Below are 1,153,433 nucleotides of genomic sequence, written 5' to 3'. Positions count from 1 at the left end.
ACATTTTCTAGTTTATTCCTTAAGATACACCAAGGGTTCATTTCTTATTCTCATCCACAGCTCGACAGAGCCACTCTCCAATAACAAAATCATTTTCTTTTTTTTGTTTCCCTCTTAGGTTTTCTTTCGTATTCTCCATTATTCATACTCTTTTTCCAAAATCACACATTTGTGAAGATCAGATTTTGTCTGCTTTTTCACTGAGGATATGACTTACAATAATGTCACATTACTCTCGACATCTCCAGCTACATGCCATCATTTACAGGTCCCTATTCCCCCTTGGAAACTCCTACTCCTTCTTCAAAAGAGTTTTGCACCTTTACGTTCTCCTCCTAACTTTCAAACTGGACAACTAGTGGGATTTACTAAAACAGTGGGATTTTTATGCTGTGTGAAGTGAATTATGTATTTGAAAAAACGTAACAGTCTGGGAGAAACACGACAGAATATACTGGTCATCCAGCATCTATGGAAAGAGAAGCAGCCAACATGAGCAGCGCAGTTAGCGTAGAGGTTAACACAATGCCGTCACACAGCCAGCAACCCGGGTTCGAAGCCTCCATAGTCCATAAAGAATTTGTTCATTCTCCCTATGACTTCATGGGTTTCTTCCAGGAGCTCTGGTTTCCTCCATCCTTCCAAAGGAAACATAAAGGTGTCTGTAGGTTAATTAGTGTGTTTGGGCAGTGTGGTCATGTGGGGTGAAAGAACCAATTACTGTGTTGTATTTCCAATTTTACAAACATTTTAAGCATTAAAAAATTGTTTAATGTCTGTGTTGCTTTCCAGTGAGCTCAAAAAGAGAGGTTCAAATTTTTAGTCTGAGAGAAGGTGAAGGAGGGATATGTAGAACCAAAGTAGTGACTGTGAAATAGCTTAATTAATTACAGTAGGTGCTCGCATATAAAGCTTATTGGCCTATGGGGTTGTTGATGAGCACGTGGTGGGAACATTCTGGCATGCTGGACTTATCAGACTGGGAGATTGAAGGTAAGAAGGGGAGTGGAGAGGTTGGTGTCACTGAAACCACCTCACGTCATGTTGAGTTTGCTGTAGGTATATGAGGGCAAACTTCCTTAATGGGCTCACCACCTGGACTCATTACCCAAGCTGTCCACTAACCCTCTCCCCCACCATCACCTATTGGAACACCTCTACACTCTAAGAGGCTGCTTCTTAAAACTCATCAGTCAATAATTCATTATATTTGTAATGATCGGGACAGTGGAAGAATATGCATCTTGTTTTTCTTTTCAAACAGCAACCTCCAAACTCTTCAAAATCTTTTAAGGCAGTCTTTCTCATGCAAAATTTTGACCAAGATATTGTTCTGTGCATAACAGTGCATGAAAATAATGATCCTTTGCCTGAGGCTCACATAGATCCACCTCCGGGCCAGTGCTCCTGTCAAGACAAAGGAGAGAAGCAAACGAAGAGCACCTTCAGAGACAGCGACCGTCCATAAACCCCACCACCTCCTCCGATGTCGCCGCCTGCTGCTTCCCGCAGCCATGCAACCTCCTGTCCATTTCAATAGTGAACCCAAGCTCCAGGCGTCGCCCTCCTCAGCTCCTGATTGGGAAACTGCAAGTGCCCATGAACCCTCTTGGTCCACTGCTGTGGTCCGCTCCTCAGCGGGTTCCTCTCCCAGACTGTAAGGTTTGCAGAAAACAATGATTCCCATTCATAGACCCTTTGTTCCATCGTTCAAGTCCAATTCTGTTGATACTTGTACCAAGGTACAGTGAAAATGTTCAGCCAATCAACCCATGCATAATACAACAGTTAAATACACAGTGCAGACTTTAGAGTTACAGATCAGTTGCAGAAGCAATATTATTTTTATTTTGATAGAAATTGCAGCTATCCAATCGTTAGAGACAAATTACAAGCACTTCAGTGCCTGAGCAAGAGGAAATAGGACATAAAGTTACATCAGAGTCATCTTGTCACATCAACCTTAGGATTGATAGAATATAGCTTTCTGCAAAGCTAAAAAACTGACAGAGATAAACGTAATGGGTGTGCATACTTAAGATCGCCAGTTATAGAGGGGTGCAAATAGGAATTCTCAGAGAAAATGGTTCCACAATCTTAGTTTAGCATGCTCTCCAAACATGGCAAAAATGCATCACTCTCTGGTATTGTTTTAGATTTAAACTTTCACAGAGAATGTAATAAGAGCGAGGTAACACTAGTAACTGTTAGAATGATCAAACTGGGTTTCTAGCTCTCCAAAAAAACAGACACATCAACTTCATGAGCAACACACAAGTGTGCCACAGAAACACTCAAAAGACTGTACAACAGGCTTCATTCCAGTAAAAGTTGGAACACCAGTTCATGCTTCGGTGGCTCCCGTGTGACTGGCTCAAGAGGGGCCGACTCAGGTCTATATTGGGGTCGGCTGATTGACAGCTGGCCAGGTGGAGTCAGCCCCTTCGGTGGTCTTCCTGTAGGTACAGAGATCGGCCCCTGCAGTAGGCTGGTGGTTGTATCACCGCACTATCGTATGTGACAAAGGTCTCAAACACATAAATTTTAAAATGCTTAAAAAAAATTACATTTTTATTTGAAACATGGTGGAAGCTATTTCCAGACATTCAAACTCATGCCACCCAATTGACGTACAAACCTTGTACATTTTTGAAGGGTGGGAGGAAACTGGGGTATTCAGAGGAAACCCACGTGGGTCATGGGGGAATTTACAAACTCTCTACCATCACTACTGGATTTGAACCTGGGCTGCTGGAGCAGTAAACAGCATCATGCAAACCGCATCGCTAACCGTACCACTCATGGATGCTGCTTGACCAGCTGACCAGCACATTTGTCCAGTGCACTCGACTAGAGCACCTTCAGACTTTCTTGTTTTACTCGAATTAAGCTCATTCCTGACAGCTTTCTGTCATTCTGGGAACCACTCAGTGGTTGATGTGAGAATGCTGCGCAAACCCTCCCTCTGTGCAATCAGATGGTCACTGGTAAAAGCAGCTCCAGCAGCTGTTACTGTTAATGTGACTTTACAACCCTTTATGACAGACAATGACCTCTCCCACGCAAAGGACCTTCTGTGCCTTTGCAACTTCTAGTGCTCTTTCTAGATGCTGTCAACATGAAAGAGAACTGATTCATCAGCTGAGGGGCTCAACAGTGATTAAAGGGGAGAGACTTCCATGTCTGTATTTAAACCAATACCATGGGACTTGGTTTGCCTGCTGTAAGGTGTGATCCTGTGACTATGATGGCCACACATCCATTGGACATTTCTCCAAATTTAGCCACCAGTTCTCAGATATTTGTGAAGTTAGCTAAACTGCATTTTAATTCAGCATCTCAGTCCATACCAGAGTGTCAATCGATTTTCAATCTGAATACAGCAACCATTGAACCATCAAGTCCCTGACTTGGCATTTAATAGTTAATTGCATTGATAAGGCAGGTGTCATACAAGAGAATATTAATGAAGATGTTGCCAAGATATGGAATTGTTGACCAAGTTGGGGCTTTATTCCTTGGAGCTCAGGAATATGAGCACTGATCTCATGGAGGTGTAAAAAAGTCACGAGAGGAATAGATTAGGTGAACGCAGAGAGTCTTTTGTTCAGAGTGGGGGAAATCGGTAACCAAAGGACATTAAAGGTGCTATGTGAATCAAAGTCTATTTTCCTCTGTCATTTCTGTCTTTGGGTCCATTGAGGAAGTTATCTATGGACAATACCACACACTGGAATCTTTGTGTAAGGAAGGTGCCCTTCATTTGCCTTTCAGATCTTTTCCCTCTCCCCTAAAATCAGTGCCCTCTCATTTTAGATTCCCTTATCCTGGAAAAAGACTAAGAGAATTTACCTTATCTATGTCACTTCATGATTTACAAGCCCTGCAAAGCCCCCTTCGCTTCAGGGTGAAAAGTCCCAGCCTATCCAAGATCTCCTTATAATTCAAGCCCACCAATCCTGGCAACATTTTTATGATTCTTTCCTGCACTTTTTCCAGCTGAAGGATGATTTTCCCGTAGCTTGGTGATCAGAACTGCACACAATACTCCAATTGCCGTCTCACCAATTTCTTGTTCAGTATTTTACCTCATCTTAAACAGCACAAACATCCTTCTATTCCCATTTTTAGAAATCAAGTTCTCATCCCATTGTAGTGATACTTAGCTTCATTTTCTCAGGATTAATTGTTATATGTCAGGAATATTAGTAATTTTTAAAAAAGCACAAAACTACTGGAGGAATGCAACAGGTCTCATGGTGTCCATAGGAGGTAAAGATAGATGACTGACATTTCGAGCCTGAGCCCTTCTTCAAGGTGGGCAGGTGGTTGAATTTAAAAAATCTGGGGAGGAGGGAAGAAAGGGCAAGGAGAGGAGTACAGACAAAAGTCCTCCATAATTGGACAGGAGAGAGAAGGTAAGAATTGATCGGGGGAATGGGTGGCTCTGGGAATGCAGAGCTGGACAATAGGAGACAGAGGGAAAGGGAAAAAGAGAGAGGGGGAGAGCTAGACAACAGGAGAAATAGGGATAGGGAAGGGGAAGGACAGGGAGTTGGAGGTGGCTAATGGAAATCAGAGAAGTCGATGTTAATCTTCAGATGGAACACAGGGTGTCGTTTCTCCAATTTGCGGGTGTTCGCAGTCTGGCAGTGCATGAGTCCATTTCGGCATGGGAATGGGGGAAGGAATTGAAATCAGGAATATTTGTCCTGTGATATGACCAAAGCTCTTTAATTCCACACTTGGAAACATTTAACATTTAAGAACTTACCTTTGAGCTGCAGCTGGTCAAATGGTTGTGATGTTTTTGTAATAAATGGTAATTCTTCTGACAATGTAAACTTATGTGCCTCCCACCTAACAGTTTCATGCTCTGTATTGATTTAACTGGCTGCTGACTGTTGGACAATGGTATGAAGGAGAGAGTTTAACTGATTGGTCCTTCAGGGTTACGTTTCCCAAACTGGGTTACGCAGAGTGCAGGGAAACGAGATGGAGTAATAACAATCTGTATGGGTGAAGCCAGTGACTGTGAGCCAGAGTCGGTGCCGTGCTGTTGCTGGGGTGATGTGCGCTGTGGTTTCTGGGAGCTGACAGTGGCAGCATGAGGATTTGCAGCGTGTGTTAGAAGGCGACTCCAAAATACCGGTGTCCAGCCTGTAAGCTGCGGTAAGTGAACGATGGGCGGGTTGTGCGTCTGGCAGTATCTGACGTGCTGGTGGTAGTCCAGGTCCGTAGTGGGAACGAGGGGCACTGGGGGTAGCCTGGGCTGCGGCGGGGAACAAGAGGCGCTGGGGGTAGCCAGGCCTCTGGCAGGGGAGCAAGGGATGCTGGGGTTAGCCCGGGCCTCTGGTGGGGCAAGGTCAAGGAGTTCCGTGATTTCCAAGCACTCACCAAAAGGGATCCGTGAGTTAAAAAGTCTGGGAAGCCCTAGCATAGCGGTTACAATGCCAGAGGCCCAGGTTTGAATCCAGCACAGATTGTAAGGAGTTTGTGTGTGTTATCCCAGTGTATGCTGCATTTCCTCCAGGTGCTTCGGTTTCCTTCCACCCTTCAAAAATGTACAGTAGTTGTAGGTCATTTGGGAGCACAAGCTTGTGGCCAGAAGGGTCAGTTACCTTGATGTATGTCTAAATTAATCAATGAGGTGGTTGTGGTTAGCTACTCCTTTTGATATCTTCTTCATTGATAATGTAAAACTGAACAAAAACATGGAGACCATGCAGCCCTTCAGAATTAACTTTGAATTCATACATTTCGGATAACCAGCCTTATCAGTTTATATTAAAACTAAGCATTTCTAGATCATTGACTGAAACGTCTCTTTTTTTTGCTCTCGATGTCTACACACCTGCATTTCAGGTTTTATTTCATAATCCAAATGTTTGCATAAATTTGCTTATCATTCTCATGATTCCAGGTTTGCTTTTTTAAATTATTTCTCTCTTTCTCTGCTTTTATCTCTCACTTTCTGTTTTCCAGGTTTGCTTTTTTTTAAATTATTTCTCTCTTTCTCTGCTTTTATCTCTCACTTTCTGTTTTCCAGGTTTGCTTTTTTTTAAAAATTATTTCTCTCTTTCTCTGCTTTTAATCTCTCACTTTCTGTTTTCCAGGTTTGCTTTTTTTTTAATTATTTCTCTCTTTCTCTGCTTTTATCTCTCACTTTCTGTTTTCCAGGTTTGCTTTTTTAAAAAAAAATTATTTCTCTCTCTGCTTTTATCTCTCACTTTCTGTTTATCTCTTGTTTGCAGATGATACATTTCATCACTCTCTCCCAGCAGGCAACACCATGCTGTATCATTGGTCTCTCCATGTTCACAGTAAAACAGACATCGCCTTGTTCACTCAACCTTCTCTGAATCATTAGACACATCTGATTTCCAGCTTAGCTCAATTTTGATGAAGGATCATTAGCCCACAATGTTGTGTCAATCTCTATAAACTTACTCAAAAAATTAAACCTTCCCTACCTCATATCCCTCCACTTTTCTTACGTCCATGTGCCTGTCTAAGAGTCTTTTAAATATCCCTATTGTGCCACCCTCCACCACTATCCCTGGCAACCCATGCAAGGCACCCACTAATCTCTGTGTAGGGAAATTTACTCCTGCACTCATCTTGCTTAGATGTTCTCTGATGCTGAAGCAAGACACAAGCCCCTTCCCCCCATTCAGATGCTACTTGACTTGCTGAGTGTTGCCAGCATTTTTCATTTTCATTTGCAACCTCTGAAATTGTTTGTGATTAATTTCATCAACTAAAGCTGCAGCTTTCCAAAGCTCACATGTACTGAACAGACCTGTTATTCGGTAGTCACCTTTCCTTCACTGGTCATCTGTGTTCACAAAGAGATCAACTCTCCTTGCATTATTGCAGAGGTGTATTGTTTCAGGATCATCGCTTCAGATTTTTAAATCTCTTCACATCTTGTAACTATTCCACTTCCTGCCTATCCAAATCATACAGGCAAATTAAGTCAAAATGCAGAAATGCTGGAAGAACTCAGCAGGTCTTTCAAGATCCAAGGAGGTAAAGAAATGTAACTATCGTTTCAAGCCTAAGCCTTGCTGTTCCCCCCTCATTTCCTCTAGTTCTGTCCCTCTGTCTCCTTTCCTCCAGCTTTTGCAAACCACCCCTTCTGCCGATTAATTCTCACCTTTCCACTCCTGTCCTATCCCTGTCTAATTATCACTTTTTTTCCACTGGTCTGTCTTTCCCCACCCCCATTCATTCCTTCTCCCCAGCCTTTTATTTCAGGCACCTGCCTGCTTTTCATGCACACCTTGAAGAAAGTATTGGGCCCAAAACCTTGGTTATATACCTTTATCTACTGTGGGTGCCAGGGGACTTGTTGAACTCCTCCAGCATTTCTGTGCTTTAACTCTTTCTTTGGCTTGGCTTCGCGGACGAAGATTTATGGAGGGGGTAAAAGTCCACGTCAGCTGCAGGCTCGTTTGTGGCTGACAAGTCCAATGCGGGACAGGCAGACACGGTTGCAGCGGCTGCAGGGGAAAATTGGTTGGTTGGGGTTGGGTGTTGGGTTTTTCCTCCTTTGCCTTTTGTCAGTGAGGTGGGCTCTGCGGTCTTCTTCAAAGGAGGTTGCTGCCCGCCAAACTGTGAGGCGCCAAGATGCACGGTTTGAGGCGATATCAGCCCACAGGCGGTGGTCAATGTGGCAGGCACCAAGAGATTTCTTTAGGCAGTCCTTGTACCTTTTCTTTGGTGCACCTCTGTCACGGTGGCCAGTGGAGAGCTCGCCATATAACACGATCTTGGGAAGGCGATGGTCCTCCATTCTGGAGACGTGACCCATCCAGCGCAGCTGGATCTTCAGCAGCGTGGACTCGATGCTGTCGACCTCTGCCATCTCAAGTACTTCGACGTTAGGGATGAAAGCGCTCCAATGGATGTTGAGGATGGAGCGGAGACAACGCTGGTGGAAGCGTTCTAGGAGCCGTAGGTGGTGCCGGTAGAGGACCCATGATTCGGAGCCGAACAGGAGTGTGGGTATGACAACGGCTCTGTATACGCTTATCTTTGTGAGGTTTTTCAGTTGGTTGTTTTTCCAGACTCTTTTGTGTAGTCTTCCAAAGGCGCTATTTGCCTTGGCGAGTCTGTTGTCTATCTCATTGTCGATCCTTGCATCTGATGAAATGGTGCAGCCGAGATAGATAAACTGGTTGACCGTTTTGAGTTTTGCAGGCGCCTCAGATTGAAGAGACTGCCATCCGTGCGGTACCGGATGTAAACAGCGTCTTCATTGTTGGGGTCTTTCATGGCTTGGTTCAGCATCATGCTGAAGAAGATTGAAAAGAGGGTTGGTATAATCACAGCATCTGCAGACTTTTATTTTTCAGGCCAATAAAGTCTTTCCTTTGCATTTCCATCTTTATTGGAACCCATCTCATAGTGTAATATGACCAACAGACTTCAATTAAAATAATCTATGGATGATAATAGAAGAAACCTGTGACTTTCAATGGCTTGTTCATTGGTTATTATTTGGAGTACTGTCACGTTTGACTTGTTAAAAGGAGAAGGACATTTGTACTGTTACACCTGCTTTATACTGGCTATATATACTGGCTGATATCGCCTCCAACTGTGCATCTTGACGCCTTACAGTTCAGCGGGCAGCAACCTCCTTTGAAGAAGACTGCAGAGCCCACCTCTCTGACAAAAGACAAAGGAGGAAAAACCCAACACCCAACTCCAACCCACCAATTTTCCCTTGCAACTGCTGCAACCATGCCTGCCTGTCCCGCATCGGACTTGTCAGTCACCAACGAGCCTGCAGCAGACGTGGACTTACCCCTCCATAAATCTTCGTCCGCGAAGCCAAGCCAAAGAAGAAGAAAAATAAAGAAGATACTGGCTATGACAATATCTGAAGTAATAGTACTCTGTCAAACATTCTTTCTCTCCACGTTGGAATGTGGTGATTGCATTATTGAACAAGATGCTTGGTCTATTGATCCGGATGTTCGTTTAAATCACATCATGGCACTTCCTTAATTTAAATTCCAGCAATCGAATTAAGTCTGGAAGACGCAACTCGCATCAGCAAGAGTGGCTGCAAAACTACATTGGCATATCTCCAAACGCAAGTGAGCAGTTGGTCTTGGCATAATGAATCTGGCATTAAAATGTGCGTCACATTGATCTGCTGAGACTCCCTAGTGTTGCTCATAGGGTGCCAAGGCCAAGTAGAATCCTCAAATGAAACAGAGTTGGAATCTGAAAAATAAATGGAGGAGGGAGCAGAAACACAGTGGGACAGATTAAAATTAAACTCTTCCATGATAGCCATAGAGCTTTGGAATTTTTTGCCACAGATTTTGAACGCAATACAAAAAAAAAGTTTTGTTTGCAGATTTACCCTTCACTAATTTCCCAATGATTAATTGGGGAATTAATGGATACAAGATTTATATGCGGCTCCTCAACATCAATCAAATTTAGTAACAGGATTGAACTTACAAATTATCTGCTGAGCTTTGCTGTAACCACTTTAATAAGACGTCTTCTCATGATGTTGTGGATGAAGTTTTGTCTGACAATTCTAGGCTGCTCTCATTTGTCACCCAGTGTTTTGAGATTATGCACCAATGTTCCTTGCACTTTAACAATCCAGCTTATCATTCATTGTTAATGCCAGACTCAACAAGGAGCAAAGCAAACAAAATTGAATGTTATTCAAATTGAAATCCCAATTGTTTTTTGTGATAATCGGAGCACATTCAGAGGCAAAAAAACTATGTATCCATCTCTGTCTGAAACAAGACTTTGATAAATGAATCCTTTTCATTTCTCTAATATATTCTATAGAAATAAAACTTGAAAGTCACAATAAAATTGACTTTCCCGGGAAATAATGAAGGGAGTAGGCCTTTTGGAAGTGCATACTTTCAGATGACAAGTAAACCAAATGCTGTCCTGCTTTTCATGCAGCCTTTCACTACCTTTGGATGCTGCATGGCCTGCTGAGTTTCTCCAGAACTTTGTGTGGTGCTGCCCCACATCTTGGTTCCAAGCCACTATTTGGCAGGGATACTGCCCAATGGTCATTCAACAAGACTTAGAGTGAAATTAATCAGTGAGGCCTTGTTAGAACATAAACATAGGCCCTCCAGGCCAACCTTTCCAAGGAATGAAACTAGTCCCTTTCAGCCCAAATCCGTCTAAACATTTCCTATTGACATACCACTTTAAGCAACAAACTCAATCAGATTCATATTTAAGAACTCTTACTTTGTACATTATTTATTATTGAATATTTATTTTCTATATTGCACAGTCAGTTTGTTTTCTACTCCTTTGTTAACATCTCTCTTTTGTTTATGCATCTTTTAAGTACATTTTTTTGGCACTACTAATTAGTAGCGGCACACAGGAAAAAAGAATCTCTGGGTTGTACGTGATATCATGTACATACTCGGACAATAAATCTGAACTTTGATCTTTGGATAGTTAATTTTTTAAACAAAACTCACAGGGAATGTTTTTCTAAACATAAACTTATATCATAGGTGAAGGATTCACTCTCTTTTGCCTGTTAAATGTTAAATTTTGATCAGTTTTATTCACTATTTACCACAATTACATTAATTAATTACAAAAGCAGAAAACCTTCAATCTAATTCCTGTCTTTTAATAATTAATATATGTGTTTCACTTTAATGACATCACAAATCCAAAATGTGACATGGAAATAAAACCTGGACGGACAGATTGTGTCCGGAAGAAGCTCCCCACTTTCTAAGCGAGTGATAACGTGGCAAATATTGGGTACAAACATTGCAAGGCAGCAATAAGCCACTTCAAAGATGTGTTCAGAAAGTTTGAAAATCTTATGAAAGTCTGTGATGAGAATGTAGAAAGGAGGATGGTCTTGGACTGTAGACCAGAGTGAAACACAGAAGTCTGTAGACATTGTGATTGTAGTAAAAATACACAGCTGGTCTTGCAGTGTCCATAGGAGGTAAAGATACATTACCAATATTTCGTACCTGAGCCCTTCAAGGTATAACCAAAGAGTAAGCAGGCATCTGAATTAAGACTGAGAGAGAAAGGGAGAAAAATGAGAGGAGGAAGAGTCCAGACCAACAAACAAAAAGTGTTAATTGGATATGACAAGATTTGATTTTGGCTCTGTGAAAGAAGACAGAGGGAAAAGGTCACTTTGCAGATGGTCTCAGTCTGGCAGTGTATGAGACCATGGGCAGTCATGCCAGCAAAGGAATGGGACGGAGAATTGAAATGGATGGCCACTGGAAGAACCACACTATTGTGGCGTACAGAGCTGAGATGCACAACAAAGTGATCTCCCAGTCTGTGCCCAGTCTCTCTGATGCAGAGGAGACACAAAGGAAGCACTGGATGCAGTAGATGACCCATGTAGATTCACAAGTGAAGTATTGCTTCACTCGGAAGAACTGTAGATCCTCCACTGAACATCCAGATTAACTGCAGGTTGTGTTTAAACCTGTGAGGTGATGCATTTGGAAGGCTCCAGCGAACATATTCATAATGAAAGAAAAGTTCAAAGGAACTATGGAAGAACAAAGGGAGCTTAGAGTACACACAACGATCCCTGAAGCTGACAGCAGCTAGGGAGGATAGTGAAGGGATACAGAATGCCTGCCTTCATTTGCTATTGCATGGGGGTGGGGGGGGGGGGGGAGTTTAGTACATCTCATATCAGAATCAGAATTTATTGTCATGAAATTTATTGTTTTGTGACAGTGAAACATGCTGGAGAAACATAACCTCTCTCGCAATGTTTGATGAAGAAAAGGACAAAGTAGAGCAGTGTCTGTTGTTCATTGTTAATTCAGGAATCTGATGCCAGAGGGGAAGCAGCTGTCCTTGTGGCACTGAGAGCTCATCTTCAGGCTCCTGTACCTTTTTTTCCAATGGTAGCAGAGTGAAGAGGGCATGGCCTGGGTGGTGGGGGTCCTTGAGGACACCATCTCTTGTAGATTCCTTGATGGAGTGAAGACTGGTTCCTGTGATGTCTCAGGCCAAGTTAACAACCATGTGAAGTTTTTTTTCTTGTCCTGGAATTGGCTCCTCCATACCAGACAGTGATGCCACCATCTCTTCAAACTCCTCATAAAGTATAGCTGCTGGTTATATTAGTTAGTCCAGATGTCTGCATTTCTGGTCAGCATGCTTCAAAAAGATTTGACCACACTGGAGAGGGTGCAGAGGAGATTCACCAGGATGTTGCCTTGGATGGAGTTAAGAAAAGAGATTGGATAGGCTGGGATTGTTTTCCTTGGGTCAAAGGAGGCTGAAGAAGGACCTGATAGAGGTGAGAAAATTTACAAGAAACCTAGACATCTTCTCATGCCCAAGTTCAGAGAGCATAGGCCTACAATGAGGAGTAAGATGTTGGAAAGAATCAGCAGGTAGTGAGAACGCTGAACAACCAAAGGAACTGCTCACCATTCGATACTTTCATATTTCTGAAGCAATGTTTATCTAAATATATGAAAACATGCAGACACACCACCAGACATAAGACACATATAGACAAACAATACATATGCAAGACATGTCTTATGTCTGGTGATGTGTCTGCATGTTTTGCACTGAGGACCAGAGAATGCTGCTTTGTCAGGTTATACTTGTGCAATCTGATGGCAATAAACTTGACTTGATCTATTAGTATGGATAAGTACTTGTTGTCAATGAATCACACATTTTATACTCCTGTGGGCAGATCTTGTTTTGACTGACAAGTGACCTTTGACTCATTACCTCCAACCCGTGAGCTGACCTTCCCTCTTACACCCTCCTCTCCCAGTTCTTTCATACCCAGCAAAGGACTTTCATTAGCTATCAAGAGCTTCATGGTTGCCCCAAAATCATGAAAGATGGTACAGAATGATCATAACTACCTCTTGTCCCAGTATTTCTTTCCATAGTTCAAAGCTTAAATATGGACAATGAACAAACATAACACACCCAAATTTGCTTTCCCAGGAGTGATTGGTTTAGTGGTATTAAATATTCTGTTGTTCAGAGACAGAGAAGCATGTTTATTCGATCTCCAAGTGATATTCCATTACCAAAGACGTCAGCTTCATCTAATCTGCAGTAAAAATGCTATGGCAGCAAACACCTACTGTAAATGTTATGCTTGCATATCATTCACTTGGGATAAGATATTGGTGACATCTTCCTTTACCTGTTTGTGCTATACATGACAGCAGTTTCAGTTCAGATTGCAACAGTACCAGAACAAACACAGTTACTCCTCAATCTAGTGCTTAAAAATTCCTTACATTTCACTCATTACACCAAAGTAAATTAAAATTTTGATCCGACTAGGTTCCACTAACCATGTCATTTTCTCCTGGAGCAACCCAGTAGGTCGAGCAGTGTCAGTGCGAGAGAAAGAACGATCGACGTTTCAGGCCAGATCAAAATGCCGACCATTCTTCTTCTCCCACTGATGCTGCTCAACCTACTGAGTTCCTTCAACAGATTGTTTTCTGTTCTCTTGAACAGTGGTGTCCCTCTGTTTGTTTAGCACAAGACGCAGAAGACGTAGTGGCGGTTTGTCCTTTTCACCACGAGAGCATCTGAAATGTGGAATGCACTCCAGATGGGGTGGTGGAGGCAGCAATCTCACGATATTTAGGGTGGTATGATTAACGTAACAGATAGCACAACGTTATTACAGGACCAGTGGACCACATTTGAATTTGGTGCATTCTCCTCGTCTCTGCATGGGTTTTCTCAGGGTGCTCTGGCTTCATCCCAGCCCTCAAAAACATATGAGGGTGGTAGGTTAACTGGGAAGCACGGGCTGGTCGACTAGAAGGGTCTGTTATGCTGTAGGCCTAATTTTTTTTTTTAAGTAAAAAATTGAGCACTTGATATCATGACAAATATTTATACATATTTATTTTACATTATGTTTTTATGTAATTATTATGTGCTGTGTATTGTGTGTGTATGTGTGTAAACATGGTTCAGAAAAAGCCTGTTCTCTGTTTCGTCTGCAGTCAGAAGATAACAACAATAAACCTAGCTTGAATTTGAAACAATGCGGAATAGAAGAAAAAGTCCACGTGCTGGAGGACAAGGTTCGTGCCTCGATCTGTGCCGTAGTGCTAGCAATCTCCATGAGACTGTTGGGATCCTCAACTAAAAATGCCAAGTTTTGAGCTATCGATTACAGATAACTTCCTCAATGGGGCAAAGGTAGGAAGGACAGAGGAGAAGAGATGACATATTTATATCCCCCACCATGATTTAAAAGGGTGATGGGGGCTTCTAGAGGTTTATCAAATTATGAGTGGCATGGATAGGGTAAACAGTTACAATTTTTTTTAATCCAAGCATAGGGGAAATCTAAAAGTAGATGCCAAAAAATTTAAATGTGACAGGGGAAAGATTTAAAGGTGCACCTACTTCACACAGAGGATGGGAGGTATGTTGAACAAAGGGATAGAAGTGGGGACAATTGCCACATTTAAAAAGACGTTTGAGAGGAATTTTGATGGAAGCATAAATAGGCAGAGAATGAAAGGATGCAAATTATGTGCAGGCAGATTAATTTGGTAATGTAGGGGGCATGGGTATTGTGGGCCAAATGACCTGCTCCTGAGCTCCTCTGTCTGTGCTCTATGTTCTAAGAGAACAACCATGGAAAGAAAGAGAGAAGAAAAGAGCAGAAGGGGAAAGGCAGAAAGAAGGAGACCAAAGAGATGAATAGGAAAAGCTCTTGCACACCTCAAAATACATGACGTTACAACCAAAAAAGTAACTACTCACAATGTGGTATTTTGGTGATGCCTGCATCAAGGCTGGTAAACAAGACTGGTGAAAAATATTTCAGACATCAAAACATACCCAACTGTGAAAAATAACCACTCTGTAAAGGAAGCATAAGTTGTGAATTGTAACAATTTCAATGACAAAGGTTGAGGTAATATTTATGAAGATTCAAATATTATCCTCCAAACTTTCTCATTTATTACAACATTTATGTTCATGATAAGTAAGTTTAGATTGATAAACAACCTTTTATCTGCTGCGTGTCAGGTTTGGAAATCATGCTTTTAGAGTTTTGATGAATGCCCTTCAAGTTACTGACACTTAAATCTGATAAGAAGATTTATAAGATAATGCCTGCAGTGAAATTTTCATTCATGAATAACAACAGTTTGAGACAAATAGGTCAATGCTCACTGAGGAGGTTGCAGATGTCCTCTCTCACACACATCAAAAAGCCCAGAGAGGTCAATCCAATGTAGAACACCAAGAATGCAGACGCTGGTTTCCTGAGCAGACAAAGAATTGCTGGAGAAATTTAAGAGGTCAGACAGCACCCCCTTTCCCATTTGCTGTTTTGCCATCCCTTCCTTATCCACCTATTATCTTCTGCCTGTGGGCCTGTGCTCCTCCATCTGTCTTTCCCCTCCTCCCACCATTTCATTCAACCTCCTGCCTACATTTTGCTCATACCTTGAGCCTGAAATATTGGTTCTGTATCGCTATCTTTCCTTGATGAAGTAGGCTGTTTGACCTGCTGAATTTCTCCAGCTTTGTGCTTTTACTTCAATCACAGCATCTGCAGACTTCTGTGCTTTACTCCATGAGTGGAAATGGCCGGTCAATATTTCGACTTTGAACTTGATAGAGAATTCAGACCTCAAATATTGATTGGCCATTTCGATGCTGCCTGATCTGCTGAGTTCCTCCAGGGATTTTTTTTGTTTATTCAATCCAATGTACTTCTGCTGGCTTTTCAAAGATCAACCCAAAAAAGCAACTACAGTGGTATACATCTGCAGGACATTGGGTATAAAAGTTACAAGGCCATGTCACATTTGGAGTATAGTGTGCAATTCTGTTTGCCCCATTACTGGAAGGATGTGGAAGGAAAAGGCACAGAAGAGATTTACCAAGATGTTGTCTGGATTAGAGACAACGAGTTATGCGGAGAGATGGGACAAAATGGGTTGCTTTCTCTGGAGCGTCAGAGGCAGAAGGGAGACCTGATGTAGATTAATAAAACCATGAGAGGCATTGATTGGATTGACAGTCAGAACCTTTCCCCAGCGAAATAGTGTCACACGGGATAGGTCATGTGTTTACGTTGTGGGGGAGGAAACTTAAGGGAGATGTGTGGGGCAAAGTTTTTTAAGAGTGTGGTAAGTGCCTGGAATAGTGGTGGAAGCAGATGCAATAGGAGCATTTACGAGGACTTTCGATAGGCATTTGAATATGAAAGAGATGGAGTGATTTCTAAAAGGTGCAAGCAGCATATTTTTAATTTGATTTGGTCAGAATGTTCAACACAGACACAGGGGCGGAAAGACCTATTCCTGTATTGTACTGTCCTTTGTTCTACATGTTCTATTAAATTACCCCAGTACATAAAGAGATAATAAATATAAAGGATAAATAGATAAATATTCACTGTTACAGTTAGTGCAAATAAATATTATTTGTGTCGATATATTTTTATTGTGATTCATCTTGAACTTAACCCCTCTCTCTTTCTTGAAACGATTTCTCACTCGCTGGAACAATGGAGTGCCAAAGAGGTTATTGTTGCAGACGCCGAGCAGCTCCTGCAATTGTAAAAGAGTTTCTCTCGAAATCTGTGAGAACTGCTCAGAGCAATGGGCTGGTAGAGTTTGAAGATGAATGTGTAAATTTGTAAGAGGTACCTGATTAATAGTGCAACCATACCTGATCAATAGTGCAACCATACCTGATCAAAGGTTAAACTATCTGATCAATAGTGCAACCATATCTGATCAATAGTTAAACCATACCTGATCAATAGTGCAACCATACCTGATCAATAGTGCAACCATACCTGATCAATAGTGCAACCATACCTGATCAATAGTGCAACCATACCTGATCAATAGTGCAACCATACCTGATCAATAGTGCAACCATACCTGATCAATAGTGCAACCATACCTGATCAATAGTGCAACCATACCTGATCAATAGTGCAACCATACCTGATCAATAGTGCAACCATACCTGATCAATAGTGCAACCATACCTGATCAATAGTGCAACCATACCTGATCAATAGTGCAACCATATCTGATCCATAGTTAAACCATATCTGATCAAAAGTGCAACCATATCTGATCAAAAGTGCAACCATATCTGATCCATAGTTAAACCATACCTGATCAAAAGTGCAACCATATCTGATCCATAGTTAAACCATACCTGATCCATAGTGCAACCATACCTGATCCATAGTGCAACCATACCTGATCCATAGTGCAACCATATCTGATCCATAGTGCAACCATATCTGATCAATAGTTAAACCATATCTGATCAATAGTGCAACCATATCTGATCCATAGTTAAATCATACCTGATCCATAGTGCAACCATACCTGATCCATAGTGCAACCATACCTGATCCATAGTGCAACCATACCTGATCCATAGTGCAACATATCTGATCCATAGTGCAACCATATCTGATCCATAGTGCAACCATATCTGATCCATAGTGCAACCATATCTGATCCATAGTGCAACCATACCTAATCCATAGTGCAACCATACCTGATCCATAGTGCAACCATACCTGATCCATAGTGCAACCATATCTGATCCATAGTGCAACCATATCTGATCCATAGTGCAACCATATCTGATCCATAGTTAAACCATACCTGATCAATAGTGCAACCATACCTGATCAATAGTTAAACCATATCTGATCAATAGTGCAACCATACCTGATCAATAGTTAAACCATATCTGATCAATAGTGCAACCATATCTGATCAATAGTTAAACCATATCTGATCAATAGTGCAACCATATCTGATCAATAGTTCAACCATATCTGATCAATAGTTAAACCATATCTGATCAATAGTTAAACCATATCTGATCAATAGTTAAACCATATCTGATCAATAGTTAAACCATATCTGATCAATAGTTAAACCATATCTGATCAATAGTTAAACCATATCTGATCAATAGTGCAACCATATCTGATCAATAGTGCAACCATATCTGATCAATAGTTAAAACATATCTGATCAATAGTTAAACCATTTCTGATCAATAGTGCAACGATATCTGATCAATATTGCAACCATATCTGCAGAAGAACCTTCCTTTTTAGATTGTATTTATGAGATATACTCCAATGAACAATTACTGTGAATCAGAATTGACAAATAATCATCGTACTTTGCCCAGAATCATGGGATTAGATAAAGCACCTCAGTCCTATTAATGCACACAGGAATGTTGGTTTGAATCATATCACTGACTTGTAATTTAAAAAATATATATTTCATGTTGAACAAATTTACTTCCATTTTTAGAGCAATCATTCTAAAACAGATTAATTTTAAAATGCAATCAATCCAAATGTCTAGCTATGAGATAACAAGGCTTTACATTAAAAAAAATCTCAACACTGGGACCTATGCTGTGAAAGTAATCCATCAAAAACACTGTGCTGGGTTTCTGCAGCGACAAGCTTTGAGATCACTTAATGCACTTTTATCTTTCTCTTTTCCTCTAAACCGTGGAGAGATTTTCATTTGTAGTGTTTGCCTGAAAATTACTTGTATGTCTGCAGCACGAAACACTCTGTTGTTACAACACTGAGTTGCTTCCGAAGGCAATCAAATGCATTTTAGTGACACAGTGTAGAACAGCCATTTCTCAACCTTTCTTTTCCCCGACTATACCCCTCTTAGGACTCTGCTCAAAATTTATGGGCCCCCTTTCCTGTGAAGCAGTCAAGTTTTGATTTCTTCGGTACTGCTCTCCTACTGACAACATTAAAATATTTATGTTATGTGTAGCTTTTACTTATATGTGCTAAAACCCCAACTGGGGTGGGGGGGGGGGGGAAGGGGTGGTATCTTAGGGCCTTCTTAAGAATGGCTGGTGTAGAATAAACACTGTTTAGCAGAGTGTGTCAGATTGGACCAAATACTGCTTAAATGGGTGTGCCAACAACACAAATGGGTAATGCAAATATAGCGTGCATTTCCTTGCATTGGTGAGCATTTTATGGCTCCTTATCGAAGGAAGGATGTGTTGGCATTAAGAAGTATCCTGACAAGGTACAGAAGAATGATCCCTGGAATGAAAGGGTTATCCTAGGAGGTGTTACGAGCCCAGAGGACCCCAAAACCCAGCAGCAATAGATATTCACCAAGACAAACGGTTACTTAAACAAAAGTTGCTTTTAATTATCTTTAAACATGAAAACAGAATCACACTTTAACATACTATTGACTTAACTAATTTAATTTAACGCCCTTCTAATTCTAAGCACACGTGTATGCAATGTGTGTGTGTGTGTAAGTTCAGAAAAGTTCTTTAATTCACAGCCCAGTCTCACTTCTCATTCCTCCATGTTCGCTGGTTGCAGGCAATTCTTATACTGTGCACAGAATTGAACATTTATAAAGTTCACCAGGCTTTGGTTCTTGAAAAGTTTAAATGGTTACCGCTCAGTAAGGTTCTTGATGGTTTTCAGAGAGAGATTCATTGTACGCTGGGCACCCACAACTGATTCCTTTTTTTATCAGCCACTTCAGTGTCTTTCTGAAGAAACTTGCCCTATCAGGGTTTTCTAGATGATAACCTCTTTGTTTCAGGTCACTACAGAGTTCCTTCTTGTTTCTCTTATTTCAAGTGAAACATTAGACAGCCAGTCCTTTCCTCTTGCAAGGGTCTTGACAGGCTGAACTAAGCACTCACAACCTGTCTTCCAAATGGGGTTTTCCACAAGTTTGCCAGCTTGCCCTGTTCCAGTCCCAGCTGCTGCTGCTGACTGTCACACTGTAGAATTGATATGTGTGTGCGTGTGCATGTATGTGTCTCAAAGAGAAAGCCTGTTTGACTCTCTCAGCTTGGAAAACCACATGATCTTCCTAGACCAGCAAGTTTCACTCCAGACAGTATGCGGCTCCAACAAGTTCTTTCATCTGTTGCCTTTTTGTATACAACAATCCATTAGTGATATCTCTTGGGCTCTCTCCAAAGCTTTTGCCAAGGCTCTGGGGCTGACATGTCTAGCATGAGCAGAGCTCCAGTATTTTAAATATGATCTGTTTTAAAGTATTTGTATGTAACCTACACTAAAAACTCCTGCCCCAATTTATCTCCCAAAAACATATCATTATTCTGTCACAGAAGCAGAACACAAAAATCTGCAGACACCATGGTTGAAGTAAAAACACAAAGCTGGAGAAACTCAGCTGGCCAAGCAGTGTCCTTTACTGACATTTGGGATTTGAGCCCTTCATCTAGATATGGAAAAATGTCACAGACATCCGAACCAAAGAGTAATTGCCAAGGTAGCAGGTGTTTGGCAGAGGGTGGGAATCAGAATATGAGTGTGGAGATTAGCATCATGCTTTTGTCCTTCTATGCTATGTGCTCTGACTTGGTGCGAAAACATAAAGGTAGCCAGTTATAGGGCTTGAAATAATGTTATTTCAATGCTAGAAGTATTAGGAATAAAAGGGATGGACTTAGAGCATGGATCAGTATGTGGAACATGTGGTGGTACACCACCGGCCTACTGCAGGGGACAACCTCTGTATCTGCAGGAGTGTAAGAGGACAGGACAAGAGGGCTGTCAATCAGTCGGCCTGAATGGATCAAGCCCCACCCGGTCGGATGTCAATCACCCTCTGGGATAGAAGCCTGCGCCGGCCTTCCAAGACCTCTCTCAGAGTTGCTGCAGCCACAGCCAGCCTGGCTCTGTGAAAGTCTTTGTGGATTAAATTTTGGTGCACTGTTACCCTGTTGTACAGTCTTTATCTTTGTGTGTGTCTGATTCTGGCTAACAGCGCACCACAGAACAACCATGCTGTGGCCGTCACCAAGACTTGACTGGAGGAAGGGAAAAATTGACTGATGCGGGTACCAGGGTTTAGATATTTTAAAAAGAATGGGATGAGAGGTAGAAAAGGTGGGGAGTAGCACTACTGGTCAGGGATAGTATCATTGTTAGGGAAAAGGAAGACGCTGCATAAGGAGGCAAAGATATATAAACAATGTTTCTGATCTGGGGCCTTCGTCATGGCCAAAAAGCAGCCACTGAATTGGTGTGGGTGGAAGACAGAAACAGGAAGGGAGCTATCACTAGGCCCTTTTAAAGTGCAGCACCTGGGTAGCCCTCCTGGGATCCAGGTGTGATTACTGGGGCAAAGGAGCTGGAAGCACCTCTTAAACTGCAAGGGAATTGACCGATTAAATAGCCAATCCAGCAATTTAAGGGGATCCCTCCCTCGCAGTGACGCATTAAGTGATGTGCCATGCACTGATGGGATCTATTGACGTCTCCCCCACTCCCCGACCAGCTGTCAGTTGCCACCCCCATCAGTCGCCTCCCTGTTAGTCACCACCCACCGTTAGATACTACCTACATTCAATCACCACCCCGCCAGTCAGTCACCCGTCATTTGCCATTCCCACCGTCAATCACATTCCCCCCCCCCCCCCGTAACATCCCACTGCCGCGAATGTTGAGCCATCACTGAAAACCAGAGTGGCGTTCGCAGCAGTGGAGTTCGCAGCCCTCCACTCTTCCACACCAGTGGGAGTGACCCCTCTTCCCACAGTCTGATTAGACGCTGTTCCCGCAGGCCAAATTTCGGAGTTTATGGGACCTCCCCTATGCTGACACATCTGGCTCTATGCCCTGGATTTCTCAACAGCTCAGATTTGACACTTGGTCCTCCAACCACTTTCCCTTGTCTCTTTCTTCAGTCTTGTTGGGAGAATCTGTCAAACAAGGTTAAACATTTATCATCAAATCCTTTCTTTGATACTATCATCAGATAGAGGCTTACAGGCCTCTGGCAAAGTTAATTTCCACTTCCTGCACTTTTACACTATCTGAAATCATATCAAACAAATTATTTTGATTTAGGGAAAGAAATGTGTGTAGGTCATCATTCTCCCATCCCTCTCTCAGCATGAAACGATCAGCTACATGATTCAAAGTTTAAGAATTTAAGAGGGCTGTCGTTTCCCAATCCCTCTGCCTCATTTTTTCAGCTCCTGTCCCTTTCTCTCTCTTTCTCTCATCATTGCTCTGTGTCCTTTCTTCCAGCTCTACAATCACAGAGCTATCCCTTTCCTGATCAATTTGCAGATTTTCTCTCTTGTCCTCCTATCCGTGTCCACCTTTGGCCTCTGCTCTTCCCCCTGTCTCATCTTCCCTCTAACCCACTGCATTTTTTATTCAGGTGTCTGGCTGCTTTTTGGTCATGACGAAGGCCCCAGATCAGAAACATTGTTTATATATCTTTGCCTCCTTATGGATGTCGCAGGACAGCTAAGTTTCTCCAGCACTTTTGTGTATTTACTAAATTGACTTCAAGTTCAAGATATTATCATCTGACTGTACTATACAACCTGACAAAATGGTGTTTCTCTGACTACGGTACACAAACTCATTCACACGCAACATGCAGCACACAATAATCACAGTTATACTTGAAGGTATAATGTTAAAAAAATCTAGAAAAATATTAGGAATAATTACTCAGTCACAGGATATCATTTATACATTTCACAGTTTGTGGGAAGAAGCTATTTTCTAGCCTGGCCATCCTGATTTTGAGGGTCCTGTACCCTGGATTTATTAACACCTCCCTTTCACTTCTAACTATTTTGCCTTGTCTGTCTGTTGGGTTTTGCTGTGGTAACCTGCCAAAGTTGAATGCTTACAGTTGGATCCCTCTCTCGGATGTCAGGAAGGCAGCCTTCTGGATTCTGGGAAATTGCATTCCCACTTCCTATAAATGCTGAAATTTCCCCTCAAAGGATCAGAAGGCCCTGCAATATTGCATCCTCATCCTCGAGTCAGTGAGAGTGTTCAGTCTTGGCCAGTCCCAGGAGAACACTTGCCCAGCTACTCCAATGGCAGTTTTGCATGGTGTTGGAGTTCAGTTGCTTTGTATGGGATTGGACATGTGTGGAGCAAGACAAACAAGTCCAGAATGGTGGCAAGCACGTTTCACTCTGTGGGCAGTCTATTTTCAATCAAGGTCTGTCAGTAAGCAGTGCCACACAATTGAACATTTAAACACACATAGGGTATCTAATCCCTCAAGAAGCCAGAAGTTGTCAATGCTATCGATTGAGAATCAGTGATCAGAAAACAGTAAGAAATAGAATTAATGAGATCAGATCAGGTATTATTTATTGTCATATAATAAAATAGAAATATCATATTACACAAAATTGCCTTTAGTCTTCTGCCATAATGCAGATAAACATTCACCATTAGCATTGTCCAGTGCCTCTTACAGTCAGACAAACAGAAGCAAAAGAGAGACCCCCAGAGTTACGGATTGTCCCGTAGAGTGTGCAGCCGCACAGGACTCCAGTTCAGTTCAAACCTTCAGCAACTCAAGCCCAGATCCAAACCTCCAATATGATCAGGAAGCCTTCAGCACCCAAAGCCCTTTGGGAGCCCTTCTTACCTTCATCATCCTCTCGAATCCTGGTTCCAATACCTCGTTCTCATGAGCCAGTCTCCAGCAGCCCACAGCCTGGAGTGAGTTCTTTGACCTCATGACACCAGGAACCCGTCGCCAGGTGAGGAACACACATTCACCAACAGCACACCACCCGTATGTGTCCTTTAAATCAAGTGACGTCAATATTTTGGTTACACTGATTTTACTTAACACTCAGAGATTTGGAAAATGAAACAAAACATCATGACAAGTAACAAAATCACATTCTGAAAATCAGTTCAAGTTTATTTACCTTGCAATTGTGTCAGTACAATCCAATGTAACAGCATTCTCTGGTCCATGGTGAGAACAGTGCAAACACACATATAGACATAACACACATAGAGACAAACGATAAGTATTCATAGATACACAGAACCTATTTTCATGTCTTATGCATATATATTAAAAATAAATACTATTAATAATTAGTGGAGCAGTTTAGCAGTCATTCATCTTCATGGGAAGAAGTGTTCCTTATCCTGGTGGTTCTGTTTCTCATTCCCAACAGGAGTAGCTGGAAGATGCTGCATGTAAGGTGATCAGGGTCCTCAATGATTTTGTGAGCTCTCTGAGCAACAATCCTGGGAAATCACATCGATGCTGTATTACACAGTTTGTGTGCACTTCCTTCTTGTTTACATTTCCTTTCTTGAGTACAGTTTTTCTTTTGCACTACTGATGAATAGAAATTCTGCCTGGCCCAGAGGGAAAAGAATTTCAGGGTTGGGTGGTATGTGATGTCATGTATGTGCTCTGACTATAAAGCTGAACAGTGACTTTGAACTTTGAGGGAGAACTCAGTGATCCTCTCTGCCACTTTTATAGTCCGGTAGAAGTTCTAAATTCATCCTTAGTTTCAAATCAGAATTGGCTCCCATCTGTCCCTATATTTATTCCACTATTTTTATTCTACTGCACATGTACACACTTGATTCCAGGGTGCTGGTGTCCAAATATACTTTGAACATTGCAAGTGTCAGCAATTTTTTTCACTTCCTTTGGCACCTCGCTCTATAATCCCCACCACACTCTGGGAGGAGAAGATGCCCCTTAGTTCCTTTTTAAATTTTTACCCTCCCATTTTTAATTAATGCCCTCTAATTTTAACTAACCTTCTCTGGGAGAAAAAAGCTAATGAATTCAGAAAACCTATTTCTGGGGGATATAATTAAATAACTCTCATTTGGTCGAAACCTTAGTCACAAGTTGCGGGAGGGGGTGGTGGGAAAGATTGCACAGTAATCAAAGCATTTAGCATGACTACTTCATTGCCAGTGACCCAGGTTTGAAACCCGCACTGCCTGTAAGGAGTTTGCATGTTCTCCCCAGCTTCGCCTCACATTCCAAAGATGTACAAGGTTAGTAAGTTAATTGGTCATATGGGTGTGTTTTGGTGGTGAGGACTTATGGACCGGGAGGTCCTGTTTCTCAAAATCAAATTTGGAAACAGGCATTGACCTTCTACTGGAAAAGGTATCTTACACTGGGCGGCTAACGAGATGTGAAATCTTATTATGTCAACTGTGGCTTAATAGTAACTTCAAGGACAAGAAGGGTAAAGTTTCATGTCCCAGTCCAGATACCTGAGTAGCAGCTGCAAGTAGGTAAATTTTAATTTTTATATTTAGACCAACAGCACAGTAACAGGCCCTTTCAACCCTGCCTGCCCAATTACACCCAAATGACCAACCACTCTGTACAGTCTTGAAGGGTGGGAGGAATTCCTTCTATTGTCTAACTGACAAGATTCAGTAAGAGCAGAATGTGAAATAATGGATTAAAAATTCAGTTTTTTTTTCCAGGCCAGACCACACAACTATATTAAATATAGTGTGTGTGTTTTCAGTTATTGTTGGGGGGCCCCTTTATGTGAGGCCCTAGTTTAGCTGTACAATGGTAAATCCAGCAGTGGAAAAACTGTGGTGCCCCCTTCCCTTACTGCCCTAAGCATGTGCTTATTTTGCTAAATGGTTAATCCAGGCCTGGGAGAACATACAAACTCCTTACAGAGACTGCGGGATTTGAACCTGGGTTGCCCGTGCTGTCACAGTGTGCACTAACCACTACGCTAACCACACCACCCACTATTTGCAAGTCACGGGAAAACCTAAGGCACCTTCTCATAAAAGGGCAAAGGATTATCACAGAATTCTGCATCAGTTTAAGCTAAGGGAAGGAAAGTTTAGGGGGAGATATCAGAGGTAAATGTTCTACGCAGAGACTGGTGGAATGCATTGTTGGGGGTGGTGGGACTTTTAAAACACTCTTAGATAGGCACATGGATGTGAGAAAAAATAAATAGTAATGGGTGTGGGGGAGAGAAGGGTTTGATTGATGAGGAGTAGGCTTATATAGTTTGTCAGCACATTGTGGGCTTAAGGGCCTCTTGTGTGCTGTCATTTCTATGTTCCATGTTCTGGCTAACTTTCTGCATATCCTTCAATTTAAATTCGAATTGTTCATTGTCACTTGTTCTGGGTTGCTGTAAAAAATCATTGTTGTGCACTCCATTCATTCTTGGCGTGTGAACAAAATAGCCAAAATTAGTTTTCCTTTCTTTTCTCTGTAAAGAGAGACAAAGCAGTGCTACCAGTCCAAAGTTCCCACCAAGAACCAAAAGGGAAGCAAGAGAGACATCCTCCATAGACATCTAGTGTCCGTACATTCCTCTATCTCCTCCAAGGTCCATAACTCTGTAGCCACATGGTTTCCTGTCTGGTCCAGCAGTGAACCCAAGCTCCAGGCATTCAAATCTCTCATCTCAGTCCCTGGTCCCCAACCCCTGATATGATAAGGGAGCTGTCACCATGAGGCCCGATGGAAACCTTCACAGATACCTAGTTCCCACAAGCTGGTCTCCAGCAGCCTGTGGCCTGGTGTGAGTCCTTCAGCTACCGAGCCCCTCTCTGGTCCACTGCCTGTAGGCTTCTTCTCACCATATATTCTGTCTTGGAGTTCCAACCAGGTGACATTAACCTCCAATTTCCAGTAACCCCTTCTCCCTTTCTTGTTTTCTTCCCTTTTTCCCTTCCCCTTGTTTTCTCTCATTCCTATGACTCTTTTCCCCTCCTTCTCCTCCCCTGCTAGTCACCCAGCCCCTTCCCTCCCTTCCGCCCATCAGAGAAGAGTGATTTCAGGCCTCCACCCACCTCTCATCACCTTTTTCCTCTTATCAACTGTATGCCTGTGATTCTCCCCTTTCCTTTCCCTCCCACTTTCTTATTCAAGCACTTGAGCTATTTTTAGCATGCCTGAAGAAGTGCTCAAGCCCAAAACATTGATTATCTTCTACTTTCTATGGATGTTGTGTAACCTACTGAGTTCCTCCAGCACCTTTACAGATAGTTCCTCAAGAACCTGCTGCTTATCTGCTATCGCCGCCACAAGCCATGAGCTTTTTGTTTAAGCCATCCTTCAGGAAAGACGTGGGATTTCATGCATCAAACACTACTGCAGCATTGTGCTACAGGTGGTTGTGGAGGCAAAGTGATTGGGTGAACTTAAGGCAGAGATTGATGAGCCAGGTCTTGAAAGGTTATAGGGAGAAGGCCAGGCATTAGGGCTAAGTAGGAAAAGGATCAGCTTCAGATTGAATGGCGGGACAGACTCAATGGGCTGAATGGCCTATTTCTGTTCCTGAAGTCTTATGGTCTATTCAACTCCCCTGTTTAGGCCTCAAGAGAATAGCTGAGCCACTATTCCTTCAGTGAAGAATGGATTTTCATAATATGAATCAATTTTGGAGCTAAAAATAGGAATCACTTTTAGTACATTAAAAAATTCAGGTATCCTAATTTGTCAAATTATTTGCATCAGCAGTGCATAACCAGAATGAGTTTAATCAGAGAGCATTCATAGAAATTATGACATTGTCTTAAAGACAGATGATACAGTTCCCAGGGTCGAGATTTCATATATTTATTCATCTTGCCTTTGGCATGCAAATATTTTTCTTATTTCAGTACTTTCTGCTCTTTGAGGGAGCAAGATGTCCAAGGAGCTAGCCATGGTCCTGACTTAGTAGCTGCTTCAACCAAAAGGATCCGAGAACACTGGTGCAATTTATAAAAGGAACATTGAAGTTTGCAATTTTCGGTGCCTCCCACTGCTCCGTGTTGTACTGCAGGCATTGTTGCAGTGTGGGAATTCATTGTGTGTAGCAATCAGCCACAAACAGCAATCATAGGACCATAGATCATTTACAACACTGAAAGGGGAGTCATTGTGTCCATGCCCGTTGAAAAGAACGAACCTGCCCAACTCCGCCCTCTAGCTCCAGCTCCATTTCCCTGCAGTCCTTTTCAAGGGCACATTGACAAGTGTGATGAAGGCTTCCTTCTCTAACACTTATTCATGCAATGAGCCCCAGATTTCTCACCACCCTCAGCACAAATATTCTTCATCTTCCCTCCAATCCAATACACAAAGGATTTTGAACTTTCTGCTTAAGAGGAAAGATCCTTCCTATTTTCTCTATGTAGGTCATTCTTAATAATAGAACCTTGATATGTACTTTTGATTTACATGGAGCCACATGCTGGCCTGTTAGTTTTCAACCCAATGATGTGAAGCTCTCACCCCTGTTGCTCCCCTTCTAATCCATCTCCAATATTTGTGACCTTTCAAATACATCTCCTCCGGCCTCCATCATCTGTTTTCATCCTTAACCTTTCCTATTTCCATCCATCTGCTGCTGCGCACATATTTCATCCACTGGACCTTGCCCCATCATGGTTCCCACTGCCCTTCACCTCCTCATCATGGTTCCCACTGCCCTTCACCTCCTCATCATGGTTCCCACTGCCCTTCACCTCCTCATCATGGTTCCCACTGCCCTTCACCTCCTCATCATGGTTCCCACTGCCCTTCACCTCCTCATCATGGTTCCCACTGCCCTTCACCTCCTCATCATGGTTCCCACTGCCCTTCACCTCCTCATCATGGTTCCCACTGCCCTTCACCTCCTCATCATGGTTCCCACTGCCCTTCACCTCCTCATCATGGTTCCCACTGCCCTTCACCTCCTCATCATGGTTCCCACTGCCCTTCACCTCCTCATCATGGTTCCCACTGCCCTTCACCTCCTCATCATGGTTCCCACTGCCCTTCACCTCCTTATCATGGTTCCCACTGCCCTTCACCTCTCCCCCTCTAGTTCCACCTACCGTCCTTATCAGATTCTTTTTGCTGTGTGAATTGTACATGGAGTCCTAGATTTACTGATTCTCAGAACTCTGCAATCTCTCACCATTTAAATAATATGGCTCCTTTTATTTCCCCAGAAAAATAGACAACTTCACATCTTCCCACATCACACTCTGTTTGCCATATCATTGCCTAATCATTGTAACTGGTGTACCCCTACATCTTCACAATTTACTGTCCCATTTATCTTTGCAATATCAGCAAATTTACCAGCCTGAACTTTAGTTCCTTCATCCATTTATATAAATTGTGAGAAGTACAATTCCTTATGGCACACCAGTCATAACCTTTCCATCACAAACTGATCTATTTGTGCCCATTGTCTGCTTTCTGTTTTCCAGCAACCTTCCAGTGTTGGTGTTATCACGGTCTCCTGCATAATGAACTTTTATTTCTTTCATCTCTTGAAGTACAGTACCTTATTAATGCAATATATTCTTATGAATTTAGAGTGTCCTGCCTGGCTGCGTTATTGTGTGGTAAGATAGCTGCAAAGCATCCGACCAGAAGTCTAATTTCTGTCGATTGACAACATTTACTGGGAGTGTTGCTTAAATGGGGCTCAAAGATTTATACAGGACTCTTTCCATCCAGCATACAGTATCTTTGACCCACTACCATGAAGAAAGAGATAGATAGGTGGACCAAATACAGGAAAGAAAAATACATCATTTTATATATAAATGGAATACATTGCTTTTACAGCAGTATAAACTGCCAGTATTGAAACATTTGATGGGGTATGGTATAAATGGCATCATCAAAAGGTAAAATCTCAGTTAAGACACCGCTATATCAGAATCAGACAACTTCATTTTCTATGAATGATCCTTATTTGAAAGATTGGGCATCAAAAGGGGTGATACTAGTGGAGGATTGTTTTGAAGTAGGTTTATTTCTTTCGTTCAATAGACTTAGAGATAAGTTTAGTATATCACAGAATACTTCATTTGCTTACTATCAAGTACGAGATTTATTATTAGAATGCTTTGGTAGAGAGTTAATACTACCTCGTCAAATGAAATTTGAGAGATTGATTGTTGACAAGGGAAGAAAGGGTCTGGTTTCAGAAATGTACCTGTTATTACAGGAAAAGATGAAGAAGGTAGACATATTTAAAATAAAAGATAAATGGGAGAAGGACCCATCTATCGCTATATCCGTGGAGAAGTGGTCAGATATGAGCCTGGATAGCATTATGAAATTAATTAATGTATGATATAGTTTAGTTAATTATAACTTTTTGCATCAGTTATATTTAACCCAAAAATATAAAAAAATATGGATTTAGAGAGTCAGATTTGTGTTTTTGGTGTGGTGATCAGACAGGTACTTTTTTTTACATTCAGTATGGGACTATACAAAGGCTAAGCCCTTTTGGGAGAAAGCAATTAAATTTTTGCGAGATTTATTCAAAATAGATTTATATGTTGGTCCATGGGTATGCCTCTTGGGATATATGAACACAATCTCAGCAAATTTACGTTTGGAGAAACCTCAAATTGCATTTATATGTCTAGAACTGGCGATGGCTAGAAAATGTGTAGCTGTAATTTGGAAAAATTATGTTAAACTGAGTATACAAAGATGGCATAACAAAATTCAATCATATTTATTTGGAGAAGATAATGTATATTTTGCAAAAAAAATATTCTTTCTTTATTAAAATGTGGGGTTTGTATTTGGAATGTATGGGCTTTGATGTTAAGTAAAAGTTTTATATGCAGATGAAAGATATAAATGTTGTACGGATGGCACACCGTACCACAGCCTGTTATAACTTGATATTACTGTGTTTTTTCTAAAAATAAGCTCTGACAGGGAGAGTTGTAGAGAGTGGGATGGGTGGGAGGGGGAGTAGGGGGTAGTTTTTGACTACTTTGGTTTTGTAAAATCCTTAAATAAATTTTTCAAAACAAAAAGACTGTGGGAACTGTTTCAGCTTTTAGCATCATTGTTCTGGGCACAAAATAATGAGCCCAAAATCTTGAAGTAAAATTTTAATGTATGCATTAAAATAGCACAATCAACAGCTCAGTATTATAAAGTCAATTATAATACATCTATAAGTATTTTTAAATAAAATTATGAATATCAAATAAAAAGAAAGAGGTAGTGGAGCATCAAAATGAGAAATGCCAGGCTGGGAAATAGCTTTTTCCCCTGCAGGCTGTGAGACTGATGAAAAGTATTGTGTAAACAAATAAATCACCCCAATATTTAAGTGTATTTATTATAAATTATATCTTTATGTATGTATGTATCAGAATCAGAATTTATTGTTGTGAAAATGTCACCAAATTTGTGGTTTTTCATTGGGTGCTCATCTTCAGGCTCCTTCACCTCCTTCCTGATGGTAGTGGTGTGAAGGGGGCATGGCCTGGGTGCTAAGGGTCCTTGAATATAGAGGCTGCTTTCATAAGCCAGCATCTCTTGTAGGTGTCTTTGACTGAGTGGAGAATGACGCCCCAGAGGTCACTGGCTGAATTCACAACTCTCGGTAGTCTTTTCCTGTCCTGTGCATTGCTGCCTCCATACCACAATACACCTGTACTGTGTGTATATGTGTGTGCACCGTGATCTGAAGAAATGTTGTTTTGTCAGTACCATCAGATGTTAGTAAACTTGAACTTGATATGCCTTGTGCTGTCAGGTTAGGAGTAAGGAATGTATCACACATAATCACCATGTACTCTAATGTCCTTGGTTATTCCAGTTATTGTTTATCACTGTATTGGGAAGGGTTGTGGCTGTTATTTGACAGCACTGCCCCCTACCTTGGGCCATTGGCTGTTATAATTATATTAACCCTCCTGCCACTGAGCTATTGGCCCTTAGTAAATGATGTGGGCTTGTCCCTCCTGCACTAGAAAGGTGCCATGTGCACTTTGTTCTCTCTCTTTGCCAGCTTGGGATCCCCTGCTTCACTCCAGGCCTAGAAATGTGGAAGGGCGCTGGAGAAACTGTGGGTAACATGTGCACTGTTAAAAGGGTTGACAGCATTTAATTAGAGTCCCTTGTAGCCTACACTGAGTTGAGGGGTGGTGGAGCAGCTTAGTGATTTTTTTTCCCTGATCATTGTGTGTGTGTGTGTACGTGTGTGTGTACGTGTGTGTGTACGTGTGTGTGTACGTGTGTGTGTACGTGTGTGTGTACGTGTGTGTGTACGTGTGTGTGTGTGTGTACGTGTGTGTGTGTGTACGTACGTGTGTGTGTACGTACGTGTGTGTGTACGTACGTGTGTGTGTACGTACGTGTGTGTGTACGTACGTGTGTGTGTACGTGTGTGTGTACGTGTGTGTGTACGTGTGTGTGTGTGTGTGTGTGTGTGTGTACGAGCGCGCTCTGCATCAGTTGCCATTCTCTCACACTTGCCTTCTGTAAATAAATCCTTCCCTACATCAAAACTGTGTTCAGAGTCCTTGCCTTTGAGACCTACCTAACCAGTTTCCTCACTCACAACAATCACTACCTTTCAAATCTTTCCACTCTCATCTTAAATCCATGCCCTCTGGTTTTAGACTCTGCTGCCCTTGGAAAATGACTGGGACCATGGATTTTATCTCTATTCCTCATGATTTTATAGACATCTGTACTGTTACACTTGGCTACCGTTGCTCCAGAGAAAACTCTTCCAGTCATTGACAAGAGCCTTCCCATCATGAAAGCACCTGCCAATCATGTTTCAAAGGAGCCTGTTTTGGAATCAATTTGCTGTTCTCCTTAGGATCTCACAAACTTGCCTTGTTGGACCTTGTAAAATGACAATGGATCACCAACCACAAGAGCCTTGCTGTTATCTCTTCAATAGCTTCAATCAAGTTGGTCAGACAGGACCTTCTTTTAAGAAATGCACACTGACTCTCCTTGATTGATTGCTCTGGGCTATTCAGAATTGACTTCATTAATTTTACTATTATCAAAAGCAAACAAACTGGCCTTAATGCAAAAGAACAAGTGATGCAGAAAATTGTACTCAGAAACAAATTGTTGGATTTCCACACAAGTCAGGCAGTGTCTGTGGAGAGAGGATTTTTCAGGTTCCTGACCCTTTGTTAGAACTGGAAAAATGATAAAAACAAGTGTACTTTCATTGGAAATGCTCAGAGCTAGAATGAAGTGACTGCAGGCATCAGTGATGAGACAAGGAGGCGATGTCGATCTTCTGGATTATTACCAGAGCAATGCACCTATCATATTCCAGACTTAGCCTTTGGAGATGGTGCAAGGGCTTTCAAGGGTCACTCTGATCTGCTCATGGCCACCTGCAGTCTCTGCAGACAGGTGAGCTCTTTACCATCCTATCTGACCCATTAGAGACTGCCTTATCACCTTTATCATTGGGCCTCACCCTAGAGTACCTGATTCAGTAAAGCATTTAACTCAGTGAATGATGCAGAGTACATCAAATTTGTCCTCAGGATGAACCATTTTGGGCTTGCTTTTTGCAGCCTCTCATGTGTGCTCCATCCAGTTAATATTTGAATCTCGTCAGACCCGATCTTGATGGAAAATAAAACACCTGTATAATCAGCAAAAAAGGGATAGGCACAAGTCATTCCCCACTCAGTGGCTGAGTGCTGCACATATGCTTTTGTTGACTTGTGGCCAGGATGCTAGAGTCAGGCTCATGAGAACCAGCTATCGGAGCTGGGATTCGAGAGGGTGCTGATGGCAAGGATTCCCAAAGGGCCTCGAGCGCTGTTGACATCCTGATAATATAGGAGGTTTGGATCTGGAGCTCTGTTTGCCAATGGTTTGAACAGGAGTCTATATGGAAATCCACTAGCACTCAGTGATTATGAAGGGACTCTCTTGCTTCTCTTTCTGTTAGTGGTGTCTGGTGACACTGAAGGCGATTCTTTGCCTTATAGGAAGGCAGAAGGTAATTTTGTGCAATATTACATGTTCTGTACTCTTCATAACAATAAAGGAATTTTGATCTTGAAAAGATGTCTACAGTTTATAATTTGGTCTGTTGCTGATGTTTGAATGATTGCCTCCGATCACAATGTATGATTTCATTGTGAAAGGCCTCATAAACATTGCCCTCTCAACTTTATTACTGAAGGGGACTAAATGTTTAACAGCTTGCTGCCTTGCCTTTATCCTACTCTGCCATTGTTCATTGGCAAAGCCTTCTTTAGCAATTATGAATTTTTACCTTGTTTAATTGTCAACTCTTGTCTTCTATCATCTATCTGCTCTGTGTCCTTGTGAGCTCTTAGATTTGTCCAAGGACAGACCGAAGGACATACATTGGCGACAATCTTGTGCCAAATTGATGGACTGTCAGCCAAGTAAAAGCCTTAATCAATTCTACTCTCTGCAGGGACAACTCGCAAGAAACTGCCACAGCAGGTATAAAACTACAATCTAGCCTGGAGAACAATGGCAGTCATATTCAGTGAAGAACTTCACGGTTCAAAAGCTCTGAAGATGACTAATGTAAGTTAGTATCGCTGCTATCCATCTTTAGGTGCAGGATGTTCATTGAAGTGCAGGAATACGAATCGTGTTCCACTCCCCCAGGTTTGAGAATGTCTTATGTCCGAAGTAAATGTAAGTGTATGACATCTGTTTTCATGACATATGTGTAACTGCACAATGTCATTACAGGGGTGATCAAACCAATTGTTGGTGTCCAGACAACTCTCAGCACTTCCTCATATTTTTTTATATACATTGCTTTGGCAGGTTAGGATGAAATTAGTGACGAGGGTAGAAGATTAATAAAATAAAAGGTGACAGGCGACCAAATGGGGAACAAAATACAACGTCTTCGAATCTTCCAACAGGCTGACTGGTCAGTTTGTGGTGTCAGCCTGGAAGAACCACAACCATGTATTACACCTTTGACTTCAAGCAAGGATTGATTAAAAAAGCACAAGAGAAATGGTGTTTAATGGCATTCAAGCTGAAAGTATGCCAGGGCAAGGGTAGAAACTAGATCACAGGAGATAATTCCACAGGATGATGACCACGGCAGCAGACCTGCGAGGCACCCAGCAGCTGAAGGACCCATACAGGACACAAGTGGTCTGTGACTTGAGATCAAAGGACCCACACTGGCTGTGGACAGCTGGCGATTTGTGGTCAGGGGACCCATGGGAACCAGGTATCAGAACTGGGATTCGAGTGGGTGCTGAGGGAAAGAAAGGCATCCAAAGAGCCTCAGGTGCTGAAGGTTTTCTGATTGTCCCCGGAGCTTGAGTTGCCAGTGGTTTGAACTGGAGTCTGTACAGCTGCAGAGGTAGCGGAAGTCGTGGAGGTCAATCCAGAGAACTCCCAGTGAGTTTGAAGAGACTATCTTTTGCCTCTCCTAAAGTTATGGTGACACTTTGGTTGTCTTATGGCAGACAAAAGTTGAAGTGTATCATGTTTATTACATTTTTTAATGTTTTATTAACTGGCAATAGTAACCTTTGGACAAGATAGATGCTGTGACTCAAGTTTATGACATGGTAAGCTTTGGCTTGCATGATTGCATGGGAATTCTTGGAAACCTTTTTACAAGTGGTAAGAATTGCCAGCATAAAATGACGTCAAACAGGAACATAAATACACAATCCTAGTTCAGACTAATGTACAATCGAGATGCAGTGACCAAGTTTGTTTTGAGAGGAGTCCATATTGTACATAGCACAGCAAGTGAGTTGTGGCATCGATGTGCAGAGTTAAAGAGAGAGATTAATGATACAGGGCAAAGAGAGGATGCGGAGTCCCTCCAACACTATGTATGTTGCTCCTGTTTTTCCAACACATGCAGGCTTCTTCCTTTCCCCAGTTTTGCTGCTCCGCTATGAATTCTCTTCATGGGATGCCAGCCCTGCACAAGTTTTCCTCCTCTCTCATTGTGTTCTGTGGGAGCTTCTCCATGCTCCCCTTTCCTGATGAAGCCTCGACTGTTGATTGTTTCCACAGATGCTGCCTGAGTTCCTCCAGCATTTTGTGCATTACTCCTGCATCATTTTATTAGTGGGAAGTTCATTCACATGTCCATCAGACATGGGAGCAGATAAGACCATTCCGCCCATTAGGTCTGCCCTGTTATTCTATCATGGCTGATTTACTATCCTTTTCAACCTCATTCTCCTGCCTTCTCCCCGCAACCCTTTATTCCCTCCCTAGTCAAGAGCCTACATGTCTTAATATACTCCTAATGACTCGACCTCCACAACAAATTCCTGTGCAATCCAGAAGGCAAAGCGGGGGTCGGCACAGAATATACACAGATATCTGTGCGATACCGGCGACACAAGGCACATGTGGCAAAGGATCAAGTCTATAACAGATCACAATTCAACCTTTTGAGTTAAGGAGAATGACATCTTACTGCTCGACTGACTAAATATCTTTGATGCATGGTTTGATGAAGAGAACAGGATGACACCAAAGAAAGTTCTGTGTCCCCCCCGATGAACGGGCCTCTGCATGGCTGAGGCGAGTAGAACGCTATCCAAGGTGAACCCCAACAAGGTGGTGGGATCAGACAACATACCTGGTTGAGTACTGAAGGACTGCACAGACCAATTGTCGGAGGTCTTCACAGACATCTTGAACACCACACTTCAGCAGTCCATCATCCAGTATCCAAGAGAGTGACAATAACAGGCCTCAATGGCTAACACCCTGTGGCACTGACCTCTACCATTATGAAATGCTTCGAGCATCTGGTGATGGAATGCATCAAAGCACAGGTCTCAGAGAAGCTTGATCCATTTCAATTCCCCTATAGAAGAAACCATTCCACAGACTAAGCAACAGACTCTCCCTCACTCCCTCCTGGCCCACCTGGAGAATGATGCCTCATTGTTCATTGACTTCAGCTTGGCATTTAATATGATCATTCCCCAGAGGCTGGTGGAGAAGCTGTTCTCACTGGGACAACACTCCCTCTCTGTCCCAGTCGGTAGCAGAATATGGAGCACCATCATGCTGAGGACTGGCACACCTCAGGGCTGTGTACTCAGCCCGCTCCTATTCATGCTACTGATCTATGACTGCATTGCAAGATCCAGCTCCAATAGTGCCGTCAGGTTTACAGATGTTGGCCTCATCAGCAACAACAATGGAAAATCTCATGAAATGGTGTGAGAGCAACAACCTGAGTCTCAACATGGACAAGACAAAGGAGATGATCATGGACTTCAGAGGTTGAGGAATGACCACCCTCCACTACACATCAACAACTCTGCAGTAGAGAGTGGATAGCACCAAGTTCTTTGGAGTTCACTTAATCAGTGACCTATCGTGGACACGCAATATCTCTTCACTTTTCAGGAAGGTGCCACAGTGACTGAACTTCCTGGGAAGACTGAAGTAGGTAAGGCTACTTGCCACTATAATGTCAACCTTCTACCAGAACTCTGTTGAGTGCATCCTGGCCAGCTGTATCACAATGTGGTACATTTGCCACGGAGAAATGGATCAGAAGTCAACCACAGGACTGTAAGAGTGGCAGAGAGGTTCACTGTAGTCTCCCCCCCCACCCCCCACCCCCCCCCCACCCCCCCCCCCACCTCACAACGATGTGATCTACCAGGATCGTTGTCTGAAGAGGGCAAGCATAATCATTGAGGATCCCTTCCACCCTGATCACCATGTCAGGAGAGATACAGGAGTATCAGAGACAGGACCACCAGGCTGAGGAACAACTTCTTCCCACAGCAGCGAAAGTGCTGAACAACCAAAGGAACCACTCACATTAACCATCCAAGACTCTCATATTTACAAAACACTATTTATTTATTTGTATAGATAAAATACTTGTTGGTATGTGCGTTATATAAGGTTGTGTGTCTGAATGTTTTGCACTGAGATCACACAGAGTTTTTAGTCTAGCACTTTTATGTATTGCTCTCTATGTCAGGAATGTTCACCATGTCAGCAAATCATGGAACATCACAGAAAAGGTAGAACAGATGTTTTAATTAACCAAAGTAATGCAGGAATGATAGTATTGTTCCAATTTTGAACCAACTGAAAGACGCTACAAGTCTGGAACTAAGAACCCACAATTTGATGAGGGATTCAACGGGAACACTGTCTGAGGACCTATCTTGGCCATCCAACTTTGACATTTTCTTTAACCAAGCTCTAGGTTTTCTTTTGGTTTAATCCCAGAGCAAATTCAATCAATGTTATTGAACCTCACGTTTGATGTGGTTTTCAAAATGGCAGCCTCTGCGGAGACAGCACTCGGGGACTTCTTCCCAAGCAAGTACAGTACAGTTTTAGTGGACAGCCCTCGAGTGAAAGAAGTGAAAATTCTAATGGAGCAGATGATTCTGGAGGGAATTGCTGTTCCCGTAGAGAAGAAGCCATCAACCACATGTATATCAATTTAACAAGCCAACAGGGTTTAAATTCCAGAAGGGTGTACATAGCCTTAGCAACAAAGTACAAATTCAAAAGAGCGAGTCAGTGATTTGAGTTGCGTGATTTCTTCATGGAGTGAAAGTTCGTTCAACAAGCGGCATGCCCTGTATCCTTTTAAAGAAGGCCTTCTTTGCAGTATACCTCTTCTCTGCCCTAAATTTAAACCATTTATCTTGCATACCTTCCTATTTACAGGGATATCAATTTCCTTACTGATATAGATTGAAAGATTTGTTGGTCTCTCTAAAATTGCAATTGGCACCTCTAACCAAAGGAATATTCATGCTCAAAAAACCTGATAAAGGTTCTCCACCGACTAAAATCAATTTCAAAAGCATTACTATCCAAATGAAATAAAATGATTATCCAGCCTTGAAGTCAGCATGAACAAGAGAGAACTGGGTTCATGAAGCGCTCATCACTCAAGTGTGAATGGCGGAAAGCAGAGCCAGTCTGGCCAAGTGGTGATTGCTCAGTCATGGGCAATGAGGTGTGACAAACTGGTTCATCCAAGCACTGCTGACGTAGAGCCAAGTGCATTCTCAAACATGTTCAGGCAAATCATAATCATGGAGGGGTTTGAGCCAGATGAAATGTTAGTCAGCTACAATAGTGAACAAATTGAGGCGATAATAGCAGATTATTATATTAATCCATTAATATCAATGATTGACTGGAAAATGGAAGCGAGGTGGAAAGAAGTGTTCAGTGCAAATGCCACAACATTATGCTCAGTTACACTATTGCAGACATGTATAATGAACTAGATTACAATGAAGTCGAGTCAAGCCAGAGTATCAGGTGATCACCAACGTCATGGCAATGGCTGGGTGATATTGAACCAGGTAACTGAAGATGGACAATGTCCCATTTCACAAGACTTGCATGCAGAGTTATCAGGGACTAAGCTTTTCAGAAACTACACCAGTTAAACCATAGGCTCAGCTAAAGGGGATGGGGGGGGGGAGGGGGATAGGAGCATAGGCTAGTGGGTAATAGATGGATACAGGTGGGAAGATGGAGAGGAAGAAACCGAGAAGTTACAGGAGTAAGAAGCAGAGATCTGAGAAAGTTGTCCTCTGATTGGAGAAGGAATTGGAGCTGGACAAAGCTGGAGGAAAAGACCCCAGCAATTCTTGACTTGTTTACCAAGAATGTAATTGCCTTTATCCATAAATAATGCAACGGTTTCATAACAAAAGGCAGAAAGCAAGATCTTCGCGATCTTTTTCAGTTACAACAATGAAGTCGCAAAAATAGTTAAAAATGAGAATGTAAGCATATTTTAAAGGGGTGATTGAATTCAGATAATTGTGTCTTGAGATGGCACTGTTGTTTGAATTCCTTCAATAGCAATGCACGATTTACAATGAAACAAAATTAACTAACACTTCACCGAAACCAAGGTGAATCGATTGCCAGTTGTAAATTTTCCAGACTGTTAGCTGAAGAAAAAATTTGAAGTATTTGTTCATACAAATCAGAATCAGAATTTATTGCCATGAACGTGTCACAAGATTTGCTGTTTTGCAGCATCATTACAGATGCAAAAATTGCTATAAATTACTTTAAAAAATAAATTGGTACAAAAGAAGAGAAAGTGGCTCATTGTCCATTCAAAAATCTGATGGTGGAGAGGAAGAAGCTGTTTTTGTACCATTGGGTTTTCACCTTCAGGCTCCTGTACCTCCTTCCTGATGGAGGAGAAGAGGGTATGGCCTGGGTGGTGAGGGTCCTTGATGATAGAGACTGCTTTCTTGAGGCACCTCCTCTTATGGATGCCCTTAATGGAACAAAAAATGATTCCCATGTTGATGCTGGCCGAGTTTACAAACTTCTTTGCCTCTTCCTATCCTGTGTGTTGGCACCTCCATACCAGACAGTGATGCAACCAGACAGATTGCTCTCCACAGTACACCTGTAGAAATTTACAAGAGTCTTTGGTGACATACCAAATCTCCTCAAACTCCTAATGAAGTATAACCGCTGGTGAGCCTTCTTCATGATTGCATCAACATGAAGGCTTTCATGATTTCATCCAACATTTTTGTTAATTTAAATTTTAATTTTAAAAAAATTTAGAGGTTCAGCTCATTAATAGGCTTTTCAGCCCACGAGTACATGCCATCCAATTACACCCAATTAATCTGCACTCCTCATGTTTCCAAGAGTGGGAGGAAACCGGAGCCCCCAGGGAAAACCCATGCCGACATGAGGAGAGCGTACAAACTCCTTACAGACAGCACAGAGTTTGAACCCCAGTCCGAATTGCTGGCACTTTAACAGCATTGCACTAACTGTTACACTAACTGTGTTGCCCCTTACCATTTTATTACTTACCATGCCGCAATATCAACGATAGTCATTGCATAGATAAAAGATGATTTTGATATGGTTGGAGAAGCAAGAGGCTGCAGATGCTGGAATGTGGAGCAAAGAACAAACTGCCACAGGAACTCTGAGTCAGGCAACATCCATTGGAAGTAAAAAGTAACAGCAGGATTTCTGACGAAGGGCTAAGGCCCAAAACTTTGGTTACCTTTTACTGCCGATGGATGCTGTGTGACTTTTGTGCATTGAAGAGATGGTAAACAGTTTGCCATGATTCCAGAACATAGCCAGAGAAGACAATTGTTCACAATTAGAAACTGTCAGCAAGATTCTTCCAGAGAGCGCACATTGATTACTACAAGATGGGATTAATAATTCTATTTGTGATAATCGCTTAAATTGTATCAAGTTGAAACATGCCAGAACTTGTACATCGACAGATTCATTTTCTCACGACTTGACTTATGGGAAGAGAAATTCAGGTAATGGCCCTTTGGACACAATTTGATGCAAATGTTGTTAAATATACCCATTTATCTCATGTCAAATGGTGGAGCTGAGAATTCAGCAAGATCGTCAGAAGCAGAGAATTACACAAAGGAGCTCAAGTTTAACTGAAGATAAATCAATCAGCGAACTTCTTACAAAATAGATAATTTTTGTAACTGATTACAACTCTGAAGAATTATGGTTGAGATGCAGAACATGATTAGGCTTAATTCAGCCTAAACTTACAAGGAGACTGGAAGCGATTGAGCTGAGACAAGCAATTCAAGTCAAGAGGAGGAATAGCAATCGAATTTGTGTGGATTTATCACTGTGAAATGAGAGTGATCATTGTGGAATGCTGCCCAAAAAAAAAAGATTTTCGAAGTCCACACGTAACCAGTTAGTCCAGCGGGCATTCCAGGAGTTGACCAAGCGCAAAATAGATAACAATGCAAGATCTTCCCTCATTTAGAGGAGAAATTACTTATTCCTGGTTAAGAAACAGATCCAACACAAAAGACATCGATTCCTTTGACGAGATTGACAGGATTCTTGAAACCCACAAAAAGGGATAAATGTGTAAATCTTGTAGAAATATTCATCTCTCTCTATTCAAATAGAGGGAAGTAAGATATTACATAGGAATGCATGCCATGTTGCTATGCTGTGCTCTAGTTGTAAAATACAGCGGCATATGTTCTGACAAGTTGTCACATCTGTGTTTAAGTCGACTATGTGGTTCAGCATGAGCAGGACGCACAGATGCCCACAGAGACACTTGCACACGCGCGCTTCAAGAATTGTGAACCATACTGGTTGATTATAAATAAAACTTGAGGGAATCTTCAGTTTTTCTTCCCAAACTACTCCTGTATCCTCATCACTATCCATTTTAAATTAGACGATCTGTGACCTAATGGGGTCACCACTTATCTGCTCACATGTGAAGACTAGACTACCAGGTAGGAGGAGGCCATTCCCATCATTGATTCCCATCTCTGTGGAGATAGTTGCTAGGGCTTTCATGGATCACTGGATGCCATCATTTAGTGTTCCAGTCACTATTACAATGGATCAAGGGTCTCTGCAGGCCAGTGGCCTCATTGAGTGTTTCCATCAGTGATTGAAGACAGTGGGTGGTGATGCATCTATGTGGAGCGAATGTTTGCCTACGGTTCCCCTTGGCATGGGTACTGCTGTTAAGGCAGATCTTGGATGTTCAGCGGCGGAGCTAGTATATGGCACTACGTTCACCTTGCCAGGCAAATTTGTGAATCTGAGTCCAAGCACGACACTCTATTGATGTTGTATTGATTGTCCTTGGGAAAACATGAGATTATTCCAACCTACTCCAACACGGCAGGCGTCACCTGCAGTTTATGTGCTGAATAATTTACAACATGACACTCATCTGTTCCTTTAGCTTAATGCTGTTCACAAACTGCTTCAGCCTGCTTACGATGGTCTTTTTCAGGTCTTAATAATGCTACCCAAAGATTTTTGTAATTGACAGGAATAGAAAAGCTGACATGGTTTCCATCGACAAGTTAAAGCCAGCGTATATTGATCATCCATGTTCTGCATCAGAGCTATTGTCAGAGGACCAGTCGCATTTGGACTGTGCTTTGCCCGTCTTGTATTATTGTACAAGGTCGAGCCAAACAGTCAGCCCCCTGGACCATTACGCAGCAGGACTGTTCCAATCAGTTGGCTCCTTGCATGGGTCGGAGGCAGGGTGGGGGGGGGGTGGGGGTGGTGATCTTGCAGGAATAGGAGAGTGATTATGTTAGGATCACTTATGTGAAAGTGATACAATGAGAAGGTCAGATGGGGTAAGGCTATGGTTCCCCTTGGCATGGGTACTGCTGTTAAGGCAGATCTTGGATGTTCAGCGGCGGAGCTAGTATATGGCACTACGTTCACCTTGCCAGGCAAATTTGTGAATCTGAGTCCAAGCATGACACTCTATTGATGTTATATTGATTGTTCTTGGGTGTTTGGTTAAGTGAAGAGTTTGTTATTTTGTCTAGTGGAATAAAAGGAAGTCAATTTCATTGTGTGCTAAAAAAAGGTGTGTATTCTTTATTGGTTTGTAAACTGTTATAAGGCAGTGCCAGCTACAAGTTCACCATTACTATTCATGCATGGGTATAGCTGGTGGCCACCTGCAGAAAATGATACAAAATGATCAGGGCTTCAAACCCAATAGAAAGCTCAAGGTCCATTGAATCCAGCCATTGATCTACTACTATACTTTACAGACATGAACCTCACACACTGCTGCTATCTCCTCCAAATCCGCTGGCAGGGAAAGCAACCAACCTCAATGCCGACCCTTCAGCCAAATTCATCAGCATTGAGCCCAAAACTGTAGAGCCATCTCTAATAGGCAGTTATGCCATTTATCAACTTGACACCAAGCTCCAGAAACCAACAGGTTAGGCAGACCTGCAGGTAATCAGGTGAACAGAGGAATCAATTTAAGGATGTTTAACATAACATAACATAATATAACAATTACAGCACGGAAACAGGCCATTAGGCCCTTCTAGTCCGCACCGAACTAAACACCCCTTTCTAGTCCCACCTCCCTGCACAATGCCCATAACCCTCCATCTTCTTCTTATCCATATACCTGTCCAACCTTTTCTTAAATAATACAATTGACTCCGCCGCCACTATTTCTCCCGGAAGATCATTCCACACAGCTACCACTCTCTGAGTAAAGAAGTTCCCCCTCATGTTACCTCTAAACCTCTGCCCCTTAATTCTTAACTCATGTCCTCTTGTTTTAAACTTTCCTCCTCTTAACGGAAATAGTCTATCCACATCCATTCTGTCTATCCCTTTCATAATCTTAAATACTTCTATCAAATCCCCTCTCAACCTTCTACGCTCCAAAGAATAAAGACCCAATCTGTCCAATCTCTCCCCATACTCCAGATGCTTAAACCCAGGCAACATTCTGGTAAACCTTCTCTGCACTCTCTCCACTCTGTTTATATCCTTCCTATAATTAGGCGACCAGAACTGCACACAGAACTCCAAATTAGGCCGCACCAACGTCTTATACAATCTCAACATCACCTCCCAACTCCTATATTCCATGCAATGATTGATAAAGGCCAGCATACTAAAAGCCTTCTTCACCACCCTATTCACGTGAGTTTCTACCTTCAGGGAACGATGTACCGTTACTCCTAAATCTTTCTGCTCTTCTGTATTCATCAATGCTCTCCCATTTACCACGTATGTCCTATTCTGATTCTTCTTACCAAAATGAAGCACCTCACACTTATCAGCATTAAATTCCATCTGCCATTTTTCAGCCCACTTTTCTAAGCAGCCCAAATCCCTCTGCAATCCTTGAAAACCTTCTTCATTATCCACTATTCCACCTATCTTAGTATCGTCTGCATATTTACTAATCCAATTCACCACCCCATCATCTAGATCATTAATGTATATAACGAACAACAATGGGCCCAATACAGATCCTTGAGGCACACCACTGGTCACCGGCCTCCAACCTGACAGACAATTATCCACTACCACTCTCTGGCCTCTCCCTTTCAGCCAATGTTCAATCCATTTGACTATCTTAAAATTTATACCTAAAGACTGCACCTTCCTAACTAACCTTCCATGTGGTACCTTATCGAAGGCCTTACTGAAGTCCATATAGACAACATCCACTGCGCTACCCTCATCCACATTCCTAGTCACCTCTTCAAAAAATTCAATCAGATTGGTCAAACATGACCTTCCTCCCACAAATCCATGTTGAGTGCTCCTGATCAGACCCTGTCTATCCAGATGTTTATAAGTACTATCTCTAAGAATTTTCTCCATTAATTTACCTACCACAGACGTCAAACTTACAGGCCGATAGTTGCCAGGCTTCCTCCTTGAACCCTTTTTAAATAACGGAACCACATGCGCAATGCGCCAATCCTTCGGCACTATCCCCATATCTAATGACATTTGAAAAATTACCGCCAGAGCCTCTGCTATTTCCTCCTTCACTTCTCTCAATGTCCTGGGGAAGATCCCGTCTGGTCCCGGAGACTTATCCACCTTTATATTCTTCAAAAGCCTTAAAACTACATCTTTTGTAATCTCTATATTCCCCATATTTACCCAATTTGCTTTTTTTTAATCCCACATCTCCCAATATCCTTCTCCTTAGTGAATACCGAAGAAAAGAAACTGTTCAATATCTTCCCCATTTCTCTAGGTTCCACACACAGTTTTCCACTCTGATTTTCTAAGGGACCAATTTTGTCTCTAGCTTTCCTCTTACCATTAACATATTTGTAGAACTCTTTTGGATTAGTTTTCACCCTGCTTGCCATAGTTTTCTCGTACCTTCTTTTAGCTTTCCTAATTCCTCTCTTAAGATTCCTCTTACATTCAATGTATCTTTCAAACATCTCCTTAACTCCATGCTTCTTATATCTAATGTACGCCTCCCTTTTTCTTCGAACCAAGTTTCCAATATTCCTTGAAAACCACAGCTCTCTCAAACCTTTTGCCCCTCCTTTTAACCTAACAGGTTCTTTGAAACAAATTCAGATTCTGGGAAATTCCCAGTTAGTGATCACTCAAAATGGATAAGCAGCATTCAAAATAGCAATTAGTTAATCGACTAGGAGCATCTGGAAACCCAGCATCAAATATCACTTCCAACATACCCACCTACTAACCACATTAATCATCTTCTACCCCAACTATGACATAGTTTGCTGGTCTGACATTAACTTTGCCAAATACCTCAGATCCCAACTGAATTGGGAAGAGGTCATCCTTGATCTGAGGGAACACGCAGAATATGGAGCAGTATAGCACAGCATGGAATAGCATAGAACAGGCCCTTTGGCCCACATATCTGTGCTGAACATAATGCCCAATTTATACTAAAGCTTTGCTGTTTTGGGGTTGAGATCCTGCATCAGGATGGTAGAGTCCTGAGGCATGCTCTTGACACAAAACATCCCTTTACCTCCAGGGATCATTCTGGTGAACCTTTGCTGCACTCCTCAATCACAAAAATGTCCTTGATCAATCCTCTGAACTCTGGCAACAATTTATTTTTTTAATTCCAGAATATGTCATGTTTAGTTTCTCCTCTTCAGTTCCTCCTCTCTAAGATACCTGCTGTCCCCCAGAAGTTGAGTGACTTACAAAGGGAGGGAAGTGTTTGATTGCACAGAAGGGCAGAAACTCCAACTGTCACCTTCTGCTGCAGAAGGCTAATCTCGTTTCATGCAAGACATATCAAAAGGTAAATTTCAGCTGCATAAAACAGTATTTAAGTTGCTAGATGTTATAATTGGAAATCCAACAAAATAACTCTCCGTGCTTTCCCACCCAACACAGATGGATTGGCAGTTCTTTTGCATTCTTTCAACCTGCTGTTGAGACAGTTTCAAGAAACTATCAGCTTTTACAGAGTTCAAGAAGATTATGGCACAATATTATTGGCATAATCTTGCTAATGGAACTCAGCTGCTCAGGAAAATGTCAGAGAGAACCATTTCACCCACTGAGTAGAGACAATCTTCCAAACTGCAGTTACAGCACCAAATAAAAAGTTATTCTGCCCAACTATGCCATGTTAGCGATCAGAAAGGAAAACCTGCAGGTGGCCAGCAGCTAGGCAGCACCTGTGGAGAGAGAGAGAGAGATTGAAGGTTGGAATGCAGAAGCAGGAGGTGGCGAAGAAAGTCAGTGGCATGTTGGCCTTTAGAGCAAAAGGTTATAAATACTGAAGCAATGAGGTCTTATTGCAGTTGGATATATAATTTTTTAAAAAATGCTGGAGAAACTCAGCAGGTCACACAACATACTTTGTTTTTTTTTTCTTTCTTTGGCTTGGCTTCGCGGACGAAGATTTATGGAGGGGGTAAAAAGTCCACGTCAGCTGCAGGCTCGTTTGTGGCTGACAAGTCCGGCGCGGGACAGGCAGACACGATTGCAGCGGTTGCAAGGGAAAATTGGTTGGTTGGGGTTGGGTGTTGGGTTTTTCCTCCTTTGCCTTTTGTCAGTGAGGTGGGCTCTGCGGTCTTCTTCAAAGGAGGTTGCTGCCCGCCAAACTGTGAGGCGCCAAGATGCACGGTTTGAGGCGATATCAGCCCACTGGCGGTGGTCAATGTGGCAGGCACCAAGAGATTTCTTTAGGCAGTCCTTGTACCTTTTCTTTGGTGCACCTCTGTCACGGTGGCCAGTGGAGAGCTCGCCATATAACACGATCTTGGGAAGGCGATGGTCCTCCATTCTGGAGATGTGACCCATCCAGCGCAGCTGGATCTTCAGCAGCGTGGACTCGATGCTGTCGACCTCTGCCATCTCGAGTACTTCGACGTTAGGGGTGTAAGCGCTCCAATGGATGTTGAGGATGGAGCGGAGACAACGCTGGTGTCTGTAAAAGCTATACATACTTTGTATAGCAAAGATAAAGATACATAGCCAATGTTTCAGACTTGAGTCGATCATCTAGGTCTGAGCAAAATGGTGTTCAGCTGTGTAGGTCGCAGTTGTATATATACTTGGTGAGGCCACACCTCAAGAATTTTGTGCATTTTTGGTCTCCTAATCTGAGGAAGGACATTCTTGTGATCGAGGGGGTAGAGTGAAGGTTCACCAGACTGATCCCTGGGATGGCAGGACTGCAGGTAGAAAGGGTTATACCAAGTGGAGTTTAGAAGAATCAGAATTTATTGCAATGAACATGCCACAAAATTTGTTGCTCTGTGGCAGCATCACAGTCCAAGCATTTATATACACCACCTTACAAAATAAATAAAAATAGTGCAAGAAAAAGACACAGTGAGGTAGTCTCTATGGTTCATTGTTCATTCAGGATCTGATGGCTGAGAGGAAAAAGTTGTCCTTGAGCCACTATATATTGTTGGGAGCACATATAGAAGATTGCAGGCAATAAAAAAAGCAGTGAGGTGTACAAGATGTTATTAAGCCAGCCATGTGCATCGAATCACTGATACATGAGCTAACCAATAAGTGTTTACGCTGTCCTTTGCATTTCACCTCTTCAACATAGCATTCACTCTCGTCCATGTTCACTTTTCCCTTAAAGTCCTCTACGCTGTTCCTTCTTCTGACAGCAAGTTCTGCACACTTACAATTTTCTTCTACATTCCTTGTTCCATTTATTCATTCTTCAGGATTTGGATCATGAGGAATGTCAACCTTTCATTCATTCCCATGGAGAAGGTGATAATGTGCCACCTTCTTGGTGGTGTTCACTTTGTGCCTAGTCCTTCCTGATGCTGAAAACCCCAAATTTGGCAGATGCTGCCAGATGGGTCTTTTAATATGTTCAGTGCACAGTGGTTTTCAAACTGCCCCCCCAACTCACATTCCACCTTAAACAATTCCTGTGCCATTAGTGCTCTGTGAATGGTAAGGGATGGCTTAACATGGTGAGTGAGTGGGGAAAAAGTTGAGATCCTCTGCTCTAGACCCAATCATTACTGAAATATTTTGCTTGAGAAAAATTGTCAGTGGCCCATTTCCTTTGGAGTTAAGACAAGTCGATTAGTTACAATTACAATTAGTTACAATTAAAACAGTGGTTTTCAAACTTTTTCATTCCACTCACATACGACCCTAAGCAATTCCTTACTAATCATAAAGCACCTATAGCATAGAGATTACTTAAGGTGATATGTAAGTGGAAAGAAAAAGTTTGAAATCCACTGACGTAAAACATTACAGCTTAACATGTTCAGGTACTTCACCCCACGATATTGCGCCAAATTAAATAAATCTACTCCACCACAATCTCCCTCACACCCATGACCCTTAATTTTTCTTTCATCTATTTGCCTATCTAAAAGTCTTTTTAAATGTCCTTTTTGTTCAAGCCTCCACCGCCAAACCCCATAATGCATTCCAGGCACCCACCACTTTGTGAAAAAATCTTACCACTGACGTCTCCCCTAAATTTTCCTCCTCTCACCTTGTGTTTTTTGATTCTAAGTTAATTTTGTGCCTGGTTTAAGAAAACTATTGTTTGTAGAGACTATGATGTAATATGTCGTAATATCTACCCAGACTAACGACTTGCTCATCATTCAACCAGATATGAAGGAAGTGTGAGCATGAGAATTTTTTCTTTGAATTTTTTGCCTCTTTAAATACCTTTTTATTTATCTCTTTAAAGTTTGTGTATTTCTTTAAGCTAGTATCTCTACATATCTTTTGTATCATTATACAGTAAATGCTTTGTTATTCATCATTATGAAAGTCTAAATGCAAAGCTGAGCAAAATACTTGCTTTTTATCAATGAATTAAACTACATAAGGCAGCAGCCACAGAGTTTGATTTATTGGATTAAAGAGATTGAAATTTGGAATATCGTAGCTCACACCTGGGAAGATGATACTTTGAAATTAGGATATATTAGAATAAGGAAAGTGTCGTCTATACCTTAAAAAAATGTTCTATGGTTCTTGCTAGTGTTGCCCAGGATGTAAATAGTAACCTTGACCCTTCTGCATGCTTCTGATGGAGAGCATGAATGCATGGGGTGATTCATGGCTTCCAGTCTAGTTGCTTTTTCTTGTGTGGTGTCAAGCTTGTTGAGCGATGTTGGCACTCTTTGTCCAAGTGGGGAGTTTTCCATATTGCATCTGATCTGTGCCTTGTGGGTGTTGGAGAGGCTTCAGGGTGACAGGAGATGAGCTGCTCTGGAATTTGCAATGTATACATTACAGGTCCAGCTGAGTTTTGGGATATTGGTGAATCCCAGAACATTAAGGTTGAGGGAGTCATGAAAGTCAATACTATTGAATGGTTTAAAAACTGTCAATCAACATGGGAAACATTTGGGACTTTTGTTGTTTGCCCCTTCTCTGGCTGAACACACTCTTGCTTTTGCACCAAGCAGGCACAGACTTACCATTTGCTGCAGAGTTACAGAAGGAAGGTAAGTCACCAACAATAACAGCAGAAGATGGCTCGGCAATACAGTAGCTAGTTTCCCCAGCAACTCCAAGGGATGGAAGCATGATCTCCAACATCCCTGCCAGTATCCTCACCATGAGATTTTACACCAACTGCTGAAGTATTTTCCCTCATCCACTGGCTTCCTTTTTGCTAGAATTCCATGATGCCACCCTCAGTCAAGTTCCACATCAATGCCAAGTTCAGTTACACTCTCTCTTCACTTCTGCAATTTTACTCTGATCTGCATTTTGAACAAGACCTTTACATTTTCAAAATTTATTTTTCAAAATATTAGCAATATAGCACATTGAAAGGCCTTTCTGACCTTTGAAACCAGTGCAACTCAATTACACCCAAATAACCTAAAACCCCACAAGGTTTGAAGGATAGAAGGCAACAAGAACACCTGGGGAAAAACCACGCAGACACAGGGAGGACATGCAGATTCCTTACAGACCCAGGTCATTGGGACTATGATAATGATACACCAACTGCCACGCTAACTTTTCTATGGTCTCATCTTGAGGAGATCCAAAGTAGGAATCAGGAGGCAGGATTCATAAGTGTCAATGACACTTTCATCAATTTACCGATGATTGCAGGGAGATTATTTGGACAGTGATTGACCACATAGCACTTATCCAGTGTTTTGCATACAGGACATGGTTGGACAACTTTCTACATTGTTTGGTAGAAACCAATAATTTGAATACACCAGAGAAAAGGGCACATCACACCAATGCCAACTCCTGTTTATATTATTCCAATTTAGCTGCAGTTGGTCAAAAAAAATCATCCTTTGGTGATTTAAGCACACACCCAGGTGTTTTAAATGTTGTGGCAGTGCCTGCTTCTGCAGTTAACCAACATGGAGAACCCCTCCCCTACTCTCTCCTACCCTACCCGGTCTCATTTTCTCCAGCTCCCACACCCTTCCCTTCCTAATCCTGTCAGAGAGCAACCCTTCTTCGTTCTCTGCCCTCCCCATCATTTCTGTCCCTTCTACTCTCCCTCCTGTATCCACGTGTTGCCCCTTACCTGCCAGCTTGTGTTCCTCTTTCCCCTTCATCTCCTCCTCCTCTTTTCCTGATTCCTGATGAAGGGCTCTGGCCTGAAACATCTACTTCCTTTAGATGATGCGTGGCTGGCAGAGTTTTTCCATCCCATCAGTGCATTGCACAAGAGAAGCAAATTCCTTGAGATTCCGAGTTGACAGTACAAGACCACTTGGTCGTCGAGCATTCAGTCTCCACTCAACCTTCTTTACCACAATGAATCATTCCCAACTTCTCCTGTCTTTTCCATTGTCTCTTCACCCCATGATTTTCTCACATACACACAAAAGTGCTGGAGAAATCCGGCTAGTAATGCAGCATCCAGAGGAAGTAAATGGCAGCTGATGTTTTGGGCTTGAGCCCTTCTTCTCCAGTTCACTTCGATTTTCTCATTCATTTCCTCTCCATGGCCTCCACATCCTATCCTTGCACAGCACATGATATCTGCTCTGTTCATTGAGCACAACATACATTGGAATATTGCGTGGGTTTGAAGGATGCAACGTCATAAGTTTAACTCTTCCTTTCATTTTTCACTGGAGTTAACAGCACCAAGTTAGGCTGATGACTGATAGATGTTGGAACTTGGAATCAGGAAAAGATCCACCAACTTGCCTCTGATGTGAGAGAAATGTTCACATCAGCTGCAAATCAACAAACTGAAGTCAGAAGGTCACATCCTTGGAGGATGAACAAATTTGGTTAATGAAAGAGAAGGAAATCACCAGAATGTTCCAGAGCTTGCCTCACTGGATCTGAAACCATACATAAAGCAACAAGTTTTGGACATTATCCCATGCCACTTTCCAGGAACAAGACAAGATAAAGTATGGCCCCGACCATAAAAGGATACAAGGGCGTCTTGGCAAAGGGCTCAGGCCCAGAGCCTTGGTGAAACATCTTTGCCTCCTATGGACTCTGAGACCTGCTGAGTTCTTCCAGCATTACTACAATGACAGCATCTGCAGACTTTTGTGCTTCACCAGAAGGGCAGCTCGCTAAAGATTTGGTCTGACAGCTAGGCTTCAAAATGTGTGCCTTAAATGAGGAAATATGCAGACTTGTTCATAGAGTCTTACTGCATGGAAACCAACCCTTTGGCCTTACTTATTCATGTGGGTCACATTGTCTTCCTGAACTTGTCTCATTTGCCTATGCGAGCTCATAACCTTCTCATCTTTTCCTATCCAAATGCACTTTAAATGCTGTAATTGTACCCTCCTTTACCACTTCCTCTGGACCTCCTTCCATATCCTTCCACCCATCTTAAAAAGTTGTCACTCAGTTACCCTTTTTATCTATCCCTGCTCACCTTCATCATATGCCTTTAAGTTTTAGGCTCCCCTGCCCAGGGATAAAGACTGTGACTATTCACCTTATCTAATATACCTAATTTTTTCATCCCTCTACAAGTGCACTCCTCAGTTTCTGACAATTCCTTGATTAAAAAAAGCCCCATCTTATCCAACCCCCTTATCACCAGCCCTGACAATACTCTTCTGACTCCTGTCCAACTTAATGGCATGCTTCGTGAGAAGAACTGCACGTGGAGCATCTTCACAAAAGTCTTGTACAGTTGTAATAGGACATCCCAGTTCCTGTACTCAATGCCCTGCCCAATGAAGACAAGCATACCAAATGTCTTAAAATGAAAAACACAATGCTCAAACAGCGTAGTTCATAATAGTAAAGATAAATAACCAACATTTCGGGCTTGAGCCCTTCATCAAGGTAAAGCTAAATGTCTTCTTCAATACACTGTCCAATGCTTTTGGGGAACTTGTAACCCTTGATCTCTCTGTTCAACAACACTCCCTGGATTCTGTCATTTACTCTGTAATTCCTCCCCGATTTAAACTTAAATTTTTAAATTTAGGTGTGGAGTGTGGAAACAGGCCCTACCGGCCTATGAGTTGTGCCGCCCAAATTTCAGCCCAAATTAACCCACAATCCCATACGTTTGGAGGGTGGGAGGAAACCGGAGCCCCCGGGGAAAAAAGCCCATGCAAACATAGGGAGAACATACAAACTCCATACTGACAACACTGGATTCGAACCTCAGTGGCTGGCACTGTAATAGCATCACACTAACCCCTATACTAACCGTGCTGCCCTTTAACTTAACAAAATGCATCAGCCACACTTGTCTGAGTTAAATTCCATAAATACAGGTTAGAGTGAGTGAGTCTGGGGAGGTCATTCCAAAGTGAGAGAGTTGGGGAGCTGAACTAGTGCTCGCAATGGGAACAAAAGATGCTAAATTGAAGGAATGCAGTTTTCAAAGGGTACAAAGTTCAGTTATCGTCAGAGAACATACACAACATCACATACAACCATGAGATTCTTTTTCATGTGGATCAGGCAGAATTTCTACTTATTGGTAGTGCAAAAACTGTACTCAAGAAAATATATGGATATAAAAGACAGAAATTAAAATAAGAAGCAAGTGCAAAAGAAACTGTGCTGCTGCTCTCTGACAGCAGCATTTCACGCAGATTTTCTTGATGGTAGGGAGTGATGTACAGTGCTCCATTTATAACCTTTCGCAGGGTTTTCCACTCAGGGGTATTGGTGCCCCCATATCAAGCCGTGATGCAGCCAGTCAGTACACCTTCCAGTACATCTAAAGACGTTTGCCAAGATTTTCAATGTCACACTGATCTTCTGCAAACTCCTGAGAAATTAAAGGATGTAGACCTCAAAAAGGCTACAGAAGTAGGGAAGAGAAGCTGGTTTGTCAGCAGTGAATCAATAATTTCATGATAAGCCACTTAAAATGTTCATAAGATTGTATCAGTAGCCAGGGGCCTTGAAAATCCCACAAGCATATTTGGCAGTAACATCACAGACGATCAGCTTGAGGAACTTTCTGATGATGAAGCATCTCAGTACATTATTGCAGTTAAGTCAGTGAGAAGGTGAAAACCCATTGAGATGAACATCAAACTGTGGCATTTGCACAGGCAAAAAGAGAAGCCATCAATCTATTGTGAAGTGTTCATTACGTATACGAACTGGAAAGCCTGTGCAATAAAATTAAATTGGCTGGTGTACATTTAAGAGAATTGGTTACCAGTAAGATGAATGAGGAATGTCATCACAGTCATGCACTTTAAATGTTGTAGATTTGCATATTATTTGAACAGAACAAGGAATGTTTCAGTTAATCTGTCCAGCTACTGAATTTTTGAACCAAATATGCAGTTTACTGGTCAATATAAATCAATCGATTTTCTCACCAAACACCAATCTGTTGAACAGCTGAAATTCTGGATGTTATCAGCTACGATATTCTCCAAAGATGTCTCTTCCAATTATTGATCACTCCTTGTTTCAACTAAATCAGATTAGTCCACCACCTTCCCTCAGAAAGAAGGGTTTTGACTCAAACTTCCACTATTGCCTTTCACGGAGGCTGTCTGATCTACCGAGTTCCTGTGTTTCTCCATGTTTCAGCATCTGAAATCTCCTTAGTTTGTCTGCATCCTACTTGTCTTGGGTGTACAAATACTGACCTTCAAGAATATGTCCCAATGAGACCAGCAGTGGTGGGATGTCCTATCATCCAAAGTGGCCTGACACGTGGATTTATCTCAAACAATCGCAGGATCATGGATAAACAAAATCACAGGACACCATGTGGTTCATTCTGCAATAGGAATGCTGATGGTACCTTTCCCCACTTTTCTAAATGTATTTTTTCCACTGTTTTCTTGTGTCAATATAATTCCCTTTGGCTGCATTGACAGAATTTGCCAATACAATGGATCCCAAGCACATATAGTTGAGTGAATAGCTTTTTCTTGGCTTAACATGGCTTGAGTCACCTTAAATCTGTAATGAAATCAGAAATCACTGAAGATAGCCACTGATCAGAGAGTATTTCCTGAAAGTGGAGTTAGTGTTTCAGACCTGAAAGATTTTCAACTTGAAATGTTGCCTCCTTTCTCTCTGAACAGGTGTTGCCAGACCTGCTGAGCCTCTCTATCACTTTCTTTCAGACATCCAGTATCTGCAGGACATTTTCTTTGATTTCATCACTTGAAGAAAGGTGGCAACAGTGGCTGTGTTCCATTGACCCAGTTTCGATCCTGACCTTGGGTGCCAAGTGCCTGGAGTTTGCATGTTCATTCTGTGACATTGCCCCAAGCTCTCCTCTTCCCTTCTGCAACCCAAAACTATGTGGATTGGTCAGTTGATTGCCCATTTGAATTGCCCATGTTGACTGAATGTTAGAATCTGAGGGGAGCTGAGGAGATAAATAAAATGGGATTTAAACGAATCCCTTCAGAGACAGTGTTTGGGGATTCACTTCCAGCACTCCCACAGTCTCTGCAGCCACACAGATGCCCTTTGCAACCTCTTGAACCCTGGCTCCAATTTCTGGTTCCCATGAGCCAGTCTCCATCAGCCCACAACCTGTGCAGATCCCCAAGCTCAGAGCCTATGTGATCCTTCAGCCGCAGGACCTCTTGCTGAACCACTCCCATGGTCACCGTCCTGTAGGGTTTGTTACCTACGCTTTCCATTCTCAACAATTTCTGGTGACCTGCGCCAGTTCTCTGCCCCTGCAACCACTCCTGGTCACTGCCAAGACAGACGCCATCATCTTGGGCAAAGACCCCACAGTTGCACAAACTTAGTTTAAAAACACTGTTGTTCCTCTGTATGGAGCCACTGGTATTAGGACTAGGTGGATGAACTCTCCAGAGCACTGTTGTGTCTCTGCTCTCTGTGGTCCACAGCAGCAGCAGTGCTGCCATGTCAGCAGTTTGAGCTGATGGAAAGGATAGGGATAAACACAAGTGTGACTGGGGTGGAGTGAGTCTTTTAGGATGTTGTCAGCTTCACAGAGGAAGTGGGAAGTGTAGACAGAGTTGTTGAAGATGAGGTTCATGTGTGCAATGCCCTGAGCTGTGGCTACAACACTGCAATTTCTTGCTGTCTTGAGCAGAGCAGTTCCTATCCTACAAGTAATGCATCTGGAGCACTTGTAAAAATTGTTTTAAAAAAGACATTGGGACTTGTGGCCTTTCCAACAATAGAAACACTTTCTTTCTCTCTTCTCTGCTTGAGCTCCTCATTATATCGTACATCTGTTAGCCTTCCCTGCTTTGTGAGAAAAACCCAGCTCCTGCTTTTGAACAGATGCCCTCCCATTACAGGCTTAGCTCTCCATTAATTCCTACTTTTAGAGTACATCTGCATGTTTAAATGCTGTGGCAGTGCCAACACCATTACACATTGGTGATGCTAGTGTTGTGCACCCAGCCCCTGCCGTGAAGGAGCATCATCACCTATTTTGCCACAAAATAGCAATAGTTAATCACCTGTCAAGCACTATTTGTAAACATTTGATCATGAATGAAGTTCAAGCTTAGAATGCAGAATCAAGTCTCCATACAGAAAGTGTAACCTTCAGACCTTCCTTCCCTCAAGAGACCTCTTTGCACCTCGCACATTGGCACCTCCAAGATCATTGAAATTTCAACAAATTCAGCCTGATGACATGGTTGGCTCAGAGGCACAGTCTTCAGCAAGGTCACAGGATATTTCTGACTGCACTTTCTGCAGGATTTATTTGTACTAATGGCTGATATACATCACTGGAGGGACTGGATTTAGGAAATTGCTTTCACCACTTAGGTCTCCATGTGTAAAGAAACAACGTATGCATGACAATAGCTCTCTGTGTAAGAGGCGCTGCTGGGGCCCAGATATCAGTGGTTGGCAGGAGGTGGATTTAGAGACAGGGGTAGAGCGGGACAAGGCACTGGAGATGGAACATGCACCTGGCCTCGTATTTAACCCAGGAAGCTTGAGGTCACGGAGATTCCTTCTCAAACTACCATCCTTAGAAAGTGGTCACTTTACTCTAATGTGTGCTGTGATGTTATGCAAGCTGTTACTCTTCCCTATGGATCCTTCCAGACCAATATGGGGTGAAGTGATGGAGAGCTGTCCCATTGCACAAACCACCTCCTCTGCCTTCCTGGCTAGAACATTGCAGCTCACCCTCCACAACAGTCAGGCTGGAGTGGAGTCTTTGCTCTGGACCTGCAAGTATGGTCCATCTACAATGCATCAAACCCATGTTAAAAGGCCAGACTCTTTTAAGGTGTCCAATACCTTTTGAAGCCGTGCTTGTGCTGGCTTAGATACCAGTTGGCACAACAAAATAGAAAAGAGAGAGGGAAAATAAAGTCTCTTTGGAGACAGTGATTGGTCGAAGAGTTCACCATTTCCCCTGACATAGCCCATAGCACCATCCCTGGAATCAGTAGGCCTTTTTCTCCATTGCCTGAGCAAGCATTGAAGTTGGCATTCAGTCAGTTTTTCTTTCTCTCCCCAGCAGGGTAAAGAGTGTCACACACCAGAGGCCATGCATTTAAGGTGAAGGGGAAGGCATTTAAAGGAGATGTGAGGGGAAAGAGCAGGAATGGAAGTAGATACAATAATAGGATTTAAGAGGCTTCGAGATCAGTGGTTCTCAACCTTTTTCTTTCCATTGACATCCTACTTTAATTAATCCTTATGCCATCAGTGCTCTGTGATTAGTAAAGGATGGCTTAAGATGATATGTGTGTGTGGAAAGAAACAGTGAAAACCACTGCTTTAATCATACCTAATTGACTCGTTATGTGCACAGTTTCATAACTCCAAAGGAAATGAGGCAATGACAATTTTTCTCAAGCAAAATACTTCAGTAACAATTGGGTCTAGAGCAGTGATTCCCAAACTTCCCTTCCCACTCACATGCCACCTACTAATCAGAGAGCATAGATGGCATAGCGATTATTTTAAGTGGTATGTGAGTGGAAAGAAAAAGGTTGAGAGCCATTGTTCTAGTTGGGCACATAAATATAAAGGCAAAGGAGGGAGATGCATCAAGTTTAACTTGGGCATCAGGATTGTGGGTGGAAGCTTTTGCTCCTATGTCTATGAGTAATCCCAGTCTCTGTTCCACAATCTTCAAACCAGAACTAGCTTGTTAAAAAGTACTCTGGGTTGTGTAATACTTCAAAAAACTCTATAATCAAATCTTCCAGTTTATTGTCATATGCTAAGATGACAACAGGTTATGGACAGGATGCAGTGTTTGGAGGACAGGTGGCAGATGGAGTTCATTCAGATAAGTGTGAAGTAAACGCATTTTAGAAGGTTGAACATGAAAGTTACAAGGTTAATGGCAGGATTCTTAACAGGATAGAAGAAGAGGGACCTTGGGGTCCGAATCCATAGATCTCTCAAGGTTGCTTCACAGATCATAGGGTAGGTAAGAAGGCACATTGTAGGCTGGCCTTAATTGGTCAGGGGATTGAGTTCAACAGCCATTGGATACGGCTGCAGCTCTATAAAACTCTGGTTGGACCACACTTGTGTTAATTTCTGGTTGCCTCATTACTAGAAGGATGTGAAAGCTTTGAAGGGGTGCAAAGGAGATTTACCCAGATGTTACCAAGATTGGAGAATGCGTCTTATGAGGCAAGATGCAGCAAAGGATGAGAGATGACAGTAGAGGTCTACAAGTTTATGGGAGGCATGGATAGGGTGGACAGCTTGCACCTTTTTCCCCCAGGGCAACAGTAGTAAATACAAGAGGACATATGCTAAAGTGATGGGAGGAAAATTTAGGGGCAATGTCAAGGGTAAGTTTTTGTTTTGCAACATAGAGAGTAATGCATTGCCAGGGTGGTGGTGGAGGGTGATACAATTGGGACATTTAAAGACTCTACGACAGGCACATAGATGCAAGAAAAATAGTGAGGTTGGAAAAGTTTAGATTGTTGAGTAGATTTATATTGGACGACAAAACATTGTGGGCTGAAGGATCTGAACTGTAATGTTCCATAATCTCTGCAGACAGAAAAGTTCATTTGCGAGCAGACCAGTAGACATTTCATACATAGTACAATAAGCAAGGCAATACAGAAGTGTAGAGTTACAGAGAGATCAGTTGGGATTGAGCAAAGAGCACAATTTTACTATTTTAATGTACATTTATGATTCTGATAAGATGGGAAATAAATTGTCATTGCATCTGGTGGGATGTGATCTCATATTTATCAATCTTCTTCCTTACAGGAGAGTGCATGGCCAGGGTGGGATGAGTCTTTTAAAATGTTAGCTGTATTTTTCCAAACACAGCAGGAGTTATATGGAGTTGATGGAGAGGAAGAGGATCTGTGATGGTCTGTGTTGTGTTCATAACCCTCTGCGTTTTCTTGTGGTCTTGGGCAGATCAGTCCCATGCAGTGATGCCCCTTGACAGGGTGCTTTCAATAGTGCATCGGTAGAAGTTGTTAAGGAATGCAAGTGACGTGCTGAATATCTTCAGGTTTCTGAGGAAATAAAGGTACCCAGTGAACTTTCTTGGCCATTGCATCAATGAGGGTGGACGAGGACAGGTCACTGGAGATGTTTACACCTGGGAACAGTTGTGCTGTATGATCCTCTTTGTTAATTTCTGCAGATAACAAATTGTCCAAGCTGAAATAAAAGCATTGATGACGGGGCCAAAGGTGAGTGTTTTCATGGACGGTGGACATATATTAGAGCTAGGTCATGCTTAAATATCACTGCAACTGACAGATAACTAAACACCATTCACATCGATTCATTTGATATTCCAAAAGCTTTTGAAAGGATTTGAAAATGGAAATTAATGGCTTCAATGAGAAATATTGAACTCAGCAACCATGAGTAACACTAAAAAGATTAAAAAAAAACAAGCTGAGTTAAAAGAAAAACCTCAGCAACAAAATATTTGAAGCGTCAAAACACTGCCAGCTGGTTGTATTTTGAAGACAGCTGGAGTGGAATAGTGGAGATGAAGTTCAGAGGGAGGGCATCAACCTGTGGCTATTTATATTCTGTTCCAACTCTTGCTTCCTCACTTACACAGTTACCACAATCCTTAATCTCTCACCATCATCCTTTTCCAATTTTAGATCATTGTCAATAGCAGAAAATGGATGGGGTCTGAAATGCATAGTTCTCAGTGGTTTTTGTCCTGGAGAAAGACATGGGACTAATGAATTCAAGGAAGAGAGGAGTGATGGCTCGGTGAAACACAAAAGTCTCCAGATGCTGTGATTGTAGTAAAAATAGAGGAATGTTGGAGGAACTCAGCATGTCTCGCAGCAGCCATAGGAGGTAAAGAGAGAAAAAAAGTGTTTCAAGCCTGAGCTCGACTTCAAAGTATGAGTAAAAATCACGCAGAGGAGCTGGTGGTCTTGCAGTTTATTCAGGTGAATCACTACCCAGCGGCTAACTCAGATGCAGTGGGGAAATGAGGGAAGAAATTATGGGCAAAGGAAGAGAATTTGTGTATCCTCTTTAGCCTCAGGCAAGGTACAGGAAGACTAAGGGGAAGGCTAATACCTTGCTTTTACTTGCAAAGGTTTGCAAGAGTTGTACTGGTTGGAGAGTCCAACATCAGTGATTGAAAAAATACTGGATTGGATTCTGAGGGACATGACTGATTAGAAACAGTCAGCATGACTTGATGCATAGGAAATTATGTTTCTCTCTCCTATATCAAGAACAGTTTCTTTCCAATGGCTTGAACGTCCCCTCGCTAACTAATCATGGACTGCTCCAACACCCCAAGAATTGTCTTCATTATCGTAAGGCCACTTTTTTTTCTTGCACAATGGTAAATGTGAATATGTATTATCCGTTTCTTTTGTATACATGATCTAATTTTTATTTAATTTGTGCTCATGGTTTATTTTTCTCTTTATCAAGTACCTGTTCGACTGCAGAAGGTAAGAACTTTAGTGCTCAAGGACAATGTTCAAAATTGAGATTTATTGTCAGAGTACCTACTTGTCAGAGATTCTTTTTCCTGATGATAGTGCAAAGAAAAATGTACTCCAGGGAAGAGTAACTGAAGGTTATACACAGAAATATAAACAACATGTAAACAAACTGACAGAAAAAAAATCAGTAATAAAAAATGTGTAAAGCCCTTAAATTAGTCTTTGATTGAATTGGTTTGGGAGTCTGATGGTGGAGGCGATTGCTCCTGTACCTGGTGGTACAAGTCTGGTAGCAGCAGTGAGAACAGTGGTGTGGATCATTGATCACTGCAATGTATGTGACAATTAAGTCATTATCATCGATTTGATTGTGTATTTTGAAGAGGTAACCAAGAGGATTGATAAGGGGAGATGGGTGTTGTTGATGTTGTCTACACCAGATTCAGGGTGAGCTTACCAATTGGTTTGGTGCTAGGAGATAGAGGACAACAGTGGAAGGTTGCTATTCAGAATGGAGGACGGTGCTCGGAGTTATGCCACAGGAATGTAGGTGCAGGAAGTTTGTCAAGTTTTAAGGTTCCTTTATCTATTTGTCCCACTGTACGGAAAAGGCAGCCAACATACTAAAAGACGCATCAAATCTCAGACTTTCTTTTATCCCCACTCCCATAAAGCATGAGTGTGAAAGCATGCACCAACAGGTTTAAAGACACTTTCTTCCCTGCAGCCATCAAACTCCTGAATGAGCACCACAGCAGGGCTTTCTCAGGCTAATTGATCTTCCTTTTCATTGAAATCATACACAGCTTTTTACACGGTTATACAAGAGCTAGAGTTTTGTGTGCCCGATGGAGATATGGGGGGGCTGGTAGTCATGGTGGAGAGCTGGCTGATGGAGGACCTCGGTATTCTTCAGGCTGACTTCCAGGCCAAACATTTTGGCAGTTTCCGCAAAACAGGTCGTCAAGCGCTGAAGAGCTGGCTCTGAATGGGCAACTAAAGCGGCATCGTCTGCAAAGAGTAGTTCATGGACAAGTTGCTCTTGTGTCTTGGTGTGAGCTTGCAGGTGCCTCAGATTGAAGAGACTGCCATCCGTATGGTACCGGATGTAAACAGCGTCTTCATTGTTGAGGTCTTTCATGGCTTGTTTCAGCATCATGCTGAAGAAGATTGAAAAGAGGGTTGGTGCCTATCTCGGCTGCACCATTTCATCGGATGCAAGGATCGACAACGAGATAGACAACAGACTCGCCAAGGCAAATAGCGCCTTTGGAAGACTACACAAAAGAATCTGGAAAAACAACCAACTGAAAAACCTCACAAAGATTAGCGTATACAGAGCCGTTGTCATACCCACACTCCTGTTCGGCTCCGAATCATGGGTCCTTTACCGGCATCACCTACGGCTCCTAGAACGCTTCCACCAGTGTTGTCTCCGCTCCATCCTCAACATTCATTGGAGCGACTTCATCTCCAACATTGAAGTACTCGAGATGGCAGAGGCCGACAGCATCGAATCCACGCTGCTGAAAATCCAACTGCTCTGGGTAGGTCACGTCTCCAGAATGGTGGACCATCGCCTTCCAAAGATCGTGTTATATGGCGAGCTCTCCACGGGCCACCGAGACAGAAGTGCACCAAAGAAGAGGTACAAGGACTGCCTAAAGAAAGCTCTTGGTGTCTACCACATTGACCATCGCCAGTGGGCTGATATCGCCTCAAACTGTGCATCTTGGCGGCTCACTGTTTGGCGGGAGCAACCTCCTTTGAAAAAGACCGCTGAGCCCACCTCACTGTCAAAAGACAAAGGAAGAAAAACCCAACACCCAACCCCAACCAACCAATTTTCCCTTGCAACCGCTGCAACCGTGTCTGCCTGTCCCTCATCGGACTTGTCAGCCACAAACGAGCCTGCAGTTGACGTGGACATTACCCCTCCATAAATCTTCGTCCGCGAAACCAAGCCAAAGAAAACAAGTGCTAGAGGTAACATGTGAGAAGAACCCTTGTCACTGTATTTGGTGAAAAAGATATCTAAACTTAAACATGATCATCAAGAATGTTACTTTGTGGTTCAGCTCTCATGCACCCACTAGCTCATACATTCCACCCCCACTCCCCACCCCCCCAGCCCCTGCTCCAAAAGTTTTGCTTCCTGAAATAAAATTGGGGATTATGAAAGACAACTTCAAGTTGAACACAAAGATTTTCTATATAACATAGATAGTTGGAGAAACATCAAATTAACTTTTCTTAAATTTAGCATGTTTAATTAAATAATGACGCTGACACATTGAATTAGTTCAACTGACCAAAAAATGCTTTGCCGCTGATTTTCATTTATACTCAGTATTTGATGCCTCTTGTGTCAGTGTTCAACAATTGTTGGCTAGCAATTGATGGATTTCAGTTGCCCTGATACATCTTTTCTACGATCACGAAACCTTTCACCGTGTTTGCCACTGACTGCACCAAGATCAGAAGGGAAGGAGACCAAGTGCATATGCAGAAAATGAATTTTCAATGGCCTGTTGCACTTGAAGCATACTTAAAATATGACAGGAAATCACAAAAATAGGGTACATCTAAAAAATTGTACATAATAGGAAAATGTAAAGGCAATTTCATGATCAACAGCCCAAAATTAATTAAATACACCCAAAAGTGTTCAGGAAGCAAAACTTTCATGGTCCAGTGTAATGGATAGGGCAGTGTAATGGGTGGTCATGTTTCTGGACTAAATGTCAGAGATCTGGGCTATTCATTGATACCAGCTGGGAAGGAAAATGGCCCATTCCTATTTACAGTATTTACATTTAGAAACCCATTTCCCAGAAGCATGTATTGAATAACAAAAAAGTGGCTACGCTGGCTGAACTGCCATAACGGCACCCAGGCAAGCAGAGTGGAGACGCAGAGCTGCTTTGAAAGGTTCAATTGTCCATCCCAAGGCCACCAGCTCCATACAGGCGTAAAATGGCCTGTTAGAGGAGCCAATGGTGTTTTTAATCTAAAATCCTGCCACCTCAGGGCCTGTGCCCAAGACAGTAGCTCATGTGCTGGAAACATCCAGGGAGCAGTGGACTGAAGCAGGGCACCAGAAACAGATGAGGTTCTCAAGATCAGAATTTATTGTCATGAACAAGTCATGAAATTCAGTGGCAGCAAACATTCATATTATAACCATCTTATAACATTACTATAAATAAAAAACAAAAATAATAGTGCACAAAAAGTGAGGCAATGTCTTTAGTTCAATGATTATTCATGAATCTGATGGCAACAGGGAAGAAGCTGTCCTTGTGCCATTGAGTGCTCGTCGTTAGGCTCCTGTACCTTTTTCCCCAAAATGGTATTAGAATGAAGAGAGAATGGCCAGGGTGGAGGGGATATTTGAGGAAAGAGGCTGCTTTTTTAAGACACTGCCTCATATTGATGTACTCAATGGAGTGAAGTCTGCTGCCTGTGATGTCCAGAGCGAGTTAACAACCATTTGAAGTTTATTCTTGTCCTGAGAATTGGCACCTCCATACCAGCCAGCGATGCAACCAGCCAAAATGCTCTCCACAGTACACCTGTAGATGTTTTTTTTTGAGAGTTTTGATGACCTACCTCACAAAATATAGCCGCTAGCAAACCTTCATGATTGCGTCAACATGGAGTCTCCAGGACAGATCCTCTGAGATGTTGACACCCAGGAATCTGAAGTTGGATGAAGACTGGGTCGTGTTCTCCTGACTTCCTCATGAAGCCCATAATCATCTCCTTGGTTTTGATAAAGTTGAGCACAAGGCTATTGCCATGACACCATTCAACAAGCTGATCTATATCCCTGATCTATATCCCTGTGGAAGGGAATCACAAATTTTATGTTGCCTCCTTGGTGCTCAGGTCCGAGATATCTCAGATCAAGTTCACAGCATTCCCAGGAGGGAGGGTGAGCAGCCAGATGTTGTGGTCCATATAGGATCTACATAGAGAGTTCAGGGAGTTAGGCACAATGTTGAAAGACAAGGCCTCCAGGGTTGTGATCTTAGGATTGCAACCCATGTCACATGCCAGTCAGGTATAGGAATAGGATAATGGAGTTGAAAACACATGGCTTAAGATATGGTGTAGGAGAGATGACTTCAGGTTGCTGGATCATTGGGCTCTCTTTCAGGGATGGTGGGACCTTTTCCAATGGGATGGTTGGCAGGGGGAATAATATCCTAGCAGATGGAATTTATTGCAGACAAGTGTGAAGTGTGGCATTTTGGAAGGACAAACCAAGAAAGGACATGCACTGTAAATGGTAGGGCACTGAGGAGTGTGGTATTATAGAGGGATCTGGGAATAAAGATGCAAAATTTTCCGAAAGTGGCATCACAGGTAGACAGGGTTGTAAAGTGAGCTTTTGGTATATTGACCTTCATAAATCAAAGTATTGAGTATAGGAGTTGGGATGTTATGGTAAAGTTGTATAAGACATTGGTGATGCCAGATTTGGAGTATTGTCTGCAGTTAGTCAATATCAATAAGAGAGAAAGAGTGCCGAGAAGATTTACTAGGATGTTGCCCAGATTTCAAGCATCGAGTTACAGGGAAAGGTTAAGACTTTAATCCCTGGAGCATAAAAGAATGAGGGAAGATTTGATAGAGGTATTTAAAATTTTGAGGGGGGATAGATAGAGTAAATATAGGCTTTTTTCACTCAGAGTAGGTGAGGTACAAACCAGAGGACATGGGTTAAGGGTGAAAAAGAAAAATTTCAGGGGGAATATGAGAGGGAACTTCGTCACAGAGAGAGTAGTATGTGGAAATGAGCTGCCTACTGAGTTGATAAATGCACACTCAATTTTAACATTCAAGAAGAATTTGGACAGGTACATGGATGGGAAAGCTATTGAGGGCTATGAACTAGGTGCAGGTCAGTGGGACTAGGCAGAAAAATGCTTCAGCATGCAATAGAAAGGCCAAAGGGACCTGTTTCTTTGCTGTAATGTTCTAAGTTTCCATATCTAATTTTGCTCTAATTTTAGGCAATGCTCACTCTCTCTGGTTCTACTGTTTCTTTGGTTTTTACTTTTCACATCTTCCTCCCAATCCTGGTGATGTCTCCCTCTCATCATCTCTCCACCCCTCCCATCTACGCCACAGTTAGTGCAACACTATCAAAGCGCCAGCGACCTGGGTTCAAATCTTCCATACAGAGGTTTAAAGTCACTGGCCCCTCATCTTGTAACTATGTCCTTTGGTTGGCAACTCTCTCCCCTGTGAAATCTATTTTTTTTGGCAATTTCTTCTCCTTTGGCTGTCCAAATGCTCATCTTAATTTATTGAACCAGTTCAACTACTTCACCAGCACCTCTAGAGGTTCAGGATGACAATGAAAACTTTGGTAAACTTCTACATTTGTGTGGTGGAAAGTGTACTGACCAGCTGCATCATTGCCTGGTCGGCCGTCACCAATACCTCCAAGCAGAAAGTCCTGCAAAAGGTAGTGGACACAACACAGTACAGCACAGGCAAAATTCTGGACACCATCAAAAAGATCTACACGGAATGCTGCCGTCGAAGAGCAGCAGCAATTATGAAGGATTCACACCAACCAGGACACACTCTGTTCTCACTGCTGCCATCACTAAATTGGTACAAGTGCCTCAAGACGTACCACCAGGTTCCGGAACAGTTGCTACCCCTCCACCATTAGACTTCAAAACAACAAACTCAATTAGAGATTCATTTAAGGATTCTTACTTTACACACTATTTACTAGTGAATATTTATTTTCTGCATTGCAGTCTGGTTTTTACATTTTTCTTTTTTAAAAATGTTTCTCTTTTGTCAGGTATCTTTTTGCACTGCCAATAAGTAGCTATATCCTGCCTTGGGGTTGCAATTCATGTCATGTATGTCATCTGATAATAAATCTAAACATCAAACACCAATTACAATATTATACATTAAATTATTTCAGACAGAAAAAGATAATACAAATGAAAGGATCGATGATAAATATTTAGTTGCAGTTCATGCAAGAAAAAATAACATTTCAGTAATATAGACTGATCTTTTGGTGAAACCAGAGAAGATTATGTTTAAGTTTAAGATAATATGGGGAGATTCAAGAACCTGATAGGCTGCTGGACATTCATGACCTGCTAATGAAGGTGGGACAAGCTCAGCGGAAGATTCCAGAGCACCTGTTGCTCTGCTCGCTCACCATGTTCCACGTCCTTTGGAATGGGGGTAAGAATGAAAATAGGAAGCTCACATTTCATCTTATTTAATTTTTATTTGTTTTGTTTTGTTTTCAGGGGTTTTAATGTGTCTAAATAAAAATTTTTTTTTTTTCAAATCTGCTTTCATTTGAATGTTCTGACAAAACCTCACAGACATTGAGGGGAGATGAGGTTGCCCTGCCAGCCGTGGCTCCTGCAGGGTGAGGGCTGGATGTCAGCAGTAGGGCAACACTAGTAGTAAGCAGTAAGCCAAGTCACTAGTTGAGACCTTGATACACTTACATCAGAATGGGGAGGCCCAGGCTAAATGAAGCCATGAATCTGTACCAGATTACAACAAGCTTGGGATGTGTGTACAGACAAGTATGGGCAATGAGCAGTATCCAGTCTAATTTCTCAGCTGAAGGGAGAATCAGTTACCCAGAACCCACAGCACAGAAACATGACATTCACAGTGCACTGAGTCTCCTGCCAGTCTAATTACTTCCTCCCGCTAGGATACTTATCCCTTTATTCCCTTGTCTCTGTTACGCATCACATTCTCCTTAAATACATCAATGTCATTTGCTCCAGTGGATGCCAGCAGGAATTCTGCAGCTCCATAGTTCCTTCTCCTTCAAAGAAAGGAAACCCATTCATCATTTCTTCAAAACATCCTGATGCACTTTTCAACCATTCCAATATTTTTGAAATGTAACACAGCCTCCTACTACAGTCTGCAACACACAACAAAGTCCAGCAGTAAAGCCATAAACAGTTAGCCAGGAAGGGAACAAGGTTGCCCAATGGTGAAGCAGGCAAAGCCACTACCTCACAGCTCCAGAGTCCTGGGTTCGATCCTGATTTTGGGTACAGTATGGCATTTGCTTTTCTCATTGTGAATACCCACACTTACTCCAAAGACTCCCAATTCCTTCCACATTGGAAATTCAGACATGTTGATGGGATATTGGCAAATGTAAATTGCTTCAAGTCTCGAGATATATGGTAGAATCTATGGGGAGGAGATGGAAATGTAGTGGGAGGAGTGCGGGGCTAAAATGATAATGGGCTCACTATAGAGCTATTTCACAAGCAACAGGACAACATTGGTGAGTTAGAAGTTTCAGATTGATTGATTCTTGAACCTTGAATCTTGAATCAATTGATTAATTGAACCTTGTTCAATCTGAGTCGCCTGCAAGCTCACACCAAGACACAAGAGCAACTTATCCGTGAACTATTCTTTGCAGACAATGCCGCTTTAGTTGCCCATTCAGTGCCAGCTCTCCAGCGCTTGACGTCCTGTTTTGAGGAAACTGCCAAAATGTTTGGCTTGGAAGTCAGCCTGAAGAAAACTGAGGTCCTCCATCAGCCAGCTCCCCACCATGACTACCAGCCCCCGCCCCCCCCCCCCCCCACATCTCAATCGGGCACACAGAACTCAAAACGGTCAACAAGTTTACCTACCTCAGCTGCACCATTTCATCTGATGCAAGGATCGACAACGCGATAGACAACAGACTCGCCAAGGCAAATAGCGCCTTTGGAAGACTACACAAAAGAGTCTGGAAAAACAATTACCTGAAGAAACACACAAAGATCAGCGTGTACAGAGCCGTTGTCATACCCATGCTCCTGTTCGGCTCCGAATCATGGGTCCTCTACCGGCATCACCTACGGCTCATAGAACGCTTCCATCAGCGCTGTGTCCGCTCCATCCTCAACATTCATTAGAGTGACTTCATCTCCAACATCAAAGTACTCGAGCTGGCAGAGACCGCAAGCATCGAATCCACGCTGCTGAAGACCCAACTGCGCTGGGTGGGTCACGTCTCCAGAATGGAGGACCATCGCCTTCCCAAGATCATGTTATATGGCGAGCTCTCCACTGGCCACCGAGACAGAGGTGCACCAAAGAAGAGGTACAAGGACTGCTTAAAGAAATTTATTGGTGCCTGCCACATTGACCACTGCCAGTGGGCTGATATCGCCTCCAACCGTGCATCTTGGCGCCTCATAGTTCAGCGGGCAGTAACCTCCTTTGAAGAAGACCACAGAGCCCACCTCACTGACAAAAGACAAAAGAGAAAAAACCCAACACCCAACCCCAACCAACCAATTTTCCCTTGCAACCGCTGCAACCGTGCCTGCCTGTCCCGCATCGGACTTGTCAGTCACCAACGAGCCTGCAGCAGACGTGGACACACCCCTCCATAAATCTTTGTCCGTGAAGCCCAGCCAAAGAAACAATAAGTCTCAAAGGGACAGATTTCCTTGCCTGATATGCCCTGGTGAATAATTTTCTGGTTTCATGTAATTATTTGTGTTCAAGTATTCCCCCTGTCATGAAGGGATTTGAACACATCTCCAGATCATCAGATCAATTGTATAACAATTACGAGACCACAGCATCGTCTCACAGCACTACGTGTGTCACGTTTAGAATTGAACTTTGAAGATCTCTACAGTGCAGACCTTCCTCTAAGGCATCGAGTCTTCAGCAGGAATCCCATTTTCAAAGTTTACAACATCTCATATCATCTAAGGATCATAAACATTGTCATTCTTCCTCCTTGGAAAATTTTGGCCTTTTTAAACAACGCCCACAGGTCAGATGTGGACTTACTCCATCACCCAATGACAGTGCTTCCCAATTTACTCTGCCCAGCCCCTGCCTAATAATATTGTAATTTGTATTCCCTCAACCCAACACTTTCCCCAAGGCTCTATCTTACCTACAACGATCTTAAGGACGGTGAGCACAGCGGCAGAGCAGCAAAGTGCTCTGCAGCTGAAGGACACATACAGGCATTGGGCTGTTGGTGACCTGCCAACAATGACCCCACACAGGCTGCGGACAACCTTAGGTCAAAGGATTCACACCAGGCTGCTGGAGTCTGATTCATGAGAACTAGGATTCGGAAACAGGACTCAAAAGGGTGCTGAGGGCAAAAATGGCTCCTGAAGAGCCCTGGGTGCTTAAGGCTTTCTCAATATGTGGGACATTTGGATCTGGACTCGGGTTGCCGATGGTTTGAACAGAACAGGAGTCAGTTGCAAAAGATCTTCGAGCTTTCCATCTCTGCTCTCAAGGATTGAGTACTACTTCAGGGGGAAAAAAACTCATGTCAATTGAGATAGTATTTTTTTTCATCATGTCAAGTTACACACATTCCTGTCACTGGACATCAGTATTATAAAATGCTTCCAACCAATTCTGGGGGCTTAGAAAAAATATTGTACAGCTTAGGTTTGGTACTGAACCCATTGATTTTCTCTGCATGTTAACTCAGTGGCATCACTAGGATCGGTGTCACCCAGTGCAGTAACTCGGGGTGTCACCCTCCCTCCTTCTTTTCCTTTAATTACTACTTCATTCTCAAAAAGGTTATTGATACAGGTTCGCAAACACTAATTACTACAATATTGTAGCTAAAATAGCATAAAATTTGACAAAAGCAGCAACGATAAAAACACCAGCAGCAACAAAAACAACAGCGCATGCTTGTAGCGCTTGCAGATGAAACCATGTGATTTGAAGCATCATTGTGATTGGGTAATAATGACAGCTCTGACTGGAGCGTTTAAGAAGGTTCAAAAAGTAAATTACCATTGAGTTTTAGCCTTGTAGGTATATTGAGACCTGCAAGCTAAGCTTACGAAAAATATTTTTGTTGTATCTAACTAAAAGGATACTTTTACAAAAACAAAAATCTGCTGAAACTCTGCACAAAAGTTTTATAGACAGTCATTTTGGTGTCATCCACTCTGATAGTGTCACGGTCTTCAACCCCCTAGTAACGTCAGTGCATTGACTCCAATTTTTTCTACTTTAGAATATTACCACACAGTACAGGTCCTTTGGCTCACAATGTCAGAGTAAATCTACTCCATAACAATCTAACCCACTGTAACTCACACCATGAGCCACCTATTTTTCTTATATCCCTGTACCTATCTTAGAATCTTCTGAATCTCCCAGTCATACCAGCCTCCATCACCATCTCCAGCAATGCATTCCAGCCACATGCCATTCTTTCAAAACATAAATTTCCTCTTTTTCATTTCTAATGATCTCTGGTTTGTCACCTGTAATATTCTCTCTCAGAAAGACTGTCCCACTCAGGTAGCCCAGGTGTCATTTCTCTTCTCGTTTAATGATTGAACCATTGTGTTATAATTTAAAGCATTTCTGTCAATAAAGCACAGCTTGTGTAGGCAGGGAAGCAAATTCAGTTTCATATGTCATTTATGGATCAATTTACTGGCAGATCAAACTCATCTTCTTCTGTATCAGGTTCTAATGAAAAGCCAAATGTCAGAGGAAGCAAAGCCAGATTCACTTTCCGAGGCTGTACATTAATTGTGAGTTATTGACTGGACACGTTCTGGGGCAGTTAAGGTGAATATTTCATAACTTGGGCCAGTACACAAGTTATTCAGTTATATTTATCACCAGCGTTTAAAAAAAAAAAAATAGAGACAGCTGATTTCTGATACTTGAGAGATGTGGGTCAATGTCAGTATTTCACCGGCACTCGTTGGCTTCCCTTCAAGTCACACATTCTGACATCGTCCATTAACTTTCCTGCCCTCAGCTTAAATATTTGCTATTGCCACTCCAGGAAAAAAAGTGCGGGCCCTATCTATGGCCCTTAATTTTATAAACCTCCATTATATCACCTCTCATCCTTCACTACTCCAAAGAGAAATGACCAAGCTCTGTTAACCTTGCTTCATATGATGTGTTCTCCAAACCTGGAAACATCCTTGTAAATCTCAAGCTCTAAAATTTCCACATCCTTCCTCTAATAAGGTGACCAGAACTGATCACAGTATTCAAAGTGTGGATAACCAGAGTGTTATGGAGCTGCAACATTACTTTGACTTGAACTCAAATCCCCGTGAATGAATACCAGCTGCTGTACATCTTCTAAACCACCCTTTCAACTTGCACAGCATCCTTAAGAGATCCATAGACCTCAAGAGCTCTTTGTTGCCATTAACCATGTACTCCACCTTCAAGACAGACCTTCCAAAGTGCATCACTTCACACTAATCCAGATTGAACGCGATCTCCCACTTTCCTGCCCATCCCTTTCATCCTTTCTTTTTTAAAATATCTTTATTGAGTTTAATAAATAAACTCCATGCATATTAATCCAATACTTGAGTGAAATAAAAGAAAAGACAGACAATTTATACTTCTCAAATAATACCTTAAACATACATAGTATAAATTTTGTGTACCCTTCTCAATCAAAACCATTTTCAAAATATTTCAAAAGAAAAATCTTTTAAAAAAACCCCTAACAATTAGATCACTCGCTCCAACAAGGTTAACTTGCATGTCTAATACAATAGGAAACAAAAGGTGACATTTGGAAACCAGACAGTGCTGCTCAGGAGCATCCAAACACCCAAATTGTTTAAATTATGTCATACTCCACAAATAGGCCCAACGTCTTGTAAAAATTCACCTTTACATCTTTAACACTATATCTGATTTTTTTTTTTCTAAACTTAGGAAGGACATGACCGCCTGTAACCATTGAGTATGAGTAGGTGGAGCACCGTCTTTCCATTTCATCAAAATTGTCCGTTAAGCTATCAATGAGGTAAAATCTAAAAATCGCTTCTAAGATGAAGTCAACAATATTTCCTCTTCATGAGAGAAACCAAATAGAGCGATTAAGGGACAAGGTTTTAATTTGACCTTAAAAATTATTGATAAAGTTTGAAAGTAATTTTTCCAAAGAATTTCAAAACTAGAGCAAGTCCAAAACAATCCTTTCTGTAGGCCATTGTAACTTAAAACAAGCTTCTGCACTATCCATACCTCAACTTGTAAATGTACAGACCCACCCCTGCACGTCTTAATCCAAGTTAGTTATAGCAATCACAAAGAATGGTACAGGTAGAACGTACAAACTCCTTATAGATAGCATAGAATTTTAACCCCGGTCCCGGTCATTGGTGCTGTAAAGGCATTGCGCTACGCCAACATTGGAAAGAAAACTGAGCAGCAAGTGGGCAGAAGCTGAAAGACTGGTCACAGAAGCTGCACCCAACCCTAGGGTAAAACCAGCAGGAATGTTTTAAGGAAACAAAATCTTGATATCTCTCCTGAGAAGCAAATAATGGAAATCCGCTTAGGACTTGCCATCACCAGAAATTCTTCTTGTTCTAGAGATGCTAGTTGTGGTACTGAGGTAACAGAATCAAAGGATTCAAGGAGATATAATGCTGGACACATTGGTATCAAATCACACAATTTTTTTTACAAGCAGGAGTAAACATGAAACTAGAGACAGAACAAAAAAAAATCTCACTAGCATGCAAGTTCGCTAAACCACACATAGCTAGAGGACGGATTTAGAATACTGGAGGCTAGAACAAACAGTATCTGCCACCCCTCAATGTACAAACATAGCACATGGATTAAATAATTTAATAATTTAGGCATATAAAAATGTACAGGCTCTTCTGGCCCATGAGACCGTGCCACCCAATATCCCAATTTACCTTCACCCCCTGAACATCTTACAGGGTGGGAGGAAATCAGTGTTCACAGAGAAAACCCATGTAAGCACGGGGAGAGTGTACAAATGCCTTCCAGATAGCACTGGATTCAAATTAAGGTCACTGGAACTGTAATAATGTTTGTTAACCTCTACATGTATTGTGCCACCCCAAAGTAGTGACATATCTCCACATTAGAATGCTCAACATAAACCAGGTGAACAGTAATGATCCTCCAGGTACGCACACAGACCGAACCCCAACCCCTTATGGTACGCACCTCACAAATGGTCATCCAGTACTGATCCACAGATCACAACCAGGAGCAGACTCACGGTAACAAAAAATAAGGGTCACACATGAGCTGCTTTTTATTCTCCTGGGGTTGGAATCTAGCCTCTGTATCAAGTCATGTGAATTCAGGTGAGGTGTAAAAGCAATCATAAGATGGGATATTGAGTCACATGAGTTTAGGTTGGAAGATGACCAATCAGAAAGTGGTTCTGTTCATGGGCAGGTCTGACTTTTATTGACAAGGGGAATGACCTATAACATATTACCTTCAATCAGAGAGGTGTTTCATGTTTAAGCAGTAAGGTAACTCGGCATGTTACTGGCTGATAGATTCATAATATGATTTTTGATTCTATGGTAGTGCCGATGCATGAGCTACATTCCATGTTTGTTCACTCTGTATTGTCACCATCCACTGGGTGAATAAGCTTCTCAAGGATGCCTCATTCACTAGGTTGGTAAGCACCACCTCATCTCAGTATCCAGATGCCATCACCCTAAGCAATCCTTTCACCAAGTACCAGCTTTCCATAGCTCCAATATGCATTCACTGCTTGACACACTGCAGGTACTCGCCTAGGCCTCTCTGATGGCAACCTTGCTTGAAAAGGGAGTTCTTCTTCATGTCATGTTGACTTGGATATAATGAGAGTAAAATACTGTCGAGAGTGGAAACCTGAATCCAAAACAGAGAAAACATTCAGATTCTATCTGTGGCCGCTGATGTTTACTGAATTTGATACAGAAAGGTATCGTGGTCATCAAATCTCAATTCTGGGGCAGCCTATCTAACAGCACTGTGGAATCTCTTAGAAGATTAAAGAAGTTTGGCATGCCCCCTTGACCCCTTTTGGAGGCACTGTTGAAAGAATATTTGCTTCAAGCATTGCATTGTTGTATGGAAGCTGCTCTGCCCAAGATGGGAAAACCCTACAGAAGGAAGTGAATGCAAATCAGTACATCACACAAACTTCTCTCCCCTCCATCAACCCCATCTGCATCTCCTGCTGCCACAGCAGCCAATGCACTAGAGGACCCATCACATCCTGGATACACTCTCTTCTCCCTCCTCCCATGGAGGAGAAGGCTCAAAAGAGTAAAACCATGCACCAAAAGGCTTAAAGACGGTTTCTTCTCCATAGCCATCAGGGTCCAGATTGAAGCTTTCTTACTGCCCTTCCCACCCATGTACTGGTCCAAATTTTTCTTAAATGCTAAGTCGAGCCCCCATTCACAACTTTAGCTGTCAGCTGGTTCAATACTCCCACCATTCTCGGTGTGAAGAAATTCACCCTAATGTTTCCTCTAAACTTTTCCCCTTTGTGCTGTTTCTTTTATTGTAACAAAGAGACTTAATTAGCTAAAATGCACTCAAGACTGTATGCAAGCATCCATCTTGAATCCAACCAAAGCAGCAAACAAACTAATCTCCGACTCCCTCTAGTGGTCAGGAGGATCACTAGCACTCTATTATTATACCTTTCACCCTTAATCCATGACCTCTGGATTGTGTTTCACCTACTCTCAGTGGAAAATGCCTACTTGCATTAATGTTATCTATACCCATCATAATGTCATATCTCCCCTTACTGTACTAGGTATAATATGACCAAAAAACTATAAAACTTAAACACGGTATTTATCCACCCAGATATGTTTAAAGTGGACACATTTTCATCACATTGATTTAATTAAAATCTTTCAGAATTTTTAACCATAACCCTACTCTTCCTGAAAGAAAATTGCCCCAGCCTCTTGGATCTTTGCCCAAGGATATAACATCACAATTGTGCTACCTATCAAGCAAATATTTTGATATTGCTTGGAGCAGCTCTTGATCCTTTTTTATCTTGTGGTGTGGAAGCCAAAATATGTTTCAGTATCTTAAATATTTTTTTTTAGCAGAACTTGCAAGTCAGTACAACATATCAACAATTAACATTAATATACCACAGCAATTCTTCAAAATTGTCACATGGATGCTTATGACATGATATTCAATAATATTTGAAAAGAGAACTTCACTTTACATTAGATTGGATTAACTCGTTCAAAAAAGTTCAAAGTTCAGATTATTGTAGAGTACATACATGACATCACGTACAATCCTGAGATTCTTTTCTTTTCAGGCCAGACAGAATTTCTACTTATCAGTAATGCAAAATGCTACTCAAGATATGAATATAAAAGAGAGAAATGTAAACAAAGAAAGAAATTGAAACAAATTTTGCAATACAGAAAATAAATATTCAGTAATAAATAATGTGCAAAGTAAGACCCTTTAAATGAGTCTCTCGCCCCTTTTCCACTGCCACCTTGTGCCAGGAATTAACAGGGAATTAACCGGTTAAATTAACCACTGGAAAAGGAAAACAATCAGCATGCTGGGATCAAATCACACTGTGCATTGACGGCCTCTACACCTACTCATGTTCTCGGAATCAGCTGATGCCCATGTGCTGATTAAACCAGTGACAAAACGACAACTTCCATCCATTCCATTCCATTTAACGATAGACTCTCTGATCCCCGGGGATGAGTTGTGTTCAGTGGAAAAGCAGTCAATGTCCCGATTAAAGGTGGCCTAATGAAAACAGCACAAATGTCTTTCTATCCTGGGACACTGCGCAGCCAATTAACTGGGTTACCAGTAGAAAAAGAGCTTGTGTTTAAATTTGTTGTTGAGGAGTCTGATGGTGGAGGGATAGCAACTGTTCCTGAGCCTGGTGGTATGAGTCTTATAGGACCCATACCTCGTTCCTGATGGCAAAAGCGAGAACTGAGCATATTCTGGGTTGTGTGGATTCTCGATGATTGCTGCTGCTCTCTGACAGCAATGTTCCATGTGTGTCATTTCTGTTATTGTAATAAAGAAACTTGGGTTGTTTTAAAACAACTATACTTTATTATCTATAGAGCTCATTCACAACCCTAGAGGCATCCATCTTGGATCCAACTGATCTGCCACAAACTGGTCTCTGATTCCTTCTAGTGATCAGGAGGATCACTAGCATTTTATCACTACACATTGTAGATGTTCTTGATAGTGAGAAGAGTCTTACAGGTGATGGAGTGGGTTGTGCAGGCCATGATACATCTGGTCAGCACACTTTTCGCTACACATCTGTTGGAGTTTGCCAAGATTTCCGATGTCACTGGTTTGTTTTCTTCACAATTATATTCATGTGTTGGCCCAGGAAAGATCCTTTTAGATGGTGACTTTCAAGAATTTAAATTTGCTCATCCTCTCCACCGCTGATCCCCAACGATCACTGGAATGTACACCTCTGGTTTTCCCTCCTAAAGTCCAAAATCAGCTCCTTGGTCTTAATGACATTCAGCCAAGTTTCCTGCTATTATCAAGTTATCGAATAGGCCTCTCCTCATCTCGAGCTCAGGCTTGGCTTTCGATGATGGCCATCGCTGCACAGCAGGCAGGAACGATGGGAACAAGTAGTGGCAGCAATGATGGTAGTTATGGCTGCAGTGCCTATGGTGGGAGGTGGGATGGGGGTGTGGGGGAGAGGTGGGAGGGGGTGTTGGGTGGTGTAGTGAATATACACTAGAAAAGGTAACAAGTCCCACAACCTCTCCCTAGGAAATTTATCTTTCTTTTTATTTTCTTTTGTTTATAAAATTATTAGAGGCGTGGTTCAGGTGGACAGTCAGAATATTTTCTCCAGGGTAAAAGTGCCACAGATGAGAGGACATACATTTAAGGTGCATGAGAAGAAGAGAAATGAGTGAGTCGTTTACACAGTGAAATGGGCTCCTGGAATGGGCTGTCAGAGGTAGTGATGTAAGCAGACACAATTGCAGCATTGAAATGACTTCTGGATACACACATGACCATGTAGGGGATGGATAGATATCTATCAATTGCAACCAGTGGAGTTTTAGTTTGACTTTGACATCATGTTCAGCATAGACACGTTGGGCGATGAGCCTGTGCTGCTCTATATTCCACATTCTATGGGTATAGTGACTTTGCCTTTGAATGGCACACAGATTAAAGTTTTCCACTATATCTTGGTACACATGCCAGTAAACACTTCTATATAATTCGGAAGTTTCAAAGTGAGAAGAAGGAGGTTTAAAGGTGATCTGAGGGGTTAAAGTTTTACACAAAGAGAGATTGGCATCTGGAACACATGACACATTAGCAGAGGAGATAGTGAATTCAGTTGTATTTACTATGGTTAAGAGGCACTTAGATGGTGAGGCACTTAGAAAGCAAGGCACAGGTGGATACAGACCTAATACAGTGCCAGCAATTTGGACTGGGGTTCGAATCCCATGCTGTCTCCAAGGAGTTTATACATTCACCCTGCGTTTGGTGTGGGTTTTCCCCTGGGGCTCCAGTTTCCTCCCACCATTCAAAATGTACTGGCAGACTTAGGGTAATTGGGCTCGTGGGGCCAAAATAGCCCGTTACTATGCTGAATGTCTGATTTTTTTTTAATTAAAAAGATGAGATGAGATGAGATTGGTGTGCAGTAGCTGGAAGGAAAGATAAGACAAATTTGGATTATTTTCTCTGGAACTTTGAAGGCTGAGGGGAGACCTGTTTGAAACAAACAAACAAAGTTATGTGGGAGAAATATGGTAAATAGTCTCTTTTTTTTCCCCACCAGGAAATAAATGTCAGATGGGAAGGGTTTAAGGTGAGAGGGAAAAAGTTAAAGGAGATGTGTGAGGCAAGACTTTTATTCAGAGAGTGGTTGATGCCTGGAACAGGCTGTCATGGAAGATGTGACAGCAATGCTTAAAAGGTATTTAAAAAGGCACATGAACAGATAGAGGGATACAGATCATGTATGGACAGATGAGCTCAATTTAGATTGGCATCGTGGTCAGCACAGATATTGTGGGCTGAAAGTTCTGCCCCAGTGCTGTCTTGTTCTAGGTTTCAACATTTCAACCATTGCATCCGACTGTGCATCACCCTCTCAATAGATGTACTAATAATATCAGCCACTGCACACTCAGACCTCTGGAGTGAGCTTAAATTCACAGCCTGAACGAGAGACATGGGCTCTACCTCATGAACAACCACTGACTTCGCAGATGCTGCACCAACTGTATTTAAGCAAGGCCTCACTGCCACACTTTGTGCTGAGCTATCAGTCCTCAGCAGAAGCCACATACCCTCTTTCCCCTGAGATTCCCCCACTTCCCTGAGCCCCTTCCTCCCTCACCATCCTCCTCCTCCTCCTCCTCCATGCTGGGCTTCACCATCCCTCCTGAGCACATCCCCCACTCAACCTGAGTTTGAACAATCTCTCCTCATGAGATTTCACCTTTGTACCCTGCCCACAGTCCACTACCCCCACACACCTATTAATCCACTACCAACCTCTTTTTCGTCAGATGGTAGTCTATGATTTCTGGGTATCAATGTTTGTTATTTAATTTAATCGAGCCAAAACTGATACATAAATGATGGTGACGAGGCTTTAGAGGAGGTTCACAAGGATGATTCCAGGAATGAAACAGTTATATAAAGAGCATTTGATAGCATTTGGCCTGTGCTCATTGGAATTTGGGAAAATGTGGGATCTCATTGAAACATTTTGAATGTTCAAGGCATGGACAGAGCAGATGCAGAAAGATTATTCCCGGTGGTGGGAGAGTCTATGACAAGAGGGCACAACTTGAGGATTGAAGGTCATCTGATTAGAACAGAGATGCAGAGAAATTTCTTCAGCTAGGTAGTGGTAAATCTGATGAATTTGTTGTCAGAGGGGGTTGTGGAGGCTGGGTCATTGGGTGTATTTAAGGCAGAGATTGACAAGTTCTTGATGAGCCAGGGCATCAAAGGTCATGGGAAGAAGGCCGGGCAGTGGGGCTGTGGGAAAATGGATCAGATCATGATTGAATGGAGGAGCAGGCTCGGTGGAGGGGGTTAGTGTAGGGGGAGTGGGGTGCTGAATAGCCTATTTCTCCTCCTATGTCTTATGGTCTAACATCCTGGGGTTTAAGTCACTGCAGATACAGTTTTAATATAAATATTTTTAAAAATGGTTTTGGATATGTAAGTATGTTTCATAGGAAGTAACAGCACTGCTATTTGGCCTTGAAACAATGTAGGAACACTGAACTTGTTTTATGTACATTTAATGTGAGAGGTTATTACATTAAATAAGCTTTATTTGTGTAAAGCGTTACAAGGGAAAGTTGCCAGTTTTGCACGTCTGAAGAGGCAAATTTTTTTTTCATTCAACAATATTGTTAGATGACATAAGATAGCATTGAGGGTTCTGCACCAAAGTGCATCAAGAGATGAGGCATCTCTTGAGGCTTTTAAAATGATTTTTTTTTTTAAAAGTATCTCCTTTCTTCTTTGGCTTGGCTTCGCGGACGAAGATTTATGGAGGGGGTAAAAAAGTCCACGTCAGCTGCAGGCTCGTTTGTGGCTGACCAGTCCGATGCGGGACAGGCAGACACGATTGCAGCGGTTGCAAGGGAAAATTGGTTGGTTGGGGTTGGGTGTTGGGTTTTTCCTCCTTTGCCTTTTACTGCAGCTGAAATCACAAGTAATCTCTGATGAAAGGCCAATAACTTGAGGAAAGAGGATAAAGATAATGGGCACAGAATGAGCCTTGTGATATTAGGGTTATAGAGTCATATAAAACAATAACAGTCCTTCAACTAACATAGTCCATACCAGCCAAGTTGCCCACCTGCTCTAATCCTATTTGCCTGCTTTGACATATACTCCACCAATCCACCAATCCATTCCTATCCTTGCATCGAATGAAAGCACCATATTGCTGGAGGAACTCAGCAGCTCTCACAATATAGGAGATAAAGATATTTAACCAATGTTTTGAGCCTGATCCCTTTTTAACTTCCGGTCACCTCTTTTGCATAATCTCCAACCTCATTGTTTCCCAACCCTGCACGGCCTGGTTCTATCTCCTAACCAAGATTCACAAAACCAATTGCCCCAGCAGATCCAATGTTTCTGTGTGCTCTTGCCCAGCCCTCCCCCCTCCAAAATAAAGACTTTGAAGATGGGCTCAGGCCCAAAACATCAGTTATGTATCTTTATCTCCTATGGATACTGTGAGACCTACTGAGTTCCTCTGTGTTTTAACTGCAATCACAGCATCTGCAGACCTCTGTGTTTCACTCTATCCATGCACCTGTCTGTGAGAAACAGAAGTACCTTCACAGAAATTGCTCGAGACAAAAATTGAGAACAAAGAACATTTATTATACAACAATACAAAATTGGGTGCTTCCCCTTACCCTGGGAATACACACATACACTGGGGCTCACCCAACTTTTATACAGTTTATTTCAGTATAGAAGTACCCTCCCCCTCCTGGATGAGTTTAGCATTAGGTCTGCCTACCTGCTGTTTCTGTGCACCTTCCCGACCCTCAGGGCTTACTAACTTCTTATATGCAGAACTTGCTAATTCTGTCTAACTAGAAGACCCTTATCTTATTCAGACTAACTTTACTTCCTACATTCTATTATCTACCCTTATCCTATTCATACTGGCTTTATTCATTACACATATATCCATACTAGCTTTCTTCATCTTTCATATTTTTATATTAGTTTTACTCATCTCTCACAATCCTCACTTTTCTTTTATCTACGCTTCGTGAATTCTCAACTGTAATGTATTACTTGTAAACTTGGTCTTTTTCCCAGCGGGTCAGTAAACGAACTGTAGTCTCAGCATCATCAGACAGAATTTGGGAAACACATCCTTTGGGTTATAGTGATCTGACGAGGGTTCCGTTGAATTAAACACTGCACACAAGTCTTTAGGCAGGGGAGCACCATAATGGCCAGAATAGCGAGTCCAGCTGCTGTAAGGGCTGTGGGTATCAGACTCCAGTTACCAATAAAAAATCTAGTCCATCCCACACCGGACCAAGGTTGCCAAGTCTGAACTTGGGCATGAGAAGATTTTTGAACTCCTGAAGAAGTGTCTTTAACCGCCTGACCGTTGGGAGCATTGTCATTAACCAGTCTTTCACAAACGCTGCCTTCAGCAGCCAACGAGTAATCGAGAGCCAGGCGGTTTTGTTGAACTGTGGCTCGTATCTGTCGTCTTTCTTCAGCCCATAAATTCAGGGCCATCGCTGTCTGTTCATTGATGATCTCCAAGGTTGTCTGGAGTCTGTTTAAATGATTTAAATGCCAAGCAGCTGTTGTGTTCTGGAGCAGCTTACTTCGTTTACAACTGGAACTCCCCTTACAGTGGTGGTTCTTAACATTCCGCATGTCTGTGTGACCCAAAGGATGATTTACAGGAGACCAAGTTGGGGAGGGGTGTTTCTTGTCACTTAACCTGTAGTTGCAGCTTGTCTGTGAATATTAGCATATGTATTCATTCTATCTCTGCTACATGTACAATCCTGACTAACATTCTGTCTGTCATTATCCCATCATCTTCTTTGTGCTATCTCTTTAAAACTCCTCTTTTTAATACCTGTAGAGGCTGAAATACAAATCAAATCTACTCCTCTAGAGCCGTTCTGTTCCCCTGGTCCATGTTGAGATCCTATATTAACCCATACCCCACTATGACTATACTCTATACCTGTGCCCTGTCTACATTCTAAAGGTAAATAATTGTCACCTCTGCTGCCCCTGTTCCAGGAGGACTTAATACATCATGAGCAATTTGGTGATTTCCCAAAAATTGGGAACCAACAAGTAAACATTACAACAAATCGTAAAAAAATAGCATTACAGCACTTTTTCCCCGTGTAGTGTAACTTTTAGATCAGAAGGATGAGGGACTGCACGCCAGGTGGAGGGTAGATTATCAATGTCGTTAGTCCTTGGATCAGCAGCTCGTTTAATTCGTTGTATGTGGCTCCATCCCTTTTCTTTCATTCGCGCGGCAGTATCTGTAATCAAAAGTACACAATAGAGGCCATCCCAGACAGGTTTTAGTTGGTGATCTTGCCATGTTTTTACATATACCCAATCACCAGGTTTAATAGAATGAATAGGATACTCCAGGGGTGGGTTTTGAGCTAATAAACCCTTCCGTTTTAATTCATATAGAGAGGCAAAAAGTCCCTTTAAATATTTGGATATGTACTGGTCGTTAGCCTCAGGGGTAGGGGTATTAATGTGGAATCCCATGTAAGGAAGACCAAACATCATCTCATATGCTGAGACAGCAAGATCCTTATGAGGGGCTGTGCGAGTCCTGATTAAAGCTAAGGGTAAGCATTTAATCCAGGAGAGACCAGTTTCCTCATGAAGTCAAGTGAGCTGATTTTTCAAGGTCTGATTCATTCGTTCAACACAGCCTGAGCTCTGGGGGTGCCATGGGGTATGTAGCTGCCAATCTATTTCCAGTATTTTAAACACACCCTGGAGTACCTGAGAGGTAAAATGTGTTCCTCGATCTGAGTCAATGGTTTGAATCATACCATATTGTGGAATCACAGACTCCAGTAGTATCATGATAACGGTGCTGGCACGATCATTAGGGGTCGGGAAAGCCTCAACCCATCGTGTGAAATGATCTACCATCACCAGGAGGTATTTGTAAACCCCTATCTTAGGTAATTCCGTAGAGTCAATTTGTATCCGTTGAAACGGGCGTACAACTATATCGCGACTGCCAGGCATTACCTAGCGCATAACTTTCTTATTTACTCTCTGACAGATTGGACAACCCCGAGTACTTTGCTTGGCTATAGTGTATATTCCCGAGCAATGAAAATACCGTACAAAAGTATCCACAAGTGCCTGTGTTCCCCAGTGTGTCTGCCGGTGGAGCTGATCAATAATTTGCCGAGCCAAGGCTTTGTTCAGCACTTGGTGTCCTTCTGCCGTCCACCACAACCCATCAGCAGTTTGACGCATTCCCTGGTCCTTCATGTAAACCTCCTCTTCCCGTGAAAAGGTGGGAGTCTTTTGAACCTTATATGGGGTGGGCAGTAACAGCTGTATGTCTATTTTCTCCATGAGTGCAGCCTGTTTGGCAGCTGCATCTGCCTGTCTGTTCCCCTGTTCTTCAGGACTGTCACCACTTTGATGGCCCCATACATGAAATACAGCTATCTCCTCAGGTAATGTAAGAGCATCTAGAGATTGGACAATTAAGTTTTCATGGATCAACTTTTGTCCTTTCCCAGTTATCATTCCCCACTCTTTCCAGATCTTCCCAAAGGTGTGCACTACACCAAAAGCGTACTTTGAGTCTGTGTAGATCGTGCCCACCTTGTTCTCTAGACCCTGGAGAGCTCTACAGAGGACATACAATTCACAAGATTGTGCTGACCAATGACCGGGAAGGCCACCGGCTTCAATCACTACTCCTTCCTTCCCATCCACTACACTATACCTGCTACAACGAGTGCCATCAATGCAACGGGAAGATCCATCAATAAACCACCTTTCACCCTCCTGTAAAGGCTCATCGCTTAAATCCTCTCTAATTTTGGTCTGTAAATCAATTACCTCTAAACATACATGCTCTAAATCATTTATGGTATTGTCAGAATTTGGAGAAACCAAGAAAGCTGCTGGATTGTGTTCTTTATTCGTAATCAGGGTCAAATCATCCCTATCCATTAGGATCGCTTCATATTTTAAAATTCTAGAGTCTGTAAGCTACCTTCCAGCACGTTGTAAGAGAATATTGTGGACTGTGTGAGGGGTGTGAACTATCATCGGGGTACCAAACGTAATCTTTCATCCTTCCTCAACTAAAAAAGCAGTGGCTGTGATGGCTTGCACACATTCTGGCCAACCACGACAAACAGGGTCTAAAACTTTTGACAGAAAAGCAACTGGCTGTCTACATCTCTTGTGTTAGTACTCCGGTGGCCACACTGTCTGGTTTCTGGACAGGAAAAATTGGGGTATTAAAAGGTGACATACAAGGTTCGAGTATACCATCTTTCACCAACTGGTCAATTACTGGCTGCAGCCCCATTCGGCTAGCCATCGGAATTGGATACTGCTTTCGTCTAATTACTTGCTCAGGATCTTTTAAAGTAACTTGCAAGGGAGGAATATCTAACACTCCTCTATTGCCTCCTTTTGCCCATACTCCAGGATTTATTAGTTCCTGATCCTCCTCGGTTAATACAATTGAACCCCGATACCCGATTCCTGTGGTCTGGTGCCGATAGCCAATTGGTCCTATAAATCTCGTCCTAACAAACAAACTCCAGCTTGGGGAACTAGTAGAATGTCCTCTGTTACTATCTTCTCTCCCATTTGTATTCTTACATCCCTTAATACAGGGACCGTAAAATCTCTTCCTCCTACTCCCGAAATCATCACTGTCCCCTCTATCTTAACACCCTCGGGTGGTTGTAAAATACTAGACCGGGCTGCCCCAGAATCTACTAAAAAGGTCATCTTGTCACTGTGCTTAAATTTACCAATGGTTCTCCGTGCAGCCCCATGGTGTGTATTGACTGAGAACTGTGACCCCCTATTCATAATCTGCTTCCATCAGTGTGTAAGATCGCGTCTCCCTGGCTCGCATTGGGCATTCTCTCTTAAAATGTCCCTCCTTTTTACAATGGTAGCAAACTAATGCTCCTGTTTCCCAATTCCTACCAGGATTACCACGAGGTCCCGGGAACGGTTGTTGTCCCCGGAATTCCCCTCCACTCTTGCCCCTGCTCTGGTCTCTACTCTCCCACTCCCGCCACCTCTCCCAATGTCTAGGAGCTGGCACACAGCCCCTACCCTTTCCTTGCTGTCCCTCCACGACTTCCTTGACTGCCTGCATCAAAATCTTAGCCTTTCCTTTCTGTTTATCCTCAGACCTCTGGACTTATGCCCTTTGTACGATCTGTAAAAGCTGTGTTATTCCCTGTTCATGCCAATTCTCAGTCTTCTGCAATTTCCTTCTAATGTCTGGGGCTGAATTTGTAACGAAGCCCATTAATACTAATTGTTCACCCACTGGGGATTCTATATCCAGACCCCCATATTGCTGTATGGCCGTACGCAATCTATTCAGAAATGCAGAGGGGGGTCTCCTCAGGACCTCGGGGAACCTCAAATGCTTTCTTAAAATTCTGTCCCTTTGGAACAGATTCCTTGATTCCTTTTATCAGATTAACCCTATATTCCTCCATTAATGTGCGACCATCATTAGTATTCTTATCCCAATTTGGTTTTTCCAGGGGGAATTTAAGTTCCCCAGGTATTGCCTCTGGTCCCCCTTGGTGTTCCCAATCCCAGACTCTAATCCCTGCCTGGCGAATCATTCCACGTTCATCCAAAGTGAACAGAGCCCTAAAGATCGATGTTAACTCATCCCATGTATATATATTTGGTCCCAAAAATTGATCTAATTGTTCGGCACATCCCTGAGGATCCTTTATCAGGGAAGTCATTTCTCTCTTAAAGTTACGCACCGTACTAGTCAGGGACACATTTATGAAACCGAGACCCCCTTCCACGGGAACTTCCCATAAAGGTCTCATCCAGTTAATTTCTGGCTTAACCTCTCCTTTATAATGTCTAGGTTCATGCTCTCCGGGAAATGAATCAAAGGGTTCTGCCCTTCCCTCCCGGAGTGTCTCACACTGTTCTGAATCAAAGTCTCCTCCCTCTCTTGTCAATTGAGGTGGTAATCTAGTACTTTGTGAATGGGACATCATTCCACCCCTACTTTCTTCTCCTTTCTTTAGCTATGGGGGAAGAGGGGAAGGTGAAGAAGGGTAGAGCATAGGAGAGAGGGGAAAGATAGGAGCCGGCATAGGAGGAGCATAAGTTGGAGGAAGGGAATGTAACATATCCCATCCTTGTGTTTCAGGGACAAAAGGTTCCTCATCCTTCTTGTCCTTACATTCCTTTTCATTCAAAACCAGTTGATCAACTGATCCACTGAGCCAGCATGCTGTATATTCTCTGCTCTCAATATTATCTCTTTGATTTTGATAGAGCCAGATGTTCAATGCCTGACACATCCAGTCCTCATCGGATCCGAACTTTGGCCAATATACCGAATTCCCTTTTATCGGGTTTTTAACCCATTCCAGACAGCAATACCTGACCATGGTCTGTTTGTCTTTCCCGTGGGTTCTCCCCGCACCCCAATCAGATAACATTAATCCTAACGGACTTTGCTTAGTTATCTGATCGTCCCGTCCTTCCTTAGGACTATTTCCCTTGCTACTCACACCTCCCATACTAACAGGTAAGTAAAATTCCTCTTACCGGGATCCAGTAGCTATTCCTAGCACGCTTCCTTAACATCCTCCCGTCATTTGTTCTCAGTGCCTCTTCTCGGATATCACTCACTTCATCCACTGACCAGTCACCTGTCGTCTGTGAGTCCAGCTGAATCAGCCGGGGTGCACCTACCCTCGTCGTCGGGCACTCGGTCAGTGGAGGGAGTGGGATCCCGGACGATCCCCCATTTGTGAGAAAAAGAAGTACCTTCACAGAAATTGCTTGAGACAAAAATTGAGAACAAAGAACATTTATTATACAACAATACAATGTTGGGTTCTTCCCCTTACCTTGGGAATACACACATACACTGGGGCTCACCCAACTTTTATACAGTTTATTTCAGTATAGAAGTACCCTCCCCCTTACATTCTTCTGCCTCCTGGATGAGTATGGCATTAGGCAATCCTGTCTGCCTACGTGCTGTTTCTGTGAACTTGGAGGACCAGGGGGTATCCTGTCGGTGTCCCATCATGTCATTGTCCTTATTGTCCTTATTCACACCTTCCCGACCCTCAGGACTAACTCTTATATGCAGAACTTGCTAATTCTGTCTAAGGCTAGAAGACCCTTATCTTATTCAGACTAACTTTACTTCCTACATTCTATTATCTACCCTTATCCTATTCATACTGGTTTTATTCATTACACATATATCCATACTAGCTTTCTTCATCTCTCATATTACTTTTACTCATCTCTCACACTGTCCAAATGTCTTCTAAATCTTAGAATTATACTGATAATCATAAATATGTTATATCATAAAGGATCCCCACCAGAATGTCTTGCCATTGCTACCTTCAGTCAGAATGTACCTAAGCCTGAAGACTATCAGCTCAAGGTTCAAGAACAGTTTCTTTCTAAGGTATCGGATTCTTGAAACTCCCTTTGTTACACTAATCATGGACTGATCAACACCACTAAATGACTGTTTGCACTATTGCAGAAACACTTTTTTTGCATTGTGCTAACTGTGAATATTCATTATCAGTTCCTCAACATGATTATCCAACTGCACGAAAACCAACAAGGTCGGGTCAGATACAGCAATGAGCTCTCTGAACCCTTCTCCATTAACAATGGCGTGAAGCAAGGCTGTGTTCTGGCACCAACCCTCTTTTCAATCTTCTTCAGCATGATGCTGAACCAAGCCATGAAAGACCCCAACAATGAAGACGCTGTTTACATCCGGTACCGCACGGATGGCAGTCTCTTCAATCTGAGGCGCCTGCAAGCTCACACCAAGACACAAGAGAAACTTGTCCGTGAACTACTCTTTGCAGACGATGCCGCTTTAGTTGCCCATTCAGAGCCAGCTCTTCAGCGCTTGACGTCCTGCTTTGCGGAAACTGCCAAAATGTTTGGCCTGGAAGTCAGCCTGAAGAAAACTGAGGTCCTCCATCAGCCAGCTCCCCACCATGACTACCAGCCCCCACACATCTCCATCGGGCACACAAAACTCAAAACGGTCAACCAGTTTACCTATCTCGGCTGCACCATTTCATCAGATGCAAGGATCGACAATGAGATAGACAACAGACTCGCCAAGGCAAATAGCGCCTTTGGAAGACTACACAAAAGAGTCTGGAAAAACAACCAACTGAAAAACCTCACAAAGATAAGTGTATACAGAGCCGTTGTCATACCCACACTCCTGTTCGGCTCCGAATCATGGGTCCTCTACCGGCACCACCTACGGCTCCTAGAACGCTTCCACCAGCGTTGTCTCCACTCCATCCTCAACATCCATTGGAGCGCTTACATCCCTAACGTCGAAGTACTCGAGATGGCAGAGGTCGACAGCATCGAGTCCACGCTGCTGAAGATCCAGCTGCGCTGGATGGGTCACGTCTCCAGAATGGAGGACCATCGCCTTCCCAAGATCGTGTTATATGGCGAGCTCTCCACTGGCCACCGTGACAGAGGTGCACCAAAGAAAAGGTACAAGGACTGCCTAAAGAAATCTCTTGGTGCCTGCCACATTGACCACCGCCAGTGGGCTGATAACGCCTCAAACCGTGCATCTTGGCGCCTCACAGTTTGGCGGGCAGCAAACTCCTTTGAAGAAGACCTCAGAGCCCACCTCACTGACAAAAGGCAAAGGAGGAAAAACCCAACACCCAACCCCAACCAACCAATTTTCCCCTGCAACCGCTGCAATCGTGTCTGCCTGTCCCACATCGGACTTGTCAGCCACAAACGAGCCTGCAGCTGACGTGGACTTTTTACCCCCTCCATAAATCTTCGTCCGCGAAGCCAAGCCAAAGAAATTATTATGGTTGATTTTTTTATATAACAAAGACCTGTTCAGCTGCAGTGGGTAAGAATTTTGCCACATAGGTACATTCTGCAATGTGTATGACAACAAACCCATTATTATTATCATTACCTCCAGCTCCAGCCCGCTTCATACACCCACCACCCTCTGAGTGAAATAAGTCAAGCACGCCGATAGAACTGCTGCAAAAAACTAACAATAAATCATTGGTTTTTTTTTCAATGCAGCAAATTGCTATGATGCCCAATACCTGGATTCAAAATTAAGTTTTGAACATAACTGTAGAAATAACTGAAAAGGAAAGCTTCTAGGTGTGGAATAAACGTAAGAATTTGGAGAGCTCTTTCCAAGACCCAGAGCTGGCACAATAAGCCATTTGGATTTGTTGGGTAATTTGGCCTGGATGTTCTGTGCACCGATGGATAACATTTTCATTTACAATTACTTAATATGAGTAGAGATTGATGACGCACGGAAACAATGAGGAGGGGCTAGGTCAGATCATAATGAAGAAATATAATCTTTATTACTGGCAGCAAGTGAATCATGCACACAGAGTGAAGATAGACTCTGCAGTGCAGTTTTGAATGAGACTGCCAAAATATTTAGGTTCTCTTGTTCAAAGCACGGAGCACGGTGTACCATGAAGAGCATTCTGACTGGATTTTTCTTCTTCTGGCTATCCACCCCCACCCCATAGAATGATGATGGTTCCTTCCAGTCAGTTTATGGGGTTTAATATGTGCAACCTGGATTGACAGGTCCTGGTTGCCACACCCTTGACAGGTGAGGCCTGGAGGGGCAGCAGGGGCAGAAGCTCTGTGGTGATGCTTCCTGTGTCTCTGTTGCCTCTTTGATCTTGTTCTCAGCAATGTCCACACCTTTTCTATGGCATCTCTCCACTGTGAGTGATCTTCAGCCAGATCCTCCCATGTTGGTGGGGCAATGACAGCTTTCTTGAGGTTCCTGTCCAGAACATCCTAGTACCGTAGTTGATGGCCTCCTCATTTCATGAACCACCGTACAAGATGTTCTTGGACGGCCTTCCAACAGGGATTCTGACAAAAATGTCCTGCCCAGCGCAATTGGGCTGACATCACCAAGGTTGAAATTGCTGGTATTTCGGCTTGAGAAAGGACCTCAGTAATGTAGACCTTGTCTCGCAAGGTGATCTTCATCAGAGAATGTAGGTGACGCTGCTGCAGTTGGTCAAGGTGAAGTAAATGACCCTGTTATGGGCACCACGTCTCACATACATATGGCAAGGCTGATATAACAACGGCCCTGGGCACCTTGCATTTCATGGCCAACCAGATGTTCTGTGACCAACCCAGTCTTTCGGTTGACCAAAGGCAAAGTAGGCCTTTCTGATTCTTGACTCAATCTCTACATCTAGAGAAGCTGAGGACATTATTGTGCTGTCCACGTAGCAAAACTTGTTGACAACATTGAGACAAGTGTCATCTATGAGGATAGTTGGTTCTTTGTAGCTTGAGCCAAGGGCCGGTGGGTACAAAACTATGATCTTTTTCAGGCTGACTGCCAATCTGAAGCTCTTGGAAGCATTGGCAAAGCGACTGGTGATCTCCTGTAAGTCTTTGAGAGAGAGGGCACAGTCATTGGCAAACTCTAGCTCATGCCCCACAATGTTCCTGATCTCAGTTTTGCGAGGTTGCCCTCGTTTGTAGGAAGATCCCTAACTTCAGGTCTGATGTGGCATCCTGAAGAACAGCAGTGAAGAATAGTCCAAACAGAGTAGGAGCCAAAACACAACCCAGTTTTACGCTGTTGCTGATGGGGAATGGGTCTGACAACCCACCACACATATTGATGCAGCCTTCTATACCTTCGTGGAACTGACGGATGATGTTGGTTAGGCATGGGGGGGGCAACCACCACTATTAACTCGGCCCTCACCCGCATCCCCTCCATTCCCAGCTCATCTGCCCTAGAAACAATAAACACAGAATCACCATCATCCTCACCAGCCTCCATATCTAACACATTATCCACTGGAATTTCCGGCACTTACTGTTTTTCCTTCTTCTCCCCTCTCAGCCTTCCATAGGGACCGTTCCCTCCGTGACTCCGTTCTGCACTCTTCCCTCCCTACCCATCGCCCCACCCTCCCACCAATGACACCTTCCACTGCAGTCGTAATACCTGCATCCACATCTCCTCTCTCACCACAATCCGAGGTCCCAAACAGACCTTTCAGGTGAAGCAACACTTCACCTATACCTCCAAAGAACTCATTTACTGCATCCAGTGCACCCTCTGTGGCCTTCTCTACATCAGAGAAACCTGTCACAGATTAGGAGATCACTTCGCCCAGCACCTCCTCTCCATCTTCAACAAAAGCGACCTCCCTGTAGCCAACCATTTCAATTCTGAGTCACTCTCTCAAGCTCACATGTCTGTCCATGGTCTTTCACACATCCCCACCCTGACCACCCACAGATTGGAGGAACAATACCTTATTTTCATTCTGGGTACTCTCCAACCCCAGGGCATGGATATTGAATTCATTTCATTCCACTATCAGCTTGCCTTACCCCCCCCCCCCAACCCCCCCCCCCCCACCATTTAACTAGTTATTCCAGTTCCTACTTCCTTTCTCGCTCCACCTAGCCTAGACTCCCCCCCACCCCCTGCGTGGCCCCCCCTCCACCTATCATCTCCCACCTCCTCCCCCCTTTTCCCTTTTGTTCGGACCACTCATGTTCCCCCATACCTTGATGAAGGGCTCCAGCCTAAAACATTGGTGATGTATTTTCACCTTTGCTACATGAAGGCACTGTTCAACTCCTGAGTTTCTTCAGCATTTGTGTTTATTTTAACTTCTATCTTATCTATGCTTTTCATAATTTTATCCATTTGATTTATATCGGAAAGAACGTGCTTCAATTACCGTTAATGGTAATGTTTTACACTGGATATATTGACGATTTGGAAATCGTCGAAATAAAACTAATGCCCTTGCTTCGAACCTCAGGAGTATTTTAACTTAAACCTGAGTACAATTAGCCAATGCCATTAAATAGCACAAATTGAACAATATGTGATAGCAAAAACCAAATAATTCACTCCAGCTTGAAAGACATCATTGCTTAAAGTAAGAGGCTACCGATATAAAACAGAAATAGAATCTGTTTGTTTTAACTCAGGGTTGTGAGCTTTGGAGTTCTCTTCCTCAAAGACTGGGTAGGAGCAGAGACTCTGAATATTTATGAGGCAAGTATTGATAAGCAAGGAGATGAAAGGTTTATGAAGATGGATGGGAAAGTGGAGTTGACTTTGCAACTAGATCAGCCAGGAACTTGCTAAGCAGCAGAGAAAATATTCAAGGCCAACTCCAGCCTCAATTCCAAGGTTAACATTTGAAAGCTCCCTCATTTTATGAATTAATTGATGTAGCAATCCACCCAACATCAAAACATGCTGAAGAATTGGATAGCAGCAAGAACTAATTGGATTTTAAAAAGTACATTGAAGTAACTGAAGATCAGCTATTAAGTTACCATGCTCATGATTTCCTAACTATAGGCTCCTCATTGGTTGTTCTTTGATGTCTAATATTGCCACAAAAAAAAAGATTGATTCTATTTTTCACTTAGGAAATTAAAAAACATAATAAAACTTGATTGAAGGTTCCAGTTACAATGTGTTTGCATTGTGACTTGGAAATGAATTAATCTAAGAAGAAAACCTGTGAGACTCCATATGGTCTGTCAGTTAATTTGTTCTTTACAAACCCCCACATTTTCAGGGCAGGTGACCATGTTGACATGAAATTCAGTTCCTATCTGTTCCCATGGTTCAATTCTCCAAGTGCTCAGGTGCATTTTGAAATTCTGTACTTTAACTGCACATTATTACAAAGCACTTATTTTTAATTGCCTAGCAACCATTAATAAAATCAAGTTAAAAAACAACCTCATTGGCTTGACGTAAATGAACCAGGTGACTGACTTGACTCCGAAGTACAAAGGGGAAAAATGGTTAATCTTCAATATTCATTCTGCCTTGATTATCGAAAGTGTACATCGTCACCATAAGCAGTTGTGTAAATGTGGCAAAACATTGTATTTACACAACTCTGATAAAATTAAATGTTTCAAAGCACAATTGAAGAAAAAATAGAGTGTTAAGTTAATTTAGACAAATAGCATGGTAACAAGCCCTTTCGATCCACGAGCCCATTGGGCCCAATTAAGCCAAATTGACCTGCAACCCTGGTACATTTTTGAGTACTGGGAGGAAGCTGGGTCACACACAGAGGAACCCCAAACAGACACAGGGAGAGCATACAAACTACTTACTGGCAGTAACAGATTCAAATCCCGGTTACATTGGCGCTGTAACAATATTGCTCTAAATGCCACATTAACTGTGCCACCCATGGTTAAGTTCCATAAAGGAGAAATTGTGGCAGAAGATAGGTTTTGAGAAGCATCTTTAAGGATATCAGAGATAGAGTGACTTTTGAGGCTTAATTTTTTTTTAGGAAAGGAACAAAATAGAAAGCTTGAAGGAGAGTCTTTCATGGGACAGACAGGTGGATCGCAGATCAGTCAAGACAAGTCAAGTTTATTGGCATCTGATTGTACAAGTGCATCCTGACGAAATAGGTTCTCTGGTCCACAATGCAAAACATGAAGACACGAACACAGACATAACACACAAACAGACAAAAAATGCATATGCAGGACAAGTATTTCATCTAGGGTGGCACGGTTAGTGTAGCAGTTAGTACAACGCTGTTACAGCACCAACTATCGAGAATGGGGCTTGAATCCCACGCTGTCTGTAAGGAGTTGTTACATTCTCTCCGCATCTGCATGGATTTTCCCCAGGGCCTCGCAATCCTTCCACCATTCGAAATGTATCAGAGGTTGTAGGTTTATTGTGTGTAATTGGATACCACAGGCTTGTGGGCCGAAAATGCCTGTTACCATGGTTTATGTGTATGTATACATATAAATAAATATTGTTTCATGAATGGTTAGTGGTGAGAGTGTAGAGCAAGCTGCCAGTCGAGGTGGTGGATGTAGGTTCAATTTTGTTATTTAAGAGAAGATTGGATAGGTAGATGATGTGAGGAATATGCAGGCCAAAAGGACTGGGCAGAATAAATAATGTGGCACAGACTAAGTGTGCCAAAGGGTCTGTTTCTTTGTTCTATGCTTCTCGGCTGTTAAGTAGCTGGATGCTACACTCTGCCTCTAATTCCATTGATACATGGAGGTAAACAAAAAACCTGAAGATGCTGGGCCATAGTGCAGAACACAAAAGCGCTGCGAAACACACCAATTCATGCAGCAACCATTCAGACTTGAATTGTTGACTGCCCATTGCTATCATGGACGCTGGATGACCCACTGAATTTCCCAGCACTTTCGTGTACACCACTCTGCTCCTTGTGAAACAAAATGGTTCGTTTATTGTCACACCGATTGAGGAACTGTGACAAAGTTCTTTTTTTTTCCGAGCAGTTCATTTAGTCCTATAAAAACTCCAGCTAATAGAGTTCGATTACATGATCCGTTCCAAATTACTTGACATCAGGTTTTTTTTTCCTGTGGCCACTTGAACAGAAAATTGAGAAACCTTTTGGAGTTGTAAGGTCAGTTTTTATTCTTCTGACAGCATGAAGAAGGCTGATTTTCTAGCAAAATGCCTCTCATTTTTGGATCACCTTGCTCGTTACTTATCAATTTGTGTAAAGCAATCTTACCATTTTTGTGTTGCAGAAAATTGCAATTTAATTGGCTACAATCAATTTTGGCTTCCCTCTAAGCTTTTATCATTTAGTCTTCTATCAGTGAGTCACCATCTCAGGCAAAATTCTGATATTGATTGTCGGGATTTTGCTGTTCATGTAGCCCTGACTGATAATTATACCATTTGATGTGGATGCGCTAAGGATGTATTTCAACTCAATCCTTCACCTTTGCTCAAGTACAATGAGATTCGTGACCTCACTCATCAAACTTTGTCCTGAAAATCAAATGCTTCACGAAGCTGAGGATTAGATGTGTCTGCAGAGCAATGTGGAGCTCGGGCTGTTGAAAGTCGACAAACCCAATCCAATTTTCAGATGAGTTGAACGATCAATGTTCATGGTAAGAAAATGACCCAGAGTCACTAACCTTCCAGCGAAGCAGTGGCAGCACAATTTGGTACGAAAGGTTCATAAAATGGTGTGAGTAATTTAATAAAAGTACAATGCTGGAAAAACTCAGCAGGTCAAACAGTGTCCTTTATATAGCAAAGATAAAAATACAGAACCGACATGTCGGGCTTGAGCACTTCATCAAGGATTTTACTTCTATACTGTATGACCTGCTGAGTTTCTCCAGCATTGTGTTTTTACTTCTTCATGGTGTCTATAGACGTTCATGTTTTACTTCTGGGTGATTTAGTTATTGAGACTCACAGCACTCTAACAGCCCCTTCTGGCCATGAGCCTGTGCTTCCCAATCGCATCCATGTAACCAATGTACCTCCTAATGCCATATGTCTTTGAAACATGGGAGGATACCAGAGCACCTAGAAAAAATGTACAGGGCACCGGGAAAATGAACGCAGTCAGAGGCAGATTCGAACTCAGGTCGCTGGTGTTGCAATAGGGTCACGCTAACTGTTACACTAACGATGACATATTGTGGCCAGTAGTTATAATGTTTATTGGGATGAACCTTTTTCACTGCTGGTGTGCTAGCAAGATGGTGACAATAAAATCTATAGCCAATAAGAGCTTCAAACAAGACAGTTTATTTTATTTGAAGAATAAATAATTTCCTATATGTCACAATGGTCTCATCCATTGCTAGCTGTACTAATGAATGTGGGCTCAATTTTAACATTTAAGAAAAACTTGGACAGGTACATTGATGGGAGTGATATGGAATGGGTGCAGGTCAGTGGGAAGAGGCGGAGTAATAGTTTGGCACAGACTAGAAGGGCTGAAGGGCCTGTTTTCTGTGCTGTAGTGTTCTATGGTTCTATGATTCCATCCTTACATTAGTTCTCTAATTTACAAATGCTTGATTAAAGAATTTTAGGTGTAATGACATTGACTCTTTTGGGGACATGTTTTCAGTTTACTAAGTTTTTATTTTACAGGATTGAACAGTGAATAATATTCTGAGATTAGTACATCATACTGAAATATTAAAAATACATTTCAATCAAGCGTTTTGATTTACAAAGTTCCACCTGACACAGGCACACAGCAACACTTTTACAAATCAAAGCTTGTGTGGTAATTTCTATCATCAATATTATTAGGGCGTAGTTGTACCTCCCACGCGGTAACATGATAGGGTTGGCTACCAGAATCAATATTATTATGGTGTAGTTGACACTTACCATTTATCTGACTTATATTTCATCTGCCATTTGTCCATCCATATGGCAGCCTGATAGGAATGGCTACCAGAATCAATATTTTATTAGGGCATAGTTGTAACATGATAGGGTTGGCTATCAGAATCAATATTATTAGGGTGTAGTTGTACCTCCCACACTGTAACGTGATAGGGCTGGTTATCAGAATCAATATTATTAGGGCGTAGTTGTACCTTCCACACGGTAACATGATAGGGCTGGCTACCAGAATCAATATTATTAGGGCGTAGTGGTACCTCCTACACGGAAACATGATAGGGCTGGCTACCAGAATCAATATTATTAAGGTGTAGTTGTACCTCCCACGCGGTAACATGATAGGGCTGGCTACCAGAATCAATATTATTAGGGTGTACTGGTACCTCCTACGCGGTAACATGATAGGGCTGGCTACCAGCATCAATATTATTAGGGTGTAGTTGTACCTCCCACACTGTAACATGATAGGGCTGGCTACCAGCATCAATATTATTAGGGTGTAGTTGTACCTCCCACGCTGTTACAAGGTAGGGCTGGCTATCAGAATCAATATTATTAGGGCGTAGTTGTAATTCCCATGCTGTAACATGATAGGATTGGCTATCAGAATCAGTATTATTAGGGTGTAGTTGTACCTCCCACGCTGTAACATGGTAGGGTTGGCTACCAGAATCAATATTATTATGGTGTAGTTGTACCTCCCACGCTGTAGCATGATAGGGCTGGCTATCAGAATCAATATTATTAGGGCGTAGTTGTACCTCCCACGTAGTAACATGATAGGGCTGGCTACCAGAATCAATATTATTAGCGTGTATTTGCATCTCCCACGCTGTAACATGATAGGGTTGGCTACCAGAATCAATATTATTATGGTGTAGTTGTACCTCCCACACTGTAACATGATAGGGCTGGCTACAAGCATCAATATTATTACGTTGTAGTTTTACCTCCCACGCTGCAACAAGATAGGGCTGGCTATCAGAATCAATATTATTAGGGCGTAGTTGTAATTCCCATGCTGTAACATGATAGGGCTGGCTATCAGAATCAGTATTATTAGGGTGTAGTTGTACCTCCCACGCTGTAACAGGATAGGACTTGCTACCAAAATCAATATTATTAGGGTGTAGTTGTACCTCCCACGCTGTAACATGATGGGGCTGGCTACCAGAATCAATATTATTAGGGTGTAGTTGTTCCTCCCACGCTGTAACAAGATAGGGCTGGCTATCAGAATCATGGTGAATAAATAGAAAATGTACTGGAAGGCATTTTCACAAAAACAGAAAATAGTCATTGAAAATGGAAAAGTAAGGCAGCAATGGAAATGTTTGCCTGCACAAGAAATAGAATCAGAATATATTGTCATGAAAACATGCTACATTTTTTCCTGTTTTCTGGCAAACTGCAGGTGCCAAGTTACTGTAAATTATTTTTTGAAATAAATAAATCAGTGCCAAATATGAGGAAAGTGAGGTAGTATCTGTGGGTCATTGTCCATTTAGAAATCTGATGGTAGAGGGGAAGCAACTATTTTTTTCAAATTTTATTTAAATTTTCAAATTACAAAAAAATTACTGTAACCCCCTCCCCCCTCCTATAACATAAAAAACCCACTAAAAATCCTACAAAAAACTTCCCCAATCCCCCCTCCCCCAAAAAACTTACAACAAAAATCGATATACCCTGATTGGTGTGCCAAACTTATCACAATTAGTTAATTTCTATAGCCATACATTTCAAATATAATCCCCACATATCAATAAAGAATAATTATTTTTCACATTGGAGTATGTTAATTTTTCTAAATACAAACAAAATTGTAATTCATTATGCCATCTTCACAAATTTAATTGTACATCATTCTTCCATGTAACCACTATACATTTTCTTGCTACTGCTAAAGCTAACTTTGAGAAAGCTAAATATGGTTTAGGCATTCTTAAATTGACAAATGGGGCCTTATCATATCCCAATAAACATAACCTTGAATCCAACCGAATATCCATTTTAAACAAATCTCTCAAAAATTTTATAATTTCCTCCCAAAAATATTTAATTTTCTTACACAACCAAACTGAATGTACAAAAGTACCAATCTGTTCTCCGCATCTAAAACATAAATCTGTTGTACTAAATCCAATATCTTTTCAATTTCTCAGGAGTTAAATATAATTGATGCAAAAAATTATAATTAACATTATTATATCTCACATTAATTAATTTTGTAACTGTGTCAACACACATTTGTGACCATTCTTCCTCTGCCAATACAATATTTAAATCTTTCTCCCATTTCTCTAATTTTATGCATATTTACTTTTCCAATTTTTTCCTGTAACAATTTATACATATCAGAAATAAAACCTTTTTCACTTTTATCTTCAATCAATAATTCAAATTTTGTTTGACTTGGCAAAATTAATTCCTTACCCTATCACTTCTTTAAAAATTCTCGAAATTGATAGTAAGCAAACAAAGAATTTGACACTATACCACATTTCTCCTGTAATCTATTAAATGAAGAAAACCTCCCTACTTCAAAACAATCTGTAACTTTTACTATTCCTTTATTTTTCAAATCCTTTAAATAAGGACTATTTATTGAAAAAGGAATGAATTTATTCTGATATATTTGTGATCTTATCGAAATCATCCCTTTACGCCCTATAATTAAAATATGATTATACCAAATATTCATTATATGTCATAAAACTGGCAAATCAAATTCTTATAACAATAAAGGATTCCATTTATAAATAAAATGTTTAATATTATCTTCCAAGATCTGATCCATCTCTATCTTCGCCCACCTAGAAGGTTGTTCAGTATCAAATAGTCTATTAATAAATTTCAACTGAGCCGCTTTGTAATAATTATAAAAACAGGGTAATTGCAAGCCACCTAATTCGTAACTCCAAGTCAATTTTTGTAAAGAAACTCTTGATAATTTACTCTTCCATAGAAATAACCTAATTACCTTATTTATTTCCTTAAAAAAACTTTTTTGGTACCAAACATGGAATAGATTGAAAAAATTATTGTACTCAAGGATAAATATTCATCTTTATACAATTCACTCTTCCAATTAACGTCAATGGTAAATCTTTCCATTTGTCTAAATCAATTTTAATCTTGTTTAATAAGGGAAGCAACTGTTAGTGTACTGTTGGGTGTTCATCTTCAGTCTCCTATATCTCCTTCCTGATTGTATCAGTGTGAAGGAAGCATTAGCTTGGGTGGTGAGGGTCCTTAAGGATAAAGGCTGCTTTGTTAAGACACTACCTCTTGTAGATGTCCTCGATGGAGTGAAGATTGATGCCTGTGATGGTGCTGGCCAAGTTTAAATCTCTCTGTCATCTTGTCTTGTTAATTGGCACCTCCATACCAGACAGTGATGCGACCATTTAGAATGCTCACCACGGTACACCTGTAGAAATGTGCTGGAATCTTTGGGAACATATCAAATCTTCTCAAATTCCTAATGAAATATAGCCCCTGGTGAATTTTGTCCAAGATTGCTTCAACACAGAGGCCCCAGGATAGATATTCAAAGATGTTGTCACGAATGAATTAGAGATATGAGAAGGCTATTCAGTTCCTTTGGACCTTCTGTGGCATCTAATCAGATTGTTTTCCTCACTCTACTCCCCGTCCTTGGTCCTCCATTTATATGTTGTGTGTCAGATTTATATCTTCAAACAAAACTTGCAAAGTGGTTTATTGTCAGATGTATTGAGGTACAATGAGCAGTCCAGCAAGTCAGCCCAGGCATAGAATGGTACTCCTCTGAGATTCTCCATTACTGTTTTGACATTGCCATTGATCACATAATAATAATGACAAAAGAAAAATTAACTCTCAAATTCAATTGCATTTCAGGATGCATATTCAAAGATCTGTAAAAAATATTATGTTTAATTTAAGCATTTTAAAAATAATTTTAGAATGTTAGAAGGCCCTTCTAGCCATTGAAACCTGTGATGCCCAATTACACCCTATCAGCCTCCCAACCTGTTCGTTTAGAAGGGTGGGAGGAAATGGAGCACCCAGAGGAAACTCACGCAGACATGGGGAGAACATACAGTCAGCGGATTTGAACTGGCACGGCAACAGCGTTGGGTTAACCATTGTGCTAACTGTGTCACCCATTGGACTGAAGTAGTTTGTCTCGCTTCTAAATAAAGAATGTGTAGGAAAGCTGCAATTTGGGTTACCTCTGTTAGACCATTAGTCGGACTTCTGCCTCACAATGCCAGAGTGCCAGGTTCAATCCTGATTTCCGGATCTATGTGGAGTTTGCATGCTCTATCTATGACTGCATGGGTTTCTTCAAGATCCCTTACTTCCCCCCTCATCCAAAAACATCCAGATTAGTTGGCCATTCTAAATTGTCCTCGGTGTGATGGTGAGGGGTAGAATCTGGTAGAGTTGATGGAAATGAGGGGAGAATAAAACGGGATACACATTAAAGTTCAAGTTCAAACTTATTTATCATCCAATTGTACAAGTATAACCCAACAAAGTGTTATCCGGTCCTCCATGCAACACACTGCAAACACACACATAGTCAAATGATACATAAGCACAGTAATTACAGGTGTATAGAAATTTTTTTAATAAATAAATATTATTGTTAAATAAATATTTGAGTCATGGAGGATTTGTATGGCCAGTTCATCATTCATTTAACAGTCACTACTTGTGGCAAGAAACTGTTTCTCAACCTGGTGTTACTGGCTCTAATACTCCTTTATCTTTTTCATGGCAGAAGTAGCTGGAAGATGCTGTGTGTAGGGTGGTAAGGGTCCTCATTGATTTTGTGACCCTTCAAATAATGATCCCAGTTGATGGAGGTGGAGGGAGACCCCAGTGAACCTCTCTGCTGCTTTTATTGTTCTGTGGATTGATTTCCAATCTCATCTGAGTGCGTGGGGGTGCTTAAATGTTGTCACCAATTCAATGGACAAAAGCGCCTGTTGCCATGTCAGGTGTCTCTACAAAAAGGAGACTAGAGGTTCAAATTGAACGTCCTAGAATATTCAGTCTGCACACTGTAAACGAGCATTTATTAACAGAGTAGGAATACCTGGAATCTTGTCAGTGTCAGGCAGCAGAAATCAATATGACTTTTAAAATATTCTCGAGATAAAATTGAACTGGTACTCAGTAACTCCATCGGGAAAGGGACACAGAAGTATTTGAGCCAGAACCACAAGGCTGAGGAACAGTTTCCCACAGGTAATAAGACTGATGAATGAATGGTGAACTGCCAAAACAACTCTTCATGACTCTACTATTTATTAACCATATTTATGTTTCATATATGTATATAAGACATGCCTATATGTTCTGCATATCTGTGTATATGTTTAGTTTATCTGTATGTGTGTTATGTCTATAAATCTGTGTTTGTGCTGTTTTTCACCATGCACAGGAGAACGATGTTTCATCGGGTTGTACGAATACAATCTGATGCTAAATAAACTGGAACTTGAACTTAACCCAGATAGGGAACTGTGTGAACATCAGCAGTTAAATGAAAGCCTGCCTGTCTGCTCAGAGCCATAACTTCTCCTGTTGTATAATATGGCAATATTTTTGCAGTGTCAGTTATGGTCAATTGGTTCAGAAGTTTACCCATCCAAGAAAACAATGGTCGGATCTCACCATCTAATGGCAATGGTTGCCGAGCAGGACCTGCCAGTACTGTGGCTACCCCTCCTGCCAGTATTGAGCCAGCTGACTGGCCACATATTCAAGAAGTGTCATCCATTGAAGGAGCAGGCTGCTGGAACAGAAGATGAGGACAAGAGGAATCCTGTTGCACTCCAGGTGGATAGAGGCTGAAAGGTAGTTGACAATCTTACCAAGTGTGGTAGAATGGAAGAAAAAGGAAAGTAAGTACAACATACTTTCCTTTCCAGGGACCCAAATACTCTTTGCTGCAGACTGGGAGATCACTTCACTGAGCACTTTCGCTCTGACTATATCAGTGACAGAAATCTCCCAATGGCCAACCATTTCAATTCTGTGCCCCACTCCCATGCTCACATCTGCCCTTAGCTTCATGTGCTATCCCACCAAGACAACCCGTAAATTGGAGGAACACTTCATTTTCCGTCTGGGCCCTCGCCAACCAGATGTCATTAACATTGAATTCTCTGGTTTCTACTCACCTATTCTCCGTTCTCCCTCCCTTCCCTTTCCCTTTCTTTCCTCCAGATCTCCATCCCCTTCCCTCTCCATTCACAAAGCCATCCCTCCTCCCCCTGCTTGCTGGTGTGCTCTCCCTCCCTCATCCACCTATTACCTCCTGCCTTTGAACTGTGCTCCTCCCCTCCCCCTCCCTCCCCACCACAATTTTATTTGGGCTCCTGGTGACATTTCTCCATCCCTTAATGAGGAGCTCATGCCCAAAACTTTTGGTGTATACCTTTATCTTCGCGATATAAAGTACACTGTTGACCTGCTGAGTTTCTCCAGCATTGTCTTTTTACTTCAGCCACAGTGTCTGGTGACTTCTGTGTTTTACTACAGTAAGGGTAGGGAAAACAACACTTGGATAACTAAAGAAATAAAGGAAGGCATCAGACTAAAAGCTCGTGCATACAAAGTCACCAAGAGAGTGGTAAACTAGAATACTGGGAAAGCTTTAAAAAGCAACAAAGAACCATAAAGCAAATAAAACAAGGGAGAGTAGTTCATGAAAGATAGATCAGCCCAAAATATTAAAATGGACAGTAGAAGTTGCTATAATTATACAAAACGGAAAAGGGTGGCTGAAATGAATGTAGGTCCCTTGTAGGATGATAAGGGGGAATTGGTTTTAGGGATTGAGGAAATGGCAGAAGATTTAAATTACTATTTTGTGTCAGTCTTCATGGTGGAGGACATGTCGACTATACCAAATACTGAGGAAGTGAGGTCCTGGATTCAATAAATAATGAGCGCTGAGCAAACTTGTGGGCCTTCATCCCCTGGTCCTGACAGAATGCATCCCAGGGTACTAAAAGAAATGACAAAAATTATAGTTGAAGCTTTGATGATCATTTATGGACTCGTGTCATGCCACCATTCAAAAAGGGATGTAGGAAAAAAGCAGGGAACTATAGGCCAGTTAGTTTAACATCTTTAGTTCAGAAATTGCTTGAAGCCATCATTAAAGAAGAAATAGGGAGGCATTGGGACTGAATTGGAACCATCAGAAAGATACAGCATGGATTCAGCAGAACCTTTTTTGAAAAACTGAGGATATATCAAGTGCAGTAGGCAGAGGGGAACAGGTGGATGTTATTTACTTGGATTTCCAGAAGGCGCTTGATGAGGTGAGACGTAAATGGCTGATGCACAAGATAAGGATGCAAAGAGTTGGGGTGATGTATTGGATAGAGGATTGGTTAACCAAAATAAAGCAGAAAGTTGGGTGTTTTTCTGGCGTTAATGATCTGGAAGAGGGGATTGTTTGTAGTATACCTAAGTTTGCTGATGGCCCTAAAGCAAATTTTGCAAAAAGTACAGAGAGTCTGCAGAGAGGTAATGATAGGTTACATGAATGGGCAGAGAGCACAATGTTGGTAAGTGTAAGATTATTCACTTTGGAAGGGAAAATGGAAGATCAGATTATTACTTCAACAGCTAGCAAATGCAGTATGCTACTGTGTAGAAGGACTTGGGAGTACATGAATTGCAAAAGGTTAGTTTGCAGGTGCAACAGTAATGAGGAAAGCAAATGGAATGTTGGTCTTCATTGCTCGGGGAGTGAGTTTAGGAAGAGGGAGATTATGCTGCAGTACAGGGTTCTGCTGAGGCTGCATTTGGAATATTGCATGCAGTTCTGGCCTCCTTCTTTTAGGAATGATACACTTGGAGGAAGTTCACTAAATTGATTCCAGAAATGAGGAGGTCAGCCTATGAGGAGAGATTAAATCGTCTGGGACTGTACTCACAGGAATTCAGAAGAATGAGAGGGGATCTTATAAAAACGTATAAAATTATGAAAGGAATAGATAAGATAGAAGTAGGTAAGATTTTTTTTCCACTGGTAGGTGAGACAAGAACCACAAGATTCAGAGTCGTAAATTTTAGATGGAGCTGAGGAGGAATTGCTTTTCCCAAAGAGCAGTGAAATCGGTGGAGGCTACCTCTGTAAACATATTTAAGATGAGATTGGATTGATTTTTGAATAGCATAGGAATTAAGGGATATGGGGAAAAGGCAGGTGCCCATGATCTTATATGTACTTAAGGGATCATGGCCCGAAAAATCAGTTATATATTTTTACTTCCTTTCGATGCTGAATTCCTGTAGATGTGTTTTTACATCTACCTGTCCAAATATCTTTTCAGCATTCGACTTGTCTCAACCTCTATCACTTCCTTTGGTAGGTCGTTCCATACACCCACCACCCTCTGTGAGAAAAAAAAAAGTTGCCTCTCAGTTCCCATTTTAACCTTTCCCCTGTCAACCTGAACCTATCCCTTCCCTCAAGTCTAGTCTCCCTGAACCCAAGAAAATAAACTGTGACCATTCACCAGATCTTTGGTCCTCATGATTACATACCCCTCCACCACATCACACCTTAGCCTCCTGCACTCTTGGTGATGGTCTTGAGTTGATTCCCTCTAATTTACTCTTATTGACAAGTTGACTTTCTCTCTCAACATTTTAAAAGCTTCACCTTTGCTTAATTTCACACTATCCCCAGAAATCATTTCTGTACCATCTACAGAACTGTAGATCATCATCTAATTGCAGTACCAACAAGGTGTGAGACAGTATGGGGATATCTTATCTATTTTTATGACCCATTAACCACGAACAACAAAACCCTGGAGGATAATTTGGTGTTGAGCTATGGCCCAATTAAACTGAATTTTAACATTTAATGAATATATTTGGGGGTTGGTGGGGGGCTACGGAGCTCTTTCCTCTGTCATATTTGAAATTGATTTTCTGAAGAATATCTATTCTCCTTAAATGTGCTATACAAAAGTATGCTTGCATTATTTGCCCGAATAATTGCTAAATGCATACTGTGCTCATGCTGTCTTCCCTGTGATTCATTTAAAAGGTACAATTGCAACTCATTCAGATCAGCTGCTTTATCTGCTTTGAGTTTCAATAATTACTAAGAACATAGAACATGACAGGACAGTACAGTACAGGTTCTTTAGCCCACAATCTTGTGCCAACTGAAAGCAACCTACTCAACAAACTAAACCTTCCCTACCTCACACCCATAACCCTCTATTTGGTTTTGCATCCATGTACCTAAGAGATTTTTAAAAGTCCCAATTGTACCAGCCTCCACCACCACCCCTGGTAACGCATTCAAGACACCCACCACTCTGTGTGAAAAAAGCATGCCCCTGATGTTTCTCTTAAAATTTACTCCACTCACCTCATAAGATGTCCTCTGGTGTTTGCTAATCTTGCCCAAGAGAAAGGTGCCTGCTCTATCCATGTCAAATCCTTGTACTATTTTGCCATTTATTAAGAAAAATTATGCTAAATGTTCAAAATTCACCTCTACCTGATAAATCTCTTCTTTAAGACTGAAGCAAAATAATTAACTCTGCAATTTCACTATCGCTGTCAAAATATGATCTTAACAGTCCTCTGTGGTACAATTTATTATGCGTTGAATATAATGCCTACATTTTGCTCATACCTTAATGAAGGGCTCAAGCCCAAAATGTTGCTAAAGGATCCGATTTCACATTTAGATTTATTGTCAGAGTACATATATTATACTTCATACAAGCCTGAGATTCTTTTTCCTGTGGGCGTGGCAAAATTACCACTATTGGTGGTGAAAAATAAAACCGTACACAATGTACACATGCAAAAAATAAATAACTGTAAATGGCTGACTGTTCAATACAGGGAGGAAAGTAAACAATAAAGTGAAAAATTAAGAGTCCTTAATGTGTCTCTGATTGAGTTTATTGTTGTGAAGTCTGATGGTAGAGGGGTAGCAACTGGTCCTGAACCTGGTGGTGCAAGTCTTCTGGCACCTACACCTCTTTCCTGGTGGTAGCAGTGAAAATAAGGCATCTGCTGGGTGGTGTGGATCTTTAATGATTGCTGCTGCTCTCCAGTTTTTATGACTCATTAACCATGAAGAACAAACCCCTGGAGGATAGTTTGGTATTGAGCTTAGGCCCAATTAAACTGAATTTTAACATTTAATGAATATATTGGGGTGGGGGGGGGGGGTGGAGTGGGAGGCGGGTGATAGAGAGCTCTTTCTTCTGTCATATTTGAAATTGATTTTCTGAGGAATATCTATTCTCCTTAAATGTCCCCTGTAGATGTTTTTGATGGTGGGGAGGGTTTTGCCTGTGATGTCCTGGGCTGTGTCCACTACCTATTGCAGAGCTTTAAGTTTGGGGCTATTGGCGTCCCCATAGCAGACCGTGATGCAGCCAGTCAGCACACCTTCTTCCACATATCTGTAGAAATTTTCCAGGGTTTCCAAAGTCATCTCAAATCTCCCCCAACTCCTGAAGAAGTAGAGATGTTGAAATGCTTTCTTTACTATGTCATTAGTGTGTTGTATTCAGGAAAGATCCTCCAAGATAGTGACTTCTAAGAACTTAAATTTTCTCACCTCTTCAACTTCTGGATGCCTAATGATCACTGCATCATACACTTCAGGTTTCCCTTTCCTAAAATCAACAACCAGCTTCTTGGTTTTGGTAACATTGAGTATGAGGTTGTTAGTGCACCGTTCAGCCAAATTTTCAATCTCCCTCCTGTATGCTGACCCATAGCTGCTTTTTATACAACTCATTCCCATGATTTTGTCAGTAAATTTATAGATGGTGTTGTTGCCGGCGTGCAAAGTGAATAGAGCAAGGGGCTAAGAATGCAGCCCTCATTGTGGTCTGTAGGTAAGGAAATCCATTATCCAATTACAAGCAGTGCCCAGGTTACAAACGAATTCCATTACCTGGGTCTGTCCATAAGCCAAATTTGTATGTCAGGCAGAGCAGGTACTTACAGTTCTTATTTAACATTCATGAGGTCAAATTATGTACATGAGCAAACTGAGTAACAGTCCATTCGTAAGTACGAGTTGTTCATAACCCAGATGTTCATATCCCAGGGACTGTGAGTACATAATGAGGTGCAGAGTCCCAGGTCTTTGAGTTTACTGATGAGTTTTGAGGGGAAGATGTTGTTAAATGCCGAACTGTAGTCGATAAAGAGCATCCTGATATATGCATCTTTGCTGTTCAGGTGTCTAGGGTTTTATCTTTGCTATATAAAGTATGGTTGACCTGCTGAGTTTCTCCAGCATTGTGTTCCATGATCATTTAATTTCATGGATGTTTTCACATCTTAATCTTGTTTGTAGAATGTCTCTCCTAATTTTATTGTACTTTTCCTTGTCCATAAGATCACAAGATTGTAAGACATAGGAGCAGAAATAGGCTATTCAGTCCATCGAGTCTGTCCACCATTCTGATCCATTTTCCCACTCAGCCTTACTAATCTTTCCTTCTCCCCATAACCTTTGGTGTCGAGTCATTAATTCCTCTTTTCCATAATCTCTCAACTCTTTCCCTTCTCTCCATCTTACATAATGGTGCATTTCTTTATCCATACCATTTTTTGTGAGTATCTCAATGAGATAAATCCAAGATATAAGATTTATCCTTTTCAAGAAATGTAATTTCAAAATGTTTGGCCTGGAAGTCAGCCTGAAGAAAACTGAGGTCCTCCATCAGCCAGCTCCCCACCATGACTACCAACCCCACCACATCTCCATCGGCCACACAGAACTCAAAATGGTCAACCAGTTTACCTACCTCGGCTGCACCATTTCATCAGATGCAAGGATCAACAAAGAGATAGACAACAGACTCGCCAAGGCAAATAGCGCCTTTGGGACTCTACACAAAAGAGTCTGGAAAAACAACCAATTGAAAAACCTCACAAAGATTAGCATTTACAGAGCCGTTGTCATACCCACGCTCCTGTTCGGCTCCGAATCATGGGTCCTCTACTGGCATCACCTACGGCTCCTAGAATGCTTCCATCAGCGCTGTCTCCGCTCCATCCTCAACATTCATCTCCAACATCAAAGTACTCGAGCTGGCAGAGTCCGCAAGAATCGAATCCATGCTGCTAAAGACCCAACTGCGCTGGGTGGGTCACGTCTCCAGAATGGAGGACCATCGCCTTCCCAAGATCGTGTTATATGGTGAGCTCCCCACTGGCCACCGAGACAGAGGTGCACCAAAGAAGAGGCACAAGGACTGCTTAAAGATATTTCTTGGTGCCTGCCACACTGACCACCACTAGTGGGCTGATATCGCCTCCAACCGTGCATCTTGGCGCCTCATGACAAAGACAAAAGAGAAAAAACCCAACACCCAACCCCAACCAACCAATTTTCCCTTGCAACCGCTGCAACCGTGTCTGCCTGTCCCGCATCGGACTTGTCAGTCACCAACGAGCCTGCAACAGGCGTGGACATACCCCTCCATAAATTTTTGTCCGCAAAGCCAAGCCAAAGAAAAGAAAGAAAGAAAAAATTAATATAGAACCTAAATCCATTTAAATTATTTTAATGCTTTACCCTCTTTGGTTTGCAAAGACCTCATTGGAAGTGGTACTATATTTTCACTCATACAGCACTCACACAAAATTAATGCACACACACATATTACATGGAAAATCTGAAATAATATAGAAAAGCTATTGTATAGTGTGCATATGCATACACTGTGCATGTGTAGTATTATGCAGTCCTGTCCAGTACCTTCATATGTCCTTTAAAAGTCACAAAAAACAAATCAGATTAAAGAAGACAGTGAAAAAGAATCCAAATTTGAAGGATTTGAAGGGTTTATGGATAATAATGAAGGAGACGAATAAACCAGGTCCTTATTTCACTTGTTCATTCAGATGTTATATAGTTTTTGACGTCCGCATTTTTTTTATAATTCCAAAGAAGCAATTAAAATAAATTTTAATGTAAAACCAGTTGATGCTCAAATAACTTCAATTTTATATTCAACGTGTAAAAATGTTCTGGTATAGTGTGCTTACAGCAATAGCGTGGGATGCGTAAAAATACTGTATTCTTCTCTCTATGAGCCTTTCTTTTTAATTTCCTTATTTTCAGAAACCAGTATTGCTTTATTTTCATTGTTGCAGTTGACTAAAATTCATTTAATATTCAATACGTCGATCTCAGCATTCTTCAATGTAGACAATGACAAATTCTATCTTTCAATAAACTCCCGGCATATAGAAAAAGTAGTAAACAATATGCAGTTGAGTTTCATTTGTACAGGTTGGCAGCAAAACCTTTATTTCCATCACAACATTCTACAGGAGCAGAATAGAGAGTGTCCGGGCTGGCTGCATGATGCTGTGGTATGGTAACTGCAAAGTATCAGTACAGAGGGCGATTAAAACTGCTGAAAAGGTCACTGGGGTCTCATTTCTCTCTATCCACAATATCTACAGGGAGCAATGCTTAAAGAGGGCTCAGAGAATCATTGAATACCCTTACCATCCAGCCTTCAGTAGCTTCAATGAAGAAGTACAAGGCCATAAAAACCAGGGCTGTCAGGCTGGGAAACAGCTTCTTCCAGCAGGCCATGATATTATTGAACAATTCTATATATATATAAAAATTTATCTATCAATTTACATATTTATTTTGGATTGCTCTGTACACATGTCATTTGTGTGTAAGGTGTAATCTGTGTCTGTGTGCCTGCACTATGGTCCAGAGATACACTTTTTCGTCAGGTTGCATAACAATAAACTTCAACTTGAATAATTACAATAAAGGAAACAATAAATTTGAACATGGCACGATCCCACAAACAACAAAAGGAGCCAGATTTATAAAATCATGAGGGGGCAAAGATTAAGTAGTCATACAGGTACATGGTTTAAAAAAAACCCTATACAGGGAATATGGGACAAACACAAGCAAATTGGTGAGAAAGTACGCTTGGATTATTAAGTGCAGATTTGGTCATCCAGTATTAGGAAATAAGTGATTAATTTGGAAAGTGTGCAGACCAGATTTGTAAGAATGTTACAAGGGCTGGTCAAGGGAGAGATTGGGACTTTTCTCCCTGGTGCATTGGAGGCTAAGGGAGGACTTTACAGAGGATTGTAAACTTATGAAGGTGCAGATTTAAGGTGAGAAGGAAAAAGATTTAAAAGGGACTTGAGGGGAAGTGGGTGTGTGAGCTAACAGAGGAAATTGTGGCAGTGGGAAAAATTTAGGAAAGATTAAGACAGATATGGGCTGAATACATGCAAACGGGCCTAGCTTTGTCATCATGTAGGACTCATAGGAGTTGATGAAATGATGTAAAATGCATAATTAGAGCTAATCACTGTACTCCTAACCATCAAATCACAGGATTGTTGCAAAAATCTACCTGAGGGACTAATGTAGTTCAAAAAGGAAATCTGCCTTTCTGTTTGGTCTAAACTGAATTGAATTGTTCATTGTCACAAGCATCGAAATACAGTAAAAAAAAAGCTTTGTTTTGTGTGCTGTCCAGGCAAATCAAACTATATACACTTTGTTCTTGCTCTGCCATCAGTAAAGAAGTGTAGGTGCCCCAAGACTCATAGCTGACAGGTTCAGGAACAGTTGGTACCTCTCCACTATTAGATTCCTGAACAACAAACTTAATCAGAGACTCACTTAAGGACTCATAATTTATTATTGCATATTTATTTTCTTTATTGCATAGTCAGTTTGTTTGCACTTTTATCTTTGTTTACATTTCTTTCTTTTATCTTTGTCAGCTTTTTGCACTCCTGATAAGTAGAAATTCTGCCTGGTCCACAGGAAAAGAATCTCACGGTTGTATGTGGTGTCATGAATGTACTCTGACAATAAATCTGAACTTTGAACTTTTGAACAATACATAAGACAACAGTTACTACATGGATAAAATCAAAAGTGTGGGAGATAATGTTACAAAAAAACAAGAGTTTAGAGTATAGGTTTAGAGGAAAAGTACAGCCATACAGTGCAAGGCATTATCTTTTACAAATGTGAGATTCATTCAAGAGTCTGATAATGTCAGGAGAGAAACTGTCTTTAAATCTGGAGGTGCGTGTTTTCAAGCTCGTGTATCTCCACACTGACAGGGTGGGGTGGGGGGGAGGCGCGAGACAAAGAAAATATGATAAATTTGGGATGAGATGCTTAAATAAGTTGTCTGGTTTCCTGAGGCAGCAGTAATAGTTTTCTTAACTAACTCAGAAGATAGAGTGGATAGAGGGGTAGTTGGTTTGTGAAATGGCCTGAGCTGCATTCACAGCTCTTGGCAATGTCTTGCGTGGAGCAGGTCCCTTCCCAATCTGTGGTGCATCTGGACAGGATAATTCCTATATGTGGCTGCAGATTATCAATGTGATTCCGTTTTTTCTCCCATCACATTAGGGACAATTAGGATTGGACAATGAAAGCTAATGTTATTAGCAATCAATATACAAATAAATATCGAAGCATAGATACAATAACATTAAAAAAAAACATTTGTATATATAATGTTGATGTGATAAGTTCAAAATGGATGAAAGGGGTGAAAAAATATGTTACATGATCTAAAAACAGTTTACAACTAGCCAGGCAATATTTCACAGATGATATGATGATTTTGATTTGTTCAAAACCATTTCTTCTTTTCCTAACTAACTCGGAAAGAAAGACACGAGCTGGAGAAACTCAGCAGATCAAGCAACATCAGTTGACATTTCAGGCCAGGACCCTGCCCCAAGACAATGAGGACAGAGTTTTAAGGATTGGACAGGGTATGAACAGTTGAACAGGGGTCAGTGGGAGACTGGTGAACTCAGAAAGGGTGAAGGATGACAGAAAGAGACAGTTGATCGACAGGCGTCAGACCAAGGGAAGGACAGAGGGAGGCAAGAAAAACAAAGGAGCAGGGTATGCAATCTTGCAAAGAAATTTGGAATCAACCATGGTAAACCTGTTTGTTGTCACACACAGACCGATCTAACGAATGGATTTACCCCCCCCCCACCCCCAACAAGGACCACCCAATACAGCAAACAGACAATTTAATCATTATTATTATTGATAGGAGCCCTTCATTCAAAATGAATCGAATTAATTGAAATTAGCTTCCTTGGTTGCTGTAATTGGATTTGAATTCTTGTCTCCACCTCCTGAAAATGCAATAATTTAACCAACCAAGCTTCTAAATATCTATCTGACTCAGCACAGAGTTTCCCCTCCACTAGTGCTAGGGAATTACTGCGTTTCTGCGTGAATATTGGACCGTGATGAAAAGGGACGTCTTGCTAGACCTCATTCTATTCCATGTCATCAGCACATCGATGTTTTTATGAAAATAATAGAAATGCTCAGCAGGTCAGACAGCATATATGCAGAGTGAGTTAATGTTTCCGATCAGTGACTAACATTTTCTGTTTATTTTGCAAAGTTTCGCAGATAGTTTCCTGCACAAGTCCCGCAAAGCTGTGATGGAAATTAGTAAACATCAGGAGAAGCTTTGCAGCCTCTCTTATGTTCCAAATGATATGTTCCTTGACAGAAATTATACTCCAAAATATCGCTGCTAATTGCATGCTGCAATGTGATTAATGTCCCTTAATTACCTTTCACGTTGAATTTTTTGACAGCACTTTTATTGGAGATTTCCCTCAGCTTTAATTAATGGCAAGAGATTCCCAGGTTAAATTTCTCACTCCCCTCCTTCATCCATCAGTTCAGCTAGTTCAGCCTAATGACTGTCTTTTAAAAATTCTAAATATTAACATTGATTTCAGTTTTAACTTAAAAATGTATTTAAATATTTAAATAGATATTTAATGAAGTTTATAGTCTATATATATATATAATATACAAATGATTTATTGCAGTCACACAGGTACATAAAACTAAAAAAACTTAAGTGCAATTAACACAGAAGAAGAGAAAAAAAACAATTTTTTGCACAGATTTTTTTTAACCAATTGTTAAGGAATGGCAAAATGTGCAAAGCAGTTTTTTTCTGAAGATAAGAACCATGTCGTCTTCTACATCAGATGTTCTCAATGGGAGGGCAACAGCACATTTATATTAAAGATTTTTATTTTTTTAACTTCCTGTAACATAATTATTTATGGTCTTTTTGTGTAGTTGGTGGGAGAGAAGTATAGAAGAAACCAAAACTTGTCTGCTTCACAGGGAAGGGAGCCCATAAACTTTGAGCCATCCTATAATGGCCATAGCCAAAATATAGTTGAGAATGGATGTTCTTAATCACATAAACATGGAATGGCGAATTAACACAATATGGAGTATATGATCTCGATCGTGTGTTTTCAGAATAAATTGGATGGGAGAGGCCTGGAGGGTTATGGAATCGGAGCAGGTCAGTAGGACTAGAGAGATGATGACCGGCACAGACTAGCGGGGCATAATGGCCTGTTTTCTGTGCTATAGCATTCTATGGTTCTAAGTACTTTCTATTAGTAACCCTTGACCCTTCAGAGTCAAGGGTTAATAATAGAAGATGGAATACAGAACATTACAGCATAGTACACGTTCTTCAGCCCAAGATGTTGTGCCGACCTAAATAAACCCAACAATCTAAGCCTTCCCTGCCTCACAGCCATAACCCTCTATTTTTAATACCTATGTAGTTCATTTTAAAACACTGCTTTTCAAATATTTAAGCAAGAAATTCATTGACAAGACCAATTGTTACAGGAAAACAAAATGTTAGAGATTTTTAACATTCCATTTTATAATCAAACAAAGTGGAGATTTCCCATCTGTGATATGGTTTACAAAGCTCTCATTTTATTCAACAATTGAAAAGCTAGTGCATCCATGTGTATGAGTCTGAGTTCTAGCATTATGAAATACTATTATTGTTTCAGGCATCAAAAAGTGTATGACTCTGTCCTAGCATCAGTGACAATGGCTTAAAATCTGCAGGGTTTTGCAGGCAGGTTTGAATGGAGATGCAGCATTTCCAAGTATAAATGTCAACAAGTTTTGTGAATGCCAAAAGCAATGTTCATGCTGAACTTTACTGCAGGATTCTCCTTCAAGACATACTAAATGGAGGTTGCCCATCACCTCTGTTCAAAATTCACACTTTAAGTTCAAAGTTCAGATTATTGTCAGGTACATGCATGACATCCCATAGAGCTCTGAGATTTTTTTTCCCTGCGGGCAAGGTAGAATTTCTACTCCGCTGCAAATGGTCCTCATTGATCCTGTACTAGGTTAGATGACCTTTGAGTATCAGGGGGAAAAGATGTGGAGAAGGCGAGTTAAAAGTACTTTTAAATTATTTGGCTGGGGTTCAATGATTTTAATTATTCTAAAGTAATTTAAAATGCTTCTGACCATTTACTGTTCAAAAAACATATTTTAATAAATTTCCATTCATTTTATTTTAATAGCTTGCAAATGCTCTGACCTCTCATGTTATATTCAGAAATATTGGGATGCTTTGGACACCTTGACAATCAGCAAAGCTTGTCTTTTTCAAAAGGTTGGCCTTTGGGACAACTATCCCACCGAGAGGGTAGTTTGTTTCTGGAACAAGTGACTGAGGAAACTACAGAAGCAGGTACCATTTTGAGTTCAAACGACATTTGGGTCGATGGATGGAAATGAATGGATGAGAAGTATATAGATCAAATGCAAGCAAATGGGACTAGACTTGATCAGTGTGCACAAGATGGGCTGAAGGGCTTGTTCTGTGCAATGGCTCTACTCTTTCAAACTCAAGAGAGAAGCAGTTCTGCCTGTTTAATGACAACAAGAGATGGATTACCTGCCATAAAATGCATAAACCTGTACTTACTGGAAGTCTAAAACTCAAAGCAAGTGAACAGTAGAACGGGACAAGGCGACATCTGCAGAAAGTCATTTTACGCCTAATACCTTTGTTCGGAACTCAGTTCTGAGAAGGCATACAGACCAAATATGTACTTTTTTTCTCTCTTCAGATGCTGCCTGACTGGCTGAACACTTCCAGCATTTTCTTTTGTTATTATGAGTATCAAAGCCAGGCTGAGGAATTTTTTTTTTTCCCCTCAGGCAGTGAGGATGTTGAACGACCAAAGGAATTGCTCACACTAACCATCCATGACTCCCATTTGTACAAAATAATATTCATGTATTTATTCTTATAGTTAAAAAAATTTGTCCTGAATATGTATTATTTGTCTGAATGTGTGTTATGTCTGGTTGTGTTTTGCACAGAGGACCGGAGAATGCTGTTTCGTCGCATTGTACTTGTACAATCAGATGAAAATAAACTTGACTTGATGAACTGTTTAGCAATTATTCAGAACATACATTACAGCACAATACAGGCCCTTCAGCCCATGATGTTGTACCTTCTGATGTAAACCTACTCCACAACGATCTAATTTTTCTCTCCTTCACACCCTTAACCCTCTATTTTTATGATATCTGTGTGCCTGTCTAAGAGGCTGTTATACCAGCCTCCACCACTATCCCAGCAATACATTCTAGGCACCCACTATTCTCTGTATAAAAAACACTTACTCCTGACATCTCCACTAAACTTTACTCCATTCCTCCATCTATTTGCTCCTATCACCTCGAGAAAATGGTGCTGCTGGTTCATAATTTTATTAATGGAGGCTTGCTGTGTGAACATTGGGAGCTATACTTCCTACATTTCAACAATGATGACATTTGGAAACGCACTTCATTATTGAGGTGAAAGTGACGTGAACAGGATGTATTCACAAAGGTTGCCATATTGCCCCATTTTATTGGTTACAACTGTCATTTCCTTACAGCCTTACACAAAAATGCTGGAGAAACTCAGCCAGTCATGCAGAGTTCTTTATGTAGCAAAGATAAAGATAGATAACTGACGTTTTCAGGGCTGAGCCCTTTGTCAAGGTAGGAGCAAAAGGCAGCCAGGCACCTGAATAAAATGGTGGGGCGGGTGGGGCAGAGGGAGGAGCAGGAGGTAAAGGGTGGGAGGGCAGAAGAGAAAAGAGCTGAGAAGTGAGGGAGGGAAGGGGGTGGAGAGCAGGAAGAAAGGAAACAGAGGGATGGGGAAGAGAGAGGGAGAGAGGGGAGTTGTCTAATGGAAACCAGAGTAGGCAATGTTATTGCCATCTAGTTGGAGTGTGCTCTGATGGAATATTAGGTGTCATTCTTCTAATTTTTCTTTAAATTTCAAAATTAATCACTTCAGCTGGCAGCTTGTTCCACATTCCCACCACTCCCTGTGTGAAGAAGTTCCCCTGAATGTTCCCCTAAACATTTTAACCTTTCACCGTTAACCCATATGCTCTAATTTTGTTTCACCTAATCTCAGTGGAAAGACTTACTCGTATTTACTCCATCAATACCCTCATAAGTTTGTATCCTTCTATCAAATCTCCCCTCATTCTTCTGCATAAAGTCCTAACCTGTTTAACTTTTCCCTGTAACTCAGTTCCTCAAATCCCAGCAACATCTTTGTAAATTTCTGCCCCCTTTCAATCTTCCCTCTGATTAGGTGACCAAAACTGCACGCAATACTCCAGATTTGGCCGCATCAGTGTCCTATTCAACTTCACCAGAACATCCCACCCCTTTCCTTCTTTGTTCCTGGTTTGTTTTTTTTAAATTGTAATCAAGTCAAATCAAGTTTATTATCATCTGATTGGACAAGTACAATCTGACAAAAGTGTTCTCCAGTCCTCAGTGCAAATAACGCAGACACAAAACCAGACAAAGCACACATATGGCTAAACAATATATATGCAGGACAAGTATTCATACATACAAATAAATTAATAAATATTGTTCATTGAATATGAGAGTCTTGGATGGTCAGTGGGAGCAATTTCTTTGCTCATTGAGCATTCTCACTGCCCATGGGAAGAAGCTGTTCCTCAACCTGGTAGTACTGGCTCTGATACTCCTGTATCTTTTTCCCAACAGGAGCAGATGAAAGTTGCTGTGTGTGGGGTTGAAGGGATCCTTAATGATTTTGCACCCCTTGTCACACAATGATGCTGGTAGATCACATCAATTGGAGGGGGGGTGGTAGGGGAGGGAGATCATGATCCTTCACATAATTATTTTCATGTGCTGACCAGCTGCATCATGGTCTGGTACGAGGGCCCAATACCCCTGAGTGGAAAGCCCTGCAAAATGTAGGGCTTTCCACAGGAAATGTAGGACATCACAGGCAAAACTCTCCCCATCATTGAGAACAGCTACAGGGAATGCTGTCTTCAGAGAGCAGCAGCAATCATCAAGGATCCACGCAACCCAGCACATGCTCTGTTCTTGCTGCTGCCACAAGACTCACACCACCAGGTTCAGGAACAGCTGCTAACCCTCCACCATCAGACTCCACAACATCAAACTCAATCAGGGACTTATTTAAGGACTCTTACTTTGGCACTTTATTGTATTTTTCTCTCTTTATTGCAGTCAATTTGTTTACATTTCTTTATTTGTTTATGTTGTGTACTGTCAGAAAATAACACTTCTGCCTAGCTGACAGGAAAAAGAATCTGAGGGTTGAATGTGATGACATGTATGTACTCTGACAATAAATCTGAATCTGAAATCATGCCTTGATCCTTGTCAGTCCTGTCCAAGAAGGTGATTCAAAGTTTGCTGGCAATTGGACAAATGCATGCCTTTGGCAAAATCTGTCATTATACTGACAGATGCCGAAGACTTTGGCACTTACCTTGAGATAAATAATAAAGGAACTATTTCTTTGCAATTCAATGTCACATCTGCATAATTGCCAACACTTAAGCATGAACTTGTGACATGACAAAGTTATTTCAATCTGTTTGACGCACAGAAAAGTTAATGGATATTTATTGTAAATCTCCAGGATATTTTTTATTGGAAATATAATAAAAGTTAAACTACTTAAATATAATTACTTAAAAGCAATTTCTGAAATTGCATATGGAAGTAGTCACCATTTGACTTCTGAATGTCCCAGGGTGTTTAAGATAAGCTTATTATTTTGGATGTTGTGCACATATTATCAATGAAGGATCCTCGGTGACATAGCTTCCTTGACAGCTCATAAATTGAAACGGCAGGCAGAATTTGGAAGGATGCAATGGCGCAATCCGCAGCACCATAAATGCGGCAGAGAGGATCATTGGGGTCTTGCTCCTCCCCCTCCCCCGAGGTGATTTATCATGATATCGTTGTTTAAAGAGGACTCGCAAAATTCCTTTTCCAGATATTCCTGTTGGGGAAAAGATGCAGGGTTATCAGAGTCAGGCTGAGGAAGAGCTTCTTCCCACGGGCAGTGAGACTGCAGAATGACAGCTAAAATAACTCTCTGTGACTCTCCTATTTATTAAGAATATTTATTTTAATAAATCATCATATGTACGTGTATATGTATTATTTGTGGGTATGTGTGTTTTGTTGGTACGTATTGTTTGCACTGTTCTGCATCGTGACCTGGAGAACGCTGTTTTGTCTGGTTGTACAAAGCCAAGCCAAAGAAAAAAAAAGAACTGGTACAATCAGATGACAAGTAAACAAAATTCAATTTGATCTTGAATGGTGAGTTAGCCACAAATTCAAGTGAAACACAGAAGTATGCAACCTTCATACTTTGAAGGTCTCAGGCCCGAAACATCATCTATATATCTTTGCTTCCTATCGAGTTCCTCCAGCATTTCTGTGTTTTTAAATGGCTACAGGTATAATCCTATACTTTCTCAGGGATAATAAATCATTGGATATAAAAGCAGACCCTGCCTGGATATTTGAATTAATAAAAGCATGAAATGCTATGTTCATCCTTCAAGGGCAGCACGATTAACATAGAGGGTGGTATGGTTTGCCTAGAAGGGTGGCACAGTTAATGTAGAGGGTGGCACAGTTAGAGAAGAGAGTGGTGTTACGCTGTTACAAAGCTAGAGCCCTGGCTTGAAATTCATTGCTGTCTGTAAGGAGTTTATACGTTCTCCCTGTTTCTGTGTGGCTTTCATCCAGGTACACTGGATTCCTCTCAACTTTCAAAAACGTACAAGTGTTGTCGGTTAATTGGGTATTTGGGCAGCATGGACTCGTGGGCTGGAAGGGCCTGTCACCATGCTATATGGCTAAATTAAACATTTTAATTAATGTACCTGAAACTCCAGATTCAATTTCGTTTCTGCTGTCATCAGACTCTTAAATGAATCTCACTCTCTGGCACTGACAAAAGATGAAGCCACAGCCATGTTTTGAATGGTGCTTTCTTTAGGCACCTCACCCTGTAAAACGAAACCCTGCATATTTGACTTACTTCTGCTCTGTGGCTTATTTGCTATTATTGAGTGACCTGCTGCATGGGTTAACCTGGCTGGACAGCATGCAAAACAAAGCTTTTTACTTTATCTCAGTACACGTGGCAATAAACAACTCAATTATTAGTGGTGTAGTGATGGAAGCAGATATAATAGTAGTGTTTAACAGGCTTCTGAATTTTACACATGAATATGGACAGGATGGAGGGATATCCATCAAGGGCAAGCATTAGAATTTTAGTTTAAGTTGGTCATCATGTTTGGCAGAGACTTGTGGGCTGAAGGGCCTGTTTCTGAGTATTATTCTCTGTGTTCAGTAGTCCAGATGCCAATCACAAACATCAATCAATATTTAATATTCTAACTTTCTGGCCCCTAAACAATTATTCCAGTAAAGTTTTACAAGAGGAAAATTTTATAATTCCATTCTTTTGTTGACAGGATCATAACTCATTTGGTTTGGTGCTGATAATCCCCCCCGGAATGTACAACTGGAATTATTTTCAATTACATCTGCGTTTCCAATAAAATCATTTTAATTGGCTCTCTTCATTTCTCGTTGATGGCGAATGCATTGAGTGGTGATCAAATTCAGCGGTGGTTCCACTCTAAACTGCTTACATTTTCAGATTTATTTACGGCACAGGAGAAGCTGATTCCAGCCATTTAAACCCATGCTGCCCAATTTCACCCAAATTCACTTACAATCCCGTATGTTTGGAGGAGGGGAGAAAACCAGGGTACTCGAGGAAAGCCCACACAGAAATGGGGAGAAGGTACAAATTCCTTACAGACAGCGGTGGATTTGAATTTGGGTTGCTGCCATTGTATTAGCGTCGTGCTAACTGCTACGCTAAATCCAACTGATCCTTCACTGAAGAACAAATGAGACATCAGACAAAGGTGGACCTCCTCTCAGTTTCCTGAACTGTTCCCAGTCCATTTATACACCTGATCTTATACAAAATTAGAAGAGTGCAGCACAGGAATGGGCCATTCAGCCCACATGTCTGTGCTGTACACAAAACACAAGCAAACTAAAATGCTGCTGAATGCACCTATTAGATATTCCTCCATCCCCTCATGTTTTTGAATCTATTCAGAAGCTTTGTCATTGTAACCAGCAACTAGAAGCACTGCCATTGTATCTGCTTCCCCCACTATTCTTGGCAGCCTGTTCCACCCTCTGTGTTAAAAATATTCAATTTAATTTTTCAAATTTAGACATACAGCACTCTAGCAGGTTAATTCGGCCCTTCGAATCCTTGCCACCCAATTTACACCCCAAAACCCTCGGATAAACCTACACAGATACGGGGAGAACATACAAACTCCTTACAGACAGCGCCAGATTTGAACCCTGGTCCAGTGCTGGTCGCTGGTACTGTAAAGGTATTGTGCTAACCGCTATGCCAACCGTACCGCTCTCATTGCATGTGTTCTGCAAACTTCCTCCCCCTCACCTTAAACTTTAAATAAATCATTTCATTTTGTAACAGATAAAGATGTAATGTTTTATTTCATGGATAGAGAGAATTATTTTGGCATAGGATGTGGTCCAATCTAAGATAATTGTGCCATCCCTGTTTAAGAGTTCTCCATACAATATCATGTTTCCTTCCTCTATCTCAGGGACATGGAGGACAAAAATATTTCAGTTCTTCAGTCTTGATGAAAGGGTCTGATCCAAAATGCTTTGAATTCTTTTTCTCCCACTGATGCTGTTTGACCCACTGAGTTCCTCCAGAAGATTGTGAACAGTTTCAGAATTCAGCATCTAGAGTCTGCTGCATAGCTCCATGGACTGTTAATAGTACTCTGCATGATCACCCGCCAAAAGTAAACTGCCTGAGCCATTTGCACTCTGGCCTGCACTATCCAGAGCTGACCTCCGATGCTGTCTGTGTGGAATTTTCTGGGTCTCCCCATGACCCACCAAGTTGGCTCTTGAATGTTCTCTGTAAATTTCCTTCATTTGTGGGTGATTGTCAGAATATGGGACAGCAGGTGGGAATTTGGGAGGATAAAATATAATATTGATGTTAGATTAATTTGACTGGAGGTTTGATGGTCAGCATGGACTCGATGGGCTAAAGGGCCTGTTTCTATGCTGTATGTCTCAGTGGATCTGTATACACTCGTGTTTCTTTTCTTTGTTTGGCCTTAGATCAACGTGATGACTTAATAGCTTCTGTTAATCGTTAAGAATTCTATTAATCATTTCTTTCCTCATTTCTTAACACACATTTAATCCTTCTTGTTCTGGTCACCATTCCCTTCCTCTAATCAACAAACTGGCCTCATAGCAACCGTTACTCCCAAACAGTTCAGTTCATTGCAAAGTCTCCCGTAGTTGGCGAGCTCTCACTAGCCCATTAAAGCCATCTGTGGATTTTAAATGTGGAAATAATTAGAAGCAAACTCAGTTTTCCTCTCATCTCACCTTGGTTCCTCTGATGCAGGGCCCACTCTGTGAATCTGCATGGGTCGGCTGTACTGACAATAACCTCAGCAGCAGTGTGAGTATAAGGCAGCTTTAATAAACTAATATGTACACTAAAAGGTCTTGTCTCTGCAATGGAAGGCTAGACTCTGGACTGCTTTATATACAAGGTCACCGGGATGACCCCTGGTGACCTTGTGGTGTAATTACATATCACCACATCGGCTTACCTTGTTTGGGTAGTGACAGCATTTTGGAATGTTATCAAGTGGCTTTGGATCAATTCTTTGGTTTCTATCATTACATTTAATTGCCTGTAAACAGTCTATAGTCAGTCAGAATACCAATCAGTACAACAATTCTCATATAATTAACGTGCAATTTCTGACTGGTAACTGAATAACTGGAGATGTTGGCTAGCATTTTCTAACTTTACTGCTGTGCTAATTGCACGGAACTTGGTGATTTTCTGACACAATTTTAGATTTCTTTCATTTAAATATTTTTATTGAGTTTAACATCTAAACTTGCACACAAAATTTAAAGGAAAACACCTAACAAGTCATCTCATATACATACAAGTACAGATAAAAGGATGGAACTACATTAGACAGTTCCTTAATTCACATGAGAAAAAAAATTATTGAATTAATCTATGATAACCACATTGAAACCCATATTTGACAAATTAATTGATTAAAATTTTTTTAAAAACCTAAAAGCTAAATCTAATCTACCCCCTCCCTCTAATCAAGATAATCTTTGTAGAGAAAAGGAAGATGATGGATCGGATAGCAACCTGCAGACATCGGACAGAGAATCTCCGGAACATTCAAAATTCTTGATTCTTCCAATCCTGATAGAATCTTTAAAGTTGTATCTCCAAGCTTAAATAGGGCGTTACATCGTGTAACCACAGTATATGAGTAGGTGAAGAGTCATCTTTCCATTTCAATAAAATTGCTCATCAGCATGGTAAAGCCTAAACCTTTCTCCTGAGTTGCAAACAGAGGTATATCTGGCTCATGTGAAAAATCAAAAAAAGTAATCAATGAACATGGTGCTTTAAAATTCTAACATCTGGAAGATTTTGCTTTTCAACGCAGCACAGATGGAAATGAAGAGCTTTCTGTCCCTTCACAGATGCTGACTAACCTGTTGGGTTTTCCTGACATGCCCAGTTCTTTGATTCACATTTCTAATGCTGTTTGTTTTTTTTATCTCTCTTCTGTCTTTTCTGTGCATTCCTTCCCCAGGTAATAAATGGAAATTCAAGTCAATTTATCGCGGATGATGGAAAATACACCACAATCACTCAAAAAAACCATAAGAATATAAGAAATAAAAGCAGGAGTATGCTATGTAGCCTGTTGAACCTGCTCCACCAACAAGGGCTGTGGACTTAACTCCATTACCTTCCTTTTCCCCATAACCCTTAATTCCCTAAATATGAAAACAAATCTATGTATGTCTTAAATGTATTTAATGAGGCAGTAGCTACTTCTTCCTTGAGCTGAGAATTCTACAGATTCACTCTTTGGCTTGGCTTCGCGGACGAAGATTTATGGAGGGGGTAAAAGTCCACGTCAGCTGCAGGCTCGTTTGTGGCTGACAAGTCCGATGCGGGACAGGCAGACATGGTTGCAGCGGCTGCAGGGGAAAATTGGTTGGTTGGGGTTGGGTGTTGGGTTTTTCCTCCTTTGCCTTTTGTCAGGAGATTCACTAATCTCTGGGAAAAGCAGGTCCTCCTCATCTCCATTTTAATCAACCAAAACTTTTCATTAATTTAATTTAGAGATATAGCGTGGTAAAAAGGCCCTTCCGACCCACAAGCCCCCACCACTCAAACACAAATAAACCTACAAATCCCATATTTCATTGGAACATGGGAGAAAACCAAATCACCCATGGTCGCAATACAAACTCCTCGCAGACAGCATCAGATTCAAACCTGAGTCATCGATGCTTTAACAGTGTTGCACTATCTGTGTCACTAACCATGAATTTTGAGGTACCAGTTGAAAATCATTTTTCTGCATTTGGACTAGGACTTCTTCCCTGCTGATCTTAGTGCAGTCAGTGACAAACATGGTGGAAAGTTTCGCCAGGACATTGCAACCTTGGAAAAGTGGTATCAGGGCAACTGGAATCCGTCAAGGTTGGCTGACTATTGATGGTCACTGACGCGAAAAGCATCAGATGCTGAGTACAAATGAAAACCAGTGGCAAAACATTTTTAGTTCACTTGAACTAACGCAATCTGTCAACATCATTATGTGATAAAGTCTGCTAAATTCAATAAAAGTTCATTTCATTTTCTCCAACTTCCTGCGTGATGCAGCAAATCTGAAATTATTTTGCATTCAGCTTGAAGTAGTCTATCATAATCCCCTTTTTTTTCAGGAAGCAAACCTTTTGAAAAAAATTTGTCCAATGAAATTGATAAGGAGTGGAAGGATATAGTTCGAATATGAGCAAACAGGTCTATTGTCGATGGGAAAGGGGTCAACATAGATATAATGGGCAGAATGGCTGTGCTGTTCAACTCTCTGATCCTATACACAGTTCTTTGAAACTTAGAATGTGCTTAAAATATTCCCAAATCTGATGAAAAGTCATTGACCTGAATTTCCCCAGGCATTGCCTGACCTGTGCCACATTCTGTAATTATTCTGGTTTACATCTTCTGCATGTTATTTTACTTTGAGAAGAATGGATGGTTTTGTGCTGGAGAAATAGATAAAGCTTGTGAGCATAACATCTATAGCAGCAAAGACTGTGGAACTTGTTGGAGAATAATATTTACATAGCTTGGTCAGATTGAATGACTTCTGGGCTTGATGGAACAGTGGTGTCAGAAACAAAAGCACACGTTAGCTGGTATTGCTCAGCAGGCCAGGAAACAGCCGTAGGAAGACAAACAGAAGTAACGTTTTGAGTTAATGGGCCGACATCAGAACTGGGAATGGTTATAGATGAAACAAAGACAAAGACAGGAAGTGGAAGCAGAAGGGAAGTAATGGGAAAGTCTCAACAAATAAATGGAATGGATGGGTTATTATTGAGAAAAGGTTGGTCAGTCAAGGCTTCTATCTGCTGTTGTGCAGGGGACTTGTTTGAAATATACAGTATCAAATCATGGTTTTGATAGGATGGAAAAGCAGAGGTTGTTTCTTTTGGGAAAATAATCTAAAACTAGGGGGTCTATTTTAGGAAATGGTCAGCTATTTAAAACAGAGAGAAAATGTAATTCGCAGAATTACAAAGAACATTGGAAGCAATCGTGCCAACAGCTTCCTCCGGCAGCTCATTCCATGATCACATCTCTCTCTCTGAAAAGGCTGTTTCTCTGGTCCCTTTTAACTTGTCCCATTCTGAACTTAAAACAATACCTCCAAGCCTTGGCCTCATCTGGCTTGAGAAAAAAGATGGATCTATTACCTTTTTGTGACCCTCAGGACTTTATAAACTTCCATAAGGTTTCCCACTCGACTACCATTAAATCCCTCCTAAAGCCTCCGTCACAACAGGGAAAAATAGTTCCAGCTTGTCCAGCCTTTTCTTGAGACCTCACTTGGAGTATTGTGAGCAGTTTGGGCTCGTTTAAGAAATGAAGCGCTGACATTGGAGAGGGTTCAGAGGGAGTTCACAGGAATGATACTGGGACTGAAAAGGTTATTATACAGGTGCATTTGACAGCACTTAGCATGTACTGGTTGGAATTTAGGGGAATGAGGGGGGAAATCTCATTGAAACACTTTGAGAGTTGAGAGGTATGGACAGTGTAGATGTAGGAAGGTTATTTCCCATGGTGAAGGAGTCTAGCACAAGAAGGCACAACTTTAGGATTGGAGGCCACCCACTTAGAAATCCTGCGACTGCAAGGTCTATGCCCAAGATGGCAGCTCCTATGATCAGCAGCAATTTTGAAGGGTTTCAGACTCCGGGGAAGCAGAGGACCAGAGCACAGAAAACAGAGAGACCACCCCCGCCATCAGAGAAAGAGAAGCAACGGAGACGACCCATGGTACAGTGACCACAGCAGTGGACCAGTGAGGGGCTTTGTGGCTAGAAGACTGCTGGTGACTAAAGGCAAGCAACCCATGAAGGCTGTGAGCTGCTGGAGCCTGTGGTCAAGGGACTCACACCAGGCTGCACACTACTGGAGACTGGCTCAAAACTGACTGAAGGAGTACTAGGTATTGGAACTGGGATGCAAGAGAATGCTGAGGGTGCTGAAGGGTTCCTAATCCTATCCAAGATTCAGATTTGGAGCTCAGGTTGCCGATGGTTTGAATAGTTTGAATGGTTGGGCTTTGGTAGCACTGGAGGTGAATTCACGGAAACTCGGCGACAAACTCTGTTTTGCTTCTCTTTCTCTGACTGTAAGAGGCGCCTCAGGATATTTCTGCCGATGCGGAATCTGTCTGCCTTACACCAGATAAAAGCAGTTTCATGTACAGGGAGTCCCTGGGTTACGAATGTCTGACTTACGGACAACTTGTACTTTTGAACAAATTGTGTCCCCAATTTACGCATGCACCTTACATCACAAAATCCCCTTCCTGTATGCAAAACATCGATGGAATGGGAGTGTTAACTTTTAATCATGATCTTTTTTTCTTTTTTTCTATCTAAACCGTTTTAAGAAATGTTCCTTTAATTTTTTTTACACAGTACTGAGACAAACATTTGACTAACTGATGCTTAATATGGATTGATTGTACCTGTTCCAACTTATCTACAATTTGACTTAAAGAAAGACATAGGAATGGATCTTGCATCTTGACCCTTCAGATGCAGAGGAATTTCTTCAGCTAGAGGGTGGTAAATCTGGGGAATTTGTTGCTGCATGGTTTAAGGCAGAGATTGATAGATTCTTGATTAGCCAGGGCATTGAAGGTTATAGAGAGGAGACCAGCCAGAGGGAAAATGAATCAGCTTACGATTGAATGGCAGGGCAAACCCAATAGCCTATTTCTGCTCCTGTCATTGCATATCTCTCTCTCAGGCGACCCCTGAACCTCCTGCACTCCAGGCAAAACAAGCCATCCTATCCTCTGAACTAATCCATTCCAGTCTCTCCTCTAAAGGCTGAGGGACCTCCTGTTTTAATATTCCCTGAAGTTAGCAAATTGTAGCCAAAGCAATATTTCTAAAGGTGTAATAAGATGAGTGAGTCCATCTTACTTGAAACATGAAAGACTGAGATTGGATCAGGAATGACAGTCAGCCTTCATGGTTCTCATGATAAATGGCAAGATCCAGTCTGCTCAAAAGCTGCCTTGTTCTTGGGTAAATTTATTGAAATTTAGAATAGTGATTAACAGCTACTAGGCAGTGCATGACTGATACTCTGAGAACTCAAGGTGAAAATATTAGTGACCAGATTCTTGCTTCTTTTTACACTAGTAACATCAGAAGAATTGACATAAAGTGGTAAACAAGACAATCTGCTGATGCTCAGGTCTAGTGCAATACTCTAAAGTCCTGGAGAATCTCCTTAGGTCACATGGTAGTAAACGCAGCTCAGGACACAACAGAAACTTCTATCCCCTCTATGAACTCCAACCATTCGGAGGAAAGAACCCATCATGCCCAGAACACACTCTCTCATTCCTTCTCCCATTGGGGAGACAACTTAGGAGTGTGTAAGTGCACACCAACAGGTTTAAAAGCAGTTTCTTCAGCTCAATCATCAGGATCCTAAATGGACCCTACAGCAGTGCTTTGGCATGTAGCATTATCACTGTACTAGATACTTTATGACAAACAAACTTAAAGTTGAACGTAAAACTTTAACATAAGTGCGTGCCTTCAACAAGTGGGAATGATAATTTCTATAAGTAATCTGAAGCCACTTGAACACTGCGAAACCAAAAAATGGGAGATGATTATAGCTCATCAGGGGGTTACACTTAACATAACATAGAGAAGCTTTTATAATTCTCTATATTAATAGAGGTATTAAATATGACATTTAAACAAACAGAAATAAATTGGTTTTACAGCTGTGTTCAAGAAGCAGAAAGTAAAATATCAAAATCTGTCAACTTAATTTTCTGGCTCAGCTAAAAGTACTGTCAAATTACAAAATATGTGACAAATTAGTTGACGAATTCAGGGAAATCAGACATTTCTAGAAATGTAAAGCTTACTTTCATTCTACCCTTACTCAATGAAACTTATTTCAGCTCTAAAGTGGACACTTTACATCTGGCGAGACCCAACACTGGAGCAAAGAGGAAACTGCTGAAGGAGCTCAATGGGTGAGGCAGCATCCATGAGGGGAGAAGTTGACATTTCAGTTAAAGGCCCTGCACCAGGATTGAGAGTGGAGAGAGGGATAAGACAGGAGGCAGTATGTGGATTGAGGAGGGGTGAAGGGATATCAGAAAGGTACAGGTGGAGGAGATGGAAGGGTGGGGCTGGCCAACAGAGGGACGTGAGTGATAGATGAAGGCAGGTAAAGGAGAAGAGAGAGGCAGATAGAGACCGGTGGGGGCAGGAGAAGGTGGAGACATCTGCTGCAGAGTGATAATCAATTATCAGATAGGTGGTGGACCTGATAAATAAGGAAGATAATGGGAATGAATTGGAGGGAAGGGATGGGCAGATGGAACTAGGTCAGATAGAGGGTTCAGTGGGTGCAATATGTGGGGAGCAGATGGAAAGAAATAAACAAGAATTTTGCAGATGCTGGTGTCCAGTGCAGTACATAACAGGGCTGGAGAAAGTCAGGTCATATAGCATCCATGGAACCCAAGAGGTAGTTGATGTTTCAGGTCTGAGCCTTTCTTCAGGAGTGCCAAACATCAGACAGGCAGCTGAATAAGGAGGGGGCTGAAGGAAAGTGGGAGGAGCACAAGCATGTGATAGGTTGATAGGGGTTGAAAGGTGGTGGCAGAGGGATGAAAAAAGTGCTGTCTGATAGGAGAATAGCAGGGAAAGGGGTGGAAAGCTGGAGGAAGGGAGTCAGAGAGTCGAGGAAAAGTGAGACAATGGGGGAAGGGTGTTCAATGGTCATTGGAGAGGGCAATATTGATGCCATCAGGGTGGAGGCTGCAAAGAAATAAAATCAGGTGTTATTCCTCCAATTTACCTGTGGCTTCAACCTGGTGAAGCCAGGTGGAGGAGGGGGATGAACATGGGCGAAGGCTCTGACTGTGGAAAAGGAGAAAACAAATTAGAGGACTTGCAGTAGATCAGAGTGGGGGTGGGGGGAGAGATGAAAACACAGGAGGTAAGGTTACCTGAAATTGAAAAAATAATAATGCAAATGCCATTGGGTGATGGCTGTGAAGGTGGACTATGGGAGTTGTTCCTTTGGCTAAAATCGGGCCTCCTTCAGCAATGGAAAATGCCAAGGAAAGACAGGTCAGGAAGAGATTAAATAACATACAACTGTGGCCTTAGCCTTAGGATGTGTTTTGTCTCACCATTGTGGCATAGAAGAGGATTCTTGAATGCAGTACAGGTACACGATCCTTTATCCAGAACCCTTGGAGGACATTGTGTTCCGAATTTCGGATTTTTATGGATTTCGGAAAGCAAGATTTAAGCCCACCCGAATTGTGCTGCTGTATCCAGCCCCACCCCCTTTCAGTCACCTTGCTGTCTTGCCCCACCCCCCTTCGCCCCCCCCCCCCGACTCGCGCTGCCGGTCCCTCACCCACCCAACTCACGGTGCCGGTTTCTCAGCCGCCTGACTCGCGTTGCTGGTCTCCCCCACTCACCCACCCGACTTGTGCTGCTGGTCTCCTGGCTGCCCGACTTGCGCTGCTGCCTCTCTCCCCACTTGCCGGATTTTGGAGCTTTCTGGATTTTAGATGTCCGGATAAAGGATCGTGTACCTGTACTCCTTAAATCCAGAATGCTACAAATTCGCCTACGACACCACCAGTTGAATAACTGGAAATGGTGAGTCCAAATATAAGATAGGAATGATTGAGTGGGTGCCAGAACAACAAGCTTGCTCTCAATATTATGGTTATGGTTGCTTTAGGAACGAGAGATTGATGGACCACATACTTGTCTGTGTTGATGGGACAGAGATGAAGAGGATGCTGGGAGTCCATATTTCAGAAGACACTCCCATGTAGCCAGCACATCAAGGCAACTGTGAGGACGACACACCAACGCCTCTTCTTTCTAAGATGGAGGAGATTGGCATTTGTGGAATATTCTATCAAACTTCGACAGCTGCACTGTGAAAAATATGCCGATTGGTTGCATCACAGCATGGTTTGAGAATTCAAATGCCCCGGAACCCAGATGGCTACAGATGGTAGCAAGCATAACCAGGTCGATCAGTTTCTGACTTCCCATCCATTGCAGATATCTGTGAGGCGGCGCTGCCAATAAATAAACTTGAACCTGAGGTCTTCATTTGACTCATTATCACACTCCGTTGTCCCTTACAATCATTTTTTTATTTTAGATCTGGTCTTTTGTGTACTTCCACTCTCCCAGATTTTCATGGCTCTCTATCTGTTTAAAATTAGGTCCTGCTCTAATGACTTGCAGTTCTGTTGAAAGCTCATTGGCCTAAACTTGCCTACTTTACATTATTGTGCACTCAATTTATCTTCATAAGACAAGATGAGAGTTTATTGTTATATATAGGAAATGGCCCTTCAGCACAAGTATCTGAACATAATGTCTAGTTCAAACTAAAACGCTATTGCTTCCTTATGATAGATATCCCTCTATCCCGTTCACATGCATGCATCTATCGAAATTTCAGATTTCAGAGTACATACTTGACATCACATACAACTCTGAGATTTTATTTTCCCTGTGGGCGAGGCACCTATTGGCAGTGCAAAAAAGGACTGTATACATGTAAACAAATAAAGAGCAGTAAATTTGTAAACAAGTTTTTCAATACAGAGAAAATGAAAAAAAAAACAATAAAGTGCACCAGTAAGAATCCTTGAGTTTGTTGTTGAGGGGTCTGATGGTGGAGGGGTAGCAGCTGTTCCTGAACCTGGTGGCGCGAGTCTTCTGGCACCCACACCTCTTTCCTGATGGCAGCAGTGAGAACAGAGCGTGTGCTGGGTGTTGCGGATCCTTGATAGGTACTGCTGCTCTTTGATGGCAGGAGAGATTCTCTGAGACAGTGACTCCCAAGAACTTAAATTTGCTCATCCTTTCCACCCCTGATCATCGACCAATGATCATTGGATCATACACCTCTGGTTTTCACTTCCTGAAGTCAATAATCAGCGCCTTGGTTTTGGTGACATTGAGTGCGAGGTTGTGCACCTTTCAGCCAAGTTTTCAATCTCCCTCCTGTATTCTGACTCATTGCCTTTCCTTTACAACCCACTACTGTGGTATCATCGGCAAATTTGTAGATGGTGTTATTGTTGTACTGAGGTACACAGTCGTAGGTGAAAAGTGAAGAGAGCAGGGGGCTAGGAACACAGCCCTGGGGTGCTCAGGTCCTGATGGAGATTGTGGAGGAGATGTTCCTACCAATTGTGGTACTGATTATGGTCTGGAGGTGAGGAAATCCATGATCCAGTTCCACACTAATGTGTTGAGTCCCTGGTCTTGGAATTTGCTGAACAGTTTTGAGGGGATGATGGTGTAAAATGTCAAACTTTAATCGATAAAAAGTATCCTCATTAAATGCACCATTGCTGTCCAGTGTTCCAGGGCTTTGTGTAGAGCCAGTTACTAGGTTAGGTGAATGGAGCATATCCATTTTGCCACGCAGACAGGAGCTGATATGCTTCAACACCAACCTGTGGCGGATTAACTACCACACGGGCCCTAGGCTGATCTTTAGTAAGCCCTCCCCCCATCCTTGACCTCCCTGCTCCAGGGCCACCACCCTTTGTTGAATAGAATAAAGTATGGAGGAGGAGGAGGTGAATTATGAGGGTCTCGACCCGAAACATCACCCGACCCTTTGCCGCCATGCCGGCTTTGTTCCCTGCTTTGGAAGTAGTTGATCACCAAGTTCTGATGCAATCAACACAGTGGCAGGGTAGGCCGGCTTCCCATACTCTCTCTCCCATTGTTACACACCAGGCGTGCACCTCAATCCGCAGCCTCTGGGCACAAGCAATGGCAGGTAGTACAGAGAGATCATGGCTGCAAGTCAGGCCTCCAACCAGGCCAATGAGCCCCAGCCAGAATCACCTGCCATTTTACAATGGACGCAGTAAACACAGAGTGGGTTGGCACATGGCTTCCAAGAGACTGCAGAGACCACCAGGATCCCCGCTCACAGCAGAGGCATCCACTCTGGGATGCCGCTGCAGGCCGAATCTGATGGTGTGGCGGTACTCACCTTGCTCTGAGCCTGAGCTGTTGATAGGTAGCAGTCTCCATGGCTACCGTAACTATGGCATTTATTCTCAAGGCAACGGTTACTACCAATCTCTATTCGCGTCATCAGCTGCACAATGTTACTGCTCCCGCACCTCCCAACGTCTACTTCCATTGCCAGTACGTCATGCCATGTGCGCAGATGCCAGCACTTCATTGGTCTGTTAGGCGATCAATCAAATCATGAACAGGCCCCCTTACCTTCCAGGCCCCTAAACTTTAACCTACTCAGCCTAATGGTTAAACTGCCACTGACACCAGCATTTCAATTATTAGTCATATAGTCGTAGTCATTAAGGCAAGTTACAACACTCTTCTTGGGTACGGGTTGAACTGACGTCTGTTTGAAACAGGTGGTTACTAAACCCTGCAGGAGTGAGAGCTGTGAATACATTGTTAAGATGGTCAGCACAGATTTTTTTTATACTTAGCCAGGTACTCCATCTGGACAAGATATTTTCCTCAAATTCACTCTCCTGAAGGCAGCCACACATCATGTTCAGACAGGGACAGGATGGGATCATCAGGGCATGTGGGGTGCGGACGAGCATTACTATGGATAAATAGGGCATAGAAAGCACTGAGTGCCTCTTGGAGTGAAACTTTGCCATCTTAGAGCCTTCTTAATTGTAATTATTCTATCTGCTTCCACCACTATCCCTGGCAGCCTATTTCAGCCACCCACCACTGTCTGTGTAAAATATTTGACCTGCACATCTCCCTTAAACTGCCTTCCCCTCACCTTAAACACATGTGTGATGAATTGTCCTGGGAACAAAGATTGTGGCTGACCACCTTTCCAACGCTTCTCATAATTTTATAAACCTCTGTTCGATCTCACCTCAACCTCTGACACCCAAGTTTGTCCAATCTCTTCCTATTGCTCCTACTCTCTGGACCAGGCAACATCCTCGGAAACCTCTTCTGTTCCCTTTCCATACAATGTGCAATGCAATGAAAAACTTGCTTGCAGGGCATGTAAAACTGCAGCAAAAGTTTCTTTGCATCTCTACACTGCGCTTCTGCACATGATAAAAAAAATTCTCAGCACAGCGTGATAATCAAGCAGATGCTTCGCAACCTGGAGGAGGCATGGTGCAGCTGTGTAGGCCCAACAAGAATCTGTAAGGTTTAACAATAAGAATGAGGCACTCAAAACAGAAATCTATCAGGGATCTAGATTGTGGGAGTCCACATAATAAATTGCCACCTCACAGATTACTTTCAGCCATCCAATAGAATGCTGTTGGGCATGCTTTCCATTCCCACTCTGGATCCTCGATGTTCCTGATGCACTGAAAAGTTTATTTCATGCAATCTGTAAATTACTATTGTGCATTCTATTATCCATCCAATTGTTAGCAGTTGGGTATCTTTCAGATGCATCCTGCAGTTGGTGTTGCGCACTACAGAAATCTACACTGTGCATCCAAAGTCAAAGTTCAAAGTTCAGACTTATTGCTAGAGTACAAAGATGACATCACATACAACCCTGAGATTATTCTTCCTGTGGGCCAGGCAAAATTTCCACTTATTGATAACTAAACTGTACTCAAGAAGAAAAATATGTATAGAAAAGAAAGAAATGTAAACAACCTGTGCAATGCAGAAAAAAAATCAGTAATACTTAGTGTGAAAAGTAAGTCCTTAATTGAGTCTCTGATTGAATTTGTTGCTTAGGAGTCTTACGGTGGAGGGGTAGCAACTGTTGTTGAACCTGGTGGGTACAAGTCTTATGGCACCTCTAACCCTTTCTTAATGGCAGCAGTGAGAAAATAGCATGTCCTGGGTGGTGTGGATCCTTGATGATTTACGGCAGTGTTCCATATAGATTTTCCTCAATGGTGAGAAGAGTTTTGCCTGTTATGCATCCACTAGTTTTTGCAAGGCTTTCCACTCTGAGGTATTTGAACACATATACCAGGCTATGAAGCAGCTGGTTAACACACGTAACTCAATTGGTTGTTACGCACCCATTGGAATTGGTCCTAATAGTGATATTCCATATAAATTATTGTTACTTTATGGATTTCCTTAGTGAGCCCTGTAGATTTCTTGGACCATTCTCTGGACTCCTTAGATGTATCCTACAGTTCTCATGTAGCTTTGGTGAGAAAGCATAGGCTTCATTGTAAATCACAATCTCAACAAATCCAACTCTGTGGTAACTTGCCAAGTTCAGAAACTTGTTACTTGGAAGACACTTGGGAACATCTTATTCTCTCGATAAAAAAAGCGTCAACACAATATATGATCACTGAGAACCGAGAACATTTTTGTTTATTTTCTGAAATGAAAGGACATAAACTAAATCGTAGTAATAAAAATATATACTGTATGAGTCACAAAATTGGAAGTGGCACATTATAATTAAAATCATCTGTCAGACAGAACAAAACATATGCTGTTGGTTTTGTTAATTTCAGAATTTAATTTGCAGCTTACTACAACATGTTTTGATGTCTGTTATTGTTCTCCACAAGCAAATTTATGTTCTGATCTCAACTTCCGTGACGTCAGGTGGGAATTGAACATTAAATTACATAGACATGTATAAACTTCATAAGAAAGTAAAGTGTCACTGCTTTACAAGTCTTTTTAATTCCACTGTTTAAATTGGGCTTTGTTAATCAAATTTCATCTATGATTATGTTGCATTAGAATTTCCCGACAATTAGTTCAAGTTTATCATCATCTAACTGTACATATACAACTAGCTGAAATAGCAATTCTCAAACTGCTATGCACACACAAACACACAATGTCTCTCTTCTCTCTTTGGCTTGGCTTCGCGAACGAAGATTTATGGAGGGGGTAAAGGTCCACGTCAGCTGCAGGCTCGATTGTGGCTGACAAGTCCAATGCGGGACAGGCAGACACGGTTGCAGCGATTGCAGGGGAAAATTGGTTGGTTGGGGTTGGGTGTTGGGTTTTTCCTCCTTTGTCTTTTGTCAGTGAGGTGGGCTCTGCGGTCTTCTTCAAAGGAGGTTGCTGCCCGCCGAACTGTGAGGCACCAAGATGCATGGTTTGAGGCGATATCAGCCCACTGGCGGTGGTCAATGTGGCAGGCACCAAGAGATTTCTTTAGGCAGTCCTTGTACCTCTTCTTTGGTGCACCTCTGTCACGGTGGCCAGTGGAGAGCTCGCCATATAACACGATCTTGGGGAGGCGATGGTCCTCCATTCTGGAGACGTGACCCACCCAGCGCAGCTGGATCTTCAGCAGCGTGGACTCGATGCTGTCGGCCTCTGCCATCTCGAGTACTTTGATGTTAGGGATGAAGTCGCTCCAATGAACGTTGAGGATGGAGCGGAGACAACGCTGGTGGAAGCGTTCTAGGAGCCGTAGGTGATGCCGGTAGAGGACCCATGATTCGGAGCCAAACAGGAGTGTGGGTATGACAATGGCTCTATATACGCTTATCTTTGTGAGGTTTTTCAGTTGGTTGTTTTTCCAGACTCTTTAGTGTAGTCTTCCAAAGGCGCTATTTGCCTTGGCGAGTCTGTTGTCTATCTTGTTGTCGATCCTTGCATCTGATGAAATGGTGCAGCCAAGATAGGTAAACTGGTTGACCGTTTTGAGTTTTGTGTGCCCGATGGAGATGTGGGGGGGCTGGTAGTCATGGTGGGGAGCTGGCTGATGGAGGACCTCCGTTTTCTTCAGGCTGACTTCCAGGCCAAACATTTTGGCAGTTTCCGCAAAACAGGACGTCAAGCGCTGAAGAGCTGGCTCTGAATGGGCAGCTAAAGCAGCATCGTCTGCAAAGAGTAGTTCACGGACAAGTTTCTCTTGTGTCTTGGTGTGAGCTTGCAGGCGCCTCAGATTGAAGAGACTGCCATCCGTGCGGTACCGGATGTAAACAGCGTCTTCATTGTTGAGGTCTTTCATGGCTTGGTTCAGCATCATGCTGAAGAAGATTGAAAAGAGGGTTGGTGCGAGAACACAGCCTTGCTTCATGCCATTGTTAATGGAGAAGGGTTCAGAGAGCTCATTGCTGTATCTGACCCGACCTTGTTGGTTTTCGTGCAGTTGGATAACCATGTTGAGGAACTTTGGGGGGCATCCGATGCGCTCTAGTATTTGCCAAAGCCCTTTCCTGCTCACGGTGTCGAAGGCTTTGGTGAGGTCAACAAAGGTGATGTCGAGTCCTTTGTTTTGTTCTCTGCACTTTTCTTGGAGCTGTCTGAGAAATGCATAATCACAGAAATGCATAGGAATATCAGATAAATATACGTAAATATTTTGGGATGATTTACTCGGTTACAGGACACCATTTATGAATCTCAGAACCTACGGGAAGAAACATTTTTCACAGCCTGACAGTCCTGAATTTCAGGCTCCTCCACTTCCTTCTTAATATACCATTTATCAATCTCAGAACCTGTGGGAAGAAACGTTTTTCCCAGCCTGACAGTCCTGATTTTCAGGCTCCTGCACCTCCTTTTTAATATGCTTCTTTCCGTTATTGAAAAGTGTCCTCAATGAGGAGTAGATTCAGGAAAGAGATGAGGAGGAACTGCTTTTCCCAGAGAGTATCCCAATGTGATCAGACTCCTGAACAAGAAACTCAATCAGAGACATTTTTAAGGACTCTTGAGTTGCACATTATTTGTTATTGAGTATTTATTTTCTGTGTTGCATAGTCCATAAAACCATAGACCCATTACTGCCTAGTTCCACTAACCTGTATCCGGTCTATAGCCTTCTATATCCCTCTCATCCATGTACCTGTCCAAATGTTTCTTAAATGTTAAAATTAAGCCCACATTCATCATTTCAGCTGGCAGCAGGTCCAGATTTCTCTGCAAGCTTTGAAAGCCTTCCTCCCTGTTCCCAACACTTCCGATATTTGTGCTATCTGCAAACTTGTTGATCCAATTTATCACATTATCATCCAGATCATTGATATAGATTTCAAGCATCAATAGTTCCAGCACTGATCCATGGGGCACACTATTAGTCACAGGCCTCCAGTCCGAGAAGCAATCATCCACCACCACTCTCTGACTTCTCCCGTATAGCCAATGTCGAATCCATTTTACTACTTTACCTGACAAAGTATAGCTCCTGAAAGGCCTTCTTCAACATGGAGGCTCCAGGACAGATCCTCAGAGATGATGACATGCAGGAATTTAAAGTTCTAACCCTCTTCACTACTGAGCCCTGAATGAGGATTGGGTCGTGTTCCTCTGACTTCCTCCTGAAGTCCACAATCATCTCTTTGGTTTTGCTGATGTGGAGTGCAAGGTTGTTGTTGTGACACCACTCAAAGAACTGATCTATCTCCCTCCTGTACGCTTCCTCATTGCCATTTGTGATTCTGCCGACAACTGTGGTGTTGTCGGAAAACGTGGATAGCATTGGAATTGTGCCTGGCCACACAGTCGTGTGTGTATAATGAGTAGAGCAGTGGGCTAAGCGCGCATCCTTGGGGTGCATCTGTGTTGATAATCAGTGAGGAGGAGACGTTGTTTCCAATTCATACTGACTGTGGTCTTCCAATAAGAAAGTCAAGGATCCAGTTGCAGATGCAGGTATAGAGGCCCAGAGTTTGTAGTTTCTTGACCAGAGGGAATAATGGTATTGAAGGCTGAGCTGTGGTTAGCTCAGCTGTTTATATGAGTTGCTGTTTTTGAGGTATTCCAGAGCTGAGTGGAGAGCCAGCGATATTGCATCTGCTATGGAGAGATTGTGACCTACCACACACAAAACTATCCAATCTCTTAGATGACCTTCGAATAATTTATGTACTTCTGAGATCAGTCTCACCACCTATCATATACTGGGTTACTTTTGGAGCTTTCTTTAAACAACAGAACAACATAAGCTACCCTCCAATCCTCCAGCATCTCATCCTCAGTCAGTTTGTTTGCTTTTCTTTGTTTCTTTACATTTCTTTCTTTTATACAAATATCCTTTCTTAAGTAGAGCTGTTTGCACTACAGCTCAGTGGAAAATTTGCCTGGCCCACAAGAAAAAGAATCTCAGGGTTGTATGTTACATTTTGTGTATACTCTGCCAATAAATTTGAATGTTGAACTTTAAGAAGTGAATCTGTGGAATTCTCTGTTCAAGGAAGCAGTAAGGACTGCCTCATTAAATACTGTATGTTCATGACATGGTTAGATAGATTTATTTTTACAGTAGCACATTTAAGGGTGATGGGGAAAAGGCAAGTCGGCGATCTGAGTTCACAGCTCAGACAGCCATGATCTTACTGAATGGCAGAGAAGGCTCGATGAGTCAGATGGCTGACTTTTACACTGAATTCTTATGTTACTCCAACAGATGCATCACCAGTGGGTTTAAGGGGCCATATTTGTAGCTCTGAGTTAGTTTTGTGAGGATTACCTCCCATTCAATGGACTCAAATATAAAATGCATGATCCAGCAAACACTGAGTGTGCACTATACTGTTCTTTACCCTGCCTAATAATTATACCTCAGTTAATTACACTCAACTGGTTATTATCATATTGTTGTTTATAAGACTTTTCAACCAGTAAATTACAGTTGGGTTGACAACAGTGTAATAGCCACTACATTTCAAGAGCAATTCATTGATTGCAGATTGGATTCAGTGTTCCTGAGGTCATGAAGGGTGATATGTACAGACTAACAGACAGTACACAGGCACAGCATACCAAACTACAGGATCTGACTCAGGATTCAGGTTGTGCCCATTGCATTTGGCCCTGTGGAGCTGCCCGTGGCCTGCAGTTCAGTGATGGTCTCCATGCAGAGTGGGGGGGGGGGGGGGGGGGGAGAGAGAGAGAGAGAGAGAGAGAGAGAGAGAGAGAGAGAGAGAGAGAGAGAGCATCACCTGTGGGCAGAACTAACCATTGACCACCTGGAGAACCAATCACATATCAGCTGCCAGGACCAATCATGCAACTGCCTCATAGTTTAGCAGATCTAAACCTTGATTGGTAGATGAGGTGTCTTCTGACTAGGCTCCAGCCAGCCAGGCCACGTGATCCTCCAAAATCCACACTCTCACCAGATTCCAGGTAGAGAGGTCACATGAACCTCTACATCCTAAAATGGTAGGGGGGGGGGTGCATGGAAAGAGGCAGGAGGAATTAGGTGGATGAGGGAGGGGACAACAAATAAAAGAGGGAGAGGGAATGGCTCTTTGAATGGAGTCGGGAGGGGTGAAGAGTTGTAGAAAAGGAGACAGAGATGGGGAAGAGAGGGAGAATGGGAAGTGGTCCAGCAGAAACCAGAGAAGTCATCTGTTTGGAGAGTGCTCAGATGGAATAGTAGGAGTTGCTCCACTAAACACAATGCTTGAGAAACTCAGCAGGTCACATATAAACACAATGTTGGAGAAATATTTTACCCTTTCAGAGACATCATGTGTCTGTGGATCCCACCACCTCCTCCATAGCTGCATGGCCTTCTGTCTGATCCAGCAGTAAACCCGAGCTCTGAGCTCCCTCCTCTTCCCTGGTTCCCAACCCCCGATATGGTCAGGAAACTGTCAGTGCCCAGGAATCTCCGGGAGCCCTGTTTCGCCATTGGCACCCTCACAGCTTCTAGTCCTGGTACATGGTTCCCTGAAACCTGCAGCCCACAACATGGTTTGAGTCCTTTGGCCGCTGAGCCCCTCGTTGGTCCGCCTCTATGGTGTCCCATACTGAGAATCATCTCCCAGTCGTTTTGGAAGGAGTGGGGTACTCACCTGCTTTGCTCCCTGCACTGGCCCACTGCTCCACCTGATCACGCACCTCTCGTTGTTTGTTTGAAATGTAGGTGCCACCATCATTGGGTGCTGAATTACCGTGGATCGCGACCTAAAAACTGCTGGTCCCATCCTACACATGGGCCATACTTGCACGGGATTATCCGGTGGGATGATCAGGCAGTTGGACCATGCAAAAGAGCATGGAGGAAAATAATCCCACTCCTCCTGGGTCCACACCAGTTCAGCTATCATTGGATGCAGCAGTGATAGTCAACTAAAGATAAGAACCAAAGATGCCTAAAAAAAGTTTAACTGCAAGATTACATAATTGTTTAACATCCAATGACATAATAATAAAAGCTAATGCTTTATCTGGAATAAACTGATCATCAAGTGATGCCTAGGTCTGCACTCAGACATCATACACAACTGTACAAGATGCTTGTAATATTACACTTGTAATATTGCACCCATTTCTGGTCACTCAGCTCTAAGAAGAATGATACTGAGCTGGAGATGTTGCAGAAAAGGTATATAAGAATATTCCAGGACTGGAGGGCTTGAGTAAAAAGGAGGAGCTGACAAGTCTACGTGATGTTTGGCATTGATATGTTGGGTTGTTTTTTTTTCTCTGCAGTCTGATTGTATGGCTCTATAACTCTCTGACGTTATCATTGAATTGCTCTCAATGTTGTAGAATTATGTTATTATTATTATTTTTATGTTATAGAATGTACATTATTTTTAGTAAAGATTTTGTGGGTTTGAAAATAGGGGAAAGACACACACAACATTATTTTGAAGAGATTCCTTGCTTCCTATATCCACCTGTAAACAGGGTCATAAAGCTAGAGTTGGTTGTTCCATTGAAATTCTAAAGACAATGAATGTTTACTCAGAAATACATCTGGTCAAACAGAAAGCCATTTGCTTCATGAAGTGGTTCTGGAGAAATAAAACCTCAAACAGAGCCAGTAATTATGTCAGATCATGTGATTATGACACTTCAAGAAAGCATCTTTAATATAATTAATCAGTTTCATCTAAAGTCAGAAATGCAGTAACATTCTTTGAGAAAGGACTGCTACTGTGTTCTCCTTATCAATGGAGGGACACAGTAAGTGATTTCAAAGGAAATGGTTACTCAACTACTTCTCTGTCAAGAGAGAGAGAGGTGCTGCTGTGGCCATTGTGATGGTCATTTTCGACTAACCCATATCTGGGTAAAAGAAAGCAAGATCCTTCTTGCAGCTGGATCATAACTATTCTAATGGTTACTTCATCTAAAAACCCTTGCCTGGGTTTGTGAAATCATTGTGGAAATCATTTCCACGCAAGAGAAGGGATTTGTAAATAAAATTCATCTGTTTGAAGAAGCACTTCTCTGAAAGCAACTCTATAAGAATTTGTGAGTTTTGAGAAGCCTGATGACTTGGTGCCTCACCTTCTCCATAAATACTTTTGAACAACAGTTTAAATAATCTGAGTTTCAACATTCAGATTTGTAAAACTGAACTTTGAAATTGACTTTTCAGAATAATGGCTGAACTGTAATAGTTTGGGGATTTCCCCCCCCCCCCCGCCCCATACACACACACACACATTTACGCATAGTGGGGTTAAGTTTAGAGTTAAGTAAGAAATGTTATATTATTAATAGAAATTGTAGTTTTGAAGACAACATTGTCTTGGTGTATTTCTATTGCTGTTGGTCTATGATGTAACACTCATAAATGAACATTCCTAGGTGAATCAGTTCTACATTCAATGAGTTGCAGATTTTTTATCGATGTCCCAAGTTTGGGTCCAAAACTACTTGGATGTATCATATTGTGAGGGTTATCCAACGGTGCTTTGTGGTTTGAGAAGTGATGATGAGAGGCGGAGTTGTTCAGAGATTGACCTCTGCCTGAAGATGATGTGCCTGGGTGTGGATTCGGGCAATCTTGGTTGACGCAGTTTGAACTGAGATAAAGCAGGAATTCCGAGAGATCAAAGGAGAATCTTAGGCTGGTGTGCAAAAATCACCGCTATCAAGAAGAAAACAGGCCAGTAGAATGGCAATAGTGGAAGGATGGAACACGACAGAAAATTAATTCAATTCCATTGATAATGCAGCATATATTTCTAGAACTGGGCATCTGGAAGCAATTTCCAGATCACCCACTGTCAACCTTTTTTGGTTATGACCCCCACCCCCCACCCCCCCCTCCAGCACGCTGTTCAAAGTTTATTGGCCGACTTCACTGTGGAGCACTCAAGATTTTTTTTTCTGTACTTCTCTCCTACTGACTACATTTTTAAAAAAAATACAAAAATTATGGTATGAGAGGTGAAAAGAAAACCAAGCTTTTATTTAAATGTGCTCTGGTCCCCTGGTGGGGGGGTTTTGGTGCTGTAGAGTTAGATTTTCATTTTATTTTCAGAACAAGTATTCATGGCATAACATATGATGATTTTAAAATATGAAATCTTTTAACAAGTTAACCCTTTATCTAAATCAACTTATAATGGTGTTTTATTGGGTAATGTCTCGTAACTTCATGCATCTAAAACAATGCAATGGAAATTATATTTTGATCTGTTGAATTGCTGTTCACGTCATCAGCCTAGGTGCTCCCTTTAATGGAATGATTCTGACAAACTGTTCCTCAAAACATTACTTCTTTCCTTGTTGGTAATTGAGAAAATGAAGCTCTAGTGACAAACATTTGAATCTGACCTCTGGAGCTATCATTATTTTTCAGTGATCGCATGGCATTCCCGAAGACCTCAAGCCATGGGAGCAGAACTAGGCCATTCAACCCAACGAGTGTATTTTTCATCTCAGCCCCCATTCTCCTACCTTCTCCTCATAATCTTTAACACCCTGAGTAATCACAAACCTATTTACCTTTGCTTTAAGTATACCCAATGACTTAGACTCCACAGATGTCCGTGGCAATGAATCCCACAGAGACATCACCCTCAGTTGTAAATTGCCCCTTGTGCAGGTATGTAAAATGAGAATCATTAGTAGAAGGAAGGGGGAATGTTGAAGGGCATGTGAGGGAGAACATATAAACAGAGAAGTACCTAGGCGAACAAGATTGAAGGGATTATTCTGAGGGCCAGAATAGACTCAATGAGCTGAATGGCTCTCTGTTCGCAAGAAACATATTAAATATGGAAAACATTGGTCAGAGTGGATCTAGCTATGGTTCCAAGCTGTCTGGTTTTGTACAGACCCAGTTAAAATTGGCAAAACTGGTAACTCCAATGGAGGGTCACCCATCCTGATGATGACTGTGTGTTCAATAGGAACGAGAGATGAGCACAAGAGGAAGTGCCATTTACACAAGCAAAGTGTGGCTGAGTTTTGGAGCTCCTGAAGAAGGGCTCAGGCCTACATCGTCAATCACGTTCCAAGGATCACTCTGTGACTCTATTGGATTTGTACATTCTATAAAAGTCATAACATCTAATAAAGTTTATATCATTCCTTGTTATCGACACATTAAAGCATCAGCCAATGAGTCATGTCCTCTTGCTCAGGGTAAGGGTTTTCTCACATTTTGTCTGGTACTACTTTTTTCTACATGATATAAATTCTTCCAAAGAAAGTGCTTTCCCAATCCATCCATTAAATCTTCACCTCCATATGAAATCCAATGGAGATGCTTGTAACCATAAATAACTCCAGCTACACGACTCTTCCTGCTCTTTTCATGGTCAGATGTTTGATACTTGTACTTCCCCACTCCTGATAAATCTGCTTTTAACGCTTCAAGGAAAAATTTCCAATGAGGTTCATTCACAGGGGGAATTGCAATCTTCATCATGAGGTTGGGAGGGTGCCAAGTTTGAAAGGGAACTGTCATTTTGCAGGAGTACCTACAGTGAATATGTGCTAAGAGACACTCAGAGATGGCTGCAAGGGAAGGCCGGAAGTGCTAGTGACCCTCAAGCCTCTACTGCAATTTGGTGAGATCATAACTGAAATAATTTTCACTCCATCCACCTCACTTGTCTCCCTATTATTTGCCAAGAAACACCACTGATTTCAGATGACTTCAAGGTTCAAGATTCCTTTATTGTCATGTAATAAAACAGGTGTAATATTGCATTGAATCTGGTTTAGTCTGTCATAAGGCAGAGAGATTTGCCATCAGCAGAAATTGCCGAGTGCCTCTAAATGTCACTAAATGTCTATGGATTCACCTCCAATACTCCTGCAGTCTCCGCAGCCACACAGACTCCAGTCCAAACCATCGGCAACCCACGATCCAGATCTGAATCTCCAACATGATCAGGAAGCCTTCAGACCCCTCGGCACTCTCTCGCAACCCGGTTCCCATATCTAGTATCCCTTCCTCTAGTCTTTGGGCTTTGGGAGTGAGTGAAATTAGCACCCTCTGGGCTCTGTCTGACACCAGGTGGCATGGTGAGGGCAGAGGAAGCATTTGCTGTCACGTCTCAGTCACAGTGGAGAGCTGGTCAGTTTTACAGAACTTGGTTATTATTAAGACCACTTCCAACTGGACCTGAAATTGTGAAGAGAACTTGTGCCACTAGAGGTGGAAGATTTCAGAGATGGGTTATTTATTGAAGGAACTTCCCCTTATTCATATTTGAATTGCTCCTTTATGTCAGTTATTGAAGAGATTGCCAATGGGATCCAGGTTCCTTCAAACAGGCAGTAATTATGTGGCCAACGTAATCTCTGAAAAGGTATCACATTCTGGCTGATTAATGCTACAATTCTCATGTTGAATTTAACCTAAGATGTCCTAATTTCCTCACTGAGTTACACAGAAATGAGCTGATGTTCCCACTGAGAAAATGAAGAAAATACTGTGCTATTTGCAGCAGTTTAGTGATCTTTCTTTCTCACATTTCTTGAACATAAACATCGCGATTACCTCAGAGCTTTTTGCCTTCAAATTGCTAGCATTTACTTCTGTTGATTGGGCAAGGAAATCTTCCTACATATCACTGGAAGTGAATTCAAGGAACAGTAAGTTATTCAGCTCAATCAAAGGCAAACAAAGACCTGAGCTCTGTCTTTGGGTCTCAGCTTGAACTCCCAGTAGCCAAGCATTTCAATTCCTGTGTCTCCCACACAGACATGTCTGTCCTCAACCTCATCCATTGTCAAGGTGAAATGTAAACTTGAGAAACAACACATCAGCCTTAAACCTAATGGCATGAACATCAATGATCCAATTTTATGTTACCCCACTGAATATTTATTAAAAATGTAATGATACAACATTGTAGAAGGTCATGAAACCCATGCAGCCTAATTACACCCAATTAACCTATTACCCCCCCCCCCAAATGTTTTGGGGGATGAGAGGAAACCAAAGCACCTGGAGGAAACCCACGCACATCGCGGAACGAAGGTACAAACTCTGTACAGACGGCGGCGGATTCCAACCTAGTTTGCTGGTGCTGCCGGGATCCTCCATTTCCATCACCTAATCCCATTCTTCCTTTACTCTCTAATCTGTCCTCTCCTTGCCACTTCACCTTGCTCATCTGCCCAATATCCTAGCCCCTCCTCAGCTTTCTTCCTCACCCCCTTTTCCCTCCTCTCCTTCATATCACCCTTTCTTACTTTAATCTCAACAAAGGGTCCTGATCCAAAAAAGTTGACTGTTTCTACCCACAGATGTTGCCTGGCCTGCTGACTTCCTCCACCCTCTCATTGTTTGTTCAACAGCAATCGTTGCTGTTCTGTGGCCACCACTGGGTTGCTTATTCTCTCAAAGAGCAGGCAAGATGACAAAGAAGTAACCAAGTTTCCTTTCTTCACCATTACAGCACAGCAGCAGGCTAGTTGGCCCAGCTGGTTTATGCTCCACAGAATCTCCAGACATTGTTACATTGACTTTAACAAAGAAAATAGTCAAAAAATTAACACCAAAAAAAAAATTAATAGTTATTATGAGCTACCAGGATGACTCAGGTAAAGAAACTGGAAGAAGGGTTTTGCTTTTATAGAGTACTGTTTATGGCCCAAATTTTTTTACCCAAAGCACTTTTTGAAGAGAGGTTTATTGATTTGAAACCTTAACTGCGTCCATTACCTCATGGATACTGCCTGACATGCTGAGTATTTCCTGCATTTCCAGTTTTTAATTCTGATTTGCAGCATTTGCCAACCTAGGCGCTGTTACGATGAGGGAGTCACAGCTGGTAAATCATGCATAGTAAGCTTCCAAAATCAGAATCTGGGGATGGTCTGCTTTGTTAAGGCATGGATTGAAAAGCTAATTTCAGGCAGGATCCTGGGAACGATTACACTGGGAAACTTTATGACACTTCAACTTCATGCCTCATTGAAACAATGGCACGCCTAACAGATCAGTTCTTCTCACAGTTACACTGAAAGCAACAGCTTGATTTTTGTGCTTAGATTTCCAGTGGGAGAGTTGATCTCACAAACCCACAACTCAAAATCAAAAGCAAGCCAAAGGCAACTTTTAGTGATTGGTGAATCTCAAGGAATTCATAAAGAAGGCACAAGGGCAGGAACCTGTTGTCCAGGGACATGACTGCCAAAGGTCCAGCCCTGACTGACCTTCTGGGTGTTTCCAGCATTTGCTGTTGCTATTTCAAATTTACAACAGTCTTTCTTTTTTTGCTTTGAAATAAAATCAGGAATGCCAGAATTGGAGAGCATGGAGATGGCAGAGGCAGAGAATCGGATATAAAGGAGCAAAGACATGTGGGGTTTGGATTGCAAGGATGAGTATTTATAGACAAGGTATTTTCTATTGAAAGGTGCTGGGTGAAGACATCTTGGCATGAGGTAAGGACCGATCAGCAGAGATTTGGAAGCGATATGTGAATCAATGTTCCCTCCTCACTTTTGGCATCTTGAAATCAGGTTCTCATCTGTTCCAAATGCCAATGCAAACAGGGCTCTTTCTTTCAGACAGCAATTGGAGAAATAGCACAGCTCTAAGAACATGGCACTGAGGTGGAAAAGGGAAATAGCGTCAATTTAGGAATAAATATTTCCAGTGACCTGACCAAAGACAAGTACCTTGACACAACGGCCAAGAAAGCACCAATTCTTCCACTTTCTCAGAAGTCTAAGGAAATTCGGCATGTTCCCCTTGTCCCTCAATAGCCTCTAAAGGTACAAAAGCAAAAGCAGACTTGCTGGAATCATCGGAGCATGGTACAGGAGCTGCTCTGCTCAAAATGATAAGAGTCCCTCCATGGACTCCATCTACATCCGCCTCAGCATAAGAAAGGCAGCCAACATACAGAAGAACATATACCCTGGCACGCTCTCTTCTCCCTCCTCCCATTAAGGAGAAAGCTCAAGAGTGTGAAAACACGCACCAACTGGCTGAAAGACGGTTCCTTCCCTGCAGCCATCGGGCTCTTGAATGAACCCAAAACAGAGCCATCATGCTGCTCTTGTCCAATTGATCTTTTGCTTCATGCTAACTGTAAATTGTTATCTTTCTCTAGTTAGATGAATGCTAGAGATAACCAGTTAGACTGCTTGCAGAAGAATCCTTCTCACTGTACGTGGTAGTACATGACAAATAAACTTTATGAAAGTCAGCAGTTCCTGGGTGAATGGCCACCCCACCCCTTTGAAAGCTGTGACAACCTCTCAGTGTCCTTTTACAACCAAGTGATTGCCTACACATTCTGTCTAAGGAGGGTGGACTTCAGTTGAGATGTGCATTCTTTCTCACTTTTGACATATCCAACTAAAGACCATAATGCAGGTGAGTCTCTTTCTTTAGAACAGAACACTGAGTACTACAGCACAGTACAGGCCTTCACTGTTATGCAGACTATATTCCTACTAAAAATACTGAACACTTCCTCCCTCATAACCCTCTATTTTATTTTCATCCATGTGAGTCTCTTCAATGCCGCTAATAATGTTTCAGCCTCCACCAGCATCCCAGTAAGACATTCAGGTACCCATAACTCACTGTGTAAAAAAAAATTCTCCTGATGTCTTCCCTAAACTTTCCTCCCTTCTTCTTGTACAGATGTCCTCTGGAGTTTACTATTTCTGCCCTGGGTAAAAAAAAGGTGCTATCTACATTATCTAAGCCTCTCAGAATCTTGTAGACCTCTATTGAGTCACCTCTCACCCTTCTTCACTCCAAAAAGTCCTAACTCTGCTAACCTTGCCTCATACAATTTATTTTCTTTCTTTGGCTTGGCTTCGCGGACGAAGATTTATGGAGGGGGTAAAAGTCCACGTCAGCTGCAGGCTCGTCTGTGGCTGACAAGTCCGATGCGGGACAGGCAGACACGGTTGCAGCGGCTGCAGGGGAAAATTGGTTGGTTGGGGTTGGGTGTTGGGTTTTTCCTCCTTTGCCTTTTGTCAGTGAGGTGGGCTCTGCGGTCTTCTTCAAAGGAGGTTGCTGCCCGCCAAACTGTGAGGCGCCAAGATGCACGGTTTGAGGCGATATCAGCCCACTGGCGGTGGTCAATGTGGCAGGCACCAAGCCTGCCACAATTTATTTTACAATCCTGGTAAATCTCATTTGCACCTTCTCCATAGCTTCCATATCCTTCCTCTAATGAGGTGACCAGAACCGAACACAATATTCCAAGTGTGGTCTCAACAGAGATTTGTAGTATTGCAACATGAACTCTCGACTCATGAACTCAATCCTCTGACTTATGAAGTCCAGCATCCCTTTGGCACTTCTTTCTGTGAACGAGTTTCATGATGAAATCCCATCCTGTGTGCCCTGCAGGGCTATGAATAACAATCTCCTAGGACCTCATTGTACATCACAGTTCAATGATTTGAAATAAAACAGCAAGTGTCTCATTCTTCATTTAAAAGACAACTTGTGCAAACAAAGCAATTCATCTTTTTGCAAAGGCAGCACGTACTCCTGAGGGGTTAGATGGAAACTGTGAATCGTGACTGCTCCAAACCATTAAAAAGATTGAAAAATATAGTTATGTAAGAAGCCTAATTGTTTAATTGGCCATCTTAGGTTTCAGCTCATTGTACTCTCATTGTTTCGAGACAGTATACTTTGCTTTACATTCAGCACGTGGGTGTTGAAGACAAGTTTATTGTCATACACTTTGTACAATGTACATATGCATTGAAATTCTTACCTGCTGCAGCTGATTTTGTAAAACACAACTACGAAGTATTCATAATTGAATTAAAAAGCAATAATGAGTACAAATGATAAATAGACTGATAATAAATGGTCACAGTTGACACTAGTACGAAAAAGTGTCAGCAATAATGTACATTAGCCATTCTCAACCTTTTTTAAGCTATGGCCCCAGTGAGAATTCAGCTCAACCCTCACTGTGAAACTGTCCCGTTTAGTTGTTTTATTTCCATACTTCTCTCCTACTGACTACATTAAACACGTAAAAATATTTTATGATTTCAGTCCATGGTCCCCCCTTAAATGTGCCGTGGACCATGGGCGGGGGGATGGGGCAGGGGTCACTCATATGCCCCAGTCGAGAATGGCTGGGCAATCTTTTTGTGGTGTCAGAGCAATCCCTGATTAGTACACCAATGGGAGGTTCAAGAGCCTGATAGGTGTTGGAAATAAACTGTTTCTGAACCGAGAGGTGCTGGTCTTCAGACTTCTGTATCTACTGCCTGAATGTAGAAGTGAGAAGAGCTAAATGGAGTAAATTCTGGGGAGAAGGATCAAAAGTGTGAAGGTGCCCACCAACAACAGGCTGAAACAGTTTCTTCCCCGCAGCCATCAGGCTCCTGAATGAACTGCATGACACTGCTCTCATGTTGCCATTGCTAAGTACTAATTGATCTTTTCCTCTGTAACACTATACTCTGCAAATCTGGACTTTAAAAAAAATGTTTTAAATTAAGACATACAGTATGGTAACAGGCCCTTCTGGCCCAGGAGCCCACACTGCCCAAATAATCTACCAGGCCTGTAGATTTTTCTTTGAAGGGTGGGAGGAAACCAGAGCACCCAAAGAAAACCCACACAGGCAAAGGGAAAATGTATTCCTTACAGACAGCACCAGGTTCTTTAGTATTCCTTTCCTTTGAACACAAATACATAAGTGGATACCATTTGGCAGTGTGAAGATGTCTCTCTTTGATGAGTAGAAAACTCAAAATACATAACAGAGTGGAACAACATTCAGATTTTGTATGCTGGTAATTGGTTGACCAAATTCAAAACCTCAGGCTTCATTGCATCATTAACAAAGGGGAAATATAATTCATATTTCAAATCCACAAAAAAAAGAGATGCAGATGAGAAATCCTGTTAGCACTGGCAGTCTTCAACACACTGAGATTCAGAAATAAAACACTGCAATTTTAATTAATTTCCCAGTAAAAACCATGTTTTAATGTTTGGATAATAAACAGATTACAAGATCTATTCACCCACCCTTTGGACATATATATACATACAGACATGGTAATAGGCCCTTCAGGCCCACGAGCCCTTGCCCCCCAATTACACCTAATTAATCTACAACCCTTGGTACGTTTTGAAGGGGGGAAGGAATCCGGAGCCCCGGGGAAAACCCATGCAGACTCCTTAGACAGCGTGGAATTCTAACCCAGATCACGATTCCTGGTGGTGTAACAGTGTTACGCTAACTGATACACTAACCATGCCACCTGCATTTATGTGAATAAAAGCTGCAGAAATATATAAGAAAGTCTGTTAAGTAAAAGGTCGATTCACCCCAAATTAAATGTACAGAAACATACAGAGAACCTGTAATATCTGGGGATAACTCTCAAAAGAGAGAATTTTTTTTCCTTCACTTACAGAAAGAGGCAATTGCTGGCAAAGCATTTACTACTGTTCCAAATTGTTGTTTATGCCTCTTGAACCCCTGCAGATATTCTGATGAAGGTTCTCATGGCATTTCAACCCAGCAGCGATGAAGGAATGGTGAAATGCTTTCAAATTGGGGTGCTTTGTAATTTGGAAAGGAATCACGGGCCTGCTGCTGTTGTCCGGAGTGAGAGAGACTGTGGGGTTGCAAAGCAGTGGAGTTCATTTTGCAGCGACAGTGTTCCAGTGATGGAGAGAGCAAATGTTTAGAATGGTCAATGCAATGCCAATTAAAAAGGCTCTGTTGTCAGAATATTGCAATCAGTGTTCTAACATGACAATTTATCAAGGATAGCAAGCAAATCCATCAGCACTTAATGTCCAGCCACCACCTGAGACCACGAGTCAAGCACAATTTAAATGTGGCTCACTTAATTGCTTGATAGTCAAATTTTGTTACAATTTATATTATTCAGCTCCCTTGAGGATTAGCACAATTTCCGGAGAAAATCAATTTCGCCCTTTCATCACAAACAGTACATGTTGAACTAGAAGTTCATCATTAACCTCAAAATAAGAGTTAGCTGCATAGCATCAAGCACTCAGATTGGTTATTAAATTGGATTAATTGACAAAAGATTCAAAGACGGTCACAAAGAGAATTTATTTAGGTCACTGTAATTCAAGATGAAATGGTTTGTGGAGTAATGATTCAGATCACAGATTGATATAAACTGTGAAATTTATTTAGGATTAAATCTCATCAATTTTACTTCAGTCATTCTGTGGGAGTCCGATTTAATGCTTGTCACTGGTTATTGCAATTGAATGAATTGTCAGACCACCTCTGAAGACAATTAAAAATCATTGCAATGACGGAAAGAACCGCCTGTTAGCTGTATTTGTTATGTGATGTGGGTTTGGCTGCAAAGGCTGGCACACGTTGTCCATCTTAAATTTTCTTGAGAAGGATCTACTGAGTCATTTCCCTGGACTGCATTGGGCTATTTGTTCTAAATGTTTCTACAGTGTCGTTAGGGATGGTTGCCCAGTGGTCATTACCGAACTAATATACTTTTATACTCGAGACAATGCCTCAAATCCCACCAGAACAGCCAGAGATTTATTCAAACAATTAACTAAATTTGCAATAAAATGTCGGTTTTGGTTACTGGAATCATAGAATGACCCTTCCATTAAAAAAAAAATGATACCTTTTAAGGAAGGCAACTTGACAGTGTAAAATACTGCAGATGCTGGAATCTGGAGCAACAAACCATCTGCTTATTGGGTCAGGCAGGATTTGCGAAAGCACAGAGGATGGTTCATATTTCAGGTCCAGACCGAAAGTGTAGAGAGGAGGTTGTCTGAATAAAGTGAGAGGGAGGGGTGAGACAGGAGCTGGCAGGTAACAGGTGGACTAGGTGAGGAGGGAAATGATGGGCAGATGGAACCAGATGAGGCAGTGGGATGGGTAGCATTGAGGAATGGCAGTTGATGGATCATAGGCGGACATAGACAGAGAAAAAAGATGGAGAGGAAGAGGATGGAAGTAGATCATTGGAAGGTGATCTGGAATTTCAAGAGACTGCAAATGCAATGGTAGGAGTGTGGTATGAGCTGCCAGCAGTGGTGAATGTGGGCTCAATTTTAACATTTAAGAAGGATTTGGATCGGTTTATGGATGGTAGAGGTATGGACAGCATGGACTGGGTGCAGGTCAGTGGGACAAGGCAGAAAAATAGATTGGCACAGACCAGAATGACATGTTTCTGTGGTGTAATATTCTATGCTGGAATTAGATGTGAGAAAGGAACCACATTATATTTTTTGGGGGGTGGAGGGGCTGAAGGGCAATGGAATTAGATGTGGGGGGGGGTTGCAAAGGGAGGTTAGAATCAGATATGGGATGGATGAAGAGTCAATGGAACCATCTGGGGAAGGGGACAGGAGAACTACAAAATGTGGTGTGAGAATGATAGGCAAAGTGAATCAGGTGAGGCAGGGGAATTAAACTGGTCATGGGAGGTGAAGAGAGCTAGGATGTGGTAATAGGAACCAGAAGGAGTGAAGAAGAACCACAGGGAGTGTTGAAAGGGGAGAATTCAATGTTCATGGCACTGGGTTGTAGCATACCTGGATGGAATATGAGGTGCTCTTCCTTTAGGAAGAACATGTGGCCACTGTAACAAGCCTCAAGAAGAAACTGGTTTAGGAAGCAGAGTGTAGTAGAGACCAAGTTGTAGACACATGATCTGTCAATCTTCCAGATCTACCCATGTTTGAGGCAGAACTGCCCCTTGAAATAGCAATGGAAATTCCCCCATTCAAGAGCAATTGGATTTGGGCAATGTACTGGCGTTTCAAACAATACCACTTCCCAGGGGGAAACACTAAAGTGGAGGTGAAGCTCAGCAAGTCCCACATCATCCATAGGATGCAAAGGACTGAGCCCTTTATCAGGGCCTGAAACATTAGTTATATACCTTTGCTTCCTATGGACATTCCGGGATCTGCTGTGTTACTCAATCACTTTGGTATATTTACAACAATCACAGCATCTGCAGAGCTTCTTGTTTCACTCAGAGGAGACAGCTCTATTGTGTCCACAGGGGTTAAGGGCACAGAGTTTGAGAGAAAAAATAGTGGACATTTCGAGCCAAAACTTCACCCATTCTTTTCCTCCCACTGCTTCTGCTCAACCTGCCAAGTTCCTCCTGCAGAATGTGTTTGGCTTCAGATTCCAACAACTGCTGTCTCCTGGGTGTCGAAGATTTGGAACATTTCCTTCTTTAAAGGGCAATAGTGAACCAGCTGGCAATTTCCTGGTCAAACATATTATCCTATAATTTCAAGATTTAAATTCCTCATTAACCTGTTGGGATTTAATTTAATTTAATTTTCATCCTCAAGTTCCGTCAACAATTGAATATGAACTACATTGGCAACACCACCTCAGTGATCCCTTATACATTTCTATGGAGACGACAGATGCTGGAATCTGGAGAAACAAACCATCTGCTGGAGGAGCTCAGCAGATCAGGCAACATTAGTGGGAGAAAAATAATGGACAATGCTTTGGCCAGAACGCTTCATGGAATTTGAATGAAACTCATTCAGTGTGTTTGACTCACTCAGTGTGTAGTTTCTGATTCATTTATTAAAATTAGAAGTTGTTCAACCAGGCAATGGTAATGGACTTTTATGCGTGTGCTCACGAACACACACACACACACACACACACACACACACACACACACACACACACACACACACACACACACACACACACACACACACACACACACACACACACACACACACACCTCTAAAGCGTATATATGTCAATTCTCTTCAATCTAGTGAGAATCTGGATTTGAAGGCCCAACAGATATTTTGGAAAGTCCTCGTGAAGTTTTCCCACCAAAATCCACAGAAGATTATTCGTTGCTATGTATTTATATCAGGCACATGAGGTTTTCATCGAAAGGTTATCAATCAAAATTTGGCAGCGGTTAAATGAGGGAAGATGGCCGACGAAAGTATATGAAGGGGCAGAAGGTTCCAGGAAAGAATTACATTTCTCAGAACTGAAGGAAATCTGAGGTGATGAAGGAGGCCAAATGGTAGGAATGCTTTTGGACCTGGTTGGTCCACTAACATGCACAACCCTTCACCTTTGTCAAAATGTCTCATTGGCACAGTCTAAGCACCACAGGAACCTAAGAGGGGAAAAAAAATCCAAAAACCAGTCACAATGACTTTTCCAAACAAGTTCAGGAAGGAAAACCCATGAATGACGGAAGGTGCTGGATTCCAATCCGGGCAGTCAGAGGAATGTCCAAAATTAAATGCCAGTAAAATAACCTCCTGGCAAGAACCAACCATTGTCACTCAGTCAGCAGAGACAATGTTAAATTTGTTAATCTGGACAACTAAATAAACCATCAAGAAATTAAAGCTGATTGAGAAATCATGTGTAAAATAGATTAATCTTTACATTTGCAATCCAGCCCCAGTTTTCATATTGGAACCGAGATTTGAGAGGGTGCTGAGAGCAAGAAGGTCTTCCGAGGGACCTCAGGTGCTGAAGGCATTCGGATTGTTTGGATCTGGCGCTCAGGTAGCCAATGGATCAGACAGGAGTCTGTGCAGCTGCAGAGGCTGCGGGAGAGCTGGAGGCGAATCCACGGACATTCAGTAAGTCTGAGAGGATTTTCTTTTGTTTCTTTTTCTCTCATATTCTAAGTCTCTGTCTGCCTTGTCATGTATTTTACATTTTTAATGTATTATTACATAACAATAAAAGGAGCCTTGAATGTTGAAGGAAGCTTTCTTTTTAAAATTTTTTTACTGAGTTTAACAAAAACCCTTTACACAAGGTATATTAATGATAACAGAAATCAAATCATATCATATATACATCACATATCTATTGAAAATTAGAAGCAGAACCAGAATTATTACATTAACAATTCAGGACATCAAATTCTATAATTATAATAATTAAACGATTAAATCATAACTTGTACTCTGCCCAAAATCTATATTAAATACAAAAATTAGACAAATAATACACATAAAATTCCCCTCCATAAGATATTTTATGATTCTCTGAGGTGATCATGTTGTTTAGTTAAATCCCCCTTTACTTGTTTGTCTTAATAATGAAAAGGAAAAAGCAACTTAAGGCTGATTAAACCTCTAAACAAGGTTATCTGCATATATTATAAATATGAATCGAATAACAGCCCCCAGACACCAGGAAGGGAATCCCCGGAGCATCCATATCACTTGCTTCCTCAGATTATGATAATAATCCATGAATGGGCCCCACATCTTATCAAATTCGGACTTTGCATCTTTAATGTTATATCTAACCTTGTAACACAGCTCCTCTGGTGGCTTGAAAAGTACATGAAATTGTGAGTCTATGCCAAAATCCACAACAATTTCCGTTTATGCAAAGGTGTTAGACAATTAAAAGGCCAAGGCATGCTTCAAGAATAAATTAACATTGAGAAATCTCAGAAGATTGATTTTTTTTATCTCTGCATTTTGCCAGGTGTCTAAGCTAATGGGAAGATGGAGGAGAGGTTGATTCGCTCTCCTGTGCATCCAATGAAAACCAGATCCCAATATGGTTATAGAACAATGCCATCTCCTTAACCTGTGAAAGCTTTAGGTTATGCCTCATGCAGGGGGGAGTTTTTCACGCAGAGAGTGGTGGGTGGATGAAATGTGCTGCCAACGATGATGGAGGCAGGTAAAATAGGATCACGCAGAGACTATTAGGTAGTTACATGGAACTGAGAAAAGTGCAGTATGAACATTCCAGGCAGTTGTTACTGTAGGTTATTAGGTCAGGACAACGCTCTAGGCTGAAGGGTCTTTATTGTGTAGTATATTCCTATGTTTGATGTTCAATCTGTTCTTTGGCCTCACAGTCAAGAAAAGGACATGAGATATACTAGATGGATTAAACCTAAATTAAAACTAAATATGCACCAAGTAAAATTTGCTTAAATTGCCTTGGCAATAGCTAGAAAATGTATTGCTATAACTTGTAAGTTGGATATTGATATGAGCTACCCTTCATTGTCCTCTCCCCCCAATCAGTTTACAGCTTTTTTTTCATCCACGCTCCCTCCTCTAGCCACCTCATCAATTAGCCTGCACACATCACTTCCCCTTCCGGACCCCTTTTATTCAGATATCTGCCTGTTTTTTTTTCTGGGGTCCTGAAGAAAGGTTCAGGCCTGAAACAGCGACTGTCTTTACTTCCTGTGGATGCTGCTAAGTTTCTTTAGCTTGTTGGTTCATTTTTTTCCCCCCCAAGTTTTTTTAAAATTTAGACACACAGCACATTAACAGGCTCTTCTAGCCTCCCTCCCTTTCCACCTATCACCTCCTGCCTTGTGACCACCCCTTCCCCCCCACACATTCTTTTGTTCAGACACCTACCAACATGTTCCCTGTAGCGCGCGTCAAAAGAACCAAAGACTTTTTGATCCAAACCAAGGCTTTTATTAACTAAAAGACTGGAGCACATCACAAGTAGGTCGACCATTCCAGAATGACCTGGTCTGGCTAGGAGCAATCCTTTAAGACCTGCCAGTGGCTGTGGCTATGTTCTCAGCCAATCATAGTCATCCTACACTCTTCTTTGGCTTGGCTTCGCAGACAAAGATTTATGGAGGAGTAATGTCCACGTCAGCTGCAGGCTCATTTGTGGCTGACAAGTCCGATGTGGGACAGGCAGACACGGTTGCAGGGGTTGCAAGGGAAAATTGGTTGGTTGGGGTTGGGTGTTGGGTTTTTCCTCCTTTGTCTTTTGTCAGTGAGGTGGGCTCTGCGGTCTTCTTCAAAGAAGGTTGCTGCCCGCCGAACTGTGAGGCGTCAAAATGCACGGCTTGAGGCGATATCAGCCCACTGGCGGTGGTCAATGTGGCAGGCACCAAGAGATTTCTTTAGGCAGTCCTTGTACCTCTTCTTTGGTGCACCTCTGTCTCAGTGGCCAGTGGAGAGCTCGCCATATAACACGATCTTGGGAAGGCGATGGTCCTCCATTCTGGACACATGACCTGCCCAGCGCAGTTTGATCTTCAGCAGTGTGGATTCAATGCTGTCGGCCTCTGCCATCTTGAGTACTTCGATGTTAGAGATAAGGTCGCTCCAATACACATTGGTGATAGAATCTGTACTATCACATTCCCATACCTTGATGAAGGGTTCAACCCTAAATCGTTGGTTCTGTATTTTTACCTGCTTTCTCCCCTAACTCTTGATATCCTATTCAGATACATATCAATCTCTGCCTTAAATATACCCAACAACATGCCCTCCACAGAATTCCTGAAATTCACCATTCGCTGGACACTGTTTGACCTGCTGAGTTTCTCCAGCTCTGTGTGTTTTTACTTCAACATGGTGTCTGCAGATGTTTGTGCTTTACTTCTTCGAACTTACAAGCCCATGCTGACTAAATTCCCCAGTTAACCTATGTTTTGAAGGGTGGGAAGAAATCAGAGTACTCGGAGGAAAGCCCCACAGGGCATGGGGACTATGAACAAATTCCTTATAGATAGCGGCGGTTTTGAACCCGCGTTGCTTACGCTGTAACACTGTAGTGATAACAATTGTGTCCTGCAATTGAGTAACAGAATAGGTTTGAGGTGCAGAGGGTTCCTATATTGTCAATTCCAGCAGCAAGAATAGCACTCACTGAGATCAAGAGTTCCAACCTAAAACGCTGAACATTCTTTTTCTCCCACAGATGTTGCTTGACCCACTGAGTTCCTACAGCAGATTGTTTATTGCTTCTGGAAGGATAAATCAGGAGAACACAACCAGTCCTTATTGGGAGGTCAGCAGCGGGAAAGGTTAAGAACTTCAAATTCCTGGGGGTCAACATCTCAGAAGAGCTATCCTTAGGCCTCCATGTTGATGCAATCACGAAGAAGGCTTGCCAGTAGCTATACTTGGTGAGGAGTTTGAGGGGATTCTTGCAAATTTCTACAGGTGTACTGACTGTGGAAAGCATTTTGACTGATTGCATCACTCTGACAATGCACAAAAGAAAAGAGTACAGAATGGTGAATTTGGCCAGTGCCATCACGGGCAGTGGTCTCCACTCTGAGGACATCTGCAAGAGGCGGTGTCTTAAGAAAGCAGCCTCTATCCTCAAGGACCCTCACCACCCAGACCATGCCCTCTTCCCACTGCTACCATAAGGAATGACGTACAGGAGCCTGAAGATGAGCACCCAGCAACAAACACAAAAACAGCTTCTTCCTCTCCACCATCAGATTTCTGAATGGACAATGAACCACAGACTCTACCTCACTTTATCTTCCTTTCCACTAATTTATTTTTGATGCCATTTGTAGCAATATTTGCACTGGAATGCTGCCACAAAACAACAAACTCCGTGACATGCTCGTGACAAAAAAAATTCTGATTCCGATTCCCCAGCTCTCATAGGTTAAAAACCTATCTTGGTAAAACACTCGCTTTTTCATGTTCATGGTTTTAAGGGGATGCATCATTACAAATGAATTTGGAGAGTGTAAACAATGTATTCTAATTTCCAAATGCACTTTTTGAAAAGCATTAGACACGTAATTAAGTGAATATTATTAACCTGTAAAGAAATCCTATGCTTCAAGATTATTCAGGATTTCTATGCGTTGCTCAGGGAAATAAAAACTAATTTGAAATGTGCTACTTCCAACTCAGTCAATTTAATCACACAAATGGTGGAGCTGATTCTAAATTAAAATATTTTATCAGGCAAAATAGAGACTCCAGTAAGTAGCTGTTGGCACACTAGAGTGCTTGACACTGTGAACCAACCGTTACGCTGACATTGTAAACACGTGTAATTGGAAAACATTTTCTGCTGGTATCATGTCTTCTACAGATGGTTTACAAGGAGGAAACAAATTGCTGATTTTTAATATTTCCATGTCATCCCATTTAGACTCTTATGTTGCAATTGAATGTAAATTAAAACACTTTATCAAACAGGCCCTCATCTGTGGAATGTGGTTCTGGTATGCAAGAGATGACTTATTTTCTGCACCAATAAATATTCACTGCATTGAACATGGAAATAAAAATAATGAAACATCAGCTTTGTACTGGATGATAACACATTATTTTGTCTACTTTTCTAGATGAGGCAATGATTTACCTCGGGAGTGAATTGGATTCTGGAATGAAAGGATTAGCGGACCCGTGTGGACCCGCAGTGAGCAAGGGTGACCCGTGGGGTCCAGCCACCCAGTCGATTGGTGTCGGCTTCACACGGACTTTGCACCCAAGCAGTGGCCATGAGGGCTGCAGACTCTAGGGAAGTGGAGGACTGGAGCAGGGCACCAGAAGATGGGAAGATCACCTGCGTGTGAGGAGGAAGAGAAGTGGAGGAGACAACCCGCAGGGACGGTGACCACGGCAGCGGACCAGTGGGGGAGCTCTGTGGCTGAGAGACCAGTGCATGTGGCAGGCTGCTGGCGACTCGATGCGAGGAACCCATGGAAGCTGTGGGGTGCTGGAGACTGCTGTCGGGAGACTCATGCTGAGCTGCAGACTGATGGAGACTGGCTCGAACCGGCTGAAGAGGCAATAGGTTTCAGAACTGGGATGCATGGAGGTGCCGAGTGCTCTGAAGGGTTTCTCATCGTGTCGGAGGATTGGATCTGGACTTTGGATTGCTAATTATATGGACTGACTCTGTGTGGCTGTGAGGCTGGGGGTGAATCTACAGACACTTGGTGGCTCTGGGGAGCTCTCTTTTGCTTCTCTCACACTGATTGTAAGGCTGACTGTAATTCTGACTGTAAGTCTAACCTTAAGACTGTAAGAGGCACAGACAATTCTACTGGTGGCGAATCTTGTCTGCCTTGCAGTAGGGAAAAATAAATTTCATGTAATACTGTGATAATAAAAATGGAATCTTGAATCTTGACCATGTGAGGAACCTTTGATGGCTCTTGGACTGTACTCCTTGGAGTTCAGAAGCATGAAGGGGGGGGGGGGTGCGGGACACCTCATTTTGAATGTTGAGTGGCCTTGACAGAGTAGAAGTGGCAAAGTTGTTTCCCATGGTAAGGCAGTCGAGGACAAGAGGGCACAACTTCAGGATTGAAGGGGGCGCCCATTTAAAACAGATATGCAGAGGAATTTATTTAGACAGGGAGTGGTGAACATCTGGAATTTGCTACTATGGGTGGCTGTGGAAGCCAGGTTATTGAGTGTATTTAATGATATTTAATGATTGATATTTATCTGAATAGTCAGGGTATCAAAGGACTATGGGGAGAAGGCCATGGAGTGGAGCTGAGTGGGAGAATGGATCAGCTCATGATGGAATGATGGAGTGAAGTCAGTGGGCCGAATGGTCGATTTATGTTCCCCTAGTTTATCATCTGATGGCCTTACAATTTAATGCAAAGAATATGGTTTCTCTAGGGAGATCAAATGCAGAATGGATGATCACTTCATACCCCCTCCTATCTCTTTAGTCCAGACCTTGAGTACCAGACAACTCTCATTTTAATTCATTTTAGTTTTCAAAGCCACAATTGTCCCCAGCATCACTGCCATCTTTCCAGACTTGTTTCACATTTCCATCACCTTTCTGACTTCACAAGAGAATGTATGTGTTGTTAAAGGTTCATATTCAGGTACAGCCAATAATTGACAAAGCTTCTTGAATGCTATTGTTCATTGGGAAGTGAATTCAAAACAAAGGCAGGGCACTTATGCTTCAATTACAGAGGGCATTGGTGAAATTACATCTGCAGTGCTGTAAATAATTTGGATTTATTTTATTTAAGAAAGTGTGGTATTATGTTGGAAACAATTCTAAGAAGGTTGAGTAAACTACTGAATGCATCCAGTATTTCCTGCTTTTATTTAGCTAAAATAATATTTTTATTCACAAGAACTCTGTGGGAAATATTAGGAAGAGAAGAAAATAGGTGGCATGGTTACCGCGTCGTTTTTATGGCACCAGCAACCTGGGTTCGATCCGACGCTGTCTGTTAGGAGTTTGTACATTCTTCCCATATCTGCATGGGTCTTCCCTGGGTGCTCTGGTTTCCTCCCACCCTCGAAAAATGTGCTGGGTTGCTGTTTAATTTGGGTGAATTGGGCAGCATGGGGTTAAAAGTGGCTTCTACCGTGTTGTAATTTTTTTTAATTTTTAAAAATTTCCTTCTCTGATGGCCTAATTCCAGATCAGGTGTTAAGGATTAAACACAAGACCAGAAGATCAGAAAAAGGAAGAGCAGGAGTCGGCCATCCAGCCCGTCGAATTTGCTCTGCCATTCAATAAGATCATGGCTGATCTGGCCATTGTCTCAGCTCCACTTAGTTTCCTTTTGTTTATCGCCCTTAAATCCCCTACTATGCAAAAATACATCCACCATATCTGACAGCAAATAAGACCCACTTCTGTTCCCAAAAGAATGGCTCAAAGATATACTCTGGTCTTGTATGCAAAGTTGAACTGAGGGTGATAACGTGAGTAACACCAACTGTAATCATCGTCATTGCATGGCTCGCGAGCATCACTGCTATCTATCGTTGGGGGTGGGTGGCAGGCTGACAGGACAGAGACTCTCCCGGCGGCCCGCTGTCGGTCCCTGCACTGGTCCTACCACCCCGAATACCCTCACCTCCCCTGAAGAGAGCGGGGCATTAGGACCAGTGCAAGGACCAACAGTGGGGCTGTCGGGAGAGAGCGGACAGCGGGAACACTGATGGGACTGACAGCAGGCCACCAGGAGAGAACAGGCAGTGTGACCAATGTGGGGACTGACAATGGCAGTTTTTAAAATAAAATATTTTCTGCTTTTGTTTTCTCTTGTAAATTATAGCAGTATTATTATTAAAAAGATTTTCCTGTTGTCCTCGTTGCATGTTTTGTCCAAGATTTTTTTCTGTTATACTGCAGTTATATAGTTCAATAACATTAAATACTTACCCGTAACTACATTTTTAAAATGTTTTTGATTTTCCCTGCTGAAATTGGAAAGATGGGGGGGAGGGGGCAATCTTTGTCTTGAATGAAGCAGCCTCTACTGCTTCTTTGGGCAGATAAGATGGGGGGGAGGGGGCAATCTTTGTCTTGAATGAAGCACCCTCTACTGCTTCTTTGGGCAGATAATTCCACAGATTTACCACTCTCCATGAGAAACAGTCCCTCCTCATCTCCATCCTAAATCTACTCCCTGAACCTTAAGGCTTTGTCCCCTAATTCTAGACTCACTTCCCAGTGAAAACAACATTCCAGCCCCTACCCCATTTATATATATTTTAAATTGAGACATATAACACGGTAACAAGCTGTGGTGCGCTGTCATACAGAAAAGCAGACACAACACTAAAAGACTGATCAACAGGGTTCATTCCACTTAAAGTCCCTGCTGCATTTAGCTATAGCTCCGAGTGACTGACCTCGAGGGGCCGGATGTGGCTTATATCTCGGCGGATGATTGACAGCCGGCCAGGTGTTGTCTTGTCCTCCATGCTCTTCCTGCAGGAACACAGGTCACCCCCTGCAGTAGGCTAGTGGTGTATCACCACACAGGCCCTATTGGCCCACCCAATTACACCCAATTGACCTATCAGCATAGAATGTTTTCTTTTTAACAGTGGGCGGAAATCAGAGGAAACCTATGCAGACACGACGAGAACGTGCAAACACTTTGCAGTCAGTGCCAGATTCAAGCCTGGGTCGTTCGAGCTGTAACATCGTTGCACTAACCACTATCCAAGCTGCCCTGAAGTCACTTTCACAATTTTATGTTTCTGTCAGTCCCCCCGTCATCCAGCAAGTACAGTCCAAGGCACCTCAATGCCATCTCACAGGCTAAATCCCTCAACTCTGGAGTCAGCCTGGTATCTGAACATTGCATTTCCTGTTTTAGCTCTATGTCAGTGGTTTTCAAACTTTTACTTTCCACTCACATGCCAAAGGTGGTCTGTGATTAGTAAAGGATTATTTAAAGTGGTATGTAAGTGGAAAGAAAAATTTGAAAACCACAGTTTTAATCGTACCTAATTGACTCGTCATGTGCAGATTTTCATAACTCCAAAGGAAATGGACAACGACAATATTTCTCAAGCAAAATATTTATGTGTAACAATTGGGTCTAGAGCAGAGGTTCTGAACCTTTTTTTCCCCAAATCACATACCACCTTAAGCAATCCCTCACTAATCACAGAGCAGCTATGGCATGAAGTGGCGTGTGAATGGAAAGAAAAGGTTCGAAAGCTACTGCTCTAAATGGATGGATTTTCTCATGAGGAAAGTTTGCAAAGGTTAGGCTACATTCAATGAACGTCAGCAAAATGAGAAGGGACGAGATTGAAACATATAAGATCCTAAGGGGACTTGACAATTGGATGTGGAGAAGATGGAAGCAGGATTGCAGTGATCAGCAATTACATTATTAAATGGAGATGGTTTGAAGGGCATGGTGGTCTCCCCTTCTCTAATATGCATGTATAAGGTGAAGAAGAACTGTGCTAAGTTACCATGTCTAGTCCCAACTATCTTGAGTTCAGCCTCTTCCTCTCTGCCATCAGATTTCTGAATGGACAATGAACCACAGACACTATCTCACTTTCTCTTCTTTGCATTAATTTATTCATTTTAAAAAATATATAATTTATAGCAATATTTGCTCTGTGATGCTCCCACAAGACAATGAATTTTGTGACATGTTCATGACAATAAATTCTGATTCTAATTCTCATTCCCATTCTGATTCTAAGGCTTTACCAACAGCTAATCAGGAACATTGAGAAAGTTAGTAGTTGCACCGATGGGTGAAGCGTGTGGCATGGACTCTGCCTCAGAGATTGGATCCATCTCAGAACAAGCCACAACAAAACTCATTACATTCCTGGGTCCTGATTACCCAGAGCCCCTGCAGGCTTCCTGCTAATTAGTTAGAGCAGTTTTTCTGATGAGGAAAACAAGTATTAACATTTTATTCCCCAAAATTATCCAAATCAAATGCTTTACCGAGCTAATCATGAAGCAATTTATTTTTAACTTCAAAGTAAAGGAGCCTTTTAAACCTTCAGATAGTTTGACTCAAAACTTTGAAAAGTTCCTTGCATATGGAAATTAAAGTGAATACTGGTTATTCTGAATTAACATCGATTTACCACTTCCGCTGTGATTGGATAAACCCAGGAATCTTTGCATATCGGTTTGATGGACTTTGAGGACCATCCAGTAATTCTCATTGAAGCTCATTAATATTCAGTATATGCGTGAGTGAAATGAATGGTGCTGTTGTGTGAAGAGCTGTGTCATTATCTACAGATGCACAAAGGTCCCCGAAGCAGGCTGGCAGGATTTACTTTCTTGCAGATTGGATCTTGGCATTTGCAGAAGCAATTTTTTTTTCTTTGTAATGTGCCAATGTTCCATTGAATTTGGGCATTCAATCTCCAGAGACTGCTTGCCATGATTAGTCAGGTAAAGTAATCCAGTCTGGGTTTGCATTCACAAGCCAGTAACCATTCTGCAAAGTATTCAGTACAAAATCTTGTTCCATGTAAATTGAGACAAAAAATAGAGAGATCATGCACAAACCTGCTGGCCTTTTAAAACTATTAAAATCTCAAGTGATTTCTAATTGCTTTGACTAAATTAATATTTTGAGTTAGATTCTTTTTCCACACATGACTGACTTACAATAAATTGGCTTTCAAAAATTGCCCCAGCGGTTCCACACCACCAGCTTGGCACAATTATGATCAATGGCTTGAGCGTAAATAGGCTTCTTGCATATTTAATCATCGGAACCAAAGGTTCTTTGTCCTTTAGAAATAACAAAAGAAATCCTGCCAGCAGTAAGGTTGACCGCAAGAAGTGATCCTCTATTTAAAATTGCATCTAATATTCTGTTCAGCTACAAATTTCTTCCGAACAGCATATCAAGGGTATGTAAAGGTAAGATAAATACAGTTGTTAATTTTTTGAAATTGAGAGGATGTTGATGTTTCATGGATGAAATGAAAGCCAGAATAAACTGTCAGACAAAAATAACTGAGTCATAGGCCTTTTCACCCTACTTCTCCAGAGTATCTAGTATTGAATTAGTAAAACAGTTGCAACTCCAAAATCTTTTCACTCTATCTCAGAGAGAAAAAAAAGGATTCATCCAGCCTTGAAACAGGTCCCTCAGTCCACGAGATCCACACAGCCATCGAGGGCAAGAAAGGCTCCTGAAGACTACCTGATCATTTTGGAGCTTCATCAACCTATGGAGTAGGAGCAGGACTAGGTGATTCAAGCCCCCAATTCTGATTCACCGTTCATTGACAGCAGGAGCAATGAACCATAGGACATTACAGTACAGAAAAGAAGCCCTCCAACCCTTCTTGTCTGTGCTGAACTATTATTCTGCCCAATCCAACTGACCTGCACCCACTCCATATCTCTCCGTACCGCTCCCAAGCATGTACCTGGCTAAATTGTTCTTAAATGTTAAAATTAAGCAGGCCTTCACCACTTCAGCTGGCAGTTAATTCCCACCACTCTCTGGGTGAAGAAATTCCCCCTAATGCTCCCCTAAACTTCTTTCCTTTCACCCTTAACCTATATCGTCTAATTTGTATCTCACCTAACATCAGTGGAAAAAAGCCTACTTCCATTTACTCTTTCTATACCCCTCATAATTTTCTACACCTCTATCATTTGTCCCCTCATTTTTCTACTCTCCAGGAAATAAAGTTCTAACTTGCTAAACCTTTTGCTGTCATTCAGTTCCTGAAGTGGCAGAAATATCCTGGTAAATCTCTGCCCTCTTCCAATTTTATTGCTCTCTATCCTTAATTTAGATGACCAAACTGCAAACTTGCCCTCACGAATGTCTTATACAACTTTACCATAATATCCAAACTCCTATGGTCAATACTTTAATTGATGGAAATCTCTTTATGACCCTATCTCATGGTTTGATTGTAATTCCAGTCCCTCTTCTGTATCATCCCAGCCATTCTCATATTGCTGCTTCAGAAATATATGATCTGCCATATTGTTACATTACAACATTGTCTGTCTATAAATAAAGGTACCTTTTACATGGTTGGTAAAACATCGTGGGATAGCCTGATGCTACAGAAGTGTAAGTCTTTTTTTTACAAAGCTTTGACTTTATGAAGTGTTTGGAGCCAGAATTATTATTTATTGCTGCTTCCAGAGCCAGGAAGCATTGCGTTGTGTGTATTTCCCCCCAGAGCATTTGGTACTACAGTTAAAATGGTCCATTTCCTCAAATCAGGATCTTTTAAATTATTATCTGAAATAGAGTGCACTGCAACACTCTAAGCCATACCCGGTGATCTCTGCCAGTAAATAAATAGCTTTTGCTGATTTTGTTGGAGCAGAATATTTTTGTGGAAAATATATGGTCCCATCCTTCTTGTACAATAATTCTTGAGCAATTTTTTCCTTTGCAAGTGTTTCTGTACTAGTTAGCTGACAAAAAGCAGGCATTTAGCCATCTCGTCCAGCTGGACTTTATAAGCTACACTAGCCATTCTCAACGGGGGCCACGCACATTTGGGGGGTGGGCATGGATTAAAATCATTTTTTAAATTTATTTTTATGTAGACTGTAGGAGAGGAGTACAAGAAAAAAACAACGAAACTTGACTGCTTCATAGGGAAGGGGCGCCATTATGTGGCAATTAATCAGAACTGGATCTTACTGTTATGGACACAGGTTCAAGCACGGTATTCAAATGGAAATCTTTGCAGGTGTACTGGGAATGTTCCTTGCTCGTGACATATCCTTTCTGGGGTCTTGCGATTTTTGACCAAAGTACTGGTATTACTTTTGATCAATAATGATCATCTCCACTTGGTTCTTGTCCATGAATTAAACTTAACCCCCATTTTTACCTGAATGTTTGGTAAACCCTGAGATGTGCATCCTTCCATTTTAATATAATCATTCATGCAATGTATTTGTAGAGTTGTTTGCTTGGAGAATATCTAGATAAATCCACTCCATAATGCTTAATTTAATTTGTGTTAATCATGTTCTACCTCATCAGTCAAATTTTATAGCAGCACATTCCCCATAATATTTTCTCCTTCAAAGTAGCAGGAAGGTAAACAAGAGTGCCTGCTGGGGTCAAATTCCACACAAAGGGGCTGGAAAAACCCAGCAGGTCACGTGACATCCATGAGAAGTAAAAGGCGGTTAATATTTCATTCATACGCACTTCATCGGGAATGTGGAAAACAGATGGACAAATGGGGGAGGAGGGAGGAAGGGGAAGGAGGAGGAGCACAGGCTGACAGGTAGGAGGTGATAGGTGGTGCAGGTGGGAGGTTAGAGGCTGAGAAGTGATGAGGAAGAAGGCTAAGAAGGTAGCTCTCTGATAGGAGGAGGAAGGAAGAACGAGGAGTAGGGAGTAAGACCAAGGAGGTTAATGGAAAACGGAGGTCGATATTGATGCCATCTGGTTGGAGACCGCTGAGATCGAATAATAAGGTGCTGTCTCAATGTTGTTACATGATGCAAGTAGAGGGATGAAAGGGACACTTTAATTTGGATGTACTTGGTTTAATACCAAACTTGCAATGATAACCTGGAGGAGCTCAGGATAAAGAAAACAATATTATCATGGAGCCTTGTGGCTCCACCTTCAGGCAAGGTGGGTTGATACTGTCTTCACTTCCTTGGTTGGAATAGTCTGGCTCTTCTCTAATGACCACCTAGGGGGTGTGAATATCACTCCCTCTGCCCTCACTGACCACCTGGGTGAGGTTATCATTCCATCTGTCTTCATTGACCAACAGGGTGGGATAATGACTCCCTGAGTTTTCACTGACCACCATGGCAGTATTACTGCCTCTGTCTTTACCGACAATCAGGGTAGTTATGACTTCCTCCGTCCTCAATGACTACTGGGACAGTCCCTTTCTTTCCCTATTTCTGTCTCCTTTCCTCTACCACAACACCTCCTTCCCTTTTCTCAGTCCTCCGCCTGCTCCCTATCACTTCTCAGCTTTTCTTCTACCTTTGTGTCTGTATCTGCCTATTATCTCTTACTTGTTACTCTGTATTCCTCTTTCTTCCCCTTCCTTCCTACCTCCTCTACTCTCCTCCTACCCCAAACACTTCCCCCCATCTCCACAACATTTTACTTGGGAGTCTACCATTCCTTCCTTATTCCTGACGAAAGGCCCAGGCATGAAACTTTGTTTATCTTTTACCTGCTGAGTTTCTCCAGCACGTTTCTTTATTGGGCCCTACCATCATTCCAGATGCCCCTTCATATTCAACACTAGAGCTATTAAATGATTTGAGAAGGATATTCAGTCAGTGATATTTGGACCAAAGAAGGATGAAAGGTGACTTAATGGAGGTCTATAAGATTATGAGAAGAATCAATAGGGTGGTCAGCCAGCACCTTTATACTGGGGAGGACATCTGTACAAGTTGAGGTGAGGAAAGTTGAGGGGAGGCATCAGCGGTACGTTTTTATTACACAGAGAAGAGTGGGTGCCTGGAATGCATGACCAGGTGTAGTAGTGGCAAGAAAAAAAAGAGGGCTAGAATGTTCTCTGCTCTTTGTTTTAAAGAAAGAATCCTGAAATGTTATGCAGTGTGGGGTCTGTAAGTGCAGAGCAGGAGACACAGATGGGAGAAATCATACGATATTCATGCTTCTGGGAATTTAAGCAAGTGTCAGTTATTTGATTCATCTACAAGGCAGCTCATTGAGAAAGCCCTCTAGTGATGTAAGAGTTACACGGAAGTCCAGGGAAATCTAAGTAAATACGTTGCATGGCATTCGAGAGATATTGAGGCCTTTGTTAAGAAGAAAGAGGTGCGTAGCAGGTACACAGCAAGGAGTATAAGAAAGGCAAGAAAACGCCTTGGTCATCTAACTTCCAAGAAGATTGAAAAAGTGCAGAGATTTACAAGGATGTTGCCAGGACCAGAAGAAATGAGTTACAGGGAAAGGTTTGGACTTTATTCCCTGGGGCATAGGAGAATGAAAGAGGATTTCAGAGAGGTTTTCAAAATTACGAAGGGTATAGACAGAGTAAATACAAGCAGGCTTTTTCCACTGACGTTGACTGAGACAAGAGCTGGAGATCATGGGTTAAAAGGGAAAGGAAAAATGTTTAAAGGAAATATAAGGGGGAACTTATTTACAAAGAGAATGGTGGGAGTATGAAATGTGGGCTCATTTTTGATATTTTAGAAGAATTTAGACAGATACATAGATGGGAGGGGTATGGAGGGATATGGACTGGGTGCAGGTCATTGCAACCAGGCAAAATAATAGTTTGGCACAGACTAGATGAAATGAAGGGCCTGTTTCTGTGCTGTAGTGTACTCTGATTCTATGGTTAAGAAAGAAATCAGGAGGGTTAAAAGAAGGAATGAGGTAGCTCTGGCAGACAAGGTGAGGAAGGATTCCAAGGGCTTCTAAAGAAATGTTCCAAAGAAAAGGATAACAAGGGATAAAATTGGCCCCGTTGCAGACCAGAGTGGTCATTTGTGCATGAAGCAAAATGAGATAGAGAAGATCTTAATAGATTTTTTGCATCTGCATTTGCCTGCGAGACAGACAGAGAATCTATCGGAGTGAGGCTAAACAGCAGTGAGGTAATGGACCCGACGGGACTCGACAGGTTCCATTGCTTCTTCCCCACAGGAATGGACTGAATAATCAAACGTTCTATCAGCAGCAGGCAAGTAGAGGCAGCCCAGTGGGACAGTCAATAGAGTCACTGCCTCACAATACCAGAGACACGGTTTCAAACCTGACCTCCGGCTCTGTGTGGTCTTTGCAAGCTCTCCTTGTGACAGGGCGGGTTTTCCTTGGATGCTCCTGTTGCCTCCCAAATCCCAAAGGCATGTAAGGTCACTAAAGCCAAATCCCTCATGTGCACCTGTAAGCGATAGAATCTTGGACAAAACTAATGGTTATGAATAAAACATAAATAGGTGCTTGATCACAGGCAGGGAGCAAGTGGCTGTGTACAAAAACAGTTTCTTTAAAAAGCACTGAACGAGTTAATGAAAAGCCTCCCTGAGCTCCAGGGTGAGCAGGCTTTGAACCATTGTAGCAGCGACAGAGAAGCCACTCTGTGAATGAAGCTGAAAAGCAATAATCAGAATTGCACAGTTCAGGTGGCACTGCTCACCTAGACTATAATCTGCAATAAATTAGATTCATAAATGAAGCCTGCAAAGCTGAGGTATGCCCCTGTGTTCAAATGTGAGCCGATGCCCACAGCACTGAAATAGCTCCAGGTCACTAGAGGCTCTCAAAGCAATCATGAAGAACCACCATTTACAGCTCCCACTGTGGAAACCGCTTTGTGTTTGTAAGCAAGGGGCCACATAATTTAGGGGAAGAGAGAGAGAGAGAGAGAGAGAGAGAGAGAGAGGCAGAGAGGGAGAGGTAGAGACAGAGACAGAAAGATTGAAAGAGAGAGGTGGTAGGGGAGAGAAAGAAATAAAAATTGTCAGGGAAAGTGAGAAAGAAAGAAAGTGAGAGAGTAAAGGAAAGAGAAGCACTGAACAATGAGTTAATGAAAAGCCTCCCTGAGCTCCAGGGTGAGCAGGCTTTGAACCATTGTAGCAGCGACAGAGAAGCCACTCTGTGAATGAAGCTGAAAAGCAATAATCAGAATTGCGCAGTTCAGGTGGCACTGCTCACCTAGACTATAATCTGCAATAAATTAGATTCATAAATGAAGCCTGCAAAGCTGAGGTATGCCCCTGTGTTCAAATGTGAGCAGATGCCCACAGCACTGAAATAGCTCCAGGTCACCAGAGACTCTCAAAGCAATCATGAAGAACCACCATTTACAGCTCCCACTGTGGAAACCGCTTTGTGTTTGTAAGCAAGGGGCCACATAATTTAGGGGAAGAGAGAGAGAGAGAGAGAGAGAGAGAGAGAGAGAGAGAGAGGCAGAGAGGGAGAGGTAGAGACAGAGACAGAAAGATTGAAAGAGAGAGGTGGTAGGGGAGAGAAAGAAATAAAAATTGTCAGAGAAAGTGAGAAAGAAAGAAAGTGAGAGAGAAAAGGAAAGAGACAGCAAAGATGTGAATGAGAGTGAAATATGGATAAAAGCAGAGAGAAATCGGAGAGAAGGGTTGGAGAATGAAAGCAAGTACAAAAAGTGATTATATAAGAAAAACAAAAGAAAGGAAGCGAGGTAAAAAAGGAAAACATCAACCAAACCTTGTCCGTCTTTGTCCTCCTATGTCTCACTCATGAAATCCTGCTTCCAATTTTGAAACTGTTTCTCCCCTTGTCAGAGAAAATAGTTTGGAGGCACAGCGGAGATGGCAGATGCTGGAGTCTGAAGCTGCAGGAACTCAGCAGCATCAGTGGGAGAAAAAAAAAGGTAAACGTTTGGAGTTAAAAGCTTGTATTGAGACAGAAGCCAGTATAAAGAGGACAAGATAGGAAGGGTGGGAGCAGAACCCCGCGTGGGATTGGTGGACCCATTAGAGGTAAAGTGTGATGGTCAGAGATAGTAGATTTGCAGATGCCAGACAAAGGGAGAGGGAGATTAAGAAAAACACAAGGGTCAGATGGAGTGTTTGAATCTGCCACTAACTGTAAATGGTGTATGTTCTGCCTGTCACTCCATGGGTTTCCTCCGTATGCTTCGGTTTCTTCTCATATTCCAAAGAAGTAGAGGTTTAGTGGGTTAATTGATCACATGGGTCAATTTGGGCAGCGCCCACTTATGGGCCAGAATAGCCTGTTACGTTGCTGTGTAGAACCATAGAACACTACAGCACAGAAACAGGCCCTTTGGCCCTTCTTTTCTGTGCAGAACTATCTATTCCGCCTGATCCCATCGACCTGCTCCTGGATCATACCCCTCAAAACCCCTCCCGCCCATGTACCTCTCATGTTTTCTCTTAAATGTCAAAATCAAACGATCATCAACGACCTCCACTGGCAGCTGCCTCCACCCTCTCACCAACTTCTAAAGCAGCCATTTTCAACAAGGGGCATACTTGGGGGCCACCGCACATTTAAGGGGGTCCATGTCTGAAATCATAAAGTATTTTTTATGTTATTTTGTAGTTGGTAGGAGAGAACTACTGAAGTAACCTAATGAACTTGACTGCTTCATAGGGAAGGGGGTCCTTAAATTTTGAGCAGATTCCTAAGGGGGCCAAAGCCAAAAGAAAAAGGGTTTCAATGACTGCTCTATAGTATCTCAGAATTACATTTTTTAAAGTTTAAAAACATTTTAATTTTTTTTTCGATATTCGGCACAGTAACAGGCCATTTCAGCCCACGAGTCTGTGCCACACAATTTACACCCCATTAACCTGCACCTCCAGTACGTTTTTTTTTAACAGTAGGATCCCCCAGAGAAACCCCACGCAGAGAACGTTCAACCTCCTTACAGGCAGCACAGGACTCAAACCCCGATCCAGTCCCCATCGCTGGGACTGTAAAGGCATTGTGCTAACCATTACACGAACCACGCCGCCCACATGGGACTGACAATTATTCATTTGAATCTGTTCAATGAGCCTGATGAAATTTTAACTCGAGTTGTCCCTCCCCAGGTGCTGGTGACCTGCTGAATATTTTGAGTTTTGGACAAATGCAGCATGAAAACAGGCCCTTTAGCCCACTAAGCAATGCTGGGCATTCACTACCCATTTACACTCACCTTAACTCATCTCATTTTATTCTCCCCACTTTCCCGACAGCCCTGCTAGATTCAACCACAGATCTGCATGCTCAGGATTATTTACAGCAGCCAAGTTACCTGGAGCAAGACAACATGTGCTGGAGAACTCAATACGAGTTTGAGAAAGAATGCGCTGATGTTGGGGAGGGTTCAGAGAAGGCTCACATAGATTATTCCAGGAATGAAAGGGTTATCATATGAAGAATATCTGATGGCTTTGTGGAATTTAGGAGAATGAGGGTGGGATCTCATTGAAATATTTCGAATGTTGAAAGGCATGGACAGAGTAGATATAGAAAGGCTGTTTTCCATGGTGGGAGAGTCCAGGACAGGAGGTCACAACTTCAAAATTGAAGAGCGGCACACTTAGAAAAGAGACACAAAAATAATTTCTTTGGCCAGAGGGTCATGAATATGTGGAAATTGTGGAGGTCAGGGCATTGAATGTATTTAAGGGAGAGATTGAAAAGGTTTGTGATTATCAGGGAATCAAAGGTTATGGGGAGAAGGTCGGGCAGTGGGGCTGAGTGGGAAAATTGATCAGCTCATGATTAAATGGTGGGACAGACTCAATGGGCTGAATGGGCTATTTCTGTTGCACTGTCTTATGACCAGCTGCATTCATAGAAGGCAGTCAATGTTTCAGACCAAAACCTTACATCAGGATTTTGGGTTGTAATATTGCCGATCTATTGCCATCCTCAAATGCTGCCTAATTTGCTGAGTTCCTCCAGCATTCTGTGAGCTGATCCAGTTTTGCAGCATCCGACGTCTCTCTTGTTTACCAACTAACAACCCGCTCATCTTTGGCACGTCGGAGGAAACCAGACCACCCAGGCAGGGAACCACAGGCCGAGCTTGGAAACCACACACAGCCAGCACCAGAGATCGAGATCAAACCCGTGTCACTAGAGCTGTGAGACGATGGCTCATCATGGTGCCTTAACTACACCAACTTCATTTACTTTCTGGTTCAGACGAGCTCCATTGACCAAAATCTGCCTGTGCTTTGCAGTTAAATTCTGCATGGGCTGTCATTTCTGGAATGTGTTCATTCATTGAGCTCTGTGTCGGTGCTTGATTCCATTTGTGAATCTGTGATTAAATAGTCTGTGGTACAGTGATTTGCAAATTGCTCAATTCCATCTGTGCTTTATACAAACCTTATTTTGAACTTTGCTGGCAAATTAGTTCTATGGGTGTCATGGCTGAACTGTACTTAATTCAGGTTGAACCAGTTTGTGGTAAATGTATATTAAGAGTGCAAGAAACAATTGAATCACATGTTGAAACCTACTCATTAAAAACAGGTCATTTTCCACCTGATACAATAATAGCATATCTCTGTCATGTGCTCCTTCATGCAGGATTTAGTTGCTGTCGAACAAAAGGAACAAGATTATTAAAGTGAGTGGAGGATGTGGTGTGTAATTGCTCTGTTGCTCATCTTGTTGACAAAGTGCATATCTATACTCTTTGCTCTGTACCCAGCACAAGTCCCACACAAATCATTTGAGCACAACAGTTTTGGTTTACTCTCCGTGAATTATTGAATTTTGGAGGTGTCATTTCTCTGTTTAGCCTTTAATGAGGTTCAATATGTGGCTTTTAGTATGAGAGAGAGACGGGATGGGACGGAGAGAGAGTGGTGGGGAGTGGGAGAGTGATGGGGAAGTGAGTGATGGAGGAGAGTGACGGGGGGAGATTGACAGGGAGAGAGTGATGGGGAAAAGAGACAGGGAGAGAAAAGGAGAAGAGCCAGAAAAGAGACGGGAAAGAAACGGGGGGAAGAGATGGGGGAGAGACGGGGGGGGGGTGATGGGGATGAGATATGGGGGAGAGACGGAGAGAGGCGGGGAGAAACAGGGGAGTGACGGGGTAGAGACAGGGGGAAGAGATGGGGAGAGACAAGGGGAGAGATGGGGGGAGAGACAGGGGAAGAGAAGCAGGGGAGAGACAAGATGAGACAGGGGAGATGGGGGGGAGACAAGGGGGAGATGGATGAGTTGGGGAGAGATGGGGGAGAGACAGGAGAGAAGCAGGGGGAGAGATGGAGGAGAAATGGGAGGAGAGGAGATGGGAGGAGAGACAGGTGGAGAGGCAAGAGGAGAGAGGGGGAGTGATGGGAGGGAGAGATACAGGGGAGGCAAAGGGAGAGAGAGAGAGAGTCAAGTAATCAATGATACAGATAATGAATAGATTGAAACCAGCAAAAAAAATTGAAACCCTCCACAAATATTAATAAATATCCATATTTTATGTCCATATTCCCATATGACAGGCCATTCAGTCCAAGCTGGTTCACAGAGCATTCCCATTTCCTACAATTAACTAATTTTCTGCATAACCAATTCTCCATAAATCTAGTTTTCCCCCCACAACCACCCCCTCAACTCCCAGATTAATCACACAACTATACAGTGGAATAATTTACATAAGGCAATTAATCTATAAGATAGAGATTATTGTCAGATACACAAGTACAATATACTGACCCACTGAAATTCTTATTGCCAAACAGTGCAGGATACACCAAGTATAATAGTATAAATTAAAGAAGCATAATTTCTCAAGACTGAGAAAGAGACAGCAAATATAAAAAGGAGCAATAAATAAATAAATGCAAAATAAATATAAAAAATATATTTTTTTAAATGTCCTTTTGAATGGAGCAGAAATGTTATTCCAAATTTAAAAACTAAAATCACCTTTGTAGGTGGAGCCGAGAGTGGGGGGGAGGGGGTGTTAGACCACACAGAGAGAAGTCCCAGGAGGTTGAACAAGGAGTCTGCAAATGCTGGGGAACTGAAGAAGCACACAAAAGGACTCAGCAGTTCAGACAGTGTCCATGGAAAGCAGTCAGCAGTCGACATTTTGGTCCTGGGCTCTCCTTTAGGAATGCCAAATATTGAGTAAATACCTGACTGAGAAGGTACTCTTGATTCTCTACCTACTAGTAGCTGTGCCAATCAATGAAGGGAGCATGAACAACCTAATTCAGTTGAATAACAATGGAGGAGAGAAAGAGGGGGGGGGGCCAGTGTGAGGAGCCACATCAGAAGCTTTACTTCCTCAAGAGTTTGCAGAGGTTCGATATGACATTGAAAATCTTGGCAAACCTCCACAGATGTGCAGTGGAAAGCGTGCTGACTGTCTGCATCATGGTCTGATATTGGGGGCACTATGTCTCTGAGTGGAAAGCCCTGCAAAAGGTAGTAGACATAGCCGAGTAACTGTCCCCACCGTGGAGAAAATCAACAAGGAACTTTGCCGTCGGAGAGCAGTAGTGATCGTTCAGGATCCACACCACCCAGGACATGCTCTGTTCTTGCTGCTGCCTTTAGGATAAAGGTATGGGTGCCGCACCACCAGCTGCTACCCCTCCACTCTCAGACACCTCAACGACAAACTCAATCAGGGGATCATTTAAGGACTCTTACTTTGCATGTTATTTATTATTAAATATTTATATTCTGCATTGCACAGTTTGTTTAATTTTCTTTCTTTGCTTTCTCTCTTTTGTATAAGGATCTTTTCTTGAGTATAATTCACATTACAAATAAGTAGAAATTCTGTCTGGCCTGCAGGAAAAAGAATGTGATGTCATGTATGTAGTCGGACAATAAATCTGAATTTTGAAAAGCTGCAGTTAGGGCAAGAACAATGAGAGATAATTCACACTTTCCACAAGGATGTCATTCACCCATCACTGCCCACAAGTAAGGCAATATTTCGACATTTAACATTCTTTACATTGTCAAATCCCTCCACAGCTTTGCTCCAATCCATTGCTCGACTTTCTTCCCATACCAGCAATCTTTTTTGTGGCAAAACTCAAATAACTGCAGAGTATGACATCAAATTATGTCCCTGATGTCAGACTAAAAACTGAAAATGCTGGAAGCACTCAGCTTTTCAAGCAGCATCTATGGAGAGGTAAACGATGGGTCCTCTGCAAGGTCATCAGCCTGAAATATTACCATCAGCTGATATGCACTTCAAGTAATTCTAAAAGGGAAGTTAAAGAAACACAAGTCAATTCCTTCTATTTGTGATTTTTAAAAAAAGAGCCTCAGCATGATGTCAAAACCGATTCATAGTGATTTTGGAAGGGAAGGGGTGGCCCTGTGAAGGAGACAGTCTTGCTCCATTTCATTTCAGATTTGCAAATATCCAGTACAAGACTTATTTAGCAGGTTCAATTGAGGAAAGTTATCTCCACTAGTTCAAGAACCATGTTCGAGTTTGTTTGCCATTTGATATACAAGTACAACCTGTCAAAAAAGTGAATCCAGTCCTCGGTGCAAAAACATGCAAGACACAACCAGACATAACATGCATACAGACAGAGCGTGCTGTTTTAATTTTTTTCTGCCAAAGATACAAAGATTATGCGGGGGGAATCTTTTTCTTACACAGTACGAAGTGAAGATAACATAGTCCATTTCATCCAATCTCCCCCATCTTCACCTGATCATGCACATTCCCAGTCTTCCCCTCTACCTCTTACCCCTTTCTCTGTACCTCCGAGTTGTATTATATTTGCAATTTTTCCCACGTCTGGTGAAAAATCATCAATTTTGCCTCTCACGGCTCAGGTGCCTTCTTCTCTGATGAGTTTCTCCAGCAGTTTGTTTTTATTTCAAATATTCAGCATGTACAGTGGTTTACTTTTGGATCCGCATGAATCCAAGTTCAAGTTTATTGTTAAATGTACAAGATCCAGTGATGGAGGTTGTTTTGTGAGCAGACCAGTTAGACATCTCACACATAGTACAAGGTGGACGCAGCACAGAAGTGCAGAGTTGCAGAGAGGGATCAGTTGGTGCAGAGCAAAGGCAACATAGTTCTACTACTGTGGGGTTCATTCAGGAGTCTAATAACAGCAAGAAAGAAACTATCCTTGAATCCGATGGTTCATGATCTCACACTCGAGAATCATCCTCCTGACGGAAGTGGAGGGGGGTGGGGGTTGTGAGTGATCGGATGGGATAAGTCTTTTAATATGTTGGCTGCTTTTCCAACATAAAGATGGACTTGATGGATGGGTGAAATGGTGATGATCTGAGTCACAATCCTCTGCAGTTTCTTGCAGCCTTGAACAGAACAGTTCCACTCCCTTCTCAGTGACGCACCATGACAGAATGGTGCATCTGCATGAGAGAGATTGATTGAACCGAACCAACATTCCACAGTGGTCATTTCACATTGACATACGTACAGCACGGTAACAGGACCTTTCAGCTCCCAAACCTGTATGGGCCAATTACACCTAATTGACCTATAACTCCTGGTACATTTTTGAAGGGTAGGAGGAAAATAGACCACCCAGAGGAAACCCATGTAGACATGGGAAGAATGTACAAACTCCTTACAGACAGCATGGGATTCGAACGCCATCCCGATCGCTGGCGCTGTAACAGTGTGGCACGAACTGCAACACTAACTGTATCTTTACTTATTGTACCCAGGAAATCATTTCAAACATTTTTCAACAGTTATTTCCACAACAAGGAACAATACCAATACTCATTTTACATGATTATACATTAAATTTTACCCCATTAACTCTCATATTAAGTTGTAAATCGCATAATGTAAGAGCACCTTAAATTGAGAAAAACAAAGTAATTGTATCCTGAGCTTCCTGCATAGAATTTAATCTAGAGTGAACTCAACTAAAGATAGAAATAAGCTTCACCACAGGATGAAATCTCCAGTTAATTCAAACACCTTGGCAATGAAGCTACACTGCAGGGCACTCACAAGCAAATGCTTCACCCACTCGTCTGAATGTTTCATTTTAACGAAGATGTTAATCCGTTTAATATAATGCCTTAATGCCTTTCACACATCAAAAGGCAAGTTGTAAGTTTAAAGCAAAGATACCACAGCATTAAAAATCAACAGTGTGGTCTGGAGCTCAGCTTCAGAATTCAGAAATCAGAATTAGAATCAGGTTTATGTGTGTCACAAAACTTAAGGTTTTGCGGCAGCAGTTTTGTTCAGAACAAGGTGCAAAATGATCATAAATCACAATTCCCTAAATACAAGACTTAAAAAATAAATAACGAGTGCAAAAATACAAAAAAGTGAGAAAATATCTGTGGTTCATGTCCATTCCGAAATCTAATGCGGAGGGGAAGAGCTGTATCTGCACTGTTGGATGTTCGTCTTCAGACTCCTGTACCTACTTCCTCGTGGTAGTGGTGAGAAGAGGGTGTGGCCTGAAAAGTGAGGGTCCTTGAGGAGAGTGGTTGCTTTCCTGGAGACACCACCTCCTGAAGATGTCGCTATTGCACTCCAGGGCTTTGGGCTCAGCCCGTATCTGTTCATGCTACTGACCTGTGACTGTATCGCCAGATCCAACTCCAACAAGATGGAGTTGCCCTAATCAGGAACAACGATGAGTTGCTTTACAGAGAAGAGGTGGAAAATCTTAAGACATGGTTTGAGAGTAACAATCTGAGTTTCAATGTGGACAAGATGAATGAGATAACCGTGGACTTGACGAGGATGAGGAAATACCACCCTCCATTACACATCAACATCTCAGTAGTTGGGAGAGTAGAGAACACCAAGTTCCTTGGTGCTCATTTAACTAGTGACTTATCGTAGATACTCATAGAACCAGAGAATATTATAGCACAGAAATCGACCCCTTTAGAATGATTTTTCTACCTAGTCGCACTTGATCTCCCATCCATGTACCTGCCCAAATTTTTCTTAAAATGTTAAAATTGAGCCCACATTCACAACTTAAACTAGCAGCTCATTCCACACTCCCACCACTCTCAATGTGAAGAAATTCCCTCTCATGTTCCCCCTAAATTTTTCCCCCTTTCACCCTCAACTCACCTTCTCTCAGTGGAAAAACACCTACCTACATTTACTCTGTCTATCCCCTTCATCATTTTAAATACCTCAATCAGATCTCCTTTCATTCTTCTACGCTCCAGAGAATAAAGCCCTAACCTTTCCCTTTAACAGTTCCTGAAGTCAACATCCTGGCAAATCTCCTCTGCACTCTTTCTATCTTATTGATATCTTTCCTGTAGTTAGGTGGCCACAGTACTCCAAATTTGGCCACATGAATGTCATTTTTTTTAGACATACAGCACGGTAACAGAACATTTTGGCAACCATTTTGGATCTCCTGAAGCTTTTCATTCCAGTGGATGGGAGTGCTTCAAGATTACACTGGGGGAAAAAAAAACAAGAAATAGAGGACACTGACGATCTACATTTATGAGTCCAAATGTGCAGCCAACCATTAGACCAGACCAGAATTAGGTCAGCCAGGCGTCGACTCTGCTCCACCATTCAAACCATGGTTGTTGCATTTTTAAAATTTATTTATGTCCATTCCCCTGCCTTCTCCCTGTGACCTTTGACTAATCAAGAAACTATCAAGCTCTGCTTTAAATCTATCCCTGATTTGGCCTCTACTGCAAAAGACTCCACAGATTCACCACCCAAACTATTTTAACTCCTACAACCACAGGGACATTTCTATCCTCAGCCTCATCTATTGAAAGAATTATGCCAAATCTAAACCTAAGGAACAACATATCACGTTCCACTTGGACAGCCTTAAACCTAATGTCATGATCATTGATGTTTCCAGTCTACATAACCCCCATGCCCATCTGGTTGTACGCATTCCACCTCTTCTTTACCTCCTCCTGTGCTGATTCTTTCTCTCCTTTATATTTCTTACCCCCCCCCCACCTATTGACTGTTCCTCTACCTCTTACATCTTCTTTCCTACACCCTATCACCCCATACCTTTCCTCGGCTTCTTTCTCTCTTGATGCTCTGACGGTATCAGAGACAGGGATCTCCTAGTGGCCAACCATTTCAATTTGCACACCACTCCCAAGCTGACATGTCTCTCCATGTCCTCATGGACTGTCCAACCAAGACCATCCCGAAATTGGAGGAGCAACACCCAATTTTCTGTGTGAGCACTCTCCAACTAAGTAGCATTGACATCGACTACTCCCCATTCTCCTTCTCTTACCCATCCCTCTCTTCTTTCATCAAGCTCTCCAGCCCCTTCCCTTTTCATTCACAGAGTCATCCCACTCTTCTGTTTGATGGTGTGCCCTACTGTCCTTTAACCACCTATTACCTCCTGCCTGTGGGACCGTGCTCCTCCCCCTGCCCATCCCCACCACCCACCATTTTGTCCAGGTGCCTGCATACATTTTCACTTGGACAGCCTTAAACCAAAATGGTGATGAGAGCAAAAGGATAAGGACTCAGGCCTGAACTGTTGGTTATGTATCTTTATCTTTCCAGTAAAAAGTACCCTGCTTTACCTGCTGAGTTTCTCCCGCATTTTCTTTTTACTTCTTTTCCCCTTTATATATTGATTTTACCTTTTCTTCTTTACCATCATCCATCATAAAGGGTCCCTGCTGAAAACATTCACTGACCATTTCTCCCCATGAATGCTGTCTTACCTGTTGAGTTCCTCCAATTCATTGCTGCAGGAATCAACACCAGAGTTTTAGCTTGTTGATCTGAAGATGATTGACTAATTCACCTGCCAATCATCTTTAAGACAATAAGATTGCGTCCATGCAACTATCCATCAGCTAGAGTAATTGTCTGGAGACATTTCCCTGCTGTTACTGAGAGAGCATGTTTAGTTTGTCTTTTCTGTTCTTTAAATAATCTGCATATTGAACAAATTGACCCTGAGATATGCTGTTTACTTTGAAGCAAATGAGGTTGATGAACTCTCATTGGAAAAATTATTGATCCAATGTATTAACTCTGCTTTTGTCCGACAGATACTGCCAAACCTGCTGAGTAGTTCCAGTATTGATTTTTTTAGTTTTAATTTAGCGAGACAGCACAGTAAAAGATCCTTCCAGCCCACGCCGCCTAAATGCACTCACATGACCAATTAACCTACTCGTCCCATCCATGGGACGAAACCTGGAGCACCCAAAGGAAACGCACATGGACATGAGGAGAACCTGCAAACTCCATACAGACAGCACTGGATTCAAACCCAGGTCATTGGCACAGTAATGGCTTTGTGCTAACCATGCCTATTATTTATTTTAACTTTGGATTTCCAGTATTTTCATTTCTGGGATGAGGGGCTGTCCTTTGAGGAGAGATCAGGCAGCATCTGTGAAGGCAGTCGATGCTTCTGCTTGGGATGCTGCTTCAGAACTCCACCTTCACAAATGCTGCCTGACCTTATTCAGCCCATCAAGTCTGCTCCATCATTTGACTCATGGCTGATGAGTTCAGCTATCAGTTGAGAAGAGATTTCTTCACTCAGAAAGTGATGAAGTTTTGGAATTGTCCTTCCATTGAAGACAAAAATTAAATCCTACTTGTTCAATGAGGGGATCAAGGTACAAGTTAGTGTGATAAAATGGTCCTGAGATGATTTGATCAGATAATGGGATGGGACACATTTTTGAGACTAAAATGGGGAGACAGAAAACATTAAAAAAAAGGATTGGACCTGGGGAGGAGATATCAGGTGCTAGTATACTAAAAGTGGAGAAGGTGTAGCGATAGGTCAGGGAGTTGACCAGTGGGGAGAAGGTGGGGGTGATGAGAGCAAAAGGAGAACAGGAGCAGATAAAGGAGAGATGGAATCAGTGGAAATGGATGGTCTGGGAATTACCTAAAACTAGAAAACCCAATTTTCCTGCTGTACAGTTCCAGGCTACAGAGGAGGAATATGCTACGTTATTCCTCAATTTTACTTTTAACCTCACCCCAACAGTGGATAAGGCTAAGGACTGCAGATCAGTGTGAGAATGAGGAAGGGGATTAAAATGATTGGTAACCAGGAGTTTCAGCTTCCAGCGAAGGAGTGAATGCAAGTGCTTGGTGAAGCGGGTTGCCTGTAGTAGAGAGGGTGGAGAGCACCAAATGCCTTAGAGTTCTCTTAACTGGTGACCTATCATAGCCATGCAGCATCTCCTCACTTGTCAGGAAGACACAACAGTGATTGTACTTCCTGAGAAGAGAGAAGCGGGCAAGGCTACCGGCCTCCATTATGTCAACCTTCTACAGGAGATCTTCTGGAGAGAAATGGATTGGAGGTCAATCCACAGGACCATAAGAATGGCAGAGAGAATCACTGGTGTCTCCCTTCTGCCCATCGACATGATCTTCCAGGATCATTGTCTGAAGATGGCGTGCAAAATCATCAAGGACCCCTTCCACCTCACACACAGCATCTTTCAGCTGCTCTCATTGGGGGAAGAGAAACAGGAGTATCAGAGCCAGCAACACTAGGCTGAGGAACAGCTTCTTCCCACAGGCAGTGAGAATGCTGAATGACTAAAGGAACCACTCACACTAACCCTCCAAGACTCTCGTATTCATAAACCAATATTAGGGATTAAATACTTGTTTTGCATATGTATTGTTTGTCTTTATGTGTGTTATGTCTGGCTGTGTGTCTACATGTTTTGTACCAAAGACCTGAGAATGCTGTTCTTTCGGGTTGCACTTGAATAATCAGATGATAATAAACTTGATTTGATTAATTTGATCTCACTGATGGAAGGAAGGCCTTGTCAAATCTACCTCTACAGAAGAGTAGTGTGCAGGCCCCAAAGACCAAATTGAGGCCATTTGCAAATCGAAGGATCCTTATATTCCATCTCTGTACTCTTCAACCAGGCGGTATTAACATTGACCTCCAATTTCTGTGAACATCCTATGTCCAGCCTTGCTCTTCTCCTCACCCCTCTAGCTCCATTCTGCCTGTTCCCTACACTTTCCCATTTCTTCTCCAATCAGAGAATTACCCTTCATACGTCCTCTGTTCCCTCCAATATCACTTCTCAGCTTCTTTCTTTTCTACCCTCCTATCTCTTAGCCTGTGTTCCTCCACCTTCCACCCAATTATATTTTATTCGGAGGGGTCTGCCTGATTTTTGGAACTCCTGAGGAAGGGTTCTGGCCTGAAATATCGACTGTAATTTATTTCCTATGGATGTTGCCTGACCTGCTGAATTTCTCCAGCACTTTTGTGCATTAGACCCCAAAATCTGCAGATTTTTTTTGTGTTCCTCGTTGCTTGCTCTCTCCCATAATCTTGAGAAAGGGACCTGACCCAAAACATTTACTGACCATTTCTCTGCATGGATGTTGTTTGCCCAAGATTCCAGTGTCTGTAATTCTTTTGCTGCTCTACGTTATTATATTATCAAGGTTTTTTGATTATCAAGGTTTTGCCTTAAATAAACTCAACATAATTATGGCAAAGATTGAGTACAAATTTTATTCTTCAACAATCTACTGATTTGTGATTCAGGTTTATCTCACATTTCTGTATTGAGTACTTTATAAACAATTGTAGCAGCTGTAAGGTTCATTTATTACAGCGTAGAAAATATATTGCTTTGAACTTGACTTCTCTTTTTATGATGGTAATCCCATTGGACAGATTTTTGTGTAGATTTCAAAGTATCATTCTGTTTCGCTGAACCTCAAGAGAACTTCAGATGAAACAGAGCACTGACGGACAGTGTTAATGTTGGCATTAATCATTTTGATGTCCATCTGGAATTTGGTATTGGCACTGAGACACAACGGTTTTCAAGAAATCTTTCACTCTATTTATAAACATCCAACCTCCAGCTTTGTGTGGAACTGGACATGAAGTATAAACCATGAACATAATGCACATAAGGAAACAAAGTGGGAATGTCTTATGCTCTCAGCTTAGAGTTATTCATCTTGTGCTGTCCAACAGTTTGTCTCAAAGTGTACATTCATCACAGGATGAAGTAAGTGGCCAGCAAACTGAAGCATTAGGTTCACGCAGGATCATTTGGTGGCCATTACTTCACAGCAAGGCCTTTTAGCAGAAACTTACAAAGGAGGGTGTGAAGATCTGAATTAACATCATCAGCTTTAGTGTGAATTGATGCAGGAGTGTGTGATATATTTCAATAACACCGTCACCAAAAGGTTGGAGATTGGAGGGGCCTGGCTTTTCTTTAATTATTTATTAAATGTGTTAGATTTTCCAGACTTGCTGTGACTTTTACAAATATTGACAAAACCTAGTATTTATATTGGATCTTTAATATTATTATGATCTGGACCAGCAGCAATAAAAATTCAGTGAAACAATACTTTTTATTAATAGCTATTAATAAGATAACATTTCTTACTTAACTCTAAACAACCCCACTATGCACAAGTGTGTGTGTGTGTGTGTGTGTGTGTTGGTGTTGGGGGGGGTGGGGTTGGGGGAAGATCCCCAATCATTACACTGTTCAGGCACAATTCTGAAGAGTCAATTTCAAAGTTCAGTCTTATAAATATTTTGTGTTGAAACTCAGAATCTTTAAACTGTTGTTCAAAAGTGATTACGGAGAAGGTGAGGCACCAAGTTATTAGACTTCTCAAAATTCTTGTTGAGTTGTTTTCCTCCTCTTGTGTGGAGGTTTTGGAACATGTGATTTCCACGATGATTTCACAAACCCAGACAAGAATTTTAGATGAGCATTACAGTGACCACAATAGTATTGCTTTCTCTTAACAAAGAAAGACAGTCAAAGTGACCATCTTTTCTGAAGCCACTTTGATCCTGTGTTCCTCCCTTGACAAGGAGATCACAACAGCAGTCCGTTCTCACAGAATGTTATTGCGTTTCTGACTTCAGATGAAACTGGTTCATCATATTAAAGATGCTTTATTGAAGTGCCATAATCACATGACCTGACATCACTATCTCTTTGAAGATTAATTTCTCCAGAAACTGCTTCATGAAGCAAATTGTTTTTTGTTTGACTAGATGTCCTTCTGAGAAACCATTCATTGGCTTCACTATTTCTATGGAACAATCAACTCTAGTTTTATTGCTCTGTTTACAGCTGAACATAGCAGACTCAGCGTCTCTTCAAAATAGTGTTCTCTGAGTGTAAGTGTCTTTGTGTGTTTCTCCCTGTTTCCAACCCACAAGGTATCTCTCTAAACTATAATATATTATAGCCTAGAGATTAATAATAGCATAATTCTGTAATAAATATAGAGATCCCAACTACCTTCAAGGGCTTCAAGCAAGCATCAATAATTCAATCTGTTGTATATTTTCTACAGTTTAAAGGTTGAGAAATACTGTACCCATGGATTGGTTTCCAACATTATGGAAATAGATTCCAGCATTTCCCAGTTGAAAGAATTCAATGAGCTAGCTCATATTGAGATGTTGCAAAATAGAAGGTAATGCATGTTTTCAACATTGAGGGTGATGAATAAATAGCTTCTTCTCCTTTTCTGTGTCTATATCAGTGGTCATATTGCAGGTGGATGTAAGTCCACACTGATGAGAAGGGTTAATAATATCGACATTGTTTTGGATGGACATTGCACCTGATTAAGCAATACCTCAAATTTAAAATGTTTCAAATCCTTCCCTATCTCTATCACCTCCTGCCTCTCTCTGTTCCTCCATGAAGCATTCACTTCTGAGATTGAGATGCTTTGTTTATCTCCAGTTTGAAGCTCTCTCCTATGCACCCAAGGCCTTGCTGTGAATCAGCTGCACAAGGTGTTACTGAGACCTTACTGAGAGAACTGTGTGCAATTCTGGTTGCCCAATTATAGGAAGGACAATAATAAATCGGAAAGGATGTAGAGGAGATTCACCAGGATGTTGCTGGGACCAGAGGGATTGTCTGATCGGGAGAGGTTGGATAGGATCTTTATTTCCTGGAGAATAGAAGGCTCAGGAATAACTTTGTAGATGTTTATAAAATTATGAGGGGTTTGGATAAAGTGAAAGTTCATTCTTTCTCCCAGGGTAGATGATTCGTGAATGAGTGTTCTTAGGTTTAAGGTGGAGGAGGGACCTGGGGGGCTATGTTTTATTCAGTGGTTGGTTCATATATGGAAGGAGCTGTCAGAGGGAACCATAGAATTATGACATTCAGAAAATATGTGGAAATGCAAGAATAAAGCTTTTTATTATTGAAACGAAGGGGATAAAATGTTGTGGCATGTTGCTAATATTAAAGCCATCTGCATCTATATACTCAATTAGCAACCTTCCAAAACCAAGCCCTTGCTTCTTTGAGTTATCTACAATATACTCCTTTCTTTCTTTTCCTGCATCTTCATACCCTGATAACTTGTTCTCTTCCTTGTTGCAATCACCTTGATGCTGGCCAACCCTGTTGATTTTAATTCTCTCAACACCTTAAGTATGTCATAGGATCATTTATCGTAGAACAGGTCATTCCGCTGAACTAGTCCATGGTGACCAAATTGGCATTCAAGGCTAATCTCATTTTCCTGCATTTGGTCCATATCCTTCTAATCCCTTTCTTTCCATAAATAGGTCCCAATGTCTTACGAATGTTGTTATCATGCTCACTTCTGCAGTTTCCTCAGACACCTCAATCCAGATAAAGAAATAAGCCAAGAAGTGATGGTGGGAGAGGGCAGTGTGTAACTCCTCCATGAAAAGAGAAGGAAGGTAAGGGGTTGGGGAGCTGGGGAAAAAGAAAGACCCAGTGTAGAGGCTTCATGCAAATTGGAAAAGTCGCTAATGATGCCATCTGGTTGGCGCCTGACAAGATAGAATGTAAGGTGTTGTTCCTCCACTTTGCTTATGGTCTTGATTTGGCAGAACTTTTGTGCTCTACCTGCTTTTTGCTTTTTGCATGTCAGCTTACAGTCTCCAGTGACCCAGGATTGCCAGTTACAATCCTGCTTACTTGTGAGAGTAATCAATGAGTCTAAATCAGCCATTCTCAATGGGGTCCGTACACACCCCGCTTTCCCCATCCCACCCAGAGGCCACAGCACATTTAAGGGGTGCCACGGACTGAAATCATAAAATACTTTTTCACTTTTTTTATGTAGTCAATAGGAGAGAATATGCATAAACTTGACTCCTTCACATTAGAGGGGCCCATAACATTTGAGCAGAATCCAGAAGAGGCCATAGCAATAAAAAAAGGTTGAGAATGGCTGGTCAGCATCATCAGGCCTTAATTGAAGGCCAACGCTTTTCAAGAGCAAGTCAAAAAGGAGGGAAAAAATTACTGGGACCTTGGGATGCTCGAGGGACAACATCACAAAGTTACTGATGAACTGGTGAGAGAATGGACTCACTTTGCACAGTTCTTGCAGACAAGGTCAAAAGAATTCAATTCACTCCCTCCAATCAAATAAAATGTAATAAGTACATGCAGCTAAAAGCAAGATGCTTTTGAAACTAATTTAGAAAAGTGACAGGAGACGTTTTTATTATTTGTTCAAGTGAAAATCTTCTATAAATCCAAACAGTGACTTACAAGTCAAGGCCCACGAGGTTTAAACCTTCCTTCCAATGCAATTGAATTTTTTTTTACACTGTAATTTACTGTGATTGGTATGTGCTGTCTGACAGGCCAGTGAAAGTAGATACAATTGCTGTCATAAGGGAAGTGGATTTTCTTTATTCATTTGGCTGAGTCTGGCAAAACCAACAATTATAAGCATTCTCCATTTGCCCTCAGAATGTGGCGGTGAACAGTCCCCTCCAACCACTAAGGTTTCAGCTTATTTTCACATAGTAAGTACTGAGCACAGTACTGAGAAGGGTACATTTGTGAGTCGTGTAACAGGTTATTTCTTGCATTCATTCAGCCATGAAATGAGCACAATTTACAGAGTGAAGGAAAAAGTCTGCAGACACAGTGATTGCAGCAAATTGCAAAATCTTTTTGTGGGATACTTACACTGAAGAATTTCTCCTACTCTCAGGTCCAAATAATTGGCTTATATATCTTTGCCTCCTGTGGATGCTGAGTTTCTCCAGCACTTCTGTGTATTTACTAGTGCAGAATTTCAAAGAAAAGAAACCAGTTGAGGGCAGCATGCTAGCTTAGTTCATTATCTCTGTGTTTCTTACATTGATGTGCCTATCTAAGCATCTTTTAAACATCCCTATGGCACCAACCTCCACCACTACTTCCAGCATGCATTCCAGGCACCCACCACTCTCTATCTCTAGCATCTCCTCTAATCTATCCTCGACTCACTTTAAACAGATGTCCTCTGGTATTGGCCATTGCCGCTATGGGAAAAAGGACTGCCCTGTCTATGGCCTCATAATCTTATAGACCTCTATTACGTTGTCACTTTGCCCTCTCAGATGTTCAGCCTTCCCACCATAAAACTGGGCAAGAGATTTCCTCGTGTGATTCCCTTGGGTGAAGTTGGAGTTCCATGCATGACATCTTTGTGTGACTTACACTGACAGAAATCCAAGCAACGATGTCCAACATGTGACCATTGTTTAAAATTCCCAGTGGAAGAAAGAGCAAATGCCCCAGCAAGTCAGCAAGAAAACATAAATGAAAGGGTTCCTACGGGTCCATTAATATTCATCTGTTGATGTGTTCACATATTCATGTCATTCTAAGTTTCTGAATGATTGTTGAAGCTGTACATGGCAAGGAAGCATTGTCCCTGAGTAGATGGATTACTGTTCCCAAAGCTCCAGTGACAAGCCTCAGTTCTGATAGCCATGTAGAGTTTGTAAATGACTCGTGGGATTCTTCCAGGTGCTCAATGATCTCCCAAAGATCCGTGAGATTGTAGATTACTAAACTATTGTAAATTATCCATTGTGAAAAATGGTGTGTTTAATCTTGGGGGTGGGGGTAGGCTGGAGTTATGGAGAATAGGTAACAGAGAAAATCATTGGATAGTGGGGAATGGGAATACTTTGTGGACCAACATAGACTCGATGGACTAAATGGCCTCCTACATCTTGAGGGAATATGGAAATAAATATGGATACCAGTAGTGACTTGTGGAGGGGTTCTAGATTTTTAGTTGTTTGAATCCACTTATGACTTGGGATGTCACTTGTATCATTGATCACTAGGTTTAAATGTTGCCATACACAAGGACAATATGGATCCCCCCACCCCTCACATACACCTAAACACACACCCTCTCTCATATGTACACACACACACACACACACATACACACACACACACACACACACACACAGCGTCTCTCTGAAACTCATACACACAATGCAAACATACATACACACACACGTACTCTTACACACTCACATGTATAATATACACAAACATGCACACACAGACATATATATACACACAGACCTACACATCCCAACCTCCACACCCCTTCTCTAAAACATGTACTCCCTTACACATGCACAAAAGCTCACATACACAAACACACAGATGTGAGGCCATACATATGTACTTCACACACATGCACACATCTCCACTCTTTGCTCTCCCCGTTTCACCCTGCTGTGCAGCTGCTCCATCCTGAAGGCGGAGAGAGGTCCAAGAGGCACTGACCTGTTCTTCTTGTTTTTATTTGTCACCACAGATGCAGCAGCTGCTATTAGCAACACCACATGTCACATGTGAAATACCAGGTGAAATACAAGGTTAAATCTACTCTGACTGTTGACCGAAGATGAATTTTCTCAGTTTTGTCACTCTTTATTACAGCCACCGGACTGGTTATTTGGATTAAATATGGGTCGCTGAGGAAGAAAACCATAACTCCATTTATAAGGCAGATTAAGAACATGAGGAAGTAGAAAGAAGGGGAGAAGAAAGAGGAGGATCACGGTGAACAAAAACCCATTACTACCTTGTAAACATGACACCATGTTTGGGAGTTCTGCAAACATCAGAGCAAGTTAGATGCACCGTAGGAACAAAATCATGCCAAATTCAGAATCAGAATCAGGTTTATTGTCATAAACCTGTCACAAATTTTATTGTTTTGCATTGCAGGGGGATTACAGGGGCAAATATTGCCAGAAATTATATATCTCCATAAATTCACAATTTGAAATAAATAATTAGTGCAAAAGAAGAGAAAAAACCCTTCATGGCCAATCAATAATCTTCAAAACAGTGTGAGAACTATGATCTAATATTTCCTCTCAGACATAATGAGATTCAGCCACTCTGAGGAAGACATTAGAACAAGTGGTCTCTTATTTCACTGTGCTGATCTTTATTCAAATAAAAACCTCCAAGCCTCTCTCTCTCTCAGACAGTGAAATTAAATGAATGTGTAATTTGAATCAGCTGTTTATTCACTCCAACCACTTTTGGTTTCACTGAGATGAGCAAATGAAGTAAAAATTGTTCTACAGGGTTCTGCTGGGGGAGCTTTTAGGATAACCCAACCATACTTATTTAATGAATCATGTTGAATTTTTAAATTTGAGATCTTGACATTATTCTGTGAGCAAAATGTTAATGAGAGAACCCCAGCCATGTGTTGTGTTCAAGAATAGGTTTGATCGGTTCAAAGAGAATCAAGGCAGGACACGTGTTATCAACAAACAGTGGTCTTCCAAACAGGGGGGGGTTCATAAGTTCAGACAGAGATGGGAATCAGACTTAAATGTAAGAATCGATGAGCAAACTTGGTCTGAACAATGATTAACATGATAAATGTAAGATATCGATTAGTGCAATATAATTTTTTGAATTATTTATATCTCACACCACAGAAATTAAACAAATTAAAATCAGACCTATCAGACCGATGTTTTGGGTGTGGTGAGGAGGTAGGAACCTTTCTACATTCAACTTGGACATGTTCTAAAGTAAGGCCTCTTTGGGTTGATCTAGGAAATATCCTGATTACAGGATTCAAATTTCCACAAAACCCAGAATTATTTTTACTGGGGAATATTACAGGGATAAGGCCTAAACTGAAACTATCCAAACATTAAACAGAATTTGTTAAAATTGCATTGGCAGTGGCCAGAAAATGTATAGTATTTGCATGGAAGTCTGATTCACATCTAGGTATGGCACGTTGGAATGCAGAGATACATAGCTGTATTCCCCTTGAGAAAATAAGTACAGCCTATTTTTACAAGTTTGGCACTCATATTTACAAATCTCTGGGGTGTAAATCATATAACGATATAACCATATAACCATTTACGGAGCGGAAACAGGCCATATTGGTCTTTCGAGTCTGCACCGATTCACTGATTTTGTGCGCCCTCTTCAGGCATTGGTCCCGGTAGATCTTCATTCAATAACAATGGATGAATTCAATGCAGGTGGAATCAGTCGTTCTCTTGCCCATTTGGATCTTGTATTTCTGCGCACTGTTGTTGTTTCTGATGAGATTCTGAGTGATGGTCAAACCAAGAACGTATCACTTTATTTAATTCTCTTTAAAATTTCCCTGGTACCGGACTCGGAATTGATTGAAACAAATACTAAGGATATATATTCATTTTAATACAATTTTCTTGACCAATTAAAAGCGCCATAGTTTTGATCCCACCTCCAATTATTCTGCTACTCATCTCCAGTCATGACAATTTTTCAGTAGCCAATCAATCTTTAATTATGTTCACCCTAATCCTCAAAATTTGCATTGGTCTTCTCCAAAGAAAATTAATTGAATATGAATTTATGATCCGTGGAGTGTGTGTCTCTTTTCAGCAGTCCATCTTGCATTTCTTTTTCCTTCTTATCTTTTTCTTTATCGTTTTCTTACTTTTCTTTCAAAAATCTATCTTTCCTTTGGGGTCTTTCTTGGTTGGATGGGGGTTGGGGAGTTGGGATATAAACCATTAGGGAGCAAATACTTTTGTACTTGTATTGTTAATTTTTTAAATTGACTCCATGGTCAAAATATTTAAATGAATTAACATAAAAAAACAAACAGTGGTCTTCGTTTACACACAGGGGAATTCACAAAAGGGCACCCACCCACAAAGACTAATGTACACAGCACACAGGCACAGTATATTGAGAAATGAAGGTTTAACATCTTTAGCACCCATCACCTCTAGGCACAGAATACCCAGAAACAAGGGTTTAACTTCTTCAGAACCCACGACCCACAGGCGCAGTGTACCACGTAACTAACGTACATACATATAAACCTGATCTCCAGTTTTGCTGCTGCTCGGGATCTGGGATGGGCCTATTGAGTCGACCCTCTGTTGTTGCCCATGGCTCGCAGCCTGGAGTTCAGTAATGGTCCAAACTAATAAACTCATACACTGCAATAATATACAAATATCTACACATCAGGTGTGAATAAATCACAGCTAAACATTCTCAATTCCCGATTGAGACACACAGTATCATCAACTCTCTCTATCTCTAGCAGGCACACCACACTAACAAACAGTAAATTAATTACAACTAACAAGAATATCAAATGAACTTGATCTCCAGCATTACCCATAGCTTGGGGTCCGGGATAGGCCTATTGTATTGAGCCTTTTGGTGCTGCCCGTGGCTTGCAGCCTGGAGTTCAGTCCATGCAGGAGCAGTAAACAAAGAGAGAGAACAGGGACTGCATATGCTCGGCTTTTTCAATGAAAGACCTGTCCACGTGATCTTCAAGGTCAGCATCATCTGTGTGCAGATCTAACCCATGAATGGCAGATAAAGTGACCTATGACTTGGCTCCAACCAGAGAGGTCATGAGACTTTCTGTAATCCATATTCCCACCAGATTCCAGACAAAGAGGCCACATTATCCTCACAATCTCTCTCCCACCAGTTTTGATGGAGAGGCCACATCACCCTCCACCCTCTGAAGTCACCACACCATGCCAATCCATTTACAGGCTAATACCCTGTGGATGTATCTTCATTGCACACAGCCCATACCCATTGATGGCCTGCCAACCTCTCCCCAAGCCCTACAGGACCACCAACTTCCCTGTGAGGAGTTGTGTCCAATAGACCCTGGCTCATTTAATTTGCTTACTGACTCTCATGTGTGGCGAGTGAGTGGCATTCCCTAACTGGCCCAGAATGCACGTGTCCAGCTCTTACCGACAACATCTTCACTACTACCTCCATCGGTGAGCAGGTAGTCCAAGACCTCCAGACTCCTCCTTATGTTGACATGCTACACCCACATCATTGGCTAGTGTCTCCACCATGCTGACCATTCATCCGGGTGCAGATTTAAGAGGCACATGTGTAACTAGGGGTCATCCGACTGCCGTGCATTCAGGATGTACCCTAGGGAGCACCCACCTTGGCTGGGCTGTGAGCTACAGACCCTCATGCTTAGATACTCTTCCTGCTTGCATTCTCACTGATTGATGAGAGCAGTGCTGGCTGTACCGTCTGCACAAACGTTCCCAAGACTGTTCACAGATCAGGGTCTCACTGTGAGAGTTGAGACCTTTTATCGGCCAGATTGTGCACAGAGAAATATCTGCCCACTAGGTTCCAGATGGAGAAGTCACATGACTCTCCACAATCCACACTACACCATGGCTGTAAGAAAACATTTTACATGAATTTACTATACATTAGATTTAGGGAGAAGGAAACAGGAAGGACTCATACGGCAACTGGGAAGGAACAAGAAAGGACTTAGGAGAGCTCAAAGGGGACATGAGAAGGCCTAAGCAAGTAGGATTGAGGACAAGCCCAAGACGAGCTATGTGTATGTGAAGAACAGAAGGATGACAATAATGAAGGTGGGTCGAAGAGGTCCTAAATAAATATGGCTTTAGCACTCACAAGAAAAAAGAACCTTGATCAGAGTAAGGTCAGAGAAGAAAAGGTTTATGCGGTGGACGATGTTGAGATTAAGGATGAGGAAGTGTTGGATTTTTCTTAAAAACATTAAGATTGATAAGTCTCCGGGGCTGGATGCGATATCCCAGGTTGCTGTGGGAAGGGAGCAAAGAATTAGCTGGGCCAGTAGCTATGATCTTTGAGTCGTCCTTCACCACAGGTGTTGGAGGATAGTAGAATGGCAAATGTGTCCCCCTTGTTTAAAAAAGATCATAGGGATGATCCTGGGAATTATAGACCAGTGAGTCTTACGTCAGTGATGTGCAAACTCAGGTTCCTATTAAATCTCTTCCCTCCCCCCCCCCCCTCCAAACCCCCTCACATTGAACCTATGTCTTCTGTTTACTGATTTCTTTACCTTGGAAAAAGACTCTATGCATTCACCCGATCTATTCCTCTCATGAATTTGTACACCTCCATGAGTTCATACCTCATTCTCCTGCACTTCAAGGTATAAAGGCCTAGCCTACTCAACCTCTTCCAAAACCTCATCCTCAAGTCCTGGCAACATCCTTGTAAATCTTCTCTGCACCCTCTCTAATTTTACAACATATTTTCTGCAGATCGTTGACAAAAAACTGAACATAATACTCCTTTTTTATACTTCAATATTCTCAATGATGAAGGCCAATTTGCTGAAAAGCCTTTTTGACCAACTATCTACCTGTGAACACTTATTTGCCCCTTTTGTAGCAGACAAGGCTTTAAGAGCTCAACAACTCAATCCCCCAGTCTGCGTCCAGTCTCCCCAATGCAGAGGAGGCCTTATCAGGAGCACCGGATGCAGTGAATGACCCCTGTTTTGCCAGGAAAGACTGTTTGGGGCCCTGAATGTGTTGAGGGAGGGCATGTAAATGCAAGTGTAGAATTCAGAGCGGTCACGGGGATAAATGGCATGGGCGCGATTAGTGGGAAGGGTCGAGTAGACAAAGGAGTTGTAGAGAGAGCAGACCCTGTGGAAAGCAGAGAGGGGAGGGTCAGATATGCCAGATGGTGAGATCCTATTGGTGGTGATGGAAATTGTGGTGAATAATATGTTGGATGTGGAGGCCAGTGTGGTGATAGGTGAGGATGAGGGGAGTGCTATCTATATTACATCAGGAGATGTGGCCAGGACAGGTGGGCAAGAAATGAAGGAGATGCAGGTGGATGAGAGCTGAATTAATGGCAGTTGAGCAGAAACCAGTTTAACTGAAGAAAGAAGGCGTCTTTGCTGTACTGCAATGGAAAGCCTCGACATATGAACAGATATAACGGAGACAGACAAACTGAGAGAAGCCATCCTGACAAGAGATTGGGTGGGAAGAGTAGTAGTCCAGGTAAATGAGGGAGTTAGTAGGTTTGCAAAAGATGTTGGTAGATAGTCTGCCTGCCGTAAGATCAGAAGATATAGTAACAGAAGGAGGCCATTTGGCCTTTCGAGTCCACACCACCATTTCATCATGATCTGATGCATTCTCCCACTCAGCCCCACTCCCCTGCCTTCTCCCCATAACATTTAATTCCCTGGCTTTTCAGATATCACACCCATTGACCTGGCTGCTACAGCTGCCCATAACAGCAAATTCCCAAGATGGAGATGAAGAGATCGAAAAAGGGGAGAGAGGAACCAGGGACTATTTATTACCTTCCATGGATGCTGCCTGACCCAATGAATTGCTTCAGGATTTTGTGCAATGCTCCATTTGGTTCACTAATTACCTTCGATAAAAAAATTCTGCTGCTACTATTTCATCTTGTAAATTTTCCTGGACATTCCTACGAGCTGCTTCATTCTGAGGAAAGCATCTTCCTGCTACTTTTGGAAGGGCATATGCAGATGGGAGCATAAATGTTTTCCTCTGATCACTCTCACCAAAGGAGAGAGAACAAACATTAGCAGCACAACGTTATTACAGTGACAGTGACCTGGGTTTGAATCCAGCGCTGTCTGTATGTTCTCCCCGTGTTTACATGGGTTTTCCCTGGGTGCTTTGGTTTCCTCCCACCTTTCAAAACGTGCAGGGGTGGTAAGCTAATTGGGATACTTGGGCAGCATGGGATTGTGGGCGGATGGCCTATTCCCATACTGTGTATCTAATTTGAAAATTAAATTAGAAGATTATGTAATAGTCTGAATTTAAAAAAAAATAACTTACTATCATCTCTCGATTTTGTTGTTCCTTGAAATGTAAATCGATTTGTGCAATTACAATATTTCATGACACCTGCTTTGATATCAAGCAGCTGAATTAATTCCCCTGAGCATTTTATTTGTGCATGTGTTCAATTTAATTAAGCTGCTTAATATTTCGGTGAGAATTGGGTCACCTCAGTGTCAAGTCACAGAGACTCACTGAGCTTAACATTATTTCTAACTATATTTTACAATTATATTTGGAATCATTAACCAGAAATACAAAATAAATCATTTGAACAGTATATCTCACAGCTAATGAGTTACTTTTAAAATCTAGTCACAGTTTCACCGAGAAGGGCACACCAACAATGAAGGTGAAAGGATGAACGCCGGCAGAAATGTTGGTGTGAACTTCCCTGTTTTGCTTTGTGGTCTTTTAGAGTTACAGCATTGTGCCATAAAGACACAGGCCTTTTGGCCCATCACATCCCTGCTGTTCATTGTACTACTCCCATTTACCCATGTGGCGAGGCACCATTCAAATGCCATCAACACATTTGTCAATGGCGGGATGGTTGTTAGTGGAATCACAGATGGCAATGAGGAAACGTACAGGAAGGAGACAGATCAGCCATTGTCACAACATCAACCCAGTTCTTAACTTGAGCAAAACTAAGGATCTGATAGTGGTCTTTAGGAAGAGGAAGCCAGGAAAACACAAACCAGTCCTCATCAAGGGGTCATCAGCGGAGAGGGTAAAGAAATTCAAATTCTTGGGTGACAGCATCTCTGAAGATCTATCCTGGGATTATCATGTTGATCCAATCATGCAGGAGGTTCACCAGTGGCTATATTTCACTTGAAGTGATTTGGTATGGCACCAAAGACCCTTGCAAATTTCTGCAGGAGAACCATGGAGAGCATGCGACTGGTTGCATCACTGTCTGGTATGGAGGTACTAATATAAATACAGGTAAAGGCTACAGTGTGTTGTGAACTTGGACAGCAACATCAGGGGCATTAGTCTTCACTCCATTGAAGACATCTACAAGTGGTAGTGTCACAAGAAAGCAGCCTCCATTAACAAGGACCTTCACAACCCAGGCCATGCTCTCTTCTCACTGTTACTATCAGGAAGTAGTTACAGGAGCCTGAAGGCGAACACCCAACAGTACAATAACAGCTTCTTCCCCGTCAGTTTTCTGAATGGACAATGAACCCCAGACACTAACTCACATTTTCTCTTCCTTTTGTACTCATTTATATATCTTCAAATAGTGTATTTACAGAAATGTAATTTAGAACAATTTTTTGTACAATACTGATGCTACAAAACAACAAATTCCATGGCACATGTTCGTGACAATAAATCTGATTCTGATTTGGTCTGCAGACTTCTCTGCCATGGCGATTGAGGTGCTCTTTCAGATGGCCCGGCAATGTTGCAGAAGTATCTATCTCCCATGATATCTGGCAGCATGTTAAAATCTTTTTGCAAAAAAATATCCCACTCAGATCCCTTCTAAACCTTCCATCTCTCATCTTTTAGCTATACCCCCCTTGTTTTAAATGCTCCATCATGGGAAATAAAATCACTCTTTCTACCTCATCTACCCCTCTCATAATTTTGCATACCTCTCTCAAGTCACTTGTCAGCCTCCTCTGCTTCAGGGAGAAAAATCAGCCTTTCCGGCTTCCCCTTATAACTTGAGCCCTCCATTCTTTGTTATGCTCTTGTGAATTTTTTTCCCCATTTCTGGTTTAATTACATCCTTCCAATAGCAAAGCAACCAGAACTGCATGCAGTTTTCCTCTTGTTGCCTTATAAATATCTTCTACAGCTGTCACATGATATTATAACTGTTCTATTCAATGCAGACAGATGCGCAAATATGTAACTGTGCAAAATGCCTTCTTCACCATCATGTCCACTTGCGTGTCGCTAGTTTCAGGGAACTATGTGCCTGTACCTTTTGGACCCTCTGTTCTACAACACTCCCCACGGCTTGATCGTTTACTGTGCAAGTCCTACCCTGGTGTGACTCACCAAAGTACAACACCTCACGCTTATCCAGGATAAACCCCATCTGCCATTCCTTGGCCCAGTGTCTCTGTTGACCAAGGTTTCATTGTAATCAGATATCATTGGAATTTAGGAGAATGAGGGGAATCTCGCTGAAACATTTTGAATGCTGAAAGGCATGCAAAAAGTATAAGTAGAAAGGTGGTTTCCTATGATGGGAGAATCTAGGTCAAGATGCCCAGGATTGAAGGCCATCCTCTTAGAACAGAGATGGGTAGGAATTTCTTCAGCCAGAGGATGGTAAATCTGTGGAATTTGTTGCCATAGATGGTTGTTGACGCCTTCATTGGGTGTATTTGATAGGTTCTTGATTAGCTAGGGCATCAAAGGTTGTGGAGAGAAGAGCAGGCAATGGGGCTGAGCGGGAAAATGGATCAGCTCATGTTTGAATGGAGAGGCAGACTCAATGGGCTGAATAGCCTTTTTCTGCTACTATGTCTTTTGGTGTTATGGGCTATATCATCGTTTTTAGTGTCCTCTGCAAACAAAACAACCTCTTTGAAACCCATATACTCCTCAAAATGTGCATCAGACACAAAAGAAACTGAATTAACTCAGCAACCCACACCTGACTAATGGAGCATGGAAGGCAGTCACAGAAATGGCGTAGAGACCACTTTAGGTAAGTTTGGACAATTCTTGAAGGAATAGAGGATGTGCAAGGGAATATAATTCTTGTCATTTTGTGAGTGGGGTCTCACTAATCTGTGATCTTATTGCCCGTACTCTCCAGTGCCCATATCCCCAGCAAAGTTAATCAACTAATGAAATCAATTTCAAGTGATCTGGCAGCCACTATTGAGTTTGAAATGTTACCACCTTCTGCTCTCACACCCCAGAGTCCAAGTTCCAATTTTTATTCTAAACCCTTGTTTGTAACTCCCCAGCAAAGGAAATATGTTCACTCAGTTATTATAGTTCTGCAATGAACTTGTCACATTAAGAGCTGGAATTCACAGGATGGAATGAATGGCCTTCTTCCATGCTATCAGCCATTCAACTGCTTCCTCGATTCTGGCGGACCTTTCTGTGTAGAACTATTTTTTCATTTTTACTCTCTGTGTGAACGGTTGAACATGTTCTTGTCTCAGAGAGGTGGATGCATCAATCCAGTGTGATACCCAAGGTTCAAATATTCCTTTTATGGTCGTGTAATAATACATGAAAAATGTAGTATATGTGATGTACTTTTGTCTGGTATAGGGAAACAAAGAGTTGCCATGAGCATTCTCCAGTGCCCACTCACTCTGGAGCAAGATCTTGGAGGTCGGTGACTAGTGGAGTGCTGCAGGAATCTGTTCTGGGAACCCTGCTCTTTGTTATTTTTATAAATGATCTGGATGAAGAGGCTCCGCACAAGTTGATAGTATAGTTAAGAAAGGCTATGGGTTGCTGGGATTCATTAATAGGGGGATTGAATTCAGTAGAGAAGTCATTTTATAAATCTTTGATAAAACCGCACTTAGAATATTGTGTTCAGTTCTGGTCACCCCATTATCGGAAGGATGTGGAAGTTGTAGAGAGGATGCAGAGGATGTTGCCTGGATTGAGAAAGTAGTCTTATGAGGCAAGGATGAAGCAAGACTTTTCACTTTGGAGCATAGAAGGATGAGAGGAGACTCGATAGAGGTCTACAAGATTATGAGAGGCATAGATAGGGTGGAGTGCAAGTGCCTGTTTCCTAGGGTAGGTTCAGCAAGCACCAGAGAACATATCTACAAAGTTAAGGAAGGGAGGTTGAGGGGGGACATCAGGGATGGTTTGTTTTTTTTACACAGAGAGTTGTGGGTGCCTGGAATACCATGACATGGATGGTGGTGGAATCTGAATCATTAGGGACATTTAAGACTCCAAAACAGACACATGGATGAAAAGAAAATAGAAGGTTATGGGGTAGGGAGGGTTTAGAACATTTTTTGGGAAGGTATTTATGGGTTGGCACAACATCGAGGGCTGAAGGGCACCGAGGACTGGAGAATACTGTCTCATCAGTTTGTATTTGTACAATCAGATGATAATAAACTTGAAATGGAAAACTCAAATGGTATGAAAAATATCAGGGTCAGATATCAAGTGCAAGTCAGAAAAGTGCTGAGAGAAACTCAGCAGGTCATGCAGCATCCATAGAAAGCAAATCGTGCATAGCAGCTCCATTAATTAGACAGTGGTCAGGAGCTGAGAGGATTACCTTTAATCTTGTTTCTTTGTGCCATCTGTTCCTGTAATTCATCCAAGACGCTCTCATTGATACTAACAGCTGAAATAAAAGTAATCAAATTTATCTCTACCAGCATCAATTTCGACCCTCTGGAACATTAAATTAATATATACGATCTTACAGAGTCAATTTCTTTTTTAAAGGGTACACCAATAATTAAGGGTTTTAAGTTGCATGTCAAAAGGTTTGCACAAAGATAGAAAATGTTGGAAATACCCCAGAAACTCAGGAAGTATATTTGAGAGATTGCTTCCTCTGGCAGGTTAAACTAGACCCAGGGGACATGGCCTCAAGATTCTGGGGGTAGATTTAAGACAGTGATAAGGTGGAAGTGCTTCTCTCAGAAGGTACTAAATCTGCTCAAGGATGCAGAGAAGCTGCCTCATTGAATATACTTCAGGCACAGATGGTTAGAAAATTAGGGAATTTAAGGGTTATCGGGAACAGGTGGATAGGTGGAGCTGAAACCATGCCAGATCAGCTACTGAATGGTGCAGCAGGCTCAATGGGCCAGATGGCCAGTGCATGCTACTATTTATGTTCTTATATGGAGATTGAAGCAGTTCTGGGTATTGAAGTCTTGTCAGAAGCAATGGATAACCCACAAAGAGAACAAAGCTTACATTTAGGAAGTGTTTTGATAACACAGAACAGAGGACGCAGATTTTAGACCTGGCCACATCATTCTCAATATTACATTACGTTACACAAGCAAAAGTGGAACCGTGTGATCTAACCTGATTTTCTACAAGATAATTAAGTGTACCTTAAAAACTGAGTGCTTCACCTGGTATATCTTTGGTAATTTGTGCTACAAACAGCAGTTGAGAGTTACTGCCTTCAATCTGGGGTGTTTTCTAAGTCATTCTACCTCTGATACCTGCTTTTGGAAAGAGCAAAGACTGCAAAAGTGACATCGAAAGGCAAGAGAGTACAGCAAGCTGTTAAGATTGAGAATGTACAATTGGGAAGGATTATAATGTAGACTTGGAACAACTTCCAAATGAAACTGGATGTTTACTTGGATAACCAACATTTGCAGTTAAATGGGATATTTGACCTATCTGCTGATTTGGAGTGTGTGTGTGTGTGTCTTTCTCTCTGAAGTTGCACATGTAACTGGAAGGGGAAGAATGGGTTATGTGGTGCATTCACTCAATAGGGATGGGAATGGAAATATCTGGTATCAAATATCTGTGATACACAGATGCAAATGTATGTTTGTGTTTAACATATGATCATCTGCATGCATGCACACAGACAATTGAACATAATACATGCATAATTTGGACATCTGTGGTGGAATGGATTGTGTGCATACATCCGTAATGTGAGCATGTTGGCTCTCACTGGCAAGGCCTGCATGAATTGCTCCTCTTCAGTTTTCACTACTGATGAAGACTAGAACCAGGAATTAAACCTTAAAATGTGCCACTTTGACTCAATTTTTTCACTTAGACTCCAAGCTCTGATTATTTTTGAGGGAAACATGAAAATCTGCAGATGCTAGGATTGTAGTTAAAAACATAAAAATGTTGAAGGAACCCAGGGAGTGTCACAGAGTCCATAGGAAGTAAAGAAATATAACTGACATTTTGGGCATGAACACTGTATCAAGGCATGAGCAAAATCGCTGGGTTTCCTTTTTGGCTGCGGTCTCCAGGGAGGAAAATTTTGGGTCCTTACCTCCTCTGGACATGGTGAGACCCCCTGAATTCCTTCAGAATTTCTGTGTTTTGACTACAATCACAGCGTCTTTTATGTTTTATTTCAAACAGAGCAGTCAAGGGGTTGATCAGAACTGTCAGAATGAATGGGAGATACATCATGTAAACTCAATCTTTGGTCCACGCCACCACCAACCACCCATTTAGATGAAACTAACATAAGTTCCAATTTATATTCTTGCCACGTTCATAGCAGCTACCCCAGATTCTACCACTCTCCTACACAGTACCTTCTCCCTGAAGGGATCAATGATAAGAGGTGGTGATGGGGGGCCCTTTATGGTGCTGTCTGCCTTCTTTACTCAGCACCACCTCCCTTAAGGTGTCTTCCAAGGGCTTGGCCAAGTCTGCTACCTTCTGCATTCCTGGACACTCTAGTTTCCTGTCAGCATTCTTTCCACAGCTCACCTGCAGAAATTTGAAGAGAACTCAATGACAGACCAAATATTCTCAAACTTCTTAATGTGGTGTTCCTACTTCATGGATGTCTCAATTTACTGACTCAAGGAGAGGTCCTCAACATGTGGACTCCCAGGAATTTGAAGGTACTGACCCTCTCTTCCACTATCCTGTCAATGAGGATAGTGCATGCTCCCTCATCCTCCCCTTTGTTTTTGCCTCCAATGCATATTTAAAGTCCCAGCACAAGTAATTAAACCTGGTCATTCATTTCATAAGGACTATTTTATTCTACAACCTCAGTGGGTTAAACATGGAATCATTGAAACACTGAAGATTCACTGCCATGGGAAGCAAAGTATATTGATGCAGTTCTCCAGCATCTGCAGAATTCATTTCATCATGACAGGAATTAAATTGTTCCACAACGTTTCACACTTTCACATCCTTTTTCAAGATTCCTTTATTGTCATGTAATAATACAGAAATGTAATATTATTGAAATTTCATGCTACTTGCCGTAAGGCAAAGAGTTGCCAATAGCGATGCCCGACACCCCTTACTGTAACTGAGAAAGAGAAGCAAAAGGGAGTCCCTTCAGAGTCACTGAGTGTCCATGGATTCACTTCTAGTGCTCCCACAGCCACTGTAGCCGGACAGACTCCTGTTCGATTCACCGGCAACCCAAGTTCCAGATCCAAACCTCCAATATGATCAGGAAATCTTCGGTATCCGAGGCCCTACAGGTGCCCTTCTTACCCTCAGAACCCTCACAAATCCTGGTTCTGTGAGTCTTTCAACTTTAAGTCGCTGACAGCATGCAGCCTGTGTGGGAGTCATCAGCCTTCTGCCATGGTCCTGTAGAAGTTTCTCCTATGTTTGTCCTTCTCAACGAGAGGTATTCTCTCCATTTCTGTGCCCACTACTCCTCCAGAGTCTGCAACCCCTTGTGGCTCCTGCCAGCACAGGTGCTGCCACCTTAGACATAGGGCCCACAATTTCCTGATTTTCATTAAAAACACTATTGGCTCCTTTAACAGGCTGCTTAAACCCTGTGCAGAGCTGCTGGCATATGGACTGGATGGTTAGACCCTCCACCTCTGGAAGTGTTGCCATTTTGTGTTTTTTACTGGCTGTGAATTTCTGGCTTAGATCAGCAATGAATATTTCAGGGAAAAAAATACACACACAAGAGGTTATGTTCATGATTCAGTGAATCAAATTCTCAGAAATGCAGTTTCATTCAGCTATCTACAATTCGATTGAAGAATGGGGCAAGTTTGAAAGACTGACTATTGCTCCCTTAACCCCTATGCTCTATCAGTTCACTGATCTGAAAGGTGCTGTAATTGATGGCACTCACTGTGATGCGCCGGTCCACTGTTTTCTTCCCTATTGCCAGTTTGTAGGGTGCAATGTTTTGATTACAGCTGATGTTATTCAAATAGCATCTGATAATGTCTGCTCTCAGACCTATGTCTGTCTTCTCAATCTATCCCTTCTCAAGAAGGGATTTTCTACCTATGGTGATAGCTTCTAATGTGACAAATGGGTTGAAATTGTTGACTGTCCTGAGTCGAGAACTTTTGACCATCTGGTTTTACTTATGGAACCATTAATGCAACCCTGAATACTTGCAAATAGAGCAGGAGACAACAGCTTCTTGTCAACTCTCTGGAATTAGAAATATCTGGCTTATTCAAAATTTAATATTCAAGATTCCTTTATTGCCATGTATTAAAGCAGATGTAATATTACATAAAATTGCATTTAGTCTTGGGGGTATTGATGTCCTATACCTGACCCAGTTGCAGCCAGTCAGCATACACTCCACCACACATCTGTAGACATTTGCCAGGGTTTCTGATATCATACCAAACCTCCGCTAACGCCTGAGTAAGTACAGGCAATGATGTGCTTTCTTCATTATGCCATTGGTGTGTTGGCTCTAGGAAAGGTCATCTGAGATAGTGACTCCTAAGAACTTAAATTTACATAATCATCACATCATTTTATACCACCCACGACTGTGGTATCATCAGTGAATTTGTCAATCGTATTGTCATTGTGCTATGCACTACTTGTTGATATTAGAAGGCAAAGCTTTTAAAAAGCAAAATTTAAAACAAAAACAACTTGGTTAAAGGCAGTGATCAAAGTTGTCCTCAAACTGAACACATGAATTCTTGCAATTTGAGGATTAAAAAAAAAAGTAATAAAGGGGTTTGATGAGGGTTTATGTGGAAAGTGTGTTTGATGTACTCCACATGGATTTCTGCAAGGCTTTTGACTAGACACTCCTCTGCAGACTGGTCAAGGTGGTGAATAGTCAATGGGATCTGAGATAGAGAATAACAAATTGGATTCAAAATTGGCTCTGGAAAAGAAATGGAGGGTTGTGATTGAAGATTTTGTGTCAAGAAGGGTGTTATCATTGGGATTCCACAAGACTCTGGACACAGACCTCTATTTTGTTAGAAGTGTTAATGATTCATATTGAAATGTGGGGTCATACATTAAGTAAGTTTGTAGATGATACAAACTTTGGGCTGGGAAGGGAAAATATCAGACTACAGTTCGGCAAGAATAATTAGGAAATGAAAAATGCAAAGCAGAGCCAAATTTCGGAAGTGAACTTTAATTTGTGCTCATTAGTACATCATGAAATTAACAAGGCAACAGGGGAAACATTTCAATTGGAAAGGTTTTTTTTTTCAGTTTGATTTTTGGAAATACAGAGAGAAAGGTACCAGTAATAAAATGGTTTAATTTACTCGTGCATTAAAATTAGCTCATGAGCTAATAGTGTTGCAATAATTCAGCATTATTTCTGACAATGAATGACAGAACATCCAGCGGTTAAGTTATACCCATACACTTGAAAATCAACCCAGTAAAAGTAAAGTAACACATTTACTCATAATCTAGATGAGTTATAAAAAAAACAAAATGGCTCTCTTGAATTGACATAAGATTCAGCTCATCATTCCACAAAGGGTCTGCCCAGCATATATTCCTTACTTTGGTACTTGTCACTGTGGCCCTCAGACTATGGCCCTCAGTTATAGGTAGTCCGCAGAGATGCTGGAAAAACTCACAATAGTTATACAATAAACAGGTAATCAAGACAAGCAAGGTTGTAAATGCAATAATTTAAAAAAAGTTTCAAGAAATGTTCTCACCAGAACAAAATCTTCTGGCTATCCTTTCAGTCATTTTGTGGGGTTTGATATGAGGATACCCCACTCCTCAGAAAGGAACAGCATGTGTGTGAATGGATTTAGGTGAGTAGGGGTTGCAAAGGTCCAGACCCACCCGCTCGACACCCCCTCCTGGATGCAGTGGCATGGTGAGGTCCAAGATGGCTGAGGAAAGTTCTGTTGCAGTGAATGGCCAGACCAAGCTTCGATGCAAGGGATACCCTTTCCGTGTTTCATGGCATGTGTTTGCTAGATGGCCATTGACCTTACGAGAGGGTTCATCCACCCTTTGACAGATCTTGTTTTTCATCCTGCAGAGTGAATAGCTACCCTCCACACCAGGCAAATGTGGCGAGGGAGCCAGTTTAGTTGCCGACCACATGACCATGTGACAGATAGTACTGGGTTACATAGTACCAGTTGCACCCAGATGAGTGACCTGACACTCAGAACAAAATAAAACCTTAGTCATTGTTTAGGGAAGAGACTTGAAGTTTCCATTGGTGGATGCCTTGGTTTGTAAGATGTGGTAGTTAAAAGGAACAGCTGAATTAGTCTATGAATGAAGGAAGGTTGAGAACCATTGCCTTACACCACGTCATTTTGGTCCATATACCCATAATAAAATTGATTTTAGAGTGTCATACTTGCTGATACGTGGTGGATCCCATAGGAAGTCACCCAACCTCTTAGCGACGGCCTGGTCCAGGGTAATAACGAGTGGTGTCCAACTCAATTTTGCAAAGGTGTAATTGTGCTTCAGCCTGTTGGAACCATAGTTCAGGCTCAGCTGTACAGAAAGGTGGCAGCTTCACAGCAATGGCTGCAGAGTCCATGTTTGTCCAAAAATATGCTTTTGGACACATCGGGGTCACCAATCATGATCACTGGAATCACAGTGGACATGGTGAAATAACCACGCAAGGTGTTTTTTTGAGTGAATCAAATGGATTTATTTTTCAGAACCTGCGTGGCCTTTCAAAAGCCCGAATCACGTGCCAGACACGCGCTGACGTCACATAGCCGGATCAATGCTTTCTGGGAGTTGTAGTGCCGCTATAGCACTGCCTCACAGTCATAGGTTTTTAAATTATTATATCTACTCTATAAATAAATTGCTTCAATTATACCTTCACTTGCAAACTTAACACTTAGCACATCATTATGTGGGGAATTCACATCTATTCCACTGTGGATTATTTTCTATTTTCTTTTTGAAGTAAAACATTTCCACTCCTTTCTCTCCCTTATTTGAACAGTTTAGAGCACTCAGATAAATTGTAGTCAGATATTTAGAAATTGAACATTGGAGTTAAAACAAAACAGTTTAAAAAAAATCCTTATAGATTATTAATGTGAAAAATATTTTGTCATAATTGACTGCGACATTAAGCTAAATTTGAGGATCTCTCCTGCAGTCCAGCCATTCTCAACCTATTTTTCGCTATGCCTCCACCCAAGGAGTCTGCTCAAAGTTGATGCGCCCACTTGCATTTGAAGAAGTCAAGTTGTGGTTACTTCCATATTTCTCTCCTACTGACAACACATAAAAAAATTACAAAATATTCATCTTACATGAGGCAAAAGAAAACAAGGCTTTTACTTAAATGTGCTTTGTCCCCCAGTTGGGCCTCAGGGCCCCCATTAAGAATGGGTGCTGTTGTCTATGGGAATCCATATAAATGGATGATATGACCAAATTTCTGCAGTTGCATGAGACTCAATGCCAGAAATCAATTGCACCAAATGAAATGTCTGCAGAAATATTATTAGAACATTTAATCCAGAACAATGACAAGAAGATTCATTCTAAATTATTGATTATGTTGTGAAAAATGATATTATTGATTAGATGATTGTGTGCTGTCAGAGTGCATTGGGAATGCAGATAAATATTTCACCTTAAACGTGATTTGAATTAAGAATGGTCAAGCATTGGAGTCACAGAGCCATCATAGGATAGCAGGAGAGAGCAGGCCCTTCAACCCAACTCATACATGCTGACCAAATGGCATCCTGTGCTAGACCTATTTCCCTAAATTTGGTCCATATCCTTCTAAGCCTTTCCTATCCATATATCTGCACAAGGTCATCTGGAGCAAAGTTAATGGTCAGAGTGAAGACCATAAGACATAGAAGCAGAAACAGGCCATTCACCCCATCAAGTCTGTCCTGCCAATTAATCATGATCTGATTCATTTGCCCCCAGCATCTCTGCTCAACCCTCTCCCTTACCTTTTGATGCCCAGGCTAATCAAGAACGTATCAATCTCTGCCTTAAATACACCCAATGACTAGTCCTCATGTGGCAACAAATTTCACAGATTTACCACCCTCTGGCTGAAGAGAGTTCTACACGTTTCTGTTCTAAGTGGATGTCCTTCAATCCTGAAGATGGCCTAGACTCTCCCACCATGGGAAACAACCTTTCTACATCTACTCGGTCCATGCATTTCAACATACAATGAGATCCCCAATCTTTCTGGTAAATTCCAATGAGTAGAGGCCAAGAGCTGTTAAACGCTCCTCATTCCTGGAATCATCCTTGTGAACTTCCTCTGAAACCTGTATCAGCACATCCTTTTCGTAGATGAGGAGCCCAAAACCATTGAAAAGCTGCTAAAATACACTCGTGTGACCAACTAACCTACCGACCCCTATGTCTTTGGAATGTGGGAGGAAACTGGAGCCCTTGAAGCAAACCTGTAAGAATGTACAAACCCTCTTCAATGCTGGATTCGAACCTAGGTCGCTGGTGGTGTAATAATGGGGCGTTAACTGCTGCACTAACCTTTGCTTCTGAGAAAATACTCAGGGTATATTTTCCTTTGTTAATGTATGAAAATTGGAATAAAGCATTTCTATGACAACCAGATTCAAATTAACTTTAGAACATTTTTGAATTTATTTCATTTCTGACATTTTGACTTGAACAGGAGAATTCAGCAATATTACCCCTTGATAGAATCATGATTTTTATAATTCCTTTTTTCAAAAGGAACTAATGAAAAATTAATCTTTCAAGTGTCAACTTCTGCTTGTTACCACAATTAGTGTTCATCAGATTCAGGCTCCAGTGAGTGAACAGTTCTTCAACTACCCTGCAATTTAAAAAAATTTAATAGGCTCTTCTTAATTGGAGTTGTTGTGGGGTCAGGCATAAAAATCATGGTCAACTGCCAACTACAATTATCAAGAGGCTGATTGAAAGTGGTATCAAGTCACAGTCATACATGGAATCAGTCTATTTTGGGTTCAAAGGCATTTTAGAAAACATAGGATTCCTTATTCCCATTTCAATATTTACCTTATTCCTATATTAATAAAATGCTTCAACAATGGGGTTTCCCTGTCTCCAGATATTAATCTTGATTCCCATTTATATGTAAAATCATCTGGTCTTCTACCATTTACAATGAATAATCAATTTTTGAATATTGGGTTTTCTAAGGGAATTAGAAACATAGAAAAATTGTTATGAAGGAGGAAATTTTATGTTATTTGATCAATTAAAAATAAATATGGAATACAAAATAATACACTATTTAGTTATTATCAAATAAAAGCATATTTATAAGATAAATTGGGCCCAACAATGTTAATACCTAAAAGGAGTGAAATAGAAACTTTGATTTGTAATAGATCTATTAAGAACATTATTTCACCCATGTATACATTATTACAAAAGGGAACTCAAAAGCAGGGAATTCATAGATCTAGACAGAGAAGGAAAATAGATCTAAATATTAGTATTGGAGAGAAGAATTGGTTGGAATTACATGACAGTATAACAAATACCATAAATGTTAGAAATGGATTGGTTCAATATAATTTTTTTACATCAATTATATCTCACCCCACAAAAGTTAAATAAATTGAAGTCAGATTTATCAGATAAATGTTTGGGTGTAATCAAGAGATTGGGAGGTTTTTTTTTGCGATCTACGAGGTTATGTCTAAAATTGAGACCATTTTGGATAAAGTTAGGAACTTTTTTGGAACAAGTCATGGAAGTTAAATTTCCACAGGATCCAATGTTCTTTTCACTGGGTAATATTTCAGCAATAAAACCAAAATTGAAATTGAATTTTTAACAAAAGGAATTTATGAAAATTGCATTAGCAGTTGCAAGAAAATGTATAGCAGTGACATGGAAATTCTCATTTAGGTTTGGAAAGATGGCATGTGGAAATACAAAGTTGTATACCTCTTGAGGAGATTATATATAAATTAAGAAATAGATATGAAACTTTTTGGAAAATTTGGTGCCGTTATTTACATATTGTGGGTATAAATTTATGAAGTCTTTTCCCTAAACCTTGCAAAACCTCGTCAACTCCTTGAGATAATTAAATAATACTTAAAAGGCTAAAATTGACTGAATGGTGTTGATAACCAGGTACGATTCCTTCTCTCTCTCTTTTTTCTTTCTTTTCTGTTTTTTATTTGGTTGTTTGGAGGAGACAGGGTTGGTGGGGTTTTTGGGGGTTATAAAACATTATATATAATGGATTTTATATGGTTATATGACTATTAATATCTGTATCTTGATATTAATACGTAAGGAAACAAATAAAATATTCCAAAGAATTGACAGTCGTACAGCATGGAAACAAGCCCTTCAGCCCAACTTGGTCATGCCAACCAAAAAGCTCTATCCACACTCATCCCAACTGTCTATGTTGGGCCCCTTGTCTCTCGAAACCCACCCTAAAGTAGCTCCTTTTCCACTGGCACCCTGCTCCAGGAATTAACTTGGAATTTACTGGGACAGGGTCCAATGAAAAAGGAACACTGTCTGAATACTGGCTTCAAATGACCTTATTCATATCCTCGGCATCAGGTGACGCCGGAGTGCTGATAAAACCAGGGAATAAGGAACAGCAGAAAGTCACCCATTTCCATTTGAAGGCAGAACACTCTGATCCCCAGGGATGAGTTGTGTTCAGAGGAAAAGCAATTAGTGTCCCGATTAAGGGTGACCCAGTGGAAACGGCACAAAGGGCTTCCCATCCCGGAACACTGCACGGCCTATTAACTGGGATGCCAATGGAAAAGGGGCTTATATGTATCTTAATTGATGAGTCCATTAAGATACACATAAGCCCCTTTTCCACTGGTATCCCAGTTAATAGGCCTTGCAGTGTCCCTGATTAGGAAGCCGTTTGTGCTGATTGCACTGGGCCACCTTTAACCACGACACTGACTGCTTTCCCATTGAACACAGCTCATCCCCAGGAACTGGAGTGTTCTACCTTCAACTGGAAACTGGCGACTTTCTGCTGTCCTTTGCCCACTGGAATAATCTGCATGTCGGCATCAGCTGGTGCTGGGAATATGAGTAGTTGTATGTGAAATGACGGCATGCCGACAGTTTTTTTTCTCAACTGGATCCTGTCCCAGTTAATTTCCCGTTAATTTCTGGGACGATGTGCCAATGCAAAAGGGCCTTTACTCTGATTGGGACTGAGGAGCAGGGAAATTCTTTGCTGAGAATTCTGGAATGACAGTCAGGAGCCCATTTAATCTCAGTTTAGAGCCACAGTGATTCATAGCACAGGCCATTGGCACAAATTGTCTCCGCTAAACACATTTGCCTGTGTTTGTCCCCTATGTACAATAAGCTGCAGGAGGTTGCTAGAAATGGGCACAATTATTATGGTTAAAACACAAATGAATAGATATGTGGATAGGAAAGGTTTAGATGGGGCCAAATGCAGCATTTAGGACTAGCCCATAATGCTGAGGAGCCTGTTCTGTGCTGTCTGACTCTACGACTGTATGACAGATCTTCCTCTATGCCAGGGGTGGCCAAACTTGCTTACCATAAGAGCGGCATACCATAAACTTCAGATGCCTGAGAGTCATAGCAATCACACGATCGCAAGCCACACCCACTAACACTATTGTTAGCCCCTTTCAGGAGGCCATAATACCCAAATGTAAAGCCGCCTAAAGTACCTGAATGTGGCTGTCGGGAGGAAAACCCATCCTGGAATTGTACTTACTCAACGCACCTCGAGGAGGTATATTCTCAGCTTCCAAGCTCTTCTCCTAGGCACCTGAAAGCAGCAGCCTGAAAGCGGCTAGCAGCATTCAGGGGCCTAGCAGTGGGCGGGCTAATGACAATCAGCCGGCGACCCAACTCCCCATTGCCTGACAGCCCCTCTGGCATGGGACATCAGGGTTGGGGCAGCCGGCGTGGGACTACGGGGCTGGGGCGGCAGGCGCAGGATTACAGGGCTGGGGCAGCCAGCACGGCACTACAGGGCTGAGGTGGCTGGCGTGGGAGGTTGTCCACCTCTGGTACAGTTTTGTTTGGGAAAGTATTTTCCAATCCTTGTCTTGCAAATCATCCATTTGCAAAATGCTGACATACTGCAGATAGTGAAGCATTGTTTCAAAGGGAGCAATTTTGCAAAAGATTTTTTTCTAATCAAGTCTACACACCAAACATTCCCCCTAGGCAGCTGAAAACAGCAAGGCAAAGTGGCTAGCAGCTTTCAGGTGCCTAGTAGCGGGCATGCTGTTGACAGTCAGCTGGCAACCCACTGACAGCCACCCTCCCCGCTGGTGACAGCTACCCTCCCACTGCGGACACCTACCCTCCCCGCTGGCAACACCTGCACTCCCTGCTGGCGACACCTGCCCTCCCCGCTGGCGACACCTGCCCTCCCCGCTGGTAACAGCTACCCTTCCTGAGAGCTGCACATTACATGTCAAAGAGTTGCATGTGCCTCGCGAGCAGCGGTTTGGCCACCCCTGCTTTATGCCATAAAGAAAATTTGGAAATCTCTCCATAAATGTACAGACATTTCCCTTTGTTTATTAATTTTTTAAAAACTGCTTGAAGAGGTTTAGCGACTGAGCCAGCTAAGAGTGTGGCACAGTTACCGTAGTGTTTAACGCAACTGTTAGAGCGCCAGCAACCCAGGTTAAAATCCTTCAGTGTCTGTAAAGAGTTTGTATGATCTCACCATGTCTGTGTGGGTTTCCTCTGGGTGTTCCAGTTGGGGAGTACAGGTTCATGAGTTGAAAGAGCCTGTACTGTGCTATATGTCTAAATTTAAATCTAAATTTCAAATAGCTGAGCTTTAACCTCCTGCCCCACTGTGCACATGTGAGTTTAAACCATGGAAAATGAAGGAGACTGGACTGGGGCCATACTCAGGATGGAGGTGAAGGTAGCAATGGGAAGATACTTTGGAATGGCATTTCCTTCAGCCCCTGCTCTCTTCAGGGCACATATGAATTCAGAGCAAAGGTAGGCTGCCTGGCATCACCACTCAATAAGATCATTGCCTGTGCTATTGCAATCTGAATGCCACACTCCCATTTACCAGAGCAGTCAAGAATATATTTCCTTCACCCTTAAAAATGTTCAAAGAAGTTTCAAAGCTTCACAGGTCTCTGAGAAAAAAATAAAATGCACTTCAATGGGTAGATGACCATGCTTTTCAAACAGTCATCATTTTACTTTTTTTTTGGAACCTTTCCTTTTTAAGACGGTCCAGGGAAGATTCACAAAAATGAAGGGATTAGCATATGAGAAACATTCGATAGCTCTTCAACCATACTCCATGAAATTCAGAAGAATGGAGGGAAGACCTCAAAGACGCATTTCAAATGTTGAAAGGCTGGACAGAGTTTGTGACAAAGTGGTTTTCCATGGTAGGGGAGTCAAGAACAAGAGGGCACAAGTTTAGGATTGAAGGGCATTTATTTAAGACAGAGAGAATGAATCTCTGGAATTTGTGACCACAGGTGGCTGTGGAACCCAAGTCATTAGCCCCTTTCACACTGCCGATTCCATGTGGGTTAACTAGATAATTTAGTGGGTCCATTCCCGGTAATCGTGTGGTGTGAAATGTCCCAACCTGGCAGGGTGAGTTGAATTCCTGTTAAATTCAGCTGGGATCTGACACTTGGTGGGGGAAAGAGTCAGAGCTCAGTCGAGTTAACTCACTAATCACCTTCTGGGGGTGTGAAAGCACAACCCACTCTTGCATTGTCACCGCTGGAGGTGGGATCCCCTTAAAATGCTGGGTTGCCAATTAACTCGATAAATCATGGTGCAGTAGGAAAGGCTTCCGAGTGTAGCAGGCCCGCTAATTTTCCCTGGGAGTGTTGGCAATATGAAAGGGGCTATTGGATGTATTTAAGGCAGAGATTGACAGGTACCTGAATAGTCAGACTATCAAGGGCTATGGGGAAAAGGCAGTGCTGAGTGGGAGAATGGATCAATTCATGATGGAATGGCAGAGAGGACTCAAAAGGCCGAATGGCCCCTTTCTGCTCCTATATCTTATGGTCTTAATTTCAGCCAACAAATAGATTCCTGGGATCTGATTTTTTTCTGAGGGAACACAACTGCCACTGATATAGGACCAGCTAGACTTACTGTGTCACCCCAAGAGGCTTGAACTTGGTCCTCCATGCTTTGATTTATTGTAGGGGTTGGCAAAGTGATCTATATTGACCCCCTGGGGGTTGATGGGACTGACTATCCAAGAGGTCAATGAATGTCTAGGTTGTAGAGAAATTTATTATTGATAATATTTATTTTTCAAGCGTGGGTGTTGATGAGAGATCAAGGATTCCATGAAGTCGAAGGTTTAAAAAGTTTGTTGACCCCTGATTTAGAGGGAGCCAATTGCCTACTTCAAACACGCTGAGGACAAGTGTGCAGTGTGGCACTTTAGGAGGCCAAATGTAAGGCAGAGGCTCTTAAAACCATTTGTGCAGAGGGATCTGAGGGTCCATGTCCATTGATCCTTGAAAGTGATCTTGCAAGCAAAGACTTGCCTGACTTAATTGATTGAGACATTGAGTACAGGCATAAAGAAGGTGGGTTGCAACTGTTTCTCTCTCCACATCTCCTGATTGACCTGCGGAGTGTTTCTAGTTTAGGCAGCTTATCTGTATAATTTAATAATTTTAACTCCAAGGATAGAGAGTCCCATGACTTCCTTTGGAACATTTCAGCAGGCCAATTTTTTTTCTCTGGTGCTGTCTGTGCAGAGTTTCCATGTTCTTTGTGGGTTTTTTCCAATAGCTCAGTTTCCCTCCCATATCCTTAAGATATGTGGGATTTTAGGTTAATTTGACACTATACATTTTCCCTAATGTGCATTTGAGAAATAGAATCCGGGAGTATATGGGAATACAGGTAAATATAAACATGGGATTGGTGTATGATTAGTGCAATTGGATGCTTGGTAGTCAGTATAGGTTCAATGGGCTGAAGGGTCTTCATTCCATTTGTATTTCTCCATAAATCTGTGTGAGGGTCGGTAGGTTATTTGGCCGCTGTATATTACCAACATGGTTCGGTAAATGGGGAATTGATGGGTATTTGCAAGGCAATAAGTTATCAAGTAGAAGATCTGTGACTGGGACAAGATGATAGAACAGTACAGAGGAGGAACAGGCCATTCAACCCACAATGACGGCACCAAACATGATGTTAGATTCAACAAAATCTCTACTGTTTGCGTATGTTTCATATCCCTCAATCCCCTCCATATTTATGCTTCAATCTACAAGCCTCTTATTGTATCTGTTTCCACCACTTCTCCTGATTCCAGATACCCACCTCTCTCTGTGTTGAAAACCTGCCCTGCACATCTCCCTTAAATATTCCCTCTCTAACCTTAGACGCACGTCTTTTAGTACTTGAATTGTCTGTGTCTGGATAGAGTATTTTGAATAATAGAATTGCTTGAAGAGCTAACATGGACTCAATGAGCTGAATGGCTCTGCAGTATCATGAGGAAAGAGGATATGAACATAATCGTAACAAGATAATGTTAGTGTAACTGAACTATAGATGTCCCAAGGTCAAGGCACCATTAGTGTAGTGCTTATTTCAGCGCTATTACAGCGCCGGGGTCCGGGGGATCAACCCAGCACTGCTTGAAAGGAGTTTGTACATTCCTCCTGTGTCTGCGGGCACTCCAGTTTCCTCCGACCCTTCAAAACCTGTAGGATTAGTCAGTTAATTGGGTGTAATTGAGCTGCATAGGTTTCATGGGCCAGCTGATACCTCTACTGTGCTATATCTTTGAAATTTTTTTAGATAAAGATTAGATCCAGATTCTCTTTTTAATCTGCTGATTTATTTCAAAGGATTTACTTTCCTGTAGCAAATATTCAGAGGCTAGTAAGTAGAGTTAAACATACATTGAATGCTCCAAAATTAAGAGCAGTTCTAGCCTCTGACACTACCCTGTATATATTTTGAATGACTTCTTTTACATTTGATATTGAAGGCCATTGGAAATCTGCAGCTGAGATTGCTAATCAAAACCAATTTATATCCTAAATTATAATGCCTCAGATGTAACCAAATAGCAATTACACACCAAAAAATTGGTAAAGAAACGTTCCAGAATATTCAATCTTGTTTTATTTTTCTGTGAAGCTGAACAATTTGTTCAATGCATGCTTGATATGACATGAGGTGAATTGAGGGTTAATTGAACAGCAAAGCTGATTAAACAGCTTGCAATTAAATGGAGTGCACTGCAGTTTAACCTTTATGGTTTGTCTTTTCTCTTCTGGAAAACATAGAAATTAAATTCAGAGAGAGGGCACAATTCCATTTCACATGCAGAACTATTTCACAGGTCATTTGATTAAAGTGTCCAAAAGGACCGTCAAAAATAACCCAGAGAATGCCAAATTTTTAACTTGCACAATTCTGAGAAAGTTAGACATTGAAAATCCATGTGCAAATATTGGGAATCCAATCATTATATGATCAGCATACCTGATATACTATTTGGTATCTTTCCAAAAGGGTTGTAGTAGGACCAGAGTTGAGGGCTTCTTGAACAGATTTTTTGAGGACAGAAGGGCAAGTCAATAAGAATTGCACTGAAGACAGGCTTTCTTAAAGAGGAATAAACTAAAGAGCTTGGAAATTATTTGATGTTTTTCCACATCACATCCCAAATGATGTATTGTGTCCAATGTGAGCAGAGCTCATTGGCGAACATGTCAAAACTTTCAGAGGGAATTCGTGAGAATGGTCTGAGAAATGGACGAATAGGCATTAAAACTCAGCAGGTTCAGGAAGCATCTTTGGAAGTAATAATGTTTCAGGTTAAAGATCCTTTATTAGAAATGAGAAAGAAAGGGCATATGTTACTTTTAACTTTATGAGAAAATTGGGGAGAGTTGACAAAACTCAGTTCAGGCGAGGACAATTTTGCTGTTAAGATAAGCTGTTAATCAACTGGTTAACTTCATCAACACCTGAACCAGTACACATCCAGGTATATAGAGTATTCCATCGCATATCCTACTCCTGGTATGTGTTTTGTGGATGATGTAAAGAATTGGGTTCTATGGAATTGTGTCACTTGCTGTAGGGGACCTTGTGCAGCCCTGCAGCCACAGTATTTATGTAGCTCATCCACTGTGACCTTCCAAGATGTTGATGATGGGGTCCTGAGAAATGGTAAAACCATTGAACATTAAGGGTAGTTTACACAAAAGTACTGGAGAAACTCAGCAACATTCTTTATGTAGCAAAGATAAGGATACATAAGCAATATTTTGGGCTTGAGCCCTTCATCAAAATATTGTATAAGCAAAATACAGGCATGTTGGCGTGTGAGTGGGACATGGAATTGAAAAGGTTGCCATTGTTGGGGACAGAGTGAAGGTGCTCAGCAAAATGATCTCCCAGACTGCATCCAGTCTATCTGATGTAGAGAAGACCAGAACGGAGGTGCATGGCAACATGTCCGTCCATGGCCTCATGCTCTACAAAACCAAGGCACCCGCAAATTGGAGGAACAACACCTATATTTCCTCTGGGCTTTCTCAAACCAGAAATCATTTTAACATGGACTTCTCTTGTTCCTGTTAGGTCATTTCTCTGCCTCCCTCTATTCCTCAGTCCTCTGCCTCCTTTCTTCCAGCTCTCCACCCCTAACTTCTCCATTCAGAAAGCTATCCCCACCCTCTATCACTTCTCAGCCTTTTTCTCTGTGCCCTCTCACCCATATCCACCTATGACCCAATGCCTGTGACCCAGTTCTTTTCCCCCTACCCTTCCCCCTACCATTTTAATTCAGGTGCCTGTCTGATTTTTGCTCATAACCTGGTGAAGAACTCAGGCCCAAAATGCTATATAAAGTTCACTGCATGCTGGTGAGTTTTTCCTTCATTTTTTGCGTAAACTACAATCACAGCATCTGTCGACTTTCTTATTTTAGAAAGTTAAGGGTAGGCATTTAGCCGACTCCTTGATGGAGAATGTCATTGCTTGCCATACTTGAACCATGAATATTGCATGCAACTATCAGCCAACAGCTGAATGTTATTTAGTTCTTGCTGCTAGAATGCAGCCTGCTTCATTTTCTGAGGAATTGAACATTCTGTCATCACCAGTGAGCTTCTCCACTTTTAACCTTGCAAAGTCATCGATGACACAGCTGAAAATAACACTGGAATTTTGCTTCCTCTACGCTTTTGGGTGTATTTCATGTGGACTGTGGAGGGTCATGTGACCTCTCCGGCAAGCCTGAGTTTGGAAGTGACCACATTTACCAATCAATGATTAGATCTGCCCACAGGTAAGGCTGATGGGCTATTGGTCCTCGCAGGTCATGTGAATGGGAGCTGTATTGAAAAGCAGCAAGTCGAGATTTTTTTTGTCTCTCTCCGTTCTTGCTGCTGCATGGAGACCATCACTGAATTCCAGGCTGCAGACCACTGGCAGCTCGAGAGAGCTGGATTTCGTGGCCTGGGCAATTCTGGAGACCAGGTTAATTTGGAATATTTGTTAGTTGTAATTTAGTTAATGTTTATTAGTGTGCTGTGATTGCTAGAGATAGAGAGGGTGGTGGGTATTGTGTTTAAACCTTGCATTCCCAATCAAGAGTTGAGAATACTTAGCAGCAATTTATTTGCATCCAATGTACAGTTATTTGTGCATTATTCCAGGTTAGTTTGTGTGGCTGTGTGCCCTTTTGTAAATTCTCCTGTGTATAAATAAAGATGACTGTTTGTTAATAACACATGTCCAGCCTTGATTCTCTTTGAACCTGTCCATCCTATTCTGAATACAACAGTATATTTTATGGATTTTGGGCTGCTGGTCACAAAAATCACCTTAACATTTTCCTATTACATATTTAGATATAACCTATTTTTCTGATTTCCTGTCATATTTTAAGTCTACTTCAAACATTTAAACCATAAAGTTCAACATACCAGTAAAAAATCACTTTCTGCATTTGCACTTGGTCTTCTTCCCTGCTGATCTTGGTGATGTCAGTGATGAACAGTTTCATCAGAACATTGTGACCATGGAAAATCTGAATCAGGGAAACAGGAATCCATCAATGTTGGCTGACTATTGTTGGACACTGATGCGAGAGGCAATGAGATGCAGAGTACAAATGAAAATCAGCGGCAAAACATTTTTAGGTTAGTTGAGCTAATGCAAAGTGTCAGCATCATTATGCAATTAAACATGCTAAATTCAATAAAAGTTAATTTAATGTTTCTCCAACTTCCTACATGATACAGAAAATCTTAAAGTATCTTTGTGTTCATCTTGAGGTTGTCTATTATAATCCCCAATTTCTTTTCAGGAAGCAAACCTTGTAAAATATTTGTTGTTTAGTGTAATTTGCATAAGGCTCAGCCTTGAAAAACTTGCTATAGCACCTTGCACCTTGGATGTTTGACCTTTGACCACCACCTTCATCTTCCATTGTGCAAAGTATCTCCAGCCATTGGAGACTTTTCCCTGATACCCATTGGCCAGTTTTACTAAGACTCCTTGATGCCACACGTTGCCTTGATGTCAATCTCAACTCACCTTGGAAATTGAGCCCTTTGATACATAGTGGGTCCAAGGCTGTGATGAGATCTAGACCAGATGAAAGGTCATTGCTGCCTGACATCACCTCTGATGTTTCCTTCCATCACTGCTGGTGATTTAAAAAGATTGATGAGGTGATCATTAAGTGCGCTATATTTGTGACTGGACATATCTAGGCTGTTTTTTTCTATATTTTTGGGTAGAGAGCAAAAATACTAAAATATCTGGAATGTCATCGGCTTTTCGGGAATGTTTGAGGGAGTATGAAACTATTTCTCAGAGGGTTTTGCTCTCATCAATCCCCCCACAAACCTTTCACCCCAGGCAGCCTCTGGATTTAGCATATCATCCTTTGTCATTTCAACCAGATTCCACCACATGCCACATGTACCCATCCCCACCTCTTTCCTCCTTCAGCAAGGATTGCTTCCTCTGTGGCCTCCTTGTCCCTCCTTATCCATGTCTAGCTGATTCCTGGCATTCCCTTTGCAAAATGCAGGAAATGAAACACATACTCTTCTCCTTGCTTCTTCACCACAATCAGGCAAAGATTCATGTCCACCTCATCCAAATCCATCTACTGGATTTGGTGCTTATGATGTGGCCTCCATAGGTGAGACCAAAAGAAGACCGGGGGACTGCTCTTACAGAGCATCTGTGCTTTGACCATAAGCCATCCCAACCTCCTGATTGCATTTCAATGACTCTTCCCACTCACGCACTGCTCTACCCATCCTTGGCTTTCCTCTCAGGCAGAGTGAAGCCCAATCCAACCCTGAAGAACAAAAACCTCATATTCCACCTTGTCTACTTGTCACCTTGGATCTGATAGCTCAGTGGATAGTGCACTAGTCTTGTAAACCAGGGGTCGTGAGTTTGATCCTTGCTGAGGCCTCATTTCTGTGCAGTTCACTGGACAAAGTGGAAAGAATTTCATGTATGTTACATTTTAAATGGAGTATTATTTGACAATAATTTGCAATTTGAGGTGACGAGCCTCATCTCTTCTTCTGAGCCACTCTGTACTTATCACTTCCCCCTTTAATTTTGTCCCTTTCCAACCCACCCTCACTCATTCTCATCTCCCTCCCTGATCCACCTCTCCCTCGCCCACCCATCTCCCCTCCCCCCCATCCATTTCCATCCTCTTGCACAAACATTTTTAACATTTTTTAAAATTAAAATTTAGACATACAGCACAGTAGTTGGACTTTCTGGTGGTGGTGAAATATATCAATTCACCTACAAGCACTGAAGGGTGGGAGGAAACTGGAGCATACGGAGGAAACCAATGCAGACACAGGGAAAACATGCAAACTCTTTACTGACGGCGATGGATTCGAACCATTGTAATAGCTTTGTGCTAACTGCTACCCTAACTGTGCTGCCCCCAAGATTGTACCACACCCCCCACCTTGGTTCCATCTGATGCCATCTATCCTTTACCTCATCCCTAAATAGCATCCATTTTTATCAGTATTTTCACCTTTTCTATTTTCCAGATTCCAACATTGGTAGATTTTGTCTCCATTTCTTACTCTCCTCAAGACATCTTCAACTCCACCAGGCACGACCCCTTCACACATACCCCTTTTATTCTTGCCTATCCCTTCCCTGACAATCAACTGCAACCCCCCAGCTGTCCGTAATCTTTATTCCCCCCCCCCACCGATTTACCGACCCCCTACCAGCTCCTGTCCAATCCCTACCACCCTGTCCTCATTACACTGACTCTCATCCCTCTGCACTCTCAGTTTTGATAAAGGGATCCAGCCCAAACCATTGATTTTTTTTTCTCCCACTGATGCTGCTTGACCTATTGAGTTCCCCTAGCAGATTGTTTCTGGATCTGCTCTCTCTCAAATGAACTAAAATGTTATTGCCAAAATAAATGAGCAAAATCACTCCTTGTTCACAAGTTATGAACTTTCATGGAGAGAAAATATTCAAGAGTTTGCACAAAATATAAAATGCAGGGACCATTGCAAAATTCAACACCTACAACATGAGTAGAACTTAATTTTGGAAACTGAACACTCAACAGTATCACTGTCAGACTGTAGGTTTATCACAAGTGACAAAAATGAGTTCTTCCCTAGATCTCTACCCAGACCTAAAATTTAACAACCAGAGACGTGAACGATGACTGGGGTCATGTTCTATTTCCTGGAAGATTTTAACATGGACATCGCCGTGTTACAGATTGCACAAGCCAAGTCGTTTTATAAACCTAACTTCCTTTCATCTGTTTGAAAGAGACACAAAATAAGAATGAACTTTTACCATTTGTCACTCTGATACTTAAGGAGTGTAAATAATAAAAATACATGGGATGAAGTACAGCATTTTAACAGCCTTCTTAAAAGAAATTCCTTGATTATAAATTGTCTGATAATTCAATGCTGAAGGCCACAGAATTTAATCAGTATTATATCAAAATCACTTCATTAAAATGCATTCAGACTGGGATTTCATTTGCTTTGAAAGTATTTATTGTTCAGACTGCTCTTCATGGTTGACTGAATCCAAGTTCTCATCACCTCTTGGCAGTTAAAAACAGACTGCAAATGGAAAATGGTTTTATCCAAAAATCTTTCAAGATTTTAACGCAGTGCAACATTAAGTAGAAATATTGGATTTTCTTCTCTGGCGAATGGTTTTCTTGTTCTGGTGAATGGTTTTCTGGAAAAGCATTTCCAATTTAAAGCATGTACCAGATAATAGATAACCATCCTTTTACAACTGAAATATAGATCTCTGTGTTGCATAACTTGGTAGCCTGAGTTGAGCTTCCAATAACATTAAGTTCAAGTTTATTGTCACATGTGTCACAATAGCTTGTTTTGTAAACAGTCCAGCTTGACATTTCAAACATGTTTCTGATACAGTATTGAAGTGTAGAAAGAGAACAGTTAGTACGGAGCAAAGGCAACATAAATTTTACAGCTGTGAATTATTTAGGAGTCTAATGGCAAGAAAGAAACTGTCCTTGGATTTTCTAGTGCGTGGTCACATACTTGTGAATCTTCTACCCAATGGGATGGAAGTGAAAAATTAAGGTTCTTACTGCATGTAGTTCTGGTGAACCTGTACTTTGAATTGTATGTGGCTCTTGTCTCCAGAATTAAGGAAGGGTTTGCTTGCAAATGAGGGAATGCCAGGAAACTTTCACCAGATGGATTCTAGAGATGGAAGGTTTGTCTTGTGAGGAGGGATGATGTGGAATGGACCTTCCAGAGGAGTTTAGAAAACTGAAGGATGATCTCATTGAGTCATAAAAAATTCTTCTGGAACTTGTTGGATAGATGCAGGGATTATGCTTTTCTTGGCCAACATGTCTATTTAATTTTTTTTAAATTTAGAGATCAGCACAGTAATAGCCAACACTGCCCAAATACACCCATGGTACCAATTGACCCTGTATGTGTTTGGAACATGGGAGGAAACTGGAGCAAATCCAGGAGTCCACAGCAAGAACGTACAAATCCTTACAGAGAGCACCAGATTCCAACTCGGGTCACTAGCGCTGTAATATCCTCACACTAATCCGTACTCTAATTATGAGAAAAATCACAGGGGTAGACCATTCAGCATGAAGACTACCAGAGGGTGGTGAATCTTTGGAATACTCTCCCTGAAAGGTCTGTGGAGGCTCAATTCCTGACCTCATTCACGATGGCAATTGACAAATATTTAGCTATTGAGGGATTCAAGATATTATCTCAGGGAGAGTGCCAATCATTTGTAGTTACATTTTAAGGCAACAGAAATCTTAAAGTCAAAGCATGTAATTGCTCAAGGATAGCTGGCAGCTCAGAAGATTGGACAGAATATATTTAAAAAGTAGAAAATTAATAAGGAAGTAATTAATAGAGATACAGTTGGCCAGAAATATTTAAAAACATTATACTTTTTCTATAAGTATTTTTCAAAAAAGCAAAGATTTATCGAAGTGAGCATTGGTCCAATGGAAGGTGATGTGAGGTATTAATAATTGAAAACAAGGAAATGGAAGACAAATAATATAGCTACTTTCCATGAGGGGGATACAAGTCACATCCCAAAAGAAAGTTTAAACCAGGAATTGAAAGGCCCCATAAGATGTCGGAGTACAATTAGATCATTCGGCCCATTGAGTCTGCTCTGCCATTCCCATCGTAGCAGATTTATTTTTCCTTTCGATTTTTTTTATCCTGCCTGCTCCCAGTAATCTCTGCCACACTTACTAATCAAGAATCTGTCAAGCTCTACTTTAAATATTCTCAATGACTTGGTCTCCATAGCCGTTACAGGAAACAAATTTCACAGATTCCCCACCCTCTGGCAAAAGAAATTCGTCTGCATTCCTGCTCTTCAATCTTAAAGTTATGGCCTCTTGTCCTAGTCTCTCACACCGTGGGAAACAATTTTTTTACATTTATTCTGTCCATACCCTTCAACATTCAAAATGTTTCAATGAGATCCCCTCATTTATCTAAATTCCTCCTGTTCCAAAGGGATGTCCTTTTATCCTAAGACTGTGCCTTCTGATCCTGGACTCTCCCACGACTGAAAAACATCTTGTCCACGTCCACTCTATTCAGCCCTTTTGAAAGAAAGGGAGGAACTCAAGAAAATTACAATCATCCGGGAAGTTATGCTCAGCTAATTGTTGTAGCTAATTGTTGTCTTAGGCCTTGATTGACTTTATCCTAGATACTAGGACAAATTGGAGTCTATCCTCGGATAATAGATGCACTATTCTAATTTTCCGAAATTGCTGATATTTATTGATTGTATTCGACTGGAAAATAACAAACACAGCTCCCTTATTCAAAAACTGATGGAGGTAGAAAGGAAAATAGAAAACTACATCCATTTTGCTTAACAATGATCTGAGGGAAGATGTTTGAAGCTATTTCTTTGAATATTTTATTTATTTTGAAGCTAATAAAGAGATTTTGGTATGGAACCTATAAATTTAAATTTTAAAGTTAGATATACAGCATGGTAACAGGCCATTTTGGCCCATGAGTCAGTGCCGCCCAATTAATCGACTACCCCAGTATGTTTCAAATGATGGGAGTAAATCGGAGCCCCCGAGTAAAACCCATGAAGATATGGGGAGAACGTACCAACTCCTAACATACAGCATGGGATTTAAATCCTGGTCCTGATTGCTGTAACACCGTTGCACTAACAGCTACTCCAAATGTACTGCCTGATTCAAGATAATCAATTTTTAAGATAATCAGGCAGAGCCAACATGTTTCTATGAAAGGGATAACATTTGACCTATTTATTGAAGTTCTTTGAATTGACATAAATGTGTGTTTTTTTTTGGATGATAAGATGTAACGAGTGGTGTGGTTTGGGGGATTTAACGCTGGTCCTTAACTTACAATTTATAGAAATGGCTTGATCTAGGGGAACATAGAATATTTCTCACAGTGCAGATCCTTTGACTCACTCACAATGTTGTGCTGACCTATGTAAACCTACTCCATGTTGATCTCGCTCTTCCCTCCCTCACACCTATAAAATTCCATTTTCTTACATTCATAGGCCATCTTTTAAATGTCCCTATTGTACCAGCCTCTACCACCACCTCCAGCAACATGTTCTAGGCACCCACCATTCCGAATCTTAACAAAAAAAACCTTTCCCTCCCCCACCCCCCCACCCCCCGAGCTTTCCTTTACTCACCTTAAATATATGCCCTTTGGTATTAGCCATCCTCACTGTGGGAAAAAAAGATGCCAGCTGTTCACCCTATCAATGCCCCTCAATATCTTAGACACTTATTAGGTTGCCTCTCATTCACCATTGCTCTAAATAGATAAGTGCTTTCTCACTGAATCTTTCAAATGGAATGGTTCCTAAATTTGCTGGTGACAAAAAGATAATGAGTTTATTGTTATACACATTGTACAACATACATGTGCACTGAAATTCCTATTTGCTGCAGCTGAACAGAAAAGTAAAGGAAAATAGAAAACGGGAAGCATTACCATTACAGTGTTACCATTACCATTACACTATTACCATTACAATGCCAGTGAATCAGGTTTGAATCCCACATTTTTTTTGTAAGGAGTTTGTACGTTCTCCCCGTGTCTGCGTGGGTTTCCACCAGGTGCTCTGGCTTCCTTACACCCTTCAAAAAAAAAACCAGACCGGGGTTGTAGGTCAGTTGGATGCAATTGGGCGGCACGGGCTCATAGGCCAAAATTACATGTCTATGTCTAAAAAAATCATCTATAATAGAAAACTGTTTGAATTAAATTAAAAGAGACAATAAATAGTCACCATAATCCTCATGCAAAAAAAAAACGTGATACGAGATGAGATCGGGATTGGTGTGCTGCGCACGAGCTGTGGTGGTGAAATCGATGCCAGTAGTCGTGGGTATCAAAGGCATCAATTCCGTGGCTAGATAGGATGTTGGCCATAGCATTCATTTTCGCTCAGATGTGCCATATGCCTGATAAAAATTGTAACATGAAGTCCAAGTGCCAAATCTCTCTGCTTGAGCAGAGATGTGTGCTTCTACTCGCAGTATGTGTAACGGGCTGGTGATCTGTATAAATGGTGAAAGGACCACCTTCCAATAAGAAGTGGAAATGTTTCACAGTGAGATAGATGCCCAAGAGTTCTCGACAAAACGTACTATGCTTTACCTGAGCTGCTGACAGCTTGGCTGAAACACCAGAGGTTCTATTTGCCCATGGACTTGCTGTTCTAACAATGCTCCCATAAGACTGACAGACACATCTGTGGTCAGACCCAGTACCATGAGGCTAAGGAATAGCTTCTTCCAGCCGGACATGACACTGCTGAATGATGAAAGGAACTGTTCACACTAACCATCGAGACCCTCAGATTGACTAAATAATATTTATTAATTTATTTTTATATATGTAGATTGGTCCTGCATATGTATTGTTTGTCAGTATGTGTATTAAGTCTGCTTGGGTGTCTGCATGTTTTGGTCACTGTTTCATCAGTTGTACTTGTGCAATTGGATGACAATAAACTTGAACTGTCACTAGTGCTCACGATTATTAATAATAAAAAGACAAATAGCACAGTAACAGGCCATGAGTCCATGCTGCCCAATTACACCCACAGTATGTTTCGAATGGTGGGGGGAAACTAAAGCCTCTGGGGAAAACCCACACAGACACAGGGGAACGTACAAACTCCTTATGACAGCGTGGGATTCAAACCCCAGTCCTGATGGCTTGCGCTGTAACGGCATGGCACTAACTGCTACACCATGGCCAGTGTGATGAGAAGCCGTGTATCCAATAGCAGAGAGAGGTGCTGAGACCAAGTTCATTCAAAATTAAAATGACCAATCCTGTCTGCCCGAATCAGGCAGAAGATTTATGGAAGTCTCAGAGCCAGAGGATCATATCCAGTCTATTGCAATAGTGCAGGCTCTTAAAGGACAATGCAATTATTGCAACACCCTCTCCCCAACTGCTTCTCTGTTGACCTGCATATGTTTCAAATACTGAACCAACTGTGCTTGTCATTCACTTTGAAACTACTTCTATAGCCCTTCCAGGCAGCCTATTTCTGACCACCACTCACGATATAAAAAAAAATAATGGAATTGAACTTATACAAGTGTGAGATGTTTCACTTTGGTAGGTTAAACTAGGGCACAACTTCCGCAGTGAATGGCAGGCCCCTGGAGTATACTAAAAACTCACTGAAGTGCTGGAGGAACTTAGCCATTCTTTCAGCATCCACAGGAGACAAAGATCTATTATCGCCGTTTCACAAAGAATAATGAGAAAAACCAAAATAAAACAGGAAATCTCAGAATAGAGACAGTGCTGGCTAGGGGAAGACTCCAGACCAACAAAAGGTGTTAAATGGATATGATAAAAGGAGAGGTGAAAATTGATTATGTCTGTGTGAAACGAGATAGGGAAAAGAGAGAGTGACAGAACCAGTATATTGTAGAAGAAAAAGAATCCAGAGTGCCAGTGATAGCTCCCTGAAAGTGGTGACATATATAGACATGATGAAAAAAAAATTTTTTTTGGATCACTTGCCATGATCTATTCCGATTTTATTTCTCAATTTTCCGAATTAAGATTCTTCATCTTTCTGCCTTTGCAGCTTCCCTTCCTCCTGTTCCATTTTACCTCTCTCTTTCATAAGTTGTTTCCTGATAAAGGGTCTTAAACTACCGTGAGTGGCATGGTTAATGTACAATGGGGTGGCATGGTTAGTGAGGTGGTTAGCGCAATGCTTTTACAGTGTTAGCAATCGGGATCAGTGCTCGAATCCCACGTTGTCTGTAAGGAGCTTGCATATTCTCCCCATTTTACCCAGAGGCTCCAGTTTTCTCCCACCATTCAAAACATACTGGGGGTTGTAGGTCAATTGGGTGTAAATTGGGTGGCACGGGGTCATGGACCATAATGGCCTGTTGTAAAACAAAATTAAAAACAAAAGTGTAAACTGCATTTCTCTTTCCAAAGATGATGCCTGAGTGCTTTTCTTGCTCATATGTTTAATGCTGTCACTGCCTGACAACCTCTGCTCATCAGTACCCTTGACCTTGCCTTTACTTTTCTTAAACTTATCCTCAGTATCTCCAGGGTGCAAGTCAGGGCCGATTTGATATGGAGATCCGAATGTTGCCCATGCAGTGAGACCCCACCCCCGATGCTAATGACAGGTTGAAAGGAACGACGAAAGTTGATACAATTTAGCGTCAGCAGCATCGCAGGAGCTGCTTTCGGGACACTGACTCCGGAATTTTCCTTGGGGTTTACTCTCAAAGCCTTTCCTGTGAGTGGGTACAGCCAAAGGCAGCAGAGGTTTGAAATCAGAGTTTTCCCTCTCCTGGATGAGCAACCATCCATAGTTAATGAGCTCCATCTGGTTGGAGCATCTGCGCCAGTGGCCCGCCTTTGCCCCTTCTCCTGTCAGTGAGAACAACTCTGCCGGCCTTAAGAACCATGCCACATACGAAGGCCAGGAGCTGGACTTGGTTGTCAGAGACTGTTTATTGAGATGCACGTCACGAAGAGCATTTGTGTAGCAGTGGGAGCTCGTCTCCACTACCACCCTTCGGCTATGACAATGGACCCATGTGACCAATTAACCTACTGTAACGTGGAGAACAAGTTCTGAAGATCAAGAAGTGACAAGTCTGGACGCCTGCTGGAGAGGCCATTATTTATGCACAGGGAATTCACAAAAGGGCACAAACTCACACAGAAATAATACACAAATAACTATACATTGGGTGCGAATAAATCACTGCTAAACAATCTCAACTCCCGATGGAAACCGTGAGGGTTAAACGCATAGTACCTGCCACCCCTCTTTCTCTAGCAGTCACAACACCCTAATAAATAGCAACTTAATTACAACTCTTTGGCTTGGCTTCGCGGACGAAGATTTATGGAGGGGGTAAAAAGTCCACGTCAGCTGCAGGCTCGTTGGTGGCTGACAAGTCCGATGCGGGACAGGCAGACACGGTTGCAGCGGTTGCAGGGGAAAATTGGTTGGTTGGGGTTGGGTGTTGGGTTTTTCCTCCTTTGCCTTTTATAAATGGTCTCCAGTGCTAGGATCTGGGACGGGCTCATCGCAGTCAGCTTCTGGTGCTGCTTGCGGTCTGCAGCCTGGAGTACATCAATGATCTCGAGGAATCAGCAAAGATAGAGAGCTGCCCTACATGGTGGACTCTTTAATACAAGGGCCATCCGCGTGACCTGTGAGGACGAATCACACACCAGCTTCACAGTTGGGCAGATCTAACCCTTGATTGGCAGGTGAGGTAACATCCAATCTCTTGCCTGCTGGAGAGATCATACAGCTCTCCACGTAACACCTACTACCTCCGTACATCTCTGGAATGTGTGAGGAAACAGGAGCACCTGGAGAAAACTCGTGTGGACTCAGGCAGAATATACAAACTCTTTACAGATGGCGGTGAATTCTAACCCAGGTCACTGGCACTGGTAGAGTCCTTTCCTCACAGTGCCAGAGACCTGGTTCAATCCTCACCTCCAGTGTTGTCTGTGTGGAGTTTGCACAGTCACGTTTCCTCCTGGTGATCACTGTGCTACCAGATGGAAGGACGATGAAAATGCAGGAGAATAAAAAAAGATGAATGGATGATTAGCATGAATAGATGTTCAATGGCCTACAAGGGCTTTGTGCACCAAGGGGCTTGTTTCTCTATTGTATTTCCACATATTCTATGTTCAGTGAAGCCTGCCTCAAGGAAACAGTGCACCTTTCACCAATACTAGTGCCAGTGCCCCATGAATGGAAGCCATGCCATACCAATCCTTGAGCAATGCATTCAACTCTCTGATCTCATGGATCCTTTGCCAATTTGGTTCAGATAGAATGAATGGAGGAGCAGCTTCGAGGGATCACGTCACCCACTGCTGCTGTGTGCCTTCCTCTGGCTAAACATTGAGGAAGCAAGTTATGTACTCCTGAGAATGCTGTATAAATTGGAGTGGGACAGAGAGGTGATGATGCTCTCAAGACAATAGGACAGCATTATGTTTTTCTTTAGGGGCAAGTTCAGTGATCAGTGTTAGGAGAAAAAGAAGCCAAGAATAGGTGGATAATAAGGGTGATAACAATGGAATCAATGGATGTCATTGCCTTGATTTTGGTTCTCTGAGATAAACACACAAGCTTTGCAAAGTACATAATAGATCATCCAAACACAAGAGGTGCAAACATGGGTTTCAAAAACATGTCTGTACACTACACGCCTTTCTGGAACTACCCCAGCTGAGAGCAAGGCAATTTGTAGAACTCAACTGTCATTTCTGGATGTAAGGGGATAATTTCACATTATTAGTGCAACTCTGATTGAATGCCTTTTTCTCTTTCCTCCTTGCCTGCTTTCCTTTCCTCCTTTGTCACTTTGCTTCGAATAACCCAGCGCACAATTGAAGTAGGTTCATTGTTTTTCCAGAAAACAGTTTGCTCTTCACCCCAATTTATATGCAAATCAGTTGCTCTTGACTTTCATTTGAACTTTAGATAAATCAGTCTCTTTCTTAGTAAATCCTTTTAATAAGTAGCACTCCAGTTTTAAGGGCTCTGTGTTGACTGAGATCAATGTTAGAAACACACTCTCCCAGAGACAAGGCAGTTGGTGTTGGAATGATGGCAGGTAGGTAATTGGTGCACTATTTCCACCATCAACTCTGGCTCCTTTGTGTCCCTGATGCCTGGACTCAAGGCTTTCGCTATTATACCCAATACTTATCTTCACTCTGAGTCGTGAAAAACTGGAAATCCCCAGAGGTTGGCAAGCATGTTAGACTTCTTCAATGAAGCTCATCCTTCAATTTTTTTCTTGCATCCATTTCGTAACCTCCTCCCTTGATTCAGATTTCCAATTTATTGTCAGAGTACATACATGAGATCACATAAGAACCTGAGATTCCTTTGTCTTACAGGCATGGTGAATTTTAATTGCTATTGCAGAAAAATAAACTGTGCACACCGTAAACAAGTAAAAGAAATGTAAACAGATAATGAATGTAAACAAACTGAGTATGCAATACTGTGAGAACAAAAGAAAAAAATCAATAAAGTGCACTAGTAAGAGTCCTTAAATGAGTCTCTGATTGAGTTTGTCATTGAGGAGTCTGATGGTGGAGGGAAGGCAGCTGTTCCTGAACCTGGTGGTGCAAGTCTTGTGTCTCCCATACCTCTTTCTTAATGGCAGCAGTGAGAACAGAGCGTGTGCTGGGTGGTTTGGGACTTTGATGATTGCTGCTGCCCTCCGATGGCAGTCTTCACCGTAGATGTACTCAATAGTAAGCTTAGACCAGTATTAAAAAACAATGCTGGAGAAAGTCAGATCAAATCAAATAGTTACTTTATATAGCAAAGATAAAGATATATATCCAGCATTTTGGGCTTGAGCCCTTCACCCTGCCTACAATTTGTTCATACCTTGATGAAGGGCTCAAGCCTGAAACATTGGTTATACAGTATAATTCCAATTATCTGAAAAACCAGGGCTATTTCGGATAAACTTTTTTTCAGATAACTGGTCATTTAAAAAAAACCAGCCCACAGTAGCAACAGGAAGTCACTTGTATCAATGTTTAAACAACCATAAACAACAAAGTAAGGCTTTTGAAGCATTAAAATAATGTTTAATCCTTACCAAAAAAATGCTGGCCACTGCCGATCACCAACACCTCCCACTGAGGCCCCGCTCAATGCCAGGACCATGAGGTATTGTTGTTGCTAATGAGTACAATAGAGAATTTATCAAGACCCTCTTTAAGGTGACACCAATCTCTTGGTGGTGTAGTGGACAATGAGGAAGGATATCAGCGATCAGGTGGGAATATAAGAGCATTACAGCACAGGATCTTATTCCCATAATGGGGTGCTGACCTACTTTATATACGTACACCCCTCCAAATAAAAGGTGGGCCAAGGAGAGGCAATCTGAATTTAACTCAGATATATATGAGGTACTGCACTTTATTCGGTAGGTCAAACCAGGGCAGGGTTCGCACAGCAAATGGTAGAACTCTGGTAGAACAGAGAAACGTCGAAATACTGATGCGTGAAGTGGCAATTCAAGTAGACGGGGTGGTGAAAAAGATGTTTGGCATGCTTTCCCTCTTTGGGCAGGGTACTATCAAAAGTTTGGGGAACCTCATGATGCAGCTATGCAAACACTAGTGACCATACTTGGAGTACTGTACCCAGAGAATAGAAAGAACATGGAACTCACATTGACAGCAAGAGTCAACATGAGGGGCATTTGGATCAGCATGTATGGATAAGAAGTAGGATATTCTGGTGAGGTGAGATGAAAAGAAGGCTCATGTGGAGGCATCAAATGGCCTGTTTCCCTGTATTCACTGAGTTACACAATTTAGGACAAGAATAAACTCCAGAGGGTTGTTAACTCAGCCTGCGACATCACAGGCACCAGACTTCACTCCATCAAGGACATCTACATGAGGTGGTGTACTAATAAAGCAGTCTCTATCTTCAAAGACCCCCCTCCCCCCACCACCCAGGCCACATCCTTTTCACTCTGATACCATCGAGAAAAAAGGTACAGGAGCCTAAAGATGGGCACTCAATGGCACAAGGACAGCTTCTTCCCTGCTGCCATGAGAGTCCTGAATAATCAATGAACCAAGAACACTGCCTTACTTTCATGCACTCCTATTTTTATTTATTTATTGTAATGTTGTAAGATGGTTCATATTATGAATGTTCGCCCGAAGATGTTGCTACAAAACACCGAATTACATGACTTGTTCATGACAATAAATCCTGATTCTGAAGTTCTGAGTTTGAGAACCATCCATAACTGAATTTTCCATGTTGGAAATTTTCAATTTGCCCAAAACAATAATTTGAAGTCTTTGGCCTTGACAGCCCCAGAGGGAAGGTCAGTGTGGATGATTAGAGTTTTTACCAGCAGGTGAACTGGAACAAATGTCTGAATGCAGCCCTGGAGGAGCGATGGGGAGAGCTGGTCACTTAATGTTTTAAATGGGGAGAAAAACTGAAAATACCCCAGATGCAAAGGGATCTGGGAGTCATTGTGAAAGATAGCCTGAAGGTAAACTTGCAGGTTGAAACAGTGGTGAAGAAGGCAAGTGAAATGCTGATATTCTATTTCTCTTGAAATTAATGCAAGAGCAGGGATGTGATTTTGAGGTAAGACAGTGATGAGTTCTCATGGAGTATTGCGAGCAGTTTTGGGCTCCTCATTTTAAAAAAGGATGTGCTGACATTGTAGAGGGATGAAAGCAGATTGACTAGGATGATTCCAGGAATGAAAGGGTTATCATATAAGGAGTGCTTGAGAGGTCTTGGCCTGTATTCGTTGGATTTTGGAGGATGAGCGGGATCACAAGGAAACATTTCAAATGTTGAAAGGCATAGACGAAGTAGATGTAGAAAGTTTGTTTCCCATGGTGGAAGAGTCTAGGACAAGGGAGCACAATTTCAGGATTAAAGGGTGTCTACTTAGAACAGAGATGCGTAGGAATTTCTTTAGCCAGAGGGTGGTCAATCAGTGGAATTTATCGCAACAGGCGGTGGTGGTCATTGGGTGTATATTTTTTTTATTTTTCACACTATGAACCATATTAACCAAAATACACACAAACATTTCCCTCTTGAATATACACAGTGTAATTTTCTCCCCTTTTTCCTCCCTCCCTTCCCTCCCTCCTTCCCACCCCCCTCCCTACCCACTAAACGTTCAACATATACAATAAACACATTAAACTATGTCATCACACAATGAAAATAAACAAGAAGATTATGTCATCTACTTTTACACAGTGGGTCAGTTGATTTCGTCTTCTCATTCTATCATTTTAGGGGGTGGAGGTCCGCGGTAGGCCCTCTCTGTTGTGTTCCATGTACGGTTCCCAAATTTGTTCAAATTGTGTGACTTTATTTTTTAAATTATATGTTATTTTTCCAATGCAATACATTTATTCATTTCCATGTACCATTGCTGTATTCTCAGGCTCTCTTCTGATTTCCAGGTTGACATTATATATTTTTTTGCTACAGGCAAGGCTATCATAATAAATCTTTTTTGTGCTTCATCCAATTTGAGGCCTAATTCTTTACTTCTTATTTGTTGCTTTTTGTGATTTTATTTAATACCTGATTTAGATATTCCCAAAACTTTTCCACTTTCTCACATGCCCAAATTGCATGTACTGTTGTTCCCATTTCCTTCTTACAGTGAAAACATCTATCTGATACTTTTGGGTCCATTTATTTAACTTTTGATATACGAGCATGTGTAACCAATTATATTGTATCATGCGTAACCTCGTGTTTATTGTATTTCTCATAGTTTCAGAGCATAGCTTTTCCCATTTTTTATCTTTATGTTTAGATCTTATTCCCACTTTTGTTTGGGTTTACAGCTTATTTCATCGTTCTCTTTCTCTTGCAGCTTAATGTACATGTTTGTTATAAATCTTTTAATTATCATTGTGTCTGTAATCACATATTCAAAGCTGCTTCCCAATTTGTCCTTGAAGTAGGTTTTCACTTGGTGGTATGCAAACATTGTACCACGAGTTATACCATATTTGTACTTCATTTGTTCAAAAGATAATAAATTATTTCCCAAAAATCAATTTTCTATTATTTTGATCCTTTTTTTTCTCCCATTAATTAAAGGAAAGGCTATCTATTGTGAAAGGTATTAGTTAATTTTGCATCAATAATAATTTTGTTAGTTTGTAATTTGTTTTTTTTTCCTTTCTACGTGAATCTTCTTCCAAATGTTGAGCAGATGGTACAGTACTGGTGAACTTCTATGTTGCACCAGTTTTTCATCCCACTAATAAAGAATATGTTCTGGTACCTTCTCCCCTATTTTATCTAGCTCTAACCTGGTCCAATCTGGTTTTTTCCTTGTTTGATAAAAATCTGATAGATATCTTAATTGTGCTGCTCTATAATAATTCTTAAAAGTTTGGTAGCTGTAAGCCTCCTTGTTTGTGCCACTCTGTTAATTTATCTGGCACTATCCTCAGTTCCCCTCCTTTCCATAAGAATTTCCTTATTATTTTCTTTAGCTCATTGAAGAATTTCTTTGTTAAGGGAATTGGTAATGATTGAAATAGGTATTTTATCCTTGGGAAGATATTCATTTTAATGCAATTTAGTAGTAAATCTTTCCAATGTTCTAAGTCATCTTGTAATTTCTTCATTAATGGCTGATAATTTAATTTGTATAGATTGCCTAGATTATTATCTAGTCTAATACCTAGGTATCGGATTGCTTGTGTTTGCCATTTAAATGGTGATCTTTTCTAAACTTTGTGAAATCCGCATTATTCATTGTCATCGCTTCACTTTTATTTGTGTTGATCTTGTACCCCAATATTTCTCCATATTCCTTTAATTTCTTATGTAATTCTTTTATTGATAATTCTGGTTCTGTTAAGTATGCTATGGCTTCTTTCCCTTCATTCTCAGTTCGGTATAATTGCTCGTAGAATTCCTTGAAGTTTTCATTGATCTCTGTTGGGTAAATAGACTGATTTTATATTCCTTCACTTTTATTTTTATCCCTTTTATTTTATTTTCTGTTCTTATCAGTTCTGCCAAGGGTTCTATTGCTAAAGCAAACAGTGAGGGAGATAGTGGACATAGTTGACCTGCTTAATTTAAATTGGTTCAATATATATCCATTTACTGTCGCCTTCGCCAATGGTCCCTTATATAATGCTTTAATCCAATTAATATATTTCTCTGGTAGGTTGAACCTCTGTAGTACTTTGAATAAATAATTCCATTCTACCCTGTCAAAGGCTTTCTCTGCATCTTAAGCAACCACCACTGTTGGTGTCTTATTTCCTTGTACTGCATGGATTAAGTTAATGAACTTACAGACATTGTCCGTTGTTCGTCTTTTCTTAATAAATCCTGTTTGATCTTGTTTTACTAATTTTGGTACACAGTCAGCCAATCTGTTTGCTAATAGTTTTGCTATTTTCTTATAATCGGAGTTAACTACAGATATTAGTCTATATGATGCTGGTGTTAGTGGATCTTTCCCCATCTTAGGTATTACTGCAATTATTGCTGTTTTATATGAATCTGGCATGTTTTGAGTTTCTTCAGTCTGGTTCATTAATTCAGGAGAGGAGGAATTAATAAGTCTTTAAATGTTTTATAGAATTCTATTGGGAGTCCGTCCTCTCCAGGCATTTTATTGTTTGGTAGCTTTTTTAATATATCCAGTATTTCCTCTATTTCAAATGGTTTTATCAATTGGTTTTGCTCCTCTTTTTGCAATTTCGGTAGTTCAATTTTAGCTAGAAATTCATCTATTTTGGCTTCTTTCCTTTCATTCTCAGTTCGGTATAATTGCTCGTAGAATTCTTTGAAGTTTTCATTGATCTCTGTTGGGTTATATGTAATTTGTTTGTCCTTTTTCCTTGATGCCAATACCATTCTTTTAGCTTGTTCTGTTTTAAGCTGCCAAGCTAGTATTTTGTGCATTTTTTCTCGTAGCTCATAATACTTCTGCTTTATCTTCATTATGTTCTTCTCCACCTTGTCCGTTTGCAGTGTTTCGTATTTTATTTTTCTGTCCGCCAATTCTCTTCTTTTTGTTGTATCTTCGCTTGTTGCTAGTTATTTTTCTGTACTTACTATTTCCCTTTCCAGCTGTTCTATTTCCCAATTGTAGTCCTTCTTCATCTTAGTTACATAACTTATTATCTGCCCTCTGATGAAGGCTTTCATTGCATCCCATAATATAAATTTATCTTTCACTGATTCCGTATTTATTTCAAAGTAATTTGGCGCTCAATAAATTCTCTAAATTCCTGTCTTTTAAGTAGCATGGAGTTTAATCTCCATCTATATGTTCTTGGTGGGATGTCCTCCAGCTCTATTGCTAATAACAGGGGTGAATGATCCGATAACAATCACCCAGTTTTATCCATCTTTGAATCCAAATTAAGGTTAAAGTCCCCTCCTATCAATATATTCCCCTGCGTATCTACAATCTTCAAAAAAATATTTTGCATAAACTTTTGATCCTCTTCATTAGGTGCATATATATTGACCAAATTCCAGAGTTCTGAATATATCTGACATTTTAACATTACGTATCTCCCTGCTGGATCTATTATTTCCTCCTCTATTTTGAGTGGTACATTTTTATTGACTAATATAACTACACCTCTGGCTTTTGAGTTGTATGATGCTGCCGTTACGTGCCCTACCCAGTCACTCCTTAATTTATTATGTTCCACTTCAGTTAGATGCGTTTCCTGCACGAATGCTATATCTATTTTTTTCTTTTTTCAGTAAATTTAATAGCCTCTTCCTTTTGATTTGGTTATGTATTCCATTAATATTTATAGTCATATAGTTCAACATGGCCATCTCATACTCTGTTTACACCTCATTTCCGCTTCCTCACCACCACCTTTCCCCTTTTCCATTTCTTAGTTTTCTTTTTTTGAACGCACTGTATGACAACACATCTAAAACATAAAATATTTCAACCATTCCCACGTCTAAAATTCCCTTAACCCCAAGTGTCCCCACCCCTCTCTGAGTTGCCCCTTGTCCCTTGCCGGGCAACCACAATTCCCCTCTCCATTCGGAATGCGAACCCGTTCGCGTCAACTGATTTCACAGTGACTGCTATTCTCTCCCATCCAACCCCCTTCTTTATATGTAGTTTGTCATTGTTCTTTGTTCTTGTTACTTCTCTTCATCTCTCTTTCTGTCTTGCAGGCATTCTGCAAATTCTCGTGCTTTCTCCGGATCTGAGAACATTCTGTTTTGCTTCCCTGGGATAACTATTTTAAGCACCGCTGGATATCCTAACATAAATTTATAGCCTTTCTTCCATCGGATCGATTTTGTTGCGTTAAACTCCTTCCTCTTCTTCAGGAGGTCAAAACATGTCTGGGTAGAAAAAAAAACGTTGACCTTAGTATTCCAGTGGTTTTTTGTCTTCTCTCATTTTTTTCATTGCCTTCTCCAATATATTTTCTCTTGTCGTGTATCTCAGGAATTTTACTAAAATGGATCTTGGTTTATGTTGTGATTGTGGTTTTGGGCTAATGTTCTGTGTGCCCTTTCTATTTCCTTTCATTCCTGCATTTCTGGCATTCCCAAGTCCTTTGGGATCCATTCTTTTATAAATTCTTTCATATCTTTGCCTTCTTCATCTTCCTTAAGTCCCACTGTTTCGCCTACCATAGTTTTCCATTATATCCATCTTCCGAGCTAACAACTCCTGTGTTTCTTTAACTTTTTTGTCACTTTCTTCCAATTTTCTTTTTAAGTCGTTCACTTCCATTTCTACCACCATTATACGTTCTTCCACATTTTCTAATCTTTTCCCTACATAGGTTATGACCAGCTCTATTCTACTCACTTTTTCTTCTGTACTTTTCATTTTTCTTTTCATTTCACTAAATTCTAGTGTCAGCCATTCTTTTAATGCTTTCATTTGTTCTTGAATTTTTAAAAAATTATATTACTGTCCATTCATTTTACCTCCTATTCCTCTGTGCAGAGCTTGGTGTTTTTCTTCTTCTGTGTCTGCTCTTGGGTTTGTGTCTTCTATTTCTCTTCCTTGTATCTGTGTCTCTTCTGATTTTCTTGTTGAGCTGCTTGTCTCAGTTTGTTGGGTATATTTTTTTCCATGGTGTCTTGATGATGGTCCTCTTCTTCTGGGTTGGTTATCTGTTGTGTCTCTAGTTTCCTTTTTTCATTCTCACCCTTCCCGTTCCCATTGCTTTCTTTATCTTCTAATGGTCGGGCCTCTCTCAGCTGTTCGTGCTGTGGAGTTTCACTCCACACCTGGTTCTCCCTTCCGTCGGTGTTGTCCTTGTTGTGCGCATCGCGCATGAGCAGTTGCGCACCCCTGTTTGGCTACTTGAGCCATTTTTGCAGTCCTGTGGTTAGTGGGTCGTGACCCTGTGGGGTCTCCACTAACCTCGGGGAGTGGGCTCCTCCGTCCACGGCAGGTACCAGCTTTTTCGTGCAGGTAAGGCCTTCACCTTTCTCTTCCGGTGTCTTTCTTTCTTCTTTTCTTCCAGTTGTTTTTGGCTTTTCTTTCTTAGGTGCCATTTTCTCCACACCTTTATTTTTTATTTGTTGTGATTTGTGTGTCTGGGGCTTTGCTTTTTCTTCATTTTTTTCCTTCTTTTCTGGAGAGGGCCGGTATTCTCCTACCGGCCACTACTCCATCGCGTGACTCCCTCCGTCATTGGGTGTATTTAAGGCAGAGATTGATAGGTTCTTGTTTAGAGAGGGTATCAAAGGTTCTGTTGCTGAGTGGGAAAATGGATCAGTTCTTGAGTGAATGGTTGGGCAGATTCAATGGACTGAATGGCCTACTTCTATTCCTGCATCTAATGGTCTTATGGTCTTAATGAAGGAAGCTGCACCAATGAGGGTGGCTTTGGGCTTGATATTATCTGAAGGAAAGTTTAGAGAGGGGAAATGACTTTTTTTTAAATGTAGAAGAGTTGAATACTGTATCTGAGAGCAAAGTTTGGTTAGAAGTCTAAGTTTTATCCAAAATGATTCACCAACATTATGCAAAAAGCTCACCAAAATGCAGAGCATAGACATTTCCCTAGCTGTATGGAAAGCAGAAACAGGATCTCAACTGGAATCAGGTCAAAAACCTTATCATATGTCAAGGATTTACTTGGTTTGTTAACTGGCTAAGCACAAAGATTAGACATCACTCAACTATATCAATAAAAACATATTTTGTGAGTATTTCCTTTTTAATTAGTTTTGAAAAGGTGGCCTTGCCCACAAGGTCAGCCATACATTCATTACAGCTAAATGTATTATAAGCTGAACATGAGTCATCCAGCTGTCAAGCTGAGCTCATATCTGGATCAATATTCCTGACAATACACAAAACTGCTGGAGAAACTTAGCAGGTCACACAGCATCTACAGAAAGCAAAATTATAAAACCAATGTTTCAGGCCTGAGCCCTTCATCAAGGTATAGCACCTGGAAACCGATAGGCTCTATCAATATCCACAAAGTCGAGAGCAGGGGAATGATAGGCTTTAATAAACACAAGGCTTTTGCTGGCCAAGATCCAGGTACAGGAATGCCAGAAGGGGGGAGGGAGGTCGACCTTTATGGCCAGGTCATAAGGGGAGGAGACATAGGAGACGAGGCACTAGTGGACGGGCCAGCCTTATACATACAACAGCACACAGGTAGGAAATAATGTACAAGGAGAAAACATATCACTACACAAACTTTCCTATGTAATTCAATATTCCTAATTTTTTCCATTTATTTATTCCTTTATGGGGCCTCTCTGGAAATGGCCAACACCTATTGTCCAACTCCAATTCCCCAAGCCCATTATTCAGTCAATAGACAATGAGGGGCTCAGCAGCTGAAGGTCCCACACAGGCAGAGGGCAACTTATGGTCGGGGAACCTGCACAGGCTGTGGGCTGCTGGAGACACTGGCGCAAGGTAACTAGGTATCAGAGCTTGGATTTGAGAGGGTGCTGAGGGAAAGAAGGGCTCCCGAATGGTCTCGGGTGCTGAAGGCTTCCTGATCATGTTGGAGGTTTGGATCTGGAGCTCGGGCTGCCAATAGATTGAACAGTGAGAGTCCGTGCAGCTACAGAGGCTGTGGGAACATTGGAGGTGAATCCACAGACACTCTGAAGGGACTCTCTTTTGCTTCTCTTTCTATCATACTGTAAGGAACACTGGGAAATACTAATGGTGACACTGTATCTGCCTTACAGCAGGTAGAAGTTAAAGTATACATTTTTAATATATTATTACATGACCTTAAAAGGAGCCTTGAACATTGCATCCCTTTATATGTGGCATCTTCTATAAACTAGTTTTATGGTACTCCAGTAGATTCATGTATGAGATCATGAACCTCCTATTTCAGAATTTATTAAATTAACTGAATTTAATTTAAGTGATGAGATTTGAACTTACATCCCCAATCATTTGTCCTGTTTGTATGGTAACCACACTACATAAAGAAGTATTGAGGATTAATTCAATTCACTACAATTGGCAAAAAAAGTGATAAAACCTTCACATACTCTCAATCTGTCTCATGCCATCTCTTTCACTAGGATGGTTGGGACACTGGGTGATATTTTAAAAGAAAGGAGTATCTATGATGCTTGAAGGACAAATTCTTGGAAGGATATTAACTCAACATTTCATCTTGACAGTCTATACAGCGAGTATCCATCTTACGTGGTACAAAATTACCTACTGGGCAGAACTTTTAGGAGTACTGCTCTCCAATGAGCTTTTAAGCTAATAATGAATGCTAAAAGACACCGTAAGGATTTCATTGAGAGCTTATTTCACAGGTCATCCAGAATTATTCCAATACTAGAATGGAAGATACATTAGCAGTTTACTAGAATGTCACCCGGACACCACCGGGCTTTAGACATAATAGCTGAAATAAATATAACCTTGAAGGAGATGGTTTTCAAAAGAAAATGTTTTGGGATGCATTGGTTATTAAATTCCACTAGCAATGAGGTATTACAAGACTGTAGCTTTGAGTAATCTAATCCTCACAAGAGCATAACAAACAAGAGCAGGAGTCGGCCATCTGACTCATCGAGACTGCTCCACCATTCAACAAGATCGTAACTGATCTGGTCGTAGACTTAGCTCCACCTACCTGCCTTTTCCCCCACAGTCTTTAATTCCCTTTCTATGCAAGAATCTATTTCTGTGTCTTAAATACATTTAACGAGACTGCCACTGTTTCAGTGGCAGTATTGCACTAAATGGTTGTCTTCTCCTTCCCAGACAAACGTGCTGAGGTGTATGATTTTTCACCAAAATCAAGAGGTCTTGAAAAGTCTTAATATTTTGTGGTCACAGGAAGGCCATGACTTAAACCTGAAATATGAACTCTGCTTCTTGAGTGCTCCACCATTTTGTGGTTTCATTTCAAATTGGCAGCAGCTGAGGTTTATTTATTTGTATATTTAAATTAAATTTAAACATATACCACAGTAACAGGCCCTTCTGGCCCATGAGGCCGTACTGCCCAAATACACTGATTAAATACAACCCCATACATTTCGAAGAGTGGGAGGAAACCGGAGCACCTGGAAGAAACCCACTCAGGTCACCGAGAGAACATACAAACTCATTACAGACAGCTCCATATTCCAACCCGGGCTGCTGGCAAGGTAATAATGTTGCAATAACTGGGCCACCCAACATTATATATTCTATACTGTTATTTCTTTAACCGATCACGATATTTTCCAACTTTTCTGAATTTCCTCATCACATAGAATGAAGTCATTTCAGATTTTGTCACATCTTTTCCAGGTAACAGTGTGATCCAATTTTCCAATAACTTTTCATGCCATATTTCCCACATTCAACTCTCCTCAGAATCTGCTCACCTCCACAATGGGAGTAATTTACAGCCGCTGGAAGAAACCCATGCAATCACAAGCGGATCCTGCAAACTTCACACAGACAGCACTACAGGTCACAATTGAACCCTGGTCACTGGAAATGTGAGGCAGCTGGTCTGTTAACTGAAATAAGAACTCAACAGGTCAGGCGGCATCTGTGGGGTGAGAAGCAGTGATGTTTCAGGTCAAAGATCCTCAGCAAAACTGGGAAGGAGACAAAAGGAGCTCATAAAGCCAAAGGGAGGGTGGCAGGGGAGTAAAATTAGGGTGGAAATGAGGATAATAAGTTGCAAACAAGGTTATTTATCCATTGAGGGAATAGAAGCCATTAAAGAGTGAGCTAAGGAATAGAGGAGCTGCAAAACGCAGAGCAGGAAGACATATCCAGCAGGTTAGACTGGGCTGGTCCTCCAATACCAGAGGGGGAAAAAAAGCAGAGATTCGCGAGAGACCAAAGATTCTGGAATCAGGAGAAAAAATTTAATCTGCTGGAGGAACCCAGCAGGTCAAGTAGCATCAGTGGGGATAAAGGAATGGTTAACATTTTGGGTCGAACTCTTGATAACAATTGAGAGTGTGAGGTTAGATAGCCATTATAATGTGGACAAAGTGGGAAGGGTGGAAAAGGGGCCAGTAGAAGATTGGTGAACCAGGGAGTGGTAAAGGCAGACATACAGCGAGGGAGGCAGACACAAATGAACGGCAGGTGCTTGACAACAAGAGAGAGAGGCATGATAAAACAGAGGTTAGGTGAAATTGAGTCATGCAGGGCGAGATTGGAAACAGTAGGTGAATGGATATAAAAGCAACTGGTGCTGGAATCTGTCATGGAGAAGTTTAAATTAGAACCTGTTAAGTGAGAGGCAAAAGTCAAATTGGACCAGAGATCCCAGGAGGAAAGCTGTGGGTGGAGGAGGAGGGAACCAGAAAGAGAGACGTGGGATTGGGTGGGGGTGTGTGGACAAGGGGACAAAGAGAGAAGCGGAAGGGGGAAGAACAGAAGAAGAAAGTGGGATGTTACCTGAAATTGGAAAATTGGGGGAAGAAAACAAGCTGAGCCTATACCAAGGATGGACACATGATACTGGTGGAAATCAAGTGACCTGAAGTTGTAGAATTCAATGCTGAACCCACAAGGTTGCCACATACCCCAGCAGAAGATGAGGTGCTGTTCCTCAAGCTTGAGTTGGGCGGACATTCTATCGATTTTTCTTCCCACAGGGGAAACCTGACCTATTGACTCTTTGCAGTATTTTCTGTGTTTATTTTTGTTTTCCAGCATCTGGAGATGTCTTGCTTTTTAAGATTCATTAGCCATGTCACCACACTGTCCCATCTGTGCTGATCTTCCCTTCTTGTGATCTCTTGACCCCTCCCTCTGTCACCTTCTTAAGACACTTGTATCTCTAACATTTTGCAAACAAAAAACAATAAATTCTGGAAATCAGAATTAGAATTTATTGTTATGAACTTGTCATGAAATTAATTGTTTTGCCGCAGCATCACAGGTGAAAATAAGTTACATTTTAAAAATAAATAAGTGCAAAAGTAGAGAAAATTAGGTAGTGTCTATGGTTCATTGTTCATTCAGAAACCTGATGACAGGTTGTGGGGGGGGGGGGGGGGTTGAGAAGCTGGTTTTGTGCTATTGGGTGCTCACCTTCAGGCTCCTGTACCTCCTTTCTGGTGGTAGCAGTATGAAGAGGGCCTAGCCTGGGTGGTGGGGGTCCTTGAGGATAGAGGGTGCTTTCTTAAGATACCACCTCTATAGATGTCCTCAATGGAGTGAAGGCTGATGCCCATGATGTCAATGGCCAAGTTAACAATTGACTGGAGTCTTTCCTATCCTTGTATTGGCACCTCTATACCAGAGAGTGATACAACTAATCAGAATGCTCTCCACGGTACACTTGTAGAAATTTGCAAGATTCCTTTGTGATGTAGCAATCATTTCTGATGAAGGGCTTGGGCCCGAAACATCGACTCTCTGTTGCTTCCACGGATGCAGCCTAACCCATTGAGTTCATCCAATACTGTGTTTATCTTACACGTTTTCCAATTCTAGTTCTAGGTCAATGTCTTGAAATATTCATGAGCATTTTCTTTTTTAAAATGCAGGCAGTGCTTTTCTCTACATGGGCACCGCGCCCAAGATGGTAGTGGCCAAACTTGGTAACCCTGACTATGAGGATTGTGGACTCCAAGGGAGCAGCAGACAGACGCATGGCCCCAGAGTGGGAGAAGACGCCTCCCCACCTCTACCCCTGCTGAGGAGGAAAAGCCTGGGAGAGGATCTGACAGGAGACCACAGCAGGGAGACCAGAAGGGTTTGGTGGCCAAAGGACTGACACCAGGCTGTAGGCTGCTGGAGACCAGCTCATGTGAACTGGGGATCAGGACTAGGATCCGTGATGGCAAGCAGGGCTCTCGAAGGGCCTCGGGTGCTGACAGCTTTCTGATCGAATCATGGGTTTGGAATCACGGGCCGAGGAGGGAGACTCGGACGCCTGGAACTTGGGTTCACTGCTGGAATAGACAGGAGGTGGCAGAGAATATGACTAAATGCACGAACACTCAGTGTCTCTGAAGGAACTCTCTTTTGGTTCTCTTTCTTATCTCAGTGGGCATGCTGAACTAGTGGCACCTCTGTGTAGAGTGCAACACGAAAGTCTGTTGACGCTGCAATTATAGTGAAAGCACAGAATAGCTGGAGGAACTCAGCCGGTCTGGCAGTGTCCATAGGAGGTAAAGATATATTACTACTATCTCAGGCCTGAGGCCATCTTCAAGGTATGAGCAAAATGCAGGCCTGAAATAAAAGGCTGTGTATGTCTTGTGTTCATGACAGTAAAAAAATCTTATTAGTGTAGTGAGGGAATTTGGGAAGTAAATTTTAAAATAATTTCAAACTAAAGTAATTTTTTCTCTCAAATGTTCCTTCTTTTGTTCTGAGCTTTCACATATGTATTGGTTTTTCAGTTGTAAATTCAATACCTGAGCTCAAGCAAAAACTATGAGAAGGTCAACACATCATACTGTGTTTAAAATGACAGCCATCAGATTGATGCTGAGATGATTGTGAAGATCAGTTCCACATGAAGCAGCAGTGGGAAGCAGGTTACAACTGAGAATGAAAAGAACAGTTTAGAGGCACTTTGTAGAAAAGCAACAAAGTTGTATTGAACCAACATAAAATTCTTCCAGAGATGAGGGACTTCAGATCTGAGGTTGGACCAGAAAAACTGGAGAAGTGCATGGAGTAAAGAAGAATGAGAGAAGATAGGACAATATCATGCAGGTTAAAATACAAGATACGAGTTTGTTGTCACACAGTACAGATGCACCAAAATATTTTAAATTAAAATTAAATTTATATTTTGATATACAGCACATAACAGGCCGTTCTGGCCCACAAGCCCACACCTCCCAATTAAACTACAAATACCGTACATTTTTGAAGGGTGGGAGAAATCCAGAGCACCCAGAGGAAATCTACACAGACACAGGAAGAACGTACAAACTCCTTAAAGCCAGCGGCAGATTCAAACCCGGGTCGCTGGCACTGTAACAGTGTTGCATTAACCACAACACTATCTGTGACACCCTTACTTGATGCAGCCACACACATACAAAAGATACATCAACTACATTGAATCGCCATAATATGCCAAGGTGGAGAAAGAGACAATAAATAGAAAAAGATCTTCTTCTTTGGCTTGGCTTCGCGGACGAAGATTTATGGAGGGGGTAAAAAGAAAAAGATAGATCAATAAATATTCACAGTTACGGCTGGAGCGAGACCTTCCAGTCGTGCAGGCAGATCTTTTGGTGGCCCCGGAGTAGTTTATGGTTAGGTTTAGAGTAGTGCAGGGAGGCTCAAGAGGTGCTGAACATCAAGTTTCTGCACTTTCTGTCTGAAGGAAGCAGTGAGGAGGTTGTGGGCTGGCTGACAGGGGTCCTTTATGATGTTGGCTACCTTCTTGAGGCAGCATCTCACATAGATAATAGATAGGATATATAAACATTGAAGGATATAGAGAGGGGAGGTTACTTCCATTATCAGATCACTGAAGGACCACGGGAAATGGATTTAAATGTATATTAAGGATCTTCACACTGACCACCGGCTGGTTCGCTGCAAGCTCAACCTTCACTTCAAGCCAAAGCCCAGGAACAATAAAGCCCCCAGAAAGAGGTTCAATGTTGGAAACCTGCAGTCAGACGAAGCGAGAGGAAACTTCCAGGCAAACCTCAAAGCAAAGCTCGACGATGCAACCCGCCTCATGGACCCGTCCCCTGAAACCCTCTGGGATCAGTTGAAGACTACCATACTGCAATCCACTGAAGAGGTACTGGGCTTCTCCTCCAGGAAAAACAAGGACTGGTTTGACGAAAACAGCTAGGAAATCCAGGAGCTGCTGGCAAAGAAGCGAGCTGCCCACCAGGCTCACCTTACAAAGCCGTCCTGTCCAGAGAAGAAACAAGCCTTCCGTCGCGCATGCAGCCATCTTCAGCGCAAACTCCGGGAGATCCAAAATGAGTGGTGGACTAGCCTCGCCAAACGAACCCAGCTCAGCGCGGACATTGGCGACTTCAGGGGTTTCTACGAGGCTCTAAAGGCTGTGTACGGCCCCTCACCCCAAGTCCAAAGCCCGCTGCGCAGCTCAGACGGCAAAGTCCTCCTCAGCGACAAGATCTCCATCCTCAACCGATGGTCAGAACACTTCCAATCTCTTTTCAGTGCCAACCGCTCAGTCCAAGATTCCGCCCTGCTCCAGCTCCCTCAACAGCCCCTAAGGCTAGAGCTGGATGAGGTTCCCACCCTGGATGAGACATATAAGGCAATCGAACAACTGAAAAGTGGCAAAGCAGCAGGTATGGATGGAATCCCCCCAGAAGTCTGGAAGGCTGGCGGCAAAACTCTGCATGCCAAACTGCATGAGTTTTTCAAGCTTTGTTGGGACCAAGGTAAACTGCCTCAGGATCTTCGTGATGCCACCATCATCACCCTGTACAAAAACAAAGGCGAGAAATCAGACTGCTCAAACTACAGGGGAATCACGTTGCTCTCCATTGCAGGCAAAATCTTCGCTAGGATTCTACTAAATAGAATAATACCTAGTGTCGCCGAGAATATTCTCCCAGAATCACAGTGCGGCTTTCGCGCAAACAGAGGAACCACTGACATGGTCTTTGCCCTCAGACAGCTCCAAGAAAAGTGCAGAGAACAAAACAAAGGACTCTACATCACCTTTGTTGACCTCACCAAAGCCTTCGACACCGTGAGCAGGAAAGGGCTTTGGCAAATACTAGAGCGCATCGGATGTCCCCCAAAGTTCCTCAACATGATTATCCAACTGCACGAAAACCAACAAGGTCGGGTCAGATACAGCAATGAGCTCTCTGAACCCTTCTCCATTAACAATGGCGTGAAGCAAGGCTGTGTTCTCGCACCAACCCTCTTTTCAATTTTCTTCAGCATGATGCTGAACCAAGCCATGAAAGACCCCAACAATGAAGACGCTGTTTACATCCGGTACCGCACGGATGGCAGTCTCTTCAATTTGAGGCGCCTGCAAGCTCACACCAAGACACAAGAGAAACTTGTCCGTGAACTACTCTTTGCAGACGATGCCGCTTTAGTTGCCCATTCAGAGCCAGCTCTTCAGCGCTTGACGTCCTGCTTTGCGGAAACTGCCAAAATGTTTGGCCTGGAAGTCAGCCTGAAGAAAACTGAGGTCCTCCATCAGCCAGCTCCCCACCATGACTACCAGCCCCCCCACATCTCCATCGGGCACACAAAACTCAAAACGGTCAACCAGTTTACCTATCTCGGCTGCACCATTTCATCAGATGCAAGGATCGACAATGAGATAGACAACAGACTCGCCAAGGCAAATAGCGCCTTTGGAAGACTACACAAAAGAGTCTGGAAAAACAACCAACTGAAAAACCTCACAAAGATAAGCGTATACAGAGCCGTTGTCATACCCACACTCCTGTTCGGCTCCGAATCATGGGTCCTCTACCGGCACCACCTACGGCTCCTAGAACGCTTCCACCAGCGTTGTCTCCGCTCCATCCTCAACATCCATTGGAGCGCTTACATTCCTAACGTCGAAGTACTCGAGATGGCAGAGGTCGACAGCATCGAGTCCACGCTGCTGAAGATCCAGCTGCGCTGGATGGGTCACGTCTCCAGAATGGAGGACCATCGCCTTCCCAAGATCGTGTTATATGGCGAGCTCTCCACTGGCCACCGTGACAAAGGTGCACCAAAGAAAAGGTACAAGGACTGCCTAAAGAAATCTCTTGGTGCCTGCCACATTGACCACCGCCAGTGGGCTGATAACGCTTCAAACCGTGCATCTTGGCGCCTCACAGTTTGGCGGGCAGCAACCTCCTTTGAAGAAGACCGCAGAGCCCACCTCACTGACAAAAGGCAAAGGAGGAAAAACCCAACACCCAACCCCAACCAACCAATTTTCCCCTGCAACCGCTGCAATCGTGTCTGCCTGTCCCGCATCGGACTTGTCAGCCACAAACGAGCCTGCAGCTGACGTGGACTTTTTACCCCCTCCATAAATCTTCGTCCGCGAAGCCAAGCCAAAGAAAAGGATCTGAGAATAAAAATACACAGATAACATTTAGGATTTAGAACTCAATTCTCTGCAAAGGTGATGGAAATAAAACCAATCAGAGCCTTCAGAAACTGAAAAACATTTGCAGGAGTAGGGTGAAAGTGAGACTGATGGTGAAGCTCTGTGAGGTGTCAACAAAGATTTGATGGGCTAAATGGCCCCCTCCTGTCTAAAAACAATTCTAATTCTGTATGACAGAGAGACAACTGTACCCAAATGAGTTCAGTGCTCCCAACGAACATCCAACTGGTAATAATTCAGGAAGGCAATCACACCCTGGCTGATACTGAACCCAAACATTACTTATCATCGGTGAGCGTTTGTCAGTCTCTATAATTGCATGTCTACAAGGCTGAGTTGTTAATTGGTGTGATTTACACAGCACACTGTTTATCAAGAGTCCCAAAGGATTGTGTAGCATTTAGAGTCTTGTGTTCATTACGCAAGGAGATTTTGCCTGTGCAAACTGATGTAATAACAGTAAGCTGGTAAATGTATAGTATTTGTAATATCACCTCGTGGTAGATTCAAAGAAAGTAGAGCTTGTGATCCAAGGCACCTTTCCCAATATTTTCTTCAGCCAATTTGACATTTTTTTAAAATGTAAACATTGTTGCAGGAAACACTGGCTGAAATATGCACCGTCACTCCCAAAGACAGAATTATAACTCATAAGTTGTGCTTCATTTAATGAAGTCATAGAGTCAGCATGGAAACTGGACTTTCAGCCCATAATGACTGTGCTAGCCATCTCTTAATCACAGGACCTATAATTCTGTTCATGGCTTTCTAAGCCACATCACTTCAAATCCTCGTTGAAATATTTCTTACACATTGTGAGAGTATCCACCTCCATCAATACTTCAGATAAGTAGGTTATCTCTGGGTGAAAATTCTTTCTCAAATCTCCTCTAAATATTCCACTGGGTTTGGTCTTCTACTTGTAATCATGGAGTAGGTTTATTGAGGCCGGCACAACACCATGGGTCAAAGGTCTTGACTGTACAGTCCGGCTACAAAGAGGAAAGGTTTGGTATGTCACCAACGACTCTCAAAAGATGTACTGTGGAGAGCTGGTTGCATCACTGTCTGATATAGTGGTGCCAATGCTTACGACAAGAAAAAACTCCAGAGGGTTGTTAATTCAGCCCGCGACATCACAGGCACGGTCTTTACTCCATCGAAGACATCTACAAAAAGTGGTATCTTAAGAAAGCAGTATCTATCCTCAAGGACCCCCACCATTCAGGCCATGTCCTCTACACTCTGCTACCATCAAAAAAAAAGATACAGGAGCTTGAAGACGAGCACTCAGCAGCACAAGGATAGCTTCTTTCCCTCTGCCATCAGATTCCTGAATGGACAATTAACTACAGTCACTGCCTTTACATTGACTTTTTCTTGCACTATTTTCATTAATTTTGTAACATGGTGTATATAAATGTTTGCATTGTGATGCTGCCACAAAACCACAAATTTTGTGACATGTTCGTGAAAACAAATTTTGATTCTGAAAGGTTTCCTACAATCCACCTATGTTTGCTAAGGGATTAAAAACTTACCTGAATGATATCACCAGCTTTTCTCAAAAATGTGCTCAGGGGTCTTGAGAGAGAAAACAGGCCCTTGTCATCTGACAAACAGGGCTTCAGAAAATCAAGTCTATGAGATGAGCCTATGGTGCTACACCACCGGCCTACTGCAGGGGGCAACCTCTGTATCTGCAGGAGTGTAAGGGGACAGGACAACACCTGGCCGGCTATCAATCAGTTGGCCTGAATGGATCAAGCCCCACCCGGTCGGGTGTCAATCACCCTCTGGGATATAAGCCTGTGCCGGCCTCCCTAGGCCTCACTCAGAGTTGCTGTAGCTCCAGCCAGCCTGGCTCTGTGGAAGTCATTGTGGATTAAAGCCTGTTGTACAGTCTTTACCTTTGTGTGTGTCTGATTCATGCTAACAGAGCACACAATTTGATCCACAAAATTTTCGCACGGCTGCCATGGAAAAACTCCTGCGCGCAGGGAGCCTCGAAGTCGACCCACGCCACCAGGAAGCCCAGACACGCTTCGAGATCTGGCAGCACGCGGTCGAGGAAATCATCGAGGCACACGAGGGCGGCATCCTGGACTCAGATCGGAAGAAGTTGGTCCTACTCTGGTCTAAGCTGGGTCCCCATGCCTTCCAGGCAACCAAAGGCTGCTCCACTTACAAGAACACAATGGACACTCTTGAGAACTTGTACAAGCCCCCCATGAATGTGGTCTGTGCAAGGTACCTTCTCAGCACCTGAGCCCAGCAACCCAGGGAGGCGGCTGAGTCTTACCTGGGAAACTTGCAAGATTTGGCCTGACCGTGACTGGCCGAACCCAGGGCAGGTGCAGAGTAGGTTGAGAGGCTGATCTGGGATGCCTTCATCCGAGGGCTACACTCGAGACCCATCCGGCAGAAGCTGCTGGAAGACAACATCTACGCCCTAAGCAAGACTATGGTAATGGTCCAAACCCTTGAAGCAGCAGCCCTGCACATCAAAGCCTTCGATTCCAGGTTCCCCCAGGCTCCCTCATGGCCCTCTCACACTGCAGCTGTAACCCCAGATCGAACTGGGGAGGAGAACGTTGCTGCGGCAGGCGCCCAGCGCCCCTGGAAGTACTGTGGGTCAGATCAACGATCGCACCAAAACTGCCCAGCTAGGAACCAGTATTGTTGCTGAAAGGCCACTATGTAAAAGTGTGCCTCTCAAAACCTGCCGGCAGCTCAGCGACCCTCTATGACCTCCCCACCTCCCCCGCAGACCCTACCACGTGTGTGTGCCGGGCGGCACCATTGTCCCCATGATGACTTCCACCTTCCCCGACTTCGACCGTGCAACATCCGGCCCCGCCAGCGACTGTCGCAGCGTGTGCCCCAAGCTCCTGCACCAGCCCACGCCCTCGCCAGCGCCGCTCGCCAAAAACTACAGCGACATCACTTCCAGCTCACGGTGTGACATCACTTCCCCCGGCGCAGCGGACACAGCTGGGGAAGGAGGCCAGCCACACAGCAGGCCCCCACGTGCCGCCATCATCTTGGGCCAGGCAGCGGCCGACACGGAGGGCCCCTGACGATGTTGAGAACGACATGGTAAACACGGGCGATGACCATGCCGCCCTACCGACGCTCCCCATGTCTCCGGAAGCCATAAATCTCTGTGCACAGCTGGAGAGCGACGACTCCAGCTCAGAGACAGTTATGGCCACCACCACACCGACCAGGGACATCCCCCATGACTTCGAGCACTCGACAATGGACATGCAAGTCAATGGGCAGGTAATGAAGTGCCTGTTCAATAGTGGCAGCACAGAGAGCTTCAATCATCCGAGCATGGCCCACTCCCTGAGATTAACAGTCCACCCCACCACCTGCTCGATCGCCCTCACCATCAAGGATAAGAATGTTGGTACCCTCGGGCGCTGCTCGGCTGATATAACTGTGGAAGGGGAGACTTACACAGGGTTCATGCCCAAACTCTGTGCCCTATTCCTCCTGGGCCTAGATTTCCAGTGCCACTTGCAGAGTGTCATCCTTACCTTCGGGGGGCCCCAACCTCCAATTACATTACACAGCATGCCAACCTATCAGCCTTAGCCAACCTGTGGCCTCTCCACATTGCGCATCATCCCACTGGTGCTCTTCCCACATCTTGCGCTAGGCTGCAAGCCGATCACCACCAGAAGTAGGCGCTATTGCACCGCAGACAAAGTCTTCATCATGACTTCATCATGGCGGAAGGCGTCATAGAGCCCAGTGGTCAAAGAGGGAAGTAAGCAGAGGATGATTGTGGATTACAGCCAGACCATTAACCGGTACACCCAGCTAGATGCCTACCCCCTGCCGAGGGTCACCGACATGGTCAACGAGATAGCCCGGTACCGGGTTTTCTCCACGATTGACCTGAAGTCAGCATATCACCAAATCCCCATCCACCTGAAGGACCGGCCCTACACCGCCTTTGAGGCGGACCAGTTCTGCCGAGTTCCCTTTGGGGTCACGAACAGGGTTTCCGTTTTCCAGCAGGACATGGATCGCATGGTAGACTGGCACAAGCTAAAGGCGACGTTCCTGTATCTGGATAACATCACTATCTGCAGCCGTGACCAACAGAACCACGATGCTAACCTGGAAAAATTTCTCCAGACGGCCGGGGAGCTGAACCTCATTTACAACAAGGAGAAGTGTATATTTAGCACCATCCTCCTCACCATCCTGGGGTACATAGTGGCCCATGGAGTCATCGGCCCAGATCCAGAAAGGATGGGCCCATTAATGGAGTTGCCCCTCCCACCCCACGCTAAAGGCCCTCCGCAGATGTTCGAGCCTGTTCTCTTATTACTCGCAGTGGTTCCCCATTTCTCGGACAAGGTCCTCTCACTGGCCCAAGCCACAACTTTTCCCCTTCCACCCGAGGCACAGGGATCCTTCATCCACATCAGGCAAGACATCGCGGATGCCACGATGCAGGCTGAGGATGAGGACTCCCACTTCCAGGTGGAGAGCTGTGCCTCCGAGGTGGCCCTCGCTGCTACCCTCAACCAAGGGGGGGGGCCCGTCGCCTTCTTCTCCAGGACCCTCCACGGCTCCGAGCTAGGGAACTCCGCCATTGAAAAGGAGGCCCAGACGGTTGTGGAAGCGGTCCACCACTGGCACCACTACCTGGTCAGAAGGAGATTCACCCTCCTCATGGACCAGCGGGCCATGGCGTTCATGTTTAACACTACCAACAAGAGCAAGATCAAGAACGACAAGATCTTGCGCTGGAGAGTCAAACTGGCCACCTACAACTATGACATCCAGTATCGCCCAGGGAAGTTTAACGACTCCCCCGATGCCCTCTCTCGCACCTGCACGTCTATGCACGATGACAGGCTGCAGGCATTGCATGAGTCCCTCTGCCATCCGGGTGTCACCAGGTTGTACCATTTAATTAAGTCCCAAAACCTGTCGAACACCATCAGGGACGTCAGGTCTATCAGGTCTGCGCGGAGTGTAAACCCCGCTTCTTCCACCTGCCCCAGGCCCACGTTGTAAAGGCTACTCAGCCTTTCAAGCATCTCCCACGAATCGAAACGTCTACTTCCTCACGGTAGTGGATGTGAACTCACACTTCCCTTTCACTCTCCCTTGCCCGGACACCTCCACGGCCACCGTCATCAGGGCCCTGGGGCAGATTTTCACCATGTTTGGTTACCCCACCTTCATCCACAGCGACCGGGGGTCTAGTTTCATGAGTAACGAGCTGCGCCAGTACCTGACATTGAGGGTCATCGCGACCAGTCGCACGTTGAGCTATGAACCCAAGAGGCAATGGGCTAGTGGAATGCGAGAACAGGGTGGTCTGGAAGGCAGTCCTCCTGGTTCTCAGGTCGAAGGGGTGGGCTGCTGAGTACTGGCAGGACGCCCTGCCAGAGGTTCTCCATGGCATTAGGTCACTACTGTGCATGGATACCAACAAGACCCCTCACAAATATCTGTTCTCATTCCCCAGGAGGTCGGTGACTGGAATGTCCTTCCCAGTGTGGCTCATGTCCCCGGGACCGGTGCTCCTGCGTAAGCACGTATGGACACACAAGGCCGAAGCCCTGGTCGAGCAGGTCTTGCTCCTACATGCAAGCCACAACTACACCTACATTAGGTTCGGGAGTGGAAGGGAGGACTCCGTTTCAACCAGGGACCTGGCACCAGCAGGTACACCCACCACACCACGCCACCCTCCAAACCAGGACGACGCTGACCGGGCATACATCCCCATCCCCAGGCAGCTATGGGCCACGCAGAGCCTCCTTGACCACCAGGGGCCCACTTCAGTCTTAGGAGATGAAGCCGCCTCCCCCAACCCATCCAATACGACCTGCATACATCGACCCCAGCCCCCCCAGCCACCCTGCCACCACCCCCCCCACTTCCCCTCCGACCAGTGCCCAGGAGCCAGTCCTACGACGGTCACAGAGAGCCCGGCGACCACCAGATCATCTCAACCTGTAAATATTGTATGTATATAGTGGGTGCAATTCCTTGTTACTGCCCCACCCCAGGACAATTTTAAAGAAGGGGTGAATGTGGTGGCACACCACCGGCCTACTGCAGGGGGCAACCTCTGTACCTGCAGGAGTGTAAGGGGACAGGAAAACACCTGGCCGGCTGCCAATCAGCCAGCCTGAACGGATCAAGCCCCACCTGGTCAAGGGTCAATCACCCTCCGGGACACAAGCCTGAGCCGGCCTCCCGAGCCCTCACTTAGAGTTGCTGCAGCCTGGCTCTGTGGAAGTCATTGTGGATTAAAGCCTGTTGTACGGTCTTTACCTTTGTGTGTGTCTGATTCTGGCTAACAGCACACCACAGAGCCTTGATGCATCTCAGTCAGAAGCAAGGACATCATGAGTAATGTAAAATTTCAATTCGCCCTGCACCCCCCCCCCCCCACACCCCCGTTTTTAAATATCTTTTTTGTAGTCTGCTTATCCACTCAGCCTGGATGTGAATGGAGAACTTGAGCTCTACAAAGTTCACCGTACAGTTATTTAGTAAGTGGAGAAGTGACCTACATTATAAGTTCTTTCAGAAAGAATAACAGGCGTTTATAGAAGACAAATCTTTACATTTCTGTATTGTCTTTTATATTTCCAAGACATCCCTATAAATTTTGAAGCATAATTACATTGACAATGAGCGAAACACTCAGTTTGTCTATACCAAGCCCACCACAAGCTGCAATTTGTCAAGAGTTGCTTCACACTGACATGAAAACACCCTGGGCTGGCTGAGAAGGAACTTTGTTTGCAAGGTTCACAGAAAGGCCGAGCTGGATTTCCCTGTGTAACACCTCACCGACATTGGGAGCCTCATCCTGGAGTTCTCCGTTGAGGTCCTGCTAGTTCTCACTGTTGACAGAATGCAATAAAGCAGCTGTGATGTGTGCAGTATTTTTTTTAAGGGAAGATGCTACTATTCTCTCAAAAAATAACACCTGTGAGAACAAGAATTCTACAAACATATAAGGAGAAGAATATTCAATTTTTGTTATCTAAGTTACCCAAATTTCAACTGCACTGTATATTTTACATTTTATTGAAAGAACGGGAGAAGCTAATTCCAACCATTTAAACCTGTGCTGCCCAATCACTCCCAAATAAGCCTACAACCCCATATGCTTTTGAAAGTTGGGGGGAGGGAAACCAACACAGGCACAGGGAGAACGTACACACTCCTAACCGACCGCACCAAATTTGAACCCGGGTCGCTGGCACTGTAGTAGTGCTGTGCTAATCTTTATGCTAACCAGGCCATTTTGAAGAGTCAAAACAAATTTCTACCTTTTCAGTTTTAGTGATTTTCAGTAAAAGATTTTTTAAAAAAGGGCCATCATCAGGTTGTCGAGATATGAGATGAACAACTGGCTTAGCATGGATGATTTGAACCAAGGGGTTTGTTTCTGCAGTGTGTAACTCATTAATTCTGTTACTCCCCTGCTCTTTTCCAAACATCACCTACGAGTTCTTTCACCTTCATCTGTGAAATGAAACCGCAAGGCTAGCGTTAGGGCAGTGTGGTGAATGTAGTGGCAAGCACACATGGTTACATTGCCAGTGACCTGGGTTCAAATCCGGCGCTGTCTGTAAGGATTTATGTTCTCCCCGTGTCTTGAGCAAGTTTCCTCCAGGTGCTCTGCTTTCCTCCCACAGTTCAAAATGCATGGGGATTTTAGGTCAATTGTGTAATTGAGCGGCACGGGCTCGTGGGCTGGAAGGACCGCGCTGTTCAGTGGTCCTCCTTTGTCTGCAGTTTTGCTTTCCACAATGTCAGTTACCCGCAGTCGACCGAGGTCCGAAAATATTGAATGGACATTTCCAGAAATAAACATTATGATTAGCTTGATGAAATCTCGCACTATCCCACCCAGGACATGAATTATCCCCTTGTCCAGTGTATCCATGGTGTATACGCTACCCGCCCATTAGTCTCTTAGTAGCCATCTTGGTTATCAGATCGACTGTTACAGTATCGCAGTACTTGTGTTCAAGTAACTTTTTTAAAATATTGTTCAATTTTCCTGATAACAAATCTGTCCTTTGACTTGAAAACAATGATGAGTTTATCTAGGGAAGTTTTGAAGCCGCTGTGAAGTTATCCCCACAAAAACCTGTGCAACCCAAGCTTACATTCTGTAAAGAGACAAGAGTTTGACTCTGAAGAAATGTGAAGCAAACAATGAGGGAAGAATTATGATAGTATTGTCCTCCAGTGACAAGATAATGTACCTCTATCTGATTGTAATATAAACCATCGTATTGGTGAATAAATGTAAGATTGAGCTCATGAGTCCCACGCGATTATAGTCCCTTTTTACGTACAAGTAAACAATGCAAAAATATTAGACACACATCTGGTAACGCATTGCAAAAAAATAAGATTGTATTCATGGGACGTTTATCAGCTATGAAAATAAACTGCTTCAAAGATACCATGATTTATGATCAATTGCTGCAGGAAGGAGTTGGGGAGATAGCACACAGAGTTTACAAATCTAGGCATTATTCTTAAAATAAACAGATGATAGGAGTGGAGAGCTGTCAAGAACCTTGGCATTCTCTCCAGTTTGTATCAAAATAATTTAAAATGAGCATTTTTGATAAGTCCACAATGCTATACTCCAAGCATGAATCATTGATATGAAGGAAATGTGGATTGGGGATGGTGTTATAACATCGTCACTTGCCACTTAATGTGGTGTGGGATTAAGGAATGCCCCTCCTTCATTGTATCTCGTAACCCACGAGCCACTCACTCCCTGCCTTCCACCCTACCTCGATGCTACCTCAGCCACAGTGTCAAGGTTTAGACATCACAAAGATGGAGGTTTGTGATTGATGAATGGATTAGTGATGGAGGAGAGCCCAAAGTTAGAAAATTAAAAGAAGAGCTAATGATTTGAAAATAGATATTCATAATTAGGATGAAGAATGGAAAGTTAATCAAGGAAAACAAATCTTTCTGAAAGAAAGTGCTACAAAAAACAATCTGGAAATCTCTATTATTATCAGAGCTTTGAGGGGGTGATATATGCCTGCTCCCCAAATCCCAGAGGACTCTTGATCCATGAAGCTTATTCTGCTTCAGAATCTAGACAAGGGTTGGGAGGAGATAATTGCCTGAAGCCGATCAGGAAAACATTATAAACGAGTTTCCTGTTTCAGGTCACCATGGATCATTTCTACTGAAATTGAAAGCATCATTACTTTGCACTTGTGACTGGGTAACTTTCTAAATGCTGGGCAATCTCAATTCTGAGTGATAAATGATATTTTCTTCTTGTTTTACACCTTTCCCTATTCCTCTTTCCAATGACTTCAATTGTCATAGGCAACTAGATGAATATCACTCATGTAACACTCATTTTTAACTGATCTGTACTGCACTTTGGTCAATGCGAGTTGTTTTAAATGTGCTATATAAATAAATTAAACTAATCTAAATGTAGATAGAGATTACTCAATTAGCTTGGGTAACAGAGACCCATCACCCCAATGGAAATTTACCTGAGCATAACTCAAGAGTGTGTGATCTCATGCAACAATTCAACAGACTCAAGAGATAATATGATTGATTTATATTCATATTGCTTTAAAATAAAATGTTCTTATAACTATGTAGAGTTTTTAACTGGTCAAAAGAGCCACACATTGTTTTTATCCAGCACTTTTAAGGAATCAAAATAGGACAGAAGAGTGATGAAATAAAAATGACACTTGGGCAAATAAGGTGATAGGAGGACAGATGGCCTAAAGCTTAGTCAAATGTTTAAGGTACATCTTAAATGAAGAAAGAGAGATGAGAGGAGAGGTGCTTCTAAGGAAATAATTCTGGAGCTTAGGGTCTTGGTAGCTGATGGATCAGCCAATACACGGAACAACAACACCATCTGTAAATTTGCTGACAATACCATGGTAGTGGGTTGTATAAAAAGGGGTGATGATCAGCACAGAAGGGAGACAGCAAACATGGATGAATGGTACACCAACAACAACCTCACACTCAATGTCACCAAAACCAAGGAGTTGATTATTGTCTTCAGGAAGGGAAATCCAGAGATGTATGATCCAGTGATCATTGGGGGATCAGACGTGGAGAGAGTGAACAAATTTAAGTTCATGGGAGTCACTATCTCAGAGGATCTTGCCTGGACCTACATATTAATGGCATCATGAAGAAAGCACCTCAGCACCTCTACCTCCTCAGGAGTTTGTGGAGGTTTGGTATGACATAGGATACCTTGGCAAATGTCTTCAGAGGTGTGGTGGAAAAGGTGCTGACCAGCTACATCATGGTCTGGTATGGGGATACTAATACCCCTGAGCAGAATGCCCTGCAAAAGGTAGTGGACAGAGCCCACGACATCACAGGAAAAACCTTCCCCACCATCGAGAACATCTACAGGGACCACTGCCATCAGAGAACAGCAGCAACCATCAAGAATCCACACCACCCAGAATATGCTCTGTTCTCACTGTTACCATCAGGAAATAGGTGTAGGTGCTACAAGATTCGCACCACCAGGTTCAGGAATAGCTGCTACCCCTCCACCATCAGACTCAACAACAAACTCAGATTCATTTAAGGACTCATGCACTTTAGTGATTTTTTCCCTCTGTATTACACAATACATTTGTCTACATTTCTTTATTTGTTTACATGTGTACGTTGAGTACAGTTTTTTTTTGCACTAGTAATTCTGCCTGGCCCACAGGAAAAAGAATTTCAGGATTGTATGTGAGATATTTGAACTTAGTTTTAAAGTGGATTTCATTTGTTAAATACATGTATTATGTTTGATTTAAATATATGTTTAAGGGTATTATTTTAGTATTGATATTTTTTTTTGTTGTTAGTAATTTTTTTTGTTGTTAAGTTTTATCCTTTTTGTTTGTAAGTGGGGTTTTTTCAATTTTATTTACAACATTGTTAATTAATTCTTCACTCTTTATTTTAGGGGAGGGTTGGACTAATTTTAAATTAGACGATTAATGTTGTGTTATAATTATTGGGGGGGTTAATTTGTGTAGTTTAATGATGTAGTATTCTAATTTTTATTACCTTATTTTTTATTATTTCTTTAAATGTAAGTTTTATTTTATTCATGTCATAAAATTTTAAATAAAGTTTAAAAAAAAGGATTGTATGTGAGATGATGTCATGTATGTACTCTGACTACAAATTGGAAATTTGAATCTAATTGGAGAGATGTTAAAATCAGAAACCCAGAACTGGACCTTGGTCATTGGGAAGGGATAAACAAGTTAGTGAGGAGTTATCAAGATTCACTTTAGAGAAACAGTGATGGTTATTCCCTATTTAATGAATCTGCATCTTTTTCCACGCTTCAGGGTCTCTAACAATTTTAACATCAAAACAAGGCAGTTTCTTTGATAAGCACAGAGTTTACACTGATTCCCAATTAATCAGAGGATTTAAGAAGACACACAAACTCAAACCATGAATCTATTTCTGCATGTCAGACTGAATGCATTTGGGAACAATCCCAATTCAAAGCACATTTGCTTTCAATCACAGTCTTGTGACAATTTAAAATTGTGGTGGACTTTGTTGATTACACAAAACAGACAGGAAGTTCAAATTAACTCCGAGGAGTTCTTGGAAATAATATCTCAAGATGCATAGTACACCAAGAGGAATTAGTTTTCAGTTAGTTGTGGCAGGTGTAAATGTGTTTCTTGAAGGAAACCTTTAATTGTCAATGAGTATTTTGTGCTAACTTGTCTTATTATCAATGTTAACAAAAGTCTACTCAAGTGGAGATGCATTTCTGATGTGTCCTACACAAAGTGAGTGGCCACATTTAGATTCTGGACTGAGATTCACATCTGGGTTGAGATAAAAAATTAAAGCTTTACAGTTTGGTTTTGCAAGAAAGTTACATAGACAAGGTTTTTTTTTTAAATTTCTTTGTGTTTAAAAGTTGAAGGGTGACCTTTTAGAGAATTTCACAGGAAGAATGGAGAAGAACATTACCTTCTGGTGCAGGTGTCTGGAATACAGGCATTTATTTAAACAGACGCAGGCTGGCAAAAAGGTACTCAAAAATCAATAAATGCAGATACTGGAAATCAAATTGGAAATACTCAACAGGTCAGGCCATCTGTGGAGAGAGAAACAGAATGAATGTTTCAACATCAACCCTGCTTTTCTCTCTCCCACATTATCTGTGTTTATTATTTATGGAAGTTGAGGTGGGAATCTTGTTCAGTAAACTATTGGAAATTTCATGCTGGGACTATGTAACGTGAATAAAAGCTCTCACAACTGGAGGGAGAACAAACAATTTTATTAGCTTATAACTATGGGTAGGGTTTCACAGTAGTCTTCGGAAGGGTTCTGAGTTTAGGTGGGAAACCAGAGTTTTATGTGAGCAGATTGGGGCGGAGCCAACCATCAACACAACACACTACCAGTGAATCTCAGTTCACTGCAAACTGATCGATCTCTCTTTAATACCATACATATCCATGTACTGTTAAATCCCATATAATAGTTCACCACCTTTTTGGCCCTAAAATCATGCATTTTCATATGACTAGTGTAAAAGTCAATCTCTTTATTTTTAGCTCCAACTGCCTGTTCACCCGAGCTCCCTACACCCCAACCACCTGCCCACCAGAGTTATTGAAGCCCCAACTACAGATTCTCACTCCCGGCTGCCCACCCATCTGAACTCCTGTCACCCCGACCACCTGCCCACCGGAGCTCCTGACGCCCCGACCGCAGATGGTCACCTCAGCCTCCCACCCATTAGAGCTCCTGATGCCCCAAACTTACCATTTGATCCCAGCCATCCAAGATCCCGACCCATTGAACGATGCAGGTTCTTGCTGTGGCCAAAAGTATGACTCATGTAAAAGTTGACCCCCCCCCACCCCCCCATTAGACACAAATAACTGGTCCAAAACAACTTAACTATCACACAAGTATATATGGTAATAGGATCAAGGGATTTATCATTGGACACTAGAGTGCATTCAAAGAAATGTTTGTCTATTGTATGCCTACAGGATAAGCACCCAGATAAATGGCGTCTCTGAAATACCCAACCCTAAATTCTAAACATTGAACCAACCCAGTATTACATATAACATAACATAACAATTACAGCACGGAAACAGGCCATTAGGCCCTTCTAGTCCGCACCGAACCAAACACCCCTTTCTAGTCCCACCTCCCTGCACAATGCCCATAACCCTCCATCTTCTTCTCATCCATATACCTGTCCAACCTTTTCTTAAATAATACAATTGACTCCGCCGCCACTATTTCTCCCGGAAGCTCATTCCACACGGCTACCACTCTCTGAGTCAAGAAGTTCCCCCTCATGTTACCTCTAAACCTCTGCCCCTTAATTCTTAACTCATGTCCTCTTGTTTTAATCTTTCCTCCTCTTAACGGAAATAGTCTATCCACATCCACTCTGTCTATCCCTTTCATAATCTTAAATACCTCTATCAAATCGCATGTCACATATACCCCTCCTTTAATATGAAGAACAAAAACAAAAATAAATGAACATTTCAATCTCTGTTTGCTTTACTTTGGGACTGACACAGATCAACAAGTATTCTTCTGGGAAGTCAGTGGATCAAGCAGCATCAGTGGGAGAAAAAGTATTGTCTATGCTTTGGGTCGGAATTCTTCCCAAATGGTTTCTATCATCTAGAAACAGAGATCAAAGCCTAAGGATTCAGAATAGGTCATTTAGGACAGAGATGAGGAGAAGTGTCTTCACTAATTCTCTAAAGAAGGTGGTTGAATATTCTATTCGAGTAAACTTCAGATATTTAGATAACGCAGTTGGTATAGTGGTTAGCACAACCCTATTACAACACCAATGACCTGGGTTTGAATCTAGCACTGTCTGTAAGGAGTTTGTACATTCTCCTCATATCTGTGTGGGTTTCCTCCCACCCTTCAAAATGTAAGGGAATGGAGGTTAATTGGGGTATTTGAGCAGCATGGGCTTGTGAGCCAGAAAGGCCTGCTACTGCGCTGTATGTCCAAATTAAAATAAAAATAGTAAAACTGGCTAAAGAAATCAAGTGATAAGGAATGAAAGTTGCCTTATCCATGGCTTTCCAAATTTGCTTAAATCCAATCCCAGAGCACTTTTTCCCCAATATTTTCCATGCCACTGACATGAGGTTTAAGAGCCTTTACTACTCAGGATTATCCTTTTCTTTCCCTTATTGAACTAAGGTACAGGGATTAGCTGCTCTTCAATCCATTGAATTCGACAACACAGCTCACTTACTTTCTCTTTATCAATACCAGTAATTTTTGACATTGGCTCAGATTTTCAACCTCCTTAGCATACTGATAACTGGGGCACGTCTCACAGCCAGGTTTTACACAATATTTTTTACATGTCATTATTTGCATTATCAATGTCTATATGTCATAAGAAATAGGAGCAGAAGGAAGCCATCTGGCCCATTGAGCCTGCTCCACCATTTTTAGAAGATTATGGCTGATCTGAATAAGTTATTTATGTGGCACCTTATTGAATGCCCCCTGGACATTCAAGTACTCACCATTCCAACTGCTTCCCTCTATCAATTTTGCTAGTTATATTCTCAAAGAATTCCAGTAAATTTCTCAAACAGGACCTGCCCTTCATGTATACATGCTGTATCTGCCTGATGGAACAATCTCTATCCAGATGTCTTGTTGTTCTCATAATGAACTTATTAACTAGAAAATTAAACAGAGGACCTCTACAATAGATCCCCACAGCAATCCTGGCCTCACCCTATCAGATACATTTCCTTTGTTCTATTCCTTCTCCCACCACATAACATTAGCTTCTCTGCATCCTTCACCATATTCACAATTTTTAATAAGATTAAACTTAGCTCCAGCAGCAAATAGAGGGATCTTGGACATCTATTGACTTTTTTAATGTCTCATCAGAAAATAAAAGCCAAACAAAATTTTCATTGGCTTGTTAAACCTCTTTTCTAATCCTTCATGTCATTGTGGTGTCAAGTTCATTTTTCTTCTCCCATGTACTTGAATGGGAAATAAACACCAGCACACAACAGTAGGCTAAATGACCCTATTGTTTGCTGCAAGTTTGGTATTATTCATTTGTACCTTTAATTCTTCTTTTTTTTTCTTTGGCTTGGCTTCGCGGACGAAGATTTATGGAGGGGGTAAAAAGTCCACGTCAGCTGCAGGCTCGTTTGTGGCTGACAAGTCCGATGCGGGACAGGCAGACACGATTGCAGCGGTTGCAGGGGAAAATTGGTTGGTTGGGGTTGGGTGTTGGGTTTTTCCTCCTTTGCCTTTTGTCAGTGAGGTGGGCTCTGCGGTCTTCTTCAAAGGAGGTTGCTGCCCGCCAAACTGTGAGGCGCCAAGATGCACGGTTTGAGGCGTTATCAGCCCACTGGCGGTGGTCAATGTGGCAGGCACCAAGAGATTTCTTTAGGCAGTCCTTGTACCTTTTCTTTGGTGCACCTCTGTCACGGTGGCCAGTGGAGAGCTCGCCATATAACACGATCTTGGGAAGGCGATGGTCCTCCATACTGGAGACGTGACCCATCCAGCGCAGCTGGATCTTCAGCAGCGTGGACTCGATGCTGTCGACCTCTGCCATCTCGAGTACTTCGACGTTAGGGATGTAAGCGCTCCAATGGATGTTGAGGATGGAGCGGAGACAACGCTGGTGGAAGCGTTCTAGGAGCCTTTAATTAACATGATGTTAATCCCATCTGCATTCAATTCCCCTTTTATTGATCTTCAGTGATAAGAGTACTGTGATGTTCCAGTGCTTGGATGCATTCAAGACAGGATTGATGTTATTTATGGGCTTTAAATGTAACAATAGTTAAACCCAGTAGAACAGGAACAATGGTTAAAGCAGTTCAGCCATAAATTTATTGAAAAGTAAAGTATGGTTTGGCCAACCCATGCCTCCATTCCTTATGTTAGAAAGCAGACATGCCACTGTAATTGGAGACCACAAGTTCCTCTCTCTCCATCAAGTACATCCATATGTGCTTTACATTCCTCAGATAGATTTTATTCATTCAGCATGTTCTCAGGCATCTGTTTCTGCAATTCCTTCGAGTGACTTCTAGAATTTAGAGCAATTCTCCATATGGTTAGCTCCTTGCCCAGAATATTAAATCTGTATTACCTGGTCTTCAAACCATTTAATAATGGGAACAGCTTCCATCATTCTCAAACCAGTCAGACTTGTCAAATTACATCTCAATCTCTGTGTGTTTGAGAGTAAAACCCAGATTAAAGCTGCTGCTGAACTCATTCAACTTTTGAATCACGTTGATTAATTTTTCTTGGACCACTTCACATTCCTCTGAAGGCAAGGTGAGGAGAACAGACAGGTGATGTAGGCTACTGGGCATGAGTTTGGGGAAATGGAGGAAAGAGGAGAAAGCAAGTTGTTGACTTGCAGCATTGGGATCGACACAAGTCAGAATGGATGGAGTTACAGGCGAAATTGACGGATAGGATGCTAGATAACATGGCACAATCCAAATAAGTCAGGCAAGAGAGATTCAAGAATAAATAACAAAATTGGGGTAAAAGGAGGACACAGCTCCCTCAATGCTGCCCACCATTCCCCATGACCACAGCTGACTGCCCCATGCCTCATCTCTGCATCTGTGCCAGTTCTACATATCCCAGCATTCCTCTCTAAGCATCTCCATTCCAGTAGGAGATCTCAGAGATTCTACCCTCTGTGACAAGAAATTCCAAAGCGCTCCAATTTTAAATGACCACCTCCTTTTATTAAACTAGCATACCTTTGAGTTTAGAAAAAAATAGGGGTGAACTTATTCATACATACAAGATCCTAAGGACATTTGACCAGGTAGATGTCGAGAAGTTTTCATGACTGGGAGAATCTCGAACAAGGGGGCATAATAACAAGGGCCCAAATTATGGGATCAAAACTGTTCAGTTTTTCAGGTGTGGCTCCACTCACAACTTATTCAAGTATGATAATCTTTCTCTATTTTTAATCTCCAAGTAATAAATCCCAATAACTCATTTACCTTCATAATTACCAACTGCACTTGCTTGCTAATTTTTAGTTTCAAGCACTTAAAATATCCTGATTTCTCCATGTTCCACTCATTTGCACACTGTCTGTGTTTAGATAAGAATCTGCCTTCTTTTTTCTCCCTAATGCAGTGCATGGCCTTAACTTTCCTCCATTAAACTGTATTTGACAGGATGCTGCCAACTCAGTCAACCTTCCAACATCCCACACGCTGTCTCAGAATGCAAATAGACTTTGCTACCTTCACTTATCCGAGCAAACTGAGCAAAGAATGAAATTGAATGGAAAACAGAAAATAACATATTCACAGCTTGATTAATCTACCAAACATCAACAGAACAAATTGAACATTTTCTACTAAGAAATCTTTCTTCGCTCATTTCGCAGTCCCAAGGCAAGCCATTCTTACTGATGCCAATGTAAAGAACCTCAGGACATGTGATTTAAAAAAACCTTGATAATATGTTCGTGGAAAATCATTATGGTTTGTTCTTTGACACTTTTATCAATGGTAAAATATTGATTAACATGTAAAATGTTGTCTCAGAACAGATAATTGAAAAAAACACATAAGGAGATCAATGTAATATAAAGTATCACCATTTTTCTCAAATAAGGAACAGATTTTTTTCTGTATTTGTTGCAGAAGACTAGAGCTAGGCTTATAAATACCAGAGATATATCCAGGAAATGGCAGCAAGTCTTGTGTAATTTCAGGTCTCATCAGACTTATAGGCTCAGAAAAGCCATAAGAAAGAAAAGTCATTTAGTGCATGTCTTCTTCCGTTGGTGATGAAAGGTGATGGAAATTTCAGAGCAGTAATGAGAAACTTTTTCTGGTGAGGAAGTGTTTGATCATGTTGCATATGTCAAAATATTTGACACATTGAAGCTTGATTATATGCAGTCACAGTTCTTCAATAAGAAATAAAACAGGGTGAACTACTCGTAAGAAAATTAATTCTTGCTGATGTATGAAAATATGAACGAACAGAAACTCCACATTAATACTTTAATTTGCACCATTTTGCTTAACTCAAAATATGTTGAATTTCCAACTGATCAAACTCCACTTCAAAGTGAAACTTTAACATTACTCAGGCTGTTGAACTCAAGAGATTAAGAATCTTGGATTCGTTAGAGCAGCCATTTTCAACCATGGCCCCCTTAGGATTCTGCTCCACCCCCCACCCCACAACTCATCTTGCAGCTGACTGGTTTGAGGTTCAGAGGTGATACAAGTGCTTTGTAATTGGATGAGGGTTTCCTGCGAGACCTCCAGTGAGAACATAGGACGGTACAGCACAGAAACAGATCCTTCAGATTGTGTGTCTGCACCGAACATGGTGCTCAAGTTAAGCTAAATCTCGGCTCTTCAAAGGAAAAAGAGTTTTCCTCAATTTGTATGTGGATGGGAAAAATTGAGGGATGCAGGCCAAATGCAGGCAAATGGGGGAGACCTTAGGCGAGCAACTGAGCAGGGATTGATGACTTTGGCTGAATGACCTGTCTCCATGCTGTGTAACACTGAATCCCCACCTGTCCTTCAACCTCGACCATCAATCTGTCTCAGCTATTCATTTTTCACTGTGGGAGTATGTTCTTCTGGTCCATCTTAATTTTGACCATCTCAATGAACTTCACCCTAGTCTCCTTTTACAAAATAAACAGCCATATTTTAACAACAAGCTTTTATTAAATACTACTACATTCCTTGTATAAAGTAGCTGCCCTTATCAAAGTTTGACGCTTCTCAGTAATCCAACCCTTATTTCAGCAAAAGTTAAAATGTATCATTTTAGCTATAGTCTAGCTATAAAAGGATACCACAGGTCACTCATGCACAAGCACATTCAACTTGATTCCAGTTGAATTACAATCTGCAGTTGCAAGTTGCTGCATTCCCCAGGGTTCTTCTTCAAATGAAGTTCGAGTGCTCTGTATGATACAACATCCATTTCCACATATTCCTGCATTGCACCTGCTGTTTATAAATACCTAACAGCCCACTGCAAAAGCTATCAGGATACCAAAGTGTTTTTACTGTGTTTCTAAAGCCTTTATTGATATTTACAGCACATATCATATCCAAGCTATACAAGACTTTTCCCAGTGATCCTTGAGTTTTACAACATGGAAACAGGCTCCGTGACCCAGCTTGTCTGTCCCGAACAATGTGCCCTCCTGCTTTAATTCCATTTGCCTGCATTAGGCCCAGACCCCTCCAGTCCCCCCTCCCATTCTATCAAGTGTGTGAGGCACTATTTCCCATGCATAAATTCATGCTGGCTCTTCCTGGCCATCCAAATGTTGATCTATCTCCCAGAAACTTCTCTAGCAGTTTCCCCAGCACTGACAAACTAACAGGCATGCAGTTGCCTAGATTATCCTTCCAGCCCTTTTTAAATAACAGCACTTCATTTGCCATCCTCCAAAACCTCACCTGTCCTGAGTGATCAGTGAAAAAAATGTCTGACCAGATCCCAACAATTTCCTTCCAGCTTTCCCACAATTCTTTGGGATGAACCTGGGTTGGACCTGGAGATTCATCCACCTTGACATTGACATGATAAATGTTCAACTCAATGATAAGGATTCATCAAATCCTGATGCTGAAGGTTCAAGGTTCCTTTTATTGTCATGTAATAATACTTTAAAAATGATACATTTTAACTTTTGCCTGTTGCAAGACACAAAATGAGTACATATTAGTATTGCCCAATGGCTCTGATAGGACAAGAGAAAGAGAAACCAAAGAGTCCCTTCAGAGACACAGTGTCCGTGGAGTCACCTCCAGTGCTCCTGCAGCCTCCTGTGGTATTCTTTGGCAATTGAAGCTCCAGATCCAAACCTCCAATACAATAAAGAAGCCTTCAGCATTCAAGGCCCTTTGAGAGCCCTTCTTGTCCTCAGTACCTTCTTGAATCCCGGCTCCAATACCTGGTTCCCATGAGCTACTCTCCAGCAGCCCATGCGGGTCCCCCGACCACAAGTCACCCAGAGCCTGTGTGGATCCCTCAATCACTGAGCCCCTTGCTAGTCCAGTGCTGTGGTGACAGTCCTGTAGGTTTGTCTCCTCTGCTTATCCTCAATGTGAGGGCGTACTCCCCATTTCTGGTGCCCAGAGCTGATCTGCGGCTCCCCTGGAATCTGCAAGCCCCTCGTACTCATTTTGTGTCTTGCAACAGGCCATCATCTTGGGCATAGACCCCAAAATTGCAGGACTTACAAACAACATTGCCTCCTTTAAGAGGCTACTTAACGCCAGTACGCAGCCACTGGCATTAAGACTGGGTTGAACCCTTCAGAGCAGCTGCGTGTCTCCCCACTCTCCCAGGTCTTCCCCAGCGGCACCCTGCCATCTTTTAAAATTAAATTAAATTGCTGAATTTAAAAAAGAGCAGTGGGTAGCGCACGACTCCTTTCTGTGCTGTACGAGCTTATTAAAAGAAAGAATACAGCTCTACCATTGGGAATTCTTTGTGTTGTCATTTGAAATCTCCATCCCAGCCCCACTCTAACCTCTGTCACAATTCCCTGACAGTCCCAAAAGATAATCCTGATGTTCCTCATTCAAACAAAGTAAATTACAGACTTTCAGAATGAACAATGTTCAGTAATTTCAGGTGCCCACTGTCTCCCCCACTTATCAATCATATTTTGATTTCATTCTTATCCCACCATTCTTATCTCACTTGCTTTGTAGCACTACCACTTTTGACCTTTCAACTCTCCTTTACACCCTTTCAGTTTGGTTGGCATGGACAAGTGGAGCTGAAGGGCCTGTTCTGTGCTGTGTGATTCGACGATTCTATGACTCGATTAAATGGCAAAATGGACGATGAAGCAAAGTTCAAATTGAGCAAGGTGAAATGACAATGATTTCAAGGTTAAAAAATGTCAAATTCGGGTCGAAATGGCAACAGCAAGATAGTGGAGAAAAGGATACAGGTAGGAGTAAAGAAGGAAGATCTCCCTTCTGGTTCTAGATCATAGAAAATAGGAATGGGAGTAGGTCATTAAAGCCTTCAAGTCTGGTTCCCCATTCAGAGCGATCATGTGACTTCAGTACCCTAGCCCTGTTTTCTCTCCATACTCCTGATCCCTTTAGCCATATGGATCTCATCTAAACCCACCCACCCAGTTGAATATATCGAATGAACTGGCCTCATCAACTTTCTATGGTAGGGTGTGTGGTAATACGACCATCAGCCTACTGCAGTGGGCAATCTCTGTACCTGCAGAAAAACCACCCAAGGGGCTGACTCCACCTGGCCAGCTGTCAATCAGCCGACATGAATATAAACCTGAGCTGGCCCCTCCTGAACCAGTCACACAGGGAGCCACCAAGGCTTGAACTGGTGTTCAGTCTTTTACTGGAATAAAGCCTGTTGTACAGACTTTTGAGTTTGTGCTTGCTTGCTGCTACCTCAGTGCACCACAGGGTATTCCACAAATTCATGGGTAAAGAAATTTCTTCTCTTCTCAATCCTGGATGTCTTCCTCCTTCTCTTTCATCTGTGACTCATTTGCTCTGGATTTCCCCAACATTGGGAACATTTTTTTTCTTGCATCTAATCTATTCAGTCTTGACAGAAGTTTGTCTCAATGAGACCCCCTCTCATTCTTCTAAATTCCAGTGAGTATAACTCCAGTCAATCTTCATCCGTCAGACCTGCCGTCCCAGAGATCAGTCCGGTGAACCTCACTGCACCCCCTCAACAGCAAGAATGTCCTTCCTCAGATTAGAAGACTAAATCTGTGCACAATCCTCCAGGTTTGACCTCACCAAGATACGATACAACTGCAGTAAGAATTCCATTTCTATATTCAAAAGATCTGGCTATAAAGACCAACATCCCATTTGCTTTCAATCCCCACATTCCAAATTTCAGTGTTGTGCCATGAGAATGCACAGCAAGAGGATCATCACCATGTTCACCCAATTGATGCTAGATTTCTAGTTTTGCAGCAGAATGTTTTATTTCCAAAATAAATATGATCATCAGCAGGTTTTCTCCATTATTAGCGAGTCATGAAGTGTTATGCTGCGCAAAGGCATGTTCCAAAAACCCCACCACTTCAGTCATCCTGCTAGTGGATCAATGATAGCAATAAAACCAGGCATTGCTGTTGAAAAGAATTATTTGAGGCTAAGAAGTGACAGCTCTTGTCAGGAGTGATGTCAGTGACAACTGTACGGACACAAGGGAACCAGGTCACTTTCAGAACACGCAGCAAATAACTATATTGGGACTAACCTGAATTAGAAAGAGACACAATTGTTAAACCATCCTTTGTCGATCAAGATCTCCACCACCAAAGTACATCGTCAGAAATTATTTAAAATTTAAATACAACTGTTTGAAGGGTTCTTAGGAATTTTAATAATGAACGTAACATCTGAAACCAGCAATCATTTCTCAGTAATATTTTTAAAAATCAGACATCAGGTCAGTAATCTTTTAAACCGATTAGATGCTGTGTGCATTGATAACTTTTTTTTCCCTTTTTGGTGTTCAACAAATTACTGGCCAAAATAAACTGAGATGGAACGGGTGTAAACTTAATGCAGGAACCCCAGAGAAATAAATCTTGATTCATAATGTGATTTCCAGCCGTGCCTGCATGTCCATGTTTTTTTTTGGAGACATGGAGTGAGTGATTTCCCAGGAAATTGTTGTGAAACAAAAATATTATTAGAATGTGGCAAATCTCAATCTGCTGGCAGAGTAGAGATTTCTCTTCCTGCATTGGGGTAGGGGCCAATAAGTGAGGGTGTTCAATGTGAGATGCATCCACATTAGTGGGGACACAGATTCAAACTCCAGATGTGGATATCAGAAATTAAAAGATATTTAAGTCCACTCATAATGTCCCATCATATTTAACATTCAAGGGGGGTACTTTTTAAAAGAAGAATTTGCAATGTACTCACCAAATAGCATGCAACAGCATGCCCCAAACAGTAAATCAACATTGGGGGCAATTTAATTGCTCTCCAAATCAGTGCCCTGACATTCAATTAAATGGGCAGCCAAGATTTTGTTCTGAAGTCATTCAAAAGCTACCTCCAGCAGTGAAGCACTCCAACAGCAGCATGACAGAGTGTCAGCTTGCATGTTACACTTGGCAATAGGATTTAAACTCACTGCCTTCTCGGAGGCAAAGATGTGTCCCACTGAGCTAGCATGACACAAACTCCAAGGATTTGGCAAGATTCAAGGCTTAGGGATTCATATTGCAAGTGGTTATTTAAAGTCCTACTATAGCTTTACATATATTATCCATGCTAAATGGCTCGCTGTTATTCTCTTAATCCAATGTCTATTGTCATATTTTCATTTTGCTTCTGTTTATCCTTTTATTGCATTTACATTGGCAAATGGTCATAGAAAGGTCTGGTTCTGTTGCATATCAATAAAGCTAACTTGGAATTGTATAGCAAAGATTATGAGAGGAATAGATTGGGCAGACAGCTAGCCCCTTTTTCTAGGGCGGCAGTGACCAGGAGATGCCCGTTTTAAGGTAGGTGGAGGAAAATTCAGGGGAGATGTCAGAAGTAAGATTTTTTTCCCCCCACTCACAGAAATGGGTGGATGCTAAGAATGCATTGCCATGGGTGGTGGAGGAGTTTGGTACAATAGAGACATTTAAAAGGCTTCTAGATGGGCATAAGGATGTAAGAAAAATGGAGGATTATGGGAGTGAGCAAGGGAAGGATTATATAGTTGTGAAGTTGGCATAACATTATGGGCTGAAGGGCCCATACTGTGCTGGATTGTTCTATGTTCTACCGCTAAGGAAACGAGGTATTTCAAACATAAAACAAAACTTGACCCTGAATCACATAAGGGGAAGTCAGAACAAATGAAGCAAACTTTAGTCAAATAAACAAAGCTGGGCCCCATGAGAGAAGAGGTGAGGAGGTTTAAGATGAGAATATAAGCTGCATAATAGAAGATCGAGTTGAGCCGCTGCCTCACAGCTCCATCAAACATTAACCACCTGTGTTCCAGTGGGCAGCCTGCACATTCTCCCTTTGACCATATGGATTTATCTCAGGGGGTTGCCATTTCCTCATGCATTCTGAAGATGTGCAGACCGGCAGGATAATTGGCCACTATAATTGCCCCTAGTATGTTGATGAGTGGTTGGGAATGGGGAGCATAAAATGGGTGAGAGTAGTGATGGGTGCTGGAGGTTGGCATAGGGTAAAGGCCTGTTTCTATGCTGTATTTCTCTATCACTAACAGTGATGGTGAAACTGAAGAACTTCAGATGTGGCAATCTTGAGCAAACAACAAGTTGAAGGGAGTGGGTGGGCAAACTCAGGTACCATTTCTCTCTAAGATGCTGTTTAACCCACTGTGCTTCCTATCCCAACCCTCCGCTTCCCATTGTTCATTAACAATGGTGAGCAAAGGTAGTGTGAATCTGCAAAGTGTGGGGAAGGATTCAGTTAAGAGGTTCAAGAAATGAAGGGGGTGCTCACTTGCAATACATGAACTTTGAGGGGAAAAAATTAAAATTAAGATCTTGATAGAAGTCATGAGGGTCAATGAGCACCTTCCAAGTTTACCCTTATTCACTACATTTTGAAGTTCAAGCTTTATTGTCAAATGTACCAAGATGCAGTGATAGAATTTATTTGGCAAGCAGACCACTATACATCTAATATATAGTATCCTTGATATCCTTCAAGGCCTTGATGTCCTTCAAATTCTTTGCGTTGCTGAAGTTCTGCAGGCCTAGCTCTAATCTAACCATGGTCCTCTGCATCCATTTCAAGACCTTTATATCCTTTTGTATGGGCAAAACCCTTCATCAGGAATAGGGCAGAAGGCCAAATGAAAGGGTGAAGGGGGAGGGGAGGAATACATGTTGACAGGTGATGAGTGTATACAGGTGGGAGGGGGAAGAAATGGGAAGTAGTAAGAAGCTGGGAGTCAAATGAAGGAAGATTGATGGATGATTGGATGCTTCCAAACCCAACAGTGTTTATGCTATCTGGATATGAAGGCATAAAGTTCAATGGATTCAGAAGTTTGGACGACGGATGACGAGGCAGGCGCTTGAATTTCAACACAGCGCAAATTTAAATTCAATGACTTTAGTAAAAGAACATGGAATGGAAGGCTAATTTCAGTAGTAATTTACTAATGTTCTTTGGATAAGGAATTGTGCTGACCTCACCGAGTCTCACCTTTCCAAAATAAGTTCACACCAATTGTCAGCCTCAGGGGCAATTAGAAATGAACGTTGATATTATTGGGAACTGCTACTTACCGTGAAAAAACTTCAAAAATACATTATAATGAGAAAATTAATGGATTTATTCCAACATTCAGGAAGCAAGTTACAATGGATAGCACCTAATAGAAGCTTCTTTCAAAGCTCTATAGTTTCAGGAAACAAATTCCAGTTAATACTTGCAGAAAATGGCTGAGATTCAACATTCGACAATCCTGTTCTAATCAGCTATGGTTTATTTTTGGAATGTTCCCTGTAAATGTGGATTTTAGAAACAGCATCTTTCTCAGCATATTATAGACTTGCCAAGAAGAAAAATTGATTATTCTACCTTGGGGAACCGAAGTGCATCTCAAAGTCACAGCACATGTATATATAAAAGCTTCCAATTTTGTCAATGCATTTTAACCTGTCACATACAGATTCATTGCAGACATTTCCCAGGAGAGCAAATATATCTAATGTAAAAGCTGGACAAGATTGAAGACATCTTGTTAAAGTCGCTTAGCAGAGTTATATCATTTAATCAAGTTCCAAAACTAGAATTTTCCCAAACCTTGAATATCAAGTTGGGCTAATAGAACCATTCAGAATAAATTAGAGTGGGTTATTGTGACACCAGTCAGTCATCGTTCTGAGGTATATGGATGGAGCATTGTACCTAGGTTTGGTTTCGTACAAAGCTTTAGAAAAGCTCCACAGAGAAACCATATCAATAATGGGTAAATTGAACAACATCAAATTATGTCAAAGATTTATGTCTATTTGGAGCTGTGTAACTAAGAGATAGCCTAATAGAGGTTGAGGTATTATTTAAAACATCCTAAATTATAGGTCATTCCTATTTAACCAATGTGGGTAGAACAAGGGATTTGGTTTTCAACCATACAATGATAGACTAGGTACTGGTGGTTCTTTTCCAGAGATCAAAGGGTGATGGAGTGGGTGCTATTCTTCCTCAAAGGGAAGGCCTCAACCAGTTGGATTTGGGAGGAGATCACATCAAGTTCAGCATTTTGCAGATCTTCTAAACTTTGTTCCATTTGCCTGAGCAGAAAGGAGAATTTTCCAGATTTTCCCTTCTATTTCAGCCTTCAGATTCCTTTATCATGTAATAGTAGATATATTACATGAAATTGCCTTCTGCCTGCCATAAGGCAGACAAAGGGTTGGCATTAGTGTTGCACGGTACCCCTTACAGTGAGAGAGAAGCAAAAGAGAGTCCTTTAAAAGTCGATGAAAATTTAAGGATTCACCTCAAGCACTCCTGCAGCCATACAGACACGTGTTCAATCAACTGACAAACCTAAGCTCCAGATCCACACCACCAACACAACTAGGAAGCCTTCAGAGCCCAAGGCTGTACAGAAGCCCTCCTTGCCCTCTGAACCCTCTCAAATCCCAGCTCGGTACCTGGTTCCCATGAGCCTGTTTCCAGCTGCCTGCAGCCCATGCGTGTCCCCCAACCACAAATCACCCACAGCCTGTGTGGGTCCCTCAACTGCTGAGCCCCTCGCTGGTCCACTGCTGTGGTCACCATCTTATCTTTTCCTGTCCATGCTTTTGCCTCTTTGGAGAAATTATTTTGTTGCATGTGTCAGGAATGCCTTTTCTCCATTCCACATCATTGTGCAGCTAGCTCACTGTGAGATGGTGTTGCAAGGTGCCAAGAATGTGTCTGTATGGTAAGAAGCAGTTTCGTGAAAGGGCCTCGACCCGAAACATTGACTGACCTTATCTCTCCCTGAACGCTACTTGACCTACTCACTGAGAGGTCTTTGTGCACACATGATTCAAGCTACTGCAGCATCTCTCTGTATATCATATTGCCTTTAACTGCCTTGCAGAGGTATTTCATCCATATTTCCCATCTCCCAATAATGCTGTGCACACAGCCAACATTCCAACTGAGGATAGAAAATACTGGAAAAACTTAACTGGTTTTCTTCCCATCCCTCTTGCTTGATTTAGTTTTTTTTTCAGTTTTTGGTTTTGTTTCAGAATTCTAATATTGCAGTTCTTTTAAAATTTCATTCCTATTGATAAACCACAAGTTAATCTTCAACAATCTCCGGAACACTATTTTGCCATCACGTTTTCAATTTTAATGCATGCACATCAGTGCGTCGCAATGAATGCAAGCATATCTTTCAGGAACAGTTACAGAAAGCATCTCAGTAAAATTATATATTTTTTTCTGTCTGGCAACACAGCAAGTCACTAAAATAATAATTGGTTCTTCTGTTCACTGTAAATGAATAATTTCAAAGCTGCAGGGTTATGGATGCACATTACTTAATTGATAGTGAAATATTAAGTAATATAACAAAAATCTAAAAACTTTGAATGGGTGGAGGGTCTTCAGCACCTCAAGCTTATTTGATATTAAGGATGACCCTGACTCTCTTCCACTTCCTCAAATAATTCCCCCAACAAGCCACTTTATCATCTTCCAAAATTTCAACATTCAGCTTTGCATTCAGTATATTTACAATGATAAAATTATGTTGCCTTTGCTCTGTGCATTCAGATTTTTCTCTCTGTAACTCTGCACTTCAATTCTTCGTTTGACGTACTATGTATGAAAAGTCCAGCTGGACTGCTCGCAAAATAAACATTATCATTGCCTTTTGATACATGTGACAATAAACAAACAGCTCTAAAGGGATAGAGAATTCTAAAGATTCATAGCCTGCTGCCAAATTGATCACTTTCTCTTGGCATCTTCTGCCCTTGATCCCGAAAGCTCAAGGGGACTGACCAAAAGTTACTGTGGTATTTATCTCAAAGATAGGTCTTAATAATGGAAAACAAAGTCAAATAATCTGCTTGAAAATACTGGGTAATCACTGAATATCAGCACTCATCACATGCAGCAATGTTTCTCCTGATGTGAAAAAGGCCAACTCCCTATCCTGTTATTACCTCAGTGCTCCATTCTCTATCCACATGAAATACCATCTCAGCATCAGTACCGTCAAGCCATCAATGAAATCATCCCTCAATACTACAAACTCCAGTCAGCATGGGACATGCTCTATTAATTTCTAAAATAAGAGTATCTCTTGTTCATTTTACATATTATTGCAATGAAGTCCCAAAATTCACATACAGTGCAATAATTCATCATCTGTTGTTGAACAGTTAAAATCTCATAACGACTGTTTGGAAGTTGTTGATCACAATTCAAAACCTTAGTCACATGGAATGGAAATGCAAGTATTTTAGTACACAGATCTTTAAATTTTTTTCTCGTGTGAAAGCACCTCCTGAAGATGTGTGGTGTGAAGTGTGGGAAGAGGGTGGCTCAGTGCAAAAACTCCAGGTTCCTTTCTTCCACACTCAAGACTTAGGCAGAGAATGTCTTCCACATGCAAGCATCTTTTCTCGATGATAGGTCATTGCACTTTGCGATGGTGGGAGTGTATTGATAATGGTACAGAGGGAAAATGGAAGGAACTGGTCAGATGGGAGAATATTTCATTTATATATACATATTTTATATTATATACATGTATATTATGTGCTGTCCACATTGATCAAGAAGAAATGTTGTTTCATCTTGTTATACATGTACAGTCAGGTGATAATAAACTTGAACATTATCTATATTTTGAATTATTTAATTTAATGAAAACTGCTGTGAGGAGGGTGGGGAACAGGTGGGAGGAGAGGAGCCTGTATTCAGGTGAGGTTGGGTGTCTAAGGTCATTGGGGTTAAGGAGACAGAGGAGATAACAGCAGATGAAATTGGAAATGATTGGGTGTTGGGGATGGGATATGATGACATCTACAATAAGATGGCACACAGCTTGAGGTGATCATGGGGAGCCAGAGGAGATGGGACCAAGGAGAGTTATAGGAGCAGTAGACCACATGGAGAAACAAAAAAAAAACTGTTAAACAGAAATACATAAAAAGTGCTGGAGAACCTCATCACTGTCTTTATAGAAAGCAAAGGTATATAACAAACATTTTAGCCCCGAATCCTTCATCAAAGTATGACCAGAAAGCAGGTAGGCATCTGAATAAAATGGTGGGAGGAGAAGGGAAGGGGCAGGGGCACAGGACAACAGGCAAGAGGTCAAAGGTGGGTAAAGGGTGGGAGGGCAGAAGAGAAAAAAAAGATGAGAAGTGACCAGGAGAGGATGTAGTGTTCTGAATGGAGAGGATTAGGGGCTGAAGTGAAAGAGAGAGAGAGAGACAAACACAAACTTATACCATAAATGTCAACACCATCTGTTTGGAAAGCACCCAGACTTTATATTAGGCATGTTTACTCCAATTTGTGGATGGCCTCAGTTTGGCAGTACATGAAGCCATGGACACACATGTCTGGATGGGAATGGTGTGTAGAATTGAAATAACAGGCCCCTGATATTTCAGTGTTAGTTCACAGAAAGTCTGTAGATGCTGGGATTGTAGAAGAAAGCACAGAAAATGGTGGAGAAACTCAGCAGGTCATGCAGCATCCATAGGAAGTGAAAGGGCAACCAATGTTTCAAGCCTGAGCCCTTCATCAAGATACGAGCAAAAAGCAGGCAGGGACCTGACTAAAAATGTGAGGAGAGGGCCAAAGGAGAAGAGAGGGAGGGAGGGAGGAAGGGAGCACAGGTTAGATGTCATTTGTGGATCTAGATGGGAGGATAGGAAAGAAAAAAAAGTTGAGGTAATTGGGAAAGGGGATAGCTCTCTGAATGGAGAAAGGAGGGGAAGGAAGCTGAAGGAAAGAAGACAGAGTGATAGAGAAAGAGAGATTTTTTTTTAAAATCAGAAGCTGGAGAAGTTGATGTCATCTGGTTAGAGTGCCAAGACAGAATACAAGGGGTTCTTCCAATTTGCAGGTGGCTCCTTATGGCAATGCATAAATCCATGGATGGTTATGTTGATGTAGGAATGGTGTGTGGAATTACAATGGTTATCCAATGGGAGGTCATTATTGCAGTGGACAGAGCGAAGGTACCCATTGAAACGATCTCCCAGTCATCATCCAGTCTTTCTGATGTAGAGGGGGTCACAAGAGGAGCACTGGTGCAGGAATCTTAAGCAAACATTGAGAAGCTGCATGAAGACTTGAGCAGAAATGGTCAGTCAACATTTCAGGTTGGGTCCCATGTGAGCACTTCTAACTAGATCACTGTGTATCAAAGGGTGTTTGACCTGAAATGCTATCAAACTTTCAGCATGGGTACCATATATTCTAATGTGAAGTCAACCTCATGTATAAGTAAACCTTCCTTTTTGGCCAAAGTGTCTGGAATTGTCCATACATCTCATGTCAAGGTTGACCCTTGCCTCTCACTTCAATCTCAGCCACATGCAGGCCTGAGCTCCAGATGCCTGGAATGTGGACTCTCACTTCAGCTCTTGGATGCCTACAGGCCAGAGTTCCTGATGCCTCGAATCTGGAGTCTCACCTCGGCCCCGGTCACCCACCAGTCGGAACTCGTGACACTGACGATGCAGATATTTCCCACGGTCCTGACCTCCACCTTGGTAGATGCACAGACTCTGCATTATTACTTTAATTCATTGTGTTTTTGTTCTTTATTCATTTAGAGATTTCGACTTCTACAAATGATTATAGTATTTTGGATTCTAGTGTTCATTTCAGTCCCTCAAAAGTAGTATCCATGTCACATTTGACCCCACAAATTTAACATTAAAAAATGGTCTATGAAATTTCACTTTTACACAAGCATATACAGTACTTGCTCGGATTTTCATTTACTGTCACAAACTGTCCGTGAATAGAAGTGCCAGATCAAATGCTGGCAAGTGCAGTTTATTTTGCATAATAATTATTTTTGCCTTATGCACACAACATTGTATTGCTGATTGTAATGCATGCAACAATGTCCACAGTGCCGGGGTTATATATTTTTTGAATTATAGTCACACTGCAGAGAGGAAAGGCCATTTGGCCCATCATGCCTGTACTAGCTCTTTGAAAGGACTATTCTGTTAAAGAGATTCTAACACTCCCCTTAACACTCAACATTCTAACACTCAACGCAACTATTCAAATATACCTCTAATTCCCTCGAAAGTTAGATCTTAACCCGTCTCCATTGCTGCATCAAGCACTTTCTCCCAGCTTGTGAAGAAGCACTGAGCAGGAACCAACTGCTTCTGTCCAAAATTCCTGAGGGTTGTCTCCACACACACTCAGTGTGCAAAATGAATTTCTGCATGCTTGACCTGTGAAAGTTTCACTTCACTCAAACGAGAAGCATGGGCTCAAAAATTATACATTTCTAGTCTGAAACTTTTGATTCTGCCTTGTGACAACAATGAGTTTATTGTTATATACATTGTACATATGCACCAAAATTCTCACTTGCTGCATCTGAACAAGAATTTAGTTTAAAAAAACTAAAAAAAACATCCTAAAATCATAACGAAAGACTATAAATAAACAATAAATAAATAATGACATATTTTGCCAATTCTGCAATAAAATTTTGCTATGGGCCTTGGGCTCCATGTACCACCAGTTTAATGGGCCTTGGGCTCCATGCACCACCAGTTTAATGGGCCTTGGGCTCCATGCACCACCAGTTTAATGGGCCTTGGGCTCCATGTACCACCAGTTTAATGGGCCTTGGGCTCCATGTACCACCAGTTTAATGGGCCTTGGGCTCCATGTACCACCAGTTTAATGGCCCTTGAGCTCCATGTACCACCAGTTTAATGGCCCTTGGGCTCCATGCACCACCAATTTAATGGCCCTTGGGCTCCATGCACCACCAATTTAATGGGCCTTGGGCTCCATGCACTACCAGTTTAATGGGCCAGTTGAAGCACTGAAAAATTCCTCCATCATGGAGTCATACAGGAGACTGCAGATGCTGGATTAACCAAGAGCTGGCATCAGGCTTGATGTAGAGGTCGCTCCGTCATCCTAGTACTTCATCATCCTCGTCTTCCCTTTTGATAACAAGGTTAGAGTGATAATGAAGAATTGCAGCCTGAAACGTTGACCATTCTTTTGCTCCTACAGATTTTGCTAGACCTGCTGAGTTTCTTCAGCAGATCGTTTGTTCCTCAGTTAAAGAGATTAAGCTAAACATTCATAAAGGGATTGGTTTGCTCTCACAGGAGAAATAGGTAAGGTTCTGAGGATCTTTAATAATGGTGTCACTGACTGAGGAAATTATTTGGAATATTACCAGGGATGCAGTGTTCCATTTACACAGGCAGGGAATGGGTGGTTCTTCACAGAGCAATGTGATCAAGGACAATTACTGAGCATAAAAGACAGGTTCCACAGGCAGGTAGGCATAACCAGAGAGCACAAAATATGATGATTTGCAAAAGAGACAACGAAAAGAAAATAATTATTCAATGAGTCATGATTTGGAACTTGCTTTCTGAAAGGCAAGGGAAAGCAAATTCAGTAAGATTTTTCAAAAGAGTGAATGAAGTAAAAAGCTGTCAAGACCCCAGAGGAATTTCTGACTCTTTCAAAGACTGAACACAAAAAGAATGGGGAAAATGACCTCCCTCTGTGCTGCACCGTTCTACAATTCTTTGATTGTTTCTTCAAGGAGTTATTTTACTGACTGTGCATTCCCACTCATCATTGTTTCAGTAACAAAAAGACAGATCAACACTTGCATCTTGGGCTGTTACAAGATGTATATTAAAACGAGGGAGTTATTTTTAAATAACCCACAAAGATAGTGGAGGCACGCAACTGAATTGAGGTTGACTGGCAGATGAAGTAAGCGCGCAACTATATTGTTAGATTTTTATTGAAATGTAATGATTTGAAACGAAGCCTATATTGAATATAATCTTGGGAATAAAACAATTATAATATATTAGCATCCCAAAGTAATCAAGGCTGGATTAAGCTATTTGATTATATATGACCAAAGGAATATTTTCAGTATCATCTTGAAACCAAGTTTAAGACAATGTATAAATGATGAAGATTGATTTGCCCAAGAATATGTTTCATCAGGGATTAGATGCTGTAAGGCAGTTCTATGCTTCAGTGATTCCAGTGGGGAACTTCAGCAGCTGGTTTACTAATCCTTCAGAAATCACAAAGCTGGTTTAACATCACCATGTCCAAAGAGCTGGTGATGAACTTTATGAACGAGAAGCAGAGGGATCACACACCCATTTTTATTCATGGGGGAGTGGTGGAGTTTCATATTCCAGGGCATCCATATATCAGGAAACCTTTCTTTGTGCCAGCACATCAAGGTAAATATGAAGAAGACACACTACTTTCTAAGAAGTTTGACAAGATCCAGCGTATATTCATATACTCTGTAAAACTTCTACAGAAGTACTATGGAAAGAATGCTGCTTGGTACCTTCATGGCTTCCCTTAGAAACCTGAATGCCTGGGAAGGCAGAAGGCTGTGGAAAGTATCATAAACAGCAAAGTCCATCAGGGGTAGCGACATCCAGTCACTGAAAACATCTCAGTGACTGTTTCCCCAAGCATCTGGCGACATTATAAAACCCACCAAGTGGCCCGGCCATGCTATCCTCTCACTGCTGCCTTTGGGCAGAAGCCTGATGTTTGGCCCCTCTAGGCTCAAGAGCAGTTTCTTTCCAACAGCCATCAGGTTCCTGCACTTTCCCACACTGCCCTCAACCATAACATGACCTCAAGACCAGCCCATATTCTTCACTACAATCAGCTATGAATAGTTTTTTTAAATTTTCTTCTTGTGCTTGGTGTTTATATACCTGGTAAGCTGCTGCAAGTAAGAATTTTAGAGCAACTGTGTGTTGACCTTGAGTAAATGACAATAAACTTCATTCATTCATTATCCTTGACCTCAGACTCCAATTCTTTGACTCCAAACCCAGGGTACAAATATAATACAAAACAATTTGCTGGAGGAACTCTGGGTCAAGCAGTATCAGTGGGAGAAAAATAATGGTTGACCTTTCAAGCTAAAATCTTTTATCAAGACGAAGGAACTGTGGGACAGAAGCCAGCAAGACTAGATGAAACATAGGAATAGAATACTTTTCTAAACATCTTTCCTATTTGAGGTATTAGAATGTGGAACTTATTTAGCACAAGGAGCAATTGAGGTGAATAGAGACACAGCTAAATGGAGAGTTGTTAGGTATGTGAGGGAGAAAGAGTCTAAGGGTTACGGACAGGGTGACTAGAGAAAAGATGGAGGAGGTTTAGATTAGAATTTAAAAACATTGACTGTTCCTTTTGCTACAGATCTGCTGCTTTTTCCAGCATTTTTATTTTTTCCCCCCAAATAGTACAAGCATCTGCATTTTTTAAAAAAATCATGAATTTCTGGAGCTAAATGATCCATTTCTATTCTGTAAAAATTTGAGTAGGAAATATTAAAACAATTCAACCTAGCAATACCATGCACAAGGAGTTCAGTACCATATTTATGACTGTAACAAATATGTGCTGTTGACAAAAAATAAACACAGGACAAATCCAATCCCTCTCATTACTGCAAATCAGCCTACTCTTAGTCATTTGTAAAGTGACAGAAGCTGTCGATGAATGTGCTATCAAACAGCACCAATTTTTCCATCATCTACTCATCATTCCACAGACTGGGCTTTGCCAAAACCATTTGCATCATGCTTGACCATCTGCATAAATACTCTGAGAACATAGAGAGCTTGGCTTGTCACCTTGTAATGAAAACCACATCTTATTGTCGGAGTACATGCATCACATACAACCCTGAGATTACTTTTCCTGTGGGTGAGTCAGAATTACTACTAATTGGTAGTACAAAAGAACTGTACACTGCTTACACATGTGAACAAGAAATGCAAACAAACTGACTGTACAATACAGAGATAAGAACAAAATCAATAAAGTGCATAAGTAAGAGTCCTTAAAGAAGTCCCTGAACACCCAGTAGCACGAACCTCCACTGTGATGAAACACTAAGAGGTTGGTCATGGCCAGAATTAACACATACCTAAGCAAAGGTCTGGACCCACTACAATTCGCCTATCACTCCACAGCAGATGCAATATCGCTTACTCTCTACTCAGCTCTGGATCACCATGAAAACAGCAACTCATACATATGGCTGCTCTTCGTCGACTACAGCTCAGCCATCAACATGATTATTCCCTCACTGCTGGTCAAGAAGCTACAAACTCTGGGCCTCTGCATCCCTCTCTGCAACTGGATCCTTTACTTCCTCATCAGAAGGCTGCAGTCAGTTTGAATTGTAAACATCTCCTCCTCACTGATTGTCAACACAAGTGCTCTTCAAGGATGTGTGCTCTACTTTTTGTACATCAATGCCTGTGTGGCAGGCAAAATTCAAATCCTATCTACAAATTTGCTCATCACAGTGGTCAGCACCTGGCAGAATTACAAACATCAATGAGGAAGCATTCAGGAGGGAGATAGATCAGCTCATGCCATCTTGCACGCAACATTGCTTATGAAATCCTGAACTGTATCAACTACTTATTGCAGAGCTTTCCACTCAGAGGTATTGGAGATTCCATAGCAGCAGATTCCACTACCGTAAGCACACTTTCCAGAAATTTTCCAGGGTTTCCGATGACATTCAAAACCTCCGTAAACTCTTGAGGAAATAACGAGGTACCGACGTGCTTTTTTCATGACACCATGAATGTGTTGGGTCTAGGAAAGATCATCCAAGATAGAAACTCCCAAGAACTTGCATTTGCTCACCATCTCCACCTCTGATCCCCCAATGATCTACAAAGAATAGGTCAGAGTGTGATCAAATACACGAGTTAATTTCCAACCACTCAAGAAGCTTGACACCATCTAGAACAGTAATTTTCAAATTTATTCTTTCCACTCACATAACATTAAGCAACTCCTATACCATAAGTGCTCTGTGATTAGTAAGGGAGTGCATGAGGTGGTATTTGAGTGAAAAGGAAAAGTTTCAAAGCCATTGATCTAGAACAAGGCAGCCCACTTTATTTTCAGCCTATCAACCAATTTCAACTTTAATTTCCTCTTCTATCAATGCACATTTGCTGCACTGAAATTATTTGCTTGGGCTAATCCAACAGAATTTTCCAAATCCATGACCTCTATCAAAAAGTGAGACAAAGACAGCTGGCCCATTGGAAAGCCAGCCATCCTGAATTGGTCCTTCATTATCATTGGGTCCAGATCCTGGAACTCTTTGCCAACAGCTCTGTGGGTTCAGCTTTACCAGAATAGTTACAAAGGTGGCTCACTCCCCAGCTTCTCAAGAGAAGTTGTGGATGGACAGTTTTTGCCTGATGCCCCCTCCAAAAAAAAATCATGAAAATTAGGTTGAAAGAGGTAGAGCAGAATTAGGCCTTTTGGCCCATTAAGTCTGCTCCACCACTCAAATTGTGGTGATGTATTTTTCCAATTGTTAATGCTATGGGAGATTCCTGTGTGCAAATTGACTGCAGCTCCATCAGAATTACCATAGAGACCACATTCCAAAAGTTCTCCCATGACTATTAAGTGCACTGATAATGCAATGGGTCAGGAGAAGTACGTTTCTCAAGAGTCAAAGTGGTCCAACAGAGGCATCTACTGGTTGCTTCAGAGATTGTTCTCTGACTTTAAGAAGCACAGATCACAAAGATTATCTTAAACACATGCATTTTTCAAGCTGCTTTCACCAATATATTTACCAAGTAGGTGATGGGACTTTTTGAATCCTGCATTGTGCTCAGATCACAGCACAAAGAGTGCATGGTGGTGTCATCTCAGGGCACGACAAGCTGAAAATCTGCGATAGAAACTTCTAAACTGAAATGAAGACAATCTGCAGATGCTGAGGTCGTGTGCAATACACAAAAGTGCTGGAGAAACTCCGGTCATGTCGGAAGTAAAAGGGAATTAACGCTCAGGGCTGAGCCCTTTGTCAAGATTCTGGAGTAACAGGTAGATGCCCAAACAGTCAACAGATAAAATCTTTCTACTCACAATCAAGAATAATTTGAAGCATGTGATGTAGTAAAACTTTTTTTTCTATTTCATAAAGGTCAGAATTAATACGGCCAATGGCGTGAGATAAACAGTTGAAAGGAATTAGGGTTAAGGGTTAACTGATACAGAAGAGAAATTGAAGTTGGCATAAATCAGCCATGATCTTATGCAGGCTTGAGGGGCTTGGTAGTCTAGTTCTCTTACTTTCATGTGTTATTTATGTTTTTTTATATATAAATTACATTAGACCATCTGTATTCTAGTCACAAGGTGTGTTGTCCCATAGTACAAACTAAATAAATGTTTCCACTTACTGTGCTTTAAAAAATATCAAAAAGGTGCTGGGGTATTAGACAAACATTTTTTTGTATTTCATAGATGGATTGGCAACTTCATTGGCAATGACAGCATTAATTGTCTTTCCTCAGTTGCCTTCCAGAGAGGAGTAGTGAGCAGTCCATCATGAAGGCCCTTCCATAGTGCTGATACATGGGGAATTCCAGGATTCCAGGATCAGCATGGACTTGATAAAAAGTTATGTTTCTGTCTATCAGAGAGAATAAATTGTTCTGATAAACTGCATGTAGAAATTGTTATTTATGATAAACTAACAAACTGCTCAGTATTTCTCAACACAAGCTAACCCACGACTCTGAAGAGCTCAAAATACTAAAATGACAATAAAGTCAATGTGCAAATCAGAAGGGAAACTGCATGTGTTTTTTTAAAATTTAGATATAACATGGTAGCAGACCCTTCTGCTATGAATATGTGCTGCTCAAATACACCAATTAACTTAACAACCCTGTACGCTTTTTGGGGAGTCGATGAACAGGTTACATAAGGAGTCATCAAGGTTTTTTTAGTCACACGTAATACATAAAAATTTAATAGACATGATATACTTTTGTCTACCATAAGGCAAACAAAGTGTCCCCATGATCATTGTCCAGTGCTCCTATCAAAAAGAGAGAACCAAAGGAAAGTCCCTTGAGTCACGAAGCCCTTTCATAAAGCAAACAAAATCCTCATGTAAAGGCAGAGATTCTCCGCCACTTGTCAGAAAACTTACCTTCAAGAATGTTCCCCAACCAGCTCCAAGCCACCAACTCCAATCCCTCTCCGAGGTAGTGTCAGCTGGCTAAGGGCAGGCTGATGACATTGTGGCAGTACTGTCAGCCTGTAATTCATCTCACTTTTCTCTCCAACTCATTTACTCCTCTCCCTCCATGTCCCCTCAGAGCAGCGGTGGCCTGTGGGGGCCATCAGGGGAGCAGGGGCCAAGCAGTCATGGGGCAGACTAACAGCCCTGCAGGCCACTCTGGCCTTTAGGGCCACTCATCCATGCCAGCAGCTCAATATGTGGCAGAGCAATGGCTGTATCCTACCCATAATCCCCACGCAGCAGGAACAGTTCTGGGAAACACAGCAGTTCCCACTACATGGAGGGGATTATGGGTAACAAAGTCAGCCATAACTCAGCGCGCATGTATGGAGTCATGGCACCAGTAGCCACACCTCCTGAATGCTGCATCAATGCTCCAGCCACTTCCAGGCTGAAAAGGGACATTGGAGCAGGCTTTTCTGGGCCTCCGTGAAAAGGTATGAAATACTTTTTCATTCTGCTTTTAGCCAGCTATAAAAAGGCCTACTGAGTGTCCGTGGATTCACCTCCAGTACTCCTGCATCCTCTGCAGCTGCACAGATTCCTATTAAAACATTGGCAATCCAAGCTCTAGATCCATCTCTCCAATATGATCAGAAAGCCTTCAAGGCCCTTCAGGAGGCCTTTTTGACCTCAGCACCTTCTTGAATCCCAGTTCTGGTAAATGGTTCCCCTGAGCCAGTCTCCAGCAGCCCACAGCCTGTGTGGGTCCTTCAGCTGCTGAGCCCCTCACTAATTCAGTGCCAGGTCACCATCCTGTACGGTTGTGCCCTATGCTTCTCCTCCTCAATGGGGAGTGTTCTCCCAGTTTCTCCAGCCCTGTGTCGATTCACTATACCCCAGTCTGTACCCCTCGTGGTATGCCGTCCAGCACAGGTGCTGATATTGTGAGCACACAACTGTCATTGCAGCATTTTAAAATAAAACACCATTGGCCCCTTTATGAGACATTTAAGGACCACAAGAAGCTGCCAGCGTGAGAACCTCACAGTAAGGCTCTGTGGACAGCTCGATGTCTCACTCAGCTCCCCACTAGGTCTGTGGCAACTTAGGACCATCAAGTGGTACTTAGTCCTTTACTCACTGATGACCACACCTCTGCCCCCTGCAGAGTCTCGGGCAGCATATACACCCATAGACTTCCTCCAAATTATACCTTTCTGGTTTCATCATCAATGGACGTAAATGCTGGTTCTCCATACTCATTAGCATTATGGGAGCACCTTCATCAACAGGACAACAGTAAGATGTCAAGGGTCTCCATAGAAAATTAACATGGAAATATGAACTGGAGGTTAACAACTCCCTAATTAAAAAATATACAATTGAGTGACTCAGATGAGATTTCTTACTTAAGGAGATAAACCTGAATGGGTGAAAATAGAATAGGATAAAATAGGAGAGAGAATGGCAGAATATTTCAGATATATATATATATATATATATAAATAAATGGGAATGTGAAATTAGTAACTGATGAGAAAGAAACCCATTTGCTCAAGCATTTAATCAATACTTGGTATAAAATAGTGATATTGGAACAAGAGGTTGCTGGGCTCATCTCCCAAACCCCTTTGACTCAACAGACTTAGACCTCGTACAATGGGGAATCAAATTTTTGAAATTTGGTCTCATAAAGGGATCAGTTACATCGAAGATTGTTATGAGTGGGGGCAATTGATGTCATTTGAACAATTAAAAAGCATTGAATTCTTAATAATAATATTTTTCTATTTTGAAAAATAGGGACAAATTGGGCCCAACAATGTTTTCACCAAACTGTAGTGATGTGGAGACTGATTCGATAGGGAGATACAAAGAAATTTACATCAGCAATGTATCTCTTACTTCAAATGGGAACCCCCCAAACAGGGATTCACAAGTCCAGACAGAGACAGGAATCAGATTAAAAGAAATTGTGAGCAAAACTGGTCTGAAATGGGTCGAGATAGCATGACGAACACGATAAATGCAAGATGTAGATTAGTACAATATAATTTTATGCATCAACTATATCTCATGCCACAGAAACTAAATAAATAAATTAAAATCAGACCTATGTTTTAGATGTGGTGAGGAAGTAGGGACCTTTCTACATTCAACTTAGTCGTGTTCTAAAGTAAGACCTTTTTGGGTAGATTTAGGAAGTTTCTTGGAGCTGATTACAGGAATTCCATTTCCACAAAACCCAGAATTATTTTTACTGGGGAATATTACAGGGGTAAGACCTAAACTGAAACTATTTGTACATCAAACAAAATTTGTTAAAATTGCATTGGCAGTGGCTGGAAAATGTATAGCAGTTACTTGGAAATCTGATTCACATCTAGGTATAGTATGTAGGAATGCAAAGATATATAGCTGAATTCCCCTTGCTAAGATTACCTGAAACTTAAGAAATAAGTACAACATATTTTTCCAAGTCTGGCGTCCACATTTACAAATCTCAGGTGTAAATCTTTAGTTGCATTCTTCTCAGCCTGCAAGACTTGCATTAATCCTTTCTTTTCTATTTCTTTAACTTTTTGTTGCTTTTTTCTATATCTAAATCTTTACCTCTGGGGTCTTTCTTGGGTGAGTGGGGTTTGGGGGATTCAGATATAACCATCATGGAGTAAATGCTGGATTTACCTTTGTACTTATACTTTAAAACTTTGTCCTTGACTGCATGTATCGACAAAAAACTTTAAATTATAGTGGTGCAGCATCTGAGCAGCACGCTGACGCTTGGATAGTCCGAGGGAACCGATGAGCACTCGCTTGATGGTCCCGTATTTGTCTTTGGCGGGCGGGTGCTGCACCCTTGGTGGTGGCCTGGTCCAGGGCGGTGATCGGATGGTAGAATTTGGTTGTGTCGGAGGTGAAACTGGCCCTTCGCGTGGCCAAACCAGGTCTCCGGCTCCTGAACCCAGAAGTCAGGCAGCTTTGACGGCTATGGCACTGATCCCAGGTTCGCTCATGTTGGGTTCAAAGACGTTTGAACCAGTCGGGGTCACCAATTGTAGCGGCAGCTACACTGCGACTGAAAGAACACACAACCAGACCAGGTTGAGCTCAGTGAGCAGAAAACTGGTTTATTGCTGGCTGCCGGGCTGGATTTATACTCCCAACACTGACCTGGCTGAGAACTGCGCTGGGGGGCACTAACGTCATTCAGGTGTCACGCGGTACCCCAACGCGGACTTCTGAGCCTAGAGCTGAGAAGGGGAAACCCCCGACGGCACCATTTTGGCCAGCTGCCCCGCCACATGGATTACAAGCGGGACCGGTTCGCCTACCTAGTGGCATGCCGCCACAAATAATATTTTAAAAATATAATAGGACTGCAATGCTTCAAGGAGACCAGCTGGCACCTCCTCATATTTATCCCAAGACCAGTATTCCACAAGCCATGAGAATATTATTTCCCAAACCATTCCATTTTGAACTGAACTCATCACTATGATCCGAAGGGCAGTGAAGGGATAGTCCTGCCTGGAAAATAGTGAGAGTTATATCCTGGTATTCAACAATACATTGCATTTTCCTTTATTTCCACTTGAGGATGAGAGATTATTCTACTAAGAACCAACAATGATCAAATTAGTCCAACGATTGTTCATCATTGGGATATCAAATGAAAATTAACATTTAATTTTACCATGTATTAATAAAGAAATCACATAGGAGGTAGCAGAGAAGAAGGTGCATGGGAAATATGTTTACAGCTTCAAACTTTCGTTCTGGATCTCTGGTATTTACAGCTTATGTAGGTGTTGCATCTTTTAATATTTGATGATAATAATTGTCAGTCACTTATATTACAATTAAACCTGGATGCTTTCAGGACTGTCAGTCAGATTCTGATGATGATGCAGAATTTCCTCCAAACCCCTGGATCAACTGCTGCCCTCCACATCTTTGCAGGTCACATCTATTCATCACTCACAGTTCTTATAGTTTGATTCTGACCTCTTATTTGCACTGTCGCTGCAGGAGATCTGCCTTGAGGTGAGGACTTGTGCATCTATCATTATGTTACGACCTTGGAATATTACGATTGCATTCGGGTCAATGTGGTGTAGTCCCTGTTGTAGTAGAAACCAATTAGTCCACACCAGCTTCCTGCAAATTGCTCCAAAGTCAAATTTTGATTTTAATGATATAAGTTGAGGAACAAGTATCAGCATGCCTCCCGAACTTTTAAAGAACAACATCAAGGGCCCATTTTTCTCCATCTGGGAAAGCAGCTGAAGTCTCAATTGGACATCTCCTGAAAGAAGTCCCTCTTCCAATGATTCCAGAGCATCCAGATGCTACCTCAACTGCATAGAATTTCCAGCATTTGTTGTTTTATCTCAGATTTCCAGTTCTTCAAAGGAGTTATGGGGATAAGGCTGGAAAGGGGTACTGATGGTAGTGATCAGCCATGATCTGTAAAATGGCGGTGCTGGCTCGACAGGCCGAAGGGCCTACTCCAGCTCCTATTGTCTATTGTAATGCAAGTTTGTGATGCTGCCAATCTTAGTTATATCTATATAACAATTACAGCACAGAAACAGGCCATCTCGGCCCCTCTAGTCCACACCAAACCAAATACTCTCCTCTTGTCCCATCTACCTGCACCTTGCCCATAATCCTCCGATCCATATAACTATCCAGTTTTTCCTTAAATGACAAAATATGACCATATGTTGAACATATTTCTGTGATCAAAAGAAACATCACACATTGGCATCGAGTCCAACAACAAGGAAGGCTTGAAACCAGAGCTGGCTAAAGTGAACTTGCAAATTAGGCTGAAGTCTCAATCAACATGAAATGGATAATCTTCAATGGGATATTTGAAAATACATGACACAAATACATTCAAAGGAAAAATACGTATCTTTAGGGGAGGATCCACCCATCACATTTAACTAAAGAACAGGATATCAAGCTTTAACAAAAAAAAGTTGTTCAAAGATGGGTGAAATGTCAGTAGGCTGAACTATATTTTATATAATAATGGATTTGTGTTAATCTTTAATGTTAAACTATATTGCTCATATATAAAAAATGTCTTAGTTACCAAATTAAAATATTGTATCTGTATTCTTCATAAGTTAGTTGAGGGGTGGTACAGGGTCACAGCACATTTACACAGAACCATTGTATTCAGAGAAGAGAGTTCATTCTCGGAGTTGCAGAATCTTGCGAAACCAAGCTAATGAATCTGAAATGGTTCTTAATTATTCAAGAACAATTGAGTGTTTTTTAAACTGAAGTTTCTAAGTACTCAATCAGAACGGCTGAGAAAGCCATCTGTTTTTAAACAAAGCCATTTAAGCCTCTTGAACAGAGATGAGGTCAATACTTGTTATGGATATGGACTGGTTTTGAAAAAGGAACATAATTTTGGTAGAAATAAAACTGATAGTCATGTGGTTTCCAAGAAATGGAAATGACCTCATTGATGATGCAACTGTCACATGATTTGGAGTAATAGATTGGAGAATTCAGCCATTTTTGGGGAGTTCAGTTGGGGTTGACAGAAGTCAAAACCTTGCGATGCACAGGGGTTGAAACCTTGTGAAAGACAGTGTTGAGTTACAGTTTCCAGAATAGCTGCTGTTGTGTGTGTTACTCCTGGGAAAAGGGGAACACAGAATCCATGGCTTTTGAATTAATGAAGACCACTTTGCTGTCTCTTTGGAAAAGAGGACAGCATTCTACTGGGTCTATTTTTGTATAGTCGCTTAGTTTAACCCTTGAATACGTTTGTGAATTCATCATGGAAGAAAATAGCCACGTCTTTTTGAAGAGGGCCGAACTGAGAGTAAAGAGACCTGAAGATTATGGTGTTTAAAAGCACTTTGTAATTATTTCTCAACTGAGAATTTAATACCTTTAAGCAAGACTGAAATGATGCTGAAGTTTTAAAATTGACTTTTTAGAGCGGGACTTTACGACACACACACTTTACATTTGCGCAATTCAGAGTCAAGTTTAGAGACAATTCTCTGGTGAATTTTCCATTGGTATTGCTGTGTTAGTGCTAACAAAAAGTCCCTTTAATCCGAGACAGTGAACACGTTTACACGCACAAATTTATACACAAAAAAACTGGTCATAAACTTTAAACAAAAATATGTGCTGATTCTTTAAACATTTTTAAGGCAGAGGTAAACAGGCTATTGATAAGCAAATCAGTCAGTTATTGCAGGTAGTCAGGAATATGGAGTTGAGGTTGCAATCAGAACAGCCACAATCTGAGTGAATGAAGGATTTACCTCAAAGGGATGATTGGCCTATTCTTCCCATTTGTACATTTATATTTCCCTTGTAAAAATGTTTTGCTCTTGAGCCCTTAAAAATGTGGGGGAACGCGAGAGATACCTGAACAAAAGGGTGAAGGGGGAAATGTCAAGGTTCGGTGGAGAGAGAAAAGAAGTAGAAACTGGAATAACTAGTTAAGGGGGAGGGGAAAAAAAGCAAGCTTATTGGTGGAATGCAGTGAACTCAATGTTCAAGCTTGCTTTTTTCCCCCTACCCCTTAACATGTTATTCCAGTTCCTACTTCCTTTCTCTCTCCACCTAGCATAGACTCCTCCCCCCCTCCTCCTGTGGTGCCCCCCTCAACCTATTATCTCCCACCCTCCCCTCTTTTCTTTGGACATCTCTCATGTTCCCCCAGTCCTTCATAGGAACATAGGAAGTAGGAACAGGAGTAGGCCAAAAATGGCCCATCGAGCCCTCTCCGCTATTCAATACGATCATGGCTGATCTAATTTATGACCTAACTCCACCTACCTGCCTTCTCCCCATATCCCCTAATTCCTCTATCATGTAAAAATTTATCTAACCGAATTTTAAATATGTTTAATGAGGCAGCCTCAACCACTTCCCTGGTTAGAGAATTCCAAACATTCACTACTCTCTGGGAAAAACTATTTTTCCTCATCTCTGTCCTAAATCTACTCCCCCGAATCTTGAGACTGTGTCCTCGCATTTTAGTTTCCCCGGCCAGCTCAAAAAACCTTCCTACATCTATCCTATCCATACCCTTCATAATCCTAAATGTTTGTATAAGATCTCCTTTCATTCTTCTGAACTCGAGTGAATACAATCCTAGACGATTTAATCTTTCATTATAAGTCAACCCCTTCATCCCAGGGATGAACCTAGTAAACCTCCTCTGGACTGTCTCCAAAGCCAGTATATCCTTTCTCAAATATGGAGACCAGAACTGGAACTGGACTGGTGCAGTCTCACCAGTACCTTATACAGTTGCAACATTACCTCCCTACTCCTGAATTCACTTCCTCTAGCGATGAAGGCCAACATTCCATTTGCCTTCTTAATAACCTGCTGCACCTGCAACTTTACTTTTTGCGATTCATGCACAAGCACTCCCAAGTCCCTCTGCACAACAGCATGCTGTAGTTTTTCACCCTTTAAATAATATTCAGCTCTTTTATTTTTCTTGCCAAAGTGGATAACCTCACACTTACTAACATTGTACTCCATCTGCCAGACCTTTGCCCGCTCATCCAGCTTAACTAAATCCCTCTGCAGACTCTCCACATCCTCATTACAATTTGCTCTTCCACTCTTGAAGGGCTCAAGCCCGAAACACAGATGATGTATCTTCACGTTTGCTAAAGGCACTGTTTGACCTGCTGAGTTTCCCCAGCATTTGTGTGTTTTTTCATTTAACCACGGTGTCAACAGAATCCTCTTTTACCCCTTCATATTGCCCTTACTCAATTCATCAGGCAAATTAGGCTGACCAGAATAATTTAAAAATTCAAATACAGTATTAACACAAGCACATGCATAATTGTCTTGAGTGGGTTTGTTCCTATGCTTTATATTCCCTGGAATTTAATTGTCTTCAGCAATCATTGACTTTATTGGGAGTTCAATAAAGAGAAAAACAGGTTACCACAGAACCAGGTTTTCCAATGAGCCTCCAATCATCAACCAAATTATTACTTGTGATAGAAACCTGATAACTGGTTTGTAACTATTATGGTCTGTCACTCAAGAAGAGCAATGGTTATTTGATTTTAAGCAATAGCCAAAGAATGGCAGGAAAACTAACTCCTCTAAACATATTCCCAGGACTTTTTAAAAAATATAATCTCAACTTCAACCTGCAGTCTTTTCATGGGTAATTCATCATGTTTATCAATAGCCAATTAGAAAAGAAAGTATAGTCCTCACAATTTGAATAGATGATTCTCATCATTCAAGCAACCTTTTCTTCTTCATTTAACCTTTAAACAAAAGTTCACAAAGAATGATAAAAATGGGATGAAACACAGTCTCCAGATTAAAAAAAAAGTGTTCTTTTTCCATGCTCTTGTGATTCATCATCAGTATTTGGCTGACAGCACAATCCTGGAGACTGATATTCAGATCCTGAAGACTCCACACCAAACCCATTGAATCATACCTCCAGCCAAATAGTGAGTTATATAATGAGAAGATCAGAGAAAATAGTTGTTAAGATGAGTTTATAGTCATACTGTGAGAGATGAGTAAAACTAATATGAAAATATGAAAGATGAAGAAAACTAGTATGGATATATGTGTAATGAGTAAAGCCAGTATGAATAGGATAAGGGTAGATAATAGAATGTAGGAAGTAAAGTTAGTCTGAATAAGATAAGGGTCTTCTAGCCTTTTAGACAGAATTAGCAAGTTCTGCATGTAAGAAGTTAGTAAGCCTTGAGAGTCGGGAAGGTGTGAATCAGGACAATGACATGATGGGACACCGACAGGATACCCCCTGGTCCTCCAAGTTCACAGAAACAGCATGTAGGCAGACAGGATTGCCTAATGCTAAACTCATCCAGGAGGCAGAAGAATGCAAGGGGGAGGGTACTTCTATACTGAAATAAACTGTATAAAAGTTGGGTGAGCCCCAGTGTATGTGTGTATTCCCAGGTAAGGGGAAGCACCCAACTTTGCATTGTTGTATAATAAATGTTCTTTGTTCTCAATTTTTGTCTCGAGCAAATTCTGTGAAGGTTCTTCTGTTTCTCACAAATGGGGACTCGTCTGGGATCCCACTCCCTCCACTGACAGAGTGCCCGACGACGAGGGTAGGTGCACCCTGGCTGATTCAGCTGGACGCACAGACGGCGGGTGACTGGTCAGTGGATGAAGTGAGTGATATCCGAGAAGAGGCACTGAGAACAAATGACGGGAGGATGTTAAGGAAGCGCGCTAGGAATAGCTACTGGATCCCGGTAAGAGGAATTTTACTTACCTGTTAGTATGGGAGGTGTGAGTAGCAAGGGAAATAGTCCTAAGGAAGGACGGGACAATCAGATAACTAAGCAAAGTCTGTTAGGATTAATGCTATCTGATTGGGGTGCGGGGAGAACCTGTGGGAAAGACAAACAGACCATGGTCAGGTATTGCTGTCTGGAATGGGTTAAAAAACCCGATAAAAGGGTATTCGGTATATTGGCCAAAGTTCAGATCCGATGAGGACTGGATGTGTCAGGCATTGAACATCTGGCTCTATCAAAATCAAAGAGATAATATTGAGAGCAGAGAATATGCAGCCTAGCCTGCTGGCTCAGTGGATTGGTTGATCAACTGGTTTTGAATGAAAAGGAATGTAAGGACAAGAAGGATGAGGAACCTTTTGTCCCAGAAACACAAGGATGGGATGTGTTACATTCTCTTCCTCCACCTTATGCTCCTCCTATGCCGGCTCCTATCTTTCCCCTCTCCCCTCTGCTCTACCCTTCTTCACCTTCCCCTCTTCCCCCACAGCTAAAGAAAGGAGAAGAAAGTAGGGGTGGTATGATGACCTATTCACAAAGTACTAGATTACCACCTCAATTGACAAGAGAGGGAGGAGACTTTGATTCAAAACAGTGTGAGACCTTCCTGGAGGGAAGGGCAGAACCCTTTGATTCATTTCCCGGAGAGCAGGAATCTAGACATTATAAAGGAGAGGATAAGCCAGAAATTAACTGGATGAGACCTTTACGGGAAGCTCCCATGGGAGGGGGTCTCGGTTTTGTAAATGTGCCCCTGACTAGTACGGAGGTGTGTAATTTTAAGAGAGAATGCCCAATAAACAGAAAGGAAAGGCTAAGATTTTGATGCAGGCAGTCAAGGAAGTCGTGGAGGGACAGCAAGGAAAGGGTAGGGGCTGTGTGCCAGCTCCTGGACATTGGGAGGAGCTCCGGGAGTGGGAGAGTAGAGACCAGAGCAGGGGCAAGGGTAGAGGAAAATTCCAGGGACGACAATTGTTCCCGGGACCTCGTGGTAATCCCGGTAGGAATTGGGAAACAGGAGCATTAATTTGCTACCATTGTAAAAGGAGGGACATTTTAAGAGAGAATGCCAAATGCGAGCCAGGGAGACACGATCTTACGCATTGATCTGTTGGAATATAGGGGTTAATTAATCATAGAAAATATGTAGAATATATGCTTATGTACTATTCAGTTTGTATACATGAATCCAGTACTATGTAACAATTAAATATTTACCTCATGGTGAAGGGCAAGAGTAATGTAAGTAAGGGGCAGCCACAGTATGTAGCAAAGTTGGCTGATTACAGTAGGTTTAGAATTGCCTGCTCCCAAAATACAAAAGAGAGGATATGTATGAAACAATTTAGTAGGAAGGTTAAGGCAAAAGGAGGTGTTGATTAGAATAAACAAAAAGAATCTGACAGAGACTGTCAGAAACAAAGAGAATGGAGTAAGAAGCTAAGACAGAAGGAGATGTTGAGTAGAACAGAAGAATATGGCCAGATAAGAACAAAGAAATAATTAGAAATATCTGGGGTATGAATTGATTTCTGATCAAAACAACAGGATATTCTGATCTTGAGGATTAAGATGGGAGCTCTACACCCCAGATAACTGCAGAGCAGGAAATTACTTGCGATAAATCTTATGCAAGAAATCTAGCAAAGAAAGCCAACTTTTGTTCTGTATGATAATGAAATCTAGCAAAGGAAGCTAACTTTTGTTCTGTATGATAAGGTTGAGCTATATAAACTGTAGAGACTGGACAGTAGAGGTCAGTCTTGGGGAATAGCTCACTGTGCAGGTGACCTATGAACCAGAGCTCTGTTAAACTCTGTTAAGCTTTATTCTTATACTGTGTAATAAACTGATTCTCCTATCACTTCATTTAATGAACAAGCTGGACTCAGATGACACATAGACTAAATTAAGGGTAGGGTAAAGCCGGAGTCCGACAGACGGAAGCAGATTATGAATGGGGGGGGGGGGGGGTCACGGTTCTCAATCAATACACACCGTGGGGCTGCACGGAGAACCATTGGTAAATTTAAGCATAGGACCCCACAGTGACAAGATGGCCTTTTTAGTAGATTCTGGGGCAGCCCGGTCTAGTATTTTACAACCACCCGAGGGTGTTAAGATAGAGGGGACAGTGATGATTTCGGGAGTAGGAGGAAGAGATTTTACGGTCCCTGTATTAAGGGATGTAAGAATACAAATGGGAGAAAAGATAATAACAGAGGATATTTTACTAGTTCCCCAAGCTGGAGTTTGTTTGTTAGGACGAGATTTATAGGACCAATTGGCTATCGGCACCAGACCACAGGAATCGGGTATCGGGGTTCAATTGTATGTATTAAGCGAGGAAGATTGGGAACTAATAAATCCTGGAGTATGGGCAGAAAGAGGCAATAGAGGAGTGTTAGATATTCCTCCCCTGCAAGTTACTTTAAAAGATCCTGAGCAAGTAATTAGACGAAAACAGTACCCATTTCCTATGGCTGGCCGAAAGGGGCTGCAGCCAGTAATTGACCAGTTGGTGAAAGATGGTATACTCGAACCTTGTATGTCACTTTTTAATACCCCAATTTTACCTGTCCAAAAACCAGACGGTACCTATCGATTAGTGCAGGACTTGAGGGAGCTGAACAAAATTATTCTCACCCGTCACCCGGTAGTACCTAATCCATATACAATAATGGGTAAAATCGATCCACATAGTAAATGGTTTAGTGTGATTGACCTCAAAGATGCTTTTTGGACCTGTCCGTTAGCAACAGAGAGCAGAGACATGTTTGCCTTTGAATGGGAAAATTCTTTTACTGGACGCAAGAATCAATACCGGTGGACAGTCCTTCCCCAGGGCTTTACAGGATCACCAAATTTATTCGGCCAGGTCTTAGAACAAATACTAGATGAGGCTCCTCGGAGAGAGAATTGCCAGTTGATAGAATATGTTGATGATTTGTTAATTACGGAAAAAAACATACGAATTAGTTAAACAGTATACTGTTGCAAACTTTTGAATTTTCTGGAGAATAAGGGTCTCAGGTTGAGCGAATCCAAATTACAATTTGTTCAATCAGAAGTTAAATACTTAGGTCATCTGGTAAGTCAGGGAACTAGGAAAATAAGTCCAGAGAGGATTCGTGGTATTCTACAGATCCCACCTCCCAAGAATGCCCAAGAACTTAGGAAATTCCTTGGTTTAGTGGGATACTGTAGAATCTGGATTGAAAATTATTCTAGCCTGGTCAGATAAACTCAAGATTCTAGGGGGCGAAGCTGTTGTCTGGACAGAGGAAGAGATTAAAGATTTTAACTTGGTGAAACAGCATCTTATTAGTGCTCCAGTGTTGGCTTTACCCGACCTAAATAAGCCATTTAACCTATATACCAATGCAAAAGGAGATGTAGTCACCGAAGTACTAACACAAGAGAGGGCAGGCTGTAGACAGCCAGTTGCTTTTCTATCAAAAGTTTTAGACCCTGTTTGTCGTGGTTGGCCAGAATGTGTGCAAGCCATCACAGCCACTGCTATTTTAGTTGAGGAAGGACGAAAGATTACGTTTGGTGCCCCAATGATAGTTCACACCCCTCACACAGTCCGCAATATTCTCTTACAACGTGCTGGAAGGTGGCTTACAGATTCTAGAATTTTAAAATATTAAGCGATCCTAATGGATAGAGATGATTTGACCCTGATTACGAATAAAGAACACAATCCAGCAGCTTTCTTGGTTTCTCCAAATTCTGACAATACCATAAATGATTTAGAGCATGTATGTTTAGAGGTAATTGATTTACAGACCAAAATTAGAGAGGATTTAAGCGATGAGCCTTTACAGGAGGGTGAAAGGTGGTTTATTGATGGATCTTCCCATTGCATTGATGGCACTCGCTATAGCGGGTATAGTGTAGTGGATGGGAGGGAAGGAGTAGTGATTAGAGCCGGTCACCTTCCGGGTCAGTGGTCAGCACAATCTTGTGAATTGTATGCCCTCTGTAGAGCTCTCCAGGGTCTAGAGAACAAGGTGGGCACGATCTACAAAGACTCAAAGTACGCTTTTGGTGTAGTGCACACCTTTGGGAAAATCTGGAAAGAGTGGGGAATGATAACTGGAAAAGGACAAAAGTTGATCCATGAAAACTTAATTGTCCAATCTCTAGATGCTCTTACATTACCTGAGGAAATAGCTGTAGTTCATGTACGAAGCCATCAAAGTGGTGACAGTACTGAAGCACAGGGGAACAGACAGGCAGATGCAGCTGCCAAACAGGCTGCGCTCACGGAGAAAATAGTAATGCAGCTGTTACTGCCCACCCCTGGAGTATCCTATTCATTCTATTAAACCTGGTGATTGGGTATATGTTAAAGCATGGCAAGATCACCAACTAAAACCTGTCTGGGATAGCCCCTATTGTGTACTTTTGATTACAGACACTGCCGTGCGAACGAAAGGGATGGAGCCAGATCCAACAAATTAAACGAGCTGCTGAACCACAGACTAATGACATTGATAATCTACCCTCCACCTGGCGTGCAGTCCTTCATCCTTCTGATCTGAAAATTACACTACACCGGGAAAAAGTGCTGTAATGTTGTTTTTACCATTTGCTGTTTTGTTTACTTGTTGATTCCCAATTTTTGGGAAATCAACAAATTGCTCACGATGTATTAAGTGCTCCTGGAATAGGGGCAGCAGAGGTGACAATTATTTACCTTTAGAATATAGACAGGGCACAGGTATAGAGTATAGTCATAGTGGGGTATGGGTTAATATAGGATCCCAACATGGACCAGGGGAACAGAACGGCTCTAGAGGAGTCGATTTGATTTGTATTTTGGCCTCTACAGGTATTAAAAAGCGTTTTAAAGAGATAGCACAAAGAAGATGGTGGGATAATGACAGACAGAATGTTAGTCAGGATTGTACATGTAGCAGAGATAGAGTGAATACATACGCTAATGTTCGCAGACAAACTGCAACTCACAGGTTAAGTGACAAGAAACACCCCTCCCCAACTTGGTCTCCTGTAAATCATCCTTTGGGTCACACAGACATGCGGAATGTTAAGAACCACCACTGTAAGGGGAGTTCCAGTTGTAAACGACGTAAGCTGCTCCAGAACACCACAGCTGCTTGGCATTTAAATCGTTTAATCAGACTCCAGCCTTGGAGATCATCACCGAACAGACAGTGATGGCCCTGAATTTATGGGCTGAAGAAAGACGACAGATACGAGCCACAGTTCAACAAAACCGCCTGGCTCTCGATTACTCGTTGGCTGCTGAAGGCAGCGTTTGTGAAAGGCTGCTTAATGACAATGCTCACAATGGTCAGGTGGTTAAAGACACTTCTTCAGGAGTTTGAAAATCTTCCCAAGCCCAGGTTCAGACTTGGCAACCTTGGTCCGGTGTGGGATGGACTCGACTTTTTATTGGTAACTGGAGTCTGATACCCACAGCCCTTATAGCAGCTGGACTCGCTATTCTGGCCATTATGGTGCTCCCCTGCCTAAAGACTTGTGTGCAGTATTTAATTCAACGGACCCCTCGTCAGAACACTATAACCCAAAAGATGTATGTTTCCCAAATTCTGTCTGATGATGCTGAGACTACAGTTCATTTACTGACTCGCTGGGAAAAAGACCAAGTTTACAAGTAATACATTACAGTTGAGAATTCACAAAGCGTAGCTAAAAGAAAAGTGAGGATTGTGAGAGATGAATAAAACTAATATGAAAATATGAAAGATGAAGACAACTAGTATGGATATATGTGTAATGAATAAAGCCAGTAAGAATAGGATATGGATAGATAATAGAATGTAGGAAGTAAAGTTAGTCTGAATAAGATAAGGGTCCTCCTTTTAGACAGAATTAGCAAGTTCTGCATATAAGAAGTTAGTAAGCCCTGAGGGTCGGGAAGGTGTGAATAAGGACAATGACATGATGGGACACCAACAGGATACCCCCTGGTCCTCCAAATTCACAGAAACAGTGCATAGGCAGACAGGATTGCCTAATGCTAAACTTATCCAGGAGGCAGAAGAATGTAAGGGGGAGGGTACTTCTATACTGAAATAAACTGTATAAAAGTTGGGTGAGCCCCAGTGTATGTGTATATTCCCAGGTAAGGGGAAGCACCCAACTTTGTTATCAATTGATGCCAATAGCTAAAACCATCTCAAAGACAAGTATCTTTGGCTTTTAATTCGAAGCAAGATTGCTGGGTGGCACAGTAGTGCAGCTTTCCAAAGAGCTACTGCTTAACAGCTCCAATAACAGGCTTGAATCCTCTAGCACTCTTCACATAGGGTTTGTACATTCTCCTGCAATGGCATGGGTTTCCCTCAGGTGCTGTGGTTTCCTCCCACATCACAAAAACATACAGGTTAGTAAGATTCTGCTGGTGTGCAGGTGAGTTGTGGGGAACAGAAATGGGATTATTGCAAAATTAGTACAAACCCTTGATGGTCAGTGTGGTGTCCTTCAGCAGAAGGGCCAATTTTCCAGCAGTATAACATTTTATATTATTCCTTACAACATCTGGTATGAATATCTGTCCAGTCCCAATCCCAGAGTTTCCTAAAACCACAATAATTGTGAACTTGAAAGGAAAATGTACAGTCTTAAAGCTGTTTTAACCCCTAGATTCCAACAACGCCCAAAGATGAAGATTTAGGCACAATCAGTAATGAACTAAACGAGAGACAGGATGAAGGAGCTGTATTCATCTGTTCTTTTTCTGTGTTGATACTGGTGGAAAATTTGACTTTCTTTTTCCTCGATTTTAATAATTCCAGAAAAAAGGGATTTAGTTTGAGGATATTATTTCTGGTATAAAGAATTAAATTATTTGAATTATTTGAGTTGCAAAGACTATGCAGTTCTGAGCCAGACCTTTCTGCTGATTTATTTATCCCAGTCAACACACACAAGAAAGATTTTAGACCTCTTGACAAGGCAAAGCTTCAGCCATCATTGCAAAAAATATTTAATATACAGTTTTTGTGTGTTGGATTATATATTCTTTCAAATCCTTGCTGGTACAATTCTTACCTGCAGTTTGGGAAGAGAGGTCATTAATCCCAAAAGAATGAGCTGAGAATAGAATCTGTATTCTCTGCAACTACAAGTCTGCTTCAATAAAGATCACTCAAGTTTTGGCTCCAGCTTCAATCCCAGCCTCCAAATCTAATTGCCAAAAAATATTCTACAGTCCTAATCAGAATTAACACCATGCGTCAAAGGAATCAGGCTAATGTGTGCACAGATATACAATTACAAACCTCCCACATTGGCCCACGTCAACTAACTGGCTCACCACCAATTTAGTTTCTGAAACAGATGTCGGGTTAACTCAAGTTAAAATAATTTAAGTTATTGAAGAAGAAATTTTCCCACCCCAGAATTTATTTGGAGAGTTAAGCCTTTTTCCCCCTATTTACATACTGAAGCAATCTGTTCCTCACAGAGAAAAAAAAAATCCCTCATTTTATTGGTTGAGATTAACAAACAAGGCAAAAATCCCTTCGAGAGCCGAGACAGGAAAGTACCAGCTAATTGTAACAGCATTACATCGTATTACCTGTCCTATTTTCTCTTTCATTGGCAACTGTATTTTTAGCTGCCAAGGCCTTACAATCTGGAATTTCCTTGACATAACTACCTCACTTCCTCTTTAAGACTGTCCTTACTTACAAACTGCTTTTGAGATTTTCCTTAAACTTGTCTGCAAGTGATAATTCAAGCTCAAAGTTATTTTCACATGTGACAAAGTTCATTTTGTGAATAGACCAGAGAGTTAATGAATACATATTACAGCAGTTAAAACCACAGTGGAGTGCGCAGTTACAGCGAGAGATCAATTAGAAGTGAGCAAACCAACGTTATATCCCTTGTGTGGACTTCGTTCAGAATTCTGATAACATTGGAAAAAAAGCTGTCCTGTATGTCTAAATTTAAATTTTTTTAAAATGACTTGCAAAAAAAGAACATTATGATAGGGTGCAGGTGTTTAGTAAGGCAGTAATCTCTGAACGTAGTCTCACCAATGTAGAGGCGGCCACATCAAGAGCGCAGAATCCAATTACAAGGTTGGAGGAGGTGCATAAGAGTCTCTTTCTCTCAAAGGGCTATTTACTTACTTGGTTGTCTGGTTTTGTTTTTAATTGAGTATGTCCTTGATATTCCTCAACAGTTCAGGGTTCCTTGAACTAGCTGTCACATCTGCCACCCTTATGAAAATGCCATGTTCCTGAACTTTCATTGCTTCACTCTCAAATGCCACCAACTTGTCCGACATACACATGCATGCAAGTTGCTGTTATTAAACTAATTTTACTTAAGTCCTATTTTTCAATACTGAAAAATGTCTTTCACGCATATTAGGACCTTAGCTTCTGAACCATTCTTAGCCCCTTCCATACAACATGGTGGTCATCTCCAAATTGCTCTCCCACAGACACTTCGACCACTTGCCCAACTAAGATTGGGTCTAGTATTTCAGATACAAAATTTATCCACTAGCACCTCCATACATTCAAATGAAAAGGAATGGCTGTCAAACTTGAGCATATTTAGGATGGCATGATTGGCGTAGCAGTTAGCGCAATGCCTTTACAGTGCCAGCAATCGAGGGTTCAAATCACATGCTTTCTGTAAGGAGTTTGTACATTCTCCCCATGTCTGCATGGGTTTTCCCTGGGGGCTCTGGTTTGCTCAAAACATACCAGGGGTGTAGGGTAATTGGGTTTAAATTGGGCCTGTTATTGTACTGTATGTCTAAATTTAAAAAATAAAATCTAAATTTAACGTTAAGGAACAACACATTCTTTACCAGAATTGAGTCTTTTTGTCCAAAACACAGGGTAGTGTAGATATGAAGAGATGGAAAAAAATACAAAATATATTCAAAGATAAGAAAAAGGATTCAGAGGGAAAATGTGATCAAGAGTGACAAACAAATGTGAATATAGCAGCCCTTGGCTGTATTCGGTTCCTCTCATGTAGTTACACTGCAGTCTGTGGTTCGGATTCTGCAGGTGGTTGTTAGAAGCGGCAATCAATATTCTGATGCATGGAGAAACACATGAACTGCAACATGAAGAAGCTGGAGGGTGTCAGAGGCAGAGTCCATGGAGAGTCAATGTTTCAGGTGTATTTCTCTGTGGCTGCTCCCTGACCTGTTGAGTCCCTCCAGCTTCTCACAATATTCTCGTGAACCTCTATTTTTGTTGATTTGCTTGTATCTGTTTAGTGAGAACAAATTTTCAGCTTGCATGAAAGGAGAGAGACAAAACTCAATGGGAATCAAGAGTTCCTTAAAGGCTAAATTCAATCCATTAAAGGGTTGTCATCTCTTTCAGAGCAGGCAGGCTTTTCCAAGAATTGGCCTCAGTCTAAGAAAGCTTGGAGAATAATTGCAGGGCATAGAACGCATCATTTTTTAAAGTTTAATTTTTTTACACTTGCAAGTTATAAAATATTTTAGATTAAGGAAAGACTTTTACTGACAACCAGGATTTAACTAATTGTTTTTCTTGTATTTATTTGACTATGTGGAAAATGGTCTACGGTAGTTTTCAATCTTTTTTTTTCCACTCAAATACCACTAAGTATTCCCAATGCCATAGGTGCTCTGTGATTAGTAAGGGATTGCTTAAGGTGGAAAGAAAAAGTTAGAAACCACTTTTATTCATACCTAATTGACTCGTTATGTTCATGGTTTCATAACTCCAAAGGAAATTGGCCAACGACAATTTTTCTCAAGCAAAATATTTCAGTAACAAATGGGTCTTGAGCAGTGATTCTCAACCTTCCCTTCCCACTCACAAACCACCTTAAGCAACCCCTTACTAATCCCAGAGCACCGATGGCATCAGGATTACTTAAAATGATATGTTAGTGGAAGGTTGAGAACCATTGGTCCACATCCTATCAATGAAAAAAGTAGAAAATTGGAATCTGGCTAAATGCCATTTCATCTACCCTCTGTCATTATTGGTGGCCATGGAGGTGTTGTCCACAGTGCCATCAAGTTGCCATCAACCTGTTCCCCAAAGTTTAATTTGACCTTAAGCTAGACCATTAGCTGCTGTTCTCATTGCAGGCTTAGAACAAACAAGAGTCAAAGCACTGAGGTCTAAAGATGAAGCAAGAATGACTGCCCTTTATATCAAGAATATATATTTGACAAGGTACCCAAGAATAGGACCAGGAGTAAGCCTCATGTCCCAGTAGCCTGCTCCACCATTCAATGACATCATGACTTATCTGGCTGTGGTGTCAGCTCCAACTACCTGCCTTTTAACACTGTTACAATACCAAAAAGAAATCAAAATGTGTCTTAAAACATATTTAATGAGGCTGCTTATACCATTTCCTTGAGCAGAGAATTCTGCAGATTGTGAGATGTGGCATGAAGGAGGCCTAGTGAAATTGAAGACGTTGGGAATGAAGGAAAGAACACACCACTGGATATGCTAATGGTCATTGGAGATCAATCAACTAAACTCTGGCATTTACCAAGAAAGCTTTCTCGACCCAATCATCATTAGCTATTTCATCATTTTCATTCCTGCCATAGTAAGGTTATGGAAATATTTGAGATGAGTATGTGACAGGCCCTGTGTCGGAGCAGAGCTCTGAAGTTTTGGTCTGAGAGGCTTTGGCGAGCTGAGGAAAAGCTTACTCCCACTGAGGCAAGGCTGGCAAGTTTAATTAATTTAGGAGTGGGTAATGGAGGCAGTTGTTAGGGCAGTCCAGTACTGGTTGTAGGGTGTGGGAAGTCAAGGACAGCACATTTGTTCCCGATGACTACACCTGCAAAAGGTGCTTCCAGCTGCAGCTGGAATAGAATTTGGATGAACTGTGGATTTTAAAGGAGGCAGAGGTAGACAGGAGTTTCAGGGAGGCAGTCACGATTAAAGATCAGGAGATAGTTAACTGGGTGACTGTCAGGAGAGGGAAGGAGAAGAGGCAGAAATAGCAGAGCTCCCCATGACCGTCCCCTCAACAAGTAAACTGTTTGAAATATCTTCCAGGACGTCAAGGTAGTCATGTCTCCGGCAGTGATTGGCCCCCTGACTCAGAACAGAAGTGGGGAGGAGGGTGATGGTGATTAGGGACTCATTGGTTAGACAAGTGGATAGGAGGTTCAGTAAACAAGGTCAAAGCTCTCAGGAGGTATGTTGCCTCCCAGGAATCAGGGATGTCTCTGATAGAGTTTGTCACATTCTGAAGGGGGAGGTGAGCAGCTGGATGTCTGGTCCACATGGGGACCAATGATATAGATAGAATTAGGGATGAGGTGCTGAAAAAGGAATATAGGGAGTTAGGAAGGAAGTTAAAAGCAGGACCTCAGGGGAGGTAATCTCAGGATTGCTGCCTGTGCCATGTGCCAGAGAGGGTAGGAACAGGAAGCTGTGGCAGATGAATGTGTGGCTGAAGAAGACAGGGCAGGGGTTCAGATTTGTGGTTCCTTGGGATGTCTTCTGGAGAAGGTCTGACGTGCACGAAGAGGACAGACTGCACCTGAACTAGAAGGGGACCAATATCCTGGTGGCCTGGTTTGGTAGAGGTGTTGGGAAGAGTTTAAACTAGTTTGGCAGGGGGATGGGGATCAGAATGTGAGGACAGAGATTAGGGTAAAAGGACAAAAGCATGATGCTATGTGCTTTAAGTTAGTAAGGAAGGACTGACAGGAAAATATGGGTAGTCAGTTAGAGGGTTTGACCTGTGTTTCTTTTAAGGTTGAGATTATGAGGAATAAAGGGGATGAATTTAGAGCCTGAATCATTATGTGGAACTACAATGTTGTGGCCATTACTGAAACATGGCTGGAAGAATGACAAGATTGGCTGATGCTGGTACCTGGGTTTAGATATTTTAAAAATAGGATGGGAGGTATAAAAGTGGTGGTGGTGCTGGGGGGGGGGGGGTGGTGGAAATTAGCATTACTGGTCAGGGATAGTATCATGGCTATAGAAAGGGAGGACAGTACAGAGGGAGTGTCCACTGAGTTAGTGTGGGTGAAATTCATTAATAGGAAAGGAGCTATCATTGTGCTAGGAGTAGTCTATTGGCTCCCAAATAGTACACAGGACACAGAGGAGCATATAAGCAGGCAGATTTTGGAATGGTGCAGGAAATACAGGGTTGTAGTTATGGATGATTTCTACTTCCCGAATATTGACTGGGACCTACTGACTGCAAGAGGGAGAGATGGGCCTGAACTTGTCAGGTGTGTATGGAAAGGATTCCTGACATAGTATGTGGACCGGCCAACTAGAGGAGAGGCCAGACTGGATCTGGTTCTGGGGAATGAACCTGGTCAGGTGGCGGACCTCTGTGCAGGAGTATTTCAGTGAGAGTGACCACAATTCCTTTAGTTTCAACATAGCTTTGGAAAGGGATATAAACATTCAAACTGGGAAAGTGCTTAACTGGGGAAGGGATGAGGCACAAACTAACGAGAATAAAATAGAAATAAATGTTTAAGGGTGAAAGCACAGAAGTAATGTGGAGGAAGTTTCAGAACCACTTGAGCAAGGTAGGTTTGTCCTACTGGGACAAGGAAAAGATGGTAGAAAAAGGGAACCATTGCTCATGAAACAGGTCAGGCAACAAGTCAAAAGGAAGAAGGAGCCAAGCAGGAAACAGGAAGGGCTCATGAGAAATATATGGTAGTCAGGGAAGAGCTTAAGAAAGGACTTGGGAGAGCTCGAAGTGGGGAGAAAAGGACTTGGCATATAGAATTAAGGAGAACCCCAAGGCATTCAATGCACATGTGAAGAATGAAGGATGATGAGAACGAAGTTGGGGCCTTTTAAGAATAAGGGAGGCAACATGTGCCTGAAGTTGGGGAGGTCTTACATGAATACTTTGCGTCAGTATTCACAAAAGGACCTTGATCATGGTGAGGTCAAAATTGAACACACCTGTGTGCTGGACAATGTGGAGATTAAAGAAACAGAAGTTTTGGATAGTCTCAAAAACATCAAGATTGAAAAGTCCCCAGTGCCAGACGTGATATCCCCAGATGTGATATTCTCACTGCTGTGGGAAGTGAGAGACAGCTAGCTGAAGCAGTAGCTATGATCTTTGAATCTTCTTTGGCTGCAGGGGAGGTGTTAGAGGATTGAAAAAATGGCAAATGTAGTCCCTCTTATTTAAAAAAGCAATAAGGAGAATACTGGGAATTATAGACTGGTGAGTCTTATGTCAGTGGTGTGTAAACTAACGGAGAAGATTCTTAAGGACAGGATCTATGAGCATAGAAGGACAGTCTACTCAAGGAGAGTCAGCATGGCTTTGTGAAGGGAAGGTCATACCTCACGGTAACAAGAGAAATTGATGAGGGTAGGGCTGTAGATGTGGTCTACATGGATTGTAGCAAGGCATTTGACAAGGAATCCACAAGAGTCATCTAGAAAATTATAAGTCATGGGATCAGTCGAAAATTGGCTGGACGAATAAGAAATTGGCTTATAGGAAGAAAGCAGAGAGTACTAGTGCAAGGAAAGTATTCTGCCAGGAGGTCAGTGACCTGTGGAGTGCCATAGAGACCCCTGCTCTTTGTGATTTTTATAAATGACCTGGATGAAGAGGTGGATGGATGGATCAGTAAGTTCGTAGATGACAGAGGTTGGAGGAGTTGGGGATGGAGCTGAAGGTTCTCAAAGGTTACAAGATGATACAGACAGGATGCAGAGTTGGGCAGAAAAGTGACAGATGGATTTCGATCCGAAGAAGTGCGAGATGATGCATTTTCAAATAAATAACCAGAAATCTGAGTACAGGGTTAATGGTCAGTTACTTAAGACTGTGGGTGAACAGAGGGACCTTGTGGTGCAAATCCATGCATTCCTCAAGGTCACCGCACAGGTAGATAGGATAGTTAAGGCGGCTGATGGGATGCTGGGATTCATTAAAAGGATTGAATTCAGGAATATAGAGGTCATATTACAATTCTACAAATATTTGGGGAGACCACACTTAAAATACTGTGTTCGGTTCTGGTCATCTGATTATAGGAAGGATATGGAAGCTATGGAGAGGGTGCAGAAGAGATTTACCAGGATGTTGCCTGGATTGGGAAACAAGTCTCATGAGGCAAGGTTAGCAGAGCTGAGACTTTTCACTTTGGAGCATAGAAGGATGAGAGGAGACTTGATAGAGGTCTACAAGATATTGAGAAACAAAGATAGAGTGGACAGCAAACACCTGTTTCCTTGGGCAGGATCAGCAAACACCAGAGGACGTGTAGAAAATTAAGGGAGTGAAGTTTAGGGGAGACATCAGAGTTGAGATTTTTTTTTTTAAATATATAAAGTTGTGGGTGCCTGGAATGCCTTTCCAGGGATGGTGATGGAACCAAACAAAAATAGAGGGTTAGAGGTTAGGAAGGGTTCAGTACGTTTTTTTAAAAAAAGGATATATAGATCAGCAAAACATTGAGGGCCAGAGGGCCTGTACTGTGCTGTATGCTCTATGACTGCACAGGTTTCAATTCCATGTGCATCACTTTAGCAGATGGATGTCACAAGATTAGGAGAACATTTAGCAATGGGCTAATAAGTGGCATGTATCATTGAACATTTTCAAGTGCCACACAGTCAGTCTTTTTATATCAGATTGTAAAATGAAGATTCCCCAGAAATTTTCCTGGGAACCCTCCCTTGAACCTGCGGGGTGTAGGTTGATCCAGGAATTTTAAACAGGTCCTTGGCCCTACCTCGTAGGTAGGGTTGCGGCCCCAGGAAATTTTTCTGGTCCACCCTCTCCCTGCAGTGTGAAGAGCCAAATGGTCAAGCAGCGAAGCCTCGTGACATCAGCGCTTGCATGCTGTGTAACGTAGGCAATTAAAAGTAAAATTAGAAGATACTTACTGCCAAAGAACAGCAGGCCACTTCAGCATGTCACAATTGTAGAACAATGCGGGATGAATGGCTGTCCAAATTAACCATAATCTCCCAAGCAGCTGTATTTCCCAGAATGGTTCCAGGTGCGTACAGGATTTGAAAAACTGAGTCAGCCATTCGTCCCGTATTGTGCCACCGTTGTGACGGGCCAAAGCGGCCCTGAAGCGTGGGGTGTGGGGTGGATGGGCAACTGACCAAAGGACGGCAGGGGAGCTGGCAGACAAGTGACCTACCAACCGACATACAGGAGGGAGGGAACAGGTGGGCAGGCAATCAATAGACTCCTCCTAAATTGCCGGAGGGAGTAAATTTTCAGGCATTTGGACCATGGTGTGAAAGGCCCAGGAGGTCCTAAATTCCTGGAAATTTCTCCGGGTCAAAGTAGGGTCACCACTCGCCTGCGGTGTGAAAATGCCTACTGACCATCAACAACAAAAGAGCCCAACTCTCTTCTAGTTTTGAATTCAACAACATTACCTCAACCAAATCCTTTATGATCTACCTCCTGGGAAATCTCCAATGATTAGAGTTTGAACATGGCCTGTCAAAATCCATGGATACAAAAGGTCAGAGGACCAGCAACAAAGCTCACCTCTAGTCATCCCATTACTAGTTCTTCTTTTATAGAAGAGTGTGAGCAGGGGTTGGGGTGGGGGGGGGGGGGGATTAGGGTTGAGGTTTTGGGGTAGTGAAATACTTGGTATTTTCATCAAGAGTGATTCCTGCTAAGTATCCATGAAAACTTTGGAATAGTCAGGCAGAGATCTCTTTGGATTGGGTAGGAAGACTAAAGAGTCAGAAATAGGATGGGTCTGTGGGGTTTGAAGAAAGGGTGGATGATAAGACAAACAATAAATGGAAAAGGGTCTCATAGTCAGGGCTGCATCATGGGATTGGCCAGTCCTCAGATCCAGATTGGGGTGGGTTAGAGATCAGGATGCTTGAGCAGGATTATTTTAGTGTGGTATTGAGGGCAAGGATGAAGCCAAGAATTTACCATGCAAGTCTCTCAGGTCAGCAATGCAGCACCAAGACAGCATTGTCCTTGACCCAATATCAGCCATCCCCAAGACAGTGTAGCCCAACATCCTGCACTGGAGTGTGATGTATAGATTAAGCTCACTTTATGTACATCAAGGAAATGCTGTCAGTCTGGCAAAGATGACGAGAAATGCCAAATAGAATTTTCTGAGTTTTGTGAAAGGACCCAAAAATTGTCATTATGCTTCAAAGAAAAAAAATTCCATGACTGTAAAAAGCATGTTGTAATTGAATCTCTTGCTGAATTAGTATCTGCTGTTTAATGATATATTTGCTCGTTAAGTACATTAAAAACTCCAAAGGGTTGTTAACTCAGCCTGCCATATCACAGGCACCAGCCTCCATCGAGGACATCTATAAGAGGTGGCGTCTTACTGAAGCCTCAAAGACCCTCACCACCCTCTTCACTCTGCTATCATCAGGAAAAATGTACAGGAATCCAAAGACGAGCACTGAATAGCACAAGGACAGCTTCTTCCCCATTGTTACCAGATTCCTGCCTTACTTTTTGTGTACTCTTTTGGATTTTTTTCAAATTATTGTTGCAAAAATTATTTATATGATTGTTTGCACTAATGATGCTGCCAGAAAACATTGAATTTTGTGGTTTCTTCAAGACAATTCTGATTCCGAGTAAATCATTAATCCTGTTTAATATTATGTACCAAATGTCATCCAAAACAAATTTTGCATTGTTGACATGCTGTTATTAACATCAGGAATGCTTTAGTCATGAAAATTTTCCATTCACAGGAAAGTCTGCACATTAAGAAACTGACCAACTCTACATAAAGCAGCAGGTGTTGGGACATATACCCTGCAAAATTATACTAGATAGCAATACTAAAAAGAGATTCCTTCACCACAGTTTATCAGCTTCACATGAATATCTACAGAGCACAGAAATTGTATTGGTTTTACATCTGTAAACCTCTAAGTGATCTGTGATCTGTAAGTGATTCCTTCAAACCCCAGTGTGACTGCTGTTCCATGCAAATACAAGGTTAATTGCATCAAGATATCCTTCTTGCTTTCTCAACCCAACTCCTTAATGCCCAATTTGCTTCCTGACTTCCATGCAAATGGACTTTGCAGGCAGTTTCAATTAATCAGACATTGTCCTTTATATCCAGTACAAGAACACCTGCATACAAACTGCAGCATCACCCATGAAAGTCACTGAACTGTCATTCCATTGTATAAAACTTCTTTCTACAGTAGTAGAATTTAAAAAAATTCTGGAGCAATTTATAACAGTGACCATTGTAATGTCGCAGACCAGTGGCAATAGAAATTTTAAAAAAAACAATATATTCAATAACAACTAATAATATGACCACTGTATGTGTGTGGAATACCCAAACCATTGCAGCTCAAGCATAATTTTAGAAAGTCATTCCAAAGTTAAGTTTTGAAATCCTGTGTTGAAATTCAGACTTTTAAACTGATGGATGGAATTAATCATGAAGGAGACTGCTGAAAACTCTCAAATCCTTGTCGAGTTGCTTCCAGAAAGTTTCCTTCCATACAAATGGTTGTGTAATGGATTTATGCTAATCTTTAATGTTAAACTATATTTTATAAAAATGTCTTATTAAAATAAATTATAGAGCTAAAATATTGCATCCCTATTCTTAGTAAGTTAACTGTGGGTCAGTACAGGGTCACACACAAGTCACAACACATTTATAAAGAATTATTGTTTCCAGTAGTGTTCATTCTCAGAGTCAACATGTCTGGGATAGACAGAGCGAATAGATTTTAAGTGGGTTTTAATTATTCAACTGAGGAAGCCATCTGTTTTTTTTAAAATTAAAGTCACTTAATCCTCTTGAATAGATATGAGATCAGAGGTTATTATGGAATAATTTTGAAAAAGGAACAGAATTTTGGTCGAAATAAAATTGATAGTCATGTGGTTTCCAAGAAATGGGACAGACCTCATTGATGATGCAACTGTCACATAATTTGGAGAATATATCATCAAATTCAGACATTTTTTGGGGGGCTTCTTTTGAGGTTGACAGAAGGGGTTCAACTCTATTCTGAAAGAGTAAGGTTACAGTGACTAGAATTGGTCCTGTTTTTTATGTGCTATTCCTTGTAGAAGAACATCATAGAATCAAAGGCTTTTGAAATTAATGAAGACCACTTTTCTGTCTCTTTGGAAAAGGGGATAGAATTCTACTGGGTCTATATTTGTGCTTGGCCACTTCATTTAACCCTTGTCTGGTTTGTGACTTCATCGTGGAAGAAGATAACCACATTTGTTTAACCTTTGTCTGGGTTTGTGGAAGAAAATAGCCATATTCACCATCTTTAACAGGCAGATTATTTGTGTGGAAATCAATTGTGAGTAAAAGAGGCCTGAAGATATAATGTTTAAAAGTGCTTTAAAATTATTTCTGAGAATTTAAGACCTTCATACAAGACTAAAATGATGCACGCTAGATTAGATGCTATTAGGTCAATCTTTACTCACCCAAGCCTATTGAACTGATCCAGCATGATTCTTCACTTTTTAATCAGAGGCTTTGGCCTGAGCACAACCACCTGATCGCACACGAGGCCCCTCCTAATCTAGCAAAATCCCATTGTTCCCAATGGAAATCCCAATGGAAACCCCAGTCCTGATCCATCACATCCCAAAACATTGCACCCCACTGACTTCTTCAATATCATGTTTAACCAGAGGTTCCAATAGTCCTTTCTGGCACATCAACCAACATCAATTCTCCTGATAGCTCTCTCCATCCTTTCCTAAGGAAGCAGCAGATAAGTGTTGGGCACTAGAGAGGGTGAATACTCTGAGAACCAGTGGATAGACTCTCAGAGTAGGAAACCTTAGCAGTAGAACAGTGGTCTCTCATTATTTTTAATTATTATTCTTAATGTCAAATGTATCCAAACACCAGTTTAGTGTCAGGATTGGCAATTTAATTGATTGCCAAGATTGTTCTGGTATGGTATTGGCTGATACATGTGTTTCCCTCAATTGTCAGCATTGTTTCAGAAAAGGCTGTGTACCTTCTTAAACTAAGATGTTCCACAAATTAATCCATGTGACTCTCTCCAGAAGAAATTTCACAAGGGATTAAAAACCTGCAGAGGTTTGAATTCCACAAGCCAGCAGATGGAGCACTTCATGTTGATAGAAAGTATACCCTTAGATGCTGAGCTCTCTCAGCAATCTTCATTAAACAACTGTAGTGCCTGAAATTTTATCACTAGATGATATGACACAGTAATAAAACTTGACTTAGAAATCCCTGTCATTCTCCCAGACTTGTGCATTGCATTTTCACTGGCATTCAGGTTAATAGTCTACATTTTACAAAGGGATGTCAAAGTGGCAGCAATGGACCAAATTGATTCTCGGTTAAGCCAAATTATCCGATTAGAAACTTGCTTGTGAATCAGGGTTCACCACAAATTAGTGCACCAACTCTCCTTGATGTGAAACAGAAAAGTCTGTAGGTACTGTGATTGTCACGCAATACACAAAAGTGCTGGAGAAATTTGGTAACTCTAGCAGCATCAAAAGGAAGTAAAGGGCAATAAAGATTCAGGACTGAGCCCTTCATCGAGGAATTAGCAAAATGCAGGTAGAAAGAGGCCTAAATATAAAGGATAGGAGGGCGGGGGGTGGGGTGGAAGAGGGAAAGTGTGGTAAACCACTGTATTTATATATTTATCTGGTTGAGCATACCCATTGTCTGACTGTACCTGTGGTCCCTCCCACAGGCTCCTGAATAAAGGTGACTGTTCCACACCCCCCCCCCCTTCCCAGTGCAGGAGATTAGAGCAGCATTGTCGTGCATTTGTTCTATAGCAAATAAAAGCCCATCAGTTTACTCAACTTAAGTTATTTGATGTCATTGATGGTGCATCAATTTTATCTGCTCTAGTTTTTTTTTAATATAATGGAGTAGATCCTGAAGCCAGAGATGGCAAGGCAGGTTGTGAGAAAAATAAACTTGGCCTTATTGTACATGAGATTGAGGAGCTTGACGGTTGGGAGGAATTTTTGAAGGTTGCTGTCATAATCCTGCAGGTCATGGCCGCAGATGGTGACAAGGAGACCTTTTGGTATGCTGGCCATACCATGACAAAACAGTGTTGCATCATGTCAGGATGAATGAAGCTCTCCATGTTCCCACTACCAAAGAGGCATTTATTTGAATGCCCATCATTGACCTGGCAAGCTGATGTCCTGGTCCAGTGTGATAGAGGCCAGTGTTGGAACATTGTTTTTCTCCTCAGTAGAGAGGTCGCATCCTGATTTGGAAGATGACAGTGTCCAAGCTGGCAGCCCACAAGTGGCACTGCTGAATCCTGAAGATGGCGCCCAAGATGGCAGTCCCCACGAAATGCACGTGGCATTAGTTCCTGGTGATGGCAGCCTCCACAATCCATACACAGTGCTACTGGGAAGAGGTTTAGATCTACACACCAAAGTATAGTGGTCCTTCCTCCCACAACTGGAGCAGACTGTCTTTTGCTGGGCAGAGTTTGCTCAGGTGCTTGCCCAGTTCACAGAAGTTGCACTTCAGGAGCTCCTGGAGTACAGCAGCCAGTTGGGTCACTGACTGCTGTACTTCAGGAGCTCCTGGAGTACAGCAGCCAGTTGGGTCACTGACTGCACCTGGAGGTGGTGATTGAAGGGGTTCGCGAGGAACTGCTGCTGTTGTTGGATCATTAGTGGGGCAAGGTAGCGGCGCATCCCAAGATGGCAGTGCGTGGGCCAACCATGAGGTGGCTGCATTGTCAGTTGAGTACACCTTGATACTCTGGAAGGCCATTTCCAGCATGCCTGCCAGCTCAACTGCTCTCCGTAGACTGAACTCCTCTTGTTCAACTAATCTTTGACAGATGTAGTTCGGTCTGATTTCTGCAACATAGGCATCCCTGATTAGGTCCTCCATGTATTCTGCAGCCATCATGGCCTTACAGCCTTACATTCACAAGCCCTTCTGAGGGTTTGCAGGCCTGAAGGAACTCAGCATTTGACTCCCTGAGTGGCTGCTTTTGGGTCACCAGGAGGTGACTGGTTTAGACTCTGTTAATCTTTTGTAGGTACTTGCCCTTTAGAATGTCCATGGCCTCCTGATATGACATGGTGTCCCTGATCATAGAGTACACCAGGGTGCCAACTCAGGAGTGCAGTATCTGTAATTTATCAGTCTGACTGCACGATGGCCGAAGATGCTTGCAAGAAGTGTAGCCGAAGTTTGAAGTTGGTAGATACCTCAGGTGATTGTGGGTCGATTTCAAGCATCTCTGGCTTCAGGATCTGCTCCATTATAAAACTAAAGCTAATAAAATTGATGCACTATCAATAATTCCAAGACTGAAGTTGAATGAATTGAAAGGCTTTTATTAGCTTTAGAACAAAAGCACAACCATGCTGCTCAACTATTCTGTACTGGGCAGGGGCTGTGGAAAATTCTGGACCCTATGGAAGGAGCCACAGGCATAGTCAACAATGGGTGTGCCCAAATAGACAAGCATACATAATGGTTTACCACAAACAGGCTGTCAGATAAGAGGTCAGGTGGATACAGGATAGAAGAGATGAAAGTTGAAAGTGATAAGTTCTCTGAATGGTGAGGTAAAGGGGTGGGGAGCTAGAGGAAAGGAGACAAAGGATAGGGAACAACATTCTTAAAATGGCAAGCATTTCTCAAAAACAAAAATTTTTGGTTGGCTGTGTTTCTGTACCCAAAAGGTAGGTCAAAGATCATTAGAAATTGGAATAATGGATAAAGTTTGTTGCAGCCTCTGCAGGGCTGCACATCTTCAACTGGTGTTGAATAAAAAGTTTAAAAACAAAATTTTCAGTATTAGCTGCCAATTTATCAGTGCAGAATGAAGGCCTTACTCTCCTCCCTGCAATCTCTACTGCCACCACCCCCAAGTCTTTCACTAAATCTTAATACTTCATCTTGAACTTTTCCCATTTCTGACGAGAGGTCCACAACAGGAAACAATGTTTGTTTTTTCATCCAATGACCTGCTCAGCATTTCCAGCATTCTTTATTTTAGATAAATAAAATAACGCGAATGAGGGTTGCGTACTGTTGTGTTTATTGTTTGGTAACAGAAGAGTCCTCTCCTGCTCCAATGAAACACCACCATCCTGTGGCAGAAGAAAGAAGCGCATATACTCCATTATACTTTTGCACTGTTAAACATCAACTTTTTTTGGTAACATCTGAAATTTCCTGAAACAAAGAATTCATCTTTCAGAACAAATACATGAACACTTTTTGCTAATAGTGACTTTGAATACAGTTTTAAATGCTTCTGTTTGGCCCTTTTCATGGCACCAAATTTTGAAGATGCTACGTTTCACCAACAAGGGATCATATTTGAGGGTAAATAAATATGTAACGAGCTTAAGTTTCACCAAGCATTTATTTTTAACAGTGATCGAATCATTTACAGAAATTACCTGCTTCGTACACAAGTTATACTGTTATTTACAGTGTAAATTCAACTTGCTTCTTTGTAACTTGGAATGATCATTGTATTGTCATTATACTATTCATTCTCAGTGACAACCAAATCAATTCATGTTTTTAAATACAGGTACACAATCCTTTATCCAGAACCCTTTGGGGACAGTGTTCCGAATTTTTCCGGATTTCGGAAAGCCCGCCCGACTCGCGCTGCCATCTCCCCCCGTCGCCCGCCCGACTCGCGCTGCCATCTCCCCCCCGTCGCCCGCCCGACTCGCGCTGCCATCTCCCCCCGTCGCCCGCCCGACTCGCGCTGCCATCTCCCCCGTCGCCCGCCCGACTCGCGCTGCCATCTCCCCCGTCGCCCGCCCGACTCGCGCTGCCATCTCCCCGTCGCCCGCCCGACTCGCGCTGCCATCTCCCCGTCGCCCGCCCGACTCGCGCTGCCATCTCCCCGTCGCCCGCCCGACTCGCGCTGCCATCTCCCAGTCGCCCGCTCGACTCGCGCTGCCATCTCTCCCCGTCGCCTGCCCGACTCGCGCTGCCATCTCTCCCCGTCGCCTGCCCGACTCGCGCTGCCATCTCACCCCGTCGCCCGCCCGACTCACGCTGCCATCTCCACCATCGCCCGCCCGACTTGCGCTGCCATCTCCCCACTTTCCAGATTTTAGATGTCCAAATAAAGGATTGTGTACCTGTATTATAAAAAATGTTTTAGTTGCATATGGAGTGCAGAATTGGAATAATTAACTATTACTAGAAAGGAACTTACAATGCTGAACATAAACTGGGCTCCAAGATGGCTTAACTGAATCACAGTTAAACTGGGACTAAAAGAAGTGGTGAACTAAACACACATAGTACAACTCCGATTATCTGAAATCCTCAGTTATCAAAAAATTTAAGCTGAAATGACAACATTTCACCTCTGAAAAATTTTACATAAATGAGGATATCTGGGGACGTGGCGTGATTGTGTGAGCTAAGGATGTGGGAATATGCCTCTCCTGGGAGAACTAATTAATAATTGACTTTAAAAGGTATTTTTTTATATTTTAGATAATTAATACAGTTTTTGGAACCGCCTGCAGAGATTTCAGCATGGCTTCAAGGAAAGGGGAGTCACAGACAACGAGAAAAATAGTTATGAAAGAAGTAAAAAAAAATTGGAGTATGTTAGGCCTATCTTTAAGTTAGAGCCTCAGGCTGAAGTTCCTCTTCCTCCTCGAGCAACTAGAGCAGTAGCAGCATAAGTTCAGATGACACCAGTGCCACTTCTCTGGGGAGCCAAAGAAGATGGCGCTGGAGTCCAGATGATCATTGAACGACAAAGACTGCAAGAACAAGAACAAAATTCACACATGCACAGAACGGATGAAACTCCAATATTATGGGAGACTGGTAAAACCACCACTGTCAGCATCTGCCTCCTTTAGAATCGGAGGCAGAATCAGAAGCTCTTTTTTCAATGTTAAGTGATACAGAAAGTCAAGAAGAAGACCAGGACAAAGAGGAGGAGGAAGATGGAGATGAAGAGGCTCTACTTGTACAATAAATGAAAACTATGCGGGTAAAGGCATCTGAAGCGAGGGAACAGGGTATGGGCAGCCAATTTCAGGAAATGAGGGAGAAGATGGATATGCAGTTGGAGTCTGTAATGCATGATGTTAATATTCAATTTGAATATGTTAAAAGAGAGAAAAACATCAAGGAAGAAATGAAAAGATATATTAAAATGATTGATAAAGAAAAAACAAGTTCAGAAAGTTGAAAATTTCAAAGAAACAATGTCAGGATGTGGCTAATAAATTGGAAGATTCAGTTACAGCATGGAGTATAGAGAAGAATTTTTACAAAAAAATGCTATTAGAAAATCAGTCAAAGAAATAATGTGAAGACTGTTGGGCTTGTGGCGAACTGGCCCCGCTTGTCACACACGCAGCGAGGCAACCGGCCAAAATGGCACCGTCGGGGATTTCCTCCCAACCTCGGCACCAGGCTCAGAAGCCCGTGCATGGGGACCCACATGATGCCCTGGTGACATCAGGGCCCCTCCCAAACGCAGTTCTCAGCCAGGTCCAGGCTGGGAGTATAAATCAGTTTTTGCTCACTGAACTCAACCCGTCTGGTTGTGTGATCCTTCAGTTAGCAGTGTAGCTGCCACTACAATTAGTGACCCCAACAGGTTCAAACATCTTTGAACCCAACATGAACGACCCTTCGATCAATGCTATGGCCATCAAGCTTCCTGACTTCTGGGTTTAGGAGCCGGAGACCTGGTTCAGCGACACAGAGGCTGTTTCACCTCTGCCAGATTTCATCGGATTCAACCAAGTTTTACCATGTGGTCGCTGCCCTGGACCAGGCCACTGCCAAATGAGTACTGCATCTCGTTCAGCACCCACTCGCGGAAGACAAGTACGGGACCATCACTGGCTCCCTCGGCCTCTCCAGGCACCAGTGTGCCACTCGGATGCTGCGCCTCGACGTCTTGGGGACAGAACTCGAATAGAGTTGATGGACAAGATGTTCACGCTCATGGGTGATCACACCAACTGCCCACTCTTCAAGCGCATCTTCCTCAACCATCTGCATGAAGACATCCAGCCGTTACTCTCCTAGGAGAGCTTTGACAACCCGAGGAAGGTCGCTCAAAAGGCTCAGGAGCTATGGCTCGAACGATTCCCAGAGGGCTCAGCAGTCCAGCAGGTTACGAGTCACGGGCATGACCACGCCAAGCCTTCCTCTAGCGCTGTGGTGTAACATCCGACCCCTGCAGGTGCCTCAAAAAGCATAGCCAGAAGCAAGTCATCCACTTCAGGCCTCTGCTTCTTCCACCAGCGCTGGGGAGCCAAGGCTTGGAAGTGTCATCATCCCTGCTCTTTCCAGGGAAATTAGCAGGCCAGCCGCTGTTGATGGCTGTGGCGGCTGGCCAAGAACACAGTCTTCTCTACCTGCGGGATTTAGTCAGCTGCCGACACTTCCTCGTCAACACCGGGGCCCAGATCAGCGTCATCCCGACCACAGCCATCGAGTCCCAGAACTGGCCTAGAGGATCTCCCCTCCATGCAGCCAATTTGACGGAGATGCCAACGTCTGGAGACAAGACTGTCCAATTCCAGATTGGCCAGCGGAAGTTCTCGTGGAGGTTCACAATTTCATCCCTTCCAACTGCCATCCTGGGTGTCGACTTCCTCCTCGCCCACAGACTCCTGGTCGACATTCAAGGTGGGCGACTGGTAAATGCCTGAACCTTCCAATCCATTCACCTCAACGTCTACCGCACAGAGCAGCTGCAGATGGCCATGGTCAGCCCACCCAAGGATGAGTTTCAGCATATCCTGGACGATTTCCTGTCCCTCCTCAAACCACAGTTCTCCACCGCCTCACCATGCCACAGGGTGTTTCATTATATCCCCACGCCAAGGCACACCAGCTCCTGCCTGATAAGCTCCAAATAGCAAAGGAAGAGTTCTCACATCTGCAGGAGCTGGAGATCATGTGACACTCCGATAGTCCTTGGGCTTTACCACTCCACCTGGTCCTGAAAGCCTCAGGCGGCTGGCACTCCTGTGGAGATTATCGATAGCTTAACAACACAACAGTACCTGACCATTACCCGATCCCTCACATCCAGGACTTTACGGCAAACCTGCATGGCACGAGGGTATTCTCCAAGGTCGACCTAGTGTGCAAGTATCACCAAATTCTGATGCACCCCGAGGACATACACAAAACAGCCGTCATCACCCTCTTCAGCTTGTTCGAATTCCTACGCATGCCGTTCAGACTCAAGAATGCTGCCCAGACCTTCCTGCGCCTTTTGGACACAGTGGGCAGGGATTTGGAGGGGAGGACTTTTACCATCTTCACCAACCACAAACCCCTCACCTAGGCGCTCGCGATGGCAAAGGATCCCCGGTTGGCCCGCCAGCAGCATCACCTTTCCTTCGTGTCAGAGTTTACCACCGACATTCGGCACAAGGCGGGGAAGGACAATGTAGTTGCCAATGCACTCATGCAACCAGCCATCTGCGCTCTGACACCCAGCCTCGACCAGCTCCCCCAGGACCAGGAAGCTGATAAGGTGACTAGGGCCTTCAAGACCGCTGTCACCAGCCTGCGGTTCAGAGACCTCCTGACTCAGAGCAGCGAAGGCACCATCCTGTGCGATATCTCCATGGGCACCCCGCGGCCAGTGGTTCCACAGCAGTGGCGTAGGCAGGTCTTCCGCTACATCCACGACCTTTCACATCTGTCCATTAGGTCTATGGTCGGGATGGTGGCAGAACGGTTCATATAGCATGGGCTGCAGAAACAGATCACAGGCTGGGCCAGAACATGCACCCATTGCCAGACGTCCAAGGTACACAGGCACACCAGGGCGCCTGTACAGGAGTTCGAGCACGTCCGGGAATGGTTCAGCCACATTCACATGGATATGTCGGGCTCTTACCCATTTCCAGGGGCAACCGTTACCTGTTTACGGTGGTGGACCGCACCATTCGCTGGCCCGAGGCGATTCCGATGCCAGACGCCTCCACCGACTCCATGCCCTGTTATGTGGTTGGGTCGCCCGGTTCTGCGTCCCAGCTCACCTCACCAGCGATCAGGGTGCCCAGTTCAGATCTGCGCACTGGACACAGCTCACCAACAGGTTGGGGGATACAGCTACACTGCACCACAGCCTACCACCCACAGGCCAATGGACTGGTCAAACGTTTGCCCCACCACCTTAGGTCAGCACTCATGCCCCGCTTCACCAGTCCTGACTGGACGGACAAACTGCCTTGGGTGCTCCTGGGCATCTGCTCCCCTCCGAAGGAAGATCTGCAGGCGTCATCAGCTGAATTGGTCTATGGTGCGCTACTGGCACTACCTGGTGAGTTCGTCAATGCACCTCACAATCCCCAGTGGTCGCCGCACGAACCACTTCCTCACCTCAGGGCACACTTGGACTCCTTTGAACCCCCACCGCAGCCCAGGCATGGCACCTGCCCGACTCACATTCCTGGCGAGCTGCTTTCCATGGAGTTAGTTTTTGTTCGGCGGGGCCCGACTGTGTCACCTCTGCAGTGACTGTACAAGGGGCCGTACAGGGTTATACAGCGTCCCAGCTCGATGTTCACGCTGGACTTGGGCGGCAGGCAGGAGCTGTTTACCAATGAGAGGCTGAAGCCAGCGCACCTTGATCCCACCGAGCCAGTGGCCGTTGCCAGGCCCAAGAAGCGAGGCCGCCTGCCAAAGAAAGGACATTGGTGCCAGTGTCTAATCCAATACTCAAACATATATTGTGAATTTGTTCCAATTTATGATTTTTAAATTTGAAAACTTGGTTTTATCTCATGCTATCTCTCAATTTTTTTTTCAACATCAATAATTGATCAATCCTTCTCAATATGGTAAATCAAAGGTATTATTTCATTTGCAAATTTATTTAAGGAAGGTTGTTTAATATTTTTTGAACAGCTGGCAAGTAAATATGACTTACCAGTATTCATTTAAAAAAAAATGTTTACAATTAGATATTTCTTAAATACTGTGTTACTGGACTTTCCATTTTGTATATCCACCAGATATAGTTGATAACATTTTTCAACTGGAACCTTCTCAAAAAGGATTAATTGGTATTATTTATGATAGATTATTGAAACTGCAACCAGGACTTCATGTTAAGATTAAAGAGACTGGGATTTGAAATTTGCAAATCTCAGATGATCTTAAATTGGTGAATATATCTTCAATATATGCCTGGCATTTATTAATCAAATTCAAAGTGGTGCATTGTGTTCACTTTTCCAGAGATAAGGTGACTTATATTATTTTCTAATATTAACTCTACTTGTGACAAATGCAAATCTGATATTGCTACATTGACACACATTTTGGTCTTGTCCATCCTTGGAAATCCATTGTAAAAATTAACATCTTTTCAATTGTATTTCAAGTTGAGTTATGACCTAATCCAATAACTACTCTTGTTGGGGTTATTGAACCAGATATAGGAAGATTGGGAAAAAAAATCCGCATTCTGTCCATTGCCTCTATTGCAGCTAGATGTGTGGTATTATTAAGATGAAGGGATGCTGCCCTGCCCACATAAGCTCAGTTGCTGACAGACATTATGTCCTGTTTATATCTTGAAAAGATGTCACAGTTTGTAACTCAAAAAAGTTCCAAAAGGTGTGGAGACCTTTCCTGAATTATTTTCAAAACCTCTAGTTAAACTAAAGACTCATTCTATTTATTTAACTTGCTTTTCGTCTTTTGTTTCTTTGTGGATTTCCATCACTAATATAATCTGTACAAGTTTATCAGTTGCTGAACCCTTTTATATATTTACTTATTTGTTTATTTTATTTTTTTTCTTTATTAAATATAAAATCCAACTTCCAGCACTTTATTGTATTACTCCACGAACAAAGTACACTATTAAATATACAACTCCAGCTTGGAAATGGGTATAATGTGGTGATGGGTTATTGGGAGAAGATTGTTCGATGAGCTTTTATCATGTATGTGCTCTATAATTTTTGTTGAACTCTTTAAATTTGACATCTATGTTGGGCACATTACAAATTTTCTGTTTTCTATTGTTTATGTAAAATTTAATAAAAATATTCTTGAGAAAACGTGAACTTTTCTTAGGTACTATGTAAATTAATTTAGAGAACAAAAATAATATCTGATAGATGTGTAGATTCAACGAATCCATTGCGTTTATGAGAACCAAATCTATCTAAACAAATTTTTTGATTTGTAATCATTCTGCATTATTCCAAATATTATTTTTATTCCCATATAGTTGCACACATTTTCAAGAAATATATATTATTATTTTTCATCCTAAGTATGTAATGAAGTTGTACTTTCACCTATAATCAAATCTTGGTAATCTGAAAGAATTTATTGGCAAACATGAGATTGAACGCCTGCACTAGGTCTGAAGAAATAACTGAAAAAAAAGCTAAATATTGAATTTTCCACCATTTCATGTATACCACTTAAGGTCAAACCACAGGACTACAATAATGGCAGAGGATCACTGGAGTCTCTATTTCCGCCCCCTCCCCCCCATCAACATGATCTACTGGGATCATTGTCTGAAGAGGGTATGCAAAATCATTGAGGACCCTTCCCACTCCATACACAGCATCTTTCAGCTACTCCCACTGGGAGTTGAGAAATAGATGCAGGAGCGTCACGAGGCACTTTCAGGTGGCCAATTGTCCCACTTGCCAAAATATGCGGCTGTAGGGAGGCCATGCGAATGCGCAGGAGGCACCTGAGAGGTGAACTTTGTAACCCTTCTCCGAGAGGGATAATCGCTGCAGCACAGTGGCCTCCCCAGCCATCTGAATGCAGCTGCCAAAAAGCGGCTGCATTCGGGATGACAGTCAGCTGGTATGACAGCTCCTCTACCAGCACGGGTTGTCAGCGCGGGGACATCCCGCTCACAGCCCGAAATCAGTTGCCCAGGACATCCCCGCGCTGACAGCCGCGCCATCTGCCCCACAGTGTGGGGACTGATATCGGGCTGTGGGCAGGACGTCCCCACACTGGCAGTCCCAGCTGACAGCCAGCCATCCCAAATCAGACAGCCCAAGGGACAGGAGCCAGTGTGCGCTCAGATGCACATCCCAGTTCAGCTGTCCCTTCAGGTGGGCAGCGCTGTGCTTTTAGTGCTGCCACCTGAATGACAATTCAAAGGGCCGTCTCCTCTTCTTCAGGCACATTCTTAGCAGAGAATCCACCTGAAGAAGCCTACAGACAATACCACCAGGCTGAGAAGCAACTTCCCACAGTTTGTGAGACTGCTGAACAATTAAATGAACTGTACACACCAACCTTACGAGACTACTATTTATTAAAAAAATAGGCATTTTTATTTATTTATATTTGATCTGCAAGTGCATTGCTTGTGTGTTTTGTCTGGTTACAGGGGAATCACGCTGCTCTCCATTGCAGGCAAAATCTTCGCTAGGATTCTCCTAAATAGAATAATACCTAGTGTCGCGGAGAATATTCTCCCAGAATCAGTGCGGCTTTCGCGCAAACAGAGGAACTACTGACATGGTCTTTGCCCTCAGACAGCTCCAAGAAAAGTGCAGAGAACAAAACAAAGGACTCTACATCACCTTTGTTGACCTCACCAAAGCCTTCGACACCATGAGCAGGAAAGGGCTTTGGCAAATACTAGAGCACATCGGATGCCCCCCAAAGTTCCTCAACATGGTTATCCAACTGCACGAAAACCAACAAGGTCGGGTCAGATACAGCAATGAGCTCTCTGAACCCTTCTCCATTAACAATGGCGTGAAGCAAGGCTGTGTTCTCGCACCAACCCTCTTTTCAATCTTCTTCAGCATGATGCTGAACCAAGCCATGAAAGACCTCAACAATGAAGACGCTGTTTACATCCAGTACCACACGGATGGCAGTCTCTTCAATCTGAGGCGCCTGCAAGCTCACACCAAGACACAAAAGAAACTTGTCCGTGAACTACTCTTTGCAGACGATGCCGCTTTAGTTGCCCATTCAGAGCCAGCTCTTCAGCGCTTGACGTCCTGTTTTGCGGAAACTGCCAAAATGTTTGGCCTGGAAGTCAGCCTGAAGAAAACGGAGGTCCTCCATCAGCCAGCTCCCCACCTTGACTACCAGCCCCCCCACATCTCCATCGGGTACACAAAACTCAAAACGGTCAACCAATTTACCTATCTCGGCTGCACCATTTCATCAGATGCAAGGATCGACAACGAGATAGACATCAGACTCGCCAAGGCAAATAGCGCCTTTGGAAGACTACAAAAAAGTCTGGAAAAACAACCAACTGAAAAACCTCACAAAGATAAGCGTATACAGAGCCGTTGTCATACCCACACTCCTGTTCGGCTCCGAATCATGGGTCCTCTACCGGCATCACCTACGGCTCCTAGAATGCTTCCACCAGTGTTGTCTCCGCTCCATCCTCAACATTCATTGGAGCGCCTTCATCCCTAACATCGAAGTACTCGAGATGGCAGAGGCCGACAGCATCGAATCCACGCTGCTGAAGATCCAGCAGCGCTGGTTGGGTCACGTCTCCAGAATGGAGGGCCATCGCCTTCCCAAGATTGTGTTATATGGCGAGCTCTCCACTGGCCATCGAGACAGAGGTGCACCAAAGAGGTACAAGGACTGCTTAAAGAAATCTCTTGGTGCCTGCCACATTGACCACCGCCAGTGGGCTGATATCACCTCAAACCGTACATCTTGGCACCTCACAGTTCGGCGGGCAGCAACCTCCTTTGAAGAAGATCGCAGAGCCCACCTCACTGACAAAAGACAAAGGAGGAAAAACCCAACACCCAACCCACCAATTTTCCCCTGCAACCGTGTCTGCCTGTCCCCCATCGGACTTGTCAGCCATAAACGAGCCTGCAGCTGACGTGGACATTTACCCCCTCCATAAATCTTCGTCCGCGAAGCCAAGCCAAAGAAAGATGTTTGCAGGTTTTTCTATCGGATTGTTTCATCAGTTTTTCATCAGTTGTTTCATCGGATTATACTTGTGCAATCAGATGATAAATAAACCTGAGCATGAATTTGGATGGCTGGGCAAGATGAGAAACATTTCTTCAGGAAGAACATTATTTGTGATTGGTAAGAAAATAGCCGTGCCCTCGGCATAAATAGTTATGAAGATACCCGATAGATTCATAAAATCATGAGGCACTGAGAGGGTGGACAGATAGAATTTTTACCCTGGAGGTAAAAATGTCACACACTAGATGACATGTGCTTCATGTGAGAGTGTCAGGAGGGAGGGGGGTGGTTTAGGGTAAATATGCAGGAAAAGTACTTTGCAGAGCGATAGGTGCCTGGAATGAGCCTCCAGGATCAACTTATACAAGTTAATAGACTGAAGATGCAACTTGAACAAGCCAATAACCCGAACAAGTTAACATGGCAACTTAAAACTTTCGCGCCCCAATTAAATGCTGTCGGAGACAATTCAGTGGGTGGGGGGAAATTTCAATGAGAGTCAAGCAGAAATGCAACCTCCAGCTGTTTAAGTGGCAAGTTTTAATACTCTCACTAACCCAAACCCAATCTAACAGAAATATGAACAATTTCATTCCCTAACATTTACTAACATTTGCTGAAACTACCTCATGCAAGCAACAATCCTCACCATCAAATCCAATATAGGGCAAATCCCTGTTCAGAATTAACTCAAACACAACTGTATAATCACACCTATCTGTATTTAAGTCATCCTAAAAGCAATATCCTACATCACCAAGCTACTCACTAGACTGGGTTGATGTACAGTGAACAGAAAAATTCAATATCCCCACATCAGAACCAAGATAGTTCCAACTTGAGGTATTGATCCAATGTCTACAGAGATGCTTTTGCATGCGACATTTCAGAAGCCAAGTTCTTGTTGATTTCCTCTTAAAAGTGTATGACAGTTTGGGTACTGCACTGAATAGCCAGAAGGTAAAAACTCCAAAAAAGGAGTACACCACTCTACACCATCCATCACCACTCAATATGATCATCAATGCCAACCTCAACTCCTCTCCTGTGCCAGAGACCCGAATTTCTCAAACTTTCAAGTATTTATCTCTAGCTTAAGTATTTGTAGCGATCTAGTCCTAACACTGAGGCACAGAATCCCAGAAAGCCACTGTCGTTTGAAATTTCTACATGACTCAGTTTTAAGTGACCACCCCCTTGTTTTCTCACTATGTCATCCACAAAACATCTTCCTGTCACACAATAGTGTATAATACTCAAGGTCCTAATAATCCCTGGAAATGTGGATCATTCTGCATGTCTCCATAACTACTTCTTAGCAACCACAGACATTAAAGAAGAAATTTACCAGTGTCCACAGAGCCAGCACAACCTCACTTAGCTGGGAGGGTAAGAGGGTTCAATGCTCAAGACCTCAAATCAGCACCAAGTTCATCATTTATTGTGCAGTAATTCTCCTCAACCTTCAGAGACATGAACAATCTTCAGCCTGTGTTTCAAAAATAATCACACACGTTACTTGCTACTCCAGAACGAGCATGTCAAATATCCCTCTGCTTTATGGGTCTAACATGAAGTTAGCTAGATTGCCAAAATAGACTTATACTTGGTGCCCAGTGAACATTATTTCAATTTGAAGATACCATTAATAAAATAATCACCTGAAGCAATAAGCAGTGTTTGCCTGAGAAACAAGACTTTGCAAAATGGATGTATACATTAGATTTGCTGGTTACATACGAGAGAGGATGAGAATACATCAGACAGAAGAACAGCTTCCTTCTAGTAGAGCAGGGGTGTCAAACTCAAATTCACAGAGGGTCAAAATTAAAAAGTCGTGGGCCAAACTAAATATTTATTGAAAATTTTCAACAACATCTGCATGTTTTCTCTTCTTTCAACATATGTAATGTTAAACTTTTTCTTATTAAAATAAATGTTTAATAATAGTTTTGGTTAAACTCTTTCCAGAAGAAGCATTAACAAATGAGAAATAAAATATTCAATAAATAATATTTCTCTATAGCCTTTAAGCTCCTTTTAAATGTACTTTTTTTCACAAGCCAACAAGTCAAAAAAATAACAACTTGCTTCAATGACAAACAGGTTTGTCTTTTAAAACATATAGTCTGCCTCCCACCTGTCTTGAAAGGTCCTGTTTTCTGTCTTTCGTTTGGCCATTTTTCGTAAGGGGTTTATTACATGTGAGTTAGGCGACAGGTCGCAGATGCTAAAGAAAGTAAAGAGAGGAGGTGTGGGCGATTAGCAGGCTGACGGGCCGGCGCTAATGCATTTGCAAAGCATTCTGGGATTTGTAGTATTAGCTGTGCATGCGCTATACTGGCGCGGCAGCCAGCGGGCCAGCTCTAATACATATTTGATATGATCTTGCAGGCCAAATATAATTATATCACGGGCCAAATTTGGCCCGCGGGCCTGAGTTTGACATGTGTGTAGTGGAGGGTTGTAAACATATCTTGGAGCTGCTTTTCCCTTTTAATGACTGATATCGTTCTGCTTAACAATTGTGTATCTGTCCTCAAGGACATAAAGGTTTTGTTTGTATTACTTTTCTCAATTACTCCAACAGATGGAACATAAGTCTACTGATTCTGTGGAATCTTTCTAGTTTGCAGAACTCCGTTAACCTCAGAAGTAAACAAGTCTGGAGATGCAGTTAACTTTAATGTTCCATTTACATGTCAATTTATGCATTGCAAAAAGTGATATTACTTAGAACAGCATTAATAGGAATATACTCAAATATATATTATGAATCTGGTTCCAATTTAGGAAATTTTTTAATTAAAAAAACTCTTATCTAGTGCTATCTCTCATTACTTTTTTTCAACCATCAGTTCTTTCTAAGAAGGATTCAATTAAAAAATAGTCAACTAGATCTGAAATCGAGAAATTTCTAATCTGTAAATATAAAAAAAAATTGAGTATTTGGTTAAGTCATATTTACTTGCAAGCTGTTCAAAAGACATTAAATAACCTTCTGGTTGATCAAACCATTCCGGGTTCAAATCCCACGTTGTCTGTCAGGAGTTTGTACATTCTCCCCATGTCTGTGTGGGTTTCCCTTGAGGGATCCAGTTTTCTCCTACTTTTTGAAACATACTGGGAGTGCAGGTTAATTGTGTATAAATTGGGCAGCACAGACTCATGGGTCAAAATGGCCTGTTACCATGCTGTATGTCAAAATTTAAATTTGATTTAAAGACACTTAGGAATGGAACTCATTCGTAACCTGCAGACTACCTGTACTTAACCTATCTATAGTACAATAATCTATTATCTGACTATGGAAAATCCAAATCTTATTCACCTGGTCGTGAATCCTATTATTCTCCTTCATAGATTGGGACTCCCTTTCAATCACCGAGGTCCTTGTTCCCACATGCCCTTTCACACACAAGCAGTCCATGCTTTATTTCAATATTGTGTGGTCTAGTTCCTGTGTTTCTTTGGAAATCATTGGATTGTTTCCCATATTCCTTTGAAATTGACCCAGATCATGTTTCCCATGGTCCCTTTCAACTTAGCAGGTAAAAATGCAGATGAAAGCAAATGAATTTTGTGGTATTAACAGAAATACCACCAAATAATCCAGAAAATCTTCTGATCCAGCACCATGAAAGAGTATTGAATTGAAGTGTTGATTTGTCAAAGTTCAAATTTATTGCCAGATGACAAACACGATTTCTTGCTCCTCCGGGCCAGGCAGAGTTTCTATTTATTGTTAACTGTAAACCAGTGATTTTCAAACTTACCCCCTAAACTCACATTCCTGTGCCAATAAGGGCTCTGTGATTAGTAAGGGATTGCTTAAGGTTGTATGTGAGTGAAAAGAAAAAGTTTTAAAACCATTGTTTTAATAGTACATAATTGACTTATGTGCAGTTTCATCGCTCCAAAGGAAATGGGCCAAAGTCAATTTTTCTCAAGCAAAATATTTCTATAACAATTGGGTCTGGAGCAGAGTTTCTCAACCTTCTATCTCACTCACACATCACCTTAAGCAATCCCTTACCAATCAGAGCCCTTATGGCATAGGGATTGCTTAAGGTGGAATGAAAGTTTAGGGGAGCAATTTGAAAATCACTGCTGTAAACAGGAAAAAGATATGAATACAAAAGAGAAAAGTGTAAATTGACTGTGCAATGCAGAAAAAAATATTCAGCAATGATTTAAGAGTGTAAATTAAGAGTCCTTTAAATGAGTATCAATTAAGTCTGTTGTTTAAAAGTCCAATGGTGGAGGGATAGCAACTGTTACTGACCCTGGTGGCACACGTCTTGTGGCATCTATACCTCTTTCTTGATGGCAGCAGTGAGAACAGAGCATGTCCTGGGTGGACAAGGTGGATCCTTGGTGATTGCCACTGTTCTCTGGCAACAGCATTCCATGTACATTTTCTTGATAGTGGGAGTGTTTTGCCTATGATGTACTAAACTATGTCCACTACCTTTTGCAGGCTTTCTGCTCAGGGATCTTGGTGCTTCACATCAGGCCATGATGCTGCCAGTCAGCACACTTTCCACTGCACATCTGTAGAAATTTGCCAAGGTAAATTCCACACTGGAGGAAGTTACAGAGATAGGAACTGGGATGGCTAAAGAGAAATCCAAACACAAGATCTGAGAATCTTTTTAACACGGGTACAAGAAAAAAAAAATTATGCATCAAAAACTTCAGGTGTTGGAAACAAAAAGTTTGATGAAAGATCGAGACTTGAAACAATAGTTCTGTTGCAACAGAGAAATGCTAAAAATGAAAAAAAAATGCTGGAACACAGCATATTTCAGGAAGTATTTGTGGAAGGAAGATTAAAAATAATATTACAGTCTTAAGAACATTAAAAAAATAGCAGAAGGCCATGAAGCCTGCTCTGCCATTCAATGAGATCATGGCTGATCTGATGATGGGTTCATCGCCTCTACCTGCCTTTTCTGCATATTCCTCAATTCTCTTATAATGTAAAAAAAAAACTATACAACCTTGTCTTAAATATATTTACTGATTATAGCCTCCGCTGCTTCAATGGGCTGCAGATTACAAAGATTCATCCCCCTCTAGGAAAAGCAATTCCTCCTCACCTGTCCTAAATCTACTACCCTGAATCTTGAGGATATGTCCCATAGTTCTTGTCTCCCCCACCAATGGAAGCAACTTAACTACCTCCATCTTATCTATGCCTTGCAAAATTGTATACATTCCTATTAGATCTCCTCTCATTCTTCTAAATTATAGAAAGTACAATCCCAGATAACTCAAATGCTAAACTCCCTAATCTCTGGAATCAGCCTGGTGTACCTCTTCTGCACAACCTCCAAACCCAGTAGATCCTTCCTCAAGTGAGTCTTAACCTCAGTATTCCAGTTGTGGTCTCACTGGTACCTTGTACAGTTGCAGCATAACATCCCTACTCCTATGCAATCCCTCTAGCAATGAAAGCCCACATTCCAATTGCCTACTTCATAGCCTGCTATATCTGCAAATCAACCTTTTGCAATTCACGTACACACACTCCTGAATCCTTCTCCACTGCCATTTAAATATGATCTTCCATTTTTCCTTTGAAAGTTGATATCACATTTACCAACATTGTACTCCATCTGGCAGACCCTTGCCCACTCACTCAATCCACCTATATCTCTCTGCACATTCTCCATATCCTCTTCACAAATTACTTTTCCCCTCAATTTTGTGTCATTTGTCCACTTAGACTCACCACACTCTATCCCCTCTTCCAGATCCTTAATGCAAGTGACCTTAAAAGGTGTTAAAAGGGAAGTCAAAAATGGGTTTAGTGGGTGCAGAGAGCATTTCAAGCCTGGAAATAATCTCATTTCCTCTTCGCCCCCCCCCCCCCGTACACCAGTCTGCCTTGTCTAGTAATCAAAGATTAGCAGTAACAAAAAGTCATGGACGAGGGCCTCAATCGTACTAAAAACAAAGGTAAAGCCAGAGTAGGGGAAATAACAGGGCCCAGGATGAAATACGAGTGGAACTCTGACCCAAGGTCAGAAGATGAAAACAATGGACGGTCCAGGTCACGACTTAACACAAACTCCATGCAAAAAAAAAAAAAATCCCCGCCCAGGGGTGAAGGAACTCACGTCCCAATAGACCAGTCCATCCTTCGCTGCAGACCACATGGGACTGGCACCGGGAGCACGGCCTCAAGTACCAAGCGACGCGTGCTGGCCCCACCCGGAACCATGGCAACCGAGCCGGCCCACCCACCCGCAGCGGCGCATCAAGGGTCCAAAGGCGTGATTGGTCCGATGGGATGACAGGCAGCCGACTCCCTTTGGCCGGTTGGCCTGGCCCGCGCTCAATCTTCTCTTCCCGCCCACCCCCCCCCCTCCGTCCGCGAAAGCAAGCGCGCGTCCGCGTGCGCGAGCATGGAGGGGTTGGGGATGGATTACGGCTTCTTCCCTTTGACGCGGCGCTCGCCGTCACTCCGTGGAGTCGTCTCAACCGCCGCCATCACGCAGATCAAGAAGGGCTGAAGTTTGAGAAGGAAAACGATTCACAAAGAGCCGGACAACAGACGAACGATCGCCGGGCGCGCGCGGGGCCCGGCGCGGGAACACGCGCGGGCCCAGAGTGCACCTGGCGCGGCCAAGATGGAGGATTTAATGGTGGAGGTGCGCGGCTCGAATGGAGCGTTTTACAAGGTAGCCGCGGCGGCCGCTGCTGCTTCCCGTGACCCTTCTTCATTTCTGCCGCAGCCGTCGACCCATTCCTCCCTGCTCCGCTCCCTCGCCGGTGGGTGGGTCGCCGGCCGCAATTGTTTTCATCTCGGTGTGTGGAAGTGGTCAGGCCCTGATCCGGGGCCTCGGCACCTTCTGCCGCTCCTTGCTCACAAGTGACCGGCCCTGGATGCTGGAAACACCACGTTCCCCTCACCTCTCGCTGACAACGCCTGGCCCACCCCCGGCGTGTGGCTGCTCTTGGCATCATCGCGCCTTGGCCGTTGACCAAACCCAGTCCTCTTTGTGTTTACATTCTGTTCCCAGGCTCCACTTCATTGTTTGAGTGTATTGGGCAGATGTTCACCTGGAGAGAGAGAGAGAGAGGAGGAGGGGGGGGAATAAAGCTTGTTAGGATTGTTTAGAATAGAGATTAAGTTCAAACACAGTGATCCAGTGATTTTTTTTGTATTAAAGGGAGTGAAATTTACTCCGGCTGTGACTGGCCTATTCGAACCATAGATTGTTGCCAGGCCCGCAGAGTTCCTTCCAGCTTCGCATTGTTTGCTCATGTTGACCCATGCCTTGCCTTTTCTCCCGGCTGCGAATTGCTGGTTGCGTTACACTGTACATCATTCATTGGCTAAATTTTAAGGTGGTGTAATTTTGAATCGGGTGTTGTGATATGCGGACCGAGCAATGGCATTAAACGCCCCCCCCCCCCCTCTATTAGTTGATGTTTCGAAGTTCACTGATGTGGAAATGTTTGGCGAGACAGACTTGAGGTGTTTGTTCACTATTATATTGAAGGATTAAATATTGTGAATGTTCTCCCCCATATCAAAGAAAGCAATATCTCGGGAACACACCATTTGAAAGGATGGCGCTGCAAATGCTGGAAAGCTGAAATAAAACCGCTTACTTTGCAAGTGAGGTAGTATTTCTGGAGTTGAAGATGATGTTTCAGGTTGATTGTGGGAAGAGAGGATTGCTTTGCAACCTTCTCTCAGTTATCAATTTTGATGGCATTTCGTTTAATTTTTTTGTTTGGAAATAGATATAGGGTGGGACATGTTTGCTGCTTGTGCAATTTTTAGAGACCAGTGTGGCTATGGTGCTTGGATTTATCTGATAAATAGGATAATTATTGGATTATTAATCTATGCAGAGTTTGTTGAAATTGAAGTGCAATTCCTAATTTAATCAATTTGTTTTAATATCCAGTTAATGGGACAAAATTTTGTCAATAGAATTGACTTTAGCTTTAATTGGCTATCGTACCCCAGACAGCAATGTCAAACGTCTTTTTCCTGTAAATGCTTCTTTGTTTTGGTTTCATTTGACTGTTCTGATTCAAATAACCATGTTACTTTTCTCTAATTTAACAAAAATACTGGTTTGTAGAGTAGTCATTGTCATGCATTATAGAAACAAACCCTTGGCCACCTTGCCTTTGTTGCCCAGGGAGCACCCATTCAAATAAATCCCTTTCACCAACATATGGTCAAGAACCTTACTTCCCTTGGCAAATTAAGTGTTCATCTTAATACTTAACAGTGGTTGTAACTTATTGAAAATAAAGCTTTTTCGTTCTTTTACATTGTGGTGGTTGAAAACAGCTTTTGATTTCAAATAATGATTTGTGACTCCTCATTCTTGTGCAGATTTAAAATAGAACGTATGGAGATGTGCTGTATTTTAGATTGTATTCTTTGTGTTTCTGAATTTGAATATATGTTTTACCTTGTCATATTTCCTGGTGAGTTACATAAAATTGCAGAAAATGATGGATGGTGTTCTAAAATATAACCCTTAACATTTCTTGGGTCTCCAAATTATTGTGAATCCACACTTAAGTTTTATGAATTCATAATTTCTTCCCTGAACTTGCTCATGCCTACCCTAATGTCCAGCTCTATGTCCTCTTGGAATTTCTGCACTCTAATCCTGGTCATATTTATTCATTCCATCTTTGTCTGCTGTGCTTTAAACTGACAAGTTCTGGAACTAACCTTGTAAAATGTGGTTTTTTTTTTCTGGATGTTCCTTAACCTGTTGGTGATCAAACTGAGGTTAACTATTTTTGTTAACTCACTTCAAGCACCTTTGGTAATTTTTGCCTATGTTAAAAACAAAAATTATTCTTTGTAGATGAACTTTCAATGTTACATTTGCATTGTGTTGGGGGATGCTTTTCTTTTTGGATGCATTGCTAAATCAAAGCTTGTCTATTTATTCAGATTGCTGTAAATGTTTCCATTGCATTGTTTGAAGAACAGGGAGTTTTTCTCGTACCTTGAACAATATTTGGTTCTCATCCAACATCCAGGTTAATGTTTTTATCTCCCTTTTGTTTGTGGGACCTTGCTGTGATCGAATTGCTAGCCATGCTAGGTTGCAAAACAGTAGAGGCTAATGGTTGAAAGTAATTAATTGGCTGTTGAGTATTGTGAGATGTCCTACAACTTTGAAAGGAATCATGGTAATGCAAATTCCTTTTAGCTTCAAAAAAATATTGCATGTGTTAACGCTTGTATTTTCTACAAAATTGGAATGAGCATTAAGCTACTAATGACAAAAATGAAATGCATTTTAAAATTTCAGAAAGTACAGCATGCTAATAGCAGTGGACATTTAAAGTTGTCAGATCAATGTTTGATCAGTTCAGTACTGAATGAAAGCAATGTTCAAAAATTTCATGGAGAAGCAGCTATGAGTTAACATAAAAACAATGATAAATTGAACTGAATACTTGGTTGGAATGTGAGAGAAAAATAATGAAAAAACTAAAGTGTCTTGATATTGTATGAAAATGTGTTTCTTCTATTTAGTATTCTTTCTGATAATTTCCCCATCTATTTCAAATAATCTTGCAACACAGGAGAGCTGTCATTGAAAGTATCTGTCATTTCCATGCCACCCCTCCAGTAGAGCTATCCATCTAGTCCCATCATTCTTGTATTTTACTCTTTACTGCCCAGCAATGTTTTACTCCATCACTATTCCCTTTGGGAAATTGTTGCAGAATTTGTTTCCACTATCCTTTGGAGCATTGCATTTCCAACGTTACTTTCTATTGTGTAGAAAGTAACAATTCCTGATATCACTTCAGGTTTCTAGTGTGGACACAGTCTATTTGCAGCTTCATTTGTGGTCTTGAGTTGAATATATGAGAAACTTCATGGTGGGAAATTGTAAGGATGACGTAGTGGTGGGCCAAATTTAGCAACATTTCAAACTTTATCATGTCTTTTCAAAATGGTGACACAAAACACTTTAAGTATATCAAGTTAATTTTAGTATTGATTTAACAAAAAAAAACTAAAGACATAAAGATTTCAACAAACTTGACAGAAATCACCATAAGATCAATATATTGGAATGACAGAGCCGAGCCAAAATGAGTGCAAGTTAAAAGAAACGTTTATTAGTTTCCTATTGTAGTAAAACGTGAGCAAGAAATTCTACACAAGGCCAGTCTTGAATGATGGAGATCTGAGTTGTGAGAAAGGTGGAGGTACTTGGATCTGCCAAGAAAATACCCAAGTGTTTTACTGATTGTAGCAAAATAGGAGGTTGTGCAAATTTAAATCTGGAATGAATAAATACTGAAACCATATGACAAGATGACCCTGGATCAGATTAGTAAAAAGAAAAAAAATAGGGAATTTAATAGAGGTGAAAATGCTGAATGGTGGGAATGTGTCTAAAATGTAGAAATGCACTGTTGAGAAGGTGGTGGACTCAGATACTGTCACATTTAAAAAGTATCTGACTGAGCATTTGAATTGCCAATGAAGAACTGATAAATTTGTGAAGAAAGAGATTTGAAGTTTGGAATTTGACACTGAAAATATACCTGGAAGTTTTTTTTAAAAAGTAAAACAATTTGTTCTTGGGTGAATTGCTTGATTTACTAGTTGAATGACTGAATAACATAGTAATATTATCTAGAGCCTAATCTATAAATTGATTACATTCTTCACTGCCTATTTTAGTATGAACATTGTTGGATTTCAACTGGAGAAAAAAAAAAGCATAGATGTAGAAAATGTATGTACCAATGACAAACATTTTCTTATGGTAGACAGAGATCCAAATCTGATGGTTGCATGCTATTATAATTTTCTGCATCCAATGCAGGGTTTATTGGATAATTTATTTCTATCAAACACCTGCTAGATATAGAGTATATTGACAACAATATTTATTATGATTAATATCTGACAATTAATATTTCTAATGTTGGAATGCTCTAATCACCTGCTGAGGCATTATAACTTTCAATATCTTCACCTGACACAATCTCAACTGTGATTCCAATGCAAGTAAGACTAATGTGAAAATACAGAAATACAGACACATTACTGATGCATGGAAGTGTAAAAGCAAAATCCATTTTGTCCTATAATATGGATGATGGTCCTTTCTCATTCTGATTTTTTTTTGTCTGATTGCCAGTTGGTAGCTGGATGTTTAAATACAGGCAGCCCCCTGTGTTACAGCTGTGTGGATAATGGAAATTCACTCTGACTAAATTCACAAGTTACTACCCAGATATTTGACACTGGGTATAAAATACAGGTATACTCTTGAAATTTGTGTGAAAATGTTAAATAAACTCAATTATAACTTGTTTCTTGATGCATGTACAGATGACACAAAATTGTGATATAGATTATTTTACAGGAACTCCAACCTCCATAAGGCAGGGGTTGACCTGCACTGTTTGTAAAAATACAATTTTTTTTTTGTTTGTTCATAGGATGTGTATATTGCTTGAAGTGCCAGCATTTATTGCTTCCCTCAGCTTGTACCTATCCTGATTTGTCCGTGGGCTAGGTCATATTAAAAAGTTGATCACTTTGGTTCTTGATAACATTGGCCAGATTGTAAAGTTGCCAAATCTTCTTTCAAGTATATAAAATATTTTTAGTGTACATTTCAGTCACTTCACTCTTTCCATCATTTTATTTTCTATTTCTGGATTTTTTTTTTATAAGGTTTGAATTTACCTTCCCACCACCACCACCACCTACCTCCCCCTGCCACCCCCAACAAATTGTCATGTTAAAATTTTAGCTCTATTATGGGACTTTAGTTTGTGGTCCAATGACTTCTATGCTATTTTACCTTGATAGCAAGTAGTGATTATTTAGTTGAGTCAACAAGGAAGGACATCAATAAATTGCAAATAATGTGGTGGAAATTCACCAAAATGTTGCAGGAAGAAAAGGGCATGAATTATAGTGAGAGGTATTGGTTTTCTAGAGCAAGGAGGCTGAGGGATGACCTTGTAGAGGTATACAAAATGATGAGGGGCATGGATAAAGTGAATGCTCTGTCTTTTTACTGTTGCTTGCAACTTCACTTTTTGTTCAAGCAGATACTTCAAGATTTCCAATGCAATTATTTTACAAATTAAATTCAAGAAATCATCCCTTTAGGGTTTGGAAGTACAGTATAGTTTTTTATTACTGGGTAAATTGCCACATTTTCTGAAACTCTTTTGAACATGTTATCTTGCTTGTATTTACATAGAATCATAGTGGTAGGCTCCACAGAGACATGCCCTCTCTGCCCACCTTGCCTGTGATGCCGATTCAGTTGCCCATTTTGGGCCTGAATCCATCAACACATTCCATTTAAACTTTATAATTGTATCTGCATTCACCTTGTTCCCTGGCAGCTTGTTCCAGATGTTCACCATTATTTGTGTGAAAACCTGCTATTCAGATCATATTTAAGTTTATCCCATCTCACGTTGAACCTGTTAATTGTTGATCTGGGCTCCCTTGCCCTTTTGGTGGGGGGGGGGGGGGGGGGAGGAATCCAACTATCAATGCCTGTCTTAATTTTATCCTCTATAAGATCACCCTTCAGCTTCCAACATTCCTGTGAGAGTAAACATAATTTATTCAACCTTTTGTGGCATCTACAGCCCTCCATCACAGACAGCACCCTGATGAATCTACTCTCTCTGCTACAACATTCTTCCTGCAGTGTGAGGACAACAAAAGTACGCAATGGTCGACATGCAATCCAACCATTTTTTTTACAACTGCAACTTGACATCTAAATTCTTGTACTCAATGTCTTCAACCCATGAAAGCAAATGTATCAAATCCCATGAAAGCAGATGTATCAAATTCCTTTCTCACTTTTCAAACTGCCATGTAAAATGAGGTTAACTGGAAAATTTGCATGGTTAGTGACCCAGGTAAATGGCGAGTTGAAGGGGTCCAACTGAGTCAACCCATTTGGAGCTCAACCGGAGCCCCTAACCTATCTCAGGTGGTCAGGTAACCCATTAAAAGTTAACCCAGGCATCCTCCTCCAGCAATTTTTGAAAGGGGAAATGACGGACATGGATACTCTGAAGTCAGCGCTTGTGTGCATTGCAAAGATTCCCCTGGCTGGAGAGAAGGAGCTGCGATTTGGGGGGGGGGGGAGGAGAAGTGGCCACAATTAGGGGGGGGAGAGAAGAGAGGGGGTGACTGCGATTTGGGGGGAGAGAAGAGAGGGGGGACTGCGATTTGGGGGGGAGAGAAGAGAGGGGGGACTGCGATGGGGGGGAGAGAAGAGAGGGGGGACTGCGATGGGGGAGAGAAGAGAGGGGGGACTGCGATGGGGGGGAGAGAAGAGAGGGGGGACTGCGATGCGGGGGAGAGAAGAGAGGGGGGACTGCGATGGGGGGGGGAGAGAAGAGAGGGGGGACTGCGATGGGGGGGAGAGAAGAGAGGGGGGACTGCGATGGGGGAGAGAAGAGAGGGGGGACTGCGATTTGGGGGGGAGAGAAGAGAGGGGGGACTGCGATGGGGGGGAGAGAAGAGAGGGGGGACTGCGATGGGGGAGAGAAGAGAGGGGGGACTGCGATGGGGGGGAGAGAAGAGAGGGGGGACTGCGATGCGGGGGAGAGAAGAGAGGGGGGACTGCGATGGGGGGGAGAGAAGAGAGGGGGGACTGCGATGGGGGGGAGAGAAGAGAGGGGGGACTGCGATGGGGGGGGAGAGAAGAGAGGGGGGACTGCGATGGGGGGAGAGAAGAGAGGGGGGACTGCGATGGGGGGAGAGAAGAGAGGGGGGACTGCGATGGGGGGAGAGAAGAGAGGGGGACTGCGATGGGGGGAGAGAAGAGAGGGGGGACTGCGATGGGGGGGAGAGAAGAGAGGGGGACTGCGATGGGGGAGAGAAGAGAGGGGGGCTGCGATGGGGAGAGAAGAGAGGGGGGCTGCGATGGGGGAGAGAAGAGAGGGGGGCTGCGATGGGGGAGAGAAGAGAGGGGGGGCTGCGATGGGGGAGTGAAGAGAGGGGGGCTGCGATGGGGGAGTGAAGAGAGGGGGGCTGCGATGGGGGAGAGAAGAGAGGGGGGCTGCGATGGGGGAGAGAAGAGAGGGGGGCTGCGATGGGGGAGAGAAGAGAGGGGGGCTGCGATGGGGGAGAGAAGAGAGGGGGGCTGCGATGGGGGAGAGAAGAGAGGGGGGCTGCGATGGGGGAGAGAAGAGAGGGGGGCTGCGATGGGGGAGAGAAGAGAGGGGGGCTGCGATGGGGGAGAGAAGAGAGGGGGCTGCGATGGGGGAGAGAAGAGAGGGGGGCTGCGATGGGGGAGAGAAGAGAGGGGGGCTGCGATGGGGGAGAGAAGAGAGGGGGCTGCGATGGGGGAGAGAAGAGAGGGGGCTGCGATGGGGGAGAGAAGAGAGGGGGCTGCGATGGGGGAGAGAAGAGAGGGGGGCTGCGATGGGGGAGAGAAGAGAGGGGGGCTGCGATGGGGGAGAGAAGAGAGGGGGGCTGCGATGGGGGAGAGAAGAGAGGGGGGCTGCGATGGGGGAGAGAAGAGAGGGGGGCTGCGATGGGGAGAGAAGAGAGGGGGGCTGCGATGGGGGAGAGAAGAGAGGGGGGCTGCGATGGGGGAGAGAAGAGAGGGGGGCTGCGATGGGGGAGAGAAGAGAGGGGGGCTGCGATGGGGGAGAGAAGAGAGGGGGGCTGCGATGGGGGAGTGAAGAGAGGGGGGCTGCGATGGGGGAGAGAAGAGAGGGGGGGCTGCGATGGGGAGAGAGGAGAGGGGGGCTGCGATGGGGGAGAGAGGAGAGGGGGGCTGCGATGGGGGAGAGAGGAGAGGGGGGCTGCGATGGGGGAGAGAGGAGAGGGGGGCTGCGATGGGATGGGGGAGAGAGGAGAGGGGGGCTGCGATGGGGGAGAGAGGAGAGGGGGGCTGCGATGGGGGAGAGAGGAGAGGGGGGCTGCGATGGGGGAGAGAAGAGAGGGGGGGCTGCGATGGGGGAGAGAAGAGAGGGGGGGCTGCGATGGGGGAGAGAAGAGAGGGGGGGGCTGCGATGGGGGAGAGAAGAGAGGGGGGGCTGCGATGGGGGAGAGAAGAGAGGGGGGGGCTGCGATGGGGGAGAGAAGAGAGGGGGGGCTGCGATGGGGGAGAGAAGAGAGGGGGGGGCTGCGATGGGGGAGAGAAGAGAGGGGTGGCTGCGATGGGGGAGAGAAGAGAGGGGGGGGCTGCGATGGGGGAGAGAAGAGAGGGGGGGGCTGCGATGGGGGAGAGAAGAGAGGGGGGGGCTGCGATGGGGGAGAGAAGAGAGGGGGGGCTGCGATGGGGGAGAGAAGAGAGGGGGGGCTGCGATGGGGGAGAGAAGAGAGGGGGGGCTGCGATGGGGAGAGAAGAGAGGGTGGGCTGCGATGGGGGAGAGAAGAGAGGGGGGGCTGCGATGGGGGAGAGAAGAGAGGGGGGGCTGCGATGGGGGAGAGAAGAGAGGGGGGGCTGCGATGGGGGAGAGAAGAGAGGGGGGGGCTGCGATGGGGGAGAGAAGAGAGGGGGGGGCTGCGATGGGGGAGAGAAGAGAGGGGGGGCTGCGATGGGGGAGAGAAGAGAGGGGGGGCTGCGATGGGGGAGAGAAGAGAGGGGGGGCTGCGATGGGGGAGAGAAGAGAGGGGGGGCTGCGATGGGGGAGAGAAGAGAGGGGGGCTGCGATGGGGGAGAGAAGAGAGGGGGGGCTGCGATGGGGGAGAGAAGAGAGGGGGGGCTGCGATGGGGGAGAGAAGAGAGGGGGGGCTGCGATGGGGGAGAGAAGAGAGGGGGGGCTGCGATGGGGGAGAGAAGAGAGGGGGGGCTGCGATGGGGGAGAGAAGAGAGGGGGGGGCTGCGATGGGGGAGAGAAGAGAGGGGGGGGCTGCGATGGGGGAGAGAAGAGAGGGGGGGGCTGCGATGGGGGAGAGAAGAGAGGGGGGGCTGCGATGGGGGAGAGAAGAGAGGGGGGGGCTGCGATGGGGGAGAGAAGAGAGGGGGGGGCTGCGATGGGGGAGAGAAGAGAGGGGGGGCTGCGATGGGGGAGAGAAGAGAGGGGGGGGCTGCGATGGGGGAGAGAAGAGAGGGGGGGCTGCGATGGGGGAGAGAAGAGAGGGGGGGCTGCGATGGGGGAGAGAAGAGAGGGGGGGCTGCGATGGGGGAGAGAAGAGAGGGGGGGCTGCGATGGGGGAGAGAAGAGAGGGGGGGCTGCGATGGGGGAGAGAAGAGAGGGGGGGCTGCGATGGGGGAGAGAAGAGAGGGGGGGCTGCGATGGGGGAGAGAAGAGAGGGGGGGCTGCGATGGGGGAGAGAAGAGAGGGGGGGCTGCGATGGGGGAGAGAAGAGAGGGGGGGCTGCGATGGGGGAGAGAAGAGAGGGGGGGCTGCGATGGGGGAGAGAAGAGAGGGGGGCCTGCGATGGGGGAGAGAAGAGAGGGGTGGGCTACGATGTGCTACTGCTGTGAATGCATCTCCAGTTCACGGCAACTGCTCAGTGTAGGAGCAGTGGTTGTCTTCCTTACCCATAATCTACCATGCCCCGGAACCACTCTGGCGCTGGCAGAGAGGTTTTAGCGGCATGGGAGATTATGGGTTAGGAAGACGCCCAACCCTCCTGCATTGAGCTGTCGCTGCGAACCGGAGTGTCATGTCGTGGCAGCAACCACTTGCCCCTCCCCCCAATATTCGTGGCAGCAACCACTTGCCCCTCCCCCAATATTCGTGGCAGCAACCACTTGCTCCTCCCCCCAATATTCGTGGCAGCAACCACTTGCCCCTCCCCCAATATTCGTGGCAGTGGCACATTGCTGGGGGGTGTGGGCAACTGATGGGCATGGGGGTGGTGCTACTGATGGCCAGTGGCGGGAAGGTGACTAACGGCTGATACTTCCGGTGAATGTATGACATCACTTACTGCGTCATCACGGGATCAGAATCCCCCTAAAATTGCTGGGTTGGCGTTTTATCAGATAGTCTGGCTGCGATTTGGAAGGTGTATCCCGCATCCTGGAGGGCTACCTGGGTGCTGCAATTTGAACGCACTTAGTGGCACCAATTTCAGGGAACTACAGATACAGAATCTTTTATCCAAAATCTTTGGGACAAGACATTTTCAGAATTCGGAATTTTTCGGATAATAATAATAACGGTGGTACATTAAGTAATTGTGCTGATTTCAGATTGGTGCAAAACAAAGACACACTCCAACTCAAAGGGTCTCTGGACAGGGAGGGGGTGTGGGGGTTACAATGGCCATCTGCGGTCTCAACATCCTGACAGTGGACCCTCACCCCAGCAGTCTGCCAACCATAGCTTCTGCCAACCATAGCTTCTGCCAACCATAGCTTCTGCCAACCATAGCTTCTGCCAACCATAGCTTCTGCCAACCATAGCTTCTGCCAACCACAGCTTCTGCCAACCACAGCTTCTGCCAACCACAGCTTCTGCCAACCACAGCTTCTGCCAACCATAGCTTCTGCCAACCATAGCTTCTGCCAACCATAGCTTCTGCCGCCCCCTTCAGAGGATCCTTTCCTGAACTGCCATCATTGGAGCTCCTGGCTGCCAATCCTCACCCTGGACAGTTGCCCATCTGAACTCCTAATGTCCTGGCTGCCCACCTATCGAAACCCTGACACCCCAGCTGCCTGCCCATCTGAACTCCTGATTAGGACACTGGACAGGGGTGGCATCCGGCCATCCAGATGTCCATATATGGTTAATCGGAGGCTCTGTTTTTCTGCTGGCATCTCTTAAAGTAAGGATTCCATAGAGTTTCATTAATTACCAGGATATTCAAGCGTGATTTGAGCAAGGGGTCAGATTTGGAGCCAAATATGAACTTTGCTATGCAGACGACATCCGTGGAAAAAATGTTTGATTTTCAGAATTTCGGAAAAAAGATTATGTATCTGTATTAACTTTCTTTCCAAGTTATCTGTCTTTTACTTTATACATTTTACTTCTCCTAAAGTGCATTACCACACTTGTCTGGAGTAATTTCTGCCGAACATTCTACCTGATCTTTGTCTCACTGATTCATCAGACAACAGTTGCTGTGCACGATTCCATCAGTTTCTGTTGCCGGAAAACTTGTAAATCATACACCCTTCTTTCCAATGTTCTCATCCAAATAATTTGTATATATTGCAAACAACAAAGGTTCTTGCATCTATCCCTGTGGTACACCACTTCTTAAGGATTTCCAGTCAGCAAAACACCCATCCACCACTACCTTCTGCCTCCTGTCATCCTGCCAATTTTGGATTTGTTTTGCTGACATGTTAGATCACTTGTGCCTCACATCACTGTAGCCCATATCTCAAATGTATGCACTGTAGCTTGGTAGACCATCAGATTGGTCCATATTTGAGATCTATCTTTGAACACAGTCTTAATTGGACAAAACCCATGTAAGTACACTGATTACAGCTTTTAATTTTGTCATTCCGGTGGAGTGAAGATGTGGCCACCATGGAAAATGATGTTTTCTTAGGTCTTGTCGTGGGTCTCGGCTATAGTTTCCAAACTTGCAGATTGGTAGAGAACCTTTATTTTCTGGACATTTCTTGCAAGCAGTCACCAGTGACTTCAACTCAGCATCTGGAGGGTCCACATCCACAAACATCAACTGCAAGGTGTAACAATATTTTGGGTATGTCTGATCTCAGTTCTGATTTGGGTTGCTTTCCTGGTTCATTCTGCAGCTTAGTCCCATTTCAGCAGAAAATTTATTGGAATGTACAATATTGCAGTAGGGAATATCATGAAGGCTGCCTTGGCCCTACTTTACTCAAAGTTGGGTATGTGGTAGACCAATTAGTTAGAATTCCGACTTTCAAGTCATAATGTAGTCGATCATAGAGAAGCAACAGTTAGATGTGAGGATTCTCCTTTGTCAATTCTCATAGCTTCATACTTTCATATGCGGCTCGGTTGGCATAGCGGTTAGTGCAATGCCTTTACAGCACCAGCAAAAAAAACCTGCATTCAAATCCTGCGCTATTTGTAAGGAGTTTGTACGTTCTTCCTGTGTCTGGGTTTTCTCCAGGTGCTCTGGTTTCCTCCCACCCTTCAAAAACCTACTGAGGTGTAGGTTAATGGGGTGCAAATTAGGTGGCACAGACTTGTAGGGGCAAATTGGCTTGTTACACTGCTGTATGTCTAAATTTAAAAAAAAATGCAGCATAGAAGGAGGCAATTGACATTTGATGCAAGTTTACTGTCATGTACACCAAAATCCTTTCTTGCTCCAGCCACACAGGTTCATAAAATACTCCAGCAATACTAGAAATTAAATTGCCATCAAGTGTCATGAAACACAAAAAAAATCATGAATATGAAAGGATTGATAAATCACAGTTGCTGTTAGCACAAAAGTGATGGTTCAATAGTGTGAACAGATCTTTTGATGGTCCTTCAACAGTTTACGATAAGGTTGTTTGGGGAGATTCAAGAGCCTGATAACTGTTGGAGAAGAAAATCTGTTCTTTCACCTGGAAGTGCTGGACCTCTGCCTGAAGGTACCAATGAGAAGAAATTGTGATTAGGTTCTACTAGTTATCAGAGCAATTCATCAGTCTCATTCTCCCTTTCATTTTATGGAAATTTTTATCCTTCAGATTCATCAACTCTAGCCTGATTGTCCTTTCATTTGTGGCCATATGCAATAGTTCATCAGTTGCCTTTTGAAATATAGAAAGGGGTAGAAGAGGAAACAGGAGCACTCCAGGGAAATGCACACAATCATCAGGGCAATGTGCAAACTCTACACAGACAGTATGGTGAATTGATTCTGTTAATGATAGCTTAAAAGTTGCAATCGCCTTCATTGGTGCTTGATTACTAACAATATTTACTAATCAGAGCAATCCTGGTCAAAATATGCTCTAACATCATTGATTTCATGAACTTTCTGTGGTCAATGTTCTCTTTTTTTGTATTTCTTGCAGGCATTTGTGAAAGATGTGCATGAAGAAGCTTTGACTGTGGCTTTTGAGAACAAGTAAGTCCTTTTATTGGAAAATGTTTAAAGCAGATCAGGTCTGCTTCTTGGAATAGATGTGACATTTTGATTAGTCATTGAAATTAAAAAATTTTTTTTGATTTCAAGTAAAGATAATTTTAAGGACAAAGATTATTTTCTTTTTCCTTGACTTTTTTTTCTGAAGCATTGTAAAGTTTAACTATACTATCCAACTATCAACCTGCACATAACCATGACGCTTAACCACAATACTGAATTTACTACTGATTCCATTACTTGACAGGTGTTCACTTCCTAATAGCAGGAACTTTACTTTTCTCTTCATGGATGAGAGGGGTTGATTGGGAAGGGATGTTCTGCGACCTGTTGTAACCCTAATAGAACTTGAAATTGAAACAGAAAATGAGTCAGCAAGTTCTAATGAACTTTGGAGAAACAATGAATGTTTCAGGTTGGTGACCTTCGTCAGAATTAAAAATAGTCCTATATTCTAATGAAAGGTCAGCAACTTGAAATGTTAATTATTTTTCTCCACTGATATGTCCAGAATATTTCTAACATTTTCTATTTCTAATTTAGATTTCCAACATTTGTTATTGTTTTCAGATTGCTGGTATACTTCGATCTGGTTCAGGGACACGTGATGGGATTTTTCAGTGTTTCAGCTAGATTACTTATGGGGCCTTGTGGAAAGCCTCAAATCTGAACTCTAAACTTGAAGCCTTCTATTTATCTAAATGTTCTTTGATGGGGAGGAGCAGAGTTAACAGTCAAAGCCTTTGGTGCTGCTTGTAATCTTGTTAATGTATTTCTATCTCTGGAAAATCTCAATAAAAGTAAAACCTCTGATGTAAATCATTTTATATTGTCTAGATATTATTAAATGTAGTTTCTCTTGAAATCTTTTCTAATTAGGTATTGATTTAAAATAAATCTTCCTTTCAAGAAAAAAAAAGATACCATTGAAAATGTTTATTAATCCTCTAATCAGATTTTAAGGCAGAGTGATTACCTGATTGCTCATCTCCAGTTCAAAGTCAACTGACCAATGTGGGATTGTAGTCATTATATTTGGAAATGGAGAACTTTCCCCATACGGGCCTGTCCATGACTCCTGACCCATACTATCAAGGGTTTTCTCTATGGCCCACTAAAATTGCCTAACAAGATGCTCAGATACACCAAGTAACTGTGAATGGTCCAAATCGGGGGCACATACATAAAAATATGTATAAGAAATCATGGGCCAAACAATTCTAAGCCTGGTAGTGGATTTTCCACAGGATCTGGAATTTTACCTTCTGGGAAACATTATGAACGTGGGTTTTAAACTGGCCAAGCACCAAATTCAGTTTGTGAAGGTTGCCTTGGCGGTTGCCAGGAAATGTATAGCGGTCACGTGGAAGTCTGACTTCCAACTAAATATTACATGATGGAATATGGAAATGTAGAGTTGCATTCTCCTGGAGAAAATCACATACAATTTAAGGAAATATGACATATTTGTTAGAGTGTGGCAACCTTATCTGAAACACAAAGGTACACAGATATAATTTCACCCCTTCAGAATAAAGGAAATGAAACAATCCATCCCACCAAGGAGACAATTGGGATCAAAAAAGTGGGATGTGGGATAGGCAATGTACTCTTTTTTGTTCCTTGCCCCATTTTATTTAAGCACTTGGGGTTTCAGTTTTTTGCAATGGTCGTTGACCTCAACGGTATTTGTTTTTTTTTGTATTTGTATCATTCCTGTAACTTGATTCTTGGTCGTATTGGGATATGAGGGGAGTGGCTCCGATTGTTTTGCATAAGTTTTGAAAGAAAGTTTATTGTCTGAATCTAAGTCTTTGAAAATCAAAATTAAAATATAAAGAAAGTAACATTTCAAGAAAAAACATTTTTGGACCAGAAAACACATGTGCCATCAAAAATTAATTTTCCATCAAAATAATTATACAACACTACTGAACAGTTTAACTGTTAACATTACAGTAGTCTAGCTAATTCAGTCACCCTACCTATTTGTGCGTCTTTGTAATTATGTATTTGCTTCCCCACCTTATCTGTTAGCTCCTTATGTCCTGCTACTTTATGCTTTCCTCTTGCATTTTACCTCTAAATATTTGCACAGTTTGGAACTTGATCTGCCATTTTTCCACTGATAATGTCCTGCTACTTTATGCTTTCCTCTTGCATTTTACCTCTAAATATTTACACAGTTTGGAACTTAATCTGCCATTTTTCCACTGAAATTTCCAACTGGTTTATATTCTATTGTAGAATTTGACATCCGCCCTCACTATACATAACTCTTCCAAATTTTCTGTCATCTATAAACTTGCTGACCAGACCAACATTTCTGTGAAGAATCTTGTTAAATAAGGCTATGGAGACTAAATCCATTGCCCTGCTCTTTCTGATCAGATTTGGCACTTCTACAAAAACAGTGAGATTTGTATGAGGGGGCTTCCTCCCACACGGTCATATTGGCAATTTCAAATAAGTTGATACATCTCCAAATGCGAGTAAATCTTGTCCCAAAGAGTCTTCAATAATTTCTCTACCACTAATTTGAAGCTTACTGGCCTCTCATTTCCTGGTTTGCTCCTGTTGCCCTTAAACAAAGCAAAATCATTATTTTTTGGTTTCCCCCCCCACCTCCATGTTTAATTTTCTGAATCAGCTCTTGCAATTTCTGGTTTCAGCTGGCAACCTGAAAGACAGATTCCTTTCCATGATGTACGATTTCCACCACCTGCAGACTATCACAAAGATATTAATGAAGGTGACGATGTTGAGGTATGTAATTACCAATAAAGATTTGTGGTGTGGTTATTACAAGTTATTTAAGCTGCGGTCTTGAGGTTTACTTCATTCTAATGAAACGTGATTGACCTGACAAGTTTTGTTTATCTTTCCACAGATGCTAACTGACCTTCTGTGAATTTCTGGCATTTTCTGTATTTATTTCAGATTTCCAACGTGTGCACATTTTAATGAAATTTACTGAATGGGTATGAATGCTGATGAAGCATTTGTTTTACCCCACGCTATTGTAGCCATAAATCATCCATTTAAAAACTTCATTTAAAAAAAAAAATACTTTCAGGGTGTCCTTTATTAGTTTTTCAGATATGTTCCCTTAGAATCAAAACCCTATAATTAATAAGAGTAGGGAAGTTCTGTTGCAACTGTCCAGGAGACTGGTGAGGCTGTCCCTGCAGCAGTGTCTAATTCCATAATTAAAGGATATTCTGCCTTTGAAAGCAGTGCAGAGAAGTTAACCAGGTTCTTTGCAGAAAAAAAGGGAGTGGGGGGGAAAGGGGGTTTGCTTATGAGAAGAGATTGATTAGCATGGGACAAGACTTTTTGATGTTTAGAAGGATAGGGTGGTGGGGGAGATGTTTTGTGGCACGGTTAGCAATGCTGTTAGGGCGACTTTATTACAGCATTACAGCACCAGTGACCCAAGTTCGAATCTGGCGTTATCTGTTAGGAGTTTATACATTCTTCTGTGTACATGTGGATTTCCTCCAGGTGCTCAGGTGTCCTCCCATGTTCCAAAGAGGTACGGGGCTGATAGATTTATTGATCAAATGGTGTTTTTGCAGAGTACAGGCTCATGGTCCAGAAGGATCTGCTATTGTGCTGTGTATCAAAATTTAAATTACACTTTTAAAAAATATAAAATCTTATAGAAACAAAGTTATAAAAGAAATTGATGAGATAGAAGCAGAGAAATTGCTTCCTCTGACAGGTGAAACTGAAAATAGGAGCATAGTCTCAAGATTCAGGTGAGTAGACTTATAATAGATGAGGGAACTGCTTCTCCCAGAGCATGGAAAATATCTGGAATTCTCTGCCCAATGAAGCAGTAGATATATTTAAGACAATTAATTGAATAAAATGGGGATTAAGGATTGAGTTACAGGCAGATCAATGGAGCTGAGTCCATTTCTGATCAGCCATGGTTTAAATGGCAGAACAGGCTCCTGTTTCTTATGATCTTGTGTTAGACAACTTGTCATTTTAAACTCGTACAAATGACAAACATTTTGGAACAACAGTTATCTCTTTGAAATCACCTTTCTGTTGTATACACAATTTGTCTTGTCTTGAAAATTACACCAAAGAACATGAGATGATAGAATTTTCTGAATGGAGTGATTTAATTTCTAGTATTTGTGTTTTACTGACTTTGCAAAATAGATACTTACTGCAATAGTATTTCCTTTCCCTGTTCTCTTTATTCCATCTTTATTTTTTTCTTGTGGTATCTCAACCTCAGGAATGACTCAGTTAAAGATTTTAATGATCTCCATTACATGGTGGTTATAAAATCCTTTGCACATTTCTTGCTGTTAATCTAAAATTAAAGCAATCTTGATTAAATTACTTTTCTCTCTATACATTAAAAAAAACTGATGAAACTCTGTAACAGCTGAATGAATGATTTTGTTTTCCAACATTGCCTGATTCTCATGTCTTCCGCCTGCTACTGCTTTGAAATAATCCTTAATTAAACATTCTTGGACTTGAGAGCATCTAACAATTTTATTTTTGCAGTCACAGAGCTCTTCTGCCTTAAATCAACTCCAAGAACATTACCTTTTCTCAAGATATTCTCACCTCCATAATGAACAATTTAAATTGAAATGGATGGGTTGAGGATGGAGAAATCAGGGGTTTGTTTCACTGGGGCAAGGAAAAGATGGTAGGAAATGGAAACCGTGGCTCAAGAAACGGGTCGGGCAACAAGTGAAGAGGAAGAAGGAAGCATACATATAGGAAGCAGGAAAGGCTCACAAGTATAGTACAACTCCAATGATCCAAAACCAGATTCTACGATTTGAAACAAATCAGAAATCCTCATTTATTTGAAATTTTATTTGGAGCTGGACTGACTGGAGACCTCAGGCTGCTGGCAAGAACGTGGGCCTCGGTGGGGAGGTGTCAGTGATCGGCAGTAGCCAGCATTTTTTGATGAGAATTAAACATTATTTTAATGCTTAAAAAGCCTTCTCTTGTTGCTTGGTGTATTTTAAATGCTTAAAAGTGATTTGCTGTTGTTACTGGGCTGTTTTTTTTAAAAATGGCCAGTTCTCAAAAAAAAATTATCCTACAGAGACGAGGTCTCAACCGTTTTGGAAAATCGGAGTTGTACTGTATATGGCAGGCAGGAAAGAGTTCGAGAAAGGATGTAGGAGAGTCCAAAGGGGGCATGAGAAGGCCTTGACATGTAGAATTAGGCCATTTATGTGTATGTGAAGAAGAGAAGGATGACAAGAATGAAGGTGGAGCTGCTAAAGGATAAGGGAGCCCTTATGTGCCGAGAGGTAGGGAAGGTCCTAAATTAATACTTTGTGACAAGGACCTTGATCACGGTGAGGTGCAAATTGAACAGGCCTGTGTGTTGGACAAAGTGGAGAATAAGGAAGAACAACTGTTGGATTTTCTTAAAAACCTAGATTGATAAGTCCTCAGGGTCAAACGCGCTATACTACAGGTTGCTGTTCAAATTGGGGGAAGAGATAGCAGGGGTAGTAGTTATGATCTTTGAATCCTCTTTGGCTGCAGGGGAGGTGTCGGAGGATTGGCGAAGGGCAAATGTAGTCACCTTGTTTAAAAATAATAGGGAAAATCCTGGCTGGGAATTAAAGACCAGTGAGGCTTGCGTCAGCAGTGGGCAAACTAATGATGAGGATTCTTAAGGATAGGATATATGAGCATTTGGAAAAGTGCAGTGTACTCAAGGATAGTCAGCATGGCTTTGTAAAGGGAAGATCATGCCTCAGGAATCTAATTGAGTCTTTTTTGGGAAGGTAAAAGAAATTGAGGTTAAGGCAGTAGATGTGGTCTATGTGAATTTTAGCAAAGCATTTGAGAAGGTCCCCCACTAGAGACTCATACATTATTTAATATAAATGGCGTGGATAAAGAGGTGGAAGGATGGGTCAGTAGGTTTGTGGATGACACAAAGGTTGAAGGAGTTGTGGATGGAGCTGAGGGCTCGAAGGTTACAAGAGGAACCTTGGGGTCCAAATCCAAACATCCCTCAAGGTTGCCACACAGATTGATGGGATAGTTAAGAAGGCATATGTGATGCTGGGATTCATTAAAAGGGGGATTGAATTCAGTAGAGCAGTCATGTTTCAACTCTACAAATCTTTGATAAGACCCCACAGAGTTCCAGTCTTCAGTTCCGGTCACCTCATTATAGGAAGGACGTGGAAGCTCTGGAGAGGGTGCAAAGAAGATTTACCAGAATGTGGCTTGGATTGGGAAACCAGTCTTATAAGGCAAGGTTAGCAGAGCTGCGACTTTTCTCTTTGGAGCATAGAAGGATGAGAGGAGACTTTATAGAGATATACAAGAACATGAGAGGCAGCCAGCACCTATTTCCTCTGGCAGGATCAGCAAACACCAGAGGTTGTGTACAAAATTAAGGGAGAGAAGTTTAGGTGAGACATCAGGGTTAAGTTTTTACACAGAGAGCTGTAGGTGCTTGGAATGTCTTGCTGGGGATGATGATGGAGGCTGAAACATTAGGGGCATTCAAAAGACTGAGACACACAGATGAAAGGAAAATAGTCTCAGTAGTATTGATAATCCAAATGACCCCTCACATCCTTCATGCCTGGTAGACCCTTAATTTTTGAGTCTCATATTCTTGTAATTACAGTAAAACTCTCACAATGTTAGTTTCTGTGCTGGACAAGTAGATCTTTCTGATCATCAGATGTTAATTTAGAAATACTCTCATACACTATTTTACTTCGAGTTTATTATTTTTAAAGATCTTGCATCATAACATTTCAGTGAACCCATTAAGTTTCATGAGTGCAGGAAAGAGCCAGATTATTTCAAAGGGAGGACAGCTAAAGGAACCAAGTGAGTTTAAAATGAGTGCCGGGAACCAGGCCACTGATGAATTCTAGGAGAGCTCGGGAACTGGGGACCTGTGAGAAGAAAGAAAGTGAGAATATCAGACCCACTAAGTTGAAGAGAGTACAGGAGCCAGCATCTAAGTGAGTGCAAAGTATAAACATCGTTTGGTGAGCCAAATGCTGATCCATTGGCATTTCCATGTAGTTGGAAAAAAATATCAAAGCTTGCTTAATGCTCTTGGCTTTTGTATACAAGCTGTCACTGGCATTCCATGGTTTAAAAAAATAGTTGAACTTTTATAATAAGGAAAGTGCAGAACAGGTACATATATAGGAAGAAATTAGTGAATGGAAAAATGAGACAATGGTGACTGACAAGGGAAGTTAAAGCCAAAGTAATAGCAAAAGGGAGAGCATACAAAGCAGCAAAAATAAGTGGGAAGATATAGGACTGGGAAGCTTAAAAACTTAGAGAAGATAACTCAGAAGGTGATTAGTAAGGAAAAGATGAATTATGAAAGGAGGTTAGCAAATAACAGGTTATGAAAAGCTTTTTAAAATCAATAAAAAGACATAGGACAGATTTTAAAAAATTGCTGGAAAAATTGTAATGGAGACATGGAGATGCCAGAGGAACTGAATGAATATACTGATATACTGTGGAAGACATTAGAAGCCTACAGGACTCTCAAGGTTTTCTCAGAAGAGAAGTGAGTGCAGTCAAGATCACGAGAGAGAGAGAGAGAGAGAGAGAGAGAGGGTACTTGGGAAGCTAAATGGTCTAAGGCTAGATAAGTCTCCCAGACTAGATGGAATGCACCCTCTGGCTCTGAAGGGGATAGCTGTAGAGATTATGAAAGCATTGGTAGTTATCTTTGAGGAATCGGTGGATTCCGGCATGATTCTAGTGGACTGGAGGATCGTGATTGTCACTCTGCTGTTTAAAAAGGGACCAAAGCAGCAGAAAGAAAATGCTAGACCTATTTGACTGACATTCATGATTGAGAAGCTGTTGGAGTCTATTGTCAAGAGTGAGGTTATGGAATTCCTGGAGATGCATGAAGAGAGAGAACCAAGTCAGCATGGTTTCTTTAAAGGGAAAATCATGCCTGACAGACCTATTGAATTTTTTTTTTAAAGAGATCACAAGTAGAATTGACAAGTAAGATTTCTATTTGGATTTTCAAAAGGCCTTTGACAAAGTGCTGCACCAGGTGCTAAACAATGAAGCTCATGGAATTACAGGAAGGATTGGCTGATTGGCAGTAAACAGTTGGAATAAAATGATCCTATTCTGTTTGGTTACAGGTTTCCAGTCATGTTCCGCAGGGTTAGTGTTGGGGGCCACTTGTTTTTACATTGTATATGCCGTATTTTTTGGTGTATAAGTTGAGTCATGAAACAAAAAAAAATTCTAAAAAAAAAATGGGGGTCAACTTGTACGCCAGATATACTTTTAAGCCCTTAAATTCAGCCCAAAATCCAATCTGCACTGATCTGGCTTCTAAGTTGATCCTGGAAAAACCAATTTGGTGCACAAGTCAACCCTTGAAAAGCAAAAAAACTTGTCTGTGACAGATTTTCATTTGAGATTTTTATTGAAAACAACACAATTATCACTCTTCAAAATCGCAGTCATTGTCCGAAAACAACAAATTCAGAACCCATCAAAATCACTCTCGCTCTGAAGCAAAGTTGGCAACAAACACATCCATACTGTCACTGTTTAAACAGTTATCATATGTGTCCCACAGTGATCATCATCTGTGCTGTCAAATGCATAAGAGATGCTGCACTTTTTAAACAACTTCACGTTTTCTACTTTAACTTTGTCCCATTCCTTGAGCACAAATTTACATAGCACATCAAGTGATGCAGTACACATTATCCTCCTTTTGTAAATGACTTTTCTGCACTCTTCATCCATGCCTTCTATTCCTCACGCACATAGTCTTTAAATAGCTTGTTCAAGCAGACATTGAGAGATTTCATTATGGACGTCAAGCCACCCAGGATAACCGACATGCAAGTGTTATGTAGTATTAATCTACTTTTAGTGTTCTCAGTTAAGTAACTACGAAATATATTCCAGACCAGCAAACTCCATTCTTTGTGTAAACTGCCTGGCTGTCTGTTCTATACATTGTCTATCCATAGTTTTGCACCATTTTCATCCATCCATTTTTTTTTCATGAAAATGTACAAATATGCCTACAGGGTATCTCATTTTCTGTTTAATTTTGCGTTTGAAGATTACCATGGGTCTTAACTTTGTCCTGTTGGCCATGCATGATAACACCATGGTAAATCTGGACCTTTTATGGCCTGTACTTCTGGTTTGCACAGTTTTAATATCTTTCCATTGCACTGTTCTATTGCCTATCATGTTAAAATTCATGGGGGGGGGAGGGGGGGGGTTTGTCCATGTTTCCGATACTTGCCAATGCAAACTGGTGTTTCCAAAGGTTCCATATAATAAACTAGTGAAAATTTACAACTTTGAGCAAGATCTCTTTGTAGTTTCTGTGCAAATTTTTGTTTTTTGGCCAAATACCAGATTTTTCCTATTCATGAAACGATTGCACAAGACTACTGTAGCCTCAAAATCACCACTGGCATCTGAGTGTGACTTTGCCCTTTTCAGTGCAAATGTTCTTATTTTATTTCGGGTGACTACGTAGAAATCTTATCTGTTCACATACCCATTCTGCAATGTGATTTTCCAACTCTGGTCAACGAATGATTCCTTTTTCGTGTTTTTCTTAGTCTCTTCTTTCTTCATCCAATCTTACCAATTTCTCGTGCACATCATATTTTCTTGCAACAGTGCAGTTGTTCGTTTTCTTGGCCATTTCTATCACTTTCAACTTAAGCTCGCTTCATATTTTCATCATGTGCTGCATTGTGTCGATGGACATTTCAGCCAATGCCAGTAGATCAATCCGCACGATCTGACGTATACGCCAGTCAACAGCCCATCTTAGGCATAATGAACTATAGGGGTTGACTCGTACGCTGGCCAACAGGACACAGGAGGCCAGAAAATTGGTGTGAACTTGTATGCTAGATATATCACAAAATCCTTAAAATGAGGCTGAAAAAGGTGGGGGGTCGATTTGTGCGCTAAAATATATGGTAAATGATTTGGCTTATGGAATAGATGGCTTTGTGGCTAAATTTGCAAATGATACCAAAATAAGTGGCTGGGTTGAGTGGTGCTAAGGATACCAAAAGGCTGCAGAAAGATGGATAGATTAGGAGAAAGGGGAAAGAGGTGGCAGATAAAATACAATGTTGGAAAGTGCTCTTTGGTAGACGAAATAGGAGGGCAGTTCACTATTTAGATGTGGAGAAAATTCAAAATTCTGAGGTGCAAAGGAACTTGGAAGTCCTCATGCCGAATACCCTTAAGGTTAACTTCCAAGTTGAGTCAGTGGTGAAGAAGGTGAATGCAATGTTGTTATTTTTGGTGGCATAGCATACAAGAGCAGGGAAGTAAATCTCAAAATTCTGTAGGCATCGTGGTTGAAGTTAAAAACATAAAATGCTGGAGATCCTCAGACTCAAAATGCTGGAGAACCTCAGTAGGCCAATCAGTGTCTTTTATGTAACAAAGGCAAAGATACATAACTGACATTTTAGCCTTGAACTTTGAAGGTCTCTGAAGCCCGAAGCATTGGTGATGTATCTTCGCCGTTGCTACATAAAGGACACTGTTTGACCTGTTGAGTTTCTTCAGCATTTTGTGTCTTTTCTACAAGAGCAGGGATGTGATGTTGAGACTATAAAGCACCAGTGAAACCTTGTTTGGAGTACTGTGTACAGTTTTGGATACTTTATTTGGGGGAAAAAAACATGTTGGTATTGGAAAGGGTTCAGAGAATATTTTCTAGAATGATACCAGGGATAAAAGGGTTAGTATGTCAGAAATGATTGTTGGCTCTTGGAGTATAGTTGTTGGAGTACTGAAGGAATGGGGTGGGGGGCGGGGGGTGGAGGAAGAGACAGAAAACTGTAGAGGCATTTTGAATGCTGAGAGGCCTGGACAGAGTGGATGTGGCAAGGATGTTTCCCATGGTAGGGAATTCTAGGATAAAAGGGTGTTAATTTAAAACAGATATGGAAAAAATTTGTTCTCGCCGTGAGTCTGTGGTACTTCTTACCATAGGCAAGGTTGTTGGGTGTACTTAAGACAAATGTTTGATTAGTCAAGGCATCGAGGTTATGGGGTGAAAACTGGGGAGTTGGGCTGAGTGGGAAGATGGGATAGCTCTTGATTAGAAAGGTGGAGCAGATTCAATCTGCCTGCTTCTCCTTTTTCTTGTAAAGAACTCTGCATTCCTCAGAAATTTAACATTGTTACCATTTTTAAAAATGATTTAATGGTTGAGCTGTGGATGAAATTAACTCTTTAATTGGATCAATCACTGTCATTGGCAAGGTTTACCTGTAAAATGAATTGGAATTTCAGAAATTTGTTTGCCTACATCAACAACCAGAGAATATATTTAACACAGTATAATATCTCTTGGTGGTTCACAAGAGCATTATCAAGCATCATCAAAAATGGTGATGAGCAGCAAGTTAACAGAGAATGAAAGTTTGTAGAACTAGGATTTAAAGAACTTTATTAAAGAGTCAGTTAGAACATTTTGGGTTGAGAAATTTTGAGGCAGAGACTTGTGGAGCTGACAAAGCTAACATCATTGGTGAATTATTGCAGAAGTTCCTGAAATATTGTGCTGGGAGGAAGTTGGAGTTGTGTAGGGCCTATATACTGGAAAGCAATGTAATCCAACTTGCTCAGGACTTTTGTAACTGGACTGGCAGAATTTCAGGGTTATTAGATGTTTTCATAATTAATACCTCAAGACATCTTCCATTCACTTTTGTTGCATCATAATATTAGTTTTACAGAGAACTCGGTGAGTTTGAAAGGAGCCTTGGGAGTAGCACCACGGTGGTACTGCTGAATTTCAAGGGAGTTAAAAGAGTGCAGGGTCCTAATGAGTTTCAGGAGAGTGCAGGAATCAGAGCTCCAGTGAGTTTCAAGAGAGTGCATGAAACTGGATCCAGTGAGGTTTATGGGGAATTGGTGCTCGTCAGGATCTCCAAACTGTTGGGTAGCAGATCGATAGTGTTTTACTGTAGTTAAAACAAAATGTGGTCAACCAAAGAACCCAAAAACCTGCAGTCTATTAATACCATGAATGAATTTTTCAGGCCTTGATTGGTAAGAAAGACCAAAAGGCAAGATGCAAGAAAGGAACAAAAATAACTAACTTTAATTATTCAATTTTTTTCAATTTGTTTATTTTTACCTTCATTAAGCATGTGACTGAACTGATGGCTGAACATAACCCTTTTCAATTTATCTTAACATATGATTGGTCATTTAATCTGGAGAATATTTTGTTGTTGCATCACCTTCAGAAATCTCATGTATCCAAAGCTGGTTTGCTGGAACAATGAACTAATTGTTCGGTTCTGGGTGGAGAGCCAAATCCTTTACTCTTAAGTCAAACCATATCTGAGTCTTTGTACTAATGGAATAAAAGTTCTGCTTCATTCTGGCACACATCAGCCTTCTTGTTTTGTGTTATGTATAAAGAGGTTTTTTTTCTGTCACTGGTTTTCCTCATTTTAAATTTGGGTTACTTTGAATGCTTTGCTTTAAGTGTTTCTAAGTACCTTACACTACCATAATGGCAATGAGAGACTCAAATGTTTAGCAAAAACAGTTTGATATGCTGAAGGTATTGTACCATTGTACCCTTACACTGTTGAAGGGATGCATGGTTTAAAATCTCTCAACAAAGGATTACTGTAATCCTTTTGCATTGTTTTGTGCAATAAACCGTGATTGCCGGGAGAAGAAAATAAAGTTGAATTTCTGCTGTTTTTTTTAAATGCTGGAGAAAATTGTGTTTTTTGTTGTAATTGCACTGGGGGCTTGTTACTTATCAGTGTCTTCAGTTTAGTTGTGTATACAGCTCCTGCCGTGGAAATCTTTTTAAAATATTGCTGCTATACTGTTGAATGGTTCGCTTTTCCTCATCAAGCATGCCTGTGTCTGTGTGGGGAAAAGTGGAGTCTAGTGTACCATGTACTAGCATATTTTCATCTTGAATTTATATTAAAAAAAATTGGCTCGTGTGGACATTTCCTTGTTGCTATTTCGTAGAGTAGCTCAGCACTGAAGGATCTTAATTGAAACATTACACTTTTCCAGTTATGGGTCATTAACCGGTTGTTTCCCCATGGTCCTGTAAATCTTTCCTTTAATGTACATGATTTACAGCTAGGTTTTTATTAAATGGCATATTTTCATACAACTTTAATTAATAAACTCCTGAATTACTAATTCAGCATTGGAATTACCCATTCAATACCTGGATTTGGACACAATTCTAAAATGTGATTTTTTTTGGTCCAAATTTCTATTTAAAAATTCCAGATGGGCTGAAAAATGGATTTAATTATCACAAATTGATAAATGTAAATCTAAACTTTTCTGAAACAACAAATAAATGAGGTTTTTTTTCCTAGTCCTTGCTTTGTGCCTTGCTGAACTTTCCTATCTAAAAAGTAGTAACATTTTTATTTTCCTAGGTGTATTCTCGAGCAAATGAGAAAGAACCTTGCGGCTGGTGGTTGGCAAAAGTTAGAATGATGAAGGGTGATGTAAGCTATTTATGTTGCTTATAAATTAAAGTTTCATTTTGGGTGATAAATATGACCATTTCTCCACTTTATTAAGTTGTGTAAAAATTAAAAGATGAGCATTTTTGAAAATGTTGCACAGGTATACCCTGTTTTATAAATACTTGCTTTACAAAAATTTGGTTTTATGAAGAAACCAGTGCACACTTATATGAAAGGATATTAATGGGTTTTTGTTTTTACGAAAGTAGCCTTCAATAGTAGTGAATGGGTCTTCGACATTATGCCATTTAACCTTACAAAAGGTTTCATGGGAACCCTCTAGTTTTGTAAAGTGGGGTCTTACCTGTATAGCAGATTATTTGTTCTTCTGCATGTTCTTAATTGTTCCTATTTTAAATTTTCTCATCTCATACATCTGGTGCACAGTCATGTGATGAAATGAAATTAAGACAACAGGATGAAAGAGGAAGGAAAGTAGTCTCATATAGGTTTGTCACATGTCCACACTGGGAAAGAGGTGGAGAGGATTAGTACCTTCAAGCGCAACGCCTTTATAGCGCCAGCAATTGGGACCGGACCTGGGTTCGAAACCTGTGCAGACTATAGGGAGTTTGTACATTCTCCCCGAGTCTGCATAGGTTTTCTCTGAGGGCTCTGGTTTCCTCTCCCTTCAAAAACATACTGGGATGTAGGTTAATGAGGTGTAAATTGGGCGGCATGAACTAGTAGTGCCGAATTGGACTGTTACATCGCTGTTTATCGAAATTTTAAAAATTAAAGTTCTGGGAGTCCACTTATTGGATAACCTCTCCTGTACATCGAAGCACACCACTTCTCTGCTTCCTCAGATTTGGCATGTCTTCAAATATGTTATCAAGTATTTGCAGTGTACAGTGTACAGTGGAAATATTGCTGCCTGCTGCCACATAGCCTGGTTTCATAATCTGAGTTCCAGGAATGCAGAAGGCTGCAGAAAGTAGCAAACATAGTGAAGTCGTAACTGGCTCTGACCTCCCATCCATGGAGGACATCGATGTAAGGTCCTGACTCAAAAAGGCAGGCAATATACTGATCACTACCTTTTCTCATTACCACCTTCAGGCAAAGGTACAGGAAAAGCTTGAGGTCCACCACTTTCAAGTTCAAGAACAATTTTCCAAAAGGTCTCAGGCTCTTCAACCTCCCCTTGTTACACATCAACTACTCCAGCACCACAATAGACCTGTTAACACTATTGAAATATCACTTTGTTTCCTTGCACCATCTGAAACTAAATATTTATCATCTATCAACTTATCTGTTATCTCTTTCTCTACTGGGTGATTTAGTGTATAGTTTTGGGAGTTTTTTTTAAATACAAGTACCTGTTTGGCTACAGCAATTAAGAATTTTGGTGTCTTCGTACATTCCACATGTGTGTGACAAACTCGTCATTAATTAGATCTTTTTGTAGGGAATTACTTTCTTTAAAATTATATTGTCTAGGTATTTAATAAGGCTTTTACTAGCTGTAATATAGTTACATAACAGAACCTATCATGCAAGTGATTGAGGCAGGTTAATGGTGGCTATTTAGTGGCAATTCATTTGGAAGCATGTTGCTGTTTTCATTTTACTAAAATGGTAACATATTAGTCCACTTAAAGACCAAGGCAAAGAGTTTAATAAATTAAATCTCACTGATTAACTTACTGTCTAAAATGTGCATTGAAAATTACTTAAAATAAGCATATGAGCAAAGTTTTCACATTGCTCCAATGTGCGTCACTCACCCTTCACTGTTTTCTGAAGGCTGAATTTGTTGAGGGACGTTGAGTAATGCATTCAAAACAAACTAGTAGTTTTTGCCAAGCAGTTAGGAGTGGCCTACAGTATCAATGTGATTTATTTTTGTAAACTATTTTTTAATGCATTGTGAGAGTAAAATGCATATTTTAAAGACTTTTTTCTTATTTAAAAAAAAATATTCAGTTTTATGTTATAGAGTATGCTGTTTGTGATGCAACGTTCAATGAAATAGTCACAGTTGAACGACTACGACCAATCAACCCTAATAAGCCTGCAACAAAAAGCACATTTCACAAAATAAAACTTGATGTTCCCGATGACCTGAGACGTGCGTAAGTAAAAGTTGAAATTTATCACAAGATAAATAAAAAGTGAATGACTTGTAATAAATCTGGATTTGGTTCCACGGTTTAAAAATCCTTGGCCTTTCAACATGTCCAATTGTGTACTTCTAGATGTGCCAACGAATCTTCACATAAGGATTTCAAAAAAGCTATTGGTGCTTATTGCGTATACTTCGATTCAGAAAGCAATCAGCTAGTTGTTTTGGTATGTGTGGCCCTTTTCCTCTTTGGACTATTATAATATCCTAAATATTGAGCCTTATTGTAAATAATTGATCCTAACTGCACATTCTTTGCAAAATTTCAGTCCACCAATGAAATGACAGCAAAGCGAGCGAGCATGCTGAGTGACATGCATTTCAGAAGCATTCGGACAAAGTTGACCCTGATGTTGAGGAATGAAGAGGCGAGCAAACAACTGGAGGTATATTGAAATAATTCCGTTTTTCTTAATATTACCTTTCTTTGACATTGAAAGTGGAGAGCATGGGGAAAAGTTGAAAGTGAACTCTTACCATGAAAGACTGCCAAATGGAATGTGGAAAAGTATATAATTTTTTAAAAGTCTATCTACCAGCAAATAGCTTTAAAGAGTGGTGGTCACAGTTTCATATTTCTAAAATCTACCAGAATTGTTATCCCAACTCTCAATATTGAAACTGAGTGAGTGATAAATGATCCTAGAGTTGAGAAAGAAATTGAGCAAAATGAGTTTTTAATTGGATGATAAATCATGACACTGACAGCCCATTGAAATCTGGCACTGGTGTCAATAAAACGACCTTTTTCTTTTAGTAACCAAGGGAAATGGGCAGATTTCAACTGTTGTAAAATGGCAAGGGCAGTTTTAAACCATTTTAATGTTAGCAAAAATCTGTTACGGATATTTTTCCAAGCAGTTTATATTTGCCAAATCTTTAAATTCAACAACAACTTGTACTTTTTAATCACTTTTAATTTCTTCTGTTTTTTTTTAAGAAATCAAATTCTTATGCCTAAAATTCTGGTATCCTTTTTTGGAATGTGCACTAAACTGATTTTTTATTATTCTTGCATCACCACCTCACACAGCTATCTTGACTACTCTCTTCACGTCCTCTCTCCCTTTAAGGATTCCATTACTTTCTCGCAATTCCTCTGTCACATCTTCTCCTAGGTCGAGGTCTTCCATGCTAGATGTCTTCCTTCAAACAATGTGGCCTTCCCTTTACCAACATCAACTTGGCCCTCACCCGTATATTGTCCATTACTTGAGTGTCTGCTCTTGCCCCTTCTGCCACCATGTGCGACAAGGACAGGATTCCCCTTGTCCTCACCCATTTCCCCACCAGCCTCCATATCCAATATATCCTCCTCTGCCATTTCAACCATCGACTCACTACATGATCCGATCAGCAGACACATTCCACAGGGACCACTCCCTCTGTGACTCGCTTTTCCACCTTGTCCATCAATTGGCTTCTTGGCAACCATGATCATAGGAGATGCTCCACTTGTGCCCGCAAATTCTCCCTCACTATCATTTGGATCCACAAACTGTCCTTCCAATGGAAGGAACACATTACTTGTGAATCTGCAAGGATCATCAACTGCAACCAGTGCTCCTGTTGTGGTCTCCATTTTATTGGAGAGACTGGATGCTGTTTGGAATGATTTAACCTTTGAAATGGACACAGACTGGGAAATTGCTTTGTTGAGCACATGTCTGCTACAATAGCACGGATGTCCCAGTGGCCACCCATTTCATTTCTCCTGTCCCATTTCCTTCCTGACATATCTGTCCATGGTCTTGTGCATTGCCAGACTAAGACCACCTGCAAATTGGGGAAACCACCTCAACTTCCATCTGGTCACCCTCCCCTTATCAGTTCTCCTGATTGGAACATCTTAGATACTGATATGTTTGGAATCATTAACCTTTGGAAATGGGACAGATTACATATTTTGATGAAGAGGCTTCTAATGCTGGAATTTTAAAACAAAAATTACCTTGAGATGTGTTCTCCACTGTGTGTTTAGTTGGTAGCTATCTTTTTGAGTACCAATGCCAGGTTCTCAGGGAACCACTCACTTAAAGTACCATGGTATTAGAGTGCAGCAACTATGACAATATGGCATGTACAAATACAGGTACTCCCCAACTTGCAACCTATGCGACTTGCGTCCATCCGCACTTATGACCAAATTTTTAAAAAATAAATAGAAAAGATAAAAAATTTGTGCCGTTGTATTTGACAAACTATAGCAGGGCATTTAAGACCCAAAATATTAGTCGGCATCTGAGGTCCATAGGCTGGGTGCCATCATCTTGATTCCTTTGCACATGTGGGAGTCTTCGGTTGGCATATGAGCTGAGGGTTCGTGTATTGGAGTTTGGTTGGCACATGCACGAGAGTTAAGGGTGCGAATTCAATATCGTCATAGGACTCGACTCTCATGGATGCAGCAACTGAAATCCAATGCGCAAACCCACCATGCGCCAACCAAAGACTTGCAGATGCGCACAAGAGTCAAGATGGCCATGCCCAGCCTATGGACCTTGGTACACTAACAAAGAATGCACACACATTTTAGCTCTTACATGCCCTGTATCTCTGTTACAGTTTGCCAAATACAACATTTGATTTTAAAAAGTAGCTTTAAGACTTCAGTACTGCGTGGGTAAAATTCCGACTTGCATCCATTTCGAGAAACGGCTGATCCTACAGTCCCAATTACATCTAGAAAAAAAAGTAAGGCGCCTCTGGGTTACATTTGATATTTAAGGATTATTTAGCTCTGTGCAAATAACAAAATGTTAATATTCCATTTCAATTTCTAAGTAAAACAAAACAAAACAGCACTTGGAAGTTGTGACCGATAACATTTGAAGCTCTGTTATAATTGTTGTAGTTTAAAATAAGTTCCAGTATGTGCAACTTTCAATCTTGACTACTTGCTGTGCAAATACACTTTTAAAAATAAAAACATGCATATCAATAACATTGGGGACAGATATCCTCTTGTGGGATATTTTTCTGACAGTGCCTAGGTGACTGGAATTACGTTAAACATCAACTATGGCAGAACGATCAAGTTCAATATGATCGTACAATTCTAAGATACAACTGGACAAAATGACATTTTTCAGTCCTCTGTTAAAACATGTAAATACATAAAGACATAACATACATATTTGCAAGCAATTTATATGCAGTACATAATCAAAAATTCATAAATATCTTTAAATAATAGTAGATTCTCAGGGATTATATGAGTAGTTAATCAGTCATTCAACAGTCCCACTGCCCATGGCACGAAGCTGTTTCCAAGACTAGTGGTTCTGGTGTTGATATTTCTGCCATCTCTTTCCTGATTGACTGGAGTCGCTGAAGATGCTATTTGCAGGGTGGTAGGTGTCTTTAAAGATTTTGCAAGCCCTCTTCAGACATCAATTCCAGTCAATCACGTCAATTGGGTGGGGGCAGCAGGGAGGCCCCATTTATCCTCTGCCATTCTTATGGTCCTGTGGATTGCCCTCCAGTCCAATCCTGTACAGTAGATGTACCACACTGTGATGCAGCCAGTCAGGACGCTCTCAACAGAGCTCCTGTCAAAAGACGACACTGATGGTGGCAGGTAGCCTTGCCTGCCTTAGGACATCACAGAACTTTTAAGTCACATTTCAATATAAGTAAATGAATGAAGGCACTCAATAATTAGATGAGATTTTTTAAACTCACTTAAACACAGCTTTCCAATCCTTCCAATGTGTATGAGCCCACCTCAATCTCACTGCTGAGAATTCAGAAAACTAAACAGTGTTTTCTCTTGCATGTCCTCTGAGGATTGACCTCATTCTTCCAGATGATGTTCTGGAAATGAAGGAATTTTTATTGCTGGGCAAATTGTCCAATTATATGTTGTTGCAGAAACAAATCCATGTGCAGCATTGTGTCCTCATCACTTCAGTGGAGCGCATATTTCCCAGATTCTCATCCACTGATTATTGATCAGGTGGTGCCTGGAACCCTCTGAATGAATCATTTATGTTAAAATGCTAGAAACTCAGTTTGACCATTGTCACGATTAATCTTGTTACTTGGCTTTTTACCATGTTTTCTCTGAACTTTTAAAATCCAAAAAATGGCACCAGAGTGGCTTTTTTTTTGCAATGGATAGCAGGTAGAACTTAAGATTTTCTTTATCTCAGTACACACGGCAATAAACTAAACTCAGTGAACTGATGGATGATATAAATCATCCACAGCTGAGCTGCTTGATCCATAAGTAAGCATATTCAATGCACAAATTCACTGTTGTCCTAATCTGTCTTCAGGCTGCAAGCAGGAAGAAAGTGGTCACATTTATTGTTGTGAGTGAATTTTCTAGTGTCCTCTGGCAAAATTTCATTCTCACCGTGGGACTATCTAATACTACCCTTTTGAGTAATGATTTCACTACCTGCATTGTTCATCAAACTGAACCTGCAGGTTGCTCACTGAATAATAAAAAGATTGGCAATAGGCCTTGGCAGTATCAAGGCTTGTAGTATTTTGAGCAGTGTTGTCTGATGGAAGAAATGTGGCTAGTATTATATCATTGCTTTCAATATCTTCTGGTGTGTTTTACTTTGACCATTGCTGGGTATTTCCATTTGAACCCACTAATTTGGCACTAAAAATAATTGCCTTGGGGGTGTAAACTCACTTTTATAACTTTAAATCCCAAGCTGCATAGTTTCTAGGATACTAGAGTTTCTATTGTGCATGAGATAAATTGAAGATTATCAGCTTGTTTTGTCTCGTGCCCATCTTCTAATTTCTGACAGACTGGCAAATTGCAAGCTGAGTAAGGTGGCCTTGACAAAATCCCAAGAAGGGCATGACCTTGGGCTACCTAAAGAGGATGCATGGTGTATTGAATGGCAGCCAATTAATTACTGTAGCTTAGCCTATTTGACTGCCACCACTTGAAGCATTTGAGAATGGAAATAAATTAGTTTTCAAGGTGGTTCATGTCTCCTAAGTTCCTGCTGGAAGCTGCTTTATGGCCTCCGTGTCCATGCCAATCTCATGTGCAGACTGTAAGTTAGGCTTGTCACATATATTACAGGAATGATCATTCTGATTGTTATGATGACATTCTTGGTAACGTATGGCATTTTCTGTGGTGTGACTGTGTATTAGGTGTGCAGTCACCTCCAGCCATTTCCATTCTCTTTGACTGGTTACAGCTTGCCAAATAACTGTACCTCAAGATGCTATTCTAGCCTCATTTATGTAAAGCAACTGGGATGATCCTGCATCATACATTCAATAGCAGTTTGATTTGTTTTGCTAATGAGCAGAATATTCTTTCCCCAAATGGACACGCTTTGCCCTGAAGTGATTGAAAGTAAGAATGAGGGTTCTGATTGTGTTGAATTTGACACCCAATTTGATTGAAGCTTCCAATTTTACTTCCAATCATCTTGTGAGTCTTGTATGTGTGTTAACCAAGGTTATCCATTATAACTTAGGTTTGTGTGGTAAGTGAATTGGGCTCGGCTTCAGTTGGCATTTGGGTTTATGCACAATTGTCAATGCACAAGTGGAACTGTTGCTTGTTTGCGGTTGAGTGGACTTTTAATTAGCCACTTAGTTGTTGGTCATTTTATCAACTGCAAGTGTTAAATAGTGCAAGATGCCAACACCACTGGAAATAGCTTCAATATCAGCAAACTTTTAGACCAGAGCAACTTCAAATGGTGTTGAAGACGCATCTAAAATACCACTGTGGATAGTATGTATATTTATGCATACTATCTGGTGAGTTATCCCAATGTAGTGTGCCCAAAAGACTGCTATTCAACTGCCCTCAGTTCCAAGGAAAACCCACTGATTCTGTGATATGCTACTGGTTTTAGAATGATGATATTGGTCTCTAACTCATGAGAGTTAGGTTTTTGATTGCCCTGCTATTTTCCTTCAGAATTGCTCATTAGATTTTGGATGTCCTTGGGATTATACTTCAACGTTGGTGCCCTGTGGCGATTATTTATGCCTTTTTTGTGATTATTTATGCCTTTTTTTGGTTTATTGTGCCTTGAAATCTAGGTGGACCTAATGGTTTTTGGGACAGAATGCATAGTTGAAGCTTACACCTTATGAAAATCAAAAGGAATGCTTGTGTGTAGACTTTCTAATATTGTAGTTTTGTCTTTTTATCGAGTAATTAGCATAAGAAAATTACAAATTGACAAGAAAGCCAATATACAGACCAATTTGAACTTAGACTAAATAAAAGTCTGAATTCCATGACTGCTTTTTAAGTTAAGTCTCTTCTTTGGCTTGGCTTCGCGGACGAAGATTTATGGAGGGGGTAAATGTCCACATTAGCTGCAGGCTCGTTTGTGGCTGACAAGTCCGATGCGGGACAGGCAGACACGGTTGCAGGGGAAAATTGGTTGGTTGGGGTTGGGTGTTGGGTTTTTCCTCCTTTGTCTTTTGTCAGTGAGGTTGGCTCTGCGGTCTTCTTCAAAGGAGGTTGCTGCCCGCCGAACTGTGAGGCGCCAAGATGCACGGTTTGAGGCGATATCAGCCCACTGGCGGTGGTCAATGTGGCAGGCACCAAGAGATTTCTTTTGGCAGTCCTTGTACCTCTTCTTTTTTGCACCTCTGTCACGGTGGCCAGTGGAGAGCTCGCCATATAACACGATCTTGGGAAGGCGATGGTCCTCCATTCTGGAGACGTGACCTACCCAGCGCAGCTGGATCTTCAGCAGCGTGGATTCGATGCTGTCGGCCTCTGCTATCTCGAGTACTTCGATGTTGGGGATGAAGTCGCTCCAATGAATGTTGAGGATGGAGCGGAGACAACGCTGGTGGAAGCGTTCTAGGAGCCGTAGGTGATGCCGGTAGAGGACCCATGATTCGGAGCCGAACAGGAGTGTGGGTATGACAACGGCTCTGTATACGCTAATCTTTGTGAGGTTTTTCAGTTGGTTGTTTTTCCAGACTCTTTTGTGTAGTCTTCCAAAGGCGCTATTTGCCTTGGCGAGTCTGTTGTCTATCTCGTTGTCGATCCTTGCATCTGATGAAATGGTGTAGCCGAGATAGGTAAACTGGTTGACTGTTTTGAGTTTTGTGTGCCCGATGGAGATGTGGGGGGGCTGGTAGTCATGTTTTTGTCTTTTTATCGAGTAATTAGCATAAGAAAATTACAAATTGACAAGAAAGCCAATATACAGACCAATTTGAACTTAGACTAAATAAAAGTCTGAATTCCATGACTGCTTTTTAAGTTAAGTCTTTAGTTTTGCTTTCCTGTTGATTAAAAAGCTTTTTTAACTTCTTTAGCAGTTTAAATATTTTAATATACAAATTACATTGACCTTGTTGCAACTAATGTTTGCATATTTAAGTTCACTTCCATAGTAACCTGCCATTTTCATAGCCTATGTTCTTTATGGGTTAAGATACTATTTATTGTGATATCAGCACTCAAGCATTCCAAAATTCGAGAAAATTGCTGTTTGTTGCAAATAAATCAATGGCCCTGACCTGCAAAATTATTCTGCTTTCTAATCCATTTTTTTTAGATTTTGAAATGATTCAAATATATAGCGTCTTCATTTATACCAGCACAGTATGAAAAGCATTGTGGAAATCTTAATTACAATCAGATTACTGTTTTGGAAAAGTAGTATCAAAAGTTTTGTTAATTGAAAAAAAAATTGAGATGGATTTATTGAAGTTTGGTAATGGTGTAAGTGATGACTACTTGAAACTTTGAGTCACCATGAGGTTCAAGATTGGCTTTTTTAGAAAGGAAATCTGCATGGAAAGTCTTGGCTGATCAGCCCTCAGACTGAACTTTGGGAAGTTCAGATTTAGCAGTGACATAATGGACACGGACACCGTTGATTGTTTTGCAACTGACTTGATGTTCATCAGACATATCAGCATGGGATTAGCAAAAATCTTGAAATGATCAACAAGAAAAATGTGACTTATTCAGTACCAGAACGTTTATGCCTTGATACAAACCAAACAAATGACTCCACAATAATTTTACCTAACCTTATAAATTTACCAATTTCTGATTTATTTGCGTGCGAGTGTATCCTTGTGAAGATTATCATTGTGGTATATCATGTTTTAATTCACTTTTGGGGTATTAGAGCAATAAAGCTGCAGAAAGAGTGGTTAGAATGTGGGATCTCTATTATACAAACAGTTACAAAAATTAATTAAAGCATCTGTTGAGAAGGTTAGATAAGCACATGGGGGAAAGGGAATAGAAAGCTGTACTGATGGTTCAGGAGCTTGTGGTTTTGTGGGTAGTGCACTTGCATATTGAATTAGAGGTTGGTTCAAGTCCAACCAGAGATGTTAGAAATAGTGTAGTGATGTCATCTTATGGATGATTTCATATTTTCCTGCATTTTGTTATGCCTTATCATTTTACCATTTACTTAATGTTATCTCTTTGCATCTTCCTGATAACCACTTCAGCTATTTCGCATCAATTTTTGTCTCAAATTGGCATGCCTTCTTTCAGTTCATTTATACCAATTGTCAAAAGCTGGCGACTTATCAATGATCCTGGCAATTTACTACTTACTACATTTTGCCAACCAGTTAAAGACCCATTTCTTGTTCACCAATCGATCTTCTGTTGATGTTAATATATTACCTCCTACTCAATGAGCTTTTATTTTCTTTGCTGCACCTTATCAAATGTTTTTTTTAAATCTAAGCCCTTTATCTACAATTCTTAAAAAAAACCAAAATAAATTGGACAAAATTATTTCTTTCTCATAACACAATGTTGACCTTGGTAACCTTAAATTTTTCTAAGTGCCTTACTACAAAGATTTTAAATAATAAGATTATAGATATTAAGATAACCTCCCTTTTATTTCTTGTTTTCTATCTTCCTTTATGAATGATTTGATTTATTACTTTCAGTCTGATGGAATCTAAGGATTTTTTGGGAATTAAAATTAATGCATTACATCTCACGAGCCACTTTTTAAGATCCCAGCATCAGTACCTTGTGTCTTGATGGCATGCAGTTCCAACAATTTGTTCTTTTTCCCGACCCATGTTGTAATTTCCCAAGTCTCTCCCTTTCATTTCTCAAGTACGCAGCTAATTCTGTTATTTGTATCCTTTCTATCAGCGGTTCTGTGCCTTTTTTTCCACCCACTAGCTTGAGCCCCTTCTCAAACCTCTGCCACTTGAGTTTTGGTGTAATTTTTCTCTTTTTTTTTTGAGAATTTGTTTGCGAGACACTGACCTTCCCCTCTCTATCACCTGTCCAAGGCCCTAATGCTCCAGACCACCTCTAACAAAGCAGCAGATGACTTGTGGTCCACAGATCACATGTTAAGAAATACTGCTGTACAGCACAATATTTGTTTAATTCCTCTGCCATTTCCTTGCTTTTGCATTGACACAAAACACATGACGTGTTCATGACAACAAATTCTGATTCTTTTCATTAGTAACTCCCCACACTCATTTTAATTAACTTTTTCTTTCAAATATCTGTAAGAGCTATTGTTGCCTGTCTTTGTATTTTTGGCTGGTTTTGTCTCTTATTTTAATGTTTCCTTGCTTATTGGTCATGTTCCTGACCCATAGAATATCAGAATATTTCACTGAATGTTACTAATTAATAGAATATAAGCATTGTGTAAAGTTAACAGAGGTAAAATGACTTGATTTGCATTGCAGTTTGTAGTGAGCCAATGTATCAAAATTCTTTTATTTTTTTCCACTATTGTCAGTTCACTTCAGTTATAAAGTCATTCCTTTTTAATTTGCCAAGAATAATGTCATAACATAATGTAGCTGTTGTCATTGCTGATTCTACATCTACAGTACTTGCTTTCCTATCTTTTAGAGTTCTCGGCAGCTTGCCTCACGATTCCATGAACAGTTTGTCGTACGAGAAGACCTCATGGGCCTCGCCATTGGTACGCATGGAGCCAACATTCAACAGGCAAGGAAAGTGCCAGGTGTTACTGCTATTGAACTGGATGAAGAGACTTGCACTTTCCACATCTACGGTGAGGTGGGTTCTTTTAGAATATATTTTAGAATAGGCTTAATATTAATGCTATGAATATTTATTGATGCCACCACATTAGTTACAGTTGCAGAAAACACCATTCTTTCACTGATGTAAATGTAGTTCTTTGCTTACATGACCAGTACTTTGAGATTTGCATTGTCCAGATTTTAAACAAATGAAGGGTGATTAAAATTGACAAGAGATTTGATAAGATAGAAGCTAAAAGGCAGTTTTTTAAGGGGTGTAGAACTAGGATTTTTGGTTTCAGGACGAGGACTTGACTACGTTGGACAGAGGTAAGGTTTTCACTGGAAATTGTGAATCTTCAGAAATCCGTACAGTGCACAAGGCTGTGAACATTTGGTTACTGAGCTTATTTAATACTGGCACTTGTGAACTTTTACTCAAACCATATTTTCATACTTTTCTATTGAAAATGTCTTGCATACAAAGGTCAATATTTTTGTATTGTTCTCTCTTCAATTTCTGTTGCAATTGGGTTAGCTTATTTTCCATGAATTTGGCTATTTGAACAGGGATGATGGTGGAGGTCCTATTTATAGGAAGTACAAGTATTTTGCTGCTCATTTATTTTCATCATTCCAGCTCTTGTGGCATTAGTAATTTTTATTTATTGAATGTGCTTATAGACAAGGCTACCTTGACTGCCTGTATCAAATTTATTTCAGATACTGCTAGCCTTTCTTTAGATTTTGTGATCCCTGTTGAATTGTTTACTGTCATGTGTACTGAGAAACAGAGACAAGTTTTGTTTTGCATGCAATCTAGGCAAGTCAACCCATATTTAAGTACAACTGGCAATACAAAATAAAAGTGCAGAGTACAGTTACAGAGAAAAAGTAGAGTTAAATCAATGTAACCCCAACAGTTACATTTGCTAAGGAATAGTTTGCTAAGAAACCTGTCCTTGAATCTGGTTTGTGCTTTCAAACTCTTGCATCTTGTGCCTCACTTTTTTTGGGAGGGAGGGGGATGGGGGTTTGCATATTTGGGGACTTGCAGGTTTTGAATATGTGATGCATAATAGAATGAAGAAACATCAAGTCAGCTTGTTGAGTGAAGAATTATGGATTTTGGACATTATTGTATTTCCTCTTATTTACTGCTCTTCTGCTTGTCAGAATTCACCAGGGTGGAAGAGACCTTGATGGAGAAGTATCAGGCTCCATTGTGGAGTGATCAGGGTAAAAGTCGAAAGCCCTGGAGCAGGAGGATATGGTTCTCTAGCAGCATTTCAGTAATGCAGCAGTCTTCTGACTAAAAGTGATAGCAGCAGCAAGCAATTTGGTTAGATTTCTTGTGTTGCTGGATGTAATATTTCCACAGTTTTTGAGTTTGTAAAACTAAGTTGTTTGGTTGTCTGTGACCAAAACTTGAACTTTGTGGACATAGATTAATTGGATTCAGGGCAACCTGAAAGGTGAGGCCATGACTGAAAATGAGGAACTATAACAGTAGTTATTATATCTGTATTGCCTGGAGCATATTCCAGTTGAACCAATGGAAATGCATTTTATTCACTAGACTACCAAGCATTAATCTCTCCAATGTTTATAATGGTGACATCTTCAAAATCTTGCTAATGAAAGTTTTTAACCCAAGTTTTTCAGAGAGCAGTTTTGTTACAGGGCATAATGTAGTCTGTCTTTCAAATGCATCACATAAGATTTCTTCTTTGTAGTGTAACTGAATCTTTTTTGAAAACAACTTGGCAATTTATTTCTACATGAATTAAGCTTGGTTTGTAATTTTGTTTATTCTTCCATTTTAAACCATTACCAGAATGGAAAAGCTTGATGGAAATCCATGTTGAATTTGCTTATGTCTGAGGCATTAATTCAATCTCGGATTATTTGCTCCAACCAGTTCTCTGCATCTGAGGTGATTAATGTACTGTACAAGATCAGCAAACCCTACTACAGGTGGGCAGGCAGATCTTGATGAGGTGGGTGGGTTGTTCAGGCATCATGCACTCCTTTTGCAGTTTGCATTTGATTTCTATATGCTCCCTTGTGATAGTCTTCAAGTATTTGGAGCCTTCCCAGATACTTCTCCCAGGTTTATGGGCCAGTACTTCAGTGGTATTTTTTTGATTATTTTAAAATGTTGATCCCTACATGGAGTCAGTTATAAAATTGAAAAAAATACAAATAGAAAAATTATACATTTCATGATGGTTAAATCCCCCAGTCCTCCAATCCCTCCCACCCTAGAAAAAGAGGAAGAAAGAAAAAGAGAGAAAAGACAAGAACGGAAAAGAGAAAACAGAAGAAAGGAAAGCAGAAAGGATTACCTAGAAGTGTCTACTCACTACAGGGACCACCAATATTTATTCTATTTAATTCTTTAGAGAAGGTTAACACGTCCATAGCACAACTATGCAACTTGGTATTGCATCGTGCCATACCTAAATTTGAATCAGATTTTCAAGTAACTGCTATACATTTTCTTGCCATTGCTAATTTGACAAATTCTGTTTGGTATTTAGATCATTTCAATTTTGGTCTCTACAATATTCCTCAATAAAAATAGTTCTGGATTTTGTGGAAACTTAATTCCTATAATCTGTTTGGGGGGAAAAAAAATCCTAAATCTGTCCAAAAATGTCTTGGGACATGACCAAATTGAAAATACCTGCCTCTTTGCATGTCTAAAACATTGATCTGATAAATCTGACTTCAACCTATTTAATTTCTGCAGTATGAGATAAAATTTATGTAAAATAAATTATATTGAGCCAATCTATACCTTAGATTTATTGTATTTGTCATACTATCCTTACAAAGATCAGACCAATTTTGGTCATCAATTCTAACATTTAAATCTGATTCCCATCTCTGTCTGGACTTATGAACCCCCTGTTTAGGTGTTCCCATTTGAAGTAAAAGCTACATGGCAGAAGTAAATTTCTTTATATTTTGCTTTCACATGAAAGTTTCTACATCACTGCTGTTGGTAATAAAATTATTGGGCCTAATTTATCCCTTAAATATGCTCTTAATTGAAAATAGCAAAAGAGTGCGTTAGTCAGTATTCCATACTTTTTTTTTAATTGATCAAATGACATCAATGCCCTCCTTCATAACAATCTTCAATATGTCTGATCCCCTTATGAGACCAGACATCTTAAAATTGATTATCCATTGTAAAAGGAACGTCTGTTTTTAATCAAAGGCATTTTAGATGATAGACCTCCCCTTGTTCCAATTTCACAATTTATCCTGCTCCAAATATTAATCCTGTGTTTTAACAAGGGGGCTTCTTTCTCACTGGATATTAATTTCACTTCCCATTTGTTTATAAAATTCCCTACCATTCTCTCTCCTATTTTCTCAAGGAATATAAAATTAATTTATTGGCTGATGATGTTTTGATATATCTGACAGAACCAGAAACTTTGTTACAAAAGCTGCACTTAAAATTGGAAGAATATGGGAATGTTTCAGGCTATAAAATAAATTGGGGCAAAATAAATTGCCTCTTACAGGGGGGATTATACTTGACGTCGAAGAGATACCTAATTTAAATGGCTGATAAATGGGATAAAATGCTTAGGGGTATGCATGGATAACAATTTAAATAATTTATACAAGTTGAATTATTCACCTTTACTTAAAAAGGTTGAAGAAGATTTGAATAGGTGGATGGCTTTGCTAATAACATTTAGTGGGTTGAGTAAATTGTTTTAAGATGAATAATTTACCAAAAATACACTCTTTTTCAAATGATGCCAATATCAATATCTCAGAAGTTTTTTCAAGAATTAAATAAATAGGTAAGAAAATTTATTTGTAAGGGTAAAATGCGTAGGATCGCCATAGAAAAATTAACATGGAAATATGAATTAAGAGGATTATGACTTAGAAATTTAAAAAAATTATCAAGCAGCACAAATGAGATTTCTTGCTTCCTTTTTTGAGGAGGAAGAGAAACCTGCAGGGGTAAAAATAGAATCAGTGAAAATAGGACAGAGAATAGCAGAGGATTTTATATAAAATCGCTTTAAGGATTTTTTGAGGCATTTTATCATCTTTGATTTGTTTTTATCACCACCTTCGATTTGTCCTTTAACATTGGAGCTTGTTAAATAGCTTATTTTGCAGGTTTTGTGTTATGTGTGCAGACATTATAATTGATTTCATCAAAGTTTTATCAGAACTTTGAGGCTAGTGATGTTGGTCTGGGAAAGGATAATGTATTTGTTTGTCCTCCCAATGGATTTGGAAGATTTTGGAGACAGGATTTGTGGTTCTTTAAGTGCTTTGCTGTGTCTGGAAGGTTGTTCATATTTCTGCATAGGGGAAATTGCAGATTATTGTTTCTCACTATATCATGAGCTTGGAGTGGTTTACAGTCTTGTCCTTTAAGCATTCTTTAGAAAACTGAAACCTATGCTGATACATTTCAGGAGCTATTTGTTTTTGGGAACAACATCTCCCCTTGTGGGGAAGTGGATATCAAGATGATGTGTGCAGACCAGTCTCAAAGATGTTGATTAATTCCTCTCTCAATATGGATTCCATTCCATATTTTGAATAATTGTTTCCAACTATTGTCTCCTTAGTTCCTTTGAACAACGCACTATTCCATTTATACAGCATTTGCTTTGGGATAAATTCGCCAATTTTATTCATTTCAATCTGAACCCAAGCTGCTTTTTCACTCCTTTATAACAGGAGAACAAAAATCTCAATTGAGCTGCTTTGAAGTAATTCTTAAAATTGGTAATCTTAGTCCTCCCTGATGAAATTTCCACATTAATTTTTCCAAACCAATTTTTGACATCTTGCCTTTCCAAATAAATTCTCGTATTAATTTATTCAAACTTCGGAAGAATGATTCTGGTACATAAATAGGCAATGATTGAAATAAATATTGTAATCTTGGAAAAATATTCATTTTAATACAATTCACTTGTCCAATTAACGTTATTGTTAAATCTTTCCATCTTTTCAAATCCTCTTCCAATTAAAAAAAATGGCAACTAATTTAAACAAATTTAATATTTCTATTAATTTTTATTCCCAAATATTTAATTGCATAATTTTGCCATTTAAATTTTGTCAATCTTTTACACTGAGAATAATACATAATAATAGGCATCACCTCACTTTTGTCAACATTGACTTGATAACCCAACACTAGTCCATATTGTTTTAATCTCTCATTGAACTTATTTAACGATATTTCTGGTCTAGTTAAATATACCGTAACATCATCTGTAAATAAACTAATTTTATAATTTTTATTACCTACTTCTTGACCTGTAATTTCTTTATCAGTTCTAATTATTTCTGCTAATGGCTTGATTGCTAATGCAAATTAAAAAAGGTAATGATGGGCAACCTTGTCGAAGGTTAGTTCCAGGGATGGTGGGGTTGACATATGCTGATAGGCTAGAAAAACTGGACTTGTATCCGATGGAGTTTAGAAGGATGAGGGGGGACATGATTGAGGTATACAAAATTATCAGGGTGAAGTCGGATTACTTGTTCCCAATGATGGGGGAGACGAGGACTAGAGGGCATAGTTTAAGAATATAGGGTAGGCCCTTTAGGACGGAGATGAGAAAACATTTTTTTACCCAGAGAAGTGTGAATCTGTGGAATGCTCTGCCACAGAGGGTGGCAAAAGAGAGTTAGATAAGACTCTAGTGGGCAAAGGAGTTAAGGGTTATGGAGATAAGGCTAGAAAGGGGTACTGATGGTAGTGATCAGCCATGATCTGTAAAATGGCGGTGCTGGCTCGACGGGCCGAAGGGCCTACTCCAGCTCCTATTGTCTATTGTCTAAGAATTAAAAATGACCAATTACCAAAAAATGTTGTTAAAACAAAACCAACTTCTTCCTTTTACTGTGAATAATTCTTTATTTGATAACTGGTATAGTAAAGGCATATAGAGGATAAAGGATTGTATTTTAGGATTTAAAAAAAACTTTTGACCAATTAAAAGGTGAATACAATATACATAACAGTATAATTTTTGCATATTATCAATTAAAATCGTATTAAAAAAATTGAGAATAGATATGAGATTTCCAAAATGAAGTTATTTTGAAGATATAATTACAGGTACATTTATGGTCAAGAAATTTATTACTAATTTGTATATAAAATTACAAGAAACCAGAGAAAAAAGATTCATATAAATCAAAAATGTGATGGGAGAAAGATTTAAATATAAAAATTCATGAGGAAATATGGTCAAAATTATGTCAAGAAAGTGATACAAATACAGTTAATGCTAGATACCAAATGGTTCAATATAATTTTCTCCATCAATTATATTCTTTGGCTTGGCTTCGCGGACGAAGATTTATGGAGGGGGTAAAAGTCCACGTCAGCTGCAGGCTCGATTGTGGCTGACAAGTCCGATGCGGGACAGGCAGACACGGTTGCAGCGGCTGCAGGGGAAAATTGGTTGGTTGGGGTTGGGTGTTGGGTTTTTCCTCCTTTGTCTTTTGTCAGTGAGGTGGGCTCTGCGGTCTTCTTCAAAGGAGGTTGCTGCCCGCCGAACTGTGAGGCGCCAAGATGCACGGTTTGAGGCGATATCAGCCCTCTGGCGGTGGTCAATGTGGCATGCACCAAGAGATTTCTTTAGGCAGTCCTTGTACCTCTTCTTTGGTACACTTCTGTCACGGTGGCCAGTGGAGAGCTCGCCATATAACACGATCTTGGGAAGGCGATGGTCCTCCATTCTGGAGACGTGACCCACCCAGCGCAGCTGGATCTTCATCAGCGTGGACTCGATGCTGTCGGCCTCTGCCATCTCGAGTACTTCGATGTTAGGGATGAAGTCGCTCCAATGAATGTTGAGGATGGAGCGGAGACAACGCTGGTAGAAGCGTTCTAGGAGCCGTAGGTGATGCCGGTAGAGGACCCATGATTCGGAGCCGAACAGGAGTGTGGGTATGACAACGGCTCTGTATACGCTAAGCTTTGTGAGGTTTTTCAGTTGGTCGTTTTTCCAGACTCTTTTATGTAGTCTTTCTTGGAGAGTGTTTTCTATCTCGTTGTCGATCCTTGCATTTTTTTTTTGAAATTTATTTATAGTATCTCCATACATTCATTTCAAATTGACTTAGTATAATATTACATAATAGATACTAAATAATTTTCAAATTTTCACCCCCCCACCCCCCCATCTCCCCTAACCCCTTAGGAAACCACCTTGTGGTGGTTAATTCCCAAAAACCCAAATGGGTGTGGTATAAACCACAAGTGGCATATGACTTTCAGGAGCAGAAGTACCACCCCCTCCCCCCCCCCCCCCCCCCCCACCCAGGCAGACAAAATACACGTATAAACCGAAAAATCATCATTTCTTATATCCATAAAACCCCGGTCCATCAATTTAACCAATCTTATTCATAAACTCTTTTTTTTGAAAATCCAAACTTGATATTAAATTTTGCACCCTTTCCACCCTCCCAACACTGAGTTAAACATTGTTTACAATCAATAAAAGCTTTTTTTAAAAAATTTTTTCAAGTCTTCCTGAATTTCATCCACTGAATAAAAACACCTCTGAACATCCCAGTTCAACACCGAATCTTCCATTCTTCTCAGTTTCAAGTTGAATTTGTAACTTACTTTCAAAAAAAGTTTTTTCAAATCTTTTAAAATTTTCTTGAACATAATTCCTTCAGTCTTGATCTTCTAAAGCATCAATGTTATTCATAAGTTCTTTCTTCTATGTTTCCCAATTTAATATCAAATTTTCCACTTTGTCAATCTTCTCAATGTTAAGTTGAAATTATTGTTTATTTTCAAGAAAAACTTATTCAAAATTTTTAACTCTTCTTGGACATTGCTCCTTCGACTTTAATTTAATAAATCATCAAACTTGTTCATAGTTTCTTTCTACTGAGGTTCCAAGTTTAATAAAGTTTCTGTTTTTTCCAATTTTCTCAATATTAAACTGATCTTGTTGTTAGTTTAAAAAAAAACCTTTTCAAAACTATTAAAATCTGTTTGCAATGTATGCATACTCACAGATAATAAATTCACTCTTCCAATATTCCATCCAAAAAAAAATCACTGATAAACCTTATTGCAGGTCAAGGAGTTCCATATATATGTTTATCTTCAGAAAATATTTCAAATCAACATTCGTCGCCATCTTTCAAAAGGGAGTCCGAAATCAACTTTAATAAGTTCTGTTCTTGAGAAAATTCCAGCACCAACTCTGGCTCTGTCTGGGCAAATAGGTCAAATTTCTTCCAAAGTCAAAGAATGTAATTTTGTTCTGTATTTATAGATAATAAGTTCATCCTTCCGATATTCCATCCAAAAAAAATCACTAATAAACTTTAATGTTATCTAGATTTTTAAAACTCACGGGCAACCAATGCCAATTACTGCAATTTATCTTCATAAAACATTTCAAATCAATATTCATCACCATCTTTCAGAGGGGTGTCCAAGGCCAGCTTATCCGGCGGTCCAATTAATGAGCTCCGTTCTTAAGAAGATTCCAGCCTTGACTCCGTGGTTCTGTCTGGGCAAGTAGGCCGAGTTTCTTCCAAAGTCGGAGAGTGTAGTTTTGTTCTGTATTTGAACTCTATTTTCCTTAATCTTTGTTGCCATTTTAAACTAAAAACAATTGATAAACAAAACAAAGACTTTTAACAGAAAAGAAATATTCTTAAAACGGGCATTTATATAACTGCCTGGGAGAGACCGGGAAGGCACGTCCGCTCCCTACGCCATCTTGCCACGCCCCCGTCGATCCTTGCATCTGATGAAATGGTGCAGCCGAGATAGGTAAACTGGTTGACCGTTTTGAGTTTTGTGTGCCCGATGGAGATGTGGGGGGGTCTGGTAGTCATGGTGGGGAGCTGGCTGATGGAGGACCTCCGTTTTCTTCAGGCTGACTTCCAGGCCAAACATTTTGGCAGTTTCCGCAAAACAGGACGTCAAGCGCTGAAGAGCTGGCTCTGAATGGGCAAATAAAGCGGCATCGTCAGCAAAGAGTAGTTCACGAACAAGTTTCTCTTGTGTCTTGGTGTGAGCTTGCAGGCGCCTCAGTTTGAAGAGATTGCCATCCGTGCGGTACCGGATGTAAACAGCGTCTTCATTTTTGAGGTCTTTCATGGCTTGGTTCAGCATCATGCTGAAGAAGATTGAAAAGAGGGTTGGTGCGAGAACATAGCCTTGCTTCACGCCATTGTTAATGGAGAAGGGTTCAGAGAGCTCATTGCTGTATCTGACCCGACCTTGTTGGTTTTCGTGCAGTTGGATAACCATGTTGAGGAACTTTGGGGGGCATCCTATGCGCTCTAGTATTTGCCAAAGCCCTTTCCTGCTCACGGTATCGAAGGCTTTGGTGAGGTCAACAAAGGTGATGTAGAGTCCTTTGTTTTGTTCTCTGCACTTTTCTTGGAGCTGTCTGAGGGCAAAGACCATGTCAATAGTTCCTCTGTTTGCGCGAAAGCCACACTGTGATTCTGGGAGAATATTCTCGGCGACACTAGGAATTATTCTATTTAGGAGAATCCTAGCGAAGATTTTGCCTGCAATGATTCCCCTGTAGTTTGAGCAGTCTGGTTTCTCGCCTTTGTTTTTGTACAGGGTGATGAAGATGGCATCACGAAGGTCCTGAGGCAGTTTTCCTTGGTCCCAACAAAGCTTGAAAAACTCATGCAGTTTGACATGCAGAGTTTTGCCACCAGCCTTCCAGATCTCTGGGGGGATTCCATTCATACCTGCTGCTTTGCCACTTTTCAGTTGTTCAATTGCCTTATATGTCTCATCCTGGGTGAGGACCTCATCCAGCTCTAGCCTTAGGGGCTGTTGAGGGAGCTGGAGCAGGGTGGAATCACCCCATATAAATATAAATACCCCATATAAATCTCTCTTCTTCCTTTTGGGAGGGAACAGGGTTGGGAAGAAAATTTAAAAGTTCTATTTTTATACCACTACATATGATCAAACAATTAATATTGTATTCATTGAAATTTTTTGTCTCTATTGATACAAATGATTAATAAAATTTTCAAAAAATGTTGATTAATTGGGAGGAAAGTAGCAGAGTGGGGAGGGTTAACATCAGTTCTATTCTCGTTTGTGTTAAGAACTATGATGCACATAATTGATTATTGTCAACATTTAACTCATTGACAGATGGGAGTGAATTTGATTCTGGAATAGACATGATGAGGATTGAGTAGTTCACTCCTGATTCTGCAAATGGGGCTTCACACAAGTCAGGGGCTTGTTGGAGATGAACTGGTGTTGCAGCAAGGAAGATTGAGAAGACGTTAGTGCAATGACAAGGAAAGGGAAAGGAAAGCATTCTATTTGAATTCTCCATCAAAAAAGCCATGAACACCACTTTGTCATAATCAGCACCTTGTCTTGTTTGAGAGACATATAGGTAACACATGATCTAGCCTTTGGCAGTTGTTTAAGCACGTGCCAGTCACTATCAACCAACTGCTGTTGGATATATCCTGTCATCTCCATCAACCTGACTAAAATGCCCAACATTCTTCTCCAAGAGTGAAGAACAGAGGAATGCTCATCAAGGGTAGCCAATTCGGTGGAGGGGTTGGGGGAGATGTGGTTTTCAATTTTGACACCCCCCTAATATTAGTCATCGCCTTCTGCCTACCTCACAGTTGGATGAAAATTAGGATTAATCAGAGACCAAGGGGGTTTTTGAATAAATAAAAATTAAAGAAATGCTGATGATGCAAATCTTTTTTTAAAATTTTCTTGGGTAAACTTATACCTCTCATTTTGTTCGTTTGGGAAGTCTGCTGCCTTATGGGGCGGGCGTGAACAGCAGGTGGAGAGGGCAGTACATTAGGCACATGCTGAGGAGTATCTGCATTATTACTATGGTCATCTTTCCAGATATTCCCGTCCCATTCATCAATTACATCAGGATCGTCGCTATTCCTTATCATGGCACAAATACAATGTGGATCGGGTTCTTCTCCATGCCTTTATTTATCTGCACAGAGCTGCTGCCGGAGTTTAATATTATGGCAGATCGTTTGGACATGCTTATCCTCCCATTCATTGCCTCGGTCCTGACTGGTGCAAACAATCTCACTCATCATGGAACAGCATTGTCGCAGGGCTTTTAGCTCCTCCTCTAGTTGCTCTCTCTAATGCTGAGATTCTACTTCTCGCTGAACTGATTCTGCTTCACGCTGAACAGAGTGGCGTATGGCTGTGGCCAGCAGCCAAACACCGTCCGTCAGCGTCCCCTTTTTAACAGGAAATTTACTTTCTCGAAGGAGAGTGGCCACCCGCTCTCCCAGAGGTGCACTTGATGGATCTAACTTCTTATTCCAATTGAGGGGTGGTCCCAACAAAGACAGGGTATTGGCCAACATGCCAAACCCTTCGTCTTTGGAAGTCCATCCCAGAATCAAGAACTGCTCAGGGCTCACCTCCTTCTTTCGGCGAAACATCTTGAGACCAACCCTGCTCGACTACACCAATTGTCTTGGGTAAACTTGTACCTCACACTTTGTTCATTTTAGATTGGTCACAGTGTTTGAGCTACCGAAAGAAAATAGACACACACGCCGAGAGTAGTTCAGTTTAAACAAGTCTTTATTACTAAATCTAAAGCTGAATTCACACTACAACATGCAAGCCCTTCCCAATTATACTTATCAATGCCTGGACTGGTCCCAACTGCCAAAGCGAGGCGACAACTGCACACTTGTAGTAGGTTGTCTGGGCGCTGGTAGCAGCTTCTCCATCTCCCCAGACCGGGACGTCGGTTTGGAATCTTGAAGTTCTTCTTGCTGAGAGATGTTGCCACCTCTTGGAGAGTCTCAAACTTCAGCAGTGGAACCATGGCTTTTATTACCCAAAAGTTGTTTACTTCAGATCTTATCTCTTTGAACAAATGATTTAATTATCTTCAAGGTCTCCTGACAGTCTGCGACCAACAAAAGACAACTGCATCTCTTGGCCTCATGGTGGAAGTTGGATAAGGTCTACTGATTCATATGCATCCCTGGGCCCCATGGTGGAATTTAGATGTGTTTACTAAATATGCATCTTGGGCCTCATAGTGGAATTGAGATTATGTCTTCTGATGCAACTGCATCCCTTCTTGCATCAGCTGGTCTAAATCCTCCATTACAGGTTGGGGGAGATGTGGTTTTCAATTTTGACACTCCCCAAATATTAGTCATCGCCTTCTACCTACCTCACAGTTGGATGAAAATTAGGATTAATCAGAGACCAAGGGAATTTTTTGAATAAATAAAAATTAAAGAAATGCCGATGATACAAATCTTTTTTTTAAAAAAAGTTGCTTGAAAAACGCAGTAGGTCAGGTCGCACCTCTGAAGAAATAATTAATTTCAGATCAAGAACCCTTTGAACCTTTTCTGCAGATGTCGCTTAGCCAACTGAGGGCTCCCAGCAATATTGATTTTATTTCTGCCTTAATTGCATTGCGTTGTGAAATGTTTTGTGTTATATTATCAACCAAGCTTTTAACAGAGTTAATGTTTACCTATCTCCAGTTGAATTGATAGTGGATTGTATATAGTTTACGTGGATACTGAAAAAAAATTAAATGTAGCCTTTTAGGGACATTCACAGATCACAAGATGCAAGAGCAAAAATAGGCCCATCAAATCTGCTCCTGCCATTCTAATCATGAGCTGATCCATCCACCCACTCAACCCGCTTTTTCCCATAACCCTTGATGCCCTAACTAGTCAATCTCTGCCTTAAATACACCCAACGACTTTGCTTCCACCATAGCCTCCTGTGGCAACAAGTTTGGTGCAGACTTATGACCCTCTGACAAAAGAAAATTTTCTGTATCTGTTTTAAATTGACACCCTTTGATCCTGAAATTATGCATTCTTGTCCTAGAATCCCCTACCATGGAAAACATCCTTGCCACATCTACTCTGTCCAGGCCTTTCAGCATTCAAAATGCCTCAGAGATCCTCCCTCATCCTTCTGTACTCAAACGAGTATAATCCAAGGATCGACAATCGTTCCTCGTGTACAAATCCATTAATTTCTAGTATCATTCTAATAAATCTTCTCTGAAACCTCTTCAGCACCAGCATGACTTTTCTCAAGTACCACATCCATAACTCTATACCATACTCTGAGGTCTCACCAGTGCTTTATAGATTCTCAACATTACATCTCTGTCTTGCTATCCCTCTCGAAATAACTGCCAACATTGCATTTGCTGCCTTCACCACCGACTCAACCTGGATCTCAGTCTCCAAGGAAGATACCACACAAAAAGTGAATTATTTCATTTGGATAAACTTAAATAGCTTTGAAGCCTTTTTAATTACCTTCTCATGCTAGGTTTTGTTAATTTAGCAGATTGTAATAAATATTTGCACGTGATTTATTTCCATCAGTTATACATTGGCAATTCAATGAAGGATAATTTGCAGCCTGGCAATAAATCAGTTGATCAATATCAAAGTCTTTTTTTCTCACTCCACCAAGGCAATTGGTTTGATATTAGGCTATGTGGAAGAAGAAAAGAAGTGGAAGATTTTCTGCAGGAACTTAATGGATCAAGCAACATCAGTGAGGCAAAAAAATGGTTGATATTTTGACCTGCAGAGTCATCCAGCAGATTGTGTTTCACTTCAGATTCCAGCATCTGTCATCTCCTTGGTGTATATAGTGCAAGATCTCCCCTGTTTCAAGCTGCCCTTAATATCTTTGCATATTTGAACCTTCACTGTTAAATTTAATGTACATTTCAAACTTAATCTGGCTTAATGAGCTGTAAGCTGGGAGGAAAAAGGATATGCAATCATAAATTCTTGAAGCACGGACAGCTTTAAAAGCATTTTGTTCATGGTGACTAACTTACTTTCTTACCTGGAAGAATTTTATGGTTGCTCGCTTACATTTGTATCTGTGAGTATTTAGAATTTTTCAATAATTTAGTTGAGAAGGTTTATAATTTCCATACACGTCCAGGTCCTGAAACATTGGTTCTTTATCTTTGCTATATAAAGTTCATTGTGTTTTTTATTTAAAGTATTGTGTTTAGTTCTGGTCGCCTCATTATAGGAAGGATGTGGAAGCTATAGAGAAGGTGCAGAGGAGATTTACCAGGATGTTGCCTGGATTGAAAAGTAAGTCAGAGGTCAAGTTAGCAGAGCTGGGACTTTTCTCTTTGGAGCGGAGAAGGATGAGAGGAAACTTAATAGAGGTCTACAAGATTCTGAGTGGCATAGATAAATTAAGCAGTTAGTGCCTTTTTTCCTGGGCAGTAATAGCAAACACCAAGGAGGGAGGAACTGGAGGACGACGAGGTGGGAAGGGTTTAGTTTTTTGGTAGGATTACATAAAACATCAATGGCCAAAGGGCCTGTTCTCTGCTGTAATGTTAAATTAGATATACAGCACTGAAACAGACCAATTTGGCCCTACAAGTTCATGCTGCCCATTTTACACCCCGATTAACCTACACCCCGGTACTTGTTTGAAGAATGTGAGGAAACTGGAGCCGCCAGAGAAAACCTATGCAGACACATGGGAAACAGACAAACTCCTTACAGACAGATTTGAACCCAGGTCCGGTCCTGATTGCTGGCCCTATAAAGGTGACACCAACCATGCTGCCCCAACCATTCTATGCTCTGATATACACACTCCTCTTTGGTGACAGTGCTGTTTGTGAAATGAGTTTTTAAAATGCGTGTGGAATGCTAGGTTTTATAAATACGTGGAATGCAATTTAAAAAAATTATGAGGAATCAATGTTTGCTTTAACCTTGGAGTAATATGTGGTTCTAGTAATCATGCTGTAGGAAAACGGACAGGATTTTGTGGAATAGCCATGGGCACGATGAACTTCAATTACATAGATTACCTATAGAAGCTAAAATTATTCTTGCAGTGATGAAGGGGATATGATGAGTGTTTTGAATCAAAAAAAGGGGAAAATATTCATGCAGTGACTGATTGTGATCTGCATTTCACAGCCTGAGGGTGGTGAGTGCAGACTTATTTGTTGCTTTCAAATGAACATTAGATTTTTGAGGATGGAAAGGAGTAATTCAGGGCAATGTGGCAGAGAGAAGGCATGGGCTTGATGAGTCAAATGACTGTCTTCTATGCTGTAATGACTAAAAAGATTCTTTTGGTAGAGAAGGGAGAAAATTAGCAAGCAAATCCAATACATGTAGGATTGAAATTTAACTCTGCAGAAATGCTAACAATAATATAATTAATTTAGTTGAAATTAATGTTTTCTCTAGGTGACATTCTTCCTTTAATATCAATCTGATTTATAGGATCAGGAAGCAGTCAAGCAGGCCAGGAATTATCTTGAATTTACAGAAGACTCTGTACAAGTACCGAGGAACCTAGTAGGTAAGTCTATCATTTTTTTTTTAATTAAAATTGTGAAATCAAATTTGGTATCTCCAAATATTTATGCAGTGCATTCCTTGTCCAGGAAAAGTAATAGGCAAAAATGGAAAGCTCATACAAGAAATCGTAGACAAATCTGGAGTTGTCCGAGTAAGAATTGAAGGCGACGGAGATAAGAAGATTCCACGGGAGGAGGTAGGCTGTGCCTAGTTAAACACCAGCTTGTTGTGAAAAATGTACCCAACACATGTATGATACCCTAGTCCAAATTCACCATGTCCTCCAGCAACTTGTCAGATATATTTATTTCCCCATCCTCTTGATCTCAAGTTCGGATACAATTGAAGACTGGCTTGGGTCTGAAGCACTGGGAGGAGCAATGTGGCCCTTCAATATTGCTTCCATTAAATCTATCGTCGTGAACCAACCTCCATACTTTCAAATGCCAAACCATTCCTCCACTCCTTGGGATTACCCAGTTTAGCCAGTTTTGGCCTACCGTCTAATAATAGCCATTTTCAGGTGCATTCTCCACCAAGAGTTCTCTGGCTCCTGTCCACTGTAGCTGTACTCCCACCCACTGACGTGACGTCATTTGAAGCACAACGAAAGAGAAGCAGAAGGACACAGGATTATGGCAGACCCGGAGCAGGCAAGAGAAATACTGATGATAGTTTCAGCCTTTCTCAGTGTTCAGAACCTGCAATACCCTGCCTGCAACTGTGTTTCCAAATTCACGCCAAGCATCTTGGGCTGATGACGTCACTGCGACATCATCAGCCCGCCCCTTAGCAGCCGCTTTTAGGCAGCTGCATTCAGGTGCCTAGGGGGACTTCAGTGCTCCGGTGATTATCCCTTCCGGAGGAGGGTTGGAAAGTGCGCCTCGGAAGCACCTCCTGCTCTTTGAGGTGGGTACCCTGAGAGCCGCATGGGGTAGAATATGCAGCTTTACATCGAGGTATTCTGGCCACCTGAAAGGGCCTAATAATTGTTGTGGCGGGTAAGCTTTGCTTTATGTTACCACCATTATCATAATTGGGCTCTGAGAAAAACTTAATTCAAACCTGTCATTACTAAGACTCCATTCTCCATCTTAGTTCACCTCTGCTGGAAGCCTCACTTATAATTTTGGTCCCTCCTAACCTCCTCCTTGCAAGGTATCATCCAGAACATTAATCGAGCTCCTGTAAATAACCACAAATCTGCAATGAAACCATTTTTTTATGCTTCTATGCTGCATTTTCAGCACTTTCTGATTTATCAAATATCCAATTGCTGTAGCATTTTCTATTTGTATCGTTCAAAGAAGACTAAAAGTAGAGATAGTGAAAATGACCCCTCATATATTTTCCTTAATTCAGATCGATCATGATTGATCTAATTTTTTTTATGCTCCACTTTACTGTTAGTTTGCCATAACTCTGGACTGCAGGTCAAAAATTTGTACATCTTTTCTTTGAATGTGTTCCGCGATGCATCTTCCTCAACTCTCTTGAGCAGATAATTTTCCTTTCTCAAATAGATTACCCTTTATTTTGTGTCTTCTAGCATCCTATGCCCCAAGCATCCTCTCAGCCAAGCCCTTCAGAACCTTTATTCCAGTAATCTCCCCTCTCATTCTTCTAAGCTCCAACAAGTATGGACTTGATCTCAACAGAAGGCATGCACTTTATTCCAGAAATCAATAGTGAATCTTTTTGAATTGCCTCCAGTGGAAGTTTGTACCTCCACTGAGATCAAAACTGTATACAATACTCCAGATGTGGTCTCACCAACACCCTGCACTTGTTCTCCATTCCACTTGCAGTAAAGGCCAAACTCGTCGTCCTTGTGTTTGCTGACATGACCTGCAATATGTCCTTGTTAAATACTTCATTTTTTAAAAATATTATAAACCTTTAATAGCCCCACCTTTTCCTGTTTCTGTAACCATCCTGTAGCCACTTGATTTTTTTAACTTTATTTTTGGGATTTGGGAATCCCTTTTTATTAATAATTGCTCATCTGTAGTCGAGGTATATGCACATCTTCATCTAAACTACTGAGGCTATAAATGGTGAAGTTCCATCCTCGTTCCAATTCCTCGTCTCCAACCTAAAATATCTACTTGATTAAAATGTTTCCCTCTCACCAAGTTCTGAACACGTAGCTTAATGTTTGTTTCTGCAAGTAGGTTACAAAATCAATCAGATTTTTTTTTTTTCAGGTATCATTTTGCCTTCTCACTATACTGGATTCTCAAAAAAGTAATTTTTTTTAATGCTTAATGTTCACAAAATAATCGAACTTAGGTGCGTGAAGGTGTTTTGTGAATTCAATTGATGTTTCATTTCGGTGGCTGTCCCTTTAAGAATCTTCCCATCATTTATCACTCAGATTTGTGAAGTTAACTTTTCTATCATATTTAGTTCCCAAGAAAGTGCTGTAAATCTGTACAAACAATCTGAACGTTGTAATTCATAGGACTCAACAGCTCAGTACAGGCCCTTCAGCCCACAGTGTTGTGCTGACCTAATAACCTATATGATCAATTGGTTAGAATTTCCCGACTGAATAGCCTTCCATTTTTCTTGGTTCTCTGTACCTGTCTAATTGTATTTCAAAAGATCCTGTTTTACCTGCCCCCACCACCGTTGCAGGCAGCTAATTCCATGCACCCCCCACTCTCTTTGTGGAAAAACTGTTTCTTACATCCCCCTCTATACTTATTCCCAAACACTTAAAAACTATGCTCCTCGCGTTAGGTATTTCACTCTTAATGATAAGCCTCTGGCCATCCACATGAGCAATGCCTCATCTTGTTCACCTCAATCAGGTCACCTTTCAAAGTTCATCACTCCAAGGACAAAAGACCAAGTTCATTCACCATTCCAGGCAACATCCTTGCAAATTTCCTCTGCGCCCTCTCTGTAGCATCCTAAAATGTCCTCAGCTCTGCTTGTCATTTAAACTTTTAAAATTTGGACATACAGCACGGTAACAGGCCCTTTCTGTCCTCAAGCTCGTGCCGCCCAATTAACCTACAGTCCCAATACATTTTGAACAGTGGGAGGAAACCGGAGCCCCTGGGGAAAACCCACGCAGACACGAAAAATGAACAAACTCCTTAAAGACAGCGCAGGATCGAACCCTGGCCCTAATCACTGGCGCTGTAACAGCCTTGTGTTAACCACTACCCTAACCATCGTCAAATAAAAACCAACTATGAAATTGGCAATGATTAATACTCCAGGATTTCTGACTGTATGGCAAGTCATTCATTTACTTGTTTCCTTTCTTGTATTTAAGAGTCCATGTGAAGTAATGGTCCTGCCTGCTTGTCCAGGAACATGCTAAAAGGACCCATGATATTAGGGTGTTCCACATTCATAATTTTTCTTTTTCAATTAATGTGACTAAAAACTGGTTAATATCATTATTTGACTGTGGCACCTTTTAGAATGCAAAATGTTTACTCATGTAACAAATAGTTGTACTTTAAAAATAATTTATCATAGTTTATTTTTGAGACATCCCAAAGGCATAAGTAATACGATAACATTTTTAAAGTATTTCCTTCATTGAAGGATGAAATTATTGTGTGATAATGCAAGTAAGTGGATGAGACATTGTAAACTTTTCTGATATTATTTAAATTACAACCCGTGTGTAAATGAGACCTTTTTCCTGACCTTTGGAATTGAATTTATTAATCATATTTGTTTAATGTTTCAGCGATAACAGTAGATCTTAGCTTGAAGGATCTGTTTTGACATTTAAAATCAAATGTTCTTCCAAAATATCAATCTATTCAGGAAATAGAATAGAGTGTTCAAGAACTACTTAACCAAAACAGCCCACAGCTACAGACTTGATGAGGACATAGCTTGGTGGACTTTGATGGCAATGTATGGAAGCAATTAATCTGTTCTCGACAACTCTTGACTAAATGCCCAGGAGTTCTATGAAATATAGATTCATCATCGTGTTTAGATATTACCCATAACTTAACACATGCTCTTCATGGAATCGTGGCTTTTTAAATAGAATTTTTATTTGCGCTTACAAAGCATAAACCTTGTATTAAGATATCGTACAATTTCTGTCTTATTAATAAAATGTCAATTTGAGAGGTTGTTTGTATTGAGTGTATAAATAAGTCAATTCAATGATCACTTGCAGGGCATGGTTCCTTTTGTGTTTGTTGGAACAAAGGAAAGCATAAGCAACGCTCGTGTTTTATTAGACTACCATCTAAACTACTTAAAGGTAAGTGCTGAGATCTCTTTTGATGTGATTGTGGTGCTAATTGTTTAATTTCCTTGTGATTTTGTGTACAATGGCCTCCTTGTTTTGATATTGAATGGAGAATGAATATTCTTGCTTATGTACTGACAATTAGTAACTGGAATGATGGAATGGTGTATCAGTCACAGGGTGGCACAGTTGGCGTAGCGGTTAGCACAGGACCTTTACAACGCCAGCGATTTGGACCATGGTTCAAATCCTGCACTCTCTGAAAGGAGTTAGTATGTTCTTTCCATGGGTTTTCCCAGGGGCTGTGGTTTCCTCCTGCTGTTTGAATCGTACTGGGCGAGTAGGTTAAATTGGGTGGCATGGACTCTTGGGCTGAAATGGCCTGTTGCCATGCTGTAAGTTAAAGCAGACTAAATTTAATTATATTTTTTAAATTTATCTTGGATGGTGTTAAAGATGCCAGCCGAGTGGAAAACATTTGATTACTATCTACAAGGCACAAGAGTAATAAATATTTGGTAGAAGACAAGTCGCTTGCTGTGGGATATTCTGCCTCTGTCCTGCTCTTGTAGCCACAATATTTACATGGATGATCCAGTTGTAATTCTGGTCAACAAATGTGGATGGTGGTGGGTACAACAGTAGCAATTCCACTGAATATTAAGAGCAAGTAGGTACATCTGTTTTAGAGATGGTCACAATTGGAATATAAATATTATTTGCCTCTTACCATCCATATCTGAAAGTTGTCTAGATCTTGTTTCATATATCTGATGCGCTCTATAAATGACCACAAAGACTGAGAGTGAGAAGCAATAGGCTTTAACACACTTTAGATTGTAACTGACCCGACTCCATGTGCTCGAATGAATGGATAGGAGGAGGGAGGTTGACCTTTATGGCGAAGTCACAAGGAGAGGAGTTGCTAAGAACTGAGTCATCAGTGGGCAGGCCAGCCACTCATATAAGCAGTATAGGCATATCATCATTGCATGCAAGAAATGCTTCATGTTCTGAGGAAATGTAATTTTCCAACTTGAATTCTGTTGCAGTACAGGCGATAAAACTATCTACATTTTTCCTAATTGCTGCATATCCATATGTATTTAAAATAGAGCCATATAATTTATTTTAAACACAAAACTATCCTGTTTCATTTTAAAATGTCTGTCTTTTTGCATTCTTTTTGACAATCTGATTTGTATATTGGGTTACATCTGGTTTTTGACTTGCAACACAATAGCATTGTTGTGGGATTCATTTAGGAGCATGATGACTGAGGGTAAGAAATTGCTTTTTGCACGTTAATGCATGATTTCATGCTCTTGAGCCTTCTCTCTGATATGTGGATGAGAGGATAGAGTGTCTTGGGTGCATTAGGTCCTTCAGCATGTTGGCTGCTAATAAGAGGCGCTGGGAGTCTATGATGGGGAACCGAATTGCATGATGTTCTGTATCTTGCTGTGATGCATCTAGAAAGCGTACTTTCAATGGTGCACCTGAATAAATTATTGAGGGACAGTTTAAAAAAAAAAATGCAGGTGATGATTCAACTTGGGTATTACCACATTTTCTTGCTCTAAATTATATAATGGAAAATGCTAGGAGTATTCAACAAGATAGCACATCTCAAGACAAACCGTAAATGTTTCAGGTTGGTGACATCTCAGTAGAATTGGAAATGCATAAGTTGTAAAATGTAGAGAGATTCTGGTATTTGGAGTGGGTGATGAGTGGGATAGGAGGAAAGGATTTTTATTGCAAGATAACAATGACAAATCCCTGCTCAAATGGTGGTGGAACTTTGGAATTCTCCACTCCAAGGTCTGTGGAGCTTCAATCATTTAAAACCAAGGGCAAAAAATTAATATGAAAGAAATAAAGGGATTTAGGATTAAGGCATGTGATCAACTCAGACCTCAAAGAATTATGAAGCTGGCTCAAGGAGCTGGAATGTTGATGACGAATGGCCAAACTTCTTTGCCATTTAAATTATCGTGATCAACTCATCAAGGTTGTCCATTGTCACCCCAGCCTTGTTTGCACTGGTCATTGAACGATTAGCTCAGGCAATTTGACAGAACAAGATTAAAAGGATAAGAATTGCAGATGAAGAATATAAGATTAAATTATTTGCTGATGATGTATTGATTTATTTGACACATCCAGAACATGCTTTGAAATATTTACAAGAATGTTTAGTTCAATTTGGGGAGTTATCTGGGTATAAGGTGAATTGAGATAAGAGTGAAATATTGCCAATTTTGGAGGGGGATTATGAAGAGTGTAATATATGGTATTTTCACGATATAAAAGTGATTCAGGATTGTTTCCGCAAAACAGGACATCGCTGAAGAGCTGGCTCTGAATGGGCAACTAAAGCGGCATCATCTGCAAAGAGTAGTTCACGGACAAGTTGCTCTTGTGTCTTGATGTGAGCTCGCCATGAAGACCTTGTATAGTATAGCAGTGAAATAAAAGCTACTATTTTTTTAAATTCAGCTCAAGGAAATAGTTTCCTTTAAAGAGTAGCCAAACAAAGTAATAAAACCATTGTTCCAATCTAATCCAAAGAATCTCTGAAAAATGGGAGAATTGTTCCCAAAATTGATAATACTGCTCAGAAGAGAAACATTGAGATAGCCAAAGAATTTACTAAATTGTGCCCAGATTCTCAGCCTACGTCTCATTATCAGGTTATCTGTCCGTTTTGAAAAGGGTCATCAATACTGATCAGACAGATTTTATTAAAAATCCTATTATTATAATATGCATCAATTCTCAAATATATTTACCTTTCATTCCAACAACTGAATATGTTCTCTTGTTGGATGCCAGAAAAGCGTTTGATTGAGTGGAATGGGAATATATCATTGCCACCCTAAAGAAATTTAATTTAGTCCAATTTTTAATCAAGTGGATTAAATTATATTTAGGCCCTAGCGCTTCAATACATTCAAATTCGCAACAATAAACATTTTTAGGATTTATAGTGGAACTCAACAAGGTTGCTCCATAAGCCCTTTACTTTTTGGCCTGACTTTGTAACATCTAGCAGTTTCTTAGCATGATAGTAGAGATTTTAGTGGTGTAGAGGTAATCCTCAACTTGCAACCTACTTGAGTTATGTCCACCCGCACATAAGACCAAAAAATACTGAACATATGCTAAGATTCTTCATTAAAGGTTCATTTTTTGAAAAATTGCTTTCATCCCTTGTTAAGACGTGCAAATCCGACTTGCGATCAATCTGAGTTATGACCAATCCTTTGGTCCCAATTACGGTCATAAGTTAAGGACTACCTGTAATTAGAAATGGAATCGAACATAAAGTCTCCATATATGCAGATGACCTCTTACTTTTTATTTCCAATCTTGAGATTTCTTTACCAAGTATATTAACTTGGCTCAATTTAGTCAGTATTCGGGCTATAAAATAAATGTTCATAAAAGTGAATTATTACCTATAAAAGGGCCTTCAGCAATCTATGCTAATTCATCTTAAAATAGTTAAAGACCAATTCAAATATTTGGGAATCACAATTACAAGAAGTTGTAAAAACTTATTGAAAGAATTTTTTTAGGGTTAATTAACCAGACTAAAGAATTGTTGTCAGAATGGTCATCCTTTTGTATGACAATAATTGGACTTATTAATGCAATTAGAATGAATATTTTTTCTTAAATTTTTGTATATGTCAATCTTTACTAGTTTTCATTCCTAAAACTTATTTTAATTCACTGGATTTGATTATTTCTTCCTATTTATGGCAAGGTAAACAGCCCTCTGTGTGTGTGTGTGTCTATTTTATATACACATATATAATATATATATAATAGAGAGAGAGAGAGAGAGAGAGAGAGAGAGATAAAATCCATCTTCTAAGGACCAAAAGGAATGGGGGCTTATCTCTTTTAAATTTTAGATATTACTATTGGGCAGTCAATATATGAAATTTTTTATCACTATTACATTTTGATACCTCAGATGATTATCCTTCTTGGGTAGAAAGTTTTGTTTTTGAGTAAGTGACCATGGGAATTGTCAGGGCAGGGTGGTGGACATTGTTTCTGTGGACTTCAGCAAGGTGTTTGACAAGATCCCCCATTGTTGGCTTGTCCAAAATGTTAGAATAAATTTAATCCAAAGTGAGACAACTTGGATGAAGGGGAAATTGGGTAATGGTCAAAGGTTGCTTTTCAAATTTGAGACCTATAAACAGTCATGCCACAGTGATTGGCCCTGGATCCTTTGTTTGTCTTGTACATTAATGATATGGAAGGGAATGCAGGGGCTTGATAAGTAAATTAGTAATAACACCAAACGTTTTACTTTAATGAATAATGAGGGTTGTCTAAGACAGTGGTTCTCTTTTTTCTTTGCATTCACATACCACTTTAAGTATTCCCTATGCCATAGGTGCTCTGTGATTAGTAAGGGATTGCTTAAGGTGGTATGTGGGTGGAAAGAAAAAAGTTATAAACCACTGTTTTAATCGTACCTAATGACTTGTTATGTGCACGGTTTCATAACCCCAAAGGAAATGGGCAATGACAATTTTTCTCAAGCAAAATATTTCAGTAACAATTGGTCAAGAGCAATGATTCTCAGCTTTCCCTTCCCACTCACATACCACCTTAAGCAATTCCTTACTAATCACAGAGCACGTGACATAGGGATTAAAGTGGTATGTGAGTGGAAAGTTAGAAAGAAAAAGGTTGAGAACCACTGTCTTAGCTGGCGAAGAAAGCAGGCTACCTGTGTTGTCTTTTCCAGGAACTATGTACTTGTACCCCAAGGTCTTGCTGGTTAATTATACAAGTAACACTTTGCGCACAATAGTTGAGGGGCATCTGAACAGACAGTTAAATGTGCAGGACCGAGATATGGGATTATTGCAGATAATTGAGATTCCTTTTGATAAGTATGATAATCAACATGGGTAAAGTGGGCTGATACATCCGTTTTGATTCTGGACTGACTTTATCTAACTTTGTTGACTTGTTCTATGTTTATCACTGCTGTTCCAACCCTTGGTTAACACTGAACTGTATAGTTGAAGCAAGTCTGTCATGAACATTTTAGTTGGCTTCGGTCAGAAGTTGATAAAGCTCATTTCTGATTCACCTCCAGCAAGTTAGATTTAGAAACTGCATATTACTAACTTTACTGCTATACCTTCATGTGCTGCTAGCGAAAGAGCAAATGGAATTTTACTGCTTCTGGTGGCCATTGTGGTAACTGGTGCTTGCACTTGTCAACTTCAAGAATTTCTCATTGGGATGAAATAACTTTTTTAGAGTAAAGTGATAGTTTTAGCATTTGGCCAGAATGCAACTGAATACATTTATTTCTTCACACCCTACTCACCAAAAAAAATTACATTGCATTAATTTTGGGGATAAACAGGACTGCAAGGATTTTTCAAAATCTGCATATCCTGTTTTATAATAATTGCGATCCCTTTAACTTCATAAAGGATTTTGTGCTTTTTTTTTTCTCTACAGGAAGTTGACCAGCTTCGGATGGAACGTTTACAAATAGATGAGCAACTTCGGCAGATGTGCGCAGGTTTAAGGACCCCCGCAAACCGTTCTGACAAAGAAAGGGGCTATTCAACAGATGAGAGCACAAGTTACTTGCGTGGGGGAAGACCTTATGGTAGTCGAGGGCGTGGCAGGCGAGGCCCAGGTTATGCGTCAGGTATAATCTTAAATTGTCCACTCCTAGTTTGGGAGAAAAAAATATTTTTGGTTTTTTTTTGTTTGGGATTCACTTTTTTTGCAGCTTTTTTCAAAAAAAAAGTTTGCTTTTTCAATTTCTCACTAACTACAAGATTTTCAAACCATTTTTCAAATTCATGAGATCGAATTTGGATTCTCCTCCTGAATATTAGTGGCCTGAAGGAGAGGCAAAATGTAAAGAATTCCAAGTTTGCCTGATGACACGTAAACAAATGGAAGAGCAGGTTGTCATAATGATGGTATTTTGTAACTTAAATTTAAAAATGTGTACAATAACTTTTATCGCTGGGTTAAAAGAGTGAAACCTGGACAAATCAACTTAATAGAGATACACTGAGGGGCTTAGGGTGGACAGCCAGCACTATTTTCCTGGAGTAACAAGAGCAAATCCCTGAGGACATTCTATTTAAGGTGATTGGAAGAAAGTTTAGGGGAGATGTTGAGGTTTTTTTTTATACTGAGGAGTGGTGGGTGCCTGGAATGCATTGCTGTGGGGTGGTGATGGAGTCTAGTACAGCTGGGACATTCAAAAGACTGAGATAGGCACATGTAGAGGATTGTGGTTGTGATAGAGGATTGTGGTTGTGATAGAGGATTGTGGTTGTGATAGAGGGAGAAATTAGAAAAATAGAGGATTGTGGTTGTGATAGAGGGAGAAATTAGATTGTTTCGGTGAAGGTTTTCATTGGTCAGCACAACATTAGCTGAAGGCCCCCTCCTGTAATGTTCTATGTTCAAATATGAGAAACTGGAGTGAAGTACTGTACTTGAGCACAGTCAAAAGGGAGACTGTTATCTAAATGGAGACCGAAGTACAGTGAGATATAGGTATTCTTGTACAATGATTGCCAAAGATTAGCAAATGGGTGCAGCAAGTGGTTAGGAAGTCGATTATCATATTAATCTTTATTGCCAGAGGTTTGGAGTATGGAAGTGGGGAAGTATTGTGTAAGGTATTGGGGAAATCACAGGTATACTGCATACAGTTTTGGTCCCCTTGTTTAAAAAGGGTAAACCAGCATTGAAGGTGGTCTAAAAAGAGATTCATTAGGTTAATTGGTATGCAAGGGTAATCCTTTCATAAATATCTAAAGAACTTGGATCCATATTCTTTTAGAATTTAGAAGAGACATAACCTTATTGCTAATGACCAAGTAAATGTCAAGATGTTTCCACCAGTGGGATTATCTTGATTAGAAAGCAAGGCAGTGGTCATTTAAAACTTGGATGCACTGAAAAAAACCTCTTGTAATGGTGTGAATCTCTAATATTCTACCTTGGAGCATTGTGGAAGCTCGAACATTGGAGGTATTTAAAGTGATAGATTTTTAAAATATGGGAGATTTGAGGGCTATGGGAAGTGCCACAAACTTCCCATACCATTTATATTAGATGTGGCCTGAGACATGTCAACTGTGATTGTATTGAATAACAGAACAGTCTTGAGGCGCCAAATGGCCTACTCCTGTTTTTTTTTTATTTGCCCTGCCGATGACTAGGATCTGCTATCCTTTATAGAAATCAAATTAGGGGTAAAATTGGGGCAGGAGGAATTTTGGATTGTGAATGTTGATGTATGGCTTTCATAGTTGTATTTCTTTTAAAAGAGAGCTAGAACAGTGTGAGAAGAATTGTCAACAAAACTATTCAACAATGACTCTTGGCGAGATAACTTTTGTTTTGAAAAGTTTAATGTATCATTTCAGAGCTGAGTTGTGATCAGATCCAAATACTATTCCTGAAATGAAGGTCATTGTTTATTTCAGTTGCTTAAATTGTATTCAGTAATAAACTTATTACATTTCATTTACTTTCCATTATCTTAATAATTTTTCCCCTTTCTCGTTTCGAAGGTAACAACTCTGAGGCATCTAATGCCTCTGAGACAGAATCTGAACACAGAGATGAGCTAAGTGATTGGTCGCTGGCCCCAACAGATGAAGAGAGGGAGCCATATTCACGTCGAGGTGATGGTCGCAGGCGTGGCAATGCCGGGCGTGGACGTGGTGGAGGTCGCGGTCGTGGGAGTAATAAAAATATGTCAGCGACTTCAGGTAAAATGGCCACACATTGTTTTGTGACTGTCCTTCTCTGTATGAAGAATATCAACTCTTCTCAAACTTGCAGACTTGTTCTGGTCAAGGTATTTCTTCAAAGAAGTATGCTTCCTTGAAGGGCTCAGGCTGGAAATGTTGATTATGCACCTTTACATTCTGTGGATACTGCAGGACCTGCTGTGTTCCTCTAGCATTTTTTAAATGTTGACACAATGTTTTATCAGTTTGTGGCTTGGTCATTTAAGTTTAGATTGTCATTAAAATCTAAATAGCACTTTTATGTTTTGATTGCAATATGTATCCTTGTCTGTTAAAGTGAGTTTTTTTTTTACCAACAAAGAGATGAAGCTTGTGTATATACAGCTGACTAATACTGTTAACTTTCAAACTAAGCAGGTTATGATATTTTTAATTGTGGAGGAGTAAGAGCATCTTGCTGAGAACTGAATATATTCTTTGTGTATGTGTGTGCATATATGTTTGTACGTGTTCATTCAGGCCATCACATACTATGATCTGCAGTCCTGACTCCCAATCTAGGATGACTTCAATTTTTTTCGGGTTTTTTGGTGTTTTAGATGAATACTTGAGGGCAGACATCCGTAAACGCAATTCGTCAAGAGACTCGAAGACTGGAACAACGGACAGCTCATTGGAGGTAGCCTTTCGGTTATGGTTTTTGTTTGCATAGTTGAGATTTGTCTGCCCTGAGATACAGTTTGGAAGGATTATATTTAGCTATTAAATGGGTTTGAAACTAATTCTATCAAATTACACCTCCAAGTGTTGATCTTTGAGGAAAGAAAGCTGCATTGCAGCTGATTTTTTTAATTAAAAAATTTGCATATACAAATTGAAATGTTAAATAAATCCAATGGATTAGGATTTGTATTTCAAGGTTCCTCTATTGTACGTCAATACACAAAATTTGCTTTCTTTTGTTTGCCCATAAAGCCCACTCAGTGTTGCCACAGGTCCATCATCTCTACAAAGAAGAGAAAGAAGCAAGAGAATCCCTTCAAAAGCATGGTCTGTGGATCCTGCCACCTCTCCCAATGCTGCAGCCTCTTGTTTTCTGTAAACCTCTGTTACTGCACAACTTCCTGTCTGGTTCAGAATGAGCATCCAAATCAACCTCAGCCCCTGGTTCCAAACTCCAGAAACAATTAGGAAGCTGTCAGCACCCGTGGCCCTTTGGGAGCTCTGCTCACCATCAGCATCCTCACAATTTCCAGTTAATATCTGGTCCCACGAGTCTGTCTCCTGCAGCATTACACGAGATTGGCCAAAGAGCCCTTTGCTGGACCACTCCTGCAATCTCATGTCCTGTAAGCTCTCCTCCCAGAATCAGTATGGTGGTGTTTTACTGGTCTGGTGTCCTGCGCCTACGCGCTGCTCCCTTGAGGCCTGCAACTCTCATAGTTTGGACTGCCAAGCATGAGCACTGCAGTCTTGGGCAGGGATCTCTGTGGGTTCTCTAAACAAAAAGGCTGCTGGTCCCATTCTACAGGTGGTTTAAATCTGTATGTCCAGACAATAGGATTCCACAGGCAAGCACTGGAAGTCTTGTCTCCGCACCCTGCTCGTGCAGGTCTGCAACGGCATCGACATTTTTGTTGGTCGAAGTGACAAGAAGGAATATGCCCTTGTTGACCAAAAAAAATTGTGTAATGTTAGAACATACCTATGCTCAACAAATTATCGTAAAGGAGGCAAGCAAGTTGGGTGCTACTGAAGATGGTTTGAGATAATCGAGGAAGATTTTGGAAAATGGAAGCACTGAGCAGAACAAGAGTAGCTAGCTTGTGGAATGTAAGTGCGTGCATTCAGCATTGCGTGTAAGTGTAAAAACGGGATCATGAGCATGTGGCTGGAAAGATGGTGCCAAGAGAATAGCTTAAGTTCTGGTACTTTGGAATGATTTTGTGGCAAATGCAACAGGACAGGGACCCAATATCTTCAGAGAGGCTTTGCTTGTTCTTTTGGGGAAGCTTAAAACTAAATTGGCAGAGCTGGGAACATGAAAAGTGTTATAGGAGGGAAGGAAACAGATATACTGTATAAAAGCATGCAGATACAGAAAACTTGAGAAAAATCTGTTAACAATACTATGCAAAAATAAGTTTTAAAAAAATTATTTCAAGCTACAGTAAAGGACTTAACAGAAATTAGTCATTAGCAAGGTGGATAACGAGGTGGAGGATTTGTTGTAATTCATGGGTGTGATCAAACTGCTATTGTGGAAATGTGGGGGCAGGGTGACCAATTATAGAAACTAGTTATTTCAGGGAATTCAACACACAGAGGATAGACGTGATGATGTCAGCACAGGACTGAGAAGGGATCTTGGCTGGGAGGGTTAGAATTAGTTTGGGTAAAGTTAAGATGCAGAAAGGGGCTGAAAACGTTGGAGAGACTTGCTTAGAGACTTCCAAATGATACTGGTTATATAGGGCTCAGTGCAAGTAAGAAAATTGGAGGTGTGCCACAGGATATTGAAGGGACTTCAGTCTACAGACTGGACAAATTCAAGTTGGTACAGGAAGATGAGTTCCCAGAATAAATAGGATGGATCCCTAGTTCAAGAACCAAATAGGAACCAGTTGTTTTGCATGGGTACTGTATCTTTGGCTTGGCTTCACGGACGAAGATTTATGGAGGGGGTAAAAGTCCACGTCAGCTGCAGGCTCGTTTGTGGCTGACAAGTCCGATGCGGGACAGGCAGACACGGTTGCAGCGGCTGCAGGGGAAAATTGGTTGGTTGGGGTTGGGTGTTGGGTTTTTCCTCCTTTGCCTTTTGTCAGTGAGGTGGGCTCTGCGGTCTTCTTCAAAGGAGGTTGCTGCCCGCCAAACTGTGAGGCGCCAAGATGCACGGTTTGAGGCGATATCAGCCCACTGGCGGTGGTCAATGTGGCAGGCACCAAGAGATTTCTTTAGGCAGTCCTTGTACCTTTTCTTTGGTGCACCTCTGTCACGGTGGCCAGTGGAGAGCTCGCCATATAACACGATCTTGGGAAGGCGATGGTCCTCCATATAATCTACTTGTAAAGGGTCTCCTCTGAAAATTAATCTTTGTGTAATAAAATGTTTCAGTTCAATCTGAAACCAGGAATTTCCATTTTTTGAAAGGAAACTGAATGTATGAAGGGAAGGTTTGCTGGTTAGACTGGAAATACTGGAGATAAGTTGATGACCAATATCCAGCATTTAGGTATATGAATTGCAATAAATATGCATTCCTGTTAGCTACAGATATACTCAAAGAAGAGTGGTTCAACTATGGATTGCAGGTAAATTCAAGCAATTTCTAAATCCAAGGAAGGAATGTATTGTCACTAAAAAAAGTAGTTTAGATGATGTTTAGGTGAGCTCAGTAATGGATGCCAAGAAATAACAGAAAGGAAAATAGGGTAAACACACGAAACACAAAATCTGACCATAAGAAATGTTATAGCCATATAAATAGGAAAAGATGGCCAAAGAGAGATGGGAGAATCTATAAAGCTGAATAAGGAGGCTTTGGGGGAAATAAACTGATGCTTGGCATGTGTGTTTCCAGAAAAAGTCACAAGAGCCTGCCAGAAATGCAGGAGAACCAGTGGCGCAGTGGAAACGGTGCTGTACAATGCAAGTTCAATATTGGCCTCCAATACCATCTGTGTGGAGCTTGCTCATTTGTTCTGTGGCTTGTGTGGTATCTCGCTGGGTGCTCCAGTTTCCTGCCATTGGCCAAAAATCTGGTTGAGTTTCAGGGGAATCAGATGGAGTGGACACGTGACAGAGATGCTTAGCAGGAAAAAGGGCAGTGGAATTAATAGAATCAGTCCAGTTTGCAAGATCAATGTGGGTTTAAGATTGGAATATTACAAAATTGATCCCATTTGACCTCTTAGATTTTTATTGGCTACATTTGGATCATATGATTTTCAATGAGATCCCACGTAACTGAGCAAAGCCAGGGTACATGGAATGGGTGCTTATATTGCAGCATAAATTCAGAGTTGGTCACTACGTAAGGCAATGTTGAAATGAGCAGGTCCTTTGATTTGCAAGCTGTGACCAGTAAGTTACCAGAGTTCAATGGTGAGGTCCCCAAGATTTAATGATCTCTTTCATCAAGGAAGTTAAAGGTTTCAAATTAGCTGGTCATACAAATTTGAGATTGCAGAGACTTCAAAGTTGAAATAGACCATATATGTTTGTGGCAGATGGAATGAAATATGGAAAAATGTGGGATTATCTGCTTTGATGATGTTCAAAAGGATCTGGGTGTCAAAATTTCACTCGGAACTGCAGATGGCACTTCAGAAACTAAAGAGGACCATAGCTGAAATATTGTGTACAGTACAACTCCAATTATCTGAAATGGTTGGGACAGGACCTTCATCAGATAAACATTTTTTGGAGAACTTTTTTTTTAAAAACAGCCAATAGCAACTGCAAATAGCTTGTAAGAGTATTTAAATAACAAGGGAAGACTTTTTAAGCATTAAATGATGTTTAATTCTCACCAAAAAAAAAATGCTTGATGCTGCCGATCACTGAACCGCCCCACCGAGGGGCCCGCTACTGCCAGGAGGTTGCACTTCTTGATGATGTTGGGACAAGAGATTATTCCGACTGCTTACTGGGAGACAGTGGCACACAATTTGAGAGGGAAAGTTGGAGAGAAAATTCAATAAGGGAAGGTAAAGAAGGAAAGATGGGAGGGGGGTGGGTGGGGGGGGGGGGAAAGTTACCTGAAACGAGAGAATCATCATTCTAATTTCATGTTGGATGAATTTTTTTTTCAACCTGTGAGGTCAGTTTGGCTCCAAAAAAATAATTCTGATAAATGTGGGTTTCAGATATCCTCGTTTATCCAAAAAAATTTTTAAAATGTCAGATAATGGGATTTTGGATAATGGGAATTCTACTGTACTAATTTTGACTCTGAATCCTGGGAATTCAGGTCTGCCACATGAACAGAAATGTAGACACAACTTTTTTAGAGTTTAGCAGAATTGGGAGATGAACTTGTTGAAGCATACACAATTCTTGAGCTGGGCAAGATAAATGCAGAGAGAAATATGAAGTGAGGAAAACTCTTCAGTCAAACACTCAAAAGCTGTTACTACATCTTTGGCATTCACTTCTCTGGAGGGTTGCAGAGCTTCATCCGTTGATTGTAATTTTTAGAGTTCAGATTTGTAGATATTAAGAAATCGGGGAATATGGATTGTGTAGGAGCACGAGGTTGAAGAATAGCCGTGATTGAATGGCAGAGCAGGATCAAGGGGCAAAATGGATTCCTGGTCCTAGTTCTTGCGCTTTAATCTGACCCAGCAATTACACCACCAATTTCAGTCGTGACTTTACATTGCTTTCATTTTACATAACTGCCAATCAAAAACCAACTGCTTGTTTTTAGGTTTATTTTCTTTTGCATGCAGATCTAATTGTGTGAGATTTCTGCATGTGTAAGTAAATTAAAAGAATGTTACAATTAGTGATTGCTTCTGAGAGAATAGTGTTCCCACCTCCTCTCCTTGTAAAATGTCACAAGTGTTATTCTGAAGGAGTGAGTCAATGCCAGCCCATTTCCTGGCAGGGTTTCTGACATAAAATTTGGAATTCAGGTTTGCTGAAAAAAAGTGTGAACTGATAGGCTTGGGTTAAAGAGAATGTTGTATGCAGGCAAGCTTGCTCATTCTTCAACTTGACATTTTTCTTTGCATTGTCTTCAATCTAGTTTCCACAGGAGCAAGTGATATTTATCAATTCACTTGTTTGTAACAGAGGGAATATTTAACCTGTCCAGTCAAGGGTAATTGTAAGGGTGATGAAGAGAGCAGAAACAGATAGCTTCATTAGTTGATCAGGTTATTCAATTTTGGCAGTTCATGAGAAAGATCCAAACTAGTTATGGAATTTATTTGTTCTCATGTCTGTACAAAACTGTGAAGCTAGGAGCTGATGCAGCAGTGTAAAACATTGTCAAGAGTTTCTCCTTTCCCTTACTGACAACTGTCATTCTTTCGTACCTACTGATCATATTAGGTAAATTTACTTCACCAAGTTCTCAAAGCCTGAAAGGTTATTTTTGTTATTATTTTTATTTCAAAGGAGGTTATTTCACCTGTCAAGTGTGTGGTCTGGGTTATGATCCCACAATCAAAATTTACTTAAGTTATGAATTAACAGTTTATTTTTTCTTGTGTTTTTACTGAAAATTATTTTCTAAAATTGCATAGTATTTCTAAGTGACAAAGCAGTCTAGTTGTACACAATCAAAATTGAATAGTTTTTGCATTTTTATAAAAATATTGACTCATAAACAATGTAATGATTTTATTTCCAATGGGTTGTTTGAACTTTATTGCCTTTGGATTTTAAAGCTTATTACCTTTCTTCCCTTATGTTTTGCTGGCACTTCCAAGATTGGGAAACAACAATATGGGGAATCACAGGTATGGCTGAACTGGCAAGATACTACATTCTAGTACAGCATGGCATGAGTGCTTGAAATAATCCTGTGAATTCTGTCAAGATGCACATTGCTGAAGTGGATAATACACAAGAGTCCACACCTTGGTGGGGTGATTGAGACATGAATTTGAGGAGGCTTTTAAATGTGAGGAAGTAATAATGCAGGAAGTTCTCATAAAAGGCTTTTCTTCTGCTTATGGAGCAGACATGGCAGGGGCACACATACAAGGGCCATGTGAAGCAGGCAGCAATTGGGAAAGTGGATTTTGGTGTCAGCAGGAAGTGAAGGATTGGTAAAGTTTTTCTATTGGGCTATGGAAGAGCCAAACCCGATCATCAGAGATGAAGATGGTATTTGTCAGGCAAGTGAAGAGAGTTCATTTTAAAAGTTCAGTAACTTGAGCAAAAAATAGGAAATAAGCCAAAGTGTCAAGATTTTTAGAACTATACATAAATAGAAAGCAAAACCTGCTTGTGATTGAGTATTATCAGATTTTTTTTCTGACCTTAATGTTGCTAAAATACCTGCAAAACCATTTAAAGTTATTCTGCCAACTTAAGTCGGAATAAATGTTGGTATCTTTCTGCCAACTTAAGTTCCAGTGTTCTGATTTTGATGCAGGTCCAATGTTCTGTGCAGCATTTAGTTTCTGAACACTTTCTGATTTGTTTCAGATCAGAACTGACAGCAATAATGAAAGGAGTATCACGATGAAAGCTTCACACAGCCCAAACGTTTTTGGTGAGAGCACTCGACAACGCATCGGCAAGGAGCGGACTCCAAAGAAAGAGAAACCAGAGACTTGTGCAGACAACCAGCAAGTGATGGTGAACGGAGTATCTTAAAGCGCGTACCTGCAGAGTGATATTCTCTCTTAATTTCCTTTCATTAACCATACAAACCAGATGCTTACATGTCACTTAGAGAAAACTATTAGGCCAAAGACATAAAACTCATTTGTGCATAACTGATGCACATGGTCCACTTTTGTCTTTTGGTGGACAGGTGGGACATTTGTGAAGTCACCATTTTCATTTCACTTAGCAAACTCCTTTTTGAAATAAAATAAAAGTATATTGTTTGATCTGTGCCTTCAATATAACTTGCCAGAAGGGGATAACCTTACTATAGTTGCAGAAATCAGGGAAGCTAAATGAGCAGAAGACAGTAACAATGTAAAATACATGTATGTAGATAAAGTGTGGTTAAATACCGGGGAACCTTTACAGAAGAATGCATGCTTTTCATGATTTTCCTTATATATGCATCTAGTTGAACAGTAAAGGATCAGAAATCCTTGCACTGAAGTTTGTATGGCATTGATTGGTCAGTGTGGGAGGGCACTTATTTCTTTACATCTCTACATTTGATGTATAAGAGTAAATGTAAAGAATTAAATAGTGTATTGTTTGAAAGGCATCTAATGCCTGGAGATTGTTGCCAAACCGATGATTTGTAGTTATTTATTTTTGGGAATGTACAGTATTTGGGGAGGGGGAAAGCTTTGTTTATGTACCTGTCCACTATGGGCTATTGTGTTAACTTAGTATAGATGATTAACAAAGGTAGATTGACCTTAACAGTGTATGATCTGCAATGAGGCAATATTTTTCTCTGTACATAGTAGTGAAAAGAAATAATTTGGTTTTATGTTGATATTGTTCGGTTGAAGTGCAATATATTTTGTATGCAAGCAGTTTCAATTAATAAAGTTTGATCTTCCTCTGCTGTCTGTCAGGTAAAAGTTACTTCCTTCTGATTTGCTAGTCGCAGTTTGAGTTCGAGACCATTTTTAATTACTTAATTAGCTAAATTAATTCAACCAAGATTTATTTGCCCGTTGATTGCTGATTTGGTGAATTTCCCTAGTAAAGTTATGAAATGTTATGTATGTAGTTACAATGGTTTAAAAAATGACAAGATCTGTTGTGTATACAAAATTTGCAATATTTTCTAATCTATTCCTTTCCCTTGGAGTCTTTTTAATTGTGCATAAATCAGTGGAAAGTGCAATGAGTTACATTGCTATTGAGGTAAGAATGGAGGAGAACTTAAAAAGTCATTTGTGTGAGAAAATAAGTCATTAATCAGGTTTTGTTAGTCATAGTTTTAAAACAGAAATGGGGCATTCAATCCAATTTGTGAACTGACCAAGTTCTCTCATTCCATTTTGCCAACTTTTGGGCCATAAACTTCAAAGCCTTTCCTGTCCTTGTAGCTCTTTAAAATGTTGCAGTTGTACCCAACCTCACCATTTCCTGTGGCAGCTTGTTCCTTATACCCACCATTTGTGTGAAATAGATGCCCCTCTAGTTCTTTTTAAAGCTTTCTGCCTTCACCTTAAATCTATGTCTTTTAGTTTAATATTCTTCTATGTTGGGAAAAGGGCAAGTCTGCTTTATCTGTGCCATTCTTAATTTTATAAAACTCTTAGATTTCCCCCTTGAAAATTGGATGAGGTCTAAGTCATGTATACAGTTGGCTAACATTTGATACACCAGTTGGCTAACATTTGATAAGAGGGCTCCCTGTGATTGGAATTAAATTTATGAAAATGTACAGTATGTTTAACGTTTATGCCCATCATTGTTTTTAGGCATGCTAATCTTCTATTATCCATACCAGAAAGAGTGAAATCACTCATTTCTCTTAATCTTAGCAGCATCTAAAAACATTTTCAGTATTCCAAATAAAACCAGAACACAACTCACAATCATTGCTGTCATTTTTTTTTCTGAACAGATGGATGCTTTATACAACCAGAGTTTGATGCGCAGTAGTGTTCTCCAATTAGCATCACAAGCTCTGCTCTTACCTGGTGTGGTTCCCTCATTTAGTTCTAAACATGCACTCTCTCTCCCTCTCTTTTTGGCATCTGTCTGAAACAAAATCAAACTGCTTGTGATCTTCATGTCATATTTGATTGCAAAAAGTCCTTGTACAGTACATGGACAGCTGTATTATAATAATAATGACCCAGTTTACCTCTTTCCACCCTTTGTAAATATGAGCTCATCCATGACCCTGCTGCCTGAATCCGAAGTTTCTGACATATGCTGGTTCTTTAAATTCTGTCCATAAAGCAACTCTGAGAATCCATCCTGAACCTCCCATTAAAAATTGTGACCATCTTTTGACGTCTGTCCCACCATCTCTCAAATTAGATGTGAAGTTGTAGATTGGAAAAGGTGCAGAAGAGATTCACTAAGATGTTGCCAGGATTAGAGTATTGAGGTTTTGGGAATGAGTTAATAGGCTAGATCTTTATTTTCTGGAGCATAAAGGCTGGAAATAAATTAAATCTTTAGCCTTTTTTAAACTGTTACAGTATGGACCAGGATGAACGGCAGGTTTTTTTGTTGTAGATCTTTACCTCCTGATGACGCTGCATGTCCTGCTAAGTTTCTCCGGCACTTCGATGTTTTGGTGATTTTGATGCAAGATTTTTTAAACCGTTACAGTATGGACCAGGATGAACGGCAGGTTTTTTTTTGTTGTTGTAGCTCTGTACCTCCTGATGACGCTGCTCATCCTGTTAAGTTTCTCCGGTACTTCGATGTTTTGGCGATTTCGATGCAAGATTTTTTAAACCGTTACAGTATGGACCAGGATGAATGGCAGGTTTTTTTTGTTGTAGATCTTTACCTCCTGTTGACGCTGCACGTCTTGCTAAGTTTCTCCGGCACTTCGATGTTTTTGCGATTTTGATGCAAGATTTTTTTTAAATCACTGCCTCACGAAAAGAAAACAAGAATTTGTGCTCAAACTCCTGGAGTGAAATTGAACTGACACTGTCTTTATTCAAACATTGAGTGTATTGCATACATGGCTCCAGGTGAGTTCAACAGGAGGATTGTTTCCAGTCGATAATTTTTCATCAGAGCTATTTTATTTTTACTTTGAATTTCCATTCTTGAAAAACTAAAATAAAAACTACAAAAATTCTTTGTTTGGTTTATTGACAGTATTCAATTCCCTCTCTCTAAAATTATGCGTTAAGTCTCCCCCTTTGCCTTTGAGAAAGACTCAGTTACTTTGATGTATTGGATATTGAGCTAGCCTTCATTTAAATATCTGCAATCCGTTTCAATCGCTGAGATCTTAATGTTCCAAGTGAATGGAAAAGTCAGGCCAGACTGAGCTGCTTGGCACTAAAATAGTTTCCTCCTGGGTGATGGGAAGAATGGAATTAAATTTTGTGCTCGTTTGCTATGGGAAGAAACAGTGACCCATGTAATTGATTTCTCTGGAGGTTTTCAACATTAAACAAATTGCTGCAGTTAACCACCCTTCCACTGAATGGATCAAAAGCAAATAGGATCCTGAATTTCATGGAGCAATAAGGATTTTTTTTTTTAAAGTTGCATTGAACCTTTATTTTAAAATGAGCCCAACTGGAATGGTGCATCTAATTATGCTTAGTGCTTTTCGCTAACGAAGTGATTGATCCACAAAAGCTTCACTAGAATAGTTCCAGAGATTATCAATTTCAGCTGCAAGGCTAAACTGAAGAAGCGTTGTTAAGAGTTTGCTTCATATGGGGTTTGAAGAGCCAGCATTGTTTCAAATGGCTGTAAGAATTCTGATTTCACCCTCAAAAACTTCCAATTTATTAAGTGGTTTTCACTTTGAATGATGCTTCACCCTCTCCATCACACCAGGTTTCCAAATAGATAAGGGTTTTAGGATGGTGCAGGTATTGTTCCACCCGCATCCCTTCAGCGACGTGTGTTTGATCCTGACTTGACAAGGTATCTCCGGAGTTGGCATGTTCCCTTCAAGTGTTATCTGGTTGCTCCAATTTTCTCGCACGTCCCCAAAATGTGTTAGTATGTCAACTTGTGATCGTGATTTTTTTTTCTCTCTATAGACAGACTAAGATAATTGGGCATGTGCGAGAAACTATATTACTGGAAAATAAGAGGGAAAATTAAGTAGGTGGGCAACTGAGAGCCAGCATCAATTTGATGGGCTGAATGGCCTCATGAAGCCCAGACAGTGGGAAATGTTCTTCAACCCACACTGTTTTATTCTCTCCCCCCCCCCCCCCACGTGTCCACGTCAAATATCCCCATCTAGAATCAATTTAAATAAACTCGTTAATTCAAAATCGACATGTCTTTGGGCTGCGGATGGGAATCCACGCGATTGGAATTGGACGGGCCAGATTTGAGCCCGGGTTGCTGGACCTGTGAGCCAGCTGTGCCTCTTATTTTGTGGGGTGGGGGGGGGGGGGGGGAATTAAACATATCCAGTGTATTGAACAAAGAAAGTGAGAGGGAGGAGTACCAGTTGCAATGATATTTAGGAGAGTGAAGTCCACTCCTCCACCCCCTCCTCCACCAGGCAGAGTCCTGGAGTGAAATGGTCCTTCCAGCCCATCCGCTCCCTCTCCTGGACCTGACTTGACCTTCAGCGCTCTCCCCAACCTCTCTCCCCACTTGTCCACTCTCTCCTTTCATGTAGTCTCAAAACGTCCCGTCCCGAAACACGGACTGGCCTCCCCTCTCCCTGACCCGCTGGGACCCTCCTTCCCAGCCCATGGCTTTGACCGATCGCGGCCGAGCGACACTTGCCGGTCAGAATTCTCGCTCTCTGGCCGGGTTTTACGTTAAGCTCCGAGGGGAATCGCCCTCGTCGTCACTTTAAGCTATTGTGAAGTCACTTGGGGCAAAAGGCGAGGGCGCCTGGAAAGTGCGGCTTGTACCCTTTGATCAAGTTGCCTGGCCTTTGATTCAGAGAATTACGTGGACGGGTCTGAGTCCTGGAGACCCCAGTTGATCCTCTGCTCCCAGCAGAGAGGTTCCAGGTGGGTGCTGAAGTCTGAGGGCAACCAAATCTCACTAGAAGCGAAATAGAATCCTGCAATCTTGGGCAAGCAAAGAGCTGCTGAAGTCGGGCAGCTTCCAAGGGTACACATGGTTAGTTCCGGCTGGGACCTCTTATCGACAGTCTCCAGTTTCTCGTTCCAAGCGAAAAGAACGAATCAGAATTTATTGTCCTGAACATGACACGAAATTAGTTGAGTTGGAGCAGGATTAGAGGTGCAAAATAAATTATTTCTGCAAAAGGACCACTTCCTAGTGGTTCATTGTCCATTCAAAAATCTGCTGGTGGTGGGGAAGAAGTGGATCTGTACCTGGTCCTTTTCAGGCTCCTGCACCTCTTTCCAGTGTGAAGAGGGTCCTTGTGGGTAGAGGCTACTTCACCAAGATGCCACTTCTTGTAGATGTCCACGATGGAGTGAAGTCTGACGCCTGTGATGGCGTTGGCCGAGTTCACAACTCTCCGGGCTTTTCCTGTCCTGTGCACTGGCACGTCCATACCAGACAGTAATGAGTAAAGTTCAATAATGAGTAAGTGAAAAATGTTTGTGATGTCAGCTTCCTACAATCATTCATTGGTATTTAATGTCATATTTTGAAATGCGCTGACCTAGTAAATACTGATGATACTGTGGTCCACAATCTTGTCAAACTTATTTTTAAAAATACTACCAATAGTCCCTGAAAATATTTAAATTGATAGTAATTTCTACGATTTACAAATCATTAAAATTCCAGAGGTGTCACAAATGCTTGATATTAACTAAATTATCTTAAATAGCTGTCACTGCATTTTAACTTCAGGGTGTCTTCATTGTCCTTCTGGACTTCCTTTTTCAGATTAGATGTTAAAATTGTGATCCTGAGCAAAACACGATATGCTGGAAGAACCGGCAGGCCAAATGATGTCAGTGCGAGAGAAAGAATGGGCAATGCTTTGGGCCACAACCTTTCGTCAAGACTGAGTGTCTGTGTAATGGGGACAGGGCCACTGGGGGAAATGGGGAGGAGTGAATGAGGGGCTCACAAAACTCCTGTCGAAGAGAAAACTCATTTCCAGCATTTTCTGTTTAGTTCCAATTTCTAGTATTTATGGGTTTTTTTTTACAGTCTGACGATTTGAAATTAGATTGATGGACTTGTTCAAAGTCAGATGGAAAATGCATCTTTTAAAGCATTATCTCTTTCTACCACAATTGATGTTAAATTTAGTGAGGACGTGACCAGAATTATTGTGTTGATGTGATCCAGAGTTCTCTGAAGAGTGCTATGGATACTGAAGGATTGAAATTAAAGACAAAAGAGATCAGCAGGTGTCTGTGGAGAGAAAAACTGCGTCAGCCGTTCAGGAGTTTTCGAGTTTGAATGGTCAGGTCCTTTCTGTCTGAGTAATGGAGTTGAACCAAAATAAAGTTGTGAACTCCTGAATGAGTCTCAAACCAGGAAAATAATGTTGCTTTTGAACACATTGAAGTATAATCAAAACTATCACATCTCCACCCATTAATGAAAAGCAAGCTCTACAGCAAGCTCCCACAAAGAGCTTTAATAATGTTGATTGAGGGTTAAATTGTGTCTTTTGCACAAGGTGTGCCTCCTCTACTCTTGAGTGCACAAGAGCTATGGGATCTTTCTCATCCATGAATCAGTCAGACTGGCTGTGGAGTGTTAACCTCCTCCACGAGCTAGCTCCATCTGCCAAAAAATTAGTGCTCTGTTAGGTGGGACTTGAATTCACAGCCTTCTAACTCACAGGCACTATATTGAGCAGGGCATAATATCCTGAATTAGTTAATCTATTTGTATTCAGCCATGTTCAGAACTTAGAGTTGTTTTGCTCACTGCTCAACAATGTCTCCATAGTTGCCTGAAGACAATACAATAACATTTACAATAATGAGAGGTTTTTCTCAAGATTCTAAGATTCATTTATCATTGCATAATAATACATTAAAATATGCTATTAAAATATACAATCTCCGTGTTGTATGTGATGCCATTAGTATTGCCCAGCGCCCTTTCGGTCAGTACAAGTGAAAGAGAAGCAAAAGTTCTCATGTACATAGTACAGATGCATGGAAATAGGTTATATTCAAGCTTAAGTATTTTGCATTGTTTTAGAATTTTTTTTTCCCTTTCTCAGGAATGGACTTCTAATGGGTCTTATTTCGGTGATTGGTTTGGCTTTACTGCTGATTGCTTCCACATACATCACAACTAGTAAGTATGTTGTTTGCATTAGGATGAGTGTCACATTGAATTATCTGAAATTGTGTCATCGGTACAAGTGATTTTTTTTCCCAAAGGTAACCAGTGTTAACTCTTAACTGCCACCTCAGATCGGGGACAACCAGAGATACACAATAAGGAATAGTATTACCAGAGACATCCATATGCCAAGAATAAGTCAGATAAAGAAACATTTGAGATGCATCCCAGCAAGGCATTAAATTCTGCATTCAAGCTGAGGTGAAACAATGGCTCAAAGCTTTTGTGGTAGATAATTTAATTTAAATAAAAATCAGAATCTCATGCAAACAACTGGACTTTTCATTTATAAATGCCCAAAAGTGCTTCAAATGCACAATAACAAGCATGCTGAGGGAATAACAGGAAGGACAGGCAAAATAGAGTCAGTGGTCAGTGGATGTAGCTTACTTTGATTTCCAGAAGGCCTTTAGCAAGGTGTTGCGCGTGAGGTTGCTAAGCAAGATAAGAGCATGATATTACAGGAAAGATATTGGCATTGAGATGGATTGGCTGACTGGCAAGAGGCAGAAAGGGGGAATAAAAGGGGCTGCTAGTGATCAGTGGTGTCTGCAGGGCTTGGTGTTGGGACCACTACTTTTGATATTATATGTTAATGATTTCGATTATCCTAAGCAGCCTGTTCCAGACACGCTCTCTGTTATAAATTTGCCCCACAAATCTTTAAACTTTCCCACTCTCACCTTAAATATATATGCTCTAATATTTATACCCTGGGGAAAAATACCAACCATCTACACCATCACCTCTTCTCATAACTTTATAAAACTCTATTAGATCTCCCCTCAGCCTCCGACACTCCAGAGAAACCAACTCAGTTTTGTCCACCCTCTCCCCATAACCCATACTGTCTAACCAGGTAGCATCCTGGTAAATCTCTTCTTTACCCTTCCCAAGTACTCCACATCGGTCCTCTATTGGGGAACCAGACTGCACACAGTACTCCAAGTGAACTCTAACAAAAGTTTAAAATATCTGTAACTTCCTGACTGATGTCCTGAGGTTTTGAAGTGTTGCTGCAAAGTAGAAGCAAGGAAGTTTAATTTAATTTAGACATACAGCTTAAAAAGCAGGCCCATGAGCCCATGCCACCTAAACACCCCAATTAACTTATAATCCCCATATCATTTGGGGGGTAGGAGAAAACCGGAGCACCGAAGGAAATCCACGCAGACTTGGGGAGAACATACAAACTCCTTACGGATAGCACCAGATTCAAACCCAAGTCGCACTAACTGCTACGCTAATTGTGTTATTTACTTGTATAAGATTTTAATTAAAGAGCTGTATCTTGCATAAAAGTGAGCTACCGCTTTTGGTGGGTCTCAGTTGGATGTGACCGGCAATCTACTCTGTTAAGGGTCCATGAAAGCAATTACTTTGGGTGGTCAAGTAGCCTGGAGCTCACTGATCTTACATGGGAAGTGCTGCTATGCTAAGTCAATGAGAGAACAAAGAGCTCAACCTGCTATAAACACTGATGTTTATTGTCACTTCCACCAAGATACAGCAAAAAAAGCTTGGTTTTCCGTGCTATCCAGGCAGCTCGCAAAAAGTGGCCAGACTCTTGTGCCGTTTTGAATTTAAAAATTCATGAAAAGCATCTTGGTGGGAACCTGTAATGCATTGCTGGGGTGGTGGTAAGAAAAAGATATTTAAAAGACTCTTAGATTGGCACATACTGTAGATGTAAGAAAAATGCAGGGTTATAGGTTTGATAGAATGCTGAATTTGATGTGTAGTGGGTTTACAGAGGTCAGCACAACATCGTGGGCCAAAAGGACTATGCTGTGCTGTGATGCTGTATGTTCCATGTTCCAAAACAAACTACAGGTAAAAAGGTAGACCATGACGATGGTAATATTAGCAGGTACGTCAAATACATTCACAGGAGCATGTTGTCAATCCTCCAGGCATTGGCCCAATAATAGGCATTAAAAAAGGCCTTAAAGACATTCAATCGATTTCTAATGTAACATTGGGTAGAGGTGACTCTTCATTCTCTGAAAGGCTAAAGGAAAATTTTATTGATTGTTTTACCACAAAAATTCTTATGTCGGAGAATCAATGTACCACACATGAACTGAGAAACATGGGACCAAATGGAATGTGGCCGTACAGGGACAGAAGTCCTCCTGTTGAACTGCATCATTCCATGATTTTAATTCTGGCATTAAAGAGAGGACTTTCCATTTTTAGTGATGGAAACATCTTGTAAATAATTTAATGAATGGAGATACTATTTCTAACTAGCCCAATGCATAATTTACATCAAAGTCACTTGGTGCTTGTTGTACAGTGTCTGTCAATCCTCCCAACAAGACAACAGAGATCGGCAGAGAGCAGCAACATTATCAACTGCTTCCAGTCCTGGTTGTGGTTTGTTGTGTTGTTCAGAAAGAATCAGGTGTGCATTGCAAATCCAGGATCCTAGTCTCAATTGGTCCACAGCCATGGAAGTAACTTTTAGATTATTGGACATTCAGGAATTAAATAAATAGTCAACCAATTTGTTTTTGAGACTTTAATTCAGGGGAAAATATGATTATGAGTATTCATTGTCATAAACAGGTATAACAGAAGTTTTACTTGCCATAGCTTCCCAGTTACGTAAAATACATAAACAAACATTTATGTATGATTAAGATGCAACAAAGAGAGGAAAAGGTATTGAATTTATAGTTAGAGAAAAGGAAATAAATCTTAAACATTTACAGTTTACCAGTAGTGCAGTACAGACAAGTCTTTAATTGTCTAGTAGTGTGTTGGGGTTTGGGTAGTACAGGAAGGTGAAAGAGCCTGATAGCTGTTGGAAAAAAAAACCTAGACGTGCCAAACTTCTTGCTTCTGTACCTTCTGCCCAAAGGGAGCAGTGAGAGGAGAGCATTGGCTGAAATCTTGAGGCTGCGCTTCACTTAGATGTTCCTGATAGATGGGAGGTGCCTGCCCTTGATGGAGATGGCTGTGTCTATTATATTCTGCAGCCATCTGCACTTAGGGTCACTGGAAGAAGTGGGCTGTTTCCTGCCATCTAAATTTAGATATACATCATGGTAATAGGCCCTTCCGGCCCATGAGCCTGTGCTGTCCAAATATTCCAATTAACCTACAATCTGGTATACTTTGTAGGGTGGGAGGAAATCAGATCACATGGAGGAAGCCCACTTCGACACAGGGACAATGTACAAACACCAAGCAGACATCATTGGATTTGAACCTGGGTCACTAGCGTTATAACGGTATTGTTCTGACCACTACCTTAACTATGCCTCCCATGGACTAGTTGTCTTAGATTGAGAATGAATGCAGTTTTGGTTGCCCAGCTATAGGAAGAACATCAATAAATTGGAAAGTGGGGGCAGAGGAAACTCAAGAGGATGTTGCCAGTACTGGATGGTTTGAGTTATAGAGAAACATTAGATAAGCTGTCTTTATTCCCTGGAGTGTAGGAGACTGAGCGGTGACTTTATAAATGTATATAAGATCACAATGTGCATGGATAAAATGTGCACTCACAGTCTAGCTTCGAGGATAGACAATTCTAGAAGAACAGGGCATTTGTTTAACGTAAGATTTAAGATGAACCTGTGGGATAATTTTACATTCAATCTGTGGTCAATATCCGGATCGAGCTTTCAGAGGAAATTATAGAAATTAGGACAATTTTGATATTCAGAAGACATTGGGATAGGAAGGATTTGGAAGGATGTAGTCCAAATGCAGCCAATTGGGCATGCCCAGAAAGCCAAGTTGGTCGGCATGGACAAATTGGGCCAAAGGGCCTGTTCTGTGCTGTGTTTCCATGATTCTTCAAGAAACAAAATGATGCTGTTTGGTTTATTCTACAACCAAATGTGCAGGTTTTGTTACATCAAGAAATCTCTGGGTATCCAACAAGGAGAAGAGGTCATTGGATGAGAGTGCATGGAGCTTCAGCCGGTTTCCAAGAGAAGCAATGATTGGAAATACATTCAACAAGATATTTTATCCACTAAGTAAGTCATTGAAATTGCATTTCTTCCTTTAGGCTATTTAATAGTGAAAATCCAAAGTTTTCAGCTCATCTTTTCTACATTGTTATTTAAGCTTCACTGAGACATTCCTTTCTCAGTTTTAGGATATTTCCAAGTATTTTGTAGTCAACAAAGAACTTCTTTAGTGCGGTCACTGTAGCAATGCAGAGAATCTGGCAGGCAATATGCACATAGAAAATTCTGACAAACTGCAAAACTTTAATGACCTCAGAATGTCTCAGGGCAGTAACTAGGAGAGCTAATGCTTCACAGTTCAAGAGACTTGACAGGGCACCGAAGAGGGCATGGCAGTAGATGTTATTTGCATGTACTTTTGTGATGATGTTAACAAGATCTCACTTGGGAGACTGATTCAAAGATTTTGGGCTCATTGGATCTAAAATTGGCTTGATAATAGGGTGGTTCTAATCAATGCTTTTGAAGTTAGATGGCCGTGACTGGTAGTGTTCATCGGGCATTGCTGTTGGAACCCTGATGTTTATCAGTTATGCGAATGTCTTGAATGTGGTTATGGGAGACAAGATTAGTAAGTTAATAGATGATACAAAGATTGGTGGAGTAGGTCATAGTGTGTAAGGCGGTCTTCGGCTGCGGAGACGTATAAATGTGATTGTGAAATGGACGAAAAATTGTCAGGCAGTTTAATCCAGGCAAATGTGAGGTGAAGAATTTTGGATTACTAATGAGGCTAGGGCACACACCATGAATGATTAGCTCTTTCATGGCATTGAAGAGGGATGAGTCCATGGATCTTTGAAGGTGGCAACACAAAAGGACAATCTCTACTTCTCTCTCGCTCTCTTTACCTCCATCACTGTTCTCTCTCTCTCTCTCTCTCCACCTCTCCCTCTACCTCCATCTCTATTTATCTCTTTCTCTCTACACTCTCTCTAACTCTCTTTATCTCCATCTTAATGATTTTTTTCTCTCTCTATCTCTCTCTCTCTGCCTCTTTCTTTCCCATGTCACATTTTTCTTTCTCCCTTTTTCTCTCATTTTTGTCCCTCTCTCTCACGCACTCATGCTTGCTCTATTTTACATCATCCCCAAGAGTATTGGCCAGTTATAAATTTCCTGGAGGCTCACGGGTGACTGCAGATGTGGCAACCTGAAGCATACCACCCTCTGCCAGAGGAACTCAACAGGCAGTGCAGCATCGGTGGGATAGAAAGAATGGCCAACATTTTGAGTTGGGAACCATTTATGTTTCTACTCAAAACATCCACCATTCTCCAACAGATTGTGTTTAGTTAAACGAGGAAGCTGCAGATGCTGGGGTCGAGTGCAAGACACAAACTCAGCAGGTCTCACAGCATCCATAGTAAGTAAAGGGCAACTAATGTTTCAGGCTTGAGCTCTTCATCAGGTATTTCTTCAACATAAACAGATTGTAGTTAGCTTAAGTTTTCTGACTTCTTGTTCAATAAATCATTAACAGTGTACCAAAAGCAAGGAAACATCAGTGCAATTAATCAGTATTTTATGGCACGCTATTTCTCATTTATTTCCCATTATTTTTCCCATTACGTTTTAGTTCTTATTTCCATTTATTTCCCATTATTTCCAATTTCTGTTTCCCATTATTTTTTCCATTCACTTTTAGTCCCTATTTTCCCTTTGTTTCCCATTATTTCCAATTTCCTTTATTTCCCATATTTTTCCCATTTCCCTTTAAGGCTGCAATCCGTATGCAAGCAAACTGAAAGCTTGTACTCTTGAGGATGAACTGAACAAGACAATGTGTCTGATTATGGGATGTTGCTTCAAAGAGAGGTGTCGAGATCCATGTTTCCACAAAACCGTGAATGGTATGTCAGACATTTTCAGAGCAGTTTGATTATGTTTTGAATTTCTCCATCTCCAGTGAGATTACTTAGTCTTTAGCCCACTTTGATTACATGCTGGGTCTCGGCATGGTATATCGGGGTGAATGTTGGGCATTGACAGTCCCTTCTGTATCGTTGCTCTCACAGTCCATCACAAGTTCTGACCTCCAGTCCATTGAAGACATCTATATGAGGTGCTACCTCAAGAAGGCAACCAATATCATAAAGGACCCCTTCGCTCTGGTCACAGCCTCTTTTCATTGTTACCTTCGTAGCCTGAAAACCAGCGTCTCTCGTATCAAGGAGATATTTTTACATCTATCAAGCTTCTGAACTTTCACTTGCTAGCCTCACCAAAAACTATACCAGCACTACCAAAACACCGTTCTGCATTATTGAAACACCACATTTTTTTCCTGCACTAACTGATCAGAAAACTTTCAGAACCTGAGGACCTTTGGTGGCCTTTTCTTGCTCTCATCACACTCTCGAATCCTAGCTTTAATACCTGGTTCCCATGTGCCAGCAGCTCATGCAGATCCCCGGACCACAAATCACCTGTGACTTGTAAGGGTCCATCATCTGCTGAGTCCCTTGCTGATCTGCCGTCGTGGTCACTGTCCTGTAGGGTCATCACCTCTGCTTCTCGTCCTCAACCAGGGTGTGCAGTTGGGGGGGAGGGGAGGGTTGTTCTCCCTGTTTCTGGTTTCCTGTAACAGTCTGCTGCTCCCTGGAGTCTGCAACACCTCGAGGACACTGCCAAGCACAGCATCTTCATCTTGGGAATTGTCCCTTGTGATGCCCTTTCTAATTCCAAATTTACAATTTCTATCTTTGGTTGTAGCACAAGTTAAACTGTTCAACAAACAGAATGCAAACTATAAACAAGGGTAGATCCATAGAAAATTACAGTAGAGAAAATGGGCCTCTTGGCCCTTCTAGTCTGTGATAGACTATTATTCTGCCTCGTTCCACTGAGCTGCACCCAGACCATCTCCTTCCATAAGCCTCCCATCCAAGTAGCTGTCCAAATGTTTCTTAAATGTTAAAACTGAGCCCGCATTCACTACTTTAGCTTGCAGCTTGTCCATAATTCCACCACTCTGTGCGTGAAGAAATTCACCCTAATGCTCCCCCTAAAAATTTCCCCTTTCACCCTCAACCCGTGTCCTTTGGTTTGTATCTCACCTAACCTCAGTGGAAAAAGCCTACTTGCACTTACTCCATCTATACCCATCACAATTTTAAATACCTCTATCAAATCTCCCCTCATTCTTCTACGCTCCAGGGAATAAAGACCTCACCCTTCTAGGCTTTCACTGTAACTCAGTTCCTCAAGTCCTGGCAACAGCCTTTTTAAATCTTCTCTACATTCCTTCAATTTTACTGATTTACTTCCTGTAGTTAGATGTCCAAAACTGCACCCAATAGTCCCAATTTGGCCTCACCAATGCAGTACAAAACTTTACCATAACATCCCAATTCCTATCCTCTATTTTATTTATGAATGCCAAAGTGCCCAAACTCCCCATTTACCTGTGATGCCACTTTAGGCAAATTATGCATCAGTATTCCCAGATCCCTCTGTTCTACCACACTCCTCAGTGCACCAATAAAATTATTTGACAAAGAATGATGGTTTCTGATATGGTTTTCTTGCTTTCTTTTAGGAACAAAACAAATTATGAATATTCTTGGAATTGGGATATTATTGATCCTTTTTGCAGCATGTTGCCCATTTATCTGTTGTCTAGTAATGCAAAAGACGTAAGTTGTTCCTTTTCTTCCAGACACTTTATTGAATTACATGTGACATCGACACAATGCATATCATGGATTTCTCCCCTTTGAAAGCCCACCTTAGGATTTTCCGTTTGTGATATATATTTACCTCCCATGGATGCTGCAACAGCTGCTAAGTTCCTCTAGCATATCTGTGTCTTTCTGCTGGCTGCCCAGAGATGTTTACTCATCTTTGCGTTAGTCAGAATCAGATTGCATTGTCATGAACAAGTCATGAAATTCGGTGTTTGTGCGGCTGCGTCATTGTGCAAACATTCATATAAACCACGTGTGCAACAATAAATTAAAAAAACAAAATAATACGCGAAAAGTAAGGCAGTGTCTTTGGTTCAAGAATCTGATGGCAGCGGGGAAGAAGCTGTCCTTGTGCCATTGAGTGCTCCTGTCCCTTTTTCCGAATGGTAGCAGAGTGAAGAGGGCATGGCCTGGGTGGTGGGGGTCTTTGAGGATAGAGGCTGCTTTTTTTAAGACACTGCCTCAGGTAGATATCCTCGATGAAGTGAAATTTGGTCCCTTTGATGTCACAGGCCGGGTTAACAACCCTCTGGAGTTTATGCATGTCCGGAGAGTTTAGACCTTTGTACCAGGCAGTGATGCAACTAACCAGAATGTTCTCAGTGGTACACCTGATATTCATAGCTTATTTGGTCTTTCTTCAAAGACACAATCCTGGTAATATTTGTGGAGGCTTCCCCTGCCTCCTCTAGACACCAACGACATGTTGCTGTGAATGAATCCACGGTAGACCAAGGGTAGTGGTGAGGAAATCCCAAAGGAACATGCAGAGAACATGGAACAGCACAGCACAGGATCCGTGTAGCCCATGATGTCTACACTAAACATGGTTCCCAATTAAAGTAAAACACTATGCTTGCACATTATCTCTATCCCTTTATTCCCTACATATTCATTGTGTCTGCTTCCACCAGTACTCTGGACAGCTTGTTCCAGGCACCCACCTCTCTCTGTAATAATACTTGTCCCAAAATCTCCTTTAAACTGCACGACCACCCCCCCCCCCCCCCTACCCCCGCACTTGCCTTGAATGTGTCCTCCAGTACATGACATTTTTATCCTGGGAAAAGGTTCTGACTGTCCATCCTATCAATGATTCTTATTAATTTATAAACTTCTATCAGGTCTCCTCTCAGCATCTGATGCTCCAGTGAGAACAACCCCAGTTTGTCCAAACTCTCCCCTTAACTCACACCTTCTAATCCAGCCAACATCCTGGTAAACCTTTTCTGAAACCTTTCAAAAGCCTCCAAATCCTTCCTGCAATGAGGCAACCAGAAATGCACATGATATTCTTTTTTTTTCCTTTTTAAGGTATTTTTATTGAGCTATATTATTAAACAAGTTAATAATATAGCAAAGCAATATGACAGCATATACATAAAATATAATTAAAGTAAATGCACAATACAACAAATTTTAAATTTCATCCCTAATTGTTAAATGTGATTGTTTGTTAAAATGATTATACATAAAAATCAGTTAAGTAATATTATAACAAACCTCATTATATGTAATATTGTATCTAAAAAAAAATCATCTAGGATAATCATAATTAAACCCATAAATCCATTTATTTTAAAAAAAGGCCCTAAAACTAATACTAATCCAACCCCTCCCTTTAATCAAGGTTACAAGAAAAATTCAAAGATGGATCAAGTTGTGACCTCCAGAAGATGGACGGATCAGCACTAGAGCCCCCAAATCATCTAAGATTCCCAGTTATGATAATATTCTATAAATGGGCCCCAAACCTTTTCAAACTGAAACTTTTTATCTTTAATATTATACCCAATTTTCTCTAAGCATAGATATGTCATTACATCCTGTAACCATTGTACATGAATTGGTGAGAGTTCGTCTTTCCATTTCATTAAAACTGCTCGTCTAGCTATCAATGTGCTAAAAGCTAAAACTTTCTTTTGAGGTGCCGATAAAAGTTTACCCAGTTCACACAAAAACAAACAGACAATTAAAGGGCTTGGATCTAATTTAATCGTAAAAATTGTTGACAAAGAATGAAAAATATTCTGCCAATGTCCTCCTAATGAGAATTGGATTCAGAACATGGGATCAATTTAGGAAATTTGTGGTTATAATAATTTTTCTCTGGCTAGTTCTATTATAGATAACTATTTATTCCTGCCTTCTGTATTAGATGAAAGCTTTAAGGAATAGTACAGATTTGATATTAAAAATTTTAAAGATTTATTTATTCAAAATAACTTTTTGCTTCTTTTCAACAATTGTCTGTTAAATTTAAGATCTCTAATAGACATTGTTTTAGATTTTTGCATTAGGAATTTTGTTCAGTTTAAATTGAGCCATTTTCCTAAAATCACAGATTCAAATATTCTTGATACAGATTTTGATCTGCAATTTCTTCACAGTGGACTGCTATATTTATATTGATTTATTGGATTTAAGACTAGTGCCAATGGCTAAGATTAAAAATGATAGGGAGTGTGATCCTAATGTAACTTTTTCCGATGAGAATTGGTATTCCACTCTTAGTTTGATCAATGAATCTTCATTTTGTGCAAAGCACTGTTTGTTGGAATTCAAAGTGGTACACAGAATACGCATGTCTAATCTCAAATGATCCCGTTTCGATGCAGATGTTGATCCATTTTGTGAAAAATGCAAACATTTTGAAGCCTCATTGATTCATATGTTTTGGGAATGCACATGATATTCCAAATGCGGCTGAATCACAGTTTTAAAAGTGTTGGAGAGCTTTGGATTCTCATCCAGATTCATGTGTTCTTCCTGAACGTAGGTAGTCATGGCTCAAGTTACTTTGGTTCTGATTTCTAAAATATTATTTCTGAATGTGATGTACCCCATATTGGTTTGAAGGAATCTGTATGAGCTGTTTCCACTATTTTGCCACTTCCTCACACTGAAATGCTTGACTATGGGTTGTTCTATTCTGACAGAAAGCTTAATCCGCTTGTACTCAAGAATAAAGCTGTTGAAAAGGCTAAAACAAAGGACATGGAAGTGGGAGCTTACATCCTGTCTTTGCTCAAGGCACAGAAAAGGAAAAAGCAAGCACTGGCAAAAGGTATTGCACTAAATCACAGCCATAGATTATCAAGCTCCAACATGATTTCAGTTTGAATTGTGAATGTAGAGGTGTGCGTTTGGGGTTAATGATATCAGCTTGATACACTGATGAAGGGATCAGCTATGTTGATGGTTATGGGTATATAGGCAGCAATGGAGTATACTCCAGTTAACAGATTCATGGGCTGAGTTAAATCATCTCCTCAAGTTCAAATTTATTGCCTCACCTACCAAGTGCAATGATCGAGGTTGTAAATAAGAGAATCTGCAGATGTCGGGGTCTAGTGCAGTACACAAGTGCTGGAGCAACACAGCAGGTCATGCAGCATCCCTAGGAAGTAAAAGTTAGTCAACTTTTCGGACCTGACCCCTTCATCAGGAATATTAAAGGTTAGGCAGACACCTGAATAAAAGAGGGTAGAAGGCGAAGGTGAAGGGAGAAGCACAAACTAACAGGTAAGAGGTATTACATGTGGGAAGTCAGAAGAGAAAGAAGCTGAGAAGCGATGGGGGGAGATGGCAGAGAGGCTAAGAAAGATAGCTTCTGATAGGTGAAGAAAGGAAAGCCTATGACGTTGACACTAAACATGATGCCCAATTAAACTAAGATACTGCTGCTTGCACATTATCCCTATCTCTTTATTCCCTACATACTCATTGTGTCTGCTTCCATCAGTACTCCTGACAGTCCATTCCAGGCACCCACCTCTCTCTCTGTGTAACCATACTTGCCCAAAACATCTCCTTCAGAGATCCAATTGGCTGCTCACACTCTCTCTGGTCTCACTCCTTCACTAACCCTCTGTCTCCTTCCTCCAGCTCCCCACCTTGTATTAGAATAGGACAGCCACAGGCTGAAACGTAGTGCAGCACACTAAAAGGTTTTTTGGCAAAGTCCTTGCTGACCATGACACCAGTTTGAACTAATCTCATCTGCCATTTCCCTCCATCCCATGCCTGTTCACGTTCCCATCTAAATGGCACTTAAACATCAGTATCGTAACTGATTCACTTGCCACATGTTCTAGACACCTACCATTCTCAGCATGAAAAAAATATTGCCTCTAGAAGTCACTCTCTCACCTTTAATCTCTGCACTTTGGAATTTGACATTTCTAGCCTGGGAGATGAGACTGCAGCTACCAAATCCACACCTATCAAAATTTTATGAACTTCTTTCAAGTTAACCCTCAGCCTCCAAGAGTTTGTCCAACCTCTCTATATAACTAATATACTGCTCCAGACAACGTCCTGGAGAAGCACAAAAGCTACGGATGCTGCAATCTTGAATGGACAAAGAATGCTGGTGGAACTCAACAAGTCAGAGAGCATCTGTGTGGTCATTCAACATTTCGGGTCTTGACCTGAGACTGATCAGGGTTCCTGACCCAAAACATTGACTGACCACTTCTGCCCATGTTTTGCTGAGTTCCTCCAGCAATTCTTTGTCTGCTCAACATCCTGGTGAACTTGTTATGCACCCTCTCCAAGGCCTTCACATTTTCCTGCAGTGTATTGACCAGAACTGCACACAATGTGGCCTCACCAAAGCTTTACATATGGCTGTAGTGTGTCTTCCTGAATGTTATATTCAAGTTCCAAATGTTAAAGGCAAATATATAGTACACCTTTGTCGTTACCCCTTGTGTTGGCATTTAAAGCAGCTGTGCCTTTGCACCCCAGGATCCCCCTGCATATCAATGCTCCAAAGGGTCCTACCTTAACGTTGACTCTGTCTATTTAACTTTAAGGACATGTTTACTTTGTATGAGTGAATTCTTCTAAGTAAAAGCTTTGAACCTTGTCAGTGCACAGAAAGTAGTGTCATCTTCTAATCCTCTCTCCAATAGGGTGCTTTCTAATGCCTGCGATGTCATCTACAAATCTGTTGCTGGAACAGTTCTGCACATTTCAAAATAATGTCTAATGCATCTTGTAAATTTAAACTTCATTATGGTGTTATTATTAATACTGATGTGTTTAGCATAATAGCTTAATGTAATATGATTATTACAGAGTGAGGATTTAATGCTACAAAACTGTTCTGGTCTCTCTGGGTGTTGGATAAAGGACAGGAAAAATTCACTAGGCTGGTATTGTTGTTGAGAGGCCTTTTCTCCATATAGTTACTTTGCTTCCCTTGGAAATGGATGGAAGTGCTATTTCTCTCAGCCACTGTTTCACTTTCCTGCTTTTTTTCTTTGGCTTGGCTTCGCGGACGAAGATTTATGGAGGGGGTAAAAAGTCCACGTCAGCTGCAGGCTCGTTTGTGGCTGACCAGTCCGATGCGGGACAGGCAGACACGATTGCAGCGGTTGCAAGGGAAAATTGGTTGGTTGGGGTTGGGTGTTGGGTTTTTCCTCCTTTGCCTTTTGTCAGTGAGGTGGGCTCTGCGGTCTTCTTCAAAGGAGGCTGCTGCCCGCCAAACTGTGAGGCGCCAAGATGCACGGTTTGAGGCGTTATCAGCCCACTGGCGGTGGTCAATGTGGCAGGCACCAAGAGATTTCTTTAGGCAGTCCTTGTACCTTTTCTTTGGTGCACCTCTGTCACGGTGGCCAGTGGAGAGCTCGCCATATAATACGATCTTGGGAAGGCGATGGTCCTCCATTCTGGAGACGTGACCCATCCAGCGCAGCTGGATCTTCAGCAGCGTGGACTCGATGCTGTCGACCTCTGCCATCTCGAGTACCTCGACGTTAGGGGTGTGAGCGCTCCAATGGATGTTGAGGATGGAGCGGAGACAACGCTGGTGGAAGCGTTCTAGGAGCCGTAGGTGGTGCCGGTAGAGGACCCATGATTCGGAGCCGAACAGGAGTGTGGGTATGACAACGGCTCTGTATACGCTTATCTTTGTGAGGTTTTTCAGTTGGTTGTTTTTCCAGACTCTTTTGTGTAGTCTTCCAAAGGCGCTACTTGCCTTGGCGAGTCTGTTGTCTATCTCATTGTCGATCCTTGCATCTGATGAAATGGTGCAGCCGAGATAGGTAAACTGGTTGACCGTTTTGAGTTTTGTGTGCCCGATGGAGATGTGGGGGGGCTGGTAGTCATGGTGGGGAGCTGGCTGATGGAGGACCTCAGTTTTCTTCAGGCTGACTTCCAGGCCAAACATTTTGGCAGTTTCCGCAAAGCAGGACGTCAAGCGCTGAAGAGCTGGCTCTGAATGGGCAACTAAAGCGGCATCATCTGCAAAGAGTAGTTCACGGACAAGTTTCTCTTGTGTCTTGGTGTGAGCTTGCAGGCGCCTCAGATTGAAGAGACTGCCATCCGTGCGGTACCGGATGTAAACAGCGTCTTCATTGTTGGGGTCTTTCATGGCTTGGTTCAGCATCATGCTGAAGAAGATTGAAAAGAGGGTTGGTGCGAGAACACAGCCTTGCTTCACGCCATTGTTAATGGAGAAGGGTTCAGAGAGCTCATTGCTGTATCTGACCCGACCTTGTTGGTTTTCGTGCAGTTGGATAATCATGTTGAGGAACTTTGGGGGACATCCGATGCGCTCTAGTATTTGCCAAAGCCCTTTCCTGCTCACGGTGTCGAAGGCTTTGGTGAGGTCAACAAAGGTGATGTAGAGTCCTTTGTTTTGTTCTCTGCACTTTTCTTGGAGCTGTCTGAGGGCAAAGACCATGTCAGTGGTTCCTCTGTTTGCGCGAAAGCCGCACTGTGATTCTGGGAGAATATTCTCGGCGTCACTAGGTATTATTCTATTTAGTAGAATCCTAGCGAAGATTTTGCCTGCAATGGAGAGCAACGTGATTCCCCTGTAGTTTGAGCAGTCTGATTTCTCGCCTTTGTTTTTGTACAGGGTGATGATGGTGGCATCACGAAGATCCTGAGGCAGTTTACCTTGGTCCCAACAAAGCTTGAAAAACTCATGCAGTTTGGCATGCAGAGTTTTGCCGCCAGCCTTCCAGACTTCTGGGGGGATTCCATCCATACCTGCTGCTTTGCCACTTTTCAGTTGTTCGATTGCCTTATATGTCTCATCCAGGGTGGGAACCTCATCCAGCTCTAGCCTTAGGGGCTGTTGAGGGAGCATTTACCCTCTGGGTAAATGCAACACCCAAAAGTGCTGGAGAAATACAGCAGATCATGGAGCTTCAAGAGGAAGCAAAGGGTGAACCTTGTTTCAGCCCTTCGTCTCTGTGCAAAGATGCTACTCCTGAGATGCAGATTGGAATAATCAGTGGCGACTTCACAGCTTGCAACGTGTAACCCCTGGGAATGTCCATTCCTCCCTCCTTTAACTGTCTTTATTCCAGACTGACAGTGCCTCCAGGACACCACGATGGTTATAAATCTTTCTGCTTCAGCACCATTGCCACAACTCTATATTTGTGTCATGTCAAACACTTCTATATGTCCTTAAAAATAAACGGACCAATCTCATTCACTGCAACACATAAATGTGAAACTCAACTGGTCACACATCATCTATAAGAAGCAAAGGGAACCATGTTTCAGGCCTACGGCCTTCATCAAGTACAAGAAAAAACAGGCAGGTGCCTGTTTTTTTAAAACTGCTGTTTTAACAGATTATGTTATATTTTATATTGTATATAGATATGTTCTAAAGGAGATAAATTGTGGCAGTTTTTTTTATAGTGTAGGTCAGATGCTAACACTTCAAAACAGATCTCACTTAAAATGCCAGAGCTCTGCTCAAGCCAGACAGTCCAGGCTCGGGGTGCCATTGCAAACTTTGAAGAATGCCTATAAGGACTTCACAAGTAGGTGTTAATTGGACATTGTTTTGGAAAGCAACAGATGAACAAACTCAGAAGATTAGGTCTGTCTGAGTGTGCAGTTGGCTGTTATAACAGGGTCATGTGGTTTTCTCTGATTGTGAGAGAGAGAATTCTGTTCTACAGTTCAGCAGCAGCTGGGACTGGAACGGCAAGCTTGTGGAAAAAACCCATTTTGAAGACAGGTGGTGAGTAATTAGTTCACCCTGGTCAAGGCCCCTGTGGCCTATACAAGAGGAGAGAACTGGCCGCATAATTTTTCACTTGAAATAAGGGAAACAAAAAGGAACTCTGAAAGAAAGAGGTTATCATCTGGAAAACCCTGATGGCGTAAGTTTCTTCGGCTGAAGTGACTGATCAGACTGATCAGAAGGAATCAGTTGTGGGTGTTCAATGAGCAAAAAATCTCTCTCTGAAAAGTGACAAGAACCTTCCTGAGTGGTAACCATTTACCTTTCAAGCACTGAAGCCTGGTGAACTTCATAAATGTTAAATTCTGTCCACAGTATAAGAATTTGGGGGGTGGGGGGTGGGGGAACTTGGAGGAGTGAGAAGTGAGACTGGATTGTGAATCAAAGGACTTTTTTTGAACTTGTATACACATTACATGCACTTAAAATTAGAAGGTTAAGTTCAGTTAATAGTAATAAGTTAAAGTTTGATCCTGTTTTCATGTTTAAATATTATTAAAAGTAACTGTTGTTTAAATATCAATTTGTCTTGGTGAATTTCTATTGCTGCTGGGATTTGGGGTCCTCTGGGCTCATAACACTGTTTCACTGTTAAGTTTACATTGAGCCTCTCCTGCCTGCTTCTCCATTCAATTAAATCAGACTTGATATTATACTTGAGACAACCAACTTTGCGAGAGACAGAGCTTACCTTAACGGGAGCTGTGAGTATATTGCCATACCAGTAAAGTAGCTTTGCAGTACGCAAAAAGTTCAATGAGAATGCAAAACCAAGTGAAAACGAAGGCATAGCCCATAGCCACAGTGTGTGTCCACACACATGAACAAAATATGAGATATAAAAAGCAACAAAAAAATGGAGAGACATCCAGTTACAAATGATGTGGAACTCAACATACCCCAAAACAATGTTCCACTTATGGTAAAATCTGTAATAAGTACAAAGGGCAAAATTAAAATGCAAAGCAATATTTTTCCAAAGGAAAACAAAACAGAAGTGAAAGTGAGCACACTGTACACACTAAAGAAGAAGCTGTTCTCAGTGATACAGTCTTTGTGGGCATGGTGGTGCAGAAAGATTCTAAAACAACAGACACTGAACAGCCAAGTGTGAACAAAGTCGAGCAGGATAAATGGACTATGTAATTGCATACAAATGGAACAAATGTTTCTTTCGAGCTGGACACAGGGGTAAAGATCAATTTGATCTGTGAGCACAACATCAGGGCAATGAAGATAAAGCCTTGCATCTATGCAAATCCTGTGCAAAGCCTACAATGGACAGAGCATCGACACAAAAGGTACATGCAAAGTCAAGGTGAAAGTTAAAGACCACCACCTCAGGTTCACATGAATCACTGCTGGGTGACAAAGCATGTGAAAACTTAAGCCTAGTCAAGAGGGTGTACACACTAGAGAAATCTATTGTATTAGCTGATGTGTTATCCAGGGCAATGATGCAGAGTGAAGCACACAATGAGAGTTCCACAGAGACAGATGTGAATCTCCACATTAATCTGATCACTGAATCTCTTCCCATATCTGACATGAAATCCAAGCAAATCACAGCTGAAACAGAAAAGGACACAGTTCTTTCACGTTAAGTTCATTAAGTATCTGAATGAAGGATGGCCTAAAGGTTAAAGTCAGTTATACTAGAACATCAGAGCTGAGCTGAATGATGTCAATCAGCTTCTACTCAGAGCAGAGCAGAATTATCATTCGTCAATCATTGCAACAAGAGATGCTGAAAAGAGTGCACGAGGGGCACTTTGGAATGGAAAAGTGCAATAGGAGGGCCAGAACTACTGTCTATTAGCCAGAGATAAATGCTAACTTTGACAGGATGGTTTCCAGTTGTGAGACCTGCTTGAAACATCACGCAAAAAGACAAAAAGCAAGAAGCTTTGGGCCACTGGCACAACATGACACAGGGTGACTCAGAGATTCCAACACTTGGGACAAAAGGCCACTGTTCTGGAGGACATAAATCCAAGATCCTACATAGTCAGACCAGAGAATGGTCAAATACTGAGGAGGAATTGAAAGAGCCTGCTGAAAATGCACCAGTGGCAGCAATGCCACTGCATTTGCTCTTCCAAGCCCGTGAGAATTTTATCAGTTTCATTGAGAGCCCTCTCATTCTTCTGAACTCTTAGAAAGTGTGGCCCCAGTTTGCTTACTGTCTCTTCATTGAACTGTAAATATTCACTATTCATTTACTTATTTTCTCTTCCCTTTTAGATTTTTTGTCTTTGTTGTCCTCTTATTTTGTTTCACATTTTGTATAGCTGGGAACTATCTGTTTCCCTCCATGGATGTTGTCTGACCCACTAAGTTCTTCCAGCAGTTTGTATTATGTTGAATAATCTATAGTTGGGTTCACAACTTTGGAAAAGAACCGAGGATTTATTCCTGTCTTCCAGGCCAAGTCTAATCCTTCAGTCCACATCCTGAGCTTCTGTCAAGAACTAGATAAACTCATGTTTCTTTGGCAACAATATTTGGGAGTTATTTTCAAATATATCAATAAGCTGAAAGACCCCCCTAAAATCTGGCTTTTTATCTCAGCTTTATAAAAGCAACTATTTGACACTAAAATTATTTTATTTTATTATTCCTAGATGGAAACAAGCAACCTAATGCTGAAAATCCATAAGCAGATGTTTTGTGTGGAACATCCTTCTCGTAAATTCCAAAAAAAGTTTGGGATAATTATTTTAATTGCTTAAAATAAGAAAGATTGACATCATTTTATTTGAAATATATCTAAAGGAGGGTGGGAGAAGTTGCTTAAAAATAAACAGTTCAAACTTTTGATAAATATGATGTATCTTGTAAAGAATTTGTTGGAGTTAGCCATGTAGGGTTTCCATGTTACTTTGAATTTGTTGCTCACTTAAATGTCTGCCTTTGTGTTGCCCAAGATATGTAAAGGTTGACCTTGAAAGTTTACTGTTAAATCACATTACATGGGAATACTGGAGATAAACTTACCCTCTATAAAGTTATCACCCTTAATTTGATCTGATCTTCTGGTAAAATTCCAAAATAACTCCTCTTATTTACTCCACGAGTGTGTGTGCAAGTGCGCGCGGGTTTATGTGTGGTTGTGTGTACATTATTATGAGCTCCTATTTCATTTAGTGTGAATATCACTTTAAGGGCTAGTACAGGCTGAAACCATTCACAGCTAGGGAGAGACTGGGCGGCAACAGCTAGTACAGACTGTACCCAAATTCGCTAGTTTGGAGATGAGAAAGAACATTGGGTGCTTTTTCTAGGAGCGCAGGTGGTGAGAGAGCTATGTGTGTGGATCACTGCAGAAACGACACATTAATGACCAGTGGCCATCTTTTTGAACACTGAGCAGGAATGACTCTGTGTGATCATGGACAATTTGGCTGATTCTCCCTGTCAGGGGAATTATTGAAACCCCACCGTGGCTAAAGCAAAGGTTGCATTGATTAACTTGTATCTGGGTTTTGGACACTGTGGAAATCACGTGTTTCTCCTACGCAAGGAAAAGTGGCGTTGTGACAATTGCTCCCACGAAAGGATCTTTCTCTGGAAGAAACTTGACAAGGATTTGTGAGTTTTCAGCAGTCAGGTGACTCAGTCTGTCCCACCTCCTTTGTGATTTTTTTTTAAATCTGCATTTCGACAATGGACTTTGTCATGACTGAACTTTGGAATGACTTTCCAGAATCTTGCTTAAGCTGAAATGGTTTGGGTATCACGCACACGCACTCACACATAATTGAGTTTTATTTTACTAATGTGTTATAGTAGTTATTAATTAATATAGTTTTTCAAAAGAAAAATATATTCCTTGGTGAATTTCCATTGCTGTTGGTCTGTGTCATAACAAAATGTATGTTCGTGAGTACACATGAACATGTCTGCATGTGTGTATGTGTATGCATGAGTGGATGTGTGTTTTCATGTGTGTATAAGAGTGTATACATGCGTACACGTGCATGTATGTATATCTGTCCATCCACCTGATTACACAGTACCACCTATTACCAGCAGGGTGCAGTGAGAGACTGTAGAATGCATTTTCAATGTCAACTTAAAAGAATTCTAAAATGCTCATTAGCCCAAGAGCAGCTCACAAGCACTCCACTAAATTCATTTCCAGATATTTATTCACTTTATTCACCTCTGCACCCACACACTAATTCCACACCCTAACAAGCCTGGATGGACCAAGTTATCACCTGATCTGTAATCTGCTCCTGTAGTGAGGGCCTTCAATGGATGCACTTAGTTCCCAACTTAAGTTTATTATCACCTGATTGTACAAGTACAACCCAACAAAACAGTCCTATCCTAGGTGCAAAAACATGCAAACACACACTCAGACAAATGGTACCTTTAATTATTTATTTATTTAACAATATTTTGTTAATGCATATTAGAGTCGCCCGTCATCATGCATATTGCATTGGTTCATGAGAGTGGGCCATTACCACCTTAGGATAGAGAACATCACAGCACAGTACCATTCCTTCAGGCCACAATGGTTTGACAATCCATGTCAGCACACTCCAGTCACTCCCATTATACTCCTCCTAGCTACGCCATTGCCATCCTCCTATCTTGATGTCCCTTCATCCCTCGACACTCCCCACTGTATCCCACCCTCATACTCCAAGATCCCTCCATCCCTCGACACTCCTCACCTTCATTCCCCAAGGTCCCTCCATCCCTTCCACCAACCTCATACCCCGATGTCCCTCCATCTGTTGACACTCCCCATCTTGTTCCTTGAGATCCCTGCATTGCCTGACACACCCCTTCCTCGTACCCCAAGGTCCCTCCATTCATTGACATCCCCTACCACGTCCAAACGTGAGACACTCTGGCGTCTCTCTGTCCCTTGACACTCTCTACTGTGTCCTACTCTTGTACCCCGAGCTCCCTCCATCCCTCGACACTCCTCACTCTCGTACTCCAAGGTCTCTCCATTCATCAACACCACCTACCATGTCCCATCCTCGTACCCAACATCGCTCCATCATTCAACACTCCCCACCATGTCCCACCATTGTACCTTGATGCCCCTCCATCCTTCGACACTCCCCACCCTACCCCACCTTCATACTCTGAGATCCCACCATCCCTGGACACCCCCCCACCCTCATACCCCAAAGTCCCTCCATCCCTTGACATCCCCCACCCTCATACCCCAAAGTCCCTCCATCCCTTGACATCCCCCACCCTCATACCCTGAGGTCCCTCAACACTCCCTATCCTTGAAGCTCTTTTGTGGATGGCAGTTTAACAAAACTGTGGTCTTCTGTGAACTCAGGAAAGTTCACGAATAACAATGCTGATGCCAATCAAACAACCTGAGTGCCCTGTGAAAATATTACAATATGCTTTTTTTAAATTAAAAATTTACTTTGATTCTCTGAATTTTATTTACAACACAATGGAAGCGATTCCAGCCATTTAAACCCAAGCTGCTCAATTGCACCCAAATTAACCCAAAGCCCCTGTCCGATTTGGGACGAAACCAGAGCACCCAGATGGGGAGAAGAGACTAACTCCACACAGACAGCGCAGCATTTGAACCCGGGTCGCTGGTGCTGTAATAATGTTGTGTTAACTGTGCTTCCCAAATGATGTACATCTGTCAGAATTGCATAATCCCTTAATGTTATGTTGCAATCTGTCCTACAAAGATGTCAGCAATAATAAGCTCATTAGGAATGTAAGTCACAGGAACACTATGATGCAATGGAACACCTTCAGAGCAGTTATGTCACTCACTGTTGAACAACTATCTCAATAGACAATAGGAGCTGGAGTAGGCCATTTGGCCCGTCGGGCCAGCACCGCCATTTTAGATCATGGCTGATCATCAACTTCACTTTCTCCCCAAACCTCACATCTTTCACTTGTTTAGAGACAAAAACTGTCAATTTTAAGTGTTGACTCCATTCTGCAAATGGGCGTCCACAACCATTGATTCAAAGAATGTGCGCGGTGGCGGATTAATTGCCATGCCCAGGCCCCTAAGCTGAACATTAGTAAGGCCTCCCCCCAGGCCCCCTTGACCTTGCCCACAGCCCCGACCCTTCGTTGAATAGAATAAAGTGAAATTGTTTGATGCCTTCACATACTCTAAATTTGTCCACTGGGCAGGTGGAGGGAATACACCAGTTAGCGTTTGTTTGTGGAATCAGACATTTTGCTGCCTGTGGTTTTGCACCGGATATTTTGATGCTGGACATTTTGGTGAAAAAAATGACTTGTAGCCCCTTGGACATTTTGGTGTCTGCAGTTTGGTGCCGGCTCTCACATTTGGCAACGGACATGGCATGTAATTTATTATCATTTTCATTCAATATTAAGCATTGATTAAAATTGTTTCTTGGCACTAATGGTTAGGCTACAACAACTTGTTCACTTATTTATTATGGAGCGAGGAGCAGCGCATTGGGCTGTCGTATGGGACCCTCCACTTGGGACAGCGGCTGTCTTTCTGTCGCATCGAGCTGCGCACACGGTGCTACGGGCGCTGGAGCCTGACCAGCACTGACTGTGTCAATGAGACAATGGGTCCGGGGGATGGAGAGGAACCGGGTGGAGGGGGCCAGGGGTGGGTGGCGGGGATGAGTGGCAGAGGGTGATCAGGGATCATGAAGGAATTGGTGTCCGGTCCCCAGTCCCGGGACAACCTCCCTCCACTAGCCCGAAAGGGCTTGGCAATAGGTTCCCTCCCACTGTCTGCTGTAACCACTTACTCACCACCATGTGCTGATAAGCTTTCAGCGCTCGTCGTGCCATGTTGGCAGCTTGACGTGATAGAGCGGCAGCCACTGGCCCGAGTGCAGGGTCCTGCATGACAGCCTGAAGAGCCGCTCCTCGCTTCACAATAAATATATTAAGTGAATAAATCATTGTAGCCTATTAACACCTAAAGCAGGCAAGGCTGCCAGCCGTCATTATCTCAGCCTTCTATAGAGGAGATCTTTCGTGAACATCCTGGCTGCCTGCATCACTGTGCAGTAAGGCTGCTGCAGAGAAATGGATTGGAAGTCAATCGACAGGACAAAAGGAGTGGCAGAGAGGATCACTGGAGTCTCCCACTCCCCCCACCCCCCCCCCCACCAACCCCAAATCAATGTGATGTACTAGGATTGTTGTCTGAGGAGGCCGTGCAAAATCATTGAGGAACCTATCCACCCCATACACAGCATCTTTCAACTGTTGGGCAAGAGATACAGGATTATCAGAGCCAGTACCACCAGGCTGAAGAACAGCATCTTCTCACAGGCAGTGAGAACAGTGAACAGCCAAAGGAACTGCTCTCTCTAACCATCCGAGACTCTCCTATTCACGAAACAACATTTATTTATTTATTTGTATACTTGTCTTGCATCTGAATTGTTTGTCTGTATACGTGTTGCATCTGGTTGTGTGTCTGTGCGTTTTGCACCGAGGACCGGAGGGCACTCTTTTGTCGAGTTTTACTTGTGCAGTCAGATGACAATAAACTCGACTTCTTGAATCCTATTCTAATGCGCCCCACCAGAGGTTGATGTCAGCAATTCTCTTCATTGTGTTAAAAGTGAAATGGAAATGGATAAATTTTAAATTCATCAACTCCAGGAGGGTTACTGCTTGAAAAAGAATGAACGGCGTTTCATTTGAATCTGCTCAGGATCAAGTTAGCATATCCTCTCCTTTCAAAGCACTTAGGGAAATAAAAGCCCTTCCCTTTCAAACATTCAGCTCAGAGATCCTGTGATATATGTTGACATTTCCATCTGCCTTGCTAAAAGCTTTATTCTGACTGTCCGATTCTTGGGACAAGCAGGAAATGTGGGAGATGGTTTTGCCTGTGGGTGGAGCCAGACGAGGAATATCAGTTTGATCATTGAACAACATGCCTGCTTTACATTTCATTGCCTTCATGAGCACCTACCTGAACACATTACTGTTTAATCACCTCAACTTATCCAATTCCTGCAGTTGCTTCCCCTGCTTTGATCGGCAAATTCCACCTTGCCTTCTCAGGTCTATCTCGATCTTCAGGCCTTTGGAAAGAAGTTAAGGCTCCAGTGCCGAACTTGCCCCAGACTCTGTCAAAGTCCCATGGACCTTTCTGATCCAAGTACTGGTGACACGATTAGCATAATGGTTAACGCAAAGCCATAACAGCACCAGTGACCTGAGTTGGAATCTGGCACTGTCTATAAGGAGTTTGTACATTCTCTCCATGTTTGTGTGGGTTTCCTCCGGGCGCTCTGGTTTCCTCCCACCCTTCAAAACGTATGGGGGTTATAGTTTAATTGCGGTATGTAGGAGGCATGTGCTTGTTGATTGGAAGGGCTTGTTACTGTGCTGTTATCATTGGTAGGTGTAAGGGTGCTGTGTTGCTGAATCCGCTGCCTTAAAGCTCCATGTTTGATCCTGGATTCTGACCTCTCTGTGTGAAGTTTTCACCTTCTGTTTCTGACTGCAAGAGTTTCTATACGATCTTATGACCAGAAATAGGCTATTCAACCCATCAAGTCTGTCCCACCATTTAATCATGAACTGATCCATTTTCCTACTCAGCCCCACTGCCCAGCTTTCTCCCCAAAACCTTTGAGGCCTTGGCTAATCAAGAACCTATCCAATGACGGCCTCCACAACTGTATGTGGCAACAGACTCCACAAATTCACTATCCTCTGTCTAAAGTAATTCATCTGCAAGTCTGGTCTAAGAGGATGCCCTTCAATCTTGAAGTTGTGTCCTCTTGACCTAGACTTTCCCATGATGGGAAACAGCCTTTGTATATCTACTCTGTCCAGGTTACTCTGGTTTACTCCTCATCCCAATTATGGGTGGGTTGGCAGACTAATTAACCAGTATGTTTGTCCCTCTTGAGTTGGTGATGGGGTGGGGGGTGGTGAGGGGGGGGTGGGGGGAGAATCAATGCGAATATAAGAAGAATTAAATGGAATTAGTGTAAGATTAGTATAAACAACCACTTGATGGTCAGCATCATCTCAATGGGCCAAAGAGCCTGTAATTATGCTGTATAATTCTATAAAGAGGATTACAAATATCCTCCAGCCTCTGACTCCTGAAAGGCTTGGATCTGATTCTTGGTCTGTGCATTCTAATGTGAGACCATCTCCCACAGAAATAGTGTCCCCTTATCAGTCCTATCAATTCGCCTTAATGATGATTAAATTGTCCCCTCGTTCTAACTTAAAAAAAACATCCCTGGGGTTAAACAAGACATGCTGGAGTCCAGTGCTATACACAAATGTGGTGGAGAAACTCATCAGGTCATCCAGCATCCAGAGGAAGAAAAAGATAGCCAACGTTTCGGACCTAGTCCCAACATCAAGGTTTGTGCAAAAACTGAGAAGAGCCTTGTCTTCCTTTCAATTTAACCCCTGGAGTCCAACTATGATTCTGATAAACTACAGAGATGGAAGCAAAGGAAAATGAAAATCCAACTTTGTGAGCAGAGGCCAAGGAGGGGCATAGACATTTTCCAGATGTAGAGAGGGGCTGTTATAGAGATGAAAGCAAGTTTCCTGCTGAACAGGGCAATAAATCATAGCACCCAAATGATCCACTGGAGGAACTCAGTGGGTCAAGCAGGCATCAGTGGGAGAGAAAGAATTGTCACCATCTGGTGTTGGAACCCTTCATCAAGACCGAAGGGTTCTGACCTGCAACATTAACCGTTCTTGTTCTCCCCCTGATGCTTAATCTGCTGACTTCCTCTGGTGGACTGTTTGTTGCTCCTGACTCCAGCTTCTGCCGTCTTCCGTGTGACTCCCAATAAATCCATAGCAAAATCTGATGGCGAACAGTACTTTTACTTCCACTCAGAGTTGTCCAGATGTGAATCACGCTTCCGCCAGAAGGATATTGGACAGGGGTACTTGCCTTTTTGGACAAAAACAGAGTTGTGCAAGAAATCACAATTGATCCTTCAAAGCAATAGGATTCTTACACTGGGCCAAAAGCCCTCTTTCCATCAGTGAGATTCTATAATCCAATGTTGTACCTGTTCACAGATCCAGGCAATAACAAAATGTGCAAAGCCAATAAATCCATTACGTTATCTTCCAAATGGTTAAGAGCATCATGTTATAGAGTGGAATATTTCTATAAATTACTGATCTTCCCATAGGGCCAAGGAATTGAATTGCACACATATTGTTGCTTTGCAAGCTTCACTGCAGCATGCACTATTTATGTGAGCCAAAAGGACACTTTCTCCAATCAATGCAGGGCCGTGATCAGTGGACCAGAAAGGAAAACAGAAAATGTTGAATATGTTCAGCGGGGTCAGAGAACATCTGTGGGGCGAGAGAGCGAGTGATGAATGTTCGTCAACCTAAAACATTAACTCTGCTTCTTTCCCTGAACTCTTGAGCATTTTCCAGCCACTTCTGCGTGTTGTTCAGCCTTCAGGACTGCCCAGAATGTTGTCTTGCATTGATTTTAGAGAAGGTTGACTTCTTTGTGGAGAAGGAGCTTCAGTAAACTTACCTGGTAAAGGAAGCAAGGTTGGAAGGTTTACATACAGGTGATCGAGGTTGCTTTCTTCAAAGAAGCTGATTGCTGTGAATCACCAGCATGTGCAGTGCAAAGAAATAAAGTTTTCCTTGCATCCCAGCATGACAGAATTTATCACAGGGATACCACAATCCCAATTCCAATGTTTAAGTGGAGGTGAGGGTGATGTTCATTCCTCTCCTTTGGTGCTGCCAGTTGGGACCTTGCACTTTCTCCCTGTGACATTTAAACCATCATCCTCTTTTTTTTTTCCCCAGAGTATGAAAAACTATGATTTATGGTGAAAAGGGGAAAGATTTAAAAGGGTCCTGAGGGCACCTTCTTCACACAGAGAGTGGTGGATATGTAGAATGAGCAGCCAGAGGAAGTGGTAGAAATGGGGACAATTGTAAGATTTAAATGACATTTACTCAGGCACATACCGCAGATAGGAAAGATTTAGAGGGTTAAGGACCGAACAGGCAAATGGAACCAATTTGGCCAGCGTGGACAAATTGGGCTGAAGGGGCCTGTTTCCATGCTGCAGAACTCAATGACTCCATGACCGAGTGTGTTTCCTCCAGCTTCTCTGGTTTCCTCACATCCCGCAAATATATTCATTAGTAGCTTAATGGATCACTGTAAATTGCTCCGATTGTGGAGGTGAGTGATATGACCTGGGGGAGTTCTGGGGCTGCCGGGCAAATAAAATGGAGGTTCAAATCAGATGAATATCAATGGGTGCCTGTTGCTTCGCAGGGGACTCAATGGGCTGAAGGGCCTGCTTCCATGCTGTGTGACTGCATGACCCTTACAAGTACCTTAGTATATGATCTTGCATGTATGACAATACATTTGTAAGTGTGTGTGAAATATAGAGATGGTGGTGAACACTACTTAAAATTATAAGAACATAAGGTGTCAGAGCTGCTAGGCGAGGGTGCCGAGGGCACTGAAGGCTTCGTGATCGTGTCAGAGGTTTGGATCAGCAGCTGGGGTTGCACAGGATCGAACAGAAATCTGTACAGCTGCAGAGGTTTGCAGGAGCACTGGTGGTGAATCACAGACACTCAGTGACTTTGTAAGGACTACCTTTTGCTTCTCTTTCTCTGACAGTAAGGGATACAGGGCAATTTCTGCTGATGGCAAATGATGAACTAAATACAATTATTTTGTAATATTCATCTGTTTTATTAGAATCTTGAGAGATAGGAGCAGGAGTTGGCGATCTGGCCTGTCCAAACATGGACTGAGCTCCATCTACCTACCTCTACTCTATAACCCTTAATTTCCCATGCTATTCAAATATCTATCTAATAGTATACATGTACAATTGTACAATTACAGTTCTCCATGAAAAACCTCAACAATGAAGACTCTGTTTACATCTGGTACCCCACGGATGGCAGTCTCTTCAATCTGAGGCACCTGCAAGCTCACACCAAGACACAAGAGCAACTTGTCCGTGAACTACTCTTTGCAGACGATGCCGCTTTAGTTGCCCATTCAGAGCCAGCTCTTCAGCGCTTGACGTCCTGTTTTGTGGAAACTGCCAAAATGTTTGGCCTGGAAGTCAGCCTGAAGAAAACTGAGGTCCTCCATCAGCCAGCTCCCCACCATGACTACCAGCCCCCCCCCCCCACCACCTCCACATCTCCATCGGGCACACAAAACTCAAAACAGTCAACCAGTTTACCTATCTCGGCTGAACCATTTCATCGGATGCAAGGATCAACAACGAGATAGACAACAGACTCGCCAAGGCAAATAGCACCTTTGGAAGACTACACAAAAGAGTCTGGAAAAACAACCAACTGAAAAACCTCACAAAGATTAGCGTATACAGAGCCGTTGTCATACCCACACTCCTGTTCAGCTCCGAATCATGGGTCCTTTACTGGCATCACCTACGACTCCTAGAACGCTTCCACCAGCATTGTCTCCACTCCATCCTCAACATTCATTGGAGAGACTTCATCTCCAACATCGAAGTACTCGAGATGGCAGAGGCCGACAGCATCGAATCCACGGTGCTGAAGATCAAACTGCACTGGGTAGGTCACGTCTCCAGAATGGAGGACCATCGCCTTCCCAAGATTGTGTTATATGGTGAGCTCTCCACTGGCCACCAAGACAGAGGTGCACCAAAGAAGAGGTACAAGGACTGCCTAAAGAAAGCTCTTGGTGCCTGCCACATTGACCACCGCCAGTGGGCTGATATCGCCTCAAACTGTGCATCTTGGCGCCTCACAGTTCAGCAGGCAGCAACCTCCTTTGAAGAAGACCGCAGAGCCCACCTCACTGACAAAAGACAAAGGAGGAAAAACCCAACACCCTACCCCAACCAACCAATTTTCCCTTGCAACTGCTGCAAACGTGTCTGCCTGTCCCGCATCGGACTTGTCAGCCACAAACGAGCCTGCAACTGACATGGACATTACCCCTCCATAAATCTTCATCCGCGAAGCCAAGCCAAAGAGAAGAGAACATTGTACAATGTATATGAAAATATCACTGAATTATCATAATGGTTGAAATGTGAATACGTGAAGTGGCATGGTTGGTGTAGCTGATAGCGCAACTTTGTTACGGCGCCAGCAATCGGGACGTGGGTTTGAATCCTGTGCTGTCTGTAAAGATTTTGTACATCTTCCCCGTGTCTGCATGGGTTTTACCCGGGGGTTCCAGTTTCCTCCCACCCTTCAAAAACATATTGGTGTTAATTGGTCTAACTGGGCGGCAAGGGCTCATGGGGTGAAATGGCCTTTTACCATGCTATATGTCTATATTTAATTTTTAAAAAACAATGAAAATAATTTAAATTTTTTAATTAAAAATTAAAATAAAAATGTAATTTAAATTTAATTTAATAAAAAAATTCATTTGCTTGTGGACACTGCTTTGTGTTTTATACTGCTATTTCAGTTCCTATGAATTTTGGGTCTTTCCATAGCTCCCTGAAAGAGGCTAAGCATGTAGTTCAAGTGTAAGTATATTGACACATGTACAGTGAGAAAGTTCATTTTATGAACATTTCAGCTGGTCAACCTATACATAGTACAGCAGTTAAAAACACAATACAGAGTGTAGAGTTAGAAGAGAGCAAGGGTAACATTATTTTACTTTTGTTAGGGTCATTCAGGAGCCTAATAACAGCAGGAAAGGAATCCTTGAATCTGATGGTGTGTGATCTCATAGTCAAGAATCTTCCAGGCGGTGGGGAATGAAGTGAGTGTGGGTAGGATGGGATGGGTCTTTAATATGTTGGCTGCTTTCCAAGGCAGTGTAGATGGAGACAATGGAGGGAGGAAGGGATTGTGTGATATTTTTTGATTGCTTGATAAAGAAGATTAATAATCTCCACCATTATGAAATGCTTCGAATGTCTGGTGATGGAATGCATCAGAGAGCACCTCTCAGAGGCTCTGGACCCATTTCAATTCACCTACAGATGGAACCGTTCCATTAACAATGCTGTAGTCTTGTCCCTTCACTGTATCCTGACCCACCTGGAGAAAAATGCCTCGAACGCCAGACTGCTGTTCATAGAATTCAGCTTGGCCTTCAGGCTAAGAAACAGCTTCTTGCCATGGACAGTGAGATGCTGAACGACTGATGAACTACTCATACAAACCCTCTGAGACTGTACTATTTATTTACCAATATTTATTTATAGTTACTGTAGATGTATCACTTGTCTGTATGTGAGTTATGTCTGTATGTTTGCTTGCATGGATTTGCAACTAGGACTGGAGAATGCTGTTTTACCGGGTGGTACTTGTAAAATCAGACAAAAATAATCTTGAACTTGAACTTGAAGATATATGGTATTATTGGCTTCATTGAGCAGGGCAGTGAGTATGAAAATAAGGAGATTTTGTTGGAACAACTGTATAGAAAACTTTGGTTTGGCAGCACTTACAGTATTGTGTGCCATTCTGATTACCTCATTAGAGAGCTTTAGAAAGAGACAGAAGAAATTTACCAAGATTCTTCCTGGATTAAAAGGCATGAGCATTAAAGAGAGGTTGGACAAACTTGATTTCTGCATTGGAATTTTGGAGCCTGAGGGACACCAGATAGAAGTTTATTGTTTAAATTTATTGTCACCTGATTACACAAATAGAAATACAACCCGATGAAACAGCATATCTCCAGAAGAAAGTGCACACACACACAGAGACATGCAGTACACTCTATACATAAACAATATATATTCGATCCAAAATAAATATAGACAATGTGACAGATTATTTTATATTTTATATAATATATAGATATGTTTTAAAGGAGATAAATTGTGGTAGGTTTTTTTTAGTGTAGGTCACATACAAATATTTCAAAACAGATCTCATTTAAAATGCCAGTGCTCTGCTCAAGCCAGACAGTCCAGGGTGCCTTTGCAGAAGCTTTGAAGAATGCCTATAGAGACTTCACAAGAAGGTGTTAATTGGACATGCTGTGGAGTAATGGATCATTGTTTTGGCAAGCAACAGATGAACGAACTCGTAAGATTAGGTTCGGAGCTGCAATCTGTCTGAGTGCAGTTGGCTGTTCTAAGAGGGTCATGTGGTTTTCTCTGAGAGAGTAAGAGAGAGTTTCACTTCGACCGTTCTACAGTTCAGCAGCAGCTGCGACTGGAACAGGACAAGCTGGAAAGCTTGTGGAAAAACCCCATTTTGAAGACAGGTGGTGAGCTCTTAGTTCAGCCTGGTCAAAGCCCTTGTGGTCCATACAAGAGGAGAGGACTGGCTGCATAATTTTTCAATTAAAATAAGGGAAACAAAAAGGAACTCTGAAAGAAAGAGGTTATCATCTGGAAAACCCTGATGGGGTAAGTTTCTTTGGAAAGATACTGAAGTGACTGTTCAGAAGGAATCAGTTGTGGGTGTCCAACAAGCAACAAATCTCCCTCTGAAAACTGACAAGAACCTTCCTGAGCAGTAACCATTTACCTTTCAAGCACCAAAGCCTGATGAAATTCACAAATGTTAACCGTGTGTACAGTATAAGTATTACCTGCAACAAGTGAACTTGGACTGTGAATCAAAGAACTTTTGTGAACTTACACACACATTATATACACATGCGCTTAGAATTAGAAGGGGGTTAATAGTAATAAGTTAAATTTTGATCCTGTTTTCATATTTAAAGATCATTAAAAGCAACTTTTGTTTAAGTAACCATTTGTCTTGGTGAATTTCTATTGCTGCTGGGTTTTGGGGTCCTCTGGGCCCATAGCAATAAAAATAATTTTGGGGTTTCTACAGTCAACAGTTTCTCCACTTGAGGGAAGAAGACGTTTTCCAGGCTGGCAGTCCTTCTTTTCATGATCCTTTACCTCTTCCTTGAAGGTCGTGTCTCAAAGATATTGTGGACTGGATTGTCAGCATCCTCAATGATTCCCTTAGCCCTCTTTAAGCATCGCTCCCTGTAGATACTGTTGATAGAGGGAAGGGAGACCCCCGTGATCTTCTCATTATGAGAGACATAGAAGGTGGTGGGTGCCTGTAAGGAGCTTAAGGTGTAGTGATGGAAGCAGATACCATAGTAATGTTTAAGAGGCCTTTAGATGCATGAATATGCAAGGAATGGAGGGATATGGATCACGTGCAAGTAGAAGAGCTTTCATTTAATCTGGCACTCTGTTCAGTGCAGACATTGTGGGCTTAGGTGGCTATTCCTGTGCTGCTCTATGTGCTTTGTGTGTAGATGCTGACTCAGTCATTCATGCTGGGGAGCCAGTCTGATCTCACTCTGGATGGCAGTAGAGCAGTGGGACAATGGGAATTGGCAGAAACATAATGCTCTTGGAGTGTACTCAGGGAAACCTCCGTCCCTCCTTCTCTTTTCCTTCACTGCCCTGTCAAGCCTTTCACAACGCTAATGATTCTGTCTGAAGCACAGCACTGCTCACACAGGTAGAATGATACTCTGCCCTTCAAGCAGAAGACATCTATTGATGAATTGCAGGTACATTGGCGACTGACAATGGGATACAGCTGCATAGCTTCAAAGGCACACTGGATATTTTCCATTGAATAGGCACGGCAGTGCTATTTTTGCTTCCAAGTATTTTCTGTCTCAACTAATTTCTATAACTGTCAATCATCCATTGCCCTGCTTATTTCATTGCAGTAACAATTCCAAACAGGTGAAAATCCCTTGGAAACAATGAGGGAGTTGGCTGGGTTTCAATCCCATGCGATCCACCCATATTCACTAATGTTATTGACCTAGATATGATCCACTATTCTCCAGGCTATCATGGAACCATGGAATATTACAGCACAGAAAACAGGCCCTTTGGCCCTACTAGCCTGTGCTGAACTATTATTCTCCTTAGTCTATCTGATCTGCACCCAATCCATAGCCCTCGATACCTTTCCCATCCATGTACTTGTCCAAGTTTTCCTTAATGTTAAAATTGAGCCCTCATTCACCACTTCAGATGACAGCTGGTTCTACACTCCCACTCTTTGTGTGAAGATATTCCCCTAAAGTTGCCCCTGATTTTTTCACCTTTAACCTTTAACTCATGTCCTCTGGTTTATATGTCACCTAACCTCACTCGAAAAAGCCTATTTTCATTTACTCTATCTATACCTGTCTTAATTTTGTATACAATCCTGGAAGCCCTTGTCCTAAATCTTTCTAAATTACATTTGATGATTGTTCTATAAATTGCCCTCTCCCTCCTCACTCCCACTTTCCCTTGCCATTAAGTAGCTCCTTTCTGTTCAATTTCCTTTCTCAGTCACCACCAAATTATATCCACCATCCCTCTCCCCATTTCATCCGCATTTTCCTCTTTCTCACCTCCATCTTCTCCCTCTCTAGTTCCCTCATCGTATCCCTCTCTCTCCCTTCCTCCCTCACCTTCTCACCGCTCTTCGTGAATTCATCTCACTCATCACTTCCTGCTTTCTCCCTTCCCTCCCTCTTTCCGTCCCTCAGCCTTGCTGCCTCTACTTCACCTGCTCTCACTCTGAATATATTTTTCCTCTGTTTCCATCCCCCTCTTATTTAGAAATGTTAGACGAAGCTTGCCCTGGTGACAACTGAGGTTAAGATCAAGCTTTTAACCCTCTGGCCTCAAACACAGTGAATTGAGAGCTAAATGACTAAGGCAAGTCTCATCAGAAGCAACAGGGAAATGCAGGACTGTGTACAGGACTGCTCTGCATCACTGCCTTTATGAAGCACTGAAGCCTTGGGTATAAGAATAGACTGTTTCACATTCCTCATCAGAGCTGCACATGACACAATTCATCATGTTGCCGTTGACCCACTTTCGAGGTTAGGAGTTGTAATCCTCACCTGTCCTTCTAACTGTGCAGATCAAATTATAATATGGTCCTTTAAATAGATTCACATAAATCCCTGCCTAAAATATGATATATGGAGCATTGTGACTAAAAAAGCTTCCAGCCTTATCCCCATTATATTGCATTCAAAATCCATTTCCAATCACAGCTGTATTTGCACACAGTTCTACATCCTCCCTTCTTAACCATCACACCCCACACACACTCTCCTCCTTCTTCCCATCAGGGAGAACGTTCAAGAGTGTGAAAGCATGCACCAACCGGCTTAAAGACAGTTGCTTCCCCGTAGCCATCAGGCTCTTAATGAACCCCACCAAAGTGTTCTCATGCAGCCTTTGCTTAGGACTGACTGATCTTTCTTTTCATTGAAACTCTACACAGCTGTATGGACGAATGTTAGAGATAACCTGTTGGACTGCTACTAGGAATATATGACATATAAACTTAAACTTATAACATGGTTACAGCAGAAGAGGCCATTCAGCCTATTGTGTCTGTACTGGCTCTTCACCAAATCAAATCTATATTTCCACCACCTGACCCTTCCTCTGTGGCCGTAAATTGTTTTTCCCACACAATTCCCTTGAGAAGGCACAGTGGAACATTCCTCCAACACATCATCTGGGAATCCACTCCAGGGCCATGTGCTGTGTGAAAAGAAGTTTCCTCACAACACTCTTCATTCTCTTCTCCTTTATTTTTATTTGTGACCGTAAGCCCTTTGATCCCACCCCCACCAATAGTGAACAACCTCCCACAAACACCTTTCAACGTTTTCTATATTTATACAGAAATCTCATCCTCTCAGATCTATCCATGTGGCAGAAACCAGGATTCCTTATAAATCTTTCCTGGACTCCTTAATGGCTTCACAGCCCTTCCATTATATAGTGATCAGAACTGAGCCACCCCATTGCTGCTGGGCAGAGTTTTATCAAAGCCAAACATGATTTCCCTGCATTTGCGTTAAATGTGCAATATTCAATGTTATTAATAAAGGCATAGTGTATGCTTAATGATTGTTGCAGTGTTCAACACAACAGCTGTAGTAAAGCATCTAAGCGTGCGTTGCAGGACCTTTGCCAGAAAGAATTTGATAATCATGAAAATGTTAGGTTATTCAGAGGAACAACAAAAAATTCTGGAAATATTCAAAAATCCAGGGAGCATCCATGAGGAGAGAAACAGTCGATATTCCAGGTTCGTGCTTTGGCCTCAGGACTGGGATGGATCAAGACAAATGGCATGAAGATGGAGAAAAAGGGAGGGGGAACGTTTGTTATCGGAGACAAATGGCATGAAGATGGAGAAAAAGGGAGGGGGAACGTTTGTTATCGGATGGGAGGCTGGAGAGAAGGAATGATAAAAATGGTGAAAAGTGCATCAGAGGGCAAGAAGGAAAGGAACATTCTGGAAGAAGGGGAAAGGGCAAAAGCAGAAACATTTGTTGGAATTATTCGAGGCAAATGTTGGAAATGGACATAAAAATATAGGGAATGATGAGCATCTGAAATGTTGAGTTTGGAAGGCTGAATTATACATCGTGGGGAGATTAGGTCCTCTCCCTCAGCTAAAGGCGTTAAAGCAAATCTGACAGTGGGAATGAGAACCGGAGAGACCAGGAAGTCAACTCCTAGAGGCCAAGAGTCTTCTTAAAGAGGGCTGCCCAGCATTGAAGCCATAATTGCACTCATCTACGGTAAAACCAATAACCGTAAAGGGTCCCGACCCAAAACATTTCCTGCCCCTTTCTTCCCGCGGATGTTGCGTGACCCGCTAAGTTTGAAATTGTCAAAGTTTGACAGGTGACAAAAGCAAAAACCCAGCTAATGCTGCCAGTGTGTAATAAGGCTGGAAACACTCGGCGAGCCACATCACATCTGTGGGGAAAGAAACGAAAGGCCATTTTCCCTCAACGGCCAGCTCAAAGAAGTTCAACAAAAATGCTGGTGTTGGAAATCTGGAATATACAGTCAGAAAAGGCCTGAGACCCAAAATAACAACTTTACTTCCTACTGTATGTTTTCCAACATTTTCTATCTTTCTGCTGAATTCTGTGGGATGATTTTTAATTTGAAATGCCACTGATGAATTGGAAACATTAGATTGGATCCTCTGTTCTCGTTGATATTTCATTTGTTTTCTTTCTTCATTTGACACACTATTCATTCTGTGTACTTTTATTCATAACAAATGTTTTGATGGATCTCTGGCAATACATGGATATGATTATTAAACCTCTTTCTTGCTTGTTTTGATGCTCTTTTTACTATCTTTTGTATGTGGCTTCCACATCCTCAAGCTAAATCAATCTACAAAAACAGCTTTTGCATATCTCTTCCAGCTAAAAGGGTTTTTTTTTTAGTTTCACGAGGTGCTTTGGGGACAGAATTACATGTAGGTACAAGCTTCAGACTTACGGCTTTAACACACCAAATCATAAAATATTTCAGAGCTTTGTGCAATATTTAATTTGAGTCAAAACACGGAAATGCTGGAGGAACTCAGCTGGTCTCACAGCGTCCATAGGAGATAAAGATAAAAAGGTCCGGAACGTCGGTAATATATCTTTATCTCCTATGGATGCTGCGAGACCAGCTGAGGTCCTCCAGCATTTCTGTGCTTTGCCTTCAATCACAGCATCTGCAGACTTTTGTGCTTCACAATATTTGATTTGATTCTCCCTGAAGGTGAGAGAGAAAAAAAGAATAATTTTTTCATGTTCCGGATTCAATTAAGTAAGATTGTTCCACCTGTTTATCTGCAGGTCAGCATACAAAAATTTATGCGTTGACTGTTTAATGCTCCATCTTGCATTTTGTGAGTCAAGAAGAAAATGAATTTCTCAGAAACTCTATTCAGTGACTGGGATTCCAATCTTTGGCAGATGATAAAATATCAATTATTCAGTATATTTTACAATATTTGAAAGTCTGAAGAATTTTCTCACTTCTCCCTCTAATCTTCAGGCAATTTTCCACCAGAGATTCTAATTCTAACCCTGTTGTAGAACAGCAGATGTTGAAAAACACAGATTTGTTGTTGAGAAAGGGGTCTGTGAAGGCACTGGTTAACCAAGTGGAACACCCTTCAACCAGATTCCATGAAATTAGTAAACGGTTTTTAACCATTTGTACCTCTAACCTTCTTCTCAATACACACATCGCCCAACACACTTGGAAGTTATAGAGTCTTACAGCAAGGAAACAGGCCCTTCAGCCCAACTTGTCCATCCTGAGAAAGTCTCATCTGCCTTCATTTGGCCCATGTCCCTCTCAACCTTTCCTATCCATGAACCCATCTAAATGGCTTTTAAATATTGCAATTATTCCTGCCTTTACCACTTCCTCTGGCAATTCAATCCACACACCCACCACTTTCTGGGTGAAAATGATGCCCCTCATATTCCTTTTAAATCTTTCCCTGCTCACCTTAAATCAAGTTTTAGACTCCCCTAGCCAGAGAAAATAATGATGACTTGTCAATGCCACACATGTGATTTTATTTTCCTCTATAAAAATGATTCTCGACCTTTTTTTTTCCCACTCACATCACCTTAAGTAATCCCTTAATAACCACAGAGCACCTATGCCATAGGTGGCATAGTAAGGGATTTTGTAAGGTAGTATATGTGAGTGAAAAAAAAAGGTTGAGGACCACTGCTCTATTTAGAGAGTGGAGAGGGTATTTAACATTTTTGGATGGACCTTATCTGTTGCTCGATGAGTTACACTCTTGGTTCTAGCCCAGTTATTTTGGGATTCAGGACCCACTGAAGGAAACTGGGCACTCAACAGATGCTCCAGTGTAGTACTAAGGAGTGTTGCTCTTTCATAGGTTGGATCATTAAATTAAACTCCAAAGGTAAAATGATAGAGAGTGTTAGAAACAGATGTGAGCATGTCATTCAAGGAGAACTTTGGCAGAGGAGGAAGGGGATGCCACTCTGAATGCAGACAGTTCATTAACCAATAAGCAGCCTGTTAAAGGAACCAATGGTATATATTTTTTTAAAAATGCTGCAACCACAGGATCTGTAGCCAAGATGGCAGTACCAGTACTGGACCATGTACCATGAGTGGTTGCAGACTCCAGGAGAGCATCGGACCCACACAGGGCATCAGATGTGGGAAGAACACCCGCACCCTACTCCTTGTTGAGAATGAGAAACGTGAAAGATGACTGTACAGAATGATGACTACAGCTCTGGACCAATGACTGAAGGAAGCCCATACAGGTTGAGGGCTGCTGGCGACTGGCTCATGGAAGCCAGATATCGGAACTGGAATTCGAGAAGGTTTTGAGGGCAAGAAGGGCTCCTTAAGGGCCTGAGGTGCTGAAGGTTTCCTGATCGTATCGGTGCTTTGAATCTGGAGTTCAAATTGCTGATGGTTTGAATTATGTGGCTGCAGAGACTGCATGAGCGCTGGGGGAAAATCCACGGACACCCGGTGTCTCTGAAGGGATTCTCTTTAGCTTCTCTTTCTCCTATTGTTAAAGGCACTGGACAATGTTCATGATGACATTTTGTTTGACTTAGAGCAGACAAAACAAATTACTGTATATACTCAAGTAATTGTCGATACCTTGTAATAGTCAACCCCGTATGTTTAGGCCCCAAAATCGGGTGTTTTTATATGAAACATGTAAAAGTCGACCTCCCTATTTTTGTCCCCAACTGCCCACCCATTCAAGTTCCCTACACCTAGACTGCAGACTTACCACCTGGTCCTGGTTATTCGAGCTCCCGATGCCTTGAATGATGCAGATACTTATCGAGGTCAAACGTTTGACCCATATAAATGTCAGCTTCCCCTTTTTTGGCCCCAAAAAATTAACGATTACACAAGTACATACGATACATCACATATGTTACATTTTTCTTTCAATCTTTTTATTGATTTTATTACGATGAAACATATAAACACATAGTGTATACATATTAAGTACAGAAAGTAACACACTAATGTGTATAGTGAGGTGGAAAAACCCAACACCCAACCCCAACCAATCAATTTTCCCCTGCAACCGCTGCAACCGTGTCTGCCTGTCCCGCATCGGACTTGTCAGCCACAAACGAGCCTGCAGCTGACGGGGACTTTTTACCCCCTCCATAAATCTTCGTCCGCGAAGCCAAGCCAAAGAGAAGAGAGAATGTGTATACAATGCTATTATAATCAGTACTCGTATCACTAATCACTTCTAAATACTGAATTAAAGAATGAAAGGAAATATTTTATTATAATGTATAATATCTATTCCCACTACCTTGACCAGAATTGTATGGTGAAAAGATTAATACTCTACTTCAGAAAAATAAAGTGAGAAAAAAAGAACAACATCATCAAAATTTTTATTGTTCTAAAAGTTCTGAAAATAGTTCACAAATGGTCCCCACATATTTTGAAAATTCATATTCATATTAGTTACAGAGCATCATATTTTCTCTAAATTAAGGCAAGACATAATCTCACACAACCATTGCACATGACTGGGGAACAGCATCCTTCCACCGAAGTAGTATTACATGTCTTTCCATAAGGGAAGTAAATGATATTATTTGATGTTTAGTTGGCATTAAAGTCAGGCCATTCTCTCCAATAGTGCCAAAAAGAGCAATGAAAAGATTAGGCTCTAAGTTTAATTCAAGAATTATTGATAAAGTCTGAAAAACCTCCGTTCAGTATCTCCTCAAGCTCAGGCAAGTCCAAAACATATGGATTAATGCAGCATCCCCATTGTTACATCTGTCACAAACGAGGACTCATATTCAGGTAGATACAAAAAATTTATATTTGGACATGTGAGCTCTATGGACTATTTTAAATTGTAAAAGAAAATGACAAGCACATAATAACGAAGTATCATCCAATTTAAAGATCAAATCCCAATTCTCTTCAGATATTGAAAAATATAGGTCCTGTTTCCATGCTTTTTAAAATTTTACCTAAAGGAGCTTGAGGCAATTTCAACAACATTTCATAAGTATCAGATATTAAACCTTTCTGTGAAGGTTGTAAATTAAAAATTGCATCAATAATATTTGGGTAGGAGCATTGAGAAACTCAGATAATTGAGAGTGGAGTGTTTCTAATGCCTAAAATATGAATTTTGGGTAAAGCAAATTTGCTTGCCAATTGTTCAAATGAAGACTATTTTCAATAATTAAATCTTTAAAACAGATAATACCTATTCTATACCAGTCATAAAAAAGTTAAATTATTCACAGAAGGTTGGTCATATTTTTAATGCATCATTGTCCGATGATAAAAGAATCTTGAACCAATATCCATGAATTTCATTCAAAGAGAAACATAAAAACATTTTCCTTTACACAGTGTTTGTGATTTGGAATGGATCAGAAAGATCAAATTCAACAGGAACTTCCAAAAGGCCAGTGGCCAAATTCTCAAACTCTTTCAATAAACTGTTAGAAGCACCAAGAGCTATATAACCTGCATCTGGATGATGGGATTCTCTGAACCCAAGCTGTACCCTTTGGTAATTTGAATTAGTAAATGATCTTTTCCTCTTTTTGGACCATTATATTATTTTCTTTAACTGCTGCTTAGAGACAGATACTTAAACTTATGCTAGTTTAGTGACACAAATAGTGAAACATGAAAATCTGGAGATACTGTGATTGCAATCAAAACACAGAAATGCTGGAGGAACTCAGCAGGTCGTGCAGTGTCCATGGGAGGTAAAGATGTATGACCGACCTTTCAGTCCTGAGCCCTTCAAAGTATGAATGAAGAAACACAGCAACTGACAAATAGCCAGCATCTGATAAGTGGCTTTGGAAGCAGGTCTGGGTGGATACATGGTCGTAGAGCTTGAGAACAGCAGGGGATGCAAAGGGGGACCAATGAGAGAGACGCATATGGATTCCAGCTTCCTTGAAGCAGGGCTCAGGCCCAAAATGTCTGTTATATATCTTTACCTCCTCTGGATACTGCGAGGCTGGCTTAGATCCTCCAACATTAATGTGTTTTGACTGGTGACACAAAAATCATTGTCATTGCTTGGTGAAAAATAAACAAGAACCAATGAATCTCATTGAACTTCAAATCACGTGTGTCTCCCAAATCAGTGAAACATCCACAAGAATCAACTTTCATATATGTTGGTTGACAAAAGTCTAATTTTCCTTAAAGAACTATTGACTTTATTTCAACTGGTGGAAAAAGGGTCAACAATTATCCTAATTCTGGCCTCAGTTTACAATTAGTATTTACACTCAAATGTGACATGGAAGCTAACTTAGTGAGTGTAACAGGAAATACAGGTATGTGCTGCTTAACATCCGCTCAGGCAACGTGCGACCGCATGTGTGTCTGTGGTCCCATAATTATTCAGTTACCACAAGCAAGTCCGCAGCAATTCAGAAAAAGCGATCATTATCTGTAGGAAATTGTATACTGTATACCCAAACTGATCTGACTGCCCTGCTCTTTCCCCACAGACCTGTATCAGTCCCAACTATTCCCACTGCCCTGCACTCTCCCCATAGCACTGCATCAGTCCCAACATTGATCCTCCTGCCCCATTCTCTCCACACAGCCCCATGTCAGTCCCCACTGCCACGCTCTCTCCCCACTGTCTCCTGTTGGTCCCCACATTAGTCCTACTGCCCTGCTCTCTCCCCTTAGCCCTGAGTCAGTCTCCACACTGATCCCACTGCCCCAATATCTCCCCACAGCTGCATGTTGGACCCCACGCTGATCCCTACCACAAATAAAAAGTTTACAGGTACACCACTGTATCCCAAATAGCTTTGCTATGTATATAATATGGTGTTCGCACAACGTCCACATCAACTCACGCCCAATTTCACAGAATGTATCGTGGACTTTAAGTGGCGCAGGCTCAAAATGTTGGTTACTCTTTAGTTCCCATGGATACTGCATGAGTTTCTTCAGCATGTTTGTGTATTTATGGTTGACTTAGAGTTGGTACCAGCAGGGCATTGGCCTAAAAGTTGAAATTACAGTTATTCTGGGCTTTAAAGATGAGTGCAGGCAAGGTGTTTTATATGGGCTTCTATGCTGCAAGTTTTTTTTATGATTTACTGGATTTGTTGAAGGATGAAGTTCAACAGAAAAGAGCTGTCTTTTGAATCAGACATGAAATCAAGGCCTCCTTTTCTCTCTAGCATATGTAAGGATCCCGTGACTCACAAGAAATAAGAGTGGGAGTGGACTTTACAGTCCCTCAACAGTCTTGCAACATTCAATGAGTTCTTGACTACTCTGATTGTTTTGGTCTTTCTAGTCAAGTTATTCAGGTTCAAGTTTATTGTCATGTTTACTGAGCAACCATGAGAAGTTTGTTTTGTGTGCAATCCAGCAAGTCAACATATACACAACATGGTCAGCCTAGTGGTGAGTGCAACACTATGACAATATAATATAAGTTACAATCTTGATTCAATATTGCTCTAATCTACTCCGTTGCCCTTTTTGTTTCTTTTCTTTGGCTTGGCTTCGCGGACGAAGATTTATGGAGGGGGTAAAAAGTCCACGTCAGCTGCAGGCTCGTTTGTGGCTGACAAGTCCGATGCGGGACAGGCAGACACGATTGCAGCGGTTGCAAGGGAAAATTGGTTGGTTGGGGTTGGGTGTTGGATTTTTCCTCCTTTGCTTTTTGTCAGTGAGGTGGGCTCTGCGGTCTTCTTCAAAGGAGGTTGCTGCCCGCCAAACTGTGAGGCGCCAAGATGCACGGTTTGAGGCGTTATCAGCCCACTGGCTGATAAACCTTTTTGTTTAAACTGCCCCTAATTCTACAGATAAGTACCAAGTGGACTGATGAGCTCCCCCATTGCCCCCTTGCTCCACCATTTTACATTGGTTTAATTGTCCATGGGCCAGAAAGTTATGGATTCAAATCCCACCACAGGAGCTTAGATCATGGGAGCTGCTAACAACCCAGTGCAGTGCTGTCTTGTGGATAATACACTAAATCAAGGTCCAGCTTGCATTCTCAAGAAGATATTAAATTCTCCAAGGCACTGCTTTGAAATATAGTGCTCTCTGGTTAATAACCAACCAACTTTTCAGTAAATGTGGCTTTTTGGTGGAAAGCTCACTACCTGACCACAGTGATTATATTTCATCAATGTTTCACTGCCTATTGAATGATGAGGGAACATTCTGATAAATCACAAAAGTTTCCATATAATTGAATGTTGTGTGTATATTGTACCAGAAAGCTGGATATTTGTGGAAAATTATATCTGCAGAAGCTTATTTATTTTTGGCATTTAAGAAGTTAAATTCCTGCAGTGACTGGGCCATTAATCCAGTGGAATTTGAAACATTTCCGTTGTTTACTCCGTGCTTTTTATATTTGAATCCGATCCATTGATGTTCTGTTGGATTGAATAGTTACTCATGATATAAATCTCTCTGACAACAACCTTTTAATTCTCCATGAGTCTGCTTTTAGAACTGCTGTAAAATCAATCATTTCTTTTTTGTTGCAAATCTGAATGAATTTGTCAAAAGGAGTTTATATTTTCACCTCTAAACACCACCAGCAAAGGGAGAATGCATGTTTTCCTTGAGGAGTTTATGGATGTTTGCATTATATGGACCAGATCTTCTTGCAGAACTTTGACGGACACTTGAAATGCAGAAGCAGGTCACTTGGCAGAAACTAATATTTACATTCCCATAAACCTCCTCCCAGCATTCTTTATTTCAATCTATCAATAGATCTGTCCATTCCTCTCTTTCTTCTCTGTATTCAACTTCTACTTAAATCCCTGGTTTCTTCCATCTTGCCCCATCTTTGTGAATTACATATTCTCCCTACTCTTTGGCCAAACACGTTCCTCTCTTGCTCTCTACTGAACTTACCAGTGATTGTCTACGTTCGTAGACTTTAGATTTGGATTCTTTGCACCAGCAATTTTTTTTAAAAATTTTAAAACTATGGTCTCCTGTATTTCTTGTGAATTTCAAGGCATTTCAGAGTCAGATTTATTGGCATAAATGTGTCACAAACTTTGCTGTTTTACAGCAGCAGAAGAGGTCCAAAAATTGCTATAAATTTTCATTTCCATAAATACACAATTTAAAAATAAGTAAGTAGTGCAAAAAGTAGAGAAAAGCAAAGGGTAGGATATATGGTTCATTGTCCATTTAGAAATCTGATGACGGAGGGGAATAAACGGTTTTTGTCGCATTGGGTGTTGGTCTTTAGGCTCTTGTACCTCCATCCTGATGGTGGCAGTAAGAAGAAGGAATGGCCTGTGCAGTGGGGGTCCTTTGAGAATAGAGGCTGCTTTCTTGAAGATGTCCTTAATGGAGTGCTTTTTATCTCAACGATGATAACACACACTTAATATCTCCTGTGTTACATCAATTCTGAAAGATTTGGGCATCTTGCCTGATTTAATTGAGTGAGTATATTTTAATTGAAAAAAAATCTGGTTTAAGATGTGCCATCAGCTGAATTGCGGGGCATTAATTGAACAATGAAGTTTAATTATACTCTATACATTTCTATATTGTTTAGGGCAGCCATTCTCAACAGGAGACCCATGCACCCCCCCTCCTCCCCACCCGCCCCCCCTTACCCCCCCACCTGGGGGCCACAGCACAGTTAAGCCAAAGCCTTGTTTTCTTTTCACCTCATGTAACATAAATATTTTAATGTAATCAATAGGAGCGAATTATGGAAGAAACCAAATCTTGACTGTTTCACAGGGAAGGGGTCCCATAAACTTTGAGCAGAGTCCAAGGGAGGGGCATAGCTGAAAAAAAGCTTAGAATGTGCTTTAGGGGTCCCCCTCTCTCTCTTTCTCTCTCTCTCCTTTTTTTCTCTCTCTCTCTGAAAACATGAACATTGAGATGGTACCATATATAACAATAACTGCCAGTGATAATTAGCAGATATTGAAAATAAAAATGGCACAGTTTGTGGATTTGACAAGATAATAGGGACACAAAGTGCAATTTAATTATTTTTTCACAGTGTAATCTTATATTTTATTCACAATGTGTGATCTGGTGTATTATGTGTTGTGCTTATGCACGCTATTAATAGCTTGTGATCGTACAGATTCTCTCACCAATGTGTATATGTACAGATGGTAGTGTAGGATGACTGTGATTGGCTGAGAGTGGAGCCACACCTACTGGCAGGTCTTAAAGGATTGCTCCTAGCCAGACCAGGTCATTCTGGACTGGTCGACCTACTTGTGATACACTCCAGTCTTATAGTTAATAAAAGCCTTGGTTTGGATCAACAAGCCTTTGGTTCTTTCGACGTGTTCTACATAGCTGCTTGAATTGTTTTAAAGCAACAGTTTTGTAATTATTTATCAGCAATGAAAGTTTAGAACTAATGGCACTGCAGGAGGCTATTTGGCCCCATCAACTGTAACCTGATCCTCGAGGGTCTGTACCTATCCCCGTAATCCTTGATGATTTTGTTTAGTAATTCCAGGTATCACAATATATATAATATCACAATAATCACCTCACAACAATTGCACCTTTTGGAGATCAAATGTCAGAAACTTATGGTTGTTATATTATCTCTCTTTAAACATCATATAATTCTTAACAGCTTAAAAAAAATCAAAATATACTGTAACCTCTTAATTTCTGGGAAACACATCCCCATTTTGTGTAAAAACTTGAGTGAAGGGAAATATTGTGAATAATTAAGTCTCAATGGACTATGGCAGTGGGAATGCCTCCCCTCCCCTCCCCTCTGTTTTTCTTGATTATTTCTGCTTCAGTAGCTATTCTATTTTCTGAAGGCTACAAGTTTGTGTCTCTTTTATAAAGCAGAAAACATTGGAAATACTCAACAGGTCAGGCAGCATCTGAGGAGAGATTCAGCATCAATATTTCTCGCTCTGGTCCTCTCCTCCATAGATGTAAATCAGTGGTTCTCAACATTTTTCTTTCCACCCACATACCACTTTGAGCAATCCTTACTAATCACAGAGCACTTATAGCATAGGGAATATCTCACAGTTTAACTTCCCACCTACATTTCTTTGGCTAATTATCTTAAATCTGGGACTTGAACTTCCCATAACTAGTAGCAGTTTCAATTTTTGCTTTAACAGATTTTTGAGCTGCTAAATTGCCTCCAAATGTTGTCACCTTCACTCTCTCTCTCTCTCTTTCTCTCTCTCTCTCTCTCTCTCTCTCTCACACACACACACACTCATTCTCTCTTTGTCTCTCTGTATCTCTTTTTCTCTCTCTTTTTTCTGCTTCCTCTCTCCCCTCACTCTCTCCTGTTTCTCTCTTCCCCTCTTTATCTCCACTTCTCCTCCCCTCTCTCTTTTTATCTTCCTCTCTCTACCCTCACTCACACCTCTCCTTCCCCCTTTCTCTTCTCTCTCTCTCTCTCTCTCTCTCTCTCTCTCTCTCTCTCTATCCCCACCTTTATTCCTTCCAAATTCTCAACATCAACACAAGCCATTTGTCAGTTAACCAACATCCACTACCATAGAGCTATGGAGCCATATAGCATGGAACAGGCACTCTGGCCCAACTTGTCTGCACCAACCAAGTTGGCATTTGGCTTCATTGGATCCATATCCTTCTCCACACTTCCTGTTCATATATTTCTCCAAATTACTTTTGAAATATGTAATTGTACCCACTTCTATAGCTTCTTCCAATTATAAACATTGCCCCTCAATTTTCTTATCAATCCATCCCCTTCCACCTTAAACCTTTAGTATTGACTACCTTAGGAAATAGACTGTGAGCATTCACATTATCCTTGTCCCTTGTGGTCATATCCATCCATAAGCTTCCTTGCTCAAGGGAATAAAGACCCATTCTATCCAACTTCCAACTCCAAATTTCCAGACACAGGAACATCCTGGTCAATCTCCTCTAGACCCCTTCCAATTTATTGATGTCCTTCCTATCGCTGGGTGACTAATACAGCGCATATTACACCAAGTGTAATCTCAGCAACACCTTGTACAGCTGTGCCACGAGACCCCAACTGTTGTACTCAATATCCCACCCATGAAGGCCAGTGTGTCAATTGCTTTCTTCATTAACTTGTCCCCTTTCATACAACAATATACCTGTACCCTCGTTCTCTCTGTTCTGCAATACTCTCCAGGGAATCTTACCTATCCATGCACCTGTTCAATTTTTGGGAAGTCAAACTAGGATAAGAGTTACTGATGTTCAGCCTATCATGGCTTCATCAGTTCTGTGACAAACCTATCTCACTTCTCTCTCTGCAGTTTTCCTGGTTTTACCTCTATGGAATGTAGGAGGAAACGGAGCACCTGGAGAAAACCCACACATGTCACAGAAAGGGTGTACAAACTCCTTACAGACAGTGCCAGATTCGAACCTGGGTCGCTGGTGCTGTACAGTGTTACGCTAAATGCTAAGCTAAGCTTGCTGCCCCAGAATTACCAGCAAAACTAGAGAATTTCAAAATCCAAAAGATATTTGGACAGATTTTTAGATGGGCATTTCTGTGAAGGATATTGGACAAAATGCAGGCAAGTGGGACTAGCCCAGAATGCCAACTTGGTCAGCATGGATAAGATGGGGTGAAGGGTCTGTCTGTGCTGTATAAAGAAAACAGATGGCTGGTTGAAGAGAAATAGATGAGATGCATATTGACTAGAAGATAAAAAAACAAATTGGTTGCAGCTGATAATAGATGACCCTGCACATGGTGAAGAGAGGAAGGCTAACAGAATTCCAACAGGAAGCTGGAGAGGCTGAGAGTTCAAGCTCCGGTTAGAGAGAGAGAAGCTGCAAAGCTTGCAGTTCTTGGTCACAAGAATCTGTTCCTTGGAGCCATTCAGGTCACATGAGGATTTGTTGCTTGGAGCCATGAAGACTATTTAAATCCATGTTCCTGCTGCACTGATTTTATCTCAAGCTTCCAGTGCTGAGACCTCGGAGAATTCATTACATCTTATCCACTTATGAATCAACAATGCTGCAGATGGGCCATTTGTGATCACTACATGAAACTAGAGTTCAAAGAGAGCAAATAAGTTATTATATAGAATATACACTAGAGTTCAAAGAGAGCAAATAAGTTATTATATAGAATATACTGAGACAAGTTATTTATTACAGGTCTGTGGTTGGTTGTGTTTAATGGAGCACAAATAACCTCACATTCCAGATTCTTCAACTAAACATTTCAACATCACCCTCTGTCCCATATTCACTCCTGATCGCATCTAAATTCCTTCTGAAAGCACCAAGCATGTTCACTTCCACCACTCCCTGTAACTGTAAGCTTTTTTTTTTTCCGTCAATGTATTTTGGTGCACCTTACAATAAACAATTCAACCCAATTCCACATTATGATCACTCTTTTAGTCTTCTCTTTGGTCTACTGGGAAAACTTTTGCTGATACGATTTTCAAGTTGTGGGCATCATTAGTGAGGCCAGCATTTGATGGCGAGGAGTGAAACATGAATGTCTGCAGATGAACGTCTGTGATTGTTGTTAAAACACAGGCCTGAAGTGTCCATAGGAGATAAAGATATATCACTGATGTTTCTTCAAGGTACGGAAGATGTGAGGAACCATCCTCTTAAAACATTGCATTTATTTTTTCTGGTGAAGGTGCTTTCACGGTGTTAGAAAGGGAGTTCCTGGATTTAGACCCAATGAATGAACAATAGTATAATTCCATGTCATCATGGCATGTGACATGGAGGGAACATGCAGGTGGCAGTGCACTGGTAGGTCATGTGGAAAATCCTCACATCTTCCACACACCACCTAAGGTGAGATGAGATGGGAGTTTATTGTCATATTATCCAGAAACATTTGGACAGCAAAGATGCAAATATCAGGATACTCTTTATTGACTACATTTCAGCATTGAACACCATCATCCCCTCAAAATTGATCAGCAAACTTCAAGATCTGAGACTCAACATCCCACTGTTTAATTGGATCCTTGATTTCCTTCAGTGAGGATTAATAAGAACTTTTCCACAATTTCCATCAGTACCAGAGCCCCAGAGGGCTACATTCTTAGCCCCCTGTTCTAATGGCTAGAAACCTGGATAGCTTGGTATGGCACAATACAATCTACAAATTTGCTGATGGTACCACAGTAAAAATGGGTGATGAGTCAGGAGGAAGATTGAAACCTTAACTGAATGGTGTACCAACAACAACCTCACACTTAATATCACCAAAACCAAGGAGCTAATTGTTGATTTCAGGAAGAGAGAACCAGAGGTGTATGATCTGATGATCATTGGTGGATCAGAGGTGGAAAGGGTGAGAAAATTTAAATTCTTGGGAGGCACTATCTCAGAGGATCTTTCCTGGACTCAACACACAAATGGCATTGTGAAGAATGCACGTCAGCACCTCTACTTCCTCAGGAGTTTGCGGAGGTTTGGTATGACATCAGAACCCTGGAAAATATCTACAGATGTGTGGTGCAACATGTTCCACTGGCTGCATCATGGTCTGGTATAGGAACACCAATATCCCTCAGCTTAAAGCCCTGCAAAAGGAAGTGGACACAGCCCAGGACATCAAATGCAAAGCCCTCCCCACCACCGAGAACATCTGTAGGAAATGCTGCCATCGGAAAGGAGCAGCAATTATCAAGTATCCACAGCATCCAGTACACTAATGGTTCTCACTGTTATCATCAGGCTTTTACTTTTGGCCCCCAATTGAGAATGGCTGATTTAATGTATACTACTCTAGATGATGTATCTTATGCACCTGTATGGCTGCAGAAAGTAAAGATTTCAGAGCATCTGTTGGAGTACATGCATGTCATCACATACAACCCTGAGGTTCTTTACCCTGCGGGCCAGGCAGAATTACCACTTATCGGCAGTGCAAAAAAAAGTGCACTCAACGGAAACATATAAACAAATATAAAAATGTAAACTGACTGTGCAATACAGAGAGAAAGAAAAATCTATAGAGTGCAAAAGTAAGAGTCCTTAAATGATTGAGTTTGTGGTTGAGGAGTCTGATGTTGAAGGGACAGCAGCTATTTCTGGACCTGGCAGTGAGAGTCTTATGGCACCTATACCTTTTCCTGATGGTAGCACCCAAGGACACTTTGCAGATGTGGGGAGAACATATAAACTCCTTGCAAACAGTGCCAGACTCATTCCCTGGTTGCTGGCACTGTAATAGGTGCTGTGCTGACCACTACGCCATGGGTGGTCAAACTATAGCCCTCGGGCCTTCTGCGGCCTGTTGCCCATATTTAAGTGGCCCAGAGTGAATTTTAAAAACAAAATGGAATATGGCCCATTAGAACATAGTCTGGATGAACACTGCACTTCTTAGTTTCAAAAGTAGATGTAACTGCCATTTTGACAACTACAAGACTGATTGTTGCAATGTTCCTCATCATTTCATATTAACCTCAGTTAAATAAAAACGTTTACTTTTTTAAAAACAAATACTTTTTCACAGAAGTCAAGGGGAAGTGTGTTTGCTTCATTTGCAAGGAACCTGTTAACTTTAATAGCCTAAAGATTTACACATTCCATCCTAATCATTAAGATGAACACTTCGGCCATGAGCTGTATTCACTGACAGATGTGAGGAATGTTGGAGACAGCCTAGTCCTTTTCTTGATCTTTTCTCCTGTTTTTATTTTGCACTCAACTTATTTACTTTGCACTGCTTTTTGAAAGAGAGTTTTAAATAATTTTATTGTATTCATTTAAATTAAATTTAAGAGCAGCAGATTCAAAAATGTAATATGTGAGCACATCAACAAACTACTGCAATGTCAACAGTTAAACTGTTCAGTAGTGTATTATACTACTGAATTTTTAATGGCACAGGTCTAAAAATGTAGTTTTTCTTGCAGTGTAACTGGTTGAAAGGTGGTGGTCTTAATATTGCTTGGCTGGTGAACACATTATATTTTTCTGTATATGCCGCATGACCAAAAGAAGTTTAGCAATGTCTGCACTACATTAAACATGCCATCTGTTAAGGTGAGTGGAGGAATATTTAGGGGAGAGGTCCGAGGTAAGTGTTTTACACAGAGAGTGGTGCGTGCCTGGAATGCATTGGTGTTGGTGGAGGATGGTACAAAAGGCTTCAAAGATAGGCTCATGGATGTAAGAAAAATGAAGGGTTATGGATGTGAGAGAGGGAAGGGTTAAATAGTTGTGAAGTAGGTCTATATAGGTTGGCAAAACATTGTGGGCTCAAGGCCTATACTGTACTGTAATGTTCCATGTTCTATAGCTTGCATTCAGAAAGTTGGGTGCCTGAGTTTTGACAATAATCACATTATTAGTTGGGAGATGTTGAAAATGAAGTCAACTCTTTGTGGTCTCTGTAGTGCATCGAACTACTCAAAGGCTTATAGATTCAAACTAAGGCTTTTATTACCAAAAGACTGGAGAGTAGTACATCAAGGTCGACCAGTCCAGACTGACCTGGGTCTGGTTAGGTGCAGCCCTTTATGACCTGGCCAGTAGGTGTGGCTACGGCTCTCAGCCAATCATTAGCACTATATACAATTATATACAAAGGTGATAAGGCCAGATGCCTTCCCACTTACTGCAATGCTCCTCATCGAGGGCCGTTCAGCCAGACTGATACTTGGTAAGTACAGGCCATCTGGCCTGTAGAACCTACTCCGCCATTCAGTAAGGTCAAGGCTGATCAGCCATGGACTCATTTCCACTTACCCACCAGTTACGCATAACCTTTGATCTCCCCATTTAATCAAAAATCAATCCACCTGTCTTAAAAAGAACAGACCATCCACTGGATAATGGGCAAAGACACAAAATATTGCAGATGTAAATAACCATCTGCTATAGTGATTAAAATGGACAGGCAGCATCTGGGGTCGGGGGGGGGGGGAAGAGAAGAAGTAAAGAATGATCAATGTTCTGGATTGAGCCCCTTCAACAAGACTGATCATGGAGAGGGGAGGTAGTTGATATAGTGGGCAGGTGGTGATGGGAGGGGAGACCAGGACCAATAGGAGTTTGGTAGACCAGTGTGAGACAGACAGATGGAACTGGGGGGAAGGGGAGAGATGGTTAGGTGATAGATTCAGGTGATGATAGATGTTAGACAGAAAAAGAGAGGGGAAAGAAAGATGGATTAGGGGAGGGTAAAGGCAGAGACATAGGGAGGAAGGTGAGAAGGAGATAATGGATAAAAGTGGTTTCAGTCAAGTGTATTGCATTTGGTGTCTGGATAATATGGAGTTAGAAATGACTGGATAAACTGAGGCACACTAAAATGGGCATTAAGTATCCACACTATGTATGGATATGGTTTAGTTGAAGTCTGGACTTCGAAACTCCTCCAGGTCCAAGACATCGGACCCATCGTTTGATGGGGATCACAGAGGATGGGGGAGGAACAGGCATTGGGAGGATGATACAGATGCAATGGGAATCTGTAGTGGAAGTGGGCCAATATTTGTGTGAAGGGATTGGTGATCAGAGTAGATTTTGGAGAAGATTGGGGAGATTGTCACTGAGAACAGTGGAAGATCAGGTTCCCAAGGGGTGGAACCAGTAGTGCACAATGTTAGGGGGGGGAAACACAAAATTGTTGGAGAAACTCAGCAAGTCATACCACTTTCTATGTGTCGCAAAGATAAAGCTACATAACAAACATTTTGGGCCTGAGCCCTTTCTCAATGTATGAACAGACAGGCACCTGAATAAAATGGTGGGGGGGGAGGGGCAGGGAGAAGAGCACAAGGCCATCGGCAAGAGGACATATAGGTGGATATAGGTGGCAGGATAAAAGAGAAAAAAGCTCAGAAGAGATAGGGGAGGGGATAGTTCTCTGAATGGGTGTTATTATTGGGGAGTTTACGCTGATTTAATGGGCACCAATCTGAAGAACCGTAAAGCCTCGGTATCTGGCACCTATGGAGAATACTAAATGCTGGATAAGTGAATTTTCCAGCTGCTTGAAATTGTGCGTTGTGTGCATTGGTGAATTGACTGTTAGGGGGTGCCGATTTTAAACCTCCATTTTTTTTAACCTATTTATTTTCTGAAATTTTTTTTTGCCAGTTCCTTGAGGCAGCTGGTTGCTTGAATTCCAGATAACAGGGGGTTTTTAACTATACTTACCTTTCATGTATCCTAGTTTACTGCAGCCACTGTATAACAAGGTTACCTTGGGATGCATAATGATGGGTGTTTCCAGGACAACATAATCATGGTTCCCCCTGAAGTATTCCAACAGCAGTATTCCACAAGGAATAACATCATCCTGCATGCCCCTGATCTACAGGTTACTCGATGGTTGCATCAAACTCACCGTATAATGTTCCAGATCGAAATTCCAGAATGAAACTTAGCAGTCTTATCTCAGCTTCCTCTCTCATTTTTGTCCAACATCTCTCATCAATCATACAGCTGGCAAATGTGAGACTTGGAACCAATGAATTCTCATTTATCATTCTGCTGACTTTACTACAATTAAAAAGGAATATCCCAGCTTCAAGCAGCCTTCCAGAGAAACTGTTTAAAATTTTAGATCCCTCACAGTGCGTAATACTACAGGAAATTATTAGGTTTCTGTGTGGGGGAAAAAGTTTTACGTACAAAGTCTGACAAAAGTCAAAGGGACTTCAATGTGCAAAAGCATATCCTTCAGTCCCACCAAGTCCATTCTAGAGGTAATGCTCAGATATAACCTTCCTGTTTAAAAAAAATGGAAAAGAGGAAGCAGGAATATCAACCAATTGCCCTGATATCAGGAGGAGGAACGTGCTCGAATATGTTGTTAAGGATGTGGTGTATTTATATCAGAAATTGATATGTTCTTCATTAGCTAGGGAATCAAAGGCTATGGGGCGAAGGCTGGTCAATGGGGTTGCGTGGGAAAATGGATCAGCTCATGATTGAATGACGGGGTGGACTCTGTGAGCAGAAGGCCTACTTCTGCTCTTATGGTCTTTTGCAGAGGACAGAAGATAACAATAGGATTGGGAAGAACTAAACAAGATTTTTGAAAGGGGAAATGTATTTGATGAATCTGAGGGAGTTCTTAAGATTGCAACCAATGGGCTAGATAAGGGTCTCCAGAGGATATGATGGACTTCAAATGGCCCTCAATAAGTGCTGCTCAAGAAACCACTCAACCAAAAGAGCACATAAGGTTCAAATCAAGATATAGGCATCAATTAGTGAACAGAAAGGAGAGGGTTGGAATAAATGTGTAATGTCTGGGTTGGGGAGCTCTGACAGCTCTGGAGTGTTGTAGGAATAATCATAATGGTCTGAACGATAGTCCAAGAACATTAGTGGACCAAGTTGCTGATAATTCAAAGCTGTGTGAAAGTGCGGTGAACGTGAAGGGTCTTTGGTGGATATAATGAAGGTAATTGCATTTGATAGATTGCAAATATGTAATTTAAAAAACATTTAGACCTAGAGCATGGTAACAGGCCCTTTCGGCCTACGAGCTCATGCTGCCCAATTGATCTACAATCCCCAGTACATTTTGGAGGGTGGGAAGAAACTACATCACCCAGAGGAAACCCATGCATACAGGAGGAGAACGTAAAGCTCCTTGCTGACAGCATGGGATTTGAACCCTGGTTCCGGTCGCTGGCACTGTAACCGCATTTATGCTAACTGCTACATCCAATCACCCATCTCAGTTGAACAAAAAATAGAATGTGACTATTTTCTAAGTGATGGTAAGATTGAAAGGAAATCTCATGCACTGCCAGACAGAGACCACCCACAAATTGGAAGAACAGTATATAATACATCTGAGTATCCAACAAAGTAAAGGGAGGAAAGTTTAGGGGAGACATCAAGGGTAAGTTTTTTTAACATAGAGAGTAGTGGGTGACTGGAATGCATTGCCAGGGGTGCTGGTGGAGGCTGAAACATTAGAAGCATTTAAGAGACTCTTGGTCAGGCACAAGGATGAAAGAAAAATAGATGGTTTATAAGGTAGACAACAGACTCGCCAAGGCAAATAGCGCCTTTGGAAGACTACACAAAAGAGTCTGGAAAAACAACCAACTGAAAAACCTCACAAAGATAAGCGTATACAGAGCCGTTGTCATACCCACACTCCTGTTCGGCTCCGAATCATGGGTCCTCTACCGGCATCACCTACGGCTCCTAGAACACTTCCACCAGCGTTGTCTCCGCTCGATCCTCAACATCCATTGGAGCGCTTTCATCCCTAACGTCGAAGTACTCGAGATTGCAGAGGTCGACAGCATCGAGTCCACGCTGCTGAAGATCCAGCTGTGCTGGATGGGTCACGTCTCCAGAATGGAGGACCATCGCCTTCCCAAGATTGTGTTATATGGCGAGCTCTCCACTGACCACCGTGACAGAGGTGCACCAAAGAAAAGGTACAAGGACTGCCTAAAGAAATCTCTTGGTGCCTGCCACATTGACCACCGCCAGTGGGCTGATAACGCCTCAAACCGTGCATCTTGGCGCCTCACAGTTTGGCGGGCAGCAACCTCCTTTGAAGAAGACCGCAGAGCCCACCTCACTGACAAAAGGCAAAGGAGGAAAAACCCAACACCCAACCCCAACCAACCAATTTTCCCCTGCAGCCGCTGCAACCGTGTCTGCCTGTCCCGCATCGGACTTGTCAGCCACAAACGAGCCTGCAGCTGACGTGGACTTTTACCCCCTCCATAAATCTTCGTCCGCGAAGCCAAGCCAAAAGAAAAGAAAAAGAATAAGGTAGGGAGGGTTTTGTTCTTTTTTTAGAAGGTATATAGTGGTCGACACAACGTCATTGGTCAAAGGGCCAGTATTGTGTTGTAATGTTCTATGTTAAATGTTTCAATGGATGGCATTAACATTGACTTCTCTGGTTTCCGTTAGTCTCCTCACCCCTCCACACCGCCCATCTTTCTCTATGACCTCTAGCACTGTCTCTCTTTCGTCTCTGATTCCTTTCCCCCAGTTCTGCCTTCACAGTTCACACACACTCTACCCAATCAATTCTCACCTTCCTCTTTACTTATACATGTCCAATTAACACCTTTTGTCTATTGGGCTGTACCCCTCTCTCTGCTCATTCTTCCCTTCACCCCAGACTTTTAATTCAGACACCTACCTGTTTTTATTCATACCTTGAAGTAGGGCTCAGGCCCAAAATGTCAGTAATAAATCTTTACCTTCAGTGGATGCTGCGAGGCCTGCTGATTGCCTCCTGCATTTCTGTGTTTTAATGACAATCACAGGGTGTGCAGAATTTTGTGTTTCACTTCAAAGGAGGTGGAACTCGGACAAAGATAGATGGAACCTTAAATAAGTCATTGAACGTTAATGAGCGAGTACAACAAGCAAATAACAAGGCTAAAGGTATATTAGCAAGAAGATTTGTCAGCAGAAAAAGTCTCACTAGATTTGCACAGAACGTTGGTGAGATAGCACCTTGAAACTTGACAACAAACAATAAATCTTACCTGTTACCAAAATAAAGATCTGTTTGTGGTGGAGCAAGGGCAACAAAGATTTACCAAATGGAGTCCTGGATGATGAATGGCTAGAATAGAATAGTCCAGAGAATGATTATGACTTCATTGTCGTATTCATTGGACGGCATTGTTAGTGGAATGGTTAGCACAATGCTATTACAGTGCCAGCAACCCATGTTGGAATACGGCACTGTCTGTAAGGAGTAAATTATGAAGGTCTGCAGACAACATGACTGAAGGTCAAACAGTGAACTTTATATAGCAAAGATAAATAACTGGAGCCTTTCACCAAGGAGTCTGTAAGGAGTTTGGATGTTCTCCCCATGTCTACGTGGGTTCCCTCCCACCCTCCAAAATGTGTGGAGGTTGTAAGTTAATTAGGGTTTTTGGGTGGCACAGACCTGTGGGTCAGATGTGCCAATTACTGTGATGCAAGTCTAAATTAAATTAAAATTAAAAGTGGAAAAACATATATAGGCACCAAAATACTTAATTGCTGCAGCTGAACCAAAGAAACAATGGGGAGAGATGGAATGGCTTGGGATTGTTATCCCTGGAGTGCAGGAGGCAGGAGGCAACCTGATAGAAATATACAAAGTTATGATAGAGAGGGAGGGTAGATAGTCAAAATATTTTTCCTATGTCACAGGTATCAAGAAAAAAATAGCATGATTTTTAAAGTGAGATGCAGGAGATTTAACAAGAGATCTTGGAGGGGGCGGGGGGTAAGGATTTTTTAAGAGAGTGGCTGATATCTGGAACTCACTGCCAGAGGAGGTGGTGGAATCAGATAAAGTCACTACATTGATGAGCCACTTAGACAAATACGAAGAGAAGGCAGAGCGCACTGCCTGAATGGAGACAGATGGGGTTAGTGTAGTCGGGCAAAAAGGTGGAGATAAATTCGATGGGGAGAAGGCATAAGAATGGAGTTGAGAAGAAAAATATATCAGCCATGATTCGAATAGCAGAGCAGACTCGTTGGGCTGAATGGCCTAATTTGCTCTTATGTCTTAAGGTCATACTACAGGATTTTTCAAGCTAGAATGCACTCCATGGGCTGAATAGTCTCCTATTCAGAGATTTCCATGTCTTGGAAACCAAGATAAATTTAATGGGTATCATGGTGTCTTCCTCATCCTTTCGACCAATGGTTCACAACCTTTCTTTTTCCCACTCACATTCCACCCCAAGTAATCCCTTACTAACTGCAGCATGGCTCTAGCATAGGATGCGTCAATCAATCACTGGTGAAATGCCTTCACCGTTGTCAGCAGACAACAGAACCCAATTGCACAGAGTCAAGTCCTCTATAGAATACAGAGATCAGCCTGTACCCTGCAATGATCAGCATGAGAAAATATTGGTGGAGAGACAATTACAGACAGCACAGAAACAGGCCCTTTAACCCAACTAATCCATGCCAAACTTTTATTATGCTTCATCCCAATAGCCTGCGCCCACACCATATCCCTCCATACCCTTCCCATCCATGGACCTATCCAAATTTATCTTAAGTATAGAAATCGAGCCCCCATTCACCACTTCATGTGGCAAATGCGTGAAAAGGTTCCCCCAAAAGCTCACATTAAACATTTCACCTTTCACTCGTAAACAATGCCTCACCCAATCTCAAGGGAAAACTCCACCCAACAACCCAATGCAATCTCCAACATCCAGTTCAGTCTCTGACTGGCTTCAAAAATGTCAACAATCCCTTATCTAAGCTTGATAAGTTGTGACAAAGGATCCAAACCTTTACTGCAGAATACAGGAATAACATCAGGGCAATAAAGCTACAAAGGAAAGCTTGTACAGTCACCGATGCATGGTCTCTCAAAATTCTTTGGGGCTTTTCTTGGGATGAGAAATGTAAAACTGACTGGCTACCACAATGATTTAGCAGTGAAAGAAGAAAGTTGGCTGAGACCCATCAAACCAAAAGACTGAGGAAGGAAGCAACTTGGAGACAGGAAATAAACCATGCCTTCAAGGGCTTAATGGAAGGTTGTGTCTGCCACATTATTAACCCTCTAAAGTGGATCTAGACTCATTAGTGGATATGGTAGATGCACCTAAACATCAGATGTTTTGTCCCACCCTCTGTTTCAAACAGGTGGTGAAATGCTTCTTCACTTCACACGTGGATGTGCACTCCATTTCACTGAGATATTGGAAGATGGATTGGCACCCAGGACTTTGGGGTCATGGGAATGCTCATAGCTCTCACAGGAGTTCAACCACCAACTCCAATGATTATAGCTGTCTCCAACCGGATGGCATTAACATCAATTTCTCTGGTTTCCTTGAAGTCACCCTCCCCACCACTACATCTGTCACCTTTCCTCTTGTTCGCTCTCCCTCTCTCTTCCCTTTTCCCTCAGTCTCCTTCTGAGCTAAAAGCAATTCTCACCTTTCTCTTATCATATCCAATTAACATCTTTTGTTTGTTGGTCTCTCTAATTTTTAATTAAGATGCCTGTCTGCTCTTTACTCATACCTTGAAGCAGGGCTCAAGCCTGAAATGTCAGTAATATATCTTTCCCTCCTCCAACCACTGCGAGGCCAACTGAACTCCTCCAACATTTACTGTGTGTTTTAACTCCTTTCCCTGCATTGTAACTGCAGCACAAGAAGTATTAAAGGAATCACAGAAAATTCATCAGCTTATAATACAACATAGATCATCGAGCAGTACAGCACTGGAGGAGGCCCTTTGGCCCACATTTATCTGTGCCAAATATGGTGCCAAATTAAGCAAAACCTCTTCTGCTTGCATATGATTCATTGGAGCCAATAGGGGAGACATGATTGCGGGTGGAGGCAAGAGATTTAAAGGTGATTGTGTGGAGTTCCTGTGGCTCATTGCAGCCAATAGGAGATGTGATTGCTGGTGGAGCCAGGAGATTTAAAGGAGGTGATTGTGTTGAGGCCCTGTGGTTCATTACAGCCAATAGGAGATGTGATTGCTGGTGGAGCCAGGAGATTTAAAGGAGGTGATTGTGTTGAGGCCCTGTGGTTCATTACAGCCAATAGGAGATATGGTTGTTGGTGGAAGCAAGAGATTTAAAGCAGATGAGTATGTGAGCCCCTGTGGTTCATTACAGCCAATAGGAGATGTGGTTGTTGGTGGAGGCAGGAGATTTAAAGGTGAGTGTGTGGAGTTCCTGTGGTTTATTGCAGCCAGTTGGAAATGTGGTTGTTGGTGGAAGTAAGAGTTTTAAAACAGGTGAGTGTGTTGAGCTCCCGCGGTTTATTGCAACCAAAAAGAGATGTGATTGGAAGGAGGGCAATTCCTGGAGCCTATAAAAGTAAACAGGAATGAAGTGGGGCAACCAGTGTTAGGGAGGGATTTTTGAGGCTTTGGTAATCAGAGGTAGAACCTAGTTGGCAGGGTTGTAGTCTGGGCAGTGGATGTTAGGGATCCAGGTGCTCTCCCTGCTAATTCCATCTGTGGGAAGTGTACCCAGCTGCAGCTTTTGACAGACAGAATCAAGGAACTGGAGCTGCAGTTGGATGCACAGTATCAATGGAGATGCTGAGACCATCATGGATGAGACTTTCACTGAGGTTGTCATGCCTCCGGGATAGCTGGCGGATAGATAGAGTGGCATGGTTAGAGTAGCAGTTAGCAGAATGCTATTACAGCATCAACAAACAAAATTTTCACTCTCTTGGTATACTTATCAATAAACAATTCAATTATATTTAAAATATGCCTTGGCAATGTGTATTGGCTTTGTCCAGTATAGAATCGGTAACTTGAAATTGTGCAGACACCACGGTTGATGTAAAAGCACAATGTTGGAGAAACTCAGCAGGTCAAACTGTGTCCTTTATATAGTGATGTTTTAGGATTGAGCCCTTCATCAAGGTAACATTCTGCTGGCCTTCCTTCGGATTCAGCCTGGGAGCTGACTTTCTGCTCAAGTAGAATGTTTAGCAGAATTTGTTTCCTGTTGTAGGAGCAGACTGAGACTGCAAGGAGTTGGCGTTTGAAACCACGGATTATTTATTAAAACTAATGTGCATCTGGAGACCAATCAAAGCAGATCTCCTGAACATGATTTTGGCACAGGTTTTGATCTCTTCGTGGATGTAATTACGGAAACTTGATCAACAGTGAAACAAAGTTTTGATTAAAGAATGCGAGTTTACTAAGACCTAATTACTATTGTTGATGTTTGATTACAGAGTGGGATGCTCAATTATCCACAAATTTAACATTGGAGTCGTATAATGTGAAAAAGGACCCATTGGTCTAACATGTCCAGACCAACCAAAATGCACCCCACACTAGTCCTCCGGGATAGCTGGCAGATAGATAGAGTGGCATGGTTAGAGTAGCAGTTAGCAGAATGCTATTACAGCATCAACAAACAAAATTTTCACTCTCTTGGTATACTTATCAATAAACAATTCAATTATATTTAAAATATGCCTTGGAAATGTGTGTAAACTGTACAACATGTATTGGCTTTGTCCAGTGTAGAATCGATAACTTGAAATTGTGCAGACACCACGGTTGAAGTAAAACCACAATGTTGGAGAAACTCAGCAGGTCCATATTCCTCTGAACATCCTATCCATATATATGTGGAATTTTTTTCTTTAAAATTGGAATAGTACATCAACCACTTCCTCCAATGGCCTGTTCTGTATGCCCATCATCATCCATATATTTTTTAAAAATCCTTAGCTTCCTGTGAAATCTCTTTTGCCTTAAACAAATGCCCTCTGGGAACTGATTTATCTGAGTTAACAATGACTTTGAGTTTCTGTTGGAACAATGGGTGTTGTCTATGAATATAACTTGTTTAACAATAAATCCAATTTTCTATGCTAGTGATGTGCATGCTATTAAATCATCAATGGAGTTTCTGAAACTTGAGTGTTGTCATTGCTGTGTTCCCTGTTACCACATTTGCATAATCCACATCCCTGTTTACCAGTTGCGTTTCCTTCCCTACAGCACATTTGATGAGAAACTCCTTTTAAAGAAGCATCAATAGAAAATTTGTGTAAAGTCTCATGACAAAGTTCTTTTCCATGGTAGAGGAGTCCAGGCCAACATGACACAACTTTAGGATTCAAAAACACCCATTTAAAACAAATGTGGAGGAATTCCTTCAGCCAAAAATTGGTGAACCTCTGGAATTTGCTCCCACAGGCAGCAGTGGAGGCCAGGTTGTAGGGTGTATTTAAGGCAGAGATTGATAGGTCAGGATATCAAAGGTTATGAGGGAGTGGGGCTGAGTAGGAGAATGGATCGTGGCAGGACAGACTTGACAGGCCAAATGGCTCACTTCACCTCCTGTATCTTATGGTCTTATAACTGTAGCTTGCATTAAAGACTTTCAATACATTAGAGTAATTGTGCTTAAGAGTTGCAAAGAACTCAATGGCAAAAATAGGTGTTTACAGGCGGCAATGAATCAATGCTCAACTGGTGTTCTTTTGCTATTAATGTTGCTTCTAGGGTGAATATTGCCCAGGTGACTAGGCTGAGCCTTTTTCCTCTCAAATGGTGCTGGAAGATTTAGGTGCTTTGCTCTAATGTATTATATTATGTAAAAGATAGCACCTTGATGGTGTGAAAATCCACAAGGTTCCTTATTGTCATATGTCATTTTTTTTCTTCTTTGGCTTGGCTTCGCGGACGAAGATTTATGGAGGGGGTAAAAAGTCCACGTCAGCTGCAGGCTCGTTTGTGGCTGACAAGTCCGATGCGGGACAGGCAGACACGATTGCAGCGGTTGCAGGGGAAAATTGGTGGGTTGGGGTTGGGTGTTGGGTTTTCCCTCCTTTGCCTTTTGTCAGTGAGGTAGGCTCTGCGGTCTTCTTCAAAGGAGGTTGCTGCCCGCCGAACTGTGAGGCGCCAAGATGCACGGTTTGAGGCGTTATCAGCCCACTGGCGGTGGTCAATGTGGCAGGCACCAAGAGATTTCTTTAGGCATATATGTCATATGTCATATAATTACACAAAATTGCCTTCTGACTGCTGAAAGGCAGTGAGTCACCATTAGTGCCACCCAGTGCTCCTTGCAGTGAAAGAAAGAGAAAAAGTGAGTCCCTTCAGAGTCACTGAGTGTCCATGGATTTGCCTCCAGCTCCTCACATTCCAGTACAAACCATCAGCAAATTGAGCTCCAGATCCAAACCTCTAACGTGATTAGGAAGCCTTCAGTGCCCGAGGCCCTTCACGAGCCCTTCCTACCTTCAGTACCCTCTCGAATCCCAGCTTTGTTACCTGGCTCCCATGAGCCAGTCTCCAGCAGCCTGTGTGGGTTCCCCAACCACAAGTCACCTGCAGCCTGTGCAGGTCCTTCTGCTCATGAGGAAAGTCAACTGTTCTAGATCTTTGAGTTATGCCCCCACCCCGTCTTAGGACTCTGCTCAAAGTTTATTGACCACCCTCTCTATGAAGTGGTCAAGTTTAGTTGTTCTAAACTTCTCTCCTACTAACTACTGTTTATTTTTTTTTAAATGATTTCACTCTATGCCCCCCCCCCTTAAATGTGCTGTGGCCTCCAGGGGGGCTATGTGGCCCCAATTAAGAATGGCAGCAGCCTAGATCTGTGGTGGTACACCATCAGCCTACTGCAGGGCAACATCTGTACCTGCAGGAGTGTACCGCCGGCCTACTGCAGGGGGAAACCTCTGTACCTGGAGAGTAAGGAGACAGGACAACACCTGGCCGGCTGTCAATCAGTTGGCCTGAATGGATCACGCCCCACTTGGTCGGGTGTTAATCACCGTCCAGGATATAAGCCTGCGCTGGCCTCACTCAGAGTTACTGCAGCTTTAGCCAGCCTGGCTCTGTGAAAGGCTTTGTGGATTAGAGCCTGTTGTACTGTCTTTACCTTGTGTGTGTCTGATTCTGGCTAACGGCGCACCACAAGATCACATGCACTGAAGTATAATTTGCAGAGTATACACAGGTGTCACTGCATCCACCAATGTGTTAGAAAATGGGGCCCAAAGCAAGCCAACTGCAGAAAGACTGCAACATGCAGTCCTGAAATTTCTGCTTTAAAAACAGGTTAAATTCTCTAGTTAATGTAACTGGTGGAAGAAAGTTGCTTACAAATTGTATGCACAATTGGTTAGGTACTATAGTATGATCATCAAGCTTGTTTAGCAGGGAAAAGAAATTCAAAACCTGTGTGTCATCATCTCTGAAGATCTGTCCTGGGCCATCATGTCGATATAAAAATGAAGGCAGACCTGTGGCTGTTTGTTACATCACCAAAGGCTCTTGCAAATTTCTACAGTTATATTGTGGAGAACATACTAACTGGTTGCATCATTGACTGGTGTGGAGGTGCCAATGCACAGGGCAGGAAAAAAAAATTACAGACTCAACTAGTACTACCATGGGCACTGGTCAAGAGACAGTGTATCCAGAAAGCAGCCTCTATCTTCAAGGAGCCTCACCACCCAGGACATGCCCTTTTCCTTTGCTCTCATCAAGAAGGAGGTATAGGAGGCTGAAGATTTAAAAAGAATTTAGACATACAGCACAGTGACCGGCCATTTCGGCCCACAAGTGTGTGCTGCCCAATTACACTCAATTAAACCACACCCCCAGTACGTTTCAAATGGTGGGAGGCAACTGGAGCCCCCTGTTGAAATCCCATGCTGACATGGGGAGAACGTACAAACGACATGGGGTTCGAACCCCAGTCCCCCTCGCTGGTGCTGTAACAGCGTTGTAGCTACACCAACAATGCGGGCCCAATGATACAATACCGCTCCATTCAGATTTCTGAATGGACAATTAAACTATAGACACTTTTTTTTAATTGCGCCAATTATTTATTTTTAAATCTTGTATTTACAGAGCCATAATTAATAGCAATTTTGGATCTGTAAAGCACAGCTCCTCCTGCTGCCAAACCATAGATTTTGTGACACATGTTCATGACTATAATTCTGATTCTGAATTTCCCAATTATCTGATGATAACATGATCGCAACAAGCAGCCTTGAACATATGATAATAATATTATAAGAAAGCTTGGAGGTAGGAGATGACAGCAACCATGCTAATTGTTGCCAGCACTTCAGAGTTTAATTATTTATGCAGGTGTATGTGATTGCATTATAACATATGAAAGACCCAGATGTTTGCTCAATAATGCAGTAAAGATTGTGCCGAAAACAGTGGGGAAGGTGAGCTGAAGCAACATCCAGGGCAGGTAGTGTTGAATTCTCACTGCGGTTCGGCAGATGTATTTGTTTCTTGACAGCTCTTTATTAATTGATGGAGCAATCAATGAGACAACTGGGGAAAGGTGGGGGTGGGGGTGCTTACAGTAAATTAGCGATCATGATACATGCCAAGGCAGATGAATCAAAGTAAACATACAACAGTGCAGTAGAGGAGCAGGCCCTCCGGTCCATGTCCGCGCTGAACATGATGCTCAAATTAAACTAAGACTGCTGCTTGCACCTGATCCTCTATTCAAACTATTCCCTTCCTTTTTTTTATTGGCTATGAGTCCCTTGGGGTTCTGCCAAAGTTTATCGTCCCCCTTCCCTGTGAAGCAGACAAGTTTAGTTGGATTCTTCTGTACTTCCCTCCAACCAACTGCAAAAAAAACATTTAAAAACAATTTATTATTTCAGTCTGTGGCCCCTCCATAAATGTGCTGTGGCCCCAGGGTGGGGCTGTATGGTATCAGTTGAGAATAGCTGCTCTATTCCCTTCACATTTATGTCTTTCTGGAAGCCTCTTAAACCCTACTATTGTATCTGCTTCTACCACTACTCCTGGCAGCTCATTCCAGGCACCCACCACTCTCTAAGAAATTAAGCCCTGCACAGCTCCCATAAATATTCCCCCTCCACCTTAAGCATGTGTCCTCGAGTATAAAACAGCAGTAAGGCAAAAGGGAAGTGTGTAGTGCGGTTAGTGTTGATGTCAAATGCATGTGGCTTCTCCAATGTTAAGGAATATTTCCCCCTACCCACCAAACAGAGCCTGGACTGGATAGTTTATCCCCATGCTTGGATGTCGGAGGATTGATGGAATCCACCTCACTGTGGAGGTTTGTGAGAATTACCATAACTGATGCACCATCAATAACTCCAAAAGACTGAAGTTGTGTAAAATGAATAGGCTTTTATTCACAATAGAATGGTAAAGGTAAAGATGCATAACCATCATTTCAGGCTTGAGCCCTTCATCAAGGGATGAGAAAAATTCAGGCAGGTGATGGTCAACTGACCTGAACTTGGGAGGGGGCTGTGGGAAAAGTCATCTTTATTCAGGAGTCTGTTGGAGGAACCACTGGTACAATAAGCCAATGAGTGTAACCAGACAGATAAATATACCAACAGTGGTTTACCTCAGTGGCTCTGTTAGCTCTTGCCTCACTGGTGAAGTAGCAGCTCAGGCACTGGTGCTCTGTGGTAACATTCATCTGTTGTTCCCCTATGGTGGTCTGAGTACCATGGGGTTGGGGGGGTGGGGTAGGGGGAAACCTTGCTCTGCCTCTGTGGCAGTGCCATCCAGATTGGTCAGGATCAGGCCCTGGGAACATCATGGCACTGCTTCTCGCAGTGAGTGGTGAATCTTTGAGATTCTCTGCCTATTGAGACAGTCGAGGTGATACCATTGAAGTTAGAGTTGTATAGATTTCTGCATTGTAGGGTTATGGGCGAAAAGCTGGAAAGGTGAAGCTGAGTACATGGCCAAATCAGTGGTGATCTCAATGGTGGAGCAGGCTCGACAGGCCAGATGGTCGACTCCTACTCCTAATGATGTTTTTGCATTTAAGAAGCATCTGGAGGACATTTAATTCATTGAGGCATGGCAGACTATGGGCAGCGCTAGTAAATGAGATTAATGTAGCTGTCAACTTTATTAACTTTGCTGCCAATTTCCACCCTGACCTCAAATTCACTTGGTCCATCTCTGGCAGCACTCTCCCCATTCTCAATCTCTCTGACTCCATCTCTGGAGACAAATTCTCGACAGATGTCTTCTACAAACTCACCAATTCCCACAGCTACCTCGACTGCACCTCTTCACACCCTGTCGCCTGCAAGGATTCCATTCCTTTCTCAAGCATCTGCAGACTTCCCTGTTTCACTCCTCTTGGTGTAGCTAGGGCTTTGACAGTCCGCATGGACATGGTGGGCTAAAGAGGCTGTTTCTGTGATGTACCACTCCATGATTCTAACTCTGAGGGGTCGAAGGGCCAAGTGATTCACACGCACACTCATTCCCTTTCTGCTCATGTTTTCTGCAGCTGATGGTCTCTCTTTGCCAAGTGATGCTCTATTAAAAATTGGGACAAATCCAATGCATAATTATTGTCCATATTACAGAAAACAAAGATGAAGATATATAACCAATGCTTCAGGCTTGATCCCTTTATCAAGGTATGAGCTAAATGTAGGCAGGTGCCAAAAACAAACTGGTGGGGTGGGGGGGGAGGGAAGGGCAGGTGGAGGAGCACAGTCCCACAGGCAAGAGGTAATGTATGGATAAGGGAGGGAGGGCACACCAGCAAAGGAGGGGGAGAAGGAATGGCTTTTAATGCAGAGGGAAGGGGGTAGGAAGCTGGAGGAAAGAAGACCAAGGGAAAGAGAAGTGAGTGAGAATGGGGAAGGCCAGCAGAAATTGGAGAAGTCTCTGTTTTTGCCATCTGTTTGGAAAATGTCCAGATGATATATTAGGTGTTCAGACACCTGGCTGCATTTTGCTCATCCCTTGATGAAGGGCTCAAGCCTGAAATGTTGGTTATGCATCTTTACCTTTACCATATAATGTGCACTATTTGACCTGCTGAGTTTCCCCAGCGTTGTGTTTTTACTTTAATCACGGTGTCTGCAGACTTTCGTGTTTTACTATTGTCCATATTGCTTCGCTTTTAGTCAAATCTAATATTCCAGAAGGTGGTGTCCATGGCATTTTCATTATCTCAATGTCAATGTGGCAATCTGATCTGGGTTACTTGCTTGCCAACTTGATCTCCACCTTGGCCCAGAGATGGAAACCCTAAGAGCTAGACTCCAGGCATGAGGTAACAGTGGCTGACCTTGATATGAAGGCGTCACTTGACTGAGCATGGCAACAAGGATCCCTGCTTGAACTGGTTAATGGGCATTGAAGGGCAAACATACCAGATGTTGAATTCATATCTTGCAAAAACAAAAATTAAAAACTGCAGACACTCAAAACCTGAACTGGAAAACAGAAAATGCTCAGCAAGTCAAGCTGTCTCTGTGGAAAGAGAAATAGAGCCAACGTTTCATAAGACAGGAGCAGAAATAGCCTATTCAACCCATTGAGTCTGCCCCATCATTTCATGAGCTGATCCATTTTCCCACTCAGCCTCACAGCTTGGCCTTCTCCCCAGAACATTGATGCCTTGGTAATCAAGAATCTACCAATCGAAGACTCATGATTGCCAAACAGAAGATGGTTGTTGTTGTTGGAAGTCAATTGTCCCACTTTTTGTCAATTTCAGCACTTTGAGGGAATTGAAACTGAGCAGGGAATGAATATTCACGACTTCATCAGTGAACCTCTTTCCATTGTATGGTCAAAAATATAAGTATTACTGATGACTGATTAATGCAATGGCACCATCAAATCTGCCTGTGAGGATATTGGTTCCCTTCCATTTCAGGTGCAACCTATCCTTTTTGTACAAGTCCAAGAAGAAAGCCCAATGATCCATCTATCTGAAAGCTAAGTTCCTTACCCACACATTGAACTGTATTTTAGATAATGAAGCCATCCTTGAAAACATCAAACAAGTCCTGAACAATGCGGGAAATGTGGTGGAATATTTTCCACTTGTGCAGCTCTAGTGGCAGTCTTAAGTCCTGCTCCATCTGAGGCAAGGCATTTTCTGGGCCAGAGTTCCAATGATTCCATGCTTATGGTTGACTGGAACCCCACAAGATGCATTCATTCCTTCCATCCAATATGATACAATATGTATCACAGCAACCTGGCAAAGACCTTTCAGCAGATCCTCCAGTCCCCTGACTTCCACCACCAAGGGCAAGGAGTGGAGATGTGCAGTAACACCAGCCTCTAGGGGTTCTGCTTCAAATCACGCAACCCCCCCCCCCACCCTCTTTTGACCTTTTCATTTCCAATTGCCAACTCAGCATCAACCACCTCGACTTCTCCACTCTTGTTCCCCACTTCTAACCTCAGCCCTTCTGAATGCACAGCCCACTGCTCTCTTTGCACCAACCTTGTATCATTTACTTAGGTTTTAATTTAAACCTTCTGGCTCACAAGAGCATGCACCACAAAAATAGCTGTGTGACCAATTAACCTTCTAACCTCGGATGTCTTTGGAATGTGGGAGGAAACCAGAGCATCCAGAAGAAATCCACAAAGTCACAGGGAGAACATTCAAGGTCTTTACCTACCATGGGGTTTTTGAACCCAGCACACTGGTGCTGTAATAGCTGTGTCAGGTGCTATTTTTAAAAACAAAAGATCTTAAGGGTTCCAAACTGTAGCAACAACATTTCCTTTTCTTCCACTGACATGCTGAGTTCCTCCAGGAGATTATACTTTTGTTTTGCTAGGTTACAATGCATTACCATTCCTTCATTGTTGCTGGGTTTAGAAGCTGGAGCATCCTCCTCAAAGCACCGTAGGAGTATCAACACCAAAACGAGTGCTATTCTGCACATAAGGTCTCTGTCCCACATTCTATTACTGGGTGGCACAGACAGCGACACTGCTATCTCACAGTTCAGGTTCAATACTGGCCTCTGGTGCTGTCTGTGTGGAGTTCTACCTTGGACCATATAAGGGTCTGTTTTTCACCACCGCCCCCCCCCCCCTAAACTTCCTGGTGCTCTGACTTCCTTCCACCCAAAGATGTGCAATTGCAGGTGGTTTGCCACTGTAAGTTGCCTGGAATCTAGTTAGGTGGTAGAAATTTGATTGGATAATAGATTACAGGGATAATTAGAGGAGAATAGGATTATTTTGAGAGTTGGCAATGGAATGAATTGCTTCCTTCTATATCATATGGAAATGAGGGGTATGAGTGAACCAGGAGAGACTTGTGTCACTCCAGTGGTTTTGTGGTCACTGATTCCAGATCCATATTCAAAATCAATGTCTGTATTGGTTGCCAGAGACTTTGGAATATCTCAGAGCTGAAGGAAGCTTTGGACACTTGACTGATCACATGGTTGATTGACCTGGGGTGTGGGGTTGGTGAATGGATGGTGGCAATGGGGGCAGGATGGTGGGTAGAAATCAATCTGTCTCACTGAAGTGATGCAAGGCCTGACAAATATAATAAATCGAGTCGGCAGATTGAAGGATGAAACCGACTTTGTGTGCCTCGATTAAGGAAGAAAAAATTATAGCTTTATATGTTTTAGTGGGTCTGTAATCTGCGTCAAGTTTGATGATCATAAATGTCGCTCTGAATACTTCACCAGAACATTGACAGGTCTGCTGTCCAATTTATAGTAGATTCATCAAAATGCTGGCAGTTATTAGCTGAATTGCTGAGCATTAGTAAGCCTGCTATATAATCTAATGAAACCTATTATCTATATCCACTAAAGAGAGTGAAATTTGCACACAGTAGAATTGGATGCTACATTTTTAACATTTGACCTTTTAGTTGCGAGCTGAGGTTCACAAACTTATTTGTGATGTATCTGTTGTAGACTCCTCTTGCTGATATGTTTCCTGTTTTTTTTTTTAATTTTAAAGTTTTTACATTTTAAATTTAGACATACAACATGGTAACCGACACTTTTGGCCCAAAAGCTCATGCTGCCCAAAACCCCCCAATTAACCTACAACTCCTGTATGTATTTGTAAGGTGGGAGGAAGTTGGACCTCCCAGAGGAAACCTATACAGACAAGGGGAGAATGTACAAACTCCTTATGGATAGCGCCAGATTCAAACCCAGGTCTCTGCCACTGTAATAACTGTACTGCTCCAGAGTCAATTGTTCAGAATCAGAATTTACTGTCATGAACGTGTCACAACATTCATTGTTTTGTGTCAGCATTTCAGGGACAAAATTGTTATAAATTATATTTTAAAAAAATAAATAAATAAATTAGCGCAAAAGAAGAGAAAGTGAGCTAGTGTCTGTGGTTCATTGTCCTTTCAGAAATTGATGGCAGTGGGGAAAATGCTGGTCTGTACCACTGGGTGTTCATCATCTTTCTGGATCCTCAACCATCTGCCCATGCCATAGCAACACTTGCTCACCCAGTCATCTCCACTAACCCAGTCATTCTCCATCCACTCCAATCTCCACTCTTCAAAATCCCGCTCCTCACCCCCGTAACCCTGAATCCCTTCCCCAGTATCTGATGATCTTCTTGTAGAGTCGTATCGAATGTTACCGACCCTCATGATCCCATTTTATTCAACCTGCACTCTCCTTTTCTGTAAGGTCCTCTCACTCACTAAAATCAAACAACATGATTAGCGAGCAAGGATGTAGAGGTACATTGGTGAATTTCAAGAGACAAGCATATGGAGGAATTTAAATTGGTGGTTTATGTGGGAGGCACGGTCTAAAGATCAGCACAACATTGTGGGCTGAAGGGCCTGTACTGTTCTATGTTCTAACTGCAGCAGCTGGAGGAAACCCACACACTCTGGGAGAACATGCACACTCAGCACAAACGTAGGTCACAAGCAGAGACGTTCCATTTGCAGTGCTGCTGTGTTGCTCTTTGCCTGATTTCCCCCACCCCTTGTTAAAATGTCACTGCCATACAGCTTAATCACTTGATAATCTGTCAATGCCACCCCTCCAATGCATTGTTGGCCAGTATCTCCTAAAACTTTTCCCATCCATGTACCTGTCAAATGTTACAATTATACCTGCCTCTGCCACTTCCTTTGCTCTATATACCCTCCACCCTCTCTGTGAATAAGGTGCTTCTGGTCTCCTGAATCTTTCTCTCTTAAATATTATTAAAATTTAAACGTAAACATTCACAGTAGCAGGCCCTTTTGGTTCACGAGCCATGCCACCCAATTACACTCAATTGATCTATAACACCTGATATGTTTTGAATGGTGGGAGGAAATGCAGACATGGGAAGAAAGTACAAACTCCTTCCAGACAGCGTGGGATTTGAACCCTGGGTCAATCACTGACGCTGTAAGAGCATTGCGCTTATCGCTATGCTAACTGTGCCGCCCTTTTTTGCCCTCCAATTTTAGATTCCCCTCCCACAGGACATCTTCTACACTCCCAGGCCCACGCTTTCAGAAATGTTAATTACAGGTCTCTGGCCTGAACGTTTGTAAGGTGACCCTGAATGCAAAATATGAATTTAGTTTCCATCGCCAATGTGTACTACAAAATTGTACATCCTTTCACTTGCCCCTCCTAGCACTTGTACACTGCAGTGACTTTGCAGTCAGAAGGTCAGGGTTCAGATCTCGCTCTTTAAATGAGGATCAAACTTTGGTTGATATTTAAATGCAGTTTGATAAGATTGCTGTGCTCTGAAGAAAACTGGTGGCAAAAAGTATTCCTCAACTAGCTTCACCAATGGAAAGGAATATCTGATTATCTCAATGGTGTGCTGGTATCGTTCCATGATTTTTACGTGACAACAGAGGCTCCAGCTCCAAAACACTTCATTATTCTACAATCAAGAACATTGGCAAAAGGCCCTGGGTTTACTTTCCCTTATCCACTTGAGTAACATTTAGCTCTGACAATAAGCACTGTTTGTCCTTTGGCTGATTGGAGAAATGCAAGGTAGGAATAGGAGCAGGTGTTGCCTACTTGTCCTTTTGAGCTTGCTTCAGTGCTCCTCCTGACCATGGAGTTTCACTCTCCCTGTATCTCTTGATTTCCTCAGTATTCAGAAACCTATTAATTCCTGTCTTGAGTGAAAACTGAGATGGAGCCTTCCATATCCTTTACTGTAGAACTTTCCAAAGATTCACCATCCTTTTTCAATCTTTTTATAATAAATACAGTATAATGAAGAAAAGGGAATGAATCTGAAAATACAGTATCACATATGTTGATACATCAAGATAAAACTTCAAACAATAAAAGCTCAGTGTCATCGTTCCCCCCCCACCCCCCCCGCTGTCACCGTCACTGTCCCCTTCCCCCCGCCCCCCCACTGCACTGGATGAAGACAGTAATATATATCTCTCACCTAACCTATTCTATTTTTTTTTAAAAATGAAAACTAACCAAAAAAAAGCTCTGAGCAGCTTATCCTGAGGGTTGCATGTATTTTGTATCTTTTGATTCATACTGTGAATCAAAAAGCAAAGATAAGACTAGATCTCGTCTGAAAGAGCGAGTACATCTAATCACATATTTTCTTCTGACGTAAATGTTTTTTTTATATATAAGAAATAAAAGGTCGATTCTCCACCCTTTGGTGAAGAAGTTTCTCCTGAGGTCAATTCTCAATTCTCGCTGCTTGGTCTGAAATTGTGATCACAGATCCAAGACTTCTGAACGAGGAAAACATCCTCGCACATTGGGCCAGTTACCACTCGAACTACATTTTGAATTTCTTTTCATTTTTTTTTCTAAACTCTAGAAGACACAGAGCTGTCCATTCACTCTCTCTCTCTCTCTCTCTCTCTCTCTCTCTCTCTCTCTCTCTCTCTCTCTCTCTCTCTCTCTCTGCAATTGACACCATTCCTGGAGTCAATTTATCCACTCCCTCTTCTCTGGTAAGTACATCTTTTATAGGTAAAGTGGTTCAAACTATACACAGTGCTATCACGGAGACCATCTGTATGACTAGAATAGTGAGCTGGTTTGATCATACCACATTTTTTAATTTTTGCCACTCAGATTCTAATATTTTTCCTCTTTAGTTAATGAGCCTTACAGGGGTAGATATTTTCCAGACATCTCTGGATGGTAAGTTGATCATAGAGAGTAGTAGGTAAGGAAAACTATGGATTTTACGCATATAAAACAATCATGTACACCATAATCAAGAGCTTTACATATCAGTGTCACATCTTGCATTCCTGAATACTTCATTGATGCCCATTCAGCCCATTGTTCACTGCTGGCACTTTGATCTTCATCCAAATTGACCTATATTTTTTCCTACATGCATTTCTCCTACTCACATTTGAAAATTTCTGTTGAATCTGCTTCCTTTGTCCCTTCAAGCAAATCACCTCACATCATGTGATTATGAAGAACAATTTGGCAGAGGAAAATCAGATCTTGGGAGAGCTTTGTGCATCCAAGGTTCATTATAAAGAGTATTTAAGGGAGGGGAGAGGGGCAAAATTATTTAAGGATAGAATCCAAGACCTTAGGGCCTTGGGAGTGAACGGTATGACCACCAGTCCAGGAATGATTCAAGTTTAACCAAGTGGGAAGAAGGATGAAAGCCAAGGGTCTCAGCAGCTGGAAGACTAGAGAAGGTGAGAGAGGTATGGATGAACAAGATGTGTGGAAGGATGAGGATTTTATCATGGATATTGTGGAGCCGGAGTACGTCAACAAGCTCAAGGGGAACTTTAACCACTTAGGTTGAATTACTTTAGGATCGTCCCATCACAGACTGGATGAATTGGAATTAAGAAGAGCTAACAAAGGTACAGAAGATTTGCCTCACTCGCTAATGAGGCTCTATCAGTCAAGAAATTGGATTTAAGATGGAGATGGTGCCTTCAATATAATGGAGAAAAACCATTTCAATGGCTGTTAGTAATCCACAGGCAATTCTTGTTACATCCTGCAGCCTTTGAAGTTGACCAAAACCCATTTGCTTCTCTCTCTGCTTTTGTTAGAGACCTGTGTGGAGCTTGTGACTGAGCAAACCTGCTGAGTTTCTCCAGCTATGTTTTTTACTAAACACCACAGTTGATCATAACATAACAATAACATAACAATTACAACAAGGAAACAGGCCATTAGGCCCTTCTAGTCTGCACCGAACCAAACACCCCTCTCTAGTCCCACCTCCCTGCACAATGCCCATAACCCTCCATCTTCTTCTCAACCTGTCCAACCTTTTCTTAAATAATACAATTGACTCCGCCGCCACTATTTCTCCCGGAAGCTCATTCCACACGGCTACCACTCTCTGAGTAAAGAAGTTCCCCCTCATGTTACCTCTAAACCTCTGCCCCTTAATTCTTAACTCATGTCCTCTTGTTTTAATCTTTCCTCCTCTTAACGGAAATAGTCTATCCACATCCACTCTGTCTATCCCTTTCATAATCTTAAATACTTCTATCAAATCCCCTCTCAACCTTCTACGCTCCAAAGAATAAAGACCTAATCTGTCCAATCTCAACCTATACTCTAGATGCTTAAACCCAGGTAACATTCTGGTAAACCTTCTCTGCACTCTCTCCACTCTGTTTATATCCTTCCTATAATTAGGCGACCAGAACTGCACACAGAACTCCAAATTAAGCCGCACCAACGTCTTATACAATCTCAACATCACCTCCCAACTCCTATATTCCATGCAATGATTGATAAAGGCCAGCATACTAAAAGCCTTCTTCACCACCCTATTCACGTGAGTTTCTACCTTCAGGGAACGATGTACCGTTACTCCTAAATCTTTCTGCTCTTCTGTATTCATCAATGCTCTCCCATTTACCACGTATGTCCTGTTCTGATTCTTCTTACCAAAATGAAGCACCTCACACTTATCAGCATTAAATTCCATCTGCCATTTTTCAGCCCACTTTTCTAAGCAGCCCAAATCCCTCTGCAATCCTTGAAAACCTTCTTCATTATCCATTATTCCACCTATCTTAGTATCGTCTGCATATTTACTAATCCAATTCACCACCCCATCATCTAGATCATTAATGTATATAACGAACAACAATGGGCCCAATACAGATCCTTGAGGCACACCATTGGTCACCGGCCTCCAACCTGACAGACAATTATCTACTACCACTCTCTGGCCTCTCCCTTTCAGCCAATGTTCAATCCATTTGACTATCTCAAAATTTATACCTAAAGACTGCACCTTCCTAACTAACCTTCCATGTGGTACCTTATCGAAGGCCTTACTGAAGTCCATATAGACAACATCCACTGCGCTACCCTCATCCACATTCCTAGTCACCTCTTCAAAAAATTAAATCAGATTGGTCAAACATGACCTTCCTCCCACAAATCCATGTTGAGTGCTCCTGATCAGACCCTGTCTATCCAGATGCTTATAAGTACTATCTCTAAGAATTTTCTCCATTAATTTACCTAACACAGACGTCAAACTTACAGGCCGATAGTTGCCAGGCTTCCTCCTTGAACCCTTTTTAAATAACCGAACCACATGCGCAATGCGCCAATCCTCCGGCACTATCCCCATATCCTGAGCTCAGTGCCTTCAGGCCCTGTTACTGAACCATTTGAGATGCAGGCACCCAATTTTACTCCTTACCTGAGGATGGTCCTCTGGAATGCCTGGCCAAAGGTGCTCTTGGTTGAGCAATGTGTCGCCCCGAGAAAAGCCTTGCACAAATCCAGTGAACAAACTGGCTGAACACCTTGAGATCAGTGCATGCAGAGATTGTGTTGTGTTCTCTGCAGCATTTGAGTGGGACCCAAACTTTTCACTCCTTTCAAGAGAAGAGATGAGGGGCTTGTTTCCATGCTGAATAACTCTGACATCTGTTATGTATGTTATCTCTGTTTAAAAGACATTTCAACAGTGCATGGCTAGGAAAGGTTCAGCGGGTTAAAGTCCTAAATCCAAATAACGGTAAATGGGAATATCTCGGGTATCTTGGCCAACATGGTTGAATTAGGTTGAAGGATATTCTTCTGTCCTGTAAAACTATTTGACAGAATAATTGGAAGACCACAGCCACCACCCTGTACTTCTTTTGCCTTTGCTAGACACCAGAACTCCCAGCGGAGCAAAGCTGAGGGGCAGATACAGTTCATCAAGGTCTGACCCTCACCACATTAGCCTGGAATGAAGAAGGGATCAGAACCTGCCACCTTCTGACCTCTCGGTCTGGACGTTTGAATGAGACAAAGCATGTGCACAAGGGTCAGGCAAGATGAATCAAGAGCGACTCCCTGCTGATAATGACATCTTATTTCTCTATTTTGCAGGTCTAAAGCTGTGTTTCCCGTGGGGAAAACTATTTCAACTCCCCAACCATTCTTGCAGTGACATGTCTGCCATTGGCAAATGTGAACTGTGGGGGTGGGGGGGGGGGGGGTAGGGAAACACATCATAGCCTTAAACCTAATGGCACAAATAATTTTAGGTAGCCACCATCTCAAACTGATTCCACTATTTTCATCTCTTTACCTACTCCTCAATTTGCTCTTATAACCTCTGGGTCTTGATCAGTTTCTTTCCCCCTTTACAATGCAATTTTACCTGTTCTATCTTAATCTAGACCCAAAAAGTTAACTGGCCATTTCTACCCCTGGATGCTGCCTGACCTGCTGAGTTCCTCTGCCATTTCTTTGCTTTTCATCAGTTTATTTGGACCCATAATTTTGCTGCTGCCTATATAATCTGTGCCATTTCAGCCATTGAAAAGGAACAGTGGGTGATGTACACGTAAGCAATACAGAGCCCAAAATCATGATAAACTGCTTTCATTCCAACCAGCCTGTGATATTTTCTGACTTGAAAGCTTGGGTTCAACCAGTCATAATATTATTTTTTAAGGACTGGCACACATGGTGACATTTATATTGAATCCACTTGCACACTTAGAGAATAAAATCTGTCCTTATTTCAGTCTGTGAAGAGTTTTAATTTTATATATGCGCAATCAATAGCACTTGAAAGCCAGGAAAGCCTAATAATGCCTTTAGAAAAAAACATTCATGTCACATTTCCTATAATCATTTTTTGGAAGCCAGATATAATGGTCTAAAGGCTGTTGATAAGATTCTTGCAACATCTGCATGCAGAAGTCTGAAATAAACTGTAAATTTAGTCAAATTCAAAGTGACAGGCAATGTCTGCGAGCTTTAGACTAGATAGCTGGCAAATGATCATAATTGTTTGCTTATCTAATGCAAGTCTATAGCAGATCTGTCATTCTGAAAGACCCAGAGAGCTAGAGGGATGTCCATCAACCTCAGCAAGGATAAATCCTTCTGTGACTAGAATTATATTCAGGGAGTGGACCTCTGTCCAATAGCAGGACTGAATTCTTGCTGTGAATGGGGGGAAAAAAACTTGTCATCTTAAAATTTTTTCTTGACTGATTAGCCAGCCAAAATATAATAGAAAGATTCCAAGTAAAAGTTGAACATCTTAGCTCTGTTCACTGCAACGACAAGGATGTCTCAGTGGTCAACTGCTTTAATTCCACACACCATTGCCACACTGACTTGTCTGTCCATGTCATGAGCACTGCCAAATCAAGGCCACCCACAAATTGGAGGAACAATGCATTATATTCCATCTTGGCATTCTCTAACCAGACAGCATCAGTATAGACTTCTCAATTTTTTTGTTATCCACACTCTGGTCTTTCTTTCCCCACCCCTCTACCTATATCAAGGTTGCTCAGATGGAGATAGAAGACAGCTTTAAATTCTTCAGACAAATTACTTGTCCTGGTCCAACCACATTGATGTGATGACCAAGGTGGCAAACCAATGCCTCTACTTCCACTGAAGCCTGAGGAAATTTAACATGTCACCTGAGTCCCTTAACAACATCCGCAGGTATACTGGTGAAAGTATCCTGTCAGGCTGCATCACTGCGTGGGATGGGAACTGCTCCACCTAAGACCACAAGAAGCTGCAGAGAGTTCCGAACACAGCTCAGGATATCACATAAACCAACCTCCCTCCCCCCATCGATTCCATCTGTACTTTACGTTGCTTTGGAGAAGCAGCCAACAAAATAAAACTCTTCCTCACTTCGGCAATGTGACAATGAACTTGAACTTAAATTCTTTAAAACATTTTAAGTAGCAGTTTTCATTTAAATTTTCAAACTTGATATTTTGCACAATTGAGCCTGGAACTGATTTGATTGAATTACTGGTCTATTATCTTGTGACAGGACTTGTAACCCAGAGATTTGCATTCAAATCTCAACATGGCAGGAAGGGAATTTAAATTCAATTTTGTATATCTCACAAAATTCTCGAAGCCGTAATGGTGATCATGAAACTATTGGTTCGTTTTTACAGCCAGTCTGGTTTACTAAAACCATTAGGGTCATAGAATTGCAGAGTCAGATGGCACAGAACAAACTCCTTAACCAGTCTTGGCCATGCTGACCCAGTTAGCATTATAGATGAGTCCCAGCATTGACCCATGTCATTCTACCCCTTCATATATAGCTGACAAAATATCTTTTGAACATTCTAATTTTATCTGCTTCTGATGCTTTCTCTGGTAGCTCATTCCATAAACAGACCATCTGAGTGGAAAAAGCTGTCCCTCAGGTCCTTTAACCTTTCTCCTCTCAACTTAAATCTATGTCCTCAAGTTCTATCCCTTTAATGACTCAGTTGGTAGATCCACGCCCCTCAATGTCAGAGACCCATGTTTCATCCTGATCTTGTATTCCATTTGTGATCGTGTAGTTACTCCCCTTGGCAACACAATGAGAGTTTGTTGTCATGTATAGTAGAATGTACCAATGCACTGAAGTTCTTACATGCAGCAGCCACATGAGATACCCAGTCCACATTAAATTACCACAATGTGTCAAGACCAAGAAAGTGATTATAAATATAAAAGTAGAGATACATTTCTGGAGGGATGCTGAGGTGGATGCACACCTGCCCACATTCATAGGATAGAGATGGAGAAGGTTAGTTCCTTCAAATCCACCTATCAGAGTTCCTCTCCTGGAGCCAGCACATCAAGGCAACTGAAGGTGGTGTGCCGAGGCTCGGAATTTCTCAGAAATTTGGCATATCATTGAATTGACTTTTACATGTGTGGTTGTGGAATGTCTCCTGGCTATCAGCATCATGGCTTGATTTGGTCATTCGTGCCCAGGGAAGCAGAAGGTAGCAAACCTAACTGAGGCCGTCGGGGCTTTGACCTCCCATCCACTAAAGATATCTCTGTGAAACGCTGCTTCAATAAGGCAGCCAACACCATTTATGACCCTCGTCACCACCTCTTCTCACTGTTCGCTTCAGGCAGAAGGTACAAAAGCCTGAAGACTGCACCTCTAGGTTTAAAAAAAAGTTTGTTTTTCCAACAGCTATAAGTCTCTTGAACCTCTCTGTAACCATAAACCACTCTGGCACCACAAAATAACCTGTCTCCACTATTGAAACATTCTCTAGAACAAAATCTAATTGTGAATATTTATTTATCAATCAATTTTTAAATATTTATTGTGTCTTTCCATACTGGGATAATAATACATACCATTTGAATGATCTGTTTTATAAAAGTACCTGGTTAGCTGCAGCAAGTAAGAATTTTGGAACGTGCACATTGTACAATGCGTATGACAATAATCATTCTCACTAACCTAGTTGCAGTTAGTGCTACAATAAAAATAAATATATTTTGTTTCACTGGTGAGTACTGATGATTTCCAGGACTGCTCACTCTTGTGAGTCTGTGGAGCTGGTGCAATGATCCATCTCCACGGATTGTAATGGAGGAATCTGACAGATGTTATCTGTTACGCGTTACTCTGTGCACGCGATCTTGTTAAGCTACTGTGGGTTAGCTCTCTCCATTTAGAGTCCACTCCTCATGTGCTTCAGAGGACCTTGAAAGGTTAACTGGACTGGGAACAAGTTTGTCATGTCCCAATGTCAGTACCAGGTTGCTTCCTTGTTTTTATTTACCCACAGCCATCAGGCTCCTGAATGAACCCCACATCAGTGCTTCCACTGCTGCACTTGCTTGGTGCTAATTGGTCTTCCTTTTCTTTGCAATCCTACACTCTATAATTGAGCTCTTTACATAGCTGCATAAATGTTAGAAATGACCTGTTAGTCTGCTCGCAGATGAACCCTTCTCACTGATGACAAGTGGACTTAAACAATAATTTCTGCTTTAGCTTAACTGTTTTGCTTCAACTTGGTGACTTCCTAAACATGTCAGAGATAACCATGTTGATTTCACTTCACTGAAGTCAGACATCAGATATGGTTGGCAGATTTTCCTAATAAAGCAAAATTCAAGGTTCACATAATTATACATGAAAAACATAATATACATGATAAACTTCAACGCTTGTCTGCTTGAAGCCAAAGAAAGAGTCGCCATGAATATTGCCTGGTTCCCTGAACAATAGGAGAAAGAGAAGCAAAAATGAGTCCATTCAGAGTCACTGAGTGTCCATGGATTCACCTCCAGTCCTCCCACAGCCTCTATAACCGCACAGACTTCTGTTCAGTGCATTGGCAACCCAAGATACAGATCCAAACCTCCAATACAAACAGGAAGGCTTCAGTGCCCAAGGCCCTTTTTGCCCTCAGCACGTGGGTTTCTAGTATTCTCACAGTCATCATTACTAAGACTAGTTGCTTTTCAATTTAACAAATCCAGATCAACAGCTGTGATATTGAAATTCCATATCTGCTAAAGTGGGATTTGAACTCATATCTTTGGATCATTTCTTCTGGTTGTTGGGTTATTAATCTGTGTCTGGACATGGATATCCACATTGATAAGGTAATGAAGTACTGAGATGGAGTTCTGAACTGAGACAATATTTGTTCCCTTGAATTTACACAGAGAGATGCCAATGCATTACCTTAAATAAATCCCTTAATTTGCATTTCCAAGACAGGTTATATAATCTTCATCACATAGAACAAAGAACAAAGAACACTGCAGGCCCTTCAGCCCACAATGTTGTGCTGATCTATGTAACCCTACTCCAGAGCAATATAATTCTTCCCTACCTCACACATAACCCTCTGTTTTATTTACATCTATGTGCCTATCAAGGAGACTTTCTAATGTCCCTATTACCAGATTCCATCACTACCCCCAGCAATGTATTCCTGGCATCCTCCACTCTCTGTGTCTATTAAAAAAATAATCACCTCTGATATCTCCCCTAAACCTTTCCCCATTCACCTTAAACAGATGAACTCTGGCAGTTACTTTTGTTCCCCTTAATAAAAGGTGCTGGCTCTTTACCTTATCTAAGCCCCTCATTCTTCATTACTCCATAGAATAAATCCCTAGCTCTGTCAACCTTGTTTGACATAAACATATGACTTGTTTTTCAATCCTGGTAAATCCCCTCTGCACCCTCTCCAAAGCTTCCACATACTTCCTGTAATGAGGCAACCAGAACTGAATGCAATGCTCCAGGTGTGGCCTAATCAGAGCTCAATCCCTTGACTAATGAAGACAAGCACACCATACGCTTTCCCCCCCCCCCCCCCCCCCCCCCCCACAACCCTATCAACCTGCGCAGCAACATTGAGGGATCTATGGATCTGGACTCCCAAGATCTCTCTGCTCCTCCCCACTATTAAGAGTCCTTCCATTAGCTATGTACTCCACCTTCAAGTTTGACCTTCCGAGTTCTAGGCATGACTACTTAAAGCAAATAGTCAGCCTTTTTCTCAGGGTAGGAGAATCTAAAACTGTGAGCTATATGTGAAAGGTGAGAGGGGAAAGATTTAACATGCACCTAAGGGATACCTTCTTCACATATATGGGTATATGGAATGAGCTGCCAGCAGACATGGTAGAGCTGGGGAGAATGTTTAAAAAGACATTCAGAGGTATAAATTGATAGGAAAGGTTTCAAGGGACATGGGATGAATGCTTGCAAATGGGTCTAGTTGGCTGAAGGTCTTGAACTGGAGCTGTAGAATCCTGTGACTTGATGACTCTTTGTGGTAGCTTTATGCACGCACATTAGCTGCCACACTTCTTAAGCTGTTTTCAAACATTTCAGTGACAGGGTGGGTTTTCCCCAGTGCTCAAGTTTCCTCCCACAACTAAAGATCATTCAGATTGGGAGGTTAATTGGCTGTTGTAAGTAGCTTGTATTGTGTGGAGTAAATGGTAGCCGGGAACATGGGGAGCATTGCTTGTGGGAAAAAATAATTGTGAAATGACCACTCTGTAAATCGGGGTCCCCACCTCTCCATTCAGTTCCATAGTCCTGAGTAAATCTCTCTCAACAGTAAGATGAAGGAGGTGATCATTCCCTTCTGGAAAGGGGTAGACCACACACTCCTGTCCCCATTTATGGCACTGAAAATGAAAGAACAGATAGATATTTATTCCTAAGCACTTGAATCTACAGAGATCTGACCTGGGGATGTGGTGGTGGGGGGGGGGGGGGGGGGGGGAGGGGGCAAATGATCCAACAGTGGAAAAAGTGCATCAATGCCTCTACTTCCTCAGAAAACTAAGCAAGTTTGGCATGTCCTCTTTGTCCCTCAACAACCTCTACAGATGCACCATCGATAGCAGACTTGCTGGATGCATCACCGCGTGGGTCGGGAGCTGCTCCGCTCCAGATCAGAAGAAGCCGCATAAGGCGGTGAATGTAGCTCAAAGCATAACACAATCTTGCTTCCCCTCCATCTTCATCTCCTGCTTTCTTGGAAAGGCAGCCAACACACTGAAGGACCCAGGTAAAACACAGAAGTGTGCAGACACAATGCAAGAGAAACTCAGCAGGTGAAACAGTGTACTTTATATAGCAAAGATAAAGATATATTACCAATGTTCCAGGCTTGAGCCCTTCATCAAACCGCACCTAAGTGTGCAATATGTCACATGCCCGCCTTCTCTTCAATGAAATATACGTGATGAAAGGCTCAAGCCCGAACCATTGGTGATGTATCTTTATCTTTGCTATATAAAGTACACTGTTTCACCTGCTGAGTTTCTCCAGCACTGTTTTTATACTGAAAGACACATCACACCCTGGATTCACTCCCTTCTCTCTCCTCCCATTGGGGATAAGAATGTGAAAGCATGCACCAACATTGACTAACCCCATCTACCCTTGGATATTGCCTGACCTGCTGGATTCCTCCAGCAACTCATTGATTTCATCATGTATCCATGTGCCTACACCTTTTCCCTTTACTAAACGTGGCAACCATTTGAATCAACTGACTGAGGCCTGATCATGTCTTTGATTTTTGAGAGGTTAATGGATGCAACGATGACTCCATCTTGTAAAGGCTACGAGGTCTCAAGCACAAACAGGACAGGTGACCATCACTCTGCCTGTTGAGTGGATATTCGGCAATTGAATTTTCAGGTATTAAGGGTCCTATGATACATTTCTGGTATGCTAAAGTAATGGATTTTGCTGCTTTCAGTTCAGATAGTTGCTCCTCTTTCTGCTGTCACTCACTCACTCCCATTGATTTCCATCCTAATTTGGTACTTTTACTCCCTCGGCCCCAACAACTTATTTTATAAGTGGTCGCAGGCAACTTTTAAAGCCCAATCCATACTAATCCCTGCTCCTCCACCGGATCGGTTAGCATGACGCTTTTACAGTGCCAGTGATCCAGGTTTGAAATCTGTGCTGTGTCTAAGGAATTTGTACATTCTACCCGTGACCCATGTGAGTTTGCACTGGGTGTTAGTTTCCACCCACCCTCCAAAATGTGCGGGGTTGGGAGGTTAATTAGGTGAAATTGGGTGGCACACATGTCAATGGCCGAAATTGGCTTCTACTGTGTTGTAAATAAAATTTAAATGTAAATTTTAAAATGTAATACTATTCATTTTCTGGCATCACAAATATACTATCCCCTCAGCAGGCCAATCAGAAGCAGTAAAGGAATTGCACCAAAATTAGAGCATGAATCATACAAGATGATGCATTGGCGTGACCCACGCTTTAGTCTCCAGAATCTGATTAAATCCCAGAAATCCTGGAGACCCCAGCATTACCTCCGAAGTTTGTTTTGTGTTGCCACTCATCCCATCATCTGTGCAGAATTTTACTCATTGTCATTCCCTTGCTTGGCCTCGCAATTCCACAGATCTTCCACATTATGTGCTAAGCGTTCGCCAGAGCCTCATTATGACCCCAGGCCCTTTCTCTATCCAAACCAATGGGCAAAAGATTAGCTCCATTGGCCTCTTCATCCCCTCCATACCAAACACATCATGCTGCTTCCTTTTTCCTCCCAAGGTATGATGGTGGTGGCTTAGCCAAGTTAAGGGTCCTGAAACCCTTAGGCCAGGACTAACCCCAGCTCAAGCTGTACCCTTCAGCCCACCACATTCAAACCAATTTTCAGCCACCCATTTATCCTCACCCTGTGCCAATCTTTTTTTATTTTCCCGGCATTGCCATCCAACCCCCTCCCATTCTTCCACTAAGCTGCACACGAGGGCCAACTTACGACGGTTAATTAACCTGTCAACTCATGTGCCTTTGCGGTTGTAAGGGGAAACTATGACACCCAAAAGAATCTCAAATGGTCATGAATGATGAACAAGCCCCATGCAGTCAGTATCTGAGATCAAAGTGAGCCCAAGACACTGGGAAAGGGAAGTCGCTGCTCCACCAGAACTCCGCATCTCTTGCCAGTCACTGAGACTTTGGAAGACCCTCAAATAAAATAGCTTCAAATATTTATTTAAATTACATGGTTTGGCAAAAATAAAGTTTAACATGATAATAATAATTAATTAGAACTATTACAAGAGAGTAAACATAGAGAAGTAGCTGCCCACTTACCTGGCCTCTTTTTTCCTGCTTTCCCAGTCAAAGAATCCCAATTGACTAAAAAGAATGAGTGAAGGGCAGGTCAGATGATGGGCTGAATGATCGATTTCTGCTCTTATGTCTTATGGAATATTCATTCAATGTAACTCTATACTTGCTCATTGTGCACCTTTTCTTCTACTTTTTATGACTGTGTTGACTTGTTAGACTGCTTGCAGAAGAAAATTTCTCACTCTACCAGGTGTAATGTGATAAATACACTTAAACTCCAGCCCTGGACCTGATCCAGCTGATGCCTTGAGATTCAAGAAAGTTTTTATTCCATGTGGAGTTCAGTAGTAGAGTTGGGTGCATTGGAACCAGCTACACAACTCTACTTGAAATTACAGTGGGCCCATGTAATTCCTACACAGACTTGTCTGCATGTGGCTGAATGCTGGCGATTCCCATTGAAATCATTGGTCTCTTCCAAGCTGGATCAGATCCAGATGTTCACCTGGGGATGTCAAAAATCTTCGGAAGTAGAAGCAAAGAGGAACAGGGAATTTCTTCCAGTGCACTGGCCAATATTCATCTGTCATTCGACAATGTTAATTGAATCCAATTCATCAATGTGCCAGGCAGATTATTGTCAGATGAACAAAAGTATCGTGAGAAAATTTATTTTGCAAGCACTCCAGCTAGTTGACCCATACAAAGTACCGCAGTTTAAAAAAAACCCAGAAAAACAGCGCAGTGTTGCAGAGAGAGTCAAGTCGGTTATAATCATCCAATTGCCCATGTACAAACAATAAAGCAGCGTTCTCCAGTCCTCTTTGCAAAACACGCAGACACATTACCAGACAAAGCACGCATACAGACAAACCATACAGATGTAGGACAAGTATTCAAAACGGCAAATAAATAAATATTGTTTCATGAATATCAGTGTCTCAGATGGTTTGTGTGGTTAGCATTCCTTTAGTCATTCAGCATTCTCACTGCTCTTGGGAGTAGCTGTTCCTCAGTATGATAGTACTGCCTTTGATACTTCTGTATCTCTTTCCCAATGGATGCAGCTGAAAGATACTGTGTGGTGGTGGTGGGGGGTGCTGAGGGGATATCCACATCCTCTTGAGACAGCCATCCTGATAGATCACGTTGATGGGGGGAAGGGAGACTCCAATGATCCTCTCTGCCACTTTTATCATCCTGTGAATTGACCTCCGATCCATTTCTCTGCAGCAATGGTACCACACTATGATGCAGCCTGCTCTCGATAGAGCTCCTGTGGAAGGTGACGTTTTGGTGACTGGTAGCCTTGCCCACTTCAGTCTTCTCAGCCGTCGCTATTGTGCCTTTCTGACAAGTGAGGAGATGTTGAATGTCCACAATAGGTCACCAGTTAAGTGAAATCTAAGAAAATTGGAGCTCTCCACTCTCTTCACGACAGAGTTATTGATGTGTAGTTGAGGGTGGTCATTCCTGTTCCTCTTGGAGTCCACAATCATCTGCTTTGTCTTGTCCACGTGGAGACTCAGATTGTTACTTTCACATCTTATCCAAGATTTTCCACCTCTTCTCTGTAGTGCGACTCATCGTTGTTGCCGATGAGGCCAACTTCTGTTGCATCACCGGCAAACTTGTTGACTCTAATCGAGCTGGATCCTGTGATGCAGTTGTGGATCAGTAGCAGCGTTCCCTCGAAGCTGTGTGCGCCTGCGCGCAAAACGTCTGTGTGTATGCGCATAAAGGAAATCAATGTGCGCACATTTGTGCACGTGTGCATGCACACGCAGCATGTTTTTGCATGTGTGCACGCACACGGCTTAGAGGGAAAACTGGTCAGTAACGTGAAGAAGCGAGATCAGTGAGAACAGAGGAAAGGCAATATTATTTTACCACTGTGAGTTTCGTTCAGGAGACAGGTAGGAGAGAAGACGCCCTTAAATCTGTAGAAGGGATGCAAAGAAATTTCAGCTGGATGTTGAGAAGATTTGATGTGTTGAGTTTTAGGGAAAGAGTTGACAGGTTGGGTCTTTTTCCCTGAAACATCAGAGATTGAGTGGAGACCTTATAGAGGTTTATAAAGTAATGAGGGAAATGGATAAAGTGAATGTTTTTTTCAGAGCTAGACTGCAAATGTTTAGGATGAGAGGGGAGAGCTTGAAGAGGACCTAAAAGCAACTTTTTTACTCAGCATAATCCATATCTAGAATGAGCTGATATTGGAATCTGGAGAAGCTGTAAGAGTTACAATGTTCAAAAGATATTTGGACAGGTATAATAATAGGAAGGGTTTAAATGGGTGTGGATTAAATGCAAGCAAATTGGATGAGACCAGTATTGTGAGCAGCTCTGGAGTTTTCATTTAAGAAAGGATGTGCTGACATTGGAGAGGGTTCAGAGGAAGTTCACAAGGATGATTCTGGAAATGCAAAGGTTATTATATGAGGAACATTTGACAACTCTTGGCCAGTACTCAATGGAATTTAGAAGAATGAACGGGGATCTCATTGAAACATTTTAAATTTGAAAGGCATGGATAGAGTAGATGTAGAAAGGTTGTTTCCCATGGTAGCAGAGTTGAAAATGAGGGCACAACTTCAGGATTGAATGGTGTCCTCTCAGAACAGAAATGCAAAGGAATTTCTTTAGCCAGAGGGTGGTAAATCTGTGGAATTTGTTGCCATAGGCTGTTGTGGAGGCCAGATCATTGGGTGTATTTAAGGGAGAGATTGATAGGTTCTTGATTAGTCAGGGCATCAAAGGTTGGAGGGAGAAGGCCAGGGCTGAGTGGGTATATGGATCAGCTCATGATTGAATAGCAGGGCACACAATGGGCTGAATAGCTTATTTCTGCTCCTATACCTTATGGTCCTACAGTATACAACTTGGTTGCATTCTATGTGAGATCCTGCTATTGCCAGATTGGCTGCTATTTTCTAAATTTCAAACAATAGTCTTCAAAAGGAAAGAGGTTCATGTCTTGAGGTTTTGAGAGGTGCTATTGAAATGAAATTTACAAATATAAATTCATAATTTTGTGAACAAGATCCAACAATTTAATTCTTGCCCAGGATTTGCAACAGCTGCAGGCGAATTCTCACTGCTTTTATATTTGTACGTAATGATTGGTCTTGTTGCAAAAAGAGGAAATGTCATTGTGGGCTAAAGATAGCTCCTTAATGTTTAGCAGTGACGAAGGTTATTGACTGATACCTGCCGGGGAGAAAAGCAGAAGGACCACAACATCTACATACGTTGATTATTTTTTTTATAAACAATGCATTTCTGGGATTTGTCTGACACTGACAAGGATGGCCTTGCTGAGTTCTGTATCTGCAGTGACAATTTGCCTTTGCTTTCGAGGCCATTGACCTGTGGCCTGTTGCCACAACTGCCCAAAATTGGTAAAAATAACCGTTTTGGTTTCAATTTAATTTTAGGCGTACAGCATAGTCACAGGCCCTTCCAGTTCACAAGCCCAAGCCCGCCAATTACATCAATGAAACTATGGCCCCCATATGTTTGTGGGAGGAAACTGTTGTGCCTGCAGGAAACCGATGTAGACACAGGGAGAATGTAAAAGCTTCTTACAGACATGCCAGGTTTCAATCTGAGTCACTGGCGCTGTAATAGTGCTGTGCTAACATCTACTCTAGCCATGCCTCTTTCTTACCCAAGGAGACACCAGTGAATCAAATTGAATTTCACAACAATCCCTCCTGTTCCATCATCAGCCTTCTTGACAAGAGCCTCAGGGCTAATGAAGAGCCTGCAATCTAAACTGATTATTTATTCTACTTCTCTTCTCGCCTGACCTGCTTTCTGATTTTTTTTTTAAATTTCAGATTTTCAGCATCTGCAGCTTTAGATTTTCATCAGAATTGGAAACTGAGATGATGTACGAACAAGCTCACTGCCACATCATAGTACTTTGGTTAGAGAAGCAAAGGCGAAGGGAATATAATGGAATGGTTGAAAGCCTCAGGCCTGGAATGTTGGTTAGGTTTCTTTGCTATGTGAGAATGTTGTGTGACTTGCTGAATTCAACAATTCTGTGCATTTGACAACAATTGCAGCGTTTCCAGACTTTCTTGTTCAAAGGAATTGCATTTGTGCAGCAAATAATGAGAGAGGAAAAAAGGGAATTTTTAAAAAATGTGCAGATGCTGAAAGACTGAAATAAAATCTTGAAAAAGCTGGAAATACTCAGCAAGCCAGGCAGCCTCTGTGAAGTTAATATTTCAGCCCAAAAATCCTTTATCCAAATGGATGACAAAAGAAGACAAATTAATTTCAGATTGCAAAGTAAACTAACTTGTTCTCTCGCTTTCCCCTTTTTGACAATTGGTTTGGTATCAGAATTATTCAATAGACAATAGACAATAGACAATAGGAGCTGGAGTAGGCCCTTCGGCCCGTTGAGCCAGCACTGCCATTTTACAGATAATGGCTGATCACTACCATCAGTACCCCTTTCCAGCCTTATCCCCATAACCCTTAACTCCTTCGCCCACTAGAGTCTTATCTAACTCTCTTTTGAACATAATCAGCGAATCTGCCTCTACCACCCTCTATGGCAGAGCATTCCACAGATTCACACTTCTCTGGGTAAAAAAATGTTTTCTCATCTCCGTCCTAAAGGGCCTACCCTATATTCTTAAACTATGCCCTCTAGTCCTCATCTCCCCCATCATTGGGAACAAGTAATCCGACTTCACCCTGTCTATCCCCCTGATGATTTTGTATACCTCAATCATGTCCCCCCTCATCCTTCTAAACTCCATCGGATACAAGTCCAGTTTTTCTAGCCTTTCAGCATATGTCAACCCCGCCATCCCTGGAACTAATCTTGTAAATCTGTGCTGCACACCCTCTATAGCTAGTATGTCCTTCCTCAAAATTGGAGACCAGAACTGGACGCAATACTCCAGGTGGGGTCTCACTAGGGCCCTGTACATCTGCAGAAGGGCGTCTCTGTTCCTATATTCCAATCCCCTCTTTATGAAAGCCAACATGCCATTTGCCTTCTTCACAGCTTTCTGAACTTGCATGCTAGTCTTCAGTGACCGGTGAACAAGTACACCCAGATCCATTTGCTCCTCCCCACTCCCTAGCTTGTCTCCATTTAAATAATACTCAGCTTTCCTACTATTGCCCCCAAAATGGATAACCTCACATTTGCTTACATTGAACATCATCTTCCATTCAGCAGCCCACTCCCCCAACCTGTCCAAGTCCCTCTGCATTTTCCTGACATCCTCCTCACACCCCACATCGCCACCCAGTTTCGTGTCATCTGCAAATTTGCTCAAGTTATTAATAATCCCCTCATCCAAATCATTTACATAAATTACAAACAACTGAGGATCCAATACCGATCCCTGTGGCACTCCACTCGTCACATCCTGCCATCCTGAAAAAGACCCGCTTACCCCAACCCTTTGTTTCCTATTTCCTAACCAATTTCCTATCCATGTCAGCATCTTACCTCCAATACCATGCTCCCTGATCTTGCCCACTAGTCTCCCATGCGGTACCTTATCAAAGGCCTTCTGGAAGTCCAAATACACCACATCCACTGGCTCTCTCAAGTCCACCCTCTTTGTCACATCCTCACATCCCACCGATTCTTTTTCCACAGATGCTGCTGGACTGCTGAGCATTTATGGAAATGTTCCTCTTGGACCAGTATGGATTTAAAGGCTTAATGGCCAAAGACTATCTGTGAGGAATTTTCCTATTACTTCCAGGATGATACAAAGGTCTTTGACAATTAAATAATCTTGAAGGATCGTAATAGAGCAAATTCTGGCCATCCTATTGCAGGAAGGATATAGGGGCTTTGGAAAACATGTAGAAGAGGTTCACCAAGGTGCTAGTAAAACACAAAAGTCTGCAGACGCAGTGATTGAAGTAAAACACAGCACTGGAGAAACTCAGCAGGTCAAACATTGTACTTCATACAGGATACATAGCCGAAGTTTCGGGCTTGAGATCTTCATCAGTAAAATGTTTGCAGGTGATCAAACAAAATGGTGGGGGGTAGTTGGGCAGGAGGAAGAACACAGGTCAACAGGCAGGGAAGGAATGCACATGAGGAAATGGGAGAGGGGGGATGGCTCTGCGGATGGAGAGGGAAGGTGGTGGTGAGCTGGAGGAAAGAAGACACAGGGTTGAGAAATAGAGGGAGGAAGGGGAAACTGAAGGTTAGAGAGTACCTTGACAGTATTGTTCCTTCAATTTACGGGTGGCCTTGGATTGGCAGTGATGCCAAATATTCCTGGATTGGAGGGCATGGGCTATAATGAAAGGATGAGCAATTTTGGGTTGTCTTTCTCTAGAGAGTCAGAGGCTGAGAGGAGACCAGACATGTTTATAAAAATATGAGAGGCATGTATATCGCAAAGAGTCAGAAACTTTTTCCCAGTGATGACATGCATTAAAGATGAGGAGGGGAAAGCTTAAAGGAGATGTGCGGGCATGGAGAGCTATGGATTATGTGCAGGCAAAAGAGATCTGCATCATGGATATTATGGGCTGAAGGGCCTGTTCCTGTGCTGTGCTGTTCTGTGGTCTAATTATAGCTGCCAGATTGTGTGGAGGATTCTCCTGTACAAATTAAGCGAGTATGAATGAACACATTCTTCTTTGGGCTGATTGATGGAGAGATTGGCATTGGTCAGGTCAATGGGCATAATGTCCCTGCTGTTCTGGGCATCGTGGGAAGGAGTGTTCCACACCAGCTTTTGGAGAATGCCTGCCTTGTACATGTATGTGCACCTTGACATGCTTGAATTGTTTGATGCTTATTGGGGGAAGGGGCTGGACTCCTGCGGGCTCTTCCACGAGCAAACCCTGAGCCATGAGACATACTATATCCACATTGGGATCACATGTATTAGGTAATCTCCAACAATGCAACATTTCCACACTTGTCCTGTCTTTAGCTCAGGGGTGCAGTGCTGCAGAAGCTCCTCTCCAACACCTCAAGAGGGAGCTCCGACATCTCATGGGGGCTACTCCAGGCACGTCAGGTGGAAGCTCCAGCACCTCCATGTCATTGTTTTTGGTGAGCTCCTGCACCTAAAAATAAAATTAGCACCGCATCACTGTTTCAGCTGATCCACCAGGGTGAGGACAGCTTGATTCCACTCCAGCTCTATCAGTTCTCAGAAAGCTGGTGAGGGATCCAAGGATTTTCTCACAGGAAGGTGGTGAATGGATCCAAGGATTTTACCATGGTAAGTTGATGAGGGATCCAAGGATTTTCTCACAGGAAGGTGGAGAGTGGATTCAAGGACTTTACCACAGGAAGTTGGTCAATAGATCCAAGGACTTTACCATGGTAAGTTGATGAGGGATCCAAGCAGGAAGCATTTAGCCAGACGGGGATCTGTTTGAGAGGTTTTGTACTTTAGCCATTTCTGCACAGCTTCTGCATGCTCTCGTCCAAGAGTCAGGACCTACTCACCACTTTCTCCATTTCGACCTGTCGTGGGGTAGGAGTTCTGAGGAATTAGTGACACCTGTCACCTTATTTCAAGAAGATTTTGAGAGCATTGCCTTGTCCTCTTAGAAACAATAATTCTTTTCACTTTTCCATCTCTTGTCAGCCAACATTTTGTGCTTGAGTCTGGGAATATCAGAATAAAGGGTTTCATCTGTGTCTTGCCCGCAGCTCAGAAGGGAGACCTGCGTGCACCACACGTGCTCATGAGCCTTTGACAGTGAAAAATTCCTGAGGCTGAGACTTGCAGTTGGAAGTCCCTGAGCAGGGGAGTGGGCAGGAAAGCATTGTCCCAACAGTACACAGAGGGGACAAAAAAAAAACCACCTCGCCAGGTGCTTCCCTTTTGGATGTGGTGCTGTGCTGTTCGTTGTTTGGAGCAGGGATCCTCTCGGCCTCAAGGAGGCTCCACGTCCCTCTGTAACCCTCGCTGCATCACTTCAGAATTCTGCAATTCAAACACTCGTCCACTTGTGGCAGGACCTCCCACAAGCCTTGAGACGTCAATGAGCTAATTTCACCATCGTGGCAAATCACAAATGAACAACCAAAAAAAACATTAAACATTAATAATATACAAAAATACATTTAATGTTTTACACACAGTCTGGCACACGACATCATAAATATTAAACATATGCAGATCCTTTTATAACTCAGAATGTTATTACATGATTATTACAATGCAGTTACAGCCTAATGTCACTTGTAAGTGACATGAAGCATCAACTGCCTCCATGGAACTTAAACCTGCCTGTTTAAACCTGCTGCTATTTTGCTTTTGTCTCTTCCTTTGAAAGCTTCTTGCGGAAAGTCTAATTATCTCTCCTTAAATGCCTCTCTCCCACTCTCTCCTCGCAAATGACACTCCTTCAAACCCATTTATTTGCCTCTGTTGTCCATCAAATTGCAGTATTTCCATGATGCAGAAGAAGGCTATTTGGTCCTTTGAGTCTATGCCAACCCTTTGTGGTATCATTTATTTCCTCGTATAATCCTGCTTTATTTCCTGAATATCCTACTATAGCTTGCTCTGGGACATTAAACGTGCTGCAGAAATGAAAATTGTTATTTAAAGAGGTATGTGAATGAAGATATTTCTTGCGTTGTTCCATACTTGTGGCTACTGTTAGTAGCAAACTAACAATACGTTTCCAAGTTATATTCCATCAACACATCTGTTATGGAACCTGGCCACAGAACAGTTTATCCTCCGTCCCATCACTGAGCAAATTCCCTTTTTATTGCTTAGGGCAGCTTGGTTTCTGCATGATCATGTTCCAGATTGTTGAGACAGACCTGTTATTTTAATAAAATATTCCATTGCCTTGATAATTGAGAATATTATCAGCCAGATGTGTGTTACAGTGGGGCTTTTCCAGATTTGCAAAGATGACGAATTAAACAGAGAATGATCCTTATCATCTCTGCTTCCAATGAAGAAATTATATTTCAATAGCGCGACCTGAGGCAATGAGTATTGTAAGAAGCAAGCTGGCCAATTTCAACACAGTCGACCCCTGCAAATTGCAAGGGGTTAAATTAACCGTCATTTGCTTTTGTTGTTGGTGGAGGGATAAATACTGAGCAGAAGCCAAGTCAGAAATCGATAAAGGGTCCTGACCCAAAACGTTGACTGAACATTTGCACCCATGGTTGCTGCCTGACCTGTTAAGTTCCTCCAGCATCTTGGTGTTATTCTGGGGAGAACTCTCTACTCTGTGAAGTAGTTATTTGAGATCTTTCATCTCGTCTGGGTAGAGCTGATGAGACCTAGTTTTAACATTGTGGCAGAGAACAGTATCTCTGACAATACAGGGCCCCACATAAAATGCAGGGGCAGCAGATTAAATTTCATGTTCAGGTTTCCAAAGTGGGCCTCGAACCCGTTGCCTTCCAACTCAGGAAGCAGACATGCTGCAACAATGATGGAATTGCTGCATCCATTTGAAAATACTGGAATACATCTTGGTTTAAGCTTCTTCACTCCTGGGTGAGGAGAATTTAAGAACAGTAGGAGGTCAAGCTTTCAAGAGGTCAAGCATCATGGCAGGCAGGTAAAGAGATAAAACCTGCATTTCTCTAGCACTTCATCACCCCGAGGCACCCCAACCTGCTTTGTCCTTTCTGACGGTTAAGCAGCAGGTGCTTTGAGCACAGCAAGATCCAGCAAAGAAGTTGGGGGAGGGAGTAAATGTCGCTCCTGTTTCTCTTCCAAATAGTGGGGCCTTTCACATCTGTCTGTGAGAGCGGATAACACTGGGCCTCATCTGATGGGGCTGCGCTCCCTCAGGGATGGTCAGCTTGGATTATCTGCTGCATTACTCTGGAGCAAACTCAGGGTCGCTATGTTGAGGAGGAGCATCTGACCTCTCTCCTGGGTCCACACTGAGGCTTTATCCTTCAACCTAAATTTGGGCCATGCCTTATTTTTATATAACCCTGCCCAGAAAAACTGCTGAAAATGAAAAAGAAAATGTTGGGAATACTTGTGGCCTGCTGGATGCTTCCAGCATTCCTGAACGTTTCAATAATTCACATTTTGTATCAAGAATTTTTTTCAGAAACATGGTGAGCATTTGGGTATGCCTGATGCAAAAAATAAATCTTAGAACATAGAACATTACAGCCCAGTACAGGCCCTTCAGCCCATGAAGTTGTGCCGACTGATAAATGCCTACCTAAACAAAACTAAATCCTCTCTTCCCCAAAATCCTCTACTTTCCTTGCATCCATGTGCCTGTTGAAGAATCTCTTAAATGCCCCTATTGTTTCAGCCTCCACCACCACCCCTGGCAAGGCATTCCAGACACCCACAACTCTTTGTGTAAAAAAAAAACCTACCCCTGATGTCTCCCCTAAACGTTACTCCCTTCACTTTGTACAGATATCCTTTGGTGTTTGCTACTCCTGCCCTGGGAAAAAGGTACAGGCTTTGTGGCCAGTGGCCAATCAAGTAGGTGGTAATCGATGATAGAAGAATAGGGAGTGGGATGGGGTCGATGGGAATATGTGAGAATGTGCTGTAGGGAAATGAATTGATAGAATGATCTGAGCTAGCATACACTCAATGGGTCAAATAAGTATGAGAAATATCAAGAAGTTCATCCATTTGACTGACCTCTTGGCCACAATCTGCCCTTGATATCTGGTTTCCTGATGTTTGGTGAGCATTGCAGGGGGGGGGGGGGGGGGAGGAGTAGGGGAGAGGATTGGTGGCACAACAGGGTTGCCCCCATGCCAGCTAAGTTGAAGGAAAACGTTTCACCTGAGCTCAGGTAGCAGCAGGTGGCGTTGAAAATCCTGGACCACCGGACACAAGCGCAGCACTGAATATTCGTCAGCCCCTGACCTCTGCTTGGGGAAGGGGATGGATTGATTGTGAAGATGAAAGAATGGGCGAGGGTCTGCCCTTGGGGACTGGCACCTACTCCATCCAGCTGTTCCTGCCAGTGTCAGCTCTGATGTGCCAGATCCACAGCAGATAGCGTTGTTTTGCAAGCTCCATGTCATGGCTTCTTGCTGACTGAGGCTCCACCTCCCTCTCTCTCTCTCTCTCTCTCCCTCTCTCTCTCTCTGTGTCTGTGTGTGTGTGTGTTTGAGAGATGTTGATTCTGCCTCGCACTGCCAAGACAGCCAAGATTCTCTCACTGCGAGAGGCAGCCAGCGCGTACAGTACGGTGACAGTTCAAGAACAATTGCCGTATGCACAAGCCGACCCACTCCTGTCAGGGACACTAGTTCCTTGGAGCTCAGCGCACTGCTATGGACCTTTTCGAGTTCGACTTCTTCAGAGACTGGGAACTGGAACAATCGTGGTAGGTCTCTCTCTCTCTCTCTCTCTCTCTCACTCTCCTTTTGTTTTGAATGAGGTTCCTTCATGCATTAGTTCAAGCTTCTATCGTCTCCGCTGTTCCTGGCGCCTGTCTCAGCCGTTGTTACTGTGGAAAGCTGATAGATTGCACCCTTCCCTGCGAGTCCCACTGGCTGCACGCTGGCCTTCTGGACGGCTACATTTTTTTTGCCACACTGATTTTGCTGGAAGGTTTTCTTTGTGTTGTATTTTATTTTTTTTTTGCAAGAGCCTTGTGCACATAACGCACCAGAGACACCTAGTGACATTCAGCACTGACAGGTTTAAGTTTGCATCTGAATATCCCTGAGTGATGTTTTCAATGAACGTGGGGGAACTGCTCTGGCTTTTTGAGGTCACTCCTCTCCCATACACGTTTTTGTTCTCCAACATGCCAAACCCTAGCTGGCTTAGATCTGTCCCCCTATAGTTGCAAAGGTTGGAACATGCAGGATGAATGATTGAATGATCATAGTTTTGTCTGCTTGAAAACTTTCAGTTGACAGGGAATTTCTTCCCTTTTCCTCCAAAATGCCTTCTTGCAACTTCGTGAGGGTGAAACTTGCCTCAGTGTCTTGCGTCTCTTAATGTGGGCATTCCATTAATACTTTGTGTCATATTTTCATTGTTAATGCACGGCAAAGATCAGTCTGGATCTTCAGGAGAGGGTCATTTGAGGGTCTTCCAAGAAGTTAAGGCGATGCTCTATTACTGGGGTAGGTGTGGGGTCCCGTCATGACACAGTGGTCCTGCAGGAATCAACTGTGGAATGTGCTTCGACCATCAGCGTCCTGGCTTGAGTTGGACTGGGGAACACTTTGGAATCCACCTGGAAACCAGTGTGGACAAAGTGGACCCCTCTGGATCCACTGATAAATTTCCTGAGTTGACCTGATTTGCTGCTTCATTTGGCTGCTTTGGAGTGATGGTAGTTCCCACTGTTCCTACTCCCTCCTGACCAACCCCACACCAACTCGAACAGAAATTGGGCATCTATGCCCATTCAACCTCCTCAAGCTGAATAGCCTTTACCTGCTCGACAGAATTTTGTGCACAAATAGCTTACTGCCAAAATGTCATCAAAGGTGCTAAGGGCAGCACCAATAGAGTAACTGCCTCATAGTGTTCGAGACGCTAGGTTCAATTCCTATGATGGCTGCTGTCTATACAGAGTTTGCATATTCTCTTTGCAACTGCATATGGGTTCCCCCCCGAGTGCTCCAGATTTCTCCCACATCCCAAAGGCGTACAAGTTGGTGAGGTAATTGGCCACTGTAATTTACTCCTAGCATGTAGGAGAGTGCCAGATTCTGATGAGGTGGAGAGAATAATGAATTCAGATCCATGTAAATGAGTGGTGGGCAGCATGGACTTGATGGGCCACAAGGCCTATTTCTGTGCTGCTTTTCTTTTCATTTGCAACTCTGGTGACTTTGTCAACATTGGCTGAGAATCTGCCAGTGCTAATTGCTCTTTTAATAGTCTTCAGTTGCTTCATTTTGATTGGTGGACACCCTTTAATTTTGAAAAGTGTTTTATAATTGGCATGACCCATTATCACAGCAGTCAGGTGGAGGAGATTGTGTCTCTGGCAGGTAAATAACAAACATATATCTGATCCCTGCTGGTCTGATAGCAATGTACATTCAGTCCATATCGGTTTGGTGGCATTATGTCATTCTAGAGACCTACCAGTGAAATGTGATGAATACGTCTTGTCCTGTGGTGACACATGCCATCTCTTGTTGTCTGTTGACAATGCATCTGACACCAGCTGATTTGATGATGGTAAATGTTTGATTTTTGATGGACCAGCGATCACGTGCTGCTAATCTTTCTTTGTTTGCTTTGTGGTTGTATTTGCCTCTCCTTGTTGGCCTTGTTTCAATGACTCCAATCCGTGTTTATCTAACTGTGGTGTAGATTATGGTAATTCCTTGCAGTAAAGTGGCAATAAGTATCCAGATCTGATAGTATTATGTGTCAAGCCCACAAACATTGAATGGCATGAACTTGATTTTGGAATGGGTGAGTTTTGGATGAAGCTCTCTTTGGTATTAACTGATGCTAATATGGAATGGGTTTTTGGGGTGAGATTTGTGGCAATGGATTTATAGATTTATAATTCCATGCTGATATAAGACTCACTAAGTTAGAATTTTATGGTTCTTTATGAATGTTTAAAACTACCCCCGAAACTGTTGTAATTATGATAAGTGATCCTGAAGCCAAACTGATCAACAAACAAGAAAACCACCTAACTTTAATCCAGCATTATATAAGAAAGCTTTACATGAGGGGGTGGGGGGCATTATGTGCTTGAGACAACCTTCTCTTTGGAGACCTGTTTCATCCAGATGATTCACAGAGGACCGGTGTGTTTTTTTTTAAAAATCAATAACCCTTGACCTGGCACACACATGATTAGTTAATGGTTACCTTATTCGTAAAACAAAATAATATTTGGTGGAATGTTGCTCAGCTGACGTTCTGCAGAAAATCGCTGCCCTTCTGCGTGTCTTGTGAGACTATTCATAATAAGCCAGGGTGGTGTGTGTCTCAGATTTAATATAAATCCATTTTTGGCAAATTAGCGTTAAGAGGAAAGATTTACAGAACTGGTAGGCAACTTTAATAAGATTGTATCTGGTACAGCTGTTGCACATGAATGTATTGCCTGACCTGGAACAGTTCACCATTGTTTAGAATATATGATCCCCTTCAGAATGTCAAACTGTGTTGAAAACCCATTTGATCTGACACTGTGGCATGCATTTAGCTCTCTGAAAAGTACAGTGTGGATTTTTAAAGAAAAAAAATTAATAAAGAATAAAGTCTGGCTCAGACTGGGCCTTCTCACATTGGCTTCTTCAAGTGTCGACCTTTGAGCTTACTGTTTTTAAAACATGGTGGAGTCTTTGACATTTCGGCAGAGGGATGTTTGTGCTGTCGTTTAGCTTTTCCTACTGCTGGAGTAGGATAATAACACAAAACACCAACAGTCGATTTACTCCTTCAAGCCAAGGGATTGTGTTAATGTTCAACTACATAGATTGCTTACAAGATCAATTATTAATCATTGGGTTAATTTCCATGCACATGTTACTCCTCAATGCAAATGCTTCTGTTTTCGGAATGTTTACCTGTATTATTTTGATTTGTTGATTTTGTTTCAGTGACATCTGACAAGTATCTCCAATCTGCAGTTCAGCCATGGTTCTGTAAACAGTGGCAATGTCTTGTGGAATTAAATATATTGTCGCTTAAAAATAGTGCAGAATAGGTAACAGAATATGTTTTCAGTATGTGAAGGCATGTGTATATGCACACACACACACACACACACACACACACACACACACACACACACACACACACACACACACACACACACACACTCTCTCAAAAAAACATGGATGATTTGATGCAGTTCATTGTGGAATTACTGTATACCAGGCAGGGTTTACCTACTTGATGCAATGTAAACATAATGCTGATTTAGAAATGATGTTGGTGCTCAGCAGTTGGGATGTTGAGACTTGTAATCACTGTCGTGTGACATTGTGTTTCTGTGGCATTTTAAAGCCCTAAAAATCCAAATGACGGGACAATATTGGTTTCAGCAATGCGCCACTAACTGCCTCTTCAAAATAATGTGAAAAGCACAAAACAGGAAGTGTCTGTAGGATGGACCTTTTTGAAACCACAATCTTTAAAGGAGTACCTCTTCAGGGAAAATGAAGCATTTGGAAACTAATTTTTGTTTGCAAATTATGTTCTGATCTGTTGATATGATGTTGCAGATGAGCAAAGAAGATTTTAAGAAATCTCAAAATTTGTTAGATTTATGCATTAGAAAGTTGGAGAATGCTTTATCATTGGGTTAACTGGAGAGGCCTTTCAAAGATCCGACATTATGCTGAATGATAACAGTTATGAGTTTATTATCATCTACAGTATACAATGCACACAGACACCAATATTCTTACTTGCTGCAGCCAAACAGATACTTCATTTAAAAAAAAAACTGCAATAATATAAATTAAATTAAGAAGTAATAAAGACAAAAGATAGATAATAAATATTCAGTTACCATAGTGTAAGAAATAAAGCAGTGTTCTAAAACTGCAGGTAGGCCTTTTGTGATGTCAGAGGAGTTTATGATTAATGCAACAAGGGGTGAGTTGCTGAGTCTGATGGCCATTGGAAATAAAGTTGTTATGGCCTCGTTCTCGACTGAGGTGCAACATTGTTTTGTGAGACAGCGGTAAAGCACACAGAGTGGAGATGGAGTCCATCGACCCTACCATCCCATACCCATTGGGAATGCCCCAGCCCCTGCCGTGATTCTACCCCCTCTCACTGAACCACACTAGAATGGAATGAGATACAAGACAAGGCAATGGTTGGAGGCAAAGAGTATTGGCATGGAGGGAACTGTATACATCCCACCTTCATACAAGTTCGTTTAACATTTTTTCATGAAGGTGTCAATACTTATAGACAATTAGTGATTTCACAACTGGAGAAATGACTATGCAGTTTCTCCTTTCATTTCTGCTCTTAGAAATTTTCTTAGTACAGTGCCGGCGAGTCATTGATCATGAGGTGCTGTGGCACAGAAGGCTTGTCTGGTACACTTATGGTTTTTAGACTGCAAAATGTCAGGAAACTAATGGGGAAAAAAATAACATAATTACTGCCCTTTAGGTCATTCACACTGGGCGCCTTTTTAGACTGCAAGTACCTGAGTGCACCATTCCTGGTAGAGTGGATGACAGTCATCAAATTTTTTCAGTATGATTTACACTGTAGACTTCCTCCAAAAAGTAGTAGGGGTCCTGCAGGATAAATGCTGTGCAGGAATTGACTCAAAATTCCTGCACATTCCTTTTTTTGATGTACTGGGCATGTCCACTGCCTTTTGCAGGCCTTTCTGCTCAGACAGTTGAACCTGTGGCAAGCTGTGCCCAATGAAGCAACTGAGCCTGCCACATTAAATGTAATTAAGTCACGGATAGGTAGATTTTTGAATGGCAGAGGAATTAAAAAAGTTATGGGGAAACAGCAATGTAAGTGGAGCAGAGTTTGTGGCCAGATTAGCCAAGGTCTTATTGAATGGTGAAGCAGGTTTGAAGGGCTAAATGGCCTCCTTCTTCTATCCCTTATGTTCCTGGATTAACATCCAGAACACCAAAATTGTCCAAATTGCATTTCATAGCAGTGTTGTTCATCAAAATTAGACACCTATAAATAATAAATAAAAAGTACAGATTTGAAAAAAAAAGCAGAAAATGTTGGAAATACTCAGCAGATCAGGCAGTATCTGGGGAGAGAGAAGCAGAGTTAAAGTTTCAGATTTGAAGACCATTTGTCTGAAGTTAAAAATGGTGATGAAAGGTCTTTGACTTGAAAGGTTCTCCTTTTCCAGATTCTGTCTGACCTCCTGAGTGTTTCCAGAATTTTCTATTTTTATTTCAACATTAGGAAACCATGTGAAGACCATTCACCAAAGAGATAGGTTTTGAAGTTTAAAGGAGGTGTAGAGAGAGGTACAGACGAGGTTCTAACCTGATGGGTATTGGACAGTAGAAGATATCCAACTCATTGTGAGGCCCGATTGTTAAAAATAGTTGGCCTACTGTTGGAAAGTTGGGAAAATTCAGAAAGTAGAAAGCCACCAAAATTGTTTCTGATTTAAATTAGTATCAATAAACATTCTCAGAGTTGGAGTTGGATCAGCATGTGGGTGGCACGGTTAGCACGACACTAGGACAGCGCCGGCAACCAGGATTAGTGTCCGGCGCTGTCTGTAAGGAGTTTGTATGCTCTCCCTGTATCTGTGTGGGTTTTCTCCTTCCCTTCAAAATGTACAGGGGTTGTAAGTCAATTGAGTGTAACTGGGCATCACAGATTTAAATGTGCTGTAAATAAAATAGAAAAAAAAGAATGATTATTTCTGATATGCTTAATCTTATCGTGTTTCTTTGAGGAATTTGCAATGGACTATTTTAATTCACACAATTGAACTTGGAAGTGTCCTGACGTAGAGACCATGGATGAGGTAGACATTGGTGCTGTCACATTACTTCATTGGAAACAGTCTTGCCTCCAAGTCAGAAGTTGAGACTTGAACCATGCAGCCTCGGCTGACCCTCAGCGCTGCAGTGCCAGCGGTGCTGCCTTTTAGAGGAAGTGTCCTTCAGTCCTCTCAGGATCTCACTGTTTCAAAACTATTGCCTGGCTAATAGTTACCCCTCAACCAACATCGCTGGAACCAGCTGCTAGTTCACAGTGTGCTGAAGAGGCAAGGTTACTGTCTGCATACTGGCTGCTAGATTCAAAATCTCGCGATACTATCTGCAAGATTTCCAGTAATGCAACACGGAGTACAAGATTCAAATTGTGCCACACTGGATACAATTGGCTGTAAGAATAAACATCACTGAATATTGAATGGCTTTGTGGAAATGGAGGTTCTCCTTTTCATGGGCTTCCAAGTCAGTAATCATTTAAAAATTCTCAAAATGCAGGATTTGCATCCTGCACAGAAAATAAAATTCCATCAGGGAGTAAAGAGCAGGGGTGTGCAGAGTCTTCCCATTGGCCTCTGCATTTTCACTGCACCCTACCCATGTGGTGTGAGAAGAAATCTCAGCTTTGAATCTAATCATCGTCCTGCATGACAGCAATGATTTCAGTGCAGCCTTTGAGTGAGAGTGGATTTTCTCCACAGCCAGGGCACATCAGTAGACTTCACAGAGGCTTTTTTTTTTTCAAATCCTTACTTTGGACAATTGAGAGAGAAATTACTTCTGACGTATTGGGGGAGGGAATGGTGTCTGCAGTTAGTTCTGTCTGGTTGCAGTCAAGAGGAATTTCAGCTTGTGTGGCAAGCTTCCCTGATATGTGCAAATTGCAAAAAAAAAAGTTGAGTAAAAGATACACCAATAATGAAACTGATTCCACACTTCAAAGTGATCCTGTCTCCATAAAAAGATTGAAGCAACTTAACCACTCACTGGGCCTGATCCGTAATTTGACTGGATGTTAACCCATGAATTGGTACCATATTTCGTTCCCACTCTGTGCCATTACATCATTGATTCAGTTACTGATCTAAATTGGTGACTTCATGTCTATCTTCAGGCTTGAATCTGGCTTACTGTCTATTTATACGCTTGACACATGTTATTAATACTGCTACTGATGTCAAGCTGTCAGGTTTTAGACGATAGATACAAGGCACTCCCATAGAGTGGACACAACCCCTTCAGTGGAGAATTGATACCCTCAACCCATTGAAAATAAAGGTGGCGGATGATGGATTTCCCCGAGTGAAGAGTCAGAGGTACACCTCTCTTTCAATGATTTTTAGGCAATGGGGAAAAAGATACTGTGTAAAACATCCATACAAATGGAATTCTAAGTGCTTGTCTCTCAGAGACGTTGCCTTCAAGAAGGCATCCAACCTCCAACTCCCGCGTCACCACTTCTCACTGCTCTCTTTGGGCACAAGGTACAGAAGCCTAAAGTCCAGCACCTCCAGGTTCAAGAATGGATTTTCTCCAACAGATATTAGGCTCTCGAATCTCCCCTACTAATTTAACCCTGAACATGAACTAGTTCTGGACCATCAAAAGATCTGTCTGCACTATTGAAACATCTCTTTACTTCTTGCACTAACTGCAACTGTGAATATTTATTTATCTATCCTTTGATATTTATTATCCCTTCCTCTATATTTTTGCTTATTGTGGTACTTTAATGTATCCTATTGTAATCAGTCTATTGCATGTACCTGTTTGGCTGCAGCAAGGAAGCATTTGGTGCCACTGTATAATATATTTATGATCCAAACAGTCTGATCAGGTCACTTATCATCTTTGTTGCCAGAAGATGGAATGATTTGTTGAAGTGTGACCTACACCCTCTTCAGATCTGCTCAAGCTGATTCAGGCCATTTTCAATACTCCAACAGTCTGTACACTGGCATCAGTTAGCAAGCAATGGTGTTTTGGGGGAGTCAATTTTACGGGGTTCTTAATTGATGGGTGGCACAGTTAGCAAAGCTGTTAGCACATTACAGCACCAGCGAATTGGTTTGATTCCACCACAGTCTGTAAGGAGATTGCACGATCTCCCCTTGTCTGCGTGGGTTTCCTCCGATTGCCTTCCACATTCCAGAGACTTACAGGGTTAGTCGGTTAAGGTGTTAACATGCAACTGCAAACCCATCACTTTTACAAGAGCATTGTGGACAAACATTCATTGTCCCCGCCTCGGAGAGATGTGATTGAAGTCGTCTGCTGTTACAACTTTCATAAACCCTGGCACCTTTGAAGTGTCATGGAGGTTTTCCTGGATCTGCTTTGCACTGACATGATGAGTCGAGGTGCCCTTACATTATAGAAGTGCTTCTTGTCACTTTATTTGTTTAAATAATTACCATTACTAGCCCTGTGAGCCCCGACCTCTGAGGACAAATGCAGGCTCAAGTGGCAGTGAAACAGGCTCATTGTACCTCTGTCACTGGAAAGGCAGCTATCTGTTGACGCTGTGTAAACTCTTATCTACAAAGTAATTACAGAAGAGGGTCTGGTGATTATCATTTGGATTAACATTGAATTATAGTTTGAGATGCTGGATACTAACCAGTTTTGTATTTTCTCTGACCTGCATGATAACTCATACGGGCTTCAGCTCCCATCAGCATCATTTGAATGAAGTGAGCTGGATAGTTTTGCATTGGATAGCATGTGGTCCCAGGCTCCGGAGTATGCTGCAGTTTTTTTCCTATCTCCTTTGTGGCTCAGTATGACAGGAGTTCATCCAGGGTAACTCTACACCGCGTTACTGCAATTCCCCAGGCTTCACATCTGGTTTAAATTCTAACGCGGAGCCCAGGCATTCTTTGGTGAACTCCACACAAAGGTACGACTACTTGTCGAGAAAATCTACACCCGCTGTTGGAGAGCAGCCCTACTCATCAAGGATCACACTACCGAGGATGTGCTCTATTCTTGCTGCTGCCATCAGGAAAGAGGTATTTGTGCCTCAAGACTTGTACCACCAGGTTCAGGAACAGTGGCTACCCCTCCACTGTCAGACTCCTCAACAACATAATCTATCAGGGACTCTTACCTTGAACATTATTTATTACTGAATACTTATTTTTTCTTCTGTATTGCACAGTCAGTTTGTTTATGTCTTTCTTGGTTTACATTTTTCTCTTTTGTATACATATACTTCCTTGAGTACAGTAGTTGACTACCGCAGGGAAAACTATCTCAGTGTTGTATGTGATGTCATGTATCCACTCTGACAATAAATCTGAACTTTGACCGCACTATTGAGGTAACAGGAGAAGTATGGCAGAATGCCCTCCATTTGCTGCAATGGCTGCAGTCCTGAAAATCGAGATGTTTGAATTTCTCCCTCCCAAACCTCCCAATGTGCTTCCTCAAAGTTCATATTTATTGCCAGAGTATGTATATGACATCACATATAACCCTGAGATTCTTAAAGAGTATGATAGAGCTGCCATTAATTCACTGGTATAGCAGGCAGACTTCAGGATCTAGTGATGTGAGTTTATATTCCATCGCTGCAGGTGGGAATGTAAATTCAAGTAAATAAATAAAGGTGGCATTTGTTCAAAAGATGATGGTGGCCATGAGATTGGTGGATTGCCATAAAACACATCTGTTCGGCAATGTCCTTGAGCAAATTAAATCAGCTGGCCTGATCCAATCAGATCTATCTGTTTGTCCAGACCCTTGAACATCATTGACTTTTAACCATTCAGGGGTCATTGGGGTGGACAAGTGCTGACATATTTTTGCGATATTCAATATGTGAGCAATAAAATAAAATGTTAACAGAGTGAATTGGCCTTGAGTCAAAATCCATCATGAGGTTCTGAAGTTTATCAATGGGACTTAGGTATTGTTGGAACAGATTGCTTTTGTCTCAGGTGATTTCCCCCCCCCACCACCCCACGCTTTACAAAGGTGTTTTATTTAGTGATTACAAGAAATCACATGAACATAATATTACACTATTTCAGAAACTCACTTTTTACATGTTCAAATTATAACATGATCATGACTGTCCAGAACACACTCAAGCTCCTGTGGTGCCCACTTGTCCCGGAAATCCCCCATCGCATCTGTAGACAGCCTGTGCTCCTTCTCCAGAGGCATGAACATAACCCTGGAAGTTGGCGGGCAGTCAGCCCGTGCTGAACCCTCGACTGCCCACTGCCTAGATGGTCAACTTGGCCAGGCCAAGGAATAAACCAACCAAGAGATCCCCCGAGCGACCAAACACTGCCCCCCCCCACCCACCAGATGATAGAGAATCAGGAGCGTGGGACTGAAATGTAGCTAGAACCTGATGAGCAGCCTCTTTAGATACTCAAATAGAGGCTGCAACCTCTCACACTCTGTATATTCCAGGTACACTGTCTCCTCCCACCCCAGCACAAATGACAGGCAGTTGGAAAGTCGGTAAACAAACTTAAAAATCTGTTACACGGTACAGCTCAGTGCAACACTTTCCACCCCTGGTCTTCAATGGAACAGGGAGGACTCCCTCAAACAGATATCTCCACTGGACCTCCCTCAGCTCTTGGTGGCAAAATGAACCACCAGGGTGTGTTCAGACAGAAAATGAGGGCAAGTGAGTGCACAGTGTGCAGGAGTAGTCTATATAATAAATGTATTGGTGCATATCATGAAACTGCGCAGTGGGCACCTCTATGAAACAGCTCATGTAGTGGTGGACCGGCTCCCGAGAAAGATTTCAGGGCCTGGGCATCAGGTGCTGGTGGTGGTCATTCTACTTCTCAATGCACTCTGATCTGCAAGGTAAAGGCACACTTACAGTGCTGTTGGCATAGCTGAGACACGACCACATCCATCACAGGCACCAACATCCTTGCCATTCAGAACATCTACTTGAGGTGTCTCAAGAAGCCAGTCAACATCATAACAGATTCCCCTCACCTTGGACGCAACTTCTTCTCACTGTTACCATCAGCCAGATGATTCAGAAGCTTGAAGTCCAGAACCTCTGGGTTCAAGAATAGTTTATTTCCAACAGCTATCAGGCTTTTGAACCTCCCTGTGTCAAGTGAACCATGACACTGAATCAAGACCACCAAAGATCTAGCTAAACTACTGACAAGACATGGTTGCACTATCGGCCAATTGTGAATATTTATTCTATTTTCTCTTTCATATTTTTATTTTCCTCCTCATGGTTCCTGATTTAAGGATGGATGTGTTAGCAGTAGAGAGGGTCCAGAGGACATTCACTCAAATGATTCCTGGAATGAAAGGCTTATCATATGAAGAGCTTTTGATGACTCTGGAATTATAGATGCTGGATCTTAAAATGATGTGTTGGGTGGTGGTGGGGTTGGGGGGGTGGTGGTTGTGGAAATCTCATATCAAACACTGAAAGGCCTGGATAGGGAGGAGATGGTGAAGATGTTTCCTCTTGTGAGGGAGTCTCGGACAAGATGGCACAACCTCAGAGCAGAAAAATGTCCCTTTAGAATAGAGAAGAGGAGGAATTTCTTTGCCCAGAGGGCAGTCAATCTGTGGAATACATTGCCACAGACGGATGTGGAGGCCAAGTCATTGGGGAGGTAGATAGGTTCTTAATTGGGAAGGGATCAAGGGTTATAGAGGAATAGAGTCAAAAAGAATAGTCAGTCAGCCATGATGTAATGTCTGGGCAGATTTGATGTGCTGAATGGTCTAATTCCACTCCAGTGTCATCTTGTCTTATGGTTTTGTATGTTGATTATACATAATAGTTGTTTGTGTGTTTATTATTAAACTGAGAATCTGCAGCAAGTCAGATGTTCATAGCATCTGTATATTATACATATGTACATGACAATAAACACTCATTCATTTCTTCATTCAGGTTATGTTCTAGGATTCTGACAGAGTGAAGGTAAAGGAACCATCAATGTTAATCCAAAATGGGATAATTTGCGTTTGGTTTACCCATTCTCAACTGATCCTGAGATATTTCCTCGTGGTTTATGAGAGTAGCTTGAATCCATCTAGTTTCCTGTTAAATGTGCTGGTACTGTGTCAGATGTCAATCTGTTTGATTCCGAATTCTTCCCTTTCATCCTGCAAGAACAACAAAGGCCCAGGTGATGAGCTTGAGACCATCTGTCTGGGCATTTGTTGTTTGTCCTCTGGACCATCTGAATGAGTATAGTTGCTTCCCTTCTTATGGTGATTTTTTGACGTTACGATGTTATGACTATCATTATTTACTTTCTTTAATACGTTAAGGTAAGGTTATTGGAAGCATCATTGATTTTTCTAATAAATGTTGATAATTCTTCTAAGGTGAATTCTTTGTAGCCTCCTTGGTCAATCATTTCTTTTAGTTCAGTCAGAAAGCTTGTAGGGACTGATACAGCGCTGTTGGGAGAGAGCGGGATCAGTGTGGGGAATGATATAGTGCCGTTGGGAGAAAGCTGTGCAGTGGGATCAGTATTGGGAATGATAAAAGGCTATGGGAAGGGAGCGTAGTAATGGGATCAGTGTTGGGAATGATACAGTGCTGTCGGTGTTATACAAGGTATACCTGTATTTTTTTTTTAACAACTTACGATGGGTTCGTCAGAATGCAATCCCATCATAAGTTGAGGAACACCTGTACAAGGAAGCTTTGCTGCCGTGGGTAGGGAGATGATGAAATGATGGGTTAAAAGTGGAGGTGACCTGTCCATTTTTTGGAGAGCTCAGGTCTAGTAGAAGCCAAATCACTGACCGATCCAAAGGGGAATTCACCAGTAAGAGCGGGGAACTCTTTACCACGAGGGCTAGTCACGAGGTGATACAACACAGAAATAAATTTATAGGCCCAGTGACTCTGTGGCACCATTCATTAATCTGTCACTCGCTGCATTTCATTCTTCCCTCATTCCCATCAATGCTCTCTAGATCCTACCTGTGAACCAGGGACAGGTTCAAGTGGCCAATTAACTTATCATTAAGCATATCTTTGTGCTGTGGAAGGACACCAGCACCCTATTTTAACTCATCTGGCCACAGGTATGGTGTCTGGACTCCAGCACTCAGCAGTACCCCATCGGTCCACAAGTACAGCGTGCAGACTTCACACAATGCACACCCAGCAGTAAGCCAGCCTGCTACAGGTACAGAGTGTGAACTTCACTCAGTCGGAGCACAGCAGTAACCCATCCAGCAACAGGTACAGCATGCAGACTCCACACAGTGAGCACTCAGCAGTAACCCAGCTGGCCACAGATACAGCATGCAGACTCTACACAGTGAGCACTCAGCAGTTACTCTGCTGGCCACAGGTATGGTGTGCGGATTCCACACAGCAGGCACCCAGCTACTCTGAGGTACAGCCTGTGGACTCCACAGCATGAGCACTGGAGAATCACAATCAAATCCACTTTATCAGAGTTCTAATCGAGCACCTCTATGAGCTGAACCACTGTGCGGTCACAGTGAGAACACTGGACATTATTAAAGGGAGTGCTGATGAGACAAGGAAGAATGGAATAGGGTGGGAGAGGGTGAGCTGATGAGATGAGAGGAGTAGTATCAGTGGGGCTGAATGGCCTGTTCCTCTGTTGTAAATTCTGATAATTAAATGTAAAAACCAGACACTGCTTTCCTGCCCTCTGATTCAATGCTTTATTCTGAAGGGAGGCTTCAATGCTGTTAGAAATTGCATGCTCAGTTGTTTGGAGAACATTTGTGTCGAATTAGTGTTGTTTACTGCTGTGTAATTGCTCTCTGTGTCCTAGATTACTTGAGTTCAGGGAGATTTACTTTGTTAATCTTGCGATATTAAGCCTCACTGCCCCAGTTCTATTTTAAACAAAGAGAGAATAGTAGCACATGATGATTTTACATAATCCAATAACTCTTTTCCTATCTCCATTTTATTCAATAAACCTATTTCTCTCAGGGTAAAGTATTGGGGATAATTTTCTTCTCATTGGCCAGGCTTTAAACTTCTCACAGTACAGGAACGCATCGTCAGAATCACTGTTAGTACCAATAGGATGAAATTGGAAGGATTCTCTTACTTGTTGTCTCAATTATTGTTCAATCCACGAACACGCTCCTTTTTTTTTGACTTGAGCTTTCTTTTTTAATTTTTTTTATTTTTCACACTATAAACCATACTGACCAAAATACATACAGACATTTTTCTCTTGAATATATACAGTGTCATTTTCTCCCCTTTTTCCCCCCTCCCTTCCCTCCCTCTCCCCCCCTTCCCATTTATTCAAAGTTCAAACTATAAGGAACACGCTCCTTGCAGAAGTTCTGATTCTGTGACTGCTGGGATTTTTGTTCATCTCATTTGTCTCACTCATCCTCTGTTTCCCTCTCTGATGAGGTGTTGCCAAAAAAACTCAATTTCGCACCCACATGTTCCTCAACAAAAGCCTCTGGCTCCCAACTAATTCCACGTGAATCCCACCCCTCACCACTTGGATTCACACGCGAACTTATTGAGAACTCTCAGACACTGGAAGCAACTGTGTTACCTGGAAACCTTGGTCTTCACGGATCTCTGCACATGCTTCCTTCCCTCTTTCTGCAATTTAAAACACACTTGTTTTCTCACTGTTCCACTCCTACTGACAGATCCCCCATTCAAACTGTTCACTATTTCCCTCTTCAAAGATGCTGCTCAATCTCCTGAGTGTTTTGGGTAATTGTTATGCAGACTTGAGGACTGTGGCTAATTTTGTCCAAAAAATCCCCACAATTTCTAGCCATAAATGATTACCTTTTTGAAGTAAAAATTACATTAAAATATTATGAGGTTTTAAAATGCAACAACCACGTGCAAAGCTGCACACGACATCATTATAATGTCTCCCCTTCTTCATTTCTTCTCTGTTCACTCATTCTCCCACCACACACACATGTGTACAGTCATATTGGACAAGGTCTTTGGAAATAACTGTGGACAAATTTCAAAAGCATGTTTCAAAAGAGAGGCTGGTCTTTTAATAAAAGCTATTTTGTTCTGTGCATGAAAGACAATTTACAGGGCCCTTGGAGAATGGCCAATGAACGGGACTGTTCTCATTGGTGTTAAAAATAAAACTGCTCATAACGGGCTGTTGGACAGAACCAACTCTTAACTTTGCTAGAAGTTTCTGTATCTTTTTTCTCCAAATTGCTGCACTTTCAAAGGAAATATCTTCCTCCATTTTTGTTGATACACTGGCATTCCATCTGCTTCTGGTGTATTGCTTGTTTTGACAACTGGTGTACAAAGTTATGAGGAGTATATAGGCAGCAGGTGGAAGGAAACTTTCACCTAAACCAGAGGCATCTAGAACTAGGAGGCTCTAATTTCAGGGAAGGAGAGAGAGGTTTAAGGGGATTTGAGGGTTAATTCTTTCACTGGAGGGTGGTTAGAATCTGGAATGCACTGCCTGTGAGGCTGGGGGAGTCAGTACTCTTAGAATATTAAGGGCTAATGCTGGGGGGGGGGGGCGCGGGAGTCAGCTGCTCTTACAACATTAAGGGCCGAGGCTGGGGGAGTCAGCTACTCTTAACAGGGACTGAAGGGACTGTATTGTGTTGTAGTTTCCATGTTCTAATTGTGCTGGAAGTGGAGATAGTGCAGAGTTCTTAGGGCTACATATCATCAACAACCTATCCTGTTCGGTAGAGGAGTCACGTGATGGAGTAGTGGCCGGACGGTGAACTCCAGCCCTCTCCAGAAAAGTCGGGAAAAACAAGAGAAAACACAAAGGCACAGAAATAAAAGTTACAGAAAAGTGAGTATAAAGGTGGAAAGAAGATGGCGACAAAAAAAGAAAAGTCGAAAGCAACGGTAAGAAGAGAGGAAGAGAAGACAAAGGAGGAAAAAGGTGAAGGCCTTACCTGTCCGAAGAGGCCCGCTGCGGAGAGAGAAACCCGCTCCCTCAGGTCGGTAAATAATGGACTACAAAAATGGCTCGCAGAGCCGAGCAAAAGTGCGCAACCGCGATGCGAATGAAAAAAAACACACCGACGGGAGGGGGGACCAGCTGGGGAGTCGATCTCCACAGCCGGCAACGACAGCTGCAGAACACCTGCAGCAAGAAGAGACCACAGAAGACAATAGAAACAAGAAAGAAGAGGAGGAAAGGGCAACAAAGAAACAACAGATGGTCAACCCAGAGGAAGAAGAAGAGGAAGAGGAAGAGTATGGTGAAATAGAAGAAGAAAAGATAGGCAAGGTAAAGGATATACTTGCTCTTATTAAAGGATACATGGAGTCATTTAAAGAATGGCAAACACAGGAATTTAAGGATTTAAGAAAAAGAATAAACAACACAGAAGAGAAAATAATTAAAATGGAGATGACCTTAACAGAAATGGGAAAAAAAATGGACAAGATGGAAGAGCGGGCAGTAGCAGCAGAAATGGAGGTAGAAGACTTAAAAAAGAAATTGGAGAAATCTAATAAAAAAACTAAAGAGACACAAGAACTACTAGCTCAAAAAATAGATACAATGGAAAACCATAACAGAAGAAATAACATAAAGATAGTGGGCCTTAAGGAAGATGAAGAAGGCAAGAATATGAGGGAGTTTATAAAAGAGTGGATCCCTAAGACCCTAGGATGTCCAGAACTACAGCATGAAATGGAAATAGAAAGGGCACATAGAGTATTGGCCTCTAAACCACAACCACAACAAAAACCAAGATCTATTGTAGTAAAATTCCTAAGATATACTACAAGAGAAAAGGTACTGGAGAAGACAATGGAAAAAGTAAGAGAGGGCAACAAACCACTGGAGTATAAAGGGCAAAAAATCTTCATTTATCCAGATATAAGTTTTGAACTCCTAAAGAAGAGAAAAGAGTTCAATACAGCAAAGGCGATTTTATGGAAGAAAGGGTATAAATTTATACTAAAGCATCCAGCGGTATTGAAAATATTTATTCCAGGACAACAAAACAGACTATTCTCGGATCCAGAAGAAGCACGAAAATTTGCAGAACAATTACAAAAATAGACTGAGGGAGGAAGACGGGTAATGAGAGTTAAAATGATCACGACTGATATGTATGTGGGTAAAGACAAAAATAGACTGAGGGATGAAGACGGGTAATGAGAGTAAAAATGATCACGATTGATATGTATGCAGGTAAAGAGGTATAAGAGTGAATAGAGACAATGAGCATACATGAATGTATCTGTACTTAGAGGAAAATATAGATAGTATAGACAAGAATTAATAAGGGAAGGTAATGGAATAGAGAGAATAAGGAGGGAATTAAAAGAGGGACCTTTGTGACATATGAAAAGTGAAATCTTTTCTGGGGGAGGCGGGGTGGGGGGAAATAGCGGTCACTGCAAAATCAGTTGACGCTTGCGAGTGGATTCGCAAATCCAAATGGAGAGGGGAGATGTGGTTGTCCGACAAGGGATAAAGGACAACTCAGGAGGTGAAGGGGAGATTGGGGATAAATAAGATAGAAATAGGAGAATAAGGAAAATGTTAGATGTTGTAGGAATGTTGTCTTATAAAGAGTTGAAAATAAGAAAACAGAAATGGAAAAGGAGGAAAGGTAATGATGGAAAAACGGAAAGAGAAGATAAACAAAATATAAAAGGGCTACGCTGAACTATATGTCTTTAAATATTAATGGAATACATAACCAAATTAAAAGGAAGAAACTACCAAATTTAAATGAATAAATGTATTCCATTAGAAAAAATAACATATTGGTTAAGAAATAATATTGAAATATTCGAACAAGTATAGGAGCCTTACATTAAATACAATAGCGAAAACCTACCGGGGACAAACATTACCTAAGTTGATGGAAGGAGAAGGAAAGAAAAGAATGGACTCAGTAGAATTTCTGGTGCAATTTTGATGAATGACAACATTGTCTGACTGGCTTAATGCAACCTAGATTGTATACCTAAAATGGATGAGAGGGGGGGGTGGTTTGGGAGGAAAGGGGGGGGGGAGAAAAAGTCACTGTATATGTGTGAAAAAGAAATAGTGTATATCATGGCTAATGTGATTTATGGTGTGAAAAAAAAAAATAAAAAAAAAAAAAAAAACAACCTATCCTGTTCTAATCATGTTGGAAATTGCACAAAAAACATCTGATAAGCCTGAGGAAATTTGGCACCTCCCCGAGGTCTCTGACCAATGTTTACAGGTGTAGCTTAGAAAGTATCCTGTCCTGATGCATCACAGCCCAAGTCTGCAAGAAACCACAGAATGTGAACACACTTCAGACCATCACACAAACCAACCTCCCTTCATCAACTCTGTCTGTACCACTTCACTGTGTTGGGTAGATTACCAACATATTAAAGGATTCATCCACACTCTTCTCCCTCCTTCCATCAGGTACATGGGCTTGAAAGCATAAAACCTGCAGATTCAAGAGCAGTTTCTTTCCTACTGTGATCAGATTCTTAAATGGGCCTCACCCTGGCAAAGGATAATGCCCTTGCACTTGCTAAGTATACTATGTCCTTATACTTTTCACTACCTCCTGAACTATTTGACTTATTTAAATTAAATGTTAAAATGTTGTTTATCGCATGGTAGAAGCTGATTCTGGCCATTTAAACCCATGCTACTCAATTACACCCAAATTAACCAACAGCCCTGTACATTTTGGAGGGTGGGAGGATACTAGAGCACCCAGGGTAAACCCACACAGACAAAGTGTGATTGTACAAACTCCTTATTGACAGCGCCTGATTCAAACTGGGGTCGGTGGCACTACTCCAATGTGTAACACTACTCCCTCTCTCTCTTTGGCTTGGCTTCACGGACGAAGAGTTATGGAGGGGGTAAATGTCCACGTCAGCTGCAGGCTCGTTTGTGGCTGACAAGTCCGATGCGGGACTTACACTGTTACTTATTCACAGATTATTGTTGGACTATCTGCTGTTTTGAATTGACTTCAAGTTCAAGTTTATTGTCATCTGACTGTACATATACAACCAGACGAAACATTGTTTTGGTGCGCACACATACACAGCACATAATAATAACATGTACAGTTCTACCTCGCTTTATGAAACAAGAGTATTCATATAAAACCTTTGTAAGTGGAAATGGTGTAAAAAGCAAAGACATTCATCGCTATTGAAGGCTATTTTTGTAAAAGAAAAAACCCATTAAAACCTATTCAAATCCTTTTGTAAAAGTGAATTTTTGTAAAGCAAGTATTTGTAAAACAGGGTATACCTGTATTCATAAGGATAGAATTTAAAATAAACATATATAAATATTTTGGTATAAGTTACAGTAAACATCAGTGAATAATGGAAGGCAGACTTGCCTGGATAGCCCGCAAATCAAAGTTTCTGACTGCATTTTGGTACATGGGAGAATGAAAACAATTCAGTTATCCTATTGAGTACTTGTATCTCCAAGACAGAAAAAAACTACAAAGCAAGTAATGAGTGACTCGAGTCAGTGTAGGTGGGTGATTTCGGCTGGGTCGGAGGGGCAAAGGCCCCGTGTCCATGCTACGAGACTCGAGGGCTCCAAGACACATCTGCACATCACTATTGCATAATTGAACATTTTATCAGGCCTGTGAATTTGAGGGCATTTTTGTGCGCTGTTAGCAGCGATAAGGAATTGAGTCCATGATCATTGACCCGATTCAAATGTTGATACAGGGCATGTAGATTATAGAAACAAAATTATCTTAATTTTTCATTAATCAGTCGTTCAGAAAGACAGGAAGCCACTGCATAATATGAATAATATAAACAAGCTGCGATCTCAGTGGTGTATCTAAGTCAGAAATGCACCTTTCACCACTTCAGAATGTCTCAGGATTTTCTGTGGCTTCTGAATAACATTTGATATCTGATCACTGTTACGAGCTACCTTCTGCATAGTTCGCTCTCACAGAAAATAACTTATTAGTGACCAGATTCATCACTTCATGTTTGTTGATGGAGTGATGAATGATTTTGAAATTCCAGCTGTGGGATCATTATAATCCACTAAAGAAGGCAGGTAGAAGCCTCAATTTAAACTTCCAACTAGAAAGGTAACACCTCTGACAACTCTGCACTGGACAGAATTGCATGGGAACTTCAGCCTTGATGTGTGCCTGGTGTAGGTTTGGAGAGGGCCAAATGTTTGTTGCCTATATGGAGAGTTTAATTAAACTCTTGCAACCTCTCTCTTTCAAATAAAATACAAGAACAGGAAGTGAACAGCTTTAGTCAAAACCAAACATCATTTCACATCATGACAAATGTTCAGGTGGACTCAGGGTGGGAATGATCTTAAGATCATTTTTTAAGTCGTAGAATGCTGAATTGAATTATTTATTGTCACATTTAGTGAGGTAAAGTGAACTCTTTCTTTTGTATACTATCTAACCAAGTCAGCCCACATATGATAGGGATTGTAGGACAAGAGGGCAAAACTTCACAATAAAAGGGTATCAATTTAAAACATGGATGTGGAAAAAAATTCTTTAGTCAGAGGGTTGTGAGTCTGTGGAACTTGTTGCCACAGGCAGCTGTAGAACTGAGGTCATTGGGTGTATTTAAGGCAGAGATTGGAAGTTATTTGATTAGCCAGGCCATCAAGGGTTATGGGGAGAAAGCCAGGGAGTGGGGCTGAGTGAGAGGATGGATCAGCTCATGATTAGAAAGGCGTAGCAGACTCAATGAGCTGATGCGCTTACTTCTGCTCTTATATCTTGGGATGCAAATACAGCATGTAGTGCAGACATGCACAGTGCAGTGTTAAAATAAGGCAAGGATGTTACAAAGACAAAATTCAGGTGAAAGAGAAAAATGCAGTGCAAGGACATCACTGATGGGAGGTCTGTTTCAAGGGAAAGAAACTCCCCTTGAATCTGGAGGAGTTTGCTGTTTAGCTTGTGCATCTTCTGGCCCATGGACAGGAATGGAAGAGAGTCTGACTGGGATTGGGATAGATCCTTCAGCACGTTGGCAGTTATCCTGAAACAGTAGGTGTGGATTGTGTCGACAGAGGAGAGGCTGGTTTCCATGATGATGCTCCCAGCTCTCTATGGCATGCAAGAAAGCACTCAGCCCACCGAGTCCTTCTCAAAGAACATTCCAATGAGATCAATTCTGTCGAAGGTTTCTCTTTCTGTAGATGCTGCCATTCCATTGAGTTTTTTCAGCATTTTCCTTTGTTATCCCAATTGGTTTCACTTTCTGCTCTTTCCCCACATCACTTAAATTTAAACCACAGACCATAAGATAGAGGAGTAGACGCAGGCCTTTCGGTACATCGAGCCACTCCACCATTCCATCATGAGCTGATCCATTCTCTCACTCAGCCCCATTCCTCTGCCATCTCCCCATGACCCTTGATACCCTGATGATTCAGATACCTCTCTTCATGTTGTTCAAATATAATACAGTACAGTACAGACCCTTTGGCCGACTTGCATACTGTATATACCTATCAAAAAAAACTAATCCCTCCCTACCTCAGAACCCTCTGTTTTTTTTTTCATCCATGTGTCTGTCTCAGAATCTCCTAAATGTTGCTATTGTTTCAGCATCCACCACCATCCCTGGCAATGCATTCCAGGCCCCCACAACTTTCTGTGAAAAAAAAAAACCACTTACCACTGATGTCTCCCATAAACATTTTCTCCTTTCACTTTATACAAATATGTATTCAAAGTACTATTGAATCCATTTCAATCATTCTATTTGTAACTCATTTCAAATCCTAATTACTCAAATTTATTTTTATCATTCAGGGCCCCAAACAATCCTTGCAAGTGAAGCAATACTTCACTCCAGAATCTGCCATGGCCATTCTCTGCATTCGGTGCTCCTGCTGTGATTTCCTCTATATCGGAGAGACTGGACGCAGAATGGGAGATTATTTCATTCCACGTCTTTGCTCTGTTCTACACAATAGCGGAGATTTTCACAGTGACAACACATTTCATTTCCCCGCCTCATTCCTGTGTTGATATGTCTGCCATCGTCTCATGCACTGCCAGTTTGAGACCACATATAGTACCTCGTATTCTGTCTGGGCACCTTCCAACCGAATGGCATTAACATAGACTCTTCTGGATTCCATTAGCACCTACCCCACCCCCTCTATTATGATTTCACCTTTACTTTCTCGTTCTTCCTCACTTTCCCTCCAGCTCTGCATCAACAGAGCCAACCCCTTCCCTGATCAATTCTTACCTTTCGTCTCCTGTTCTATCTTATATCTAATCATTGCCTTTCCTCTGTTGGTGTGCGCTCCTCCCTTCTCCTTCTTTCCTTCTCCCCAGCCTTTAAATTCAGGCATCTGCCAGCATTTTTACACGTACCTTAAAAGAATGGCTTCAGCCTGAGATGCCAGTTATATATCTTTACCTCCTATGGAGGCTGCAAGAGCTTCCTCCAGCATTTCTATGTTTTTATAACAATCACAACATCTGCAGATGTTTGTGTTTCACTCCTTTCTTTCTTCTCCAGACCTTCTTCCAATAAGTTTCAAGCACTGCCCTTTCACTGTTTGCTGACTGTGTCTGATTTCATTATGGAGTAGTATATATTTAGATCAGAACCTTCTCTGCAGACTCTGTGTGATGTACTTCTCAGGAGTTGAGGGCTTGGCTGATTTCCCCCAATCCTCAGGTTGTTAAGATGGTATCTACTTCATCTGCTTGTGATTTGCCTGGATTAGCTAACACATGCAGAGAATATGCATTTCAAGGCCTGCTTACTGCAATGAATGGCACAACTATATCTGGGACTTGTATAAATATTTAATGGTGATGGGAGTTTATTTGTCATGTGCAGAAATACAATGTGCAGGTGGTTTGATGCAGCCTTGCAGGTATTTGCAACAATCTAACAAACAATAAATTAAACTAACACAATGAACCAAAGGGGCTTTAAAAAAAAGTATAATGTTCACAGTTGAACTGAGGAAAATTGAAATTGAACCAAATGTCCTACCAATGATTAAACAATCCCACTCGTAAAATCATGAACAATATTATTACAGGTCCAGTGATATGTGTTTAAATTTCCTGTCTGTCTGTAAGGAGCTTGTGTGTTCTCCCTGTGTCTAAGTTTCCTCTGGGGGCTTTAGTTCCCTCCCACATTTGAAAGATGTTTGGGGTTGGTCAATTAATTAGTCATGGGTGTAGTTGGGTGATACAGCTGCATCGGCTAGTTGGGCCTATTCCTGTGCTGTATCTCTAAATTAAAAAAAAATGTCTGGTCCACTATGTCGCTGAAAAAGAATCATAATCTCCACTTGCCTGCTGCTTGAACCAAAGTGGTAACAGTGGGACAGAATGGTTTAATCCTGGGCTTGATGGGTTGTAGATAGTTTACAAATTGCTCAGCATCTGTCTTGTCCAGTGTGTTTTGACTGTAACATATCGGGTAATGTATTTCTAAAGGATTTATGGCCTATTGACTGAGGCTTTTGAAAAGCAATGACTTAAGAGAACTTGTGTGGGAATAACAAACAATTAAATAAGATAAGGACCTTCTTGATTTGCTGTTAGCTTGTGATACTGACGTGATTTTAGAGTGCAAACCTTCAGTACATTTCTTTCATAGTTTCTATTGTTTGATGTTTCAATGGACATGTTAACAAAATTATTTTAAAATACTGTTTCAACAAATTATTGTGCTGAGTTTGTAAAGCAAGCATTGTAACAAGAGCTCATTGAGAGTCTTCCAAGGAACACTGCCAACAGTAAACTTAAGATTTCATCACTGAAGCACAGAATCTTAAAATGGGCTTTTAGAATAATACCTTGGAAAGGCAGAGAAGTAGTGAGAAACATCAGATGTGGAGGATCACTTGAACATTTCTCATGTGGTATCAAACCCTTGAACTTTGAATTGAGTTTTACTTCAATTAGTTAAGTAATATTCATGTGTAGGAGCATTTGAACAAAATATCTGTTTAGCTCTGGGAAGTGGGTTCAAGCTTTGGTTGAAAGTCTGGGTCAAGAGCAGCAACCAATAGGCCATCCTAGAATTGAATCCATTTGTTTATTGTGCACTGTGCGTGCGTGCGTGCCAGGACGAAGATTTATGGAGGGATATGTCCACGTCTGCTGCAGGCTTGTTGGTGACTGACAAATCCGATGTGGGACAGGCAGGCACGGTTGCAGTGGTTGCAAGGGAAAATTGGTTGGGGTTGCGTGTTGGGTTTTTCCTCCTTTGTCTTTTGTCAGTGAGGTGGGCTCTGCGGTCTTCTTCAAAGGAGGTTGCTGCCCGCTGAACTGTGAGGCACCAAGATCCACGGTTGGAGGCAATATCAGCCCACTGGCGGTGGTCAATGTGGCAGGCACCAAGAGATTTCTTTAAGCAGTCCTTGTACCTTTGCTGCACCTCTGTCTCGGTGGCCAGTAGAGAGCTCGCCATAGAACACGATCTTGGGAATGCGATGGTCCTCCATTCTGGAGACGTGACCCACCTACGGCTCCTAGAACGCTTCCATCAGCGCTGTCTCTGCTCCATCCTCAACATTCATTGGAATGACTTATCACCAACATCGAAGTACTCGAGCTGGCAGAGTCCGCAAGCATCGAATCCATGCTGCTGAAGACCCAACTGCGCTGGGTGGGTCACGTCTCCAGAATGGAGGACCTTCGCCTTCCCAAGATCGTGATATATGGCCACCAAGACAGAGGTGCACCAAAGAAGAGGTACAAGGACTGCTTAAAGAAATCTCTTGGTGCCTGCCACATTGACCACCGCCAGTGGGCTGATATCGCCTCCAACCGTGCATCTTGGCGCCTCACAGTTCAGCAGGCAGAAACCTCCTTTGAAGAAGACCACAGAGCCCACCTCACTGACAAAAAACAAAGGAGGAAAAACCCAACACCCAACCCTAACCAACCAATATTCCCTTGCAACTGCTGCAACCGTGCCTGCCTGTCCCGTATCGGACTTGTCAGTCACCAACAAGCTTGCAGCAGATGTGGCCACAACCCTCCATAAATCTTCGTCCGCGAAGCCAAGCCAAAGAAAAGGAAGAAGAAATGTGGGTGGGTGTGTGTGGGTGGGTGTGTGTGTGTGTGTATGTATGTATATATGTATGTGCAAAATATTTTGCATGGTATCCAGGCAAGTATGGCCACATCTAAATGACTTTGGTAGTGTAATAATAAAATGAACAGGGTGTTAAGTAATATCATTGCTGTGAATATCAAGTGCAGGGTGCTGAGAAATGTACAGTTTAGGCAGAGAGTAGGCAGCTTTTAGCAGCTTTATGTTTTAGCATGTGACACATCAGTTGCCCTTTTTAAACTGTGTTCGCCAAGCTCAACCTACTCAAACAACAAAATCTTCCCTATGAACCTTTATTTTCTCGCATCCATGTACCCATCAAAGACTCTTATTTAAAAAACCCTATTGTACCAGCCTCCACCATCACCCTCCTGCAATGCATTCCAAGCACCCATTACCTGTGACATCTACCCAAAACTTTCCTCCCATCATTTTGTACAGATTTCTGAAGATTTTGGCATTTTATTGCACAGCCAACAGTGTGATTTTCTTTTTTTTAAAAAAAGAAACAGGCAGCTGTGAGTAAGATGTTAACCCTCTCTAATCATTGAGTTGATAGGTTATTGGTTCAAACCCCCACACTGCAGATACTCTCTTGCAAGGCCATTCAGCTCTTCCAGCATTCAAACCAATCATGGCTGATCATATGACATCAAATCTGATGCTGTCTTTAAGGAGGTTGTATGTTCTTTCCCTGACCTATATAGGTTTTTGCCGGGTATCCTGCAAAACGTACAGAGTTAGTACTTCTCTTTAAATAATGGCAATAATCTAACCTTTGCAATTGATCAAATTGATTAAAATGTTTATTGTCATGTGTATTGAGTAAAGCTTTGTTTTGTGTGTTATTCAGGCAAGTCAACTTAAAAAACATATGTACAATTAATTGGATGTAATTGGGCAGAATGGATTTCATAGGCTGATACTGTTGTATCATTAAAAAAACAAAAATCAGTCTGCTGTTCCTATTTTCCATACCCCTTAATCCCTTTAGCTATAAGGGCAACACCCAACTTGCTTCTGACAAGATCACAACTGAGTGAAAATGTTTCTCTCAATTCAGTCTGAAATAGCTTACCCTTTCCCATATTCTATGGTTATACAGATACATCAACTCATTGATCCTGAAGAAAATTTACTCACACCCCGTTAACCTTTGATCTTAATATTATTGTAGAATCTGTAGGGATTCTCCTTTATATTGTCTGCCAAGGATACCAGCCCGCCACTTCCTCCCTCCACCCCCGCGTTCCCAGAACACCCTCCCTCCCATACCCAACCATGGTCTCTTGTCTGTGGACCTGCGCTCCTGCCCCTTCCCCCACCATTTTATATAGGTTGTCACAACATCATGGGCCAAAAGGCCTGTACTGTAATGTTCTAGGTTCAAATGTTCAAAGTTTTCATTTTTTTGTCACATTATAATACATTAAAGATATGGATGATATGCGTCAACTTTTTGAGGCAAACAAACGGTGGCCATGAGCATTGCCTGACACCCCTAACGAGAGGAGAAAGAGAAGCAAAAGAGAGTCCTTTCAGTTATTTATGTTCTATGTAATCAGGAAACTAGGTTTCTTGCATTTTAACAACAGTCAAATCTGGTTCATTCACACTGGCTCCCTGCCATTCCAGGAGCTGCTCGGAGGATGGATGGGAATCCAATACAAACAGATGCTCACTGCTGTCACTGAGTGCCACAAGATCTCATTGTTCCACCTGAGCAAGCAGTTACAACTGTGTTTTAAGGTCTGTTTTGAAAGGCACTTCCTTGACATATGACTGAGCATAATCATGCACAAATTGGATTCATGGCCCACTGTGCTTCATAAAATGGCAGTACAGTTGGTGCAGGAAATGGAAAATTTCACAACGCGAAAGTGTGAGCGTTTATCTAAGATTAACATTTAAACCACGGAGGTCTGCACGTGTGGCCAGCTTGCCTTGTGGTTTGAAGGCTCTCTGAACATCATCAGGAGGAGTTGGATGGCTCTTCCTTGACTGATGGAGAGATAGCACCAGACATAGAACTATAGAACACTACAGCAGAGAAACGGGTCCTGCAGCCCATCAAGTCTGGGCAGAACTATTATTCTGCCCAGATCTATTGACCTGTAGCCAGACTATAGCCCTCCAACTCCTCCCATACATGTAGCTGTCCAAATTTTTCTTTACTATCAGAACTGAGCCTGTATTCACTATTTCAGCTGGCAGCTTGTTCCACACTCTCCCCACACTCAGCATAAAGCAATTCCCCACTAATGTTCCCTTTAAACATTTCATTTCTCGCCCTTTACCAAGATACTCTAGTTCTTGTCCTGCCTGACCTCAGTGATAAAACGCCTGCTTGCATTTACTCTATACCCCTCATAAATATTCAGTTATCATGGTAGAAAAAATCAGTTGACAACAATAATGCAGACCATCCTTTTATGCTGTTGGAGCAGACCCTCGATGGTGTAACAAATGGGAAGTTCAAGAGCCTGATAACTGTTGGAAAGAAACTTCTTGAACCGAGAGGTGCAATTTTCATTTTGTGGTCAAATTTCCAACCTTTTTTTAATTACTGTTTATTATATCAGTAACATTTGTCTTTGTCACCTCGCTGTGGATCACCTGTACCAAACCCATGGATAATCAGTGGTCTTTGGGACACAGGTTTAGAACTACTGGAATAGACTCCTATAGTGAGATATACTTGTGTTGATTCAGGAACCCATTTCTTGATCCATTTCCTCATGTAGGAAAATGTTTTGCTTCAGGTATTTAATTAATGCCTTCTGAAAGGAAATGGAATTTAACTCTGATAAATGTGAGGTTTTATACTTTGTTAATTCAAAGCAAAGCGAGACTTGCAAAGTACATTTACAGAGCTGGGGAGAGGGGGTTCAAGGTTCCTTTTATTTCTTACACATAATACATAATAAAATATAGCTGATATATTTCAACTTTTGACTCTCATAAGCAAGATTAAGCATTGCAATGAACATTTCCCAATGCCCCTAATAATAAAAGAAAGGGAAGCAAAAGAAAACCTTTCAGAATCACTGTGTGTCTATGGATTCACCTCCAACACACCTGCAGCTGGACAGATTCCAGTTCAAACAATCTGCAACCTGAGCTCCAGATCCAAACCTCCCATACAGTCTGGAAGCCTTCAACACGCGAGGCTCTTTGGGAACCCTTCTTACCCTTGGTACCCTTTCAAATCCTGGTTCCAATCAAGCCTGCAGCTTGATTGGGACCTTTGTCCAAGCATGGTTCCTTGAACTTTGTGACTCCAGTGGACAGGGTGGTGAAGAAGGTGTTTGGCATGGTGGCCTTTATTGGGCAGAGGATTGGGTTCAAAGGCTGGATCCTCATGATGTAGTTGGTTACGGGTTTGGTGGGACTGCCTTGGAGGACAGCAGTTCTGTTTGCCAACTATTGGAACAATGTCAATGTGTTAAAAGGGTGCTGTTAGAGGGAGAGGTTCATGTCTTTACTCCCTGGAGGCTAAGGAGTGATGTAATGGAGATTAATAAATTAATGAGAGTCGTGGATATAGTGAATGCTCACAGTTTTTTTTCCAATAGCAGACCACTCTGGAGAAAGTGGGAACATTTAAACCATAGAAAGCTACAGCAAACAGGCCATTTTTAATCTGTGCCATATCATTCCTTTCGTCCTACTGACCTACACCCATTCCATAATCCTCCAGACCTCTCCCATCCATGTATCTATCCAATTTATTCTTAAAACTTCCCCCAATGCTCCCCCTAAACCATTCATCCTGAAGCTATGTCCCCTCATATTTATCTCTCTCAATCTGTGGAAAGAGTCTACTCACAATTACTCTATCTATACCCCTCATAATTTTATAAATCTCTATCAAATCTATCCTCATGTGCTCTGAGGATAAAGTCCCAACCTGTTTAATTTTACCCTGTAACTCAACTCCTGAAGACCTGGCAACATCCTAATAAATCTTCTCTGCACTCTTTTGAACTTCCTGTAGTTTGGCAACTACAACTGCTCCCAATGCTCTCTACCTGTGATGCCACTTTCAGGGAATTATGTATCCATTTTCCCAGATCCCTTTGTTCCTCTGCACTCCTCAGTGCCCTACCATTTACTCTGTATATCCTACTTTGGGTTGTCCTCCCAAAATGTAATACCTCACACTTGACTGTACTACATTCCATCTGCCATGTTCTGGCCCATTTTTCCAGTTGGTCCAGATCCCTCTGCAAGCTTTGAAAGCCTTCCTCGCTGTCCACAACTCCTCCAATCTTAGTTTTATCAGAAAATTTGCTGATCCAATTTCCCACATTATCATCCAGATCATTGATATAGACAACAAACAACAATGGTCCCAGCATTGATCTCTGAGGCATGCCTCTAATCACAGGCCTCCAGTCTGAGAAGAAATCATCCACTACCACTCTCTGTCTTCTCCCATTCAGCCAGTTTTGAATCCATTTTACAACCTTCCCATGGATACCTCATGTCTAAACTTTCTCAACTAACCTCCCATGTGGGACCATGTCAAAGGCCTTACTAAACTACATGTAGACAATATCTACAGCCTTTCCTTCATCTACTTTCTTGGTAACTTCCTCAAAAAACTCTTAATATTCATTAAACATGACCTACCATGCACAAAGCCTTTGGGTGTTCAAATATTTGTACATCTGATCTCTCAGAATACCCTCCAATAATTTACCCACTACTGGCATCAGGCTCACTGGCCTGAAATTTCCTGATTTATGGTTGGAGCATTTTTTAAATAATGGAACAACATGAGCTACCTTCCAATCCACTGGCACGTCACCTGTGGCTAAACATATTTTAAATATTTCTGCCAGGACCCCTGCATTTCTACACTGTCTCCCTCAAGGTCCAAGGGAATATCATGTCAGGCCCAGGGAATTTATCTATCTTTATTTGCTGTAAGGCCCAATCACCTCCTGATCTTTAATCTGTATATGCTCCATATCACTACTGCTTGTTTCCCTTCTTCTACATTATGTCAGATTCTAGAGCAATTACTGATGCAAAAAAAAAATGTTCAAGATCTTCCCCTTCTCGTGAGGATCACTCAGAGATGACCACTCTGATCTATGAGGGACCAATTTTATCTCTTAACATACTTGCAGGAACCATTCGGGTTTACCTTCACATTATCTGCCAAAGCAACCTTGTGTCATTTTGCCTTTCTGATTTCCTTTTTAAGTATTTTCTTACATTTTTAAAATATTCTTCAAGAATCTCATTTGCTCCTTGTTGCCTATACCTACTGTACACCTCTCTCTTCCTCTTTACCATACTGCTAATATCCTTTGCAAAGCAAGGTTCCCTATGGCTGTTAACTTTGCCTTTAATCCTAATAGGAACATGCAAGTTCTGCACTTTCAAAATTTCATCTTTGAAAGTCTTCCACTTATTGACCCCATTCTTGCCAGAAAACAACTTATCCCAATCCACCCCTCCTAGATCCTTTCTCATTTCCACAAAATTGGCCTTTCTCCAATTTAGAATCTTAACTTGAGGACCAGACCTATCCTTATCCATAAATGACTTGAATCTAATCACATTATGGTCACTGGACCCAAAATGTTTTCCTACACGTACTTCCTTTCCTGACCTGTCTGGTTCCTTAATAGAAATCAAGTATTACATCCTCCCTCGTTGGTACTTCTATATAATGATTTAGAAACTTTCCTGAACACATTTCATAAACTCCAAGCCATCCAACCCTTTTACAGTACGAGAGTCCCAGTCAATATGTAGAAAGTTTAAATCTCCTACTATCACAAATTTCTGCTTCTTGAATCAGTCTGCTATCTCTCTACCAATTTGCTCCTCCAATTCTCTCTGACTGTTGGGCGACCTATACTACAACCCTATCAGTGAGGTTACACCTTTCCCGTTTCTCAGCTCCATCCACGTGGCCTCTGTAGATGAGCCTTCTGGACTGTCCTGTCTAAACATAGCTGTGATATTTTCCCTGACTAGCAATGCCACTTCTCCCCCTTTCATCTCTCCCTCTCTACGTCTGAAACAATGGAACCCCAGTACATTAAACTGCCAGTCCTCCCCCTCCTGCAATCAAATCTCATTAACAGCAATAATGTTGTAACCTCTCATGTCAATCCATACCCTAAGCTTGTCTGCCTTTCCGACAATGCTTATTGCATTGAAATAAATACACCTGAGAACATTTCTATCACATATGAACCTTGGATTTCTGTATATACATGTAGTCCTTCCATGACCTATATTCTCCTCTGCCTTGTTTTCTGCTCTAACATTCTGATGCCAATCCGCTTGGTAATCTAATTTAAACCCCACGGAGCAGCACTAGCAAACCTACCTGAAAAGATGTTAGTCCCCCTCCAGATCAAGTGCAAACCATCCGGTCGATACAGGTCCCACTTTGCCCAGAACAGAGCCCAATTGTCCAGAAACATGAAACCCTCTCACCTGCACCATCCCTTTAGCCATGTATTTAGCTGGATTAACTTTACATTTCTAGCCTCACTAGCATGGTAGCATTTCAGAGATCTCAACCCTGGCAGTCCTGTCCTTTAACTTTATACCTAACTCCCTATAGTCTTTGCAAGACCTCCTCATTCTTCCTCCCATGTCATTGGTCCCTACATGGATCACGATGTCTGGCTGCTCACCCTCCCTCCTGAGAATATAAATAAGGGAGATCAAAGAGGGACCTACAACCAACGTTTTCACTCAGAATATGCTCCATATTTGGAAACAGATATGAGATGAAGCTATAGAAGTGACATTCAAAAAGTTGGTACAATAGCGATGTTCAAAAGACTCTTAGGCACATGATGTAAGAAAATAGAGAGTTTTGTGTTGTGGATTAGAATGTTGTGAAGTAGGTATGCATGGGTTGGCACAGCATCATGGGCTGAAGGGCCTGTGCTGTGCTGTCATGTTGTATGTTGAAAAATATTTAGACTGATTAATGGATAGAAGTATTGATAAGGTTATGGGCCAAATGCAGACAAATGAGGATGGTCCAGAATACCAACTTGGTCAGTGGGGAAGCCTTGGGCTGAAGATCCTGTTCCATGCTGTATGAAGATGGCTTTATCTCCCTCACAGGGTGCACTTCAAATCTGAGCCCCTTTCTCAGCATTGCATCAGCTTTGGTTTTGTTGAGGTTGCTCATGAACCTTGTATGGGAACTTGGAGCTGTGAAATGGAGAGAAGCATTCAGGTCCTAATCCTCGGCAATCACAGAGGTTTGATTGGCTGGACCAGAGAGTTAATTTCTCAGCCTCACATTAGGCTGTGGGCTACTGGTGACCATGGATTAGGACCATGATCTGTGTGGGTGCCCATGGTGAACAGGGGCTCCCAAAGGACCACCAGTGCTAACAGCTCCTTGATCGTGAGTTGGGAGAGTAATTCGGATACTTGGAGCTCTGATTAACTGGTGGCCATGTGGCTACGGAGGTTATGGGAGGCAGTGGTATCAGAGGAGGTGGTGGGGTCCAGGAGCTTTCTGTTTCTATTGTGGGGGCATTGATCTAGTGGGGCCTCTTAGTGTCTTTAGTGTCAAAGAAGGAAAACAAATTTTGTGTACATTGAAGAATTGAAAGCTTGAAAATTTCCCAAGGCTGGTGATGTTGGGGCTTGGAACTCGGAATCAGAACAAGTCATGAAATTTGGTGTTTTGCGGCAGCATTGCTGTGCAAACATTTGTATTATGAACTATCTTACAACAATACTATATATAAAAATAATAGCTCACGAAAAGTAAGACAGTGTTTTTGGTTCTTTGATCATTCAGGAATCTGATGGCAGTAGGGAAGAAACTGTCCCTGTGCCACTGAATGCTCATCCTTAGGCTCCTGTACCTCCTTCCAGATGGTAGCAAAGTAATGAGGGCATTGTCTGGGTGGTGGGGATCTTTGAGGATAGAGGATGCTCTTCTTAAGACACCGCCTCACATAGATGTCCTTGATGGAGTGAAGTCTGGTGTCTGCCCAAATGAAGTCATCGGCCGAGTTAACAGCCCTCTGGAGTTTTTTCTTCTTGTCCTGAGATTTAGTGCCTTGGTTTGTCTTTTTATTTTCAGAGTCTGATAACAATGGGAAAGAAACAGTCATTGGAGAATTGTGGTTTCAAGCACATGTCTGCCCGATGAAAGGGGCAGAAGATAGTGTGATGGGGCCCTTTAATATGTTGGAAATTATTCCAGGATAGCATGAGGTATTGACAGAGTTGATGGAGGGGAGTTCAGTTTATGTGATGGTCTGAGCTGTGTTTTCAGTTGCCTATGGTTCCTTGCGATCTTGGGCATAGCAGCTCCTGTATCCAGCTGTGATACAGGATACTTTTCATGGTTCAACTGTAAAATTAGTAAGATACCTTGGGGATGTGCCAAACTTACCCAGGCTTCTGAGAAAGTTGAGTTGTTGGTGCAATTGACTATCGAGTCAATGTGGAACTTGTATGTTTCAATGAGATCATCTGTCCATCGTCTAAACTGCAAATGATATTGCCTGAAGTTTCACCGCCCCGTTTATGTGATAAATCACCCTGATAAATGTTCTATTGCTGTACCACCAATGGAAAATATCCTGATTTTAAAGTCACAACTAAACTCTATGCAGTACTCCAGCTGAGGTCTCACAGAAGTCCTGGAGCATTGCATCAAAGTTGGTTCAGGTGAACCTTGGAGTGGTAAATAACATAGGGTGGGGGTGGGGGGGGGGGGGAGAAGGAGGAGGAGGGGCAATACCACGAAGAAACCCCATGGTTGAAATTGTAACTTTGGGGAATGAGCATCATAAATACAAAACATCCTCTGTGGAGATAATTCTCTGTAAGTCTTTCACTTCTTAGACTCTCTTCATGTTTACATGTGGAAATCAATAACTATCTCTTCCCTTTGTTAATAAATAGTGTTTGAAATTATTTGGAGTATTTATTCATCCCAAGTCGCAATATAATCTTATTATTTAGCAATTTTTCCTTGTTCAGTTTGCAAGGATGTCTCCTGGTCAGCACTTTCAATAAAATTTCACTTCATTAAAATTGCAAATTTGATCAAATTTTGGTCTATTTTTGTCTGCTTTTTAGGTGAAAGGACTTGATATGTGTTGTCATCCCTGACCATCACTCTGAGTTAGTCACATCTATCAAATGCCATGTATCGTTCCAGACATTCGTCTCTTGCTTGCCAAGTGCTACCTGGACGACTTGATTCTTACTGGAGGGGTTAGTCGCTTGGCTGAAAGGTGATTGGTGCTGTACCTCCACCTGAACTGCCTTGACAGCTTGCCTTTTCCACAACTGTCTCACCCATGCCTAGCCTTTGCGTCTGCCCAAATGTTTGTGTCTGTCCTCCACTTACTCATCCAACTCCTCACCTGATCGCAGCCCAGAAGACAGCGGCCTTCCCTGCCTCTTTCAATTCCAAGACAAACTCCTCGATCCACCCCAGATTATGCGGGTGTTACAATGCCCAATTCTCATCAAAGGTTGCTCATTACTCAATGTTCCTCCTCGCTCGGTAACAATCTCGCCTGTCGGTGTAGCACATTAAGTTCATGTGGTGAGAGAGTGCTGCACTGTTGGACATGGCATCTTGCAGGTAAACACTGGGAGGCCTTCTGCCTCTACCAATCTGGTGTTTGTGGCACTTTTTTGTGAGAAAATTAGTGGCTAAATTTCCTACATCACCACAATGACTGTCAGAAATACTAAGACACACAAAGTTGCATATTCTAGAATCTCGAGCAAAGATTAAGCTGCTGGAGGGATTCAGCAGAAACGGCAACATCCAGAAAGAGGAAATGGTCAGTCAACATTTTGAGTCTGGACCCTTTCCCCATAAAGAGTCCCAACTCATACCGTGAACTAATAATTTCTCTCTGCAGATGCTGCCTCATCTACAGTTTTTAATTGTTTCAACAAAAAAAATACAACCCTGACTGTTGGATGTTTTGAAGGGAATTTGAAATACAAATCATTCTTTCCTGTTTTATTAGGAGTGACACGGTTAACACGATGTTATTACACAGCACCAGCAACCTGGGGTTGAGTCTGGCGCTGTCTGTAAGGAGTTTGTATGTTCTCCCCATGTCTGCATGGGTTTTCCCCGATGTTCCAGTTTTCTCCCACATTCCAAAACGTTGATTTGGAGGTATTTGAGCAGCAGAGGTTTCAGTGGTGGGAATCGGCTTCAACTGTCCTGAAAATAAAATTTAAATTTAAAATATTTTAAAAATGTAAACATTTAAAATAATTTAAATTTTTAATTTATGAGCCAAACACGTAAGATAAGATGAAGATCCTACAAATTTGTTTTTTTTTAATCTCATCTTTACTAATATTGTAACAATTTTAAAACTTTCCAGAAATATTATGCCACTTATTTATCTTTAATGATTTTCTTATTTGTGCTATCTGAATTGCTACGTGATCTGGTGGATTCGTACAGCATGGATATAGGATGTTTTAATTAAGACCTACAGCATGGTAACAGGCCCTTTCGGCTCACAAGCCTGTCCTGCTCAATTTACCCCCCCCCCTCACCCATTAACCTATACCTGCAGTATGTTTTGAATGGTGGGAGGAAACCGGAGCCCCCGAGGAAAACCCACGCAGACATGGGGAGAATGTATGTGTGGGATTCGAACCCTGGTCCGGTCCCCATCGCTGACGCTGCAAAAGCATTACGCAAACTGCTGCACCAACTGTGCCATTCACTGATTCTTACTAATCATCTCTCACCCATTTGTACTTATCCTTGCACTATTCCATAATATTCTCTTTTAACAACAATGTTACTGGGGCTGGTGGGATTGATGTTAAGGAGAGACTGGCCTGGATGGGATTCTTCTCTCTAAAGTGTAGGAGGCTGAGGGAGACATTATGGACATTTATAAAATCATCTGAGACATAGATGAAGTAAAAAGTCATCATAATTTTTCCAGGGAGAGGAATTTAAAACTTGCATAGATTTAAGGTAAAAGGAGAAAGATTTAAAGGGGTCATGAGGGGCACCATCTTCACACAGGGTGGCGGATATGTGCAAGAGGAAGTGGCTGAATATTGTACAGTTAAAATTTTCAAAAGTTATTTTAGAGATTTGTGGATGGGAAAGACTTGGAAGAAAATGGGTTGAATGTGAGCAGAAGGACCAGTTTAGGTGAATGTAAGGAAGACAATCTGCAGATACTGGGGTTTAGTGCAAAACACAGAAGTACTGGAAAAACTCCGCAGGTCACATGGCATCCATGACAAGTAAAAGGAAGTTGATGTTTTGGGCCTGAGCCCTTTGTCGGGTATGTTGAAAATCAGGCAGATGCTGGAGTTTTTTTTTTTAAAAAGGGAGGTGTGGCATTGTAGTCTAATAGGTAAGAGGATACAGGTGGGAGGTGAGAAGTGATAGGGAGAGAATGTGGGGCTGAGAAGGATAGGAGAGGGAAGGGGTGGAGAGCTGAAGGAAAGCAGACAGAGGAGTGGAGAGAGACTGGAGGAGGGGGGGGGCTAATGGTAATTGGAGATGCTAAGGTGGACAACTTGGTCAATGTGGATGTTTGGCCAAAGGGCCTGAAATAAACATGGAAGATACGGTTCTAATTCAGATTAAGCAGTTGATTGACAAATGCTGGAACAAATCACAGGGAAATAGTTGGATGTGACCCCTTGCGTCAACCTGAGAGGGTCAGCAGAATTTCCCCAAATGGCCTCCCCTTTGACAGTGTTGCACTCCCCCAGCGTTGCAGTGGATAGTACTCAAGGCTCTGAAGTAGGCTTTGAAATCACGGCCTCAGAGGTAAGAGAGTGCTATTCACAAAGGCACTGCCAGGAGCTTGCTACAGCAAGCTGCAAATTGTGTTGGGTGTATTCACTTGGTGGGGCCATCGTGTGCCAATTGCTAGCTCAGGATTTGTGCTGTCATCAAATTTCCTGCAGTCTTGATACTTGCTATAAGCCCTCCGCTCTTGCCATCTTCCTCTTCCTGCTTGGCTGTTAATGATAATGTTCTACCTTTTCTCTCAGATCAGAGTACAGTTTGAAATTAATATGTTAGAACTGTCACAGTTTTCCAATCAAAAGAAACCATGAAATTCTATTTGCTTTATGCTACATGAAAATGTAATCAATCAGCAATCTGCAGCCATTGCAGGTGACATCATTGCACTCACTCCAAAATGCTGTGGATTGGAAATTATTGAGCGTGGAGCAATATAATTATGCAAATTGTCTCAGAATTAAATATTCTGTGTTGATGTAAGAAAAATAAAACTGGCTGAGTCACCAGAATATTTATTTTTGTGTCTCATGTAATGCTATACTTGTGCAGCAAACCTGTGTATCTATTACAGGCAATTTCTGAGGAAATAGTATCTTGCGACTATTTCACTTTTTCAAATTAATTGCTGTTTTTGATTTGTCCTGTTCGATCATGAAATCCAGTTCCAAAGGATATTGGTTTATTTCATAAACAACTCTTTTTTATTTTTCCCTCTGGTGCAATGTTGAGGATTGTTGGGATTAGGTTGTTCGACACCTGCAGTTCGATGCTCTTTGATGTGATTGGCAAGCAAACCTTTGCTTTAGAATAGCAGCTGGTTCTTGAGTTGCCAGCTGGTTGGAGTTGGTGCTGGCTTGTTTGCATTGCCCATCCATTGCTGCCTCTTTTCTCCGTTGTGTATGCAAACAATATTCCTTTTAACCGTGCCCAGCCTTCACTGAACACTTATTTGACACCTAGCAATAGTCCTCTCTTCCTTGATATGTATAAATATCAGGTGTCCATGTGAACAGGATCTGAAAACTAAAGCCATGTGCTTCAAGTTGCTGTTATGGGATCACACCTTCAAGCCTGCAATACAGTCGCCCTGAATTCTATTAGCACTGCAGGACTGTTAGCATAGTTGCTTTGTGCGATGCTATTACAGAGTCATCCACCTGGGTTCGAATCCAGCATTGTCTTTAAGGAGTTTCTACCTTCTCCCAGTGTCTCTGTGAGTTTCCTTTGGATGCTTTGGTTTCCTTCCACCCTTCAAAACATATGGGGCTGTAGGTTATTTTGATTGTAATTGGGCAGCATGGGTTTAAAATGGCCAGAATCTGCTTTTCAACTGTGCTGTAAATAAAATTTAAGAACGTTTAAGATTTTGGTAGCAAATTCAAGCATATTTTTCATCCACGTATACCAGTACAACCTAACCAAACACCGTTCTCTGGTCCACAGTTCAGAACACTGCAAAACACATTGTACAGACAAATGATACGTATACACACTACATATTAAAATAAAACTTCTTCGTCAATAGTACAGTCATGGTGAGTTGTCTTTAGCAGTCTCACTGCCCATGGGAAGGAAATGTTCCTCAGCCTGGTGGATCTCTTTCCCAGTGGGAGTAACTGGAAGATGTGGTGTAGTAGGGGTCCTGCCTGATTTTTGTGAGCCTCCTTTAAACAACAATCTTTTTGAATCCTATTGATTTGGGTGGTGGGGTGGGTATAGGTGTGAGGCGACCCATGTGATCCTCTCTGCTGCTTTTATGGTCCTGTGGATTGACCTCCGATCCAATGCTCTACAGCAACTGCACCATTCTGTGATGTAGCCAGCCAAGAAGCTCTGTAAAAATCTTCAATGGAAAGATGACAGAATGGTAGCCTTGTCTGTCTCAGCCTTCTAAGGAAGTTCAGTCACTGTGGCTCCTTCCTGATAGGTGAAGGGATGTTATATGCCCAGGATAGGTCACTTCTTAAGTGGTCAAAGCATTAAGCTTTGCAAAACTGAAGAGTGAACAATCATGTCCATATGGTCCAACTAAATGTGGAACAGTCCTGAGGGAATGTGTGGCCTCCTGCTTTTCCTATGTTCTCACTTTTTCCATCCTTTGGGATTTGACATAAGGAAACATCCCTGGAAAGAAAGAGAACTTTAAAAAAAATACTCATCAATTCAATTAGCATCTGTGGAAGGAAGAGCAGAGTTGAATTTTCAAGTTGATGACCTTCCAGCAAAACTTGTGTCAGATTTAGGTTTTGGTTCAATCTATAACATTGAACCATCTCCTCTTTATGCATTTCTTGTTTCACTCCTGAAACTCTGGATTTCAATCCCTCTCCTTGCACTTCTCCTCCGGATTAGATGAAGATCCGGAATGTCTTCAGTCGTGACTTTTTATAATCTGGGCTCCTTTTTCAGATTCACCCAGCTTATTGTCATTCTGCTCCGAGAGGGAAGTTGATGTGTGTGGGTCAAATTATTGGCAGTTGCGGACGTCAGTGGAAAGTTTGCTGCACGGGAAGTAAAACAGATAAGATCAGCAAGTCATGCCTAGCTGGATGGAACTCCACTTCCAAAATTTAGTCTCCGTCGCCGCCTGCATCTCTAGAAAAGCTGGTCAAAAGCAAATGAGAAGGGATGAGTTTGATCTCAGGAGCTTTAACGGAATGGGTCACCCTTTTGAGTATGTTTATTGTCATGTACATGTGCAATGTACAGATGTATGAAATTTCTCTTTGCTGCAGCCACCCAAGGATGCAAGATGCATCACCACAATTACTTATCTAAATTAAACATGCTTTAATTTATACTGTGAAAATTAAAAAAAACAATCATGGAGGTTTTTGTTCTCATTGAGGTGATGACAACATATAGAACGTCGTTTGTGAAATTCACTTCCATTGATCTTATTGAGAAGAGAGCAAATTCTTTCATGAAGATGGTGACAGGATATTCCCTTTTGTTCGATTTCCTTTTTGATTTACGGTTTGAGGAGAGCTCCTTCCATGTTAAATGCAGTACATTAGCAACTTGTAAACAGCAAATATTAGGATGAATGTAAACCAGGCAGAGAAGACTGATTTATTCTTGTTGTTTTAACTCCAGTGCCTTGACAGTTGTCAGACGTCTTTATTAGTTCCATGATGAACACTAATGCATGACAGATAATTTTTTTTAGCAATGCAGGCCGGAGAAAATCGGGCAGTTGGAGTGGCAATCAATCGCTTTCAATTCAATTGATAACTAAGTGCAATACATCTCAGACCTGAATATCTAAAACAATTATTTTCCCAAAGGTTATATCAAGTAGAAAAGTGAAATATTAAGCACAGTAATTCCCTATTGTGTTTGCAGCCATCAAAACAAAAATCTTTATTAAAAGAGACTTTAAACAGTCCCCATCTGAAGGATGTTTACAGTGAGTAAAGCAGAAAATTATGATTTAGTGACGTATTATTTTACTTAATAGAATGCCGAGAGAGTATATGGAGCCAAGTTCTCTTCAACCAATTTTCATTTTGAACTGACAAAGATGGATGGAACATTGTCTTCTATTGCACACTGGGGAGTAAAAGCATTAATAAGGTCATTACCTCAGCCTGGGCAAGTGGGGAGAATGGTGAAATTAGCATGAGAGGCCATATTAAGCATATTCAGCCAATTGGCTCTCATGAGCCAATCAAGTCATTGGCCTTTCCCTCTCCACAGCAGTCCAATTAGCATCACCCCACCCCCTTCCCTAATTGGGCATTCACTGATTGGAAAATATTGTTTTTTTTTACATGCTTGTCTCTGACCCAGTTTTCTCATTCGAGGATGACTGAGGCCATTATTATTGGATGTGCATGTCCTTGGTCTACCGTTTCAGCGGCAATAACCTGCATTACTCTGGTGTCTCTCATGTGGAGAAACAACACCAAGGCATTTCACAGGAATGGCATCTAACCCAGCCATTCCCAAAGGGAGCCCTATGTCCCTGCCCACCTGTGATGGCCACAGCACATTTAACTAAAAGCCTCGTTTTCTTTTCATCTCCTGTAGTATAAATATTTTTTGGGTTTTTTTTAATGTAGTCAGTAGGAGAAGTTCGGAAGAAACCAAAATTCAACTGTTTCACAGGGAAGAGCTCTATAAACTTTGCCCAAGGGTCATCACAAAAAAAGGTAAAGAATGGCATCTCTAACCTAAAATGATTAGTGCAAAGCTATCAAAATGCCAGCTGTAATTACAGGTTGAAATGCCACTGTCTGAGGAGTTTGTATGTTTCCGTGACCTGCATTGGCTTTTCCCAGATGCTCTGGTTTCCTCCCATCTGCCAAAACATACAAAGTTGTTTGTTAATTGGGTGCCAGGTGTTTGAATGGCCAGAATCTGCTTCTACCATCCTGTTTCATTAAAAAGTAATGTCCTCACTGGACACCTTCTGAAATGCATTTATTTTCATATACATCAGTACGGTGTTCAGATCCACTAAAATTCCTATTTGCTGCAGCCATAAAGATGATATGTAAACAGTTCCATCTCCCTCTCTCTACACCAGTCATACTCAATGGTGGCTGAATGCACTCCCCCTCCCCTCCCCCCTCACAAATGTGCTGAGGCTCTTGGGGGTGGTGGGGGGAGCGTTCAGCCACCATTGAGTATGGCCGGTGTAGAGAGGGAGAGATGGAACTGTTTGCATACCATCTTTACACTCACACTTCCAGAATTAGCCAAGGCCTTATTTATGGAATAAGTTGGTGAGAAGGAAGGGTCAGGCTGGACTTTGTGGCATCATCACCTGTGATGAATGAGAAAAGATTGAAGCTATTTGCCTCTTGAGAAATCACGTGGCGGAGTTGTCGACACGTGAACAATGGTGTGTGTGTTGATGACTGTGTGTGATTGACGGCAGGCTGTGGAGCTGGCAAGGAATCAGTCTGATTGACTACATATTCCAACCAGACATTGAGGCAGGCAGGCAGCATTCCTGCAAATCTTTTAAATTAGAGGAAATTTTAATTACGCATCATCATGAAAGGCAGGATTTTAATTGATCTTTCTCCCTTCAGCATTGTCAGAAGATTGGATGAAAATTGTTGTGTGCGTGCATTATTACAGCACCAGGGTTCAAATCCTGCAGTGTCTGTAAGGAGTTGGTACATTCTCACCTGTCTACATGGGTTTCCTCTGGCTGCTCCAGTTTCCTCTTACCTTTCAAAAACATACAGAGGCTGTAGGTTAATTGGGGTATTTGTGTGGCATGGGCTTGTGGGCCAAAGGGGCTGTTACTATGGTATATGTCTAAATTTAAATTTAAACATATGCATTTTGACTGCAGCCATTGCCACACAATGTTCCACTTGTGTACACAGGACTTTCTGGGTCACTGATCTGGCCCTCGCAATTTTCATTACAACTGTTTACCAAGCTAAAAATGGCCTGTCTGCCCTCTCATGAAGGGTTAAAATGCTCCAGCGTGTGAAAAGAGAGATTGATCACCTTATCTTAAACTAAATAACAGGAGGCTTTAAGTGAATTGAGGGCACATTGATACTTTGTGCTATGCTCCTATATATTGGAAGAGAGCAAGGAAGCAATGAATACTGTCCTGGCCAGTTCTTAAATCCTAAAACTAACATCAACTAAAAGTTAAACATGATCCACTGGAGGAACTCATTGGGTTGAGCAGCAAGAGTGGGAGAAAGATGCATCAGGCCTGGTCTTAATGACTTTGAGACTTGATACAGGGTTTCGGCTCAGAACAGCAATGATTTATTTTCTCCCACTGATGCTGCTCAACGATTGAAGCTTGTTCAGCAGATTGTGCTTGTCTTCAGATCCCAGTGTCTGCAGTCTCCTGTGTGTATCCTTCCAACTAGAAGAGTTTGATGGCAACTTGTCTTTGCATACAGAATCATCTCAGAAGTGATATTTTTTGAGACTTGATGTGCAGCAGAGGGACGTTGACAGAGGATGGTGAAATCCTGGAACTCAATGCCTTGGAGGGTGAATTTAATGAGTAAATAGATGAATTTTTGAAAGAGCAGCGAAGTAACTAAAGGAAACTGGCGCAGGTAAGATGAGGCTTGGGAAAGATCAACAAGGCCATGTTGAAAAGTGGGGATAGGCTTAAGGGGCTGTGAAGCCTACTCGTGTTTTCTTTCAACCAATAACTTGGTGAAGGAGATGAGCTTTAAATCAGCCATCTTGACCTTTGTTAGGCTATGGCCCCTTAGGACTCTGTTGAAAGTTTATGGGCGATGGCGACTAGCATTGACCACACGAGACAGAGTGCAAGTAAAACGTTAGTTTTAATAGGCTAATATACACAGCTTGGCCTTGCCTCTGTGCAAGCCTAGGGCAGAATGAAGGAGAATGAGCAGCAACCAATTTATAGATGCAAGGTCGCCAGGTGGTGGTCCCTGGTGACCTAGTGGTGTAATAACATATGACTACAATGGGGCCCTTTCCTGTGGAGCAGTTAAGTTTAGTTGTTTTATTTTCCCTACTTCTCTCCTACCGACTTCATTAAAAAATACAAAAGTATTTTATGCTTCCTGTCCATGGCCCACCTTAAATGTGCTGTGGCCTCCAATCTGCCATAGAGATGCTTTAAATGGCATCTATTTAGGAAAAAGGGAAGGAATGAGGTGAAGGTTCCAAAAGGGGACAGGCGGCTGAAGGCATGGCTGTCAATGGAGCAGTGATTCAATCAAGAACGATTAGAAAGCCAGAGTTAAAGCTCTATCTCAGAGGGTTGTACGATTGAGGAAGGTTACTTAACATGGAAGGGAGTGATGTGAAAACAAGGAACCACCCATGCAAATTAAAGGTTTGCCTCATGAATGAGGGTCCATGATTTACATATTGTTATCGGCCAGGGAAAAGCAGTCAAGAGGATTTTGAACAGCCCTTTCTAGAGGGGGCAAGTTATGGCTGAGGGTTTCCATCAAGTCAGTTGATTCTCTAGAGGCAGATAAAGATGCTATTGCCAAGGATATGAGGCCTAAACTCATCCGGGTCAAATAAGAATTCCAAAGTGCAGAGAAACTGGCTCCATTTTGTACAGTTGCCTGGCAGATGGATTAAGTTGGTGTTAAGTGAACAGAACATTTGTGATAAGAAAGGAAAGCAAACAATATTTTCTCTCCAATCACGTTCAGATTTATTGTCCGAGGGCATACATGCAGACCAGGCAAAATCTATACTAATCGGTAGTGTAACTTGTACTCAAAAGAGAGACTTACAAAAGAGAGAAATGTAAACCAATAAAGAAATGTAAACCAACTGTGCATATGTAGAAAATAACTATTCCTTAATAAATAATGTGGAAAGTAAGAGTCCTTAAATGAGTTTCTCAGTCTGTGGTTTAGGAGTCTGCTGGTGGAGGGGTAGCAACTACATCTGAACCTCGTGGTATGAGTGTTGTGGCACCTATACTTGATCACAACAGCAAATACACAGCATGATTGTGGATGCTGGGGGTGGTTTTGCCTGTGGTGAACTGGGCTGTGCCCACTTTCTTCTGAAGGCCTTTCTGCTCAAGGGTACTGGTGCCCACATAACAGACTTGATGCAGCCAGACAGCATAGTTTCCACTACACATCTGTTGAAGTTTGCCAGGGTTTTGTGTGTCATACCAAGCCTCCACAAAATTAGGAGGACATAGAAGTGGTGACATGATTTATTCATAATATGTTGGTTCCAGGAAACCTCCTCCAAGACAATGACTCCCAGGAATTTAAATTTGCTCACCCTCTCCACCTGTGATTACTGAATCGTTTCCTGCTGGTTTTCCCTTCCTCAGTCAGCTCCTTGGTTTTGGTGACATTGAGTGAGAGGTTGTTGTTAGTACATCATTCAGCCAAGTTTTCAATCTCCCTCCTGTATGCTTATCCTGTATTTAGTTGGTTGAAATCTGGCTGTATCCAATGCTCTCTGTCAAACAAGAAATAACTTTGACTCAGTGGAGGGGAAAAGTGACATACTGAAGAAGAAATGTCTCTCAAAGGGTCCATCTCTTAGAGAACAGTCTGTGCAACTGCATCACCGCTTGGTTTGGAAGCTGTACCACCTCGGACTGCAAGATCTTGCAGAGGATAGTGAAGTCAGCTGAAAAGATCACTGGAGCCTTTCTTCCTACTACACTCAATGCAGATGAAAGGCAATAAACACTGTGAAGGACTCCACACACCCCTCATGTAAACTTCTGCCATCTGGTAGGAGGTACCGTAGCACTCGGGCCCTTGCGTCTAGATTGGGCAACAGTTACTTCTCCACCCTATCAGACTCCTGAATTCCCAGAACATATGTGGAGAGGATACCGTGGACTTTTACTGTATATGTCTTAATATCTTAGTGTGTTTAACTTCAATTCTAACTTTTGTAAATGTGCTCCATGGTCCTGGAGAAACATTATCTTGTCTTTACCATGCGAGCATGGTATGAACTTGGTATAAAGGTGACTTGACTTGCTACCTTGGATTTGCTCTAAGATGCTACATTCCCACATCAGTAATAACACTTGCTTCCTTTCTGTGTTTTATTTTGCTTCTGTCAATGTGAAGTGCTTGAATAAGAGCTTGACATTTCAAAAGAAACATTGATTTTTCTAACAGTAAGTATGTGCTCTTTTCAAAATAATCCATTTTAGATAATTGGGTGGAAAGAACAATCAAATATCTCCTGGAATATTGAATAATCTCCATATCCACTTAAATTTTTTTTAACTTTAAATTTATTTGCTGCAATATATTAATTATTCAAGGTAAACTGACAGGCCTACAGAGAAATGGGCATTACTGGTCAGCGAGCTCTAACTGTGCACATTTAAAAAAAAATCACTCTGCTGGTAATTTGAATTGAGCAGTAGAGAGAGAAAAACAAAAGATCACATTTGAGTCATTGAGGTCTGGGTACAAGTCTCGTGTACTGAGGCCATGCCACAATGTTGAAAAAGCTGCTTTGCAGATCAGGCTTTAAACAAAACCCTCATAAAAGATCTCAGGGCACTCATTTTGAAGAGGTAGAATTGGTTCTTGTATCATGACTAATAGTTATTATCAGATTATCTGCCCCTTGTAAATAGTGGATTTTGTGGGTGGTACCAACTGCAGCCACAAGATCTCCATCCTCAACTGATGGTCAGAACACTTCCAATCTCTTTTCAGTGCCAACCGCTTAGTCCAAGAATCCACCCTGCTCAACAGCCCTTAAGGCTAGAGCTGGATGAGGTCCTCACCCGGGAAGAGACATATAAGGCAATTGAACAACTGAAAAGTGGCAAAGCAGCAGGTATGGATGGAATCCCCGCAGAGGTCAGGAAGGCTGGCGGCAAAACTCTGCATGTCAAACTGCATGGGTTTTTCAAGCTTTGTTGGGACCGAGGAAAACTGCCTCAGGACCTTTGTGATGCCATCATCATCACCCTGTACAAAAACAAAGACGAGAAATCAGACTGCTCAAACTACAGGGGAATCACGCTGCTCTCCATTGCAAACAAAATCTTCGCTAGGATTCTCCTTAATAGTGTAATACCTAGTGTCGCCGAAAATGTTCTCCCAGAATCACAGTGCGGCTTTCGCGCAAACAGAGAAACTACTGACATGGTCTTTGCCCTCAGACAGCTCCAAGAAAAGTGCAGAGAACAAAACAAAGGACTCTACATCACCTTTGTTGACCTCACCAAAGCCTTCGACGCCGTGAGTAGGAAAGGGCTTTGGCAAATACTAGAGCGCCTCGGATGCCCCCCAAAGTTCCTCAACATGGTTATCCAACTGCACGAAAACCAACAAGGTCAGGTCAGATACAGCAATGAGCTCTCTGAACCCTTCTCCATTAACAATGGCGTGAAGCATGGCTGCATTCTCGCACCAACCCTCTTTTCAATCTTCTTCAGCATGATGCTGAAACAAGCCATGAAAGACCTCAAAAATGAAGACGCTGTTTACATCCGGTACCGCACGGATGGCGGTCTCTTCAATCTGAGGCACCTGCAAGCTCACACCAAGACACAAGAGCAACTTGTCCGTGAATTACTCTTTGCAAACGATGCCGCTTTAGTTGCCCATTCAGGGCCAGCTCTTCAGCGCTTGACATCCTGTTTTGCGGAAACTGCCTAATGTTTGGCCTGGAAGTCAGCCTGAAGAAAACTGAGGTCCTCCATCAGCCAGCTCTCCACCATGACTACCAGCCCCCCCACATCTCCATCGGGCACACAAAACTCAAAACGGTCAACCAGTTTACCTATCTCAGCTGCACCATTTCATCGGATGCAAGGATCGACAACGAGATAGACAACAGACTCGCCAAGGCAAATAGCGCCTTTGGAAGACTACACAAAAGAGTCTGGAAAAACAACCAATTGAAAAACCTCACAAAGATTAGCATATACAGAGCCGTTGTCATACCCACGCTCCTGTTCGGCTCCGAATCATGGGTCCTTTACCGGCATCACCTATGGCTCCTAGAACGCTTCCACCAGTGTTGTCTCCACTCCATCCTCAACATTCATTGGAGCAACTTCATCTCCAACATCGAAGTACTCAAGATGGCAGAGGCCGACAGCATCGAATCCATGCTGCTGAAGATCAAACTGCACTGGGTAGGTCACGTCTCCAGAATGGAGGACCATTGCCTTCCCAAGATCGTGTTTTATGGTGAGCTCTCCACTGGCCACCGAGACAGAGGTGCACCAAAGAAGAGGTACAAGGACTGCCTAAAGAAATCTCTTGGTGCCTGCCACATTGACCACCGCTAGTGGGCTGATATCGCCTTAAACCGTGCATCTTGGTGTCTCACAGTTCAGCGGGCAGCAACCTCCTTTGAAGAAGACCGCAGAGCCTACCTCACTGACAAAAGACAAAGGAGGAAAAATCCAACACTCAACCCCAACCAACCAATTTTCCCTTGCAACCGCTACAACCGTGTCTGCCTGTCCCGCATCGGACTTGTCAGCCACAAACGAGCCTGCAGCTGACATGGACAATACCCCTCCATAAATCTTCGTCCGCGAAGCCAAGCCAAAGAATCTGCCCCTTGTAAATAGTGGATTTTGTGGGTGGTACCAACTGCAGCCACAGCTGATAAAGGCAATGAGCTCCATCCAGCAGTGTATCGAGTGCCAGCCACTGTTGGTAGTTTTCCTACTATGAGCAACAAAGATTAAAGCCAGACCATGAGAGCTGAAGCAGGGAAGGTGTCAGCCACGCGTCATTATGTAGTTGAATCAGGTGAGGTCGTGCAATGCCTGCATTATAGAGGCCCCTTAAATTGGTCTAAGTCCCAATCTCTCCCAAGTGGACACCTGTGCCACAGAATCTCACCAGTTAGCTTATGATATCCAACAGTCTTGGGGGAGGATGCACCAGTGATCTCCTGAGTGAGTACATTCTTCATCCCAGATTGGGAATTCTTCAACAGATGGAAAAAGCTCATGGTGCATCCTGACTTTATAACAGTGATTATAATTCAGAAGTTTTTTATTTGTCAGGTGCCTTTGGATGTTCTGAAGGTAATGTGAAAGATATGAAAATGCTTATCATTCTTAACTTGCAAGTGACCACCTATTTATTTACAGCACAGATTCTTGTGGTCATAACACTGTGATGCTATTATGCCATTAGTACTATATCCTAGTGTATGTCTGGCCTGCCTCCTCCTGTAACTCCTCCCCCTAGAATTCCTCAATAAAGGTGATTATGCCCGAGTCCCTCCCTCAGTACACATCCTGGAACTGGGCCAGCAATTGGAGCATGTGTCCAGTCTTACAGTAATAAAAGCCTGTCTTGAAGTAACTCCAGTCTTTTGAGGTTATTGATAGTGTATCAATTGTCCATACTGTGGACCTTGGTTTTTGCTTTTGAATAGGCAGAGTGAAGTGTGAAACTTCCACAGGCTGCAGTGATTTCAAGAAATTTGACTGAATAGATTTTGGCCTGAGCCACTGGTGTTCAGTTAATTATAATCTCTGCTGTACCTCGGCTCTTGGCAATGGGGGTGGGATTTTAATGCTGTTTCAAATGCAATGAAAAGCATTGGGAATTCCAAGAAAGTTGTACATGAATAATTTTTTCTTTAAAAAGAAAGATTGTTCTTGGCCTTATCCAACGTTAGAGTGAGGTCAAATGTAAACTTGTGGAACAACCCCTCAGTAAATTAGGTGCAGAAAGTGGTAAAAAATTAAGAAGGAACAGTTGTGTCAGATAGAGAGAAATAGAGATATAGAGTGTGGATTAATGAGAGAGTGATTTAGAGAGTTGGACATGGCAGCCAAGGCGAGGGTATGCTCTTCCTGTAAGATGTGGGTTGTCAGGGAAGCCAGCAGTATCCCTGATGACTTCGTCTGGAAGAAGTGCATCCAGCTGCAGCCCCTGACAAACTGAGTTAAGGAATAGGAGCCAGAGTTGAATAAACTCCAAAACATTTAGGACATTATTACACCTGGTAGGCAGGAGGAGGGTAGATGAGCAACAGCAAGGAAGGGATCAGTCAGGTAGAGCAGGGCATTCCCCAAAAAAACAGTTTTGAACACTTTTGAGGGGGACGACCTATCATGCACAAGCCACAGCGTTCAGGTCTCTGGCATGGAGTCTGGTTCTGTGGCTGATAAGGGGAGGGATGAGCAGAGTTGAACTGTAGTGATAGGGGGACAGATAAGGGGATCTGTGGAGGAAATAAATTATCCCGAATAGTATGTGGCTTCCCTGGTGCCAGGATTTGCCATGTCTCAGCATTCTCATGAGGGAAGGTGAGCAGCCAGATGTTGTGATCCATATAGGGATGAACAACATGGGAAGGAAGGGTGAGGAGGTCCTGAAAAGAGAGTTCAGGGAATTGGGCACAAGGTTGAAGGAGTGGACCTCCAGGGTAGAGATCTCAGGTTTGCTACCTGTGCCATGTGCTAATGAGTTTAGCAATAGGAGGATAAAGCAGCTCAACGCGTGGCTAGAGACATCATGTAGGTGGGAAGGATTTGGGCTTCTAGATCATTGGGCTCACTTCCATGGAAAGTGGTATCTGAGGGGACAAATATCATTGTGGGCAGGTTTGCTAGTCGTGCTCCGGTGGGTTTAAACTAGATTTGTAGGGGGAGGGAAACCAGAGTGTTAGAGTAGATAGTGAGGTGGAAAAGGTCATGCAAGGACGATATGCATAGACATAAATCAAAGGTTTGTACATGATATAAATTTATTTCAATGCAAAAGTATTATTGGAAAGGCCATGGTTTAGGGCATGGATTGGAAGATGGGATTATGACATTATTGCTATAGGTGAGACTTGGTTGCATAAGGCAACTCAGTGTTCTGGGGTTAGAGTGGAAGGGATGAAAGGGGATATAGAGGGGCATTGTTAGACAGGGAAAATATCACAGGTGTGCTTAGACAGGACAGCCCAGAGGCCAAATAGGTGGAGTTGAGAAACAAAAGGTGTAATCACACTGATAGAAGTGTATTATAGACCACACAATAGTCAGAGAGAATTGGAGGAGCAAAACTATAAAGAGATAGCAGACTGATGTAAAAAAAAAACAGAAAATTGTGATATTAGGAGACTTTAATTTTCCATATATTGACTGAGACTCCCATACTATAAAAGGGCTGGATGGCTTGGAGTTTGTGAAATGTGTTCAGGAAAGTTTTCTAAATCAATAAATAGAGGTACCAACAAGAGAGGATGCAATACTTGTTCTTCAATTAGGGAACAAGACAGTCAGGTAACAGAAGTACATATAAGTGAACATTTTGGGTCCAGTGACCATAATGTGATTAGTTTCAAGTTAATTAAAGGCCTGGTCCTCGAGTTAAGATTCCAAATTGGAGAAAGCTCAATTTTGTGGAAATGAGAAGGGATCTAGAAGGGGTGGATTAGGATAAGTGTTTTCTGGCAAGGATGTGGTCAGTAAGTGGAAGACCTTTTAAAGGTCAAATTTTGAAAGTGCAGAGTTTGCATGTTCCTGTCAGGATTAAAGGAAAAGTTAATAGGCATAAGGAACCTTGGTTTTCAAGGGATATTGGCGAACTGGTTAAGAAGAGAGAAGTGTATAGCAGATATAGGCAACAAGGAACAAATGAGATACTTGAAGAGTACAGAAAACATAAGAGAATATTTAAGGAAATTAGGAAGGCAAAAAGAACTCATGAGGTTGCTTTGGCAGTTAATGTAAACCTGAAGAGGTTCTACAAATATGTTAAGAGTAAATGGATAGTAAGGGACAAAGTTGGCCTCCTAGAAGGTCAGAGTGGTCATCTATGTGTGGAGCCTCAAGAGATGGGAGAGATCTTTAAATGTTTTTATTAATGCATCAGTTTCCGCTCAAGAATCTGGTATAATGTATAAGGAAAGAAGGGAAACAAGCAGAAGTGGTATGGAACATATAGAGATTAAAGAGGAGGAGATGCTTACTGTCTGGCAGTGAGTGAATAAAGGTAGACAAATCCTTTGGGCTTTACTTGATATTCCCTTGGAACTTGAGTGAGACTAGTATAGAAATCGCAGGGGCCCTGGCAGAAATGCTTATAAACCTCCTTATCTAAGGGTGTGATGCCAGAGGATTGGAGGGTAGCTCATGTTGTTCCATTGCTTAAAAAGGGCTCCAAAAATAACTAGGAAATTGCAAGCCGGTGAGCCTGATATCAGCAGTAGGTAAATTATTGGAGGGTGTTCTAAGAGATAGGATTTTCAAGTATTTGGACAGCCAAGGGCTGATTAAGGATATTCAGCACGGCTTTGTGCATGGTAGGTCATGTTTAACAAATCTGGTAGAGTTTTTTGAGGATGTTACCAAGAAAGTAGACGAAGGAAAGGCTGTGGATGCTGTTTACCTGGACTTTAGTAAGGCCTTTGACATGGACCCACATGGGAGTTTAGTTCAGAAGGTTCAGACACTAGGTATCCATGGAAAAGTTGTAAACTGGATTTGAAATTGGTTGAATGGAAGAAGACAGAGTTTTAGTGGAAAATTGCTTCTCAGTCAGGAGGCCTGTGATTAGTGGTGTGCCTCAGGAATCCATTATGGGACATTGTTGTTTGTTATCTATATTAATAATCTGGATGATAATGTAGAAAATTGGATCAGCCAGTTTGTTAATGACACCAAAATTGGAGGTGTTGGGGTGAGTGAGGAAGGTTTTCAAAGCTCACAGAGGGATCTGGACCAACTGTAAAAATGGGCCTGAAGGTGGCAGATGGAATTTAATACAAAGAAGTGTGAAGTGTTGCATTTTGGAAGGACAAACCAAGGTAGGAGATACATAGAAAATGATAGGCACTGAAGAGTGCAGAGAAACAAAGGGGTCTGGAAAGTCAATACATAATTCCCTGAAAGTGGCATCACAGGTAGACAGGGTTGTGAAGAAAGATTTTTTGCAACTCACCCTTCATATATCAAAGTATTGAGTGCAGGAGTTTGGTTGTTATAGCAAAGTATACAAGATATTGGTGAGGTCAAATTTGGAGTATTGTGTGCAGTTCTGGTCATCAAACTACAGGAAGATTGAAAGAAATCAGAGAAGATTTACTAGGATGTTGCTGGGTCTTCAGGAATAGAGTAACAGGGTAAGATTAAATAGGTTAGGACTTTATTCCTTGGAGTGTAGATGAATGAGGGGAGACTTGATAGAGGTTTACAAAATTATGAAAGGTATAGACAGAATAAATAGAACTCTTTCCACTTAGATTAGGAAAGATAAATAAAGGAGGACATGCACATAGGGTGAAAAGGGAAACAATTAGGGGAACTTTTTCTCTCTGAGTAGTGGGAGTGTGGAGCGAGTACCATCTGACTTGGTAAATGCGGATTCATTCTTAAGTTTTAAAAGAAACTCGATAGGTGCATGGATGGGAGAGGTCTGGAGGGTTATGGAATGGGTGGAGGTCAGTGAGACTAGCAGTATGATGTTTTTGGCACAGACTAGAAGGGCCAATGACCTGTTTTCTGTGCTGTAGTGTTCTATCGTTCTATTCCTCTCTGACAGCTTTAAACCTAATTGCAAAGACTAAAATTATCCAATCGTACATAATACCCATCCTCATATGGTTCCACTATTTCCATCCCTTCCTTGCCTACTATCGACCTTTCTATTCTCTCAAACTTTCCCTTATCTCTTTTCCAGTCTCTCCACCTCTCCTGCCATGTCACATATCAATCTTTCCCTAAATTCTTCCTGCCCCCTTGATACATGATATTTCTCTCCCCCCCTCCCCACTCCCATTCTGCTTTAGTCTTCATAAAGTCCAAATGGTTGACTAAGCATTTCCACTGAGAGTTGCTGCTTGACCCACTGAGTCTGCTGAATGACCTACTGCTGGATGGGGTTCGTGGCCTTTTGACAGCTTCTCATTGCTTGTGACTGAATTGATAATAGAACAGAGAATGATGCTGTGCTGACTTGTGTCATCTACTCCACAACAAGATAATCCTTCTGTACCTATCACCCATAACTATATTTTCTTACATCCATATGCCTATCTTGGAGTCTTTTCAAGACTCTTTTATTGTCAAGTCATAAAACAGATGTCTTCTTTCTTTCTTTGGCTTGGCTTCGCGGATGAAGGGGTATGTCCACGTCTACTGCAGGCTCGTTGGTGACTGACAAGTCCGATGCGGGACAGGCAGACACGGTTGCAGCGGTTGCAAGGGAAAATTGGTGGGTTGAGGTTGGGTGTTGGGTTTTTCCTCCTTTGTCTTTTGTTAGTGAGGTGGGCTCTGAGGTCTTCTTCAAAGGAGTTTGCTGCCCGCCGAACTGTGAGGCGCCAAGATGCACGGTTGGAGGCGATATCAGCCCACTGGTGGTGGTCAATGTCGCAGGCGCCAAGAGATTTCTTTAAGCAGTCCTTGTACCTCTTCTTTGGTGCACCTCTGTCTCGGTGGCCAGTGGAGAGCTCGCCATAGAACACGATCTTGGGAAGGAGATGGTCGTCCATTCTGGAGATGTGACCCACCCAGTGCAGTTGGGTCTTCAGCAGCATGGATTCGATGCTTGCAGACTCTGCCAGCTCGAGTACTTCGATGTTGGTGATGAAGTCTTTCCAATGCATGTTGAGGATGGAGCAGAGACAGCGCTGATGGAAGCGTTCTAGGAGCTGTAGGTGATGCCAGTAGAGGACCCATGATTTGGAGCCGAACAGGAGCGTAGGTATGACAATGGCTCTGTACACGCTGATCTTTGTGTGTAATATTCCATAAAATTACATGATAATTATATGGTAGCCAGGAAGGAACTTAAGAAAGGACTAGGAGAGATCAAAGGGGTGGGGGGTGGCAGGGGCATGAGAAGGACTTGGCAAGTAGGATTAAGGAGAGCCCAAAAGCGTCGAATGAGTATGTGAACAGAAGGACGATGAGAATGAATGTGGGGCTGCTTAAGGATAAAGGAGACCACATGTGCCTGGAGGCAGCGGAGGTTGGAGAGGTCCTAAATGAATACTTTGCCTCAGTATTCACCAGAGAAAAGGACCCTGTTCAGGATGCAGTCAGAATAGAACAGGCTTGTGTGCTGGACGATATTGTGATAAAGGAAGACAAAATTTTGGATCTTCTTAAAAACATTTAATTTTGCTAAATCCCTGGGGCCAGACATTATCTATCCCTGGTCACTGTGATGAGGGAGGAAAGAGATTGCCAGGGTGCTGGCCATGATCTTTGAGTCTTCCTTGGCCACAAGGGAGGTGCCAGGGGACTGGAGAATGTGGACCCCTTGTTTAAAAATAGTAATGGGGAGAATCCTGTGAATTATAGGCATGTGAGTTTTGCATCAATGGTGTACAAACTATTGGAGAGGATTCTTAAGGATAGGATCTACGAGCAGGTGGAGAAATACCGTCTATTCAAGGATCGTCAGCACGGCTTTGTGAGGGGATTATTAATACCTCATAAGCCTAATTGAGTTTTTTGAGGAGGTAACAAAATAAATTGATGAAGGGAGGGCAGTCGATGTGGTCTATATGTATTTTAGTAAGGTATTTGGCAAAGTCCCCCATGGAAAATCAGTCAGAAAGCCATGGGGAATGGGATCTAAAGAACCTTTGGCTGTGTGGATTAAAAATTGGCTTGGATGTAGAAAGCTTGTAATTGTGCATGTAATGTATTCTGCCTGGAGGTCAATGACTAGTGGTGTTCTTCAATCTGCGGGGATCTGTTCTAGGATCCCTGCACTTTGATTTAAAAAAAAATAGATGACCAAGATGAAGTAGCAGAAGGATGGATCAGTAAGTTTGCAGATGATATGAAGGTACACTGAGTGGTGGATAATGCTGAAGGCATTGAGAAGGATGGAATTGAAAATGCACTAATCTCAGATGGGCATAGGGATGGCGGTTTATAGAGGGTGTAGAGACATGGAAATCATAAAATGACCCCATGACTTACCTGCAGGCTAGTTACATTGTGAACAGGTAGGGTATGAGTTTCCCAAAGGATCCAATCCTGGGCACACCCTTGTCAAGTTCATCCAAGCTGAGCGTCCAAGAGTTGATCGCTAGGTGGTGTGCTCAGAGATGCTTGTGGTGCCCAGCTGCTGGTGTTGGCTGTCAGTCTTGATTACAGTGAGGTGAGAAGAACCAACAATAGCAAAGTTAAAGGAAATGTAGTCACTTCCTTTGGGCTGAAGTTGCTTTCACGAGAAGCATAACTTTTTTTGCTAATCTGCTGAACACCATCCACAATGGGTAGGAAGAAATTTCCATTACATTTACCTATTTTGTGTTGATTATTTTTCATTTTGTATTTCCTCAGTACTTGAAGAATATAGGTAAGGAGATCTTTCTGTCACGAAAAGTGGCACATTATATTCCCTCTTGGCTTTTAATCACCTTCCACTGAACTCTGGAAATTTAGCCTTTTCATGTGTATTAGAGAAGCTTGGAATTAATTCTGAAGACAATGGAATGGACCTGAGAAAAAGTAATTTGAACTGGTGAATCAGCATTCTAACAATTGAAAGAAGTGAATGAGAAAAAGGAGAAATGCCTAGGTACCAAATCAGGTCAATTTAATAGCCTGAGGAATTTATACTGCAAAGTTTTCACTTCTCAGCAACCAGTGAACGGTTCCTGCAGGTAATTGTGTGGTGGGGCTAGATACAGTTATTTTAATGTAAACAGTTCTCTATTTATCTTGCGTTTTGAAAATCACTCCATAGGGACTCACCAGGAGTGGAGTGGAGTGGATCCCCTGTGCAACAAAATCTTGAGGGCACCATGTCTAGGAAAGGTTTAGCTGAATACGTACTTTCAAAAATAAAGCTCAGATGTTACAGGATATTGCATTTTGTCGTGTGCTGTGAAAAACTGCCTTATCTTTTCCAGAGGACTGCCCCTGGGCATGGTTTGATTATTCTTTTGAGATCTCACACATGTGGTAGAAGTGAAGTTCCTCAGTGGGCAAAATCTGAAATAACAACAGAAGATGATGGAGCTATAAAGAATCTGCTGGAGGAACTCAGCAGGTCAAGCAGCATCTGTGGGAGGAAGAGTATTGTGAATGTTTAAGCTCCGAACCCTTCAAGATTGGTGCTACAGACTGATAAATTGGCAGTTTCCTTGGTTCATCCTTTATTTCATCCACTTGTCCAACATTTTGCCAGTAGTGAGATCACAATCAAAGATGACGATCTTGGAAAACTCTGTCAGTGTTTGCATAAGATAGTGATGGGATTGTAGTCCGCAAAGGGCAAAGCCCCATGGTCTCTGAGAAACCAAGTCCTTGGCTTCTAACTGGGTGACATGGTTAGTGTAGTGGTTGGAGCAACACCCTCACAGTGACCCAGATTCATATCTGTTTGACCCACAGAGTTCCTCCAGTGTTGTTGCTCCAGATTCCAGTGTTTCTAGTGCCCTGTGTGACTAGAGAAAATGCTGAGATTGCTTAGCAGGTCAGGCCACAGTTGGGGGGAATGAAGGAAAGTGAGTTATTGAACAGGTTGGAAGCAAAATGACCAAGAGGGCAGTGTGAAGGAAATCATAATACTGCAGAAGATAGAAATAGGAAATTAAAAGTGAAAATGGCGGAAACACTAATCAGATCAGGGAGCACCTGCGAGAGAAACAAAGTTAAAGCTTCAGGTCAAAGGCTGTTTCTCGCTTCTGAGGAGGTGTGTAATTTGGTGGAAGGGGAATAAATCTGTGCTGCCCGATTATCCTGCCAGTATGTTTTTGGAGGGTGGGCAGTTCATAGGGAGAATGTATGAACACTCTATATTCAGTAGTGGGTTCAAACCCAGGTTGTTGGTGCTCTCATAGTATTGCTCCAACGACGACAGTAACCATGCCATCCAGTTAGAAGCCAAGGACTTGGTCTCTCTGACTATTTGACCCTCTGACTCCAATTGAATTGCTAAGTTACACAAACACTGACAGCATTTTCCAAGTTTCTCGTTCTCGATTGCGATCTCGCTACTGGCAAAACAAGGCACCTGTTGTAGAAATGGATGGAAGAAAAGCACATCTTTATCCTGCTTATAACTGTTGCTCAAATCTTGTCCAAGGAAGAGACGAAAGGGGAATTATTTTACAGAGTTACCAATAAAACACTAGTGCCATTATTTTGACACAGGTGATTGCACAATTGATAGAAACTCCTGTGCCTTAGGGCTTGGTTACTTGATAGTGGAGCTAATCACAGTGTACTTATATTCCTACCCACTGCCAATTGGATTGATTTAGAATGCTCTTAAACCATTTAGAGGCACTGAAATTAAGAAATAGAATATCCTTCAGTTCCTCTGAGGAGAGAATAGGCAGTGGGTAATTTTTCTCACCAGTGGAAAATGATAATGCTGTTCTTTAGTTACAATGTGAAGCATTCCAAAGCATTGCCCCACAGCTCAAGTGATGCAGGTTCAACCCTGAACTCCAGTCCTGTCCATGTGGAGTTTGCACCTTCTCCTTGTGAATGTGTGTTTTCCCCACATGCTGGTTGGGATGTTAATTGGTTCCTGTAACTTCCTTCTGGTTTTCAGACGAGTGGCAGAACCTGAAGGGAGTTGGAGTGTGGCAAGAATGTGAGCTAAACTAGGATTGGTGTTAAAATGGGTGCTTGGTTGTCAGTCAGGACGTGGTTGGTGCTGGACAGGCAGAGAAGATGGGAAAGGGGAGTGGAGCTGAGAGACAGTGGGGTGGGTGGAAAGAAGGGGGTGTGAAGTAGAATCCAGGTGGATGAGGAGAGAAAAATTGACCAAGGGGGAGTGGCTTACTTGAAATTTGTGAAATACAACATGCTGCCCCTCAAATGTGCATTTGGCCTCCCCTGGCAATGGAGGAGGCTGAAGATAGATGGATTCTTGAGGGAATGGGGAGGGGATTCAAGTGGCTGGCTACCATGAACACCATCAAAGCAATCTACTGGCACACTAGTCTCTCTCTCATGTTCTACATTCCCTCATGCTCAAGACCTCAGCCTGGGCTCTATATCCAAACTCTTCTCATTTATGGGAGACAGCTTGGAAGCTATTTCTTCACCCAAGCACAGTAAGTCTGCTGAGATCTCCAGCGAGAGGGTTGTAGAGGCTTGGTCGCTGAATGTGTTCAACTCTCTTGTGCAGTCGAGGGTTTTTTTTTTTAATTTCTCTTTCATTCACATCTCCCAAACTTTGGTCTTGCAAAAGTGCAGAGTATGATCTTGAGTCAACAATCATGAACTTCTCCATTATCTTGAATATCTGCAACAAATCCCATCGTTCCTTTGTCCTAAAGGATTCCTTGCCTCTTAGGATTTTCTTAATTAAAAATAAACCTCAAGGGAGTCTTCTTTCTCATGAAGTTTGTTGCAGAGACCAATGCCAGCCATTTGTTGATTTGTAAAAGCGATGTTTTCCCAGTATGCCTCATGAAGCATGATTTTGTAAACAAAAGTGACTGGACTAAATGTATAACAGGTATTTTGGTACACTGTATTCCAGAGGGAAGTGAGTAATAAGTTATTAAATCATACTCCAGATGGGAACTGTGAAAATTAGTGAATTAACTTTTATATATCATATATGTTTGCTTTGATAACTTCTCCCTTTCTTCCCATTCAAATGATTGTTCATTTTACATAAATCTATTGTGACTGCAGCTTTTCATGTGCATCCATCTATTCCGTGGCTAAATGATCTGTTCCTTTGTCTTGATGCTTCTCTTTAAAACATTGAGCATCTGTTAGCTCCCTATTTGCAGTGATGTATTGTGGTGATGTGAGGCCATCGGCAGTGCATGTTCCGCTCTCCACACCTCCCCGCTGTAACATCTCTGCTGATCTGCAAAAAACCTCCCAATACAAGAACCTTTTTGTGAACTTGGAGAGATGGTGTCTGTGAGATGATAAAAACTGTGGCCTTTCCAGAGAATTTACCTCCTCTGGTGAATGAAGAATGTATGTTGTCAGTTGATGGAGAACTTGTAAATGGTTTGAAAGCTGCAAGATGTGTCAGAAGAATAAGATAAGAACTGACAACTCAGTTCCTAACAGAAGTCTATTAACCTCTGATTTGAAAATTTTAACCCTCAGTTGGTTCTTTCTGGAGAATAATTCCGGAGCTCTACTTCGGTGTAGGTGAAGCAGTATTTTCTGACATCTCCTGAAACCTTGGTTTGACATTTCATCCCGTAGAGCAAATCCTTTATCTGCAGCTATCTATTTGTGTGACCTGGATGATGCTGAGAAGATGTTGCCTCACCCAGCGCTAGAATTTCAGAACAGGGGAGAGTCGCCTACTTGAGATGGGTAGGAAAAGGATTTCTTCTTCCAGAGAGTGGTTGATCTTTGTAAATTCTTTGATCCAGAGAGCTGTGGAAGTAGTCATTGAATATATTCGAGATCAAGATGCAGATTATCAGTCGAGAGGGTGATACCAAAAGATCACCAGCCGGCGTTGTCTCTATTAAGGGATTTCCTGGGGGTTTGCTTTACTTCTTCCTTGAAGAAGGGCTCAGGCCTGAAACATCAGCAATATATCCTTGTCTCGTATGGATGCTGAAAGACCAGCAGAGTTTCCCCAGCATTTTGCATGTTTTTACTCCAATAACAGTGTCTGCAAACTTTTGAGTTGCACAGGAAATTTACTGCCAGCAAGAGGCTCTTCTGCCCAAATGTGTCTGATGGCCGATTTATAAAAAAAAAAATATAAAAGTAGTTTCTCAGTGACACCTGTACTCGATCTTTGATCCTAAAATTCAAGATTATGTCCCATCATGGTTTAAATGTGATGAGGGTTGCTGCCACATGAGGAGTCAGCGAGCTTCACCCCTGTCACTCCCTGGGTGAAAATATTTATTCCACCTCATCTTCCACTTTATTGTCTCTTATCTTCACTTCCTGCTACCTCAGGCCAACAACAAACCTCTTAAAGGACGCATCTCCCCATTCATGCTCTGTTCTCCTCCCTCCCGTCACCCAGAAGATGCACAGGTCTGACTGCACACACTTCTAGATTCAAGGACATAGAACATAGAACAGTTCTTCCATTCACATTAGCTGATGCCTTGCACTGTTTAATGGTTCTTTCCTCTGTAACACTACAGCCTGCACATTTGTCTTGTGTGACACTATGCCCTGCCTACTTACTTTATTGGAACACAAAGTTTTTATTTTGCACCTCTTGTTTGGCTCTTCCAGCCCACGAGCCCTTGCTGCCCAATTACACCCAATTGACCTACAACCCCTGGTACATTTTGAATGGTCAGAGGAAACTAGATCACCCTGAGGAAACCCACGGGGAGAATGTGCAAACTTCTGATGGACAGTGCCAGATTTGAACACTGGTCCTGGTCGCTGGTGCTTAACAGCATTGTACTAACCACTATGCTAACTGTTTCTTGCCTGAATAGCACGCAAAACAAAGCATTTCACTCAATCTCTATGTGTGACAATAAATAATTCAATCCCATTAAGTTCTCCCACTTAATCTGTCTACCATTTAATACCATAGCCCCATTTTCCCTTGCCCCTCCGCTGAGGGAAATCATTCCTCTTTTTATTGACCTACTTGATTTTATGCAGCTCCATTTAGTTTCACATCAGCCTCTTCTGTTCCAAAGAAATCAGGCAGTCCAACTTTTCTTCATCACTCCAATCTTCGAGTCTTGACACTTCATGATTGTCTCCATTGCCAACGTATCTTTGTGGCAGAGTGGCGATCACATCTGGGCACAGTACTCCAGCTCTGATCAAACTGAATGTTGTCTTCACCTCTCACTCAATTTCACTGCTCTTGTATATCTGACTTACAAATCTTACAGCTTCAGGCCTTGAGAAGAGGTGCCAATAAGCAGATAAATTGTAAACCATAGAACTTTGCATAGAAATAGATTTGCATCATTGCAACTGGAACATTATAACACAAATGCCCCAGAAATTAGTAGAAGGGGAGGTGATCTCGCGTTCCAGTTGCTCTTGCTTGTTCCATTTCCTTGCACAGAAAATTACTCCATAATTGTTCTGTAAATTGGTGTTTGATATATTGGTTCACATGGGGTTGCAGCTGAGTTAATTTTTTTTAAAACTTTATTAATTCGTTCAAAATACAAATAATAGAAAACATATACAATAATTAACCATAAACATGAACATTATTTTTTTATATATATATGAATAAAAAGAAAAGAGAAAACCCTCTCCCCCCTTCAGCCAGCTCTCCTAAGGAGAACCATAAAGAAAAAAAAATTAAGAAAAATTAAACATACATATCAAGATCTAATCAACGTAAAATAAAATGTAAATATTCTGAATATAACAACCATTTATTAAGAAAAAATCTGTAATTATCATGCGAAACATATATAATTTTTTCCATTATTAAACAATATTTCATCTCATGCCATCTATTAATATCAATCATATTTGTATCTTTCCACGTACTAGCAATACATTTTTTCGCTACAGATAAAGCTAAAAAACAAAAGCAAGTTGAAATTTATCTAATCCCAAACCTTTAGAGGTTGCAAACTGCCCAGTAAAAATACTGTCGGATCTGAAGGTATTTTAATCTTATACAGATATTCTAAAAACAATTGAATTTTCTTCCAAAAAGATTGTATATGTATATATGACCAGACAGCATGAAAAAAAAGTTCAAACAGAATTACCACATCTAAAATGCAAATCTGATTCATGAAAACCATACTTTTTAAATTTTTCATGTGTTAAGTATAATTGATGTAGAAAATTATAATTAATCATTGCATAACATGCATTTATCAATCTAGTTACCCTATCATGACAGATATCTAACCAATCATCCTCGGAAAAAATAAAACCAATATCCACTTCCAATTTACTATTGGATTTATCCCAACCCTTTTTATCCATACCATCCTGTAGTATTTGATACATAGATGAAATATAACCCTTCTCTGGCACCTTCATAAGAAAAGTCTCAAATTTAGTCATTTCAGGTAAAATCATATCTCTACAAAACATATGTAAAAAGCAACATCAATTTTCATTTTCTTAATATACACTAAGACGTACTTATGCTTGATCGGACTTGAACATTAAAAGTAGCAAACTTCAACTTTGACATATCTACTAATATTACTAAATACCAATAATATCCTTATATGAAAACTCAAATCAACGTTTATAGGCCCTCCAATAGGAGAAAAAAGTCACAAATTTAAAGCTAACTAAAATGAAAATAAAAAGAAATAAAGAAAAAAAAAATCCCCCCCCCCCAAAAAAAGCTACCAAAGTAGTAATCCCTAAACAAAAATTGGGTGTGGGTCACCCACCAGTGGCTGATGACTAGTAGAACTTAAAGCAAATCTCTCCCTCCCCAGCCGAACAAAGAATAACATCAAAATATCATGATAACATAAAAAGTAAAATAAGAATTAAAAAAAATTCTTCTATTCATCCAAGAGATTCCAAACTTGAAGGTCCCATTTCAAAAGAAGTTGGACTCTTTCCATTCCCGTTTTTCCCATTTCTGCCATTTCTTCCATTTCCAGAACAACCAAATTTTTCTTTAGGAGACAATGGTGGACTACGTCTTTGACCTCTTATATCTGGCAATGAATCAGCAAAAATCATTGCTTCACGACCAGTGTCAAAAAACCGAGATTGATAGTCTCCATAAAACACCTTCAACACTGCCGGATAGCAAAAAGTAGACTTATAACCTTTACGTCACAAAACTTCTTTAACTGAATTAAATCGACGTCAACTTTGAATGACCTCTTGACTCAAATCAGGTTAAAAAAATTCTGCTATTCTGAATCAATAACAGAGTTTGTTGTCATCTCGCATTTTGCACCGCCAGTCGAAGTATTACTTCTCTATCCAAATAATTCAAACATCGAATTATTACAGATCTCGGTGGTTGACCAGGTAAAGGTGTTCTTCTTGAAGCTCTATGAGCTCTTTCCAGTACCAAGTCTCCAGAAAAAAATTCTTGCCCTAGTACTTGTGGGATCAGTCTTTAAAAAAAAATGAAGAAGATCTTGTCCTTCCATACCTTCTGGCAAACCAACGGTTTTCACATTATTCCTTCTGCTTTGATTCTCCAAGTAGTCTATTTTCCTCTCTAACACCTTCTCACATTCTCGCAATTCTATAACTGATTTTTCAACCTTCAACACTTTTTCTGTGTTAGAAACCACTTGCTGTTTACATTCCAAAAAAGCAGACTGAAATTTTTAAAAATCTTCACAAGATGCTTCCACACGTGTTTTAACTGTATTCAATTCTGAACTTGTATTAGCATTCATTTGGGCCATCTCATTCATTAAGGGTTGAATGACAGCATTTAACTGTATACATTGTAGCTCAGAAAAGCTCAGCCCTGCTTTCTCTGACATAGTGGCAGAACCAGGTAATTGCAGCTCCTGCTGCAACTCAACAAAAGGCATTTTAGAGGTTTTACTGCGGGTCTGGACTCCCAGTGACGGCACCCCGACTTCCTCAGGGGGTTACCGCTGGTCTCCCCCCACAGCTCATTGTTTTCTCGCAAAATCACGGAGGAAATCAAAATCTTCAGGTTGGAATGCTGCCTGAAGCATTTCAGACAATGGAGTCATCTTCCTGTGTGCTCCCTCTGTTAAAATCGAAAGGCTTCCAGAATCAGGATCCACGTCTTGGGAACACGCACCTTCCTCCAGAGAACAGGTAATTCCAGTGCTATCCTTCACTTGGTGAGTAGTAGACATTTTTTTTCAGCTTCCACAGACACTGAAGAAATTAAACCTGAGGCTGTAGCAAGTTGTTTAGGCCCCAAATCTTCAGTACTTCGAAAATGTAACTTCTTCTGCACTTGAGGTTTAATCTTTTTACCATTAATGGCCATAATAGTTCCTTAATACTTTAAACTAAAATTTAAGAAGTTTAAACTTGAAAACAAAGGGTTAAAAACCGGGTACTTAAAAGTCCGGCCAGAGAGGTCGAGATCACACGTCTAGACTCTATGCCATCTTGCCACGCCCCCAGCTGAGTTAAAATTATTAAAATTTCAGTAACAACTATTTTCATGGAGCTTACAGCTTTAAGATGGTAGAGCATCCCAGTGACACTGATGTGATAAAGATCAAAGCCCAGCTGTAAACCAACATCTGGTTTAGGAAATTGATTGCTTGAAGAGAATGTGGCTGTTGGAGTGCAACACAAAAGCCTGTAGACACTGAGATTGTCGAAAAAATACTGGAGTAACTCGACTTGTCTTGCAGCATCCATAGGAACGTTTCGGGCTTGAGCCTTCATCAAGGTATGAGCAAAATGTAGCCAGGTGCCATAACCGATGTTTTAGGCTTGAGCCTTTCGGGTGACTCCCTACATTTTTCCATACCTTGATGAAGGGCTCAAGCCCAAAATGTTGGTTAAGTATTTTGACCTTTGCAATATAAAGGACACTGCTTGACCTGCTGAGGTTTCCAGCAATTTTTTTTTACATTCTTCGTGGGGAACACAGACTGAAATCATAATTTTTAAAATATGTTTTTATGTGGTCAGTGGGAGAGAAGTACAGAAGAAACCAACTAAACTTGACTGTTTCACAGGGAAGGGGGGGGGGCCATCAACTTTGAGCAGATTCTTAAGGGGGCCGTAGCCAATAAAAAGTTGAAAATGACTGCTCTGGTGTGTCCTGTCATTCAATATGCTCATGACAGATCTTTGATGGCCTCGACAACTCCTCTGTATCAGTTCACCATCATTCAACTGCAGACAGTATTGCTCACAGCATTCCAAATGTGGCTTTGCTAATGCCCTGTACCATTTTGCCCCAGCTCCTGTACTCAGTGCCCTGACCGTGCCAACCTTCTTCATTACCCTGTCTGCCACTATCAAGGGAACTATGCACCTGTCCCCCTAGTCAGAAGCATCTCCACATTCCTTGATAACCTTTGGAACAAGAAAGCTGTTGCTCCGCTCTGAATGAACTCATTCATGAAACCTTTGCATTGTACTGGGGGAGGGAATCTTAAAGGTTCACTGTGTAAAGAAATTTCTCCACATCCTGCTCCTCAATGTGTGGGATTGCAGAGCTTTGATAGAAGGAAAGGAATGTACAGGCTGCCAGAGATGGCTGCAATTATGGCCCCAGCAATGGATAAGTTTCATTGTAAAACCCTCCCCCTATATCCTGCCTTCTTTTGGGTGTACTGGGCGAGACTGGTGTACACCCACAGGGCACATTCCCCCTCTTTGCCACACATGTCAGCACTGCTGCATCTTGTAAAATCATTAGAACTTCAAATTTTCTTTTGGACCATTCAGGACAATTTCCCCAAAATACTTTACTGCTCGTGTTGTATTTTTTCCCTTTGTAAATTGGGGAATAGTGTGGCCCAGAGTTCAAATTATAAACAGTAATATTCCACAAACAGTACCAAGAAAATCTGAGAAACAAAAGATGTAGATGCTGCTATCTGGAGGAAACGAGGAATTGCTGGAGGAACTCAACAGGTCAGACAGCATCCATGGGTAGAAATAGTCAGTCAATATTTCGGGTCTGAACCAGTAGCTAATGCCATCCTCATTGCCTATGCAATGTCTATAGGGTTTCTTCATGATATCCTTAGTGTCATCACTCCGACAGGACAGTCCGTTAACAGAGCATCCTTTATTGAGGAATTCAAACTATCTGGTCACATATCAAGTCATAGCACACTTGGTTCTTAAAGATATGCCCTTGTATACCATAGGCAGCAGCTGCGCGGCAGAACAAACTTTTTTTTATGACCTCTGGTATCATGTCCTTTTCTCAGAATGAATCCACAACCTTATGACTCAAAGCTGACACTGCACCCAGAGAGCTGCAGAGCAACACTGATACCCAGCTGCACCATAAGCTCTGAAAACTCCTGTGTTATTGAAAGTCATTCTGTAACCAAACAAACCGTGTTTCAAAATTACAGCTGGACTTTGTAGTTGCATGTTGTGCAAAGATTGCTTGCAGAAAGCTTGCTTTGATTGACTACTTATAGCAACTGTGGAAATATTTACCCTACAAATAAATGCTCCAGCTGAGACAGCAGAGTAAACAATGAGACAAATTCAGCCTCTCTCAAAAGCTTTGCAAACACTGTTCTTTTTTTTGTGAATGAACTAGGTGTGGTGCCACATTTAAACTGTTTATAGATATCAGTCTCCTGAAGGGACCTTAAAAAAGCAGTTGCTTTCTTGATCAGACTATAATCCAGAAGATGCCACCACTCACTTGGCTACCCCACAAAGTCTAGGCCACAAGACTCAGGAGTGCATTAGGGATATTAACATCTACTTCTACATAACATACCTTTGCTTCAATTTATTTCAAGATTTTCTTCTTGTTGTTGAATGTTTGTCTCTAATTTTTCTTTTCAATATTTTTATTGAAATTGAAATTCACCTAAAAAAATAGATACATAAAGAATACATATTAAAAGTTGAAAAAAAATAGAAAAGTACAGAATACACTACACTCAAAATTTCATCCACGTTACCCTGCATTCTTAATCAGTTCATATTATAGTTATAAATGGAAAATCTAATCCCACTACCAAAACTGAAGTTGTTTGGCATAGAAAAGAGGATAAAAAATCCCTGTCACAGTAATAAATTACCTTATTAACCAACGTCTCTGCATTAATACCAAATCAAATATTTTGAAAGTAATTCAAAATGGGTCCCCACAGTGTTTGAAAATTTAAATTCAAATCAGCTATTGAGCGTCGAATCTTCTCTAAATTTAAACATGACATAACGTTAAGTAACCTTTGAGCATGAATAAACAGCTCAATGTCCTTCCATCTCAGCAACATTGCCCGCCTAGCCATCAGAGAAATAAAAGCCAATACATACAAATCAGATGCATTAAATTATGCCTCTCTCTCTCTCCGATACCAAACAAAGCAGTTAAAGGATTAGACTTAAATGTACTTTAAAAAGTAGAGAAAGTGTTTGAAATACTTCCTTCCAGTATATCTTAAGACTTGAATGTGTCCAAAACATATGAATTAGTGAAGCATCTCCATTATTGCATCTGTCACAGCAATCTCTGCATAAAAGTGAGATAGCTTGACTTTGGACATGTGCTTCTGGACTACTTTAAATTGTAGGAGTGAGTGGCATGCACATAAAGATGAGATATTAACCAATTTAAAAACTATATTCCAAGTTTCTTCAGAGATTCTGAAACTGTAGGTCCTGTTCCCAGGCTTTTTAAATTTTGTCTAAAGGAGCCCCTCTTGTTCCCAACAACATGTTAGATATTGAACCATTATAAAAAGATTGCAAATTAAAACTTACCTCTATTAAATTCTTTTCAATCTCTTAGGGAATGTATGTAATTGAAATTGCAAAATATCTAATTTGTAAATTACAAAAACAAACGAAGCTATATTTAACTGACAGTTGTCAAAAGAAGCAAGACTTCCCTCAATAAATAAATCTTTAAAACATTTAATGCCTAACTATTACTATTCTTTAAAGACTACGTAAATCATAGAAGGTTTAAAAAAGTAATTAGAAAAAAATAGAACTAGAAAGAGAAAATTTCAGTAAGCCAAAATATTTTCTAAGCTGTATCCAGTTCCATAAATGATGTTCAACTACTGGATTTTCAGTTAATTTATTTAAAGATAAGGAAGTGGGGATTCAAGAAGAGAGAAAATTTAAAATTTTGTCACAGATTAGATTTACAGTTAATATAATATGACCAAAACACAAGGTTTCATATGATGACAGATCTAAACCTCCATTCTTTTTAAGTTTTTGATGGAGGTCTTTATTTAGGTGAGGGTGCTTGTTTTTCCATATATAAGATGAGATTGAGTCAAGGGAATCAAAAAAACAGGCGAAGCCTGAAAAAGATATATAAATTTAGTTAAGATATTCATTTTAATAAAATTGTTTTGACCAGTGATGAGGAAAGGGGTCACCAGTTTGATAATGCCCCCCTCATGTATTTTATTAAAGTGAGAAAAAAATATTTTGATAACTGTTTATAATTCTTAGTAATTGTTCCACCCAAATAAGTACATTGATTTCTTACAATTTTAAAAGGAAGGTTGGAATTAATTGGTGCCAAATTATTCAAAGGAAAGAATTCACTTTTATGTAAATTTAATTTCTAATCTGAAAATTGACTAAAATGAGAAAGTAAAGAAAGCATAAAAGACAATGAGGTCTCAAGATTAGAAATAAAAAGCAATACATGATCAGCATAAAGTGAAACTTGTGGGCAGTGCCCTTCTTTAAAATGCCAGTAACATAATTAGATTCTCAGAAAGCATTAGCTAAAGGGTCTAGAGCAAGGTCAAAAAGCACTGGACTTAAAGATAATCCTTGTCTGATTCCACATTGGAGTTTAAATGGTTTAGAAGTCTGAAAATTAGTAAGAATGCAAGCAAAGGGGGATAGATATAATAATTTAATCTGTTGAATAAGGTCGACCACAAAATTAAAAAAATCACCAGCTTCAAAGCAAACCCATTTGATCCCAAACCCTCAAAAATTGACTATTCATAGAAAAAGGAAGGTCTATTTTGATATAAAGTCATTTTTTTGAGAGATCAAATCTTTTCCACCTATTTTATAATTTATTTTGTTCCATAATTCAATTAAATGTCTCAGAAGAGGCACATCTCTAATTCCTGTTAATAATTTTGAATTCCATTTATAAATAAAATCCTGCATAGAATCTTCTCCTATTTTACTAGATTCTATTTTAACCCAGGCTAAGAATTTATCTAAATCAAACATCCCGTTAATAAATTTCAATTTAGCTGCTCTATAATAATTCTTAAAATGAGGAAGTTCCAGACCTCCTAATTCAAATTTCCAAGTCATTTTTTTCCCAAACTCTAGCACTCTTTCCTTTCCACAAAAACTTCTTAATACTTGAATGGAAATGCTTGAAGAATTTTTGAAGGATCCACAAGGAATTGACTGAAACAGATATTGAAATTGAAAAAAAATATTCATTTTAATACAATTCAGTCTACCTACTAAAGTTGAAGGAAATCATCCTACCTATTTAAATATTCTTAATTTTATTAAGGTAAATAATTCAATTTATACAGGTTATTTAAATCATAATCAACTTTAATTCCTCAATATTTAATTCCATCATCTAGCCACAAATTGAGCAAATTTCCTACACTGAGTATAATCCCCTTTAACCAAGGGTATAATTTCACTTTTGTCCCATTTAATCTTATAACTGATATTTCACCATATTCTTCTAATCTTGTATATAATTGAGGCAAATAATTTATAGGATCTATCATATAAACCAAAACATCATCAGCAAATAAATGAATCTTGTGTTCCTCTTGAACAAATTTTATACCTTTTAATATTAGCACCTTGCCTTATTAACTCTGCTAAATGTTCAATTGCTAAAACAAACAAAGCTGGAGATCAAAGACATCATTGTCTATTTGATCTAGTCAATGGAAAAGCAGAAGAAATTTGTCCATTAGTCACAACTTTAGCACAGGGATTTTTATATGAACTTTAAACCCAATTTATAAACCAAATTTTCCTAACACCTTAATAAATAATTCCATTCTAATCTATCAAAGGACTTCTCAGCATCTAAAGTTACTGCTGTTGGTAAATCACTTTTCTTTTGAAACATATGTAACAAACTAATCAATCTGGCAACATCATCTGCAGAACGACATCTTAGCAAAAATTGGCGACCCATATGAATTAAATTTGGTAAATATCTAGCCATTCTATTTTTTGTAATACCAATCTTTAAAAAAAAAATCCAGTCTGATAATCAGATAATAAGTGGCAAAATATTTTTTTCAAGTCCATGAGCCAAAACTTTGAATAAAATATTGGTATCAATGTTAAATAAAGAAATTGGTCTGTATGATGGCCAGTCTTAATTAGAATAAGCAAAATTGAAGCTTTATAAAAAGATTGTGGCAGCTTGCCCAACTTAAAAGAATTAGAAAAAAAACCCAGAGCATAGGTAAAGTGTAAGTAATGAAGAAAAAGCCTTATAAAATTCTCCAGAAAATCCAGACTTCACAGAATATAATGAACGTACAGTCTCAACAATTTCCTCATATGAAATGGGTTGATCTAATTTCTTTTGATCAGAAGCAGAAAGCACAGGAGAATTCAATTTATATAAAAAATATATTCATTACAATATTATCCTTAGGAGAGTTAGAACTATAAATTTCAGAATATTCAGAAATTTCTAAATGATCAGTTGTCATATCATCATCAGATTTGTGAATTTCTTTAATTTGCCATTTGGCTACTAAAGCTTTTAATTGAGTAGCCAATAGTTTACCTGTTTTATCTCCATGAATATATAATTGACCTTTCACCTTTTAAAAGTTGGCTTTCAATTGGATACATTAGAAGAAGATTATATTTAGTTGTAATTTCAATGTACCATTTATGCAGGGTCTAGAGCCAAAGCATATTTTTGATCTAATTGTTTCAGTTGGTTAGCGAAATCAGTTTTCTCTTTATTAGCCTTCTTCTTAATACTTGCAGTATAAGAAATAATTATCCCCCTAATAAAAGCTTTGAAAGTATCCCAGACAATTAGATTGGAAGTTTCTTCCACAGTAATTTTTTTCAAAAGTGAAAGGAATTTGTTCTTCCAAGAACTTGAGAAGATCTTCATCAGATAATAAGGTTGAATTAAAATGCCAATATCTGTTTATTTGGGGGATACCAGGGACATTTAAGAACATGGGAGCATTGTCAGAAATGACTATATTTTTATATTTACAACATCATGTAATATGTGTGATATGTGTGATTAATGTGAGGGGAAAAATATCTTCTGGATGAAAAAACACCAGACATCATCAATATCATTTTTATTTTCAAATTTTCAAATCACAGAAAAAGTACTATAAACCCTCCCTCCTATAACACCAAAAAACCCCACTGACAATCCTAAAAAAAACTTCCCCCAATCGCCCCCAAAAAACACAACAAAAATCAATATTCCCTGATTGGTGTGCCAAAATTATTACAATTAGTTAATTTCTATAGCCATACATTTCAAATAAAATCCCCACATATCAATAAAGAAAGAATAATTATTTTTCACATTGTATGTTAATTTTTCTAAATACAAACAAGATTGTAATTCATTATGCCATCTTCGCAAATTTAGTTGTACATCATTCTTCCATGTAACCACTGTACATTTTCTTGCTACTGCTAAAGCTAACTTTGAGAAAACTAAATATGGTTTAGGCATTCTTAAATTGACAAATGGGGCCTTATCATATCCCAATAAACATAACCTTGGATCCAACTGAATATCCTTTTTAAACAAATCTCTCAAAAATATTATAATTTCCTCCCAAAAGTATTTAATTTTCTTACACAACCAAACTTAATGTACAAAAGTACCAATCTGTTCTCCGCATCTAAAACAAATCTGTTGTACGAAATCCATATCTTTTCAATTTCTCAGGAGTTAAATATAATTGATGCAAAAAATTATAATTAACATTATTATATCTCACATTAATTAATTTTGTAACACTATCAACACACATTTGTGACCATTCTTCCTCTGCCAATACAATATTTAAATCTTTCTCCCATTTCTCTTTAATTTTATGCATATTTACTTTTTCCATTTTTTTTTCTTGTAACAAACTATACATATCAGAAATAAAACCTTTTTCACTTTTATCTTCAATCAATAATTCAAATTTCATTTGACTTGGCAAAATTAATTCCTTACCATATAATTTCTTTAAAAATTCTCGAAATTGATAGTAAGCAAACAGAGAATTTGACACTATACCATATTTCTCCTGTAATCTATTAAATGAAGAAAACCTCCCTGCTTCAAAACAATCTGTAACTTTTACTATTCCTTTATTTTTCCAATCCTTTAATTAAGGACTATTCATTGAAAAAGGAATTAATTTATTCTGATATATTTGTGATCTTATCGAAATCATCCCTTTATGCCATATAATTAAGTTACAATTATACCAAATATTCATTATATGGCATAAAACTGGTAAATCAAATTCTTGTACCAATAAAGCATTCCATTTATAAATAAAATATTTAATGTTACCTTCCAGGATCTGATCCATCTCTAGCTTTGCCCACCTAGGAGGTTGTTCGGTATCAAATAATCTATTAATAAATTTCAACTGAGCCACTTTGTAATAATTATAAAAACAGGGTAATTGCAAGCCACCTAATTCATAACTCCAAGTCATTTTTTTTAAAAAAGAAGCTCTTGATAATTTATCCTTCCATAAAAATAACCTAATTATCTTATTTATTTCCTTAAAAAACTTTTTTTGGTACCAAACATGGAATAGATTGAAAAAAATATTGTACTCGAGGATAAATATTCATCTTTATACAATTCACTCTTCCAATTAACATCAATGGTAAATCTTTCCATTTGTCTGAATCAATTTTAATCTTATTTAATAGAGGTACATAATTTAAATTAAACAAATCTTTATAATTTTTATTTACAACTACTCCTAAATATTTAATTTTATTTGACCATCTTAATTTAGTAATGTGTCTACAATCTTTATAATCTTCCATTAATGGTAAAATCTCACTCTTTTCCCAATTAACCTTATATCCCGATAATTTACCATACTTCAATAATTCCTGTAATGACTTTAATGAAACCTTTGGATCAGTTAAATATATCAAAACATCATCTGCAAATAAACTAATTTTATATTCATTATCCTTCACTCCAATTCCACTAATATCTAAATCTTGTCGAACCACCTGAGCTAAAGGTTCAATCACTAAAGCAAATAAAGCAAGTGAAAGAGGACAACCTTGTCTTGTAGAACAAGACAATTTAAAAGAATTTGAAATCTGACCATTTGTTAATACCCTTGCTGTAGGTCCCGCATATAAAGCCTCAATCCAACCTCATTTAAAAAAAAAAGGATGAAAATTAAAATTTTCCAATACTTTGAGAAAAATGTCCATTCGACTCGATCAAACAACTTCTCAGCATCTAAAGATACAACCATTGGTTGATAGTTTTGTTGCTTTGCTGCATTAATTAATGAAATCAACTTCACTATATTATAAGCTGAGTACCTGGCTTTAACAAAACCTACCTGATCAATGTGAACCAGTTTTGGTAAATAATTCATTAATCTATTAGCCAGAACTTTTCCCACCAATTTATAATTAGTATTTAATAATTATATCGGTCCATATGATGATACTTTTGAAGGATCTCTATCTTTTGGTGCTATAACTGTAATCAGTGCTCTTGAAAAAGACTCTGGAAATACACATGTTTCAGTTGCTTGTTTCAAAATATCTTTATATCATGGAAATAGTAAATCATTAAACTCTTTATAAAATTCCATTGTAAAACCATCTTCTCCATGAGATTTCCCATTAGGCATTGTTTGTAAAGCTTCCTTCAATTCTAATTCAGTAAATGAAATATCTAAGTTCTTAACTTCTGCTTCTTCCAACATTGGTAAATTTAAATTATCCAAAAATAAATCAATTTGATCAATATCCTGATTACCTTTTGATGTATACAGATTTTCATAGAATTAAAAAAATTCATCGTTAATATCTTTTTGTTTAGAAATAATTTCTCCATTCTTCCGAATGGCATTAATTGACCTTGATACTTGCTCAGTTTTAAGCTGCCATGCCAAAATCTTGTGTGCTCTTTCTCCCAATTCATAATAACATTGTTTACATCTCAATATTAATTTCTCATATTTATATGTTTGTAAATTATTATAGCATAACTTCAATTTGGATAACTGTATCTTATCATGTACATAATCTGTACATTTTTTCTGTAGCCTTTTCTCCAGACTTTCAATTTCTTTCTCCAAATTTGAACTTTCTAACTGATACTGTTTTTTTTTAATTTTTGTTGCATAACTAATGATTTATCCTCTTAAGTATGCTTTTAAAGCATCCCACAAAATAAGCTTACTTTGAACTGAATTTTGATTCATTTGTAGGTAAAAATTAATTTGATCTCTTATATATTTAACAAAATCTAGTCTTTTCAATAGCATTTCGTTAAAGCTCCATCGATAAGCTGTCTCTACCAATTCAGTACCTAAACATCTAATTAACAATAATGAATGATCTGACAATAATCTACTTTTATATTCTGCTAAATCAAATCTACCTTGTAAATGTGCAGAAATCAAAAATAAATCTACTCTGTGGAAAAAATGTTTTGTCAAGTTCAATAAAATGAATAATCTTTTTCCGTTGGGCTTAAATCCCTCCAAATTTCGACTAAATTCAAATCCTTCATCATTTCAAGCAATCTTTTCACCATCTTAGACCTTCTAACAGTTTTGGGAGATTTGTCCAACAATGAATCCAAACAGCAATTAAAATCCCCTCCCACCAATACATTTCCATTTGACCGATTCAAATTTAAAAATGCCTCTGAAATAAAAGTCTCATCGTCTTCATTTGGTGCATAAACATTTATTAAAGTCCAACTTTCAGAATTTTTTTTTACATTTAACACTCTTCCTGCATTTGCAAAAGAGGAATCTACCATAAAATATATTTTCCTATTAACTAGAATCTTCACCCCACCAGCTTTAGAATTAAATGACGACAAAATTACATGTCCAACCCAATCTCTTTTTAATTTTAAATGTTCTTTTTTCTGTTAAGTGAGTTTCTTGCAAAAATGCTATATCTACTTTTAATTTCGTAATATAATCTAAAATACGTTACCTCTTTATCGACAATTTAATCCCTTAACATTAAAGGTTGCAAAATTTAAATTACTCATTACAATCTATATAATGGCACCCAATCTTTCACTACTTACTTAAAGAAAAAACCCTTAAACAAAAAAAAAACCCTTAAATCCCCCTAACAAAATAACTGCAAGGCAGTAACCCCCTTATTAACCGGGTGCGGTTAATACCAACAGTGGCTGATGACTTTGGATTTAGTTGGAATACCATTCTCTCCCCAGTCAGAGAGCAAAGAAACCCTTCATTTATTGAATCCTTCCAGAATTTCTTCTTGCAAATCCATCAGTTGTTCAACTTCCAATTTCTTCTCAACTTTCCCATTTCCAACTTTATCCAACACCACCAACGGTTTCAATGCAAATTCCTGTGTCAACTTAGAATCTGGTAGAGAATTAGTAAAAGTTAAAGTTTCCTGTGGATTTTCAAACAACTGAGATTGACATTGCCCATAAAATATTTTTAAGATTGCTGGATATCTAAAAGTAGATCTGTAGCCTTTTTTCCATAAGACAGTTTTAGCAGAATTAAATTCTTTCTGTTTCATAATTATTTCCTGACTGAAATCCGCATAAAAAACCTTACTGATTTGAATTACCATTGGACCATTCATATGTGCCCGTAACACCGGGGCGCGTAAAATCATCTCATGATCTTGATACCTCAAACACCTCTCTAAAACAGCTCTAGGTGGTTGCCCTGGTAATGGTTTTTTTTCTTAACGCATGACGAGCTCTCTCTATCTCCAAACCTTCTGAAAAATGCTCTGTCCAAATACTTCAACAATCCATTCTTTAAAAAACTTTGTGGATTTACTCCCTCAAAACTTTCTGGTAACCCCACTATTTTAATATTATTCTGCCGACTTTGATTTTCTAATGAGTCCATCTTCTGTAAAAAAAATTATTCTTCTCAATCAGCCATCCGGCAACCGCTCCTTCCACTTGATCCACTCTATCTTCCACATTTTTAATTTTGTTTTTGACTTTATCCACCGCTGTCAAACATTTACTAACATCCACTTTCATTGATGCAATTTCACCAGACATATCAGTAATTTTAAGTCTAATATCAGAAAGTTGCCGGTCAACATTTTGAAAACTAATAGAAACATGGTCCATCAAACTCTCATTTTGTTTTGTTATAGTTTCCAACATAATTATTATATCAGAAGGGGGCATAGGACTGGTGGTGCCGGGAGACTTATATGGTGAAGATACTTTCAAAGATGTTGGGGTACCTTCCACTTTAGCTGCAGCTAGCAATAATTGATTATCTTCTGCTTCCAAGTAGTGTTCTAATTCTCGCGCATGCGCACTTCTGCCCACATCCCTGCAGCAACCGCATAGCGCTGGTAGGCCATCCCTGGCATGTCTCGCGTGTACTGTGCTAAAGACACCCAACGCGCCCAATGCAGATGGGCCACACATGTCGCAGGACTCCCTTAGTGACGTCAATGATGCGGCAGCAGCAACCCACCATCTTGCGTTGTCCTGTGCGTAGAAGATACCATCACTGTAGCCAACTTTGCTGATATAGGTCGCTGACTCTTCGGCTCCATCTCAACTTGAGTTTACGGCTTCAAATCTTCAGTAAGGCCTGTTTTTTTCCAACTCTTCCAACTTCTTAAAGTGTATTTTTTTCGAATGTTGAACTTGTTTTCTCTCGGTCAATTTTCTTCTCATATCATATACAGTCCTTTCATAAAGTTTTCAATCATATATTGTTTTTAAATTCGGGTTCTAAACTTTCTTACTGAGGAGAGATAAGCTCCCAAGTTTTCACCCTATGCCATCTTGCCATGCCCCCCAATAATATCACCTTTTTGTAAAAAAAATAAAGCTGATTTAATTCAACATGGCTGGTTTAGATGATGAGAAGTCTAAAGCCAGATCTATCCAGCAATTAATGTCTCCTCCTATCACTAATGAATAAAGGCTCAAGTCAGGCAGGGATGAAAAAAAATGTTCAAAATATCCATGGTCCTCATTCGGAGCATAAACATTAGCAAACCCTATCAATTTATTATATAATTTCCCTGTCCCGTTACCAAAGCAACCATTTGTATTTTACACAATGTTGTGTTGCACAAAGAGAATTGTATGGTCTATAAAAATCAATACTCCTCTGGTTTTAACCTGAAACAAAGAATGAAAATACTACCTGTTCCATCTTCTAAAAAGACACGTGTTGTGACTATTGCACACATGTGTTTCTTGCAAAAATATAATTGGGATCTTAAGATTTTTGTTTAAGTTAAAAATTATATATATTTTGTTTTACAGGATGATTCAAGCCTTTAACATTAAAAATAAGTAAGTTAGTAATTTGATTCATTTTAACTATTGTTTCAAAAGTTGAGACTGGCAAATAAGTGACTTATTCCAAGTATCAGGAACAGGCATTGAAAATATGATAATCAAAAACAGATGTGGCTTTTCAGAACCAAAACAGCTTCCAAGGAAATAATGACTCCACTCCCACACCTCCCTCCTCCCAAAGCCAGAAACCGGACCAATAGACAGACAACAAGCTACTAACTAAATTGCCCATCCCCAAAAGTTCCTGCTGGCAAAACTCCAATATTATAATGAAACCTTGAATGTTTTCCAGGTGAGACAAAACACAGTTATTGCAGCTAATGCCAAGGACAGAAATAGAGATAATCATTGTTTACACAATATTAATAATGCACATTAATCATTATTAACAAGGGAAAAACCTTAAAGTAGAGAATACACAGATATTAAAATATTAATTTAAATAGTTAAATCAGAATCAAAAAGCTTAACATTTTATAAGCTAAATGACTGAACAAAATATAGATGTCAAATTAAGAACTCTAATCAAAATGTATAAACTCTTAAGGCATTAATTCATTAAAACCTTAGTCTATTAGTTAAGCACTAAAAAATTCAAGAAGTGAAACAGCTACAGAGAATTAGATTTAATCAGATGTAGTGATAATAGGTCACAGATCTTCCAAAAAAATATGGGCTTCTTTGACAGAATGGAACCACTTCTTGAATTGTCCTTCAAAGTGGTTCGAAGGTGCACGAGAAAAATTAGAAAAGGCCTAACACCTTGACTGTAGAATTTTAACATGATCTTCATATAACACATTCACTTGTAACCTCGGGTGAATAATCTTCGACAATCTGAATCTTCTTCCCTTTGTATTCAATCGTTCCTCTGTGATGAGATTTACATATTAAAAAGCTCCTTAGTTTGAAATTCATGAAAACACATTATAACCAATTGAAGACTCTGACCAGGAGTTGGCTAAGGAGCCAGCGATCTATGTGCACAATCTATCACAGGGAGAGTCAGTAAAACTTCAGGTCCAAACAATTCTGATAGAAAACTTGCAAAAGTAATTCATAGGTTTTCGACCGTCAGTGGATTCTTCTAAGTCTCTAATTTGTAAGTTATTTCTTCTGCTTCTGTTTTCTAGGTTAATAATCTTCTGCAGCAATTTTTCAGGTTTTTGAAAACTTTTACAGAGCTTTTGCATATCATCTATTCTTCCATCCAAAACATTAGTGATTGCTTCATTATCTTGAATACGTTTTTGAAAATAATCCAATTTTGTATCCAACCTGCTTAAATTCGTTTTTGTGAATTGTTGTAATAATTCATCAGAGGATTATTTTCTGTTTTTGAAGCAATTCCATGATAGATTCCAAAGACACAGGAAGATCCTCTTCATTCCTAGTACCTTTAGTTCTCCTTGTAGTCATATTACAAACAATTACAGTCATTAATCCAAATGAATTCAGTTGGAAATATTAAGGTAAGTTGGAGCAACTTCAAAAAACTGCTACTCCATCAATGGCAAGCAGGAAGTTGTCTCTAATTTTTAAATATAGTTCTTTGAGAGAGGCGCAATTATCATTAAGCTGAGAGCTGAGACTGTATTGGCAAGTCTGTTGTACACATCAGTTCCTATGTGGGAGATCAGGGTGTGAGTGAATGCTTCCTCCCTTCCCCCCCCCACCACCCCAAATTTCTTTGCTATCATAAGTTGGGCAAGTAATTTAATGCGAAGTTATAAAGTCAAGCGCATTTTCTGTCGCCTTCCCTCCTTCTTGTCTGAACCAAGGTTGATGGTCTAGATTCGACCATTAACAGGGATAGGTTAAATTGACCTCACTGAGTCTCACTGCCAGGTTCTTGCAAAACCTTTGAGCTTCAAGTTTATTGTTGCATTGTATCTTGTACAGTGAGAGAGATACTTCTGTGAGGAGTCTGGCAGGTCGACTTGAACATTCATACAGTTGTTTGAAGTAGGAGGGAAAGAACACCATTGTCGAGCTGAGGGTTACAATGAGAAAGATCAATAGGTACAGAGCAGGGGCTGGAGGAGTGTATAATTCTGGGAATAATTCAGGAGCCTGATGGCTGCAGAGAAGAAATTGCCTTTAAGCCTGTTGATAAGTGTTTTCTCTCTTCCCTGGTGGGAAGAGGGAGAAGAGAATGTGTCTTGGGTATGATGGATTCTTCAGTATGTTGGCTGCCTTTCTGGGCAGTGTGAGGTGGAGATTGAAATTGATGGATGGGAGAGAGATTTGTGTGATGGTTTGAGCTGCATTCACCAACTTCTGTTGTGTGAAGCAGTTCCCATACCACACTGTGATGCTTTTCACCTGGTCCGCCTGAAGAAGTTGTTGCAGGATAAGGGAGGCATGCTGAACTTCATCTTCCAAGAAAGTAGAGGCACTGATGTGCTTTCTTTACTGTGAAGTCAACATAGCTGGTCCAGGTTAGATCACTGGACACTGAAATATCAGCTGAGTTCCTCCAGTATTTTGTTGTTTTTCCACTGGAAATATTAACTCCCAGGGACTTGAAGCTATCTTCTGACTCCATTTCAGCACCACTGATGCACATTCCTGCTGTTTGACCTTCTTGGCTCCTGCCCCAAAAAATAAAATGCTGCAGATACTCAAAATCTGAACTGTGAAACACTGAAAATGCTGGAATTTCTCAGCAGATCAGGTGGCATCCCTGGGGAGAGAAACAGGGATAAAGACCAGATCTCACCCTCAATAACTTCTCTTTTAACTCATCCTACTTCCTCCAAATCAAAGGGGTAGCCATGGATACCCGCAGATGTCCCAGCTAAACTTGCCCTTTTGTTGGCTGTGTGGAGAAATCCATGCTATAAGCCTACACTGGCAAAGCTCCCCAACTCTTCCTCCAATACATCGACAACTACTATGGAGCTGCCTCATGGACCCAAGATGGGATCATTGACTTTATCCACTTTGCTACTAATTTCCACCATGACTTCAGATTCACTTAGTCCATCTTGACCAACACTTTCCCCTTAATTGATCTCCCTTCTTCATCTCAGGAGGCAAACTCATGACCGATGTTTTCTACAAACCTGCTAACTCCTACAGTTACCTTGAGAATGCCTCTTCACACCTTTTCCCCTGTACAAATTCCATTCCTTCTTCACAATTCCTCCATCTCTGTCACATCCACTCCCAGGATGGGTCTTCCATGTCAGAAGAATTCTTCAAAGATTGTGACTTTCCTTCTCTGTCCATCAACTTGATTCTCTCTTGCATATCTTCCATTGCCCGCACATTTGTCCTGGCCCCCTCCCCCCTCTATCCACATGCAACAAGGATAGGATTCTAGGGTTTCCTCACATACCTATGTCCAACATGTCCTGAATTTCTTCCTCCTGCTTCATGGTCCCAAAGCTGGATGCGTCTTCCCCTCTCCACCTTCCGCAGGGACTGCTCCCTCCTCCACTCCTCACCTCCCATTAATTGCCCCTTTGTGACCACAGGAAGTGCTGCTCTTGCACCCATATCTCCTCCCTCACCACCATTCGGGCTCCCAAGCAGTCCTTCCAAGTGAAGGAAAACTTGTGAATCAGAAGAGGTCATCTTTCCACTGCATCAGAGAGACAGGACACAGACCCGGAGATCGCTTCGCTGAGCTCCTCAGCTCTGTCTGCTACAGTCGTGGGGATCTCCCAGTGGTCATCCATTTCAATTCTCCACCCCATTCCCTTGCTGGCATGTCTGACCATGGTCTCATGCACTGCAGGACTGGGATTGTCTGCCAATGAGAGAAACAGCACCTTGTATTCCATCTTGGCACCTTCCAACCAGGTGGAATTAACACTGATTTCTCCAGTTTCTGTTAGAACCCCCTCCCCTTTCTATCCCTATGATGTTTCTCCCTGTGTCTCTTTTCCTCTCCTCCAGCATTGCATTCACAGAGCAACCCCTTCCCGTGATCAATTCTCACCTTTCATGTCCTGGCCTCTTATCCATGCCCAATTGTCACCTTTTTTTCTGTTGGTCTGTGTTCCTCTTCCTCCCCTTAACCCCAGCTTTTTAATTCCGGGGCCTGCTTGCTTTTTACTTACATTTTAGTAAGAAAAAGATGGTCCCAGACCTGAAACGTCAATTTACCTCTTTACCTCCAATGGATGCTACAAGACCTGCTGAGTTCCTCTAGAATTTCTGTGTTTTTACTACAATCTGTGTCAGTAGACTTTCATGTTTCAATTCAACAAAGGGCCTTGGATTTTTATTATATAATTTATATGTTTTCTGTCAGTGCCTTCTGGTTGTTGAATTTATTTACAATAATTTTATTGCAGGAAGAGCATAGCTTGCAAAGACAGTTTTCAGTACCGGTCCTTCTTACCCCACGCTGAGCCATCACCCAATGTTATTGAAACAGAGGGTCGCCACCCCAGCAGCTTTAGTATTTCTTACACAACAAGATGAATCAGAGTACTTCATCCTAAAGCAGGTTAGAACTTTGTGAATGGTTCTATATGAATCCTTTCTCAGTGGACAAGAGGAATAAAGATGTTTCTTTTTGCATGTTTCTTCTCCTGGGTTTTAATGTCCAGGAGAACAATCTTTAATACAGAGAAGGTGTGGAATGAGCTGTCAGCTGAAATGGTGAATGCAGGCTCGATTTCAACATTTGGATGGGCACATTGATAGGAGGATATGAAGGGGTATTGTGCAGGTCAATGGGACAAGGCAGAACAAATAGTTTGGCACAGACTTGATGGAGAGAAGAGACTGCTACTCTGCTGTAGCATTCAATGGTTCTAATTAATAGAAACTTCAACGCAGAGGTGCTGGCAGTTCCACCTAATACGCTGGAAAATTTTCAGCTTAGTGTTATTTTTCAGCATTGCTTCATTGTGACTAGAATCCCAACTATATCATTGATTAAGATTCTGGAATGAATGGTTCTGTGGCCAAGTTGGCAAATGTTACCTTGATGAAGAGGCTTAAGCCCACAACTTGGGTTTGGTATCTTTTACTAAATACTGCTTGACATCATGAGTTTCTCCAGTATTTATTGCAAATGATACAAAAGTAGGTGGAGAAGCAGGTAGTGTTGAGGAAACAGGAAGGTCAGAAGGACTTAGATTAAGATAATGGGCAGAGAAGGGGTAAATTATGTGGGAAAGTATATGGTCATGCACTTTGGTAGAAGAAATAAATAGGCAGGCATTTTTTTTTTAAATGGAGAGATAGTTGAAAATTCCCAGATGCAAAGGGATCCAGGAGTCCTCATGCAGGATAGCTTGAAGGTAACCATGCAGGTTGAGTTGGTGGTGAAGAAGGCAAATGCAATGATAGCATTCTTTTCAAAAGGAATAGAGAGCAGGGATATGATAATGAGTCCTTGTAAGGCACTGATGATATCTCACAGAGTATTGTGAGCAGTTTTAGGCTCCTCATTTAAGAAAGGATGTGCGGATGATGGAGGCAGTTCAGAGGAGGTTCACAAGGATTATTCCCAGAATGAGAAGGTTATCACGCAAGGGGAGTTTGACAGCTCTTGGTCTTGTTGGAATTTAGGAGAATGGAGGGGGAGGAAGGTGGAATCTCATTGAAACATTTCAAAAATTGAAAGGCCTGAACAGAGTAGATGTAGAAAGATTGTTTCCCATGGTGGGAGAGTCTAGCACAAGAGGGCACAACTTCAGGATTGAAGGGCATCTGCTTAGAACAGCGATCGTGGAGTGATTTTTTTTCAGCCGGAGAGTGATGAATCTGTGGAATTTTTTGCTACAGGTGGTTGTAGATGCCAAATCATTGGGTATATTTAAGGCAGAAATTGTTTAGCCAGAGCATCAAAAATTATCAAGAGAAGGCTGGGCATATGGGCCGTGGGAAAAATGGATCAGCTGACGATTAAATGGTGGAACAGACTTGATGGGCTGAATAGCCAATTTCTTCTCCTGTTTCCATGGTGTTAAGGTCTTGCAGCATTTGGAGTATCTATGTTCAGTGTCAAACAATAGCTCAAAATTGATAGGCTAGTATCTGCCTGTGCATCAGGTTATGAGAGGCGTTGCAAAGGTAGATGGCATCTTTTTCCCATGCAGTGTCAGAGGAGGTGGTGAAGTGAGATTTAATCACTATGTGCAGGGGAGTAGATTTTGGATGGAGATGAGGAGGAACTGCTTTTTGCAGAGAGTTGTGAATCTGGAAATCTTTGCTCAAGGAAACAATAGTAGCTGCCTCATTAAATGTATTTAAGACTTTGTTTGCATGGTGGGAGAATTGTGTGGTGGGCAACAGGCAGCCAGGTGGAGCAGAGTCCACAGCCAAATCCCTCATGATCTTCTCGAATGGCAGAGCCTGATGGCCGACTCCTGCCCCTGACTCTTGTGCCCTTCTATTTAAGGGCATTTAGGCAGACACAATCCTAATACAAGTCATAGGGATTATCATTGATGGACAGAAAGAGCAGCATGAATGGAAGAAGGTGAAGAGCTCATTTCTTCACCACATAATTCCATGAAGATCAGTACTGTTGAAGATCAGTACTGTTGACCAGCTAGGAAAGAAAAGACCTGGAATCTGAAGTAAAAAAGCAATCATTTGGAGAAAATGTTGAGTGGAGCAATTGTTGATGTTTTGGCTTGGGGTTACTCCCCTCTTTCTCCTATCATCCAGCTCCCCACCCCTTTCATTTAGAAAGCCACCTCCCCCTTTTATTACCTCTCAGTATTTTACTCCTTCCCCCTCACCCTTCTCCACCAATGACCTGTTGCCCTGTGCTCCTTCCCTTGCCTCTCCCTCCTCACCCCACCTTTTCATTCAGGCAACTGCCTACTTTCTGCTCATACCTTGACGAAGGGCTCAGGCCCAAACATTGCTTTCTATAGACTGTCTGTGACCTGCTGTGTTTCTCCAGCACTTGTGCATTTTCAGTGTTTTCTGTTCTTAATTCAGATTTCCAGCATCTCCGGTTTTCACAGTTTAAAAATAAATTACAATTTGACTTTGACAGGGTACAAATCCATCCTGAGTCATCTGATGAAGTCACACACATATGCCTTACCCCTGTTTCCAAAATGTTGCTCAGTTGAAAGCAACATCAGAAATAAGAATAAACAAAAAATTCAACCTAATCCTAAACTTGGTGTGTACGATTGACGATAAATTCTTGCACTTTAATATCAGTCTTTTCTTGAAATTCCTTCCAAAGTGTCTTGATTAAATCTGTGTCAACTGGTATGATTATCATCCCAATGTTTATCGAACTTTTATCATCTGTGTCTTTGGAAAATTGCTGAATTGTGCTGCCGAGAAATCTGAGACTTGCTGGGAACTGGTGATTGTTCTGTGATTAGTTGCTGGAGTTTAACGCTTCAAAAATTTCAGAATATTGGAGACTAGGAGCGTCGAGTGAACTGGTGGGGTTCTGCAGCTTACTTCCCCACACTGCTTTACACAATCAGCAGTTTAAACCTGCTGAAACATCTACCCAAAGCAACTAGTCCATGGTGCTGGGGGTGGGGGGGGTGGAGATGTGGGGAGAAGTTGTACAATGTTTTGACATAGCCAGCAAGCAGAGTTCAAATCCAGTCGTCTATTAGATCCATATGCCTTCCAAACCTTTTCTGACAATGTAGTTGAATAAATGTCTTTTAAATGTTACAGTTGATCCTATTTCTACTGTTTCATTTGGCAGCTTGTTCTAAGTACCACCTCCCTCTGTGGGGAAAAAAATTGCCCCTCAGGTCTCTTTTTATTTATTTTTCTCTTTTAATCTACACCCTCTAGTTTTAGATTCCTCTACTCGGAGAAAAATTCTATAATTACTGTATATTTCAGCGTACGTTTATCTTCTTTTGAGATTTTTTTTGGGGGGGGGGGGTTTCAAGACTCGTACACCAAAATATTCAGTACTTTATCTGTAAGTACCTTGTTAGCCTCTTGCGCTCCAGTGAGAAAAGTCCCACCCATCCAGTTTCTCCTTCTAACTTAAACCCTCCAGAACTGTTTGCATTCCTGTGAATCTTTTCTGTGAAAATAAAAGTCTGCAGATGGTGTGATTGCAGGAAATCCTGGTGAACTCGGTAAGTTTCTCAGCTTCCATATGATATAAAGATATATAATCAATGTTTCGGGCCTGAGCCCTTCAAGTCTTGAATGTCTGTTATGTATCTTTCTTTGCCTCCTATGGATGCTGCAAGACCTGTTGAGTTCGTCCAGCATTTCTGTGACAATACTCCCAAGTGTGGTCATGTGCAGTTGTAAATCTGCATCCCACCCAGCTCCTGTACTCTGTGCCATGAACCAATGAAGGCAGGCAAGGATATGTGGGAGAAAGACAAAGTTTGTGGTTATTTAAGTTAGTTTTAACATTTTTAGTTATTTAAATACTGTGATTTAATAGTTTATGTGACATGAGTTTTCTTTCATGTCAGCTTAAGAATATAAGTGGCAAGACATAATGGCAAATGTGACTGTTTTGCCAAACTATTTAATGGTTGTAAACCTGGCACTGCACCTTGGAACAGGTGTCAAAGCTTTCTGCAGATTTGTGTTTGGGATTTGCTCTCACCCATCCACCGGAGAACAAGACCTCCGCAACATCTTGCGGCACATAGGGTCTTCAGTCAGGATGGCACAGCCATGGAAGCAATGCCTGTGTATATTCTGGATATCTAGCAAAATGCTGGTCTGGCCCATAATGTATCCCAAAACCTCTCTCCAGTCCATACAGAAAATTGTTTGACTGTAATGAGGTTATGTTTCTGCATTCTAGTGTGGGTGTTCACATGTATTCTAGGTGGCGGGTGTGTGTGCATATATTTAGTGGGGTGGACGAGATTCCTCTCTTTCCACCTTATCTATTTGCCAAATCACCTCTGTTCTCATGATATGATATGACATAAACTTGCTTCGAAAGCTGTGAATTTCCAGTAAAACTGATCTTGCAGTTGGACACTGTGCAGAATATCTGACGTAAAAATGTCGACTGAGACAATTTAAAAGAGTAATTGAGGAGATAACGGCTCTGCTCAGAGGCAGATTGCACCCCCCTATCACCATTTTCTATCTCGCATTGTATGGCATGGATGTTGCCTCTATTTGTTTTATGGTTTTGTATCAGAGGAGAAGAATTAATTCAGCATAACCATTCTGCATCTGATAATCTCTCAGTGCAAATTGCTTTATGATTATTGGGTATGTATCTTGGAGAGTCAGACAGAGATAGTAAGGGTAAATGTCAATAAACAAGGATTATGTAATGAGGAATAGATTTGACTGAAGATTACTTCTGCAAAATTGCCACCAGTTAATCAGGATACGAGGACCCAATGGATGCATGTGACCTGTGGATCTGCGAATGCCAAGCTGCCAATTCAGTCATTTGCACCTTAATTCTCTTGCATATCTCCTTGAATAAAAGCAAACAATAAAGTTGAATAAAAAAAGAGGCAAATGTGATGGTTCTGTTGGCATTGACTTTCTTTGAGAATGTGGAGGTTGTTTTTACTTTGAGCTGCACTCATCAGCTTGTTGATGTGATCATCAGTCATGCACCTGTTTGTTAAAAAAGATTTATGATATAGTAAGCCATTTTCAACTCTGAGTGACAGGAGACTAAGGTTGAATGAGGAAAATGATTTCTTTAGAACTGCACATTGAGGGCATGGTTGTGTTAGGAATTAAAGTACCTTTAAAGAAATTGCTCGAGACAAAAATTGAGAACAAAGAACATTTATTACTACAACAATGCAAAGTTGGGTGCTTCCCCTTACCCTGGGAATACACACACACACTGGGGCTCACCCAACTTTTATACAGTTGATTTCAGTGTAGGAATACCCTCCCCCTTACATTCTTCTGCCTCCTGCTGGAGAGGTTTGGCATTAGGCAATCCTGCCTGCCTACGTGCAATTTCAGTATACTTGGAGAACCAGGGGGGGGTATCCTGTCGGTGTCCCTTCATGTCATTGTCCTTATTCACACCTTCCTGATTCTCGGGGCTACAGTCTCTTGATATGTAGAGTTGACTCATTCTATCTAGGGTTGGCTAATTTCATATGTATAAATCTGTGTATGGTTAGCTAATTAGAAATGTATGACTTGGTACTTCTGTCCAGGGCTAGGAGACCCTTATCTGATCCAGACTACCTCAACTTCCTACATTCTATTGTACCTTACCATTCCTTATCTTAGTCTTATGGTCTTGTCACAAAGACTAGAAGATTCTTATGTTAATCGTGCTGACTCTGCTTTCCTGCATCCTAAGCCCCAAGCTTATCCTGTTTGAACTGGTTACAGCCATTTTACTGATGAACTTTAGTTTCTTCCATGTTCATAATTTTAGATCAATTTTCCCATCTCTCACAGTTGCAAAACGAGCAAATTACATTGTCATTACCAGAAAATATGATTTTAATGTAAGTGATGCCATTTTTAAAAAAAATAGCTGTGCATTAAAACAAAAGTTTTTATTCCCTAGAGCAGACATGAATAAACTTGAAACTGTTGAGCCTGAGTGGGTGTTGAATTTACATTGCCCTGTACCATAGACTATTTCTATTTGAAAGCTCCATCAATTTCCAATTCCAGTGACACATGCAAATCACATTGCCCAGCTACCTATTAGGAGACCCACAAATGTAAAGCAACATTTTAGTTTGCAGGAACAGACATATTTGGCTGGTGTTGTAATGGGAGGAGCCCTGGTATGAAATCTGCTGCATTTCAACCCTTCAGTGGTGCATTATGTGCCAATGGTTCATCGTAACTGCGGATAAAATGCAGGCTTCACCAGTGACAATCTCATTTTAAGTGTGTTTTCCCTGCTCTTACTTTGTGATGGTGAGAATCACTTCGGAGAGTCCAAGAGTTAACGAGCCTGGACACGTTTTATTGACAAACAATAATCATTATTTACACATGGGAACACACACAGCACCAACACACAGTTCATCTGCATCGGACGCAACTAAATCTGATGATCGCAACTCCCAACGGATCACTTCTAATCACTATTCCTGAATGTAAATGCGAGGATTAAACTAACAGTACCCAACACCACTTGCTCACTAGCAGGCATGGCACCCCGATTAAGGTATAATTAACTGTAAGCAACAATGAGTAAGACACGACCGTCTTACTTGGATATGCACCACAATAACCTTTAGTGGCACATGCTTTGCAACTGGTTTTCTAGCATCACCCACAGTTTTCAACTTGCAGTGGAGCTAGGGTTCATTCCCAGGAGTAAACAAGAAAGAGTGGCTTCACATGGTGTGTTTTCGGCTAGTGAGCTGGCTCAGGTGTGCCCCCGTGATCTAAGGTGTGGAGAAGAACCAATTACATTTCAGCCTCACCTGTGGATGAGGTAATTTCTGACCAGGTCCCCACTGAAGATGTCAGGTGGCCTTCCATATGACATACCTTCAGGTGGTGACCTACTTTCTTCACTGAAGGTGCTTTTGGACAGGAAGTTCCCGGATTTCCACTCCACAAACATGAAGCCTGCACATCTGAAAACCCATAATAGAACTATGACTAAGTCTCAAGCTCTATGGAGCCACACAGCATGGATCAGGCCCTTCAGTCCTTCCATCTATGCTAACAATGATGGGATTCTTGGTCAATCCCATTTGCCTGCATTTAATTCCTCTAAACCCTTCCTGTCTATCTGTCTAAATGTCTTTTGAATGTCCAAATCATACCCACTTCTATAGCTTCTCCTGACTGCTCATTCCAGATGGTGAAAAGTTTGCTCTCCAGGTCCCTCTTAAATTCTCACTTTCCCTCATGTGCTCGAGTTCTAGAATTATTCACTCTGGGGAAATAGACTGTGGGGGCTCTCATTATCTCTACACCTCATTTTATATCTCTCTGTAAGGTCACTCAGTCTCCTGTACTTCAGGGAATAAAGACCTATGGTATAGTTAGTGTAGCGGTTAGTGCAATGCTGTTATAGCACCACAGACAGGAACCAGGGTTCGAATCTGGCACTGTCTGTAAGATATTTATATGTTCTCTTCATGTCTGCGCAAGTTTCCTCCAGGTTCTCCAGTTTCCTCCCATCATTCGAAACGTACCGGGCTGTTGGTCAATTCGGAGGCACAGACTAGTGGGTCGAAAGGGCCTGTTACTGTGCTGTATGTCTGAAGTTATTCAAATTAAGCAGCATCTCCTTCTTGAATTGAATTAAATTGTTTATTGTCACATCTACTAAGTCATAATGAAAAGCATTGTTTTGCGTTCTCCCCAGGCACGTGAACTCATACAACAGGTTGTGCAATAATAATTAAGAAAACAATAGAGGGAATGGTGTAATACACAAAAGTACTGGAGAAATTCAGCACAGGTCCCACAGGATCCATAGAGAGCAAAAGGCATTTGATGTTTTGGGCCTGAGCCCTTCTTCAGGGGCACTGAAAATCAAGCCGAAGCCTCAATAATAAGATGGGGAGGAGGAAGGAGGGAAAGTGGGAGGAACGCAAGACTACATATGACAGATGAATACAGGATAGGAGCTGAGAGGAAGAGGGGGAAGAAGGTGGAGAAAGATGCTGCCTAATAGAAGGAAGGGAAGGGGTAGAAAGCTCAAGAAAGGGAGACAGGGATGAAGGAAAGTGAGAGAATGGAAAATGGAGGTCGACATTAATACTGTCTGTTTGGGGATTGCGGTGTTAAAATATTCACATAATGCAGTATATTTAAAACCAATGTTAAATCTGTTTTCTTATTTTTTATTTCATTGGCTGCTGTATCATCTGTTTCCAATGGGAGTTCCATTTGAGTCTGATGACAGCAAGAAAGAATCAATCCTTGGTTATGAAAGTTGGTGTTTTCAAGCACATGCATCTTCTACCAGACAAGAGAAGGGAGCACGCCCCGGGTAGGAAGGGTCATTTAACATTTTTTTTAGTTTCCCGAGGCAGTGGGAAGGTATGGATGGATTACTGAAGCCCTCCAGTTCCTATGGCATCCTTGGACTAGTTGAAGAACTGGGTTCCCATGAACCTACTGCATCCATCCAGATAATTGGTTGATATTTGTGCAGAAAAATTTTGGAGTAAAAAAAAGAGCTCAGGCACTTAGCTGCGCTTCTGTGAGTTTCTTAATTTGCTTCTGTCATTGTTAATTCTACCAGGGTTAATTACGAGAAATTAAGGAGCTGCCATGAACATACTGCATCTATCCCACTCTTATGAAGCCTGCGTTGTTCTGTGAGATAGTTTGTTCATTAATTTGGATTTCCCCAAGGGCTGTAAGCAGGCAAGCTCTCCAAATATGAATCTTCAGCTGCCCTTGCAGAAACAGCAGAGATAGGAGATTGACTGTTCCAGTTTTATTGCTCCTAGTGTATGATGAACAGTGAAGATGTAACTTTGCTCATGGCAGACAAAAAAAATAATGTGTACGCTTGAGTTGCAGACTTTAGAATATTAAAATATAACGGGCATTTGTATGACAACTTTGTATGTTGTTGAACTGTTTTAAACCACTGCTAACACAGAGCACATCATTTATTTAGCACTCTTTCATCACTCCTCGTTAAAATAAGAGAAATACCCCAGTTTAAAATATGGCGGAGAGGGAAAGGGGCAGAGAGTGTATCAGTCATGGTGAAGAATGTATGTTGTCCTCATTAGAGTTAGGAAGGATAGCACTGCCAGGGCATGCATTCATGTGTTGCACAATGCTGTCAGTCCCTGTGTCCATCCTTCTCCCTCGCTGACCCAAGATGAGATGTAGGACCGGTATCACCAACGGTGCAGGGTGAGCTGTGCTCGAGAATTGGGCTGTAGCCCCAATGTGTCTGGGGTCGGTGTCACAGGGGCGCTCCTGTGCTCATGAGGAGAGAGATAAGCTGCTTTCCAAATGGCCTGAGCACTTACCAACACAAGGAGAGCAAAACCTGATTTAAATTTTATTGCCCTGTCTGCATGCCATTCACTACACACTCACAGCTTTTGGTCACAGCTTTTCCATGAACCGAATGCTGAAGAGTTTTCTTCAGAATCCATAAATTTGTACTGAAACCAAAATGTTATTAATTAGCTGTATCCCTCTACGGAAAGTGTACTTCTTTGTCGCACCTCTTATAGGGGGGAGATGGAAATAACCCCATCTCTGTTTGATATTGAATTGTTTATTTTCTTATGTCCCAAGAAACATGAAAACTTTGTTTACATGTCATCCAGACAAGTCAATCCATACTTAAGTATTTGGTAATAATAAAACAAATGTGCAGGGTGTAGTATTACAGTTAGCATAAAACAGTGGTTGAATTAGTATTACTATGGCAAAATAAAACACTGCAGGGGCCTCATCTTTTACTCTCTGAAGCCCTATACATGAGTCTAACAATAGCAAGAAAGGAACTATCCTTGAATCTGGAGGCCTGTTTTTTCGAGCTCGTGTATCTTCTGCCTGACAGAAGTGGGGAGAAGAGAGTGTGACTGGGGTGGGATGGATCCGTAAAAATATTGATAGCTTTCCCTCGACAACCAGTGATGTACAGTGCCCTCCATAATATTTGGGATAAAGACACATTTTTCCTTTATTTTCCCCTGTTCTCCACAGTTTTAATTTGTAATCAAACAATTCACATTTAATTAAAGTGCACATTTCAGATTTTATTCAAGGTTATTTGTATACATTTTGGTTTGACCAGGTAGAAATTACAGCACTTTTTAATACATAGTCCCTTCATTTCAGGGCACCATAGTGTTTGGGACATTTGACTTCACAGGTGCTTGTGAGTACTCAGGTATATTTAATTGTTTAATTGGTGCAAGTAGGAAAGAACTTGGCTTGCTTCAAAGCTTTTGATCACTTTTGGAATTTGTAGTTGCCATTTTTCAACATGAGAACCAGAGTTAGGCCAATGAAAGACAAAGAACCCATTATGAGGCTCCAAAACAAGAAACAATAGGAAGAAATATACCCCAAACCTTAGGATTACCAAAATCAACTATTTAGAACATCATTAAGAAGAAAAATGCACTGGTGAATTCAGTAATCGCAAAGGGACACCTCCACTGTGTTCCAAGGAACACCTCCACTGTGATGACAGAAGAATTCTCATCATAATGAAGAAAAATCCCCAAATGAATGTCCAACAGATCAGAAACATTCTTCAGGAGACAGCTGTGGATATACCGATGACTACTGTCTGCAGAAGACTGTTGACAGAAATTCAGAGGATACACTGCTAGGTGCAAACCGTGGCAAAGGTGGTCTGCTTTGGATCTTGGGCAGTTCCCAGCACTTTGAGACAGGTTAATCTTAGTCTCATCTATCCACAAGACCTTTTTGCCAGAATTTTGCAGGTTCTTTTAAATACTTGGCAAACTGTAATCTGGCCATCCTCTCTTGCGGTTAACTAGTAGTTTGCATCTTGCAGTGTAACCTCTATTTCTGTTCATGAAGTTTTCTGCAGACAAAAGGCATTGACATATCCACACCTGCCTCCTGAAGTGTATCTTTGATCTGTCGGACATATGTTTGGTGATTTTTCTTCATGATGATGAGAATTCTTCTGTCATCAGCAGGAGGTCTTCCTCGGAATGTCAGTCATGTTGAAATTACTGAAATACATTTTGTAACCTATTCCACAACAATAAACATAATCCTTCCCTACCTCACCCCCATAACCCTCTATTTTTCTTGCATGTATGTGCCTATGTAAGAGTCCCTAATATACGAGCTTCCACCACTGTGACCGGCAATGATACCCTGATATGAGGGAGGGAAGGTTTTGATTATTAAATAGGTTTATATGGGTCAGCTCAATGTCATGAGCTAAAGGGCCTGAACTGTGCTGTAATGTTCTATGTACCTTCCCACTTGTCCCTTAGCCTGTGCTCCTCTTCCTCTCTCCCCCCTCCACCTTCTTATTTAGGTGTCAACCTGTCTTTTTTTTTGCCAGATTCCTGACAAAGGACTCAGGCCCAAAACATCAGTTGCCTTTTACTTCCTCTGGATACAGTCTGACCTGCTGAGTTTCTCTAGCACTTTTTTTGATAAACTCCACTCATTTCTAATTCCATCATTCGAAGTTATAAATTAACTTCAGTTGAGATGGTTGATAAACCACCCTTCTGATGTATCTGTGAACCTTGCCAGATGCTTGAGTTTAAATTTAGTTCCCAGAGTTTAAATTCTCCAATTTCTTAAGTGCGTGCAGATATGTTGGAACCTGCAGCTACAAATAAATGTAAATTAATGCAAACATTTAGTTTGACTTTCTGCATGGTGCTTGACAATCTTTTAGTGGGCAAAAGTAAAGCCAAAGGGTATTGCATGCTGGATGAAAAGTGAAATGCTGGAAAGCCATTAATTTGTATTTTACCTCGGGTCAATCTAACACACTCACTGCTAATACTGTATATTTTATATTTAAAAAAATTAATATCATGTGAGCGGGGGAGACGGCAGACTCCAGGCATTCACTGCGCCCTATGGTACGGGGGCTGAGGGGCGCGGTCTCATCAGGGACCGAGGGTCGGGGCTGCAGGTGAGCCTCGGCAGACTGGGGGCTGAGGGACGTCGACTGGGGGCTGAGGAACACGGCTGCAGGCGAGCCTCGGCGTCCACTCCTAATGAAGTATTTTTGAAGTTTATGTACCAGAATCGTGCAGGAAACGTGGCAGTCCCAGTACAAAAATATCCTCTGAAGAACTGTGTAATCTGACATATGGGCATAGTTAGGTTTAAGTTTAAATGTACTTATTATGAAATGATTAGTGCAGTGCAGTGGAGTTCTTCTGCGAATAGGTTATCTCTAACATGCATGCAGCCGCAGAAAGAGCACCATTTACATTACCATGACAATTAAGATCAATTAGAACCAAGCAAAGGCAGCATTACAGCACAGTAATGGGGTTCATTCAGGAAGAAACAGTCTTTAAACTTGTGCACTTCATACTTTTAAGCTGTCTTCCCCCAAAGGAGGGGGGAGAGGAGAGTGTGCTGGGGGCTATGATGGGTCTTTTCAGCTGCCCTTCCTAGACTGTATGGGATATAACGAGAGTCCATGAAAGGGAGCGAAATTAGTGTAATGTTCTGAGTTGCATTCGCTACCTTCTGCCGCTTCTTTCATTGTTGAGCAGAGCAGCTCCTGTCCCGTGCTATAATGCGCCCAGTCTGCTCTTGTTGGTGCACCTAGAGAAGTTGTTGAAGGATAAGGGGGACATTCAAAACTTCCTTAGTCTTCTGAGAAAATAGAAGTATTGGTGCTTTCTTGACAGCCGCATCGATGTTCTTGTCCCAAGTGAGGTAATTGGGCATGCAGTATTTAGTCCCAAGAACTTGAAGCTGTCCTCTCTTTCAAGTTCAGTTTAATTAATATGGACAGGGGTGTAGACTCTATCCCTTCTCCTTTATTCTGTTAGATGCTCCTCGACTTATTATGGGGTTGCACCATTGTAAGTCAAAAAAGAATACTGCACTTACCATTTTTTTTGCAATTATATTTTGAATACCTTTATTCCACACTGACAAAAACCATTAGCGCACACAGCTGAAACCACACAGTGCATGAAGAATGTTTGAAGCATTGAACAAAAGTTAATTACTGGATGGTGGGGATGCTAAAGAGAGTAGCGTACCGCATATTCCTAGCACGGGAATTCGGAATTGAAAGTATGGATTCGAACCATCGTAACTTCAAAAAGAATCGTAAGTCGGACCATTGTAAGTAGGGGAGCACCTGTAATGTTGGCACCATGCCACTGAACTTTCAGTCTTCTTCCTGTATTTCAGTGCTGGCCCATTACTGTGGTGTAGTCAGTAAATCTGAGGATGGAATTGTGATGAGAATAGGTTTATGGATTTAAAGAGTAACCAGTCCTGGACATGCGTTAGTAGAAAACGGTGATCTTTATTACACGTGGGGGGATTTGTAACTGGGAGCAACCTCACTCAGCAATAATACATATCGGGCATTGGTTAATCATTGATAATCTCAACTTCCAATGATGAAGAGAGGGTTCAACAATCAATGCCCATCACCCCTCACTCACTAGCAGTCATGGCACACAGAGTAAATAAAAGGTACAAATCTGGCTACGATCTCCAATGGGTGAGATGCTGCCGACTTCCCCAGGTACCTGCCACAAATAGACCCTACCCTGTATTGGCATGCATCTCACAACTGGTTCTCCAGCATCTCCCATGGCTCACAACCTGGATCGATCCTCACAATCGATTTTTTGGTGTCGCCTGTAGTCCTCAACCTGGATTGGAGCTCAGGGATAGTCTCAAGGGAACAAAGAGAGCAATTGGCTCCACATGATGGCCTTTATGCTGCAGCTTGCTAGAAGGACTAGCCCAGGTACACCAACTGCATGGCAGCCTCACTTGTGGATGGATTTAACCTTGATTGGTATGGGGAAATGTCTTTGAACCTGCCTGGCTAGTCAGATGACCTCCAGGAGCAAGCATATGGAAATTCCTTTGTTCAGACCAGTTTTCAGATTTATTGTCAGAGTACATTCATGACATCACTAATACTGAGTTTTTTTTCTGTGGGCGAGGCAGAATTACCACTGAATGGTAGTGTAAATTAAACTGTACACAGCAAATACATATAAAATAAAACAAATCAATAAAGTGCACAAGTAAGAGTCCTTAAATGGTCCCTGATTGAGTTTGTTGTTGAAGATGTGGATGGTGAAGGGGGTAGCAGCTGTTCCTGAACCTGGTGGTGTGAGTCTTGTGGCATCTACACCTCTTTCCTGATGTCAGCAGTAAGAACAGAGCGTGTGCTGGGTGATGTGGATCTTTGATGATTACTTTGATGGTAGCATTCCCTGTAGATGTTCTCGATAGTGGGGAGGGTTTTGCCTGTGATGTCCTTGGCTATATCCACTACCTTTTTGGAGGGCTTTACACTCAGGGGTATTGGTGTCCCCATAGGAGACTGTGATGCAGCTGGTCAGCACACTTTCTACCACACATTTGTAGACATTTACCAGGGTTTCTAATGTCATAGCAAACCTCTGCAAACTCCTGAGGAAGTAGAGGAGCTGACCTGCTTTCTTCATGATGCTATTAGTCTGATGGGTCCAGAAAAGATCATTTGAGATGGTGACTCCCAAGAACTTAAATGTTCTCACCCTCTTCACTTCCGATCCCCCAATGATCACTGGATTGTATGCCTTTGGTTTTATCTTCCTGAAGTCAACAATAAGCTCCTTAGTTTTGGTGACATTGAGTGCAAAGTTGTTGTTGGACCAGTTTCCCATCTGACCTGTTGGATACTCCTTCGGATAACAGGAATGGAACTGTATTTAGCTGAACTGTTGTGGGTGTGGAGGGAGTGAGGTAGTGGGAGCAGAAATAGGCCTTTCAGCCCTGAACCATTCAAGAAGATCCCACTGTTTTGATTGCATCCTTAGCTCCCTATGCCTGCATAACCACCGTGGTCTATCGTGCCTACATTGATCAAGAATTTATCTACCTTTATCGCTTCGACCTTTGAGGAAGAAGGATTTGAGAGAACATTGAATGTCCTCAATTCTCTTCAATGGAAACGTCACTGGTCCCGGATCAGAGTCAGCTTTATTGTTGTGAACAAGTGCCATTAAATTGGTTGTTTGGTGGCAACAGTATTCTGCATTACAGGTACAAAAACTACTATAAATTACAATTCTATAAATACAACATTTAAAGATAAATAAATAAATAGCGTGAAATTGAGATATCAGGTGTTGACAGGTTCATTCTCCATTGAACAATCGGATGTCAGAAGTGAAGAAGCTGTTTTTGTAATGTTGGGTGTTTGTCTTCAGGCTCCTGTACCTCCTTCCTGATGGTAGCAGTGAGAAGAGGGCATGGCCTGGATGGTGAGGGTCCTTGAGGATAGAGGCTGCTTTCTTGAGACACCGCCTCTTGAGGATGTCCTAGGTGGAGTGAGGATTAATGCCCACGATGGGGCTTACTCTCCATATTGTGAGTCAGAGCGCTCTCCATGGTACACGTGTAGAAGTTTACAAGAGTCTTTGATGACATTCCAAATGCCCCAAACTCTGCACTATGTACAGCCACTAGTGAGCTTTCTTCATGATAGATCTTTTGAGATGTTGGCACCCAGGAATTTAAATTTCCTTACCCTCTCCACTGATAGCCCCTCAGTGAGGAATGATTCAGCTTTCCTAAACTGCACAATGAATTCCTTAGGTTTGCTAATGTTGAGTGCAAACTAACATTTTTGTGACACCACTCAATTAGCTCACTCTTGGACACTTCCTTGTTGCCATTTGTGATTCTGCCAATGACCGTGGTGTCATTGGCAAATTTGTAGATGACATATTGATTGTGCCTAGCTACAGTCATGTGTGTAAAGGAGAATATAGCAGTGGGCTAAGCTCAACATTAGCAAAGCACTCAACATCCACATGTGTGCTACATAGCTGATGGTTCTGCACAGCTATCCCTTTGTGACAAGCATCTCACCCCTTCCTCTGAAAACAGTAGCCCCTTTTCACACCATTGATTCTGTGTTGGTTAACTGGCTAATTTAGCAGGCCCATTCCTGGTAATTGTGAGGTGTGAAATGTTCCAATGTGGCAGGGCGAGTTGAATTCAACTGGGCTCTGACACTTGTTGGGGACAAGTGTTAGAGCCCAGCTGAGTTAACTCACTAATCACTTTCTGGCAGTGTGAAAGCACAAGCTGCTTTTGAATTGTTGTGCTGGAGAAGAGACCCACCTTAAAATGCAGGGTTGTCGATTAACCAGGTAAATCATGGTGCAATGGGAAAGGTTCCTAAGTGCAGCATGCCCGGTAAGTTTTCCTGCTTCCTAGGAGGGTTGGCAGTGTGAAAGAGGCTACCGACTATTTTCAGGAGGAAGCCCAGGAAACATGACTTAGTCCTCATTGAGAACGCTGTAGTGGAGAGGGTCAAGAACTTCAAATTCTTGGTGTCAACCTCTCCAAGGATCTGTCCTGGAGCCTCCACATTGATGCAATCACAAAGAAGGTTTGCTATATTTTGTGAGGTGTCTGAGGAGAGTCATTATGTCACTGAAGACTCTCGTAAACTGCTACAGATGTACTGGAGAGAATTAAGGCTGGTTGTATCACTGCCTAGTATGAAGACGCCAACTCTCAGGACAAGAAATAAACTCCAGAGGACAGCCTGCGACATCATGGGGTCATCTACATGAGGCGTTTTCTTAAAAAAAGCAGTCTCTATCCTCAAAGACACTCACCACCACCTAGGCCACGCCCTCTTCACTCAGCAGGGGAAATGGTACAGAGTCTAAAGACAAGCACTCAGCAGCACAAGGACAATTTCTTCCCCATTGCCTTTAGATTTCTGAATTTCTAGATTACTTTTCGTGCACTATTATTGCTAATATTTTCGTGCACTATTATTGCTAATATTATTTTATTTTTATAGTCATGTCGTAAAATGGTTCATAATATGTATGTTTGGACTACGATGCTGGCGCAAAACACCCAAGTTCATGACCATAAATTCTGATTCTGAAGGCCAAAGTGGCAATAACCTTAGGCAGGTTTGTTAAAAGGAAAATTGAAGCTTCTGAAAGCTCCAATTCAGCATCATTGCATCTTGTAGCATTATATTCATAAAACTTGTGGCAATACCTCTCAGCATTGAATAGTACAGCAGAGAACAAGACCATCCAGTTTGTTCTCAAAAGGGTATACCAATTAGCCCCATTCCCTATGTTCCACTCTTTCATCTTGTCCTTTACAAATTATTTTCAGCTCCATATTCATGACCATTTTTAAACTCACTCTTGAATCTGATTCCTCATCCCATCTTTGGCTTGGCTTCGCGGACGAAGATTTATGGAGGGGGTAAAAAGTCCACGTCAGCTGCAGGCTCGTTTGTGGCTGACAAGTCCGATGCGGGACAGGCAGACACGATTGCAGCGGTTGCAAGGGAAAATTGGTTGGTTGGGGTTGGGTGTTGGGTTTTTCCTCCTTTGCCTTTTGTCAGTGAGGTGGGCTCTGCGGTCTTCTTCAAAGGAGTTTGCTGCCCGCCAAACTGTGAGGCGCCAAGATCAAAATAAGGACGGGGGGTGGGGGCAGGGGGGGAGCATGTTTCAATTGCCCATTATCTTAATTTTTTTTGGTCCTCTGGATATTGAATCTGCTACAAGCTAAGGTTTCTACTTGTAAAAAAAATAAGAAGGTCCTTGTAAGAGTGTCCTCTCTGTGGTCCTTTGATTCCACTGTGGCTTCTCGACAGTAATTCACATCGACTATAATTAATTTTGGCCAAAGGCTCATGTCCACAATGGAGTTGTCACTTCATGAGTGAAGTGTTAATTTTGGCCTCTATAATAATGAACGGTGAGATGTCTCCCAGCTGCTTAGCCACTTCAATTATGTAAATGTTCAGGGTCTAAACTCTAAATCTACACACATGGTTTGTGACTATAAACAGCTTTAGCACTGCACTTAATATTGCACTTATTAGCAGCTGAAAATAACACAGATGCACTCTTGGGGGGGGGGGGGGGGGAAAGCATTATCACAGTTAATTTGGCCTTGTGCCTTCTGCACCTTCTCCCCATCACTTGGGGCTTCCTTCCTTTAATGGTACTCGATGAATGTCGCCATATTTTGTCCTCGCTTAAACCCATCTTGCATCAGTTTTACATTGGCATGTGGAACCACTTTTAGCCAGGGGTTAGGATTTAGCAGGGCCTTGTAAAAGCCTTGTTTGATCTTTAAGTGGTATTTATCTGCGAGATCAAACGAGGGAGTTGCAATGGCTGGGGGTGGGGAAGGAAATTCCTTTCCTAAATGCGTATTTGCTGCTATCCTAGATTGCCTATTTCATAACAAGGAGCAAAAGTAATTCGGAAATTAATGGTTTATTGATGCATTCTGCATTTGTAGAAAAGCGGCAGAGAACACAAAATGCTATTATATAAATAATCTCTTTTGAACAATTCAATGCACTTAGTTACAAGCAATTTATTCAGAAATCCTAACATTTGATTGATTTTTTGGCTCAAAATTAGATTTTTCACTCTCTCCTCAGCACAATAATTTCCAGAGGTTTTTGTTTCCTTTCGTGCAGATTGCTGGATAATGATATTTTTCCTCTTTTTAATGATATTCATGCCAGAAAAAAGATAACCAATGGTAACTATGTGAGTCAATACTAGAGACACAGCATAAAGGTAACTGGGTCAGAGATTCTATATCTCACCACGTTCATAGACAACCATGATCGAAGGAGAGTTGTAATGTGAGAGGCATGGGTTGTGTGTGATGAGTGATACTGCAGGCAACCTGATAGCAACAAAGACTGTGATTTCTACACCATTGGATGGAATAGTTGCCACCCCTCATTCAACAGACTCTAAAACAAACTCTTATCTCTATTTTTGCACACTATTTATTATTGAATATTTATTTTCTGTAATGCGCAGTCAGTTTGTTTGCCCTTTATTTAATTTCTCTCTTTTGTATATGTATTTTTTCTTCAGTACTTTTGCACTGACGATGAGTAGAAATTCTGCCTTTCCCACAGGAAAAAAATTGTATGTGATGTTCTATAGGTATCCGACAATAAATCAGAACTCTTATTTATTTTTTTTAGTGTAATTTATAACAATATTTGCACCTGTAACGCTGCCACAAAGCAACATATTTTGTGAGATGTTCATGACAATAAATTGATTCCTTGAACTTTTCTCAGCTGAAAGAGTGTGTTCGGAGCTAAGCACCGTCAATTTGGAAGGGGAATGCAGCAGTCTAGGATGGTGGGATGGTGCAATTGCTCAGCTCCAGTGATCAGATTGCATCCTGACCATGAGGAGTTTGCACTGAGTGAGTATTCCCCTGCATGCTTCTGCACCTCTCACATCCTAGCGGTGCTCTGGTTGTTCGGTAAATCTCCATACCTAGTGCGGGTGGAATGCAGGCTGTTCAGGAGAGCTGAGGGGGAGGTGCTAGGGTGTAGGTTAAAAAGGAGCATGTGGGGCGGGGGGGGGGGGTGGGGAGCAAGGATTTTTCTGGAAGTGGTTGACCCATGCTCGTCTCCTGTGTTGAATGAAAATGATAAATGCTTAGCAGAATGGTGCTGTGGTGTGACTGGTCTCGTTCTTAGTGAGGACATTTCAGAAGGATCCTCGCATTATATAGGCCTTTGACAGCAGGCTTATTGTTTTGACTGCAGAAATGGATGGAGAAGTATTCCTGGAAGATGGGAGTGGACCCTCGTGTGACTTAGATTTCTGAGCAGGAGCAAGCTTCATTGAGGATTCTTGTCATCTGCAGGATAGTTTCTTGTATATTGTACTTATGGGCACTTAAATATCCAGACATCCCTCAAAAATGTCTACAGGGGTACAGTGGAGAGCATTCAATCTGGTTCCATCACTGTCTGGTATGGAGGTGCCAATGCACTGGACAAGGAAAAAACTGTAGAGAGTTGTTAACTTGGCCAATGACATCACAGTCACTAGTATACACTTCAGCAAGGACATCTACAAGAGGCAATGACTCAAGAAAGCATCTCTATCATCAAAGACCCTCACCATCTAGGCTATACCCTTTTTACACTGCTACCATTAGGAAAAAGGTACATGAACCTGAAGACCAACCAGGACAGCTTCTTCCCCTTTGCTATCAGATTTTTGAACAATAAATCACTGAATTTGCCTCCCTTTCTTCTAATTTCTTGCACTATTTATTTATTTTGAAATGTAATTTAGAGCAATATTTGCATTGTAATGCTGCCACAAAAAAAAACAAATGTCATGACGTTTATGACCAATTCTGATTCTAACATGTATGTTCTCCCTGTGTCCATGTTGGTTTCTTCTGGGTGCTTCATTTTCCTCCCATGTTCCAAAGACAGGGTTAGAGGGTTAATAGGTTAATTGGTGCCTTTGGATGGTATGGGCTTTTGGGCCAGTGGCATCTGATACCATGCTGCATCTCTACATTAAGAATTAAATTACATGACTTTGTTGGTGACCATTTACTTCACAACACTGTGAGTGCACATGGTATCACCCTGCAAACTATTCTTTACCTGAAATTCTGCCACACAACAGGCCTTTATGGATAACCCCACATGGTATCAATTTTAAATATGTTTTACAGCTAATCTATTTCACATACTGAGCAAAAAGTCTTAGCAAGACAGATGGTAAGACGGGCTGCATACAGGGATCAGCTTGGAATTGATGCACTGCCCAGCTAAAGCCCCTAATCTGATGTTACTGGTGATTACACAGTGACTTGACCTGGTTTAGAATGTCTTAGTTGGAAGGACAAGTGCAAACACCTTCAGTTGTCACTCTCATAATGGACCTTGATCATGATAATCAACTCGAGGATAAGTGAGAGAGATCATTGGGATCCAATCAATCTGCTGGAGAAGAAGACTGGTCGATATTTTGGGTCAAGACTGACAAAGAAGGGTCTTGGCATGAAACGTCGACCATTTTTCCTTTTTAATACATTTTTATTAATTTGAGAGAGAATAATATTACATATCACACGTAGAACAGAAAATGACATCAATCTTAATGCATTAACATACAGAATATGAATCATAAGCTAATTATACAGAATAATGCATAAATTGATCATATTAATAATTTTTAAAAACTAATGAGCTTCGGTTCATATTCTAATTGTATCATTCTAATAAGAAGCCTATATAAAGTAATCTCTCTGTGTGCAAAAAGAAAAAAAAAAACAAATGAAAAATAGGGGGAAAAAGGAAAGAGAAAGAAAAAGAGAAAAATACCCCTCCCATAATAATCCTGCCCCACCCACTAAGCACGGTTAACCACAAAGGCATAAAAAAGGAAAAGTAAGCCAAGGGTTGAGTTTTGACTTCCGTACATCGAGCAAATTACACCCAGAGCTTTCAAGCCTATATAATCAAATTATGACTTAAAAAGTCATGAATGGGCCCCATAATTTGTTGAATTCAAACAAAGTCTCTTTAATAGTGTATCTGATTTTTTTTCACCAAGCTCAAACAAGTCGTGATATCTTGTATCCAACGCAAGTGTGTCGGTGGTAGACTTTCTTTCCATTTAATTAAAATTGCTCAGCTGGCTATCAACTCTTCTCTGAGTTCGGTTCAAGGAAATATTTCCCTGTTGAGATTAACTAAACAATTAAATACAGGGATCAAGGATCTATCTTGATCCTAAGAATCTCTGAAATCATCTGGTGGGGTGGGGTGGGGGGGGGTGGAAATAACACTCTTTCAGTTTTGGACACTCCCAAAACATATGAACCAGTGATTCCTCATGAATTCTACATCTGTCACGTATTGGATCCATGTCAGAATAAAAACGGGATAATTTAACCATAGACCAATGTATTGAATTGCAATAAAAAATGTTGTGCACAAAATGAGGTGTTGTTAATCAAGTGAAGAGTCCTATCCGAATCTTCATCTGAAATAGAGATGTTCAAATCCTTTTCCCATTCCCTCCTAATTGCATTTCCAGAATCTATTTTTAGATCTATCAGATTTTCATAAATGGCAGCTATCAAGCCACCATGATGAAATTTTACATCAGGAAATAAATCCAGAATATTGGTTTTGGGAACTCGGGAAAAATTAGGAAGTTTAGATTGAGCAAAATGCCTAATTTTTAAAAATCTACAAAAATGCCTATTAGGAAGATTAAATTCAACTGTCCAAATAATGCAAAGTTGCCTTGAATATATAAATCCCTAAGAATCTATACCCAATCCAACCTGTTCTCTAAACCCTGCACCCAGTATAGAAGGCTGAAAAAGATTATTGTTAATAATAGGGCTGATTATGGAAATAGTAAGACCAAAAAAATCTTCTAAATTGTGCCCATCTCCTTAATCCATTGCCTCACAATTGGATTAATCTGTTAAATTTGAAAATGGTAAAGGTAAGGAAGAACCTAAGAGAGCCAACATAGCTAACCTTTCTGAAAAGTTCAATTACACTTTCACCAAAGCAGGATGGTCCTCCAAAGTATCAAAATATAATAGCAATAATAAATTTTGTATATTAACTGCCCAATAATAATATCTAAATTTTGGGAGAGACAACCCCTTTGCCCCTCTCCCTCCATCTCATACCTTTTATTTCTTAGAAGGTAGGTTATGTTTACATGAGGCTGTCTGATCTGCAATATATAAAACAAAATAATCAAATCTAACGAGTCAAAATAGGTTTCAGGAACAAAAATTGGTCAGGATTGGCACATATAGAAACATTTAGGTAAAATGTTCCAATTGCATTGATGCATCCAATCACTGACATAAACAAAGTTGTTTATCCTAAAAATGATTCTTTAGTCTGTTTAAGTTGGCCTAAGAAGTTTTCTTTTAATAAATTCTTCCAAATCTTTATAATTGTAATTCCCAAATATTTAAACTGGTCTTTAACTAGTTTGTAAGGGAAATTGGCATCAACTCTCAAAGATCCATTAATGGGTAGTAATTCACTCTTATGAAAATTTATTCCATACCTTGAAAATTTACTAAATTGAACAAACAATGATAATATGGTTGGAAATGAAGTCTCTGGGTTAGAAATAAATAACAAGATATCATCTGCATGTAAAGAAACTTTGTTTAAATCCTTTTCTGAAAATACCATTGAATTCTCTAGTTTCTCGCAAAGCTGTCACGAGAGGTTCCAAGCTAAGATCAAAAAGCAAAGGGCTTAACGGGCAACCTTGTCAAGTTCCCCTATAAAACTTAAAAACTGTTATTGTTGTGTATTTGAGCGTATTGAAGCCAGAAGGCAATCGACCATTTTTCTCCCTCTGATGTTGCTTAGCCTGCTGTGCACTGTGTTTAGCTTCAGATTTCAGCATGGAAGACCAATGGGTTTATTCTTTTAAAGGGCCAGAACACTTAGCCTGCTGGGTTGCAGATTTTGGTAATTAATTTCACCAGCAAAACCTACAAATTGCGAGTGCTGTAATCCTGAGCTCTTGGAGGAACTCAGCAGGTCGGACAGCATCCATGAGTGGAAGTGAGTCTGTCAATATTTTGGGTTGGGAGCAGGACTGAAGTGGTCAACCAAAAATAGGGTGGGGGGGGGGGAGGATGGGATGGGCTAAGGTGATAGGATATTGGACAGGAATCTGCGAGAGGTAGAGAGGCAGGTAGGAAAGGAAGACCACTCGATTGGGAGGGGTGGGATTTGAGAAAAGTACAACTGAAGCAGGTAAATTTAAGCAGTCTAGACAAATCCTGAAATTCACATTATGCAAATGTATTGGAGTTATTTTTATTGCTTAAAATAGATGAACAGCGGACCATTTGTTGCTTTACCTGGACTTGACGATAGTAAGTGGCACTGTGGTTTGTCAGTGATCACTGAGGTACATTGATCTCCCAGCAAGTGTCCATTGCTATCTAAAGCTGCATAACAAGGAAATGCTTGCCTTCAAATTCACCTTCTCCCTCCATGTGCCAGCTGCTCACTTTCCTCTGGGACTGGCACACCCATGCTGTGCCAAATTGACTCCTCCTGTGTTGAATGAAAAATATTTAGCAGTATGGAGCCGACATTCCTGTGACTGGTGTCCTGAGAGGAGATTTCAGAAAGGTGTTCACATTGTACGGGCTATTGATGGTAGGCTCACTGTTTCAAAATAAGGTGTCATCCATTCATTTGAGTGGCAATTTTGACTCTTAAGAAGCTAAGGAGGTTCAATCATTGATTGAAACTGATAATCAAGTGTTGGCATAACTGTTAGCAAAAGTCATTGCAGTGCCAACAACCAGGGTTTGAGTCCAGTGCTGTCTGAAAGCAGTTTTTACATTCTCTCTGAGTCCCTGTGGGTTTCTTCCAGGTGCTCTGGTTTCCTCTTGCATTCTAAAGACTTACGGGGTTGTAGGTTTAATTGGTCACATTTATGTATTTGGGTGGCACGAGCTTATGGGCCCGGAAGAAACTATTACCTTGCTGTATCTCGAAATTAAATTAAAAAAATTAAATTAAAAGTTTGAAAAAGGAGTATGGATAAGGAGGGAACAGAGGATTATGCAGGAAAGTAATGTTGAGGTTTAGGTCTTAGCTGATATACACAATGTATGATGGGAATGAATGGCCTTCTCCCTGTTTGATATCTTTGGTCTTACATTCAATGCTCATGGCAGTGATAAGATGGGACAAAAAAAAACTGCCGTGATTTTTCTACTGACACAGAAGACTGCAGTGGCTGGAATCTGTCTGAAGAACTCAGCGGGGCGAGCAGTGTCAGAGGGAGAAAAAGAATGCTCGACGTTTTGGGCTGAAATCCAAAAGTGTGTCGAGGTGAGATGACCAGTATAATGAGGACAGGTTGGGAGGGAGTATTGGACTGGGAGTAGGGGTGGTGGTGATGAACCAGGGAAGTGCGAAGGATAACCAGAATTTTCTGACTGTCTAATTCACAGACAGACAGAACTGGTTTCAGCTCCTGGATAATTGATATCTCTCCAACATGCCAGACTCCAGGCAGTGAAGTAAGTGGGCCACTTATTGGGTGGGTTTGACAACAGTGAATATAGTTGATTTTACAGGGGGAATGAATTAGAATTTATTTTCAGGGCTCATTTTCCGGTCATATAATCCTTCAAAGCGCTTGCACCAAAATTTCTTTCAGAGAAATTCAAACCATTTTATCTTAAACGGCTTAATTCCTCCTTGCTAATAGCATCTTGGATGATATTATTGTCCTTTGGCAAAAGGGAATGCTGATAACAATATACACCCCTGTATTGTTACAGTAGGTACCTGATCTTAGTGCCATTGCTTCTAATTTGAAAATTGTTTCATGTTTTTTTTGTGTACCAGAAGATCTCCTGAGGCATTACTAATGGTGAGTCAGAGGATACGTTGAAGTGTGACATCTGAAGGATGACAGGAAGTGTAACTCGCGCTTACAGGGAGTCCTTGCAAAGCAGGGACTTAACACATCACAGGCAGCTTATAGATAAGCGCATGCATTAGTCTGATCAAACCAAATGTGATGTTAATTTACTTGTGCTATATGCTTGTGGTGCTGTATCCCAACAATGGGGATTATTATCTCACAGGTTAAAACTGTCCTGCAGTGGGTTTTTTTTTCCACTGGTGCATTTTATCAATGCCAGCAGTGAGAGTGTGCCAAGGAGAGAGGCATACTTTTCCTGCCTCTGACATTTTGTGCTTTTACTGATCCCTCCCACTACAAAAAGAAAGAGAGTAAAGTTGGCGACAGAAACCTCCCGGATAAAAGATACAATTTTCAAGATTCCTTTATTGACATGTAATAGTGCAGAACATGTAATATTACACAAGATTGCCTTCTGCCTGCTATATGCGTGTACTTCCTGCGAAGGCGGAGGAAAGTTCATCTCCCACCCTCCCATCCTCACTATATTCTACAGAGGATGTATTGAGAGCATTCTGAGAAATTGCATCACTGCCTAGTTTGGAAGTCGTACCACCTCAGACCATAAGACCCTGCAGGGGATAGTGAAGTCAGCAGAAAAGATGATTGGTGGCTCTCTTCCTACCATGACAGATATCTACAACACACAATGCACATGAAAAGCAATAAACATTGTGAAGGACTTCACACACCCCTCATATAAACTGTTCTCCCTTCTGCCATCTGGTAGGAGGTACAGACTCTTACTTCCAGATTGAGCAACAGTTTTCTTTCCCCCAACTGTACCGGCGGTGTAGGTTAATGGGTGTAACTTGGGCAGCACAGAATCATGGGCTGAAATGGCCTGTTACTGTGCTGTATGTTTAAATTTTAAATGACTTAAGTTCCTACAACTGATTAAAACATCTGAATGCTCATATTCTCAACAGTCATCACAAAACTTTAATGTTACTTCACACCAAATCTTTATATTATTATATCTGAGCTACAAGGAGAGATTGAGCAGGCTGGGGCTTTTTACCTTGAAGCACAAGAGGATGGGAAGTGATCTCATAGGTTTGTGCCAAATCATGAGAGAAATAGATTTGCTAAATGCAGAGAGTCTTTTGCCCAGAGTTAGGGAAACAGAGCACATAGATTTAAGGTAAGGGGGGAATAATTTAATGGAAACCTGAAGGGTGACTTTTTCCCCCCCACACTAAGCGTGGTTAGTCTATGGAACAGGCTGTCAAATAAGATGGTCGAGTCAGGTGCTACCTAGAGCATTACAGAACAGTACAGGCCCTTCGGCCCATGATGTTGTGCCAACCTGTATAAACTTGCTCAACAATCTAAACCTTCACTACCCAACTGTGTACCCACTATTGCAAAGTTTAAGAAAATATTGGATGGATTAATGGATAGGGTGGGTTTCAAGAGATATGGGCCAAAGACATGCAGGTGGGACAAGTGTGGGTGGGACATTTTGGTGGGTGTGGAAAAGTCAGGCTAAGGGTCCTGTTTCCACACTGCATGACTCGATAACCCCATAATTAGCTTTATTTTACCTGCTATTCTGGTTTTGGATGGATTGCCAGGAATTAGTAAGGCTTCGAGCAACAACTATGCAGTGATCCTTTTCTAGTTTATGAGGCAAGCATTTGCCCTCCTCTGACAACATCAGTTTGCAGGGAATAGGCTGAAATGGTACTTCATTTTGTGGAGATTTGCCTTGGTAGCAGAGCTGTTATCTGTCTGTCAGCTGCCTTTATACAGTATAATAACAGACTTTATCAGAAATGGCCTTATGAACAGATAGGCTGGCTGTAGCTAAAGGCAAAAATAAATACAACGGAGTGCTTATTTGACAAATGGTCCAATGGTTTGGGTTAGATCAGGCCAAGCTGGCATTCACCAGCTCTTTATAACTTAATAGGCTGGTGATCTTCCCAGATGTTTCCTTTTTTTAAGGTAAAGTGAAGTGTTGCCTCTACATGAGACTGGACTAGTTATAGCCTCAAGATTCGGGGGTGTAGATTTAGGATGTAGGTGAGGAGGAACTGCTTCTCCCAGAGAGCAGAGCATCTATGGACTTCTCTGCCCATGGAAGCAGAGTGTATAGCTTCAGACTGATGGACTGAGAGAGTGCAGCTTTATTGGAAGTAACATCTCCCTGGAAATGCTCTGTCAGATGGATGAAAACTGTTACAGGGTGTTATTTCAATTTGTCACCCAAGTTGCTTCCAGTTTCCACCTTGCTTGTCCTAGAATTTTAATTCTTCCCAGATCGAGAAGAAACTTCCAGTGGTGATGCATTCACTAAGTGGGAATTGAAATTAATTTGTTATTGTTGCTTTTGCCAGATTACGATGAAAGACGTTGTTTTCCCTGTTCACCTGGTAGGCAAACTGTACAAAGGTAGTGGAAAAATAAAATGGAAGGGGATGGTTCTTCAATAAAACAAAAGTGCAGGGTATATTGTCACATAAAACAAAAAAACAGGGTATTGTGTGAAAGGGAAAAGTGCAATTAAACAACGCAAGGCATCATCTTGTGGTAATAAGCATTATTAAACTTTCTGATAGAGTTAGAATAGAGATGCAAGATAGTAGAATGATTATAATGAATGTAAGAAGAGTATCCGCTGGAAGCAGCTCAGAAGAAATCACCACACTGTGGAATATATCCTCATTAAACGCAGGAGTATTATTGCAATGCCCTCAATCTGCATCTCAGTAGGAGCAAGGCGGAAACCACCTTTTATAGGCATGATGTCATACTGGTCTAATGGATTGTTTAGAGCTGTCCAAGCTCAATTAAGGGAACTATTCTGCAAGTTTCTTCCATTCTTTTCTTTGAGCTGTGTCCCAGAATTGCATGTATCTGTGAGAATCTACACTGCCAAGCGTTTGACTGATCCACCTCCTTCATACTACGTTGGAGAATCAGCCAAGAAAATCTGCTTTGAGTTTTTTTCATGGGCTTGATTCTACGTCAGTGAGAATCACTGAGCCATGGTTTATATTGAAGTACAGTTTTGTCACACAAATCTGGAGCATAATTAGTAAGGTGTCTGTCATTGATGTTCAGCCAATGCCTGTTGGAAACAGCTAACTTGAAGTGTCAGCATTTTGATCAAACAATGAGCTACAATAATCCAGCAAATTGAACTGAGTTATGGATTGTCGTGTGTACCAAGATATAACAATAAATATTGTTTTGCATTCTCGCCAAGCAAGTCAACACATACTTACGTGAAAAGGTTCAGTTAAATCATTGCAAGGGCAACTTCATTTAACTGCTATGAGGCTCATTCAATCGTCTGATAACTCAGCCAATATTGCATTCTTTGCTCTGGAAATTCTGACAGCCACACAGCCTTCCAACATCCCTGTGCTTCTCCATTTATGACCCTTGGTGTATCCCTTCATCCATCCTTCATAAATGGAAAAGCCTTCAGCTGCCATGGCCCAATGTTCAGTGTTCATCGTGGGTTTACATAAGTACAATGTATAGCTGAACTGAAATTCTTTCTTGCTACAGCCATAAATGTTTGAAAGATGGACCGACTACAATAGTGAAAAAGTTAAATCAGCACAAATACCAAGACAGAAAAAGAGATAACAAATATCCAAGGACAGATTAATAAATATTCACTGTTACAGATAGTTCAAAACAAAACTGGTGTTTAAGTAGTGCAGAGAGATCTTTTAGTGGTCCAGGAGTAGTTCATAGTTTGGATTAGGGTAGTACAAAGAGATTCTTGAACATAGACGTACTGGACCTCCAGCTTCTGTACCTTTTGCTGAAGGAAGCAGTGAGAAGAGGATGGTGGTAGTGGTGGTGGGGGGGGGGGGGGGGGGGAGGGGGAGGGGTGATCCCTTCTGGTGTTGGCAATGCCTCACGTAGATGCTTTCACTGGACAGAAGATCAGTGCCCTTGCCCCTTGATGGACTTGGCTAAGTGATAGGGTCTATCGATGACCATGAAATTGAGAGCAGGAGAATGATAGGCTTTAATAAACACAAGACTTTGGCTGGCCCGGATCCAGGTACAGGAATGCCGGAAGAGGAGAGGGAGGTCGACCTTTATGGCCAGGTCATAAGGTGGAGGAGACATAGGAGATGAGTCACTAGTGGGTGGGCCAGCCTCATACATATAACAGCACACAGGTAGGGAATAATGTACAAGGAGAAAACATACACTAGGTTTGTCAGATTTTGCTGCCTTCTGCAGTGCTGTGCAGTGGAGTTGACAAACCAGGGCATGATACAAAGATATCTAACCAACATTTCAGGCCTAAGCCCTTCATCAAGGTGCGAGCAAAAAAAAAAATCCAGGCTGAATAAAACGGCTGGGGGAGGAGAGAAGGAAAGGAAGTGTGGCGAGCACAAGCCAACAGACAGAAGGTGATAATTGGACATGGATGGGAGGACAGGAGGGGAAAGGTGAGAATTGATCGGGGAGGGGGTGGATCTGTCAATGGAGAGTTGGAAGAAAGGAGAGAAGGGGATAGGAGAAGGGTAGAGACGGGGATTTCAGATTATATTCCTAAGATTCTGTGTGGTACAGAAGCAATTTACTGTTGTTCACTTCATTTTTTTTTCTGGAATGAATGCATGTACGTCCCACACGTAACAACAATAATTATTCATAACTAAACATTAACTTGACTCTGCCCCTCTTGTTTTATTAGTGAGGCACTCCTGAGAGAATTGCCCAATACAATGAGTGTATTGTCCAGTGGGACTGTTCCATTAGGGTGTGATTGAATGATGATTTGTGCAGTAGTTACCCACACTAATCTCGATTTTCATGCTTCCCTAGCTGACTTCAGTAAAGCAAGACAAAGTATAAAAGCCTTATTGAGCAGTACTATAGACGATCTTCCATCCAAGGAGCAAACTTTTAGAAGTAAGATACAGTGCTCTATTTAACACACACTGCCAAACAAGGGTGATCTGTTGATACTCTATGTGGTATCTCAACTCAAACAGAATCTTAATTGGACATCTCCCAAGATGTACATCTCTGAGACATTAATAATCAATGTGCTTGTATGTACAAAATGCGTTTTTAAAAACAATTTCAGAACACTTTTAGGCTTTGAACAGCAACAGATTGAATTTATACAATGCCTTTAACTGAGTGAAATATCCCAAGGCAGTTCACAGCAGGATAAATCAGACTGGCAACAAGCCATAGAAGGAATGCAATGGTGAAGCGATCAAAAGCAGTTACTGTGATATACAGTGTACGTTCAGAAAGGTGGTCAAATTTCAAAATGAGAATAAATGGATAAGTTCTTAAAAAGAAGTTTGGCTGAGTCATGATGATCTATTGGAGGATGTGGGACGAATGAAACAGCTCATTCGAAAAGCTAGCAGAGACAGAACAGACCAGAGGACAGGAAATTATTTCCAGTGGATTACCGTACATCACATAGTTCCAAGCAAAATCTTGAGAAAATTCTAAACACTGCACTGCAGTGGAACTCTTGACACAACAATAAATAAACATTTAGATTTTTTAATTTAGATGCAGAGCACAGTAACAGGCCCTTTCAGCCCACGAGCCCTTGTCGCCCAATTACAACCAAATGACCTACAACCCCAGTATATTTTGTGGGGGGGGGGGTTGGGGGGGAGAAAAGCAGGTCACCTGGAGGAAGCCTACAGCAGACATGTGCTGGATATTCAACTCTGGTCGCTGGCGTGGCAACAGCTTCACACTAACCACTATTCTAGCTGTACCACACTGACGGAGCATTGGAGACCAGGCTTCTGTGGCAATGACAATTGGGTGTGGATAATGCAATTGCTTGAAGGGTGAACTGGGAAGGATTAGGGTTGCGTCACCCATAGCTTATTCGATAGCTGGATTTGAAACATTTGCTAACCCCAGCTTCACTCCAAAGACTGGAGCACAACATATTTTAGGCCTATACAGACAGGTATGAGGTCCTTCAGCGTTTCCTCCCTAAAACCAATAATCAGCTCCTTAGTTTTGATGACATTGAGAAAAAGCTTGTGGTTCGGGCACCACCCTACCAGGCTGTCCATCTCCTAAAACCCTATTGGCCAAAACCCTATTATGATTATACTAACTTCTGATGGAGAAAATCTTCATCTTTTAACCAACTGACAAAAACTCAAGAAAAAAAAACTTCAGATGCAGGAAATGCAAAATAAAAACAGGAAATGCTGGGAACACTCAGCAGGTCAGGCAGCACCTGTGGCGAGAGAAACAGGAAACATTTTTTAAACCTGAGTCCCTTCTTAAGAACCTGAAACATTAAGTTTTTCTCTCCATAGATGCTGCCCTATAGAACTATAGAATACTACAGGTCTGAAACAGGCCCCTCAGTCTATGCTGAACTACTATTCTCTCCATCCCCTCCTATCCATGTACCTATCCAAATGTACTGAGCATTTCTATTTTGTTGAGATGATTGGGGTGTAAGCAGATTACAGTTTGTGAAGGCTTGCTGTACAAAATTTGTCTGTCCTGTTTCCTGTCTGAAAATGACTGCAAACAAAGGTTAGGGTTAGATTAGGGAAATTTGGAGCTCTCTTCCACCAGCAAGAATTGATGGTGGGTCGCTAAATAGTTGTGGATCGAGGATCTGAGGGGAGTGAAGATTATGGAAAGGTATGAGGAGCTCGGCCAAGGAATGACCACAATCTCATAGAACAAGGGAAAAGCCTGGTGGACAGGTACAGATGTGGCTGAATTGTCAACACTCATATCCGTTCCTAGACCTTGAATGTATTTCATCGGCCTTGAAACTTTGGATATTCTAAATGTCTTTCCATCTTTAAAATATAACTGTGCCAATGCCGTAGGCTAGAGACATGACTATTTAAGAAAGTAATTTTTAAATCATAACAGGGCCTTATCCGAGTCCAGTTTAAATATTTTTGCAATGTGAATTTTCTTAGAATAGAATTTTACACACACACATAACACACAGTCATACACAAATTCACAGTCTCTCACACATCCCAACACAATCACACACACAGTCACACTCTGCAGGTGTGTGTGTATTGTGGGAAGATATATTAAATACACCACAGTCATAGCCATGAACAAACGGAGGGAATGGTCACACAGAAGACCAAGGAGCAGAATTAGTCCACTCAGCCCATCATTCTGCTCTGCCATTCAAATCATGGCTGATGCATTTTTCCTTTCTACCACGTTCTTCTCCCTCCTCCCTGCAACCTTTGTCTTGGAATCCTAACTTCCACTTAGCTTGGGCTTCTGCAGAGCTTAGAGTCTGATCACTTTACTCTCAGCCTTGGTTAAAAGCTTTAAGTGGCAATTTAGCAATGGTGCTTGCTCTGTCGGGGATTCAAGGTTTATGGGGAACCTATGGGAAAGGAAGGTTGAGACTAAAGATCAACTTGTACTAGATCTTATTGAGAGTGTACCTGGATTGAAGAGCCAAATCATTTTCCAATTCTTGTGTTCTTTTAGTCCACTTGGAGCAGCAGGTCTTGTAAAGTAAACAACAGAGGTCTTGAGAGTGTAGTGGAACCAAGAGACTTAGGTCCACAGATGCCTAATTCCCTGAAGATGGTGACTCAGGTGGGCAGGGTGGTGAAGAAGGAACTTGGCATGCTAGCCTTCACTGGGTGAAGTATTGAGTACAAAAGTAGTGACCTCATGATTGAGCTTTGCAAGACATTGGTGAGACCACCCTGAGAGTGTGCAGTTCTGGTCAGCCAGTTACAGGAAGAGCATCAATAATTTGGAAGGGATGCAGAAGGTATTCTCCAAGATATCGGTGGGAGTAGAATGACTGAGTTAAAGGGAGGGGCTAGATTGGCTGGGTCTTTATTCCTTCGAGGATAGAGAGCATCTGGCCAACCTTTTGATTTTTAATTTAGACATATAGCATGGTAACAGGCCATTTGGCCCACAAGTCCGTGCCACCCAATGAACCTTCACCCTCGGCATGTACTCATGGGGTGAAATGGCCTGTTATCCCTGAGAGATTTATAAACTCATGAGGAAAATGGATAAAGGGAATTATCACAGTATTTTTCCCCCATAGGAGATATTCTAGAAATAGAGTGCCTAAGTTCAAGGTGAGAGGTGAAGATTCAAGAGGGATCTGAGGGGAAACTTTTCTACTCAGAGTGTGATCCATATCTGGAATGAGGAACAGGAGGAAACACAATTTCAATGTTCAAAAGATATTTGGACAGATATAAGAAGGGCTGAGAAGGATAGGAAGCAAATGCAGACAAATGGGACACACAGAGTGTCAACTTAGTCTGCCTAGGACAGTTGGACTGAAGTACCTGTTATGTGCTGCATGTCTCTGTCCTGATGCATTTCAGACAGGAGATTGCCCGACTTCAGTGGTACAAAGATGGGTGAGCTTTTCTGGCAACTTTACCTTCATTACCAAATACTTTTGGCAACCACCCCCTTGGTGACTTTTATTTTGCATTGATAAACAAAAGATGCTCGTATATATTAACCATCTTGCTCCAGCTTCCCCAGACTTGAGTGCTTGCTTAAGTGGGCTTTGTCATTCATCACAGCAAGAGCGATCTTTTCAGGTCAATGGCAACAACGACTCCCAGTGACTTAATGCTTTCAGCATTCAAAGGCTATCAGATCCAGAGGAGTCTTGACAATGGGAGATATGATGGAGACATTTCCTCTGTGGAAGAATATAGAACTAGGGTCACATTTTAAAAATAGTTGGTTGATATAAAACAGAGATGAGTTAAGCAATCCGAGTCTCCCTGGAAAGGCCAGTGGAGAAGACGATCAAGGAATATTTTTGGGACAATGCAAAATAGGTAATAGACAAGCAAAAGTATATTAGGTGACAAGGGGTAGGTTTGATTGTGGGGTGGGTGAAAACCTGAGGGATCTACTCTGTTGGGGGTCTTACATGTTTAAATCTAGATCCAGTGAGGTTTTTAGGATGCTTAGTTCCCTCCACTGAGTTTTCCACAAGATCACACCAGACAGGGATTGTGATCCTGGAATTATAGAATGGGATGCATTAGTTCACCTTGGTTAGGTACCAGATCTCCCTGCCTTGTCAACTGATGTTAAACATTAAAGATAAGGAGCAGTAGTTGGCCATCCAGCCCATCAAACCTGCATTCTCCTCTCGTAAGATCATGGCTGATCTGGCCGTGGACTTGCCTGTTTTCCATAACCTTTAAATCTCCATCAATGCAAAAATCTATCCATGTGTGTTAAATACATTAAATGATGCAGTTTCAATGGCTTTATTGAGCAAAGAGTTCCACAGATCTACTCTCTGCTCCACCTTCTCTCTCTCTCTCAAATATACTTGCCTGAATTTTGAGTTCTAGTCCCAAAGTTTTAGTCTCACCCACCAGCAGAAACGTCTTTGCTTATTCTGTCTTATCCATCCTCTTATAATTTAATATGTTTCTATAACATCCTCTCTCAGGGTATTTACCCCAGGATAAGAGAGTCATGTACTAGAGGACAGGTGTCTAAAGTGAGGGGCAGGCGAGACGTGGGGTAAATATTTTATGCAGAGAATGGTGAGTGTCTGGTTTGCACTGCCTGAAATAATGGTAGAAGCAGATACAATGGTAGCATTTAAGATTCAAGACTGAAGATTCCTTAATTGTTATTTAATGGTACTTCTTCTTTCTTCTTTTTTCTTTGGCTTGGCTTCGTGGTCGAAGGGGTAATGTCCACGTCAGCTGCAGGCTTGATTGTGGCTGACAAGTCCGATGTGGGACAGGCAGACACGGTTGCAGTGGTTGCAAGGGAAAATTGGTTGGTTGGGGTTGGGTGTTGGGTTTTTCCTCCTTTGTCTTTTGTCAATGAGGTGGGCTCTGCGGTCTTCTTCAAAGGAGGTTGCTGCCCGCCGAACTGTGAGGCGCCAAGATGCACGGTTTGAGGCGATATCAGCCCACTGGCGGTGGTCAATGTGGCAGGCACCAAGAGGTTTCTTTAGGCAGTCCTTGTACCTCTTCTTTGGTGCACCTCTGTCACGGTGGCCAGTGGAGAGCTCGCCATATAACACGATCTTGGGAAGGCGATGGTCCTCCATTCTGGAGACGTGACCTACCCAGCGCAGTTGGATCTTCAGCAGCGTGGATTCGATGCTGTCGGCCTCTGCCATCTCGAGTACTTCGTTGTTGGGGATGAAGTCGCTCCAATGAATGTTGAGGATGGAGCGGAGACAACGCTGGCGGAAGCGTTCTAGGAGCCATATACACAAAATTGCCCTTTGCTTGCTGTAAGGCAAAAAAACCCGCTATTAGTGCTCTTTACAGTAAGAGAGAAAGAGAGGCTAAAGAGGGACCCTTCAGAGTCACTGAGTGTCCGTGGATTCACTTTCAGCTCCTCTGCAGCCACACAGACTCCTGTTCGATCCATTGGCAAACTGAGCTCCAGATTCAAGCCTCCAATACAATCAGGAAGCCTTCACTGCCTGAACCCCTTCAGGAAACTGTCTTGTCCTCAGTACCCTCTCAAATCCTGGTTCTGACACTTAATTTGAATGAGCCAATCTCCAGCAACTTGTGTGGGCCCCCTGACTGCTAGTTGCCTGCAGCCTGTGTGCTTGTCCGCTGCCGAGGTAATCTTCTTTTAGGCAGAAAAGGTTTCTGCATGAATATGAAGGGGATGGAAGGATATCTAACACATGCAAGAGGCAGAGTTTTCAGTTAATTTGGACAACATATTCAGCACAGATGCATGGGCTGAATGGCCTCTTTCTGTTTTGCAGCAGGCAACGTCAAACCCAAAAATCCATGCAAATGTCTTTTGATCTTTGATGTTTTCCTTTCTGTTGCTGCCTGTCTGTCTGTTATTGTATGCACTTCCAGTGGAGATTATTTAGCTGCTTTCTTGCAGTTTGAACTCTGGTTTGTGACCAAGTTCACCAGTGAGCCTAACTCTACTGGAGAGGGCACAGTAAATGATTGGGGCTCAACCTGTGAACTGGATGCATTCTTGAATCGGATGTGGTGTGGGAAGACCGAAAGATGGGGATGTAATGATTGTAGGAGTGTGGACTGCTTGCCAAGCCAGCGAAGACAAGGTGGTCACCTCCTGTGGCTCCACAGCAGGCAGCTCTGTTCATATATCCGATTTCTCAAGCAGCCTCTCAATCATGGTAGCTCGAGGTCCAACTGCGAATGAAATGCACAGTTCTCCATGTTGCTGCCTCCGTGTTTAATGAACTGGCAAATGAGATCCAAAGCTCTTCCATGTTACTCATTGTACCGTGCGGAACATGGCGAAATGTACATTGCCTGCCTACTTCTGTGTGTTCTGAACAGTGAGAGGTTCCTTTCTGTTAGCTCTGCTTTTGCACAATTTTCATGAGCTTGCATTCACTGTTCATGATGTCCCCTCTTAAGGAGCAAAGTCCGTACCCCACTGGGTGATGACCCTGGTTTTCTTTGCCAATTCCGAAGCGGACCAGTCAAAGGAAAGGGCTTTTGTTTTAATTGCCTGGTGCTCGGGAGCCACACGCTGGCAGAATCTCACGGTGAATAAAAATTGCTTCCATCTGTTTTACACTTTGCAGGCTGTAAACAAAATTGGAAGGTTTTGGAACCTTGAAGGCATGGGTCCAAAGTGCGATGAAACACTCTCCAATGGTGCATGGACAAGTGCTGCTCCAAGTACTCTCAAGCTGGTCCACAACATCCCCTGATAGGACCATATGCATTCATTGCTTTCAATGAGGGTGAGGGTGTCCCATGAATTACACTGAGGCAATCCACCAACACTTTGACTGTAGTCCCTCCTGAGCATGTGACCTTGATGATGTGGGAATGCCACCATCTGCCAGGAGCCTTCCAGATCACACCTTCCATCCACAACTTGGGGACGGGTGATCATTCAGTTGGGTTTTGCTGGACCAGACTCTTGGACCCTTTGCACAGCAGTACTGTGGGAACATTTTCCCACATAGGCTGCCGTCACTCAAGAGGAAAGCCTGTGGAATTAGGGAAGGGATATAAATGCTGGGGAAATGTATTGACTGACCATTTCTACCCATGGATGCTGTCTGATCTGCTGAGTTCCTTCAGGAATTTGTTGTCCAATAAATCCTGACTTGCTCACATTCTCCAAAGGATTAGAAGGGTAATATTGAGTCCAGGGAGACCAGTGTCGATATCTAGGTAAAATAGCACCCATTGGCAAGCACTGAAAATGTGCCCCCTCCCCATTTTAAGAAAAAAAACACATGTAAGGTTGACAGTTGGGCGATTTTCAAGCACAGTTGGCCTTCACCAACCATGCTGCCCAATGTAGCCTTATAAATTTCACACTTTGTGTTGTAATTTATTAGAAGTGAAAAAGTGGACTAACTTCCACCCAGGCCCTAGGCTGACCTTTAGTAAGGGAAACGCACCCTTTCTCACCCCCCCCCCTTCCTCTCGCTACCCTCACCCTCCTCCGGCTCCCCCTCACTAATAGAACCCTTGATTGTGAACCACGCCACACCACATTGAGATTTATTATTCCCAGTGGCCAAGACATGGGCACTCCAGGCTCCAGCCCATATTGAAGTGACCCAAGCCTTCTGTTTATTAACTGCCGCTCCTGGCTGGAAACTGCAGCCTCCACAAGCGAAATGGCTGTCCTCCTTACCCATAATCCCCCACGCAGCTGGAACCACTTTGTGTTTCCCTGGCACTGGCAGAGCGGTTCCAGCTGCATGGTGGATTATGGGCAATGAAGATGGCCATTGCTCAGTTTAGTCATGGCCAGGGGTACATGAAGATTTCAATTCAAAAATTAAAAATCGTGGACAGAATCCTTTGAATTCTACAATACAACTTTTTTCTCTCTTTTCAATTCTTGTCTCCAATGAACAGACTTTGATTAGGACTGCATTTTAACGATCTGTTCACTCACAAGATGACTTGCTCCTGTGTGTGCTATACTTAGCCATGTGAAAATACATTTTTTTTAAATCGCTTTGTGCAAGTATAGATTACTATACCTTGAAAATCAGCTGCTGGCTCTCGCATTCAGAAACATTGGAAAAGCGAGTGTAAACAGCAGAAGAAGTGACAACCCCCCCTCCACTCATCCAGCACCACGGGAGTCTGCTCTCATTCATGCAGAGCAGTAAAGATGCCGAGCCCGTGCTGATGAGAGGGAAGGCGACAATGCCAGTCACGGGCAGGACACACACTGGCTCTCAGGTAGGGAGCAAGGGGTGGCTGCCACGTGACCAACACTTGGAAACAAGGCCGAGCTCTGCAGTGGGGCACACTTGCGATGGCCCTCTGCCCGTCCATAACCAGCGACATGCCAGGCTGCAGCACCCTGAATCATCCCCAGCACCAATCACTGTGGGAGGCCTGGTTGTGCTGCCCCTGGGGCTGATGCAAGTCAACAAGCACGAAAAATCAAAACTCTCTCCCTGGAGTAAAACTCCAAAGTCTACAGACACCATGAAACAATGCTGGAGAAGCTCAGCACAACAGGTTAAAAAAGTGAGCAAAGATATTGGGTGGGCAAGGCGAGGACAATACCACCCCCTTCAAGTGGCACCCAGGGCATTTTCTGTGCCCTAGATATACTTATAAGGGAGACTGACGGTTGGCCCCATTCTACCTTGGCATATGCGCAACTTTCCTTTTTATAATCCCACATATAACTTGAGAGGCGATAGGCTGGCAGGAGTAATAGGTTGTCAATGGAGTCTGGGACCTTCTGTGATGCCAGGATGAGGGGTTCTTGGTTTTGACCAACCATAAATATAATGCATGAAATGAGGTCAGTAAATCAGCAAGGCCTCACTTTACTGAACACTGTTGTGCTTCTTATCAGCACCTCTCTACACCAGCTTACTGCTAATTTTTTAGATCAGTGAGCTTGAACTGTTTTGTACATCATGAAGATCCTTGAATTCACGTTAAATTAGGCCCTACCTATATAAATTAATGCTGGTACTCTGATTTTAATCGCTAGTATTTCAACTTTACTTTCACATCCTCTATTTAAGGTGATAGATATTTGGGTATTTATGTGGTGACCACTTCTGCCTGGATTTATGTCTATTGTTTGTGTGTGATCATACCTCAATGTTATCAATACTCCCACAGCTGTTCTCTGGATTTGCTCAGTAATTATAGAGTAATCATAAAGTTGGAGTGGGACACCATGAAAAGAGGCCCTTCAGCCCAACTTGAGCATGTCTCCCTGAGCTCGTCCACATCCCCCCTCAATCTTTCCTATCCACGTACATGTTTAAATGTCTTTTAAACATTGTATTGTCCCAATCTCTACCTATTCCTCTGGCAGATCTTTCCACTGACCCACCATACATTGCGTTTTTTTTTAAATTGCTCCTCATTTCCCTTTCCCTCTCATCATTCAGCTGTACCTTTTTGTTTAAGACTCCCCTCCCCTTAGAAAATGGATGATGACCACCTTTTCTGTGCCCCTCATGACTTTATGAACCCCTGAGTCCCAAAGATCATCTTCAAAAAGCTAAAAAGAATGGCGGATTGGTGTTTCCCAATTTTAGATTATATTATTGGGCAGTCATTATTCGTAAGTTAATTTTTTTGTTACATTTGGTTGAGTGTCCTTTATGGGTCGAAATGGAATTAAATTTTACAAAGACTACTTCTTTCTTGGCAATTTTAGGGTCCTTTTGGTCTTCCTCTTTATATAAGTTAACTGATAATCTGATATTTAAACCTAAGTTTGAAAATATGGGCACAATTTAGGTTTTTCAATTTCAGAATTTTTCTCTTGCTAGCCCTATTTTATCTAATCACCTTTTTTTTTAACCCTCATTGCAAGATATAGCTTTTAAGGATTAGTACAGATTGGGCATTAAAGACCTTTTTATTCAAGATAATTTTGCTTCTTTTGAACAATTCGTGGTCAAATTAAACTCATCAAACAGGCAATTTTTGTAGATAATTACAGGTTAGACATTTTGTTCAATCTCAGATCCCTGATTTTCCGCAAATTCCCAAGGCAAATATTCTTGATTTACCTTTTGATGTACAGCTTTCTCATAAAGGTTCAATATCTCTTATTTATAAACACGAGCCCCCGTCACTTCTGGGCAAACCGTCCCATCCTGTCCAGTCTCTCGATAACTCAAACCCTCCTATCCTGGATAACATCCTTGCGAATCTATTCTCTGCTCTTTTTGTCCATTTGTGACTCTCTATTGATTTCTGCCCATAGTACAAATTGTTAATTGTGCTAATTTTGAGGCTGAGCTCTCTGACTTTACTTGCAAAGGTAGGTTCCTGGAATCATTCTGGATCCAATTAATGTTCAGTGGTAAGATTTACTCATTGCAAAACTCCATTCAGTGAGAGATGCAATGTCTTTCCGAATGACATTAAAGTTTTTTGTATATATTCTATGTTGTTACTTTTTCATTTCTTTAATAAACATCCATGGATCAGTTGCAATCCCACAGTGATTCAAAATATTTGGTTCATAGCTTTACTGTAACATGCATTACAGCAGTTTAATGTGTAAGTCTCATACTGTAACAATGGGTGACAACAATGGAGACCCTTTGTCTGCCTTAAGGCAGGCAGAAGGCTACTTCTTGTAAGACTGCATGTCCTGTACTATTGCATGACAATAAAGGAATCTTGAATAATGCAGTCATCTCATTCCATTGGTGATGGCATCTATATAAATCTGCAGACTCAACGTTTTGATGTGATTTCAAGGAAACCTCATGACCTGACCAACAGTTGTGCTTCAGTCAACATTTCTCCCCCGCCCCCCCAAAGCGTGTTGGTTGTCAAGTTGATAGGGGGTGGCTCAGAAGGCATTTGGTGTGTTGGCCTTCATTAGTCGGATGATTGAGTGCGAGAGTTGTGAGATTATCTTAAAAAATAAAATCTCTGGTTAGACCACACAGAGTATTGCATTCGGTACTGGTCATTTCATTACAGGAAGGACGTGGAAGCAATGGAGAGCGTGCAGAGGAGATTTACCAGGGTGTTGCCTGAATTGGAGAACATGTCATATGAGGCAAGGTTGACCAGGCCAGGGCTTTGATTTTTAAAGGGAAAAAGAATGAGAGGTGACTTAATAAAGATCTTTAAGATTACCAGAGGTTTGGATAGGTTGGACAGCCAGCTCCTTTTTTCCTGGGGCAACAATAAGCAAATTCCAGAGGACATTCATTTTAAGGTGAGTGCAGGAAGTTTTTTTTGACACAGAGTGGAATTCATTTCTTGGAGTGGTGGTGGAGGCCTGTACAATAAGGGTCATTCAAAAGTCTCTTGGATTGGATCATGGATATAAGAAAAATAGGGGGTTATGGGTGGGAAAATTAGATTGTTGTGGGTTAAGTTTCCATGAGTTGAATCAGTGGGCTAAATGGCCTGAACAGGACTGTAATGTTTTATGTTCTATAACATTTGATGCTCTTGGTGACAGAAATGGCCACAGGCTAATAAGAAAAATTAGTTGGTTGTAAAATATATTGGGGTATCTTGAGACCTCTTTGTATTTCAGAGGACAGGTACCATTGGGGGAATGCGTCCCTTTTATTCATCAGAAGACTGAAACCAAATGGGTTTCACATTGAAAGATTTGTTTTTATCTGTAATGAGCAGAAAGGAATGTCCTTGTTCTTTCATTCTGCCCTGTTCTTCAATATCCCCCATGAAACCATTTTCCTGGGAGTCTGGGAGTTCTTTTGCAGAATTCCCACTTATCAGCGTTAGGTCAGCTGTTGATTTTTAGGTGCAATTTGTAGCAAACAATCTATTGTTTAGCAATCAGACAGCTGGATTCGATCAAAGGAGAGACTGTCCAAAGAGCGATTACAGCAACTTCTCCCAGTAGCAGCGGGATTAATTTCTTCAGAAAGAAATTGCATCCGATTACATCTAAATTTTTGCTTTTAATTTATTCAGTCATCTGTGATAGCAAGAGGATTAGTGCAAGGACTCTTTGGGTTAGGGCAGTCATAAAGATTAATTGACAGAGGAGTTGCCCAATCATTTTGATGCTAGCTGGTGCCTACATGCCACCTTTCTTTTATTGCAACATCCCTCTTCACTCATCTTCTTTACTGGTGTCATAGTTCATTTTAACTTGGGCTTATTCTACTTTTGGCCTGAGAAATTAAACATTTTATGAATCCCATTCTACCTTTTGGTTTGGCTTGACCCCCAAGAAGTACCACTCCATTGCTCCTGTGGTGTTAACTAGGTAAAGTGGCGCTCCCCATTTTTAAAAAAAAGCACAAAAACCGCTACACATTAACTGTGCTGTCTGACATATGATACAAGCAGCCGATCAGGTTATGTCACAGGGCAGTTGGCGGGGCAGTCAGCACACAGCCGGGGTGGGCTGTGACAGCCCCATCGGCTGCCCAGCCTCCGGCACCTCACCGGGCCACTTCGGCCTTCAGGACCGCTCGTCTGCGCCAGTGACTCAATGCGGGATCAATGAGCAAAATGGCCATCTTCCCTACCCATAGTCCCCCATGCAGCTGGACCTGCTCTGCATTTCCCTGGCTGGCGCTGACACTGGGAGAGCGGTTCCAACTGCCTGCAGGATTATGGGTAGGCAAGATGGCCATTTTTCCCCATTGATCCTGCATTGAGCCATCGCCAGGTGCTGCTTGCATGCTGGAATGGCCCCAATGGGGCCTGATGAGATGCCGTCCAGGAGCGGCACTCAAATAAGTAGGATGGAGTCTGTTTTGGGCTAGCCTGTCTAGGGACTCAGATATTGGGTGGTCAAGGTGAGGATAGTAGCACCGCCCTGCAAGTAGCATCTAGGATATGTGTCCTAGTTGCCATACTCTTTGCTCTACTCTTTGTTAATCCAGATTGAAGGTTTCATCAAATGTAATTAAAAAGATAGGAATCGAGTGTTTATAGCCATTTATTTATTATTCTCTAGCCTAGCCATTTTCAATATTTTTGAGGTATGGCCCTTCCCCCACCCCCAGACTCCACTCAGAATTGATGAGCCCTGTGAAGCAGTCAAGTTTTGATTTCTTCCGTACTTCTCCCAGTTACATTAGAATCATAAAAATATTAATGTTACATGAGGTGAAATGAAAACAATGTTTTTACTGGAATGTGCTGTGGGCCTTGGGTCGGGGGGGGGGGGTGGTGTTGGTGTGTGATTAAAGAGCCCCCTTTGAGAATGTCTGCTGTAGAGGCATGGAAAAACTTGATATCCCAAAGTGTTTTCAAATAAATTTTGAGAGTTTGACAACACAAACCAACATCTGCATTGGACTGTCTCCAGTTTGTTCATGGCTTTTGGATCACATTTTAGTAGGTAACAGAGCCACATTTTTCCTGAAATAAACCTAACCTGCTCTTTCATCTTAGGCGTCCCCAAGGTCCTGTTTTTTGGCCCTTTATTCATTGATGGAATGCTGTTATCCATGTGACTACACGTCAGGAAGTCACTTCAGTCTTGGACTGCAATCACATGCAAGTCAAAGTCGATAAGGGCAGCAGACATCTTTCCTTGAACAGCAGAAGTGAGCCAGATGGGTATTTAAAACAATCCAAAATTTCATGAATGCCATCACAATATATTTTTCTTTAAATTTCAAATTCATTTGATTAACGGAATTTACATAAATCCCCAGCTGTCATAGAAGAATTTGGGGATTATTCACTCCATGCTTCTCGTTAATCACTTCATTACCATAACCAGTTTGAACTGATGATAAGCAAGCAAGAGGAAAGTTAGGATCCTTTTCTCAGTCACTCTATCAATATAGACCATACATATACATTATAGTTATTACGTGCTCTTGGTTCATTTTCCTTGATCCATTAAAAAGGTACAACGATTTGGTTCCTTCCTTCCTTTCTTTACCAAATCTTACATCTTGTTCAAATAGAGAATGTAATTTTTGCCTGAAGTGGACCCTTTTGCACACCACACCTCTATGTATTATACCCTGTATTAAATTGAGTGTCAACTACAAGTTACTATTGCCAGCTCTTTTCAAATGCAATCCCCTTTACAATGTCAGCCCACTCAACAGGCACCTGTCTTTGAAAAATCTAATTCCAAAAAAGTCACTGTATATGTGTGAAAAGAAATAGTGTATATCATGGCCAATGTGATTTATGGTGTGAAAAATAAAAAAATTTAAAAAAAAAAAAAAAAAAAAAAAAAAAAAAAAAAAGAAAAATCTAATTCCAAATGGATTTTTTTAAAATTTAGACATACAGGTAACAGGTCCTTTCAGCCCACAAGCCCATGCTGCCCAATTAACCTACAATCCCTGTACGTTTTTCAAAAGGTGGGAGGAAATCCATGCAGACGCAGGCAGAATGTACAAACTCATTACAGGCAAAACGTACACACTCCTTACAGGCAGAACATACACACTCCTTACAGGCAAAATGTACACACTCCTTACAGGCAGTGCTGGATTCAAAACAGCATCGTTGAAATTGTAAATGCGTTGCACTAGTCGCTAGGCTAACTGTGCCAACCAAATTGATTAACATAACAGTTAGTGCAACACTATTACAGTACCAGCGACCCGGGTTCAACTCCAGCACAGTATGTAAGGAGTTTGTATTTTCTCCCTGTGTATGTGTGAGTTTCCTCCGGGTGTTCTGGTTTCCTCCCAAACTTTTTTTTTAAAAGTATGGGGTTGCAGGTCAGTTGGGGTATTTGGGAGGGACGGGACATGGGCTGGAAGGATTGGTTACTGTGCTGTATGTCTAAATTTAAAAAAAATTATATTTAAAATTTAAATTTGCAGGAAGGATCGGTTACTGTGCTGTATGTCTAAAGTTAAAAAATTATATTTAAAATTTAAATTTGCAGGAAGGATCGGTTACTGTGCTGTATGTCTAAAATTAAAAAATTATATTTAAAATTTAAATTTGCAGGAAGGATCGGTTACTGTGCTGTATGTCTAAATTTAAAAAAAATTATATTTAAAATTTAAATTTGCAGGAAGGATCGGTTACTGTGCTGTATGTCTAAATTTTAAAATATTATATCTAAAATTTAAATTTGCAGGAAGGATCGGTTACTGTGCTGTATGTCTAAATTTTAAAATATTATATCTAAAATTTAAATTTGCAGGAAGGATCGGTTACTGTGCTGTATGTCTAAATTTTAAAATATTATATCTAAAATTTAAATTTGCAGGAAGGATCGGTTACTGTGCTGTATGTCTAAATTTTAAAATATTATATCTAAAATTTAAATTTCCAGGAAGGATCGGTTACTGTGCTGTATGTCTAAATTTTTAAAAATTATATTTAAAATTTAAATTTGCAGGAAGGATCGGTTACTGTGCTGTATGTCTAAAGTTAAAAAATTATATTTAAAATTTAAATTTGCAGGAAGGATCGGTTACTGTGCTGTATGTCTAAAATTAAAAAATTATATTTAAAATTTAAATTTGCAGGAAGGATCGGTTACTGTGCTGTATGTCTAAATTTTAAAATATTATATCTAAAATTTAAATTTGCAGGAAGGATCGGTTACTGTGCTGTATGTCTAAATTTTAAAAAATTATATTTAAAATTTAAATTTGCAGGAAGGATCGGTTACTGTGCTGTATGTCTAATTTTAAAAAATTATATTAAAAATTTAAATTTGCAGGAAGGACCTGTTACTGTGCTGTATGTCTAAATTTTAAAAAAATATATTAAAAATTTAAGTGTATTTTTTTAAAAAAATCATATGTTCCAAATTGCTCAGACTTAGACATTTTTAGCAGGCCCGCTTTGTTAAATATTATTTGGCTGCCTGGGCTGTCTCAGTTAATTATTTTGCCTTAAAAGTGTCTTAATCCGTGGAAAATAGAATTTGCAAGTCAAACTAGAATATATTGGAGGCAAGCCATTTGGAAAGTTGTAGGTCAGTGTGAGTCAGAAGGTTAAAGGGAGTTCAATAACTATTTTTAGGCAGCATTTCCAAATGGGTGGGGATAATCGTGCCAATACATTGAAGGATTACACATTATATGAACTACTGGGGAAAGCACACATATCATAAATTCACAATGAAATCTGGTTCTAAAATTATCATCTAAGTGCTGGTTCCCAAATCAGTGGAAATGAATTGAAAACTGATGACATAAACAGTTGGGGTGCTGAACTGAAGTGTTGTGTGTCTTCAGTTTTAAGTTAACTTGGATTTGTGACAAATTCTGGCTATTGTCAGCTCACCCTTACAAAAAATAATTCTGGCCTTTACCATGTCCTCTTTGAACACCAGCACATCCGCGAAGGTTGATCACTGCCGGTTTTTGAGGGCTGCAGCTTTGAGATGATGCCTTCGATCCAAACCAGATGGCCACTAAATTATTTCCTGAATATTCAAAACACTTTAAGAAGTTATAGAGACAGTGAAGTCATTTGGAGAGCAATTGGGAGTCTTTGTGGTTAGAAAGGGTTGTTTTGAAATAATATTTTGCATTTTAAGTAAGATGTCATGCCATATGTGGAGTACACATAAGATCTAAGTACAATAATATCTACAGGATACAAGGCACTCCAAAACATTAAAGTAGCAATGTAGATTGACCGGGTGATAACAAGGTTTGGCATGCTTCCCTTCATCAGTCAGGGCATTGAGTACAGGAGTAGGGATGAACCTGATGTTGTTGGAATCACATGAAGTGCTATGTTGGAGCCACATGATTTTGGTCACCTAGCTGTGGGAAATGTATTTAAGCCGGAAATGGTACAGAAAAGATTAACAAGAACATAAGAAATAGGAGGACCTGGCCCATCAAGCTTGCTCTGCCATTCAGTAAGATTATGGCTGATCTGGGCATGGATTCAACTCCATCTACCCACCTTTTCACCTCAACGCTTAATTCCCCTTTCATGATGAGTCTGGAGACTGGAGGAGGGGTTGAATCATAAGGATAAGGTGGGACTTTTCTCTCTAAAGAAGGGAATGCTAAGCAAAAACCTAATAGAGGTTTATAAAATCATGAGGGCACCAGATAAGGTAAACAGTTATTGTTTCCCCCCACCCCCCGAGTAGATGAATCTAAATCTAGAAGGCATAGAGGCGAAGAACAAAAAGGGTACCTTCTTCACACAAAGGGTAATGGGTATGTGGGACCAGCTACTGGAGCAAGAGGGGACTATTGACACATTTTTAAGACATTTAAACAAATGCATGGAGAGGGAAGGCTTTCAAGGGATATGGGCCGATAGCAAGTAAATGGGATCAGCTGAAGGTTTATTTTCCTTGCCATAGAACTCTATTAGCTCTTTGTGATATGTGTTTTATTCTAGTCTAGCAGAAAGTCATGGCATTGCATGGCATTTATTTCGCAGATACACATTGATATCTTGCGTTCAATGAACATATGCCTTTTATTTACATATTTCTTCACCTTTTTAAAATTTCTAACATAATCAAAGCACTTTGACACTGAGATTATGAAACACAGAACTGTACAGATGCAAACTAGATGTTTGTGTGGGATCTTATTGAATGCATTATGCAGTATACACTCATGATTATATGACAAAGTTCATCCTCGGAATATATGCATAGAATATCATGCTTGAAGGTGGTTCAGAGTGGAGTTATTTATTGTCAGTCACTCCATATGTTATTTATGCAACATTTGATTTAAATTAGATCACATATTACAGAATATTAGAATTGAGGATGCCAGAAATATTAGCCACCACCCTCCTGCAAACACATGCTTGAAGCTAGCATTTATCTCCATTGATGCCAAGATGAGTGGGTCAATGGACAAGGTAAAATACACAACTAGGAGACTGGGTTCCTGCATAAAAGGAAGGGTAGCACAGGACTTCCACTGAAACCCAGTCGTCTGCACCTGCACAACAGTGTGGACAATGGTAATCCCAAAAATATTGTTCAAGAACAATTGAAATCATTGAAAATTGATCAATCTTAAGGTGGAGGAAAATGCACAGACTTAAAAACAACAACACTTTGAAACCTTCTTGATCTGCTGCAAATGTGCAGGGGACGGATGATGCCGTACCTGGAGTACAGTGTGCAATTCTGATCTCCTTACTTGGGAAAAGATAGACTTGCTTTGGAGATGATGCAGAGGAGGTTTACCAGGATGATTTTGGAGATGAATGGGTTTGTTTATGAGAAGAGATTGTCACTTGAGACTATATACATTGGAGTTTGGAAGAATGAGGGAGATGAATCAGAAGATTAAAGGAATAGATAAGATAGAAGTGGCAGGTGAGTCTAGAATTGGAGGACATAACATCAAGATTTGGGGGGAATAGATTTAAGGCAGAGATGAGCAGGAATCTGGTTCTCCTAAAGAGGAGTAAATCTGTGAATGTCTCCACCCAGTGAAGTAGTAGAGATTTCTCCATTAAATGTATTTACGGCAGATAGATGTGTGAAGAATAAGGGAATTAAGGGTTACGGGGTATGTGTCTATAGGTGGAGCTGAGTTCAAGGTGAAATCAGCCATGATCTTATTGAATGGATCCCTTGGCAATATTTTAGAGAGTTACCTGGTATGTTCAACATCTATCTCACACTCAAAAACACTGAAAAGTATCCAATCTATAGGGCTGCTGCATTTTCTAACACCACCAGTGATTGCACTTAAAAAGTAATTCAGTGACTGTGAAGTGTTTTGGGGCATTCTAAGCTCCCCAAAGCCCATGCACATTTGCTGTATTCTTATTTCCTTTGCCATTTTAGCTGGCTCAGCTGTAGTCTTTACCAGGCTCTGAGGGGCTGAGACCATGGGGAGGCTCCTCTAACAAAAGAGGGGGGAGTAATGACAAGGTGCCCCAGTGGTGGTAATGGTGTAAATAGAAATGTATGGGGATGGAAACAAATGAGTACGAAATTAAGGATGAGAGGAGACTTTGAACAGTTTTCCTTTTGTAAATAATTTACTGTGAATAAAATCTATTTTTGGCTTTTAATAAAGCTGTAGGCTTGGTAAACCAGCACCTTGGGCAACCACTGTATGTGCTGTCACAGAAATAATATCAAACACTTGACACTATGGAGAAAGGGATTTTAAAGCCCTAAAGATTAGACTCCATTGCTGGATGGATTGTTTTAATTCTCGCATTTTTGCTCCAGCTGCCAATTTATAGTTAATTTTTTAAAAAGCAAACATATGCTTATGTACTCATTGTTAGAAATAAACATTGATCAAATAGCAAATATGTTTTAAAATCTAAAACATTTATCAATTGAATGACAAATGAAGGAATGCACTGGTTTAAAGCACTTGGCTCTGTAACAGGCCTGATCTAATCCTCAACTATATTATTCACTAATTATTGCGTTGCAATCTCATTATCCCTTAAATCTGGTTTCACTTATTTTAGAAATACCCTAAATGAGCAGACTGCTTTTCTTAAAAGGTCCAATTGTTTAAATCACCGATGACAGATCTTTGCTGGGTGAACTCCCAGGAGAGTTTCCTTGCATTCTGGTTTTAACTGGGTGTTAACCCATTCAAAATAAAGGAGATATTGTTCAGGTTAGTGGACTGAAGAATGTCAAGTAATTATGTGTATTTATTCTTGAGAGCATCTTGCAGTTACAATTGTATGTTAACTTTCCATTGTCTTTGCCACCCCTTAAATGTGCTTATTAGCCAGGTATGGCTATAATTAGGATTTTGCCATTGGTTTTGTTAATGTCCAGCGCTTGTCCACTGTTACTTGCAGTGAATGTACATTGATGCTGTTGTGGGAAGAGAGTTGGAACATCAACTTTGCTTCACTATTGTCATGCAAACAATGGCTTTCTTAATTTGAATGGGTTGACGGCCCATTACAAATGGCATTCAGGAACAAGAACCTGAGATGGAAACAGAAGTCGGCCATCTGAGGGTCAACATCGCTGAAATCCCATTCCAATGATGCAATCATGAAGAAAGCACACCAACGTCTATGCTTCATTAGGAGTTTGAGGAGATTTGGTATTTGCTAAAGACTCTTGACAAATTTCTACAGGTGTAGCATGGAGAGTGTTCTGACTGGTTACATCACTGTCTTGTGTAGAGGTGCCAATGCACAGACAGGAAAAGGTTGCAGAGCATTGTGAACTCGGCCAGTGCTCTCATGGGCATTAGTCTTCACTCCATCAAGGATATCTTTAAGAGGCGGTGCCTCAAGAAAGCAGCTTCAATCCTCAAGGATCCTCACCACCCAGGCCATGTCCTTTTATCACTGCTACCATCAAGAAGGAGGTACAGGAGCCTGAAAATAAACACCCAACTTTACAAAAGTAATGTCTTCTCTTTCAGCATCAGAATTCTGAATTTATGATAAAACTATGGACACTACTTCACTTTTCTCCTTTTTGCACTGATTTTTTTGTTAAATCTTTCATTCAGGAATTGTAATTTATAGCAATTTTCCAGCTGTAATGCACAATCCTGCTGCTGGAAGGCCATACATCTCGTGACACAGATTCATGACAATAAACCTGATTATGCTTCTGATTTCGCCTTTCAATAAGATCATGGCTGATCTGGCCGTGGATTCGATTCCACTCATCCACCATTGTCAATTAAGCTTAAGTCTGCTAATTTTCAAAAATTCTGTCTACCTCCATCTTAATTACATTTACTGAGGCAGCCTCAACTGCTTCATTGGTCAGAGAGTTCCACAGACTCACTTCCCTCTGGGAGAAGCAGAGAGCAGAACAGAGGTGGGGAGTAATTTCTTCAGCCAGAATCTGTGGAAGTTGTTGCCACAGACAGCAGTGGAGGCCAACTCATTGGGTAGATTTTAAGCAGAGATTGGTTGTTTCTTGATTAGAAAGGGTGTCAATGGTTATGGGAAGATACCAGGAGAATGGGATTGAGAGACAAAAAAATATCACCCATGATTTGAATGGCGTAGAAGACTCGATCGGCTGAATGGCCTAACTCTGCAGCTACATTTTGTGGCCCAAAGCAATTTTTCCTCATCTCTGTCTTAAATTGACTCCCCTGAATCTTGAGGCTAAGTTCTTATCTCACTGCCAGTGGAAAAAAACTTTTTTTTTCTTAGCTACTCATTCATAATTTATTGAAGTTATATAAGATATTGGTGAGACCACACCTGGAGCATGCTGTGCACCCTTGGACACCTAGCCACAGAAAGGATGGTAATTAGTTGGAAAGTGTATAGAAGAGCTCCATGAAGCTGCTGCCAGGATTGAATCACCTGTGAGAGGCTGAATAAACCAGGCTGTTTTCCTTGGGTCAAACAAAAGTTGATCCATTGAGTTCCACAAAATCATGAAATGCATGAGGAAGGTGAACAGTAATGATCTGTTTTCTGAAGTGGGAAAATCTAAGATGAGAGTGAAATAGTCAAATGAGGGGGTTGGGATTTAAAAGGTTCTTCACTCAGTTGGTGGTGAGCACCTTGAATGAGCTACTAGACAAAGTGGTAAAGACAGGTATGCTATTGCCCTTTTAAAAAAATACTAACGATTTATGGAAGTGAGGGCGGTTGGAGTGGTATGTGCCTCAGGATTTCATGCAGTCATTGAGTTTTACAGCATACAAGCATGCCATTCGGCCCAACCTGAGGTAGTCTAAATTGCCTGCATCCTTCCCATATTTTTTCAACACCTTCTCTGACAGCTCTTTCCAAATAAGCTCCCACTCTCTGTGTGAAAAAATTGCCCCCCTCAGGTCTCCATTAAATCTTTCCCCTCACAGATTTAACCATGCCCTTTAGTTTGAGACTGCCTGACCCTGGGAAAAAAATACTGTGCCCATCCACATGTCCCTCATGATTTTTTTTACACCTCTACAAAGTAAGCTCTCAGCCTTCTATATTCCAGGCAAAAAAAAAATGTCCCAGCCTTTCCAGCTTGTCCTTACATCTCAACCCCTCCAAGTCCTGCTCACAGCCTTGGGAATCTTTTCTGCACCCTTTCCTCTCATTCTAAACTGCACAATTCTCCTGAGGGTCGTTTCACCAACATTTTGCACTGAGCATAGCTATTCAACGAGGCTTAAGGATTGAGAAAGAAAGAAAAGAACAAGAGAAGGAAAAATCATGAATTAGAGTCTGATCACATGCAGAGAAATGCAGAGAGGGGGAAAGAGTGGATAAAAAAAAGAGAATTGCAAAAATTATTCCTAGACCACACATAGAATCATAGCACATTACAACACACAAAACAGGACATTCACCCCTTCTAGTCTGTGCTGAACTATTATTCTGTGTAGTCTCACTGACCTGCACCCATTCCATTTCTCTCTATACACCTCTCATCCAAGTACCTGTCCTAATTTTACTTAAATGTTAACATTGAACCCACATTGTCCTTACTCCCACCGTTCTTGGTGTGAAGAAATTCCCCCTAATGATCCCGCTATACTTCTGCCCTTTCACCCCTGTCCTCTGTTTTGTATCTCATCTAACTTCAGTGGAAAAACCCTACTTGCATTTATTCTATCTATATCCCTGATCATTTTGTATTCCTCTATTAAATCTCCCCTCATTCTTCTATGCTCCAAGCAAATAAAGTCCTACACTGTATAACTAATTTCCTCAAGGCCTGGCAACATCTTTGTAAATCTTCTCGGCACCCTTTCAATCGTATTGATATCTTTCCTGTGGTTAGGTGACTTTTTTGTATGATCCACCTGGATGGCACTCAAAATAAAGCTTTTCACTGTATCTCAGCACAGTGAAAATAATGCTGAATGATGTTAGATCTGCAACAGCCCTGTGGATAAACTATTGTTTTTCGTAGGTCCTAATTAACTGATTTCCTTTTCTGCAGAGAATTTATTAGGCAATTGAGGTGTAAATCCCAAGCTCTTAAAATTGAGGATAAGGTGCAGTCTAGTGTGTAGCCTGTAGCAGTGTGATGTGAATTAAACCTTGCCTTCTGTTAAGCACTCATCACCTGAATTTGGCCCCTGATGTGTGGACCACCAGCAATTGTGGGTTGATAAGGCTTTGTTAATTCTTGCAGCAAGATCAAGCCCATATTGTTACCGCTTTGTAGTGAGAACGACAAACAAATGCATGGGAACAAAACAGACGCACTTCCTTTGATAGCTCTGAATGGCTGATTACAGTTAACATGCTTACATCAGTGTAAACATTGCAATAACTAACAGAACAAAGGGGTGAAATGATCAACCATAAGTTTAATTAGCTGCTGTTTCAAATTAATAATTAACATTTTAACGCTGAAAGACGATTGCTGTAGTATTTAATCCTTGGAGCAGTGTGGTTCATTCTTTATTACACCTCATCATTGTGTGAGAACTTTAGTGGATTTATTAACAATGCCAGAAAATTGGCTTGAGCGCTTTGGTGATTTTTCAAATTTAGTTGAAGTGTATCACCTTTGCATCAGATATTAATATTGGTTTTTCAAGCTGTGCAAAAGGCAGCAGATGTTGGGGCTTTTTTCCTGCGACAGATAACGTTGGAGTGTGCAATCTACTATTTAAATTGTCATCTCAAATTTGTACACTAATTAACTGACACCAAGCGTAGCCAGAAACTTATAACAAGTCAATGCACGCTGAATAAGCTGAAGTGTCCCCTGCTGCATGCCTCCCGAGGATTGTCACTACATGTCAGAGCTTGCCACCTCTTCTGTTTTTATGTTTTCACTCATGGTCTGAGCCATCTCGAAGCCGCACCCCTTCCCACTTCCCCCTTCCCCGCCCATCTTCTGCCCTCCCCACTCCTCTTTCAGTGAGGTGGTTCTCGGTGGTTCATCCCGCTGGAGGTAAACTTTCGTCCATCATCTGCGATAGAGGAGGGCCTTCGGCTCCTCTAGGCTCTCAGTTAACAGCCATTGAGTGTTCATGTCTTTAAGCTTGCTCTCCCTCATGTCTGTTACAGTCATTACGAACAGGACCGGAATGCACTGAGGAGAAAAGAGTGGGAAAGACGGAACCAAGAAGTTCATCAAGATGAAGATTTGTTTGCCTCAAGTTTTAATCTATTCAGTGAACCCTACAAGGTAGCCTGGTGTAAATGCATTGTTTCAGCTGAACTTTCATGTTGTTTCTGGAGGCAGTTGGATAAACCTTACCTTAATTTGTTTGCTTCTTGTTTGTCCAAAAACAAAAGGTATTTAAAACTCTGGTAAAAGCTGATTTACACCATTAGTTAATCTGCATACAGTAATGACATTTGAGTTTGGATATTGTGTGAAGAAATGACCGTGTGCAGTTCCCAAACCTTGCTGATCCATAACTTGAATAATGTTTTGCCTTGATGACAGGGAGTTTCAATAGAGAAATGGGACCATTGGGAAATGGACCATGATGTCCTGGAATCTGACATGGGTGAACGAGAGGAAACTCAGGGTGGGATATGCAAGGGTGCTGGGCTTTACAAGGGGCATGGTCTATTCTTCTAAACTTCCACATTGAGCTTAAAAAATATGATTTGTTCAAGAGGAATAAATTGATTAGAAGCTTCACTCATGGAATGAGAGTGGAATCAATGGATTGGTTGTAAAAACTTTGATATGCAATGAGGGAGATTGATGAATTGTCATCGATCAATATCTTACGTTGGAAGTTATAAATTTCACTGTAAAATCCCTTATTTTGTAGATCTAATAGGGAAAAGAACAACACCCAGCATTCAACACAAAATAACTTTGCATTTCCCAAAACTGGCTTCTCAATACTGAGGAGGGATTATTCTGCTGGGAACTAATCCTAGTACACCATTTCCCTTTCAATGTAGCAATAAAGTTTCTTGCCCACTTCTAGTGTGAAGTAAAAGACTTAAAAATGAAGCAAAAACTAATCATTATAATGTAATTTCTGTGTGGATGCCAACGATGTCTTGTCCCTCATCCACATCCAGGGTGCTGTATGGTCCAAAGTGGACATGTCATGGTGTCACCTGACTCTTTTCAAAATGTAACAATGCTCTTTGCAGTAAATATCATCTGAGCTGTTGATGAAGGAGGGAAAAAAAAAGATTGCAATATGACAGTGATGTCACATGTCACAGCTGATTAATGAACACTTTCACAAATTCATTTTGAGTTGTTTCTTCAAAGCTCGTACCATTTATGGAGCCAAGTGTCTAACGTGTAAGTCCAGATTCCCTTTCCTTCATGACATTATTCCCATACTTAAAAGAGGTAGAGGGAGAGAGAGAAAAAAAAAATCAAAGGCTCTTCCAAAAGGCGTTGTACTCCTGCTGTCTTTTAGCATATGCTTTTCAAAAGAAATTGTCCTTTTGGCAACCCTCCAAAGGGCTAAACAGATGACCTTCTAAGGATTAAATTAACATCCTCTGGCACTACCCCTGGCTCAGCAGAGATGGAGAGGCAACCACTGGTACATCTGGTTCAGACAATTTGCCAATCCCAAATTAACCCTTTCATTTTGGGCTGGGATGCTCAGCTTTATTTACTGCCTGATGAATGCTGTCGGGAGCTAAATCCAATGCAGTGCTTTGTTTTAAGTGTCTGCTTGCCTGTTCTAAATGGCGTCAAGAATCATCTGCACTGCAGGGGATTGGAGTCGAACACAGAGCAGATTGGCCAGGAGTGACATCGTAAAAGCTTTGCCAAACTAATGGTTTACAATGCTGAAATGATTCAAACAACTAATCAGATTTGTTGATTTTTGTTTTGAGATGGGTAAATCAGTCTATTTTATGAGCTTTGAGGAAACTGTCTATAAAAAAATAATGCCTGATCAGGATAGCTGAAGCAGGACAATGTAATGCAAGTGTTTTCTGTAGCGCTTTTAAAATAATTATTGTCCAGTTTTGTATGCCGTCTAATATCTTTCAGACCAGCAAAGGCGATGCTCTCTCCAGCCGCGTGCAGAACACTTTGGGAAACTATGATGAAATGAAGGACCTGTTAACCAACCGTTCCAACCAGAGTCACCTCGTTGGCATTCCCAAGTCTTTGATCCCACAGACTCCTGTGGAAAAGATGGAGCAGAGCTTCTTCAATGAGCCCAGAACCAAAATGGTACCATCTCACCAAAGTAGCAATCATCCTTCCTCCTGCATGCCGCCGCCTTCCTCTTGCCTGTCACTGAGTTCGACCTTGTTGCATGGGCATCAGAGCAAAAAGCCACGGGTGGACTGGCCTCGTGGCGGGCACTGCTCGGCAAGTGGGCATGGCCTGCAATCAGGCAGCCAGCCAAGCAATCAGCAGCCCAGGGAGAAGCCCCCAGCCTCGCGTGAGCAGGCCGAGGACAGGTACGGTGACCTGTACAGCGAGCTGCATAAGAGCGACCTCCAGGCAAGTCTAGATGAATGCGTCAAGCTGCAGTCATCTAGCCCCACCACTACTTCACGCTCCAAACGGCACGGGCACTCCAAGTCAACAAGTGGTGACCATTCCCATAAGGACAGCTGCCACATGAAGTCCCCCATTGATAGTGATGCTGGCCCCTACCCTTGTGGATCCCCAGTCCCGTCCACATCTCTGATACCCAGTAGCAGTGCCCTCTCCACTCAGAACTTCCCTCCAGGACTTCACTCCAAGTCCAGCATGCTGCAGCAAAAGCCCACGGCCTACGTCAGACCAATGGATGGTCAGGAGCAAGCTCCCATTGAGTCACCCGAGCTGAAGCCGCTCATGGATATCGAGGATGCCTTCAGCAGTTTCGGAAGCCTCTTGGATGTAAAGCCCAGCACAGCCAGTTCCAAATGCAAGTTACCAAAGCTGACAATACCCCAACCAGGCGAGGTAAGTGCAGACATCAGAGAAGTAACAGGCCCCATATTGTGGTGTCCTTTCGATTAGCATGTTGCATCCTGGTAATGTGTTTATTATGAGATGCCATGAAGTTGTTCCTACCATAACAGCAAGAGTCACAGTGAAAGATTACAATGCTTCCAAACATGGAGTTGTGCTTGATGAAACCCAAACAGATTTAAATCACTGGATTTTAATTGAAAGCTCAATGATCACTCCTTCAACAAGCCATTGCCCTTTCCACATAGCAGGATGGTTAAATCCCTCTTCCTGGTCCTGTATCTCCTGCTCTTCCCTTGGTATGCAGAATGAACAAAAATCATGAATTGGATTGGGATCTGTCATTGTTACTGTGTGTCAGGTGTAGCAATCTCTTCACCTCCCACTCCAGTTCTGATATCACTTCAATAACATCCATGGAATCAAATTTTTGAACCAAGTCCATTGTACATGTATTCTAACTTTGTGTGTTCGGTATGCGCTATTGAAGCCAAATATTTGTCCCAGTAACACTGAGTGCAGCTCGTTGAAAATATGAATGTATGTTGTCCTTTATTCAAAAGGTTTTGCTTGTTATTTCACAGGGATTTGTTGAATTCATATAGAAATACTAAATGCAGTTTTGGGCTCCCAATATAATGAAGGAAGTGATTGCCTTCAAATTGTTGCAAAGAACATTCAATGCATTAATTCCTGGGTTGAAGTGGGAGATGGTAGAGTAGGGCCTTGCACCTGGCATCTCAGTGTCCAAGACACTGCAGAATGGTCAGCAATTTAAACAATGTACGTAATTGCGAAGAGAACTTGTATCGAGATAAGCGGCAGTATTTTTTAACAAATGTTTGTTAAAATGGCAATAACATGACAAAACTACACAAACTATACTCAAAACTACATCTATACACACTATTTACATTGTTGGAAATTTGCGAAGTGGTAAATTAATGCCATCCCTTTCTTACATACAAAGCTACTGCACAGATGCAATAAGCTGCACTTTACAAATTAAAATCCTGTTGTTACTAATTATGACACACTCAATCCTCTGGGCGGCCCACGGTTCCCAGAACCTGGACATTTTACCCTTGAATACTGCCTGCTCCCACTCTAATGACACACAGGATTGGATGTAAATCTGAAGCAGGGGGAGGCAGTCGGCTCCCCCCGTGCCTCGACTGCTCACCGCATTGACCTGCAAATGACCTGTTTGGCCAGGCTCAGCAACCACTCCACAAAGGGATCTTCCTAGCACCCTCCTTCCTCTGCACCACCTAACAGACAATCAGGAATGTGGGGCTGAAGTTCAGCCAGAATTTGAGGAGCAGGCCCCTTCAGGGAGGGGAAGAGGGTTTTCCGCCTCTCACACTCCACGTACATGTGGTATACCATTCTCTTCCTGAGTGCAGAAATGACAGGCGGCTGGGGTGGGCTGCAGTTCTTGCAGAGGCCTTTCCTCACCAGTGGAAATTCTGACAGGTCTCAACTGGTGTAATGTGCAGAGTGAGAGGTAGTTGCATTCCTTCTGAGAGTGAAGATGTAGAAGCTGCAGACTCTAATTCGAGGAGAATTAGAGACTGGATAATAAATTGGCTGTTTTAGATGGGATGGGGATCATGATTCCTTGGAAATCTATACTGAGAAGATTGTAAGTGCTCAGCCATGATATTTCTAGCTTTGCAATAGACTTTGTGACCTCAGGAACATCGGCTAGAGAGTAATGATTGAGCAAGAATGAATGATCAATTAAGTATTTTTTTATTGCCACATGTAAGAGGCTTTGTTTTGCATGCTACTCAGGTCATCTGATGCAGGTAATGCAATAATAATACATAAACTGACAAATAGATAAGACAGCAGTGTAAGGAGGTAGTTTAACAGTAGTGACACAGTGCAGCGTGTAGAGAAAAGTACAAAAATTGTACAGTGAATGATAAAGGTAAGTACAGTTAAAAAAACAATGCTAAGAGCATTGTCTTTTGCTAGTGTGAGGTCCATTCATGAGTCTGATAACAGCAGGGAGGAAAAACTGTTCTTTTATCAGGAGGTTTGTGTGTTCGAGCTCATGTAGCTGATTAACAATAATCTGTTGATGGTAAAACAAACACAATGGGGGTCAAATGACCTCTTCCAACACTTACAAGTTTATATTCAAGCATGGAGGCGCATCCTGAAGATGTTATTTTCCACCCTATGGCAAAAGCAGCAATATTGGAATGGCCAAAAAAAAAATGCACATGTTCAACATGTTATTTTGTAGAACTCATTTTTTTGTATCAAATATTTCTAGGGAACTGATTCCAATCCAAACAACAAAGCATTTGGAAGCACACTGAAAGAAAGTGAAAAATTTGAAATTGTATTACATTTTTTCAACACACTTTGCAGCAAATTAAGTCCTCTTGAAGTGTTGTCATTGTGAGAGTGTAGGAGAAACAACAGCCAATTTGGACACAATATTCTCATACAAATGGGAAAAAGAGAACAGTCCAACAGTTATTCAATTTTTGTCCTGTTACTGAATGATAATTATTGGCAAAGACAACAGGAGTAAATCCTCTGTCCGTCTTCAAGAATGTAAAAGGGAATTTTTCAACCTTCCTGAGAGGACCAATATGGCCCCAGTTTCAGCTCCTCTGACTCCCTCATTACTGCACTGGAATAACAGTCTCCAGTTCTGGAGGCAGGCACAAGCCATTAAAGGCCACAAGTGGCATTACATTGGGGTGCTCTGATACTTTATCTCAGTTCAAGCTCTTCTTTCAATTCACCAGAGTAGTGTATCTCAATCTGTGGCCCATCGTCCTTGGCCTGTAAATTGAGGGCACCTGCAAATTAGAGGAACAACATTTTATATTTCGTCTTGGAAGCCTCCAACCAGACAACATTGATGTTGACTTCTCCAATTTCTGTTACCCCCTGTAGTGCGCTACCAGTAACCACAAAGACTAGCTTGAGGGAACAACAGGCTTTAATGTGCAGAAGAACCTTGCTGTCCTGAATCCAGGTACAAGAATGGCAGGAAGGGAGAGGTGGCTCGATCTTTATGGCCCAGGAGTCGTGGGGTATAAGTCATCAGTGGGCGGGCCAGCTCCATATATACAGTAGTGAGTCATAACTATATACAATGGAGGAAACATATCACCACATCCCCCCTCCTCAGTTTTTCTCTTTCCTTATCCCTCTGTCTCTTCCCCCAGCTCCTATCCCCTTCTTGTCTTCTTAGCCCTCTGCCCTTTCCCTTAACACTTCTCAGCTGCTTTTCTCTTCTACCCTTCCAACAGTATCCATCTGTTAGCCTTGCTCCTCTCCCCTTTCCCCTTCTTCCCCTCCTCTCTTCTCCTCCTTCTCTTTCTCCCTCCAACTTTTTATCTTTCACATATGTGATGAAGAGCTCACATCCAAAAAGCTGGCTACCCTTTACTTCCAATGAATGCTGTGTGACCTGCTGAGTTTCTCTAGCACTTTTATATACCACACTGGACTACTGGTCTGTTGTAGGTTCTCCACAGCGATGCGGAGAAAATGAACCTTACTGGTATAGGAGTCAAGTAAAATGTAAAACCATATTGTGGGTTTGATGACAATGAAAACAAGCATTTCTGGGTGAATTTCTACACCAAAACCAACCAACAGCCCAGTCGGGGGTGTGGGAAGGGACTCACTGGCCACACCATTTGGTGGATCATGGGTTTTGGTGCAGGCAGCGTGGAGGAAAGCTGAGAACTGCTGATTTGGAGACTTTTGATGATTACAATCAGGGCAACAAAAATTAGTAACGCACCCTCTTGCAGCAGGTGAACCCTGTGTGCGTGCAGCAATGGATAGGGACCAGGCAGCTCTCTCCGCCAAATTGTTAGCTGTTCCTTTGTGCTCAAATCCAATTGCATACAGTAAAAGGCTCGTGTAGCCTTTCAAAATTTCTCTGACAGCTTTACAGCAGAAACTCTTGCTTGTCTGAAGTGATGTAGAATAACATAAGAGGTGGTGAATAAGGTCTTCATGGGAATCAGAATGTTACTGAGAGAAGTAGTCTTGAAATTCGAATTTTCATTTTATTTGCCACATATTTAACACAGTGAGAAGGGTTCTGCTTGGAACAGTCAGCAGATCAACTCTAATATCAGACAGCTGAGTGAAGTAAAAACAAGAGCACAATTACAGTTACAATTAAATGAAATCAACTGGTACTAAGCAAGGGCAGCCTGACAGCGTTGTGGTGAAGTGGGGTATATTTCAGACAAAAATTGACAGGCATTTGATTAGTCAGGGAGAAGGCCAGGGAGTGAAGGTGAGTGATAAGAATCAGCTCATGATTAAATGGCAAAGCGGACTTGACGGGCCGATGTGCCTACTTCTGCTCTAGTTTCTTGTGATTCAGGAGCCTTATGGCTGCGGGGAAGAAACTTTCAGCCTGGTTGAGTGTGATTTCACACTCTTCAGCCTTTTCTTCGATGCGAGGAGAGAGAGAAGAGAGTGTGTCAGGGGAATGATGGATCCTTCAGTGTGTCGGCCATTATACCTGAGCAGCGGAAACTTAGATGGGAGTTGGTGTGACGTTCTTCCTTGAAATTCTTCAGTCATTTGGACCAAGTAATAAAGCCCTTGAATTGCTTAACCTGTGGTTAACCTTTTAACGTGTGCCGCATCTTTGAATTAGTGAAGAATCAACAAGAGATAGGAAGCCTAAAAAGGTGGGAGGGGGACTGGGGAGGGGCTAAGAGGTGATTGGATATTGGTCAAACGGTTAAAGAGGTGGGAGATGAAGGTCAGTCAAGTTTGTCATCTCATTGTACAAGTATAACCCGATGAAGCAACTTTCTCTGGTCCTTGGTGAAAAACATACAGACAAACAATGCACATGTAGGGAAAGTATTTAATCTACATAAATAAATAAATACTAGTTTGTACATATGAGCATCCTGGATGGTTAGTGTGAACAGTTCCTTTGGTCTTTCAACAGTCTCACTGACCATGGGCAGAAGCTGTTCCTCAGCCTGGTGATGCTGGATCTGATACTCCTGTACCGCTTCCTCTTATCTGATGAGATGAGTGTTCGTTGTCATACCTATAAGTTCAGATTTGCTGAAATTGATACTTGCTTCAGCCAATCAAGTTCATAAAATACACCATCACAACAAATATGATGTATAAAAAGCAAAATATGCCAAGACAGAAAAAGAGATAATAAATACAAAGATAAATACATAAATGTTCACACTTGCAGTTTGTACAAGAAAAAAAAAAGTGATATTTCAGTTGTGCGGCAGATCTCTTGGTCGTTCAACATAACCTGGTGGAGGAGCTCAAAGGATCAAGCAGGATCAGCGAGAGAGAACAAATGGTTAATGTTTTGAGACCAAACTCAATGAGAGTGAGTCCCAATGTAAACATCAGTGGGAGGTTGCTAAGTGGGAGAGTTTAGGACAAGAGGGCGCAACTTTAGGACTGAAGGGCCTCCACTCAGAACGAAGATGCGGAAGAATTTCTTCAACCTTAGTGTGGTGTATTTGTGGAAATTGTTGCCACGGGCAGTTGTGGAGGCCAGGTCATTGGGTGTATCTAAGGCAGAGATTGATGGGCTCTTGATTAACCAGGGCATTAAAGGTTATGGGATAAAGGCAAGGCAGTGGGGCAGAGTGGGCAAAATAGATCAGCTCATGATTGAATGGAAGGGACAACTCGATGGCCTGAATAGCCTATGTCTTATACTCTTGTGGGTGAAAGAATGGGTGCAGAGGGAAGACCAGGGAGTCACGGAGAGATACAAACTCGCTCTACCTTTACTGAAGAGAAGGCTCGTTTACTTTCTTTTCATGCAGCCAACAAAAATAGACAGAGAAGTGAGGAGAACAAATTGCTGTGTCATCATTCACACCAACCACTTTGAATTTTGGTCTGCAACTTGCTTGAGATGATGTTATGGGCACCATAAATTCAGCTGCTCCAGCACTGTAAGTATCCGCAGATCCACAGTAATCCGTGCAACCAAAGAACACTAGTGCATGAGAACAGACCTTTTGGCCCATCTAGTCAGTGCCAAACTGTTATTTTCCTTGTTCCCGTTGCATTATCAGACCATCACTCTCCATACTTCTGAAACCAAAACTTCTGACAATAAAGAATGCTGAGTGGTGTCACAACAATAACCTTGCACTCAATGTTAGCAAGGCTAAGGAACTGATTGTGGACCTCTGAAGGGAGAAACCAGGAGAACACAAGCCAGTCTTCATTGTGGGGTCAGCAGTAGAAAAAGTTGAAAACTTCAAATTTCAGGATGTCAATATTTCTGAAGATCTGTCCTGTGACTATCATGTTGATGCAATCATGAAGAAGGCTCACCAGTGGCGATACTTCGTGTGGAGTTTGAGGAGATTTGGCATGTTACTAAAGACTCTGGCAAATTTCTACAGGTGTATGGCAGAGAGCACTCTCTGGTATAGAGGTGTCAATGCACAGGACAAGACTACAGAGAGTTGTGAACTTGGTCAGCACCATCATGGGCAACAGCTTTCACCTCATTAAGGACAGCTACAAGAGACGGTGTCTCAAGAAAGTAGCCTCCGTCATCAAGTACCTTCACCGCTCAGGGCATGCCCTCTTCTCACTGCTACCATCAAGAAGGAGGTACAGGATTCAGAATTTACTGTCATGAACAAGTCATGAAATTTGGTGTTTTGCTGCAGCATTATCATACTGCAAACATTCATAATATGAACCATCTTACTATAAATAAAAATAATAGAGCATGAAAAGTAAGGCAGTGTCTTTGGTTCATTGATTATTCAGGAATCTGATGGCAGTGGGCAAGAAGTTGTCCTTGTGTAGTTGAGTGCTCGTCTTTTGGCTCCTGTACCCTTTTCCTGATGGTAGCAGAGTGAAGAGGGCATGGTGTGGGTAGAGGGGGTCTTTGAGGATAGAGGCTGCTTTTTCAAGACTCCGTCCCATGTAGATGTCCTCAATGGAGTGAAATCTTGTTCTCGTAATGTTGCAGGCTGAGTTAACAACCCTCTGGCATTTATTCTTGTCCTGGTATTTGGCATCTCCATACCAGGAAGTGTTGCAACCAGCCAGAATGCTCTCCACGGTAGATGTTTTCAATGACATACCAAATCTCCTCAGACACCTCACAATGTATAGCCGCTGGCGAGCCTTCTTTGTGATTGCATCAACGTGGAGGCTTCAGAACAGATCCATTGTAATGTTGCTACCCAGGAATTTTAAGTTCTTGACCCTCACCTCTACTGAGTCTCGATGAGGGCTGGGTTGTGCTCCCATGACTTCCTTCTGAAGATGAACACCCAATGCAAAAATAACAGCTTCTTCCTCTCTGCCTCAGATTTCTGAATGGGTGAGACGTTATCTCACTTTTTCTCTTCCTTTGCATTAATTTATTTTTTTAATATATAATTTATCACTACTTTTGTCACAAAACAATGAATTTTGTAACTCACGTTCATAACAATAAGTTCTGATTCTGACTATTATTCTTCCTGGTCCCATGGACCTGCACCTGGATCATAGCCCTCCATAACCCTCAAACCGAAACTTCCAACTGTAAAAAAAAATGCTGCTCATGAGAATGAACCTTCCTCATGGTACTGTGACCAATTCAAAATCCCTTCCATTTCCTGTTGTTTGTTCTGGAAGTGGTTGTGAATTCAGTGACTTATCATTACGTAGGCATTCATTGCAAGAATATTTGTTCGTACATGGGGTGTTGTTAATTGGCTCAAAGCAACACGGCAATAATTCAACAATAAAACTCCACATGTTTATTTTTATGCAGCTGCCAGCAGTGATGAATGGTTTGCTAGTGGTAAGGCATTTCTACATGCACAGCATGTTAGAAAGGTGGAGCCTGGCTCTGAAGATTGCAGACTGAACCAGAGTTTACAACCAAGTTCATGTTTATTGTCGCATTCACCAGGGTGCTGAGTGTCTGTGGATTGGCCTCCAGTGCTCCCGCCACCTTACAAACTCAAGTTCAGACCATCGGCAAATGGAGCTCTAGGTCTAAACCTCTGATACAATCAGGAAGCCTTCAGTGCCCGAGGCCCTTTTGGGAACCCTTCTTGCCCTTATGTCCTCCTGGCTTTCGTGAGCCTGTCTCCAATAGCCCGCAGGCTGTGTGGGTCCTTCAGTGGCTGAGCCTTTTATCTTTCCATCCCTGTCTGCTGGATTACACCAATTAATGACGGACTCAGACAAATCTGCTCCCAAGCATGATCTACATCAGTATTGGCCTTGTGCTCTCAGGCCAGCTGAGGAGAGCCACGACTGACCTTGGCTTGGCAATGAGGACGTGAGCTCATTCAGAGTGGGGGGCAAAGGTAGACAATGAGAGAATTTGGCTAGCGTTTATTTCCCATCCTTCATTACCAATGACCTTGCCATTTTAGAGGCAAGTTAACAGACACCTACCTAACCATAAACGACTCCGGGACCACCCAAAAAAAAATGGTTCGCAACAGACTAGATGGACCAAAGTGTCAAAGTGCCTGTTTTTATGCTGCTGTGCTCCCTGGTTCTATGGTGACGTTTGTGGGGGACTTGCAGTATGTCACGGCTGCCTGTCTCTTTTCTACACTGACTTGTTCCATTGGGAGCGCTTCACTACGATACCTGAAAAGCATTGTATCAATTCAAATTCTATTTTGTTAAATTGTTTATCTTCATTGATGTTGGAGATGGCAAACAACTCAGTGTTGCAATCAGCTATTCAAAAAACAGCATTGGTTCTGATGGGCAGCGCTTCTGATCAAAACAACATACAGATTAGACAATGAAACAAGATGAGTTTATTGGTAAATTAATATCTACAATCTGTATAAAGTGCTTTTAAAAACACATAACCGTTCAGGAAGTGAAGGGAAACAATGTACAGTTAAGTTATTAGCCCCAGATGATTCTCTTGCTAAGCAATTGTGCTAATAGGGTACAAAATATGCAAATTGCCACACGCATAATGTGAGGGAAATTTTTCAGCGATGCTGGTGTGTTCTGAGTGCGGCATCTGAGGAAATGGTACAAAATACTATTTATGACCACCAAAAGCTTGCACATGATTGCAGATGGTGTTTTGATAGAAGGGGAAAGGGGGTTTATTATTATACATGCCGTTTACCAGTTTGCTCTGCAGATGTTACTGTTTATTTTTACTTCGAGTCGAAATATGCAGTTGAACATTTTTCACGGCTGCGTGCATTTAGTCAACATTAATTCTTGAATTGCAAATAAACACCAGGCAGTTGAAAGCTAGGTTGCACATTGACGAAGGAAGCCAGGAGGAAAAAAAATAGGATAGTTTGGGATTTTTAGAGATGTGTCTGTTGGCAAATCAAAGAAAAGGTGAAACTTTCACAACTGGCAAGGTTTAAGTTTGAGATCTCTCCAAAAATAGCATGTTGGTTGCAGAGGTTCTGAGTTGGAACTGAGTTTGTCTCGTGAGGTATTGAAGTGGGGAGGTGGGGTGGGGGGGGGGGTGTCTTTTTAACTTGATGTTGCAACAGTGATCTGAAAATTTACCTTATCTTCATGAAAATAATCCAGTTGCAAGAACATGGAGAGAGAAAAAAGCACTACAATACAGGGATTCCACGTGCAGATGTCTGATTTAGAATGATTAATTGCAAGAGTATCGTGTTAAGTTTCATCATTGTTTAGTACCTAATTAACATTTGAATAATCATTTGATATTAAACAATCTTAGCAATGATGTTTAAAAAGATACAATTGGCTTGCTGTTTATAGGAGACTAGTGTGTGCAAATTGGTGTCTACATTTCCTATTTCTCAATAATGACTGCTCTTCAGAAGTATATTGCTGCTTGCCAAATGCTCTGAACAGTCTTGGGGGCAGAGAAAGGCAAATACTTCCTCTTCTTTATGTATTTCTGGTTATATTTTAGCTGCTGTAAATTAGGATAGTGTTATCTAACCTATTGTGCCCACTACAGTCATCTGAGAGAACCTACCTGGTCTTTGTCAAGTGTTCACATTTGGTTTTAATGACCCCACAGGCCAGAGCCCAGATAGATGGAGGGGAAGGGTTTAGAAGGACACGATCCAAATGCAGCAAAGCGGAGTAGCACAGAATGAAAACTTGATCGGCATGGATGAGTTGGGCTGAAGGGCCTGCTTCGTGCTCTATGACTTTTCGAGAACAGAATTGTCCACTCATCCCAAACATCATGCTCCATCACTCCATGAGTCTTCAAGAAGAAACCTCTAGAGTTGTGTATGGGAGAATTTTGTGATCCAGTGGCCCAAAGTTCCATGTCCTTTGCATGGCAGCTTAGAAGATAGAACAGTACAGCAGAGTATGGCCAGGCCCTCAATTTTCTGACCTATATAAATTGGTAGTTCTGATCTTTAACCTGTTCCCATCAGGGAAAAGATATAGGAGTATCAGAACTACTGCTACCAGGCTGAAGAACAGTTCCTTCCCACAGGCAATGAGAATCTTGAATGACCAAAGATAACTGCTCACACTGACTATCCAAGACTGTCATTGGTACAAAGCAATAATTATTTACTTATTTTTTATAGATAAAGTACTTGTCCTGCATATGTATTATTTGTCTGTATGTGTGTTTTGTCTGGTTGTGTGTCTGCATGTATTGCATCAAAGACGGGAGAAAGCTGTTTCGTTGGGTGGTACAAGTATAATCAGATGACAATAAACTTGACATGTACTCCTCCATTGTCACCTCTCATCCTCTGACGCTCTAATGAGAAAAGCCCCAGCTCAGTCAAACTTACTTCATATCACATGTTCTCCAGTACAATATCCTGGTAAATCTCTGCACCCTCTCTAAAGGTTCCACGGCCTTTTAAATTTTAATTTAGAGATACAGCAAGGTAGCAGGCCTTCCTGCCCATTAGCCCACGCTGCCTAATTACACCCATGCATCCAATTCATTTGCCAACTTCATTTGTTTTTGGAATATTGACAGAAACTGGAGCACAGACTTGAAGAGAGCGTACAATCTCCTTACTGATAGCAATGAATCCTGGGTCACTGGAACTGTAATAGTGCTGTCTGACGCCACCAAAAAAGTTGTGGTAAATAGGTTCCAAAGAGTACAGAACTAGTAGAGCCTCTGCCTCAGATTTGATCCTGGCCTCGTGCGCTGTCCCAATGAAGTTTCCATTCTCTTGCCATGCCCATGCAGGTTACTCCCAGGCATTCTGTTTTCTCCCACATCCCAAAGACCTGAAGGTCGATAAGATCAGTTGGCCACTGTGATTGCCCCTTGGCTTTTGTCAATCAGCAGACTCTTGGTGAAGTTGTAGGCGGGAGTGGTGTAAACAGGTGCTTCGAGACCCAAAAGTCCTGTTTCTCTGGGACATGATTTTTAGGCCTTGCTTTCAGGAAAAATAACAATGGCAAAAATTGGAATACACCCAGCAAAAGCTACTTCAGTACGTGTTGTTGAACCATTGATAGGAACATTCTTACTTGGAACTGAGTTGGGCTGGCAAACAGACAAGTTACGAATGTAACTGCCAAATAATATACAGTGTAGGTACAGACTGTGCTGTACCAAAATACTGAGCTGGTAGTGACTAAGTTAGTGAGGGCACTCAAGGACTCCATGAAATCAGATATGTCCTGTTTACGTAAAGTGTCCCACTGCTTTACATTAATGTAATGCATATCTCAGTTACAGACTAGCTGAAGGAGCTGGCTAGAAGGGAGTCAAATTGACCATGCGTTATCTAGTGTGATACAGTGAGCAAGTAAGTGAGCTGGGATGTTAAGAGCCAGCAGGACTTCATTAGTGATCCAAAGTCATCTCTAGAAAACCCAGAAATATTTCAACCTTCCAACTCCCTTCATGACATTGGGAGGAAGCATTCCATTGAACAGTAAGTCTTTTTTTTTGACTAGGATCTTGTTTTTAAATGATACTTTTATAAAGTTTTTGTTGGTTTTCATATTTTGTCTTTTGGTTTTCTGTCATTTTGCTTTTCTTCCACTATGTGCTTCTCATTTTATACAAAGCTTCCTTTGAGGAGAAGGGGAGGGTAGATTGAGGGAAGGATTTCTGGAGCTGAGGGACCAGGTGGATGAAGGCAGGGCAGCCAGTAACAGACTAAAGGAGCATTGGTTCTCATGGTGGTGGGGTGGTGGGGGGATGTAGAAGATCTGAAAATAGGAGGGGTGAGATTGAGGAGGGATTTGTATACAAAGATTTGAAATTCAGGCCATTATTAAACAAGGTTTCATTGTGTGTCAGCAGGCACAAGTGGTAGGAGAAACAGCAGTGGAAAGTAGGATCCCAGAAGATGCCAATTCTCTAAGGTGGCGTTGGCATATTTAAGGTGTTTCCAGGGAGTACTCAACCAAGTGAGTCTGCCAGCAGGAGTGAACATTGTTTGCTTGATAGACATGAAATCCTCAGCATCAATGTAACCAGACAGCGGTGCTTCCAGTTTTCATACCTATGTTTGTCTTGTCAACCCTCTGGGTTCCTCCGGCCTCGTCATTCACTGGGATTCTCTCAATATCCTAACCATTTGTTGCTTAACCAAAGGAGTGCCTTCAAAAGGGAATTGGATAGGCACTTTAGAGAAATATGTGCTGAAGGAAGTGGGGGGGGGGTTGGTAAATAGGGGAGGAGACTCTGGACATTGCTCCACTAGGAGATAGACTTGAACCACTGTGCTAAATGGTCCATCTTTGGGTTGTAATGGTCCTATGATCCTATAATATTGGTTAACGCACCTAATCATGGGATCCTGGTGTATGCATTGAGAGAAGACAGGATTGGACAAGCAAAATGTGCATGGACTCAAAATAGATGGAGCTTGTTCGATGAAGCTTATTTCAATTTTAATTTTTACAACTCAGCAAGGTAGAGCCCTATTGGCTCATGAAACCCATGCCATCTAATTATACCCAATTAACTTACCAACCCAAGTTCAAGTTTATTGCCATCTGATTGCACATACACAACTTAATGAAACACAGAGTACACTACTTTTTTGTATGTTTTTGGAGGTGGGAGAAAACCAGAGCACCCAGAGAAACCCCACGTAGCTAGCTTGAGGGGAAAACGTACAAACTCCTTACAGAGAGCCACAGATTCGATGCTGGGTCAATGGCACTGTAATAACATTACCATAGCTGCTACACTAACTCTGCTGCCCAAGACAGACAGGCAACACAGGAATGAACACATTGTAATGAGCAACTGGGATTGGCTGTCAGTAACTTTGCTCTCATTTGGACCTCCTACCAGGTTAAACACTGGGCAACACTTTCAGGGCCAACACTCCCCCTGCAAAGTTCACTGCCCTTTCACAAAGTAATTTCAGCAGGCGTCATGGTTTTCAGACCCTAAAGAGGCCAGATGTTAGTGAGAAGCTATTTGGATTTAATAACAACCTGAGAACTTCATGATCGCCATTACTGATACTTGGTTCTCAAATTGAACTTAAATTTCCCAGCTGCCCCTATGGGATTCTAATTTACATCTCCACATCATTTAGCATAGGCCCCTGCATTGCTAACGCCTCTCTCTGTGAATGCATTATCTGCAGATCAACAGTTTCTTCCCCAAAGCCCAAGGAAGCTGCCGCTGTAATAAGCCAATTAAAGTGTTGCTTCCTGGGCTGAGCCAGGGTCTTGCCCTCCAGTTGTTATATGCCGTGTATGTGGTATGCCAGCTCACTCTTTATGTAATTGGTCAAGCAGCTGCGGTTTTGGAACATTGATCCAGAGACATTCCCTGGATGCTATACGTCCCATCATAGCATCCAGGGAATTTAACTTGTTTATGTCCCTGTCTTGAAGAATGCCTTTTTTTTTGGCTTCTTGCTTGTGTTTATTTGTTGTAACCGGAGCATCATCTTCAGTCGGTAGATCACTCTGTGTGATACAATTCTCAAACCGAAACATTCAATGTATGTATGCAACATCAATTATTTTGAGCATCTGCATTCGATTTTGCAATGATGTGGAGATGAGAGAAAGGCATATCTTTGCGTTCTCAATGTCAGCATTGCTGGCATAAGATCAAGAATTACTAACAAAGCCCTATAATCTGTGAACAAGGTCTGACCAAGAGGGATTAATAAAACATTTTCATTCTAAAAGCAATCCATAATATTTCATAGCAAGCATTGAGTTGCTGGAGGAATAGCAGACCAGGCAATATCCACAGATAGAAATAGTCTGTTAATGTTTCAGTCGGAATCCTTTATCAAGCGCCCTCTGGCTAATGACTGACCATATCTCTCCATGGATGCTGCCTGAACCACTCAGTAATTTGGTTAGGCTTCCAGCTGTTCACGCAGCATCCATATGAAGTCAAGGAAAACAAGTTTCTGACTAGGGCCCTTCATCAGGTATAAGCAAAAACAGACAGACACCTGAATAAAATGGTGGAAGAGAGGAAGTGGGGGGGAAGGGGTGAGGAGGAGCAGAGGCGAACAGGGGAAATAGCTGGAGACACGTGAGACTTTAAGAAGGGAAAACCAGAGCTGTGCGATCCCGTGATCCTCAGAGATGGAGAGGGTGAGAAAATTTACATTTCTGTGGGTCACTATCTTGGACGGCCTTTCCAGACCCAACATACTAATGCAATTGAGAAGAAAGCATGTTAGCAACTCTACTTCCTCAGGAGAGGTTTGTTATGACATCACAAAACTTGGCAAAATTCTGCTGATGTGTAATGGATAGTGTGCTGTCTAGGAGCATCACAGCCTAGTATGGGGTACCAATACCTCTGAGTGGAAAGTCTGCAAAATATCAATGGTCACAGCCCAGTATATCATAGGCAAATTTCTCCCCACCATCAAAAAAATCTAGGTGGAATAATGACATTGGAGAGGATCCACACCACCCAGCACATGCTCTGTTCTCGCTGCTGCCATCAGGAAAGTAGTATAGAAGCCACAAGACTCCCACCATCAGGTTCAGGAACAGTTGCTACCCCTCCTGCCATCAGACTCCTAATCAACAGACTCAATCAGAGACTTTATGGACTTATTTTATTGCTAAGAATTTTTTTTTTCTGATTTCATATCATTTTGTAATATTAGGCTGTTTTTAACTCTGCTTTCTGCAGTGCCATTTCAGGTGAAAGTGTTCAGAGGAGAAGGGGGGAATATTCTTTGCTGGAGCAATCATTATTCCTTTCTCTTTTAGCATGTAGAAAGTTATGTGGTGGTCATCTGATCCAGCAAGCCTTCCATCCAAATATAGTGAGGCCCTGCTCACTACTGACCTTGGATAGGCAGCTTGTGATGGGAGAAGCAAAGAGGAAAGGTCAAGGGACAAAAAAAAACTGTGGTTCAAGGTTGGGAAATTCTTCTCTGATTTCTGAAGAACAAGAAAAATCCCAGGGACTATATTAACTCATGTGAAGCGGCTGCAACTTCCCTTTCCAAACTGGAAACACCCTCTCCTCTCACTGGAGCTTGAGAACTCCCTTTAAGTGAATTGGCAAGAGAATCCAAAGGGGAGTTGTGGAAAATTTTGTTTCTGCAGCAAATTTCTTTGATCTGGAATGCAGTGTTGAAACATGATTCATGAGTAGATTGGACAAGTACTTGAAAGGGAATATCTTTTTAGGGCAATTAGGAATGATGTCAAGAAGTTCCAGGGCTGGTGAAGTTCTGGAACTGTCAGCCATCTTCTGCAGTAGACACTGATTTGCTGCTTTCCTTTGAGTTAGGGTTGCACTGGTTTCTGGTTGAAGCAAAGGTGACCCCTTTCTTAAAGGAGAATTACTTCAGGGAACTCAGTTCCAGGGTGAACTCTTGGACTAGCGGAATAGTCGAAGTGCAATTTACTGGCTGGCACTGGAAGTAATCTGGTTTCTCGTCAATCCCTTTTCATTCTGTCGAGATATTGTGATAGATAGGGCATGTCAATTTGTAAGACCACAAGACCATGAGGCTTAGGAGCAGAAATAGGCAATTCAGCCCTTCGAGTCTTCCCCGCCATTCAATCATGAACTGAACCTATCCCTCCCTTTGGCCCACTACCTGGCTTTGTACTCATAACCTTTGATGCCCTGGCTAATCAAAAACCTATCAATCTCTGCCTTAAATACATCCAATGGTTTAGCCACCACAACCGCCTGTAGCAACAAATTCCACAGATTCACCACCCTCTGGTTAAAGAAATTCCTCCGCATCTCTATTCGAAGTGGACACCCATCAATCCTGATGCGTATGTCCTTCAATCCAAATGTGTGAGTTTGCATAGATGTACTCATGTATTTTAACCAATACAGAATTGTTTTTATATCTGTCTGGTTGTATTGTTGTGGGCATGAGGGACTAATTGAATAGCACCTTTAAACAATGGGTGAATGTATGAAGAAATGAATGTTTATACTTTTGAGGCACAGGGTTCGATTTTTACAACTCAATTTTATTTAAAAGCACATCGTGTGCAGTTGACTCAGTCAGTGTAAAATCTAAACAGACTTTATCCAATTGCATGAGATTGAGACACAGCAATTATATCCGTACATTGTCCTTGGTGCTTTGGAAGTCATAACAAGGTAGTGCTGAGATCACATTGAATTATATTGATGCAATATTATATTGAATGCTAAATACTTCTATGTCCCAAATGAATAGATATTGTCTATAGCTGTGCCCTTTACATTTTGCTACACTCAAATCTGGACATTTACTGAATGGGTCTTGTATGGAATGTGTTTATAATTACCCTACACTCTCAGTGAGTATTGATTAAATTCATACGCCCACTTCATTTTAGCACATAACTCTCTGTTGCACTTCCATTGTATTGACCGCACAGAACAGTTAACAATGTTAAAGCACTCACCTGGCTTTAAATAGCACTCTTGGTACCTGCTACTTCTGAGCCGCAGTCGTCAACTGATTTCAACAACTGCTTGATGATGTGAGTGTGCGGTTTCCTACCAAGTGGTAGGAAGAATTCCAATGTCATGTTGGAAAGGCAATTGGATAAGGAAAACGTGTTAGGCTTTGGGGAAAAGTCTGACTTGGAACACATTTTCAAAGCCGCAATAAGGACATTCTTGATGATGTTGGATTTCTCAAATGTTCTGGAGTTCAGACAAGTGAAAAGAATTCAATTTCAGCTTGTGGAAAGGTTTGAGGAGTTACTCACTGCAATTCAGCAGATTTTGGAACCTCCATGTACTACCCGAACACAAACTACTCCGGGACCAACAAAAGATTTATCCACACGTTTGAAAAATCACTTTATTTTCCTTGCACTAATTCCAACTGCAGGTATTTATCCAATCTCTCCTTTTTTATTATCTCCTTTTCTGTCTTAGCATGTTGTCATAATAAAACCACAGTTAGTGCCTGTACCTGTTTGCCAGCACTTAGTAAGAAATGTGTACATATATAAAACAATAGACTTACTACTCATTTCAGCAGACTGTCCAGTCCTTCAACCTGCTCCAGTAGCAACAGTATTTATGTCACTAGTGCAGCAAAGAAGACTGGCCAATGGTTACCCAGATATTAAAAGATGTTGGGGACTTGATGTTGGTAATGCCATTGAATATCAAGGATAGGAGGGTGGCATGGTGGTTTAGCAGTTAGCCTTTACAGCGCCAGCGATCGGGACCAGGGTCCGAATCCCACACTGATTGTAAGGAGTTTGTACATTCTCCCCATGTCTGTGTAAGTTTTCCTCAGGGGCTCTGGTTTCCTTCCATCATTTCAAATGTTCCGGGATGTAGGTTAATTGGATGTAAACTTGGCGGCACAGACTCATGGGCCAAGGTAGCCTGTAACGTGCTGAAATCTAAATCTCTTGTTCATGATATCCATTGATTTTGGCAACTTTATAGTCCGAATATTACTTTTCCACTCATCAGCCCATGATGGAATGTTGTCTCAGGTCATGCAGCATGCAGAGATGCTGAAGATTTGGAATGGAATTGAAGCTTGTGCGGTAATCAGCAAACATTTTCAGGTTCTCATCTCATGATGGCAGGATGGTCAGTGATGAAGTTGCCCAGGACACTGCCTTGAGGAAATTCTGCAGTGTTACGCTGGCTGGGATGAATGATGGTGCAGCTAAATGGTAGTTATGGGAGAAGTTGGTGGGATTGTTATGGTCAGCCTTAACTCGATGGGCCAAAATGCCTGCTTATGTGCTGTAGGTCCTGATGCCCTGCAGATCACTACATTTCACCATCACATTCAAGTACTGTTCCAATGGAATGAATATTTCCACCTCTCCCACCCTTTGAGACCGTGACTACCTTGTGGGTGAAAAATGTCTCCTCATCTCCCTTTTAATCATTCTACTTCTCTGCTAAGGGAAATAAGCCCCCCCTCCACCCCCCACCTTTACTTATTCTACTTATTCCACCCAGGTTCTTCAGAAGTGTAATACAACCAAAATGTAGTTTGAGGTAACAAAAAACAACCTGCTGGAGGAACTCGATGGGTCTTGCAGTGGAAGCAACATCTTCAGTTCCAGATCTTGATGAAGGGCTCCGACCCACAAAGTTGACCATTTCTTTTTCTCCCACTAATGCCGAGTTCCTTCAGTAGTTTGTTCCCTGGTCCAGATTCCAACATCTTCCTACCATTGCTCTTCAGCTGTCAAAACTTCATTTGCAGTTCACTCCCTAAACCCCTCTGCCTCTTCTACCATCAGAGCTCAGTCCAGTTTTGCCCATCACATACAGGAAAGTTGTGTTAGTCTTGGAGAGATTGGAATTATTGTAGCTGGTGTATCTTACATAGCTGTACACCTAGAGCAAGTAAGAATTTCAGGGCATCTGTGCATTGTTCTTATTTAGATGAGTCTTTCATATATAGACTCATACAGAATGATGCCAGGTTGGAGAATTATGAAGTCACTTTCTAGGTTGTGATTGCTTGAGCAGAAAGGATTAATATTGAATTGATCAAGATTCAAGAGCAAGATTCAAGATCAAGTTTGAATTTATTGTTATTCTAATAAAACAGGGTAATATTACATGAAATTGCTTTTGCCTGTTGTAAGGGACAGATTCACCATCGGCAGAAATTGCCTGAAGCGCCTCCTTACAGTCAGAGAAGGAGATGCAAAAGAGAGCTCCCCCACCGAGTCATCGAGTGGCTGTAAATTCACCTCCAGCAGCCTTCACAGCTACACAGAGTCCAGTCCAAGCCATTGGTGACCTGAGCTCCAGATCTGAACCTCTAACGTGGTCAGGAACCCTTTAGTGCCTTCACCTTTGGCACCCCCTTGCATACCTGGTACTCCTTCAGCCAGTTTTGAGACAATCTCCAGAAGTCCGGCATGAGTCTCCAGCAGCCCACAGACTCTGTGGGTTCCTTGTCTTGAATCACCAGTGGCCCAGCCCATGCTTGGGTCTTTCGGCCTCAGATACCATCACTGGTCTGCTGCCATGGTCACTGTCTCGTGGTCCATCTCTTCTGTTTCTCCTTCTCGGGGGGATGGTCTTCCTGGTTAGTTTTTCATTTCCCTGAAGGCTGCTGCCAGTCAGGGGTGCCACCATCTTGGACGCAGACCCCGCGGTCATGGGATTTTATATAAAACTATTGTCAGCTCCTTTAACGAGCCGTTCAAAGACGGTGAGGAGCTGATGGCAGTGAATGTGAGGTTGGACCCCATGGGAGCACTGTATCTCCGCTCCTTTAACCCCACAGGTCCGCACCAGCAGCAGCACTGTTTTCTCCATTGAATTGAATTGTTTACTGTTGCATGAACTGGGATATAGTGAAAAAAATAGTTTTGCTTGTTATTTAGGTGAGTCCACCTTGACGTAGTACGACAGTAGTGCAAAAATGATAAAAAATACCGAGTATAGTGTTAAATGGAAAAGTGAAGTTAAAAAGTGTGAGACATCTTCTTATACTAAAGAGAAGATTGTCCAAGAGTCTAATAACAGCAGGAAAGAAACTATCCTTGAATTGGAAGGTGTAGCAGCAGGACTTTAAGATAGATGGGGCAAAAAGCCAATTCCATTTTCCCAGGGTGGGAGTAGCAAAAACCAGAGGACATCTGTACATAGTGAAGGGAGCAAATTTCAAGGGAGATATCAGAGGTAAGGTTTTGATGCAGATAATTGTGGGTGCCTGGAATGCATTGCCAGGGGTCATGGTAGATAGAGGCTGAAACAATAGGGGCATTTAAAAGACACTTAGGCACATAGATGAACGAAAAATAAAAGGTTATGAAGCAGGAAGAGTATGTTTTTTTTTGGCTGAAGGTCCTGAACTGTGCTGTAATGTTCTCTTTAGGATCCCACTATAATTAAAGCACTCATTTCCATGAACCCTCATTTTATTCTCTATACATTCTTGTCAATTCCCTCAAGATTCTGCCACTCATCCGCAAATCGAAACAAAGTCCAGCGGCGGAGTAACCTACCAGCTTGGATGCCTTTGCGGTGTGGGAAGGAGCTCACACAGTCAACAGGGAGAACATGCAAACTCATCCAGAGGTCGGGGTTGTCCTAAAGTCATGCGGCCACAGAGCCACAGGCAGAAATTCAGCCAAAGAGTCCAAAAGGAAGAGAGGCTGAGAAAAGCCAAAGAGAAAGGATCTATTTACTTGGTGGGAAGGTCTCAGACCAGCAGTAGTTAGTTTTATTTTTGGAGGGATTAGCAGGGAATCAAGAGAGAAAAGGTATAATTCAACAAAATGTGGTGGTCCGGATGCTCTGTCTGAAAGGGTGGTGGATCCAGACTCACTCACCATACTTATAAGTTTTCTGGATAACACCTAAAATGTTGTGGAGATGTGAGAGACTGCAGATGCTGGAATGTGGGGGAACACTGGCCTCGATTAAGTATTCCAGCCTGAAACATTGGCCATTTTTTCTTCCTCCCATTGAGTTCCTCCTGCGGATGCTGGAAGAATTCAACAGGCCTCGCAGCGTTCATAGGAGGAAAAGATATATAACTGACATTTTGGGTTTGAGCCCACCTTGGGCTCAGGCCTGAAACATCAGTTATATATCTTTACTTCCAGTGAGACTGGCTGAGTTCCTCCAGCATTTCTGTGTTTTTGCTGCAATCACAGTGTGTCTGCAGACATTTGTGTTTCACTCCTTCTGCATATATTTTTGTGACTGGAAAAGAAAGGTAACCTCCAGATTTGGGATAATATGAGAGTTTATTGTTATCCATTGATATGTAAAGTACACTAACAAACAATATTTTAATTAAAGTTACCAGGCAAATCAAAATCTTAACCTAAAATCCATTTGAATGGATGCTTGGCATCTTCCTGCATTATAGACTTCTTTGATTCTATATTTCTTTCCTCCTCTAAGACACTCTCTTGAAAAATTACAAGAATCCTTTGGCTGACTTTCTTTCACTTGTTTCCTTGGTTCTCAGTGTCTGATTACAATGCTGTTAAAACAGTAAAGGAACTGCAGAAAGGAAATTGTTTCACATGCAGAAAAAAAATGGCCGTTGGTTTGGCACACTCGCTTAAAGATCACCAGTATGGTAGAGGTCACCAGTATGGTACTCCACTGCTACTGATCATTTAATTGATTAGAGTGAACATGCAGAATACGACAGCTCGATGTTATCACATTGCAGTAAAGCAGAGGAAGTTACATCAAACACACAGCCAATACCACAATGCTACAGAATTCAAATAGAGATACAGAAGATGATCAACCCCATATTGTCATTGATAGCACCTCATATTCTGTCTGGACACCATCCGGGTGGCATTAACATTGACTTCTCCAGTTTCCTTTGCCCCCACTTCCTCCATTCATCTTTCCCTATGCCTCCTCTTTTCTCTCTCTCCCTTTCTATACTTTTCTTTCACAGACTTTGCAGGATTTTACCATTAGGAAGAGTCTCCCGACCTCCCGGCAGAGGTCATTCACACAGGAACGATGAAAACTGCAAATCCCCATTTCTCTCCAAGAGCTGGGGGGGGGGGGGGGTGTGTGGTGTGGGGTGGGTGGTTTAGATAGCATACTGGCAGTGTGTCATCGCTAAGTTGTATTTATTAGCTCCTTGGACACGGAATGCCTGCAGTTCAGTTAAACTGTAGGTGTTCCAGACAAGTGACTAGGTGTCTAGGAGGGAAAATATTGGAATGGGAAAATGGGAATAATTTCCTGGAATGCAGTGGCTGTGTGTTTGTGTAAAAAAAAACAAAAAAAACCTTTCCACTCTGTCTCCTTTCCCGTAGCCCTGCTTCCACAGAGCACCAAACAATGCCCCTTCCCCAGTCAATTCTCACCCCTTTGCTGCATAAAGGAATTAATCTACAATACCTTATTTTTCATCTGGGCATTCTCCAGCCAGATAGCATTAACATTGACTTCTCCGCTATCTGCTTGCCTGCTTGTCCTTTCTTCCCCCTCCCCCTTTCCAGTTTTTCCAGCTTTCAACCCTCCCTTCCCCATCCAACCACCCAGCCATCTCCCCTTTCCCTGAATGCTGCTGTCCCCTCCCTCCCTTCTCCACCAAACCTATCACCTCTTGCCTCTGCACCACCCCCCCCCCCCCCCCACTTTTCCCCACCTATCCTTTTGTTCGGACACCTGCTGACATTATTCCATGCCTTGATGAAGGGAGTTTCTCCAGCATTTTGTGTTTTCAATTGGCACCCTTCTCTCATCTGTGTCCCATCCATATCCATTTAACACCTCTTGGTCTCTACTCCTCCTGCTACTCCTTCTTCCCTTCTCCCTAGCCTTTAATTCGCACACTTGCTTATTTTTAACTCCTACCTTGAAGAAAGGCTCAGGGCCATAATGTCATCTTTTTTCTTTATTTCCTACGGACCCTGCGAGACCTGCTGAGATCCTCCAGCATTTCTGCGTTTTTACTACAATCGCAGCTTCTGCACACTTTCGTGCCTCACACCTTGACCGCATTGAGCAACCTATTTCTTGGAGAAGGCGGCTTTATTAGTGCATGAAAGGAAGACAAGGATTCTATTGGACAGAACAGATTCCAGGACTCCTGCACTTTCAGAGGAGCTGGAAGGAGGGGCTGGTTTGCACCATCTGTGCAGCAATTTTCCACAGCTCTGCATCAGTCTTCCACCACCGCCTTAGACCACAAACGGAGGTTCTTAGACTGTGGATAGCCTAAGCTCTACCAGGTTTATCTTTATCTCAGCTCGGTCCTGAATGTGTTTGACCACCTGTGAGTCATTTTTGAGCCTCTGATAAAATGGTGCCTGAGATTAATTTAAAACTGTGTGTCCAGGGAGTAAATTCTCTCAGGGATTTTCCTGCTCACAAGCTGTAACTTCTAGGAAAACCCGGAAGAATGCCGTAAGCTGCTCAACAAAGACTCTTTCACTGAAGTTCTAGTAGGATAAGTAGCACAGAGGGAAGGGTGGGAAAATTAGTATCCTAGGTTACGATGTCATTTGAATTGTCTAATTGCCACCCTCTCTAACAATGTGTCCAAGGAGCTAATAAACCTGACTGCCATTCAAATTCTCCTGCTCTACACAAAAGTACTGGAGAAACTCAGCAGGTCACACAGGGTTTATAGGAAGTAGAGGGATGTGACCAATGTTTCGGCCTGAACCCTTCATCAAGGTCTCTTTCGAATTCTGCTCCTTTCATCCTCTGACCATTTGTTCCCTCACATCCCCCACTCCTCTCTAACTTTCTCTGCATCTTAAAACTTGGTCTGTCGTGGAATTTTCCCCCCCAATGAAACATCACTGATTGTAAATGCCAATCCTTGCTATTCTCCCTCCCCCCCCCCCCTCCCCAACCCCCCCCAGCTTCCCACCAACACTATTTTGGTAAAAATCCACATTTTTACACTTCAAAACAAAATATTTCCTCTATCCAATCTAAAACCCTATTACCTTTTTTGAAAAATTACTAGTGGCCATTTGCCTCAAAGAACAACTTGAATGAAGAAGCCATCTTAAATCTTAGAAGCTCAAGGTCAATGCTGGAAATGGCTCTTATTACCTGAGTACAAAGCCTTGGCTCTGTGCACCAATACGATAATGCTACGATATATTGTCACATACCCTAACCTATGCACAAAAGTTCTTACGCTGCAACCAAACAGATTTCAGATATATTGTCAGATTATATATGAGATCACTGGATCATATAGCTCTGGTTTTCCCTCCCTGAAGTCAACAAACAGCTGCTTGGTTTTGGTAACATTTGGGTGCCAAGTTGTTGTTGAGTTACCATTCAGCCAAAGTTTTCAATTTTCTTCCTGTATGTTGACTCATCATTTTTAAAAATACAGCCCACTACCATGGTATCGTTGGCAAATTTGTAGATGGTGTCATTGTTCTACCGAGCCACACAGTCATAGGTGTAAAGTGAGTAGAGCAGGGTGCTCTGGTACTGATGGAGATTGTGGAGATGTTCTTACCAATCCTCACTTTGTAAAATAAAAGAACTACCATAGTATACATAATTGACAAAAGTGACAATAAGGAAAAACAATAGATAAATATTCATAGTTATCCTTGTGCAAAAAAAATGACTTTGCAAGAGTGCAGAGAGTCCTTTTTGTGGTGGTGTGAAAAGGGGAGATTAAAAAACCTGATAGCTGCTGGAAAGAAACTGTTCTCGAACCTAGAGGTACTGGTTTTCAGGTGGCTTCATCTTCTGCCCGAAGGTAGTAGTGAGAAGAGGTTTGACCAGAGTAGTGGTGGCCCTCTATGATGTCGGGTGAATTCTTGAAGCAGCGCCTCGCATGGATGTCTGCAGTGGATGGGAGGTCGGAGCCTGTGATGGACCTGGCTATACTTAATACCAATACAAATAGAGAGCAGAATAGATCAGCATCAGTAGAAATCTACAGTAAGTAATCCAAGGATATGAATTGAGTTATTGTATCACAGCACAATATGCAAAGGATATTTACAGCTTTATTGCTTGCCAGCACAATAACCCCAGTCAGAGTTGGAGACATTGTGTCATATCCTTATTTTAGAAACAATAACACAGCAGGGGGTCTAAAAACCAGTTGGCTGGTCTTGCCAATGCCAGTTAATCCCTGTCTCTCAAAGAAAATCTGGCTTTGAAAATGCGCCAGGATGCTTTGGGCTTTTGTTGGTCTCTTGGCAAGGGATCGATTCAGCCGCTTACCCCTGATCTTTCTTTTTTGCCAGCAAGTGACAATCAAATATCTGCCGCATGGAGCAGATTTTAACGTGTCTCAACTTGGGGAGGGTAGTCAGGCTGTGCCCGATGGTCGTAGTGGGCAGATTTTGTTCTGGTGCTTACAGGAGCTGACACCATCTCTCAAGCAGGATAACTTGGAGACCGAGGAATCACACTAGGCTGCAAGCTTATACTCTTCTGTTCTGACAGAGAGTGCCATGTCAGTAATTTCAGGCCACATTTCTGAAATGCATTTTGAAGATATTATTCAGTTTGTAAATCATTAGGAAAACTTTGCTGGGATGTTTAAATTGCTTCTACCATCAGGTTAAGACTCATACCTCCAGGTTCAGGAATAGTTGCTACCTCTTTACCAGCAAACCCTTAAACAACAGACTCATTAGGAGACCATTGATTTGCACATTATTTATTCCTGACTTTTTTATACTTGCTCAGTTGGTTTGCTTGCATTTCCCTATTTTTTGAGGTATCCTTGTCTTGAGTGCAAACTGCACGGTTGATAAGTAGAAATTCTGCCTGACCCTCTGGAAAAAGAATTTCATGGTTGAGTATGATGTCATGTGTGTACTCTGACAATACATTTGAACTTTGCTTTTGGACCAAGAACAATGCGAGGGGAGTTGGGTCCATCCAGAAGCTTATTACAGAAATAGAAATCTACAGTACAGTACAGGCCTTTCATCTCAGTGATGTGCAGATCTAATAACCTACTTGCTCTGACAACTGCCCAGAGTTTTGCTTCTAGGGAACTCTCCAATGTTCTCAGTTCCGTGCTCCTATCTAATAATCTATTAAATGATCCTCCCTTTAAGAGATTACTTATCTCTCAATAAATCAATTGATGGTCTCAACGTTGAATCAAAGTTCCCATGACATTTCATACATTTACATCACTGATAGTTAACCAAATTTCATTATTTGTAAAAATCTGAGGCATCTGGGAATGAAATATGTGCTTGCTGTCAAAGGCCATCCTCAGAGCGAAAAATGGCTTATTCCTTTAATTCAAATTGGTTGTGACAACAGAAGATGAGGAGATGGCCAAGAATGGCAGGGAGTGTCCCTCTCCAAATATCCCTTGAGAGAAGTCCACCTTCTGCAGTCATTGTGGTGAAAGTGATTACAGAGAGATATAAATTAATGAAGTTTGTCATATGCATGAGTATAATGTACAGATGCATTGAAATTCTTACTTGCTGCAGCCACATTACTAATTAAAACACAACAAATTGCAAGAAGAAAAGAGATAATCAATATAAAAGGAAGACAAATAAATACATAAATATTCATAGTTGACCATTGTGCTAAAACTGTACTGATTCGGTAGGGCAGACAGATCTTTGGTGGTATTGAGACATTGTAATGATTAGGACAGGATTATGACCATGAGACATAGGAGCAGAGGTAAGTATTCAGCCCATCAAGTCTGTCCTGCTATTCAATTGTAAATTGATCCATTTTCCCACACAGGCATTGTGGTGTGCTACGGAACAGAAGCAAACACACCAAACATAAAGTCTGTTCTCCAGGCTTTATTCAACATAAACTTCCACAGAGCTGGCTGTGAGGAATGCTGTTGCAAGCTCTGAGACTGTCTCCGAAGGATAGCTCTGGCTTGTATCCTGGAGGGTGATTGACAGCCGAATGGGTGGAGCTCGGTCCATTCAGGTCAGCTGATTAACAGTCTGCCAGGTGTTGTCTTGTCCCTGTGCTCTTCTGCAAGTACAGAGGTTTCCCCCTGCAGTAGGCCAGTGGTGTACCATAGCTTTTGATGCCCTGGCTAATCAAGAACCTATCAATCTCTGCCTTAACTATACCAAATGACTTGGTCTCCACAGCTGGATGTGACAGTATATTCCACATATTTACCACCCTCTGGCTGAAGAAATTCATCCGCATTTCTGTTCTAAGTGGGCCTCAACATTCCAAAAGTTGTCCCCTCTTGTCCTAGACTTTCCCACCACGGAAAACAACCTTTCTGCATCTACTCTGTCTATGCCTTTGAACATTCAAAATGTTTCAATGTAATCCCCCCTTCATTCTCCTAAATTCCAACGTATGAAGGCTAAGTGACATCAAACATGATAATCCTTTCACTCCTGGACTCATCCATGTGAACCTCCTCTGAACTTTCTCTAACGTCAGTATATTCTTTCTTAAATAAATTGCTCAAAATATTCCAAGTGAGTGAGGATGGTGAGGTTCAACAGCTTAGAGATAAAACAAGACGTCTGCAGCTCACAAGATTTGGATGAAATTCAAAGTCCACGATGGGTGAGTCTTGAGCATGGGTTTGTGCAGAAGTTCCCACTGGATTCTATTTTAGGGGTTTTGTTCCCCTTTGCACTCGCTAAATCGAATAAACAAATGATGAATCCAATAATTACACATTCGATATGAATATGGTTTCAATTTTGTAATTTTTTTGGATTGAACAAATTTATTTTGTCAAGTCCCATTTGATCTAATATTTTTTTCCATGCATCTAGAATTTATCAAGCTTTTCTTTTATGGAACACGAAGGGAATAGTACATTTTCACAATTTATTTATGGATAACTGCCTCATGTCTTTTGAGCAGTTGTCTAATAAATATAATTTGCCTAGATTGCATATTTTTCAGATATCTACAGATTAAGAACTTTTTAAATGTTACTTTATCTACTTTTCTGATACCACATCACCAATTAAAATTTTATGTTTAAATCCTTTTCAGAAGCGTTTAATAGTGACAATTTATGATTTGATCCTGAAAATCCATCCAGCGATTTCTGACAAATTTAAGAATGAATGGGAAAGAGAACTTCAGATAACTTTACCTATAGAGACATAGGAGAAAATTCTCAAATTCGTTAACATTTCTTCAATCTGTGCTCGACACTCTTTCATAAAGTTTAAGGTGGTTCAAAGAGCCCATATATTCAAGGACAAACTAGTTCATTTTTACTCTCATATAAACCCTATCTGTGACAGATGTCATTCTGAGGTGGCTTCCTGGACATGTATGCTTTGGTTCTGTCCTTCCCTGAAAAAATTTTGGAAAGATATTTTTGATATTATTTCAGCAATTTTGCTCATTGACCTACAGCTTCATCCTATTACTGAACTTTTTGGACAACCAGTTTTGGACTCTGGCCACTTACCTGCTTCTGCTTGTCGTGTGATTGCAACTGTTACTTTAATAGCCAGGAGATTGATTCTACTCAAATGAAAAGACCTTAAACCACCTAATACATTTCACTGGTCTTCCCAAACTATAGTATGTTTAAATTTAGAAAAAAATTAGAAGTGGTTCTGTTGACCTTTTGGTTAAATTTGAAAAAACACGGAGGCCATTTATTCGACGTTTTCATATGATGTAAGATGATCTTTTCCAAATCCTTTTCAACATTTTTTTGTGTGAGTGTACAGGAGCGGAATTAACCCCCAAATAATTGTTTAGTTGCTGAAACATGGTAGCCCAGCTTTTGTTTCTTTTTTTTTGCTTTGTTTCCTAGTCGGGGATATTTTTGTAATAAAATTTGATTCCTTTTCATGTTTGGCCTTTAAGAGATTGGAAGGCTCAGTTTACATATGTTGCTCGAGGTATATGGTAACAGTAGTTAACACAGTCTTAATCTCTTTGTATCATCTTACGTTTATTAATATGAAACTTAATAAAAAGATTGAAAAAGAAAGAAAGAAGTCTGCAGTTGATGGAACAGTATATAAAAGTACTGGAGGAACCCAGCAGGTCATGCAGCATCCATGGAAAACAATAGGCAGTAGAGGTTTTGGAACTATCTATTTGGGGAGATAAAAAAAAAACATTCTAGGTCCTGGAGGTGCCATATTTCAGCCTTTTGTACCTTCTACTTGAAGGGAGCAGTGTAAAGCAAAAATGGACAGGGTGATGGGGTGGTGGCTAGGGGAGAGGGATGGGGAGGTGGTGGACAGTATGTGTTCCATGACATTGGTTGCCTTCTTCACTAGAGGTTGGTGCCCATAATGGGTGAGGCCGTGCTTGCCATGACCTGCAGTTTTCTGTGGTCCTGGGCTTTTGAGTTTCCAAACTAGTCAGTTTCTTTTCCTCTGTAGAAGGTTAGTATTTGACAGCTATCTAGGAGGTCCTTGATGAAGGAGTGCTGCTATCCTCTGAAGGAATATGTTTTGACTAGGAGGGATAGAAAGTGTGTGGGGTCACTTTGAGTCTAGGCCAGGCAGAATTATCACTTATTGGTAGTGCAAAAAGAACTTTACTCAATGTACACATGTAAAAAAAATAAAGAAACATAAACAAACTGAAATACAGAGAGAAAAAAACATCAATAAAGTGCAAAAGTAAAACTCCTTTAATGTGTTCCTGATTGCATTTGTTGTTGAGGAGTCCGATGGTGGAGGGGGAGCAGCTGTTCCTGAACCTGGTGGTGCGCGTCTTGTGGCATCTATACCTCTTTCCTGATGGTAGCAGTGAGGACAGAGCATGTGTTGGGTGATGTGGACCCTCAATGATTTGCACTGCTCTCTGATGGCAGTGTTCCCTGTAGATGTTCTCGATGGTGAGAAAGGGTTTGCCTGTGATGTCCTGGGCTGTGTCCACTACCTTTTTCAGGGATTTATGCTCAGGATTATTGGTGTCTCCATACCAGACCATAATGCAATTGGTCAGAGCACTTTCCACCAGACATCTGCAGAAAATTGTCAGGGTTTCTGAGGTCATACCAAACCTCTGCAAATTCCTGAGGAAGTCAAACTACTAATGTGCTATCTTCATGATGCCATTAGTGTGTTGGGTCCATGAGAAAATGACTTCCAAGAACTTAAATTTCCTCACCCTCTCCACCTCTGATCCCTGAAAGATCACTGGATTATATAATTCTGGTCTTCCCTTCCTGAAGTCAACAATCAGCTCCTTGATTTTTATAACACTGAGTACTAGGTTGTTGTTGGTGATCACCTTCAGTACATATCCTCGAAGACTGCAGTACCAAAGGTGCTACATTTACAAATTGATGTTAAACTGAACTCCCATATGTCCTCAGTAACATGTCTCGTTACACCATTTCAAGGTACATCTGGGATTTCACCCTGTGGCCTGGACATCATTCATTTTTGAACCAGCATCATTAAAACAAATTTCTGGGCTGTTGTCTCATTATGAGAGATTTCTGCCAGTGAATTGGCTGTCACATTCCCAACTTGGAAAGGTTTATTATTGTCTAGAATATGGGGTGACATCCAAGGGGCATAACAGTGAAAGCACCTCTGCCTCATATGTCAAACAACCCAGGTTGAATCCCGCCCTCCATGAAGTCCATGTGGAGTTTGCACATTCTCCCTGTAGCCACCTAAGTTTCCTCCCAGAAACATACTCATATGGGCAGAGCATTGGCTGATTGGCAGGAAGCATAGAGTTGAAATACGGGGATCCTATTCTGGCTGTCTCATTTACTAATTATATTCTACAGGGGTTGGTGTTGTGGCCATTGCATTTTATGTTGCATATTAATGATTTAGAATAAGGAATAAATGGATCCATGGCCAAGATTGCAGATGATATGAATGTAGGTGGAGGAGCAGGTAGTGCTGAGGAAACAGGAAGGTTGCAGAAGGACTTAGACAGATTGAGAGAACAGGCAGAGAAGTGATAAATGAAATACAATGTCAGAAAGTGTACGGTCAAGTTTAGACTAGTTCTTAAATGGGGAGAAATAGGAAGACAAATCAAAATTCCAAAATGCAAAGGGACATCGGAGTCTTTGTACAGAAAAGCCTGAAAGTAAACTTGTAGGTTGAGTCAGTGGTGATGAAGCCAAATGCAATGCTGGCATTCATTTCAAGAGAAATAGAATACAAGAGCAAGGATGTGATGTTAAGATTTGAAAAGGCACTGGTGAGACTTCGCTTGGAAAATTGTGGGCAGTTTTGGGCTCCTCATTTAAGAAAGTATGTGTTTTTTTTTTAATTTTTATTTTTCACACTCTGAACAATACTGACCAAAATACACACAAACATTTCCCTCTTGAATATACACAGTGCCATTTTCTCCCCTTTTTCCCCCCTCTCTTTCCTCCCTCCTTCACCCCCCCTCCCCACTCACTCAATGTTCAACATATACAATACATTAAACCCATTAAACAGTGTCATCACACATATGTGTTGATGTTAGGGAGTGTTCAGAGAAGGTTCACAAAGATGATTCCAAGAATGAAAGGATTATCATATGAGGAATGTTTGACAGGTCTTGGCCCATACTCATTGGAATTTAGGAGAATGAGGGAGGAGCTAATTGAAACATTTCAAATGTTGAGAGGCATGGACAGAGTCTAGGTCGAGGTCAAGGGAGCACAACTGGATTGAAGTGTGTCCACTTAGAACAGAAATGGAGAGGAATTTCTTTAGCCAGAGGGTGGTGAACCTATGGAATTTGTTGCCACAGGTGGTTGTGGAGGCTGGGTTGTTGAATATGTTTGAAGCAGAGTTTATTAGCTTCTTGATTAGCCAGGGCATCAACAGTTATGGGGAGAAGGCCAGGCAGTTGGGCTGGTGGGAAGATGGATCAGCTCCTGAATGAATGATGGCACAGATTTGATGGGCTGAATGGCCCTTTTCTGCTCTTATATCTTATGGTCTTTTACCGTGTTAATTAGCAGATTTAAAATAGTGCTGAAGTGGTTGCAGTAAAACAGAATCCTTTGGTTAGTGGTGATTTGTATTGTTGACAATTATTCCAGTAGAGTTTTACCGGGCCAAATGGCCGCCTCCCATATTGCAACATTTTCTGATTCAGTATGATGTGGAACGATTTTAGGCTTTTTTCTCGAATCAAAGGCCACATGATGCTGTTCATCTCTGCAGGTTTTTCCCACTGAAACTGTAAACTAAGGCAAATTATTTGCCAAGAAGCAGGTGGTAAAGGCTCAGTTTTTCACTGTGATGTGCCAATAGATTCAGGAGTTGCATTTACAGGCTTTGTGAGAGAGCTGGTGGAACTGTGATCAACCCGTGTTGAATGCAAATGAATTCAGGGCAGACGGTGGAGAAGACCAGAATAATAATTGACTTATTTCATCAGAAGGAGATAGGGTGGTTATGCAGGGGGCAGGATGGTGGAGGGTGGGGTGAAGATGAAAATATGTCGGTGGATTGCATCATCCAGAGTGGCAGAAAACAATCAATAATTAGGCTTTGGGTCAAGTTCCTCAACCGGCTTCAATGACCCAGGGATTATTTGTGTCCCTCAATGTTGGCGTTTAAAAGACCTTTCAGGATTTAATTGGTATTCATGATGTTTCAGGACTGGAACACTCAGGGCAGTCACCGGCAAAAATTGAAACACAGTATGTCTCTGATGTATCTCTTAGCATGGTCAAAAAAAAATCTTATTTCATCCATGTAATTCTCAGATTTTCACAGGCTGCAGTTTTCAATGGGTACAGCCATTTAAAAGGTCACGTTCCCTTCTGTAAATCTATTTGATGTAGATTGATGTGGGAACTATGCTGTGAGTGCAATAGACTTCACGACTGGTGTGTTAGCAGTGTGTTAGCATTTTCAAGGGGTGGGATGAAGGGGGGTGATTTCAACGCTGACTTGTCTAATTGAGGCACAACTGAAAGAGCTGCTTGTTACTTGTGTCCATATTAAAATGCAATTAATTCATATCTGGTCCCAGACAGAGGACAGAACATCTCAACAAATTCATGGCCCAAAAGTTAGAATTGTCAAAAGTAGTTCTCAAATTTAAAAAGAAAAGTTCCATATTCTGCTCCTCTCTAAACTGTTTCTGAATTTTAAAATTTACTTTAATTTTATTTATAGCATAATAGAAGCCAATTCTGGGCATTTAAACCCATGCTGCCCAATTACACCCAAATTAACCTACAACCCTGTACGTTTTGGAGGATTGGAGGAAACCAGGGCACCTGGAGGAAAGCCACACGGACAAGGGGAGAACGTACAAACTCCTTACAGACAGTGGCAGTTTCAAACCCAGGTCCCTGGTGCCATAATAGCATCGTACTAACTGCTACACTAATTGGGTAATTTAAAGGGCAATAGCGGGGATCTCCCAGTGGCCTCCCATTTCAATTTCCTCCCCCATGCTCTTGCCATTGTGTCTGTCCATAGTCTTGAGCACTGCCGGACTGGGGGCTACCTGCAAATTGGAGGAAGAATCTTTCATATTCTATCTGAGCACCCTCCAACTGGATGACATTAACTAACGTTGACTTCTCCGGTTTCTATAGCAACTCCCCCCCCCACACCCCTCATCTCTCTCTCTCTCTTCAATTTTCCCTCAGTCTACTTTTGCTCATCTCTGCTTCCACAAACCCAAAAACAACCCCCCTCCCCAGTTCAATTCTCACCTTTCCTCTCTCCTATGTATTATTTTAATATCTTATTAATACATTTTATGTGTTGGGCTGCATTCCTTTCCTCCCCATTTTTCCCTTCTCCCCAGCCTTTTAATTCTGGGTCCTTTTTGCTTTTTAACTCAAGGGCTGTTGTATATCTTTACCTCCCGTGGACCCTGCAAGACCAGCTGAGTTCCACCAGCATCTCTCTGTTTTTACTACAAGCACAGCATCTACAGACGTCCGTGTTTCACTGCTTCGGGTTAAGGGGGTGGAGGCTATCAGAAAGTAAATGGAGAAATTTTGGCAATACACAAAGTCCTGGTTTTGGAACAAATTGCGAATGAGTCATAAAAGCAGATGTCATACAACTTTGATAGCAAAGTGGTAAATTGTTGGATTAGGATTTAAAAACTTTAGACCAGGGATATGGCCAAATCCAACCACAACAGCTGGGAGACTTAAATTAAGTTAATTAAAAAAAAAGTAAACTCTAATGTCAGCAACTGTGATCATCAAAGGTTATTATCGGCTATTTCACTGAAGTATTCTAAGGATGGAATGTCTGTACACCTTACCCACTGTGCTCTATGTGGACTCTGGGCCCAGAACAATGTGGTTGACTCTTAATGACCTTTTGAAATGGTTCAGGGGCATTTAAGGATTAAAGCTCCCCTTGTCCTCCTGTGAAAGATCAAGGAATTCACATGCAGCTGGATAAAACTTTGGTTAGGCCACAGTTGGAGATGACCTGACAGGATGGGAGAACAGTGGACTGATGCAGAGCACCAATAAGGGGAGAATGTCCCTGGTTGAGAAGGTGAAGCAGAGGAGACAACCCTAGGGTTGATGACCATGCCAGCAAAGGGCTCAGCAGCTGAAGGACCCACACAGGCTGTGGATGACGCAGTCAGGGCCTGCTGGAGACTGGCTTGCGGAAACCAGGTATCAGAGCCTGGATCAGGGAGGGTGATGAGGGAAAGAAGGGCTCAGGCGCTGAAGGCTTCCTGATTATATCAAAAGTTTGGATCTGGAGCTTCACGTTGCTGCTGAATCGAACTGGATTATGTACGACTGCAGAGGCTGTGGAAGCACTGGAGGTGAATCCACAGACACTCAGTGTCTCTAAGGGGTATCTCCTTTGCTTTACTTTCCCTCTAACTGTAAGGTGCACTGGGCGGTACTAATGGTGACTCTTTGTATGCCTTATGGCAGGCTGAAGGCAATTTTGTGTGATATTATGTGCTCTGTTCTATTACATGACAATAAAGGAACCTTGAATCTTGAGTTGGCGGTTTGTTTACAAAATTCTAGTTTCCCCATGACAGAAAGGATGGTGAAACTTGAAAGGGTACAGAAGAGGTTTACCAGGATGGTGCTGGTTTAGAGGGTCTGAGCTATGGGTAAAACTTGGACAAACTTAGGTTGTTTTCTCTGGAACATCGGATGGAGAGGGGATACCTGATGGAGATTTATAAAATTATAAGAGGTGAATATCTTATAGAGAGGTTGGTGCTTGGAATGGGCTATTGGGCATAGTGGTGGAAGCAGATGGAATTGTAGCATTTGAGAAGCTTCTTGATAGACACATCAATATGCAAGGAATAAAGGGGGATGGATCATGATCATGCGCAATGAGTGTAGTTTATTTGGACATCATGTGGGCCCAAGGGCCTGTTGCTATGCTGTACTCTGTTCTCTGAACGCAGCAGGGCAGGTTTCATGGAGTGTCTTGCTGGAGAGAGGGCGAGAGAGATGGCGCTGAAGGGAAATCCTGACTAAGGAGCAACTGTTGAATATGGAGTGAGGAATGGAAAAGAGGTCCAAGTCAGCAGAATGGTTATTGGGTTGGAGGATTTGTAGTGTCAAGAGATCAGGTTCAAATGGTGGGGATTAAGTGGGGGGGGGGGGAGGGTTTGTCAGGGGTCTGGAACAAGAGGGCACAACTTCAGGATTGAAGGGCACCCATTTCAATAAGAGATGCAGAGTAATTTTTTTAGACCGAGAATGGAAAAATTATAGAATTGACTGCCACGGAGCAGCTATGGAGGTCCAGACACTGAGGGTATTTAAGGCAGAGGGTGATGGGTATCTGAATAGTCAGGGTGTCGAGGGGTATGGGGAAAAGGCACAGGAGTGGGGCTGAGTGGGAGAATCGATCAGCTCATGGAATGGCGGTGCGTACTCGATGGGATATCTGTGCTGATATTTTATGGTCTTATGCTCCAAATGTGAGTGTGCTTTCAATGTAATTTGTCAACTCAGCATGCATAAATCTTCAAAAAGATCCCAATCATCCTGAACTGCTCATACGATGGTAATCTGCAGTCATTACTGAAATGGTCAGTAATAGCAAGAACAGATGACCAAGTGCTTTCAATTAGATTTATTCCATTGAGTGACAAAACTTTGTAGCTTGGAGCATTCCAAAGTAATACACAGAGCGTCATGCTGTTTGGTCTTTAAATCATTTTAATTTATATCCGTGTCCATACGCTATTTTGGAATATCTTGGGTGGTTTGCAATAATGTACCCACTGTGTGATTCTGGATGTATATTAACAAAGAACATGATTCGGAACTCAGATACGATATTGAAGAATCAAGAACATATTCACAATGAACCCTGCCTGTACCATTTTACAATACCCTCTTTGAATAGATCACACTCAAATACTGTGACCCAAATTAAAAACCACTGGTGAATTCTGTTCTCGGCCATCATACAGAGAGAGCGGCTATCCCTCCTGAAGATCCACAGCACAGGCAGAAATTTAATTACGTGGAATTTAAAATAAACAAATTCACAGCAACTGCGACAAATGACTTCTGATTATGGTTACATTATGCAAAAAGAGCTTAACCTGCGTGATTAATGCTGTGTGCAACTTCAATAAGCTCCAGAACTGCAAACACTTTTTTGTTAATTAATTATGCTTGATCATTAATTTGTCAGTGAATCCTGCTTTAAATAGCACACATTCACAAACAGATGGGTCTTTCAAAATTCAAAGCAGATCTCAAGATCAACCAAAGATTTCCCAGCAAGGGTCTCAGTGGCTGAAGGACCCACACATGCTCTGGGTGACTTGCAATGGAGGGACCTGCACGGACTACAGGCTGTTGGAGACTGGCTTGTGGAAACCAGGCATTGGAGCTATGATTTAAGAGGGTGCTGAGGGCAAGAGGGACTCCGAAGGGCCTCAGGTGCCAAAGGCTTGCTGATTGTGTCAGAGGTTTTGATCTGGATCTTGGGTTGCTGATGGATTGAACTGGAATGTGTACAGCTGCGGGAGTGCTGGAGGTGAATCCACAGATACTCAGTGCCTCTGAAGTATTCTCCTTTGCTTCTCTTTCTCCTATTGTTAGGGGTGCCAGGTAATGCTCATGGTGACTCTTGTCTGCCTCTGGAACCTTTGAACTTTTGAAGTTGAGCAGCAGAGAGGCATATTATGAGAAGGGTGACATATTCTCTCTGGGCACTGGGCAGAGAGCAGGGGTAGAGGTCCAGTTGCAATGTCTTTCAAGGAATGGGTGTGATAGCCAAATGGCCTCTGCCTGTACTTCAGGGCTTTCTGATTTTGTGTTGGACCAAAGTTGAGTTGTTCTCTCAGGAGCTCCACTTTCCCATTGGGATGTCCTTTGGATAATTTACGTTGATTGGATAGATATAACAGTACATCAGAAAGCGGTGGCTGTGTTTGATATTTACTTCCTTTTCCTTGCAGACTTGGCAAGCATGTTTGGTAACTTATTGCTTATCCCTGTTACTCCCACCAAAGAATTGCTTTTGCTCTGTGGTGATGTTCTCTCTGGGGTATCAGAGCATGAATGGACAGCCAAAATCTTTACAAGTTACAGTGGTGTGTGATTGGAATTTGATGGTGAACTATCGTCCTTTCTGATAGTTATGGTTACAGGTATGGAGGGACTAGTGAAGAATCCTGCCAAGGCCTTGCATTTTGTCAATGGGACATACTATGCAGATCATGGTGGGAAGTGACCAAAACGATTGATGCTTGTCAAGCAGGTTGCTTTATCTTGGATGTCCAAAGTTCAAATTTATTGTCAGAGTACATACATGACATCACATACAACCCTGAGATTCTTTTTCCTATGGGCAAGACAGAATTACTATTAAATGGTAGTGCAACTAAAACTGTACACAACATAAACATTTAAACAAATAAAGAATTGTAAACAAACTGACCGTGGAGTATAGATAGAAACAAAATCAATGAAGTGCATAAGTAAGAGTCCTTAAATAAGTTCCTGATTGAGTTTGTTTTTTGAGGAGTCTGATGTTGGAGGATTAGCAGTTCTTCCTGAACCTGATGGTATAAATCCTGTGGCACCTATACCTCTTTCCTGATGGTAACAGTGACAAAAGAGTGAGTGGTGGGTGAGGTGGATCTTTGATGATTGCTGCTGCTCTCCGACAGCAGCGTTCCCTGTAGATGTTCTTGATGGTGGGGAGTGATCAGCCTGTGATGTCCTGGGCTGTGTCCACTACCTTTTGTAGGGCTTTACACTCAAGGCTTGGTTTCTCCATTCCAGACCATGATGCAGCTGGTCAGTGCTCTTTCCACCACGCATCTGCAGAAATTTACCAGAGTTTTTGGACCTACAAACTCCTGAAGAAGTAAAGGTCCTGACCTACTCTCTTCATGATGTTATTAGTGTGTTAGGTCTGGGAAAGATCCTCTGTGATAATGACTTCCAATAACCTAAATTTGCTCACCCTCTCCACTTCTGATCCCACAATGAAACCTGGATCATACTCCTCTCATTTTCTCTTCTTGAAGTCCACAATCAGCCTATTGGTTTTGGTGCCATTGTGAAGCTGTTGGTGGTGCACCATTCAGCCAAGTTTTCAATTTCCCTCCTGAGTGCTGACTCATCACCCCTTTTTATACAGCCCATTACTGTGGTATCCCCAGTGAATTTGTTGTTGCTGTTATCATACCGAGCCACACAGTCATAGGACGTTTGAGTAGATATTTCTTCCCCACAGCCATCAGCTTTCTGAATGAACCCTATAAATGTTCGTCTCACGTTGTCCTTGAAAGACACTGCATGCAGTCATAACGTGATCTTGCTATTGTGCTTCTTAATGCATTAATTAGCCTCCACAATCATGAATTCACTGCAGTTGTGGTGGTCTGCCCTGGTGAAGGGGGCTTGCTTTGACAAGTGTGGCCTCTGTGACTTCTGTCACTTCCATGATCCTGAGGGTTATAACGATGATAATAAGTTTATTGTTATACACATTGTGCCCAAATTCTTACTTGTAAAGAAAAGGTATAATAATAGACAAATTGAATTAGATTAAAAGAGACAATAAATTTATGAGGTAGATGTAAATATTCACAGGAATACTAGTGACTTGTAATAGTGTGAAAATCATCCTTTTGTTCTGTCAGAACAGTCCCTGATTAGTGTGCCAAGGGGAGGTTCAAGAGTCTGATAGCTGTTTGAAGAAACTGTTATTGAACCTAGAGGTGCTGGTTTTCAGGCTCCTCTACCTTCTGCCTGAAGATGGCAGTGAGAAGAGGTTGTGACAAGGGTGATGGGGGTCCTTTATGATGTTGATTGCCTTATTGAGGCCAGCGCCTCGTATAGATGTCTGCAATGGATGTGAAGTGAGAGTTGGTGATGGGGCTGGGTATGCTTGCCTCTGTCTGCAGCCTTCTGCATTTCTGGGCAGTCGAATTCCCAAACCAGGCTGTGCCACAACCAGTCAGCATACTTTCCACAGCGCATTTGTAGAACTGTGTAAGAGTATCCAATATCATGGCAAATCTCCCCAAACCCCTTGGGAAATAGAGATGCCTTCTTCTTGTTGCCTTGTTGTTCTGGTTCCAGGAAGGATCTTCTGAAATATTGAGATCCAGGAACTTAAAGGATCTGGCCCTCTCCATCTCCTTCCCCATCAATGCAGACCTTAACCTCACCTTCCTAAAATCAACAATCACCTCCTTGATCTTGGTGATGTTGAAAGCAAGATTGTGGTTCTGACATCACCCAGCCAGGTTCTCAATCTCCATCATCATTTCCAGTTATTCGGCCAACAGCAGTGGTGTTGACAGCGAATTTGTGAATTGAGTTGGAACTGAACTTAGCTGGACAGGGAGTAGAGCAGGCATGAAGCATGCAGCCATGGTGTGCCCCAGTGTTGATGGTCAGGGAGGAAGAGGTGATGTTTCCAATCCTGCCAGTTTTGGTCTTGGCTTTGCTCACTAGCCATTGATGGGAAATGCTTGACCCTTTATATGCAAGACCAACCCAGACTCTCTCACCTGCTCTGCGCTCAGTCTTGAGCTGTGGAGAATTTTTGCCGGCTGATGTTGTTGGTCTGCTAGTCCTTTGTGCTTTTGGAGCTTCATTGTCTAGACTGCGATGAAAATTGCACTGACTTACAATATTACGTAGCCTCAGAGAATTTGTCACCAGATCTTGAAATTGACTCAATGACATAGTCAAAATTCCTCTCCACTGGTTTAATAAGTGCTCTGTCATTGTCTCCTCAACATGTACAGTGGTATTGCATGCCTTAGGATCACAAAAATGGCATAAGTCACAGAAGAACAATTTAAATAAAGTTAATGGCAGTACAATAGAAGGCCCTTCTAGCCCATTGAAACCTGTCCTCTCCAATTACACCCCATTAACCTACCGACCCCATATGTTTGAAAGGTGGGAGGAAAATTGAGTACTAAGAGAAAAGCTATGCAGTTACGGGGAGAACATACAAACTCTTTAGAGACAGTGGTGGAATCAAACCTGGGTTACTGGCACTCTAGTGTGGCACTAAACGTTACTCTAACTGTGCAAGCATGATTTAAGCAACAGTGTCTTGGATTGTTGAAGCAAATCCCCATCACTATGGCTAGGGTCACCACAATTGCCAAGATTTTATGATTGCAGAGGATAATTAATTTCTGAAAATCAGCTCAGTGAAAGAAGCAGAGGCCCCAGGTAAGCAAACCCTTATATAAACAGAAGGCAGTGGGGAACAGTCCAGTTTGTTTACATTGCTGTGGTTTCCTCAGACAAGAGGCATGCTCTGTGTTTACAAATGTGCTCACGTCTAATATTGACTTCAGCTCTGTGGAATGTAATGGGTCTGAGAGACAGCACATCTTTAAAAATAGCATATTCTCACGCAAGTCTTTTACAGGGATCTTGCATAGTACTGGGGTAACGTACATTGTACATCGGAAGGCCCCCTATTCAGAAGCCAATGAAGAACATCCCTTTGAACTGACATTGGAAATAAACCAGAGTTCTCCATACAGCCAATCGCTACTCAATCACCTTGGCGGGCTGCTTTGAAAATTCTTTCTACATTTAATAGGATGGGCATCTTCTTGCTTTCTTCTTTCTAATGAACAAGATTGGTTGTAGTTAACCTCCCCGTCAGTATAAGAGGTTGAAGGATGTTTCTGAAGATCCTGGGATGGCACGGTGGGTGTAGCGGTTATAGCACCAGCGATTAGGACGGGACCAGGGTTAGAATCCTGCACTGTCCGTCGGGAGTTTGAATGTTCTTCCCGGGTCTGTGTGTGCTTTCTCCTGGGGCTTCGGTTTCTCCCACCATTCAAACCATACTGGGGGTATAGGTTAATGGGGTGTAAATTGAGCGGCACAGACACAAAAGCCAAAATGGCATGTTACTGAACTGCATGACTAAATTTAATCCTGGGGCCTTCATATCAACACAGTCATGAATAAGTCTCAGCAGGGGCTATACTCCATTTGGAGTTTGAGGAAATTTGCCAAGACTCTTGCAAATTTCCACAGGGGTTCTGTGGAGAGTTTCTGACCGTCTGGAATGGAGGTGCCAATGGACAGGACAGGAAAAGACTACAAAGGGATGTAAATTTGGCCAGAGCAGTAGTCTTCACTGTTATCTACAAGAGTCAATGTCCCAAAAATGCAGCCTTATCAAGGGCCCTCATCCCACCAAGCCATGCCCTCTTCTCGCTGCTACCATCAGGAAGAAGATACAGAAGATGAACACCCAATGGTACAAAAACAGCTTTTTCCCCTCACCATCAGATTTCTGAATAGACAATGAACCACAGGCACTACTTCACTTTTTCTCTTCTTTTCCACTAAATGATTTAAAAAAAATATATAGCATAGTAATTTATTGCAATTTTGTACCAGTAATTTAATTTTTAATTTAGACATACAGCATAGTAACAGGCCCTTTCAGCCCGTCCCGCTCAATTACCCCCATGGATTCAAACCCTGGTCACTGGCACGGGAACAATAGTATGCTAACCGCCGCACGAACCATGCCACCCTTAAATGTAGACAGGCAGCTCTTCAATATTTTATTCAGATACCTGCTTACATTTAGCCCATACCTTGATGATGCGCTCAGCCCAAAACATTGGCTATTTATCTTCTTCACTTCTATAAAAAATACACTGTTTGACCTGCTGAATTTGTCCAGCAATTGTGTTTTTACTTCAATCATGGCATCAGCAGACTTTCGTATTTTACTTCATGACAATAAATTCTAATTTGGATCCTCATGTTAAAATGTTAAACCTACATACAGCAAAGATATTTTCTGTGGAAGTGAATCACTAAGACTCTCAGCCTAAGGTCTTCCATATCTCGTTGTCACAGTCTGACTTGAGGTCAAGTGTCCAACAGCAACAATATGTCCATCACATGTTTATCCTCCTGGACAGATTTAAACCCAGAGATTCTTGGTGAGGCCTGCTACTCACTGCTCATCAGAATACAATTCTCCTCCATCATGGTCTCTAATTCCTGCAAAATATGTGAACACTGCCCACCATTCCATATGCCAGGCTCGTTATCAAGAATCTCTTATGACTTATTTTCCATTTACCATCAAAATTAAATAAGAGTGCTTGATGTAATGATGAAAAACTTTGAAACACAACATAATATAGATTGTCATAGACTGCGGCCAGAAAAAGTGGATAGGAAATAAGTTCAAGTGTCATGTACCAAAGATGCAAAGTGATAGAGGTTGGTTTGCGAGCAGACCACTTACACATCTCATACACAGTACAATTAAGATGCTGTATAAATGTACAGGGGAAGATCCGTTGGTACGAGCAAAGGCAACATAGTTTACTCTTTTAGGTTAATAAAATGTTCAATAATTGAGGAATCAAGTGAAAATGATTGGGTGAGGGGTGGTGTTTGGAATTAGATGAGAATTGAGTAAGAACATTCCTACCCTGAAATTGGTTGGGGAGAGGATTTAAGCTGGTGGCACATTCCTTCGTTACATTTAAAAATAGCTGAAAATATACTTTATATTGAAAACAAGATCTTGGGTCATGTGCTATAAAGCATCTGATCCAACATGATGGGCTAAATGGCCGCCTTTCATATTATAAAATGCAATGGTGCCGCAACCCAAGATATTGGGCATCTTTGATCTACGGCAGTAATTCAAAATCACACTTGCTACCTCCCAGCTCTCCTCATTTCAGATGATCAGCAAGACCCTCTTTCTCTCACAAATCTACTCGTAAGTCCATCCAATATTATTTGAGTGGCCTGGTTTGTGTCGGAGTATATTTCCCATCTCGGCACCCTCCAGACTTTCTCTTCAGTTCCATGGTAAATTTATTGGTGGCCGTGCTACTACGGGCTTTTCAAACACTTCCATGATCTTAATGATTTCTATCAGGTGAGCTCTGCTTTCTCTTCTCCAGAGAAATGAGTGGCCTGTTCAACCCTTCACTTCATATCATTGCCAAATGCTGAATAGTTCAACAGCTGCAGAGTTTATTGAGATGACAACACTACCTGTACAAATTCAGCACCACAAAATCCCATTCACTAGAGGAGCAAGGTCAATGATGCATGGAAGAAATAATAGAAAACAAGGAGTGTTACTCAGTGAATAAATCTAACTATTGCATCCAACCTACCAGTCAACCAGAAGAACAGAGTCTCATGTGAATAGCATTGCAGCATCTAGTCAGTATTGCCACAAGACTGCAACATAAAATGAAAATACCTGTTGAAATAAATATTCCTCAAAAATCCATGATGCCAGGTTTTTTTTGGGATGTAGCCAGAATATCCCCAACAATGATTTGGTTTGGATATGAAGTTAGCAGGAGTGGTGGGCTTGAGTTACAGGGAAAGGCTGATAGGGCTGGGTCTTTTTTCCCTGGAGCGTAGGTGGGGGGGTGACTTTACAGACATCTCTAAGATTGTGAGGGGCATGAATAAAGTGAAGTTCACGGTCTTTAGTCCCCAGGGAAGGCAATTCTAGACCTAGGGGGCAGAGGTTTAAGCTGAGGTCTCCCCCGAAACAGATGAAACTGTCCCCCCTCCTGATTATGATCACTTTCTTTCCCCTTATGGTGTCCCCAGCCCTGAGCGCATCAAGTGGCATAGTGCACTATTTTTAAAATGCCCTCGGATCAAGCCGTATTTATTAGGCTTAACATTGCGAGCACGGTTTTCTTCCCATGGCCATCTCAGCCGGTTTTACCACATGCCTATTATTCAGAGGATGGTGTGAACCTCTGATGTGGTACTGTGGACAAGCTTTCCAACTGTGCACTAATGAACAAAACATGAGGTTTATCATTTTTTTTGTATGATATAATTATAAATGATATTACCAAGCTATGGTTTTTGGGTTTAGAATTTTAAAGATAAGCCTGCAATAAAAACACAATCTAGACACATCATTCCTGAGACAAATGAGAGTCCTTCACATGTGAGAATATAAGAACAGAGAAACAGGAGCAGGAGTTGGCCATCTGGGCCACGCAACCTGCTCCACCATTCAATAATGTCATCGATGATTTAGCTGTGGACTCAAATACCACCACCTGCCATTTTTCCAAAACCCCCCAAAAAAATCAATCTAACTCTGTCTTAAATATATTTAATAAAACAACCTCTACTGCTTCCTTGGGCAGTGAATTCCACACATTCACTACTCTCTGGCAAAAGCAGTTCCTCCTCACCTCTGTCCTAAATCTGCTCCCCTGAATCTTCAGGATATGTCCCCTAGTTCTAGTTTCCAACAATATTCCTTCCACTATATTAATAATTTTATTTGTTTCTTTATGATCACCTCTCAAGTGATGTAGTTTTGAGGTGTTGAAGGGTAGGGGGGACTTAACCATTAGTACATGCAAGACTAGTGTTACTTCATTCTGAGACCAGCTTTTTGGTGCCAGCACAAAATATTGGAGGCCAAGAACTGAACAATAATGTATTCACTACAAATTTATTCAGTGCTAAACAAGCCCTTGGTTACTGGAAGACAATACACCCAGCGCACATTGTATTTCCATGACAGTTTAAATGTGTTAAACAATGGTTTCTTCTCTGGTTTTATACTCATCGGTGAAGACCAGTTCCTCTTCAAGCCAGCAAGCTTCACTAAAAAGTCAACTCAGCAACAGTCATTTCATTTTCTCTTCCTTTGGATGGTCTAAATTTACCTGCTATCTTTAATGTGAGTGGAGGTTCCGAAGACATAATCTGGGCTAACACTCATAAAATGAGTCGAGGTGCTGTCATTTTGGTGTGATGTCAGTGTAATGCCTTGGATGCTCTCTTGAATGAATGTGAAATATCCCATAAAATCTTTTTCCAAGGCAAAGGGATCACCACTGACATCCTGACCAATGTGCATACTAAAAATAAAAATCCAGTCAGTTCCACAAACAAACAAACTGGAGGCACTGGAAATTTGAAATGAAAACTTGCGCACACATGCTAGATCCCATTCCCATCAATTTATGGAGTCCCAATTACTCGTTGAACACATACCAAACTGTGCTCCTTCTGACCCCCATGGTATTTGTTTTTCAATACCATGCCCATACCTTGATAAAGCTTGAAATGCTGATTTCTTTATCTTTGTTCTATAAAATACACTGTTTGACGTACTCAGTTTCTCCAGCGTTGCGTTATCACCTCAATCATGGTTTCTGCAGACATTCGTGTTTTACTCCACACTAATCTAATCCTTCCCTACCTCACACCCATAACCCTTTATTTTTCTTACATCCATGTGCCGACTTAGAGTCTTTTAAATACCCCTGTTATACCAGCCTCCACTACCACCCCCAGCAATGCATTCCAGGCACCCACTGCTCTGTGTGTATAAAAAACATACCTCTGTCATCTCCCCTAAGCTTTCCTCCTCTCACTTTAAACAAATGCCCTCTGGTATTTGCTACTGTTTCCTCTGGAAAACTGGATCACAGTCAATACATTAAAATGAAAAGGCTGCACAAGGACAGGGCTGAACATTTGGGGCCACCTAACATTGGGGCAACTTGTCCAATAGCATCGGTGAAAAGAAACAGTTAAGCCTTCAGGTCTGTGGTGTTTCATTGCAGCTGCGAAAGGAGGTAAACAAGTTAATTATCAATGGCAGAGAAGGTCATAATGTTTTCTTAGTTCCTGAGCTGCATTGTAACATTGATGACACGTCACTGCCAGTAAAAGTGGTTTGCAAAATCTTAGATGCATGGAAGAGGCTGTCAAAATGCAAATCTCTTTTTTCCTTCCTCCTTTTCTTTTTACAGTGAACGTGACATGAAGAATCTGAAACACCCAGATGTTGAACTGTTAGATGTGCACTTGTTGAGCAGCTATGTTAATTCTTGCTGCTACAATTCTCAGACACAGTTTTGTGCCAGCATTTACTGTAATGAACTGCTATATCAACAATATCATTTCAACACAGCGGAAACTCTGTGAGGGAAAATACGTTTCAGGGTAATAAGTGAGGGCAACTGGCCTCCTACGATGTAAGAATATATGAAAGGCATCATGAGAAATGTTGAGGTATAATTGCAGATGCCAGTTACCATCTGGATTGGCTGAACATTTCTCTGAAGGTTTTCATTCACCTTGAGCAGTGTCTTATCCTGGGGAGTGTCTTCAACTGACTTGAGGGTATGCTAACAGGACTGCAGGTGTTGGAATCTGGCACACAAAATTGGAGGGTCATGCAGAAAAACCATGGTGGATGTTTCAGACAAGAGTTACTTCATGATTTTCTGATGTGCTCTAGTTATGCACAAGGTATTTGGTCAGTGAATTGAGAGGGTGTTAATGTTTCCATAACCAGTGGCTGCTAAGTACCACCATTGATTCCATTACCGACTAATAGTCACACCTCAAGCACAAGATTACATTCAGTTTTACAATACAAACAAACTATTGCCATATTTCCATGTGGATTTATAAAACAGTTAACACCACTGAATGTCGAATTTAAGAAGATAATGATACAGCACTTTAATTCTGTTTTGGTGAATGTGAACTCATTTTAAGACTTCTTATATATCATATAAAGGATTTTGATGGTGATTATTTTAATACGATAATGTATGTTTATTTTTAAATTGTAGGAATCATTTTGAATATAGAGAAAATGTTAAATGTCTTGCCTACACCTAACATCTGCTTTAAGTTTGCTACATCTTTCCTTGTGGCTAAAGTTTACAACTTACAAGGAAAAATAGAAATGGGAGATGTTGTCGTAGTGTTGACAGACGATGGAAAATGTTGGCATAAATACAATCAAAAATAAGATGGGCAGGAAGTATTCAAGGATGCCCACTGTGTTAAAGTTTGTATGTCTGCCAGCATATACAATCAGAAGATGGTATTTATCTTGAATCTGCTCCATTATTCAACTTTACCACATCTGCTTTGTATCGTGACAAAATAATAATGAATGATTTTGTCCACTGTGCTTATAACCAGAATCAGAATTTATCATGATGAACACATCAGGATATCTATTGCTGCGGCATTGCAAGTGTAAATATTGCTATAAATTGCATTAAATAAAATAAATTAGTGCAAATGAAGAGAAAGTGAGGTAGCGTCTGTGGTTCATTGTCCATTCAGAAAGCTGATGACAGAAGGGAAGAAGCTGTTTTTGTACCATTGGTTGTTCGTCTTCAGGCTCCTGTGCCTCCTTCCTGATTAGTACCAGTGAGAAGAGGGCGTAGCCTGAGTTGTGAGGGTCCTTGAAGATAGAGGGTGCTTTATTAATGTCGACGTCCTCGATGAAGTTAAGAGTGATGCCATTATGGTACTGGCTGAGTTCACAACTCTCTGTAGTATTTTCCTGTCCTGTGCAATGGCACCTCCATACCAATCAGTGATGCAACCAGTCAGAATGCTCTCCAACCTGTAGAAATTTGCAAGAGTCTTTGGTGACGTACCAAAATCAAACAATCATGCAAATCATACAATGACTCTAATCAAATTATTCATTCATTATTCACTCGTTATCGCCAACCCTTATGTGAATGAACTTTTGGGATTATTTCCCCTGTAATAACTAGATTATTGCCATTGCTGTCAGACAGCTTGTGCTGTAGATATGTTTTTTTAAAATGTTTTGTAGAAAAAAATGCATCACCCAAGGAGGCAGTCGTGATGTGATACCTCTGGGAACAGAGCTGTGGAGAGATTCCTCAATGTGTGTCTGGCAATTTACTGTTTGATGAATACATGAGGTAACAGGAAATGTGTAGCAGCAAGCAAGCAGAATTTTTACTCCCAGGGTCAATGGGTCCCGACAGCTTTGTGGTCAATAATATCTCATTAGAAGGTTTTTAAAAAAAGTATAAATAACTAAAAATATTCACTGCAGTTGGAGATGGGTCACTTCCAGGAATCTCCAGGATTCCTTAAAAGATCAAGGCAACACCGTAGTATAGCGGTCAGCGCACAGCTATTACAGCGCCGGAGATGCAGATCCGATTCTGCCGCTGTCTCTAGGTTCTTCCTTAAGTTCTCATGAGTACTCTGGTTTCCTCCCACACTCAAAAATGAATTGGGGTTGTAGGTTAATTGGTCACAAACATGATTGTATTTTGGTACCATAGGCTTGTTGGCCAGAGGGGCCTGTTACTGTCCAATGTCTCTAAATTAAAGAATAATATAAATTTAAAAGATTGTCCTGTGATATAAACAGTCATATACAAGAAGGCAGAAACCATATATCTTACTGAATGTGAATGACTGAGGCTTTGACTTAAAAAGATTGCAAACCATTTATCTTAAGTAATCCAAGGAGCAATTAGTCTCTGAATGCAGGAACATAAGAATTACATCAGGTGGCCTTGTTATATTATTAACATGGAATCTAAAGCAGAAAGCCAAGTTAAAACGTGGCAAAAGTGGATAGTTGGCAGGAGCTCTGGCAGGCAATCTGTACTGGGGATAGGAGGAGGGTGAAGCATCTCCCAAATGGGTTCTGATCTCTCCTGTGAAATGTGGGTGAGAAGGCTGCAAAAATACTTATTTTTGCACCAATTTTTAAGCATCCCTCCAGTGCTTTGCATAACCTAATCAGAATCAGGTGTCATGAAATTTGTTTGTTGTGGCAGGATATTGTGTCAAACAAAGTGCAAACATTACTATAAATTTCAATTAGGTAAATACAAGATTTAAAAAAAGTAGTGCAAAAAAAGATAAAAAGTGAGGTGGTGTCCATAGGTTCCCCACTATCGAGAATATCTATGGGCAACTATCAAGGATCCTTGTCACCCACCACATGCTCTGTTATCACTGCTGCCATCAGGAAAGAGGTATAGGTGCCACAAGATTCACACCACCAGGTTCAGGAATGACTGCTACCCCTCCATCATCAGACTCCTCAACGACAAACTTAATTAAGGACTCACTTAAGTACTCTTAATTGTGCACTTCATTTTAAAAAATTTTCTCTGTATTGCAGTGAGTTTGTTTACATTATTTATCTGTTTACAGTTCTTTATTTATATACACCATGTACAGAATTTTTTTTACTACCAATAAGTGGTCATTCAGCCTCACCCACAGAAAAAAATAATCTTAGAGTTGTATGTGATATCTCTCTGACAAAAAATGTGAAAATGTGAGATTCATAATCCATTCATCAATGTGATGCCAGAAGGGAAGAAACTTTTTTTCATAATGTTGAGTGTGTCTTCAGGCTTCTGTACTCTTTCTGATGGTAATAGTGAGAAAAGGGCATGGCCTGGGAGATGAAGGTCCTTGATGATAGAGGCTACTGTCTTGAGGCACTGCATCTTAAATATTCAAGATTCAATTTATTGACTTGTAATAAAACAGTGTCATCTTACATGCAATTGCTTTTGTCTGCTGTAAGGCAGACAGGTTCACCATTGGCAGAAATTTCCTGAAGCACCTCTTACAGTCAGAGAAAGAGAAGCAAAAGAGAGTTCCCCCCAGAGACACCAAGTGTCTGTGAATTCACCTCCAGTGCTTTTACAGCCTCTGCAGCTATGCAGGGTCCAGTTCAAACCATTGGCAACCCGAGCTCCAGATCCGAAACTCCCATACGATCAAGAACACTTCAGCGCCCGCGGAACTCATTGCATCCCAGTTCCCATACCTGGTACCCCTTCAGCCAGTTTCGAGCCAGTCTCCAGCAGTCTGTAGCCTGGTGGGAGTCCCTTGACCATAGTTGCCAGCAGCCCACTGCCTCTGTGGTTTGCTCAGCTCCAGTCACCAGCTGCCCACAGTATGTGTGTGTCTTTCAGCCGCAGAGTCCCTCAATGTAATTAATGGAGGGAAAACTAATGCTCATGATGGCACTGGCCAAGTTTACACACCCTCTGCATTCTATTTCCGTCCAGTGCATTGGCACCTCTGCACCAGACAGTGATGCAACGAGTTAGAATATTCTCCACGATACACCTGTGGAAATTTGCAAGAACTGGCAGGTCCTCAGGTTCTGACTGATCAATGTTCTTGAACTTGCCCCCACTATCCAAACTAGGACACTTCTCCAGGACCAAAGAGCAACAAATAAAGTGCTGGAGGAACTCAGCAGGTCAGGCAGCATCCATGGAAGCCAAAAGACAGTCAATGCTTCAGGCCAAAACCAAATCTCGAGAAATGGACTATTCCGAGTGAATGGTTTCAGTCTGAAACTTTGGCAGTCTGTCATCTTTCACGGATGCTGTGTGACCTGCTGAGGTTCTCCAGCATTTTGTGTGTTGCTTCAGTTTCCCACCATCTTTAATCTCTCTTGCTTGCCTCCAGAACCAAACATATGTCTGCACTATGAAGTATAGACGTCTAGAGGCTATGGAGTGTAGATGTCTGGAGGCTATGCTGCAGTTGTATAAGGTGTTGGGAAGGCTCTGTTTGCAGCATTGGGTTAAATGTCACCAGCAAGAAAGATTCTGTAATGCTAGAGAGGACACAGAGAAGATGTACAAGATTCAAGATTCCTTTAATTGTTGTGTGAACAAAATAAACAAAAAATCTGTTTGCCCTGTAAAGACATACAAAGAGATACTAGTACAGTCCCTCCCCCCACCTCTGAGACAAGAAAAAGAAGCAAAAGAAAGTCCCTTCTGAGATATCATCACCTCCCCCCATTGCCACCGCCTTCTGTGGCCTCGTAGCCGCAAGGTCTTCTCCTGCCCTGTCCAGCGGTGAACAGCAGGCATCCAAGTCCCCCTCCTCGACTCCTGGCTCCCAACCCCAAAAGCGATCAGGAAGCTGTCATTGCTCGAGGCCCATCGGGAGCCCTTCTCACTCACCATAGGCACCCTCAGCAGTCCCAGGACTGAAACCTGCCTTCTGGAAACCAGAAACCAATTGGATATGATGGAATTGAATAGATGATTGATAAATAGCCCAGCCAATAGATTTATGTGACTGTGTCCACGAGGCATGGCATTTTCTTTTTGTGTGGGGTGGCAGGAATCAATTAAAAAAACCAGGTTGCTACATTCAGTCCATCTTACCTGCACCAGAAGATTGAATTTGAGGCAATTCGCACTCTGCCCTCTTCCACTGCCCTGACAGCTCTTTCCTTTCAACCACAGTCTAGTTCCCTTCTGAATGCTGCAATTGTATCTGCCTCCACAATTCTGTGGTCAGTGCATTCTGGCCCCAGTTATTGACTGGGTATGTAGATCATAGCATATCTTTGGCTTGGCTTCACGGACGAAGATTTATGGAGGGGGTAAAAGTCCACGTCAGCTGCAGGCTCGTTTGTGGCTGACAAGTCCGATGCAGGACAGGCAGACACGGTTGCAGCGGCTGCAGGGGAAAATTGGTTGGTTGGGGTTGGGTGTTAGGTTTTTCCTCCTTTGCCTTTTGCCAGTGAGGTGGGCTCTGCGGTCTTCTTCAAAGGAGGTTGCTGCCCGCCGAACTGTGAGGCGCCAAGATGCACGGTTTGAGGCGATATCAGCCCACTGGCGGTGGTCAATGTGGCAGGCCCCAAGAGATTTCTTTAGGCAGTCCTTGTACCTTTTCTTTGGTGCACCTCTGTCACGGTGGCCAGTGGAGAGCTCGCCATATAACACGATCTTGGGCAGGCGATGGTCCTCCATTCTGGAGACGTGACCCACCCAGCGCAGCTGGATCTTCAGCAGCGTGGGCTCGATGCTGTCGACCTCTGCCATCTCGAGTACTTCGACGTTAGGGATGAAAGCGCTCCAATGGATGTTGAGGATGGAGCGGAGACAACGCTGGTGGAAGCGTTCTAGGAGCCGTAGGTGATGCCGGTAGAGGACCCATGATTCGGAGCCGAACAGGAGTGTGGGTATGACAACGGCTCTGTATACGCTTATCTTTGTGAGGTTTTTCAGTTGGTTGTTTTTCCAGACTCTTTTGTGTAGTCTTCCAAAGGCGCTATTTGCCTTGGCGAGTCTGTTGTCTATCTCATTGTCGATCCTTGCATCTGATGAAATGGTGCAGCCGAGATAGGTAAACTGGTTAACCGTTTTGAGTTTTGTGTGCCCGATGGAGATGTGGGGGGGCTGGTAGTCATGGTGGGGAGCTGGCTGATGGAGGACCTCAGTTTTCTTCAGGCTGACTTCCAGGCCAAACATTTTGGCAGTTTCCGCAAAGCAGGACGTCAAGCGCTGAAGAGCTGGCTCTGAATGGGCAACTAAAGCGGCATCATCTGCAAAGAGTAGTTCGCGGACAAGTTTCTCTTGTGTCTTGGTGTGAGCTTGCAGGCGCCTCAGATTGAAGAGACTGCCATCCGTGCGGTACCGGATGTAAACAGCGTCTTCATTGTTGGGGTCTTTCATGGCTTGGTTCAGCATCATGCTGAAGAAGATTGAAAAGAGGGTTGGTGCGAGAACACAGCCTTGCTTCACGCCATTGTTAATGGAGAAGGGTTCAGAGAGCTCATTGCTGTATCTGACCCGACCTTGTTGGTTTTCGTGCAGTTGGATAGTCATGTTGAGGAACTTTGGGGGACATCCGATGCGCTCTAGTAACCTAGAGAACAGTACAATTCCTCGGTCTGTGTGACTGCACCAAATGCGATGCCTAAGTTAAACTTAAACTCAGCTTGCACTTGATAGACATCTCACCATCCCCTGCATACTCAGATGTCTATCTCAAAGCCTCTTAAATGTAACTCCTGTAGCTGCTTCCACTCGTGTCCCACCCTGTGTTTAAAAAAAAAATTGCCTGTGCATCTTCTTTCTTCGTTCCCCTTCTCAAATTTAATGTCCTGGTGCCTGGGGAAAAAAAAAAAGATTCTGACTATCTACCTGTCTGTTGTAATTTTATAAGCAAGAGGTTTATAAAATGGGTAAAGAAGCCTTTGCTGAGATCCCTTTTGTTCCTTCTATGCCCTCTTGCTCTTGACCTCTCTCCCAATGCAAATTTCACCTGGACCCTTGTGATGTTCAGTATTTTCATCACACACCCCTTTCTGTTGTCTCTGTTCCAAGGAGAAAATCCTCATCTTCTCCATTAAACTACAGACCTGGAGGAATAATCCTCTTCTTTTCCTCTGTAAGGACTTCATATCAGATGTAAAAGGCAGTGTCCAAAATTGGAAATGATAGGCTTGTGGCTTAACCATTCTTTCACAATTGCTAAGAATATGATTACATTGCTCCACAGCTGCTGCTTTTGTATAACAACCCACCTGGATGATACAGCACAAGTTGTCTGCTGTTTCCTTTGCTTTGTGTTTTCCTTCAAGGGACCAGGTGTTGCTCGGACAAAGCTTGAAGTCGCTTCGCATTGTTAGTCTGCTGTGGTTCCCCACCTACTGCAGCAGTGCAGCCATGCAAGCAATCATCTGTTACAGCTCGAGCAGCTGATAATCACATTGCAGTACACAAGAGTGCCAGGGAAGCACAGAAAGTCACGCAAGCATTGATTGGAAGTATAAGGCAGTTGACATTTCAGGCCTGAGCCCTTCATCAGGAAATCAGGCTGATGCCCAAATAAAAATTGGGCTTGGATGCAGGAGCATCGGCAACACGTGAAAGGGCCTGGTCTCTCTCTTTCACCCACCCATCTGTTTCCCTTCCTTCATCTCCCCCACCCCTTCCCTCTCTTATCAGAGAGCTACCTATCTTAACCCTCTTCCCTATCAAGTCAAGTTTATTATTATCTGATTCCTCAAGTACAACCTGACAAAACAGCATTCTTCGATCCTCGTTTAAACATGCAGACACACAAGCAGATAAAACACACACGAGGACAAACAATGCATGTGCAGGACAGGTATTTTTGTATATAAATAAATAAATAAGTGTTGTGGTTAATAAGTAGTGTGAGCAGTTCCTTTAGTCATTCAGCATTCTCACTGCCCGTGGAAAGAAGCTGTTGTCATTCCTGGTGACGCTGTCTCTTATTCTCTTGATACTTTTTTTCATTGGGAGTTGCTGAACGATGCCATGTACGGGGTTGAGGGATCCCCAGTGATTTTGCATGCTCTCTTCGGACAACGACCCCACTAAATCACGTCTATGTGGGAGAGGGGAGGAGCTTCTTTCTCTTCTAACCCTCCCACCTGTAGCCACCTATTACCTCTTACCTGATAGCCTGTGTTTTACCGCATTCCCCTTCCTCCTCTCCCTTTCCCCCAACTTTTTATTCCAGTGTTTGCCTGATGCTAACTCCCGACACCATGGGCCGCATTCGACCTCAGGCTCCCAACAGGAGCGGGGACGCCGGGCTGCCAGCAGGAGTGGGACTCTCAGGCTCCTGCAGGGACAAAGCAGAGTATTACCTGTACACATACTCCCCAACTTATGATAATTTTGACATGTAATGCGAGTCCTGCAACCGAACCCCATCGTAAGTCAGGGTCTACCTGCATGTCATGCACAGCAAAGTGTCAAAGTAGGGTATAAATACAGCTTGCAATGAGCATGAAACAGGTCCTAATGATACCAAATGAAAACCAGAGCAAGGCCTTGGTTGGCCTGATGCATTACACATCTTCAGTTCTTACCAGGTCACAACATTGGATCAACATTTCTATGCTTACATTTCTCTCTTTTGTATATGTATCTTCTTGTTTTCATTTTACAGTTGCTGACAAGTAGAAATTCTGTCTGGTCTGTAGCCAAAAGAAAAACAATCTCAGGGTTGTACGTGATGTCATATATGTAAACTCTGATATTTGAACTTTGACCCTTTTAATGCACATTTAGGTTTAATTTTATACATCCATTTTTCTGGGACTTTCTGCTGCCTCCACATGTGTGTCTCAGCACTCTCTCACTGCAAATTGCAATGCAGCACCTGGCGGATAAAATACATGACAATAGTTGAGGATGGCTTTGCAACAGTATGGTGCTTCTCTTGGTGTGAAACCATTCATAAATTGGCCGTTGAGATAGCTGGTTTGATCCACTTGTTCATGGGCACAACTTTAACTGTACAAGATTAATCGGTGAAAGAACTAATTTTGAAATGGGTTCTTTCCCCACATTTGGTTTTAGCACTATGCAAGTTGAAGGCTGGGTTTATGGTCACATGGACCGAAGTAGAGTCAGAAAGCTTGTTTTGCATGCAATCCAGTCCGTCAGCACATACTACCCAGTTGATTCAGAGGGTTGAAGGCTCTGGCCAATCCCTCACCTTGCTCTAATCTTCGATTTCCAACTGCTGGGAAACAACAGGATAAGGGGTTAACAAGCCAGCTCTGGGACTTTGCTGAGGGTAGGTTTCAGCAAGCATTGGGGTTGGTCTTCCATTCATCCTGAGATTGCCAACTGCTTGCCTTTGCCAAGCTGCTGGCGTCAACACTCCAAGGCTTCTCCTACTGCCAGTGGATGACTCCACTCACAAAACAGCTTTGATAGCCAGTCAGGTTCCAGCTCCAGTTCCTAAGCTGACAAAGTGATTTCTGAGATTGATAAATGCAATAAAGGACATGGAAGTTACTGAAGAACAAAGTCAGGTTGCATTAAAAAAAATCAAATTTAAATTATAATAAAAATACTCATGCACATTTGAAATTATTAATTTGGTTTAATTTCAAATTTTAGCATGGTACTAGGCCCTTCCTGCCCATGAGCCTGTGCAACCCAAATACCACAATTAATCTACTACCCCCTTGCATCTTTGGAATATGGAAGGAAGCCAGAGCACCCATTAATTTCAATGGTCTCCCAAGGCTGGGCAATGTCAGTGAGTCAGAGTTGTTCAGTTGACCTATTGAGCGTGTATAGGTGGAGCACAGTCCAGTGGTTGGCTAACCAAAGGCTGCTTCCAGACTTAAGCTGGGACGGTTAATACCTTGAAGAAGGGCTCAGGCCTGAAAGGTCGGTAATATTATCTTTACCACCTATGGATGTGGTGAGCCCAGCTGAATTCACCCAGAATTTCTGTGCAGTTATGCTAAGCCGGGGGCTTATTTAGCCAGGGGCTTGGACACCAGTGGATACGAGCAGCCTAATAATTTATCAATGAAGCCTTCCAGCCCAAAAGGTTTACAATATTTTTCTCCCACTGACATTGCTCGATCCGCTGAGGTTGTCGTGCAAATTACGTTGGGCTCCAGATTCCAGCATCACTAGTCTCTCGCATCTCCTAGATAATTTCTCACATTTGGAGTTCTTTTACAGATTATGCAAGCACCACTGCCCACATGTCTTGACAATGGTGTCTCTTTATACATTATGAAAATATAGTTGATATTAAGAGTTCTGGATGTCTCTGCAATTACAAGACATGATTTCCAAGCATGAACATGTGTCATGAAACTCATTGTTCTGCAGTAGCATTATTGTACATTACAGGTGCAAAAATCACTAAAATTACATTTTCTTTTCTATTTTAAAAAATAATGCAAAAGAAGAGAAAAAAATGGGTAGTGCCCATGGTTCATTGTCTGTTCAGAAATTTGATGGTGGAGGGCAATTGGGTGTTGGTCTTCAGGCTCCTGAAGGTACCTTCTTCCTGATGGTAGCAGTGAGAAGAAGGCATGACCTGGATGATAATAGTCCTTGATGATAGAGGCTGCTTTCTTGAGACCCTCCCTCTTAAATATGTCCTTAATGGTGTCATTACTAATGCCCATGATGGCCCTGGCTGAGTTCACAACTCTCTGTAGCCTTTTTCCTGACTAGAATTAAACATAATATTGTACTAACCAAGAGCACAACAAGCTGAGTGACATGTGATGTTACATTAACTGCAGCTGGGAGCCTTACACAGTGCAGCAGCTCTCCTGGGCTGGCCTGAAGACTTTTGCAGCCCTTTGAAGTGACATGGGATTAAAACTACAGGGACTATTGCATTTTATCATTTATTGAAAACATCGTTAGCATTGGTTCCAAACCTGCCAGAGGCGAGGAAAGGAAAGATGCTTGACTGAGCAGCACAAACCAGGCAATAGGAAAATTCATTTACTCTGTGATTGAGTAACAAGAAAGGAGAGGAGCAGTGAGAGTGTGAGCCCAGCGGTTGGATGACTTTGACCACCAAAGAAAGGTCCACAGGAGATATTTGGGGATGGAACTGACCAAAGGAAATCTCCCAAAATATTTCAGGTTGATAACCCTGGTGTCACATCATTAGGTGTTTTTAAACTGCCCTGTAAAATGGAGTTAACACGGTTAGGCACATCGGAAATCAACCTACCTCAGAGGTAGTCAGGGAACCCATTAAAACACATTAGGTCGCATCCTCCCGTGGCTTGAAAATGAAAATGGCCGGCCCAGTTACTCTCGTGGCGTCAGCACTTGTGCCCTGGTGTCACAGGAAATCCTTGGCAGAACGGGAGAAACGGGTCACTGGCGAGCCAGAGGGGTCCCGCGATTGGCGGGCTGGGGGGTTGCCACGATTGGCTGCCACAAGGGACAGAGGGGCCAGCTGCTGAGGGGGCGGAGGGGTCAGCTGCCATGGGGGGATGAGAGCGATTTCTGTGGGGGGAGGGGGGACAGGGGAGACTCACCAATAGTTTGTGTGACGGGGGCGGGTTCCCCCTTAAATGGCTAGGTTGGCAATTTACTGGGTCAATCCGGCCCCAGCTTGAAACATGCTGGGAGTACCATCGACCCATTTAATGCACCTGGGTCCCAAGAGGGCTACCCAGATCCGGCAATTTAAAAGCATCTATTGATTAGCGCTTCCCATGGAACCCCAAAGCTCCACTTGTAAAAGGAACTGCAAAGATTATAATCACAATGTTCCGGCATGAGGACAGAAGTAAATAACATTAACTGGAATTCTTCAAAGAGGTGAGATATCAATGAAACTCAAAGATTTCATGGCTCAAATTATGACGCAGAAGACTAAACTGGTGAAATGAAAGCCAGAGTCGAGAGAATGTCAAGCAAAGCTCTCCGAAGGCAGTTATGTGGGATTCTCTCTCACTGCTCCACATCTGTAATCTCTGCTACTATCAAGTTCAAACACGGTGTCTGCAGACTTTCGAGTTATATTAAACTATTGGTCTGTCTGCAGACTATTTACAGTAAAACTCAATACAACGTTCATTGCTGAGTGCTAAATTTTACCAGTCTCATTTTCCTATTATCCTGAAGGCTATTCTTCCCATTCATGCTGGTCCAGCATCTCCACAAGCAACTGGTTCCTGAATAGGTCCATATGCTGTTTACGTTCTTTTCGAATTTTATGAAGTATGTGTCCTATGTCCCTTAATTCATATTCCATGTGGAACAGTTTTTCCTCTCTTCATCATTGATTGATCATGTATTCCTCTGTAAAGCCTCCTCTCAATCTCCTCTGCTCTGTGGAGAACACCCTCAGCTTCTCCAGCTCAGCCCAGAAGCAGTATCACTCTTCTCTGGATCTCTTCTTGCGGTTAGATGACCATAATGGGACACAGCCTAGTTGCAGGATCGTTTTGAAGAACTATGGAACACTGCACCAGAGAAGCAGCCCCTTTGGGCCATCTAGTACTTGCCAAACTAATACTCTGCAGTGACCCATGGACAAGCACCTGGACCATAACCCCCCACCTCCACACACACACACTAACACACACACACACACACTCCTCCCATCCGTGTACCTATGCAAATTGTTCTTAAATGTCAAAATCAAGCCCATATTCACCACCTCAGCTGGCAGTTTGATCCACGCTATAAACTGCCCACTGCTTGAAGAAGCTCCCCCTCATGTTCCCATTAAACATCTCACTTAACCCATTTCCTCTAGTTCTTGTCTCATCTAACCTCAGTGGAATAAGCCTGCTTGCACTTACTCTCTCTCTCTAGACCCTTTGTAATTATACCTCTGCCAAATCCTGCACGGGGTAACAAGCTCAAGACACCAATAGCGGTTTTGAATTCCACAACACAAAGAGCTAAGAGAGAGCTAAAATCACCAAGAAGTGAGGAAGAATATAAGAAGGTGAAGCTTGGAATATTGAACTCTGTAGGAGGATCCCTGCTAACGGAAGTGCATCATGGAATCACAGTGGTTTCCCTCTCTTAGTAATGCTACTTGCTCTCTGTAGTCCACTTCCCGCATGGCCTCTGTTGGAAAATGGGTAAGCAGAAAATAGGAATCTAAGGCTGGATGTCCAAGGGTGGCATTTATAGCAGGAAACCCCTGTTTTGGACTGAGGCCTAACTGAATTTTCTCAAGCAGATCAGTGCTAGTTAATCTTTCAGCGTCAGCTGAGGTGAGTTTTGGTGCTGGTGAAGCAAGCTCTTACAGGAAAAAAAATAAAGGCCCGAGCTCTGACATGTACAGATGGTACTAATTGCTGCCAGAAGAGAGTCTCCTTCCACGAATCTGTGCAGAATCTAAGAATGCAACATGCCAACAATGCAAAACAAAATCGAGAGGTTGGCAACATTCACACTGAGACAAACACCTGCTCTGTGAAAGCCCATGTTTGATGTAAGACCACAGCAAGACCCAGGCAGATTGCAGTCAAACAGATTCAAATAAAGACATTCCTTCCACAGTTTAGTTGGCACATGCTTGAAGCCAGATATGAGGCATTTTGTATGTGTGTGTGTGTGTCTGTGTGTGTGTGTGTGTCTGTGTGTGTGTGTGTGTGTCTGTGTGTGTGTGTGCTTGTGTGTGTGTGTGTGCGTAAGCATATGTGGTTTTTACTTTGTGTGTGTGTGTGTGTGTGTGTGTGTGTGCGCGCGCATATGCGTGTGCCAGAGTCAGTGTCTGTGTGTGCAAGCATGTTGATTTTACTTTTGTGCTTGTGTTTGTCTACACATGTGTGTATGAATATATGTAGTGTGTGTGTGTGCATTTGTGTCCTTGTGCTGCTTCACTACACTTGAACATCTGTGCATGCACACTGTGTTTAATACATAGATTTTTAAAATTAAATATTCATGCTCTTGCATTAACAAGTGTTAAATGTAGAAACATCTCAACTTCCTGAACATGTCTTAAGTCAAGAAAGGTATATCTTAGAATCAAAGACAATATTTGTCTCTAATTTTGGAAGCCGTGCAGAATTAGAACATAATGGATCCTTTTAATTATGTCAATTAAGAATAGCCAGTCAATTGCTGATCTTTTCTCCACTGACCTCCTCCATCCACTTTAGTGATAACATCAGTCACTCTCTTTTTAAATGACAAAATGCACAACCTACACGGATGTTCATTCACAAGGGCAAGGAGAGAATCCAGCCTACTTTATCTGTGATAATGATCTGTTCTGCTGCAGAGAGCTGCAGTCTGTAATGGGGATGGATGGTGAAGTGTCAGACTGAAGACTGAATGGTTCACAAACATCAGCTGAACCCCTCGATTACATCCAAAGTACTGACTCTCCTCAGCTCAACTGCCCTCTTGCAGCCCGACGTGTTATTTATGTGCTTATCAGGGGTTGTGATTATAGACCAGGAAAGTACACAAATATCTTCAGTGGGTGAAGATAGCAGAGTGTGTTTATAAAGCACCTTTCATGGCAGCACAAAGACTTAAAGGCACTTTATTGGCAACAAAGGGCTTTCAAGAATTGTTGTAAGAACTGTTAAGTTCCTTCGCAGCCATAAGCACAGTAAGGAGTCAACAGTAGCAGTAGAAATTATATAACCACAATTTCATCGCAGGTTTTTTTTATCAAATAGCAATCATTATATTTACATTTACTTTAACTGTGTTGTTGTAAATATATTCATAACACATTAAACATCATGGAAGCATGCTCTTCTGGCAAACTCACTCTCACTGACCAGTGTGCCTACTTATACCTAATACGATTTGCCCGCATTTGGAACAAAGAACATTACAGAACAGTTCAGGCCCTTCAGCCCACAATATAGTGCTGACTGATGTAAATCTACTCCACAACAATCTAATCCTTCCACCCATAACCCTCTATTTTTCTTACATCCATGCCTGTCTCCAAGAGCCTTTAGAATGTCCCCATTGTACCAACCTCCAACACCACTCCTGGCAATGCATTTTAGCCACCCACCACCCTCTGAGTAAAACATTTGCCTCTGACATCTCCCTTAAACAGTCCTCCACTCACCTTAAACAAGTCTCCTCAGGCATTCATATTTGTTTCACCAGGGAAAAAAAGGTGCTGGCTGTCCACCCTATCTAAGACTCATAATATACTTCCATTAAGTCACCTCTCATACTTCGTTGCTCCAAAGGGGAAAGCCCTAGTTCTGTCAACCATGCTTCATAGTTACATACGCCTCCAAACCTTTGCTGTCCATGTACCTGCCTGAATGTCTTGTAAATGTTGTAATAGAGTCCACCTCTACCACTTCCTCTGCAGCTAATTCCATGTACCCAGCACTCAAGAAAACTTCTCTCAAGTCCTGCTTAAATCTCTCCCCTCTCACCTTAAACTTTATGCCCGCTAGTTTTAGAATTCTCTACCCTGGGGGACGGGGGGTGGGGAGGGGGGAAGACTACCTGGAGTTGCTGGACTCTGATTCAGCTGTTGAGTATTTATTTTCCTCTTTGTATATGATAAACTTCTAATCAGACAGCAATAGGAAAGTCATCAGGAAATGTCTTCAGTGGGTACTTATTTTGCTCTATCAATAGAACAACTCACAGTCTACTGCAGGAGATAGCCTTGCTTATTTTCAGTTCCACTGCTCAGGCAGATTTCTCCTCCTTCCTCTCTCAACTACTTTTGATGGACCTATGTTGAGAGATCCTGCCCAATATGTTGGCTTGGTGACAATGAGTACCGAGGAGACGTCCCACTGCAGATGCTTTGTGACAAGGCCTTGCTCTGACCTTGCACAGCACTCTTGCGCAATCTGACAGCAGGTGCTGGATTGCAACCCAAAGAGGATAGTTCAGCTCCCCTCTTTGCCCCACCTATCGGGTTTTATGACCTACAAATGTACAACAGCAGGTTGGTAGGGGAGCGGGTCAGGAAGAGAATGGCCAAGAAGATCACTGGGGTCTCCCTCTCCTCCATGGACAATATATAGGGCTTAAAGAATTATTGAGGAACCCTACCTACCATCCATCATGCAGTGTCTGAACCACTGACCTATTACCATCAGGAAGGAGGTACAAGAGCATCAAAATCAGGGCTGCCAGGCCGGGAAATAGCTTCTTCCACAGGCTGTGAGATTGATGAATGGATGCTGTAATGATAAAATTATTCTAAACTATTTATTTTTTTATGTACGTATGCAATTATTATGTGGTGTGTGTGTGTTGAAATGCTGTTTCTTCTGGTTGTATGTGAGCTTGAACTTGACAAGATGCAACTTGGATAAAATATCTTGGTTTCTATCTCTCCTGTTTTCAGTCCTGCTGTCTGTTGACACTCTTGTATGAATCTTGGTCTAATCTTCACCTTCTGCAGGCATGGTTCAAGCTTACATGAACGTGTGTGTGTGAGTTTATTGTCATATACACAAGTGCAATGTACAAATGCTCAAAATTCTCTCTTGCTGCTGATACACAAGATACACCAACTACAATAGTACAAATTAAACTTGCATAATATGCCAGGAGACAAGAAAAGAAAATAATAGATAAATTCACAGTTGCAGTTAGTGCAAAAATAATATTTCAGTAGGTCAGATATTTTTTGGTGGTCTCAGCGTAGTTTGTGGTTTGAGTAGTATGTGAATGTTGGAAATGAACTGTTCTTGAACCAGGAGAAGCTGGTTTTCAGTCTTTGGTATCCCCTGCCTGCAGTTCACAGTGACCAGGGTGATGGGGATGCCTTGTGATGTCAGCTGCCTTCTGAGGCATTGACCCTTCGATGAAAATGATGGCCAGTGCTTAGTGAACATGTAGCATTGACTCCCACGTTCAGAGTTCCCAAGAAGAGATAGCTGTTAAGAGATGGTGAACAGCAGGGAGCCTGCAGACATGAAGGCATGATTTGAACAGCCTCTTCAAATGTGTACGTCACAGATTAGCAATGGGCTTAATGTTACAGAGATTCATATTCCAATGTAATTATATGGTCTACTGAAATTGATTACATCTCGGCCGACTGAAGAATTCTGGCTTGACGATGGTTTGATAATTTACAACCTTGGCATAATAGGCCTGTCTTGTGGAAAGAAAAAAAAAAGAAGGAAGATAGATGATGCTGGCAGAGTTTCATAGATTTATTAAATTTCTATCAAACAGAAAAAGTCTGCTGCACTTGGAAATGGTCTGGAATTTTTTTAATCAAAATTCATGAGCCTCCGAGTTTGGTTCAGCAGGTTAGGGAGCGGATTGACTCAGAGTGATGAAAAAAAATAAAGAGCCTATTTGAAGTAATTTTTCAACGACAGGTTTTAATTGGATGTTAAATCAAATGCTTATCTGCTTTCCTGCAGATATCACATTATATAAAACACAATTAGTGTTACTTGCTCTGTAACCAATACGTTGAATTACAAGTTACAGGGATATTACAGACCAACAACTCTGGTCATCTGTGGAAATATTAAATATACTCACGTCAGCAAAATATGATTGGACTCTGCAACACTATTCTTCACAAGCGGTCCCTTGGGGTTGAGGGTGAATTGCTTTCATTTCTTGTCTGTGGGTTCAGAGGCGGTTCATGACGCAAATGTAAGCCTCTTCCTGCAACGTCGTGGCATGTGGGGCAGATAGTTCGTGTAATGTCAAACTCCTGATTCTATTTACATTGGGATTCTAATCCATGAACTAGAGGTTCCTAAATGCCATCACAAATGCTCTTTTGGGTACTTACAGAAAAGGGATTGCCATGGAGGTCCTGGTGCTTAATTAAATATAGAATCATAGCACAGTACAGCACCAGAAATAGGTCCTTCTGGTCTGTGCCAAACTATTATATGCCCAATGTTCCCAGAGCTAGGAGCATTGCAAGAGATGCCAGGATCCGGGGCCAAATAGAAAATGGAGAGTGGGTGGTTGTAAAATATCTTTTCAAAAAGTTAAAAAATGGCAGCTGCAGAAAATCTGAATAAAAAATGCTGGAAACACTCGACAGGCTGAGCAGCACCTGTGGAGAAACAAGAGTTTGAATACACAAAAGTGCTGGAGAAACTCAACAGGTCATGGAGCGTCTATGGGAATCAAAGATATATGACTAATGTTTCGGGCCTAAGGCCTTCAGGGTGTGAACCGAAAGCAGGCAGGTGCCTGAATAAAAAGGTGGGGGGGGGGGGAGGAGGAAAGAAAGGGCAGGGGGAGGAGCACAGGCAAGAGGCCATAGGTGGACATGGGTGGGAGGGAGGAGATAAAAAATTATGAGAAGTGATAGGGGGAGAGATTTGCTCTCTGAATGGAGAGGGAAGTGGTGGGGAGATGGAGGAATAGTGGGGGGGGGGGAGAGAGAGAGACATGGGAGCCGTCTAATAGAAACTGGAGAAGTTATTATTAAGAGTAAAATGCAAAAGTCTGCAGACACTGTGATTGTAGGTAACACCTTGAGGAATGGCTCAGGCCTGAAACATCAGAAATATATGATTACCTTCTATGGATGCTGCAAAACCAGCTGAGTTTCTCCTGCATCTCTGTATTTTTAAGTCAATGTTAATCCCATCAGGTTGGAGAGTGGCCAGATGGAATATTAGACCTTTAAGTCAAAACTAGGAAAGAAAAAGTAGATAGTTTTTGACCCAAAATGCTTTCTTTCCTCAAAGATGCTGCCTCATATGATAAACGTTACCAATATTTTCAACCTTTTCAAAAATACAGTAGATGCATAACAAGCTGATTGGTCCCCTACTGGGCTATAAGATTCTGCGATCACACTTCTGGTATTTAAACGGGGAAATCTATTCTCACTTGCCTGGGGAAACAGATAATAATATAAATTTAACATCAACCGAACAATTCAGTGAAAGTGTAAATGCAGCGTTGGCAGTAACATTATCGCTTGGATTGAGAAGGATGAGCAGTTGTATTTCTCATTGTTGTTTTAATTTTTAAAGAGCTGTTTTTGCTTTATTTTTCCTTCTTCTGTTTCCTTCTCTCTGATGATTGCTTTCATGTTTATTTGTGTGTGTGTGTGTGTGTGTGTGTGTGTGCGTGTGTGTGTGTGTGTGTGTGTGTGTGTGTGTGTGTGTGCATTTTATTTAGATATACAGCATGGTAACAGGCCATTTCGGCCCACGAGTCCGTGCCGCCCAATTTACACCCAATGAACTGACACTCCCGCTACCTTTTGAGCAGTGGGAGGAAACTGGAGCCCCAGGGAAAACCCACGCAGACACGGGGAGAATGTACCAACTCCTTACAGACAGCATGGCATTCAAACCCCGTTCCCGATCGCTGGCGCTTTAACGGTGTTGTGCTAACCGCTAGGCCAACTATAATGCCCCCAATTCACAGCAGCATGTGTTTTGAGGGATTAGAAAAAGTTGAGTTTTCCCTGTAAAATCACTCAGCTTCAATTCTACACTTCATAGGATGGATGGCATTTTTGTCATTTATTTGATACAGTTGCCACCAATGCGAAGTGTTGCCTGAACAGGCTGGGAAAATGAAGGATATAGACCATGTGCAGGTAGATATGCAGTCTAAATTGGAATCATGACCAGCACAGACATTGTGGGCTGAAAAGCCTTTTCCTCGGCCTTCTATCTACTTGAATTTAAATTCCACATTCAGAAAGGTGGGATTTGAACACTTGTCACTGGATGGGCGATACATTATTTTGGTTACTGATTCAAAAACACCACCGCTGTACTTCAGAATTAGAATTTATTGTCATGAACATGTCACAAAATTTGTTGTTTAGCGGCAGCGTCACAGGTGCAAATATTGCTATAAATTACATTAAAAAAATAAATTAGTACAAAAGAAGAGAAAGTGAGGAGGTGTTTATGGTTTCATTTTCCATTCAGAAATCTGATGGGAGAGGGGAAGAAGCTGTTCTTGTGCTTCAGGGTGCGTGTCTTCAGACTCCTGTACCTTTTTCCTGATGGTAGCAATGTGAAGAGGGCATGGCCTGGGTGGTGGGGGATCTTGAGGATAGAGGATGCTTCCTTAATATACTGCCTCTTGTCTATGTCCTCGATGGAGTGAAGACTGGTGCCAGTGATGTTGTTGGCCTGTGCTCTGCATTGGTACCTCCATTCCAGGCAGTGATACAACCAGACAGAATGCTCTGTACTTCTAGAACATAGGACGTTACAGCACAGTACAGGCTCTCGGCCCATGATGTTGTGTTGACCTAAGTAAACCTACTTCACAATAATGTAATATTTCTCTACCTCACACCCATAACCCACTAATTTTCTCACATTTATGCATCATTGTTAACCAATCAGAAATCCATTTAAGAGTCTGATAGAAGCAGAAAAGGAATTGTCCTTGAATCTGAAGGTTTGCATTTTCCACTTTGTGTATCTTCTGCCCAAAGGAAGAGGGGAAAAGAGTAACAGAGTGAGACGGGACCTTTAATGTGTTGGCAGCTTTCCCAAGACAGTGGGAGGTATAAATGGAGTCAATGGAGGGGAGGGATTTGTGTGTGATGGCCTGAGTTGTGTTCACAACTCTGCAGTTTCTTGGATAAAAGCAGTTCCCATTCCAAACTGTGATGCAATTGGGCAGGATACTTTCTACAGTGAACTTGTTGGTGAGAGACCAAAGGAATATGCTGAATTTCCTCAGACTTCTGATAAAATAGAGTGGCTAGAGGTTTTCTTGGTGCAATGTACATGCAGTTGGACCAAGGCAAGTTGTTGGTGATGTTTATTGAACTTTACTGAAGGCAGCCCTATACATCAAAGGCAAAACTCTCCACACCATCGAGAATATCGACATGGAACATTGCCATCGGAGAGCAGCAGCCATCATCAAGGATCCATACCATCCAACACATGCATTGATCTTGCTGTTGTCATCGGCAAAGAGGTATAGGTGCCGCAAAAGCCCCATTCCACCAGATTCAGGAACAATTCCTGAAATATCAGACTCCTCAGCAATAAACAATCAGAAACTCATTTTAAGGACTCTTACTTTGCAAATTATATATTATTGAATACTTTTTTTCTATATTGCAGTTTGTTTACATTTCTTTCCTTGTCTAAATCAGTGGTTTTCTGGCTTTTCCTTCCCACTCGCATACCACCTTAAGTAATCCCTTACCAATCATAGAACACCGATGGCATAAGGATTATTTAAGGTGGCATGTGAGTGGAAAGAAAAAGCTTGAAAACCATTGGTCTACATTCTCTCTTTTGTATGTATATCTTTTCTTGGGTACAGATATTTGCATGGCTGAAAAGTAGAAATTCTGCCTGACCCACAGGAAAAAAGAATCTCTCTGTTCTATGTATGTCATGTATGTGCTCTGACAATAAGTCTGTACTTTGAATTTTGATATATTCAGCGATGTGTCCTCATCTCCTGAAGCCAAGGAAGGCTCACTCCGTCTTTCTATTTCTTGTTATTGCACTGGTTATCGAGAATAGAGATCAAATGGAAAGAAAGAGCTTGACTCGACATAAACTCGACCAATGGACATGGCTCAAGGGGCAGAATAGCCTTGCCTCGAGTGTTGCGGGTCTGCTCGGGAAACAACTGAGGTCCAGAAGAAGAGGTTATGTTGATGAGGTAGGGTGGGAGGAAGATACAGATGTTCTGCATAAATATAAATAGTCTGACATCCAAAAGTTTCTGAAGCAGGTTCAGCCTTTCTATAGGGATATTAGGAGGGTAGAGCATCAGAGAAGCTATGATACGACTGAATGAATTTCTGCATCCATTTCACTCCCAACACAGTTCATTACACAGTGCAGTGATTTGCAATCTCGTGCTAACATTCTAATGGATGGGAAATTGCAGGAGGCATCTATAGGGATTCTCTGGCAAGCTCTAACAGCATTTCTCCATGCAGTGGTTTTTGCCTTAACCCTTTTATAGGAAGGACATCAGAAATAGAGATAGTGGTGGATCCCTTGTGCCTGCTCCACTATTTAATATGATCATGTCTGAACTGTGTCCCCTCCATATTCCTGCCTGATCCGTAACACCTCCAGGAAAGCTTATAATGCTCCTGCCCTCCTGTCACTTATGAATCTGCAGAGGCTATTTACTGTATCTAGTGTTCCTGATTTGACGTCCTCTGCATTGGGATGCCTACATGTAGACTGGGAGGTCGTTTTGCCAAGCACCTTCACTCAGTCCGTAGCTACAGTAAGAACATCCCAGTGGCTGACCATTTTAATTCCACCTTCCACTGCTTTGTCCTGCCAAATTGACACCACCCATAAATTTGAGGGACCATACCTTATATTCTGACTTGTCTCTTTCCAAAAAGACAGCACAAACATTAGTTTTTTTCCGATTTCTGTTAAAACCCTCCCTAGTCTCTCTCTTTCTCTCAGCCCTCATTCACGTCCCACCCCCTCTTCCTTTTTTTTTCTGATAGAGGGCCATTTTCCTTGGCCCTCTGCCGTCTCCCCATAACACTTCTCAGCTTCTTTCCCCTACCCTCTGTATCCACCTATCATTTCTACAACCTGTTGCCTGTGTTTCTTCCCCTTCTCCTTCCCTCACCACCTCTCTCAGGTTTTTAATCAGGCATCTGCCAGATTTTCACCGGGAATGATGAAGGGCTCAGGCCTGAAACGTTAACTACCTTTTACTCACAATGGATGCGGTCCGACATGCTGACTTTCTCCAGCACTTTGCGGCATTGCACTAGACCCTAGCATCTTGACAATTTCTTGTTTACCAATCATTTCCAATCTCTTCATTCTGTGACTCTGAAGACTTGGGACAAATTTACTTTATGACTTTACAGTGGGATAAAATAGACATCTATCAAGCCCTTGAGTGGTTCAATCCAAATGCGTATCACTCTAATGCCCTCAAGGAATGGAGATGCCAATGCATCAGGAATAGGCTTCAGAGGGTTGTAAACTTGGCCAACACCATCATAGGCATTAGGTTTCACTCCGATTATAGCATCTTTAAGAGCCGACGCCTCAAAAATGCAGTGTCTATCATTAAGCTCCCTCACCACCCAGGCCGTGCCCTTTTCTTGCTGCTACCATCGGGAAAGAGGTACAGAAGCCTGAAGCACAACATCCGACAGGACAAAAACAGCTTCTTCCCCTCTGCCATCAGATTTCTGAACAATGAATCTATGGACATTACCTGACTTTTTCTCTTTTTTTCCCGCACTATTTATATTTAAATTAGAGTCTGGTAACAGGCCCTTCTGGCCAATGAACCCATGCTGCTCAATTACACCTAATTGACCTACAAACACCCCCTCCCCCACTTATGTTTTGATAAGTGGGAGGAAGCCAGGGCACCCAGAGGAAATCCATGCAGATATGGGGAGGACATACAAACTCCTTACAGAGAGTGTCACGTTCGAACCCAGGTTCCTGGCACTTTTACAGTCTTCCGCTGACCGCTACACTAATCGTGTATTTACGTAATTGTAATTTTATTGTAATTTTGCACCTTGTTCTCCACTATACAGTGTCTCAATGCAACAAATTTCATGAAGCGCGTTCGTGTCAATAAAACCTGATTCTGATGCAATAGATGAATTAATCAGACTTTTGTGGAAAATTATATTGATTTATTGCTCGATTGTGGCAGCTGTAGTAACTAAGACTTTCATTGTATCAGAACATTGTATTTGTGTATATGACAATAAACTTCATTCATTCATTCACTCATTCAAGGTTGAGTAAAACATTGCTGTTTTCAGTCAAAACAAGCTGGTATTGCATTTTATTTCTTGTTGTTTATTAATGAAACACATTAGGGTTATTTTCCTTGTACAACCATTAACCTGGTCTATTTTTCCCTTTCAATCTCTCTGTAAAATTACTATTTGCATCTAGGTAAAAACGAAATTCTGGAGATTCTGGGGTCAAGTGCAATATATAAATGTGCTGGAGAAACTCAGCAGTATCCATGGGAAGTAGTTTCAGGCCACATCTGATGATGGCATCAGGCCTGAAAAGTTGTTTACCATTTACATCCTCCGGATGTTGTATGACCTGCTGAGTTTCTCCAGCACATTTGCCTCTCGCACTGTTTGATGCTGGGACTCTTGAACTGTAAGCCCTGTTGTGACATTAGGACAGTAGCATAAAGCTCATGCACAGTTAACTCGCAAAACGGCAGTCAATTACCTAAACAGATAATCTCCCGCTCCTTCACAATTGTGGCTCTGAGTTCTGTGAGAAATGACAAGAGTACAGATTTTGGACCTCAGCCTAAAGGTGGCACTTTTGACCGAACGGTACTTCAACAATGCTGAAAGATGACACAAGACTCCAGTCTCTCTCACTGGCAATTCAATAGAATTCAGTAAAGCTTGTTTCTGCAATGTCAGCTGAGTTTGAGCCTCCAATTGCCAAGAATAAATCCATTACTTTCAAATTGTAACCTTGGATCTGCTTAATTACTTTGCATTTCAGTAGTCAGACATCAATAAGTTTCTGAACTGTTAAAGCAATTCTAAAAAACTGATGTTGTAGTCAGTGGCAAAGCAATTATAGTTCCCATGGATATTGAAGGAAAGTCCACGTAAATATAATTCCCTGAAAGTGGCATCACAGGTAGACAGAGTTGTGAAGAAAACTTTTGGCATCTTCATAAATCTAAGTATTGAGTAGGGGAGTTGGGATGTTATGGTGAGGTTCTATAAGATATTGGTGAGGCCAGATTTGGAGTATTGTATGCAGTTCTGGTCACCAAACTACAGGAAGGATATCAGTAAGATTGAGAGAATGCAGAGAAGGTTCATTAGGATGTAACTGGGTCTTCAGTATTACAGGGAAAGATTACACAGGTTAGGACTTTATTCCTTAGGGTGTAGAAGAATGATCTGATAAAAGTTTACAATATTTTGAGGGGTATTAATAGAGTCACTGCATATAGGCTCTTTCCACTTAGATTAGGATATATAAATACAAGAGGAATGGCTTTGGGGTGAAAGGGTAGAGGAACATTAGAGGGAACTTCAACACTCAGTGAGTGGTGGGAGTGTGGAATGAGCTGGTATCTGATGTGGTAAATGCAGGCTCACTCTTAAGTTTTAAGAATAAATTGGATAGATACAAGGATGGGAGAAGTCTGGAGGGTTATGTAATGGTGTAGGTCAGTGAGACTAGTGGAATGATGTTTCACACAGACTAGAAGGATCACCTGTTTTCTGTGCTGTAATGTTCTATGGTTTTATGCTTCTATATAGTATATATATATATATATATATATATAGCAGCTCAGACGGCAAAGTCCTCCTCAGCGACAAGATCTCCATCCTCAACCGATGGTCAGAACACTTCCAATCTCTTTTCAGTGCCAACTGCTCAGTCCAAGATTCCGCCCTGCTCCAGCTCCCTCAACAGCCCCTAAGGCTAGAGCTGGATGAGGTCCTCACCCAGGATGAGACATATAAGGCAATTGAACAACTGAAAAGTTGCAAAGCAGCAGGTATGGATGGAATCCCCCCAGAGGTCTGGAAGGCTGGCAGCAAAACTCTGCATGTCAAACTGCATGAGTTTTTCAAGCTTTGTTGGGACCAAGGAAAACTGCCTCAGGACCTTCGTGATGCCATCATCATCACCCTGTACAAAAACAAAGGCGAGAAATCAGACTGCTCAAACTACAGGGGAATCAAGCTGCTCTCCATTGCAGGCAAAATCTTCGCTAGGATTCTCCTAAATAGAATAATACCTAGTGTCACCGAGAATATTCTCCCAGAATCACAGTGCGGCTTTCGTGCAAACAGAGGAACTACTGACATGGTCTTTTCCCTCAGACAGCTCCAAGAAAAGTGCAGAGAACAAAACAAAGGACTCTACATCACTTTTGTTGACCTCACCAAAGCCTTCGACACCATGAGCAGGAAAGGGCTTTGGCAAATACTAGAGTGCATCGGATGCCCCCCAAAGTTCCTCAACATGGTTATCCAACTGCACGAAAACCAACAAGGTCGGGTCAGATACAGCAATGAGCTCTCTGAACCCTTCTCCATTAACAATGGCGTGAAGCAAGGCTGTGTTCTCGCACCAACCCTCTTTTCAATCTTCTTCAGCATGATGCTGAACCAAGCCATGAAAGACCTCAACAATGAAGAAACTGTTTACATGTGGTACCGCACGGATGGCAGTCTCTTCAATCTGAGGCACCTGCAAGCTCACACCAAGACACAAGAGAAACTTGTCCGTGAACTACTCTTTGCAAACGATGCTGCTTTAGTTGCCTATTCAGAGCCAGCTCTTCAGCGCTTGACGTCCTGTTTTGCGGAAACTGCCAAAATGTTTGGCCTGGAAGTCAGCCTGAAGAAAACTGAGGTCCTCCATCAGCCAGCTCCCCACCATAACTACCAGCCCCCCCACATCTCCATCGGGCACACAAAACTCAAAACGGTCAACCAGTTTACCTATCTTGGCTGCACCATTTCATCAGATGCAAGGATCGACAATGAGATAGACAACAGACTCGCCAAGGCAAATAGCGCCTTTGGAAGACTACACAAAAGTGTCTGGAAAAACAACCAACTGAAAAACCTCACAAAGATAAGCGTATACAGAGCCGTTGTCATACCCACACTCCTGTTCGGCTCCGAATCATGGGTCCTCTACCGGCATCACCTACGGCTCCTAGAATGCTTCCACCAGCGTTGTCTCCGCTCCATCCTCAACATTCATTGGAGCGACTTCATCCCTAACATCGAAGTACTCGAGATGGCAGAGGCCGACAGCATCGAGTCCACGCTGCTGAAGATCCAGCTGCACTGGGTGGGTCACGTCTCCAGAATGGAGGACCATCGCCTTCCCAAGATCATGTTATATGACGAGCTCTCCACTGGCCACCGTGACAGATGTGCACCAAAGAAGAGGTACAAGGACTGCCTAAAGAAATCTCTTGGTGCCTGCCACATTGACCACCGCCAGTGGGCTGATATCGACTCAAACCGTACATCTTGGCTCCTCACAGTTTGGCGGGCAGCAACCTCCTTTGAAGAAGACCGCAGAGCCCACCTCACTGACAAAAGACAAAGGAGGAAAAACCCAACACCCAACCCCAACCCACCAATTTTCCCCTGCAACCGCTGCAACCGTGTCTGCCTGTCCCGCATCGGACTTGTCAGCCACAAACGAGCCTGCAGCTGACGTGGACATTTACCCCCTCCATAAATCTTCGTCTGCGAAGCCAAGCCAAAGAATAGTGGTTTCTGTGGTATTCTTTCCTAAGATTGTTGATGTCAATTCAAAGGGAATCTTGTGCTCAGTGGCCATGAAGTGTACTGAAAACATGACAGAATTGGACATGGACACGTGATTAAGGTAGAATTTGGAATGTCAATTTTAAACTCGTACAGAAGTTTTATTTCAGATCAATTATAGTTTGAAGTATCTAAAGTCAATTTCAAATTCAAGTTTATTGTTAGAGTACAGACAGTAAAAAGTAATGTGCAAAGTAAAAGTCCTTAAATGTGTTCCTTATTGAGTTTGTTGTTTTAGGAGTCTGGTGGTAGAGGTGTAGCAACTGTTCCTGAACCTGCTTGCATGAGTCTTGTGGCACCTATACGTCTTTCCTGATGGCAGCAATGTGAACAGAGTGTGTCCTAGGTTTTGTGGATCCTTGATGATTGCTGTTCCTCTCCAATGGCAGCATTCTATATAGATTTTCTCAGTGGTGGGCAGATTTCTGCTTGTGATGTCCATAACCTTTTGCAGTGTTTTACATTCTTTTGGTGCCCCCATACCTGACCAATATGTAGCCACTCAACACAATTTCCACTACACATCAGTCAAAGTTTGCCAAGGTTTCCAATGTCATACTGAAGCTCTGCAACCTCCTGTGGAAGTGGAGGTACTGATGTACTTTCTTCATGATGGCATTTGGGTATTGGGTCCAGGACAGGTGCTCCGTGATAGGGACTCCCAGAAATTTAAATTTGCTCACCCCCTCCACCTCTGAAACCTCAATGATCACTGGATCATATACCTCTGGTTTAACCCTCCAAAAATATACAATTCGCTCATTAATTTTTGATGAAATTGAGTGAGAGGTTGTTGGCAGTACACGATTCAGCCAAGTTTTCATTCTCCCTCTTATATGTTGGCTCATCGTCCCTTTTTAAACAGCCCTCTACAGTGCTATAATCAACAAATTTGTAAATGATGTTTGTTGTTGTACCGACCCACACAGTCGTAGGTGAAAAGCAAGTAGAGCAGGGGACTAAGTATGCAGCCCTGTGGTTCTCTGGTGCGGAGAAGATGTTCTTACCAGTCCTCACTGATTGTGGTCTGGAGATGAAGAAATCCAGGATCCATTCTCACAGTGGAATATTGAGATCCAGGATATAAGAGTTTGCTAATCAGTTTTAACGGGATGATGTTATTGAATGCTGAACTGTAGTCGATGAAAAGTAACTTGAGTTATAATCTACATGCATGAAATCAATGTGTTACCATCCATGTTTGTTAAGAGGTGGCTTGGTATACCATTGACAAATCAGTGAAATCTCTTGAAATTAAAATTAACAGTTTATAAGGTAGATTACACCACTATCTCAGAGTGAAAAGCAAAGTTTACATCAATCTAAATCAGCCATTCTCAATGGGAGCCCTAAAGACCTACGAAGGCCATAGCTCATTTAAGTGAAAGCCTTGTTTTCTTTTCACCTTATGTGACATAAATATTTTAAAGAATGGTCAATAGAGAAGTACTGAGGAAACCGAAACTTGACTGCTTCACAGGGAAGGGGGCCCATAAACTTTGAGCAGAGTCCTATGGGGACCATAGTTGAAAAAAATGTTTGAGAAGGTCTGGTCTAAAGGAGTCCATTGTAGAAGACGGCAAAGCATGCACCTCAAGGAAGAGCACTGAATCATTTCAGGATTTCTGCATGAAATAACATGAGGAGACATTTCCAGAGCTAGTCAGAGAGCACGTGTGAACTCATTATCATTATATGTGCAAAATCTGAGACCTCATTCTTTCCAAAGGAACGGAAAAAAGTTGAGGGAACTAATGATGGCAAGGTCAGAATGGGACCTGTGTTAAAGTGATCCCCTGGTCTGTACTGGGTTTCTTTCTTCAAGTGGAAAGAGTGTTCGAGTCCCTTGATGGTGACAAGATAGGATGTGAAAGGGCAGCTAATACGCCTTGTGCAGTTGCATCGGAAAATGCTGCGTCAGAGGAATTGAGACAGAAAAGTGAATCAGAGCATCTCGAAGGTGATGAGGATAGTGAGGCAAGGGAAGGAAAAAGTCTGTTTATGGCCATCATGTTGATGATGGGAGGAGTTACAGATTCTGGTGAATGTGGAGGTAAGCCCTTGGTCTTTTCATTGCCTTACCAGACTTGCACCATCTTTGAATGTCATGCGTGAAACCCGAAACATTACCCTGTTACATTTTATCAGTAGCACCCCCATTGGTGTGGAGCATTTGTGGGTGAAATAAATTTATATATATTGTTGGCTCAAATGGGAAACAAGCAGTCGGACTGCTGTCTAACCTTGTCAGCGCTCTCCGATACCATTAATATCACTGCCTTCTGAGAATCAGCATGGGGAGATTTTGCTCCTGTTTGTGTATGTGTGTGTGTGTGTGTGTGTGCGTGTGCGTGCAATCATGTGTGTTTGTGTGTGTGTGTGTATTTGAATGTGAGTGCTTGTGAGAGTGTACATCTGAGTTCACATGTGTCTTTGTATGTGCACGCGCATATATTTATCTAACCTCTATACGTGTGTGTTTATACGAATAGATGGACAGTTCTGTAATCTCATTCCACTGCAAGAAATCTTTTCCCTTAATTTACTTTGCTCTGCCTTTGAAGTCCTTCTCTGACACTGTAGAGAATAATTGAACGTTAATGTTGTTCATTTTCTCCACTGATGTGTCCCTCTTTGCTATTCTGCCAGTGCTGCCTGGAACGGCAGTGTTCTGGTGCTGAGGCAGATGGCTGTGTGCTGAAGTAACTATCCTGCAATGTAGAAGATGCTGAATTGCTCCCTTCCATTCAAGTCATGCAAATTACCCTCTTTGTTCATGTCAGTTCAATTTACTAATCATGACTCATTTTCTATGTAGTCAAAAGGAAAACAAATTGAGCATTAATGTAAATTACATCAACGTTTACCTCCAAAGAAAATGAAAAATGATTTTCAAAGATTCCTTGTGGAAGAATCTATAACTGCATCGAGATGGCGACCTGGTCATTAAAAAATAGTTGTGTCAGGTAAATGAGTTCAAAACGTGGGTCATTATGTTTGTGGAGATGAAAATATGTTATCTTTTAAACTGACTTGCAATTGCATGCAGTGAAGTCAGAATTGAGTCATATGTGTGGGGCATATTGTGTAGGTGTCATTGGGTATTCAGCTCTTGTATCAATGATGGGTGAAAGATAAAGCTGTTGAATAATTGTTGGATCAGATTTACCCCATCTGGTGATGGGCACTACACAGGGCTTCTCTTTGCTTCCTGTGGCTACACATAGTACTTGGGGAGGAGCTGGAGGCTCAGTCCTAGTGTGCTATCCTTTTGCTCTGGTGATAGACTCAGCACAGCAGCAGATCACCAATGTTCTGAGGAGACAGTCAGCACCCACTTTGTACCTGGCCCCTCAGCTCCATTTGGATCAACTGATGGAAGCACTGTGACGTTGTTCATTTGAATGAGGTGCCAAATGATAATTCCAGATAAGTGATTTTTTAAAAAAATATATCTCATTAATTCCCCATCCTTCAAAGCAGTTTAATTAATTTTAATGATTTTAATTTCTGGGGATGGGTCACTAGAGGCACAGGAAGGATGGCTTCAGAATCCATACTACAGAATGGGAACAGGTTTTACCACCCTATGGCATGTGCAGGGCCATTTTTATGAACCCCAAGCTTCTATTTGTCTATCACTTTATTTCTCTATCCTCCTACCACTCTGACATCTATATCCTTGGCTTCTTACTCCATTCCAACAAATCCCAATGAGGCATACCATCACTCATCTTCCAACCAGGCACACTACAGCTCTCAGGATCTCTCCAGTTTGTGATAAAATGGCCAATCTCAGTTTTTCTTTTCCATAGATGCTACTTGTCTGGCATTCTCTTTTAGTTCACATTTCCAGCAATTGTTGTATTTTGTCCTTTTATTTTTCAGCAATGTTTTTGTTTGTTCTTTTCTCTACTCTCACTCCTCTCCCTCTCCTTGAGGCAGATCAGTTGCAATTCAGGTCTTCACTTCCCCCTTTCACAAGGCACCACCCCATTCCATTTCTCAAGGGCATTTTGTTTGGTCATTCCCCACTCTTGGCCCCTTTACCTCCCATTTGAAATTGAAAATTATGATGGGTATAGATAGAGTAAATGCAAGTAGGCTTTTTCCACTGAGGTTGAGTGAGATACAAACCAGAGGACATGGGCGAAGGGTGAAAGGAGGAAACATGAAGGGAAATTTCTTCACACAGAGAGTAAGTGGGAGTGTGGAATGAGATTCCAGCTGAAGTGGTGAATGTGGGTTCAATTTTAACAATTTAAGAAAAATTTGGACAGGCAAATGGATGAGAAGGGTATAGAAGTATATGAACTGGGTGCAGATCAGTGGTACAAAGGCAGAGTAATAGCACAGATTAGAAAGGTCAAAAAGCCTGTTTTCTGTGCTGTTATGTTCAATGGTTCTATATTAGTACCCAAAATTTTACCGACCTGAAACCTATTTCTCTCTTTGAAGCTGCTGTTTGATCTGTTGAATAGTTGCAGAACATAGTTTTACTTTCAATCTTCTTGTTGTTGTGCATTGGGTGTTGGCCATCCTCAAAGTTGGATTCTGTTGATGAAACACTTGGCCAGTTAAATAATTTGACAGTGAACAATGAGAAGCTGGACAGACTCAACGGGTCAGGCAGCATCCGTGAGTAGAAATGGTCAGTCAACATTTTGTATCAGGACCCTATAATAAGGTTAAAGTAGGAAGGGGTGATGGCATTACATCAAAGGGCAGAGAGAAGCTGAAAGATGTGAGAGGATATTGCACAGAAGATTATAGAAGTGGAGAGACAGGTACAGGTTAAGACCACTGGGATGGGTTAGAGAGAAATGTAAGGATAAGAGTGATGTACCATTAATTACCACAGAAGACTGAGATTGTGAAACTGATAGACTTTTATTGACTATAGACTGGAGCATCAACAAACCTCATCGACTGATCATGGCAAGGTGAATGGGGAGCATGCAAAGGGGTTATGAGTAGGATTGGTCTTGGGAGGCATGTCCAGCCAGCAGTGGCCAATCACGGTATCACAGTGGTTTACAACAAGGAGTAAATAAAGATAAGCTGGAAGGTTCAAAGTTACTTTTACTGTCACGTAATAAATACATAAAAAATGTAACGCACATGATACATGAGGCAGTCAATACCGTGCCATTAGTATTGCCTGGTGCCCATTACAGTATGAGAGAAAGAGAAGCAAACGAGTGTTCTTCAGAGGCTTTGAGTGCCTGTGGATCCAGTTGGAAGTGGGGGGAAATTTCAAAGCAATTTCACAATTGCAAACCCAGAGCAACATTTCCTCAATTTAGCTTCACCTGCTGGCAAAGACCTTTGGTCACGTGTGATGTGTACTCGGGGACAATACTTGGAAATACAGGGTTTTTGCTTAAAATTTCATGATTATAATGGCCTTATTATTATACATGTAAGTACAAGATGCACCAAAATCTTTACTTGTTGCAGTCAAGCAGGTAAATCAGATGCCCCAACGGCCATTTTATACCCCATGACATATCCATTGCTTCCAGCTGTACCTCTTGCAATCTTGGGAAAGCTGCCAAAATGTGAAACGGATCCTTCCATCCGTGTTCACTTGCTCTTCTCCTCTCTTCTGACAGATAGAAGAAATGCACTTTAAACAACAAACATCCAGATTCAACGATAATTCCTTTCCTGTTGTTATTAGAAACTTAAATGGACCTCACATTGGCAACAATTGATACCCTCGCCTTGTTTTTTTTAAAACTGGTCGTTTTCTGCACTATTTGACATATGGTGACATTACACCTGATATTGTTATCTTGTTTATTGTTTGTTATTACTCCTGCCCCTCCCCCCATTTCCTCATTTAGTCACCTGCCTATTTTTTTTCTTATACTTCACAAAGAGCCCTGGCTCGAAATGTTGGTTACCTTTTAGTTATTGTAGTTGCTACATGACCTGTTGAGTTTCTCCAGGATGTTTATGTACAACACTAAAGCTATAACAGACCCTAGTGAGATCTGCGTTGGAGCACGAAGCTGAAATCAGGGCACGTCCCAATGAAAAACAAAATGTTGGCAGACATTTTGTGGGGATGAGAAATATCAAATTGGAACATGGTCCTAAAAATCAGGTAGAATGGGAATGAATGGCAAGGTGAATTGTGAGATCCTTTGCCTGAGCAAAGAACATCGCTGTGAGTTTTATTGCTTCAGTGATATTGTGGTTGTGGACACAGCTGAAGTTGTGTCCAAAGGTTAATCAGGCTGAGACATGTGTTGAATTGCATTTGGAGCTGGTGGAAGCCAATCAAAACAGGGAGTTAGTTTACTTCAGAATCTTGGAGCTGGTAAGCACAGCTGTGCAGGCCCTCCAGGGAAGCATCAGGGCAGCAAGGAACTCCTGTGCCCTGTCAACCGATGGTGTGGTCGAAACAAATGAGACGTGAACCCAGAGATGCATTTGCCTCCCATCACAGCTCGCTCATCAGGGGAAATGGGGTTGCCAAGCCTGAGTCGTGTGCCCCAGATTTCTGACTACTATGCTCCAATTCTCCCAGAAAGTAGGCTAGAATAATAAGAAAAAGTGATTCATATTGGCCTTCATAAATCAAAGTATGCACTGTTAAGCCAATGCCACACCAAAATTAAAGGAGCAATATCTAATATTCTGTCTGGCACTCTCCAACTGGATGGTATTAATCTCATCTCTTCCTGTTTCTGCAAGACTACTCTCCATTCTAACTCTCAACCTCATCACATCACCTTTCCTCCAGTTCTCCATGCATTTCCCATTCCATTCACAGAGCTATCCCCCTCTCTGAGTTTTCTGTTTTGCCCTCCCTCCCTTCTCCACCTATTACCACTTGCCTGTGGGCTTGTGGTCCTCCCCCTGCCCCTCCCCGCCACCATTTCATTTAGGCACTTGTCTACATTTTGCTCATGCATTGATGAAGGGCTTAGGTCCAAAACTTTGGTATATATCTTTATCTTTGCAATATAAAGTGCGCTGTTTGACCTGCTGAGGTTCTCCAGCATTGTGTTTTAACTTCAACAGACTTTCATGAGTGGAGGAGTTGGGATGTTGTGGTAAAGATGTATAAGATATTTGTGAAGCAAATATGGAGTATTGTGTAGCAGTTTTGGTTACCTAACTACAGGAAAGATCAATAAGACTGAATGTGTGCAGAGATTTACTAGGATGCTGCCACAACTTGAGGAACAGAGTTAGAGGGTAAGGTTAAACAGATTAGGATTTTATTCCCTGGAACATAGAAGAATGAGGGGAGGTTTAATAGAAGTATACAAAATAATAAGGTGTAGAGATACCTTAAATGCAAGTAGGCTCGGTGCCATCACTAGGGTTGGTGTCATCCAGTGCGGTAACTCACACTGTCACCCACTACATCCACCCCCCCCCCCCCACCCCGTACCAGACCCACACAGAATCCTTATTAATGTTTTTTTTTATACTTATGTTACTTGTAAATCGTAATTTCCGTATTTCACTAAATGTAATGGCAATAGAAGTGAGATAAACAACTAGCAAATTTAAAATTACACCTTTAAATTACAATATCATACATACAGCCTAAATGTATTTACATTTACATGGTTTCATGTGGTTAAAGTTAAAATTCGGTAAGAAAACAATAAAATTTGAAATAAAAACGTTTAAGAACTACATCAGAATTATGTTGATTTCAATGTTAACCTTTATTGTTAAATAAGATACATTAATGGATTAGGTTTGCATAATCAATAATGGCCCAAATAATGTAGAACTTATTGGCAAATGTATATGGAAATATACTCATAAATTAAACAATACCTTAAAAAAATTCTCCTTTTTGTTTAATTACTACTTCATTCTCAAAAAATATTATTGATACAGGTTCACAAACACAAAAACATTAATTACCACAATATTGTAGCTAAAACACCAGAAAATTTGACAAAAGCAGCGACTATAAAAACGCTAGCAGCAATGAAAAAAAACAGCGCTTGCTTGTACCACGTGCAGACGAAGCCACATGATTCAAAGCTTCATTGTAATTGGGTAATAATGACAGCTTTGACCGGAGCACATTAGATGATTCAAAAAGTAAATGAATATCGAGTTTTAGCCTTGTAGGTATATTGATACTTGTAAGTTGGGCTCACAAAAAAATGTTTTGTTGTTATAACTAATTACAGGGATATTTTTATAAAAAAATAATAAATTTCTGCTGAAATATTGCACCAAAATTTTATAGACAGTCATTTTGTTTTCACCCCTTCTCATGGTGTCATCTGATGTGGGTCCACACCCCCCCCTCCTCCCCCGAGTAACGCCAATGAGTAGGCTTTTTCCATTGAATATAAGTGAGATACAAACCAGAGGACATGAGTTAAGGGGAAACGTTTAAGAGGAATATTCGGAGGTACGTCTTCACACAGCAGGTAGTGGGAGTATGGAATGAGCTGCCAGCTGAAGTGGTGAATGTGGCCTCAATTTTAATGAAAAATTTGGAAAGGTACATGGATGGGAGGGGTATGGAGGAATTTGGACTGGATGCAGGTCTGTTGGACTCAGCACAGACTAGAGAGGCCAAAGGGCCTGTATCTGTGCTGTAATGTTCTATGGTTCTAAGAAACCCAATGTGAGAACTCCAAAGTTTAATAGTTGAAATAGTGATTGTCTTTTATCCAGGATAGGGGAATTTAAATTTCAGGTGAGTTAAAGGGAACCTGAGGGGTAGATTTTTCACTCACATGGTGGTGAGAATGTGAAACAAACTGACAGAGGAAGTAGTACAGATGAATACCACTGTACTATTTAAAATATATTTAGACATGAAGGTGAATAGGAAAGCTTTTAAAAGGCACGGACTGAATGCAGGCAAATGGGACAAGTTTGTGTGGACAACTTTGTCAGCATGGACAAGTTGCACAAAAGGGTCATGACTCTAGTGGCAGGTATTTCTCAGTTGGAGCCAAAAGCCATTAGTTCTTGATGCATCAGCACCAAATCCTTGCAAGAGTCACTGAACTAAGGTGAGTTGATGCATTTTAGAAGATCAAACCTGAAGGCTGAGCACAGGATTAATGGTTGGATACTTAACAGTGTGGAGGAACAGAGGGACCTTAGCGTCCAAAACTATACATCTCTCAAGGTTGTCATACAGGTTGATAGGATAGTTAAGAAGGCCTAGAGAATGCTTGGCTTCATAAATCAGAGGAGTGAGTTCAGGAGTCGGGAGGTCATGTTAGGAACATAGGAAGTAGGAACAGGAGTAGGCCAAAAATGGCCCATCGAACCTGCTCCGCCATTCAATAAGATCATGGCTGATCTTATTTCTGACCTAACTCCACCTACCTGCCTTCTCCCCATATCCCCTAATTCCTCTATCATGTAAAAATTTATCCAACCGAATTTTAAATATGTTTAATGAAGCAGCCTCAACCACTTTCCTGGATAGAGAATTCCAAACATTCACTACTCTCTGGGAAAAACTATTTTTCCTCATCTCTGTCCTAAATCTACTCCCCCGAATCTTGAGACTGTGTCCTCTCATTTTAGTTTCCCCGGCCAGCTCAAAAAACCTTCCTACATCTATCCTATCCATATCCTTCATAATCCTATATGTTTCTATAAGATCTCCTCTCATTCTTCTAAACTCGAGCAAATACAATCCTAGACGATTTAATCTTTCATCATAAGTCAACCCCTTCATCCCAGGGATCAACCTAGTAAACCTCCAAAGCCAGTATTTCCTTCCTCAAATATGGAGACAGAACTGGACACAGTACTCCAGGTGCGGTTTCACCAGTACCTTATACTGTTGCAACATTACCTCCCTACTCCTGAATTCAATTCCTCTAGCGATGAAGGCCAACATTCCATTTGCCTTCTTAATAACCTGCTGCACGTGCAACCTAACTTTTTGCAATTCATGCACAAGCACTCCCAAGTCCCTCTGTACAACAGCATGCTGTAGTTTTTCACCCTTTAAATAATATTCAGCTCTTTTATTTTTCTTGCCAAAGTGGATAACCTAACATTGTACTCCATCTGCCAGACCTTTGCCCACTCATCCAGCTTAACTATATCCCTCTGCAGACTCTCCACATCCTCATTACAATTTGCTCTTCCACTCAATTTGGTGTCATCCGCAAACTTGGCTACACCACATTTTGTCCCCTCCCCCAAGTCATCAATGTAAATGATAAACAGTTGTGGGCCTAGCACCGACCCCTGCGGCACCCCACTTACCGCTCTATGCCAACCTGAAAAACTCCCACTTATCCCGACTCTCTGCCTCCTGTCAGACAATCAATTTTCGATCCATGCCAATAGACTTCCCTGGACTTCACTTTCCTGTAACTTCATGATAAGTCTCTTGTGCAGCACCTTATCAAACGCTTTCTGAAAATCCAAATATACAACATCAACCTGTTCCCCTCTATCCACCGCACCCATTATATCCTCAAAGAATCCTAACAAGTTTGTCAAACAAGATCTTCCCTTTCTAAAACAATACTGCGTCTGCCTGATTGAACCCTTATGTTCCAAAAGTTTCACTATTTCATCTTTAATGACGGCTTCAAGCATTTTTCCAACTACAGACGTCAAGCTAATTGGCCGATAATTTCCAGTCTTCTGCCTACATCCCTTCTTAAAAAGTGGCGTGACATTTGCTGTCTTCCAGTCTGCCGGGACCTGCCAAGAATCCAAGAAATTTTGGTATATGACCACCAATGCATCAACTATAACTTCTTCCATTTCCTTCAGAACCCTTGGATGCATATCATCAGGACCAGGTGATTTGTCTGGCTTTAGTCCCATTAGTTTCTCCATCACTACTTCCTTTGTAACAACTATTTTATCAAGGCCCTCCCCAACGTTCGCATCCTTAACTCCGCACTTGGGCAAGCTGGACGTGTCTTCCACCGTGAAGTCTGACACAAAATATTTGTTCAATGTCTTGGCCATTTCCTCATTTTTTGCTACCAGTTTTCCTTTCTCATCCTCTAAGGGTCCTATGTTAACTCTGGCCACCCTCTTCCGTTTTATACATTTATAAAATTTTTTGCTTTCTGTTTTTATATTTTGTGCCAATTTACTTTCATAATCCTTTTTCACATTTCTTATTACCTGCTTTGTAACCCCTTGTTGTCTCTTGAAGTTATCCCAATCTTTCAGTTTCCCACTGCTCTTTGCAGCTTTGTATACCTGCGCCTTCAATTTTATATCTCCTTTATTTCCTTTGTTAACCATGGTTGATTTTTCCCTCCCTTGCTGCCCTTTTTCCTGACTGGAGTATATTTTTGTTGAGCATTACAAAATATTTCTTTGAAAATCTTCCACTGTTCCTCAACTGTTTCATCAATTAACCTGTGCTCCCAGTCCACTCTGCCCAATTCCTCCCTCATCCTCTGGTAGTCACCCCTGTTTAAGCATAATATATTAGTTTTAGATCTATTTCCCCTTCCATCTGAATGAAAAATTCAATCATACTATTATCGCTATTTCCCAGATCGTCTCTGATTACTTGCAACTCTACAAATCTCTGCAGAGACTACACTTAGAATATTGTTTAAAAACACAATGCTGGAGAAACTCAGCAGGTCAAACACTGTACTTTACATAGCAAAGATAAAGATGTATAACCAAAGTTTTGGGCTTTATCAAGATATGAGCAAAATGTAGGTAGGTGTCTGAGGGGGATAAGGCAGCAGAAGGAACACAGTCCCAAAGGCAGGAGGGAGAACAGAGAGGAGGCTAGCATAAACCGGAGAAAATGATGTTAATGCCATCCGGTTGGAAGGTGCCAAGATGGAAAATTATGGGTGGTCTAGGTGAGAGAGTAGATGAGGCCATGGACAGACATATCAGCACGGGGGGTGGGGCACAGAATTGAAATGGTTGGCCACTGGGAGATCCCTGTCACTGATGCGGACAGAGCAAAGGTGCTCAGTGAAGCAATCTCCCAGTCTGTACCTGGTCTCTCCGATGTAGAGAGGGCCAGAAGGGGAGCATTAGGTGCAGTAGATAACTCCTGTGGATACACAAGTGAAGTGAACTTGAAAGGACTGTTTGTGGCCCTAAATGGTGCTGAGGGAGGATGTGTAGGCTCAAGAGTGCCTGCCTACATTTGTCATACCTTGATGAAGGGCTGAAGCCCGAAACATTGGTTATGTATATTTATATTTGCTACATTAAGTACACTGTTTGACTTGCTGAGTTTCTCCAGCATTGTGTCTTTAATTTAACCACAGTGTCTGCAGGCCTTCATGTTTTACTTAGAATGTTGTGTTCAGTTCTAGTCACCTCATTACAGGAAGGATGGGGAAATTGTGGAGAAAGTGCAGAGGAAATTTATCAGGATGTTGCCTGGATTAGAAAATAAGTCTTATGTGGCAAGATTAGCAAAGCTGGGACTTTTCTCTCTGAAACAAAGAAGAATGAGAGGTGATTTAATAAAAATCTACAAGATTCTGAGAGGCAGAGATAAGGTGGACAGCCAGCATCTTTTTCCCAGGGCGGGAATAGCAAACACCAGAGGACATCTGTGAAGTGGAGACATCAGGGGTAAGTGTTTTTACACAGAGAGTTGTGGGTGCCTGGAATGCCTTGCATTGTGACGGAGGATCCTGAAATATTAGGGGTACTAAAGAGACTCTTCGACAGTCACGTACATGGTTGAAATAAAAATAGAAGGTTACAAGGGAGGAAGGTTTAGTATTTTTTTCAGGTTTTTGTTTTGGTAGGTTTGTAGTATGTATAGGTCGGCACAAGATCGAGGGCTGAAGGGCCAGTACTTTGCTGTAGTGTTCTATGTTTTAAACTGAGTGGTTCCGGATCTGTCTCTATGCCTGCAGAATGTTGAGGGGGTGGGGGGGGGGGGGTGAAGGAGGGACGGAAGGGAGAAAATGACACTGTGTATATTCAAGAGGGAAATGTTTGTGTGTATTTTGGTTAGTATGTTTCATAGTGTGAAAAATGTAAAAAAAATTAAAAACTAGATGGTTGGTTGAAGAAAGTCAGAAGGTCTGTGGCTGACAGTGAGAGTCTGCCTCAGTCAGTGCTCAGGCACATACTAGTGCTGCACAAGTCAACAACCTCCAAGAAAATGGGAAATTGCTTCAACGTACTATTTTATAATGAGAAAATGTCACCAGAATACTAATATTTAGGGGGCCGATGAAGCAAACCAAAATCTATTGCTTTGGAGAATTTCAGTGAAAGCAATGCATGCTTTAAAGGTAAAGGTTCCATTATACTACATTTAGAATGTAACATACATGAAATTCTTTAACTTTTGTCTACTGTAAGGCAGACGGAGAGTCGCCACTTCGTCCAGCACCCCTCATAGAAACCTACAGCGCCTGGTGTTCCTAGGTGGTCTCCTCTCCAAGTACTGACCAGGCCTGAGCCTGCTTAGTTTCAGAGATCAGACAATCCCAGGCAAATTCAGGCTATTAGGTGCTGTATTGCAAACTATTAAGTGTGTTTTTCAGTCAATCTCAAACTTTTTTTTTTGGCTATGGCCCTCTAAGATCTCTGCTTAAAGTTTATGGGCCCCATCCCTGTGAAGCAGCCAAGTTTTGGCTTCTTCCATACTTTTCTCCAAAAACATGAAAAAGATTTGAGTAATGTGAGGCGAAAAGAGAACAAAGGTTTTATTAAATGTGGTGTAGTGCCCCACCCCACCTCCAAACCCCACACTGGGGGTTGGGTTGGGGGTGCCTAAGGTGGCCCATTGAACCATTGGTTTAAATGGCTGCTTTAAACCATTGAAATTTTGGGCTGTGGTGTTCAGCAAATATATTAGTTTAATGGTTGTGCATCGTCTCTCAGCTTCAGTCCTGTCATCAGTTTATTGTGGACAAGTCAGTTAGCAACAAAGGAAGTCACCTGACCATTTGCCTACTTTTGGTCCATATCGTTCCAATGTCAGTGTCTGGCAGAATGCCTCTGCACCTGCTTCCACCACCTCCTCTGGTTTCTACATAAAATCATCCCCTTCAGAGCCCCTTTAAACCTCTTTCTCACCATAAGCATATTCTCTTTCTTGTCTGATAACCCGAGCATGGGTTTACCATGACAAGCAAATCAAAGGCCATTATTTTCTATCTCCTCTATCCATGCCTCTAGTCATCTTATACACCTCATGTCTCAGCTTAGCCAGAAGGTAGATTCAATATCTCTCCTCAGTGGGAGAAAAGGAATTGTTGACATTTCAGGCTTCGTCAATCATGATGAGGAATTACGACATGAAACTTTCTCTCCCACAGATGCCTGGTCAATTTGCTGAGAAATTTTTTATTGTTCCAGGTTCCGATATCTGCAATCTCTCTTGTGGATCCAGCATCACCTTCCACTGCCTGATTCACCCTCTCTGACAGGATACTTTCAAGGGTGGGCCTTGAGAAGTTGTGAAGGGATGCAGGTGACCTGCTGAATTTCATGTCAAATCAAATTTATTATCATCTGATTGCACAAGTACAACTCAACAAAACCGAGTTCTGCAATCATCCATACAACCAGACATAACATGCATAAATACAGGCTTCTGTGGAAGTTGAGGCACTTGTGCACTTTCTTGGCTATTGCGTCGATAAGGGTGAACCAGGGCAAGTCATTGAAGAGGATTACTCCAACTCCTGAAAGTACTGGACCTCCACTATGTCCTTTTCCATGAGCTCCAGTGACTGGGCTTATTGAGAACAATCTCACTGGAAAGTTTCAGATGTCAATGACATTTTGTTCCACAGTCTTGTTTTACCATGACAAGCAAATCAAAGGCCATCATTCCTATGAATTTTGATGTTAAGTCAAAGCAGATGTTAAATTTCTAATCCATAGCAAAGGGAAAAGATTAGGTTTTTTTTAATTGCTCAGATTACTCAGTGTGACAGTAATTTTTTTTCAACAGTATTTTATTTGGCAGAAGAACCACTCCCTAACACACACACACACATACTCTCTCTCTCTCTCTCTCACACACACACACACACACACACACACACACACACACACACACACACACACACACACACACACACACACACACAATGACATATGCATACACGCACACACACATTTGAATAAAGAAAAGGATGACTTCATCCTTTGCGCACTGCTCTTGGTCGAATTTCCATCATGTTCCATTTATCCCTATGCCTTGTGGCCTACCCCAGTTCCTTTCCCAGCCAAGATTTCAAGCCCTCTGTCCTTGTGCATTTCTCCGGCCTCCTCCCGATGTCTGCCACCTCCTCTCACCATCTCCATGATCTCTCGCTCTGGCCTCTTGCCCACCTGTGGTGCGCTGTTAGCCAGAATCAGACATACACAAGGTAAAGAATAAACAACAGGCTTTAATCCACAAAGGCTTCCACAGAGCCAGGCTGGCTGTGGCTGCAGCAACTCAGTGTGAGGCCTCAGGAGGCCGGCTCAGGCTTATATCCCGGAGGGTGATTGACCCCCGACCAGGTGGGGCTTGATCCTTTCAGGCCAACTGATTGGTAGCTGGCCAGGTGTGGTCCTGTCCCCTTACACTCCTGCAGGTACAGAGGTTTCCCCCTGCAGTAGGCCGGTGGTGTACCACCACACCACCACTGAATTCTGTTGCACCAATCATTAATCATTGATAGCCCTTTCACCTGCTGCCTACTCTCTCACCAAAATACTCAACTCTCCCTCTGTTCCTCTCTCTTCTTTCCAACTCCCTCCCCTTCTTTCTTACTCACTTCTCTCAACCTCTTTACCTGTTTAGTTCTCTCTCTTTCTTTCTCTCCTGCTCTCCCCTTCTTCCCTATTGTGATAGTACAGATCTATCACCAATGTATATAGTGTATATAGTTACAGTATCAAGACTGTACTTACAGCGATTGGCTGAGAGCTAAGCCACGCCTACTGTCTGGGCCTTAAAGGGTTGTGTCCCTAGCCAGGTTGGATCATTCCGGACTGGTCGGCCACCTGTGAAGAGCTCCTGTCTTTTGCTAATAAAAGCTTTGGTTTGGATCAACAAGTCTTTGATTCTTTCGACGAGCTCTACACCTATTTAGAAATGTGTGTTTTTTCCTTTTCCTTCTCATCTCTCTCTCTCTCTCTTTTCACTCAACCCCCCCACCTCCCTCTACCAAGACTTTAACATTTCTGCTTTTGGTTGTGATATTTTTATGGCTCGATATTTCACTTTATTTGATGTCATTCCTTAGGACACTTCATTCTGTTAAGGTGCTAAATAAATGTAGGTGGTTGCAGAGCCAATATTTGATGTAAGCAGTTTAGGATCCTGGCCATTCTCTACAATGAAACCTTTTCAACATTAGGAGACAATTGAATCAATCTCTTTAATGTGCTGAGACACTGGCGGTGAATTGACGTACACGTGGGTTTATATTACATGGCGAGATCTGAATGTCCTTACTTTGTTGTGGAAACTTTATTTTCAAAGAACTACAAAGTAAAACCTCTGGACACATCTGCTTTCAATACATTTTTTTTCATTACTCTGGATGAAGATTAATGTTGTCAGGATAGGAAAAGTTTAATGGGAAAGCTCAGGACTGTATTAAGGCCGGTGTGAATTCACAATTTGTGGAGATCTTCTGGCTGTGTTGGAAGTTAACACGTCTGTGGTTGTGTGAACAATCCTGTTGAAGCATGTTCTCGACCAATTTATCCACGTTTGCTGATCTGCTAACTTGTTTGGAATAAATACTGGTGGAAATTCAGAGCATCACATTCAAATTGATCAGAACTTGAGACTGCCGGCAACCTCAAGGGAGCAAATGAAATGATTTAAGATAAAACAGCTGAATAAATACTTTCCAGACCTGAACGCTGTTAGCCAATGAACATGCCTTTCTATTACCTAATTATTGTTAACATTTGTGATGGTGCTGTGAGAACAGTTTTAAATGATGCAATTCCTTAAGGACAATGTGGGTGGGGGGGGGGGGGGGGGGAGTGAAAGAACACCAGGGAAACCATAAAGAAGGTAAATGAACTGCGAGCTTTTCTATGGTCAAGAGGTTAATTGAGGAAATGTTGGCCTGTGATCTAAACGTAGTCTTATTATGCTACACTTGCAAATTCTAGCTGAGATTAGTTGACAAAGCCAAAGTAAGAGCTGGCTTTGTTTTAAGTTCAAAACAATCTAAAATCACAGAGGCTGCGAGTACTGGAATCTTGGACAAAGAAGTAGCAGAGGAACTCCGCAGGTCAGTCAGCATCCATGGGTAGATACGACATTTCAAAACGTTGACTGGTCGTTTCTACCCATGGATGGCACCTAACCAGCCCAGTTCCTCCAGCAATTCTATGGCTGCTCAAACTAATCCATCCTGGCATTCTGGAGATCATTCAGTGCCAACAAACTGAACTCAAGTAGCATCTTGAAAATCAGGGATAAATCGCTGGGAGAAATTTACCAAATCATTAGTTACAAGCTAAAGATTTGGCACAAGGAAGGATTGAAGGAGAAGAAAAGGCAAGAGGATACACAATAGATAGTATATAATAAATAAGAACTAGATCTTGGAGTGCATGTCCACAGATCCCTACAGACAGCAAGAAAAAATGGATAATGTTATTAAGATGGCCATATGGAATTTTGTCGGTGACATCGAAACAGCAGCAGAAAAATTCTGCTGAAATTCTGGCAAAGCCGATCACTGTGTTGATCAGTTCACCATATTGCATGAACGACACAATAGCACTGGAGATGATGTAGATGAGACTTATGAGAATGTTTTGAAGGCTAAAGAATTAGAGTTATGAGGACAGAGGATCCTGTCTAAGGTTGTTTTCTCCAGAAATCATCGGGGGAAGGGGAACTTTAATTCATTGGTACGAAATTGTAAAAGGCGCAGTTTGGCTAAACTCAAAAGAATTATTTCTCTTAACAGGAAAAACAGGATCATGGGATGTTGATTTTAATTATTTGGTTGAAAGCTTAAAGGGGAGATGGGCAAAAACAGATTTCATGATGCCTGACGGAATCTGGAATTTACTGGCCAAAAGATGGTGAAGAGGGAAATATTTGTAACATTTTAGAATTTCTAGATGTTCTCATGAAAACCTGGACCTCTATGGCTACACACTGAGGGAAGGTGACCATGGGAGTGGACCACGGAGGGGCTCAGTGTCTGAGGGACTCACAGGCTGCGGGTGACTTGCAGCTGGGGTGTTGCATGGAAAGCGGGCTGCTGGAGACTGGTTCATAGGAACCAGGAATTAGAGTTAGATTCGAGAGGGTGTTGAGGGCAGAAACAATTCCCAAAGGCCCTTGGGCGCTGAAGGCTTCCTGAACGTGTTGGAGGCTTGGATCTAGAGCTCTAGTGGTGATGGATCAAACAGCAATAATAGTGCAGCTACGGAGACTTCGGGCCTGACAGAGGCAAATCCACGGACATTCAATGTCTCTGAGAGGACTCTCTTTTGCTTTTCTTACAGAAAGGGGTGTCAGGAAACACTAATGTTGACTCTTTGACTATCTTGCAGCAGGCAAAGTTAAAGTATATCATGTATTTTACATTTTTAATGTTTCATTACATTACAATGAAATGAACCTTGAACCTGGAACCTTGATTGTGATATATTTTGAACAGCTTCATGATATCGGCCATTTTAAGTCTGCCTCAGGATGATAGCAAGAAGGCACTAGGTTATGAACCATCATGATGGATTCATCTTACAAGCCACAGATTTTAAAAGCAGTACCATAATTTTGAAGGCAGCAGCCAATGCCAATTGAATTATCCCGGGTGTGTTTTGATTATGTCAGTTATTTCAGTGCCTAGGCAGTTGGATTATACCCCCAGGGTAAACCTGTTATAACCATCAAATGTTCTGCCCTCCACAGCCATTACTCATAATGCACCATGCTAACACTGTGGCTGATTCTTATCCCAGTGCAAGGTAAGGATCTCACCCAAATCGAGACTGGAAATTACACTTTGCTCGTTGGTATTTTGGGTTCCCAGCATAATAATGAATCTTGTTCCGCTTTCCCTCGGGAGGAGAGAAACAGTAGTTATCATCGAGATGTTGAAATTATGGCACAAAAGGGGTTTATTCTTATTAAAAATAGGAGCTGGAGGTCTTTTGGGGCTTTGAGCCATTAAAGTTAAATTATAAATTTTTAAAATTTAAATTTAAATTTAGACCTTCATCATGGTAACAGGCCCTTTTGGCCCCTGAGCCCGTGCTGCTCAATTACACCCAAATGACTTTCAAACCCTGTAGGTTTTGAAGAATGGGAGGAAACTAGAGCACCCCCATGCAGACGTGGGAAGAACATTGTCAGATTTGAACCCCAGTCACTGGTGCTGTAATAGTGTTGTGTTAACCGATATGCTAACCATGCCATTAAAGATGTGTTTGATCTACCTCAACCCCATTTTCCTGCAATATCCCCAAAACCACTTATTCCCTTAATACTTAAACATCTGTTGATCTCTCTTTGTATGATCTCCATGACTGAGGCTGAAGAGGTGGAGAATTCCAAAAGTTCCCCTCATTTCCATTATAAATGATGGACCCCTTATTATAAGGCAGTGATCCCTGGTGTTACACCTCTGACAGGGAGAGCATCCTCTCTACATCCAACTTGTTGACATTTATGAAAAGAGCAGTTTGATCTGAATGGATGGGGTTGAAGGTTAGGAGGGAGGTTTGGCCCTCTTCCTTGTTCGACTATTCAAGTACTTTTAAACATGATGAGGACCTCTGCCTCAACCCAGCATCGGCACATTTACCTTTTACTTCTCTTCTAGAAGACCAACAGAAAATGTTGGGGTTAATCAGAAGATCGGGCAGCATCTATGGAGAGAGCAATAGACAACATTCCAAGTGAATAATCCTTCATCAGCATGGCATTTGTTTTTTGGTTTTCTTTGGCTTAAATTTGTATCCAGTTGGAACCCAGTGCTTTGTTGAGGAAATCTTTCCTCTTATCCATTTGATCTTAGCATTTTACAATTAAACCTGCCCTCCTTTTACTTCCATAGAAATCAATCCAAGGCTAGTCAATCTTTTCTCATCACTAAAATGCACCAGTCCTGGCAATATTAAACTTAAATATTTTATTTCATAGATTTTCTTTTATTTGGAAAATGTATCTAGTTCGTATAAACAGAGATATCTTTTACATTAATGTGGTCATGAATTTAGTCTGGTAACTCAGTCTTGACAACATCCTTGAAAATATTTCCCCAGCTCCCCCATGTTCCCATCTGGCACAAGGTGATAAGAACCATACAAAGTACTCAATCCTGTGCATGTATCCACCTGATACTTCATCAGAGACTCAGAAACTAGAACCCACTGACGCTCTAACACACTGACTCTGTGCCTGTTTACTGCTGTTTCAAGAATTGCATTGTTGAATAGAGAACGTTCCAAGTCCATTGCACGGTCAAAGTGGAAACACGGGTGGATAGGGGTGCGGAAGAGGGCGAACATGTGGATAGGGGTGCAGAAGAGGGCATACATGTGGATAGGGGTGCAGAAGAGGGTGTACAGTGTGGATGGTGTGCAGAAGAGGGTGTACACTGTGGATAGGGGTGCAGAAGAGGGCATACAGGTGGACAGGGGTGCAGAAGAGGGTGTACAGGTGGATGGGGGTGCAAAAGAGGGCATATAGGTAATTAGGGGTGCAGAAGAGGGTGTACAGGTGGATAGGGGTGCAGAAGAGGGTGTACAGGTGGATGGGGGTGCAAAAGAGGGCATATAGGTAATTAGGGGTGCAGAAGAGGGTGTACAGGTGGATAGGGGTGCAGAAGAGGGCGTACCATTTGGATAGGGGTGCAGAAGAGGGTGTACAGTGGACTTATCTTCGTAGGTCTGGGCATTGAATGTACATGTTCAGATGTTCTATGGAGGCTGTTGGAGCACTGGAAGCAGATCCATGAACACAGTGACTTTGAGAGGACTTGCTTTTGCTTCTCTTTCTCGCTTACAGTAAGGGGCACTGGGCTACACTAATGGCGACTACTTGTCTGCCTTATAGCAGGAGAAGGCAGTTTCCTGTTCTGGACTATTACATTACAATAACTGAATCTTGAACACTACAAAAGAGCAACGGCATGGCACTCAGGACATTGCTTGCGTTTCTGGCCACCACACTATTGGAAGGATGTCACTGTGCTGGAGAGACCACAGATGGGATTCACCAAGATGCTTCCTCCATTGAATTACTTCATTTATAGAGAGAGATGGGATAAGCTAACTTAGCCCTGGAATGACGAATTCTGAGAAATGACCTCAGAATTTTGAGAGGGCAAGATGGTGGTCAATCAAACTTATGTGATGCATCAAAATGTAAGGTTCCTTTATTATTGACGCATTGTGATAGTATAGGACATGTAATATTACATGAAATTGCCTTCTAGGATGGTTAATTTTCATGATCAGACTAACTTTGATCACACCAAGTTGGAATGCATTAATGTATCAAGGAATATTTATTTAAAGAACACATTGTTTTTTAAACAAATGCTCTTTGAAATGATATTCCACTGTGATGCTTTAAGGCATTGAGTCGTCTGTGATTGTACTCACTGGAATTCAGAAGAATGAGACAGAAACGTGTCAATTTATGAAAAGGAACAGATAAGATAGAGGCAGGAAAGTCTTTTCCATAGGTAGGTGAGAATAGAACTAGGGAACATCGCTTCGAGGTTCAGGGGATTAGATTAGGATGGAGATGAAGAGGAACTGCTTTACACGTGGGGTAGAGATCTACTAGCTGTGCCACAATTCCATCTATTTGGTTTAGGATTCGATTGCTTGGCAAACCTTAATTATAACATAATATCTCATTGAAAGGTCACAGACATCCAGCATGAAGGGCTGGAAGATTTGACCCAATGACAATCCAGTATTCACTTTTATTTCTTGTCAGAAGGTCAGTGGTTGGGGGAGTCACTTGTCAGTCAGAAAGTGAACAAGATAGATATTTCCATGGTAGGGAAACTAAGGGTTATGGGGATAAGGCCTGTAAATGAAGGTGAGTCCATGGCCAGATCACGCATGATCTCATTGAATTGCAGAACAAGTTCGATGGGCCGGATTGCTGACTCCTGCCCCAGTTTCTTGTGTTAGCCAGTTGATTTTCTGACCTTCTGTTCGCCTGTGATGTTTCTCTCATTGTGCCCCTGAGAATTTTGAATCTCCCAGCTTTTGCAACGACATCCATAAACAGTTTTCACTGAGACTTCTCAGCACACTGGAACCCCTCTGTCTGAGGGAGATCCCAGAAAGGAATGGGGTCGCTGGCTTGGAACTAAAAACAGATAGTGTTGAGGAACCTCAGCAGATTAGGCAACATTTGGGGATAAGAAAACAGAGTTAACGTTTCAGGTCTGAGATTCTACACCAGAGCTGTCTGTTTTGGTCCGGGTCTCAGGAGTGTTATCAGGTGGATACAGTGGGAGTGGGAGAAGAATTATGAATTTCTGATGATCTGAATATAAACAAAATCTTATTAAGTTATATTTTATAAGTTTCTCCTTTGAAATGTATTGCCTATATATGAGGGAGAACTTCACACAGAGAGTGCCGGGTGTATCCAATGAGCTACCAGCTGAAGTGACATGGATAGAAAGGGTGTGAAGTGATATGGACTGGATACATTCAGTGGGATGAAGCAGAAAAAATAGTTCAGCACAGACTAGATGGGCTGAAGGGCCAGTTTCTGCGTAGTAGTGTTCTATGGCTCCATGGTCTGAACCCGGCCTGATGTAGTTAGAAGCTTGTTGTTTTTCTTTGTACATTTGCGTGGAAGGTAAAATCTACCACATGATGCAACTGGAAATGAAAAGTCATTCAGATGGAATTTCTCATTTGAACAGTTTGATGCAAATATTTATCTGAATTAAACAAAAAACCAGTATCACTGTGCTAGCTGCAAAAATTGATGCCAATTCAGTGGAGGGTAATGATTCTAAAGAGAGTGCATCTTTTCATGCCATGTAGAAGCTCAGTGTTAAGTCCACTACAGTTGGATCATTAAAAATTTTTAGGTTCTTGTAAAATCAATCAACTAACAACCATTAAATTCTACATAAAACTTAAATTATGAATATACAGGAGACATTTACTTAAATATGCTTTAAACATGTTTATGTACTGCTGCAATAGACTTGCAATACTACTATTGATTTTAACTTAACACTGAAGGCAATGGACAGTCACTCTTCAGTAAAACCACTGTGTGAGTGATAGATATAGGTCAAATCGCAACCAAACTGAGGGCTGATGAGTCAGCATGATGGCACCATTGTGGGGTTCATTCAGGAGCCCGATGGCTGCGGGGAAGAAACTGTGAGCACTCACTTAAGCCTTCTGCCCTGGGGGTAGGCTGGCATGTATACATTCAGGGTGTACCCGGGACACCTGTTTTTCTGGGCTGGTGAGGCGTTATCATCGAATTTGACTATGTGTCTTGTTCAGCATTCGGAAGGCTCAAGTGTATATATTGACCCACTTCATTAATATTGTTTTTTTTAAACATGTCTTTTTATTTTTACTTATAACATATACATAGAGTTATTGATTGCCTCATGATTGGTGAGTGGTGTGACCTCCGAAGGCTGGATGGTATTGGGAAGGTTTGTGGCTTTCATGTGATAGCACTGCCCCCTACCTAGTTGGAGGACACACCAGCTGCCAATCAAGGATTGGTTCCGCCCCACTCATTAGTGCATACCTTGCTGTGGTAAATTAAAATCAGATAAAGTAAAAAGAAGCCATGTTAAAATAATAGAGACCCAGTTTGATTAATATTGTTCCTTTACTTTAACCCTGTGGTTTTCTCTGAATTGTGCATTTCAAATTATTGCAGAATGTGGCTACTTTCCTGGATAGCAACATAAGAGTAGGTTTTTAATTGTGACTCCGTACTTATGAAAACAAACAATAAGTATAAATATTAATGAGTTTATTGTCATACATGCAAGTACAATGGCCATATGCTCAAAATTCTTACTTTCTGCAACCACACGGGTACTTAGGAAAAAGAAACTTCAATTGTATATATTAAAAAAATCCTGAAGCATTTACCACTGCTTCTCACAAGGCTGATGACTCTGCGTCAAAGTGTGGGGTCTTGGTCTGTCGCAGTCCCCAGTCTGATGCAAGTTACCCTTAACATATCGGGGCTGAGCTGTGGAGCGAGTCCGAGAGCAGGATGAGAGGTCAGTTGCTCCAGCATCTGACCTCCACCCTGTTTCAGCGCTCGGCGAAGCGTGTGTAAAAATCCCAGCAGTCTCCTGTTCTCCACAGGTCTCTGGCCATGCGTCTGATCGATTTGGCCTGTTGCTGTTTAACACAGCTCTTTCCTTTGGGGTGGCTGCTTCCACTTTTACTGAGCAGAGAAACTTCTCTTGAACTCCTCGAAGGATTTATCAATGACTATCTTTTATTCATGGCCACTGGGCCTGGATTCTCCCACCAGTGGTAACATTGCTCTCCATGTCAATCCTATCAGCCCCATTGTGATTGTAAAACTGTCTGTGTGTTACCACATTTGAGACAAGTTGAACAGTTCTGTCACTGAACTGCTCTGACATATTCAATTAGCCCATTCTCAGCTCAGCTCAAATTGCTTCTTAGGCGAAATGTACATTTACATTTGCATAGCTGGCTACAAATTCAAATTGGAAAACAGATAATTAGTTCAAGTGGAAATACTTATTCTGCCAATATACAGCGTAATTACAGTCCTTGGGAATACTTGCTACTGAGATGAATTAGAACAGTGGGATGTACCGAGTCATATTCAATGAAGATACGGCGCAAATGAATATGATTAAAAATTATTCTTTCTCCGATTTGTGGCTTAACTTGTTAGGTTAAATCTGTATTGACGTGGATTATTCAGCCACTGAGTGATTTCATAGCCACACACCTATGAAGAAACAAAAATTGATGACGGTTCCTTTGACAGGATGGGCAGCTTCTGTTGAGGGAGAAATAGGGTCACTCTGTTTATCTATATTTAATTTATTATATTCTTGTGATTATTGTGTCTATGTGATTAGTGTGTGTGTGTGCATGTATTTGTGTGTGCGTGAGTGCACGTGTGGGTGCATTTGTGTGTGTGTGGATTCACGTGTGCCCTGTGGTTGAGAGAAATGCTGTTTAGTCTGGACATATATGTACAGTCAGATGATCATCAACATGAACTTTGAGTGTGGTCACACTGAGCACTGAGAGCACTCAGGACTGTGTACTCTGCCCACTCCTATTCATGACTGCATCACCAGATCCAGCTCCATCAGTGTCATCAAGTTTGCAGGTGACAAGGCAGTCATTGGCCTCATCAGCCACAACGATGAGTCGCACGACAAAAAAGAGGTGGAAAATCTCATAAAATGGTGCAAGAATAACAACCTGACTCGCAACAAGGACATGACGAAGGAGATGATCGTGGACCAGGAAGGCCAGTGACGATCACTCTCCACTTTACATCAGCAGCTCTGTAGTGGACAGAGTAAAGAACACCAAGTTCATCGAGCGTCCACAACGAGTGACCTATCCTCCACACGCAACATCCCATCACTTCTCAGGATAGCATAGCTGTGACTGCATTTTCCTGAGAAGTCTGAGGCAGGTAAGGTTATCGGCCACGATCTTGTCAACTTTCTACAGGAGCTCTATTGACAACATACTGGACAGCTGCATTCCAGTGTGGTATGGTTACTGTCGAGCATTGGATCAGAGGTCAATACACAGGACCATAAGTCTCCCTCCCCCCATTGACATGATCTACTGGGATCACTGTGTGAAGAAGGATCACAAAATAGTTGAGGACCCCTTCCACCCTGCACAGAGCATCTTTCATCTACTCCTGTCGTGAAAAAATAGAGAAATATCAGAGCCAGAACCATCAGACTGAGAAATAGCTTCTGCCCATGGGAAGTGGGTCTGCTGAACAACTGAATGAACTGCCCATAAAAACCCACCAAGATTCTACTATTTATTAAAATGCATCTATCTATTTATTTATTTATATGTATGTACTGCATATGTGTCATTTGTGTGTATGTGTGTTATGTCTTGATGTGTGTGTTGCTGTGTTCAACACTGAGGATCGGAGCACGCTGTTTCATTGGGTTGTTCTTGTGCAATTACATGATAATACTCTGCCATCTCGAAGTACTCGAGATGGCAGAGGTCGACAGCATCGAATCCACGCTGCTGAAGATCCAGCTGCGCTGGATGGGTCACATCTCCAGAATGGAGGACCATCGCCTTCCCAAGATCGTGTTATATGGCGAGCTCTCCACTGGCCACCGTGACAGAGGTGCACCAAAGAAAAGGTACAAGGACTGCCTAAAGAAATCTCTTGGTGCCTGCCACATTGACCACCGCCAGTGGGCTGATAACGCCTCAAACCGTGCATCTTGGCGCCTCACAGTTTGGCGGGCAGCAACCTCCTTTGAAGAAGACCGCAGAGCCCACCTCACTGACAAAAGGCAAAGGAGGAAAAACCCAACACCCAACCCCAACCAACCAATTTTCCCTTGCAACCGCTGCAATCGTGTCTGCCTGTCCCGCATCGGACTTGTCAGCCACAAACGAGCCTGCAGCTGACGTGGACTTTTTACCCCCTCCATAAATCTTCGTCCGCGAAGCCAAGCCAAAGAAAAAAAAAACATGATAATAACCTTGAACTTGAAATAGGTTTTAAAATGCAAATAAATAGGGAGTGGCAGAGAATAAAAGAGAAGGGGTTCAAATATATGGGAGAGATTAAATAAAACACGGAAGTCTGCAGACATCGTGGTTGAAGTAAAACCACAATGCTGGAGAAAATCAGCTGGTCAAACAGTGTAACAAAAATAAAGATACAAAACCAACGTTTCAGGCTAGAGCACTTCATCCAGGTATAAACAAAATGTGGACAGAGGAGCAGAGAGAGAGAATCCACAAAGCTCCCTCTGGAGAGCAAAAGTAGATATCCCTCAAAGACATTTCACAGGGTTTTGCAGTAGACAAAAGTAAAACACAAATGTTTGCAGATTCCATGATTGAAGTAAACACACAATGCTGAAGAAACTTAGCAGGTTAAACATTGTACTTTATGTAGCAAAGATAAAGATACATAACCAACATTTTTGTTGACAGGGGCCTGAACCAAATTGGGGAGCTTAAGTGGAGGGAGGGATAACAGTGTAATGGCATGAAAATCAAGAAGTGGTGAAAATATAGAAATCATTTTGGAAAACTGACGGAAATCTGGAACAAATCTATCAATGCAAAGATAATTAAAACGGATGAGCCATTAAGGTTCTGTGATTCATTCAAGGTAAGCCTGTGAGTTCATCTGGAGCATGCATATCAAAATGCTGCCACGTCAGGAAACTATTGAGCACACTTATGGTGCATGTGTAACAACTTGGGCATTGAGAATGCTTATCTACTTTCCACTTGATTTCTTTTGGCATTGATCATGGAGATCTCAGAAAACACGACTGGCACTGAATCATCGGCTTCTGCTGATGCTTTTTATCTCAACTGCTTATGGGTTGAGTTCCAAGAACTTGGTGCTGACTGGGACTAGATTTTCGTTAAGAATTTGGTAAAAATTATTTCAAACATTTGGAGCAGGGGTGTGGCCCACCTTTTAATTTTTAATTTAGATATAACAGCAGAGTTACAGGCCATTTTGGTCCATGAGTATGTAGCGGGGGTATATGTTAATTGGGTGACATGGACTCATGGGCCAAAATGGCCTGTTACTTTGCTGTATGTCAAAATTAAAAATTAAAAGATTGGCCACCTTTTTAAATGTAAATTTTTAATTTAAATAAATTGATACAGGTTTTAATCCTCTTATGCCTTCAAATGGCCAGAATCCAGCAATGGAATTCCCTCCATAAACCTCTCGAACTGATCACATTGATTCAATCTGTGCACACCCACCAAATCCCTCACTCATCACACAAGAAACAGTGCTGGGAAAGTAACAGCAGGTCAAACAGCATCCATGTGGCCAAAAAGTATCAATCAACATATTGGGTGGTCGGGGGTTTTGACCCAAAATGTTGATTTACATCTTTTGCCGACACAGATGTTGCTTCACCTCTACAGATTTTCCAGTGTTCTTTTATCTTGTTTACTGATACATCTGCCATACCTTGTGTCGCATAGCTCGTGACATATTTGATAATCCCCACTAGTTGCTGCTCAGCTGTTTACATTGTTAAGATCCTTCCTGATGAGGAGCTAAGGACTTAAAAACATTGGCTGCATTTTACTTTCTATGGATGCTGCATGACCTACTGAGTATCTCCAGCACTTTAGTGTGTTGCACACGACCCCAGCGTCTGTAGACTTTAGTGTGTTGCACATGACCCCAGCGTCTGTAGACTTTAGTGTGTTGCACACGACCCCAGCGTCTGTAGACTTTAGTGTGTTGCACACGACCCCAGCGTCTGTAGACTTTAGTGTGTTGCACACGACCCCAGCATCTGTAGGCTTTAGTGTGTTGCACACGACCCCAGCGTCTGTAGACTTTAGTGTGTTGCACACGACCCCAGCGTCTGTAGACTTTCTTTATTACCTTGCATGGTTGAGAGTTGTTTTTCAGATTAGAGGCCTGTGACCAGTGCTGTGCCATAGGGATCAGTGTTGGGTCCCTTGGTCTTTGTCATCTATATCAATAATCTGAATAAGAATGCAGAGTAAGTTTGCAATGACACCAGCACCCAGGGTTCAAATCCCACGCCGTCTGTAAGGAGTTTGTACATTCTCCCTGTGTCTGCGTGGGTTTCCTCCAGGTGCTCCAATTTCCCCCGATCCTTCAATGTGCTGTGGGTTTGTAGGTCAACTGGTTGTTACTGGGCTGCACAGGCTCATGGGCCGAAGGGGCCTGTTACCGTGCCGGATGTCTAAATGCAATTTAATTTTGAAAGAAAATCAAGTGGAATTTAACTCAGACAAGTGTGGAGTGATATGTTTTGGAAAATTGAACCACAGCAGGACATGCAGAGTAAATGGCTGGGCCCTGGGAAGTATTGTAGAGCACTTTGAAAGTGATGACACAGGTGATAGAAGTAGACTACATGTGGCAGGCTTGGTTCATCAGATGGAAAACTGAGTACAAATGATCTGTTGGATGTTAGACAGGCCACACCTGGAATGTGGTCTGCAGTTCTGGTCATCATGTAACTCAAAGGATGTGATGAGATTAGAGAGGGGGCAGAAAAGATGGCGAGGATGTCTCTAGGACTGGCAGGCTTATATTATGAGGGGAGAGTGGTGAGACTGTGGCTGTTACCCCTATTTTCAGGGAACTGAAGGATGACTTGATAAAAGTTTATGAAATCATGAGGAAGGTCAGTAAGATGAAAAGTCACAGTCTTCTCCCCAAGAGAGGAGAGGATCAGATTAGTTTTAAGGTGTGAGTGGAATGATTTAAAGGGGACCTGAGAGGCTAATCTTTCACCTGGTGGGTATATGGATTGATCTGCCAGAGAAATTGATGGAGACTGGTACAATTACGACATTTAGAGGACATGTAGACAGATCCAAGGATCAGAAAAAGTTTAGAGGGAATATGGGCCTTATGCAGGCAAAAGTCACCAGCTCAGGAAGGTGAGCCAGGGGTCTGCAAAAACCTAGAACAATGTGCAAAAGTACTGGAGGAACTCAGCAGGTCATGCAGCATCCATGGAGAGCAGTAGGCAGTCAATGCTTCGGCCTTGAGCTCTTCCCAAAGCCTTGACTGCCTGTTGCTGTCTACAGGTGCTGCAAGATCTACTGAGTTCTTGCAGCATTTTTGTGCATTGTTCTACTTCAGGACGATAGCTTGGTCGGCATAGAAATGTTGGGCTTAAGGCCTTATTTCAATACTGTAGTACCCTATGACTCTTATGTTGTTGTTGCATGAGTAAATTAAGTAGAACTTGATTCAGATTCCACCTTCACCCTCTCCCTACCCGCGGAGATGCCCTGCCTTCTGTGGATTAACTTGGGTATGTTGAACTTTGAATCCATTGTTTACAGTGACGTGTTCCATCCCATTACTCCCAGCCCTTCTTTCTCCATTGCTGGACAAATCATGTCCCCTTAAGTGTCTATCCAGCCTTTATTTGAGTACCCTGATTAACCTCATTATCCTTTCAGGTAGAGAATTTGATATCATCAATTCCTGAACAAAAATGTCTTACCTTATGTTCCTATTTGTACTAGAATTTAAAACTCTGTCCTTTAGTCCTTGAAAGCAAGTCTCGAAGGCATCCCTCACGTTGTGTGCAGGCAGTCTTTCCATATCCCCCATGACAATCAACTATACATTTATCATCAAATTTAATTTCGATAAAACAACAAAACCTGCCCTTCCAGAAACACAAATACTGCAGACGCTGAAATCTTGAGCAAACAAAGAACTACTGGAGTAGCTCAATGGGTCAGGCATCATCCTTGGGGAGAAATGGTGAGTCAATTATGTTTTTCACAAATCCGCTGTGTTCCAGGAAATTATTGCTATTTTCCCAAAACACAGGCTGTGTAAAAAGGTTGGAATGGGTGCCATTACTGTTCCAATATTTTGCCTCCTAGACCCCTCGTAAATTTCCTGGAACGCCTGGAGTCTAAAGTTAACTGAACAATGGACTAATGAAGAGCATGTATCGATGACGCGCGTTGCAACCCTTTAATTACCGCACTTTCGGTTTGCTGTCTAAAGTCGCGTAAGGAAATTGGGATTTTGAGTTTTGGTCAATGCGAGACATTGGACACTCTTCTGACTAGTAAAATCGCGCAAATTCTATCTAAAAAAGATAAATGTTTCAGGTTGGGACTCGAGAAGTTGCCCTTTGTTTTGATAGCAGCAATACCTGGCTAATGATAGAAAGGGGTTCCAGTGAATCCCACCATCAGGAAGGATGAAAATGAGCCTGAAGATGAACCCCCCTCCACTGTCAGATTTCTGAATGAACCAGGGACATTTCCTTGCTTTTTTTCCTCTTTTGCACTATATAGTTTTTAAATTGTATATTTACAGAAATGTAATTTATATTAATTTTCATGACACATATTCATGGCAATAAACCTGATTCTGATTCAGTATTGATCCTGTGGTGATCTTTATGTTCCACAGCTTGGGGATGCTTAAAGTGCTTTGTTCAAACCAATGTACATTGTGGAACCACATCATTTATCATGCACTTACTGATGCAAGATGTGATCTATCCATAAGCAAATTACTCTGGTATTTCTATAGGGATTATTGAAAGGTCATGATGTAAAATTATAGGCCTCGGTTACAATAGTTATTAGTTATGTCTCTGTGGAACCTGGCTTAATTTGCTTTGTTCTTTTTACTCAGTGGAGTCAATGCATATTCTTTTAATTATTTCACAAATAAATATTTAATGGAGATGATTACGGAGAAGGCATTAGGAATGATGGTGAGTTATTGAGGATGGGATCGGAAGAGTCACATGCCACATGCCTGGTACTCCTTTCTCATCAGCAGCTCAGTGGGACAGCCAGTAGAACTACTGCCACATTGCTCCTGTGACCCCCAGTTCAATCCTGAACTCGATGCGAAATTTGTACTTTTTCTCTCTGACTGTGTGGGTTTGCTCCACATACTCTGGTTTCTTCCCACGTCCCAAAGAAGACCGGGCTGGTATTTTGATAGGATTACAATAAATAACCAAGGACTGGAGTCCTTGATGGGAACACAGTGAGAATAAATGGGCATTTGATGATCTGAATAGTCTTGTATCGCTCAATGTTCTATTTTCCCATTTACCTTTTTGCCTCTATACATTTCTGTGCCTCATGCTCCACTAGTCACATCATTGCCTGCTCACCAAATCAAACTGGTTTCTTTGCCCTCTGCTCAAAGCCTAATTATCTGTATTGTCAAAAAAAAATGACGTATCACCCAAAAGGCTCTTATAAAAGTTGTGGGCTCATCGACAAGAAAATAGAAACTACCAGCCAATGGTCAAGTCATTAGGGAAGAAATTGATAGGTTGCTGACTAGCCAGGGCATCATAGATTATGGGAAAAAGGCCAGGCAGTGGGGCTGAGTGGGAAAATGGATAAGCTCATGATTGAGTGGTGGGGCAGACTCGATGGGCTGAATAGCCTATGTCTTATGGCCTTAAATGTCTTGATTTACTGATCCCACTTCCCACCTGTTGGTTCATGGTTCTTCCATGATTTGGTGATTCAAGTGCTTGCCAAGATACTTGTCAAACATTATGAGAGTACCTGCCTCACGCATCGCCAGATTCACACCAACCTCTGGTTGAGGAAGTTTTCCTGCAGGTCACCCCCGAAAAGCAAATTGAGGTAGAAGGTAACTTGCAGGGCTGCAAACATGGGCCCTTGTGACTCTGTACATGCAACACGCCACCTAAAAATAATGTTTGTGGAACATAAAGTTACTGTATGCATTGCTTGTCTGTGTTATGTCTGGTTGTGTGTCTGCATGTTTTGCACTGAGGACCAGAGAACACTGTTTAGCCGGGTTGTAATTGTACAATCAGATGACAATAAACTTGATTTGACTTGACTAAATCTGCAGCTGCTGTGATGGAAATGGTGGAGGAACATAGCAAGTCTTGCAGAGTACCTTGAAAAAGGGCTCAGGCCCAAAGTGACCATTATATTTCTTTACCTTCTAAAGCTGCTGCAAGACCTGGTGAGTTTCTCCAGCATTTCTATGTTTGGATTGAAAATAATGCTTATTTCCTTGTTCAACCTTCTCTGAAATACTATTGAACCCAGCTATTCCATGTTGTAGCATTCTCACAGTGTTTAGTTTTACTTTTAAGTTTATTTCAATCTTCAATGGAAGTGTATTGTTAAAGAGATAAACACAATGTACAGATTGATGCACCAAAATATTTACATGCTTCAGCCACACATGTATGTAAGGTACATTGACTAGAAGCATAAATTTTAAATGATCACAAACCCTTGGCAAAGCATTTCAAGCACCCACAAATTTATGTTTAAAAAAAACCTGCTCTTGATGTCTCCCCTAAACTTTCCTCACTTCGCTTTGTCTAGATGTCTTCTGATGTTTGCTATTCTTGCCCTGGGAAAAAGATGTTGACCACAATTAAGTAATCTCTTATCCTTCTATAATCTTGTTGACCTCTATTAAGTTACCTCTGTGACTTTCAGGGAACATGATGAAGTGTGAGATCAAGAGATTTTCTTTTACCAATGAGGGGTCATTTTCAAGACAGAAAAGCAGATATTAAAGAGCAAGGATAGATTTTTAATTTAATTTATACCACGGTAACTGACCCTTCTGGTCCACAAGTCTGCACCACTCAATTACACCCGTGACCAGAAAAATAAATATTCACTGTTACAGTCAGAGCAAGAAGTAAAAGTGACAGTTTAGCAGTACCGACAGATATTTTGGTGGTCTCAGAGTAATTACAGCTCAGGTGAGGGTGGTGCAGGTGTATTGATATGTTTTCTCCTTGTACATTATCCCCGACCTGTGTGCTGTTGTATGTATGAGCCTGGCCTGTCCACTCGTGCCTCATCTTCTATGTCTTCTCCTCTTATGACCTGGCCATAAAGGTTGACCTCCCTCCCCCCTTCTGGCATTCCTGTACCTGGATCCAGGCCAGCCAAAGTCTTGAGTTTATTAAAGCCTATCATTCCCCTGCTCTCAACTTTGTGGTTATTGATAGAGCCTATCAACAGGGAGATTCAAAAGCCTTATAGCTGTTGGAAAAACTATTCTTGAATCTGGATATGTGTAATTAAGGCTTCCGTAACTTCTGGTTAAAACAAAGTGTGAGAAATGATTGTGACCAGGGTTACAAAATAATTCCCAAGGATTGTGAAACTTCTAAATGACTGCTAAAAACAACTCTCCTTGACTACTGTTTATTAAGAATATTTATTTTAATACATCTACATATATAGTGTGTATCTTTTTTGTCTATATGTGTTATGTCTGTTACGTCTGTATATGTTCTGCACTGTTCTTCACCATGGACCAAAGAATACTGATTCATCAGATTGTACTGGTACAATCGGATGGCAAATAAACTGGAACTAAACTGAAGTTTGTCACAAAATACCGAGTACACTGGGAAGGGTTCCTCTGCAAGCAGACTAACAGGTTATCTTCAATCATGTAAAAAGTACAATGACAGTATAGGATTGCAATGGTCAATTGAAAGATCAATCAGAATATTCTCAATTTTCCATTTCATATCTTTGTATTTTCATTACTTTCAATTTTTCCCCATTTCTTGTAAATTACCATTGGCTTGAGAAAACAATAAAAAAAGGATGGAACTGCAGAGTAGAGAAATGTAAAGATTTCTCTACCTGTGGCTGGAAAAGCAGTCTTGCTTCCTGCCAGAGTCCTACATTCCTAGAATTTAATTTCCAGTTGGAAAGTGGTACCAGGTGTTCTTCAAGGGAATTTGAAGCCAAGCTATCCCTTGGCCCCGCTTTCAGAATTCGTAGACAACTCTTTGGAATAGAGACTCATAAAAATATTTGGCTGTCAACTCAAACCTTTGGGTCTTGATTAACTCATTGTGGCCCATTGTACATACAGTCTCTGAGTCTTTTGGACGTGGGGTTTATGAGGGCATCACAGATGATCTGAATGTGTTCTGCAAAGGAAAGTCAGGATGTTCTAATTCAACCCAGAACAAACCATATTCACTAAATCTTCTGACCTGCTTGCCATCACAGTACTTTATGTGGAGGACATTGCTCTCGTGGCTCCTGTGTTTTCTTCTATAACTCAATAACTTCAAAGGCAACTGCATCGGATTAAAAGCACTTGGGATATTTGTGGGGGTTCATGAATGACACTGTGCAAACGTATACTGTTTGTTTCTCTCTTTTTCTGGACCAAAGCCATTTTTTATTTTCCTTAATAAAGTACAACTGGGCTGTGAAGGTAAACGTGGTCTGGGTGGTATTGAGTTACACACATCAGAGAAAGGTATCCAGATCTAATTCCCGCTCTGGGCTGAGTTCATTCAATCACAGCCAGATGTGTTCAGGGAACCAAACAGCTGTGTTCAGCCACTCCAGGGTAGGGGTGAGCAGAAATTCATGCTGGGTTTCCCCCTCCATCCCTCCCTGCTAACTGTAGTTGCATGTTCCCCATTGCAAAGGCATGCATGGTTTGTACATCAGCAGAATAGCCAATGTACTGCCAGGCTGTGATGCTGCTCCAGGCCATCTTGAACATTGGCATGTGAATGAAGAATGTTTGAGCGATACATGTCCTGATAGGACCAAAGCACAGGTGAGATTGGAAAAGTCTGGATGTGTTTACTGAATCTTCCCATTGGGAAAGGTCTGGATGTGATTGATGAAGGTTCCCACACAACATGAAGGCTCGATAATGCCAAGGAGGCATTCACTCTTCAGAATTTAGAAACTGGATGAAGTGAAAGCATGAAGAGACCAGAGTTGAGGGCTTGATTGGAGAGGGTAAATGGGGAGTAGATGTTCCCAAAAGGGAATAGTTCCAGAGCCGGATTTAAAATTATTGGATTGAGCCACCAGATTCAAGAATAGTATCTTTCCTGCTGTTATCTTTGACCCCTCATTGGTAAAAGAAGATCTCTTGATCTCACACTTCATCATGCTCCCTGAACTGTTAAGTCACTGAGAGGAGACTTAATAGAGGCCAACAAGATTCTAGAAGGATAAGAGATTACTTAATTGTGGTCAACATCTTTTTCCCAGCAAACATCAGAAGACATCTAGACAAACATCAGAAGACATCTAGACAAACATCAGAAGACATCTAGACAAAGCGAAGTGAGGAAAGTTTAGGGGAGTCATCTAGAGCAGATTTTTTAAAAATTGTGGGTGCCTGAAATGCTTTGCTAAGGGTGGTGAATGCTGGAACAATAGGGGCATTTAAGAGATTTTTAGGCAGGCACGTGGATAAAAGAAAAATAGAGGGTTATGAGGTAGTGGGGATTTCATTTTTTTTTTAGTAGGTATTTATAGGTTGACACAGTAGCATGGATCAAAGGGCCTGTCCTGTGCTATGTTCTAGTTCCATGCACAATTTTTCTAGTTTTAACGGAGATTTTCTCTTTAACACTAGATTCTGCATTTTGTTTTATTTTTGCCCCACCTGATGTACTTGAGTATGTGTTGACGTGTGTGGATATCGTGCTAAACAAAACTTTTTACTGTAGCTCAGTGCACGTGAAAATAAACAGTTAGTTCAATTCTTTGTCACCCACAATTCCTGGATCTTTCTGAAATCTATCAAACTTCTCTTTAAATACTTAGAATGATGTGACCTCCACAACTCTCCAGAATCAAAAATGTCAGAGATTCATCACTTTCTATGAAAAGGAATTTCTATGCACCTGAGATTTAAATAAAGAACAACATTTTTCACTTCACCTCTTTACACATGACTATAATTCAATTCAAATGTTAAGGATAGAATAATAGTGGAGTGGATAGTGCCTTCAAAGGGAATTGGATAGGCACACATGAGGGAGACTAATTGACAGGTAGATGGGGTGAGGAATAGAATTGATCAGATTGTGCCAGGAGGTGCTCACATGGGCTCAATGGACAGAGTGGCCTCTTTCTGTGCCAAAACAATTTTCTCTCTGATTCTATGAATGTCCTCACTCAGTGAGCTGTGATACTTGATATTCCCTATCATACCCTCTGTCCCACTATACACAGAGAGCTGTGCAAGCTTAACTGTGAGGAATATTCTACATGGAAATCTAATGTTTTGGGCACAAAGGAAGAGGGATTTAAGGACCAGATGGGAAAATGGAGTTTGCCATTGAGGGTAAGCAATAATCTTATTGGATAAAGGTAAAGGGGTTCTTTTGACTTTCTCCTGCCCTGACCTCAATAGAACAACCCATTCGTTCACAGAATGTGGAAATTCCTTCAAGGTCATCCATGATAATCGATGAGACATTGGTGATGGACTATGTTCCAGAAGTGTTGAGGGAGAATCCTGCTTTCAGGGAAATCTCCACTTCCAAGCACCAGCTGCTTTTGTCCGTTCAGGTGGACAAGGTCAACAGTCCAGAAGATAATGGCAGTGGAGCTTTGGTGGTTTACTGTTAGATACTCCACAGACTTGAAACCTCTGCAGTCACTGTACACATCTGAAAAAGAGAGCCACTGGCTGGTGGAAAGATTAAGTCAGATGCCTCAATCTATCTATTGTTGATCATATGCTTCCAGACTGGGATTTGTGTGGAGCTGCTGTTATGTATTTTTAATATTCATTTGGAATGAATTGAAGTTATTGAGGTAGATGAGGCTCTGTTATTTTCCCTGGAACAGAGGAAGTTATGGATGACTTGAATGAGAAATATAAAGTTTTGAGGGGTATAGAATGTAGAACAATACAGCCCAGTACAGGCCCTTCAGTCCTCAATGTTGTGCTAACCCATATATTCCTTCCTAAAAAAAAACAGATAGAGTGAAACATAAAAATCTGCAGATCTGAATCAAGATTTATTGTTATGAATAAGTCATGAAATTCAGTGCTTTGCAGTAGCATCATAGTTTAAACATTCATATTATAACCATCTTAAAATATTACTATAAAAAATATAGTAACAGTAATAGTGGGCGAAAGGTAAGACCGTGTCCTTAGTTCATTGATTATTCAGGAATCTGATGACAGCGGGGAAGAAGCTGTCTTTAGGCTCCTGTACCATTTCCCCAATGGTAGCAGAGTGAAGAGGACATGGTCTGGCTGGTGGGAGTCCTTGAAGTCTGGTGCCTGTGGTGTTGCAGGCCGAGTTAACAACCCTCTTGAGTTTATTCTTGTCCTGAGAGTTGGTGCCTCCATACCAGCCAGTGATGCAAACTTCCAGAATGCTCTCCACTGTACACTTGTAGAAGTTTACAAGAGTCTTTGCTGATGTACTGAATCTCCTCAGACACCTCACAAAGTGTAATTGCTGGTGAGCCTTCTTTGTGATTACATCAACATGGAGGCATCAGGACAGATGCTTGGAGATGTTGACACCCAGGAATTTGAAGTTCTTGACCCACTCCACTACTGAACCCTCGAAGAAGACTGGGTTGTGTTCCCCTGACTTCTTCCTGAAGTCCACAATCATCTCCTTGGTTTCGCTGACATTGAGCGCAAGGTTGTTGTTACACCATCCTCCTGTACACTTCCTCATTGGCGTTTGTGATTCTGCCGATAATGGTGGTGTCATCAGCAAATTTGTAGATGGCATTGAAATTGTGCCTGGCCACACAGATGTGGATGTATAAACGAGTAGAGCAGTGGGCTAAGCACGCATCGTTGGGGTGTGCCTGTTTTGAAGGGTTTTGAGGTGGAGACATTGTGTCCAATTTACTACTGACTGTGGTCTTCCAATGAGAAAGTCAAGGATCCAGCTGCGGTTGTGGGGTGGGGGGGTGTGGGGGGGAGGTGGTGAGTACATAGGCCTAGAGTTTGTAGCTTTTGACCAGCACTGAGGGAATAATGGTATTGAAGACTGAGCTGTAGACTATGAAAAGCAGCAGTATGTATGAATTGTTGTTTTTGAGGAGATCCAGAGGTGAACGGAAAGATTGTGACTGCGATTTTTCACAGTGATTCTGTGATTGTCGCACAACACAAAATGCTGGAGGAATTCAGCAAGTCTCACAGCGTCCTATGGAAATATATTCAACCAACGTTTTGGATTCCTTTCAAGATATGAGCAAAAAGCAGGGAGGCACCTGATAGATAGGACAGACTGCAGAAAAAAAAATTATCATCGGCCCTAAATAAAACATAGGACATAGATAGAGGATCTTGAGGGGATCTGAGAGGGACCTGACCCAGACAGTACCTGGAGCACACTGCCTGAGAGAGTGGTGGAAGCAGAGTGGCTGACAGTATTACAGAAGTGTGAATGTGAGCAATTGATTCACCCAGCCACGGAGGGCAATGAACCAAGTACTGGAAGGTGGATGTCTACTGGTTAGACTGGATGCAGAGGGCTGAATGGTCTTCTTCCATGCTGTCTGCCTCAATGACTTTAATGCACCTGCTACTTTTCAAGAAGAAGCTGAAGATCTGGATCTCCAGTTGGATCATCCATAAGTATTGTAGTTGGTGGCCCCCAAAACAGGCAATTTTCAGTGTAAACAAGTAGGATATCATTAAAGTTTGAAAGGATGAATATAAGAGTTCAGCTGATGGAAGTAATCCACACTAAATGTGTGTGCATCAGTCTTTGAAGAGAGGCATCTGGTGGTAGTTTGTCATTTGCAGGGAAATTTACTGCTTTCATCTGTGTTGAGCAGGACCATCCCAGATCTATGTGTCTACCAAAGGTACAGTCATGGGAAAACAATCTGCAAAGTGCCTTAGCCAAAAGCACACAATTGTCACCAGTTACCAACTCCTGAAAGTGCAATGTAGTTAGAACGCGTGAGCAGAAAATGTAGCAAAGCCAAAAACGGGTTGCTGAGTAGACCAAATTTTGGATTCTGCAGGACAGGTGCAGGCAGAGGTTTGGTGAAACTATTGATTAGTCATTCATGGGAGTTTGCTGTGTTCAAACCAGCTGCTATTTTGTCAGCGTTGCAACAGTGACCGCACCTTTAGTACCTTGTTTGCAACTGAATAATTTATAATGGAATTGAATTGTTTATTGTCATGTGAACTGAGGTGCAGCAAACATCTTGTTTTGGCATGCTATACGGGCAAATCAACCTTTACATAGTAGGGCAGTAGTGCAAGAATACAAATAAAAGTAAAGGAGATAGTGTTGCAGTAAAACAAAACTGAAGGAGAATGTTAAAGAAATAAGTGCAGTTAAACAGGGCAAGGCATCATCTTATACTAATGGGAGGTCCATTCAAGAGTCCCAAGATTCCTTTATTGTCATGTAATAGTACAAAACATATAATATTGCCCAAAATTGCCTTCTGCCTGCCAAAAGGCAGATAAGAGCTGCCATTAGTGTTTCCCGGCATCCTTCATAGTAAGAGTGAAAGAAAAGCAAATGAGAGTCCCTTCAAAATTACTAAGTGTCCATGATTTCGCCTCCACCATTCCTGAACCCTCTGGAGCTACAAAGACTCCTGTTCAATCCATCAGTAGCCCCCAAGCTCCAGGTCCGAAACTCCGACACCATAAGGAAGCCTTTAGCACCCTGAGGCCTCTTGAATCCCAGTTCTGATGCCTAGTTCCCATGAACCAGTCTCCAGTAGCCCATAGCCTTTGTAGGACTTTGACTGCAAGTCATGAGCAGCCTGCTGCCTGTGCGGGTCCCCAGACCGCAAGTTGCTTACAGCCTGAGCCTTCATTGAGTCTGACCTTCATTGGTCTGCCACCATGGTCACTGTCCTGTTGGCTGATTGCAGAAGGAAAGAAAGTGTCATTGAATCTGGAACACAATGCACACACATGCTGGAGAAACTCAGCAGATCACACTGATTGGATGTACTTCATTTTGATGCTGTATAACCCGCTGAGTTTTTCCACCATGTTTATGTATTGTACTGGACCCAAGCATCTACAGATTTTCTTGAGTTTGCAAACTTCTGTTTGATGGGAGTGGGTAGAAGAGAGTGTGATTGGGGCGGGATGGCTCCTTTAATAGGTTAGCTGCTTTTCCGAGCAGTGGCAGGGGAGGATGGAGTCGATGGAGGGGAAGTTGGCTTGTGTGATGGCTTTTCAGATATGAGTGGTGGAATGATTGATTGGAGGAAAGATGAGTGAAAAGGAGGAGAACCGGAAGGCATTGTTTGCTTTTGAAGCTGTTTCACTAAGTAACGGAATCTGTGCTCGAAATCCACCCAGCTTTCTTTTCCCAATATCAACAAAATCCGTCAATCTCAGATTTAAAATGATCTAAGTCCCAAATGATCCCAGTTCCTCCCACCTACCTGCTTATGGTAGTGTTTCCCAATTTCACTCCTGAAATTATGATTCAAAATTTTAAACTGAAATCCCATCCATTCTCTTTGGAAACATCATTAGAATCCCCCTTAATGCTGTAGATTTGAGGAAATACCACCCTCGGCATCTCAGTACCTTTGTAGCATAATGAAAGCATAACAAGCTGGGAAAAACTCAGCAGCCCTACCAGCATCTGTGGGAGAAGCAACAGAGTTACAATTTTAAGGATTTCAATCAGAAAGGGGAAGGAAATGGAAGAAGCTGGTTAAAGCTGATAACAATGATCGAGATATTATTGTCGGACATCTTGTACAATGTACATATACACCAAAATTCTTATTTGGCACAGCTGAACAGATAAAATTAAAAGAGAGAATAAATGCATGAGAGAGAGATTATAAATATTCAAAGTAACTCCAGTGCAAAATCGGTGCTTTGCAATAGCACAAACAGTTTTCTTATGGTGTCAAAGTCCATAATTAATGTAACAACAAGAAGTTCAAGAGCCTGATAGCTGTTAGAAAGAAACTGTTCTTGAATTTAGAAGTGCTGGTTTTCAGGCTTCAGAACTTTCTGCCCAAATGCAGTGATTAAAAGAGGTGTGGATGGGGATATGTCGTATGTTGGGTGCCTTCTTGAGGTCCCTTGGCATTTCAATCCTTTAATGAACACTAAGCTCTTAGTGATGTTGAGAGCACAATTAACCTGGATTCTGACTCATCAGTTCCAGTTACTCAGCTAACAATGGAGAAACACGAGGAATTAAAGATGCTGGAAACTGATGCAACAAACACTCTGCTGGAGGAGCTCAGTGGACGAGCAGCATCAATAGGGGAAGAAAGAATGATCAATATTTGAGATCATAACCCTGCATCAAATTTGAGAGTGCAGAGGGGAAATAGTATGGTCATGATGTGAGAGGTTGGACAGGAGCTAATGGGCGAATGGTGAACCAGGGAGGGGTGAAGGATATTGAACAGGGCCAGTTGATCGACAGATGCCAAATAAAGGGAGAAAGAAGCAAAGGGGTGAAGGATGTCAAACAGGGCCAGTTGATCAACAGATGCCAAATAAAGGGAAAAAGAAGCAAGGGGATGGAGGAAAATGAGTCACGCAGGGTGGAGGAGAAGATGTTGAGTGGTGACAGTGGCTGTTGATGGTAGCATTTAATAAGAAGTGAAGCTGAAGATAGTGGGGAGGACAGATGGGGTTTAAAAGTGTCTGCTTAGAACAGAGGTGCATAGGAATTTCTTCAATTTGCCAGAGGGTGGAAAATCTATTGAAGGTGTCGCCACAGGCGATTGTAGATGGCAAATAATTGGGTGTATTTAAGACAGAAATTGATAGGTTCTTGTTTAGCTGGGGTATCAAAGGTTATAAAGACTGGGCAGTTGGACTAAGTGAGAACAAGGATCAGTGGCAAGGGTTACCATGATTAACTGGCTGGGCAGACTCGAGATCCTGAATAGCCTATTTCTGAGCCTGTGTCTTATGGTTTTCTGGGAGAAACACAGCTGGAAAAGGACAGAACCAGGGAGGAAGGGGGATGAGAATAGATGGTTAGGGTTAGGTGGGAAAGGGGACAAAAATATGGTGGAGATAAGGGAAAGACCACAAATAGCTGACATTGGAAACTTCATTGAACATACCATTAGGCTGTAGACTGCAGGATCATGGAAATCGAGGGTGTCCTTGTCCTAAATTGAATCAAGGGGTGTGGAGATAGTGGTGGAAAATGGTGCTAAGCTAAAAGATTAGCCATGGGCATGATGAATGGTGGAACAGACTGAAGAGTTGAATGGTAAACACCCAGCCACATTTCTTATATTTTTTCTCTGGGAACAACAATGGAAGCTTGATAAAGCTCCCCAGTTTCAGCACACTGTACATTTAGTTGTGGCTTACACAATTGCCTTGCTTTGCCTTGACATGATAATGTTGTCTTTTGAATGAAATGATAAACTTCACCTACCTTCACCGATTATATAAAAGATGTCTTGGCACGAATAATGGAGTTGGACCAAACTTCTCAATGACTTGGCCAATATATACCTCTTTGAAAAAAAAACACCATTAAAAGCAGATTTACTTATCAGTGAATCGTTTTATGTGGGAGGACCCCGCTGAATCCAAACTGACAAACAAATTCTCTGTGAAGCACTCTGGGAACTCTCAAAGGTTTGAAAGGTGCAAGATGAATGCAAACATCCCTTTCTGCCCAGAACAGATTTACAGGTTAAGATTTACCAGAACTGAGGGGGTTATAAATCTTAAGAATGATTGAAGAGACTGTTGCTCATCTCTCAGAGAAATGGAAGGCTGATGGATGGTGTGATGGCATTTGCAAGGGTACGTACAGAGAAACTGTCTCCAACTGCGAGGGGAATGAAGCCAGGGCCATAAATATAAGACGATGACTAATCAATCCAGTGGAGGACTCAGAGAAAGTGTGCTTACCACGAAAGCGCCGAACATGGAACTCAGACAAGAAGCTCTGAAGGCACATGGTGAGCAGGCAACAGGGTAGTTTTCCAGAATAGAAGAAGGCTAATCTGAATTAGATCAGACTGCTGAAAATGTCAACCATTCTTTTTATCTCATTGAAACTGCTTGACCCACTGAGTTCCTCCTGCAGATTGATATTAATTTATTTTAATTTAGACACACAGCACAGTAACACGCCCTACTGACTCTCTATTCCCCAGATGCCTACAATCCCCATATGTTTTGCAGGATGAGAGTAAACTGGAATACTTGGATGAAACCCACGCAGATATTGGGAGAACATGCAAACTCCTTACAGACAGCGCAGGATTTAAAGCCAGGTTACTGGCACTCTAATAGTGTTTCCCCCTTATCTTTTTCTCCAGATTCCAACATTTGCAAATTCTGTGCCACTGGAGTATGAACTTGTTGTGACAAATTCTTTTTAAGAAGGGAGAGGGGCAAAAGACAGGATATTATGGACCAATTAGCCTAACATCAGTGGTTGGAAGATTCTAGAGTTTACTATTAAGGGTTTTGGAGTACTTGAAAGCAGAATATAAAATAAGCTGAAGTCAGCATGAAGTCCTTCAGGGGAGACCTCGCCTGATAAATCTGTTGGAGTCTTTGAGTAAGCCACAAGCAGAACAGATAAAGGAGTGTCAGTGGATGTTGTTTACTTGGATTTTCAGAAGGCCTTGACGAGGTGCTGAGCATGAACCTGCTAACCTATGTTATTTTGGGAAAGGTGCTTGCATGGATGGAAGATAATCTGACTGGGGTAAGGCAAACAGTGGGAATAAAGGTGGCTTTTACTGGCTGGCTAATGATGTCTAGTGCTTTTCCACAGGGGTCGGTGTTGGTTCTGCTATTTTTCATACTGTATGTAAATGATTTAGGTGATGGATTTTGATGCCTTTGTGACCAGGTTTGCAGATGATATGAAGATAGGTGGAGGGGTGGGTAGTGTTGAGGAAATAGGGGGTTTCTGATTGGGAGAATAGGCAGAGAAATGGCAGAGAAATGGCAGTTGGGGTGGAGTGTGAGGAATTGTATGGTCATGCACTTTGGTAGAAAGAATAAAGAAATAGACTATTTTTCAAATGGGGAGAGAAATCAGAAAGTGGAGACCCAAAAGGTCTTGCAAATGCCAGTCCAGGATTCCCTAAAGAGTAACTGGCATGTTGAGTCTGTAGTAAAGAAGGCAAATGCAATGTTTGCATTAATTTTCATAGGATTAGAATGTAAAGGCAAATATATTGTGAGCAGTTTAGGGCCAAATATCTAAGGAAGGATGTGTTGGTATTGGAGAGGGAGGGTCTACAGGAGGTTCCCTAGAAAGACCCCATGGATGAGAAGGTTAACATATGAGGAATACTGACAGTTCTGGGCTTGTACTCGCTGAATTTAGAAGGGTGGTGTGGTGGGGGTGGGGGATTTTCATTGAAACCTGCCAAATTTTGAAAGGGCTGGATAGAGTTGATGTGGTGAAGAGGTTTCCAGTCATGGGAGATACTTGGAACAGAGGGCACAGCCGCAGAATAAAGGGATATCCCTTTAGAACAGTGATGAGAAGTTTCTTCAGCCAGAGGGTGGTAAATCTGTGGAATTTGTTGCCACAGGCGGCTGTGGAAGCCAGGTCATTGGGTAGATTTAAACCAGAGGTTGATAAGTTCTTGATTCGTAAGGGGATCAAAGATTATGCAGAGAAGGCAGGAGAATGGGGTTGAGAGGAAAAAATACTTCAGCCATAATTTGAATGGTGGAGAAGAGTTGATGAGTTGAGTGGCCTAATTGTACTCCAAAGTCTTATGGAAAATTCCCTATTGTCTTTAGTGAAACATAAAAAAAACTTCCAACGCTGGAATCTTGACAACACAAAGAGAAGCTGGAGAAACTCAACAGGTCAGGGAGCATCCGTTGGTAGAAATGGTTTTCAAACAGGGTCCCAACCCAAAATATTAATGTACCATCTCTACTCATGGATGCTGCCTGATTCACTGAGTCCCTCCAGCTTTTCATTGTTTGCCTCATGTCTGTGTTTAGTTTCTGTGTAAATTTGCTGTTGGTCATCCTACTTTGGGAGTGGCTTCTGGCTATTGAGCCACTGTGAAAACAGAAATCCAAAACCTTCCTCCCATCCTCTTTGCCATCTTCAGACAAAAATAAACAGTGGGTGTGGGTGACCTGGGATGTGCTGATGAAAGTGGAATCAGTAATGCCTTTCAAAAAGGGAATGTATCTAAGACAAAAATTAACAGTCCCTTGGGGAAAGGAAATGGGCAAGATTAGGCTTGGAGGAAGCAGGGCTGATTGGTTAGGTCACTCAATGGTGCAGCATGGAGTTCGTTGAGCTGAGTGGCCAACTCCTGAGTATGAGAGTCTCTTGTTATATACAATATTCAGGTGCACCGGAATTATTCCTTGCTACAACCACAAAGACACATCAATAGACATAGTCTTAAATAAATTACCATAATATGCCATAACAGGTAACATATCTGGCACTTTGACCAAGTTCTCCTTGAAGTTTTGGATGAATTTATCCAGTTCATACCTTCTAATGTGCAATTCACGTAAAGGAGAACCAATTTGATCTCTGACTCAATCATCTGTTCTAAAAGATATGTAATTTCCAAGAGGAGATTTAGAAGCGGCTGTTGATCTCAAATTCATGCTATTCATTTGTGGGTTTTGTGTTCTTCATTTTCTTTATTCCCAGCACTGATAACTGTTGGTGAAGCTACCTTGTCTTACATAATTTCTCTGTCCGTCTGTATGGTTTATATCAAACCGAGATTTCAAGGCAGATGCCTAGGGAGTAAGACTGTTCCTGGGTTCGTTTGGCGAGGCTAGTCCACCACTCATTTTGGATCTCCCGGAGTTTGCGCTGAAGATGGCTGCATGCGAGACGGAAAGCCCGTTTTTTCTCTGGCTAGGAAGGCTTTGCAAGGTGAGCCTGGTGGGCAGATTACTTCTTTGCCAGCAGCTCCTGGATTTCCTGGTTGTTTTCGTCAAACCAGTCCTTGTTTTTCCTGGAGGAGAAGCCCAGTACCTCTTCAGTGGGTTGCAGTAAGGCTGTTTTCACCTGATCCCAGAGGGTTTCAGGAGACGTGTCCGTGAGGCAGTTTGCATCCTCGAGCTTTGCTTGGGTCCTCTACCGGCATCACCTACGGCTCCTAGAACGCTTCCATCAGCGCTGCCTCCGCTCCATCCTCAACATTCATTGGAGTGACTTCATCATCAACATCGAAGTACTCGAGCTGCCTGAGTCCGCAAGCATCGAATCCACGCTGCTGAAGACCCAACTGCGCTGGGTGGGTAACATCTCCAGAATGGAGGACCATAGCCTTCCAAAGATCATGTTATATGGCGAGCTCTCCACTGGCCACTGAGACAGAGGTGCACCAAAGAAGAGGTACAAGAACTGCTTAAAGAAATCTCTTGGTGCCTTCCACATTGACCACCGCCAGTGGGCTGATATCGCCTCCAACTGTGCATCTTGGCACCTCACAGTTCGGCGGGCAGCAACCTCCTTTGAAGAAGACCTCAGAGCCCACCTCACTGACAAAAGACAAAGGAGAAAAAACCCAACCCCAACCAACCAATTTTCCCTTGCCACCGCTGCAACCGTGCCTGCCTGTCCCGCATCGGACTTGTCAGTCACCAACGAGCCTGCAGTAGACGTGGACATACCCCTCCATAAATTTTTGTCCGCGAAGCCAAGCCAAATAAAAAGAAAAAAGAAGAAAGAAGACTGTTCCTGTTCTTGTATGTACTGACCATGGATTTATGGGGGGGGGGGGGGGACAGATGTACACTTCCAAACTACAGCACTGAGAGAGATAGCAATCAATAAAGCGGATTGGATGCAACAGGAAATTATTGATCTTTGCCACAGGTTTGTGGTTTCTTTTGTTCACTGAGTGTATCCTGATGTAAATAATGCACAGTTTGACAACTGCAAGAGGGTATGAAAGAAACAACATATTATTTAATTTTAAGAACATAGGAAATAGGAGCAGGAGTCGACCATATGGTCCATTCAGTAATTCATAGCTGATCGGGCCATGAGCTTAGCCCCACTTGCCCACCCATTCCCCATCACCCTTAATTCCCCTGTTATTCAATCATCTACCAGTGTGTTAAATATGTTTAATAAGGTAGGCCATACTGCTTCACTAGGCAGAGAATTCCACAGCTCTCTGAGAGAAGCAGTTCCTCATCTCCCCTGAATCTTGAGGCTATGTCCCCTGATTCGAGTATCACCTGCCAGTGAAAACAGCCTTCCTGCTCTATCTTATCAAATTCTTTCATAATTTTATGCTTCTTTCAGATTTTCCCTCATCCTTTGAAACTCCGATACATTTTGTCCCATAAGCTAGCCCCCTCATTTCCAGAATCAACCTGGTAACTTTTAAAACCTATCAGAGGCTGGCAGTCACTCAATGAAATAGCCTTGTTGATCTGAACCAATGTAAAACATTACATAGCAATGTGCACCAAAAAAATATATTGGGCGGCACCATTGGCGTAGCGGTTACCGCAATGCTATTACAGCACCAGCGACCCGGGTTTGAATCCAGTTTCTTTCCACGCTCTTAAACGTACAAGGTTGTAGTTTAATTTGGGTGTAATTGGGCGGCACGGGTTTAAATGGCCGGAATTGTCTTCTACCATGTTGTAATTTTTAAAAAAAAATTAAAAACCTGATATAAACATTAAATCAGCGTGATTAAATTTTCTCCTACCTGCTTGATAAATTACTGTGATATGCATTCACAATTACTGACTCAATTTCATCATCAGAAAGCAATGTATTAGTGTAATGCAAAGCTATAACTCAGATTAACTAGATATCCTAATTCCTTCACGATATTTTTTCCAGTGTGAGTAAATATAAATGCATTGTCACAACATAATACTTTATCTTTAATGGGAAGCTTGATGCTGAAAGTTTAATGGTCCTAATAGGAAGACATCCTTACAGTCACAGGTGAGATTGTTTGTCTTGTATAGTGGGTAGAAGGTCAGGAAAGGTCAAAATGAAAGAATGAATTCTGGAAGGTTTGCAATCCCATCATAAAATTCATTTTTTTTTTAAAATTGAGTTTTATTTTCATATAGAATAATAGCTTTATTAAAATGTCAATTCATTCAAAATTTACCATGCATTCAAGATGTCAAATGGGTCTCCATCATGAATGCCTGTTAATTTTTATGAAAGTGAGTTGATTGATACAGGAAGTGAATTGGAAGAGGATTCATTGGTTGGAACACCAGAGCTTTCATAATATTTTGGAATATGACCAAGTTTGTGTCAGCCTACCCTGTAAGTAAAAATCGATAGAGATCAGTGCAAGGCGACATGCAGGAGAACTGCAGATGCTGGAATCTGAAGCTGAACACACTTTGCCGGAAGAACTCAGCAGGAGGAAACACATGGTTGACATTTCGAGCCAAAACTCTTCATCAAGTCCGTGAATTCTGGCCTAAAATGTCAACCATGCGTTTTCTCCCACTGATGCTGCTCGACCCATTGAGTTATTCCGGCAAATTGTGGTTACCCAAGGGATGGTGTAATCTAGATCATAGATGCTGTGGCAAACATTTGCAAGAATGACAGGTGATACTTAAACTTGGCCATCTTGGGGATAAGTCTTCACTCCATTAAAGCGTTAACTCAAGAAGGCAGTCTCTACCATCAAGTACCCTGAGCACACAGGCCATGCCCTTTTCTCACTGCTACCATCAGAAAGGAGATACAGGAGCATGAAAATGCATATCCAATGTTACAAAGACAACTTATTCCCCTTTGCCATCAGATTTCTGAATAGACAACAAACCTATAGACACAAAACTTTGTATTTGCACCAATTATTTTTTTTAAATCTTGAATTTACAGACTGTAATTTATAGCAATTTTATACACATACTGCACAATACTGCTGCCACAAAACAACACATTTTGTGACATGTTCATGACAATAAACCTGATTCTGATTCAGAATATCCTGCTATAAAGGCAAAAAATTTGCTGTTTCAAGTACCTCCATGGTTTTAATGCAGCTCTCACCATCTCCAGTTTCTATAATTTGCAAAGCACAAGAAGTGTTGATGCTTGAATCTCAAGCAAACAATGAGAAGCAACAGGTCAGGCAGCATCTATGGAGAGAAGTAAACAAGTGAATGCTTTGGGTTGGGACCCTTTATTGAGTTTCTCAGGGCAATCTAGAAATGTGTTTCCTTCTTTTGCTCATTGTTTTTTATAAGGAAGAAAGTGGTTAAGAGACATGATGATTAAAATGGAGGTGGTAATAGATGAGAAATTTATAGATTGGCATCTTCACTTTCCATGGTACTGTGAATAGATTGAAAATTAGTTTTATCGACACCCAGAGACATGAATAGAGAATCAAGTTCAAATCCTATCATGGGATCTAAATTTAGATAATAATCTCAAATTTGGAAAAGTATCAGCAGGTCTCAATAGATGTCTACAAAAGTTGTCATGAATATTCTACTTGTTTGATGAGGGAAATCTACCATCCTAACCTTACCTGCCCCAAACGTATCACCAGATCCACCCCGTGGAGGTAATTCCTAACTGAAATAATTAATTAATTGCTTATGGTCATGTGAACTGAAGTCAGGGCTTCATTTTGTGTCCAGACAAGTCAATTCATGTAGCAAGTAGTGCAATAATAACAACTAAACAATACATGAGACCACAGTAAGGAGACGAGTGTAAACTGCATTCAAATAGTGTCCTCTGAAAGGGCCAAACAAACCAATGAGGTGAATTTGGCTTGCTAACAGCTTCTCATCAATAATCAGGACAAGGGAAATAGATGCTGGCCATACATGTAAGCACCAGATGCTGAAAAATGAATAAGTAAACACATTTGACAGGTCTGATATTGGGTTTGTTAATGGGTGAAATGTAGGATGACTGCATGGGTGGTTGAAGATCAGTGTTACTCATTTGGTTACAGGGCCCGTTTCTGTGTTGTAGGTGATGGCAATTGAGAGATGACTATTGCACAGGTACAAAGGATTCTCAATCAGTGATGGAATAAGTTCTGAAGAATTCAGAATGTTATCAATTTAGATTAAAATTGGAAATAGATACTGCCTTTAATATCAAGCTGTTTTCTGAAGCCAAGAGTAAATATTTATCTCTGGAAGCCTTCCCTTGGCAGGGGTGTGAGGGTATCATATTCAGCTAAGACAGAATTGTACAGGGCAAGGTGTCATCTGCACTTGATATCCCCACTGGTACCCTGGGTCGGACAGAGAATCATGGCATTAACTTCTCAGTGCAAGCTTGGCAGCTTGTCTCCAGATATCAAAGAGGGGTTCCAAAACAGCTGTTCACTAATTCTAATGTAGTGCTCAGAGATTGGAAAAGGGCTCCAGATTTTTGAACTGCCATCGCTCTCTGCTGCCTTTCACAGATAACATCCAAATCACAGCATGCCATGAATGGAATGCATTTTACTTGAACTGAGGTGACTCACAGAAAATTAGTTTACTGAATTCCTGTTGCTCCGTTTTGACAAATTGGTATACAAGTCCTCTGTGGCTCCCTTGTAATGAATTTTAACATTGCTTGTGGCTTACAATCATTTTATTTTTCCATTGAACTCTCTCCGTGTTCATGTAGCTGGTAAAAGATGATGTCATTTCCAAAACATTGCCTTGTTTCAACTTCTGGAATCGTTTCAGAATAAATATTGTTATCCAGAAAGTACATGAAACTCGCATATTGCTCGAGGTATCAGTGAATTTACATCTTTTTCCAATCAATTAAATACTTTAAGCTTTTGACTCTGTGTTTGCACAGTGGCTTCATGCTACTCAGCCACAACCTCTGATAATTTCACTTCTTTTGCGTTAAAAGTCTCTGGGGATGAGGGTTTGGTTACCAAGATCTATCCAAAATTTCCCCTTTGGAGGTAGAGTGGCAAATGTTCCCAGTTAAGAGGGTATTTCAGGATGAGAGGTGACTTAATAGAGGTGTATATGATTATGAGGGGCTTGGATAGGGCAGATAGCCAGCAACTTCCTTTTCTCAGAGCAGGAATAGTCGATACCAGAGGACATTTGCTTATGGTGAGGGGCAAAAGTTTAGGGGAGATGTCTGAGGTAGGCTTTTTTTAACAGAGAGTGGTGGGTGCCTGGAATGCATTGCCGGGTTGGTGGAGGAGGCTGGTACAATAGGGACATTCAAAAGCCTCTAAGAATGGCATCTGGATGCAAGAAAAATAGGGGGGGGGGGGTTATGGGTGTGAAGAAGGGAAAGTTTAGATTGTTGAGTAGGTTTATATCGGTTGGCACATCATCATGGGCTGAAGGGCCTGTACTGTGCTGGAATGTTCTATGTTTGATGTTTAAGAGCCAATAGTGTTGGTGAGGGACTACTCTTAGTCACAGGCAGACTGAGGACAATAGAAGATATTCTTCCCAGGAGGAAAATAATGCAGCATTTAAGTTTTATGTCACTGACTATTTATGCAGTATTAATTACTTTAATTCAAATTCTCGACTGTCACAGCGGAACTAGACCAACAGTCTTTGTATTATTGGCCTAGGGTCAGAACCTGCACACATTTAGATGAATGGCCTCTTTCTGTGCTGGTAATGGTTCACAAAAGTGATTCTATGACATTGCCTCATCCTTAATCAGCTCTAAGCTTTGCTTCATGTCTCTGTGCAGGAACACGATATAGTTGGGCAGGTAAAAGGGAGTAATATAGATAGGATGGTGGTTAGCATGGATGTAATGTGCTGAAGGGCCTGATCTTAATATTATGTTACTCTATGACTGTGTATGAAGCAAGCTTCAATACATATTATGGCTCAAGCAAAGCATTGAACACAGATGTCCAGACACGGTAATGTAAGAATGCAATACTTCTGGAAGGGCTGTCTTTCAAACGGGATTTTAAAATTCTTTCAGATGCAGACCAAAAATACACTATTGTTTGGAGGAAGAGGAGGAATACGGTTAACAAGTGTACAAGACCACCTTTATCCTTCAATAAATGTCACCCCAAAATAAATACAGGCTGCACACTAAGTTGTTATCACAATCCCAGTGCTTTAGTTCGCTGCATCTGAATGGTCGGGATACTCCCAATATTACAAAAGTATCACGATTCCAAAACCTCCACCAAACACATCCTTTTCACTCTTTTGTCTCCACCTTCAAGTTCAAGCTCAAGTTTATTATCATCCGATTGTACAACCCGACGAAAGTGTTTTCCGTTACGTGGTGCAAAAAGAAAAATGCAAACATACAGACATAACAGACATAAGGAGGAAAAACCCAACACCCAACCCCAACCAACCAATTTTCCCCTGCAACCGCTGCAACCGTGTCTGCCTGTCCCGCATCGGACTTGTCAGCCACCAACGAGCCTACAGCTGACGTGGACATTTACCCCCTCCATAAATCTTCATCCGCGAAGCCAAGCCAAAGAAGAAAAACATACATAGAGACAATTGATACATATGCAGTGTGTGTGTGTGTGTGTGTATGTGTATATATGTACTGTATGTAAACTGTATATGCATATCAGTACTTGGAGGGAAGACCGGCTAGGAACACTAGGTGCTGTAGATTTCAGTGAAGTGACAATTTTCTGTCTGCCTGATGGTAGAGAAAAGTTAAAGAATTTTGTGTATGTTACATTCTAAATGTAGTATTACATGACAATAAAGGAAACTTTGCCTTTACCTCTCTCTCTCTCTCATGCACACACACATGCATACATATACCTGTGTATATAAATATACATGTATATATGTGTGTATACATTAATATATAGATAGATATACTGTATATAGTGTGTGTGTATATCTATCTATATATATATATATATATATGTATAAATATATACACACACACCTTTATATGTGTTTATGTCTGTGTCTATATATAAATGTATAAACGCACGCACATATAGACGCACATGCGCACACACATACATAAATAAATGGCTAGATAACTATTGTTAAATAAATATTATTTATAGTCTTGTCAGGTTTGTATAAGCAGTTCATTCAGTCATTCAGCAGTTTCATTGCCTGTGGGAAGAAGCTGTTTCTCAGCCTAGTGGTTCTGGCCCTTGTACTCCTGTATCTCTTTCCTGATGGGAATAGCTGGATGCTGCTGTGTGCAGGCTGATAGGGTCCTCACAATTTTGTGAGCCCTCTTCCGACAACGATCCCGATAGATCACGTCGATGGGTGGGAAGGGAGACCCCAATGATCATCTCTGGCATTCTTAGGGCCCTTTGGATTGACCTTGACTCAATCCCCTTCACATTGGCATAATTTAATGCAACCTCCTGACATGCAACAGGTGCCCTTTTCCCTCCTCCTTTATCCACCATCCTGTGCTCAAAATACTCCTGCTGGGTGAACACACATCTCACCTTTGAATTCCACGCTCACAATAGATTCTCCATTCCATGGGGAAAAACGAATGCCAATTAGCTGACTGGTTTTCCGTCACCTCCATTCAATCAACATGCACCTGGTTTTTTTTATAAACCAACAAAACCCATGGTGAGGGTCACAGCACCCCATCTTCCTCAACAACACACTGATCAGAAGTGAATACTGAATTCAATAACTTCAGATAATTCTCGCATCTGCAGCGTTCAGACCAATTTTCTCTATGCTCTTCTGCTTCGCTGAATTATGTTTCTTTCCTCCTATTTCCACCATCTCTACAAGCATCATTTGCTTATTACCAGCTTCACAGCCCTATCATAACTGGCACTATCACCCACTGTGTCATTGCATCCCTCCCAGCCTCCAGACACCCTTTGGTTCTCCCTACACCTTGTTTCCCACCTTGTTTTTAACCACAACTTGCGAGATATCTTAACTCCAACTTTTCACTCTGTTCCGGTGAAAGGTCACAGGGTGGAAGCTTCAATTATGTTTATATTCTCACTGTCCTGCTGAGTCGTTCCACATTTTTCTGTTTTTATTTCAAGAAGCGCCATATTGAAATTATCTAAATTGGGCAAAATTTCATAGAAATTTCGGTCTTTCATGCGTAATTCACCATCATTTGAGTTTATGGAACACTATATAATTCCCTAAATCATCTCATAATGTTGACGTCTCTGATTTCCATTAGCCCACAACCCCCACCTGGTCTCTTCACATGCCCATCTCCTTTCTCTAGCTCTGTTTCTCTCTCTTTTCCCTGATTCCCCTGCCTCCTTTCCTGCAACTCTCATTCACAGAGCAAACCCCTTCCCCGATCAATTCTCACGTTTCCTCTCCTGTCCTCCTATCCACGTCCAATTATTTTGTGTGTTAGTTAGACGGGCTCAGGCCCAAAATGTTGGTTATATATCTTTACCTATCATTGAAGTAGAAAGTAATGCCAGAGTGATGTGGTCCTTGCTTTACAGTAAAATAAGTTATGGGTAGCTAGAGGGAATGTGTGTTATAGTTTCTGATTGCAGTGTCACATGGAATGAAGAAGGATTTGTTTTCTCTCAAGGATTGTTAATCATTGAAATTATCTATCTTGACGAGCAGTGAAGATGCAGTCACTGAACATTCCCAAGGCCAAGAAGGGCAGATTTCTGGACTACAGTGGAAGTAAGGATTGTTTCAAGCAACAATTCAATCAGCTTCTACTCCTTGCCTTGCCTCTGTATTCCACACTGTAATCACTCTCTGTATGTAAAAAGGATATTTCATTTCAGTCACCTCTGCTTCTTTTGCCAATTAACTCTATTCTCTGGTTTGAGGGACATCCGTCTGCAAGAACATTGCTCTGGACCCTTCAAGAATACGGTTCTCTGATCTGCTCTCAACCAGTCCCTGCGTCTCCAGCATATCCACGCAACTGCAGTCCCTATTCCTGTGTAAATCTCTCCCACACACTCTCAAAACCTAGTACATATTTTTGAAAGTGTGGCATCCAGAACTGAACACCAGGCATCATTTCTGTCTGGTTTGGTGTTTTACAAAGCTCAGAACATAGAAAATAGAAGAGGATAGTACAGGAACAGGCCTTTTGACCTGCAGGAAAAAGAATATCAGGGTTTATATGATGTCATGCATGTACTTTGATAATAAATCTGAACTTTGACATTGACTAAACAAACTAAACCTCAGAACTGACATATATCCCTCTATTCCCTTCACATTCATATGTCTATTATTGTATCTGATTCATGATTCTCCAAGACCTGGTTTTTATGAATTGGGTTCACTGTCAATACAGCAAAAGATGAATGAACTTTCTGATGGAAAGCAATGGACAGAGATTTGTGCTCAGACCATGTCAGTGAACAGGCAGCCAACATCTGATCCATTCCTCTGTTATTTCATGCTGGAAGAAATTTCATCTAATTTCCAAGCACCATCCCTCTCTGTGTAAACATTTGCCCTCACATCTCCCTTAAACTTCCTCCCTCTCACCTTAAACACATTTTGGGCGACAAGGTTAGCGTAGCAATTAGCACAACGCTATTACAGTGGTATCTACCCGGGTTAGATTCTGGTGCTGTCTGTAATGAGTTTGTATGTTCTCCCTGTGTCTGTGATGGTTTCCTCTGGGCATTCTGGTTTCCTCCCACCTTCCAAAACATACAGGGTTTGTAGTTTAATTGGGATATTTGGGCGACACATTGCCTTCTAGCCTGTTACCATGCTGTTTATCTAAAATTGCCTCATGTGTGGCACTTTAACCCTGCGGACAAGATTCTGGTTGTCCATCCTACCAACGTCTCATGATTTTATACACTTCTATCAGGTCTCTACTCAGCCTCCTATGCTCCAGGGGATCACCATGACTTCTGCACTCTGTGCAGAATAGGTTATACACAATTTAAAATGACTATTTCAAGTTAATATTCATGTTCCACTTGATCCTCTTCCCTCCTGTTTTTTCCCCTCCCTTCACTGAAATCCCCCACTCTTTATACCACTGAGTGTTCATCTCTTTTATCTTTGACAATGTCGGAAAAAATTCCACATCCTACCCTCTTGCGGAATATCCCAAGCTTGCAATTGGGAAACAGTATTTTCCCAGACCCTGACTGGCTCCTGCTTTATGCTTGTAAATTGGTCAAAGCGTTTCATTTGGTACTGATTTCTTCATTGTATAAAATGCAATTTACAAATATTTATAGACTCCCTTAACACAACACTATTGAATTACCGGTATATTTTTTCAATTTTTTGAGGATTGGTAAACTGGAAAATTCATTGCTCCAGGGCACATCTGGATGGCTGTCTCCTTGTGTGCAGGAGTCCAATTACTGCCGAAGTGTTTTTTTTTTCAAATAATGATTTCCTCTGGGCAAGGGTGAGATGAATTTTCTTCCAGCGTAAAACAACAGAGAAATAGAGCAGATGTTGGCTGTCTGTTGACTGGCATAGTCTGAACACTGTCTCTATGTCTTGGGGTTCGAATGTCCTCTATACTTCCAATCAGAAAGTTCGGACAGACGGCAAACCCACTTTGAAATGGCCAGATCTCAGAGAATCATGAGAAATTTAACATAAAAACAGAAAATTCCAAAGAAAACTTTCAGCAAGGTTAGGCAGCATCTCCAGGCATTGAAATAGAAGTAATGATTCAAGTCTGAGACTGTCATTACAGTTGTGTGAAGTGTCTTCCACCTGTTAGAATCTACCCGGGTTAGCTTCTGGTGCTGTCTGTAATGAGTTTGTATGTTCTCCCTGTGTCTATGATGGTTTCCTCTGGGTGCTCCGGTTTCCTCCTACCTTTGCCGCCCAAATATCCCAATTAAACTACAAACCTCATATATTTTGAAAGGTATGCTCGAAGGGCCTGTTACCGTGCTGTATATCTAAAATTGTCTCATGTGTGGCACTGTAATCCTGCAGACAAGATTCTGACTGTCCACCCTAGTGGACACTTGTAGTGTTCACTTTATTTTCCTTTCCACAGATGCTGAATACCCTGCTGAGTGTTCCCAGTGTTTGCTGTTTATGTTTCTTTTTTGGATGATAAGAAAACAGTTTGCAAGTTTGGGGTGACACAGTTAGCATAGTGGTTCCCTAAATGCTTTTACAGCATGAGCGAGCCAGGTCTGAATCTGCCACTGTCTGTAAGGGCTTTGTACGTTCTCCCCATGACTGTGTGGGTTTCCTCCGGATGCTCAAATTTCCTCGCACCCTTCAAAACAGGCGTGATTTTGTCGATTAATAAGTGTCATGGGTCATGGTTAAGAAGAGCCTGTTACCATGCTGTATATCTACATTTTAAAAAATTTAATGAACTAAACAAAAAAAAATTGCTATTTGACCAATTACAACCATGCTAGCTGAAATAAGGAGCAAGTTAGACTCTTCCCACCCTCCACTCTACACCCTTGCAAGTTATAATGCTCAAAGTAAAAAAAAATACAGAAATGCGGGAGGAACTCAACAGGTCTTGCAGCGTTCATAGGAGCTAAAGAACTGACATTTCAGGCCTGAGCCCTACTTTCAGGTATGAGCAAAATGCAGGGAGGCAGCTGAATTAAAAGGACAGGGAGAAGGGAAGAAAAGTCGGGGGAGGAGTACAGCTCCATTTTCATCCTAAACCTCTCCTCTAATTTTAGATGCCCCTGCCCTGGGAAATAGACAATGCCTATTCATCTCATCTGTATCCTGTCCTCCATGGAGAAAACTCCCAGCCTATTCAGCTCTTCCTTATAATTGTTAAAGTTTCAAGAAAAATTTAATTAACATAATTTTTGCTTGGCTCTTAAAACCACATTGTTTTTTTGAAGAATAAAAAATGGCGTGTTGTCGTGGAGACAGAGCCATGTGGCATAGAAATAGGCTCTTTGGCCCTTCTTGCCCACACTGACCAAAATGTCCCACCCACACAAGTCCCATCTCACTTTTTTATCCACAACCCTCTAAACCCATCCTTTACACGCACCTATCCACTTTTGTCATAAATGTTGCTATTGTACCTGCCTCAACTACTTCCTCCATACACCCACCCCCCTCTGTTAGAAAATGTTACCCTTCAAGTTTCATTTAAATTTCTCCCCCCCTCACCTTAAACCTATGTCCTCTGGTTACTGATACCCTTACTCAGAGTAAGAAAATCTCTGCATTTCACCTGTTCTATTCTTCTTGTGATTTTGTACACCTCCTTGAGATTACCCCTCATCCTCCTAAGCTCCAAGGAATTGAGCCTGAGCCTACTCATTCCCTCCCTATAGCTCAGACCCCTGAGTCCTGGCAACACCCTCATAAATCTTCTCTGCACCCACTCCAGGTTGACAAAATCTCTCCTGCAGCTCATTGACAAAAAGTGAATGCAATATTCCAAATGGAGTCTCACTGATGTCATATACAACTGCAACGTGACCTCCCAACATTTATACTTGACACTGATGATGGCCAATGTGCTCAAATCCTTTTTGACCACTCCATTTACCTGTGACACTATTTTCACAGTTCTATGTATCTGTACTTTTAAATCCCTCTGCTCAACCACACTTCCAGAACCCTACCATTCACTGTGTAGGTCCTACCCACATTAGACCCTCAACATGTAACACCTCATGTTTCTCTGTATTAAACTCCATGTATACTGAGAGCTTGCAGTGTTACTAAGTTGAAGGAGGGAAGTGGGGAGAGATTTAAATGGATCAATTTCCCTTTGGGGGATGGATGTGGAAGGATGGCAGGAAAATAGGCAAGAGATTCATAGCAGCACTGATGGTATCACTTGGGTGGAGGTGCTTCTGGTAAGAGGGGCAGTTGTAGCCTTGGTTTTCCCAGCACTCACCAATTGTATTGAAGGCCGTTTACCTGTGCTCCAGGATTAATCTGGAGTGTCCAGGAACTGAAGTTGAACCTCCACACAGGATAAAGGCAAATCACTTATGGACATGAAAGTGAAAATGCTGTGTGTGAATGCTTTTGATTCTATCTTATTTTTGAGCAGATTTGTCCAATGACAATAGTCTTGGTGAATGTGATGGGGAGGAAAGGCAACTTTTGCCAGGCAGGGATGAATAAAGTGAAAATAAAATCCTGTTCCCAACACCAGAGTATATATTGTGTCACCCAACAGGATTCTGGCTGTTAGTAGGCCTGCGGGTTTTTTTTTCTGGCAGAATACCTATTCACATTGAGGCAAATTTACACAAATCTAGTGAAATCATATTGTCTCCAATCTTTATTAACTTTATTGGGGATGTGGGCAAGACTGCAAGATCAGCACTCATTGTCCATTCCCAGTTGCCCTTATTAAGGTTCTAGGAGTCACTGTCCTCAATCACTGTGGTGCTTCTGAAGAATGTGCTCCCCGAATGCTGTAAAAGGTGAAGTTATTGAAAGCAGAATAATAGTTCATCCAAATATGGAATGGACGGATTGTTTGCTAAGGAAGAGGAGTTTGGAAGTGTTTGGAAAAGTGTGAGGTGAGTTGATTGAAAAATACAAGATCCTGAGTTATCCAGACAATGTGATTGTGAAGGGGATATTTATTCTTGTGGGAAAATCGAGAAGGAGAAGCCATTTTTTAAAATTAAAGCTTCATCGATTGGACAATGAGACAATGTTCAAATTGACATGTGAATGAGCTCTCTTCTTCAGAGTGATGTTAACGACCTTTGTATATTTTGGAAGTGTAGTCAGATGACATTTGTGATAATCAAGAGAGAGAAAAGCTATTCGGGTTCAAGTTTATTATAATCTGACTGTGCATATACAATCAGATGAGAAAGCATTGTTTTGTACTATGGCATAAATGCACCCACACACCCAAACCCACACACACACACCCTCCCCCCAGAGTGAACAATGAAAAAGCTGGAAGGATTCAATGTGTAGTGCAGCTTCTATCGAGAGAAATGTTTCGTCAAGGATTTGTATCCTGGTAAAGGGTCGTGAGCTGAAACGTTAACTGACCAATTCCCTCCATGAACGTTCCTTGACCTATTCAGCCCCTTCAGCTTCTCAATCATCTTCTCTGCTTGGTCAATTACCAACCACAGAGCTCCTCTTAACTCAGAAACATAGAAATAATTCAAGATAAAAGATTATTTTATTGCCATCTAATAAAACAGAAAATGTGACATTTGAAGAATCAGAACAGGACATACGTGGTAAATGGGAGAGCATTGAGGAATACAGAAGAGCAGAAAGATTTAGGAGTGACGGTACATCGTTCCCTGAAGGTAGAAACTCACGTGAATAGGGTGGTGAAGAAGGCTTTTAGTATGCTGGCCTTTATCAATCATTGCATGGAATATAGGAGTTGGGAGGTGATGTTGAGATTATATAAGACGTTGGTGCGGCCTAATTTGGAGTTCTGTGTGCAGTTCTGGTCGCCTAATTATAGGAAGGATATAAACAGAGTGGAGAGAGTGCAGAGAAGGTTTACCAGAATGTTACCTGGGTTTAAGCATCTAGAGTATAGGGAGAGATTGGACAGATTAGGTCTTTATTCTTTGGAGCGTAGAAGGTTGAGAGGGGATTTGATAGAAGTATTTAAGATTATGAAAGGGATAGACAGAGTGGATGTGGATAGACTATTTCCGTTAAGAGGAGGAAAGATTAAAACAAGAGGACATGAGTTAAGAATTAAGGGGCAGAGGTTTAGAGGTAACATGAGGGGGAACTTCTTTACTCAGAGAGTGGTAGCCGTGTGGAATGATCTTCCGGGAGAAATAGTGGCGGCGGAGTCAATTGTATTATTTAAGAAAAGGTTGGACAGGTATATGGATGAGAAGAAGATGGAGGGTTATGGGCATTGTGCAGGGAGGTGGGACTAGAAAGGGGTGTTTGGTTCGGTGCGGACTAGAAGGGCCTAATGGCCTATTTCCGTACTGTAATTGTTATGTTATGTTATATTATGTTATGTTACATAGAATTTCCTTTAGTCTACTGTAAGTCAGGCAAATATCTGCCATTAGCAGAAATTGCCTCTGAGAGCCCAATATGCCCCAGGGACATATCCAAAAGTTTCCAGTACCCTCTTGTATCCCAGTCCCAATACCTGGTACCCATTCAGCCAGTCTCCAGCAGTCTGCAGACTGGTATGAGTCCCTTAACTGCAGTCGCCAGCAGCCTGCAGCCTATATATCAGGTCACCAACAGCCTGCCACCTGTGTGTTCTTCAGCCTCCGAGCCCCTCACGTGGGTCATCGCCTCTGCTTCAAATGGGTGGTGGTCTCCCCATTTTCTGGTGCCCTCCACCAGTTCTCTGCTCCCCCCAGAGTCTGGACAACCTTGTGGCTGCTACCAATCATAGATGCCGCCATCTTGGGCCCAGACCCAGAAGTTGTACGATTTTAAAATAAACCACCACAAACTCCTTTAAAAGGCTATTTAAAGCCTCTACAGAGCTGACACCAGCTTGGGCAGATTGATGTGAAGCTATCTTGCAATAAGCACATCAGCCTCTGAAGAGAAAGAGGCAAGACATCTTTAGTTGCACTCTAAACAGATCAGGCAACATTTATTCATTATGCTGGATGTACTTAATACCAGAGGCAACTTCTATAAATACAGTACATGGCAGGTTTTTGCCTGGAGTACTTGTAAACAGATAAGACTGAATAACCAGAGGACCATTTGCATTTCCAACTATTGATAAAAAAAATTGATCATATTACAGTTGTGTATACAGATGCTTCTTCACTAGGAAATCAAGCAGCAGGTGTAAGCTATTCTCTTCTAAAGCTCTAACTTTTAAGGCACTATGCCCTAGGTCGTTCATATCTTCATTGATTGATCTTACAAGTTTAATTCAGGTTTATTTTTAATACAAAGATTGAGAAAACAATTAATTAGACTTAGATTGAGTAAATAAGTAGAAACTGCTTCCAGTAGCAGCATGTCGGGGAGCAGAAAACACAGACTGAAAGCAATTGGCAAAGAAACAAGAGAGCAGAGGAGCACATTCTCCCTTTCACTTTGAGTTGAAAGTATCATATCGAAAGATGGTGAAAGCAAGTTAAATGAGAACTTTCAGAGGTAATAGGATAAGCACTTCAATAAAACACGCAAGGATATTGGTAAATAATGAGAGTAATTGAGTCAACCCTTCAAAGGGCTTGCACAGTAGGCTGAATGGCTCTCTTCTGTCCTGCTTCATTCTATACTTCTGAGACAAAACTACAGTTCCTTGCCGAAGGGAAGATGAAAATGAACAGGAGAGGCTTTCATGTCTGCTACACTATCAATAAAAAAAGTGACCTTGTTTTTGCACCCACTCACTTCGCCTAACTAAAGCCCTTTGCAGACTCCCTGCATTCACCTTGCAGCCTGAATTCCACCAATCTTGATCTGACAGTACCATTTGCATACAATTTACACAGTCCCATCATCATTTTATCAACATAGATTGTAAATAATTGAAGCATTGATCTGTGTGGTACTCCGATAGATTTAACTTGCCAACTATAAATTGCCTCACTTGACTCTCCATTTTTGGTGAGTTAGACCAACCATTCTCAATGAGGACTGCAGAACATTTCAGTGAAAGCCTTGTTTTCTTTCACTTCGAGTCACATAATTTTTTTTAATATCGCCAGTAGGAAAGACATACGGAAGAAACCAAAATTGACTGGTTCTCAAGAAGGTTGGGGGGGGGAGGGTATAAATTTTGAGCAGAGTCCTAAGGGGGCCAGAGCCAAAACAAAGGCTGAGAATAGCTGAGTTAGACTGACCTCTATCCTTGCCAATATATGACTCTCAGTACCAGGGACACTCGACTGCATCAATAATCTTTCATATGACACCTCATCAAGTGGATTTGCTAATACCAATAACATTACTTTCATCACTTCCTCTTTGTCTACCTTCCTTGCTACATTTTTAAAAGCATCCTACTGAATTTGTCAAAGTTTCCTTTCATTAAACTCTTCTTATTATTATGATTTGTTATATTAATTCCTGTCAGTGCTTCCTTCTGATGGATTCCAGCAATTTTCCCAGTGATGGATCATCAGATAAAGTGGCTTCCAATTTCCTGTTTCCGTCTTCCTCCTTCTCTGAATTGACATCTTCTAACCCACAAGGATCTTCCCAGAATATGAAAAATGTTGGAAGCCCATCCAGCCACTTCATCTGCAGTTATTTCTCTTCAGACTGCAACATGCAGAGAGTTGCTTCAGGTGACATCAGCAGACTGTCTTTTCTTTCTATTTAAAATATTTTTATTGATGTTTACATTATGCTAAATTGAACAATTGTAATGTACAATTCAAAAGACAAGAAAAAAAACCCTTGCATTTCAAAATACCTACCAGTAAGCAAGATTAAAAGCTGACATGTAGGAATCAAGTGACAACAGCCTGGAGATGGACAGATCAGCACTAAAACTTCAGAACAACCCGAAATCTTTAAGTTATGATAATAGTCCATAAATGGGTCCCCACATCTTTTGGAAGTTAATATTTGACTTTTTAATGGTTTATCTATTTTTTTTCTAAGTTTAAGTAAGACATGATATTGCTTAACCATTGAGTATGCGTAGGGGGAGTATTGACTTTCCATTTAATCAAAATTGCATGTCTGGCTGTCAATGAAGTTAAAAATAAAATTTGATTTTGAGTTGGAGTCAGTAAAACATCATCAGCTTGAAATGACCCAAAAAGAGCAATTTCAGGGCATGGTTCTAACTTGAACTTAAGAATCACTGATAATGTTTGAAAGATACCTTTCCAAAATGTTTCTAAACCAGGGCAAAGAAGCTTCAGCCATTTTACATTAGTCACATAGAAGATTTGTATCAGAATAAAAATGAGACAATTTAACTCTTAACATGTGTACTCTATGGACCACTCTAAATTGCAACAAACAGTATCATGCACAAAAAGAGGCCATATTAATCATATTACAAATAGAATCCCAAAGCTCATCCGAGAATCAAAGATTCAAATCCTGCTCCCGATCATTCTTAATTGTAATTAACAAGGCCATCCTTAAATCACGCAAATTATTATAAATAAGAGATATTAAACCTTTATGAGAAAGTTGTAAATCAAAAAGTATATTAAGAACATTTGCCTCAGAATTTGTGGAAATTCAGGGATCTGAGATTGAACAAAATTACTAACTCAGTGGTTCTCAACCACTTTCCATTCATATACCACTTTAAGTAAACCCTATGCCATAGGTGCTCTGTGATTAGTAAGGGATGGCTTAAGGTGGTGTGTAAGTAACAATCACTGTCTAGACCCAATTGTTACTGAAATATTTTGCTTGAGAAAAATTGTCATTAGCCCATTTCCTTTAGAGTTATGAAACCAAGTCAATAAGGTACAATTAAAACAGTGATTTTCAACCTTTTCCTTTCCACCCACAGAAGTGGCTCATGTAGTGCGTAGTCTGGAGGATGGCAGAGATTGCAAAGAAATCTTGATAGGATGCAGATCTGGGCTGAGAAGTGCAAAATGGAGTTTTACTCAGAAAAGTGAGAAGTGGTTCATTTTGGAAGGTCACATTTGAAGGCAGAACATAATATTAATGGGAGAACTGAGAGATCTTGGGGTCCATGTCCATAGGACACTCAAAACTGCTGAACAGATTGATAGTGTTGTTAAGAAGGTGTATGGTGTGTTAACCTTCATTAACTGTGGGATCAAGTTCAAGAGGGAATGTTACAGCCATATAAGACCTGGTCTCCTCACTACAGAAAATATGTTGATACTTACAAGGATGTTGCCTAAATTGGAGAGCATGCCCTACAAGGATAGATTGAATAAACTTTGTTTTTTCTCCTCAGTGACTGGGAGGCCTGATAGAGATGTACAATATGAAGGTAGCATTGATTATGTGGATGGCAAGAGGCTTTTTCCCAGGGTTGAAGTGCCAAACACAAGGGGAATAGTTTTAAAGTGCTTTGGACTAAGCACTAGAGGGATGTAAGAGGTAGGTTCTTCACACAGAGTCATAGGTGCATGAAATGTGCTACCTGCAATGGTGATGGAGGCAGGTACAATAGGATCTTTCAAGAGACTATTAGATAGGTACATGGAATTGAGAATAATGGAGGCTTATGCAGTAGAGAAATTCTCGACAGTTGTTAGAGTAGAATGTTATGTTGGCACAACACTGTGGGCCAAAGGGTCTGTACTATGCTGTACATTTCTATGTTCTATGCTTTAATCATGGAAAGAGGTTGACCTGCTCGCTGAGTCCACTGTTGACCTTTAAGCACTCATTTTAAACTAATCATATTTTACTCATGACCACCAACGCAGATCTTAGCACTCACCCACTAGCTAACGACAACTTGTTGATGTTTTTCTTGGTTGGACGTCAAACCGTGCTGGACAATGAATGGTCATGCTTCAGTCCAACAGGAATCAAAAAGTAAGATTGCACCTATATATTGTCACAGCAATTATTTTGGATTACAAAGGTTTGGGGAAGGTTTCTGAACATCTTGCAAGAACCTGTTCGACATTCTGAATGGTTGCCAGGGTGAGTTCTAAGATCAACTAGGGCCAGATAATATTAATATTTATGTATGATATCAACATGATTTATTTGCACTAATGACTGAAGGGACTGGATTTATAAAATTTATTTGCAAAAGCCGGTTTCGGCCATTGAAACCCATGTTGTCCGATTGCAGAAGCACTGGAAATGAACCCACAGGCACTCAGTGACTCTGAAAAGACCCTGTTTTACTTCTCTTTCTCTCTCATAGTAAAAGGCACTGGGCAACACTAATGGTGACTGTTTGATCCTTGCATCAGATGAAATGGTGCAGCCGAGGTAGGTAAACCACCACCAGTGGGCTGATATCGCCTCCAACCGTGCATCTTGGCGCCTCACAGTTCGGCGGGCAGCAACCTCCTTTGAAGAAGACCGCAGAGCCCACCTCACTGACGAAAGACAAAGGAGGAAAAACCCAACACCCAACCCCAACCAACCAATTTTCCTTTGCAACCACTGCAACCGTGTCTGCCTGTCCTGCATCGGAATTGTCAGTCACCAACGAGCCTGCAGCAGACGTGGACATACGCCTCCATAAATCTTCGTTCGCAAAGCCAAGCCAAAGAAGAAAGAACATATTTGATACTTTTACATGACCATTAAAGAATTTTGAAGCTTAACCCATCAATCCTGTATATATTTGGAGGGTGGGAGGAAACCGGAGTACCTGGGGAAATCCACTCAGGTCAGACTCCTTACAGACTACTCTGAATTCAAATCTGGTTTACTGGCACTGTAATAGCAAATTTACAAATATCTTACACCACTGAGGTCTCCTTGTTTGAAGTATTTTTCACTTGCATGACAATAGCTCCTTGAAAGAAGAGGTGCCACCCTAAAAGGCCCTAAGGCCCATAGATCACAGGTTGGGAAGAGGTGGAATTAGGCTGAATTTAGAGATTCCACCCAAATTATAGTGAGGCAATGTATTGGAGATTGTGCATGGCCTTCTTTTGACTTCACAAAGGCCTTTAACTCTGGAATTTTGAGGTTAACATGGCCAGTTGACATGCCATCCTGCAGATTTTTTTCATGTTGTATATTAATGATTTGGATTATGGAATGAATAGCTTTGTCGCCAAGTTTACAAGTTGGACGAACAGGTAGTGTCGGAAACATGGAAGCTGCAGGAGGATTTAGACAGATTAGGAGAATTGGCAGAGAAGAGGCAAATGGAATATAATGTTGTACAGTCATACACTTTGGTAGAAAAAATATAAAGGAGCAGATTATTTATGGAGAATTGAAAAAACCCAGATGCAAAGGGACCCGGAAGTCCTCGGGCAAAATAGCCTGAAGGTAAACTTTGCAGGTTAAAATGGTGGTGAAGAAGGCAAATGCAATGCTGGCATTCATTTCAAGAGGAATAGAATACTGTATAAAAGCAGGGATGTGATGTTGAGGCTTAATAAGAGTGAGAACTCACTGCATTGTGTGCAGGTTTGGGCTCCTTGTTTAAAAAAAGGATGTGCTAAATTTGGAGAGGATTCAAAGGAAGTTTATTGAGGTAATTCTGGGAAGGAAAGGCATCATCCCAATAATATAAAGAGCATTTGACAGCTTTTGGCCTGTATTCATTGATATTTAGGAGAATAAGGGGGGGGGGATCTTATTGAAACATTTTGGATGTTGAAAGGTGTGGACAGAGCAGAGGTAGAAAGGTTGTCATGGTGGGAGAGTCTAGAACAATAGGACACAATTTCAGGATTGAAAGGCATCCACTGAAAACAGAGCTGTGGAGAAATTCCTTCAGCCAGATGGTGGTAAATCTGTGGAATTTGTTGCCACAACCACTTGTGGAGGCCAGGGTATTGGATATATTTAAGCCAGAGATTGATCAGCTCATGATCAAATGGCAGACTCAATAGCCTATTTCTGTTCATATGTATTCTGGTCATAATTTTTCCTTTGGATTATCAGAAGAAGCCAGAGCATCGGGGAGTAATCTATGAGATCATAGGGAAAACATTCAAACTCACAGCTTTGGAGGCCGGGATTAAACTCGGGTCTCAAGTCCTGTGAAGCAGAGGGTTTACAAGCTTCTTCACTCTGCAATCCATCATTTTAGGATCAGATCATTTGCCAAACTCTTATTGTAACGTAATGTGCCATGGAAAGGTTACAGACCTTTTGGCAACCCATATTCTATTGGGATATGGGAAGGCACTGAAATTGCTGGAGGAAAGAGTGCTCTCTCCCCACTCACCCGGCCAAGCCGCACTCTCTCCTCCACCAGCGGGGGCCGAGCTTTCTTCCCACTTGCCTGAGCCGCTCCCTCTGTCAAATACCCTTTCAGCGGGGTCGTTGAAATTCTGCTGGAGGACAATCCCTGTGCAATCTCTTACCATTAACAGGTGAGGTGAGACCTTGGGCTCCCGGGCAGGAGTGGGGACCTCGGGCTCCCAGGCAGGATTGACGACAGTGGTGGGGAGGTGTCGGGGATCAGTGACACCTCATAGAAGTATTCTGTTGAATCTACTAGTCTGCTTAGAGAAAATGCCTGAATATCCAAAAAATCCACTTTAACTGAGATTGGTCCGGTCCCAAGCATTTTGGATAATTGGAAACATACTGTATCTATAACCATTGAATTAATCGCTTTCAACACAGTTTCCAGTCACTTAATGGTGAGAGGATCATAAACTCCATCCCTTGCTTAAAGAGTCTCTGAAATTAATGCTCATCTTCTCCATCTTATGAACAGTTAAACAGTTTTCATTAGTAACCATAATCTTTATCGTGGGCTCATCTCCCAGACAGCTGTTTAGATAGTGCAGGACTTTTTGAGCTGAGCTGTAAGAGTATCTGCCCTGGGGTGTCAGCTTTGGGCAACATGCTTAGGTCTCTGAGGTGGGCCTTGATCCCACAACCTTCTAACCACCACTGAGCAAAGACTGATTCAGATTTAAAGGTTGCCATTGAATGAACATGTTTCGAAGTGAAAAACTAAAGTCTGCAGTCGCTGTGATTGTGGTAAAAACACAAAAATGCTGGAGCAACTCAACTGGTCTTGCAGTGTTCATAGGAGTTAAAGATCTACTACTGACATTTTGGGCCTGAGCCCTTCTTCAAGACTAAGCAAACAACAGGAAGGTGTCAGGATAAAGACTGAAGACTTACAGCAGGTGGAGTCCAGACCAACAAAAGGTGTTTAATTGGATATGATAAGAGGACAGGTGAGAATTGATTTTGGCTCTGTGAAAGGAGACAGAGGGAAAAGGGAAGAGAGTGTGACAGAGCTGCAGGAAAGGGAAAAAATAAGAAGGGGTGGGGGGGGGGGTCTAACGGAAAAAGTTAATGTTAATGCCTTCCAGTTGGAAGGTCCCCAGATGAAAGATGAGCTGTTGTTCCATATTTAGAACCCCAACTTGTGATCTCAGTTCCAACCTGTGACTGGTTCCTCCAGAATAATCACAAGCAAACCAATTCTCTCAAGTAGCACATTCTCAAAATAGATCAATCCAAACACAGATGCTGTATGAACATTTCATAATGCAGCTTCGACTAATTCATAAAGGTGACAAGGGGCTCAGTCTGTCAAAGAAGAAAATCTGTAGATGCTGGGGACAGGTGCAGAACACAAATGTGCTGCAGAAACTCAACAGACCATGCTGGATCCATAGGAAGTAAAGGGTAACCAATGTGTCAGGTATGTTCCATTTGTCAAGAGTTCCAGGTGAAGGGCCCTTTATTTCCTATGGATGCCGCGTAAGCTGCCAATTTTCTTCAGCTCGTTTGTATATTGTACACGAGGTTTAGTCTTCCTGTCCTGCTTATTTGTCATAACTTGGCCGAAGTTCATGCATCCCAACATCCAGCCTCTGCTCTGAGTGTGAGAGCCAACATTCTCTGCAGGACTCAAAGAAAAAGCAGTAACTAGACACACCAAACCTTTCAACACTTACAAAAGCACGGAATCAGGGATTTCCACATTATCAGCCAGCCCACAGGAAGCTCACGGAGCACTCCCTGTGGGTTGAATGGGCTGGATTGTTCTTGGAATTGGGATATAAAGGAAGTGTTGATGGATTTAGAAAAGTATGACACACTTACTTGCTGAAGGTTTCCATCCACTGATCTTGAGGAGAGGAGCTGGGCTTATTTATTTTTGCACTCACGTTAAATCTTTATGACATTTTCTCGACAATGTTAGAGAATAGAATCATTAGAGACAGACAGCATGGAACAGGCCCTTCAGCCCAACTTGTAGATAGGATTCTGGGTTTGTCTTATTTGCCTGCAATTACTCTATATCTTTCTAAGCCTATTCTGTCTACAGTATCTATCTGTCCGAATGTGTGTAGCAAACATTTTGAGGAATCCCTTTCTCACCTCCACGTCAGTGAGTTCTGAGTTTAAGCCTCCTCCCATCCCTGGAAACTTCAGGTTTAAACTCAAGTCTCTGGTCATTTTCGAGGAGCCTGAATGCTCCTCTTTAAATTGCAAATTGCAGACACTATTCATCACATGTGCTATCACAGTGCTATCCATTCCAGATGCAAACAACTGGGACAGATATCTATATGCGCCAAATGCATGAATTCCACTTTCTTTATCCCATTCCAAATTATCCTTCTCGACTTTGGGTGATCCTGGGCCAGAGAGGTTTCCAGGAGTATACAGAGAAGTCCTCATGGTCCCCAAGCACATCTTGAAATCTTTTTCCTCTCTCCGTCTGGTCATAACAAAGCTCAGAAAGTGCCTCTTGCAGGTCTGGGGTTGGACATTGAATGAGGTCCCTTCTATGATGGATCCGTAGAGCTCAGAAAGAATACACAATGCCAAGGATCTCTCAGATGAGATGTAAAACCTGCCCCAGAGGCAGGTAGAAGCTTCCTGTTTTGAAGAAGAGAGAGAAAATGCTTTTTGTGTTTTGGCGAGCATTCAGCTGTCACTCAATATTCCCAACGAACAATGTAAGTTATCACTGTTCACAGTACCCAAAATATTTGCTACATAACCATGATACCAGTTAAGAATAACTGGACACCACCAATTTTGAGCATATTTTGTTTCAATGACTTAATCCTCCCACAATGAATTTAACTCTACTCCCTTTACGGACTCCCCTCTCAGTGGACGAAGTTATTTCTGTTCATCCTTTCCTGTCACAATTTTATGATCCTCTATTTTTTAAAAAAAACATTTATTCATACACCAGTGGATGGAAACATCACCTATGAAATTTCTGGAATGTGAGTTTCCAAGATTCAAATCTGGACTTTATCTTGCCAAAGATCTACACTTTTCAGTGTGGGTGAATGAGTGTTGGAAATAATGGGGAGGTGCAGCCTGGATTTCATGTGCCAAGTACACAAAATGGCAGTGGCACGCAGCTTTAGTAGTCCAGTTACTGTGAAGTCAGTTGTACAGAATTCTGATAAACGGTGCCACACATACACATGCTTCTAAATTGTAAAAAAACACAGCTGCTCAAATGCATTCAACAGGCAGCCTGGTTTGGGCATTTATAGTCTCAAAGATGTTAATCCTTCAGTACCTGGACATATATCAATCTTGAGTGAGACTTGTCCACATTCACACGGTTAATCGAGTCAGTGAAGGGAGAGCGCCCATATGTTCAGCTGGTGGCTGTGCAGTTCCAGCCTTTGTTATCCCGCTGTTTGCACTCAATGGCTGGCTTTGAATCTCAATGCTGTGATGAGATGGGAATGAATGAGTACAGCCTCTTAACAGTGCTAATAAGTCGCTTACCAACAGTGAAGGACTGTGCAATATAGTGAAGAGGTAAAAGTACAAATCTTCATGGTGAATGCAAAGCTGGCATTAATTATGCAAAAAAGGAGCTGTATAAATTAAAGGAATACATTTTTATGCATTCTCCATAAATTTCTGGGTTTTTTTTACCCCATGAAATTCACGTTAATTACTTTCTACACAATTAACTCAAAAGGCCCATAAATTATTTCTGATCCAGTTTATAAATGAAAATTAAATTAATTATAATGTTCATGCTATGGCAACAATGTCCTTTAGAATACATAAATGAACAGTAAATGCCTTACAGTCCTCGAGTAATTCATGACACTGAACTCCATCGAGACAGACTTTCCAACTGATGCTTTCTTCCATGATGGTTCGATTAGTAAAATGATCATTACAGCAGTGAGAAGAGCATGATGCGTGATTTTGAGGTGGGTGGGCAATGAGGCATTGAAGGCGACACACTGAGATCTCAATGCAACCAGTTCACTTGGCAGTTCAATCTGGCTGATCTTTGTGCATTCACTACACTGAATAAGTGAGATTGGTGTCCAGCATAAAAGGGGATGTTCATTACTGCATCTTGACACCCTTCTGTAAACAATCAGACACTGTTTAGAAATGGTCACAGATGTATAATTGTAGAACAGCAGCCCATTTGCATACATCAGTCTGCCTCAAACAGTGTTCAGACAAATGACCAATTAATTTGTGTGAGCATTGTGAGATTTTTCACATCCACTTTATTAAAACCAGTTTCTTTTCTGCAGCCATCAGGCTCCTGAATTATCCCCACAACCGTGCTTTCATGCTGATCTTGGTGCTAATTGATCTTTCTTTTCATTGTTATACTACACCCTGTGCATTGTGCTCTTTATACAGCTACATGAATGTTAGAGATAACCTGTTGTACAGTTCACAGAAGAACCCTTGTCACCATATGGGAATTTAGTGACGAATAAACTAAAAGTAATCGATTTATAAAATGTTTGCTGGAAGGGGTGGTTTTACCAATACTAACATTTAATGCCCATCCATCATTACTTTTGTACTGAGAAAGTAATTGACAGTCCACCACGTTGGTGGGTCGAGAGTCATGTACAGTTTCTCCAGCACATTTGTGTATCACAGCCTCTAATGAGCAGAGAATTCCACAGATTCACTGCTCTCTGGGAGAAGCAGTTCCTCTTCATCTGCCTTAAATTTACTCCCCTGCATCTTGATGGAAGCACAGAGGATATTCCCCTTGACTGGGGTTCTGAGAAATTTAGGAGTGAAATGAAGACCAATTTCTTGACTCAGAGGATGGCAAATCTGTGAAATTCTCTGAAGATGGCTCAAGAGGCTAAATAACTGAATATTTTTAAGAAGAATATTGATCAAAATTTAAACATAAATGGCAATCAGGGTTAAGGTTGATGATCTGATCTACTAAGGGATTGAATGGACAACTCCTATTTCCTGTGTGTCACTGGGAGATTCATCTTGATCAAATCTCTGAATTTGCACATGACTCATAACCCTTTGAAGTGCAAGCAGAATGGGCTACCATTGGCTTCTTACACTGCACCAAGCTTCAGAAGAATGATACCAAGGCTTGCATGGGAGTCTGGGAGAGTAGGGAGACATGTGCTGAGACAGTAGGTGATGCAGAGACCCCCTGGGATAAGAGGATGTTGATTCAAAGCAGGTGTGGAACCAAGGGTGTCTATCCAAGAGACGGCTTTGATCTACCTCCTCTCCCCCTAAATTTTTAATCAGAGAATAATAACCCATGCTGCTTTTCCCCATGGTTTCCATGTAAAGATAACAAGGGTTATTCCTTAAGTTGTCATGGAAACCATCTGGTGATGCCAATTACATCAACAAGTCCAGGCCTTAGCATTTAAATTAAGCTCTTGTATGCTTGCAGGCAAAGGTTTGGCCTGCTTAACAATCTGCACATTGTACTCGTGTATATAGCAATGAACTGGTGTGGGAAGATGACTAGTTCCAAACTAAACATGATGAGTCTTTATGAATGATCAAAGCTAATTTCCGAATCAGAATCAGAATTTATTGTCGTAGGCATGTCACAAAATTTGTTGTTTTGTGGCTGCATCACAGTACAAACGTTTCTATAAACCTCATTTCAAAATAAATAAAATAGTGCAAGAAAATTTTTTTTAAAAAGTCAAAGTGGAGTCTGTGGTTCATTGCCCATTCAGAAATCTGATGGCAGAGGGGAGGAAGCTGTCCCTCCGCTGCTGAGTGCCCGCCTTCAAGATCCTGTACTTCCTTCCTGATGGTAGCAGTGTGGAGATGGCTTGGCCTGGGTGGGCATTGAGGATAGAGGCTGCTTTCTTAAGACACCGCATCTTGTAGATGTCCTTGATGGAGTGAAAACTGGTGCCTATGATGTCGTAGACTGAGTTAACAACCCTCTGGAATTATTTTTCATCCTGAGCGTTGGAACCTCCATACCATACAGTAATGAAACCAGAAAGAATGCTCTCCCCCTGTAGATGTTTTTGAGAGTCTTTTGTGATATATTGAATCTCCTCAAACTTCTCACAAACTATAGCCGTTAGAACCATAGAACATTATAGCACAAGAACAGGCCCCTTCGGCTCTTCTAGTCTGTGCCAAACCATTTTTTCTGCTTAGTCCCACTGACGTGCATCCAGTCCATAGCCTTCCATACCTGTCTCATCCATGTACCTGTCCAAATTCTTCTTAAATTTTGAAATTGAGCCCGTACTCATCACTTCAGCTGGCAGCTTGTTCCACACTCCCACCACTCTCTGTCTCAAGAAGTTTCCCCTCATGTTCCTCATAAACTTTTCCCCTTTCACCCTTAACCTATGTCCTCTGGTTTATATTTCACTTACCCTCAGTGGAAAAAGCCTATCTACATTTACTCCGTCTATCCCTCTCATAATTTTAAATACCTCTCTCAAATCTACCCTCATTCATCTACTCTCCAAGGAATAAAATCCTCACCTGTTTAACCCTTCCCTGTAACTGTTCCCAAGTCCGGGCAGCATCCTTGTAAATCGTCTCTGCATTCTTTCCATCTTATTTATATCTTTCCTGTAGTTAGGTGACCCAAATTGTGCACAATACTCCATTTTTCCAGCTTTTCCAGATCTCTCTGCAAGCTTTGAATACTTTCTTCGCTGCCACAAAGCCTCCAATCATAGTGTCATCTGCAAACATGCTGATTCATTTTACCACGTTATCATCCAGATCATTGATATAGATGACAAACAACAATCGTCCCAGCACCAATCCCTGAGGCACACCACTAGTCACAGGTCTTCAGTCTGAGAAGCAAGCATCCACCACTACTCTGAGGCTTCTCCTGTCCAGCCATTGTCAAATCCAATTCAGTAATTCACCATGAATACCTAGCATCTGAACTGTCATGAATAACCTCCCATGTGGGACCCTAACAAAGGGTTTATTAAAGTCCATGAGGACAACATCCACAGTGTTTCTTTGTTAACTTTCCTGGTAACCTTCTCGAAAAACTTTATAAGACTGGTTAAATATGACCTACCATGCACAAAGCCATGTTGACTATCTCTAATCAGTTTCTGGCTATCCAAATAATTGTATATCCGATCTCTTAGAACATATTCCAATAATTTATCTGCTACTGACATCAGAGTCACTGGCCTATAATTTCTAGGGTTACTTTTGGAGCCTTTTTTAAAGAATAGAACTATGTAAGCTACCCTCTAATACTCTGGCACCCCACCTGTAGCTAAGAATATTTTAAATATTTCTGCCAGCACCCCTGAAATTTCTACACTTAGCCCCCCACTCAATGTCCAAGGAAATATTTTGTTAGGCCCTAGGAATTTATTCACTCTTATTTGCTTTAAGACAGCAAGCATTTCCTCCACTTTATTCTGTATCGGTTCGATGACCTCGCTGCTTGTTTTCCTTATTTCCCACAACTCTATGCCTGTTTCCTGAGTGGATATTAATTAAAAAAATTAAGCTCTCCCCATCTCTTTTGTCCCCATACAAAGCTGACCACTCTGATCTTCAAGGCGACCAATTTTGTCCCCTACTATCCTTATGCTCTTAATACAACTTATAGACACATTGTCTGCCAAAGCAACCTCGTGTCTTCTTTTAAGACTTCCTGATTTCTTTCTTGAAGTTTTTCTTGCATTGTCGTTGGTGAGCCTTCTCTGCGATGCATGAACTTGGAGGTTCCAGGACAGATCTTCAGAGATGTTGGCACCTAGGAATTTGAAGTTTTGACCTTTTCCACTGTTGACCCCTTGATGAGGACTGGTTTGTATTCTCCTGACCTCATGCTGAAATCCATAATCATCTCCTTGGTTTTGCTAACTTTGAGTGCCAGGTTGTTGTTGTGACACCACTCAACTGAATGATCTATCTCCCTCCCTATTGCCATCTGTGATCCCACCGACAACCGTGATTGAATGGTGCCTGGCCTCACAGTCATGGTTGTAGAGGGAGTAGAGCAGTGGGCTAAGCACACATCCTTGAGATATGCCTGTGGTGATTGTCAGTGAGGAGGAGATGTTGTTTCCATTTCATACTGACTGTGGTCTTCCGATGAGGACATCGAGGATCCAGTTGCGGAGGAGGGAGTCAAATGTCTATGGTTTGATGCTTGTGAACCAGCTCTGATGCAATATTGGGGTTGAAGGCTGAGCTGTAGTCAATGAAAAGTACCTGTTGAGTATTTGACCCAGAGCTGACTGGAGAGCCAGTGATATGGCATCTACTGGTGGAGAGATTGTGACGATAGGCAAATTGCAGTGGATCCAGACCTTTACTTCAAGGTTCCTTTCATTGTCATGTCCTAATACATTAAATACGTAACATGCATGATATACTTTAACTTTTTAAAGGATCGTCTGGCACCTCTTTCAATGAAAGAGAAGAAGAAGCAAAAGAGTCCATTCGGAGTCACTGAGTCTCCATACATTTACCTCCAGTCCTCCCGCAGATTCTGCAGCCACGCAGACTCCTTTTCGATCCATCGGCAACCCGAGCTCTAAGTCCATGATTAGGAAGCCTTCAGCGCCTTTCTTGCCCACAGCACCCTCTTGAATCATGGCTCCAAAACCTGTTTCCCACGATCCAACCTACAGCAGCCCATGGCCTGTGCAGTTTCCCCCAACACCTGCAGCCTGTGTGGGTCCCATAGCCGCTGAACCCCTCGCTGGTCCGTTCTTGTGGTCACCATCCTATAGAGTCATCTCCTCTACTTCTCCTTCTCAACAGTGGGGGGGGGGGGGGGTTCTGATGGTTTTTTTTGTAATGTTACTTGAGAGGATTTGCCAATGTGGCAGCTCAGTCACTTTGACACTACAACATAATTATACACACACAGGTCTTCATTGAAGAAACAGATTACCTATAAAAATATCCTGTTGCAGCTTTTCGTAGGTTTACGCCGATTTTCTTTTTGTGTAGTGAATTACTTGGCTCTTGTCACCTCTTCCAAGCACTATACTGAAGGGCTTAGATATTAACATCCATCAATCTCGAACAAAAATCAAAGCAGATTGAAAAGAAGAGAAATGTGCATTTATAGTTCATATTTCTTGGCATGAGGACATCTCAAAGCACTTTGCAGGTCATGTATTGCTTTATGAAGTGTAATCACTGTTGTAGTGTCAGAACCTGCCAGCCAACTTATGAGCAGCAAGTTCCCACAGTTGGCTAGCTACAAGGTGGTGATGACCAGACCATCTGCTTTTAGTTCTGGCCAAAATGTTGTTTACCACCACCTGAGAGGAGAGTTCACAACCTGCATTCGTATCCCTTCTGAAGGGCAGCACGAGGGAAGAAAGCACATTTGTACACATTTCCTTTTCTTGAGGACAGTTTTGGCACTAATAATAAGTAGAAATTCTCCCTGGCCCGTAGGAAATAGAATCTCAGGGTTGTATGTGATATCATTTATGCACTCTATCAACAAATATAAACTTTGAGCTTTGAGGAAGAGGAAGAGGTCAAGCATCCCCTCCAGCCCTTCCTCTTGATCTGTATGAGTGTCAGAGATCCAGGCACTCCATTATCATTGACTGGCACCTTCTCTCTTCCCAGTGTTCTCTGGTGACTGAGGTTGTCCAGTGCCAGAGCATGTGGCTGTGATGCTGTGACCACTCCATCTGTCCAGTCACTTTGACCCCTGATTGTGGGACATTTGCATTTTCCCCCTGTGACTGTGTAGGTCTCCAAGGGGTGCTCAGTTTTTTCCCACATTCCAAAAATCTGCTGGTTGGCTGGCTAATTTTGCCAATATACATTGCCCATTGAGTAGCAGATCTGGTGGGAAGTGGGTAACAACAGCGAAGAATGATCTGGGAATTGTATAGGACTAGTGTTAACTCGCCTTAACCCTCACTATCAACTACTGTGGGACCGCCAAAGTTCAGATTTTTTCCAGAGTACGTAGATGACATCACATACAACCCTCAGATTCTTTTTTAGGCAGAATTTCTGCTTATCGATAGTAGAAAAAAACTGTACTCAAAAGATATGTCTACAAATGAAAACAATGTAAACAAAGAAAGATGAAAACAAACTGTTCAATACAGAAAATAAATATTTAGTCATAAATAATGTGCAAAGTAAAGAGCCATTAAATGAATCTCTAATTGAGTTTGTTGTCTAGGAGTCTGAAGGTGGAGGGTTAGAAACTGTCTTGTAGCACCTATACTCCTTTCCTGATGACGAAAAGATCTGGCTGCACTACTGTAAAATCATCATTTATTTAGCATTAACTGCAGTTGCGAATATTTTAGTCTATAAAATATCAGAGCAGAATTGCTACACTGTTCGAATCATGGTTGATGGTATCTTTCTCCCAATCTCATTCTCCTACCAAGATACCAAGGTATCTTGTACCTGTGCAGCTGTACATTGTAGTTGTGCATATGACAATAAATGTTCATCCTGTACTCAAAGATATGTCAGCTTGATGGTTGGTACAGATTTATTTGTGATCTTAACTACGTTAATACCTCCAGTTTCCTTTTATCAACTTCATATTGAAAGTTATTAATTGACATGGCGCAAGTTAGCGTTGGAAGAATGTTCCTAATTTTTCCCACCCTCTGGCTGCAGATGTTCTGCCTACCTTTGCTCCTGAGTGTTCAAGTTCAGATTTCATTAACTGACCCCTCATCCTAGGTTTCCCAGCTAGTGGCTGCTTCTCTCCATTCTCCCAACTCCCTTTAATGTTTTGGTAATTTCAAGCACCTCTCAACTAAATTTCCAGGGAGTACAAGTGTAGTTCAACATCTCCAGAAAGATATTGCCTCAGACACTAAAGCACTAATATCTCAGTATAGTAGAGGAAAAAGCCTTTGGATCACAAAGAGAGAGAAAGATAGAGCATGGAAACAGACTATTTGGGACATCAAGTCTGTGCCAACTATCACACACCCCTTCTTGAATGGCTTCAGGCATCCATTTGGTAATGAATATCAAAAAGTAGGTTGACAATTCTGCAGGATGCCTTGTGTGTCTTACAGGGCATACATCTTTCAGCTCAGCTGGGATTAGGTCTAACACTGCTGTTAGCTCCACCAAAGTACACAAGGTTGGGAGAAGATTGTTCAATGCAGTGCAGATTTTCTTTCCAGTCATTGCCCATCACATTTAATAACTAACTGCTCCCAGATCTGAGAGGGGTTTCTTCCTTCTCCATCCTGCTTTCCACTTCCAAAATGAAGAAGCATGCGGATGAACATCAGGTAATCTGTTTCAGGGATTCAAATAATCATCGAAAATGTGAGCCGCCATTGCAAAGTCCTCACACTACACAATCGCATGTCCATTGTATTTGTGTCATTCTCCCCTCCCATCCCCACTGCCTCCCTCACCACCATCCCCTCCATATCACCACTGGCCTAATAAGGACTGGATGTTCTCTGAGTGTCCAACTCCCAACTTTGCCTTGGCCATTGGGCTGGAGATGTTGTCAGCCAATCCAAAGCAATAAGAGAATCAATCCTCCAATATTCGGGCTCAACCTGAGTGATTTGCACCTCGGTAAAAACATCACTGGCCCCTCCGTCACACATTGCCAGCTGGAAATGCCCTGGTGGTGATACGAAGGAGATGTCTGATCATAATCCAAAAGAAAGGTCTCAATCGGTGATCATTTGTATTTAAAGAGATACTAGAAGAGGGTTTCCAGAAATTACCCAAGGTAATTATAGATAGAACATTGGTTTCCAGGTGCTAATCATTAATGTTTTAACTCAAGTGATTTAGTCCACTAACCCAAGGAATGTGCAGCCACTTGGGAATATTACAATTTCCTCTCAGCTGTTTTTTTGAATATTCAAGTTTATTAAACCCACCAGGCCAGATTGAGATTGTCATCATTAAGCAGTACACTAGGAAAGAAAATACCTCATGTTCTCTTGAGAAAACCTTGGCCGATGTGTTGAAATGCTGTGATTTTGTCAAGCAGACCCCTTGCTTTTACTGAGGTGAGAATAACAGGGATTGGCCCTGAGACTGTGGTCTGGAGAATCGATTATTATTTTGGATTAGGTGGCAAATTATTCAGCCCAATTGCCAAGAAACAAATGAGCAAAGAAACCCTGAAGAGGGTCAGAGCTACATCCAACACCTGTGAAAACTGGCAGAGGATCCAAGCAAGGCTCAACACTGAAAGGAGAACAGAGATAAGGCTTTCTTTTAATCACAGCACAGCAAAGTTTGTCAGAGATCAAAGTGAGAGCTTGGTTGCCAGGAGCAATGCTTGCCCTGAGAAAAGGTTCAACAGTTCCCATTTGATGTTAGGGAAGAAGGGGAACAAGGCGGGGGGGGGGGGGGGGGGGGGTGTTAAATGGAGAGGAACTTTTTCAGCTTATTGGAAAACTTGCACGAGGGATGGTCACCTTAAACATGCAGCTGATCTTTGAGGTTTGAGACACCTTATCCCCTTAAGGGAAATAAGAGATTGCAAACTCTCTGCATGTGGCAACTGAGATTGTAATTTGTAAACCAAAGATACTATGAAATAATGGGGAAATGCAGTTGGATGAAATTGGGTCACAGATCCACCATGATTTTCTGGCAGAGGGGTGGAATTCCTGATGTGGAACTCCCTTGTCCACTCCAATGGAGCTGAGGTGAGCTTGTAGTTCTTGCATATAAACATCTCGAATGACCTATTCTATTCCACCCACGTTTATGCAATGGCCAGAAGCCTGAGGGAGTTCAGCAAGCAACCTGTCTTCCTCAACAACTTTAACAGGTGCATGTTAAGTATTCAGTCAGTGTGTATCACAGCATGATGTGGGAACTGCTCTACCTTAGACTGCAAGAAACTACAGAGTTCTGATCACAGCTCAGACCATCACATTAAACTCCCCTCCCCTCCAATCAACTCCATGTATACTTCCTGCTAGAAAAACAGCCATCATATTAAAAATAAGTCCCACTCTGGCCACATTCTCTTCACCCTCTTTCCCGAGGTAAGAAGATTAATGAGCATGAGATCACCACCAACAGATTCAAGGAAAGTTTTGTTCCTGCCTTCGTGAGACTCCTGAACTAACCTCACACTGGCAAAATAACGTGGCATTTGCTCTGTTAACTGATTTTTTAAATTTAAATTTAAAACTTAGATATCCAAAGCCAGTTTGGCCCACAAGCCCATGCCACCCAATGACATCCAATTAACCTACAACCCCAGGTATATTTCGAACAGTGGGAGGAAACCGGAGCCCCTGAGGAAAACCCATACAGATATGGGAAGAACATATAAATTCCTTACAGACAGTACAGGATTCGAACCCTGGTGCTGACCGCTGGTGCCGTAACAGATTTGCATTAACTGCTAGGCTAACTGTGCCACCCCTATTAGTTACAATATTGATTACAGATTTCTCTCTGTAACTCTGCACTCTGTGCTGTGGTTTTCCTGTGGTAAACTTGGACTTATGATAGTGAATGGTAGAGCAGGCTTGTGGGCCAAATGGCCTCTCTGAGGGAATTTAATCTGGCCCATGAATTGGGAGTCTGTTATTCTTTAATTCCCAGTAGTGGGAAGCTCTTTCAATGATAGATGACAAAGCACTCTTTCCAAACTCATGCCATGGTTAAAGTCATCTGACATTAATTCTTTTTCAAATGGCCTACATTAACTAATTAGTGGAAATTTTTCCCACCCTGTCAGATCAATCTGTTGATTCTTGATTCAATAAGGAAGGAATGATTTGCATTTAATTACTCCTGGCAAAGAAGTCTGAGAACCTACCGTAGTGGGAAGAATCAGTCTGATCTTCCTGCCACTTCTCCATTACTCCAGATTCTCCCATAGACTTAAAATCTATCTGTTGTTGGGCAAGAACCCTGGTGCAGCTAGTAGAGCAACTGTTCCACTGCTTGAGGAAGCAGAGTTCAATGCCAACCTCCAGTGCTGGAGGTTTGGAGTTTGCATGTCCCCCTTGTGAATGTGTGTGGGGGGGTTCCCCACGGTGTCCCTGTTTCATATCACATCCCAAAGATGTGAGATTTTCTATGTTAATTAGCCTCTGTACTTCACCCTGAGTATGTGGATGTATAATAGAAACAATGTGAGAAGAATTAAATGGGATTTGTGTCAGATAGTCTGAAAGGCTGTTTGAAGGCCAGTTGGACAGAATGAAGGGTCTGTTTCCACGTTGCATAACTCCATGACTTTGATCTGTCAAGTGTGAAGCACAGAATGAAATCTGCACAACATGTTAACGGGCACATTATCTATTTTTATCGTAATGTTCGAGAGATAAATCCTGACCAGGATATTGGTGATAACTCATCGTATTTTTTGAAATTATGATGTGGGATCTATTAGATAGGCAGGCTCTGAATGATAACACTCCATCAGTTCTGCATTGGATGGTCACTGTAAGTGCCTGGAATGGTCAGAGGGCTACCATCCATCAGAAATGTCTAGAGGATATGAGGATATAACCTGGCAGGTAGCCACTGATGTGGAAATGGAAGTGAGTCAAGTCTTTTTTGTACACATCAGGAACATCCATCATAGTGTTTTATAATCACTGCCTTTGCCTGGCTGACATTCCCAATGAGTCCACAACTGCCAAAACAATAATTTAGAAGTGTGATAGCTGCTAAACTGCTGTTTGTTTACCAACTTCAAGTTTACTTGTTCATTATGCCTGGCTCAGTGAGAAGGGTTCTTCCCCAATACTAAAGCTGCATCCCTTGAACGAACGAATTAAAAGGGCAGAGCATGCGGGAACACGATACTTATATGCTTACATTTATTTGTCATCTGATCGCACCAGGACAACCCGACAAAATAGTGTTCTCCGGGCCACAGGGCAGAAAAGTGCAAACACCCATGCGGACATAATACACATAGGGGCAAACAATACACATACACAGTGCATATGTACAGATATTAAAATAAATATTATTAATAAATAGTAGAGTCATGGAGAGTTGTTTTTAGCAGTTGTTCAGCATTTTCACTGCCCGTGGGAAGAAGCTGTTCCTCAGCCTGCTGGTTTTGGCTCTGATACCCCTGTATCTCTTTCCCGATGAGAGCAGCTGAGCATTGCTGTGTGCAATTTGGTAGGTGTCCTCATCCCTTCAAGTTCACGGTTGGCATAGTGGTCAGCACAATCCTGTAACAGTGCGCACAACCAGGACTGGGGTTCGAATCTGTCGTCATCTGTAAGGAATTTGTACGTTCTCTCCGTGTCTGCGTAGGTTTACTCTGGGTGCTCCAGTTTCCTCCCACACTTACCAGGGGTTGTGGGTAAATTGAGTGTAATTGAGTGTCATGGCTTGTGGGCTGAAAGGGCCTGTTAATGTGCTGTATATCTAAATTTATTTATTTATTTATTTTAAAACTCCTAATGGGATGAACGTCATTATTCCATTGAGGTTGCTGAACAACTACCTAGGAATCCCTTTCCTGGGGATTAATATGGCAATGTGGGCTGCTCATTATGTGGCCTGCAATTAGGTGGTCCAATAGGTGGTCCAATAGGACCATCCATCAAGGCCCAGATCACACAACTTCCCAGAAGATTTTCCTTTAGCTCAGGCAGTCTTTTTCATATGACATCAGTGGTACAGAACTATGGTCATGGGGAGCCACCCATGGAGTGCCAAAGGATGAAGGTTAGATTGAATTTACTGGGCTTGTATTCAAATAAGATTGAGGGGAGATTTCATGGAAGTGGATGAACTACTGGTGGGATTAAAGAGAAAGAATCTCTTCTGTTGGCGGATGTTTGATGGTGTAAGATCACAGATAGGGTGGCATGGTTAGAGTACTGGTTAGCAGGACACTATTACAGCACTAGTGACGCAGGATCAAATCCAGTCCTGTCTGCAAAGAATTTGTATGTTCTCCTTGTGACTCTAGGTGCTCAGGTTTCCTCCCACATTCCAAAGACATTTGTGATTTGTAGATTAGTAGGTAAGTTGGTCACCTGTGCATTTGGCGGTTCTTGGGCCCTGTTACCCTGCTGTATCTTTGAATTTAAAAACATTGAGAGAGAAGATCAAAGAATAACGTCAGGATTTATTTTACTCAGAGTGGGTTTGGAATCTGAAATTCACTGCCTGTTATGGTTTTGAAAACAGAATAAATTCTTCTTTGAATGAAAATTGGATAGGCATGAGCAAGTTTACGAGAAAAGAGTGAGAAACAATGTTCCCTCTAATTTTTAGTCGTTAGTGTGCGCAAAATTCTTATGTTGTGCAAATCTTTTCTTTCCTGTGACAGCAGCATGTGCATACTGAATGCTTTTGCAAAAGTAAACATGAAATTGTTTCAAGATCATTTTGGGACAGCCTCTCTCATGGCTAATAAAACTGTATTGGCATGTTTTAATATAAGTATTATTCCATTCTAAGAAGTATAATTATTACATTAATCTGTGTGCACATTAATAGCCTTTGTGCACTGGTCGCAAAATGTGTGCGCTAAGCTTAGAGGAAAGAGCAGTGGGAACCAATATGATTACTCAACTGGAAACCATCATGGGCCTAGTTCTTTTGTGATTCTGCGGTGGGGTTCTATTGGAAGGATTCCCTATTTTTATATCATATTTGGGGTTTTATTAACTGGCTCACAGTTTCTCTAAAGTTAGGGTTTGTCTTTGGGTATTTGGACAGATTTCATTTAATTTTTAAAAAATTCTATAATTGTTCTTACATTTTATTTACAGCACAGTAGAAGCCAATTCCGGCCATTTAAACCTGTGCTGTCCAATTACACCCAAAGTAACCTATAACCCCATACATTTTGGAGGGTGGAAACCAGAGAACTGGGAGGAAACTCACGAAATCAGGCAGTGCTGGATTCGAACCCTGGACTCTGGTGGTGTAAAGGCATCACACTAACCACTGCGCTAACCGTGCCTCCCAGCTGTATCCTTGCATTTTGCTTGTAATGTGATATATATGGGTCTGGTTAGATTATCGCCCTTCTTCAACACTTGCCCTGCATTGTAGGTACAAGAATTCATTCCAGCCCAATAAAAGTGCAAGTTGTTGAATATTATATCCATTCCTTTTAAGAGCCCCTCACTGAAATAAATAAAAGTTTGATAAATACAATCACCTTTTCTGTCAACTTTACGAGTTCTATGAATTAATGGGTTCACTTAAAGAATTGCTCAGCGTAATGGCTCTCATTTCTCCAGGCTGATTGGGGACCCTATCATGATTATTTTTGGAATTTTTGATGGATCCTCATGGATGCCGTCTCGTATGTGGTCACTGCTTCTGAAACAGAAGACTCTTGGCATGATAATTATCCTTCCTAATTAGCTCTTTATATACCTCATCCTGATTTCTCATTCATGAGCAGCATGGCATCTGCTGGGAGGTGGTAAAATCTGCTTGTAGCCCTGGCCGAACTAATGTGCTGGTATGAATATAGGGTCAAGACACTATGTGTCAGTGGGAAGGCTTTTCATCTCTAAGGTGGGATCCAAGTTTGAACATCACTCCAGAGGTACAAGCTCAAAATCCAGACTGATGATCCAAGTGCAAGAACAGGGAGTGTTGTTTTGTCAGAAGTGCCATCTTTCAGACGTAGTATTAACCCAAGATTATGCCTTCCCCTCATATTAGTGGTTAGTTCAACACTGTTACAGTGCCAGCGACTTGGGTTCGAATCCAGCCTTGTCTGTAAGGAGTTTCTATATTCTCCCTATATCTGCATGGATTTTCCACGGGTGCTCCAGTTTCTTCCCACTCTTCAAAATGTATCAGGGTTGAGTGTAATTGGTGACGCAGACTGTGGGCCAAAAAGACATGTCACTGTGCTGTATGTCTGAATTTAATATTTAAAGTATAAAATTAATTCAGGACAGAGATGGAATTCATTGACACAGGTGGGTATGGAAGATAGTCATTGGGAATATTTAGGTGGAGATTGATAAGTTCTTTATTTGTAAGAGAGTCAAATGTTACGGGGAGAAATCAGGAGAATGGGGTTCAGAGGGAAAATACATCAGCCATGATTTGAATGGCAGAGCAGACCTGATGGGCTGAATGGTCCATTCTGCTCCTGCATCTTTTGTACTATAGTCTACGATAAAATAAAAACCTGATTTATATGAAAAATTAGAAACATTCTTTTCTGGTGACCTCGATTAATAATTAGTCCTCAGGCAATATCAGATCATTGAGCTGTTGCAAGTGTGATCCTGATGTGCACCTTGTGTAAGTTTTACGCTTGGAGTTATTTTTCCACATTATACCCAATACAGTAGAAGGGCATTGCTATGTCACTAAAACTGCTTGTGTTTCTTAAAATGCTGCAATGGCATTTAAGCCATTGGGGATGCCTTGATGTTGACCCTACATATAAATGTCATTTTGAAGAAAGCACTTCAACGCCCCTACTTTCTCAGGAGTTTGCGGAGGTTTTGTATGATTTCATACACCTCGGTAAACCTGTAGGGGTAAGTGTGCTGACCGGCTGCATCATGGCCTGGTATGGGGGCACCAAAACCTCTGAGCAGAAGGTAATGGACACAGCCCAGTATATCAGATGCAAAACTCTCCCCACCATCAAGAAAATCTACCTGGAATGCTGCCATCGGAGAGCAGCAGCAAGCAATCAGCCAGGATCTACACTACCCAGGATATGCTCTGTTCTCACTGCTGCCATCAGCAAAGAGGTATAGGTGTGATAAGACTTGTACCACCAGTTCAGGAACAGCTGCTACCCCTCCACCATCTGACTCCTAAACCATAAACACAGAGACTTATTTAAGAACTCTTACTTTGGACATTATTTGCTATTGAATATTTATTTTCTGTATTGCACAGTCAGTTTGTTTACATTTTTCTCTTTTGTAGACCTAGCTTTTTTTGAGAACATTTTTTTTGCATTACACTTTCCTACCTGCAGGAAGAAGAATCTCAGGGTTTTATGTGATGTCATGTATGCACTCTGGCAATAAATCTGAACTTTGGAATTTGAACACTATAGACATGTTAGCTTCTTTTCTGTGATTGGTAGTGATCGAGAATTTGTTGTCTTACACACAGGTACAACGTGCAGTTGCACAGACATTATAGTATAGATTAAATTTCCACAAGCTGGTTGAATGAACTAAAAATATAAACCTAATGGTCGATAAATATTTGCAGTCATCTAAGATGTAGGATTTCTTTGGGTTAGTCAGTTAGAATCCACATAGGGGTTCATTAGACTAAGTTTGCAGGAGCTGTTCACAGTGGCAGGAAAATCAGATACCCGAGAACATAAATTAAGGATAATCAGTAAACCAACCAGAGGGGGATGAGGGCAGATCATTTTTTTTTAATGCAGCAAGCTGCTGATATCTGAAGTGCAGTGTCCAAAGTGCAAGTGGAAGCAGATTCAGTAGGAAATCTTGGAAAGGAAAGGAATTGACTGCCCACAGTTTGGGGGGGAGGGTGGAATTTGGGGAGGAGCAAATTGTGGAAGTGATTGATCGGTGAACAGCCTGCTCCTGTGCTGTGATGTCCTTGAATTGAACGATCTACCCAGTAAAATGATATTTGCAGAAAATAAAAAAAATCAACAATTTATATTTTGAAAGGAATGGCGAGGAAATAATAATCAACACAAGCAAGGCAGGAATGAAGATGATGTGGCGGCTCACCACAAGGCAGGCGAACTGGCCCCGTTTGTAAGCCACACAGCGGGGCAGCCGGCCAAAATCGCGCCGTTGGGGGGGGTTTCCCTTCCTTCCAGCTCAGGGCTCAGAAATCTGCGCTTGGGGACCACGTGATTCCCAGGTGACGTCAGCGCCCTCCAGCGTGGTTCTCAGCCAGGTCCAGTCTGGGAGTATAATTGCAGCCCAGCAGCCTGCAGTAAACTAGTCTGCTCAATGAGCTCTACCCGTCTGGTTGCGTGTGTTATTGCAAGAGCAGTGTAGCCGCCACTACAATGACATCATTTTATAAGGGGGAAAATAACATGCATCATTGAACATGTAGGAAGAGTACACTGGCTGTTGTCAACTATGAATAATGCCCATTTGTTAAACTATTCTATAACTCTGACCTCCCACTTTGACATTCATTCTATCAGTCTTTTCACGAAGGAAGGCTCTTAAAATTAGTTTCATTGATCTGGGAGACCCGTACAATGCCCTTGGAAACTGAATACATATCTCTTTGCTTTATTTACCTTGAACATTTTTTTTATTATAAATCCTGTTTTCTTCAGCATGTGTCCACAATAAATAGAGAGAGGGCAGACTTCCTTCAGGAGTGTCTCTGCTCCCTTAATCTATCAATGTCTCCTCCGCACGGTATTTAATGGGGTCACAATGGGTTGTCTCCTGAGATGGAGAGGCAAAGGAGGTTATCCTGCTTGGGGGCAGGGTGATAGTAGAGAATGGGAAGGGGTGCCAGTTTGGAAGGCTGGGTAACTTCTACGCCGCATAGCCTAAATAAATCAGATGTTTAATGCTGAGAATATCATTGAGGTAAGCAATTGTTTGGACTGCAATAAAGCAATCATTTCACAGCAAGTCCCTCCTCTGTAATAACAATCATTGCTCTTATTTACAAGTCTCCATGTAAATGAATTAAAGTGGCACTTGAAATGGACTGTTTGGGAAATCATTCACTTAGCCCTGTACTCAAGGTTTTATTAGATCTTGTGCTGTGTCCTGATTGAAAAAGGATGCCTAGCGATTAGTAACATACATTTGAAATGAAATCGTGCACATAAAAATCCATCCTAAGCAGCTATCTTAACTGCCAACCATATCTTTAGATTATGATTTAGGGAAGTTCTTGGTGTTAGGCAATAGATAACAATGAGTAGGCAGCTCACTGTATGTTTTTTTTCCCCTGATCGATGGAAATAAAACTTGAGCGGGCTATGAAACAGGTGGCAATTTGGACAACATCTACTCTCATTCTATAGATCTAAGCTAAAACTCCCAGTAGGCTAACTGTTTCATTTCCCCTCGCCATTTCCACACTGACATGTGGGAAAACCGAGGTGAGGCCACGTATAATCTTGAAGATTGACACAGCATATTCCTCTTGGACAGCCTTAAATGCAATGGCATGCACATCATTTTCAAATTTTACATCACCTGGGGCAGATCTCCAATGATCCCATTGAAAGACGGGGTAGGCTTCTGCAGGTTGAATGGCCTTCTCCTGCTACTGTTTACTTGTGTTCTTGTGTGATCTGCCCACCCACAAATTGCTTTCACTGAAATCAGTCAGAAACTGGACAAGATTTTTGCCAAAGCAAAATGCTGCAGATGCTCTCGATCTGGAATAAAATGCAAAAATGACAGGAGCGATCAAGATTGAACATCCCATTGTTACGCATTCCCAAAAGCACAAAAATCTTTTCCCTTTGTCCATAATGGCTCACAAAGAGGCCCCATGAATTCAGCACCCCCACCAACATAAGAAACAGAAACAAAAGGGTCCCTTCAGAGACATTGGGTGTCCACAGATCTCGCCACCTCTTCAGATGTCGCTGCATCCTGCACTCCAGTAGCCTTTATAGTTGCACAGCCTCCTGATTGATCCAGCATTGAACCCAAGTTCCAGGTATGTCTCCCTCCTTAGCCCTTGGTTCCCTACCCACAATATAATCAGGAAGCTTCGAAGCCCCTGCTTGCCATTTGCTCCCTCACAGATCCCAGTCCCAATCCATGATTCTCATGAGCTGCACTCCAGCAGCCCACAGCCTGGTGTGATGCCTCCAACCACCATTACCATTGCTACAGTCTCTTACCCTGTAGGATCCTCTCCCCGGCTTCTCTTTCTCTGGTGCCCTGTGCTGGTCCACTGGTCCTCTAGAGCTCCAACCCTTGTGGTTTGGGCTACCAAACTTGGGTGTTGCCATTTTGGCCTCCAAACTCTATAGAACCTTGATGTACAAACTGCTACCAGCCCTGAACCTGGGGAGCTTGAACCAGCACAAGGACTTCAAGAGGGGTGGCCAGATGATAGGACATTAGCAGGTCAGGCAGCATCTTCAGAGAAAGAAGCAGTTAACATCCCAATCAGGTTTTAAGTTGAGGGGGTGCACAGAGATCAAAAGAGTTGTGTGTTTGAGGACAGGGAATATTGATTGGTACTGGCTGACAGAAGGTAAAGGTATATACAAAAAGATCAGAATGGAATGAATATCAGGAAGATGTTTCCAGTGGTAGGAGTGTTGATGACTGGGGGAACAGCCTCAGAATAAAAGAACTGATGGCAAACCTTTGTCTGCCTTACAGTAGTCTGAAGATAAAAACAGTCCATGCATCAAGCAGTATCGGTGAAGAGAGAAAATGTTAAAATTTCAACAAGAAAACAATCAGCTGGAGGAACCTCCTCTGTCTTAACAACTACACAAGTTCTTCGTGCTTTCCCAGTTCCAGTCATCCATGCATTCCACCTCTTCTTCACTCAACTCATTGAGCTCATGCTCAGCCCAAGATTCGGGGTTCCACCCGAAGTCTGTCCGCCTGTCTTTCCTCCATTAAGGTCAATGGAACTCCTCCTCCTTTATGGGCACCTCTCCACATAACTAAGCATGTCAAATATTGTCCATTCATGACCTTAGACCCAGATTGTTGTTTTGTTTCGGGAGTGAAAAGATTGGATGTGGAGAAGATGCTTCCATTGGTGGTAAAATCTAGGACCAGAGGGCACAGCCTGAAAATAAAAAGACATCCCTTTAGAACAAAGATCAAGAGAAAGTTCTTCAGCCAGAGGATGGTGAATCTGTGGAATTCATTGCCACAGACGGTTATGGAGGCCAAGTCACTGGGTAGATTAAAAGCAGAGGCTGATAGGTTCTCGATCAGTAAGGGTGTCAAAACTTGTGAGGAGAATGGAGTGAAAGGAAAAAATACATCAGTCATGATATGAATGGGAGAAGATTCAATGGGCCAAATGGCCTAATTCTGCTGGTCTGAAGCATGTCTTATAGGAGGATTTGAATGAGAAATGATAAAGAGAAATGAAAATTCAACACTGCAATGTATTTTTGACTCCTGAGGGCTACACTGTGTTAAGGTGCAAGATGAGGCATTCTCTTGGTTTATTCTGAGCTGGGGTGGCAGTGATGAAAGAACAGAATGAGGATGTGACAGACAGTGACCGGGGAAGATACCAGAAAGCAAATCGGTCACCCTTGAAGACTTGTTAATGTCTTGCAAAATGGTCACCAAATCAGCAGTTGGTTTCCCCAGTGTGTGCTGCGCTTGAAGTATGCATGAAACACCGTTAACCTGGTAGGAGTATATATGTCCCTGTTTCCCCATGTGTCGGTCCCTCCAGTGAGCCATTCATTTCTTATTTTGGTGCAGATTCCTGTGTGGCTCCAGGGGTATTTGGGCCCTTGGACAATGGGAAGGGATGAGGCAAAGGGGCTGTCCTTTCTTGCGTTTGCAGAAAGAGGAGTGTTTGTGATGATGTAAGAATTCTGAACATCAAGAAAGGGTCTGACTGATGATGAGGTCACATTAGAAGTTATTGGAGCACCATCCATTGGAAGCAGAGATTTGCAGGGCAATGGAACCCATTGTCCTTCTGCCTCCAGAACAATATCCTAATTCAGGTGCGAAATTATGTGCTCCATTAAAAATGGTGAAGAGAAATCGGAGCTGAGAAAAGAAGGAATGCTTCCAATTTGTCCTCTGGTTTGATGTGAGTGAAATGACCTTTGAACTAGCATACAAGTTCACCCAAGTCACTTGCGCAGATATACTGTGGCATAATTTAACTATGCTTCAAATTCCACAACCATTTGAGCAGCTGGAGCGATTGTGATCAGCTTGCAGTGATAGCTGGGCTGACACTAAAATGGAAGCTACAGGCTTAAGAATTAATCACCAGGGAATTGGAGACCAGATTGCCAAAAGTTGTCAGTGACAGGGTGCAGAGAATGATGGAAGAGCACAAATTCTTCAAACAAGCAGCCTCAGAACAACTGTGTACAGCTTTGGAAAGAATAACCTGTGTTTCTACAGCTCCTAAAACACCCCTCTGGTTGTTCTCTCTGTGTCTGCAGGATTTGTTCTCCAAGCTCTGGTTTTTTCCCCCATATCCCAAAGACTTGTCAGAACAGACGTAATGGGTTACTTTAAATTGAGATGAGATCCAAGGGTGTGGCCATTTGATGGGAAGATGGGGAAGAATCCAATCAGAATTAGTCAGCCAAAGTGTAAGTCAAGATTATTGTCATCTGAATGCACAAATATAACCCAACGAAACAGCATCAGTGCAAAACACAAAGGCACACAACCAGACATAATGCACATACAGAAAAACAATACATATGCAGGACAAGTATTTGTAAATACAAATAAATACATTTTTGTTTTGTAAATATGAGAGTCTCAGATGGTTAGTGTGAGTAGTTCCTTTGGTCGTGCGGCATTCTCACTGCTGGTGGGAAAAAAAAAGAACTGTTGGTCAACCTGGCAGTGTTGGCTCTGATACTTCAGTATCTCGTTCTTGATGGGAGCTGTTGAAAAAGGCTGTGTTCAGGGTGGAAGGGGTCTTCAATGAGTTTGGGTTCCCTCTTCAGACAACGATCCCGGAAGACCATGTCGATGATGGTGGGGGGAGGCTCTAGTGATCCTCTCTGATGCTCTTAAATAGGTGAACCAATGATCAACATGGACCAGATGGGTTAATGGGCCTGTTTCATTGTGGCACAGGTTACTCAGCTGTTGTTGTTGATGTTGTCCATCCTTTGTAGTCAAAGATGACCATGGCTTCAAAGTCAAATGGAAGATTGATGGCTGTGGGTCCGGAGGTGTCTAATCTGGGCCCTGAATGCTCGCCCTCATGTGGGCCACAAGTGGGTGGGTGCTGTCATGGCAGTGGATGCTACACGGGCATTGCGCCTTGACTGCAGCTGCATGGGATCCTGTGGTGATCTTGCTGTGCCAAGCTGGACGGTCGAGGACAAGTGTCTCCCATGTGTTGATGTCGAGACCCAGGCCTTTGAAGGATCCTTCTTCTGCCCCCTGACTGAGCGCTTGGCCTGACACAGTTCTCCGTACAGCAGCTGGTTTGGCAATCGGTTGTCTGGCATTCTGACCACATGTCAGCCCACCTAGCTTGAGCTTTCAGCAGGTACAGGAGGAATGTCATCAGACTGGAAATGTTACAAGAATGTTGCTGGCATTGGAGGGCTTCATTTGTATGGAGAGACTGGATTGGCTGGAGGAGTTTTTTTTTCTCTAGGGCATACGAGACTGAGAGATGACCTGACTACAGGAAAGATATCAATAAAGTTGAAAGAGTGCAGAGAGGATTTAGTAGAATGTTGTTGCAATGTGAGAAACCGAGTTACAGGCAGATCGGCACCAGAACAAGTCCTAGCGGGGAATTCCGGAATCACTAGCGTCACTTCCCCCTTCCTCCAATGGAAGCCAGTGGGCACTAGCGCATGTGCAGTAGAAACATGGCTGCCCATGGCCTACAGACCCCAGGGCACCGCATTTAAGATGGTAAGTGCCCCCTTTCTGCCCCTTCACCCCAAAATACAGCCAGACTGTCTGGCCTAAAACTGGATGTCTGGCAACCCTAACTTGGGTGGGGGAAGAAATGCCCATGAATGCCCCCCTTGGCGCCGACATTGGTTGCAGGAAAAGGTTAAACAGGTTAGGACTTTAATCCCTGGAGCATAGAAGAATGAGGGAAGATTAAGAGAGGTATATAAAATTATGATGGGTATAGATGGAGAAAATGCAAGTAGGCTTTTTCCACTGAGTTTAAAAAGATTATCTCAGCACGTGGGTTTATTGAGATACAAACCACAACACATAGGTTAAGGCTGAAAGGGGAAAAGTTTAAGGAGAATATTAGGGGAAATTTCTTTACACAGAGAGTGGTGGGAGTATAGAACGAGCTGCCCAGCTAAAGTGGTGAATGTGGGCTCTATTTTAATACAAGGAAATTGGATGGATACATGGATAGGAGGGATATGGACTGGGTAAAGGTCAGTGGGACCAGGAATAATAATAGTTTGGCACAGACTGGAAGGGCTGAAGGGCCTGTGTTCTATGCTGTAATGATCAATCGTTCCATAATTCTTGTTATACTGTCACATAAAATCAGGAGTGGGATTGAAAAGGTCACAATCTTCTTCTCAGCATTTAAATCTGGAGGACAGAGATTTAAAGTGAGTGGGGAAAGATTTAAAGGAGACCTGAAGAGCAATATTCACACAAGGGTGGTGGGTGTGTGGATTGAGCTGCCAGAGAGGTGATAGACTTTGGTACAATTATGATGTTTGGACAGGTACTTAAATGAAGGTTTGGCAGGACCTGAATGAAATGCAGGCAAATGGGACTATCTCAGTTGAGCTGCTTACCCCACATGAATGAGTTGGGCCGAGTATGTGACTATCATTTCAGTGATAGTAAGTACCAGCAAGTATTAGCTGTTCTGAAATGGGGTTCAAATCACTGAAAGAGACCAAATTGTCAATGGAAATGGAAAACACCAAAGAATATAGCCAAAGAAATCTTACCCAAGTCAATGGAAAAAAAAATTCAAACAGAGAAATATAAAATCTGGCCTGAGTTTAAAAAGATTATCCCAGCACGTGGGTTTATTGATATAATAACCTCACACTTGCATTTTACAACCTTGTCCGCTTCTTAAATTATCCTTTTTGGCAAAGAGGCAATATGCATCATTAAAACTTTCCTTGTGCAGAACCTCTTACCATCTCAAGACAGCCAAAAGTGCTTTATATTCCAGATATTACAATAGAAATGTAGTCATTGCTCTCAAATAGTAGAATGAAGCAACCAATATCTCATTGAATAAGAATGAGATAAACCTACGTACCACTTGTCTGTAAAGATGATTTTGGATGAGCAGCCATTGTTTGGCTTCACAGGAAAAATTTATAGAGGTGTACAGCACAGAAAGAGGTCCTTTGGCCTACATTTTGACAATCAAGTGCCCCAAACTAATCAGATTAACCAGCATTTGGTCTGTAACCATCTCGCCTTGATCCACCCAGTGCTCATAGATTTGTTTCATAAATATCGTGAGAGTACCTTCTCCACCAAACCCCCACACATTTGCATTTCAGATTCCAACCTTCCTCTGGGTGAAAAAAGGTCTCCTCACATCTACCCTGAGCATATATTACTTTTACCATAAATCTATGCCTTTTAGTTTTAGATATATCTGCTGTTGGGAAAGATTATGTACCATCTGCTCCATCTAGATTTTTAATGTGCCTCTGTCAGATTTTCCTCAACCTTATCTGTTCCTGAGGAAAACAAACCCAGACTGTCCAGTGTTTTATCATTAAACTCTTCCATCCCAGGTATCTCCTCTCCACTCCTCACCTTCTTTGAAATCATATCATGTTCGACGGCCTCTTGAGGGATGAGATAGGACCACGAGACAGGAGCAGAAGTAAGCTATTCAGCCCACAAAGTCTACCCTGCCATTTAATCATGAGCTGATCCATTTTCCCATTCAGCTGCACGCCCAACCTTCTCCCTACAACCTTTGGTGCCCGAGCTCAGGGCTCCCCAAACTTTTTAAGCTCACAGAACTCTTTTGGAGAGCATTTGGAAATCGCGGAACCCCAATCGTGTGTATCTCACACACACACACACACACACACACACACACACACAAAGTAATAAAGTAAACAAACTTACCATTTTCCATGTTCAAATCATTTGTTGCATCTAATTTACATTTGATCAATGGAATGGCCTCTGATGTCACAATGTGGAGGTTCTCCACTCAGTAATTGATCTGCATGGAAAATGAAAAGAGAACACCAGTCTACTGCTGACGTCACCGCCACTGCCACACCAGAATTGCCAGCTGCTGATTGACAGGCGAAGTGAGCGGGAGTCTGTTCTCCCACTGATGTCACAATGGGAGGGCACCTTCATCTGATGATGATTGGCTGCTCACAGATGAGCGGGCCATTGATTGACAGGTGAGGATGGGCGCAACCCCCAGTGATCCCGGTGATAGGCTGTGCAGGCAGTGGTGACTTCACCCAGCACCACCACCGGTTGGTTACTTGACAGGCGAGATGAGTGGGCACACCCCTTCTCCCCCCTCCCCCACAATGGACCCTATTTGCCTGCTGGGGGGCCGCGGCCAGTGATTGCACAGGTGGGAAGAAGAAATGCCACATTTTCCCCATCATCATCATTCTGCCTGCTAATTGGTGCGGAACCCTGTCGCCAGACCCTATTTCAGACAGGCCGAGCCCAGCCGCCAATTCGAGCGGGGCTTGGGTATTTTACAAATAAGTGGCAGAGGTGAGCATCAGCAGAACGACGCATGTGTCTCCCCTCCCTACCCCTATGCCTTTCCACAGAACCCTGGGTTCTGCAGAACCCAGTTTGGGAAACGCTGCCCTAACTAATCAAGAATCTATCAATCTCTGCCTTAAATACACCCAATGACTTGGCCTCTACTACTGCATATGGCAACAAATTCCACAGATTTGGCCTCTACTACTGCATATGGCAACAAATTCCACAGATTCACCACCCTCTGGCTCAAGAAATTCCTCCTCATCTCTGATCTAAACAGATGCCCTTCAATCCTGAAGTTGATGGAAACGTAATACCTTTTTTCTGAACGACTGAAGGGGTAGCACCAGAGAGCCCCTGTGCTTGTCCCTGAAATACAGGCACATGAATACTCAGGAATGGACAAATAAAGATCATGTGCAAGCAGCAGAATTTTTGTTTCATTTGGGCATCGTGTTTGATACAGATGCATGGGTTCTATTTTGAACTTTTGACTTAAGCATTGGCAAAGCATGAAACAAAATGAATTGAGCAAATATTTTCAGAGAGCTGAGGATCAGAAAAAGAGTTGAGAATCCTGAAAGAATGTCAAATAAATATGTTATGTGGGATCTCAGCAGGTAAAGCAGCATTCATAGGTAGAAATGGTCAGTCAACATTTCATATTGGAACCATTTATCAAGACTAATCATGATAGAGGTCGTATGCTATGTGAATCATCAAGGTGCTATCTAAAGTAAAAGGAATCTATTAGTTCTATCATGACAGTTTGTGGGTATTAACATGATTTGTAGTTCTAAAACCTTTCCAGGGATGCCTTTCAACACTGAGATCTCAATGAGCAGTGGCAAATCCAGCCAGAAATGAGATGAACAGGCAACAATTAATTTAGTAAACTTACTGTACAGCTCAAGTAAAAATCCTGCCATGTTAGTACTGAGTGTTCAAGACGAGAGTAGAGTGACGACCTGGACTCCACTGACAATCAGCTCAATTTGCTCTCTCGTGTCTCCCTTTTATAGGCCCGGCTCCTTGTGTGGCTTGGCCGCTTGTTGCTCTTTGCAAAATGGTTGCACATAAAGGAGCACAGTTGGCTGGAAATGGTTCTCTCATCTTTATCATTAATATGGCCTTCTCTCTTCTTAAAATCTGCACAGCTCGTTTCCATGGAGACAGGACATTAGGCTGCCTCCCTGAAGCAAACAGGAAGTCTACAGGATTTCAAAGCTTTGTCTGTGATGAGTGTTTATGAAGTCCCTATGTTGTCAGTCTATCTAAAGCTGGGAGTAATGATCTGCTTCCCTAGGCAGCTAACAACTAATAACCTTGTTGACTAATGCAAGCACTGGTCTTGAGCAGAGGGAGTCTTGCCTCAAACTATATTTACTCAAGATTCCCTTAATTTTAATTTCACAGGAGTCAGAGCTATTTGTAAGCTGCACTGCGCCATGAGTTTCAATAGAATCCATGTATAATTCCCCCCTCCCCCTCAAGTTGGTGACCGAGCTCTGGACTTAGAATTATTTTGTTTATGACTAAGCTCTGCAAACGGAAGCCAGGTTGCGTGATCTCCAGGCAGCTACAGCCCAGTCAGCTCATTGAGACGTAGAGTTGTTTATCTTTGGGCAACTATGTGTGTTCTGCATCCTGTGGGGAGGTCACAGCCAGGCAGAAATAAACTGCTTCAGGTCAGAGACTCTGTTGTGTCCGGCTACTAAGGTTACCAACCCCCATCTTGACAACTATTTACAATTGAGAATGCCTGTCCATCTGCATCATTGTATGGGATGGTAGCTGCAAAGCATTGGACCACAAGTCAATGCAGAGGATCATCAAAAAGCTATAAAGATCACTGGGGTCACCCTTTCCTCTACTGAGGACATTTACCAGGAGCATTGCTTAAATATGGCTTAAAAAATTAGCAAGGACCCTTTTCATCCAGCACACAGAATCTTTGGCCCACTACTATCAGGAAGAAGGTACAGGAGCATCAAAATCAGGACTGCCAGGCTGGGAAATATGTTGTTCCCGCAGGCTGTAAGATTGATGAACGGTATCCTGCCACTGAGCATCCCTTCTCCAAATATTGCCAATGAACTTGAACTTATCAAAATGTGGATAAAGCAGTCTTGAGTACTTTCCACTGCTTCCACATTCTGACATTTGCTCTTCTATTCTTTTTAGATAGTGAAAATTGGGTAGGAAGGGTGGGGGCAGGAGTGTCACAGAGTGATGCCACCAAATGGCTGGAACTAGTACCACAGTGCGACTGTTGACGCAGCAAAATTGAATGGGCAGTGTTGACATAAAGGTTTGGAAAGAAAGAAGCTACCGTAACTAAAAATTGTGACCCAGGTTTGTGGAACAGCGCTTGCCCCACACTTTTATTGAAGATTTTCAATAAAATATGAATCCCTGATCCATAAAAATGGTGGATTAATGACAGAAAATGCTTGAAATACTCAGTATGTTAAGCAGCATTTCTGGAGAGACAAACAGAGCTGATCCCTCTGTTCAAAGATCTTCGACTGGCAAAATCATTTATCTAAAAGCTGCTGAGCATTTCAGGCATTTTATTTTAAGCAGACATGCAGACACACATGCCCTTCCAGCCCATGAGGCCATGCTGCCCGAAATCCCTAATTAACCTACAAGCTGTGTTCATTTAGAAGGGTGGGAGGAAACTGGAGCACTTGCACAAAACCCATGCAGATACAGAGAAAACATACAAACACCTTACAGACAGCGCCAGATCCTAACCCAGGTTACTATGTTAGCCATCCATGCTACATTTGTGCTTTTATTTTTGATTTCCAACATTTCCACTTACCTTCTTGGCCAATCTCATTGGCTCCCAAGGGATTAAATAGCCATATTGGAAATCATGCAGGAAATCAGGACTTACTTGGAGAGGCAATGTGGTCAGTGAAGAGAAGTTGGGCAGAAGGGCCTGTTTCCATGCTGAGTGGAGTAGATGGTCAATGCCAACTCAATTCAGCCAGCAGTGGACCCAAGATGATCCTGAACTCAAACATAGTTCAGGAAGAAGGGTAGAAATAAAAAGATTACAACTTGAATTATAAGCTTGCATATTGCACACTAGTTTTCCACAATTCTAAATTTCCTGTCACATAGAAGGAGGCCATTTGGCTCATCCAGAAGATCCAGTACCTCAGCTGTCTCCACTCTCTCTCTCTCATCACTTCTCAGCTTCTCTCTCTTATACCCACCCACCAGTATCTGCCTGTCCATGGCCTCTCCTGCTACCAAATCAAGGCCACCCATAAATTGGAGGAACAACACTTTCACGATTGGTGAGGCAGTTAGCACAACGCCTTTACGGCACCAGCAATTGGGACCGAGGTTTGAATCCCAGCTGTCTGTAACAAGTTTGTGCGTTCTCCCCATGTCTGTGTGGATTTTCCCCTGGGGAGCTCTGGTTTCCTTCCACCCTTCAAAAAAGTGCTGGGGTGTAGCTTAATTGAATGTAAATTGGGCAGCATGGACTCCTGGGCGAAATGGCCTGTTACTGTGTTGTATATCTAAATTTTAATTTTTTTTTAATTAAAAAAATAATTTAATTTATTCCATCTGGGCAGTCTCCAACCAGATGGTCTTCATGTCGACTTCTTCTATTTCAGTTGAACCCCATCCACCACTCTCTATCTTTCCCTATACCTCTCTCTCCTTGTGTCCAATTCCCCAGTTCCACACCCCCTTCTCTTCCCTCTCCATCATTGAGCTGCCCTTCTGAGGCCTCTTGCCCATACCCCATCACTTCCCACCTTCTTTCTCTTCTACGTTCTCAAAGATGTCCACCGATTTCTGCTTCACTATTGGCTTATGCTCTTCCCACCTTCTCCTTCTTCACCCCTGTGCCATCTTTTTATTCAGGTGTCTAACTCTTTGCCCACATTCCTGAAGGGAACTAGACTGACTTTTGCTTCTTGTGGATGTTGTGTGACCTATTGAGTTTCTCCACAAATCCCCCATTAGATTTCTTCCTTGCCCATTCTCCCTATAGGTGTCTGAAATTATCCAGCCTTTCATTTTTTTTTTTGTCTTTCAAACCAACTTGCCAATAGCATCATTAGCTTTTAAGGAAGCAAGCCTCACCAAGCAATCAAACATTGGCTGACTCTTCACCTTCACCTTCCCACTTTCTCCCTATATCTGATGTATATGGTGCCTTTAAGGCAAAACATCCCATGGCAGTTCACAGCAGGTGCTTCTTGTGATCGAATGACTCAAAGACTTCTTCACTCAAACCGAGGTTTTTATTAGCAAAAGACTGGAGCGTAGTACATCGAGGTCGACCAGTCCAGACTGACCTGGGTCTGGTTAGGAGCACCCCTTTATGACCTGCCAGGAGGTGTGGCTACGGCTCTCAGCCAATCACTATTACTATATGTAAATATATACATTGGTGATAGTATCCTGTACTATCACACTACTGAATAATTTTTGACTCCAGTCCCTTTCCAGGAGATATCAGGACAAGGGACTGAAAGCTGGGTGTCAAGGTTCAGGGATGACTTTAAAGGATGGGGGAGAGATTTGCGGGTGTTCAAGTACTTGTGGGACGAGCAGTCAAAGGCTCGGCAGCCAGCAGTTTGATCTTAGGAAACAGAAGAAGAGGTGGTAGAGATCTTAGAGAAGCATCACTGTGAAGAAGGGAAGGAACGAGGACCATGAGGAGAGGATTTGAAAGTGAGGATCAATTAGCTGGTTGTCCTAACAAAGACCCTGCAGTGTGATTTTGCAACACTGGAGAGATTAAACTCCAGGGGCATCACATGAAGGACACATGAATTATTTTGGCCAGATCCGATTCATGACACAAGTCACAGGTAATTATGGCCCAAACTTTCAAAGATCAGCTTGGTTCCAACAATAAACCTGTCACAGAGCAAGGCGAAGCTTTGTCTTGCATCCATTTTTGAATGGTATTTAGTGGCAGTAAAACTTAAGCAGAGACATTTTGAGCTCAGTGAGATCATTCTTCAGAATTCCATTCTTGTCCTCTGGAGAACTGAGAGAGATATTGGCATTGATCCATCCAGTGATGATCTATAGACAATCACACACTTATATGGCACCTTCTCCACCAAAGCGCTTTGCAGTCTATGAAGCATTTATGTAATGAGAAAATTAGTTTATTGTGTCGTTGCTCTGGCTACCAATGAAAGCCATCAAGTCAAGGAGATGAGAACATTTTATTTCCATCTGCAAAGTTAAGTAATCAAAATGAGCTTAAGGTGACTCCCCTAACAACGTAGTGCGTACTCAACATCAGCCTAGAACCTGTCAGTCGGTGGAATGCGACATCCTGGCCTCCCATTGTGTGTGAGACAAGTTGGCATATTTGTGAAGTGCTATGATGGAGTAAAGCCATAGGACTCACACCAGGCTGTCAACTGCTGGACACTGGCTGAAGGGGTATCAGTTATCAGAACTGGGATGCAAGAAGGTGCTGAAGGATTCCTAATCATCCCAGAAGTTTGGATCTGGAGCTTGGGTTGCCAATTGATCGAGCAGGAGTCTACAGATAAAGAATCCATGTGGCCACTGGAGGTGAATCCATGGACACTCAATGACCCTTGGGGACTCTCCTTTGCATCTCTTTCTCTAACTGTAAGGAATGCCGGGCAATTCCTGCTGATGGTGAATCTTTATGGCAGACAAAAGACAGTATTGTATAATATTACATCAGTTGTATTACATGACAATAAAAGAACCTTGAATATCTGAGCATGCTCCAAACCAGGAGGATGTTTTAGTGAAAAATAGATTAAAAAATACTGCAGATGCTGAAAAACACTCAGTGTCTTTGGAGAGATAAACTATTAAAATATAGGGAACAAGAAAATAATTCGCTGGAGGAACCTTCTCTGTCTTAACAACTACACAGGTACTTGGTGTGTTCTCAGTTCCAGTCACCCATGCATTCTACCTCTTCTTCACTCAACTCATTGAGCTCATGCTCAGCCCAAGGTTCGAGATTCCATCCCAAATCCATCTTGATTAAAAATCAATGGAACTCCTTCTGCCTTCTGGGCCCCTCTTCACATATCTGAGCATGTCGAATGTTGTCCAGCAGACACCCCTTGGAAGTACACTCATGACCTTAGACACGGATTGTTGTTCTGTTCTAAGAGTGATAAAGCTGGACAGATTGGACATGGAAAAAATGTTTCTAGTGGTGGTGGAATCTAGATCTAGGAATCTAGGGTACAGCCTCAGAATAAAAGACTGTCTCTTTCGAACAAAAATGAGGATAAATTTCTTCAGCCAGAGGGTGGTGAATCTGTGGAATTAATTGCTACGGATGGTTATGGAGGGCATGTCTTTAAAGCAGAGATTGATAGGTTCTTGATTAGTAAGGGTGTCAAAGGTTCCAGGGACAAGGTAGAAGAATGAGGTTGAGAGGAAATATATATCAACTATGATTCAAATTGCAGAACAAATTTGATGGGCCAAATGGCCTATTTCTGCTCTTAAGTTCCATGTGAGCATGATGAGGCTTAATTGATATTTTCGTATATACATTGTAAATATGAAATATAAATTAGTATCATAATAAAAACTAAGTGAATATAAGCTGGTCTGCAACAGTAATGAGCAAAATTTGAATATAAAGCAGAAAAAATTATATTAAATGGAAAAAACTGGGCAGAAAGAGTGGGAGTGCTGATGTCACTGTGGCTTGTATTGTGATTGAAGATCTTCCAGATTTGTCTCTGTACATTCCAATACTTCTCTCGGTCAGTATAATATTTTGTGCAGTACCTTTCATAACCTTACAACATCCTTGTGTCCCTCTTTCAAAGCTTAGTCTTGTAAAATGACTTCAGAGGGAATCCAATCTTTGGCTTTCATGGCCCTCAGGTCAAGAGGTCAAAAGATGTCGTCCTAATGTTGACTCTTCATAACACTGGTACAATGGCGATATATTTCTTTCACAAACTTAGTTCAGTGGCTGATCATGTTACTTAATGCTTTTTCCAACAGTGTAGTCACTGAATCCTGGGAAAGTTAGGAAAGAGAGAGACCATTTGGTCCATCACACCTGTGACGTTTGAAAAACAATCACTCAGTGTTCTGCATCTGGGGATTCTTACCCTGAAACAGATTCTCTGCAAGCTGCACTGGACAATCCGCATCCTTGAATATCACTATCTGTTCATCATATTTTGTATTACAATTATAAATTTCCATTTGAAATAATTAAAAAAAAACTTTCAGAGTATGGAAAGTAAACATCCTCTTTTTCCTCAGAACTCTGAGTAAATTTAGTATGTCACAAACATCCCTTAACAACTTCTACAGGTACCCTGCTAAGAGTATCCTGTCAGGGTACATCAAAATATGAGACGGGAACTACTCTGTTGAAGACCGCAAGAAGCTGCAGAGGGTTGTGAACATGGTTCACTCCAAGACGTGCGCATGTGCACAGTCTCCCACACCCCCACACACACGAATGGAATGTTGGGAAAATTTGAAGATCCCTGTGTGTGATTCACAAGTGTGCGTGATTCACAAGTGTGCAATCATACACACCCAGATTCAAGAACAGGATTTTTTTTGTTGTTACCAGACTTCACTGAACCCTAAAATAATAAAATTATGCTGCTATTACTCTATACCAACTGATCTTTCCCTGTGACTCTGCACATTGTACTTTTGTACTGTGTCTTACTTGTACTATGTATGAGATATATACTGGTCTGCTCACAAAACAATCTCTTCACTTAATCAGTAGGCTGACTACAGAAGGCCCTGAATGTACTTTACAGCCTCTTTTAATCACTCCCTCTCCAGAAGGAGGGATCATATCGAGCGAACGTTCCACTAACTAGTCCTCTCTTTCCAAAACAAAAACAAATTGCGAGAGAATGATTTTTCATCTATTTTTGGATCCAACAATGAATCTAATTTTCTAAGAATATACCCATTTTCTGGACATTTATGTGATTATTTTATTCAATGGGTTACCTAATTACAAAATCAATCATTTCACCATAGTTACTTTACAATAATAAATAATCATTTTTAAAGCTCTCATCGAAAACACATCAATAGGATTATTTTAGTATTAGTGGTTATTTGGGGCTACTTTTTGTTCTTGACTTACCTCTTGCAAAATACAATCAATAAACCTTTAGGGAAAGAATCTTCAACTCTATAATCATAAATGCTGATCATAGTGTGGTATTGACAGGAATTGCCCTGCATTTGGGGATCACAGACAGTTGTCTGGTAACATAATACGGGAACCTAAAACAGTTACACCAAATCATCCAGAGAAGCCATTTAATCTGAGTTAACCCTGCTGATCAACAGGAAACAGTAATCAATAGAAAGGTTTATGGGGGTGAACCCTTAGAATCAGAATCAGGTTTATTGTATTGAACATGTGTCAGAAAATTTGTTGCTTTGCGGCAGCAGTCTGGTGCAGAACAAGATGCAAATAAATTACATTTTCATAAATACAAGATTTTTAAAAAGTAGTGCAAAAAAAGAAAAGTGAAGTAGAGTACATTAGACTGGAATTAAATGTGGACAAACTGCCCAGGCAGGACCCAGATATCTTGTTCGGTTGGTTGTAACATTGCTGGGCAAATTTGAAGAATCATGAAGCATTCACCAGATTAAGTGAATATCAGAACCTTGCTCCTGCACAAAAACACTTTGAAAGATGGGCAGCATTTTTTAAATTATTTCTTTGACACAGATGTCACTAACACTGAACAGACCGGGACGATAGAGGGAAATGATGATGATGAGTTTACTGTCATATACATTGTACATTGTGCACATGTACCAAAATCCTTATGCGCTGCAGCGAAACAGGTACTTTGTGGAAAAAGTTCAGATTTATTGTCAGAGTTTTGTTTATCATATATGTAATATGACATCACAAACTACCCTGAGATTCTTTTTCCTGTTGGTGAAGCACAAATTCTACTGAAACTTCAATAATTAACAATTGAATTAAAAAGATACAAAATGTAAAATAAATAATTAGTATTGAATTATCCTAGAGCAAAAGAACTAATTTTGCAACAGTGTTGACAATCCTTTTAAATTGAAGTTCAAGAGTCTGATCACTGTTGGGTAAAAAAAAAATGTTTTTGAATCTGGAGGTGCTTCTTTTTTCAGACTTCTGTTCCTTCTATCCAAACAAAGCAGAGAGAAGAGGTTGTGACCAGAATAGTGGAGGTCCTATATAATTATGGCTGCCTTCTTGAGACATTGCCTCACATCTGCAATGGGTGGGAGGTCTGAGCCTGTGATGAACCTGGCTATGTTTGGTTCCTTTTGGAGTTTTCTACATTCTTGGGCATTCAAATTTCCAAACCAGGCTGTGATATTTGATGACATGCAAAATCTTCTCAGACTCCTGAGAAAGTAGAGGTGTTGATATATTTTCTTCATGCTTGACTCGATGTGCTGGAGAGGTCTTTTATTTAAAATTTAGACATACAGCATAGTAACAGTCCATTTTGCCACAGGACTCCAAGCCACCAAATTTACATCTAATTAACCTACAACCCCCAGTATGTTTCAAATGGTGGGAGGAAATTGGAGCCTCCGGGGAAAACCCACAGACACAAGGGGAGAATGTACCAACTCCTTACAAACAGCGCAGGTTTTGAACTCCAGTTCCGATCGCTGGCGCTGTGTAATATTACAAAGTTATTCTTAATTGTTCTTCCTGCAATTGGCTTCTAGATGCTGCCTCTCATCTTTCTTTTAAATTCGAACTGTAACTGTACAATTAAGTTGAGAAAAGCTTGGAAAGCAGCTACCAAGATTTTCATTCTCACAATTTACTCAACTTAATTGTCAAGCATGGAGGCCCAAGTACTTCAACATCAACCCCAGCTCACCAACAGCTGTTGAGGAGTGGTGACACTGGCGTACAATTTTCATGAACTACATCAACGACTATGGGGACAAGATACAGAACAATAGAAGAATTTGAAAATTTTGACTCAGTCATTTCTAAGTTGTTTTTTTGCCAGCATTTACTGGCTACCAGGTGGCAGAAGCCAGGAGAATCATTAGATGATTTCTTCAGGGAATTGGAAAAGTTAAAGAGAAACTGTAACTTTTGAGATCAAGTAGTGTGGAACAAATCAATGCGTAACGTGTTCATCGCTGGCAAAGTCTCACCTGCAATATGCCAGTATCTCCTTGAAAACAAAACGCTGGATTTATAGACTGCTTATAACCAATCTACTGTGTTAGATGTAGCTTAACAGGATAATGATGCATATGCTATCCCGGCGGCTCATACAACAGCAGTCAATTCTCAGGTACAGGCTACGCTTACTAATGTGCCACAAGGACTCACTCTAGCCACAACCTTTGTCACTGTGAATGGTAAAAGGTTAAGTGCTCTGTTGGATTCATGCAGCCCTGATAGATACATTAGTGAGAAAGTCATGTGGGAACTAAAACTAAAGGTTCACCCATCCAGTAAAGATATAACTATGGCCCAGAAAACATTAAACACTAGTTCCCAAGGTTATGTTGTTGGTGACCTAATTCTTGGTCTTAATGCCCAGTCTTAAGCCGCCAAATAGTTTGCCAGGATTTCCAGTGTCAGCATCTGAGTGTCAAATTTGAATACGGAGGACCCTTGTCTGAGTTAACGGTGAATGGTGCTGGTCATTACTGTGCACTGACAGCTGCAAAAGTAGAAGAGCATCCCTTTGTCCAAACCTATCACCAAGCTGTAAACCAATTGCTGCCAAATCAGGATGCTTTAGCAAAGATGATCAGGACTTCATTGCAGAGGAAATTCACAATTACTTTCAGAAGGCATAATTGAGACATGCACATCACCATGGTGAGGCCAAGTGGTAGTGGTGAAGGATAGAAGAAATGAATGTGTGTGGATTATTCACAGACAATCAATCAATACATGGAATTGGATGCTTACCCCTAGCCAAGAATTGGCAAAATATAGAATGTTCTCTACCTTTGAACTGATAAGTGCCTACCATCAAGTGTCACTGAAGGAGTCAGATAAAAAGTATATGGCTTTTGAAGCCAATGGACATTTATACCAATTTTGTACAATTCCATTTGGAGTCACAACTGGGGTAGCCACCTTCCAGTGAGCTATGAACAAGTGAGTTCGAGAAAAAAAACAAGATGCCTTCCCTTACCTTGGTACTATCATTATTGCTGACATACACAAGAGGGACATGATCAAAATGTAAAGAAATTCCTAAAGACCATCAGTTAGAGGTACCTAACACTTAATGATTCAAAGACTGTGGAGTCTGTAAATTCCATTAATGCCCTTGGATACTGAGTGGGGAAGGGCATTATTAAGGCAGATCCTGAGAGACTTCGCCTACTACAAGAGCCTCCTCCATCAGAAAATATGTGATCCTTAAACTTGAGATGTTTGCTTATTATAAGATTCAACTGATGGTAAACACAGAGAAGTTTCCAATGGAGGAAAAGGCCCTGAACATCGTTAACTTACTAAAGAGAGAGTTGGGGGAAGCCACCCTGCACTTAGTGGATGAAAACTTACCCTTTGAGATAGAGTGTAGCACATCTGATGTGGCTATTTCTGCTGTCCTTAACCAAGGAGGATGGCCTGTTGCATTCATGTCAAAGATTTAACAAGGAAGTGAATTGCACTACCACATTGTAGAGAAAAAAGCGGCTGTTATCATTGAGGCAGTGCGTAATGGAGACACAACCTGGCACAATGCCACTTTAGCTTGGTTATTGATCAGAGGTCAATGGCCTTTATGTTTGACAGTAAAAACTGTATGAAGATAAAAAATTCAAAGATTCAAGAATGGAGGTTGGAACTTGCAGCATTTAGTTACACAGTAATGTACTGTCCTGAGAAAGAGAATGTTTTTCATTCTTATAACATCCTGTAAAAGCTTTGTGCTAACTGCTACGCCAACTGTGGTGCCCTTCTTCTGGAATATGGACTGGAGAAACTTGAAGGTTCTAACCCTCCCCAACTCCATCCCATCACTGCGAACCAAACCATAGTCCCTCAGCTTCTCCTTCTGATAATCAACACTAAGCTCCTTGGTCATGATGACATAGAGAGCAAGATTGTTGTTCTGGGACAACCCGACCAGGTTCTAATTCTCCCGGAAGATGCGCAGTTTAAATTAGCTTCGTGTTTATCACAAACTTTGTGAGCCGAGCTGCCTGGCCCAGTATTGCACTGTGCTATTGTGAATTCAGGTCCCATTAGTGAGACCCAATCCTAACATTGTCCTCTTGAGGATCATCTTTATGTTGTGTTACTGAGCGTCCCACCTTTAATGAAAGGTCCCATCTGCCTCTGTGGGAGTCCTCCACAATCTCCCGGCCTCACCGCTCAATTGACTTGAGTTTGATTTTGAACCCTGGTGCTGCCCTTCCTTCTGTGATCGCATGGATGCTCTGGATTTCTCCCATATCCTAAAAAAGAATACTCGATTAACGATCTCCTTTAAATTACTCTGAGCATAGATAGTTGGTCATGGAACTAGGGAGGTGTTGGTGGAAATGAAAGAGGGGATAGTTACAGGAAAGTAACAAGGTTAAGGGGATTGATGGGATCTCTCTAAAAGCTGGCATAATTTTGATGGGCCAAATCACCTCCTTCTGAGTTGAATGGAAAACTCTTCTGAAAGAGCATTTGAAATGTGATTGGCCACTATTTTTCTGAAGGCTCCAGTTGTTAATTTTGAGGCAATTTGATCTCATGGGTACATATTCTACATTGCAAAAGTTCTTTAATAGCTGTCCAGCCCATTGGAACACTGAACTAGAAAGCCCCATTGTTTACAAGATGGATTGCATAATCCCATGTTTTTTTTTTCCTTATGTGCTTCCTGATTCAGTTTCAGTGAAAAGGAAAACATTGTGGAAAACTGGGAACCAAACTGGGCTGACCATGTTGTCTGGGAATTTCCTCCATAAGCCTCTTCTCCTGTTTGTAACACACAGGTCCTTGGAGGAGATTAGAGTGCCCAGACTTGGCACCACCCAATATGCAATTCGGACAAAACTTGTGTAATTTTCACTCAAGCATGCACAGTCCACATTATCCAAGGATAACTCATTAACAGGACACACAAGTTTAAGTTCAAGCTTATTATCATCTGATTGCATAAGTACAACCATACAAAACAGCATTCTCTGGTCCCTGGGGTAAAAACATGGAAACACACAACCAGACATAACCAGACATAAATACAGACAAATGATACGTATGCAGTACAATTTATATACATAAATCAAAATAATTAAATACATACAAGTCTCAACCTCAGGCTTGGGCCCCTGATCCTCTGACCTAACTCCCTCAACCCTTTTTTTAATGCTTGCTGACTCCCCAATCCACCACAATCTTGATAAAACCAACCCAGTTCCCAAACATCGACTTCTCTCTGAGGAATCTGCTTGACCTTCCATCTCCTTCCTTCTAGCTCCTTTTTTTTTTGAAACATTGGTAACCCTCATACCTGATTTACTCCAAGGGTTCTGCAGATTCTGTTTTAGTGAACCATGAAGCTTTGGGACTGTAAAACCAATCACCAATTTCTGGGCGCACATGGTTGCAAAATTCCTTGAGCCAATTGAGAGGGTCAACGGTATAGATAGAAGAACACCAGATATTTGGGTTCAAGCCTGATATATCGGGCTGTCAGTGCGGAGTGTGCACAACCTCCCCATGACCACATGGCTTTCTTCTGGTGCTGCTGTGCAGGGGAATTAGCTCAAATGGTAGAGCGCTTGCTTATCATGTTCCATTTAGCATTCTATATCTTTGCACACGTAATACTGCCGTAAAACAATGAATTCCATGACATGATCCTTAAAATAAAGTGTGATTCTGATTCCTCTCACATTAGGTTAATTGTCATATGTGTGAAGGCGAATGGTAAAATCTGGTGGAAGTTGATGACAGCAGGCAGAGAATAAAGAATGGTTCATGTAGAGGTGGGCTTTTCACACAGCGTGTTGGTGTGTGAACTGAGCTGCCAAAGGAATTGGTATGGGTGGATACAAACAATGTCTGAGCAGGTAAGGTTTAGAGGGATAGGAGCCAAACACAGGCAAGAGGCATTAGTTGAGGAAGACACCTTAGTTGACATGGATGAGTTGGGCCAAAAGGCCTGTTTTTATGCACCAGAATTCCATGACTGTATGACATGAAGTGAGTGACATCTTTTTCAGGGAGGTGCTGAAATTCAAGATTCAGGATTCAATTTATTGTCGTTTTAATAAAACAGGGTCATATTACATGAAATTGCTTTTGCCTGCTGTAAGATTTGCCATTGGCAGAATTTGCCAGAAGCACCTCATGACAGTTAGAGAAAGAGAAGCAAAAGAGAGTCTGCCCAGAGTCACCAAATGTCTGCAGATTTGCCTCCCGTGATTCCGCGGCCCTTGCAGCCACATAGGGTCCAGTCCAAACCATTGGCAACCTGAGCTCCAGATCTGAACCTCCGACATGGTCAGGAAACCTTCAGTGCCTTCGGCACCCTCTCACATCCCAGATCCGATACCTGATATCCCCTTCCACCGGTTTCGTGCCAGTTTCCAGCAGTCTGCAGCCCGGCGTGAGTCTCTTGACAGCAGTCTCCAGCAGCCCACAGCCTCAATGAGCTCCTCTAGTCTTCACTGCTGTCTAATTATATCATGCCAATCTGTACGAATCTCCAATATGTTTCCTCGGTTCCAAAAAATAAAAATGAGTGTCAGTCTTGAAATTGTCCAATGGTTGATCACCCCATTGAAGAATTAAATGCTTACCCTTTGGTTGAAGAGTTGCTTCTTGTCCACTCCTTGATCAAGGATGTTGGAAATATTTATTTTTATCTATTTTTTCAAGCTTTTTCTTTGCTTTGTATTATCCTGCCCTTGCATGCTTTGCTAAATACATGTCCTTTTCTGACAATAGAAGCAAAATAGTAGCACTTTATTATTTCCATCAAAAGACTGTTTGTTCAAACCTTGGATTTTATGGTTTTATCTGATAAAAGCTGAAAAAAATATCCAAAATACCTATTAAAAAATGTTTTTTCTGGGTTAAAAAAAATTCTTGACAAATAATGTAAAAAGAAAGGGAAACACAGAAGTCTGCAGATGCTGCGATGGTAGTGAAACAGCAATGCTGGAGAAACTCAGCAGGCCACGGTTGTGTTTAGGAAGTATCAGGTTCAGTGGCTTCACAGAAAGACGAGTGTTTTTGTAACACAAGTGTTACAATCAAAGATAACTTGATTGAACACATGGGAGACAAACAGAGGAAGACATCAAACAATACTTAATTACTCTACTAAACAACTATATACACATTCATATCAGACCAAGGCTGGAATCCAATACCAGTGGCTGCTTATCTTTTACACTCTCCCGCAAGTGTACACACTTCACAGACTGGGACTTTCAAACACACTCCCAATTCCCTGTACAAATGTGGGTGTGGCTCTCTACAAACACAGATCTATCACAGTACTAGGTCTCAACTTAAGTGTTGTACACACCTTACCCACGACTCCTCCAGCAATGTCCACATTAATGATTTGGTATGGAGCAGTGTCCAGGAATTGGACCAAGATGCAGAGAGAAAGAAATGTGGTATGCGTCAATGTTTTATACTGTTCTGAGCTGGGAATCTGGCCAATGTTGAGATTGGATCATTTAATTAAGCCAATGACTGGAGTCCAACCTTGATTGGCAGGTGATGCAACTTCTGAATAAGCTTCAGAAAGGGAGGTCATGTGACAACCCGCCATCCACAATGTTCCAGACAGGCAGGGAGGCCATGTCTTCCTCCACAATCCACATCTAACATTCCACCCCTCGGAAGTCACATCACTCGCCAATCATTACAAACACTTGTTTCGAAAGTGTAAAATCTAAATAACATTTTTAACTGTAAAAACGAGTTAAAATTATGCAAATCCAGTGAATTTACCCAAATGCCTCCCAAATGATGGACAAGGCACATTATCAAACTCAATGACAACACCTCACCAGCTCCCTCTCTGAGCAAACAGGATCATTGTGTTCCTGATGGAGCTCAGAGTGAGAGGGAAGTGAAAAGAAAGAAAATTGTCTGTTCACTGACTAACATACCTGGTTTCTCCAGCTTAGCTGTCATATTTGTGCACCTTTACCAAAAACTCTGCGAACAGGCAGTGCAAGGTGCCAAATGTCTCTCTAGGCTCGCGCATCCCATGCCTTGGCTGCACATTTGAGTGCTCCATTGGCCCAAATGCCCATCATTGTGCTATCCCATGATGAAGCAGGGGACAGACCGGCAGGCATGCATCCAGGATGTTCCCATATTCTCATGAGAGCACCCCATTTTTCTGGGCTGTTGTCTGACACCAGGATACTGTATTCCTTTTAAATGGATTCAACATCTGCCTGCATTGATTCTCCATAGCGATAACCAGAAGGAGTCAGGACTGAAAGTTGGACAAATTAGTAGCTTTTATATAAAAGCTCTTGAAGCACCAACCCCAGGAGGAATTAGTTTCTATTATTGGGGAGGTCTGGAGGGATGCTGTCATTACCGAGTGATTACAAAATATATACAATATTTCCAGCTAGTGGATGATCTGCAACATTATAATTAAAAGCTGAAACTCCAATTTCCTGAGCGTGGTCTGAGAGACATTAGTGAAGAGTAAATGCCACAGCTCAGGGTTCATTTAAAAAGGTCCATTACAAAGGCTGTAATTGAAAGGTGCATGACAATGTTTGTTGATGTCGTTAAACTGAAATTTCCTGTGTTAATATCCATGGCAAAAACAGTTACCTGTCTGTGAAAGTTTTCTGCATAGTTCATGACAACAGCTCCTTGCTGCTTAAACGAGCTCAAGCTGAAGGCTGGAATCAGTGACAGGATCATAGCAGTCTGTTTTGATGAGCATTTCACTGAGAAGAGAAATAGCTTGAAGGGTAGTCTTCTCCTGTGGTGGTGGTGGTGGGGGGGGGGGGGGGGAGAGGTTTAGGAGACCTCACAAAATAGATTAGTCAGGGGCCACCTCTAGGGGGGAGGATTAGAGGGGAGGCTGGTCCAGGTTGGACTGGGTGACACACAGGATGCTCCACCTCCATGGGGCTTACCCCCACAATGTTCTCTCCAGAGAGCATAAATGTCTCTGTGAGTCACTGGCAGGGGGGACATCACTGAACTTAACCACATCCCTGCAAACTTGACCAGGTGACTCCAATTACTCCAATCCTTCCATGAGGGTAATGGCTTCCTGGATGGTTTTCCCAGTCACTAGTCCCATGAGGGGGAAGACCACTCCTCCAAGGTTGGGGAGTGTGGTAGTGACTAAATTGTGACCAATACAACCGTCACCTTTGTGCTTCATGATGCCCCCATAGATACCCATGATCAGTGCCCACTCCCTAAAACTCATGCCCCCTCGCTAATGGTGTGCCACTGCAGCCAGCTGTGCAATCTCCATTCTAGGAGGGCAGGGAAACTGGCCCGGATCGCAGTCACCATCTGTTCCCATAGAGTAGTGCTGCCATCAGTTATTCAGGCAGACAGCCCAGGGTGCTCACTTCCTGGTGAGAGAGGCAGACATTGGGGCCCCACTGCCATAGCAGTGGCATGGCTAGGTTTTCACCTGATCGATGGTGGATTCAGTCCCTTAGCATGGTTAGCTCCTTGGCGGAGTAGTCCTAGGTTTCCATTATCTCACAGTGACCATACATGTGCCCACCCGAAGTCCTCCATTTTAGGCTACCATCCCATTTTGGAGGGTTGATAGGGTGCCTTCATAGCAGACCTGAGATTATGTGGTCACTGGTCAGGCTTGCCAAAGCTCAGACACCCAGAGGACATTTGTCATAGGACTCAATTTCCTCATGGGCATAACCATCCATCTACACATACCCATTCCTCAACCACTTGTCAATCCCCTCCCCCCACTGGCCAATAACTCAGACTTTGCATGGGTCAAGTGCCAGCCAGACCACCAAGCTGCTTGCAGCTGCTGTGTTTCAATCAGCTTGGAAGCTGCCTCCTTGACTTTCATTTCTACTCACACTTGGGTAGTCTGCATTGTCTCCTGTAGTGCACAACAGTGATGCTTCAGGGATTCTATCCCTCTTGTCTAATTCTCCTCCAATTTTGTGTTGGTGTCTCAGGAGAGACACCATAAGCTGGAGGGCCACTCCAGGACTCCCCTGGTCTCTAGAAATCCCAATTTCTCAAGGAGGGACCCCACTTGGTGCCCTATCTTTTCTCCAAAATGGTTCAGCCTGTCGATCCATTTTGGCAAGCTACACCACCAAATGGCTGAACACCTGGCTTTAGATTCTGAACCCAGGGATTTGTATTCTGACCCTGGAGTTCCTTTATTAGCTGTGGGTGGCCTCCTGCTGCCGCCATTGGTGAACAGGTTCACAATAACACATCCACCTGACAGGTCACCCACTCACACACATATTCGTTAGCACAATCTCCCACGTGGTTAGTACTCCACATCTGACCAGCTGAAACTCTTTGAATCCTGCTCACAGCATCAATTGCTGTGCTTGGGAAGTATCAAGTTTGGTGGGTTCACAGAAAGATGATTCTGGACACAAGTGTTACAATCAAATGTAACTTTATTGAAAACGTGAGTGACAAACAGGGAAGACGCCAAAAGATACTTAATTGCTCTACAATGAAATAACTATCCTGCACTTATACCACACTTCACAGACTTGGACTTTCAAATACACTCCCGATTCCCTGTACCAACAGGGATGCAGCTCTCTGCAAGCACTGATTTATTGCAGTACTATGGCTCAACTTCAGTGTAGTGTACACCTTACCCACAAGTCCTCCAGCAATCTCCACAGTCCACAACCTGGAGTGGACAGATGTCCAGGACTTGGACCAAGCAGCAGAGAGAAAGTCATGTGGTATGCATGTAATACTGTTCTGAGTTGGACTTCTGGTCAATCATGACGATGAGTAATTTAAATGAGCCAGCAGTAAGGTAATGAGTCACCGGAGTCCAAAGTTGATTGGCAGTTAATGTGAATTCCGAATAAGTTTCAGACAGGGAGGTCACATGACCACCCACAATCCACAATGTTTCAGACAGGGATGGAGACCATGTGTTCCTCCACATTCCATGTATAACAGTCACACAGTATACTTTATATTGAAAGATAAACATATCTAACCAACATTTCGGGCTTGATCCCTTCATCAATGTATGATCAATATGTAGGCAGGCATCTGAATAAAATGTCAGAGGGAGGGACAGAGAGAGGGGTAGGGGAGGAGCACAGTTGTCCTGAATAAAATGGCAGGGAAATAATGCCAATCCTCAGAATTTACATTTTCATTTATTTTGCATTTTAAATACACCTTTCAAAATGCACATGTTAACATTCCAGCCAATCTCATTTGTTAGTGGGAACAAGTTAGTCAGGGGCAAGGAATTATGGTCCTGGAAGACAAAACTGAAAAAACAGTAATGTTGATCTGATTTTACGAGTGTATGTATAGTCATTATAACAGATTTGAATCACTTCTGCTATAAAGAGACGTGAAGTTAATTCAATTCGCAATGTTAGTTTAATACCAAAAGTACTCAATTTGGCAAAAAACAAATAAAAATGGGAAATAAATCATCCCAAACTATCCCAAAAATCTAAACTGAAGAGATCTATTTATAGACTAGTGTAAATCTGGTCAAAGGAAGTCAATTATTCCTGATCTATTTATATGAGACCCCCAGAATATCAGAATCAAAATTTATTGTCATGAATGTCTCATAAAATTTGTTGTTTTTGCAGCAGCGTTGCAAATGCAAATATTGTGAAAGATCACATTTATTTAAAAATTAGTTTAAAATAAGAGGAAGTGAGGTAGTGTCTGTGGTTCATTGTTGATTCAGAATTCTGATGCCAGAGGGGAAGAAGCTGTCCTTGTGCTGCTTGGTGTTTGTCATCAGGCTCCTGTACTTTCTCCCTGATGGTAGCAGTGAGAAGAGGGCATGGAAAGGGTGGTGAGGGTCCTTGTGGATAGAGGCTGCTTTCTTAAGATGCTGCTTCTTGAAGATGTCCTCAATGGACTGAAGACTGATGCGTATGATGGTGCTGGCCAAGTTTAGAACTCTCTGTAGCCTTTTCCTGTCCTGTGCATTGGCACCTCCATACCAGACAGTGATGCAACCAGTCAGAATGCTCATCATGGTATACCTGCAGAAATAATTGACATTCTCAGTAGCCATGCTCATCTCTTGATAGGAGCCTATTTTGAAACCCTCCTGCAAATCTTGAATTCCACTGTTCTTGTGAATCCCCTGACCTACCAGCACCTCATGCTCAGAGATAGTTGCATGCTTAATCCCCAGAGCCACCAATGACATCTTCAACCAACTCCCTGATTTTTCCAGTACCTCACCCATTTATCTTTGTTACTTACAGCACTGAGAAACTCTCATAAAGGACAGACAGATTTCTCATAATTGCTTTATATGGATGTCAAGAGGTTGCAACAAAAGGAAATGGTATTGTTTAATGTCAAGTGAATGAGTATTGACTGCAATGTACTTTCTAAAATGAATGTCATTATCTGGCAGATAAGCCTGTGTGTGCCACAACATTGACCCATGAGGAATTTAATCATGTCACCTATTTCAATGGATAATTTTGGAAAAGTGATTTCTCAACTACAGAAACTCATTCACAAATTATCCTAAGAGGCCAATCTATGGACTCCATTGTTAAGACCATAAGATCGTTAGACATAGGAGCAGAAACTGGCTAATCAGCCCATTGAGTTTGCCCTGCCAGTTAATCATGATATGAACAATTTTCCCACTCATCTCCATTGCCCGACCTTCTCCTCATAACTTTTCATGCCCAGATTAATCAAGAACACACCAGGGAAGCTAAATTTGCCTGCATTCAATCCAATTTCCTTCATTTCATTTCTTTATCTGATTTTATTTTAAATGTGCAACAGGTTGTTCCTTAACAATTACAGTATAGTAAAGCCCCATGTTCTAAGAGTCATCTTGATACAGAAAAATAATTCCACACACTCTCCTTTCTTAATTGTAATAGGCCTTTTTCACATTGCAAACTTGCTAAATTGGCATGTGGATGACCCAATTTTAAATCGCGGTAGTCTTTTACACTGAACCAAGAAAATCTGGCTTAGTGTGTGGTGCCATGAAGCAAAGGGTGGCCCAACTTCCAGCAGTGATGTTCTGAGTGACATATTACGTAACCATAGGGCAGTGAAATTGTGGCGGGAATAAAGCACACATGAACACAATTTATAAAAGAGCATTGGAAAATCTGCTGTAAGCAATAATCAAAAGAAGAAGATTTCAAACTTTTTCTTTCCATTCACATACCACCTTAATTAATCCCATACTAATCACCACTATCTATCATTGGGGGCTGGTGGTGGGCTGTAGGTGAGGGAGCAGGGAGGTGGGTTTCAGACTGTTCAAATTGAGGACAAACCCACAGACCAGTTTGCTCACAATCTGGCAGACCTAGTGTCAAATCTTTGTGCTTTGTGATTGCCCTCACAATCTGGCAGACCTAGCGTCAAATGCCACAAGTAATCTACGAAAGCCTTATGTTTTGAAGGGTGGGAGGAAACCAGAGTACTCAGAAGTAACCACGCAGACACAGGGAGAGCGTACTTAAAGACAGCTCCAGATTTAAACCCAGGACACTGGCGCTATAACAGCATTGAGCTATCCATGATGATAACCGTACTAGTCAATTGGTTCATACAATGGTTACTCCATTTATAATTGCTTCATTGACTGTAAACCATTTTGTCATGTCTTATGGTTGTGAAAATCCAAGGGATTTTACGCTTTTTTTAATGTGTTTATGCTTCGATGACTTTACAGTCCAGAACAAATCACAGTAACTTAGATGCTGGGGATAAAATGTGGTCAGAATATTTTTTTTTCTCTCTCTGTATTCTGCTCCCCCTTTGAGTGCTTTCATTCCTATATGAATTATTTTATACACATTGACGTGGAACTGTTTCAGTCATCTACAAGGTAAGTTACCAAACAGATCCAAATCTTGCCTCTTGGTTTCCATTATTTTCACTCCCTGATACTTTTGCAACAATGGAAAATTTGAAGGATGTGATTCTGGATGCATGTGTTTATAAGCCTGTAAGCATTCCAAGTTTTATGCCTCCATCCACTGTCTCTAACCTTTTCCTGGCATGTGAAGTTTCCATTTGAAAATCAAGTATTTAAAATATCAACATAAATTACATTATTTCTCATGTCAACAATATCTTTCCAATATGCCAACAGCTCATTTCATTTGGCTCCCCTTAACATGGGTTTAGTTGAGCAGAAAGAATCTCATAATGTTCTAATCAATATCATCAATGATTCCAACTAAAATATCAAGTCTTCAGCCTACAATGAACGTGCTTTAATGCCTCGTGTGTGTGTGTGTGTAGTCTCACAGCAAATGTCTGGACTTGTTTATTTCCACCTGTATTGAGATACAGTGAAGAAAAATTCAGTTGTGCATGCTATCCAGGAAGCTCACAAAAGGTTGCCACATCTGTGATCAGTCTGACAGGTTAACTTTGACAATAATACATTGTCAACCTTTTTTTTCATCTATGGCCTCCTTTGGACTCAGTTTAAAGTTTATGGGCCCCCTTCCCTGTGGTTTTTTCGGTACTTCTCTCCTTCTTACTACAGAAGAAGAATTACGATTTCGTTGGTGGCCCCCTTTAAATGTTGCCTCCAGGAGGTGTGTACATCCCAGGTTGAGAATGGCTGGTATAGAATATAGAATGTGTTAAGTGCAGGGAGAGCAGTGTGGAATGGTTGTATTTGAAAAGAATAGCCAATCTGTGAGGAGCTCGCAAGATTTGTGCCACACTTTGCTGAGCCATCTTGAACTCTAGCATTTAACTTTCACATTCACATTCACATTAACATAAACACAACAGATAAATCAAATTGAAAATTTAAATAAAAAATAGCAATGGGTTCCCAACAGGAATTCAGCATGACTTGTTGCTCCATCATAATCCCGGAATAACTGTTCCTGTCCTGTCCCCTCTCTTCCTGTCACTCCAGTCCCAGAACTGTCCTGGTCCGGGCCTGTCCCTTTCTCCCTGTCACTCCCATCACAGTTCTGGAACTCTCCCGGTTCAGTCCTGTCCCCTCTCTTCCTGTTCCTCTGTCCTCTGGCATCAAATCAATCCCCTTTGTCTCCCCAGCACTTCCGGTGTATTCCCCAGATAGAATTCTCCCCCAGCATACATGGTTGTTGCAATGGACACCACCCCTTCATTCACATGTGGTCCCAGTTAGACCCCTCTCCTTCACATCAGGTGTCACTGCAGCTCGATCCTTCCTCCCTCACTCCCGTGTGGTCCCAGATAGATCCTACCCCCCCACACTCCCATGTAGTCCCAGATAGACCCTTGTCCCTCATTCCAGGTGTCATCGTGGATATACCCTTTCCCCCTTACTCCCTTGTGGTCCCAGATTAACCCTACACTCCTCACTCCCGGTGTGGTTCCAGATAGACCTCTCACTTCCTATGTTGTCCTGGATAGACGGGGTGAGCAGAAACACCAAGAAACACCAAGGACGCCTATCCCTGCCGCACTATTGCCATTCTCAGATCAATCTGTACTCAGGACCCCATCCCAATGGCGATCCAGATGGCATCACCATCGAGACAGAGACGAACCTGTGCCACACTCCATCAGTTCTCGTAAAATATAAAATTCTGCACTCGGAAATTATACTTACAAAGCCCATTGTGAGCAAATATATGTGCAAACTGTTGTACTGCCATGTGCTTCAGGGAAGCAAACACAGAGTTTTCATGTTTCCAGTACAGGAAAGGATATTCAGTCCATTAATGCAAGGTAGATAAAAAGTGAGATGGCTCATCCAATGGTGTACAGTTGTCAGTCATTTAAGTCTGGTTAACAACCCAAACTTCTACTAAGGCCAATGCATGAGAAATATTTTTTGTTTGTTTACCTGCACAGCTTGAATATTGTAAGTTTATTGTCATATACAGTATATGGACACAGTGCAAAGATGCATTGAAATTCTCCCTAACTAAAGCCCCAAAGGTGCACCAAATACAATGGTAGACATTAGCCATTCTCTACGAGGGCCATAGCACATTGAAGTGAAAGCATTGACTTGTTTTCACTTCATATAACCAAATAACCGTTTACAGCATGGAAACAGGCCATGTCGGCCCTTCACAGTTGGAAGGAGAGAAGTACGAAAGAAACCAACAAAGCTCAACTGCTTCACAGGGAAGGGAGGCCCAGAAACTTTGAGCAGAGTCCTAGGAGGGTTCAGAGCCACAAATAGGTTGAGAATGGCTGGGATACATTATATTACTGCAATATGCCAAGACCGAAAAAGGGATAATTAATGTAAAAGGAGAGATGGCAAAATATTCTCACTTGCAGTTAGTGTAAGAAAATTGTGGTCTCAGTGAAGCAGACATAATTTGGTGATCCCGAACTCCTGAATGGTGAGGGTTGGGTTAGTATGGGGAGGTTAATTCAAGATGCCGATAACTGTTGGATACCTTATGGCAATCATTTTAAGTAAAATGATAAAGTTCCAGAAGCAGACTCACCCTCTCTGTTTGAAACCCCTTTGAAGGGTCTTTGACCTGGAGTATTGTCTGATCTGCTGTACATTTTTAGTAAATCTGGCTTTATTACAGATTTACGGTTTCTGCCTTTTTTTTATTTGTATTTCAAAATATGTCCAAATTTATCACGTTTCTATGCAGATATTGGTCCATTTTGTCAGAAATGTAAAATTTTCGAAACTTCTCTGATGTGTATGTTTTGGGAATGCTCACATTTAGAGCGGTCCTGGAAAGAGATTTTTCAAATTCCATCAACAGTTTTCAAGATTAATTTGAAACCCTGCCCATTAATTGCTGTGGTTTTTCTCACCACTCAAATGAACCTCTAATGGCATCTCATGAAAATGTTTTAGCTTTTACTACACATTTACACATTGATAGCCAAACGAGCTATTTTATTGTAATGGAAAGGAGATTCCTCCTCTACTCAAACACAATGGCTATATGATGAAATGTCCTATTTAAGTTTAGAGAAAATCAGATGTAATATTAAAGATAGAAAGTTTCAATTTATGAAATTATGGGGCCCATTCTTAAAATTTTTTTATGATTGGCAGAATTAATAATTACTATATGTTCTGGTGATTCTTTTCCTGTTCTCCAGGGGTTACCAGTGATTCCACATTATTATTGATGTTTGTTTCATTTTAAACATATAAAGTAACCTTGACTTGAGGGTTAGATTAGATAAATTTTTGATTTTTTCCCTTTTCTTTTTTTTTATCAAATTATTTTAAGAAATGTGTCTGACATGGTTGTATAAATGATTCTTATCAATAGTTTGAAATACTACAAGTAACTATTGATGTAATTTTATATATTTTTAATTCATTTTTTTCATTGTGTGTGTGTTTACTTGTATACAAATGAATCGCGATGTGATTGTCATTTTTATGTATGCTTATATGTTAAACTCAATAAAAATATTTTTAAAAGTAAAAAAATAGGCAGACAACATGGTAAGAGGCTCTTCTGGTCATGAGTCCATGTTGTCCAATTACCCCAATTAACCTATAACTCCCATATGCTTTTTGAAGGGTGGGACAAAATAGGAACACCCGGATGAAACACATGCATGGAAATAACATGCAAACTCCTCACAGACAGCGCCACATTCGAACTCGGGTCGCTGGCGCTGTAATAGATTTGCTGCCGTATATTTTCTTTGCTGATAATGTTAGTTGCAATTAATGATTCCTGCTGCCGAATTCATTTCTTCCTTATTGTCTTCTCATCCTCTGCTCACTGCATTATCAGCAACATTTCACATTGCGAACAACTTCAACATTTTGCAGTCAGAGTCATGAAAACAGCCCCTTTGGCCCATCTCAACATTCTGGCCAAGTGGCTTACCTGACCTACCTTAATTTTCCTATGTTTGCCTCATAAACCACGTAACCTATTCTATCAACATACCTGTTCGATTAAACTTACCGGTAGTTGTTCCTTTTCCCCTGATAGGTTGTTCTACATACCCATCATCCTCTGTGTGAAAATAGAGTGACAACATTGACACATCTGTCCATAAGTCTCCCATGTTTTATTTTCCATACAATGCTTGAACATCCATCTGATTGGTGAGGTCAAAAGGTTTTCATTTGAAAGGTGCAATCAACAGCCAGCATTCACAAGGGCCTTATGCTGGCCCTGAGTAAGGCCATTTGGTGTGCACTGCCATGTTAGAGGAACAGAACTTTCTCTTGATTGATCAATTCACAGGGACAGAGCCTCCTTCTGATTGGCCAATTCAAACCAAAAACCCATTCTTCAACCTATCATGATTGGAAGCTCAGTGGCAGTGAGATCTCATGGTGACTGGGGCAGAGACCTCAATGAACTTGGGGAGTGTGTAAGACATAGGATGAGTGAATTTACAAATATTCATTGATGTCCATTTTTGAAAACACTTTCCAGCTGACTCTCCATATTTCTCTTTTGTAGTGAATTCCAAACATTCAGCAACATCTAGATAAAGATATTCTCATCTCTCTCCTGAATAGCCAATCTCTTATTTTGAGACTATAACCTGGTTTAAGACACTCTGCCAATGCAAACAACAGTCCAGAATCTATTTAGTCAAGCTAATTCAAGCTTATTGTCATCTGATTGTTCAAATATAACCTGACGATACAACATTCTCCAGTCCTCGGTACAAAAACATGCAGACACACATCCAGACAAAACACACATATAGACAAATAATACATATGCAGGACAAGTATTATATCTAAAAATATAAATAAGTAAATATTGTTTTGTGCAAACGAGAGTCTCGGATGGTTAGTGTGAGCAGTTCCTTTAGTCGTTCAGCATTCTCAATGCCAATGGGAAGACGTTGTTCTTCAGCCTGGTGGCATTGGCTCAGATACTCTGGTATCTCATCCCTGATAGGAGCAGCTGAAAGATGCGGTGTGCAGGGCTGAAAGGGTCTCAATGATTTTGAGTGTCATTTTCAGCAACAATTCTAGTAGATCGCGTCAATTGGCAGAAGGAGACACCAATGATCCACTCCACCACTCTTACGGTCCTGTGGATTGATTTCTGATCCATTTCTGTGCACTCCACTGTGATGCAGCTGGTCAAGATGTTCTCCATAGATATCCTAGAGAAGGTTGACATAACCATGGCTGGTAGCCTTACCCCACTTCAGTCTTCTTGGGAAGTGTAGTCGCTGTTGCACCTTCCTGACAAGTGAGGAGATCATGAGCATCCACGATAGCTCAATAATTAAGTGAACTTCAAGGAACTTGGTGCTCTCCACTCTCTCTACTACAGAGTTGTCAATTAATCAAATTTTATAAGAATATTTTTATGATTCAGTGAGATCACCGCTCATTCTCCTGAACACAAGAGGGCACAACCGATCCTGCTTAATCTTTCCACACAGGATAATCTTTCTTCTCAGGACTTAATCTGGTGAATATTTGTTCAAAAAAAATTCTATCCTTTCTTAAGTAAAGAGACAAGGTCTGTGCATTGAGGCCAGATGTAATCTCAACAGGGTCCTACCAAACAATATCATACCATTTCAAATTCTCCTGCCTTAACTTTTTCATTCCTGGTTTGTTGATGGTCAGAAAAGCAAACACCATCTATGTGGAGAAAAGTGGGCTTAATATTTATATTATACCATTCATACAAATATAAATACTAATGTTAATACTAATATATTATATTTAAAAAAATGGTGGCACTGCCAGGACTGCTGTAATAGGAGCGCTGACCCTGGTGCCAGGAGAGCAGAGAGTAGAGGCACAGCGCTGCTCCAAAGGACTCAACTGCCTGGCCCTACAGCCAGCAGCTGTGTACAGGCAGAAAATGGCCTATTAAAGGAGTCGACGGTGTTGTAAGTAAAATCCTTCAACTGCGGAGTCTGTGCCTAACATGGCCATTCCTGTGCTGGGAGCAGCCACGACGGGAGCTGCAGACCAGCGTAAGGAATCAGAATTGGAAATGACACCCCTTCAATGAGAAAGAGAAGCAGAGGAGAAGGCTGTGGGAGCACTGGAGGTGAATTCATGGACACTTATTGACTCTAAAGGGGACACTCTTTTCCTTTTCTTTCTCCTATTGTTCAGGCCGCTGAGCAATGCTCATGGTGACTTTGTGTTTGCCTTACTAGAGACATGTTAAAGTATATCATGTATATTGTATTTTTCTCTTTCCAATATTTTTATTTAGTTATATGTTCATTATAAGAATATATATCTAACAAAGTAAACATATATTACAAGTAGCTGTAAACAACCTATGAAAGAAGCAAAAAATAAAAATAAAACAAAACCTATTCTTATACTCTAACCTTCCCTTATGAAGTTATGATTAAATATATATGTTCCATTAATGCATGAAAGAAAGGACCACCAAACCATAAAATTGGATCCAATAATATTATAAATTCTGAAAATAATTAAAGAAAGGACACTATAAATTTATAAAATTAAGGTTCATTACATTAGTAGAGCATCTAATTTTTTTTTTCCAGAGTCAAGCGTGCCATCACATCAGATCACCATTGAGTATGTGTAGGAGAGACATCATCCTTCCATCTCATAAGTGTAGCTCTTCTGGCAATAAGAGGAGCAAAGGCAACTCCATGGGATTGTAGCCCAGACACAGTTAAATCAGCTGACTTACACCAAATAGGGCAAGAAAAGGATTAGGAGGCTAATTGATATTAAGAACTAAAAACTCCTGATCGTATAGATCCATCTTTGAATTTTGGCCAATTTTGGCCAATTTCAACAAATTTGGAAACCATATATAAAGTTCATTGGTGATTGCCAAATTCATATCTCCAACTCTTAAAGGGATAGTGTAATATATGTTACCATATATAATATGATTCATTGTCAATAAAAATTGGATAATAATTAGATGACCCCCTTTCCTTCTTTTCTCTTTTTCTTTTCTTCTTTTTCTTTCTTCCTTTTTGGTTTAATTTTGGGGGCAGAAGAGGGAGGATGGATGGGGATAAAATTGAAAATGTCACTATATATATATATATATATGAATTTATATATGTATAATCCATAGTTTTGAATTATTGTGACTTATAAAATTTTAATTTTTTTAAAAAAGAACTAAAGACAAGGAATGAAAGATACTTTCCCAATAATTGGAAAGCAATTGGAAAGAATAAAAAAAATAATAAGAGTATATTACATTTTTAATATTGTTACATGACAGTAAAAGGAAGCATGAACATTGAATCTTAAAATTGTAGCCTAAAGTGCAAGGGGTTTGGTAATAAGTATTGTCAAAGCAGTATCAAGGGAACACATGATAATTTCCAAACTACCTGAGCAAAGCAGGAGGTCCCACCAACCAAGAGAGTCATCCACGGCATGTTGGGGGGGGGGGGGGGCGAGGAGAAAATTGTGTGTGCGTAATTAATAAAGAAACAGAGGGAGAAGCATCCTTAATGAAGATTATTCTATTTTTCATGAAAAGCAATCAGAGAAAAGCCAAGGTGTATGAATCGAGTAGTAATGTTGTAACAAACCCACACAAATGTACATTGACACTTAAATTAAACGCTATTTATTAATAACTTTGGTGGTTATTCAAGATGTGATCATATTCAAAATAAGGCTCAGGCTGTCATTAATCTTTTATTTTTAATTTTAATTCTTACTTTATACAGATACTCATTTTTTTACAGGTTTAATTCTTCAAACAAAGCCTGATTTTCTACTTGTGTCAATGAGATGCTCGAGTTAAATCATTATCTTTTGTTTTCCTCCCACCTAGGTCAGCCTTTCCAGTGAGACCAGCTGCGTGGAAGAAATACTGCGGGTAAGTCTTTCTCCTTTCTATTTGAATTCTGGCGTAGAGATTTCGGGAGGTGTGGAGAAGTTTTCACAAAAATGGCAAGAGTAAAAAGAACAGTGTGGCACATAGGGCATATTCTGGAGTGTGTGATAAAGTTGGATCCAACTGCTAAAGACAATCTGATTAGATAAGCCTAAAATGTGACCGTACACAGGACACGTGACCACAGAATCTGTTTCCATGTCAATGAGAGTTCATTGTGATAAACATAACTACAATGTACAGATGCACCAACATTCTTACTTGCTGCAGCCAAAGTGACATATCAGTAGTCAAATGGAATTTTTGGTAGTTCCAGATGAACCTCAGATTTTAGATTTTTTGTCAGAGTACATGACATCACATACAACCCTGAGATTCTTTTATCTGTAGGCATGACAGAATTACCACTAATTGGTAGCGCAAAAAAAATATACAGCATATACAAATAAAGAACTGTAAACAGATAATGAATGTAAGCAAACACATAGAATAAAAAAAACTTAATAAAGTACACAAGCAAAAGTCCTGAAATGAGTCCCTGATTGAGTTTGTTGTTGAGGGGTCTGATGGTGGAGGGGTAGCAGCTGATCCTGAACCTGGTGGGGCAAGTCCTGTGGCAGCAGCAAGAACATAGCATGTGCTGGGTGGTGTGGATCCTTGATGATTGCTGCTGGTCTCCGATGGCAGCATTCCCTATATGTGTTCTGAATAGTCGGATGTCTGTGATATCCTTGGCTGTGCCCACAACCTTTTGGAAGGCTTTATGCTTGGGGGTTCCAATACCATGATGCTGCCTATTAGCACATTTTTTCCCCACACATCTGCAGGAGTATGCCAGGGTTTCTGGTATCATACCAAACATCCACAAACTCCAGAGGAAGTAGAGGTGTTGACATGCTTTCTTCACGATGCCATTGGTATGTTGGGTTTCCTCTGAGATAGTGACTCCCAAGAACTTAAATTTGATCACACCACTGATCTCCCAATAATCACTGGATTGCACATCTCTGGCTTTCCCTTCCTGAAGTCAACAATCAGCTCCTTAGTTTTGATGACATTGAGTGCAAAGTTGTTTTTAGACCCCAGTGGTTAAGATTGAACTTCGAATTTATGGAACTCATGCCTCTGTACCTTCTGCCTGAAGGTAGCAGTGAGGAGAGATTACGACAAGGGTGATGGGGATCCTTTAAGATGTTGGCTGCATTTTTGAGACAGTCCCTCAAATAGATATCTGCAGTGGTTTGGAGGTCAGAGCCTGTGATGGATCTGGCTATGTTTGCCACATTCTGCAGCCCTCTATATTTCCATCCCTACCCCACCTAGGCTTCCACCTGCCCATCAACCCATCCTCACCTGGATTCACCTCTTGTGGACCAGCTGTTGCCTCATTATTTCCCCTCGCCTCTTTACAGTGGCTATCTCCCCTTTGCATTCATTCAGTTGCTGCCTGAATCGCTGAGTTCCCCATATTCCAGTTGCTTGTGTCTCAACATCGCTCCTGCTTTATTCCAAATATTCTCTTTCATGATGGAATTCAAAAAAAGCTAGATAGAAGAAAGAAAGAGTGAAACATGAAAGTCTGAAGACACTGTGATTGTGACAAAATCATAGAAATGCTGGAAGAACTCAGCAGGAATGCTGACGTTCACCCCTAAACTTTCCTCCGCTCACCTTAAAGACAGGATGGCACAGTTAGCACAGCGGTTAGGGCAAAGCCAGCAACCTGGGTTCAAATTTGCCATTGCTTGTAAGGGGTTTTGACATTCTCCCCATGTCTGCGTGAGGTTCCCTCCAGGTGCTGCAGTTTCCTCTGTCCCTTCAAAAAACATACCAGAGTCAATAGTTAATAGGAGTATTTGCGCAGCACGGCTCATGATCAGAAGGGCCTGTTACCGTGATGTATATCTAAATTTAAATTAAATTAAAAAAATTAAAGATATCATCTGGTATTTCCTAATGTCACCCCAGGGTGACATCAAGAAGCCTGGGAAAATTCAAAATGAATTGACCCATCATCAACTCCTCTTTATGGAAAGGATTTCCAAACTTCTCTAACATTTTGTAGATTTACCAACTTCACCACAGAAAGGTGTGGCTTTAATCTGCACTTGGTCCCAGACACTCTATCCAGTGGGGAATAGGCCGGGGTTGGGGGGTGATTGACACCCGACGGGGTGGGGCTTGATCCATTCAGGCTGACTGATTGACAGCCGGCCAGGTGTTGTCCTGTCCCCTTACACTCCTGCAGGTACAGAGGTTGCCCCCTGCAGTAGGCAGGTGGTGTACCACCACAATCAGGGCCACTTAATATCTTGGAAACTGATTGAATAAACCTTTAAGCTTCTAAGTACCAGAAAATGCAACTTTAATCTGTGTCATTTCTCCCTACAATTTAAATCTTGGATGCCAGGTGTCCCTGTAGCAATGTTTTATTTTAGAAATTAGCAGTAGTTTTCTTAATCTGTGATGTTCAGAATAGTTCTCATCAGGGCTTTGTGCGGGTGAGTTATCGTATCCCATTGCTTGTTTTCTCATATTGAAGGTATAAAGCTCATATATTCTATGAACTCTCTGTTTTTAATATTCATCCATGATACTTTATCACATATTTCTTTGGCTTGGCTTCGCAGACGAAGATTTATGGAGGGGTATGTCCACGTCAGATGCAGGCTCGATTGTGGCTGACAAGTCCGATACGGGACAGGCAGACACGGTTGCAGCGGTTGCAAGGGAAAATTGGTTGGTTGGGGTTGGGTGTTGGGTTTTTCCTCCTTTGTCTTTTGTCAGTGAGGTGGGCTCTGCGGTCTTCTTCAAAGGAGGTTGCTGCCCGCCGAACTGTGAGGCGCCAAGATGCACGGTTTGAGGCGATATCAGCCCACTGGTGGTGGTCAATGTGGCAGGCACCAAGAGATTTCTTTAGGCAGTCCTTGTACCTCTTCTTTGGTGCACCTCTGTCACGGTGGCAAGTGGAGAGACAGTATATACACATATCGATATATATATATATATATATATATATATATATATATATACTGAAGAGCTGAAGAGGTACTGGGCTTCTCCTCCAGGAAAAACAAGGACTGGTTCGACGAAAACAGCCAGGAAATCCAGGAGCTGCTGGCAAAGAAGCGAGCTGCCCACCAGGCTCACCTTACAAAGCCGTCCTGGCCAGAGAAGAAACAAGCCATCCGTCATGCATGCAGCCATCTTCAGCGCAAACTCCGGGAGATCCAAAATGAGTGGTGGACTAACCTCACCAAGCGAACCCAGTTCAGCGCGGACAATGGCGACTTCAGGGGTTTTTACGAGGCTCTAAAAGCTGTGTACAGCCCCTCACCCCAAGTCCAAAGCCCGCTGCGCAGCTCAGACGGCAAAGTCCTCCTCACCGACAAGATCTCCATCCTCAACCGATGGTCAGAACACTTCCAATCTCTTTTCAATGCCAACCGCTCAGTCCAAGATTCCGCCCTGCTCCAGCTCCCTCAACAGACCCTAAGGCTAGAGCTGGATGAGGTCCTCACCCGGGAAGAGACATATAAAGCAATTGAACAACTGAAAAGTGGCAAAGCAGCAGGTATGGATGGAATCCCCCCCCAGAGGTCTGGAAGGCTGGCGGCAAAACTCTGCATGTCAAACTGCATGAGTTTTTCAAGCTTCGTTGGGACCAAGGAAAACTGCCTCAGGATCTTCGTGATGCCATCATCATCACCCTGTACAAAAACAAAGGCGAGAAATCAGACTGGTAAAACTACAGGGGAATCACACTGCTCTCCATTGCAGGCAAAATCTTCGCTAGGATTCTCCTAAATAGAATAATACCTAGTGTCGCCGAGAATATTCTCCCAGAATCACAGTGCGGCTTTCGCGCAAACAGAGGAACTACTGACATGGTCTTTGCCCTCAGACAGATCCAAGAAAAGTGCAGAGAACAAAACAAAGGACTCTACATCACCTTTGTTGACCTCACCAAAGCCTTCGACACCATGAGCAGGAAAGTGCTTTGACAAATACTAGAGCGCATCGGATGCCCCCCAAAGTTCCTCAACATGGTTATCCAACTGCACAAAAAACAACAAGGTCGGGTCAGATACAGCAATGAGCTCTCTGAACCCTTCTCCATTAACAATGGCGTGAAGCAAGGCTGCGTTCTCACACCAACCCTCTTTTCAATCTTCTTCAGCACGATGCTGAACCAAGCCATGAAAGACCTCAACAATGAAGACGCTGTTTACATCCGGTACCGCACGGATGGCAGTCTCTTCAATCTGAGGCGCCTGCAAGCTCACACCAAGACACAAGAGCAACTTGTCCGTGAACTACTCTTTGCAGACGATGCCGCTTTAGTTGCCCATTTAGAGCCAGCTCTTCAGCGCTTGACGTCCTGTTTTGCGGAAACTGCCAAAATGTTTGTCCTGGAAGTCAGCCTGAAGAAAACGGAGGTCCTCCATCAGCCAGCTCCCCACCATGACTACCAGCCCCCCCACATCTCCATCGGGCACACAAAACTCAAAACGGTCAACCAGTTTACCTATCTCGGCTGCACCATTACATCGGATGCAAGGATCGACAACGAGATAGACAACAGACTCGCCAAGGCAAATAGCGCCTTTGGAAGACTACACAAAAGAGTCTGGAAAAACAACCAACTGAAAAACCTCACAAAGATTAGCGTATACAGAGCCGTTGTCATACCCACACTCCTGTTTGGCTCCGAATCATGAGTCCTCTACCGGCATCAGCTACAGCTCCTAGAACGCTTCCACCAGCTTTGTCTCCGCTCCATCCTCAACATTCATTGGAGCGACTTCATCCCTAACATCGAAGTACTCGAGATGGCAGAGGCCGACAGCATCAAATCCACGCTGCTGAAAATCCAACTGCGCTGGGTAGGTCACGTCTCCAGAATGGAGGACCATCGCCTTCCCAAGATCGTGTTGTATGGCGAGCTCTCCTCTGGCCACCATGACAGAGGTGCACCAAAGAAGAGGTACAAGGACTGCCTAAAGAAATCTCTTGGTGCCTGCCACATTGACCCCCGCCAGTGGGCTGATATCACCTCAAACCGTGCATGTTGGCACCTCACAGTTCGGCGGGCAGCAACCTCCTTTGAAGAAGACCACAGAGCCCACCTCACTGACAAAAGACACCCTACCCCCAACCCCAACCAACCAATTTTCCCCTGCAACCGCTGCAACCGTGTCTGCCTGTCCCGTATCGGACTTGTCAGCCACAAACGAGCCTGCAGCTGACGTGGACATTTACCCCCTCCATAAATCTTCGTGCGTGAAGCCAAGCCAAAGAAATAGACAGATATGGATATATAGATATACTGTAGAGATATAGATAGCTATGCATTTATAGAGAGATATAAAAGTAAAAAATACACACACACATACACCCCTTATTGTCTTAATAGTACAGAACATGTTGAATTGGCATTAGTGTCACCCAGCATCCCTTACAATGAAAGAGAAAGAGATGCAAAAGAGATTCCCCTCAGAGTTATTGAGTGTCCATGGATTCGCCTCCAGGGCTCCCGCAGCCTCTCCAGCAGCACAAACTCCTGTTTGATTCATCAGCAATCTGAACCTCCAGATCGATCAGGAAGTCTTCAGCACCTGAGGCCCTTCAGGATATGTACACACGCATGCACGCACACACTCACACACACACACACACACACACTCACACTCACACTCACACTCACACACGCACACACACACAGACACACACACACACTCATGCACACACACTCACACACACGCACACACACACACACTCACACACACACACACACACACACACACACACACACACACACACACACACACACACACATACACACACACACTCACAGTATACTGTGTGTATGTTTTTATATAGATATACATATATACTATAAAGGGTCTCTAAATTCCTTTGACCTCAAATGCTTTTAACTTTTAACCATTTGGAAATTAATCTGAGCTATTGGTTTATGGGAAATTGTAGATGACCTCACAATTGCTTCCATTTGCCCATACACTTAATCTATTAATATCCGTTCATGCTTCCATTTATGAAACACTTTCTCTCTCTGTCACCAACAAACTTTAATATCTTTCCCCTCATCCATCATCTAAGTCATCAACAATAGCAGTGAATGGGTGAGGCACAAACATTGATCCAACTGGAATTCTGCCAATTTGAGTTCCTGGTCTTCCTCCTGTTACTCAGGTCAATAACTTGCTCTCAATCTCCTAAATGTCTTTTTGAGTTATCACATTATTATGAGCAGTTTTCCCGAATGTCTTCTGACAACATAATTAAAAAAGGATAATTTTTAATTAGGCAAGGATAAATAAATAAGAATTCAAAGTTCTTGCAAAAGAAATTGACCATTCATTAGTGCAGACAAATCTTTTTGTGGTTGTGGGGTAATTTAGGGTTAGGATAATAAGGGAATGTTAAAGATCTCAATGGCTGTTGGATAAAAATTGCTCTTGATCCAAGAAGTGCAGAAGTTCAAGTTTCTCTACCTTTTGCCGCAAGCGAGGAAAGGTTGTGACTAGGGTGATGGAAGTCATTTATGATGTTGGTTGCCGTCTTCAGGCAGCACCTTAAATAGATGTTTCAGAGCCAGAACCACCAGGCTGAGAAACATCTTCCCATGGGCAGTGAGAATGTTAAATGACTACTAAAATAACTCTGTGTGACTACTATTTATTAAGAATATTATTTTAATATATGTACATTTATACTGTGTATTTTTATCATTTGTCGAAATGTGTGATTTGTACTGATCTGCTCCATGGATTGGAGAACGCTGTTTCATCAGACTGCACTGGATGACAATTAAACTTGAACTTGACCTGGCTGAGGGTGTTAACCAATGGCACAAAATGTATGCCATAATGCTGGCAATATTTTGTCCTTTGCATCCAAAGTCCACTGATGCGTAAAGCATAAATCTCAAGAGGCAAGGCGCCACATTGTGAACAGGGGAAGAGCCTCAGGAATGGTGTTCCTGAATTTTCCTTCAAATCAAACTGGCAAATAGGTGAAAGTCCTTTGAAACGAATTTAGGACTGTTATTGGGGCTTCCTTTTCCACTGAAAGGCAGAACAAAAATGAGACTGATTTCTCAACGCATTTTACCTTGCAAGGTTTGGAGACAAAATTGCATGCTGAAATGCTACAGATCTTCAGGTCACCTTGATGGGTGGCAAAAGGAGCTGAGTTACCTTAGTGGTGGGAGATTGCAAATCTCACTCATGTGCTGAGTACAGAGTGAACCAAAGTTTATTTAAGTATATTTATCATCCAATTTTACAAGTACAACCTGATGAAACACCCTTCTCCAGACCTCGATGTATCACACTGCAAGCACACATACAGACAATGATACAATGCACTGTACACATTTACAAATATTAGAATAAATAAATAGTAACCTCTCTACTGTTCTTCTGGTCCTTTGGATTGACCTATGATCTCATCTGATAGAGTTGCTGAAGAAAGTTGACACGATGGTGGCTGGTAGCCTTGCTCGCCTCAGTCTTCTTAGGAAGGCTGTTGGGCCTTCCTAACAAGCGAGCAGATGCTGGGTGTTCAGGGCAGGTCACTTCTTAAGTGTACTCCAAGGAACTTGGTGTTCTCTACTCTCTTAACTTCTGAGCTATTAATGAGTAGTGGAAGGTCCAAATTCCCTGGTTTATGAGTTTGTTTTTGGAAGGACATCATGTGGATCAGCCGGGTATTATCCTAACACATACTGTAGATGAAGATGAATCATGGTCAGAATAGCTCTTGCATGGCTCGTGACTCCTTTGCAATGCTTTTAATTTGTGAAACAATAGGGAAAATTAAAGTCAACAGGAAATTGAATGAAAAAAGTAATAATCGCTACAAAATATGGCTGCTTTGCTAAATAGAGAATGTGCTGATGAACTTAATTTTTTTCTGTATGAACATTGTCAAATATTCCCATTTTGTTCATACCAACTACTGCTACTCACACCTATCATCAGTTTCACGATCCTTAATATTTTCCTGACAAGCCATTGATAGGTTGCGATTGATAGGTTTCTCAGAAAGGCAAAATGTTCATTCACAATAGAATGTTTGGCATTAAGATGGAAAGATTTAAAAATTGGGTAACTGCAACAAAGGGAGTTCAGAGCTGACAGAAAGCCGTCAGAAATAAATACCCTGAATATTTTCTTTATCTGCCACAAACACGGCCATGCACTAGGGAAGAGCACTGCCAGTCGATACCAAAACTTGCTGTAACGGCAGTGATGTAACAGCAGCATTGCCACTGGTGTTTACCTGGGAGGGTGGGGAATGGAGAGGCAGTGCTCCCCCACAGTGACCAACCACCTGCTTTCTGCACCATACAGGCTTTAAACGGTGTGTTAAATGAACCGACAGTGTTTTTGTTTAAAATCCTGGAACTGTGGAGTCTGTGCCCAAAATGGCGGCACCTGTGCTCAGCAGTGGCCTTGACAAGTTGTAGACTCTGCGGGAGCATTGCAAGACACCAGGAACGGGGAGAGCTCTCCCCCACCTCCCGTCACTGAGGAGGAGCATTGGAGATGGCCTAGAGGATGGTGACCACAGCAGAGGACCAGTGAAGGGCTCGGCAGTTGAAGGACCCACACAGGCTGGAGAATCTGGAGCTCGGGTTGCCCATAGATTGCTGCTGCTGTCAGAGGGCAGCATCAACCATCAAAGACCCACACCACCCAGAACGCACTCTGTTCTCGCTGCTGCCATCAGGAAAGAGGTTTAGGTGCCACAAGATTCGCACCCAGCAGGTTCAGGAACAGCTGCTGCCCCCTCCACCATCAGACTCTTCAACAACAAACTCAATCAGAGGCTCATTTAAGGACTTTTACTTGTGCACTTCCTTGATTTTCTTTTGTTCTCTCTGTGTTGCAGTTAGCTTATTTACATTCATTATCTGTTTACAGTTTTTTTTGTTTATGCTATGTACAGTTTGCTCTACCAATTCATAGTAATTCTGCCCTGTCTCAGAATAAATGGAATCTCAGGGTTGAGTGTCTGATTATGTACAGCAGCAGGAGGCGCTGGAGGTGAATCCATTGACACCAAATGACTCTGAAATGACTTTCTTTTGCTTCTCCTTTTCTTATTATTCAGTGCATTTGGCAATTCTATTGGTGACTCTTTGCCTTCTGACAGGCTTAAGCAAATTTTGTGTAATATACTTTCTGTTTTATTACATAACTAAAAAAATCTTGAATCTTGAAGCTCAAGGATTTATTAGATATAACCAATATTTTACTTTTGATATTTATTAGATATAACCAATATTTTATTTTTGATTTCTAAGCCACCGCAACAATGCGAGGGACAATTGAACTCATAGGGGTATATGACAGTGTTCTGAAGCATCCAACATCTAGCCTTGTAATTCACTTCCTTGATTCCATTCTTCCAACCTGACCTGGGGCCCAGTGATCAGCTAGTAGATCTCCTGCCTCACAGTAGCAGTGACCTGGTTTCAGTCCTCATCCTGGATTGAGGTCTGTATATGCTGTGATTGTAGAATAAACACAGGAATTCTGGTGGAATTCGGCAGATCTCGCAACAGCCCTAGGAGGTAAAGATACATAACTGAAGTTTCGGACCTGAGCCCTTCCTCGGACCCAAAATGTTGGTTCTACATTTTTACCTCTTCTGGATGCTGCAAAATCTTCTGAGTTCCTTCAGCATTTCTGTGTTCAGTCCTGACCCTTCGAAGGATGCTAAACCTTTGGAATTATAACCCAAAGGGAGTTGAACAAATAGATATTTAAGGGGATAGTAGATTGGGTTTTGGATTAAAGCGGAGGCAAAGGTTTTTGGAGAACATGCAGGAAAGGAGAGCTAAAAGCAAGATCAGATCTTCCTCATTCACCCATCTCACATGGGGCCCTATCCCACTCCTCCCATCCAGTCCTCTTTATACCAGCTTCTTCTCCATGTCTCCAGGCTCAACAAAGAGTTTCATCTCGAAATGTTGGCAATTCTTTTATTCCCACAGCTACTGCTCAACCCAGCAGATTGTGTTTGGCTTCAGATTCCAGCCTCTGCCATCATCTGTGTTTCTCCAGATCATATCAACTTTGTTTATCTGGAATGGAAGAGAGTGCTTGAGGAGTCATGTGACTTTCTTCTACTCTGATTTCCTCTCTTCTTATTTCTTGAGCAACAATTGAGGATGGATTAACCATCAGCTATTTATTTCTAATGTAATCACACTTGGTGAAACTGTAAGCCTCTTATAATAGAATCATAGACTGTGGAAAATTAGAATCGATGAACTATCTGTTATCTTCAATCAATAATTTAGAATAAGCTGCTGTTAATATTTGCCTATCAAGATGTCGTGAAGAGGAAGTGTAAACCCCATCTCTTTCAGTCTGGTTTCAAATTGCTTTCAGTTATTTCTGTTCTCCAAGTATCTTGAGTACCTGTATTTTAATAGGCAAATGGATTCCCAGCAAATGTCACTTGGTAACTGTCAGGCTGTAACGGAATAAGCCATTAGTTCCAGCGAGCATTTTACCAATGGATATTTTTAGGACTGTGCGATTGAGGACAGACGAGGGACTGCATGAACAGCTGGACTATTACACTCTGCCTCTACAGAGAGAAATTATTGAAACCGGTGAGCAATGGTGCAAGAGATGAAAAATGGGAATGTAGTGATCTCAGAGGACAACCAGTCACCTTGATTTACATGGTCTTAGACCTGGCTGTTTAATATTACTTGCAACAACTATTATGTAAAGGGAAAATTAGCCAGGGCTGTTTCCTCTGGAAAAGAGGAAGGTCAGAGGTGGGAGGAATGTCAAGGGTGGGGGGGGGGGTAAAAGGGGGGAGGGGAACATCTTATCTAATTAAAGGGTTAGATAAGCCTAGATGAGCACAAGAGGAAGGGAAAAGGGTGGATGTGATGACAGAATGGGATGAGACAGGTTGAGAACAGGTCTACGTGGAGCATGGCCAGGCATCTCAGTGGCTGTTCAGTGCCATGGAACACTCTTTAATCCCACCTGAATGGGTCTATGTAACCCCTCTATAAACAAAGTGTAATGGTCAGACAACCATACAAAGGCAGGGCCAGGGCACTGATTGTAAGAGCTTGCTGTGCACAGATTTGCTGTCACACTCATATACCGAGATTAAGTACCTTCAGAAATACTCTATAAACTGTCTTTGAAAGTGCTGGTTGAGGCGGGTCCAATGGAAATGCAGTCTTCCCTTCTCACTTCCTTTTCTTTCCCCTTTCCCTCCTCCCTCCCCCTTCCTGTTTGTCTATTTATTTGTTTGTTGGCTTGCTGTTTATTTATCATTTCCTTCCTTTTGCTGACCTGTGCCCATGGGACATTTGGATTTATTATTTCTCCTCCTGATCTCTCATACTTGGGGGGTGCACCTTGGTGTTCTTGTTAGGTAGGGATGGTGTTTGATCCTTTAACAAGGTATACCTTAGCAGCCCTCTGGCAGATACACAGCAGTGGTCACATGAGGAGCAAACAATAAAACAGACTGGGTTGTTTCATCATGGATGATGTGGCTCCCCTCAACTGGTGGTGTCAAGAGTCAAGGTACTCTCTCGCCTTGTGCAGCTCTACGAGCTGTGTTAGGCTGGGAGGGTGGTGTTTTTCTCCTATTTAATATCCCAGAACACGTCAATAAACTAAAGTTCTTTTGTTAAAGGGCAGCTACCTGCTGTAGTGGAATAAATATGGTCATCAACCAGTCCATAGCACCAGAAATAATCACCAGGCTTTACTGATGCTGGCTGTGGGATAAATATTGGCCAGATTAGAACAAGCCCTCCTGCTCTCATGCTGAAAGCTTAACCTCCAACAATCTATTATTTGATGATTCTGATTTGATGCCATAATTATGAAACTATTTAATACTTCACAGTATCTGATGGGAATTAAACTCAGTTCTCTGGCCCATTGGTCAAAGAATCTGTCTGCTAATCCAATAAATGAACACCTGCCCTATTGTACCTCTAATGGTCTCAAGCCTTCAACGAGCTTGACTGTCTTCTATCAGTGCAGTCAGTCTGCCATTGAATCTTCAAGATCTTTTGGGGAAGCTTTGTATTCATCACAAAACATTGCAGACTCTTGTGACTCAATGTCCAGCTTTCAGCCACTGATCCCTGTTCAAACAAAAGCAAAAATTGGCAGAAGAACTCAGCAGGTCAGGCAGCATCCATGAAGAGGGATGCCACCCAACCACCCAAAGTTCTTCCAGCTTGTATTTTGATTTCTAGCTTCTTCCGCTTTGTTCTAATTGGTTGAAAAAGGGGCAGGTCATCTGAAAGTGAGGTGTGTGCGGCAACCTCTTCTCTCAGTTCTCTGAGATTCTTTTATTGTCATGTAATAAAATGGAGAATGTAATATTCCACAATATTTCCAGTAGTCTGCCACAAGGCAGACAAAGAGTCACCGTTGTTCTGCCCATGAGAGTTGGTGGAGGTCAGATCATTAGATCTGCTTACTGTTTGAGAGGCTGAGGAATTGAGGGTTATGGGTAACTGGCACAGAAAGGGAGTTAGGGCCAGTACAGATCAACCATGATCATGCTGAATGGAGGGGCAGGACTAAAGAGCTCTGTGACCTCCTTCTGCTCCTATTTTATTATGATTTTGATTCTTTTTCCACAGATATTCCCCAAACTGCAAAGTATTTTGCGCTTTGGTTCTGAATTTCCTGCAGCTGCGTATTCTTTTAGTGAAGACTTGCATGGTGCATCTGAGCTCATGACCTGTAAGGAGAACCAGAGGCTCTGAACAGAATGGGTAAAGAGTCCCCTGCTTGCTCCTACTCTCACCGACTGCCTCTTGTGGTCCAATAAATCATTTTGTACTCTATGCAAAGGCGAGGATTGTGTTCCAAACCTACTGCCTGAATTGCCACAAAACACATTGGGAAGGAATATTTGGAATCTGTTGCCTGCTTTCATAACTACAAAAAAACCCATTTGCATTTCAAAACAGAAAAGCTCAACTTTATCAATCATTCTTCATGACTCAGCTCAAGCTAAGCATTTTGTCGGGTTAAAGTACCTCCGTTGGAGATTGCTTTCATTCACTGGCATTGCATTAGCAGTGTGCAAGGTGCATGTTGTGCATTCAAAATGATTACCCAGACGTCATTAGAAACTGGGTAACGTGTCCACTGGCAGAGTCAATCACGCATCACTCTCAGTGCTGGAGACAGCTGTGGGAAGAGGTGATGAAAAATAACTGTATCTAAGCAACATAGCATTTAGTCATCGGGAATGACTAACAGTACATCCTGAATAGCTGACAAAGTGATTGCGTTCTATATATAGTGCGATACAATATGTGTGAGTGTGTGTGTGTATATATATATAAAATATATACTGTGTGTGTGTGTGTGTGTGTGTGTGTGTGTGTGTGTAGAGAGACAGACACACACATAAATATACGTACGCACACACACACACACACACACACACAAACACACACAAACACACACACACACACACACACATACACACACACACACAGAAAGAGGGAAAGATATATATTCTGTGTATATGTCTATTATAATAGATATATTGACAGAACTGAAGCATTTAATGAACAGATGCTTTTTTTTTACTTAGAGCAATTATAGTGCATCAGAGGAGGATGTTCGTGGCTTTATGACATGTCACAGTTGTATTAATTAGCTTTTCCCCTGCTGTGCTGATTTTTGTTTTGTAAGCCAGACATTTCTTGTTGGGTACCTTTAGCAATCCCTAGCAGGAATCGGGTTGTTTTGTAAGCCATACATTTCTTGTTGGGTACCTTCAGCAATCCCTAGCAGGAATCGGGTTGTTTTGTAAGCCAGACATTTCTTGTTGGGTACCTTCAGCAATCCCTAACAGGAATCGGGTTGCTCTCATGGAATTTTGTACATTTTACATTGCTTCCTGCTCAGAGAAGCCGTCTGCTGGTGGTTCAGACTACCAGGAGCCAGCTGGAGGGAACACAAGGACATCACTGAGGAAAGCAGATTGTTTTCTCTAGCAGTGAACAGCATGTTCTTGTCGTGACAACGTCTGGGCTAAAGACCGATAAAAAAGCAGAACTTTGAAAACACAACACTGCAGATGCATTAACCACTCCAGCTGTTAGCTTTTGAAGTCTGTAGTCTCATCTCCAATACATTTAAAAAGAATCAGCATTGAATTCTATCAGATATATGTGCAAGTTTCCTGATTTGTATCTTTCCATCTTCACCCCCCACCCCCCCCCCCCACCACCACCACCAATCCCACACCCCACTCCGCCTCTGCTTTATGTAGCCTAGGGTTCCCGCAGGCCAGTTGGATGACGGCCAGGATGACGCTAGAGAGAAATGCAGACTGGAACTTGTTGGCAGATTTTTAACAAACAGTTGAGAATGGTGTAGTCAGGTTCCCAGATCAGGGGTGGGTCTCAATGGCTTGCAGAGTCACCTCTTCCTTAGCCAACACTAAAAGCTGCCTACGTTGACCAGGTGAGTTTTGTCATTTTTCCACAGGTGATGGGGGAGAGCGGGGCAAGAGTGAATGCAACACTCAACTGTGTGCCAGGTTGGGTGGAGGGGAGGGCAGGGAAGTTGCAGTGCTGACATCTACAGAGTGGAGTGCCGGACAGGCATTGGGGTTTGGGTGGGAGGGAAGAAGAAAATTGTCAGCTCTGGTTGAAGACATTCCACACATTCAATCCCAGTGTAATCTAATACAAAGGCATACAACCAAAATTGGAGGATGTTCAGTCATTCACCACTCAAAACAGATGAGTTAATTAGTTTGTGATTTCTTATTGTGGGAATTCTCATTCTGCCACACGCCTGCAACATTCTTGAATATAAAAACTTAAAAAAAACATCACAGAGAACTTTGCCATGACCAGAGGATGAGCGAGATGGTGTGGGAATGTTGGATATCTTTCCTTGATTTCTTCATTCACCTCACACTAATCACCCAAGCCTCAGCACTAGTGATATTAGCCTGGGAGAGGATACTCTTCCATGATGTTTGAGAAATTTGTGTAGATAGTTTTACGAAGAACTGTACAGCACAGTGCAGACCCATTCAGCCCACATTAATCCTTTTCCATAATCAATCTAAGCCTTCCCTCCCTCCCAGTCCATAATCTCCCATTTTTTGGACATTTTTGAGCCTTTTAAATGTCCCTATTGTGTCAGCCTCAGTCACCAGCCCCAACAGTGCATACCCACCACTGTCTGTGTAAAATTCCTACCCCTGACATTGTAAAATGCCGACCCCTGGCATCTCCACTAATCTTGTTGGTCTGGTTCCAAAATATAGAGATACTTGCAATGAACAGTCCAGGTTTTGGGAGCAATAGGAGAGTAGATATCACTAGTGACTAGTTGACCATAATTTTCTCAATCCACCAGAGGTTGTGTTAACTCTTGAAAGACCAAGGTGACATTTATTTTTTGACATCTGCCTTTGCTGGAAGGAAGCTTTAAGTCTAAAAGCTTAAGATATGAGAAGCAGCTCAATAGTCTCACCACAAATCATGATAATTTGGGGTTTGAAGAGTGAATGTAGATTGGTGTACGTGCACATTATGGAAGTCAAATGTATGGTCCATCCTCTTGTATGCTTAAGTGAATGGTGGATTGATGGCTTGGAGCTTGGCCAGTTCATGCACATAACTGCAAGTTCAGCATCTGAGGCTGAGTTGACCTTGGTTCCAGGCCTGGTTACCAGAGCAGTTTCCTAATAGTTCAAAAGATTAGCTTCAGCTCAATGGAAAATACATACGAGGCCAAGTGAAACCTCAAGAAGAATAGTTGAAAGAAGAGGAGTAATAGGATATGGTCCAGGTGCAGGTCATTGAGATAGCAGAATAATTGTTTGAGATGAACTAGATGGGCCAAAGAACCTGTTTCTGTGTGGTAGTATTCTATGCTTCTACCTCTCAGCCCACTTTGCTCCAGCAAAAGATCTCAAACAGTGTCACTGAGAGTTGATAGAAAAGCCTTATTTGACTCTGACCATCGCTGAAATGGACTTGGTCTTTGACCCGATGGTTGGGAATAGAGCATTCTTGGAGAGGAATTTCTGAGGGAAACCAAATTTGAGGCCAGTGCTCCATTTACCTTCTTGCTTGATAGAATCAAAGCAGAGCAGCCATTACTGATATGCATTAAAGGCAAGCAATTGAAAAAAAATTGAGGCCGTCAAAAACAAAACGAATTTCAGGTTGATTGAAGGCTGTGGGAAGAGCTCAGTCTAGATCCCTGACCATGGTGCCCTTTTTCTCTCAATTTCAGATTTTATTTTCATGTTAATTTGCTGTGGTCATTTTGATTGAAAGTTAAATTTTGATCTTGATCTTCATAAAGTGCCACAGGATCTTTCTGTGGACACCTGAGCAAGCAGGTGGGGCCTTGTTTTGAAAGTTGGTCCCGCTGATTGTGCTTGAGGATTGTATTAGAATTTATAAACACTGTGCTGGAGGATCTCAGAGGGTCGAGCAGCATCAGTGGGAGAAAAAGAAAGGTCAATATTTTAGGTTGGAACCCTAGATCATGGGTGAAATGGAGAAGGGGGAGAGAGTCAGTGCCATGAGGACAGGGTAAGAAGGGTTGGATTGACCTTGGTCAATCCCCAGTGGGATTGCCAAAAATGGTTGAAGGACGGTGATAATAAAGCAGAAATGCAGGAGGAACACAGCAGGTCTCACAGCGTCCATTGGAGGTAAAGATATATAACCGACGTTGACAGATGGGGGGGTGAGGCAGTGGGGATGGTGGGGGGGGGGGAGGCTGATGATTGACAGGTGCCAGAGAAAGGGAGAGAGAGGCAAGAGTGTAAAAAGCAGAACCCCCATCTGCTGGAGGAACAGGATGAGCAACATCAGTGAGAGAAAAAGAGTTGTAAAAGTTTCAGGCCAGAACCCTTCATCAAGACTCAGTAAAGTCTTGACATTGGAGTTTAATTAGATTCATGAGGGAAACAGGTCTTCAGCTCAGCTCATCCATTCTAACCAAGATAACCGATCTATGCTGATCACATTTTTCTTATGTGGACCAATATCCCTCAGAATCTTTCCATTCATGTGCCTGTCCAAATTTCTTTTAATTTTTAAAATTTAATTTACACATACAGCGTTTCAGCCCACGAGCCACCCAATTACACCCAATTGACCCACAACCTTGATGCATTTTAGAGGGTGGGAGGAAACTGAAACACCCGGAGGGAACCCATGCAAGACACAGGGAGAAAGTACAACCTCCTTACAGACAGCGCTAACTGTTCCGTTAACCACACATGGAATTTTAATTGAATCTTCTGATTTAATCTTTACATTTAGAGATACAAGGCATTAAAAGGCCCTTCCAACCTACAGGCCTGAACTGCCAAAATATACCCATGTGTCCAATTAACCTACTAACCCTGTACGTTTTTTGAACCTGCTTCCTCTACCTCTTTAGGAAGCTTGTTCCAGATACCCACCATCCTCTGTGTGAAAAACATGCCCCTCATATCCCTTTTAATATTTTCCCTCTCATCTTCATGTTAGATTTCCCTACCCTGGGATAAAGACTGTGACTATCGATCACAGCAATGCCTCTCATGGTTTATAAGCCTCTATGGGGTCATGATGAGTTCAAGTATAAGGGGTATAAATAGAGTAGATGCAAGCAAGCTTTTCCCACTGAGGGAAGAACTAGATGGCATGGGTTAATGGTGAAAGGTGAGATGTTTAAAGGGAAACTTCATACAGAGAGTGCTGAGAACTACTAGCTGAAGTCATGAATATGGTCTTAAATTTGATATTTAAGAAAAATGTAATAGGTACATGGAATTGAGAATTATAGGGGGATATGGGTCTGGGGGCAAGTCATTGAGACTCAGCTGAATAATAGTTTGGCATGAACTAGATGGGCCAAAGATCCCATTTCTGTACTGTTGTGATCTATGAAGTGAAACACGAAAGCCTGCAGATGCTAAGATTGTAGTAAAAACACACAGTGATGCTGCCTGACTCCAAGCATCCAGAGGAGAGAATATATATATATATAATACTGAGGTTTCAGGCTTGAGCCTTTTTTCAAAGTATAAGCAAAAATCAGGCAGGCGACTTAAATAAAGACGAGAGAAGAAGCGGGAAGAATGGGAGGGGGAGGAGTCCAGACCAACACTCAAAATATGTTATTAGGCTATGATAAGATGAAAGGTGAGTATTAGTTTTGGCTCTGTGAGAGGAGACAGAGGGAAAAGGGAAAAGAGAGAGAGAGAAAAAATTAGAGGAGACGGGGGACGAAAATGTGGGGTGTGGGTTTAACAGAAACTGGATGTTAATACCATCAGGCTGGAGGATGCCCAGATGCAATATGAGGTGTTTTTCCTCTTATTTTGGGTGGTCTCAGACTGGCTGTGCATGAGACCATGGACTGACATGTTGGCAAGAGAATGGGACAGGGAATTGAATTAGATGGCCACTGGGACAACAGACGGATATTGGGATGGACACTGACCATAGTGTTCCACGGTCCTACCCCTCAGCCTCCTTAGCTCCAGTGAAAGATCTCAAACAGCATCAGGTGCTTGATACCCCAGATGGAGGGAACCCTTTACATGCTGATCACTGTGCTGTGGTACAATATTGAGTTGCAGGACTGACAAATCACGAGGTCTACCCAGGTGTTGGAGATCATTATTTGCTGCAATCTGTTAGCAGCTTTCCTGATATCCTGTTCAAGTGGCAGCACTCTCTTCCTGATTTATGTCCAAACAACACACATCCCTATTTGGCAACGCTTAAAAAAACACGAGACTGAAAGCTGATTGAGATTTGCGAGCAGCATGAACATCATCCTAATCTCACTGGGTGGTCCTTTTCCTGCTTTGTATGTGAACTTTGATAAACTACTGTAAATAAATGGCTTTTCTTTCCCCCTGGCTGTGGCAAAAGGATAATCAATTTCATCATCTACAGCTTTCAAAGACCTGCAATATTGAAGGTGCCCACTTGAGGAACAGTCAGACGGTTGGAAATGCTCTTGTTGATTTGATCCGTGAAATGACTTTGCATTCCATTCCAATTTCCTCCAGGCTTATTCCTGGCTATAGCCTTGTTGGATTGGATGAAGGGGATTGAACTGTGAAATGCTCAATTTGTAACAAGTCTGTGGTCAGCATTTTGTACAGAACTGAATTGGATTAAATTGTTTGTGCTCACAGGTATAGAGAAAAGCTTCATTTTGTGCGCTATCTAAGCAAGTCAGCTGAAGCAGCAGGGAGTTCAACAGTAGCAAACAAATGAATAAATATGACAACTGTATAGAGAGTAGGTTTACAATAAGTCAAATAGTGGCGGGTCCAGAGAAAAGTACCGTTAAAACAGCTCAAGGGTATCGTCTTTTGCCAGAGATTGATCAAATGGTCTGAGAACATCAAAAAAGAAGCAGCAGTCCTTTTATCTGGAGGTTCATGTTTTAAAGGTCATGTATTGTCTGCCCAATGGAAGTGGGCAGAGGAGAGATAGATTGGAGGAATGGGTCCATTAATGTGTCAGTAGATTTCCTAAGTCAGTGGGAGGTATTGATGGTGTCAGTGGTGTGGAGGTTGGTTTGGGTGATTATTCAGGAGGAGGTCACAGCACCTCCAAGACTAGGACTAATACCTTCTTACTGACTTGTTCTCAGTTTTGCAATGAGAAGGTGTTCATCAAAGATCAGATCCAATACTATTTACTATCGGCCAGAGGTAGACAAATATTCACCATTTGCATTTTCCCTTACAATCAGAGAAAAACAAAAGAGAGTCTTCTCAGAATAACTGAATGTCCGTGAGATTCGCGTCTGCACTAACTTGCCTGACTATTCACTGCTGTGTGTGTTTATTACCTAATTGTGTGGTCTCCCAGTGCTTATTACAGGCTTTCAACTCACGCCCAGCGCTGCTGTGACCTCTATCTCTTCCATTGGGACCAGTCACTGCATGGTATAGTCTATGAGTGTGATCATTGGGATGGGAGGATGCCCAGGTTGTCTTAGTTGGGGGTGAGCATGGAGACATCCTAACATGTCTAAATTACACTGAAGTAAAAATACATTGCATGCTCAGGGAGTGCACAGATTGCAAGCCCAGGGTATATAATCTCTGGCAATGCAATTACAGCAAGCCCAAGGTGAATTGCACCAGAATTATGGAACATAGAACATTATAGTATAGCCCTTTGGCCCATGATGTTGTGCCGACCTGTATAAACTGATTAAAAAAATAATTAAACTCTCCCTACCTTATAACCCTCTATTTTTCTTTTATCCACATGCTTTTCTAAGAGCCCCTTATAAGCCCTTAATGTTCCATCGCCATCACCCCATGGCAATGCATTCCAACACATATCCAAAGAGGCATAACTTCTTATGGAAGAAGTTGAAGTGCCATTTGTACACTGTTTGAACTGAAATCTTTCCAACTTCCAAACACGAGTTCTCATGAGATTATTGTTGTCCCACCGTTGCCCTTCGACAACTGGTGGGCAAAGAATGATTCAGAGCAGCTATTTAATTTTTGAAGGTTACTTCCCATGTGCTGAATTCTTTCTATGTTCCTTGGGCATGCACTGTTTGTGTTCCCTGGACACACGTAACATGTGTTGATTGTGTCTGCACTTGGCTTTTTTGGCTGGTTATGCTTACATGTGTTCCCTTGGCTCACACTGTGTGCTCCCTAGTCATGCCTGTGTGTCCTCTGTGGATTCATTATGCGAGTTCCTTATTAAAAGACTAATCCCACCCTGACCACACACTTTTCAACAATCCACCTCCCCTTGGAAAGAAGATTCATGAGTACGAGATCACACACCAACAGCTTCTTTCCCACTGATATCAGATTTGTCATAATCATTAAACTATATTGTTTTTCTCTGTATCATTACTCCATCTCTGTAAGTCTGCACTTCTGCACTGTGTCTTAAATGTTGTTCTATATCTGAGATGTCTAATTGGTCTGCTCGCAATTGAACCTTCATCACTGCATTTTGATGCATCTCACCATAAACCTGAACTTGAACATTTCCCTGGAAACTCACTGTGTTTTATGTTTGTGTTAACTGTCTTCTACTGGAGATTTGACATTATAGTGGTTAAGCTATTGATCTTGCATGGAATTCTGGACCATTGATCGCAAAGGTGTTTGTGTATTTTATAAATATATATATGTTAGAATGTGTAAAAGAGTGTGACATGTGGGAAGCAGTGGAGTGACAAGGCGGTCAGCAGAAGCTGTGTGCTTTTTTGGATTGGAGGCAGGGTGAGATAAAGTGATGACGTTTACTATGCCATTTCATAGTGGCGTCAATCCAAATCACTGGGGCGGGGAGTTAGCATGAGATATCGGGTTAAATCACACTTTAATCTGGGTAATATGAACGGGATTTCCAGGATGAAGCATGGCACTTGGCTGATTGCACTCATTGGGGTGGTGTCTGGCATGTTTGGATGTTGCGAAAAATGAACACTGAGTTTCAACAGGCTAATGTGACCTTCTGTGACACACAGTTCACTGACGGTTTTCACAGGTCTGCATCTAGATGGTTTGCGGCTGCCTGATGTGACCACTGCCTTTGTTTTCACAATCCTGGGATTGTACCCAAGTCTGTTTAACCCCTTTCCAGGCACTCCATGATTTATGCCAACACCAAAGCATCTTTGACTTCAGCCTAGTGGAGTTAAATCCAAAAGAATTCGGATATATTATTGTAGATTTCAAACCACCAGGGAGTCTTCTGGCACACTTGAACTACTTAAATGCAAGCCAGGAGACATCCTTGTTGTAAAAACACAAAGCTGGAGAAACCAGCAGGTCAAACTGTACTTTATAGGGCAAAGATAAAAATGCATAACCAATATTTAGGGCTTGACCCCTTCATCAAGGTATGAACAAAATGTAGAGTCTCTTCCCCTTCCCCCACCACCCATAATTTTATTCAAGCTCTTGCTTACACTTTGCTCGTATCTTGATGAAGGGCTCAAACCTGAAACATTGATTATGTATCTTTATCTTTGCTCTATAAGATGCTTGCTGAATTTCTCCATCATTGTATTTTACTTCAATCACAATGTCTGCAGACTCATGTTTCATGAAAAATAAATCTTTGAGTTGGTTGTTGTCCATGGGCCTGTCAGTGTGTGTGAAGCTGTCCAATTTTTCATTGGATGTTAAGATTTGCTGATTCTGAGATTATCCACAATGTTACCAGTTCTGATCTGTGCAAGACCAGGACTGAACAATGTTTCAGCTAGAACCTCAAGTGCAGCTATGGACAGTCTACCTTTGAGGGTTTAGTAATGTGGTCCTACTGTGGGCCGTCCTCCATCCAAATTGGACCATCCACAAAATGAATTGGGTCAAATTTTCACTGAACATAAAAGAAAGGATTTTCATTTGTTTACCAAATTTTAGCCTGCCTCACTAAAAGTACTTATGAAACAGAATGATCAATTTTTGCATGATCAAGAAATTAAGGCTCATGAAGAAAATGCAGGTGAATCTTGGGCCAGATCAGCCATGGCAGAGCAGAGGCTATGGGCTGGATGCTCTCTTCCTGCTTCTAATTCTTATGTTTGTGTGTTAGCATTTCTCAGTATCCCCCCAAATGGTTCACAACAAATGAATGACAATTATATTTACTTTGCATACAAACACAGTGACCAATAGTTGAATAAGGAGAGCTGACTAACCTCCCTGTAACAGCACATCATCTCTGAAATGTCTATGGTGGATTGGTTGGGAAATAAATTCTAGGCTAACCATTATCTTGCTCAATTTCACCTTACCCCATGGTTATCCTCTCAGTTGCTTGCACAGGCAAATAGGACTACCAGGCCCCACATTATCTGATAAGCAGCACCTCCATCAAAGCTTGGCACTTCACAGAAGTGCTAGTCTAGAACAGAGAGACTTGGAGATACAGTTCCATGGAAGTGACAACACAGATGATGGCAGTCTTTGGCATGGTTGCCTTCATTGGTCAAGGCACTGAGTGCAGGAGCTGAGACATCAAGTTACACCTGTACAAAATGTTGGTGAGACTGCATTTGGAGTATTGTACGCAGTTCTGATCACCCAGCGATAGGAAGATTTATTTAAGCAGGGAAGGGTGCAGAGAATATTCACACGAATGTTACTGGAATTGGAGGGTTTGAATGATAATGACAGACTGGAACAGCCAAGACTTTTCTCACTGGAGCATAGAAGGCATCAGGATGAGTTTTGTAGAATCATGAGGAATAATATAAATAGCAATTTTTTTTTCTCAGTGCAGGGGAATCTAAAACCAGATAGCAAATGTTTAAGTTGAGAAGGGAAAGATTAAAAGGGACCTGAGGGACACCTTCTTCACTCAGAGGGTGGTGGGTGTGTGGAACGAGCTGCCAGAGACGGTGGTAAAAACTGAGGACAACTGTAACACTTAAAAGACATTTAGACAAGTACATGGTTAGGATATTAGAGGGGTTTGGAACAAATGCAGGTAAATGGGAGTAGCTTGTCAACACCTTTTTAACATTTTTAAATGTAGACCTACAGCACAGTACCAAGACCTTCTGGCCCATGAGCCCAAGCTGCCCAAATACCCCAATTAACTTTCAAACCCTGTATGCTTTGAAGGGTGGGAAGAAACTGGAGCCCCTGGAGGAAACCCAGACAGACACGGGAGAATGTACAAACTCCTTGCAGGTGGATTTGAACCTGGGTCGCTGGTGCTGTAATAGCATTGCGCTAACTGCTACGCTGACCATGCTGCCCAGACATGGACGTTAGGTGAAGGACTTGCTTCCTTGCTGGAAAACTACCGACTGGCAGCTCTCCACCTAGAGCGGCCCTGACCTTCAAGACCTGCTCATGGGAACTGAATGGTAGCATAGCTCAACTCAAGCCCATTGTCACATGAATTGTGTCACACCAAAGAGCTAATGTGAAGATGAGATACCAGGCATTCCAATGCAGCCAAATTGACTGTTAAGATCCTTTGTGGCATATTAATGCTTAGATCCATTGATGGAGCTTGACATTTCAACATATCAACTGTTGAACTTACGGACTGCGCTTTTAAAACTAGAAGCAGAAAAGAATCGGAAAGCCTCAGAGGACTGTGAGTAGTCTATGTTCATCACCAGCTCCCTACTTATCTTCACACTGTTGAATTTGATATTACGCTGCAGCTATTGCAATAACAATCACCTTATAGTTTCTGTGCTGTACCTGCCAAGTCCTTAAGCCTTTCAAATACAGTGTTCAGTACAAGAAACCAGTGCCTTTAAGCCAAGCTTCCTTAGGTTTTAGGTGAGTCAATAGAATTGTTGGAAGCATGTTTAATAACACCAAAGATAGGCAGTGACTGAGCTCGGGAAAAACTGTCTTCTAAGAACAAAGTAATTTTGGATTTCAGAGTCTGCGTCTCATTCGCTTGCAGCTATACACAGTAAAGGACTGTGTGTTTTTCGCCCACATATTTAATGGAGCATTGAGTACAGAGTATCTCATTTATGCAGAATGCCTGTGACAGCTTAGTGTCCCATATTATCAGCACATTTCTAAGAAATAGGATGTAGTTTTTAGTTAAATCTTTGTGTTTAATTGCTTCAATGAGTATGTCCTTTTGAAGTACAAGAGTTAGCACCATAACTCATTGCTTGTGTGTTAAGAATGAACACAAAAATGTAATGGTAAGATCGGGTTTTCCATTTCGATTCATGTCAATATGGTGAGGGTGCTTTGGCACCGAGACATTTACCAGAGACTGCTGTTAATGGTCGCAGCTTGACACTCTGTGCGATGGGTCACAAATCAATTTGTGGAATTATTTTCTTTTTGTTGCAGGAGATGACACATTCCTGGCCTCCTCCCCTGACTGCGATACACACACCTGGGAAAGCTGAGACAACCAAGTTTCCGATCCCAAGCAAGGTAGGGAGCTGCCGCTGAACCGGTGTGGTCACAGTTGGAGAGCAATCAAAAGAAAACTCTCTTTAATGGGGTCTGGGCATTCAAAACTCAAAATCAAACCTGGTTCCAGGTACCCTGGCAAGAGGGAGGTTTCGTATACAAAAAAAACATGAACAGAGACCTGCATAAGAATGACTTAGAATATAGACAATAAGGCATAGGACCAGAAATAGGCTATTCAGCTCATTGAGTATCCTCACTCAATCATTCAATTATGAGCTGATCCATTTTCCCACACCCCAGCCTTCTCCCCATAGCCTTTGATGCCCTGGCTAATTTACAGCAAAAAAAAATCTCTTTGGAATGTATAACATGCTGTCTGAGTTTTCAGGATGGATGGAGAGCTGATGTTCCCACCCCATTCAGGGTTCTAGAACCATGGGTCACAGTCCCAAAATACATAGCCATTCAGGACCAAGATGAGATTCACCATGTGTAGATGATAGGTGAATACAGGTAGGAGGGGGAAGAAATGGAAATAAAGAAGCTGGGAGGTGAAAGGAGGATGAGGCAGAGGGCTGAGGAAGATGCACACTGATAGGAGGGATCAAGGAAAGGGTGAGGAGCTGGAAGAAGGAAGAATGAATGAGGCCAGAGAAAGGGGCAGGGGTAGGGTATGGGTTGAGAGAATGAGAGGTGTGACTGGAATTTGGAGAAAATGACGTGGAATGCCGTCTGGTTGGAATTACCAAAATAGAATATAAGGTGTGGTGCTTCTGATTTGTGAATGTCATCAATCTGGCTGTGCAGGAGGCTGTGGACAGACATATCAGTGGGTAAATACAGAGGATTATCAAAATGGCTGAAAAGATCACTGGGGTCTCCCTTTCATCTATAGATGACATTCACTGGGTGTGTTGCTTAAATAGGGTTCAAAGAATTATAGAGAACCTTTTCCATCCAACACAAAGTATCGTTGACTCACTACCATCAGGAGGTACAGGACCATCAATATCAGGACTGCCAGGCTGCAAAATAGCTTCTTCCGCAGACTGTAAGATGAATGTATGGAATCCTGTAACCAAATCATTCCAAAATATTTATGTACATTTATTTTATGATATATTTACGTGTGTGTGTGTGTGTGTGTGTGTGTGTGTGTGTGTGTGTGTGTGTGTGTGTGTGTGTGTATGATTATTGTGTATATGTGTGCAGTGGGGTCTGGAAAGATGCTATTTCATCTGGTTGTATATACAGATAGATGATAGTAAACTTGAACTATCGATGGTAGACCGTTAATCCACCAACCAGCAAGTTTTTATGATATGGGAAGAAGCCCAGGGGGTTCATTTAATTTATTTTTATTTTTTTATTTACAACATGATAGAAACCAATACCAAACATTGAAACCTGTACCACACAATTATACTCAATTAACTGACAACCCCGTGCATTTTGGGTGGTGCGAGGAAACCGGAGTGCTCGGGGAAAACTCATGCAGGTCATGAATAAACTCCTTTCTGACTGCGCCAGATTTGAACCCAGGTCACTGCCATTATAATAGTGTTGCACTAACCGCTACGCTAACCATGCCACCCACAGGACACAGGGCGAAAGTGCAACCTCACACAGTTGGGACCCAAGGTCGGGATTGAACACAGATCCCTATCACCCTGAGTCACTGGCTTACCCAGCAGCGCCACTACATGACCCACTTTATCCCCACCTTTTTTCCTCAAATACACAAATTTCACCTCGGTTAGCTCAAGCTGGGTTAAGGTCTATACTTTAATATTCTCAGAATGACCCTGCTCTTTGCACCTTCCAACAATTCCTTGCAGACAATAAAAGAATCTCAGGATGGTATGTAATACCATGTATGTACTCGAACAATGAATCTGAACTTTTGTACTTTTTCTTCCTGTTTTGCTTTCTCAGTTTCTGTGCCCCAAACCAAGAGATAATTGCTTCACTCACTTTGAAACTAAATGCTGGAATTCCCACGCTATCTTCCTCTCTTTCTGTATGACACTCATTAAAATCTCAGTCTGACTAACTCTTTTGCTTTTTGCCTATCTTGAGCTGAAATTGGTCCCATGAAGCTCTTCTCCAGTACCAGTCTCAGCGAGTACCAGTCACAACAGATTTGCTCCTGCTTTACAGCAACTGGGCAGATGATGGAGTGATACAATTCTGCTGCACCCTGCAACAGGGATCAGTAGAACCAGGATGTATCTTCATCTTTGCTACATAAAGATGCTGTTTGACCTGCTGAGTTTCTCCAGCATTTGTGTGTATTTTTTTCACTTAACCACAGTGTCAGCAGAATCCTGTGTTTTACCAGAAGAACCAGAAAGTGAGTAGAACATGTAGATGGCTGTTACTGCACAGTGTGCTATGTACAAGTTTATTGTCATCTGACTGCAGTCGAAACAGGGTTTCTCCAGACTGCAGTGCAGACACATACATGCACACAATACACACATATTATAAAGATATAATTTTATAAATATATAATATAGGAGCTTCATGGAGGCAGTCACCCCTAAGTGTAAGGAAGAAGTCAGCTGGGTGACTGTCAGGATAGGCAAGGGAAAGAGAGAGCAGGGTAGCCCTGTGGCCGTTTCTGTTAACAAGAGGTATACCATTTTGGATACTGTTGATGGGAACGACCTACCAGGGACAAGTTGTAGTGGTGGGGTCTCTGGCACTGGGACTGAACCCTCAGATCGGGAGGGAAGGGAGGAATGCAGTCATGATAGGGTATTTGATAGTAAAGGGGACAGACAAGAGGTTCTGTGGGAGAGATCAATTATACCAGATGGCTTGTGGCCTCCCTGGTGCCAGGGTCCATGATATCTCGGATCATGTACTCCTGATTCTCAGAAGGGAAGGTGAGTAATCACATGTCCTAGACCATGTAGGGTCTAATGATGTGGACAGGAAGGGTGAGGAGATCCTGATAGGAGAGTTCAGGGAATAAGGAGCAAAGTTGAAGGAAAGGACCTTCAGGGTTGCAATCTCAGGATTGTTACCTGTGCTAGGGAGGCGAGAACACACAAAGATAATCCAGTTTAACATGTGGCTAAAGAGCTGGTGCAGGAGGGAGGGCTTCAGGTTTCTGGATAGTTGAGTTTTCTTCCAGGGAAAGTGGGACTTGTTCCGGCGGGACAGTTTGCACCTGAACTGGAGGGGAACTAATATCCTTGTGGATAATTTTGCTAGTGCTGCTTCAGGGGGTTTGAACTAGATTTGGAGGGGGAGGGGAACCAGAGTGTTAGAGCAGATAGTAAGGTGGAGGATGATCAGAGTTATGCAAGGACTGCATGTAAAGACAGGGTTGTTCAGGAAAGAAATGGATTCGCATGCATCTACTTCAATGAGAGGAGTATTGTCGGGAAGGCAAATGATCTTTGACTGAGGATTGCCAAGTGGGATTATGACATTACGTCTATTAGTGAGTTTTGGTTGCAGGAGGGGCAGGATTGACAGCTCAATGTTCCAGGGTTCCGTAGTTTCAGACTGGAAAGAGGGCAAGGGAGGAAAGGAGGAAGTGTGGCATTACTGTCAGGGAAAATATCACAGCTGTGCATAGACAAGACATCACTGAGGACTTGTCTACAGAGGCCATCTGGGTAGAGCTGAAGAACAGAAAGGGCATGAGCATGCTAATAAGACTATATTACAGACCACCCAATAGTCTGAGAGAATTGGAGAAGCAAATCTGTCAGGAGATAGCAGTCCAGTGTAAGAAACAGAATGTTGTGATAGTAGAAGATTTTAACATTCCACATATAAATTGGGACTCTCATATGGTAAAAGGTCTGGATGGGTTGGAGTTCGTCAAATGTGTACAGGAAAATTTTCTACATCGATATGTACAGGTACCAACAAAAGAAGATGCAATACTTGATCCTCTTTTAGAGAACCAGGCAGGTCAGGTTGCAAAAGTCTGTGTAGGTGTGCATTTTGGGTCCAGTGACCATAATATCATTAGTTTCAAGTTAATTGTGGACAAGGATAGGTCTGGTCCTCGAGCTGAGGTTCTGAATTGGAGAAAGGCCAATTTTGAAGAATGAGGAAGGATCTTGGAAGAGTCCATTTAAATCTTATTTTCTAGCAAGGATGCATTCAGCAGAAGGAAGGCCTTCAAGGGTGAAATTTTGAGAGTACAGAGATTGCATGTTCCTACCAGGAATAAGGGCAAAGTTAACAGGCATAGGGAACCTTGGTTTTCAAGGGATATTGGAGAGCTGGTTAAGATAAGGAGGGGTCTATATATGTAGTATAGACAACAATGAGGAAATTAGCTACTTTCATAATGTAGAAGATGTATGGGAATGATTGAGAAGAAAATTAGGAAGTCAAAAAGAAGACCTGAAGGTGCTTTGGCAGATAATGTGAAGGAAAATCCAAAGGGTTTCTACAAGTATATTAAAAGTAAAAGGATAGTAAGGGACAAAATTGGTCCCCTAGAAAATCAGAATGGTCAACTATGTGAGAACCCTCATGAGATGGGGGAGATCTTAAACAGTTTTTTTGCATCGGTATTTATGCACGAAACTCGCATAGTGAATAGGGATGGAAGGGAAACAAATAAAAGTGTCACAGAGCATATGGAGTTTAAGGAGAAAGGAGTACTTCCTGCCTTGCAACAAATAAATGTAGACAAATCCCCTGGACTGGATATGATATTCTCTCACACCTTGGGAGAGATAAGTGCTGAAATTGCAGGGCCACTGAAGGATATATTCTAAATGTCCTTAGTCACGGGGGAGATGCCGGAGGATTGGAAGGTGGGTCATGTTGTCCCACTGTTTAAGAAGGGCTCCAAGGGTAAACCAGGTAATTATAGGCCAGTGAGCCTGACGTCAGTAGTATGTAAATTATTTGAATGGTTTCTGAGAGATAGGATATATCGTTATTTGGACCGTTATCTTGTAGAGTTTTTTGAGGAAGTTACCAGGAAGGTTGATGGGGAAAGGCCATAGATGTTGTCTATATTGGCTTTAGTAAGGCCTTTGACAAGGTTCCACATGAGAGGTTGGTTCAGAAGATTAGGACACTAGGTATACACAGATAGGTTGCAAACTGGGTTCAAAATTGGCTTGGTGGAAGAAAACAGAGAGTGGTGGTGGATGGTTGTTTCTCATACTGGAGGTCTGTGTCAAGTGTTGTGCCTCAGGGATCTGTGTTGGGCCATTGGTATTTGTTATTGATATAAATTACGTAGATGATAATGAATTGGATCAGCAAGTTTGCTGATGACACAAAGATAAGAGGTGTCATGGAGTTTGAGGAAGATTTTCAAAGCTTCCAGAGGGATCTGGGAAATTGGGCCAGTAAATGGCTGATGGAATTTAATGCAGATAAGTGTTAGGAGCAAAGAGATCGGAGAATACAAATACATTATTCTCTGAAGGTGGCACGCATGTGGACAGGGTGGTAAAAAAAGCTTTGGGCATCTTAGCCTTTATAAATCAAAGTATTGAGTATAGAAGTTGGAATGGTATGTTGAAGTTATTCAAGTAATTGGTGAGACCACACTTAGAATATTGTGTGCAGTTCTGGTCACTCAGCAGCAGGAAATATATCAATAAAATTGAAAGAGTGCAGAGAAGATTTGCTAAGATGATGTCTGAGTTACCAGGAAAGATTAAACGGGTTAGGACTATACTCCTTGGAATGAAGAAAAATAATGGGAGACTTGATTGAGGTTTATAACATTATGAGGGGTATAGATAGAGTAGATGTGTATAGGATGTTTCCACTTAGATTGAGGGAGATAAATATGGGAGGCCATAGCTTTAGTCTGAAAGGGGAGAGGTATAAGGGGAACATTAGGGGAAAGTTTTTCACTCAGCGAGTGATAGAAGTATAGAGTGAGCTGCCATCTAATGTAGTGAAAGCAGATTCGATCTTGAATTTTAAAAATAAATTGGATAAATACATGGATAGAAGAGGTCTGGAGCACTATGGAATGAGAGCAGGTCAGTGGGACTATCTAGTGTTATTGGTCGGCACAGACCAGAAGGGTTGAATGGCCTGTTTTTCTGTGCTGTAACATTCTATGGTTCTATGGAATGATTTACTAGGTTCAAGAATACTGTTCATCAATCTTACAGCCTGCGGGAAGCTGTTTGCCTGCATGGCAATCTTTGTTTTGATGCACCTGAACCTCCTGCCTGATGGTAGTGGGTCAAAGACTGTGTGATGAATGGAAAGGGTCTTCTATAAACCCTATTTAAGTGATGTTCTTAACAATTGTACGTGCGAGGGTGAGATCATAGGTAAAGTTGGCTTATTCAGAAGACTTAAGGATGATGTGATCAAGTTGCTTAAAATGTTGTAGCAGATACATATTATTGTTGCTAAAAATGATATAACAAATATGGAGAATCTATTTTCTCTGCATAGAGGCAGCCAGAACTACAAGACCATGTACTTGGACCAATTTTAGACTAATGTTAGCATAATCAGAAGTAATTTCATGCCAAGGGTGGGATATAATTAAAGTTAAACACAAAACTCTGTAGATGTGACTGTAGCAAAAACACAAGAATGCTGGAGGAACTCAGCAGTTCACACAGCATCCATGGGAGGTAAAGAGTTCGGACCTGATCCCTTCTTCAAGGTAAGAGTCAAAAAAAACATGCAGGTGCCTGAATGAAAAGACTGGGGAGAAGGAAAGAAAGGGCAAGGGGAAGAGCACAGATCAAAAGACAAAAGACATTAATTCAATATGGAGAGGAGGACAGGCGATAGGATAGGTACAAATTGAATGGGGGAGAGGGGGTTTGGCTCTGTGAGTACAGAGCTGGGGTCAAGGAGAAAGGAAGAGAGAGAGAGAACTAGAGGAAAGGAGACTTAAGGATAGGTGAAGTGGCAGGGCTAATAGAAACTGGAAAGTTGAAGTTAACACCATCTGGTTGGAGGGTGCCCAGAGGGAATATGAGGTGTTGTTCCTCCAATTTGTGGATGGTCACAGTCTGGCAGTGCATGAGACCATGGACATATATATCGGCAAGGGAATGGGGCATGGAATTGAAATGGATGGCCAGTGGGTGACCAGAGTGGAGGTGCTCAATGAGGCAATTGCCCAATCTGCGTCCAGTATCTCCTGTGTAGAGGAGACCACAATGGGAGCACCAGATACAATTAGGACAACCATTACCAAAAGATAGAGGCTCCTGGATAAAATGGAGCTTTCAAGGCTGAGGAAAATACAATTTATTTGTATGTGTGCATCACAAAACTGAAGAGGAGGACAGAAGAAGATGCATGAGAGAGTAGACGCTGGAATCTGAAGCAACAAACAATCTGCCAGAAGAACTTAGTGGTTGAACAGCATCAGTGGGAGGAAAGGAATGGTTGACCCATCAGGTCGGAACCTTTCATTGAGAAGGTGCACCATCCGCTGAGTTCCTCCAACTTCAAAACTAAAAGGAACTGATGCAGAGTAACAGCATTTCATCAATTCACAAAGGAAACTGTCTGACTTCCTAAATCCATCTCCTCTTGTGGCATTATGGCTTGTAATTTAACTGCATGATCACATCCCCACAAGGCAGCTCATTGTGTCAGTAATGCTTTGAGATTAAAAGAAAGAGTTGCATTTACACCCATTCCATGACCTCAGGCACACCCTTGCAGCCTATAAAGTACATTTTAAAGTGATGTAATGAGGGAAATCTGACATCCACTTTGACCGTTGGATTCTTCCAGAAACAGCAATGAGGTCGGCTTCAGGATAATCTATTTTTTTTACTGATTTTTATTTGTGGAATAAATATTGGCCAGGTCACCACAGAAAGTCCCCTTGTCCTTTTTCATTGGTTCCTTTATATCCATTTAGTTCCTTGTGTTAACATACTTGTGAATAATGACCCCTCTGACAGCAATACACTCATTCAGTTCTGCACGGAGAACACCAAATCCAGACCTTGACTCGGATGCTCTAAGATGCAAAATAAACACATCTTTGTACATTGTGAAATTATGCCTTTTCCCTAGTTTGTACTCTACTGCTATGACCCTTGGTGCTTTGTTATCACACAGAAACTGTCTGGCTTGATTTCAGTCAGAAGCTCAGGGCAATTATGTATCACTGTTCAAGATGGACTATTCCATCGACATATAATTCATTTCAGAATCAGAATCAGATTTGCTGTATTGTCATGAACACGTCACAAAATTCATTGTTTCATGGCAAAATTTGCTCTAAATTACTTTTTTTTAAAAATAGCGTAGAAGAAGAGAAAAGGGAGGTAGTGTCCATGGTTCATTGCGCATTCAGAAATCTGATGGCAGAGGGGAAGAAGTTTTTGAATCATTGAGTGCTCATCTTCAGACTCATGTACCTCCTTCCTGATGGTAGCAGTGACCAGCAGCCCTCTGGGATCAACACATGTTTGAGTACCTCGCAGGGGTACAGTGGTGAGAATTTACAACATAATGCGGAGTGAGAACGACCAAGAACATGTAGTTGCCCCTTATCCATCAGAACCTCTGGCTCATGCCTGAATTAGTACTGGCAACAATTCAGCCTGTGAACCTACTCATTGATTTAAGCCATTGCTTCATTGCTGAGTACAACTTGGCTTATTTTTTTTGACCAATTTCAGGACATATCCATTTGTCACCTTCTGAAAGAAAGGAATATGGAAGTCCTTTACAGAATGCGCAGCCAGCTTGCCCTTTCTAGTAATAGGTATGGCATTAAAAACTGCAGGGACATTGTCAGGATGACATAAAATGCAATTCTTTCATTGCCAATATTCAATTTTGCTCATTCTGTTAGAATTGTGTTTAGTTCTAACTCTTCCAGCTAATTATCTGGCACAAGTAGAGCAACACAATACCATTGTGTTCTGTTTAATTGCTTTTGTATTATCAATCAATAATTTCTGCAATCTCAATGTGCTGAAGCTAAATGATTAAATTCTTACCTATCTTGTCTTGCACTGTGTGGTTAGGGAGCATGCTCTGATGTGCCTTATGTTCTTTGTTTTATAGGATTCTCAGCATCTAACCTCTGGGTATAATGGACAAAGTAGGTCACATCTTACTGTCATTTTTGAAAGCAATTTAATGTTCTGCCTGTAATTAAACTTAACATTGGAATGTTAATTGCATGGTGCTGATCCTTTACTGATGGAAGGATCATTTCCCTATGATGAAGGATTATCTGTTGCAGATTGTTAATAGTAGAATTTCACAGGGAGCACCCACAGCTGAAGACAGATCCTGTATAAAACAAAAACAAAGACCTGACACTCTGATGTTTGGTTCTTTTCAGAACGGGGCGATGTTCAAGGGAAACCACCGACCAAGTCAGCGCCACAGAAATCGTGAGTACCACTTGGTTGTTTTCTTTTTTGTAAGCTCACTGGCTTTGATGGGATCAAAGCTGGGTTCATTTGTCAAGGGCTTAAAAGCTGTCAGTAACTGACCTTGGCTTATTTTCCCTCTACTTATGTCCTTCAATAATGCGAGAGGATTTCTGCTAAACTGTGGTGTTAGGGTGCACAAAGTATTGGCCACAACTCAGGGTTACAACTTAATAGTAAAGAAACAGGTGTTTAACTCATCTGGACCTCCTGGTGATCATGCCAACCTCCCACCCTTCTCCATGTCACCTCACCAGTGAGGTTCCATTTCCACCCACCACCGCCCCCACATGTAATTATCGACAACTTTCTGAATACACCTATCTTATCTGCCGTTTCTCGACATGAGAGTGAGCTTTATGTCCCAACGTTCTCTGGGTGAAAATCTTTCTCTTAATTTTCTGACTGTTGCTGGTCAGATAGAAGGACATCCTTAACCTTCTTCTGTTAATCCTCTTCAACAATTTAAAAATAACACTTCAGTTGTTGCTCTAATAGCACCGGGCAGTCTCAAATGTGCACACACACAGATGTCCATGCACATTAGATGGAGAAGAAGGCATTTGGCATGCTTGCCTTCATCAGTCAGGCCACTGAGTTCAGGAGCTGGGGTATCACATTATATCTCATTGGTGAAACCACATCTGGAACATTGAGTGCAGTTTTTATCACTGCCGGAAAGGGTGCAGAAAATATTCCAAAGGATGTTACTGGGATGGGAGTGGTTGACATAAGGAGATACTATAATTCTCTATATAATGGAGGAGATTTTGGAACTCAATACATTAAAAGTCCCCTCTCAGCCTGGTTACTCCCTCTGCTACCCTATTCTGTTGGGTAGGAAGTAGAGTTGTTGGGTGAGCTTTCTTGAAAATGGCATCAGAAATAGTAACTGGAGCAGGCATTTGGTCCCTCAGCTTGCTCGATAATGCGATAAGATCACGGTTGATCTGACCATGTCCTCGGCTCCACATTCCTGCCTCTTCCTCGTGATCTTTGATTCTCCCAGTCCAAAATTCCATCGATCCAGGCCTTGAGTATAATCAATGACTCGATTTCCACAGCTCTCCCCAGCATGAATCTTAAGATTCTCTATTTTGCTGGGAACTCCTCCAAAACTCTGTCCAAATAGGATGGCTTATGATCCTGAAACTATTCCTCATTATCCAGATCCTCACAGTGAACCACAGAGTTTTAAGGTATGGAAAAGTGCCCTTTGCATAGCTTGCCGTACTGACCGAAATATCTTCCAAGAGCTAATCCTATATGCTTGTCGAAACATTTTTCATCCACATATCTCTCCCAATGTCTTTTAAATACCCTAAATGTATCTGCCCCATCATTTCCTCGGGCAGCTTGTTCTGCGTACATACCATTCTCTCTGTAGGAAAAAATAATAATCTCAAGCTTTCAAAATTCCTTTATTGTCATTTAATAGCACAAAATGTTATATTACACAAAATTGCCTTCTGCCTGCCATGTTGCACTGCATCCCTTGGAGTAAAAGGAGTAAAAGAGAGTCCTTTCAGAGTCACTGAATGTCCGTGGTTTTGCCTCGCACAGTCGCTGCATCTAAACACACACCCCTGTTCGATCCATTTGCAACCCAAGCTCCAAATCCAAACCTCCGACACGATCCAGAAGCATTCAGAGCCCAAGGCCCTTTAGGAGCCCTTCTTGCCCTCAGCACCCTTTTAAGTCCCAGTTCTGATACCTGGTTCCCATGAACCAGTCTCCAGCAGCCCACAGCCTGTGCGCGTCCCCGATCGCAAATTGCCCACAGCTTGAATGGGTCCCTCAGCTGCTGAGAAACTCATTGGTCCTCCAAGGCCATTTTAAAATCTTTTCCTTCTCACCATAAACCGATGTTCTCAAGTTATAGACCCTCATACCCTGGGAGAACAATAAATCCTCTCTAATTTCTCTGTCAAATCCTCATGCTTTGAATTTGTGGGAGAAATTAAAAGCATTTTTGATGGAAAAGAGCATCATGTAGCTTCTTGTACAATAAGGCACGTTTTGTTTTATGTGTTTTTTAATGAGAGGGTAGAAGAGAGAGATCATTGTCATAGACATAATCATAATGTACAGATGCACCAAGATTATTATTTGCAGCCAAACAGGTACCTCAGATATACAAATGTAACAATAAACTTTAAATTACCACAATATGCTAGATAGAAAAAGAGATAATAATTGTTAGATGATAGATAAATAAGTAGATATAGATAAAGCATAGAAGAATGATTGGAAATTTGATGGAGTATTCAAAATTATGATGGATTATAAATAAACTAGATGCAAGTAGGCTTTTTATGATAAGGTTAGGTGAGGGCATGGGTAAAGGGTGAAAGGGAAGAAGTTTAGGGGGAATTTCACACAGAGAGTGATGGGAAAGCTGTGAGCTGAAGTGATGAATGTGGGCTAATTTTTAACATTTTATAACAATTTTGGATAGCTACATGAATAGGATGGGTGTGGATGAATATGGACCGGGTGTAGGTTAATGGGAATACACCCAGTTAAAAGGCAGAATAATAGTTCAGCACAGACAAGAGAGACCAAAGGGCCTGTTTTCTGTGCTGTAGGTCTATGGCTCTATAGATAGATGGATAGATCGATAAATAGATAGATGGGTACATAGATATTCACAGTTGTAAATGATGCACAAAAAAGTGATATCTCAGCAATACAAACAGATCAGTTCTTGGTCCCAAGTAGTTTATGGTTTGGGTAGAACTGGGAGGTTCAAGAGCCTGATATCAGTTGAATAAAAACTGTTCTTGAACCAAGAGGTGCTGGACTTCAGTCTTCTGTACCTTATGCCCATAGGAAGCAGTGAGAAGAGGTCATGACCATGGTGACAGTTGCAATCTGTTGGCTTGGTCCACAGGTGTAATGGGCAACTGCTGTTACCAGAAGTAACCTTGTGCAAATGCACAGGCAGGAGGGCTTGTTCCTATCTGCTCACAGAGCCAGACTGTGCCATTTAAAAGATATTTGGACTCGTGTGTTGATCGAGATGGGCAAGCACAGGCAAATTGTACAAGTTTAGATATGTCAACTTGGTCAGCATGAACAAGTTGGGCTGACAGACTTGCATAATGCAATGACTTGATGACAAACCTGCTGGAGTCAAGGGATAATTTGATGACCCTGCTACAAGGATGGACAATGCTTAAGGCAAGTCCTCGTTTGCCTTTACAGCAGACAAAGTGTGAAGTATATCATGTACATTACATTTTTGTATTATTATATGATGATAAAAGGAACCTTTGACCTTTGATGAACAGAATATGCCTGGAATGTAAACTTCAAGTTTAAAAACATAAACTGTAACCTTGGGCGGATCGGATGTTCGGTTACATGGCATAGAATGCAAGTCATAAATATAAGGTGGAATTGGACCTGACAATTGTGGATCTATTTCATTACTGTCCGTGGGAAAGGAATTCTCCCTGATCTATCCTACATGTGACTCCCAGACCCACCAATGTGAGAGCAGATTGACTGTCCGCACTGAAAGGAGTTAGATATTACCGTTAGGGTGTGAAGGGTTAAGGAATATGGGAGAAAAGTTGGAGTCATGTGCTGAATTTAGATGATCATCTATGACCATAATGTCTATTGCAAAATACTCAAATGTCTGATTGGCCTATTCATAGAAATAGAACATTACAGCACAGAACAGACCCTTCAGCCCACGATGTTGTACTGACAGATATAAACCTACTCCACAACAACCTAACTCTTCCCTATCACATGCCTTCTATTTTTTTCTAACATCCATGTGACTCTCTAAGATTCTTTTGAATGTTCCTATTGAACCACCCTCCAACACCACCCATGGCAATGCATTCCAGGCACCCATCATGCAGTGTAAAAAAATCTACGTCTGACATTGCCGCTAAACTTTCCTCCACTCACCTTAAGCATATGTCCTCTAGTATTTGTTATTGATGCCCTGGGAAAAGGGTGCTGGATGTGCACCCTCTCTAAGCCCCTCATCATTTTATGGACTTCTATTTATGCACCTCTCATGCTTCATTGCTCTAAAGAGAAAAGACCTCATTCTTTCCACCTTGCTTCATATTCCTACTCCTATTCCCAATGTATTGGGACAAATAGAGATGCACAATTACTTCTGCCATTGCCTGAGGTGTCCACATTCTCAAAATGGATGAAAAAGCCCAGAAGGAAACCTGACATGTCTCTCACCATTCAAACCTGGCCAGCTCATAAACAATTTGCTCAAGCTAACTTTCAACAGTTAAGAACCATCTGCAAGTTTTGTCCTGCGGTCTTTGTCTTTCCTTGGCTCAGTTTTTATAATGATGATCACTATTTGCCAATCTCTTCATGGTTTCATCTTTCTCTGCCTCTCTAATCTCCCAGGGTCTCCATTTCAACTCAGCTCCAAACTGTCTAAATATCTTGGAGACTGCAGGTACTAGAATCTAGAGCAAAAATAAACCTGCTGGAGGAACGCATTAGATCAAGCAGCATCTGTGGAGGGAAAGAGGCAGTTGACCTTTGAGTTCTGATGCTGGTTCTCAATCCCATCCTTGTCCCTTTCCCTCCACAGATGCTGCCTGGCCCACTGAGCTCCTCCAGCAGTTTGGTTTTCCTTTGTCCTATCGTTTTTTTTTTCGGCTCAATGTTAGGATTTTGCACTGCCTGCATTCCTTTGGGATTTTCTTTGTTCTTTGCACTATTAATGGTCTCAATAAACCATAGGATTAGGAATAAACTCACTGTTCTGTGAACTAACAAAGCTCTATATGGACGTTTGGCTCAATCCATTCTCCTGCCCTAACTGACGGGTATTAAGGTAACCAAGAGACATGGGGATCAATACAGTAGAGAGGTATTGAGGAGAACTACCCATATTCTTACTGAATACAACAAGACGCATGAGGGCTGAATGGCCTACTCTGGCTCCTATTAATTACGCACACAATCCTCAATTCCTCAGTACCACAAAATTTGTTTCGGAGATCATCAATAACCGTGGCCCACATTCATAGGGAAAAGAGGGAGGATGGGAACTTCAAGAATTAAAAGACATCTCAACAAATAAATTCCTTTTTGATACAATCTAATATTGCTAACTTCATTTCTCCTCTGTCTGAAGCCAAGGAAAACAATCTCTCAGCTGTTATATTTGCAATGTTTTGTTCCACTGCAGTTAAGACATAGGAGCAGAAATAGGCTATTGAGCCCATCGAGCCTGCCTTGCCATTTAATCATGAGCTGATCCATTTTCTCACTTTGCCCCACTACCCGGCCTTTTCCCCATAACCTTTGATGCCCTGGCTAATCAAGAACCTATCAATCTCTGCCTTAAATATACCCATTGACCTGGCCTCCACAACTGCATGTTTCAACAAATTCCTCAGAGTTACCTCCCTCTGGCTGAAGAAATTCCTGTTCATCTCTGTTCTGAATATTTGCCCTCCAATCTGCTTCAGAGCATTTGCCCTTCAATCTGCCCATTCTCCTAGACTCTTCCACCATGGGAAACAATCTTTTTACATCTACTCTGTCCATACTTTTCAACATTCAAAATGTTTCAATGAGATTGCCCTCATTCTCCTAAATTCAAATGTGTACAGACCAATAGCTTTCAAAGACGCCTCGTATGATAAATGCTTCATTCCTTGAATCATCTTTGTGAACCTCCTCTGAACCCTATTGAAATGGTTCTGATAACATCTGTTCTAAAGTTATACCAATGCTGATTCATCGTGAAACACAGGAAAGTTGGTCCCAGGATTACTTTCTACTGCCACAATGTGCACTGACAGTGTAAAAACTGAGTTCAGCAAATCTTCTCTCTGGGATGAGCCTTTTGAATTGTGGCAATCTCTGCTCTCAGTTCTGGCCTCTTGTATTTTATTTTCATCACTACACCATTGGCTGCAGCCAAGATCCTAAACTCCAGATTTCCCATCATAAACCTCTCTGCCTTTCCATAAAGATGTCCACTTTTAATAAGTTGCTCATAATCTACTTCTTTTTATCAAGCCTATTGGTAACCTGTCATTGAACCAGTGAACACTACAGCACAGAAACTGACCCTTCGGCCAATCTCATTGGTGTGAACTATTTATCCTGTCTAGTCCCACTGACCTGCACCCAGACCATAGCCCTCCATAGCCCTTCCCATCCGTGCACCTATCCAATCTTCTCCTAAATGCCAAAATTGAACCCACGTCCACCACCTCAGCTCGTAGTTTTGTTCCACACTTTTACCACTCACTGCATGAAGTAGTTCCCCTTGTATGTTCCCTTTAAATATTTCACCTTTTATCCTTAACCCTTGTTCTCTAATTCTTGTTGCACCCAATGTCAGTGGAAAAATGCCCCTTATAATTATCTGAACCTCTGTCAAATTTCCCATCGTTCTCCGATGCTCCAGGGAATAAGTTCCTAACCCATTCAACCTTTCCCTGTGATTCAGCTCTTCAAGACTTGGTGACATTATTAACATTTGCCTAATTATTTCCGCATAACTTTCAAAGTCTGAGGGAAGACATGATAGATTTATAAAATTATGAGAAGAATTGATAGGGCAGGCAGAATCTTTTTTCTCAGAGTAAAAACGTCACATTTTAAAGAAGATACACAGATAGTGGTGGGTGCCTGCAACAGACTGCCAAGTGTATTGATGGAAGAAGTTATAATAGAACCATTTAGGACTCTTCTTGATAGATGTGAATATGCAGGGAACAGAGGAGTATGCATATGTACATGTAAGCAGCAGAGTTTCAGTTTGATGTGGACATATTCAATGCAGATGTGAGCCAAAGAGCCTATTCCTATGACTGTAGTGTTCTATGTTCTATGTCATAGCTTTTCCTCAGAGATATGAAGTGACATTTTGGTAGTACGTTCTCCTGATGGTGGAAAAGATGTGTAAGCTCATTTGATCGTGCATTCAAACTGGATTAGTAAAGCAATCCTATTGCACTGACAGCAGTGTGTTGAGTGAATATAATGCTCAATAATATAATTCATGATTCATTCTACAGTAAAACCCCTGGTATCCGGCACCTAAGGGGGTTGGTAGATGGCGGAGAAGTAAATTTTACGGTTGACTGAGATTGTGTGTTGCGAACCAATAAAAAAGTTTGGAAAAGAGATTGGGTAATTGACAAACTAGCGGTGAGACATGCCAATTCTAAATTTTTGTATTTATTTTGCACGATTCTTTTGCCAGTTGCTTGAATTCCAGATAACGGGATTTTTACTGTTTCCATTTTTTCATGTAGCCAATATTGATACTTTTACAAAGTTCATAAAAATAAATATTACATTTGTGGAACACCCTTGGTCCCCTTATTTATGAAAGGCTATAATAAGATTAGAGACAGTTGACAAGAGAGTGGCTATACTAATATTTTGGGTCAGATGGTTGTATTATCACAAGAAGCTAAACAAATTGGACCTGTGTTCTTTGGAGTTCAGCAGAATGAGGGGTTAACTTACTAACACATATAAGATCTTAAGAGGACATGACAGGGTAGATATTGAGATGGTTTTGCAAGAATGAGTATCATGAACAAGGGGAAATTATTGCAAGATAATGATGAGGGGAGGAAGAGTTACTTAAATCTCTGATATGTAGAGATTTCTTTTCACAGAGTGGGGTGATTTTGGAATTCTGGAAGCTGGGTGATGATAGGTATTTAAAGAGGAAGTAGATAGATTTTTGAATGATGTGGGAATTTTGGGGTACGAAGATTTGAACTGAACCTCATTGAATTGTGTATGGTCATGTGTACTGTGATGCAGTGAGAAACTTTGATTTATGTGTAATCCAGGCACTTTAACCGGAGCACATCTCATGCAAAAATAATACTAAGTGCAGTATCTAGTGTTACAAAAGAACATATACTGGTAGTTAAATAAAAAAAACAATGTAAGGGTCAGATTGAGGTAGGATTTGTGAGATTCAAGAAATTGTCTTTCACTTATATGAGAGGTCCCATTCAAGGGTCTGATAACAGTAAGAAAGGATCTGTCCTTGAATCTGGATGTAAAATATAAAACTTTGCTGGCACAGTGATTGGAATAAAAACACAGCATCCATAGGAGATAATGATAGATAACTGACTTTTTGGACCTGAGCCCTTCTTTAAGGTATATGTTTCCAAATTTGTATCTTCTGCCTGACAGGAATGGGGAGAAGAGAGGAAAGAGGCAAAGATACGCTCTGGCCCAGATTAGCCTGAGTCACACTGAGACTATTGAACGGACCTCTTATTGGTAAAATGATGCAGCCCTTGCAATGTTTTGAGTGAACCCATTCTGTATAACACCATATTTTGCTCTCTTTCTTTACTTTGGACTACCTATTGTACTTAAGGATAAGTTGACTTTCCTGGATAGCACACAAGATAAAGGTTTTCTCTGTATTTCAGTACATGTCAATAGCCAAATCATTTCAGGATGGAGGGGATATGTAGCCAACTCCTGCTCCAGTTTTCTCAAGTTTTATGCTGTTAAAACCTCCCATGTTGATTTTTTTATTGACAATAAAGTACTTTGCCACGCCAATGACCCAGGCTCGAATCCACCGCAGTCAGTGAGGAGTTTGTATGTTCTCGCCATGTCTACATGTGTTTTCTCTGGGTGAACCAGTTTCCTCCCACGTACCAAAGATATATAGAGTTATTAGGATGTATTTGGGTGGCGTTGTCTTGTGGGCCAGAGGGGCCTGTTACCATAGTGTATTTCTAAAAATGACATGTACATGTTGGTGCTGCGAATCATGGAACCTAATTTGTGCACAGTAAGATCCTAGCTACCGTAATGTGTTAATAACCAGGTCAAACTGAGAATCTTCGATGAGTTGGTTTCAACTTAACTAATAGCAGGTGAATTCACTTGCTGCACATTGGAGTGTGTTTAGATGTTCTATGTCCATTTGGGAATGACAGCAACCTGGATTTGAACCCTCTACTGCTTGTAAGGAATTTGTACATTATTTCCATGGCTGTGTGTGTTTCCTCTGGGTACTCCATTTTCCCCCATGTGGGATTAGTAGGTTATTTGGTCAAATGAATGTAGTTGGCTGTGCAGACTGGTGGGCCAGAAGGGCCATTTACCATGTTGTTTCCCTAAATTAAAAAAAAATTAAAAATGACAAAACTCATCCATTCATAGATAATAGGGCATTCAGCCCTCCAATCTGACCCATTATTCAGTGCCCACAATGTTGGTCATGTAATGCCAATATCTCCTCAGTCTTGAAATTCTCCTAGCCAGGCAACATCCTCATGAATCTCTCCCATGCCCTCACCAGGACACTTTCCCAAAGCCCACAATGAACATGATTTTGGCAACCCTCTGCTAAAATACCTCCTTCATCATCTGGATTGCGCATAATGTATATGCCGGTGTATAGGATGACTCTGTATAAGATGACCCCTGGAACATCCATCTAAAATGCAAGTTTGAGCCATACCCTTTGTATAAGATGGCCCACCCAAATCTGGAACAACGCTGATGAGTGGATGCTGTTAAAAGCAAATCACAATATTTTACTTCCAAATGACCCTGTAAAGGTTTTAATTTTATTACACAGTTGGCTCCTGTAACAGGTCGTTTAAAGCCTGTACAGTGCCATCGGCAGTCAGAGTGGACGGATGGACCCCACAGGTGAGTGCTGAGACTTTGTTCATAACTAACAGGGCATGCACAAGATTGCATTGTAGGCAGAGAGAAGATGGCAGCGATGTTGAGCACTGGCAAGGTTAGGACTTTAGTCTCAGCTTATAAGACAACCTGATTTTAAAGTGGCAATTTTAAATTTTGAGGATCATCCCGTCCATCGGGATATGCAGTAATTTAGAAATTCTGCCTGGCCCACAGGAAAAAAGAATCTCAGGGTTATATATAATGATATATATGTACTCTGACAATAAATTCAAACTTTGAAATTTGATCTGTGGAGCTTTGTTCCACATTATATCAGTTGCATGAAATACCTCTTATATGTACTTAGCCACTTTTCACCCCAGTCATGCTGGAATGAAACATTAAGTTGAGTATCTGCATGAAAACCAGAATGTAATCAGTAATTTCTTTTTCCAAACAAAATCACTATACACATGATTACTTGTCTTTTTATAAAGCAAACTGTGCCCAGAATAGCTTTGATGACAGTGAACAAAGAGAGAGAAGACATAACAATAAGCGTTGATTTGAAAGGCTTTGAAATTGAGATTATTTTTATGAAGATCTACATTTTCTGTTGAGCTCATTCAAAACAAAGGTTATAAAAATTCTCGGCAGACATATTCCATCTGTCACCCCTTTGTTATTTTAATTAGACGAAGACCTGACTGTGCCAGGACTGTTAAGAGCAAAAGTCTGATTACACATGATGATTTCCCCTATTCCTGATGAGAATGGATTGGCAGGGGTTTAGAAGGATATGGACCAAAAGCAGGGAAATGGAACTAGCCCAGAATTCAACTTGGTCAGCATGAATGAGGTGAGCCAAAGGGCCTGCTTTATGTTGCATGACACCTCTTTCGGTGATGGTTCTAATCTGAAGTGCAGAATTCGTAACTACTTTCTGATCTCTGTGTCCCACTAGAAAAGTAATTCAGTTTACAGAGAATTTTCTCAGATAATTTGTGAATAGACTTTATTGACCACGAGTCTAACTTGACGCCGTGCTGTCAATGAACATCACAATAACTCATTTGGACATAAAGCTCCTTTCTACGATAATATATCTTGTGAATGTGGTGTCTAAGCCATCTCCTTCACTTTGGGTTATGTAACATGAGTGCCATGACCCAAATAGAAATAACTCAATAATATGGAGTGAACTCCTTCATGTATAACATTGTCACTGATACTAGAACTGAGTGGTTAGTTATCCACCCAGCAAATCAAGGAATGAATAAACATGTATGAAGGCCAGAAATGCACTAGAATGTATTGATCCAGGAATGAAAAGACACTTTGTGATCCATACAGGGAACTAAACCTACAAGAATAACGGAATGTTTACATTCAATGCTTTAATAAATATAAAATGATAGATAAATATATTCAAGTTGCAGTTAGTGCAAATAATACGGGATCTTACAATATCTGGCGTTCTTGTGCCATCCTAGCTACCATGCCTCTCTAAAACCTATTAATCTCTCTGGAATGAATTCAGAATCTGTGACTTTGCCACCCTTCATCATACAGCATTCTAAATAATCCTTTTGATTCAATAGTCTTGCTTAAAGATGTGTCTAGAGAGGCAGATGAATAAGGGCATTCAACAGGAAAGTGGGCAGATGCTGGGATTGTTGTGCAATACACAAAAGGGCTGAAGAAACTCAGCAGGTCACGCAGGATCAATAGGAAGTAAAGGGTAAACGTCGGGTCAAATACAGCAATGAGTTCTCTGAACCCTTCTCCGTTAACAATGGTGTGAAGCAAGGCTGCGTTCTCGCACCAGCCCTCTTTTCAATCTTCTTCAGCATGATGCTGAACCAAGCCATGAAAGACCTCAACAATGAAGATGCTGTTTACATCCGGTACCACACGGATGGCAGTCTCTTCAATCTGAGGCGCCTGCAAGCTCACACCAAGACATAAGAGCAACTTGTCTGTGAACTACTCTTTGCAGACGATGCCGCTTTAGTTGCCCATTCAGAGCCAGCTCTTCAGCGCTTGACGTCCTGTTTTGCGGAAACTGCCAAAACGTTTGTCCTGGAAGTCAGCCTGAAGAAAACTGAGGTCCTCCATCAGCCAGCTCCCCACCATGACTACCAGCCCCCCCACATCTCCATCGGGCACACAAAACTCAAAACGGTCAACCAGTTTACCTATCTCGGCTGCACCATTTCATCGGATGCAAGGATCGACAACGAGATAGACAACAGACTCGCCAAGGCAAATAGCGCCTTTGGAAGACTACACAAAAGAGTCTGGAAAAACAACCAACTGAAAAACCTCACAAAGATTAGCGTATACAGAGCCGTTGTCATACCCACACTCCTGTTCGGCTCCGAATCATGGGTCCTCTACCGGCATCAGCTACGGCTCCTAGAACGCTTCCACCAGCTTTGTCTCCGCTCCATCCTCAACATTCATTGGAGCGACTTCATCCCTAACATCGAAGTACTCGAGATGGCAGAGGCCGACAGCATCAAATCCACGCTGCTGAAAATCCAACTGCGCTGGGTAGGTCACGTCTCCAGAATGGAGGACCATCGCCTTCCCAAGATCGTGTTATATGGCGAGCTCTCCACTGGCCACCGTGACAAAGGTGCACCAAAGAAGAGGTACAAGGACTGCCTAAAGAAATCTCTTAGTGCCTGCCACATTGACCACCGCCAGTGGGCTGATATCGCCTCAAACTGTGCATCTTGGTGCCTCACAGTTCGGCGGGCAGCAACCTCCTTTGAAGAAGACCGCAGAGCCCACCTCACTGACAAAAGACAAAGGAGGAAAAACCCAACACCCAACCCCAACCAACAAATTTTCCCCTGCATCCACTGCAACCGTGTCTGCCTGTCCCGCATCAGACTTGTCAGCCACAAAGAGCCTGCAGCTGACGTGGACATTTACCCCTCCATAAATCTTCGTCTGCGAAGCCAAGCCAAAGAAAGGGTAAACAACACTTCAGGCCTGAGGCCTTCATCAAAGCATGTGCAAAAACAGACAGGCACCTGAATAAAAATGGGGGGGAGGGAATCTGATGAGAGGAGGAAGGAAGGGGCGGGGGTGAAGCACAGGCAAGAAGGTCACAGGTGGAAGGGTAGAAGAGAAAAAGCTAAGAAAGTGATGTGGGAAATGGTAGCTTTCTAAATGAAGAGGGAAGGGTAAAGGGGTAGGAAATGGAAGAAAGGAGACAGAAGGATGGCTAGAGAGAGACTGGGGAGGGGTTTAATGGAACCTGGAGAAGTTAATGTTAATGATGTGTGGTTGGAGATTGCCCAGACACAGAATATTGGTGCTGTTTCTCCAATTGGCGAATCACCTCAGTTTGGCAGTGCATGAGGTCAAGGATGTATGCGTTAGCTAGGAATGGAGATCAAGTCCAAGAAGAAGAGATTTATGGTCACGCAGTCCTTGTTTGCACTACCATGACCCTGCCGCAAAACAACAAATTTACATGGCCATACATGATTCCGACACGATAGGCTAAAGGTCCTTTTCCAGTGCCATTCTGTGAAGTGTTTACACTGAATGCAAAGTGCACTAATTGATCCCAAGAACCACCAAGTCATTCCCTGATGGAGCACACTAACTACTCTGGGGAAAGATTGTGTTGCCTGGCCAAGGGTAATCACTCCAACTGATGACTATTAGTGCTTTGCTCTCACTTATTTTGAAGAAAAATGTTTCTTTATTTTTTGACTGAAAAGTGCGTTAATTTTATCTGTAGATTCTAAAACCGAGGGAAACATTAGCAACATGTCCTAAGACATATTATGTATTCACGCTTTGAAAACTTGCATCTTCCTCAGTGCATTCACATACTTTGCAGTCATTTTTTTCATTAACCTACTGCAGAAGTTGAGTGTTCATATCCCATTGCACTCTATGTGACTAATTGCTTTCAATTCTTACTTCAGATGCAATTTTTCCTCTCACTTCAGTTGTCGCAAAGAACCTGATTGACTGCTTATTTTGGAATATTTTTACGGAGAGCAGAAGAATTGCTTTATATTTGATCCAAGGCCAATTGTATGCATGGGGTTCATGCTGAATGTGTAAATAATTTTGCCGCCCATTTGTGCTGACTGTCAAAGGCATCAACAGTCAATGACTTTAATCAATACTGAAAGGAGAGAAAAAAATACAAACCTTGGAAATCCAAAAGGCAGCTGAAATTGCTGGAAATCCTCAGCAGGTCAGGCCACAACTGTGGGAAGAGAAAAAGAGTTAACGCTTCAGGTCTCTCACACACACTGTCAGAACTGGGAAAGAGAGTATAGAAGCTGGTTAAGCTGCCAAGAAAGAAGATGTTTGTGAAAAGGTATAAACCGAGTGACCATGGAGTTAAGTTGAAAATAAGGACAACGTGTGAATGAAAGCAATTTAGAGAGTGAGAACATGGGCAACAGGACACAGATAAAATCAAGTTGGAGAGTTGCAAAACTCAGAACAGGTTCAAGATTCAAGGTTCCCTTTATTTTGTAAAATGCATCAAAATGTAATATACATGATTTACCTCAACTTTTATCTGTCAAGAGGCAGAGAGTCGGCACGAGCATTGCCCGACACCCTTAACAATAGGAGAAAGATAAGCAAAAGAAGAGTCCCTTCATAGACTCTGAGTGTTCATAAGGTACGGGGGCTCCCACAGACGCACAGACTCCTGTTCAAACTATAGGTAACCTCAGCTCCAGATCTAGAATCTTGTGCTGAAGACCTTAAGCTTCTGAAAATCCTCAAGATTCACCAAAACTGAACTCAGACAGACAGGACTAGCTTGGTTGGCATGGAGAAGTTGGGGCAAATGGTCTGTATCAATGCTGCAAAATTCTATGAATTCATGTCACAATATTTCTTGTATTAATATGAGACCCAGTGTCAAAGTTTGCTATGAAGCCCCCTCAATGTGGTGTGATGTTTACCTGTGGCAAAGGGTCTAGGAAGAAATACCAACTGAGAACATTGCTAATTTCCATTCTCACTGAATCAGAAGATTCATGTCCCATCACAGAGGCTATAACATGAGGGTTCAAAGATTGATGGGCCCACCAGTGTTAAGAAAATGTTACATGGGCATGGGAGAAGGTAGTAGGGGAAGGCTCCAAACAGATATTTTTTTCTGCTGATTTTATCACTCTACCAGTGTTACTAAAAGCAGACTATCACAGCTGGTTGAAGGACCTTTTTGCTAGCCGACTCACTGATTAATTTCCATACACTGCAGCAGTTGGCCACAAAGTGCTGCGGAATGTAAGAAAGGTTGCTCTTTTATGACACCACTTCCATCTCTTTGTCACTATCTTTCTCCATAGCACGACAACCAAACCATAATGTGCAAAATGTGGATTTAAGGGGTGTTCTCGTGGATAGGGAGGCTTGGGTAGGGAATCAGGAGGCTATAGAGAACCACGGTTAGCGTAATGTTATTGCAGAGCCAGTGTCCCTGGTTTGAATCCAGAGTTTGGATGTTCTCCCCGTGGGATTTCCTCAGGTGCTCCAGTTGCCTCCCTCTTCCAAAATGTATGGGGTTGATCATTTTTAGGTGTAATTTTGGTGTATGGTTGGAGTCAGCTTCTACCATGGTGTAAATAAATAAATTGAAATTTAAAAATCTCTGAAGGTTCATGTGATTAAAGTGGGTGATTCCTGGTAGGGCCAGATTTGGAGAAGGGCAGAGATTTCTGGGTATATTGAATGACTGCAGGAAGTGACCAAGATGTCAACCTGTGTTGGCAAACTATCAAACCAAACCAGAGCATATGGTATCCCCTTCATTCCCCCAATACAACACCAGGCTTTGCAAGATGTGCCTGCTCAAGCTAGCTTAACAACCACAAACCAGCAGGAACATTTATTCTTCTCAATGCTTTGTCTTGGAGTAGGATGAGTGCCCAGTGAACATGTCTTTCATTGCATCTGATTTCCTCATCTGCTTCTCTCTCCGGGACTGAGGAGCAACTGAAGCTGATGGCCCAGGCTGACCTTTGGCACTGGATTAAAACTTGCAGTTGTTTCCATGGTAATAGTATCCAGAAAATTATGTCTTTGAAGGGGCAGGGAGAAACTTAAAACTCTAGGAGCGGCAGTGAACTCTGCAAAAGAGGTTCTCTTCAATTGGCAATGACATCTCCCTAATTGAAATAATCTGGTTCTTTGCTTGGGAGAGAACAATTTCTTTTCTAACCATGATGCGTTTTCTTTGAAAAAAAAAACACACACAGTAACTGATCGCTCTTGCTCAGAAGCAAGGCACACTGCAGCCATGTATTTTAAATCAACATAGACACGCAGCCTGCAGGACTGATATACTAACTGATATATGGGGTGGCAATGTGCCAAGCCAACCATTTGGAGAGTGTACTCCAAAGACCCTTGCCCTGGGCAAGCACATGGGTATTGGGATCTAAATGGTGACTGGTTTTAAATCACAGACTATCCAATGCAAGCTCTAAAGGAGATTTCACAAAGGGTTTTTTTGGAAGGAATAATCTTGACCCTCAAGGGGATGCTGCTGTGATTCAATCAAGAGCCTTTAAATGTGGAATGTTAAAGTTACATGTGTCTTTTATAAAGCACCGAGAATCTCTTTTAACCTCTGCATTTGAAATGCTGCTCCTCGTGGACTCCAGATTGCTGCATTTCCTATCAGAAACAACAAAACTCACAGTCTTTAGTTTTATGCTGTAACGCATAACATTCTTGTTGTGAATCTTGAGCAAATGTTGGATGTTATAACTTGAAAGTACTCAGTGCCATGTTTCCTCAAGCAATTGCTGGTGCAGAGTTCTGCCAGATAATAATATTCCCTCATCTGGTTACAAATACCTGGAGCTTATGAGGCTAAGAGATATCCTTCAGAGGAGTAAAGGCAAGGGAACTGGTCGCAGTCTTTCTCTCAGGCCAGGGGAGTTTAATAATAGAGGAGATAGATTTATGGTGAGAGGGGAAAGATTTAAGAGGGACCTGAGGGGTACCTTGTGCACAGAGAGGGGCAGTGGTTCTCAACCTTTTTCTTTCCACTCACATACCACTTGAAGTATTCCCTCTGCCATCGGTGCTCTGTGATTAGAAAGGGATTGCTTAAGGTGCTAGGTGGGTGGAAAGATAAATTATTCATACTGAATTGACTTGTTATGTGCATGGTTTCATAACTCCAAAGGAAATGGCCCAATGATTACTTTTCTCTAGCAGAATATTTCAATAACAATTGGGTCTAGAGCAGTGGTTCTCAACCTTCCCTTCCCACTCACAATCCACCTTAAGCAATCCCTTACTAATCACAGAGCACGGATGGCATTGGGATTATTAAAAGTGATACATGAGTGGAAAGAAAAGGTTAAGAACCACTGGAGTAGTGCATATATGGAATGAGTTGCCAGAGGATGTGGTAGAAATAGGTACAATTACGTTTTAAATTTAGACATGGTTAGGAATAGTTTAGAGCAAAGGTTTTCAAACTGGTCCCGAAACTCACATCCCACATTAAGGGATTGCTTAAAGTGGTAAGTGAGTGAGAAGGGAAGGTTGAGAACCACTGCTCTAGACCCAATTGTTACTGAAATATTTTGCTTGAGAAAAATTGTCATTGGCCCATTTCCTTTGGAGTGATGAAACCGTGCACATGACAAGTCAATTAGGTACGATTAAACCAATGGTTTTCAAACCTTTTTTTCCTTTTCACTCACAATAAGCAATCCCTTATTAATCACAGACCACTTATGGCATAGGGATTACCTAAGGTGGAATGAGAGTTTAGGGGGGCAGTTTGAAAACCACTGGTTTAGCAGGAAATTGGCAAGTCGGGGTACAAATCCTGAGCACTGACTAAATGCTAAAATTTGGGGAAGGCGTGAGGTTCTGATGTATTTTTAGTGCCTGAATGGCTGATGATCCAATCCTGACATAAACATATAAACTCAGAGCCTCACCTGTTTGCTCATCGAACCTCTCAATAAGTTTATGTTATTGGCATAATTTATCTTCACATTCCAACTTCTACTCACCTCCAAAGCAAAAAACCTTGAAAGGTGTAACCTCTCCTTCGTCATCCGTTGGTTGAGGTCCTGAAACCCTCTTCCTTGCAGTGCTGCGAGAGATCCTCAACACAAGGAAGGCAGCAGTCTGACGGGGTGGCTCACCACTGTCACCTCCAGGGCGGACAGGCATGGACAATGAATGCTAGATGCTTACATCCCAAAATTTTCCAATAGAAACCTGCGAGACACCCCAAAGATGTTGGAATTTGGAGCAAAACACTATTTGCTGGAGGAACTCAATGGGCAGAGCAGCATCACGGAGGAAAATGAATGGTCGATGTTTCCGAGACAGAAACGCTGACACTTCTTTTTCTCCTATACATGCTATGTGTCTTCAGCAAGTTGTGTTTTGATCCTCCTTTTAATGACGTATTTCCTTACCACAGGAATGTTACTGGAACAGTTGCTTATTTCACTCTGTGACAGCCACTTTTCCACATAATCCATCTCTGCCACAGCAACCATAGAAGTTCATGGGAGGGCGTGCAGTCAAAACAATTACTCCTGAAGAGGACTAATTTTGAATTACTTTACATTTTCAAATGTAATTTTAAATTTAGACATACAGCATGGCAACAGACCTTTCGGACCACAGGCCCATGATGCCCAAGTACACCAAGTGACCTATACCCCAGTTCATTTTTATGAACGGTGGGAGGAAACTGGAGCACCCGGAGGAAACCCACGCAGACCCAAAGTGAACATACAAACTCCTTACAGACACCACTGGATTTGAACCCTAGTCACTGGCGCTATAACAGTTTTGCACCAACTGCTACACTAGCCATGTTAATTATTTTGGTTATTAAATAAATATACCTATTGTTCTGTAACCCAGCTCACATTTATCACACAAAGCACATAGGAAAAGGGAAAAGGCTGATTACTTTTTGATAAATTTTTTCCCCTCTATCAGATGAGCTATACTTTGACCGACCAGGGCATCATCCCAGTGATAGGCATGCCAAGTGTATGGAACAGGAGCTGGTTTCTATGCCATCTACTAGTGAAACCTTTTAAATGCCGAAGCATCCCACGGCACATCAAAGTCAAGTCAAGTTTATTGTCATGTGATTGTAGAAGTCCAACCTGACAAAACAGTGTTCTCCAGTCCTTGATGCAAAACATGCAGACACACAATCAGACACAACATACATACAGGCAAACAATACATTTGCAAGACAAGTATTTCATCTATACAAATAAATAAATCAATATTTTTTAAATTATACATTAAGAGTCTCAGATGGTTAATGTGAACATTGGTCGTACAACATTCTCACCTGTCTGTGGGAGCGCCAAAAAAAAAGCTACCAAGAATACTCAAGTAAATTGAAATGGGACTTCCTCAAGGAGTAGGATTCATGGAGCATTTTAAAGTAGGCAGCAAAATTTACTGAAGTGCAGACTATTTTAATCCTTATATCTGTGATTAAATATATAGGCTCAGACTACACATGATGTAAACAATACTTGTTTCATTTACTGAGGTAATCTGTGCACGCACTGTCACAAACAGTATCCAATAGAGTAATTAGCAGAGAATGGACCATCCTTTTAGACCAATAACCTATAACTATGGGAGAAAATCAAGTCAAGATTATTCTCATCAGATTTTACAAATACAACTCAACAAAACAGGATTTTCTGGTCCTTGGTGCAAAAACATGCAGGCACACAACCAGACATGACACACATACAGACAAATAATACATATGCAGGACAAGATTTATATCGATAAAAAAATATATAAATCAACACTGTTTTGTACAAATGAGGTCTTGTATGGTTAGTGTGCACAATTTCTTTGGTCATTCAGCATTTTCACTGCTGAACGACCAAAAGAAATTCCTCAGCTTACAGCGCAGGGTCCCAGTCGCCAAGAGGTTCGCTGCAGAGTTACGCAAGAAATTTGAACTGGTGGTACACCTGTATTTTGGTGGGTTATTGAACTGCAGCAAGTTCCAAAAATGAGGATGAGGCTATCGAAAAAAGGAAAAATAAAAACAAGTATTTTAAAAGTAGAAGTTGTTGGGGAGTAGGTGTATTCAGGTTGGTACAACATCATGGGATGAAGCGCCTGCCCTATGCTGCATGTTCCATTATGTATTTGACAATAAACTCATTATCATGACTGCATCATAATTTTAATTCTCAGTCATAGTGCATTTGCAGCAGAGAATCCTACCGATTTATTGCTCTCTTAGAGAAGCTGTTCCTTCTCCCTCTATATCAAATTAGCACCTTTTGTTGGTCTGGATTCCTCCCCCTGACAACGTTGTCTGAATTCTGAGATTTTGTGCTTTTGGCTCATTCTGCTTATGCCTTGAAGAAGGGCTCAGGCCCCAAACATCAGCAATATATCTCTGCTTTTTATGGATGCTGAAAGACCGGCTGATCTCCTGCAGCATTTCAGTGTGTTTTTACTACAATCCTAGCATCTGTGGACTTTTGTGTTTCCCTCCTCATCTTAAATATCTACTCCCCTGATCATGAGACTGTGACCCCTAGTTCATGTCTCTCCTGCCAGTGCAAACATCCTCCCTTCTTCTATCCTACTGATTCACAATTTTCCATGTTTCCATGAACTCCACTTTCATTGCTCCAAACTACGTTGAGTGTCGTCCCATGTTATTCAATCTTTCCTCGTAAACTGAACCCCTCATTTCTAGAATCAATGAAAAGAAAAAAAAGATAACAAATATAAAAGAAGGGGTTTCGAGTTCAAGTTTGTTGACCCACGGTACATGGGACAGTGAGAGAAATTGTTTTGCCAGCAGACCACTTCGACATCTCGTACAAAAGTGTAGTTACAGAGAGAGGTCAGTGGATACATATCACTTCACGACTGTGAGGTTCATTCAAGAGTCTGATAACACTGAGAAAGAAACTGTCCTGGTGTTGAGTCAGCTCATACTCTTGAACTTTCTTCTTGATGGTAGGACGGGGAAGAGAGTATGGCTGGGGTGAGAAGAGTCTTTTAATATTGGCAACAAAAAAGCTGATTAAAAAAATAAGTAAATAAAGATTCATTGTTGGCTGGTAGGCAATAAAACTATGCTGTGTGTTGGTTGTCTGACAGATTTTTGGAATAGTCTTGGAGTGGTTAGTCTGTGACTCATTCATTTAATATCTACACAGCTCAAAATGTACCGTTACATCTGGACAACAGGCATTCACTCCACTGTGTCCCTAAAACATGCTTATTTTTGTACTTCTTATCTAGAAATGAGGTCCCATTGAGCCAACACATTATATTTGTTTCTCTTCCCACAATGAAGCATGACCTACTGAATATTTCAGTCAAAATAGGTTAGTGAGCACCTGGCGGGGGTTGGGGGGGGTATTGTGGGGAGATGGTTTAAGAAATTGGATGCTGTAAATCTGGAACTTGGGTGGCATATGCTGGAAAGGCTTGGTGGGAAAAGGAAGGTGGAAGTTGGAGATGGGAGGTGGGAGTGTTAAAGTGGGGTCTCCCTGCACAGGCGCAAATTCTGCCAACTGCACCAAATGTTAAAGTGCACTTGAGATTACTTCACAAACAAACACAAATACACCTTTATTGTTGCTTTGCAAAGCATGAGAGCTCCATTAAAGCAAGAACCACTGCCACCTGCAGCTAACCTCACCAAAAGGGAGTCTGCCACATGGCTCACAATTTGCATCAATCCAGTGATCATTGGGGGATCAGAGGTGGAGAGGGTGAGCAAATTTAAGTTCTTGGGAGTCACTATCTCAGAGGATCTTTCCTGGACCCAACTCACCAATGGCATCGTGAAGAAAGTATGTCAGTGCCTCTATGTCCTCAGGAGCTTGTAGAGGTTTGGTAAGACACCTGAAACCCTGGCAAATTTCTACAGAGGTATGGTGGAAAGTCTGCTGACTGGCTGCATCACACAAGTTGTGATGCAATAGCCCTCCAAAATATAGTGAATACAGCCCAAGATATCACAGGCAAAACATTCCACACTGTTGAATACGTCTACAGGGAATGCTGCCGTCGGAGAGCAGCAATAGCCCTCCAAAATATAGTGAATACAGCCCAAGATATCACAGGCAAAACATTCCACACTGTTGAATACGTCTACAGGGAATGCTGCCGTCGGAGAGCAGCAGCAATCATCAAAGACCCACACCACCCAGGACACGCTCTGTCCTCGCAGCTGCCCTCAGGAAAGAGGAGTTAGTGCCACAAGACTCACACCAAGTTCAGGAACAGCTGCTCCCCCTCCACCATCAGAATCCTTAATGACTAACTCAATCAGAGACTCACTGAAATCTGAATCTGAGTTATATTGGAACAGACAATTTTCCTGCTTTCCAGAGCATTTGAACAAACTTTTCAATATAAGGAGGTTCCTTAGGATTTGTCATAATGCACGGTGTCCCTTACCCAATGATTAATAGTTTTTTTTTTGCTGCTTTTGCCAAATAGAGAGTCGTTGTTGTTCTTTGCCATCAGATTTAGCCTTGTATAATTGTTGATGCTCTCTGCTACTTTACCCCTGCCTCTTCTTTAAAACTTACATTCTCAGGAGAGAGTTGATTCTGTTTGTCTGGTCTCAAAAACAGAGGCAATAGATAATGAAGCAGACTCATTTTTTCAAAGGGGCACCTTCTTCACCCAGAGGTTGATGGGGGGGATGGGGCAACGGGTGGTACATGGAACCAGCTGACAGAGGGAAGGTATAAACTTGGACAATTGTAATGTTTTGGAGACATTTGGACAGGTACATAGACAGGAAAAGTTTTAACATCAACCCTGTGAAGGCAAAAACAAGGCCTCACTTGTCCAGCCAACACCACTCTCAAAATAGGAAAGAGAAGCTTCAGAGAGATTGGGTATCCATGGATCTCTTCCAACGCTGCTCTTGGTTGCTTCAATGCTCTTGTTTAGACATTAAGATATCAGAGCAGAATTAAGGCATATGCCCCATCAGGTCTGCTCTGCCATTTGAATCATGCAGGATTTATTTTTCTCTCTCATCCCCGTTCTCTCCCTTCTCCCATAGCCTTTGACCTCCTTCCTGAGAGAGATGAGGGCAGAAGAAGGCGAGATTAGCTTAAGTCAATAAATTGGCTAGAATGGGGAAGATAGAGTGAAGGGCTTGTTTCCATGCAGCAATGCTGCATAAGTCAGTGCAGGAGGTGTGAGGCTCTTCATTCAAGAACACCTGGTCTACAGACAGGGTGAGGAACAAATTACATACAAATCCTTAGCCCAACATGAATATGAGTGGTAAAATCATAGAAATGCTAGAGGACCTCAGCCGGGTCTCGTAGCCTTCATAGGAGGCAGAAGTGTATGATTGATGTTTCAGGCCTGAGCCCTTCTTCAAGGTATAACCAAGATCTGGCAGGCATCTGAATTAAAGACCAGGGAAACAAAGGGGGAACAATGGAAGAGGGAAGAGTGCCAACCATCAGACAAAAGGATGTGATGAGAAGAAAAGTCAGGATTGATTTTGGCTCTGTGAAAGGGAAAAGGGGGGAGAGAGAGAAAGGGGGTGGGGAGAGAGTGAGAGAGAGAGAGAGAGAGAGAGAGAGAGAGAAAGAAAGCTAGAGGAAAGGAGATAGGCTATGAGATGGTGGAGGTGGGGGATGGGAGCAGTTTATGGAAACAAGAGGTCAATGTTAATGTCATCCAATTGGAGGGTCTCCAGATGAAATATGAGGTGTTCCTCCAATTTGCAGATGGTAGTATGTCAGTTCATGAGTGCATGACAGGCATGTGAGCAAGAGAATGGGATGTGGAGTCTGGGTAGATCATCCCACTGGCTTCGCTTTCTTTGTGGCCTAATATTGTCAGTCTTGGCAGATAGGTTTGGAGTAAATGAAAATAAAAAAAAGCCAATGGATACTTGAGAATAGAAAATGCTGGAAACACTCACCTGATCAGGTGGTGCCTTTGGAGACACCGAGCCAAAGTTAATTTTTTAGCAGTTCTGTTGACTGTTTCTGTCTCCCTAGAAGCCTGCCTGATGGGCAGAATGCTTCTCGCATTTTCTGTTTCCCCGATCGAGGCCTTGAAGAGGTGTCACCCTGAGCACCTGGAGTTGCCATGCTCTTTTACGCAACTTGGGGAAGGTGTGCCATGGCTGCTGAGCTTCACTTTCAGCTTCCTGCCTTCCCCTGTATCCAGTGAAAGCGCAAACAGTCCTGTTCTTTCCTGTCTATTCTCCGACAAGAGCCAAAAAATGAGGGAAGTCTGTCCAAACCCAAGTTGGCAGCACTCTGAACCCCTGTGGCTTAATGAGGTTAATTTACTGATTGAAGCTTGCAAGAATCAGTCTGAATGCTCTCAACACTGAGTGACTGCAATATTGTTTAAAACCAAAAGACCTCATATAATACACATTATCTGGCATAATTAATAATAGCGTACAAGGCCCAAAGCAGAAACTGTTACCGACTAACCCAGGTAGAATAGCAACATTGAGAAGAGGCTTCAAGAGAGACACATGAATATGCAGGGACTATTATATGATGAGCTGAGAGTTTATTTTCATATACAGTGAAACTCCTGTTATCTAGGACCTGTGGTTGCTTGAGACTGCTTGAATGGAGAACTAACAGCGAAGGGTGCCAATTTTATACTTCCGTGTAATTTATCCATTTATTATTCATGAATTTCTTTTGCTGGTTGCTTAAGGTTGCCGATTGCTTGAATTCCAGATAGCAGAGGTTTTACTGTACTTCAGGGCAATGTAGAGATGCACCAAAATTCTTACTTGCCACGGCCACATAGGTATGAAAGATACACAACTAAAGTAAGATTTTTGGTGGATATTTACATTCTACTTTTATATATGACAATAAATGCCCTTGTTATATCATGTTACTTTTATGCAACATTAGACAGAACAACAAATATTTTTAAAATGGACAAGTAAATATTCACAGTTGGGATTAGTGCAAGAAAAGTGATGTTTCTATCAGTCAATGTAAGGTTAGTGTAACAGTTAGTGCAACACTATTACCATAGGGCCATAAGGCACAGGAGCAAAAATAGGCTATTCAACCCTTTGAGTCTGCCCTGCCATTCAGTTATGAGCTGATCCATTTTCCCACTCAGCCCCACTGCCCAGCCTTCTCTCCATAACCTTTGATGCCCTGGCTAATCAAGAACTTATCTATCCCTGCCTTAAATACATCCAGTGACTTGGCCTCCAAACTGCGAGATCCTTCACATCTCAGTGGACACTCTTCAATCCTGAAATTGTGTCCTCTTGTCCTATATTCTCCCACCATGGGAAACAACCTTTATACGTCTACCCTGTCCACACCTTTCAACATTGAAATGTTTCAATGAGATCCCCCCTCATTGTGCTAAATTATAATGACTACCAGCTAAGAGCCATCAAACATTTCTCATATGATAACCCTATCATTCCCAGAATCATCCTTGTGAATCTCCTCTGAAACCCCTCTCATGTCAGCACATACTTTCTTGAATCAGGAACCTAAAACTGCTCACAATACTCCAAGTGAAGTCTCACCAGTGCCTTATATTACAGTGCCAGTGGCCCAAATTTGAATCCATCTCTGTCTGTTCTCCCCATAACTACATGGGTTTCCCCACACATTCCAAAGACGTATGGAGTTAGAAGATGAATTGGTCACATGTGATTTGGGTGGTGTGGGGTTTTGTGCCAGAAGAGCCTGTTACCACTCTGTATCTCTACATTTTTTTAAAAAAAGTGCAGATGGCCCTTTTGGCGGTCACAATGCCATTTATGGTTTAGGTAGTTCAGAGAGGTTCAAGAACCCGATAACTGTTGGAACTGTTGCATCGTGTACAAGCAGAAGGGATTTTGTTTATTTTGGGCATGTTTAGAACAAACATCATGGACAGAAGGGCTTGTAAGCATCACAGATAAAACTATGAAGTCTCACATACATGAGAATGATCTTACACCATCTTTTTGAAGACTGAGGAAGTTATCCCAGTGTCTTGAGCAAGGGTTACTGCTCAGTTCCAGCACACTGGTTATGAGCTTGTAAAGTCTTTCACTTTCTCTCCCTCTGCCTTTTCTGTAATGCTTTTTGAATGGATGTTGTATAACCAAGAAAATTGTCAAAGTATCTTTTTGTCTGCACCTCGCCATTCATGAATCTCTCCCACCCTGAACCTATAGCACAACAGCTCTTGCGTTTGAATCACTTGATGACTTTACTCTGTTCTTGTAACTATCCTCAACCTGATGTACAGACTTGTCCTGCTTTTATGTCAGTGCAGTTCATTAAAGGCAAATAAATTCAATTATCAGGTTTTTAGTCCCGAATACTGTGAGAAAAATCTGCTTAATGCAATTGGATCTGCCATGGAAGCTATTCACTGTACCTTTTAGTGGTAATCTGCTTGTAGATTTAATGAATCTTCCACTACTTGGAGTATTTTTGGCTGGTCGGTGAGATGTTCGTCAAAGTATCTTTAGTCTTAGTTCAGCACGTGTAGCTTAAAAGTTGCGCAGAGCACAGAGAAAACATGCCACTGAACTGTAATAAAGTGCCTGGTTAGTGTAGTGGTTAGCGCAACCCCAGTAGAAAACCAGTGACCTGGGTTTGAATCTGCCACTGTCTATAAGGTGCCTATACATTCTCCCTGCGACCTGCATCAGTTTTCCCTGGTTGCTTCAGTTTCCTCCCACTCTCCAAATAAATATGGGATTGTAGGTTAATTGGGTGTAATTGGCAGCATCGGTTTCAATGGACAGAATAGGCTTCTCCAGTGTTGTAAATAAAATTTAAAAAAATATAATTCCCATTCAACTGAAATCATGTTAATTGCTGGGAACTAAATTCTGCTTTCACCAGAGTTGTGGTGGCACGGAATTAACACCCACGTTTAGGCTGTGAAATGTTAATTAATATCCCATGCAATATTTAACTCTAAAAACAAGCCATAGTAAGTACAGGAAATGTTGGAAGAACTCTGAAACCCCCTGTGAAGAGACCAGACTGAAGGTGACAGGTCAATAGAAAAGTGTGTTATAATATGCAGATGTGGAAAGAGCAGAGGGAGTGGAGACTGAGGTTATCCAGGTGTCAGCGCACAAGCACGCTGGAGAAACTCAACAAGCCATGCAGCATCTACAGGAAGTCAAGGTCAAGCAATGTTTCGGGGCTGGGCCCTTCATCCAGGGGACAAAATAGTTTATGGCAGCTTTCTGGTGGAGAGTGAGTTAATCAGAGCAACTTTATCTGGAGAGGTGCTAAAATAATAGGAGAAAACAATAAAGAGAAGTAAAACATTGGAATTGTCAGAAACACAGCAATAATCACAAAAGTTTGAAAATAAAGGAACATACTATAAATATTAGCAGGTTATGTAGTATCTATGGAGAGGGAAAATCCGAGTTAATTATTCATTTGGACCACCTTACATCAGAACTGACGTAAATGGAAAAAGTTGGTTGTCAGTTTCATTGATGAGACCTGAGGGACGTTGACTATGTTTGTTTTCATGAGGATTTACTAGTCACCGACTATCACATAACTGACTGAAGATTGTGAAGATTGCTGTTCAAATGTGATTGCACATCAGATGTATTTGATTGGCTATAAAGATGATGAAGATAATTCTGTAAAGTGAGGACTCCCTTCTTTAATAATGATTCAATGTCAATAGCTACCATTCACCTAGGAAAACGGTGTGTCTCAAGATACTTCACAAAGCAAATATTGATGTCAAGCTGTATGACAATGTCAGGATAATGATTAAATGTTTGGTGTGTTTGATTTGTTTAATTAAGTTTGTGTTCAGCCTATATCCCTCTTTTCCTTTCTGTTCATGTTCCTGTTTAAATGACTTAAATGTTTTAATTGTACCTGCTTCCACCACTTCTTCTGTTACTTCTTTTGACATACACACTCTTACTTGGTACATTATTTATTATGGATTTTTTTTTCTGTATTGTATGCTCAGCTTACATTTCTCTCTTTCGTGTACATAACTTTTTTTTCTTGAGTATGGTTTCTGATAAGTAGAAATTCTGCCTGGCCCACAGGGAAAAACAGAATCTCTGGGTTCTATGTGATATCATGGATGAACTCTGACAATAAATTTGAACTTTGAACTTTTCACCTTTGACACCCTCTGTATTTAAAAAAAAGATCCCCCTCAGATTTCTTTTATGTCTTTCCCCTCTCTCCTTTAGTCTTTCCCCTCTAGTTTTTGACCAGATGATAAAAGAGTGGATGGGGAGTGGATGGATAAAATGAGCTCAGTCAAACCTTGTTTCAAGATTTAAAAAAAAGCATAATTCTCACATCAAGTAAAACTTTACTTATGTTGGTAATTAGAATGATACCCTTGTAAATTTAATTGAGATAATTAAACTCAGGTCTAAACACAATAATTTAACAAGGTGAATGCTAGTGTAGCAGATATAATATTGTTTGGTACCACTTTAAGGATTGTAGCATGCGACAACTGTTGTCTGTCCTGCAATGTTGTTTAATGTGAAACTTGATACTGCGTCTAAGTGTCTCTGTGGAGTCAGCAGACAGCAGAAATGCTGTCTTGACTGTCTGTGAGACCTCTTTATTAATAAAGTACTTTGTTATTTTAATATACTCGTTGTCCTTCTGTGGAAATGAGAATTATGCCAACACAATAAGTAGAATTGGAAAATGCAGAGTATATTCTAATTGCGAAATTCATATATTTGTGTGGCATGGAACAATGGCATATCATCCCTGTAAAGGGGCAAAAAAAATTCTCCCCCTCATCATTCCCAATTTGATTATATTCAGTGAAAATCAAGACTACAGATGTCGGAGATTGAAAGCAAAAACAGCAAACACTGCAAATATTCAGGCCGTGTGTTTGGGAAGGGGATATCCACATACCAGAGGAACTCTTCCAGCTCATCAAAGCAACTAACACTTCCACTATTTTAAGGAACATGAGGAGATTTAGCATGCCATTGAATACAAAATTGAGCTTTGAAAGGTGGACTGGTTTGGTAATTCAAATCCCCGGGAATGGAGAAGGTTGCGGAAGGCATGGGCAGGTCCATCACAGGCTCCAGCCTCCCTTCCATTGAAGAAATCTGCCTCTTCTCACTGCAGAAGGCACTGAAGCCAGACATCCCACACCTCTGAGTTCAAGTACATTAACTATCAGGGTCCTGAATCTCAGCATAACACTTTTACAGGATGCCCAAAGATCTGTCTGCACCACCGACAGAACACATTGTTTGCATTATCAGCCAACTCTGAATATTTATTGTTTATTTTCTTTTGCCTCTCTTTTATATTTATTATCTTGTTTACTCTCTGTGTAATGCCTTAATTATACTTAATTTGTGTTTGTGTGTTTCACTTAATGAGGAAGCTCACTACATAAGACTTAAATTGCATCTGCACATTTTTTATGGCAATGGAGTCCCATTCATTCATTAGAAATAGAGTTAATGTTTCAGGGCAAGATCCTTTAGGAAGGATTCAAAAAGAAGTTTGTTAAACTGGAGGGGAGGTGGGGATTGGCCTTGATAGGGTAAAACCAGGGTGACAATTTAATTTTTTTTATATTTAGACATACAACACGGTAACAGACCCTTGCAGCCCATGAGCCCATGCCAGCCAATTACACTCAATTAACCTTCAACCCCGGTACAATTTGAATGGTGGGAGGAAACCCATGCAGATGAGGGGAGAATGTACAAACTCCTTATCGCCTGTGCTAGATTCGAAACCCAGTCACTGACGCAGTTACCGTGCCACCCTGGAAACAATGTTATTTAATAATCTAGTTAATGGGACCAATTAGAGATTGAGAACATTGATAAAAGAAACTTGGCTATATTCAGATTCAAGTAGGTAGAAATGGAGTGAATAATGGCTTAAAAATTAATAGTTTGCATTTTAGTAGTGCCTTTCACAACCTCACGATACTACAATCCTTTATTCAACTTACTAGTAGTTTATAACTAGAGGTCAACACCCAGAAATTTAACAGAAAACTGAGAAGAAACTCTTTACACAAACAATGAACTGTTTTCCCAATGAATAGAATTGTTTATTGTCACGGGTACAACAATTCAATAAGAAGCTTTGTTTTGTGTGCTATCCAGGGAAGTCATCTTGCACTGCAGGTACTGCAATAATAACAAATAAGCAAACAGGCAAGCAAGTGAAGTGTCACTCTAGTCAATTAGTTCAGGGTATAGGGAAGAGTACAGTGTAAAATGCAAAGCAGGGGGACCACCTTTTGCCAGTGTGAGATCCATTCAAGAGCCTGACAATTGCATGAAAGAAACTGTCCTTGAATTTGGAGACACATACTGTCACAGAACCATAGAGCACTACACAGTGCATAAACAGGTCCTTCAGCCCAGCTAGTCTGTGCTGCTCTATTTTGCCAAGTTCCTTTGACCTGCACCAAGGCCAGAGTCCTCTGTCACCGCTTTCTGCATAAAGTTCTCCCTAATGTTCTCTTTAAACATTCCACATTGCACCCTGAACATATGTTCTTTAGTTCTTGTTTCAAAGTCTGACTGCATATATGCTATGATACAGTGGTGAGAATTGGGAAGTGGATCCCGCAGGGAGTGCGTGAGCTGAATCACATGGGCGTATATAAGGCTGGACAAGTACAAGGAGACAAGAAATAGAGATTGGAGATGAAGACGATAAAAGATGGAAATACACCTACTTGGAGTATCTTGGAGAATAGCCTGTTACGGTTCTCTATATCTCATCAAATCTTGTGTAATGAAGCACTTTCTGATATATTTTCACAATTGTAATGAAGGAAAAGTGGCAATCAATCCAAAATCAGCAAGATCATACCAACAATATTATGAAAATAAGCATTTGTTTGACTGATGTTCTTTGGAGACAAAAATCAGCCAGTGCATTTGAGAAAAATCCCCTCATATCTTCTTAAAAATGCACAATCCAAAATTTAACATGTCTATCCATGCATTGACACCTCTAGGCACCATTATATCCCTATAGGGTGTTTGCTTTGGATCTCTGGAGTGGGTCATGAACTCAAAATTGCTTGACTCAGAGGAATGGTTGTGGCAGCAGACACCCAGTAATTTGGCCTGAGAAATCCTAATATTTTGGCCAGACTCTGGCTATCCATTCATCCCATTCCTACTGTTGTTACGCATGGGAGACTCTTCCCAACCCCTCAGCAAATCCTATTCCTTTTCCTCATGCACCCTTCCACCTTCCACATGATTGGACTAAAGAAAACTCATCACCATGGACCAATTCATTCTCGAGCAGTGAACAGAAAGGTTGAGTTGATATTCCTTGCGGAATTGAAAATAGAGGAGAACTTGTTTCAGCTGTAAAAATTTGAGGAGAGCAGGGAAAATTCCCATGTAAAAAAGATGATTGGAACCACAGAAAATACATTCTCGTCTAGAAGGGAAAAGGCCTAAATTCCCTCGAGGGAATGTGAGAAAGATTTTTTTTTTCACCTGGAGAATCCTACCTAAATGGATGGGGAAGCAAATGCTTTCACAACATTTAAGATTTAACGTTGAAGGGTGTCAACTTAGAACAGAGATATAGAGGAATTTATTTAGCCATAGGGTGGTAAATGTGTGGAATTTGTTGGCACAGGCAGTTGTGGCGTTCAAGTCACTGGGTGTATTTAAGGCAGAAATTGATAGGTTCTTGATTAGTCAGGGCATCAAAGGTAATGGGGAGAAGGCCAGGGAGTGGGGCTGAATGGAAAAATGGAGCACCTCATAATTAAATATTAGCACCGAGCTAATAATAAAGATCAGTGCTGATCTGTTAGCATGGACATGACAGGCTGTTGAATAAAATGTATTTTTTCTATTCCTCTCATCTTCTCCTGGTGGTCGTGGGAGTCACATTCTCACCACTTCCTGGTACTGAGTCACTTACTAAATTTATCATTGACAATTTTATGCTTGTGGCTTCTTCTCTCCTTACTTGTGAAAGCCCAAATCCCACCTAACCAAACCTCTCCCCATCTCAATGATCCTTAAGGCACAGCCATTTTTTTTTTAACATCTTAGGAAGTTAAGGGTTATAGAAAACAGACAGGTAAGTGTAGCTGAGTCCTCAGACAGATCAGCCATATTGAATGGCGGAGCAGCCTTGAAGGGTTAGATGGCCGACTCCTGTTCCGATTTCTCACGTTTCTGTCTGTTACACATTGAGTCACAGTCACATTGGCATGGATCAAACTCAAGTTATTTGGTCTTCTTGGGGAGATGCAATATTAAGCTTCCATGAAGATAGGAGCTCAGTTTTTTTTTTGCTGATGCTTAAGGTAATGATGTGAACATTTAGAACATGAATATAATATTGCAATTTGGAAAATTCAATCCTAATCCACTGCTGATATTATCAAGTCCTATCAACAAGATGAATAATTCTTCTCTGCTGAATACTTGATCTCCCATTTGGGAATCATTAATCAGACCCACCAAATGAATCCTAACGCAGAACAAATGTTGAGATTAAAGCTTGGCTGAGAAGATCCAATGAACCTTCTTTCGTTCTTCTTGTTCATACCTTGATGAAGGGTTCAAGCCTGAAAAGGTGGTCATGTACCTTTTTCTTTGTTCTATAAAGTTCACTGTTTGACCTGCTAAGTTTCTTTGTTGAATATTCAGTGATTCTGCTACAGATAATGAAGAATGACTACTGTTAGACCACAGGGTGGAAGGCAAATTGATTGGTTCATGGAGACCATAAGCCCATAAGATATAAGCTATTCGGCCTATCAAGTCTGCTCCGTCATTCCATCATGAGCTGATCCATTCTCTCACTCAGCTCCCCTCCCCTGCCTTCTCCCCATAAGCTTTGATATCCTGACTGTTCAGATACCTATCAATTTCTGCCTTAAATATACCCAATGACCTGGCCTCTTGAGCCACCATGGCAGCACATTCCAGAGGTTCTCCACTCTCTGGCTAAAGAAATTCCTCTGCACCTCTGTTTGAAATGGGAACTATTCATTTGTGAGGTTGTGCCCTCTTGTCCTAGACTCTTCTACCATGGTAAACAGCTTTGCCACATCTACTCAGTCCAGGCTTTTCAGTATTTGAAATGCTTCTACAAAGTCCCCGCTTGTTCTTCTGAATTCCAAAGAGTACAGTCCAAGACCCATCAAACATTTCTCATATGCTAATCCCTTCATCCCTGACCTTACCTTCAAAGTGAAAAATTGTAGCACGGCTTCAGCCAATACTTGAGGGGTAGGACAAGGTTTTAATTCATTTATCAAGAACAACAGGTTTATTTATTCTTTATTTTTGTTTAAATATTTTATTTACAAATTTTACACTACATTTCATTCAATAAAGAACTTCCAAAAATTATACGAGATATACAAAATCCCCCCCCCCACCTTTTCCCCCTCCACAAGCCCCTGAAAAAAGGAAAAGAAAGAAAGAAAGTAGAAAAAAGGACTGGAGAATAAATAACTATATATATCATTAAATTTCAATACTGGAGGTTACCAAGAATGATGTGTTCAGAGAGTCTCTTAAACATTCATACTCACATTTTGCAAATATGTGTGCCGTATTTTACAAAATACATGATATTTATTTTTTTAAACTAGAAGTAATCTTCTCAAATGAAATGCAGCTACAAAGTTCCACAAGCCATCTCTCCATCCCTAAGTCTGTGTCTGATTTCCAAGTTGTTGCTATACACATTGCAAGAAACTGTTAAAGCAATTTGTACAAATTAAATTTGATACATAGTTAGTTTCAATTTGGGTCTTATAGTCCCAATATTACCCCACAAAAATAGCATCAGTTCCAAAAAATTTCCAACTTCCAACCATAAATGTTTAACTTTAGGACATTTCCAAGTAGAATGTAAAAAAATATCCAATCTCTCATCCACATCTAAAGCAAAAATCTGTTAATGTAGGGTTCAATCTTTTTAATTTTTGATGAGTCAGATATAACTGATGCAAAAAATTATAATGAACCAACCTATATCTAATGTTTGTAATTTTTATCATATTATCATTACACAATTCCATCCAGTCTTTCTCATTTATTTGTCTATTGAAATCCACTTCCATCTTAATCTTAAATTATGCACCCTATTTTAGGGGCTTTATTTTGAAGTAAATTATATATTACAGAGATATTTATTTACATTACTATTATGAATCAGTAATTCCAGTTCATTCTGGCTAGGTAATGTCAAACTTGGACCTATCTTACTAGTCAAAAAAGCTTTAACTTGATAGTAGCAAATTAAAGTATTATAAGGCACATTAAATTTATTCTTCATTTGTTCAAATATTATAAATCTTATAGCTTCAAAAAAATTCTCTATCCTCTCAATACCTATCTGCATCCAAGTCCACAAACATTGATTATCCATAGAAAATGGAATGTCTGTTTTAACATAAAGGCAATTTTATTCCATAATTCTATCAGATGTTTCAAAACAGGTGTGTCTCTACTTCCCACCAACAATTTTGAATTCCATTTATAAATAAAATCTGTATATTTATTTCTCCTATTTTACTAAATTCTATATTAACCCAAGCAGGAATTTTATCTATACCAAACAATACATTGATAAATCTCAAATGGGCAGCCTTATAATAATTCTTTAAGTGGGGAAGTTGTAAACTTTCAAACTTTCAAATCAATTTTTCCAAAGAAACTCTTGCTTTTTTGCAAGAGACTCATTTACAGAGAAAGTACTTCAGAAATTAAAAGAGATTGGGTAGGTCAAGTGGTAGCTTCAATGTTTAAATCTAAAGCAAGAGGAATTGCGATATTGATTAAGAAAACTTTACCTGTTAAAATTAAAAAGGTGATTATGAATCCTGTGAGGAGATTTGTTTTGATTCATTGACAAATTTATTCTGAGATGTGGACATTTATGAATATCTATGAATCAACTATAGATGATGATGAATTTATTCAAGGAAACTTCTTTGTTTTTAGCTGAAGCACATGAGAATGTTTTCATTGGAGGAGATTTTAACTGCTGTCTTGATCCAGTGTTGGATAAGTCAGCAAGATCAGTTACAAGAAAAAAAGTGGCAAAGATTACTTTGAATTTGATGGATATTTGAAGGTTAAATCCAAAAGAAAGGGATTATTCTTTTTATTCATATAGGCATGACTCTTATTCGAGTATAGATTTATTTTTAATATCAGCAAAATTGCAAGGAAGAATTATGAATGCAGAGTATAAGGCTAGAACTTTATCTGATCATTCACTACTTCTGATGACATACTTGAGAAAGAAGAATTGGTTTATTGGTGGAGATTTAACTCTACATTGAAGAATCGGTTTAGAGGTGAAGATTTAACTCTACATTGTTGAAGAGGGTGGATTTCTGTGACTTTATAAGAAAATAAATTCAAGATATTTTTTAGAAATAAATTCCAATTCAGTGAATGATGTTTACTGTTTGTGATGCTTTGAAGGCATATTTGAGAGGTCAATTAATAAGTTATACAAGAGAAGTTAAGTAAGATTATATGGAAGAAGTTGATCCATTGGAAATGAAAATAGGTGTTTTGATGAAAGATTTATAAAGAAAGGCTTCTGATGAGAAAATGAATAAATTAATAACAAAAAAATACTTCATTCCAACACGATTCAGACTTATAGAAAATTTAAAAAAAAAACGATTTAGAGAACCAAGCAAAGGTATCATGAATTAAGGGAGATGACTCATAAAGTTCTTTCTTAGCAATTGAAAGTGGAACAATCTTCGAGAACAATTAATGCTATTTTTAAAATTCCAAGATGATTACACATAAACCTCAATAAATTAATGATTTATTTACAGATTTTTTTTTAAATTTTATTTGTCAGCGACTATTTGTGATGATTGAGAATTTTTATCCAAAATAAGATTACCTAGTTTGAATTATTGGGATCAAAGAGATTTAGATGCTCCCCTTACAGCAAAAAAAGTTAGTGAGGTATTGAGTCCATTGCAAAGTGGTAAGTCAGTGGGGGAAGATGGTTTCCACCTGAGTTTTTAAAGATATTTCAGGATCTTTTAATTCCTCCTTTTATGAAGGTGTTAAATCAAGTGGCGGAATCTCAACTGCAATTATTACATTTATACCAAAGAAAGATAACAAAGCATCTGACAGACCAATATCATTATTGAATACAGACTATAAAATTATTGCTAAAATTTCAGCAAATAGATTAGTTAAATATTCACCAAATTTAATCCATATGGAGCAAACAAGGTTTATTTAAAAGCGTAAATCTGCGGATAATGTTGCTAGATTGATTAGCTTAATTCATTTAGCCCAGAAATGGTTGACAAGTGTCGCAGTAGTTTTAAATGCAGAGAAGGGGTTTGATAAGCTAGAATGTAATTTTTTTTAAATATTGGAAAAGTTTGGATTTGGATCGATGTTGGGTTAAAACCGTATATAAAAGTCTTTGTGAAAAAATGGTGACTAATAGATAAATTTCTACTTCTTTACAATTAACTAGATCAAGTAGTCAGGGTTGTCCTTTATCACCACCTGTGTTTATTTTGGCAATGGAGTCTTCAGCAGAGTTTATAAGACAAGACTTTAAGATTAAGGGCATATTAAGAAGAATATTAAATAAATTTGCTGATGATGCTTTGGTTTACTTTACTATGATTTTTTTGTGTCAATTATAAGACTGGAGGAATATGGTGAAGTATCTGGATATGATTAATTGGGATAAAAGTGAAATTTTGCCTTTAGTCAAGGGTGACTATACAGTATAGAAAGGCCACTCAATTTAGGTGGTCTGATGCTGAAATTAAAGATTTAGGAATTCAGGTTGATAACAATTTGAATAATTTATATAAATTAAATAATTTACCATTATTTAATAAAATGATTAAGGATTTGAATAAGTGAATACCCTATCTATAACTTTCGTAGGTAGAGTAAATTGTATTAAGGTGAATACTTTCCCTAGAGTTCAATATCTTTTTCAGTCTATCCCCATCTCAGTTCCTCAAAAAATGATTAAGGTTTTGAATACAAGTGTTAGAAAGTTTTTATGGAAAGGGAAAATGGTGGTTTTATTTATTATAAAAACATTGAAATTCTAGAGGAACTCAGCAAGTTTCACAGCATGAATAGGAGTTAAGATATATAAGCTACATTTTGGGTCTGATCCCTTCTTTGAGGTATGAGTAAAAAGTAGACACTCTTTCTGTGTCTTCAAATGGATGCTGTATGACCTGCTGAGTTTCTCCACCATTTAGTGCAATCATGGTATCTGTAGACTTTCATGTTACACATTTATTTATTCTTGCTCAATTATTTAGAACTATAAGAAGTAGGGAACAGTGCAGCACAGAAACAGGCCCTTTGGCCCATCATATCTGTGCTCAATTATTTTATGCCTAGTACTGCTAACCTACACCATATCATTCCATACCCCTCCCGTCCAAGTTTCTGTTTAAATTTTTCTGAAATGTAAAATTAAGACTGCATTTCCCAATTCAGTTGGCAGTTCATTCCACACTCCCACTACTCTCTGCATGAAGAGCTTCCCCCAGAAGTTCAAATTTTAAAGTTCAGTTTTATTGTCAGATTCTTTTTGTCTTGCAGGCTAGGCAGAATTGATACTTTTTGATAGTGCAAAAAAAGTTGTACTCAACATACACATGTAAACAAATAAAGAAATATAAACAAACTGACTGCACAGTACAGAGAGAAAAATATCAATGAAGAGCAAAAATATAAGTCCTTGATTGAGTTTGTTGTTGAGAAGTCTGATGGTGGAGTGGTAGCAGTTGTTCCTGAACCTGGTGGTGTGAGTCTTGTGGCATCTATATTTCTTTCCTAATGGTAGCAATGAGCAGAGTGTGTACTGAGTGATGTGGATCCTCGATGATTGGTGCTGCTTTCCGATGGCAGCATTCCCTGTAGATCTTCTCGATGGTGGGGAGGGTTTTGCCTGTGATGTCCTGGATTGTGTCCACTACCTTTTGTTACCTTTGTTACCAATATTCCCTTACTTCATTCTTCAGAAAATTCTTACTCATTCCAGAGACTGGAGCACAAAATCTGGGTTCACACCCAATCATAGGGAGAATAGAGTGCAACTTTATTGACAGAACAGTCTTTCACACAAGAACTTGAGAGAATAGCAGGAGGGGGTCCCTCAGATCTGCCCTGCCATTCAGCATGAACATGGTTAATCGTCCTCAGGCCTCTATACCTGTTTCAATGCCTCCATTTTTACCCCATTTGTTCCAACCCCTGTTTCTACCCCTCTTGTTCTATACTGTTTCAACCTCCTTTTCTACCCATCTGAATCTACTCCTCTAATTCTACCCCTCTGTCTCAACCCCTATATTTCAACCTTGCTGTTTCTACCCCACTGTTACTACCCCTTTGATTTCACCTCTTTGTTTCTACCCATTTATGTCTACCCCTCTGTCTCTACCCCTCTGATTCCACCCTCTGTTCTACTCCTCTGATTCTACCCCTCTGTTTCTACTCCTTTGTTTCTACCCCTGTGTTTCTATGTTTCTACCCCTTTCTTTCTACCCCATTTTCTATACCTGTTTCACTCTGTCTCGACCTCTCTGTTTCATCCCCTTTGTTTCTACCCCTCTGATTTTATCCCTCTGTCTCTACCCCTTTGTTTCTACCCTCTGATTCTACTCCTCTGGTTCTACCCCTCTGTTTCCAACCTTTTGATTTTACCCTCTGATTCTACCCCTTTGCTTCTACCCATCTATTTCAACCCCTCCGCCTCTTCCCTGCCACCTCTCCACAGCTCTTCATTCCCTGATCTTCTACAATTTATTATCGGATGTGATGTTGGGTTGGAGGTGAATGTTAACCATCTCATTGGAAATTCAAAGAGCAGAGTTATTTTCGAGGTTGGTTATCTCTGCCTAGACAATCAGTGAAGGTTCCTGGGGAAAGATAGGCATGTGTTTGACAAATGAGAACAAAGTAAGGTGTCATAGAAAAAAGAAATAGATAAGCATTAGCAGTCATATCGAGTAATAAAATTGACTTAATTCCCAGATGGTTAAGGTTCACAGCTAATCATAGATTATATTCACCAGCACTAAAGGATACATTAAATAAAAGGAAGAGTAGTTGAAAGGACTCAAAGAAGATGCATGTTTGTAGCTTGGTATTATAGGTAATTACAGGGGATGCAATGCTCAGATTTCTTAAACAGAAGATTTTGATGATGAATTCCTGAGCCTCTATAATTGTTATTATACGAGTGAAAAACAGTAATCTAGGTAGTTCCGCATTTCAAACAATATTATGTACCTGTATTCTTCTCCAACAATTTATTTTGAAAAGCAAGGTTCAACAGTAACTGTTACTGCTCCTCCACCATCAGACCCCTAAACATCCAACTCAATCAGAGACTCATTACAAGACTCTTACTTTGTATATTGCTTATTATTGAATATTTATTTTCTGTATTGCAGAGTTTGCTTGCACTTCTTTCTTTATTTACATTTCTCCTTTGGTATACATAACTTTTCTTGAATTAAGATTTTTTGCACTATCGATAAGTAGAAATTTCTGCCTGGCCTGCAAGAAAAATGAAACTCAGGGTTGCATGTGATGTATGTACTCTGACAATAAATCTGAACTTTGAACTTTAAATTGATGCCAAACTTTGGTAGAGCAAGGTAAAATTTGCTCAGCAGTTGTCACCCTTTCTATCTCTGGATTATTGACAAGTGGCTGCCTGATAGGGGGAAAAAATTACTCTGCAATACAGCAGGTCAGGGAATCTTAAATATTAAATTAAATTTTAAAATGTTAAATTTAGACATTAAGCACATTAACAGGTAATTTCAGCTGACGAGGCCATGCCGTCCAATTACACCTGATTGACCTGCACCCCTGTACATTTTTGAGTGGTGGTAGGAAGCTGGATCCACCAGAGAAAACACACACAGGCATGGGAAGAACATACAAGCTCCTTACAGACAGCGAGGAATTTGTATCCTGGTCTTGATCGCTGGGGCTGTAAAGGCATTGCGCTAACTGCTACACAAACCATGTCATATTGTCAAAGAGAGAAAGCTGGTCTTTCACTTCAATGATTGTTCATCAAATTCCTGTATTTTCAGTTTTTATTTCAGATTTGCAGCATCCTCAGTTACCACACTAAATCTGTTGAATGGAATTTTGGTTTGTAATGCTTTTTTTTTTATTGAATATTTTATTTAGAATCAACACATATAAAACAAATATAAATCATATATCACATCTGTAATACTTCATTGAATTGCAGGGTTTGATCTTTTCTCTTATGTTCCATCCTCCAATGTTGTGCTTTGGAGCAGCTATCCTCAATAGGGGCCTCAGCTTTGTTTCCTTTTCTCCTCATGTAACATTTTTAAAAAATGTTTTGTTTTAAATGTAGCCACTAGGAGAGAAGGGCGGAAGAAACCAAAACTTGACTGCTTCACAGAGAAGGGGGCCCATAAACTTTGAGCAGAGCCCTAAGGGGGCCATAGCCAAAAAAATGGTTGAGAATGTTTGGTTTAGAGGATTCAGCTGAGATATCACCAGTGTATCCATGATTCAAACTCTCTTGCAATCAATCCTTAAGATCCCTTCGCTGCTTAAATTCTCTTGCAAGTGGCTTCAGCATGAAGGTGGATATATCTTGGGTGCTGTAAACAGAGTGCCTGATACCTCATCTGAAGCAGCACGTCACTGATGCATCACAAATTAATGATCACTTAACACCATCTCTGTTCAAATTTCACACGACACTTCTCAGAATGCACAAGGCTGGAGCAGGTATGACATGTTCATCTGGAAAGGTGGGTTTAAATGGTTGACAGGCCCCTGCTCCTAGTTTCTGGAGCTCTTGCACGATTGATAATAACCTTGTCATGTCCAGGACAATGTAGGTGCTTTATAGTAAGTCCTTTTGAAGTTTTCTATGAGATAGAAAACCAGAAGCCAGCAAGCTCATTGCTAGAGGAAGTGGGTAGAGATGGGTTTAATTGTAACATTTAAAGATCAACGTTTCTTTAGTGGTCAAGTAGTAAAACAGAAAATGTTATATTACACAGAATTTCCTTTTGTCTACCGTAAGGCAAAAAATACTCCGTCAGCACAAATTGCCCAGCCCTCCGTACAGTCGGAGAAAGAGAAACATTAGAGTGACTGAGTGTCCATGGATTCACCTCCAGTGCTCCCGCAGCCTCCACAGCCATATAGGCTTCAGTCCAAACCATCAGCAACCCAAGCTTCAGATCCAAACCTCTGACACGATTAGGAAGCCCTCAGTTCCCTCGGCAATCTCTCACATCTCGGTTCCAATACCTTTTATCCCTTCATCCAGTCTCAATCCAATCTCTACTAGACCGCAACCTAGTGTGAGAATCTTGACTGCAGTCACCAGCAGTTCAAAGCCTGCATGGACTCCTCACCTAGAGTCCCCAATAGCCCACTGCCTGTGCATTCTTCAGCCGTAGAGCCCCTCACTGATTCGCCGTTCTGGTCACCATCTCATTGGGTCATCTTTGTTTTCAAGTATTTGGATCAGTATGTACAGTATATGCATAGGAAAGATTTATGTGCCAAATGCAGGCAAATGAGACTAATTTAGGTTGGCACCTTGGTCGACATCGGTGAGTTGGGTCAAAGGGTCTCTATGACCAGATATTGAGCTTGCTCAGGAAGTAAATATTTGGAGTCCTGCTTGTTATTGATTAATGCTGTGTAGAAGAATGAGGGTATATTTGATAGAGATATACAAAACCCTGAGGGGTACAGATGAAATAAATGGAGGTAGGCTTTTTTTCACTTAATGTGGATGAGACACCTACCGAAGAACATGGGTTCAGGGTGAAAGCAGAGAAATTTAGGGGGAACATTAGAGACAATTTCTTCATGCAGAAAGTGGTGGGGGTATGGAATGAACTGTTGGCTGAAGTGATGAAGGCAGGATCAAATTTAAGAGAATTGTGGATAGATACATGGATGAAATGGATAGGGTACAGGTCAGTTGAACACTATAACAATAGTTTGGCACAGACTAGAAGAGCCAAAGGGCATGTTCCTGTGCTGTAATGTTCTATAGTTTTTACGTGATATTTTTTTCCAAAACCAAAGAGCATACAACTGGACTTATTTTAATCTCATTAAAAGTTGAGGTCCCTCACCATGAAGGACTCCCTCAGCTCTACCCTGGTGTCAGCATGGATATCTCACCTCGCTGGTGTGGGGCTCAAACCCATGACTTTTTAGCTCTGAGTGAGGGCTGAGCAAAGGCCATTGCTTCCATGAAATCCCATGTGAGGATGCTATCCTGCAAAGGAGCTCAAAAGAAGGAGAAGCTTTCAGACTGGACAAGAGGCAGAGGGAAGGCAATACGGAGTGCCCAACATTTCACTTTGAAAATGAATCCCAATTCTCCCATTATTACTCCAGGCGAGCAAGGCAGTGGAAACCATGGAAGGGCTGAACCTACTTAATTACTTTAACCATCCACAATGAGAGCCAGCAATAATGAAAATTAAGTTAACATCAGTTTAAATAAAAACACACATCACGAGCTGAATAAAGGGTCAGTCTTGACAATTTTAAGGATTCAACAAATATATATTCTTGAAGGTAAAGCTTCAGGCATCTGCAACCTCTGTTGAGTTGTATCTAAGTCTGAGTTTCTACTCCCTGCTTCAGATGCTTCCATCTTTCCATCGGTCAAGCGAGTTAGGGGATCAAGTGCCCTGGTGGGTGGTGGGGACAATGTCACCCAGAGAGCCGTAAATTCTCATAGCCTCAGCTGCCACTGGGAGGCTCCCGTCAGGGAAGTGAAGGAGTTGTGTGACATTATGCCACAGGAAGTTGGCACATTTTCCCTTTGTACCTGCCAACTTGTACTTTTCATATTATTTGTCAAGTATTTGCAAGTGGAGAGCTTGCATTAATGCCAGACAACATAATACCATCACTGTCAAACAAGCAGAGCCGGGTAAATGTTTACAAATGTCTCAAGATCAGTTGTCAGCGCCATCTCAAAAAAAGGAATTGGACATGTGTGCGGAAGAATATAAAAGAATGTATAAACCGATATCGAATTGTGGTTATTGTTTAATGCCCCCGAGAACTACATTGGATGAGAATCAACAGTAAAATTGGAATGCTGGAAATTTTAAAAAAAAACACTCAGTAGATAAAGCAGCATCTGTGGGAATTAAAACAGTCTATGTTTTGGGTCAATTACCTCTCATCAAAACGGGGATCGGAAGAAATAGGTTTGACCAGGAAGCACAGAAGTTGGGGGGAGGGCATTGGGGGAAAACAAAGGGAATGTCTCCAACAGAGTTAAATAATAATGTGATCAGAAATGGATATTGAACCTCTGTTGGATGCATAACTAATGTATGAACAGCTGCTCACAGTTCACAAGATATAGGAGCAAAAGCAGGCCCATGGGCCCATCGAGTCTGCTCCGCTATTCTAATCATGAGCTGATCTATCTACCCACTCAGCTCCATTTCCCGGCTTCCTCCCTGTAACCCTTGATGCCCTGGCTAATCAAATACCATCAATCTCTGCCTTAAATACACCCAATGATCTAGCTTCCACAATTGCCTGTTCCAACAAGTTCTACAGACTCACGTCCCTCTGACTAAAGTCATTTTTTTTCTCATCTTTGTTTTAAATTGATCCCCTTTTATCCTGAAGTTATGCCCTGTTGTCCAAGAATCCCCTACCACAGGAAGCATCCTTCCCACATCTACTCTGGCCAGGCCTTTCAGCATTTAAAATGCCTCAATGAGTTTCCCCCTTATTCTTTTCTACTGAAACGAGTACAGTCCAAAAGCCAACAATCATTTTCATATACTAACCCTTTCATTCTTCTCTGAACCCTCTCCAATGCCACCACATCATTTCTCAAATTAATTGTATAGTGCAATGTTGTATGGTTTGCCCTATTTGGACGTATATTTAATAGGTTACGTAAAACAATAGGTGCAGGAGAAGACCATTCAGCCTTTCAAAACTAGCTCTACCATTCAGGATAATCATAACTGGTCATGCATTTGTGGTTCACTATCCTCCTTTCTCTCCCTTTGCCTTCTTCACACAAGCAGTGAGACTGTTAAAACAACTCTCTGTCATTCCACTACTTAGTTATTTTAATGTATGTACTATGTATATATATATTGTCTGTCTGTATGTATATTATTTCTGTATCTGGGTTTTGTTCTGAACTGTGGACTGGGGAACAATGTTTCATCAGGTTGCACTGGTACAATCGTATGAGAAACTTGAACTTGATCATTTCAGCAATAAAGATTACATCCATCTCTCTTATGAATGAACTGGCCCCCAACAACTTTCTGTGGCAGGGTGTTCCAAAAGGTCACGACTCTTTGAGTGAAGATGTTTCTTCTCATCTCTGCCCTACATGGCTTCGCCTTATCCTTAGATTGGGCTTCTCCAACATTGTGAACATTCCTCCTGCATCTAACCTGCCTTGTCCTGTCAGATAAACAATGCCCAAAATTCCCAACAGGCCAGTGTACAGAAATTAAATGTAAAAGGAAGAGAAGGAAAATGGCCAGTCCTGACATGAAGGGAAGAAAACAGCAAGTCATTTGAAGTTGGAGAATCCTCCAAGGTGAAACCTGCTCCACAAGAAGATTAGATGTTGCTCTTTAAGCTTCTTTGGCCTCCAACCATCAATAATACATTGCATCAGGGTGCTGCTGGAGGAAAAGGTCCTCCAACTGACTTTGGTGCCACACTGATATTCCTCAACATTGCATCGGGTAGGAATTGATCCAGTGAGGAATTTGAAATTGCTGCCCTTAGAGCCATCATCCCACAGCACCTAAACAGGCCCACAGTCTCAGCTTGTTCTCATGAAAGAACAAGCCATCCTTGCTTTAGTCCCCTTTCCCCACCTTTGTCTCAGAATCTTCCAATCCGCTCTTAAAGAGCGTTTCTTAAAGCAAGCTAATGTACCTGCCTCAACCACTTCATCTTGCAGCTCGTTCCATGTGCCCACCACCCTCTGAGTGAAGAACCGTCCCCTCATGTCCCTTCTAAATCCCACCTCCTCACCCTATAATTGTACCTGATGTCTTAGATTCTCCCCTCATGATTTTAGAGACCTCAATTAAATTTCTTTTTACACAGAAATCCTGCAATATTGCCATAAGGAAGACCTGGCATTAAGTAAGCTTTGGTTGTTTACACTAAACCGAACAAGGCCCCATAATGCCGGGTCAATGTGTCTTTTTACACACAAAGCCGGCATTCCACAAGCAAATGATTGGATGTGTAACACAACAGCATTGGTGTTAGTATCACATATAACAAATCATATTTGACAACATGCTAGGCCCACTTATTTTCCCAAAACATTGCTCAAAGATATTCCCCCAGTCTTGTATGTAAAGTTGAAATTAGGGTGATAATGGTGAGTAACACCGACAGTGATCATCATCACTGTGTGGCTCACTTGCATCACCGCTATCTATCATTGGGGGCTGATGGCAGGTTGTCTTGAGACTCTTCTACTGGCCCGCTCTCAGTCGCCGCACTGGTCATTGTTATGTTGAGAAAGTGTCAGATTCTAGAGAGACGAGTCTGGACACAAGGGTTGCAATCAAACATCACTTTTATAAACAATTAACAATTATTAGAAGAGCTTGGGAAAATCATAGCAGGAATAAAACACACACGGGCACAATTTATAAAAGAGCATGGGAAAATCTACTGCAAGAATTGATCTATAGCAGTGGATTTCAAACTTTTTCTTTTCACTCACATACCACCTTAAGTAATTCCTATGCCATTAGTGGTCTGTAAAGGTTTGCTTAAGGTGGTATGTGAGTGGGAAGGGAAGGTTGAGAATCACTACTCTAGACCCAATTGTTACTGAAATATTTTGCTTGAGACAAATTATCATTGGCCTGTTTCGTTTGGAGTTATGAATCCGTGAACATAACCAATCAATTAGGTACGATTAAAACAGTGGTTTTCAAACTTTTTCTTTCCACTCACATACCACCTTAAGTCATCCCTTTCTTATCACTGTTATCTATTGTTGGGGGCTGGTGGCGGGCTGTTGGGGGAGAGTGGGGCAATGGGCTTCAGACCATTCAAACTGAGGACAAACCCACAGACCAGCTTGCTCACAGCACAAGGCAACTAGAGACACCTGGGAACAGCTGAGAGCAGGGCGGCGGGATTAATGTAGAGACTGGTTTTTTTTTAATCACAATGCCAATCCCTAACACTAATCTCCTCTCCCTTGACACCTGAAGGTCTGTTAGTGACTGTCTTGAATACATTCAGTAATGGAGCATTAACACCTCCTTCTGTAGAGTTCCAGATTCAGTACCCTTTGATACATACCTTTTATCTTATTCTGGAATGATCAAGTCCTATTCTGAAAGACCAACATCTATCCTGTCAGAACCATGTACTTATGAATTAAGTCATCTCTCATTGTCCTCCCAGCAGCACATCAGTGTTTCACCCACCTAACAAAATGGTGAGCCTAGTAGAGGATGCATCACTATTTCACCACCAGCTCATTTAATCTCCAGCTCATTTCAGACTTTTGGATTTATGGGAACATGCATAGACATCCCAGCTGGGCTAAACTCCAAGGGCCTGCCGGTCAGGTATTCCCTAGTGAACTACTCGCTGCCAACCAGATCGACTCTGCCTTTTACCTTTTCTGCATAGTTGCAGGCCTTCAGGAGTGAATGGGCCAGCGGGCCACCAAGAGAGAGTGGGACAGTGGTATCATTTTTTTTTTTTTTAATTCTTGTGGTCCTACTTGCATGTTTTGTCCTTAAATACATTATTTAAAAAATCTACGGTACACATACACATCTTTACCCGAGTTGGTCCCAGAATGCCGGATTGCCCTTTTACACAGATGGCATTCCGGTGTTGTTACTACCTCTGCTGCCAGATAAAAAAGCTGAGATTAGAATGCCCCCCCCAACCCCCAAGTTCCATGTCAGTGCCATTTATACAGAAGGCATAGGGAACAAAAGCTGCAAATATCCTGGAATGAAGTGGCTGTGTAAATTCCTCTCAAGCTCCCACACAGACCCATTTCCTCCTCAGTTTCACCTCCCCCAGCCTGTTTCCAATTTCCCAAAAATCCCCACATAATTTACCCAGTTTCCTTTTCCCTTGCTCATGAAAGACTTGTCTGCTTGTTTAAACAGGAGACGAATAATTATACCTCATAAGACATTTGGGAAGTAAATTGCTGAACAAAACCTGGATCTTCTGCATTTCATTTTCCCACAGCACTTGTGGGGAATTAACAGAAAACAGGAATCGTACAAAAAAAGCAGGTGTGCGACACTTTTTATTAAATCCTTGTGAATGACGGCCAAGATTAACAGTCCCTTGTGAACTGGTCAAGCAAGAAGCAATCAAATGTTGGACTTTGGGTTCATTTAACACCTCATTTTGAGGAAAGGGAGTAGTTTGCAGACTCTTCCAGCTCTTTTTTTTTGCCTCATGAGGGCTTTTTTTTCTTTCCTCCTCTGGGCTGCTGTAGCTATACTTTTAATTTGAGAAGCCTTTGTGGGGGATGCATACACCACAGCTGAACTGATTTCTGGCATATTCCTGCCTGCTAAATTGTTGGGGGGGATTGGGATGGTAGCAGGAGAGTTGTGGAGCTATCAAATTCAAGCCACCTTCAATAGATGAAGAAGAGTGGCACTCAGCAGAGTTAGTGCAGTGGTTCATGCTATTACGGTGCCGGTGACCCGAGTTCGAATCCGGTGCTGTCTGTAAGGAGTTTTTATATTCTCTCTGTGCCTTCTTGGGTTTCCTCAGGGTGCTCCGGTTTCCTTCCACCCTTCAAAACATACGGGGATTGACAGTCAATTGGGCTCTTGGGCCAGAAGGACCTGTTAGCATGCTGTATCTGTAAATTTAAATTTAAATTCAATAGCCATTTATCACAGTGGACTTTCAAAAAGTAAATGGGCCCCAATTGGTGGTCAGTTCAAAACACAAGGAAAGAATGACAAATACACTGACCAAGCATACCTGTCCCTCGTCACTGAACACATGGATTATTTGGCCTTGACCTCTATGACTGGACACAATAGAACTGATTCTACATGCAATGTGAGTTGGCAGCCCAGAGAAAGAGAGGTGGGGGGGGGGGGGGGGGGTGGGAGGAAACAAAGCAGAAAGAGGAAGAGGGAGAGAGTGAGGGGGGAGAAAGAGAGAGAGGAGGTGAAGGGCTGCGAGAATTCCAGAGCCTGAGATCCACGGAGCTGATGGCCCAGCCGCCAATAGTGAAACTATTAAAACATCCAGTAGCCAAGAGGGGAAAATTGGCAGAGCCCAGATCTTTTTTTGAAAGTTATGGAGTTGGATGAGATGCTGGATTGGCAAATACAGAGAGACTGGAAATTAAATCAACAAATCAATTATTTTAACAATGAAGATCAACAGCAGCATTACAGCCAAGGTCAAACAAAGAATTGTTCGAGGAACTCAGTGGGCCAGACAACATTCCTGGGTAGAAAGGGTCAGACACTATTTCGTGACAGTAAAAACAAAATATTAGAGAATCTCAGCTGGTCAGACGGTATCCTTTATGTTCTTTTCTTTGGCTTGGCTTCGCGGACGAAGATTTATGGAGGGGGTAAAAAGTCCACGTCAGCTGCAGGCTCGTTTGTGGCTGACCAGTCCGATGCGGGACAGGCAGACACGATTGCAGCGGTTGCAAGGGAAAATTGGTTGGTTGGGGTTGGGTGTTGGGTTTTTCCTCCTTTGCCTTTTGTCAGTGAGGTGGGCTCTGCGGTCTTCTTCAAAGGAGGCTGCTGCCCGCCAAACTGTGAGGCGCCAAGATGCACGGTTTGAGGCGTTATCAGCCCACTGGCGGTGGTCAATGTGGCAGGCACCAAGAGATTTCTTTAGGCAGTCCTTGTACCTTTTCTTTGGTGCACCTCTGTCACGGTGGCCAGTGGAGAGCTCGCCATATAATACGATCTTGGGAAGGCGATGGTCCTCCATTCTGGAGACGTGACCCATCCAGCGCAGCTGGATCTTCAGCAGCGTGGACTCGATGCTGTCGACCTCTGCCATCTCGAGTACCTCGACGTTAGGGGTGTGAGCGCTCCAATGGATGTTGAGGATGGAGCGGAGACAACGCTGGTGGAAGCGTTCTAGGAGCCGTAGGTGGTGCCGGTAGAGGACCCTTTATGTAGCAAAGGTAAAAATGCGTAACTGGTATTTCAGGTTTGAGCCCTTCATCAAGGTATGAAAGAATGTCAACAGGCGTCTGAACAAAAGGATGGGGAGATAAAAAGGCAGGAGATGATAAGTGGAGAAGGGAGGGAGGTGAAAACAGCCATCAGTTGACAAGGGATGGCTGGGTGGGTCGAGGGGGAAGAACTGGAAAAACTGGAAAGGAGGTGGGGAAAGAAAAGGCAAGCAGGTTAGGAGAAAGCAGAGAACTCAACATTAATCCCATCTGGATGGAGAGTGCCCTGATGGAAAATAAGGTGTCGTTCCTCCAATCTGTGTGTGGTCAGGGTGGGACAATGCTTAAAGCCATGGACAGACGCGAGTATGGGAGGGTGACTCTGAATTAAAATGGTTGGCTACTGCAGAGGGAGCGGAGGTGCTCAGTGAAGTGATTTCCCCATCTACGACCAGTCTCTTCGATGCTGAGAATGTCACAAAGGGTGCACCGGATCCAGTAAATCAGTCCTGTGGATGTACAAGCGAAGTGTTGCTTCACTTGAAAGGCCTGTTTGGTGCCCCGGACCTTGGTGAGGCAGGAGGTGTGGGCACAAATGTTGCACCTCCTGCAGCCACAGAGGAAGGTGCTGGGAGGGGAGGGGTGATAGGTGGGGAAGGATGAATGCATGAGTAAATCACAGAAGGAGCAATCACTACAGAAGGAGAAGGAAAAATGTGTTGGTGGTGGAATTCTATGATAAGTGCCGGAAATTCCATTGGATAATGTGTTGGGTGGGGAGGTTGGTAGGGTGGTAGGTGAGGATGAGGGATTTTCTATGTTTGTCGCATCTGAGGGCAGAGGGGGTTAGGGAAGATGAACGGAAAATGGAGGAAATGCGAGTGAGGGCTAAGTTGATAGAGGTGGAGGTGAAGCCATGTTTGTGGAAAGAAGCAGACATTTCAGAAGATCTGGATTGGAAAGCCTCATCTTGGGAACAGATGCGGCAGAGGGAGAGACATTGAGGGAAGGGGATGCAGGGGACAGGGTAGTTTTTGTTTTAGGATACTGTTTGACCAGCTAAGTTTCTCAGCATTTTGTGGTTTTACTTCAACCACAGTGTCTATTGTGATTCACTATTTTGTGTCAGGCCCAAAATGCCAAGCACTTTCCATGGATGCTGCATGACCTGCTGAGTTCCTCCATCACTTTTTGGTTCTGTAGTCTGTGTTTCTGTACAGTCTAGATGTAGCTTAACCATGAGGCAGTGTCCAAAACTGATCGGTTCAAGGGACTTGATAAATTATGATGCGGGTAAAAGAGATTTGGATGATTTATGGAATGCAGAATAAAATAGGTAATCCAGGATAAGAATAATTGAAGAAGACTAGTAAAAAAAATAAGAGGAAATTAATTCAATGCTCCCATTGATCGGAAGGCAGTGGATAAATAATCGGAGATTTATTATTCCTGCCTCAGATGCAAATAATGATATTGAACTTACTTTAATGCACATTAGTACAATGCACAGATGAATTTATTTACTTGTTTGCATTCTTACTTTTCTTAAATTCTTACTTGTTGCAAATAGATCCTTTGTAAAAAAAAACAACTGTTCATATAGAGAAGGTAACCATAGAGTCGGCAGATGTTGGAGGATAAGAACAATACACAAAAGTGCTGGAGGACCTCAGCAGGTCATGGACATCAATTGGCAGTCAACATTGCAGGCCTCGGAATTGGATAGGTGTCAATGAGATCCCTTCCTATCTTTCTAAACTCCAGCAAGTACAGTTGCAAAGCCATCAAGTACTCCTCAAATGATAGCCTTTCCACCTCAGGGATCATTCCAATCAACCTCCTCTGTAGCCCCTTTCAAACTTGCAAGTGGTCCCAGGAATTAATGTCCATTCGGCCTTTAAAGTGAAAGGAAAATCTTCTCAATGATTGATGGCCTCGACTCCTAGTACAATCCCCCGCATCTGCAGATGCTGGTGTTACAGTAAGGCAAGTGTAGAATGGGCAATTGCAATTTGAAATAGAAATGACCCAAGTTTTTGTGTGAGTGCAGGAACGTGAAAGAAGAAAAGATTAAAATGAAGGTATAAACTTTGCCGTGGGAAAGTCGCAGTGGGAGAGAGAGAAGAAATAAATTATAAATAGCAATAACAGACAATTTTTAAACAGCGTGGGAAAGTTGGTAGCGCTATCGCACACAATTTATAAAGATTGTGGTGAAAAAGTGATGGTTGACCTGACTTCCCAGAATGCCGTGTGGCAGAGAAACCCCTCGATGAGCGCTCTGTGCATTCAGCCCTTTCTCTGCCGCAGGGAATTCTGGAAGGGCAGGTCTGCCATTGTGTTTTCCCCGTGGCATTTATAAATTGTACACAATAGTGCTCCCAGCTTTCCCACACTGTAAATTGTACGCGATAGTGGTACCAACTTTCCCACACTATTTATTGCCAGCACTTTCCCACAGTCCCTTATAAAGATTTATATAGGTTGGCACCACAGCAACAGGAGCTGAAGGGCTCATTCTGTGCTGTACATAAAGCTTAATTATGTTATAATTAATTTTGTTCAAATATAGAATCATAATACATTGATCAAGATTTAGGGCAGGTCCACCATCGCTCAATCGTCATGATGTCACCGGTAGAAGGTAAAACAGTCCTAATCCCGGGAATGGCTCCTTGCAAGTGTGAATGAGTGCAGTGTCCCATTTAGGAGTGCTCAAGTGTGAACTGCAAAAACACCATTCCTATCCCGGGACACTGAACGGACAATTTAACAAGGTATACACATAGATAAAGAGCCCAAAACTGCTCACAAAGCAGGCAAATTTCCAGTATCAAGGTGGGACAGCTGGTATTCTAGGTGTAAGCTGCAATGACTCTGAGCGGAAAAGGTAATGATTCCACAAAATCCCAGCATTTACCTTTTATAATAAAAGCATACAACTCGCCTATAATCAGAAGCGACTGCACTTCATTTGAATTGTCTTTGCCTTAATCTCCTGCTAATTGCTTCCTAATGAGTGATGTTTCAACCACAATCCTACCTCGTGCACTTGAAACAGAATTCCACAGCCTTCATCTGATTCCTTTCCCTGCTGCTTAAAGCCAGGGGAAAGATTTGATTTGCTTGCAAACATATTCATACTTTCTTGCTCTATACCATATTCATCAGCTGCTTAATCCAAGGGTCCTTGTCATGATTCATCCCCACCAGCAGTGTGACAGAGATACCTCTGATCTATGGGCTGTTCTCAGGAGCGTACTTGGACTCTGACATCCAGAACTGTGGGAAGACCATCAGCTCAGTGAAAGATGCACTTTGGTCCGTCCAAAACCTGTTGGTCTTTCAGCATACTGTGATGTCGGTCCGGGAATGTGAAATTGGTGCAACATATGTTCAAAATTTAAATAATAAGTAAGTTGACGCGTTTGGGGCAGATGTCTGAGGAGTCTTGAAATGACGAGCCTTTGCTTTGGTTTGGGAATGATCATATCACTTCATTTAGCCTTGGGAAGGAAAAGAGGAAGGAAAAAAAGAAAGACAAAGCAGGAAAAAAGGAAAGATTAGAGTTATGGATTCATACAACACGGAACAGAGGCTTCAGCTAGTCCATTTCAATCAAGTTGGTAATGAGGCTAGTCCCATTTTCCAGAATTTGCTGCATATCCAGAAATCTGTCCAAATATCCTTTGAACATCAAAATTATGCCCACCTACAGATTTCTACGATCGTTCCAGATAAAGACTACCCTCTGAATGAAAAATTTCTCCCTCTTAAAACTCACCTCCCGCAGCTTAAATTTATATCTTCTAGCTTGAGAATCCACCCTGGGAAATTAATCAATGTATGGACTGAACCTCAAATTCCAGGCATCCTAAAGTTTTTTCCCTTCAGTGAAGTGAATCCGGACTGTAGCCATTGTTCCAATGAAGGTAATGCACAGCCAGTTTTCATTCAGAAAGCTGCCACAAGTAGCATTGTGGTAAAGAACTAATAACATTTCAGTGACATTCATTATGCAACAAGTAAATGGACACTTCTTTCTTTTGAAATCGAGTCATGATATCTCTCAAATCAAGCCGAGAGAACAAATTGACATACAACCAAAGTTCATCCCTTCTAACAGTGGTTTTTGGAGTAAATATGCTTGGAGCTCACTTGATTCTGCCTGTAACTGGTGACATTAAGGAAGGGATGAGATAGGCCCTCAGCTCAGGTGGAAACCTGCTTAATTGCCCACGCCACACAAATTCAACAATGGGAGCAGAAGTAGTCGACCAAACCCCACGTTGGAATCAGAATCAGGGTTTATTGTCGTGAACGTAAGTTGTGAAATTTGTTGTTTTGTGGCAGCAGTATTGTGCAGAACAAAGTGCAAAATTACGATGAATTAAAATATGCAAGATGTAAAATAAATAGATAACTGAATAGTGTGACGAAGAAACAAAGTGAAAAAGTGTCCATAGGTTCATTGTCTGTTCAGAAATCTGATGGCAGTGGGAAGAAGCTGTTTTTGTCTTCAGGATTTTGTATCTTCTTCCTGATGGTAGCAGTGAAAAAAGGGCATGGTAGTGAGGGTCCTTGATGATAGATGCTACTTTCTAAGGCACCTCGTCTTAAAGACTTCCTTAATGGAATAGTCTAATGCCCATGATGGCACTGGGTGAGTTTACAACCCTCTGTCATTTGTTCCTGTCCTGTTGATAGGCACCTCCATATCAGATGTAACCAGTCAGAATGCCATCCATGGTACATCTGTCAAAATATGCAAGAGTCTTTGGTGACACTCCTAACAAAATATAGCTATTGGAGAGCCTTATCATTATTGCATTTCTTCTGCAGGTAGAACCGTTTTTTTTGGGTCAGTCATACAAAAGTGACCTCCACTCTTTTGGTCACAGAGTGGTCTACTCATTCCACTATAATAAACAGGAGGAAATCAGATTGATTGACGGTAATGGAGGATTCAGACCAGCTTATGCAAGAAGGGGTGCAGTTGCATCAGAAGACATAATCTCAATTCCACTATGAGGCCCAAGATGCATATTTAGTAGACACACCTAAATTCCACTATGGGGCCCAGGGATGCGTATGAATCAGTAGACCTTATCCAACTTCCACCATGAGGCCAAGAGAAGCAGTTGTCTTTTGTTGGTCGCAGACTGTCAGGAGACCTTGAAGATAATTAAATCATTTGTTCAAAGAGATAAGATCTGAAGTAAACAACTTTTGGGTAATATAAGCCATGGTCCCACTGCTGAACTTTGAGACTCTCCAAGAGGTGGCAACATCTCTCAGCAAGAAGAAGAACTTCAAGAGTCCAACTAACGTCCCGGTCGAGGGAGGTGGAGAAGCTGTTACCGGTGCCGCAACAACCTACTACAAGTGTGCAGTCGTTGCCTCGCTTCGGCAATTGGGACCAGTCCAAGCGTTGATAACTATAATTGGAAAGGGCTTGCATATTGTAGTGTGAATTCAGCTTTAGATTTAGTAATAAAGCCTTGTATAAACTGAACTGCTCTTGGTGTGTGTGTCTATTTTCTTTCGGTAGCTCAAACACTGTGACCAATCTAAAACGATCAAAATGAGAGGTATAAGTTTACCCAAGATGCTGCGAGTAGGGTTGGTCTCAAGATGTTTCGCCGAAAGAAAGAGGTGAGCCCTGAGCAGTTCTTGATTCCAGGATGGACTTCAAAAGACGATGGGTTTGGCATGTTGGCCAATACCCTGTCTTTGTTGGGACCACCCATTAGTTGGGATGAGGTTAGACTCAATTAAGTGCACCTCTGGGAGAGCGGGTTGCCACTCGCCTTCGAGAAAGTAAGTTTCCTGGTAAAAAGGGGATGCTGACAGATGATTTTTGGCTGCTGGCCACAGCCTTACGCCACTCCATTCAGCGTGAAGCAGAATTAGTTCAAAGAGAAGTAGAATCTCAGCACAAGAGAGAGCAATTAGAGGAAGAGCTAGAAGCCATGCGACAACGCTGTTCCATGATGAGCGAGAGTGTTCGCACCAGTCGGGACCGAGGCAAAGAATGGGAGGATAAGCACGTCCAAACAATCTGCCGTAATATTAAACTCTGGCAGCAGCTCTGTGCAGATAAAGAAAGGCATGGAGTAGAACCCGATCCACATCGTATCCGTGCCATGATAAGGAATGGCGACGATCCTGATGTAATTGATGATTGGGACAGAAATATCTGGAATGATGACCATGGTAATAATGCATGTGCCTCATGTACTGCCCTCTCCACCCGCTGTTCACGCCCGCCCTGTAAGGCAGCAGATTTTCCAAACAAACGGAAGGGGGGGATAATGTAAGGGAAGAGATTGAAGGGATAGATACCCCGATCTCCCAAGCGGACCCAGGGGAAAATACCCGAACCCCTGCTTATGCTCTATGGCCTACCCCCTCTACAGGATGGCCTAGGCCTCATCCCGTCCACTGGGCAAAGGACCCTGTGGGCCAAAGTGGGAGCAGAGGTCAAGAGGAGTCAATGATACGTGACTTCTCTGTAAAAGAGCTGGCTGCCATTGGAAATCGATATAGGCAAAAGGCGGGAGAAACTCTGGCAGCCTGGCTCCTGCGTGTTTGGGAGCAAGGGGGGGTGGGGTAATGTATATTTAACCCCTGAGGGCCCTGAGGAATTGTTGGGATTAGGAACATTGACTACTGATATCTGGGTCACTGCTGAGCTGTGAGGTAGAGGAAGAGAGGTGGATTACTTACTTGCCACTCTAGGGTATGCCCTGCTACGAGTATACCCATCACCAGTAGATTGGGATTTGCATTTACAGAACAATTGGGGCACCCCAGAGGAGGGTATAGCAGTAATTCATCAACAGGCCCTGGCCTCTGCCTTGTATGCAGGGGGTTTGAGGCTGTGGGTACATGGGGGGAGCCCTGATGAAGAGATATTCACGGCCGGAATGCATACCAGATTGGTTCGTTCTGACCAACCCACTACACGGGGGCTGGTTCTGTCCGTAACTAGTCCGCTAATTGGGCACCCTGTGTCTGAGGCGGTGCACGCCTTATCTGGGCTTAGAGAATTAGAGTTGGGAGGTAAAATCCACTCACGTACCCAGGTTAAATCAGACAAGCAGGATGAAAAGAGAGGGGCTGCTACTAATAACGGAGCGACAAGAAAGGACCTTTTTCTAACCTTGTTAAAGTTAGGGGTACCTAAAAGTGATATTGATGGGAAACCTACTGTGGTCCTTTATACCCTTTATAAGAGGAAGGCAGGGGAACATCTTCCCCAGCTGTTGAGTCCTCCTGCTCCCACTGCTGCTCCTATCAAGCCGGCTTCTCTTGCTCCAGTTATCCGTGATGAGATACAACAAATGGTTAAAAAGGCTTTTATGGATAATAGTGGCATGTGGGTCTGGAAGCCACCGAACCCTAATAAAGCATGAGGGTGTGGGCAGGGCCCCCGTGTCTACTCTATTGAGACACGGCGGAAACACGGGGATCCGCGGCCCTACATACCATTAAAAATCCATTGAGGTGGGGGTAATGACCACCAATATTTGGCCTTGGTCGACACTGGTGCGGAGCACTCGGTGATTCCTTGTAACCTCGACCTCTGGACTGGACCGACATTTCGAATAGAGGGGATGGGAGGAGCGATCACCTTGGCGAAGGAAATAAAAGTCCGTGCCACGTGGGTGATGGCCCTTCCCCTATATGGTTACATGCCCTGGTGGCTGCCACTGACGAGTGTATCCTGGGTATTAAGGGTACGGCCCTTAATATTAGCCAAAGGGGATTTGCATTTGGAATTCGGACTATTACAAAAAGATTAGTGGTGGGTCGGGCTAAATGGGATCCTGTAATGGTGCCTTCCTCCCCAAAACCAGTATGTATTACACAATATCGCCTCCCTGGGGGCAGGAAGAAATTACTGCCACCATCGATGCTCTGCAAGAAGAAGGGGTAGTGAGGCCCGCACCGTTGCCCTTTAATAGCCCTGTTTGGCCGGTCCAGAAGCCAGATGGCTCCTGGAGAATGACAGTTGACTATCGTTTTTTGAACAAACATGCCCTACCACTTGCTTCGGCAGTTCCGGACATTGTTACCCTTATTGAAAACATTGCTATTGGGAACTCAGGAACATGGTATGCTGTCATTGATCTCGCTAACGCCTTCTTCAGTATTCTTATAGCTGAGGTCTCACGGATCAGTTCGCTTTGACCTGGAAGGGGCGCCAGTATACCTTCACTCGCCTCCCTCAGGGCTCTGTACACTCTCCCACTATTTCCCACAGCCTAATTGCCCGTGATTTGGAGATGGTGACAGTATCGCCTTCCCTCTCGATTCACCATTATATTGATGATGTGATGATCCAAGGGGCCACGGAAGAGATGGTATAGAAAGCAGAACAAGAGGATGCCTGGTTTACTGATGGTAGCAGCCGGTGGGTGCAAGGAAAGCAGAAGTGGAAGGCGGTGGCTTATCATCCCAGGTCAGGAACTCACTTATTGGAGGAGGGGGATGGTGGCTCCAATCAGTATGCTGAGTTGAAGGCGGTCATTTTACCACTAGACCCCCATGATCACCCTCTTTGCTTGTTTACTGATTCCTGGGCTGTGGCTAATGGACTAGTGGTATGGATGCCTGATTGGCATGACCGTCCAGTATGGGGCAAACAGTTGTGGCAGCTGTTGTGGGATGCTTCCCATCATCGTGAGATAACCGTATATCACGTTGACGCCCATACCAATGCGACGACGAACATGGCAGAACATTATGCAGTAGCAGATCAGCTTGCCACTATCAGCCGCGCCAATACCGTCCCTCTGGCTCGATGGGCACACGAACAGAGTGGCCATTTGGGGAAGAAGGGATCAGCTATGTAGGCCCGCACACATGCCTTACCCGTCCATCAGGACGATGTCTGCATGGTCGTGCATACATGCCCAGCATGCCAGCTTGTGAAGTCCTGCACCGATCCTCCTGGTCCGCATGGCCAAATAAGACGGGGAGCTCGCACAGCTGCAGTCTGGCAAATTGATTACATAGGCCCCATGCCAGACTGTATGGGTAAACGTTACGTCCTATTAATGGTTGACACCTTTCCGGGCCTTGTTTTTGCTTTTCCCACCAAGACGTCTAACCAAGACTAAACCATTTAATTTCTCATTATGATGTACCAGAGGAAATTCAGTCTGATAATGGCTTGCACTTCTCCAGGAAGGCAATCTGTGATTGGGCAGCTGACAACAGTATTTTATGGGTCCACCATATTCCTTATTACCCACAGGCTGCCGGGTTAGTACGAACGAATGGCTTACTGAAGGAACAAATTTGTTTGTTAATACCACTGGGGACCCTGAAGGGGTGGTGCCATGTGCTGCAGCAGGCAGTCGACAATTTGAATCATCGCCCTTTGAAGGGAGGTACACCTTTCCACCGACTTCTTCACACTTCTGAACTACAGCCTATTCCAAAGGAAAAACAGTCACTGCTCCCCATTCCTGAGCCAGAGAATGCCGGACAAAAGGTATGGGTGGCACCAACAGGTAGTGGCCCTCCTATAAAAGGGAAATAGTGACACCTGCCTAGGGTAACACTCGGTGGGTAGCTATTGAGGGACAGGATGGTTTAGTTTGTTTAATACTGAACGCTTACGGCATCATGAGTGACAAATGTCAGGCTTCTTTGTTCCAGGTCCTCCATCTTGTGCTCCTGTTGATCTAGCTTAACCGCTGCTTTGATGCCAGCAATTGGATTTGTAATGTTGAGGACGTTCTGAGGGAGTTGCCCATGGGGGACATGGCCTGATGTATCCACTAATATACCTGATATTGTTAAACATTTTCAAAATCTGTTCGTGAGCTTCAGTGTCTGGGTATTGTGGCCCACGAGGATAGTTTGAGCCTTGATTGGTTAAAAGGTACATTTGGGGGATTGGACCACAATATTCTCCGTTGGTTGCTTGCATTATTGATTATTTTTGTGCTTATTATAGTTTTAGTTTCTCTTTTTCGCTCCTTTTGTACTCAAATGCTTGTAAGGTCTCGTATGTGACAGGCTGTGACCAAGGGGTGGAATGTAATGGAGGATTTAGACCAGCTTATGCAAGAAGGGGTGCAGTTGCATCAGAAGACATTATCCAACTTCCACCATGAGGCCCAGAGATGTCTTTTGTTGGTCGCAGACTGTCAGGAGACCTTGAAGATAATTAAATCATTTGTTCAAAGAGATAAGATCTGAAGTAAACAACCTTTGGGTAATATCAGCCATGGTCTCACTGCTGAAGTTTGAGGCTCTACAAGAGGTGGCAACATCTCTCAGCAAGAGTCCAGCTAACGTTCCGGTCGAGAGAGGTGGAGAAGCTGCTACCGACTCCCCGACAACCTACTACAAGTGTGCAGTCATTGCCTCGCTTCGGCAGTTGGGACCAGTCCAGCCGTTGATCAGTATAATTGGGAAGGGCTTGCATATTGTAGTGTGAATTCAACTTTAGATTTAGTAATAAAGCCTTGTATAAACTGAACTGCTCTCGGTGTGTGTGTCTATTTTCTTTTGGTAGCTCAAACACTGTGACCAATCTAAAATGATCAAAATGAGAGGTATAAGTTTACTGAAGACATTGACTATAACCACATTCAAGACCAATCCAACACAGAATTTCTTCTTCAGAAAACTGTTTTCTCCTGTGGTGTCACCTTAAAATGGCCCCTGAGCAAAACTGTGTATTCAGTCTTAATCTGTTGGTCACATGGTCTCTGCACCCAGGTTTTAGGGACACTGCCTTGCTGCTCTATAAATGTATCCAATTTAGAAATGTGATGTCTTCAGACTTCCAGCTCAGTTTCACAGACACTCCAAAGCCTGAAAAGTGTGTTAAATCTGTTCACTTAAAGTGACAGTCCCTCACAATATATTGAAAAAAAAACAGAAAAATGGGAGCATGTAACATCCAAAACCTGGTTCAGGCATGACCTGACTGAATGGTGATGCAGATTGAACAAGATGATTCAGCCACACTTGCTCATGTTGCTTATGTTCTGTTGACGGTAGTATCTCAGATGGTTTTAACACACAGTGCCTTATTTTATCTTGCAGGATGCTGGAGGACGATTTGAAGCTGAGCAGTGATGAGGATGAGAGTGAGCAGGTAAACACTGCATTGATTGCCTTGCTTCTTGCTGAAGAAGGACACAAATCCAAAAACAAAAGAACACTGAACCCGAAAGGGAAATGTTTCACCATTCAACAAGAAAAGGTTGTGCTGGAGGGTTAGAGAGGTTTAGGGAGAGATTTGGAAGCTAAAGTTGAACATGCCCATTTTCCAGCAATTGAATTTGGGGATAAAGTTCACAGATTGCAGGAATTTCAGAGATATGTTGCATTGAAGGTGGTTACAGAGATAGCTGCAATTTATCTACTTTACAGAACCATAGAACACTGCAGCACAGAAACAGACCCTTGCACCAGGACTATATCCTTCCATACTGCCCCCATACATATACTTGTCCAAATCTTTTTTAAATATTGAAATTAGGCCGCATTCATCACTTCAGCAGGTAACCCCTTCCACACTCACACCAATCTCTTCATGAAGTTCTCCCTAATATTCCCTTTAAACATCTCACCTTTCATCCTGTTACAAGCCCAAAGGACCCCGAAACCCAGCAGCAATAGACATTCACCAAGACAAGTGGATTTTAAAACAAAAGTTATATTTAATCAACTTTAAACATGAAAATAGAATCAAACTTTAACTTAACTCTATAATTAACTAACCCAAATAACCCCCCCCCCCTTCTAATTCTAAGCACATGTGTATGTAATGTCTGTAAATTTTAGAAAAATTCTTTGGTTCACAGTTCAATCTTACTTCTTCTTCCAAGTTCTCTGGTTGCAGGCAATTCTTATACTGTGCACAGAATTTAACACGTATAAAGTTCATCGGGCTTCGGTGCTCGAAAGGTAAATGTTTACTGCTTAGGAAGGTTCTTGAAGGGTTTGCAGAGAGAGATTTGTTGTTCCAGCATTTCCACATCTGAGGTACCACCATTAGTCACCTCAATGTCTCGCTGATGAAAGTTGCCCCATTAGAGTTTTCCAGATGGTAACTTCTTTCTTCAAGCTACCACAGAGTTATATTCCTCTGAAAGATAGCACTTCCAGCCATCCACTCTTCTGGAACTTTCTGTTTCCAACCAGCTCTTCCTGGCTTGCACTCTTCATCTGCTTTAGTGTCACACACACTAGCTGACTGAGAGCTTTTCCCCCCTCTCTCTCTCTCCAACTGAAACTTCCAACAAAGCCATGTGATTCACTCACTTGCAAAACCCCCACCTTCCTCAACAAACAAGAGGAGTTCTTTCTTCTGCTCAAGCTGTTGTTAGATAAACAAAACCCAGGTGTGACCTTCCTGGAAGCACCCTGCAAAAAGGTACTTGTAGCTATCCTGGCACCAGTTCATTCATTTTATGATGTCAGTTCAAGTAACACCTACTTGTGAAAGGTGCTTACATTCTCCAGAGATCTTCAATATTTCTTCAGTCTTTCAAATAAGATCTGTTTTAAAATGTGTGTATGTATGTAACCTACTCTAAATCTTATCAAAATCCCAAATATTACCAAATTCTCCAAATATTTATAATCCATTACAATCCTCATCCTTAATGGATTGTTTATTTTCATTCTACTGCTTCCTTTACAAATGTTCCAAAGAGAGGAACAGAGAATTGAAAGTGAATTAAATTCCTGAGCAATGGCTTCTGCTTTGGAGACCTGTTTCTTGGGTAGATAACCTCGGATGTGATAGTTCAGCAAAATAAAAGGCTTGAGGCTCTTCATGCATGAGAGATGCGAGCCTCAAAAGATAGGTTCTCCACCTCTCAAGACAATGGAGTTAAACCACAGACCAGCACCACCAAGAGGAAGGCCCTTCAGCATATCTTGTCCATGCTAGCATTTTTGCACTATCTTCACCTACCCAATTGGGACTGTATCCTTCTAAATCTTGCCTATTTAAAGCCTCTAAAACATAGTAATTGTATCTGATTCCACCACCTCCTCTGGCAGCCATCAACCATTCTCAAAAAAGAAACACCCCTCAGATTCCCCTCAAAAATCCCTTTTTTCATTTATGCCACTTTTTTCATACCCCTTCCAGGAAAATGTTTGATTATCCACCCCATCCATGCCTCTCATAAACTTATCCATTTACCCTTCAGCCCCTTTCACTCCATTGAAAACAAGCCTAGCCTATCCATTCTCTCACTATAACTGAAGTATTCCAATCTAGGGAACATCCAATGTCAGGCAAGAAAAAGATGATGCCACACCACCTTGCTCCAACCTGCCCCATGATGGCTTGGTGACTGCATTATTTACCACAGATGGCACAGTTGGCATAGCGCTTAGTGCAACACCTTTACAATGCCAGCGATCAGGACTGGACCGGGATTCAAACACCGCGCTGTCTATAAGGAGTTTTTGCATTCTCCCCATGTCTTCATGGGATTTCTCTGACGGCACTGGTTTCTTTCCACTGTTCAAATCATTCCAGGGCGTAGGTTAATGGAGGGTAAATTGGGTGCCACAGACTCATGGGCTGAAATGGCCTGTTACTGTGCTATATGTCTAAATTTTTTTTGAAATGTAAAAAGACCATTCTTCCATAGACATAAGTTCAAATCCAAATATAAACCTGGAGATTTTAAAAATATGTGGCTATGAATAGCAACTGTGACCATGGAACAATCAGAATGTCATGAATCCCTCCTGGGTTGCTAATTGGAGAAGGATATCTGCCGACCTTGCCTGTCTGTGACTTTAGATTCACCATTAGTATTGATTCTTAGCTGCCTCCTGCATTTAAATTTAAATTTAGACATACACCATGGTAACAGGCCTTTCCAGCCCACAAGCCCTTGCTACCCAAATACCCTAATTAACCTACAAACCCCTGTACATTTTGAAAGGTGGGAGGAACTCAAAGCACCCTTAGGAAATCAACACTGGCACAAGGAGAATGTAGAAAGTCCTTGCAGACAATGGCAGATTCGAACCTGGGTTTCTGGTGCTTGCAGTGCCGTCCTGTCCTCCCCCCCCCCCCCCCCCACCCCCACCATGGGGGTTTATGGGCAATAGATGCTGGATTACCTGCAACATCCACGTTGCTTAATTGGAAATATGAATGCATAAATCCACCCTGTCCCTCATACATTTCATATCTCCGCACCTGCATTTATTTGTCTCCACTTGGATATCCAGGACCTTCTGGAAGGGATGAATAATGAGGTACCTTTGAGGTACCTCCTTGTATTCCTTTGGCAATCTATCCATTCCTTGGCCCCTGATAGTCTCAGTAGAGACCAACCTTTTGAACCAGACAACCTCAAGCACAATTAGAAACAAAACAGAAACGCAGTTCTATCTTAAAGGAATTTGGCAAAATTGGCAATTAGTGGCTTGTGCTCAAAGCAATGGCCTATTCCATGTGGCTTAGCTTACCCTGAGTGTGGAACCACAGCAGCAACATTTAGACATGCCCATTAATATACTGAGATATTCCAAGGCCCCACCCTGGATCATTATCAAAATATTATTATCATTATATCAGGAAACATTAGAGTGGAAAGTTTTTTCAAAAGTTTTAACTCATATAGTAGTGGCGGAGAGGGATGCAAAGGGTCGGAGAGATTAAGAAAAGGATTCTAGAATTTAACGACTTCCTGATCTGGCCCCAGTTCAACATAGTGACGACGATCCTCTCCAAACTTTCCACTTGTAAATTAGTGGAAGGTGCAGTAATCCAGGAAACTTCCATTCTCTCAGTGTGCAAAGATATCTGGCAACAATTCCCAGTTTCAGAGAAGCTTTGATTTTAATTGGTGACTGTTAAATCCTGCAAAAAGGTTCAGATTCAACTCTCCCTGTAAGGAGTTTGTATGTTCTCCCTGTGACCATGTGGGATTCGTCCATGTGCTCCAGTTTCCAACCACATTCCAAAGGTGTATGGGGTTAGTCGGTTAATTGGTCACATGGGTGCATTTGGGTGGCATGGGCTTGTGGGCTAGAATGGCCTCTGGCTGGTCTATCTCTTAATTAAAAAATGATTTAAATTAAAGATATAGTACTTCAAGTTTTGTGTTATAAGGGGAAATGCCACTAACTCTCTTAACAATGAACCTCAAGGTGTTCTGCGTATATGTGAATAACAGAAGGATGATGAGAGAAAGGTGGGGCTGCTAAAGGATAAAGGAGACAACATGTGCCTGGTTGAGGAGGTCCAAAATGAATACTTTACTTGATCCAGTTGTGCTTCGAATAGAACAGACTTGTGTACTGGACAATGTTGAGATCAAGGAGGAGGAATTGTTGGATCTCCTTAAAAATATTAAGATTGTTAAGTCCCTGGGGCCAGACACGATCTACCCCAGGTTGCTGTTGGAAATAGCTGGGACAATGGTTATGATCTTTGAGTCCTCTTTGGCCATAGGGGAATTGCTGGAGGTTTGGAGAATGGCAAATGTGGTCCCCTTGTTTTAAACAAAAGGTAATAGGGATAATCCTGGGAATTTTAGATTCATGAGTCTTACATCAGTGGTGTGCAAACTACTGGAGAGGTTTCTTAAGGATAGGATCTTTGTAGATTTTAGTAAGGTATTTGACAACGTCCCCCATGAGAGACTCATTCAGAAAGTCATGAGGCATGGGATACATAGAAACTTGGCTGTGTGGATAAAATAAAAATTGGCTTGCATGTAGAGAAAGCAGAAAGTAGTAGTGGATGTCAGTGACTAGTGGATTTCTGCAGGGATCTGTACTGGGACCCCTGCTCTTTGTGATTTTTATAAATGTTTATGAAGAGGTTGAAAGATGGATCAATTAAGTTTATGGATTATATGAAGGTTGGAGGAGTCGAAGATGGTGCTGAAGGTCGCTGAAGGTTACTAAAGGATAGTAACAGAGTTGGGCAGAAAAGTGGCAGATGGAGTTAAGTGTGAGGTGATGCAGTTTGGAAGTTCAAACCAGAAGGCTGAGGACAGGGTTAATGGTTGGTTACTTAAGAATGTGAATGAACAGAGTGACCTTGGGGTCCAAATCCATACATCCCTCAAGGTTGCCGCACAGATTAATAGGATAGTTAAGAAGGCCTATGGATGTTGGATCTCATTAATAGGGAGATTGTTCGAGTCGAGAGGTCATCTTACAGCTCTTCAAATCTCTGGTGAAGCCAACTTAGAATATTGTGTTCTGTTCTAGTGACCTCATTATAGGAAAGATGTGGAAGCTATGGAGAGGGTGCAGAGGAGATTTACTTCGATGTTGCCTGGATTGTAAAGTAGGTCTTATGAGGCAAGGTTAGCAGAGCTGGGACTTTTCTCTTTGGAGCAAAAAACGATGAGAGGAGACTCAATAGATGTCTATAAGATTCTGAGAGGCAGAAACAGGGTGGGCAGCCAGTGACTTTTTTTTCCAAGCAAACACCAGAGGAGATATGTACAAAGTGAAGGGAGGGAAGCTTAGGGGATATATCAGGGGTGTTTTATTTTTACACAGAGAGACGTGGGTGCCTGGAATGCCTTGCCAGGGGAGGTGGTGGAGGCTGAAATATTATGGCAATTTAAGAGTCTCTCAGAAACATGGATAGAAGAATAATAGAGGGTTATGAGGCATGAAGGGTTTAGTACATTTTTTTTGGAAGGAATATATGGATCGGCACAACATCAAGAACCAAAGGGCCTGTAGTGTTCTATGTTCTAATGCACAATTAAAAAGAACAAGGCTTTCATTGGTTATTTCTGAGAAGCTACCAAATGGACTTTGTAACATAAGCTATTTACAATGGCTGTGAGAACTATACAAAATGATTTTTAATTTTCTTTGTGACTTATTATGGAACCACAGTTGATAGAAAATCGATGAACAGGTCTGAAATCTATTCCTTGTTGATTGCAAAGAACTTGCAGTTGATTCTTGCTGTTTTTTTTAACAGTTGTCTGGACACAGTGCTTGGGCCAGTGATCTTAATGCAAATGAGCACACAGACCCATAACCTTGTTCACATGTCATCATCTCGTCATCCCAGCAGAATGCCCAATAAATATCAATCGAACACACACTCAAGGGTTGTATGTATTTCATCTCAAGGACCTGCAGTACTTTAGGGTTTGAAAAAGAATACACTACCCATGGTAAATTGGAGATAACTGTCAGCTTTGAAGATCTAAGGAGGACATAAATCAATTTAATTACAGTCAGCATCTGTTCTTATAATTTTACTGTAATTCAGCTAGATCTTGCAGGCTTCCTCTCACTGTAATGACTGCCAACTGAAGAATTTAAAGCATTCCTTTTCCAAATGTTTATGTGACATGTCATTAGCCCAATAGAGAATGCTGTGGGCACAGATCACTCGTGAATAGATGTATGGAAGTGACATTTCAGGTCAGTCTCCCAATGAGGAAATGATTGAACTTGACATTGACATTAGATTTATACAGAAGGAACAAATCAGAGATTAGTCACCATTTAATGACTGGTGTGTAACACTACTATTCCCGTGTTTATGAAAATTACATTAAAAGGTAAGGGAAGTCAGACAGCTGTGTCTCAATTGGGTTTAATTTGGGCAGCACAGTTTGTGCGCTGTCTGTAAGGAGATTGTACATTCTCCTCGTGACCACATGGGTTTTCTCCAGGTGCTCCAGTTCCCTCCTATCTCCAAAAACATACAGGGTTATTTGGGTGTAATTGGGTGCCACAGATTTCATGGGGCAAAATACCTTTTCCAAAATTAAATTAAATTCTCGGCTAGCACATTAGTTCTTTGCCACTGGAGACATGCGAGACAGAAAATGCAGACCATGAAGAGCTCAGGTCCACAACATCGGTAATATATCTTTAACTCCTGTGGACCCTGTGAGATCTGCTGAGTTCCTCCGGCATTTTTGTGGACAAGAATGGAACTGGTAGATGGGGAATATTGAAAGCAAGTAGAGGAGGGGGGGCTCTTTAAAAGACATTTCCTAAAATTTCATTGTCAGCTGAAACATTCATTTCTGTTAGGTGTTGAACAATTTGTAGTGGGGGGGGGGGGTTAGAGGTCAGTCATACTGAGGCTGGATTGAGGTGTTAATCCTAGCATTGCAACTTTGGATTTCACTGGATCAGCAGCTAGCTGAGAATTAGCCACTCAGAAATATTAAGTCTTTAAGACATTAAGCTTGCAGAACTCAAGATGATTTTATTCTCCAAATAGTGCTTATTTGGCTCTGAGCCATTTAACAATGGCACTTCACAATTTTAAATACAGAAAACAATAAACTGAGATCTTGGAATTATGTCCAATAGGCAACGATAATTGTATTCAAATATACAAGTGCCAACAATTAACCACTCATCTCTATTTCACCTTTGTTGATAATCCTTTTGATTTTTGTGGGATAACATTGCTGCTCTTTAAAACTCTGGTTAGACCACACTTGGAATATTGTGTTCAGTTCTGGTTGCCTTATTACAGGAAGGATGTGGAAACTTTTGAGAGGGTGAAGAGGAGATTTGGCAGGATGTTGCCTGGTTGGAGAATGTCTTATGAGGCAAGGTTGACAAAGCTAGGGCTTTTCTTGATGGAATGGAGCAGGATGAGACATGACTTAATAGAGGTCTGAAAGATTATGAGGGGCATAGATAGGGAGGACAGCCAGCATCTTTTTCCCAGTGTGAGACCAGAAAACACCAGAGGACATTTGTACAAGGTGAGGGGAAGAAACTTTCGGTGAGATGTCAGGGGTAACTTTTTATACAGAGAGTAGTGGGTAAATGGAATACATTTGCCTGGGGTGGTGGTGAAGACAGGTTCGACAGGAACATTTAAAAGATTTTTAGACAGGCAAGAAAAATAAACTGTTAAGGGTGTGAGGTAGGGGAAATTTAGTTTTTTGAGTCGTTTTACATAGGTCGCACAACATCAAGGGTCGAAGGGCCTGTACTGTGCTGTAATGTTCTATGCTATGTTAGTGTGCATGGCATATATCTTTATTTTGCAGTTGTGAAGACTTGGGGTGCAATTTTAAAGTCACTACAACTCAATATCCTTTAGTCCTTCAAGGTATTAATGTCCTCCTGTTTCTACCCAGCTTCCCGTTTCCTCTTTTCCTTCAGCCCAATAAAAATTCAATTGGTGTGTTTCAACTATCATATGATTATAAATGGAAAGGAAAGGTCAACCGATCAAAGCTTCTTTCTTGTAACATGACTTAGAATATAACAGCGTACAAGGAGACTTTGAATGACTTTTTTCATTTTTCTCATAACCCTAAAAAGAAAGCCTGATACAATGGTGACTTACACCTTGAGGAATAATTCCCAGCACAGCAAAGAGCCCAGAAGTTTATGATGTGCAATAAATTAGATCTTCATGAGTATACATGGGTCTTGATTGAAGATTTGACTTCAGCTGTTAATGGTGAAGATGATTGGAGAGGTTTATTTTCCCAGCTGATGGATCAGATTTAGTGATCAAAGGATAATCATTACTGTGCAAAACTGAGTAAAGATTGAATGAAGGCGATGGTTAAGCAACCTTGAACTGCATTTAGTTAGAAGCATGTCCCCTGGTATTAGTCATCCAAAAAGTCTAAAATGTGACAGGTTAATTGCACTTAGGTAAACTACTGTCTGAAATCTATCCAGTAATATGGCAGTTTCATGAAATAAACAGTGCTTTCCGAATTGCAGTCAGATAGCAGGCTGTTAAAATGATTTGATGGACTACATTTTTAGAAGCATTGAGGCAGCATGCCTCCTGGCCGTGTTGCTTAGCAACATTTTAATTCAAGAAGGATCAAAAAAGACAAAATCTCTATGGAGTTGGAAACAGAAATGAGACTGCAGTTGACAGATGATATGAGTTGTTTCATGTAATATACTGTGAAGATCACTGAGTTCTTTCATGAATGATAAATGGACTGTACACAGATCAATGGGTTCTGCAATAAACTGGAACCATGGTCCATATCTGAGGCAGCAAAGGTTGAGTAATCGGGAAGGACCAGAAGATTTGGTTATTGAAACGGTTCCTGTTTGTTTTTTTATTGTGTGAATAGAAATAACCGCCAAAACATGAAGGTCTCATTTCCCTTTCGAATAATGTTGTAGCATCAACTACACCTAACATTTCAGTTTGAGTTGTATCCACCAACTTCCAAAGTAAGGATATCACAGTTAACCGACCTATATCTGCCATAATTTCAAGGCAAAATCACATCAGGAGAATGACAGCAATAAATGCGTAATGGAACCATAGAATTCTGCAACACAGAAATAGGCCTTTCAGTCCATCTAGTCCTTGCACCCAGACCATAGCTCTCCCATCAATGTCCAAGTTCAATATCAAAATCGAGCCCACTTCAGCTGGCATCTCATTCCACACTTTCATCATTCTCTGCATGAAGAAGTTCCCCTTAATGTTCTTGAGAAATATTTCACCCAGTTCATGTCTCACCCAATCTCAGCATCATCTACAGTGAAAGCCAATTGTTTTGTCTCTCAAGATGTGGAAATGCAGTTGGAATTCAGATTCCCAGATATTGATATATGTTTTTTTTTTAAATCACTGGAGCAGAACCAGTAGTCTTTATCGGTCTTGGAAATCACTGGAATTCAGTCATATTTGTACTTTACATTGGCACTCATGGCTTATAAACATTTTTGCACATAAACATGATGGGAAGGAGGGCTTGATCGTAGGCCAGGTAGTGTACTGAGTCTTCTACTGGTGAATAAATGAATCCATGGATCATCTACTGAGCCAATGAAATGAAAGACTAACTGGTGGTGAGGGAGAAGAAAAGAAGTTGAAATTAGGATCAAATTTGAGGCAGAAAGGGAAGTAGTGAAACATGAAAGTCTGCCCACACTATGATTGTAGTGAAAACTCAGAAATGCTAGAGGAACACAACAGGTCTTACAGCATCCATAGGAAATAAAGATATATAACCAATGTTTCGGGCCTGAGCCCTTCCTCGGGTAGTAAAGAAAAAAAGGAAGGATGAAAATGAAGAGATAGAACACAAAATAAGGAAAAGTAAACCATCCTTTGCATATTGGAACCTGCAAGAGTGAGAGTTACCCAAGTTTCTTCCTGTGCTGTTGATCATAATGAACTATTAATTAGCACAATTAGGAAAGTCCTTATCATACAAATTACATCCTACCTGAATTGTTTCAGTGATTATCATGAGGGTGTAAATCTAGCTGTTCAGTAAATTTTGGTGAGGTTGGATTTTTTTTTCTGTCTTTTATCGCAAATTGTTCACCATTTATAGAGAATAACAACTCATGCTTTCAATCTTCGTCACTGAAAATTGCTGTCTTTCTAAACAAACTAATATTGGCAAATGATTTGAACACAGTAATTTTCACAGCAATTTCTTTGTTGTTAAGATTATCTCTTTCATATATTTTGCTCGGCTAGGACATTCTCTCATCTTGTAGTAGAACCAAAAAAAAGAATGCCCTTGGTTAAATTCAAGAGAACATCATATGCAAGTTCTGACAGATGTGCCCACACACAACATGAGCCTTTGACTCACTGGGACTGTGTTTTGAAATCTTCCAATGAAATTCAAAGTTGTTCTTCAGGCAACATTTAGTTTGCATCAGTGATTCCATAAATTTTGTAATTGTAAATGGGTTACATTTCTGGAGCTTTGCACAGAATAATGACAAAGAAGGCCATTCTGTCTCTCAGCTCCATTCCAGCTCTCAGATGAGGGTTGAACCAAGGTCCCTGGAGCTTCCTTATTGCTATGGCACTCTGTGGTCTTGCCATTTCTGACAGGTCAGGAATGAAAGGGCAGATCCTGCTATTTCAGAATGATTCTGGGCCCACAGTACAGCTGAATGAAGGAAAGCTTTCCTACAATGTCCTGACAAAGCCTACTGCTATCTTGATTCAAAATGGTTTACCCCTTATCCTCAGTCTGTGATCCCTCGTTTAGGAGATCCCCAACGTTCTCCCTGCATCTTATTTGTCAGAATTTCATTTCTTGCCTCTCCTTCTAAATTCCAAAGTGTATAACCCCTGTCAATCTAATATTTCTTCATATATTTACCCTGCCATCTTAGTGATCAGTCTGGTGACTATTCCCACAATTGGTAACATGATAAATGGTGGACAAATTACATTATCAGTGCCCATAGTAAGAGGAATAGTGTTCAGAAAACTGCTGATAACTCCCTGCCTTTCTTTGAAATAGATCTATGGGATTTTAAGCAGTCATGTGATTGGAAGGTTCAACACTTGAACTTCTCTAGAAGATAGCATCTTGGACTCTGCAGCACACCCTCAATACTGAACAGGCATCAGCCTGGAGTTTAGGGCTTAGGTTGTGACAGTAACTGTGATGTTTGTTGGATAAATGGAGATCTTGTCATGCTTTTTCAGACTACCCTGTGGTCAATCTGCCTCTGAATACTGAAGCACTAAATTATTGAACAAGTTGCAACAAATCCTTGTATTTTTCCCCTCTCAAACTGATGGCTTTTTTTTCGTACTTTCAGGCAGAAAAAAGCAAGATCCGACCCATTGCTGTAAAGTAAGTTCACTTTTATGTGTTTGTATTTTTTTTAAACTGGTGATCAATAAATGAAATATTGGTTGTGTTGTGGGGAAGAAGGTGGGGGATATTTATGTTCATTAAGCTCCTCAGGTAAGCGATTATACCAGCATGACATTACAATCTACCCATGGCAACCCAGAGGGCAAATGTTTAAAGCTGCAATAAATTAGCCAATTCAATACAGCACCATTTGTGCTTTGTTTCCAATAACACTTATTCAGCATATTTATGCAGCAAGCTCAACCTACTTCAAACCAATTTTGTTATTCGCCTTAAACGAGCTGTAATGGTCATAAAAAATAATAATCTTCAGGGCCCCAATAAATAAACACACAAGTATTCACATGGCAAGGGCTTTGACGTAATGTGACAAGCCATTAAATATCCTGTAAATTGATCCAATCCTATTGGCAATTCAAAATAGTGACAGTCCAACACTTGCTATTCTTCATTTAAGACACTATCTGCCACATTGTATGCGGGGCAGGATTGCTATTTTTTTTGGCATTGTAGGAGGTTAGTTAGCCCATCAACTCTATATTAGACCTCAGAACAATTTCCCATTGATTGCTCTCTAATCTATTTTCTCTCACATGCTCACCAACTCCAACAAATTTTCTTGCGAACCTCCTACACTAGTGGTCATTTAGAGGAGTCAATGAACCTACTTACAATGTGAAAACAGGCCCTTTGGCCCAACATGTCAATACCGACCAAACTTTCCCACCTACACTCATCCCACCCTCTTGTGTATGGCCCATGTCCCTCCAGCATTTCTGTATTTTTATTAACATCCAATCCACGTATCCATCCAATTGTTTCTTAAATGTTGCAACAGTACCTGCCTCGACCACCTCCTCTGGCAGCCCATCCCATAGACTCACTGCCCTCTGTGTAGAAAAGTAACCCCTTAGGTTCCTATTATATCTCTCTCTCTCACCTTAAACCTTTGACCTCCTGTTACTGATTCTCCTACTCAGGGCAAAAGAATCTCTGCATTCACCTGATCTATTCCTCTCATGATTGTGCATTCTTCTCCTGCACTTCAAGGAATAAAGCCCTAGCCTGCTCAATCTCTCCCTATAGCTCAGTCCTAGAGACTCCTGCAGCCTCTCCAGCTTGACAACATCTTTTCTGCAGCATGGTGACCAAAAATGAACACAACCCTCTAAATGAGCCCACACCATGGACTTATACAACTGCAACATGATCACACAACTTCTATACTCGATACTTTAATGAAGACCAATATGCCAAAAGTCTTTTTGAACTATTTACACATGACACCCATTTTCAAGGTACTATGTACCTATACTCCTTGATCCCACTGCTCTACAGCACTGCCCATATCTATTACCATCCACAGTGTGGGAGAGAATCCTGCGGTCACAAGGAGAATGAACAAACTCCTCACGGGATAACTCTCAAAGTTAAGATCAAGCTCGGTTGATCTGCCATAGCAGACAGATGAGATTTGATGGTAAAAACACTCCTCATCAGTTACTTGCAAGAACATTGGTTGTCATTACAGCCACTACCAAATATTTACTTCCAAAGATGCAAATGTACAGACATTAGGCTGAATACAAACAGCACGTAAAGGTGCTTGAAAGAGTTGACTAAAAAACGTTGTTTTCCCGCTTGGGGAATCTTTTAGGCATTGTTTTAGAATATTTAGAACATAGAACATTACAGCACAGTACAGGCCCATCAACTCTCAATGTTATGCCGACCTATTTAAACCTACTTAACAATGTAATCCTTCCCTACCTCACACCCATAAGTATATTACTTGCATCTATGTGCCTACTATATCTAAGAGTTTTTTAAATATACCAGCCTCTATCACCATCCCTGGCAATGCATTCCAGGTGCCCACTACTCTCTGGGTAAAAAACTTACCCCTGACTTCTCCCCTAAACTTTTCTCCCCTCACCTTGCACAGATGTCCTCTGGTGTTTGCTACTGTATTCACAGGAAAAAGGTGCTGGCTGTTGACTCTATCTATAAATCTCCTAATCTTGTAGATTACAGAATTTAACATGGAAATAAATTGGAATTTCTTTCCCAAAAGAATCCTGAATCTGGGAAATTCTCTATCCCAGTCCAAGCTGAACCATTGAACATATTCAAACGAAGTCAGGCAGATATGCGCACTTCAGGAGAATCAAAAATGAAACTGAGTCAAACTAAGACCAAGATCAGGTCAACCATTCTCTTGTTGAATGGTGGAGAAGATTGCAGAAACTGTGTGGCCAAAAACAATGCTTGTTTCTGATGTTTAAAAGGATTGAAAGAGTGCAGAGATAATTGATAAGGATGCTGCAAAATATGAGTTGTAGGGAAAGGTTGAATAGATTAGGACTTTATTCTTTGGAGCGTCAGAGAATGAGAGAAGATTTGATAGAGGTATACAAAAGGAAAGCAGGCCTTTTCCACTGATGTTAGGTGAGTCAGGAACAAGAAGACATGGGTTAAGGGTGAAAGGTGTAATGTTTAAGAGAAACAATAGAGTGAACTTAATTCAGCGGATGGTGAGACTGGAACGAGCTGCCAGCAGAGGTGATGGATGCAATACAATTTCAGTATTTGAGAGAAAACTGGATGGGTGCATGCCTATGGTCCGAATGCAGGCTGATGGGACCAGAGCAGAATAAATTATTCAGGTTGGACTCGATGGGCTGAAGAACCCATTTCTGCTATGCAGTGTTCAATGGTTCTATGCTCTGACACTCTTTTCTTCATAATTCTTGCATATGTTACTGAAGACAAAAATGAATTTAGCTTCAATGTATCTATGAAAAAGCACATCATCAATGGCATCTCAATGGTTCTGGCCACACCTCTGGAGCAAAATGAACAGTATATGCTTCAGTTCTGAGTCAAGATTAACTTGAACTGCAGATTGAGTGTTCATTTTTCTCCAGTGATGCTGATTTCCTTCAACAAATTGTGGCCATCAGCTTTAGACAGTGTGAGATCCATTCCAAAGTCTGATTACAGAAGGAAAGAAACTGTCCTTGAATCTCAAAGTCCCTGTGTTTGTTCTGTGTTCTCTTTGTTGAACAATGACCCAATATGTACTGTTTCCCATTCCTCAAACATCACTCATATATCCATAGACACTTTGGCAGAATGTGGAAAGGCCACTTCAATTTCATCCCCTCTTTAATATATCAAGGGATTCCTGGTGGAAAATAATGGAAATGGGTCCAAGGCCAATTACTGTTGCTGGGAATTTATTTCAATTAATTAACAGCCATTTGGACTGTTCCCAGAGAGAGAGAGTATAAGTCCATGGTGTGGGCTCATTTAGAGGGTTGTGTTCATTTTTGGTCACCATACTGCAGAAAAGATGTTGTCAAGCTGGAGAGGCTGCAGGAGTCTCTAGGACTGTTTATTTTTTATTTTTTTAAAGAATATCCTGCTATGGTTGGGAATTGTTTTATTCTAATGACCATGTAATATCCTGAGTGCAAAAGGTGGTCTGGAAAGCCTAGGGTTTGTATCCATGACAGGGATATATTTATATTGAAAAAAAATATTCTGACTTAAGTGCCCTGGAGGTAATTTTTATTCTTAAAAAATAATAATACTGATAATTCACCCAATCCTAATTTTGCTTCTCTTTCCTTTATTTTTACTATTTACTCCAATGCATTGTTCATATTCAAGTTACTGATATTCAGTCTCACAAAGTCATACCTATCATCTCTCTGTCCTTTGTCCACAAGTCTGTGGAATGTAGCATGACCTTGGAGTATTGAATGTTGAGAAATAAACTCAAATTGCCAGATCCTTTATTGTTAAGGACTCGAGTTTTATTGTTTGAAAACATATTGATTAAAAAAAAGTGCAGATCATGATTCAAGTATTAGGCTGCTCGATGGAAATCAAAGAATTGGGTTAAAAACAAACTGCTGGGGGAACTCAGCAGATCCGTGGAGGAAAATGGGCAGTCAACATTTCAAGTTGCAAATTTCCAGCGCCTGAAGTCTCTTGTGTGTCCAAAGGGTTGGGTTAAAATGGCATTGGGTGCATTGTACTCCAGGGGTCAATTCAAGACCATTTTTCCTTGGCAAAAGCAGATGGTCTCAAGTTCAACTTGTGAATCTGTGTTCAAACTGAAATGCAGGAGGAACAAACAATGTTAGAGGATCCAGGATCCCAGGTGCAGCTAATTGGATTGGCTGGAGAGGTGGCAAGACTAGTTTAACTTGGAGAAACATGAAGTAAGGCATCCTGGAAGAATGTAGTCATTGGAAGGGCGGGGAAGAGTTTGGATATACAGAGAGACACAATTAGGGTGTTAGAAATATAATTCCCCAGATGTAAAAGAATAGGTTGATAAAAACAGTTTTTTTTTTGTTATTTCTAAATATTATTAAACAAGAAATGATAAATCTACACAAAATATTGTTCATGTCTCAGTTTAGACAATCATGAGGAGTTTTGTAGCAAGCCAACTAGATCAATAGACTAGAAGACAAATGAGCAGAAATTGGCCATTCAGTCCATTGAGTTTGCCCTACCATTTAATCACGAGCTGAACCATTTTCTCACTCAGCCCCATTGCCCGCCCTTAACATTGTAATGCAAAACTTATTTTATGAGATGATTGTGAGGTCCCAGAGATATATTCACTATAAATTCTCACTAGGACTACTACATTTACAAGTTCTTCTCTCCACAGATGCTGCCTGACCTGGTGGCTATTTCTAGCAGTCTAATAAGGCAGATAGTAGATTATACAAAACAAGCAAAATTTTGAGAGCACAGAGAAAGATTATTTCATGCATAAGCACTGCAATTAAAAGGATATTGAGTGAAGTTGCACGTACAGGCCAATGGGAATGGAACTGAGTAGTGGAAATAACTTTACATTTTGTTAGACAAGGGTCCACTTTTATTCTACTTTGTAAATGTAATAATAATGTGTGCGTGTAAATTCATCTAAGAGATTCTTGTTCACACGTGGATCAGTCAATCAGCATGACCTGGTTTCCATCACATGGTCAGCATTGGTGGGGCTAAATCACTCCACCACCATATCATCTTCAACCTCCAATTCTTCCTCCAAGCCATCACACTAAAACCTGCCCGAATGTTGTTTAGTGTTAATTTCTGTTTGACAATTTTTCAAATAAAACATTTCAGGATTTTTATAATGTTAATAGCCCTGTATAAATGCAATATTTTTTTAAAATCACCACCTAGTGAGCCGTAACTGTTAATTTTTTTGACAAATTTGCTTTCAGCACTGTTGACAGGAGGAAGGCAGAAACATTCCTGATAGGGAAGGATTGAAGCAGGACTTAGGTATTGCAAACACTGATAATGGGACAAGGCCATCTACAAACAACCATGCAACACTGAGGGAAGGTGAATTTTGAGGGTGCGTTCACCTAAGCTACTGACATACAATTTCCATGTTTCTGTTTACAATATCTGTGGCAAGAGCATACAGGTAAAAGCAGCTATCTCTTGCATTCTGCCCAAACGGAGCAATCAGGAGGAGAAAAGCAAAGTAGATACTAGAGATGCCTTTTCATTCCTCCACTGACAGGTTCAGCCCTGGTGCTGTCTGAGTGGAGTTTGCATGCTCTCCCTGTAACTGTGTGGGTTTCCCCTGCATGCTCCAGGCTCCTCCCACATGCCAAAGGCTTCTGGGTTGGTAGGTTACTTGACCGTTTTAAACTGTCCCTGCTGTGAGTTAACGGAAATGAGGGGAGAATGCAGCACAGTTAGTGCGGAATTGCTGTAAATGGGTGCTTAATAATTCTGGTTCCCAACTTTGTGACTCAAAAACAGTTTGCAATAAGAAAATAAAAGGCATGAGGGTATTGCTTTGCATGAAGCAAGGTCAGACTGAATGGTGACACATGGGTTTAAATCATGGGCTCAAGCACAACGAGTGGAGAGAAATCTATAGTGAAATGAGTAAGGGGAAATTACAGCAGTTCAATCAATGACTCATTATTGAGTACAAAGAAACTGTCATCTTTGGTAAGGCCAGAGTCCAGTTTCTTGGAAGGGGAACATTTTAATGATAGCTTCTCATGGGGGTAGATTGAACGGAATATCCATCAAACTGCTGAGAATAGTAATGGAATAAAGAAAAAATGTAATTGTATTAGAGATGTTAAAATGACTAATTCCAATTTCACACTGTCAATTTCCTTGCATGTGTCAAGTAATGCAAACACTTGGGTTTATTGCTGCAGAACTATGATTAAATATTCTATTAATGCTTATTTTAACAAGGTGTGAAACTAAATCACGCAGTCATTGATTGGAGGATAAAATTGTTTCAGGGTCTTCATGTTGTGCTTGTCAGTCAGATTATAGGATCAATGGAAATGCTGATTTATTTAACAAGGCTAAAAATAGGGTTGTGTGGTTAACGTAGTGATTAGCGCAATGTTGTTACAGTGAAAACAACCAAGGTTTGAATCCAGCACTGTCTGTAAGGATCTTGTACATTCTCACCATGTCTGTGTGGATTTCCTTTGGGTGCTTGTATTTCCTCCCACCTTTCAAAACATACCAGGGTTTTAGGTGTAATTAGGTAGCATGGGCTCATGGGCCAAAAGGGCCTGTTACCATGCTGTTTGTCTAAATACAAAAAAAAAACTAAAATGCTAATACTCAGCTCATCAGGTCCCCAGTGAAGAGAGGAAAAACTGAGTTAACATTTCAAATGAATGGCCCTTCATCGAACTGGACTTGTCCAAATCAAAGGTCAACAGCTCAACATGTTAACACAGCTTTCGGTCTCCATAGATGCTGTCTGACCTGCTGTGAGTGTAGGGTTTGAAGACCACTGGGGGCAAACATAGATGGGACAAGAGTGTGACATTGTAGAATCAGGCAGCGGGGACCGAAAAGTGCAGATGCTGGAAACCTGAAATAAAAATGGAAAATGCCGGAAACACTCAGCAGAGCAGGCAGTATCTGTGGAGAAACAGAATTAATGTTTGGACTCCTATGATGGGATCCCAGGGTTTCAGACCTAAGATTTGAATGAGATGAAATCCAAGGAGTATAGTGTAAAGGATTCAGCCAAGGAAGCTTTGAATAGGTGACCTCTCTCTGCGAGTCAAGAACTAATCATGAAAAGAATACATTCGCTTTTCATTGTCCATCAGGTTACCTTGTGCTGCCTTCAGCTTCCCCCTCACTATCCATGAAAACAGAAATCTGCAAGGAATCAATGAAAAATATAATGAGCAGTGAAAAGCTGACTTGCCACTTGAGAAGGATTAAATTCAGCACTACTGCTTGTGTAATATCACACATATAACAATGAAGAAAAATTGTTATTTGGCCATATGTGAAAGTTTTATAAATGTAATTTGGCGAAAAGCCATAAATACTCATGAAAATTCATTGAAAACTACTTCTTACATTTGCTGGAACCAAGTCAGTAGAAACTTTTGTTGCTAAAAATAAAAATGAGGTCTCAGTTTCTACTCTGTAATACAGGAACAAAAAGGAAGCCATATAATGTAGTATAATGACAAGCTCTCTATTAGAAGGTTAACTCCAATGCTGGATGTTTTGAAGTTCTGTCTTTGCGTTAGCTTGTAAATGCTGCAGCCACATTGAGTATAGCAAGATCCCACAAGGCATAATTGAGCAAATGATCTGCTTTAAGTGCTGTCTGGGGTGTAAATACTGGGGAGAACATTGGAGAGAGGACGGTGTTTCATCAGAGTAAGATCTGAAATTTCTGTGGTCACAACAGGAGATGAGATGAGGGAGTTGATTAGGCATCAAAACTAGCAGAGGGGCCTCTAACATGTGCACCTCACCCACGGTCCAACACTGTCTTAGTATTCTTATGTGGAAGAGACTGGGTTATAACTGAAACCCATGTACTTATGGATCGGAAGAGCTATGACTGCCATTGGTCAAGCCAGGGCTGGACTTATACAGTAAATAGTAGAACTGTGGAGATTGTGGTTGAAAAAAAAGTAAAAACACACAAAATTGCTGGAGGAACTCAGCCTTCAAGAAGGACTCAGGCCCAAAATATTGGTGATATCATGCAGACTTCCTGTGGACACTGCGAGACCAGCTGAGTTCCTCTAGCATTTATGTATGTTTTTACTACAATCACAACACCAGGAGGAGAGGTACATAGTTTCCTGAAAGTGCCGACTCAAGTAGACGGGAAGGGGATGGGGGTGACAAAGGTGATTGGCATGCTTGCTTTCATTTCGGCAAGCTATTAAGTACAAAATTTGGGACATCGTAATACAGATGTGAGACAGCACTTGGACTATTGTGTGCAGAAGGATGCAGAAGATGTTCAGCAGGATGTTACAGGGACTTGAAAAATTGAGAAGGTGGATAGTTGGGTCTTTATTCTCTGAGTGTAAGAAGCCGAGTGGTGACCTTATAGAGGCATGTAAAAACATGAGGGGCATGGAAAAGTGAATGTTTTTTTTGTTCCCAGGGTAGACCATTGTAGAACTAAAGGCCATACATTTAAGGTGAGAGGGGGAAAGACCTAAAAGAAACCTTCACTTGGAAGGTAGTTGGTCCATGGATTGAGCTGTAGAAATAGGCACAGTCACAACATTCTAAAGACATTTGGACACATACATGGATAAGAAGGGTTTTGAAGGTAATGGGCGAAATGCAGGAAAATGGGACTTGCCCAGAATGTCAACTTGGTCAGCATAGAAGAGTGGGCCAAAGGGCCTGTTTCATGCAACGTGACTGTTACACTATGGAGGTGGTCAGTCTCTCTCAGGAAAAGACATAAACATATTTGTTGCACTGGTTTTGTGGTGAGGTTTCTATAGAAGGTCAGAAGATTCCTTTCTGCTTCGACTATTGCACCCAGGCATGCAGGAGTCTCGATAAGGATCCCAACCTGAAATGTTGACTGACCATTACTCCACACGGATGCTGGGTGACCCACTGAGTCCCTCCAGCATCTCATTGTTGTGTATGGTCCCATGCTGGCATGCAGCCTATTGTTTCAGAGTTTGAATTGTCAAGAACGAAACTGCCCTGCTGAATGAGAGGTTGCCCTTTATTGGCTGCTCAGATGAAGGTGAAGACTGTCCTACTTCCAGAACACAAGTCATGCTATTGCTTTAGGAAAATACTTTGGCTGCTGAATTATATCCCTCTCCCTATTCACAATTAGCATTAATGCAGAAATTGTAACAATCTATGAAATTGCATCCCTTGAGCAATTAGCATTAAAAGTTCATGTGTTTGATGAGCTTGACTGTGATCAGATTTGTAAATTTTTAAAAAAATGAAGACATAACCTTTTACTGACTACAGAAGTTCTCAACATGGTAATTGATGCACCGTCAATGACTCAAAAGACTGAAGTTGAGCAAAGCTGTTAGGCTTTTATTTGCAATAGAATAAAGGCACATCCTTGCTGGTCAGCTGTCCCAAACTGATGAGGGGTCTGAGGGACAGTCACCTTTATTCAGGAGTCTGTGGGAGGGGCCACAGGTACAGTCAGCCATTGGTTATACCCAGACAGATAAATATATACATACACTGGTTTAACACTATAATGACTACAGAATTTCTTAACATGACATTGTCCAGCAGACCCATTGAGGATGTATCTTGTGAGACGGTGCTGGAGTGTCCCTTGGACCAGCCATTCTCAAGGGGGGGGCCATGGGACCCTTGGGGTGGGGAGGGACAAAGCAATTTAAGTAAAAACCTTATTTTATTTTCTTCTCACGTAATATATTTTTGTAATGTCCTTCATGTAGCTATAAAGAGAAGTTCAAAAGAAACGAAATCAGAGAAGGGGCCCATAAACTTTGAGCAAGGTCTTAGGAGGCCTTAGACAAAATAAGTTGAGAATGGCTGCTTTTTTGGATAATCATAATAGCTATACTTCATGTCTTTGTAAGAAGTTCCTGCTCGCTGAAGAAAGACTGAAATAACAACATTTTCTTCAATGGCCCAAAGAGCAAAACATTTGATGGTCTACATTTGTTTTGCTTAACTGTGTAGTTCCACCAATCAAGAGCCCCTTTCAGACCCCTAAATAAAGTGAGTTGACCTGGGCAATTTAGTGGTTCTATAGCAGGTAATGTGGCAGTGTGAAAGGTCTCAACTAGGCAGGACAGGTAAAATTAATCCGGTCTCTGATTCTTGGTAGGGGGTTGTATCAGAGCCCGGCCAAGTTAACGTGACGTTGGCTCCGTGGCTGTATGAATGGTCATCTTGCTCACCATTAGTGACATTAGCATCTGTGTGATTGAGTCAATCTGGTAGTATTATAAGTAATTTTAGAGGGATGAAAGTGCTCGGATTTCATTACATTCACACACATACTTATATATGATAATAAACTCTCATCACATCTCGTGAAGAACTGATCATTCTGATGCTATCACTGGCTATATAGCAGTCTGTAGAATTGGGTTGATTGTTCAAACAACCAGCTTCTCCAGGAGAGACTGAATTTGTGAATCAGCAATGGGGTAAATGTCCCATGAAAGGCATTAAGGGCTTCCTGATTGTATCATAGGTTTGGAGCTCAGGTTATTGATGGTTTGAACTGGAGTTTGTGAGGCTCCACAAGCTGTGGAGGTGCTGGAGGAGAATACATGGGCCCTCGGCATCTCTGAAGAAACTTTCTCCTGTTGTTAGGGGCACCGGGCAATGCTTATACTGACCGTTTGTTTGCTTTACAGCAGACAAAATTTGAAGTACATCATGCATATTACATTTTTAATGTATTATTACGTGTCAATAGAAGTTACCTTTGAAATTTTGAAACCTAAGTGTCCATTGACCAGTACCTTGCTTTGGGATGAGTTTTGGAATTTACCTCTCTATAATGGAAGTCTGAAGGGAGGCCATTTGGATTGAACTGAGGCTCCATTTACTGCCCTAAGTGACCACAATAGGTCCCATTGCCCCTACCTTGGAGAAGAGCAGTGAAACTTTTCTGGGTGCCTCAGGTAAAAGCCAATGTCACTGAGACTGATAATTAGATCTTTGCTGTTGGTAGCCTCTCATTCAGTGTTTTTGGCTGTGTGCTTCTTATGTTATTACAATGACTGCAAAGCAACTGTACTTCATTTGATGACCTGAGAAAGGGATTATATAAATGCAAGATCCCATGTGCCTATTTCCACTATGAGCTTGAGAAAGGGGGAAAAAAACCTTCAATGTCTCGGACTCCCAATTCGGCATGGTTAGGGTCATGGTTTGTGCAATGCTAATACAGTGCAAGCAACCCGGGTTCAAATCTGGTGCTGTCTGTAATGAGTTTGTATGTACTCTTCACCTTCCAAAATGTACAAGGCTTGTTGGTTAATTTGGGTGTAATTGGGTGGCAAGAGCTTAAATGGCTGGAATTGGCTTTTACCGTGCTGTAAATAACATTTAAAATTTAAATTCTACATCACTGAACCCACTTTTTTGCATGTTCCAGCAACTGAGAAATCCTTAATTTCATGCCTCGATCAACCTTTTATGAATGAATTGTTTATTGTCATATATATAAATATAATTTACAGATCCAATGAAAGTCTTTATTTGTTGCAGTCTCGTAGATATATGAAACACACGACATGTGAGAGGAAAAAAAGATAATACAAGTGAAAAAAAATTAAAAAATAATAAATATTCACATCTTGGCTGAGTCCTGCTAGATAGGAATATTCCCATGGCCTCCAAATGATGAGTCACCCTGCTGTTGCATAGCTGTGGTCAGACCAGTATCTGCAGTGGCCTGCACAAAAGGAACACGGCTGTGACTCACCCTGGTTATTTTGACTGCACATCCCAAAGCCATGACCTCTCAATCCAAGAAGGACAAGGGATGGGAATGTCACCAGATCAAAGCTCACTTCCATATCACACACCATCCTATCGTGGAAATATTGTGCTTGTCCTTCATTGCAGCATCTGTATCCTGATTCTCCTCCCCCAATAGTACAGTGGAGACTCTTTCAGCAGGAGGACTGCAGTGGTTTATGAAGACAGTTCACCCCTACCTTCTTAAAGGCAATAACAATGCCTGTGGCATCTAAATCCCCAAAAACGAGCATCAGGTAACAGCTCTGAGATGAATGAACATGCAGAGGAGAGAAGGAAGTCTTGGAAAGACATAGATGGCTTCCTCCAAGAATTGGGCACCAGGAGGGTGCTCTTTTTGCCATTTGTTTCCACCTGACTTCCATTATTTGGAGTTCTCCTTCCTGAGGCAGTCACTGTGCAATCAATTGACTTTACACTGAATGACTAAAGAAGATGGATCTCTATTGTTTGGAGACATAGGAGAATGTAGACTGGAGATATAGGAGGATATAGACTGTGAAATCTAGACCCAGATGCAATCTGCTGGAGGAACGCAGAGGGTCAAGCTGAAAGGATTATATTGAATCACCCACTGACTTCCACCAACAGATTACATTGCTCAATTCTTTGGAGTTTAGTATAATGCGAAATTATCTCAGTCAGCATGCATGGGTATGATAGGGTAGTAGCTGGGAACAAGGAGGTAAGGGGGGGCAATGGTTTAAGACTGAGGCACGTAGCAATTTCCTCTCAAAAAAGGTTGTGAATCTCGAGAATTCTCTACCCCATTGTCTGTGGAGACCAGAAAACTGAAGAGAGTTAGATACTGTACAATTTTGATAGTTTATTGAGGGCTTTGGGGAACTGGCTTGAAAGAGGATTTGAGGCTGAGGGCAGATTAAACTTCATCATGATGGGTCAGGATAGATGGTCCTGGTGGCCAATTCCTGCTCAGATTTTTTTTTTAATTTCTCTGCTCTAAACACAATTGCATTAACCATTTGGTCCTAACAAGGACACGAGATATTTACAATTAATGTTAGGCATATCAAATCAGTTATGTAACACTATCTTGTATAAAAGCCCCTCAGTTCCCAATGCACTTCATTGGATTTGATGTTTTGTGGCAGCGTCATAATATAAACATTCATAAAAAATAAAACTAGTAGTGCACAAAAAGTAAGGCAGTGTCTTTGATTCATTGATTACTCAGGAATCTGATGGCAGCGGGGAAGAAAAAGCTGTCCTTGTGCCCTTGAGTGCTCATCTTTTTCCCAATGGTAACAGAATGAAGAGGGCATGGCCTGGGTGGTAGGGATCTTTGAGGAGAGAGGCTGCTTTTTTAAGACACCGCCACATGTAGATGTCCTCGATGGAGTGAAGTCTGGTGCCTGTGATGTTGCAGGCCCAGTTAACAACTGTATGAAGTTTATTCTCGTCCTGAGAGTTGGCGCCTCCATACCAGGCAGCGATTCAACTAGCCAGAATACTCTCCATGTACATCTATAGATGTTTACGAGAGTCTTTGGTGACAGTAGAGGTTGCTTATACAGCTTAGCAGTGATGGTGAAAAAGACAGGAACAAGTACATCTAAATCACGTATTTCATTTTGGAAAGGATTATGCTGCAGGTGATTCCTTCACACACCAAGCTCCAGCCAGGTGTTCAAGACTCACCAAAGATTACATCAGTGTCGCTGGAGCAGGAACTACACTTCATTTGCAGAGAGCACAAAATAATTCATTCTGCAATTTCCTCAGGCAGATTTCTTGATTTAGATGTATGCATGCTATTAGAGGCCCACAACATTGTGGTGTCAATTACTGTTGTTCTGACAGCTGAACTTAGGATGTAGTTAATTTATTAACAAGTGAAGATGTCAGATATCCTCCTGCAGATTAAATTAATTCTCACTTTTACTCCGTGGTGCTCTTTGTTTTCGTAATACGATTTGCTAAGCGATTAACTGAAGATGGATTCATGCCTGAAAGCTCATAGTAAAGGAGAGCTTGGTTGCCAGATATGTTTGAAATTTTAAAAAAAAACACTTTTTAAAAAATTTTTATACCAAATATTTGCAAATCTAATGGTTCAAATATGTCATCGCCTCAACACAAACTGTACTGTTTGTATTGATTAAGTATACTGATTCAGTTGAAGCTGCAACTGTAGAGATTGAACACTTGGTATGGATTGTTTTGCTTTGCACTGAATTTACAAAGCAGATGCTAAATTATCTGACCAAGCTGGTTAGGCAAACTCCATTGTTCCTTTCCCTTTTCTGCTGCTTCTTCAATCTCTATAGCCCTCCGAGATCTCTGCACTGCTCGGATTCTTGGCTCTCTCAGTTCCGCGATTTTAATTGTGCCACCTTTGAAGGCCAAACCTTCAGCCACATGGGTTCAAGGTCTGGGATTCTCCCCTAACCTCTATGCATATCCAATTCCAAGCAGAGATATGATGAACTGAATAGCCTCCTTCAGGGTTGTAAACTTTTGCCTTGCTACTTACCGTGGCATTATTGAAGGTAAATTTGCAGGTTGAGTCATCGGTGAAGGTGACTGGTATTCATCTCAAGAAGAATATCATATAGAACAGGGATATGATGCTGATCAGATAATACACTGGTGACACCTCATTTGGAACATTGTGAGTAGTTTTGGGCTCTACATTTTAAAAAAAAGATGTGGTGACATTAGAGAGGTTTCAGAGGAGGTTCTCAAGCGTAATTCCGGGAATGAAAGAGCTATCATATGAGGGATGTTTAACAGCTCTTGGCCTGTACTTGTTGGAATTTAGGAGGATGGGGGGGATCTCATTGAAATATTTCAAATGTTGAAATGCAAGGATAGAGTAGAAAGGTTGCTTCCCATGGTGGGAGAATCTTGGACAAGAGGGCACAACTTCAAGATTTAAAGGCATCCATTCAGAACAGAAAAGCAAAAAAAAAAAATTCTTCAGCCAGAAAGTGGTAAATCTATCCAATTTCTTGGCACAAGTAGTTGTGGAGGCCAAGCCCTTGGATGTATTTAAAAGAGAGATTGTTAGGTTCTTGACCTAGCTGGGCATCAAGGGCTATGGGGAGAAGGCCGAGCAGTGGGGTTGAGTGGGAAAATGGATCAGCTCTTGATTAAATGGTGGGACAGACTCGATGGGCTGATAACCTATTTCTGCTCTGATGTATTATGGTCTTACCATGTTGAACTCATTGGCATCTGCTAACATAACGATAAAACTGTTGAATTGTCAGAGATCATATGTTGCTTCATAGAGAATGATGCAAAACCCACAATATGTGACACCTGTCCAAAAGCAGAAGGTTATACCACTCAGAAAAAACATAGAGTGGCACAGGGATAGTTCCTTCTGCAAGCTTGAGTGTTGAGCCATAAGGTTACCAAAGCCCCTGATTCAGCAGGTTTAAACTTCTCCGTAAACAGAGAGGCCAGAAGTAGGAACCGGAAGCATGAGAGAGCAACTGATCTTTTTTATTAAATGCTGAAGAAATTCAGCATGTTTCACGGTGTCCATGGGATGTAAGAGTTTTTATCATTAACATTGTATAATGATATAACCACATAAATCTAGTAGTTTCCGTCCTAGATAAATTTCAGGTAAACCAACTTGACGGTAAACAGCAAAACAGGAGTCGTTGAGACAAAGAGAATCAACACATTGTCCAGTGCTCAAACTTCCACAATATAGTGTCCAGATGACAGATCCTGGAGGCTTCTTCACTCGTGTGCCATCAAGGCACACGATCCAGTTCCAAAGAAGGACTTCAACTCAAAATATCAACTATCCATCTCCCTCATAGGTGCCTCCTGACCTGAGGAATTTCCCCAACAGTTTGATTTTTTTGTTCTAGTTTCCATCATCTGCAGCCTCTTGCATCTCCATTACATTTAAATTTATTTGTCATAACGCACCTAGTACAGTGAGAAGAGTATAGACAAACAGGTTATTTCTAACATTCATTCAACTGTATGAAGAAAACAATCTATATAGTTTCAAATTACAATGGAAAGGAAGATCAATTAGCACCAAGGACAGGATGAGAGAACTGTTGTGGGGTTCATTCAAGACCCCTTACCTGTGGGGAAGAAATTTTAAGCCTGTTGGTGAATTCTTTCACAGTCTTGGGCCTTCTCCCCTAAGGCACGGCAACAAGCCCATATAACCTAATTAAGCTACAATCCCTGTACTATTTTTTTTAATAGTGGGAGGAAACCCACACAGACACATGGAGAATTAACAAACTCCTTTATACAGCAATAGATTCAAATCCGGGTCACTGGTGCTCTAATAGCATTATGTTATCTTTCTTTATCTTTGGCTTGGCTTCGCGGACGAAGATTTATGGAGGGGGTAAAAAGTCCACGTCAGCTGCAGGCTCGTTTGTGGCTGACCAGTCCGATGCGGGACAGGCAGACACGATTGCAGCGGTTGCAAGGGAAAATTGGTTGGTTGGGGTTGGGTGTTGGGTTTTTCCTCCTTTGCCTTTTGTCAGTGAGGTGGGCTCTGCGGTCTTCTTCAAAGGAGGCTGCTGCCCGCCAAACTGTGAGGCGCCAAGATGCACGGTTTGAGGCGTTATCAGCCCACTGGCGGTGGTCAATGCGGCAGGCACCAAGAGACTTCTTCAGGCAGTCCCCGCATTATGTTAACCGCTGCCCTAACAGTGCCACACTGTAGGTGTAGAGGGTTTAAATCACAGAGAGAAAGGAATAGATGCTTCTGCTGGTGGAAGTTAGAGAAAATTTATGTGGATAATTGCTAGCATGAAGCTGAAGGGCTGACTGTCCTGCTTCTTTACAATGCATTTAAAGTGATTTGGCACAGATTGTCATCAATGCAGTTGGCTTCAAATCACCCCAGGGAAACTAGGAATAGACAATAAATGTTAGCCTTGCCAGCAACACCCACATCTTGATAATGGATATCACTTAAAAAAAAAAGTGCATGCTCAGTCATCTGGCCTCTCATCGATATAATACACAGACTCTCTTACCAGTGCTTTGAAAAAATATTGAGATTGAACTTTGAAGGAATTTTCTTTAAAATTCTGCTGAAGTCTGCTCATGGGAATCAAATATCAGAACTGAGATTTGAGAGGCTGCTGAGGGCAAGAAGGGCTCCCAAAGGGCACGGGCGCTGAAGGCTCCCTGATCATGTCGGTGGTTTGGATCTGGAGCTTGCTTGCCGATGGTTTGAACTGGAGTCTGCGAGATGCAAGGGCTGTGGGAGCACTAGAGGCAAATCCACGGACACTCAGTAACTCTGAAGGGATTCCCTTTTGCTTCTCTTATGCTCATGGTGACTCATTGTTTGCCTCACAGCAGACAAAAGGTGAAGTAATCATGTTTATGCATTATTACATGACAATAAAAGGAACCTTTAACTGTTTTGATACACCAGAGCAGAATCAAAATGCATCTTATAAAAGGGGATGTAAAGAATGTCATTAGTATAGGTGATGTATACAGCAAGCTGAATTAACATTTGATAGCTTAGCAATACACATTTTTATTTGGCACATCACAGGAGGTCCAGTGTCATCCCGGTCATATGAATTAGTTTCGGCTTGCATGGGGAAAATTGTGGAATGTGATCCTGCAACACAGCATCACAGTTGATGGAAGATCAATTTTTAAGACACTGACCAAAATGAGTCTTTGGGAGATTTCCCTCCGATATGACGAGCACATAATTGGAACTTTTTCCTATTAACATCCAGCACTGGTGCGTGGGTGTGAGATTGTAACACAGGTTATGTCGATAATAACAGATTACGTATCTTGATGTGATGTTTAATAAGCAAATTCATTGAAGTTGTAGCTGAGGGGCAAGCTAATACTGTACTTTCCTCGGCGCTTTTGATTTGTTGAGTGATATCACTCAGTACTGGATGCACCAAACAACTGTGCAAGTTAAATAAGATTGGAATGGAAAGCTCTTACAACAGGTAAGGCCTAAGAATCATCAATAAATTCAGGAGAGACAACTTGAAAGATCAGTGACTCCAAGAGGAGAAAGAAACATATAACTCGGGTGTATGTTTGAACATCGCACATTTCTACATTTGCTGCTATTTCCCCAGACTTTCACTCGGAGCTGTGCAACCTTTTCTTTATTGTTCAAGTTTAAATTCAAGTTTATTGTCACATGAATTAAGATGCCCTGATAGAAGCCATTTCACAGGCAGATCAAAGAACATCTCATCCATAGTTCAACAAATAAGATACAGTACAACATAACAAAAATTAGGAATTAAAGAGAGAGAAGTCCGTTGGCACGGAGCAAAGATTCAAGATTCTTTTATTGTTATGTAATATTTCACAAGATTGCCTTGGGCCTTCTGTAAAGCAGACAAAGAATTGCCACCAGTGTCGTCTGTCACCCCTTACAGTGAGAGAGGAAGAGAAGTAAGTGTTTATGTCTGCAGATTCACCTCCAGCGCACCCGCAGCCTCTGCAGGTGCACAGACTCCTGTTCGATTCATCATCAAACTGAGCTCCAGAATCTAATCCTCCGACGTAATCCGGAAGCCTTCAATGCCTGTATTTGCCCTCAGCACCCTCTTGAATCCTGGCTTCCAGGACCCAGACTCCAGCAGCCCCACAGTGTGGCTTCTCTGACCCAGTCACCCGTGGTCTGTGCAGGTCCTTCAGTCCCAAGGCGGTATAATTTGATGATCTTGGGGTTCATTCAGGAGCCTGATAACAGCAGGAGAGAAACTGCTAGTTCGAGATCTCACACTCATGAAACTTCTTCCTGACGGGAGGGGGGAAAAAGAGTGTGGAAAAGGTCAGATGAGTTTTTTTTAATATGCGAGCTGTTTATCCAAGACAGTGGGTGTAACAGATGGAATCAATGGAGGGGAGGGGATTGTGCGTGATGAACTGACCCACATTCATGACCCTCTGCAGTTCGGTGCAATATTGGGTGGAGCATTTCCTGTACCCCACAGTGATTCACCCTGGTTTTAATGGTGCATCTGATCAAGCTGTTAAGGCAAGTCAATCATCTACATTACCCTTGTCAGGATCACATCCAAATTGATGCATTCATGTGGCTGACATTTATCCCTCATTCAGCACCCTGAAAGCAGATCTCTGTTCTGATTACTTCGCTCTTTGTGAAATCTTCCAGTATCCAAATTAACTGGCTGCATATTTGCACTTTTTTAATCATTAATTTTTCACGGTCTGGATATCACTTGTTAGGCCAACATTTATTGCCCATCCCAATTCGTTCTTGAACTCATTTGCTTGCTGGACCTTTTGAGAATCAACCATTTTGGAGTGGGGGGGAGGAGGGGGTAATGGTGTGGAGTCACGTAATCGGCCAGACAACAAAAAGGCAGAACTGTCCCCCAAACGGTGAGGCAGATAGATTTTTATGATTTTGCAATCATTTTTAATTTTGGTCACCTTTGCTTGTACCTGTTTGCTTTTTTTTACTCCAAACTCTAGATTATTAAGGGAATTTAAATCCCACATCTCCTTGGGTGAGATTTAACTCTAGACACTGGATGGCTAAAGACAGTATTTTAATTGCTGCACTGCCAAGCCATGACTACATTCTCATTTTACTAAAATAACCACACCTTAATGACTGCAAAATGCTATTGGATACCAGGGCATACAGTGGGTTAGAATGCAGGAAGTGTACTTTCTCGACCTGCCGGTCTGCCTTGTTGGTCCTAACAGGTTTATGGAGAACCACTGGCCCTGGGGCCATCAGCCAGGCAGGCAGCGTGGTTCCCAACGTCGACCTTCTAGGGAAGGAGAACAATTGATCAGAATGCAGAGTAGAGACCTGGTGGCATGCAGTTCTTCTGGAAGGACCTCTTGCCGCAGGTAGATGGGCATCCTTTCAACTAGAGAACCAATCTGGACTTCCCTCTAAATCACGTCATTCTCCCTTTCCACCTACCTATTCCCATTGGGGTTGTCACTGGTGGTTCTACTCATGGCTATGGCCTTGGAAAGGAAATATTCCCGCAACTCCTCACTCATGAATGGGGATCCCCGATCAAAGTGAACATAACTGGGTATCTGAACAGGGTGAAGATGTTTTGGAGGCTTTAATGATTGTGGTTGTGGTCACGTCTGGGCAGAGGATGGCAAATGGGAAGCATGAGTACTCGTCCATGATATTCAGGAAAAACATGTGGATGGGAGGGGCTCCTTGAAACCTATACTGAGACATTCAAAGAGGTGAGTGGCCTTGCTGAGCTGGGCTCTCTCCGGTCATTAAAAATGCGCCTTGTATTCTGCGTAGACCAAGCAATTGAGATTCAGCTCCCTGACTGAATAGGGGAGGTTGCAGGCCCTCACAAAATGGTAGAGCCTAATGACCCCATGGTGGCAAAGGCTATCATGGAGGGCTTGTAGGCAATCGCCTTGTGCCCTGGCACAGGATTCCCTGGGTATGGCCGAAAAATGATCTCGTAATTAGAGATGAACAACTCAATCCTCCATTTCATGATCTTGTCATTTTTTATGTACCCCCGCAGTTTATTATTAAACGTAAAAGTGACGGCTCTCTGGTCCGTTAGCAGGGTGAAAGTTCTGCTGGCCATATAGTGCTTCCAGTGATGCACGGCCTCCACTATAGCCTGTGCCTCCTTCTCAATGGAAGAATGTCTGAGTTTGGGCCCCTGGAGGGTTCGGAAGAAAACTACCACTGGCCTGCCTTCTTGGTTAAGCATGCAGAGGCATTGGTTTCTACGGGTAACTGGTCAGATTCATCACTGGTGTGCATCGCTGCCTAGGCAATCTCACCCTTAAAGCCCTCAAAAGCCTTACAGCCCTCCACTGATGGAGGAAAGGTGGTGGTTTTCACCAGGGGTTGAACCTTGTCTGCATAATTAGGGATCCACTGGGCATAGTATGAGAAGAACCCCAAGCACTTTTTTAAAGCCTTGGGGTTCTGAGGCAGAGGACCAAGTGGGTGCTTGTGCTCGGGATCGAGGGCAATGACACCATGCTCCACCATATTCCCCTGGATTGCCAACTGCGTGGTGCTGAACATGCCCTTTTTCTGATTGAATGTGAGGTTGAGAGATTTAGCGGTGGCCAGAAACCTCTACAGGATCTCGTTGTGTTCTTCTTGATTCTGGCCGCAGATAGTGACATTATTTTAATATGGATAGATAGCTTTTAATTTGTTGTCATCCACCATGCGATCCAACACTGACACCCGATTTGTGAGACTGAAAGGGACCCGCAAGAAGAAATAGAGGCAGCCATTTGCCTCAAATGCCGTTCAAGGCCAGCCTTCCAGCTGAATCAGAATCTGGTGGTACACCAACTTGAGGTCTATGGTGGAGAAGCCCCTGAACTGTGAAATCTCATTCACCATCCGGGGAAGAGAGTGGGCGTCTAATAAAGTGAACCTGTTCATAGTCTGGCTATAATTGATGACCATCTGATGCTTCTCCCCACTTTTCACCACCAGCACTTATGCTCTCCAGGGGTTGTTACTGGTTGTTCACTCCCCCAGCAATCACTGCACCTCCATTTTTATAAATTTCCTGTCCCCAGGGCTGTATCGCCTGCATTTAGTGGTGACTGGTTTGCTGTCCGGAGTGAGGTTCTGGAACTGGGGAGGGGGGCCAGAGGGACCTGGAGGATAGGCAAACCGCAGGTCAGGTGCCCTGCATGGCATCCCAGTATGTGATTGAAAATGTTTGGGAGGAGGGGAGGAGGGGAGGAGGGGAGGGCCCCCCCAGGAATTAGTTATTACTGACCTTGAGGGGGTTGTGGTATCCATCAAACTGCATCAGTACTCTTTATGCTGGCACTGGAAATCCAGCCCCAGTATCACAGGTGCACAGAGCTGGGGTGTCACCAGCAGTTTTATATTTTGGGCCCCTCATGGATAGGTCATGGTGCAATACCCGCAGATTTCAGTGGAGAGGGATTTAGAGACTAGCGCTACCTTGAACTTCGCCAGGGACACAGACAGGAAATAACATTGGTCCATGCCTGGGTGTATGAAACTCTCTGTGCTCCCTGTGTCAAGCAGGCAGCCTGTGTTGTGGCCGTTTACCTCAATGTCCATCATGGATCACATCAGCTGGTGTGGCCTGCTCTGGTCCAGCACAATAGAGGCCAACATCAATTCAATATCCAAATCAATGCTGCTGTATCGTTGGGACGCTACCGTAAGAATGGGCTCCCAGAAGATCATGAAGATGGCCGCCCGCACAGATCGCATCTGGTGGAGTCCGGAAGAGAAGAGAGATGTGATGTCATCTCATTTTGTCATGCTCCTGTTCCTGCTGTTCTGTTCTCAGCTACTGGAAATGATGCTGAAAGTGGGTTGACCCAAGATAGTGATGCGGGTCGTGGTCTTCAGACGGCACGGGGGGGGGGGGGGTGGTTTAGAGTGGCATACCTTTGCATATTGGCCCTTCCTGTGGCTGTGTGAGCAGGTCATGCTACGGGCCAGGCTGTACCTCCATGATTGTTTGACTTGGCTGCAGTAGTGGCAGTCAAGGAGCCATAGTCCCAAGATGTTGGCGGGTGTTCTCCTCAACTGGCAGCTGTGTGGCCTGCTGTGTAGGCCTCTTTCGTTTGGTCTTTCTTCATCGATTGGGCCATCTGCAGAACTACCTGGAGGATCTGGTTGCTCTTCTCCAGGAGTCGCTCCTGTATGTGGCTGGAGCGGAAGCCCACGACTAGCCCAGTGCAGATGAGCTCCTCCTGGTAAGTCACATCCTAGCACCCACAGCCTCACCCCAGCTTCTGCTCCTACAAAATCATTGACGGATTCACCAGGGCTGTGGCAGTGGGTGACCAGTTGGTTGTGGGCATTCGTCAGGACTCCGTATTCCTGTCGCAGTTGGGCCATTGCTTGACGTACTTTTCACAGTCAGGGATTATCTGGTAAACTCAGTGGCCCACCGCTGCAAAGAGCAGATCATATCTATGGCCGTCCGCTGTGATCTCGTGGCGCCTCACGTAGGTCTTCAAGCAGTATAACATATCAAACTTGATGGTGGCCTCTGATTCCTTGGGATCATTTTACAGCTTCTCCAGTCTAATTCCCTTGTCCATGGCAAATAAAATCTGGTTAATAAATTGTAGCGCAAACAATGACCACCCAGAGGCACAAAGCAAGTAGTCAAAGGCTTTATTACCAGAAAACCTCAGCATGCCTTTACATGCTGCTGGCTCATGTCCAAGGCAGTTATGGAGGGAGGAGACAAGGGCTATCAACCTTTATTTAGGATCTTATGGGGAGGAGCTACAGGGACAGAAGGCAGGCCAGCCTCCAAAGTCGAGCCTGCCATATCGTGTTCCACCACACATATCAATGCTGAACTTTAAGTAATCCTTTGCTCCATGATTTCCTCTTCATCTTGGTCTTTGTCTATTTACTCTGGTGCGGCTCTCTATTACTGACATCAATAGCTTGCAGGGCATAATCGAGAGGAGAAATAATGTGGTGGTGAGGCTTACCCAGCATAATCAGATTCAACGAAAGAGCCCTATCTGCTTGCCAGATCCACAAAGTCTGGATCCAGGATCAAGACATGGGCAGCCAGATATCCATTCTTGTGCTCGCCTCCAGTGCCAGGATTTAATTCTGCCAGCCATGTGAAGCTGAAGCTGTCCAGAACCTAGATTAAAGTGCATCAAGTATCCATGAGCAAAGCAATCCCAAGGCTGGATCATATCCAGCTGAGAGGCCACAACTAAGTCTTGGAAAGACCGTTGTTTTACCAAGGGACAGACTTTTCTGTTGAAATTTGTGTCTCAACCAAGAACCATATGGGTATCTTAATCAGCAAGAGGGCTTGAGTTCTGTTTTTCTGAAGCACAAATAATTATAACTAATACCATGTTTCACCAATTGCTTTTGAAACCACGCTGAAAACAGGTTATAAAATGAGTAGCTGGGAAAAGTCGTCCAGGCAATGCTCTGGGACAGAATACTTCACGACCGAGAAGGAAGCATGTTAAAGAATTTTGAGTTGGAATTTTAGGTATCTATTTCATAATTCATTTAACATTGACTTCAGTACAATATGCAGAATGAGAACAATTGCAGTCCACCTCTTCAAGGTAACAAATGCAGTTCCCAAAAAAATGAATAGAATTAACTTGTCTATAGTTTTTCCATCTGTCTTCAGCTTGAAACTTATTGGTCATAAAATAGCGAATACTGTTCAATTCTGTTCAAGTTCATTTGTCAATCAATTGTACAATACCACTTGATGAAACAGCTTTCTCCAGACCATGGTGCAGAACGATGCAAAACACACATACAGATATAACACACATACAAATAAATGATACATGTACAATTACATATGTACATAATAGTAGAGTCAAGGGGAGTTGTTTTGGCAGTAATTCAGCAGTTTCACTGCCTGTAGGAAGAGGCTGTTCCTCAGCCTGGTGGTTCTGACTCTAATACTCTGTATCTCTTCCCCGATGAGAGTGGCGAGAAGATGCTTCAAGGAAGCAAGCAAGTAAGGGACTTCCCTGATTTTGCGAGCCCTGATTAAAAAATTATCCCAGTAAACCTCATCGAATGGGCTGGGGTGGTGGGGTGGAACGAGACCCCAGTGATTCTCTCTGTGCCACTTTTATAGACTTCTGATCAATGATCTGCACCATTTGTACCACATTGTCATGCAGCCGGCCAGGATGCTCTCGATCGAGCTCCTATAGTGGCCTTGCCCATCTCAACCCTCTAAGGAAGTGTAGTCACTGTTGTGCTTTCCTGACAAGTGAGGAGGTGTTGTGTGTCCAGGAGAGATCATCTTACATGGACTCTGAGGAACTTGGTGCTCAACAATGAGAAGGGTTCTTCTGCAAGCAGACTAATTGGTTATCTCCAACATGTGCCATTAAGTAAAGGACACAATTACAGAGTCTGGGAGGACAATGAAAATGAAGATCAATTTGCACCATGCAAGGGCACCATGACAGCACTGTTATGGGGTTTATTCAAGAGCCTGATAGCTGCAGGGAAGAAATTATCTTTAAGCCTGTTGGCTGGGCTTTTGCGCTCTGAAGCCTTCTCCCCTATGGGAGGATGGAAAGTGGTACATGTCCTGGGTGTGATGGATCCTTCAGTATGTTGGCAGCAGGAGTTGGAGATGGTCCATGGTTTGGAGAGTGGAATTCTGAGTTCCATTCACTGCCTTCTGATCCACTGCCAAGCAGTTCCTGCACCACACTGTGATGGCTTCAGCAAATATACTCTCAATGGGTGCCCCTGCAGAATTTGTTGAGTGACGGGGGGGGGGTTGAATTTCCTTAGTCTTCCAAGAAAGTAAACGTATGGCACCGAAGGTAATGCTCTTTCCTTACCATCACCAGTCAAAGTCATTTATTAGGATATTTATTCCTTCATCATCATAAATGTGAACAAGGGTGTCGATTCTTCCCCCTCCCCTGAAAATAAACGTCATCACCTTCATCTCACTGATGTTGAGATGTTGGCGTCATCTTTGCACCACGCCGAGACTTTCAATCCCTCTCCTGGATTCTGAGTCATCTTTATTTGATATCCAGCCTGCTCCTGTGGTGTTTTCGGCAAATTTGAAGATAGATATGGAATGCTAGTCGTGGGAATATAGCACAGTAATGGACAAAGTCCACATCCTGAGACGTCGTGCTCTCTCATTTTATTATCTGAATGCTTCTTGAACCAATTACAGCATTTCTGCTTCCATTACCAGTGTGGATCTTTGAGTAGGTGAAGGTGTTAATATTAGTACTAAGTAGCATAACATTTCATCATCTGTAAATATTAGTCAAGTATATAAAATAACAAGTTGTATGTGATAATTAGATTAAACATTCTATGAGACAACCACTTGAATGGCAATAACAAAACAATTAATTACATATAAAATCAATATTTTAACGATTAGTCTCTAATATGAACAAAGTATATAGCTAGTAAGGTTATACGAGTTAAATTCTAGCATTCGATATCCTGAAATATACAATAATCAGGATGAAACATATCCATTAAAATTTAATCATTAGAATAGAATAAGGTAAATTATTTCCTCTACCTGAAACAAAACCTTCTCAAAGAATATTTGAACTGATTTTGAAATATTTCACTGAAATCTTTGCATTCTTTTATGCAACCCTTTTCATCTTTAGGCCTGCAGGCACCTCACTGCAATTAGCGATCTCAGATCCTGACCCGCATGACTGCCTGTGTAAGTTGCAGCAGGAGATGTCACGGTCAGTTTCATAGCCGTATTCAGGTGGTTTGATTTGGCAGCAGAGGACTGGGGAAGTCTTTAACACCTTCTAAAATGTATTGTGGAGTTATTGGATTCTCTACAGGGGAGAAATGAACTTTGCGTTCTCATCAAGCTACCCTGGGTGTTCAGATTGAATTTTTGTCTCCTTCTGCCTGAAATGATGGGCAAAGAAATGTCCAGTGAAATTCACTCACCTCTTTAGTTCAGCGAGATCAATGTCCTCATGCATCACCTTGAGATTGCCCAACTCAATTTGATAGGCATGTGTCATTTGACCAGAACCTGAAAGAATCCCTGCTGATTCATCCCTTACAGCAACCACCCCTCCACCCCACCCCCCTCCTTGGACCACCAAACTATTCTTAAACATTGCTGTGGTTATTGACATAAAATAATGAGAGGCATAGATAGTCTTTTTCATATGATTTTAATGTTAAATAATAGATGGCAGAGATTTAAGGTGATTAGGGGAAAGTTCAAAGATGTGTGAGTCAGGTGTTTTTTATACAGGTAACTGGAACACACTCCCATGGTGAGGAGATGGTGGAAGCAGATATATTAGTATTTATTTTATATTATATCTTTATGTATATATGTGATAATGATGTGGTGTGTGTGTGTCTGTGTAATTATGAGTGTGTGTGTATCTGTGACTGGATGTTTGTGTGTATATATGCGTAGGTCATTGTGTCTGTGTGTGTTTATGTAGGTGTGTATGTGTGTGTGTGTTGCGTGTGTGTATTTGTGTATTTGTTGGCTGTGTATATAGGCATGTGTCTGTGGGTGTGACTTTGTGTCTGTATGTTTGTGTGTGTATATATGCATATATATATATGCAGGTGTGTGTGTGTATGTGTGTCTGCCTGTGTGTATGTTTATGTATGTGTATACTGGTGAGTGTCTATGTGCGCATGTGCGCACACAGATGAGTGCAGGTACGTTAGAATTAGAATCAAGTTTATTGTCATGAACCTGTGTCATGAAATTTGATGTTTTATGGCGGCAGTATTGCGGATTATAGGTGTAAAAATGCTATAAATTATGGTTCTGTAAATAAAATATTTATAAATAAATAATTAGTGCATAAAGGAGAAAGAAAATGAGGTAGTGTCTATTGCTTAAATGTCCATTCAGAAATCTGATGGTGGAGGGGAAGAGGCTGTTTTTGTAACATTGGGTGGTTGTCTTCAGGCTCTTTTACCTTCTTCCTGATGGTAGCAGTGAGTGTTTTCATGCTAGGTCTCCGCTTTCAAGCCGGCTATGGAAGCGGATAAAAATTTTATACTGAACTGTTCATGGAGCAACCCTAAAAGGCAGCTCCAGTGCTGCTTTTATGCAGAGTGGTGCTTTGGTGTGATGCCCAGAGCCACTGTAGCCGGGGTGACTGTGGCCATGATGGTGCCCATCATAAATACGTGGCGGAGCAATGACTGTCTTCTTTACCCATAATCCCCCACCCAGCTGGAACTACTCTGCGTTTCCGAGGATGGTTCCAGCTGCATGGGGAATTATAGGTAGGGAAGATGGTCATTGATCTGCTGTGTATTAAGCCACTAACGAGCATCCCGGAAGGTTGAAGCGGCCCGGTAAGGTACTGGAGTGACTGGCAGAGCTGTCAAGCCTGCACCAGTTGCCCCTGCCCTGACGGCCCCTGCCGGCCACCCCTGACCTCCTGCCAGCCGCCCCTGCCCTGATGGCTCCCGCCAGCCGCCCCTGCCCTTTTGGCCCCTGCTGGCTGTCCCTGCCCTGAGGGGCTCATGGAGGGAGAGGGGTGAGTGAGATGGGTCGCGGGTTAACAACATCACTGTGACATTGTCAGCCCATCCCTAGCCAGCCGCTTGCAGTGGCAGTACATTCATGCAGTGTGGTGGAGTGCAGCGCTTCACAGTAAGAGGGAGTGCAACCGGCTCTTTGGAGCCAGCCAGGACACATTCATGGAGGCAAGTCTACTGAAGTAAGGGCAGAGAATTTCTGCCTTTACACTCAGGTTTTTTGGCTGTATGAAAGGGGAAAGTGAGAAAAGGGCATGGCCTGGGTGGTGAGGGTCCTTGAGGATTGAGGCTGCTTTTTTGAGGCACCGCCTTTTAAAAATGTGTGTGTGTGTGTGTGTGTGTGTGTGTGTGTGTGTGTGTGTGTGTGTGTGTGTGTGTGTGTGTGTGTGTGTGTGTGTGTGTGTGTGAGTGTGTGTGTGTGTGTGTTTGCATACACGTGCAGCAGGCACTGTGCTCAGTGAAATGCTGTTTCATCTGGTTGTATTTGTAGTCAGATGATAATGAACGAACTTAAGAGATGAATAGGCAGGAACTAGAGGGCAATGGATTTGCTGCAGGTAGTTGGGATAAAGTCAGATTAGCATCATGCCTGAAAGAAACATTGTGGAGTGAATGGCCTGTCCTTATGCTGACCTATCTCTGATGTTCTTTGTGGCTGGTGATAGTTTATGCTGTGCTCTGTTTGAGAAAGTTACACTTGATCTCTGTCCTGTTTGTGAAGTTCAATTATAATGCACCTTGGCATTGTAACAGCACTGATTTACCACAGCTTACAAACAAATAAAGAATACACTCACGTATTTCTTTCAGCACACCGCGAAATTGACTTTCTTTTGATTATTCACTAGACATAACACCACATTCTTCAACTCCCCAAACACCATCCAGACAAACCTCTCTGACCTTCTCATTGGTTCACTGCCACATGGGACACTTTAACTCTCCTCCTCTGGTATCTGAGATTCATCACCCGTATTCTGATGCTTAACACATCCATGCATGCACACTATTACCCCCCCCATGCATCACATCGCTTATGTCATCAGCGGTGGCCAGCACTTCTCCTAACAAAGGTAAGTACGCGACCATGACAGCATCACAACCTACATGCACCTGAACCTTTCCTCAATCACACATTTTGTTTCAGAATAAGGGGATTGCATAGCTGGTCTGATTACTTGCAGGTCAGGAAGGTAAAGACCAGCAGAGAGTGAACTGTAAAAATCTCCTATGCTTCTTAACTGGTGCCCAGTAACCTGGCAGAAAGAAGAACTCTAGTGAGGAATTCAGCAGTGGTTTCCAAGTGGTTTCTACATGTGGATGTTGGTATTTTAGGACTTGGCAACAGGGGTACATGAAAAGAACTGTAGGTTTTACATTCAAAATGGACTTAAAGACAAAGCACATTACATTATAATCTACTCTGTTCGCCTTGGGGAATGGCACTTGAACACCAAGCTTAATCCTATTTGCTTAATTATTATGTTTTTTTCACACACTTCATCAACTGGTTGGAACGAGATGCTAGTTGGGATAAAGTGGGGTACACTTAGCCGTAATAATCCATGTCAAAGATTTCAACTGTGCCATTGGAGTCATGGAGTCCAACAATTTAGACTCAGGCTTTTTGGCCCACTGAATCTTCACTGACTGTCTATTACCCATTTCCACTCATTTCATTTCATTCTCCCCACATTCCCATCAGTTTCCTGTGGATACTACCTCTCACGACAGATGACAGGATATTTACACTTCTGACGACCAATGTGTGGGATGAAAATGGAGCATTTGGGAGAAGTTTGTGTGACTGCAAACATAGACAATGAACAGCACAGGAACAGGCCCATCAGCCCACCATTTCTGTACTGACCATTCACAGCCTGTTCATGTGTCTGCCTCCAGGCCTCTTAGAAATCCCTATCAAATCTGCTTCTACCACCTTCTTTGACACCATGCATCAATGCATAAAAAATGTGCCTCGCACAATGAAGCCCCCTCTCACCTTATGCCTTCTAGTATTTGACCTTTCTGCCCTGGGCAAAAGACTCTGACTATCCATTTAATAACTTCTATCATCACCCTTGAAACTCCGACGCTTCAAAGAAAATAATCCAAGTTTGTCCAACCTCTCCTTTCCAATCCAGGCAACATCCTGGTGAACCTCTTTTGTCACCTTTCTGAAACCCGCACACCCTTTCTCTAATGTGTTGACCTGAACTACACATAATACTTCAGACATAACCTCACAAACATTTTACACAGTTGCTGCATGACTACTCATCTTGATGCTCAAAGCCCTGACCCGTGAAGACGAGCATGCCATACACATTCCCCATCCACCCTGTCTACTTGTGTCACACCTTTCAGAGAGCTGTGAACTTGCGAACCGCAATGATTTCTGATTGAAAGGGTGAAGAGAAAATTTTCAAGGATGTTGCCATGACTTGAAAAGCTGAGTTAATGGGAAACATTGAATGGGTTAGGAATTTATTCCCTGGAGCATAGGAGAATAACAAAAGATTTGATAAAGGGGCAAATTATGAGGGGCAAATGGAGATCGGGTAAATGTAAACAGGCTTTTTCTTCTGAGGTTCAGTGAGACAAGAACTAGAGGATGGGTTAAGGATAGAAAGTGAAACATTTAAGGGGAACTTCTTCACAGAGGGAGGTGAGAGGATGGAATGAGCTGTCAGTGGAGGTGGTGGATGCAGGTTTGATTTTGATTTTTAAAAGAAAATTGGACAGGTGCATGGCATGGAAGGGTATGGTCTGGATGCAAGTCAATGGGATTGACAGAATAAATAATTTGGCACAAATTAGATGGGCCAAAGGGCCTGTTTCTGTGCTGTAGTGTTCTATGGTTCTATATTTGTGCTGCTAATGTTTCTTCCACTCACGCAAACTTGGTGCCATAATTTGAATACACTGGAAGATCTCTTGTTTTAGCTCTGCTCTTTCAGTTTCCAGAGAGGTTGTGAGCTTTGAATAAATGCTCTCATGTTCTTGTAAAATGATCAATTGTTGTTAGTGTCACGTTGGTTGCCAGTTTAATATCCTGTGACTTGGACTGGTGTCAATTCAGCAACATGTTGCCTTGATCACATTGTGGAGTAGTTTGGATTGTGAGGCACAGCAGTTGGGAGGGGGCAAGGTGGTGTGGAAGGTGGTGGTCAAACATTAAGATTAGTTTGCACCAGCTATGAGGTGTTGCAAATTCCTCTGCTTCAGTCAGACATGCAGCAATGATCTATGGGCTGGTATTCACTTAAGGTGGATCTAAAACCAGGAACTAGAGAATGAAGTCGGAAATTCGCAAATCCAATGGAGAATTCTAGGGAGTCTTCTCCGCACAGGATGCCCCGAGACAGACATTTTATGAGGAAGTCTGACAAACAGATAAAGAAATGTGTAAAAGAATTATTGACAGCCATGGTGGGGAGAAGGATCTCATGTAGATCACAAACACTGATCTGACCCGTGGGGCCAAAGCTTTAAATTCAGTGTAATCTAAGCCTTCTCTCAGAACGTGTTGCAGCAAACAGGAGGACAAATAAGACAATACACAACCATCTTCAAAATAATTTAGAGTAACCCTGGATGTTGGGGGGGGGGGGGGGGGTTTGCGCTGTGAAGTGGCTATGAGAAGGATGGGTCTGAGTGGCATTGCATAATTCTGGTTTGGATGATCACATGCTCATGGTCAGTGTTAGTTCACATGCACTAAACAGAAAAGGAAAAACCCTTCTCCCCACCCCCACCTCCCACCCCCCCAACCACCCACCCAAAATAAAACACTGTTTGTAGTGGGAAGCTGGAAAAAAAAGTAATTCATCATCAGAACTCTTAACAAAATGGAAGCTAATTCTGAACATCTGAACTTTTGTATTTCCTTAATATTATAAATACCAAATTCTCTGGATTCTGTTAGGCCCCACCTCTGCCTCTCTCCCTCTCTCTCGTTTTCTTTCTCCCCATCCCTCTGACTCCTTTATTTCAGCTCCCCAACCCCTTCTCTCTTCATTCAGAAATGATCCCCTGCCCCATCACATTCAGCTTTTTTTTTCTCTTCTGCCTCCCACCCTTATATGACCTCTTGCCTGTTGGTCTGCACTCCACTCCCTGTTGCTTTCTTCTTTCCCTCACCATTTTATTCAGGCACCTGCCTGCTTGCTGCCCATACCTTGATGAAGGGCTCAGGCCCAAAAATGTGGTTATCCATCTCTGTTACATAAATACCGTTTGCGTCACCTGCTGGGTTTTCCATCACTTTTATCCTATTGCATTTCAAATGACCTTTCCTGCTAAAGCCACGGCTCAACTTCTGGAATGTTTGCAGGATTTTGTTCTGTGATTTTTAAATTGTAGGAAATTAAATGCTCATTTTTATGTCTGCCATTTAACTTTGTAATTCAATAATTACTTATTCCCAGAACATTGCCATATCTTTGTACCATGGTTATGAAGGAATGTTCAAATTTTTGGATCTGTTGAAGCATCCACTCAAGCCAACTAAATCCCCAATGTGGCCAATCAAGGAAACCATCGGACAGAATAAGAAATATTAAAACACACAAATACTGGAATTTTGGATCTAAAAGTGCCACTTCGGACGTCCATCTCATATTGCAAATGCAGTCTGCATGCCTCCAGCATTTTCTAAGGGTTTGAGAACAATTGACCATTGGAAGTTTTGTGAAACTGTGACCATAGATCTTCAGATATTATTTTACTTACTTCATATGGTCTGAAAGCCCCGCAAATCAGCGGTTGTTGTTGATTGAACACAAATCCATATTACCTTCATTGTAGAATCAGAATTCATGTCACAAAATTTGTTGTTTTGTGGCAGCATTTACAGATGCAAAATTGTCAGATTTCTGATTTATTGTCAGAGTACATACATGACATCACATACAACCCTGAGATTCTTTTTCCCTGTGGGCCAGGCAGAATCACCACTTATTGGTAGTGCAAAAAAGAACTATCACAATGTACACATGAAAACAAATAAAGAAATATAAACAACTGACTGCAATACAGAGAGGGGGAAAAAAACAAAAGTAAGTGTCCTTAAATGAGTCCCTGATTGAGTTTATTGTTGAGGAGTCTGATGGCAGAGGGGTTTAAATTACATTAAAAAAATAAAATATTGCAAAAGGAGAGAAAAATTAGGTAGTGTCTGTGGATCATTTTCCATCCAGAAATCTGATGACAGAGGGGAAGAGACTGTTTTTGTAACACTGGGTGTTCATCTTCTGGATCCTGTACCTCCTTCCTGATGGGAGCAATGTGAAAAAAGCGAGTCCTAGGTGGTGAGAGTCCTTGTATAAAGGAGTACCCCCATCACAGGGTCAAGAAGTCCTTTACAAGCTCTATAAATTACACAGTAATATTGCTATACTGTTTTATTACATGACAATAAATAATATCTGATCTGACCAGATCTGAGCAATAATCCTATCTCTGAGTTTTCATGTGACTTGTTTCAGTGACTTTTGATGAGCATTATTGTCCATGAGTTCAGGAAATATTTCTTCACTCAGAATTACTGGAATCCACAGCCCCGCATGATTGTGTAATTTTGTTTTAAATTGTTGGTTTATGGGATTAAAAAATGTTGTTGGCAATAATCCATCTTTAATTGTCCCTGGATGTAGAATTGTTAAGAGGCAATAAAATAGGTGGGATCAGACTCACACTTAGACCAGACTGCACAAACACAGTGGGTTTCCTTTTCTCAAGGACGCAAGGTAACCACGTGATTTTTTACAATCATCCAGTAGTTTCATCTATCCTATTGTGGACAAGAGCCAGTCATAGAATTTCAGATTTATTCAATTGATTAATCTTAAATTTCCCATCGGCCATGTTAAGATTTGAACTTGTTGCTGAATCAATGGTCTAGAACAGGGGTGTCAAACTCAAATTCACGGAGGGCCAAAATTAAAAACTTGGACTAAGTCCAGGGCCGAACTAAATATTTATTGAAAATTTTCAACAACATCTGCATGTTTTCTCTTCTTTCAACATATGTAATGTTAAACTTTTTCTTATTAAAATAAATGTTTAATAATAGTTTTGGATAAACTCTTTCCAGAAGCATTAACAAATGAGAAATAAAATATTCAATAAATAATATTTCTCTATAGAGGATTTGTCAAATGTTGCTAGTGTGCTGTCGAATAGTAACATCTGAGGGCTATTGAGAATGTGGGAGAATAACATGATTTCTGAAACAATCAAATGGGTTATTTGCCATGCCATTTTTCCATTGGTACAGATATCCTTTGATTTAAACACTTTTCAAGTTTTATGCCTAATGCCTATTAACCAGGAATATATTTATCAATGTGACATGAAACTATTGGAAGATCGTTTTATCCTGAGATTAAAGTTCATAATACTTACTCAGGCCTGTGTGGGGGAGGGCGGGGTTTGCGGGCGATCGGGTTGGACAACGACAGTGCGGGGGCATCGGCTCTCGCTGCAGGGTGGCATCTCGGCTGATCAGTGGCCCTGTCACCGTGAGTCGCGGGTCGGCCTGCGGCAGGGAGGGGGAGTGGACAATGGTCCTGGTGAGGTCAGGCCCGAGGCCTCCGGTTCCGGGCACTGGGAAACGGCCTTGGCTTCCCACTGACACCGGCCAGGCCGCGCTGCGGTGGGGGGGCGGGCGGGGAGACACGACAGTGCGGGGGCATCGGCTCTTGCTGCAGGGCGGCATCTCGGGGGATCAGCGGCCCCGTCACCGTGAGTCGCGGGTCGGCCTGCGGCAGGGAGGGGGAGTGGGCAACGGTCCTGGTGAGGTCAAGCCAGAGGCCTCCGGTTCCGGGCGCTGGGAAGCGGCCTTGGCTGCCCCTGACACTGGCCAGGCCCCAAAACCAGAGTCCACGGTGAGACCCTGCAACGTAAACAGAGGAGGTGGGGGCGATTAGCCGGCTGACCCCAATGCATTCTGGGATTTGTTGTATTACTGTGCATGCGCTATACTGGCGCGGCGGCCAGCGGGCCACCTCTAATACATTTTTTAAATGATCTTGCAGGCCAAATATAATTATATCGCAGCCCAAATTTGGCCCGCGGGCCAGAGTTTGACATGTGTGGTCTAGAACTTTGAATAATAATCAAAACACCAAAATGCTGGAAGAACTCAGCTGGTCTATTCAGCATCTATAGGAAACAAAGGTATATTGCTGATGTTTCGGGTCTAAGCCCTTCTTCAAGGAACAATCAAACAAAGGGGGAGAAATCCAGTCCAACAAAATTGGATATGATAAGGGACTAGGTAAAATTTATGATATTTGAGTGACAAGAGACAGGAAAGGGAGAGATGACAGGGGAAGGAAGGAGATGTGGTTTAACGAAATCCAGAGAGTCGATATTAATGCCATCCGGTGGAGGGTGCCCAGTCGTAATATGAGGTATAGTTCCTCCAATTTACAGGTGGTCTCAATCTGGCAGTACGTGAGACCATGGACAGACATGTCAGCAAGGTGAAATGACTCTGAACTGTATTCCTATTCAAGTCCAGAAAAGAAGCAATTTGATCCTTAATGAATTTTACAAATTCTGTTTTTTTTCAATAACATTGCATTAAATCTCCTCCGAAAAGCTGACTGAGTAACTTCCGGCCCAACACAAGAAATAAATAACAATGAATGGTCAGAAATTATTCTACTCTTATATTCAGCTTGAATAAAACGAGGTTGCAAATGTGCTGATTCCAAAAAGAAATCAATCCTTGAAAATGAATCATGACCCAAAGAATAAAATGAAAAATCTTTCTCAGTAGGATTTAACCTTCTCCAAACCTCTATCAAATTTAAGTCTTTCATCAAGGAAACCAATTGGACCGCTGCTTTTGATTTTTTCAAGATTTTTGGAGATTTATCCAATAATGGATCTAATACACAATTGAAATCTCCCCCAATCAAAATATTTTCTTTAGCTTGACTCAGAGTAAAAAAAAAGCTTCAGACACAAATTGTTCGTCATCAACATTAGGTGCATACACCTACAACAAAGACCATGACTCAGCAAACAACTTACAATTAATCATTAAAATTCGACCAGCTGTTTCCACCAAAGATTCAAGTTCAAATGGTATTTTCTTGTGAATCAAAATTGCCACTCCTCGTGCTTTCGAATTGAAAGAAGATGAAATTACATGACCAACCCAGTCTCTCTTTAATTTTAAATGTTCTTTTCGGTTAAATGAGTTTCCTGCAATAAAGCAATATCGACTTTCATCTTTTTTATATAGGCTAAAACACGTTTATGCTTAATCGGGTTGTTTAAGCCCTGAACATTAAAAATGTTGCAAAATTCAAACTAGACATTGTTATCAGAATAAAATAAAAAGACCTTTCTGCACCTTCCATCCACAAAAAAACTCACTCCTTAATAAAAAAAACTGAAGCTCCCCTTGCTAAATAGCTCCTAAATTAAACAACCACTAAATCCTCCCAAAACAAATCAAAGCTTACACAAAAAAAGTTTTTTTAGAAAAAAAAGTAGAAACTACAAAAGTAGTAACTCCCCACTTAAATGGGTGTGAAAGAAATAAAATCCCCCCCACAGGTGGCGGATGACCCCAAAGCTTCAGTGACATTTATCCCCCCCCTCCCCCCCAATCGGACTAACAAAATTATAAGTTTAATTCAGCTCACAACCCCAATAAATTGAATCCCAAGGCTTGTTCCGGATCATCAATATCAATCAAACTCTTTGACGTTCCCATTTCCATTCTTCTTATCAGATGTCTTCCTCTTAGGTGAAGAATGTCTTTCAGTAGCACTGTCTGGCAAAGAATTGGCAAAAACTAAAGCGTTGTGATCATTCTCAAAAAAACTGTGATTGGAAATTCCCATAAAAAATCTTCAAAACTGCAGGGTATCTAAAAGAAAATTTATAACCCTTCCTCCAAAGCAACTCTTTAGCAGAATTGAATTCTTTACGCCTTTTAATAATTTCTTGACTTAAATCCAGGTAAAAGAAAACCTTATTTCCCTGTACCATCAATGGAGGCTGATATCTACGTGCATTTTGGACTGCAACTCGCAAAATAGTCTCCCTATCTTGATACCGTAGACAACGAATCAAAGCAGCTCATGGAGGTTGACCCGGATATGATTTACTTCTTAAAGCTCTGTGTGCCCTATCTAATTCCAAACCTTCTGGAAAAAATTCCAATCCCAATACTTCAGGGATCCATTTTAAAAAAAATATTGGATCCGAACCCTCAATTCCATCTGGAATTCCCACTATTTTGACTTTATTCCAGCAGCTTTGGTTTTCCAAAGAGTCTATCTTCTTGTTTACTTTCAACATCTTTTTTTCAGGATTTAAATAAAGAATTACAAGAATTTTTATGGAAGGGAAAACTAGCCAGAGTAGCGATACATAAATTTACTTGGAAATATGCTTTGGGAGGTTACAATTACCTCATTTTCAAAATTATTATGAAGCAGCTCAATTAAGATTTATTAACCATATGCTGGATGTTTTGTGCCCCCCAAGCTGGGCTAGGGTAAAATTGGCTGATATTTCGGAACCTTATTCACATCAATTTATATTTAAGTGGAATTCTGTATTATTACAGAGATATAATGTACTGATTTTAAAACATTTGTTAGAGATTTGGACTAAAAGGAATTTATTAATAGTTTCGAAAGGAAAAAAATATCGGCTCAAGCCCCAATAAATCAAAATAAATTGATTCCTTTTTCATTGAATAATGGATTTTTAAGAGAATGGCAGATTAAAGGAATAAAGTCATTGCAGGATTGTTTTGAAGAGGGTAAACTTTCATCCTTTAATCAACTTAGAGAGAAATTTGGGATTTCAGTGAATTCTTTGTTTGTTTATTATCGAATTAGAATATTAGTGTAAGATAATTTTGGAAGAGAAATGAAAATTCCTAAGTTAACAAAATTTGAGTTTATGATTTCTCATCTTTCAAATAAAGGTTTTATTTCTGAGATGTATGCATTGTTACAAGACACTATGGATAAAATAAATCTAGATAAATCTAGGATTAAATGGAAAAATTATTTAATTTGTGATATTAACAAATTGTGATGGGGAGATGATGTGTTTGGATGGTGTGACTAAATTGCTTAATGTAAGATATAGTATGATTAATTATAATTTTTTGCATCAGTTATATCTAACCCCTGAGAAATTTAAAAAATATGGATTTAGTAATTCGGAGTTGTGTTTTATATGTGGATTATGTGTAGGAACATTTTTACATTCAGTTTGGCTTTGTGATAAAGTTCAATCATTTTGGTATAAAATTTAGGGAATTACTTCAAAATTTGTTTAAAATCCAATTTTTGTTAGATCCAAAAAAAAAATTGTTGGGTTATACTGCTCCATTTCTAGATTTGGGGTTAGATAAGTTTCAGACAGCAATTTTTCGTTTAGCATTGGCTGTAGCACGTAAATGTGTTGCGATTTCATGGAAAGACAAAGTTGAGATAAATGTAAATCGTTGGCGCAATGAGTTGAGGTCCTGTATTTATATGGAGAAAATAACATACAACTTGCATGATAATTATGACTTTTTTGTTAAGATGTGATCACCTTATTTGAAATATATGAAGTTAGTAATATCTTAAACTACTATTTGTGTTTCTTTTATTTTCTTAATGTTTCCCTTGTGGAGTTTGTTGAGGGTGGATGGAAGAGGTTGGGATAGTTGTAGTTTTCATTTTTATATTAAGGACTCTGTAAAAGTTTTTGTTTTGAAAATATTAAATAAAAGTTTTTTTTTAAAAGACATGACAGCAAGGGAATGGGATAGAGAATTGAAATGGATGGCCACACTATTGCAGCGGCCAGAAATGAGTGGTCAACAAAGTGATCTCCCAGTCTGTGTCCGGTCTCTCTGATGTAGAGGAGACCACAGCGGATCTTGCTCCTGAAGAAGAGACACTTCAGTAATTGGCAGGGATTGGCAGGATGAATGGAGCTGAGTTTCAGGACTGGCCACACTGTTGGGAAAAGCTGTGAGATCTGCCTGGAAAACTGCCTGGACAAGGTTAGCTTCCTGATTTGGCACAGTAATTACTGGGTAAGGTTATTCCAAAGGCACTTCCTAAATTCATGACCTTGGCATCAAAAAGTTCAGAGCTGTAGGCAGAGCACACACACACACACACACACACACACACACACACACACACACACACACACACACACACACACACACACCACCTCCCTCTGAACTCAGCCCTCAGATTCCCACTCTCTATCTCTACCTCCCCTCCTTGGCATGGTCACACTCAGACCTCTTCCCTTTTTCTCTCCCCATGCTCCAAACCCCCTACCTGCAACCATGCCACCTGAGGTCTGAAGCCTTGCACAGGCAGGGCTTCCAAGTTTTCACTGTGGAAAACTGGAGGGACCTCTGCCCAAGGCACCCTGGATTGGGCAAGCCACATCTGCCCTGCTCATGGGCAGTAGACCTGTCAAAGGGTGCAGGCTAATCTATCCCACAGGTGTCTTTGCCTAATTAGGGTTCACGCTTGATCCTCCTTCAAAGTCAAGTCAAATCAGGCCATTTATTGCCATCTGATTGCACAAGTACAACCCCACAAAACAGTGTTCTCCAGTCTTCAGGCACACAACCAGATTTAATGCACATGCACATAATACATATGCAGGACAAGTATTCATATATACAAATAAATAAAGAAATATTTGTACATTTGAGAATCCCTAATGGTTAGTGTGAGCAGTTCCTTTGGTTCAACATTCTTACTGACAGTGGGAAGAAGCTGTTCTTCAGTCTGGAGGTGTTGTCTCTGATATTTCTTTATCTGTTTTCCAATGGGAGCAGCTGAAAGATGCTGTGTAAAGGGTGGAAATTATCCTCAATGATTTCTGTGCCCTCTTCAGACAACGATCCCAGTAGATCACATCGATTTGGGCAGGGAAACTCCACTGCTCCTCTCTGCCACTCTTATGGTCCTGTGGATTGACCTTCAATTAATTTATCTGCAGCAATCATACCACAAACCAACAGCAGATAGAGGAGGGAGGTGGGGATTAATGAGAATGCAGGGAGAAGAAAACAATCGGATTAATTAAGTATTGGAGTCAATGGGACATTAAAGGTCAGTGCAGACCTGGTGCGGCAATGGGCCTGCTTCCACCCTGTACCTTACACTCATGCAATAGGTCTCCCATGCTTTCCCTCAAGAAATCTCTGGTTGGATGCCCTTTCTCTGGATGTGGGTGGCTCTATGCAACTTGTGTGCATAGTCCACCTCCAGATGGGTGTCAATTAACCAATGGGCTTTCATCCATGTGGGAGCTGTGGGCCAGGTCGATGGAGGGAAATGGTTTTTCTTTCAGCAAACGCACACCATAAGCAACTTTTGAACTTAAACTCTGGTCATGGTAGCTCCCCTGAGCGAAGTCTGAATTCACCTTCGGACACAGGGATTTGTAAGTATTTCTGACCTCTCAGTCCAGCACCAACTATTAGTGAAATATCAGTTTTGGCTGTGGACACTTGGTGGAAGGTACACAAAACCACAAGTCAAATTCAAGATTAAGTTTTTTTTTCCTGCTGTTATCAGACTCATAAGTGGACCACTCAGTGGTAAAAGATAAAGTTCTTGTACTGCTTAACTGACTTTTGTCTGTGCCTTGCACTTGTCAATGTAATACTATACCTTGCGCTCTAGACTTGCTACAATACTTCTGTTTTATGATTGCACTTCCTGCTGTACTTCAGTATGGGTTGACTTCCCTGGATAGCACACAAAACAAAGCTGTATCTTAGTTAAAAAAAAGACAATAAATTATTCAATCTAATCATGTCTGATCTTCAATGCTTGTTCAGTGATCATTCATGTGTCCTTACCATGGATCCTGCAGTTCCTCATCTTTCCCTTGAGCTCTTATCTTGTTCTATACATGCCAGAAGATGATGAATGTGGGACCCACATGCCTCAGGACTCTCAGCTATTACCACACGTCAATAAGAAATTAATCACAGCAGTCTTTCACTAATCAGACAATAATTACAGCACCCTGTGAAGATCATTCAGTGGATGTTTGTTTTTAATTGAAGAAGTATAAACTCTGGTTTATATCTGAGCAACTGGCTGGTGCTATCACATCTCCCATTCAAAGAACATAGAACATTACATCACAGTACAGACCCCTCAGCCCACGATGTTGTGCTGACTCGTGTGAACCTACTCTAGACCAATCTAATCCTTCCCTCCCTCACACCAACCAACGTCTATTTTTCTTATATCCATGTGCTTACCTAAGGGTCTTTTAAATGTCCCTATTGTACCACCCTCAATCACCACTCCCTGCAATGTGTTGCAGGCACCCACTATCCTCTGAGTTAAAAATGTACCTCTGATGTGTCCCCTGAGCTTTCTTCCACTCACCTTAAACACATGTCCTCTTGTATTTGCTGTTGTCACCCCGGGGAAAAAGCTACTGACTATCCATCCCATTAAAGCCCCTCATAATCTTAAACACCTCCATTAAGACACCTCTCATCTTTAGTTGCTCCAATGAGAAAAGCCTTTCTGTCAACTTTGCTTCATAAGATATATTCTCCAATCCAGGCAACATTCTAGTAAAGCTTTACTGATTATCATTAGTACTGGACTACAAAAGCAGTCAGAGAATTTCAGACATCAAGGGGATATGGGGTGAGTGAGGAAAGTCCCCCTGAGGGGAAGTATCTGACATGATGTTATTGAATTGTGGAACAGACATGAGGGGATAAATTGCCAAATCCTTCTCTTTCTTACACACACTGATGTCTGTTCAGTGACATATGTTTCTGATTTATTTGGCAGAAGTTCAGGAAAACTTGCATTTCCCAAGCACTCTTTGAAGTGTGGTCACCGATGGCACCCAGCAATTTACACACAGGAAGCTCTGGAAATTTCCATGCGTATTTTTTTAATGATGTTGGCTGAAGGTTAAATAGCTGCCAGATCTTCGTCAAAATAGTGACCTTGGGTTCTTTTGCAACTGCCAGAGAGGGTGTCCTTTTAAATGCCAGCAGCTGTGACTGTTCAGTATTCCCTCAAAGGTGATTGGGGAGTTTCAGCCCCAATCTTGCCAGCCGTTCTCTGGAATAGGACTTGATTCAAACATGGTAAAGTATGGAAACAATCCTTTTTTATATATAAACATACAAACTCTGTTCAAACTACAATATTACAAACACAAACCACACATAGAGCTACAACTAAAAGCAAAAACCACCATAGCATGTGGCAACAAAACCGTGAGAAGCAGTAATAACGACCACCTCTCTATTACTCAGCATGGCACTTCAAATTAAAACACGATTTTCCTCATCAACCACACACGCGATCCTCTGGAGGGGGGGCTTGCCCAACAGGTCCAAGAGGAGCAAATTGATAACCACATTTTGTGCCTGAGTCCATGTTTGAGGAAGGGAACAAGCCTGAAACATTGATAGTATATCTTCACCTCAGGACCTGCTGAATTCTTCAAGCATTTCTGTGCTTTCATTGCAAGCAGAGCATCTGCAGATTTTTGTGTTTTACTTTCTCTAAACCTTCATGGCATCCATCATTCTCTAGTTTGTACAAGAACAGTTGAATGAGTAAACATCAGCTGTATATTTTTGTACATGGGATAATATTCACCTTCTCATAATCCTCTTTTATTTCAGCTGAACACTGGTAATTGAAAGAGCTGAGTAATGCAGGGGCTGATAATGGTTCCTGCAGCCCATTGGGATGGTATTTTAAATTGAGGCCTTCCGACCTATAAGACCGTGCCCCCCAAATTAACCTACAAACCTTGTACGTTTTGAAAGGTGGGAGGAAATTGGAGTGCCCGGAGGAAACCAATGCAGACATGGGAAGAAAGTACAAGCTCCTTACAGACAATGCTGGATTTGAACTGGGCCACTGACGCTGTAATAGCAATGCACTTATTGCTTCACAGACCATGTTCTGGAGGTAAAGGACAGTAAGATGACAGCTGAGTGAAGTATTTTCAAGTCAAGTCAAGTTTATTATCATCCGGTTGCATAAGTGCAAATGGACAAAAGAGCGTTCTCTGGTTTTCAGTGCAAAACACATTGATGCACAACCAAACATAACACACATAGAGTGATGGACAAGTATTCATATGAAGGTAATACCTGACATACATCTGTGTTCCATTCTGACGGACTGGTCGGATCTCAAGATGGTTGTAAGTCGGACATATGTTAACCTCGGGTCTCCCGCAGTCAGGCACATGCTGTGGTGTCTGGCTGCTGTAATTTTATATATTTTTCTTTTTTTTTCAGTAATATGTACAATAACCGCAAGACATGTAGGTCATAAGTCGGGGACTACCTGTATGAACTAAATAAATAATATTTTTTCATGAATACGAGAGTCTCAGATAGTGTGAGCAGTTCAGTTGATCGTTCAGCATTCTCACTGTCTGTGGGAAGTAGCTGCTTTTCAGCCTGGTGGTGCAGGCTCTCATACTCCTGTGTCTCTTCCCCGATGGGAGCAGCTGAAAGAAGCTGCGTGCAAGGTGAAAGGAGTCCTCAATGATTTTGCACACCCTTTTTCGACAATAATCCTAATAGATCACATCAATGGGGAGGGAGGGAAAGAGACTCCAGTGATCCTCTCCGCCACTCTTATCTTCTGTGGATTAACCTCCAATCCAATTCACTGCAGCAATTGTTCCACATTGTGATGCAGCCGGCCAGGATGCTCTCGATAGAGCTCTTGTAGAAGGGTGACATCATGGTGGCTTGTCCGATTCAGTCTTCTCAGGAAATGCAGTTGCACCTTACTGACAAGTAAGGAGATGTGTGTCCACAATAGGCCTCTAGTGAAGTGAACTCCAAGGAACTTAGTGCTGTCCATTCTCTCTACTACAGAGTAGTTGATGTGTGGTGGAGGGTAGTTATTCCTGGTCCTCATGAAGTCCATGATCATCTCCTTCGTTTTGACAATGTTGAGACCCAGGTTGTTACATTTGCAACATATCATGAGATTGTCTACCTCTTCTCTGTTGTGCGACTCATCAGAATTGTCTGCCCCTTCTCTGTCGTGCGACTCATCAGAATTGTCTGCCCCTTCTCTGTCGTGCGACTCATCAGAATTGTCTGCCCCTTCTCTGTCGTGCGACTCATCAGAATTGTCTGCCCCTTCTCTGTCGTGCGACTCATCAGAATTGTCTGCCCCTTCTCTGTCGTGCGACTCATCAGAATTGTCTGCCCCTTCTCTGTCGTGCGACTCATCAGAATTGTCTGCCCCTTCTCTGTCGTGCGACTCATCAGAATTGTCTGCCCCTTCTCTGTCGTGCGACTCATCAGAATTGTCTGCCCCTTCTCTGTCGTGCGACTCATCAGAATTGTCTGCCCCTTCTCTGTCGTGCGACTCATCAGAATTGTCTGCCCCTTCTCTGTCGTGCGACTCATCAGAATTGTCTGCCCCTTCTCTGTCGTGCGACTCATCAGAATTGTCTGCCCCTTCTCTGTCGTGCGACTCATCAGAATTGTCTGCCCCTTCTCTGTCGTGCGACTCATCAGAATTGTCTGCCCCTTCTCTGTCGTGCGACTCATCAGAATTGTCTGCCCCTTCTCTGTCGTGCGACTCATCAGAATTGTCTGCCCCTTCTCTGTCGTGCGACTCATCAGAATTGTCTGCCCCTTCTCTGTCGTGCGACTCATCAGAATTGTCTGCCCCTTCTCTGTCGTGCGACTCATCAGAATTGTCTGCCCCTTCTCTGTCGTGCGACTCATCAGAATTGTCTGCCCCTTCTCTGTCGTGCGACTCATCAGAATTGTCTGCCCCTTCTCTGTCGTGCGACTCATCAGAATTGTCTGCCCCTTCTCTGTCGTGCGACTCATCAGAATTGTCTGCCCCTTCTCTGTCGTGCGACTCATCAGAATTGTCTGCCCCTTCTCTGTCGTGCGACTCATCAGGTGGAAGTGCTGAATCTCATGGAATTCACAAGGCAGATCATTAACCCTTCCATTAAACTTGCCCTACCAATATCCTTCTGCTTGAACCTGATTCATATCTTTCCATTCCCTGCATCTGTTTACTGAGTGTCTGCTTCTACTGCCATATCTGCTAATCCATTCCAGACATTAATTGAAGCTATTATTTGCAAAATGCATTCAACATCATCATTTCAGGGATTGACAGAGTGTTAGTGCCAAGGAATGTTGTCGTCTAAACCTGGAGTCTGGGTCTGCGTTTGTGGTAAAGGGAAGTTAAACTCCATCCTCTAGATTAGAATCAATTTCCAAAAGGATTTTCCATAGGTGTGAAGTCTCTTTCTGCTGCACTGGCAAATCTGAAATAGCTTAAGTGCATGTTAAATACAAAGCAAAAATGCGCTCAGTTAAATAGTGCCAAGGTTGCAAAAATTCAATGCAGCCTATAACACACAGTGTACACAGTAGGTTAAATGGATCTCAAGGTTCTGGTTCGATATGGAGTGAGGGCTGGAGATGAGAAGCTGTGCTTCATGTTGGGGAATTGAGGATACGGTGGTCTCCCAGTACGGAGAAGGCACTCTAAGATGTATGAAGATACACTGCCCACTCAGCCATGATCCAAGGGGAGCAGGATCTGTGCCAGATCTTGAATTGAGATTTGAGAAAGGTGGTACAGGGCCAGCAATCAGGACTGTGATTCAAATCCCATTCTTTCTATAAGGAGTTTGTACGTCTTCCCTGTGTCTGTGTGGGTTTTCCCCAAGAGCTCTGGTTTCCTCCCACCCTTTAAAACTATCGGGGGTGTAGGTCAATCGGGTGAAATTGGGTGGCTTGGGCTCAGGAGCTGTATTGCCGTGTTACCGTGATGTATGTCTAAACAATTTAAATTGATAAACAACATTGAAAATTCCATCATTTTCCACTCCTTCTGTTTATTTTACGGCCATAATATAAAACCCACACATTTGGTAAAGGTGGAATTGAGTATGAGGTTTAGATAACTGCAAAATTGGGAGCTGGAAGATGAATATGTCATTACAGTTACAAAATGTTTCCGACTTACCATTTTCTAATGAGTGCAGCAATCTGACCCTCTTTTTAACTGAATTAATGAACGGTGATTTACAGTATTTTTTACAAATACAAATAACCTCACGTTGCAAATGAACCATGTTACCACTTCTAAAATAACTATCATTTCAAGTGTGATTGAAGAGTTAGCAACAACAAAAAAAGAGATTGATAGTCTGACATTTTCTGTGTTCAGTCTAGTTGACGAAGAGAAACAAAAATTATTTACATTGGAAAATGGATCATTCCTCCCACTAAGAACATTTAATTGGATTGACTGTCTTTCAAATAGTTCTTTGCAAACTCTTTGAAACTCGTGGTAAAAATAGATTCTGTTTTGTATTTGATATTTCAATTTACTAGTTTATTGCTGAGTGCCACACAGGCCACTTTCCATTTTGTGTTCATGATTTGTGGAATGGAACCATCTTGCTTCCCTGTGATTTCTTAAACCTGAGCCCCTCCCCCCCCCCCCCCACTTGTTCCCTTCACCCCACCCTTGACAGTTGTGGCTTAGCTAATCACTGACTTTTCCCCTTTAGAGGCTGCCCAATTATAATCCATCCCTGTGGCCATTCATTTAGCTATTTCTGCCAACAACTCCTTCCATGCATTTGTGTTAGACAGGGGTGTCAAACTCAAATTCACGGAGGGCCAAAATTAAAAACTTGGACTAAGTCGAGGGCCGAACTAAATATTTATTGAAAATTTTCAACAACATCTGCATGTTTTCTCTTCTTTCAACATATGTAATGTTAAACTTTTTTTTATTAAAATAAATGTTTAATAATAGTTTTGGATAAACTCTTTCCAGAAGCATTAACAAATGAGAAATAAAATATTCAATAAATAATATTTCTCTATAGAGGATTTGTCAAATGTTGCTAGTGTGCTGTCAAATAGTAAAATCTGAGGGCTATTGAGAATATGGGAGAATAACATGATTCCTGAAACAATCAAATGGGTGACTGATTGTGGGCATGAACTCTAGCAGGGTTATTTGCCATGCCCTTTTTCCATTGATTTACACACTTTTCAAGTTTTATGCCTAATGAGCTTGTATCCAGGTGCAGGACCATTTTTAACCAGGAATATATTTATCACTGTGACATGAAACTATTGGAAGATCGTTTTATCCTGAGAATAAAGTTCATAATACTTACTCAGGCCTGTGTGGGGGAGGGCGGGGTTTGCGGGCGATCGGGTTGGACAACCACAGTGCGGGGGCATCGGCTCTCGCTGCAGGACGGCATCTCGGCGGATCAGCGGCCCCATCACCGTGAGTCGCGGATCGGCCTGCGGCAGGGAGGGGGAGTGGGCAACGGTCCTGGCGAGGTCAGGCCCGAGGCCTCCAGTTTCGGGCGCTGGGAAGCGGCCTTGGCTTCCCCTGACACCGGCCAGGCCCCAAAACCAGAGTCCACGGTGAAACCTGCAACGTAAACAGAGGAGGTGGGGGCGATTAGCAGGCTGACGCCAATGTATTCTGGGATTTGTTGTATTACTGTGCATGCACTATACTGGCGTGGCGGCCAACGGGCCACCTCTAATACATTTTTGAAATGATTTTGCGAGCCAAATATAATTATATCGCGGGCCAAATTTGGCCCGCGGGCCAGAGTTTGACATGTGTGGTGTTAGATATCATTCTGGAAAACATTTTGTGGTGAATCTCTACCTTTGAGGCACAAGAACAATGCAGAATGTTGTTGTTGATGTTATAGATGTTCAGGATTCACAAGGATAATTCCAGGAATGAAAGGGTTATCATATGAGGAATGTTTGATTGCACTTGGCCTGTACTCATTGGAATTTAGGGGAATTAGGGGGATCTCATGGAAACATTTTGAATGAAAGGCATGGAAAAAGTAGATGTAGAAAGGTTGTTTACCCTGGTTGGAGAGGCCAGGACAAGAGGGCACAATTTCAGATTTGAAGGGCATCCACTTAGAACAGAGATATGGAGGAATTTCTTTAGCCAAAGGATGGTGAATCTGTGGTATTTATTGCCACAGACGGTTATGGGTGGAGAGATTGATAGGTTCTTGATTAGCTAGGGCATCCAAGGTTATGGGGAAAAGGCCAGGTACTGGGAAAATGATTGAATGACAAGGCAGACTTGATAGGCTGAATGGCCTATTTCTCCTCCAATGTCTTATGTTCAAGTGGCCTTGTTACCATTCACTGCTCAGCATTTGACTGAGACAGAGAGTAGTTCAGGTTCAGCTTGATGATTTTGGCAATTTTAAGGTTATTTCAAGAAAATCTCCTCTCAATCAAAATTTTACCTTGTGAACAGTAGGTTCCTAAAAATGGATATGTATATTCTTAGGGTGAATCCTTTTACCATTATCATTCCCCTCTGGTGACTCGAGGAATGACTTGTCAACAACATCAACGAGATACATGAGCTGATGCTTGTTGGCTTCAGCAGGTGCATTGAACATTGATCATGAAACATTGAACATAGAATATTGAACATTAAACATAAAACATGGAACTTTGAACACAGAGCATGGTACATTGAACATGGAACATAGAACACCGAGCAGGGTACACTGAACATGGAACACTGAACACAGAGCATGGTACATTGTTCATGGAACATAGAACACAGAGCATGGTACATTGAACATGGAATACTGAACACAGGGCATGGTACATTGAATATGGAACAATGAACATAGAAAATATCTGTGGAACATAATGGCCAAATTAAACTATACTTATGATGATAGCACATGATACATGCCTCTCTATTCTCTGCATATTCATGTGTCTACTAAGACGCTTCTTAAATACTACTACTGCATTTGTCTCCACCATTCCCCTGCCAGCCTGCACCCACCTTTCTCTGTGTTAAAAAAAGTTTGCCCCACACATTTCCTTTAAGATTTCCCCTCTCCCTCACCTCAAATGCATGACATTTAGTGTGTGACATTTTCACCCTTTAACCAGCTAAGCTGAAGTTATTTAACCCCAAGCATCAAAAACAAAATGTTCTCATATAAGTATACAAGCAGTGAGCTGACCAATGCTGACCTCCCAAAAGTGAGTTGTAACTTTAGCATGTATTAATTATAGTGATTAATTGTATTGAGATTGGAAATGGTGAAAAAGAATTCAATAGTTACCTATTAATGATCAGTTTTATTCATTTTATCAAAAATTATATACTTCTGAGGGAAAACAAGACACTGGTTCTTTCGAATCCTATTTATCTAAATTAAACTTACCTGATCTACGAGGACTTGGAGGGTCTCAGGATGCACCGATCTATGAGGACCTGGAAACTCTCAGGATGTACCGACCTAAGAGAGCCTCCGCTTCCTCAGGAGTTTGCGGAGGAGCTAGTGGAGTTGTTCAAGTGAACCGGTGCGGACTTGAAGGGCCGACATGGCCTGTTTCCGTGCTGTAAACGGTTATATGGTTATATGGTTATAAATGGCAAAAGAGCCACAGGTAATCAATCAATAGTCAGTCAACGTGTCAGGTCAGGACCTTTTATCGAGAATATTATCATGCAGATACAGGCAGGGTTGGTAGCAGAATATTTTGCACCCTAGGCCGGGCTGAGTGTGGTGGGGGGGGGTTGGTGGGAGGTGCTTACCAGGCTGAGTGGTGGGTAAAATACCTGATTTGATGTTTGACATGCACTGTACCACTTCCTCCCTCCGCCATACCAGATTAACGTGAGTGCTTGTAGCGCGTTAGTCAGAACCACACCACCTTGACACAGAGTTGCTGGAACTGTTGGAATCTCTCTTCATCAGAGCCCCTCTGAGGTCTGTGCCCTAGGTGACTGCCTTGTTGGCCTAAAGGCAGTGCTGGCCCTGGATACAGGGGCCAAGAGCTGGCAGAGAATGAAAAAAGTAAGAACACCAATGGTGAAGAGATGGAAACAGTGTAATCGGATAAAGGTGGGGGTTAGCTAAAATGAGAAAAGATTGGTGCGTTGGGTTTAAAGCAGTCCAGGAGGAGTACGATATGCTGTTCCTCACATTTAAATCTGCCCTCACCCTAGCATGATTCTGGTTACCATCTGGGACCAATGACTCACTACTATTCTGTTGGAGATGTTAAGAAGGAAGAAAGGAAACGGCATTTTTAAAGTCCCATTTATTACAATAAAGAAGGAAAGGACTTGGATTTCTAAAGTAGCCTTTACACCCCTCAAAGTGTTCAATCACGTTTGTAATGTGATAGCCAATTGACCCTAAGCAACTTCTGTGAAACAGTGCCATACATAAATGTGTGTGATCCTTTACTTTCTATGGATGTTGCGTGACCTGATGACTTTCTCGAGCACATTTGCATATTGCACCCAACTCCAGCCCCTACAGATGTTCTTGTTTAACTCCAGGAAACAGTGATGAGGTGATAAGCAGGCTATCTGCTTTCGGAATAAACCCTGGCCAGGACATTGGAACAAACACATGGTGGTGTTGGATTCATGCTCACAGTTGTTGGGGAGGTTTCTTGTGTTGAAAATCCAAATCCAATGCACACTTTTTACATTTTCCCACTCAGCCCCACTCCCTGGCCTTCTCCCCATAACCCTTGATGCCCTGGCTAATCAAAAACCTATCAATCTCTGCACCCAATGACTTGGCTCCACAACTGCCTGTGGCAACAAATTGCACAGATTCACCAGCCTCTGGCAAAAGAAATTCCTCAGTATTTCAGTTGTAAGCGGATGCCCTTGCTGTTGTTGAAGGGAAACATATGACAATGTGATGTGAAGCTGGTGTCTCAGTGCTAGTACATTGAGCACGTAACATAACAGCAATTAATTCCTTTGTGAATTATGGTGATTGGAGTTATTATTCGCATCTCACTGCCAAATACCACACTTTAACTTGGCATATCTTCAATTAACTGTTGATTTTGAAACATTAGGAATCTATTTCCCTGATTTCTGTGTGCAAATGATGATGGAGTAAGAGGGATTTGCATAACTAAGTGATATTTTTGCCCTTTAAACATTTTTGGTTGATTTTGCCCAAACTGTATTCTCATTCAGTTGTCAGAATCTACGGGATGTCATTGTCCTAATGAATTTATAAACATCTTACATCCCTGATCAGCATCCTTGACAACAAATAATTTAACTTGAGCAAATTTGATTAACATTTCTAAGTCACAGAAAACATTGATTATTTTACTTCATTTCCAAATTCCATATGTTTCAACAGTGATTTTTATTAAACACATCTGGATGGATGTGTGTGTGTGTGTGTGTGTGTGTGTGTGTGTGTGTGTGTGTGTGTGTGTGTGTGTGTGTGTGTGTGTGTGTGTGTGTGTGTGTGTGTGTGTGAAGTTAAGGGGGGGTGTGCTTGGCTAAGATGACATGCATTTACATGGTGTCTTTCATAACCTCATGATGTTCCAATACCAGTGCATCCTGAAATGCATAGAACACTGTGCAGTACAAGAACAAGCCCTTCAGCCCACACATCAGCCGTAAACCTTATGTCCAAATTAAACTAAAACTCTGCTACTTGCACCTGATGCATATCCTTCCATCCCCTTCACATTCTGGTGTCTGTCCAGAAGCCACTTAAATGCTACCATTGGATATGCTTCCGCCATGACGCATGACAGTCTTTTGCAGGCATCCACCATCCTCTGCATAAAAAATATTTGCCCTACACATTTCCCTTAAACTTCCTCCCCACTCACCTTACACACATGTCCTCTGGTCCTCCAGGTGGCAAGCCATTTTAATTTCATTTCCCATTCCCACACTGACATGTGTGTCCATGATTGACTTTAGTTGAGGCCACGTGCAAATTGGAAGAGCAACAACTGGACATTCTTCAAACAGACTGTGTCATCATTGACTTCTCCAACCCACCCTACCTCCCACCCCTTGTTTTTGACCCTTCCCTTGAGTTCCCTTATCCCTCTGGCCCTTTTCCACCTTCTCTTTCTCCTCTCCTGCCCTGTCAACCTGACCATCACCCTACCTTCCTCTAGTTCCCCATCCCTTCTTTCTACCATCTACTGTTCTCTCCTATCAGAGTATATCTTTCTCACCCCTCTGCCTCTTCCTCCAATCACTTCCAAGCTTCTTATATTATTCTTTCTTCTTTCTCCACCCACTTTCTTCCCCCACCCACTTGTATTCACCTATCTCCTGCCATCTCAGACCCTTCCCCCATCCCACCCTTTTATTTGGACATCTGCCCTGTTGAAATGAAGGGGTTTTGGCTCTAAACGTCAACTGTCTATTGCCTCCCATGGACACTGACTGTCTTGCTGACCTTTCAGTAATAAGTATGTTGCTCCAGTTCTCTAATATAAGATATAGGAGCAGACATAGGCTATTTGGCCCATTGAGTCCACTCTGCCATTCAATCATAACTTGATCCATTCTCCCTCTTAGCCCCACTCCCCTGCCTTCTCCCCATAAACTTTGATACCTTAACTATCCATATATCTGCAGGTTCTCCACTTCTGGTGTGTGGCGCTTTTACCCTGGGGAAAAATTCTGACTCATTAACAAAATGAGGGAAGCTGTTGAATAGCAAGGCCCTACAAAGAGTCACACGATAGTGATGTAGTGCCAGCTGTAGTTCTGTTGCGTGTGCAATAAAATCCAGCCAAGAAATTCAGTATGACATTGGAAACCTTGGCAAACTTCTACAAATGTGGAGTGGAAAGTGAGCTGACCAGCTGCATCATGGCCTGGATTGGGGACACCAATACTCCTCTGAGTGGAAAGCCCTGCAAAATGTAGTGGACACAGTACATCTCAGGCACAACTGACCCCACCATCAAGAAAATCTACGTGGAATGCTGCGGTCATCGAACAGCAGCAATCATCAAGGATCCACACCACCCAGGATGTGCTCTGTTCTCAGGAAGGAGGTGTATAGATGCCACAAGACCACCAGGTTCTGGAACAGTTGCTACTCCTCCACCAACGACAAACTTAATCAAAGACTCATTTAAGGCCTTTTAACTTGAACATTCTTTATTATTGAATATTTGTTTTCTGAATTGCAGTTTGTTTACACTTCTTTCTTTGTTTACATTTCTCTCTTTTGTATATGCATTTTTATTTGAGTACTTTTTTTCACCTCCAATAAGTAGAAATTCTGCCTGACCTGCAGGACAAAGAATCTCAGGGTTGTATATAATGTCATGTATGTACTTAAATTTTAAATTTAAATTTAAACACACAGCACAGTTACAGGGCCCCTCTGGTCCACGAACCCAAGTTGCCCAAATATCCCAATTAACATGCAGCCCTCATGTGTTTTGAAAGGTGGGAGGAAACCGAAGCATTTGGAAGAAACCTGCACAGAAATGGGGAGAATTTATAGACTCCTTACAGACTGCACTGGATACAAACCCAGGCCGCTGTATCTAATTATGTTGTACTACCCGCTGCGCTGACCATGCCATCCACTCTGACAATAAATCTCAACTTTGAACTTGGAATACCAGTGATAATTCTCACATTCCTCTCAAAGATGGTGCTTTGACATCTTCTGCAGAGAAATTCTGTTTCGTCTGTTCATTCAGATGAATTTGAACTTTTCTCACTGCTGAGAGAGCACGTTTCACCTATCATGTCTTGGCTTGAAAGTCAGAAACTGTAGTTTCAGATGTTAGAAAATCTGATGTCAGGATGTCCTCGACAGAAAGAGGAGGTAACTTTAACTTTTGCCAGATGGTGGTAACAAGTAAACGGGCAACCCTTTTTACAACCCACTCCATATTCCTTTGAGAGCGATCAATATCTGGAATAGAACACCCTTTGTATGCATGAGCTAAGTATTCTCATGACAGAAGATGTAGACAGCAAAGCCAAAACAAACAACGACACTGTTAACATAGTGGTATAAGTGGTTAGCATAACGCTGTTACACACCCATGATGGAAGTTTGAACCTGGTGCTGTTTGTAAAGAGTTCATACATTCTCCCCTTGTCTGTGTGGGTTCCTTTCTGGTGCTCCGATCCCACCTTTCAAAACGGGATCATAGGTTAATTGAGTGTAATTGGGGGGGTCACAGGCTTGTGGGCCAAAATGTTTCTGTGTTGTATGTCTAAATTAAATTAAAAATCCTTAATTCTACATAGGTTGAATGATCTTCCTTCCCATTGCTCTAAAGTCCTACAGGTAGCAGCGTTGCATCTCAAAATGATTCCTTGTTTGGAACACACCATTCACTGGATATTGCTTTACATCCATGATTTCTTCTTTCCACTATTGGTAGCCATGCCTTCTGCTTTGATTTCTAATGAATGTTGAAATTCTCTCCTGAAGCTTCTGCCTTTCCATCTCCCTCCACTCTTTCAAGCAGTTGCTTTAAGACTGATCATTTTTAAAATGTTTGCATTTATTTACCGCACGGTAGAAGCCGATTCCAGCCCTTTAAACCTGTACCAGCCAATTTCCGAATCAGAATCAGAATTTATTGTTCTGAACATGCTATAAAATCTGATTTTTGTGGCAAAATCACAGGTGTAAATATTGCAATAAATTACAATTAAAAATAAATAAATTAGGAGAAAGTGAGGTAGTGTCTGAGTTCATTGTCCATTCAGAAACCTGATGGCAGAGGGGAAGGATCTGTCCTTGTGCCGCTGGGTGCTTGCCTTGTTCCTCCTTCCTGATAGCACCGTGGCCTGGCTGGTGAGGGTACTTGAGGCTGCTTTCTTATGTCACTGACTCTTGTAGATATCCTCAATGGAGTGAAACTGATACCCATATTGGTGCTGGCCAAGTTCACAAATTTCTGTAGTCTTTTCCTCTCCTTTGTATTTGTGCCTCCATACCAGATAGTTCACTCAAATTAAACTGCAAACCCTTAAATTTTGGAGGGTAGGAGGAAACCGGAGCACCTGGGGAAATCCCACCCAGACACGGAGCAAACGTACAGACTCCTCACAGACAGCGGCATATTTGAATCAGGGGCAACAGTGCTGCAGTTCTGGCTCTCCATCCCGTAGGATGATGGTTCCTTTCAGTCAGTTAGTGGGGTTTATACCCCAGTCCTCAGAAAGGAAGAGTGTGCGTGAATGAATTTTAGGTGGGTATGGTTCCACAGGTCCAGAGCCACCCTCTTGACATCCCCTCCCAGATCCAGTGGCATGGTGAGGTCCAAGATGGCTGAGGGAAGTTCTGTGGCAGTGAATAGACAGACCAAGCTTTAATGCAAGGGATGCCCTTTTCGAACTTCACGGCACATGCTGTAATAGTGTTACTCTAACTGCTGCAATAATTGTGCCACCCAATTTGTCCCTGCTTAAATCCTCTTCCATTTAAACTTTTACCCCAAAGAATCTCCTCCAAGCATTTACCTTGTAACATACTCGATTTTACTTTCCAAAGACAGGGTTGATAGATATTTGATATTTAACTGGGGATATGTTTGCACAATGCAAAATTACATTCAAAACCATCATTCACAAAGTATGGAGTATATCAAACACATAGTATGAGTGTATAGTCTCTTGATGCTACTTTGAAGTTGCAGTTCTCAATTTGCTTATATTTACAGAGGAACTTTAAAGTGTAAGTATTATTCTGGAAAATATTAATCATACCAAAGAGATTTAAATAGATAATGACAGCAGGCTGTAGCCTTGAGGTGTTCCAACATTAAAAATGTACACCTAGTCATGACCCCTTCCATATGCAGTTTTAAGATGTTTCATAGCAAGTGTAACATCCAAAGGGTAATCTTTTAAGTGTAAATTAGAGCTGAGATGAAATAGAATATCCAGGCATCCCTTAAACTATTCAAGAACCTGCAGTGCTTTCCACTACTTCTTTCCTGGAATTGTGTGAAAAAAAAACTTGAGAAATGCTTTCCACCAAGAGATGTTAAATATCATTACATAAGTCAAGCAATAATAGCTTATAGTGTGAGTGTGTATGCTTGTGTGTGTGTGTGTGTGTGTGTGTGTGTGTGTGTGTGTGTGTTTACACGTATTTGTATTTTGCATAAGAGTGTGTGTGTGTGCTGGTTATTTGTGTGTGTGTGTGATTGTAATGTGCAAGCAAGTGTATGATTGTGTGTGACTGTGAGTTTTGTGTGTGTGCGTGTGTCCGTGCGTGTACTGTGGTCAGAGTAATGGGAGGGAATGTCTGTTTTTACTTCACGTCATTTTGAATGTGCAGTAAATTTGTCTTTCCCACCATCTTTTCCATTTCCACGCTGATTCCTTTTAAACAAGTCAGTCATTTAATGAAAATAAATAAAATATAACAGAACTAATTTTTACTTTTGCACTAAGTTTTCATTATTTGCAAAAGATAGGTTTAACAACTTCTTACAGACAACAGGGAAACATAGAAACAGTGCTACTAACGCCACTGCCAAATGACACAAGGTGGCTAATCCCTCTGTGGATATAACAACCTATCACTTTGTTAAAATAAGTGCAGCAGACCTTGACCAGCTGCACCCCCAGCCCACACTCTAGTCCCCAACATTCCTGACTCTGGAGCGCACGGTCAGCATAATCGTGTTACCCACTAAGATCCCAGATTTATTTAATTGCTTGAATGTATTTTCCATAGCTTCCATAGTAGGTTTTGAATCTTGAATCCACTTTAGGGCGGCACAGTTAGTGTAGCAATTAGCTCAGCGGAATGACCCAGGTTCGAATCCAATGCTGCTTGTATGTTTTCCCTGTGCCTGCATGGGTTTCCTCCGGGTGCTCTGGTTTCCTCCCACCCTTCAAAACATATGGGGCTGTAGGTCAATTGGGTGTAATTGGGCAGCATCGGCTCGAGGGCTGAAAGAGCCTGCATCCATGCTGTATGTCTAATTTTTTTTTAAAGTTAAAAACAATTTTTTTTGAATATTTTATTTATAATTTTTCAAACTCAAACTCATTTTCCATATTCAAATATTTACAAATATAATTATAGCCATGAGCAATGAACCACCAAGTTTGTCATTCTCCCCCCACCATCCAACCCTCCGCACCTCACACTTATAACCTCGCATACAGGACATCTACAATATAGGTAAGGGAATGAGCATTGGAATTGTCCCTGTCTCTTATTCCTATAAAGTAGCTTCTTAGCTCTGGGACTTTTCTATACATATTAATCCGCTTAGGGGGAAACACACACCATGACACTATTGGACATCTACTTTCGTAGACCACATAAAAAAATCGCAATTTACATTTAAAACTTTTATCGGGAAAGGACGTAATTTATTGTTGCTGCATTACATCAATTACTAAAGAATTTTATATTACATCATCTTGAATCATGGAAAGGATTATGTAAAGGTGCAAATCTGTTTGGCCTTTTCAACTTTAACTTGTTAATTTTGTGATTAAAAATGCTTTATTCTTTTTCCTGGGAAATCCCAGACTTTGTGTGATAAACCATGTGTGTTTGAATGTTAGATATTTGGTATTGCTCTGAGCACCCACTTTAAGAAAGGTAAAAGGTTTTGTCATGTAATACTATATTTATAATGTACATACATGAAATTGCTTACTTTTGTCTACCGTAAGGAAGAAAGAGTCGCCACTTTGTCCAATGCCCCTCACAGAAATGAGGCCCCAACAAGGATCAAACTTGTGACCCCTGATTTACAAGAAAAGCCCTCATTGATTTTTACACAAAAATGCTGGAGAAACTCAGCAGGTCACACAGCATTCTTTATGAAGCAAAGATAAAGATATATCTGTGGTGGTACACCGCGGGCCTACTGCAGGGGGCAACCTCTGTACCTGGAGGAGTGTAAGGGGACAGGACAACACCTTGCTGGCTGTCAATCAGTCAACCTGAATGGATCAAGCCCCACCCGGTTGGGTGTCAATCACCCTCCGGGATATGAGCCTGCGCCGGCCTCCCAAGGCCTCACTCAGAGTTGCTGCAGCCACAGCCAGCTCTGGCTCTGTGGAAGTCTTTGTGGATTAAAGCCTGTTGTACAGTCTTTATCTTTGTGTGTGTCTGATTCTGGCTAACAGCGCACCACAATATCACCAACATTTTGCATATTGATGAATCATTGGTTATGTACCTTTGTTACATAAAGAATGCTGCGTGACTTGATACATTTCTCTAGCATTTTTATGTAAATAACAATCAGATCGACTGCAGATTTTCTTGTTTAACTCCCTCAGAAGTAAATTGATTGTTTTGAATAAGTGACAAAATTGTAACCAAAAGAACACCATGCAAATACATTGAGCTAAACATGTCAACTGTAATATTCATCTATGTTTTGCAAATTTCTCTCCCACAACCTTAAAAAATTTCAGCCTGTGAACTGGGTAGTTTAGATCAGTAGAGGGAAGGAATACACTTGAGTTTCCATTTCAGCAAAAGGCCTAAGTGGGCATTCTCAGCATGTAGACTCTCCAAACCCCCCTCTCTTGTCTAAATCCAGCAGCTCACCTTTCTTTCTATATCTCCTGAATATTCATCTTAAACTTTCCAATTATTATTGCCTTTTGCCCGAGTTCCTCTTTCTAGCCATTCTCCTGTTAAATCTTCAATTTATTGCCCCCAGAATTTATATCTCTACTTTAAGTTGTTACATTATACCTGGTACATTGAGAGGGCTCCTTCTACGAGCAGGCTGACAGGTCAACCTTGACCTTGGGAGTAAGTGGTACAAAGAGGAACAGGAGCAAATTGCAGTGAATGGGGTTGCAATGAAGAAACTCCATCAGTACAAATCAAGGGCGGTATGAGAGCATTGTTGTGGAGTACATTCAGATGCAGGCACTAACTTAAGTCCTTATATTTCACTGAAAATGTATACATAAGAAACAGGAGCAGGTGTCAGCCATCCAGTCCGTCGAGCCTGCCCCACCATTCCATAAGATCATGGCTGATCTGGCAGTGGACTCAGCTCCGCTTCTCCACCTGTTGTCCACCGAATCTATCCATCTGTGTCTTAATTTCATTCAATGAGGCAGAGAATTGGCCAGAGAATTCCATAGATTCACCACTCTCTGTGTGAAGCACTTCATCCTTATATTTGTCTTAAATCTTGAGACTCTTTCCCTTCATTCTACTCTCACCTTTCTGCAGAAGTAACTTCTCTGCGTTATCCTTTCATAATTTTTATATCTCTTGTGCCCCATCTCTAACATAAAATGAATAGAGTCCCAGGCGAGTCAATCTCTCCCCATAAGCCAACCCCTTTGCTTATACTATTTATGATTCATTCTTGATACAAATTATGGATGAATAATGTGTTAAAAGGCTATGTCTGTTGACAATATATTGATTTTTTATAACATTTATTAAGCTTGCAACCTTATCATGTTACACTTGTGATGTCTTCCTTCCTCTGGGAATCTATAACAGACTGCAGGAGCATGGAGGATGTCTGTGGACTTGAGAGTTGATTCCAACTCAAGTCATTAAGTCAGTGGTGATCATCTCTGTGCCACTGAGGTGCCCTTGGTTATGCCACCTGTGCTTAGTCCTTTCAACCAAGTCCAGGTGAAAAAACTGCGGTTTAGTGAACACAGGCACAAGGAAGGCTATTCAGCGCCTTGAGACAATTCCGTTCATTTCCTATATTCATGCCTTACCCCATTTTTCAAAATATCTATCATTAATAAAAATCTGTCAGTCTTGCCGATAAATGGTAATTCTGCCTCACCCGCAGTAAAAAAAAAAGAATCTCAGGGTTGTATGTGATGTCATGTATTTACTTCGACAATAAATCTGAAATTTGAATTTTGAATTAAAGGTTAACAATTGATCTAAAATCATTTGCTGTTTGTTGAACATTCTTGGTCCACTGCATGGACTGATGAAATGAGGATTTTGTGTTGGATGGGAGGGGTATAGAGGGATATGGACTGGGTGCAGGTCAGTGAAACGAGAAAGAATAATAATTTGACACAGACTAGCTGTATGAAGGGCCTGTTTCTCTGCTCTAATGTTCTATGCTAATAATATAGATGACATGGTTATAGTAATAGTTACTACAATGTTATTACAGTACCAATGACCTGGGTTCACATTCACCTCTGTCCCTGATGAGTTTATACACCCGCCTCTTGTCTCTGTGGGTTTCCTCCAGGTGCTCCAATATCTCCCACATGCCAAAGATAAGGGGACGGTTGGTTAATAGGTCAGATGGGTGCAATTGCGGCACAGGTTTGTGGCTAGAAGGACCTGTTAAAGTGCTGTATGCCTGTGTCTTAAATGCATTCAATGAGGCAGCCTCTGCAACTTCATTGGGCAGAGTATGCCACAGATCCACTACTTTCTGGGAGAAACATTTCCTAATTTCCTTCTTAAATCTGTTCCCCTGAATCATGGGGCCGTGTCCCCTAGTTCCAGTTTCATCTGCCAATGGAAACAACCTCCCTGCTTCTATCTCACAACAAAATGAATCCAGTGCTTCGGTTCTCATCAACGTGCTGCCCTTTCGATGAGATCGTTTTTTAACCTTTCAATACACTGGGAGCAGTCTGCAGATGTCACAATCAGGTGTGGTTGAAAAAAACCCTGTGGCAAAGCAGCTTAACTTGTTAACAGCCGTAGACTCGGGATGAATCTCGCACCAGAAAAGAAATGGGGAATTCAGGCAGGCATTCATAATGATGGGCTCCTGCAATGGAAATGTAACTTTAACAATGCCCAATGATCCAAGAGCAGCAGATGCTTCTGGGAATTTGGTGTTACCACATCTGAGATGAAGTTCATCTCCTACTGCTGCATTCACACAGACATTTGGAAATTCCGTGCAGCAGCGGTCTATTGTGCTCCGTTCCGACCCTGCACTCCACTCGTCTGTTCAATTCCCAGTTCTGCTCATTATAGTCATAAACTTGTCAATCAGCTGAGCTCAGACTCTTGATGCTACTATTCAGTCTCCCCAGACATTGCACCATCACTCATTCTTCTGTGTGGAGAGAATCAGTCACAAACACTTCATCTTTTCCAAGCTTGATAAGATAAGCCTTGCTTTCCTCAATTTTGACAAAGCACTAATAGATCCTTAGTGCTTTGTGGAAAGGATTCTTTCTCTCCATGATAATCTTTTCAAAATGTTTACACGAGGATATAAGTTAATGCAATGACATGCCTCAGTTCAAGGACAGAGTTAGAAACCAGCTGTTCCTTGACTGAATACATATGTTCTGTGTAGTCAGCAACAAAAACCGTTTCTTCACACCACGTGTCTGATAGTCCAGGCAAGGTTCAGTTGCAGACTTTCCTGGTAGCTGAGGACCTATGCAATTTCCCCCATTTTCAGTCACCCTTCTTAGAATGGAATGTCCTGGCATGTGTGCATCCAGCCCAGGCGGACACTAGCACTTGTTTCATTTTTAACAAATTCAGAGGATGAATCATTTCAAATGGTGTGAGAGCAACCTGAGTCTCAACATGGACAAGACAAAGGAGATTACTGTAAACTTCAGGAGGACCAAGATCAACCACACTCCACAACACACCAATGGCTCCATTGTCTAGAGATTTTAGAGCACCAAGTTCCTTGACATGCATATAATGGATGACCTATCCTGGACCCACAACACCTCCTCATTAGTTAGGCAGTATCACAATAGTTAGGAGGTTGCACCTCCAAAGCAGGTTGAGGAGGACAAGGCTACCAGCCCCCATCTTGATAACATTTTACAGAAGCACAATTGAGAGTGTCCTGCTTGACTCTGTCATTGTGTGGGATGGTAGCTGTAAAGCATCAGTCCAGAAATCAATAGAGAGGATCATTAAACTGGCCAAATAAATCTCTGTGGTCTCCCTTTGCTCTATTGACGACATTCACGGGAATGTTGCTTCAATAGGGCTCAAAGAATTATTGAGGACCCTTTCCTCCCAGTGCCCAGTATCTTTGACCCACTACCATCAGGAACAAGTTGCAGGAACATCAGAATCAGAACTACCAGGCTGGGAAGTAGCTTCTTCCTGCAGTCTCTAAGGTTGATGAATGATATCCTGTAACCGAGTAAATCATTCCAAAATATTTATATAGATTTACTTTATATCTTAAAGTATATATGTAATTATTATTTACTGTACATTATGTGTGTACATGTGTGTGCACCAGGGTCCGGAGAAATGCTCTTTCCGTCTGGATGTTTATGTACAGATGATAATGAACTTGAACTTCATTAGCAAGGTTTTCATTTATTCCCTAACCAACCTCGAGAAGTGACATTAAATGGACCTCTTTGAATTACATTTATATTAATTTGTGAAATGCATATGATAAAATACATGCTTTTTGTTATATTAGTAGACTTTGTACGTCGGATTTATATGTTAAACTCAATAAATATATTTTATTAAAAAAAAAGAAACAATCCTCTTGGATTTCTGTGGTGAAAGCTTTCCCATGGTGAAAAAAGGTCACAAATACCCCAAGGATTTAAAGCCAGTGGCAGCTTGAAGCTGGTGCTATTCCCATAACCTTAGCCTACTTGGTGATAGAAATGGTGGGTTTGGGAGATGCAGAATGGAGTTATGGAATCATAGAGTTCTCCACAGCAAAGAAACAGGCCCTTCAGCCCAACTTGTCCATATCAACCAAGTTGCTTCCATTTGCCTGAATTTAGCCCATAACCCTCTAAACCAGCCATTCTCATCCTTTTTCTGACTATGGTCTCCTTCAAACTTTGCTCCGTTTATGGGCCTCCTTACCTGTGAAACAGTCACATTTAGTTGGTTTCTTCAATAGTTCTTATCTACCAACTACATTAAAAAAAATATTTTTTATTAATTCATTCCATGGCCCCCTCCCCCTTAAAGGTACCATGACCCCCAGAGGTGTCACGTGGCCCCTGTTGAGAAGGGCTGCTCTAAACATTTCCTCTCGACATAAATACCAAGATGCCTTTTGAATGTTACAGTTATCCCCACTTCTACCGCTTCCTCTGGCAGCTCATTCCCTGCACCCACCATCTTCTGTGTGATGTGTAACAACAGTGAATTTTGTGGATGGTACGCACTGCAGCAATCATCTCCAATGATAGAGGGAACTATTGCTTATTGTTGTGGATGGTGTACCAGCCAATAGCCTGCCTTATCTTGGAGGGTGAACTTCTGAGTTTTATTGGATTTGTACTCATTCAGGAACATGCAGAGGATTCCATTACACCCATAGTTTATACCATGTAAATGGTAAATGGAGTTGGGGGTGAGTCACAGAGGATATTCTGCTTCTAACCTGCTTTCACACATGTAGCTGGTCCATTTGGGTGTATGGTACTTGGTGACCAGAATCAGAGTTACATGGAACATAGAGAGCATACAACAGTACATAGAACAGGCTCTCTGACCAACAATATCTGTACCAAACCTTGATTGTACAAGGTCTATATCCTTGAGTTTGAATGTCCAGCTAGTCCTGCATCTTAGTTGGCTCTTTCAACACCTTTGGAAGCTTCCAACCTAATTACACAAGGAAGTTGTTTTAATGCCAACATGCACAATGCCAAAATCTCATGTATGATTCCATGAGTGTATCAAAGACAATACCTGGAATCCCTTGTAAGCACATTTGTAACATCACAATCTAACTTGTGACACAAGGGATAAGAATGGATTCTTATACATCTCACTTAAGAATGAAATTTATTTTCTATCCTTCAGCAGACGAGCAAGAATGTGAGATGCTAAGCTGAGGCGTTGCCTCCCATCTCAGAGGGGAGTAGGGGCTAAAAAGGTCACAGCACTCTTTCAAAGATGGCCTAGGATGTTTCAACTAAAGTTCCTATCATTCAGAGGGTGGTCCATATCTGGAACAAGCTGGCAGAGAAAACTAGAGAAGAGGGCGCAATGTGAAGTGCCAGTTGATGAAGTAGACAAAGATGATGTGGTCAAACAATAATCATGTCTTTTATTAGCAAAAACTCATGGTACAATAATGAAAAACAATAGGTGCATATACAGTTATACCGAAGGGGAGTGTCCTTAACAGTAGAGATAATGCACAGCCAATGTTAGTACAGCAAGGCTCGCCAGAAGGGAGACAGGCAGCTTGGCAGGCATTCACCACACAATGACAGTATTTGGAAGACATTTATGAAAAGATTTATGAATTGAATAAGAAGGAACCAAATGCAGGCAAATAGGACTACTCCAGAATGCTTACTTGGTCAGCATAAATAAGCTGGGCCGAAGGGCCTGTTCTTTGCTGGTTGACCCAATGACACCACGAGGACAACTTCGTTCCCTCTACCATCAGATTTTCACAGAAATCACTTTCTCTAATTTTTGCACTCATTCATTTATTTTAAATGTAAATTTATAGGATCTGGAACGCTGCTGCAAAGCAACAAATTTCATGATGTTTTCATGATAAAAAATTGTGATTCTCCATCAACATTTGTATTGTTGGTTTTCATCATGGAAGACACATTATCTGGTCTCATTGTGGGAGCTTAATTGTCCTGCCATATTTCCAGCACCAGCATTGTGACCACGTTTTGAGAACATGTAATAAGCTATAAATAGCTTGGGAGGACCTGAGGTCTTTTTTTTTAATTTACTAAAGTTACCATGAATTTTCTTGGGATATTATTGCTATGTTAAAATGTATTCTATACATAGAAGTATTGTGCCAAATGTTTGATCTAAAAAGCAATGGTACTTCAGTGAGATTTTGGATTAAAACATGTGACTGTGAATTTTCGAAACCCCCCAAATTTCAGCTAATGATTCTCACCTGTGCCCCGGGGTGATGGTTTTTGATGGATTTCTTCCTTCCAGATTCGGGCACCAGGTTCAGCGTCAGTAAGGCCCGGTGAATATGGGTCCAGATAGGAAAAAGAGTAAAAAAAGGTCCAAAGTGAATGAGAATGGTTTTAAACCAGAGTAATCGATCAAATAAATTCTGACCACTTTAATTGGTTTCACTAAATTTAATTGGTTGTAATTTCGCGATGATACGTTTAATTTAGCTGACGACACTCTCTCTCTGAGGAATTTCATAACATTATAGCAGCAGCCATAACAGTTGATTTTACACAATTACTGCACAGGCAAGCAATAATTTAATATATTAAGAAGTTTAATGATTTTTAAGGCAAGTCATTGCACATTATGATCTCTGCAAGTGATAAAATTATTCTTCAAGGCAATTTATCACGAGATTATGGTAAATGATGTGTTGAGGATCATTTAATAACAGCAACGTGGTTGTACTGAAAACATGGACAACACGGATCACTCCCTTTGATTTCTGTTGGGAAAACTACCTTTCACAAAGTAGTGAAAGAAATTGCAAGGAGGAAATATTTGCTTTGGGCTGGAAAACACAGCAGTCAGGGTTCATTACACCCCAGGCTGACACTACCTGGAATTAAATAATAAAAAATAACACTTGAAGGGAATTTAGCAAGACTCAGAACTAATCAGTAACCTCAAAGACTTTTTAAAAATCTCTGTTGTCTGAATTCTATGATTGCACTCAGTCAGTTAAAGGGTTCACAAGAATGGGTGGGGGGGGGGGGGGGGGAGGTGGGGAGAGGACTTCATTGAACCATTCTGAATGTTGAAATGTCTAAACAGTGTATAAGTGGGAAAGTTGTTTCCCATGGTGGGGGAGCCTGGGTCAAGAGGACACACTTTCAAGATTGAACGGCTCCCATTTGAAATAGAGATGCAGCGGAATTTCTTCAATCAAAGAGTGGTGGACCTCTGAAATTTGCTACCACGGGCGATGTGGAGGCCAGGTCATTGGGTATATTTGATGCAGGGATGGATAAGCATCTAAAGGTTATGGGGAAAAGGCAGGGGAGTGGGCTGAGTGGGAGAATGATTCAGCTCACGTGGAATGGCAGAGCAGACGCGGCAGGCTGAATGGTCTATTCTGCTCCTATATTGTGCTGACGGATGGCACTCTCATACACATCAAAGTAGTGTGAAGGCTCTCTGACCTCCCAAGGAATAGGCAACAAGTGATGGGGTAAAAGTAACATTTTGGGTGCGATCAGGAAATTGTTTTTTAAAAGCCCTTTGAATGTCATCCGCACGGATGGCAGTCTCTTCAATCTGAGGCGCCTGCAAGCTCACACCAAGACACAGGAGCAACTTGTCCGTGAACTACTCTTTGCAGATGATGCCGCTTTAGTTGCCCAATCAGAGCCAGCTCTCCAGCGCATGACGTCCTGTTTTGCGGAAACTGCCAAAATGTTTGGCCTGGAAGTCACCCTGAAGAAAACTGAGGTCCTCCATCAACCAGCTCCCCACCATGACCACCAGCACACCCACATCTCCATCGGGCACACTGAACTCAAAACGGTCAACCAGTTTACCTACCAGTTTACCTACCTCGGCTGCACCATTTCATCTGATGCAAGAATCGACAAAGAGATAGACAACAGACTCACCAAGGCAAATAGTGCCTTTGGAAGACTACACAAAAGAGTCTGGAAAAACAATGACCTAAAGAAACACACAAAGATCAGGGAGTACAGAGCCGTTGTCATACCCACACTCCTCTTCGGTTCCAAATCATGGGTCCTCTACCGGCATCACCTACAGCTCCTAGAATGCTTCCATCAGCGCTGTCTCCGCTCCATCCTCAACATTCATTGGAATGACTTCATCACTAACATCAAAGTACTCGAGCTGGCATTGTCCGCAAGCATTGAATCCACGCTGCTGAAGACTCAACTGCGCTGGGTGGGTCATGTCTCCAAAATGGAGGACCATCGCCTTCCCAAGATCGTGTTCTATGGCGAGCTCTCCACTGGCCACCGAGTCAGAGATGCACCAAAGAAGAGGTACAAAGACTGCTTAAAGAAATCTCTTGGTGCCTGTCACATTGACCACTGCCAGTGGGCTGATATCGTCTCCAACCGTGCATCTTGGCGCCTCACAGTTCGGTGGGCAGCAACCTCCTTTGAAGAAGACCGCAGAGCCCACCTCACTGACAAAAGACAAAGGAGGAAAAACCCAACACCCAACCCCAACCCACCAATTTTCCCTGGCAACCGCTGCAACCGTGCCTGCCTGTCCCGCATCGGACTTGTCAGTCACCAACGTGGACATACTCCTCCATAAATCTTCGTCCATGAAGTCAAGCCAAAGAAAGAAGAAAGAAAGAAAGAATATCATCAGTTAGCTTGGCTCCATTTCTACAAAAAATTGCTCCAATTTTCAATCAACCTGACCTTTGTAAAGATATTTAAATAGGTACCTGGATGCAAAAGGTTGAAGGGGGATAAGGGTTGAGTACTGATTAAATGGACCACCTTGGGCAGACAATTTGATCGGCATGGCCCAAGTTTTGGCTGAGGCTGGAAATTTGTATTCTGGAAAAATCTCTGGCTCTACTACCAGTGCAATCAAGTGGTAAAGAGTAACTTGGACTGTTTGTTTCATGACATTGCAAATTACTGCTTGGCATACATCCCACAATCCTTATTAGATGTTAAACTATGATATTAAAACTTGCCAGAAAATACATTTAGTGAAACATAAAAGTTTGCAGAGGCGGTGATTATAGAAAAAACCTAGAACGGCTGGAGGAACATAACAGGTCTCACATCGTCCAGAGGGGTAACGATGTATAACCAATGTTTCAGCCCTCAGCCCTTCTTATTAATGGCCTTGACTCCTATTTGCATTTAGTTATATCAATGACTTTAAGCAATTGATTATTGATAATCCACTTCATTCCAGGAATTTAGTCTTGATACTGGAAGGAGCCAGGAGTAGGATTGTTGGGAATACTTTGCTAGTTGTCACACACTTGATTGTTGCACGTTGCAGAACCGTTTCAAAGTGTTAGATAGGACCAAGGTCAGTATCCCGGTCAGGTCTGAAGAGAGTTTGCCTCCATTAAGAAGCATTAGAAATAGGAGAAATATTTGGCCACATAAGTCAGAAAATTTGAGCTGTCATTCAGCATGAATATTAACATGAGAGTTTATTGTCATTTACACAAGTCCAATGTACAGATGCACTGAAATTGTTACTTATTGTAGCTACACGGGTATGTAAGATACAGCAACTACAATAGTAGATATTACATTGCTATCCCCTCCCCATATCACTTCTCAGCTTTTTTTTCTTTTGTGTCCTCCCACCCATATCCTCGTATGACCTCCTGCCTGTGGACCTGTGCTCGTCTCCCTGACCCACCCCTCACCATTATATTCAGGCGCCTGCCTGATTTTGCTCATATTTTCTCAAAGGGCTCAGGCCCAAAATGTGTATCTTTATCTTTACTACTGTTACAAGCCCAGAGGACCCCAAAACCCAGCAGCAATAGATATTCACCAAGACAAATGCTTACTTAAACAGAAGTATCTTTAAACATGAAAACAGAATCACACTTTAACTTTTCACTATTGACTTAACATAACTTAACCCCCTTCTAATTCTAAGCGCCCATGTATGTAATGTGTGTATAAGTTTAGAAAAGTTCTTTGGTTCACAGTCCAATCTCACTTCTCATTCCTCCAAGTTCACTGGTTGCCGGCAATTCTTATACTGTGCACAGAATTTAACATGTATAAAGTTCACCAGGCTTCGGTGCTTGAAAGGTAAATGGTTACTGCTCAGGAAGGTTCTTGTTGGTTTTCAGAGAGAGATTTGTTGTTCCAGGACATCCACAACTGATTCCTTTTTAATCAACCACTCCAGTGTCTTGCTGATGAAACTTGCCCCCTCAGGGTTCTCCAGATGATAACCTCCTTCTTTCATGTCACCACAGAGTTCCTTTTTGTTTCTCTTATTCCAAGTGAAACATTAGACATCCAGTCCTCTCCTCTTGCATGAACCACAAGGGCTTTGACGAGGCTGAATTAAGAACTCACAACCTATCTTCCATATGGGGTTTTCCACAAGCTTGCCAGCTTGTCCTGTTCCAGTCCCAGCTGCTGTTGCTGACTGAGACACTGTAGAACTGATCTCTGTCTCTGTCGGTGAGAGAAAGCCTGTTTGACTCTCTCTGCTTGCAAACCCACATGACCTTCTTAGAACAGCAAGGTCTCTTCAAGACAGAAGGCGGCTCCGACAAGCTCTTTCATCTCTTGGCTTTCTGTAAACAACAATCCATTAGTGAAGTCTCTTGGGCACTCTCCAAAGCTCTTTCAAAGGCTGTGGGGCTGCTATGTCTAGCATTAGCAGATCTCCAGTATTTCAAATAAGATCTGCTGTAAAGTGTTTGTATGTAACCTACTCTAACAAACCTTTCCCAATTTATCTCCCAAAACCATACCTATATACTCTGTCACAGTACTTAAAGAACTCTGCATGACTTATTGAGTTTCTCCATCATTTTTGGGTAAATTACTGTGATATGTCAGAAAAAAAAGGATAATAACAATAAAAGATAAATAAATACGATCTTCTCATTCAAAAAATTTTTTGTGCTGTTTCCGTCAGCTGATGTTACTGATAGAGAGCAAAATGAACACCACTTGCTGGAGGAACTCAACGGGTCAGGCACCATCTGTTGAGGGATAAGAAGAGTTGACGTTTTGGTTTAAGACCATGAAGATTGAATATGGAGAGGGAAGTTAATCGGTATAAAGTTGGGGAGGGGGTGCACTTAGAAGTGCAAGTAGGACTGAGGAAAGGCAAGGGATGATGGACAACAGGGGGGACGGGCAGGGAGGAGAGGAGCTAGGAGGCAGAGGCAGGTGTCGTCTGTATTTGATTGAACTCAAATACAGTCTATATTTTAATCTCATTGAAGTAGATAAGGAAAAGACCTGGAATGCAAAGGGCCCAGCCCAAATGACCTGAGCTGAGCAGAAAAATTATTTATTTTGTATTTTATTTTTAAATATGTATATGATTATTATGTGCTGTGTATTTTGTGTGAGTGTGTGTGTACTGTGGTCCAGAGAAATGGTTATATATGTTGACCAGATGATAATAAACTTACATTTGAACTTGAACTTGTACTGTAAAGTGAAACTTGGGGTCAGAAACTGAAGTCATGACTTGCAAATGGTCTGTTTCCGTACTGGAGACTGTTGCACAACTGCACAATGTCCAATCAGTAGAGGAGAACTTGACCACATCGCGCGATCAACAGAGAGAGCAGCGTGGACATATGATGTCAAAATGAGCATTGAGATCTGAAGTTGGGCAGTCTGAGACACAGAGCTGATGGAGTCAGACAGAATTGCAACATCTAAAAAGGATTTGGACACATACTTGGAAGTGGAGACGAAAGGGAAAATAGATGTCTGTTGGCTGGATGTTTCTGTGCTTTACAATGCTGTGAGGTAACAAGTTCAAACAAAAGTATCCTATAGATAGAGTGAAACAAGAAGGTCTGCAGACACTGTGATTGGAGTAAAGACACAAAAATACTGGAGAACTCAGCAGCTCATATATATCTAACTATTCATCCTTCCATCTAGCTATCTATCTATCTATCATATATGCTGTGTGTCCTGTTGAGTTCCTCCAGCATTTTTGTGTTTATGTTATGCATTTGTCTGTTGATGCCAAGCTGCAACACTTAAAAATGAATACAGTTAAAATAAAATTGAGAATTCTCAGGGTGATATTCCACTCTGCATGAACACACGTTACGGGTCTAACCATTTTACTTTGAATCTGTCCAGATCTGCTCTTGTGGACAAAGAATAATGGCACCTTTGGGATGAGCAACTGGGAGAAGTTGCAAGATTTTGGAAAGTGCTCAATGCCTGACTTCCCACAGGAATATTCAAACTGATCCCTCCTCCTCCCAGGAGCTCGCAGACCATCAGGCTCTGCCACTTCTCCACTCTCCTTCACTTGAGCCAAGATATCCATTTGAGTGAAGCACGAAAGTCTGCAGTCACTGTGATTTTAATAAAAAACACAGAAATGCTGAAGGAGCTCAGCAGGTCTCACAGCGTCCATAGGAGATAACGATATACATCCGATGTTTCGGGCCTGATCCCTTCTTCAAGTGATGGGAAAGAGCAGGCAATCATCCTCTCCTGCCGTTTCTTTTATTCAGACTCCTCCCCCTGCCTTTTCCTGAATAGCTGCCTGCCTACTTTTTCTTATACCTTGAGGAAGGGCTCAGGCCTGGACCTTGGGTTATATATCTTTATGGATGTTACAGGACCGGCTGAGTTTCTTCAACATTTCTGTGGTTTTTTTTACAAGATATCCATTTCTCTGCAGGTCCTCAACTGATGTGACAACAGGACATCGGTCTGTCCGGTTAATCCTCTCACCTCTTTCCCCCACTCAGCAGCAACAGCGTTTTGCAGAATTCCCACGGCGCAGCCTCTGGCCACTCCAGTGGTGGGTGTAGCAGCTCAAGTGATTCTGGCAGCAGTTCGGAATCCGACTCGGACAGTGAAAGCAGCTCCAGCGACAGTGAATGCAACGAAGCTTCCCGCACTGCAACACCAGAGGTAGGGGATGTACGATCTCATTAGATGAGCTGCACTCAGCCACAGGCCGATCTTCCATAAAAGGCGGACAACAGGGCAAGCATTCTCAGTGAATGGCTGGGCCCTCGAGGATGTTGTAGAACAGAGAGTCCTGGAGGTACATGATCCCCTGAAAGATCCCTCATGAGTAGACAGAATGACGAAGGTGGAGTATGGCACACCTTCATTGATCGGGCCATTGATTACAAGCTATACACAGGAGACTGCATATGCTGGAATGGGAAGCCAAGCACAATCTACAGCAAGAACTCAGTGGGTCAAGCAGCATCAGTGGGAGGAAATGAATGGTCAACATTTTTGGTGAGACTTTATCAGGTTACATTCCTGGTTTTCCAGATTTCATTCATTTCCGGTTTACTACTTCTTCAGAAGCTCCCCTATTTAAATCCCCTCTCTCATGCAGCATCAACCCTATAAGCATCACCCGATCCCTCCTGCCCTCCACCCTATCACAGCCCATACCTTCTCTCACTTATTCCTTTACCCATTTAGAGCATAGAACATAGAACTGCCCATTACAGGTCCTTTGGCCCATAATGTTGTACCAACCCATATAAACCAATGCTGCAATCTTCTAACCTTTCCCCTCCATCACACCCAAAACCCTCTATTTTTCTTACATCTATGTGCCTATCTAAAAGAGTTTTGAATGCCTCTATTGTACCAGCCTCCATCACCATTCCTGGCAATGCATTCCAGGCATCCACCATTCTCTGTGTAAATGATCTACCTCTGGCTGTTCTCCTAAACTGCTTCCCCTCACCATAAACAGATGTCCTCTGGAATTGGCCATTGGTGCCCTGGGAATAAAAGTGCCGGCTGTCCACTCTATCTATGCCCTTGATAATCGGGAATGCTGCATGTTATAGTTCTAATCAGCAGCCTTTAATCTAGATCGTTATATCACATGCAAAGTTCAGATTTATTGTCAGAGTACATACATGACATCACATACAATCGTGAGATTCTTGTAAACAAAGAAATATGTGCCAAGTAAGAGTCCTTAAGTGAGCCTCTGATTGGTTTAACAACAAAGTTAAAGTGTCTAATAATGGAGGGGTAGCAACTATTCCTGAAACTGGTAGTAAGAGTCTTATGGCTAAATCTTAACTTTGAACTCTATAAGATATACGCTATATCTTAAAGTTCTGATGAGAAGCTTTTGAGCTGGAACATTAACTGTCTCCATGTCCACCAAAGATGCTTCACTTGCTGTGCATTTTCAGCCTTTCCAGTTTTTTCATGTGGTGGATCAGTTGACCCTGACTCCAGCTTCCAGTCAATAATTGCATGAGGATTGTCATTAGTTTGGCAGCGATAGCATATTTAACTACCAGCGGCCATGCATTGGATGAGATAATTCTTTTAGCAGAGGGAAGTGAATTCTAAGAGTTTCCATGAGTAACGGGGGAGACCTACCCCAAAGTAACAAATGGAAAAGAATTGAAGATGCCCTTTCAAAGACAAATCTCAGTGGAGTTATATACAGGTGACCCTGGGAATTCAGGTGCTAATAGTGCGGTGTAAGTACGCTTCTCAGACTTGCTGCTGATCTAAGGAAGACTGGGTGACCAAGGGAGCATAGCTCCTATGCACACAGCTGTCAGTTCTCCAAAATCTCAAACACATTTCTCACAGTTGGATCTAAATGGGAAGTCATTGATTCTGACTGTTGATCTCAGACAACACGATTGTTCCCTCTGCACTTCCATCAAATTATACAGCAGGAGAGGAGAATGCTGTGAAGGAACTCTGGTCTTCCATTGCTTGGGCCTGTTGCTGATATTCCTGTGTATGTATCAGATTGCCTTAAGTTGCCGCAAGAAATTCATGTGTTCTCTCCTTGGCTCCCTGTGGGATACACCATGGACTGAAACCCCTGTGATCACAAGACATGCACCCACATCTCCTCCCTCAATGCCAAATGGGGACCTAAACAGTCCTTCTAAATTAAACAACATTTCCCTTGAATCTGCAGAGGTCATTTATGCATCTAGTGCTACCATTGTAGTCTCCTCTACATCAGAGAGTCTGGCCACAGACTGCGAGATCACTTTGTTGAGCACTTTGGTCTCCACCACAAGAGCAGCCATCTCCCAATAGCCACATATTTCAATTCTGTGTTCCATTCCTGTGCTGACATGTCAATCCATGGTCCCATGTACTGCCAGACTCAAACCACCCACAAGCTGGATGAACACACCTCATCTTCCCTCTGGATACTCTGTCATTGACATCGATCTCCGGTTTCTGTTAAACATCCCCTCCCCTTCTTCCCCTGTCACCTTTCTCCCATCTCTCTCTCTCTCTCTCTCTCTCTCTCTCTCTCTCTCTCTACCTTTTGTCAGTTGGTCTAGATTCCTTCCCCTTTCTCTCTCCAGTCTTTATTATGTTTTTTTTGCTCAGGCCCGAAATGTCAGTGAAATATCTTTTCCTCCTATGGATGCTACGAGACCAACTGAGATCCTCCAGCATTTCTGTGTGTTTTGCTCCACCATGGACTGAATGCAGGGAATTGTACACACTCCCAGCAAACTGCAGGTTACATTTATTGTCACTTGTACATGAGGGGGACCCTGGAGGCGGCTACATTGGAGAAGCCAATGAGATCCATGGCCCCTCAACATCTCTGAAGTGACTTTCTTCAGCTTCTCATTGTTTTAATAATGGCACTGAATTGCTTGGTGACTTGTTGCCTTTGCAGAAAATATTTTTCTGTATCTTTAGTACATGATGAAAAATTGATCTTGAACATGCACAGAGGTTTGTTTTGCATGGTATCCAGCATGTCTATTGACATATCACTGCAGTGCAGAGAGTAGGGTTACTGTGAGAGATCAGTTTGAATGGACTAAGGACAATATTATTTTACTCAGGAGAGGATCCTTCAGGAAACTGATAACAGGTGAAAAGAAACTGTTCTTGGATCTGACACACTTGTAGCTTCTTCCCAATGGGAAGAAGAAGAGAGTGTGGCCAGAGTAGAATGCATCCTCGGGGATGTTGGCTGCTTTTCCAAGGCTTAGAGAGGTGTTAATGGAGCCAATGGAGAGGAGTAGGTGATAGAAATTTAGGGAGGTGGGGAGAATTTGAGGGAAATAGATTTTAGGCAATATCAGTGAGGGAATGAAATTGCTATAAGGTAAAGCATAGACTCTGGATGGGCTAAGTGATCTATATTGTAAGGGAATATGGGGAGTAAGTAGCGTAGACTGTGGGAGAGAGTAATTTCTCATCCAAGTTCAAGCGACACTCTCCCCAGTAGAAGGACTGTAGGAGCAGTGCTCAATTGATATAAGTAACAATTTCTTCTCTGTCTCCCCAGCCTGAGCCACCATCAACCAACAAGTGGCAGCTGGACAAATGGCTGAACAAAGTTACCTCCCACAGCAAGACCATTATCAACAGCCAAGCCGATTGTGAGGGGCTCGGTGAATCCCAATCCCAAAGCAATCAAGAGCCGATTAAAGGGAAACCCATTCTTCCATTGCCTCAGCCAGATTCCAAAGATCGGGTCCTACTTGGTCCCATCAGGGAGAAAACCAAACCAAGGTCCATTCAAAAGGTGCCAGAAGGGAAGCCGGTGAAGCAGAAGTCTCCTGTGCACAATGAGCCAGCTCCACAGAGGAGAACCGTGGGCAAATCTCAGCCTAGGAGAGTGGAACGGACTCCAAGTGTCGAGGAGCGCACCTGGCTTCGGCCCAGTAACCCCAGCAGCACCCCCAAAGACAGAGATGGGCGAGGAACCTCGGCCGACCTACCTAAAGCCAAGGCCAAAGCTGCCAGTGGAAAGGCAGGGCCGAGGAAGGAGTCACGAAGTACCACAGCAAGCGCTGCGGACAAGAAGAAGCACCGTGTGCCCGGAAAGATTGTGCCGAAATCAAGAGAGTTTGTGGAGAGCGATTCATCGGACTCACACACAGACCATGAGGAGGTCACAGCGGGGAAAGCCTTGGCCCCTCACACTGCGACCGGCAACTTGGTGAAAGTGAAGGATTGCATCAGCATCACCACTTGTCCCATTGTCTGCACAGAGAGCACAGCTTTGGACCAAGACACCATCGATTTGGAAGAACAATCATTTTCACCTCTCCCACTCCCACAGAATGAACTTCTATCCCCCTTGAGAGACTACGAAGAGATTAAATCACTTTGGGTGAAATTGGATCTCAGTCTTTTGTCAAGAATCCCCGGACAAACAATAGAAGAGATTGTATCCAACAAGGCAGAGATTAGACAGTCCAACAGCAAACATAGCTATCCATCTCCTTCACCAGTGACAGATAAGAATGCCATTAAAACCAAACGGAAACACAAGGTGAGTGAATTGGCCAGAATTTACACTTTTGAGGGATATTGTGGTTGAAAATGAAGCAGAGTCATTTTACACTGTGTAGTATCACAGGGGCATCTTTTAATCCAAAAACTGGAGATGTGCATTCAGATTTCTCTTGGTAAAAGGAGACCATTCAGTGCACCATAACAGTGCCAGCTCCTAGAGCAACCCCAATCATTATTATTTTCCCACCAGATCATCTATCAAACCTTCTGGATTCTATCATTCACCTGCACATTTGAATGGCCATAAGGAATAGATTAGGAATCACAGGAAGAACATGTAAACTTCACATTGGCACTGGGTGTCATTATTAAACCCCTTGTCTCTGGGCAGCGAGGCAGCGGCCCTTACTTTAAATTAATTCCATTACATATAAAGCATGTTCCAGAACGACTCTTGGTCCACTAATATCTTGAGGGGTAAAGATATTGATCAACCTTACTTGATCTGGCATGACATTATTGTCCTCTGAATTGGACTGGTGGGGGCCTTAGTATAACCAAAGTCTTTTCAATTACAAAGATCACTAGATGGGCCAAGGTTCTGTTTCTGTGCTGCTCTGTTCTATGTTTTGATGATTATGTGGTTCAGTAGGAGGATTGGCCTGCTGCTTCGATGTTGTAAGACACTTTGACAACTATTTCTCACTGACCGATTTTTAAATTTAGATATACAGCACGGTAACAGGCCATTTCAGCCCATGAGCCACCTTATTTACACTCCTTTAACCTACACTCCCAGTGGGAGGAAACCAGTGACCCAAGGAAAAACCAATGTAGACTTGGAGAGTATTGATAAACTCCTTACATACAGCGCGGGATTTGAACCCTGGTCCTGATCGCTGGTGCTGTAAAGATGCTGCGCTGACGGCTATGCTAACCGTGCCACCCGAAAATCTTCATTGGCTGAATGTATCAAGGAATTTGGGGGAATGATGAGAGATCGACCAGAAGTTATTTACATGGCTGAACAAGCTTGAAACTCTCATCTAATAGCAGATGGATATCATTCACATAGCCAGCATTAATTTCTCCTGCATACAATGAGAAGCTGTTTGAGGCCATTTATTGAGAAGGGGGTGAAGGGGTGATATCAGGTACATCAAAGGGGAAAAAATGATAAGGGGAAGAAGCAGAGGAAGGGATAAGTGGTAATAGGCTAAGGTAGAAGAGGAGGAGAGACAGGCAGAGGGAGTGATCACCTGGAGAAGTAGGGGGGAGGGGGAAGAGATTAAAGAGAAAGTTAAGAACAGGACTAGGTGAAGAAGAGATGGGAAAACTGGAACCAGACAGAGGTGGGGGTTACCTAAAATTGGAAAAATGGATTGGAACATAAGTCTTATGAGGCAAGGTCAGGAGAGTTAGGGCTTTTCTCTTTGGAGCATAGAAGGATGAGAGGTGACTTAATAGATGTCTGTAAAATTCCAGGAGGCATAGATATAGTGGTCAACCAGCCTCTTTTTCCTGGGGCAGGGAGACATCCGGGGTAAATGTTCTTTACACAGAGAATTGTAGGTGGCTGGAATGCTTTGCCAGGGTGGTGGTGGAGGCTGGGACAATAGGGGCATTTAAGACACTCCAGGACAGGCACATGGATGTAAGAAAAATTGTGGGTTATGAGGTAGGGAGGGTTTAGTACTTTTTTTGGTAGGAATGATCTGAATGCTGTCCAGGAGGAACATGATATGTTACTCCTTGAGTTTACATTTGTCCCCACCGAGGTAGCGGATGAGACTGAGATAGACAAGTCTTTGTGGGAATGAGCTGATCCACAGTTACCCTTGAGAAGGTCATGATCTCTGCCTCCTTCCACAATGGTTCAATAGCAGTGATCAGTTCACAAATCTTTTGTTGAATTGAACCATCTTTGCAAGTCCAGTAATAAAAGTGAGACTATGAAAGGTGGGGCTACATGCTCTCCTAGAGGTTAAATAGCACCCAGTGGAGATTTTACAATGCTAAAGGTAACTGTGGTGGTATTAAAACACACACAGAAATGCAGGAAGAACTCAACCAGTTCAGCAGCATCCAAAGGAAGTAAAGATATATTCACAATGTTTCAGGCCTGAGCCCTTCTTCAAGGAATAAGCAAAATGCAGGCAGGTATCTGAATACTGCGGCAGGTGTTTGAGTACTCACCCCTTCTGTGGAAGTAAGCACAGGGATCATATCCCAAAGTTCAAGTGAACAGTTAATTCTATATTTGTGTCCCTTGCATGCAAAAAATAAATTCAGCAAACACCTGCTTATTTAGGGAAATTTTCTCTAAAATTGTTTTAGAGAATTATTTACAAGGAAGCAGACAAACTTTTACATGTTGAATCTTAAGTTGTTGTTGCCAACCTGTGAATCCAACAGCAAGGCAATACAACATACAGCACAGATACATGCTGAGACATGACCTTACAGCCTCTGCCAATCAACTCTGTCAGTTGCTCCACTGAGTTGGTGGTAAAAATGCATTTGGCGACAAGGTGTGATGGAAGATGGGTTTGGGGAAGGTCACAGATAAGCTAAGATTAAAACACTCCTGGGTTCTCTGCTCAACCTTTCAGCCATTTGTAGGGTTCCCGCTTCCCCACCTGGACACTCCCAGGGGGTCTCTTCTCCCTCTCCCAGGGTTCTTTGCTCTCCCACTCAGGTTCTCTGTTTTCTCTCTTTTAGCTACTCCCGGGATTCTTGGCTCTTGCTTTTGGCCATTTGAAGAGTTCCCTGCTTCCTCTCCCGGTCACTCCCAAGGGTCTCTTCTCCCCCTCTCGGACATTGTCAGGGTTCGTTGCTCTCCCATTCAGCCACTCCTCGGGTTCTCTGCTCTTTCTCTCAGCCACTCCCAGGGTTCTCGGCTCTCCCTCTTGAAAACTCCCAGGATTCCATGTTTCCCCTCCAGGCCACTCCAGGCATTATCTGCTATCCCTAATGGCTGCTTCTGGGGGTCTTCAGCTTTTCATTGAAATTCTGGTGGAGCTTGCCAACTGCTCTGTCAATCCCAGATCTCTAATCTGCACCTGACACCATCCACTAAACTGCCTGGTCCAATGAAAAACATTGCAGAAAAAAAAAATGCATCTTTGTAAGATAAACTTCTCCATCGAGGTGATGTAATGTTATGATTTAAATGCCTTATTGTAAGTATAAACAATGCTTGTGCAGGTTTCCCCAGAAACAAGAATACCTATTAATTTTGTAAATTATGGCAATTAAGGAAAAAAAAAGTAAATATTAACTGATGGCAATTTCATCTGCTTTATTTGCAATTCAGCCACAATGTTCCAAGGCTCATTCCTCAGTTCGGGCCTTTCACTGTGATCCATTAGAAAGCCAGGAAGAGCTCGAGGGACAGAATGGCCTCCTTCTGTTCTAATGGTCTGCTCATTTCCCCAGACGGAGAACACAGAAGGTCTTTGTGAACTCAAGAAGCAGCACTTGGAGAAGGAATCCACAGCCCCACTGCTGCTCCCTGCCAGTTGTTCAGCTGGTTCTAGCCACAAGATTTTGAGCAGCAAAGAGTAAGTGTGTTTCAAATTTATAACTTGATCCTACCCTATTAATGAACTTAACATTTGACTTCAAAGCATCTCATGAGTCACAACAGCTCTCTGCATTCCTGGGCATTCAAGTTTCCAAACCAGGCTGATACAACCAATCAGTACACTTTAAAAGAGATACAAGTGTCTGGTTTTCAATGGCTGGAGAAAAAGGGAAGAATGGGAGCAGAAAGAGTACAGGCCAACAGACAAAAGTTGTTAATCAGCTATGTAAGGAGAAAAGGTGAGAATTCATTTTGGTTCTGTGAAAGGAGATAATGGGAAAAAGGGAAGAGAATGAGAGACAGAGCTCGAGGACAGCAGACATAGGGAAAGATGAAAATGAAAACCAGAGGTCAATGTTAATGCCATCTGGTTGGAGGGTGCCCAGACAGAATACAAGGTGTGGTTCCTCCAATTTGCGGATGGTCTCGTTCTAGCAGTGCATGAAACCATGGACAGTCATGCCATCAAGGGATTAAGATGGGGAATTGTCCAAGAACTTCACAGGAAAAAAGAAGGTAAAGCAGATGGACAAAATAAAGATAAAGCCTTTTTTGAAGAGCAGTTGAGGTCATTAAAAAAATGGTTATGATTAGAATTTAGTGTAATTAAAAGAAAAATTAAAAGAGCAGAAGTTAAAATGCAAAGTTTAGAACTGGTCATGACAGAAATAGGGAAAAGAGTAGAAAATGTGGAGGAATGGGAAACTGCTGTAAAAATAGAAGTAAATGATTTAAGAGATGGGAAATTGAAATGGGTGGCCACTTGGAGATCCCCACCATATGCAGTACACTATATGCAGCTCTGCATTTCACAGCTTTTACATTCCCCTTTATTTGCACTTTCTCTCCCTCAACCGTCATCATCAGCCAATCCACCAGTTGCTTGTCACTTGACGAGAATGTTGGCATCCCAATGAGTTACATGCCGAGAATGTGTTTGCGACTGTGTATCAAAATTGGGGGCCGTAGATATAAAGGGAAGGTCCTTTGCCTGGTGGGTGGGGAGAAGGGGGAACTGGTTCCCACTGAAGCTAAAGTCCTTTTTACACAGAGATCCTGCAATACTGCCATAAAGGAGACCCATCATTAAGCCAGCTTTGCTTGTTTACACTGAACCAAACAAAGCCGGCATAATGCTGGGCCAGTGTGTCCGGCAGGACTTGTGGCATCAAGTGTGACGTATAATATAGACATCTTTTACTGTCCTGGTCCCGGCTTGCTGGATCAGTGACTACCTTTGTTGCCAGCTTAAAGGCTGGACTGCAATGGCCCTCCCCCCCGCCCCCATTCCATGTTCCTACCTTTAGCACAGTAAAGGCGCAATATTCCAACATTGAAATGGCTGTGTAGAAGGGGCTTTTGATGAGGAGAGATGGATTCAAGGAGACATTGAAAAAAGTACAGGAGGGAATGGAGATGAGATTTTGCTGACAGATTGAGATCAAGAAGGGGAAGACAGCTGAGTGAATGTGCACACTGACATGAGTCTACTTTTGGCTAAATGGCCTGGTTCTGTACAATAAACTTCCATGTAGGTTTGTGTAATGTTTATATTCCAACCACCAATGACTAAAAAGAAATGCAATGGTATTAAAGAATTACATTAAAAAAAAATAATTAAAATTATTAGGACTTGCTTCAGAAAGTTATTTACAAATGAACTGTTCACCAATAAAATGATCTAATAATTACATTTCGTAATGACTTTAATGCAACATTTATTCCTGGCAATAGAAGTTGCCATAACAAGTATTATCTTGAGCCCACAACCACTGAAAGGATCAAGATATAAGGCAATCTGAATGCAGTGTGGGATGGGACTAAATAGGTATTGTACATACATTTCAGGGACATATTGGTATTGGCTGTCTGTTGGTAAAGTTACTGGTTAAACAGTTTCAATCCCAACACAGCAAGTGAGGAATTAAATCCAAATAATTTAATGAATGGATTAAGAAGTTGGTATGTGAAGTGGCGACAACTGAGGTGACATAATTTCCACCCCCCACCCCCATATTGCTTGATAATGTTCCTTGCTAACGCAGTGTTGCCATTCCTTTCGAGAGGAATAGAATACAAGAGCAGTGATGTGATGTTCAGGCTTCATGAAGCACTGGTGAGATGTCATATGAAGTATTCAGAGCAGTTTAGAGTACTCCATTTTTAAGAAAGGATGTACTCAGGGTCAACGCCAGAACAAGTCTTAGCGGCGGCATTAGGGTAAATGCAGGGGAGCACATTCTGACGCTCGAAAACTCGCTCACTGTGGGGGGGGGGGAATGGTGGTGATGCCTACCTGAACCTCCTCTGTGCGAGGGATCACTCCTGATCTTAGGTGCTGTCTGTGTGGAGTTTGAATGCTCTCACTGCAGCAGCATGGGTTTCCTCCAGGAGATCTGGTTTTCTCCCACATCCCAACATCATGCTAGCTAGAGGTGAATTGACTATGGTTACTTTCTCTTATTACATATGCAAATGGTAGAATCTAGAGGGACGAAATGTGAAGAGAGTAGGAGTTTGTAAAATCATGAGAGACATTGATAGGGCAGACAATCAGAATCTTTTTTTTCCAGGGTATCACATACAAGAGGACATGAACTTAAGGTGAGGGAGAGGGGTGGAGATTAAAGGAGACACAAGGAAAATATTTTACACAGAGTGGTGGGTGCTTGGAACGGGCTGCAAGGAGCAGTAGTGGAAGCAGGTACTATAGTTGTGTTTTAGAGGCTTCTGGACAGAAGAGGATGGATGGATATAGATCATGTACAAGCCGCAGAATTTTAGTTCGATTTAGGCATCATATTCAGGATAGACTCATGAGTGGAAGGGTCTCTTCCTGCCCTCTACTGTCTGTGTTCTGTCTTTTTAATTAAAATTAAACAGGCCAGTGGTGCATGAGGATCAGAGGGTAGCTCACTTTCTTCCATTGTTTTAAAAATATTTTGAAAGTAACCCTGGAAATTATAGGCCAGTGAACCTGATGTCAGTAGTAGGTGAATTATTGGAAGAGATCTAAGAGATCAAGTTTGGACAGCCATGAACTCATTATGGATAGTCAACATGATTTGTGTATGGTAACTAAACTTGTAGAGTTTTTCGAGGAGATTACCAGGAAAGTTGATGAAGGAAAGGCTGTGGATGTTGTCCACATGATCTTTAGTAAGGCCTTTGTCAAGGTCCCAAATGGGAGGTTAGTCATGAAGGTTCAGACGGTAGGTATTCATGGTGAAGTAGTGAATTGGATTCGACAATGGCTGGACGGGAGAAGCCAGAGAGTAGTGGTGGATGATTGCTTCTCAGACTGGAGGCCTGTGATTAGTGGTGTGCCTCAGGGATCCATTCTGGGACCAGTGTTGTTTGTCATCTATGTCAATGATCTGGATGATTATGTGGTAAATTGGATCAGCAAGTTTGCAGATGAAACTAAGATTAGAGTTATTGTGGTCAGCGAAGAGGGTTTTCAAAGTGTGCAGAGGGATCTGGACCAGCAGGAAAAATGGGCTGAAAAATGGCAGATGGAATTTATTGCAGACAAGTGTGAGGTGTTTCTTTTTGGAAGCACAAACCAAGAAAGAACATGTAGAGTAAATGGTAGGGCACTGAGGAGTACGGCAGAACAGAGATCTAGGAATAGAGATACATAATTCCCTGAAAGTGTCATCACAAGTGGATACGGTTGTAAAGAGAGCTTTCGGCATATTGGCCTCCATAAATCAAAATATTGAGTGTAGGAGTTGGGATGTTATGTTAAAGTAGCATAAGACATTGGTGAGACCAGATTTGGAGTATTGCGTGCAGTTTTGATCACCTAAGATAGAAAGAGTGCAGAGAAGATTTACTAGGATGTTGTCCGGATTTCAGGAACTGAGTTGCAGGGAAAGGTTAAACAGGTTAGGACTCTATTCCCTGGAGAGATGAAGAATGAGGGTAAATTTGAGAGAGGTATTTAAAATTATGAGGGGGGTAGACAGAGTTAATGTAGATATGCTTTTTCACTGAGGGTAGGTGAGATACAAACCAGAGGACATGGGTCAAGAGTGAAAGGGTAAAAGTTTAGGAGGAACATGAGGGTAAGCGTCTTGACACAGAGTGTGGTGGGGTGTTGAGAGAGCTTCTAGCTGAAGTTGTGAATATGGGCTCAATTTTAACATTTAAAAGGAATTTTGACAGGTACATGGATGAGAGAGGTCAGTGGGACTAGGCATAAAAAATAGTTTGGCACAGACTAGAAGGGCCAAAGAGGCCTGTTTCTGTGTTGTAATGTTCCATGGTTCTATAGGATTAATGTCAGAGTGGTAATGGATGGTTAAGAACATGACTGAACAGGCATGTTGCCTTGTCTCTTTGAGCTGTTGCTACATACCTCGAAGTTCATTCCTAACCTGTTGTATTGTCCGTGTGAAGTTTGGACATGATCCCTGTGACTTTGAGGATTTCCTTCAGGTATTCTGTGTACCCCCCACCCCCCCAACTCCATGTCCCAATGATTGCTTGCCTAACTGACTTGAGTCAGTTACTGTTGACGTGCTTGGGAGGAAGCAAAATGTAGAGCTCTGAGAGAGAGAGAGAGAGCAGCTCTCCGATGGGCCGAATCTCCTCCCTTGTCATGAGGGGAAGGAAAGGCTGACTGAAATGTTTTGCATCCCCAGCCTCCTGGACCATTCATTCTTTCTTTTCCTAGGTTAACGAAACAGTTGACAAAAAGGGAGAGGAAGTTCCCGCCTCCACTCTCGCCACTGCCGGACGAACCTGAGCCCAAACGACGAAACAGCGATAGCAGCTCTCTCAGCCAGGAGAACAACAGCAGTTCCCTACCAACCAGTGCCTCACAACCCTCCACCCAGTACAAGCACCGCAGACCCGACAGCAGACCTTTGTCCCACACGAAAAACCCCACCGTGAGTTCTTGTTCTCACTTTCTCATGGCTAGGTGAGGCACTGCGGTGAAAAACACACAAAGTTCATCTGTAAAAGAAAGGGTCAGTTTATTTGGGACATTAACCTGAAACACAATTCACTGTGTATTTCAACGAATAGAACATTTTTAGCTCTGATTCAGAAGCTGAAGGTTTTAGACGGCACGGTTAGTGTAACAATTAGCGCAATGCTATTACAGTGCCAAGGGCCTGGGTTTGAATCCGGCGCTTTCTGTAAGGAGTTTGTATGTCCTCTCCTCTGATTTGTGTGGGTTTCCTCTGAGTGCTCTGGTCTTTTTCCCATCCTCCAAAATCATTTGGGGTTTGTAGGTTAATTGATGTATTTGGGCAGCATGGGCTTGTGGGCCAGAAGGGTCTGTTACTGAGCTGTATGTCTAAATTTAAATTTAAAATCCAAATATTTCTGTGAGGAAATAGCTAATCTGCCTGAGGCCTCATCTCTGCTTCTATGCCGAGCACCCAGAACTATCATTTCCCTCATCTTTCAGAAATGGACAGTGCTCCTCTTTAAATGCCTCATCGGGGAATTCCAGAGATTTTGCGCGTTCCGCATGAAGGACGCCATCCGTATACAGTCTCCCTGTGCAAAACCTACAGAGCGTTGAACTCTCAAACCTGCTGCCTCAAGATAGGGTAGTCCTCTGGCACACTTTAGAAGAGAAAGTCTTCTCAGCACCTCATTCAATATTGATCCTTCACTGTACATTACCAGAAGAGATTTAACGCATTACTCTCTGCCGAGGCTTGCTGTGCATTAATTAACTAGCATGTTTCCTGCATCACAAAGTTAGCAATGCTTGAAAAAGGTACTGAATTGGCTATAAAGACTCCATGCAAATGCAACTCTTTATTGCATGAAATCTACTAGTTAACGGACAATGGGGCCTCACTAAAAATAAACATTGGTTTCATTTTCATTTTGCGAACTGTCTATTTCTATCATTTACTTTTTGATCAGCCCTTTGCCAGTAGCTGGCTTTACATAACTGTAGCCAATTGAAATAAATGTCTTTCTTTGTTGTTTATGAAAATTCTCTGCTCCAAAAATAAAAGGGGCAATGATAGTGTTTCACACAGCAAAAGTCTAGCTTGAAGCAGGCCTGATTTTATTAGAAAGAACCCAGCAGTGTTTTTGATAAATTGTTTGGCACCTTCATACAGAATTTTTCATATTAAGATTATACCTTTGAACTATTCATACATATCGCTATTAGGAAGACTGCACTAGACTCAATTTCTTCTATCATCTTGAACATAACCTGAATCAATTCCGTTGCTAAGGCAACAGCTCAGTAAAGTCTAGCTATTACCATAATAGCCTCAACCTGTTCATTCTATTCACAAGATGAGGTGAAGCTGTACATTTTCAGATTGCATAATGCTTTTAGGGAAAAAAAGAATTTCTCTGGAATTTAAACCTCTTTAGCAAATATTAATTCAGCTGATTTTTTAAAAACTTGACACATAGGGATTGAAAGCTTTATTTTTCACATGAAAATTCCAAGTTTCAAATCAAACTCTTGACAGAAACATTTGTTTATCCATGAGCTAGTGAAAGATAGCATGGAATTCTGACTGACAGATATACTGTATGCCCAAAACTCTAATCTCTGCCATTTTAATGGAATTGATGGTCCCCCAGCATTGAACTAGTTTACACCTCCATCAGTATGAGGAGAGAGTATTTTAAAAGATGGGGCATCATTTCCTGCTTTCCTTTGAAGAGAAGGTTTATTGAATCTTCGAATCCTTGCAGGGAACTAAATTGCGCTGGGTCTAAATTAATGCAAAAATTTAATCCTCAATCTTTTATCCCATTATTACTTCCACTAGCAGGTGAAATTAGAATTAAGGGACATGGTCTCAAGATTGGGGGAGTAGATCTAAGACAGAGAGAAGCAGAAACTACTTTTCCCAGAGAGCAGTGAATCTGTGGAAATCTCTGCCCAAGGAAGCAGTGGAGCCTGAAGCATTAAACGTATTTAAGGCACAGTTAGCAGTAAATAATTTTTTGAATATTAGGTGATCAGGGTTATGGAGAACAAGTGGGCAAATGGAGCTAAGTCAATGACCAGATCAGCGGTGATCTTATTAAATGGTGGACCAGGCTCAATAGGCCAGATGGCCCACTCCTGGTCTTATTGCTTATGTTAATATGAACCGGCGTTTCGTTCCCACAGATCTGGTTGCTAACTGCAATAGTTTTTTAAAAATCCTCTTTTAAATAGAGTAAAATCCTTGGTATCTGGCATCTACAGGGATTGGTTGATACCGGATAAGTGAACTTCCCAGTTCCTTGAGACTGTGTGTTGCGTGAATGGAGAATTAGTGGTGAGGCTTGCCAATTTTAAACCTGTATTTTTTACCCATTTATTTTCATCTTTTTTTTTTTGCTGCTGGTTCTATGGTTCTAAAAGACACATCTGCTGGAGGAGGTCAGTAAATCATAAAATCATAAAATCACAGAATTTAGAAGGTCATTCAGCCCTTTCAGTAAGATGATGGCTAGACACATGACTTTTGGACCCTATTTCTGCTGTCTCTCCCTTCCCCTTACACCTTTCACCATAAGGACTACATCCCATGAGTTGAAATGGTGTGATCATCTCAAATTCCTGCAATTTGATTACTGGATTAAACTGATTTATTTTACACAGCCTGAATGGCTGGATCAGATTCAGTAGGAGAAAAGAAGGAGAACCATGGAAGGGGATAAGATGTGTGTGATATTGACAGGAGAAAATACCCAGAATAATGATTGTTTTGAGTTCCTTCATTGCCTGAGATTGTGAGATTAATGTTGCCACTAAAGTGACAAAAGGCAAAGGAGGAAAAACCCAACACCCAACCCCAACCAACCAATTTTCCCCTGCAACCGCTGCAACCGTGTCTGTCTGTCCCGCTTTGGACTTGTCAGCCACAAACGAGCCTGCAGCTGACGTGGACATTTATCCCCTCCATAAATCTTCGTCCGCGAAGCCAAGCCAAAGAAGAGAAGAAAGTGGATCAATAGAAGAATTTGAAATGACTAGATTTGTTATAGCGTATGTACTACAAAGACTGATTTACTGCACTGGCGCTGATGTAAGAACACCACATCATTGGAGTGCCGATCTCGGGTTGGCCGGCATTCCCATCAGAGTGCCCCGTCTTCCTGCTGTGTGGAGGTCACCTGGGATGATGGCCAATGTCACCCCCACGTCCACGCGGTTGCTGCATATGTCGGCCATTTTGTGGGCCATTTTGTGTGGGTTGCTACACAACCCTCTCCTCCCCCAGAACTGATAACTGGGCCATTGTCTGTAGCCTTTGGTAGTTTGCCCTTGATTTGCAGTAGCGGAGTGCAGACTGGCTCGCCATAGTCCAGATATGCCGGTTTCAGGTGGACGACGATGAAGGTTTCCTCCTTACCACTGATGTCAAGGACGAAGGTGGAACCATTTTCTGTAATGAACTTGTAGGGCTCCTCATAGGGTTGTTGTAATAGTGATCTGTGTGTTACCCTCCTCTATTTATTTGGGATGCTTTGCTTGGGCTGGCCATGTGGTGGGGGCTGCCACGGGACCAAAAAACCCAGTTTCCACCGTAGGCTCTCAAGGTTTGTTGCTGGGTATTCCAGGCATTATCGAGACCTTGAAGTCCTCCTTTGGCACAATGTGAATTCCCAGCAAGACTCAAGGGAGCTCATCCGCCCAGTTGTGACCCTTGAGTCGGGACATCAAGGCTGCTTTGAGGTGCCTGTGGAAGTGATCCACCAACCCGTTGGCCTGAGGGTGATTGCCGTGATATGGCGGAGTTGCGTATTAAATTAGCCAGCACTGCCGAGAGCCCGGAGGTGATTTGTGACCCCATGTCTGAGGTGAGGTTCTCAGGATCCTGAATCAGGACACCCATGTGTTAAAAAGTACCCTGGCACAAGTTTCTGTGGTGGTATCAGCCAGGTGAACTGCCTCTGGCCACCTTGTGTAGTGGTCCACTATGGTCAAAAGGTATCTCACCCCCATGGTAAACTGATCGTGGCTCCACTAAGTCAATGTGCACATGGCTGAACCTGTGCCGCACTGGCTCAAAAGTCTGTGTGGGTGCTCTGGTGTAAATCTGCACTTTGAAGGACTGACAGTTCATGCAGGTCTTGGCCCACTGGCTAACCGGTTTAAGGAGGCCATGCCAGACAAACCCGTTGGCCACCGTTTTGAGTGTGGCACAGATGGCAGCTTCAAAAACCTGGTGCCTCCATGCAGCCAGGACGAAGCGGCAGGGGCTGCTGGGAGAAATGTCACACAGCAGTGTCAGGTTACTAGGGATGACTGAGATGTCCTCCACCCTGAGACCAGAGACAGCTGTCCTGCAAGTGGGGATCTCAGAGTCCTGCTACTGTGCTTTGATGAGAACCATGTAATCGACCCCTTGGGACATTGGTGTGTATTGATTCCATCGTGGGGTGTAACAGAGCGTCGCATACCATGTTGGTTTTCCCCGCGATATATTGAATGTCCATGGTAAATTTGGACACATGGGAAAGTGTTTCTGCTGTCAGACCAACCACATATCCAATAACTTATTGGAAGTGAAAGTCAGTGGCTTGTGGTCAGTGAACACCCTGAATTGCCGGCCTTCCAAAAAGTAATGGAAATGTCTTACTGTCAGGTGCAGCACTAACAGCTCCTGGTTGAAAGCGCTGAATTTGAGTCCTGGGCCATGGAGGTGCCTGCTGAAAAAGGCCCTCGATGAGTTTTTCTATCACACCCCCTACCGTTGTGCTAGAGGCGTCGAAGATTAGAGCGGGGTGAACCAGGAGAGTGGCTTTGGCCAGCGCATCTTTGGCACTCTGGAACGCCCTGGAGGATTCCTCATCCCAAGCAATGTCTTTTGCCTTGCTAGTCATCAGCACCAAGGTTGGGGGGGTGGGGGGCACATGATGTATGCTGCTGCCGGTGTGAATTTGTGGTAAAGGTTTATCATACTGGAGAATTCCTACAGTCCTTTCATCGTGCATGGCTTAGCAAAGTGCCGGGCCGCCTCAACCTTCTCGGGGAGGGGTGTGGCCTCTTGCCTGTTAATCCTGTGCCCTAGGAAGCTGATGGTGTTCAGACCGAACTGGCACTTAGCAGGCTTGATGGTCAGCCCAAACTCGCTCAGCAGGGTGCACAGTTGTCTCCCATGGGTGGCGTGGCCTTTGCAGCCATGGCTGATGATGAGGATATCGTCCAAATAGATGGGAGGTCCCAGCCCACTGTGTCCATCAGCCGCTGGAAAGTTTGTGCCGCATTCTTTAGACCAAAGGGCAGGCGGAGAAATTCAAACAAACCAAAGGGGGTTATGATTGCAATCTTGGTGTGGTCCTGGGGGTGAACTGGAATTTGGTAGTACTACCAGATGAGGTCTACCTTGGAAAATACCCATGTCCTGTGCAGGGTTGGCGGAAAAGTCTTGGATGTGGGGGATGGGATATCTGTCGGGCATAGTGGCATCGTTGAGGCAGCTGTAGTCACTGCATAATCTCCAACTCCCTGCTGATTTGAGCACCATGTGGAGGGGAGAGGCCCAGAGACTGTCGGAACATCACACAATCCCAAGCTCCTCCATCTTTTTGAACTCCTCCTTCACCAGGCTGAGTTTTTTGCAAGGGAGTTGGCATGGAGTAGGGTGCCCTGAGTCAGTATTTGATGCCTTACCCTGTGCTTTGGCTTTGCCACAGAGAACTGTGGCACCACTATCAAGGGGAACTCCATAAAGATGTGGATGAATTTATTGTCTGAGAGTGTTATAGAGTCCAGGTGGGGGGAGATTAGCTTGGCTTCCCCCAGAGACAGAGTCTTAAAGGTTCTGGCATGCACCATGTGCCGTCTCTTGAAGTCGATCAGCAAGTACTGGGTCCGAAGGAAGTCAGCCTCCAGGAGTGGTTGCGCCACTGCTGAGAGGGTAAAGGTCCATGTAAGGTGGCTGTTGCCGGAACGAAGGGGGTTGATGCGAGGCCAAAAGGTCCAAATGCAGGAGCTGTTGGCCATCCTCAGTGTTGGGCCCTGCTTTTCGCTGCGGGTGTCTAGGCCTGCAGGGGGCAGGACTCTTATCTCAGTGCCTATATCAACCAGCGAACACCTGCCTGACAGTGAGTTCCAGATGTGGAGTTGGTTATCACGTGGGCCAACCGCTACAGCCAACAACAATCGTTGGTGAGAGCAATTCCCAAAAAAACAGCAGGATGGGTGGCATCGATGATCCTCTGCATCCCATCGCTGATGGTAGTAGCATTGCTGTCTCGGGGTGTTCAATTACCTCTCCGCTGGCCATGATCTCACCAGGGACTGTTCGAGGGGCTTACTGATGTGGTCTACGATGGCGCTGATGACTTTCTTTGCTCTCCAGAGTATATCCTCCTGAGCAGCGACCCTCCAGGGGTCACTGAAGTCCACGTCTGTGAGCAAGAGCCATATATCTTCAGGCAGCTGCTCCAGGAAGATCTGCTTGAAGAGCAGGCAAGGTTTGTGGTCCTCGGTTAACGTGAGCATCCCGCTCATTAGGGTGGATGGGGCCTTGTCCCCCAGTCCATCCATTAGCAGCAATTGGGTAGGGCCTTCGCACTGGGAAAGCCGAAAAGTGCAGGTTAGTAGCTCTTTGAGAGCTGCATATTTGCCTTGCACTGGAGGCTGCTGTAGGAAATCTTCAACCCTTGCCACTGTGTCCTGATTGAGGGCTCAAGGGCAGTGTCATCAGCAGTGATGTGCTGAAGCTGGAACTGAGTCTCAACCTCCTTGAACCATACATGCGACTGCGATACCCAAAACGTCAGAAGCCTGAGAGAAAACATGTGGTTGGTCACTGGCTCTGCTTGATCTGTCATCTTTGGGTCCAACTGCTGGTTGGACCTGTTGAGGTCACCAATGTAGCGAACACACTACGATGGGTATGGAAGAAAGGCACGCACACAAGGAGTCAAAATCTGATTTATTGCACTGGCAGCTTTACTTTTATGGGCCCTTGGCGCTGACGTCAGGGCCCCACGTCTTTGGAGCGCCGACCTCGGATTGGCTGCCATTCCCGCCAGAGTTCACCGTCTTCCCATCGTGCAGAGGTTTCCTGGGATGCTGGCCGGTGTTGCCCCCAGGTCCACGCGCGCACAGGCATTTGTCAGCCATTTTGTGGGCCGGTTTGGATCTCTGTGCACAGGCCGCTACATTGTAACCTTTTGCTCTGTGCAGCTGCCCACCAAGCCCCTCTTATATCTAAAGCTGCAGCAGACCTGTGGTTGCACTTTTGCTTCTGACTGGGAGAAATTATCTTGCTTTGCTGTTTATGCCTCATAGGGCTAGATAGAATTAACATGGAGAAGATGTTTCCACTAGTGGGAGAGCCAAGGACCAGAGGGCACAGCCTCAAAATGAAAGGATGTCCTTTAGAATAGAGATGAGGAGAAGTATCTTCAGCCAGATGGTAGTGAATCTGTGAAATTCATTGCCACAGTCAGCTCTGGAGGCCAGGCAATTGGGTAGACTTAAAGCAGAGGTTGATTAAGTATTAAATTAGTAAGAATGTCAAAAGTTATGGGGAGAAGTCAGGAGAATGGAGTTAAATGGAAAAAATCATCAACCACGATTTAAATGGCAGAGAAGTCTCGATGGGCTGAATGATCTAATTCTGCTGCTCCTCATCACACTGAGCCTTCCAACATTGGGAAATGGAGAATAGCCCCCACCTCAAGCGCACACACATGATGGTGTACCAGGCATTCTCATGCAGGTGGACCAGGAACTCCCAGTCAGGTGGATCAGACACTCCCAGGCAGGTGGACCAGGCATTTCTGGGCCGGTGGACCAGACACTCCCAGACAGGTGGTCCAAGCACTCCCAGACAGGTGGACCAGGCCCTCCCAGACAGATGAACCAGGTACTTCCAGGCAAGTGTAATGCTGCTTTATATACAGTGAAAAGTTCCCTCTGGTCTCTCCTGCACAGTGTGAGGTTTCAGTTTTAATCGGTGAAAATTATAGATTTGATCTGACAGCCTTCATTCTGCACTCAACTAAATTGAAACCTTGTCCCTATGACACACCCTTTAGAGAGGTAAAGCCGCACACCAATAATTTGTAGTCTTATGAGAACAATTCTGACAATTTTTTTCCATGTTTCCTCATGAGATTATTTAGCCCAATGAGTCAATGTTAGCTCCCAGACTATTCACATTCCCCCTCTAATTTTACTTGTATCTGATTCTTTCCCCACATTTCCATCCACTTCCAGCAGATTCTGGTGCTTGCCTTCATTAGGGACAATTTGCAATGGGCAGTTATCCAAATATCCTACATCTTCTTGGGGCTGTGGGAGGAAACCAAAGCACCTGAGAGAAATCCACAAGGTCACAAATCAAAGGTGCAGACTCCACAGGTCCAGCACTCAAGGTCAGGATTGTTTCTGGGTCACTGGAGTTGTTGAGGCAGCAGGTCTAGCCATGGTGCCACCCTGCTGCCCCATTTGAAAATCAGAGGTCTGTTAAGATGCTTATACCTGCAGCTACACTTGCCATGCTACCACATGAATTAGGAACAGGATACTTCATGCATGAAGCTGCTCTCCCATTGAATAAAGTCTAATTGATCCCTTTGTAGCCTAATTCCAATTAATTGACATGCTGTAACATTAGATATGTTGCCATATTATTGAGTATTATGTATATGAGTTTATTGTAAGGTAAGTACAATGTACAGATACACCCAAATTCTTACTTGATGCAGCCACACGGGAAAGGTAAGACACACCAACAACAATGGTATAAATTAAATTACCACAATATACCTTTATTACACCTTGCTGCAAACAGGCACTCCCACCCTGCTTGCTATAATAAAATTCTTCTTTGCTGCAGGAGAACGAATCACATGTCAACTTGTCAAGTAATATCCATGAAAACAGCCAATTGCAAGCAGATCCTTGGACATTAATATCCAATGGTCATTCAGAACCTAGAAGACCCAAGTTAACGTTTGATGACATGTGAGTGTTACTTTTCATGCCCTGCTAATGGATATCCCAAAGACATTAAGGAATACGCCACCCTGTGTGTGTCCTCAGAATCAGTAGGAATGAATTTAAGCCCCACATATGTTCAACAGTGGATGGATTCCAATGAACAGGTCTGCAACAGAATAGACAAGGAAACGTCAAACTAAAGGTACAATGTCAACCCTTAATCAGACAACACTTGGAATGCCATGTGGGGTCCTGATTGCTAGGAGTGATGCTAGAGTGATTTCAGACTCAGATTTCAGATTTATTGTTAGAGTATAGACATGACGTCACATACAACCCTGAGATTCTTTTTCCTGCGGATGAGGAAGAATTACCACTTATTGGTAATGCAAAAAATTTGAACATAGCATATACATATAAACAAATAAAGAACTGTGAACAGATAACAAATGTAATCAAACTGTGCAATACAGAGAGAATTTTTAAAAATCAATAATGTGCACAAGTAAGAGTCCTTCTGATTGGGTTTGTCGTTGAGGAGTCTGATGGTGGAGGGGTAGCACCTGTTCCTGAACCTGGTGGTGCAAGTCTTTTCTGAATGTAGCTGCAAGAACAGAGCGTGTGCTAGATGATGTGGATCCTTGATGATTGTTCCTGTTCTCCGATGGCAGCATTCCCTGTAGATGCTCTCGATAGTGGGGAGGGTTTTTTTTAACCTGTGATGTCCTGGGCTGTGTCCACTACCTTTTGGAGGACTTTACACTCAGTGGTATTGGTGTCCCCATGTGGCTTAAAAAGGGAGGCATTCATCCCAAATGGCAGTATAAATATTTACTCAAAAAGGTTTAGATGAATCGGGGACAGTCAGCAAAGATTTTATTAGGTGAGGTTGTGTTTCATTATCTTGATTGCATTTTTTTAAAGAGATAAGAGGAGGTCGACGATGACAGTGTTCTTGATGGCATCCGTATGGATTTTGACAAGGCATTTCCCAAGGTCCCATTTGGAAGGCTGAGCAAAAAGTAGAATCCATGGGATTCCAAAGAGAGAGTGGCAAATTAGATCCAAAATTGCCACATGGGCCAGAATGGATGGATGTTTTTGTGCCTGGAATACGATAGCTTGTAAGGTTCCACAGGGATCAGAATTCAATCTTCAGATCTGTTAATATACATATTAGTGATTTGGATCTAAATGCAGGAGGAATGATAAATTTCCAGGTGCTATAAAAATCCCATTTGGTTTATTGTGAGCAGGACAGGAAGATAGAGATGGCTGAATATTTGGGCAGAAAACAAAAACAGAAAATGGAATTTAGCCCAGAAAGTTGAATTTACCAGTAATTCAGAAAAAAATGTGAGAAAATATATCCTGGAAAGTGTAACCAGGCAAGCACATTCAAGAGAATATTATGCAGAGAGAGAAACAAAAGTGTGCTTGAAACAGATCTGTTAGAGCAGTGGTTCTCAACCTTTTTCTTTCCACTCATATACCACTAAGTATTCCCTATGCAATAATAATTGCTCTGTGATTAGTAAGGGATTGCTTAAGGTGGTATGTTTGTGGAAAAAAATTGAAAACCACTGTTTTAATCGTATCTAATTGATTCATTATGTGCACGGTTTCATAACTCCAAAGGAAATGGGCCAATGACAATTTTTCTCAAGCAAAATATTTCAGTAACAATTGGGTCTAGAACAGTGATTCTCAACCTTCCCTTCCCACGTTAAGCAATCCCTTTCTAATCACAGAGCACCGATGGCATAGGGATTAATTCAAGTGGTATGTGAGTGGGAAGAAAAAGATTGAGAACACTGCTCTAACAGATCTGTTAGAGTGTTAGGGGCAATAATATGATTAAAAAATGCATCATGATTTCCTTTATTAGTTAATGCAAAAAAATATAAGAACAGAGATGCACATAGAAAATGCTGGAACCACACAGCAGGTCAGGCAGCATTCTTCTTGTACCTAACCTGTCTAGTTCTATCAGAATTTTATTTGTCTCAGTGAGATCCCCTTTCTTTTTTCTTAATTCCAATGATTAAAATCGTGGTCTATCCAGTCTGGTGAAGCCCTTCAATAGTAAGAATGTCCTTCCTCGGATTAGGAGTCCAAAACTGTACACAATACTCAAGGTGGAGCAGAAGTTCTGTGGAGGTAACTATGAATGCCAATGGTCTCATACTTGGTATTAGAGTCTTGCCCCTGAGATGGAGACAATGAAGTCCAGAGAGGGAAGGGAAGAATCATAAAAATTTGCAGCAAACATAATGAAAAATTTGAGTTTTTTTGTGAGTGCAGGAAGCAGGAGCAATACAGCTGTGGAATGATCTGAGGGAAAACAGTTGAGGGATTGATTCTGAATGGGACTGAAGCAAGATTTGGGCATCAATCTGCCCATCCAAGTTCCCTTGTTTGACCTGGAAAAGGTGAGTGAGGTGTTCAAGGTCAAAATATGATTCAGCCAGTTCTGTAAACATGAGCCTTGCTCTCACTCTACCAGAGATGCTTTCTTTGTTCCACCCAGCTCATCCCCACCCTCTCATCTGTTTAAAAATTACTTTGTTTTCTTACTTTTCAATTTTGAATGAAGAGGGACTTGAAATGTTAACTTCATTTTTCTCTCTTTGCAGATGCTGCCTGACTAGATAAGTGTATCCAGCATTTCCTATTCCTATTTCTAACATGTAAAGTCCTCATTTTTTTTTTATGTTGTTAGGCAATGAGGACTTTGCTGGAACTGTAGACATGAGTCAGGCCACAGCATGAGTTGCTGTATATAGCTCTGGTCACCAATTTACAGGGAAAATGTGATTGCAGTGGAAAGAGTGATTCATGAGGTTATTGCCAAGACTGTAAAATTGTAGCAAAGGGACAGGATTGGATGCACTCAGGTAGTTTTCATTATTTACAACACAGGGGAAGTCGATTCTGGCCATTGAAACTCATGCTGCTGAATTGAACAAAATATATCTACCAACCATGTGGGAGGTGGGAGGAAACTGCAACACCCAGAGAAAACCCATACAGGTCATGGGGAGAACATGCAAACTCCTCACCAAATTCAAACCCGGGACACTGACACTGTAAAATGTTGCACTAACCTCTACGCTAACCATTTCGATGAGAGAGGCAACTGCAAAGCGATTTAATTGAGCTGTAAGAAGCTTTGAGTGACCTTGATTGGGTAAATTTGAAGGACCTATTTCTCCCAGCAAAGGAGATGGATTTAAAATAATTAGTAGAATTAGGGGGAAATGAGTAAATACTTTTTTTTTATCCAAATGGTGCTGAGTGTTAGAACTCATGATCTATTGAGATGTTTAAAGTAGGAACCCTCATTATATTTCAAAATTATTTTGATATGTTGTTGAAGAGTGTAACTCCATACTGAAAGATGGGAGTAGATTGGTTGGCTCTTTTATGGCCAGCATCCACACAATGGGCTGAATGGGTTTCTGCTATCCAGTAAGTTTTCTATAACAGACTTTCAAACAAGAAATGACTTGAGACTCTTTTCATTTGGACACTCAAAGGACAAGAAGCAATTTGACTGAGGTCTTTAAAATTGCTGATTTAATCTGAGTGCAGACAGAGTGAGTGCTTCAGCTTGTGTAGAAAAGAAAAACTGTAAGCCAGCCCTATGATGCAATCAGGAAGAAACCAAATAGGGAATTAATTAGAAAAATCCTAACTCAGTTGGCAAAAATGCAACTAATTTCTGCAGAATGTTGTTGAGAGAAACAGTTTGAAGAAATGGAGAAGAATGAAAAGAGAATTGGATACCATGGTAGTGGGTTGTATAAAGGAAGGGGATGAGTCAAATCTAAGTTCTTGGTTAGTCGCTATTTCGCAAGACTTTCCTGGACCGAACACACCAATGGCATTGTGAAGAAAGCACATCAATACCTCTGCTTCCTCGGGAGTTTGTGGAGTTTGGTATGGCATCAGAAACCCTGGCAATTTTTTACAAAGGTGTGGTGGAAAGTCTTTCTGACTGGCTGCACCACGGTCTGGTATGGGGACACCAATATCCCTGAGCATAAAGCCCTCCAAAAGGTGGTGGGCAAAGCCCTCCCCACTACTGAGAACATCTACAGAGGGAACAATGCCTTCAGAAAGCACCAGCTAACATCAAGGATCTACACACTCTGTTCTCGCTGCTGCCATCAGGAAAGAGGTATAGGTGCCAAAAGGCTCACACCACCAGGTTCAGGAACAGCTACTACCTCTCCACCGTCAGACTCCTCAACTCAGAGACTCACTTAAGGACTCTTACTTGTGCACTTTATTTTTGTTCTCTCTGCATTGCACATTTTGTTTACATTTGTTATCCGTTTACTGTTCTTTGTTTACGTTTACGCTGTGTGCAGTTTATTTTTTGCACAACCAATTAATGGTGATTCTGCCGCACCCGAGGGAAAAAGGAATCTTAGGGTTGTATGTGATCTCATGTATGTACTCTGACCATAAATCTGATATCTGAAATATATCAGTTACCCTCTATCTATAATAATGAGCCGTGCATGTCCTGGTTAGTGCAGTAGTTAATGAAAGTCCATATATCAATTACTTTAATGTCATTAGTGCCAAGTTAATAATCACACACACACACATTTTATATATATATATAGGTATATCTATATATATAGATATATCTATATATATATCTATATAGATATAGATATATCTATATCTATATATATATAATGAAACATATTCATTATAATATTGGTGCATATGTTAAGGGTGGTGCTTACACAAATGATAATAATGCTGCAACAGTGATATGTTAGGTCTGGATTAACGTGATATGTGCAAATGTTCTAGTGGTGTATTTGCTTTCTTCTCATCACATGCTCAGAGAGGTCTGCTGCAGTGACAGCCACAAAGTGCAGATAGCTAACTACTGGTGCCAGGGAAAAATAGGCGATTGAGCCTGGAGTTGGACAGGAAAGTGTGTTGACACAGCTGTCTTCTATTTCCACACGGGTAGTCTGATTTTATAACAAGTGTCAGGGGCTGCCAATAGACCAGCCTCCCATGATGTCTGAGAGCAGAGCACCTTCCTTGGGTGACTGTTTGTCTCTCAACACTACAGACCCCCGGCTATGATTGATGGTTACTCTTTTGCAGGTCTCATAATGCTGATTACTACATGCAAGAGGCCAAGAAGCTAAAGCACAGAGCTGATGCGCTGGTAATATATTCATTCTCCTGTTCAATGCTCTTTCCCTTCGATAGTCTCTGGCGTGATATAAATCAACAGTTACAAGCCAAGCCTGTTACCGTGTCACCGGTAAGAAGTGAAATTGCATTGCCTCTTGTTGAGATTCACATCACTAAAGTTCTTTTCTTTTTTAATTTTCAGCTTGATAAGTTTGGAAAAGCAGTTAATTATGGAGATGCAGCACTCTCATTCATTGAATGTGGAAACGCTATGGAGCGTGATCCATTAGAGGCAAAATCCCCATATACCATGTATTCTGAGACCGTGGAACTCATCAGGTTAATGTCTTTATGAATATAATTTTACTAATCACTTTTAAATGATAATTAATAACCTGCTGTGAGGAAATCAAGGCAAGAGATTAAGATCCATATAGAGATGTCATATTTCAGAACTTAATACTTAAATTGACTTTTGTTTATTTGCTTATAATTTAAATGTTTAAGTAATTTACAATAGTTGGGGCCCCTCAGTAAATACCTACCCAAATAATGGACTCACCTTCCTTGAAGAGGGATAATAACAGCTAAAGAACATAAGCAGTTGGGTGAAATGGGAAAGTTCTTGGCAGATGGAATTCAGTGCAATGAGTGACACACTCAGGGGAGAGGGAGGGAGAAAGAGTTGCAAGGACAGAGAGACCAAGCAATTTGCAAGCAGACATCTTGAAAGGAGGCAGGTCTTGTCGGAAAGTCCTGGTTAGATCCTCTGCAGTCTTACCCCCTCCCTTTCTCTGCAATATCCCACAGTTCCAAAAATTCTCTGCATTTGTTCAATTCTGGATTTTTAATAATCTCCAGTTTTCATCATTCTCCCCTGGGTAGGTATCCATCTGGTTGATGAAGCTCTAATCCCTCAAGCTTATTTTCACCACTCTCCTCCCCTGAATTTTCTCCAAAAGTTAACCCCTTGACCAAGTATTCAGTCACCATATATCCCGACGTGACTCTGGGAAATTCTACAAAGTGCCCACGTACCACCTTAAAGCACTTTACCAGAGTTTAAATGCTTCATAAATCAAATTAGCTGTTGATAAACAGGCAGCTTATAACAGACCCATGGATTGCATGAGCAAAGAAATCAACTTTTGTGGATCTCTGGTTACTGTAGCATTTTGTTCATTGTGAGGCTCGCACTTTGAGGAAAATACCTTGAAGACAGGAATTAGAATTTCAGTTACAAAACCCCCTCAAAGGAACAGATAAATTTAAGTGGAGACTTAGTAAAGGCATTTTTAGAAATATGTGGGCTTTTGTTATTTCATCCAAAAAGGAACTGGTCTAGAATTGGATCGCATCATGCTGTTCATTTGGCTATATGTGAGTGAAAGTATATTGAGTGAAAGGAAATGGTGATCTTTCATGCCCATAAGACCATTCAGCCCATTTAGTCTGCCCCACCTTTCCATCATGGCTAATTTAATAGTTGAACATACATCAAATTCCAATCTGCTGAGAGCACAGAATTGGAGTTTGTCGAGGGAGTGAAATCACTTTGTCCTGAGATCTCTGTTGCGGCCACTTCTGGCATACCTGGATTTCGTGTAACCAGCACCAGAGGGGGATTCTGGTAAAATAAGGGCCCATGCTTGCCTCCTGTCATTCAGACAACCCTGATTATAATAGCAAGAGCACACCCACACATCTGGCTTTCTGAATGCTTTCTGCTTCTTCACAACTTTTGTTACCAACAATGAAGGTTTTGATCTCTTTTTCATTTTGGATAAGTGCAAGGTGCTGCACTTTAGTGGGTTAAATTAGGGCAGGACTTGCATGGTGAATGGTCGGGCACTGGAGACTGTTGTAAACTGGGGTATAGGTTTTTAGTTGCATAAAAATGATGACACAAGTAGACAAGGTGGTGAAGAAAACATTTGACACTATTACCTTCATTGATTGGGGCACCGAATACAGAATTATGGGGGTAATAGATGTGAATAGTGTCTTCCCCTTGAGGGTAGGAGAGATTGGAATGAGGGTTCATAAGTTAAGAGTTAGGGGAAAAACTTTAGAAGTAACATAAGAGAGTGGTGGCTGAGTAGAATGACCTTTCAGATGAGGTAGTTGCAGCAGGGTCAATTTTGTCATTTAAGAGGAGGTTGGATGAGTACTTAGATGTGAGGGGGTTGGAGGGTTAGGAGCAGGGAGCAGGTAGGTGGAACTAGTGGAGTTTCATTTAAATCGGTGCGGACTAAAAGTTTCCCAGGTTTGATGGACCTCAGGTGCTGTGTGGAGTTTGCAGTACTTCTCTTCGACCGCATGGGTTTACGCTGGATGCCGTAGTTTCCCAAGAAGCCAAGGAGGTGTTGGTAGATATAATGACTACTGCAAATCACCCATTGGTTTAGTAAATTGCAAAAAAAAAAGAAAAACTTGAGAAAGAGAATAGATCATAGCACTGTAGGAAAATAGGATGGCGCCAATGGGACAACTTAGCTGAGAGTCAGAAGTAAAACACAAAAGTCTGCAGAGACACTGGTTGAAGCCAAAATACAATGCTGCACAAACTATTCAGGTCAAACAATGTACTTTATATAGCAAAGATAAAGATACATAACCAATGTTTCAAGTTAAATGGTTATATGGTTATATGTTACAACTGCATGAGAAAATGGAAAAGTTACTCCTGAAATATTGTGTGTAGTTTTGGTCGGCCAATATAGGAAAGTTAACATTAAGCTAGAAATGGAGCAGAAAAGGTTCATGAGAATGTTGGTTCAAATTGAGGCTGGATGGGCTGGAGTTTTTCTCTCTGGTGTGTAGGAGTGTAAGGTGGGGAGAGGTGACCCTATAGAGGCTTATAAAATCATGACGGGCAGTCTTTTCTACTGTCTTCCTATCTAAAACTAGAGGGCATGGATTTAAAGCGAGAGGGGAAAGAATCAAAAGGGATGTGAGGTGCACCTTCGTCACACAGAGGATGGTGGGTATGTGGAACAAGCTGCCAGAGAAACTGGTGGAGGCAGGGACAACTGTTACATTTAAAAGACCTCAGTTTCGAATCAGGATTTGAGAGCACGCGGAGGGTAAGAAGGGGTCCCGAAGGGCCTCGGGCGCTGAAGGTTTCCTGATCATGTTGGAGATTTGAATCTGGAGCTGGAGCTTGTGTTGCCAATGGTTGGAACAGGACCATAACAGGTCCATAACCATAACCCTAATGCGTGTGTGGCTACAGAGGCTGCCGGAGTGCTGGAGGTGAATTCACGGACACTCAGTGTCTCTGAACGGACTCTCTTTTGCTTCTCTTTCTCCTATTGTTAGGGTGGGCAGACAATGCTCATGGTTTGCCTGAACGGTAGACAAAAGTTGAAGTATGTCAGGTATATCACATTTCAAGTATTATTATGTGACAATAAAGGGAACCTTGAACCTTGATTACACCTCCTTTCCCACGTACCACCAACCCAACTATCTTCAAACCTAGCCAAACTAAATGGAAAATGATAACACATGATTAGAGATTTTAAAAGGCAGGTGGCTCACAGCAACTTGATGAAGCTTTCAAGCTTGAAACATTGGTTATGTATCTTTATCTTTGCTATATACAAACCTGAATAGTTTGTGCAGCATTGTATTTTGACTTCAACCAGTGTCTCTGCAGACTTTTGTGTTTTACTTCTGACTCCGAGCTAAGTTGTCCCATTGGTGCCATTCTATTTTCCTACAGCGCTATGATCTATTCTCTTTCTCAAGTTTTTTCTTTTTTTTGCCATTTACTACACTAATGGGTGATTTACAGTAGTCAGTATATCTACCAGCACCTCCTTGGCTTCTTGGGAAAGCCGCGGCATCCAGCGGAAACCCATGCAGTCAAAGGGGAGATGTGCAAACTCCACACAGCACCTGAGGTTCATCAAATCTGGGGACATGGAGGTACTACCTGCTGCACTGTTGTGCCATCTGTTGTACCACTGTCTCTCATGGAAAACGGCTAATAACCAAAGAGAGAGAGGCATAAAATTATAAGCAAAAGAACCAGTGGGGAAATATGCAGGAAATGTGTTTTGCCATAAATGTTACCCCAAAATAAATTGTTTTATTCATCTGGATTTCATTACCTGAAAGGTGGATGAAAATAGATTGAACAGGAATTTTCAAGGGGGAATTGAGTAAATATATAAATTTAAAGGGGGCATAGAAAATGGGCTTATTTTGCAACCCATTGTGATGGAATGACCTATTGTGCTTTATTGTGTGAGAACTTGAAGCAGGGTACAATGACTGTCAGAATGTATGAAACCATCAACAAATAATAACTTGAATTAATGGTGATTTGAGATTGAGAAGCTGTTTAATCTATTGGAAGAAGTGTCAAGCAAAGCCATTATTTGGTGAAGAGAGTCCTCAGGAGAGGTTAGATGACGGAATCGCATAATCACTCTATGTGATCACTGAGTGATCCCTCTCTCTTTGGCTTGGCTTCGCGGACGAAGATTTATGGAGGGGTAAATGTCCACATCAGCTGCAGGTTCATTTGTGGCTGACAAGTCCGATGCGGGACAGGCAGACACGGTTGCAGCGGTTGCAGGGGAAAATTGGTGGGTTGGGGTTGGGTGTTGGGTTTTTCCTCCTTTGTCTTTTGACAGTGAGGTGGGCTCTGCGGTCTTCTTCAAAGGAGGTTGCTGCCCGCCGAACTGTGAGGCGCCAAGATGCACGGTTTGAGGCGATATCAGCCCACTGCCGGTGGTCAATGTGGCAGGCATCAAGAGATTTCTTTAGGCAGTCCTTGTACCTCTTCTTTGGTGCACCTCTGTCACGGTGGCCAGTGGAAATTCCCCTCCATTCAGTAAGCCGACACAGAGGAAGATGTCTGTATTTCAGAGTAGTTGGCTTGGTTTCGATCCTTTGATCACAGCCCATAGCAAGTCTGACCAGAGAATCTTCTTCCCTCTGTCAATCTGCTTCGATGTTAACCCTAGACACCCTCTATAATTCAGGAGAGATTCTGTGTGTGATAAAGAGTTCTGAACTAAATTGTTTCTGTCAAGCCTGCAAGTTTGCAGTGACTGTAGGATTTGAGGCAATGTTTTAGTCATTGACATTGATGCAGTGAGAAGATATCAGTAAGAATAAGCATTCATTCCTAACCTAGCAAGAACGAAGCACTATTCAGTTAGTCTTCAGTAATCCAGTAGGAGAGAGAAGTAGCAGAACTTGAGTCAATGTTTCAAGCCCTTGAATTTTTCTTTCCACAATTGAATTTACGATATCATGGGCGATGGTAGCACCCTTGCTTCCATGTCAGAGAATTGTGGAGTCAAGTATCACACCACGTATTTGTACACAAAATCGATATTGGCATCCTGTGATATACCTAGGGAGTGTTGAGGCATTGGATGTGCTGAGTCATTGGATATGGTGCCTTGCACTTGAGATGTTAACCTGAGGCTCATTTTGGACAGTCAGAGGGACCATTGCACTATGCATTGATGGAGGGCCCTGTCTGGCACTCTGTCCAATATTTATCCTAGTCAGATTGCTGGTCATCACCATATGTGTGGGAGGTTGCTATGCACAGATGAGCACATTCTCACAACAGCTGCATTATTAATTAGCTGCATGGTGACACATTGCCATATTTTTCCTTCTTTCATTACCTTTTTTATAATCCCTTCCTTATACATTCTCCAACCCTTTTTTTGATCCCTTAATCATTTTACCCAACAGAATTGAACAAAATAATTGCACTATCTTCCTGCAGTATAGATAAATGTAATCGTTCCCTCTACCTCGAATGCACTGTTCCGCTGTATGTTCGATAATAATGTGTAAGGTCACTTCCTTCATGAGTTAAAGAAGCATGTATTAGTTTGGTAACTGGGTAAAATAAAAAAGAGAATGGAGTGATGAGATTGATTGGTTCAGATGGTTCCCTCTCACTTCCTCAAGCTATAATGTGATATCAGGTTGGGATGTTACAGTGGCTGGGTGTCTGATGACTGCAGTTCCTCAGGGTGTGGAATATATGACAGTGTCATCCTGTTATTCACACATACTGAAAATCAAGCTGAACAGCTCCATCCTCCAGTAATGCAGACCCTTCACTGAGCACATAGATTGATCTGAAAGTGTACACCTTTCCAATTGCAATGTAAATGATTTCAGAAACAAGAGCATTGATGCAGATGGTTACTAATGAGTATTCTACAGGCTCTTGCAAAGGCAATGTGCTATTTTAAGAGACCGACGCGTGTTTATGCTGTGGATGTAAATTCTCAAGGTTGGTGGAGTGCGGCACAGGGTGGATGTTGGAGAATGTTCACACTGGTTCACTTATCACTACATCCTTTCCTTAGCTATATTTCTACTCAGGAAAGCTAAAGGAAGCATGGGGAGAGTGTGGTGCACTGTTGGAATCAGACATACACAAGGTAAAGACTGAGCAACAGGCTTTAATCCACAAAAACCTCCATAGAGCCAGGCTGACTGTGGCTGCAGCAACTCAGTGTGAGGCGTCAGGAGGCTGGCACAGGCTTATATCCTGGAGGGTGATTGACACCCAACCGGGTAGGGCTCGATCCATTCAGGCCGACTGATTGGCAGCCAGCCAGGTGTTGTCCTGTCCCCTTACACTCCTGCAGGTACAGAGGTTGCCCCCTGCAGTAGGCTGGTGGTGTACCACCACAGAGAGATATCTAACAGGTTGTTGATCAATGGGCCAAAATCACTCCAAATATCTCAGAAGTTTTTGATCATTGACGGTGGACAGCCAACACCATTTTCCCAGTGTGAGCACCATAGAACATCTGTATAAGGTGAGGGGAGGAAAGTTGAGGGGAGACTTAAGGGATTTTTTTTTTATACAGTGAGTTGTGGGTACCTGGAAGGCAATGCCTGGAGAGGTGGTGGAGACTGGTATAATAGGGGCATTTAAAAGACTCTTAGGCAGGCACATTTAAAATAGGTGTGAGGTAGGAAAGGTTTAGTTTCTTGATTAGGTTTTATAGGTTGGTGCAACATCATGAGCCAAAGGGCCTGTACTGTGTTGAAATGTTCTGTGTTTTATTGCACATCTTTCAAGATATGACTGATCTCTTTCAAGAACAAAAATTCCCCATTCCCCTGTCCCCGGACTCCCAAACCAATGAAATCTGCTTTGTTTCAATGGGAGTATTAATTGTTTGATTCTTTATCAAGGTACGCCATGAGGCTAAAGAACTTCACCGGCTCTTTGGCGACAATAGCAGACAAGAAACTTGCAGTTTTATGGTGAGTTTCAGTACGGATTATTGATACCATGAGTAACTGCTTCTTTGTGCGATATATGTGTGATTATAAAGGGAAACATATTAATGGGCAAAGGCTTTTCCTACAAAGTGATGAGAATTCAGAAACAATCATTCAAAATCATGACTTTGTGCAAATTTGCTCCTTCGCCTTTGGCTCAATCTACCCATACTGCATTTTTCACCAATCTACCTACACTACAATCTTCACCAATTTACCTATACTGCATTCTTCACCAATCTACCTACACTACAATCTTCACCAATCTACCTACACTACAATCTTCACCAATCTATCCATACTCTGCATTCTTTACCAATCTACATACACTACAATCTTCACCAATCTACCTATACACTGCATTCTTCACCAATCTACCTATACTACAATCTTCACCAATCTATCCATACTACATTCTTCACCAATATACCCACACCACATTTTTCACCAATCTATCCCACATCTGTCCTGGACCCTCCAGTCAAGCAGTCATGAAGAAAGCTCGCTAGCAACTATAATTTGCAAGGAGTTTGAGGAGAATCAGTGTGCCACCAAAAACTGTCAAATTTCTACAGGTGTACTGTGGAGAGCATTCTGGTTGGCTGCATCTCTGTCAGGGACAGAAGTGCTAATGCTCAGGAATAGAAAAAACTCTGGAGGGTTGTTAGCTCGACCTGTGACATCATGGACACCAGTCTTCACTCCATCGAGGACATCTACAAGAGGCGGTGTCTTAAGAAAGCAGCCTCTATCCTGAAGGGCACGCACCACTCAGACCATGCCCTCTCTACTGTCCTGAAGAGGAGCACTCAGCAGCACAAGGACAGCTTCTTTCCTTCTATCATCAGATTCCTGAATGAGCCACACACTTTGACTTTTTCTTCCGCTATTTTTATTCATTTTATAAAGTGGCTCATATAAATGTTTGCAGGGTGATATTGTCACAAAACAACAAATTTTGTGATATGTTCATTACAATAAATATTGATTCTGATTCTTCACCAATGTACCCATACCATGTTCTTCACCAATCTGCCTACACCATTTTCTTCACCAATCTACTCACACCAAATTCTTCACCAATACACCCACATCACACTCTTCACCAATCTACCATATTCTTCATGAATGTATCCACACCATATTCTTCACCAATCTAATATGAAATGCATCATTTTGATCAGGAGCAATGTTTACCTAACATGGTCTTTCTCTATTCAAATCCAGTTACCGATGCTTATCGCTTCTCTACCTGAGGATGTTCAGACTTAAGAAAGAGCACGCCATGAAATATTCACGATCCTTGATGGAATATTTTAAGGTAATTTTGTTTGAGCTACTTATAGAATGTTGAAGAGTACACCACAGGAACAAGGCCCTTTGGTTTACAATGTTTGTACCAAAGATGATATCAGGTTACACGAATCCCATCTGCCTGCATCTGATCCATATCCCTCCATTCCCTGCATGTTCTCATGCTCATCTAAATGCCTCTTAAACATCACAATCATATCTGTTTCTGCCTCCTCCCTGGCAGTGTGTTTTGCCTACCTATCACTCTCCATGTAAAAATACTTGCCATGCACGTCTTCTTTAAAGATTCCCTGTCTCACCTTAAAGCTCTCCCCTCTGGTATGTGACCTTTTCACCCTGACAGAAGAGACTTGACTGTCTACCATATCTGTGCCTCTCACAATTTTATGATTCTCTCTGGCCTCCCCTCAACCTTCGACACTACATCATTAGAAATCCCAGGCTATCATACTTCTCCTGATAGATCCATTCCAAGGCGCATCCTGATTAATCATTTCTAAGGCCTTCCCAAATCAATAACCAGACCTTCAAATTTATTAATTATCCGACTTTACAAGTACAATCTGATGAAACAGCATTTTCCAATCCTCTGTGCAATACTCTGCAAATGCACATATAGACATAACACACATACAAATGACATGTATGTACTTACTTACAAATATTAAAATAAATAAATATTATTGTTAAGTAAATGGTTGAGTCAGTGAGCCCAAATGTGGGTGAAACTAAGTTTTATATAGCTACAAATCATTTCCTAAATGTTATGCTCAATGCTCCCAATAAACGAAGCAAGCATGCTGAACACTTTTATATCCATCCTCTCTAAACGTGTTGCCATTTTCAGGAAGATTATGCATTTAAAATCCAAGATTCCTCTGCACATTATGGCTCAAAGGGTCCTGCCATTTACTGTATATTTTCCCTTTCCCTTTGATCTGCCAGAGTGCATCATCTCCGTCTTGTCTGGATTAAATTCTATGTTCCATTTCTCTGCCCACATCTCCACCGACTGTCCTGTGGTAAATTTTAAGAATCTTCTTCACTGTTGACAACTCCACTGAGTTTTATGTCATCTGAAAACTTACTAGTTTGCAAATAAAGCAGATCTTCAGAATTGATTCATGTGGCATGGTCAGCATAGCGGTTAGCCCAATGCTATTACAGCACCAACGATCTGGATTCAAAACTGGTGCGGTCTGGAAGGAGTTGGTACATTCTCCCCGTGCGTTTGGGTTTTCACCAGGTACTCTAGTTTCTACCCAAATTCAAAAATGTACAGGGTTAGTAGGTTAATTGGGTCTAATTGGCCTGCAGGGGTTTCATGAGTCGAAAAAGTTTCCTATCGTGTTGTATTGTTAAAATTCAATTAAATTTAAAATCCCCTCCATTAGCTTCCTGACCACTGATATAAAGCACAATTAATTATAATGTTCTGGATTATCTCTGTACTGAAAATAACCATACCAGCAGTGCGAGTATAAGACAGCTTTAATAAACTAATATCAGCACTGCTGGTGTGGTTCTTGTCAGTACAATTTAATAAACTAATATGTACACTAAGAGGTCTTGTCTCTCTGCAAGACGAACCTGGAAGGCTAGACTGTAGCTCTGGACTGCCTTATATACAAGGTCACTGGGATGACCCATGGTGACTTAATGGTGTAATTACATATCACCACAATCTCCATTGTTCTTCTTCAGCAAGGGAACAGCTTTGGATACTCTATAGTGCTCTAGTACCTCATCTGTGGCTGGAGAGGTGACAAAAATCTCAACAATGTCCTCTATTTCCTTTTTCAATAAACTAGGATTGACACCATCAGGCCTTGAAAACTTACCCATTTTTATATTCTTCTATAAACCAAGCTCCTCCACCTTATTGATGTTAAACAGGTCCTAGTATATTCACATACCCCAGGGTGATCTCAAAGTAGAGGTATTCCTTAACTTACGTTTGTGATCCATTCTGGCTGACCGGTCGTATCTCGGAATGGACGTATGTCGGAATTGCACTGTATCCCTGTGAGAGTTTGTCAAATACAGCATGGCAGCAACCAAGGCCAGCTTGGCCACCACTGCCAAATTCTCGCAAGATGTGTTATTTACCATAGATAGGCCTGAGATTTTTAAAAAATGCTATTTTTTTATATATATTTTTTATTTTATTTAAAATTTTAGATCGTAAAGCCACATTAACTTTTATACCAATATTTGTTATTAAGAATCAACCACTTAGAATGTTACTTAAAGACTTTTCATCGAACAATAACAAAGGTGGTTGCAAGTTTTGTTGTTATAAATGAAGGATTTAAAAGCAAAAAAAACATTTGGTCATTTGTCCGCTTGGCCTTAAGTCGGGAAAACTTGTTCTCCACCTCCTGCTCCTTGGTGAATATTAATAGAAAGTACTCATTTAGTGCATTGTCCACTTCCTTTGGCTCCAGGCATAAATTCCCTCCTTTGTCTTCCCTGTGGGATGGGGGTGGGGGGGAAGACCTCAACATATATTCGTCATCATCTTCAATCACACTCCCCCTTCCTCAGATCTGATTGCAGGCAAAGGCTCCCTTCTCTCAGAGGCAACTCCTGGATGGATCCTGAAATAAATTAGCTGGACATACTGTGAAGGAGTGAATTGAAAAAAAATAGCTTGAATTTATATTAAACCTTTTGGTCTTCTTTCAGACCATCTAAAAATAATCCACCATCCAACCAAGACCTGCTTGAAATTTGTGATGGTCAGGTTAGTTAATGTAGGCAGTTTGGAAACCAATTCAATTTAATTTAAACATACGGCACGGTAACAGCCATTTCAACCCACAAGTTTGTGCCGCCCAATTTATACCCAATTAATCTACACCCCCAGTACATTGCAAATGATGGGAGGAAACTGGAGACCCCAGAGAAAACCCACGCAGACAGCAGGAGCATGTTCAAACTACAGACAGCACGGCATTCAAACCCCGGTCCCGATCACTGCCACTGTAAAGGCATTGCGCTAACCATGATACACCAACCATGCTTCACTATTTGTACAAACATAGTGATCATCGCCAGAGGGCTAACACACCTGCTCTTCCACAGAATGGTGCTGTGGGTCATTTTACAAAAGTGAACAGTCACAATGAACTGATGATCCCTCAGTCATCCAGTGGGTTGTCAGCGTTGAGTTACATGCCCGAGTCCTTAAGTCAGGACTTGAACCTGGCACCTTCTGTTTCTGAATGTTACCCTCCTGCACTGTAACTGGCAGGGGTTTTAACAAAGGGATACTGATGCACCATCAATTACCACAAAAGACTGAGGTTGTGAAACTGAGAGGCTTTTATTGACTATAGACTGGAGCAACAACCAACCTCATTGACTGATCATGGCAGGAAAATTGAGGAGCATGCAAGGGATAATGGGTAGGATCGGTCTCAGGAGGCGTGTCCAGCTGGCAGTAGCTAATCACAGTAGAAAACTGGTTTACCATATTCACCCCTGAGTCCTACAGGGTGAGAGAGAAAAAAGAAAATGAAGGAAATATATACACATATATATATTTTACAGGTCAAGTCTGTCAGGGGGGTCTCCTCTGCCACAATGAATGAAGTCGTAAAAGTTGGGGTGCCACCATGGTGCCCTGGGCAACATGTATAGTTGGTCTATCCTCACAGTTAACCAGGGGAAAGGGACAGGTGAAGGGATGCTGGTACATCATGGGTGACAACAGTTGCCAGGGGTGGAGTGTGGTTAGCAGCAGGTTCAGGGACCCTCCAAGAGGGGGGGTGGGGAAGTTTCTTTTGGAGGTTGATCATGGTTGGAGGGGCACCTGCTGTTGCCAAATCCCAGATGAAGACTGTGTCCTCACGGTCAGTGGGGAAGGCAACATAGTACACGTAGGTGTACTGGGGATTTGCATGGAGGAGGTGAACCCTCTAAACCAGTGGGTCAATTTTAAATGGCCTGGTAGGTTTCCAAACCAGGACCAGTCCTGGGGAGGTCAGCCAGGCAAGCAGCATAGTACCTGACATAGACTTCCTAGGGAAAGTAAAAATACATATTGTTAATGACTGTACATAAGAGAAACTCTACGGAGTGGAGTGCGTCTGGGGGGATCTCTTGCCAGTAGGAGAAGAGGAGGCTCTGTGACCTCAGGGCCAGGAGGATGGTTTTTGACCATGGCATTCTCCCTTCCCACCTGCCCATTCCCTCTGGGATTGTAGCTGGTGGTCCTCCTCGTGGCGATGCCCCTGGTCGGCTGGTCTGAAATGAGATTCCTCAATCACAGTGGATGAAGCAGGAGTACCCAAAGAGCGTGAAGATATTGCGGGGAGCAGTGGTCATGTCTGGGCAGGGGATGGCAAAAGAGAAGTGGGAATATTCATTGACAAGCAGGAATATTCATTGACAACAGTGAGGGAGTATATGTTCTGATTCAAAGAAGGGAGAGACCCCTTGAAGTTGATGCTCAGATGCTCGAAGGGGTGAGTAGATTTGATCAGGTGCACCTTGTCCAGACGGTAGAAGTGCAGTTTGCACTCGGCACAGACCTGGCAGCTTTTGGTCATTGATTTGCCTTCCTCAATGGAGTGTGGTAGGTTCCATGCTTTATTGAAATGGAAGTACCTAGTTACTCCAGGGTGGCAGAGGTTGTTGTGGAGGGTCTACAATTTGTCCATTTGGACAATGGCACAAGTCCCGCAGGATAGGATATCTGAGGCCTCGTTAAGTTTGCCAGGCCAATATAGGATATTGTAATTATAAGTTGACAGTTTGATTCTCTACCTGAGGATTTTATCATTCTTGATTTTGCCCCTCTGCTTATTATTGAACATGAAGGTAACCACTACTGGTCCTTGAGAAAGGTGAAGTGTTTGCCAGCGAGGTAGTGCCTCCAGTGTCATACTGCCTCTACAATGGACTGGGCCTCCTTTTTGACTGAGGAGTTGTGGATTTCTGGGCCTTGGAGGGTGTGTGAGAAGGTGATGGGTCTGCACACTTGGTTGAGTGTGGCAGCCAGGGTGAAGTCAGATGCATCGCTCTCCACCTGGAAAGGCATGGACTCATCTATTGCATGCATCACCACATTGGCTATGTCCTCCTTGAAGTGGCCGAAGGCTGCGTGGGCCTCTGCCAACAGGGGAAAAGAATGGCTTTTACTAATGGGCGAGCCTTGTCCGCAAAGTTGGAGACCCACTGAACGTAGTATGAGAAGAAACCCAGGCACCTCTTTAGGGCCTTGAGGTTGTGGGGGAGAGGCAGCTCCAGTAGAGGGTGCATACAGTCGGGGTTGGGGCCAATGATGCCATTTTCAACCATGCAGCCACACATCTTTCCTGTTATAAGTATATAAGTTATTAGTAAGATTCAGGAGCTTCACGGCCCAGAGGAATTTTCGAAGGTTGGAATCATGGTCCTGTAGGTCATGGCCGCAGATGGTCACATTGTCAAGATATGGAAAAGTGACCTACAGTTTATAGTGGTCCATCACCCGCTGGAAAACAGAGACCCCATTGGTGACATGAAGGGGACCTGGAGGAAGTAGTAGAGATGGCCATCCACCTCAATGCAATATACTGGCTGTCCTCCAGGCAGATCAGGAGCTGGTGGTAGGCCAACTTGAGGTTGATCATGAAGAATATCCAATATTGTGGAATCTAATTAACCATATTGGATAAGTGGGGGAAGGGGTAATCATTGAGCTGCATGTACCTGTGGATGGTCTGGCTGTAGTCTATGACCATCCTGTTCTTCACCTCGTTCTTTACTACAACCACCTGAGCCCACCAGGGACCTTTGCTAAAGGGTCAGAAGTGCGGCATGACGAGGAGCCTGGTGTTTGTAAACTGTGCCTCCAATGGTCAAGGTCACAGTACAGGACCTGTGGACGTCTGCTGTATGGGATTTGGACACGAGTGATAAATTATGGCTGACTGGCCATAAATTATGGCTGACTGGAATAGGCGTTTAGCAATATCTGGATGAATAATGTTTTCCATACTCCTGCTATCAAATAAGCAGTTCATTTCATGCCCGTTTACCTGAACGTCCATTGTGGACCTGGCGTGTTCATGTGGTCTCTAGTTGTTCAGGGTGATTGAGGCCAGATTTGACTCAATGTCTGAGTCCGATGAGAGCCCAAGTTCCCAATACGACTGCCTTTGCTTCTCCCCTGCAGTGCTGCAATCACAATAAGATGGCAGTGGCCATGCAGTCTAAAATGGCTGCCCACATGATTCGCCCATGGCGTTGCTGGTCTGCAGAGGGGATGGTGCTGATCACACTGCTTGGGGTGGCAGCTATCCGCATGTAGCACTGCTAGGTTTCACGGGCAGTTTAGACTAGCAGACCTTTGTGTAATTTCCTCTTTTCCTGCTTCTAGAGCATAACCCTCCTTGGCAGGGCAGCGTTTCCTCGGATGGTCGCTCTGCCTGCAGAAGTAGCACCTGGGGTGATCACCCACCATGGTGGCTGAGGCCAGGTCGCTAGAGGATTGTGATGATGCCTATGACCATTCGCTCATGGCGCGAGACAGTTCCCTGTCCCAAGATAGCGGTGCCCATGGCAGCAAAGAGGCAGCTTAGTAATTGTCCGAACATTGGATGGCCAACTCCAGCGTCTCTGTTAATTCATTCACCCCTTGCAGGTTGAGGACCATCTGCTCCAGGAGTCGCTGTCTTTAGTATTCGAACCAGATGCCAGCCACATAGGCGCCCCGGATGAGGCCTTCTGCATTCTGGGCAGCTGTCACACTCCCTGCAGAGTTCCCAGAGGGCCTGTAGGTACTCAGCACTCGACTCACCAGGTCACTGTTTCCAGGTGGCCAAAAGATGCCGTGCATAGACCTCACTCACCCTTCTGCGGTACTGGATTTTCAGTGTACCAATTGCCTCCGCTTATGATTTGACGCCATTGATCAATGGGAAGACCAAAGGTCTGACTCATGAAAAGAGGAGTTTCAGTCTGTCCTCGTCCGTGTTAACATCATTCGCGTTCGCTGTTAGGAAGTCCTCAAAGCAACATGTTCGAGGCATCAGATGATCGACAATCTATGTTGAGTCTCTCGGGTTTCAAATATTGCTCAATTTTCTTGAAAAATTATAATCATTAAAATTGATGCAACATCAATTAGCACAAAAGATTGAGGTTGTGAAACTCATAGGCTTTTATTGACAATAGACTGGAGCAACAACCAACGTCATCAATTGATCATGGCAGGATGACTGGGGAGCATGCAAAGGGGTAATGAGTCTCAGGAGTAGCCAATCACAGTGGTTTATCACAGATACGAGATCAGGAAACACATTTTAAACAGCGAGTAGGGTAGATGGCTCCCCCATAATTTAATAGATACCCTGGTAAAGTTGGGGATTGATGGATTGAGATTATTGTTGGATAAATTTACCATGACATTTAAAATGAAGGCTGGAACATGGGATCATAAGGGCTTCTGCAGGGGCTCGGATGCTGAAGGCTTCCTGATTGTGTCGGTGGTTTGGATTTTAAACTTGGGTTGCTGATGGATCCGACAGGGGTCTGCAGCTGCAGAGGGATACTGGAGGTGAATCCATGGACTTTCATTGACTCTGAGGGACACTCTTTTGGTTCTCTTTTTCTCTCACTGGAAGGGGCACCAGGCCACTCTCATGGGAAATCTTAGTCTGCCTTACGTCGGGCAAAAGGAAATATTGTGTAATACACGTGTATTACATTTTTGGTATTATTGCATGACAATAAAGGTATCTGGGAGTCTTGGATCAATCATGATGGAAATGAAGTAGTCAACAAGCTAGAAAGACTGAATGTTCTCCTTCTCCAGTTCCCATGTTCCGACTGGGAGAAAGCAGCTCAGTGATAATGTCTCCACCTCTGAAGGAATATGCTCAGCCCATTTTCAATGGAGTGGAGAACATTAGAGGTGTTTGGTTGCAAGTTTTGTTTAAAATAAGATACATTGATAGATCAAAAGTGATAAGCCACTTCCTTTGGTGACACAGAATCATCAATTTTAAAATGATCACCAGGAGACAGAGGAAAGCACTAAAAGAAGCCTGTTTACACACAGACTTGTTGAAGCGTGCAATGTTTTGCCACAGGGAATAGTTGAGACAGATACAGCTACATCTTTTAAGCGAAAAATGGATGTGTATTTAAAACAAAATCCACAATTCAGTGCAGAAAATATGGGATAGTGGCATTCATCTTGAAATGTCAAGTAGTGCATGGGCATAAACTAAAGCTCATCCCAAACCTCTTGTGGTACAAATCTTTTAAGTTACACTGTCCTGTTAAAGCATCACCTCTCCCTATTGCCTGTGCTACTTCCTCTCCTCCTCTTCCTCCCTTCTCCCCACCCATTTATTCAGACGTCTCCCTGTTTTTTTTCTTAAACCTTACGAAGGGGCCAGGCCCAAAATGTTGGTTAACCTTCACTTCTTGTGGATGCTGCATGACTGCTGAGTTTCTACAGCACATTTATATACCATAGTTGACTCCAGCTTGACGGGTCATCAGGCCTTTCAGAAATCCCTCAAACATTCATCCATCTCAATCTCTGAGGTCTCATTCCTAGTCCCCTCCATTTAAAAATCAATCTGCTGGAGGAACTCAGTGGAGCAGGCAGAATCAGTTGGAGATAAAGAATGGTCGACGTAATCAGGTCGGAGCCCTTCATCCTGCTACCCTGCTTTTGAAGACATTTTCTTGCTCTCTTCAACATCCCCTCTCCCTCTGTGGTTTCAACTGCTCTTCAGATCTCCATCTCATTCTTACCAATCATCATTGTTAAAGTCATCTATCCTTCCTGAGGATGAAGGGCTCCGTCCCACAATGTTGAAAGTTCTTTCCCTCCCACAGATGCTAATCGATTCGCTGAGTTGCCCTGCAGATTGCTTTTGCTCAGCATCTGTAGCTTCTTGTATCTCCTCCTACTCACCGCCATTGCTGGATATACAATTTTTGCACTTCAGGTGCATGAGCCTTAACGTCTGGAACTGTTTCCAAAATTTCACTCCTTCACTCATTTCTATCATTCCTAAATCTATTTTTTTGAAAAAATCTTCCATCACCATCCTTGTTGTCTCAATGTCAGATTTTGTCCGATTATGCTCCTACCAAGCATATTTGATTACGTGTTTATTCTTGAAAAGTTCTTTTCTCGAGAAACCTCTCTGTTTCCTATCATTCCTTGATGGCTGCAGAAAATTCTACTCCCCATTAACATTTACTGCTTTGGGTTCATTGTTAAAGCACGACAGCAGAAATGGTTGTGAACAAGAACGTCTAGGCAGATGCTGGCAACCTGGAGTTAAGTGCCATGCACAAATGTGCTGGGAAAACTCAGCAGGTCAAGAAGCATCCATGTGAAGGGCCTGGGTCCTTCGTCAGATATTAAAAAAAAGACTTGCTGAATAAAGATGTGGGGGAATGGAGAGATGAGGGAGAAGGAATTAGAACCATTCAGCCCATCTAGTCTGTGCCAAAACATCATTCCTCTAGTCCACACATGTCAAACTCTGGCCCATGTGCCAATTTTGGCCCGCGATATAATTATATTTGGCCCACAAGATCATTTCAAAAATGTATTAGAGGTGGCCCGCCCTGCAGCGAGAGCCGATGCTGTTTTTTGGTAATGTCACGCCCACTATCCTCCCCCTTCATTGCACATCCTTCCCCATTGTAACACGAGAAATTGTAACACGAGAAGTCTGTCGATGTCATCAGCCGGCAAGGCTCCACGCACAACCAGTCACTTCTCCCACCTGTCGAGCGGTGCGGCGGATGGGCGAGCACCTGTGATTTCCTGTCGGCGCAACGGACATGGCAGGCTGCGCACGGCCCCTGGGCAGCGCGAGCCCCGCGTGACTGGCACTGGATGGCCCTTCCACAGCGCAAGCGCACTTCTCCCAGTCGCCACGGCCTTCAGCGCTTGCACCCGCGCGGACCCCAGGGACGGCTGGTTCGGCCCTGCACGTGAAGAGAGAGATGGTGGCTGTCCGCAAAGGCTGATCGGCAGCGCGCTGGGCCTGAGTGGGTGGGTAAGCAGGGGTGAGCAGAGGGTGTAGGTGAGGAGTAATGGGCAGGGGAAATTATGGTGGTGCGAGGGGCAGTTAGAGAGAGGGATGAGTAGAAGGAGGGGTGGATAGGGAAGAGGTAAAAGGGGAGGGGCAGGGCGAGTAGGGGAGGGGTGATTAGAGGGTGAGAGAAGGGTAGAGGGAGGAACAGGTTGAGGGGAGAAGCAGTAGAAGAGCATGTATAGGATGGGGTGGGTAGAGGCAGAGCGAGTGGAGAGAGGGGTGAGTAGAGGTTGGGTAAAGGACTGGTCAGGTAGAAGGATGGTGGGTCGAGGCCTAGAGCTTGAGGAGTGAGCAGGAAATGCTGAGTCCTGATACAGGCCAAAATGGACACAGCCTGTGAATGCTGACTACATCTCCACAGGGACCAAATATGTTTCCCTCAGGTCAAGCAAAGGGTGAACTTGAGCTACCTACTCCTGACCTGTAACATTATCCTCCTAAAGTTATATCCTAAAGTTTAACATTACATATGTTGAAAGAAGAGAAAACATGCAGATGTTGTTGAAAAATTTCAATAAATATTTAGTTCGGCCCTCGACTTAGTCCAAGTTTTAATTTTGGCCCTCCGTAAATTTGAGTTTGACACCCCTGCTCTAGTCCAATTGAGCTGCATCCATTCCATAACCCTCCAGACCTCTCCCATCCCTGTATCTATCCAATTTATTCTGCAAACTTAAGAGTGAGCCTCCATTCACCACATCAAATGGCAGCTCATTCCAAACTCCCCCCACTCTCTGAGTGAAAAAGTTCACCTTCATGTTCCCCCTAAACCTTTCCCCTTTCACCCTAAAGTCATGTCCTCTCGCATTTATCTCTCCCAATCTAAGTGGAAAGAGCCAACTTGCATTTTACTCTGTCTATTCATTTCATAATTTTGTAAGCCTCTATTAAATCTCCCTTCATTTTTCTACACTCTTAGGAATAAAGTCCCATCCTGCTTAATCTTCCCTGTTACTCATCTCCTGAAGACCCGGCAACATCATATTAAATCTTTTCTGCACTCTTTCGATCTTACTGATATCCTTCCTATAGTTTGGCAACCAGAATGCTCCAAATTTGGCCTCAACAATGTCTTATACAGCCTCACCATAACATCCCAACTACTGTACTCAATACTTTGATTTATGAAGCCCCAGATGCCAAAAGCTTTCTTTACAACCGTGTCTATCTGTAACGCAACTCTCAGGGAATTATATATCTGTATTTCCAGATCCATTTGTTCCTCCACACTCCTTAGTGCCCTACCATTTACTGTGTATGTCCTACCTTGATTTGTCCTTCCAAAATGCAACACCACACACCTGTCTGCATTAAATTCCATCTGGCATTTTCTGGCCCATTTTTCCAGTTGGTCCAGATCCCTCTGCAAGCTTTAAAAGCCTTCTTCGCTGACCACAACACCCCCATACCTTAGTGTCATCAGCACACCTGCTAATCCAATTTTTCACATTATTATCCAGATCATTGATATAGACAACAGACAAAAAAGGTCCCAGCACCAAACACTAAGGCGCACTCTCTGTCTTCTCCCATTCAGCCAATTTTGAATGCATTTTACGACCACTCCATGGATACCTAGTGTCTGAACCTTCTGAACTAACCTCCCACATAGGGTTAATGTTCTCAGTGATTCTGTTTTTGTCATTGACAAACTCAATCTGATGCAGTTTTCCTATACGCAGTTGCTCCTTTTGACTGTTTAATCATGTCTGCATAGTTACGTTTGGTGCAAATCACAGAATGAGTATTTAAAAATGGTAGGGTTTGTCGTGGTCCATAATTGTGATCCAAACAGAATGTTTCCTTTTGGATTAGCTCTGCAGCTATCCAGCCCACCCATTCTCAATGGAGCCATGCCCCCCCACACCCTACTGGGGGCTACAGTACATTTAAGGAGGGGGCACAGACTAAAATCATAAAATATTTTTAATGTAGTCAAGAGAAGTATGGAAGAAACCAACTAAACATGACTGATTCACAGGGAGGGGGGGGGGGATGGCTTTAAACATTGAGGAGAGTCCTAAGGGACTCACCAAAAAAGGTTGAGAATGGCTGATCAGCTAGTTGAGTGGTGTCACAGCAACAATCTTTCAATCAATATTAGCAAAACCAAGGAGATGATTGTGAACTTCAGAAGGAAATCAGGAGAACATGAACCATTGAGGGGTCAGCAGTGAAGAGGGCAAAAACTTCAAATTCCTGGGTGTCAACATCTCTGTGGTTCTGACCGGGAGTCTCCATGTTGATGCATTCATGAAGAAGGCTCACCAATGGCTGCAGTTTGTAAGGTGCTTGAGAAGATTCAGTATGTTACCAAAGACTCTCGAAAACTCATACAGGTGTACCATGGCGAGCCTTCAGGGTAATTGTATCATTGTCTGGTGTAGAAGTGCCAACACTCAGGACAAGAGAAAACTCCGGAGGGTTGTTAACTCGGCCTCTGACATCACAGGCACCAGTGGTCACGCCATCGAGGACATCTACCAGAGGTGGTGTTTTAAGAAAGCAACCCCACCACCTAGGCCATGCCCTCTTCCCTCTGCTACCTTCAGGAAAATGTACAAGCATGAAGATGAGCACCCAGTAGCACAAAGACAGCTTCTTCCCCTTTGCCATCAGATTCCTGAATGAACAATCAACCATAGACATTACCTTTTTTTCTTTGTCTTGCACTATTTTTATTTAATTTGTAAGGAGGTTTATAATTAAATGTTTGCACTGTCACGCTGCCACAAAACAACAAATTTCATGACATGTTCATGACAATAAATTCTGATTCAGATCCTTTACCCCTAGGAACCATGTCTAATCATTTATACCCATGCAGAGAAGCCAGCCCCTGTCCACGTGAAACAATTGAATGAGACAAGAAGCCAGTTTGATCCCCTACTCCTTGCCTTTGTCATCTCTTTGAATGATTCCAATTAGTATGATACACCCTTCACCTCACATCTCTGTCCCTTCCCCTTACTTTTTCTAAGCTTAACCCATGTCCAATTCACTTTGGAAATTCAATGGGATGATTGGCCTACTTCTGCTCCCATATTTTATGAACATGATTATTTGAATTACTTGCACCACCCTTCCAAGCAGTACGGCAACACAATTAATGTAGCGGTTATCACAATGCTGTTACAGCACCGGCGTCCCAGGTTCGAGTCCAGGACTGTCTAAGGAGTTTGTGCATTCTCCACATAACGGCGTGGGTTTCCTCCGTGTGCTCTGATTTCCTCCCACCATATGAAACGTATGGGGTTGTAGATCACTTGGGTATAATTGGGCAGCTCGGGCTGGAGGGCCGAAAAGACCTGTTATATTTAAAAAATTTTAAATGTAAATTCTGGATTTTAACAATCCACTGCCTTTGGTTTATTTGAGAATCACTTGAGAAAGGCTCTAGTCATCACCCCAGCTGAGGACAGACTTGAAATGCTTCAAAGGTAATCAAACAGATTTAATTTCTTCTTTGACATTTGATTGCGAGAATTCCAATCTCTTTACACACACTTCTGATTTTCCATCAAGTTCTTCACATGCTTTCTTGTGACACAACGGCACTGCCAGCACAGCTGTTGCCTTGCTTCTCCAGTAACCCAGGTTTGATCCTGATGTGGAGTTTGCATATGCTACCTGGGACCATGTGGATGTCTTCCAAGTGCTCCTGTTTCTGCCCAAATCACAAAAATTCTCAGGTTGATAGATTAATTGGGCTATTGATTATTGTTGCCACTGTGAGAGTGAATGGTGGAACCTGATGGGAGCTGATTAGCATGTGTTGAGGATAAAATCAGAATCAGAATTAGAATTTATTGTCATGAACAAATCATGAAATTTGGTTATTTGTAGCAGCGTCATAGAACAAACATTCATATTATAACCATCTTACAACATTACTATAAAAAGAAATAAAAATAATAGGTTAACAAAAAGTGAGGCAATGTCTTTGGTTCAATGATTATTCAGGAACCTAATGGCTGCAGGGACAAAGCTGTCCTTGTGCCATTGAGTGCTCAACTTTAGGCCCCTGTACCTTTTTCCCGGTGGTAGCAGAGTGAAGAGGGCATGGCCTGGGTGGTGAGGGCCTTTGAAGATAGATGTTGCTTTCTTAAGACATCATCTCATGGAGATGTCCTCAGTGGAGTGAAGTTAGTGCCTGTGATGTCACAGGCTGAGTTAACAGCCCTCTCGAGTTTATTCCTGTCCTGAGCCTCCATTCCAGGCAGTCATGCAACAAGCCAGAATGCTCTTCACAGTCCTCCTGCAGAAGTTTTCGAGAATGTTCGGTGAAGTTTTCAAGAGTGTTTGGTGAAGTTTTCCTGAGATTAAAATTAGGTGAATTAACCATCAGGTAAATGAATGGGTTGATGATGGGCGTGGAGTTACTGAGACAAAGATCATGTTACTGTTACTTCCTATCTTAATGATTATCCTGCGAAACTGATTTTAAAAGGTATTTAATAATGAAAATTCATCACTCATTGTAGAGCTCATCGAAAGAACCAAAGACTTGTTGATCCAAACCAAGGCTTTTATTAGCAAATGACAGGAGCTCTTCACAGGTGGCCGACCAGTCCGGAATGATCCGACCTGGCTAGGGACACAACCCTTTAAGGCCCAGACAGTAGGCGTGGCTTAGCTCTCACTATATACATTGGTGATAGATCTGTACTATCACACTCATGATTTGAAAGGCAGAGCAGATTCGATGGGCTGAATTACATAATTCTGCTCCTATCTCATGGTGTATGTCCTTCAGATGCTAATCAGGTTGGGGTAACAATTTCATCTGTAGCCAACAAGTGTATAACAACACTCCCCACCCAAGCCCCTCCAAGTTTCTCAGAGGCTTGTTCAAGCAATCTCTGAATCTGACGGCCTCCTTGCTACTTTCTCCAATTTCCCTCTCTTCTGCCCAAACAGAAAGCCCTAGATCAGCCCCAGCATAATCCTAAGGGTCATTCATCTAAACCTTGCTGGGAATCCCATTCATATCATAAATGAAAACAGTCTGCATTCATTTTTGTTGGATAAGCTGATCTCTGCTCCCAAAAACTGAGCAAGGTATAAAGGGTGTGGAACAGTTCCTCAGGGTTATGCCGTTGAAGTAATAGGGAAATTTGGGACCTTTAAACAAGTTGTCCATTGGATCTCCTGAAGCATTCAGAGAGAAAAGCTGTTCCACAGCAATGCAGCCCAAAAGGATGAATGTTTGCCCTTGGATTAATACTTTCAGACCTTTCCCCTTCATAGAACATAGAACGCTTTGACAGATTACAGGCCCAATGGCCTACCATGTTGTATCGACCTACATAAACCTACTCCACAACAACCTAATTTTTCCCTACCTCACACCCATAATCCTCCACTTTTCTTATATATCCATGTGCCTATCTAACAATCCTTTCAATCTCCTAATTCTACCAGCCTCCACCACCACCCCCAGCAATGCTTCTCAGGCACCCACCACTCTCTGTGTAAAAATATCCCTGATATCTCCCCTAAACTTCCCTCCTCTCCCCTTAAACAGATGTCTTCTGGCATTTGCTATTGTTGTCTTAACAAAATAAATGTTGGCTGTCCACTCTATCTAAGCCCCTCATAACCTTATAGATCCTCCATTGAGTCACCTTCTGTCCTTCATTATACGTTGAAATGATTATTCTCAGTGTAAAGCTGCTCGCCACACATTACAGAGGTTTCTCAGAGTCAACCACACTGTCACTTCCCAGAGGGAATGAGTCAACTAATTGGGAAATTAAGTAATCAACAGTTTCCGCTGATATTTTCAGATGCTTGCCCGCATATCAGCAGGTTTATTAGATTTAATTTCACAAATGGCCGTGATTTGGCCTGAATTTGAAAGCTCTGGTTGATAAATTGTGTTCCTCTGCCTTCTGTCCTTCCTCTGTCTTTCATAATTTCCCAAAGCACTTGTACAGCCAAGGAGGTTTCAAGTTCAAGTTTTATTTTGCAAGCTATCCCGCAAATCCATCCCATACTTAAAAGCAGTAGAATAAAATGGCACAAAGAGCCAAGTGGCAGTGAGAGATCAGTTGAAAATTACTTATCAGTTATATCTTGTGTTGCAATATAAGGAATAAGATGGACAATGTGTGCCCAGCATGCTCCCACAAACAGCAATATAGCAATAAACAGCTAAGCTGTATTAGAAATGCATCATTTTCAGGGCTAATTGATTGTCAGGCAGCAGGGCTAATCCCCCTGATCCTGTTCAAATGAGTGCCATGGGATCTCTTGATTGTAGAAGTCTTGGTGCATCATTTCATCCAAAAGACACCAGTCCCTTCAAAGCAGCAGTTGCTTGTTAGAGAACTGGGGTGGCATCCTGGATGTTTGTATTCAATCACCCAGAGCACAAATTGTCTTCTGAATCAGGGACGAGAGTGCTACCCTCTTGAATCATGTTGACCACACATTCCCTGTCTGAAGGATCAACATGGAGCAACTTCAAGTGGCAGTCAAGTTACCTGTGAGCTCAGAATTGCATTCCAATAGAATATCAGTGGGGTTGCATTGTTGCTTCACTTTTAATTCCTCTGCCAATGTCACCCATAGCAAATAATCTCTCCCACATCTGGACTCATATCCCACTTCCTCTAAAGAGGCTGTTTCAGATTGCACATCTTTCCTCGAAAGCTGCCTCAGGCTTGGGTTGCATTTTCACCAATGATTTTCTGTGTTGCAGAGTTCCTCGAAAACCTCGCAAGCTCCGTCTCCTTGGGGAACCAATGGAAAGTAAGTTTTCCTTATTCATTCCCTGGCTCTAGAATCTTACTGGAGGGAGGAGGACATTGAGCAAAGCAGCCTACTATTTTAATGTGTTCCCACTGGTTTCCTTAAAAAACCGTTTCCTGAGAGAGTGCATTCTTGAATTGAATAAAATCAAAAGGAATTATTCATTGTCATGTGTAAAGTGAAAATATTTGTGTTGTGGCGTCAGCCCAGCCCTTGATTAGCTTAACAAGGGGAGGCTCACGAGCATGTTAGCCGTTGGAAAGATGCCATTCGCTGCTCAAAGGAACGACCCTCTGTGGGCAACTGTGCTGATCAGCAATTAGTAATGATCACGTTGGTATCAGTTATCAATTAGTATAGCTGAGTTTCTGTGTCAGGCTGAATGGGTAATCAATATCCTGATCCAACAGTCTCATGAGACCCACTGGGAGGTTAGAGAAGATCCCATGTTCTGCAAATGTTTCAGCTCATGCAGCTGTAGGTTAATACATCCTGGTCATGGAACCCCAATCAATTGGGCATGAGTCAAATGATGCTTTTATTTTTGGCACTCTTAAGATATTTGATTGACTGCCTAACAGGTTGATTAGTCCACTGTTATCAGATCAATTAGGTTACAAACCTTGCAGCAGTCACCATTTTTTTTAAATATATTTAACACACAGGCATTTCATTTTCTTCCTTCCTGTCCAGGGACTTTATATAACCTCGCTGTACACAGTCAACTTCCAATAAAGGTGAATTTTAACAGTTAAAGTGATTTACTTGCCTCCTGTGTTGCCATCCTTCAATTTAATATCGACCTTTAGACTTTGAGTCACAATGTTTGCGTTTACTGAAAGGTTGATGAATATTTCATTGATAGATGTTAAGATCTAGTTTAAAAGCAATCAAAGTCACGGCTGATTGGCAAGTAGCAGTCACATTTACAATGCTTTGTTGTTTGTGATTATGACGGAGAATTCAGCTGGATTTTTATCTAGTCTGAATGCTTTTCAATGGAACATTTATCCCTGTCTCCTGTCAGACTGTATGAGGAAGAGCTGAGTGTAATTATTATGAATAAAATAACAGAACTCTGATTGATTTGCACAATAAAATCATCCATCACAGTGTTAATCAAGCTCCTCTTGAGTGCTTGCAAACTGTTTAATGTATTGATCACAAAAGCAGCCTACTGTCAGAATGAACATAGAGACTGCCTAGAGGTTCAGCCACATCTGCTTCCTCCTATATTGCTTCTTGTCTCTTAATTATAGTAAGGGTTTTCCAGGAGATAAACAAATTGGATTTGTGCCCATTGTTAAAGCTTTCTCCCACAGACACCCAACTCTGCATCTTGCACCCCTTACAAGGTCAGCTGATCAACATGTACAGCATCACATCACCTGCTCAGAACCACTAAGTCAAGCTTATCTTCCTCTGGACACCTTGTTTGCCCGTGCTTTTAATGACAGGAAAATATAGTTGCTGGACACATTTAGAAAAGATATATTTCAGTCACCTTTTTCACGAGCATTGGATTCTCCAAAATGCTTTAAGAGCAGTCATTACTGTGACATGGAAACCAAGGCAGCCAGTTTATGCACAGTAAACTCCATCAAACAGAAAAGAATTAATGACAAGGTTATTCTTTTCTCAAAGGTTCAAAGATTCTTTTATTATCACATAACAATACATTAAAATGTAATATATATGATATACTTCAATTTTGTTCTGCAGTAAGGGAAACAAAGTCATGATGAGCTTTGCCTGGTGCCTTGATCAATAGGAGAAAAATATCTCAAAGATATTGCCATTCATATTGAACCTATTCACTTGGATGAACTCCCCACCAGTGATCTAAATAGCGACCATGTGATTCTATACGCATACTTGAGAAGATAGGGAAAAGGTCACTCATCATTTCATAGACCTGGGAACCCAATGGCAGCACAGCAGGCCCGCAGACCTGCAAACGTTGGTCTGCAATTTTAGCTCAGCTTCTAGAACAGTGAATCAGGCATCTCCCAAGAGATTATTTAAGTTTACTTGTTACAAACCACACAGCACAGTGAGGGTTTAAATGGGAAAGTCTACAGCCAGTAGGATTCTAGTGTAATACTCAAGAGTGGTGGAGAAACTCATAGGTCACACAGTGTTCATATGAGGCAAAGATATATAACTTATGTTTATTATATGTATTTACCTCCTAAGATGCTGCATGACCTGCTGAGTTTTTCCACCACTTTTGCAATATAGTGAGAAGGGTTCTTCAGCAAGCAGACAGGCTGGTTATCTCCAACATTCAGGCTGCCATGTGAAGAGCACAATCTACAGAATGTAAGATTACAATGAAAAGGAAAATTAATTAGCACCAAGCAAGGGCAGCACATAAGTGCTATCATGAGCCTTACTCAGGACCCTGCAGGGCAAAATCCATCTTTAAGCCTGGGTAGTGCATGGTTTCACACTCATATGCCTTCTCCCCAATGTGAGGAGGGAGAAGAGAGTTGTGTCCAGGATGTAATGTGTTGGCTGCATTTTCTAGACAGCAGGAGATATCTGTGGGGGGGGAGAAAAGTTTGCATGATGTTCTGATTTACATTCACTACCTTCTTTAGCTTCTTCCAATGTTGAGCAGAGCATCCTTTCAATGATCCGCTCTGTCGAAGTTTTTGAGGGACAAGGAGAACATGTCAAACAGCTGTAGTCTTCTGAGAAAGTAGAGGTTTGCTAAAACTTCAGTAAATTTAGAGTCAGACTCATAAATAAGGGAGAACCTAACCTCTGACTTAACTTTAGTACTAGATTTGCAGTGACAGAGCTGATGATAATGAGTTTATTGTCATGTACTTTGCACGATGTTCGAATGCATCAAGGTTCTTTGTCATGGAGTCGGGGAGTGTGGAAGCAGACCTTTCTGCCTAACTTGTCCAAACTGACCAAAATGTCAAACCAACACTAGTCCCACCTGCTTGCATTTGGCCTATAACCCTCTAAACCAGCCATTTTCTAAGGGAGCCATATGGCCTCCCTGGGGCCACAGTATATTTAAGGGAAATTGCGGTCTGAATTCACATTGTTTCTTAATGTTTTTTTATACAATTGGTAGAAGTACAGAATAAACCAACTAAATGTGACTGCTTCTCAAGGAAGTGGCCCTTAAACTTGGTGCAAAGTCCTAAGGAAGCCATAGTGAAATAGAGGTTGAGAATGGCTGCTCTAAATCCATCCTATCGATGTATCCATCCAATTTTTTCTTCAATGCTACAGTAGTACCTGCATCAACCACCCCCTCCAACAGTCAGTTCCATGCACCCACCACCCTCTGTGTAAAAATGGACCCCTCAGGTTCCTCTTAAATCTCTACCCACCTCAACTTAAACCTGTCTCCTAGTTACCAGTTCCCCACTCTAGGCAAAAGACTCTCTGTGTTCACATGATCTCTATCTCTCTTTATTGCATACACCTTTAAGAGATCACCCCTCATCCTCGTGCTATCTAAGGAATAAAGCCCCAATCTGCTCAACTTCTTACACAGTAGCTTCCTGAAATTGAACAGGTACAATTCAACTAACAACAAATCCAGACTACCAAATTTATTGTCATGAACATGTCACAAAATTAATTGATTAGTAGCAGCGTTACAACACAAATATTGTGAAAAATTACATTTTAAAATAAATAAATAAATGTAAGAGATAAAGAGAAAGTGAGGTAGTGTCTGTGGCTCGTCCAATCAGAAATCTGATGGCAGAGGAGAAGAAGCTGTTTCCGTATCTTTGGATGTTCATATTCAGCCTCCTGTACCCCCCTTCCTGATGGTAACAGCGAGAAGAGGGCATGGCCTGGGTGGTGGAGCTTTTGAGGATAAAGGCTGCTTTCTTAAGACACCTCCTCTTGCAGATGTCTTAGTGAATTAAAAAAACAATAAAGACACACAAAAATAGTCACTAAATATTTAATTATCCTAGTGCAAAACAATAGTGACCTCTCAATAGTGTGGCTGTCTTGTGGTGGTGTCAGAGCAGTCTCTCCAGCATCATCTAATTTCCCTCTGCAAATCCCACTGCAGAACTAAATCATGGATTCAAACCCTACTTCAGAATATTGAACAGCACAGAAACAAAAAAGCCCTTTGAGAAAATGCCATCTCTCTACATAATCATAGCAGCAGCTCCTCCCCTCCCCCCCCCACCCCCCCCCCCCCACCACCCCTTGACATCCCCAGAACATATTTCCTGTAGCTTTACATTTTATTTCTTGCAAGTACTGACCATTTGCAGGCTGCAGCTGAAGATGCCTCCCCAACCCTGACAAGCAATGCATTACATTTAAAAACACAGAAATGCTGGAAAAACTCAGCAGGCCTCACAGCATCCATACCTGACATTTGGGCCTGAGCCCTTCTTCAAGGTAGGAGTGCAAAGCAGGCAGGTGTCTGAATTAAAAGTTTGGGAAGAAGTAAAGAAAGGGCTGGGAAGAAGTACAGATCAACAGACAAAAGGTGGATATAGATAGGAGGGCAAGAATAAATTATGGAGGTGGGAGTTGGCTCTGTGAGTCAAGAGCTGGAGAACAGGAGTCAGAGGGGCAAGGTGAAAGAGAGAGAGGTAGATGGGGAGGGGAGAACTAACAGAAACCAGAGAAGTCAATGTTAATGTTATCCAGTTGCAGGGTGTCCAGACAGAATACGGGGTGTTGTTCCTCCAATTTGCAAGTGGTCTCAATCTGTCTCTATCTCCGGAGACAGACTCTTAACAGAACCTCCATGTTTCAATACATTGCATTTGCAGAAATTTCACATCACAAGGGAGTGTTTACCCAAAGCACATTTGGTCCCTTTTGGGCAGAGAACTTAGACTAACTCTCCAGCACAAGTTTGTGGGTGATTATTTTGCTCGGGTCGAGCAGGCAGAAGGACCTGTTGATCCATCAGACATTGGAGTTAAATGCTGGAATCTCACTGTGACATCTAACCTTGTGTTACCTGTGACACCATTGTTACCAGCAGAAGAGCAAACAATACACTCCACTCTAGCAGTGGAATCGAAACATGGCCCAGGTTCACATGTGCTGTTACACCATTTGCACTTTGAACTCCACTGATAAAAGCCAGAAAAGGTCAATGCATAAATGGACTTTTCTTATTGACCTAGTGTGAACTTCTCTCTGCCTCTGCAAATATTCATTGCAGCAAGCCAAATCTATATCATAATAAATCTATTTAATAGATCTATCAATACTCTAGGTCTGTTTAAATATTCTCTTCAAATAGAGCTCATTGTCAAAACCGCAGTAAAACCAGGACTATTTCTCAAGTGAAATGTAATAAATGGAGGAGAGCTGCAACTTAAATACAAATAAATTCTGTAAGCACTCAGCAGGCCAGGCAGCATTTTTGAGATGAGAAAGAGATTTAATGTTTTGGTCAGGTTCAAGTTCAACTCAAGCTTATTGTCATCTGATTGCACAAGTACAACCCGACGAAACAACATTGTCTGGTCCTCGGTGGAAAACACGCAGACACACAACCAGAGAAGTTGAGTACCCTACTTCACAACTGGCATCTTGAAAGAGAAGTTGGCAGTGAATTGAGTAAGTTGGTAATGGCAGATGCTGGAAACCTAAGATAAACGAAGAAAATTCCGGAAACACTCAGCAGGTCAGGCAGCCTTGTGGGAAGAGAAGCAGAGTTAATGTTTCAGGCTGAAGTTCCTTTTTCAGTAATTATTCTATTTCAAATGTTGCAATTTACTTGAGAGCGAGAGCAGATCCCATCAGGTTTGAGAAAGCCCCAATTACCTCCTGATGAGTACTTTGAGTATCAATGGATTATGAAATAAAGTCACATGGTTGGTGGCTTTCAAGATTCCTTGCATGGTTGGTGTTTTTGGCTAATGGTCTGCTTTCTATTTTTCTTCCATGTAGAACCACAGGAACTGCCTCCCCATTGTCACCCAGCCCGTCTCCAGTCAGCTCCGTTGGGTCTCACGGGAGCAGCACAAGTACCACTGGATCCTCTCCCTCAGCAACCATCAGCATTCCTCAACGGATCCACCATATGGCCGCCAGCCACGTCAACATCACCAACAACATCCTCAGGAGTTACGAGCACTGGGACACTGCCGACAAGTTGGCCAGGGAGAACAAAGGTCAGTGCTGGCATTCTGCCATAAGGAGTTGTGGGCACCACCATGTCTTGGGAGAATATGTTTGACTCGGACAAGGAGTAGTCCAGTTTCACTAAAATAGAATCACAACTCAAAAGTTACAATTGGAAATTCAGCAGGCAGAGTTTGTAAGAGGCACATAAAATGTTAAGTAGATTCAAGTGGTAAAACGAAGGGTACCACTTGTAGCTCTCATGCTCAAGCACCAGGGTTAAGGATCTAATACAGTGGCTCTTCCAGGAGGCTCCACACTTCCAAAATGCAGTTACATTAACTTCAGTAAAGCCAATTCTGAATAGTCAGGCTATCAAGAAATGATGGGGAGAAGGCAGGGGTGTGGGACTGAGTGGGAGAATGGATCAGCTCATGATGGAATAGCAGAGCAGACACAAAGGGCCAAATGGCCCACTGCTCCTATAGCATAAGATCTTATGCAAAGCAATGGATATGAGGATTTAAAATCTTAGCTTCCTAAATGTGGCCATGTATGTAGATTGGGTGGTAAAAAAGGTGTGTGACCTTCAGAAGTCAGGGCATTGAAATGGGGAATCTTTAAAGGGAACATGAGGGGAACTTCATATAGAGAATGGTAAGAATGTGGAGCAGGCTGCCAGCTGAAATGGTGAATGGGGGCTCGATTTTGATATGTAAGATGCATGGATGGGGGGTTGGTTGAGGGCTATAGTCTGGGTGCAGGTCAGTGGGACTCGGCAGAATAATACTTCGAGATGTGCTAAAGGGTGTGTTTCTGTAGTTTTCTTTTACTCTGGAGAAGGGAAGTTATGTTGGATGCACAAAGGTACTGGAGGAATGTAGCAGGTCACACTGCATCCATGGAAAGCAATAGGCAGTCAAAGTGTTGAGACTGAGCCCTTCATCAGGAATGCATTTGGATGGTGGGTGACCATCCAATGCACTTGCTTGCATAGCTCCATCATCTGCAGATTTCATAGAAACATAGAAAACCTACAGCAGATGACCAGTTACCGCATCCCCGACCCAGGGAAGGCCGTAGCATTACCACATTTTGTGTGTCCCTTCCAACTCTGCACCTTTCCTGACAGAGCTCCAAATCACAATCCGACAGAGCTCTTGTTCAGCAAGTCGCCAGGCCCTGGTTAGCCCTCATTCAGAGAATTCTGAGCAATTCTGGTCATCAGAAGGATGTGAAAGTTTTGCCAGTCTGCTGCTGTGATTGGAGAGTTTGAGTTATGGGGAGAGGTTGGACAAACTTGGGTTGTTTTATCTGGAGTTTTGGAAGCTGAGTGGAGACCTGATGGAAGATTATCAACTTAAGAAAAGCATAAATAGAATTGATAGTGTCTTTTTTACTTGGGGTAAAAAATTCAAATACTAGAAAACATGTATTTCGAAGATACAATGAAAAGTTTTGTTTTACACACTATCCAGGAAAGTCACTCTATCCTTAAATACAAGAGGGAATGCAATAATATAACAAAAGCTCAGGGTTCAGTGTGATAGTTGTCCAAAAGTGAGAGATTGAGTGTGATTGAGTTGATAGCAGAGCATGCACAAGAAGATGAATGGCCCCCTTATGGGCTTGTGCAGCAGGTTTGATGAAGTGAGTGGCCTTTTTGGTTTGTTTACCTCAAGGGGCTGAATTGGTTTCTCCTATCCTCATGCAGTGGACTCAAGGGGCTGAAAGAGCTCAAGCTCCTGTTTATGTGTGGCAAGTTCCCTATTCCTTCTTTGTCTCCATTCCCCTTGATCTCTTTAGCTACTAGGGCCACATCCAACTCCATTTAGAGCGCATCCAATGAACGACCTCCAACAAATTTTTGTGGTAGGGAGTTCCACAAGTTCACAACTCTCTGAGTGCAGACATTTCTTCTCATCTCAGTCCTTAACCATTATTTTTAAAAAATACCCATGCCTCATCCTTTATAGGTTACACAAAACACAATAATGTTATATACTGGCTGCATATACTGAGTGCCTTCGTAGATACCCGCAAAACAGATACATGTCCTTTGGCCACTGATCCTGTGGTGACCACCAAGCACCCATTTACATTAATCCTCCATTTTATTCCACCCCCGTTCCTCACAACACCCTGTCAACTTTACATTTGGGGCAATTCTACAGTGTATATTAATCTACCGATGTGCGCGTCTTTTAGATTTTGGAGGAAATCAATATAGATGTGGTGAGAATATGTAAACTCTTACTTGGAATGAATTTCAGAGGGAGAATAGTGATTAAATTTACTGATAATAATGAAACCGGATTTCATTAGTTGGGGGACTTAGGTCAAGAACCACAAAGAAATGTTGCAGCTCCATTAAACTTCATTGTCCCAACATTAGTTCCAGTTGCCTTTTTGTAAGAAGGGTGCATAAGATTTAGAATGGATGCAGAAATGATTTACCAGGATGCTGGCTGGATTAGAGGACATCTCATGAGGAAAGGCTGATTGAGCTAGGACTTTTTAGAGCAATGGATAATGAGAGGCCAATGAAAAGAGATATATAAATTATGAGAGGTACAGATAAGCACCTTGTTCCTAGGGTGACATTGGCCAATACCCGAGGACATCTGATTAAACCAATCGGAGGAAAGTTTATGTGAGACACCAGAGATAGGTGTTTACGTATAGAATGCCTGGAATGCGTTGCCGGGGGTGGTAGCGGAGGCTGGTACAATAAGGACATTTAAAAGATGTTTATATAGTCACAAGGATTCAAGAACAATAGAGGATTATGATCTGTGAGTTTGGGAAGGGTCAGATTAATGCTAGGGTAGTTTTACCAGAACTTTGTGGGCTGAAGCGCCAACCTCTGTTTTCTAAAAGGGAATAAAAAATGGGATAAGACATCATGCTTGGAGTAGCATTAATTAATCTAATCCTCTCTGTTTGTTTAGAATTGACTGGGTGACTGACATTCCCCCATCACATGTGCTTTCAAGAAGTCAGATAAATTCTATTACTGGGCACATTGGAGTCCCAGGTCAGGCAGTGACAGGGATATTAAATTGCAATTAAAAAAGAAATCATTCCAGCCAAATTATGCCCAATCATGTAAAGCATTTCAATGCTTGTTTGTGATATTTAATTAAAAGTTTAAGGTTAAGAGGTTTTACATCAAGGCATATTACAGCTGAGTGATGTTGCTTGCACTTTAGTTAAGATGGAAAATATCCACTTCATGTTTTTTTGCTTTGAGAATTAACAAGGGATAATATCAACCAATGTATTTCATTAGATGCAGATAAATTGCAAATTAGTCATAAAGTGTACCATCAAAGAGAATCAATGGGATACAAATAGCCTGTATTAGGATCTTAAAGTAGAGCAATTTATGAGGCAATGAAGGTGAAATATAACAATATGATAATATTTAAAATAACATTGCTGCACTGCAGAATCCAGCCGGAGAATGCAAGCTATTTTGTAGAGACACGGGTCAAAGTCCCATTTTTCATGTTTTTTTTTCTTCACTGCAGAATTCTTTCATGAGCTGGACACACTAATGGGATCATTAACGCAGCACAGCTCTATGACCACCTTGGTTCGCTACACCCGGCAGGGACTGCATTGGTTGAGGGTTGAAGCTCATTTATTGTAGTGACAGTGCTGCGGCTCTGCCTTTTCTCTCCCCGTTCAGTTTGCATTCCCATCTCTACCTCTGCCAGGACCATAACTGGCGGATACCCTGCCAGGCCCGGGCTCCGGACTGAGACACCGGCAACCAACTCCATGTTAGACTCACGGCGAGGTCACGTGACCGGGTTACACTCCCTCCCCACAACCACCGGACAACCTGAAGCCAGTGCTCACTTTGGGGAGTGAGGAGTGGAGGAAAGAAGCACCATCATGTGTTTTTGTGCTTTCATGTGAATTCATTGACCTTGCTAGTCTTTGAAATGATAATAGGCGCATTACCACATCGAACACTGCCTGAAGGCCAAGCCAAGTCAAAACATGTCTAAAATTGGATTAGAAAAGAGTGTCTGAGAAAATATGAAGGAAGCAACTCTGCTGTTTTACTAATGGAAAACTCCAACAAGAATTACATCCAAAGAATTCATTGTTGCACTGTCTTGTAACTCAGACTGAATTGATAACACGCTGGGCTGTGCAGATGCTAAAAGTCGGACTGAACCCCAAGGTCAGTACTTACACAGGCAAGTCATGTGACTCTTTATTTTGTAACCTTTCTAAAGGAAAACATACTCAAGTAGAAATGGAAAACTGTTCATTAAACTGAAGTCCTCTCTACTTGCGTTCTGCAGAGTGGGATTTCATCATCTTCCATGTTGTCAGGTATGCCTTAGAGATTGGTGATCACGAGCACTTTTTTTTGAGAATATTTATTAGGATAGAATTCGTAACACCGAGGTGAGGTGTGTAGGAAAAATTACACAATCCTAGCCTTGCAATTTATAAGGAAGAGTCCAAAACCTGGGCAGTGTATATTTTTCGAAGGTGATTTTCAACTCTTCCAATTATCACAAAATCATCGGAAACGTCCACCTTCTATTTTCCACACCTGGAGATCTTTACTCCTCTCTTTCATATCCCCTTCTGATTTCTTTTAAAAAAACCTACATTATGCAACATCTTAACCCACACCAAAATATATGGAACAGAACACTGCCTCCATCTGTGATGGGCAATTTGAACATTGTTGGATGACAGAAGATTCTAAGAACTAAGGTTTATCCAAGATAAGTGAAAGGAATCAAAGAAATGAAAGGGCCTGAAGTTACCAATGCACAAGCACTTCACATGCTTTGCTGAAATTTCTCACTGTTTCATTATAGTGGGACATGCCATTCACCTGTTTTCAATCAATAAGCGGGCACTTCCCTATAAAATGGAATTTCTGAATGGAGTGGCAAGTGCTTATATGCAGATACCTCGTGGTACAATATCAAGAACCCGCGATGCTCACTGACTACTCAAATCTACCAAGGATCCACAGCGTCAAATTATATAAAAATGCATCTCAACTTGAAGGGACTGAAGCAAGCTGCACGAAGGATCCTGTTCACTTGGTGAGGATCTTAAATGAGGTTTTTACGTAGCCAGCTGGAGATGATTATTGGTGGAAATAAGACATGCAATATCAATTCTTATGAATTAAGTGCCATTTAGTTGTCCTTAAAGCATTCCTTAGCCTGTCTCTGATAAAAGTAGTTATCATCAATGCAATGGCCATCATTATGTCAATATTGGTTGAGCTTCAAGAGATAAATGCAATGCAGCGAAATTTTAAAGAGGAATCCATGCTTGGTATTTTAATAGAATGCATAGATGCAGAGATGGAAAAGATTAGGATATGCAAAGCTGTCTGTGCCTTATTAACTTTTGAAAGCACAGCCAAATCTAATAGGAGATAGATAGTTTATGTATGGGCACAGAAACAATGGAATATGTGGCTGCACACATTGGTAAGACACATAACATGAGTACCTCTCATTTCCCGGGCTTGATTGGCATTTTAGAGAATTGCAATGCTCTGCCTGAAGAGCTCTTTGGCTCAGTCTTCAATTCACTTTTATTTCTGAATTTTGCCCGTGAAAGAGGCAAATCTAATTTTTGTTTTGTATGTGGGTATACAAGGAAAAGCTCCTTTCGGTACAGTGTCAAATAGGCAAAAGTGAATTGATGCCATGTCAGGATCAATGCTTAAATATATTGAATGGGGCACAGAGAAAGGGCGAGCCTCCTCTAGTTCACGCCAAAAGAAAGTACAGTAAAATCCCTGGTATTCAGCACCTAAAGGGATTGGTAAATTCTGGGTAAGTGAATTTTCCATTTGCTCGAGATTGTGTTTTGCGCGATTGATGAACTAATGGTGAAGCACACCAATTGAAAACATCCTGTATTTTTTACCTATTTATTTTCTGCAATTTGTTTCTGCCAGTTGCTTGAATTCTGGACAAACAGGGATTTTACTGTAATCATTACTGATTTTCTTCTTCTATTTATGACAGAGATTTAGCAAATCTGTTCAGTGAAGTGGATATATACATAAACAGAAAAGACTTATGGGGTAAAGGGGAAGAGCAGGGGTAATTGGATAGGTCTTATAAAGAAGCCAGCAGAGGTGTAGTGGTCAAATGGCCTCTAATTATGGTAGATGATTGATTGAACTCATTGGATGAGTGGACCACTTCATACAATTTCTCAACTGACTAGACGGGGATGAGTGCAGATCTACATACTTTTCTCTGTCTGACTTCATGGGGTATAGCTGCAGGGAAAGGAAGGGAAAATAAGGGTTTGGATGAGTGACCTTGTAAAACAAGGACCTCAAAATAACTCTGTTATTACCAATACTGGAAAGAGAAAAGGCTGCCATGTTTAGCATCACTCTCTGTTTGACAGTGCATCCATAGAAGGATAATTACTAATTTTTAAAAAATTCCAAAAGACAAAGCCTGCTCCCATTTTCCCAAAGGCAGAAGCTATGGTCCAATAGATGGATGGGATGAAATTAGCAGGCCACTTGATGGACTCCTCATCCTCCATCTTAAGCATTCACATCTGTCATGTCTTCCATAGATACTTAACAGCATTGCTTTGATGACATTCCCCAAACCTTCGGCCTCGCCCACCATGAATGAGGAGAGCATCAGAGAATCAAAATTTATTGTCATGAACAAGTCACAAGATTCGTCATGGTATAGGGCACACCACCTATAAGATTCCTTCATGGTCACTGGGACTGAATCCTGAAAATCCCTGTTCGGAATTGCAATGCGAGAAATATCACCAGAAGCATTTCTGAGGCTCATAGATCATCTTCACTTGCTCAAAGCCAATGAAGGATAGATAATTAATCCCCATATTGGCTGGCAGAGTTACCCTAGTGGTTAGCACGACATTATTACTGTGCCGGCGACCTGAGTTCAAATCCGACGCTGTCTGTAAGGGGTTTATGCATTCTCGCCATGTCTGCGTGGATTTTTCCCTGTACACTGGTTTCCTCCCACCCTCCAAAATGTACAGGGTATTAGGTTAATCTGGGTGTAATTGGACTGTACAGGTTTAAATTGCCACAATTATCTTCTACTGTGCTGTAAATAAATTTTATTTTTAAATTTTAGTTCAAATATTAAACATAAATAAATAAGTAGACCCCCATGATCAGTTAGTGCTTTGGCCTTCGACTTGTGAACAATTGTGCACTGCTAAAACTGCACTCCAAGCATATTTTCCCTCGAGACCTGTGAGAAATTCCCATGTGATGGACGACAAACCAATTCATACCTCCATCCGGACAGAGAATAGAGCTTTAGAAACAACATCCTACGATATTCTTTCATGAGATTTGGAGCCCACTGGCCATTTGAGTGGATGGCTGGAATGTTTCATCTTAGAGGCATTTGTGGGTTTGAAGTTGCATCTGGTCCATATTACTTAGGTAAAAGAAGTAGATTTCCTACATTAAAGACCTTTAATGAACCAGATGGGTTTTACTTCAATATGGTAGCCATTAAGATACAAATATTACAGTACATGTTGATACTAGCATCTCTGACACGGGATTGTTACCAAACAAACTCTGCTTTTTTAATTAAGTGATTTAAAAGTTCTCTCTGAACATAAAATAAATGTCTGTTCAGCCCCAGCATACAATAAGATGAAGGCCAGTACAGTTGTAGCCTCAGCTCCATATTCCTGCTGCTCCTCTTCATCTTGCTCTAAAAGTCAACCCTTCCTGAGCATGTTTACTGGCTCCATTTCCGCAGCCCTCTGACAAGAGGGATCCCAAAATGTCACGAGACTTTGAGAGGAGAAATTCTTCCTCTTTGCCATCCTAAAAAGGGCCACTTCACCCTCTGAAGCTATGGTCACCAGTTCTCGATTCCCCCAGAAAGAGAAACATTCTCAGCATTAATTGTGTCAATTCTACACCCCCCCCCCCCACATGAATCTTATATATCCAGAATGAAATGTAACCTTCAATTAAACTCCATTTAATACCAGCCAAATCTGCTCAAACTTTCCGCATAAGACAGCCTTCAGGACAGGTACCTATCCAGAGAGATTTAGCTGAACCGCTTCAAACACAAGTATATCCCTGTCTCTATAGGGAGACTGCAACTGCATGCTGGCCTGCAGTTGTTGTCTCATCAACACCCTGTACAGTTATAGCAAAATAACCCTGCTTTTATATTCCATCCTCTTTTTAAATAAAGATCAACATTTCATTTTACTCTCTAATTATATGCAACACCTGCTGTAGTGGAATTTCAATGCTCATCATTAGGTTCTTAGCCTTGGCATCCAGATTGATGATCTGACCACAATTTAAATACTACACGCATTTCTTTAATCCAGTGGACATTACACAATTCAGAAGAGATAGATACGGTCATCGGGCATATGCCAATGGGTGATGCATTTTCATGATCCTTTTTGTTCCATTTTGTACATCTTGAACTTGTGTCCAATCCTCATTCAAATTCATCACACAAACCAGCCTTAAACTTTAGACCCAAAAAGTGAAATCTGTTGAACAGTATCTCCATGAGAGAGCTATCTGAAGCACTCTTAGCGGACAGAGTGACTCTCTGAAGTAATTCACTGATACCACTGAGTGACTGCATGTGAAGAGAAAGTCATGAGTTGAGAGGGAAGGGTCAGAGGTGGAAAAAAGAGATCAACATGATGTTGGAATCTCGATGAAGACCCATTGCTTCCCCATATCACCAGTGCTTGCATTGAATTGCATATACAGTTTGCTTGACCTATAGGCCAGTAAACAATGTGGGAGACACATGTAGGTCATTCCCACAGGTGACACAGACTAGTAGGATCATTACACTTCAACCCAAAATACCAGCGTTCCTACCTATCAGAATAAAGTTCAATGAGACAGTGCAGAATTAATATTCTTTTGGGTTCCAAGGCCTAATCCTCATTCTAAACACCACATCCAAGCCAATGACAAACACTACCTACTTCCCCCTACCCCACCAAAATCATGGTGCACCTTCAGCTAAGGAAGTGAATCTTACTCCTGTAAACTCAATGGCAATAAGAAGGGTCAATAAACATTGGCCTGAGCCTGAAACACTCTAATCTCATAAATGAATAAACATAGGCATTTTCCACCATTTTACCCTTTCATTGTGCAAATGGAGACAAAATATTCAGTGTTGGTGACCTCACATCCAAAATTTATACCCATTCTGACTTTCAAAATCTTACTTAAAACTAAGTGGCATAATAAAAAAAGCTCATACTTGCTCTTAATCTCTGATCAAATGTTGTTTGAATCTGGTCCAGAGGATGTTCACCCATGTTAATAGTGTTATACAGATGCAAGATATTTAACATTGGAAAGATGATGTAAAGTTGCCACTATAATCAATCTTCTGAAATACATGCACAGGGTGTGAATAAAGAAATACAAGGATATCAGAGGGGATCCATAGGTGAATGGGTGCCAGGCAAGTTGTAGTTATTGAACAAAAGTATGAGAATCTTAGAGTTGAGATTTTTGGTGGACGATTAATTGACAGAAGTGAAACACAAGTCTGCAGATGCTGTGACTGTAGTCAAAACACAAAGACGTTGGAGGAACTTAGCCAGTCTCACAGCATCCATGTGGATATCCCAGTGGCTACCCATTTCATTTCCCTGCCCCTTTCCCTTGGTGATATGTCTGTCCATGATGTCTGGCACTGCCAAACTGAGACCACCAGCAAATTGGATGAACAACACCTCATATTCCATTTGGGCAACCTCCAACCAGATGGCATTAATGTTGACTTCTCCATTAATTCCCCCACCCCCTCCCATTTTTCCCCATGTCTCCTTCACTCGAGCTTTTTCTCTGTCTCTTTCTTCCCTTTTCCCTCTGCTTCGTTTCAGAGTCAAAATAATTTCTCACATTTTCTCTCTCCTGTCCTCTTATCATATCCAGTTAACACTTTTTTGTCTGTTGGTCTGTACTCCTCCCCTTCCCATTCTGCCCTTTTTCTTCCCTTTTTTTCCTCCAACTTTTAACAGACACCTGTCTTTGCTCATTCTTTGACGAAGGGCTCAGACCCAAAACGTTGGTAATATATCTTTACCTCCTGTGGACGCTGTGAGACTGGCTGAGTTCCTCCAGTATCTCAGTGTTTTGATGAATTGACAGAGGTCAGAAACCACATAGGTAATCGGCCAACATAACTTTTTGTTAGAACTCTTTCCAGATGTCCTGATACAAAGAAAGATGACATTCGGTTTATTTGCCAGGTGTCTAATCAACCTTGTTTCCAAGAAATAAGAGCAAGATTGAATTTACACGACATTGTTACAGCTGTCAGGATGTGGTTATATTTGGAAGATGCAATTAGATGCCTTGCTTAGATAAGAATTGCAGGTGGTGTTCTGTATTGTGAATATGGCTACCATCGGCCTGATTTCTGTCAATCATTTTCAAACTAGTGGAATCACCCTTTGTTTCGATTGGTACTGAGTTTCAAAACAAACAAAGAAGTGAACAAGCATAAAGTAGAACTGAAAAGTAATCTTCGAGAAGAGAGATTAATATTAGTGGATTTAAATGTTAAAAGCAGCATCTTAGTTTTACAAGGTATCAAAAGATGAGCAATGATATCATTCAAATTTGAGTAATTAGGAAGTTCAGAAGCAACAGGTGCCCAATTTTGTGATTGATCTGCAATAATTTGCACTTGCCAGAATTGTACACTAAATGGTAAATGCAAAATGTATTCTCTTTTGGATTGGCACAGAGGAAATGAAAATGAATATAGCACAGGGTATTTATACTAAGAATAACAATCGTAGTTTAGATATTAATGACAGCCCGAAAGGGAACTACGATCCAGCAAGGAAGTCATAGGGTATTTTTTTTTCAATAAAAAGAAAGGTATTCGGATTTCACTTTACTCTGCAGTGCAGTTTGAAATCCTAGTAAAAAAGGCCAAGCCTATTGTTGGTGTCTGTTGTTTTTTGTTAGGTATCCTTCAAGAATGACATGCTTCTGAATGACTTTCAGTTGTGTGGGACCAGAGGTGGCTACTGAGCATCAGGTGGGATCCAGTGTCACAGATGGGGCACAATGGGCTTGATGGGTGGGCAGGTGGCTGACTTGAACGGTGGAACACCCCTAGTGAGCTTCTGTGATGAATGGGCTGGAGGTTCTCTGTGCCTTCATCTTGACTGGTCAGGAGCAAGAGATTCCCACAATTCGGTGAGGGTCTTAGTTTTTTTGCTTATTTTTCCACCCTTTAAGCTCTCTATCTAATTTCCTGGAATCCTCTTAAATCATCTTGGAGCAGAGTGCCTGTTTTCAGGACAGGTTGTGCTGGGGACAAGGTGCCTCACCAGTCAAAGCTGGCTGAGTGTAATTGGAGGCATGGTACTGGGGCTGTCACAGTATAGTCTGGCTCAGAAGTAGAGACGATTGTCCAATGAGAACTTTGAGAGTGCCTCTGTGAGATTCCAACTAACATGTTGCCCAGTCATTACCATTGATGTTTCATATATAAGAATGATCATTTCAGTTCATAATATATGCCAGAAAAGAAATGCTTTGAAAAGCTTGTTTATAAAATCGTCCCATGGAATGAAGAATTTCATAATGCAACCTCTTCAGAGATTTAGTCCCATTATAGGCTTTGCATCAGAGTCATGGGCAATGGTCATTTTTATTATATCCCCATTATTGGTAATTGAAACAAAATATGGCACAACTCAATGAAATAGGAATTAAAACTGTTTCCATTCATGTTGGTGTTTGAGGTATATTGGGACATGTCTTATTCTTACATTTTTAAACCAGACTAAAGATGTTTTATATAATAAAACTCCAATTTGGAAACTTATTTATTAGAGAAATGAAGCCGTATGTTGGCTAAGCAGATCATTTTTGACAGTAAGCCATGTTTTGTCAGATTTTGATTATGTTTGACAAGTGTGTGAATTATTGAGTCTATTAGTCATGCCATTGTTAAATTATTCCTCTTCCGCATGGGTGCAATCTCAAGCACTTACTCAAGACATTGTAAATATCACTTTACCCTTTCCAAACTTTTATTTTCTTAATGAAAACTTCATCTTAGAAAAATAATACGCACACCTACTGATTTGTTACTGCCAAATGTTGACAAATTGACTGACTGCTCAGAGATTTTTGCAAAGACATCGCTACACTTCTGTCTTTTTTCTTTCTTTCCTTCTTTCATTTTCGACCTTCCTTTTTATTTCTTTCTCTCCCATATTTTTACCATTTCTTTTCTATTTTTTCTCTCTTGTTCTTTCTCTCTCACTCTCTTTGTTCCTCACCTCTGTCTCTTGCCCACTCTCTCTTTCACTCTCTCTCTCTGCACCACTATGCAACTTCACATCTCTCTGAAATTCTCATGCTGCCCATTGGATGTTTTGGCTTTTGCCACAGAGCAAAGGTTGGAGCCTTCCGTCACGTTTCTGCCATCATGCCTTTGACGAAAGGAGGGATGGATGTAGTGAGTGGATGTGAGTGGTGGGGAAGAACACATCCAGTGTAAAATTGAAGCGAAACATGTTCAGCCCCAACATCACAAGTAGAATTTGTTTGACAGGCATGCTCTTATCTATCCTTGTAAAAAAAATAATTTTTTTGGTAAGTTATGAATTTTTTGTACAGAGAGCTAAAATGTAATTATGTTAAGCTATTGATTAATCTCTGTAAAGCTGTGGGAGGTTGAATTCTTTGGCTTAAATATGAAATATTATCTGCCTGTTTTGCATTGTATTTCAGCTGTGTTGCACAGTTAATGCATTTTGTCACTCGTGTGTTCATTTGGAAACATTAATACTAAATGTACAAACATTAAACTGTTATTGGTATTTTTTGTTCTTTTTAAATGTAATGTCTTGGTATAAATAATAATTGTATGAACTGGTAAAATTGCTTCTCTCAAAGAGGGCTTAATTATACTGCCAGTGTGTTGAATAATAACAAACGTCAATAAAACCATTTTTTCTTAAAGTTGCCTGTTTGTGTTGTCTTGTCCTCTTGGTAATTTTCTAGACCAGCCATTCTCAACCTCTTTATCACTTTGGCCCCTTTAGGACTCTGCTCAAAGTTTATGGCCCCCCTTCCCTGTGAATCAGTCAAGTTTAGTTGGTTTCTTCCATACTTCTCTCCCACCACTACACAAAAAAAAATTTTAAAACATGTTATGATTCAAATCTGTAGCTTTCCCTTAACTGTGCTGTGGCCCCCCAGGGGAGGCCATATAACCCCTATTGAGAACAGCTGATCTAAAACATTGGCTGTTATTTCCCCAGAAATTGAAGTGTGCGCAGATATTCTCAAAGACAAGGAGGAGGGGACTGAGAGAACAAGTTCAAGTTTATTATCATCCATTTGTGCAGAACAGATTCATGAGAACGTCACTAGATCTGAATTACAATAGGAGGCTGACTGATGGGCAAAGGAGGCTGAGAAGAAACCAAAGAGAGGTCTATAAAATCATGAAGCTTATGGATAAGTAAATAATCAGTCATTTTTCTCCCCCCAGACAGGGGAATCTAAAATGAAAAGGCAATGGGAAAGATTTCAAAGAAACCTGAATAGCAACATTTTTTGTACACAGGGGGGTAGCGGATACATGGGGCAAAGTGCTGAGGCAAAAGTAATTGCAACATTTGAAAGACTTTTGGACAGGTTCGTGAATTGGAAAGATTTAGAGGGTTGACAACTTAGTCAACACAGGCAATTTGGGTCAAAGGGACAGTCTTTCATGCTGCCAAGCTTCCTGATTTACGACCCTGGACACCAACTATTTTCTCTTGCCCGTTGATCGCAGGCTGAAGGGGGAAGAGAAGCAGAAGCCCATTTGGGGCTATGGTGGGCCTCATTGCCTGAGCTTTGTGACTTCCTCTTTGGACAAATTAAAATGAGGGATAGAACTTGCTGTTCCATCTCAGGGCACATCGGTGATTTTTTAAAATTACTTTTTTTTATTGTTACAGCCAAAATTGCTCTCTATAAACTCACAAACAAGTACAAAATAAATGATAACGAAAGAGATGTCAAGCCAGAGAGAAAGATAGAGTGCCAAAGGATTTTTAACACTGATTGAGAGAACAAGCAAGGCACTTAGTCTAAAGTGTCATTCAAAAGAAGGAGCATCAGGCAGTACAACAATTCCTCATTACTGCACAGCAAATCGCAGTTTGCATCCAGAGCAAAGCTCTCTTGAAGCTTTGCTGGTGAGCAGAGTGTTTGTGAACTGACTCCCTTACTCATCCTGAATAGCCTCGGCACAAGGAAAGTTCAAGTTTATTTGACATCCGATGTATCAGTACAACCAGATGAAACACCGTTCTTCGGTCCCCAGGAAGAAGCTGTTCCTCACCCTTTTCTTTCTGCCTCTGATATTTCTGTATCTCCTTCCTGATGGGAGTAGCTGGAAGGTGCTGCATGCGGGTTGGGAGGGATCCTCTCTGATTTTGCGAGCCCTCTTTAAACAAAGATCTCCACATGTCACATGGATGGGGAGAGGGAGACCCCAGAGTTTCTCTCTGCCACTTTATTGGTCCTGCGGATTGACCTCCGATCCCAGCAAGAAGTTCAAGTTCACTTTCATTCTCACAGAGAGCAAGATCCAGTGATAGCGTGTGGTACACAAATGTGCTGGAGAAACTCGTCAGGTCCCGTAGCATCCATGGGAAGTAAATGGTAACCAACATTTGGGTCTGAGCCCTTTGTCAGGTTGTTTTACGAGCAGACCTGCAACCTTCATACATAGTACAAGGCAGTGGAAGAGCGCAGATTTACAGAGAGAGATCTATTTATATGGAACAAAGGCTGCATCATTTTACTATTTGGGGTGTTCATTCAGGTGTCTGATAATGGCAGGAAATTGGTACTAAATCCATTTCCTAGCAGGGTAGGCTCATTTCATGTCCCATGATTATCTATGCAATGGTGATGAAAATTATTACCTTCCCAAAAAGCACAGAATTAAGACCCGCCTTTCTCCTGTTGTCAAGAGCTTGTGGCTATTTTAATTTTGTTTGACGGAATCAAAGTTAATTTGTCTTGATGAATTCAGCTTTTTTTAAAAACCAAGATTACCCAACACAAATAAAACTGAAGATGTGGACTCTGAACTGAGGCAAATACAGAATCAGAATCAGGTTTATTGTCACGAACATGTGTCACTATATTTGTTGATTTGTGGCATTATCATAGGTACAAAAATTGCTATAAATTATATTTCTGTAAATATACTAATTAAAAAAAGAGAAAAAAGTGAGGTACTGTCTGTAGTTCATTGTCCATTTAGAAATCTGATGGCAGAAGGGAAAATGCTGGTTTTGTACAGTTGGGAGTTCATCTTCTGACTCCTGTACCTTCTTACCGACGGTAGCAGAGAGAAATGGCATGGCCTAGGGCAGTGGTTCCCAGCCATTTACTTTCCACTCGCATACCACTTTAAGTATTCCCTATGCCATAAGTATTCTGTGGTTAGTAAGGGATTGCTTAAGGCGGCATGTGAGTAGGAAGGGAAGGTTGAGAATCACTGCTCTAGACCCAATTATTACTGAAATATTTTGCTTGAGAAAAATTGTCATTGGCCCATTTCCTTTGGAGTTATGAAACAGCGCACATAACGAGTCAATTTGGAATGATTAAAACAGTGCTTTTCAAACTTTTTCTTTCCACCTACATACCACCTTACGCAATCACTTACTAATCACAGAACATTTATGGCATAGGGAATACTTAAAGTGGTATGTGAGTGGAAAGTAAAAGGTTGGGAACCACTGGCCGAGGGTGTGAGGGTACGATGATAGAGGCTGCTTTCTTGAGACACCACTTTTTAAAGATGTCTTTAATAGAGTGAAGGGGAGTGCCCATGATGGCGCTGGCCAAGTTCACAACTCTCTGTAGTCTTTTTCTGTCTTGTGTATTGGCCCCTCCATACCAGACAGCGATGCAATCAGACAGATGGTACACCTGTAGAAATTTACAAGAGTCTTTGGTAACATACCATATCTCTTCAAACTCCTCACAATGTACAGCTGTAGGAGAGCCTTCTTCACGATTGCATCAGAATGATGGTCCTGGGATAGATCTTCAGAAATGTTAACATCCAAGAGTTTGAAGTTCAAGCTGTATACATGGAAATGTTCCAGCATATAAAACTCTGCTTGGAATTTTGCATTCAGTTCTGGTCACTTCATTAAAGGAAGGATGTAGAAGCTTTAGAGAGGGTGCAGAGGAGATTTACCAGGATGTTGTCCGGAATGGAGAACATGTCTTATGAAGTAATGTTGACCGAACTAGGGCTTTTCTCTGGAGTGACGAAGGATGCAATGTGACTTAATAGATACATACAATTCTGAGAGTCTTAGAACAATCACAAGTACAAGATGATATCAGATAAAGGTGAGTGGAGGAATGTTTAGGGAAAATGTCAATGATACTGTATGATTTTTTTTACTTAGGAAGTGGTGGATAGCTGGACTTCATAGCCAGGGCTGACGGTGGAGGCTGGAACAATAGGGACATTCAAAAGACTCTTAGATAGGCACATGGATGTAAGAACAATAAAGGGTTATGAGTGTGAGGTAGGGAAAAATTAGATTGCTGTAGAGTAGACTTCCATCGGAAGGCACAACATTGTGGGTTGAAGAGCTTGTCCCATGCTGTAATATTCTATGTTCGTATCTCTGAAGCATATCTCTGGGTCTTAAATCTCATGCAGTAGTTAAGTTGCACTTTAACTCCTGGGTCACAAGACCAACAATTCAACTACTGACCCAACGATTGCTGGGAGGCATCACTGAGCAATGCTGAACTCTTGAGGGTGTTGTTTTTACTGTGAAATAATAAACTTCTGTGTTCTCAAATGGATGGAAAAACTTCTGTGACACTATATTGAAGAGAAGTATTGGAAATGTTCCCTTGGAGTCTTTGGGATAATATGTATCCCTCACCCAGTTGGAGTCAGATTTAGAATAGAAATTGCTGTAAATTCTCAGAAAGTAGAGGAAAAAGAGCAAAGAGCTAAACTTCAATTCATAAACTCTGCACCTCTCCCCATAGATGCTGCCTGAGTGTCTCCATAATTTTCTATTTGTGCCTCAGGATCCATTTTGTTTTGTATTTAGATTTATATACAGATGTTCTGGTCACATTTGTTGTTTGTAGAACCTACCAAGTTTGACACGGGCACTGACCTCCTGTCCATTCAAGATATCTTTGTGAGGCACTGCCTCGATATCACAAAGTTTCCCCATTACCCTGGTCACATTCTCTTTCGAACCCAAGTCACAAATCTCTCTGAGACCACTACTTTTTTTTTAAATGCACAATCTACAAATATAAACATGTATTTATCTTTTGAGGCTTATTACCTCTTTATAACTTAATTTAATTTTAATTTAGAGATGCATCACTGTAACAGGCCCTTCTGGCCCCACGAGCCTATTGCTCAAATAAACCCATTAGCTCCCACCTTTGGAACATAGGAGGAAACCCATGTGGTCATGGGAAGAATGTACAAAGTCCTTACAGACAACAGGAGATTAGAACCTGGGTCGATGACTCTGTAATAACATTTCTGCTCCTTTGTCTTCTGGTCCCCCAGGTGCTCCAGTTCTTCCCACATTCCCAAAGACGTGAAAGTGGGTCAATTAATCAGCCACGGGAAAATGACCCTGACTGTGCGGTGGAATCTGAAATTGTTGCTGGGAAAGTGGGGAGAATTTTAAAATGAAGGGATTAGTGTAGAATGGGTGTATGGACTCAATGGGGCAAAGGGCCAGTTTCCACACTCTTTGTCGTGATGACTTCCTTCTTCAAAGTGTGCTGGAAAAATCATCTTTGTGAAGCAAGTCTTCACTACATTGGAGAGACTGGACAGAGACTGGGAGATGGCATCGCTGAGCACCTTCACTCTCTCCGCATCAATGACTGAGATCTCACTGTGGCCAATTACTTCTATTCTGCGCCCCACTCCCATGCTGACATGTCTGTCCATGTCCTCATGTACTGTTAAACCAAGGCCACTTGTAAATTGGAGCAACATATAATATTTTGTCTGGACACTCTCCAACCAGATGGCATTAACATCGACTTCTCCGGCTTCTGCTAGCCCACCCCCATTCTCCCTCTCTTCGCTAGGCCTTTCCTTCAGCTCTCCACCTTCTTCCCTCTCCTGCCTGTGGGATTGTGCTCCCCTCCCCCTGCCTCTTCCCCTTACCATTTTGTTCAGACACCTGCCTACATTTTGCTCAAATCTTCATGTGGGGCTCAAGCCCGAAACATTGGTGATGTATCTTTATCTTTGCTACATAAAGTACACTGTTTGAACTGCTAAGTTTCTCTAGCATTGTGTTTTTACTTTGAGGTGACGATGAGTTGCAGAAGGAACTCAGAGGGTTGGACAGCATTCATGGAGAGCAATGGTCAGTCATTGTTCAGTCTCTAAGGCTGTAGATTAAATGTAAAAAGGAAGTGGAATGTTTAGTTAAACGACAGGCAGTGTCACTTCACTCTGCAAATGACATTACAAAGCAACGCAATGCCTCTCAATTATACTCCCACGGTAGCTGGTCTAATTTGTATATGCAAATTAGCCTTAATTATCAGCAATCATTCATTTGCTCTTCCTAATAATATAACAATAACACCATCCAGGTTTTTCCAAGGAAAGATTTATGCTTTGTTTCTTCAGTTATGCTGGAAAATATACCTGCTAATTAACCTAACTTCGCGTTCCATCTGCATGAGAATATCACTCCTTTTAAACGTGCGAGGGAGCATTATTTTGTGAAAGCATGGCAAATAAATTAATTGATGTCATGGAGACACAGAAGCACACAGAACGGCTCATTCGGTACATCGTTCCTGTTCTAACTCTTTAGATTTAGCCCCACTCTTTTGTCTGTAACTCTTGAGTTTCGTATCTATCGTGACTGCCCAACTCGATTAAAATGATCTGGTTCCTGTCTCCTATTTGTAGGGACCATCCTGATGGTAGCAGCTTCTTGGGGGAGAAAAATCACTGCTGATCATGTCACTCCTATATTTATGAGTGACTTCCACTTAACAAGCCCAAGGCATTGTAGAGAATATTATGTGTATTTGTGGTCACTCTGCTCCCTGACTTTTACTAATTTTTCCCTAATTTTTTTTTTGGATCTTTTATTTACTGAAATGTAATTTATATCAATTTTTTTTTCACCTGTAATGCACAGTACTACTGCCACAAAACAAATTTGATGACATACTCATAACAATAAACCTGATTCTGATTCACGAATATTATATAGGGAAGGACATTTGGCATTAGTCCTTACTGGAGTAACAGATTGACTTACAAATTAAATGATCTTTATTAGGAACCTATACACACTCCACTCCAAAAGAAAGTTTATTAGGTCTTTTCACTCTGGCATGTCTTACTGTTGCGAAATCCCAACGTTTATGCACTATATCATTTTTTTTTTCTTTGGCTTGGCTTCGCGGACCAAGATTTATGGAGGGATAATGTCCACGTCAGCTGCAGGCTCGTTGGCGACTGACAAGTCCGATGTGGGACAGGCAGGCACGGCTGCAGTGGTTGCAGGGGAAAATTGGTGGGTTGGGGTTGGGTGTTGAGTTTTTCCTCCTTTGCCTTTTGTCAGTGAGGTGGGCTCTGCGGTCTTCTTCAAAGGAGGTTGCTGCCCGCCGAACTGTGAGGCACCAAGATGCACGGTTTGAGGTGATATCAGCCCACTGGCAGTGGTCGATGTGGCAGGCACCAAGAGATTTCTTTAGGGAGTCCTTGTACCTCTTCTTTGGTGCACGTCTGTCTCGGTGGCCAGTGGGGAGCTCGCCATATAACACGATCTTGGGAAGGCGACGGTCCTCCATTCTGGAGACGTGACCTACCCAGCGCAGTTGAATCTTCAGCAGCGTGGATTCGATACTGTCGGCCTCTGCCATCATGAGCACTTCGATGTTAGGGATGAAGTCGCTCCAATGAATGTTGAGGATGGAACGGGGACAACGCTGGTGGAAGCGTTCTAGGAGCCGTAGGTGATGCCGGTAGAGGACCCATGATTCGGAGCCGAACAGGAGTGTGGGTATTGACAATGGCTCTGTATACGCTAATCTTTGTGAGGTTTTTCAGTTGGTTGTTTTTCCAGACTCTTTTGTGTAGTCTTCCAAAGGCGCCTTTTGCCTTGGCGAGTCTGTTGTCTATCTTTTTGTCGATCCTTGCATCCGATGAAATGGTGCAGCCGAGATAGGTAAACTGGTTGACCGTTTTGAGTTTTGTGTGCCCGATGGAGATGTGGGGGGGGGGGGGCTGGTAGTCATGGTGGGGAGCTGGCTGATGGAGGACCTCAGTTTTCTTCAGGCTGACTTCCAGGCCAAACATTTTGGCAGTTTCCGCAAAACAGGACGTCAAGCGCTAAAGAGTTGGCTCTGAATGGGCAACTAAAGCGGCATCGTCTGCAAAGAGTAGTTCACGGACAAGTTGCTCTTGTGTCTTGGTGTGAGCTTGCAGGGGCCTCAGATTGAAGAGACTGCCATCCGTGCAGTAACGGATGTAAACAGCGTCTTCATATTTGCATAGACATTACATAAAAATATAGGCATTGAATAATCTATAATAAAAAGTCTTTCTCCTACACTGAGGATTGAGTGACCTGCACTGTTCAAGCTTCAAAGACTAACATTAGTTAAGAAGCAGGAGTCTGAGACCAATTGACATTACTCACTGGTGATTATGCCGTGTTTGTCAACCTGATACTCCAGACTTACCTGTAAGCTTCACCCACTATTTATAAGAAATCTATAATTGACCATGACACAAAGTGACTGCTCAAACATATCCTATTAATTTTCTCATAGGGAACAGGAAATCCTATTTTTTTTTACATCTCTCATTAACCAGGAACCTTACTTATTGCAATGCTGTGTGTTATATATGATCATAACATCATTTAACCTATCCTATAACCAGATGAGAATGACAAGAGGTTGAGTTACATAAAGGCAGGACCCTTCCCTCCCTTTCCCCCGCCCCCACCCCCAATCAATGTGATCTATGGGATCATTATCTGAAGAGGGCATGCAAAATCACTGAGGACACCTTCTACCCCACACATAGCATCTTTCAGCTGCACCCATTGGGAAAGAGATATGCTGAAGAACCAAAAGGAACTGCTCAGACTAACTATTCGAGACTCATATTCATGAAACAATATCTATTTATTTATTTGTACTTGGCCTGCATATGTATTGTCTGTCTGTATGTGTGAAATGTCTGGTCATGTTTCAGTGGATTTTGCACTGAGGTCCAAAGAACACTATTTCACTGGGATGTACTTGTGCAATCAGATGTCAATAAACTTGACTTGACTGTCTGTGAGGGAAACAGCTAATGATCCCAAATTTGATCTAAATGTGACTCCAAGCCAACAACATCATGAGTGGCTCTTAACTGCCCTCTGAAGTGAGCCAACAGGTCAATCAAATGGGGACTGGCCAAAGCATATCCTGTGAAAACTTAAATTACATGTGTTTTAAGTTATTTCCATATCATATTTGCATAGACATTACATAAAAATACAGGCATTGAATAACCTATAATAAAAAGTCTTTCTCCTGCACTGAGGATTGAGTGACCTGCACTGTTCAGGCTTCAAAGACTAACATTGGTCTGAGACCAATTGACATTACTCACTGGTGATTATGCCATGTTTGTCAACCTGATACTCCAGACTTACCTGTAAACTTCACCCACTATTTATAAGAAATCTATAATTGACCATGACACAAAGTGACTGCTCAAACATATCCTATTAATTTCCTCATAGGGAACAGGAAATCAGCAATGAAAAATCTCTTGCCAGATTTGGCCACATCCTGAAAAAATACTTCAATGTAAGGTATCTCAGATGGGATCGGCATAATGTAACCAAAGCATTTTCTTCCTATTTGTCAGCGGATCAAAGGGCAGGATCTGTTTAACAAGCAGCACAAGAGGAGAGGGTCTCAACTGTTAGTTAGCAAGAGTTGTGAATCCATTAATCAAAAGAAAAGCAACTCTTCTTTCTTTGGCTTGGCTTCGCGGACGAAGATTTATGGAGGGGGTAAAAAGTCCACGTCAGCTGCAGGCTGACTAATAAAGAACTAATAAAGCAACTCTTTTCTTTTTTTTTCTCTTTGGCTTGGCTTCGCGGACGAAGATTTATGGAGGGGGTAAAAAGTCCACGTCAGCTGCAGGCTCGTTTGTGGCTGACCAGTCCGATGCGGGACAGGCAGACACGATTGCAGCGGTTGCAAGGGAAAATTGGTTGGTTGGGGTTGGGTGTTGGGTTTTTCCTCCTTTGCCTTTTGTCAGTGAGGTGGGCTCTGCGGTCTTCTTCAAAGGAGGCTGCTGCCCGCCAAACTGTGAGGCGCCAAGATGCACGGTTTGAGGCGTTATCAGCCCACTGGCGGTGGTCAATGTGGCAGGCACCAAGAGATTTCTTTAGGCAGTCCTTGTACCTTTTCTTTGGTGCACCTCTGTCACGGTGGCCAGTGGAGAGCTCGCCATATAATACGATCTTGGGAAGGCGATGGTCCTCCATTCTGGAGACGTGACCCATCCAGCGCAGCTGGATCTTCAGCAGCGTGGACTCGATGCTGTCGACCTCTGCCATCTCGAGTACCTCGACGTTAGGGGTGTGAGCGCTCCAATGGATGTTGAGGATGGAGCGGAGACAACGCTGGTGGAAGCGTTCTAGGAGCCGTAGGTGGTGCCGGTAGAGGACCCATGATTCGGAGCCGAACAGGAGTGTGGGTATGACAACGGCTCTGTATACGCTTATCTTTGTGAGGTTTTTCAGTTGGTTGTTTTTCCAGACTCTTTTGTGTAGTCTTCCAAAGGCGCTATAAAGAAAGAAATGACACAACCTCAAGAAAACCAATGAAAGTCTTAGTAAAATTATCATGTAGGTAATAGAATAACCAATTTGTGGACCACCATCCTCCAGTGGAATGATATAATTTGGCAGTGAGAGGATAAATATTGGCCCAAACACCAGGGATTTCTCTACTTTTTATCAATGTGACAGTGTAATAGAACAATGAAGCACTGAACGCTACTGCACTGTACTGGCCCTTTGGCACATGATCTTGTGCTGTCCTATATAAACTTACATAAACAATTTAAAGCTTCCCTACCTCAAACCCATAACCCTCCATTTTACTTGCATCCATGTGCCTGCCTGAGTATTTTAAATGTCTCTATTGAACCAGCCTCCACCACCACCTTCGACATTGTATTCCAGCCACCCACTTTTCTCTGTGTAAAAAAAACTTACCCCTGTCATTTCCCCTGTACTTTCCTCCTTTCTGGTATATGCTACTGTCCAGGAAATTGGTACTCATTGTCCGACCTATCTATGCCTCTCATAATCTTCTAGACCACTCTTAAGTAGCCTCTCATCCTTCTTTGCTCCAAAGAGAAAAGCCCTAGCTCTGATAAACTGGTCTCATAAGACACATTTTCCAATCAGCATCATCCTGTCAAATCACCCTCTCCATAGCTTCCACATCCTTCCTGTAATGAGGCAACCAGAAGAAACACAGGTTCCCAGCTGTTCCAAGTGGGGTCAAACCAGAGTTTTATAGAGCTCCAACATCACTATTTGGCTGTTGAACTTAATCCCCCAACTAATGAAGCCAGCAATTCATAAGCTTCTCAACTACCCTATGTATGGCAACCTTTTACACAAATTTGATGGTGCATTTATATTCTCCATTTAATATCTCATATAAAAGACAACTTTGCACAGTTAGACTAGCTTTGGAGCTGACTAAATTTGTAGATAGGTACTGTTGTTAAACCAACTATATAGATTTAAGATTTCAGCTTTATTGTCAGAGTTCATACATGCAACCTCGAGATTGCTTTCTCACATATAACCTGAAGAAGCAACTAACTTCATTAAGGACCCAATCACTGTGGTGACAATCTCTTCTCACTTCTACCATAGAGAAGGAAGCCTAAGGTCCAGCACTCCAGGATTAAGGGCAGTTTCTTTTTAGTCACTCTGGACTCTTGAACCTCCCCATATTACCCTACTCCAACACCACAACAGATCTCTCTGCACTATTGAAAATGCCTTTTTTTCCGTTGTTTTTATTTGTATTATCTGTTAAAAATGGTTTATTATCCATTTCCATTTATTATATTTTACTGGACTGGGATAATTTAATATATACTCTTGTATTTGTTGGGTAGTAGATACAGAAGCATAAAGACAAGAACATTTCTATAACAGTTCCTTTTCAACAGCTATCAGGCTCTTGAACCACCCCATGTAACACTAATCAGGGATCCTCCGACACCACAAAAGGATTGTCTGCACTATTGCAATTCATTTTTTTGGAACTATGTAACTGTGAATATTTATTATCTATCATCCCATTTTACAATTTACCTTAATGTAGGTCCAACACAGGCTGTGGGTGACTTGCAGTCAGGGCACCTGCACAGACTGCAGGCTGCTGGAGACTGGCTCATAGGAACCAGGTATCAGAGCCATGATTTGAGAGGCTGCTGAGGACAAGAAGCAAATTGCCTCGGGTGCTGAAGGCTTCCTGATTGTATCGGAGGTTTGGACCTGGAGCTCAGGTTGCCCCATGGATCAAGGAGAAGTCTATGTGGCTGCAGAAGCTGTGGGAGTGCTGGAGGGGAATACACAGGCACTCAGCAGGTGTTTTATGGAGCGACACCACATTGAGCCTGGCTCCATTGGGGGAAGAAAAAGTGGACTTACCTTTTTATGGAGAAGGCCTAATAAGGTTGCTCCACTGTTGCTTTTATAGAGAGTGACATCGAGAGCCATCCTCCAGAGTTGAGGGAGGTGGAGCAAGTGATGCAGTGGTGCTGCCCATTGCCGTGAGGTCCAACATATGTGCCGAGCAATGGCTATCTTCATTACCCATAATCCCCCATGCAGCTGGAACCGCTCTGGGAAATGCTCTTCTGCCTGGTGGTACCCCATCTGCCACTCCAAGCATGGCTCTTCACTACCCTCTTTCATCCATCGGCGTTTTTATAAAGTGTCCACTCCTCAGCATCTGTCTTCCTTTCTCCCGGGCCATGGAGCTCAGCACCCGAGTCCCTTCGCCCTCTGGTCCTGGCGGCTTGGCAGGTTCTGGCTCTCCTTGCCCTGGCTGGGCCTTCACACGCTTCAGGCCAGACTCCCTCCACGCCTTCTCACCTTGCAAGTGCATTCCTGCTTTCTCCCGCTCCTCACTACCCTCCTGCTCCTCCGTCTCGGTGGTGATGGAGCGAGGGTTGGAGGGAGTACAAGAAGAGGACATTTCTGGGTGGCAGGAGGGAACCTTAACCCCAGCAACAATCACCAGCCCTGGTGGTGGCTCCTGGGCCTCAGGTTGGCAGTGTCATCACAATGTCATCAGCCCATCCCTAAATAACCACCTTCAGTGGCATTGCCTTTATGGAGTGAAGTGGATTGACCTACTTTACCTGTAAGACTACCCCTTGGATGGATTGGAGTCTGCATTGAGCATTCAGCATCGGCATTTTTATAAAAGTATGTGAGAAGCAGAGGTGCCTTCACAGATTTCACTCGAGACAAAAATTGAGAACAAAGAACATTTATTTTACAACAATGCAAAGTTTGGTGCTTCCCCTTACCCTGGGAATACACACACATACTGGGGCTTACCCAACTTTTTATACATTCTATTTTAGTATAGAGGTACCTCCCCCCTTAACATTCTTCTGCCTCCTGGATTGGTTTAGTATTAGGTAATTCTGCCTACGTGCAGTTTATGTGCCTTTCTGTAAACTTGTTTACTGTTTACCAGGAAGTGTCATGTCTTTGTTCTTATTCATAAATCTCAACCCCCAGGACTTACTAAATCTTCTTCTTTTCTTTGGCTTGGCTTCGCAGACGAAGATTTATGGAGGGGTATGTTCACGTCTGCTGCAGGCTCGTTGGTGACTGACAAATCCGATGCAGGACAGGCAGGCATGGTTGCAGTGGTTGCAATGGAAAATTGGTTGGTTGGGTTTGGGTGTTGGGTTTTTCCTCCTTTGCCTTTTGTCAGTGAGGTGGGCTCTGCGGTCTTCTTCAAAGAAGGTTGCTGCCTGCCGAACTGTGAGGTGCCAAGATGCACGGTTGGAGGCAATATCAGCCCACTGACGGTGGTCAATGTGGCAGGCACCAAGAGATTTCTTTAAGCACCTTTTCTTTGGTGCACCTCTGTCTCGGTGGCCAGTGGAGAGCTCGCCATAGAACACGATATTGGGAAGGCAATGGTCCTCCATTCTGGAGACGTGACCCACCCAGCGCCGTTGGGTCTTCAGCAGCATAGATTCGATGCTTGCGGACTCTGCCAGCTTGAGTACTTTGATGTTGGTGATGAAGTCATTCCAATAAATGTTGAGGATGGAGCGGAGACAGTGCTGATGGAAGCGTACTAGGAGCCGTAGGTGATGCCAGTAGAGGATCCATGATTCAGAGCCGAACAGGAGCGTGGGTATGACAACGGCTCTGTACAAGCTGATCTTTGTGTGTTTCTTCAGGTGGTTGTTTTTCCAGACTCTTTTGTGTAGTCTTCCAAAGGCGCTATTTGTCTTGGCGAGTCTATTGTCTATCACTTTGTCGATCCTTGCATCAGATGAAATGGTGCAACCGAGGTGGGTAAACTGGTTGACCATTTTGAGTTCTGTGTGCCCGATGGAGATATGTGGGGGCTGGTGGTCATGGTGGGGAGCTGGCTGATGGAGGACCTCAGTTTTCTTCAGGCTGACTTCCAGGCCAAACATTTTGGCAGTTTCCGCAAAACAGGACGTCAAGCGCTGAAGAGTTGGCTCTGAATGGGCAACTAAAGCAGCATCGTCTGCAAAGAGTAGTTCACGGACAAGTTGCTCTTGTGTCTTGCTAAATCTATCTATTTGCTATAAGACCCCTATTCTATTATACTTGCTTAACCCTTCCTCACATTTCATTCTTACTCCACCCTTATTCAACCCATCATAATTCATTCCTATTTAGCACTTGCTTGACTTCCCATATTCCATTATCCCTTACCCCATCCTAATTCATTCCTATTTAGCACTTCCTTGACTTCCCAAATTCCATTATCTCTCACAGACAGGTGAATTGATGTACAGCCAGAGAATATCCGCCTTTACATTCACTTTTTTTTGCCTCATTAAAGGCCTAGTGACTCTGAAGGGAACTCTCTTTTGTTTCTCTATCTCTTTTACCATAAGGGGTAACTCTCTCTTATTTCTGCTCACCCTCTAGGACGACATGGTTAGCATAGCGGTTATTGTAAAGCTGTTACAATGCCAGCACTCGGGACCTGGGTTTGAATCCCCTGCTGTCTGTAAGCATTTTGTACGTTCTCCACATGTCTGTGTGGGCTTTCCTCCCACTGTTCAAAAGCATGCCAGGGGATTGGGTGTAACTGGGCGCATGGCCTTGTGGGCCAAAATAGCCTTGTTACTCTGCTGTATGCCTCAATTTAAATTTATGGCAAGCAGAAGGCAATTTTGTGTAATATACTTTACGTCATTATTACATGACAATAAAGGAATCTTGAATCTAGTTGTGTTTGTTAAAAGGTATCTACTCAGCTGCAGCAAGTACCGGCACCACCTATGGCTCTTAGAATGCTTCCACCAGCGTTGTCTCCGCTCCATCCTCAACATTCATTGGAGCGACTTCATCCCTAACATCGAAGTACTCGAGATGGCAGAGGCCGACAGCATCGAATCCACGCTGCTGAAGATCCAGCTGCGCTGGGTAGGTCACGTCTCCAGAATGGAGGACCATCGCCTTCCCAAGATCGTGTAATATGGCGAGCTCTCCACTGGCCATCGTGTCAGAGGTGCACCAAAGAAGAGGTACAAGGACTCCCTAAAGTAATCTCTTGGTGCCTGCCACATTGACCACCGCCAGTGGGCTGATATCGTCTCAAACCGTGCATCTTGGCGCCTCACAGTTTGGCGGGCAGCAACCTCCTTTGAAGAAGACCACAGAGCCCACCTCACTGACAAAAGACAAAGGAGGAAAAACCCAACACCCAACCCTAACCAACAAATTTTCCCCTGCAACCGCTGCAACCGTGTCTGCCTGTCCCGCATCGGACATCAGCCACAAACGAGCCTGCAGCTGACGTGGACATCCTCCATAAATCTTCGTCCGCGAAGCCAAGCCAAAGAAGAAGAGGAGTACATCGTGCATGACAATAAACTTATCATGGTCATTCTGTCACATTCCTCAGAAGCAAGACCCCCTCCCTGTGAAGCAGTCAAGTTTTGAGTGAAACACAAAAGTCTGTAGATGTTGTGATTGTAACCAAAACACCGAGATGCTGCAGGAAATCAGCTGGTCTTGCAGTCTCCATAAAAATAAATTCCTGTCGTTTCAGGCCTCAGCCCTTCCTCGAGGAAGAACAGTCAATTTTTGGTTTCTCTCCTACTGACTACCTAAAAAAAAATTATTATTTTATGTGAGGTGAAAAGAAAACAAGGCTTTTAGTTAAATGTATTGTAGGGCCCCTGTTGAGAATGGCTAGTCTAAATCCACCTCAGAAGCAGAAACCTATTGGCAATGTCTGCCAATGTGACTAAAGGTGTAGTCAGATAACCCCAACCTCACTTAGAGGCATGAACTAGACTCACATCTTTTGTGTGACGCAGCAGCCCAAGTTTCTTTGAGTTACCACTCCACCTCTGCATCTCTTGAGCTTTTCAGTTACTTTCACTCATTTGAAACATAACACATTCTGGCCAATGTAACATTCAAGATTCTTTTATTGCCATTTATTAAAAACAGATGTAATATTACAGAGAGTCGCATTTAGTCTGCCGTAAGGCAGAGAAAGATTCGTCATCAACTGAAATTGCCCACTGCCCCATACAATCAGAAAAGAGAAGCAAAAGAGAGTCTCTTCAGAGACACTGATTGTCCGCACATTTGCTTCCAGTGCTCTTGCAGCCTCTGCAGCCACATAGTCTTCAGTCCAAGCCATCGGCAACCTGAGCTCCAGATCCAAACCTCTGACAAGACCAGGAAGCCTTTATTGCCTTCAGCATCCTTTCACATTCTGGTCCGATACCTGGCACTCCTTCAGCCAGTTTCGAGCCAGTCTGCAGCAGTCAGCACCCTGGTGTGAGTCCTTTGGACTGTAAGTCGCCAGCAGCTCAGGGCTGGTTGTTATTACAGTTATTACTGGATAAATTTAAGGAAGGTAACCTAAAAAATATAAAACTTAAGTCACAGCAAAAGCTGTTAAATATTGTAAACACAGTGTTTGCATGTATCCCAGTGCCAAACATCAGTAATTTGTTACACTAATGGGCACCTGACAACCTACTGATTATAGGTTATTCAGCTATTGAGAAGTACTTAGTGTTTCCTTCTTCACTCCTGTCCTCTCTTTGGCCTTCACGAACTTTTCCTTGGCTCAGCAATGACAGCTACTTTAAACCATAACACTCTGTAAAGGATGTCTTCAAATCCATAATCTGTGGAAGTGCTATTTTACCAACCTTTTCTCATTTTAATGAACACAAATTATCAACGATTAATTTCCTAAGTCCCTGAAATTTTTATGAGTTTTATGCACCTGATTGCAAACATTTGTCACACAGTGTGAATTAAAATGCAGTGATATGCTTTTATATTATAAACAATAATTGCAGGGCAGGAAGTGAAACGCAATTGATAAATAATTTCCCAAACAAGGTGTCAGAAAACTGAATTCGCAAATTCCATGCATTTCATTTATTCTTGGCTGGGGTTCAAGGTTTCTGACAGTAAGATTTATTGAATTAATTGCCTAGGGTAACCATGCAATAAAATCATCTAAAAGATAAATTTTCATGGCATGCAGCTACATTAGAGTAATTTTTCAAGTGCTGTGGCTACAGTTCTAAATGTTCCAGGTAGAAAATTTTCTTTAAAGCGGCATGATCATACATCTGGAATTGGATTGAGAGGGAACAAAGAACTTGGATTTTGGTAGCCCCATTTGACATTAAGGAGAGCCTTTCAAAACACTTCAAATGTGTGGCTGTATAGGGGGAGCAGCAATTTACAGACAGCAAAATACAACAGAGAAAGATATTGCTTTTTGTTGACGTTAACGAAGGAGTAAATGTTAGCCAGACTTGGAGCATTGCCATGGGATTTCTGGCATTAATTTGTGAAGGAGATTAAGATTTTCTTATTTGGATCACACCAGTGACTACCTAGAGATTCCACAGAGACACTGCCAAATGACTTTGCTGGACACTTTCAAGTGCACAGTGTACTGTTCTAGAGGGGAGTAGTTAATTGATAGTGCCTCTAATCTCTGGTCTGTGTGGTACTCAGACCGCAGTTCTTCCATAGTAATCTGGGTTGGGTGAGGGCCTGGGTGCATTGCATTGGCCCTCTAGCTTGACACCAGCCAGAGTTGGGTCATCCAGTGGAGGGGTCATTCATTTGAATCCAATGAAAGGGAGAGGGTGAGCATATTTAGGTTCTTGGGAGTCACTTTTTTTTCTTTTAAAATTATTTTGATTTTGATTTATGAAAAAAACAAGCAAAAAAGCAGTAAATGAAACCTTTGCAGATTTACAAATAATAGCATATGGTACAGTAGCAATACTACATAATTCTAAATCCAATAAATGGTAATACATACAATATTATAAGAGATAAGTAAAAAAATGAAAAGAAAAAAGAATCAAACCCACGGCAATCAAGATTAAAACTCATATTGTGTGTAGTGTTAAATCCGAACAAGCAGCCTCATGGGATCCAAACCAGCAGGCCCAGCACCTGATGAGTCACTATCTCGGAGGATCTTTCCTGGCCCCAGCGCATCAATGGCATCATGAAGAAAGCAGAACAGCACCCTCAGGAGTTTGAGGCGGTTTTGTATGATACCAGAAACTCTGGCAAATTTCTACAGATGTGTGATGGAACGTGTACAGGCCGGCTGCATCACGGTCTGATATGGGAACAAAATACTCCTGAGTGCAAGGCCCTCCAAAAAGGTAGTGGATACAGCTCAGAAAATTATAGACCAAACCTTCCTTACTACTGAACACACCTAAAGGGAATGTTGCCGTCGGACAGCAAAAGCAATCATCAAGGATCCACACTACTCAGTCCACGCTCTGTTCTCGCTGCTGCCATCAGGAAAGAGGTATAGGTGCCACAAGACTCACAGACTCAATAACAAATCAATCAGGGACTAATTTAAGGGCTCTTACTTGTGCACCTTATTGATTTTCTTTGCTCTCCCTGTATTGCATAGTCAGTTTGTTTCCATTCATTATCTGTTTAACAGTTCTTTTGATTGTTTACATGTTAACTGTGTGCAGTTAATTTTTTCACTGCCATTTAGTGGTAATTCTGCCATGCCTGCAGGAAAAAAGGAACCTCAGAGTTGTATGTGATGCCATGTATGTGTTCTGACAATGAAAAATCTGCAATCTGAATCCACTGTTGTAAGTTGAATCTCAAATATCGCTGTCAGGATATAGAAGGGATAGAAAGGGACAAATGGCTTGGTGTCAAGTCAACATCCTCTCCCTCAATGACATCTTGAGGAGAAAAAGAGAAGAAACTGTGAGCATGTCATTTAATAGGCTGACTGCTTACCGCAAGTCCGTGGGATTGTTAATTCCACACTGCGAACCAATGAACAAAGCTGGAAAGATAAAATCTCCTGTCTTTCCCTAAAGGCCCATAAGCATGAAAAATCCACCATAAAATAGTATGTGTTACTGGGGTTGTGTTTAAGTTAAACTGAGCAGAATTTGCTAGATCTTGAACAGGATAAGTTCAACCTATGGATGTCTCTTAGCTATCTAAAACCACTGTGCACTACAATTTCACAATGTGTCAAGGAAATTGCTCTTTTGTTTTATTATTGTATGAGTTGTCATGCCCGGATAGCACACAAAACAAAGCTTTTATCCCTACATCTTGGTGTGCCTCACAATAGATGACTTGAATCCTGTAGATTGGAGTGAAACAAAACATCCTGCAGATGGTGTGATTGTTGTAAATGCACAAAAGTGCTAAGAAACTCAACCTTGATGAAGGGCTCAGGACCAAAACGTTGGTAACATACCTTTGTCTCCTATGGGTGCTTTGGGCCCTGTTGAGTTCCTCCAGCACTTTTGTTTATTTCCTGCAGGCTGGTCATCATTTGACAACATTATTAGGTTCTTGCACCCTTCTCTAACTCAACATGATCTCTAAGAAAAAGAGCAATCCTCTTCACTGGCACCTGATTGCCACCACTAAATAGAGTTTTCCTTCACAAGCCAGTGAAAATAATTGGAGTCATGCAGGAGATGGCAGATGCTTGTATCTGGAGCAACAAGCAACATGCTGGAGAAACTCAGCAGGAGTAAAAAAAATTGTCAATGTTTCAGGTCCTGATGAAGAGTTTCGGTCCAGCTTAGTTCTCCCAGTGGATTGTTTGGTGGAGTGAAAATAATTAGTCTACATACACAATGGCCAAATCAAACTGATGGTTCTACAGGAAGGCATTAGTTCTCAGATGTTCTGAGTCAGTACTTGGTGTAACCTGCAGATCCCGCTGAGTGAACCTACCTGAGTATATTGAGTTGATATCTGTGACATCAGTGCAATCTCTTATAAGGTGGCAAAAAAATAATCCAATAGAGATACTAAGCAGGTTGAGAAGAACTAATGGGGACAAGAGGAACTGTTGACATTTTGCTCAAAACCTTTCATCAAGACTCATCTTGGAAGTTGGAGATAGGCAGTTCAAGGAGGAGTGTTTGAGGGGGGTGAGACATGGGACAGGGGGGATTGGTGAATCAGGGAGGGGTGAAAGATAACAAGCAATGGAGGGGAAGAAAGAGAAGCAATCTATAACTTGCTGACAACACCACCATTGTTGGCTGAATAACTGGAACTGATGAGTCACAATACAGGATGGAGATCTAGTTAGGTGGTTTCAGAACAGCATCACCAAAGCCAAAGAGGAAGGAGATGCCCCTATCTCATTTGATGGGAACTAGGTGGAAGTACCTTTCTTCCTGGGAGTCCATATCACAGAAAACCACTCTGGGAGCCAGCACATCGAGGTAACCATTAAGAAAGCGCACCAACGCTTTTTCATTCTATAGAGTCACTGTGGAAAGTACACTGACTGGTTGCATCACAGCCTAGTTGGGAAATTCAAGTGCACAAGGCAGAAGACTCCAGAAGGCAGCAAACATATGCAGGTCCATCACAGGTCCATCACATCAACTGCAGATAGCCTCAAAAAGGCAGCCAACATCACTGTTACCTTTGGCAGAAGGTACTGAAACCTGAAGACCAGCATCTCTAAGTTCAAGAAAGGTTTCTTTCCTACAGCTTTCAGTCTTGAGCTTTCCCTTTTTACACTAACCAGGATCTGCTCTGACACTACATAAGGATTTTCTGCACTGTTGCAAGAGACTTATTTATACAAGAATTCAAGTGAATATTTATTATTTATCTTAAGAATTTAGCATCTCTTTTAATTTAATTCAGTTAACTATCTCTTTACAAGTACCTGTTTCCTTACCCCAGCTCTCTCTCTCTCTCTCTCTCTCTCTCTCTCTCTCTCTCTCTCTCCCCTTTTCCCTCTGTCTCCTTTCACAGAGCCAAAAATCAATTCTCACCTTCCCTCTTATCGTAAACAATTAACATCTTTTGCTGGTCAGGACTCCTCCACTTCCCATTCCCCCCTTTTCTCTTCCAGTCTTTATTCACACACCTGCCTGCCCTTCGCTTGTACCTTGAAGAAGGGTGTCGGACTCTGGCTTTACCTTACTCTTAATTTAGTCTATGTGTAGTCTGAGTCCAGCGTGTTCTTTGAATGAAGTGATAGGAGAAGGTATTCGGTTCAACAGTCAATTTATTACACAGCACAAGAATAAAACTTAACAGAGCTCTGGGTCAGTCTGTTAGTTCATAGGTCACCTGCCAGTGAGCTACTCCCCGAGACTGACCCCTATTGTCCAGTTGGTTCAGTTTATATAGGTCAACCTTATCATACAGAACAAAAGTTGGCTTCCTTTGCTAGATTTCATTATCATACAGAACAAAAGTTGTCTTCCTTTGCTAGATCTTTTTGCATAAGGGTTATCACAAGTCATCTCCTGTTTTGCAGATATCTGGGGTGTAGCACTCCCATGTTAATCCTCCTGGCCAGACTATCCCATTGTGTTGATCAGAAATTAATTCATCCCCAGATATCTCTAATCACCATTCTGTTCTTGTCCTGCCAATTTCTGCTGTTCTCTTTAACACCTCCTCCTGCCTTAATCTTCCTCCTAGACTTGTTTTCCATTCCCTTTGTTTCTTACAGGCCATTCTTTGTTCTGATCTGGCCTGTGTCTCCTGTGCTACTCACCACCTCATTTCGTTTGAGCATTCCTCCTAAATTGTTTTATGCATTTCCTCTCCCTGTATTTTGGAGAGACAATTTTGCTCAGCCAACTTTGCTCCCTGCTGTGATTGCCACTTAATCACATTCCTTTTTCCCTGAACCATGCAGTAAATATACACTTATTAATTAATCATTTATTTCTTACTGTTTTAACCCCTAGATTCCAACAAGGGCTAAGACTCGAAATGTCGGTAATAGATCTTTACCTTCTCTGGACACGGTGAGATCGTGACACTTTGTATTTCTGGGTATATTTGCTACAATCGTAGCGTCAGGAGACTTTCACGTTTCACAAGTATCTGTTGTACCTGTGCATGTACCAGTGAGTTAGAATTCTGCAGCATACACACATTGTACAATATGTATGATAATAAATTCTTCCTTGCAGTATTCTATTTTGTCATTTAACAAGATGATGGCTGGTTTGGCTGTGGACTCAACTTCATCTCCCTGCTTTTGTTTTCTCCCACTGATGCTGCTTGAGCCGCTGAGTTCTTCCAGCAGATTGTGTTTTTTTTTTAATTACAACACGGTAGAAGCCAATTCTGGCCATTTGAACCTGTGCCACCCAATTACACCCAAATTAACCTACCACCCCATACATTTTGAAAGATGGGAGGAAACCAGAGCACCAGGAGGAAACCCACACAGATATGGGACAAAAGTATAAATGTCTGACAGATTTTTTAATCTTTTTATTTACAACACGAGTGGGATCAGTGTGAATACCTGTTTACACGGAAAATATGTTGTGATGTGTGGACCGAAAGACTTGAGTCTGTGAGTTTCCAGAAGTTACTCGCTTATTCTGATCCATTCTAATCCTATTCATTCCAAGCCAGTCTAATGGAATAAATCCAGAACTGGAAAGAATATACAATAATATGTATCTCAATTAATTCTACACATAGCCTACCTATCCATTCATGCTTTTTTAAAAAAATATTGCTCTCTTTTACATGTTTATTTTTAAACAAAGAGAAAACAAGGAGTACATCAGAAGCATTGATATTGAAGTGGAGTGGAAGAGGATTACCAGGTAAATATGGAACATATGACCTGAGAGATGTTGATTTAAGCTGAAGGCATCAAAATATCCCAGGGATCAAGTGTCAGAGCTTCTTTGTTTAGCTGCTGTTTGCATGGTCCTTCAACGTTTACCTATTGGATTTGATGGAGCAAACAAATAGACCATCACATTTCATTTAGAATTAGCCATTCATATCCCTTTTTTTTGTATTTACATTCCTGCTGCCTTGAATTCATCCCCACTAAAGGATTGTCTACACTGTTGTTAAGTTGTTTTTTTTTGCAAACGGATAACTGATCACACTGGACCATGTTTTTTTCCAAAAGGTTTACTTCCTGAAAAAGAAATTGAGGATTATGATAGACAACTTCAAGCCGAACACAAAGATAATTTCAGATTTGCTGTATCACATAGGAAATTGGAGAAACATCAAATTAACTTTTATTGAATTTAGAAGGCTTCATCACATGATGCAGACGCATTGCATTAGTTCAACTGACCTAAAAATGTTTGCCGCTGATTTTCATTTGTACTCAGTATCTTGTGCCTCTCATACCAGATATATAACTGACATTTCGGGCCTGAGCCTTTCTTCAAGGTATGAGCTAAAAGCAGGCAGGTGCCTAAATTAAAAGGCTAGGGAGGAGGAAAGGTAAGGTAGGGGAGGCCAACAGACAATAGGTGATAGTTGGATATGGATAGGAAGTCAGGAGAGGAAATCTGAGAATTGATCGGGGTGGGGGATGGTTCTGTGAATGCAGAGCTGAAGTAAAGGAGAAATAGTGATAGGGCAGTAGAATGCCCTTCTAGACCATGAATCCCACGCCTCCGAAATCCACCCAATTAACCCTACCAACTCTGTATGTTTGGTAGGTGGGAGGAAACCGGAGCACCCAGAGAAAACCCACATAGGGAGAACATACAAACACCTTATACACAGCAGCAGATGCGATCCCAGGTCGCTGGCTCTGTAATACTGTTGTGCTAACAGCTAGGCTAACCGTGCCATCATTTTTAATGTATTTGGAGCATTTAATTCAATTAAATATTTAGTATGTAGTTGTTTTTTTTAACTTGTTTTACAACGTACCTGTTCAGCTGCAGCAAGTGAGAATTTTGATGCATACGTTCATTGTATAATGTGAATGACAATAAACTAATTGTTATTCTTTGTGGCAACGGCGCTTCTTGAGAAGACAGAAGAGGTCAGGGCTACCGGCCACCATCTTGTCAACTTTCTACATGAGCTCTGTCAAAGGCGGCTACATCACAGTATGATGGTACAATTGCTAGAGAGCATCAGAGCAGAGGTCAATCTACAGGACCATAAGAACAACCGAAGGATCAGTGGGGTCTTCCTGCAACTGCACCCCCCCCCACCCCATCAATGTCATTTACCAGAATTATTGACTCAAGAGCCCTTGCAAAATCGGTGAAGATCACTCCCACCCAGCTTGGAGCATCTTCCAGCTACTCCTATTAGGAGATGCAGGAGTATCAGAGCCAGAACAACCAAGGTGAGAAATAGCTTCTTCCCATGGGCAGTGAGAATGCTGAACAACTGATGAATTGCTAAAACAAATCCCCATGACTCTACTACACTACAACTCGGATTATCCAAAATCCTCATTTGAATTCTTTTGGACCCGGAAGTGATATCTGTTCGGCTTCAAAAATCTTTTTCAGATAATTGAGGATTTCAGAAAAATCAAAAATCGTCATATATCCAAAAACATTTGAAGCTGAAATGATGCCATTTTGCCTCTGAAAAATTTCTGATAATGGGGGGATAGCTGAAGCAATCAGAAATCCTCAGCTACTTGAATTTTTCTCGGAGCCGAACTGACGTCAGAGATTGAAAAACTTTTGGAATTTTGGAAAACCTTCTCAGTGTATTTTGAATTTTTCGTATTGGATTTATCTTATTTTGTTCAGGTTATTTTATGATGAGAATTCAACATTATTTCATGCTTAAAAAGCCTTCCCTTGTTTTTTGTTGTGGTTTAAAAACTGTTACAAGTGATTTACTGTTGCTACTCGGCTGTTTTTTAAAAATGACTATCTCCGAAAATATCTGAAATTTTTTTCTGAAATAGGATCAGTCCTGACCATTTTGGATAATTGGAGTTGTTCTATAAAAGTAATATTTAATATTTGTATACAAATACTGTGCATATGAATCGTTTGTCTGTATGTGTGTTATGTCGGTATGTGTGTTGCAGAGTTCTATATTGAGAACTGGAGAATGCTGTTTTGTCGGGTTGTATTTGTGCAATTGGATGAAAATAAACTTGATCTTGAACTTGAAAACAAAAATATATCTGCTCATGACTTCTGCTGACCAGGTTTAGTTTTGGTGGAGTAAAAACTGAGGAGTAGTTGATCCTTACAAGATCATGTAGTGTTACTCCTCTCCATCAGTGAGAGAGATGGAAGTAAACTACCTGTGAATGAAAAGATAGACAGATTAACAACCAGAAGATGTGGCAGGAAGGCAGACACACATGAAATGTGTGTGGAGATGAGAAGATTGATGGGATTCAGAGTTCCACTGGTTCATCAGCACTACATCAAAAAGATTCATTTGTGGTTGTCAGGAACACAGAAGGCTTGCACTGGAGATTCTGTACAATTCTACCTATAATGAAAAGAGATGAATGGGCTTGTAAATTTTTGTGTTCATTTTCTTTCCTTTTTGACTACATACTCTTCATTAATCCTTAAATTCTTCATTCACCCTTAAAATTTCTTTGCCCATTTCCATTTATAGAACAACTCAGGATTAGTGGACATTGCCTTGCAACCTTTGTCCTGATGCCTTCCTGAACTCGAATAGATTATGTAGCTAGAGGTTTATAAAATTATGCGCTACATTTTTTTTCAATTTGCATGAATATCCCACAAAATCCACCCCTAAAATTATCCATACCATTCATAGCGATTCCTGAACTAATTTCAGACCAGGAAATCTACAAAAAAAAAATCTTTTTTTTAATTACAGTTTGAAGCCCTTACTTGAAAGCTGTTGATGTTAAAGTATGAGGTCTCTGTCCACTCCAATGGATCTGCAGCCAAAAAGCTTTATAGTTATAAAATTTTAAGATTAAATAATGATCTCCTTTTTCTCTCTTTGTAGTTGGGGTAAGGAGGAGGGAGGGTATTAGTTGGGAGGTTGGGAATGCTGAGGAGGGAGTATTAATATATATAAAAATGATTGATCACATTATATATGTACCTAGATGTCATCATTATCTTAAGTAAAATATTTTTAAAAATGTACAAAATGAAATACAGTAAAAATAACAAGTAAAATTTCAGCAGAATTAATTTCACGCTGTTTGCATTGTTCCAATTGATAGTAATAGAGTTATAATTTCTATTTGGAGTGCATAACGTTCATAGAAAAGAGATCACCAACTCAATGGCATTTCAACAGGATCAGATCAGATAGTATTTATTGTCATGTAATAAAACAGATATGTAATATTACTTGAAATTGCCTTCAGTCTGCCATAAATCAAACAAAGATTTACCATTGGCTCAGAGCCCCTTCCAGTTAGAGAAAGAGAAGCCAAAGTGAGTCATTGTCAACCCCCCCAACCCTGTCTGTGCATTCACCTCCAGCATTCCCACAGCGGCTGCACAAGACTTTAGTTCAGTTCAAACCATTGGCAACCTGAGCTCAGATCCAGACCTCCAACATGATGAGGAAGCCTTCAGCATCCAGGGCCCTTAGGACGCCCTTCTTGGTCCCAGAATCCTCTCGAATCCAGGTTCTGATGCCTGGTTCTCATAACCAGCAGCCCACAGCCTGTGTGGGTTCCATGCCTGCAAGCTGCCAACATGCTTCTCATACCAGCCTTTTAGAAATTGCCTAATTGAAGTGTGAGAGGGTATTGGGTTGAATGTGCCATGTGTTGAGATTTTGCAGGGACTCAAAATCAATGGAGTTAGTTTTCCAATGTTTATCACTAACTCCTCTGGGGAAAGATTGTAATAACAAGGCAATTGTGGTATGGGAGGTCATAACCGTCCTACTACAATTAAACATCCGTTCTGGTAGTTGCTTCGATTTTGATTGTTTTCAGTCAGTTAACAAAACATTAGCATAGAAATGTGATGGTGAAGCCATTAAAAATAACCCACAAATAGTTGGGACCAAATCTTGCCTGTGTTTTAACCAGTCATGTGCTGCATGTTGACTTGCTGGCTAATGAGAGACAGACATGGTACAAGAACATCTGAGAACTGAAAAGGCAAAGCAATAAACCGATTGACAGACTTACGAAAGTGAGTTTCAACATAAAGACGGAATGTCACTTACACGATCAGTGCAATGTGATTCATGGTTATGGCAGAGTTCATTTGTGCTTGACCTGAAGTGTGCAGTGATCCTGCTTGAGTGTCCTCTCGTCACATCAATAGTAATGTAGAAATGAAGTGTGGAATTCAAAAGGGGGCATGATAAAGAGGGATAACATAGAAACATAGAAGATAGGAGCAGGAGTAGGTCATTCGGCCCTTCGAGCCTGCTCCGCCATTCAATGAGATCATGGCTGATCTTAAAGTTCAGTACCCCGTCCCCGCCTTCTCTCCGTAACCTTTAATACCCTTATACTGAAGAAATATATCTAATTCCCTCTTAAATATATTTAATGAACCTGCCTCTACTGCCCTCTGTGGCAATGAATTCCACAGATTCACCACCCTCTGGGTAAAGAAATTCTTCCTCATCTCGGTCCTAAATGGTTTGCCTATTATCCTTGAACCATGACCCCGGGTTCTGGACTCTCCCACCATCGGAAACATCCCTTCCGCATCCATTCTGTCCAGTCCTGCCAGAATGAACAAAGCTGGGAGCAAGGCATTCAACAGCACTCTCCATCCTTCCCCTTACGGTTGTGAGGATCAGGTCGCACAAATGGGAGAACTAACATGGAAAAGGCAGTGGGAAGGATTAGTAACAGATGTTCATCAATGTGTGGGGGGGTAACAATAGATTCATTCTAAAAGACTTAACCCCACTTAAAGTTGTGACGAAGGGAATAAGAACATGTTATGTAATGACCTGATAATTATCCCCAATAGTGATTTCTGAGTAAAGTTTTTAAGCCCCTCATACATTGGGAAATTTCTCTTCAGTTATTTGAATATTGATCAATGGTCTATTTTTTTCTTCCTTTTATATTTACTATCCATTTTTTCTCTCTTCTCAGGTGTTCATTACATTTCAATTGTTGTTAGCACTGCTCCCTCTAAGCTGTGGGGGCGGGGGGGCAGCGCACAAAAGATTTGCTACTTAAAATAATGTAGAAATTAATAATTATACTTATTGAAAATAATCTATTAACTAGCTGGTCAGTTAAACAAGTAATTAAATCATACTTGCATTATATTAAAACATGCCAGTACAGTTTTATAGCCCAAATGATCTTGAAACAACTTTGTTTACATTTGCACAAGCATTCAGTGTGCACATACTTTTGTCACAGGGAAATAAAATGCACCACCACTAAGATTTAGAGGGACATTGGTCATTAGTATGGCTTATGAAAGCTGGACTTTGCATCTGTATACTTTATTTATGTATATGACAATAAACCATTCACTTAGTCATTCATTATAATGACAACTGCATATTATGTTCAGCTTTGCACTGGAAAAGGGTAATGATAGTGTGGTAGTTTTCAAACAGCTTCTTCCCCTCCAACGTCAGATTTCTCAACAATAGTGAACCTATGGACACAACCTCACTTTTCTCTTTCTTTCCAATAGTTATTTGTTTTAAATCTTGTATTTATGGAGTTGTAATTTACGATAATTTTCCACCTTGTTCCTGCTGCAAAACAATAAATTTTGCCATACATCCATGACAATAAATTCTGACTGTAGTGACTAAATTACTCAGTTAACAACCAAGTCCTGATCTATTGATCTGGGGACTTGAGTTTTATGATTGTAGTGGTTTGAATAATTCTGGAATATTATTAAAAAATAGTCTTCAATAATTGTAAACATGCTTGTGTGAAAAAAATAGTAAAAACACAAACAAGCTGGAGGAGCTCAGCAGGTCTTGCAGCGTCCACAGAGGGTAAAGATATATTACCGATGTTTCAGGTCTGAACCCCTCTCAAGGAAAAAAAAGCAAACAGGCACCTGAATTAAAAGGCCAGAGAGAAGGGAAGAATAGTCCATGACACTCCACAGACACTGCTCAACCAGTTGAGTATTTCCACCATGGATTGGTTTTATTTCAAAGGTATTCCATTGGCAGTGAAACACTTGGAAACATTTGAAGGTTTGCAGGTTTGTTAATCACCTCCCTTCAATGTAAATGACCCTTTGTGGTGAGTGGCAGTCAGGGGAACTGATAATGCTGCCTTCACACTTCTTTAAGTAAAACACTGGAGAAACCGTGGATGAAGTAAAAACATAATGCAGGAGAAACTCAGCAGGTCAAACAATGTACTTTTATACCAAAGATAAAGGTATATAACCAGCGTTTAGACCTTAACCCCCTACATCAAGGTATGAAAAAATGTGGACAGGCATCCAAACAACTCACACATACTTGGTCCACATCAGCCATTAAGGCACAGATCATAAAGTCAGGGCTTGTTTAATCTTCAGAGATCGTCTTGATTGCAAGAATAATGTGTCAGCTGTAACTTGGGGAGGAGGTGTTCCTCTTCATTGGCAGGCAGTGTGACGCTGGTTTGTGGTTGTGCTTTGGATTGATACGAATGGAGAAACCTCATCTCCATTTAATCAGCCAACCCTGATGCTTTGTAATTGGCCAAGCTCTCAACCACCTGTTCTAACTCAAGTGGGGTAATGAGGCAGCTCCAGAAACACTCTTATCTCGGGTGCCAATTTGCAAAAATGTTGAACCTCTCAAGAATTATCCCATCTGTTTGCATTCAAGATATTGCTTGTGCCTCTTGAAAGCTGCATTAATGTGACAGATCTCAGGGAACCATTTGGATTTCTCACAAGTGACTGGTAGCACAATGCCAGACATGGCTCGAATACCTCCCAGATGGATGGTTTTAATTTCAAGACTCACTCCAGTGATTTGAGCTCAAAATTCTGGTGAACACAGAAAAGCACAGGAACAGGCCATTTAGCCCACAAAGTCTGTGATGACCATGTTGCCAATTAAAACTGCCTGGACATGGTCTGCTTCCCTCCATTCTCTGTCTGTTCACATCTCTGCTAAATGATCTCTTCAATGTTGCTATCATATTTCCTTCCACTACACCTCTGCCACCCTTTCTCCCTCTGACAAGCTTGTCCAAAATGGCTTACCTTTTGGGTGAAATTCATTTTGGGTGAGATTTATTTGTCCATCCTTTTATATTCATTATCTCTCTTTCCATCTTGGCACACTGTGGTACTATTGTTACAAGAGTACATCACATACCAGTGAGGCTGCAGCAAGTAAACTGTTTGGTGCATCTGTAAAACTTACTCATGTATAGGAAAATAAACTCCCAAACTCAGACATAAAGCTGCTTCAACCCATTCAGTTATGAGCAATGGAATAATCCCTGGTATTTTGTTTTTTATCTCCAATTAATCTCCATATTTATGATATTTATCTCCAATTAATATCATAAAAATAGGTTTATTGTGTCATGATGGCACTGGCTGTTCACAAGTTGCCCTTAACATTTTCTATGTACTCACAGTGAATATCTTTCATTGCCTGCAGTGCTCTGAGACATCACGATGCTGTTTGCTACAATGCAGAAGGAGGCCTTTGCGCTCATCATGTGCATGCTAACAAAACAATCCCATCAGCCCCTTTCCTCATTCTCTCCTTGAGCACCAACATTCCCCTGATTCTTCCTGTCATCCTCCAGCACAAGAGGTTCTGTTAACGAGATTGAAACTCTGGGATGGTATGTTGCCTCCCAGGTGCCAAGGTCAGGGATGTCTCATCAAGTTTACAGCATTCTGGAATGGGGGGAATGGGGAGCAGCCAGATGTCGTGGTCCATGTGGGGACCAAAGAGATAGATAGGAGTAGTGATGAGGTCCTGAAGAAGGAGTATAAGGAGTTAGGAAAGTTAAAAAGCAGGACCCCAAGGGTGATGATCTCAGCACTGCTACCTATGCCATGTCCAGAGAGGGTAGGAATAGGAAGTTGTGGCAGATGAATGCATGGCTGAAGAGTGGGGGCAGGGGGCAGGGGTTTAGATTTGTGGATTATTGGGATCTCTTTTGGCGAAGGTCTGACCTGCACAAAAAGGACAGGTTGCACCTGAACTGGAAAGTGACCGATATCCTGGTGGGCAGGTTTTCTAGAGCTGTTGGGGAGGGTTTAAACTAGCTTGACAAGGCGGGGGGGGGGGTGGTGGAACGGGGGGTGGAAACGAGAATATGAGTGCAGAGAATAAGGCAGATGGTCAAAAAAATGATACTATATGCTTTGAGTTTGTGAGAAAGAACAGGCAGGGGGACAAAACATAAATGTAGCTAGTTAGAGGGATTGAAACCTTGATTAGAGGAAGGGGGTAGATTAGATTTAGTTTTTAGGATTTTTTTTCTATCAACTTTATTTGGTTAACTTGGCAAATATGGGTTTAACATAGTTATTATAGATTAATTCAATAACTTTTTTCTCAGTTGGATTAAGGAATTGTCTATTGTAGTTCCATCCATATTTTTTGTGCTTGAATGTATATGAGATTACATTAAAATTTTATATATGTTTATAAGTTAAACTCATTAAAAAATATTTTAAAAAGAAAATAAATGTGTCTATTTTAATGCTATGTATTAGGAATAAAGGGTATGAACTTAGACCATGTATCACTATGTGAAACTACGATGTTGTGGCCGTTACAGAGATTTGGCTGAACTTGGTGTCCCAAATAGCCCTCAGGACACCAAGGAGCAGATAAGCAGGCAGATTTTGGAATGGTGCATGAAATACAGGGTTGTATTTATGGGTAATTTTGACTTCCCTAATATTGACTGGTAGAGTTGGGTGGAGAAGTGACAGATAGAGTACAATCTGGATAAGTGTGAGGTGAATTTTGGAATTACTACTAGAAGGCTGAGTACAGGGTTAATAGTTGGTTACTTAAGAGGGGACATTACCTATGAGTGGGAGGAGGGATCGCTGGGTGGATAAGGGGGAAGGGAGGGGAGAACTGGAAAGACAGGATAAGGGGAGGGGGAGGAAAATACGAGCATGTTTAACAGAAAGCAGAGAAATCAATGCTCATGCCATTTGGCTGGAGAGTGCCCAGATGGAAGTTAAGGTGCTGTTCTTCCAATCTGCAGGTGGTCATGACAGGATGGTGCAAAAGGGCATGGTCAGACATGTGAGTCTGGGGGTGTGATCCTTCCCATGTGGCCGCAGGAGGTGTAACACTTGTGCCAACACCTCCTTCCTCACCATGATCCGGGGCCCCAAACAGGCCTTTCAAGTGAAGCAACAATTCACTTGTATATCCGCAGGACTCATTTACTGCATCTGGTGCTCCCTTTGTGGCATTCTCTACATTGGAGAGACGGGTCAAAGATTGGGAGATCGCTTTGCTGAGCACTTCCTCTCCATCCTCAGCCAGAGCGGCATCCTAGTAGCCAGCCATTTCAATTCTGAGTCACATTCCCACACTCACATGTCCATGGTCTTTTGCATCATCCTGCCCTGACCTTTCTCAGATTGGAGGATCATCACCTTCTGTCTGGGCACTCTCCATCCAGACATTGATATCTCTGCTTTCGGTCCCCTCCCCCTTTCCTGTCTTTCCAGTTCTCCACTCCCTTACCCACCCAGCCATCCTTCCTCCCTCTCATTGATGCTGACCCTCCCTCCCCTCATCCACCAATCATCTCCTGCCTTTGCCACTCCTTCCCCCCCTCTCCCCTTTTGTTCAGATGCCTGCTGGCATTCTCTCATACCTTGAGGAGGGGCTCAAGCCCGAATCGTTGGTTATGTATTTCTACCTTTGCTACCACTGTTTGACCTGCTGAGTTTCTCCAGCATGATGTGTTTTTTACTTAGTGTATTGTGTTCAGTTCTGGACACCTCATTATAGGAAGGATGTGGAAGCAATGGAGAGGGTGCAGAGGAGATTTACCAGGATTTACCAGGATTGGAAAATAAGTCTTATGAGAAGTTTAGGTATGGTGGACAGACGGTGTCGGTTTCCCAGGGCAGGAATAGCAAACACCAGAGGACATGTGTACAAAGTGAAGGCCAACTTGACCCTTCTACTCCATGCCAAACACTTTCTCCCACTTAACCACACTGACCTATAAGTTCGTTACAGAGTGTTGTGGGTGCCAGGAATGCCTTGCCAAGTATGGTGGTGGAGGCTGAGACATTAAGGGCATTTAAGAGACTCTTAGACAAGCACATAAATGGAGTTAGGGTTTAGTACTTTTTTTGAAGGAATATATGGGATGGTACAACATCAAGTGTTCTATGTTCAATGCTCTATAATCCCACAGGGGTGCTCTGGAATGTGGGAGGAAACTGGAGCACCAGAAGGAAAAACTGTCATGTGGGGAATGTGGAAATTCTGCATAGACAACATCTAAGGATGGAACAAAACCTGCTTATTGAAGCTATGGACATTAAATAATGATGATGTGTTTACTGTCATACACATTGTACAATGTATATATGAAATGAAATTCATACTTTCTGCAATTGAATAGGTACTTAGTACAAAAAAAAACCAATTAGAATAGTATATATAATTGAATTAAAAAGGAGACAATAAATACAATAAAATAAATATTCAGTTATCTTGTCCAATAAAAAGTGACATTGCAAAAGTGTCCTTCTGTCGTGTCAAATCAGCTGCTGATTAGTTGAACAAGGGGCGGCTCAAGAGCCTGACAGTTGCTGGAAAGAGATTGTTCTTGAAAACAGGGGTGCTGGTCTTCAGGATTCTCTACCTTCTGCCCATAGGGAGCAGCGAGAAGAGGAAGTGACCAGGGTGATGTGGGTCCTTTATTATGTTGGCTGCTTTCTTGAGGTAGCACCATTGTTCACTAAACCCCTGATGAGTGTTACACTGTTGTGATACTGGCACAGAAATGCAAGATCTTCTTTCTCTCTCTCAATTAAGTGTGGCCTTTGATTGGAAAAATAAAATTTCCCTGGAGGCTTACTTTAGAGGGGTTGCATTTTCTACCTACAAATATAACGGAAATATTATACTCATAGAACCACATCTTCATGGAAACCACAAAACAGGCACTGTTATGTCAACTCTGCTACATCTGTTCTCTTCCTGCTTTCCTGTTCTTTGATATCTTCCTCTTCCAATATTAATTCAAATCCCAATTAAATGATGTGATGCTCTCTGCCTCAATTTGTTCCCATGATATAACACATTTGTTCTAATAATTCATTATGTTGTAAAGTATTTCTTCTGGCCTACCCTGTTGATTTTCTGGTTATAACCCTTAATCAAATGTTACTTCTACCAGCAGCGGAAACATTTATCTACAAAGAGGATTCTTCTCAGTGTCAGGATCAGAGCTGCATTTTTGCAGAGATCTCTGCGGCCACAAGATTCCAGGGATGTTTTACAAGCAGTGACCTTCCTGAATTGCAACCGCAGATAAACTGTAAACATGGCAGCCAATTTGTGCAAAGCAAGCTCCCACAAATAGCAGTATAAGATTTTTTTAAAACAATTTCTAACGAAATTGCTCACTTCCAGTTATTAACTATTGGCTACCCTGCTGAATATTTACGTATGGAAGGACATGCTACCGATGTGTGTATCGTGCAGAAGCAAGCCATTTGTCCCAAAAGGAGCAAAAACTGCTGGAGGAACTCAGTTGGTGTTTCAGCATTTATGGAAAGCAATGGACAGTCAACTTTTCAGGGCTAGCAAAAATTAGGGAGATGCCCAAATGAAAGAGAACTTCTATACTCCCAGGCCATCAGTTCAGCATATCAGCTCAAGTGTGCATAGATTTCAGATTTATTGTCAGAGCACATACATGACATCACATACAGCCCTGGGATTCCTTTTTCCTGCAGGCCGGGCAGAATTATCACTAATTGTAGTGCAAAAAATAAACTCTATACAGTGTAATATGTAAACAAATAAAGAACTATAAAAGGATATTGAATGTCAACAAATTGACTGTGCAATACAGAGAGAAAAAAAATGAAAATTAATAAATTGCACAAGTCAGAGTCTGATGGGGGAGGATAGGAGCTGTTCCTGAACCTGGTGGTGTGAGTCTTGTGGCACCGATACCTCTTTCCTGATGGCAGCAGCAAGAACAGAGCGTCTGCTGGGAGGTGTAGGTTTTTGATCGTTGCTGCTGCTCTCTGTAGATGTACTCAGTAGTGGGGAGGGTTTTGCCTGTGATGCCTTTGGGAGCGCTTCTTGCAAGGCTTCCTGAGATTTAGATCTGCACAGCTTGTGGGAGCATTGGAAGTGAATGCACAGACACTTAGTGTCTCTGAAGGGACTCTCTTTTGCCTCTCCTTCTCTTATTATTAGGGGCAATACTTATGATGACTCTTTGTTTGCCTAATAGCAGACAAAAGTTGAAGTATATAAAACATTTTTATGTATATTTATGACAATTAAAGTAACCTTGAACCTTGATTCTTAAGAAACTTCTTTGCACCCACTCCAGTGTTTCTATCACAGGTTAATACAAGAATTGTTGCACGCAATGTTCTAGAATCTGTGTGTCCTACAGAAATGTTGTGGCACTGATGAAAGCCATTCAGCCCATTGAACTTATGATGACTCCCTAAAGTGCAATAGAGTCACTGCATCTTCCATCACAGAAACCAAATGTTCTTGCCAACCAAATTGTCTACTTAAGCTAATCTCTTTTAAACATTGCAATTGCACCCACCTCTATCATTTACCTTTGGCAGCTCATTTCATGTACCCACCACCCTTGATGTGATAAAGGTGTCCACAGGTCCCTTTTAAATTTTTTCTCACCTCCTTAAATCTAAGGGCAATAGTTTTAGATTCCTCTGCTCTGGGTAAAAGATAAAATGATTTACCTTATCTCTGTCTCTCATGATCATATAAACCTCTATCAAGTTTATAAGCCTCAGTCTCTTACACTCCAGAGAGAAAAGCCCCAGCCTATCAAACCATGTAGTCCTTGAAAAAATCCTCATGAATCCTTTTTGTATCCCTTCAACTCTAATGACATCTTCCTGATAGCTGGTCAATCAAAACTGTTCACAATACTCCAAGTGTGGTCATATATGCCCAGTTCCATTGAGGAACTATCCCAAAATCCTCTTAGGGAATAATTTTCCTCTCCATAAAAATATTTCTCCTTACAGCCTATTTTTCTGCATGTAATCTAACTCCATCCAACTATGGTCCTCTTTAATCCCTGCTTCTATGACCTTAATGGCTTCAAATCTGGCAATGGTCTGATTTCAAAACTCTCTTTCTGAATTTCAAACCTCTCAGTGACCTCTTCCCTATCCCTCCAATTGCCTCTAACTCTATAATCCTTTGTTTGAAGTGTGCATTCATTCAAGTCTGGTTTCTTTCTCCTACCATTGAAGACCATGCTCACAACTGCCAAGACTCGTAATCTCTCATATTCCAACTCGAAACCTCCCTGGCTCTCGGCATCCCTCAGAAATCCACTCCATTATTTTTGCTTCTGATATGGGATCAGGTGCTGTTTTCTCAGACTTTCATGGAGAGTCGGAGTTTTTAAAAGTTCAAAGTTGAAATTTATTGTCAGAGTACATACATGATATCACATACAACCATGACATTCTTTTTGTTTGAGGCCAGGCAGAATTTCTAATTACCGGTGGTTGTCACCTGTACTCAAGAAGAAAGAAATATAAACAAAAGGAAGAAATCTGAACAGCTGACTGTTCAAATGCAGGAATAAGTATTCAATAATAAATAATGAGCAAAGTAAGAGTCCTTGAATGAGTCTGTTGTTCAGGAGTCTGATGTTGAGAGGGAGCAACTAGTCCTTAAACTGGAGACATGAGTCTCGTGGCACCTGTGTTGCTTCCTACTGAATCATAGTTGCATTGGAGATATTTCATCCTTCAGATGTCCCTTTCTCCTCAGGAAAAGGACAGCACAGTGGCACAACTAATCAAACTACTGCCTTACATTGTCTGAGACCTGAACTTAACCCTGACTTTGGGCACTGCCAGTGCGGAGTTTCTATGTTCTCTCCATGTGACCATGGACTTCCTCTGGGTGTTCTGGTTTCTGCTTACACCTCTAAGGACCTGCTGATTGGTCAGTTAATTCATCACTGAAGAATTCCCTCAATTTGTGGCTGAGTGTTTGAATTAGGAGAGAGTTGACAAGAGCTTAGGGAGAATAAAAAGAATGAGACTACTGTGGATTGAGGGTAAATGGGTGTCTGATGGTCAGGGTGCTTAAGGCCCTGTTTCCATGCTGTATTCTTTTATATCTTTTAGAGGTGCTTTGCCAGGGCAGTAGTGGGGTCTGGTACAACAGGGATATTTAAAAGACACTTAAGCCCCTTTCACACTTGCATCCAACTAAGTTGGCCGTTTAGTGTCCCAGAATAGGAATAGGGGTTTGGCCTTTCACACTAGACCACTCCTAACTGGGACACTGAACACTTTCATACTTGCAAGGGTTTATCCCGGCATTTGGTCTATTCTGCCTTTAATCGGAAGTGCCTGCATGACATAGTATGCAAAAGAAAGAAGTGATTGCCAGTTTCACACTTGCCTGATCTCAATGCCGGCATCTATTGTACTAGGGGTCAATCCCCGACGTGAGATGACGTCATCTGATGCCTGTGTTGAGCAGATTTTGCTTTCACACTTGCCACTTTAAAGGCCGATTGGCATTTGATTCCTGGGATCACTGGCAAGTGTAAAAGGAGCTTTAGATAGGCACATGAATGTAAGAAAAAATAAAGAGTTATAGGTATGAGGGAGGGAAGGTTTAGATTTGTTGTGGAGTAGGTTAATATAAGTCAGAACAATGTTATGGGCTGAGGGGGCTGTACTGTAATATTCTTTTTTCTATGACTTTGATGTTTAAGAGAGTTCAGAATTTGCTTTTACTTGGGCCAAGAGATGCTCTGTGTTCTTCGCTCAGAAACTATAGAGGTGAACGGTTTGGACATGTTTCATACAGACCAGAAGGCTGAGGTGGCTGGGGATTTTCTGTCATGGAAGAGAGATGAGATGATCAGAACTCTTTTCTCCACTTCTCATTGCGGTCTTGAGTCGCTCTTCTCCACCGGGAGAAATTTGACAGGAAATCGATGACAGAACAATCACGTCAGGGCTCAGGATGAAGTGGTCCTGATGGAGCCAAATCATCTCCCTACTTCTTCAAGGTTTTGTTATGGATGCCGATTCTGCCAACAACACAATGTTTTGGAATATAAAATGATTTATTATTGGAAAATAAGCTAAACTTTCAAGGATATTCATAACACTATAAGAGTGAATGATCCCATGAAAATTCTCAAAATACTTATCAGGGCAAACAGCAGAGAAACAGAATTAACCTCTACGACTGACAACATTTGCTGACACTATGATCATTGTACGAAAGAGATACTTACAAAACACAAATTTACGAGATGTTTGTTGTGAGAGGAGAGTGTTCTAACCAGGGAAGATTTTCGCATCTGTTTTCCTGTAAGGTGGTTTATCAATGGAAAGAAGGCATTTGAAGAGGCAGTGCCAAATGGGGATTTAATAGTCATTTATCTTTGTACACTGATGCAGCTGGTATAGCAGCTTTGCTGGTATGCAACACACGTGATATTCAATAATGATAAAGGTAAGACAACAAAGAGAGGAGTGTTGTAATAAATATGTCACACCAAGGACGTGATCTTCTAGATGGATTTTATCACTGTGAATAAAATACATATTATCATGGGATTGCAAATCATGCAACTTTGTTTAAAAATACATGAACACTGGTTCCTGGGGTAACATTGTAATAGTTTTCTGCATAACCTAACATTATGTTGAATACGGTTCCTGTTGAAATAAGCCTATTGGATACATAATAGGTCTATGTTTTTACCTTGTTATCATAGGTATTGTTTAACATCTGCTTTCGACTGCAGGGCCATTGTCACTAGGTTTAATTGTTAATTGATACTGTCAGCGGGGTCTTGAAACAGCTTTGTCATGTCTCTAAAAATTCATTAAGATCTAATCAGAAAGCAGGGCAACATCTCGATTATGCATCAGCAAATGTTGCTGCACAGAAATACTTAATTTAATGTAATCTTGTGAATGAATGATTACAGTACTAGCTCTGGAAAGGTTCTGTCATAAAAGGCAGTTCAACGATCCCATCAGGATCCCAACAGGATCCCATCAGGATCCCATCAAGCTTGACTGCTGGTGATAAGAATGCCACAGTGTTGCATGAGCATTCAGAATTCTGGAAGGTTATTCAAACATAAAGCAGAGTTCTTCTACAGATTGCAAGCAATCTATCCTACTGTGGATACTGCCAAACCATTAAAGTCCTCAGGATGATCTAAGAATTTAAGGACTTTTACAGCAAGTCCAGATGGGATTGCAACCAGTTGCTGTCTGAGTGGCGTGTGCATATTCAACTTGTGGCCTCACGAGTTTCCCCCATATCCCGAAGGTTAATTAGGTGGGTGTGTGGAGAATCAGGGAGCAAGATCACCACAGGAATGGGATGGGTCTGAGAGTTGGCATAGGCTCGATGGCCCAAACTGTCTCCATCCATGACATGAGAATATATGAAATAAAATATTAAATAAAGCTTTGATGGAGGAAGCTTAACTATGCTAATAGATTTCATGCAACTATGGGCTGACATTCAAGTCAAGTCAAGTTTATTCTCATCTCATTGTACAATTACAACCTGACAAATTAATGTTTTCCCATCCTCAGTGCAAAACATGCAGACACACAACCAGACATAACACACACACACACACACACACACACACACACACACACACACACACAATACATATGCAAAAATCGTATATGCAAATAAATAAATATTGTTTCAGAAATATTAGAGTCTCGGGTGGTTAATATGAGCAGTTCCTTTAGTTGTTCAGCATTCTCAATGCCCTTGGGAAGAAGCTGTTCCTCAGCTCTGCTACTCCTGAATCTCTTTCCTGACGAAAGCAGCTGAAAGATGCTATATGCCAGGAGGAAGGGTCCTCAATGATTTTATTTCAGACAACAATCCCAGTAGATCTCGCTGATGTGGTGTGGGGTTGGATGGTAGGTGGAAGGCTCCAGTGATCCTCTCTGTCACTTTTATGGTCCTGTGTATTGATCACCAATCAGTTTCTATGCACCACATTGTGATACAGCTGCCCAGGACCCTCTCGATAGAGTTCCTGAAGAAAGTTGACTGGACAGTGACTGGTAACCTTGCCTGCTTCAATGCTCTGGCTAATCAAGTACCTATCAATCTCTGCCTTTAATACATCCAAAGACTTGGCCTCCGCAGCTGTCTATGGCAACTTATTCCATGTTTGTATCAGTCTCAGGCTGATGATATTTCTCTACATCTCTGATCTAAGTGGATGCTCTTTAATCCAGAAGTTGTGCCCTCTTGTCCTACAATAGGAAACTACCATGCATTAGGAGACTGGGACTAACCCGGAATGCCAGCATGGGTGCCATGGAGGAGATGGGCTGATGAAACTGTTCTGTTCTAAATGACCATGACTCAAATTCTTCTGACCACTTGCAGGCTTCTTCATGAAGAGTCAAAAAGAGTACAGAGATAATGGATATGTTTAGGACCACACTGACATGTTCTAGACATGTTCAACTGTTCTCTGTCATAACTTTTTGGGGGTCAAGTTCCCACAGGATCCAATGTTATTTTTATTGAGTAATATTAAGGTTATAAGACCTAAATTAAAATTAACTATGTATCAAATTGAATTTGTACAAATTGCCTTAGCAATTTCTAGGAAATCTACAGCAATATCATGGAAGTCAGAAACAGATAGATGGATAGATGACATGCAGAACTGAGCTGTAGACCACTTGAGACATGCAGAACTGAGCTGTAGACCACTTGAGAAGACTGCTTACAGTTTACAAAATAACTATCATGTATTTTGGAAAATATGACACCCATTTTTATTAAATGTGGGATTGTATGTTTAATAGACCATCTGAAGACGTCATTTCTTGGTAACCTCCAATGTTAGACTTCATGATTATAAAATGCTCTATTCCCTTGGCCTTTCTTTTTCTATTTTCTTTCTTTTCTTTTTTTCTTTCTTGGGGTTTTGGGGAGAGGGGAGGAAGGAGGATGGAAGGGGAGGTTTTTATATACCACGTATAATTTTTTTGAAATTATTTTTGCATTGAATGGAATGGAATTATTATTATGGTTTAAAATTTGTAAATAAAATATTAATTAAAACCAACTATTTTCTGTTCTGTCAGCTGAAGGAAATGAGTGAATGCACTGATCAGGAAAGGATTTTCATAAGCATATCACCACAAAGAAGGAACCCATCGGATCCAAGTTGTATCTCAAAGGAATAATACTCTTAATTCTATTCTCTCTCTATTTAGTTACTTATACCTCTGCAATTAACTATCCTTCCATACATTACTATGGGTAATTTACAGTAGCTCACTCACTTACCAGAACATCTTTGGGTGGCAGAATTGGCATAGTGGTTGGGACAATGCCGTTACAGTGCCCACGATTGGGTCCAAGGTTCGAATCCTGCACTGTCTGTAAGGAATTTATACATTCTCCCCGTGTCTGTGTGGGTTTTCCCTGGGGCCTCCAGTTTCCTCCCACCATTTGAAATGCACTGGGGGTTATAGGTTAATTGGGTGTAATTGAGCCGCATGGGCATATGGGTCAAAATGGCCTGTTTACTGTGCCGAATGCCTAAATTTATATATAAATATATAACATTTATCTGGAAAGAAACCAGAGCTTCCAGAAGACACCCAAAGTGTCACAGAGGGAAAGTGGGCAAGCAGCACTGATAGCGCTCGAGGACAGGGTCACACCTGGCTCCTGGAGCTCTGAGGCAGCAGCTGCATAAGCTACAGAGCTACCATCTTACATCTGTTTTTCTCTCTGCACAGATGCTGCCTGACCTGCTGGGTCTTCCCACAACTTTTGTTTTTATTCATTTTCAATCATCATCAGTTTGTTTTTTATCTTCACCAAGTTTTAACCTTGCTTTTTTACCTCTAAAGGGATACCCCTAGTTTTGTATAGTATATGTTGTTTATGCATATGAGTACCTATGTGGGATTTAGGTAACAATCTGAAAGGAATATTGGAGAATTTTATGTCTTACATTCTCAGAATCATTTAAAATAAAATGTTAAAATTTTAATTTTTTTAAAATTTATTTAATTTTTTAAAAATGTATTAGTACAGCATGTTAACAGGCCCTTTCAGCCCATGAGCCCATCCCACCCAATTGACCTACAACCCATGGTACATTTCAAACAGTGGAAGGAAACTGGAGCCCTAGGGGAAAATGCATGCAGCCATGGGAAGAATGTACAAATTTCTTACAGATGGCGTGGGACTTGAACCTTAGTCCTAATTGCTGATACTGTAACAGGGTTATCCTAACTGCGACACTAACCATGCCACCCTACCATTTGGTGCAGCAATGCTGATAAATCCTATAATTCACATTTCCCATTTAGCATAGAGGTACATTAAGATGTGTAGAAGTAGACAAAAAGCTCCAAGTACAGGCCCCTTGGCCCATGATAAACTTTCACCTTATCAGTCTAATTCTTTCCTCCCTCACAGCCATAAACCTTCACTTTTCTTACATCTCTGTGCCTCTCTAAAAGTCTTTTTAATGTTGCTAATGTCTCAGCCTCCAACACCAGCCCCGGCAATGCATACCAGGTACCCACTACTTTCTGTGTAAAAAAAATCTACCTTGACATCTTTGCTACGCTTTATTCCACACACTTTAACCAATAATGCTCTCTGGTATAGGCCATTGCCACCCTGGGAAAAAAGGTGCTGGCTGTCCATTTTATCTATGCTTTTTTAATCTCTACTAAGCCATCTCTCAGCCTCCATCACTCCAAAGAAAATCAAGTCCAAGCTCACTTAACTTTTTCTTCATAAGACATATTCAGAAATCGCAGCAGCATTCTGGTAAATCTCGTCCGCACCATCCCTAAAACTTTCCCATCCTTCCAATAATGGGGTGACCACAATTGAATTCAAAAGTGAGATCTAACCAGTTTTATAAAAGCTGCAATGTTACGTGGCGGCTCTTGAACTCAATACTCTTGGATAAATTAAAATACATGAGCTAACAGTGGAATTGAGTGTAGGGAACTATAGCATGTTTCAATTTGAGAATGATTCAATATTATCAGAGTTGTTGATTAGCAAGGGGAACAAAATGAAAAAATGAAAGGAATGGTTAACGTTTCAGACTGAAGTAAAACCCAAAAGTCTGTAGACATCGTGGTTGAAGTAAAAACACAACACTGGAGAAACTCAGCAGGTCAAAGAGTGTCCTTTACTTAGCAAAGATAAATGCATAACCAATGTCTCAAGCTTGAGCCCTTCGTCAAGATATGAAAAAAATATCCGCAGGCTTCTGAATTAAAGGATAAGTGGAGGCATGGACATAAAGACAGGAGGTTATAGGTAGAGAAGGGAGGGAGCAAGCAAGGGGAGGAGAGACGACTAGGTGAATAGAGAGGGATGGGGTGAGAGCTCAAACGGGGAAGGGAGGGGAGGGGGAAAAGAAAGCAGGTGAGCAGAAATTGGAAAAATCAATGCTATCCAGCTGGAGAAGTGCTCCAACAGAAAATTAGGTGTTGTGCCTTCATTCTGCGGGTGGTCTTGGTGGAATAGCACATGAGACCATGGACAGACATATGAGTATGGAAATGTGGTGCAGAATTGAAATGATTGGCCACTGAGGTCTCTGTCACCGGTGTGGACAGAGCAAAGGTGTTCAGTGAAGCGAGCTTCCAGTCTGTGTCCAGTCTGTCAAATGTAGAGAAAGCCACTAACTGCAGTAAATCAAGTTTTCCTTCACTTGAAAGGCCTGTCTGGGGCCCCAGACTATGGTGGAGGAGGAGGTGTGGTGCAAGTGTGGCACCGGGAATATGCCTGGTTGTTGGGGCAGAAATGGGTGGGGAGGTATGAGTGCATGAGTGAGTCATGGAGAGAGTGGTCTCTATCGAAGGCAGAGAGGTGAGGAGAGGGGAAGATGTGTATGTGCAGGAATTTATCGAGGATAATGTGTTGAATGTGGTGGCTGTAGTGGTGGTAGGTGTGGACAAGGGGAATTCTGTGTTTGTTGCATCTGGGGGCAGAGGAGACCAGGGCAGATATGCATGAAATGGAGGAGATGCAGGTGAGATCTGAGTTGATGGTGGTGGAAGGGAAGCCATGTTTCTGGAAGACAGCAGACATTTCAGAAGATCTGGACTGGGGCTAACCCATCTTGATGAGAAGAACCCACAGTTATGGAAATACTTACCAACAGTCCATCAGAGTTTATATCCCGAAGCGATAAAGCAGGTCTCCAACATGTTTCACACTTTGTTGCGGCCAGACTGACAAATTTTCTGGACTATTGGATGTTATGCCGACACAACAGTTTTATTTCACTTTTCATTAAAATGTTACCCAGAAGAATAAAACATTTCCCAATGAACCTGATGAGTTTAAATGGAGGGCAGTAAAGAGAAGCCAGGAAGTTTCAGCTTCTAGAGTCATAAAGTCAGAGAATTATTGCTTTCTGCAGAATAGAAAAGGATCAACCAAACTTGGTTCGTCACCCTCCACACCAGCCATTCTCAACTCCTTTTTAGTTGTGGCCCCTTCCAACTCTACTCAAGGTTTATGGGCCACCTTCTCTGTGAAGCATAGAATTTTTTTTTGATAATTTCAGTCTTAGATGATAGCTCTGACGGCATTTGTTCTTTCTTCACTTGTCTCAGATGGCACTGTGCATTTTTTTTAAACCACAAATTTGCAGTAGTATGCTATTTAATCCACATTGTTTTCTACAAAGGGGGCACAAAATAATGTTCCCAGTGATCTATTAAAATGGTGATATTTGTGAAAGCATGAATTGTTACAAATGATGAACATAACAGAGGGGACGTAAAACAGACTGACTTGAGCATGTAGACTGACGAATCTTAGGGGAGAAAGTTTAATTTTATCAACAGTTTAGATAAAATAAATATAAATAAACCATTTCCACTTGCTGCAGGGCCAGTAATGAGAGGATGCAGATTTAGAGCGACTGGCGGCAGATCTATAGGCAACTTGAGCTCAATCCATCTTTTACAAATTATAAATAGTATGTGGAAAAGGAATTAGTGGCAGCATATAAACAAGTCGAAAGGTAATTGAAAAAACTTTGCCAGGGACGAGAGAAAAATCGCATAGGAAGGACTTCCTCGACATTTTTAGGGCTAATTGGATTTCTTGGGGGCGTCTCGGTTAGCATAGCATTTAGCGCAATGCTGTTACAGCGCCAGTGAATGGAGTTCAAATCCCATGCTGTCTTTAAGGAGTTTGTATGCTCTCCCCAGGTCTGCGTGGGTTTTCTCTGGGTCCTCTGGTTTCCTTCAACCATTCAAAAATGGTTGCAGGTCAATTCAGTGTAATTGGGCGGCACGGGCTTGTGGGCCAAAAGGGGCCTGCTACTGTGCCATACGTCTAAATTTAAATTTTAAATTTACATTTAAATTTAATTCTTGAACCCATCTTGACAATATTTTACAGGAACACAATTGAGAGTGTCCAGTCTGGCAGTATCTTTGTCCTGTAACCGAGTAAATAATTCAGAAATATACATATATAGCAATTTCATATTATATATTTAGGTATATCTGTGATTACTTAAATTTTTACATTTAATTTTTTTTTAAATTTAGATACACACCATGGTACAGGCCCTTTCGGCCCATGCCAATCAATTGCACCCAATTGACCTACAATCCCCATACATATTGAACGGTGGGAGGAAACTGGAACACCCAGAGTAAACGCACACAAACACGGGAAGAATGCTCAAATTCTTTACAGACAGTGGCAAATTCGAACCTGGGTTGCTCAAGTTGTAACAGCTTTGTGCTAACTACTAACCTAACTGTACTGCCCAAATTATGTGTTGTGTATTATGCATGTATGTGTGTACACTATAGTTTGGAGAAATGTTGTTTCATCTGCCTGTATATGTACAGTCATATGATAATAAACTCGAACTTGAACTTGTGCGCTGAGCAAGTTTGGAAGTCTGTGATCATTGAGCAGAGAGCAATTTTTGAGATCTATCCCACTGGCAGTCATTTGCCAGAATATTTAAGGTGGGGTGAAATACACAGAGTGACAATTTGTGAATTATATCCATGTGTAATATGTTTCTTGTCCATTAGGATGTCCAATTAGAAGTGGAGGTTTTGTAATTACCGCCACACAAGTGTAGAAGGAATTGTAAATATCTACGAGCAGACTGTCAGTCAGGGAACATCTGTTCTCTTGCTCCATCCCCGGCAGCAGATCAAGGATAATGTGTTCTGAAGGATGAACTGAGCAAACGGGAAAAATAATTACAAAATGATGTTGCATACTCTGTCAAATATTGTTTTCACTTCAGGCAAAATGATTGTTCAGTGACGTGTTCTCACAAGCTGTCAGTGCCTGACGGAATATCTCCGCAAATGTGTACAGAGAATGGATTGGCGAGAAGTCATGAGGCTGGAATTGTCAACTTCAGCCAGGATCTATAAACGAGAAATTACTGCTGGTCTCACGATGGAACTCCAGTTCCTGCCTGACTGAGCCTCTCTACATTGGTCTCCCCTTCCCTTATTATGTCAAGCACACACAAGTGATGGAGGAACTCAACAGGTCAGACATCATCCATAGTAAGTAATAGATAGTTGCTGTTCAGGTCGAAGTCCCTTCATCATTTAGATCTGCAAGTACCCACAGCAGCTCCACTTCATCCCTGCTCAGCGAAAATTCTGAGATGTTCCTTAAAGTGATTTTTGGGTGATTATGGATGACTATAATTCCGCAACCATTGGGAGAAGATACAATTGTGCTGTCACCCTCAAGGATTAATGAGTATTGACAAAGGAATCATCAAAGCATCACAAAATTCACAAGAAAGCCAATGAGCCCATAATGCAGAATGATCTCCTTGAGAGAGCTATCACATTGCCCCTGTTTACTTTCCATAACCATGCAATTCCTTCCTGACAAGTACACAGATGATTTCCATCTCAAAGATGTGAAGATTAGAAATCTTTCCTAGTTCCAAAGGAAAATTATGATGCTGTGAATGAGCATAATTTATATAAATATGTATGGAGAAAGTAATATATACCTGTATATCTATCTATCTATCTAGCTATCTATCTTTGTATGTTTGTGTGTGTATGTATGCATGTGTATATATATATATATATATATATATATTCTTTCTCTCTCAAATATATATATAAAAACATATATGTATATATAATATATACATATATATTATCCCCACACTCATATATTTTTCTGATTGAACAATAGCAGAATGGTTTGAAATGAAATGGGCACTGAAGAAAATCTCTTCCTGTTAAAGCCAACAGAGAAGAAACCAGATTAGGAATGTCCATACAATCACTTGAGTTGCCAAAGCATAGAAGGTGGCTGACCAAATGCAAGTAAAGGAGATTACTAATTCGCATGGGGCACAGATGTAATGTGCGGACGAGCCTTTTATCTGAACTCTATGACTCTACCAATCGAGATATACGGTGAGGAGAAGATCCGATTGCTTATTCTCAATTGCCAGAGCTGCATTACTGCCAGTCCCAACATTTTTTTTTTGGCTAGGCCCTATTTAGACACTACTCAAAGTTCATAGGTCCCCTTCGCTGTGAAGCAACTAAGTTTAGTTTTTTTTCAATATTTCTCTCCTACTGATGACATAAAAAATGTTATGATTTCAGTTTGTGATTCCCCCCCCCCTTAAATGTGCTGTGGCATCCTCAGAGGGCCGTATGACCCTCGTTGAGAGTGGATGGTCTAGATCATGGGTGGCCAACCTTTTAGTTTTTAATTTAGACATACAGCATGGTAACAGGCCATTTCAGCCCACAAGTCCATACAGGGGGTGTGGGTTAATTGGGCATAGACTTGTGAGTCGAAATGGCCTGATACCATGCTGTATGTCTAAATTAAAAATTAAAAGGTTGGCCACCCTGGTCTCGGTGAACCTATTGGGTTCTAACCAATGATAATGAAGACATTTCTACCTTTGAGCTGGATTGAATTAACTTACAGCTCCATTATCTCCACCCTGGGACACCATGAGACCTTGAGACTGAATGAATATGGACACTGATATGATTTGTGTTTAACAGGCATGCCCGTACACTTGAAGAAACTCTGGGTATGAACTGCTTTACCCAAGATCACAAGAAACTGAGGAGAAGCCAAAGACTACAGATGCTGGGAAGGACTCAACAGGTCAGGGAGCATCCACGGTAAAAATGGTCAGTCAACCTTTCAGGTCAGGACCACTGGTTAAGACTGCAGGGAGTTGTGAATGGAGCTTGGGCAATCGCACCATTCACCCCTCTCCTCCATCAACACTTTCTGCTGCCTTGGAGAAGCAACCAACACATTAAAAGACAAGCCACCCTGCCCACACACCCTTCTCCCTCCTTTTATAGGGAGGTGCAGGTGTGAGAACACACACCATCAGATTCAAATTAAGTTTTATTCCCACTGTTATCAGACTCTTGTCTGAACTTCACATTCATAAAATAATGTTGCCTTTACTCCATTCTAACCAATCTCTCTCAGAAGCCCCATGTCTTTGCACTCTGTACTGCATTTTTAACTGCTGTGTTATGCATGAATTGACGCATGGAACTGCTCATGAGATGAACTTAGTACATGAGACAATAAACTTCAACCTGAACTTTAGTATGCTGGAGCACAGGTTAATAAAAATGATAGTAGGACCATTCTCTGCCATGAGGTCTCGAATCACCACATAGCTTGTTTGATTCCTGCTGGCTATTTCACCCATGACAAATTAGTAAGCCATGCACAGTCCATCAGCTGGGACAAGGTAAGAGACTGACCTTCTTCAGGAACAAGGCAATGTATCTTACAATTACTGTCGCAACACACACAGCAAAAACATATGAGTCTGAATTTCATTTGAATCTGAAATCTGAGCACTGGGTTGAGAGCTCAGACCCACAGTGCTGCAGAAACCATGCTGTGACATGAAATATTTCTTCACTGAAGGGTGCACAGGTTATGAGGTATATCAGGCAGATGATTGATTTCCGACCCTCCATTCCTGGGATCAAACGAGACAAGGAGTCTCAAGCATGATAAGCACTTCTATGCATGCTTGTGAGGTTGATTCACTGAACAATGGCATCAATCCTTCCCTTGATATTGGTGATTTAGTTTCACACAGTGCGCAGAGAAAAATTAATCAAACATCAGTGTTGGAGTAGAGAAAGGCAACTTGTCTAATGGAAGCTCGAATTAGAGTACAGCCCATTCAGATTCCATTCTACTTTAATCTAAAGACCATTTGTAATGCCTTCACACAGGCATTAAGTAAAATATAAAATAAAAAAATATAATGATGAAAAGAAATGATGTTTTACATCATTCCTTCCATTATGAAATGTATGCACTGCCAGAAAATATATACTATTTTTTTATTATTTAAGTTGCAGTAACTGGGTAAAATGCATTATCAGTATTTTTGGTGTGGGCTTTTATTATATTACCAGCAGATTATTTGTTAATTATAAAGTGAATTTCACAATAGTAAAATGATGTTATCTTTGCTCTGCAACTCTCTCTCTCTCTCTCTCTCTCTCTCTCTCTCTCTCTCTCTGTAAGTCCGTGCTATGTCTTATCTGCATGAGATGTCTAGCTGGACTGCTTGCAAAACAAACCCTTTCTTGGTTCATGTGATATTAAACGTGAACTTCAGATTTCAGATTTATTGTCAGGGTATATACATGGCGTCACATACAATCCTGAGATTCTTTTTTTCTACAGGTGCAGTAGAATTGGTAGTGCAAAAAAAAACTGCACACAGTGTATTCATGTAAACAAATAAATAACTAAACAGATAATGAATGTAAACTGTGCAATACAGAGGGAATAAAACAAATCAATAAAATGCACAAGTAAGAGTCCTTAAATGAGTCCTTGATTGAGTTTGTCATTGAGGAGTCTGATGGTGAAGGGTAGCAGCTGGTTCAGGGAGTCTAGTGGCACCTATACCTCTTTCCTGATGGCAGCAGTGAGAACAGAGCATGGACTGAGCGGAGTGGATCCTTGCTGATTGCTTTTGCTCTCTGACGACAATATTCCCTTTTGGTGTGCTCAGTCATAAGGAGGGTTTTGCCTGTGATGTCCTGGGCTGTGTCCGCTACTTTTTAGAGGGCTTTACACTCTGGGGTATTTGTGTTTCCATACCAGACCATGATGCTGCCAGTCAGCACACTTTCCACCACACATCTGTAGAAATTTGACAGGGTTTTTGGTGTCATACCAAATCTCCACAAACTCCTGAGGAAGTCGAGGAGCTGATGTCCTTTCTTCATCATGCCATTAGTGTGTTGGATCCATGATGTCTCCCAAGAACTTAAATTTGCTCACCTTCTCCACCTCTGATCTCCCAATCACCACTGGATTGTATACCTCTGGTTTTCTCTTCCTGAAGTCAACAATCAGCTCCCTAGAACTTGAACTAGTCAGTGGCATTGCATCAACAGGTGCAATACTTGAAGGAATAATTGTACTTTGAAGACAGAATATATTACTTGCATTTATAGTGAGTCTTCAGGTTTCAATTGCAGACTGTTCATACCATTCTAATCATTGCATTGTCGCAAGGCATGACTCAGGAACAAGACTGGTCATATATCTTTACCTCCTATGGACAATGCGAGACCTGCTGAGTTCCTCCAGCATCTGCGTTTTTACTACACACATCTCTTGTCTCCAATGTGATCACGTTATGTCCTTTTGTGGAGATACACTTCTAACCTGAAGCCTTACGAAAGTACCCCTGTGAGAACGAAGATATAAACTATCATCTCAGAGTACAACTTCACCTAAGAATAGGGAGGCCAACTGATTTTATGCAGAGAGATAAACAATCTGCCAGAGGAACTCAGGAGGTTGAGCGGCATCAGTGCTTTTTGCTCCAGACTCCAACATTTCCTGTGTCATTCATTTACTGCTAAGGTCAGAGCAGACAATTTGCTGGCCCCCAATTCATATACTCACCCGGAAGCTTATGGAGTATGCAGGCTGTGCATTCTAGATCCTTGTATTTGACTGTCTAAATGTTCTGCCACTGAAGCTGGAGGTGAAGGATTTCTCATCTCACAAATAAGCTCTTGCCCCTGGATTCCAGTGTCAAGGCTCCAGTCTGGAATGGTTTTGTTTGTCCCCTGTAAGTCAATGGAAACCTTACAAGGTATGTAGATGCAAATACTACAAATTTTAGCATCACTGGAAAGAGAATAAAATGATTTTTTTTTTTAATCTCTTGTGCATCGTTTACTTCCAGTCTGGAAAAAAAACTCAGGGATAGTTGATGAAATTGCTATCTCCATTAACCTGCAGACTACATTCTGAACTATTTCCAACCTGTTTTAATTTTGAATGCTCAGTCTGGAACTGTGTGAATGACAAACGTTTCTGCCTATAAATTGCATCCATGAGTGACCAAGGCTGATTCTGCAGAACTCTGGCTGAGAATGGATATTTGCCCAGGTAAATAGACAACAGTTCAAAACACTGCAGTAAATTTCATTTGGTCTCTTGTTACATCAGAGATTGCTTTGCTGTCTATAAGGTGTTTGCATGTTCTCCCTGTATACATGTGGGGTGCACATGTTAATTGGACACGTGTTTGGTTTATATATGATTATATTGTATAATGAAATTTGAATGTGTATGCATGTATGACTTGAAAAATTTTAAATAAAATATTTTTTAAAACCCTAATATAGGTAGATGATAGAACATAGGAGAAAATTGCACTTTGCAGGAAAACAATTGAGAGTGTCCCTGTCTGTCTGCATCATTGTGTGGGACAGTAGCTGGAAGTCAATACAGACGATCATTAAAAAAGCCAAAAAGATCACTGGGGTCTCCCTTTTCTTTATTGATGACATTTACCAGGAGTGTTGCTTAAATAGGGCCCAAAGAATTATAGAAGTCCCTTTCCATCCAACACACAGGATCTTTGACCAACTACCAAGGAAGTATAGGAGAATCAAAATCAGGACTGCCAGGGTGGGGAGTAGCTTTATTCTTGCAGGCTGAGAGTTTGATTAACAGTATCCTGTAACCAAGAGAATCATCCTGAAATGTGTGTGTGTGTGTGTGTGTGTGTGTGTGTGTGTGTGTGTGTGTGTGTGTGTGTGTGTGTGTGTGTGTGTGTGTGTGTATATGTGTGTGTGTGTGTGTGTGTGTGTGTGTGTGCTTGTGTGTGTGTGTCTATATGTGTGTTTGTGTCGAAGTACTCGAGATGGCAGAGGCCGACAGCATCGAATCCACGCTGCTGAAGATCCAACTGCGCTGGGCAGGTCGCGTCTCCAGAATGGAGGTCCATCACCTTCCCAAGATCGTGTTATATGGCGAGCTCTCCACTGGCCACCGTGACAGAAGTGTACCAAAGAAGAGGTACAAGGACTGCCTAAAGAAATCTCTTGGTGCCTGCCACATTGACCACCGCCAGTGGGCTGATATCGCCTCAAACCGTGCATCTTGGCGCCTCACAGTTCGGCGGGCAGCAACCTCCTTTGAAGAAGACCGCAGAGCCCACCTCACTGACAAAAGACAAAGGAGGAAAAACCCAACACCCAAACCCAACCAACCAATTTTCCCCTGCAACCGCTGCAACCGTATCTGCCTGTCCCGCATCGGACTTGTTAGTCACAAACGAGCCTGCAGCTGACGTGGACATTACCCCTCCATAAATCTTTGTCCGCAAAGCCAAGCCAAAGATATATATGTGTGTGAGTGTGTGTCTGTATGTATGCGTGTTTTATGTGTGTGTGTGTGTGTGTGTGTGTGTGTGTGTGTGTGTGTGTGTGTGTGTGTGTGTGTGTGTGTCTGTGTGTCTGTGTCTATATGTATGTGTGTTTTATGTGTGTGTGTACACCATGGATGGGTAAAAAGCTGTTTCATCTGTTTGTACATGTACAGTCAGATGATAATAAACGAACTTGAAGTGAGATTGCTCTGTAGGTTGGCACATTAAATGGGCTTTAATAACTCCGATGTCATAAGGAAACATGGAATAATCAGAATCAGATTTTATTGTCATGAACATGTCATGAAATTCTTTTCTGCACCATCACAGAGGAAATATTTCTATAAATTAATGCAAGAAAATAGGTAGCATCTGTGGTTCATTGTCCATTCGGAAATCTGATAGCAAAGGGGAAGAAGCTGTCCTTGTGCTGCTGTGTGCTTGTCTTCATGCTCCTCTACCTCCTTCCTGATGGTAGCAGAGTGAAGAGGGGCTTTGGGTGTCCTTGAGGATAGAAGCTGCTTTCTTAAGACACCGCCTCTTGAAGATGTCTTTGATGGGATGAAGACTGGTGATGTCACTGCCCAAATCTCTGGAGTTTTTTTTTTCCTTCTACTGTGCATCGGA

At 41.8% G+C, this 1,153,433-nt stretch overlaps 3 protein-coding genes and 3 long non-coding RNA genes across 31 annotated transcripts; 4 read left to right on the top strand and 2 right to left on the bottom strand.

The window, feature by feature from the left end:
• Window positions 1–334,040: 334,040 nt before the first annotated feature.
• On the bottom strand, window positions 334,041–336,202 carry LOC138740613 (uncharacterized). Its single transcript, XR_011343068.1, has 2 exons — window positions 335,974–336,202; window positions 334,041–334,466 (listed from the first exon to the last, which is right to left on the bottom strand). It is a non-coding gene; the product is annotated as an uncharacterized lncRNA (long non-coding RNA).
• A 13-nt stretch (window positions 336,203–336,215) lies between these two features.
• Window positions 336,216–411,166, top strand: fmr1 (fragile X messenger ribonucleoprotein 1). Of its 9 annotated transcripts, none has more exons than XM_069893503.1 (16): window positions 336,216–336,537; window positions 349,792–349,844; window positions 352,535–352,628; window positions 363,329–363,400; window positions 365,354–365,502; window positions 365,626–365,719; window positions 365,822–365,938; window positions 375,388–375,558; window positions 390,849–390,927; window positions 391,013–391,122; window positions 395,089–395,175; window positions 400,672–400,867; window positions 402,762–402,962; window positions 403,544–403,623; window positions 409,385–409,414; window positions 410,109–411,166. In XM_069893503.1, the coding sequence occupies exons 1-16, from the start codon at window positions 336,487–336,489 to the stop codon at window positions 410,277–410,279; spliced, it is 1,755 nt and encodes a 584-aa protein (XP_069749604.1). In that variant the 5' UTR covers window positions 336,216–336,486; the 3' UTR covers window positions 410,280–411,166. The 9 variants fall into 9 exon arrangements, with proteins under 9 accessions (XP_069749604.1, XP_069749610.1, XP_069749612.1 ...); XM_069893509.1 differs by lacking the exon at window positions 336,216–336,537 and adding an exon at window positions 336,608–336,628; XM_069893511.1 differs by lacking the exon at window positions 336,216–336,537 and adding an exon at window positions 338,862–338,881.
• Window positions 411,167–414,732: 3,566 nt separating this feature from the next.
• Window positions 414,733–493,439, top strand: LOC138740612 (uncharacterized). Of its 7 annotated transcripts, none has more exons than XM_069893515.1 (7): window positions 414,733–415,243; window positions 417,403–417,479; window positions 421,388–421,522; window positions 423,238–423,369; window positions 425,058–425,154; window positions 428,145–428,272; window positions 493,341–493,439. In XM_069893515.1, the coding sequence occupies exons 2-7, from the start codon at window positions 417,416–417,418 to the stop codon at window positions 493,421–493,423; spliced, it is 639 nt and encodes a 212-aa protein (XP_069749616.1). In that variant the 5' UTR covers window positions 414,733–415,243; window positions 417,403–417,415; the 3' UTR covers window positions 493,424–493,439. The 7 variants fall into 7 exon arrangements, with proteins under 7 accessions (XP_069749616.1, XP_069749615.1, XP_069749618.1 ...); XM_069893514.1 differs by lacking the exon at window positions 414,733–415,243 and adding an exon at window positions 415,254–415,355 and having other exon boundaries at window positions 421,383–421,522; XM_069893517.1 differs by lacking the exon at window positions 414,733–415,243 and adding an exon at window positions 415,256–415,355.
• A 19,664-nt stretch (window positions 493,440–513,103) lies between these two features.
• On the top strand, window positions 513,104–1,100,279 carry aff2 (AF4/FMR2 family, member 2). 12 transcript variants are annotated; one of them, XM_069893494.1, is made up of 23 exons: window positions 513,124–513,396; window positions 649,351–649,471; window positions 651,248–652,186; window positions 851,710–851,754; window positions 876,655–876,741; window positions 885,736–885,772; window positions 886,019–886,070; window positions 946,067–946,118; window positions 957,530–957,564; window positions 1,028,598–1,028,763; window positions 1,032,128–1,033,120; window positions 1,036,522–1,036,646; window positions 1,041,351–1,041,567; window positions 1,050,466–1,050,593; window positions 1,055,709–1,055,772; window positions 1,055,944–1,056,080; window positions 1,062,939–1,063,010; window positions 1,064,256–1,064,349; window positions 1,077,785–1,077,846; window positions 1,081,113–1,081,162; window positions 1,081,856–1,081,899; window positions 1,087,076–1,087,299; window positions 1,090,783–1,090,897. In XM_069893494.1, the coding sequence occupies exons 1-23, from the start codon at window positions 513,344–513,346 to the stop codon at window positions 1,090,793–1,090,795; spliced, it is 3,810 nt and encodes a 1,269-aa protein (XP_069749595.1). In that variant the 5' UTR covers window positions 513,124–513,343; the 3' UTR covers window positions 1,090,796–1,090,897. The 12 variants fall into 12 exon arrangements, 8 of the variants coding, with proteins under 8 accessions (XP_069749595.1, XP_069749602.1, XP_069749597.1 ...); XM_069893498.1 differs by lacking the exons at window positions 1,077,785–1,077,846; window positions 1,081,856–1,081,899 and adding exons at window positions 605,406–605,445; window positions 614,380–614,510 and having other exon boundaries at window positions 513,127–513,396; window positions 1,090,783–1,100,279; XM_069893496.1 differs by lacking the exon at window positions 1,081,856–1,081,899 and having other exon boundaries at window positions 513,125–513,396.
• LOC138740614 (uncharacterized) lies at window positions 663,792–741,490 on the top strand. The gene is made up of 2 exons (XR_011343069.1): window positions 663,792–664,065; window positions 739,795–741,490. It is a non-coding gene; the product is annotated as an uncharacterized lncRNA (long non-coding RNA).
• LOC138740615 (uncharacterized) lies at window positions 797,233–821,386 on the bottom strand. The gene is made up of 3 exons (XR_011343070.1): window positions 821,176–821,386; window positions 814,615–814,799; window positions 797,233–797,626 (listed from the first exon to the last, which is right to left on the bottom strand). It is a non-coding gene; the product is annotated as an uncharacterized lncRNA (long non-coding RNA).
• Window positions 1,100,280–1,153,433: the final 53,154 nt, after the last annotated feature.

Source organism: Narcine bancroftii, chromosome 8 (genome assembly GCF_036971445.1).
Source record: "Narcine bancroftii isolate sNarBan1 chromosome 8, sNarBan1.hap1, whole genome shotgun sequence".
Lineage (NCBI taxonomy): Eukaryota > Metazoa > Chordata > Chondrichthyes > Torpediniformes > Narcinidae > Narcine > Narcine bancroftii.
This window is presented reverse-complemented; position numbering and strand designations above follow the sequence as displayed.

Coding starts and splice junctions, on each gene's coding strand:
- aff2 (XM_069893493.1), top strand. CDS start 513,344: ATGGACCTTTTCGAGTTCGACTTCTTCAGAGACTGGGAACTGGAACAA. Junction 876,742..885,735: donor AGTTTCCGATCCCAAGCAAG/GTAGGGAGCTGC, acceptor TTTGTTTTATAG/GATTCTCAGCATCTAACCTC. Junction 1,041,568..1,050,465: donor CCCACACGAAAAACCCCACC/GTGAGTTCTTGT, acceptor TCTTTGCTGCAG/GAGAACGAATCACATGTCAA.
- LOC138740612 (XM_069893512.1), top strand. CDS start 416,138: ATGCTGGAAGAACCGGCAGGCCAAATGAT. Junction 416,167..417,402: donor GAACCGGCAGGCCAAATGAT/GTCAGTGCGAGA, acceptor TCCCTTTCTCAG/GAATGGACTTCTAATGGGTC. Junction 425,155..428,144: donor TGTCTAGTAATGCAAAAGAC/GTAAGTTGTTCC, acceptor CTATTCTGACAG/AAAGCTTAATCCGCTTGTAC.
- fmr1 (XM_069893502.1), top strand. CDS start 340,552: ATGAACATTGTTGGATTTCAACTGGAGAAAAAAAAAAGCATAGATGTA. Junction 352,629..363,328: donor ATGAAGGTGACGATGTTGAG/GTATGTAATTAC, acceptor TTATTTTCCTAG/GTGTATTCTCGAGCAAATGA. Junction 409,415..410,108: donor AACAATATGGGGAATCACAG/GTATGGCTGAAC, acceptor GATTTGTTTCAG/ATCAGAACTGACAGCAATAA.